General features: G+C 32.4%; 78 protein-coding genes, 34 long non-coding RNA genes and 1 other non-coding gene across 298 annotated transcripts; 55 read left to right on the forward strand and 58 right to left on the reverse strand.

Moving 5' to 3' along the window:
- Window positions 1-24,005: 24,005 nt before the first annotated feature.
- LOC147657081 (uncharacterized) lies at window positions 24,006-24,929 on the forward strand. Its single transcript, XR_015293083.1, has 2 exons — window positions 24,006-24,270; window positions 24,731-24,929. It is a non-coding gene; the product is annotated as an uncharacterized LOC147657081 (long non-coding RNA).
- Window positions 24,930-25,164: 235 nt separating this feature from the next.
- Window positions 25,165-135,641, forward strand: LOC100866474 (E3 ubiquitin-protein ligase MIB1-like). Of its 3 annotated transcripts, none has more exons than XM_086911345.1 (7): window positions 25,165-25,218; window positions 132,506-132,725; window positions 133,284-133,594; window positions 134,038-134,218; window positions 134,629-134,830; window positions 134,946-135,103; window positions 135,332-135,641. In XM_086911345.1, the coding sequence occupies exons 2-7, from the start codon at window positions 132,510-132,512 to the stop codon at window positions 135,470-135,472; spliced, it is 1,209 nt and encodes a 402-aa protein (XP_086767471.1). In that variant the 5' UTR covers window positions 25,165-25,218; window positions 132,506-132,509; the 3' UTR covers window positions 135,473-135,641. The 3 variants fall into 3 exon arrangements, with proteins under 3 accessions (XP_086767471.1, XP_086767472.1, XP_012347988.2); XM_086911346.1 differs by lacking the exon at window positions 25,165-25,218 and adding an exon at window positions 129,433-129,451; XM_012492534.3 differs by lacking the exon at window positions 25,165-25,218 and adding an exon at window positions 132,112-132,291.
- On the reverse strand, window positions 40,071-42,620 carry LOC147657082 (uncharacterized). Its single transcript, XR_015293080.1, has 3 exons — window positions 42,465-42,620; window positions 40,788-40,892; window positions 40,071-40,723 (listed from the first exon to the last, which is right to left on the reverse strand). It is a non-coding gene; the product is annotated as an uncharacterized LOC147657082 (long non-coding RNA).
- Window positions 93,301-97,389, reverse strand: LOC147657083 (uncharacterized). Of its 2 annotated transcripts, XR_015293082.1 has the most exons (4): window positions 97,146-97,389; window positions 95,380-95,548; window positions 94,774-94,870; window positions 93,301-93,482 (listed from the first exon to the last, which is right to left on the reverse strand). It is a non-coding gene; the product is annotated as an uncharacterized LOC147657083 (long non-coding RNA). The 2 variants fall into 2 exon arrangements; XR_015293081.1 differs by lacking the exon at window positions 93,301-93,482 and having other exon boundaries at window positions 94,214-94,870.
- Window positions 106,945-107,626, forward strand: LOC147657084 (uncharacterized). The gene is made up of 2 exons (XR_015293074.1): window positions 106,945-107,147; window positions 107,215-107,626. It is a non-coding gene; the product is annotated as an uncharacterized LOC147657084 (long non-coding RNA).
- LOC116415425 (uncharacterized) lies at window positions 107,618-110,392 on the reverse strand. Of its 5 annotated transcripts, none has more exons than XR_015293071.1 (4): window positions 110,069-110,392; window positions 109,655-109,956; window positions 109,023-109,154; window positions 107,618-108,902 (listed from the first exon to the last, which is right to left on the reverse strand). It is a non-coding gene; the product is annotated as an uncharacterized LOC116415425 (long non-coding RNA). The 5 variants fall into 5 exon arrangements; XR_015293072.1 differs by having other exon boundaries at window positions 110,029-110,274; XR_015293069.1 differs by lacking the exon at window positions 109,023-109,154 and having other exon boundaries at window positions 110,069-110,304.
- Window positions 135,642-139,394: 3,753 nt separating the features above from the next.
- Window positions 139,395-143,687, reverse strand: Dlic (dynein light intermediate chain). 2 transcript variants are annotated; one of them, XM_012492524.3, is made up of 10 exons: window positions 143,388-143,687; window positions 143,138-143,211; window positions 142,717-142,833; window positions 142,398-142,628; window positions 142,064-142,274; window positions 141,816-142,004; window positions 141,627-141,741; window positions 141,443-141,559; window positions 140,490-140,649; window positions 139,395-140,403 (listed from the first exon to the last, which is right to left on the reverse strand). In XM_012492524.3, the coding sequence occupies exons 1-10, from the start codon at window positions 143,474-143,476 to the stop codon at window positions 140,288-140,290; spliced, it is 1,419 nt and encodes a 472-aa protein (XP_012347978.1). In that variant the 5' UTR covers window positions 143,477-143,687; the 3' UTR covers window positions 139,395-140,287. The 2 variants fall into 2 exon arrangements, with proteins under 2 accessions (XP_012347978.1, XP_003697880.1); XM_003697832.4 differs by having other exon boundaries at window positions 141,419-141,559.
- Window positions 143,483-146,531, forward strand: Wwox (WW domain-containing oxidoreductase). 4 transcript variants are annotated; one of them, XM_086911344.1, is made up of 8 exons: window positions 143,865-144,076; window positions 144,248-144,312; window positions 144,576-144,812; window positions 144,930-145,125; window positions 145,333-145,518; window positions 145,635-145,735; window positions 145,794-145,866; window positions 145,988-146,531. In XM_086911344.1, exons 1-8 carry the CDS (start codon window positions 143,982-143,984, stop codon window positions 146,043-146,045), a joined length of 1,011 nt encoding a protein of 336 aa, XP_086767470.1. In that variant the 5' UTR covers window positions 143,865-143,981; the 3' UTR covers window positions 146,046-146,531. The 4 variants fall into 4 exon arrangements, with proteins under 4 accessions (XP_086767469.1, XP_003697884.3, XP_086767468.1 ...); XM_086911343.1 differs by having other exon boundaries at window positions 143,483-144,071; window positions 145,635-145,890; XM_003697836.3 differs by having other exon boundaries at window positions 143,531-144,076; window positions 145,635-145,890.
- Window positions 146,532-146,809: 278 nt separating this feature from the next.
- Window positions 146,810-150,355, forward strand: Mic26-27 (MICOS complex subunit 26/27). 14 transcript variants are annotated; one of them, XR_015293078.1, is made up of 7 exons: window positions 146,862-147,168; window positions 148,351-148,554; window positions 148,730-148,851; window positions 148,946-149,179; window positions 149,531-149,700; window positions 149,877-150,026; window positions 150,180-150,355. XR_015293078.1 is itself a non-coding variant. In XM_086911353.1 (6 exons), the coding sequence occupies exons 2-5, from the start codon at window positions 148,370-148,372 to the stop codon at window positions 150,008-150,010; spliced, it is 675 nt and encodes a 224-aa protein (XP_086767479.1). In that variant the 5' UTR covers window positions 146,810-147,168; window positions 148,351-148,369; the 3' UTR covers window positions 150,011-150,026; window positions 150,180-150,355. The 14 variants fall into 14 exon arrangements, 10 of the variants coding, with proteins under 10 accessions (XP_086767479.1, XP_086767474.1, XP_086767478.1 ...); XR_015293077.1 differs by lacking the exon at window positions 146,862-147,168 and adding an exon at window positions 147,406-147,585; XR_015293075.1 differs by lacking the exon at window positions 146,862-147,168 and adding an exon at window positions 147,890-148,099 and having other exon boundaries at window positions 148,376-148,554.
- Window positions 150,356-150,552: 197 nt separating this feature from the next.
- Window positions 150,553-152,418, forward strand: Mpp6 (M-phase phosphoprotein 6). Of its 2 annotated transcripts, XR_015293079.1 has the most exons (4): window positions 150,574-150,880; window positions 150,966-151,066; window positions 151,185-151,691; window positions 152,080-152,418. XR_015293079.1 is itself a non-coding variant. In XM_003697798.4 (3 exons), exons 1-3 carry the CDS (start codon window positions 150,833-150,835, stop codon window positions 151,483-151,485), a joined length of 450 nt encoding a protein of 149 aa, XP_003697846.3. In that variant the 5' UTR covers window positions 150,553-150,832; the 3' UTR covers window positions 151,486-152,418. The 2 variants fall into 2 exon arrangements, 1 of the variants encoding a protein (XP_003697846.3); XM_003697798.4 differs by having other exon boundaries at window positions 150,553-150,880; window positions 151,185-152,418.
- On the reverse strand, window positions 151,504-155,091 carry LOC147657085 (EF-hand domain-containing family member B). Of its 2 annotated transcripts, none has more exons than XM_086911340.1 (10): window positions 154,711-155,091; window positions 154,304-154,477; window positions 153,951-154,131; window positions 153,708-153,777; window positions 153,457-153,616; window positions 152,991-153,212; window positions 152,694-152,886; window positions 152,420-152,497; window positions 152,075-152,184; window positions 151,504-151,960 (listed from the first exon to the last, which is right to left on the reverse strand). In XM_086911340.1, exons 1-10 carry the CDS (start codon window positions 154,777-154,779, stop codon window positions 151,778-151,780), a joined length of 1,440 nt encoding a protein of 479 aa, XP_086767466.1. In that variant the 5' UTR covers window positions 154,780-155,091; the 3' UTR covers window positions 151,504-151,777. The 2 variants fall into 2 exon arrangements, with proteins under 2 accessions (XP_086767466.1, XP_086767465.1); XM_086911339.1 differs by having other exon boundaries at window positions 153,708-153,828.
- Window positions 155,092-155,250: 159 nt separating this feature from the next.
- EMC4 (ER membrane protein complex subunit 4) lies at window positions 155,251-156,989 on the forward strand. The gene is made up of 3 exons (XM_003697856.4): window positions 155,251-155,931; window positions 156,192-156,463; window positions 156,587-156,989. Exons 1-3 carry the CDS (start codon window positions 155,873-155,875, stop codon window positions 156,781-156,783), a joined length of 528 nt encoding a protein of 175 aa, XP_003697904.1. The 5' UTR covers window positions 155,251-155,872; the 3' UTR covers window positions 156,784-156,989.
- LOC105736705 (uncharacterized) lies at window positions 156,820-157,854 on the reverse strand. Its single transcript, XR_001112797.3, has 3 exons — window positions 157,354-157,854; window positions 157,227-157,280; window positions 156,820-157,117 (listed from the first exon to the last, which is right to left on the reverse strand). It is a non-coding gene; the product is annotated as an uncharacterized LOC105736705 (long non-coding RNA).
- A 1,102-nt stretch (window positions 157,855-158,956) lies between these two features.
- Window positions 158,957-178,795, forward strand: Fatp1 (Fatty acid transport protein 1). Of its 2 annotated transcripts, none has more exons than XM_012492503.3 (13): window positions 158,957-159,543; window positions 164,509-164,713; window positions 164,814-165,111; window positions 171,161-171,311; window positions 172,622-172,859; window positions 174,495-174,729; window positions 174,955-175,156; window positions 175,289-175,481; window positions 175,631-175,771; window positions 175,850-175,987; window positions 176,132-176,289; window positions 176,434-176,587; window positions 176,921-178,795. In XM_012492503.3, exons 1-13 carry the CDS (start codon window positions 159,472-159,474, stop codon window positions 177,073-177,075), a joined length of 2,340 nt encoding a protein of 779 aa, XP_012347957.3. In that variant the 5' UTR covers window positions 158,957-159,471; the 3' UTR covers window positions 177,076-178,795. The 2 variants fall into 2 exon arrangements, with proteins under 2 accessions (XP_012347957.3, XP_086767481.1); XM_086911355.1 differs by lacking the exon at window positions 158,957-159,543 and adding an exon at window positions 162,304-162,554.
- On the forward strand, window positions 165,750-170,931 carry LOC147657086 (uncharacterized). Its single transcript, XR_015293084.1, has 2 exons — window positions 165,750-165,888; window positions 170,817-170,931. It is a non-coding gene; the product is annotated as an uncharacterized LOC147657086 (long non-coding RNA).
- A 249-nt stretch (window positions 178,796-179,044) lies between the features above and the next one.
- LOC100863268 (general transcription factor 3C polypeptide 1) lies at window positions 179,045-188,152 on the reverse strand. The gene is made up of 10 exons (XM_012492502.3): window positions 187,811-188,152; window positions 187,230-187,423; window positions 186,521-187,150; window positions 186,254-186,422; window positions 185,075-185,931; window positions 180,900-184,985; window positions 180,198-180,703; window positions 179,869-180,058; window positions 179,631-179,718; window positions 179,045-179,417 (listed from the first exon to the last, which is right to left on the reverse strand). Exons 1-10 carry the CDS (start codon window positions 187,893-187,895, stop codon window positions 179,296-179,298), a joined length of 6,927 nt encoding a protein of 2,308 aa, XP_012347956.2. The 5' UTR covers window positions 187,896-188,152; the 3' UTR covers window positions 179,045-179,295.
- Window positions 188,153-188,732: 580 nt separating this feature from the next.
- On the reverse strand, window positions 188,733-193,781 carry Sobp (Sine oculis-binding protein). 3 transcript variants are annotated; one of them, XM_086911357.1, is made up of 5 exons: window positions 193,656-193,781; window positions 192,204-192,316; window positions 191,122-191,470; window positions 190,804-191,009; window positions 188,733-190,637 (listed from the first exon to the last, which is right to left on the reverse strand). In XM_086911357.1, the coding sequence occupies exons 3-5, from the start codon at window positions 191,414-191,416 to the stop codon at window positions 189,360-189,362; spliced, it is 1,779 nt and encodes a 592-aa protein (XP_086767483.1). In that variant the 5' UTR covers window positions 191,417-191,470; window positions 192,204-192,316; window positions 193,656-193,781; the 3' UTR covers window positions 188,733-189,359. The 3 variants fall into 3 exon arrangements, with proteins under 3 accessions (XP_086767483.1, XP_086767482.1, XP_031775266.2); XM_086911356.1 differs by having other exon boundaries at window positions 192,204-192,343; window positions 193,656-193,724; XM_031919406.2 differs by lacking the exon at window positions 193,656-193,781 and having other exon boundaries at window positions 192,204-192,420.
- A 555-nt stretch (window positions 193,782-194,336) lies between these two features.
- Window positions 194,337-197,405, reverse strand: LOC100863502 (golgin-45). 2 transcript variants are annotated; one of them, XM_086911358.1, is made up of 7 exons: window positions 196,756-197,405; window positions 196,578-196,671; window positions 195,691-196,235; window positions 195,339-195,538; window positions 195,128-195,256; window positions 194,777-195,002; window positions 194,337-194,669 (listed from the first exon to the last, which is right to left on the reverse strand). In XM_086911358.1, the coding sequence occupies exons 2-7, from the start codon at window positions 196,624-196,626 to the stop codon at window positions 194,508-194,510; spliced, it is 1,311 nt and encodes a 436-aa protein (XP_086767484.1). In that variant the 5' UTR covers window positions 196,627-196,671; window positions 196,756-197,405; the 3' UTR covers window positions 194,337-194,507. The 2 variants fall into 2 exon arrangements, with proteins under 2 accessions (XP_086767484.1, XP_003697862.3); XM_003697814.4 differs by having other exon boundaries at window positions 196,805-197,129.
- On the forward strand, window positions 196,777-199,571 carry LOC100863623 (E3 SUMO-protein ligase RanBP2). 2 transcript variants are annotated; one of them, XM_086911362.1, is made up of 6 exons: window positions 196,777-197,400; window positions 197,619-197,838; window positions 198,199-198,395; window positions 198,465-198,710; window positions 198,916-199,192; window positions 199,366-199,571. In XM_086911362.1, exons 2-6 carry the CDS (start codon window positions 197,641-197,643, stop codon window positions 199,435-199,437), a joined length of 990 nt encoding a protein of 329 aa, XP_086767488.1. In that variant the 5' UTR covers window positions 196,777-197,400; window positions 197,619-197,640; the 3' UTR covers window positions 199,438-199,571. The 2 variants fall into 2 exon arrangements, with proteins under 2 accessions (XP_086767488.1, XP_086767489.1); XM_086911363.1 differs by having other exon boundaries at window positions 198,465-198,697; window positions 198,960-199,192.
- A 150-nt stretch (window positions 199,572-199,721) lies between these two features.
- Window positions 199,722-202,782, reverse strand: stck (LIM zinc finger domain containing stck). Of its 4 annotated transcripts, none has more exons than XM_086911360.1 (8): window positions 202,739-202,782; window positions 202,305-202,384; window positions 201,601-201,714; window positions 201,253-201,365; window positions 200,981-201,173; window positions 200,753-200,894; window positions 200,402-200,660; window positions 199,722-200,277 (listed from the first exon to the last, which is right to left on the reverse strand). In XM_086911360.1, the coding sequence occupies exons 3-8, from the start codon at window positions 201,702-201,704 to the stop codon at window positions 200,078-200,080; spliced, it is 1,011 nt and encodes a 336-aa protein (XP_086767486.1). In that variant the 5' UTR covers window positions 201,705-201,714; window positions 202,305-202,384; window positions 202,739-202,782; the 3' UTR covers window positions 199,722-200,077. The 4 variants fall into 4 exon arrangements, with proteins under 4 accessions (XP_086767486.1, XP_012347960.1, XP_003697872.1 ...); XM_012492506.3 differs by having other exon boundaries at window positions 202,659-202,739; XM_003697824.4 differs by lacking the exon at window positions 202,739-202,782 and having other exon boundaries at window positions 202,376-202,517.
- Window positions 202,783-203,565: 783 nt separating this feature from the next.
- Window positions 203,566-204,770, forward strand: LOC100866358 (cytochrome c oxidase subunit 5B, mitochondrial). Its single transcript, XM_003697835.4, has 3 exons — window positions 203,566-203,710; window positions 203,872-203,945; window positions 204,477-204,770. Exons 1-3 carry the CDS (start codon window positions 203,626-203,628, stop codon window positions 204,684-204,686), a joined length of 369 nt encoding a protein of 122 aa, XP_003697883.2. The 5' UTR covers window positions 203,566-203,625; the 3' UTR covers window positions 204,687-204,770.
- A 737-nt stretch (window positions 204,771-205,507) lies between these two features.
- LOC100866239 (cyclin-dependent kinases regulatory subunit) lies at window positions 205,508-207,028 on the reverse strand. Of its 4 annotated transcripts, none has more exons than XM_012492500.3 (3): window positions 206,905-207,028; window positions 206,187-206,314; window positions 205,508-205,838 (listed from the first exon to the last, which is right to left on the reverse strand). In XM_012492500.3, exons 1-3 carry the CDS (start codon window positions 207,003-207,005, stop codon window positions 205,738-205,740), a joined length of 330 nt encoding a protein of 109 aa, XP_012347954.1. In that variant the 5' UTR covers window positions 207,006-207,028; the 3' UTR covers window positions 205,508-205,737. The 4 variants fall into 4 exon arrangements, with proteins under 4 accessions (XP_012347954.1, XP_086767496.1, XP_003697882.1 ...); XM_086911370.1 differs by having other exon boundaries at window positions 206,217-206,314; window positions 206,737-207,026; XM_003697834.4 differs by having other exon boundaries at window positions 206,737-207,026.
- Window positions 206,953-208,901, forward strand: LOC105736703 (uncharacterized). Its single transcript, XM_012492499.3, has 2 exons — window positions 206,953-207,285; window positions 207,483-208,901. The coding sequence occupies exons 1-2, from the start codon at window positions 207,181-207,183 to the stop codon at window positions 208,746-208,748; spliced, it is 1,371 nt and encodes a 456-aa protein (XP_012347953.2). The 5' UTR covers window positions 206,953-207,180; the 3' UTR covers window positions 208,749-208,901.
- A 509-nt stretch (window positions 208,902-209,410) lies between these two features.
- Window positions 209,411-212,903, reverse strand: LOC100865876 (PSME3-interacting protein). The gene is made up of 6 exons (XM_003697831.4): window positions 211,991-212,903; window positions 211,573-211,675; window positions 211,156-211,254; window positions 210,863-211,082; window positions 210,573-210,640; window positions 209,411-210,396 (listed from the first exon to the last, which is right to left on the reverse strand). Exons 2-6 carry the CDS (start codon window positions 211,667-211,669, stop codon window positions 210,083-210,085), a joined length of 798 nt encoding a protein of 265 aa, XP_003697879.1. The 5' UTR covers window positions 211,670-211,675; window positions 211,991-212,903; the 3' UTR covers window positions 209,411-210,082.
- A 79-nt stretch (window positions 212,904-212,982) lies between these two features.
- Window positions 212,983-215,065, reverse strand: RpS7 (ribosomal protein S7). Its single transcript, XM_003697833.4, has 5 exons — window positions 214,512-215,065; window positions 213,982-214,152; window positions 213,562-213,743; window positions 213,310-213,460; window positions 212,983-213,091 (listed from the first exon to the last, which is right to left on the reverse strand). Exons 1-5 carry the CDS (start codon window positions 214,572-214,574, stop codon window positions 213,014-213,016), a joined length of 645 nt encoding a protein of 214 aa, XP_003697881.1. The 5' UTR covers window positions 214,575-215,065; the 3' UTR covers window positions 212,983-213,013.
- A 171-nt stretch (window positions 215,066-215,236) lies between these two features.
- Window positions 215,237-215,778, forward strand: l(3)87Df (cytochrome c oxidase assembly factor COX20 lethal (3) 87Df). The gene has a single exon (XM_012492497.3). It carries the CDS (start codon window positions 215,237-215,239, stop codon window positions 215,570-215,572), a length of 336 nt encoding a protein of 111 aa, XP_012347951.1. The 3' UTR covers window positions 215,573-215,778.
- Window positions 215,779-219,639: 3,861 nt separating this feature from the next.
- On the reverse strand, window positions 219,640-224,092 carry LOC147657087 (uncharacterized). Its single transcript, XR_015293086.1, has 2 exons — window positions 223,666-224,092; window positions 219,640-220,407 (listed from the first exon to the last, which is right to left on the reverse strand). It is a non-coding gene; the product is annotated as an uncharacterized LOC147657087 (long non-coding RNA).
- Window positions 220,299-259,908, forward strand: LOC100863864 (uncharacterized). Of its 7 annotated transcripts, XM_031919377.2 has the most exons (13): window positions 220,299-220,415; window positions 231,618-233,340; window positions 233,427-233,586; window positions 233,959-234,159; window positions 252,362-252,476; window positions 252,664-252,795; window positions 252,981-253,004; window positions 253,190-253,225; window positions 253,401-253,565; window positions 253,720-253,833; window positions 254,809-254,882; window positions 255,531-255,555; window positions 256,590-256,730. In XM_031919377.2, the coding sequence occupies exons 1-13, from the start codon at window positions 220,323-220,325 to the stop codon at window positions 256,596-256,598; spliced, it is 2,871 nt and encodes a 956-aa protein (XP_031775237.2). In that variant the 5' UTR covers window positions 220,299-220,322; the 3' UTR covers window positions 256,599-256,730. The 7 variants fall into 7 exon arrangements, with proteins under 7 accessions (XP_031775237.2, XP_086767490.1, XP_086767493.1 ...); XM_086911364.1 differs by lacking the exon at window positions 255,531-255,555 and having other exon boundaries at window positions 256,590-259,908; XM_086911367.1 differs by lacking the exon at window positions 256,590-256,730 and having other exon boundaries at window positions 255,531-255,956.
- On the reverse strand, window positions 227,626-228,595 carry LOC147657088 (uncharacterized). Its single transcript, XR_015293085.1, has 2 exons — window positions 228,330-228,595; window positions 227,626-227,962 (listed from the first exon to the last, which is right to left on the reverse strand). It is a non-coding gene; the product is annotated as an uncharacterized LOC147657088 (long non-coding RNA).
- Window positions 236,358-243,799, forward strand: LOC147657089 (uncharacterized). Its single transcript, XR_015293087.1, has 2 exons — window positions 236,358-236,701; window positions 238,976-243,799. It is a non-coding gene; the product is annotated as an uncharacterized LOC147657089 (long non-coding RNA).
- A 2,433-nt stretch (window positions 259,909-262,341) lies between the features above and the next one.
- On the reverse strand, window positions 262,342-271,304 carry LOC100866589 (cell division cycle and apoptosis regulator protein 1). 3 transcript variants are annotated; one of them, XM_086911371.1, is made up of 15 exons: window positions 271,141-271,304; window positions 270,234-270,361; window positions 269,696-269,967; window positions 269,364-269,618; window positions 268,967-269,230; window positions 268,639-268,864; window positions 268,213-268,490; window positions 267,257-267,512; window positions 266,261-266,326; window positions 265,956-266,159; window positions 265,612-265,791; window positions 265,195-265,542; window positions 264,734-265,103; window positions 264,315-264,658; window positions 262,342-264,222 (listed from the first exon to the last, which is right to left on the reverse strand). In XM_086911371.1, exons 1-15 carry the CDS (start codon window positions 271,196-271,198, stop codon window positions 263,938-263,940), a joined length of 3,534 nt encoding a protein of 1,177 aa, XP_086767497.1. In that variant the 5' UTR covers window positions 271,199-271,304; the 3' UTR covers window positions 262,342-263,937. The 3 variants fall into 3 exon arrangements, with proteins under 3 accessions (XP_086767497.1, XP_086767498.1, XP_086767499.1); XM_086911372.1 differs by lacking the exon at window positions 271,141-271,304 and having other exon boundaries at window positions 269,696-269,986; window positions 270,234-270,359; XM_086911373.1 differs by lacking the exons at window positions 267,257-267,512; window positions 268,213-268,490.
- A 485-nt stretch (window positions 271,305-271,789) lies between these two features.
- Window positions 271,790-275,347, forward strand: LOC100866948 (peptidyl-prolyl cis-trans isomerase). Of its 3 annotated transcripts, none has more exons than XM_086911377.1 (4): window positions 271,790-272,016; window positions 272,739-272,957; window positions 273,817-274,170; window positions 274,414-275,347. In XM_086911377.1, exons 2-4 carry the CDS (start codon window positions 272,754-272,756, stop codon window positions 274,483-274,485), a joined length of 630 nt encoding a protein of 209 aa, XP_086767503.1. In that variant the 5' UTR covers window positions 271,790-272,016; window positions 272,739-272,753; the 3' UTR covers window positions 274,486-275,347. The 3 variants fall into 3 exon arrangements, with proteins under 3 accessions (XP_086767503.1, XP_003697886.1, XP_086767502.1); XM_003697838.3 differs by having other exon boundaries at window positions 271,799-272,016; window positions 272,548-272,957; XM_086911376.1 differs by having other exon boundaries at window positions 271,801-272,016; window positions 272,479-272,957.
- A 1,798-nt stretch (window positions 275,348-277,145) lies between these two features.
- Window positions 277,146-314,720, reverse strand: LOC100866826 (uncharacterized). 3 transcript variants are annotated; one of them, XM_086911375.1, is made up of 7 exons: window positions 314,304-314,720; window positions 282,669-282,754; window positions 280,176-280,443; window positions 279,622-279,945; window positions 278,477-279,142; window positions 278,000-278,108; window positions 277,146-277,491 (listed from the first exon to the last, which is right to left on the reverse strand). In XM_086911375.1, exons 3-7 carry the CDS (start codon window positions 280,416-280,418, stop codon window positions 277,475-277,477), a joined length of 1,359 nt encoding a protein of 452 aa, XP_086767501.1. In that variant the 5' UTR covers window positions 280,419-280,443; window positions 282,669-282,754; window positions 314,304-314,720; the 3' UTR covers window positions 277,146-277,474. The 3 variants fall into 3 exon arrangements, with proteins under 3 accessions (XP_086767501.1, XP_003697885.1, XP_086767500.1); XM_003697837.4 differs by lacking the exon at window positions 277,146-277,491 and having other exon boundaries at window positions 277,506-278,108; XM_086911374.1 differs by lacking the exons at window positions 277,146-277,491; window positions 282,669-282,754 and having other exon boundaries at window positions 277,752-278,108; window positions 314,304-314,425.
- Window positions 281,831-282,472, forward strand: Def2 (defensin 2). The gene is given in 3 exon segments (XM_003697839.4): window positions 281,831-281,933; window positions 282,263-282,326; window positions 282,328-282,472. Coding segments are annotated over 3 exon segments (312 nt in total).
- LOC147657090 (uncharacterized) lies at window positions 287,691-289,252 on the reverse strand. Its single transcript, XR_015293068.1, has 3 exons — window positions 289,067-289,252; window positions 288,144-288,213; window positions 287,691-288,055 (listed from the first exon to the last, which is right to left on the reverse strand). It is a non-coding gene; the product is annotated as an uncharacterized LOC147657090 (long non-coding RNA).
- Window positions 291,479-292,344, reverse strand: LOC147657091 (uncharacterized). Its single transcript, XR_015293130.1, has 2 exons — window positions 292,144-292,344; window positions 291,479-292,047 (listed from the first exon to the last, which is right to left on the reverse strand). It is a non-coding gene; the product is annotated as an uncharacterized LOC147657091 (long non-coding RNA).
- LOC147657092 (uncharacterized) lies at window positions 294,114-295,187 on the reverse strand. Its single transcript, XR_015293131.1, has 4 exons — window positions 295,020-295,187; window positions 294,760-294,959; window positions 294,391-294,677; window positions 294,114-294,234 (listed from the first exon to the last, which is right to left on the reverse strand). It is a non-coding gene; the product is annotated as an uncharacterized LOC147657092 (long non-coding RNA).
- Window positions 295,193-296,473, forward strand: LOC147657093 (uncharacterized). 2 transcript variants are annotated; one of them, XR_015293132.1, is made up of 3 exons: window positions 295,193-295,371; window positions 295,665-295,897; window positions 296,110-296,473. It is a non-coding gene; the product is annotated as an uncharacterized LOC147657093 (long non-coding RNA). The 2 variants fall into 2 exon arrangements; XR_015293133.1 differs by having other exon boundaries at window positions 295,210-295,371; window positions 296,146-296,473.
- On the forward strand, window positions 296,468-298,251 carry LOC116415146 (uncharacterized). Its single transcript, XR_004225712.2, has 4 exons — window positions 296,468-296,606; window positions 296,746-296,789; window positions 296,875-297,033; window positions 297,128-298,251. It is a non-coding gene; the product is annotated as an uncharacterized LOC116415146 (long non-coding RNA).
- An 8,390-nt stretch (window positions 314,721-323,110) lies between the features above and the next one.
- On the reverse strand, window positions 323,111-323,785 carry LOC147657094 (uncharacterized). Its single transcript, XR_015293088.1, has 2 exons — window positions 323,589-323,785; window positions 323,111-323,509 (listed from the first exon to the last, which is right to left on the reverse strand). It is a non-coding gene; the product is annotated as an uncharacterized LOC147657094 (long non-coding RNA).
- On the forward strand, window positions 323,775-327,846 carry LOC100867259 (uncharacterized). 2 transcript variants are annotated; one of them, XM_003697840.4, is made up of 4 exons: window positions 323,775-324,003; window positions 324,666-325,075; window positions 326,119-326,285; window positions 327,030-327,846. In XM_003697840.4, the coding sequence occupies exons 2-4, from the start codon at window positions 325,009-325,011 to the stop codon at window positions 327,297-327,299; spliced, it is 504 nt and encodes a 167-aa protein (XP_003697888.1). In that variant the 5' UTR covers window positions 323,775-324,003; window positions 324,666-325,008; the 3' UTR covers window positions 327,300-327,846. The 2 variants fall into 2 exon arrangements, with proteins under 2 accessions (XP_003697888.1, XP_086767504.1); XM_086911378.1 differs by having other exon boundaries at window positions 324,666-324,953.
- A 910-nt stretch (window positions 327,847-328,756) lies between these two features.
- LOC100867500 (A disintegrin and metalloproteinase with thrombospondin motifs 3) lies at window positions 328,757-343,279 on the forward strand. Its single transcript, XM_003697842.4, has 15 exons — window positions 328,757-331,434; window positions 332,061-332,330; window positions 332,402-332,526; window positions 332,606-332,698; window positions 332,836-333,071; window positions 333,901-334,053; window positions 334,127-334,240; window positions 334,409-334,541; window positions 334,613-334,782; window positions 334,877-335,180; window positions 338,775-338,907; window positions 339,423-339,688; window positions 339,798-340,063; window positions 340,253-340,508; window positions 340,843-343,279. Exons 1-15 carry the CDS (start codon window positions 330,909-330,911, stop codon window positions 341,155-341,157), a joined length of 3,360 nt encoding a protein of 1,119 aa, XP_003697890.3. The 5' UTR covers window positions 328,757-330,908; the 3' UTR covers window positions 341,158-343,279.
- Window positions 338,623-340,392, reverse strand: LOC116415152 (uncharacterized). The gene is made up of 3 exons (XR_004225717.2): window positions 340,251-340,392; window positions 339,741-339,967; window positions 338,623-339,225 (listed from the first exon to the last, which is right to left on the reverse strand). It is a non-coding gene; the product is annotated as an uncharacterized LOC116415152 (long non-coding RNA).
- LOC100867381 (Cbl-associated protein) lies at window positions 341,263-448,748 on the reverse strand. Of its 27 annotated transcripts, none has more exons than XM_086911395.1 (21): window positions 448,103-448,748; window positions 406,869-407,020; window positions 406,660-406,736; window positions 406,410-406,490; window positions 396,375-396,461; window positions 378,174-378,370; window positions 377,482-377,677; window positions 377,160-377,258; window positions 374,883-375,027; window positions 374,588-374,693; window positions 373,150-373,182; window positions 369,895-369,950; window positions 369,496-369,665; window positions 362,751-362,810; window positions 347,973-348,177; window positions 346,480-346,738; window positions 345,591-345,702; window positions 345,309-345,431; window positions 345,047-345,201; window positions 344,677-344,747; window positions 341,263-344,193 (listed from the first exon to the last, which is right to left on the reverse strand). In XM_086911395.1, the coding sequence occupies exons 1-21, from the start codon at window positions 448,196-448,198 to the stop codon at window positions 344,025-344,027; spliced, it is 2,649 nt and encodes an 882-aa protein (XP_086767521.1). In that variant the 5' UTR covers window positions 448,199-448,748; the 3' UTR covers window positions 341,263-344,024. The 27 variants fall into 27 exon arrangements, 25 of the variants coding, with proteins under 25 accessions (XP_086767521.1, XP_086767506.1, XP_086767505.1 ...); XM_086911380.1 differs by lacking the exons at window positions 396,375-396,461; window positions 406,410-406,490; window positions 406,660-406,736; window positions 406,869-407,020; window positions 448,103-448,748 and adding exons at window positions 375,859-375,894; window positions 376,282-376,354; window positions 376,760-376,899; window positions 379,855-379,902; window positions 387,727-387,825; XM_086911379.1 differs by lacking the exons at window positions 396,375-396,461; window positions 406,410-406,490; window positions 406,660-406,736; window positions 406,869-407,020; window positions 448,103-448,748 and adding exons at window positions 375,859-375,894; window positions 376,282-376,354; window positions 376,760-376,899; window positions 379,855-379,902; window positions 387,727-387,825 and having other exon boundaries at window positions 374,588-374,699.
- LOC147657095 (uncharacterized) lies at window positions 365,828-367,910 on the reverse strand. Its single transcript, XM_086911407.1, has 2 exons — window positions 366,091-367,910; window positions 365,828-366,001 (listed from the first exon to the last, which is right to left on the reverse strand). The coding sequence occupies exons 1-2, from the start codon at window positions 367,774-367,776 to the stop codon at window positions 365,966-365,968; spliced, it is 1,722 nt and encodes a 573-aa protein (XP_086767533.1). The 5' UTR covers window positions 367,777-367,910; the 3' UTR covers window positions 365,828-365,965.
- Window positions 386,487-469,333, forward strand: LOC100867628 (uncharacterized). 5 transcript variants are annotated; one of them, XM_086911406.1, is made up of 14 exons: window positions 386,487-386,504; window positions 457,467-457,686; window positions 457,973-458,134; window positions 458,208-458,405; window positions 458,729-458,848; window positions 459,424-459,480; window positions 460,678-460,789; window positions 460,871-460,994; window positions 461,120-461,255; window positions 461,745-461,801; window positions 462,765-462,890; window positions 462,974-463,227; window positions 463,304-463,491; window positions 463,721-469,333. In XM_086911406.1, the coding sequence occupies exons 2-14, from the start codon at window positions 457,668-457,670 to the stop codon at window positions 464,019-464,021; spliced, it is 1,854 nt and encodes a 617-aa protein (XP_086767532.1). In that variant the 5' UTR covers window positions 386,487-386,504; window positions 457,467-457,667; the 3' UTR covers window positions 464,022-469,333. The 5 variants fall into 5 exon arrangements, with proteins under 5 accessions (XP_086767532.1, XP_012347912.1, XP_012347914.1 ...); XM_012492458.3 differs by lacking the exon at window positions 386,487-386,504 and having other exon boundaries at window positions 456,991-457,686; XM_012492460.3 differs by lacking the exons at window positions 386,487-386,504; window positions 461,745-461,801 and having other exon boundaries at window positions 456,991-457,686.
- LOC116415150 (uncharacterized) lies at window positions 390,630-394,436 on the reverse strand. Its single transcript, XM_086911408.1, has 2 exons — window positions 393,522-394,436; window positions 390,630-393,461 (listed from the first exon to the last, which is right to left on the reverse strand). Exons 1-2 carry the CDS (start codon window positions 394,380-394,382, stop codon window positions 392,721-392,723), a joined length of 1,602 nt encoding a protein of 533 aa, XP_086767534.1. The 5' UTR covers window positions 394,383-394,436; the 3' UTR covers window positions 390,630-392,720.
- On the reverse strand, window positions 441,008-441,571 carry LOC147657096 (uncharacterized). Its single transcript, XR_015293134.1, has 2 exons — window positions 441,371-441,571; window positions 441,008-441,300 (listed from the first exon to the last, which is right to left on the reverse strand). It is a non-coding gene; the product is annotated as an uncharacterized LOC147657096 (long non-coding RNA).
- On the reverse strand, window positions 449,593-455,760 carry LOC105736686 (uncharacterized). 3 transcript variants are annotated; one of them, XM_086911496.1, is made up of 4 exons: window positions 455,106-455,760; window positions 454,555-454,775; window positions 452,346-452,441; window positions 449,593-452,137 (listed from the first exon to the last, which is right to left on the reverse strand). In XM_086911496.1, exon 4 carries the CDS (start codon window positions 452,110-452,112, stop codon window positions 450,232-450,234), a length of 1,881 nt encoding a protein of 626 aa, XP_086767622.1. In that variant the 5' UTR covers window positions 452,113-452,137; window positions 452,346-452,441; window positions 454,555-454,775; window positions 455,106-455,760; the 3' UTR covers window positions 449,593-450,231. The 3 variants fall into 3 exon arrangements, with proteins under 3 accessions (XP_086767622.1, XP_031775263.2, XP_031775264.2); XM_031919403.2 differs by lacking the exon at window positions 454,555-454,775 and having other exon boundaries at window positions 455,106-455,337; XM_031919404.2 differs by lacking the exons at window positions 454,555-454,775; window positions 455,106-455,760 and adding an exon at window positions 454,030-454,162.
- On the reverse strand, window positions 461,641-479,397 carry LOC100863979 (Na[+]-dependent inorganic phosphate cotransporter). Of its 6 annotated transcripts, none has more exons than XM_086911414.1 (10): window positions 479,257-479,397; window positions 475,059-476,211; window positions 473,781-473,944; window positions 472,830-473,057; window positions 472,674-472,758; window positions 472,428-472,533; window positions 472,054-472,315; window positions 471,350-471,724; window positions 470,621-470,735; window positions 461,641-461,903 (listed from the first exon to the last, which is right to left on the reverse strand). In XM_086911414.1, the coding sequence occupies exons 2-10, from the start codon at window positions 475,066-475,068 to the stop codon at window positions 461,878-461,880; spliced, it is 1,371 nt and encodes a 456-aa protein (XP_086767540.1). In that variant the 5' UTR covers window positions 475,069-476,211; window positions 479,257-479,397; the 3' UTR covers window positions 461,641-461,877. The 6 variants fall into 6 exon arrangements, with proteins under 6 accessions (XP_086767540.1, XP_086767542.1, XP_086767543.1 ...); XM_086911416.1 differs by lacking the exon at window positions 461,641-461,903 and adding an exon at window positions 470,292-470,414; XM_086911417.1 differs by lacking the exon at window positions 461,641-461,903 and having other exon boundaries at window positions 470,453-470,735; window positions 471,350-471,378; window positions 471,577-471,724.
- Window positions 479,224-483,525, forward strand: Atac3 (Ada2a-containing complex component 3). Of its 4 annotated transcripts, none has more exons than XM_003697844.4 (8): window positions 479,224-479,364; window positions 479,758-479,860; window positions 479,938-480,096; window positions 480,184-480,381; window positions 480,484-480,817; window positions 480,911-481,186; window positions 481,260-481,546; window positions 481,635-483,525. In XM_003697844.4, the coding sequence occupies exons 2-8, from the start codon at window positions 479,798-479,800 to the stop codon at window positions 481,890-481,892; spliced, it is 1,575 nt and encodes a 524-aa protein (XP_003697892.1). In that variant the 5' UTR covers window positions 479,224-479,364; window positions 479,758-479,797; the 3' UTR covers window positions 481,893-483,525. The 4 variants fall into 4 exon arrangements, with proteins under 4 accessions (XP_003697892.1, XP_086767536.1, XP_086767535.1 ...); XM_086911410.1 differs by having other exon boundaries at window positions 479,265-479,364; window positions 479,927-480,096; XM_086911409.1 differs by lacking the exon at window positions 479,224-479,364 and adding an exon at window positions 479,419-479,556 and having other exon boundaries at window positions 479,647-479,860.
- Window positions 483,526-485,193: 1,668 nt separating this feature from the next.
- On the forward strand, window positions 485,194-500,546 carry LOC100864093 (uncharacterized). The gene is made up of 16 exons (XM_031919401.2): window positions 485,194-485,610; window positions 486,378-486,562; window positions 486,737-486,933; window positions 487,004-493,788; window positions 493,876-494,090; window positions 494,162-494,465; window positions 494,593-494,771; window positions 494,841-495,030; window positions 495,104-495,336; window positions 495,403-495,799; window positions 495,907-496,015; window positions 496,082-496,415; window positions 496,496-496,540; window positions 496,673-496,789; window positions 496,949-497,051; window positions 497,124-500,546. Exons 1-16 carry the CDS (start codon window positions 485,466-485,468, stop codon window positions 499,184-499,186), a joined length of 11,601 nt encoding a protein of 3,866 aa, XP_031775261.2. The 5' UTR covers window positions 485,194-485,465; the 3' UTR covers window positions 499,187-500,546.
- A 1,522-nt stretch (window positions 500,547-502,068) lies between these two features.
- LOC100867983 (SAP domain-containing ribonucleoprotein) lies at window positions 502,069-504,559 on the reverse strand. Of its 2 annotated transcripts, none has more exons than XM_031919392.2 (7): window positions 504,062-504,559; window positions 503,714-503,810; window positions 503,571-503,632; window positions 503,258-503,491; window positions 502,942-503,070; window positions 502,798-502,869; window positions 502,069-502,641 (listed from the first exon to the last, which is right to left on the reverse strand). In XM_031919392.2, exons 1-7 carry the CDS (start codon window positions 504,110-504,112, stop codon window positions 502,540-502,542), a joined length of 747 nt encoding a protein of 248 aa, XP_031775252.1. In that variant the 5' UTR covers window positions 504,113-504,559; the 3' UTR covers window positions 502,069-502,539. The 2 variants fall into 2 exon arrangements, with proteins under 2 accessions (XP_031775252.1, XP_086767547.1); XM_086911421.1 differs by having other exon boundaries at window positions 503,717-503,810; window positions 504,062-504,212.
- Ufc1 (Ubiquitin-fold modifier conjugating enzyme 1) lies at window positions 504,067-505,614 on the forward strand. Its single transcript, XM_003697849.3, has 4 exons — window positions 504,067-504,743; window positions 504,892-505,023; window positions 505,120-505,287; window positions 505,364-505,614. Exons 1-4 carry the CDS (start codon window positions 504,618-504,620, stop codon window positions 505,451-505,453), a joined length of 516 nt encoding a protein of 171 aa, XP_003697897.1. The 5' UTR covers window positions 504,067-504,617; the 3' UTR covers window positions 505,454-505,614.
- Window positions 505,519-508,558, reverse strand: LOC100868103 (arginine-hydroxylase NDUFAF5, mitochondrial). The gene is made up of 3 exons (XM_003697847.4): window positions 506,226-508,558; window positions 505,985-506,169; window positions 505,519-505,901 (listed from the first exon to the last, which is right to left on the reverse strand). The coding sequence occupies exons 1-3, from the start codon at window positions 506,795-506,797 to the stop codon at window positions 505,615-505,617; spliced, it is 1,044 nt and encodes a 347-aa protein (XP_003697895.1). The 5' UTR covers window positions 506,798-508,558; the 3' UTR covers window positions 505,519-505,614.
- On the forward strand, window positions 506,589-510,342 carry LOC147657097 (uncharacterized). Its single transcript, XR_015293091.1, has 2 exons — window positions 506,589-506,706; window positions 510,136-510,342. It is a non-coding gene; the product is annotated as an uncharacterized LOC147657097 (long non-coding RNA).
- On the reverse strand, window positions 508,552-513,724 carry LOC100868431 (tyrosine-protein phosphatase non-receptor type 11). 3 transcript variants are annotated; one of them, XM_003697850.4, is made up of 12 exons: window positions 512,945-513,724; window positions 512,182-512,304; window positions 511,859-512,053; window positions 511,543-511,705; window positions 511,324-511,436; window positions 510,967-511,235; window positions 510,819-510,898; window positions 510,563-510,745; window positions 510,323-510,499; window positions 510,031-510,247; window positions 509,787-509,938; window positions 508,552-509,662 (listed from the first exon to the last, which is right to left on the reverse strand). In XM_003697850.4, the coding sequence occupies exons 1-12, from the start codon at window positions 512,956-512,958 to the stop codon at window positions 509,504-509,506; spliced, it is 1,845 nt and encodes a 614-aa protein (XP_003697898.1). In that variant the 5' UTR covers window positions 512,959-513,724; the 3' UTR covers window positions 508,552-509,503. The 3 variants fall into 3 exon arrangements, with proteins under 3 accessions (XP_003697898.1, XP_012347915.1, XP_086767544.1); XM_012492461.3 differs by having other exon boundaries at window positions 512,830-512,990; XM_086911418.1 differs by lacking the exon at window positions 512,945-513,724 and adding an exon at window positions 512,388-512,847.
- Window positions 513,725-513,853: 129 nt separating this feature from the next.
- On the forward strand, window positions 513,854-516,281 carry ifc (delta4-sphingolipid-FADS-like protein ifc). Its single transcript, XM_086911419.1, has 7 exons — window positions 513,854-513,984; window positions 514,075-514,156; window positions 514,349-514,525; window positions 514,874-515,013; window positions 515,152-515,365; window positions 515,431-515,642; window positions 515,710-516,281. Exons 2-7 carry the CDS (start codon window positions 514,075-514,077, stop codon window positions 515,848-515,850), a joined length of 966 nt encoding a protein of 321 aa, XP_086767545.1. The 5' UTR covers window positions 513,854-513,984; the 3' UTR covers window positions 515,851-516,281.
- A 660-nt stretch (window positions 516,282-516,941) lies between these two features.
- LOC100868665 (palmitoyltransferase ZDHHC2) lies at window positions 516,942-523,515 on the forward strand. Of its 13 annotated transcripts, none has more exons than XR_015293092.1 (10): window positions 516,942-517,316; window positions 517,498-517,524; window positions 517,602-517,696; window positions 517,770-517,890; window positions 517,970-518,193; window positions 518,384-518,513; window positions 518,595-518,721; window positions 519,472-519,558; window positions 520,693-520,837; window positions 522,767-523,515. XR_015293092.1 is itself a non-coding variant. In XM_031919384.2 (10 exons), exons 1-10 carry the CDS (start codon window positions 517,169-517,171, stop codon window positions 522,775-522,777), a joined length of 1,101 nt encoding a protein of 366 aa, XP_031775244.2. In that variant the 5' UTR covers window positions 516,942-517,168; the 3' UTR covers window positions 522,778-523,515. The 13 variants fall into 13 exon arrangements, 11 of the variants coding, with proteins under 11 accessions (XP_031775244.2, XP_012347936.1, XP_031775246.1 ...); XM_031919384.2 differs by having other exon boundaries at window positions 520,707-520,837; XM_012492482.3 differs by lacking the exon at window positions 520,693-520,837 and adding an exon at window positions 520,252-520,311 and having other exon boundaries at window positions 522,767-522,918.
- A 716-nt stretch (window positions 523,516-524,231) lies between these two features.
- On the reverse strand, window positions 524,232-525,637 carry Gip (hydroxypyruvate isomerase-like protein Gip). Its single transcript, XM_012492490.3, has 5 exons — window positions 525,152-525,637; window positions 524,943-525,054; window positions 524,683-524,855; window positions 524,490-524,609; window positions 524,232-524,433 (listed from the first exon to the last, which is right to left on the reverse strand). Exons 1-5 carry the CDS (start codon window positions 525,345-525,347, stop codon window positions 524,246-524,248), a joined length of 789 nt encoding a protein of 262 aa, XP_012347944.1. The 5' UTR covers window positions 525,348-525,637; the 3' UTR covers window positions 524,232-524,245.
- Window positions 525,638-525,905: 268 nt separating this feature from the next.
- Window positions 525,906-529,692, reverse strand: CCT8 (chaperonin containing TCP1 subunit 8). Of its 3 annotated transcripts, none has more exons than XM_086911448.1 (6): window positions 529,562-529,692; window positions 528,545-528,737; window positions 527,624-527,926; window positions 526,882-527,526; window positions 526,361-526,801; window positions 525,906-526,286 (listed from the first exon to the last, which is right to left on the reverse strand). In XM_086911448.1, exons 2-6 carry the CDS (start codon window positions 528,602-528,604, stop codon window positions 526,101-526,103), a joined length of 1,635 nt encoding a protein of 544 aa, XP_086767574.1. In that variant the 5' UTR covers window positions 528,605-528,737; window positions 529,562-529,692; the 3' UTR covers window positions 525,906-526,100. The 3 variants fall into 3 exon arrangements, with proteins under 3 accessions (XP_086767574.1, XP_003697899.1, XP_086767575.1); XM_003697851.3 differs by lacking the exon at window positions 529,562-529,692 and adding an exon at window positions 528,899-529,321; XM_086911449.1 differs by lacking the exon at window positions 529,562-529,692 and adding an exon at window positions 528,899-529,242 and having other exon boundaries at window positions 528,545-528,732.
- Ggamma1 (guanine nucleotide-binding protein subunit gamma-1) lies at window positions 529,123-530,002 on the forward strand. The gene has a single exon (XM_031919407.2). The coding sequence runs from the start codon at window positions 529,123-529,125 to the stop codon at window positions 529,333-529,335; it is 213 nt and encodes a 70-aa protein (XP_031775267.1). The 3' UTR covers window positions 529,336-530,002.
- DNApol-zeta (DNA polymerase zeta catalytic subunit) lies at window positions 529,713-538,880 on the forward strand. 15 transcript variants are annotated; one of them, XM_086911425.1, is made up of 18 exons: window positions 529,713-530,406; window positions 530,477-530,624; window positions 530,696-530,882; window positions 530,991-531,084; window positions 531,169-531,642; window positions 531,710-531,935; window positions 532,083-533,219; window positions 533,284-533,350; window positions 533,443-534,640; window positions 534,718-534,868; window positions 534,963-535,511; window positions 535,592-535,904; window positions 536,000-536,318; window positions 536,392-536,640; window positions 537,093-537,206; window positions 537,280-537,698; window positions 537,825-538,053; window positions 538,153-538,880. In XM_086911425.1, the coding sequence occupies exons 2-18, from the start codon at window positions 530,486-530,488 to the stop codon at window positions 538,315-538,317; spliced, it is 6,030 nt and encodes a 2,009-aa protein (XP_086767551.1). In that variant the 5' UTR covers window positions 529,713-530,406; window positions 530,477-530,485; the 3' UTR covers window positions 538,318-538,880. The 15 variants fall into 15 exon arrangements, with proteins under 15 accessions (XP_086767551.1, XP_086767556.1, XP_086767552.1 ...); XM_086911430.1 differs by having other exon boundaries at window positions 530,991-531,080; XM_086911426.1 differs by having other exon boundaries at window positions 529,717-530,406; window positions 531,053-531,084.
- Window positions 538,881-538,946: 66 nt separating this feature from the next.
- On the forward strand, window positions 538,947-547,209 carry LOC105736684 (uncharacterized). Of its 6 annotated transcripts, XM_086911446.1 has the most exons (17): window positions 539,598-539,994; window positions 540,290-540,423; window positions 540,516-540,617; window positions 540,678-540,802; window positions 540,879-541,062; window positions 541,147-541,250; window positions 541,333-541,449; window positions 541,538-541,653; window positions 541,743-541,791; window positions 541,909-542,088; window positions 542,174-542,408; window positions 542,534-543,433; window positions 543,815-543,978; window positions 544,120-544,276; window positions 544,389-544,433; window positions 544,552-545,079; window positions 546,727-547,209. In XM_086911446.1, exons 2-17 carry the CDS (start codon window positions 540,298-540,300, stop codon window positions 546,733-546,735), a joined length of 3,141 nt encoding a protein of 1,046 aa, XP_086767572.1. In that variant the 5' UTR covers window positions 539,598-539,994; window positions 540,290-540,297; the 3' UTR covers window positions 546,736-547,209. The 6 variants fall into 6 exon arrangements, with proteins under 6 accessions (XP_086767569.1, XP_086767571.1, XP_012347868.3 ...); XM_086911443.1 differs by lacking the exons at window positions 539,598-539,994; window positions 546,727-547,209 and adding an exon at window positions 538,947-539,019 and having other exon boundaries at window positions 544,552-546,168; XM_086911445.1 differs by lacking the exons at window positions 539,598-539,994; window positions 546,727-547,209 and adding an exon at window positions 538,948-539,019 and having other exon boundaries at window positions 540,348-540,423; window positions 544,552-546,168.
- Window positions 546,595-552,997, reverse strand: GluProRS (Glutamyl-prolyl-tRNA synthetase). Of its 4 annotated transcripts, none has more exons than XM_086911440.1 (13): window positions 552,842-552,997; window positions 552,385-552,567; window positions 552,143-552,272; window positions 551,860-552,040; window positions 551,426-551,777; window positions 551,180-551,351; window positions 550,694-551,095; window positions 550,171-550,621; window positions 548,491-550,077; window positions 547,968-548,369; window positions 547,479-547,870; window positions 547,226-547,369; window positions 546,595-547,147 (listed from the first exon to the last, which is right to left on the reverse strand). In XM_086911440.1, exons 1-13 carry the CDS (start codon window positions 552,888-552,890, stop codon window positions 546,988-546,990), a joined length of 4,605 nt encoding a protein of 1,534 aa, XP_086767566.1. In that variant the 5' UTR covers window positions 552,891-552,997; the 3' UTR covers window positions 546,595-546,987. The 4 variants fall into 4 exon arrangements, with proteins under 4 accessions (XP_086767566.1, XP_086767567.1, XP_086767565.1 ...); XM_086911441.1 differs by having other exon boundaries at window positions 548,491-549,786; window positions 549,970-550,077; window positions 551,860-552,272; XM_086911439.1 differs by having other exon boundaries at window positions 548,491-549,458; window positions 549,534-550,077; window positions 551,860-552,272.
- An 800-nt stretch (window positions 552,998-553,797) lies between these two features.
- Window positions 553,798-558,489, forward strand: PKD (serine/threonine-protein kinase D3). 2 transcript variants are annotated; one of them, XM_012492457.3, is made up of 13 exons: window positions 553,798-553,951; window positions 554,457-554,739; window positions 554,856-554,987; window positions 555,047-555,252; window positions 555,323-555,602; window positions 555,702-555,859; window positions 555,975-556,036; window positions 556,146-556,269; window positions 556,427-556,559; window positions 556,642-556,824; window positions 556,969-557,715; window positions 557,797-557,882; window positions 557,956-558,489. In XM_012492457.3, the coding sequence occupies exons 2-13, from the start codon at window positions 554,475-554,477 to the stop codon at window positions 558,067-558,069; spliced, it is 2,490 nt and encodes an 829-aa protein (XP_012347911.1). In that variant the 5' UTR covers window positions 553,798-553,951; window positions 554,457-554,474; the 3' UTR covers window positions 558,070-558,489. The 2 variants fall into 2 exon arrangements, with proteins under 2 accessions (XP_012347911.1, XP_003697905.1); XM_003697857.4 differs by having other exon boundaries at window positions 553,812-553,951; window positions 556,140-556,269.
- Window positions 558,490-560,976: 2,487 nt separating this feature from the next.
- LOC105735867 (uncharacterized) lies at window positions 560,977-562,399 on the forward strand. The gene is made up of 5 exons (XM_086911457.1): window positions 560,977-561,247; window positions 561,346-561,568; window positions 561,642-561,825; window positions 561,914-562,080; window positions 562,157-562,399. Exons 1-5 carry the CDS (start codon window positions 561,144-561,146, stop codon window positions 562,316-562,318), a joined length of 840 nt encoding a protein of 279 aa, XP_086767583.1. The 5' UTR covers window positions 560,977-561,143; the 3' UTR covers window positions 562,319-562,399.
- Dhap-at (dihydroxyacetone phosphate acyltransferase) lies at window positions 561,868-565,582 on the reverse strand. Its single transcript, XM_086911447.1, has 6 exons — window positions 564,694-565,582; window positions 564,215-564,625; window positions 563,627-564,134; window positions 563,200-563,489; window positions 562,873-563,126; window positions 561,868-562,796 (listed from the first exon to the last, which is right to left on the reverse strand). The coding sequence occupies exons 1-6, from the start codon at window positions 564,983-564,985 to the stop codon at window positions 562,467-562,469; spliced, it is 2,085 nt and encodes a 694-aa protein (XP_086767573.1). The 5' UTR covers window positions 564,986-565,582; the 3' UTR covers window positions 561,868-562,466.
- A 175-nt stretch (window positions 565,583-565,757) lies between these two features.
- Window positions 565,758-574,375, forward strand: Su(var)3-9 (suppressor of variegation 3-9). Of its 3 annotated transcripts, XM_012492455.3 has the most exons (9): window positions 565,758-566,162; window positions 566,707-566,770; window positions 566,889-566,999; window positions 572,653-572,886; window positions 572,978-573,136; window positions 573,220-573,449; window positions 573,516-573,660; window positions 573,781-573,950; window positions 574,032-574,375. In XM_012492455.3, the coding sequence occupies exons 1-9, from the start codon at window positions 566,091-566,093 to the stop codon at window positions 574,266-574,268; spliced, it is 1,422 nt and encodes a 473-aa protein (XP_012347909.1). In that variant the 5' UTR covers window positions 565,758-566,090; the 3' UTR covers window positions 574,269-574,375. The 3 variants fall into 3 exon arrangements, with proteins under 3 accessions (XP_012347909.1, XP_086767586.1, XP_086767584.1); XM_086911460.1 differs by lacking the exons at window positions 572,653-572,886; window positions 572,978-573,136; window positions 573,220-573,449; ... (1 more) ...; window positions 573,781-573,950; window positions 574,032-574,375 and adding an exon at window positions 569,308-571,545 and having other exon boundaries at window positions 565,988-566,162; XM_086911458.1 differs by lacking the exons at window positions 565,758-566,162; window positions 566,707-566,770; window positions 566,889-566,999; ... (4 more) ...; window positions 573,781-573,950; window positions 574,032-574,375 and adding exons at window positions 567,707-567,769; window positions 569,131-569,199; window positions 569,308-571,917.
- Window positions 574,373-577,755, reverse strand: Tsen54 (tRNA splicing endonuclease subunit 54). The gene is made up of 5 exons (XM_003697820.3): window positions 577,456-577,755; window positions 577,016-577,355; window positions 576,148-576,918; window positions 574,920-576,067; window positions 574,373-574,814 (listed from the first exon to the last, which is right to left on the reverse strand). The coding sequence occupies exons 1-5, from the start codon at window positions 577,494-577,496 to the stop codon at window positions 574,673-574,675; spliced, it is 2,442 nt and encodes an 813-aa protein (XP_003697868.2). The 5' UTR covers window positions 577,497-577,755; the 3' UTR covers window positions 574,373-574,672.
- Window positions 577,756-577,976: 221 nt separating this feature from the next.
- wkd (TBC1 domain family member whacked) lies at window positions 577,977-581,078 on the forward strand. Of its 2 annotated transcripts, none has more exons than XM_012492479.3 (5): window positions 577,977-578,234; window positions 578,939-579,068; window positions 579,215-579,788; window positions 579,853-580,122; window positions 580,386-581,078. In XM_012492479.3, the coding sequence occupies exons 2-5, from the start codon at window positions 578,956-578,958 to the stop codon at window positions 580,500-580,502; spliced, it is 1,074 nt and encodes a 357-aa protein (XP_012347933.1). In that variant the 5' UTR covers window positions 577,977-578,234; window positions 578,939-578,955; the 3' UTR covers window positions 580,503-581,078. The 2 variants fall into 2 exon arrangements, with proteins under 2 accessions (XP_012347933.1, XP_012347932.1); XM_012492478.3 differs by having other exon boundaries at window positions 578,228-578,614.
- On the reverse strand, window positions 580,568-582,887 carry LOC100864445 (uncharacterized). The gene is made up of 3 exons (XM_003697821.4): window positions 582,115-582,887; window positions 581,759-582,022; window positions 580,568-581,611 (listed from the first exon to the last, which is right to left on the reverse strand). The coding sequence occupies exons 1-3, from the start codon at window positions 582,481-582,483 to the stop codon at window positions 581,333-581,335; spliced, it is 912 nt and encodes a 303-aa protein (XP_003697869.3). The 5' UTR covers window positions 582,484-582,887; the 3' UTR covers window positions 580,568-581,332.
- Window positions 582,888-590,775: 7,888 nt separating this feature from the next.
- On the reverse strand, window positions 590,776-598,341 carry Ptp69D (Protein tyrosine phosphatase 69D). Its single transcript, XM_012492420.3, has 10 exons — window positions 598,013-598,341; window positions 595,906-596,211; window positions 595,220-595,807; window positions 594,850-595,143; window positions 593,761-594,765; window positions 593,443-593,686; window positions 592,358-593,369; window positions 591,966-592,253; window positions 591,288-591,716; window positions 590,776-591,157 (listed from the first exon to the last, which is right to left on the reverse strand). Exons 1-10 carry the CDS (start codon window positions 598,101-598,103, stop codon window positions 591,077-591,079), a joined length of 4,338 nt encoding a protein of 1,445 aa, XP_012347874.2. The 5' UTR covers window positions 598,104-598,341; the 3' UTR covers window positions 590,776-591,076.
- Window positions 598,342-598,890: 549 nt separating this feature from the next.
- Window positions 598,891-600,510, forward strand: EMC3 (ER membrane protein complex subunit 3). 2 transcript variants are annotated; one of them, XM_086911465.1, is made up of 5 exons: window positions 598,918-599,184; window positions 599,287-599,543; window positions 599,624-599,723; window positions 599,812-599,965; window positions 600,059-600,510. In XM_086911465.1, the coding sequence occupies exons 1-4, from the start codon at window positions 599,036-599,038 to the stop codon at window positions 599,936-599,938; spliced, it is 633 nt and encodes a 210-aa protein (XP_086767591.1). In that variant the 5' UTR covers window positions 598,918-599,035; the 3' UTR covers window positions 599,939-599,965; window positions 600,059-600,510. The 2 variants fall into 2 exon arrangements, with proteins under 2 accessions (XP_003697847.1, XP_086767591.1); XM_003697799.3 differs by having other exon boundaries at window positions 598,891-599,184; window positions 599,624-599,965.
- On the reverse strand, window positions 600,375-602,548 carry NitFhit (ntrilase and fragile histidine triad fusion protein NitFhit). 4 transcript variants are annotated; one of them, XM_012492489.3, is made up of 6 exons: window positions 601,953-602,548; window positions 601,659-601,797; window positions 601,415-601,570; window positions 601,087-601,293; window positions 600,787-600,999; window positions 600,375-600,714 (listed from the first exon to the last, which is right to left on the reverse strand). In XM_012492489.3, exons 1-6 carry the CDS (start codon window positions 601,991-601,993, stop codon window positions 600,556-600,558), a joined length of 915 nt encoding a protein of 304 aa, XP_012347943.2. In that variant the 5' UTR covers window positions 601,994-602,548; the 3' UTR covers window positions 600,375-600,555. The 4 variants fall into 4 exon arrangements, with proteins under 4 accessions (XP_012347943.2, XP_086767590.1, XP_086767587.1 ...); XM_086911464.1 differs by having other exon boundaries at window positions 600,787-600,905; window positions 601,107-601,293; window positions 601,953-602,528; XM_086911461.1 differs by having other exon boundaries at window positions 601,938-602,528.
- Window positions 602,549-603,388: 840 nt separating this feature from the next.
- On the forward strand, window positions 603,389-605,601 carry LOC116415162 (uncharacterized). Its single transcript, XR_015293107.1, has 3 exons — window positions 603,389-603,698; window positions 604,492-604,583; window positions 604,902-605,601. It is a non-coding gene; the product is annotated as an uncharacterized LOC116415162 (long non-coding RNA).
- A 232-nt stretch (window positions 605,602-605,833) lies between these two features.
- On the reverse strand, window positions 605,834-747,348 carry Btk29A (tyrosine-protein kinase Btk29A). 11 transcript variants are annotated; one of them, XM_031919415.2, is made up of 14 exons: window positions 747,004-747,348; window positions 739,570-739,831; window positions 730,868-731,170; window positions 611,708-611,769; window positions 611,389-611,472; window positions 609,311-609,375; window positions 608,642-608,707; window positions 608,428-608,556; window positions 608,160-608,353; window positions 607,868-608,039; window positions 607,605-607,773; window positions 607,412-607,530; window positions 607,071-607,323; window positions 605,834-606,956 (listed from the first exon to the last, which is right to left on the reverse strand). In XM_031919415.2, the coding sequence occupies exons 4-14, from the start codon at window positions 611,747-611,749 to the stop codon at window positions 606,855-606,857; spliced, it is 1,395 nt and encodes a 464-aa protein (XP_031775275.1). In that variant the 5' UTR covers window positions 611,750-611,769; window positions 730,868-731,170; window positions 739,570-739,831; window positions 747,004-747,348; the 3' UTR covers window positions 605,834-606,854. The 11 variants fall into 11 exon arrangements, with proteins under 11 accessions (XP_031775275.1, XP_086767599.1, XP_012347928.1 ...); XM_086911473.1 differs by lacking the exon at window positions 747,004-747,348 and adding an exon at window positions 740,459-740,693; XM_012492474.3 differs by lacking the exons at window positions 730,868-731,170; window positions 739,570-739,831; window positions 747,004-747,348 and adding exons at window positions 685,753-686,169; window positions 692,471-692,609.
- On the forward strand, window positions 624,054-628,727 carry LOC147657098 (uncharacterized). Its single transcript, XR_015293125.1, has 3 exons — window positions 624,054-627,723; window positions 627,869-627,958; window positions 628,086-628,727. It is a non-coding gene; the product is annotated as an uncharacterized LOC147657098 (long non-coding RNA).
- On the reverse strand, window positions 637,201-639,644 carry LOC116415157 (uncharacterized). 2 transcript variants are annotated; one of them, XM_086911480.1, is made up of 2 exons: window positions 639,141-639,644; window positions 637,201-638,620 (listed from the first exon to the last, which is right to left on the reverse strand). In XM_086911480.1, the coding sequence occupies exon 2, from the start codon at window positions 638,351-638,353 to the stop codon at window positions 637,310-637,312; it is 1,044 nt and encodes a 347-aa protein (XP_086767606.1). In that variant the 5' UTR covers window positions 638,354-638,620; window positions 639,141-639,644; the 3' UTR covers window positions 637,201-637,309. The 2 variants fall into 2 exon arrangements, with proteins under 2 accessions (XP_086767606.1, XP_031775277.1); XM_031919417.2 differs by having other exon boundaries at window positions 638,733-639,644.
- On the reverse strand, window positions 640,795-641,949 carry LOC116415166 (uncharacterized). Its single transcript, XR_004225735.2, has 2 exons — window positions 641,409-641,949; window positions 640,795-641,061 (listed from the first exon to the last, which is right to left on the reverse strand). It is a non-coding gene; the product is annotated as an uncharacterized LOC116415166 (long non-coding RNA).
- On the reverse strand, window positions 642,113-644,930 carry LOC105736683 (uncharacterized). The gene is made up of 2 exons (XM_031919416.2): window positions 643,673-644,930; window positions 642,113-643,035 (listed from the first exon to the last, which is right to left on the reverse strand). Exons 1-2 carry the CDS (start codon window positions 644,805-644,807, stop codon window positions 642,830-642,832), a joined length of 1,341 nt encoding a protein of 446 aa, XP_031775276.2. The 5' UTR covers window positions 644,808-644,930; the 3' UTR covers window positions 642,113-642,829.
- On the forward strand, window positions 645,428-647,795 carry LOC147657099 (uncharacterized). Of its 2 annotated transcripts, XR_015293124.1 has the most exons (3): window positions 645,428-646,897; window positions 647,077-647,263; window positions 647,345-647,795. It is a non-coding gene; the product is annotated as an uncharacterized LOC147657099 (long non-coding RNA). The 2 variants fall into 2 exon arrangements; XR_015293123.1 differs by having other exon boundaries at window positions 645,428-647,263.
- LOC105736695 (uncharacterized) lies at window positions 649,016-666,402 on the forward strand. Of its 11 annotated transcripts, none has more exons than XR_015293101.1 (14): window positions 649,016-649,472; window positions 651,485-651,793; window positions 651,888-652,065; window positions 652,417-653,086; window positions 653,178-653,370; window positions 654,366-654,481; window positions 654,562-654,911; window positions 656,516-657,447; window positions 657,871-658,073; window positions 658,212-659,534; window positions 659,634-660,092; window positions 660,708-663,192; window positions 663,442-663,531; window positions 665,377-666,402. It is a non-coding gene; the product is annotated as an uncharacterized LOC105736695 (long non-coding RNA). The 11 variants fall into 11 exon arrangements; XR_015293097.1 differs by having other exon boundaries at window positions 656,516-656,746; window positions 656,831-657,447; window positions 659,634-663,192; XR_015293098.1 differs by having other exon boundaries at window positions 656,516-656,746; window positions 656,887-657,447; window positions 659,634-663,192.
- On the forward strand, window positions 667,503-678,828 carry LOC116415160 (uncharacterized). Of its 7 annotated transcripts, none has more exons than XR_015293111.1 (9): window positions 667,503-669,039; window positions 670,027-670,225; window positions 670,309-671,443; window positions 671,591-672,264; window positions 672,370-674,391; window positions 674,456-674,680; window positions 674,752-675,044; window positions 675,143-676,617; window positions 676,697-678,828. It is a non-coding gene; the product is annotated as an uncharacterized LOC116415160 (long non-coding RNA). The 7 variants fall into 7 exon arrangements; XR_015293112.1 differs by having other exon boundaries at window positions 667,504-669,039; window positions 675,143-675,490; window positions 676,257-678,828; XR_015293109.1 differs by having other exon boundaries at window positions 667,505-669,039; window positions 670,309-670,418; window positions 671,276-671,443; window positions 675,143-678,828.
- Window positions 684,369-685,350, forward strand: LOC105736701 (uncharacterized). Its single transcript, XR_001112796.3, has 2 exons — window positions 684,369-685,164; window positions 685,255-685,350. It is a non-coding gene; the product is annotated as an uncharacterized LOC105736701 (long non-coding RNA).
- On the forward strand, window positions 686,336-689,458 carry LOC147657100 (uncharacterized). Of its 2 annotated transcripts, none has more exons than XR_015293104.1 (3): window positions 686,336-687,141; window positions 688,470-688,830; window positions 689,319-689,458. It is a non-coding gene; the product is annotated as an uncharacterized LOC147657100 (long non-coding RNA). The 2 variants fall into 2 exon arrangements; XR_015293105.1 differs by lacking the exon at window positions 686,336-687,141 and adding an exon at window positions 687,595-687,975.
- LOC105736693 (uncharacterized) lies at window positions 692,649-694,124 on the forward strand. The gene is made up of 4 exons (XR_015293127.1): window positions 692,649-692,763; window positions 692,949-693,196; window positions 693,258-693,614; window positions 693,742-694,124. It is a non-coding gene; the product is annotated as an uncharacterized LOC105736693 (long non-coding RNA).
- On the forward strand, window positions 694,208-707,397 carry LOC105737067 (uncharacterized). 8 transcript variants are annotated; one of them, XR_015293118.1, is made up of 15 exons: window positions 694,208-694,609; window positions 694,764-694,939; window positions 695,671-696,652; window positions 696,703-696,779; window positions 697,451-697,725; window positions 698,148-698,577; window positions 698,657-698,780; window positions 699,124-699,674; window positions 699,746-699,902; window positions 701,464-701,622; window positions 702,982-703,395; window positions 703,462-706,350; window positions 706,532-706,598; window positions 706,672-707,176; window positions 707,284-707,397. It is a non-coding gene; the product is annotated as an uncharacterized LOC105737067 (long non-coding RNA). The 8 variants fall into 8 exon arrangements; XR_015293115.1 differs by having other exon boundaries at window positions 699,124-699,902; XR_015293117.1 differs by having other exon boundaries at window positions 699,124-699,902; window positions 703,462-706,327.
- Window positions 741,045-754,416, reverse strand: LOC147657101 (tyrosine-protein kinase Tec-like). 2 transcript variants are annotated; one of them, XM_086911484.1, is made up of 7 exons: window positions 754,296-754,409; window positions 753,009-753,205; window positions 752,490-752,603; window positions 751,961-752,135; window positions 751,594-751,804; window positions 751,110-751,295; window positions 741,045-742,298 (listed from the first exon to the last, which is right to left on the reverse strand). In XM_086911484.1, the coding sequence occupies exons 6-7, from the start codon at window positions 751,275-751,277 to the stop codon at window positions 742,170-742,172; spliced, it is 297 nt and encodes a 98-aa protein (XP_086767610.1). In that variant the 5' UTR covers window positions 751,278-751,295; window positions 751,594-751,804; window positions 751,961-752,135; window positions 752,490-752,603; window positions 753,009-753,205; window positions 754,296-754,409; the 3' UTR covers window positions 741,045-742,169. The 2 variants fall into 2 exon arrangements, with proteins under 2 accessions (XP_086767610.1, XP_086767609.1); XM_086911483.1 differs by lacking the exons at window positions 751,594-751,804; window positions 751,961-752,135; window positions 752,490-752,603; window positions 753,009-753,205 and having other exon boundaries at window positions 754,296-754,416.
- Window positions 754,417-754,641: 225 nt separating this feature from the next.
- On the forward strand, window positions 754,642-756,149 carry MED7 (mediator complex subunit 7). Its single transcript, XM_003697800.4, has 3 exons — window positions 754,642-755,498; window positions 755,566-755,718; window positions 755,780-756,149. The coding sequence occupies exons 1-3, from the start codon at window positions 755,169-755,171 to the stop codon at window positions 755,978-755,980; spliced, it is 684 nt and encodes a 227-aa protein (XP_003697848.1). The 5' UTR covers window positions 754,642-755,168; the 3' UTR covers window positions 755,981-756,149.
- A 278-nt stretch (window positions 756,150-756,427) lies between these two features.
- On the reverse strand, window positions 756,428-760,669 carry cass (apoptosis inhibitor cassowary). The gene is made up of 9 exons (XM_003697861.3): window positions 760,253-760,669; window positions 759,850-760,011; window positions 759,602-759,767; window positions 759,369-759,529; window positions 759,094-759,291; window positions 758,813-759,004; window positions 758,361-758,744; window positions 758,125-758,278; window positions 756,428-758,032 (listed from the first exon to the last, which is right to left on the reverse strand). Exons 1-9 carry the CDS (start codon window positions 760,352-760,354, stop codon window positions 757,944-757,946), a joined length of 1,608 nt encoding a protein of 535 aa, XP_003697909.1. The 5' UTR covers window positions 760,355-760,669; the 3' UTR covers window positions 756,428-757,943.
- Window positions 760,670-760,833: 164 nt separating this feature from the next.
- wal (electron transfer flavoprotein subunit alpha wal) lies at window positions 760,834-762,954 on the reverse strand. Its single transcript, XM_012492535.3, has 4 exons — window positions 762,394-762,954; window positions 761,755-762,084; window positions 761,208-761,660; window positions 760,834-761,134 (listed from the first exon to the last, which is right to left on the reverse strand). The coding sequence occupies exons 1-4, from the start codon at window positions 762,433-762,435 to the stop codon at window positions 760,958-760,960; spliced, it is 1,002 nt and encodes a 333-aa protein (XP_012347989.1). The 5' UTR covers window positions 762,436-762,954; the 3' UTR covers window positions 760,834-760,957.
- A 284-nt stretch (window positions 762,955-763,238) lies between these two features.
- On the forward strand, window positions 763,239-763,720 carry LOC100871906 (ribosomal protein L39). The gene is made up of 3 exons (XR_001112798.3): window positions 763,239-763,273; window positions 763,401-763,504; window positions 763,591-763,720. It is a non-coding gene; the product is annotated as a ribosomal protein L39 (long non-coding RNA).
- Window positions 763,721-763,788: 68 nt separating this feature from the next.
- Window positions 763,789-765,599, reverse strand: mRpL22 (mitochondrial ribosomal protein L22). Of its 2 annotated transcripts, XM_086911482.1 has the most exons (5): window positions 765,216-765,380; window positions 764,863-764,895; window positions 764,442-764,639; window positions 764,146-764,359; window positions 763,789-764,055 (listed from the first exon to the last, which is right to left on the reverse strand). In XM_086911482.1, the coding sequence occupies exons 3-5, from the start codon at window positions 764,634-764,636 to the stop codon at window positions 763,835-763,837; spliced, it is 630 nt and encodes a 209-aa protein (XP_086767608.1). In that variant the 5' UTR covers window positions 764,637-764,639; window positions 764,863-764,895; window positions 765,216-765,380; the 3' UTR covers window positions 763,789-763,834. The 2 variants fall into 2 exon arrangements, with proteins under 2 accessions (XP_086767608.1, XP_031775279.1); XM_031919419.2 differs by lacking the exon at window positions 764,863-764,895 and having other exon boundaries at window positions 765,369-765,599.
- On the forward strand, window positions 765,377-769,375 carry LOC100872026 (dnaJ homolog subfamily B member 12). The gene is made up of 8 exons (XM_003697803.3): window positions 765,377-765,665; window positions 766,095-766,245; window positions 766,405-766,550; window positions 766,618-766,758; window positions 766,859-766,989; window positions 767,066-767,181; window positions 767,376-767,539; window positions 767,677-769,375. The coding sequence occupies exons 1-8, from the start codon at window positions 765,533-765,535 to the stop codon at window positions 767,787-767,789; spliced, it is 1,095 nt and encodes a 364-aa protein (XP_003697851.1). The 5' UTR covers window positions 765,377-765,532; the 3' UTR covers window positions 767,790-769,375.
- A 680-nt stretch (window positions 769,376-770,055) lies between these two features.
- On the forward strand, window positions 770,056-775,042 carry LOC100872232 (heparan-alpha-glucosaminide N-acetyltransferase). Of its 4 annotated transcripts, none has more exons than XM_086911477.1 (12): window positions 770,056-770,564; window positions 771,379-771,519; window positions 771,972-772,105; window positions 772,198-772,313; window positions 772,602-772,767; window positions 772,832-773,036; window positions 773,168-773,335; window positions 773,417-773,538; window positions 773,611-773,771; window positions 773,893-774,067; window positions 774,135-774,247; window positions 774,324-775,042. In XM_086911477.1, exons 2-12 carry the CDS (start codon window positions 771,379-771,381, stop codon window positions 774,362-774,364), a joined length of 1,542 nt encoding a protein of 513 aa, XP_086767603.1. In that variant the 5' UTR covers window positions 770,056-770,564; the 3' UTR covers window positions 774,365-775,042. The 4 variants fall into 4 exon arrangements, with proteins under 4 accessions (XP_086767603.1, XP_012347963.2, XP_086767604.1 ...); XM_012492509.3 differs by having other exon boundaries at window positions 770,068-770,564; window positions 774,679-775,042; XM_086911478.1 differs by lacking the exon at window positions 771,972-772,105 and having other exon boundaries at window positions 770,131-770,564; window positions 774,679-775,042.
- On the reverse strand, window positions 775,023-796,916 carry LOC100872348 (uncharacterized). The gene is made up of 12 exons (XM_031919413.2): window positions 796,775-796,916; window positions 787,233-787,264; window positions 785,390-785,472; window positions 784,244-784,613; window positions 783,562-784,079; window positions 783,117-783,427; window positions 782,745-782,938; window positions 782,535-782,660; window positions 782,392-782,448; window positions 782,044-782,169; window positions 777,312-779,824; window positions 775,023-775,587 (listed from the first exon to the last, which is right to left on the reverse strand). Exons 1-12 carry the CDS (start codon window positions 796,795-796,797, stop codon window positions 775,525-775,527), a joined length of 4,416 nt encoding a protein of 1,471 aa, XP_031775273.2. The 5' UTR covers window positions 796,798-796,916; the 3' UTR covers window positions 775,023-775,524.
- LOC147657102 (uncharacterized) lies at window positions 778,169-780,953 on the forward strand. The gene is made up of 4 exons (XR_015293126.1): window positions 778,169-778,303; window positions 778,583-778,669; window positions 779,424-779,591; window positions 779,681-780,953. It is a non-coding gene; the product is annotated as an uncharacterized LOC147657102 (long non-coding RNA).
- On the forward strand, window positions 784,612-797,744 carry LOC105736706 (uncharacterized). Its single transcript, XR_015293106.1, has 16 exons — window positions 784,612-786,613; window positions 786,710-786,826; window positions 787,011-787,325; window positions 787,485-788,191; window positions 788,341-788,461; window positions 788,548-789,547; window positions 790,329-790,854; window positions 791,079-791,192; window positions 791,282-791,542; window positions 791,632-791,799; window positions 791,861-794,078; window positions 794,180-794,705; window positions 794,797-795,097; window positions 795,170-796,529; window positions 796,614-797,305; window positions 797,519-797,744. It is a non-coding gene; the product is annotated as an uncharacterized LOC105736706 (long non-coding RNA).
- Window positions 797,745-798,115: 371 nt separating this feature from the next.
- On the reverse strand, window positions 798,116-800,816 carry LOC105734845 (uncharacterized). Its single transcript, XM_012483650.3, has 2 exons — window positions 800,769-800,816; window positions 798,116-800,538 (listed from the first exon to the last, which is right to left on the reverse strand). Exons 1-2 carry the CDS (start codon window positions 800,814-800,816, stop codon window positions 798,265-798,267), a joined length of 2,322 nt encoding a protein of 773 aa, XP_012339104.2. The 3' UTR covers window positions 798,116-798,264.
- Window positions 800,817-802,519: 1,703 nt separating this feature from the next.
- Ir8a (Ionotropic receptor 8a) lies at window positions 802,520-813,828 on the reverse strand. Of its 3 annotated transcripts, XM_012492531.3 has the most exons (17): window positions 813,659-813,828; window positions 808,712-809,133; window positions 807,409-807,561; window positions 806,780-806,983; window positions 806,535-806,701; window positions 806,225-806,416; window positions 805,968-806,135; window positions 805,708-805,905; window positions 805,406-805,627; window positions 804,940-805,039; window positions 804,667-804,844; window positions 804,212-804,395; window positions 803,878-803,999; window positions 803,527-803,674; window positions 803,273-803,442; window positions 803,080-803,201; window positions 802,520-802,964 (listed from the first exon to the last, which is right to left on the reverse strand). In XM_012492531.3, the coding sequence occupies exons 2-17, from the start codon at window positions 808,791-808,793 to the stop codon at window positions 802,690-802,692; spliced, it is 2,685 nt and encodes an 894-aa protein (XP_012347985.1). In that variant the 5' UTR covers window positions 808,794-809,133; window positions 813,659-813,828; the 3' UTR covers window positions 802,520-802,689. The 3 variants fall into 3 exon arrangements, with proteins under 3 accessions (XP_012347985.1, XP_086767592.1, XP_086767593.1); XM_086911466.1 differs by lacking the exon at window positions 813,659-813,828 and having other exon boundaries at window positions 804,667-804,796; window positions 808,712-809,128; XM_086911467.1 differs by lacking the exons at window positions 808,712-809,133; window positions 813,659-813,828 and having other exon boundaries at window positions 806,780-806,963; window positions 807,409-807,525.
- Window positions 813,829-813,881: 53 nt separating this feature from the next.
- On the forward strand, window positions 813,882-862,187 carry LOC100864419 (uncharacterized). The gene is made up of 7 exons (XM_086911479.1): window positions 813,882-814,020; window positions 849,898-850,725; window positions 852,050-852,221; window positions 857,281-857,342; window positions 857,635-857,767; window positions 858,149-858,257; window positions 858,688-862,187. The coding sequence occupies exons 1-7, from the start codon at window positions 813,927-813,929 to the stop codon at window positions 858,784-858,786; spliced, it is 1,497 nt and encodes a 498-aa protein (XP_086767605.1). The 5' UTR covers window positions 813,882-813,926; the 3' UTR covers window positions 858,787-862,187.
- LOC147657103 (uncharacterized) lies at window positions 856,046-861,125 on the reverse strand. The gene is made up of 2 exons (XR_015293128.1): window positions 860,915-861,125; window positions 856,046-856,197 (listed from the first exon to the last, which is right to left on the reverse strand). It is a non-coding gene; the product is annotated as an uncharacterized LOC147657103 (long non-coding RNA).
- A 3,344-nt stretch (window positions 862,188-865,531) lies between the features above and the next one.
- On the reverse strand, window positions 865,532-872,018 carry LOC100865162 (uncharacterized). Its single transcript, XM_086911488.1, has 14 exons — window positions 871,577-872,018; window positions 871,232-871,302; window positions 871,004-871,142; window positions 870,735-870,912; window positions 870,565-870,666; window positions 870,201-870,473; window positions 867,895-870,132; window positions 867,708-867,822; window positions 867,424-867,628; window positions 867,152-867,338; window positions 866,919-867,074; window positions 866,692-866,844; window positions 866,503-866,595; window positions 865,532-866,437 (listed from the first exon to the last, which is right to left on the reverse strand). The coding sequence occupies exons 1-14, from the start codon at window positions 871,619-871,621 to the stop codon at window positions 866,226-866,228; spliced, it is 4,167 nt and encodes a 1,388-aa protein (XP_086767614.1). The 5' UTR covers window positions 871,622-872,018; the 3' UTR covers window positions 865,532-866,225.
- A 33-nt stretch (window positions 872,019-872,051) lies between these two features.
- Window positions 872,052-874,113, forward strand: LOC100872583 (protein AAR2 homolog). Its single transcript, XM_086911491.1, has 6 exons — window positions 872,052-872,302; window positions 872,397-872,650; window positions 872,751-872,866; window positions 872,976-873,129; window positions 873,215-873,487; window positions 873,554-874,113. Exons 2-6 carry the CDS (start codon window positions 872,463-872,465, stop codon window positions 873,960-873,962), a joined length of 1,140 nt encoding a protein of 379 aa, XP_086767617.1. The 5' UTR covers window positions 872,052-872,302; window positions 872,397-872,462; the 3' UTR covers window positions 873,963-874,113.
- Apid1 (apidaecin 1) lies at window positions 874,094-875,282 on the reverse strand. Its single transcript, XM_086911495.1, has 6 exons — window positions 875,231-875,282; window positions 875,015-875,104; window positions 874,683-874,766; window positions 874,529-874,600; window positions 874,363-874,446; window positions 874,094-874,236 (listed from the first exon to the last, which is right to left on the reverse strand). The coding sequence occupies exons 2-6, from the start codon at window positions 875,096-875,098 to the stop codon at window positions 874,228-874,230; spliced, it is 333 nt and encodes a 110-aa protein (XP_086767621.1). The 5' UTR covers window positions 875,099-875,104; window positions 875,231-875,282; the 3' UTR covers window positions 874,094-874,227.
- Window positions 875,283-876,324: 1,042 nt separating this feature from the next.
- LOC100872823 (mitochondrial import inner membrane translocase subunit Tim17-A) lies at window positions 876,325-880,421 on the forward strand. 2 transcript variants are annotated; one of them, XM_031919410.2, is made up of 2 exons: window positions 876,325-876,409; window positions 879,529-880,421. In XM_031919410.2, the coding sequence occupies exon 2, from the start codon at window positions 879,544-879,546 to the stop codon at window positions 880,024-880,026; it is 483 nt and encodes a 160-aa protein (XP_031775270.1). In that variant the 5' UTR covers window positions 876,325-876,409; window positions 879,529-879,543; the 3' UTR covers window positions 880,027-880,421. The 2 variants fall into 2 exon arrangements, with proteins under 2 accessions (XP_031775270.1, XP_003697856.1); XM_003697808.4 differs by lacking the exon at window positions 876,325-876,409 and adding an exon at window positions 878,778-878,941 and having other exon boundaries at window positions 879,529-880,198.
- TRNAV-AAC (transfer RNA valine (anticodon AAC)) lies at window positions 876,332-876,404 on the reverse strand. The gene has a single exon. It is a non-coding gene; the product is annotated as a tRNA-Val (tRNA).
- On the reverse strand, window positions 876,571-878,917 carry LOC100865405 (tropomyosin). 3 transcript variants are annotated; one of them, XM_003697828.4, is made up of 5 exons: window positions 878,385-878,917; window positions 877,697-878,017; window positions 877,413-877,610; window positions 877,005-877,316; window positions 876,571-876,871 (listed from the first exon to the last, which is right to left on the reverse strand). In XM_003697828.4, exons 2-5 carry the CDS (start codon window positions 878,009-878,011, stop codon window positions 876,644-876,646), a joined length of 1,053 nt encoding a protein of 350 aa, XP_003697876.2. In that variant the 5' UTR covers window positions 878,012-878,017; window positions 878,385-878,917; the 3' UTR covers window positions 876,571-876,643. The 3 variants fall into 3 exon arrangements, with proteins under 3 accessions (XP_003697876.2, XP_086767619.1, XP_086767618.1); XM_086911493.1 differs by having other exon boundaries at window positions 878,819-878,886; XM_086911492.1 differs by having other exon boundaries at window positions 878,309-878,444.
- LOC100872942 (uncharacterized) lies at window positions 880,253-880,971 on the reverse strand. Its single transcript, XM_003697809.4, has 2 exons — window positions 880,670-880,971; window positions 880,253-880,591 (listed from the first exon to the last, which is right to left on the reverse strand). Exons 1-2 carry the CDS (start codon window positions 880,808-880,810, stop codon window positions 880,412-880,414), a joined length of 321 nt encoding a protein of 106 aa, XP_003697857.1. The 5' UTR covers window positions 880,811-880,971; the 3' UTR covers window positions 880,253-880,411.
- A 373-nt stretch (window positions 880,972-881,344) lies between these two features.
- Window positions 881,345-896,061, reverse strand: LOC100865518 (uncharacterized). 2 transcript variants are annotated; one of them, XM_086911490.1, is made up of 2 exons: window positions 894,485-896,061; window positions 881,345-883,053 (listed from the first exon to the last, which is right to left on the reverse strand). In XM_086911490.1, exons 1-2 carry the CDS (start codon window positions 895,482-895,484, stop codon window positions 882,572-882,574), a joined length of 1,482 nt encoding a protein of 493 aa, XP_086767616.1. In that variant the 5' UTR covers window positions 895,485-896,061; the 3' UTR covers window positions 881,345-882,571. The 2 variants fall into 2 exon arrangements, with proteins under 2 accessions (XP_086767616.1, XP_012347968.2); XM_012492514.3 differs by having other exon boundaries at window positions 881,345-883,056; window positions 894,485-896,026.
- A 26,279-nt stretch (window positions 896,062-922,340) lies between these two features.
- Window positions 922,341-923,969, forward strand: LOC116415155 (uncharacterized). The gene is made up of 3 exons (XR_015293129.1): window positions 922,341-922,864; window positions 922,944-923,327; window positions 923,456-923,969. It is a non-coding gene; the product is annotated as an uncharacterized LOC116415155 (long non-coding RNA).
- A 12,686-nt stretch (window positions 923,970-936,655) lies between these two features.
- Window positions 936,656-970,881, reverse strand: LOC100865636 (uncharacterized). Its single transcript, XM_086911338.1, has 4 exons — window positions 970,380-970,881; window positions 939,433-939,575; window positions 938,646-939,294; window positions 936,656-938,602 (listed from the first exon to the last, which is right to left on the reverse strand). The coding sequence occupies exons 1-4, from the start codon at window positions 970,879-970,881 to the stop codon at window positions 937,173-937,175; spliced, it is 2,724 nt and encodes a 907-aa protein (XP_086767464.1). The 3' UTR covers window positions 936,656-937,172.
- Window positions 970,882-1,025,133: the final 54,252 nt, after the last annotated feature.

A 1,025,133-nucleotide genomic window follows, 5' to 3' on the forward strand; every position in this document is an offset into this window, starting at 1 on the left:
CGAAAAATTTCAAGAATTCTGAGAATTTGACGTCATTTCCAAGAATTTCGAAAATTCCGAGAATTTGACGTCATTTCCTAGAATTGGCAAAATTCTCGGAAAAATTTCTCGAACGACCTCCTATCAACTCATATTCTCCTAATACAAAGTCGGAATTTGGGCAAAAATTTCTTTCGAACGATAAATTTCAAGAATTCTGAGAATTTGACGTCATTTCCAAGAATTTCGAAAATTCGAGAATTTGACGTCATTTCCAAGAATTCGTGAAATTCTCGGAAAAATTTCTCGAACGACCTCCTATCAACTCATATTCTCCTAATACAAAGTCGGAATTTGGGCAAAAATTTCTTTCGAACGACAAATTTCAGAAATTCCAAGAATTTGACGTCATTTCCTAGAATTGGCAAAATTCTCGGAAAAATTTCTCGAACGACCTCCTATCAACTCATATTCTCCTAATACAAAGTCGAAATTTGGACAAAAATTTCTTTCAGACGACAAAATTCAGAAATTCCGAGAATTTGACGTCATTTCCTAGAATTGGCAAAATTCTCAGAAAAATTTCTCGAACGACCTCCTGTCAACTCATATTCTCCTAATACAAAGTCGAAATTTGGGCAAAAATTTCTTTCGAGACGACAAATTTCAGAAATTCCAAGAATTTGACGTCATTTCCAAGAATTGGCAAAATTCTCGGAAAAATTTCTCGAACGACCTCCTATCAACTCATATTCTCCTAATACAAAGTCGGAATTTGGACAAAAATTTCTTTCGAACGAAAAATTTCAAGAATTCTGAGAATTTGACGTCATTTCCAAGAATTTCGAAAATTCCGAGAATTTGACGTCATTTCCTAGAATTGGCAAAATTCTCAGAAAAATTTCTCGAACGACCTCCTATCAACTCATATTCTCCTAATACAAAGTCGGAATTTGGGCAAAAATTTCTTTCGAACGATAAATTTCAAGAATTCTGAGAATTTGACGTCATTTCCAAGAATTTCGAAAATTCCGAGAATTTGACGTCATTTCCAAGAATTCGTGAAATTCTCGGAAAAATTTCTCGAACGACCTCCTATCAACTCATATTCTCCTAATACAAAGTCGGAATTTGGGCAAAAATTTCTTTCGAACGATAAATTTCAAGAATTCTGAGAATTTGACGTCATTTCCAAGAATTTCGAAAATTCCGAGAATTTGACGTCATTTCCAAGAATTCGTGAAATTCTCGGAAAAATTTCTCGAACGACCTCCTATCAACTCATATTCTCCTAATACAAAGTCGGAATTTGGGCAAAAATTTCTTTCGAACGATAAATTTCAAGAATTCTGAGAATTTGACGTCATTTCCAAGAATTTCGAAAATTCCGAGAATTTGACGTCATTTCCAAGAATTCGTGAAATTCTCGGAAAAATTTCTCGAACGACCTCCTATCAACTCATATTCTCCTAATACAAAGTCGGAATTTGGGCAAAAATTTCTTTCGAACGACAAATTTCAGAAATTCCAAGAATTTGACGTCATTTCCTAGAATTGGCAAAATTCTCGGAAAAATTTCTCGAACGACCTCCTATCAACTCATATTCTCCTAATACAAAGTCGAAATTTGGGCAAAAATTTCTTTCGGTCGAAAAATTTCAAAAATTCTGGAAGTTTGACGTCTTTTCCATAAATTTTGTAAATTCCGTGAATTTTACGTCATTTCCAAGAATTTTTGACTTATTTTTTATACTTACCTTTTATACTTACCTTTCATACTTACCTTTTATACTTACCTTTTTAAGCGGCATACATCCAGAAAAAACATTTTTTCAACATTTTACTTAAAACTAATTAATAATAAAATTTGACATACTTACCTAGTTTATACTTACCTTTTGCATTAAACCGTTGGTAGATATTTTCACTTGAAAATGGGGAAATTTTGTCTAAAAAACGAATAATTAATTAATTAATTGTTAATAACTGATTGGTAAAAAATTTGATATTAAAATAATAGGAGAACTTACCTAATGATCTAGCTTCCAATTGTGAATGGTGAATTTTTCATTAGAAAACGAATAATTAATGAATTTTTCATGTGATATTCTCGTAATGATAAGAGATATTCTTTGCTCTTCTCTCTTCACAATGTTACTTCCCTCGTCTGTGATTTCCAAATACCTTTTTGCACATTCTGCTATACTAGTAACAATCCGAGTCTTCAGTGATCCAAACGCGAGATGGTGCTGGTTTCGAAAACTTTTTAACAAATCTCTCGGCAAAAGTTTTTTTTTAAAATAAAAGTATAAAATACAGCAAAAATTCCACAATTTCTCATTCGAGAAATATCGTTAAAGAGTCTGTATCCAAATATACTGAAACGAGAAAAGTGCAAAATTGTTGAGAAAATTATGAAAAAGAAATTTTTTTATTTAGGAAAAATGGATAAAAAAAGGAATAAAAATGTAAAGATATGAAAATGTTTTTTAAAATTGTACATTGTAGTGTATGAATCCTCTGCAGTATTCGTTTCACGTTCGTTCAACAACAAGTCGACTATCCTTCTTTTCAAATAGAACGAAGAGGCAAACAACGATCCTTCTACCATAATAATCGTTCGTTCAACCGAGTAATTTAACCGGCCGTTCGAACGCGGTGTTTTCATTTTCACGTGATAATTACTTGTACGGTACTTGACTCGGGCTAAACCCCGTTTAAACACGCGGCCACGCTCGCGTCCATTATAAGCCCGCGTTTTACGATCACCCCCTCCGCGATGGAGGGTTGTGTTTCGCGACGAAATTTACAACCGTGTTATTTTTCTTCGGTTTCATTCCGGTTCCGCCGCTTCCGTTTCCCACGGACAATAAAGTCGTGGCAAAGTAAAGTAGAACTGTCGAGACGATGGAAGAGGAGAGCAGGCACAAGGGAAGAAGGACGGAGAGTGCGCAAGAAGAGGGTAGGAGGGTAGGGTGAAATAGGGGGTGAAATGGAGGAAAAATGGGAACAGGAAGAAAGTTTTGCGGAGAAAATGTAGAACTGTGGTTAAAAGGTGGAAACCGGGACGTGTACGGAACGGGATAAAGAAAGAGGAAATTCCAACTACGGTGGATGTAACTATGGAAATAATAAAAAAAAGAATTGGAGGGGCGGCGGGGAGAGATGACTCTTGGCCAACTGATCTTTGCTACGTGGAATCTACTGGCTCTTATTATTCAAAGTTAACTACAATTATAACTTGGATGAATGGACTTTCAAACTTTAATGACTTCTCCGGTTAACGACCAATAGCAGTTTGCGAATTGCATGGTAATAAGAATAAAAGTGTTTGATAGTGATCTTGACGGATGTAGGATACATTGGATTCTAAGATTAGAAGGATCCTCTTTGATCGCAATGTCAAGCTGCATATGTCGCGGTCAATACTTGGATGGGTGACCGCTCAAAAAAAAAAATCCTCCTCTCTCTCTCCAAGCTTTTGAAGATTTTTCATCAGCTAATGTACAGTGGTCATTCGATGATATTTTTAATAATATTATAATATAAAGTTACATTATTCAAGATATGTGATTTATAGTTGATTGATTTTTCAAAATCCCACATTCGATCGTGTGTTTCGATGTATGTCAAATTATAAAAAATAAAGACAAATACACGGAATATATATTAAAAGAGGGGGAGAGAGGAGCATATATAAAAGAAGGGTAAAAGAATTCCAAGAAAAATAAAAAAAATACACAAAAAGAAAATAAAAGGAGAGAGAGAGAGAGAGAGAGAAATGAGAATAAACGATAATAAAAAGCTTATAGAAATAAAGGGAAGAAGAAGAATGATGGAGAAAAGCGATCGAAAAAGAAGAAGAAAGAAGACTATGAAAAAACGAGCGAAGGAAGAGAGGAAAGAAAGGAAGGGGAGGTGGGGGGAGGAGGAAGAAGGCTATGAAATACAACTCAGTGGTGTAAGTGGATGCCAACCGTCGTCAAGGCAGCTCCTCACGAGCGTCGGGACGCACTTAATGCGAATACAATAGCCGACAGTTGTTGCCGGCCACGGCCAACGGGTTTCTTGCGTCTCGGTTTTTGCAACGGAGGTGCAGCTGCGTGGTGTGGAGAAAAATCTTTTAACATCTCGACGGGTGATGGTAAGTTCTCTTTCGAAGATTCGAAGGCGACGAGAAAACGAGGACGACGAGTCGTCTCTAATTAGAGGAGGCGAAAGAAACTGTTTCGGTCGGCGACTTTGTCGCTCGACGACGGCTAATGAGAACGAACGTAAGTATGTTGAACCCCCCCTCCCCTTCCTCTCGTTGAATCTTTAACGTGTGAATCTTCCGTCTCTGTTAACCCTTTCACTCGGACAAATGACTGACTCGGCCGTGCAAATCATAGTGTTGAATAATAGAGATTTTGTGTAAGAAATTTGTAAAAAAAAAAAAAACGAAATAAAAAGAATATTTAAAATACGAAAAATAAAAAATACTTTCTTTTCCTTCCTTTTCCTTCCCTCCCCCCCCTCCCCCTTATCTTCTCTCCGATCGTATCCCATCAAATTATTCACCTGTCAAATTACACAGGTGTCTCAAATATTTAACGAATCAGATCTCCAAATCTTTCGAAAATGAAAATTGTTCCCTTTCGTTAGAAAATTATTTCGCAAAATCCTATTCATTCAAAAATCACGGTATCACGGGAGAGGGATCATTCTCCAAACTCTCCTAACGTCCCCGGTTAAATTAATATCGCGGCAGAATATATATATATCCTCCCCGGCGTTCTCAGAATTTTCGTCGAAAGAATGGGAACGCCCCTGAAATCCGATTTCCACAGTGTCGATAAGGGAGAAGGCAGCGTGGAACGGGGCGCCGTTAGAACCTTTTAAATCAACAGAGGCTTCGGTATAAGTGAAACGGTATAAAACCATTGCGGTTATCCCCCGGCATGGATCCCGGGCAAAGTCGACTGCGTCATTAGGATCCAGAGAATGGGATCCACGTATTGTTGCGATCCAGACCACGTCCCATTTTCACCTAACGCTCCACCATTTTTCCTCTCCCCTTCAACTCACCAACCCACTCCCTATACTGTTATATATACACACATATATCATCTGATTAAACAACGTCAATTTTATTTTCAAGCAAGCAAAAAACTACTCGGTACTCCGCTCACTTTATCAAACGGAATAAACGTTACTCGATCCACTTTCCAACAATTTCTATTACATCTTTTCATCCCGCGGAATCCGTTATATTCATCGGTGTGGCCGTAAATCATTTTCAAAACTTGTTTCAACTCGGACGCTGCTATCCACCGGGGACGTAACTCGTAATTTGCGGGTTCATTCGAGGATTATGGCACAATTATGCCGCGCGGTAAAACATCCTGAGCAACTAACCGAGCGTACGAGTCCAGATAGAGGAAGTTTGGGTTCCATGGTTCATTTGTTAGGCGAAGATAAGAAAGTCGGAATTACATACGTTATTGCGCGCCCGCGCACGTAATTTACGCTCCTGTTTGGATCGTTTTATCACCACGTACGTCATCTATTTTTCGTTTAATCGTTTCCAAACAGGGGGGAGGAAAGATACGTATTTTCGATCCTTTATTAGATGAGAATATGAAATGGACGGAGCGGAACGAACGTTCATCGTGAATATACAACCGTTTTCGCAGCCAGAGGTGACGATATTTATTTGTCGTTCGATATTTATTCTTGATCAATATCATGGATAAATTAAAATATATACGTTTTGTGCGTTTTATTAACCCTTTACAATCCTTTACACGATACTCGTTCGATGAATTTTTTAGCTAACTTAAAATGATTTCACACACGTATAAAAAACTTTTATATTTTAATATTTCATCTATCTTTATAAAGAAAGATAATTCATTGGATATTAAATCGTTGAATATTAAAAATCTATATTTTAATAATAGAGTGATTACTAGAAAGTTACAAACCTTACAATGCTAATAACGTGCCCTCATTTATCGTCTCATTATTTTTATCTTACTATTTTCCTTCTCTCTATTATCAATTTCTTAAGGAATAAGAAATAATTTCATTATTTAATTACGAAAAATTCATCTTGAACCGATAAACTTGTTCTCACATTCATTCAGTCTATTATTCTTATTTTTCACACCTTCTCTTACAGCATCTCAATTTTTGTTATCGTCAATTTCTTAACTGAATAGAAATCATTTCGTCATTCAATAACGAGAAATCAAACTCGTCTCCGCTTGAACTAATTTCATTACAAAACTCAGAAACTTTGAAAATAATATTTCTATCGCCACGAATGTCGAACTCGGGTTTAACGCCGAAATTAGTTCGATCGCGCTCTTATTTCGGATAAAAATCTAACCATTTAACAGTATATCATTTATAAGATTATACTTAAAGAGCTTAATCTATTCACGAAGCGATATTTAAAAAAAAACCAAACATAAATAAATATGATTGAGAGTCACTGTTGGAGCGCGAAAGATTAATCTGTGAATGAAAGTATCTCGATTAATATAATAATTTCTTGGTTAAAAGAGAGGGGAAACGTTGTGTATCGTTATCGATTAATTATCGATCGACCAGTCTACTGTAACTATTTCGGTGGAAAATGGAGAATTCTAATTTCGAGTCGCGGCGATCGAGTGCGATTTTCATCCGCTTTTGGAAGAGTGGCCGTGGAAAAAAACGCTGACAGGCGCGTCAGCAAATTGTCGTTAAGCGGAAAAAAGAGGGTGGACAGGCGCGGAAACGAGCAGCGCGAGTGACACGAGGCGACACGGGCCAACTCGTGGATCGTTTGCAAAACCACGGCCGCTCCTCCACGCCACCGTTTTCATACACGTCGTTTAATATGCGCCTTTCGCGAGTTGCTTCCTTTTTTCCTCCCCTCCCCTTTTTTCCCCTTTAATCGTGGAAAAAACAACGTGGAATATCCCAAAATTTTCCTCCTCGCCTTTTTCCCTCGTTTCGCTTTTGTAGATTTATAGTTTAAACGATCTTGAAGCAGAGTGTACTTCGCATACTTTCGACAGAGTCCCCCTCCCTGGATTTGAATTTTTCTTTCGTGGAAATTCGAATTTATCGAATCAATTATTCGAGTTACGACTCGAATATATATATACACGAATCGTGAAATTTTATTTCTCCGCGTACGAATGTCAGGGGAATCGTCATTTCGTTCATTGGGGGGGGAGGAACAGAGGATGGGGTGGAGAGGCAAGAAGCCTGAAGCGTTTCTTTCCTACGTCTCGCGTCGCTTTGAGATACTGAAACGGGCCGACAGCTTCTTCTGTGGGTGGCATGGCTCTCGTACGTACACAACACGTTTTATACGCGGCGTCGCACTCTCGACGTGGAAAAGAGGGGAAGAAAAGGGAGACGAAGAAAAGGAAGGAAGGAAAAGGAAGGAAGGGGGTAGGATCGCCATTGGTTAGCGGTTGTTGGTGAACGTTGCTGCACTTTATTCCTTGCTTTCCACCCTGGCTTCGTGCCTCTTGGATTTTATACGACCGCCATTCACCACACCATCGCCTCTTTTGCCTTTTACTGTCGAACAATACGCGACCCCGACCCATCTACGTTAAATGTACCGTTCTGCGCAACATATTGTTTGTTTCGCACAACAACTTGTATCCTCGCTTTTTTTTTTTTTCTTTTTATCTCGATAAGATCTCGCACGTTTCCATTCGTGAATTCAGAGTATTTCAGATACAGAGTCGTTATCGAGATTGTTATTAAGCGTTACTTTTGCAGGAATGAAGTATATAAATATACGGGATGATTTATCTTCGAGAGTCGATTGAATTGATTAAAATTAAGAAAAGTTTGAGTTTCTATAATTCAAAAGATAATGATTTTTCGTAAACGAGCGAACGATCATTGGAAGCGGAAAACCTTGCTTTTTAAAACGTTGCTTCGTTTATCTCGATACGACTTTCGATTCTTCAGATATCGTCGTCTAAAGAAAAAGTTTATCGATTAAAATTAGAAAAACTTTGAACCGCCATAATTTCCAAGAAAATGACTTTCGATCGACGAGTGAGCGATCATTGGATGCACGGAATCTTTCCCCATAAATTGCCTTTTCATTTACCTCGATACGACTTCCGGTTCTTGAGATATCGTCGTCCAAAGAAAAGATGATTTTTAATCGATTAAAATTAGAAAAACTTTGAACCGCCATAACTTTCAAGATAATGACTTTCGATCGACGAGTGAGCGATCATTGGATGCACGGAATCTTTCCCTATAAATTGCCTTTTCATTTGCCTCGATACGACTTCCGGTTCTTGAGATATCGTCGTCCAAAGAAAAGGTGATTTTTTAATTAATCGTTTACCGATTAAAATTAGGAAATCTTTGAACCGCCATAACTTCCAAGATAATGACTTCCGGTCGACGAATGAAAGATGAGTAAAACCGCAAAACTTTGCGCTTTGAAACGCATTCTCATTCGTCTCGATACGATTTCCGATTCCGGAGATATCGTCGTCCAAAGAAAAGCTAATTTTTAATTGTTTGCCGATTAAGTCCTATTAAAATTAGGAAAACTTTGAACCGCCATAACTTCCAAGATAATGACTTCCGGTCGACGAATGAAAGATGAGTAAAACCGCAAAACTTTGCGCTTTGAAACGCATTCTCATTCGTCCAGATACGATTTCCGATTCCGGAGATATCGCCGTGCAAACAGACGGGTGATTTTTAATCGTTTACTCGAACGTCTCTCTCGCGCCTCGTTTCGCTGACCTATCCTAAACTCCAGACGAGCGGCAGACGTAATTCCTGGAAGAACAGCGAGCGGTATGCATTTCTAGGGAAAAAATGTAGGCCAGTGAGTCGTTAGCCCATTCATAAAACTCCGCGCCGTCTTTGAATCATTGTATCACGGCAACCGATCGAGATATCGGGATGAATCAAAAACCGTGTTCAACGTTATGGTTTTCTCTACTGTTTCAGCGATTTTTTTAATTTTTTTCCATGTTTCTTTTCTGTATTTTTTTTTTTTTTCCATTATATATTGTTGATCGTTATCTCTCGTCGCGATGTAAATGGAACACGCACGAGATTATTAAATTTATTCGATTTTACTGCTTCGATTTGATTATTATGATTTTAATCGATGCTGTGTCCCGTTTTTCGTACGTTCATTATTCACCAGCGTTCTTCGACAATATTTATTGTCGAGAGAAAAGCGCGGAATCGGTTGGAAAACGTATTATAACAAGATTGGATCTCGCGTTCGATGGACGATTTTTTCAACGCGTAAAAAAAATACTCGAGGCTTTGCCAAAGCTATTGCCGCATAATCCTCTTTCTTCCTTTTTTTTTTTCTTTTTTTTGTTAGAAAATGTGTAATATATACGTTCATACGTGCATCGGCCACGAATTTCAAGGCTCGAGGACACGTTTCGTTTCTGACGTTTCTGTTCCAGCTTTTGCCAACTCGTGCCGAGCACAACGCGCAATTTCGCCGTAATTTTCTACTTTCGTACAAAAAGAAGGGAAATACGCCTCTCCCTTGTCCTCGCAAATTACGGCGCTTTAAACGAATTTAACACCATTTAAATTCATACGAATCGATCATGAATTTTCACAAAACCAGGTTATTTTACCACTTTTGCCCTTCGTTTTATCGATTACAAGAATCATAAATTTTTGATATTTAATTGCTAATTTATATTCTCCGAGCGTAATTCGAGCGGGTTCGAAATCTTCTCCAACTGAAGAGGTCAAAGAAACACAAACGTGATAAAGGAAGCGGTCATTTCATTTGGGAAATAATTACGCAAAAAATCGCAAATGTCCTCTCTTCCCTTTTTTAACCCCGCCCCATTCGAATTCCTCTAAGAGCTATATACCTCTGCGAAAAGCGATCGCGATTGAAAAAAGTTTTGCCCAGAGTTTGGAATTGATCAACTCCTCGAGGATCGTCGATATGTGATTCATCGTTTCTAGGTATGCTCTGAAAGAGCAATTAAACTACCCCCACTTGCTTTGCACACGTGAAAGCACAGGGTGTCGATTCGTCGAGCCATTTCCATTCATTTGTTTCGAATATATATGTAAGGGAAAGAATAGTTACAAATAATAGTTTCGTCGACGAAAATTTTACCTTAAACCTCTCCCTCTCCCCGTCGAATTATTCCTTGCAGTATCTAAAAATTTATCCTCCAGTTTTTTTTCTTTTTTTTTCTTTTTTTTTTTCATTACTTTTATCCACTTTTCGTTCGACGAATTCGAATTACTTCACACCAACCGTACAAATTGCTTCTCGGCGTTATTCAATTAAAAAAAAAAAAAAAAAAAAAGAAAGAACAACCATTCCGATACACACATCGAAGTAATATCTATAACTGCAGAGAGAGAGAGAGAGAGGGCGATAAAACAACGGAGCGGGCAAAAATTTTTTTTCCATCGAGCGAAAAAAGAGAAAAGGGAAAAATATCCTCTTTGAAAATGTCCGTCAACATGACACCATCGGCACATTGCCATTTTTTTCACGGTTCGCGATTCTTTTTATCTCCTCTTCCAAGTTGTTAGCACGAAATCTATGAGAGAGAGAGAGAGAGAGAGAGAGAGAGAGAGGGGCATGAAAAAGTGACTTAACAACAGAGAGGGGAAAAATTTTGAGCGAGAAGAAAAGGATATTCGTCTGTTCTTCTTCTCAAGAAAGAATCCCCGATATCCCGAGTTATGACCGATAATTATTTGGAAGGTTTTGGAAGGAACAAAGGAGGGTTGGTCGTGGCAGGCTCGTGGAGGATTAGAAGGAGGAGGAAAGCATGTAAGCCTCGTAAATGATAACGACGAACACTGGTGCAAGCCAGACGATAACGCTTAATTGCCCCCCCCCCCCCTCTCTCTCTCTCTCTCTATCTCTCTCTTTCTCTCTCGAGTTCCTCGTTTCAAGGAATATCCGGCTTTTCGAATTGCTTCGATTTCCTACTCGTGCTTCCCTTCCTTTCCTTCCTTCGCCCCCGCTTCACCACGGGGATAAACGATATATTATTTTCCTTTGTTTCGCCCCTTATTATTTTTTCCTCGTTCGGGAAAATACAATTTTCCCGCGCTATTAATAACAATAATAATAATAATAATACGTTAAAATAAAATGAAACGAAACTTGTGATTCGAGTGAAATTGAATTACGTTTGTGAGTATTTAAAAAAAGAGGGAGAGAGAAAAAAATTGATCCCAATGGTTGAATTTGTTATAAATAACAATAGCAATAGCAATAGCAATAGCAATAACAATAATAACAACAACAACAACAATAACAATAATAATAACAATAACAATAGGTAAAATTATTACCGTCGCCTGTGACGGATGTACACGCGTCAAAGGATCACGACGATAGATTTCCCGGCAATATTTCCCCGTAAGCGTAATCTCGTGGAGGAAGAGGGGGGGGGGGAGAGAGAGAGAGGGAGAGGGGAAAAAAAATGGTTGTCATAAGTAACGGTAATTACAGAAGCGACAAATCACGTCAGGCCGTATAAATTTCGTAGTTCGTTTAATTTCTCTGCTGCCTGTGGCAGCGGAGAGGAGGACCGTCGGAGAGAAGTTTTCCCTGGGAATATTTCATCCGAATTTTAAGTTGTCCGCTGTTTGTACACGCATGCAAGCGAAAACTGCAACTTTGTTCCCCTTCGTTTTAAAACAAAAAATTTTAAATTACTCGCCGAGATATCGGCCTCTCCGGCTGTTAAAACACGCGCAATTTCTCCCCCTAATTCCCTGGACAACATTGTATCATTGTTGTTTGATAAACAACAATTGCCTGGAAACTGCATGAAATACAGATTCAACGTTTAATGAATATTCGTGTCGACTCGTTGTGCTTTTTTTTTTTTTTAAATTCGATTTCTCCGAATTTCTCTTAGAACTGATTTTCTATTAAAAAGAAGTTGTCGTAGCAGTTGGACGTAGGTCGGATGGAGTGTTGCAATATTGGGTTCAATTGTTAAGTCAGGCACGTTGCAATATTGGGTTTGATAGAGCAGTTAGAAGTCAAGGAGCTTTCTTCTTGCATATTTGCTTCGACTAATCGTTGAGACTTTCGTGGGAGACGCTCTGATAGTAAGCGCCCAGCAGTTAACTGACATTTTTCTTGCATTCTTTCGAGTTTTTAGAATTCAGAACTCGCGCCAATTTCAAGGTGGACATTTCTTTCATTCTTCGGAGGGGAAAATTTATTATCGATCGTGTCCAGTATTCTAATATTTTCAATATCTTTGAAGAAGCGACAGCGAGTTGTTTAATCGTGGAACGCTCCTCTCCTGTATTTTCCGCGAAACATCTCTTTGCACGGCCGTCACGTAACAATTTAAAATTAATCGCAAAAGTCATCTAAGAATTTCGCCATTCCCTTTAATGACGCGAGATTTATTTCCGTTCGCAATTATGCCGCAAAATTATCGCAAAAATTCTACTTTTTCTTTTTTCTCAACCGTCTGAAATTTCAAAGTGGAAAGAGAAAAATTCGACGCTTGAACAATGAAGCTACTACGAAAATCTAGAACTAGGAAAATTTAAACTACAAGCACGCTTTTTCCCTCGACATCATCGAGCGAAAAGCTTCATTCGTTCGAACTACACTCAATTAACCGTCAGAGAATCCCCTTTTCCTAGAAAATTCCTCCCCCGTACGTTTGTCAAATTTTACGAGTGCGCCCGCGTGCCAACGCGGAGATAATTAAATCTAAAAAAAGAAACGTGGCTTGGCAGCCGGACAATTTATACCTCTAATAAACCCAATTGCGCCTTACATAACTGTGGACACGGGCAGAGGGAAGATATTCGATTCGAAGGGCGGCCTCGAGAGGGGGAAACGTAGATTTTTCCAATGAGTCTTGGCACCGTTCCGTTTCGGTTTCGTTAATCGCGCGCACCTATTGGCTGGCATCGGCCACGTAAGAAAGTCTAGACCAGTCTAGACGTTGTCTGCAAAACGATCCTCCTCCCACGCTGTCCGCAATTCTGCACAGGGACGCGGACAAATCTTTTTCCGAAACGTCGAAAAGTAATAAAAATCGCGAAACTTTCAAATAACGTGGCGAATAACGTGCCGAGAGAGAAATGGATTTAATAAAATTCACGGGGATTTGAAACTTTGAGCCCTGTTCAACTTATTACATTATCGCCAGAACGTTTCGTGAAGTGTCAAGAAAGAAAACAATTGTCGAACTCTTGTTAAATGCCATCGAGCGTTTCTAATCATTGCCGAATTCTGCTCGAACATTGCCGAGTGCTATTGAGCGCTATCAAACGCTACCGAATCCTGTCGAGTATCACCGAACGTTACCGAACCCTTCCAAGCATTGTCGAATGCTGTTGAACACTATTTAACGTTGTCGAACGCTTTCAAACGTTATCGAACACCTTTCAAACATCGTCGAATGCTATTCTGAAAAAGAAATAACTGAATCGAACGTTATCAAACACTATCGAACGGTTCCAAACACGATTGAATACTGTCGAGTGCTCTCGAACGCTATAAAATACTGCTGAATGCTATCGAATATTGTTGAACACTATTTAATCCTATCGAACGCTATTGAAACGCAGTTCAAACGCCTTCAAACACTTTCAAACGCTTCCAAGCATTGTCGAATGCTATCAAACACTTTCAAACGTTATCGAACACCTTTCAAACATCATCGAATGCCATTCTGAAACAGAAATAACTGAATCGAACGTTATCAAACACTATCGAACGGTTCCAAACACGATTGAATACTGTCGAGTGCTCTCGAACGCTATAAAATGCTGCTGAATGCTATCGAATATTGTTGAACACTATTTAATCCTATCGAACGCTATTGAAACGCAGTTCAAACGCCTTCAAACACTTTCAAACGCTTCCAAGCGTTGTCGAATGCTATCAAAAAACACTTTCAAACGTTATCGAATACCTTTCAAACATCGTCGAATGCCATTCTGAAACAGAAATAACTGAATCGAACGCTGTCAAACGTTATCGAACTCTGTCAAATGCCATCAATTGTTATCAAACACTATTGAAACGCAGTTCAAACGCCTTCAAACACTTTCAAACGCTTCCAAGCATTGTCGAATGCTATCAAACACTTTCAAACGTTATCGAACACCTTTCAAACATCGTCGAATGCCATTCTGAAACAGAAATAACTGAATCGAACGCTGTCAAACGTTATCGAACTCTGTCGAATGCCATCAATCGTTATCAAACACTATCGAACTCTATTGAAACGCCTTCAAACACTTTCGAACGCCGATCAAACATTATCAAATGCTATCGAGACCTGTCAGACAGTGCTCTCAAACGCTATCAAACGCCGGCTCGGAGCATTGTCGAGTTTCTGAAACGGAAATAACTGATTAGATGATCCAGAGACAATGCTAGTCCAATCTTTTTGTAATATATAAAACCAGATCCGAAACGGTTTCACGTTTTCGAATCCTATCTCGAGTAATTGTGAACCGCGATGGAAGGATTGTGCGTTCACCGACACACGGTCGTGTGGCGGATTAACCTTAACCATCGAGAGACCGGATGGATGGACTCGTCGATGGATGGAGGGTACACAGGGGAACCGGAAACGGTCGGTTGAGTCGCGTTTCCATCCTCGGTCAGAGCGGGTCGCGGCGGTGAACTCGCCGTTACACGCTCCGCTCCCCCACTTTGTTTACACGGCGATGTCTATCGGGGAGGCAACGATCCGTGCGTACGCGATAATTAGCGCGAGGGTGTGTGCACCACCGAGGGTATCTTTAACCCGTGGCCACGCTCCACGTTAACAGTCGAAGCTTAACTCAAACACCAGGTTTCAAGAACGAATCGATCGGTGATTGTCGCTCGGGGATTGATCGAATAATACTAAAATCTTTCTTTTCCTTTTTTTCTTTTTTTTTTTTTTTCGTTGAACCACGGAGATAGATAGAATCAGAGAATGCATAGAGAATTAATTTATCGGATACGGATTCGAGAACACTTTGATCTTTGATCGTTTCGTTTGGAAAAAGGTATAAATTTTATTTCAGGATCGCTTCTCTCGAGGCGATCGAATAGCGAATAATAAATTTTTTTAATAAGTTGTCGAGAACGTACGTACGTTGTTTGATTTATTAAAATTGACAATTTAAGAAACAAGGAGTGTTTCTTAAACGCAAGAATTAATCGTTTCTCCCTCCCAGAACTCGATCCATCAGTCTCGCCTCGTATTTAATCTAATAAGACAGGTATGTCGAACTTACGGCTCTGCGGATCGAATAGTCTCGAATTAGATTGTATGCGGTTCCTGTTTAACATGTCCGAATTAATACATCAGTAGGTTTCCCTATTAATTAGCTTCTATGGAGGTGCGCGCTCGTGGCGAACGTAGAATGTATGCACGATATCGAGCTGCCACGCCGTTACACATTTAATACCTCAAAGACATCGAGGCAATACCCACGCTTTCAATTAAAGGGATAATCAAAAGGGACGACAAGAACGATCATACGTTCGCTCCTCCTTCGTAATTTCTTCCCCTGTTTTTCAACCATTATACAATTTCCATCAATTTTCAATTTCGATGCTCGACCATGGTTAAAATATATAAAGATGTAATACCACGAATACCAAGTTTGCAAGGAAATTTAATCAAAAGACCGTGAGAATTAAACGTGACTTAGACTCGATATATAATCACCCTCGATTAATTTTCACTTACTTTCCACTAGCTCCTCTGCTACCATTACCGAGCAACTTGTTTAATAATTAAACGAGTGTATGCACCTCGCGCGTATATATCTCAAAAAAGCTATGATTAAATTTCAATTTTATACAATCCATCTTCCTCCTTCCCACAATTTTCGAAAAATTATGTTCGAAAATTTAAATATCTGAATTTTCGCGATTCATCTCTGTTCGATTAACGTATTATATATATTCGATTCGTATTCGAAATGCGAATCCATCGTCATTTTGGTCAGAATTATTCGAGCCGTTTTATTCGCGAATCTACGCGAAATTCGAGACGGGAAGAAGGAGAGGGGGAGGAGGAAGAAGAAGAAAAAAGAGAAAGAAATTTCTCTACTAGGAGAGGCACCGTGTCGCAGTGACTTATGCATGTGACTCACGTCTTATCTAGCTAGCACCCTCTCTCGTTCTTGCGATTCTTCCACATCTGGCTCTTTCACTTGGATGGCGGGGGTGGCTCTCGCCATCACTCGTTCATCTCGTTGAAACTCTCGTTCCAACGGGAAAAGGGGGTCACGCCGATCTTTCTCTCCTTTCTTCCCCTCTCCATATCCCAACCGCGTGTGTGTGTGTATATATATATATATATATGATCGTCGTTATCCCTTTAGAAGTTTGAAAAACCATCGAGCCTTGCTTCCCTGACTTTGGTGGATCGTGCATGCGTGCGTGCGTGTGTGTGTGTCGCGAATTTTCGCCGATTTCGTTCGATCGATAGAATCTGTCCAACTTTCTCTCGTTTGTATCAATAGAGTTCAACCCCTTTGAAGAGAATAATTATTCGCAGCTTAACGATCAGCTATCAGTTCGACGTGTCTTGTCTTGAACGACACAAATTATTCCAACAACTTCACTTCGATCTTTTAATCTAGAAAAAGAAGAATTTGTAAAGCTACTAAACTAAACACTGTCGATGATCGATCGATTCTTTGCCTGTCGTGAGTGATTAATATTCAAATTTCTCGGCTCGGACTTGGATCAATTTCGGGCCGAGTTGAAGCTTGATCGTTGGAGCGGAGATGCGCCAAGGGGGAGAGTTGTGCCGCGACGCGAGCACAGCGAGGCGCAGCTCGTCACTTTGAAATTTCGGTGGCCGAAATACCGGTGTACACAACCGGTGTGCGTTCGCAGTTTCGCTCTATAACGGAGTTAGATTAGATCCCTCCACCCTTTCGCCAAGTAATTAATTTCATACGCTGATGGCTCCGTTGTAATTCTCGCGCCATCGACTTCCTCGCTCCTCCGTTCCTTCTATTTCCATCCCTATATTTCGGAGGCGTGAAAAAACGTAAACTATTACGATAACAATGCATCTATGCGTTAATTTTTTTCCTTTTCTCCCCTAGAATCTGTAAATCTTGTACAAATTTTATAGTTTCTCGCGTTAAAAATTGTAAATCTTGTACAAATTTTATATTTCTTGTGTTAAAAATCGTGAAAGTTGCGTATTTTCGCTAGAATCTGTAAATCTTGTACAAATTTTATAGTTTCTCGCGTTAAAAATTGTAAATCTTGTACAAATTTTATATTTCTTGTGTTAAAAATCGTGAAAGTTGCGTATTTTCGCTAGAATCTGTAAATCTTGTACAAATTTTATAGTTTCTCGCGTTAAAAATTATAAATCTTGTACAAATTTTATATTTCTAGCGTTAAAAATCGCGTGAAAATTGTATTCTTTTTGCTAGAATTTGAAAATCTTGTACAAACTTTACATCTTCTCGCGTTAAAAATCGTGAAAGTTGTGTTTTTTTCCTAGAATTTCTAAATCTTGTGCAAATTTTTATATCTTTTTAAAAATCGTGAAAGTTTTTTTGCTAAAATCTCTAAATTTCATACAAACTTTGTATTTTCTCGTGTTGAAAATTGTATTCTTTTTGCTAGAATTTGAAAATCTTGTACAAACTTTACATCTTCTCGCGTTAAAAATCGCGTGAAAATTGTATTCTTTTTGCTAGAATTTGAAAATCTTGTACAAACTTTACATCTTCTAGCGTTAAAAATCGCGTGAAAATTTACTGTGCTCGCTGTTTATTTCTGGAGGGCGCATTGGGCGAACAACAAGTCGTAAAAAGCGCGAATGGGAAATAGAGAAGGGGGAGAGGGGTGAAAGTGCGGTTGAGAGAAGAAAGGGAAAGCAGCGTGTTCGACGTGTCCGTAAACCCGTTTATCGGTGGTAAAGCGGGGTCACGTAGCACGCGAAGGGAGCGGATCATTAATATTCAAGAGGAACAGGTGGAACAGATTTTATTCACGCCGGCCTTCATAAACCGGCCAATTCGAAATTTCCCCGCGTTGTTTCCATCGCGTTCCACGTAAGAACTCGAACGTGAATCGTACGCGCGCGAAACAATCCCGGCTCGACGAAGGCGCCATCTAAGCGGAGGAATTTCCACATTCCGCTCGACGAATTAAAAAACGATTAAGTTACAATATCGTGCGAGAGACGTGGCGACAAACGCTTGCTAACTTTCTTACCATTCGGATACGGATATATTTCTTTGAGAAATATCGAACCTTTGAAAATATCTCGTCACGTTGTCGATGACAGTGAAAGTTTCGCCAACGTGGCAAAAAGTGATTTTATAAATACTCCACGAAAACGATTGGTTACAGAAGATGATACCGACAATGTACAAAACATTGCAATACACGTATCGATATGCTTTGAAAAATATCCAAGATTGTCGAATTTTTTTAAATTTTCATCAAAACTAAAGTATTATATAATCATTATCGAAACATACGTTTATTCAAAAATTGTAACAAAACGTGTTGCAAAATAAAATTACTCTTCTACTTTCACATCAAATCAAAAGTGATTCGGCCAAAAATGAAATGAAATGTGATCGACGATCTCGACGTTTATGCCATTCAAACTTAAATCCTCGGACAACAATGATTAACAATGATCCGAACAAGGGTCAAGATCGCCCCCTTCTATTAAGACCTCGTCTCTCAATCGAGCGATCGAGATCGAGAAACAGGGAATCGAAACGTGTGTCACGTGTGCTCTCCTCCCCTATCCCCCCCCCCTTCACGAAAACGAAGAACACCACCGAATGATAATTAACGAGCGTTCGTTGGTGGAGTAATTACACCCGGGATCGATTAAGCGCGCGAATCGGTATTCTCCTCCCGTTGCAGGGGAGGGATAACACCAGGGACGAGAGAAAATGATAGCACGAAATAAGGAGAGAGAGAGAGAGAGAGAGAGAGAGAGAGAGTCAAGCCCGACGCGAGCCGCATTGGCATTGCTGGCAGATTCAATTTAAGATAGCCGCCAACTCTCTGGACTCTCTGAATACGGCGTGCTATATTAGAGTTGGTGCAAGTTTACTGTACCAACACCCTCCCCCTCCAAGGCAAGGGTGAGAGCAGGTTGAATTATGCTCCGTCGTCGTTTCTAATGGGCATCGTCGCGAAACATCGTTGCTGCTCACCGATTATAACGCGCCCTCGAACCATGCGCTTCTTCCTTCGTTTCGAGACAAGAAGCGTAGTACTGGTCGCGTATACTAATCTAAAAAACGATCCGAACCTCGATGCATACAACGTGGTATAACAATTTGTGTATAAATGTAATTTCGTAGTTGAGACAAGAATTGGAAAAGTATTTCAGCTTCTTCGATGACTCGGCGAATGAAGATAATTTTTTGAATATTCATATTATATCCCCTTCTATTATTATCAAACTTCTGAAGTTCTTTCCACTAGATAGAATAATACTAATAACTCATTGGAAGATCTCTATAGGTTTGCACATTCTTATTTTACTAGGTTGTGCCGTTCCACTTCGTCTGACTTCGATATACTGACTCGATATGCTAATTTTAGATCGTCGAATCGATAACAATACAATTTAAAAAATTGTCGATGTTTTATTACGCCGATAACTTATCTCGACGTATTTCCAAGGAAGGTTGAAACTACGGAGGATTTGCTTGTTTATCTTTGGCGGGACGATATTGAAATTCGCACAGTTGCTCGGGAATCCTTAATGAATCCTGAAACATTTGCTCCAACTTTATTCTATCTAATATCGAACAGCGGTGAATTTAATCTTGGCACTCTCTCTCTCTCTCTCTCTCTCTCCCTCCCCCCCCTATCCCTTGTTTCGATAGGTTAACACACATGGTCACGTTAGGAGACTTAACGTGACCATATCTCGTATAACATAAATCCACTTTAGTTCCCCACTGTGTAATCTCGCAAGTCGAATTCCTATTTGAAAGGACGAAAGAGCGAGAGAAAGAGAGAGGCATGTTTCCATTCCCCGCATTGATTAAAGTTTTAACCCCACGTGATTCCTGGCCAATCTCACCCCACCTCCCCCTCAGCCCTTAAGATCACATCTCTCCAAGGGTCCACGGTGACCCCCTATTCGTGGCCCTTATCTACGAGTTCCTTCCCTCCCAGAGCGGATCTCGTTTATTTTAACTCGATCCATTCGCGTTGCACTCGAAAACATTTCCTCCCCCTTCTTTCTTCTTCGAGGATGTCGAAACGTGTCATCCTTTCGATGATAAAAAAAAAAGGAACGAGACACTCCTCACTTTCCTCTTCCTCCCCTCCCCTCCCCCCTCCTCCTCATTCGAGAACGCATCCCATCCGATCAGACATCGCAACGGGACATTGGACGTTGGATTCACGGTATGGCTACCTAATTAATACGCTGGAATCCTAGGATATCGGAAATGGCATCTTCGATTCGCTACACGAAGCCTATTAAAGACAAATCCCTTTGCCGGGAAGTTCGATCGATCGATCGATCGAAACTCGTCGAAGGCTCGTGCAAGGCTCGAATTCCTCTAACCTCCTGAGCCGCAAAGTAGAGCGGCGGGGCATAGGTTTGCATAGGATTCACGCTGATCTAAAATTCGAAAAGGGCACGGGGGGAGGAGGAGGAGGCGGGGTGCGATGACAGATCAATACAAGCCTCGTCCCTCTCTCTCTCTCTCTCTCTCTCTCTCTCTCTCTCTCTCTCTCTCTCTCTCTCTCTCTCTCTCTCTCTCTCTCTCTCTCTCTCTCTCTCTCTCTCTCTCTCTCTCTCTCTCTCTCTCTCTCTCTCTCTCTCTCTCTCTCTCTCTCTCTCTCTCTCTCTCTCTCTCTCTCTCTATCTATCTATCTATCTATCTATCTCTCTCTCTCTCTCTCTCTCTCTCTATCTTCATCTCGTCCGCCATCTTCCCTCCTCTCCTCCCCGTGAATCTTGCGGAATTCCTTTCGTGCGCCTCTCCTCCTCCCTCCCCCCCCATAATGGAGCGCCATAGAAACCCTGCGTTCTTCCTTCTTCTTCTTCTTCTTCTTCTTCCTCTTCTTCTTCTTGCAGACTGATCCTTTTATATGATAATTGCAACGTATTTGCCAGAGATCGCGTATAAACTGGCGAGCCTTTATTGGGACGCTGCATTGTGCGATGGTTGGCCGCACAACACAGATTCAAGCCCCCTTTTTCTTCCTCGACGAGTTTCGTCTTCGTCATCTTTGAAAGGGGCGTCCTCTTCGAGAGGATACATTCGAGAGAGAGCTGCTTTCCAACAGGGATTTTTTTTTAATCCTAATAAGGGTAAAATTGCGTGAGATCGTTTTAGGAAGAGGAAGGTTTCGTTTCGAGAGATTTGTGATATTTATCGTGATCGTGGGTTTATTCGATCCGAGGTTTAGTTTTAAATTTCCGGTGTCGCGGGGTTGGGAGGGGGAGTGTCACGTGAGAAAACGTTTTCTTTGTATAAAAGTTTCGAGGAACTTGTTATAAATTTGTTTTCAGAACCTATTTAAAACTTTCTCTATTAAGATGATGTATTTAATCCACTTTGCAAAGGAATTATTAACATCGAATAACTTTGCCCAACCGGTTTGCCCTGTGAACCGTATCGTAATCCTTTTACAAATTTCGCGTAATTTCACTTAACGGGCATCGAAAAAACATTCCGAAACATTGGGCATCGTCCCTTCCATTCCCTAAAATTGTTGCATGTACGTTCGACAAATGCGAATAATTAAAGATTGCACTCGTTCGAGGCAACGATACTCTACGATCTCTAATTTATCCACCTACGCAGTGCATAAACGTATATGTATACGCACATCAAGTGGCGCAACTACACGAAAGCTCTGTTACGAAGCCACTAAATATTCATGCGGAGTCATCGCAGAGGAGGAGGAGGAGGAGGAGGAGGAAGTGGTGGCGGAACGCCCGAAGGGTTCTAAGCAATTTCAAAGAAAAGATTATGTTTCCGCGGACAGAGGCGAATGAAAGTGGCTCGATGGGGTAAGGAAGTGGCGGAGAGGGGATGGATTCTCGGCTAACGGGTGGAAGGAAGAACTAGCAAAGGGGTGGAGGAGAAGGGCTGGAGAAAAAAAGTGAAACTAATTTTCGTTCGAGCTCTCTCTCTCTCTCTCTCTCTCTCTCTCTCTCTCTCTCTCTCTCTCTCTCTCTCTCTCTCTCTCTCTCTCTCTCTCGCTCTCTCTCTCTCTCTTCCTATATCTCCTTTTTCCCCCCTTTCTTCTCTTCCTCCTCGGTTCAGTTCGAAAAGTTTCCCCTGCTTACCTAGCAGGAAGTTGCTTGGTATCCGTGGTACGTTAATCCCGCAAATAGATGACTTTACGAAATGGTACGAGGCTGTCTGGGAAAACGGCGAATCCCACGGTAAAAAGGATAAGCTCGACCAGCAGGATGTTACTCCGTTTCTCCCTTCTTCGTTCTCGCGGCCATGCTGGAAAAGCAACTATTTTCCGGGGACTTGTGAGGATATCCGTCTTATTCGAGTTGTGACAAACGTTCGTTCGTGATCAAAAATTTAAGCTTTCTCGTAGCCAGGGTTTGCAGCAGTTTTTACTGTTTGGGATTATTTTTTTTTTTTTTTTTTTTTTTGATTGCTTATATAATTTGTCCATCAGTTGAGAAGAACGAGGATAGGGAAACTAATGAGGATTTCAGATTTCTGTTAAGAGTATATATCACACATTTGCTCGAACGATCAATGTTACGCTATCAAAGCATTGTTAAAGTTGCTAAAGAATGCTTTTGAACACTTTCGAACGTTTTCGAACACTATCGAACACTGCTGAATGCAGTCTAAACGCTTTCGAACGCTTTCAAACACTTTCGGACGCTTTCGAACGCTGTTAAATGTTGAAAAATGTTTTCGAACGCTATCGAACACTGCTGAATGTTGTCTAAACGCTTTCGAATGCTTTCGGACGTTTTCGACCGCTTTCGGACGCTTTCGAACACTTTCGGACGCTGTTAAATGTTGAGAAATGCTTTCGAACGCTATCGAACACTCCTGAATGCTGTCTAAACGCTTTCGAACGCTTTCGGACGCTATCGAACACTGCTGAATGTTGTCTAAACGCTTTCGAACGCTTTCGGACGTTTTCGAACGCTTTCGAACGCTTTCGAACGCTTTCGAACACTTTCGGACGCTGTTAAATGTTGAGAAATGCTTTCGAAGGCTATCGAATACTGCTGAATGTTGTCTAAACGCTTTCGAACGCTTTCGAACGCTTTCGAACACTTTCGGACGCTGTTAAATGTTGAGAAATGCTTTCGAACGCTATCGAACACGCTCTCAAACTATTAAATAGCACTGATTTAAGATTTTCGAGTGCGAATTGCGTCCAATAAGATTTTTATTCCAATTTTATTTTAATATTATATATATATATATATATATCATGTTATTTAGCCTCTAATGAAATTAACTGAAACTGTGATAAAGTAATAGCAATTGTATTTTTGCATTATTTCATGATTCAACGATGTTTGGAGAGGCATGATACTGTGGCTGCTTGTTGTTGATCGCAAAACGCGGAAGGTAATTGACACGTATTATCGGGGAACAGATGGCACTTGTCGGGCAAATGCGACACGTAGTTTTGTGCGATGTTTAATGCGGCTCCTCGAATCTCTGGTCGATAATACGTGTGTCTGGAGGATGCTGAACACGAGTTCGATCGATTAAATAAAATTTCCACGCTATTCGCATATTTTAATCCCTCTAGATCCGACCAATTTTATAATTTTTATTCAAACCTTTTAAAATTTGATCGATGTGTAGATTTACTTGTGCGCGTGGTGCATGAATGAGTAATAATTTGCAATTTTGTTGGAAAATAGAAAAATATTAAAAAGAAAAAACTTCTTTTCATATATTTCCAGAACATCAAGCGAGAACCAAGCGTGGGAGAATGAAAATTCTGTTTGAAACCGAAAACGCGTCATCTGTTGTTTTTAATCTTGCAAAGGATAAAACAAAATCCAGTTGGCAGTGATTCTTTTTTCAGATGTTTCGAGCACAACCATTTTAATCCACGGCACGTTGCAGCCGTTGAAACGGAGGCAGGAGGAAGCTCGACCGCTTTCACAGTCACTTAGTGCTTCGAGTAGACTAGAGAGAGCGATGGAGAGAAAAAGAGAAAAAGAGAGAAAGGGGATGGAAGGGAAAGGGCCAAACAGAAGAGCACTTAAACACTCTGACGGTTAAATTTAAACTGGCCCGTGTTGCGCGAGCTATCATCCCCTCGATGTTGATCTGCACGGAACGGTAATCTTGAGATTTGACCGATGCTGCTCCACTCCACTTCCCCATTCTCGCTTCCTTAACCCACTTTTCACGATTATTTGCACTCCTTTGCGCTCAAACTTCACCATCCGTTATCTATCCCCTTCCACCTCGATATTTCGTCCAACGAAATTCCTTTTTCGAAATTTATTTCCAACCGTGTTTTCTACAGCGTAGAAACGTATTTTAAATCATATTATTATTATTATATATATATATATACCAACATATTATCCGTTCATTTTCATTTTTATCAAAAATAACGAGAAACAAGTTGTTTCAGGTGCGGCAGAAATTACACCACGCCTCGTCTCTTTTTTTCCTTTTCCCTCTTTCACCCTATCCCCGCTGCTACTCTCTTTAACCAGTAGCCAACCTTTCCAGGTTCTCCTGCATCCAATCTACGTACATTCCCGTGTTCACGAGTGTAGTATATTTGCAGGCGTTCGAGCGGTGTGCAGTAACATAAACGCGACAATGTTAACGCAGGAGGAGAGGAAGAGCTCGCCAACGAGACTTTCGTTTCGAACACTGTAAAAGTTGTAACAAATTGTAACAAATTATCGAGTGTTAACGAATAATGTTGTACACATTGTAAAAAAAAAAAAAAAAGAATTCAATAAATCGTCTCTCCTCTTCGAGCTTCAACTTCCTTCCTTACCGACCAACCAAGTCTGATCAGTTCGCTCATTTCCTCACGATCGAAGCGAATAATAAAAATTTTCTTTCTACACACACGCTGCATAAGGTATACGTGGCGCCAAAAAAAGAAAAACTCTCTCCCCTCCCCCCATTTTCCAATTCAATTTAATCAATTCGATTCAACATCGTGATAATCTTTCCTCTGTGTTGCAGGTAAGTGAATGAAAGAGAGCTTGCACATCCATCAGGTGGAAAATCGACGATCGAGGCGATATCCCGCTCTGACCGGTAAGACAATAACAACCTTTCCTCTCTCCCTCCCTGTTTTTCGAAAATGATTCGTTTTATTATTAAATTCGATTATTTCATTAGAAGGGAAAAAAAGGAAGAAAGAAAGGGGGAATCGTCGATTAACCCTTCCTCGATTTTCGATTATAATTACGAAATCACAATAGAAATGCCATTGCCGAGGGAATGGAATGGCAGGCAGCCTCGTTAAATAAACTATTCCGCGCGGAGGAAGAAGTAAAAGGCTCGATTTATCCCTCCGTCGAGCGAGACACAAAGTAACGAGGTAATTAAAAAGCGATCGGCTCCTCTTCGAATTTCGCGCAACATCTTTCGTGCTCTCGAAATAGCGAGAAATAATCTCTTACTACTTACTTTTTAATTTCTTTCGCTACTACGAGCGGCTACGAGTCGATCTCCATAAGATGTACTCTTTTTATTTTCGTTTGTCTCTCGCGAGATTCCTCGATCACCAAAAAAAAAAGTGCCAAATCAGTTTGGAGGCAAAGGTGTACCTTCGTTATTTCTGAAAATGACGAAGAATAGAGACAAGAAGAAGACTGTACAATGTTATTCGATTCCAAAGTGTAATTAAAAGCTGACCTGTTTCGAGGAAAGTTCTTTCTCGAGCAACATTTTGCGAAAGGGTTAAACGCTTCATAAGAAACATTTTCCCCCACCGATCGTCGAGGAGGATTTCTCCCGCTTGTCGAGTGGAAATTGGCTGGTTTCGTATCCGGTGGAGGAGGAACCGTTTCGAAGTTAACAAATGATTATCTGCCGGTGACAACATAACGCGACACGCGTCCAATTCCCCGCCGATTTTTCCCTCCCCCGATATTCAAAGAAGTTTCTTCCGCGTCGTGAGGCATCCGAGAGGCTGTCCCATAATATATATATATATATATCGCTGCTTTTCACACCGCCATCGCCGCCCCGATTACATCCACTCAATCTGTCAAACTGTCAACATTTTTCTCTACACGCGTTCCTCACGTTCCAACCCACGCTCCTCCTCTTTCTTCTTCTTTTTTTTTTTTTTTCTTTAAACAAAACAAATATTTCTCCAATCCACCTGGAGAACACCGACTCGATATCTTTTCGAGATGTTCGATGTTCGCATGCTTCGAGAGCAGCAAAGCGAACAATGATCGTCCAAGAGATTCTTCGAACAAAATTGTTCATTTTATCCGATGATAAAAAAATGCGATTCGATGGCCAGCATTCGTTCACGCGTCGGATCGAGGAGGAGGTATGAGTGCATCCTCGGCTGAGCGCGATGAGAAACACCGATAAACAGAGTCGTGCACGGCGTGTACGAGCGGGCAACGTGAGTGGAGAAGCTGGGTGGAAGGAGAGGAAAGATTGAATACCGATACGAGCGGTTCTATTCTCTCGAGGAAGAGGGGGGACACGAGCTAAGACTCGCGTGGTCAGATGGACGAAACAAAGAAGGCCGAATTTCTTGTCGCAAACTTGGCGTGATGCGATATTGTTTTTCCATCCTTTAATCTTTGGATTTTCTCCCCTCCTCCTTTCATCTCTCTCTCTCTTTCGAGTCGAATGTGGTATCGATGTTCCAACGAATTGAAGAATCGCTCTCTCTCTCTCTCTCTCTCTCTCTCTTTCTGCATATGAAAGAACGCGTATTTTTGTATCGGCCGGGTATTTCAGAATTCGCGCTTTTCCGTTCGTTAAAACTTTTGCAAGAGAAAAAATGAGAAAAAAAGGAAAGAAAGAAAGAACTCTCCGCAAATAGAAATTTATATATATATATATATACCTCTCTCGCTCTCCATGAAAACGCGAGCGATATTACGCGGATGGTTAGAGGATGGCCCAGTTCGCGAAATTATATGGAAATGGCGGAGTATGCGGTTGACAGACGGACGAGTCTGTGCATATTTAGAAAAGTTGGGGGCGGATGCGAGTGGTATCGCGTGTCGAGTCGAGTCGAGTGGAAAAGAGCGAGTGAGGTCGGTGACGAGGGTCAAAGGATGCATTGTCGTAACGAGTCGTGGGGGGCGGGGGGGGGAGGAAGAGGGAAAAAAAGTAGAAGAAGAAAAAGAAGAAGAAGAAGAAGAAAAGATGAGAAGAAAAAGGAGGAGGAGGGGGTGTAAAAGGGTTAAAACGCGGCGGCGACCTGACCAACGACGGTTGGAAAAATGGTGGATGAGAGAAGTTCTCGAGGGGGAGGGGGATGGAAGACGGTTTCGCGTGGCACAATTCCGCCTCTAAGATCATCAGAGATTGCTCCGGTTCGTGGCGGATGCTTTTAAGGCCGCGTTTAACGGATCCTCTGGGAATCGATTAAATTGCGCGTGCATTTGATTTCCTTCTCCCTCTCTCTCTCTCTCCTCTTTTTTTTCCCTCCTCCCCCTCCCCTCCTCTTTTCCAGAAACCCATCGATCCTCTCTCGCTTTTGCTGCACGCTTCTTCGATCTCCTTTCCATCCATTTTCATTTCGCTTTACTTTACGGCTCGCTTTTACAAAATTTAAGAAAATATCCTTCTCTTTTCTCTTGCGAAATTTCCACCCCTTCGCGAATTCGATCGAAGAAAAAGTAAAGATAGGATTATTTTTCCCGCGTCAACAAATATTTCGATCCACGTCGCCACGTCCACCATTTTTATCTCCGCGATTTATGCAAATCGAAACGTAGTCGCGATCGATCACGGGAGAGAAATTATCCCAGGAGGAAATGAAATTATTTCAGATCGAAAACGGGCGCGTATAACGTCCGCTCGGATACATCGTTCGAGTGGTGAGAAACGACAGCGAACGCTCGCTCACGCGTCGCATTAAATTACGACGTTCATTTAGGAAAAACTTCACGTGGCTGCGCTTCGTTCGCGCAGTGGTGGGGGGCCGCCGACGCGCCCTCTTCTCGAGAAGGTGCGCGCCAATTTTGCACGATCCCACCTTGCGAACGAGGGGAAGGAAGAATTGAAGAATTTCATTTAGAGCGACAGGTTAGCGTTTAACTGTTCGAACGGTGGAAAAAAGTCTCGAAGGAACGCCTACTTGTCGCGTGCACTAAAAACGACCATCCGAACCTCGATGCATTGGGCATATAAAATCCGTATAAAAATTTTTTCATTTCTCATAATTGATTCGTAACGAGCGAAGTTTATAATTTGTATGTAAATGAACAAATATTATTTTAGATTTTAGTTTTGGATGATTATCCTATAACGTAACTTCGCGAATAAGAATAATTTTTACTATTTTCAATATTCGAATTATACCTCTTCCACTGCTACAATACTAATAACCGGTTAAAAATTTCGAATAAAATTGCTTTAAGTAATTACTTATTAAAATACTCGAATAATATTTGTTCGTAAGATTATTATTACGTTTCGAACAATAAATTATCCAAGTAACTCAAATTTTGCCCATCATCGTGCAGCGTGTAAGGTTTATCAACAATGCGTTTGAAAAGAGGGAGATAGGCGAGACTTCTTTCCACCAGTACGGACGATTATTAAAAGTAATGCGAATCGTTACGTGGGCGCGAGATTTTTATCGTTGATTTTGAAAATTTGGAATCGCTTTTCCCATGGGACACAAAAATTTTTCCACAAAAATCCGCGGGGAAATAACGTCGATCCGCGCGATGTTGAACGAGATAACAATCGATCGGAATAATATTAACGTTGAACCGATGATACTCGGGATGATTATAATCGTAACGATATTGATTAAAATAATATCGTTACGAAATGTATGCGGTATTATTTGAAACAATAATTTCAATACGTATCATTGGATCGGCGAATCAGGATTCAAAACGAAATTTTGTTAATTTTATAACTTTAATGATGAATATATATATATAAATTTTTCTCGAAAAAAAAAAAGAAATATTTCCATTATACCTGCTACATCGAGGTCTTAATAAAAATATGAAATATTTCTAAAAATCTCGATCAATCTTCCTTACCAGGAAGATGGAAGATACCTGGGTAAGCTAGCCGTCTTATATTTCTCAGAGAAGAGCGTGATGGGTGCGCGGTTTATCGCGTTGTTCCAATATATAAGCCTCTCTTTTTTTAAGCCTGCCAAACTGTTTCTCGCACGCCACGCATTTCAACGGTAACAACCTCGTCCTTGCAAGCATGTCAACAAGGATCACGTGGTTTTAAACCCCCCTCTCTTCCCCCCAAACTGTCCGCGACACAGCGCGAGCCAAGCCTTCTCTGAATGCTCGATATCCTCATATTTGAGTCGATACATATTTTTACGCGGATCATAAATGCCGGTTGAAAGGAATTATGCCGTTCTGGATTTACGCGAGTAAATCGAGCGTTATTCCATTACGGATGGGAATGATGCGGTTATCGCGCCTCTTTCGAGATTTAAATCGATATATCAAAAATCGATATATTGCACGAAAATATAAAAATGAATGTTACGTTAAAGTATCTTTATTATCGCGCATTTTCTCGAGAAAGAAACGTTTACGTTTCCATTTCAAAGTACCGTTACGAATGCTGGAACGAGCATTGACTTTTTTATATAAAGCGGATTTTTATACGATATTCCTTTCTAATTTTTACTCATAGAAACATAGAAACTTGTATATATATGTATACGATTTTATGCGTCTTGTCCATGGAGAAGGTTAACGATCAATCGATTGATTTTAATTCATCGTTGTTTCGAATTAAATAGAATTTTTCTTTACGCGTCTAGCCGCCTAGATCGTCAACTATTCTATCTTACTCTTGTTCGAACATCACCTCGTTCTATCACGAATATCAATCGGAGATATCGATACTGGCGAGTATCAATAAGTACGAAAAATCAGATGGAAATTTAATTTTCATAAACGATCGCACTGTGGATGTGCGACATCACGGCAATAATGATCGAGGCGAAAAGCCATTCGAGAGAAAGAATCGAAAATTGAAAATCACGGTGGAAAGTCGAATCGATCTCCGATTGCGGGGTTCGATCGGAGTGACGGGATTGGTCGTCTCGATCCGCTCGCAAACGTTCGCGCTTAACAATGTTTCGAGAACGGAATAATGTAATTGATTTCCAACGTGGCAACGTTCCAGAACCCGGAACGGAGGAACGGAACCGGGGACTCGGTCTTTGTCCGACACCCGTCCCCCACCACCGCCTCGTGGACGAAAGCAAATTTGTCATCGACGTTTGGACAGGGACTGCCCGCGTCTCATAATTCTTCGACATCCTTTCCAATTTCCACCACCGACCTCGCCCGAACCTGGAGAGTGGCAAACCTCTCCTTTCTGGATTCGTTCGTTTTCTTACTCTTCCAATTCTTTGAAAATCACAACTCTCTTTGATCTTGTCTCTTCTCTTGTATCCGCTCCTTTGGGAAAAATTTTTCTTCGCAATAAATCGTGACAATTAATTAAAACTCGTATCGATCTTAATATCGATCGATTCAACTTGAACGTTTCACGATCGTTGCTTGAACGATTCTCCTTCATAATTGAGCCAGTATTGAAGAAGATCAACGTAGTCAATTTAACTTAACCTAATTTAACTCGAGTGGTAACGAAAATTGGGCTGTTCGGAAAGTAATTTCGTTTCTTCACGCGAGTGTCGCTAGTTGTTTATGCTTATCCAGCCAACTTCATTCTAAATCGTGTTGCTATTACATATTTCCAGAGTTATGGCTACATTTCATTATGATTTATCTATAAGAAAAATTCGTTCGGTTTCGCGCGTGATGACAAAGTTGCTAGAAACGAGACATTTTCGGCATACTTTACTTTTTTATTACCGAAAAGGAAAGCGTCGAAATTTGATTTCCAAGATTACGCTCGATTAAATATCCGGGAGATCAGTTGAAGCTGACGGAGGCAAAATAAAGGCATCGATCGAAGCGAAGTCGACGAATAACGCGACTTCTTGGAATCGCTACGAGATCGAATTCGACTGTTCGTGAAAGATTCGGTGTTTCATTGTCGTGAAGAAGAACTCGATACGTATATATCCGACGAAATCTCGATACTTATTCATTAATCGTGGGCAAATAGAGCGATGTCGTTATTCCAGGAATTTCCATAACTTAATTTGTAGAAAGTCGGGGTGATTGATCGAGAAAGTTTGTCAGCTCGGTGTCAGCGGATCTGCCCCTTTAATCGGTTCCGGCTTGGATCGCCGGCTTAATCTAATTCACCATGATCGGTTTGGTATTTATAATTAAGGTGGCTAACTACCTGACGATACGCTTACGCGGCACCGGCTCAGAGTCAATCAATCAACGAGATTACATTCTTCCGTGGCCAAACTTTCGACTCGGCCGTAAATTTTAAACCGGGGCTCGCTGCCTCCTCCGATCGATATCTCATCTTTCTCTTGCCAACTTTCAGTTTCCAACTCGGGGCGTTTTGTCGGCGTTTCTTGTCAGCAAATAGGAAACGAATTTATACATCGAGCAAATAAAACCTTCCTCTTCCCATAAAGCGTATATCTTTTCTCTCCGATTCGAATCTTCTTCTTCGATACGATAGATGCAACAAATGATTACGTTTCTCTTCCATCGCTTAAACTCGACTTTTATCCGAATTTACTTTCTTCTAATCTCGAAAATTTTTATATATTTGGCAAATAACTTTCTTTTTTTCTAATTCGATCTAAATTCGAATACTTCTAAATTCGAATTACTTTATCGTTCGTGGCGCCATATGAAAAAGCGTTCTTTCGTTTTTAAGAAGAGTCGTGACGAACGCTCCAAGAGTTTCGAACAACACGGCGTGCAAGAAGTATCATGTTTATTTTTCAGCTTAAGAAATCGGTTGTCGAAACTACTGAGATGGTTTAGAAGAGAACGCTGCATCTTACAGAAAATGGAAAAAATGGTAGCAAAGATTCAAAGTGGGAAATTTCAATTAGGAAGACAACGATCGTTCAGCTGCACCAAGAAAGTTCGATGAATCGCTCGACACGAAAAGAATCGGCAGAATTTGGAAGAAAAAGAGAAAACAACTTATTTGTATGTACCTCATATTTATCTCTACGCGTCAATTCTTAAAATCTAGCGTTGCAAGAACGAGCGATAATAATTTTCTTCCGACGAGATCGAGTAATTGAAATCGATTTGAAACGCGAGCGGTCGGTGCAAATGAACGGGACTTCTAGCGGATTCATCCGAAGAACGGAACAAACGAAACGTCCAGGATCGAGCAAACAATTGTTCCCATCCGGGACGAAACTCCAAAGGGGTGGCGCGATATTTGCCGAAAACTCGTGCGCCGAGGATGGAGATGCGTTGCGACCAATTAAAAGAGAGCAACTCAGCGTCGAAGATCTCGTGGAAAGGAGGGCAACGTCCATCCACGAATCGTTTCGAAAGAGGCTTCTTGTTAACCGTGACTCCGGAAATGGAAAGTTTCTCGGTTCGAGCGAATGGTTAATCGTTAACCGGAGCGTGAAAATCGTAGAGTCTGGGCGTAGACTCGAAGGACTTCAGACTTTCGTTGCAAAGGGAAGAAATTAGTCAGATTTCTGATAGAAGGAAAAAAGTTGGGTGCCTAAATGGAAGAAGAAAATGCCTTAGGATCTACATGGAGGAGGGAGATAAAAGTGCTTAGATCTCCGATGGAAAAAGAGAGACGAAGAAGAAACCTAAGCTACTTGAACTTCTGATGAAAACAGTATTCGAATGGAAATGGATAATGGATAATCTGGCCAGATTTCAGAAAGATTTCACAAAGAAAGAAGTTGAATAAAAGAAGAGAGATTTCTGATAGAAAGAAAAAAGTTGGGTGTCTAGATGAAAACGAGAGAGAGAGAGAGAGAGAGACGAAGGAGAAACTTACTTCAACTTCTGATGAAAAGAGTATTCGAATGGAAATAGCATGACGATTCCACATTTCTGGTGGAAAAAAGAGGAGGAACAGAGAAGGAACTCTAGATACTCAAAGAAAGAAAAAAAATGGATAATCTGACTAAATTTAAGAAAGACAAAGAGAGAGATTGAATAAAAGAAGAGGAATTTCTGATAGAAAGAAAAAAACTGAATGTCTACATGAAAAAAGAAGAAAGGATCGTCAGAACTCTGGTTGAAGGAGAGAGACAAAAAGACCTCTGATGGAAAGAGAGAAAGACGAAGAAGAAATCTAAGCTACTTGAACTTCTAACGAAAAGAGTATTCGAATGGAAATAGCATGACGATTCCACATTTCTGGTGGAAAAAAGAAGAGGAACAGAGAAGGAACTCTAGATACCCAAAGAAAGAAAAAATGGATAATCTGACCAAATTTAAGAAAGACAAAGAGAGAGATTGAATGAAAGAAGAGGAATTTCTGATAGAAAGAAAAAACTGAATGTCTACATGAAAAAAGAAGAAAATCGTCAGAACTCTGGTTGAAGAAGAGAGACAAAAAGATCTCTGATGGAAAGAGAGAGAGGCGAAGAAGAAACCTAAGCTACTTGAACTTCTGATGAAAAGAATGACGAAATAGAATTCCCACGTTTCTGATGGGAAAAAGACGAAACTCTGGATACTCCTCCCCCCCCCCTCCCAAAAAAAAAGGAGAAATGGATAATCCAGATTTGAGAAAGACGAAGAGAGAGAGGTATTGAATCGAAGAGAGGAGAGGACGGGAAAAGAAGAATTTGGAATCCCGGAGAATGTCCGGCGAAGTTGGAATAGTTGGTTATAATTAGCGAGGGAGAATCGAGGGTGGTTCCAGTGTGGAGCAATGGGGCTAATATCGGGCCGATCGGGCCACTAATTCCGAATCTAGCTGCCTGCACAACTTGCCACTTCGATGGCGAAGAAGTAGCAGGAATCTGGACTCCCTGCAACTATTTTAACTCCGACCCAACAATCGGATCTCCATTTACCCTCCTCCTCCCCCGCACCCCTTCTAATCCACGTTTGTCCAACCTGTGTTTGACCTGGAAACTTTGTATTCCGGTATTCGTTTCCAACTCCCCATTTTCCTTCCCTGCCTGGTACATATACACCGGGTGTCCGCGAAAAAAGGTGACAAATTTTCAAGGGTTCGTCCTTGGGAACGGGGATCTTGAGGCTCGCTTGTGCGAAGAATCACAGAGAGAATTCTTCCTATTCTCGACGTTCAATTTGCGTTCAAATTGTATTCAAACGATTGGATGACGTTTCTTGTGAAATCGACAACAAACGATCGTCGATTTTCGTCTTCCTCGATAGTTGGGCGATATAGCGGGGTGGCGGTGTGGAAAGCGATTCAATTTACTTTCGACGAGGTTTAAAGATTTGTTCTTTAAGAGGATGTATATTTAATTTCACCCTGGACACCCTGTACAGCTTTGCATCACGGCCACGCTAGATCCTCCATCCTCTTTAGGATAATCGGATTTCCTTTGATCCTTTCGCCTGAGACCTTTCACTCGTTGCTTCATGCTTGTTCTACGTATTTTCCACCGGTTAATTGTTTGCGTTCAGGGCCATTCTTGACCCCTCGTTCCGAGATTACAAAGTTTGATCGATGGGAATTGTTACGTTTTCGAAATAAGCTGAAAGTGTATTTTTCTCTGTAGAAACTCTGTAGATACAATTGTGATGCTCGATATTTATTCGAAAATTGCAAAGAACGTAGAGGAGGATAGATTCCTCGATATAATTGAGAATAACATCCTCCTCCGTTTGGATGACGGTACGCGCGCTATCGGCAATCGACTCGATCCTTTCTCGTTTGCTTCATTAGCGGCGCGATAAAATATTCGTATCGATTTCCCATTAATCCAACCGTCCGATCGGTATCATTTTCGGTAAATTTGAACTGGCTGGCCGAAACGCGCTGACGCTTACTTTTTACCTTTCGAAAATCGGTTCACGTAAGCGAGAGAGGCGAAATCATTCGAGAGACACGATTGCGAAAACAGCCAGATATCGATGATTAATTGCCTTAATTCGTAAGCAGCCAGCTTGTGAAACATCGTCGATGGGGTAACGTTAGTTAGAGGGCATCGTCTAACGTTTAAACTGGCCGACTAACGTGGCAATTAATGCAGCGATTCTCAACCAAGTATCGCGACACTTCAGTTTCTACATTCGGTCCAAATATTTATTCGATCGTTTGAAGAGGTGGTGACATTTTATCAGGACGCAGGATGTGCTGCGATAATTTATTTTTCCGATTTATTTATTTATCATTATATGTATAAAATTAATCCCCTAAAAATAATCCTGAGCTGACTGACCACTGCGAATATCCATACGTATGCTAATTTTACAAAATATATTACATCCATCGATAGATCGAATAAAATTTTTAAAAGTGTACGAAAGAAAAGGTTGAGAATCACTGAATCAATGCTTTGGAAAATACATTTTCCGAAGGAAAAGGATATAAAGAAATTCAAAATTTCGATCCAATTTCGAATCTGAATCTGTGAATCTGAAGTAGAATTATCTTTCTTTTCTTATTCTTGGAACGGGAAACGAAAGTTTGGAGGAGGAAGAGCGAAGTGCGAGGAGAAGAGTGAAGTAAAGAGAGCGGGTTAATCGCGATTATCGCGGCAGGACAACAATATTGATCCAAAACTTGGTAGCTCGTTCCACTTCGCTCGAAAAAGTCGAAAAAAAAAAAAAGAGAAGGCGTCCGCTCACCTTCTTCTTGCGAAGCTTAGCGAGCAGCAGCTTATTTAAAGTCCTCCTACCCACGCCCCCATCGGGACACAGCTCTCGTGAACTCTCGCCCGGCGAGGGCACAAGTGCCCGGGCAGAAGCCTCGCCTCTCCGATCATTTAAAAGTACAATTTGTCAATTTCTTCTTGGCTGGCAGGCTACTGGCACGTAGCCGATACTTCCTATTCTTCCCGGGAACCCCCTCCCCTCTCCCGGCTCCGCTGCAAATTACCGTGTTTTCGAGTCGACCTGTCAATGACCCAACCACCCTCGAATTTTGCTTAATTAATGTTTATCCGCCTTCCTGTTTTCCCGCCGAGAACCAATTTCTTCTCTCCCATCTTCCTCCCCTCTCCCCTCCTTTTTATTCTCTTCTCTTTCGCTCTTCAACTTGTTCTTCAACTTCTTTCTCCCGGGCCGAGTTTCTTTCGAACTGTGCTCTCCGTCCGTGTGATCCTCTTTCCATGGTTGGGAAACGCGATCGGAAAAAGTGGTCGGTCGATGATTAATCGTGGACGCCGATGACGTCAAGATTGGCGGCCGGTGACGCGAGATTTTTGGCGGAGAAGGAGGAGGAGGAGGAGGAGAACCGTGGTGAATTTGGAAGCTGATTTACGAGGCTGCAACGTTTCTCGTTAGCCGGGAAACGTTATTGATGGCTGGGCGCGGCTACTTACGTGCCAGCCATCGGATCGTTGCAAGTTAGGTTGGGTAACTCGCTCGTCTGCGCTGCAACGATACCATTCAAGTGAAAGTTGCTGCTTAGTTGAAGTTTATTACGGGTGTATATATATATATAGACTGGGATATCCCCGATCCCCGGACGAATATCCTCGATCGAATCTGATCTCGTCTTGTCTTTTGAACGAGCACTTCACGAGCACCGAAAATTTATCGAGCGATTGGAACGCTTCGTGGAACACATTTACACGCGAGTATAAGCAAGATTAATCCTTCGAATATTAATATTTTCGAAAAGAAAAAAAAAACGTTGACGAGACGTTCTTCAAAAATTATGAATCATCCCAACCTAATCTTATGCATTCGATCCGGTATATAATTTTGGAATTGCCTTGAAAAATTGTGGGATTAAAAAAAAAAAAAAACTAGGAAAAACTAGGGATGGATAAGATAATGGGAGGGGAATCGAAAGTGCTGGGTAGAGGGAACCACTAGCGACGTGAACTCTGTAACTGTGGCGCCATTGCCACAGCCGTAAATTTCTGGATCGTTCCGGATCTCGCGATTCTCGATCCTCGGCCGTATCCCCCCTCCCCCCTCCCCTTCCTTTTCACTGCAAATTCCTCGAGAGATGCCTTCGACCGCGTTTCTCATTGATTGCATTCTTTCGTAGTTCGCGTCAGCGCCAACTTACCGACCGTCGGCAAGAAACTTGCACACCGGCTGCTTGCGGGGCGGGGGGGAGGGGGATCCATGGGAAGGGAAGAATGGAGAGGAACGGAAGTTTTTCCTCGTAAACTTTTGGCGGAAGTCTTGGGAAGGGCGAATTGTTCACGATGAGGGTGGAGGAAAACGTAAAGGATCGGGGTAGGGATAAGGAAGTTAGAATTAGAGATAAAAGTGTTGGAATAAATGGTGGACGAATTTCGTTGCCGCTTCGAAGGATCTTGATGTTATAAATTCTTATCGGAATTAATCTTCGACCCCTGTAGGTACATTTGATACTTTTTTACGATCCAAGTTTTCAAGCTTCTTCCGAGGAATTCTCAATCGAGGTTAGGTCATTAATTTCATTTTGATGCCTCGATAACTTTTGCCAGAACTACTAATCTTCAACTTTCTTTGCGGAGGATTTTCCATTTCTTTTTTTTTTTTTTTTTAATTATCGTTAAGTGTTATTTACGCGTTTGAAATTTTCGTGGATTTCGTTACGAAATATTAAGGACCTTGGTAACACACTTAACCTCCAAGCCTCGTGTCTCTGGTATAATTGAGGTTAAGCAAGAATGATATATTCCATTTCGAGCACTTTCGACGACTAACCTAAAAATGGTGAAAAAAGAACGATAAATATCAAAGTATATTCCTCCGATATCTCGAATAATCCCCCATTCCCTTAAATCATCCAACTCTTTCTCAACTTTCTCACCGCGAATGTTCAACGAGAACGGTTAAAGCAGAAATTGCCTCGTATCTCCATAAAATGTGAGGTACGTTGTATCATAATCAACCACGACGGGATTAACACCAGCGTCCATCATCCGACCTTGTTCCACCTTGGTTTCCCGCCAACTTCTTCGACCGCAATTTCTATAGATCTTAACTTGCCTCCCCATAATAAACTCCACTTTGCCCCTGCCCCTTCCACCCCTTCCTTCCTCCGTTTTCTCACTGTTTTTTACTTAAAGGCAACATCGCACCGGTGACACTTTGATGCAAGGTCGCAAGTTTTCGAGGGATGGAGGGAGGGGGGGGTCTCGAAGGAAGTTTCGCGCTCGGTAAAACGGCGAAATTAATTACACCTGGGCTAGGTGTAGTAGCGGAGGGGGGAGGTGGTGAGCGCGCCAACGGCGAAATTATCGATTTAATATGGCGGCATCGGGAGGGTACCGAGGCTTTTATCAGGGATCGATCACCGATATTAAACGAAAATTGGAACGCCGTTGGCTCGCCCGTGGAAATTCACCAAGAAGTTCTAACTTCGATAAAACTGCCGATTATTCCGCTACCTCTGTCCGATTCCTCCCCCAATATCGGGCTATATCGGGGTATATGTGTATGCATGTAGGTGTAAGAAACTTTCGAGGAAACCCTTTCGAAAGTTTCTCTCCTCGAATTTTCCGTGGAATTATGAAAATTATCGGGGTTCCTCTTTCTTCTCTCCTTTTCCTTCGATCCCTCGAAACGAATTTCACTGATCGATTTATCGATATTTTCATCGATTCTTCGATTCTATTTTTTTTTTTTTTTTCTTTTTTTCAATTTTCGAGATTGAAACCCGAGGATCATCATGGTGGTGGGTTCGATTCGTTTAAACGAAATACGGAGAAACGACTTCGAAGAAAGAGGGAAAGGAAGAAAGAAACGATCGAAAAGTTAGGGGAAAAAACTTAAACTGTTAAATCGAATTAATTTTTAGCCAACCAGGGAGGCAACCCTACGAAGATGAGAAACTTTTTCGAATAATATGAAATATGCAAACTAATTGCGTACGGCTACGGTGACAAAGTTGATTCCTTGGAGAATTTCATTCTTTCCGTAAAAAGCGAGAAACGTACGATTAATTCTCAAAATCCTTGATATTTCGTTTAAACGCGGCGCATGCAATTTTTCGCGAGATTCCAACGTTAACCTATAACATTTACACATGTATTTCTCGATATCAAATACCTCGCGTTGTACATTAGGCGCGTTAGTCCGGTGATTCGATTCTCTTCTCTCGGTAACGTCGTTATGGGTGTAGCGGCGCGTTAACGTGCCACATAAAACACGGTAAAAATGATGTAGCGCGATCGTTAACTACGGTCGAACGAGTAGTGAGCGAACCGTGTTTACGAAGTGATCGATTTTTATCCGTTTTAACGCGTTTCCCTGCTCCTCTTCCTCTTTCTTCAAACACACCCGAAATATTTTCCAATGAAGAAAATTTCACGCCACCGACAACAACGTTCCTTTATTTTTTCCCTCCAATATTTCATATTTCCTCGAATACAACGAACTCCTCGTCCTTTCAAATCGTATCAATTATACCTCGTCATCGACTCAAAAGAACGGTCGAATTATCAGAAAAAAGTGGATCGAGTCAACAACAATGTCGAACGAACGAGTAATCCGCGAAATTTCGGCGGATTACGAAGCTCGGGAAGCTCAAGTTGAACGAAGAACACGGTCTCCCTTTGGATGGAAGTCGAGGGACGTCGAGTTAAGTTTGCTCGCAAGTGCACCGCAAACGAGGGCTCCGTCCGTGCCAGGGATGCTGAGGCATCGCGGTGACTGGCATCGCGTGCATGTCGAACACCGTAATTCCTGGAATTAGCAGAATCCGGGAACGGCCTTCTATCGGCGCTTTCACGCTATTCCCGGTACGTTCAGATTGTCCACTCGCTCGATACACGACTCGGCCAGGTGTACGATCAGGGATAAGTGGAGGAGGCGTACGTATATGCGACCCACAACAGGTTGCTTGGAATCGATCGAAGTTGATGGAAACGTCGTTGCAAAAATATCTGTATCGATGTATCATTTGCGGTATTTGGAAGCTGGATGTTATTAGTTATGAAAAATTGATTATTGCTTTTTGAATTATCCTTGTATTTCTTGATATTGATATTATTAAAGATATTAGGTATTTGAAAGTAATTCATAGCTTGAATCAATGTAGTGTAGGATGTGGTATCGGTGTCGTTATTGTAAAAATATTCATATAATGGAATATTTTATATTTTTGTATACTTGGTATCATTGCGGTATCTGGTAGTTGAAAGTTGGTTGTGGTATCATTGCTGTAAAAAATATTCATATTGGTGGGATATCATGGGATATTTTCTACTGGTATTACTGCGGTTTTTATTATTATTTGGAAGTTGATTGTGGTATTCGTGAAATATTCGTTATTGGAGACGTCACAAGTTGGAAGTTTGGAAGTTGGACATAGCGTTTAGAAAGATTGATTGATAGTTGTATCTTTATATTGGTATCATTAGAGATATTTGCAAGTAATTCGTAGCTTGGATCGATGTGGTATCATGCCGTAGAAACATTTATATTGTATCGTGGGATATTTTGTATTTTCGCAATTTGAATCATCGTAGTAGCGTAGAATCCAACGTCGATATGATATCGGTGTCGTTATTGTAAAAATATTTATATCGATGTGTATCGTGGGATATTTTATATTTCTGTACATTGATATTATTGCAATATTTGGAAGTTGGTTGTGATATCTGTAAAAAAAAAATATTTGTATTATTATTTTATATTTTCATATTATTGAAAATAACTAGATACCTGCAAGGTGAAACTAGCTCTTGAAGGGTCTGATTAATCGATCTGTTGAAATCGAGGATGTTATCATTGTAGAAATTTTTATATTGGTATTTTTATTAAGGGTATCTGAAAACAATGGGAAGCAGCATTTGGAACAATTTCAACGTGGGATTATAAATTGATATTTTGAAATGGTAGGGTGAGACTTTATTGAATAATTCACGAGTGGTAGCAATTGTATCGGTGTTTAATATTTATTTTGCAGGTGTGATCGATTCACACGGTTTTCCTAGCCCGTGCTGCTTACGTCACGATTAAATCAAACCAATTAAATCTTTCTCATTGACCCAGTGATTTCGTTGTCCCCCGGATCTTTTTATCTTTTTAAACTCGTTAAACGAATTAACCTTTCGTATTCTTCCATGAATATTTATCCACCCTTATCCCCTTTTTAACGCTTCCTTCCTTAATCTTACATTCATTATTTCAAATTTTTCTTTTTCTCTCCCACTTCAATTCTACATATTCGATGTACACGATCGTGTCACCAAGGAAGAACTTCAGTGAATATATATATCTCGACGATGCACCGTAAATCGTCTTTGGTAATTCAGCGCGACGGTACAGGCCTCGTAAATCCCATAAACGATGATATACCGCCGTCCAACGATCGGTTGAGAGCGTATCGGGAACAGAAAAAAAGCCGATCAACGGTTTCAAAACCTTCGAAATGGAAGAATCCGCGAGAAAAAATTCCTCGATGCTCTTGCTTCTTCTTCCCTTTAAAAATTTAATTCCTCTTCAAAATTCAAGGAAATATAGATTTCGTTTCGAAAATCGATCGACCAACGATCGGTTAATATTAATCATCGAGAATGGAGAAAATGGAGCGAGGTGTCCTCGAGAAGACCTACGCAGCTCCGCCCGAAACAGCGGGAAACGGGTCGAGGTGGACGAGTCGAGGAGGCAAGGAAGGGAGATTAGGAGAAGGAGAGGAAGATGGAAAAAAGGGACGAGGATGGATGCAAAAGAAAGGGGGATGGAGGGTTTCGCGATACTTCTCGTATCGATCGTCGAACGAAGCCGCGACAGACCTATTTCCCGTGGTGGGTTTCTGTTTGCTGGCTGCCTACACAGTGTTTTGTGACGAGGATTTTGGCCGGGGACCAAGCTCATTTCAAATGGACGTATTACATCATGAGTTTAGCGAATCAATGTTTTGTTGGTATATACATAACATCTCCCTTTCGCGGGGAGATGGGCAACCGCGTGTCCAGCCCTGACATGCCCAAACCCTTGAAACCCGTGTATCGGCCCTGGACCGTGAACGACAACCAACGACACATTGGGTTTGTTCAAAGAAAATCCATTTCGGTTTAAATTTAAAATCGTTCAACGATCCTCGATATTAATTTTCGTCGCGAGATTGGCCTTTCCTCGTCGTTCAACGAACAATTTTATTTGTCGGCTTGTTCGAGAAGTAATTTCGTTTTTTTTTTTTTTTTTTTTTTTTTTCACGACAAAGAAACACCGAATCGTTTCACGAACAGACGAATTCGACGAATTCGATCTTGTAGCGATCGGTGTTTTTATTTTGTCTTCGTCAGTTTTTCAATCGATCTTTCGGAACGTGGCGTACGTCTTTAACGTCGAACGAAATTTTGAAAACCGAGTTTCGACACTGGTATACTTTCTTACCCGAACAGCGTTTTCGTCTTTTTGTGCTCCTTTCGGTCTCGTATCTTTGTTATCACGCACGAACAACACAATCGCACGAAATCGAACGAATTTTTCTTATAAATAAAACATGAAATATAGCCAATTCTCGAAATATGTAATAACACGGTTTAGAATGAAGTTGGCTGAATAAACATTCGACAACTAGCGACACTCGTGTAAAGAAACGAAATTACTTTCCGAACAGCCCAATTTTCGTTACCACTCGAGTTAAATTAGGTTAAGTTAGTTTATTGACCACGTCGATCTTCTTGAACGCGTATTGATTCAATTATGGAGGAAGATATTTAACGTCGTTCGAACGAGTTTGTATCCAAATATTTATCAATTTATGGGCGTAGAAAGAAAATTTGTAACGCGTGATTCTTTCTCGCGATTTTTTTTAAGCAACGATCGATGTATCAGAAGGCGTTCGAAGACGACGAATTTCAAACGCTATATTGCTTCTTCTTCGTACGTGTTCGTGAAGACTCGACTTTATCGTGTATACTCTCACATATATACTTTCGCTAACCAAAAAAACGCGGTTGCCATAATTTTCTTTCGCTGCTAAAAATCGATATTGAGAAGCGGCATTTCTCATTCGTATTATCGACGCTACATCTCTCCGCAAAGAAAATTTCTGGACGTTTATTAAAAAGAAATTCGTGCTTCCTCTTCTCCGTTCTCTTTTTCCCTGAGTCGATCGATTCCTTTCATATTTTCCTTGGACTCGTTTTCCCAATCATGAACCGACTGCTTGAAAGCATTTCGAAAACTTCTCTATGAACGAATCTTCGCTCGGTCTCGACGTTTCCCAGTGGAAACGAAAATACTTATTTCCTTCCACCTTTCTCTCTCTCTCTCTCTCTCTCTCTCTCTCTCTCTCTCTCTCTCTCTCTCTCTTCGAATTATCGAGTAAATTTTGCGGAATGAAGCACACTTCTCTTTTTAAAAGATGAAAAACAGGAAAAAATTTCACGGATATTTGATCCCTTTTAATCAATACTTATTTATATCGAATAATCAAGAAAATGTGATTAAATAAATACTTGATCTGTTTGGTTGAGAGCCATCGGATGGAGGAGAGGAGTAGTACAATCGAAAGGAAGTCGTGCACACGTGTCCATTGCACCTTTTCCAACCTCTAATAATAAGTGATGGTACTCGTTCATTCTTCACGAGGGAACGAAGCAAACAGAACTGTATTTACGCACATTTGCAAGGGAAATGTGGATATTCCTTTTTTCACGAGTCAACTCTTCGCACTCGTGAGGTGATTCTCCGGTTGGATCGACGCGACAATATTTATTTACGATGTTCGATATTTCTTTAGAATCAATCGCTTCATGAATAAATTGCTCCCCTCCACGTGCAGATCGGTACATAGGATATTATTAAAACGTAAAAAAATTTTATTATCACATTTCAAGGTAATCGCCAGAAAAAAACTCAGCGAAAATCGAAAAAATTGTCGAACTCTTAGCTCTCGATCGAGGTATCCTCCGCTCGCTTTCGCATCGCGGACACATTTATTTCTCGATTACATCGTTTTCCAGGATGTCCAGTTTCGTATCATCATCTCTATCTCTGTCCCGCGCGAAAGAAACGGGAAATCATTTATTTCGGTGGAAGGGGAACAATGCGGGTGAATAGGATAGTTCATCTCGAAGGAGAGCCGCCGCCTCGACACTTTTCTGTCGGCGGGCGAAAGAGCGTCATCCGAGTTAATGGCCCCTAATGCATCTTTCATTCGCATGGAAAATGAGAAAACGCGTGCATCACTGATTACTGCCACGCGGAAGGATCGGCAGATACGCCTTTCGGCCCCTTTCGCGCAAAGACGTTTCTCCCGTTGAATAAAGAGATCCATCTCCCCTCCCTCTCTCTCGCCGCTTTTTCGTGGTGGCAAGCTTCGAGAATATGAACAGAAACGGTGAGAAGTAACGAGAATTTTTATATTTTTGGAATTGGTTGAATCAGTTATGTTCAACTCGAAGTTGTTGTAAAAATTTGTAACGCGAATTGAACCAATCTTTATCGAATGAAACTTTGAAAATAAATTGTGCAGTGAAACAGTGTTGAATTTTAATAAAATATTTTTCGAATCGTTGCTTCTTTATACTTATGCCCAAGGAATATTTAACCTTTGTCTTTTTTTAGTATGAAAAAAATCCACAAGCTTCAATCACAAATTTCAAAAAATTTACTTTTCATCGTGTTCCCCTTTCCATCGAAGAAAATCTTTATTTAACTTGTTTATCTTCAGTCACGCACAAAAATAATCCACTGTCCAACCACAAATTTAAAAAAATTTATATACTCTCTTCATCGTTCCGTCGATGATTAAGAAAAATCTCTATTTAATCTTTATCTTCACTCACGCACAAAAATAATCCACTGTCCAGGCATAGATTTAAAAAAATTTATATATCTCTCTTCATCGTTTCATCGATGGCTAAGAAAAATCTCTATTTAACTTTTATCTTTAGTCACAAAAAAATCCACGGTCCGGTCAGAGATACCCTTTTCATCACTCCTCCTTCCATCGATGGAGGAAGCGAGGGGGCGAGAGGCGAAACCTTGAAAATGGTGGGGGAGAGGGAAGGGGAAAGGAGGAGTGTGTGTGCAACGATGGCGCACAGTTGGTCGGTCACGGGCGGCGTCAAAAGAAACGATGGCCATTCATCTGATGAAAATTTCCGGCCGAATGCCAATTACACCGATGATAACAGATCCGGGGATTATTGGCATGCGGCTACGTTTCCGTATTCGGATACGTGTATCCCGCAGACGATCTCGAGCAGGATCCATACGAGGCCACGAATCGATATAATACCGATGCGCGCACGGGTCCAAGTGCGCATTGAAACCGTGAAGACACGCATCGAATGGGATTGAATTCGGGGCCGTGCACGCTCTGGTAACTGTACCTGTGTGTACGCAGCGATCGATCGTGTGGATCGACCGAATCGAATCGCGCGTATACGTTTCGAGAGGCCATTAGAGAAAGTCGAATATGAAACGTGGAATGGAAACGTGGAGGTCCAGAAGACTCGTTCTTAACCCATTAACGCTCCCGGGGCGCTGGGTCGAGAACGCTTTAAACGCTTTCTGAACGAGCGTGGAAAAAGCTTCCGAGCTTCGTTAAATACTCGAAATACCGGCTCGGCCACCGGTTTCGCTCGCGTCGATGGAAAAATTTATCGGTGAATTCGTCTTGGTCGATCGATTTGAATGGCGTCTTTTTATTTTCTTTCTTTCTTTTTCTTTTTTCTTTTTCGTGGAGCGTGAATCGAGTTTATGTAAAATATTTTTTTTAGAGAAAAATCGGAGATCTTCTTCCTCGGTTTCCTTGTGTTCGTTCGAGTCGATGAATAATATGCGCGAGCTTCGTTGAAACGCATTTGATTACGCGTGTACGATAGATGGCGTTGGAAAGCAACTAGTGTGTCACATGTTTGACACGTGGCAGCGAAGAGTGAAAAGATATCGTATCTAAATCCTTTCCAAAATGCTTACATCACTTAAAAGCCTCTCTTCCTTCGATAAAGTATCCATCCAAATAGGAATTGATTAAAATCTCAACGTGCTCTCGATAGAAGAAAAGTTCTACGATTCCTAACAATTTCTCTTTCTCCTTCTTTTTTTTCTCGATCGAAAAATTCCTCGTTGAAAAATTAATGTTTCGATAAGAACCAGGATCGAAACATTCGCTCTAACGAATGCCTTATTAACGATTCTATGGCCGATTTTCTTTTTTTTTAACTTAATCGAACATTTATCTCCACGGCTCTGCCTCTCGCTCGTCGACTAACCTCTTCGAGTTACTCTCCGACGTTTGATCCGATTTTATTTGGTGGCGAAGATCCTTGTGTCGCGCATTTCCTTTTTAACAGTCGGAAACCACCGGAAGAGGAGGAATGTCATGAAAATTTAATCGAAGCAACGAAGCGTTGTATAATCGTTACAATCGAGGATATCGATGAGGTCGTATTCGACGTATAGCGAGAGAGAGAAAGAGAGAGAGTGTAACTCGATATCTCCTTTGTCGAGGAAACAAAGACGCGTTTAATTCTCTCCCACCAAATGGACAACTCGACGACGAGAGTTGTATTCTCCTCGCGTTTGGACAAAATTGGCGATAAATCGGCGAGAATTCTTCGATACGAAGAGTCGATCGAGAAAAACGATAAAGCAAATGTATCATCGTTTTATTTTCGTTGTACATTGTTCGTTACTTCCGCTCGAACGGTGGGAACGATGTTTGTACGTAAAACTAATATCGTTTAAAACAAACCGTTCGATTTATTCGACGAGCATCGTATTGTTAAAATATATCGCCCGCATCCTCGAATCGAAATTCTGATTTTCCATCGACATATTTCCGCCATTTCCGCGTTCGAGCGTCGGACACCGGGGAAATGCTATTTTCGTGTAAAATAAAATCCTATTAGCCGACGACACTCGCTCCCTCATTGTCGCCTCCTTCGATGCGCTTTTTCGCATTAAGCAATTTATTTATTTATTTTTTTTTTGCACAAATTCAAAGATATCCAAACAACGTGCACATTTCGATGTATTATTGTATCTCTGTAAAAAATTTTGAAAAATTTCATCATCGCGAACGAAAATCGCCGATAATTGAAATCGAAACGTGTCGTCGTTCTATGCGTTTCAATATTTGGAAAAAAGAAGGAGGAAGAAGGAGAGCCAATCGAAGAGAAAAAGATTTTCACCTTATATAAACGATTTCCAGATTACGTTTTTCGAGATCGATTAGGGGAGGGAAGAGTCGCAGAAAAGTTGGATATTTGCGTAGAACGCGATGATGCTCGATACTTGGAATCGATCCTTGTTTACCGAAGTTGCTTTGTCAACGGATAGTTGACAACAAGCGAAGACAAATATTTATCGACCGACTTTGACGCGTGTCGGCTTTCGAATCGATAATTCGATCGATTCCCTCCCCGTAGTAATAAACGATTCCGCGATAAATAAATCTTTCCTTTTCCTTTTTTTTTTTTTTTTTTTTTTTGTAAATTTAAATCAAACAACCGTGGCGAACGCGACAAATGTCACGTTGAATAAACGAGTAGTACGTTAATTACGGGCTGCCTTTAATTTCGTCGGGAGAGGAAAATAATTTGCCAATTAAACCCGGCCTCGAAATTCCATGATGACTTATCGCATCCTATATCTGCTTACGTAAACATGGAAACGCGAAATATTTAAAGCAATTAATTGCAGCCAATACGCGAAACGCGGGATGATCCGATCCATAAATCGTTCAAACGATGTGTAACGAACGGTTTATTAAACGGATCCGACAGTCGTTTCTTTCTTATAAACGACCGATTAATTTCATATATATATATGAATATATGATATTAATATATGATATTATATATATATATATAAAAATTTTGAAAAATTTTCCAACTATCGATCCTTAAAAAAATTTCGAGCATCGATACGCCGCGCCTCTGCGTACACGATTTAGAATCGGATGCAATTTTGAAGCGTAACCGAATCGGCGTTTGATCGAAATCTCGTCGAAATATAAAAATTAAGTCCCCCTCTGTAACCAGGGGATCCCCTTGAATCGCGCGAAATTAGATTACTCGGGATCCGGGGGAAAAAGGTCGAAATCCAATTTATCCCGATCGCGGCTACTGGAACAAGCGCATCGATATTTCCGGAATTACAATTTCCGATCCCCGGCCGAGCGAATTACCAGCGTCAATTATGTTTCTAATTGTGAATTAAAATCGTATCTGGAAAATCGTTGAAACCGTACGGTTTTAATCCGTGTCCATTTTCGAAAAAAACCAATTGGTCTATCACATTATCATCCCCGTACCTACACAAATCGTGTATATATTCGTTCGATTATCGGAAATAAAATTTGTTAAAATATACACCAAACTCAATCAATCGGTTTAACCACATCTTTTTACAATTTCCGATGGAACTATCAACGTCTCTCTCGATTAAATTGCAAGGCAACGAGGGAAATTTGTTAAATTCGGCTGGACGAATGTTGAGAAGAAAATATCGATCAACGTAAGCGCGCGTAACGATAAGGGGGGGGGGGGGGGAAAGGATGGATCCGATCGTTGGAAACGGGTACTCTTTCGTTGGGAATTTTAGGGAATCGAGAAGGGCAGTGGTCCGCTGCGACGGAATTAAATTATACATTCGCCATCAGAATCGAGTTTGGCCCGGCGTTGGCCGCGATGCATGCCGGCGTTTCTGTTTGTTTCGTTGATTTATGAAGCATGGCGGGGACACAAAACACAACAACTCCCGCGCTCGCCCATCCCAGCCACCGACTGTCCTCGCTAAAATAGAACAACGAGCCGGTGACGTCACGTGTAACCACGCCTACCCGGCAACCCACCTTGCCCATCCACCCCCTCGCCTCCCCTACCAAACCTCGTCCTGTCTCTTCTACTCACTCTTTCTCTCTCTCTCTCTCTCTCTCTCTGTCTCTGTCTCTCTCTGTCTCGACCCTTTTGCTATAACGCCACCACCAATTCACTTTGTGCAGTTTTATGCATATTCATTCGGCGTCGTAATAGCCCCTGCCATTAATTCGAGCCAGCCCTACCAGCGGTACATGTAAATCCAATATGTCGTTCTCGTGTAACCGACTTGCTAGTTCTACCTCTCCTCTCTCTCTCTCTCTCTCTCTCTCTCTCTCTCTCTCTCTCTCTCTCTGTCGCCGGCTGTCTTCATCCGGGCCACCCAACGAATTCGTTTAACGTATAACACCGAGGACGATTTTTACGTTTTATTGTATTCGTTCGATTTGTTATTTATCCACTTCGCTTGTCTTCTTTCCTTCCTTCTTTCTTTCTTTCTTTCTTTCTTTCCTCGTTTGCTCAAGTCAAATCCCTTTTGTAATTATCGACGAGATATTCCGCGATTCAATATTATAATATCTTAAATTCATGCTGAACGCCAATGTGGTATTTTATTATAATTTATACGACAACACGGACGAAATATAACGCAATGTAATTCGTATTCACAGACGAGATATTCCACGACACGATATAGTTTATTTACGGCACCATGGACGAAATATTCCGTGAATTATTTCGTAAAACACCGTGGACGAGATATTCCGTTGTATAGCTTATACAACGAAATATTCCGTGGTACGATATAATTCATAGAATGCCAATTGCACGACGTGTTATAATTTATACAAAATATCTCGTAATGTAATTCGTATAAAATCACAGACGAAATATTTCACGACACCATGGACGAAATATTCCGTGACGCGAATCAATTTCGTAAAACACCATGGACGAGATATTCCGCGACACGATATAGCTTGCACGACACCATGGACGAAATATTGGTGCGATATAATTCATAGAATGCCAATGGAACATTGCACGATGTGGTATATATATATAATTTATACAAAATATCTCGCAATATAACTCGCACAAAATCACAGACGGAATATTTCACGACACCATGGACGAAATATTCCGTGACGCGAACCAATTTCGTAAAACACCATGGACGAGATATTCCGCGACGCAATTTAATTCGTACAACGGCACGAACGAAACGTATTCGTATATAAAACGGAACACAACATTGCCCGCGTAACGCCACGCACGAAGTACCTCGCGAGACTGAATATCGTTTATCGTGCCAACGTTCGACTTTCGTTTAATAAACAAACACGCGTACGACTACTTTTCGAACGACTACTCGAACGAAAATTGTAATCCAAAATATTTGCTTAACCCTTTCCTCGACGAGTGTACTCGTCACGTGGAAACAATTAATTTCAAAATAACGAACATAAAATAGTGTATTATACTCGAGTAATTACAGTTATTCGTAATCATCAAATCATTGATGATTCTCGGCAGATTATTTAAAATCTAAACCGAACGACGCAGCATACGATGCTACCGGTGGTAGCATCAAAGCGAAAGGGAGAGAAGAAGAGAAGAGAAGGAAAAACAGGAAAGGAAAGGAAAGGAAACGATAATTCAAAGGAACAAAGAGCTAGCCCGGTTTGGAATCGCGCAGCCGTTCCTCGTTGGCATGCTCGTTACCCGGAACTAGCCCCCAAAGACGACGACGACTACGACGACTTGGCCGACGTCTAGCTAGTAGTAAGGGTGGTCTGGAAAATTCAACGAAACAGCGAATCGATTTGGTCACGGAGCAGCTGGCCGGGGACAGAAGCAATCAGAAGTCAGGAGGAAGCCCCCTTTACCGGGGGAATGAGGCTGGTTCTGTGCCGGCACGACGAAGAAGGGACGTCGAGGGTGGATGGGTGTCGAGGAGGATGAGAGGAGGGTGGATTCGTCGAATTCGAAGAAGGAACTTGCAGGGTGCAGGGACCCAAGGTTGGAGAAGGAGTTGGAGAAAGAGGAAGGAGCTATGTGGAGAGAAGAATAAGCGTGAGAGATAGAGAGAGAGAGAGGAGGGGACAGCACTGGCGGAGGTTAGAGAATGGGTTGGTTTAACTCGCGCTATTTGAGATAATTGATAGCCAGAATGGGTTCACATCCCCACGGCTGCCCTATATAGCCGGCACACCACCTCGACCCAATGCAATTTCCTTCTAACTGGACAGAGGACTGCATTAGCTATACCGGCCCGTCGTTAAACTATTTCCCGTGTATCGTAGTCTTTATGTTTGCGTAAATTTTATACATTTTACTTGCAATGTTCGTTCGGGCCCAAATTCAAACGATTTGGATCATCAATTTCATCGAAATTACTTTCTTACGTACTCTATCGAAATTTTTTACTTTAACCGGTAAAGATAGATCGCTGTTTTATCTTATCAAGCCACGTAGCAACGTGATTTGTCCATTCGTTGACTCGAATTCGAAAAATTTTGTCATTCGTTTTTCCTAAAATATTTCGCGAAATAGGAATTATTCTTTTTCCAGTCCATACCAGTTTCTTTTACTATCACTGTCTAGATACTATTGTTCGATTACCAACGATTGTTCGAGAAAAAAGAATTCGAGATACCGGTCTCTGCACGCTGGAAACGATCCTTTCTTTCGAATTGTTGCCCTATTGACCGAGGGTTAGGTTAGGCGTGAAACATTTATCCGGTCGGAAGAGAGAGACCCGATTCTCCAAGACGAAATCTTTCATCGTACGTGAATCGACACACACGGCCGTCTCTCTCTCCCAAGGGCGTTCCTCGGCTTATTGAAAATGCGGAACGGGGACGATTACGTGTTCGGGGGCCTCCGGCTTTTGCTTTCGGACGAATCGTGGGTGGGTTAGAGGTTAGATGGCCGCTTTACCGTGAATTTATTTATACGATTCGGGACGATAGAGCGCGGATTTCTTTTATCGCGAGGAATTTTCATTTTCCCGTGTTTGTTCGAAGAAATGGCTTTTGAATAATCGAAAGTCTTCCTTTTTATAAAGATTATCCGCTATAAAATCCACTTTTTCCCGTCTCTGTTTCCCGTCTTTGTTTCCAAATAAATACTGTATAATACTTGGAAACATATATACCTGTGTTAAATTACTACGACGCATCGTTAATTTATCTTTTAACGCGTGTATCTTATTTTCGACTCTCGTTCCCAGGTCTCCCAACTTACCACGTTGGTTTAAATTATGAAACGAAGCCCCCCGCCACACACGTATCCATTAAAAGTCACAAACCGATCGATTTAATAATTAAACACCGGATAACAATACCTTCGAAAATTCTGGCTACTAACAACAACAACAACGACAAGCTCTCGCTTTCATCAAAAATGTAGTGCTCGCGCAAAGTGGCACGAGCTATTTCCCCCTCCCTTGGTTGTTAAACCGTTGAAGTAGATAGAGCGGCAAATTTCAGAAATACAAGGGCCCCAACTTTTCCACTTCGTTCGGACTTTCTTTTAATTCCCGAGACCAACCATCAATTCATAGAGGCATAAATGTTGAAACAACCGATCCGCGTGTGTAAACATAACAGCGGAGATATTGGCACTCGACTCTCTCTCACTCTCTTTTTTTTTTTTTACCCTCGATTCCGCCTCGAATCCATCGACCATAAGCGGCGAAACGCGATTACTTGGCCGAGAACGATCCGCCGGTAAATATAAAAACGGCTCTCGTACGGCTCGTTAACCCTTTGCCCGGATGCGCGGTGTCGATGCGGTAATCCAATTTGCAGCTCGGTAGCCCGGGCTGGATCGCGGATCCACTCGTGCTAGAACCACTTGCACAATGTCGGCCGGAATTAGGAGTAGTTTGTCTCGTTACGGTTGACCAACTACGCGGAGCGCGGCCGTCTCTTTGTGCACGATCGATCGGGGCGAGAGGGGGAGGACGGACTCTGCGTTGTCCCTCCATTCGAGATAACGCAGTTTCCATTAATACCGGTTGCGCGTGCTTTTTCGATCTCTCGACCTCTTCATTATAGATGGATCGTCGCGAAAAGGAGAGAGAAGCGTGGAGTACAAGTGACTGATGATTTCGCCTTATTATTATATGGATAATAGGTTGGCAGCAGTGAACAGGAGAACCTGTTAGTGGATGTGGCGAACGCAGAATAGGTTGGCATTGCTGATGGCGGCGCTAGCGAGGAGGAAAGTATAAGAAAGTGGGTCCACTACTCTACGTTAACACCATCTATTCAATTCGATGATCTTGGCCAACTTGAGTTTTCGTTGTTCGCCACGAGTTCAATCTCGGACGCGTAAAAAAGTGTATTCGGTGTATTTATTCTAATGTCAATAAGGCGAAAGATCCGAGCAGCTGGCATCGTTTGGATGTCTCCCCTCGCATTGTCTCCAAGAGCTGTTACCTTTTCGCAACCGCCATAATCGTAAAGCTTTACGACGAATCGAGAGTGCTTGAAACCGTCGCTATATTCTCGACTCGCGTCCCGCTCCTTACCCGTTGTCTGCATTCTTATCGAATTCAAACGATCTTACGTATACGTATGCGTATATACGTATCGAGACTGAATTGCGAATTTTCATTCAAGTATGCGTTCCATGGGATTGAAAGAGGGAAAGTATCGTTGGTTGAAACGATTTAAGAGAGAGAGAGAGAGAGAGAGAATTTAAAAATATATATATATATCGAGAAATAGAATAAATATAAATTGTTGTGTCGGATTGTATCGTATCCTAATGATAAAGAAACGCGTTCGCGTTTCCGCAAAATTCGAAACAATGGATTGAAACGGCGTGACGCGCCCGGAGCGATCCGGGGAAAAATATTATTCGTTTCCTTCGATTGAAATATTTCTTACGATTGCGCGAATCTAAGGGAGCAGGAGATGCAAAGGAGGATGAGAATAAAATATGAAAACGAGGTCGATGATGAAGGCAAACTGGAAGATGAAATACCTACTTGCCGACAATGTTTGAAGTAGCGCTTACTTATTCTTCTTAAAAGACAAGTCCCCGCTCGTTCCTCATTCTTCACTCGACGATCGATATTCGCTTATTACAGTTATGTACATTCTATCTTCGATCTCCATTCAACCAACTACAACTTCGCTTTGATTATCTCGTATTATTGCGCATCTCTCGGTTCTCTCGTCGACGAAATGCCAATAAGTATCTATTTTCATCTCGTGTATATATTTCGAGATTTCCATTAATTATTTTTTAATCGTTCCAAATTCAATGATTTTATTTTAACAAGATGTCCAGAAATATTATCTCAAGAATCCGTATAGATTTTTCTTCCGAAAATATACTCACTTATTCACATATACTTTATAACTTAAATTGGAAATATCAGAGATCGAATCGCGATCGATACATTTTCGATGCCCGCGATTTCGGGGAAATCCACTCGGCAAGGCTCGTTCTTCAATTTTTCCGCGACAAAGTGGAAAGATTCTCGACAGAAATGCAAAAGATTTGGAAAGTGGCCGGCCAACTGCGCCACTTTGACGGATCCAACGTACTAAGGTCTCGTAAAAAAAAGGGAGGGGGAGGAGGATCTCTGTAAAAGATTATGTCGACGTTCCACGAGTGCCTTTCGCGGGGATGTGCCTCGGGTATGAATGTGTATCTTTACGAGTTACGAACGTCACGCTCGGTAATATCTCCGGATTCCACCTCGTCCGTCCAACTGTCTCAAGAGGTGGTACGCAAGATACCGTAATATCTCCTTCATCTCTTCTCCTCCTCCTCTATATCCAAATTTTCCGGGAAAATCCAGATAGAGGCATCGAGAAATCCTTTGTCGAAATTCCCTTTTGTGCCAAAATTCCTCTAATTTTCTCTCTCTCTATATATATTTTTTGGATTGCTTTTTTTTTTTCCAATTTTTGGAAAATCAATGATCGTCAAATTTCGAGGATCGAAGGATAAAGGATTTCTTTCTAGGAAAATTAGGGTACGTGAATTTATCATTATCTCGAACGTGTTGGAAACGTGTTTCGATTGCGATTAGACGAGCGACGAGAGATAAAAGGACGTCGGACGAAAATGTATATTTATACCGATAACCGATAATATGCCTGGAAATCGAAAATATTCATGGAAACGTATTATATTTCCATAGAATAACAACGAGAGGTCCGGTTGAGAAACGTTGTTTTCTTCTGCTTCAGAAAATGTTAATTTTGCGTATTATCGTTCTATTTTGCATATTTCCCATATAATTTGTGTATTTTGCGCATTTGTCCTCCGTGAGAAAGTTACATGTCTCGCGTTAAAAGTTCGAATTGTATATTTTACCATTTTACCAAAAGAAACGTGGACGGATGGAATTTATTTAAAAATTTTATCGATAACACCTCGCGAGGGGAATTATCGTATCCCATTATTTCTATTTTCTAATGCGCGATCGTGTTCCAGGTTCATTATGGACAACGGTAATATCGTTCGCGGAAAGGTCATTACGAAGCGCATTAGTAACAATTTGCACTTGCCTACGCGTTTATGAACCCTTGTTACAGAATGGAATCGTAATAAATGTGCACTTACATTTCAATTAACGCCCATTTTACGCGCATCAAGGAAACAATGCCGCGCGAATATAACCGGGGGAACCGTCTAAATTAACCCCGGGGCCGGAGGAGGGCACACAATGTGCGCCAGACATTTGCATTGAAAAACAGGTACCTCTTGTACTCTTGACACGTTGATTTATACGGGAAACATTTCTATTCCATGCGAATAACTAACACGATTAACTTACGAGTCTCTCTCTCTCTCTCTCTCTCTCTCTCTCTCTCTCTCTCTCTCTCTCTCTCTCTCTCTCTCTCTCTCTCTCTCTCTCGTCAAATATTCCTCGACAATTACGCGCACAAAAAACACTATATTCCTTTCCTTTTTATCCTTTATTCCTCATTTAATTCAACCGCGTCGATCGAGTCGAGAATCTCATCGTGGAAATAAATCCCCATAAAACAAACATCCCTATTTTCCCCGTGGAAAAACTCGAAAACAAGGGGAGAGAGGAGGGGGCTAACCGCTCGAAAGGGAATTGCCGTGCGCGCGCAATCATTAAAGCATCCGAAGAGAGGGAGTAGCGGTGCATCGGTATCCCAAAGTAGGTTGGCCATCCCGTCCAAGGGATCCCTTTAATCCGGAAGCCGGCTCTCCCAAGGATTCCTCGAGTGTACGCGTGACCACGGGAATCAACATTGACGCAAGCCCCGCGGCATACGTTACGGTGATTACGCCTGTAACAACACCCTGGTCCTATCCCACATTACCAGGGATCTCGTTACACGCACTTAGAGCCCACCATCCTTCCACGCCCCCTCCCCTCTAGGAGCCCTTCTTCCTCCTGTAACGCTTCCGTATAAAGGGGAAGGGTGTGTGTGTGTGTGTAAGGTGGACGCTCGTAATTTATATCGAGATCGATGGGGTCGTCCAGTTATGCTGGCCATGGACCATGGAGGGTAGGATCCTTGGTAGGATTTATGTAGGGCAGTCATGGTCGGACAAGTGTATAGTAATATAGGGATAGTTAAAAATCTCTAGAATAAAGTTAGCTTTTCGTATTTAACCTCGGCCGTTTTGGTATCATTATTATGCTTTGAACGATAAATTATTTTTATTATTCGACTATTAAATTTTGCCCATCGAAATTTGGGGGATGGGTCAGGATTGCTCGAATAAGCGTTTGTTGTTAATCGTTTAAATCCTCTGGCCAGAAGGAAGAGATAATTAAAAAAGTTAAAAATTTGCTTTGAATGATAAATTATCCAAGTAACTTTATTCTTAACTTTCTTTCTAATTATTCAAATTTTACCCATCTCTGTTATTCTGTTATGAAGTAGAAATAGAAACAGACATTCATAGTTAATCGAGTATCATATTACGTAAATTTCAATCGATATGAAATGAAATATCTATGTAAATCGACCATAAAAAATCAAGATAAGTATATGAAATTGATTCGAACTTGTTGTTTGCATAAATAAAAAATCCTTTGACAAAATTCTTTTACTCGGGTTAAAGGAGTCTGCGACGACGCTGGAATAAAAAAAAAAGCGTTAGATTGTTAGCGTTGCAATTAAGTTTGGTTGGTCAGCTCGTGTTCGATTTTATCGGGCAATTGTCCGAGTGAAATTGGTACGGGCTTCATTAGACGTGATAAAGGATGCCGTGCGAGGAAATTACACGGCAAGGACGGACGCGTGGGCCAGTAATTAGTGGTAAAGTGTCGCCGTTGCTTCCCTCACTTTCTTGTCACGTCACTTCCGGATTATGGTCCGGTCCTTCACACGACTTTCTCGGTTAGGTACTCGCACGAGTCTACTTCTCTGGAAACCGTTTTATAGCCGGACAATTACTGGATATCCGAGCTATTAAAACGCCAGCTTGCAAACGCGATCTTTCCTACAGCCCTTTCGTTTTAGATACTTTCTTGTGGAAGAATGTGAAAGAAGCATCCGTTGTTAATCCGTTGTTATTAATTATTAATCGAACAAGCGTACGAATCTTCAGTGGAATAAGAATAAAACACTCGTGACGTGACACGAAAAAACAATTAATCTTCAACTAATCACAAAACGTTAATCTCAATCGAAAAAGTTCTTTCGAATAAAGTTACTTTAAATAGTTATCTTTATTTATTTACTTTATTCTTAACTTCAATCGTTAAAATTTTGCACTTTTCTGACTAATCCAACAACTAGTGTACAATCTAATACGTATACACGACGAAAAACGATGCAGCAGCAAAAACAAACTTTCTTATTAATGTCGTTACCTCTTCAACTTCTCTGGTCACAAAAATGGTCCAATTGTCGATCTGGTTGCTCGTAAATCAAGCAAACCTCGCTAATTGATAGAGCTCCTGTCACGCAATTTCCCTCGCAGGTGATCGTTTATCGGCCCTAATGAATCTTGCTGCGATTCGAGCTCAACAATCGCCGCGATAAAATCGAAGATAATTGCCGGTGGCGGCGCTCTCGACGCTTACCGTTCAGTGCTGCCAACTGTCGGATGATGAACAGCCCTACGAGAGATAAGCTTCGATGCAATGTGGCGACACGATCGAGTGTACGCTTTTCCGCTATGGTTGGAGAGTCTAGGCTACCGATTCCCTCCAGCCGAATGTGCTGGTCATTGGAATCGGAAAACGATCGATTCGTTCTTTCTATTTCGAAGCACATTAAACTCGATGCTCTTCGACGATCTCTTTGATTGTTTTTGGTAAAAATGACATCAGGACGCGAATCCGTTATTGATTTCGTTGCGTAAGATCCATTATTGATATTCGGTGTATGAGTTGGAGGTTAAGAAAATTTTGAAACACGATATATAATACTTTATACACCACGATGATCGATGAAGTGTTTATGATAATTAATAAAATAAAATTTTGCTTCGTCGTGGATTATGCGTAAATATTTCGTTCAACGATTAAAGAATGCGTCGATCCAGATGAATATCCGTTAGTTAAACAAAGGGAAAACTCGTATTCGACGAGTGTCTCACGCGTGTTATTAAATGGAACGAATAAAAGTAATTGCAGTATGAATTAATCTTAACACTTGGAATAAATTAATAAATTGCTTAATTAATCTTCACGGTGAGAAGCATCCTCGTATTTCTATCGTATCGCAATATCATCATCCTTGAATTGTTACGGTTGTAAATTTGAATATGTAATCGAGTTCGCACTGCACTGATAAACTTGAGATAATTTGATCGATGGTTTAATTAACCTCGTTGAGGCTAATAGCTTGTAGTTACGTTACACGGATGATCATCTCGACGAATATTGCACAGACAATGGAAATAAATTATTATTCCTCGATGAAATTTCTCAAGTGAAAGAGAATCAAATCATTTCTAATTAAAACTGTAGCAATTGGGACAATCTTGTTTTCGTAAAAATTTCAATTCTTCTAGTTGTAAAAATTCTCTTCCCTCTTTCTTCTCAACGGAAACTGATTTGACTTCTCATACTCGCTATGTTCTATGTTTCTTGTGACTTTACAATTTTATTTCATTATTTCATGATTTCATCATCTCGCGTGAATCTCGATTGACACAATTTTTCACGTTCAATAATGCAAATAAAATTTTATTCGGACAATTTTATATTTATTTAGATTCGCGATAAGCGTCGCGCGAAAGCAAAGAAAGACCCGTTGAACCGACTCGGCATAAATATTTCATGATCAACCTCGGAGAGTCTTGCATTAAACATTTACGATAAAATATCAAAATATTTCCAATGTTCGACCAAAAGAACATTAGTATCTCTCTATCTCGACTCCTATTCCTTGTACACATATATCGTACTTTATAATCAATATATTATCCAATCTTTCACAAAACCAACACAAACAAAAAAAAATAACTGTCTCGTGATATAGTCGCTCGTCGAGTCAATTGATACCAGATACAAATCGATGTACGAGTAACGTCGTACCTCGATCATAATCGAACGAGTGGAACGAAGATCCAAGAATAATGGAAACGATTCAAAGAGAAAGGATATTTTTATCCGTCCATTAAAATTTGCTAAAAAGCGGATCAAGGGAACAAAAAGGGAGGGAAAATGCTGCCAGCCACAAACGTCTATAAACTTCGAAACCGATGGCTGGGCCACGAGTCGCATTCGCTGCTCTCCCAAAGTTGAGATCTTCGAAAGTTGAGCGAGTGCCACTCTCGCATGCCACGGCGTAGCGTCGCGAGAGGGCGCGCTGCCCACTTTGTCGGCACCAATGGCCGACCGGTAAATTTAGTAAAGATAACCGTACCTTGCCTCCACCGTTTTGCCTCGAGGAAAGAACAGTTTACGGCCCATCGAACGGCTGCCCAGCTTGGCGGGTTTCCGCTTGATGGGGCGTACACGTGTTGTTGCCCGTGTTATTTTTCAACGATGGTCTGAGATTATGACCCTTGATCGCAGCTGGGTCTCGAATGCTGTCCGTTGCACGACGCTGTATACCGCGTTATCTCGAACGATACGCGTTTCGTGCGAAACACAAGAGAGAAATTGAAATTTGTAGCTTTATTCCTTCCTAATCGACTTTCGAGGGGGAAAAAAAATTCTCCAGAGTTATCAAGTTACTTATAAATTCTCTTCAAACGTTTTTCATTCAAACGTGATCCCTCCGTGAAACGACATCGAATCAAAGAATTCGATTCTTTCCTCCAGGTGACGATATGAAAAGTTTTAGCGCTCTATAGGATCTGATATCTGATTTCTGAAAGAAACTAAATAAATAAATGTTGGTTAATTTAAATTCTTCTCGGACAAATTCCAAACTCGAAAAAGTTTGGAAATAAAATTGTTAGATTGTTATCGGGAATCGAAAACCATTCGAAAAGTCGACGGAAAAATTCCACGAGTTGATCCAAAGTTCCTCGTTACATTTTTTTTTTTTTTTTTTTTTTGCGCCAGAGACATGTTCACGTTTCATGACATTCTGTAACGAAATCCAGACCCGGTGAAGCGAAAGGGTGGAAAGAAAGGGGATGGCTCGCCGCCAAATTTTTACGTTCTACTTCTTCCTCCGGCAGGGATTTTACAATTTTTACAAATCGGGAACCGGGTTTAAAATTTCCGCCCTTTCCGTCTTTTAATTTATGCGTGACCCGTGATAAATACATTTGTGGCGAGAAAAAGGAAAGGAAAGTTCGACTTTTCGGATGTTGGCAATGATTCGTATCCTCGCCTTAAACGTTCAAACGCGCTTTGTCTCGCTCGGCAGAGATGGAATAACACGCCTGACCCAAAAACGGGGAAGGGTCGGTTGAACAGGGCTGGCGTAACTCCAACCTCCCCCTCCCCCTGCCTTTCCTTCTCCCCTGCCCTGCCTTCTAAGAAAACCGAAATTTTTCCCTCGCAACATCGCGAAATCCTTCTCGATGGAAACTGGAAAATGGACCGCGTTTGGGAAAACGGAGAGATTAACTCTCCATGGAAATTAAAATGTCAAAAATGAAACGAAGGATCCGTAATCGATGATCCGATGGAGTGAAATAATTTTTACAATTATGGTCGAGGCGGAATAATATATTTGTGGGGCATTCATAAGTAGCTTTTAATCGCGTGAAAAATTTCGAACAAAGTCGAGCAATTGAAAAATGCACGAACGACATTTTCGATCCGTTTCTTTTTTCCCTGTAATCTCAGGCCATTGTTGGCAGGCGATTATTATTACCTTTTGACCGAATTAATAAATTATCGAAGCTTAGGATAGGATGAAATTAATTATATATCGTTAATTATTTTACTTCGAGCGAATGTTTCGTTATTTTTTGCACGAATCGATTTCTATCGATCGATAGATTCCTCTTTGAACGATATAGAATGCATTTTCGCAATAACGGAGTTGAAGATTGGCTCCGGAAACTCTGTGTATTACTCTTCGTGCTCACACGTGAGTGAATTTTATTAACGGGGAAAGTTTATTGTAATTTATTATATTAGTTAGCATCAAGTTCAAGCCTGCCGGCTCGAGTTACGCCTTAAATGATGGAAGATTCCCAGCTAGAGGGTAAGGTGTTGCTTCTTGTCCCAGATGAACAATTTATATTCCGCCTTCAACATTGTTTCCGGAAACAAGGCTTATTAAATTAATGTCACGGTTCGAACGAAACCGTTGTTTGTTATTCGTGCGAAACTTTTCGTCCATTCTTTGATTCGCGCGATGTCCTCCATTTTTTTTTTCTTTTCTTTTCTTTTTGGAAAAATAACTTTTCGAAAAAGGTGTATTCCGTCCGTAATTTTAATTAACGCCGTGCAAAATTTCCGTTTCAAACAACATTGTGCAAACAAACAAAAGTTCGCAAGTAATTTAACCGGACGGAATTAGATAAATCATCCCCCATCCTCAATTTCTTTCTCGCGTTTTTATCCCGCGCAATTATCCATCTTTCCCTTCGTTCGTTTCGACGCCCAGTTTCCTGTGGTCAGTCATCGGTGGAACGAATAATAATAAGAAGAATTTAACCTGCTCCTTTTTTTTTAATTTAATCGACCGAGTTTTATTAAGCGTTTTATTTCGGCCAAGCGGTTGGATAAAAATAAAACGGAACCCGGCCGACCAGCAAAGTGTAAACACCAAATTCAGACCGCGACACCTGCTACTTAACACTTTCGACAGCCACCCTCTCTCACCGTAGGCGAAACATAAATTATTCATTCGACGCGACACGAAACACCTTACAACTTGCCAAGAAGAGAGAGTCTTCATCCTTGCTCCCCGAAACAGGAAAAATGAAAGATGTATTAAAGGATCGTCGGATCGTGTCCCGATACCGTCGCGAAATTTCAAATAGAATTATTAACTTTCCTCTAACCTCTTCTGGTTCGGTTACTCAGCTCCTCCTTCCTTTCTCAAAATCAAATGGTGAATTTGTAACTTGTTAACCGCGGTGAAATTTCAACTTTCTCGCCCTGGAACGGGCCCCAACGTTTTCTTTCTCAACGAGAGCCGTCCGTTATTCGAAAAGGAAATTTATTTTCCACGTGTCGAAAAATTAGAAGAACCTCGAAGAAAGCAGCTTTCCGTAACGAGATCATTTTCAAAAAAGATATCTTCCCGTTATTCGATCGAGAAAATTTATTTTTCGAAAAATTATATTTTTACACGGAATGAGATGAAAGCTTTCTAAGCAAAAATTCTAAGGAGACTGTTGAAAAACACAAAGGGTATTCCAGATAGAGGGTAAGGAAAGGGACAGGTTTTCGGTAATCATTTTCAAAAAAATATCTTCCCGTCATTCGATCGAGAGGAAAGAAAATTTATTTCTCGCAATATCGAAAAATTAATCCTTGGAAAACGCACAGCATCCACATGGCGGGTAAGGAAAGGAGTTTTTTGTAATGAAATCATTTTCGAAAAATATCTCTCCGTTATTCGATCGAGAGGAAAGAAAATTTATTTATTTCTCGCAATATCGAAAAATTAATCCTTGGAAAACGCACAGCATCCACATGGCGGGTAAGGAAAGGGGCAAGCTTTCTGTAGCGAGATCATTTTCAAAAAAATATCTTTCCGTTATTCGATCGAGAGGAAAGAAAATATTTTTTGCGATATTGGAAAATTGAAAAATTAATCCTTGGAAAACGCACAGCATCCCCATGGTGGATAAGGAAAGGAGTTTTTTGTAATGAAATCATTTTCGAAAAATATCTCTCCGTTATTCGATCGAGAGGAAAGAAAATTTATTTTTTCCAATAATCGACAAAAATTCGTCTGTTCGACCCTAAGAAAAACCTTGGGAAGAAAACGCAAAGGGTGGGCACAGCGTTACCATCTATCACGGGTGGATGGTGAGCAACTTCTCAACGAACGCCTTGTAAAATTTGTAAAGTTTCACGACTCGCCGGTGAAAGTGGCTGGCTTTCTCCAACGCGAAACGATTATTCGAAACCAAAAAATTTATATTTCGCAATATCGAAAAATCGCATTTTTCTATTTTCACACGAAACGAGAATAAAAGCTTAAATAACCCCGTCGACAAAGCTCTCCTCAGAACAACGATCCTCGAAATGCGGGATGCGCCCGCAGAGATCCCTCCCCCACTGGGTGGGTAAGCAGCAACTTCTTAACGAGTAAAAATAAGTTTGGACGAAACGTTAATGCAGCCTCTTGCGGCTGCGTATGAATAATTTATGTCCACCGCGCGGAGGACGAGAGTGGCTCGGTAGCAGGTGTTGTTTGCCGGAACTAGCTGTTCGTCCGACTGTACTTCTATTTCCCTCCCCCTCCTCCTTTACACACGCGCACAGAGGTACGCCATCTTTGCCGCTGCATCTGTCGACGTTGTATAATACGTTAATAAACGCTGGTAACAACAGGTACCAGCAGGGGGGGAGAGAGAGGAGGGGGTTGCATTCGGTGGCCAACTTTAGCCAACCAACTTGTGCACTTCGTTACAAATGTCGCGCTAATGCGCCTTCTGCGAAATATATACACGCGACAACACTCCTCCACGATCCTTTAACGAATCTGTCTTCGACAGGAGACGAGACGATCACGCAAAAATTACACGGATATTATTCTTTCGAACGAATTCTTGCTCCTCGTCGAAGATGTGACCTCTGAATTTCTGAAAAACTTCTTCTTTCCTTTATTTTAATGCAGCGGATAAATGCGTGATAATAGCATGTTCTAACACGTTCGAGAAACCTTTCACGAGTCGAATTTTTCAATGCAATGCATCTCTTTATCCTCGAGCTGCTAACACGTGCTATTTCTTTTTTTTTTTTTCTTTCTTTTTTTTTCAAAAAATTTTCTTTCGTCGAATCGAATTGCGCGCAGCTTCTCGATCGTTCGCAGTATTCGTCTTGGAGCATTGGTCCGAGTTGGTTTCAACATTGAAAATTAGTGGAGGAAACGGTTCGATGAATCGGCAAGCGGCCGATAGTTAAATTTCAGAAAGATGGGGGGATCGGGTGGATAACGTTATCGGGCGGGCAAACGTTCATTGGCCACGTTCATCCGTCACGTTAGCTATTCTTCGACCTAGATACCTATCGTATTATGCAGTATGCTAATGAACATCTATTATCGCAACCTGGTTGTACCAACACCGGGTCGGGACAACTACACGCTCCAATAACACAAACAATCCTGACAACGCCAGCTTTCATCGATAACCACCTCCGATCCCGTTTCCCTAACGTTCCAATAACTTTCCGCCCAAATCTTTTTCATACATCGAATTTCTATCCATCTCGATTGTAAAAACATTTTCGACCGCGATAAAAATCTCTGCGAAATGAGTGCTGCGAAAGGGGAAATTTTAATCAACCTTTAAAAAGAAACGATCGTGTCGCAACAGTATAAGAGAAATGTCTCGATCGTAGCGACGAAAAACAAAATAATTTCTTCTCGAATGGAAAGAAGAGCCGACGATATTTTTTTCTCCAATTAGATATTCCATTCTTCTCGACCCGTTGTTCGTCGCAACGTAATATATTATATTCGGCGAAATCGAATTGATCCCTGCCGGATTTCGGAGGACGGGCGAATGATTTATTTTCCGCCCGTCGGTGGGTGGAACATCAAACGCGCGCGAGAAATCAAAACGACGGAAGTGGGGGGACAATGGACCCGATCGGCCGACGAATCCGTCCAAATTCCCCCTCTCCTCGACCCAACACACGCGTGATCCACAATATTTTGCGCGATGCACAAACGCGCGTTTATTTTCACTATTTTTTCTTTTTTTTTTTTGCAACATCATATAACATTTGCACGTTCGTTTTACTACAAGTGGAACAGAACAATCGTTGCGACGACGTAGTAGTATGGATCGGTTTCGATCGGACGGACGTGCAGAACTGTTGGAAGAAAGAAATAAAATCGTTCTCTGTTTCGGGTAAGTGTAGAAAGTGCACCTCTCTCGTCTTTTCGCGTAATTAGCTATATTTATATGGAGAGGATTTTGCGTTGATTTCGATAGAAATTGGGGAAGGAGAAAATCGTGAGCCAATTTGAACAAGTGAATCTGAAAATATATATTTCGAAATATATTAATCTGAAAGGATATTGATGATGAAACCGTGAGTGAATTTTCCTCTTCCTCGTGTATGTAATCCCAGAAAGAATGACTAACAAGCGGAATAAGGATTGAAAGTTGAGCGCGTGCAATTAGAAATTCTACAATTTGCTTGGAGTAACCGCGCAAGTGAAATATCAAAGAAAAACTAGGTAGCGAGGGTGGGGCCGCCATCTTCTAAAAACGACAAGGAATCTAGAGGCTGCGTTGCTTTCGCAAGCAATCTACGAGAAGCTTGCCTATCAGTTAAGGCTTCAAGTTATGCAAATTACACTCCTCTGTACATACTTAGAGGGCTAGAAGGGAGGAGAGAGCTTTCCGTTTACATTTCCAACGTAGCCGGAAGAAACTTCGCCGCGAGCTCGCTTCTTATTTCGAAATCGCTTCTCCTCCCCTCCTCCTCCTCCTCCTCCTCCTCCGGTAAACTGATCAAATTACGGTTGCATCAATATTTCAACAACGGTCTGGAATGCGCGATACATAAATTTACAAGCGTTTCCGCCGACGACTCTTTCCTTCCTTTTCTCTTTTATTTTTTCTCTCTTTCTTTTTTTGGTCTTTTTTTAGTTTCTCTACCTCTCCTCTCCTTACCTTTTCGCTTCTCTATTTCTTCCTTTCGTTCTTTCATCCTCCTGATTCTTCTTTTTCCTCTAGTCTCTTATTTCCTCGCTTCTTTTTATTCCATCTCTCCAGTTTTTCTACTTTTTTACTTTTTTTTAATTTCGTCTCCTTAGTTTCCCCGTTCCTTCCTACTTCTCTAATTTCTCTATTTTTTCCCTTCTTCTATTCCTTCGTTCATCGAATTTCATCGAATTATTTCTTTTTTTTCCCTCTTTTTGTTTCGTTTTCTCCGATTCATTCCTTCCATTCTTTTTCGTTCGTTTCACGTTCTTGATTTCTTTATTTCCCTCCTCTTTTTTTTTTTTTTTATTTCTTCGTTTCCCAGAACCAGGGACCACCATTTCAAATTCTTTCGAATACGAGCACACGAATTCGTGAATAATGGCGGGCACTGGTGTGGCCAGAGGCAGCTGGAGCGAAATTTTTATTGAAACAACGAGAACGTCAAATATTTGTGACGCGATGTTTCGTGGCGAGAACGTCACTTTTTACCGTGATTTATGACCCCCGTCCAGCCATCATTTGTTTCCCTCCACACCGCCGACTCCATTGTTCCCCCCCAATTTCTTCTTTCTTTCTATTTTTAAACCGCCGAGAGAGAAAAAATTTTCGACCCGTGCTTCTAACGCGATTTCTCAGCAATACCAGCAAACGCTCCTTCCTCTCCCCGACGTTCTGCCGTTGAATAATAATGACAAACGCCCGATCGAATTATCGAAACACGAATGACGAAAGAACATAAGTTACGATATTTTCTTCTGAAGTTATTATATTCGAATAATCCAAACAAATTGTCCATCATCGTGCACGTCTCCTACCCCTCCATCATTCGCTTCAACTTCACTCTCCCTCTTCGATCCTCCACTGAACGAAAGAGGTGGGAAAGAAGGAGTTGGAAAGAAGCTGAAAGAAACAATAAATACGATCGAAACGAAACGAATTAAACGAGATTGCCGTTTCCTCGAAGAAGAAGAAGAAGGAGAAGAAGGAGGGAGGAGGAGGAGAGGAAGAAGAAAGAGGTTGGCCGGAAGATGGGCGGAAAAGCCCTCGTCCTCGATTCGTTCCAAGTTGAATTCGAGGGACGTAGTCAAACGGCAACTTTCTTCCAACGGTCTTTGCAACGGAATTAAAGAAAATACGACTCGGCTGAAATGTTAATGAGTTCCTCTCGGCCCTTCCTTTGAACTCCTTAACCGTGCCGCTCCTCCCCGCGATCGAACTTCCACGACTTGTTTATTACTATCAGAGGGAGAGGGGGAGAGGGATCCGAAACGATAATACGACGATTCTTCGATCAGCTACGGTTCATTCATTATTCCGTGTTTACTGTTCGCGAAACGAATTGACGACGAGTTTCGTGAATCGCTCGTGCTTTTTAATAAAACTCGGCCTGTTTGACGAGGACATTTTTTGGAGGACGGTATCTTTGGAGAGGCGGATGGAAATATCGGTTTTATTATCGCAAAAGTTTCGTTCGTTATACATTGGATAAATTTATATTATATTAATTTAATGATAAATTAATATATCATGATAATTTTTTATAACGATTTATTTGAATAATTTATTTGAATATATTATTACGGAAAATTATAAAATTAACGAGTAGCGGCTCTGTTCCACTAACTTCGTTCTGAATTTCGTTCTCTGTCTCTTTTGTAATTTAATAAATATCAATTGCAACTTTTGTTCCTTCTTTTTTTCCTTGCTCTCGAAAATCGTTCGTCCAAACGATGGGGAAAGATATGATCCAGGTAACGACGATCCTGAGTTGAGTTCGAAAAATTTTTAAGACAACAAATCTTTCTTTTTTTTTTTTTTTTTTTTTGGAATGCAATCAACAATATAATTTAATAGATCAACAATAAATCGGGCAAGGTTGAATTAATCGGTAAAAATAGACAGCAATCAAGATCGGGAAGCGATATTAAGGGAAGCGATTAATTTTTTTCATACTCGCCGTGATATTTCATCCCATAAAGGGATAAGTATAAAAAAATTCCAATGTTAATTCTGGACACGTTTTGAAAAATTACTCTCCGCCCCGCCCCCCCCACACCCCTCTCTGCTTAATACGTTAAAAATCTCTCGAGATTTAAACGTGTCCTCTTCAAATGGATTGTAAAATAGAGGAAAGTTAATTTTCCCCGGCTACCACCGGGGAAATCGGTCCTTCTATTTCCGCCGTTAATGCAATATTTTTAATAGACAGCGAGGAACATTTAACTACGTGAACGCTTATGAAACTGTGGGGTGGGGGGGGGAGGGGAAAAATTGCGCGTAGAATTCGTCGAAATCAGCAAGGATATTGCGCAACTTTATTACTTTTACGATTGCATATTCGTCCTTCGCTTTTTCTCTCTCTCTCTCTCTCTCCTCCTCCTCTTCTTCGATGCATTGCTATTCTATTCTTGCCAAAAAAAGATACACACATATATATATATATATATAGAATTAAAATAAAACCGATACTTTTCTCTGCCAATACTTTTAAACAACAATTGATTAGAGATTAATATAAATGTCTCGATAATTAAATAATTGGTTCGTAATATTATTATTAATTATTATTATTATTGTTATTGTCGCGTTAAATTGCGTCACGAGGGGAGAAAAGAGGGGGGGGGGGAAAGGGAGAAAAGAAGAAGAGGAAAGAGGATATTCGAATTCACGAACTGTTCTCCCGAATTCGTTTGAAATATATGCGCTCGGCGGGGCACACGCCACCCACGTGGCCCTCGTATTTTTACATTTATATTACGTTCATACTTCTTGGCTCGCGCGGCCGAACATTAATTCACAGCTGTACCAGCCGCGCCGCACCGTTGAACCGGCGCATCCATCACTGTCCATTACGGGACAGACAATCGTCTTGGCGTGGCCAGGTTAGGGCGCGAATACATTTCTAGGGCGAAACTCTCGAGGGTATATTTCCAGTAGTATTCGCGGCTGAATTCCCGTGTAAACCGTTGGATACGATAGCAGCCATTGGTCGCTGAAATAAATAAATAAATTGTTATATATGGGTATATAAAAATTTTCATTGAAACTTTATCTATAATTTTTATAATAATTATTGAAGCAGTTGCTAGCTTGTGTTACTATTCTGTAATTGGTATCCTTTTGTATAACCAAAAATATATCCATTCAGCTAAATCAGTATATTTCTATTATTTATCGTTCGCCACTGCATGAATAACCGACTAACATGAATAAATCTAGGAATGCAATTCTAGGGAATTTTAATTTTTTAATTTCAAAATCGAAAATGCGTTTGCATCTTTCGAAGATCAATATAATATGTTCTCTCTCTTTAAGATAGGTTAGAGATCTTAGAGATAGAGTATGCATTTTTTCAAAAACTGCATTCTTATCTATCGTATCGATTGAGAAATGCGCAACCCTCGCAATGACTTATTTTTTCTTCTTTTTTCCTCCGTGTCCCGGGAGGATCTCACGTATCACCGACCGATTTCACGGGTCCGTGATTCTGTCATCTAAATTCCAGTACCGGTACCAATACTCTTTTCTCCCCTCCTTCTATTCTTCCTCCATCCCGCCACTTGTTTCTACATTTTTCTTGTCTCCTTCCGCATTTCTTATTTCTTCTCTTCCACGAGATTCGCTTTTCTTTTTCATTCCAGCTCTTCTTTTGCTTCTTTCATACTCGTTTCATCTTCGTCTCGTGCACGTTTAATTCTTCTCCCTCCTCTCCTCCTTTCTCCCCTATCTCTTGTTTCGTTTTTGCTCTAGCATTCTCCCTTCCTTTTCATTTTTCTTCGTATTTTTTCCTCTTCGTTTCGTTGATTCTTCCTTCCCCCTTCCCTTCTTTTCCCAATCTTCCCAATTTTCTTGCATCCTCTCTCCTTTATTTCCTTTGCTCCGACATTCTTTCTTCCTTATCCTTTCCTCTTCTTCTTCTTCTTCTTCTTTTTTCTCTCCTATTTTTCCCATCCCTTTGTCCCTTTTTGCCCCTTTTTGTTCCTATCTATTTTCTCCTCTTGACTTCTGCAAATTCTCGTGTTCGCCTCGAATTCACCCCAGAGTTCATCCCTCCCCCGTGGATTCTCTCTTCATCCCTCGCTCTTCGTTGCGGCGGAGCCACCGCGTAACCATTGTCCCATGAAATTGGACGTCATTCACGTACAGGATGTCCATGACTCTTTCACAGGCCGCGCGTCGCACCCGTGCAACGATCAGGAAGCAGAAACTACGCGTACGCGTGTCCGATGATTTTTAACACCGAGATCCGCCTCTCCATCCTACGCGTGACAGGATTAAACGGGGGGAGGGATTAAAAAACGAACGGTAATAGAATTGTCCCAAAAACGGGAATACACACGTTCCGTGGCATTCGTTACATTTATAATATGGTTTTTAATTGCTCGTGTATATATTCAGTCATATCATATCTGATTAGAGACTTGTTTTATTGAAAAAAGTAATTACATCTTTAAAATCGGAGATAATTTCGATAATGGCCATCTCTTTTTCCGTATCTCAAAATGTTTTGTAATTTATTGTATTAATATATTTGGCAAATTAAAAGTTAAACGAAAAGTTGAAACGAGTTAGTTAAGTTGAGACGATTTCAATCGACGATTCGACGAGAAACGTAAGAATAAGCTTTTATTTAACCAGAGAGAGATTTAATTGATCAGGATTATTTGATGAACAAGATCGAATCACCCATTTTCTAAATCATATTATGTATTTTAAAAGAAGAGATTTGAGAAAAAAAGTTAAATTTATTATCCCTAATAATTTTGACAAGATGAAGAAATTATTTCCTCGTTAAATAAATACGTTTTTACTCGATTCTAAAGATTATCATATATCGGAGGAACGGCATGTGACAGGCTGGCAATCGTACACATGACAAATCATACGAACGATTTCTTTTCTGTCACACGGAATCGGCCTTCCACCTGTTTTTTCGCTCGTGAAATGAGTAACGAGCGTTCCGCCGAGGCGAAACGATCGATTTGTCTCCGGCAAATTTCTTTCCCTTCGTTTCTCCGTCGAGTCGAAATCGGGGCAATAAGAGAGCACGTAAGAAATTTTTCATCATTCACGACACGAAATCTTATCTCTTCGAATTAATCCAATTACGGAAATTATATTTCCAATTTCTTCCTTCCTTTCTTTGACTTTCGATCGACCAAGAAAAATTATTCATACACTTTACACTTTTCATTTATTTATTTATTTATTATATCATTCCCCAAATAAAATCCTCCCTCCTCACTTTCCAGAACACTTCCCAGAATTTCGCGTCGCCAAAATTTTTTCCATATTCTCTCCTATTCGGATAAATTTGTACCGCATCTCTTCGTATTATTATTTCCATCGTTTCCAGGGATCGTAAACAGAGTGTGGAGTGTAGAGGGAGGGGAGAGCGTTCGTGTTTTCACAAGCTCGTTTCGGGGCGGGAAATATTCAGCTACTTCGGTATTTCATAAATTGTTGTCCAGCGTGGAAATGTCGCGATTCCCCTTCGAAATTTGTGCCCCCAAGTGTCGAACGAAACACGGCCGATGACGAATCATTTCGACGAGACCCTCCCCTCCTCCGCTCCTACGTCGTCACTTCGCTCGCTGTGATACCCGAACGACGATCGTTGGACCGCAAGATGGCGATACGAAACAGTGCATCGTTCGATAAAGAAGAGGGAAGGAAGAAAGGGAGGAAGGATATTCCGAACGACTATTTCCAACGATTTGGAATAACCAAAAATATTCGATCGAATGAAATTGTCTCGACGAAATTGCAATCTTCGGGAAAATGAAAAAAATCGATCGAATTATAATAATCGTTAAATCCGTCTCCGATTTAAAAAGTTTCAAACTTTAGAGGTAGAGGTGGAAAAAAAAAAAATCACCACGTGATGCTTGATAACGATAACCGCGCAATGATTAAAACGGTGGAAATTATTTAATTAAATTGGTACTCGATCGGGGCGAGATTGCAAGTTTCGAGAAAAATGAAAAATCGATGGTGGGGAACGAATCCGAATCCTGGCAGCGAATTACGAGGCCATTCGATTTACACGGGCGATACGAGCGTTGGCTGCGCCTCGCTGCGACAAAGCCGCGTAAGCGGAACAAACTTATGGCGATTTTAACGCCATCTAATGGCCCTCTGCAGGCCATCCCCGAAACGCGCGAGCGAGAATTTCGGTGCGAAATTTTCCACGAATCGAAACAAATGTGTGTCGGGCACACCCTCGCGTCGCACGTGCGGAGGGGGGGGGAGGGGGGGAGGGAGGTTTATTAGCACCCTGAAATATTACACGCTTATGCCACGGCAATATGCGAACTATAAGTTCCGCGATATTAACCGATTATAACTGATATAAATGTCTAATTGTCCTAATTACACGTTGCGTCCGCCCACCTTGTTTCCCAAAATGCAGTAATATTTGCCGCGCGAAAATATCACGCTGGTATTTTCAAATATCGCTGCAGGAAGTATTATTTCTTTTCTTTTCTTTTCTTTTCTTTTCTTCTTCTCTCGAAACGTTTCGAACGAGGACGAGGAGGAGGAGGAGGAGGAGAAGAAGAAGAAGAAGAAGAAGAAAAGGAGATTCGTGGAAGCGTGACGAGGGCCACGTTACCCCGATCGATTCTGTAAATCAACCGAAATTCCTGGAAATTGAGTTGTAGCACTCGAGGGACGTCGTACGCGCCACCTTACCGCAAACTACCGCCTGCAGGGAGAACGGAGCCGCTTCTCTAGTTATACGTGTATACGTGCATAGCAGACGTCGAGGAAGAAGGCGAGCAGAGGCGAAACGCCGCTTGGGGAGCGAGGCATCGTTGGTATCGTACCAACCCGATTCCGCCCGAACATCTCCGAACACACCTCGCCCCGATTAAACGTCCCGCCAACTTATTTAATGCCGCCGCACTCGGGGACCTTCGACCCGCGATAGTCGATCCGATCAAATTAGGTTAGATCGGGTTACGTATCCCGAAATTAACCGGTCTTCGGAACGAAATTTCATTTTCAGCGAAATGAGAACGTAACGTCGGTGAAATATCCTTTTGAACGTAACCTAACCTCTTCGAACAATCCAAAATTCCGTTAAATGACATTAGTAGAAAAAAAAATGAATATTCGTAACTCTTGATAATTTCAAAATTAAACTGAAGAATAACATAACATCGATGAAATATTCTTTTGAACGTAACCTAACCTCTTCGAACAAATTCCAAAATTTCGTTAAATGATATTAACAGATAAAAAAAGAATATTCGTAACTCTCGATAATTTCAAAATCAAATTGAAGAATATAACATCGATGAAATATCCTTTTGAACGTAACCTAACCTCTTTAAACACCAAGATCCCCGTTAGATGGCATTACTAGAAAGAAAAGAATATTCGTAATTTGCACAATTTCAAAAGAAAATTTATTTTCAGTGAGACTGAAGAATATAATGTTTTGAACGTAACCTAACCTCTTCGAACAAATTCCAAAATTTCGTTAAATGATATTAACAGATAAAAAAAGAATATTCGTAACTCTCGATAATTTGAAAATCAAATTGAAGAATATAACATCGATGAAATACCTTTTTGAATGTAACCTAACCTCTTTGAAGCGATCCAAAATTCCGTTAAATGACACTATTAGAAAGAAAAGAATATTCGTAACTATAACCTAACCTCTTCGAACAGTTCAAGATCCCATTAAATTTACTAGAAAGAAAAGAATATTCGTAGCTCTCGACAATTTCGCACGAAAATTCACTTTCAACGAAATATAACACTATCGAATGTAACCTAACCTCTTCGAACAGTTCAAGATGGCGGTGCTAAGCGAGAAAAGAACGTAATTGGTACAACTCTCTCGATAATTTGGAAGCGGGTGCTTGTCGAAAGGACGCGAGTGGAAAAACACGGGGGATGGAATCTGTTCCATCCTGTGTTGGAAGGCTCACGTACGCAGGTGGCGGCGTTTTCGTGGCATCGTTCCGCGTAATTACGTAATCCGTTTACTCGCGCTGCACGAGCGCCGAATACGAATTCGCCTCCCCATCCATGGCGGCGGCCACCTCGCCGCGAAATAATTGCGCTCGCAATAAATACACTGGCGGCTAATTTTATTCGCCGCGATGCTCGTTCTCCCGCGGTCAGTTATTAGATCGGTATGATGAACGAGCGGCGGAGGGGAAGAAGACTGCTCGAAACCGGCCGAGACTTTGTTCCCCTCGATTCGCGGATAAAATTATCGGATTCCTCCCTCTTTTTCTTTCTTTTCTTTCTTTTTTTTTTTTTTTTTTTCAAAAATCCTTTTCATTCTCGAGATTCCTATCAATCGTCCCATCCTTCATAACTGTAACTTTCTTTGCTCGTATTCAATTTCACCTCTCACAACTAAATCGTGTCGTAAATCCAACCGTTCATCCTCTCTCCTTTATGAAAAATAACGCGAGAACTTGTGTGGCGAGCAAGAATAAAACAGGGGAAGAAAATGAATAAAGGATAAATCGTGTAGTATCCTAATCGAACATACTGAATATATATATACAGATTTAAAAATCAACTTTTCACCTTCTCTCCCTTATATATATAAAACAGCAAGAAAAATAACGCGAGAACTCGTGTGGGGAGCAAGAATAAAACAAGAGAGGAAAAAATGAATAAAGGATAAAGCGATAGATCGGAGGTGATACACGCACACATACATAAGAGAGACGACGGTTCGAACAGTGGAGCATAACGCGCGAGCGATCCAGCGAGCGTAGCAACGCTCCGCTCGTTCATCACGACGATCTAATAACCCTGTTGTACGTGGTGGAGGAGGAGGAGGAGGAGGAGGAGGAGGACGTGGCTTGTACAGTGGCGAGATGGACGGTCCGCTTTGTTGCAGAAATTACGGGATTCCAGCCCTTCCCCCCACCGTCCCCGGGGCCAGATCTCCGGCCGATCTCTGTCACCGGCCTCTTTTGTCCGCCCTTTCCTTTGTCCACGATCGGGAACCACGTCCAACTTCCACTTTCAGCCGGCGAAACGGCCGATATTTGCTCGCCTCGGGAGGGATGCCGAAACGTGGCGGGAACAACCAACCAATCCCACCCTCTCCCTCTTTTGTGGCCCAGGCGCAGTCTTTGCACCCGACTGTCCCGCATCGCCCATCTTTTGTTCGAGGAATCGTTCTCCAAAATGGATACGAGTGATACGCGTTCTACCTCCTCCTCCTCCGTTCCATCCACCAGATATAATTATTAATCGTTTCTCCTGTAATTGTTTCTACGTAATTGTTTATTTCACAGATGCGTCGGTCGATCGTGTTCACGCATATTGATCGAGAATATTATTAATCAACCCCTTCCCGTATTATCATCACGAATCTGACTCGTGATGAAGATTTCGGCCCAAATGTGAATAACACGAGTGGAATTCGTGAACTGAAAATTTTCGCCCAAACGTGAATAACACGAGTGGAACTCGTGAACTGAAGATTTCGACCCAAACGTGAATAGCACGAGTGGAACTCGTGAACTGAAGATTTCGACCCAAACGTGAATAACACGAGTGGAACTCGTGAATTGAAGATTTCGACCCAAACGTGAATAGCACGAGTGGAACTCGTGAACTGAAGATTTCGACCCAAACGTGAATAGCACGAGTGGAATTCGTGAACTGAAAATTTCGACTCAAACATGAATAGCACAAATCTAATTCGTGATGAAGATTTCGGCCCAAATATGAATAGCACGAGTGGAACTCGTGAACTGAAGATTTCGACCCAAACGTGAATAACACGAGTGGAACTCGTGAACTGAAAATTTTGGCCCAAATGTGAATAGCACGAATGGAATTCGTGAACTGAAAATTGGGCCAAACATCACGAGCGAATGGACTCGTAGAATAAATTTTTTCAATCGAGATTTAGCTCTTAGCAATACATAACGAGTGAATGGACTCGTAGAATGAATTTTTTCAATCGAGATTTAGCTCTTGTCAATACGCCACGAGAAAATCACGATTCTTATAATCCACGTTGCAAAGTACCTTTTGGGCCCGAATCTCGTCGAGCTAATGAGAAGGGGTTAACGAATTAAAAAAGGGAGAATCATTTTAGTAAACCTCTTCCACGCGAAACTAAATTTCTCTCGTCATCGTGTGTTTATGATACACGAGCAACGGGAGAGAAAAATTGTATAGTATCCAGTAACTTATACGCGAATCCTCCTTAAAGAATTCGTCGAATTCAACGTCAACCCCCTCCGATATCCTCGAGTTTGTTCTGGAAAAAAAAAAAAAAAGAAAAGGGGAGAAGAGAAAATAGGGAAAGGAGGGAGAAAATTATCCAAAGATCTCTTACCGAAGTCGGTGGACTGTTCGACCTCGAGCTCTCGAGGACGCTGACTGAGCTCTCGCAATCGGATCAGGAGTTGTGCCGCATTGCGGGGTGCACCTCCCTCCCTCCCTCTCTCTCTCTCTCTCTCTCTCTCTCCGTCTTCTTTCCTTTCAGAGATCGTTCCTTGCCACCCTTCCCCGCGAACGTGCATCGACGGGGCAAACGTTCCACGTCCTCTTTCTTCGCCATTCCCTTCGTTACGTCGTCCTTTGGCCCCGTAATTACCGCAAGAATCACGAAAGCCCTTCACGAACGTCCAACGGATGGTCGTTGATATTTCATCGAGAGGAAAAAGAGAACGCGAAAGAAGGACGGATATCTCGAATCGACCGTCAATTTTCCAATTTTTGAAAATAAGTAGGGGGAGTCCAAGCTTTCTAATTGCTTGGATTCGTAACGATTTCTTGGTAACAATTCGCGGCGAAGTTCCGAATGTGCGATGTTTCTGCTCCTCGCGTTTCGAATAATTTCGAATGTTGTTTTTAAAGAAGAAACAAATAAATTTCAAAGGAGGAAACATCTTCTTCGAAGTTGTATAAATGGATGATTTCGAAAATAAAAAGAATCTTTTAAAATAGATAATATCAGTGAGTATATTTACGTGAACTTTCCTTTTAATTCTTCCAGTTGGTCGAGAAAAAAAGGCTCGTCGAACGATTTACTGTATCGTCTAGTATTACGATTTTGATTATTTAGTCAAATAATTTTTTTCTCGCAAGATGTGGCTGTGCTAAAAGTACGATGAAAGGCTTGGTTCTAGAAGATCGGCTGGCACGTCGAGAAAAACGACACGAGAAACGGGAATAAATTATCGCCCGTTTCCGGCCCGAACGAACGAGATAAATCGAGATCCAGCGGCGGGAAATTTAATTCCCCGCCTCGATTTATGCCCGGCCAACCTCTCCCTCGTGGCTGTCATCGGTGGCTTTCCTTTCGAAAGAAGCACTCGCGTGTTTACCGCCAAACTTTGTGAAACACGGCGCGGTTCATTGGCCGCGACACAAATCCTTCTATCTTTTCTTACCGAACCAACGAATTATTAACCCGATCGAGGCACCATTTGATTCGAATATTTATCCACGTTTGATTTTTGTTTCTCTTTGAATGAGTCGCTTCGCGAATAGATTCCCAAGATTCTTTGGATCGTCTTAATCTTATAAAGTAAAGTATAAGGATGACATACTATCGAATTAGATTTAGATTCTTTCAAAATCGAAATTAGATTTGTGAGTTCGATGATGGAAATATTATTTTGATCCGAGCGAAGATGAGTTTTCGATTTTTCGAATTGAACGAAATTACTTTCTATTCGTTAAGAGATTGACGATAGGGGAAAAGGAAAATAGAGGTGCGGTGTAAGAAGATGAGAATAATAGGAATAATAGACGTGAGAGCATCTTGATAATTAAACATAGACTTTCTTTCTTTATAATTCGCGTGTGAAATCATCGGCTAAGAAATTCAACGAACGAGTGCGGAAAATCGTGCGGTAAAAAAGACTTAATTATCCTTCGAGGATTAGAATTTTAAGCTCGTTATTTCGTGTATATATATATATACATATATCATACATACACTCTATGTATTGAGAAGATTTATAGGGAAATCAGAAGTTGAATAATAATAATTTTATCTTTATCTCGTTCATCCGTTCCTTTTTCGTCCACCCTTCATTACTCCCCCGCCTTTTAAGGCGGTTCAAGCGCCCCCCTTCGACAAAAACTCTCTGCGAAACCGCCACGAAAAATCCCATCGATGCGAACGCTTTCAATTTCGATACGATTTGTCTCGAAAAATTACACCTCGAATAAACGGAAATTAAATCTTTCTCTCTGTCAAAAATGTGCTCGAGAAAGATCGTCGCTTCGAACAAAATATCCACGTTCCCCGGAGAAAGATACCCGATAATCGATCGTGCGCGGCATTATTTTGACGAAGATAATTTTCTATACAAAATCGTTCCAACATTAGCAACCGCGATTTAGAAATTCTTCTCCAAATCTCGTTCGAAAACGAGGCGTAAACGCAACGATCGTCTCGTTCGTCTAACATCCGATCCATCGGTTTATTCGTAAACACGAATTGTTCGCACGATGTTGCGACACGGTTGGCCGCCTTTATGCGCGCGTTCCACTTCGCGAAAGAGAGGGATACGTCGTTCACCGGATGTCCTCCACACGGCCAACCATCGTGGAGGCCCATCGCCTTCGTATCCCTTGCGCGCGCGCGCACGCACACACACACACGGGATATATCGAACCCTTATGCATAATGCATTAAGGGATGACGGCAAGTATGGATATATTACTCGCCAGAGGCCAATGTTATTCTCCCTGGCGTCTCACTGGCTAATGTTGATAAGGAAGAGCAACGTGGCCGACCAACAAGGGGGACGGAGATGGAGCAACGTTCATTAAGGCCAGCCCTGTGGATCCCTTCTCTCACTCTCTTACTCTCTCTTTCTCTCTCTTGCTCTTTCCCTCCGTTCTTCCTCCCTGTTATTCCTGGCCGCGAAAAAGGGCGAAACCCTGGCAATCCTGCGAAATCGCAATTACAATTTCCGGTTAGCTAAGGAAACTCGAGTTATTATTCGTTGGAAAATACAAGGAGCTCTTGGAGCTAATTTTTGTCTCTTTCCAGTTTCGAAAATTCGCATTTTCGATTAATGAAATGGAAGAGAAGGGAAAAGAAACTCGAGTTATTATTCGTTGGAAAATACAAGGAGCTCTTGGAGCTCTAATTTTTGTCTCTTTCCAGTTTCGAAAATTCGCATTTTCGATTAATGAAATGGAAGAGAAGGGAAAAGAAACTCGAGTTATTATTCGTTGGAAAATACAAGGAGCTCTTGGAGCTAATTTTTGTCTCTTTCCAGTTTCGAAAATTCGCATTTTCGATTAATGAAATGGAAGAGAAGGGAAAATACACGTATATGTAGAGAGAGAGAAAGATCTGGAAGAATGTATTCGAAAGGAAACTCGAGTTATTATTCGTTGGGCGGAAGATGCGTCTCTTTCCGGTTTCGAAAATTCGCATTTTCGATTAATGAAAGATTGGAAGAGAAGGGAAAATACTCATATATAGAGAGAGAGAAAGAAAAATTTGGAAGAATGTATTCGAAATCACGTTACAATTTCCGGTTAGCTAAGGAAACACGAGTAATTATTCGTTGGACGAAAGATACGTGTCTTTGCAGTTTCGAAAATGAAATGGAAGAGAAGGAGAAATACACGTATACAGAGGGAGAAAGATCTGGAAGAATGTATTCGAAAGGAAACTCGAGTTATTATTCGTTGGGCGGAAGATGCGTCTCTTTCCGGTTTCGAAAATTCGCATTTTCGACCGATGAAATGGAAGAAGAGGAGGTAGAGGCGAGTATTCGAACGGGCGATTTCGAGAGGGAGATTCGAAAGAATTACGGGGACACCTATATCTGTGGGGAGAGGGGGTGTTCTCATTGGAGCATTTTAAAAATACGCGAAATTTTAATCACGGGCGGGGTACGCGTTCGAAAACGTCGGACGTGAAAAAAAAAAGCACAATTTGGCCGACGTAAAAATATAAAAAAGGTGTAGGGCGAGCGGTGGAGGGCCGCCCATTGATAACGAACCAACCAAAAATATGCTTCCGAGCGTTCCTCCCATTCGGTTACAACCGTCTCGATGGGGGCTTCGTCCCTTTTCGTCGGCCGAAAATTGCCCGGGTCCAGGAAATTCATGCCTGGAAAAATCCGATGAAGGTTGAAATGCCTTTGAAATTCCACGCGAATCGATATCCATCCAACTTTCCCATCGATCGCCACTTTTCATCCTTCGACTGTTTTTCTTTTTTTTCTTTTTTTTTTTTTTTTGAAAATGAAACGAGAGAAACAACTTTCGACGATCAATATTTTCTTTCGCTTTCGGGGCGGACGATCGTTGAACGAAGATTGCTGAAAGGATTATATTAGCGGAAAATTATCCGTCGAGATGGATAAGGATGAATCTTTTATCGGGATGCGCTTTCAGCTTTTGCGTTGTCTGACCTATTTCGCTGGCAAACAACTATTTCGGATGGTATGAAAGGTAAAGTTCAGTTGGGAAGGGAAGGATCGAACTGCTAAGAGAGTATATCTCTTAATCGGGTGAATAGAGAGCTCGATTTCAAAAGGCTATTTAGAGAGGGAAAAGTACAAATTTTCGGGAAATGGAGGTTCTTCGCGTTTCGGGATTCGTCCTCTGCCCGGTCGCAACTCGTCGTTAACACTCGCCTGATACTCTTTCTCTTTTCTTTTATTACCCGTCCCTATTACTAGAGAGAGAGAGAGAGAGAGAGAGTAAAACTGGAAACGAAATGGTAGATAAAATGATCTCTATACGGGATAGATTCCATTTACGTCCATATCGATTTTCTTATTAAACCAGTTCCTCTATGTGAAATCTCGGTATCGATGATATATCTATACGACTTCCGAGATATCTTATTTAAAGAAACGATAATTTTTAATCGTTCGCCATAAACCCGATTAAATCGTAATTTAAAATTACGAAAATTTCGAATCACTATAATTCAGAGAACAAAGATTTTCGGTCGACGAATGACAGATCAACGAAAGCGCGAGATCTTGCGCTTTGAAACGCATTCTCGTTCGTCCTGATACGACTTCCGGTTCCCGAGATATCGTCGTTCAAAGAAAAGATAATTTTTAATCGTTCGCCACAAACCCGATTAAATCCTATTAAAATTAGAAAAACTTTGAACCGTCGTAACTCGGAGAATATCGACTTCCGGTCGACGAATGACAGATCAACGGAAGCGCGAAACCTTGCGCTTTGAAACGCATTCTCGTTCGTCCCGATACGACTTCCGGTTCCCGAGATATCGTCGTTCAAAGAAAAGATAATTTTTAATCGTTCGCCACAAACCCGATTAAATCCTATTAAAATTAGAAAAACTTTGAACCGTCGTAACTCGGAGAATATCGACTTCCGGTCGACGAATGACAGATCAACGGAAGCGCGAGATCTTGCGCTTTGAAACGCATTCTCGTTCGTCCCGATACGACTTCCGGTTCCCGAGATATCGTCGTTCAAAGAAAAGATAATTTTTAATCGTTCGCCACAAACCCGATTAAATCCTATTAAAATTAGAAAAAACTTTGAACCGTCGTAACTCGGAGAATATCGACTTCCGGTCGACGAATGACAGATCAACGGAAGCGCGAAACCTTGCGCTTTGAAACGCATTCTCGTTCGTCCCGATACGACTTTCGGTTCCCGAGATATCGTCGTTCAAAGAGAACGGTAATTTTTTAATCGTTTACCGTCCCTGCCCTCGTTGCTTATTCGAATCTCTCGCTCGCACCTCGTCTCACTGACCTATCCTACAGCCCAAACACAAGCGACAGACGCGATTCCTGGAAAAACGTAGCGGTACGCGTTTCCGAGAAAAGTATCTAGGTCACTGGGTTGCGGTCGCCCATTCATAACACACCGGCTTAATCGTTACGAAGCGCTTCAAATTCTTATATCTCGGTAATTAAACGAGATATCGGGACGAATGAAAAAGCGACTTCGAGGGTATGGTTCCCTCTATCCTCTTGCTCGATTTTCACGACAAAATTATTAATATCTTCTCCTCTCTTTTTTCCTTTGCATAACGAAAATCCCAATTTTTATCTACAATCTCCCTATATCTCATTATTACGTATACTTTTCTTTTTTCTTCGATACACGAAAGATGTTTATTTAAATTTCAAATACGCGTCCACCCTAAGATTTATCGTAATTATCGTGGATGATATTTCGTGCCACGATTCTCCACGTTGGAAAAATAGTTTTCTCTCCATATTCCAAGAATAGATTCCAAGGAATCAAGAGATCCAATACATACGTAACACGTGTATATATATATATCCTCCCCTCCCTTCTCCCCGACGGGATACATATCCGGATGAAATTATTCCACAAATCAAACGTAACATCCCCTTCCCCCTCTCCTCCACCGTTCGGCGTAACACGACGTCAATACGTTTCACGGGAACGTTTCTACGACATATTTCACCAAGGATTCCTTTGATCAATAGTTACCCACCCGATCCTCGATCCGCGGCTTACCATCGCAATTTCGCGGATCGCGCAAGATTTACGCTCGTCCGCGTAACTGACATCTCCTCCTCTCCCTCCCTCCCTTTAATAACCGTGTCCGTCTTTATTGCCGTGGCTCCAGTTTACACCATTTGTATCCACGCCCAGCCACTTTGCGATCCGTCCGTAGATCATCGGATAACAGCTGCGAGACGAATATTCGCGAAACAACGCTCGTCGGCACGAAATGAGCACGAAAGGGCGAATGAAATTGATTCGTCGAATTATCGATTCGAAGGAAAGAAGGGAGAATTTTTCGAATCGTATCAATCGTTGCACGATATTAACAAAGGATAAAGCGTGGTGGAATTCGAAGTTAGGGGGAGGGGAAAGTTGGCCGACTCGAGGGAAACTCGAGCCGGGGACAAGATTGAAGTTTCGACTCCCTTCGAGCGAGGAGCCGGATGGGGCTCTAGGATTTCATAGGCGAGGCGGGGAGACCTTGTACCGGCAGACTGTTAACAACCATCAAAGAAACCCCCGCCCCCTGAATAATGAACGAGCTTCCATTTGGTTAAGGAGTTGGCACGGAACTCGATTGCCTTGTATTCCTTGTTAATACCCTCTCGAATAATATCATTGTCTCAATTACGTATATTTACTATATATATTAATCCTCCGTCTTCTCTGTCCCCGTTCGTTTTTATACTCTCGTCTTATTATCATCGCCCACCTTGTTTCGACGCGACATTCAACTTTTATCTTGGAAAATATCGATCAACGTCGTTGCTCGATCGATAACAACTCGATTTCTACTACTTTTCGCTCGACAACAGCCGATATTTTTATAGAAAGAAAAGAAGGGAAAGAGATGCAACCACCTTCTCGTGGCGGATTTATTACGTGTTTCGCGAGGCTTGTGCCGACGAGTCGAAGCGGCACAGCTGTGGACGATAGTTCACGAAAATAATAAAAAAAAGGACGAGTCGTAAACCGTTCAACAATCTTGACATCGAATTCGACGAGAAAGTTCCCTCAACTTTCTTTCGTGTGTAAACGCCTCCCTCCCTTTTCGCGAATAGCGAATTCGTGGACATCGATTCTTCTTACTTCGATGAAATTTTCGCCTGAATATCTTACCCCTTTTCTCGCACATCGCTAATTCAAAATTATAGATTATATGCAAGTTCTCCTTCTCCTTCTCTTTTCTACGATCGCAACTTTTGAACGTATCGAAAGAGAATAAGTTCTTTCGTTTTTGAGAAGAGTCGCGACGTTTGCAGTTCGCGACGCAACGATTTCGAGCGAAATATATATAAAAAAATTTCTTTATTTCTCGTAATACGCGCGTAGATATTGATTCATAGTTTAATTTATATTATTGTAAATATAATTTTTACGCGCGAGGATCGTCAAACGACAAAGGCTTCTTTCCGCGGTGAACAGCAAGTGGAACGAGACGATCGCGCGTCGGCCAAGTAGAATTGGACAGAATCAGAGAAGGATCGAGGTGTTGGATGGATATATTTCGAGTTTTACGAGGAGACGCGTAATCGACCACGACTCCTTTTTCATTCCACGCGTAAAACGTTTCCATTTGCAATCTCGCCGGAATCGGATGGAAGAAGGCCAGGTGGCTACGTACGCGAGCTTCTTCCTCTTCTTTTTTTTTTTTTCCTTCGAAAAGTCAACGCGGAGATGCGTTTGCCAATTCTAATGGATCCTCTCCGCTTCTTCTTCCAAAACGTGGGATGGAAAATGCTTAAAGTCCATTACGAACTCGTGCAAAATTTTATAGAAGTTGGGATCGGTTCGAAGATTTAATATCTCATCGATATCTTAACGTCGGATCTCGATGAGGATGAGATTTTAAAGGATTGAAAATTGATCGGTTTGCGGGATGTTTTAAACATTTACATTATCAATTTTATCATTGACGTAATGATATTTCTCTTTTAATTAAAAAAAGAACACCGATCCGAATAAATAAAAAAGGAAAATAGAATCGATAATAATTTTAATTCGTTCAAAATGTGCGTGTATATAGTAATTCAAAAATATCGAAATTCTCACAAAGAGAATTCTCTCGAAGAGAAGCAATTTCAAATCCCGATGTTGTGAATCCATAGAAAAAAAAAGAGGGAGGAGGGCGAGAATCATCCACGTTAAGAACACGTTTCATCATCGATGAAAAACATTCCAAAAACCGCTATTACCTCAAAAAATTTTTCCATCGACAATTATTTCCAACCAGAATCCTTCTCTCGATCATCAATTAACTCGCTTTTCTTCACTTGGCCGACCGTAGCCGCCGCGGTTATTCCACTCGTCCGACTCACAACCGATCCCTAATTGTCGCTCCGCGACCACCTTATTCTACTTATCCTCCCTCCCTCCCTCTCTCTCTCTCTCTCCGTTTCTTCGTTCTTGCACGATCCCCTAAATTTCGGGCGCGAAATTGCCGGCCGCGCGCACGGCAGACAAATGGCGTTCTTACAAAAACTCGGTGGTTCCACGCCGCTGCCGGCTGCCGGGCCATTACGATTTAAATTAGTTTCCTCGCGGTCTGGGGAAGGAGGAGGAGGAGACGAAAGGATGATAATGGAGGGAGGAGAATAAAAGGAGGGAGGAAAAAGGCAGGAGGCACGGCCAAAACGTATTCAAAAGATCTTTTTCGCTGGATCGTGGATATCAATTGGTAGATATATATGTATATTTATCGAGTCAAGTAGAATAATAATAAGGCTTTTAATAATTTCGTTTCTCGCGCGAAGTTTCTAGCAGATCGCAGAGTAAAAAGAGAGTTTATGAGAGAGTTGGAAACGATACTTGTGTGGAAAAGCTTTTGCTTTGTCGTTTGGAAGTATTTCGTTAGAAATGGAAATTTGATCCTCTTGTGTACTTTTGCTCCGCCGCGTTTGTCTTGCGAGTATTTCGTTAGGAATGGAAATTTGATCCTCTTGAGTGTCGATGGATGTTTGGATTTCTTCTTTTTAACGCAGTTGGAAACAATACTTTTATTTCGTCGTTGAAATTATTTCGTTAGGAATGGAAATTTGATCCTCTTGAGTGTCGATGGATGTTTGGATTTCTTCTTTTTAACGCAGTTGGAAACAATACTTTTGCTTCGTTTGAAACTATTTCGTTAGGAATGAAAATTTGATCTTTTTGAGTGTCGATGGATGTTTGGATTTCTTCTTTTTAACGCAGTTGGAAACAATACTTTTATTTCGTCGTTGAAATTATTTCGTTAGGAATGGAAATTTGATCTTTTTGAGTGTCGATGGATGTTTGGATTTCTTCTTTTTAACGCAGTTGGAAACAATACTTTTGCTTCATTGAAAGTCGTTTGAAACTATTTCGTTAGGAATGGAAATTTGATCCTCTTGAGTGTCGATGGATGTTTGGATTTCTTCTTTTTAACGCAGTTGAAAACAATACTTTTGCTTCATTGAAAGTCGTTTGGAAGTATTTCGTTAGGAATGGAAATTTGATCCTCTTGAGTGTCGATGGATGTTTGGATTTCTTCTTTTTAACGCAGTTGGAAACAATACTTTTGCTTCGTTTGAAAGTATTTCGTTAGGAATGGAAATTTGATCCTCTTGAGTGTCGATGGATGTTTGGATTTCTTCTTTTTAACGCAGTTGGAAACAATACTTTTGCTTCGTTTGAAACTATTTCGTTAGGAATGAAAATTTGATCTTTTTGACTGTCGATGGATGTTTCTTCTTTTTAACGCAGTTGGAAACAATACTTTTGCTTCGTTTGAAACTATTTCGTTAGGAATGGAAATTTGATCTTCTTGAGTGTCGATGGATGTTTGGATTTCTTCTTTTTAACGCAGTTGAAAACAATACTTTTGCTTCATTGAAAGTCGTTTGAAAGTATTTCGTTAGGAATGGAAATTTGATCCTCTTGTGCGTCGATGGATATTTTTCATTCTCTCTTTTGGCGTGCAAAAGATGTTATCCTCGAACGAGTTATCGTAATAATCAACACGAAGAATTTAAATAAACGTATCGTCATAAATAATAACGATCTAAAATCCGAACGATCTGAAAATTTGTTATTACTGAGATCCGTACCGATATACGTACCGAACTTGTCTTAAGCTTATCAAAAAAGTCTGAATTGTCTTTAAATTATAACGAGGGGTGAAGAGAGATGGCAAAGGAAAGAGAAGAGAAAGAAAGAAAGAAAGGGAAAAAAAAACAAAGCGTTGTAATAACGATTCTATTCCGTAACACAGCCGGGGAAAAATTACAAGAAAATATACCTTTTCCTCGCGGCTCGCAAGAATTCGAAGCTTAAGTTGGCCTCCGGCAAAGAGCAACGGGCATCGAACAAGGAAGATGAAAGAGGGGGAGGGGAAAGAAGAAACCTCGAAAGCTTTTTCAAAGGGGAGATCCGAGAAGAAGAAAGTTCCCTCTTCGAACGTGTCTCTATAAAGCCACGAACCGTGGCCCTAAAAAAAGGGGGGGGGGAGGAAGGGGCAGGAGGAGGAGGAAAAAAAGGAAAGAAAAAAAAAAAAAAAAGAAGAAAAAGAAAAGGTCCTGCCATCCAGATAAAGGCGAGATCAAGATCCGAGGGCAAGAAGAAAAGCCAATTTAAGTCGTGATAGGACGCTTGTCCGGACGAGTTTTCCCCTCGAACCCCTTCTTTTCGAAAAACGATTCCTCGCGGATCTTGGATAGAAAACCGTTCATCAGCTTCCAATTAACACTTGGAGGTTGGAAACCTGGTAAATGGTCGTGCAGGTAAATAGTCTAATTATCGTGGATCTTTTGCAAATGGAATTGTTGTCCTTGAAAACTTTGAAAGATTCGTCTGTTTTTCAAATTTCACTCTTTCCCGAATTACAAAATTTTGGAGATCGGATTCGAAAAATACTACGCGCTTTTACGAAGAGGCTGATCTTCGAGACCCGAATCTCTCCACGTCCACGTTTCTTCTTTTTTCTCTGGGTCGAGATCGGCGGCGAGCAGGTTGAAAATTCCGCGAATGGCCAACCCTGGCAACTTGAGCGTTTAGTCACGTTTAACAGACGTGATTTAAAAGTTTTTGACGCAGCGACAACGAGGGGGAAGTGGGGTAATTCCGTTCCATCCCTCAAATGTGACCGACTTGGGCGTCGCGAAAATCGGTTGAAAAATTCGCCAACATAACTTTCCATCCCTTGGAAGAAGGGACATTTTTAATATTTTCTCGACACAAAAGGATTGGTAAAAAGTTCCTTTAATCCTTTAATAGATCGTTATTTTTTCAAATTTTCCTTTTTTTTTTTTTTTCTTAGATCTCATTGTGAAGCTTGCGTTGTCAAAATATATTTTGGAGAAACAGGATGTTCAACAAATTTCGGGAGAAATATTCGATAATCTAAACGTTTCTATTAATTGAAACGTGAGTCAGGACAGTGTGATAAAATTATTGAAACGGAACAACCGATCCACAGTCGAGCATAGTCGATTACACGTTTTGTTTTCTCCACGATGCACGACTTTCGATCGCGTTGTTGTTTCGAAAAAAAGAAAAAAAGAAAAATCGGATTCGCCGATTAATCCGCGACGGTTTCCTTCGCGATAGAAGACTCTTGATAAACACGCTTGAAAGATGTATTGTCTTTCTCGTTTAAAAATCTAGAAATTCGAAGAATATTTAAGTGGAAATAATTTACTTAGAAGCCAACCAAGCCGTGTGAAACTAACGTGAAAGATTTTAAGAATAAGAAGCAAGAAGGATGTTATAAGATATTGTAAGATATATCCGTGTTATATACCGCGTATTTGGATTAAGAAAGGAATATTCCTAGGCGAAATCAATTTCCCCGTCGACCTAATTCCTAGGCATTACGATACGGATTGATTTATGGGATTAAAAATCGTGGGTGCGATAGAGTGAGAGGCTAGGAAAGTCATTGAGAATGATCAATGACGAACGCTTCCCAGTCGGACAAAAACCGTTCATAATTCATCGCTGATCAATTATATTTGTCCAACGAATCCGTGCGTTTCCCTTCGGTGTATTTTTTAATACATCCTCGCAGTGATTGCAATTTATCTCCGTATCAATATCGATTCTCGCATCGTAGAGATATAGTATAACGCGAAGAATAACAGGATCGATTTAAAACGATTGAAATAATGATGCTGTTTAATTTTTAATTTTCCGTTTAATTTTTCCGATAATCGGTCGAAATTCCTTTGGAATCCTCGATTGAATCCAGCTAATTGAAAAGATTTTCAACCTGGAGTAATCTAGGTTAAGTTAGGTTAAGTAAACGCTTGAAATTTTCCAATTGTACCTACTTAATTACTTAATTCGAAAGAAACTTTTCCCTAATTGGGAAAATAGGTTGGATAAAGCTAGAATATATATGCTAGAAATTCTTTAGAAAGCTCTCTAAATAAATATCCAATTAAAAAGACCTTTGTCCAATCGAGGATTACCCGTGATAAGCAGCTGTGACAAAAATTGAAAAATTTCCAAGTTCCTTAGAATCCTATTTCTTCACCATCGAATACCCGTTCAAAAATATCGCGATCGTAAATAATAAGCAATTAGATAAGTTGGAAATGGGATAAATTCGTAGGTTGCTCGTTTGTCTAATTGCTCGTCAAACTAATGAATGGAAGATTCAATCGATTCGCCCGTGTAAATCAAACGGTAAGATAATTTCGTAGCGTGGGTTGGCTGGCTGTTGGAACGAGAGTTGCAGCGGTGGCGCCGCTTAGTTGCGAGGCCGCAAGCTGATTATCTCCTCGCTTCGCTTAAGATTGATACCCGTCGTCGTCTGTACGCTTGTCCTCCGCACCTGCAAAACTGAACACAGCCGTCCAAAAGCGCATTAGCTGGAATAGCGGGATAGATTGGATAGATCGGTCGGCGAGTCGACGGTCGATCAGTCGATTGCACCCGCGAAATTCGGCTCCAGCCATCACTGGAACTTCCGCATGTGTTGCGAATTAACGTGGCTACTCTTGCAAACCGGATCGCATCCTATGGACGATCAATAATTTCATTTGGAACGGCTCGTCTCGGCTTGTTCGTCAACCCGATTCGTCAACTGTTTTTGAATATCGTTCTATTTTTTTTTTCTTCTTTCTTCTTTTCTTTTCTTTTTTTCTTTCAAAATTCGAACATTAACTATCGTGGATGAATTTATTTCTACCATTTCTTCTTCTCCTCTTTCTTCGTTACTTCGTTTTCTCTTTCTTGTTTCTTCTTCGGTGTTATTCTCGTCGCACGCTCTCCTTCGTCATCCATCTTTTCTTCCGCTGACTTTATCGTTTCTTCTCTTTTATTATAATTTATATTTTTTTCTCATTCTTCTCCATCGTATCTTTTCTAATCATTCTTCCGCTTTTCTCTCCTTTGTCACCTTTTTCTTCATTCTCCATCTTCTTTTGTCATTTCTTCCCCCATCACTCTTCTCGTCATTTTCCTCTCTCGTCCTTGCTTTGTCCATTCTTATCTACTCTTCATTTTCTTCTTTCACATTCTCCTTTCTAATCTCTTCTTCTTTCCCCTTCTTCCCTTTACTATTCTCCTCTTCCTCTCTTCGACATCCTCATTCTCCACTCATCATTTTACCATTCTTCTTCTTTATATTGTTATCTTTTATCGTCTTCCGCTTCTTTCCTTACAATCATTCTTTTCCATCATTATTCCCCCTCTTTCCTCCTCATAATTTTCTTTCTTCTTCTTTATTAATTCCTCTTCACATTTATCGATTTCTTCTCTTTTCTTTCGTTTTTTCACTATTTCTTCGTTATTCCTCTGCTTCTCCTTATCCTTCTTCTTCTGCTTCATTCTGCATCTCCTTCTGTTTCTGCTTTCTTTTCCTCTCCCCTTAACATCCTCCTTATTTTCTTTGTCATTCTTCTCTTTTCACCTTGTTTCTTCTTCTTCTTCACTTTCGATAACAAATTTTATTTTTAAATACACCCTAAACAACAATATTCCCTCTTTTTATATTACTTCTTTGTACAATCTTTCGACATGCTTGAATAATCAAAAAAATTCGGCAACAATTCGTGTCTCGTATCGAACAAAAAACGGAAAAAATGAAATTAGAAAATAAACGTTTCGGGGACGAACTGATTAAATTCCTTTTCTCAATTACTGGAACGGTAGTGGCTTGACCAGAATTCACGATAAGTTCGCTAAATAAAAGGAAGGCACAGTTTGGCGTGTTAGGGAAGGCAGTCATGGTGAAGCATTTCGAATGTTCACTCGTGCACGGTTGATTTGCAAAGCTAGCCTACCTTGCAATTGCCGCTTCGCTGTGTGTCTCGGCATCTCGCGTCATTGCCTGCCAATTCGATTGGACCAGTAATTTTAATGTGTCGTGGGCCACGCATCAATAATGACGTAGCGTGCACGTGAGATCAATTAAATCAATTAGCGGGGCAAACGCGAACTCGGAATGGATCTTCATCCGTGCGTGGTGGATGGCGATCACTCCGGTGGTGAAAAAAGAAGGCGAAACAAAGAATAAATAAATTTTATTCTGAAACGAGATAAATCAATTTACGTGTCAGTTTTTATATGTAATTCTATCGAGCTAAAAAATAAATATAATCGTAAACAAACTTTTTATTCTTCCTTCGCGCAAGAAAATTTATTCCAATTATATATTTAATATCTATTTATATTCGATAGATTTGCTACGAAATTCGCTCGAATTAAGAGAATCGCGGTCGAGTTACGTCGAGTTATCTTATCCGATTTAACGAATCAACCCTTTCAAGACTTTGTTTTTCCAAAATACATTCGATTTCCCTCGACCACCGCTAATTTCCAGCAACCTGGCGAACGTGTACCGAGAATTCTCGATGACTCGATGTACGATTCGTAGGAGTGGCAGTGTGCTTACCAAGCACTTGGACAACGTCCTTCAACAAATGCAAGCCCTACGAAGAGCCAGGTAGTTTCTCTACCTGGAATATGCAATTCTCGAGGTATCTGCCAGTTTTCCTTCGAAAATCAAATTTCCTCGTTAGTCAATTTTGCCTGATTTTGCGAAAGGGAAAAAGGCCAAAAATTATGGACAAATTTTGAGAAATAACAATTTAAAATATTCTTCGAACCATCCTATCCTTGTTTCTTTATATATATATTTTAATAATTTCAGAATGGAAGAGAATTTTTATATAAGGAATAATTAATTACATTAATCACGTCTCTTTTTTTTTCTTTGTTACAGGTATGTGACTGTTTCTCTGTCGAATGCTCGTTCCTCTTCGGGTGAGTAAATCGTTAATTTCGAAATAGAACGTTATTAATTTTAGAATTGTGAAAAATTTACACATTTTCTTTTTTTTTATAAATCGATTATTTATCGGCCCAAAATTATTTTCAACGCCAACCATCCAATTCCAATCTCAATCCCTCTCGTTTCTCTTCGATGAAAGAGATAAAAAAAAAAATACGTCGAAAACAAAAGCTCCACACCATCTCCTTTCTTTCGTTCTTCTCTTCAAACCGAATCGAAATAATTCAACGTTCGACCAACTATCTCGTCCAAGACGTTGTTATTACTCGCGCATAAGGGGTGATATTCTTCGTAAGGTCGGATTCAATGCTCGGCTCGATTTAATGCCCCCATAAAACGATCGTGGATATGGATTCTTCCGCCGAATTTCGCGGGAGAACGATGTCGTCACCGCCAGGATAAAAGCTCCTCTTCATTGTTCCGCTCCTACAGGGTGGAGATCAAATACTTCACCTGGCGACGTCTTTATCTCCATTCGATCATTTCTTCTTTCTTTCTTTCTTTCTTTCTTTCTTTCTCCCCCCCCCCCCTCTCCTCATTGGCTCATAAATGGACCACGACGAAATCATAAATGGGCTAGCTCTCTAAACCTGGGCCCCGCGAGCAAATATTTGACTCGATTTCGAGCGCTTTTTCATCCTGTTTCTTCTTTTCGATTAATCGCGAAAAAATTGAAGAATCCGCGAGATTATTCGAGAGACGAAGAAGAGGAGCTTGATTAATTTATTCGATCTCGGGATTCAATTGTTTCGAGAATTCAAATTAAAGGAAAACGAGGGATAGGATGACGAGGATATCGAAGATCCTGCCTTCGAAATCGTCGAATATTAAAAGTTAAAAAAAAAGAAATCGCAGAAAAATGCAAAAGAGTAATAATAATAATAACAAAAGCCATCCACGCGTGGTTGATCGACACGTTCACGTTTCGATAACACGTTTCAAATCCAATGATATCCGCGAGGGGGATCAGAAATTCGACGATAAGAAGAGAGGGCGGCAACAAAGGGAAAAAGAGAAGTTTTCGAAAGAAATCGTCCTCTAAGCTCGCCTTAAGAGAGAAAGAAAGAGAGAAGCAATCAAGAGCCGCGTATAATCCAAAGTTTGGTAGACGAGGAGAGCAGCAGGTATGGACGGATAGAACGAGAGAGAGGCTCGGCCGCATAAACCGGATGTCCCGAGCTTCCCCGGGCGGCGTAATATCGTAAAGCCGATTTCGGTGGAGAATGGGGCGGTGGTGGCCCTCTTACACACCCTTTCCACCGCCCTACGTTTCTACGCTGTATTCTGTGTGTGGGTGGAATAAATTTCGCGGCAACAATTCGACGATCCCGGCTCGAATCCGCGTGCACGCGTGGACCCAAACGATCCCACCTTTATCGGGGGAGAGAGAGAGAGAGAGAGATCCGAAGCCTGATGGATTCGGCCCCACTCGTGCCCCAAATCTATTCCGTTTTATTGCCTTTCTGATACATAAATTTTTATTCAATTTGATTTGCCGCCATTGCTATGGTGAAAGATGCACCTTCTTCTCCTCTTCCCTTTCTTCTTTCCTTTTCGTGCACGGATCTTCGAATGGATCTTTCTTTCTTTTGCAACGTCACGATTATTTTTTCGTAAAGAGAGGAGAGTCTGTTTCTTCTTCTTCTTCTTCTTCTTTTTTTTTTAGTAGCGAGATCTTTGGGGGAGGGTGTTGAGTAGCTTCATCTGCAAAGTGATAATTTTACGAGGTTTATTTTTCTCGTTTTGGGAGTTTCGTTGAGAGTCGAAAGAAAATGAAACTAGGATGAAAACTTAAGAAATTTTTAGGAGATCTGCGTACTATCCATTGTAATATTTATTAATATTTATATATATCTTGATAATGAACTTAGGATAACTTAGTGACCGTTACAAATTTTTTCTTCTTGCTTTCTATCCGTATCTTCAGAACAATGAGAAGTGTTCCAACGGTGTTTTATTCGCGATTGGGAAAAGATAATTAATATAAGTGTAAATAGGAGGTGATTAGAAGTTAATTAGACGCACCAACGTTTCCAAATCTGTGCAAGGTTCGAATCGAGCAGTTCGTAGAAACTCGTTAAATGGCGACTCGTATTCAAATAACTGATACGAGAACTAATATTGGCGGGAATAAGTTCTCTGATGGGCAATTACGAAACTCCTACGATCCGATGCATAATATACACTCTGTACACATCCGAAATCGCGAAAGCGTGAAAACCGCTTCAATTATTCGAATTTTGGGAAAATTGACGAGATCCTCTCGTACACGCAAAAGTGCATTATTGCACTATTTTATAATCGATTTCGTCTCGAAATTCGATATTTCAAAAATTTCGAGACGCAATTTCGAATATATTCCGGTGGAATTTTGAACGAGATATCTTTCGATTGTGAGGCGGCAATCTAATGATTAAATTATTGTAAATTAAGCATTTGGAAAATTTCATTAATTTTATTACGTAGATTCACTTATATCGTATTATTATTATATTAAATTAATCGATCCCTTGTCTTGCAACGATTTTAAAAATTTGAAGAAATTTTGTGGATTCAATCTCTGCACAAAATTTCGCGTGGAATTTTTTGAACGAGATCTAATCTAATGATTATTAGATTGTTGCAAATTAATTTAGCAATTCGTCAAATTAATTAAGTAATAATACACTACTAATAATATACATTGAATTATGATGACGAATAAACCTGCGAGATCGCGAGCAACTCTAACCCGTCACTCTGAATCCGACGAAAAATCGTTTTCTTTCTCTATCAAATTAAAATTAATATTTCCCTCGAGTTCCCACTAGTTAAGCCCATTGAAAATTTCGTCCTCCCTCCAATCCAGACGCGAGAACCCTCGCGATAGATCGAGGATTTGGACGGATGCCCACGTAAAAATTCGTCGCGGAAATTTCGCTCTCTCGATTTTCACTGGCCTCCCTCTGCTCGGTGTTTATCGGTTCCCGTATGTAGCTCACGAAACAGCCCTTACTTCTTGCACCCCTGCCCAAGAACGCCACCACCCTACGGCCCTGACGCGACGCACGTGACCCGTGGATAGCGATGGGACCGATCGTACACTCGTGTGCCTGTAACCAAACAAGCCGTATACTTAATAATCCGATCGATACGATGATTTATATCGCACAATTTGCGATATTAAATCCAATTCAAATCTCTTGTTTGTCCATTGTTGATAAATGCTTTGCCAATGATTTTTATTATTTTTTTTTTTTTTCCTTCTGAGAGATAAATGCGAAATCTTGTGATTTCGTTTCGATCTTGGATCATTTTTTTTTTTCCTTTTTATTTAATAATTTTAAATACGATTTGTAAATGCAAATTTTAAAATAATTTCAATAATTTATCTTGGTGAATTGTTACAAGTGTGGGATTTCGTAATATTTTTTCACGCACTTTTTGAAATTTTCGAAATTCTATTCCTTACAATTTATTAGTTATTCCACGACTCAACAATTGTCGGCTTCCATTGCTAGCCCTGTGCAGGAGGACACTTGCAGGAGAGGGGGAAAAGGAGGATGCGCAGAGCGGAAGGGCGGAAGACGATAGAGAAGCACGTGACACACATATTGCCTACCTTTCGAGAATCTCCAGCCAAAAGTTTTCTTCTTCTTCTTCTTCTTCTCCCTCTCCTTCTTTATTCGTCGCGACCGGAATGATAGGGGGAAAAAATCTAATCTTTAGCCAGATTAAATCTCTAATTCGCGCCTGGTTCTGATCGAGAAGATCCTTCACGATGATAAAACCTGTTTCACGAAAAGAATCAGTATGATATTCGGTGTTCTAGCGAAGAGAGAGAAAAACTACGAAATATCGCAGTGTGGCAAATGCATGACAACGAAGAAGCAAAGGATTCGTGTGGAAAACGAGCGAATCTTTAATTTATAATTAATTTTCTACGATAAATTTAAATTTTGTTCAACAAAATATCGAAAAAAATCGAAATGAAATCTCCAAACTTGAATAATTCAAAATTGAACTTGTCTAATTATTTCTAATTATTAAATATTCCATAAAAATACGATTTTTTTCGATTAATTTCTTTTTTTTTTTTTTTTTAAGATCCAAATTGTGACAAATGCATCTGTCCCTCTCTCTCTCTCTCTCTCTTTCTCTCTCCCTCTCCAAGGACCCCTTAATTTCTAATTCGACAAATTTCTACTTCGTTTTTCCTGATAATTTTATAACGTTGCAGGCGTTAAACGGATAAAACGGATTTGCTTTCACCCCACCGCAAATTCGGGAATCCAGTTACATTTATTTGTGTTTAATTAATGTTGCCTGGTTGCGTTGTCGTAAAAGCGGCACCCGTTGCCCGATCCCGTGCATAGTGGAATTACCAACTTTCCAGAATTTGATAATCTGATATTCTAATTTAAGCTCGAACATAAATTTCGCGATACAGCGCGCGTGTAATGAAATTCGGCCGAAAATAGGGAGGCGCCTAACACCGCGAAACGATTCCGCCAAAATTATTTTCGAGAAAGTTTCGTTTCCTTATCCCTTTGTTTCCTCTGGATTTGTCTCCTCTCTGGATGCGTGTCGCGTCTATTTTTACTTTTGGGAGATCAAATTAACCTCGAGAGACTCGGAGATCGATCTTCACAATTCGTATTCACGCGATCTTTTACGAGAAAGAATAAATTCGAATAAAAATTGATCGCGACCAGGTAATTTCGTTCGTCCTCCTCTTTCTTTCGATTCGTTTTTTCGGGTATAGCGATAGGCAAACTGACGTTAAACAACTATAACTTAACTTCAAAGTCGATTGGAACTAACGTTAAAGTCGGGTGTAGCGGAAAATAACGTGTTCGGTAAAGTATTTCTGAAAGCAGGGTCGAGGAGAATCGTCCTATTAGGAAACTCTCGGATAAAGCGCGACGAACTGTATTTCAATAATCGACTATCAGAAACGTCGATATTGGCCGAAACCACCGACATCTGCTGCTACTGCGAAATTGTGCACTCGATTCCATCTCGTATAATGACACACGCGGTTAAATAGTTTCATTGATATTCGAAATAACGATGCATCCGATATTCGAAATTTTTGTCGAATTTTCTGATTGCACGAACGATAAACGAAACGTGTTTTCCATCCATTTTATTTATATTCCTCTGATTTTGTCCTAACAGGATTTAATTCTCTTTATTATTCTCTTCGAATATTTGTAATTAATACGCGGTCTGATACGCGAATTAAATAATTGAGATTTAAGAAAAATTTAGAATCTAATGTAGACACGTGAGAGATAAATAATATCGAAGAATTTTGAATACCAGTTCAAATGATGATTTATAAAAGGATAAAGAAAGATATTACGATACTTTTCATTTACGTACTTTTGTATTCGATCACGTTGAATCGTTGCCACCTAACCTCTAAAAATCAGAAAGTTCTTCGTTCTTCTCGATGCAGCGATATTCCATCCGATTGTTATCTTATACATTTCACGTTGTAAAAAAAATAATTGCTTCAACGTTGGCACGAAATATTTGCCGAATAACGAAACACTTTCGCACTTTTGTAAAATTGAACGCGCAATACGAAACACGTGACAACCACTCGAAAAGTCGAATAGAGACTGTAGAACGATAATACGCAATAAGGAGGTGTGACCTCCTTATGGTGGAAGGGGAAAACAAAAGCGCGTGTATTTCTCGAAACGAATTAAAGTGTGTTTATATCGTGTAACGTTTAGACGATATGTTTATATTTTCGTACCGATACGTTCCACACATTAATACGATACATATGTTTCCAATACAGAGCGTTCGATACGAAGAAAATTTATCTCGCAAACGACAATATTTTATCACTCTCCTGATACCTTCGAAAATTTTTACCCTAAACAAATTCAACAAATTTAACAAATTTGCAGAACGATATCTTCGATCGAAATTCTTCCTTCTATTTTACAAATTCAATAAAAAAAAACTTACAATTTATGCATATACACGAAATATTAAAAAATGAACATTTTTACGCTAACGAAAATAACAATCGAAATTCTTCACATATTTTATAAATTCTAAGAATCTATGATGTTACGAACAAACGTACGGGTGTTCACAAAATATTGAAAGAAAAAAAAAACAAATTTCCGTAAATACTTGAAAAAGCATCACCTACACGTACATATCCTAAAACTGGTCCAACGGCCCGATTTCCAGCGCGGCAAAGTTGTCGATCTCATCGGGATCGATCGGGCAAATAGCGGTTTCCGGTTGGAGTGGAAAGCTCGAAGGTGGAATAGAATTTCTCGCGGCCGGCCATCACGTAACACGATCCATTTCGAGTCGTGGGGTCACGATGCGATTATGCATAAATGCTTATGCATATATGCATCAGAGAAGACGCGTATCGGGTCGACAGGTGCGAGGCGGCACGGATTTTCCGATCCTCCACTTCCGCCCTCGAAAATCGCCAAAGCGAAGAACGATCCGCGCGAAGCTAACAAACTGTGGAGCGAGAAATTTTCGTGGATCGGAGAGAGAGAGAGAGAGAGAGAGAGGGATGGTATAAAGAGGAATATGGAGTACGAAGATGGCGCGGTGCCAACGAGTTCTCCATGCCTTTTCCGTTCCCCATTTCGATGATCGGTGTATATTGGAGAGCGTTTGATGTTTGAGAATTTTCACCGGATTCAATTATTTGTTTGTCGCTCGATTTTCATCGTCGAGCTTGTCCAAGTATCGTTTCGACTCTTTTTTTTTTATTAATCATTACATTCTTCTTACCTTATCGTTGTCGATGATCTTGTGGAAAGGGAGGGAGGGAGGGTGATTGAAAGAAAAATTGATAGGAAATTTTTTTCGAACGAGAATAACGAAAAAAAAAAAAATAAATAAATAAAAAGAGTGAGAAGAATCGAACGATTAATCGAATATTTCGGATTTAAAGCGAAATCCAATAGTTCGTCGGGTCGAGGATGGCGGAAACGTTGTAAAATGGAAACGATAAATCCGAAAGGTTTTAATTAATAGCAATTAAAAGCGGAAGTTATTTATTTATTTATTTATTTTTTTTTTATCTTTTCGCGATTGAAAAATATATCGCGAGAAATGACGGTGCACGCGTGAAGATTAAAAGAAAAGGAGGGAAGGGGAAAGTGTCTAATTACAGGGTGCAGCACGTGTTAAATACGTTGCCTCTTACGGGCAACGTTCAAATAACGCTAAGAAGAGTAATTATCATAAATTTATGCGGTTACGTATTAAAATTAGGTATTCAAATTGGCCGCAGTAGTTAAATGCAAATTTTAGTACTTGGCGCGTATTTACTGTTACCTGAAGAGCGCTCCTGCGCCCAGTTCCGTAGCTTATTAACCAACGACACCGTTTTGTATATTTAGTGGCACGGCCCCTTGTGCCAGACCGCGATTTCCTTTCGCGATTCACATTTCATATTATAAATTAATCACAATTAATCCTTAACCTCCATCGATAAAAATGTATATTCCATCTGTAATATCTAATATCAAAAAAAAAAAGAAATCAATCGAAACTAATCGAAACACGTTGATCATCGAATTTTCTGAGACAAAATATAGCGACAACGATGGCTCCTCCCCCCTTTTCCGAGAAATTTAATCGTCCTGTTCGAAAAGAGGCGTTAATTCTATATATTATTCCTTAGGGGTGGAGGAGGAGGGCAGGCGGAATGCGTTATACACCCGATGTATTTTAATGGGGGCTGTTACTGTCAGTCGACTATTCCGCCTAGAGAATTCCGCCCCGTAATTTCGCGCCTTATTAACCGGCCGTGGCTTGTCTCATATATTTTATTCGAATTTTCCCACACCGGTGTGTGTGTGTGTGTGTGTGTGTGTATAGGGAGTAATAAACCGGCGAAGGTAGCACGGGGATATGATATAGAGTGCGGACAATTCGCGAGAATTAGCAGCGGCTGCTTGGGGTGGTAATGTGCGGCAGGGAATATTTCATCTTCGCCTCATCGGCCGTTCATCGAGCGGCCACCGATTTTAATTAAACAACATTGTTTTACACGCGAGTTCGTAGCTCGCCGCCATATTGGAATTGAAAGGGAAGAACGATTTCGAGAGATGGATCTTTATTCATTCGTTTCTCAGAAAAATTGAATAATATTTCAATGATAAATACTTGCTTGGTTATCTCTATAGATAAATAATTCCCAAGCAATTTTTGAACAATTGTTACGACTCGAATCACGCTTCGTCATCTACGGATAACACTTATCATTAATTTCTATCAGAAGATTCAGAGATAAATACTTACACTTACCTCTAATCACCTACGATTTCTTGAAAAAAAGAAAAAATAAATAAGTAAATAATAATCACCAAGCAATTTTCGAGCCGTTACATCTTGATGAAAAATAATCTTCGTGTTAACTTATCTCAAACATTTTCTTGTCGACTCACACTTTACCATTTGCAGATAATACGTTCATTTCTCGAAAAAAATCTTCTCAATATTTCGAATATTCGATAAACACTCGCAGTATTATATCCCCAACCCCTCGATACCCCTACGATCTCTTGACCCTTGAAAAGAAACGAAAAAAGAGTAAATATGGACGAGCAACGTTTCAAACAGATCGGTGTTCGCGCGTCGAAAAAGGCGGGAAGGAAGGCCGAAACTGCGGAGGAGAAAAGAAAGAAAGAAAGAAAGAAAGAAAGGAAAAGGAAGAAGGAAAAAAAAAAAAAGGAACGAACGTCGAATCGTGCTGGATAGATAGGCCGTGATCAGGGACAAAGGGAGGACATTTCTAGTCGTGAGGGACAATTCAATAAGGTCGGCGGAGTGTGGATTTTTCTGATTAGCCGAGAAAGTTGGACGGGCAACGTGGCGCGTGATCGCCCTTCCGAAACGAGCGCCGCGGGAGCTGAGAGAGAGAGAGAGAGAGAGAGAGAGAGGATCTTTCTTTGTCTTATTTTAAAAACCTTCGCCTTCCTCCGTGGGCTTGCCCCATTCACGTCATGCCCCGGGAAATGCACTCAACACCTCCGGCACGAACGCACCAACTTTCAATCGGTGTCGAAGCGCCGCTCCTCCGTGAGCTGCTTACCGTTTCTCTCTCTTCTCCTTCTCCTCCTTCCCTCCCCCAACCGAGCTTTTGTAACCGATAAAATCGATTCGAAGCCCGGCCGTGTCCGATTCCGTGTGCAATTTCTTGAGGAAAGAAAAAAGAAATATTTCGATCGCGTTTGCTTAGTCGCATAAGTTGAAAAGAAAGGAATCGTGTTATTGTTGCAAGCAAGATTTCGTGAAGCGAAATTGTGAATTGTGAATTGTGAATTATTATTGTATAATATAGTTTAGGAAAGGGAAGAGAAAAGGGGGAAAATTCGCGTTCGTTTAAAAACTTCTCTTTCGCGAAGCCTTGGTCGCGAATTGGTCCATTTCCATTTTGCAAGTGCGACACGAAAAGAATGGAAAAGATCGATCGCCATACCGCTACGTTGTTGTCGTACAATATATTTCGACTCGTTTAAATTCGTCGGATAATGATGTTTCGAAGCCTTAGGGTTAAGTTAGGTTAGGTCCATTTCCATCCAGTTTTCTCGAGGACTGCTCTCCCCTCCTCCCCTTTGATGCTCGCTTGACAAATTCATCCGGACACGGGTGGAACCATATATCCGGGCGCCTGGTTTCTCAGTTTCCGCACGTAAGCGAAACGTCAGCTTTTCAAACTCCTTTCGAGTTGGTCGTTGGCCACCTGTCTCGTCCTCCCCTCCCTTCTTTTCCCCCTTCCTCTTCCTTCTCCTCCTTCTCCTCCTCCTCCCATCCGCCGAGACACTTCGTCGTCGTAAGCGAGTCGTTGATGAGAGACGAAAGAGGCTGTACGTTTGTATCGCGCTGTGTACTGGTCGAAGCTGTATGCAGAACTGGCCACGAGAGAGAGAGAAAGGGAAGGAAAAAATTTTAGAGATTGTTCCTTTCGGAAAAGCAAACCACTGTATTATTTATGAGCCGTTACCACCGCCACCCTGGACAATTTGCCAGTTCCGTGGCCCGGCTTCGCGTTTTCTTTGTTTCCATTGTTGTGTCCCGCTGCACTTTTCCTCCTTTCCTTTTTTGGTGGAGCGGAGGCTCGGGATAAGCGCGATGTTTGTTTCCCTTCCCCGACACAGGTGATTCAAAGACCTTTCCTCCTCCTCCTCTTCTTTCTTTTTCTTTCTCCGGGAGGGCGAGATTTACAGAGAAGGGTAAATTTTCGGCGGAAGAGATTGCTCTTCGTAATTTCGTTCGATACGGTTTGTCTTTCTTTTTCTTTTTCTTTCTTCTTTTTTTCTGCAATTGTGTTAAACAAAGTGCATACGAAGAGCGCATTAAAAACTAAGTTCACTTGTGATCAATTGCTTGGAATAATTTCTCGATATTCCAACAAGTGTATAATTTCGAAAGATCGAAGAACGAAAAAGAGGATTGGACGCGAGGACGATAAAAACGGCACGTGTCGCGCGGCTCGCCCGACACGGTTCGTGACTCAATCTAGAATCGTCCACCTTACCACGCCGTTGACTTTGACAAACGAGAGGTTTGGAACAACCGTTGAGACCTAGCCACGACCATTATACCTGTACGACGTTGGTTCATCCGTTGGAAATCCCTGCGGAGCTACGATTATCCGCGAACGACGTTCCAGCTGTTCGAATACCGAGTTCGAAATTTCTAACCTCGCTTTCGCGCACGTGTTCGCTGCATGGAGAGACGTGGTATGGCCGGGGAAATGGAACGATCGTTCGAGTCGGGAATGAAATGGGAAGAGAATATCGATAGCAATAATGGCGCCTGTTTTCATCATTCGGTTCGTTCGGAATTTATTTTATTAATTCGATTATTAATCGAATTATGAGTTTGAAAGTATTGTTTTATTAATTTCGTGATTATTTGTTAGGATAGCTGGCAAATTTTGAATTTAAGATATAAAAAAGAAATTGTTGCTTATTCAACAGTTAAATAAAACAATTGTAATATTTTCATCGATATTTATACATCGTTGAACATTGTATAAGTAGATTTACGAATATATTGTGGAATACTTTATATATTTATCCATTGAATAGAATAATTTTTAATATTTTAAGATTATGTGAATTTCCTTTTTTTTTTTTTATATATATTCGACGTGAAACGGGTTGGAATTAATAACGGGAGAGAGCGCTAGAATCGTCGAGTTTGCTAAATGTGCAATTTGTTGGAGCTGCTCTCGTGGCGCAACGATCCAAACGATTACAGTCCTCGACCAATTTTCAGGAACAACATTTCCTTTCCACGCGTCTCTTATTATCCAACGGATATTTGACAAATATTATTGAACAAATTTTCAAAATTGACCTTATATAATTCCAAAGACAATTGCACGTGAAAACACGTTCAATCGAAAGATAACCGAGGAAATCCAAAATGGCGATACACGGAGAAAACTCTTTTCCTCTTCCTCTTCATTCTGAGTGATTTTTCAAAAAGATAATCGACAAGGAGATACTCAAGGAAGGAGTAGCTTGAAACGAAGGCACAACCGCGCTTACTTGGCAATGTAAACACGTACACCTCTTTCTCCCTGGCGGCTGCGGTCCAATAAAATCCTGCCTCTCCTTCTCTCCCCTCCCTCTCCGGGCCTCCCTTAACGACGTGCCAGGATAGGGTCCAACTTCGTGAAAAGTTATCCCGCGGATTCAATATCTGCCTCGCCTTCGACCAGGATCCCCGAATTCTATGCAGAGTTAATTAAAAACAGGATAGGGCTAAGGCCTTCTTCCTCCGTGTTTCAAACTCTATCTTCTCCTGATGGGAGAGGAAACAGATTTTTCAATGTATATTTCTGATTGATTAATTAAACCGCCATCCCTTCGAGTCGAGGACGGCACACAAAAGAGAGTTTGCAAGGCGATTTATAGCTTTTTCGAATGCAAAATATGGATGGATGGAAAAGGACACGTTTCTTGAAAGATTCCATTTGAAATGGAATTTCGCTCGATTCTTCGCTGTTCTCGAATTTCCCAAGATTCGAAATAATAATTTGCAGAGAATGTGAATGGGTTGCGTGTCGAAAGCGGGTTGGTTTGCAAACATCTTATCGGGCGATAAACCTTGTTATCGAGCGGGGGTGGATATCGAGGTTGAAGGGAGACTCGCGCGATCGAGGAGCAAGCGCAAGTAGTTACGTAAGTGGAGCATGTCGATATCGAAATTCTGTTAACTACATCACCCGGTGGCCGCAGCCGCAACGATGAACGGCCAGTGTCCGCAGCCATAGCGACGAAGCTCTAGCATTGACAGCGAGGCCAGGAACGTTGGCAATTAATGGGGGAGGTGGGACTTAATTAGTACAATCTCCATGGTGTGTTCCATTCCCGGCGTATCGAGTCTACTACCGCCATCCACACCACCCCTCCACCCTTGAATACCTCGCGTTCCACCTCCTCCGTTCTTCCTCCCCGAGAGAAGAAGACAGTCCATCCACGACTTCCGAAATTTTCGACCAGATGGAGAAACCAGAGAAGTTTTGAAATTATTCTTGTCGTATTGGAAAAGTAAAGTAGCTTTTTTTCAGGTCTTTAGTCAGGTCTCACTTTCAAATGGAAGGACGAGATCGATCGACGAGATTGTTATATACGAAGAGATGATTATTATTAAACGTCATAGCATAGATCCAAGGGATTACACGATTATTAAATACAAGTTGGAACGGGGAGGATGATGATTCTTCGGAAAAGCCGTATTCACGGCCGATAATGAATTTTGCCGGCTAATAAATTCAAGCTATCAACGCATCTGGATTAACGTTTCACCCCGTCGCGTTAATATAGCGCGTACCACGAGTGCTCGTCAACGTTAGCGGCGTATTTGCAAATGTTATGCACACACGTCCACAAGCCAGCCAATGTACACTGGCTGGTCGGAGAGAGGACTGACATAATAAAGATTTATTTACTCCGGCGCAACCTGCACCCACCTGGATCTCTGGGATATAACAAATCTGCGTGCCTCGATCCCTTCTTCGTTGGAAGAGCTGATGGATAGATTTAAATAGTTGAGCAAAAGTAAGGAAAATTATAACTTAACTTTTGGAATTTCGAAGAATTCAAAGTTCTTGGAAAAAGTTTATTTAGAGCGTACAATAATTACGCACGAAATATTAAAATTACCCTTTTGCTCCACTTCATTGGATTGAAAAATATTCCTCGAAATCAAAGATAACGAAAATTATGATTAACTTTTGGAATTGGTCAAAGTTATAGAAAAATTAAAATTCTCTGCGCTCTACTTCGATTGAAAAATATTAATACTCCTCGATCAAATCAGAGATATTATGATTAACTTTTGGAATTGGTCAAAGATATACAAAAATTTTATTTGGACCACCCAATTCTTCGATCGCTATTAAAATACCCCAAGATCGAAATCAGGGTTAAACAAAGTTTCACGCAAGTCCGAACGATAACCATTGACAATGATCATCGAATCCAAGGCGTACAACACCTGTACAACCCACGATCGGCCCACCGTTACTTCTCGACGTCGTCGTTCGATCGGTCGCCAAATTCCGTTCGAGGTGGAATGGAGATAAAAGCGGGGAGGAGGTGAAGCGGGGCGTCGTTCCATCGAGGTGGAAAATCGAAGTCCACGAGGAGTGGGTCGGTACAGGTGGATTATTCCTATCAGGAAGTTCGTTACCAGTTCTGATACGACGAATCCTTTTTCACCCGGTGTTCTCGCTAATTGAACCAGTTTGGTAAGGTGTCTCTCTCGTCCTTCGTAACTTTGCCTCGCCCCCTATCCCCGGCACGGTCGCTGTACGTGTAACGGGCCGCTTCGACTGGCCGCTCCATTCCAATCGTCATAAATTGTCGTGCGGAACGTGACGATCCTACCGAGTGGCCAATAGATGCGCCCGCCTGTCATTTCGACCCCCTATCGCCGCGCCCCCCCCACCTTTTCGCCACCTTTCGATTCGGCCTATGCGCCAATGCGGCCTGAAAACGATCGAATTTCTAACATTTCGCGTTAAGCGTCCCGCCCTTTTATTATTATCGCTCACTTCCTTCATTTTCTCCGATCCCCTTCCTTCTTCTTCTCTTTTCCTTTCCAATCATATTGGTATTTGGATAACGTGTTTTTTGGATATTTAAAATTTCGTTCCCCCTTCCATTTGTTTGGAAAAATGGAAATTCGACTGGAAGGGAAGGAAGTAGTTGTTTTTTAGGATGAAAGAAATTTAACGGAGATGTCGAGATATGACGTAATTTTCGGGGGCTAATATCGTTGTTTCAGGGGAGTGATAATTTGTTTTCGGGTTTAATCGGGGTGCTATTTTGGCCGATAAATTTAATGCACGCCGAATCGTTATGGCCCGCGCTCACCTGCCCGTCTCTCCCTTTCCGCCAATGAATGAATTGTCCGCCGCGGAATCGAACGGCACGCGTATTCAATTCGACGGCGGAATTCGACGCGCGTTGCCCCGACGAAACGGTAACCGTTTAAAGTCATCGGTCGATAATCGAGATATTACTCGCTGTGGAATTTCCTGAACCGCGGAAAATTTCGATTTTCCAGAAAGAATTTCCTCTCGAGATTTTCCAAGTTTCACTTTCTTCTTTCTTTGAGAAATTTTCGGAAACATCCCGACGGAACATTTACAATCGTTTTAATCAACTCATACTCGAGTCATATCCTTTTAGTTATCACACATCCTTTCTCCGTTTTTCAGAAACGAAGCTCTCTAGAAAAAAAAAAAAAAAAACACCGATTCGTCGATTCGAAGCCGAACTCCTCGGTCGATAACAAAAATTAGCATAACAATTCGAGAAGCTTGGACCTCGGCTCCTGGCCAAAGCGGAGAGGATAGAATAAACCGGAATCGCGAACTCCTTGGTGGAATCGCGATTCCGCCATTCAAGGGAATCGTTAATCTGCGCCGCGCCGCGCAGAATTATTTGCCACAATGGAAACAAGCCGCGGCGACAGAGCGAGGAGCCGCCGAGCGACCGATTCAAATCGCGACAATGACGGCAATGCAAATCCGGCCGTGGCTGCATCCGCTGAATAGTAGGGGCTTCCACGCATAGCTGGGATCACATCCACGCCCTCCTCCTCTCTCTCTCTCCCTCCCCCCTCTCTCTCCGCCCGGCACACCGTCAGTTATTTATTAGGGTTAACGTTCATACTACAGTGATACTACTGTCTAAGTCCCCCTCTATCCCGTAAATCGACCAACGTTTACCCAACTTTTATTGGCGCGTGCAGGGTTAGGTTCGATCCGTGGAAAGGGAAACACGGATGTTAATCGAGGTTACTTTCGTACGTTGGAAAATTTTCACGTTGGAAAGATACGTTGGATGTAATATCGATAATGTAAGTTTATGTAAGAAGTTTCTAATCATCATATCATAAAACAAAAGATCTTCTGTTTTGTTCAAAGGATTAATATATTGAGAATAGGAAATTTCATGGGATGATCTTTTATCACGGAAAAGTGTGGTTATGTTCTTGATAGGGAGTGATGACAAATGATAATGATGTCGCCCTTTGAAATTAGGGAATGAAAATTTTGCGAATTACAAGTAAACAAGTTATTAAAGCGGGCAAGTTTTACTCGAGAAGAAGCGAGACGATTATATTTTGCTGTATAGTTCTTGTTGGCTATCGTTCAGCGCCATGTTACGGGCCTCGAGTGAACTGCAACCGACATATGGATAACGATGAAAATTTATTATCGATACTAAAGGAAACGTTTGAACGAAAGTTTCGCAAATTGATCTTGCATACGAAACAAAATTATCTTTCTCCTTTTTATCCAATTATTTAACAATACACAATGATAATTTTATTTATATATCGACTTTTTTATTGCGACATTGATTATCCTTCACATCGTATATCCGTGTCGTTGTATAATACAAATTGATACACACTGTTGATGCAATTAATCATAAAATAGCACTCTCCTTAAATAAAACTTTTCATACAAAGTAAACATATAAATATAGGAATACGATATTTGAAACACGCGAGTTATTAATAGTTTGCGCAACCGATTATATAATACAATTGCTCGATCGAATAATTTAACTTATTAATAGAATATGCGCGTAAAAATAAATTATCGAAACAACTTTGATTGCAAATAAATTTCTTCTCTATTATTATTTGTATGATAATAATAATAATAATAACAATAAGATAACAGAATTTTTTAAATACGGAAACACATACTCGAGCACGTATGCGTCGAATGTAAATGTTTAAACGTTACAAATGCGTCCAAGTTGTTCTATCTCGAGCGAAGATAGAAAAATAATATAAACGCGAATTCTAAACTAAATGTAAATAAAGTTCCTCGACTTAATATAAACGGATAAACGAATAACCTCATACATTTTCCGGGAGCAAAGGGAAGCAAAAAATTGTTGATCCCGATTATAAACGAATTCTTTCATATAAAAATAATCGTCGTTTTTCGCGATGCTCGAAATATACTTTCTTAATCCTCGAAAATAATAAAAAACATTCACCGCAACAGTGTTTAACAAACACTTACAAATCCAAATTATCTACGAATTAGAAACATCGAAACGATCGAGATACGATACAATTTTTCCACGGACGAAGAGTTAATCGTTAAATCATCATCACTTATTACTATTATTACGTATTACAACAAGCGAGATAAAAGAAAGAAGATCGTCCCCGAAAGATCGTACCAGACTCTCCCTCTACCTCTCGTAACCACCATTTCAATTTTTCACTCACGAAGGAGGGAGGGGGGAGGAGGAGGAGGAGGAGGAGTGAAAAAACACGCGCGTTTCGAGAAATCCCTTCCGATCGATCCTCGCCGCAATATATGTCCTTAGCCTTCCCAGAAACACTCGGGGATCGTCCTGGAGCCGATTGTAATTGGCTGCAACTCCGGGTCGCCGGCCCGGGCCGGAAATAGACACCCCTGTAACCGGAGAACTCATTTATGGAAATATGCCTGTGGTACACAACACGTCCTATTTTTGACTCCAACACCGGACGAGGATCTCTCCTTGCTCTCCAGCTCCCTCTCCTCCTCTCCCCTCTCCTTCCATTTCATGCCGCAAGCTACAGCTCCCTCGCGGTCCCCGCCTGTATTTAATAAAATTAAACCGTGATTTATCGTGAATTTCGACCAGAGTCCAATCCCTCCAAGTAAGGATTAGAGGGATTTTTCAAGGTGATTGCGTTGCAATCAATCGTCGTACTTACCCCTCGAGCTCCATGCGAATTGGATAATCGTCATTCGATCGAGGAACAGGATCGAAGAACAGGAGAGGAGGAAGAAAAGAGAGAGAGAGAGAGTGCAGTTTTTCTTAGCCGGCCTTTTCCTCCCCTTGTCATCTGCAAGAAGAAAATCTCTAGTTTAGACTCGATGAATCGAGTCGCGGGGGAGGAGGAGGGAAGAACAGGAGAAGAGCCCTGGGAAGAATACGCTGGGCTGGGAAGAAATACTTTGCCAATTTAAATAAAGCTGGCGACCACATGGTAGCCACGGAGCATACCGTAAATAGAGAAGAGGCGGGAGAAGAGGCCACATGGAAAAGATGACTCTCCGAGTCACGTTACAAAATACGTGGAACCGGCTCTATTTCTGGCATCCAGCCTATCGATACCCAACTGTAGCACCGGTTAATATATATATTCCCTTACCACGTACCTAGCCACGTTCGAAAAACTCTTTGCACAAAACTCTCTCTCTCTCTCTCTCTCTCTCTCTCTCTCTCTCTCTCTCTCTCTCTCTCTCTCTCTCTCTCTCTCTCTCTCTCTCTATTCTTCTCCATTTTTTTTCGCGATTCGAAAGAAGAGGCGGGAATATATTGTTATTATTATTATATACACACCAGTTACGTTTTTATCCACGTCATTCATAATCGGGAACAGAAGTAAACAGAAAGGAAAAAAAGTCACGATCCAACTACTATCATGTCTCGTCTCAGGTTTCGATCAGCTGTTCCAGCTGTCTCCATCCGTATTTTTCCTTCTTCTTTTTTTTTTTTTTTCACCCATCCATTTCCTTCAACGTTGAACTGATGCAACTCCGGGCGCAGCTCCATACTTCTTTACATTCCATACGTCGCATCCACTATGGGAAGTAAGGAAGCACGGAACAGCATCGCCCGAAATTTCTTCTTTTCTTCTCGATCTTTAAAAAAAAAATACGGTAATCCTCTTTGGTCCCACGATGGTGCTGGCCGTGTATCCATCTTGCAATTACGTAATCCACGGCGGATCCATTCTCTCGAGGGGGTGTGTACCTGGATGTTGTCCCTCTTCCTGCTCGATCCTCGGGAAGATGGGAAAGAGAAGAGTAGGCCCCCTGATCCCGGGTCAAGAGAGAGAGAGAGAGAGAGAGAGAGAGAGAGAGAGGTGGAGGATCGCGCGATATCGAAGAAGTGTCGATCGGACGGAAATCGGCCTCCTCCTTGCCGGCTGGCTGCTTCAGACTGAATGCTGCCAAAGCTTTGAGCCACGGTTGCTTCAACGAGCCCTCTAAAAATGGCCGCACAGATCCCATTGGCCTCTCCGTGTCGCGGCCGACACCCCCCGGCACATGTAAGCTTACACTTGAGACTCTACCACGAGGCTTGGTTTGCTCCCTCGTAGCGCATCGCGCCAAATTTGTCTTTACCCGAAAATAGTCAGTCCCACGGCTGCCACCACATGGCGACTATTCCTGGTCCAGACTCGAGTGATAACTTACCCAGGCCTCTCTGTCTCCTTCCCCCTCTCGCACCCTCCCCGGCCCCCCTCGCCATCGCTTCTTCTTCTTCTTCTTCTTCTTCTTTGCAACTATGCCGTACAAAGACGCCGTATGCAGTTGCTCGACCCTTGAGTAACCTCAAGCAGTGGCGTCACGAGGGGGACACGCAACCCTTTAGGAGCTTTTAAAACGAGAGAAGGGAAGATTCTATTTTTTTTTTTTTTTTTTTGGAGGGAATTGCTTTCAATTCTCGCGTTTGCGGAGAATTTGAAGCTTTAATTAAACTTGGGATGAGTGAAATGAAAATTGATTACGTTGTTTGGGTAATTATAATGTAAGGTGATCGAGGAGAGTTGTGTATTTTATGGGATAGAAAAGTGTATTAAGTTAATTGTTTAATTGTCGTTTATTGAAATTGGTATTCTTGAAAATTTTTGAGTCAGAACTCTCGATCTCGCGTTCTAAGAATCGGATTCGAAGAAGCTTTTTTGTCCTTTGCCATTTTTAGCGAAAAAAGGGGAAAGTGAGATTATTCTCGATTATCTATATTTATTTTACCGATATCTTCAATTTGATTAACTTTTTTGTCCGAGTTGAGAGAGCAAGTTGATAGATCTTGTATGAATTTGCGCATTGGTAAAACATGGTAAAACTCGTTCGATTCCGTTGACTTTTGCACGGAGAAAAAGATCAGGTTTATCGGGTTATATTTTCATTTGTGTTGATCACACAACACAAATCGAAACAAGCGAGTAACGGTGAATACACTCGCTCCGTCCTTCTTCCCGCTTGACATTATTTATGCAGAATGATATTTTGAGTCAAATATTTGGCAACCGCGTCTGGCGGAAGAGCGAAGCTTCTCCTTTAAGCATTCCAGGCTTATCATATCATCTGCAATTTCATACTCGAAATAATGCAGGAACCTCGATGAATTCCTTCCTTCGTAATTTCTTTCCGCGATCTTTCTTTGTTACATCATTCTCGCTATAATTACATCACACAAACGATTACTCATCGCTGAAATAATTCTCTCGACGATTGCATCTCGATTTTACTCGGTTTCCTGCATTTCGATCCTTTTCAGGTTTTTCTTCGCCTTCCTTCTTTCGGATTTTTTTCACCATTTTCTTTCTTTTTTTTTTTTTTTTTTAACGTAATCGCATCACATAATTTTCTTTCTCAAATTTTTCTTCATCTTTTCTTCATCTCTCGATCGCATCGATTTCCTACATTTCGATCCTTTTCGGATTTTCCTTAGGGATAATTAGAAAGGAATAATTTTCTCTCTAGATTCTTTTTCAAATATTTTTTCTTCCCCGATTTCGATAAAAATTCGGACGAATGAGATTTAAAGAAATTTAACGACGAGTTTAATGCATTCGGTACGCGTGGAGGATGAAAGACAATTACAAAGATCGTTGTTTCTGGAAAATATTAATCCACGAGAGAGAAGAATCGATCGGATTCGTTAACTCCTTGCGGTGAAAAATTAAAGAAATTACAGGACGCATAAATCGGGAGCAGTAAAGGTGTCAAACGATTCTGTTTAACTCTTTTATACGCGGCATTTTTCCGCGTCGGATTAAGGAAATTTAGCCCCGTTTAGCAAACAAACCGCTCCAAATAAGTAAATTGATCCCATTAAACTTGCTTAAACTATAACTTTACGTGGGGCGTGTCAAAAACACCTAATGAAACGTGTGAGCCGCGAACCGATAAGCCGACCAAGCTTTGTCATTTTCATTTCGTCCCCTTCTGAAATGAGATGAAGATAAAGACGCGTTAAAAATGGCAAACGGATCGTTAATTCGCAGCGAATTTCTTGATTACCTTGTAATATATTATTCCACGCTTGGATATCGTAAATTTAAATTATTATCGATATTTTCTCGACGCGAAAATTATAATTCTCTCGTTAACGACCCACGAGAATTTTTAACTTTCAAGAAACGTATTCATTCTCGCGTGGATAATTAGATACTTATCAGAGTTATACCATCTTTACGATCCATTTGCAACGACCATTTTGCAAAGATCCTCCTCGACGAGTTCGAGTGGCGCTGGTCAAGGTGAAGTGGGGTCGATAATAAAGCTTGGTCGGTAAAGAAGATAGTATGGATCGAATAAAACGTATCGAATATTTCGACGTACATCATATCTCGCGCGAGAGATAAGCAAGAGCCTCGATCGATGGAGGAGACGTTGAAGCGAGGAGAGTTATACCCGAGATGCAAGCTGGCTACCGAGATCGCTTGTCGCAAGTATTATTTATAGAAAGTTATTCGCAGCAATAACGTTTTCTTGGCAAATGTCCAGCACTTCTACACAATGTGACGTTATAGGGGGCAATTAATCGCAGTTTTATCCGATAGCGTCGCGAATCCCTTATATCCCTCTCCGAGGAAAGGAGGGAGGGAACGTTCGAAACGAGAAAAACGAGGCGAGCCGTGAAAAATTAATTCGGATTTTCCACGATTCGAAATAATCAATTCATCGATTCGAAAGGGATAATTTTAATCTCATACGCGCGATCAAAGTTTCGTACATGGCGGTGTACGAGCGAACTCGATCTGCCTTGGTAAGAAAGCCGCGCATACGTACACGTTCCCAACGTGTGTTATCATGTTAGAAACTAGCCGCCGCAAACTATAACTTTACATAATTGGAAAACTTGCGTCATCGATCAGGTTACCGCAAAAGTTCAATAGAATTGGTTACAGGAGCACAAGTTAAAGGTCTCTCGCGTTAAAACCGGTATTTTAAATGGCAACAAATATCGAGGGTGGTGAAGAGAGAGAGAGAGAGAGAAGAGTCCCCCTAAAGAAATTGCAATTACAAATTTTTTTTAACCCTTTGCACTCGTATTTACGTTTAACAACGCTTACCAACCAAGGTAACAGGAATGTATAATAATAAAACGTAGGATGGCGACTATATGTGACGACACACGATATGCAATGAGTTAAATTTCAGTTCTTCCGCCCATCCTTCCGTGAAAAATAAATTTCCAGCTCATTTCCAGCCAAAGAAAAACGAGCCAATCTTCTCGAAAAAATTATCGTTCAAATGCGATAAAATTTCAAACTATTCCTCGCGAAAGATTTGTTTTTCGAAAAGGGGCGGTTAAGCGAACGGTTGTCGAGTGAGAGAGAGAGAGAGAGAGAGAGGTTGTGCAACGTTGATGAAACTCGGCGCGCGTATCAGAGTAGGAACAGAGTGGAAATCCGCGTCGCGACGTCTCCTCCAGATCTAAAATTACCAGCAGCCGAAGACGATGCATTCGCGGTCCGGTGAGCCGTGCGAAAACGAGCGACCGCGGGCTTACGCCCTAATACAGCCCCCTATTTTTGGACGTCGCGCTGACGCCGCGCTGTTCGGAGACAACTCGTTTCGGGGACGAGAAGAAAATCGACGATCCTTTCGTCCCTCCTCTCGTCCCGGAGAGGACGGAGAGGAAGGGAGGAGGAAGAACCTTGTTCTCGCCTTATTGTCGAGAGTTGAATCGAGAGTGATCCCTGTTCCGACGAGTGATTCTCTTTATTTTTCTTCTTTTTTTTTTTTTTTTTTTGCGAATAATTAAAAGAGAACGAATCGTAAATTTTTTGAATAAACATGGGCGAAGAGGAGATCGAGATTAAAAGAATATTGGATTTTGCAAGCTTTATGTATATGTATGTATATATATATGTATATATATATGTATATATGTATATATATGTAAGATGGAAGAAAAATTGTTTTAATTAAAGTCTTTTGTCTATGTATAAATTTTAATCCCTCTTCTCGCTTCACATTTTTCAAAACCATAATAATGAGATTTTACCTCGCAAGATATTAAAACGGCCTTTTCTACCATTTCCTCGATATTATGCGATTCGGTGATTAAGATTCTCCTCTTCAAAATGTATTCAAATCTCTCTAATGTATTCGCCACGTTTCAGTAATAACAGCGGAGAAAATTAAATGAATAATTTCATTGCGTTTTATTTATGCACGGCGAATTTCTCGCGCGCGAGTTAAATTTTCTTTTTTACCAATTTTTATCGCAGAAAAATTATCGAGAATACGTCTCGGATCGATGATCAAAGTTATTAAAATATTTACGTGTAAAAGGAAGTTAATATTATTTCATGCGATCGTGACAAGATCGAAAACATTTCCAAACAAACAAGAATTAAAAAAGTAATGCTCGAGGAGAGGCGATCATCCGCTTTAAGTTCGCTTGATTAAATTCCAAGATGATAAGCGAAAAATCGAAAAAACATTTCATAAAAATTTATAAATACGTAAAAGAGAGAGATCTCGAATTAACACGCTTTTCAACACGACTAAACATCTTTCTTAAACACGTTGCGTGCCGTTAATTTCCCGTATCTTCCTCCTCCTCCTCCTCCTCCTCCTCCTCCTCCTCCTCTTCTTTCAATAATTAAACATTAATATTTCCTTTGGAAAAGTGTTGGATTAAATCTTGAAAAGAAAGAGCGAAGAGCAAACCTGTTTTGAACGGAGAGGGAGGGGGGAGGGGAGGTCCATTAACAAGTCGGAAGTTGCGCGTTTCATTAAAAGGAAAGTCCTCGGGAGTCCATTTCACAGTGATTTTCTAACTGCACAGAAACAAACTCTCCACGCTCGATGTGTATCGGGTTACGAGTTCGTTGGTGAAAATAGCCTTTGGTACCAACTTGGTTAAGGCTCGAAGCAACCGAGAGACAAGAAGTTCGTTTTCAAAAGCGGTTTTCGGTCGTCCGATGCTCCCACGAAAGGGAACCGCCGTTCCAACGGCCGACAACAGCGTGGCTCGCGAAAGAGAGAGAAAGAGAGGGAGAGAGGGAGAAAAGGTGGGGGGGGGGGAAATAACGGTGAAAGATATGACGGAGAGTGGGGGACTCTGTTGTCCGTTGAACGTATTCTGAAGCTCTCGTGGACCCGTTATATTATCCTTTGCGAATGGAATGCCTCGTTGAACACCTCGATCCAATGATCCACTCGCGAGAAATATTTTTCTAGAACGATTGGTTCCCGGGGATCCTTCTTCCGACGAAAGAGAGGAAAAGAGAGAAGTGAAATGGAAAAATAACGAAAGGGAAGAGAAGAGATGGGAAGACAGCGAACACTGGCCGGTTCTTACACACCGGTTAATTATCGTCGTTAATTTCTGGATGGAAAGATAGAAAAGTCGTCCAGATTGTCGAAGCGGAACAGTTTTTCCTCTCGCTCGGTCCTTCCCCCACTTCCCCCACTTACTCGCGCCAATAGAGCGTCGTAGACGAAGAGGGAAGGGATCTTTAAGCGGCTTAAGGATATTTGCCAAACTGCGACGAATGTTTTTTTCACGCGCTTCCTTCGAGACACGCTTCTCGACCGCCACATCCTTCGTTCCGTTATTCCTCTTGAGATAAAGGATCGCGATCTTCTTTTTTCTCGAAGGGATTGTCCCACGGGATAATTTTTCTATCAAATTTCTCAAACTCTTTTCCACTCAAAATTTTTCGAGATTTCGTTTCGAAGAAATTTTCGATTCGAGAGAAATTAATTATCCGAGGTACTTTCCGTGATACTAGGCGCTGCGAAACAGACAGATCTTCCGTTTCTTCTTCTTTCCTTTTCCTTCCCATTCGCTTTTACGAATGGACGGAGGGGAGAGGGATTTTTTGGAACATTTCCAACATACACACACACGCGCGCGCGCACACACACACTGGGCGAAAGAGCTCGCGAAACTAATGACGAACTCGAAACAACGAAGACATTGCGACCATTAAAATCTACGGATCGCTCTTACTCCTTTCGAAAAATGTGGAAACCACGAGGCGACGATTTCACGGGGATATAATAAAAGTTGGATAAAGTTGCGTGGCTGAGAAAGTGATTATTGGTGCTCGATGCTCGGCCGTTGTGTACCTTCTCTTCCGTCCTCTCGGCGAGAAATGATTCGTTCCACGGGAACAGCCAAGCGTTGACCTTTGTCGAGCGTCGTCTCTTGCCGAACGTATCAATGTTGTTCGTTCGAGGTTGAAAATGGAAGCGAATTTATCGTATTTCGATTATTATTTTTCTTTTCGTTTCCTTTCTTTTTCTTTGGTTTTATTTTAGAAATTGAGAATAATTTTACTTTGACAATCAGTTAGGGAAATATTAATATATACGTGCGTTTACATTTATGGTGAGAATTTTTCTTTTTCGGGTCTCTCCTTTTTGATGATCGTGGAGATTTCGAAGAAAAATCGAAATCTTGTTTCTCGTCCATTGTTGTCGTGAAATTTAGCACTTCGATCGAATCGAATCGGATTTTTAATTGGGAAAGAAAATTGCGGCGGAACGAAGAGGGACGAAGGAATTCGAGTCGTGAAAATTCGTTTAAGAAAAAGGGGAAAAAGGAGAAGAAAGAGACAGGGAGGGAGAGGAATGGGTTTTAGCAAGGAAAAGAAACTGGATTTACGTTTGGGCGAATTCGAGGCATGAATATTTATAAGATGGAAGTTAATTGGAAAAGCTTGCTCGTTGTATCGCGAAAGTAATGCCCTGTCGAGATAATATCTGTCTAAGGACGAAGTTAAAAAAGTCCCCTGGAGTCGCGTGTTTACCCGATTTATATCGTTCAAACTACGAGTGCAAGTTTTTGTGGGGGAGGGGTTTAATAATAATTAATCGAGTTAACAATCTATGATTATTTAACTTCACAACCACTGACCACCTCCATTTCACCATTAAAAAGATTTAGATTTATCGCTATCGTTTCATTAATTTGATTTATAAACGACTATGTCGTAATTACATTTTCGATAATCTAAATGAAGCCGTGCTTCTCAAGACAAGCCTAACCGAAGAAATATTTATTTGTAATATTTCGTGATATCAGGAAAATTTATCGATTCGTTAAATTTTTTTACCAATTTGATTAAATTATTTTCTTCTCTTTTTTCTCGAGAAGAAATTGCACTCATCAGCGATGGGGAAAATTTTAACGATACTTTGATAATTTATCTTTCGTGATAGTAATTGCGAATGTCACACGAGAAACTTCGATCGAAAGTATAAGTTTATTCGATATTTTTGATCGCTTGGTCAATTTTTCCATACTTTTAATGCCTCTGTGATGTGTTGTTTTACAACAATGATACTCGAAAGATAGATACAGAGAATTCGTTTTAATTTTTTTTCTTCTTTTTCGTGTTATTAACGATGATAATTTGATCGATGAAAACGTTGTGTATCGAGATTACAGGTGGGAATACAAAATAGCTGGAGTTTGTATACGAAAATGATAAAACAAACGATGGAAATGTTAAGAAGACCATATTGCCTTCGCTGTTGCCCCTTCGATGATAATAAACATCGGGCAGGCGATGATTTCATCGAGACTTCGTTAATAAAATAAAACTGCACCGTCTCGAAAATACTGTTGTGTTTATTTTCGCTCGAAGAGAGTGAGAGAAGAAAAATCGAAAAAATTTCCTTCGTTTCGAGAAACGAAAAAGAAAAAAAAAGAACTTACCAAACTAACCCTTACACACTATCCCTACACTCTTTCAAAAGAACAATTTTTCTCTCGAGAATTGATTCGAGCAGAGTTCCCTTCTTCGTCTGTTTATTCCCTTCTTTCAAAGAGAAAATGAAGAAACACACAAGAGGAAGAACAGAGCGTATAAAACAACGTTGACCCAATTGGGAAGAATGGGCGACGAAAATTCCAGCTGGCCGACTCGAAGGAATGCGGCTGCTGAATGCTGTATTCAGGTGCACGGCGCAAACAAACCCATTACTTTGAAATAATGTAAAATCTTATTTTCTCCCGCCTGGGTAACGAAACTCGTTACAGAGAAGAAATAGGTCGAGGAACGGAATCCGTGGAACGTTGGGAAAAGGAACTCGCGTCCAAGGCACGAAATATATGACGAAGATCGATGGAGATCGCGCGAAGAGATTAAAAAAACGAGTGACGAGTGGCTGTCTCGACGACACTATTTCGAGATTTTATTTAATTATATCCCTTTCAGACGTTTCCTCCCCCGATAACGTGAGAATATAACGGCTGCTCCGCAGTGACAACGTTGTACAAAGAGGAGGAGACACTCCTCGTGGCGATTATTCTTTCCTTCTTATATATAGATCCTATTGTTCGATTTTCCCCGTTGTTCCCTTTCTCGGGATTCGGCAAGTGGATATCCAACAAGCCCCGTCTTCCTTTCGAATCCATTCGAGAGCGCAAAGCTGTCGGGGGGAAGCAGTTGTTGGGATAATGTTGCTTTCAATCGCGTAGAAATTATTTAAACTCTCGCGATCCGTTCGAATTCGTACGAGGAATAACGATGATGATTTAAAGTCTCGAGGTTGATCGAGATTTCCCCAATTTTCCTGAGAATCTATAAATTAGGGAAGAAACATAATAATGGAGATCGAGGGACGGAGAAATTTTAATCCACTCGTGTTTTTATGTTTAAGAAGAATTTTTCACCACCAATCGAGCAACAAAAGAGTGTAATTATATAATATATTTATTAATATATTCACTGATGTATGGCGATTATACGGCGAATACATACAAAGAATTAATTCTCTTCGAGTTCAAATTAAATTCCCGCCACGTTTCGTATTGCGAAAAAATCTTTCCGCGAAAAGAATGTCTCGATATTAAATTTCGTTAGAAAAACATTGGTCAAAGAAATTGCTCGAGGAAGAATTAGAGAATTGGAGTGTCGTATCGGGAATTCTCGCGCGAAAGAATTATTTTGAAACGTCGGGGGAGGACGTGGGAGGGATGAAGGAACGGAGGGAAACGGGGTGGAAGTTGGATCCTTTCCCATCTCGTATAACAGTCGTCGGATGACGTAAGAAATCGAGGGGGGTCGGTGCAATAGCGCGGAAAATTCTTCTTTCGACCGCGATATATGCGGCCATCCCTTCAACGTTCATCCCTTATAACGAGCGGGCCAGGGTTAATGAATCGAATTAATTAATTAATTTCCCCCTCTCCTCGGTGTTCTACTCTCGCGATATCCCTAGAAATCTACGCTTTAGAAATTCTTTACGGGGATTAAGATAAAATTGCCGTTACGAGAGTGATAATTATATTTCTTGTAAATTTTCCAATTAAAGTGAGAAATTTTTATGCGATGTTTTCGATGTTCGAAAAAGGGAACGTTTGAACATTTTCCCAGCGAACGAAGTACAATTTTGCTTTTTGCAATTTTCCTCTGCACGGAAAAAAATACAGGACTTTTGCGAAAGACATTTTACATATTCGATTCACATTCGTCGATATTTTTTTCTTTTTCCCGAAAATCGTAATTTATACTTTTTTCTTCCTTCTTTCAAAACTTTCCACCGCCAAAAATGGAATGGAAACTTATTAAAGGCGTTCCTCGAGGAGCTGACTCTCCGTTTCTATTTTTCTCCTCTACTTTTTATGCACAGTTTTTTTTTTCAAATCGCGCGATCCCAACTTTGTCGAAAGGAAAACGAATTTTATCTGCCTTAAACCTCGCTCGCCACGTGTGCGCCGAACAGAGAGAGAGAGAGAGAGAGAGAGAAAAGAAGGACGAAATAGACCGCCTTGCTGAACAGCGACGTTACATCATCCCACGTTTCAATCAGAGAAAGCGTGTTTCGATCGCTCTCGATCCAAAAATCCAACTCTTTCAACTCTCATTTCTTCGAACGTCATCGATCGATTCGATCGAATATCGAATATTTCGTGTTTCATAAAATTATCGTCATCCTTTTCGATCGCTCCAAGAAAAGAAAAGAAAAGAAAGGGGAGAAGGGGATCCACTTGATCGCCGATCCCTCCTACTACGTGGCAGCACCTGCGACTTGTCCGCCGCCATATTTTACCGCCCGAGTCATTTCCACGGCCGCGAGAAAGTTGGAGGCTCGCTTTCACCCCCCGATTCCTCCCTCTCCACCGAGGCCGTAACCAACCGTGGCGGCCAACTCCTTCTCGCGATAACTTTTAAAGGAGGCCGGGATTAATATATTTCCTTTTTCTTTTTTTTTTCTTTTTTTTTTTTCTTTTTTTTTCTCCCCAAAGGAATGGCTGGCCGGGTATTGAACGCATAAATTACGCGGCTCCGGCCAAAGTGCCGCGATTGAAGTGCTTTCTTCCTCCCATCCCCTTCGTTCGTGCTTTTTCTCCTTTTTCCCTCCTCTCTCTCTCTCTCGTTCTATGCGTTTCCTTCCTTCTTTCCTTCCTTCCACGAAGGAACCCTTTTCGATCGCGATTGAATATTATTTGTGATTTGGTTTTTTGGTTCGGGTGTTTTTCCCTCTCTCTCTCCTCTCTCTCTCTGGAGGATTTTGATTTTTGAATTTTTTACTTTTTTTGCAATGACGATTGAGAATTGGTTCTTTTTTTTTCTTTTTCTTCTTTTTCCATGGCAAAAGTAAAAATAAAGTAGGAATGCAGGATGGATACGTATTCTCGGAGGAGAAGATCAAGGAAAAACGATCGAACGTTTGTAATTAAGAGTGACGCAACGATTCGTCGTCGCCTCGTAAAGTGACTCATTTCTCAAATTTCTCCAGTTTCTCGACTGTCCGTGTATGAACGTTGCGTAGGTAAACTCGTTTTATGTCGAACAAGGACGTTGATTTTAAGTTTACGAGAGAAGCGGTTTAATAACGGATAAATCTCGTTCCCCTTAAAATTTCGCTGGCGTTCTCCCGGAAGAAAGAGCGGGGGTAAAAGTGTTTAATTTTTCCTCTCCATCCGAATAATAAAAATGGGGAGGAGAATATAAAGTAAGAAAATTCTTCTGCAAATGATTTTTCTAATCGGATATCCCGAAGATATCGTGGATAATTTAAAAGTAGATGGAGACACTTTAATCCCACAGTTAATCCGATCCGCTTCGTTTCTTTCTTTCTTTCTTTCTTTCTTTCTTCCTTCTTTTTTTTCTTCTTTTCTTTAAATTAAAAGCAAGCCTCGATTCGAACAAGTTTCTTATTAAAGTTTTTTTTTTTTTTTTAAAGAGTTTTATCAAATTATCCCCGGAGAATATTAAACTGTCGATCATCTTCTTCTTTCCCCTCGATCCCCAAACGATCGTGCATCCGATATCCAGTTTAATCTCCCACGAATCGAAAATTGGCCAAACTTTCGCTCTAATTTAATATACATCATTATTTCAATGAACGATGGAAGAGGAAAGTTTTGCAATCTCTCTCTCTCTCTCTCTCTCCACGAGAAATGGACGAATCGAATCAACGAATCGTAGAGTCGAAAGAGTCCGGGTCCGGGCTTTGAAGTGCATCGGTCCTCTGCGACCATTGGGAGTGCCAATTCTAGATAGAAGCGTCCGGAAATTGCGTCACGGTGGCTAACGGTCTTCATGGTTTCTGCATATTATCCCATCCTCGTCCATCTTTCTCATTTTTTCCGAATTTCCCCCTCCCCCCCCTCCCTCTCTTCTCCTCTTTCATCTTCCTTCATTTTCGAATTCCCTTCCCTTCGATGCCTTCGAAAAAAAAAAAAAAAAAAAAAAAGATATATTCTTTCGATAATACGTATCGATGGAGAGAAAAAAAAAAAAAAAAAAAAAGAAGAAATTTTCTAAATTCCTCCGAAAAACCGATGGGATTTATTGAGTTATCATAATTCAATCCGAGGATGATCGATTTGATCGATTTATATAGATACATTTTCGTTTATGAATATTATTGCCTGACCTGATGTGAAAAAAAAAAAAAAAAAGAAAACGATCGATATATATTTAAATATTAATAATATTCCACCAGCTTCTTTGCAGAGGTTTCGTTCGCGTTATGAAACGCGAAAAGTGTAATTTCGGGTGAAAAATCGAGTCGAATCGTATTTTCCGTGCCGATTTTTTTTTCCGAGGAGGAAGGCGAGCCAGGGATCGGTTAATGGAACATTGTCGTCCGACACTGGCAATCCCACTGTTAAAACGTGCGCTTGATTTGCTTGAAAAGAGTCGGCGGGTAATGGGCATGGCGCGGTGATTGCATCGATACCTCGATTCCGTTCTTAAACGACGCGATCCGTCTCTTTTCACCGCCCCATTTGAATATATGAATTTTCATCCTTCCCGCGATTCTTTTCCTTTCCTCTTTTTTCACGGGCAGTTTTAAAAACGCGGGGAAATTCTGAAAACGAATGGAATAAGAGTTTCTTCTAGAGGGGAAGATACTCGATACTCGACAATTAAGATTAATTTTTTCCAAAAAAAAAAAAAAAACGGTGTTTTCCCCTCCCCCTTTTCTTTAAAAAAATAAGCCCGAAGATATTAATCTGAAAAATGAAAAATTACACAAATTTCGAAAAATTCGCCAAGATCGAACGTCCCCTGAAATTCCTGATTAAAAAAAGGAAAATTCTATTCTCGAAAGAGGTGGTTTTAACACCAAGATTCGATTAATCGTGGGAAGATAGAAATAAGGAAGAATGCTCGATTTAGTAGAAAAGAATCGAGAATAAAATTTCCTCCGCCTCGTCTCTCTCTCTCTCTCTCTCTCTCGTGGAGGAATCGTGAGTGGCAGAACTCACGAGGAAATTTATTTCCGCGCCTCCGAGTCGAAGAATTGATGGACAGAGAGGGGAAGAGAGCCGGAACGGGAGAAATTGAAGCTTTATTTATCGCCGGTTCGGAGTTTTTGATCGACCCCCTCGGACAACGTGGCCGATAGGAAATCCGAAAAGTTGGAGGGGAGGAGGGGCGAACGAAATGGGATGATGAATGGAATTTCGAATTCTCGGGAAAAAAGCTGCGCGGATAAAACGGTTCTCGTTCGTTTAAAACGATATTGCGACGTTGCCTATTGGACGGTGATGCGTGAAATAATTCTTCTTCTTCTTCTTCTTCCTCTTCCTCTTCTTTTTACAATCAGCTGTAAATATCGCTATTGTTATCGCCGTGAAAATATTTTTCTCGTTTAAAAATTATTTTCGTAGTTGCGCTGTCTCTTCGTCGTGTTGGGAACGTGTTAGGAGAGTTAAGAGCGACTACGCGTTGGTAGAATGGTCTCTAGATCGATGAATGTTATTATCTTTTAAAATATCGTTCTTCCACTTGCTCGACGCGTGTTTCAATGTAAACGCTGATGTTGGACAAGGAGGGAATATGGCGTGTGGGAAGGGGAGAGATATAAGTGATTCCGTAAATAAGTTCTCATTCAGAATCGATGCTAATTTCGTTCGATGATTTAATTTTGATGACACCCGCGCGATGTCATCAAAAACATTTGATTTCCTTATCGATTATCGATAGAATCAATGTCACCATGATATCGATGAATTTCTTTCGCGTGCGCAAAAATTTATCTCGACGCGCGATAATTTAAAAAAAAAAAAAAAGAAATACACAAATATTTCGCGTAAAATTGTAAAAATGCGCAATCGACGAGGAGATAAAAAACAAGAGAGTGGCGAACGTGTGACAAAACACGTTGAAAACGACACGAATTAATTAAATCCCGTGTTGTGAACCAACCGCTATGACGTAACGCCTCGAGCATTAAGAAAGCGCAAATTACATTCAGAATCGTATTCGCGCAATCTCCACGATCGTCAAGCCTGATTTATCTCGTTTAAGCGTTCAATTAGCAACCACGTGAACAACAAGGCAGACGACTTACCCGAGGAGTGCAAGCCACCGACCACACAGTTGTGCGCGCAGTTTGTGTGTCGACAACCGAAATTTCCCCCGTAAAAACGCTTGAAAAAAAAAAAAAGAAAAGAAAAGAAAAAAAAAAAAAAGAAAGGGAACCATCCATCCGAGCATACATACATATTTCCAAGCTCCGTCAGAACATTGGCTTGTTGTCGATCCACGTTTCCCCACTCCTCTTCGAAGAGATTGACACTTGAACGAAAGAGATCGAAACAAATTTTTCGAGGGAAAAAAAAAAGAAGGAATTGAAAGAAAGTTCTTTGCAGAAAGTTCGGGAGAGAATTTCGTTCGAGTCGAAGGCACAAACAACTCCGCACACAATGTTTTACAACAATTGGTGATGATATCTCGGCGGCGAAAAATCGGGCAGGTCCGAGAAATTATAGCCCGGCTCGAGAGAGAGAGCGTATCCGTGGGCTTGCACTATGTCAATTATATTTAGCACTTCGCCATGTGATCTCTTCCACTGACTCACGGCCATCGCGCGGAAACCATTTTCGCGAGTGGAACGGCGAGAGACGAGAGAGCAGAACGGGAGAGGGCAGCGCGTCGGAAACGGAGGGGCAGGGCGGAGTGTGCAACGTTCTCGCTACACACTCCGCAACGATGCCTCGTTTGTCAGTGACTCACTAAATGCACGATATATGCCCACATGCATGCCCGTGAACGCTGCCTCCACGATACCGATATATATATATATATATATACACAAAGTGGACCGGCAGATTCAGAGAGCAATCTTGGCCTGAACCGACCCATTCATTCGAGGGGAGATTCTTCTTCTTCCTTTTCTTTTTCGATTATTTATTTATTATCCATCTTTCGATGACCACGATTTTTCTTATCGCCGATGATTATTCTTTTTCTTGGGAAAGATCGAATGATTCTTTCTTTCCTTCGTTCTTTTTCCTCTTTTCGGAATTTTTGCGAAGTTATCGATGGTAATATTTTCAAGGTGTTTGGGTGATTTATGACGCGAAACGAAGGGGAGAGAATTCGGAAGTTATTGAAAAAGTTATTAAACGAGGATAACATTGATTGATCTTTAACGGGGGACGGGGGGTGGGAAGATTTAATTTTATCTCGTAATTTATACGAGATATCGAATATAAAATTAAATTACGTGCTGTAAAATTAAATTACGTAATTGGAATTGTTGTGGCCACTTATGACCCGCTTATCGCGACAACTAATTCGATGCATGAGAAATCTCGTTACAAATAATAAATCCCATTTCAATTTGCTTTTAAAAAAAAGAAAAAAAAAAAAAAATTCCAAAGACCAGTTGCAACAGGTGATAAGAGATTTATTTTTACACGAAATTTCTATTCACAATCACGAGGACAGGAAAATTATCAAAAAATCTTTCTTCAAAAAAAAATTCGCACATTAATTTCGATCGATTTACAACAACGAAGAAAAAAATTTACTTGTTCGAAAAATTAGAAAAAAAAAAGGAAAGGAATTCTGATTAAAATTTAAAAATTCCTTCGATCAATCAAGCAGTCGCGAAATGTTAACGTGCAATTATTTGAGATTATTCGATTATTCGAGAGAACTCTAGGAAAAATGAAATCCAGAATCAAAAATCAAACGCTTAACAAACGTTGAAATCTGTGTATACGTGATCGCGTGTCAGAAACGTATACATAACAGTACGAGACATCATATGATAGCGATACACTCGATATCTAAGCACGTCACATTACCCAGTGTGGAGGATGCATACGTCACGCGAGTATCGGTAACAGTAACCAAGCAAGATGACGCGATGCTGACGTTGATATCGTTGTTAACACTCTCAATCGTGAGAAACTCTTTTTTCTCTTCTTTTCTTTTCTCTCTCTCTCTCTCTCTCTCTCCCATTCTTTCACAATTAACGCAGCGTTAAATTACACGCATATTACGCAAGTGAGCGATTAGACCAATCTCGAAATGCCTGCACAAGGCTCAAGGATAAAACTGTTCTACGAATAAAGCGTGCAAATGGCATCATCAATGCTAATAAACAACTAAACGTCACGAAGTATTGGCTCATGCCTCCTTTTATTCCCGACCTAGAATCCATCTCTTATAAAAGCTTCGAAAAGGTTATGTTGACTCTGCCCTGCCAAAAATATGTGTTTCGGTTTTTTGATTGGAAATTCTTCTAATTTTAATTTTTTAACCAAATTACGAACGACATTACGATATTGGATGAAAATTTAGAATTACAGAATTTGAAAATGTGAAAAGAAGCAAGATTTAATTTTCGAGGTAACGTAATTTTCTGGCTTATCGTGTTAACGAGACGATTTCTTTAATATTGGAATTAATATCGATCAGTTCGTAGGAATAATCGTTTTCGAATAATGATAACGAAATTAATGAAAAGGTTCGATCGACTCGTGTTGAATAAAAATTGTTGCTCGATATCCAATAGATGTATGTAATGTTTCGATGAAACAAATACGATGTAAAAAAAGGTGTTTGTGAAAAGTGATAAAAAAAGTTTCATTTTAAGACGCTATATCGGAGATATTTATTTAATCCGTTATAGCTCTATTTCGCCAACAGCGGTTTGATTCTATTGGGAGCGTAGTTGGATGTTACCCCGAAGAATATATAGGCAAGAAAATATTTATTTTGGAGAGGAAAATATTTTTGAACCGCGTTTGCAGCGCAAACTCTCTTCGAACACGCGGAAATTGATTCTTTTTTTATAATCTTGTGCGTTTTCGAGTGTAATTTATTGAAAAATAATATTTATTTACCTCCTTTCGATAAACGCTATGTCTATTCTTAAATAATTTAAATAACACGTGTTCCTGTCAAATCTTTTTATTTTTTCTCTTTTTTTTTTCTTTTTTTTTTTCCTTTTCTCTCCTTTTCTGATTTCTATCAAATTAAAATAAGACTTGTTAATAAGGAGGAAAAGTATATTTACGATAACGACGCATATGAATAAAATAATTCGATTCTTCTGTTAATCCCACTGCTCGTCGAACATTTCAAATTTATAGGTTTAAGATATCGGAAAAAGCATGGACGCTTTATCCTGTTATCGCGAAACGTTCTCCCCTCCCCTCCTCTTATTCAATTACTTTTCTTATAATTTCTCCCTCTCGAAGAATCTTGCTGGATGCACTTTATTCCCGAGCTCTCTTAATCTCTTGGAATCATGAGATCGTCCCCCGACGATCGAAAGCTAGTTTGGAATTCGAAAGTTTCGAGTCGAATTACGGAAATATCTCGAAAGTTCCGTATATATCGGTCGGTTATTTCCTTTCCTCGCAGACATCCTCCTTCCGAAGATTTTCCCCGTCGCTCGATTCTAAATAACGTAATAAGAAAGTGAAGCATGAAAATAACTCGATCGATCGGCTGGAATAAAATCCAAGAAATTGAACGGAATCGTGAACAAACGAAATTAAAGAATTAGAAACGTTGGATTTTCTTTGAGCAAAAAAATTTTGTTTTCTTTTTTTTTTTTTTTTTTCACACGATAGAATTTAATTTGTTCATTCGAGAAATTTCAAACGATGTTCAAACAAGAACATAAGCGCATAATTTTGAAAAAATATTCAGATTAATCAAATCTCTGTAATTTCTTTATTATTTTTTTTACAACCTGTTTATAAACGGTTATTTAAAATCGTGGCATAATCGCACGATTTTCTTTGATACGTGCGTGATACACAATTTTGAATGTTGTAAATTTCCTCGTTATAAAAAGTGATTAAATTAAACGTGTGTAGAATCGACGGATTAATAACCGCTATAAAGCGTACAATGTGTTACGAGTGTTACTAATTACGGAGCCCGAGTAATTATACTCGATCGAAGCCAATTTATTTTGTAAATTCTGCCCATTAATGTAGCAAGCGTAACGAATCATTTATCAATTTCAATATTCTTGTTATATTCGACGGTTAAAAATATTTTCGCGACAGTAAAAATTATTACTTAGATCGCGATTTTTTAATATTATTCATGAATCCATTTTTATCTTTGCCCAACGTTGACAAGGATTAATCTCATTTCCAGCTTTCTGAATAATTTCACGATATTCTTATGCCCAGATAAATTAAGAGTACATGTATAAAACATATGCGCATATTTATCATAATTTCGACTCGAACGCTCGTTTCCCTTCATTTTCGAACATTAAAACATAATTATGTAACATCGATCATCGATCAATCTACACTGTTCCACATCCAGTATTTCACAATTCTTCCCTTTAAAATCGCTTGTATCAACTTAACCTTACAAACTTTCCTTCTTCAAACTTAACCTTCAATTCAAATTCTTCACACTTAACCTACAAACATTAATTCACATTTCTACTAATTGGAAAGCAGTCACGACAATAGTATCATTTTCCTTTCGCCGTATACGTGATTCGATCGCGTATATGTTATGTATTAATATTAATAAAAAAAAATGTGTTGCAACGATAAATAAAAGGAAGAGGGAAAAGAGACATAGAGAGTTTGCACGGTTAACAGTCTGTTACTCGCGTCGGATCATGTAATTGTCGTTCTACGCAGAATCGATTTGCACGCGCCTAACAGCCCTTTTTCCTTCCTTCCCATTCGATTCCTCGGCGTCATTACGCATTTTACGTCTCTCGCGCCTGGAAAACCGCCATCGGAGGCTATAAAATTTTTATGCCGCTTCGCTGGCGTATTTTTTTTTTTTTTTTTTTTTTATTAAGCTCGGTCTTCTAAGGCTATGTGCAACCGCAATCACGAGATCGCGAATTGGTTGATTTTATGGGTATAAATATTCAAAAGGAATCCAAGAAAGCGTTCGTAAAATCGTAAATTGTTTAATTACATTCTCACGAATCGATATCATTAGCGTATTATAAGTCGTGCTATTTCATAATGATTTAATTTTCTCTTCATGGAAATCGTATCGAATCGAATTGTATTTAATTTTTAACCTCAAATTCCGAAAGATATAAATTACTTGTGAAGCTTATTTCAATAATCGGATGATAGTTACTATAATACATCGAGGTTGGCCTATAAAAAGCCACGTATTTGAAATAGTCAGAGAGAAATAAAAGGTCTATCGAAAACATACGTGTCAAGTGGAAATGCATAAGTATGTATACGTATACATTCGTGGGACAAACATGTGCATAGCTGTCGTGCCACAGCGGTGCTTGTACCTCGAGGAGGTCCTGTCAGAAGGCAGCTGTCACGTCTCTTCTCCGTCTCTAGCCTCGAGGAAAGACTCTCCATGGGGTCCACAAACAGCAGTTGGTTACGTCTTTGAATAACACCGGTGAAATCAAGTCTTCGTGTTAATTACCGGTTGGTCACAATTTGAAATTGTTATTGAGATAGGAAAGTTTTTGTATCTTTTTTTTTTTTTTTTTTTTTAATTTTATCAAAACGAAAATAAATCGAGCGATTATTATTCCCTCTCGATCAACGATTATTTTTTAATTTTATCGTTAAAAGTGTAATAACTTGAAATGATGGGAAATGAATAATAATATCGTATTCTGTTAAAAATATAGAAATAATAAGATGTGATCGATCTCAGAATATAGTTCAGGCTACGAATTCTTAACACTCGAGGGACAGTTCCTTCCTCTTCAAAGTCAAGTGCGCAAATCAAATTCCATGTTTAGTTAATTCTCATAGTGATATAAGGCCAAAGTGACTTCCCCACTACCTGTATATCGATTAAAATTCATCAATCTTTTGAATTGATTTTATTATTTCTACAATAAATTGATCCCATAAAATAAATTATTAAAACATATAAAAACAACCGAATCGAAATAAATTCGATCGAAATAATAATAAAAAGTTTAATGACGCGTAAAAAATATTTTTTTGGATATTTTTTTTTTTTTTTGCCGTCCAATATAAATGTTGAACAAATAATATATTTCAACCGATACGACTTTATTTTCCACGCATCGATATATAGTATATGCAGAAACGCGGATATATGTGTACATTATCGTAAACATCTGTTGCTAAATAATCTACAAACGTCATTACCAACCAGAGTTTACAGGATTTGTTAATCGACAACCGCGTCTGTTAATGATGCCGTGGCCATAAACCGAAAGGATTTCGCCCGATTCCCGCGCAAACTAACTATTCGCCATCGCGGAAAATCCGCAGACGACGAATATACATATCTGTTTGATTTCACACGATTTATCATCGGTTAACTGCACGCTGCGACACTAACGCGAAGCAATAATGCGGCGTTGAATTACAAACGTTTGCCAAACAATGTAATTGATTGCCCATCCTTTGATAACAAATCCGTTTCGAATTTGCCAGTGAAAATCACCGTTTCCTGATCGCACGTGCTCTTAGCCCCCTTAGCTAAATATTCCGATGCTCGTTAAGTTGATTCTGTTGATTCTCGCTTGAAAAATTAGATTCGCTTCACTTGCCTGGAGGAGAAGATAGAATAAAAAATTAAATTGATTATTTGTTATTTTCATTGTGAAACGAGCACGAAGAAAGTTGTTCCGTCCGTGATCACTCTTATGGTAGATAATACCATTGATTCTCTGGTTAATTTTAATTTTAATTCATGAAATCTGCGCTATCCTATAATAGAAATGATTTTGAATCAATTGGCTGAAATTTGAAGACGAAGATCTCTCTTCTTGAAAATTCTCTGAAATTAAGAGAATTAATAAAAACCGAGAGAAGATGATACGAAAATTTTTTAAAAATTCTATGTGTTTTATTCTACGCCTGTTCTATATTTGTCTTATTTGTTTCTTTAAGTTGTACGATATACAAAGATACATATAAAATATATATTCATACATATAACAGTTTAAAAATGTATGGAGAATGTGTATATATACAAAATATAAAAAAAAAACAAAAATAAGATGCACACAATACATGTACGATTTATAAAAATACAAAAATGTGCATGGAGTATATTATATTTATATTATATTATATTATATTATATATTAAATTTTGTCGATAAGTTAGACAACAATTAAAAAATTTTTAATCAGCGCCATCTCGCGTTTGGATCGCTGAAGCTCCAATTTGTTACTAGGATAACAGAATATATAAGGAGGCATTCGAAGTCAACGACAAAGAAAGGAATATTGTGCGAGAAGGACAGAGAATATCCCCCACCATTTCCAGCATACCATGAATGAAAAATTCACTAATTATTCGTTTTCTACTCAAAATTTCTACACTTTTAAGCTCACATTTTGAAATTATATTTTTAAACAAGTTTCTCATATCAATTTTAATATGAAATTCTTTTCCATTAATTATTTATTAACGACTGACGAGATACATTTGTCATAATGTATCGAAGACGCCATGTTGAAAATTTATAAATTACTCATTACTTAATCATTATTTAATATTTTTGCACTTTTTAGCTCATATCGTCAAGTTGGAACTTTAAGTATGTTTCTCGTATCAATTTTAACGTGAATTTTTTTTCAATTAATTATTTATTAACGATTAATCCGACACATAATCGGACCAATATACGTTGATACGCAACGCGTTTTTCATTAATTTTTCATTATTATAAAATTTATTTATAAATATGAATGTATGCATCTGAAAGCTTGCTTTCTATTCTACTTTCACGTATAATTTTTATTCATAATTTTATTGTTATTTGTTATTGTATGAATAAATTTATTATACTGGATTAGGGATTCACGATTGAAATACTCTCTGTGACAATCGTTAATAAATTATTAATTGAAGAGAATTTCAGATTAAAATTTATATGAGAAACTTGTTTGAACTTTCAACTACACGATACAAACTTAAAAGTACAGAATTTGTTAGTAAAAAATTAGTAATTAATTAATTTTCAATTCATCGAAATATTTTATCCTTCTGTGACGTCACGAATACCTCTTTGCACATTCTGTTATACTAGTAACGAATTGAAACTTCCAGGATCCAAACGCGAGATGGCGCTGATCTCCTAAACTTTTGTAACCAACTTATGGACGAAATGCGTGTTCTGTCAACAGTTTAGTATAGGAAAATGAAAGAAGAAACGCAGTAATAATTACAGTGAATTCGTGAGATATTTTTGGAAAAAATGTCACAAGATTCGTGGATGAAAATATCTAATAATTTTCTTATTTTCTTTTTTCAGATTATTATATTAATATGTAAGTTTGTTAAAAATAATCATCTTCGGAACCAAAAATAGAAAGGGTTAAAAGAAATTTTCAATTTTTTCGTAAATTTATGACTTTTATAAAAGTATTTAAAAATCTTTTTTCTACATTTTTTGTATCTTTACTTCCATCAAAGAATTAAGAACAATGAAAAAAATTATATATCAATTATACGATAAAAGTGATATTTATCTTGTGATTGCAGCGCAATGCGGGTACTCCTCTCGAAACTTCCGAGACCATGGATAGTTGACGAGAAAAAGGACGATGGTTACACGGCTCTTCATCTGGCTGCTCTGAACAATCACGTCGAAGTTGCTGAACAGTTGGCACGTGCTGGAAAAGCTGACCTGGATTTGCAAAACGTCAATTTGCAGACCGCGTTGCATCTCGCTGTCGAGCGACAGCACACGCAAATCGTTCGTGTACGTTTATTTCACCAAGCTGGGAAAAGAGAATTCCTCGCTTCTCTGATCCGATATATGCTCTGCACAAAACGATCCGGTGAACTTTTCCGTTGTTCCAATTTCTTTCAAAAACACGTTTCGAGCATTAATCTCAATATCTCCAAAAAATTGAAATATATTTTCTTTTAAATGATTCTTTTTCTATTTCATTGAAGATAAAAAGTAACTCAATAAATCATTATCGGACAATTAATAAAAACGTTGAAGAGAAGTATATAATAACATTTCGAAACTAATAATATGATTCTTAATATTATAGTAGATCTGATATTCTTTCCAATCACAAATATTTTTATCTTAATTTTTTTCAAAAATATTTACAAAAGATCCATATCGATCGAAGAAATGTGAAATCAAATCAAAGTCAGAATTGAACAATGATGGATGTCGATTCGTACATAATTAAAATGTTTTTGAAACCAATAAGTTAATTTATAAAAAAATTAATAAAGTTAATATTTATAAAGTTAATAAGTGATCTATTAATTAATCAAGGCTTGTAAATTCTGTTTTTAGCTTCTGGTACGCGCGGGCGCTAACTTGAACGTGGCAGACAAGGATGGGGACACGCCTCTTCACGAAGCCTTGAGATATCATACTTTGTCGCAGCTGCGACAGCTGCAGGATGTCCAGGACGTAGGACGTCTTTTGATGGGTCTAGGCGCACAAGGACAGGACAAGAAGAGTAGCTCGTTCATCGCTTGTTTCCTAGCTGCTCATGGAGCCGATTTAAAATTAAAAAATAAGAAAGGACAAACTCCTCTCGACTTATGTCCGGATCCAAATCTTTGCAAAACATTAACTACTTGCCACAAGGATAAAGAATCGTTAGTATAGTAATTAACATCTATCTTTATCGTGATTATGCATGAAAAATATTATTTGTTGAAAAATAATGACTTGCAAAATTAAATATGTATCATTTTAACTTTCGCATGATTACATGAATTCTGGAAGTTCTCCTAATTTGAAAATTTAAAAATATAAATTATATTAAATTCTATTTGATTTTATTGAGATTTATATAATAATAAAATTAAAACTTGGATACAAAAATATTTTAAAACATTTTTTCAAACTACTCGATAAAAGTATAATAAAAAAAATTTTAGATGTTAACCAAATTAAATCAATTCGAACCATAATGTGATGAATTGATTTAATCCAGGATTATAAGTAGTTTGATAAAGTTCTAAATTTTATTTCCAATTCTAACAATACACTTTAAGAAACTTTTATTTTCGTTTAGTTGACATATGTATAATTATAGTTTCAGACATGATATCGAAACGGCAGCCCCATCAGCTACGATCGACGAATGTTTGGTCTGCTCCGATGGAAAACGTGAAATGCTTTTCAGTCCCTGCGGTCATGTAACTTGTTGTAATATTTGTGCGCCAAGAGTGAAAAAATGTCTAATATGTAGAGAGAATGTTCTTTCGAGAACAAAGGTAAAATATTCTTTTAATGAAATAATAATAATATATCAAAATATATTAATATTACATTAATAATATATATTAACAAATTAAATCAATTTTATTCATAACTTTCATAATATTCACAACATAACATAAGATCATCAATTAATTTCATTTATGTATATTTATGTATTATGTTTCTTTGTTTCATAGATAAAAAAAATATTCTAGATAAAATAATATTCTTTTTCTCTCAAATGTTTTTTATCACAGAATTTATCATAAATTTTAATTCGAATCTGATAAAATAAAAAATATTACAAATAAATAAAAAAATCAATAAATTTAAAAAAAAACAAAAGTATTATATGTTTAACAACATTTAATAAAATATTAAATATAAATTGAGTAAAATATAAATTTTAAATATAAATTTACAGATCGAGGAATGTGTCGTTTGTTCTGATCGAAAGGCTAGCATGCTATTTCGTCCATGTGGACATATGTGCGCTTGCGAAAGTTGCGCAACTCTGATGAAGAAATGCGTTCAATGCAGAACTCAAATTCAGCATATGGTACCACTATCAATGTGTTGTGGTGGAGGGGGAGACGTTACTTATGTAAAAAATTCTAATGCTTCAGGTAATTGAAATAATATATTATTATATTTTGATATATAAATCAATGTATAACTATAAAATAACATAAAATCAAATTGATATCATTCTCTTATACATTATAAAATTATTTTACTTAGGGGTAACGATAACAGAAGTAAAGAACGATCAAGAAGAAGAATTACCGCAACAAAATACTGGAAGTGGGGAAACTATTTTGATGAACAATGGTAGCCGAGATACATCTCATAACGATATACAGAAACTTCAACAGCAACTTCAAGATATTAAAGAACAAGTATGTATTAAAAATGATATTTTTAAGTTATATATTATTTATACCATAAATGTATAAATATATTATTTATACTAACTTTTTTTACAATTTTTATTACTTTTAATTTTTACTACTACTATATTTTACAATTTTTATAATATTATCATTGAAATTTTAATTTTCTTAATCTTAGTCTTCTTAAAAATTTGATTAATAAATACTATTTTTTTTCTCTCTTTTTTCTTACAGACTATGTGTCCAGTTTGCCTAGATCGTTTAAAAAATATGATATTTTTATGCGGTCACGGAACATGTCAAATGTGTGGAGATCGGATGTCGGAATGTCCAATATGTCGAAAAGCTGTAGACAAGCGAATTTTACTCTATTGAATGTAAAAAAAAAGATTGTTATTTAGAATTGAAATTCTTTTTAAGAATTATTATATTATTGTTATGAATTAATAATAGGAATAATTAAATATTGCATTCATTCAATAATGTAAATTTTTACACTTTTTTCCATATAAAATATTAAACATCTGTTTCGACTTCCAAATAAGACTGTATTAAAATTTTATTAAAATTATCAAAATATTTTTACACATTGCTTATTTTTTAAGCAAAGTTAAGTTTATATTAATTATTTTCCATGAAAAATTTATATAATATTTATATGTTATATACATATTTTAAAGTTTTTGAAAACATTTACACAAGTTGAAATAAATAAATATTTTGATTACTTTATACTATTAATCTATTATATATTATAAATAGACATCAGTTATTTAAATAATAAATAAATCAGTTATTTAATATTATAATTTGTATCATAATTATTTTTATTTTTAGCAAATGTGCTAAATATAAGTATTTATATAAGAATCTTTAAAATGTTAAATGTATTCATAATATGAATTAGAAAAAATTTTCTACTTTGTTTTTTAAGAAAAAAATCAACGAAAATGCAGTATTTACTTATTCCTTTCTTTTTCAAACGAAATATGTACATGAATCATTACTTATCACTATCTATTATTATTACTTGAACTCATTTTCGCAACATAATGATAATCAATTAAATATATATAGATTATTTTACGAATTAGGCGAAACATGAATATGAGTTATAAAATAGCAAAATATTAAACAAATTAGTCAATTAATGCTTCAATTATTCATTTTTTAAGTTTATCAAGTTTAATAATAAATATATAATTATCTTTTAATAATTATTATTAGTAATAAACAAAAATATTAACCAATATTTCTAAACATTTGATGATAATATTCTCATTTTATGGTATATAGTATATGCGAAATTATCTCAAATTATATCAAACTATTATGCTTTTTTAAATTTATAATTATACTAATAATTTATCGTGTCAAAAATCAACAAATGCCTTTTATATAAATTTTGCTTTCCTCTAAAAACTAAAAACAATAATCAGCGGAACAAGAAAATTTTTATTTTAAAATAATAGATTTTTTTAATAAAAATTTTGCATTTATTTTTTTTATTTTAATTTTACTTTTTTCTGTAATATGCAATTATTATTTTATCCCGCTGATTATTTCATCATTTATATTATATTTTATGTTTATGATTAGATTTTGCAATCTATTGTAAAAATTAATTTCATTCTTATTGAAACTTTCTAATTTTTTTTGTCTCATGAATGATATTTGCATGAATTTCTTGTAAATACTTCTCTATTATATTCAATTTCATAATTAATATTTTCGTACTTATTTAGCTTTCTTGAATCTATGTAAAATATCTTATTATTGAAAATTTTAATTATGAATAGTGCCAATTACTTTTATAAATAATGGTAAAAATATATAATTTATTATTAAATACATAATTTGTTATATAACAATATAAAAATAATTATAGTAATCATTGTAATTTGAGGTTTATCTTATTTATATAAAATCTTATTTATAAAAAATTATATAAATATAATTGATATATGAATATTTGCATAAGTCTTATAATGACTACCCATGTTTTAAATTATAGACTGATTTAATCAATTTAGTTTTTTTAATAGCAAAAAAAAATGGAAAGCAAAATTTTGAAAAGGTAATTTGTAATGAATATCAATTTATAGATCTTGGTTCACAAAAAATATTTATAAGACTTTGTATCTTTCTTTTTTTTCATTTTATTGAATATAGAATAATTGTTTATTAATATTATTATACAATTTAAGAAATATATTGCGCATTCAATTATAAATGCTAAAAAGATGATTTATGACGTTGGTTCGAGATTATTAATAATTTGGAAATATTTTTATTCATAAAATTACTTGATATTACTTTAATATTCGATAAAATGTTTTAAAATTTTGTTTTTTTTTAAAGAATGTGTATTTTTGAATTTTTTTCGTCAATTATAATTTTCAATAATAAATAGTCATCTATACTAAAATATTTTCACAATCATACAAATGCGATCATAGTTACATTTTGAATACGAAAATTTATTAAAAAACTCTTTCAATATTTACTACAACAAATAAAATATACATTTAATGTTTGTGTTTATTATAATATATTATTATATATATTAATATTAAAATTTTCAATATTAAAATTCTTTTCTATTTTTTGAAAATGATTTTATAATAATATAATTTCTTTTGAATAAATTAAATGAATATGTTTAAAATATAATACATTTAAATATTTAAAAGAAATTAAACAGATTAAATAATAAAAACAATTATAATATACAGCATAGATATCTATATAGTTTTATCTATAAATTGATTTTTATTGTGAATATCCAAATATGATATAATGCTCTTACTCCATTGTTCTTCCATTCACAATTTCTTTTTAAAAGTTTTTGTGAAGTGAATATTATTTTTAAAAGAACTTTGTTAACTAAATAGATTAATATTTATAATTGAATGTTAAAAGTCTAATTTAAGACTCCATTTTTTGTGAATTTAAATCATGTATAATTTACTTGGCAATAAAAAATAAATAATAAATAATAAAATTAATACATTAAAACATTTTATGTATATTCTTACCAAATTAAAAGATGTATAAAATTAAATAATAAATGAAAATATCTAAGTATTTTGCCAAGTTATTATTGATAATAAAATTTTGATTACTAAATATAGTATCTTTAATTCATAGTACCTACCATATATTTTATTATTAAAGTATATATTATATATATTTATATAATATATATTATATATTATTATAAATTAATTATTTTAACCAGGAGTCTTGAAGAAGATAAAATGTGAATAGGCAATATAATACAGTATTTGAACCATTCCTATGCCGTAATATTTCTGTAAAATGATATTTTATTTATATTTTATATTGAGATATTAATACACAGTATTAGAAACTATAAACATATTAACATTACAGTGGGATCTTAGAATTTTATTATTAAATCATTATCCAAAAAAATCATCATAACTTATAAATACAATTTTATGCATATTTAGATAGAGATAAAAATTATTTTTATTCTTATTTCTTAAATAATGATCCTATTGTATTGTTGTTTAGAAATAATTGTTGTAAAGCAAATATTTAATCATCTAATTAAAATTATTTAATTCTGACTTTTATCTAATAATTTTATATAGATTACAAAAATTATATAAGCTATTATAATTTTATTAATGCTTAATTACTTTGATATTTTTTATTTTATAATGGAAACATAAAATTATAAATATTCCTTTATATTGTAAGATTATTGAATATTTAATAAGATTAAAAAATAAAGATAAATAAATATTAACTACAAAGTTTAGAAAATATAAATATTTTTATCTCTTTTGTATTAGAAATAAAAAATACCAAAACTTATTGCATTAAAATATATTATAATTATAATAAACATCATATTTATGAAAAACTATTTATTTTTGATTAAAAATTTCACTTAGTTCATGTACAAAAAACTGCATTGACGATAATTGAAGTTATAAAAAGAGATTCTTTTTTTGTACATAAAATTTTTTTAGAAATTAACAAATCCGTTAACATTTTACTTCTATATATGCTCTAATACCATATTATTTTTTTAAATCAAAGAAAATGTTTTTGGCTAAAAAATTTCTGCTAAATATAAAATTCTATGTCATGCATTTATAATTAATTTATGTTCAATTTTCATCAATAAAAGCAATATTATATAAATAAAAGTATTTATTCATTGTGAAAAGAAAGCTTTCATTATGGAGTAGTAAAAAAAAATCTCATTTTTTGTGACTGATTGTTAAATAATTAATTATAACAAGGTATAAGGACATGTGCGTAAATATATAATTAGAATATATTATTATATTAAATATTTAATTACATTAATTTAATTATTCTTTAACTATTATTTTGTATTGTTCTTGATATTTAATCAATCAAAACAACCAAAACTTATTATACTTCCTTATTTTCTGTTTCCCCTGTTTTGTGTTATATATGAATTGAATCAGATTGTTTTTTAATAATTCTTTGCGACCCATTTTAATTTAATAAAATTTTTTGTTATAAATTCATAACACTATTAATATTATATCAATAATCTCAATATCATATTAGGAATACATAAACATTAATAAAGGACATACCATTTACTTATCTTAAAGAAAATTATTTTAAAAAAATATTTAAAAAAAATTTTAGATTATACAATTGTGCTCTATTATTATAATATTTTATAATAATTTCATAAAACATTAATATAATATATTTTTAGTTTAATAAATTCAATTAAATATTTGTGCTTTGCACAATTTAATTAATTAATTATTAGATGTCGACTAAAAATTTATTAAATATTTTATTATTATTTATAACAACTTATTAAAAATTGTGAATAATTATAAAAAAAAAATATATTGAATTAATAATTAATAAAATTATATGTTAGATTATAACACGTATATATTATAAAATATATCATAAAATAATGAATGTAAACAAAAAATTCTTTCTTTTAAATCATCATAAAGTATCAATTACAAGTTTTTTTATAAATATGCCAATATCATTAATAAAATAAAAAAATTTATATTAATTATGATTGCAAATTATGTGATAAGAATCAGATGAATATATTTGTTAGATCATTTTCAAAATTTTATTAAAATATTTGCGTATTCTTGATTTTTATCTCTATATATATTGAGTCGCAAAGAAAAAATATTTTTTTTAACATTCAGATGATGAATTTAAATTAGGAGGAGAAATCTTTTTCGTTCGAGTAAGACGATCTAATTCCACTGCTGCATCATTACACATAGTTGCTTTATCTACTGATGCGCTATCTAAAATAAATAATAAATTAAATTTATATAATTTTGATTGATTATAAGAATCTATAATATATAATTTTTATAATGAATTGAAATACCAATTTTTATGGGACTTGTGCCAATGCCACTACCAACTGGTGATCCAGGACTTCCAGTCTTTTTATGAAGAAGAGAATTGAAGAAGTTAGCTAAAACACCTTCTCCAGATTGTGTAGATCCAGTACCTTTAGGATCTAGTTTTTTATTTGGCGATGCTACCTATATAAAAAATATTTAATACTTGCAAAAAATTTTCTGTTATAACTATAACAGATCATACCACAAAAATTAGAACATGCTTTTAATTGTTCATTACAAAAAAGCATCTCCAAGATATTGTACTAATATTGAATTATTTAATATCTTTTTAATAGTAATCCACATTACTAAACAATGAAATAAATAATTGAAATTTAGACTGTTACAATATCAAGAAGTTGCAAATACATTTATTTTCTATACTGTAAATTTAACAAAATACACATATTAACATCCATAAACATTCATCTTCAACATTAACTTAATGTAAGTAAATATAATTTATGATGACATAATATAATTTTGAAAATATTTGTTATAATTATAAAATAGAAAACTTATTAATATAAGTAATATTAATATAAGTAAATATAGAATGTAAGTATGACCAATAAACAATACATAAATTCATCTAGATGATCTCAATGAATATGAAAAACATTTAATGATCTTAACATTAATATACAAAAAATTAATTACGAAATGTAAATATTATATGAGACAATTACTCCCAAAAGCATGTAAAAAACAATATATGCTGAAATACATCAATTAAGATCACTTTGAAGTATTAAAGTGAGGATAATTTTAATGTAATAAGCATTATCTGTTAAAAAATGAAAATATGATAACAGCATATATGTAGATAAATTAACTACATTGTTATTCAATGCTGAATGATTATTAACTATATATATGATAAGCATGCTCCAATTATAAATGGTATAACCTGAATAATTGGTCCAGTGCTTGCCTGATTCCTGGTTGTGGGAGAACGCGTTGGATCTTTTACACCTAATAATGCAGCTTGTTGTTTTGCCAAGAAAGCTTGTTCTTCTTCTGCTTGTACTTCTACTTCTCTAGCTACACACTAATTAATAAAATAATTTTTTGTAAAATTTTTAATGTTAAAAAAATATATTCATATGTATTCAAACCTTTCTATTTATTGATGGTTGTGCAATAACATCTCTATAATAATCATCTGGTTTCATTGATTGCAAATTTTCATGAAGAATGCTAATTTTTTTCATATTATCCCAACCAGCAGGACTATAATTAAAGACATTTTTAAAATAATAAAAAATCATAAATATTTACTTCAATTTTTAAGAAAAATTACATACATAAGAACTGCATCTTTTTCAACAACTAAAGCAGGTGTTCTAAATGGTAATGAATAAATTCTATGTGTAAGATATTTATAAAGCAAATCACAATTTTTATCTTCTTTTGCTGATGTGTAAAATAATCCTGCACCATATTGTAAACAAAATCGTCTTATCCATTGTTGTATAAAATCAAAATGTTCATCTCTAAAAAAATTAAAATTATATTTTCTTTATAACAATTATAATTCATAATATAATCTTACTTGTAATCATGTTCTTTTTCAAGCGTGGACATGTAATCAGTTTTTGTAATAACAACAACAACATCTAATCCCAAATTTGTTGTAAGTACCCCTTCTGGTAATGGTAAGTTATCCATTGCATCATCATCCAAATTACGACTAGTACGTCTTAAAGGACTACCAGGATCTAATTCATCTCCAGGTTCTGTATAATCTTGCCATTTCTTTACATCTAAATATATAAGATATTCAAATTATTTTATTATTAAAAATTTTAAAATAGTAGAATTATAAAAATCAATTTTTACATATAATTAGATATAACTAAAATAAATAATTTAAAAATATGACTTACTTAATTGCCTACACCGTTGCCAAGTATCATTATCTAAAGGTAATTTGTCAATATGATCTCCTAAAAGAGCAGCCCAAGATTGAAGTTGATCCAAAATAGCCCATGGTGTTGTCATTGCAGCAACTAACATAACAAGGGTATGTGGAAATCTTTCTGCATTTAATGCAAATCTTAAAAGATTTGCATGACCAGGATCACCATCCAATACCCAAACAGATAATCTTGTTTGATCTAGATAATAAATTAAATATTAAAATTTTTTAATTTATAATTTAATTTATCTATTATAATTAAAGACATTATAAATTCTTAATATTACCATCTCTATAATCATCTCTCACATCAATGTATGCAAATTCCAAACCAGAACCTTTCTTTGGATCTTCTACACCTTGTAATTTGGCAATGAGTGTTGTTTTTCCACTTTCATTATCACCTACAAATATTTTTTATGTTATGAATTTATATAATTAATTAATTTTTTTATTTTGTATATTTTATTAACTAATAAAAAATAATAAAAAAATTATATATTATAAAATAATTATAAAAATGAATTAAAAGTTTAAAAACGTGAAGAAATCAATAAGCTAATAATATATATATAGAAAATATCATTAAAATATTATATTTATAAATATATTTTATGTATACATATATATTATAACATATAACATCATATAGAACATTCATATTCCTTCAGAATTTGGTATTAATTAAGAAAAGTAATTCAGACCTACCTAAGACAAGAATATTCTTATTTGAGGGTAATTTATTACTGCTACTGTTTTGTACTTCAGCCAAAATAGAGGACCTATATAAAAAACATATATATATATATAATAACATAAAAAAAATGATTAATTTTCTCATTTTTTAATGTAACATAAAACGAAAAATACAATAAAATATTTATAATTTGCAATTGCTTAAGAGTATGTATACTTTATATTAAAATTTCAAAAATTTCAAAAAAAATTCTAAACATACCATAAATTATCTTTATTTTCTGAATCCTCTTTTTTCTTTGAATGAAATCCATTACTTTGCAACATTATATCAATTGCTGTCGCTGCCATTATCCATTTGACACAAATGAAATCTGCTATCGATTGTACGTAAAATGCGGGTGCGGTTCACAGTTAACTTCATTCAAAATGGAATCAAATTGTATTTAAACTTAAGTTTGCAAAGTTTGCATTCATTATTTTAATTTTTAAAATTTGAATTATTTATATAATATATTCTTTTATATCTTTAATTATTAAAATTATATACTTACATATATATATATATATTTCTTATACAAATCATATTATATATTATAATTGAAATAATTATTCAATAATTTTAATAAATTAATTTATAATCATTTTTAATAAAAAATTTTATTTTATTATTAATATTATTATCATATTTTTTTCTGAATATAATGTTGGTAACAGTTATTATCCACCGTATATCGTATATAGTTGTTATACATGAATAATATATAAGTTATCAATTTCATAAGTCGATCACGAGTAAAGTGATTAAAAGTTATAAATTTATATAAAATAATAAAAATAAAAATCTCAAAAAAAAATGATAGGTATTTTAAATGATTCTGACAGTGAAGATGAATTACCACCTGGATGGGAAGAAATGACAACTGCTAATGGAAATGTTTATTATGTAAAGTAAATAATATTATATTATATATTATTATTATCATTATTTTCGTTAATAGTTATTAATAAAAATTAATATTATATCAAATTTTTAAATATTAATATGAAATAAATTAAAAATTTTATATATTTATAATTATAAAATATCTATTTATAAATAATAATATTATTTTTTTCTAGTCATTATACAAAAGGCACACAATGGACACATCCTAGGACTGGTCGTACAAAAACTGTTGAAGGAGGTATAATATTACTACTATATAAATTTACATATTAATATACATTTAAATTATTAATTAACTATTTATATTGAATATAGAAAATTATACAAATAAGTTTATATATTTATAATAATAATATATAAAATGTTATTATATTATAATTATCACTTAAATATTTATTTCTATATGTTTTGAAATTAATAATCAATTACACAGTTTCTAAAAAGTTATTATTTAAGATTTATAATTATGAATAAAATTTGATAATATTATTTGTTAATAAGAATTACCATCTGGATGGGAAAGACGTGTAGCAGAAGATGGTCAAGTTTTATTTGTTGATCATATAAATCATACAACAACCTATACTGATCCAAGACTTGCATTTGCTACGGAATATAGAGAGTTATCACATCCTATGAGACAACGTTTTGATGGTAGTAGTACAGCATTATCTGTTTTACATGGAAGAGATTTAAGAGGCAAAATTGCCATAGTTACAGGAGCTAATACTGGAATAGGTATTATATTTCCTTAATTATTTCATGTTTTCATTTATTATAATTATTTATGACTAACAATAATCTTGTATAAATAATTTAGAATATCATGTTTATCAAATTATTATAATTTTTAAGGATTTGAAACTGCTAGATCATTAGCTCTACATGGTTGTACAGTTATTATAGCTTGTAGAGATCTAAAAAAAGGTACAGAAGCAGTAGAAAAAATAAAACAAGAAAGAGAAAATGTATTATGTGAAACATTGCATTTAGATTTATCATCATTGCATAGTGTTAGAGAAGCAGCTGAAAAATTTAAGCAAAAATATAGGTACATTATAAATTAATAAAAAAAATATAGGTATATTATAAATTAATAAAAATAATATATGTATATTATAAATTATATTTCTTTAATTATTTCATGTAAATTAATAATAATGTCAATATTATCATAAAAACTTAATCATTTTAATTTATAATTTGATTAATATTATATAATTTGTTATTGGTTTACTAATATATCTTAAAATTTTAGGACTTTACATATTCTTATATTAAATGCTGGAGTATTTGCAATTCCTTATCAACTTACAAAAGATGGTTATGAAACAACATTTCAAGTAAATCATCTATCTCAATTTTACTTTACTCTCTTATTAGAACATCCAATACGAAGCTGTCATAATTCTAGAGTAGTAGTAGTTTCAAGTGAATCACATAGGTATTCAAAATTTTTTAATAAATATAATATTGCATATATTATATAATAATAATTTTTTATTTTTCATTAATAAAAACTGATATATAATATAACTGATATTCTATTTTTATTTACAGATTTTCATCTTTACGAACAGTAGAAGATTTTCACCAATTAAGTTTATCTCCTCCTGCATATAAATATTGGTTTATGGGAGCATATAATAATTCAAAACTATGTAATATTTTATTTGCGCAAGAATTAGCAAAATATTGGCCTTCTGTAAATGTTTTTAGTTGCCATCCTGGTAATATGGTTTCTTCTTCATTATCTCGTTATTCATGGACATTGCGATTATTATTCATGCTAGTAAGACCTTTTACAAAATCACTGGTATGATAATTATTTATTTAAAAAAAAATCTTAATTTATTTTAACTATTAAGAATTCTTCTTTTAATAAATATTATATAATTTTTAAAATTTTACAGCAACAAGCTGCTAGTACATCAATTTTCTGTGCAACTGCTCCAGAATTGGAAGGTGTAACTGGATGTTATTTCAATAATTGTTATCGTTGTGACCCATCAAATGCTGCATTAGATTCTGCACTTGCAACTAGATTATGGTCTGTTAGTCAAGAAATGATTATTAATATTATGAAGAAAGATAAACTTTGGGAAACATTAGCTTTAAGATAAAAGTTACTATTAATATATTGCCATAAAATATAGTTATATAAAGTATACATAGTATAAATGGAAATTCAGTAAAATATTGAAACCATAAAAATTTAAAAAGTATTTTTTATTAAGAAATTTATATTTATTTTTGCTTAGAGATTTTATTTTATATTTAATAAATTTATTTTTACATGTATTATACTTTAACACAATTAATGTGAAAGTGATATTTGCATTGAACATGTTAATATATTTTTTCTAAATTTTATTAAAGTTCATATATGTATAAATATGTATATTAAAATTGTATTAAATTATTATCAATTTTATTAAATTAGAAGATGAAAAAATATTTTTAATGATTTAATAATAATTAAAAATTAATTTTAAGAAAATAATTTGATTTTAATTGATTTTGATTAATTTATTTATTGAGTTTTTGATAAATATTTATAAAGAAAATTATATATAAAGAAAATTATTCTATTAGCATAATTGCATTTAATAATTAATAGTTTTATTTTTAAATATTTAATTTTATTATGTTTCTTGACATGAATATTTTTATAAAATTTATAATACATAGAAAGATGCACAATAATGCAAAAATTATTATGCTTGTTTCTTAGAATATTCAAAGGTATTTTAAATATAATGACATAATGATAAGAGAAAAAACTGTGTTATTTTGTTCACATATTTTCAAACAAATTAGTGATACGTGTGAAAATAGCGGAAAATCACACGTAAAAATGGCTCGTTAAATTCTTCGATCTTATATAAAATTATAAATTTCAATCATTAAAATTTTAAATAGTGCAACTCGCTAACATTTGAAATATATAGTTATGAACAATTACGTACACAGATTCTTAGAATCAACTATTGGAAGTTTATTTGGTAAAGATGTGACATGTAGAGAACCAGTACATCGATGCGATGATTATCAACCAGGTGTATTAGTAGAATTTGGAAGAACTGGTATAAAAGTATGTATTCAAGTAATAATTTTTTTAGTTTATTGTCATAATTCTATTAAGATATCAACAAATTATAAAATAAATTTTTATTTATGGATAAATAGAAATATGAATATTACATTTAGGAACGAAAAATATAACCGCGGCAATATACTATATTTCATGTTTAGAAGAAAAAATTTTAATCTCATTTTAATCTTTATCATATATAATAACATATAATTATAGGAAAAATAAAATTTGCGTAGCTATCCGATCTTCTTTTTTTTAACCGTTATGAATTGACAACATAAACAAAACCTTGATACATTATGTCAATTTTCTGTGAAAAACTGTAAATACAAGATGTACGATTTTTGATTTTAATATTTAAGTCTTATGTTTTATTTCTGTATAAATTTTTGTTAAAATTGAATTGGATATCTAGTAAGTAGATCTATATATTGTAATAAATTTATATTTCAAGAATATATTTATAATTTTAATATTAATCAGTTTTAATTAGCTTCTACGATTAAAATTTAAAATCAATAATTAAATAATTATTTTTGAAATAATTAATTTTGAAATAGAAATTGATAACATTTTTTTTTAAATATTATTAGTAAAAAATATTTTAAAAATTTATTTTTAATAATAAAAAAAATTTATATTATTAAGAAGTAATAAAATTTAAATAATAATAAAGATTTATTGATAAAATTTTAATTTTCTTTTATATAACTATTTCGTAATTAATTGCGCTACTTAAAAATAGCACTAGATGTCGCGTTCTTGATATGAAATTTTTAGTCTGTTAAAGTAATGTCATCATCAATATCAAATTATAATTTTCGAGATAATGTTTAAATATTTTCACGAATGATTTAAAACGTTTTAATATAATTTGTATTTTTGAGAGACTTATCATTATCTTATTCTAAAAATGCAACGTACTTTGGTAATTACAAAATAATGCAATACTATTTAGCATTCGATATTATTTATTATTTCATTTTTCTAATTTTTTTTTCATTTCATATTTTATTTTATTCTTAATTATATCTATTGATTAAATATATAATAAAATATAAAAGAATTTTTTAATGAATTTTATTAATTTATTTTTATTATCATTGAATATAATTTTAATAAATACAAAAAACAATTTCTCAAAAGTAATTAAAATATTATTACTAATATGGAAAACAGAAATCAAATATATATTTACATGAAGTTTTTCAAGAAATTCTTGATGCCGTGTGGGCTATGTGCTGCAGTACCAGCAATGAAACCCCCAATTTCTGAAGAACATCCTGTACCTTGTAATAATGAAATACAAGGAAAGAAATTAATAAAACCATCAGAATTACCCATTTATTCTATCGATGATGGGTATACTAAGCAGATGCCATGGTAAAGCGCAAGTAATTTCATATTGATAAATGTATTTCTATTCTTGTTCATAGAAGAATTTTATAAAAAAGTGATTTATTTAATATATATTTATTCTTTTAATTTCTTTTTAAGAAAACAATATATTTGCAAATAATTTATATAGATATAGACAGATAATCATAATTTTTTGTAGCATACAATATCCCTCTATTGTGGAAGATAATATTAGAAAAATACGACAAACAGTGGGTGAGATAAAACTTACAATAGACAAGATTTCTCGCGATATTTCAAGTTCTTTAGAAAGTCTCAAATGTATGTATTTACATTTAATATAAAGTTTAATATCAAATTAATTAAAATAAAATATAAAATATTTATTAATATCAATAAAATTTTTTATATTTAGTTATATCTGATTATCTTCAAGATCAAGCCAATCTTATGCCACGAATAGGAGCTGTTGGTGTAGGTGGCTTATCAGGATTAATATTAAGTCTTAGAGGAGGCATATTTAAACGATTAATGTATACAACTACAGGTGCTGCTATTGTTGGTTGTGTTTGTTTCCCTAAGGAAACAAGGGAAACAGTTAATACAATGGAACACTATGGAAATGTTAGCTACAATTTCATTTATGGTGGTATGTATATTTATTATTTTATAATATTATTATTTTAAACAATCATTAAGATGTATGTATATATATTAGTTATAGAAATGGCAAGCAATATAAACTTTATTATTCAAAATTCATTATTTTCTAAATCATGTTTTATTTTTTTGTAAAATTGAAAAATATTTTTTATATAAAGAATGAATATTAAAATTTTGAACATGTTTTGAGTATTGAATTTGTATTTTTTTTTTTTTTGTAAAAAAATAAAATATTATATATTATTAAAATAATATTATTAATGTATTTTATTATTTAATTTTATATTTATAATACAAAATATTAGTATAAATTTCAATATTATATTAAAAATTTCAGTGAAACCAGGAGACAACAAAAAGGAAATTTCATTTAATGAATTTCCATTAGTGAAAAGTGTGCTTGAATCAGAATATTTTCGTATGTTAGTTCAATTTTTTGAACAAAAAACAAATGATACACCTACTACAACTGATGTTGTATTAACTGATACAACTACAAAAACGGAGGTAGGATGCAACAATAAAATTACTCTTGCATCATTCCTCCTATGTCTTTTAGAATCATGTTGATATAGTTTGCCATTATATAATTTATCCTATACATTTAGTTAAACAACTATAATCTTTAATATAAAATTCAATATCTTTGAAATTAATTTTTTACAAAAATTTTTCTCATATAGTCTTAGCAGAAGCTCACGATATTTCATTTCATCACAAAAAAGAAGATTTAAAACCTCTTGATTCAGTAACACCAACAGAAACCTCTCCTATAGAAGTACAAAATTCAAAAACTTCAAAATCTCTGATTAAGTAGATGTTTAATCATATAGGTATCCTCTTTATTTTCATCCTTATTTAATGTCATAAATATTCCTTTCATATTGGTTTATTTTATACTATATAATTTAATGATAACTAATAATATTAACATTTCACATATAAACATTATATAAAAATATAATTATTATTTTAATATATTTCAGATAAATGAAAAGAAATGAAGAAATTGAAAAAGAAGAAAGAATAAATTAATACATTCAGTAGTTAATGATTATAATGAATATTTAATAATTGACTGTAAAAATTATATGAAGTTTATAAATACAATCATAAAAAATTATAAAAATTTGTCTATTAATAAAAATGATAAAAATCATAATTTTTATTTATTTATTGCAAATTGTATGTTTATTATCATAAAATTAAGTTTAATGATACACTTTTTTAATATTATTTTTTTCAATATTACATAACTTAAAAAATAAATAAAAACAAAAAGATTAAAAATTTTTAATTTAAAACTTTATATTTTAATTTATTTTGTAATATTAAATCAAAACTACTTTTATATATATATATATAGTTATATACATACATACATAGTATCTACTTTAAGTGCTTAATGTTACTTAACCTATAATAAGGAACATGTTACTAGGAATCAATATATAATATACGATAGTTTTAATATTATTTTCAAATAAATTATAATTTATTTTTACTTACTTAAAACAAGTTTTATTATAGAGAAAGATATAAATATTAATCATATTTGTTAATTATATTTTTATTTAAAAATAATATAAATAATTACGTTATATATTTCATTTGTTTTATTTCTTAAAAAATAAAAAAAATGGATGTTAATAAAGCAAAGTTATCAAAAAGTATTTTAGAAATGAAAGTAAGTTAAAGAATTATTTTTCTCATATTATGATATTATACAAAATCATGTATGAAATTTTTTATTCTATATATAAATTTAATAGTTTATGAAACGTACTAAAGAAAAAGTGGAGAAACAACAATTTCAAGAAGAGGGAGAAGAATATTTTGGAAATGAATTAACAAAACGTATGAAGAAAGATTCGTAAGTTTTTTTCAATTTTTATATATAATAAGTTTAATTATTTTATTATTAATTGGATATTTTTAATTTGTGAATATCCAATTTTTAATATAAAAATATATATTTTTTTATTTTTAAGAGAAAGATTTATCATTGAACCCAGTTATGTTTTCTGTGAAAAGTTAATTGATGGTAGAGTAAGTTTTCAAGGAATGAATCCTGAAATAGAAAAATTAATGGAAACAGAACAAAATAATGAAAATATTAAAATGGAAATACAAAAAGAAACAGATATTTCAGATGAGCAAATGGCAAAAAGTTGGAAAACTTATAGAAAAATAACAAAAAATGAACATAAATATGAAAAATCATTACAAAAACATAATAATAATCATGAACCATTACCAAAAAAACCAAAATTTTTAAAACCACAATATTAGTATTTAATACAAATCATATTTATATATGTATATAATTAATTTTAATTAAGTTCTTTACATAAATATTTTTTGTTTAAAAATAATATAATAAATTTTAATTTTATTGTACAGTATATATTTCATACAGTATATAATTTCATAAAGAATTTATATTTTCATATATATATTGAAAATTTTGTACTTGAAATGTATAAAAATATTAAAATGTAAGTAAATATTTAAATATATTTTAATTGCATATATTTATATAAATATGTATTATTAATATCTGAATTCTAAAGATATTTTGTATTTAATTAATTTTGTTATTAATTATATCATCATATTGATCAAGTAAGTTTACAAAAATTTCTACAGATACATTATCTGTGCAACTTTTTTTTAATCCTTTTTCCCATAATAAATCAAAACTATTATTAGGAAATTGAATTCCAATAGCTTCAAAAATACTTCTTATTTCTTCTTTATTTCGAAGCTAATTGAAATTTAATTAACAATACATATATTTATATTATATATAAATTATATATATAATTATATATAGAATTTTTAATTTCAAAATATTATATAAATATATATTTAAATTTACTTTAGAGAGATCTGTGCAGCTAAGACCATGTTTTGTAAAAATATTTGGATGTATAAGACTGTAAGCAGTAGATTTATCCAAATCTTTATAAATTCCTGCTGTTGGGATATCTGTAAAAACAATGAAATATACTATTTGTAAGCAATAAAATAATAATTTTATATTTGACAAAATAAATTATTATTATTAATATATATATATATATATATATCTTAAATAATATGAATATCTCTATTATAATACTAATACTATCTTCTATTTTAATAATATTAGCAAAATGTAATAAAAAACTAACATGTTATAAAAATAAATTTGATAATAAAATAGAATAAAGAATCCACTAACTTGTAGTATCTATTCTGTCTATCTTTCCTATTGTTGTATTATATTCAGTGCTATAATATTGACATTCCAAAGGAATCTCTAAAAAAATTGTCATTTTAGGTACAAATAATGATATTAGAAATATGATAAATATGATTAATGATGCTAATAATGATTTAGAAATATGATATAATATTATTAAATAAATATATATTTATTCATTATTTATTATATATATATCATATAATTTTTAACTCTATAATTTAAATAATAAAGTTAAAACATAAAAGTTTACTTTCTATTTTTGGTAATGTGGGAAAATCATATTTCCAATTTAAAAGATTTAATAATTCTTCATATTTTATATTTTTTTCCTTATGTATTTGAAGAAGATCCAATAAAGGTATTAAAAATATTTTATTTATATATATTTTATATTTAGCTAAGATAGAAAAAACTTTATCTTCTGGCAAAATACCTGTATAATCCTAAATATAATAATATTTAAAATCATTTTAATGAATAGAAGTTATATTTTCTAAGTTTTTAATTTTATATATATGTATAATATAAGAAAATAAAATAATAATACTTTATCAAGGCATATTAAATCTTCATAAATATCTAAATATGGAATTTCTGGAACTTGTTTTTTGAATTTCAGACGTAAACTATTTATATATTGCAAGTAATTTTGTTGTGTTATAACTTCATTATTTATAGGACAATCACTTAAAATGTTTAATTTCTCAGATACATCTTTTTTGTCATTAACTTTACCATGTCTCATTTCATGTATAAATTCTTTAAATTTCTAAAAAAGTTCAAATGATTAAAAAAATTTAATAACTTGAATGCAAGAATTTTTATATTACTTTGTTGAGAATCAATATTTATATAATATTTTCATATATATATGTAGCTTATATTTTACAACAATTATTTTTAATTTAAATAAAAATTTAATTGTTTTCTATTTTTTTTATAAATTCTTATGTAAATTATAATATCATCTTATAGCAATAGCCTCATTTTAATAATAGTATTTAATACTTTACTTCATCAATATAAGAATTTGAAGGTTCTGCAAAATTAGAATTTGCAATTGTATTAGGATCTGCATCAATCCATGTTAGAAGTTTTTTTAATCGCATACCTCTGACATTAGCATTATATGATTTTCCAAAACATAAATTTTGATCAAATGGTTTTTTGTAACTAAAAATATAATTTTATAATAAATCTTTATATATTAGAAATTTATAATTTATAATCTTAATTGCCATTTAATTATTTAACTACTTCATACTGTCTTTTAATTTGTTCTGCAGGTAAATATCTATTATGACTTTTCTTATACATTTCAATAATATCTTGCTCTGGAATATCACTTTCTATTATTTTTTCTTTAAGAAGTTCAGCTATACTTTCTTTTAATATTAATAAAAAATATCAATGTATTTTATAAACATTATAAGATAAATAATTTTATACTATAACTATTATATTATTTTTTTTCATTATTACAAATACAATGTTTGATAATTTATACCAGATTTAATTTTTTTTCCAAAAGTCACTTCTAATGGATTCATACCCATTGGAAGATATGGAATTTGATAACGTGTTTTACCAACTTCTTTGTTCCAATAACTATTCATTACAGTATTTCTTAATTCAGAAATAATTGTCTGAAATGATGTCTCTTGAACTGGTTGTATACATTCTTTTACCTTAAGAATTAATAAAATATATAAATTATATTTAAATATTATTTATTTATACAATAATATTTTTATTATTGTTTTCATTAAAACAAAAAGAATATATAAACATGAAAAAAATATAATTGTAAAAATAATAAGTAATAACAAAAATAAATTTTTTAATAGATTCAAATCTTACACCAATTATTTCTTTAATATTACATATATCAGTTATATGTGATGGTAATTTTTGTACATATTTTTCATTATAATCAAGCATATTTTTTAAAGCTTCAATTTTATCTTCTAAAGAATATTCCATAAAACATTCTTTAATATTATACGTTTTATTTTTTGAATTTTTATAATTTTTCTATAAATAATAAATTATAACATCATTAAAATTAAATTACTAATAATAAAAATAAATATAAAATATTATAAGACAAATACAAAATGGAAAATATATAATATTTTATAATTCTTTTTTTAAAATTTTAAATTCATAATACCAATATATTTTATACAAAAATTAGAATAAAATATATGCATAAAAATAAAATACATATAAAAAATGAAATTGATTTATTAATAAAGTAATCTTACAAATTGTTTCTTGTTAGGATCATCATGATTTAATACTAAAAGGCCTTTTTCTGTATTACATTTTTCCATTTCGAATATAAAATATTATATAGATAAAAGAGAAAAAAATTAAAATATTATTAATCACAGTTACACTGCTATATTTTATTAAATAACAAATAAAAATAATTTAACAAAAGAAGTAGAGTATAAAATATAGATAATGAAAATAAATAATGGAAAAAAAATAGAAATAGAATAAAAATATTGAAATTAGTGCTATTTTCAGTGTCACAAATAAAACATGTAAAAATAGCGAGAGGATAGAAATAGAATAAGAATTGATTATTAGAGCCATATTTTGAATATCAAAAATAATTTTTTAAAAAAATTATTAAAAACAATTAAGAGATAGTACTTATATTTAATTCTTATTCTATTTTATCTCATTTCTAAAGAAATGTTTAGTCAGTAGATAGTGCTAATAGTCAATTCTTATTTTATCTTTTTCCTATCTATTTGTCCTCTCTTCATATATTTGATTTGCGGAATTCTGGAAATGATTCTCATTTTTATCTTTTTCTATTATTTGTTATACTTCTTGTTTATACTTATTTTTGATATTATATTATATATTATAATATTCCTATATTTTATATTCAATTTATTTCTAAAGAAAGAATTAGAAAATTTATTATATATATTATGTATGATATAAATTATAATATATATATATATACATAATATAATTTGAATTTAAATTTTATATATATACTTTCGCGCGTAACTTTGCTTAATTAAATATTTAAAATATAAATTATTTTAGTTCTATTGTTTTAAATATTAAATATATTGAAACATATGGTTTTTATCTATTATAAAAACTTTTAATTATAATTTCGTTAAAATTATTAAATTATTATATTTAAAAAAATTTTTTTTTTAATTTATTTTATTTTTCATTGTTATATATTTTAAATTTAAATGTCAAATATTTATATTTATATTTCTAATTTTGTTTTATTGATGTAATTAATTTTTTATGAATTTAAGCATTTGATTGATGTTGTACGTCATGATTGTATAGTGTAAATGCCTGTGTACACGTTTATATATATATGCTGTCATAGTACTTGAAAAAATTTATAATAATAATATAATAAATTCAGAATATTTAACGATAATGACAGCAGTTAAGCAAAATACAAAACGATCAAAATGGGCTTTAGATTTTGCTCACAAGTCGGTAACCTTATCAATCAAGTTATATTTTTAACACGTACAATATAAATTCTCTTAATTAATTAATAATTATGATTATTAGAATTTTTGATAAGTTTATATATATATGTATATAATTTAGATTGTAAAAAATGAACATGTCAATAAAAATTGTTATTTTTCTATAGTTTACATAATTAAATGATAAAGGTTATAATATAATATTTTATATTATTTTTTTAAAAAAAGTTGTATAATTTAAAATATATTTTTTTTTGTAGGAATAAACAAGAAAAAAATGCAGATATTGCTTCACCACCAGGTTATACACCTGCTGTTGCTCTATTTCATGCTGCTGATTCAATTAGAGAATCAGATTCTAATCATTTAATAATTAAAAAATCATGGGATTTAGCTTTAGGTCCTCTTAAACAAGTCCCAATGAATTTATTTATAATGTATATGGCGGGTAATTCTATTTCAATATTTCCTATTATGATGGTTGGTATGTTAATTATTAGACCAGTGAAAGCATTATTTACTCTTCAGCAAAGTAAGTATATCAAGTTATTTATAATTCGAATAGAGGTTTTAATGAAAAATATTTACAACTAAAGAAAAATGAATTAACAAATAATAAGTTTTATGCTAATATTTAAAATATTTTTTTTTTTAGCATTTAAAGTAATAGAAGGAACACATGCTTTCGGACAAAAGTTTGTATACTTTTTAGGACAATTAGTAAACATTGCACTTGCATTATATAAATGTCAATCAATGGGATTACTCCCAACACATGCATCTGATTGGTTGGCATTTGTAGAACCTCAAGCACGGTTGGAATATTCAGGTGGTGGATTTATATATGTATGACATAAGATATAATTATTTAAAAATATAATACGTACATTTAAAATGAATTGTTATATATTTAGATACATTTTATTTTATCTATAAGTTATCAAAACATTCACACATTACACAAAATGTTTTATTAAAATCAAATCACAAAATATTTCATGTTTATATACATATGCATATAATAATAAAAAGTACAACAATATAATAATATAATAAAACTGCATGCATTGAAATATATTCCATAAACATATTACTATTATTTAATAAATTGTTATTTTTTTTTATATTCATCTGCAAATTCTTTTATTCGTTCTATTATCTTATTAGGATCATCTACACGTGGTATCTGAAATAAATTTACATTTAAAAATATTAATGTAAATTTTATCATAAAATGAGTATCATTAAATTATTGAAAAAATTAGTTCAAAATAAGAAATGATCTTAAAATATACCTCATAATTCTGACTTATATATATACCAGCATAAATTCCAATGCCTAAGGTTATCTAAAAAACACATTTTTGTATTTTTATTAAATAATAATGTTATTATTTTAAAAAATAAGATATTAAAATATACCAAAAATTTGAACATTTTTTTTTATTGATTATTGTTTTGTATACAATTTTAACACACGAAAAATATTTATTTTATATTTTAATTAACCTTTAACATCAAATAGAATTTTAATATAAAAACTTCTTATTAGGAAATTCTTTTATTATTCAATAAATTTTTTGTATTAAAGTTTGATATAAATATATAATTTATAGGAAATCTTTCATTTATTTAATTTTCTTTATACTCATAATGTTTGTGATGTTATAATGTATACTATATGTAAGGTTATTTGCACAAATAAGAAAGTTTTTATTCCTATTAAATAATCAATTTTTATCTCCTATTCCTTCCTTATTAAATTATTTAAAAAATTTTTTAATTAGATATAATAAAGACAAATTTATATAAATATAATATTATGAAAATAACATGTTCATCGCAAACTTATACTGTCATAATCATATGATTAAGCAAGTAAATGACTTATCTGCTTGTCTTTTCATCAATACCGCGAAATTTGAGAATATTTGAATTACTACTATTGAATAATATATAATTAAATTTATTTTAGAAATATTATCATTTATTATCGAAATTTATAAATTTACGTACAGTTTATAAATCTTACAATATAATATTATAAATTATTTATTTTAATTTCTTCATATTAATTTATTAATATTTATAATAGGAAGAAAATATAACATGATATGTATCGGAAATTATAAGAAAAACAAGATAGATCTAAAATTTCAAATATACATTCTATTTACATATATACTTTGTATAAATTTAAGAAGATTAAAGATAATTGAATCATTTTTAATAATATTTTATAATTGAAAATTTAATTCGTAACATAATCAAAATATTTAAAGTTATTTTATAAATAATATAAATTTTATTATATAATTTCATTATATATAATTTTAATAATAAATTATTAAATTTGAAGTTATTAGATTTGAATCAATTTAACATTCTATTAACTAATTTGATTTTACAATTTTATTATTTTAATTATATAACTTTATTTACAATTTAAAATTTTTTTATATTTTATATATCAAAAACAAAATAAAAAATATTTTTTATTCTTTCATAATTCATTTAAAAATAAAAAATATTTTAATTTAAATAATTTATTTTCTAATTCTATTCTAATTTATTTTCAGATCTCATTTAACATTATTTATGATAAGGAATAAAAATATTAAATTATGAATATAAAATTCATTTAGATGAAAACTAAAAATTTAAGATTGTAATACAAATTTCTTATATTGATTGATAATTGCTTCATATATATTATAATCTTCATATATAATTAAAATCAAGCCAAAAAAGTAAAAGGAAATTTTAATTATATCGAATGATGTAACTCGTTAATTTATAATCATATTTCATATATATATATATATATATATATATATATATATATATATATATATATTAAAGACAAAACAAGCCGTATTCATATCATATATTTTTATTTTTATGCTAAAAACAGCTAAAGTTTGAAGCGAGTAAAAAGTGCCTCACTATACCGGTATCAGCACGGCCAGTTATGAAACGATGGAGGGAGATCGGCTTGCATGATCGGCCTGGCAAACTCAGTGCTGGTAGATATTCTGCTTTAGTACGCGACTAAACTAACATCACTTTATAACCCATGTATACATATCGGTTTTCATTTTTATATACAATTAATATCCATTGGCTTTTTTTCGTCCAACAAGGTTTTGCACAATCGAATAGTTCGGTTACGATTGGTCGGTATTTGCCCGCGAGCATATGAATCTTCGGTCGCAAAATCAACTTTCTTGTTACGCGATATTGGAAGAAAAGCCGTAACTCCTTTCTATCTATCTGAATACATTCCGTAATAGGTATACTTGTCAGTGCACACAAGCGATTAACTTTTACGTACGATTTATCGATCATTCGAATATTTTTGACTGCAAACAGTCTTGTGCATAACATAAAATAAAATTTTCTATGATCATTCTATAAATTAAATTAATTGATTTTAGTTGGATTTTTCGTAAATCACGAAAATATATTGTATTTATACATTCGATTTAATAATTATTAATTTGTGTTATTAATTAAATTGGTTACAAGAAGAAATTGAACATGTCAGCTACTATTTCGGAAATATCAGTCAATATTGGAAATGGGATCAATATAATTTCTGATAAGGATCACGTAAGTACTGTAATGTTTAATAGCATGAGTGTAAACTAAGTATAGAGTATTTGTTTTGATGTAACAATAATTAAATATTGGAGCAACCTTCATTTACGAACAGGATTTAGATGATTGCTTATTTATGAAACCTGAAAAAAAAATATTGTGATATTTCAAATAATCATGATATTATATTTAATATTTATTTTAAGTAATAAATAATATATATTGAATTTTTTTAATGAAAATTGATTTAACATAATAAATTAATGAATTGACAATATAATAGAAAAAAATTATATTATTCTTATTTAAATTTATAAATTTAACATATTTTAAATAAATTTTAGTTGTTTTTTTTAATAATTTATTATTTATATAATCAAATTATTTATATCGATCTATATATGACACTAATTATTTATATCGATCTATATCTAAGTATCTATTTTACATATTAATATAATTAAAATAATATCATGAAAATAGATGAATAGATATGTAATTATTTCTATCTCAATAAATTACAATATTAATTTTATTTTAAAAACATTTTTATGTTTTCAATAATCAAAAAATATGAAATCTGTGATTTTGATAAATTTAATTATTCTAATATTAAATATTTTTCACGCATTAATAACATATGGATTTTGCAAGATCTGTATCATTCTCATAAGATGTAATAATATATATAATAATATATAATAATTGGTTTCATGTTGTATTATTATTTGCTAAATGTTCTTTTATTTTAAATAATAATTTTAAATTAATTCTTAAAAAATTATAAAAACTACTTATGTATTCGTTTTATGTAAATTTAATGAGATGGATCTAGCAAAATGTATAAAGATGTCATTTCCGTTGTTTGATTGTAAATTATGTTTTTTTGAATAATAAATTCCTGTGGTAAAAGAATGACGTACATAAATAATTAATTTTTTTTTCAATTCAAATAATGACAATATTACTCGGATATTTTATTTTTATTTTATTCTCTATAAAGAAGATATATATCAAAAGAAAGAAGATAGCAAGAAACAATTTGATATTTTCTTTTTTACAAAACATAATATAATAGCTTAATAATATAATAATAATAAATATAATATATTGAATGTATTTTTTATATAATATATATTTTTTTTATTGCATGAATATAATTAGTCGATCAGTATTATTAAAGTTATTTTATGATTTTTTTATAAATTTATAATGAATTTATTAATGAATTTTATAAATTTATAATAAATAAAATACATAAAAAACCTGAAATCAATTATTTATCATTTGAATGAAATTTAAATGAAAAAAAACATTAAATATACATACACATATTTTTAATTATTAAAATAATAACGATATATAACGTTAAATATAAATGTATGTTATAAAATGTTTTTCTTTTTATAAAAATCAAATGTTATATAAATTATTAAAAATGATCTTAATAAATAATTATAAAAGACAAAAATAGAAATACAGAATTGGAAGATCAGAATTTTAAAAATATGAAAGTCTTTCGTAAAATAAGAAATTATTGTGTATATTAGAATACGTTCTTCACGATTATGCCGTGTCGGTTGTAATAGAAAGTGTACAACAGTGCGTGCTTGATAGACTTCAACTTATGCATGATCATTTGAAAATATTTTCTCTTAGATCTTAGTTAATAATCGAGAACTGTGCTATTTGAAATAAGATCATTATCAATTTAATAATATAGTTAATTTAATTATTGAAATGTTTTTATTAATTTATATCCATAATATATATATTTTTATAAAAACATAAAAAAAGAGTAAAAAATTTAGAAAATTTAACATAAATTAAAAGTGATATCTAATATTTTCTTTTTATAAAAAAAATAACTTGCAAAATCTTAAATAAAACTTTTTCAAATTGTTATCATTAAACATTTTTTTTAACTATAATTTTTTCAATAGATATTTCTTATAAATATTCGAAAGATTTAAAGATTTGATATTAAAAGTAATAATCCTTGTAACGGTATGCATTTCTTTGCGGCAACTGGAGCATATTAACTGGTTTTGCTATAGTTCTATATTCTTCTGAAACTTCTTAATAATTGCAATTTTCATTGATATTTTAACGATTATAAATATATGAATATCCCAAAGCGAGAAAATCTTAATCTAATAAATATTTTCATTATTTAATTATTTTAGTTCATAATTTAATTTCATTATTGTAATAAAATCTGTAATAAATTGTTGATAATATCAATATTTAAATTTAAATTTGTATAAAAAATATAAAATATTGAAAATTAACATATTGAAAAGCAAAAATAAAAAATAATATTTTATCTGCAAAACTATGTATCTAAAATGACTAGTTTTTTTAAATATTGAAAGAAGATTTTATGCCTTCAGTATGGTAATATTATTGGTGACGAATCTTATCTGTTTATGGTCATTATATAATCAATTGAAAACTGATTAGTTTATATTAAACGTAATTATTTCCTTTATATATTTACTCTTATTTTTTTATATATTATTTAGGTAGTTAAAAATGAAATATCATGTAACACATAAATTATTTTAATTAAACTTTATTCTAAAAATAAATTTTAAAAAATCAAAAATTATGTTACTGAGTTTTTAAAAATTTTTATTAAGAGTTAAATAAAATAAGAAAACATTTTCAAAAATTCTTTTCTTGAAATAAACTTCTGGTTCAAACTATTATTCATTGAGCATTTCTAAGAAGCTTCCGTGTTTCACCACATGGTAGCAGTAATGTTGAGTTATTGATTAAGTTTCGCCACTGAGGGTGATCAGAAAGTATTAAAGTCTTCCTCATTTTTTAAATTTTCACTTATAAATAAGTGTTTTAACAAATAATTTTATATACAATATAAAATTTCGAAAATCGAGAAAGTGTGTTTAATATATGCTTAGTATATATTATCATCAACTACGCGATTAAAACGAGTTTTACAAAAATGTATTCTAACTTCTTATCAAACTGTTAATCAAAGACATAAATATTTTTTTGGGGTGAGTCTTGCTGATATCTTGCTGATATCTTGCTGATTTTAAGACACTAATGATAAATAATTATATATAAGTTATCAATTTTTAATTACCAACTTTTTTTATAAAATACTATTATTTATTATATTATGTAAAAAATTATTTATAATTAATTTAAAATTATAAATAATAATTAATATATAAAAGTTATATATATATAAACATAAAATATATATAAATATTACACATAATTAATAAAAATTATAGTTTTGATATTATAACAAAAAAAAAGATTAAAAATACAGTTATAACTATTTGTTGATTATTATTTAAAATATATATAATTTTTCTTTTAATATTTATTAGAAAACACATAATAATATTTTAATTTAAAAAAAATATAATTTACGAACAAAAAAACGTAATAATTATACAAAGGATTAGTTATATTAGATTAAAAAATTTAAATAAATATTAAATATTTAGAAAATTAGTTATATATAGTTTTTCAGTTATTTTATTTTTCGGATATTATTTTCAATTATTTGAGAGAAACTTTAAAAGAAAGTAGAAAGTATAGAAACATTAGTAGACACAAAATAATACTAAAAAAAAAACATATGAAACAGAACATAGGTTATGAAATTTATTAACATAAATTAACAATATTATACATACAATTTTTATATATACAATATTAATATTAAATACATATTAAAAATGAATGATTTTTTAAAAAAACTATATCAATTCTGTTTATAATTACAATTACGATTAATATGTACATATTTTTGTATATATACTTATTTTGATGAAATAATATTACATATGTATTTATTTTTTTTTACAGGAATTTACATAAAATATTACAAGATATATGAATATATATTCATCTTTTATATTTTTTCAATTTCTCATATTACTAATAATCTGGATAAATGATTTTATTTTTTAATATCGAAAAAAATGCTTTGTAAAATCTTTTATAGTATATCTTTTGTTTTTTCTTTTTATTATTTTGTCAATTTTTTTAAAATGCGAATATTTATTATGCTACTTTGTAATTCAGATATATGTTTTCAAATCATTTTTTTTTCATTTTATAAAAAGAACATAAATTTTTTAAAGAAAAATATTTATTAATTTTGCGAATAATTTTTTATTTTCATCTTGTATTTTTTATTTAAATCAGTATAAAATATAAATTTGCAATATGTTGATTTAATTGCTAAAAAGTTTAAATGAAAGTTCAAAATATATATACATATATATACATATATATACATATATATATATTACTTTAGAAATATATTAGAAATTTTTTAGATTTATAAATATCAAAATTTTTTCGTATTTCAACTATTTGTAAATAAATCGAAGATATCAAAGAAATGAACAGATAATTTAAATTATCTCCTATTAACAATATTTTATTTTTTATTTAACTTTTATGCAATAATTTCCATGAATATTAAATTATAATATTTAAATTTAATTTAATAATTAAGAAGTTATTTCATTTCGGATTATTTAGGGCAAAATCTTCATATGCTATTTGCAATACACTCGATACTTTAGGTTACACGATACATACTATATAAGAATACGTATCTACTGTGTATTCATATACTTAGTAAGTTTCAATTGCATCTATGAAGAACCTGAATTTATCACAGAATAAAGTGATAAAATAATTATGAATTTTCATATTCAAAAATTAATTTTAATAGAATGGAAATGAATTATTTCATCATTTGATTAGAAAGATATATAATAATGAAATCGATACAATAGTTCTTTCAAAATATTAAGGAAATAAGATCAAACAGCATTACTCAAAAAAATAAATATCGTAATATATATTTTTATTTTTTGGTTTTTTATGTAATCAAATTTTGAAATGATATACATACATGTACGAATGATGAAGGATATGTTATATATATTGTATAGGGTAAATTTGCTGCATTTATTGCAGGACGTAGAAAAGGGTGAACTTCATTCGAACGTTGTTGGTCTCTCGCCGTCGATCTGTTCACGGCCGACGTCTTCGTCACGGACGTCGACGTCGGCCGAGAGCAGGGTCGAGCTCGAGGACAAGTTAAGGAACAGTTGCAACAGGACTAATCTATCGAGTATTGCAGTGGAAGTGGAAATCGGAACGTCGAACAATGAACCAATAGGTACGTTGAATATAGCTGTGAGAACGGAACTGGAATCATGTATAGATATAATCGAACCGAACAATGTATGCGTATACGTACATGCGTATGTTGTATACAGGAGCGGGGACAGACGTGATCACGACGACAACAACGCCAAAGACGAGGACGCGCACGGTAAGAGGAACAGAAAGAAGCGCAGCTAACCGGTGGAAGGCAGTCGGTCGCCTGCTTCGCCGCCTGGCACTCATCATGTTTGTGATATCTAGTTTGGTTGCCTGTTTGGCTCTCCTATCTATATATGCAGGTCCCATTTTCCTCGTGCAGCTACTAGTCGTGATTCTTGTTGCGTATTTAGTAGCCGGAGGACGTTTCCGATGGTTCTACATCGCTTTAAAAACAGCACCCAGAGATTTCATGTGAGTACATATTTCATTTTGATCCAACTCATTCTCGTACTTTTTAACAATACAGATGGCCGATAGTTTGGATTTCGATTCATTCTAAATCCAGTCGATAAAAGTGGAAATTGGGTCAGTGTTTGACTTTCGAAGTTGGTCTTCTCGCATGGCCAGTCAGTCGAGTTTCTCTCTACTTCTTTCAAGTTTCGAAGATGGTATATAAGTATTTATGTATTATCGGTCATGTTTATAACGATGCAAAAACACGTGAACTTGTTATTGAAATTTTGAATGATTTTTTAGATGGAGAAATTTAAATAGATTGTTGATGAAAAATTTGATAATTTGAAATATTTTAATGATAAACAATGTTGAAAGTAAGAATTATAAGATTTTTTAAAAAATAATTTTTAATTTTTTTTAAATATAAGTTTATTTAAACAGTTTTTAAAATGTGGAATTTTGGATATATAATTTCAACATATAATACATTTTATAAACATGAATTCTGTTTCCTGAATTGAAGATTATAATTATAAAATATTTTTAAAAATATTATATATTTTGTGATTTAAAAAAATATTATTTTTAAAATAATATTACATATAATATTTATTTAAAATAATATTTAGGAAAAAAATCAATGTACATCGGAAACGAAGCTCTGTTTTCGTGTGACAAATAATTCGCAAAATAAATATTTTCGACCTTCGAGAGTTAATGTTTATATTACTCTTATAAAATAATTGTTCAATTTTCATCAATATGATTCTCTAGGGAAGTGAACTGTTCTAGGTAATTGAAATTTATATCCCTCACTTGTAACTAACAATTGTTTTAACAACAAATAATAATTTTATAATGCTAATAAAAATAATAAGGTTAAAAAAATTTAAAACATTAAAAACTTTGTTATTCTTATTAGAATTTAATGTGTTTTTATTTTCATTGTTACAAGAAATGTTACAAATGTTTATATATTGATATATCTTTCATTTTAAAATATTTAATTTTATTAAAAAGAAAGCATTTATTATCTCACTTTATTTATATTTTATACGATGCGTGCGAGACGTAATACAAAAATTTAATAATTTATGAAGTCAACAATAAAAGTTTATTTCAACTTCCATTGTGAAAGAATTACAAAAGAAATTCATTTTTAGAGTGGCGCATTTAGCTACTACAATCGTTTCACAATAATGTCATTAAATGATGTATACGTTGTATCCTTTAATATACGAGATAGTAGATGCACTATTGTGACATATAGATGATAAGTTGAAAAAAAATTTTTCAATTTATCATCTGTAATCCTTTTTTTTTTTTTCTTATAAAACATAGAAGGAATAATTGTTTTAATTTCTTCATTTCTTTTGCGCAATTCATCGTTATGACATTTATTGTTTTTTAAAATTATATTTTTTTTTTTATGATGACAGTATATTTAAGTTGGATTGTTGGATTGTTGGAATATGATATAAAAGAGATTTTATAAAAAAAGTTTTGATATTAAAAAAATTTTACATCATAAAATTTTTTTTCCATTTTTATATTGTTTTTTTTAAATCTTATAAATCTAATTTTATTTTTACATTTAAAAAATTAAAATATTTTAAGAAAGTGTCTAATATTTTATCTATAATTTAAATATTATCATTATTTAATAATAGAAATTACTATACTTTTTTTTCAAATTATACAACTATATTAAAAATACTATTATTAAAAAATTGATTTGCATTATTTTATTTTATTTTATTATATTGTATGATATTATTGAATTATATTTACATGATGCATTCTAAAAATAAAATTTAAAATTTTATTTTAAATTATTTAATTGCAAAAAAATGTGAAACTCAATATAATTGTTCGGTGAATTTATCAATATAAGTAATTATATTTTCTTTTTTTAAATTGCTTATAATGCAGTTCTTTGAATTTTGTTTTTTCTATATATTTATATATAATTAATATTAATTAAAATTGAAATTAAAATGTAGATTTTTGATTCATATGATTAAAGATGTATTAAATTATTTATCATTTATTCAATCGACATAAATTTTATTAAAAATAGTACAATTTAATATAAAATAAAGGCTAATTATTATTTTCTATTTATATGTATATTCATAAGATTTATTAAATTATTGAAATATATTATATAATTTACGAAATAAAGTTTCGTAAAACTTTATTTTCTTAACGGAAAACTTTCTATTTCTTGAAAGAAAATTATAAAATTTTCATTCTTCTCGTAAAATATAAATTAAAATAAAATATAAATGTAGAAAAATTAAAATTTTGACTTATAAATTAAAAAGTTTAGAATTTACATAAACATAAAATATATCACTGTGAATATGCAGAAAAGTTATCAGAACTCATAAATATCTGTTTGTTTAAGAAAATGTTTATTATTCAAAACAAAAATATTATTACCATAAAAATTTAATAGTATTTTTTTTTTTTTTGTAAAAATGTCAATTATGACCGTTAATTTTTTTTATTTTTTGACGTAGATAAGTTTCATAAATTAATATTTATTACTTGGTCGTACATTATTAATGAACAATATTACATCAATCATTAAATATAACTGATTTAAATGAAAAATCAATTAAAATTAAATGAAAAAGCAATTTAAATTCAAAATTCAAAATTTTTCTGTATAAAAAAATGTAATATAATATAAAAAAAAACATAATGTACAATATAAATATATTTATATATTTTTACTATATATCTTTACTATATGATACTAATTAATAATATTCTGAAAAAACAAATATACTATTTATATTGTAAATTATTATTTTAATCGTTAATCTATTTTTATTATTTTAAAATATTTTAAAAAATATTAATTATTTATGTAAACTAATTATGTAAACTAAATTATTTATATTATAATCATTTTTATAAATATATTTTTATGAAAATCTGATAAGAAATTATTTATCATCTAATCAAATAAATCTAATCAAATTTAAAATCATAGTTATATTTCATCATAAATAATTTTTGATTAAATCATCAAGAAAGCTTAATTTTTTTCTCTTTCTAAAGAAAATATTATGGACAACTTGAATCACAATCCAAGTGCAAATATGTCGTAAGATCTAGTTTATATTATTATATAAAACTGGTATTGTTTACAGGTACTTATGATAAGATTGATCTCGCTTCCATTACTTGGATCTCTTTCTGCGGTGAATTTAGTGGCTTCCTGTTAATGCATATCGTAATTTATTTTATTCTCGACATTATAATTAATTCTTTTTTGAAAAGAAAATATAATATCGATAAATAATATTTGATAAGAGTACTTGTTACAGAAAAGTATGTTTATAGAATTTTATATATAGCAATATTATTAGAAAGAAAATTACAAGATAATAAGTTGTTTTCTTCTTGTAATCAAAGATAAATTGATTTGATTCCATATTATTTATAAAAGTTTAAAATATTAAATTATATTTATATATTTATTTAAAATCACAATTTTATTTAAATTTTAAATCAATATTTAAAAATAAAAAATACCAACATTTAAAGATAAAAAATAAAAAAATAAATTTTTCTATAAAAAAATTTTAATAATTAATTATGATTTATTTTTTTATTTTTGATGTGCTAACATCAAAATAATAATTTTTTTTTTTTAAATGTAATTCGTGAAAGCGTTAGACGAGTTGAACAACACATGACATTATTCAAGGTTATTTAAAATGAACCCTTCATTGACAAGCAATGTACTTACATATGTATAGTGCAAGTATGTAAGTACATACTTTCTTCGTAGTATATAGTTTCTTCGTACATTTACAAAAACTATATGAAATTATTTTATTTTCAAAATATATTATATTATATTATATTATATTATAACAAAATATAAAATATTTTGTTTTAAAAATAACTTATTACAATTTCATTACAGGTTATATTTATTTTAATTTAATATAAATAAATATATTATATAAATATATAAATTAAAGTTATTTTTAAAATTAAAATAAAGTTATTACATCGAACCATGTTAAAGAAAATATATATATATATATATATCTGAAATAGTTAATTAACAATTACGATAATTAAAAATCAATATGATTTTTTATTAAATTTATTGCTTTGCATTTTAAATATGTTTTTTTAAAAAATAATAATTTATTTTTCATTTTTTATTATTATTTGTATTATATTGTACATATATTTGTATTGTACATTTTTTTTATTATTATATATATATTATATAATATATATTAGTTTATATATATATATTTTTTTAATATATATTTATTCTAAAATTTATTTATTTATTCTTATCGTTTATTATTTATTCTTATTGTTTATTATTTGTCGACTTTATAAATTATATATAGTCTATATTAAAAATATTTATTATTACTATTTATGTAAATTTGTGAATTTTGTATACTATTTATAATAATTAAAAGTAGTGTATTGAAAAGATTAAAACGTGCTATTAGATATATTGGAAAATATCAGTTTAAATAAACGAAAAATATTTCTATTTTTTAAAATGTTTTATAATATAAAATAATTTATATATTTGTAAAATAATTAAATGCATATAAAAATAATCTTCGAGGTTTTAGATACTGTTAATTCATTGTATCTACGTACGTCATTCATGCAATTGCATAAAAACTAGTGTTGATCAGCAGTAAATAGTTCAAAACGACGTGCGTAGCATACAGATTTCTCTTGTTGGTTTAACTGGTCCGTTGAACCAACTAAGCTAACCAACTAAATTTCCTTTTAAGATAGTCTAAGATTTCGTTTATGTTACAATTCAATCATTCAATCATACATCAAAATACATCAAAATTTTAATAATTTCAGTTTTTTTTTATTTTATTTTCTTTTTTAAAGAATATTTATATTTTTATAAAAATTATGAAAAAAAAACGATTTTAAAAAAAATTTCAAATTATTTGTAATATTTTTTTGTAATTATTTTAATATAAGATTATTTATATATATTATATATATATTTATAAAATTATTTATTTATTTTTTTATTAATAAATTATTTATTTAATAAATAATATATTAATAGATGCTTGATATCTTTATTTTAATATTTATAATTTAAATATTTAATTTTAATTTTAAATTATAATTTGTAATTTTTTTCCAAATAGAATATTTATATTTTAAAATTCAAATTCTTTAAGTATCATTTATTTTAAAATGAATTATGAAATAAAAATGAATTTTAGCAATTTTAGACTTTAAAATAATATTTGCTCGTTATTATGCATAATTACATAAAGATAATTATGTAATATGTATATTTCTCTTCTTCAATAAGAAATGAATTTGCTAAGAACTTCATTCAGCAAATTCATTCTGTTATTTTATGATTTAAATATTTCAAATAATGCTGTTTATTCCACAAATTTTTATTTATTGCATGAAAAATAATATTAATTGAAATTTACTTATATTTATATTATTATTTATTATAAGTAATAAATAATATATAATAAATAATAAATAATAAGTAATAAGTAATAATAATGTTTTGAATTAAATAATACTTATATAATGAATTCTTTTAGTCTAATTTGTTATGACTATCGCATAATTTTCATCTTGTATCGTAAATAATTTCATAAATATTTTTTTTTGATTGTTTAATTGATTGTAGATTAGCAATGCATACTTTTAATTTAACATTTCAGAAAAAGAATTCGTATGATGTCAGATGGCAATTCCAAATGATCAATTGAATAAATCTTGAGACAAAAATTATTTTTAAAACTTATTAAAAAAAATAAAAATCATAATAAATAGATATGTATGGTGTTATATTATTGAAATTATTTTTCTTTTTGAAAAAATGACTGTCAAAAACTTTAGCTTTAATGAGATAATACTGCAAGTATCAATAATTATTAATATCATAATTAATTTAATTTATTTTAACAAGTTTTGCATAAAAAATTTTCTACTTTTTTTAAATTTTTGGATTTTAATATATTAGTGAGATTCTAATTGAAAATACAAATATTTTTATTTTTTACAGAGCTATTACACGATATATAAAAGTTCTTTGGATTATCCGTGGCCATGAAAGGAATAATAGAACAATCGCCGATGTATTTCGGCAACATGTTAGAAAGCATCCTAATAAAGTTTGCATCATTTCCGAAGATCAAGAATGGACGTTTCAACAAGTAAGAGTATATAATATATAATTTTACAAAAATATATATATTATAGTCTTAAAGAAAAATTTAAATTTCATATTTAATTGATTTTTAAAATAATCTAATATTTCTTATCATGATCTATTTTTTGCTTAATTATACTTTTTTAATTTTTGTAATTAGTGAATAATAAGTAAATTTTATCTCAGTGATAAATATGATTGAAAATATTGATATGGGAATATTATTTACAATATATAAAAAATTGTATATATATATATAGTATATTTAATGTATAGTATAACATATATTTATTGTTCATATTGTATTATATTATTCCTTTTTATTAATATCTGAATCAAAAGATAAATAAGATTAAATGAGATGATTTTTTGTTTATATAAAAAAATTTGATAATTTTTAATCTTTAAAAAAATGTAGTCATCTTTAAAATGATGTTTAACCTATAGGTCATTGAATAGGTCATTGACTCTCTCTGAAAACCGTTATTTGATAATTATTTAATTAGAATTAATTATTTAATTCTAATTAAATATCGTATTTATATTTATATTTATACTTCGATAGAATTATTAATATTATATATAATTCTTTTTTCATATAATATATTATTTAAAACTTTTTAATTTTCGCAAATAATTTTTTAACTTTAAACATAGAAGAATAGTTTTTAGCTTTTTTAAATATTAATAATATAGAATGTTTTAATAGTTAAAATATTGATATTAAGAATAATTTATTTATTGCACAAATATTTTGCTTTCATGTTTAATGCTGCATTTTTAGTAAACAACTATGGTGTGTTTTATGGTCGAATTTTTATACTATAAACATTAATAATTTTGTTACCGTTATACTTTTACCGTTAGATATATACTTTTCTTTCGTTCATAAAAACGAACAGTTATAATTTCTTCATAGTTTTCGAGAATTCTTTAGTATTTTAAAATATAAAATAAATTTTTCATATAAACTTTATTATTTCAATATTACTTTTTACAACATATACAATATACAATAACAAATAAAATAACTATAATATTTATTTATATTAAACTTTGCAGTTTGTATAATTAAAATATTTATATAATAATAATAATAAATTAAATAAATATGAAGTTGTATAATTAAATATCATAATAATCGATTGAATTTTTATATCTTATAAAAAAAATTATTTTAATATAATGAATATCGAGAAAAAAATATACATATACATATACATATGTACATCATTTATATTTTTATATCTTATATGTATATTATTATGTATATCATTTAATTTAAAGAAATTTAAATTAATTTAATATTTTCAGATAGAGGATTATAGTAACAAAATCGCTTCTGTCTTCTCAACATCTGGATATCACAAAGGGGATGTGGTCGGTATACTTTTAGAAAATCGACCAGAATTCGTTGCCATTTGGCTTGGACTAAGTAAGTTAGGGGTAATAATACCATTGCTTAACACCAATCTTCGTAAAGCCTCTCTCTTGCATAGTATTAAAGTGTCCAAGTGTCAAGCTCTTATTTATGGAGTGGATTTCATCGATGGTAAGTATTAAAAAAATTTAATTATTAAAAAATTAAATTTTATTTTCATTTTTTTATAATGAATCTTTGAAATTAGATTAATTTTATTCAATGAATATTTACTTCCTATGAAGATATTAGAATAAATCATAAATTTCATAATCAAGTTTTTTTTTTTTTTTTAGAAATATCTTTAATAAATAATAAATAATAATAAATAATAACCTTAAATAAAAAAGTAATCTTTAATTATTTTAATTTATTTATTTTAGAATATTTTAGAATATAATTTATTATATAACATATATAATTTAATAATATAATACTTGATATTTATGATATCAAAATGAGATACAAATATTTGTTTTTTTACCATCTGGATCTTATAAATGTATAAAATTATGTTATAAATAGTACCAATTATAATGATTGATTCAATAATAATAGGAAACAAAACTAACTACTCCATGAATGAAAAAAAATTAGGTGTTCGGTTGCGTGTCATAGTCGATTCAACTCGAGGTCTATTTTATAAATGATTGCATAATGCTGATGGCTATCACATTTATTGCTTTATTATCGTTAAATTTCAACTTAAAAAAAAAAACATAAAAGTTATCGGAGTTAAATTAAGAGTTAAATTATTATTTAAATTTCAACATTAATAACTTAAAATTATGATTATTTTTTTTTATTATATATATTATCTTATCTTATCTTATATATCTTTTAAAAATAGAGTACAAGAATTATTCTTAAAATAAAAATGATAATTAATTATAATTTTTTGAAAAATTTATTTTTCAAAAAGCTTTATAAATAATTCTTTATACTATGATTGAAAATATTAATATACGATTTTATCATTATTGATTAATGATAATGATGATGATAAAATTAATATTTTATTAATTTTAATTTATAATTTATTTACTCTTTTGTTTTTATTTTCATTATTTTTTTCTTATTGTTTATATTGTGTATCTATATACATATATCTATACATATTTATTTATAGAATGCATCATCTGATATTATTACTTTATAATTTACTTTATAATTATAGTTTATAATTTCATAATATTTTTTTATAATTTTTTATTATTATTAAAATTGCATAATTTTAAAAAAAAATTTATAATAAACAATATTGTATCTTAAAAATCTTAAATATTTTTTTGAATAAAATCAGAAAAATATATATATTTATAATAAATATTAATATAATATCAGTATTTGAACAAATTCTTTAAATCTAATAAACTCTGTATTAAAATATTTATTTTTTCAAAAATATAATTGGTTGTAATTGAATTAGTACAATTAGCATGTAAGAGAAAAATATAGAATATTGTATGTAAAGAAATAAATCGCTTATTATGAAACATTTCGTAACTAACATCATATTCGTTAAAAATAATTTTTTTAATATTTTATATAGAAAGATTTTATATGATTTTATAATTTTATATATAAACTAAAATAATATATAATTTTATTAGAATAATATTTGAATATTCATAATTCGTTTTGTGAAAATATGTAAATCATGTTTTAGAAAATTTTTGAATTATATAAAAAATTTTTAGATGAAAATTATTCAGTTATTTTGTTTTTATATTATTAAGTTATTAAGTTATTTTAAATTTATTTTAGCTGTGTCAGACATTATGAATTCTTTGGATCCAAAATTTCCACTGTATAGAATCGGTAATTTACCAGATAAAAAGACATCAAATTTAAATGATAATGATTTGGCCGCCCTTATGACCAATGTTTCTTCAGCTCCACCACTTCTTCAAGAAAAAAGCTCTTATAATGATCAATTAGTGTATATTTTCACTAGTGGTACAACTGGCCTTCCAAAAGCAGCTGTTATAACAAATTCTAGGTAAAAAAAACATTGAAATTATTTAATATTATTAAATACTTAAAGTTTACTTACTTAGTTTTAAGATTATTTATAGCGATAATAATCAATGTTAATTTTTTAGTGATTTTAAATTATTCTATTTATTTTTTAATTAATTTTTTATTTATATATAAAAAATATTTGAAAAGTAACATTTATAATGTTACTTTTAAATAAATAAATTATTTTTTTAATTCATTTCAGGTTTATGTTTATGGCAGTCGGTATATTTATGTTAGCAAAGTTTAAAAGTTCAGATAGGATTTATACGCCATTACCTTTATATCATACTGCTGGTGGTGTAATGTCTGTTGGTGCAGCCCTTCTTCATGGAGCTACAGTTGTAATTAGAAGAAAATTTTCAGCAAGCGCTTATTTCATTGATTGCATCAAATATAAGTGTACAGTAAGTTTTTTCTATTTGTTTCAATTATTATTAAAAGATAATACATATTCAAATTTCACTGCGATATTTATTCAAGAATTAATTCTTGAAAAAATATGAATGTGAAAAGAAATGGATTTAAATAATTTTTAGATTGGTCAATATATTGGAGAAATGTGTAGATATATTTTAGCTGTTCCTCCAAAACCGGAAGATAAACAACACAATATCAGGATAATGTTTGGAAATGGTTTGAGGCCACAAATTTGGCCCGAGTTCGTAGAACGATTCAATATTCCACAAATTGCTGAATTCTATGGAGCAACAGAGGGCAATGCTAACATTGGTAAGAATTAATATTTATATCAGTTTTTAATAAAAATATATTAAAATTTAAAATTTATTTTGTCGATTTAATCGTAATAAATTTATCTTTAATAAATAATTTACTTTATATTCATTTTATAGTGTTAATATTTCTTATTTTGTTTTAAGTAAATGTCGATAATACTGTTGGAGCTATTGGTTTTGTATCTCGAATAGTTCCATCAGTTTATCCTATTTCCATTATAAAAGTTGACGCTGATGGAGAACCTATAAGGAATGCAAAAGGTTTATGTCAAATATGTGGACCGAGTAAGTTAAATATGAACTAAAATGTCTTTTAAAAATTCTTTTTCTTTTTTATTTTACAATTTCTATCATCACATTTAGATGAACCAGGTGTTTTTGTTGGAAAAATTATACCGAACAATCCATTTAGAGCATATTTGGGATATGTGGATCAGAAAGCATCTGAAAAAAAAATAGTTCGCGATGTATTTGCTAAAGGCGATTCGGCATTTATATCTGGTATAAATATACTCTAATCAAATTTAAGAATATAAAATTTTTTAAATAAAAATATTTAATATTTTTTTTATTATATATATATATATATATATATATAAATCTATATTTATAAATAACCATAAATTTTTCTTATTTTGTATGCAGGTGACATTTTAATAGCAGATGAGTTCGGTAATTTATTTTTTAAAGATAGAACTGGGGATACATTTAGATGGAAAGGAGAAAATGTATCTACATCTGAAATTGAAGCTATTATTAGTAATCTTGTTAATTATAGAGATTGTATTGTATATGGAGTTGAGGTAAATAAAATATTAAAAATAATATTATATAATAATTTTTCATTATTAGTAGAAAATATTTTTTATAAATCTTATTTATATATTATGTAAAATATAATTAATCTTTTATAATACATTATATGATATTTTTATTTAATTTTCTAGATTCCAGGTCTTGAAGGTAAAGCTGGAATGGCAGCAATATATGATGAAAAAGCTACATTAGATGTCAATCAATTATCAATTGATTTAAAAGAACATTTAGCAAGTTATGCAGTACCTAGGTTTATTAGGATTTTATCAAAGATTGATCTCACAGGTATCTTTTATACATAATTTAATTTCTTGATATAACTTGAATTTATATAACTATAATAAACCTTGAATTCATTTAATTAATCATTTAATTAATAATAAAAAAATATCTTATTAATAATTCTAAATTAATTTTTTATTATTTATGAATATAAATGATTTTTATTTTAATTTTTAAAAAAATTTTTTTAAAATTATATTTTCATTATTGTAATGAATACATTTTTAATATTTTTCTTACTTCAATTTTTATAAAAATAAATATTTCTTTATTGTTTTGTTATTCAAACTTCAAAATTAAATCATTTCAATTTAAAGAGATTAATCATTATTTCAGGCACATTTAAATTAAAAAAAAAAGATCTTGTAGCTGAAGGATATAATCCAAACATAATAGGAGATAAAGTTTACTATTTAAATGAAAAGTCTGGATATCAATTGTTAACTGCTGAAATTTATAAGCAGATTCAACAAGGAAATATTCGTCTTTAATATGTTTTTAAAAAAAAATTCATGGGAACAATTTTTGCTGTAATTCTTTACATGCACATCAATAAAGTGAAGAAGCTTTTTATCTTCATTAAATCAAAAATTGCTTTATATTGAGGTATAGTTTAATAGTAATCAAATTATAATTTGATTTCATTATTTTTTAAATATAATTTTTATAAAAGATTATATTTTGTATAATTCAATATGATTTATGATTTTATAAAAAAATCACATAAAAATTAAAATGAAATGAACTTTATTTATTTGTCTAAGTTGGTTGTGCTTATTTGTATTATATATACAAAATATAAATATAATTTTTTATTTTAAAGTGTAAAATTTTTTTTAAATATATCTTATTCAATTTATACAAAATGAAATTATAAAAATATTTTAAAACAAAAAGAATTTTTTTATTTGAAAATTATAAGAAATTTGCATATATATAACTTGAAAAATTATAAATTCATATGAAATATTAAATTAATATTATAATAAAAAAACGTAAATAAAAATGAATTTTGTAACAAACTGAATATAATTTTCAGTTTGAAATTTAGACATTATTAAAAAAATTGTTACAAATGTTACATATCGCATGAATTCATAGTAATTGTGAACATATGTCACAAGTTATATATCATAAATTTATAAACAAATTTTTTCTGATTTTTTGTAAATTTTTCTTATTATATTATATTTTCTTATTTAAATCTTTTTCAATAGTTTAGAAACTTTATCCTTAATAAAAAATATTTATAACTTCTAAATTCTTATTTTCCTATTTTTAAATTTCATATCTTTTATTTTTAGTATAAGAATTATAATGATTTTTGTAATTGAAAAAATGCAAATCAAAAATGCAATTTTAGCATTTCATAAATAAAAAATAACGAATTAAAATTAATGTATATTTTTGCAAAAATTTAATTGTTACTATATAAAAATATTTGTTTTTTCTCGATTAATTTCATTATAAATATTAAATATATAATTGATAATATATTTGTTTACAATTACTATGCATTTATAATTTATAAAAATAACATTTGTAAAGATATGTTGTATTGTTGGATCTAGTTTATTGTACATTGTTATTGTTATATCATGTAGGTATATGTAAGTATATTATTGTTAATAATGTTATTACATTAAAAGGTACGTATTTATTATTAAAAGATTTTCATAATTAAAAATCAATAAAAAATATATTTATATGATTGATATAAATATTTTAATACAGCAAATATTTTCTATAGGAATTATTGACAATGACCGTCCGATTATATTTTCTGACTAAAATCAAAAAAATAAATATTTTTATTTACGAATTTATTTAAATATTTATGTTCATTCTAATTTATGTAATGTTTAAATGCAATTATAAGTTATAATTTTATTATATATAAAAATATTTATACTATTATAAATGTAATTCTATAAATGATTAATCATAAATATTTTATTTGTAATTCATAAATATTTATATTATTCTCTTTTATTGCATTAACTATTTTTAATTATACTGCAATCTTTGGATTTATTGTATATAAGTTCAATAAACTATTATTGTTTTACTATACTTAATATTAATATATCATTAATATTAAGAATGCAAATAAGTAAAATATTAAATTTAATGTAATTTAATTATTAAGAAAAATCCAATATTGTGTTGTATTTTTAAAATATAATGAAAATAAGCTTTTTATCTTTGTAATTTTTAAATTCTCTTAATTTCTTCTCTTCTTTATCCCATCATTATTATCCTATTTATCCAAGATTTATATTAAAATTATATATAAACTCATATTAATATAAATATAATCATAAATTTAATTTCTCTTTTTTTTATTTCTGTTTTGATTTATAATATTCTCTCTTTTATTTCATTCTATTTTTATTATTTATATTTTATTTTATTATTATTTATAATAGAATAATTCAAATATAATTTTCTATTTTGCTGTAAGTTTTTGATAAAAATTTAATGCTCATACATAAAATAGAATATTACTATAACGTATTAAATAATTACATATTTTTATGCGTTACAATAATAATAAACAATCATAATATACTAAATAAAAATTATCTATTTCTTATTAACAATGATGAATTTTGTTATTAACAAAAATTACTTTATAATAAATAAAATATATTATATATAATATATTAGTTTGTTTTTTAAATTTTAATAAATAATTCAATTTTTACTAATTATGAAATAAAATCTGTATTATACATTTTAGTACTTAAAAATATTCCAAACTTTAACATTGCTCCACTTGTAGGTTCAAGGAAAATATCTTCTTCAGTAGCCCAATCATTATTTGCAATTTCTAAGAACAAATACAATATAATAACATATATAAGTATAAGCTTATAAGTATTTAATATTTTAATAAAAATTTTCTTTTAAATTTTAACTTTCTTCTAAATTTTAAAAGCTAAATATAAAATTAAATCATACGATTTATATTTCTATTTAATAACTATAAGAAGATTTTAAAAAATAAAATTTTAATTTTCTATCTAAAAATAAAAATACTTACTCAATTCAACTTTTGATGGTTTCGAAAATAATGTCACACGTGATTTTTTAATGAGTATTTTTTCCAAGCACTCCAATTTTATCAACATCTATCATAAAAATATATTTTTTTACAAAATTTAATAAAAATATTAAAATACAAATTATAAAATAAAATTTTAAATATAATAATCATTAATATATCATAAAAGAATATATAATTATATATAATTATAATTATATAATTATTAATAATTTACCTCGACTAATTCTCGTGTGTGACATGGTTGAAGAGGAGGTATAAATCTATTTTGTATTTTAATTAATGGAATACCTGGATGTGTTAAACAATATGATAAAATCGATCCTAACATACGATCGAGTACTCTACGATTTAAAACTCCATCTATTCGAATCCATGGTTTTATTACTACTCTTACTTCTTTTGTACTGTAAATATAATGAAATATTTAAATATCATTAAATACCATATTATAATATGATTATAATATAGTATAATATATAGTATAGTATAATATAATAATTTTAATTTTTATTATATATCATATATTAAAATAACTCCACTTACTTTGAATCTAATTGTTTCACAGCCTTAGATATATCTTTTTGAGGTAATAATTTAAATGCATTTTTTTGAATCCTTTTTTTTACTTGTGTATTATATTCTTCATCACTATGACTAGATGTATCCTTATTAGAATCTTCATGTTTATTTTCATTATTTTTTATTTCTGATTCAATAGTTTCTTCAATTACATTTTCACAAATAATTTTGGATGATTCATTTTCTATTGATGAATTAAGAGTTTGATTAGATTCTTTTATTGTATCTATGTCGATATTTTTATTTAATATTTCCTTAGCTTCTGTCACATATACAGTTCCTTTAGGTATAGGTATGAGTGATTCTTTTTCAAGACGGTATATTTTATATGAATGTATTAACCAAGAATTAACATAGTCATGATGTATGTAACGAACTGTAGTTACACCGGTTCGCAAAAATAAATAATTATCAACAAACAAAGAAACAATTCGGTATAAATCTTCTTTTAATGTATTTTCAAATTCATCCTAAAATAAATAAATAAAATAATTAATTAATTTAAGATATTTTATTTTAAAAATTTTAAAAATTGTAAGTATTGTATTCTTTTATTATTTAAAAATAATATACTAATTATTAATTTCAACTTTTAATAATGATTTTAATTTTTTAAGAATTATTTTTAAAATCTAATATATTTAGTAAAAAGATATTTTTACTTACTATCAATTCTTGAATACTAGCTCCAAATTCTTTTTTATTATATACAAATTTATAAATTGCTTCTACATTATTCAAAATCGACAAATCATTAGATAAATTTTTTTTAAAATTAGAAAATGAAATACTATCTTTAGGAAAAATTGCAAATTTATTTATTTCTTGTATTAATTCATTTGCAATATTTATTTTCAAAGGCAATAAATCTAAAGGTATTGAAAAACCTTTAAAAATTTCATTTTCTTCACAGTTTATCGAATTTGATCGATATAAGGAATAAAAAATTTTAAATACGTTTACAACAAAATAATCATGTGCATGATGACTATCTGCTACTGTGAGCTTACTCAATTCTTCTCTCATTCGCAATAAAGCTATACGAGTATATCGTTTGTGTACATTTGAATCATCAATTTTACAATATGAATTTAAATAACTTTGTTCTATTGGAATATTTTGTAGAATATCACTAACTCGCGTGAAAGCATATTCATTGTTTATTTTTGATTGCAATGAAATTTCACTTTTCTTATTTGAAATATATTTTTTATTTATATATTTTGCATCACTAGTTTTGGAATGTTTTCTTGGATATTCATTCTGCATTTTATTCAATACTTCAATTGAAACATCATTGCTTTGTAAAGTTTCTTCACTTTTTTCTAAATCTACAATTTCATAATCTAATTTCTTTTTTTTTGGAATAGATTCATTTAAATCAAATATTTGTTCATCATTATTTCTTTGTCTTTTTCTTTCAGACGTAACTAATTTGTCTTCTTTATTTATATTTGGATGTAAATATAAATTAGATGATGTAAGTGAATTTTCTACATTTAATATATTATCTTCATGTTTATTGCTTGTATTTTTCGATAATAATACACAATTATATTTTATATTTTCAGATTCAGTTAAATTTTTCCCAATATTTTCTACTTGCACATTGTCTCTTAGAGAAATATTATTCGAAGTATATATTTTATCTTCCTCTATTTCCATTGAATCTTCATCATAAATTGAACGTTCGATATCGTCATTATTTAACGCAATTTTAGTTCCATCTTGGAATTTAATTATATTCTGTTCATCATCAATTATATTTCGACCATTTTCCTCATCACTATCAAAATTTAATTCATCACAGTCAGTAAAATGTTTTTCTCCGAAATTTCTTTTTTCACCTTCATATTCTTGTGAAAATGTGTTCTTATCTGCATCCAAATCTGAAAAACCATATTTATCTGACTTTCCATCAATGATATGTATATCATTTAATGTATCAATTTCGGAACCAAAACATCTATTATCATGCTCTTCAAGATTAGTCATGCATGCATCACTATTGTCTTGCAAAGAAGATTCTTTTACAAATTTTAAATTATCTAAACTAACTAAAACATCTTGATATCGTTTAGCTATCCTAAAATATGTTTCATCTTTTTCTTTTAATCTAGAATCAAGCATTATAATTTGATCAGGTATTTCAATATCAAAATCTATTTGATCTCGTATAATGTAATCATGTATCGCTCCTATTAGACCACCAGTAATTGGCAATATTTCAATGCCATTAAAATTATCTGATGTTTTGTTTTGATCACTTATTTGATTATGATAATACCAATTACTTAATTTGAAAAAAACATCATATGATTCTTTGAATATATCATATGGCCATTTAGTATGAAATTTATATATATAATTACTACTTAACTGATACTGAGAACTACTTAATGGCATATAATTGCCATATTTTCTTATAGTAGTTAAATGATCTTTTTTAATTGTAACCATTTGATCACTACGAATTTTTGCCATAGCATTTTTTAACAATATTTCTGGATATTGCTGATATATTTTAAATAACTGGTATGCCCAGGATCTTCTATCTTTTCCACAACACATTGAACTATGAATAACAGAATTTATAATTGCAGAATATATATCATTAATATTTTGAATATCTTGTGTGAAACCACGATTATAAAATGGTTTTGAAGGATGTATAACTTTATAAAATAAATTAAATTCCTGCACTGTCTTTGGCACTGGCAATGGTTCTTTAGATACAACATCTGAAATATCATAATATTTCTTCGTAATGTAAGCAACGAGTGATTTAAATGCTTCTGTAACTTGTTTCTCATATTCGTGATAATTTTTATATTCTTCTTTAAGTTTTTCCACAATACCATCAAAGCGTTTTTTAAGGAAAAAATTCTGTTTCAGTTCTTCGACTCCTAAAGCAACGGTATTAACGTTTCGTTGTTGTCTGAGCATATATAAAAGTCGTCGTTGACATGCTCTTGATGTTTTGTTATTTGAAGTATACGAGTATGTTCGTAATACATCTCTTACTGCAGAAAATGGTATTACTTGTTTACGTGGATTTGGGCAAAGATATACCATAGCTACTTTACAAACAAGCAAAATCTTATCTTCATATGGTTCCCAGTCCACTCGTAACTTATGCATCCGTTGTAATGCTCGACAATCAATTTCGTCATATTTTATTCGTTTTTTATTTTTACATTTACGAGGTAACACTCTCCTAACATAAGATTTTTGTTTCGTACTTCGTTGACATATTAATGCTTCATATTTATTCTGCTGATGTTCTAAGTTATCATTGTTTTTAATTTGCACTTTCTTTCTTAATTCCATTGCATTTAAGGAAGAAGGTCCAAATACTGTTTTTAAACCTGGAAATTCAGTAAATTTAATTGGTTTTGCTTTCATTTTAGCAAAATATATGTCTCTTTCATAAATTATATTTTCTTGTTTCTTTGTTTGTTGAACTCTGAAATTAGAGGAAGTCCAATTCCAATTTCTTTTAAGATGAGCAAAAATAGCAGAATCTATTCCAGCAGCACCTTTACGATCTCCAGGTACTTTACCAGTATCCAATTTCATAGCTTCTTCTGCAGTGCGAGCTACGACTGCTTGAATCATATCGGCTTTTTTATTTAAATCTTCTAATATTATATCTTTTCCTTGAACAACAAGCCGACCGCCTAATGGCGTATTGATACACGTATTCCACATATCGTACCAATATTTTTCAACTACTTGAATTTCATCAAAGTTATATTTAATTTTAGGATAAAGTTTATCTTCAATTATGTGATAACCAGGAGCAGAAGATGTCGTATCCATTAATTCAGTATGACGATTCACATAAATGAATACTTGATCCTTTTCTTTTAATTTTTGAGGTCCAAACTGTATCAATCCAATATAACATAATCTCGTTACAGTTTCATGAATATGAAATATATATTTTCTTGCATAGAGTAAAGAATTTCGAATATCGGTCGGTAAATCTTTAACTAAATAATGTTTTCGAATAGGATGATTTATATATTTATCTATTTCTGGTATTTCAAATGAAAGATAATGGATCTTTAAAAATATCGATAAAGGAAGTCGTAAAAGAATATCACACATTAATGCCCATCCTTGAGGCCAACCATTATAATGTGGCAATGGTGGTATAAACATTTTCCAACTAATATCTTTAGTATAAATCGTACTAAATTCTTCTGCTAATTCTTCTGTAATATTAAAATCATTATTTCGTAAAATTTTTATTTGTTCCGCTTTCGAAAGAATTCGATCTCCAGGATGATCATAAACCAAATAAAATAAAAAGATATGTAATGCTTGCATGCGAAGAAATTTTGGACTATATCCATATTTTCTTGATATCCTTGGACCACATTTAGAACCTGATGGTATAGTTGTAAATTGATTATTTTCAGATGCAAGTTTAGTATCAATATTATAATTTTTGCTAGAATCGAATACTGTATTTTCTGAACGTTTTGTAGATGTTTTAGATTTTTGAGCACTTATTAAATAGAATTTCAATTTTACTTGTTCCACAGCTGATTGAATAACAGTACTATTAATAGCAATGTTTGGATCACATATAAATGTTAGATGTTTTTCTCTACCATTTCCGCTTAGAATTATTTTTATAAGTTTTACTAAATTATCTTTTGCAAGTTTTTGTAACAATCTTATTAAAGATTTTTTATCAATTTTCACATCATATCCTTCTTTATCTTCTTCTTCATATATCATCTAAAATAAAAAATGATTAATAAAAATAATAAACAAAAAATACAAACACATAAATTTTAAAAGTATTTTTAAATAATATATTATTTTACTTTCATCAATTTTGTCATATCATCAATGACTTGATGTTCTTTAACAGACTGTATAATCATATTAGCTCTTCGTAATAATCTATATGTAATATTTGTTACACTTCTCTTTTCACTATTTTGTACATCTTCCAAAAATCCATACATTTCATTTTCAGGTTTTTCTTCATTTGTTGATTTTAAAATTGTTAAATCAACTTTTATATTATTATATACAGCTACAGCTTTTTCATCTTTTGATAATTCAGAAATTTGTGATAGTATATTATTAGAATACAAATTTTTTTCTTTAACTGGAATTTTATTACTTTGGCATGATAAGTAATTACAGAAAGTACGTTTATATTTATTTGGGCGCATTGTTATATGATATTTATACAATATTCGATTGACAACATAAAATATTTTTTGCAATTCTATTGTCACTTTTGTGTTTGACACTTTCTCAATTGAATTATCCTTATTAACTTCCATATTTTTTTTTTCTTCATTATTAATAACGGTATTTTTTTCGTGTGTAATCATTTTAGTTTTCTCTAAATCATCACTTTCAGTTGTAATTTGCTTTGTAAATTCCTTAATTTTATGAATCTCTTCCTTAAATTGTTTACTTAAATTACTAGTTTTTTCATATCTTTTTGATACATATTTTGTAAGTCTTTGTCTACCGATATCATTCATATAAGTAGCAACCATATTTTTTTTAACTATATTTCGTAAAATCGTCCGTGACTGTAATTTTGTCAGTCCCATTATTTTAGCTAATTTTCCTTGGGATATACCATTTTTATCAGCTTCAATTATTCTATATGTTTGTTTGAAGTAAGGTACACTATATTTATGATTTGAGATATCTAATTCTAAAAAATAATAACATGTTAAAAAATTAAAAATATCTAGATTGGAAAAAACATTTAAGTAAATAAATTATCTTTTTCTTTAAATAAATTAAAAAATATATAATTTTTATATTTCAAAATTAAATTAATATCTATCTTTCATAAGAGAATAAAAATGCCCTTTAAAAATATTGATTTAAAAAATGATTCATAATTATATAAAATGTATATAAATTATTCTAAATACACAAGAAAAAAATTTTGAAAAAAATAAATAAAAAATAAATAATTAAAAATAATTCTTAAATAAAAATTATTAAAATAATAAAAATGAAAAGCAAACCTTGAGATTCATCTTCTTCTTGTATTTCTTCTTTATTCCATGCTTCAAGAATATCAATATTTGGAGATAATAATTGTACTACTTTAATCCTTTTTTCTTTTGTAGGAGTATTCTTTCGCTGCCATTCTATTGGTGTTGCATTAGGATATAAAGTTCTATATGGTACTCTCTTATTTACATATACAAAAATTTTTTCTTAAATTATTAAACTAATATTATATAATTAAAAATTAAAGAAGAAATAGAAGTATAATATTTATGACTTACAATATCTGTCCTCACAACTTTTTGAAAAAATGGAGTTTTAAATAATTTTTTAATTGCATTTTTAATTTGCAATTTGCGTTTTATCTCATCATATTCTGCAACGTAATTAGGTTTTGATTTCAGAATTTTAATAACTTCTTCTGCCAAGAAAATTATTTTTGGTTTCCTTTCAACAAAAAATCTTGGAAGATGTAAAAGACTTCCATTACTACTGCAAATACCACTTCTTTGATGATGTATTTGTTTTGTTATCAATTTATGACGTAATAAAAACTTTCGATAATAAAATAAACTTTTAGGATCTTCTTTTAATGCACTAAGACTAAGTTTTCCCTGAGTAACTTCACCATGATATCGTGATCTTCCTACTCTTTCCAAAAAACAATACTGCATTATATTTAATTCAAGTATAGGAGATACTTCACATCCCATTAATGCATAATTTCTAGCAGATTGTGATGCAACAATAACTAATTTTTGTCCATATTTTTCAATAACTTCATCTAAAGTAAAGCTTCTTATAGATCCTGTAATATCTTTTCGTATATAATAAGTAGAACAAGATCCTTTAATACCATTTACAATATCATTTATAGGACAATGAGGATAAATATCTAATGGCACAGATTCCTGTATAAATATATAATTTTTTATATTTCTTATAATTTAATAATTTAATCTAATTAATTAAGTTTTTTAGAATACTTACTGGTTCTAATATAGTACCTAAATCAGGATCTACAAATTTATAACGATCAAAAATTTCAAGTGCTTCTCTTGCAATTTCTAATTCATAAAATGCAAATTCTCTAATTTGAACACATATTGACCATATTTGAATCATAAAGGGTTTTGAAAATGGTAAAGGATTATGAAGTCGATGTGCTAAACGTAACCATAGTGCTGAAATAAGAAAAATAAAAATGTGTTATGTTTTTATAATAATTCATATTATTATTAATTATTTACTTATTTCTAATAAATTTTTTTTTAATTTAAATTCTGCTATTAATATGCATATTTAAAAACAATATTGATTTAATATAATTATTATGCAATACTTATTAAAATTAATAATATAAAATAATATAAAATAATAATGATAATTATGTTCATTAAATTCCAGAAAATATGACATATGATATAAAAACATTAAATTAATTATCAAAAATATATATTATCAAAAAAAAAAAATTTTTACAAATTAGAAAAATAATATATATATAAAATGTAAAAATAAATGTTAATATTTATATTACTTATAATATTTGTATCATATTATTTATTAACCTTCTACAGTAATACCATCCAATCCTTCTAATGCTACTTCATCAATTATCGAATCTACTAAATTAATTGATGGATATGATACCATATTGATATAATTTAAAATATAATAGATGATACAAAAAAATTCATATTTCTATTCAAATATTGTATATTTTTAATTAATTTATATTGTTAATTATGTATTTTCGTACATAAAAATTTGTGACTTCGCGGTCTATTGAGTATAGAATAATTTACATATATAAGTACTTATTTTAAACTGAGATGGCGCTACATTATATCAATAATATAGTAAAATAATAGAAGAAAGACAGAGATAAGAAAAATTGTGGAATCAATGCCATCTCTAGTGCTATAGATGAAACATATATAAACAAGAAGAGAGAATGAGGACAGAAATAGAATAAAAATATTGAAATTAATGCCATTTTCAAGAATGTCGCAAATTATACACATAAAAGAGGATAAAAATAGTAAAAAAAGAGAAATAAAAATAGTAAAACAAAGATAGAAATAGGAAAAGAATTGACTGTTATCTCTATGTTTCGATTGCTAAACATCGATAAGATAAAGTAGAATAAAAATTGAATATGAATGCCACCTTTCGAATGTTTTCAAAAAATATTTTTAAAAGATATTTTTGATAATCAAGAGATGACGCTGAAAATCAATTCTATATTATCTATATTCTATATATTTATCTAATCTCTACTCTTCTTTCTCTATCTTTCTTTTTGAGTTTCATTGAGCGACACTAGAAATAATAAAACTGATTTTAATATTTTTTTAACTATTTTTGTGTTCTATATTTTTTTATTTTCATTTTTTTATAAATTAATTAATTTTTTCATATAATTATTTTATATGTTATAAAAAATTATTTTATATATAAATTATCATCTTGAAAATAATATAAATAAAATTTAGTAAGAAAACATTTTTATTTTTTTTATGTTGATTACAAAATATTACAAAATATTTATGTAATATATTCATAAATTCTATAATAATATATTTTAAACTATTTTCTACATACATATAAATGTATACATAAAGAATATTATATATAATGAAATTATATATAAAGATATAAAAAGAATAATATATTTTAATAAGAAAAGAATTTTAATAAAATAAATATGCACAATAAATATATTTTTCTGAAATTATTTAAATTATAAAAAATTAATTATTAAGTAAAATTTTTTATGTATTCTGCATTTAAATTTATAATCTTAAATTTTTTAATAGAATTTATAATTATATCTATAATATCTATAATAATTATAATATATATCATAATCAAATATTAATAATTATATTTAATAATATTATTTATTATGATGTTATAACAAATGATTATAACAAATGAAATATTTATTTGTATTCAATATAAAAAAAAGATAACTTTTTTCTATTAATATTAATATTTTTCTATTAATATAATTATATTAATTATTTTGTGTCATTAATTATAAATAAAAAATGTACTTTCTAATGTATATATTTTATCACAAAATATCTTCTTAAATTATTAATAAATTATCTTTTAAGTTGTTATGAATTTATTCCTCTTTTTTAATTGAATTTTTTTATTTTTATGATTAATAGTTTCATTTGAATATTTTTTCTTTTTTAAAAATTTTAAATTGTGTTGATGCAAGTTGTTATTGATTTCATTATTAGATTTCATTTGAGAAAATGATGATAAAAAACAGAATTTATCTGATGTTACTTGTTGTAAATCTTCTGTTGATATATTTGTCGTAATCTGTGACTTATTAAGTACAGAATGTTTATTTTGTATTGAATCTTTACATTCTATATTTTCATAATTTGATTTTTTCCTATCTTCTTTGTCAATAATTTTATTAAAAATTGCTGTTGATATAGGGACTGGAATAGGAATAGGAATTGGTATAGGAATAGGTAAAGAATAAGGTACAAATATTGTAACAGGAGATAATAATTTTGAAGATAATGAATGAAACAATTCAGTTTGATTCGATTGTTTAAATGGTGAAGTTTCTGAAGAAATATTAATTTGTTTTTGATCCTTTGTTTGGCTAAATTTCATTTCATTTGAACATGATTTAGATAAAAATGGAATTTCTTGATTTATTATATGTGAAGTTGAATTTAAAAAATATGATGATTTTAACATATTTCCTGATGAATTAACATATTCTTTTTCTGGTAAATTTTTTATATCTTTTACATATATATTCTTTTTTAAAAATGTTTTATTATTTTGATGATTATGTGAATTGTGATTTATGATATTCATCATGTGTTCTTTTTTAGAATCCTTATAATTCAAATCATTTTTTTTTGAATAATTTAGTCTATAATGAGTTTTATTAGCCATATAATGCCAATATTTATTTTTTTCATTTATAGTTTCTTTATTATGTTCATTGATATTTTCATTCATTTCTATACAAAATTTTTTTTTTTGTTCATTATAATTAGTGGCTTTTGTATATTTTTTTATACATGATATTTTTTTTTTTTTTGATACTTTTTGATTAGATACTATTAACTTTTCAGTATTATTTTGTTCTGTTTTTATTATTCTATTATTACAAAAAGATGATGTAAAATGTGTATCAGCTGAACATATATTTTCTGTGGAATTATTTAATGGTGATTGACAACTTCGAAACCATAATTCTGGTGTTATTAAACTATCTTTTTCTGTGTCATGGAAAGAAACATTGTTTAAATCTTGAAGCATTAAATGAGTTTGTGTCTCATGACAGAAAATATTGATTTTATATTGATTTAAACATCTATTGCTACAAAATTGAAGTTGATTTTCACCATCCTGAAAAAGAAAATACCATTAATATTTTTATAATATATTAAAATTATTTATTTATAACATATTACATTATAAATTTATTTTAATTTAAGTTAAAATAAGAACAACAATATTTACATAATTATGTTATTTTATTTTTTTTTGTTTTATAATTTAATATTTTATTTACCTGAAGATCAATATAACTAGTGGGATTTTTTATATGTCTACACCAATCGCATATTTTTGTTTGTTTAAAAACTGTTCTTCTACTAGATACAAAACAAGTTTCACTACAAAAGTATTCCATAGAATTCATCATGTTATAAGAATGAATTTTTTCTGATTCATATGTTGGAGTATATGTTCTACTACACCAAGAACAAGATATGTTATCTATAAAAGTATCATATTGAATTTATTAAAATTTCTTTAATTTATAATAAATATTCTTTCTTCTTTTATCTTTGTTTATTTATTTATGTATAATATATATTTTATATCTTACCTGAATAGGTAGAATTTGAATAACTTTCATATGGAAATTTAGATGTACAGCCAAAAGATGCTGTTTTCATTGATAAGGGAGTCATTAATTGTTTATTCAGAGATAATAAGTAATTATTAGAATAAGACATATTGGACATTTCAAAAACTGAATTAGATATATTTAGTGATGAAGATTTTAATGTTAGTTTGTTTGAAACAATATCTTGATTAATTTGAAGCATTTCACTATTTTTTGTAATAGGTATAGATGTAAAATGACCCAGACTTAAACTTTTTGTACAATCACTATCCATTTTATCATAGCCATACCATCCCAATAATTCATTTATTGCATTTGTTGCATATTCCTATAATAATATATAACAATATATTATTCATTATGTATAAAAATAATTTTTTTCATATAATTTTATACATAATTGTTTTTAATTTAATTTATATAGCAATTATATAATTAAAAATATTTTATTATATATATAATTATTAATAGTCAATAATTATTATTAATAGTATTTCCAAAAAAATAATAATATTTAAAAAATAATAAACAAACAGACTTTTGATAAATTATAATTATGTTTGAAGTAATAAATAAAAAAACAGATTTGAAATAAAAAATTATAATGAAATTGAATATTTACATTAATTATAATGAAATCAATAGATTATATTACATTTTAATAACATGCATTATGTTGTTCTCATGTTATTTATAGTATATGTATGTATGTACACGAATAAAGTTTGCTAAATTATTGTAATTATATTTATTCAATCCTTTATAAATGAAAAGAAAAATTACGAAAAAATTAAATTTTTTACAATTTTTTATTTTGATTTTAATATTGGAAATTAATAATTGCAATAATAATTTATATGACATAATTAATATGTATAATTTAATAATGTAATAGAGAAAAATATTATTACAATTTATAATAAAATTATAAAAAATAAACAATAAAATTTAATTAATTTTATTAAATAATTAAATCATACATATTCTAATATATTATTTTTTAATTGTTGTTTAATAAAATAAAAAAATAAATTTAAATGTAAAAAATAAAAATGTAATACCTGAATTTCATCACTAGTTTCTCTTTATTTAAATGTAACTGGCATACAATTTTTTTGAGATGAATAATAAGATTCATTATAAGATGATGAGGAAAATACTTTCCTTGTGTTTTCTTCGATGTTTTTTAAAAATAAATTAACTGATTTATTGTCCATTATGAAATACGAACATGATATATAGTATGAACAAACTTAATATTTTTTTAAACAATAATATAATATTTTTTTAAACTTTTTAATAAAATTTCAAAAAATTTAATATTAATATTAATTATATTATATTTACCATATTAAGATAATAATGTTATATTAAATTATTTCAAACAAAATTATATTTTATATTTTTTTTATAAATTAATAATAAAATTACGTATTTATTTTTCAATTAAATATTATAAAAAAACGCCAATTGAACCATGTTAAATTTTAATTCAATGAAATATTTTATGATTGATTTTTTTTTTTAGTTTTTAATTTATTCCTCGTTTTCAATATCAATGTCAAATACTTGAATGATATGTGACTTATTTTACTTAATTTTATATTATATTATGTTATATTTTTAATTTGTTTATTAAATTCTTATTGTTTTATTAGAAAATTTATTAAAATCTTTATTATTGTATTTCTCCGTATTATATAAATTAAAAATTATTAAATTAAATATTATTAAATTACATGTTTATTTATTATATTGTTATATGTTTGCGCTATTATTATTACATTTAATAATGGTAAGAAATAACAATTTAAAATTTCAAAGAATTGATATATAAATAATATATTATGATATATAAATATATAAAACAAATATGTATTACATATATATATTCGAATTGGTAATACTAAAGCATCAAGTTATGCCTAATCAAATTTCACTGATATTTTTAGGCTACTAAGGTAATACAACTTGCGTGAAAATAGATTGCATAAATAACTCAATTCTTCTTGTCAACTTCGCAAAAAATTTCTCTGTTTTTTCAAATATTTATTTTTTTATGCACATCATATAATTTTTAATTATTATTCGATATTAATTATATATATAAAATTGTTATAGAATATGCAAAAAGACATATTTTATGAAAATAAATTATTTAAATATTTAAATAATTTTTTGTATAAATACCACATATACCATTTATATCATTTGCATAATAATTAAAAATAATTTTAGAAATGCATTTTTATTTATAAATTATATGTTATAATTTTTCAAAATTAGAAAACGAGATATAAAATAATATTTTGAATTAAATTTTAAACTTTGATATGCAAGCAAAGGATAGAAAAAAAAATTTAATTTTATGTGTGCACTTTTTTTAATTTTTGAGATTTCTCACAATTATAATGTTTCTTTTTTTCTTTTTTTTTAAAGTTTCAAAAATAAAATTACAAAAAAAATTAATAGATAAAACATAAAAATATCCGCGAGATAATTTCGTTACAAACCGTTCGCGCTCGTTCAAAGTCGATAACAATTGACGTGTTACAGCTACGATCGCTCAATGTGAACTAAACGATGGATTTTCGCGTCTATTAAATAATCGTGAAATCTTACGCTACATAACTTATTCAACTGTTTTTGTCACATTAATTAAATGCTATACTAATTATATTAAATTTGTTATATATATATATATATATATTGGAAATTTTAAATTAATCATGAATATTTTTTTAATATATCGTTTTATGATATTAAGTTACAAATATGAAATAAATTATTTATTCATATATAATAGAGGTAAACTATATTAACTTATATAAATTAAAGAATAAATTTAAAATTTATCACAATTTAATATTTTAATGAAAATTAATTTGAAAAATCATAAAATTAAACAATTTCAAGATTAATTAGGATTAAAAAAATCTATATATTAAATAAAAACTATTTACGAAAAAATTAATATGATAAATTTTACATGAACTTACAAAGAAAAAAAACACTTTTTTAAAAAAAAATATTTAAGGCTTAAAATAAAATGAAAATCATCCTACTATTGCAAAAGTACCTAAAATCATCCTAATATTGCAAAAAGTATTTGTATCATTTTATTTCTTATTTAAAATTAATTAGAACATTTTATAATATATTTTATTATTATAAAATTAATTAAAATATTAATATTTAATTTTTATTTTTTTATTGTCATTCAATGTTATTATAAATAAACTGATAATTGTAAATATAAAAATAATATAATATAATATATTCAAGATTTTCAAATAAAGTTTAAAAAAGTATGGTATATTAATTATTTTACTAAGTTATAGCAATTTATTGAAATAAAAAACTTTTTAAATTTGTTTAATTTCACCACTACAATGAGGACAACAAGTTATATTTGAATCGCTTCGTGGAAGAAAGATTTGGCCACCAATTGCAACAGCTGCTCCCATCACTGCACTACAAGCTACATCTTGTCTTCCTGACATAAGCAACTTTGGACTCATAAGAAGCTGTATAAAAATGAAAAAAAAAAAAAATAAATATAAATAAAACAAAATAAAATAAACATTATTTATATTAAAATTATTTATATAATGAAAAAATAATAAAGATTTACTTGTTCTGCAGTCTTCTCAGCAAGTGTTCTCATGTCTAAACCAATTATATTAATTTCTTTTTGTAAATTAATATTTTCTACACCACTTAATAATTGAACTTTCAGAATTTCTGCAAGTTGGAAACAGCCTTGTGCTAAATCTATTATGTTTGTACTTAATAATTCATGTCTTTTGCAAGTAACAGTTGCAACAGGATCAAAATTTTCACGTAATATGCTAAGTATTCTAAAAAAATATAAATATAATATATAAATATATAATAATTATATATTAATATATATATATATATATTAATTTATAGAAATATTTGCATTAATATAATAAATTATATATGTTTTATAAATACAAACTTGTATGTTTTAAGAGATGTATCTCGTATAAGATTTCGATCTTCTAGAAGTCTTTTTATTACTTCCTGAAGATCTGTGGTTCTTTGACAAAGAGCTGCTTTCCATTTTGCAAGTTCTTCAACCATTAAGCTATGAAAAAATTACTAAGAGTTAATTACATATAAATTTAAGAAATTAAAAAAAATATTTGTGTTAATTTATTTTCATTTACCTACTGGCTAAGAATTTACTTCTCCAGACTTCACATTGACCAGCTAACCATTCTGTTTGTTCTTGATGAGTTGAAAGATGTTGAGCAGAATTTAAAAGAGCCCGAGCAAGTTGTAATTTATCTTCAGTTAATAAATGAACTTTTGTTTCAAGATCTTCTCCAACAGCAGCTACTAATAAGTTTTTTAATTCTCCATTAACCTATTATGTAAAAATATATAAGCAAAATTGTATAAAGTATTACTATTTAATACAAAAAAAATAATATTTAAAATAAATTAAATTTATATGTGTATATATTTTTATAAATTAAGAATTAGTCAAATTTTTAAATAATTAAATCATTTTAGTACTTGTGCTTGAAATTTTAATTGATTTTCAAGTTGACTATTTTCCTCTTTAAGTTTTTGTATTTCTGCTTCATATGCTTCTTTTTCTTTTAACCATTCATTTCCTACACAATTATTTTCATCCATTATTTTTAATTCATTACATGGTACTTTTGTTTCATGAAGTTTCATAGCAGCAACTTGAGCAACAGTCATATTTACATTTACATTATTTTTTTGTAACTTTTTATTTTTTTTTTCATATGGAATTATTGGATTAACTGCAGCTTTATATGGTTCATACGGAATAAATTTTGGTTCTTTTAATTTTAAAGAATTTAAAATATGTTTTTCATCTTTTACATTAGTAACATATTTTGGTTTCAAATTTATTATTGGACCATTTGGAGTAACTGGAGGAATTGAACTTAATTGTTTTAAATCTGTTGGATGATAAATTAATGTTTCACCAAGACGACATTTTGTCTGTTTAATTTCAATTTTTTCAACTGTTACGTTTTCCATTCCATCACCTTCTGTACGTTTAATCGAACCCATGATTTGTATATCTTAAACATTAAATTACATTATTAATATATAATAAAAAAATCTTAAAAATAACAGATATAATAAATATTTTTATTTGAATTTTATATAATTATTTTTATATTTTTATTATAATAATTATAAAATAAATAAATAAAATATTTAATTATTTATATAATGATATTACTATAAAATCAATTCTTATTTTTATATATATTTAAACATTTAAGTATATATAAAATTGAAATCTAGATATACAAAAATAAAATAATAAATGAAAATAAATATAATTACAAAAATAAAAAATATAAATACATTATAATTAAGAAAAATTTATATAAATAAACGATAAAAAGTAATCTAACCTTGTGATTTAATCTGAGTTTTATCTTTAGAATTTGAAATATTGGCCATTTTCTTTTTAATATATATTTATTTAAACAATTTTAATGCTGTTTTCTATAAAAATAATTTCTATAAATAAATTGTAAAGTACTTTGTATAAGTATATCAATCATTATCTATCCTCTATTTGATACATACAATTTAATAAAACGAATTCACATGGAATGAATAGCAAAATGAACATTACCTATATGTAAAAATATAGAAGTGAAAGTTTTTAATATAAATTATAACATATTGAGAAATTTATAAACCAAAATTTTTGTATTTTTATAATATTTAAATATTTTATAATTGTACAATATTTCCGTAAATATACAATTTAAATAATTTCTTTTGAAAAAAAGTTTCAATAAATTTAATAAATTGTTTTAATAAATTGAATAAGTAAATTAATTTCAAATTTTTAATTTTTAATAAATTAAAAAAATATTCTATTAACAATCATTGAACTTATATATATTTTCTAATAAAAAACCACGAGAAGTTTTTGTGAAAATTAATATCGATCGATTTCGATAATTCGATTTTTCAAATTTAATTTCAAATTTTTATATGATAAAGTAATTAACCAATTTATTTAATTAATACAACAAAAAAATATTTAAAAAAAAATCTAAATTAAGTTATTCAATATAACTTCAACGAAAATAGTATTTAAGATAATAATTATATGCAAAATGCAAAATATCAATTAAATTTTATTATAAATTTTAATTTCTTTTTCAATTGATATGTTATTAAATCTAGGAAAAGATACATTATAATTCACAATTAAATATGGTAAGAATAATATAGAATAATAATAGAATAATAATCATATTTATATCATGATGCAATAATTTAATTTATAATTAATTAATATTTTTAATTGATAAAATAATGTACTTTCATAAATTTCAAATTTTAACTTCGAATATAATAACAAAATATATATAAATAAACATGCATATATATAAAATAGAATAATGTAATATAGTATATTATATTTCAATTAATAGCTATTTCAAATATAAAAAAGTTATGGATAAAAAAGAATATAAAAAATATAAACAAAGAATTGCTCAAACTGAAGCTAAAATTGATAATAAACCTCCACCATTTCATGTGGCTTATTATTATGATAAACATAATCTAAGAAATGATTTAACTCGAATACGAAAAATAGACAGAGAAAATATGGCAATATTAAGACGGATAAACATAATTGTCAGATTGGGAGTAAGAATAAAATATTTTATATCAAGAATATTTATTCCACTATATTTTTATTTTAATCATTTCACTATTTATTTAATATTATATCTTTTATTTTTATGTTTTGTTTTATGTTTATTATTGTAACATTTAATTTTTATAACATATTGAAAAAATTATATATGTTTTATGTTTGATAGTATTTCAAACATATATTATTCATAAATAAAGCAATTTTCTAATTAAAATATTAACTGCATAAATATAATGATATTATTATATATATTAAAATTCATAATATATAATATAATAGTATATTATATATATATGATATAAAAAATTTATTAAAAATATATGCTTAATTTTATTGTATGCGAATTATAGGGAAATATTGATTGTTGGTTACCGAAAATAATATATAAGCCAAAATTTTATGAACAACAAACAGCAGAAAATAAAAAAATCAAGAAACAAAATAAAAATATATTACAAAAAATTCAAAATGCAACTAGTAAATATTCTACTGCAGAATTCATTCAAAGTTGGAAGGAATTGCAAAAAAAAATGGAAATAAAAAAAAGGCAAACTTTCTTAAACGTTAAACTATATTAACGCATTATGAAATAATACTTCTTATATGAATTTTATAGATATGAACATAAACCTTTAGTAAAAATTACTGGATTGCAATTAATTCCAGATCATTGTATGGTTAAAGATTTATCTTTACTAAAGGAAATGAATCCGTCTATTCGAACCAAATGTTTTTTTGAAATTGAAATTAAAGGAGATCAAAAATTAGGATGCATTCAATTCGAACTTTATAATGATATTGTACCTCAAACATGTAAAAATTTTGCAGAATTATGTCGTGGATTTAATGGTTTATCATATAAGTATATATGATTTTTAAAAAGATAAATTAACATTCCTGAAATTTTTATTTTATTAAATCATGAATTTAATTATTATTAAATTCATTATCAGATTTAATATAAAATATAATAAATTCGTATGATTATTATATCGTGATATTAAATCTCTATATAATATTATATATATATTATATTTTATAAAAAATAAAATAATATTTTGTGTTAGAAATACACCGTTTCACCGAATTGTTTCTGGTTATTGGTGTCAAGGTGGAGATGTTACAAAATTTAACGGAAGCGGAGGAACCTCTATATATGGCGATTTTTTCGAAAATGAGAATTATAATTTACGTCATGCTGGTCCTGGAATTTTATCTATGTGTAATGAGAATGAGAATAAAAGTAATTCCAAATTTAATCTTACTTTTAAACGGTTAGAGACGGTAAACGAGAAAAATGTAGTTTTTGGAAAAGTTATTGCAGGTCTCTCAAATATTTATAAGGTAATATTTTCAAATATTTATTTTAATAATATGATATATTTAATTTTAATAATATGATTGTAAAAAGTAATGATTTTAAACATAATATTTTATATCAATACAATATATTATAAAAATAAAATATATTATATCATAATATCATTAAATATTAATATAAAACCTAATATTTTTAGATCGAAGAATTTGGAACAAAAACGGGAAAACCATTTAAAACAATAATTGTATCTAATTGTGGTATTATATGAAGAAATAGAAATCATAGATAAAAATCAAATAAAAACATAAAAAATGAAACCAATTGTTAAATCATATATATGTATATATATATGAAATATTATATAAACATTTCTTCAATGAATATATATCGCAATTTAATATAGTTTAATTATTTTTCATCACAACATCAATTAATTTTTTTAATACATTTAATTATTTATATTAACTTTATTTATAAATATGCATAACATATATTATATATATATATATATATATAATGATTTATATATTAAGGAAAATATATAAGTAAATATTTGACAATAAACTATATTTTATTATATTTTTTTCAACAATCTCTATTCTTAATTAATTATTCATAAACGCAATTATCATTAACTATTTCATATGTATATATTACGTATATGTTATGTATCCTATATATTCTAATTTATTCATAATAATAAGGCATTTAAAAATTGATGAAAAAAATTGATAAAAAATCTTCTTAGTTGTATAGATATATTAAAATAACTATATATGATTAAAACAAGAAAGATATAAATAAAATTAAAGTAAAATAATGTTAGCAATGAAGATATATATAATGCAATAGAAATTATTTCATTTTATATCTAATTAATATAATTAACTATTATATAGTTTAAATTTTTAAGCTGGTATTCTTTTAGGATTTAAATCATACATTCGACGCATACGTTTTTTTAATTCTTGTGGAAATTTATCATAGCATTTTTTACATGCCGGTTTTAAATCGAATTCAAAAAACTTAGTTTTCTGATTCATTTTCTGATCACAAAAAGCACATGCAAAATGATGAACGCACCATGCTTTGTTCAAAGCTGTAAAAACTGAAAAATTAGAAATATATATATTATATATATTATATATTCTTTTATTATTTAAATTATATTTATTATTTTTATATTTTAATATTTTTAATTTGAAAAATTGAAATAAATTTGATATACTTGCCATCACCAGAAATTACTTGATTACATACAAAACATAAATTGCCAAAAAGTTGATGATAATGTGTTTCACAATAAGCTAAACCTTTCTTCTCATAATGACGATGACCTAAAAATGGTTTTTCACATTTTGCACAAACAAAATGTTCAACATGCCAATGTTTGCCTAAAGCAGTTACTACTCGTTCTTCAATTGGACGTCGACATGCACCACAAATTGGAATTCCCATTTTATCATGACATCTCAAACAGTATAACTCATTCTAAAAATATTATTAAATAATTAAAATATGAATTATATATCAATATGTTAGAAAAAATATTATTTTAAAATAATATAATTATGAACATATACCATTTCATTTGCAGCATATCCTGGTCTAGAATTAACTTCTCTAGCATCTGAATTAAGTTCTATACCACAAGCAGTACAATTAAAATGATAAGGATGATAAAGTTCTCCACGAAAACGAAGAGGTTTGTCATCAATTACACCACTAAAAATTATATTATAGATATTTAAAAAATATATTATTTGCATAATTTTTAAATTCAGTTATATAAATAAAATTAAAATTCATACTGGCATTGATGACAAATATATTTTCCAAGTGCTCCAGCTTTAACACGTGCATTACATGTGTGACACAATGCTCTACCCTGACATTTAATAAATCCTGCATCAGCCAATTCACCATTGCATTCTTCACAACGAAAACATCCTGGATGCCAATTAGCATTCATAGCTTTTATTACACGACCAATAACAAATTCTCCTACATAAATAATAATTCTTTAAATTCAAATATTTGCAATATTTTTATTTCATACTAAATATTAAAAACAATAACTTACCACATTTCTCACAACAAGGTGCAAATAAAACATGAAAATCATGTTCACAATATTTATATCCTTCAAATTCATAAAATATTCCATCTGGGAATGGACGAAAACATTGTGCACATCTAATAAAATATGTTTTTATTATAATTTTTTATAATTATAATATAATTATAAAAAAATATATATATAATTATAGATAATAATTACATTTAAATTTTATGCATAATTATTAATATCTTTATTACATTATCTATTTAATAATATTTAAATTATATTTTCTCTGCTAAAGAAAATATAATAAATTTTAATAATAATTCAATAATTTAATAATTCAAAAATTTTAATAATAATTCTTACACAAAACATTGAGGATGCCATAATTCTCCATTTGAATTTACAATTTTCTCATGAGGTACAAAACCTTCTCTACATCGAGAACAAAACATATTATCCAAAGACATCTCTGTAACACTTTATTAAAATTTATATTATTAATAAAAATAATTAAATATAAAAATGATAAAATTATTTTTATAAATTAATATTTATTTAATTAATGATTGATTAATATAGTAAAATATATATTTTTTGACTTTATAATTGAATATAATTTAAATTTTTATCTAATTTTTTAATTATTAATCTTTTAATTTTTTAATTATAAGTAAAATAATTATTTTAATCAAATAATAAAAAAAAATTTAATAAAAAATATTTAATTTATTGAAAATTAACATAAATAAAATTTAATTAATATAAAATCATAAAATATATAATTAGAAATTTTCAAAATATTCTTATTAATTATCAAATTTTTAATATATAATGTATTATTTTAATATTATTATTTAATATATAATATAATAAATATTACATTACACTTTTAAAATTGAATGACAATAACTTCATTTTTATCATTATATAAAGGTATTTCTTTTTTATAACATGTAAATATATAATTATATAAATATCATATATTTATGTTAATATTTATATTATATTTAAGTCGTTTCAATATTTTATCTCATTATATATATAATAATGGACTTAAAATTATATACCTGGAAACTAATTTTGCAGATGGTAGATATCCTATAACACTATGTTTCACAAGAGAAATTATTGTGCTTACCCTGGCATTCTTTAATGATAAAGAAGAATTAATTAAAGCACACAATTTTTATTAAATATTATTATTTTATTATTATTATTTAATGAATAGCAATATTATATATTAGATATTATTTAAAAATATTTAATATTTTTATAAATTAAAATTATTATCATTAATATCAATCGCACTTTTTAAAATAAAATTTTATTTAGAAAATATACACAATATTACAAATACGTTTTCACATTAACAATAAATATATTCATTATATACTTAGTTAAATATTTAAAATAAAAATTACGTCATCAAATAATACACCATCTTTTTCGTAATAATCATTTAACAGCAATAACCAATCAGATGTTAGAAATATGGATTTACCTTTTGTGAAATATTGCTTCAAACTACGAAGTAGAATTATATAGATATGAAACTTTAATAAATACTAAATAAAATATTCATCTATACATAATATATATTTTTATTAATATCTATTAGGATAATTTAATTATTATAAACTAAAAAATTAAATTTTCCAATTTTGTTAAAATTACATTTACAAATATAAAATTTTATTTACATAAAATTATTGAATTGCTTAATTTCTAAATATTTAATCAATATTGCATATTTTTCAAGAGAATTTTGTATATGATAATAATATTAACAATATTTTTCTTTAAAAAAATTATTACAAAAATTAGAAATAGAAAATAGAGTAATATAAAATAAATTAAAGATTGTTTCATAAACTAATTTTTAATAATTTTTAATATCATTATATAAAATATTTAATTAAAAATATTTAATAGCAATTCATTATAAAAATTATGATAATTTTAATCATAATTTTAATTATTGTTCATTATTGTTCATTGTTTAATATTTAAAATTTTTTTTAGTAACTATATAATTATATATGAATGTAAAATAGTTATACGTATTATTGTATGTATATTTTTTTACAATTTAAAACAATACAATATAATATTTATTTTTAAATTATATGAAAACATAATAATATAAAACATATAATATAATATTTGCATATAACATAATTTTGAGTAAATTATTAAATTATATAAATAAAAAAAAATAGTTTTAAAAATATATTGAAATTACTAAATTTAGTGATATGGCGCTGTTAGTCTATTAATCGATCGAAGAGTTTTATCAAAGTTGACACTCTGCAGCTACTTCTGTACGAATTGTTCTGTGTTCGTGAAAGAACAATTTCTTTCAATTAATTGTTAACTGTAATTTGAAAAATGGCATGGTTATGTAGTCGTATTGTTTTCCACAAATGTCGACGAACATTCTCTTGCAATGCTATTAAATTCGCAAAAAATGAAAGTAAAGTGAACATATTATTTAAATAATAAAATAATTATAAAAAATTATTTAAATTTTTTGCATTTTTCTATTACGTAATATGATAATATAATTTATTGATTTTATATAATTTTTGATTTATATATAAAATAACGTTTTTTTAAATAAAATTTCTATTACAGCTTTTCCCGATCCATTGGAACTTGCCACGGGATTAGAAAAACGTGAATTACTTGCCGCAGCAGCTGGCAATTTTGTAAGTTTATATGTTTAATAATTTTTTAAACTAATGTCACATTTTAAAATTCTATTTTTTTAAATACTTTTACTATTATAATATAAAATAACGAATCATATTTAAATCTAGTAATATATATTTTATTAAATAAATTTATTAAAATAAGATAATATCAAAAATCATTTGCAAACTATAATGATTTTTTATGTAATATCATAATTTTTAAATATAAATAGAATTTCATTTTTAAATTAATTTAGAAATTTGATTAAAATCGATAAGAAAAAAATTAATCATATATATATATATATATATAGAATTTATGTATATATATAAATATATAGAATTTATATATATATCATCATATATATATATAAATTCTTATTTTAATATTATCATATATATTTGTATGATAAAATTGCAAAATAAAAAATATATTAGCGTTTTCAAAAAATGGAAGTAAATATATGTTTTTAATTTATAGTGATTTTTTTTTATAGATTATAAATTTTTTTTTAATTTTGATTAATTATTATTATTTTATTTTAGGATCCATATCACATGAAAGCTATAGAAATATCACGTGATAGCACAAAGGATTGTCCAAATTTAGTACCAAGTGCATTCAAAAGTCGTATTGTTGGTTGCATTTGTGAACCAGATACTTCACATGTAAATTGGATGTGGTTACATGATGGTCAGCCACGCCGATGTGAATGTGGACATTGGTTTAAACTTACTCAAGTTGCACCACTTTAATTTAATGTCATTTCTTGTTAATTAGTCATTTGTTTAAAACATAGAAATAATGTTGTATAAAATATTAAAGATCGTTTTTATTTATTACCCTCTTATATTCTTTCTTAATATTTCATATATATCTTTTAATTTAAAATAAATTATTGAAATCATTAGTTTTTATGTTATATTTATTATTTAGTTTATTTCTAAATATTTATTTTAAAAATTGCAAGATAAAAAAACTTTTTTTATAATATGAATTTATAGAAACATTGTAATATTAAAATTTATCTTATAATTAAATGATATAAACTTTTATATAGTAATTAAATATGTATATTTCCAATTAAATTATTTTAATAAATATTATTAAAATCTTATTTATAGTCTGTTTTCATATGTTTTTATACCTTTTATTTTAATTTTAATTAATAACATAATTAAACAAAATCACGATTAATTTAAAAAAAATTATATTTATCTAATAATATATGCTAAAACAAAACATAAATAATATAAATAAGCAAACATATTTAAAGTATATAACCAATAAAAATATAATACGTAAATCTATAATTATATATAAATAAATGTGTAAATATTTATTATATAAGTTATTTACCTTAATATAGTAAAAAATATTTTAATTGAAAATATATTTTAATAATAATATATATATATATATAAATATTAACACATTTTACAAGCAGAAAATTTATTTTATATTTAATATTTGTAAGTGTAAATTAATTTTATGATTGTGAAATATTGTAAATATTATATACATAATATTATGTTTTATTATTTGTTTTATATTTTAAAAATGATAAATCTTAGTATTATATTTATAAATTTATTACAATTTATTACAGTCTCTCTCTCTCTTACTTTTAAAATATTTTTTAAAATTTACATAAATTTCCATCAGAATATATTTATTAATCTTAACAAAATGATCATGATCATAAATAAGCAAATCATTTTTGCCATTTACATTATAATTATGCTAATCAATTTATTAATCTTTAAATCTAACATTAAATAATATTGAAAATTCCTAAAATTATGTTTAAACACAATATACATTTTGGTATTCTCTTTGAAAAGCAGTGTTTCTTGTATTTGTTAAAATATCAGTTCTTGGTCTACGGAAGAGTAGTACATGTGGTTCTGAAAAATTATATAAATTTACAAGAATTAATATATGTATATTGTTTATTATATTATAATTTTATTCAATGTAAATATTTTACAAGTAAATATTTTTATTTATTTATAACGTTTATATTTTAATTTAAAATATATATTATTATATACAATTATATATAATATTATTATATATAAATTTATTTGAATTGCTTAAAGACAAATAAAATTGCATGAAAAATGTAAATTATATTTATATATTTATAAAGATTTTTTGACAAAATCAATTTATTTCTAACGAACTTTAATAAACTATATAAACAAATTTTTTGAACATTTTATTTTATAAATTTATTTATTTATAATTTATACCTGGTACATGCATCATATAATGTACCCAACCTGGACTTTGTTGAACTCCTAAATTTCTCCATTCTGTTTCTGACATAAGATGAGTTTTTGGAACATGTCTTGCTAAATCAGCTGGTAAAATAACATGTCTGTAAACAAATAATTGCTTATTATGAATTTATATTTATTGTAGCTTTATAAATTTTTAGTTTTAGTTATGAATAATAAATAATTTATCTTTTTATTATAAACATTTTTTTATAAAATATTTATGAATTATTGTATATATCCAAGTAATCAAAAAATAATAATAATAATAATAATAATAAAAATGTAATATAAAATAATATTTTTAATATATTGAAATATATAATGAAATATATAAGATTATATTTTACATATATATTTTATATATATGGTATAAGAATAAGAGAATTTATATATATATATATATACACATATATATATTCTTTAATTTTCGATAAAGTTATATATTAGAGATCTTTGTGTATTTTAATTTATATTTTATATTTAATATTTCAAGATGAATTAACTAGATTTTTGTACGAACCTATATTCATATTTATCGTCGTTATATTTTTCAGAATATTGTATTTGATCAGCTGGCATATTATATTTGAATGAAAGTTATAAATTTATAAAAAATATAAGTCCTTTTTTTTTATAAGATTTGTTTTCATAACAATTGTATGTGTACATATATAACAATGAATTTCACCTTATTATATATAATTTTAAATAAATTTCAACACTAGACAAACTTAGTATTGGTAGTAATTTTTTTTCAAAAGCCATAACAGGTTGCACAGGTATATGCATGCTTTAGAAACTAATGCGCCCTCTTTTATAATTCCATTTAATTCATAGTAAATTTAGAAAAAAAAAAAACATTAAAAATTCAAGAAATATAATTTAAAAAAATAAATCTGTTAAAATTCTAAAATATTTTGAAAGTTTAATAAATCGATAAAATTCTAATTTTTGCTAATAAAAAATGCAAGATTTATGTCCACTTTGTTTAAAAAATGGCATTAAAAAGAAAATAAAATTATTACAAATTAATTTACAAGAAGCTGTATGGATGTGTGAAGAAGAAAAGGTAAATTTATTATTTTAATTTACAAAAATTGAATATAAATATAATATCTTTTTTTTTATTGATAGTATTTCAATATTTAATAATATAACCTTATATACAACGATAAAAAGAATTTGAAAAAATAAATATGTAAAATATGTAATTTTGTTATTTTATTCTCATTTTGTATTACATAATTAATTTATTTTATATTTTAGTGTATATGGCCTCTTGGATATGAAGATTTTGTATTTTGTCCAAGAGCAGTGGGAAAAATCTGGTCTTGTTATTGGGATGATTATAAACCAACAATAACAAAATTAAAAGAAAATATAACATCAACAAAATCTTTATGTAATACATTTGCATCACCAATGAAGCAAACACCAAAGGAAATGGTTGATGATTTAAATATGTATTACATAGAAAATATTAATATTACAAGTAATAGTTCAAATATAATAAATTCAAAAACTATTCTTGATCAATGTACTTCTGTTCCTGAAGGTTCAAGTATGATAGGAAATATTGATATTAAAGCACAATACAATGACAATAATATTATTTTAAATAAAGAAATTAATAATATAAATATGCATAATAAAAATTTTCAATTAATTGACAATAATATGGAAAATATAAAAATTAAAAATGAATGGATAGGTACATTGAATAAAAATATTAAAGAAAAAAATGTTCCTTCAATAGAAAATATTAAAAATATAAATAGAAGAACTCCAAAAATAACAAATGTTGAAAAAACAAATATTGATATTTCTAGTATTAATATAGGAAATCAAATTTCTGTCTATGAGGATTCAAATAAAAAAATTTTGAATATTGAATCTAAAGATATTGCAGAAACTAAATTAATATCAAAAATTGAAACATTACCAAATTTAGAATCAAATAAAAACCAAAATAATGAAAGTATATTAAAATCTAATTTAAATGTCACTAAGATGGAAATAGATGGTTTACCACCTATAACATTATCTTTTGAAATTCCATTATGTACTACAACTACTGAAACAGTAAAAAATATAATACAACAAACTGATTATAAAAGTAATAATACAAAATCAAATTCTTTAGAAATAAAAAATACATTTGTAAAAAGAAATATAACTAGTGGTAAACAATATGAAAAATTTAGTTTTAGTGCTATTAAGAAAAATAAGGAATCAAATAATTCTAATATTGTTAGTAATATTAATAATATTAATAATAATTCCTTAAGTATGAAAACAAATCCAACAGTTAAAACAGAAAATTATTTAACAGAAACAGACATAAATGCTGCTTCTATATCAAATCAATTTAATAATTCTATAACTTCATTAAATCAAGAAAGTATAACATCTGATATTTTAACTACAAATACTAGTATAAATATAGATACTGTTTTAGAAGATTATTTAACTAATGATTATAATGTTTCCGAAGATATAAATGATGAGTGGATAAATTCTTTGTTGAGCTAACATTTATAGTATATATACTTATAAAAATTTAAATTTATAATTATATATATAAGTTACATGATATTATTAAATTATTTTATATGAAATATATTTCATAAATATTTCATATTTAAATTAATTGTATTTGTAATTACAAATAAAATTTTAAAAGAATCTCAGTATTTTTATTTATATAAAAATATTTTCATATGTAATTATTAAAATTTTTAATATTTTTAATATTTTTAATATGATTGTTTTATTATAAAACACATAATTTAATTATATATTATGAAATCATAATTTCATTAATAATATGATAAATGTGATATAGGAATGAGACATATTTAAAAGATATAATGCAGCTTTATCAATATGTATATATGTATATATATGTGTAATATATTTAAATATATATAATATTACAAATATTATAATAATTTTGTGATTAATTATATATACATTTTAAAAGTATCTGATATTATTTAATTTAAATAATTTGCAAATTCAGTATAAAAATAATTTTATTTCTATACAATTTTAAAATAAAGAAAAATATCTACAATTTCTACTTCTTATAATCCATTTAAAAAATGTAAATTTTATATAATTGTATTATAGAATTATTTATAATGTGTTATGTTTTCACATCATTTTTTTTAAAAAAAAGAAAAAAAGGAAAATAAAATATAAACTTTTCATATATTTTGATATAAATAACATATACTCATTTTATAGTTATTTTATGTGTATCACGTATATTACAATATAATACAATTTATGCATAAATTGTTACGACAATATATTTAATGGAAATCGTCTTTTAAATATAATCAGTACTATTAAGATGATTATTTTGAGATATTATAATTGTACATAATAAACAAAAATGGTTTCATGTATTTTATAATCCAATTATATCTAACGAATATAACATTTAAATATATAAATATTTTTAAAATTGTCAAAGTAATTATTACATGTGTATTTAATATTCTTTTGAAAAATATATACATATTTCCTTATTTACGAACTGACAAAGAATTTATTTCTGTAATTAGCTATTTTTGTGATATCCTTAAAGGCAAACATTTAAACTTTAAACAGAGTTGAATGAGTTTTATGATACTTAAAATATATGTTCTAAAAAAAGCAAGTTTATTATACAATATAATATATTTTTTAAAAAACTCCAATATTCTTTTGCAATATGAAATAAGAGCAAAATGAAAGTGAAAATAAAATATGCAGAAAATTATTGCAAAAAATATATTTATATTGTACAATTACAATAAATTGCAAGACAAAATTGTTATTTACCTATCAATAAAAAGGCGCTTATAAATATTTTGTATTCAGCTTTTTTCTTTATCTTTTAAAATTTTTATTTTTCGACCTAACAGATCATATTTAGAATGATTTGGTTCTGGATCCTGATCTGTATCTGAACTACATTCGCTATCGCTAGAATCTTCGTAGGAACCAAGACCAGGTAAAATTCCAATACATTTCATACCTCCTGTTTCATTTGTTATATTTTTATCTTCTGAAGTATCTTTAAATGCAGATTCACAATCAGTAATTATCTGTTCATTTATTTCACAGTCTTCTTTTTTTGATGTATCTTTATTTTCTTCAGATAATTTTCTTTTAATACCTCGCATAACATCTATATAAATATAATATTAAACTAATATTAAGATTTGAAAAATATTAAATTATATTTGTAATCTTTTACATGTATTGAATATATAGTTTTTTTTCATAATAATAAATATTATTTTTTTATCCAATAGTTAATAATTTATCATTAAAAAATTTAATACATTAAAATTTTATATTTACCTTGTTTTTGTTGTTTCTCAGGACGTTTAACTACTACTCCAGCTAATAATTTTAATTGGGAAGTACGACTACAAAAAAACAATTTATTTTTTAATATTATAAAATATATATTATTTTTATATTATTCATAATAAAAAATTATAAAAAATTTGAAATTAAATATTAATTATTATTTATTATATAATTTAATATTATTATATAAAATATATTATATAATTTATTTTACGATATCTAAAATATAATGAAGAAATGAATTATATTAGAATATATTTAATAAATTATTATATTACCTTCCAGAAGAAATATTTTTATTCATAATTTGAGGATTTTTTAATTCTTGTTTTAATTTTTCATTTAAAGATTTTTCTTGTAATGAAGCAACAGCAGCTTTGAAATCTCGCATTTCTTTTTCTTCTTCAAGATTTTTTTTACGTTCTTCTTCTAATTTTGTTCTATCTACCAAATCTAAAAATTCCACTTCATCATCATCTAAACCTTTTATCATATTTTCTGAAATAAAAAAATAATTTTATAATATAAAAGAAATTATTAGATATTATGTTCTATATAATTTTTAACTCACTTAATTTATGTGCCTCTTCATATTCTGCATCTCTTTTGTTTTTTTGTTCTTGTAATCGTTCATATAATGATCTTGGATCATATGGTTCCTCTGGAGCTTCTACAAAAATTAAAAAAAATATAGATGATGATAGCACAATACATATATATATATGTTATATATAATTATAATACATATATATATAATGTTTTATATACATGTATATATATAATTCCAAAAAAATTATTTTAATTTATTAAATAAATTTTAATTTTATTAAATTATATTTTAAATTATCTATAATGAAACAAACTATGATAAAAACTATATGTGTATAACAATTTTAAAATATGTTATATATGTTATAGTTTTTTACTAAATAAATATACTTTCAAATTCAATTGTTAAAATACAATATAAAATATAGATAAGAATAACCTAATGGTTGATCTGCAGTTCGTACACGTTCCCATTCTTCTTGTCTTATTCTACGTTGTTCTGCAATCTCAGCTTCTGATATAAACCCTGAACTCATTTTGAACTAAAAAATTAGAAAACTCAAATTATAAAATTCAAATCCTTTATAATTCAAAATAGTGCTTACAAATAACTTTAATTATTTATTTATTATAATTAAAAATTGATTAAATAATATATAAAAAAATAATAAATTTATTGATGTTAACAATTATCTTGCAAATTCAGCAGACTCAAATGACATAGAAAATATTATTTAATTATAAATTATATATAAATATTATTTTTAAAAGAATAAAATATGGAATAATATTATAATATTTATATCATAATGATAGGTAACATATATGTTTCTATTGAAATAATTATATTAACTTACCACTTTTATTTATAATAAATTTTGATAAATTATATGAATACTTAATAGCGCAAAGGATATTTATTTTTAGTATTTGTGAAATTTTTATTTTTACAAACATTCAACATTTATATATTTAATTTTTCACTTCTCAGTACAATTTAAAAATTAAAATTGTTTGAAAATTTTATCAATTTTTAAAATAGTTATATCCAGTACGTTAAATCGAGTTTCAAAACATTAAATTGAATAATTTAACGTATTAATATTTGTCTAGGAATATTTGACATTCTAAATTTTAAATACGAAGTTTCCTTTTTTTTAAATTTGTTAAATAATAATTTTTTATGAAATGTTTTTTATTTTGATAAAATATTTTCAATATAAGTTAAATTTAATAATGCTTGTAAATCAGTATTCTTAGATAAATATTTAGTGCTTTCCGAAGGATGCAGAGGTTAAGTCTTAGATTTTAACTTGAATGATTATAATTATGGATGATTATATATATTGAATATTTTATTGTAATTAGATCATTTGTTCTACACAATCAAAATTAGATTAAATAATTTTTTTATTATTCTATATTAATTTATATCACAAAAATGATATTTGATACCACGAAAATTAACTGCTTATACTTGGTTACTTAGAACTTTATACGCATGCGTGAAATACTAGAGTATAATATATAAGTATAATACACAATATGTACACATTCACATATAATAAAATATAACCACATATAATGTTCTCTATTCAATTTTAAAGTTTTAAATCTTATTTTTTATAATATTCTGATTTCACTTCAATTTGAAATTTGAAAAAAATAAATATATATAAAAAATAAATTATGTAACAATTATATATAAATTATAAAATATTGAATTTTCATTTTACTTAATTATAATTATAAAATTTACAATATCAAAATTATCTTAAATAATTTTATTCGTAAATTAAACTATAAATTTTACTAATATAGAATGAAAAAATAACAATCTTTGAAAAAATTATTTCAAATATTTTTATTTTTTAAACAAATTATACATATGTCTCTGGAAATTCAAATGTTACATCTCGACCTGTTAATTTCTTATACACAGCTGCAAAAGTGTCAACCTAATAAATAAAATATTGCATTATTTTATATAATTCTATAATACTTTATATAATTATCAATAAAAAATAAATAAATAAATAATAAATAAACAAAGTTGATTTATATTTATACAACTATTATACATATTATACAGTCTATTATACAACTAAACTTTTATATTTTGAAGTAATAAAATAAAATAAATTTATAAAATAAATCATATTAAAAATTTATTTACCTTATGTTCTATGTTTGTTTGTTCATTTTTATCTAAATGAACTTTAATAAGTTGTGTACCATCAAGTTTAATTCTTATGCGTTTTCCAACAATCTCTACAGGATATACTAAATCTTCCAATAATGCATCATATACTGCTGTTAAGGTACGACTATAAAAACATATTTGTTATATTTATTATCAATTTAAACAATAATATAAATAATTAATAATAAATACATTTTATTAATATTTTAGATAAAATTATGATACCTTCTTGGCCTTTTTTGTTTGTTTTTAGTACGTGTTTTCCTTGTTGGTTTAGGCAAAATTTTACGTTCTCCAACAAACATAACATGTTTTCCAGAAAATTTTTTTTCTAATTCACGTACAAGTCTAGTTTGAATTTTTTGAAATGCCTTTAACTTTGGCATGGGTACATATATAATAATGCACTAAAATAAATATCAAATTATTTTATTTATATTATATTAGTATATATTTATTTTAAAATTTCAATATAAAAAAATAAAGATTCATATTAAAATTATATTTAGAAAATATTAAAATATTTTATCATTCACAATCTTATGAAATAAAATTAAATCTATATTTTAAGTTAATATTTAGTAAAAATTAATATGTTATATATAATGATTAAAAATTTATGATATAAAATAAGATATCTTTTACCTTTTTATTATTAGTTTCTATTTCACGTGCTTTAGTAATATAAAGTTCCCGTAATTGCGATTTTAAATCGCTATTCATTTCCAATTCCAGCAAAGCTTGAGAAATGCTGGCTTCGAACGCATCAGGTTCGGCTCCACCACTTTTTATGATTTTAGCATTTGCTGGAAACATCTTTAAAAATATTTAAAGATTAAAATCTATTCTTGTTTATAAATAAATACTTTATAAGTTTTAGATAGTTTATGTATTCAATAGAAATTTAATTGGAAGATAAATTTCATTTGAAATTAATTATTTAAGTAAAAACTTTAGAATTTTAAATAAAATACAATATATACTGTCAAATATTGTTAAAATATGTGTTAAATAAAATCCATTTTTATCACATTTTATATATATAATCCAAAAAAAAAAATTAATTTATCTAATAAATTGCAATGTTATAAATAACATGCAAAATATCATTTAATGTTTTCTAATTCATTTTAACTTTGTTTTCAGTTAAAAACTAAACTGTTTTTCGCATGTACCTTGACGATATCCGCACCGTATGAAAAAGATCCAATATGTCCATAGATAGTAGTACCAACCATTCTATATATCTACAAAATATCTCTATATTTCTTTATATTTTTAGTTAATTTAATAAATTCTTAATTAAATATTTAAATTAATTTAATAATTTAAGTTGATTAATTTTTAAATAATATTATATTTTAATTTAATCATAATATTTTTATTGTATATATATATAGATATATTATAAAAATTTATTTTTCATAAAAAATATTTGCATCTTATGAAATAAAGTTACTTCAAAAAATAAATGTATGTATTTTTGATATAATTATTTAATGTACATATATTTTATATTTAAAATTAAATTAACTTTTTAAAATTCATAAATTCATTAAATTATAGTTTTATATAAATGTATTTTTATATTACATTTTTATTTATATATAGTTCTTTTATAACTTATAAATCTTTTTTCTCAAATAATATTTAAAAATTTATTTTCATTTTATATTTATCAATTTTTTTAACGAATTTAACAAATTTTATTTTATAATTTTTCTTGTGTTTGTAAACATGTATTGCTAATGTGTATCTTACTTCAAAATAATGCAATCACATGTTATGCGTTAAATATATAATATCTAATAGTTTAATATCTATATAATATGTGACCTGTTTTGAGGTTAAAAGAAAGAAGTTTAAAAATATTTATAAATTGTATATTGTAATTAAAAATATGGCAGATGTAGAACATTCAGGAAGAGAAGGACACAGACAATCCTTCACTATTTTTGGAGAACCAGTAATTAAAACAAAATGTCAAAGAAATGCTTTCATAACTGCTATTACTGGTGGCATAATTTGTGGATTAATTTCATTTTTAATAACAAGTAATTCAAGAAAATCTACACGAATAGGAATGGCTTCTTACGGTGCAATAGGAATTAGCTATGCAATATATTGTGCAGTTGATGAAATTAATACAAGAAATGAATTAAAAAAACTCAGGCACCTTTTGTATGAAACATCTAAATCGGATAATACTAGCAATAAAAAATTAGTTGATGTATAAAATATATTTGAAATTTTTATAAAATCTGTAAATAATAGTTATAATGTACTTATGATAATAAAAAGATACAATGTTTTTTTGTGAAAAATATAAATGCAATAGTAAATATCAAAATAAATATTAATATATTTAAAATAATTATTATATTAAAAATAACATATTTAAAATAAATTATAAGTAAACAATAATAAAATATATACAATTCACATTTTTGTTTTATTCATATTAATATTAATATAATTTTTTTTTTATATACTTAGATATTTATATTATTTAAATATTTTGATAATAAAATTAAATTTAAATAATAAGACATTATTTATATATTATATTTAAGTAATAAAACATTTTGTTACTTTTGCATAATAAGAAAATAAAAGTATTTATATTTTTCATAAAAAATAGTTTTTATCATTAATTTCAATTAATTAAATAAAATTAAATATTAAAAAAAATTAAATATTGACTTTTAAAAAATATAAAAATATATAAATTTATGAAAATAAAGCTAAGTAATAAAATTTTTATTATTTATCTTTTATGTTTTCATTTATTTATTTATATTTTTGTTTATTTAATTAAAAGTATATAAAAGCAAATATTATCTATCTAAAAATATGAAATAATTATTGAATAATTTTATAATAATTAATGTTTTGAATTTATACATTAAAAATATATAATTTTTTTACATTGGGTTTTAAGAATTTAATTAAATTTATTAAAAAATTTGTTCTTTAAATTGATGTTTCATTAATGTACAACAGAGGGTGCTGAAAGGAGCATAATATTAAGAAAGATTCTGTTTGTTATATGCTCATTGGTGTTTGGCGTTTGGTGGGGCGTGTATGACATCACGACGCATGTTTCATACTATCGAATATGCCGAGTGACAGGTGGTGTAGTAGTTCTGTTACATACTGTGTATCGAGGATACAAGTCGTATCCTCGCGTCACGCGATCGGCACGTTGTCATTCGTAGGTGTCAGTGTTAAATTTTGTGATGCATACCACGATTTCACGCAATCTACTTGAGAGATTCTACTCTACAAGAAGAGGTGATTTTATTATTTCAATTCATATCTAAAATTTGGTCTTTTAGAGTATCATGTTATCATTATACCATGATCAACAAAATTTTATGGAGATACAAGGAAATCTCCATTGTGTTCTGTTCTAAGTTTTAAATATACGTCAATGGAAAATCCTTTCATAGAGAAATACTTATTCGATAATATTTATATACGAATATAAAACAGTGGTTTTCAAATCGATTTTTTTTTATCTATTTTCTGTAACTTATTTAAATTTGATTAATATAATATTATAAAATTTTTAATATAATGATTTAATTGATTTATGAATTGATGTTATATTTTGTAAAAAAAATTTGATTTTAATATTTACATATATATATAAAATAAGCTGACCGGAATTGCTTAGGATAATTTAACAATTTTTTATGTGTAAATAATGCAGTTTTAATCTTCCATATGCATTATTTATAAACCTTATATAACATTTACCATGAATTGTTACGATACCAAGCAGTATAGAAATTCGGTTCGATTTTGGACAGGTTTGATGACATCTGTAATAAACTTTTGGTATGAAAAAGACAATTTATTTTTTCCAGTGTTTTTGAGACAACTATACAACAGGCCAGGCATAGGGCCACACGGAATTTTATTTCTGTGAGTAAATTCGAGTATATACAACTCGATTTCCAAATATAATTTTTGGTAAAAAGGTACTTAGGAAAGGTTAAGGTGCATGTGTAACACATCTAGGGGTTTTTTTTTCCTTTTGCTTTAGTCAACTAATAAAATTCTTTATTTTTATTTCTTTGCCTTTCTTTTCTCTTTTTATTCTTTTATTTATCTCTAAATTAATGAATTATTTTTAGTCAAGTGTAATAAAAAAATATGTTGTCATAAATTTTATATAAATTTTTGAAATGAATTTAAATTTGAATTAAATTAATTTTTACGTTAAATGGAGTGAATTACATTCACAATAAGAGTATATATCGAATAAATTTTATTGGAAATGAAAAAAATTAAAATATTACGAAAAATTGAAATTTGATGAATAGCTTGAAACTTGAATACTTAACTTATATATATTCGTTTTAAATTTTATCTAATATTAGATAATATAATATGTATATTTAAAGAATTTTATTTATTAGTAAATTTAATAACAAAATATGTTAATGTAAAAGCTTTTTTCATATATATTATTGACTCTTCAATATTTCGGTCAGTATCGATTTTAACATGTGAAACTGGGTAGAGGTCCTTTATTTGAAATATCTCAATGCGGATTCTGTAGTTTCGGTCTTCTGAAATGTTAGAGAATATAATTTTTTTTTCTAAACTTAAGTTTATATTATTAATATATATATATATATATATATATATATATATATATATATGTATGTAATATATTCTATTTTTATTCATATAATTTTTTTGAAAATATATATATATATTGTTCATAATTAAAAATTTTTAATATAATTTTAATCAACTGTTATACTTACGAAGATCTTTCATATTCTTACGAGGTTAAAAAATTTTGAATTAATATGAACTAATTTTTGAAATGATTAAAAGTTAAAAAATATTCCCATATTTTTCTATATAAAAAATTGATAAAAATTTTCCAAACAGAGTTCAGCTCCGAATGAATTGGGCCAGTGCCATTTATCGCCCTACATCTTGGAATCACGCCGTCACCTTTCACCATTGATTTGATTTATTTAAGGTTAAATTCCTTGCTAAGTTTCTCATTTCTCAGATATATATAAAATTTGCGAATATTTTTATGTTAATATAATTCTCGTTAATCTATACTTACCTATTAAGAAACTTATCGGGAAGCAAAGAGATGATTATAAGATAGATAATGCAATTTGTTTTTCTATAAATAGAATTGTTTTTCTATAAAATATTTATTTATGCAAGTAAGTAAAATTTCAATTTTTTCATAAATATTATTTTTCAAAGAAATTATCATCTATATACTAAAGAAAAAACATGTGTATAATTTTTTTTGTTTTTGAAATTATTTATAGATTCATAGATTTTTTTTATAGATTATATTCGCTAACTTATAAGATAATTTATATTTTAACTTTAGAAATTTTATTTGCATTGATGATATTTTACAATATTACGTTCATTTGGCTCATATAAATAAATGGATGGATATACAATATCATCATTTAAGAGCTTCCTGGTTGTACCAATGAAACTATTCAATTGACCAAGAGTACCTGTCGTGAACCATTAACCTATCGAAAATGTATAAAAGGAAAGCGTGACATATTTAAACGAATATTATGGAAAAAGATAGAAAAAATTTTTATATAAATATTATTTTTATTGAAAGTATTAAATTTAAATTTAAATAGTTCATTTGTAATTAAAATTACAAGTGTACATTAATTCTTCATTCTTTTCTACAAATTAACTTTTTATAACATAATAACATAGCTTTATTTAATCTGATATATATAATTTGTTACAATTAATAATGTTATCTTTAATCTAATTGGTAAAAAAAGATAATTGAATTTATGTTGTTTTTGAATTGCGTGTTTTTTAATAACAAATAAGCGAAATAATTAATTATAATTATAGACCACATTTATTACAAAAGAAAATTAATATTAATATAATTTTATTTAATATTTATTCATGATAAATTTTATGTTTTATTCATTGATCTTGGAAATATAATATTAAATAATGGATAAAAAATAGTTAAAATAATAATAAATTTTAACTATTTGCGATTATCTCTTATAATGTAAATTAATAGAAGTTTTGATTTATATCGAAATGCAATTTTCATCAATATATAATTCAATTTACTATAGATTATTAGAATTTTCATGTTTAATGGAATATATTTTCACTGTATATATGGAGGTACTAAATTGCATTAAATCGTTTTATTGCATTGCAATTAAATTATTTTCAATTGATTTTTAAAGTGTCATTTATAAGTGACATGTATATATTTTTATAAAATAGGAAATATTGAAAATATTATCTTGATTCTTTTTTACATTCATTTATAAAATTTTATTTATTCATTAAAATTAAAAATTGTAAAATAATGACATAATATCATATGATACATATGCAGAGAAAGAGAGAGAGAAGAAAAGATATTCACATTTACTTAATTTATTAAATATTTACTTATTTCTTTAATTTTTATCATGTACATGTATCTCATCAATACATTTTTTATATTTTTATGTATATAATTTATACATTTTATTCAAATTTATATTTGCGAGAAAATATTACTTTTTCCAGAATATATTTTTATATTTCGTTTTGTAACATCAATTCAGTCAATAATAAATAAAAATAAATAAAAGAACAAATAAAATAAGTGAAAATAAAATTCCACAATTTATTTGAATCAAATTAATATGTATTTATTCATTATACGTAAAATTTAACGCATTCGATATTAATATTAAATTGTAATATCCAATTAAAAATTACAATTCAAAAATTGCTCTTTTATTATATATTGAGAATTTAGTTTAAATATAAAAAAATCGATTGATTTTAAATTAAATTAAAATAAAAAATGGGTTGAGAAGTCGAATTATTTTAAAATATCTGTCTCGAATATGTTAATATTTACAATCATTTTAGATAATATGATTTAATGATTGTTTGATTGTATACAGATTGTGCTGGGACAAGGTTGGGGAATCTATATGGGGCAATGCGTGTCTCGTAAGGCGGGCGCCGTCATCGCAACCGGTCATCGCGACTCGCTCACTTATCGTATCATGGATAAACCTGCCAAGGTAAATAATTTAATAATATAATAATTATAAGGATTAAATATTTTTTAACTAATTTTAAATTGACAATATGATAACAAAATAATTCGAAAGTAATTTAATTACGATTAAGAATAATAATTTGTAATTCGTATTATATGTAACTTGAATATTAATAATTATGAATATTAAAAAAAGAAAGAGATTAAATTTACTTTTAGTAGAACAAATTACAATTTTTTTTATCTTCCGGTATTGTACACTTCTAGATTTTTAAATTCATATACAATAGGTAGTACATAATACCGATAGGAAGTAAGAATATGTAATATATTCTGTACTACGTGGTTCATTATTTGTTGGAATTGAATGAGAAAATCTTATAGAAAGTATTCCATTGATATTAATTATATTATTAGTAAAGGTATAAAGTAAAATTCACATCATTGTATTTTACTTATAAAAGAATTGTTTATATACTTCATATAATGTTAAATGACCTTTTTAAATGAACTTATATATGTTTTCTAATTTTATAAGAAATTTTTATGTTCATTATATATTGTATATTTGTATATATTTACATGTGATCATATGTTATATATTTATACAATATATTAAACTTATAATATACTATAGATTTGCTACTAACTTGAAATATAATGTCTATATCGTATAAGATATCCAAAATAAACAGAAAGGTGTCATCTTGTAAGACATTTCTGTTATATATTCTTTATAAACAGTCAGTCTTGTTACTCATTCAAAATAACCTGTTTGTAAAAGTTATTAAATTCATCAAGAAGTAAAAAAGATGAATTAAATATGTTAAATCATCAAGGAAGTATCATAAAAAATGTGCTCATAATTTCAATTATAGATATTATACTGATATCTATAAATAAAGCAACAAAGCATATCATATAAATTGTTTTAATTTTTTCATTTTAAAGTTGATAATATATAATAAAAATTATATTTTTATTTATATATAAAAAAGATCACATTTTCATTTTATAAAATTTTTTTCTGAAAATAGAAAGATAATCGAAAATTCATATTAAGTTTCAAGTGGTAAATTATTTATACCATAACTATTATCTACTCAAATCGCGTCAACGTTTAGTAAGATATCGAATATCTTAAAAACCGCAATGTTCTCGCATTATATAAGTCGTATATTCATCAGTCAGTAGATAAATATTGATTTAACATTTATACATTTATTTACAGTGTTAATACTTTTTATGATTCTTCATTTTTCCAATCCAATTTATTTTTATAAAAAATTTTATTTTAGCATTATAATTTTTCTTTTTATTCTTTTTTCTAATAATTCAATTGATTTTAATCATTGGACCATTTTCAAAATTTAGAAAGTCTTAACTGTTCGAATCGAATATATATTGAAAGATGGTAAATAAGTAATCTAACTGCATATCCACCTACTTATTTTTCAGCACATTCCATATAGTAATTTTAAGTATTAATGTAGTCAGTAATCTTATAGTGAATGAAATTTTTCAAAATTAATGACAATTTTTTGAAAATAATAATGTTATTAAAATTAAAAAAATAAAATGAAACAGAAAATATATTTTTGATAATACATTTTTGATAATAATAGAATAATAAATTAAACAAAGTAGATAGAAAAATAAGATTTTTGCGAATGTTTTTATGTTTCTTACGCTATTGCTTAGATAAAATGTACATCACAGACTTTCTTATTCTTCTCTGTCCTTTCACTCCACTATTTGTAGCATTTCAATACATGTCTGATTTTTCGCATTACTTTCTGCATTGAAATTATTTGAAAATTCTTTTTATGCGTTTATCAACTTGTTTTAAAATTTTAGATTGACACTATGAGACATCATACTATGAGACATATGAAAAATTTTATACGATTTATTTTACGATAATTTTATACAATTTTATTATATTAAAATCAAATAGTTGAATTATAGTTAAATTATAAATTGATCTTAATCAATGAATAAATTTATTTCCAATTAATTAATCCAATTATATAATTGCACTCATTTATCATCACACAAGTATATTATTTTCTTATAATATTTTATTCTAATTCTATCATCAGTTAATTAAAAAATTTACCATTAATTATTGAATGCATGCTGAAATATCAACTTATGAAAGTATGTAATTGCGTGAATTATTCTTATTAACTGGTTACAGCACTATACTATAAATGAACGTACGAATAATGTTTTGAATCTGATAGTATATAGTATATAGTACTTTGACTACCGCACTGCAATATTATACTTATATCTTATAACTGTAGCGAAAAAGCCAGCTGATTCTCTGAGATACGAGTTGAAGGTCATGCTTAGAAAGTTCAATGTCCTCGGTATCGTTTCCATTAGTATTTGAATGTATGTCTTTTTCATATTTTATTGTATCCAAGTTGGTAGCATGTACTTCAATAGTACGAGATTTTTGCGATAGTTCTAACTTCAGATAAAGATGACGTTAGTCAGTATTTCCTAACCTATTTTGGATTATGTCTTATCTCAACGCTTTGTCTATATAATAATTAACCATTTTTTTAATTATATTGGTGATATATGATAAATATAACATTATTTTATAATTATTTCTCAAAATATTCAAATTAACTTCTTGTAGGAATATGTAAGTTGTGAAAAAAAATTTTTTTTTTTATATATTTTGCATCTGTAATATTGAAATTATATTATATATTATATATATTATATATATACATTGTAATATGTTTAATGTAACAAATATATTCTGCTTTTAATTTAATAGATATATGTATACTAATTTAAACGAAATATGCAATAAGAATATAAAAGATAAAAGTTTTAAAAAGACGAAAAATCTTCTTTTTACGAAAACTCTACCGTTATTTTATGTTTACTAATGTTACATCCATTCATGTTTTAAGAAAGTACTTTTAATAATTAATATATATATTGTTTTCACATATGTTTTCATATTCTTTATTTTTATATAATTAATTAAAGAAAGATTTACAAAGATATGCTATATGGATATTAATCTATGTATTTGTTATATCGTTTAACTTTTACGTAACTTATGCAAATGAATTAAATTATTATTCTTTATCATAATAATTACAATTTAATACAATCTTGAAAACAAATTAAAATACAACAAATAGATATATAATAGTGTTTTATAAAAATTTATTTTTATAACGATAAACAATGTAAAAAAAAATATTAAATTTTTTATTATTTAATTATGTAATACTATTAACCTGTCGTTTGCTGGACATGTACAATTACGTTGCTCGATTGCCTGTAGAATGGCGGACATATAAGATTACGGATTTTGCATGTTTTAGCGAAGATACTATGATTTTTTTTTATCTTAAATCTTTTAAAAAATATTTTCTTCTTGTAGAAAATTGAAAATTTCAAATTATATATATGAAAGTTTGGAAAATTTGATGTTCTCCAAATATTATTAAAAAATAATTACGAAAGTTATTTTGAATATTAATTAATATATGATATATAGTTTTTTATCTAGATATAAGCAATAATTGCTTTTTATGGTACAAGTCTTACATGATTGACAGAACATGCATTAATTATATATAAAAGAATGTTGTTGTATATCTATGTTTTTTGCACGACTACTTTGCATGACTGATCGTGATATGTGAAAGTAATTAATTGTTAAGTTCATCACCAATGCTAATTCACTCGAGCGTAGTTCTTGCTCTTTCCTTTCATTATATCCGCTTTCCATTGTTCTCCGTTATGCCAGTTGGTTTCATGGCGAGCATCCGCTAACCGGAAACAATGTTAAAGAAGAAAGAAAAAAAAGAAACTAGGAGAATCAACACCTACGCTCGAGATATAGAAAAGGAGAAGTTTCTCCATTTTTTGTCGAGTTTCTTTGCTATCTTTTTTTTTCACCAATAGGATTTTTATTTTTACATTCATTTCCTTATAAAGAAAGTTTCGTGCATATTTTGTTGGAAAGAATTCATACATATCGAAATTTCGAGAGAGAAATAACTTGAGCGTAATTATCTGATTATAAATGATTGAGATGAATGTTTGAGATGAATGCAATTGAATAAGTGCATATAAAAATATCAATACGTGTTATTATCATTATTATTTCAGTAGAATGCTCATTTTCATATTCATTTTATTTGAAAGTATATTGATATATAAAAATATATAAATTAATTTTTTATACGATTTAACCGGTTTATGTGAAAGATAATAAATTATTCTCTGCTGAATCGGTAATATAGAAAATAACAATATAATTATTTTCAATTTTTCCATTATTAATAAGAAACTTATTTTAATAAATATTATTTTAAATTATATTTGTTTTTAGATTATATCGTATATCCTAATAATTTTAGAAATTTTTAAATTTTTAATCAATATTTAATACAATTTACCTTCTGCTGATTATATAAATAATTCTTCAATATTACGCCAGATGGCAGAATATTACAGAAAAACATGTATTGTTACTTTTAACTTTACATATACATATGTATGTGTGTATATATATATATATATACATACATTGAATTGATATAGTTTGAATTGATATTGAATTTTTTTAATTTTCTAATTAAATATTTATTGACATTATTCTAATACGTGCATATGAGTAATATTATTTATTATAATATTTACTAATTATAATTCAATTATTTAAGACCAATTTATTTTATATTTTTTTTTCATAATAAAATATTTTAATTTTGTTTAAATTTTTCTTCTTAACCATTCAAATAATGAAAATGAAGAATATTGAATGTAATATTAATTATATGTTTTTAATTATAGTATATTATTTTCTTTAATTAAATTAAAAAAATTATTGAAATATCAAATAAATTAATTTGTGAGATTAATTTATAACAAAACATTATATAGGTTACATAATTATTTGTTATTTAAGTATTTAAAAAAAATATTTAAAGAAATATCAGATAATTTTTGATATATTTTAATAATGAGGTTATGACGTAAAAGTAAAGCCTGTTGACCTATGTTAAAAAATGCTGACAATGTGAAGTGAGATATAATGACAAGACTAGGAATATTGAAAAATAGAAGGAGAGGAAAATCTCGTGTTAAAGTGTGATGATTCATCATTTTTACAATAATTCTCGTGTTGAGAAGAAGAATTTGATCGACGTCGTGCTAATTGTCAGTGTTATCCGTCAATTCTTTTTATGTTATAATGTTCAACAAGAAAGTTTGCTTTTCAATGTATACTTCATGCACAATTTGCTTAATCTCAGTGAATGCGTGTTTTTTTATTCTTTTTATTTATAAAAGTGAAAGATTAAATGAAGTTTTACTAGATTATAAAGATAATGCTATTGTTCTATCTTAAGCTTACAATTACTTTTTTCAAAACAAAACTTATAAAAATATTTTAAATACAAATCATAGATTTTAAAAAAATTCATAATAATATATTCATGAGAGGTTATGTCATGTATAATGATTCTGAAATCATTTTGTAAAATCCTTGATAAATTACATATATGAACAATATAAGATTGAAAAAAGATCTTTTTATACGAAGTGATAATGCAAATAAAAAAATTTTTCCTACATAGTTTATTTTTGTTATTATTATTCTGATTGTCGACTGAATGTCATTAAAAAGAATATTCATATTTCATTCTAATTAACACAATTATTATTTTAATTTTTATTCATTCTTCTTGCATTAACAATTAATATAATTATGTAAATCTTCTTTCTTAATTAATAACAATTAGAAATTTCCTACAAAATTATCACTAATGTTCGCTAAAATAAATATGATGACATTCTATTATATAATTTATAAAATAAAATATAAAATAGTATATTTCCTCAACTATATAGTATATTACTACGAGAAAAATGCAGTTCTTTCACCGCGCGTTTTTGACCGAGGGTTGAACCTCCTGCATGGAGTTGCAATATTAATGAGGAGAAAGGGTGGACGAGAGAAGAGTATTCAAGTAGTGCTGCATACTAGTTCTCTCAGGAGGATTATAAAGCATAAGACTTAGAATGTCTAGTTACAAGGCTGAAGAACATGAGAAAGCTTATCTTGCAGTCTGAAAGGGATATTGTGTGAAGTTCCGTGGCACATGCTCTTTACATTCTCTTCTCGGATTCGAGTTGGTGATAACATGGATACTTGGTTTCATAGTTTCGTGTCCGTGCTATCTAGCGTATATTTCTTCGAATCAAATTTTATCAATATTCTAAACTAATAATATGAATACGAATATGTATTATTTAAAAATAATGGAAATTCAAAATTTTTTGCCATTTCTTTTTTTTTTTTAATTTTAATTCTAGGATTGCGCAGCAAACTTTTTTAAATTGAAGCAACATGATCGTGAATCAGAATCATTGTGAAACACCCTCAATGCAATTAATTGCTTGAATTCATCGTACATATACTGTACATGTGTATATGTGAGTTAATTTTTCTACATTACCCTTTTCCCAGAAGAGACACCACCCTAGAAATCAGCCAATTGTGTATTTTTTACGTAAAACGAAATAACGATCGAAATATCGATGCGGATATTGTAATATTTGTTTCTTACTTATACAGGACAATGTATCTAATAATAAAATCAATGAAAAAATGAATATTATCAAAAAAAAAAAAAAAATTGAAAGTTATACGTAAGAAAACAAAAACAAAAGATGAGATAAATTAAATGCATCGTAATAATAAAATTGTTAGATAATTCCTAATTTCTTGTAGATATTATTATGGTTTCTTGTAGATAGAAACCATAATAAAAAGGAAAAAATTAATATCATACTGATGTTTACTTTAAAGAAGAAAATATGAAATAATCTAAATAAATTTTTTAATATTATATACTTAAAGTTACTAAAATAATTTTTAAAAATTTTTTTGTATGAAATTCGAAATCTAGCGACCAACGAATATAGTGTATTCAATGGATAGTTAAGAATCCAATTCAATCTCTAGAAACATAACATACATGGGATGCAAATGAACTAATTCATGCTAAAGTATGAAACAAATTCTTTGTCTGGAATTTAATTTTCCACTCGTTGCATGCTTTGTCACGCGTATATTTTCATACAGTATTCACCTTAAGTCAAAATGCATGCATTTATATAATCGCGTGCGTATCTCGCGTACACAAATGAAAAGTAGACAGAATACAGTAATTTTCACAAAAGGCAGTTTTGAAGAATCATTTAATCATTTCAGTATGTAATAATTACATAACGATCGATTTTCTGATAAAGGTGAATTTATATATATATTTATATTAATCTTGTGATATATTTTTTTCATTATTCCAACAGGATTCATTTTCATTATTGAATAAAATAAATATATTTTACACGATTCATTAAATATTTTAACAATTTAAATTTCATCTTAACATTATTATATTAAGTTAGCATTAATATTTAATTTTCTCTTGGATTAAGATTTAAATTTCTTATATTCTCACAAAATCTCACAGAAGATCGAATTTGAAAGCAACTCTTTCACGAGATAGGGTAACACTAAAAAAACAAACAGCAGGTATATTTATAGATCGGAACCAAGAAAGAATATACACTTAGTTTAAATATTTGATTTAAAAATAGAGATTTAAGTTGATCGTACATAGTCCGATTTGATAGCATTCATAAATAAAGGTCATCAAGGATAAATGTATCTATCAAAAGATACAAATAAGAATGAAATGAATTTAAAGAAAAAAGAATTAAAAAAAAAAAAAAGAAAAAACGATGAAACTTAGAAAGTCTTTTAGATTAGCATCAAACAAATCGATTAAAAAAAATAGTATATTATATATATATATATATATATATATATATAAAATACTTTATTCTCACGATTTCTCAAAATTGTGTAATAAACATTCACCGGTATTGTATATCCATAGAACCGCTCCTAAAACATTCGAATGTGAAACCAGTCGGTAATGCGATTACTCGGGATCAACTAGACAGTTACGAGTGCTACTATCGTGATCGTTAAACGGTAAGAATTGAGCCCTTGCCGGATGAGAAGGTTAAGTTTGATGGTCCGCTTTTTGTGCATGTCACTGTACAGATAGAGGACAGAGGGAGGCCGACAAAAGTAATACTTAGATATAGTAATACTTAGATATAGAAATACATCGAAAGGCAAACGCGCGGCGCGGGCGCACTCGTGACATCAGTCGTTCGCGAGTGGTTACGATAGTGTGCGGTGGCGTCGCGACGCCGCGCTGGCGCAGTACCGTCAATCGATTCCACGATTTCGTCTGCCCGTGTAGTGGCGAGGAAACGCGAACAGTGACGAGTTCACACGAACTCGGGCGGAAAGAAGAAAAGGGGGTATGCTGGATTGAGCGCGAGGGTGAACTTCAGAAAGAAAGAGAAGGAAGCAGCGAGGGAAGAAAGAGAGTGACAGAGTGAGAGGACGGAGTGAGGTTAGGGAGACGAAAGAGGGAGAGTCAGAGGAGGTATTGGTGCGCGTGTCTTTTAGCGACAACGCGTACGAGCTGAACGCGTACAGCATCCGAAAGAGGTGACAGATTACGGGGAAGGTTTGTTCGAGCTGAAAAAACATAGCCGTGTAAATTTCGGCTCTCGTGCCTCCCTCGGTTAAAAATATTCACGCACAGCAGTGCAGGATGACGACGTTGCGGATTTAGAAGAAACTAACGTAACTTTCTCGCAAGCTGGACGCCGGGATCGATCGTAATACAGTCTTCTTAACAGCCGGGTGACACTGGCCCGAAGACATGGATTACCGGTCGTCTGTTGGCACCAGGTGCGAGGATGATTCCCTGGAGAACGAGAAAGGAATTGGTGTTGCGGTAAGGGATACAACCTTCTGTACGTGCTTTCGATCGACGATCGTATTTCGTCGTAACCTTTTAGGCTATGACATCGTTCACCATCGCATTTGCGCGATAAATATTTCCACATTCTTTATATAGGACGTTCTTTTTTCCTTCCCTTCACGGATATTGCTCACGGAATCATCAAACTTCACCGTTCAATCGTGATTCTCGATTGTTCATTCTGTGCGAAGTATAGTATCTTTCTTGCCGCAGTGCTTCAAGTGATAAATAATATGACAAGGATTAGTGTCACGTATGACGACACATTGCAAGATTCATGCGCCAAAATAATGTTGATGCGGATTTCTGTTCCTATTATGATTTAATAGAATAATGATCAATTAAGAAGATTTTTATCGCAAATCGCATGATAGAGGGACGATAAAGAAAGTGATTCAAGTTACGTTGAGTGGTAGCCACGTGTGTCGAAATTGATTTAATGAAAAAGCCTTTAATTATGATATCATTTAATCGAATTCAACGCTCAATAATTAATTACGTAAGGAGTTTTTTTTTTTAAAATATTTTTATCGGATTTCATTGCTTTTACGTGATTTTTCTTGACATACATAAATGGAATTAATAAGACACATTCGGATATTATTACAATTAGAAATATATCATTTTGTGATTCGTAGAACGTGTATACGAAAAGTATAGAAAAGTTCGTCGATTTAGGGACGGAGTTGCTCTATTTCTGGACTTTGAAACGGGTTACTTCGCATTTTTCAACTTTTAGTTTTGCTTTATTTCTACTGTACCGATGATCATCGATAAATCGCAATGTTACAATATATCAGTACGAGATATCAAATCAGATGATGATATTTTGCGAAACAGTGTATCAAGGTTGATCTTTCTTTTATTCTTTTATCTTTTATATCAAATTCTGAATTTAAAAAGAAATTTATCGAATATATATATATATATATATATATATATATATATATATATATATATATATATATATTGTATTTATGGGAGCAAAAAACGTTATATACGTAGAATTAGGTGTGAATGAAAAACGCATATCCAATTTAAAAATGAGGGCAGTAATTAAATCAAGTGCTTTCTTAACGTAAATTATTTTTACGTTGAGAAATTTTGAAACATTTTACGAAGCGAGGAATTTTATTTTGTGAAAATATATCAGCAAGAATTTTATCGCTCAAAATTTATGTTATTTTAAAAATTTAATTTATAAATATACTTATTTATCGTTTATATCGTGCAACGATATTAAATCTATAATCTCTAAAATTTGTTAAAAATTATTAGCGAAAAATCTTTATCTACAATTAGAAAAAAACATATTAATACATAAAATTTTACGAATTTTATCGACCAACGTCGACCGAACTTTCGTATTGAAATAACAATTTTAACTATCCATTACATTTATCTGCCCTTCGTAGATTCGTTCTATACTGCTCTTTACGCAACACCCATGTAACATGACAAAATAAATCCAAGTCCGCGACCTTAGACCTTTCATACTTTCGTAATTGCGTTTTTCGCATTTACAGTACAGAGTTATCGATTTCGTTGTTCACTGATTGAACCAAACGCAGCCAATCAATATTTCACAATATTTCTTCCCTCGTCATCTTAATCCCTAATAACAATGAGTAAGAATCTCTCGCGAATTTCTTTTACCGAACGATAAAAATGACTCTCTCCCTGGCCAGAAAGAAAATCCAATAAGTTCGAACAATCGATGTGATCCCGCTGCTATATATATATATATACATTTTTTTTTTCTCCCCAAACCTCTACACGCCTACCTGCGGAATAGAAAAATAACAATTATTTTATTTATCGATTCTCGAGTCGAGAAACAGAAGTAAAAAAGTCTCTCCCTTAACCCTTTCGCTACTACACTCGCTCCGCATAAGATACCGCGTATCGTACGATTGGAATTATCGCGCATCGAGTATCTTTCTCTGAAAACATTTCGTTTTTATCGCCAATTTCCCCTCCTCCCCCAATAAACACCGTCGCAAAGCAACTCGAATTGTTGCGAGGCGTAACCTCGCTGACGATCTTTCTCGAGCATTGTGCACGTATTTCGATGCGGAGAAGTAGCCCGTAGCGAAAGTAATTTTTGAGAGAGAGAGAGAGAGAGAGAGAGAGAGAGAGAGAGAGAGAGAGAGAGAGAGAGAGAGAGAGAGAGAGAGAGAGAGAGAGAGAGAGAGAGAGAGAGAGAGAGAGAGAGAGAGAGAGAGAGAGAGAGAGAGAGAGAAGGATAAATTTCAAATAGAGTTATAATGGGAAAAATTGGCGCGGATTGTCTCACTCCTCTCGTCTTCTCTTCTTTACAGAACGAGCATAAAGGGGCGTCGAAGCGTGGCGGCGCGCACACGCGCGGCACGGCGATGTCGTTCGGTTTCCGACGAAGACCGGCCTCCGGGATACCGATGCCGATAAACAATTACACGGCCGAGTCGAGCGTCGTGCACCAACGATCGAAGTCGGCCGGCCCGGAGCAGAATCGAAGGCGGGACGTGGAGGACACCTCGAATTCGGCTCTCCACAATTCGTCGTCCGGCCGATCGACGCCCCGCCTCGCGCCCCCCAAGAAGGAGTCGAGCGGGATCGCGGTGAGGACGAATCGGTTCGGTTACAGGCAGCCCCAGGCGAAATTCACGAACAAGGTTGGCGACATATGCAGCAGCCACAGCGTGAGCCACTACAATCAAGAGAAGCAGCAACACCAGGAGGCCGGTTTCATGGTGAAGCAACCGCACAGGATGGTGGTGGTGGGTGGCGGTGGCCAAGCCGCGCAACCGTTGAAGGTGAAGTCGTCGCCCGTGCACAACAACAACAACAACAACAACAACAACGGGGTGGTCTCGTTCAACAACGCTCACGTGGACGGGAATCGAAGGGCGTCGGGTATACCGGAGCCCGTAGGCAGGTACACCCTGCACACGAGCCACTTGCCCCTACCCCAGTACGCGGTGAGAATGACGGACGCGAACTCGAAGATCGCGAAAACCGCGGCGAATCAAAGCAGGAAGGTGTCCGCTGCGTCGAAGAGCTCGACGAGCTCGAAGGAGGGGTCGAGCACGGAGGATTCGGGTGTGGGGAGCCAGCAAGGTTGCGGGGAGAACGATTTCAGGGGTATGGATTACGGGGATGGATCGTTGTTGAGAAGGCACGGGGGGGGAGGGGGCAGATTTAGGAATTTAAGGATGGTGGTGAGCGGGAAGAGTTTCGACGTGAGGGACGTGAGGGACGACGACAGCACGGTGACCGAGATATCCGTGATACCATTGCCGAAAACGTTCACCTCGGCCAGCACCGGTTTGGTTAGGGAAAGGGCGACTCAGTACCAGAGGATCGTGAACAAGGACAATAGGTACACCGAGTCGACCACCTCCATGTCGACCACGTCCTCGGAAGGTTACGACGAAGGATTGGGGGAGGAGAAGGTTTACAAGGACAGGTCGCATACCGAGAAAATCCCTTCCATCAAGTCGGATTTCAGCCCGCCGAGCTCCGACGATCCTGAATACGGCCACGGGGAGGCCATGGCCGACGAATACTCGTTGAGCTCGAGCGACGAGTGCCAACGATCCGGTTCCGCTCAACACCTGCACGCGTCCTCGAGCCTGGTTAAATCGGGGACCCTTCCCAAAACCGCGTTGCGTTCCGTGCTCCTCACCATCGAGGACCCTGCGTTCGCCGCCGCCGCGGCAACGCCCACCGCCCTCATAGATGACGAGACGTCGCCCGTCGACAGCCTTTTCGACAGCCTTACGGCCAGTATCACCCAATCCGATACGAAAACACCGAAGAAGGAGAACGCGATGGAACAATCTGGGACAGCGATCGACGACGACAGCCCTGGAACGCCGACCAACGCTTCGAATTCGCTCAGTTTGTCAGAGGGTAGAGAGTATTTCGACGATGAGATCGCTGATCAACCTGGCCTCGTTTTCGATGATAATTCGAGGGCCGGTGCCGAGACGCAGTCTGCCATGGCTAGCCAAGTCGTTACCGAGAACAGTCACACTCTGGTCGAGTCCAGTCCTAAAACAGGTATGACGTATTTTAACGGAAGTAAATAATGATTGTGACGCGAGAACGATACTTACAAATTGTTCTTATTTTTTGTTATATTCAAGGTACGGGACACGGGAAAAACGCAACCAACAGCCCTCACCATGGCAAACGAATAAGCCGAGCCGGCAGTGTCGATACTTTATCCCCTTGCGAATCTATTGCCTCTGATGACTTGATATTAGATTACGAACACAGCGATGCAAGCTCCTACGAAGAACAACGGTTCGTGTTATATCGTAGTTGCGAATACGCTTTGCATCTTGAAATTTTTTTTTTTTACGTTTGTAAAGTGTTCGTCATTCTTAATGATATTGAAAAAACACAAGCGTGCGCTTGATTTAAAATCAAGTGTGAAATTGACAACTGATCGTAAAATCAATATTTTCGATTGACCTTTGTTCTTTTCGATATATATATATATGTTGAGACAGTGATTAAAAACGGATATAAATTTTATCAAAATGCAAATGAAATGATGCACTTTACAACTCGGTTTGCTGCAATTACAAACATCAAATTGAAAATTTGAATCTTTTTTTTCGAATTATTGTAAACAAAATGATGCTAAGTATATTTTTTACGCATATATTTTAGAGCGGAGACTGGCACAGCATTGCAAGATATGGATAATGCTACCATTCTCTCCGAATTGGAAGCTCAAGGTGAAGATGTGATGAGGCAATGGTCCTCTTTGTTGAGTCAAACGCTGCAACAAACTAATAATTCCAACACGATTAACAACAACGTGAACGCTGGATCAGCCAATAATAATAATCAACCAGCCAACGATATAGGGTGTGTATTTAAAATTTTATATCGCTTTTTGAAATTCTTAACCGCTTTATAACTATATTCGTGATTCCAAAACGTCGCATGATTTTGCGATAGATATAATTAATAATTCGGAAATAAAATATATTTTGGGCAAAATTTTTAACGATACTAACATATCTTTATTTCTTTTATTTTTATATTATTTTGTCTCTAGTACAATGTGTACCTATCGCCATTGGTATTAATGTATTTCAAAAAACGCATAATTCTTTTTTTAGCTTTTAAAATGCTTCTTTTCATTGTGTTTTATACATTTACGTTATACGTTGCTTCGTCGTATGTTATCTTATACGTTAAAAATTTACATTAAGATGATTCTGCTGTACAATATAAATAGGGATAACGAAATGTCGCGTTTCATCATTAATTCAATATAGTGTTTATCTGTGTATTGAATTTAATGATATTATAGAAAATTTTGTCTATAATTTAATTTTTTTTTTTTATATATTTCGTTACTTAATATTCGAAGTAAGAAAAATATAAATTCGTTAAATTAATTCATGCAGAAATTCATTTCTTTCATAAAAAAAGCTAAAAAGTTTTATTGAGATTAATGTATTTATTGAGATTTTTATGAAATATTTAAAAAACAGCACGTATTTTTGTCATTGGTAAAGTTTTAAATTTTAGGATGTGTAAAGGTAAGTTGTGTGTAACACTATAGATTATATATAAAATATATAAAAATCTGTGAATATTTATTATTCTTTCCAACTATATCATAATTAGCATAATTTTTTTTTAAATTTATCTATTTTTAATTTTATTTTAATTTCTTTTAATTAATTTCTAAAGAATTTTACTTTAGAAATAATTGTGCTAATTATAACATATTGAAAGAAATATATTTCATTAAAAGATATATATTAGAAATATTTTAAATCATTAGTTTTACTACAGTTTTACTATTGTTTTACTACTGTTTTACTACTCTTTAAATGCATGATTCTTTTTTTTTAAGCATGTGTTGAATTAATAGTTTATATCCGGTATAATTGTGCAAATTATTTTTATAGTAATGTTGACAACTTTTGTTGTCAAATACTTCTTTCTCTATATATATTTCAAATTAATATTATCAATATATAACATCTATGTGAAATTAAAAAGTAAGAAACATATCTTGATAAGATTATCTCTTTTATACGATAAGATAATATAAATAATAATATGATGACACGATGTATATTTTTTTTTTTTTTTTTGAATCAAAAGTTTTTCTTTAAAAAAATTGTTCATCTGAGAATAGATGGATTAAATGGAATTATTTCAATGGCTCCATTTATGGAATATACGTCAGAGTTTATGATATACATACGAGAGACGTTATTCTGTAAGGAATAAAGCAATGTCTCATCCATTTAAAACTACGTCTGCATTCCCGACGTGCAGGCTATCCTTTAGCAAGCAAGATATCTCGCTTATTCATACAGAAATCAATAACTATAGAAATTACTTGCACGCTTACCTATGAGATAAAAAAGAAAAAAGATATTTTTCTTTTTTGAAAGAAACTTTAAACAATATTTTTAAAAATATTCGTCAAAATTAGATACATCATTTCATTACAAATATAAATATTGTTATTGATTATTTTTACCATATATATTATATTTTTAATAACGAATTTTATTATAATCTTACGTGCTATAAAGTAATACTATTTTTAAAATTATCATTCATTCTTTTATATTATTTTTTAAAATTATTTATTGTTGCGATATTTCATACGAGTATTCAAAAACAAATTTGGCGCGCGTTTGCGCGTGACTCATACGTTATCCCCTCTTCTGGGCTACCTTCTCCCCTATTCGCTGACTCGGACTAGGTATCATGGCGTCGCCGGCAATTCGAGGTTGAAACGCGGAACGCGGTTGTTACTACTGTTAGTAACGCGTGTGCGCTCTTACTGTTCGTATTGTGTGTAATGTTCAATCACGTCCCGTTATCGTGTTTCCCTATTCTTTTTATTCACAGAAAAGCGAAGTGACATGCAATAGTGATTAATATACACAGTGCAAAGTAAAAGAGAACAGCCTAGATCGTTTATCTATACTTTATTGAGAAATTCATTGAAACGTAATTTAACAAAAGACAATTAAAACAAATACTTTTGTCTTCGAAACTCGTAGTGAGTAATTTATTTCTTTTTTTTTTTTTTTTTCTTTATCAAAAGCGTATTAACGATACGCTTATATATGTATTTTCATTTTTCAAAAACGAAACGAATAGATCGCGTTTCGCGCATAACATCTTTGTGAGAAAGATTTAAAAGAGAAGATTAACAATACACTATCAGCGTTAGCGTTACTTTTCTTAAGATATCTCTAATGAAATCTCTAGATAAAACCGTTTACTTTTGTTATACAATAATATACGCATTTTTTTTTTTTTTGCATTAAATTGCAAAAATTTCATGCAATAATACGAAGGAAATTGATATTGAGGAAAAATTAATTTTAAAAAGGGATTTGCATTACAAGAAGAAGAGCTACTCGCGGTATGCTTATGTTACAAAGAGAAGAATAATTTTTTTTAACAATGACACGAGTGTTTTCATGAAATGAAAATGTACTCCATAGTTGTACTCTATATTTTTTTGTCTCTAACGATACAAACATATGAATAATATTTAATGAACAATATTAGTTATCCAGTTCTATTAGAAGTCACAAGTTACGTGATGTTTATCGAAATGGTTACTTGATATTTAGAAAATTTGATACAATCCTTCTTTCCACCTGTATCATCATATACCGCAATAAGACTAAGTTACTTTGTAGCTTTTTTTTTTTGCATCGTATTCGACGTATGTCGTTCAAATCACTTGGACTTCTATCTAGCTACTTTTACTTTTTCTCGATGTAGTTTTCCCTTATAAACTTGTAATTATATTTAATTGCGCTTTTTATCATGTATGCTGCATGCAAAATCTATCTATAGTTTGCGTGATGAAAATTTGATGACAACATTTAAATCAATTTTTTTTCCCTTTCGTAGATTTTTCTCTAATCTGTAATGTAACTTAGAATAATTCGTAGCGAATTGAAATTTTAGGCGATACTTTGAATGACGATTTTTACATATTTACACGTCCATAACTTTAGTGGAGTCGCATTGACAGCAGTAATTAATATTATTTCAAAGCGAAAATATTGTTCGCAGAATATTAGAGTATTAAGGAATATGTTTGTGACAATAATAATAATAATAATAATAATAATAATCTTGTGTCATATCGTATCAATTCATCAACTGTTGTAATTCGTTTGCAATTAGAGGCTAAAACTGCGTTTCTTGTCCAAGTTTGTCTTGCTTTTTTTTTTTTTTCTCACATGCTTCGTGATTTCGTTTAATTCACGTCCTCGTCTTGAAAACAGAACATTTCCTCTGTTATTAGGAAACGATTATTTAATCATGCCCAGTGTTTCCCAATATATACGATCTTTTAACAAAATGGTTTTTAATACCGTGATCGTCACGGTTAATATTAGATTAAAAAACTTTTTTGATTTAAATTTCCAAAAATTTTGCTATTTAAAATTTTATAAAAAAAAAAAAATACCGAACTTTTAATGAACCGAATTAGAAGAACATGATGGATTTAATATGTACATGAACATTACTTAATTATTATATTATTATTAAATATTCAAAATGAAGAAAAGACAAATAGCAATTGTTTCTCGTAAAAGCTGGAATTATTTTCTTATTTGAAGATTTAATTTTGTTTCAAAACCTTATCAACAAATGATTCAAACAAGCAATTGAATTTTCTTGCAAAAACGAAATTACTTGTGGAATGATAGAATACATTTAGCGTATGATTGAATGTTTTTAGAAGTAACGAAATAAAATGAAAAGTTGGCGAAAGGAAGAGATTATCGTTGAAAATAAAAGCAAATTGTGGGAAATATTGACACAGAGTTTCATCCTCTCGATATCATAATCGTGACTGAGAAACGACTGCTCGTTAAATTTTCACACGATTACTCTGCTTCTCATTTTTTCCATCGTGTGTCGTCGTTTTTATCTTTAATTTTAAGTGGGAGGGAGGAAGATTGCAATTTCATCCTGTAAAAAAAAAAAAGAAAAAGAAAAAGCAAATTCGTTAATAATCTTATCTTCACGATGTTAAGTGTTTCCCAACCTTTCTCGAGTTAAAACTCCATTCTTACGCCGTTCCACCAATCAAACGTTATTTCAAAATGAAAAAGGAAACGTAGACAAAATTATACTTAATTTGATTTTGAATTGAACGAACAAATTTTATATTACACTTTTACACACATATTTGGGAGACACTGGTGTGAAAATCTTCTTCGAGCCTTTTTAGCTTCTTTTGTCCCACCCAGGTTACTCGATATTCTCTTTTCAACAAGTTTTCAGTTAAACATGTTATTATTCGATACTCGAACGAAGCTTTGTTTCGCTTTTTTTTTCTTTTTTTTTTTTTTTGATCAGAGGCGAGGCAACAACAGCCTTAACTTCGAGCTATTTTCTTTCGAATCAAATATCTTACATTTGTTACACTCGCGCGTGTACGATAGAGATAAACAATCGCGTGGAAAATGAAATTGGCAAATTGTTCGAGCCTTTTTTACGAAACGAATAAGTAAATAAGCAAATCGTGTATTGAATCAATATTTAAATTCGCAGAGAATAAACGAAAAAGAAAGAAACGAGTTTAAAAAAATTAAAAAAAAAAAAAAAAAAAAAAAAAAATTAAAAAATTGCAAGAACGTCAATTCAGCGATAGTATTTTGTGTTCTAGCGCGCTAATAAAGCGAGTGAAGCAATTGCAAAGCCCCGATGAGGACTCCGCGGGTGGGGACTACTACCAGCTGACATATCCTAACTAGCGACCACAACCCGCCGGCCCTTCTCTGTCGACTAGCGAAACCACACTAAATCGCAGCGACTAAGTCGGCAATAGTGTTGAGAAACACACACGGACGTAATTACACACTTAGGGACAGTAATCGGGCATAACGGGACGAGAGACTTCTTTTTCAAAGAAGTCGAACGAAAAAAAGAAAGAGAGAGAAAGGAGAGTGAGAGAGAGAGAGAGAGAGAGAGAGAGGAATGGCGAAAGAGATAAGAAATAATGGGTTGCACGCATGAAAAGTATCGTTCGACGACGAGATTAATTTTTTCCTCGATAAACTGACTAGCTAAGCGATTTTACGAATCAAGGGCGAGAGGATTTTCTCTGTTCTTTGAGAAGTTGAAATCTCCTCGAAGAGAATCGTTGCTTCTCGATCGATATTTTTCCCTATAGCGGAACGACATTTTCGTATCAAAGTTTTGCTCTCGATCGGTAATTGTATTCGCGCCCCGGGACACGATGCATAGTCGTTTGGGTAGAAAAAAAAAAAAAAAAAAAAAAAAAAAAGAAACGCTAGCACAAGCAGATAGGGGAATATAATAAGAAGAAGATGTTAAACACGAAGATGATGACAAGTAGCATGAACGATAGAAATTATTTTTCCAATTTCATACGAGTCTTCGTCACGTCCGATAAACTTTCGTCCTTGTCAAAGTTCCAAAGAAAGAAAAAAAAAAAAAAAAAAAAGAAACGAAAATAAAAAAAGAAAAATTAAAAAAATCCGAACCGCCTTTTAGGTTCGACTTTTTTTCCCTTTTTTTCAGTGTGTTTTCTAGTCTGCTAGCTGATCCAATTTAATCGTCGCTTGAATCGATAAATATATACGTATAGAAAGTGAGTAGATTACATCGTCGTATTCGTACTCGGATCCACGTGTTATTATCTATAATAATAATAATAATAATAATAATAAATAATAATAATAATAAAAAAGAAGGTATACTAATTATTATAATATCGAATAAGAAACGAGTTGATCGTCACCAACACGGCCAGTATCGGTGTTTTATTCCGTTCTCTTCATTTCTTTTTTTTTTTTTTTTTTTTTTTTTTTTTACATCTCTTATTCTTTCTTCTATATTTTATAAGGAAACAAAGCATGTTACAAAGGATATTGCCGCACGATAGCTTCTTTTAATTTGCTTCGTTTCACTGTGATTCCATTCTCTTTATTTGCGTCAACTATTACCATTCATGAGTCATTTCCATCATAGACATAGTGATACAGGTAGATTTGAGGTAATGCCAAATATTAGCTGTCTTTATCTTTAATTGTACATTTGATGTTACATTTGATGTAGAATTTTTTTTTTTTTTTTTCCTCTTTAAAAATCGTTCCGATAAATAGGTTAGATTGTTATTAATTGTGATCGAATGTATAATTTGAATTTCGTATATTCGCCATAATGGCGAATATATATAATTCTTATCGTTCATTATATATATATATATATATGTATTTTCCTTGTGAATTTTTATTTTTATTATTATAGACGTATTATGCATCTAGTATTTTCTCGATATTCCTGGCAATATAATTATTCCTGACTCTTCCTTATTTGCAATAACATCAGGAATTAATCTTTTCATTTTAAAACATTAATACATATCCCTCTCTATGCGCATTTAATAAGCATTTAATTAAGCGAGAGCTGTTAAGAAGAATTTTAGAGTCAACGTATCGTATACGACGACTCGAATATCAATCCAATTTGCTTCCATTAAGAGTTAACTAAAATGTTTCCAGTAAACTAAGGTCGTAGGCTAAAATCCCCCTCGAGGGGATGAAGTTCATGGGCATGGGTCGAGTTTGTAATTATCGTAGCTAACCAACTCGAAAATTTCTGCCTACCAAATTGATGCTCTCTCATTGGTGCTCTCAAATTCACGTAAATTGACATATCTCTTCCAATAAGCGTCCAATTATTCAATTCATTCACTCCTTTCGTTAATTCTTTTCTCCAAATTTTATAATTTTCATTTAAATAAATGTTAATTCCGTTTAACACAGCAACCTTGAAGTTGTTGCTTCACTTGACAGCATTTAACCGACAAATAATCGGCATTGGCATATTCAAAAGTATGCCAATAAATAGCATGATACTGGCACAACATTTTTCAATTGTAAACAAGACGCGAGACATCGTATAGCCATCAAACTGGGGCACTTTCTATTAAAACTTATACTTAATTTTAATATAAATGTTGCCCCATTATGAAAGATATGAAATTGAGCTATTAAGATATTCTTATTTTATTAGACTCAGGGTTTAATATCTCTAAGATAATCTGGCAACCGTTTGGATCGAAAGGAAGAATTCGTAAATGGCCGTCCCTCTTTATTCGAACAGTATTCGAATTCGGCTCGGCTCGTGCTTCTTACCTCGAAGGGGATACGTATTAATGCATTTTCGACTCTTTATTGATTACCTGTTATTATCTGTATACGCAAACTCACGAGGATTGTATTATAACGTTGTACCTCGTAACATTATAATACGCATAGCTCGCATAGTTTTCTATCAGCATACAACACGATATCTTGGAGTACATTTCGATACAACACGTAACTACATTTTCCGAGATTGCTAAGGGAAAATAAGAGAGAGATGATGGGCCTAATAATGCACGAACCATACATACACGCCAGTGGTTCTCAATTTCCAGGGTCGCGATCTTCTTTTCCACGAGCTTTTTTCTCGATTTCCACACTTTTAATCGCATTTATATCGTAATCTTTATTTTTTTATTCTTTGTCTTCGCTGGGAAGGAGGAGGGGGTCGCAACTCGAGGAAATGACAGAGATCTACGCGTATTTCATCCGCGAGATTTTGAAAGGATGCGCTGCTAAGTGCCTCGATCGAACAAATTCATATACGAACGATAACGGAGTAATCGGTGTATCGTGCGATTCGTGAATCATACATGCCCCCCGTACCAGACCCTTCCTGTGCTCACCCCCAGAATGACTTTCAACGGGAGGATCGACTCTGCGGGTTGCGAGGAAGGGAAGGACTTGGTTAAACAACGGGTGGAAAAAGGGGGGTTTGGAATTTTATGGGGCGGAGAGGTTAAGGGTTTGCACTTGTGATGTTGTTGGCGGGCATTTATGATTCGCCACGATTCACGAATCATCCGCATTGTATTCGTTCGAATCGTGGACTTTTTTCTTTTTTTTTTTTTGGATAATTTGAGAATCAGGCAAATGTATTTCTATTTTTATCGTTTGTATTTGTATTGTGTAAAATATATTCAAGTATTTTCGGTAGGAAATTTTTTCTCGGAATTGTATTATATGTTACAGTGAAAGCGTGAAGTTTAGTAAACGTATATACAGCGTGACTAGTCGATGTATGCATTTTACGTAAGAATTCAGAGCGAAGAGTGAAAACGGCGAAAAGTGTCTACATGAAAACTAGACGATTATATAGGTGCATATGTTGACTGACAAATGTATATATTCGTTAAACGTTGAATACGTTCTTCGTAACGTATGCTCTCGATAATTTTAAAGAAATACACGGTGTTTATCCGTATATTTTAATTAAATTTCCACTTCGTTTCGCCTCTTTAGAAATTTTACTAACTTCTAACGAACCGTTCTTCCAACTGTGTGCAAAGGATATAAAAGAGAATTTTATCTAATCGAAAAAGATAATTCATCGTGAAGTTATACATAAGTTTATTGTTTTTTTGAATTCAATTTGAAAATATTGTTTTTATTATTCCTTTCTTTTTCTTTTTTTCTTTTTTTAACCAGTATTTTATGCAGTATTAATCACATTTCTTTTTTTCGAATAATTTTTATTCGAATATCTTTCCTTTATTCCTTAATAATTCGATTGTGATCGATTATTACTTGTCAATAAAATCTACGTGATTTTCTTCTTATCACATTGATATCACGTTGATATGATCTTTACGAATTGCAATTGATAATAGTCTTGATAACTCGTAGAGAGAAAAAATATATATATATAAATAAATAAATAAAAGTATTATATATTGCAATAATATTAATGAAATACGGAATATAATTTTCTGTTATGTCAGAAATTATTCTCATTATATGCGCATACATTATTATGCGCGTAGCAAATTAATCACGATTATCTAATCTATTTAACTTATTTTATTGATACGTAAAGCTGATAAATAATTTTACGTATGCTATACATATTCGTTTGAAACGATACAAGGAAATACGTAAATTAGTTGGAATTCCGCCATTAAAGGTGCTATAAATTATTTTATTCGAACGAAATGTACCCAATTTTTCAACCCTAGCTTTTAACACTTCGACACTTTTCATAAAAAAAAGAACCGCGGTCCAAAAATTTTCATCCGAAAAAATTCTCATTAGGCGTCTCAAACATTTTGATTAAACTTAAAACGCAAAAGTGAAAATTACGGCGTATTATCTTCTGCTTTGAGAAATCGATTCGATGTAATTTGTATAACTTTTAAACGTTCGAACATTACGAAAGAAAAAAGAAGAAGAAAATAATAATAAGGAGAAGGAAGAGAAGCAAGATTTTTCTGTGTTAAAACTCATGTGTTACGTATTTTTTAATAAGTCCTCGTTAATGTTTGAAGATTATTCTATTTGGTTGGAGAGATGTTTAATTTCGTTTAATAGCTGTTGCAATTGTATTGATGAAGATGTATTTATGTACGAAACAAATAAAGGCTGCATTTAAAATCCTAAAAGAGATGCTTGGTATATTGAAGCGATTCAATATTTATTTATCGTTTGTTTATTTTTGCCATCCAACGTAAAAATGTTTATTCTGTTTTACCTGGTATGATAAATAAGAATCAATATTTAAGAACGTAATATGAAAGATATAAATAGCGTAATATTATTTATGAAACATGGTCATTATTAACGTTGCTATAAATAATTATTATAATAATTGTTCCGCGATAAATGTAAATTTTTCATATTTGATTAATTAAATTTTTTAGATAAAAAAAAAAAAAGAAGAAGTAAACGATCGTCGAATTATACATGAAATTTTTTATAGGTAAAATTTCTTCAATGTAATATTTTGCGACAAGGTTCTTCCTCTTATACGCTGTACACGCTAACGCTGATACGTATTTTAATTTTTAATACTCGTTCGTGCAATGCTCGTAGAGAAAAAAAATTCCTCTTTTTCTATTGTACAAATCTCCCTGTATTTTTCCACCAACTTTTATGATTTCACTCTCTCAGAAGTTAGTTATTGAGATGGATCATTCACATTTTTTAATCGTGTTTTATTATTTATATTAATTTTATATATCCTTGCATGCAGAACTACTACTCCATTCATCCAATTACATCGCAATCAATTAAATCTATTCGTAATTCGTGCAACTTTCCAATATTACAATTAATTTGCAAAAGAGGACTACTCAAACGGAATGAATTCGTTCTTAAAAACTCAAAGAAAAAAATTAGATTGAGATTATTTTTCAAACCAGGATAATCAAAATCGTAAAACGTAAAAATAAGCGGAAGAACAATTTTCGGAACAATTTCATATAACTTATCACGAAAAGTCAAAAGTTTCTATCCACTGGTATATCCATTACCAGTTTCGATTTTAATTAAACCTTCTCTCCGGTGAAAATAAAAAAAAAAAAAGAAAGAAAAAAATAGGAGAGAACGTGAAAACAATCGATAATAAAATACGGCGTGGCCGGGGTAATGAAAGAGTCGGGACTGCTCGAGCTCCCGGTGCGAAGTATAATCGTAAACTCGTTAAACCGTACCGGGTTTAATAGCCATTTAACAGGAGCCCCGTAGTTGGAAAGCGGTAATCGTGTTCTTCCAGAGGAACCGAGGGTTGAACAGCAAAAAGAGGGAAGGGAAAAAAAAAAAGGAAAAAACCCTTGGAACGGAAGGTGGCCTATGGTAAATAAGCGGCATTAATAGCGAGAAAGCGAGAGGGGAGCTAGTATCCTTGAGAATCATCGCCACCGATTTGAAACGAACGATTATAATCCGATTGTGGAAGAAGTGAAAGAAAGGCGCAACACCATCTTTGAGCGAGCATTGTTGTCATATTGCGTAATTGGCCGACTATGGTCGCTCGAGAACTCTTCAAATCTTGATGATTTCCAAACTGATTTGGCAAATTACGCGTTCGTGGCTCGTTGGGGGAGGGGCGCGTTGGCGTTAGGCGACACGTGTGTCGAGAATTCTTGTGGGAAGAGTGGGGAGAGGGAAAAGAGGCGAGGATGTTTATGGTGTGAGTGAAGGAAAGACGGTGTTTTTTTATTGCCCGTGAGAGATAAGGATTGGGAAATATCGTTGGAAGGCATTGTGGCTAAGTATAATAGCCGAGAAATAGCGTGGAAGATCGAAGAAACTATGAAGGAGCCATCCGTGACGAAGAGTAACACTTCTCCGCGAGCGAATATTTCTTCGGCCAATAATGGGTAAATAAATTTTCGACGTGCAAGATATTATGATAGTTTTAAATTTGTTTCGAAACAGTTTATTTTGATATGATTGAAAAAATTGAAAACGAAGGAAATGCGCGTTTCGTTTCGAAAGGCACGTTCGCATTTTTTATACGTAACACAATATGTTATGAACTTACGATTGCGCTGTACAAGAGAAATTTCCTGATGATTCAGACGATAACGTTGCGAGATGGAAAAATGAAGACAGGGAAATGTAAACCTGTATATTCGTACAATGATATATATATATATATTTTTTTTTTCTATTACTCGAATTATTAATCGAAATAATTTTTTTTCAATATTATTTTTCCACGATTTTATATTTCTTAATATTATTTTTCCTCTGACAAATTAATTCGATGAATTATAGATGCCGATGAAATTGATTAAATATTTTCAAATCGTGTTGTTGCATTAAATCATATAAGCGTATATTACTTTTATTTAACCGCAAAACCGGTTTTACATGTTCTTGTCCTTGCACACAAGGGTCTACAATCTCGCTACTTAACAAAAATATATTAACATTGCCTTGAAGTTAAATAGAAATAACTGGGAGTGTTGAAACAATGATACACTTAAAGCGAGTATTTTTCTATTAAAATTAATTAACTATTGTTACGTTTAAACCAATTTATCATTTTTCTTATTTATAATTATCCACGATGATTAATATTTCATTGAATATCTTTTATGCAATGTCTTTCGAAAGAAAAATTATTATCGTCGCGTGTTTCTTTTTTTTTTTTTTATCAAACAATAGGATCAATTATCGCAGAAAATTTAATTAATCTTGGACGAAATTTGATTCTAATTCGTTATTGGCTCTCTGACAGCAGCTAATATTTCGAACCACTTACAGCCGGTGTTATGAGTCAGATACTTCCACGGCATATGCGTCATTGCGCATTGGGGTTTGTCAACTTTGACACAATACAACTCTGAAAGATTTTATTTATATTACGTTAAATGCGACGAATTTTCAATTTATTATCATTTAACTTGTATATAATGTTGAGATACTTACAATATTGGGCAAAGTACCCTTGTCCAATTCTCCGTGGAATTCTGCATTAAAATATCTCGGGTAAATAACCTGTCCCGATGAAAATAACCATGCGCTGCACTGAAACGGCATCAAAGTAACCGAGTATTTGATTAATGCGCGCTTACAAGATATTATTGCGGGCATATAATATATTAGCCGAGTAATAGAACCTTTGAAGCAATGTCCTGTAATCGTTTAATGAAAAATTACAGCCCACCCGAGCTTTGTGCGTTAGTTATCGTTTTATCGGTATGTATAAATAAATAACGGTGAATTACGTTTGTTTCGAATCTCAGGTATCTTATTAATGAGGTATTAACGACAAGGGTTGAACGTATCCCTAGAATTCTAGTGATTTATTTTTCTTCAGTTATTTTTAGAAATTTGTTATCTTTAGGTATTAACACATATCCTTACAGTTCTAGTGATTTATTTCTGTTCGGTTACTTTTAGAAATTTGTTATTCTTCAAGTGCTCTCGATGTTATGGAAAATTAAATTTTCGTTGAATCATGATGATTCACAAATGATTAAAATTATTCAAAATATCGTTCGATTTCAGTTTAAATTCAATTAGTTTTAGTCTATTCTTCTTTTTGTTCGAGGATAAAAATTTTTCATAAAAAAACGTAAACTTCTTGAAATTTTTCAGTCTGTCATGGATTATATTCTTCTAAAGGAATTAATTTTTTACAATCGAAGTTTAATAGAATCAACGCGTCTTCTTCGAAAATATTACTTTCGTCTCGGTTATGTACGTTACCAGTCACGTTTACTTACTCTTCTTTTATTAACTTTTCACATTTAACGCGTAATAAGCGCGCAACCGTGTAATTCATTTTCTACAACGCTAGACGTTTCAACGAACGGAATAATGATGTTCTTTCGAACCGTTAGAAGCGATCGAAGCGAAATCGAAATACTGAAGATACTGTGGAAGTAACTATCGCGGAAACGGTAATTTATTCCAAGCAGAACGGTTTCGACATTAATCAGAGCGTTACTAGTTAACCGAGTTTTTCTTCCCTTATCCTTTCCTCGTCTTTCCTCTTTTTCCACCATTACTTTCTTCAAGATTAAGATATCTCACGCGATATAGATTATCTTTAAAAATCTCTTTGCTCGTATAAAATCTTTGGATCGTTTATGCGTCCTCTCGAAAATGTATAATTTTTACCTTCGTAGAAAAAGTGTTTGGAAGGTAAAGAGCAGCCTTCGTTGAACGTAAATCGAAGTATATCACGACTCTGGAAATATACGTAATATATTCACGAAAATATTCACGAATTAAATAAAATAATTAACAATAAAAAATATACATGTCTAAATTCTGAATATATTATTTTACCGAAAAAATGTTATGATTTTTTTTCAAAATATAATTTTTAAAACTTCAACTACGTAAAATATTACGATTTTAATCGTAAAAAATACTGCTAGACGAAACCTCGTTCAACAGACTTCGAGGATGAATTTCATCCCCTCGAAAAGGATTTTTATCGAGAGACACCGAATTTTCCCCTTGCATTAAGATAATATTCGAATAACTGTATTAGTTATATTATTGCAACCAGACATTTAGAAGATCGAAAATTCGTCTGTTGAAAACGACACATAAATGGCAGCGTATAAGTTAGCCGAGAGGAGAGAGAGAGAGAGAGAGAGAGAGAGAGAGAGAGCAAGTGGTTCCCTCCCACCGTCTTTTTAACGGCGGTTTCGCTGAGAAATGCGCGATATGCTAATGGACGTCGTAAAATGAAACGGCGGCGCGCTTTTGTTGCTCGCCGGATATTCTCCAGAGTCGAAACTTTCTGGCAACAGCGGCGGTTCTCGCCGGTCTGGGGTGGAAAGGGCATTGGCAGGCTGAAAGTTTCTCCCGCTGGGGAGGGAGGGAGGGAGGGAGGGAACGACTTTCGAACATTCGTATTCCCCCGACAGGGAGATCGATCGTCCACGCGACACCCATTAATTGCTAATTATTCTTCCCATGCGATGATCTTAATGCGTCAACCCGCGGTTCTGTCTACGCGATTATCGCGTTGAAACGATTCCCCAGAGAATTTTGAAATGGCGCGAGGCAAACGAATAATCGCAAATGTGGCAGAGAAATAAATAAAAATATATCGAGTCGGGAAGTTAATCGCGATTCGTGGGAAAAAGTACTTACTTTTTTGTACTTTTGTAAAGTTTACAACGAAACGTTTTTTGATATTTTTGATCGAAAAAAAGGCAAATCCGATTTTTTCGTAACAATTTTTCTGGAAAGTAATATCGGTGTTAAAGTTTGCAAAAGAATTTTATTATACGGGTGGGTGTTTAAGTAAAAACGGGCGTAGTTTAAATCGTCAGGTTATTTCAGCCATGTACGAAAATGTGGACAGTTGAAGGAATCGTGATAAGACGCGGGAGGGACGCGGGTTCAATCGGCGATTTGCCGAATTCTTGCGGATCGATTTCAATGGAAATAGGGGTTATTGACTTGTGGAGCGTATAACGCGGCAGGAAGCGAAAATTGAGACGACATATATTCACGAAGAAAGTGGCAGATTTCGAGGGAGAGAATCGCTAGACGCGAGACGCCAAACCAAGGGTCGAAAGAGCGGAAGAGTATTGATCGTTCGCTTCATTGCCAACTGCTTTTAAACGAAAAGATAGATTTTATTTATTTGCAATTATATTCTTTATCTTTTAATTACTTAATTCTCTTTGATTTAATGTAATGTAATAAAGAAGGATTATGAAAATTGTATTTTAACGGGAAAAAAGAATATGAATTTATAAAATTATTGAATATAGTAGAATAAAAAATTCTATACTATAATTGACACGTAGTCACATGTATGTATTGTAGTTTTTAATAACCTGCAATTAGACGACACGTAGACTTGGATAATTTGAAAGTGCTGTTCTAAATAGAAAAAGAACATCTATGAACAGAGAATATTTCTAATTGTACTATGAAAATATCTACGAAGTTTCATTGAAAATAATATTTAATTTAAAATATGTTATATCTTTTTTTTTTTATAAATGTGATCATTGCTTCTCATTTAATTTTATTATGAATTCTAGAAATTCTCTCTTAGTACATAACGTAGATTACGTTTTTACATTATTAATTGTAAAATCTTATTTAATTCTTTATAGTTCTTTTCTTCACTGAAATGATCAAATAGAAACAATATCATAAGGAAAATAATGTTTATATCCTAAGTGGAAAAGATCTATTTTAATCGCACGTATTTTTACGCTTTAAAAACTCGTAATAAAAGATCGTATAATCCATCTCCAACATTTCTCTAATCTCCTCTTTCTTCTCATATATGATCGAATACAGATACGATTCTTCACACTTTTAAATTATCAAAGGTTTGAAAACTAATTTCTTCAGTCTGCCGAGTAATTTTTATTCTTTTCATTTGCCCGCCACCCCCACTCTTCCACCGGTTTGGCGCAATTCCTCGTGTTATCGAACGAAACGCTGTAACTGGTTTACGCATGCGCGATAACGAAAGTCGAAACTAGTTGCAACGGTATACCGGCTCATTTCAGAGATCACAGAGCGCCGGTAAACATCGCGATTTAAGCAGTAGCAAGAACAGGCGATTAGATCTAACTAGATAAATTTTAGTCACGTGCTTTTTGCCACACGTTTTCCCTATTTCCCGCCAAATGTCGATCCTAAAAACTTACGATGTGCATCGTAAATGCGCGCGAGGACACCGCATTGCGCAAACCATAGTGGGGATCGAACGAATTATTTAAATCTGTGACGGGACCGCGCGTTTTCGTGACACGGATCTATGTTTCGTGTTCGCCTGACAGGTTCTTTCGTGACACCGATAACTTGTGATGGATCTACCCTTTCTTTCCTGTTGCCCACTCTCACTCACCCTCGTTCCTTTTTGTTTCGATCTGTGTTCCACATTTGCCAACTCGACGAGTCTTGGTCGAGAGGTTAGAAACTGGAGAACGAAGATTATTTTTTTAGCTTGATGGAATGGTGTTGATTCTTATAATGGATTGCATTTGGTATAAAATGTTGATCTCAAAGTAGTTAAAGATGTTTGTGATAAAACTTTTTATATCTTTTTTATAATCTTGAATTTAATTTAAGATCCAGCATTGTCAAAGGTATGTTGTATACAAATGCAAAAATTTTTGGTAAATAAATCTACGCATAATTCGAATTTCTTAAATGAATTAATTACAATTATTTACACATTACATTTACAATATTATCTTTCGTTATTTTTTAATATCAAAAATATCATATATTTTTTAAATTATTATAATTTTTATTTTTTCATTTTTAGCCAAAGAATAAAAAAAGTATTGCAGATTAAAATAATGTGTTGCCAAAAATAATTTTTTATACAAATTTTAAAAACAATCACGAATTATTATTCACGAATTACATTATCTCATTTATAAAAATTTTTTCGATGTCTGATAATAAATAAATTTTCGTATATATTTGACTATATATATAGTAATCACATTTTAATTAAAAGAGCCGAGATATATGATTTTATCGTTGCAAATGTGTAAGTTGCACAGAATTCTTTCGAAAGACACTCACTTTCTCATTCACTGTAATCAATAGAAAAGTTAAGCACGCAGACCTCTCGAAAAATTTCAATGGAGAAGTAACTATCTTTAATTAATGGAACCTATTTAACTTATCGACGGTAGCGAGTTCATTAAATTCTATTAGCGATTTAATCTTTTTGATTTAAAAACAGTTTAAACAAATTTCTTTCTTCTTTCTTTTTATTAACGAATATTTTTCTTTTTCTTTTTTTTTTTTTTTTAATTTAGATAGATTTACAGTATCTTATTTTTTTATTAAAAAATACATCATACCCAAAAATCGATGACTTAAAAAAGTATATTATTACATTGTAACACGAAATTATAATTCATAAAAATAGCGTGTTGATTGTAGTCACGCAAGCTTGTAGTCCGATCTAAGAAAAAAATGAGAATATAAGAAAAGGTTACCCGTTGAAAGTCAGTTCAATGAAGTCTCACGATCGAGTGTATCAAGTATTCATGGACATTGATCCAAGTAATTTAACTTAAACTCAATCACTCTACAATATTATTTAATTTTATATTCGAAATACCCACACATTTGTAAAAATTTACCACGTGTTTAGTAATCCGTCCCGTAATGCCGTCTTAAAAAAAAAAAATAATAATAATTATGAAATAAGTAAGAAACGATATTCGATGAAAAAGAATATTTTCAATCGTCGCACAAACCGTTTGTACGAGTGTAATGGAGTCGTCGAGAGGCGCTAAGAAGCGAACAGTTTTAACCGGAAGACCTCGAATTGCGAGTGGAAATGCGGTCGTTGAAGATGAGAACAGAGTTTCGTCGAATCGAAACGGCGAAGATGCTCGTGATTCTGGCTTGTCTTCCGAATGTTCGACACCTACAGTGGGTTCACCGGTACCAAGGCAACGAAAACCCACAAGCAATCCGATTAATATCGGTGATAACTCGATGAAACCACGCGCCACGATTCAGGCTGGAAGGTAGATTCATCTCTTAAAACAACGGTCGATTGATAGGTTTTTGTGACTCATTGATTGAAATTAATAAAATAAAAATATAATATTATTTTTTCGAAATAGAAATATAAAACAAAACATCTTCGATTCTTTGAAAAATAAAGGATGTTTTACTTAGCATTGTGAAAAAATAAATAAATAAATAAAATCTAATTGTAATGTTTTCTTATAAATTGTTTGTTTCAGAAACGATTGTGATAAAACAAAGATATGGCGAAATAGATCCGTGACTGATTCACCACGTTCCATAGATAGCACGCGTAATCGCCAATTCTCTAGTCCCTTAAGGATATCAAGAAATGTAAGTAATTTTTTTTATAATCGCCACTATTGTTCAATTATTTTAGATTGTACCAATTTTTTCACGATATTGAAATAATATTTTAAAATTATAATAATAATATTCTATTATTTTTATAGGATATTAATTTCATTGTCTGTGTATAATCAATATATATATAATCAATGTTCCTGATATTTCATTTCAGATCCAATCACCAAATCTTGACTCTGGGGATGAAGGAAGTCTTCGAGTTGATCGTGATACCTATCAACACATGTTTCAAGACATTGTTTCTATAAAAACAACGCTCCTGAAACTGAAACGAGTACTTCAGCAGGTATATACGAATATATATTGAAAGGATTGACACGACTTCTTTACATTTATGAATTTTATTAATAAGAAAGACACAATATTTTCGTTTGTTTCATATAATATGTGTATCAGTGTGCTTCTGTATTAACACGCATTCTTTTATTTTTTTTTTTCATTATTGTCATCAACCATGATTTTATCTTCAAGTCAGAAGAGAACGGTTTGACGAGGGTATGTTTTTTATTGCACATTTTATTTTGATATCATTTTTTTTTTTCCGTATTATGCTTGCAGGATATATATTTATTATCGTTATCGTTATTATTTAACGTTATTATTAAACGATTTATAGAATACAATTGTATTTTTATAATTATAAAATATTGAATAACGTATAATTTATATTATGTTCACAGGTAGACACTCTCAACCCATTCGATAACTCCATGAAGGTTAGTTTTATTTTTAATTATATTTTTTTTAAAAAAAGAATTTCTTTTTTTTTTTTGTGAGAAATATTGAAATTTATGAAATAATGACTTTTCTATCATTGATTTAAAATTTATTTTATTGTACTGTTGCCAATTTTGTAATGATATAATTTAGAAAAATATTTATGAATTTTAGAATGGTCTCTTCTATAATGTGAATGAAGGAGGCACCGCGGATGTTAGTACCTCCCCTGGAAGTGGTGGTAGTAGTATCGCGGATGAATTGGCCGATTTACGTAGGCAGGTTGTTTTTTTGCAAGGTCAAGTAGAAGATAGAGATCGAACTATACAAGTACTGCAGGTAAGAAGTTTTATTAAAAATATATTTTTAAGAAAATATAAGAAAATAAATTATAGACAAACGATATCTTTTTTCGATTTATCTTTAAGTTGAAAACATTCAGCTATTTAATTCACATTTTCATACAAAATAAATAATATTTTTTATTTTGTAGTTCCAAATATCGAAACTTCAAGGACCTAACGGCGACGGCCAAACGTGTGCTTTAACTAATCATAATAATTTTTCATCTCCAAATACTTGTAATGCTGCTACGCAAACAGAAAAGGTAAATGTTCATAATCCGTTATTTTTAATACTACAAAAATTCAGCGTCAAATTCTCTATAATTAGCACAATTTGCATCTCACCGATTTTTAACAATATTTTTTTAGAAATCAATTTTTGAATAATGATCGCAAAACAATTAATTTTTTGCTTCGTGCTAAAAGCACACATAGTAAGTTAAAAAGAAATGTTTTTTTAAAATAGTAATATAAACCACTGAATAGGTGATAAAGTTTTTGAAAAACAAAACTTTTATTTGCGCACTTGTTCTATAATGTATTATACATATGTTTATAGTACATTTTTAGTTATAAATTTATTTTTTTTTAAATTTAGCATAATTGTTTTTAAATTGCACACTTTATTTATGATTGCATTATTATTCGATAAAAATCGCGTCATTTTTAAATTTTTAACTTAAAAATTTTAATTATATGAAATTATATACATTAATTTATATTAATATTAAATATGAAATTGTTGAGAATTAATTAAAATAGACAATTGATTTAAATTATTCGTGATAATGTATATATTGTGCATATGTGCATACTGTTTTTACTTAAGATGTCTCACATAAAATATTCAAATAATTTGAAATATCAATATCCATTTTATCGACTTCGTAACTCCATTGATTTAATACAATCAATGTAATATTTAATTCATTATTTGTATTATATGTTTAATCCTTCACTTATATATTTATTCATATGTGGCACAAAATTTTGTGAAATAATAATTGGACGTAGATCATTTATATTTAAATCACAGATATGATATTATAAATTTTTATTATTATTATTATTTTAATATTATCTCTTTTTTAAATACAATAAATAATTATCGTATAGATATATAATTATAGATTTTTATATTGATTTTTGATTTTTTAAGCAATATCTTTCAATTTTTTGTTATTTTATTTATTGTTACATTATTTATTTATTTATTATATATTTAATTATGAATACAGACACGACCAGTGTCGGCAGGACCATCACTCCTGCAAACACTTCCACAGGATGATGTTATGGGGCCTCTAGTTAGGTGAGATTTTTTTTTTTTCTTCGTCTTAGAAGCATTTTGTTAATTCTTTTTTATTTTTGAAAAAAATCAGAAAAATTTTAAAAATATAAAAAAGAAATCAGAATATTTTCAAAATATTTAAAATATTTCGATTAAATGAACGATTTATAAAAAAGAATAATAATATTAATAATAATGAATTATAATTTATATTTTTTATTGAATTAATTAGAAAAAAACTTTATAATATAATGTAAGATTTCCTAAAAATTTTTCTGACATCATTATTCTAAAAGATTTAGGTAAAATATTTAAACAATATAGGAAATATGTTCAGTAATAAATTCATAAAATACAGGATACGTATCTTCTCATGTAGACATGATTTAAAAGAACTTTTTAAATCTTCTCTGAATCTTTAATTGTGTAATATATTTTTACATTGTTATAAATAAATTTTAGAAATTTTGTAATTTGTAATCTATTTACGTTCAAATATTGTCACAATGAGGAACTAGGTGCAATACATTACATGCATACATAACATTTACAGCTCTTGTAAATATCATAAATATTTTTCACATGTGACATCATGAATTTTGTCATAAATAACATATTGTTTTTGCTGCTCTGGTCATTACCCTTCTTCGATGATACCATGTGAGACAGCTTCAGGATCGGGAAGGTAGAGTCGGTCAGTTTGTGTGACTTAATATTGGGATATTTGCTACTTTCTGCATTAAATGCCCTTATATTCGTGCATCTTTTCTATATTAGGATTACTTGTTTGATCATTCGATTCTAACACTTTTCTCAATTTTATTTTGCATGCAAAAATAATATTCTGCTTTTATTTTTTTCTTTCATACTGCTCCATTAAATTATTTCAAAAAATGTAAAATATTAATATTAATCGTATTTAACAGAATCTGATATGACATCTTGCATTAGGATTTGTAATCGAATCTTTTTATTGTTATTAATAATAATATAATGAGTAATCAGTGTAAATAAAATTAATAAATAGAAGTTAATAATTTTGTATAATATTAAAAAGTATATGTTATATTTATTTATAAATTTTTTAATAACAGAAATATATCTGTAATATATCAGCAAAAAAAATATTTTTTTAAAGAGAAATATATACACACACATATATATATATATATATATATATACAATACTTACTAATAATTAATTGAGATACATTAATTAAATACGTGATTCGATTACAAACACTATATGAATTAAACTAACAAACTAATTTTTCAACAGTTTGAAATATAATTTTAGTGATACATCATATAAAATAATTTTTGCTTTCAAAGTAATCTTTGTAATATTTTAACATTTTTAGTATATTAATTCCTAGCATGTAGTCCTATAAATAGATAAATTATATGATCAGTTGGAAAATATTGCAAATTGAAAATTGATTGCATAATTCATTTTTCAAACACTCTTTTGAGTTTATAATAGATTTACAATTAATAATGTTTCATGCTGCATTTGATAGCTGTGTGGGGTAAGTTTCCATTGTTGCTTAACTTTTGATTCATTCATCAGATAAAAATTAAAAAATAAATTTGGCTTTCTAAAATTGTATTTTATATTAATAAATTCCTTCTTACACAAAAAAAATTTCTTAACAAAAAAAAATTGTTACAAATGTTTATAAGAATTTCTGTAATAAAAATTAAAAAATTTTGTTAATTTTATTTGCAGATGGAATGAATCATGGGATCGACATCATTCTCCGTTGCTCGGAGAGCTTAATGGTAACAGAAGCCCACGTAAGTCGACCGATCGTATACCGCGTACAATAAAATCTCGTCAAGAGGAAACCTCGCATCGTCAAAATGGGCATACAGATAAATTGCCGGTTGATAATCTTTCTTCGAACAAAAAAATCTTCAAATCGAAAGATTTAAAATCTACTGAATCGAACGACAAGGAGCAACACGAGACAAAAAGGGAGGAGAAATCGTGTATTCCAACGGCTAGAAAACTTGCAACATCGACTCTAATACCACGGTCAGCGAGAGCTTTAACCTCGACAGGCCGACCGCACAATACGTAATTACTTTATTTTGAGAAATTTCATTGAATTTTTTGACTTTACTTTCGTTTCATCACGAAAAAATTGCTCAGATAATTTGATAATCTTATTCTTTATGTAGAATGAAATTATTCTTTCATCCTTTAATTTGTAGCAGAATTGCTACTATGTGATAATGCTATATATAATTTAGATATATATATATATATATTTTTATTTCAATTTTGAAATACGAAAGAAATTTCAAATTATATTTTAATGATTACCATTTTACACTAAGTATATAATTTTTTTTCTTATTTTTCTTAATTTTTCGATGAACAGCGAAAGTGAAAATGTCTTCAACATTTGCTATGCATAAATTGCAAAAATAATGTACAAATTATATGTTGAAAATTAAGGACAAGTCATAAGTTCCTATCATTTAAAGTTATGTTTCATTTGGTTCTGTCACTTCATATGTAAAAAATGCCACCATGGTCATTCTCAATATTTAAATGAGATCATTAAATTGTAGAAATTAATTTGTGAGTATCAATTATTAAGTTCTATTTGACTTTGTTTAAAGATATACATTCATTATATGGATGTATAATTTGAACTTTTATTTAGAAATATTTTGAAAATAATGTTTGTGATATTATAAAAAATATCCATTTATCTTGTGTACATTTTTTAATCAATTTTCATATAAACACTATCATATTTATTTGGCAAATATCATAAAAATTATAATACATATTTATATTCTTAATATCCAATAATATTTATTTGTAAAGATTTTTTCATTAATTTGATATCTTGAAAATTTATATTTAAAATATTTTAAATACAGCAAATACAAAACACATAATCTATGTCTTATGAAACTATAATTACACTAAATTTGTATTACATATTGTGTATGCTACAGTATAATATGCTATGTGTGATACATTGTATGCATTTCATTACATACATGCAGTGTACACTATAGTATAATACTATTGCTATCACAGTCTATGTAATTGCATTATGGTGTAATATTGTAGTGTAATATTTTTAAAATATACTATATATTATATTCTTTTACAACTATTATACTTAGAATAGAAACACAAGATAAAGGATTGATTATTATAAACATTTATGTTCCACACAAATAAAGACTTAGGAGACAATATTAAAATTGATTTCTCCATATATTTTTAAATATAACAAACATTATTCTTGATTTAAAAATTTTTAACGAACGAATTTAATTCTCTGTATTATTTTTTATTCAATGTACAAATATTTGATATGAAATAATACCTTTTTAACTGACCATGATTTCAACAGTAAATCATTACTATTAAAATCAGGAAAATTTTGTAAATTTTTTTTTACAATTTATGTTATTTATAATTTATTTCATGGCTGATTTGTAAGATTATATTTGGTGCTATTATTACATTTTTTTTTTTAGTTTATCATATTTAGAATCTCCTGCATTATTGAATGGGAAAATCAAATGATTAAAAAAATCGTCCTTTTATTTGGTTAATTTTAAAAAAAATGTATAAAATACAGCTACATAAATAAATTAAATAAGACAATAAATATATAGCTGTAAATGATTGGTACATGAGAGTTTCATATATTTTGTGTCATATTAATTAGTATTATAATAATATAATTTACTATTTTGTATGAAACCGAGAATATTGTTTAATTTATATCAGGGGATACTAAATATTTCAAATACATTGTATATTTTTTTTATTCATACTTTAATTTGTAAAATGGTATAATAATAAAAAATAATTAAGTGCATAAAACAATTTTTTATATACAAACAATATTGAATTTAATATATCTCACCTTTATAATGAAAACAAGCAAATATGTATAAAAATATATTTCAAGAAAAAAATATTAGAAAAAATATTTTTAAAGGGATAGACTGATTATAAAATAATACTACTTTTGAAACAATTAAATCTGATTTTTGATTGTCTTCATTTTAAAAGGTGAATTGATATTTTTTAATAATAAAAAGACATTTTTTATCATTCATTTTTTTTAGTTTAATATTATCATAATTATATTCAATTTATAATTATATTCAATATATGATATTTCTTTTATTTTATATTACATTATTACAAACTATATTTTCAATACATCAATCATGCATTTTACATTTGGAAATATTCCTAAAATATTTTATAAAATGTGATATATTTAAAAAAGAAATAAACTATTAATTATTAAGCTGATTTGAATTTAAGCTGATAACAATGTAATACACAAATAAATGTTATATTTGCAAAATTTTTCAATAGAAAATACCTTTGTGCATTAAATTAATAATAATAACTTACAATATATTTTCAAATTACTAGAATAAAAAATTAGTTGAATAATTAATCTATAAAGAATAATAAATTTATTCATAAATGAAATTTGCTTTTTAGTAATTAGTTTGCAATATTAAATCAATTTCAATTTTTTTTTAATCTAATGTAATTGCAATTTTAAAGATATTAAAATTTATAAAATTACATTTTTTTTATATGTAATAAATTGAATATAATTAGATTACAACATATTATTTCATAATATAAATTTCTTTAAACAGTTTCTTTAACCTAAATGATGAGAAAATAAATCATAAATACTGCTGTTCCTCGAATGCGGTAGTATTGTACTTGTACTGTAAGTACTTGTACAGTACTTGTACAGTACTTGTACTGTAGAAGTGTAAAATTTAGCTATAAATATCTTTGAATGTTTAATATTAAACACATGGCAAGCACAAGTGTAAGTAGCATTTTAATCTTATTTAATATTTAATTAAATATACTTACATAAATAAAAGCTTTCACTTGTAATTAAATAGAAATATCAATAATTTACGATCTGTAATAGATAAATCTCATTTTAATTTGTACATTATATGTATAAATGTATTTTCATTGTGATTCTAAATATAATAAGATAATAAATGAAATTATGTTTAAATGCGTTATTTATTATTATAATCTGTCTTAGCACAAAACTTATTTCTTGAAGACAAGATATAAAATTAGTTGACTTTAGACTTAATAGAATTTTCAATGCATTTTTTATCTTCAGAAAAATTTATACATTCAAATAATGACTGATATTTAACTCTATTATTTTCTTTGCGTAATTTATTTACAATAATATATTTTATATTGTTTTATACTATTCGATCAAATTTTTATATACAATATATAATAATTTTATGTGTCAATTAGTTTTTCTATATTCTACTCTTTTTTGTTGTATGTATATTTTATATTTATTTATATTATTATATATTTATTATATATGTTATTATATATTTTATGTTTTTATATTTTGTAATATATTTTATATATATTATTTTGTATTTATATACTTTACAATATATTTTTATATTTTTATATTTTTTGTCTTTTTTATTTCACCTTTTCTTTCAACAAATTCCTATATTTTTTATAATTTTTCTAATAATTCTGCGAATTTCTCATTTTAGTGTATTTGCATACAAGTTTCATTTAGATATTTTTTCAAACAAATATTACATACAACATTATGAAATGTCTGCCAAATTTTATTTTTTATTTTACAAACTTCTAAATATACTTACATTTTGTCGATAAGTTAGACAATGATTGAAAAATTTTGATCAGCGCCATCTCGCGTTTGGATCACTGAAGCTCCGATTTGTTACTAGGATAACAGAATATACAAGGAGGTATTCGAAGTCAACGACAAAGAAAGAAATATTGTGCGAGAAGGACAGAGAATATCCCCCACCATTTCTAGCACACCATGAATGAAAAATTCATTAATTATTCATTTTTTACTTAAAATTTTAATACTTTTAAATTCGTATCTTGAAGTTAAAACTATAGAGAAGTTTCTCATATAAATTTTAATATGAAATTTCTTTCCATTAATTAGTTATTAATAATTGACGTATCATCTATACATCGAATATCTAATACATCGAAGACGCCATATTGAAAAATAATTAATTATTCGTTTTCTCCTAAAAATTTCGGCACTTTTAAGTTCGTATCTTAAAGTTAAAACTATAGAGAAGTTTCTCATATTAATTTTAATATGAAATTTCTTTCCATTAATTAGTTATTAATAATTGACGTATCATCTATACATCGAATATCTAATACATCGAAGACGCCATATTAAAAAATAATTAATTATTCGTTTTCTATTGAAAATTTCGACACTTTTAATCTCGCATCTTGAAGTTAAAACTATAAAGAAGTTTCTCATATTAATTTTAATATGAAATTTCTTTCCATTAATTAGTTATTAATAATTGACGTATCATCTATACATCGAATATCTAATACATCGAAGACGCCATATTAAAAAATAATTAATTATTCGTTTTCTATTGAAAATTTCGACACTTTTAATCTCGCATCTTGAAATTAAAATTATAGAAAAATTTCTCATATCAATTTCTACTTGAAATTCTTATTTGTTAATTCTTTATTAACAATTATTATGAAGAATGTCTCAGTTGCAAATTTCTACCATATAATCGATTAATAAACAATTATTTTATTCATTTAAATAATAGCAAAGTTATAAATAAAATTTATATATAAAAGTATCGGAGGAAGCAACGTTTTAAATACATACAATTATATTTAAAAATAAATTCCATATTATTAAAAAATTTACTGCATATCAATAATGTCAATTCTTCGTAAGACATTATTTAATAAACAATTAATTGAGAAGAATTTCATATTAAAATTGATAGAAAAAACTTGTTTGAGATTCTAGTTTTCAAATGTGAACTTAAAAGTGATAAAATTTTGAATAAAAAATGAATAATTAATGAATTTTTCATTTATGGTGTGCTAGAAATGGTGGGGGATATTCTCTGTCCTTCTCGCACAATATTTCTTTCTTTGTCGTTGACTTCGAATGCCTCCTTGTATGTTCTGTTATCCTAGTAACAAATCGGAGCTTCAGAGATCCAAACGCGAGATGGCGCTGATTAAATTTTTCAATCATTGCCTAACTTATCGGCAAAAGTTATTCTACAAATTTTAAATAGAAGGAAGAAATATAAAAAAAACATTTTTTTATTCATTTATTAAAAATTAATTTATTATAAAAAATAAAACTACAGATACAACTTTCTTTTTAATCTTTAATAATTCTTTAATAATTTCATTGATTATAATAAAAATCAATGAAAATAAATAATAAGAAAAAAATCAAAACAAGGATATAATGATAAAAAAACTGAAACAAATTTTTATTTATAGTATTAAAAAACATCTTATTGAAAATGAAAAAATATTATTTTTTTCTTGATTATTTTAATTGATTAAATTAAAATAGAATTATAAATAAAGATTCATTTATAATAAATAGACAAAGGTATAAACAAAAATCATATAGAGTGTTTAAAATTTATTTTGTTCGTGAACCTCCTCATATTTAAAAGTATTTCTTGCCAAGGATATAATATTACAATGTTTATAATTTTTATTTCACATATAGCTCATGTATCATTCCATATCTATAAATTTATTCTTAACATATTAAAGGTCTCTTGACATGAATGCAATTTTCTAATATTAAACTACAAAAAGATTTTTCTATAATAGATTTTTTATACAAAATAGTGTCCTTGGCATTGTGTTTCTTAATGGAACACAAGATAACTAGTGTTCAAAAATCACATTTCTATATATTTTTATTTTTTTCTATACATATTCAAGTCATATCCATGTATGAGCAATATATGTTAAAAATGAGGGACATCATGAGCACTCATCTTTCTACCATATTGAGTTATAATTAATTTAGAAATTTGTATATGAATTTTGATAAAAATTATATTAAAAGAAATAATAATAACAAAAATTGTAGATGTATATAAAAAAAATTGTAATCCTATTTTTTATAAATCTTTTTTAAATAAATTATTGTACTTTATATATATATATATGTATAATATGTTCATTTGATACTAAATTGTCTACAGATACTTTGGTGTTCAAATTATTCTTAGGTACCGTTTCCATGAAAATATTTACAGCAATTATAGAAAATATAGAATAGAAAAAAATTCATTTTGTACGCGTCATTTTGAGAAAAATAATGCTAACGATATCCCATAAATTAATCATTACTGTGTACTTTACAATTGGTGTTATACATATTGCATAAAAGTTTTATTTTTTCATACTGTCTTCTGTGTACAAAGCAATAAATACACTTACAACATAATACAAATACATTGCTAGTGTTAAAAATGTTAATTAATTGTTGCTTTAAAAAGAAAAGTGAAAAATAATATTTATATAGGATTATATAACGATTATAAGCTCGATATTATAATCCATGAAAGCAACAATGCTAATATTATCTTAAACGTATTCATAAAAAAAAAAAAAATGATTGTATTATAATGAAGTATCCTGAATAAATCACAGTCCATTATGAAAAAAATGAAAGAAAAAAAAAGGATTTCTAAATTTAGTCAACACTTGTTTAAATTTATCCAAAAATATGACAAAAATTTAAAGATATATTAATGATTATATGATGATAATTATCATTTATATGAACTTATTTTGAAATCACGATATAGCTGTCTATCGGTATCTGGCACTTTATGGCAAATCAAAGTTCCTTAAGAATTTTGTCTATCTGCATTAAATTTGACAAATTTATATTAAAAATTGCAGTGTAAGAATTTGTTCTAATATCTGTATTCAATCACTTATTTATGCTATTTGAACGCGTGATCTTCCTTATTTCTAACGTAATATGCACAGAAACAGGTTTACTATATATTGTCACTGAGTGAAAAAAGTTATAAAACCGAGTCTTTAAAGTCATTTTTACTTTCATATGGGAAAATTTATCCCATTCACTTCCCGTGCTGTTTTATCACTAAACACATTTTTAATTTCCTTTTTACTTATACAATTTGATAAAAGTGCGTTCACATCTTTTACAAGAAATAAAGAATATTTTTTTTTTTTATTTCTTTTCTTTATCAGTTTCTATTATTTCTTTTTTAATTGAGACTTTATTGTCACATTTTTTATCTTTATCCGTTTCTGTGAATTCTTTTTTTATTGGAACTTTGTTATCACCCCATCTACTATCCATTTTAAATTTTGTTTCGATTTCTGATCCATTAACTTCACTAACTTTTTCATCTTGTATTTCTACAACTTCTACTTTTTTTGTATCAGATTGCATCATTTTTGCTGCTATATGATACATATTTTTTACTGCTGTAAGGTATGTATGGCATTCAGACTACGCAGAAAAAAACATAATTTAAGTATATTTTTTGATTATTAAAAAAAAAAAAAAAAAAAAAAGAACTAATTAAAAAACATGATACTTACCGATACTTTTTTGAGCTTTTCATCCGTGTTTCTTAATTTATCTTTGTATACTTTTAAATCTTCGGAAAGAGCTTTGATGTTATTTGTTTGTTTTGTTGATTTTTCATTTACTATACATAATTCATGCTGTAATTCCATCAAACGCTCTTCCGTATCCAATCGAGCTTTTTCTGACCTTTTTAATTGGCTAACAAGTTTCTCTACATCTAATAAAGAACCTTTATATATAACAAATCCTTCTGATACAATTGATTCATCAGACTGTTCTATAATTGCATCTTCTCTATGAATTCTTTTTGATGGTGGTCCACTTCCAACGAACACAGGTAATAATTTTTTATTTCCTGAAATAAAAAATAATGAAATATTAATAAAAATTATAAATTAAAATTGGTACTTATTAAATATTTATAATGTACCAAGTGCTAATGAACGTAATATTTCTTCTTCATTTTCTATTTTAGTAGAATCAATTTTATCAATTTCCTTCTCATCTCTTTTTTCGTCCTTTAAATCATCTTCCTTTGATCTATCCGTTAATTTACGATAATGCAAAGAATCTCTTGTTACAACCTTTTGTACTAATTTACGAACTTGTGCTCTTGATAATTTCAATCCTAAAGTATAAATAAGTTCTTCTATATCTTTATCAAATATATAGCCACAATGAGTTTGATCGAAATAAACGAAAGATAATAAGAGGTAAGGATCATGTGTATACAATTTTATTTTCCTTTTTCTTCCATCTTTTTCTCTATCTCTCCTACCGTCTTTAATTGAATCATCATCCTATAAAAGATAATTATTATAATAAATTTTAAAGTAAAATTTAGATATTATATGTATATATATAATAAAATACATATAAAAAGATAATTACATCAGATTCATCTTCCTCATCATCATCGTCATCATCATTTTTTTCTTTCTCTCGATCTCTATCATCTACTTTGCTTTTTGCATCTTTTTCATCTTTTTTATCTTTACTTCCTTCTCTTCTTTTATCATCTTTTTTCTCGTCTTTCTTACATCTTTTGTCATCATCTTTTCTTTTATCATCCTTTTTTTCATCTCTTTTGTCATCTTTTTTATCCTTTTTTTTATCTTCATCTTTTTCTTTCGGTTTTTCAGGAAGACTACACAATGATCGATAAATTCGAAAACCAAAATCTCGCATTAACATTTCATTAAAAAGTTCTGCAAATAACGATACCTCAAAGGAATGTTCCTATAAAAGAAAAATAAAATACGGATTAATTGTACATGATTTAAATTTGGCATATGACAAGAAAAGTACCTTTGTATCTTCTGGTCTATAATCTAAAAGGACACTCAAAGACATTACAGTACAATCAAATTTTCCACTTTTAGCCATTCTAGAAGGATGGACAATGATATGAGATGATTCAGGTAAAGTATATCGCTTTTCAAGAGCGGCGCGTTCACGTTCACAAAGTTTTCTTCTATCTTCATCATGCTGTGCATATATCAATATAAATTTTTAAATTTTTAAATAATTTTTACATTTGATATTCATCATGTCGCTTATATTTTATTTTAAATTAATTTAAGTTTTGCAAAATAAAAAAAATTATACACACACACACATACACACAAAAAAAAATATACAAGAAATCTTACATCTTTAATATCTTTAAATTTTTTATCTTCTTCTTCCTTTGGTGGAGGTGAAATATCCTTATCATTTTCTTCCATATCATCTTGTCTTCCTTCTTCTTTAGCTTGTTCTGATGTTATTACTTTCATAAGTCTTGCAAGTAATTGTGATTTTAAACCTTTGCAATTTAAATTACGAGCTGCTAATTCTTGTCGTAATTCAGTTACCTAAAGTAAAATAAAATTAAAATAAGATTAATGATACATAGATGATATATATGCAAAATAATCAAAAACATAAATCTATAAAAAATTATATTGAGACTAACATTCATAGACTTTGGATCCAATTCAGAGTAATGAGTGGGATCCTTTTTCTCTGGCACTGGATCATCCTGAAAAGAAAAATTATGCATTATGTTATGAAAATAAAGATTAGAATAAAAAACTACAAAACAGAAGCAGCCCCTATATAACGAAACGAAACCACTCCCTCTTCATTCTTTCATCACTCTTTATTTTATCATTCTCTCACATTGTAATGATATACACTGTTCTTCATTCACGATGACCTTCAAGTATGACTCAAGTAACTGCTAGATTCTCATAGTGTCCTGGCTCTGGTGTCTGTGTGATTGATAGGTTATGGATAATATCAATAATGTTGTATATAATGATTATCAAATGAAATTTTTGAATGATTTATCAATGATGGTGAAGGTTTCAGGAAAGGGAATGGCTCAGCTGTGCTCTTCTCCGAGCTAGGCTTGCTTGCTTCTCTTGTTAATGCAATGTGACTGCCAGTGGCTAAAGGAATATTTGCAATACATTACTCATTGATCTTTTTTGATATATTATCTTGATTCAGAAATTTTTTAGTAACCAAAATATTTTAGAATTTATTATATCCTTTTAAGTATGATTATTTTACAAATAACGAATTTTATGCAATTTTAAAATATTATATATGTTATGTACCATATAAAAATAATTAAATTGTTTACTATTGTAGTATCATTTGACTAATATTACAACATTATTCATATGTCATTGAGCCACATGTTATTGCTACTTCCTAATAATTATATATTGAAATGATGAATATCAAATATTAACTTGAATAATATAATAGCATTCAATAAAGGAAACAGTTTAAATGATTTAAATTAGCAATAAATATTTAAATATTCAAAAAACGAACAACTATAGGATCAATGAGCAAGTACAGCCTATATTGAAAATTCAGTTTAGTAATGGGAAAACAGTTGCACGATTATATAATGTAATAAAAAGGTAAAAGTAATATGGGATGATGTTGGCAGTGCCTTTTGATCAGCGACGGCAGCCTCATCAGTGTCATTGGCAGCATCCAAATCGTCGGGACTAGAGGCAGCACGCAGCAATTTTCGCTCCAGTTGTTTCTTATAGCTGAGTTGCAGACCATCCCATTCCAATTTGATGGGTACACAGCTCCAAACATCTGGGAGAAATAGTATGACGGTTTCAACGCGAGAGGGCACCACTCGCCCCGACTTGTGGGTCGTTTCTGCACGTCTGTAGTAGAGTTCCAGGAAGCGGTACCTGTGCCGCAAGGAAAAACAATACCCAAACGTCAACTCAGGTTAATGCCGCTTAGCTTTGCCTTATATGCTAAGTGTTCGTTCGCTTGTTCGTAAAGCCCACGCACTGCATACAAAGCCACACACAGCGCACAATGTAGACCATTTGATAAAGCACAACTGAGTGGATTACAACGATCATAGAACAATAGTGATGATCTGTCTGCCATGACTGCTTGAATATCATCTGGGTGCTCGATACAGGATCCAGTGCAGCAATCTCCATCGGTCGGTCGTGTATAGAACAAATACATACCTCCTCTGTAGAGATTGAGCTACAATCTTAGTTATCAATTCAGAACTCGCATTAGAAGTTATTTTCTCTCACAGATGGTATACCTGCCGGATCTTTCTTAATACTATAACATTCTATTTCATATTTTTAACATAATTTAGTTATATATCGTCAAAAAGTATATTATACATTTATACAATATGAAATGCTGGACGGAGTTGACGAATCCAAAGTTTTCAACCGATGAGAATTTTTAATTTTTACATTAATTTTTACTGAAGTAACTTGATAATGTATCGGCGAATAATGAAACAATAATGGGCAGAAAAACTAGATAGCATCACGTTGCTCTTTCGATGAAGTGCTTTAAATTATAATTAAGATAACAATCAAAATAGAAAAAGTATCAATATATATAAAATCGTACCACTGAGTACAACTGGATAGATCTATTCCCGTGAGCGCTTTACAGGTCCTCACTGCCGTTCTAATTAATACTGATGGATCTTTTTCAGGATTAGGACCATCCAAAGAAGGACTCCATGGTCCACCAATAGCCATTGTTTCATTTTTACCCCGTAAGCCTACTAAGAAATTTATTAAACGTGTAGGATGTACATAATCGCGATCTGGATCTCTATCTTCAGACACACCACAACATCGTTTATAAATTTCTTCCATGGCAGGCATAGATATTAGCATAACCTGATAAAATAATATTTATAATTTAATTAAAATAAATGTTAATTTAATATAAATATAATAAACTATTTATTAATACATTAACTACCATTGAATCTACAATAATATAAAAATTAAATGCCTCAATAATGTCCATATTAAATTAACAAACCTTTGCAGAAAAAAGATAATCAGCATCTGAAGGTTCTAGTACTGCTGTATTTTCAGAACAAGGATCAACATCTTTGTGCATGACATGAAAAGAGCATGGCTTATTAAGAGCAAATGGCATATGTGGAGGAAAGGCATCAACCCATCGAAAATTAGTAGAAAAAAAATCGCTAGGAATATACATATTTTGATAGCGTCTTCTTATTTCAAGTACATCTGCTTCAGGTCTAAAATAATAAGTAGTTAAATCCTACGATTTTAAATATATTATAAAAAAGATATCACATGAAAATAATTTTTAATTAAATTATATAAAAAAATATACTTACAAATCAAGTGCTATTTTTGGTATCTGTACCATGTAACGCGGTACAACTCTAGTACGTCGTCTTGGTCTTGGTGATTTACTTCTTCTAGTTCTTGATGGACTACGTTCCTCTTTTTTCTCGCGTTCCCTAATTCTTTCTTCACGACGTCTTTTTCTTTCAATTTCTTCTTCTTCATTTTTTCGTTCTCGTGGAGATCTTTCTCTTACTCTACCAACTTTATTTCGGTTACTAGCTGTATTAGCACTTGTTGCACTAGTTGTGAATCTATCAAAAATTATATATTTCTTGAATTGAAAAATAACTATTACATTATATATATCATATTAAAAAAAAAATTTGCATAATATAATAATTTATTACCTGTGTTATTGATAAAGTAATATCTAGCATTAATTACCTATTATTAGCATTTTCAGCAGGAGGGGGCACAGCATTATATGTTCCTGAGGTTCGATTTTGTTGTGGTTGAGATTGTTGTTGTTGTTGGCGAGTATTTTGATTATTTTGTTGTGTATTAGTATTATTATTATTATTTCCCATAGGGAGTACTTGTATTCTAGTAGCACTCCATTTAAATGGCATGGATGGATTATATGATGCTTCTACTAATACTCGGTCACCCACAACAGGATTAGATCCTTTAACACATGCACTGAAAGAATGTTTTGATGTTGTATATTATAAATTTCAAATTAAAAAAATAATAAAAATATTTTTAAATTATATTACTTTGTTTGAAAGAATACATCTTCATCTACAAAACCAAAATTGTCATATACTTGTGTCACTGTGCCAGTAAAAACTCTTTGTTTCGTAGAAGATGAAGGTACATTTTGTTGTACTTGTTGTGGTACACCAGCAACAGAAGGTTGAAATGCATTTGTATTTAATGCTCTTGGTGGTGGATAAGAAACAGTAGCAACTTGTGGATATAATTGACCAGCTATTCCTGATGGCAAGTTAGATCCAAGTGTTGCCATTGAAGCCATTGTTATATTGGGCTATTTTATAAAATATAAACTAATAAATATTAATAAATAATATAATGATATTAAATATATTAAATTAAAAATAGTAAATTAAAAATGTACATTTTAATAAATTATTTTTAACATTCAGAGAAATAACATGTATAAAATATATAATACAAAATATACAAAATATAATAAAAATTTAATTAATAATCAGATATCATATACTTATATTTTTACATTATTTTTACATTTTAATATTCTTTAATATTCTTTAATCCATAATCTGTACTAACCTGTTGTAATCCCAAACTTTGTTGATAAACTTGTTGCGTTTGTTGTTGATATTGAACCATGGGTTGACCACCTATACTACCCATTGCTTGGCCTAACATTTGTTGTTGAATATTTTGAATTCCTTGTCCTATAAATAAAAAAATATATTAAATTTATATAATTTATAAATATAAATAAATAATAAATATATATAAATTATTTTTAATTGCTTGTATAAACATTATATAAATCACATTAAAAATGCATTATATAATTTATGATATTAATAAACTTGTTATTAATAAATTTATTCAATAAATATATCTTATGAATTTAATTTTTTTAACTTAAATTTTTCTATCTAAATTTATTATATATAACTACTTTTAACTATAACTAAATTTATTATATATTATGTATAAAAAGTTTCTATTTTCTAGTTTAGTTTCTATAAGTTTATATTTTCTAAAATACAAACTAAATAATTAAAAAAACATTTAGAGGATAAAACATAATATATTATTACTTATATTTATATTAAAAAAATACAATTTCTTCTATAACAAAAATTTGTATGAAATTTATATAAATATATAATATATAAGATATAAGTAAGATTGCTTATAAATAAAAAAAAATTCATTTATTTCAAAATTAAAATTATTACAAATTGAAGATGTAATAATATTAACATTCTATTCCTACAAGTCATATTATAATTTAATTATGTTTAATTTATTATTCAAAAATAAATATTTTAAATCAATTTTTGATATTTCAATAGTATTAAATAAAATATTTATAAAATATATTTTATAAATATATTTATTGACTTGTATAAATTGTAACAGAAACTTGGCAACATTGTTGACTTGCACACGGGACGATATAATAAGATATCTTATATTAATAATGAAATCAATATACCTGCATTACGAACCCATGGTGGATTTTTGCCACCTCCAAATGGTGAAAGATTACTCATTTCTTAAGAAATATGTACTATTATTAATAATACAAATTTAACAAGATCTTCACTATATTCTTAATTGAGCGTCCTTCATTCGGACGCCATCTTTTTATCTACTACTGAAATCAAATATTGTTCTATTCAGGAAGTAAATTAAATTTAAAATTTTTTAAATACATATTGTTTATAAAATTTTCTATAAAAGTGTTATTTTGTTTGATACTAATTTTCCTAATTTAATTATTTAATGACAAATAATTGTTAATTAAATAATTATAAAAAAAATTTAGACAAGTTTTAATTTCATTTTATTGTATGTTTAGACGCATAGGAAACATTTTCATCAGATTGAAACTAAATGAAAACGCATATATCTTGTTTTATTATCAATCATCGATATCTAATATTTTAATATATTTGAATTAATCCATTTTTAAAAAATAATTTTAAGTACAACATAATATTTATAATTGATTATTTATATAATACAATTATAATAAATATATTATAATAATTCAAATAAATTCATTTTTACTTCATTGTGACGATAATGAATCAAAACGTCATATCCGGTGTAGATGCTACAATAAAATTGAGCAGAATCATGATTGGTCCACAATCAAGATTATCAAGATCCAAGGCAAAGCATGACATAACATCCTTTGGTTATGTCAAATGAGTTGTATTAGTATAATTACATGTTCTCTTTTCATTATAAGTTAAAATAAGATTTCTTCGAATAAATTATAAAAAATAGTATCCTCAAGTAAAAGAATTTAATAAGAATATGAATGTAATAGATTAATTAGATAATTATTTAATATAAAACTTAAGTAAGTATATAGCAATATCGTAATTTCAATATTGAATTGAATATATATTAATTTTATGGATAAAATTTTATAATCTTAAATAATGTAAAATAAAAATTTTATATAATCTTATATAATTTATTATAATAATTTTATTACAATTTATATTTATATTTGATATTTTTAATTGTTTACGAAATATAAAAATATATATCTATTATTATTCATTAATAATACAAAAAAATCTTTAATAAAAAATATCATATTGTAAATCATATATATAGTAAAAAACTTTAAGGCGCAATCATAAGAACATAATTCAAGATCGTATGAATTTCAAGAATTAAAAAAATTTATTGTAAAATATTTAATTTTAATAAAATTTTATCTATAAAAATAATATATATAACCAACACTACTTATAGATTTTTAGATTAAAATTTTATTTCAATTATTGTTTTTTAACTCTATAAATTTTAACAGAATACTATTATTCTTTCTGTTACGTGATCAAAAACAAAACATGCTATTGGTTATTTCACATTGCTGTAGGAAATGTTATACGGGATTGGTCAAGCAGGAAAGCACGTTTGTTGTTCAATAATTATCGATATTAAACTGAAATCACCGTTTTATTACATAATAATTCTATAAAACAGTAAACGATTATCTTTAAAAAACAATACAAACAATATTATTCAGTAGAAGGAAGAGATTAAGCTGTCTAAAATTGATTTTTGAAGAAGTAAGCTTTGAACATGGCGTTGAGATCGATCTGCCGGCTGTCAATTGATTCGACCTTCAGCCATTTGAGCCATTTGGGAGCCACCGCCCGGCCGAGACGATCGTCTTTCGCATTGCTCGTACGAAGTTTTGCCGTTATTGCAGAAAAAATGGGTTTGCCGCGAGTTTTCTTCGATATGACCGCGGATACTAAGCCTGTGGGTCGTATCGTAATGGAGGTAAGTGAAAATTATTTTCAATTAATGTAGTTTTTATTTTTAAAACATGTTATCGTTGGAATCCCGGCATGATTGGCCATCTTGGATTTTCTTGAAAGCCGGTTATGTGAGATGATTTTCGATTAGAATTTTCCGCAAAATTGTTATTATGCACATTTTATTATTTAAAATAATTATTTTAAGCGAATGAAATTAAATTTTTTTTCAATCGATGTTGTAAAACATGATATGCATAAGATGTAGTATATATAGTATTACTAATTTTTTTTGATTTCTACTGAATCGTAAAATTTTCCATTCACGATTGCCGCTGACACGTTTGATTACGTATTCTGTACAGGTGAAGCTTTAGCGCGTAATTATAGAAATATGTCTAAGCGAATTTTTTTGGTAATTTTATATGCTATATAAGCTTAAAATATTGTAATTATGATTTTTTACACGTATTAATTTAACATAGGAAAAAAAAAATAAAATATGAATAAGTTATGAACACGTCATAGCTAAAATGGAAGTGATAATAATGTAATTTCATTTGTATTTAGATATGAACATTAATTCTTACCTACTATATAATTTTTTTATATACATTGTATTGTTATATTAATAGTAAAATTTTCCACTTCAATAAGTAAACTAACTATATAGTTGTGTATATATATATATATATATCAACTATATATCAGTATAATATTTAAAACATTGATTTTTTAGATTATATTAATTTAATTTCTGTTATATATAATTATATATTTATTTATATAAAATAGTAATTTAATTCAATATATAATATAGAGATAATCATCAAATATTTTGTTTGATATGTTTTTTAAAGAAACAACATTGATTAAATTTTCAGTTAAGGAGTGATGTTGTCCCAAAAACTGCAGAAAATTTCCGAGCCCTTTGTACTGGAGAGAAGGGTTTTGGTTATAAAGGAAGCAGCTTCCATAGAGTGATCCCAAATTTTATGTGCCAAGGAGGTGATTTTACTAACCATAATGGCACTGGTGGCAAATCTATTTATGGTGTGAGATTTGATGATGAGAATTTCACATTGAAACATACCGAACCTGGTATTCTTTCCATGGCTAATGCTGGTCCAAACACTAATGGTAGTCAGTTCTTCATTACCAGTGCCAAAACAAGTTGGCTTGATGGCAAACATGTTGTATTTGGAAAAGTTGTTGAAGGAATGGATGTTGTTAGAAAAGTATGTAATTATATTCTTAATCTTTTGCCTTATTTCATTTTAATTATAGATATTTAAAAAATATTTTATCGTATGATAACTCATATAATAATTTGGTAATAGTTTATAAAATATAAATTAAATTTTTCTTATTTCTATTTTAAGAATTTTAAAAATATTTTAATCTATAATGAATGATTAAATAATTTAATATTACTTCTTCTTTTTTAATATAATTTAATATTGTTTTTTTTTTTGTTTTAGTTGGAGGCTATGGGATCTCAAAGTGGAAAAACTTCCAAAAAGATTGTAATAACTGACTGTGGAGAAATGTAGATTGTTCAATTAGATACTCTAATGACTGCATTTTTATTTAGCTGTTGCATACAACTGTTGCTATCTTTATTGTATGATTCATTCATTCTAATCATCGCCGCCATTTTTCTTTAATATTATGGATTGAGTTTCATATAAAAGAAAAAACTGTATAATTTTTAAATTAGAATTAACAAATCAGCTGCATTGTACAATCTTTCATCATAAATAATTGAAGTTGGAATACGTAATGAAATAGAATTTATTAACATGAATTTTTGGTTTGTTTTTTTTTTTTTATTATAAAAAATCGTTCAATTTCTCATTCATCATTACCTGCAATAAGCAACATATTTCTTCTTCTAATCAAAATAATGTAAAACAAATGAACAAAATTTAGATCCAACATTCTTCCATGGAATATTTCTCCTTTAATAATATTAAATTATATAGCACACTAAATGTATAGATGAATCGTGCATTTCATAAAATAATTCTTCTGTGTGTACTATTCATACTTTGATATCTAATCAGGATTAAATTCATAAGAAAGGTCCATAAGTTAGTGTTACATGATTGCTGTACAATGCATTTATCTGTGACGTTACGGAATATTTTAACTTTTCTATTGTGCTTTTATACTTAGACCCATCAAAATAATGCTCATGTTATCTAGGGCATTATTCGTTTTTATATGTATACACCATTCCTTTTCTAAGCACACAAGATTGATAATAGAGATTCGATTAGTGTAAACTGTAATATCAGATAATGCCTTTAGGTAATTCCATCTTATTTTGATGTAACACAAATGTTGAAAGATGTAGTTTCAACGGTCACAGTAATTGGGATTTCTATAAAATAAAATTGTTTTCAGAACTAATTGTTGTATATTTACTATCATGAATAAAGTATGAATTCCTTTCAATGTAACCATATTTTATTAAGTTTTTATTTTATTAAAAGGAAAGGTTCATTTCATAAATATATTTTATAATTTTAATCTTTATTTATTTTTAAATTTAAACTTATTAAAAAGTTATTACATTTATTACATATTAGAGATTTGATATTATAAATTTATGTAAATTGAAGTTATTTAAAAGAGAAAAAAATATAAATAAATTTCAACATGGATTTTTCCATGTTAAATTATAAATATTATATATTATAAAATTATATAAATATGTAAGCATAGATAGCTATAATCTGAAATGATAAATGACAAAATGTTTTTATTGTATTGCTTATTTTATTCGTTGGTATGCCATTTTTGAGCTTTTTCTATTCATAATTTGTATGTATTTTGTACTAATCTAATACATAATGTTAATTTCATTCAATTTTATATATATAATTTTATATATTAATATAAACTAAATGAAATGATATCAATATTAATCAAAATAAAAATATGGATTAAAGAGATGCATTACTTAATAAAAACAGAAAAATTGATACATATTATGTAACAAATAATCCTTAATTATTATTTCGAATTCTATTTTTAAATAAATACCGTTTATTAATTGACAATATAAAAAATATACGATTATATTTTTAAATAGTTATTGATAATTTTTTTTTAAAAAGAAAAAGAGAAAGTAGATTAAACTTTTGTAGATTTTATTAATTCTGTGAAAGGTGAAACCATAAATACAATATGAGTATTATATCAACGTTATTTCGTACAAGTAGCCACACATGTACGTAACAGTCATATTTAATGAAACATTTACATATTATTCAGCAAAATCCATTTTCATTTCTTTTTAACATTTGTATATTAATAAAATTGCCATAATTATTTGCTTATTGTTTGTTTCCTCGATTATATTTTTAAAGTATAACGATAGTATGTCCATGACGTAACATAAATATCACTCATATTCTGATGATCTACAGATCTACAGATCTACGATTTTACAATATAAATTAAGTCGTTATTAAAAGTATGTATATGTAAATTTTTATACACACAATTATACATATTTATATGTATGCGCATTTATATATTATATTACAATTATTTGTTGAGCCTTCGACCCGCAAAGGCAAATAAATACACGCATTACATTTTCTTTCAACAACATTCTTTTAAGATTTTATTTGATGAAAGAAGGATATCATTAAGCATTGAATTTAAGAATGAGAATTTTTTAATCATTCTTTAACCATTATATTTATTGATTTTTTTTATTGTGCTTCAGTATCCATATCTGTGGATATATAAGAAATATTACTGCCGTTTTTAATATATTATTTGAATTTTACTACTGGAAAAGACAATTAAATTTGTCAATGTCTAAAGACAGATCTACTGCTTTTAAAGTTGATTTAAAATTGTACAATTTTTAAGACTTTTATTGATAAAAATATATATCATTTCTCGATTAAAGAATTCGTATATTATTTTAACTTATTAAAAGGTGTGATTTTTAAAAAAATTTGAAATTTGAAAATTTGATTAAGGCTAATATATTTAATTATTTATGAACTAATTTATAAAAATTTTATTAAAAATTTTATTAAAAAAATCAAATTAAATAATTTATCTTTTTTTTTTTTGTAAATATAATTTTTTAGGGTTTGAAATCATATTCATAAATAAAAAATTGTATTATGATTGAATGATCTTTTTATACGGGATACACTATACACATATATGATCGAAATATTTTAATTTCGAAACGGTCATATCGTTCAATAACAATCTGCTTTATATTTAATTCTTCTCATAAAAAAAACAATACTTTTTTTTATTTATGGAATATCATATAACATTTATTATACGACATATTTTTTAATTATATTTCGAAATTTTAGCTTCGAATTTTTGCTTAATTATATTTTGAATATTATAATTTATTTAAATATAGAAGATGATTAAACTTTTGTCCACATTTACTTGTTGAAAGTTGCATCCATTGAAATATTTAGATCTACGATGTTTTATAGATTTTTATATCTAATTTTTGACCATGGATCCCGCAATGTCAATGAATTTGTTTCATTCATCTGTACCAACTGTAAAATTTCAATAAAATTAAAAACATTTTTAATAACAAAGATAATTAAGTATTAATAAATATATAAAATAATTATAATATAATTATGACGTTAATAAGAATCTATGAATGTAATATGGAACGAAAAAAAAGGAATAAAAATACAATAGAAAATATTCTGAAATTTTCATTAATAGATATTTGGAATATTATGAATATTAGAATATTAAAATTGATAAAAATGATAAGACAATATCTCTTAGAAGTATAGCAAAAAAGTATGGAAAAAAAAGAAAATATACGTAGTTTATTAGCTTGAATTAAATGAAATGGTCAATTATCTATTAGGTCGTGTTAATCTTTGAATAAATTCTTAAACGAAGAAGCGTTAATCAAACGAGCGAGACCCGTGTTTGTATTTCCATACTACTTGACGAATAGATCTTTTAAAGAAGAACAAATAGATGGTTCGCAGGATTCGGTTTGCTCTTGGTCTTTGGTACTCGAAAACCAACTCGTCACTTTACTTGATCTTGGTTTGTTCGGAGATACCGAGGGTTTGCTGCTCGATCCGGTTGCTTCCGCGTCATTTCCTCTTTGCGCCGTTAAAATTTTTTCAATTGCGCTACCCAAAACCTACAAACAAAATCGTTAGAATTTTTCTATCTTTGCTTTGAAAAAATTGCGAAAGCCATATATATATATGACAAAAATCTACAATTCCTTAACTAATATTATTATGATTCTACACAATAATTTACATTAATAATATTAAATCAAGACGTAAATTACAGAATTTCCTTTCATAACAATTAAACAATTTCATATTGAATAGAATATGACTTTTATTCGTAAAATTTATTTACGAAACTAAATTTGTTGCTATTATTAAAGATAAATCATTAAAATAACTCGTGATTTGCAAAATTTTACCAATATGCAAGAAAAGATCCACTTAATAAATTATCGCGCATGAAATAGAATGGACGAGAAATAGAGCAGACCTGAGCGTCCACCTTCGTTCCACTGGTGTCATCCCATACGACTTTGTGCCTGATATCGATACTAGGAGACGTTTTGCCTAACGTCTCCTTAACCGCCTTCACGACCTTCGATTTATCGAACTTGAAGTTCAAACTAGCCGTGATTAAATCTTCCGGCTTCTGTTTCTTCGACATCGGTTGATGTCTCTTGGTGAACCAATTCGACGGAGCCATGATGGTCGAAGCTGCAGCCTTCGAGGATCCGGCCAGCTTGCTTTTCGCCCCGTGAAGAATGGACACGTCGAAACTGTTGGAACGAAAACTTTTCAATCGACTTCGTTTCTGTTCACCCGTCTTCCCGGACCAACTCGACTTGCTCTCCTCGCGCGATCCTTCTTCGCCGCATCGGTTGATCTCGGTCGCGGAAGAGGCCAATGAGCTCAGGATCGATATCAGATCGGTATTGGAGCACACGATGCCCGCAGCGCCGGAAACAGAAGCACTCGTGGCTCTCGCCACTTCAGAGGCCCGTCTTCGGATAGAGGCGGTCGGTGACACGGAAGGTGCGGGCATTTCAGAGAATCGTCGTTTCGGATATTGGGTGTAGCGTTGAGTCGAGCTATTACCTTCCAGTGGCTGGATCTCGCACACTTGTTCCGTCGACGTCTTGTACATCTTTAACAGCACCTGCGGATGAGATTGGTTTCAGTTGAAACGTATCTTCTCTTTAATTCTATTCTCTTCCCGCGAATTGTTAACCTCCTTTGCGCTCCAAGCTTTTTCGAATTCCAACAATTCCAAACGATTTCCCGCGCCCGTTCGATCAATCTCTTAGCTAAGTTAAAAATGATTTCGCACATGAAACTTTTATATTTTTATATCTTATGTATCTTCACATACAGAGAAAGAAAATTTGTCGAGTATTAAAGTTTGGAGCGCAAATTAAGAGTTAAAAATTGATGGAGGTAATGAAATAATGGATCTCATCTAATAAAAAACCTAATTTTAGATTTCGACGATATTACGAATGTAATAGAATGTATAGAACGTCTCTTTCCGTGTACACTAATGCATTGTCTTCACATTGTTTGGCGTGAAGATGGATACATATAACCCGATCGATACAAAATTATCGACCGAGTATTAAATTCATCATTAGTCTTAACCTTCTTCGCTTTCATCTCCGCGATATCGTCCATAATATCTAATTGAAGATTATGCGAGCTCCCGGTATTGCTCGGTGGTCCACCCATTCTGGATTCCGAATCTCGACGGCTCGGCAATATTCTGGTCGCGCCTCCGAGTGGAAAAGCGGCGATTGATTCACGACGATTACGGCTGAACAGGGTCTGCGGCACTCTGGAGATGGTAACGACCGAATGCCTTCGCCCACCCGGCTGAGGAGCTGGCGCTTGAGAGAGGGTGGACAGGAAAGCGGCCTCCCTCGCGGATGGTCCTGATTCCCCGCCACGTTCGCTCAGTCGTCTCACCTGTTGCGATCGCGAGTCGTTTTATTAACTCGAAATTTTATTTCTCCATAATTAAATAATTTTTTACTGCAATGCTTATTAAAAAAAAAAAAAAAAAAAAAAATGATAGATTTTTCCTTTCAAATGTAATTCTTGAAATGTATATGTCTATATGGTGCAACAATTGAGGCTGAAACACACGCGTCGAAAATACATTATGGGACGTAATTTAAGTGGTGCAATCGTCGTACCTGTGACGCGGTTATCCCGGAAGTGCATTGCGGAGTCGGTAGAGAATGCTTCCTTGCCTCTCTCCAGGGGGACAATAGATAAGGATTCAAGGATGGCGAATCGGGATCCATGCATCGGGGAGGCGATTCGTTCCTCCGCCATTCCGCTTCCTCTTCTCCCAGCGTGCTTTCCTCCACGATGATCTGTGGCTCGCCACAGCTTCCCACAGTGTTCAAATTCGAGCCGTACGATTGTTTTCTCATCTTGCTTCGAAGAACAAACTCTCGCCTGTTAAAAATAAGTTGATGAAAGTTTTCGCCGTTATGATCTTTCGTTAACGACAATAATTGCGTCAATCCTATTTTTACATATTTTCGCCCGATGTTGTTTTTTAAATAAATGACACGAATGGCGGATCGTAATTTTTTCTCATTGATACGCGAGCTTTGTACGTAGAGGGAGAAAATATTGTTTTTTATTTTTAACGTTTCACTTTTTTCCCACGCTACTTTCGCTTTAGTTGTGCGTTGCGGGGTTTTTCGCCTGTTAAAAACAGATTGCGCAAACATGCACATGCATCACGTGCTCGGAATAAATGTTGCGAGTCGATATTCTCTTTCGGTTAAATCGCTCTCGTTATTTTTCTACGTCTGGAAAAACGTATCTCTCTGCACACGTATCATTGCCAGAGTATCGAGATTTTATTAAAAAGTTCGCGATACTTTATCTCTCGGAAAATTAGTAAATTTCATTTCTCAAATATCTTTCAAAAATTGAAGGATAATTTTCAAATTTCAACCCCATCGTGTTTTCATTTCCATCGCATTTCGACCGTTAATATATTCTATTACAGAAACATATATTCGTGAATGTTGGGAAAGTTTGACGACAGTTGCACGAGTTCCAAAGACGTCGAGTTCCGGGAAACAAGTTCGTCCTTTGCGTGGATATCGATCCGACGTTATGCACGTATGATTTATTTTTCTCGATAAAATCAGGCAACTATTTGCCGGTCTTCTCCTCACGGATCATCGAGCCGAATGATTTCTTTACCTGTATAAAGGGGCTGGAAATTTGAGGCAACCTATACTTAAAACTTCATTCGATTAAACTTAACAAGATTTGGATCGAGGACAACCTGGCTTTTGAATTTGATCAAATAATTTGAGATAACAAGGATTCGCCAGACGGTATCGAATAATGAAATTCTTTCTCGTTAATAATTAAATTGAAAAACGTATTTTTCTTGTTAATTGAAATTCTTTTTTGATGAAAAAGGATAATATTTAAACGATTTTTAATTTTAAAATTTGAAAGAAGAATTAATTTAAGTTTAAACAAAAACCTAAAACTATTAAATGAATCCTTCATCGAAAATTCTTATTCACTGTTAAAAAATTTGTAAAATATTAGATCTATTTAAAGAATCATTGGAGATCTTCTTTTTCTTCTTTTTGAAACTTTCGAAATTAATTACAATAAACGCGCGATCGCGTGAGATGGGATTTCCACGATGAGTCGAGGCAGGAAATTTTCGCAGGAAAGGAAAATTGAAATCAACGGAATTTTAGCGGTTTTTTGATTTGATCGCGTATATAAATCGAGTTAGAGATCTCGAGGTAAGGAAGAGCATTACCATCTTCTCAATTTAATCGATCGCTTTGTGCGAGGAAAGATGAAACACTTCTTTGCACTTTTTGCAATTCTCGTAGCTATCGTTTACGCATCTTGCGTAAATGTTCCTCAACTTGTTTACGATGGACTCATTTACGAATTGAGTGAATATTATTTCTTTCACGTTCATTTTAATCATCGAGAATGTGTAAAACATTTAAAATGTTCTTCTTCTAGCATAAAATTATTTATCGTTAAAAGAGGAGAAAAATGAATATAATATAAATTATATCGATGATCGAAAAAAATTAAATGCTCGAATTTTTAAGATTCCTATTTTTTTTTTTACTAGAATCTAGTAAATTAATGACATTATCTCGTCTTGTTACGTAAAAATTTTTTGCTCCATTGCCGAAATAACATGGATAATTGAATCTGAAATTAAAGATAAGTTAGATAAATGAAAGAATCCGAGATTTCAATTTTTCACTAGGGCTTTAAATCGAGGAAGAGAATATGGAACCAGGATTGATGGATTCGAACGAACCACAACCACCTTCGACATCGAAGGGTAACGTGCCACGTTTTATCGTGGCAATGAAAATGGCTGAGCATTAATCATTCGGCCTGCGCTATCGGATGTTTAGCTCAACGACGCAGAGGCGGTAGTTGCCGAAATGGCGTGTGCGTCTGTCGACAGTGAAACTGTTCGAAAATCGATTGTACCGATCTGTTCGTGTGAAATTTCCCACTTTTTATTACGGTATTTTATACAACGGGTAAAATCATTTTTTAAAATCATCATTTCTCGTGTCACAATCGGTCAAGATGAAAAGTTATTTCGCTTGATTAATGCGATATAATTAAATAATCCGCTTCTTACAAAACCACTCACTCACCGAGTATTGAACGTTCAGTGTGCTTAGACGCCCATAAGAGTGTCTTTTTATTCTTCAAATTGTTCCTCCTCCTTCGAGGATAAAATCTGAGGAAAAGAAGAAATGATAAATTTATTAGAAAAACAAGTAACACAAATGCGGATAATATGATTGAACAACTCATTCGTTTATTTCAAATCGTGGATATTCGGTTGATTTAATTTTTCAATACATTTTCCATAAATTAAATGCATTTTAAAGGATAAATTTTATAATCATAATATAATATAAAATGTTAAAATGATAAATTGGAAAATCTTGGAATATCGTAACGACGCTTAATATTATTACGTTATCGTGTGTGCCTGAAACATATTTCACACAGATGCACACCGATTTATAATTGCATTCCTCCAAAATGACTTGCCGCGAGTTTTCTTCTGCCAATGCCAAGTCTTTGACTCGTATCGTGATGGAGATAAATGAAAATTATTTTCAATTAATATAATTTTTATTTCTGAAACATGGATATCGTTGGAATCCAGGCATGATTGGCCATCCTAGATTTTCTTGAAACGATTAGACGATTTTCGATTAGAATTTTCCTCAAAATTGTTATTATACACATTTCATCATTTGAAATAATTATTTTAAGATTTTTTTTCGTTCGACGTTGTAAAGCGTGATACGCTTATAAGATGTAGCATATACAATATTATTGTAATTTTGTTTTATTTCTACTGAATCGTAAAATTTTCCATTCGCGATTTTCGTTGACACGTTTGATTACAATGTATTTTGTTCTATGATATTAATTATAGAATATGTATAAGCGAATTCTTTTGATAATTTTATATGAGGTTAAAATATAATAAACAGACGTATACACCAATTTATACATTGATTTATAATTGCTTCAAAATGGTGGAAACATATCGACGAAATATATTAAGATCGTTGAACTTGATTAATCACGTGTCACTTTAACAACTGTCAACGCTCAAGCGTTAACTCTCTTCTTCCTTTCCTCGATTCAATCGATATAAAAGAAATTTTTCCCGATTTTCAAAGTTCGATAAAGTTTTTGGAAAGTTCTTTCCTCTGTTTAGAGGATATATATATTTTATGGACACTTTGAAGTCTAAACCTTGTTTCCACGGTGCCATTAATCAAATCGAGCAGAGGTTGCATTTCATCGAATCAAGCAACGTTTCACGCGATACAACGTGTACAACAAACTCTGACGTGCGTTTGATGCCAAACGCACAATTCTCGCCAATGTTGGCATCGTTCAGATCGTGTTTGCTTCTAAATTCTAATTTCTATGGTTTAATGCCATACGGATATGAAAGAGCTGGATGGAATTTTTTAAACAATAATAAACAAAGTTTATTAAATATTTCGATTACACACTTTTCTCATTCAATTTTCATCATCGTGAGTTTAACAAGAATGGGAGTTGTGGGATAAATTTGTTTAAAAGAATAAATATTAATCGTAAGATAATGATATTGATACATTCGTTTCGTTGATCTTTGATTAAAATAAATATCAAGGGGAAACGATATAAATAAATAAATGGTAAATAAACGAGAATTAATATGACGGCCTGCATTATCTATTCACTTTACGTGGCAGCGAAGTTAAATTGAAATTCACGTATTTACAGAAAGTAATATCCTCCTCTAAGTGACTGTTAAAACGATCAACAGGAATGGGGTGTCCGTCACTCAGAATTTTCAATTTGCGGGGAAGGAAGTTGAAGAAAAGTCGAACTCTTCGAGTTATCTTTCCTTTTTATACTTTTTTTAAAAATCCTGTAAAATTTTTACAGCAGAGAAAAATAAATATCACTGTATCTCGTTGAAAATTTATCATTATTCATCGAAAAATTTCTATTTGATCAATTTTGCGAAAGATCGTGGAAAGATAAGTGATAAATTTTCTGAAAAGCAACGAGCGGAATCGAGTAAGTAGTATCAGTCGATAACTGATCAGCCGCAAGTGTTCTCATAGAACGACCATTATATCTCTTACAACTTCTCGAACGGCGACGAGGTGAAGGATTATTATTTTTATTTATTTTTTTTTTTAACAGCCGAATAATAAATTGATCCTTTAACCTCGCTTTTTCTCCCTCCCTCCCTCCCTCCCTCGTCAACTTTTGTCAATTTATTCGAGCCGAAGCTCGCAATTTATTCCCAACTGTCCCCAACTACGTGCATAATCATAAGTCACGAATTCGAGCATTCGTGGTTAAAGTTATTTTCAATCCAATTCCCCCTCCCTCCCCAAAACTTTCCAAAAGATTTTCCAAAAGTTTCGTAATAATATTTTTTGTAATATTAAATTACTGGACTCTTTTGTTTAATCTATTCAAATGTTTAAAACAATTTTTAATACTTGAAAATTTAATCCAATAATAAAAATTACACATATTCACATCAAATTGAAATATATACAGAGAGTGGAGGAGGAAAAAAAAAAAAAAAAAAAAAAAGAAAATAATTTTTCCACAGAGGATCGATCTCGATTATTGCAAAATTCAGGTAAAGGGGGAGGAGGGGAAGGAGAGGGGGGAAGGGGGCCTCTGTTCCAATCGACCGACTACACTCGAATGCGATTCCTTGAAAGATAAGATCGAGTGATATCCAATAAAGCAAAGACCTGGTGAGTGCAGCTTTAGATAGTCTATCGATCGTGGCTCGCGACCACGGTTCACCCTTACAAGGTAGTACAAAGTTAAAGTGAGCTCTGTGTCACTTTTTTTTTATATCTTATTTTATTCAACTTTTCTTTTCTTCTTTCTTCGTCCAACTCGATGATCCACGAACGCATGCCATTGGAAACGTGTCGTCACGTCAGTTTTACAACGGAGAAAGAAAAATCTTGCTACGTAATAAAATTGATCTTTATTTTCCTTTTATTTATCGAGAACCGAAAGCAGATAGATTTTCTCGCATAATTGTGCAATTAACTTCTCTACTTTTATGAAATTGTACAGACGAGTTAATTCTTCTAGTTTGCAAATTTTATAGGGGAGGATATTAAATTCCTACGATATCTATGATATAAAGAGCGATATATTGGAATTTTTGGACTTCGAGTCCTTCATCTTTATTACGTTATATTACTATATTAACCTTGTACTCTTATCAAATCCTATTATATTGTACGCATGTATGTAATTTTAAAAATTTCCACAATATTAATATACCATACACGCAAGTTTCACTTAAGAATAACTTTGCTCTTGAGAGATTAACTTATGACACTTATGAATCACTTTGAACATAATAAAATACTTGCTAATCTTAGACTTTACGGCTCCATCGTGCTCAACCTGTGCTCATGTGTGTGTACTCTTTTTACATAACACCACGGTGCGTTTTGACGTCATCCGTTGTTGCTTGCAATATCTGAAACAATCCTTCGTGACGTCGTAAGGGAGAATATATTCATATGCTATGCTATTTTCCCTCCCCGTATTGCCAACTTTTCTAGACGAGAAAAAAAACTATGCGATTCCTCCCCTAGATTCCTGCCTCGTGATAAGTATTCGTAAATATATTAAACGTCAAACTTGGCAACACGGCTAGAAAGAAAATGGCCGCGAAATTTTTTTCGAAATGAAAGCACTTTCAACCGAGAAGAGGTTGTCGCCTCGACTCGATGATTCAAACTTTCCTCCTTTTCGATTCTTTGCACAAAGTATTATCCGAGTTAAAGGTATTAAAGTTGATTGTAATTCGTTTCCAGACTGGAAATGGATGGAAGGAATGGTCGTATTTTCGATTCGAGGTGGCAACGCTGTCCGCCGTTAATTATTCCAGTAAATTTCTTCCAGATTAATATCGAGAAGTTTGAAGTTTGAACTCTTGCTCTATTGTTTGAGTTTCGTTGATTTTCGAAAGTTGTTGTTGTGTCGAATATATATATTTCGATGCATGTAAATTCGAAATGAGATTATTTAGTAATTAAATTGTCACGATTTTGTAATTTGATATAATAATTTTAAAACGTAATATTTTAATTGATACTTCATTTTTAATTAAACGACGCAAATTGTCTCGTTTATAATTATATTGTTGAAAATTTTTGTAGTATCTGTACATGTAAAATGGATGTAATATTGTACTATAATAGGTTTAATTAAATAATACTCTTCATTTTGATATCTTAATTAAGGGGACAAGTTACATTACAAAAGAAATTAAATTACTCTTACAATTTGATGTACAAGTTTCTTACGGTTTAATAAACAGTTGCAAGTTCTTTGTACTTTGTAAACTCATTAAATATTATTTAATTATAATTTTTCTTTTCTAAACGATTGATAATTATTGAAAGATTAACGATTATTTAATATTTAATTTTAATTCACTTTCATTAAATCGAGAGGATCGTTTAACTATCGGAGTATCATATAACGATTATCAATATTAAAGAGTATCGCTTGTTTACTTCTTTTGACACATCGCCACATTGTGCAGTCTAAATTTTCATTACAATTTTAATACTCGAGAAATAAAGTTAAAAAATCTAATTAATAATGACAATATTGATAATTAAGAACGATGATTAATCAATTTACACGAAAGACTTAAAATTAAAAATTCATTTAACCATACGGCCTCGAACTAAGTTCTAAATTCAAAACACGTGCCACGATAATATGTATTTAATATTTCAATTATCGATCCACTGATATTTCGCTTTTTATTAACTTTTCAGCCATGAAGGGAATTCACTTCAATTTATTATTTGTTATCGTTACGTATATTGTCAATATTTTCTCTCGTTAGAAAAATAATCAGGGATGAAATATCGATATCATTGTTGTTAACGTTTTAAACAACAATGATGTTTTATAGATTTCTCTTTTTTTTAACGACGATTTTCCTTAATATTTACGTTCTCATTGGAATAAATTAATTTAACGAGATATAAAATTATCTCAATATTATGTATTTATATTCTTACTCGTGAATTATGTCCACAAAGATAAGAATTTTTAAAGTAAGAAAAATTGAAGAAGTTAAATTTGTTTTAGGTTATGTTACATCATGTTGTATTATCATCGAATAATATTAATAATAATTTGAATCGATAATAACTAATAATATGATTTCATCCATCCTATTAAATTAGTGAATTAAGATAGAATTCGAGAATACGAAGCAATTAGGAAGAGTGTTAATCGTTCAAAGAATTGTCGAAAGGGAGCATTATCTGCTGGAAATTTCATTAGAAGGTAAACACTGGCTGGGTGGGAATCCCAACTGTAAATTTGCACGGTTACTTCTTACAGGATGACTTCTCATTAATCTTGCACAGAGTGTTAACAAGCACTCTGACGAGGGAGGATATTCATTCCTTCTAAAATTCTACTAGAATTTCGTCTCTCTCTGCAACAAGAATAAGAACGTATATTATCGATGATTTGGACAATTCGAATCGATAAAAACGAATAAAGTTTAAATAATTTAATCTAACCGGGTTTGGATATTATATAAAATCCAAGAGGAAAACACGAGGATCTCGATCTCGATTAATCAAATAAAATCTGAAATAATGGGATAAATGTTTTAGAAGATGGTACAAAAGATGAAAATCATAAATTTCAACGGATAAACTTTCGTCCCCGTCCGTATAAGTGGAATGTTATTACCTTTTACTTTCACCTGTGGCTGCTCATAAATGTCTTGAGGCGCAAAAGATAGCGGAAAAAAAAAAAAAAAAAAAAGAAATAACGACATGGCACCTATAAAACTTTTATTATTAAAAAAAACTGCCACATTCGAAGTTTGTATTCGGGAACTTTGAAGTAGTCCTCCCTTCCATTGGTTTTAACACGTTTCTTTTCTTTTTCTTTCTTTTTTCTTTTTTTGCTTTAAAGCTGCTTTTTCTTTTTTTTTTTTTTTTACAATTTTTCCATCTTTTTCGTTATTGCAAATTTAACTTGACAAACTTGAAATTAAACGGATAAGGATACTTTTAAATCGAGTTAATACGAAGTTATCGAAAGTTGAGGAATTTTATTATTTATACTTCCTGCGCATACCTCTTTTCCGACAAATTTCGAAAAATAATTCGAATACGATTCAATCCGCTCTTTTTCTTTCATCACATTCTCAATTTTCTCTTTTCTTACGCGAGATTGAAGAAAATGTTCAAGATAATTCAACTTTTTTCCCGCGAATCTTCAAGATCGAATAATATTTATTAAACCCACAAGAATGAACGAGAATGCAATATAAGATTCCCATAAGTTCGCAATTTATCTTACAAGTGAGATTCGTTAAAATTTTTTAGCTTCGATAATACAGCGAACCAATCCTTGAATAAGACAACAGGAACAACTATAACTATATATATATATATATATATATATATATATATAAACTCGACGAACGTACTAGATAAAATAGAGGGCAACTTCCTTTCACCACGTCATTTCCTTCCAAAAACGAAACTCCGTTCAAACTCATGCTTATGAATGCTCGTGAATATTCATGAAATTCATGCAAACTATATTTCTAATCTAAAAACAAGGGTTAAAGAAACAGAAGCCGAGCAGTCGCTCGCATCGATTCTCTCGATCGATAACAATACATTTCTCTCATCGGTCAAAAATTTTCGCACGTCGTTCCACAATGAAACGCGAGAGGGCACTGTCGATTGCCGTTCGAATACCACCGTTTTGATCCTTGCACCCTCCCCTCCCCATCCATTATTGTCCAATTATCGGAGGAATTCGGAGAAAGGCTTTCTCCTATTGGCTCCGCTCGGTTCCAATTCGCGAAGTTAATTGGATTTTCATTTCTTGAAACGTATCTTCATTCGCACGAGTATTCCAACGTGATGGGACACGCGGTGGCTCGATATTACTTCGTTTAACGGGACCAGGACAAAAACGATCCTATCAATCCACCGACCTTCGATTTCTTTTCCTTTTCCTCCCTTCCCCTCTTTTCACTTTTTCACGGGTCCAAGCTCGACAGGAGCTGTCGGATAGGAATTTCGAGCGGTTGGATGCACATGCTCGAGAGGAGGAGGAATAGAAAATTTTTGTCTAAGTAAATACTTTTCGAATAATTCGAGGGAATGATAATAGGATTTAAAATTCTTCCGGAGGAAACTTCTGGAAGAAGAATTCGTTTGTTATAAATTGCGACTCGATCGATGGATGGAACGAAATCCGTCGCCACGCGAGTTTCTTTGTGAAGGAAAATAAAGGAATTTTAAGTGTTTCGAGGTAAAAAAAAAAAAAAAAAGAAAAAAAGAAAAAAGAAGAATTTAACGCATCTCGCGTCTCTTATTGATCCGAACATTTCGAAGCTTTTACGAGCGTTTATGTACGCGAGTGGCACGAAGCGAAGAAGAGAGAGCTTTGATACGCTCCCACCTGGAAAATGACGGTTATAATTTAAAACCGTCGTTGAAAGCTGTCTGAGAAATCGTTGGACGGAGAACGGGTGCAAGGTGTTAACGATAAAATTCGATTCTCCGTGTACGGGAAAAACTGGTCCGATTCGCAGGAAACTTTGAGAGATTCGATTGCGGTCGGATGGAGATAAAGAAGAGGCTGGCGAAGAATAGAATTGGCGAGAGAGACGTAGGATGGGTTCGACAAGCTGCTGGAATGGGATGCTAATGGAAATCGATTTGTAAAAACCAGCCTTTATGGTGAATCCTTTTTATGTTCTGTATTAAAGGATTTTCTGAAGAGACGTTTTGTGTAGACGATCTTATTGGTTCTTATTCTTATGAACCACCCTTTGAAATATCGATTTCCAAAAAAGTTGGTGTAGAAAAATCCCTAAAAGTTGAAGTTTACGTTGCAGCAGCGTGACGATAAAAGCATAGACATGTTATTAACCGTTTCGCTACTACGGGCGACTATAGTCGATCTGCACAAGATGCCATCGTACGATATGACGAGCGATTGAAATTATCGGGTATCGAGTATCTTTCTCTAGAAACGTAGCATCAATATTTCGTTTTTATCGTCAATTTTTTTTTTTTTTAATAAACACCGTCAAAGCAACTCGAATTTCGAGGCGTAAACGCGGCTGTTGACGATCTTTCTCGAACATCGTGTATATTTTTGGTGCGACGGTTTGTTCAACGAGAGTGGCGCGGAGAAAAAGTCGAAAAGGTTAAGTAATTTTTATAATTACTTCATGAATAACAATGAAACGAAAAAAAAAGCATAAGTTTCAAATTATTACGTTAGTTAATAGAAAAATCATTCTTGTGAAAAGATTAATATATATATATATATATATATATGTTATTTTGTTAAAAAGCATAAATTTCAAATTATTACGAGTATATATAATAGAAAAATCATTCTTGTGAAAAGATTAATATACATATATTATTTTGTTAGATTTATATATCATGCTATGAACTTTCTTTCGAAAAGTTTCTTTCAGTTAAGCAAGAGAGTTGGTGTGTACGAGTAAGAAGATGCTTCGTCTAGGTTCTGCTCTAACATAGTTCCACTCGCAAAGAACTGTTTACCGAATTTCGATGTCTTGAACACTGGGAGAGAGGCGAAGGCAAAAGTTTACAAACTTCTCTTCCAGTGTATAATTAAATAGTACTTAGAGCCGCAGTTTACGAGGCCATTCGCTATCCTGTTGACGACAGTTTACGTATAAAGGTGTGTTGTGAACAACCAGCACATAACCTTTTCGACGCAACGCCCTATCCCAAAGGATTTGCATATTGTTCACTTCATGCCAGAGACACGAATTCCTCGAAGAGAAGATAAAAAAGATCACTATATCTCTCTTATACCGTATATTTAATTAATATTTTAATAATTTAATTATACATTTATTTATTAACTAATTTATTTAATTATTTGATATCTAATTGCCAAGAATTATTTAGGAACTAGCAGAATTCTAATATCAATTTTCCAATTTTACAAAAGATTGTTTTTTAAAAAAACAAATCAATTAAAAAAGAAAAAAATTTATGCAATACAGAGTTGTTGGTGATTAATGTTCCAAGAGCTGTCTGTACAACGAGATTCTCAATTTTTGTTAAATCATAGTGTGCAGCTATTGTTGGAGAAAGATCGTTCCTGTAAATCTGTATCATAACCAGAGCCAAGCTATGATTAATGAACCACAGAAATTCCTAACCTTCATTTTCTTGACTCCACTCTCTCATCAACATTTGATCCAACGTAAAAGGATCGACGCGATTTCGCGTAATTTTCATTTTACACGCCGTGTTATTATTATCTCTTTCCGTCGAATTTTTCGTCGAAAGTAAGAGGATTAAAAGGATTCCTAAACGACGAGCATTACACGCTTATCTTCTTGTAGCTCATTTAAACTCATGGCCTTTTATAGCATTAGTCTTAGTGTAGAGACAATTCCTAGAGAAAAAAAAGTGGATGGATCAAAGCGATTCGTACGCTTTTTGTGGAATATTCGAATGAAATGTTATTATGTAAAAAGTTGTAAAAAATTACAAGAGTATTAGATTAGGAGGAAGACTTTTTATAATGGAAATGGCCAATTTCACAAATCAATCGAAAGATAAGCGAGTAAACGTGTCTTTGAATTTTACTTCGAGCTTGAAAGCTTTTTAATTATTATTCGATGGACAATAGTTTGATTGATATTATTTCCAATAAGTCAAAATTCTTATATTAAGAATTTATTCATTTTATCTGCAACAATGTAAGAATAAAATTTAATAGATAATAGAACAAGTAAGAACAATATAAATAATAATATAAAAAGAATTATCCGAACAACAATTTAATTAATAATTCAAAAAAGAAAGAGAAGAAAATAAAGAAATATAAAGAATCAAGAGCAAGAGAGGTCGTTGTTTAATTTTTAATAATCAGTTCTTAAACTGCTTGATTACCCCCAGAGAGTATTGCTTATTATTTTTTAAAAAGCAATCAACAGTGAAAAAATTCGATGTCCCGTGAAAATTTTCTCGCCAATTGTGCTCCCATTGTCTTTAAAAATAATTTAAGGGCTATTGATTGCCATTGGTGATCGCGAGCGGGTAAAAAGTTTTTTTACGGAACCACAGTCGACTGGTTCAAACTTGGGGAAAAAAGTCAAGCGTAGTTCGAAAACAATTCGGTTTCCCGAACAAAGCTGAAAAAGAAATCGTTTTTTGTTCACGAATTCGGAATTCTTCCTTTCAAATCTTCGGTATCTATCAGCAAATCTGTTACGTACTTTTATTTATTTAATATTTTTTACCTTTTTTTAACCTTTCTTTTAGACGTTATTTTTTTTTTTTTTTGATAATTCACTTAAATTCATCGACGAAAGAAAGAGAATTAAAAGTACATCGAATTTAACCTTCGAACTTTTCCATATTCATTGAGAGACTCGTTCAAGTACATTTTACTATTACCGATTCATAAACTTCACTTCTATTTTTCGTCATAGTCTATTCGAATTCCTTTCTAGGAATGAAATAGAAACAGTTGTCATTTATTCGACGTTTTCTCTTTCTTTTAAAATGGCGTAATTTATTTTTCGATATAAAATCCACTTTGAAACGTCAATAAGCATCTTACTCGTTACTTTCAATTCTTTTCGTTCTCGAACGAATGTCTTGCTAGAACAGTTATTCAAAACTGATACCTCATTATTTTCAACATCCCTTGTCGATTTCCTATTCCTTTATTCTTTGCGGATTATTTACAGAAAAACCTGGTTACACGTTAACTATAATGAAAACGACGATTCGTTTGATGATGATGATTATTATTTTTTTTTATTTCCATGAACTTACTTCAAATCTTTAATAATCTCTCTATTATTATTAATTATATATGGTGGGAACAACTTGACTTGAATCGTAAAATAATGTAATATCAGATTTATAAAAATTGTTAAGCTTAAAATTAAAAATATTATCGAATTCGATTCTATTATCGAAGTTAATAAAGTTATTTGCGTGAAAGATAGTTATAATTTTTGATACTAATTTTTGATACCACGATAAGCGCTACTGAACAAGTTTCAAGTTTCGCTTTAGAAATAATTTTTTTCAATGCAACGATCAAAGTAAATAGAAATATTCATATAATTCTTCCCACTAAATGCTTCTAAAGCAGAATTAAGAGGATCTTGAGGAAAAGTGTGCCACTTATCTTTCATGCTTTTAAAGCTTATTTTAAAGCTCTTTTATTCCTGGTGAATTACAAGAAACTGTAATGGGATAAGATTAAAAAAAAAAAGCTGATATATGTACCTTAATATAAATTTAACGAAAAATAGATGAAAGATGTAGGGAGACACGTATAAAATATTTTAATAATGTTTAATTCAGTTTTTATCGTTTTCAATTTGATTTAATAGAACAAGTTTACCAAAAAAAAAACACACGATGCAATGATTTTTATTGCTTCTTCCTTTGCTTTCATCTACGTGAGTGGTTTTTTTTTTTTATCAAAACAAAATTTAATTTCGTTCGAAATCCATTTTATTTCTCGTTTACCATTGTTTAAAAAGTATTTCACAATAATTAAAGCGTGCACTCCTATAAATTTTAATCTTTCATGCTTTTGTCCATTCCTCTCAAGTTCCTAAAAACGTTTAAATTAGTTGATAGTTTAAAAGGATTAATGACGAAATAAATAATAATTAAACTTTTCACGATATGTATTAAATATTCTGAAATAAAGCTTCAAAGAAAAACAAATTTTTCCGCAATACAAAAATATTTCCTCATATAAATTCACTTTTTTCGGATTATTTCACCAATTCGGTTCACTATTTGTATCGAATATATTTTTTTTTGTTGGCAGATCACCCATATCGAAGGAAAAAGATCAATTTCAACGTTGTGGATACAATAATATCCAGGAAACTGTCAGAGATAAAAAAAATAGTGTAAATGGAAAAAGATTTTTTTATGTATCACACAAAAGAACAACTGTTTATTTAACTGATAACATTTAAATTCCGCTAGAAGGAAACATTAGAATTCTCTATAAATCATTCGAAAATGCACAAGTTTTACATATTCCTGAAATATTTAAAATTACATTTAACAAATAAATATTTCAGCATTTTATTAATAAGATTCACTAAAGATTAATTCAACTCACGACATATCGAGAACTTGGTTATCTTGTAACTGCGATATCTAATTACGAACAATTCTATACCATTTAATCATCACATCTGTTAATCTTCATTCCGTTGGTTAATCTCGACCACTATATAATCATTTTCGCACATTTCGTGAAATTCTCAGGTAATTCTCAACGAGACACTCGAAATTAGTCAATTTACGATATTCGAAATCCTGATTAAAAGAAACCAGAGTTTATTTTATTGCGCAATTTGACATTTCTAACTTTATCACCTTCCAAGTGTTATAATTCATCGGACTTGAACAGCCGCAGAAACAGATACATATCCAGCGACACGATCATTAAGCAAGCTGGTAAATTAGAAAGCATGTAGCGCCACCATTTTGGAGGTTAGTTCTTGTTTTGTCATCTGTGGAACCCGTAGCGCTGTTCTCGAACTTGTGTCACACCGCAGTTTAAATCACGGGATGTGGATTAGCATAACGAGTAAGCATGGTGTATAATGCACAATGATAATTTGCGTTCAACTTCCTGTGCAATTTAGATATCAGATTGCTAAAGGGGCGTTCTATTAAACTGGACACAGGAAATATCATCTGATAGATGAAAAAGTAGATTTACGAGGTAGCGTGCCATATTTCTATTGTACGATGCGTAATAATGAGGTTATGTTGGAATTACTCGATATTCGATTATTTATCTTCAAATCTTCAAATATATTTTTTAATAATAACGATTACAATTTCCAAGAAATCATTAGAGAGATCGATAGATTTTTTCAAAACGTAAAATTTAATATTCTATATCCAAAGAAATTTGCAATACCGTATTTAATTATTTGTTTAATGTATATTATTTATTAAATTATAATTTTTAAAATATAACTTTAAAATCTATATATCTTCTGGAACTTGAAGATACTTAATGCGTGTTTAATTGGAACGAAGAATCGTACGATTACGTACATTTTTAAAATCACACGTGTATTATCTTGGGAAACGATGGATCGGATCGATATTATTCATCGCATGACTCGAACTTCTTTTATATTATGTTTTTCATATCAATCCAAGTATGATGGACAACAAGAGACCAACCGTGGAATCGACTGAATAAATTTTAATTTTCCAAGCCGCCAGCTTATTCACCTGTACGTACGTAGATAACAAAGTTAAATTAACTAGGCAGCTATTCTTCCATTTATTCACGATTGTTCCTTTTGTATATTAGTTCTTTCAAACTTAATCACTCTTTTGTTTAATTATTGGTAATGAATCGACAATAAAATGAAATATCGTTTTTTGCCCATATATTCGCAACTTTTTTCCATGCCTATTCATGAATCAATTTCGTATTTTAAAGTGACAAGTTGAATCAACAGCATCGTACGTATGACAGGTTAAAGAAACTTCTTTGGGTTATTCGCAATATTACAATGTTGGACGGATATTTAGAGCACAGGTAACGAGATCAAGAGGATAACAACTTGCGACATGTTTAATCATTACTGACCAAAAAAGGATGTTTCCAGTGAAACGAGAAATTCCAAGCAGCCTGACAGGAATAAATCTAATATTTATTATGATATATATTTCGTATAAATAGGATAATCATTTATTAATTTTTCCATTTTACATTGTTCGTGACGATTTTATGAAAAAAATTCATTTAATTTAATATTCAATCTTATCTATAATCTTTAATAAATATTTTGTATTTGCAGAAAGGTGATAGATCGTTTCCACAATTATATTGCCATTTTGAAGAGTTATCGCGATAAGATAATGCCTCAACTATGGAAGGTGTTCGAGTAGTAGTCGTCTAAGAGCTTTGGGATTCATTTTCAGAATATCAAACTGGTGTGTAACACCGTGCCAAGAGGGATACTCGAGAGTATTCCTAATAACAATAGATAATAATGAAACATTGGGATCAGAATATATTTTAATTATCGTTGATCGACATTTAACTATATTAAATAGAAAATAAAATTTACAGATGCGATATTTGAAACTCTTTGAAATTTAAAAAGGTTTATAGAAGTATGTATAAATTTCTTGATATTTTTTTTTTCTCATTTGATTTTGAGAAATTATCAAAAATTTGATATTCGTAAAATCGTTCAAGATATCGTGATATCAACTAAAGATTTCTTCGTTATAATAATTTTCCACGATAGAAGAAGAAGGTCGGAAAGGGATGATCGACACGTAGAGATCTAATGCAAATCTAATACAACATGGAACAGATAGGGGGATTACAATTAAGCCGAATTACAAATGCCACGTACGTCCAATATTGTACTACAATATTTGTACTTCATCTCTCGTATACGGCATACACGCAATGACAGATTCGACATTATTAATGAAAATTTCAGATTGACAGGTTAGAATACGTTCGACCTATTGGAATTTTAAAACAGGGACATAGCATTCAGAGTTGGAATTTTTTTTAAAGGAATTGTGCAGAAATTGGCGCGATTCTTATTATTATTTTTTTTTCTCGATAAAAATGAAAAGAAAAATTGCACAAGCGATAATCAAATTCAACAAAGAGGGGAGAAACGAGCGAATTAATTCCCCGGAATCTAATGGAGAACGATTGTCGGTGATTAAAATATAAATGGGAAAAGGTCAACAGTGAAACGATCGGTGTGCACAGGATTTGAATTGTGCCCGTGGCGCAAATGAAAACGAATAATTCATTAACATTCACCAGTTATTCCCCCGGTTATTCGATATCGAAAGTACTTTTTGCTCCGCCCCTCATCTCTCATAATTCTCCGCCGAAAATGCTATATTCCGAATTTTCCCATCTCTTACTTGCTCGCACAACGTACAACGCGTTACAGGAAATAACGAGCCGACGTTACAACATTCGAAATTTCCCGACTTAATATTTGCACCATCGTGCTAATTGCAATTTCCTCTTAGAAAAAAATGTCGCGTGCTTGCATTCTCTTTTTTTTTTTTTTTTTGCGAATTGAACTATAGCTGCAACTATAAACAGATGATTTATACAGTCATCGAAGGATAATCTTTCTTTCTTTTTTTTTTTTTTTTTTTTTTTATAATTTTATAAAAGTATAGGCAAATTGAATATACATCTGTAAACTATCCATTTGAAGATCTTTCTTTTCTTTTTAAAATTCGTATCGCAGTATAAATTGTAACGCAGTTGTAACGAAAAGCACGTTTGAACGCCTGTCTGAGCGAGGCGTGTTCATCTGCCGTAACGGTTTAGAGCGTAAAACTTTGTATTTTTATGCGGCCTTTATTACCAGGGCTTGTTTCCTAAGCGCCTCGCTTATAAAATTCGCGTTACACAGTGAATTACATTGAACGTATTCCTCCACGTTCGCGTTAACGCCTTCGAGAAAACGTATTGAAAACGTTCCATAAAATATTAACTTGAAGATATTATTTACGTTAAAAAATATGTCATTAACAAAGAAAACAGGATAAATTGTATAAGTATACCCGAAATATATAATCTTGCAAAGGATTTCTTTTCGAGAAGAGAGAGAGAGAGAGAGAGAGAGAGAGAGAGAGAGAGAGAGAGAGAGAGAGAGAGAGAGAGAGAGAGAGAGAGAGAGAGAGAGAGAGAGAGAGAGAGAGAGAGAGAGAGAGAGAGAGAGAATAACAAACAAATTATATTAACACCTTCTTTTCAAGTTTCAAATTTCAAGTGAAGGCACTCGAAACGAGAGTTTGAAAGTTGAACAAGTTAGCTAGTCGTTCTATTAATTGTCGAACATGTTTCGAAACTAGTAAATACTGGTATCACTAGTATATTTCAAATTGTGCGGTGAAACGTCGGACAAACTTGTTGAATTTCTGATAGCCGTAGAAACTTGCTCCGATGGAACTCTCGTGAAAGACTCTATTTGAAGAATACGATATTCCGAAATGTCAGACATTTCTATCGTACATTTATGATAAAACGAACGAAATTGAAAATTAAGAGTGAAAATCATCAAGATTCGTATCGCGTATAATTTAATAACTTCATGATTTTATGGCTTTGTTATTTGTGAATGTTTAAAAATTCCAAATATTTATTTATAAATATGAATCGCGAGCTAATAGCTTATAAACAATCCGATGATTTCGGATGGAGAAATATTCAACTCGCGTAGAAAGAGGAAATGTTTCATTTTAAACGCCGTTCCCCGAGAATAGAGAAATATATATCGCGATATTTTTGCGACCTTGTTATCGAAACTCGCCTGAATTCTGATGCCTGTTCGTCCAGGCGACTCGTTTCTTTCCGCCATAACCTTTCTTTCCAAGTGCCAATAATCTATCGTTAATATTCTAGCGTTACTTCGACTACTTTTCTTACACTCTAATAATTCGATGACTCGTTAATTATCATAATATAACCAATTGGTAACAATCGAGTGTGACATTCTCGATACACTTGGTTTTCGATGACTCGTTAAAAAATAAATCGATCGTGGTAATGTTCGCTTTCCAATTACCAACAGTCGGTATTCTCGATACATTTGATCCGAATGATATGGATTTCCTCTCTCATAAGATCAATCGTGATACTTGCTAAGAAAATTTCGCTATCTTTAAAAAATTGTTAATAGATGTAATCATAGCGAACTACGTTAGTCACGATATAAAGAGACAGACTACGAATTTTAATTAGAAGTTGAAACACTTAGAGCGTTATCTCGTTTTAACAAAATTAAAACTCGAGATCGAGGGCTAATTTGATAAATAAGAAGATTGACGCCACAGAATTTCGAAATTGCCAGATATTTCCAGATTCTGAAGATGGAAAGAGAAAGCATCTTTCAATTTCTTTATATCGTATTTACATTTTTTATTAAAGAATCTTTCCCCATTAAATTCGTGATTATTAAGACATTAAAAGAAAATATAGGAAAAAATATCGATATATATATAAAAATTAGTTGTAATAAAATCTTTAAGATATATTTCATCTAATATTAGACAGAGGTTTATATTTTACCGGCAACTGGTGTATTTAACAAGAGTGTATACGTACGGTTTCTAATCCGACGATCCCTTACGGTTAAATTACTGTCAAAGGTATCACGTTCCACGTCCCAGATTTATGATATCATCATCGTATTTCGTGGGATTCGACTTTGTTAGACATTTTTCCAACTCGAAAGTATTATAGAAAATTGTGCGAATAATTTTGAATAATAAAATTTTAATAATCCTAAAATTATAGAAATATGAGATAATTATGGTTAAATGTAATTTCAACGATTTAAAATGATTCGTAAACAAAATAGATTCGCATTGTATTGTTCGCATTTTCAAACAATTTTTTTTCTCTCTCCACAAATCTAAAAAACTTTTAACGTATGAAGCTATGAAACGGAATTGACGTGAAAAAATGATACGCGCGGTGGAAATAAAAATGGTGCGTGAACAAGAAAATGTGAAAAGCGCTAGTGATAGTGGATTGTATATGATCAGACGTAGTTGGCGCTCGATACATACTACTGCATTTCGCCATAATTTCTGACATTTTCATTATTCCAAATGTGTTCCAAATAAAAAAGTTTTTGGAATAAAAATTCGATTAATAATAATCACTCGTTGATTTCCTTCAATTTTTTCTCCCCCCCTCCTTTTTTTTCTTTTTAAATATTTCGTGTAAATTTATCGTTACGTTTATAAATTCGTATAAAAAGTCAAGATATAATAAATGGTAATATTCAATGATAATATTATAATTCAACAAGATTATCTCTATGATATAAAAATAATTCTGAATATTTTTATTTGTTCGTGTTGTTTTGCCATCCTCCACTCGTTTATCGCTACATATTTCGAATAAAAATTTCTTTTTTTCCTGTTCAGAAAATAGAGAATAATCTAAGCAAGTTTACCGGAAAAAATGTTTCCTTGGTTTAAGCGAAAAATTTAATTAATTATCCTACAACTTCGTTTTAATTATCTCGATTTTTCTCGTTAACCCTTAATCAGAAAGAAAATAATTAGCTGGCCCCGTTTTATATCGATACGGAAACTTCTTTGTGAGCGAAGAGAAAAAATTAAAAATTATCCAACGAATATTTCGTATAAGCGGAATCCAGATCTTTTCAAATTCGAATCCAAAATTCGAGATCTAAAAACTCTTAAAGAAAAGAGATTAGAAATTTTCGAAATTTTTGAATTCTTCAACTTGAAATTTTTTTTTTTTTTTTTTTTTTTGCGAAAAATCGTTCTTTGTTAGTTGTTTACGAATTATTTCTTATCTAAATTTGCAAGATTCAAAGATTTCTAACTGATTTGGAACTCTGAAAATTCGAACCAAACGCGATTTATAATTTTTCTAAATTTCGAAGGATGCCAAATTTCCAACGATCCCATATTCACACGGGACAGAAAATTTCGAAGAATTCTAAAGTCTCGAGTAACGCTTACATACGATTTTTCCATTGATCCAACCAATATGAAAAGTAGAATATAATTATAATAAAAAAATGATAATATATTTCGCACAAAATTTTGGAACAGAAAATTTCTTATTTTCATCATTCTCGAAATAATTTTTTTTTTTTTTTTTAAATTTCGAAGAATTCTAAAATAATTCTATACGATTCTTTCATCGGTCCAAATATGAAAAGTAGAATATAATAATTATGATAAAAAAGTCTCCCTTCTTCTTCTCGATCTGTAATAATTTAAATGGCGGAATTCCAAATTTCCAGATGTTAGGTTAGGTCAAGTTAGGTTACGTTGTTCAACACGTTTTATCCCAAATTCTTAATGGATGCAGCAGCTCGCCCTTCCACTAAATTCGTGGAAGACGTTTGATATTTCGAATTTGGCTCAACAGACTCGAATAATCGATAATACACGAGTAAAACGTGACGTTACACGTCAATTTAAATATTTCGATTTTAATCGCGCGCTCTAATTCAGATCGATTTTTAATATCTCCGTTTGGCGAACGACAGGCAGATTGATATTCAATTTCATTTTATTTCTACCGCTTTTAACAAATAAGGACGGACCGTACTGCAAACAAATGTAATTTGTCACAAGCATATCGATGAAAAATTGTTCGATTTTTATCGTTTTATATCCCACTATACAAACGAAATGTCAAACGTAGATATATATATATATATATATATATATATATATATATATTTGTGAAATTAAAATAAATTTTCCTAATCTCGACGAATCGTTCGATATATAAATCGATCTTCGTGCGAGCAATTAAAGCACACGTGGATTTGATTGAATTTTAATTTTAAAAAATACATATGTGTATATTCGATGAGAAAACGTGATTTGAAAAGTAATTAAAAAGGTAGAGAAACGATAGAATCGAAATACCGTTGGCAAAAGATTATCACTGGACAAAATCTAATTTCCTCCCTCGCCGTGAAATGTTTGACATGTTTCTCCCCGCGCACGTTTCGATCATGAATATGCACGTCCATTTTCAAATGTTTCCTCCCTTGTCCCTACATCGTCCGACAATGTTACTATCCCGTGTCATAGATGGATGGAATCCGCATTGCGTTTGCATCATGTAAAATAATTTGCCTTGCTTATCCTCCAAGAGATTCAGAAATTATCTTCTTCTTTTTTTTTTTTTAAACGTTTTCTCGAAAAATGAGATCTCAAAAGAGAATTCTTCCACTCTGTGAAAATTCTTTCGTTTTTTCGGTCGAAAAAAAAAAAAAAAAATATGGATCGATTCAGGCGCCTAAAACCAAAGTTTTATCATAGAAATGGAAAAATTTTTTATTCCATTTTTACGTACACCTTCCATACATTTTAATTCCAACTTTGATATATATATAGTTTAATTATCCTTGGAACAACAATCACTATCGCAATCGTTCGAATAATTGCATTAGAATGTTACATTCCAACGAGGATAATGAAATATTAAAAGGAACGTTTCACCAGGGAGGATGCGTTTCATGCATTCTGAAACATTCATCAATAATATTAACGAAGATACGCAAAGCTTAATCATCCTTGGAGCAAAAATCGCGTGATGTATTCAATCTTCAAAGGATCTCGTGTATTTTACTTGGATCGAATGTGAATATATAGGATCGTTTTTACGGAACAAAAATCGATTCGTCGAATAACACATAGACCCATAGTGAAAGTGTGTAATATAATAGCGTTAAAAGCGTTTGGAGGAAGTTGGTTTCATAGGAAAGGTGACCTACCGTCGTACACAACACGGAAAAAAACGTTAATGTTCAAAAGTTATTACTACGCACGCACAACGGTGTACGTGTCACGTCGACACTCGACACGGCTATAACACACGGCTCGACGTGTCATAATCGCTTAGTCAGCAGAATGTAATATCAATCGTTGAAGCGTTTCCACCACGTTTTTTGCAAAAGGGAAGAAAGTTTTCACTGTTCGAGCGTGTAGAGAAAAGTCCGTGCGAATTTTATTCTTTTTTTTTTTTTTTGGTGGAAAATGGAAAAGACTTTTCTCGCCAATTTTGCTACAAAAGATTCGTGGGTGACTCCTACGATATTAATTATCTTTTTATTTTTGCACTTCGTTTCTTAATTTTTCGTGTAAAATTCCGCATTGTGAAAGAAGAAGAAGAATTTTTGAAACGCGGATAAATTATACACGTTTTGAACACGAAATTGGAACACGATCTTTTTAATTTTCACAAATACTTCTTACGCTTCTTTCGTTTCAAAAAAAAAAAAAATTAAATATCGCTCGTTGCACGTTCAGTTTTATTTCCACGAGAAAAGACGTTCGTTCGTTTCCATGTATATAATAGAGATTGGGATTGCGTAGGGAAAAGGATCGAAGGGGGAAAAGGAATTATCGAATTTTCGAATTGGAATAAAGAAAGACAATCGAAAGAAGGAAAATTTCCACCAGAGTTTCATCTTACAACGAACCGGTCCCAAAGGATATTGACCGGTGAGCACACCCACGGAGAGGATCTCTCCTTCCATCAGAGACTTCCCTTAACCGAGCTCCAATCTATTTTACAATCGACTCTAATTTCGATGGCAATCGATCGCGTAAATCTGCGCTCTAATTTCATTTCGACGTTCCAAATTGAACCCAACCGGCTATCCTCCGTGGAAAACGTCCATTTTCTTTATCAGCCCCTAATTAACCCTGATTTGCGTGTCGCCACTTCTAATTGCGCCCGTGAACGCGTTTGTCCAAGCACGGGAGGGAAGAAAGGAAGGAAGGATCTAGATGAAAATTTCAAGATCAATTAACGAGTGCAATTAACGCGCTTGGCTTTTGATTTTTCGAATCGTTTGCACGGGATTAAATTAAATTAAAGGTTTTTGACGATTTTGCAGGGGAAAATAATTTTTCCCAAACTTGAGCAGGTAAGAGGAGGTAAATTCCATTTAATCTTAAATTTTTGTCAACACGATGTAAATTAGGAGAGAGAGAGAGAGAGAGAAAAAAAAAATTAGAAATTTTGAAGATGACAAACGACTTCTTTTTAATATTCTTAGTGATCAATTATTATTTTTCACGTGAAATCATAGAGATTGCAATACATGTCCTTCTTACGGAGTCTTGTTTCGTACGAATCTCCCTCTCACTGTTTCAAAAGTGCGTTTCACGAGGCGAGGGGAACAACAAGTCCCGTGACAATTTGAGCGTGAGATGGTCTGCAATTTTGCATATGTATTATTATGTATGAAATAACACGATAGGATAGGATAGGACCACCAATACGGTGCTGGATACATTTGCATTGAAATCAAATATTTGAGGCGAAGTTGGCGACACCCGCGGCACGCGCGGATAATACATTTTTTCAATTTTTAATTTTATCCACCCGCTTCGAACGATTATTTTCGCCAATTACGCGAAACTCGAATTGAAAATTATTTTATTCAAACACGAAGCGACGATATATAATGACGGATTACGATTGTTCCGCATTCTCCCATCCGTAATTGCGAAATTATAAACACTTATTATTAACTTTTGTGCGTTGTGGAACTTTATCGACAGAGTTGTTGCTTTTTTTTTAAATCAATATAACAACGCGACAAAAGATGGAAGAATCGAGTGAAAATATTATTTATCGCGAAAGTACATTAAAATTTGGTGTTCGAAATTTCGTATTTTCACCGATAAGAAAAATGTGAGAATTGAACGGAAATATTATTTATCGCGAAAGTACATTAAAATTTGGTGTTCGAAATTTCGTATTTTCACCGATAAGAAAAACGAGAGAATTGAACGAAAATATTATTTATCGCGAAAGTACATTAAAATTTGGTGTTCGAAATTTCGTATTTTCACCCGATAAGAAAAATGTGAGAATTGAACGAAAATATTATCGCGGAACTACATTAAAATTTGGAGTTCGAAATTTTGCGTTTTTATTAATTCGTGTCGTGATAAAAAAGAAAAAAAAGAAACGAGAGAATTGAATAAAAATAATAATTATCGCGAGCGATGCAATAATGGGCGCGGCTCGATGTTTCGTGGAATCGAACGATTTTTTTTTTTTTTTTTTTTTTTTTTACGTAGATACTTAACCTTTACGAGATTTTATTGAAATAGAGGTGACCGGTAGTCGTAAATGGTAATCTTTGCCAGTAATAAGCAGAATTTAAATCTGTCCTCGGAATGTCAAACACCACTTCTATGAGTTCGAGCACAGAAGCGCGCTTCATTTCAACGACGATTTTATAATCCATTTGCTTTTTTGCGCAAAATCTGTCTCTTTTTTTTTTTTTTTTAACGAGAAAAGAACAGAAACGAATCTTTACAAGGGGAATAAATTATTTTTGTTTCGAGTTGGGATAGAAATTTTCGAATTATCACCATCGCGTTATCCACGATGAAATTTGTCGATAAATTATTTTCGCGTGTGATTGTACACCCTTTTTCTCCTTGTTTCGCACACCAAGCATTGTCGCGCTTTCCTCCTCCTCCTCCTCGTCGAACGTTACATAACAACATCGCGGTCTCGTGCAATTTTTCCTCTCCTTTCAATTTTCCTGTTTCTTCGAATATTACAAGCAATTTTATTTTTACATTACATTTTCTCCTTCTTCAAGGCACCTGAATTATTCGAAAAAAAAAAAAAAAAGAAGAAAGGGAGAACAGAGATTGCTCACCTGCAAAACGAATCGATTATGCGCGTATCTGTTTCTATGCCCGATTGATTTCCCGCTGCGCCAGTGATGGAAATGCAAGAATGCGTTTGTCCTTCCTTTAATTATTATTCCAACCTTTGCCCACGTTTTCCCGTTTAAGCTTCAACGACACATCCATATTTTCCTTTTTCTTCGTTTCACAAACCGATTTTTCCCATCCCCTCCAAAATTTTATCAATATTTAGCAATTATTTAATCCGTTTTAAAACGATCTTCCACCTCCTGAATCTCCAAAATTTTATCATCAATTTATTTTTAAAAACTCGAAAAAAATTAATAACGTTATGTCTCTATTTTTGGATTATTGCGAATATGACGAAACTTGTGCGGGAGATTAATTTTTAAAATACAAAAAAAAAAAAGAAGAAAAGAAAAGAAAGAAACATTTTTTTTTTTAAGTAAAAAAAATATTTTTCACATAAAAAAATTTTTAGAGGAGAGAATATAAATTTACAATCGATACTTCTTCTTCTATACGTTGTTGAAGAAGGGATACTTTATACGCGATTACGCGCGCAAAATTTGCATACATCGCATCACTCTCGAGAAACACTGGAAATAACGGACGAGTGAGATATGACTATGATACGAGGCAAATAAATTTATCTCATCCGTGATTGAGCTGTGTTCGTTTTTTTTTTTTTTTTTTTTTTTTTTAAATTTTTGCAACGGTACTTTTTTACGAAACATTTAAACTCGATTATCGATGGGATTAATAAGCGAGGAGGGGCGATCGAAATATTGTAATTTTCGTTTTTAAATCGGCGATTCTATATCCTGCCTTTGATTTCGATTTCGATTCGAATACGTGTACAATTTCCTGATTTAATCGCTGTCTAATTCCAGTTAAATTTTGTATTGATTCTGTCCTCCTCCCCCCCCCCCATACTAAGTTTAATTCGAGTTTTGTACACGTGAAAATATATATATATATATTATATTCGATAATATTCGAAATGAAGGCTCCTTTCATCTCTGTTATAAAATCGTACGACCGATTGCAATTTATCGAGTCGGAAAATTAGGTACTTTTTAATTGAACGTAATAAAATTATAAAAATGATTTGTCGGAGAGTTAAACGGGAATGGTAATAAAAATAAAAAAAAAAAAAATTAATACCTATATTTTTAACGGAAATACTTTTTTCCTATCATTTTTCATTTTATCTATATTATCAAGAATTTCGAAACATATGTTTTAAAAAAATGATGCGAGAGGAACGTTTCGAAATTGTGATTCGAGGAGACTGGCCAACAAAAGATTGGCCAACTTTTATCCAAACTACCTTAGCACTTTAAACAAACTTAAGAATTCCCATTTCATTCAGATTCTTCGTTTAACGACGAAATGAAAATTGCCTCCAAAGTTATTTCAGTTTTTCAACACTTGACAACGCGGCTTTAACTTTGCCCTTTACTTTAAATTTTGATATTTCGCTCAACAGCGAGTAACGGTATTTCGTAATCTATTTGATCGAAAACGAACTTCAATTCAACTTCAATTCCTCCAATTTGGAAATTGGAATTGACTAAATAATCTATACCATCTTTAATAAATTGATATTTGCACTAATTAAAATTTAATATAATTCTGTCTACGATAAAAGAGAGAGAGAGAGAGAGAGAGAGAGAGAGAGAGAGAGAGAGAGAGATGAAGTTACGAAGAAAATTTTATAACCTAAAATTTACATCTCAACATAGATTAATTTTCTAACGTTTGATAATCAATACTTGGTGATCAATTTGTAGTCGCGTATTCGTAATATGCTACTCAATTCATTACATCCACTAATGGTATTTCAATGACAAATGTTCCAATACCCTTGTGCCCTCTTCCAACGATTAGTTACCATTGTTAAAACAACATCTGTATCTAAACTCGCATACCTCGTTTTCTCAAAATTAATCGAACGTTTGCTAATAATATTCAATAAGATTTCAATTACGAATTTAAATTTCTCTTCCTGCGATATTTATTATCGCGAACATACATGGAAATATTCGTATCCAGGATAAAATAAAATTAAAATTGATCAAATACTTAGCGATAATATCACGTTCGTTGAATGACCTCCCTTTCAAGTCGATAATACAGACACCTACTCTATCTTCTTTTTTATCTTCTTTTCGATATCGTTCTTCTATCTTCTAAGGCGTTATAACAAGAGAGACGAAACGTTTCTCAACTGCGTAACCGCGCAAACTATACGCGCAATTCGAGGCATTTCAATAATACTCCCGGCGCAAGAAACATCTCAGGTATGCTATACCGTTCGATAGATGGAGTTAGACAAACCATAACCTTATATCTACTCGTCGTAAGTAAGCGTTCGATAATTACCATTGCTTTTAAAAATTTTCCAAATTTCTTTCGACGCTTTTTCTTCTTCTAATATTCTTAAAGATCCTTTTTCTTAACTTTTCGTTACACGTATACGTATATTACAATCCTTTCTTTTGGATAATTAATTCTTGTCAATTCAGTAATGAATTGAAACTCGGTCTCGAATGAAAATTCTGTAATTCTGTGGGAGACAACGAAAGACAAGGATAATCAAAATCGAACGTGGAAATCTCTCACCCAACCCTCTTTCTTTTATTCGAACGAGCCTCGAAATCGTTCCATTCATGTAATTGGGATTAATTAACGGTATTAAAATGCGATCGATCGGTGGCCAATACTCGTGAAAGAGAGTGTAATTTAGACTGGAAATTTCCATAACATCCATCCCTGATCACATATGCAAATTCGAGATACCGTTGTATCACGTTGATGCCATGAACCGCGAAACGATCGTAACCGGTATCACTGATTGACACGGTCAATCCGATTAAGGTAAACCAATTAAGGGAACGGGTTGGTGAAACGATTATTTCTCACATTTTCCTCGCGTTCCTGGACATTTATGCGGGCAAATGTATACTTAACGATGCAAAGTAGTACACGTGTACACGTATAAGATAAATGCAAAAATAAACGTGATTAGGATATCGAATATTCTTCTATTCTTAATAAAAAAAAAATCTTCGATTAATTATAGTATCAAAATTGGATAAATTGTTATTAACAATTAAACTGTTATTTGCGAAGAATGAATAAATATCCAAAAAAGTACATATGGGACATTTAAAGGGTGAATTCAAATTTCTATTTAAATTCCATTTTTTTTCCCATTCGTAAAAATTTGCCCAAATATCCATTGATCCATTAATCAACCAAATCGATATCAACTGTCTTCGTAAAATTTATTTTCAATAATTTTCAATTTGAAATTCTCAAATTCTTCTTTTCTTATAATCATTTCCCTCTCTTTCCTCGTCCTAATTTTCTTTATTCTTCTTTATTCTTCTTCTTACGATTTCATTTATCAATTTCTTTTCTTTTCTTTCGTTTTTCCACTATTCTTCTGCTTCTACTTCCCCATCTACTTCTCTGTTTTCATTGCTTCCATGCTTCTCCTTCTGCTTCTCTGCATTTCCATTTCTCTGATTTTTCAGAGAAATCAATTATTCCGAAACGACCTAATTATTCGTTATTTGTTGCGCTTAATTTTCACTCGAGAATCTCGCAAATTACTAATTATTAAATATTTCGTGTTAACACCATACGGACAATTGAAATACAACTTTTTTAATTAAACATTGCGATGCAACAGAGTTGGGGAGAGGCGAAAGAAGCGAAGGAATGGAAAGGAAGGATCGAAGTCTCTAAAACTGTCACGAATATATATTCAATAATTTCGTGGAATATCTCGCGGAAATTTGGTCGTCACAGAACAATATTTCTCGAACCTCTCCTCGCAGAAATTATTCCGTAACGAAGTTCCAGCAACGACATCTTGTTAATTGTGTAATTCGATATTTTGCGCTATGCGCAAATGATATTTCTGGCTGTACAAACAACACAGTGTCGTTGGACTTGTTCGAATATGGTACTTTCCTTTCCTTTTTTTTTTTTTTTAAATATTCAATCAAGATTTACATTTTGTTTCTAATTGTAACTTAAACCTATTATTTTAACAATTAAATAAACGAAGGTTAAATAAATTGGTTGATATTTGGAATAATAGGCATGCAATGCTTATTCTTTCAATTAATCCTTTGTGTCCGCGTGAAAACAGTATTTTTCCCTAGAAAAGAACTAGGGAAAAATATAGTTATAAGGTTAAGATTTATCATATTATAATTTAGAAAGATCTACTACTTTACTGGCATTTATTAGTATAAATTGGTGAATTTTAATTGCATTGGAGATATTCTCGCGAAAAAATGAATTGGAAATGCAGGATGAAGCTCCACGTAGGAATGCTCATTCTTTAGAATGATCGATTTCGAAGATACGTAAAGTATGCGCATCCTGGATTAAAAATTCGGTTGAATAAATTCCATTGCACGTGGACTGGAATATATAATAAGTAGGTGCGTGTGGGTATCACAATTTAAATTCTTCCACGGGGAAATCACTTGAACCGTTTGGAAAATTTCTAGATAAATCTTTTCTCTCCAATTTATTTTAAATTCTGTCCGTCCAATTAAGTCAAGTGTCAAATAATTTTTAATTTCCTTTTTTCTCTGACTTGTTTCATCAACTCGACGCGTCTTAAAAAAAAAAGAAAATCTTATCGGAAAATAATTATTGATCGCGTCAGAGATCTTTTAATATTTAAAAATTTAATATTTAAATGATAAATTGAGATATCACACGAGTTTACCGATTTAAAGATTCTAACAATAATAAGATAACAATGATTACCAAAATATATTGAATATTCAATGTGGAAAGTGTGGGATCGGTATCATGGATTATCCTAATTTATAATTAGCATCGAAGTTGTACAAATTATACAAAAAAAAAACATGCAAATTTAGTGGAGAATTTAAAATGGAATTAAAGTATATTTATTTACACATCTTGAATGTTAAGATAAAGAATTAAATATCCTAATTTTTCTGTATTATTTTATCTATTTTATTCAAGTTTCGAATATCGGTGCTCGATTCAAGTGAAATCGAAAATTTTATATAAACTTTTAGCAAGCACACGATAAATATTTGTAGAATGGAAATAATCTTGGAAACAATATCTTGAACATATTTCGTCGGATTGTAAATGATACGCATAAAATAATATAAAACATTCAATGTTTTGTATTGTGATACTTGCACAACTGTAATTAGTAATCATAGATTTATAAATCATTTTCCATTAAAATATACAGTTGTATATTATGCAAAATATAATCTTATAAAATTTTTTCAAAATTGCAAACATTTCTTCGTACCCTTTTCATTCTCTTAACAAAAATTTCGATTTGTATAAACATAAGATTAATTAATCTCGTATCTTTAACAAAAAAAAAAAATCGATCCACCCATCATTCAATATTGTTTCGTGAAAGGAAAACATTCAATAATGATTATCGTTCATACGATATAATACATCTCACGTCATCCACAGTTCCTCGGCCATAAAGACTTAACAAAGGGCTATGCTATCTTTATCCTAACGACTTTGTTTTGTTAATATCAAATAATGTCGTACGAGTCGAATGACGTCAAAGGAACGAGATGAAGAAGTGTGAGAGAATTGCAATTGACAATTCTTTCGCATAATGGAGAAAAAAAAGAGTATATATATATATTTTTCTTCTTTTTCTTTTCCTTCCTTCTATCTGTCGTAATAAATTACGGAGGAAGTGAGAATGAAAAGGAGGAAGTCGAGGAATATATTTTCACATCGGTAGCCTCATTGTCTGGTGCAACATCGCTTGTGCTACTGCGCGACCCTTTATGGTCAAAGCACTTCGAAGCACCGATCAAACGAGCGGTATACGAATTTGTAATTTGACAACCAAACGTTAAATATTAATTTGAATCGATGAATTCGGCTGATTATTCTGATTTGAACGTTTATGATTTTTTTTTTCGAGTGATAAATCTCGATATATTCTTCGAACAAATGTCTACAGAATAGAAAAATCCTGTTTTCGATTTCTCGAGACGATTGTATTTATAATGATAGGGAAAAAAAGAAGAGAATGGAAGAGAATTGGAAAAGAGAATTTTTTTTTTTAAAACGGTATTAAAATCTTTAAGATGTTGAGAAGATGGGACAAGAAAATAATTAAATCTGTCGAAATGTGTTAAATGACAATTTGCTACTATCCATTCGTTTACACAAATACGTTTAATTAACGGTAATTATGATATATTGTAATTATAATAACAGATAATTTGATTAATTTCAACGTGACATAAATACATAATTTCCCATTGTGCTTCTCATTGTCTGATTAAATTAAATAATTGATAACAAACAAGCTATCAAATTTAATCTATGTTTAAAATTTCGTTCGAGCAATTTTTTTTTTTTAAAGTCATAATTCAAAATGATAATTTGTAGCATTTATGTTTCTAAACTTCTTAATCACGGTCGAATTAAATAAAAAAGAATAAAAAAAATTGCTCGAAATTCGTATATACATATGAGGATATATCTTTCGAGAGACGTTTCGAAAGAATTAACGAGGGAACGGAGAAAAAGTTCCACGAAATTTACATCTTGAATTTCATTTATTTCATTTTCTGTGGAAGGATTGGTCATGCTACGATCGATACTTTCGCAAATCCGCGTGTAACTCCGCGATTCTTGCGAGGATTTTAATTGAATTCCGCGAAAAAAATAAAATTAAACGCTCGCCATGGTAACCGATTGCCAGAAAATAAAAACGTATTCACTTTATCCTTCTTTTATTCTCGTTTTCTTAATCCTTTAATCTCGTAAAATAAATAAGAAACTTTTCACTGTAAAAAATCGAGACTTTTGTGAAAAAAATGAAAAACATAACCTATTAATATAAAAAGATCAAATGTATACATGTTGTCATTCGATAAACAGATATATTCTTTTAAAACGAAATTCCATTTGTAAAATATTAAGTTTCTTTAATTTTTTTCACCAATCAACCGTGCTTTAAAACAATCGAGATTTTCAGTTTATAAGATTAAACATTGAACCGTTCCGTTTGATGTATCCACGAATCTGTGCGAAAGCTTGAAATATTTGGTAAATAGACACAAGAGAAATTATACGGAATGTTATTCATGCAAACTATGCAAATTTTTCCCGAATCAAAAATGTGAAAAATTTAATGGTATTTAATTATGTTTCGTTGAGTAACAATAATGATGAATTAATTATTGACCATTTATTACGAAAAAGATGCATTTAAGTGGCTATGCAAAAATTTCACAATAATATAAATATAATATTGTAAGGCACTCAAAACGAAGCAATCTACTTTTTTGAAGATTTATTCTTATATTTCCTGGACAATACATAAAACACGTATGAAAATTCGATACTAGGGAAATATATGAAATATGAAAATAGGGATTTTAATAATTCCTATTTGTTAATCGTAAGATCAATTCGAACCAAGAATAATATTAAATTGATACAAAATTTGATTTTAATTTTATGAAATATCATATTATATTAAATAATATATAAGTTATTTTTAACAATTCATAAAATTATTATCGAAAAAGAAAAAAATAAAAAGTTACTAAAACAATAATGCCACTTTCACAAATGCTTTAGTTATATTTAAATAAAAAATCGTTTAAAATCTCTTTATATTCTTTTTCGAAAAAACATTTAAACAATAAACATTTTTTTTTCCACAAATAAGTGCCACAAATATTTTCATTCTTTATTTTCTCTTCGATTAGAGAAAAACAGTATCAATTTTGTTCTCATTTAATTATTCTCATTAAAAAATTCAATTGTGTAAAAAAGATAATATTTAAATTAAGAATTTGTTTAAATAACATTGTACATAATTAATGGAATAAATAATTAAGTTATATTATTTCAAGCGAAACGAAATATCTAAATGTATTTGAAGAACGTATGATTTATGACATTTATAACATTTAGAAGTTTATGTATTCAACTAGTATTCGATAAATAAATTGATTAGTTAAATTTTAAGTATTCCAATTTTATCTCAGTTAAGGATATTTTTTTCGCTTGAATTTCACTGAGGATGTTTAAACGTGATTCGTTAAAAAAATTATATTCCTAGATGCTAATTATATTCTTTATTTTTTATGTCTCGATAAAGCAACGATTTTGAAAAAGTCACTACGATATAATACTCTTCAAAATATCTATTTTTCGAATTAAAATTCGAATTAAAAAGAAAAAAAGATATAAAAAAAATATAATCGAAATATGATCGTTACTATCATTCATTATAACTTTCGTGGCGGGATATTCAAACTCTTAATAATACACATTATCTTGTCAATCGAATTATTACAAATTTACACATAAAAAAAAACTATTACTTCAAAAATAATATTTCACAATTACACAATAATAATTAGGACTTACCGATACGATGACAAGTAACGAAGACACTAGTTCGATTTCTCTTTGAAGACAATAGCAGATTCTTGATGACAAGTAGAATCGTATAAGAGAAAAATCCGTTACTATATAATTGTAGACATAGATCGTACTCGCGAATTGTCTATTGGTAGATATTACGTGCAACGACCTCCGTGATTCGTTTCTTGTGCTATGCGATAGGTGCACCTGTTTGCGTGTCACTTAACCGTCATGTATATATGCACAAAAAAACCCGAGGATTTTTTACGAATCGAACGCGTATTTATTATTTCGTATCGGTGTATAATCACGTTATTAGATTTTTTAAAACATTAAATAAATGATAAATTGAAGCAATATAGAATTTACGCCATATAAATAATACCGGTCCTACCGCGTTCACGGTCGAAGCGATACTGCGAGGCTCGTAGCGACCCGGCGTCCCCTTCCACCATCGACCCGGAGCGCAATAACCAATCAGTGTTTTCGATTCTCTAACGTTTAAACTCCTTCCGTTAGATCCATGAAAGGCCGATGTCAGTTATGTGAGGGGGTGGAAAGCACTTTCGGCGGTCTCACGTGTTGCTTCGCTGTAAACATCGATGATCTGGATTTAATTCAATTACTCAAACGTAACGAAATGATGTCCGAATTCTTGTGTCGATGCAAATATAGTCGATCGTAGTATATATAATGAAAACAGATATTCGAGGAATTCCTTGTTCGTAAATAAAAGTGTATTACATGGAATGAAAAGAAGAAGAATAAACATATTGTGGCGGCCATAATGACGTGTAGGTAACGAAATTAAAATTTAGAATGTGTTATGTATTTGTATATTAATATTTAATATATAATATTATTTATATTTAATATTTTTTTCTTTAAATGTAGATAACATATATGATAAAAAAGAGAAATAAAAATAATGTTCGATAATTTATTGCGAATATAAGGTTATGTATTCGTATTATTTTATTTCGAAATCAATTTTTTTTTAAATATAACGAAACATTTACATTTATAGAGATGTTTAATATTTAGGAATTCAAATTTTATAAATAATGTTATAGAATTCATCTTGTTGATTAAATATTGATTAAATATATCAAATAAAATGAAATATGAATTGATTATTAAATTATATGTACATTAGTTAAATATAAAATATTAATAATACATGTAATTACATAATTTATATTTTGAATTGTTTAAAACTTTTAAATTTATAATTAGATACTAAAATTAATTAGATATTAAAAAAATTAAATAAAATTTTTACGTAATAAATAATTACATAAGATATTAAAATTTTTTTAATATTATGCAAAAATGAATATATAATTTTTAATAAATTATAAATCATTCATTTAAATGTACAAAATGTAATAAAATGGCAAAATTTTTTAATTAAAGTTTAAAGAATTAAAATTTCTTTGATAATGTGATAATTAATAATTTCATAATGGATAATGTATAAAAGTTTCTAAACCAGAATATAATTAGCATTTTCCAAGAGATTACTTCTTGCCACAGATTTTACTTATGTTTATTATTGTCTTTTTATTATCTGTTCTATCTTTTAACAAAAAATATTCTTGAACTTTTATTAGATACATATTCCTTAATGTCGTTTAATTTATTAATTTATTAATTATTTAAATTAATCTTTTCAAATTTCTATGCAAAAAATTTTAATTTAAACTTAATTAATAAAATAAAATATTCAAAATATTTCATGATTTAATATTTTAATCTAAAAACTATACACATAAATTTCATTAATTAATAATGTATTAATAATTAATAATAATTAATAATAAGATTAAATAAAAGTTTATTATTAAGTTTATTAAATGTTATGTTAAAGATTTATAATATTGAAAATATCGAAAATTTTCGCCTATTATTAAGATTTAGATAGATAAATATCATTAATATTTTATGATAACATTTATTAATGTATATTTAATGGCAATCTGTGGATATTGAGTTATAACTTTGATGGACGTGACCTGTGTCCTTGATGAATTTCGACAAGTTGATTCGAGCAAAGTCATGAAGTTCCTTATACTAATATTCCTACAAACTTGTTACTTTGCTATAGTAGCATCTGTAGAGTTTAACCTCACTAATGAGGTTATGTTAGTTGTAGAATTTTAATTGCAATATAATTATATGAATAATTTTTATATCAGTTGTTAAACATATTCCACAAAATTGAACATTGCATTTTTTTTATTGTAATATTTTAAATACATATAATATGAAGAAAAAAATTTTAATTGGTTTGCTTAATATAATTTTGTAAATTTTTTTTTTTAAACGTCACATTTTTTTTTAATGAAAAATTAAATTTTAAATTATATTCTTTATTCGTATTATAAATAGAAAGGCTCGTTGAGAGTTATATGAAGACGATTTTTGTTATTTCGTTATGTTAACTTGTTACGGAAGTTATTTCACGTACCGCTTTTAAATTTAACGCAAACAAAATGCATTTCTGTTTTGACAACAAGTAATAAATAATTCATAACAACTGTGAAAACGAAATAAAAAGTCATTATTTATTTAAAAAATGTAAGTTTAATTCAAAAAATACTTAAAATATTTTTTTCTCTATATTTTAAAAGATTTATAATTTTATTATTTGAGAAAAAAGTTCCAATAACCACGTATTTAAGAAATTAAATAAAATATTGAGATATTATTATGAGATATATTATTATCATCTTCAATAAGTTTCTGGTTTTAAATGATTTTAAACATTTCTATATTTCGTAATTTATAAAATTATATATATATATATAATATATCTGATAATATTTTATTTCTATGAGATTTTGTTGTATTCATCTTATAGTTCTTTCCTTGATTGATTTTATATTTCTTTTTGAACTTTATATTATTTCTAATGTACAGATAGAATAGTGATCCTTGTAACAAAGAGAAGAACTTACAATTTTTGGAATTGGAAATAAAAATAATTTAGATACGATCATTTCTAATCTCTTTATTACGATTGGAATATTTAAATCTTGTAAAGAAACACAATTTCCTATATTTTTATTTTATTTTATATACCTTTTTTTTTTACATATTATATAATTGTATAAAAATACATTGTAAAATTCTTTGATAATTTTTAAATAGAATTTTATTTATTTACAGTTTACCTTTTTTAATAACAAAATTGGAATGAATTACTATGGAACATGATACTATAATGATACAATGATTAAGAAAAAATCAAGAATTATTAATAAGATCTGTTGTTTGAATAATCAGAACCACAGTTTCGAGTAAACGATACAGTAAAAATATAATTTGTAGAAAATGAAATCTACTTCATGAGTAGTTTAATTCTAGTAACGTCAAATGCATTACTATATTAAAAAAGATAATTTAGATGAAAAATCTTTTAATCTCTGAATCTAAAGAAGAAAAGGAATGTATAATTTAATTTAATTTAAATTATGGATAATTTGATTTAAATTTTTGAACAATGGAAACAAAAATTATGTATATATTTATATAAATATAATCTTACAGTATAATAAAAAATTTTAGACGGATATTAATCATTTATGTATAGTTTTTATATATTTATATATCAATATTTATATATATGCAAAGTATCAATCATATTATATTTTTTTTATTATTATTTCGATATAAAATTTTCTAACATTTATTTTTCAGATACTTCAAAACATTCTTCGTGTAAGAATTAACGCCACTCAGATTCTAATTGATTTCATCTTGAAAGAGTTTAAGTGATATTATAGTCGCCTGAGTTTTTATCCTGACAATGAAATACGGTAATTTCTCGATCCTTTTAGTATCAATTACATTATGAAACTACTTTCTCGTTCATTTTCATTGCCTAATGTGATTCTTTTGTTTCTTTATTATTATAAAACTATCATTATGATTATATTGTAAGTACTTTTAATGAAGATAATATATTTCATATTTGCACGTGAAATATACGAAACGTTAACGAAATGAATGCCAGTAATCATACAAAAAATATTAACATCTTAGTGCATATATGATTTGAATATTTTCTTAGTATTACGTATAAAATAAATCGATTTCAATTTGCCTTTGACACATGGGTCACATGGATGAGACGTGGTTTCGAATTTATTAACTATGTATGTTATGCAATTCTCAATATATACAGAACATATTATCACAGCTACGAATATCTGTGAAAATACAGATTTCGTAATGATATAGATTACAAAATTGTATAATCATGGGAAATAATTATAAATTTCAATGTGATTTTTATTTCGTTTGTCAAAGGTTTACAATTTAAAACTTTGTGTTAATTTTATGAAAATGAAATTATCTAGAAATCTAACTTTAAAAATAAGAATAGAAAGTGATAGCTTTTCTTTTATTTACAACTGATTTACATATTTGAATATTTGAATAATATGTTCAATTATAATATAATTAATATAATTTTTTTTAATATAAAATTCAGGCATGTAATTTAATTTAAAAATTTCCTACTTTATTAATAATATATTCGTCGATATATTTCAAATTGAATCATTATATTTCATTATATTTAAATATGTAAATTACTCAATCGTTATGAAAATTTATTAAGAGATTGAATTTCATCGAAGATTATTTCGTAATTGGTTCGTATTTGCGTGTAGTGACAATTGAAATTTATTATCAGAATTACAGAATAATTTTCAATAATTTTCAAGAGGATGTATGATGAAATATATGATGTGACAAACAGATTTATCTGTATAAAATATGCACAAAACGTGTCTAACGTATAAATGAATGTAATTTTATAATAATTCCGAAATTAATGACTTTTCATAAGTTTATTAATTAATCAATTATAATATTTCGTACATGACATCTTCTTATGATACGATAATAAACTTTAAATGCAATCTTGTAAATCTTTTTCTATGAAAGAATTGTTTGAAATAAAAAAGTGTAAATATTCACCAAATATTTATAAAATTGAGATTTACACGATTAAATTCTCTCGACCTAATTTTAAGACGTTTCATTTAATGCAACTGCTTTTTATCAAAGTAATTACTAGGTACGTGTAATTAAGAAAATTCTTTGAAGTAAAATATTACAAATATTAAATTTTCTTTTGTACTCTATTGTCAATTTTCTTTGTTAATTACGTTAATCTAATTTACTTTAATTTTCAAATATTAAATTCCATTTCGTAATTTTTTTCTTACATCTTCAAAGCTTCGAAACTTTTAAATTTTTATTTTTTTTAAATTCAACTTCAAGAACTTTTTCTAAGAGTGCTTATTATAACCACTTGTTATAATTACAAATATAACTGAGAGAATATTTCTCTTGTTAAATTTTGAGATTGATCCATCACGAAATGTGCAATATATATATATGTTATGAATATTCAGAGAAATGAATATTTATCTTACTAATTTTTCTACCAGTTTTATTTCATAAATCAAAATAAACCATTGTGAAAATATGATTTGTTCGACTGTATTAAATTTAAAGTTAATTTTCAATGGCAAATATTAAACATATTTTATCTTTAACGCATGAAAATCTGATGAAAATCTAATCTCTCGTGTTCGAGATTATATTTAAACATTTTTAAAAATAAAATTATAAATAAATAAATAAAATCATCATTATTAAAAGAGATAGTGTTAATACAATTCATTCAAAATACAACAAGTAATAAACGCTTAAAAAAAGGTACACATGGCTTCATAAAATCCACAATAAGAGAGGAAATTAAAGAAAATAGGTTTTATTAAAAATGAATTAATATCTTGCTGCCTTTGTATCGATCTTAAAGTACTTATTTTGTACTTTTTACAAATAAAATTTTTATAATTGATTTCAGAAGAAAAAATTGTTGAAATGAATACAATAAATATTTCTATGCTATTCATAACATATGTTGCATGCTTTATGTTTCAATAATAAAAATTAATGGTCGCTTTGTTTCAGAACTGTAAAAAATAAAAATTTTATTTTTAGATGTATTTTATTAGTGGTATTTTATATTGAAAGTTTCAATATGGAAAAAGTATCATTTTTATCATTGATATTATTATAGATTATTTTATATTTTATCAATTGCGGGAAAGATTAGTAATAATTGAAGCTTATGTTATTTGTATTAAATATGTGTATAATATTACGTTCAATATAATTGAAAGTAGTTCCTGAAACAAGTCCTGAATTAATAATTGTTTATAAATTTCATAAAAAAATATCTTTATATTCATAAGAGTTAGTAATAATTATTATATCATTACGTCAGATTACAAATTAAATAATAATGATTTATTGAAGCATGATTATCTGCTATTACCGAGGCGTTAATATCAGATATTTTATATTATTATTTTGTTTTTCACAATTTTATTATTAAAAGTGAAGATAATAAATGATAAATTTATTTATATTTATATATATATTTTTTTTTTTTTTTAGATAGAACGGTGATTCACAACTGGATAATTACACAAAGTTTTCATTTTACTTCTATAATTCATAATTCCAATAAATCTTAAGACAATACACTTAGAGAAAATGTTCAAGTGAAAGCAATAACACTTGTCCCTTGTAGACCTGAAATCGATTTCCCTGCGGCTATTCACCCCTATAAAACATGCAACTGCAGCAGACTATTGTGAAATGATCGAACAAAAATTTCTGATTTCAACTTAAAATCGAACTATCCAACGTCATACGAAATCCGCTCTCAACTCTCAAAGGTTTAACTTACTCTATGATATTATGATTAATTTAATTTCTATTATAATTCCATAGTTTATTATAATATACAATTTATTTTTCTATATTCAATATTCATGTTCAACAAAATGATGAAATATTATTTAATTTATATTCAATTTCGAGTTTTATTTTCAACGAATATTATTTAAGAGAATGTTTTATCAATAGATTCTGAATCGGCCATTTCATATGCAACAATCTAATAATAAGTGAATTACGATTCGAATACCGTGAACCGATGTTCAACAGATGTGAAACGAGAAGCAGGAATAAGAAAAAGAAAATAATCCACACTCGTTAAATCAGCGTACAAGAGTAGTTTAAGCCATTACTCTGGAAAGAAAGACGCGAGAAAAAGTTCAAAGGAGTACCGTACGCTTTGATTATTGGCACACGCCATTGTTAATAGCAGTCGTTCAAAAATGAACGGGAAACGAGAAATGTTGGAATAACATTTCAATGTATCTTTTCCACTTTAGAAGTTTTAATAATTAAGCGAGTTTAATTTTCTTAAATGATAATCAGATCTTATAGAAAATAAAAAAGTATGTTTAATACATAATTTAGCGGAAATTTTCCAAAATTTCTTTCATAAAAGATTTGTTTTCACATTGATTGAGAATATAAATATCCATTTTCTACGTTATTATTATTTTATTATTTTCTATATTATTTATTGAAATATAAATAAATATTAATACCATTATTACAGGAAATATAGAAATCCAAGAGGATTATTTCCAAATATTTAAGGGATGATTCTTCTGAGATAATATACATATAATATAAATATATTGCTAAGAAAAATAAATTCTCATTTTCATGGTATATTTTTGTATTTAATTAGAATTGTAAGTATAATTTTAATTGAGATCAGTTTTATTTCTCATTTTTATTTCTTAATGCGTATTTCCATTTTGCAATATATTAACATAAATTTTTTCCTTGAAGAATTTTCTTTAGAACATAAGTCAAGTTGAAAAGTAACGATGGAAGATATTAAACTCTGCAGTTGTAGCACTACGTGTAACACTGTGTCTGCGGAACCGGAAAATTGATCCAAAGATTGGTTTCAAAAGAAAGTTATTTTTACAAGAAAAAGTACGATATCAGTTCTTTTCTATCTATATGTATTTTTTAAGAATCTTGGAATAATCAGAAATATCAAAACTTGAAAAATTCTTCTTATATTGTGATTTTATAAAATATTACTATAAAAAAAAGAAATTTCTAGATGAACTTTTTCAAAAATATAATTTAATAATTAATTTTAAAAAATTCTTTCTTTATTTGATAATCGCTAAATATTTAAATTAAACAAAAATTATGATTGCAAATATTGAAAAGTTTATATTACTTTTAAAACTATTGACAGGTATTTCATTTATGAATATTCATTTACGAATATTCAATTAATTTCAAAATTTCTGTGTGGAATGCGGAGCATCTGCAAAAGAACATAAAATATAAATTCAACTCATAGTTAAGCTCTAAGTAAGTCTATTTACGACAATACCCATAAACATATAGTAGTGCCCTTTACTGAAATATTCATTGCCAAAGTTGGTTCTGTGGATATATGGTTTCAATTTCCCTTTTTCTTTTGGCTTATCGCACTGAGCAGTTTTTCGTTTTAAAAAATCCTCTCTTATTATTTATACATTACGAAAAGAATGTATTCTTAATTCTTTTATTCATCTTTTTTATCATTTTATCATTTTCATAAGTAAATTTAATATTAACTGAAAATAAATTTTATGTCAGCAATGTAAAATTGAATTATATTTTCTATCACAGTGATAATGCAATAAGATCAGTTAAAATGAATAATTTATCAGATATTTGTAAAAAAATTAATTAATATGTCTAAAAAATTAAAGTAAAACTCATCAAAAGTTAAAAAAAAAGATTACAAAATATTTTTATCTAATAAAATTCATCTCAAATGAATCTAATGTAATAATTAAAAACTTCTTCTAAAACTTCATAGTTCTAAAACATAATAAAAACTTCTTCTAAAATTTCATTGAATTATCTTCTATAATTCATCATATAATTCGATACATTTCGTTCTCTATTTTCTCTTTTTATTTACTAGTATCTATTATTAAAAATTATCAAATTAATTATAATTAAAGCAAAAAACATAGGCATATATGCAATTTCGATAAAGTACACACTTTTGTTAAAATTTTAATTGTACAATTTTTTTTTTCAGAGATGCGCGAATAAGCTCTCATTTTCTCTCTTTCTCTTTAATCAAAGCATATGTTTTCATCGAAAATTCATGTTGATTACAGCGTTGAATTTCTTTGTAGTATTCCCAAGCGGAATCGTCAATTCCAGCATTTAACAAGAGGCACGGAATAGACGTGGACGTCCCTCGCGTAGAGACACTTTCCACTTCTCTTTTTTATTTTCTGAATAGCGTTGGATGAAGTTCAGTAGGAGATCTCGGTTTATTTAACCTGTGACAAATTTCCTGGATAATTTACTTACATGCCAGGAACCGCGAGAACAGTGTTTTAACTCGACCACTAACTGAACACGCTTGTTGCACCCAATTGGAAGTAATCTGCCGTATAGCTGGTCGTATTTGCGGTATTTGCTTACTTTCGTAAACATCAGGTTACCCTCTCGACGATTAATTTGAATTTTACTTGTGTGTGTGTTGAGATAGCATATAAATGAGATTACTGGAAAATAAAAGATATGAATAATAAAAGGATATTAATTGAAGAGATGATGTGGATGGCTTTGAACGATGTGGATGAATATAATTTTAAAGAATAAAATTGATAAAATGTAATTAACACCTTATATGATTAAATTGAAATTCTTTTTCAAAGAATGATATGAATAAAAATGAAATGCGATTAAGTTTGACATACTTCGATTGAGATGATGAATGAAGGTGAAGTATGATTAATATCCTTTGGTGTACTAATACAATTTTATTGAAATTATCTTTCATGGAAATATTAATTTAATTTTTTTTTCGTATGTAAAGAATTTTTATGTAAAGAAAATAACAAGCACATTTATGTTTACAATTTTTAATGAATTTCTGTGTTACAATAACTATAAAATGAAACTTTTAATAACATACAATTATATTATAGTATACAAATAAGATAAAATATGAAAAAGAGCATATTTTTTATAAATTTATATTTTTCAATAAAATTATTTTAACAAAAGATAGAATTTTAATTTTTGTTAAGAATATAAGCTTGAACATGTATTTCAATTTATTCAATTCAATTCAGATAAAATTTAGTGAAAGAGATTTTACAGCTTACTACAATCTTCTTTTCTTCAATTAATTTCTATTGATAATAAATTAAAAAAAAATTATCAAAAGTTATCAATTTCTTTAAGAAATTCAATTTCAATTCAATCAAAGATCGCAACAATTTTATTTTAATAAAATAATTATTATTCTTATAAAATAAAGAATATGTAGAATTGATACTATTACCAAGTATCGATCGTTTCACTATCGATTATGTATCGATATTCAAATATGGCGGCTATTTATAAATTCTATTTTTTTTAAGTAATATTTATTTGCAGTGCTATGGAATCATCGATTTCGTGACAATAAAATTTTCTGTTTTCTGGATGTGACGCGGATGCGCACAAAACTTTGACGTCAAACGTTCCCGCTGAACGGACAGGACCTTCCGGCTCCTATGGATATTGATTTTCCATGTTTCGAGGTTTCTAGAGCAGCCGAATACGCGCATGTACAGCTATATATGCGCATGTGCAGCTATTGACATCAACATGGCGGCCTACCGCGCTCGAATCTTCTTTCGTCGCATTTCAACGCGTTCGCGATGATACACAAGGATGCACAAGGTACGCGAATGTACAATTTAATTTACGAACCTCTTACGAGGTGTTGCTGATCAATATGGCTGACAATAGACATGCCATTGTCACGTGCTTGCTGATCGTCACTTCAGTCGCGATTGTTGATGGTAAGCTTGATGTACCGATTACTTATTTTGTCTCATTACTTGTTTTCTTATTTATTTATATTATTAAAAAACTTAATTCGCAAAGTCATATATATATTTCCTTATTCTTTGGTTTAATTACATATTTTTAAATTTGGATAATCTTAATGCGAATTTGGTAAAATTTATTTTTCTTTTTTTTCTTTTTTTTTTTGTTTTTTTGTTTTTTATTTTATTTATTTATTTTTTATTTTGTTCTGTATGTGATTTTATTTGATTTATAAATAGATTATTTGAATGAATGCTTTATTTATATGATTTTTTAAAGAAATTCAAGAATATAATTTTGTCTATATATAATCAAGATACCGAATATATATACAGAAAACTACACCTGTTGAAGCATTTATTTTTAAGTATTAGGCCATTGACATATAGAAGTGCAATAAGCTATAAACATAATAAGCTTTTATAACTTAATATAATCTAATATAATCTGCTTGTATAACTTAATATAATCTAATTTAACCTAATCTGACTTATATGTTTGATTTATTTTCTATCGTTCAATGATCGTTTAATTTATCATTTTGTCGCTTATCATTTATTGCTTGTTCTTCTATATGTCCACACCCTTAGAATTTATGCTATGAATCATATAAAAACTGATCGATACCCATGATAATTTGATTTTTATTTAATTTTAATTACTTTTTTTTGTTAATTTTACTTTAATACTGTAATTCAATAGATTCATTTTTTAAACAATGTAATTATCCGATTTAACAATAAAAATATGTCAAATTACTATAAAAATATTTAAAATCAAATTTTTTGTAGCTAAATTACTGACGATTATTTACATTGTATCATTAAAAAAATAAATCTATCGAATTATTGATATTAAAAAACAAAAAAAAGAAAAATGAAAATTAAAAGTATAAACGAGAAATAAAAGTAGAAAAAAAATTTTATAGTGTCTTACATTTTATTTTGTTATAATTATTTTATGGATTTTTATTAATATCTATATATTTATCTATTAATTGTATTATGATTATCAGGGCAATTATTGTCTACGGAACATCGAACTCATGCAGCATCGGAACGAGTGAACGATTTATGGTGTTATCAGTGTGAAACGATGGAAGATGGAGAGAAATGTTCCAATCTTACCGGAAATTATAGCGCTTTCGAATACAAGTGCACTGGTGACAAAAGGACTTGCATGGTAATGACAAATGATAACACCGATTCAAATGCTTGTTGATTATATGCAGAAACATACGCGGACTCTCCACCAGATGTTTGATATTCTATTTCTCTCGCATGTTTTTACACCAAACAGAACGTTACTAGGCAGCTAACTAGAAGTGATAACTTATTTATCATCCGCAGAAGCCTATTAAAGATAGGAACGAAATTTCCTTGCAACATAATTGTAATATTCCTAAATTTTGTAATTAGTAAAAATAATCATAATAATTCTACTTTTTTATTTGATAAAGAAATAAAAATTTGAAAAAATCAAATTTGACAAATCATTTTTAATTGACATTTTGACACAGACCTAGATGAAATTCATTTCAAATAATAATTTAAAAATAATTATTGAAAATAATATATATAGAATGATCATTGACATTTGAGTATTTCAAAAGTAATATTCTCTTCAGTAGAATTATATTACAGTGACATTCAGATATATAGATTATTTTGTTAAATATCAGATGTCATAAATTAGATTCACAAATATTTGATTAAATTTAGTTTCATGAAAATTTTACATTCAAAATGAAACTCATTTTATAAATATTCATAAATGATTAGAATAATTAAAATTAGAATTTTTTTTAATATTTTAAAATATAGTATTCTTTAAAAATTTAAATTTCTTAAATACTCATAATGTGAATAAGAAATTAATAATACTTCTTACACATTTTTATTAACACATATTATTTTTTTTTTTCAGGTGAAACGATTTTCTTACACCACCAGCACTGAAGATTCAACCTCTAGTCCTCAAACGTGGTCGATGGAAAGGAAGTGTACCAGTAAATGCGATCCTGGATGTATAGTGATCGGCGAACGTACAAAACTGTCGGCTTGCACTACTTGTTGCGAACAATCATTTTGCAATGTTGGCACTGGTGCTGCGAATGAATTGATGATAAATTGGATCGATCTATTTCTAGCTTTAGTATTGCAAATTACATTGACAATCATTATACATCCGTCCTGACATTGCAAACAAAATGATTCTCAATCATCCGTGTAAATAATATAATCAATTAGTTATTATGTACATATCATTCGAATTTTAATTTTGATAAAATAAAAATGAAAAATTTCGTGACATTTATGTTTAAACATACGCTGTAATATACGTTGTAATATGCATAAATGTAATATTTATTATATTTAATTTTGTAAATATATTAGAAATCAATTTGATTGTTTCATATTCCATAAAGCTATATTATATTATATCATGGATTAAAATGTATCTAAATAAACTTTAGAAAAATATTAAAAATATTAAATATATTAAAAAAATTGTTAATAACATGATAATAATTAATTTATAGAGTATGATGAAGTACTGTTCAATTATTTAAATTGAACGTGTCTTCTTATTTACAATTTTATTATTATATTTCAAATTGTTATATAATGTTGGAATATATGATATAATATTACTGTATAAATTGTATAAATATTTATGAATTTTATTTATTTAATTTTTTAACTGATTGTTCTTTGTAATAAATACTTTTTATTGATATTAATTTCATCGATTAATCTTTGTTTGGTTTCCAATAGAAATGAAATACTTTATTCAATGATGTTAAAATTTTAGGGGAACGAGGGAAATTCAGTTACATTCTATTCACATGGGATCAGATATCCAAAACACATCGTTTAAGTTGTCAGTGTATTTACAGCTGTAACCAATTACCGTAATTGCACACAACCTAAATGAAAGCATTCAGCTTAAACTCGTGTCCCAACAACATCCTGGAAATCTGCGTATTATCTCGTTCGTAGAACCAAAGAAGGCTTCGATTGAACGTCAATCCAACTCTTGCTAAAATGAACATTGTACGATTCTCGATTTCTAGAAAGTTCTGACGAAATTTTCAAGCATCGAGTGACATCATTCGTTAAATTAATTTTATGAAATAATTTTTTTTTTAATTTTTTTGATATTTAAAAATTCTAATGAATTTTAGAATACTCGTATATTAAAATGTACGTTTGAATAAAGAAAATTTATCATGTACAACAATCGTTATGAAAACTTAAGATAGTGCACGGGAATGAATCTCGTAGAAAATAAGATAATATTGCCTTGTTAAGAGACAATAAAATCATTCTCGGAAAGAATTCAGCACGATCATCGTCGAATATAATCTTCTTTCGAAAAAGCACGTGTATTAATCTATCATACACGTGATGCTTTAACACATTTTTTGTCTTCATTCTTAAATTAATTAAATAATTTTGTTCATAACGATATAAGGAATACAAATTCTATATATTTTTAAATATTCACAATTAAATTCTTCGAAATTCTTCGAAATATTTTAACTTTTTAGGTTTTGATATCGATGGAGAAAAAAGTGAAATTCAAATAATTCGAAACTCAAATTTTCGAATCTCGAAAGAGAGAAAGTAAAAGCAAGCCAAGAAGACAAATCAAATAATTATATTATATTAATATCACTATTATTATTATTACACGATCGCAAGACTTAAGCTTGTACTAATATTAAAAATCAAAATTTTGTTCAGATTTTAATTTTCAAGTTAATAGAAATCTTTAGAAAAAAAAAAAAAGGAAAAATGCAGTGACGCGGATAAATAAATTATCTCTTCTCTATCTCCATCAGAAGAAAGAAATGACCGGAACAGATTTAATTCCCTTTGATTAGATCCATTGCGTATTCTAGTGAATACGGTTCAAGGGAAACGAGGAATTCTGGTGGGGCGGCTCGAGCACGAAATCCTCTTGGCCCTTGTTAAACCTCGCTTCTCGGGGTCGAACAATGCGTTTCGTCGGCATCCTCCGTTTCTCCGGTGATTGCACATAAAGCTGCCATTATTAGAACTTCAGTGGGCGGGAGAAGTTTGCTGCTTTTTCCAGCCACGCGTTTTCGCGCTTACTCTTACACACAATTTGCTCGCGCGCGTTTCGTTCCTCCATCCACTCCATGTGGCCGCCAGTTGCACCACGACTCTTGTTCCTTCGTGTTCGCATCGCCGCATTCGACGAGGCAAAATATAACACGAGAATCATTCCATTTCGCGTCACTTTTACCACGTGAACAGGAATAACACGCGCCGTTTCTAGGCGAAGAAATCTTCAAGTCGAATGTAAGCTTGAATTTTCCCGTGTTCAGAGCTGTACAATCGTATCATAATTCTTCGTGTTCGCACCATTGTACATGTATCGAGACAAATGTGATATAAGAATTATTCCACGCTGTTTCGAGACAGAGAAATTTGTTAGTCGAGTGTGAATTTTCATGTGTTTACAAGCCTGTGTAATCGGTGTTAGCATAACTCTCCTTCCTTCGTGTTTACATACGCCGTACACGTATCGAGACAAAATATAACACGAGAACTGTTTCATTTTACTTTTATACTTACGAAGAGAACAACACGTGTCGTTTAGAGAAATTGTGCAATGTGAGCTTGAATTTTCGCGTGTTCCGTGTAATTACCGTTAGTCGCACGATGTCATTTTTATCACGTGGCGCACTATTTCGAAAGGAAAAAATCATAAGTTGGATTCGAATTTTCACGCGAAGAGGCAATTGTCGCGGTACAAAATTTCTTTCTTCTCATTACATTTTCATTCTAAACCATTTTTAACGATTACCATCAACACATATCGTTTCGAGACGGAAAAATTGTAATTCGTAAAGTGTAAATTGGAATTTTCACGTGTGAGAAATCTTCGAGATGATTAGCATTTACATCGCGAATCTTGTTTCTTAACATTCACATCAGAAGTTAGACGAACTATTCTTCGTTCTCTTATCTAAATTTTTACCACACCACAGATAATATAGACGATTTCGTAAATCTACGAATCGGAAAGTTAAATTTTCGCGAGTGATAAAAATCACGAGGAAAGGCGTACGATTGTCGCGATCGCTATTATCGCTCGCTCTACTTTCGACCACGCTCGCGATTCAGTTACTGATTCGCGGTGAATTGTTAATTGTCGCTAGTTTTTCGTGATACGCAAACGAAAGTTCGAGCTTGCTAGAGTTTCGTCGAAGAATTACTCTCTCTCGTATTGTAAAAAGTTGTGTAAAGTGATATTTTCGTATCCTGTTTCGTTCTTCTAAATTTGTGTCCATTGATTTGCGACATTGAATTCAAACACGGGAATCATATCCACCATTGCAAAACCCTTTTCGTGAAGTTTGTGGAACAGTGCAGCATCGCTCTCTGCTAATTATTGCAACAGTTTAAACGCAAGAATCGTAGAATTCAATTCTTTCTTAAACTTGTATCAAGCGATCTACTCGTTGATATTGATCAAAGTGATACCAATGATTCACAATAGTTCCGTCTACTCAAACTTAGTTGAAAAAGAAAAGAGAAATGTCCAGAAAAATGTCCAGTTGCAAGAAAATCAACATAACCTCAACGCCCGCTTCTCGCCACGGTGGAAAGCAGCGTACGCGAATCGAAGAGACAAAATGAGAATATCATCGACTTCTTCGATCTTCTCGTCACGACGTAACTATATCCGCAGTACAGAGAATAGAAGCATGCTCCTCGGGTTTCGAGCGACCGGAAAATCCGATTGAATTCTCGCAGGAAAGGAAACGTCATGACGCAATCGAAACTTCCGAGTTTTCTGCTCACCACGTGGTTGTTGCTCGGCACGATAGCGACGAAATCGAGAATGGGGGAGTTTCTGCACAATTTGCAGGAATACGAGATCGTTCATCCTCGAGTGATCTCGAACGAGAACGGGAGAGGAAGGAGATCGACTCGAGAAAGTTTGGAACCGATGCTCCTCGAGATCAGCAACTGGACACTGAGGACCGTGGTCAACGATCGTTTCCTCTTCTCCACAAATTTCACCGTGGATTGGGTGAAACGTGGGAAAAGGAGGTTGGAGGATCACGAAAAGGCGAGATGCGATCTACGACGGGGAAGTTTGGAAGGCGACGAGAATTCCTTCGTCGTGGTCACTATCTGCGAGGAGGAGGTGTACGCGATGATGCTGACCGGTCAGAGATCGTTCTTCGTGCAACCATTGACGAACGGTGAACACGTTATGTTCCAGTCGAGGCAGGTTAAGTCGTGGTGGTCGACGAGAAAAAATTTGGGTGACGATGTTGTTGTTGCAGGTATTGATAATAATGATTGCATTATTTATCATCAGAGATGGATTTAAATAATAATTCGTGTAGTTCGAAACTTTCTGCATGAATATCCGAGTAGAGTATTTATTAATAGAAATTAGATCGATCCGCGGATCAATTGGCTCGTCGATTGAGAAACAAGTCGATTGAAATTATTGATTGGAAATTTTTTGTCCTTTTAATGTATTTAGAAATAGACCGAAGATTTATATTTAGTAAAAAAAAAAAAAAAAGCGTTAAAAAAGATAATGGAATTTATTATATTTGATAAGTAAAAGTAATCTTCGTGAAAATTGTGTTTAACACGGGAACGAATTCTAGTTTCATCAATTATTTACAACGTGGAAAATTGATTGCAATTGAATTACGTAACACGTTCACGCGGATACAACTTTGTGAGCCGTACGAGTCAAGTTGTATCGGAATTTATCGTATATACATGCAGGAAAATTTGAGACACAACTTTTAGTTTATAAATTAATTACTTATTATCCGAACATCCATTTGGGACGCAGGTTTTAAAACGAAACAAAATTTTAAGTGTTAAATCACTTTTACTAAAGATTAAAATGTAAATTTTTAAAATTATGAAATTATTTTATATTTTACAGAGAAATCGAAGAAGTTAAAGAGAAAAGATAAAAAATCGAAGCGAAGAAGACGGGAATCGTTGAATCACGATGTTCAGACATTTTACAATCTTTCCGGTGACATATTTGACGTGGAGTATCCAGAAGCTGAGAAATTAATTCTATACGATGAGAAAGAAGAAATATCTGCAGAGTATAACGATACGAGTGTGGAAGAATTACCGATTGACGTAAATTCTGAGGAGATTGGACATTTTTCTGGACCCAAATGGCAAAGAAATAAAATATCGAGTAAGCTAAAAATATTTTTCAATAAAAATTATTTATTCGATGGAAATATGAATCGATGGATATATTTCCAGGAAGAAAACAAGGCAGTAAAGAATCGCCGCCACGATGGTTGGAGCTTGGAATAGCTGCAGATTATTCTGTGATCGATTTTCACGGAATTCGAGTACAACAATATATCTTGGCACTTTTGAACATCGTAAGTAATTTTATCGATTGATATTAACTTATAAAATATAGATCAGGCACGTTCGATTAGAGTTATATTTGAATTCCAGGTCAGCGCGATTTATATGGACCCGTCACTCGATTCGAACATGGTTCTTGTGATCGTGCGAATGATTTTATACGCGGAGAAAAGAGATGGAATGGTAAACGAAGGAAAATTTATCTTTCAATCAATTCATTTGGGCAACCCAAGTTACGAAGGGAAGCCCAACAAGATTAAAGTAGAATATGAAAATTGTGAAAGCGTAAATAGTGCAATAACTTATAAATTTTAATGTAGGTTCGCCGTGGCGACGCCAGACGTTCTCTCGAAAACGTAAATAAATGGAATAGAAAAATGCTATCCTCGGCAGATGTAAATCATGACGTTGCAGTATGGCTGACACGGTTAGATATAGGAGGTCCTTCCGGATACGCACCTGTGTCGGGGGTATGCGACCCCTCCAGATCGTGCGCCTTGAATCGAGACGAGGGTTTGACTAGTGCTTTCATCATAGCTCATGAGGTGGCACACATGTAAGTATTGTATTATTATGCAATATTTTTCATGCTGAAACCCTAATTCCTTTTAATATTTTACGTGTTTTCATCTGCTTATCCAGACTCTTTCGTATTAAAAGTTGATGCTGATTTCAAAAATAAATGAGTCATTAATTCATTTAATTTAATTCAATTAAAAATTTTACGATAATAAACTCAAAATTAAAACTATTATAATTCCAAATTTTCAGAAAATGAACAACACACCATTAGAAACACAGAATGTTGCATTTTAAAACGTCTTCACATTCGGCATGATTCGATTTTCGATTTCAAAATATCATTGTATGAGAAAGAGTAATTTTTAATTAAACGACTATAATTTTCAAAATAGTAGCTTCCTCGAATTAGATTAGAAGTTGTTGGAAGCGCAGAATATTGTTCTCTAAAATGTATTTTCATTCGACACGATGCAGATTCCAAAATTATTGTCGTTCAAACGAAACGGCAATTTTGTAATTTTTAATGTAAAAATTCGGACAAGTTTGAACCATTGTATCTGAACCTGTAATTACATAATGATTACATCGATTGCCGATCTACATTTCTACCTACATTTCTACATACTTTACCATATTTTTGTTAGAAATTTATTCTTTCGGTTTGGTTTTCCTCGTTACAAGGCTAACACTGTTATCAAAATGAATCATTTCCATAATATTTCTCCTTTTTGCACAAATATTATTCTGATTACTCTACAAGTATCTTCCTATTTGTATCTTAAAAAATCACATATCTGTGTTTTATCATTTTAACATTTAACTGTTTCTTTTTCCTCTTTAACGTACAAACGTGTTTACCATAGTCTAGGCTTGACTCACGACGGGGACGAGATGACCGGAAACGCTTGCAAGGAAGAGGGATCTCGAGGAAGCGTGATGGCACCCATGGTCGCGGCCACGTTTCATCACTTTTATTGGTCCGCCTGTTCCAAAAAGGAATTCCATCGAAGAGTGAGGTAAGTCGATGGTTATTTTACTCTGGAATATATCCTTTTTAGAATTATACAATCTTAAAATAGATATTTGCAGACGGTGGTCCTGTTTGCTGAACAAACCGAGACACGATAACCTAGGCCAATTGAGAACAACCGTTCGGGAGACGTTCACCATGGACGAGCAATGTCGCATGGAATTTGGCGAGGGGTGAGTCAGTCGCGTATGTGCACGAACTACACGTATTGTATATAAATAATGATATATTTTATTATCCTCAATTTGATATTCAGAGATCTTTTTTAATTTTACTTACTTTTAAATTTCATATCATTTGCATGAAGTTTATCACTCGAATTTGTATTCTTGAATGAAAAGTTACGAGCATTGCAAAACTTTTGACATCGAGGAACCATGCTCCCGTTTATGGTGTGGCAACACCAATATTTCCGAATCGTGCAAGACAAAGAAGGGACCGCCGTTGGAAGGCACGTTGTGTGGAACCTCGAAGGTAAATTTTTAATATTAATTATTGAATGTCAATTACAAATGTTAAGAATAACGAGTTACATGTTATTTTAGTGGTGCATAAAGGGTCGATGCGTATCAACGAATAGAAAAAACTTCGATTTTGGCGTGATATTGAATAAACCTAGAAACGGTGGTTGGAGTGGATGGACTTTCTGGAGCAAGTGTTCGAGAACCTGTGGAGTAGGAGTACAGTGTCGAACGCGAAAGTGCAACAAGCCTTTGTTAGCGTTTCGAACGATTCTTTTCATTTTTTTTTTTTCCTTAAACTAAATAATTTTTATCTTTGATCTCTATCGATTTTCTTTTTCTTCAAAGGCCAGCCTACGGTGGAAAATACTGTTCAGGCCCCAGCGACGATTGCAGGGTATGCGATTTGCCAATGTGTTCAACCTCGATCGATCTCAGAGCTCAACAGTGCACCAAATTGGCCAATATTCTGTATCTCGAGAGATTCGATTCCACTAGCGACGTAACCTGGCTACCTCACGCCTCCAATCAGGAGAACCTGAAATGTCGATTGGTCTGCAGGAGTAAAGAGACGGACGAGATATTTTACACGAGGAAGCACTTGATCGATGGTACCCCATGCTCTTACGGATCGACGGATATATGTATACAGGTAAGATTTGACGTTTTTAATATTTTTTCAACAGCTTTTCTATTTTTAAGTTTTATCATTTCTTTTTTTCTTTTTCATGGACAAAATTAGAAGATTTATTAAAAGTATTTTCTTCTATTCTTTGAACTGCTGTAACTTTGGATGGAAATGTGATAGAGCGATGAAAGGGTAAAGCATTCTAAAGGGTAAAGCTTTTATTTTTGCGCATTTGAATTGAATTTTCTTCAATGATCTTTTTATATTTTATATACGGAGCTTATATTTTATATAAGAATGAAAGGATGGTTTTCTTCGTTAAAAATTTTACATCTTGTGTGGATCTTAATAATTTTTATACGTGATTTATTTTGCAACGAGCATCTAGAAGAAAGTCTCCTTTAAAATAATCCCTTAAAAGTCGATATACGATATCTTTTTTACTGTTTTATCAAGTATTGAATAAAAAATGAGTACGGTAGATGAGAAAGAAATTGTACTCTAATTTTTCAGGGCTTGTTTTAAAGAGGAGACTTTCCTTTAAAAGGTTATTGTAAAATAAAATGTGTAGAAAATTTATTGAAGTAGAAACAATTTAATTTGCGAAATTTTTAAGGAAAAAATCATCCTTTTTTCTGAATTTTGTTTTTCAATGTAAAAGAGTTATCAAAACAAAAATTCAATTCAAATATTTCAAAGTAGAGGCTTTACTCTTTGAAATAAGCTCAAAATGACTACTCTATGATATTTCCTTCCAAAATTATAACATTTTAAAAAACTTGAATTTGAATTAACAATTTTTTAACTTAAAATTTTTATCTTTTAATTTTGTATAACGTGCATTTCAATCTAGAATTGTAAATTGATTAAATATATGAGTATATACTCGAAATTAATACTATTTTATTTGTTTTTAATAATATTAAAAAATTCTTTTAAATAAAAATTGGATAATATTAAGAATCTGACGTTCTTAATTCTTTGTTAGATATATATATATATATATAGAGTTGATATGAAGATCAATTATTTTTCTTAAATAAAATCATATATTTTTTAATCTATTGCATAATAAATGCAGCAGTTATTCTCTGCAAAAAAACTATTGTAATAATTTGCAATAAAAAATATTATTTTAGGAGAAATTTAATTATATCTAATTATCTCTTAAAATAATACATTTTAGATTTTTATAGCTTAATACTTTTTTATAGAGAATACAATAATGCATCTATTAGTGGATTAAAAAATATATAGTTCCATATAAAAAAATAAAGTTGATCTTTACAACTTTTTTATGCTTCCTTATACAGAAAAATTAATAACATGATAATGTACCCCTTTTAAAACCATTCAATTTTTATTCAAAACATTTTTCAATATTATTAAAAATAAATGAAATATTCAAGATAAAGTGTGGAGGAGTTAACAGGTAAGTATATGAAATATAAATACCTTTAGAATTAAGGAAACTGTTGAAAAAACGATTAAAAAACATAAAAAAATGGAAACTGGTGAAAGGTAAGTATATAAGGTAAGTATATGAGGTAAGTAAAATGCGCAAAACATGTCAAATACTTGTATAAAACTTTTGTTAAAATTGTATTCTTCGAAGCGATGATCATAGGCAAGCCATAATTCCAAGAATTTGACGTCACTTCTAAGAACTTCGGAAATTCCGAGAATTCGACGTCATTTCGAAGAACTGCCGAAATTCTAGGAATTTGACGTCATTTCCAAGAAAAATTTCTCGAACGACCTCCTATCAACTTATGTTCTCCTAATACAAAATCGCACAATTGGCCAAAACTTTTCTTCATTCGAGAATCTCGATGATTCCAAGAATTTGACGTCATTTCTCAGAACTGCCGAAATTCTAGGAATTTGACGTCGCTTCCATGGACTGCCGAAATTCTAGGAATTTGACGTCATTTCGAAGAACTGCCGAAATTCTAGGAATTTGACGTCATTTCCAAGAAAAATTTCTCGAGCGACCTCCTATCAACTTATGTTCTCCTAATACAAAATCGCACAATTGGCCAAAACTTTTTTTCATTCGAGAATCTCGATGATTCCAAGAATTTGACGTCATTTCTCAGAACTGCCGAAATTCTAGGAATTTGACGTCATTTCGAAGAACTGCCGATATTCTAGGAATTTGACGTCATTTCGAAGAACTGCCGATATTCTAGGAATTTGACGTCATTTCTAAGGACTGCCGAAATTCTTCAAATTTTTCGACTTTTTAAAAACTAATTCATATTCGAAATTTTTCTTGAAATTTATTTTTCTTTTATACTTACCTTTTTTTCATACTTACCTTTTCTCATACTTACCTTTCTTCATACTTACCTTTTTTAACTACTATATTTGCAGAAATAAGTCATTTTTTTCATCATTTTACTTAATACTAATTATGAAATTTGATATTTTTAGCTGTTTTATACTCACCTTTTACAAATTTATCCCTTTAACTCGCAGAATTGTCAGGAAAATTGTCAAAAAGAAAAAATGAAAAGAAAAAGATGTAAAATATATAAAAATATATTAATATTAATATTATTACAATAATAATATGTTAAAATTAAAATGAAAAGTATATATAATATATAATATTGTATAAAAATACAAAATAATACATATAAAATATATTACAAAATATAAAAGCATAAAATATATAGGCAACATAAAAGTATAAAAATATAATTCATAGGAAAAATATATATAAAAATTAATTTATACATGAAATATATTTACAATATGTACAAATTTGATTAAATAATACATATATTATTGTTAATTGTTAATTGTTAATAGATTAGATAAAAAAGACAATAGTTTGCCAAGTATCGGGACCATTATCATTTGTACTGTCATTATACACACACATATATATCATATATATAGCCAAGTATAGACAAAGAGAGAAAAGAATAAAAGATGGACAGAAATAGGATAAAAATATCAGAAAAGGACAGAAATAGGATAAAAATATTGAAATCAGCGCCATCTCCAGAGTGCCGCAAATGAAACACATAGTTAGCGTAAGAATTGACTGTTAATGCCATCTCTTGAGAATTGAAGACAACTTCTTTAAAGATAGTAGGTAAAGTAGAATAAAAATTGAGTGTTAGTGCCATCTTTTGATTGTTTTTAAAAAATAAATAATTTTTATACTCAAGAGATGGCATTGGGCGTCAATTCTTACTGTATTTCATCTTCAAAGAGATATCTTTGACTTCTAAGAGATGGTACTAACACTCAATTTTTATTCTACTTTACCTACTATCTTTAAAGAAGTTGTCTTCAATTCTCAAGAGATGGCATTAACAGTCAATTCTTACGCTAACTATGTGTTTCATTTGCGGCACTCTGGAGATGGCGCTGATTTCAATATTTTTATCCTATTTCTGTCCTTTTCTGATTATCTATTATCTTTGTCTGTGCTTCAACTAAACGATTCCGATTAACATTATTTAATTAACATTGTTATTTTCTTTTCTTAATACATATTTATCATACATATATTATAATCTAAGATCTACCACACTAATAGAATCGTTCTATTATATGATTAACTGTATTTATGATTATTTAATAAAATATTTCTTTCTTCAGGGTGAGTGCCATGAAATGGGATGCGATCACGTTTTAGGATCGAAAAAAGTGTTCGATATCTGCGGTGTATGCGATGGTGATAATTCGAGTTGCGAAAATGTCATCACCAAATTCCATCGGAAGCTTCGACGAGGTCAGTCCAGTTAAAATTGATTTCTTAAAAATATCGATGAACTTTCCCTCAAGATCGGATATTTAAAAGGCTCGTTCCAAATTAGTTTAAAGGTATAGAAATTACGAAGATGGAGCGATTAGTTGTTAATTCGTGTTACACGAAACCCTCTTCGATTTTCTCCAAGTTTTATGACGTAGAAGAAGAGAGAGGAAGTAAAACAGCAAAAACTTTCAATTACTATCGAGAAACTATGCGATGAACGACGTGGTTGGTAATTGAAGAATTTAATCTACGGCATCTCTCTTTGAAATATTTGAATTGTCAGAATTGTTAGACCTGGAAAATTTAAAAATTCATTAATATTGATTTAAATTATTAACTTAATAAAATTAATATTTAATTTTGCATAAAAGCCTTAGAAAATATTATACTACGTTGAGTCTAAATTAATTTTATGTTTCAATTATTTTTTTAATAAAATAATTGCTTATCAATTTTAATTTAAATAAATATTATATTTATAAATTTTGTAGAAGTAACACGCGTCGCTATAATACCACGGGAGGCGCACAATTTGTGCATGAACGTCACAATAACTGGGACTCCGCACTTCCACAGAGATAACCTAACAATCGTGATAGGCGATGGTAGGAGAAGACGAAACGTTCAAGAGAATTTAGCTTCTCGAAAGCGAGATATAACGATCGTTCAAGGTGCTGCCTTTCGAGTTCAGAAGCGTGGTAATAACACGTATTCCATAGAGGCAAATGGTACTACGTTCGAAGATGTCGTCATTTTGGTATGAAAATTGGTAAAATATAACTTAAGAATTTTGTTAAATTGCAACATACCATATTTTCAATTCTGCGCCAATTCTCCATATTTCAAAAATGATAAATTTTCTACAGCTTATGGTAGCAAAGAATACGATACAGCAAGGAATCTCGACTACGGTTTCCTTGAGTTATTTCTTAAATCGCGATGAAAGGAGCGCTAAGGATAGATATGTATGGCTGTTCGGTGGTTGGAGCTTTTGTTCGGCCAGTTGCGGTGGTGGAACCCGTCAGAAAATGATAGTCTGCAAGGATGAGAAAACAGGGAGAATAGTGTCGCGAAGAAAATGCCCGCTGACAATGAAACCGAGTCAAGAGATAGAGAAATGCAACGTCTTTAGGTATCTATTTTACTAAAAATACTGAAACTAACAATAATAACAAAAATCTGCAACTTGTGGTTTCACTTGGTTTGATAGTAATCTAATCTCTTAATTATTATCTTAATTAAAAGAGATAATTACAAAAGAAATAAAATAATTTTTTTAAAAAATAAAATGGAATAAATATAATTTGTTTTCTACTCACAGTTGTACCTTCAAATGGATACCAGGTCCATGGGAAGCATGTTCAACTACATGTGGAAAATTTGGCGTACAATTACGACAGCTCTATTGCATTCATTCGGGTTTCAATGGAACAGAGATGAATAGGAATAACGAGATAGAGGTGTACAGAACGATGGTACAATCATCCATATGTCAATCGAGTCCTATGCCTACGAGTACCAGAGAATGCAACAGGATTCCTTGCCCTGGACGTTGGATTTTTACAGACTGGTCCTCGGTAATTTTATCTTCTGAAAATACATAAAATTAAAAAAATGAATGATAATTTGTCATGTGAACGATATATGATACGTAATATCATAGATATAATATTATAGTACAGGGATCTTCATAACCAACAAGTAGAAACGAGTAATAGTTGTGAAGTTGGTTAGTTATGAAGATGTGAAGTTTGCCCATTTCTCCTTAATTCCTGTAACATCATAGATAATATTAGTATCATTCACAAAGGATAATATTTTAATTTTAAATTATCTCGATATTGAAATGATATTTTAATTTCGAAATTTATAATTCCAGATTAATACATTCGCGTTTTTTTTCTTTTCCAGTGCTCGAAGAAAAATGGGAAAGGTATACAGTCGAGAATAGCCAGATGCATTCCTCCAGAGAACGAATCGTTTTACAATTGCGACGGTCCGACCGTAAAAACGGAAATCCGTTCTTGCACCGGTCACGTGACAAGAGCTATCGAATTTCCATCTCGTTGCCTCGGAGACAAGAATCGATTCTGCTCCATACCGAGTTTGAAACGATACTGCAGCGTGGCTGCTTTTAGAAAAAGGTGTTGCCGTTCTTGCGAAAAAAACGAAAATTTCGATTCGTCCAATTCTTTCGATCGGGAACACCGCATGTTGCAAACTTGAATCAAATTTAAAATTTGTTTTTAATAAATATATTTATTGTTTGCGATAAATTTAAAATAGAATTTATTTTAGCATTTAAATTATTTCAGATATTGAGATGAAAGATTATGGTAACAGACTAAGATTTATTTAAATTTCGAGTATACAATACACAGTGACATTATCATTAGTGCGAATTAAAAATCTAACAAAATAAATCCAAATCAAAAAAAAAAAAAAAAAAAAATCGGGATGATCAAACACTTTATAATAAATATCGAAGATAAAATGGTAATATGGAACTTTGCAGATAACTCGATTTGTTGCCAATTTTATATATATACCATAATTCATTCGTTTGACGAATATTAAAAATTATACAATCCCATTCTTATATTCTTCAATGTATATATATATTAATAATTTATTGATATTTAAAATAATTTTCAATTATTTTTTATATATACATATATAATCAAAATTAAAATTTCAATAAAAATATATTATATTCAACTTAATCATAATTAAATATATTATTTGAGTATTTTTATTTTTTTAAATTAATAATATTTAATAATAATAAAGCTGCAATAATAAAATATACGTTGCACATGATATTCCATATTATCATATTCTCTTCCAAATCGTTAAAGAAGCTTCTACAACTCGTTTTTTACGAGTAGTAGAGAAATCGGAAGATTCGATTCGATCGAAGAAATTTTCATTTTCTTTCATGTACTGCCCTATGTTATATCTTTCGACTTCCGCTTTCTCCAATTCACGCCTGAGATTATAGCTGTTAAAGATCAGCGAAGATATGTTCATAACAAAAGATATGTACGTAAATATATGTATAGGGTGCTCCAGATTTATAGACGCAAATAAAATGTTTAAAAAATATCAAATTTTATATATATATACGATGTATATAGGCTAAAATATTTTGTATAATTTTATGTATCGAATTATTTAATTAATAAACAAAAACGATAAAATATTTCGATGTCTATTAATTTAAAAGATTTAATTTCTTTCTCTAAAAGAATAAAAAATATTTTTAAAAAATAATTAAAAATTAACTCGATTTGCATCTATAATCCTGTTATATCGACCCTTGAACAATGATATATCAACTGAAACGATCATTAGTCGCAACTGGTTGGATTAATGCCCTCACTACATGCTCGGTTATCTCATCTCGTTCTACTGAGTTACAATAGTAATAAGTATTGTCTGTTTTTCCAACTGGATTCTTATTCGCATTTCTTTCCATATCTTTTTTTTTATATCTAGACTTAATGTAAACTGTAACGTCATGGCGAAACGTCTTTGAAAATCGTCGTTGAATCTTATACTCGGTGTGACATCGGCGAAAATCCTTTTAGTTACGATTAATTAATGATATATAGTTTAATACGATTCGTTTCTTTGTTATTTCTTCGTGAAATTTACATGGGTGCATCTTAACACGTGCGCGATTAATTATGCCGTTGATTACTTATTACAATTCATTATTATATAATATTGTAACTATGTATACGTATGTATATAGATATATCTTCTATACATATTATATAATTCATTTATATATGTATATATATATATAACTCTGGATACAAATAATGTTTACAAAAATATTAATTTGGGAAGGCAAACTTTTAATTATATAATTGTAAATCGCTTATTCTTGAATACTCACGAATATAACAATAACACGGCTGATTTATCTACAAACACAGAAGAAAACGTCTTCTCCGCGAATTGAAATCAACTCTCGTCTCGAATTACCAACTCTTTACTAAAAAATCTCACGATCTGGAACAATCTTCACGAAATTACGTTAATATACGTTTCTCGTACGCGAATAGGTCGTTTAAACAAGGCAAACTTCTCGTTTAAAAGTTAGATCGTAAAATTTTCGAGATTAAATTACTCGAAATGATTCTTTGGTTTGTTTGAAAAGTTTAACATGTACGGTGCAAACAATTTGCAATTTCACTAAATAATGATAAATAGATAACTTCGTATTTTTAACACCGTTAACAGGTTAAGCAGATTCCTTGCTTATCGATTAATGGTCTTGTTCGTGCACGTGTTACTGAAAATGGCGTATAACCGAAAGCATAGCAAAAGGGGTTCAAAAGAAACTTTCGGTTTAATGTAAATTTTACCCAATTCGAATTTCTGTCCACAAATGGATGAAATTCACGATTGCCACTTGATCGATAAAACACGAATAACTTCGTTCGTTGCTGGTGAAACCAGAGATAGTCCTCTCGATAGGGTTCCGTTTTACGATTACACGGAAATAGGCTCAACGGAAACTTTTTTGTTTCGTTATTCTGTCGATGATTCTGCATGTGTAAAAATTCACATTATCTCTATATATTAATCGTTTCCATTTATACGAACAAAACGTATTTCCTGTCGCGTTCGTTTTTTTTTTTATTCCGATGCCTCGCAACGTCCGCCTGACGCACGTCGTTCTCGTCGTATAATAAATTACTAAAACATTATTATACACTACATACACGTTATGAAATCCCTAACGTTAAGTTTCGTTTTTTTTTTTTTTTTTTTGGTGAATCTTCAACGATAAGGTTCGTTTCGATGAGTTTCTCATGTGTTTGCAATATTACTAAAAGTATCTATATGATTGTATTTTCGTTTTTCGTTTTTTTTTTTTTTTTTTTTTTTCATTTTTAGGTATCATTCTTTTTTTTTTTTTTTTATTATCGTTGAAATTTACGAATAGGAAGACTGTAATGAGACACATATCTCGTTGATCCTTATCATCGATCGATTAAAAATTATCTATTTTAACGATTCGAATTTTTAGTGCTTTGGTAAAACGTAAATCGTGGCTCGATACAGCTCGTTGTCATTTTTCACAATCGTTCCACGTAATTGCCGGGGAAAGTACCAAAGTAGCCGGTCCTTTGACTGGAACCAACGTACCAACCGTCGTCGCATTTCTCCATTACGTATACCGTGTCGCCTTCTTTCAGTTCAAGTTCATCTTCGTTTTGTGGTCTATAATTGTAGAGAGCTCGATATCTGAAAAAATTAAACAGTTAATCAATATCAATTTACTATCAAACGATGATTAAGAAATGATCGGTGAATACATGAAAATAAAAGAATTGAAAAAAAAAAATGAAGAAATTATCATTTAAAGTTAATAAACAGTAACAGATACAAATAATAATCAGTAGTCAATGTTGCTGATGCACAGATGTTTCTACTATTTATAATTTGAAGAGCAATCCTGTATTTTTTTTTTATAACTTTTTCTTCGGAAAAAGTTTTTCCAAATATCTTCTTAAAACATATTATTTAACATTTTTATATTATTTTACAGAAAATTAAATAATGTGATACGTTTGAGAAATTCAATGGTGCAGCAAAAGAATGTAAATTTATAATTCTATTGTTAAACGTGAAAAAAATATCGACGATTTTTTTTTTCTACTTCTTTCAATCCTATAAAATAAAATTAAAATTAAAATTTTTTTTGAAATATATTGGAGAGAAACTCACGGTATTGGTTCAGAGTGTGTGTCGATGTGTAATGCTTCGGAAACATGCAATTTGTTCCCTCCCATTCGTGGCTGAAAATTACAGAAAAAAAAAAAAAATTGTTAAATCAATTGTTAAAAACAAAAATTAAAATTAAAGAATATATTATTTGACTCGCTCCGATTTCTCACTTGCTAATCTATCTCAAAAATGCAACATCAGTAGCAAATGCCAAATCAGCATATTTTTTGTTTTTAGTATTCACTACTCGTGACGTATGTATTTCCACAAAAAGAAAAAGATCACAACATTTGCAAAGCTTCACCGTTCAGAATCTCGATTGCTTAAGTTATCTCATTTTTCATAAGTACAATGTATTTAAAATATTAACCAGTGAATTATAGTGTGGCTGAGTTGTGTTCATATTAACTGGTATGGACGGCATATAGTGATGAGGTCCCATACTCATTTTCCCTCCAGCTGATCCGTTTGCCAAAAGGCTATGCGCAGCTGGAGCGGCAACTGGTTTGTTTTGTGTTGGCGTTTCTGTAATCAAATATCATTCACAAGTATTAGCAGAAGAAAAATTAAAATAAAAACAAAATTTAACAAAATGTTTAAAATGTTGGAATTTCAAATTACATATACGGTACCTGATCTGAGGCCAGGCTCTGTGATAACTTCGACGTAAGAGATGGGGAATATCCCTTTTCTGTTTCCAATACGTCCCTCATACCAATTTTCATCTACTCTTCTCGTCAAGACGACAAGTTCTCCTATAAAAATAATTTTTTTCTTTTGTTTAGTTTTATAAATTAGTTTATTTATAGTTTATTTATTTTTTTTATTTAATTATATAGAAATAAAAAAAAGATATTCGCTGCATTTGAAACGCAGCTTCGTGATATAATGCGAAATATTTTATTCATATTTACCTTTGGCCAAAGATAACTCGAGATTTGTTTGAGCAACGAAGTTGAATTTAGCTCGTGCTTGTCCCTCGTATGGTTTCTTTGGTGTGGTTCGCATACCGTCATAGGGTAAAATCTGTAACAAAAAGACAACGTTAATTTTATACCACGTAAATATACCATTTTACACAATATTATTTTCCATTGTAGAGTAAAAATATCTGACAAATGAATAAATTTATCTAACAATCATCAACAAAAACCTTATTAAACCTTATTAAAATTAGAAAAATTTTGAATCGTTATAACTTCGAAGATTTCTAATTTCCGGTCAATGAATGAAGGATCATTAGAATCGTGCACTTTAAAATGCGCTTTCATTCATCAAGATACGGTTTTCTGGTTCCAGAAATATCGTCGTCTAAAGAAAAGATAATTTTTTTAATCGTTTCTATTATTAAAACGAGAAAAACTTTGAATCGTTATAACTTCGAGGATAGTAATTTCCGGTCAACGAGTGAACGATCGTTGGAAACGCGAAATCTTGTTCTTTGAAACACCTTTTCATTTCTCTCGATACGAATCTCCGTTCTCGAGATATCGTCGTGTAAATAAAAATAATAATTGTTTATTATCTCCTATTTTTACTCGCGTCTTGTCTTATTCACCTATGCCAAACTTCAGACTAGTGACAAACGCAAGAAGATATATGCATTTCTAGGAAAAAATATAAGTTACTAGATCGCATCTCCGTTCACAACGTCTCAACGGACAATCGATCGAAAAAAAAAAAAGAGAAATTTCATTATTCCATATTTCAATTTTATCTTGAAAAATATTATTAACGAACGATGAACGGATTCGAAGTTTGTAAATTTGAAGAACAAGAGGAATAGCGATGAAGGGGAATTACCTCGACGTAATTCGATGGGAACAGGCCGATCATAGCGTTATGCTCACCCTCGTACCAGTTCTTGTCTACCTGGCGACGCACGAATATTATGTCACCGCGGCGAAAATTCAATTCCCGGCAAGATTGGCCGATAAAGTTGTAGAGCGCCCTTGCCACGAGCCGAGGTTCCGGTGTTTGCTCCTGGGATCGGCTTCTGTGGCTCAGATCGTCCACGAAATCGTCGTAACGGTTCAAAGGGATCGGCGATTTCTGCGATGGTCTGGAATCGTAAAAGAAAATTAAAAAAAAAAAAAAAAAAAAAAAAAAAAAAAAAATGTCTCGTGTTCCTCGAAATCGAATTATATCGTAGAAAATTATTTCAATCGTGCCTTGATCTATTATTTAAATTACTTCTTAGATCACGTTATATTTTATCTTTCGATGAAATCTCGTGTGAATGTAAATGGTGAAACGATTCATGGTTAAATTAAATCCAGTGTAAAGCTTGAAATTTAATCGAAAGAACTTATTATAGAATAGAAGCGTCGAATTAAAACTGTGGAATTAATCTTCTTATGCAGATAGAAGTTGTACGCGTCACTTACGTGTTACGCTCGTGTATCCTCTTGTACCCTCGTTCAAGAACAATGAATAATTCTTACACAATATTTATAGAAAACGGTTACACATCCGCGCAAAGTGCAATTATACGAGACGGTCAGTCAGTGAAACAAGTGGTCTCTAACAAAGAAGATTGTTTTTGCTACAACAATTCTTCGAATTCTTGCTCTTAATTCATAATTATAAAACGAAATGTAAAATCAAATGATGATTTTATCTTAGCCACGATTTTGTCTAATCCACATGGAAATTTATATTTATAAATATAAATATGAAATATATCGTGCATAATATAATTTCCAATCTTGCGATTTAAATAATAATAATAATAATTTCTCGTACGATCATTCAAAATTCGAAATCGAATAATTTAACATTGATTCGACACAAAATGGAAATTTTCCAATTGAATTTTTCAAATTGACCGTTCGCGAATATATACCTCAGAATAGAGAAAAGTCAACGACACTTTAATACATTCTCAGACCAGACATAAATTTATTATTCTTCCCATTACTGCTCAAGTTATTACGCAATGCGCCACGTATTCTTAAGTTATTTTACGCGGGCGTATTAAAGTGTAGATTGACTCATCCGCGAAAAGGAAAATGGAAAAAGAATTTTTACGATACTGACATTTTATTTCCTCCAGAGTTAATAACCCTGCTCGTTAATTTTCAAAAAAAAAAAAAAAAAAAAAAAAGAAATCTGTCTTTCCTTTCTCTCTCCATTCATTCGCGGAAATAACGAAAAATTTTTAATTTTCTTTCGAAATTTAATAATCCTATTCAATTGATAAATATTTAAACACCGTAGACACGGGAAGAATAATTGATAACATTCCTCCTCGTGTTAATAAAACAGATAAAAAGTAATAAAGAGCGGAGACTTACATGAAGTTGTCGGTGTGCCTCCTCGAATCGATGTCGTGGAGCTCCTGGAGATATTTGCGACGCCGTTCCTCTTGATAAACGCGTCGCATATTCTCCGCGCTTCGACGAGCGAGCTCTTCCTCGCTCAATGGTTCTTTCGCCTCTGTACGCACTGGTGAACGATAGTGAATCGTCACCTCGCCCTCCACATAACGCCTCGGTGATTCTACGACAGAGAACGTTCGTTGTTACAACCTTCCTAGATATCGTCCATTTCGATTTAATTTCGTTCTCTCTCTTTCGCCAAGTTGCCATTGTTCTTAATCTAATTTACTCGTGATTCTTTATTTATCGGTCGTTTGCTTCTCGTTCTCGTGGATGATCCGTATATGAAATAATCTCTGGCAAAAGGTATCGATGCAATTGTTCGAAGAGATTTTTTTTTTTTTTTTTATTTGCCAACATTTTATTTCGCGGATAATTATTTTTCGATTTATCAACAAATAATTGTTGTGCGTGTTAATTAAGATAATGGATATTTCGAGGAGATTGATTTCAATCGAACGAATGCACGGTTTCCGTAACGTATCGTGAAACAAAAATCTTGATTAATAAAGGGGAATAGAACGTGTTGCGCATAGATGTGCGCATAATCGTAATGACAAATGGAATTAGCGCATAAATTAGCCCATTGCACGTGACGGTTCGATAATCGATACCTTTTGCGTGTACAGGTTACAATTTAGTGATTAATCGCTTCTCGAACGTCATGGGAGAAATTATGGCGAAAAGATCGCATTATGTACAAATAATTACCGTAAACGCGTGTGTAAAAGTGGATCAACATTCTACATAACCTCGAAGAACGATACGCGATCTCTTCTCTTTCGTGGTGTTGCCTTACGAAACATGAGATTCGAGGGCCTTTACTGCTAAATAATCACGCGTTTTACTTTTACAATTATCAAACGCCGTTATTGAAAGATGCTAGTGACCCTAGTTACTAGTGACTTTGCATGGAGTTTTTTTACGTACGTTTAATTTATGGAAAATTTAATATAAAGAATGCACGCGATACGTAACAAGGTATAAAATGCAAAATATAATAATACAATATTAGGATATTTGAATGACGAAACAGATTTTTTTTTGTTCTTTTTCTGTAATTGCGTTCGTGAAAAATTTAAATTTGCACAAATAACAGCAACCTGTGGATAGTACAAGTTTATATAATAGTACGAATTTCATTTCATAAATCTTATTTTCCTGTATAATTTACATTGACCTACTCCTATAAAACGACCTACAATCAATAAGGCGTTCACGAATGTCTTTGCATTTCCTTGATTCTCTGAAAATTATCAGGGCGTGTAGAAATTCAACGGAGGAAGATGAAGGTTTTACGCGAAAAATCGGATCGCAGATAAGGAACAGAGGTTTAACCTATATTAAGGTCGTTGTACAACAGGAAGTTATATGGCTTCTTTTGTTCGCGCGAAGGAAGCTCTGATTATTTGGGAAAGATAATTTTGAAGAAGAATCGATTAACTTTGGAGAAACTATGAAATTTATTTAACTTTTCACGGTTTCAAGAAATTTCGCGAATCTTTTATGTTACCTTCATATCGTTCAATCATATTGTTATTCGGCAAAGGAATAATTTTTGCATTGCAAAGTAAATGAAATATCAAAATGTCAATCGTATCACCTTGCAAAACCGGTCTATTTCTCTTGATATATTATAGATAAAACGAACACGATAAAAAAAAATGAATTAAAAATTCAATTCTTTTAACGTCAAATTTCTGCATTAACCTCAAAATTACAATAATTGTACAAGCAGTATATACAGATCTAGGAAGAAGGAAGTCGATTTAAAAAATTTTTCGAATAATTTCAAAAAATTCCAAAAAATTAATAATAATTAGTAACGACAAACTAAAAATAAAATCTAAAGATTTTATTTATAAAGGAACGAACAATTACCAGTATATTGCGCCACAGTACGAGCACTTAAAGTAAATAAATAAATTAACCGGATCTGGATCCATTCCTTCTGGATCCGTTTCTTAGAAGCTCACACTACGTACACACTTTTATTCGAGCCAATTTGTTTGTAAATTCAACACGATGAAAACTACGTACGCACCACGTGTATATCCGCGCAGCGAGATCACGCGACTGATAAAGCGAAAGCAACTACGAACAAGCCTTGACGAACGTGAACGAGAATCGCGGATTGCGCCTGCGTTCTAATGCGAGTCAGTTTATTAGGATGTTGCAATCTGCAATACCGATCGAAAATACGAAATCATTATTTTAAAACAAAAAGTTTCGTTAATTGAGGGAAAGAAAAAGAAAAAAAAAAAATAAATAAATGAAACTAGAAGAAATTAGAGGAGTGGAGTGCAATATGAAATCGTTATTTTAAGAAATGAAAGATTTAGATCAGAATTTTTAATTCGAAAAAAAAAAAAAAAAAAAGTGGAATTTTAGAAGTTGATTGCAAAAGCGAAAGCGTGAAGTCAATGTGAAAAGGAGATATTGGATTATTAAAATTTTATCAATTCAAGTTTGGAGAGGTGAAAATTAACGTTTAAAAAAAGAAAAATTTAAAAAGCGTTCGATTTAAAATTTTATTAGATCGGAAAAAAAAAAAAAAAAGAAAGAAATAAACGAAAGAGCGGATTGAAAGAAGAAAAAGTAGAAGAAAAAGTAGGAAAAAGTTAGTAGTACAAATTACGTGTAAACCGTAGATCGATGCGTCTCGGTCTGATGAATCCCTGACCACCCGTAAGATATTTCACCATCGTGGTTACATTTATTTCCTGAACCGTGTTTCAACACGGGCGCAGTTTCGACGAAAAAACTTTTTCTAAATTGCTACTGCATTAAAAAGTAATTCTCCTTTTGCGAGAAAATAAGAATAATGATGCTGATCATATAGCTAATAGTCAAATATTAAATTTTTATAGGAAGAGAAAATAATGGCGAGACGAATGAAAAATCATTTAACCTATTTTTACCCTGTTGGAAAATTTTCAATCAATCTTTTGAAATCGCTTCCTTGAAACAAAGAAGAAGAAAAAGATTTAAAATAAAAAATTTCTACGCGATTGAATGACCGGTTCTTTGACAGATTTTCATGCGAAATCAAATTTTTATGAACTTTTCTCATGATACGTAAAAAATTTTGCATAAACAATCTACGTTACGCACCGCAACATTATACATAAGCGAATCGCGCATAAACAATAAAATCCGACTTAATTACCATAAAATATTCTATTTACACGCATCTACATTTTCATCAATCAAGAACAAAGATACGAAAGATCGCAAGATGATCCAACTTACTATGAAAGAATATAGCCAAAATAGACGCGGGATTTGTTACACTCGCGGCGGGGATAGGATTATTTCGATAAAATTATGCGCATTATGTTTACTGACTGTACGGGATCGGGCCGTAAACCGAGGGAAGCGTGCTTCCGTTTCCAGCCTGTCCACCGTTCGTCGAATTCACGCTTTTCGACAAAGGGGGCGGCGGCCTCCTCTCGTGGAACGTCTCTCCTTCACCCACCCGCCGCGAATCCATCATCATCGAGTTCTTGCAATCGTTCACCAACTGAGGCGACTGCAGCTCGTCCATCGCGGTCAAAAATTTCTTCCAACTTTCCTCCTCCTCCGTCACGACGTTCCGCCCACACTTCTTCCTTCCATCGAGGCATCTCGAAGCAATTCTTCGCTCCTCTTCCTCATCTTCTCGAACGCTCTCCCCGACCGCGGAATCTCGATCCAAAGATCCGTTCCCCCCGCCATTTCTCAACGGATTTGCCAAAGAGGAATCGTCGTCGTTACTTCGGCCAATCTTCTCAACGCGTCGCTCCTTCGAACATCCGTCCTGACTCCACTCCTCCTCCTCCTCCTCCTCTCGATTCTCGTCCGAGGAGCAACACTCGTCTCGAACCACGGTCGGCCGACCTTCTAACGGACAATTGTAATTTCGAATCAGAGCCACGTGGACGAGGCTCGACCGTTCCAACTCCTCGTACCTCTCGTTCACCCTGGACAGATCCAAAGGCGGAGGGAGCCTCGACCTTCTTAGAGCGAAGCTGTTCGGATCTGGCGTGGAGTCGGGAGGATTCGTTTCGCAGGAATTTTCGTTCGCTCTCCCGCGGCCGATCGACAAGTTGGGCAGGGATTTGCAAAGATTGGACGGGACCAACGATTCCACGACACTCTCCCCTCTAAACGACGTTGCTGCTCCCTTCCCGTCCTTGATCCTCCCCCAACATTTCCTCGATCCATTCCGCCCGAGCTTCACCACCAACTTGCCGCTCTCGCTCGTGGCCTCGTCCCTCCTCCTCCCCTCCGTTCCACCATCGGTCGAGCCGTGAGAAAATCGATCGCCCCCCTCCTCGATCGTCGTCCACCGGCGACCGGAGGACGATCTCCCCTCCCCCTCAAAATACCCCGCCGCGTCGAAGAACTTTCTTCTCAGGTATCTGTTCCTCTCGAAGATCTCGCGCAGCCTCTCCCTCGTCCCGCTGTGCGGCTCGTCGTTGTTGGCGAAGGGATCTCGTTGCGATTTCGCGTTTCTCGGGGTGCTGCGATCGTGGAAGAAGTAGGTCCTCTCGAACTCGGTCTTCGGCTCCATCCAGCCCCATCGACGGGACGGGTCGTCGTTTCGGGTTGGCTCTATCCAGACCGTGGTGGCCTTTTGCATCTGGGGCATGGAGCGTCTGCGATAGTTGGACGAAGGTTGGCGAAGGAGGTGGTCGATCTCGGCGGCGAGGCGAGTCCAGTGGACGGATCCTTTGTCCTTCGTCCTCGCGTCTTCTTCGATGCGCATTGCTCGCCGATCCTTTCAACCTGGCTGCGAGAGATTGCGCCTTCTTCAATCTGGAGATGGAATGGAAATTCTTTCGGAAATTAGAGGAGAGGAGAATTGGAAGAATGATCGATCATGGATCAACGTTCAAACTCACTCCTCTCGACGCGCGACCACTTCCACCGGTCGAGTAGTTTTGTGAAATTGTTCGAACGTAACTCGTAAAACTCTACTCTTTGGGATTTTAAATATAAGAGATTTATGAGGGAATTTGCTGAGTTATTCCACAATAATTTATCATCTAGTATTGAGTGTCAAACTTTTTGAAAAATTCATAGAATCTTTCTCCGGAAGATTCTTCTTATACAAAGAAGTAAATAGAGAGCAAGATAGATCGGTCCAGCAAGATTATTATAAGGGATCTGTTTTGGAGAATACAATCAACAACAGTGTATATTATTATTATCGAATCCCCCCTTCGCAGTTATCCAATTTAAACTATGCTTTTGAAAATATAATTAGAAATCATAGGTGGACCATTTGAACGTGATACACACGAGTGATCGGAGGCATCGATCCAAGAAATTCACTGAATAAATAATGATAAATCTCGACGATACAAATTTTCATCTTGTATGAGGGATAGGGGAGGAGATAAGGAAAGTGTTTATAGGATTTATCGGGGATCGAGTTATCTAATAATCGTAATTTTTCTTCTTCAACGTACGTATGACAAGTTTATACTCGATAAATTTATATAATAAAAGTTTCCATCTCGTGGAAAATTAATTTTTATGCTCGTGATCGTATTTTCACAAATGGATTCGATTAGCTTTTATCGAGTCGAGCGACTTCACCAAGAAGAAATGTACGATATTGTTGATTTTCTTATTTGCAATTGATCGTTTTTAATTAAAATCCAATTCACGCAAGGAAGATAAATTTGTTCTATACGATGGTCGGTTTATCATTTTCTCTTCGCTTTTGATCGAAGAATTAGAAGAGTTTTTTTAGCTCAACTTTCCGACGAAGAAAAAAAGAAGAAAGAACGGAGAAGAAAAATGAAACAAATAATTAAAATCCAATTCACGCACATTCACGCAAGGAAGATAAATTTGTTCTGTACGATGGTCAGTTTATCATTTTCTCTTTTGATCGAAGAATTAGAAGAGTTGTTTTAGCTCAGCTTTCCGACGAAGAAAAAAAGAAGAAAGAACGGAGAAGAAAAATCAAACAAATATGCTCGATCAGTATTAATAATCGCATAATTTTTTGATATTGCTTTTATTAAAAAATAAATCACCTGGTAATTTTGTTATTCTCTCAATCATCGATCAGCTCGGTCGATAATTGCATTTTTAAATTAATCGTTGTTGTTCGAGAAGAGAAGTCGATTAAAGTTGAATCGCGATAAAAAAAAATAATAATAATAAATCGTGGATATTTGCAAACATTTGAATATATTAGTCGGTGGAGAATTTTGTTTGAGAAGCCAGAAATTTAACTTGCTAAAAATGTTTAAAAATACACGCACGTAAATAAACGATATCATCGACGTTTAACGTTTCTTTAACAGACCCAATTTTTTTCAAAATTTCCTTCGAATACGATTAGATTTGGAGATAATAAAAAAAAAAAAATATCGATCTTTCTTATGGTAAAAATTTTTTTTTTCGATTTTTTCCAAGATAAATACGAAATATAAACTGATCGAAAACCTTCCCGTTTTTCTTCCTTGTTCGTTGTCGATTAATCGACAAGTTGAAAAACATTGGTATCTTATCAGAGACAGTCGTGCAATTTTATGATCCTTTTTCTTATAATCTCACACCCAGATATGAGAAATAGTGTTTCTCACAAAGTGTTTCATTCGATCGATTCATTCTCGCCTCGGGAAAGGTACGCTTTCGTTACGCGATACAATATTATTGCATCAAAGATCAACGTGATCAAAAAAAAAAAAAAAAAAAAGAAACAGTTATACACATTCCTTTTTTTCTCAACGAGGAACTCGAGTGGCGGGGAACACGCATGGGTGCTCACCCTGAAACGGTTCAAGTTTGAAAGAAAACGAATTCAAACTTGATAATAACTTCTCCATTCGTGGATATTTCAACGATGAAACGTTGAAGAAATATTGAAGAAGAAGAAGAAGAAGAAGAAGAGGAGGAAGAAAATGCATAAGATAAATTTAATAGTCGTTCTAATATTATATGTATTGGCGATATATACGTTTTATTCGCTGTTTACGAAATTAGCTTCGATCTATTTTCATAATTGGTAAAAATCGTGTCGGACACGATTAAAAAGAAGAGGATGTGTAACGATGATATAACTTAAATCTGTCTTTCTTAACCAACATTGTAAAAATATCGAATAAAATTGCGTAAATGAAACAAATCTTTTTCATCCACCTAAATCCATTATATTTAAAAAATTGAACAACGAACAATTTTTCTTATCCTGGTAAATAAATTAGAAACGAAATTGGAAATTCGCTTACTTCTTATCCCCATTCAATTTCAATTTCGATTTCTTCTTTATTTTCTTTCTTCAAAAAAATAATAATAATAACCAAGCAATTCTTTTTTAACTAACTCTTTCTTATGAATTAAGAAAAAACGTTTCATCCGTTCGGTGAAACCTCGAGTAGAAACGTTTCGATCAACTTCAACACAATTAAATTGCGTGATGATCAACCGCGGTGACGAGGAATGGAAAGTCTGCTTTTGGTTGGGAAATCGTGTATATGGCCAGTCCGTGGAAAACATCGATACAGGAAGGATTTTAATTAATAAAATCCTTAATTGCACAATGGAGGAACACGCCCCGTTGCGTTCGCGATGAATACAACACAATTGATCGCGCCTTCGTGGCTCTCCCCTCTTAAGAAACTGGCTGGTGTTTAAAAAAAAAAGGGAAAATGCGCGAACGAGGTTAAAAAAATTTCTAGAAACTCGTGTCGAGAGCACGAGTTAAAAAAGAAAAAAAAAAGAAAAAGATCTCTTGGAATTTTGTTTGTTTACGAGACATCGAGATTTGTTTATCTCGATAGGTAGTCGCGAAAAAATGACGGAGGAAGAAAAATTTATTTATGCAAAAAAAAAAAAAAATCCCATATCAATCCAATTTCTAAATAAATGGAAACCAACTGGAATAAAATTGTATTTGGCGCGATGTATATTTTTTATTAGCGCGATTATTCGGTAAGAAAGTGGGCATTTTTACAGTCCTCCTCTCCTCGTAACACTTTCTCTCCACCTGCACGCAATTTTTATCGTTCTTCCGCGCGAGGATCCTAAGTGAGAAACGTATCCGAATAAAATCGAATCTAGACTTAGGATTTCTAAATAATGACGAAATATTGGCAAAATTGAATATATTTTAATATTGACAAGATTGAAAGATTTTCATACTTTCGAAAGAAAATAATTACGCTAAATTATCATCGATCGATTAATATACACGATTAATATATATTTCATGAATGACAAATTTTTAAGAAAGAAAAAAAATCCATCGTACGAAATTTTCATGATAAAAGTTTCGACGAGGTAGAAATTCGAATACATGAATGAGAGAGAGAGAGAGAGAGAGAGAGAGAGAGAGGGGACTTCACCCTCGTTCACACTCTATTTGGATTGCTCGTACTCAATGAGGTACTACACGGTTAGATCGTTCACTCGCGGGATCTTTCTTTGGGAAATATGTTACTTGCACGCTCATAACCGGTATTCTATTCAAATGAGCAACATCCCTGGCCGCACGTTGTCGAACCGTTTGTTCGAGAGTCGCTTCATTTTTATCGGGAACCGATTTCACCGTGAATTACACACACGCCGAGCCGTCCCTTTTTGTCCCTTTTTTTTCTGCGGGAATTTACGCGCCACGCCATTGTCGATGCGTGTATTTCAATTGTGATTACCAGTGGAGGAATTTTTATTAGGCCTTTCCTCGTTACGATTGAGAGATATTGAGGGATATAAAATATCCCTCGAAATGTGATGAAATTTAGATCCGATAAGATGAAAGATATCGATAAGGATTTTTTTTTTATCAGTGTCTTACAATTTTTTTTTTTTTTTGATAAGACAAGACAAGATAAGACAATCATTTAATTGGATCTTGAAATCGTTGTTTTGCGCTTCGAGATATGAATTTATTAAATTGAAACGTGGAAATTATTTTTAAAGTTGAAAAAGTAAATAAATCAAGTTAATGTAATTTTTTATTCCGAATTAATTTAATTTGATCGTTTAAAGAGTATAATTGAGGAAAATTATTTTATACTCTGCTTTGTCTGCGTATAAATAAAAATCGATATTTTTATTAATAATATCTTAAAAATTTGTATATTCGAATTTAAATAATTTTTAAAAAGTTGAGTGAAAAGAAATTCACTCCTTCGAATCGTACGTGTTTTATCAATCTGGATGTGGGTGTAAGAGAGGATAAAATTGAACGTAATTCTGTCACGTGATTGCCATTAAATTTGCCTGTATAAACTTGTCATACGAAGCCTCGAAAACTTGCACTACATCGCAAGAATTCGCAATTAAGATTCAAGGCATGGACTGATTAAACTCTCGAGACATTGTTGTTCCTCGATGACCTTGCACACGTTTTTTTTTTTTTAACACTCGTGTCATCTTTCGACTCACCGTGCTCTAAAACGAATTTCGTATTTCTATTTATAACACGACACTACGTCTAATTTCACTTTTTCGTATTGCGCAATCAAAAAAATATAAAAAAAACTTTCAGAAATCACATTTTCCACATGACATCTATGACACTTTCACTTCACCCGTCGATCACATCTTCTTTCAATTCTTCGTAAATATTAGAATAATTAACTTCAATGTGAATAATATCTTTCAAATTAAACGTTCAAAATATCATCCAATATTTACGATATTTTTCATAAGAAAATACTTTCGCGATATATTTCGAAATAAACACACTTAATTTTAACACTCGCGTTAGTTTGCAAATTTAATTTTTAAAACACCTAACTTCAACATTATTCTTCAAAATATTTATCGAAGATTCCACCGAATGGCAAAACAAATTTTTCGAAAATTTAATCAAAGACGATTTCGATCGTCACGAACTTCACCGACGAACGCCACGACGAAAGAAAACGGAATGGAAGAAACGTGACAAGATGTGTACATAATCGTTCCAATAAATTATCCGCATGTCGCGTAATTCTTTTCGACTACGAGGAGGCCTCTGCCATGAAACGAGCGCGGCGATCGTCTGTCGGTAATGCGAATTCGCCGCGGCTTTTCGCGCTCCTTTCCCCTTCTACGTTTCCTTCTGTCATTCGTATTTTTGCCACCAAACACTCGAATTCTCCGCGAAGGTCAGACATGCGTGCACGACCAACGCAATGTACGTCTTTCAGTGATACTCTCATGAGAATTTCCTCGACTGTCGTTTCTTTTTACGTGTAATATTATTCTTTCTATCTTCTTTTTTTTTTTTTTTGTAATTATGCGAATGAATACTCGATTGTCATGGAAATTGCAACGAATTATATGTAATATGATTAAAAATTTCATCGAGACGTTTTCGTTTTTCTTACGTAAAACGTCTTTTTCTTTTTCATGCGAATTACGTGCGAACGAATTTTAAAAATGGATACCGTTTGACGATATAAAAAAACTTCCAATTCTTTTATCATACGAAAAATATATATATATATCGATAACTAAATATGAACGAATTATATCGAGAGAAAAAGTGTTATACGTTGATAACGAAAGGAAAATATTTTGAAGATCGTTTTTATATATTTTGGAGTGTCGAAACGGATAAAAATAAATAATTTTGCGTTAAATTTGGAAATTGCGTGCACGAAACTCGACTTTCGCCGATATTATTTTCTTTCTACAGTACACGATACCGTGGAATAAGGCAATTATCGCATCTAACGTCGAAACTATGCTATCTTATAACTCGCAACTAATTTTGCAACTAATTGCATGTTAATAATACGAGCAGAGCACGGAAATATCCTTTCATGCTCGTCCAACGTCCATTTACAATTTTAATACACATCTGATGCGCATAAACACACTCGTGCAACCTCTTTCACCGACCATTGTTATTTTAATATTTTATGAATACGAGATTTGCGACAATTTTCAATTTATACGTAGATTACATGCATCGTAAAATTTCACAAATTTCCAGACATCCATCTGTCTACAGACTTTTCACATTTGCATGGGGATCCCAGTAACCTCTGACACTTGGGTCTTTATGTAAATTTCTACCTTGGAATCCTAAAAGTCAATGTCGCCATTTCATTCGTCTCTATCAAAATATTACAATGCATTTTAATATACTCATATCTCAATACTTAATTTAAACTTTTCATCTTTCTTTGAATCTTTAAAAAACGAATTTAAATTTTCCTGTTTTTTTTTTTTTTTTTTTTTTTTTTTTTTTTTTATATAATAAAAATATTTTATGCGCAAATATTCGTTATCACCGATAATCTATCGCACTGAACAAATATTTCCTTATGTTCCATTACGTGTTTAGTTGCATTTAAGTTTCATAATCAAAGAGATAAAGACTGTTTGCTTGGGAAAAAAAAAAAAAAAAAAAAACCGAGATTGCAATAAACGAAAAACAACGTTCGAATTTATAAAAATGTCACAGAGGAGTGCCGATATAAACGCTCGTCAAAGATTAGATAAATCTCTGTACACAATCGATATCGGTGTTGTACAGTGATTTAATTTTCATGGAAAAGGAAGATGATTTCAATGAAGAGTAAACTTTAAAAATACGCGATGTATCGTCAAGCCGATGAATGTGCGAATGAATGGACTCGAATGTGTGTAATTTTTTGCAAAAAAAAAAAAAAAAAATCTACGATATTTAACAATTTTTAATATCGATGTGTTTATAGTATTATATTGAGATTGCAACGTATGATTAAATAATTGCTGCATGGAATATTTTGGCTAAAAATAAACGTATTTAATTAAAATTTTTTATTTAATATTTTAAGAATCTAAAATGAAGAAATAATTGCATATGCAATTGTATTATTAAAATTATCATATTTTGATATAGAATAAAAATTATCGATTTATTTTTGACGATAAATATATTTTGTAATATATTCTCCGTATATCACACGATACAACTTCTCTAAATTCTACTTTTACTTTGAAAACAATTTATCTTTTTCCAAATGTATATTTCCAGAAGAGAAAATGTTACGAGATACAAAATTATTTTTTCAGTTCTATTTTTGGTCCCCCACCAAATAATAGATAACTTGTGAAACGATTATTTTTCTCTGTGACAAATATTTTTCTTTTTTTCTGTAAATAAATTTGTATTAAAATTGTCGCTGCTCGATATACATGTGGTGGCAATTTAAACAATTTCCTGACTTCAAAGTGGCAATTGTTCTCTATCAGTGAATACACAATTCTATCAGTTTCTTTGTTCGTGGAAAGCATTTTGATTAGACTAAGTACTCGTGAAATAACATTTCAGATACGAGGAATTTTAAATAATCCTCGGCATATGTTAACAGAGATAATTTTATTAAATTTTAAAACGAAAAATGATCGACCATAGGAATTCATTTTATGATATATGAAAATTATTTGGAAAAAATATATTGTATTGCTTTACGTATGTAAATATTTCATTACGTGTAATATTTGTAAAAATATTTTTATCTTAATATTATCTTTATTCTTGTTAGATATATTTATCTTTATGTTTGTATTTTTATTTTAAATTTCATTATTATCAAACTTTCACCCCACAACTACGAAGTTCACGAACGATTTCAACAATTTATTAATATCAAATGATTCATACGTACTGTCAATGATAATTTCATCGATGATTGAAAAAATAATATTTATTTCAATCTCGAACTTTTGAATATTGATGATCCATTATAATTATATAATTAAAATTTTATATTTTTCACTCGATCGATTTATCGAGTTAATAATTTTATACAGTAACTTCGATTTATCACATTTTCAAATAGAGGAAATTCGTTATTGGAAACCATTACACTTTCCACAACTTGAACGTATCGATAACTCGTTGAAACTTTTTCAACTCGCCGAGCATCTATCATCTACAACTTTGTGATGTACTATAATTTCTCGTAACTGCAGGTGACAAACTTGGCAATTCATCGGTCACTTAATCGAGCGCAATAAGATTTGCATTCGTATGGTTGCGAAACGAGAAGCATACCAATCGGTTAACTGAATGATAAAACACGACCGTTATTTTGTACTCGATTGCCCCCTTTTCACTGTATTCCATTAATTCCCATGTTAATTCGTGTAATGAAGTATAATAGACGATATATATATATATATTTGAAAATCTCATTAATTCATTTTGCGATATTTTAAACACATTTAAAATTTTAATAATATCACATAATTAAATCACAATGTTACACATGTTACATACAATCAGATCTGGGCGTATTAGAAATTTCAAATTATATTAATTTGAAATTACATTTTAAAATTATTTGAGAAATAATTTATCTCATGTTTCACGAAATAAATTATTTGATTTAAAAATAACTAGTTTCTTAATATATCGGTAGCATCAAATGTTTACATTATTATAACTTCCGATTAACATTATTACACACTTATTATGATTATTGTTTAATATTTTGAAATGTTATCTCGAGAGTGAGTTTTTCATTAAAAAATAAACGTTATTTCCTCAATAATCAATTCTTTGATTTGTTACTTTTTCTAATATTCGTCTTACGTATGTATCACATTTTTTTCAATTGACAAAATAAAGAACATAACCTCAATTGAAATATAATTATTCATCAAAATGAATAAATTTATTAAAATTAAAAATTATTGTTTTGAAATTATTATTTGAAACAAAATTCGCCCAGATCTGTATTTAATTATTCATCGATTATAAATCCTTAATTATAAATTAAATAAACATGCAATGAGATACCTTTACTTTATCACTGTCACTTGTTCTTTCGTAAATCCATTCAAAGCTTCACATGTATTTATTACACCAAACATTTAAATAAACTGAATAATATTTACTCGCGCAATGAATTTATTTCGACGATAATTTAAATGCAATATCTTTACGATAAATCTCGTTAACTTGCTCACTTGCACAGGTTATACCTTCAAACTATGAACGATCATGCACGTATATAACAATGCTTGCACGCCACCTAACCTCATCTGCGATTTTTTCTCGTAATCGAATCCGTTGCTCGATCCGTTGCGAAACAATCGCACGCTTCCTCTAATGTAAACGATTGCTTTTCATGTCATGCACAACGAGCAAATTTCATGCTCTGTTTCGTTCAAGCAGCGATATACCGCGAAAAAATATTTAAACAGCTTAAACATAGAAGGGAAAAACGAAAAGGGAAAACGAAAATCGCTTAAAAATTAGGATTGATTCTTTTTTCGAAAATTGTTAATGCAATGTTTTCCAACGTTTTTGGAAACGTGGTATTAAAATAAATTTATATCAATTTTTATGCAAATCTTTAAAAATAAAATATTAAATGCGTATGTTACTAACCAATTAAAAATAAATTTGTACGTAATTACGAAAGAAATTTTTTTAAAAATATCTCGTGATACTAGAATAAAAATATTAAAATATTAATATATTTATCGATCGTGTTTAAAGTTCGATTTTAAATCGATAATACGAATTTTCTTCTATATATAATTTCCTATACAAATAAATGCATAATTCTATAAAAATAACTATATACGATTTTTCTAACCTCTTTGAGGATCATAATCGTGATAGAAAACACTGCATTAAATAAATAATTTATTATGAAATGGGAATAAAAAAAAAAATATGAAAACGAAAGAAAAATGAAGAATCGAAAAGTAAATGGATCAAAAAAAAAAAAGAAAATGATTAGCATATGGCATTACCTTGGCAGTCGTCTCTGTAGTGCTGAGATTTTGGCGGCGGCGGGGGTGCGTTCGAGTATTCTATGGACGAGCCGAAAAAAAAAAGGAAAAATAATAAATTAGCCGCACTACGATTATCATGAAACGATAACCTGGCAACGTGGTTTCACTGTGAACATTTGAACGCTGTTTCTTGAGTTAATGGGATGGATTCTTTTGCTTCGGCGATCAATCGATATTGGTGCACCGCAACCAGTTACTTTTCCAGCGATGCGATTAAGAGGAAACGGTCGACAATGGGATTGTATTTTGAAAATCATTCGAGTACAATGAATTCGAAGACAAGAGAAGGATAGAGATTTTTCGATTCTCTTCCATGGAATTTGTTGATTTTTCTTTAAATGCAACGGTGTATGCTTGTTATGAATAAATTAATAATAATAGATTAAAAAATAAAGGAAGAAAAGGAAAATTTTTGTGAAGTTTTAAAAGTATGTATCTGCTAAATGTTTCTCTAATCGATTATTCGATAAACAACGAAATGAATAATATTCTGATTGTTCGTTACAATAAAATAATAATGTAAACGTATTCTTTCATTTTGTAGCTACGTTTCATATTTTGTTGCTGAATTTCACAATTTTTCTCTATCGAAAAATTCTAAATAAAATTTTTAACTCATTCTAATTCCGATTAACCAATTAATTGATAACAATAATATAATTAAAAATTCAAAAAAATAGGATGAATCTCAAGTTACGTTATGAAAATTCAGACCTTCGAAAGTGACGGTAGGTCGAGCCGTGTAGATAGGAATCGGCGACCACCAACACGTGGCTTTTCGTCGAACGTTCGGCGAGGATGGCGGAGGAGGTGGTTGATATCTAAATTTCGGTCTGTGCTTATCAGGATCAAACGTTTGATCACCGTCAGACTGTTTCAAAATCGATGACGGTCCCTTCGACGAGACACCTCGCACTTTTCCAATCAATTTACCTCCTTCCTTGCTCTGCGTTTTCGTGGATCCAGAGCTAACCTCGCTTTTCGAGGCGGGACACGGTCTACCAGCGAGATCTGGCGGCGAAGACAATGAACGCATGTTATCCCTTCTACTGGGGTACCTGTGCGCCACCCAACGGCCAGCCAAATAAGGTGCAATGTCTCTCAATTCGTGCACGTCCGGCGACGAAGTGAACATTTCACCCAGAATCGAAGTTTTTTGCGTAGCAAATTTTTCGAACTTCTTCCTCATTCGACCAACTGGTTTCTTCGCTTCCAATTCCTTAGTCTCCGCCTTTCTGGCCACGGAATTCGTAATAGTGGACGTGACAGTCGACGAATCCTTCAATTCCGCCGTTTTGCTGATAACATCGATGTGAGGCATGGACAGATCCTCCTTTCTCAACGGCACACGCGGGATCGGCGGTGATTCCCCTCTGCGACGCGCTCTACCTCTTCGAGGCTCGTACTTTCGCCGCAACCAAGCCACGTCTGCGAACTCGTGAGGCTTCAATTTGCCCTCGTCCACCTTTCTCAAAAGACACCTGGCTAGTTCGGGATCGCTTTGAAATTTTTTAGGCGCTGGAACCACTCTGACTCTGCTGCCACGAAGATCTTCAGCGCTTTCGAATTTGGCCCTGAGTCGTCTCACCGTGCCATTTTTTACTAGTTTCAAATAGGCACGCCAATACTTGTCCGGGTCGGGTGAAGAGCTACGAAGCCAAATGCTCTCCAGACTGCAGGATGAATTCGATCGAGTGGTTACGCGACACGGACTGACGCTGCGAGGCCTATCGTGTTCACGGTCGCGTGAACAGAAGTGCGTTCGTGCATTGGTGTCCATTTCCCGAGCAGGGCTGCTTCCTTTTCGCTTGTCAGACATTGCTCTGGGCGAGATCGAGCGTGTCCTGCACCCGGACAACGCATATATACCGGCCTCCGACTCGCCAAAGAGTTCCCTCAAATCGGCGAAACTTTGAGAAGAGGATAATCTTCCCGGTTTCCGTTTCGTCTCTTCCTTTTTATTCTTCCTTTTTCCACGATCCGACTGGGTATCCGCGCTCTTCTCCACGCTCTCGAAAAACTCTATCTTCGCTGGAACATCTTGAGATTCTATATTTCGTTGAACGACAGTCCTCACAGACGTCTCGGAGCTCTCCGTCGTGCTGTTTCCTTCGCTGCCCGAATTAGGGGCCACAGTTTTTGTCTGATCAGGCGTGTCGGGCATCGCGATCGCCAGAAGAGGTGGTTTCTTCGACCACTCCTCTAAAACGTTCTCTACTCTGCGTCTGTCCGACGGGCTTTTATTATTCGGTGTCAGAACTAGGAGAAAATCGTTCTTCTCTTTGACTCTCGACGAATCTTCCGCGCTCTGCGGTTCCAAAGAATAACAGCTCCTAGGTGAGGTGCTTGTTACACTGGGCGCGGTCGAGGAACGTGTTATCTTCGGTATCTTTTTAACGGCAAGCGCAGCAGCTATGCTACCTCGAGTCTCGCGGGGAGCTGTCAATGGCATTGACAGCCTTCTCTGCGAGATTTTGTCCAGAACTTCTTTGCCGATCGTCACGGAGAGCCTCTTCCTCTCTAATTCGCTCATAGATGACGTAACACTGATTACGCTCCTGTCAGATCTTCCTTCCATACTTTTACCTCGGCTAATAGAACCACTTCTCCTCAACGATTCTGCACGATCCGTAAACGATTTCTGATCACTTGGAGAAGCATCAGACGTAATCATCGAGTGACATCGCACGTGAAGACCCTTGGCGTCGTCTTTATCGGTCGAGTCGATTTGGGGTGGAACGATAATTTCGTACTTGGACAGAGAATCTTGCTGTTTGTCACTTCCTTCCTTCTTTTCCCGTCTATGCTCGCCTATTTCGGATGATCTCTGTAAATTATCGCTGCCATAAATTTCGTTTAATTGCTTCTTCAAGGTGGCCACTTGCTCGATGGACAAACTGCTCCAGAACTTTTTACTTCCTCCGAGGCTTCTTTGCAACGATGGGTGATCCAAATGATCCAAACATCTCTCGTTTTTAGATCCATTCGCTTTCACTTGCATCGTGGTAGCCACGTTTATCACAGACGTGCCACGCCAAAGGGGTTTATACGTGTCCTTCCTCCACGATATTTCTCTTCTTTTCGAAGAATCCAATTCGCTTCCTTCGGATTGCAGTCTCTTGAAATGTTGGATAATGTTCTCCACCGATCGTTCCTTGCACCTCAAGTTGCAATCACCGTGCCACTTGAACTTGCCGATATCCTTGGTGCTGAACAAAAAGTTTTTCTCTTTCTGAACAGCCTTCAACTTTCCATACAAACTGCCAAGTTCAACCTCGGCTTTCTCCTGCGATCTCACCTTCTTCCATCTGTCGTAATCAATTATCTCTTCGTTTTTCACTCTTGGCCTCAAATCGGACGAGGAAAACGTTCTCTCCAATTCGCCTAACCTCTCCAGACTCGAGTAGAAGTCGTACAACTCCTTGTATCTTTCTGATCTTCTCCTGTCGTGCGACATACCAACTACGTATCGATGATACTCCTCACGATCGATCGGCGAGGCGCAAAGCGAATTCGTGCTTCTGGCCAGGGACAAATCGGATCCGAATTTCCGCGATTGTTCTGCTTCGCCGGCGCTCCTGGCTCTAACCTTCCTCGCGACAATGGTACTCGGCCCATCCTGTCTCAAGCTACGTATACGCCTGCAGGCTGGTGATCTGATCGGGGAGGAAGCGCGCGAAGACGAATGCTTGGAGTCGGAACACTCGGTCTTCAAAGGTGGCTCGCTCAAACTCCTCTCCTTGAAACGCTCTTTCACAGGGTCTGGACTTTTGTCGCGCAATGTCGACGATCCAAAGTCCTCGATGCCAAGAAGACTGTCGAACTTGCTCACCTTTTGAAACATGCTTCTGCCAGGCCAACTGACCCCGTACGGGCTCGAACTTCTGGAAGAAATACTCCCCTTCTCCCAGTTTTTGAACTTCGAGTTCGACACCGGTCGCTTGTGGGCCAAGTAGATGCTGAGAGACTTCAAGGACGGCTCCGACTTGCTACCTTCTCTGCTGTTCTCTTGATAAATCCTGGCTCGTTCGCTGACCATGTTCGATCCTCTCCAAGGGACATTTTCACTGGAAACAGTCGAAGAAATGGATCTTAAAAAGAGATTTTGGAAAAACGTGTCGGAACGAGTGCCATGCTTCTTTATCTCTTCCACGACGCTCAGCGACGAAGAAGATCGTTGGTCCTGTTTCGATTTACATATATGCCTGATGTTAGGCTCTTCGTTCTCTATGTTACTTTTTCTGTCACTTTCCATCGTTTCGTCATCCCTCAATTTCTTCGTCTTATCGCCATTCTCGACTTTCCTCGATCTCCTATTCGCTTCTATTTTCTTCTTGTCGGGATCAATCCGAATGGTTTCCAGCTTCCTGGCAGGAGATCTCACGATAGTGCGAGGTCTCTGCCTCTTCTTTTTACTCGATTCGCTAATCGCCTCCGAGGAAGACGTGAACTCTCTGCTGGAACCCATCTTGTCAGGCTGCTCGACTATCGTCCTAGGCTTCTTGGGATCCGTTCTACGTACAACCGACGGCGAAGAAGTGGCCGAGGATGATTTCAAGGAAGAGGTAGACTTTGCCGCGGGAATCGAGTCCAAAGGCTTCCTCAAAATCTCCTGTCCCTTGGACGACACCGTCACGACGACCTTCAAAGACTTGTCCCGTGGCGGCCTCTGCCTGCCGCTGCTCGAACTCGAGGAGTACAACATGGTCGAGCTTTTGACAAGCGTTCCAGAGGGCAGCACAGTCGTGCGAACATCACCTTTCTCCCCACACTTTTGCAAACGTTTCCTACTCTCCATCGAGGAGAGTAGATCGACCGACGATCTGGCTAATCTTCTCGACGACTCCTCCTGTTCCTTCCGCGTCAACCGCCTTCTGACGTTAGTTTTCCTCGAATGAGAAACTGTATTACCGACTACTCCATTGCACTCCAACTTTTCTTTCGTCGATCTCGTCGCAGAGGGCGACACGTGCTTCGAGGACATCTTCAAAATGGAGGACGATTTATCGTCCAGCCCGTGTTTCGGCTCGGATTTGATGGAGTGTTCGCTGCCTCCAGGCCTCCACAAGGACGAACCGTCCCCATAAATCCGAGTTCTGCCCCCATCGGCTGCCGAGAAACTTTCTCGCCAGCTGAGTCGGGCGACAGACGCGAGTCCTCGGTCTTCTTCTTGCACGACGGTGTCAAAACTTTCGAACGAGGCGTTCGAAACGAAGAGGAAGGGTGCACAGTCTCGCGACTTTTCTTCGCGTCCACAGAATCTCCGCAGAATCGTTCTCTGAGCGTGACAACGTTGGACGTTGACTGTTCGTTGAAAAAGCACTGCTTGTGCCTCGACTTAAACGTATCGTGCACAGTTTGACGTTTCGCGTTTCCGTACAGTTTGAGAGTCTTGCTGTTCCTGGAGGACTGTCTTCTTGGCGGGGACGGTGGCCTGGACGCTATCTTCAACCGAGGAGGATCGTTGAAAGCAATGTCTCTTCTCTTTGCCCCCGAAACAATTGTCGATCGAACGTCCATTTTCTTGGCGTATCGATCGATTAACGGGGTCTCGTTTCGCGACAAAATTGCGGCACACTTGGTCGAGGAGCCGCCGTTTTTCCGCTGTACACGGATCCGTGTCAATGTGGGCGAGATAGGGAAATACTCGAGGCCAGTTTCGTCTGTGGATAAAAGTTTCGATTGGTGTTCTTTGCTTTGTCGTCTCTGTTTTGTTGCTGCGTGCCGTCCCCTTGCGTGAACCCTCTCACCACAGGAAGAATTATTATCGAAGAAAGGGGAGCAAGTTTTCTTTCAAGCTTGTTTTATTGAGTTTTGCTTTTTTTTTTTTTTTTTTTTTTTATCATTATTTTGTTCGGTTTATTTCAATCCAGCGCAGAGCAGTGAACATCGAAAGAGAGTCTTCTTGGATTGCGTGTGATATATATACTTGTGCATCGTATTAAGGGGATTAAGTCGAACACCAATATCGATAGATACCGAAGTGAGGCGGTGCGGTGAATGACTTAAAGAGCTACGAAGGATAATCGTGTGAGAGAGAGAGAGAGAGAAAAAGGTGTGTACAAGCTGCAGTTGGACATGTTGGCTGGCAGACAGCTGGTATTATAACCAATGCCGTGTGTACTTTTCACTCGATGCATTATTCAAGTGAGATGGGATGTTAAATTATCGAGAGTTGAATTTTATTCGATCCGATAATTTTGAAACGAAATCATACGAATATTGTATACGTATAATCATTCGAAACGAGCGTATTATACGTAACGTGTTAGGGGAAGATATTTCGATAAATATAATTTTAAAAGAAAAACATAAGGTGTTTATTCGAAAGAAAATTTCAAATTCGCCAAACGATGTCGTGATCTCGATGCTGTTAAAAACAAACGCCGCAGATTCGTAAAAATGAATAAAAAATCTCATGCTTGGAAAGCTTGAAAATAAAAATTCACAAAAACATGCAGATATATATATATATATAAAAAAAGAAAAAGAAAACACAAACAATATTAGTAATTAGTAAATTAATATTATCAAACGTGATATGGAAAAAAAAAAAACGAAACGCAATCGATCGATCTTATGCACGCATGCCTGTTCAAAGATCAAAATTCAAACGATCGAAAAAATTAAAAAAAAAAGAAAAAGTGTTCACAGAGATGTAGGAATAACTTTTCGTAATGGAATTCGAAATGGATTCACTCACCCTTCGGTCGTTCTGGGGCTGGTTTACGAAGGCCATGAAGGGGCACGTCGCCACCACTTTGAACCGTTTTGTAGGCCAATCTTTGCTCGAGCTGACTCAACGGACTGATGTCCTCCTTGCGACGAAACACCAGCGTCGAATCACTCTCGTATCCCGACTCTTTGAGAGCGCTGTCAACAAGTATTGTGAAGAGGAAGAATTTCAAAATAATGATTCGTAATTTTTGGCAAATATCTTTAATTTATTAATCAATAATTGCAAATATTTGCAAATTTTACAAATTTTCCGATCTCTCTTGCGATATTTCGTCGACAAATTTATCAAAAAATCGATCGAAATATTATCGAAATTACTATTAATAAATAAATAAAAACTATATATATATATATTTCAACTTACTGCGACATATAAGGTTTCAATCTTTGCGGCGGGTGATTTTTGTGCTGGTCGAACGGCTGAAAAGCATAAAAAAAAAAAAAAAAAAAAAAAAAAAATTATCGTTAAAAAAATAGATAATGATAATAATGATAATAATAAAAAAGCTTCGTGTATGCAATTTTTAACACGTACATCATGCTGTTCGTTTTCATCGTCGATCGCGATTTATTCGCGACACTTTTATAAAAATCGGAAAACGGATGAAAACGACAATTCGATCGGCGTATTTTTCACGAGTGTACAACATACAAGAACGAAAACATCGATCATTGGCATTTACTCGATCCGACATTCGTGCAAAACATTCGGCTAATGCATAAGCGTGAATTAATACAATGAAGGGTTTGAACGAGCATGAGGATGAAAGATGTCATTGGTGTCGTAAAATATACATTCGAGATAGGAACTTTTTTTTTGTAAAGAAATTACAGCGACAACAGTGATGCCAATGGGGAAAAGAAAATGATACAGAAAGAGAGAGAGAGAGAGAGAGAGAGAGAAGAAACTACTTCTGCGTACAACGAGTTAGGAAAAGGATATGGAAAAATTTCGAATACTATCGAAAAGGAGAGAATCTGAAAGAGATTAATAGAATGTTAAAAATTGGGGGGAAAAATCGAAGAGAGGAGTGAAGAAGAAGGAGTGAAAAACAAAAGCTTGCAAGGAGAAGGAGGAAAAAGAAAGATGAAGAAAGAATAATTGGAAAATTACCAAAAATTTTAAAAAGAATCGGTGATGCGAAGAATATTTGATTAATAAAGAGAAAACGAAACCAAACGATTGAAGGTAGAATTACTTTAGATGGATTGATTGGAAACAAATTGATTCATCCATTTTAATTTAAATTCTCCTGATTAGAGTGAACTGCACTTTATCATAATTTCGAGAAAAATATACTTTCTTCGGTATAAACGCTCTCAAGAGGTCGTATTTTCACTTGAAACAATTATATTATATTCTAAAAAATACGTTTTTCTAAAAATACACGAATATTTGGAACAAGGAATATAAAACGAAGATTGGTGCGAAAGTGAAACGGAAGAAGGAGATAAGACAACGTACACAGCACTTACATAGACAAGCAGATACATACATAGTGAGAAAGACGTAAAGGACGATACGGAAACGAAACGAGAAGGAAATCAAACGGGAGAGAGAGAGAGAAAGAAAGAGAGAAGAATGTGAAAGAGAAAAAAATATTCAAGCCGCCGTCCGAACAGAGGTACAATCGTTGGAAAGAATTAACAATAACAGAAATTTTATCCTTCTTTTACAAAAAAAAAAAAAAACCTTTCAGAATTACCAATTACATAAATCTTAATCCTTTGCATTAGTAAATACATGTATAATATAATTACATATAACATTCTAGGGATATTAAATTATATATAGGGATACTATATTATATTCTAGGGACATTTGTTACCTTGACTGGTAACAACCTCTCAAATACAAATACGAGTGCATACTCTTCGATTCCTTCCTATTATATCCTCCCAACGATCATCGTACCCTATTCGAAACAAGACGAAACGAAACGGAACGGAACGGAACGAAACGAAACGAAAGAAACGCGAGGGGGAATAAAACGACGAAATCGATCGGTCGGCCGATCGAACATGAACGAACACGTGTGCATAGATCTCGTGCATCTCTACTATTGTATATAGAGCCGGCTCTGATCTCTGTTCGTTCGCACGCTCTAACCCGTGGTTGAACGTTGTGAAGAGAGGGCGTCGTCGCGGACGACGGCGACGACGACGATAGCGTAACGTGATTCGTGCTCGAGATGGAAGAAGACGTGGAAGAAGAAGAAGTGGGCGAGACGCGTTGGTGATGGTGATGATGATGGTGGTGGTGTTGGTAGTAGTGATGGTGGTGATGGTGCTGGCGATGATGGCGATGCTGCTCCCACGCGTCCGTGGTTGCCGCCGCTGCGGTGGTCGCTGCTGCCCTCGGCACAAGCGCCGACGACTTGTTATCGGCGATCGGGGAATCGGATCGGCGCAAGCAACGATCCGGCAGCACGAAGCTCTTCGACCTTCCTTCCAGCATGCCGACAGCATTCTGCCAACCGCGCTCGGCGGCGAGAGCAGCTCGTTCAACGGGTCGAGCCCCCCCCACCGTCCAACCGTCTTTCTCCGTGTCGCTGTCCCCGCAACCCGCGCCCCGCGGCCGATCGAGAACGTTCGCGCTCGACCACTGCCTCGACCGCGCCACCCTCCCGCGACACCCCTCGCCATCCAGCGCCGCGTCTCGGCCACCGCCGCCGTTCTTCGGGACGAGCTCGACGGTTCTGCTCGAGCTGCTGCTCACCGCCGATACCCTTACATTGCGACCGGTCTCCGGTCGGTAGGAGAGGCTCAGAGCGCGGTGGCTCAACTGCGCTTCGCCGAGATCCTCCATCCCTGCACCCTGAGGATGATGTCCATTGTCGTTCAACCACTGTTTTTTTTTTTTTTTTTTTGGTTTTTTTTTATTTATTTTTATTTTTTTTTTTTTGGTTATGCGAGGCTCGTCGTGTGGGTTTCGTCGTTGGTTCGTGGTCGGTTGGTGCGGCGTCGAACGAAGTAGGGAACACCGAGAAGACGCAAGAAGTGATGGCGGCGGTCCAAGGGGATGATTGGTGGTGGTCCAAGGTGCGCACGAGCACGGGACACGATAGGCAAACACCAAAGACACGCACACACACATGGACAACGATCAAAAGATACTTGTGTATTTGCGGGGAGAATTTTTTATTTCTTTTGTTTTTCGTTTTCGATGGAGGGAGGGGGAGAAGGAGGATGAAATTTATTTTTGATTTGGAGATTTTTTTTTTTTTCAATTGAACACCAGAAAAGCTAATTTGTTAGATTATTCGGAGATAGTGGAGAAATGTAATAGATGATATTTTATTTTAAATATTATTGTAAATGTAATTTTTGAAATTCACCGATCGATAGAAAAAGAACCTGTCAATTTTGAATTAACGAAATTCTAAAACGAAATAAAATCCTATCCTATTACTCAATCCTCGATTTTGTTAAGACTTACAACGAAAGCTGAAATTATGTTGTCAAAGGATCAATAACAATTTGAAATTTAAGCTTGAATTTTAAAATAAAATTAATTCTTCAATTGTGCGAGGAGAGTGTGAGAATGAACGTGAGAAGGGAAAGAAATGGAGGCTGAATCTTATTCGACTAAGATTAAATAAAAAAAAAAATGGCGTACCCCGTCAAATATGTCCATGACCTCGTCCCACCACTAGAAAAATAAGATTAAATATAGCGTTAATCTGTACGCTAAATGAGGTTAAAGATGATATATGTTAAAATTGAGAAAAAAATATAATATATATATATATAAAACTGATGTATTTTCGTCACTACTTTTCATCTAATACTTTTTTCAACTATTCAATTCGCTCTCCTTAATATTTATAATCTTTTACAATACAATCGATGTAAAATACCATTTGTTAAAAACGATTGCAATCGTTGAAAAGAGAATCCAAAATAAGATACCAATTATTAATTTAAAAAAAAAAAAAATAGAATTCCAAATAAGAAAGAATTTCTACCAAAAGAATTCTTAGATGAAAAGTTAGTCACCGTGTTTGAATCGCTAAAAGCAGCGCTACGGAAGCTAATCAAAATAAGGGAAAAAGAAAAAGGAAAAAAAAATAGAGAGAAAGTATAATATACGATAAAATATAATTATCTGAAAGCATGGACGAGAGATTGCGTGCGCTCGATATATATCTCTGAACACATTGAAACGATTCTCATATACGTATATATGAGACGTATATTCAAAAAAAAAAAAAAAAAAAAAAAGAAACGTGACGTTAAATGATCGGTCACGCGGGCAAAATAGAAGAAATAAAATAAAACTTGAACGAAAGAAAGAAGAAGAAAAAGAAGTGATCTGGCATCTGTTTAAATTGTTCTGACAATCGGTCGATATAATCGTTACCTTCCTTCTCGTCCGTGTGACAGAAGTCGGCTAGAAAGCAAAGCCATTTCAAACGATCAAGATCGAGGCACACTTTGGTCGGGAAGCTTCTACGTACCGTGTGTGTGTGTGTTATTTGCCGATAATTTGCGGCCGATAATTAATGCGAGTTAATCAAGCGATCACTTCGCGACCAATTACGCGTAATTGTAAGCGCGCGAAAAAAGTTTAACTCGTTATCTAATCTTCGCTCAATGGGATACTCTGTCGGTCTCGATGGGGCAGAGAAAAGGTGCCTTTTTATTTCCCAAGCGGAGGATTAATCTTCGAAATAATTCGTGAATCCAATTTTAAAATTGCTCATTATGATATTTTAATGTTTTAAAATGCCAAAAAAAAAAAAAAAAAAAAAAAAAGGGAAAAAATTAAGCAATGTTTCTTCGATGGTAAAGAAGGAAAAATTAAAAATTAAGTATCCGATTGAGAAATTATGAAAAGATGGTGGTACTTTTTCTCTGTTAAAGGTAATTTCTTCCGTATTTTTTGCGCAATATGATTTTTCTCCAAGTATTGTACAACGAATTTCAATGGGGGAGGGGGGATGTTTTCGAAGAGAATTCGTATAGAGGGAAAAAAAAAAAAAAAAAAAAGAAAGAAAAGAAAGAATAGGGTTGCAAAGGGATGGATCGAACTCGAGGAGATAAAATTTACGTACCTCCTTGGCTTCCTTTTCGGCGATCGAAGATCGTCCAGGCTCGTAGTCCTCGATACGGCCAGGCTGATTTTTATAAACCTCTGAACTGTACTTCAACGTGCCATTCCTCGAACAAAAATCGTAAAATTTATCGTTAAAAAACATCTCGATGATCCCCTTTTTAAGTTCTTACAGAATTTTAAACTATTATACAACAATAACGCCGATAATAATTTTCATCGTCTCTTCGTTTCAAAAATAACGTTACGCGCGATATTTTGAAAAATCATCGGAGAATGGAAAATTAATATCCTACTTTCTGGGCATAGTCGATGTGAAGAAATCATTTTCCCTGTTACGAAGGCGTCGACGATTGTCGAGGGTGGCGGACCGATCCGAGTACAAACGGTGTTCCGGTTCGCTTAAATATCCACTTCCGCTTCCGTAACCGTATCTCGTCCCTAGAAAAAAAAATACATTTTGATCGAAGATACATCACCACCAACCTTGCTAAATTCACTTAAACGCGTGTTAAAAATTCTATACAATTTCATCCATCACCGACAAACATAAGTGAGAAATGATATATATATATATATGTATTATTATCACACACATATTTGGGACAAATTTATTTAATCCTTTTTACCCTAAAACTGTGAAAACTAGATTCTATTCTTGAAAATAATTATAGCGCAAAGGATCAATTTCTTCGATTATTTCAAATATATTTGAAATATTGTTGAAAAATTATTAAATTTGGACTATGAATATATTAATTAATTCAACGTTAATAACGTTCACGATCTAAATTTCTAAGCGTCTCTTAAGATTTATTTAGCATGGGTGGTATACATTACGTGTACATATTCGTACACAGAAGCTGAAAAGGAAACGATCGATTAATCGGTAGCAGGATGTTAAAAGATGAGGGCGGCGTCACAATGATCAATTACAATCAACGGTTATTGTTATTTTCACGCACTAACGATTAGGATGGTTAATATGTCGATGGATAACATGTGATTGGTGCGTGTAAACGACACCACGCTGTGTCTGTGCGAGACAACACTGAGAAACGTCAGTGACTTTTCTATGTTAAAGCGAAAAATCGACCGTAGAAGAAGAAGGCCATTATTATCGTGTTAATTTCTAAAGCTTTCTCTGTTTTATTAGTATTCGTATATACGTATGTATATATATATATATATATATATATATATATATATATATATATATATTATATTATTATATATATTTATTTTTTTCGTTTCGTTGGACCGTGTATTCACCTCTTCTCTGTTTGTAACGAATGGTTACGTAGTCATCTGAAAATGAGATTAAATATTAATCTCACGATTAATTCTATTTTTTTTTTTTTTAATTCTTTTGATATTATTCTCGTTTTTCTTTTTAAACATTCCTCTTATTGAATTGAAATTATTTTAGTACTTAGTTCTAGTAGAAATCTGTTAAAATTAAAAATTGCGATGCTCAAATTAATTAATTAATTAATTAATTAATTAATTAATTAAGAGAAAAAGAAACAATGAAGAAAATTTTTGGTTATTTTTAAGAAAATTATTAAATAAATAAAAAGAAAGAAAAAAAAGAAAATATTATCGAGCACTTGATTAATTGCTAACAATTAATTTCCAAATTATATGTGTAAGCATCGAGAGGCTATTGTCACAATATTTGTCGCATGAACTCACCGCTTCTGTCTGCACGATGCAACGAGTCGTACATTTTCTTATACCACTTTGTCTGATTATTCTCCTTGACTTCCTATAAAATGTTTCTTCACTTAAATGAAACGTAACGTAGACATTCTCTAATTCTAAAATGAAAAGCCAAATCCGGCCAATATTTTGAACCGAACTAAGTATTATTTTTCAACTAAGTTAAGTTAAAATACCTAATAAATTAATCAATTAAATATTTGTTATTTTTATTATAATCAGAATTTTTGATTAGAATCAAAATATTATTAATATTATTAATAATCTTGTTATTATTAAAAGTTATAGCCAATAATTAATAAAATCAAGAAAATTTTTAATATTATTAATATTTTTAATCTTGTTAAAACTTCCCAACCGATTAATCGAATAATTAAGAATCCAATATTTTCCTCTTCTTGTTAATGATACCTAAAGCTTCTATTAACTGTTGACAGATGGAGCGACCTACCGATCTCAAAACAAGGGGAATACCCTCCTTAGATGTTGGGCCGATACCCTCGAATTTTCGAGGACCCAAGTCGGCCATCTTCTTCGGCGGTTCGTTTTCCGTTTCCGGCTCGCTCTCGTATTCTTTCTTCACCGTGTATACTGAGCGGACATCATTTTAATTTCACAATGCGGAAAACCAATGTGAAAAGAACCGTTCGGCTCAACCGAACTTTATCGCGAAAGAAAACTTTTTTTTAAACAACCATTTATCGCGTAAAGTTGGTACCAGAGTCACGAGAAGTGGTTCAACCACTTCAGATTCTTGAAATTACAATTTAAAACGTGGAGCAGAGAGAGAGAGCTTATGGACAGTGATACACGGTTATAATGCAACATTCAACGATGAAAAATATACTCACTGATCTCTCCTGGACTAATTATGCCTTTCTCGTCGCTGGTTGGACGCTTTTCCGTCTCGTTCTCTTCCAGATAGGCTGCTCCCTTTGGCAACTGCCCTTCTAAGATTTTATAACACGAACAGAGATTATGCAACAGTGATTTGTACTTTTATTTTTATGAGATATAAAAGAGATAAATCTAAGGAAACTTCGTTTAAAAAAAAAAAAAGTCTGTGCAGTATATGTCTTTCAAATATTTAAAGAAACAAAATTTGAGAAGAAATCCTCTAAATTTAATCACAACCTCTAATCGCATTGTCCATTTTAATTTGTTGCGCCTCACCTCTTGCTTTTTGAAGCAGCGTTATAGTTGGATTCTGAGCACGTGGCAGTCGAGGCGTTGAACTTAATGAATTTAATCCCTGGGACGGTGCTGAGTGAGAATTGACAATTCGCGAACTCGTACTAGCGCTCTCATAACTACTTCTTGTTATTTCCTTCTTTTCCGCCTCCCAAGGCGGTGGAGTTTCCTGCGTGCTCTGAACAGAATTCAATTATCAATTCACCGGAACACCATACCAAGAGTTTATCAAATAAACTCTAACTAACACCACCTCGTTCAATGAACATCAACGAAGCTAAAAATTATCCGTCTTACCTTCCTTAAAAAAAAAAAAAAAAACATGGATCAATATTTAACAATAATTATTAATCCAACGAAACGTCACAACTTTTTACCAAAATTGAAAAGCGTCACACGATATTCGAGATCTCCTTGCTTTGAATTTAATCAAATATTGATCTCCCATCAATTGTAAAGCAAGGTTTAAAGTACGAATTAAATGGAACGATATTCCCTAAATTATCTCTCTACATTTAATACAATTAATTGTACAACAGAGAAAAATTGTACACAGATTATAATACACTTCTTTAAAAAATAATTCATTTCTCCAATGTAACCATTCTACAAACGTTTCCAAAAGCCCTAAATTTTACGGTTGATGGACGGTGGGGAGGGGCTTGACAACTCACTTCTTGCTGCGCTACCTTCTTCCGGCTTAGGGTAGGGCTCTCGAATTGAACCGGTCGAAATTCCTTTTTCTCGGCAATTGGGCTTGCCCCAGCGCTGGAAGGCGTCCAGATCGGTGGTATACCACCATCCTTTTGAGACTCTTTCCGCTCGGGGCTCGGCTCCTTCGGGGGTGGCTCGCTTCCAGGTGACCAAACGCCTGGAAAACGTTCGCGTGGTTAGTCCAACGTCACTCTCTCATCGATTCTTACTTGACCCTTTTGTCTCCACCCAAATATCCTTCTTCCATTCCTTCCCTCAGTTTTCCAAGGGTGTCGACAAGGGTTTGATAATATCGAGATTCATTAGTAAACGTAGCAAACCCAAACTCGATTGTTATCACATTTTGTTCGCGTAACTGGCTTTAAATAAATGAAAAAAAAGATTTTCTGGTTTTACGGATTTTCAGCATAGCATCGCAAGATTGCAAGTACGAGTATATTCAGTTAATTGATTATTCGAAGCGCAAAATAACAACAATGCGTTTGAAAGCAAATTTTACAATATGAAAAAGTATTATCATGAACATTCTCTTTGTAAATATTTTTTATATAACACTTTATGTAAAAAGATTAATTAATAAAAATCTAAAAATCTTCCTCGATATATACGCTCGAACGCATAATTTTTCCAACAATTTTCCAAAAATTTCCAAGTTTCGAGAACGAAACACGAGAAAATAACGCCACTGCCTCTTTTACGCCAAGCAACGATTACAAAATCAACGATTCCACATGTGCAAGGGGTTTGCTAATCTTGGCCTATCTGGAGGCGGTATTTTATATATAAAGAATCGAGGTTTTACGCGAGGCAAGAGAGGAGAAGAAAGGAATTTTTGAACGATCGTCACGCTCATTATCCATGTTCCTGTTCGTTCTACAACCTCGTGCAATTGGTCGACGAAATGGTCGTTTGGTGTTCGAGGCAGAGGAGGGACTTCGAATTTTTTGGAATTTTTTATTTTTTGTTTTACGATGAAAATGACGAATCTAAGAGTTGAATTATAATTGATTAATTAATTAATCACTCGTGTATTTCATCCTTCTCTTCCATGTGTGTCGATTGTCATTATTATACATGTGATCTTTCTTCAATGATTTTAAAGAAAGAAAGAAAAAAATGAAATAATTCTTTCAAATTTAGATTCAATATCCGTGACATTAACAGGAGGAAATAAGCAACACGGTTCAATCGTAAAATTAGAAATTCGTGGGCGTCGATATTAAAGATACGTCTAATTGCATAGCGCTTCTTATAGAACAATTTTCATTTTGATTTAATTAAAATTAATTAAAATATCCACACATTTTCACCAATCTTGTGATATTTAATAATATTCAAGAAAGAAATAACAATATCTGGAAATATTTTTCGGATCAATTATTTTCAAGTTATTTAATTGTCGTTTTAGATCATTCTTCGTTCTCGTATATTATATTTACGTGATGTATAATTGTAGTTGAATAATTAAAACCACAAGCATGCGCATCTGAAAAAAAAAAAAATGCAAGACACACACAGTGTTAACGTTATTGCATAATTTTTAGTTATTGCAAATTTATAACCAGTCCTCAAAAATATTACATTACATGTATTTTTTTTTTTTTCAAATTTCTCAGTTTCTCGTTTCGTTTGCAACTTTACCTGGTGTTGCGGAAGAAGCTTTAAACGTGGGAGCGAACATAACGTTCTCTGAAAATCACCAATCAGTATATTTTAACTAATTTCGTATAACAATTCTATTTTTCTTTATTAAAAACAAGAGTTGGTAATAATTGAGAAAAATCTTTGAGAAAAATTAAAAAAAAAAAAATTAATTAATCGACAATAAATTATTTAAAAATAATATACGCTCCTTTTCAATCGAAAATTATTCTAAGTCGAAAAATTTATATTATAATTAAGTGGTCAGCGTGATTGTCATTCATTGAAAAAATTATAGTTACTTACTACTGTATATAATTTGAATCAGAATTGTAATATTTGATTACAAATACATGAACACGACAAATGTACTTCATCTATCTTCATATCAAGATACATGCGCTCATTAATCACTCTTCTCCTATTTCAAACGCTCTATTTAAAGGTGATATCCGCATTGACAAGCAACGTGACCTTTGGAACCATGCCCACGATTACTTTTGTTGAAGAAGACACACATCGATTTCGAATAAAAAAATCGCTTCCCTAATGCGAACTCTGAAAATAACACGCAATTGATTGACAAAAAGTTGGTGGAATGTCTTTTGTTAACGATATTGCGATTATATTTTTTATATTATGGACAATATTCTCTGATATTAATCTAACGAAAGATAAAAATCTATAATATTTTTAATTCACGATATGATTTTGTACAACAGTTTTTTTTTTTGTTTTTTCCTTTGAAAATGGAAAAACGTATTCCAACGTATAATCCGAATTTGGATGGGAAATTTTCTTATCGTGTCAAATTTATGAGATAAATGAATAAAAAAAAAAAGAAAAAAAATATAAATTGATTTTTGACATTAATAAAAATAATTCAAAAAATATATTTTTTTTTTTTCAATATTTCAAATTCTATTCGTAATCATACGATTTTTTAAAATTTAAATTAATGATAGTGAAAATTATACACTCATACAATTCATAGAAGAAATTATTGATCTTCTATATATATCAAAATCTCGTGATGAAATTTTTTTTTAATACGATTATGCGATAAGACTTTCTTTTTTTTTTTTTTTCCTTTATACAAAATGTATCAGAGCTTTTATAACGAGAAAAAAGATTCACGGAGACGCTGTTTTTTTTTTTTTTTTTGCTTAAATCGTGATAAAGAACGCACTAAAGACTTCTCAAATTGCTTCTTTATAAGAACGGTGCGGATCATTAATAAAGAAGCAAGGTTGATGAGCTTCGAAGTAGAAAGAAGAGAACGAGAGGGAAGAAAAAAAAAATGAATAGTAAAATGTAAGAGAGGGTGACAAGTATCTTTTGAAACATTCTATAAATTTTATAATTTCATGACATTTTGTTAATTAAACGAAAATTTAGAACAAAGTCAGATAAAAAATTCATTCCACTTTTTATGAACTTAATTAAAGAAATGTAAATTTGTAAAATGCAAGTGCAAATTTTCGTGTAATTAATTAATTTCTTGTTTAGCAAGAGTAATTTGAAATTTTTATTCAAAATTAAAAAAAAAAAATAAATAAAATACTAAAAGATTATGTTAATTTTGATTACATGTAAATAAGATATTTACATGTAAAAAAGAAGAAAAAAAAATTTTATTCCATGAAATATGAAATATTACTTAAAATGATGCAATTTTAGTTAGTTAACGAAACATTATTATCATAAATTTCCATATTTACACGTTACTGATTTTTAATGCAAATTATAGAATATCGTTTCCATTAATTAATATTCTTCTATTACATAAAGAATGATAAACAAAAGAAAACATTAAAATTATTCCATTTTCACTATAATATGATCTTTATTATTTATCCTAAACTAATTTTGGACACCTTTTTATTTGTTTATTATTTATTTTTGCATTTTTATATAATTGATAAAATTTACGATTGATTTTAAAAAGAAAATCGAAAAAAGAAGGAAAATTATCGGATTATGGATTTTTCTCCAATTTCTCTTCTACGAATTAAATTTTACGAGAAAAAAATATAAAATTTAAAATAAAAAAATAAAAAAAAACAAAAATTAAATCAATATACTTTTCTTTATACGATACGAAATTTCGCAGGCGCAAAGAATATAAAATCGATTCAAAAAAAAAATTGAAATTAAACAAGCAAAATCAATCGATAGATTCGATAGAAAAAAAAAAAAAGAAAAATCAAAATAGATCTTTCTTTACACGATTCAAACGAGCGAATAGAATATAGAATCGATTTTAAAAAGAGTATAAAAAAATTAAATTAAAACAAATAAAATCGATCAATAAAAAAAAATTTCAAATCAAATTTCGCGCGAAAGAATCGAAAAAGCGGAAGAATCTAATGGCTGACAAACGAAAATAGCGGGCAACTTCTACCTCGAACGCACGTATATTGCAATTTCGTGCAATCTGCCGAGCGGTAACGTGACACCTTTATGTAATCGAGGAGTAACAAGCTGTTCCACGTTACTTCTACATATTTTCAAAACACTCTCGAGTATCGCGAGTTTTTCATCGTTGGCAGTAAACACGATTGTTTTTATTTTTCTTATAATTTATGTCGATTATAAAGTACACGCTAATACGCAGTTGAACATGTCGAATTTATAAACGTATTAAAAACGAATAATCTCAATTAACAAGAATTACATTTTTTGAATTAAACAATCGAATTATACGTAATTTATGTATGTGAGGGTTATATATATATATATACATATTATATATATTAAGATATCTTAATATACATGGATGCATCTCACGGACTACTGTTCGATGAAATAACGAGAATCGAGTTCGTAATATTAGATTCAAATACGATCGTGTTGGTAATTTAACCGATATTTTGAATCAGTAATAACGATATTGAAAAGCCATGATCAAATTTCAATTATAAAATGAATTAATTTTAAATGATTAAATTTCGTATTAAAATTAACCTATAAAATTTGTTTAATTTATTGAAACAATTTGAATTGATTGAATCTAATATTTATTTTAAAAATATTTTAGTAACTTTAAAATATAACCTCTTTTTTCAAAAATCTTCGATGGAAAAACCAATTTTTTTGTAAAAGGAAAAAATATTTAAAAAATACCAAAAACATCGATCACTCTTCTTTCCCTCGAATCGAAAAATCTCTTCAAAAAATATTTTCCAAACACTCGCAAAGGAAACCACAAAAAGACTCTTCGAATCGAAACAGGAGAAAATATTCTAAAACGACACTTGTCTCTTCCATTCGGACGCGATTTTAAAGCGGATCTTCGTGAATTGGCAGGACAACCTGTTGAACCTTAATCCTTGACTCAAACAACACCACGAATCCTACCGTTACTTCTACCTTTACATAACCTTTATCCAAAATTGTTCGTTTCAAAAGTTAAAAACGTGCACTCACTTTTTTCCAGCATCTGTTCGAAATCTGTACACGCACACGAGAGATGGATCACTAACGAAGCTCGAGAGATGGATTACAAACGAAGCTCGAATGATGACCGAGGACTGAGAGGCGTCGCGACGCCCGATACCCACCACGACGCCATCGAAACGATTTCTACGCGTCGTTCAACTACGCAGAAGCCGCCGATTCAGAATAGTCGCGTGACGCGTCTTCTCCGGTTCGTGGTTCGTACCGAACTGATCGAAATGTAAACGTTTCGAAAGGGGCGTGTAATGTTTCGATCGTTTTAAGAACGTCGCTCGATGGGAAATGTTTACAAACGGCGACATGCGAATTTGAATTTCGTAAGATGGTTTCGATTAGGTTATGGTGCGTGTTATATATTTTTATATTTTCGATCGTTTTAAAAACTCGATCGATTTAAACAACGATGTAATTTATTTTAAATAATTTTTATTAGATTATTGGGAAGTGATTAGTGAAATATATATATATATATATATATATATATATATATATATATATATATATATTGTGTTTTATACGTGTTCACATATGTGTATGTTTCACGTATAGGATATTGATATATCATCTTATTTGCAATATTAATAAAGGAACTTTTATGCTTAAATAAATCCTTTAAATGTGTTTCACAAATATATTAACATTCACTATCTTATTCTTCGATTCTTTTTAATAATAATAATAATAATAATAATTTAAAGACAATTCTTAAATGATTAAACGAACTTTTTAAATTTTATGTATTTATTTGATAATTAGATCTTTATGTAAAAATTATGTAAGTATAATTATGTTTATGTAAAAATAAATTAAAAAAAAAAAAAAAAAAAAAAAAGTCCAATTTCTAATAAGGGAGCTCTGCTCTTCCTACTTCCACTATTTCTAATTAATGTAAATTTGCATTACGTCAGGAGTAATAAAGCCTCATGAATAACAAGTGAGCGAGGAGCAAAGTATCTCGGTGTTGATAAAAATTTTTTGTTTTAACGCTAAAAATAGACCTTACTTGTAATATTGAATTTGTTAAAAAAAAAAAAAAAGAAAAAAAAGAAAAAAAAAAATTAGAAGTTGCGACTTCCTTTCTATTAAAATTCGATATTCATTGCCGTTTTTAATTTTAAAAAATCATCGAATTAAAAAGAGAAAAAAAAAGAGAAAAAATTTTTTCTACGAAAGATCAAGCTTCTTTCACCTGAAATGTATAATCAAGCGCCAAAATAATTAAATTGTACACGCAATATGAAATAACAAGCTACTCAACCTAATTAACCAACTAATTGAAAACGCGAGAAAGAAAACCTTCTTTTTTTTTTTTTTCTTTTAAATTTATAATTTTTTTAAATAAAAATTATTTTCGCGTCTAAAATATCGAGAACTAAATTATATCAAATTTAATTGATACCATGCTTGCAATTATTTCCAGCTCGTTCAATATTTCCATAAATTATCCATCGATTTATAAGTAAAATGCATGCTGGGATTAACTAAAGCAAAGTAATGAAACGCACCTTTACCAAACAGAAATCCTTTGCCGAATTTCAAAGCACTGTCAATCTCGTGCAGAAGACCGTACTCATTGTCAGTTTCCTTTGTCGCAAAATTATAACCGCATCCTTTAAAAAAAGCAAACCGAAGCAGGCCCAAAAAAAAAAAAAAAAGAAAATTAAACAAAATAAAATAAACAAAAGATATATTTTATTATCTATTACTTTAAAATTGGCAGATTTGGTGAAATAAAAAAGCGTTATTACATCGCTCGTGGAATATTTGTAATTTTATAAATATAAATATAACAATAGTTCTTTATTTTTAAAAATAAAAAATTAATTGAGGATTAAATTGTTTAAATTTACAATCTTCCATTTATACAATATAAATTATGTATTCATTTTTGTAACGCTTCTTCTTTGAATATCGTTGTTGTAATTAAAAAAATTTATTACAAATACTCCACGATATTCTAAAATATATCCTATATTATTAAGTCAAGTAGTAGAGCCAAGTGCGTTAGATAGACATTATAAAGCGAGATGCACAGACAGACAATGAGCTCAAACAATGATTAAAAATAAAATAAATAAATGTATTAATGAATGGAAGATGAAAAATGGATTTTCCGCTTTTCTTCCGCTGGAAAAGCTCTTTTTAAATTTTATTTAAAAAGATAAAAATTTACCCTCAATTTTCAACTAAATATTATTACATTAAAAATACAATTTAAAAATTCCGTTTCAATTCGTTGTTCGAAATAAAATTCTTTTTGTCCAAATCCATAATAAATTGAATTTATCAACTAAAATACATCACGAAGAGAATGCACGAAGAAATTCTACAAACCAGTGAAATAATATTGACACCGATTCTAGCCAAAACAAATTTGGAGCCAGGCTACAAAATATCAGTGACGTTAACTGGGTCACCCGCTCAGAAACTACTACTATACTGTATCCATACTGTTACCCTCTATCCGCGAAACAAATCCAAATTATCGTGCTTAATCTCAAAATAATTTCTCCTTTGAAAATCAAATTTTTCGACTCGAAAATAATTATGTTAAATCCCCCAAATTATATTCGAAACGGAAATTATATAAAATTAAACAAATATTACATTATTACATACCACAGGATGACGAATGAAACACACGTGTTTTTATATACAATCATATCTGACATATTCTGAGATATTCCATGTACGCGACCGGTTAATAAATATCGAATCAAGTTAACCATCACTTCCCACGCCACTTCACCGCGTTAATAAGAAATATTTACTTTTACGAACGTCCATTTCGATTCCTCCCCCTCCCCCTTCTAGCTCTGGTGGGGGATCGAAAAGGGTGAAGGTCTCGAGGGAGGAGGGGAGGGATTGGTACGCGCGTGTCGCAATTGGTCGGAAATAGCCAAAATCGAGGGAGGACCGTTGTTGGTCCTCAGCCTCAGAAGCTGGACGTTCTCTACGTGTGAAGCTGTGCCCTATTTTCTCGAGGCCTATATTTAGATTCTCATTCTCGAATGAATCATAATCGCGTTGCAACCGACCAGGCTCGGACATCGAGGAGAAATAAATCGTGGGTTTTTGGACGTAGATTGGATCCTTTGGGGGAGGGAGGGGAGTTGTTGGTAGAGCACTAGTTTAGTCTTTTTTAGTCCCTGATAAAGCTCTGTTATACAGTTTCGTCGTTAATTGTAATCGTAAGTAATTGTTATTATTATTATTATTATTATTGGTTAATTATTGCTAGTATACATTTTTTTTTTTAAACCATAATTTTGTAATTTTTCTATAAAAAGTGTTCTTTTTATTATCGTTGTTACAGTCAACGTTAGTCAATGTTTTGACTCGTATTTTATTTTATCGTTTGCATATACTTTATATTTACTCCCAATGTTATCTTCTTTTTTTTTTTTTTTTTAATCTTAATTTTTAAACGAATAATTATCGCTAGTTGCACGAGTCTAGTGTCTTTTTTTAGATCTCGAATAATTATCACGAATGCACAAATGAATAAATGTCTTCGATATTTGATAAAAGAATTTTATTATATGATTGAAAACCGTTGCGATATATATTTCGAACGCACAAATTTTCTTACCACTCGAAATTTCCTGTATTATTCCTCCCAACCGTGTCCCAGGTATTTCTCTAACTCGTTGTGTGTCACGAGTTACAAAAATAGTACGTGAAATTTCACGATTTATATAAAACGAGAAACGAACGGCGGAAATTCTTATAGAGATATGTTTGGTCTCGTCGTTCTCTTGGCCAGCCGTAACGATAACCTACGCGACCCACGCGAAAGCTAACAAACTTATCTCTCGGCATTTCCCACTTTATTAACGGGAAGGAAAGTGATCTTCTCGTATAATCGATTCATCGTATAATCCTTCCGCCATCCTATTTCACGTTTCATCGTGACGAGTAGTAGTAAGGAGTTTAAAACCCTTTTTGAAATAACTCTTTTCTCCAATTAAATTTCTCTCTTGTTACAAAATTATATCAAAGAAAAATTGGAATGAATTCGATAAACAACGAATTAGGTACAAATAAATTATATATACAATTCGTTGAATTTTTCAAAGGGGGAGTAAACTAGATGTAAAATGATCGTCAATGGAAAAAAAAAGTTCGTCGAGTATCGTTAGTAATCGAGCAAAAATACGACAAGCACTCGGATACCTACCACAATGCAATCCAATTTTACGTGCCATTTTAGTAATTGTTACATCCAATATTCGACACGCCTCTCTCGTTCTGTACCTCAAAAAACCAGCATAAGAAAGAAAGAAAAAAAAAATCCAAAAATCCAGGCGATCGATCTCGGGTAATATTTCAATCCCAAAAAAAAAAAAAAGAAAAGAAAGAAAAAAAGAAAACAACGACGAGCACAATCCTTCATTTTTCACCTGGACTCACCGTCGTCGACATTGGCCGGCATATCGAGGAATTCTTGCAGATGCTTGGGCAATTTTTTCGAGTCCTCGAACTCCTTTCCATCGATCAAACACTTCGCCTTTACGACACCCTCCTCCTCCCCCTCCCCCACCTTCTCCCCCCCTCCCCCCCCTTCGCCACCACCATCCTTCTCGCCATCCTCCGCCTCGTCCAAATTAATCCCAAATTTGTTCAACCTGTCCCTCGCCTTCTCTATGAACTCCCTCTCCACGTCCGTGGTCACACCCACCCCCTTATCGCTCTTCTCGCATTTCTTAATATCCTCGTGCGTGCTGATCTTCACCACCTTGTGATGCTTCCTCTCCTCCCGTTCCAGAACCTTGTCCACGTACTCGTCGTACATGCGTCTACGAAACGCCTCCCCGTTCACCACCACCGACGATGATCCTCCCTGCATCCCCCTCCCCCCCTCCCCACCCACCCCTTTCCTCCCCTTAGCAATCACCGCTCGAGTCTCCTCCACGTGGGAACCGTTCCTCTCCCGTTCCGCAACCCTTCTCGCCGAATCTCTCTCACGCCCCGCGTGTTTCTCCACACTCTCCTCCCTCCACTTCTCGCCCGGTTTTGCCCCGTCCCTCTTCCTACAACTTCTTTCATCCTCCTCCTTCTCGGCCTCGTCCTTCCCTCCTCCTCCACCTCTCTTTTTCCTCTCTCTTTGGGCGCGATACCCCTCCAACGCCTCCCTCTCCTCCTCCTCCGCCAATATAACGTTCTTCAACTGATTCTCCAACAGTTCTATGTACCTCAACTGGCGGGCCACGTATCGTCGAGGTGGCAACGTGTCACGTCCCCCCGCCAACTGTTCCTCGGTCTCGTTCTGCAGTTTCTTCAAGTTCTCCATTATCTCGGTGGCGGCCACGCGTTTCACCCTTCTCTCCTCCCCGTACCTACGCGGCTCCAGATGACTTCTGGGCGGATCCCGGTCGAAGATGCTGGTCGTGTCGATGCAAGACCTGTCCACGCTCACCACCCGCTTCGCTCTCGGAGGCACCTCCACCCTGTCGTCGATCAACGCCGGATTCACGTTGTAACGCGCCCCTCCCAACCCCCTCCTACCCCCCGATTTCTCCACCTTCGACCCGAACGGCGTCGAGCTTCTGAGAGGAGGATCCGGAGAATTGTCCATGATGGCGCTGCTCGACGTCAAAGGACTCTTTCTGAACGGCGTCCAACTTCTGAAAGGAGGATCCGGTCTCTCCGGAGAATTGTCGATGATGGCGCTGCTCGACGTCAAAGGACTCTTTCTGAACGGCGTCGAAGTTCTGAAAGGAGGATCCGGCCTCTCCGGAGAATTGTCGATGATGGCGCTGCTCGACGTCAAAGGGCTCTTTCCAAAAGGCGTCGAACTTCTGAAAGGAGGATCCGGTCTCTCGGGTGGATCGTCGATGATGGCGCTGTTCAAAGGGCTGTTTCTGAACGGCGTGGAACATCTGAAAGGAGGATCCTCCATGGAGGAGGAGTCGATGATGGCGCTGTTCGACGTTGAAGGACCCTTTCCGAACGGCGTGGAGATTTTGAAAGGCGGATCCGGCCTCTCGGGTGGACTCTCCACGGAGTGGACGAAGTGTACCGATTTGTCGATGATGGCGCTGCTCAGAGGGCTCTTTCTGAACGGAGGATCCGGAGGATTCTCCATGGAAGAGGAGTGGACGATGGCGCTGTGGCTCTTCCTGAACCGCGTGGAGGAAGAAGATGCCCCGCCGCCATTCCTCGCGATGTCTAACCGTTTCGCGTCGAGTCGCTGGTTATCGCGCTCCTCCCCCCCCTCGCCCGACGATTCTATTAATAAATCATCGGGGAGCGGTGTCGCGTGGCGAGCCAAGTTCAGCCAGTCGCACAACCTGGTGGCTTTCAGACGCTGCCGACCCCTGTCAAAGCCAGGGACCCCGTCACGGGATTGGCTCGATTCCTCGAACGTGACCGATTTCGTGCCGCCGCTCCTCCTGTCCGAATTCTCCTTGATAATCTCCAACAGTCTGTTCCTCTCGCCGCCTCCTCTCCACTCCTCCACTCCTCGCCCCTTCTCGTCACGGGGGCCCATCACCTCTACCATCCGATATCCGGCGAGGGGGACTCGTGGCGGGGGCTCCTCGTCGAAGTAGTTGCGCCTGTTGATGAACTTCTCGTGCAAATCGAGCAGATTGTCGGCCGTTGCCTTTACCCCGGCCTTCCGTTGGGACGGGGACAGGCAGACGAGCAATTTCGGGTCGGTGGCGGTCGATAAACCGAGCCAAGTATCCTCGACGCGGTTCGAACTTCCACGGACCCCGTTCGTCGTCGAAAATTTCGATACCTCGGCTCCCAGACTCTCGAACGGATTGAAACTGGGCACGGTGATCTCGTTGATCACGTGCAGGCCGTACGGCATGGACAAGATTTTCTTGATGCAGATATCTTTCAACGATTCGACGGGGCCCGTTTCCTCGAAATCGTTTCTCTTACCCTTCGAGTAATTCGAGCCACTCTCGATCGGTACGTAGTAGAGGTCCTCGCTGGTAGAGGGTGGTAGAGGCGACGATTCGATTCGCTCTCGCCTCAATTTGCTCTTCCTCGCCTCCTCGGCTATTATCGAGAATATGTCCACCTGCCACGCTTCCATCGGGCCGTGGAGCCTCGTCGAATCCGATATTTTGGGGGAGGGAGAAGTTTCGCTCCTCTCGTAAACATTTCGTTTGCGATGAGACCGCGTCTCGTCGTTTTTCAGGATAGAGTTCAATACGTGGGAACGAGAGTCCTTTCTCTCTTCGCCGATTTCGAACGCGGGGGAGGATCGCGGCTCATCGCCGGACGCGCGAGTGGAATACTTGTAAATCTCCTCGAATTCTTCCTCGCTCGTAGTGAGCTCCCTCGTCGTATCCTTCGAACTTTCCGTCTTGTTACCGCACTCCTTGCTGCTACTACTACTAGACGTTTCGACCGTCCTCGACGTCTCGTTCTTCACGATCTTCTTGTGCACGCGATGATGACGAGACTGCACCTCTCGTCTCGGCCCGACCTCGTTTTCCTTCCCTCCGTTCTCGTCGCGAATCTTTCTAGTCCTTTCCTTCGCTTCGTTCGGTTCTCCGGAAATCGACGATTCCACGTTAATTTTCACTATCCTTTCCACGGGTTTCCCCTGCGAAACGAATTCCTTCCTTTCTTCCTGTTTCTCACTGGAAATTTTCACTATTCTTTCCGAAGCTCTGTCCGCACTCTGTTTTACCGACTTGGATTCTAGGGACTTTTCGTGTAATTCGTACGAAACCTTTTTTCGTTCTTCGTCTTCACATTTCTTGGAAATGTTCGGTTTGTCAGATTCGTCGGTGGACGATTCCACGTTGATTTTCACTATTCTTTCCACGGGTTTTCCGCGCGGTTTTTCGTCAGAAACGAATTTTTCCCTTTCTTCCTGTTTCTCACTGGAAATTTTCACTATTCTTTCCGAAGCTCTGTCCGCACTCTGTTTTACCGACTTGGATTCTAGGAACTTTTCGTGTAATTCGTACGAAACCTTTTTTCGTTCTTCGTCTTCACATTTCTTGGAAATGTTCGGTTTGTCAGATTCGTCGGTGGACGATTCCACGTTGATTTTCACTATTCTTTCCACGGGTTTTTCGTCGGTGATCTTTTTCCTTTCTCCCTCTTTCTCAGAAGTTTTCACCTCGTCGGGTTCGTCACTGGACGATTCTACATTAACTTTCACTATTCTTTCCACGGGCTTGTCTACACTCCGTTTTATCGACATAGACTCTAGTGATTTTTTGGGTAATTCGAACGAAACCTTTTTCTTTCTTTCCTCTTCAGATTTCTTGAAAATCTTCGTTTCGTCCGGTTTCTCGGTGGACGACTCCACGTTGATTCTCGCTATTCTCTCGACAGGTTTTCCGTCAGAAACGAATTTTTCCCTTTCTTCCTGTTTCTCACTAGAAATTTTCACTATTCTTTCTTTCACAGATTTCTCCGCGCACTGTTTCATCGACACGGACTCTAGTGATTTTTCGTGTAATTCGTAAAAAACCTTTTCCTCCTCTTCGCATTTCTTGAAAATCTTCGCTTCGTCCGGTTCCTCGGTGGACGGCTCCACGTTGATTTTCACTATTCTCACCACGGGTTTTCCCTCAGAAACCTTTCTCCTTTCTTCCTCTTCGGATTTCTCGGAAATTCTCGCCTCGTCTCGAATCGTGGACGATTCCACGTCCGCCGCGCTTCCTTTCCAAGTGGACGCCGCTGATTCTTCCCGCGTCTCTCGAGATTCCACGTCAATTTTCTCTATTCTTTCCACGCACCTCCCCCCTCCAAGTTTCGAAGTCGAAGCGGGGAGATCCGACGATCTCTCCTCTCGAGACCGATCCATGACAATTTTCACGGGTGGCCCGTCCACGCTCTGTTTCGTGCGCGATTTTTCGCGTGTCTCTCGATCCAAGCAGTCACGCTTTATTTCAGAACTTGCGCCATTGCCAAGCCTGGCGCCATTCTCCGCGTACTTGCGCAACTCGTTCGTCTTGTTGTCGTCGAGGCAAGCACCCCTCCCCCCCAACGCCTTCGAATCGTCCACCAACACGTTGCGCACGCTCTCTGGTAGGGTGACCATGTCCACGTTGCTTAAAGTGTCGCGAATATTTTCGACGCCGGCGTCACTCTTGGATATTATCGTCAATAATGTTCCAAGAGTGCCAATATTTTCCCTCGTCGTCCAACTTTCCGTGGAATCTCGACGCGACGAGGAGCTAGCTGCGTCCTCCGTCCTCTCGAGACTCTCCGTTGAACGGCCAGGGATATTATCCCCAATGCTCTCCTCGCTTCCCCCTTTTGGTCCACGGGTTGATCTTTCTTGGAAGTCGAGGCTGGACGATCTTTTTGGCGGTGTTGGGGGACGTTTGCTCTTCGCGTCGTGCGAAATTTTGCATAAATCTTTGGGCAAAGCGGTTAACGAAGATACTCTCAAAATTGATTCGCGAGAATCGCTCGTCGATCGCTTATTTCGCGCTCAATTTTTCGTCAATTTTGGATATTTGCGCTGCAATATTCCTCGAAGCTTCCTCTTCTTCCTCTTCTTTTAGAAATTGCTTAGTCAACGTTTCGTTTTCGGAGTCTACGTCATCTCCCGTTAATTTTGACTTCACGGTTAACGCTTCTCGCGCATCCTTACTTTCCAAATCCAATTTTCCTTCCTCCACGCATTTCTCGATTTCTCTGTCACCATCCGTTTTCGATTCCTCTTTTCCATTTTCGCCCAATTTCGACCCCTCTTCCATACTTTCTACGTTTTCCATCACACTGCGTTCATCGATCGATACATCCACGGATGATTCTTTCTCCTCCGATCTCGATCTCCTATTAATTAACGTTTCGTCTAATTTTTTACCGACAGAAATTTCGTCTTCAACTATCAACCTGGATTCGCTTCGATTCATGTTTTCATTACTCGTTTCCAATATCTCGCTTTTTTCAATCACCTTTTCAGATTTCTCATCCGACATTTCTTCGTGCTCTTCCTTGCTCTCCTTTCTCTCCACGCCTTCCTTTCCATCACCTATCTCTATGCTTTTCCCCTCTAATTCCTCTTTCTTCGATATCTCTCCTTCTATAGATTCTCCTCCAATTTCTATATTTTTCTTTAACATTCCTCCTTCTACAGATTCTTCTTCACCACAAATCTCCACATTTTCCTTTTCCTTCTCCAATTCCTCTTTCTTCAACGTTCCTTCTTCCACAGCCTCCATACTTTTCTTTTCCTTGTCCAATTCCTCTTCTTTCAATGTTCCTCCTTCCACAGCTTCTCCTCCACCACAAATCTTCACATTTTCCTTTTCCTTTAATATCCCTCCTTCTACAGATTCTCCTCCATTACCAACCTCCATACTCTCCTTTTCCTTTAATGCTTCTTCTTCTACAGCTTCTCCTCCATTATCAACCTCCATACTTTCCTTTTCCTTTAATGCTTCTTCCTCTACAAATTCTCCTCCATTACCAAACTCCATACTTTCCTTTTCCTTTAATGCTTCTTCTTCTACAGATTCTCCTCCATTACCAACCTCCATACTTTCCTTTTCCTTTAATGCTTCTTCTTCTACAGATTCTCCTCCATTACCAACCTCCATACTTTCCTTTTCCTTTAATGCTTCTTCTTCTACAGATTCTCCTCCATTACCAACCTCCATACTCTCCTTTTCCTTTAATGCTTCTTCTTCTACAGATTCTCCTCCATTACCAACCTCCATACTTTCCTTTTCCTTGTCCAATTCCTCTTCTTTCAATATTCCTCCTTCTACAGATTCTTCCCCATTACCAATCTCCATACTTTCCTTTTCCTTGTCCAATTCCTCTTCTTTCAATATTCCTCCTTCTACAGATTCTTCCCCATTACCAATCTCCATACTTTCCTTTTCCTTGTCCAATTCCTCTTCTTTCAATATTCCTCCTTCTACAGATTCTTCCCCATTAACGATCTCCATACTTTCCTTTTCCTTGTCCAATTCCTCTTCTTTCAACGTTCCTCCTTCTGCTACAGCTTCTCCTACATTACCACGAATCTCCACATTTTCTTCCCTCTTCACCGTATCCTCCTCATCGCTCGCCAATTCCTCTTTCTTCAACATTCCTTCCTCCACAGTCTCTCCTCCATTACAAATCTCCATTACATTTCCCCTTTCCTTCTCCAAGCCCCCATCTCTCCCCCCAATTCCCGCCTCCCTTTCACCAGGAGGATCCTCACCCTCCTCCATCTCCTCCCCGTCCACGCACGTCACGTTTATCCTCACCTCGCCAAAGCCCCCCCCTCCCGCCCCCTCCCCCCCTCTCGGACACCCTCTCTCCTCCCTCCGATATTTACCGATCTCCTCGTTGATAAAATCCCTGATATGCTGCTCCTCGTCCTCCGACAACTTCTCGCCCTCCTCCTGAATAATGTCCAAGAACCTGTTGGCCGCCTGCGAGTGAGCGTGGTGCGCCGCCTCGCGCCTCCTCCTCCTCGTGCCCCTCTGCTGCTCCCCCCCATCCCCCCCCTCCACCTCCACCTCCGCGTAACACGGCAATTTTAGACCCTCGATGAACCTCCTCAACTTCCTCTCCACGTCCCGTGGCATCACCGTGTCCCAACACTGGCCACCCCTGCCACCCTCCCCCTCATCCCTCGAAACCGACGTCCCCTCGCCCAAGTTGCCGCCGACCCCCTCCCTCTCCGCGTCCGATTCCATCTCGACGATCACGGGCTGCTGCTTAATAACAACGTTATCGACCTCGGCCACGTCCCAGTCGGTCACGTCGCGAATCTGCAATCTCTCCCTCGCCCTCCTCGCGTCACCCGGAACGGAATTGTCATCGGGAGCGATGCTCGTCTCGGGGACGAAGGACGGCGAGGGGAAAGCGTCGAGGGGCTCGGACACGGTGACCACCGTCGCCTCGCCGCCCTTCGCCGATCTCGACTCCGTTTCCACTATACCGACTCCCGGAATGTGGCCTATCCTCGCCTCCAACGGGCGGCTGCTGATGGTAGTTATCCTCATCACCTTGATGCTAGGCTTTATCGTTCCTGTTTCTATCCTGCATCTCTCCTCCCTTCTCACGGAGGAGGGGTCAAGAGATTTCGTCGGCTCGGGATCTCGGTCGGTAACGATGGTTTCTCGGTTTTCTTCGGGACGGGATGAACGCGAGAGATCACCGTCCACCGTGGCGTCGCTCGGATCGATCTCCTCGATCGTTTCCTTCGGGCTGTTGTCGTCGTCTTTCGCTCTGTCCCTCTGACCGCCCCGCCTCCTGCCCCGACCCTTTCGATTTCGACGATTTTTACCGTGGGCCGGCATGCTGGCCTCCTCTGCCGCTGTGTGCCCCGAGGATTCGTTCGATCCTATGCACAATCGAACAAATCCGGCCACAAGTCTTCTCTCTCTCTGCTTTTCTTATTTTTAGTCCTGCCTTATTCCCGAGAATTCACACACACGAGAAGGGATTGGTTAGATCGGTCCTCGGTCGAGGCCCTCGAGTCATTTTCGAACGGGCCGAGCTCGGTCGGTAATCGAATGAGTTTTCGATTCGTCCGAGAATCGAAACGCGAGTTGAATTTCCTTTCCAATGAATTCTTCGAGAAGATACGTATATATATATACGCTTCTGATCTTCGAGGATTAGGATAGGAAAGGAAATATTCTCTTTCCTTTCTGCGTTACGGCTATTATGGGAAGAATCGTTTAAATTCGAAGGAAAGCTCGGCGAGATAAGCGTAAATAATGATTTAAAAATATTATAATGGGGTTAATCGAATCGAGAAGAGAATCGAACCTTTCCAATGTTTTCTCATCGCGATGAGATTAGACGAGATGTATATATTAAAGGCGAGAAATAATCCTATTAAGTGGCGCAGAGCTGCGTTTAAAAGAGCTTACGATAAGATGCGTATATATTTTTATATCTCTGAAATTTTTAAACGATGTTACGATGACGACATTTAGTTAGTCGAGACATAATATTTGCACGAAAAAAATGATTTCGAACGAAATTGTGTATATATACTTTTGAACGAGAGAATGAAATTTGACGTAACTCGTGCAACAAGCAATGACCCAATTTGTCAGACCAGCATTCCAATATATCGGCTAAAATATCGTCGAAGAAAAGAAATAAAGAATACTCACTTTTCTTGATTTCGTCTCGTTGCTGGATCAACGAACTCTTTGGACCACCGTTCTGACTGGCGTAGCTCTGATCAGGTTTTGCGTCATCTGAAAAATAAAATACATTGAAGCATCGAATACATTGCTAATTTAAAAATGATAAAACGAAAATTTGAGAAAAGTATCCGATGCAAAAGAAAAAATCGATTTCTACAGAATTCTACCTTATCTAAGTAGCACCGTTATACTACTTTATCCAACGAGTTAATATCGCGATCAGCTGATGATTCGAAATTGCAAGCGATGTTTTTTCCTGATCAATCTTTTTCTCTTTTCTCTTTTCCTTTACAAGTGAAGCCTCAGACAAATTTCTATTTCTTATTATCCTCATTACTTTATATCACGACTAAATTATTCCTATAAAAATATTCTCAAAAAATACATGCAATTCCCTGTCCCTAAAAATTAAAATCCAAGTAACGATCGGACGGATTAACTCGTCCTTCCTTATCGGTCAAGAAATTTTTCAAAAAGTGCACAAAACCGCGAAATTAGAACTCGTCCACGGACCTGATTCGTACAAAGTCCATCAACGATCGCGCTAGATCCGCGTGTTCGGTGACAGTCGGTTATGAATTCGAACGGGCCACAAATCAGCGGCATGGCCTGCAAGGTCCATGAATCGCGGGAATGGACTGAGCGCGAACAGATCCGCCACCCGTGAAACACGCTCGCGTCCCCACCCACGCCGTGCCGATCCTCCTGCCCGCCTGTGTATCGCCAACGTGTATTGTTTGTATACATGCTTACGAATATCAGGGTTTCTCAAATTATTATTTTTTTCTCTATATTCATGCATTATCCGAGTTATCAAATAATTTGTAAAGTAGTAAATAAAAAACCAGAATAAATAGCGGTGGAAAAAAATATCGAACGAGTAGATGAAAATTTTTGTGAAACTAATTCACGAATGGAATGGAATCGAAACGAAGATGTGTTCGAAATATATCGCGTCTTCTTTGAATAATTTATACTTTTTTGGCATTCTGGATTCTTTGGAAAATTTATTATTGTTTGTCGAGAGATATTCGCGAATCTCTCGAGTTGGAATGGTTTTTATGGAGTTACGTGTAAATTGGTAAATCCGTGTAAAATTGTTGAAAAAGCGTTCGTACGCGTACGATTAATTCATCAAAGATGAGATTACAAATTTAGCCCGTGAAAAACGGTGAAAATAAATTATTTAAGGGGAAGCGCATCGTTAGCAAAAATAAATTTATCCACTAAATAAATTCTGCAACGTCGCGCATTGGAATATATTGGATAGAAAATGCCGCGATGCGAATGGATCGTTGGGATTGTACCAGATATGAATGAAGTACGTACACCTCTTGTTTACAAAGTTCATAAACCTGCCATGAATATTTAATATCAACCACCACTGTGCCATAATTTCAAATTAAGCTGCTTAAAGTTTGGAATAAACGACATCTAAGCATTAACCAAAAATAATCAAATTTAAATTCAAAATTCTAAAATAGTAAAAAAATGATAAAAAAAAAAAAGAAAATTATACCATAACGATTAATTTAAATTAATTCTCCCAATCGTTCGTAAAGAAGATCGACGATTCGAATGATACTCTATCGGTAAATCCGATTAAACGTGTCGCAAAATCATGGAATAATTTTTCGACACTTCTAAAAAATTACTGGAAAAACTAAAATTCTGATTACAATTATTGTTCCATATGTGAAAATACCAACCAATTCGCAACCAATTCCTATCGGTGAATAAAAATTTGAGAAACGCTGCGCGCGGATCAAGTGACAAAGTCTCGTACGCGAATTCGAGATACGCATGCGCGGCCAGACCCCTGAATGACGTTTTTACGCGAAGCGTGCGCGCATATACGGATCATACGTACATTAAAACACAACCGCGCCTCGTTTGTGGTGCAAAACACGGTTGCACGAACACATACGAGCAACCTTTGTAGAAGGATCTGATACACGTCGTCGCACGAGGTGCGTGTATACCTTCTCTTCGCCCCTCCGCCTCTCACGTGGTTCATGAATAGCGCCACTTCCGAGTTGAACTTCCTTCCGTGTAAACAATGGCGGGAGAATCGACTGCTGTCCCGAGCACACCCATCCATTTTCCACACTTTTCATTACATCACGTGTACAGACACACGCCCGAACTCGATTGGAAATAGTTCGAACGATTAGAATCGAAATCGATTGTTGCATTTTTTTTTTTTTTTAACTCTCTTCTTTGATTCGATAAATATTAACTTTGGAATGGCACGATAGGATTTTTGTTATTTCGATTGCACTTTCCTCTTTTTTTTTTTTTTTTTTTTGGAGAGAAGGAGATATTATTTTTAAATCGAGTCTTCCTATTTTTCGGATAAAATACACAGAATGAGATAATAGGTTTTTTTAATCATCAAATTATCGCGTGTTCTATCGATTATAAAAATTACAACTTATCAAAATCCTATCTTCCCGAAACTTTTCCAAACGTTTCTATACGAGAATTGAAAGGAGAAGGCAGAAAGAGGAGACAGAACTCGTACTTTGAGAAGAACGTCGGGAAAACGAGACAAGAAAGAGAGTAATTTTGACGTCTCGACGTTTCGAACATCTTACGTCGTTTCGCTTCCCTTTGTTGCTCAAAGGTGAACGACTCTCTAATTAGGTTTTGCTCCTCTGAGATTTCAAAAGGGTTGCACGACTCCTCTCCAGATATAATGCAACGACTCCCCGGGGCTCAGACGGTAGTTCGCAAACATTATTGATTTACATCACGCAAAAGGGATGATAAAAGGGTGAAACACACTTTCTTATCCCGTCTCGTAATTTATAAATATCTTCTCCTTTTAATCTAAAAAAAAAAAAAGAGAGAAAAAAATCGATATTAAAATACGTCAAAAAGCAAAAAAAAAAAAAAAAATCCAAAAATTAAACAAGTTTTCTAATTGAATAATTAAAAAAAATTTGTTGAAGAAGAATTTAAAATAATAAGAAATTAATCGATTTTAAAAGTTTGCGTAAGTTAAAACTCGTTAAAAACAGATTCTTCGTCTTTCTATTATTTATTTTTTTCTTTTTCTCTCTCTCTCTCTCTCTCTCTTATCGCGCTGACTCAACTCGACAGAAATCTAAATCTCGTTCCTCCTCCCCGTCCTAACCTTGCACTATAAATGGCCATCAGTGAGACATATTGCGCTTCTTAATTACGTAATTGAACCGATGATGAGCTAACGTGAAATTATCGAAGAGTGAAGGACGAAACGGATAATTATAAAAGTGGGAGCAGCTTTTTGTTGTTGTACGAGCGGAAAGGAAACACGGTTAATTCGTTCTCGTTTTAAAAACATCCGTGATAAGAATAAATATTATTAAAGGAAAAAAAAGAAAACGAAAATTCGAAGGATAAAAATCGAAACTCGATCTCGAATCGTGCGAAGAGAAAAAAAAAAGAGTAAGAAGAAAAAAATGGAAATTCGAAACGCGACAGAAGAAAATTGAATTTCGTACGGATCGATCTCTCTCTCTCTCCCTCTCTTTCTCTCGATATTGGAAATTGTATCTGCAAGGGTATGGCTTTGCAAGCGTTCTTTTGACGTCCATCAATGTATCGGATGTCGAAGCGGATAGTTTTTTCTTTCTTCTTGTTTTACTTGAATAAAGAATCGGGAAAAGGGGAGAAATTATTCGTGAAAAAGAGTAGATCGTGTTTTTCGAATATTCGAAACGCCTGCACAGACTTTTTATATTTTTCGCTTTCGCAAGCAAGTATTAAATTAAACGATGAAAATACTGTAAAATAAAAAAAATTTAGATTACTGTTCCTATGAATTCAAAATAATAAATGAAACTACGTTAGAGATTAAAAAATTATCGAAATGTAAAAAATATTTCATTCCCTTTATCCGTTTATCACTGTTGAAATCGTTTACAAATTTTCACAATATCTAATTCATTTTTTCAACATGTACATACTTTAATTACTTTTACGAATATTGTTCGAAAATTTTCTTCTCGTTATTTCCATATTCACAAATACTTACAAATACCATCAGATTCACTTTTTCGATAATTCCAAGATTGTTAAAATTTAACACGAAGAAAATTTTCCTCTCGTTATTTCCATATTTGCAATAATTATCTCGATGCATATTTCGATCGATCAAGATTTCGATAATACGATGGAATATAGTGGCGCAGCGTATCGGCGATTACAAGAACAATGGATTCCTTGCGGTGGCAAACGCGACGGAATAAAATGGACGTTTAGGATACGTGTTAACGGGAGTTTGATAGGTGCGGCTTGTATCGCGGCGTCATGGCCCAAGGGGGCCGAGCCCGCGCTTCCATCTTTTGTCCCTTGCCTTCGAAACCGCTCAGGGATTCCTACGATCTCGTTCCTCCCTCGATTACCGCATTAATCGACCGTTATATAATTGCTAACGACACGCGTCACCGATTTTCCTTCCTTCGTTCCGTGCTTTGTTTCGCCCTTTCCGCATTCGTGTTCGATGTAGTAAGTTTCAACGGGAAGAGATCTGATCGATCGATTAGAATCGAGTAGAGTAAAAATTTTTAACGATAATTTCTTTCTTTGTTCCATGATTGTTAACCTTTGCTGTTTAAATGGGAAGCATTCGTGTCCTATAAATTTTAATAAAAGTCTTTGAAAAAAATATGGAAAAATTTATAAGGAATAATTTAAATATCTAAAAAATAATCGTTCTCTCGTTTGTTTCGTAAATGGAATTTCTAATAGCTGAAAATCTTGAAAAAATTTGAATATTCTAAATTGAGATATGATATGATAAATATATAAAAAAATACGACGAAAAATTCGATTTTTTTTTTTTTTTTAAATAAATAATAGGACACAAATGATAGAAGTTTTGCTTTAGAATAGTTTTAAAAATAATATTCTCGCGTCACAAATCACGTTGAAACGTAATCAAGCGTAATAAAATGGTGTTCCGAATAAAAACCACGTTGGAGCACATTGGTCGTTTCAACGAAACGAGCCGATACGATCGTTTACGTTCTCGAACAAATTGAACTTAAAAATATCACACGCGTGCACTTTACGACCGATATCATTCCATTTCACTAACAATTTCTCATCCAAACATTCTATTCCAATAGAAGAATAACGTATATGCCCTGAAACGTTTCGATTCAAGGCTGAAACCGTTTCGATTCGAGGATATCGAAACCTTCTTCCATTCCTCTAATTGAACCAGGATATCATTCTATTCGAGATAAGATTGTGGAATCAGCCGTTATTCCGTATCAAATTCCCTCCTCTTTTATCCATCTCTTCGATTAGAAATAAACCCGCCAGATCGTACAATTTTTCAACGACTGCAATAATAATTTTACGCGAAAGATATCGAACTGTTTAGAAAGTGATTTCGTTTTTTCACACGAGTGTCGAACGTTTATCTGGCCAACTTCACTCTAGAGTAGAAATTAAGTCGTTCGGAAAGTGATTTCGTTCTTTCACACGAGTGTCGCTATTGTCGAACGTTTATCCAGCTAACTTCACTCTAGAATAGAAATTAGGTCGTTCGGAAAGTAATTTCGTTCTTTCACACGAGTGTCGCTGATTGTCGAACGTTTATCCAACTAACTTCATTCTAAACCGTGTCGTTATTATACATTATATTCTAAGAGTTGGCTATATTTCATGGTTTATTCATGGTATAAGAAAAATTCGTTCGATTCCGTGCGGTTGTGTTTTTTACAAGTGATTGAAAAAGATGCAAGACCGAAAAGAGCATATTTTACTTTTTTATTATCGAAAAGGTGGGAACAGTGTTCGGGCAAGAAAAAGGTAAGTGTAAAAACTGGTTTTTAAAATTTCGTTCCGACAATTTCCACGTTAAAGATCAATCGAAGCTGATAAAGACGAAATAGAGACATCGATCGAAACAAACCGACGAATAAGAAATTTGCTGCAAGATCGAATTCGATTGTGAAACGACTCGAAAAAACGAAATTATTTTCCGAACAATCCAATATAAATTATATTTCGAAGAATAACAATTTGTCGTGTATAAAAATTTCAATAATAAAGATCGAAAAGAGATTAATTGCAACCTAACCTAATCTAATTCCCTTATCTTTAAACTCTATTATCAAAATGATAGGAAGACCGTTTAACGCTTGGATTAATACATTTGCACGTAGCTGGATAGCCCATTAACGCGCAACGAATTCATTATAATTATTAACTTTCGCGATAAAGAACGCGTATAAACGTGAACCATGTTTTGCGACTGGAAACACGTTAATTCCCGCGCATTACTCCTAAACGAATAATTTATACTTGGAACTTCCTCCATTCGGTTAATGGAGATTTATATTGTTTTCTGAAATCTTCTCCTTTTTTTTTTCTTTTTTACCTTTATTTTAATTGAAACCCTACCAGCTCCATTTTACGAATCACGAATTTCTCTCGAACGAGTCTCTCCTCAACAACCACCAGCGTATCGCCGATAGTCAGGATTCGATTTTAATCAATTCCCCGCTTATAGTTAATAAAATAATTTCGTTTTTAACTTAATTTTCGTAACTTATAAAAATTTCTCCAATCCACTTAACGTGACGATGGCGCACATTTAAAATCGTCCCATCACTCAATTACCCTTTGCACTCGTATTTATGTTTAAAAAGGTTACCAATCAAGAATATACCAATCCCTTAGAATGTAATTATATCACACTAACGCAAATATACATATACAAGAATAAAATAGCAGGATGGCGACACGAGTGCAAACGGTTAAGTCGGTTAATTATTATCGCGAATTACCATTACCATTCTCCACAGCGACGTGGAACGAGCGTGGATCGAGCTTCCTCTCAAGACGTGCGCCGCCCTCCTCGGCCAACATCCCTTCGCCGTACCCCTCCTCGTCCTCGAACCGCACAGTTTTCCCCTCGTTAAACGGGGGGCCACCCTCCTCCCTGCCCCTCTTCAAAATAGGCGCGCGAACGAGCAGATCGATCCCCAACCCGCCCTCCTCGCTCAACCTCGCCAAACCGGATCCCCCCCCGTCCACCACCCCACCCCAACCGTGCAAAATGGCCGATCTGCAAAACTCGAGCGTAGGAATGGCGATCGTGTTCATCCTCGCGCGATCCAACGTGTTCAACTTGCCTCGTCCTCGCTTCTCCCCCTCGTTCCTGAACCGAGCAGGCGGCTCGAGCAGAAACTTCGAAAACGCCTCCACCCGCTCCTCCTCGGCCGCCGCCAACCCTCCAACCGTTTCCCTCCCCCGCAAAACCGTTCCATTCTCCTTGTTCTTGCTTCTTATTCGCCTTCTTTTTCTTCTGGCCGGTGGCGATCCGTGCTTCTTCTTTCGACGGGTGTCGGGTGTCGATCGAGTCCGGGAAGAGCGGAGGGAGCGAAGCACGGCGAGGAGACGAGATCGTTTGGGGGACGATCGCGGTCGGCGGGCAGGAGAGGGCGAGGGGCGTCCTCCTCTGCGGTGGAGAGACACCGGGAACAGTCGAGGAGTCTCATCTCCTCGAAATTTGTTCTTCGCTTTGAGATTACGATTTTTCTCTCGATTCGCCGCGACACATCTCTCTACTTTTCTCCATCGTTTCTCATCCCTTTTTTTCAATCAATCGTTTCGACATTGCATGCGAGGAGAAACTGCTGAACGAATGGTGCGTCTAAATTTTATTGTTCGTTGTTCCTTGTGCAAAATATGTACTTCGGTGAAACAAAATCTTTTGAATGATAAATTCTCGACGCGTTACACCCTCTCCTTGGAAGATATTTTATACGAGTGAAAAATCATAGTTTGATTCGAAGAATTGCTTGACTGCAGAGAGCGACGATTCTTTTTTTTTCTTTCCAGGATCGATATAATAGCGATAGTATAATTATCTTTTTTCAAATTCTCACAGGTCGATCGAAGGGGAGGGGAGGATCGACACCTGTTTCGAGCGAAACCATTATTAGAATTGGATGGGAATTGCGATCGAAGGAGGCACATCCGTTCTCGATCGATCGAACAATTACGTGATCGGTGACTGCGTAACTGCAGAGAGACTTCCGCCTCCTCGTCTCTCAATTTTTATCGAGCTTTCAAAATCGATCGAAACTATAATAAAACTGCTTTGCGAACCAAGATCCGCTCCCCTGCTTTGCCCGTTGAATGCTGCAGTCGACGACAATTCTTCTTTCTTTGGACGAAGCTTCTTTTCCTTAGCAATCTTCCAGGAACGTTCCATCGAGTTGTTCTTTCAAAAATTCTCTCGTCTCCTATTTCTCAACTCAATTTATCAATTCAACCGATATATATATTTTTAAATATATCCCAAGATTCTTTGCGTTTAAAATATTTCTTCCACACGAATTATACGTAAATAACTGTTTTCAAATTCGAAACGACACAACTCCTCTCCCGTCCAAAGGATCAAATCTCTCCAAGAAGACCAGACCAGATTTCGTTATCGAGTTCGAAAACGTTTCACCGGCGCGAAGCGTGTCCGAGGACTGGGCGAAGGAGAGGTTGGAAAAGGAGGAAGAGGGTCGCCTTCGAGGGGCCCTCGAAGGGTGCGGCGCCTCGTCGCGTGGAACGTGGCCGCAGGTGCACCACTCGTCCAGCTGCGCCTTCCGTCGAGCACCACGTGTTCCGAGGTACGGGTCGAGTTCGTGCGAAGCGTCTCTGAAACGTTTCTCGGATCGCTGCCTCGATTCGACGAAGAAATTCGCGAGCGAAGTCATCTAGTTAATAATTCGTATGTTGTGTCGGAGATGTCTCGATTTCGCGGATATGCGACGAGAGTTTTGCATTAAATTGACTTTACACAGCAATTCGTAATAAAGAAATAAAGATCTGGAGGAATTTGTTCGTGTTCATATCGCGTTCTTATTAATTGGAGCTTCTATATTTAAGAAAAATACTGTAATTTTCTTTTGTTCCTTTCATTTGTGTATTTATTATATCACACGTTTTATTTTTCTATATTTATTTTCCTTTTTATTCTCCACTATTTAAATGCAATGTTTTTATTGATATTTTTTTTTTTATATTTCTATGTTATATATACACGCGTGTTTTTAATGAAATAATAAAAAGCGGTCAACAAGATAATTTTGTCCGATTTCCTGCGACCGAGCGGGAAGGGTCGGTAATGAAGAATACGACTACGTGGCCGCTTCAAGTCCGTCTGGTCATCGTCGCGTGACGATATCTCGAATAATTTCGTGTTCCGCCCGCGACGGTTTGTCGACGCGTTAATTTAAGCTCTCCCCATTGTCTCGAATTCGAACGATCGGCCAATTTGCGACGGTCGCTCGTCGCGCCCTTTTTCCACGCACTGGCGATCATCCTCGATCGACCAAATTACCCAATTGATTCGCCACGATTCTCTCTGCCCGCAACGGATTTTGATTCTTCGATTTGAAGGATAATTGCGTGAAAAATTGTTTCCTTTCTTTTTCTTTGGGTATTTGATCAACAATAAAGAATGCACAACAACGAGCGATGATAAAGACGTTGCAGAGACGTGGGTTTTTTAATTTACAACAGACTCAACGCAAGCTTCGTTAAATTCTTTCCACTTTTTTTCTGAATATAATTAGATTAACGCTTTGGAATTATTACGAAAATTGGTTACGAAAATTTTAACCTTTGCACTCGTATTTATATTTAACAAAATTACCAATCAACAAAAAGTCCCTAGAATGTAATTATATTATATTATATATTTACTAATGTAAATATATCTAAAACAGTATGGCGATTACATGGCGACGTGCGAGTGCAACGGTAAAACGTATCGTGTCGCTTATATCTTTCATCTATCACTTTCGTCCCGATCATTGGGTAGATTGGTAATTCTAAACGTTGAAGTGTAAATGAAGTAACAGTTTGTACCTGCTCGACGTTTTATTTCGATAATAATCTGTGGCGAAGAGTTACGTTTCTATTAATTTCAACGAGCGTGATAATATATTCGAAAGAACACGCGAAAAAATTGTAGGATAAAAAGTTTACACTCACTTGTTTCGTTCTTCTTCGAATCTGTCGATGGGATCCGTGTGTTCGACGTGGTCGTGGTCGTTCTCGTCGTTGTCGTCGTCTCTGCGCGAAAAGAGGTTAAGAAAAATTTTAAATTTACATCGAAAAAATTTTTCCTGCCGATATTAACGCGCGTTGGAAAAAAAAAAAAAAGAAAAGAAAAGAAATACACAAATCGTGCAATAATTATTATCGCTTTATAGATGTGCGTTAAAACGAGCTAGGGACTTACTAGTGAGAATTTCAGTAGTGGTGTTCTCCTGCAAACTGCTTCTATAAATTCGTCTCTTCGGCGAGCCAATATTTTCCCTGCAAATTAGAGCACATAGAGGAAGGAAACTTTCTTCGAAAACTCTGGTTGTATATGTTTAAGTGAGGAGGAAGGATACACGGGATTTGGGAAATGTCACGTGACGTAAGAAATCACGAGGGGACACTTACTGATTCAAACCGAGTTTCAAGTGTTCACCGGCGTTCCGTAAGAGTGCATGCGCTTCGCTGTTCGTTAAATCCCTGGTAGTTCTTCCATTTATGCTGCTAATTAAATCACCCTCTCTCACCCCCTGTTGAGCCGCTTTACTGCCCGGATTAACCTGCAACGAAAATTTCAGATTTGTACCTCAATTAGAACGAAATTTCCAAGCGGTCTGTTTCCGAATCCTTCAATTTCAATCCTCCTTTTCATTTAAATCGCGATTACGATTCCTTTTTCGTATTCAATTTTCAAACACTACTATTTTTTTTTTTTATTACACGCAAATAATTTATCAAACTGAAAGAATAAGAAAAATTGTTTAAATATTTTTAGACAATTTTTATACGGCGCAAATCTAGTAGAAGAAGTATATGTGTGTGTGTGTGTATATAATTTCACTTAAGTTCTCGAAAATGTTGAAGAAGAGAGAGATGGATCGTTTCGAAATTTACTCATTAAACTCTGGCTTGCCGCTAGAAAAGTCTCACCGTGTAAGTGCACTTTCGTTGCCCCGACGCTCGAAACTTCAACATGTTGAAAACTTTCTTCCGGAGGATCTGTCGATATGTCAATAGAAGCGACAACAACGACGATCGCGACGACGAGTAATTCGTAACTTCGTTCCCTGATTTTTTTTTTTCCCCAAAGTTTCGGTCTTAATTGAAAAAAAAAAATTATTTCCTGCAAAAAGTTGCAGATCCTCCACTCTGCGATTTTTTTTTAAATTCGTGTGTTTAAAAGATCGTGGCTCTTTTGTTTAGATATATATTTATATTTCCAATTGTGGTTTGAGTATAATGGATAAATAATAATCGTATAAATATTCGATATCGAAAATTACGTGACCGAGAAAATTATTTTCATCGTTGGAAAAACTGACTTACCGACTAAAACAAGATGATGCTCAAACAGCGCTATCTTCGAGGAAACGCTGAACTACGAGAAAAAAAACCCTAGATTTTACCGATCTGGAAGTACGATAGATGTACGATCGCTATTTGATGATAGGAAAAACGTTACGAAATATAATGAAATAATCGATTTTTTTATTTATAGTTAATTTTAGTTAAAATTTAGAAAAAATAATAAATTTAAAATTATTTTCTAACATTGAACTCAATTTATCATATTACTTTTTTAGAACAGAATTATTCAAAATTTGCCTAATTCATCAGGAAAGATCCTATATATATATATATTTACACTTCGTGCACTCAAAGGAATTAATTTGTTCTCGCTTAGAGACATCGTTAATTAAAATTGTTACGTAAGTCGTAGACTTCTTGCGTAGTCCACCAAGTTTATACCAGGTCGGTATATAATGTAATTTAAATTTTGTACAATTTTTTATTATCTCAATTTAATTGAAATATAATAATACCTAATTTTATTCGTCGAAAAAAATTCGAAGCACCACGGTCTCTTTTTCTTTTTATCGAGAAAAAAATGAGCAAAATATGGAAGCTGTAAATTTCGAAACCAAGCTACGAATTTTTATTATCTGGAGCGTAACTGTTCAAATTATCTACCCATAACAGCTATTGTCTACCGAGGTGTTATTCTTTCTCCGCCGTTGTAATGCAAATTTCTCTGCTTATTCCGCGGAATCTGCCTTGTTAATGCTGCACACTCCACTAAATAAAGGAAATTTAACGCTTGTAAAAAAAAAAAAAGAAAAAAAAAGTCGAACACTTTTATGCTCCCGACCTAGAACATAAATTATATTATTCCACGACCCATATTCTTCGTGTATATTAATGATAATATGTGCACGCTTTGTGCAATTAATTTCCATCCATCGTTCAAATCGTAAAATTGAAATTAAAAATGAATCTTAAAAAAAGCTTCGAAACTCACTCATCGTCCGATTATCGTTTGACTATCGAGTGAACAAGTGATCATTGACCGATGATTGACCACTGATCGGCCAATAATTGCCCAATTGCAGACCAGTTGATTCAACATCAACCGTCTCGATTATCGATGAACTACGAGATCCACTCGATCCACCGACTTGCCGAAAATTCTCAAAAATTACGGAACGCAATTTTACAAATTTTACCACTCGAAACATCGAGTTTCCATATTTTTCGCGAAAAAAAAAATGATGAAGAAACGGACGAAAGCGAGGCAGCTGCTTTTAATCAAGACTCCTCAAAGCTCTCCTTTAATATTCACTTTTTTTTCTTTTTTTCAGAATTACGTATTAAAGAACGACCTAATTGTACGGTTGTATTCGAAACAGACGAGAAATCGTCGGGGATGTTTCATAGAGGTAATTTCAAACGACTTCGAAACGAATGTATAATAAGAAACCGATAAAGCATCCATTAATTTCTTCTCGTACATCCGCGTATCCCTCTTTGAAACACGCACAGTTAAAATATCATACGATTTCTCTTCAATCGTCTTCTCTTCGATCCATCGAAATTCGCGTTTATAACACTTCCGAACTGCAAGAGATTTTCAACGAGTCAAATCTATTATTAAGATAGAAAAAGAAAAAAATCACATTTCCCAATTATCTGCTCGATCCATTGGAGAAAGGATGAGAGACTGGCAAAAATTCGGGTTAATAACACGGCGGTAGCAGGAGGTAGAAATTAAAACGAAACGAACGTCACGCGAGGGAGGGGGTCTCGAGGCGAGGATAATTCAGCAAAGTGTGCGAACCACCCGCGGCAATACGTAGCATATTTTCTCATCGTCGTTTATACCGAGGAGTAGAGAGTCAGCCACGTCCAACCAATCCTTTCCGCATCCTCCATTTCCCTCTTTAACTCTTATATACGGCAGAGAGACTCCCGAACTAATAAAGAGAAAAAAGTTCCAGATAGTGGAATTTTCGGATAATGTTTTTCTTTCTTTCGCATTGAACTTCGTTTATCCAAGTAGAAATGAAAAAAACTGATGGTTTCTTTCAACGTTCAAGGATCTTTTCAACCGTTGGAGTCGTAAATTTTTTATCGTAGGCAGCTGCGAACCGTCTAGAATTACATTCTCTCGAAACCATCGAACCACTATGTATTCTTGCTAATTTCGTTTAACACTTTCACCACACTCAAGATCTTTAATTATTTTAAGTATTTCTTCTTCAATATTAATATAATTTTTCGTTTACTTACGCGATACCGTTCTTCGCTTCACACCGAATCGATACGATTACGTTTAACCGGCCGAACACGGGAGAGTATCCATTACATCTGAATACGTTATGTTTACGTTGTAATTTAAGTACATTGTATGTAAACATACTAGCTGTAGAATGTTGCGCGCGTAACAGAACATACGAATAATAGAACGTTCGTATATTATGGTATTAGAATAATGGGAGTCTCTACTGTATGTATATATATATATATATATATATATATATATATATATATATGCTCCCCCTCTTCCTCTTTTTTACAGCGTATTCCACTTCCCGAGCTTTTTCAAAGTTCTGGGACGTGACTTGTCGACCGGAAGTGGCACGACGATTCGTCCACTCCAAGGATAAAATATGTTCCTTCTGAATTTAAACAGTGAAATATGGTGAAGATGAATATTTTTGATAATGGAATTGTATATATATTACTTGTACAAAGTGCTTTTATAGATAAATGCGTTTTAAGTTACGAGTGTATAAATTTTTTTTATTCTATTTTATCCTTATTTCGATTATTCGATTTAATTTTTTTAATCTAAAATAAAACGTGTTTTAAATTTTTAAAATGATATAAAACGCAACGCAGTGGAGTTTAATACGATAATTTGAGGGATAACGTGGAAGCATCGAAATTCCAGAGATATTATTAATTTTGGGATGTGTTTCCAAATAAAAAAAAAAATAGATAAATTCTTTCATATTTTTTATTTGTTAAAAATTTCGTTCAATCGAGAGAAAATATTTATTCAACGATGCATATTTCACCGTCGATAAAATGGTTTGCGTTCGATTAACATATTTATCGATAAACAAACGGTTAAACGAAATCCTCGCCCTAAAGCTTCTCCAAACTTTCGAATTTACGAATAAAACTTTGAAAAAAATAAAATTTCATTGGATGAAAAATAAACAAAAACGAATTTTGTATTGAATAGAAAAGTAAGAGAGTTATCTTTGTTTTCTGGTATTATTTTATAAACGCTGAGCAGTGCAGTTTTATTTTCACTCGCTTCAGAAACTTCTTCGACGATGAAAAATCAAATCGACTTAATTTTCCTAGACTAAGCAAATTTTTCGTGCTCTTTTCTTTTTTTTTTCTTTTTTAAGTTTAAACAACGTTAACTTTAATCGAGTTATTATGATAAATTATCAAAGCAAAATTAAATATGAACGTAACTATACTCTATATTCTTTTTTAATTCAATGATTACTGTTAATACTTGAAAAAAAATTTATATTATATGTTATATTCCAATATTTATTAATTAAATATAATAACTAATATAATTTATTCAAGATTCGATTCGAGGAAAGACTCGCATCGTGACATATCATTATATTTCATTAAAAAAAAATTTTGATTACAATTGATATAAAATAATTTTAACCTAGAATCAATATCTAGGTCGGGCAAATCTAGCTTATGTTGGATTAGGTTAAATATTAGGTCTAAATTAGATTAGATTAGAAGGTTAAATTACGTTAAGTTAAGTGGATTAAAATATCTATATAGCAAACAAGACAAACAATACTATTATTCTTTCTAAGAAGTAAAAATTTAAGAAAGATCCGACGAATACAAGTACAATTCTCTGTATTCTCTTCTTCTGAATTTCTTCAATTTTTCAACAACCTAACCTCAACATCAACATCGAAATATTATAATCAAACTTACTCGAAAATGACAGATGGATTATAATTCACGAACGATTTGCAATCCGACACTTTTTACTCTCTTTCTTCGCCTAAGAGATCCTAATAGGTTATCCACAAAGAGATTAATCTCTTTCCCTCGGTACATTTCTGAATCGCGACGATTAAATCCTTCTCTTAATTGAATATCTCAATCCCTCGAGTGTCTGTCCCACGTTGAGTGGCTCGAACGATTTTAATTCGTCGATGAATATTTATAACATCTTTCCCTCCAAAGGGAAAGAAAGGAAAATGTTTGCCACGAGACGTTATTTCCTGACAGCGAAACGTTCGAGAACTTATTATCGATTATTCGCTCGAACGAAACCACGATTGATGTCTCGATTCCGTGATCGAAAATTAAAATGGTCGGTAACAAAGGAATTGTCGATATCGAATATCCCGTTTCGTTTAAGAATTTTTAATTTTTCTTGTCGAGAGGAAATTATACTTTTTTTTCAAAATATCAATAAATGGAATTGAGTTAAAAATAAGATCGTATTTGAAAATTATTAAATGAATATTCCAAATTTTTTTTTAATAAAATAATACATATTTCTCAAAGAATCGCTATCCAATTATCAAATATCAACTGTAACAATATTCACGATCTGTTGATTTATTCGACAGAAATTTTTCTTTAACTAAAAAAAAAAAAAAAAAAAAAAAAATCGAAAACGAGACCAATAAAATTATTCTTATCGCAACAATTGAGAAGAAGTGTTCGAGGATTGTTAACAAGTGTCCAAATTACTCGAAGAAGAACTCTCGCTTCTTAAAATTTCACTTCCTCACAAATCTCGGAGAAAGGATAGACAGAATGTAACAATGGAGGAGAAGGAACAGCATGAAATAATAACACACATCCGTGGAAAGGAGGGAAAGAAGAGAAATGAATTAACCGTAACCGCTTTGCGGGAAAAAAGTCTCTTGCACAAGTCTCTTAGATAACAAGAAACAACGAAACGAAGATAAACGGAGAGACTTGATGGTCTTAACATCGAAGGACGAGAAGTCGACGATTCGAAAGGTGGTTTAGAAATATAATATTAACACGATTATTGGAAAAATTTCGACGATGAAAATTCTCGTCTATTCCGATTTGATTAAAAAAAAAAAAAAATCTCGAAATTTGCAACAATTCCCTAATTGAAAAATTTAAATTATTTTTAATAAATTTTTCACCTCCTTCCTTGGTTTTTCTCTCTGAACACGGTCACGTGTCGATCGAATAATACGTGGAAACACATTTATAAATAGGGAAACGTTGAACGGGTCAGTCAGAGAATCGATAAACCGGCATACCGAAAGTTTCTCGCTTCTTTTGAATCCCAGACCTGTGATTTAGAGCGTCGTCTTTCCCTTCAAATTACTTTCCTCGAATTCGTAATTAACAAGTTCCGGGGTCAAATAGTCTCGCTCCTTCTCTTCCTTCCCTCTTCTCTCTCTCTCTCTCGATATCGATTCTTGTGGAAAGTCAGCCATCGTCGTGTCTCAAACCGTGACTGAGTTACGAAAGAAAGTAAGGTTATATGGAGAATAAAACTTGTCCCTCGAAAAACTCGGTGAAAAGTAACGGTGGTAAATAATAATTCTGCCGAATTATATCGATGTCGATGATGAGGCAGGAAATTAATCAAAAAAATCGTAGAATTTTAACAAAAAAAAAAAAAAAAAAAAACTTTAAAAAAGAAGGAAGACGAATCTGTTTTACTATAATAAAATTCGTTTCGATAAAATAACGAAAATAAGACCAAAATAAGAGAGGGGACATCTCTTTAAAAAATATTGTATAAAAATAACAATACCCTGAATAGAAGAAAAATTTAATTTCCATAATATCCTAAATACTTGGTCGGAAAGGGGAGGGGGAAGAAGAGGGGAGGGGAGGCGAGACAAAGTTGTGGAGAGGCACGTGGAAGGAAAACAAAGTGGGATAAAAAGGAGAGAGGAAGAGAATAAGCCAGGATGGACGAGAAGGAGAAAATCGGTGTGTCTGGCGAGCATCGTGAGGAAGTGGAGAGAGAGAGAGAGAGAGAAAGAAAGAAATAAGAAGTCTCGTGAAATGCATTATGCATTCAGATAGTTTCTTCGAGGTCCGGATCGAGGCAGCCACGCAAGAGGTGGAGACATTAATTAAAAGGCGGGGGTGGAAGGAAAGCAATTAAAGGTACTACTTCGAGAAACAGATATCACTGAATAGTGTTAAACGTCGTTTCTACTTTTCCTCTCGGAGGAAATTTTTGATATTTTATTTTAATTTCAACTGAAATTATTGGATTAAAGGAAGAAGGAGAAAATTTGTTATTAACGAGGCAACTAATTAAAATTATAATAATAAGAAAATTTGTCTTTTCGATTCAAAAGTGAATCGAAGATTAGCTTGTAGGAGGGAGTATAAAATTTATTTACGAAAAGCAACGAGAAAAAGTGAAGGAAAAAGGAGGGAAGGGACGTAGGAGGTAATTGAAATTCTGCTCCTGACAACGCGTTCAAAACTGGAAATTGAAATATGGAAATCGAATGGAAAAGGGTTTCTTCTTTCGGCCCATTTCTTATTCGAATCGTGATTTTTCGTGCACAACGTTATTTGACTTTTAATACCTTGCTTCCAACCAAGTTTTAAATTGCATCACCACCACTGGATTAATTGAACGGCTTTGGAAATTGTAGTTTTGTCGTCTCGGTTTCCACGCGATTTCGTCCCACGGAAATTAGATTGAAGGTATGCTTGAAAGTGTGGTCACGTCGAGAAAAAGCGAGAGTGGCGTTTGGATTTTGTTTTACTCCAACGATGGACCCTCCAGGAATTCATCGATAACTCGTTTCTACTTTTTCTTCTTCTCTTTCATCATTTTTCTTCGTTCTTTGTTGAAGAAAAAATAGAACCTTGGACCGGCAATTGTTTCAAAAGATCAGATTAGAGAATATCAAGGGAATAGAATTTGGTACGGGTGGTTAAATTGTTTCAAGATTATTAATGATTCACTGTGTCGTGAGCAGAAATAAAATCGAATCAGGTAGCGTGTATGCATGAACTTCCGAGTAAATTAGCAACTGAGACGTGGAGTTCAAGCTGATTTAACTTTATGATCCTAGAAGTCAATTGCCCATTCAATGGTGGATCTAGATCGAGTTTAAAGTTTAACAATCGTTAATCTCTCATTCGATATCGGCAAATCTATCTTGTTTAGACCATAACTATTTCTCTACTCTGATTCCTCTTCTTAATAATTCCTATCTTTAACCTGTGTGTATCGATCCCGATACAATTTTAAATACTTTTGATAAATTTTAGAAAAATGGAAAACCTCTAACGAAATGATTCGACGTCAATTTTAAAAGCTTGGAACTCTTGAAAAATTGTTTTAAAAAATTATAAAATAACACTCAAGAATCGTGATATGCCGATCTAATAAGATATATTGCTTCAATCACCGTACACCGCGCAAGTGGAGACACGATTCAGGTTAAACGAGATCAACGCCTGCCTACTTGATTACTACTCACTGTTTTATCAATTGGACGAATCATCGATGCCAGCCTAAAGTTAATTCAATTTCGATCTTGTACACGAAGAAAAAAAATATCAATTCGACGAGGTATTCGTAACACTAATCGCATAGTTCGTCGTTCCATCTATGACTCGATCGTGTATAAATATACAAAGAAGAAAGAGATACCGTCTAAGAAAAAAGAATACGGGGTCTAATCGCACGGTTTACCATCCCAGAGAAAGAATACGGGGTCCGCAACACTAAGAACACGGTTCACCGTGCAATTAGAGACTTAATACTGCTTACGAAAAAGAATACGGGGTTCACAAGATTAAGAACACGGTTCATCGTCGAATTAAAGACTTAACAATGCTTATGAAGAAGAAATACGGGGTCTACGTCATTAATTGCACGGTTTACCATTTAACCAACGACTAAATAATAGTCACGAAGAAAGAATACGGGGTCCACAACACTAAGAGCACGATTCACCGCCCTACGAAAAAAAGAATACGGGGTCCACGCCACAATAATTGCACGGTTTATCACTTAAGCAACGACTTAGCAATACGCGCACGAATAGTATCCACGTCACTAATAATTGCACAGTTCACCCGTCCAAGCAACGACTCCAAGTACTATTAGAGGCCTAATAGTTTGGTTTGGTGGACGATTACAGAGACGCCCACCGTGCATTATCGGGGGAAAACGAGATCGAAAAAGGATTTGACGAGAAGCAGATGTCGCTTTCCACCGATAATCAGCATTCGTGCCTAAAAGCTTACGCCGTTACGCTTTCAGATGGTTGTTTCAACGAGGCGCGTTGATACGGATTAACGTGGATCGGAGGAGGAAAAAAAAAAAAAAAGGTGATTGTTCCGCGCTTCAAACGAATCGATGCTCGACCAGACCCCGATTGCAACCAATGCTTCTGCACTCGACAAAGAGAATTACGCGCGCGCTTATCTTGTTCTCTACGGGGTATCGATCGTGCGGTTTTTTTTGGTAATTGAAAACGCCACTCTTGCGGTTATTACGATATTTCACTTGTCTGGAGTCTCGAGTAAGCGAACAAAATTTCCTCGACTTTTTGCTCGATAATAACCGATTGAAATAAAATTCGGAATATACATTTTTTTTTTTTTTTTTACAGTAGATGTACGTTTTAGATATAGACTTAAAAAGTTTCATTTTTCAAGAAATACTTTTTTTTTTATCGTTATTAATTAAGAATTCTTTTTTCTTTCTTATCTCGAAGTGAAAATATATAGAGTGCAATAATTATTGTTTAAAGATAAAGAGGTATTTAATTTTTCAACGGGAAGATTTAAAGGGTTTATTCCTAGAGAAGAATATGATAGAGTAAACGAATCCATAAAGAAGGAAGCAATATCGCAGGGATTACCTTGAAAACCCTTTTATCCAGGAAATTAACTGTCATTTCTTATCAGCAGTAAACGTACGAGGCTGCTATATTTGAAGAATATATATATATAAATATACGTACAAGTACAAAATTAATTATAATCTTTATTACAATTTAATCTTTCACGATAAATACAACACAACGTTAAATTTTTAAATCCACTATCTTTCATACAAAAACGAGCCCATTAAACCGTAGCCATTTACGATCACATCTATCCAACGATTATTTAATAAATTATCGATAGTAGCAGCGTAGTACGTAGAATTATGCAAATGAATCCGTGTAGAAGGAAAATGGGCCGAGCACGTGAGAGATCGAATCGCGGAATGTTACGATAAAGCGAAAGAAAGAAAAAGTTAGAAAACTGGCTTGGTCGGTCGATGAAAGACCGTTAGTGGTAAATTGAACGTATTAAAACCGTACACTTGAACCAACTACCATTACGCTTAACTTAAACTTTTACACGCAGTGGAAAAAAAGGAGATAATAAATTCGGGCACGCTCGAAACTTTCGTGAAAAAAAAGATTTTTCCAACGAATCGGGATCAATCTTAATTTCATTATAATAAATAAGAAATTAACGATGCCTATAGGCTCGTTTATAAACATATATTGTTTATAAGTCGAATAAAATAAAATTAAATGATCGATTGATATTCTATTTTCCGAGTGGATCGGCATAAATCGAAGAAAAATAAAATAATAAAAAGAGGGAACGAAATTCTAGGTTAGATTCGTTTAGATGCCAATTCTATAATTTCTACGTGATTTCCGCGTTTGCATAAATTTGCGCAATAACGAATTAAAAAGGAAAAAACGGATCTGAATGGGAGGAAGTGGATTAAAAAAATTTCTGAAAATGAAGAATTTTTTGAGATATTTTTACAGTGTACAATTTATTGTATTATTTATTATAATCAAAGGGATATTTAAAAAAAAAAAAAAAAAGATTTTAAATCGATATGAATGGAAGGAAATGAAATTTTTTTTTCTTATTCGAACGATTGTTCGATATACGATCCATTTTCATTAAGGGATAGATATATCAAGAGCGAAAACGATGCTACTTGACGCTTTTTGGAAATACGTTTTCGAAATGAACAGGCATTAAGCAAAACCGTTGGCCAGACTCGCCGACGATATATTTTTAAACGAATTACCTCATCGTTGCTCTTCCATTCCGTGTCTATCGCCCCTGAACACGAGTTTTACATGAAATACTACCACCGATTCGGAGAATTCAATTTTGAAATAGATAATGGACGTCACCGTCGATTCGCATTTAACATCTCAATCTCAATTTCAAACTAAAGATTTCTCGACGAACAACTTTTCTTCCTTTCTTTTTTTTTCTTTTTTTTTTTTTGTAATCAAAGCGAGATTCTTTTATAAATTTATTACTAGGACACAATCCACTTGAAACAGAATTATTTAATCGTGTCAAAATTACATTCGATACAAAATTCTCAACATTCTGTTTAATATTGGATCTCTATTCGTTTCGAAAAACCCAATAAATAACAATGGCAAAGGAACGATCATAGATGCAGTAACCTAACCTAAAAGAGTGTCAATCACATATGAAAATCATTCGACGGTAAATATTCTACATTTCATTTAATATCGACAATCAAACTCGTAGATGCAGTAATCCAACCTAACCTAAAAAAAAAAAAAAAAAAAAATCTCAATCTATAACAACGTTCCTTAATTTCAAACAAATGGATACACACACATTGTATCCATCGACGTTCGATTTAACTTCTCCAGATTGTTTAAACTCGTTTCCTGTTTATCGCGTTTGATACAAGCCGATTTTCCTCCTACACACTTGGATACACACACAAATCTCGCATCACGTGTCGAAATCGCGTGTAAGTACGCGTACACTCGATACTTATCGCACGCGTACGCACCTTCTCTGTCTAAATTCGAAGCCGGTTGAATGGGTTACGCGGCGTGGGTAAAAGAGGGGGAAAGAGAGACAGAGAAAGAGAGAGATCGAAGGTATGTGACGCGTGTGCCGGCTTCCGTCAGAATCCGCGCGAAACTTGAGACGAAACGGCTATTTTAAAGCGGGCGAACCTCCCCAAAGTGCTCATCAGTCGAAGGTCACTCGTTAGACGTTCTCGAAGAGGGGGGGGAAGAAAAAAGAAAGAAAAGGGCGTATAAATAAAATTCTAATTCGAAATCTTTTCTCCTCGATGCGTAGAAATTTTAAATTTGCGTTGTATTACGTGGATTTCGATCGCGCCACTTGTTGGAGGTCGGAAAGGAAGGAAACTGTACGTATGTTTGCAAGCGTACTCGTACGAATTGTTGGACGATTTTAATTTCTAGGAATGTTTGGCGTTTGACTGGTAATTTTTAATAGGATAAATTTTTCGGATATATATCGACATATAGATATATATATGAATCAAAGTGGATCTTCCGCAATCTGAGGAAATGGAAATACCAGCGTGAGCCGGGAATTGGCACCGCGTGTTCTAAGTTCAATATCTATTCAAGTACAACTCCCGGCTATTTATATCCCGGCAAGATAAATCCAAACTGTGGTGTTTTCAAAAATTTTAACATTTTAACAAATTTTACTTTCGCGATACGATCGATCACTCCACCGATTCATCCCTTAAAAAATCCATCCCTTTTCTAAAAATCAACGATACTCCACCTCCAATTTGATAGTCAATCCAGATACTTTTCTCGTAATATATTCCTCGTACCAAATCGACCATCAACGGACGAAAACACTCACCGAGTGTAAGTATCTTCCTTCCTCGAGCCACCACTGACTGTTCTTCCACCTTCCCTCCCCCCCTCCCTCAACCGCTCACAACCGGCACCAAACTCGAGAAAATTTCGAAATTTTCACGAAACGACGACGATGATCCGCGAGAGACGATGTCGATGACGGCGAGACGGTTAGCTCACTGCGATTCACAGGCTTGTCGCAAGCCACCGGCCACTGCCTAGGACAATATTAGAACCGTCGATCCGCGGACGTCTCTCCCCCCCCTCGCCCTCCTCACCACTTTCCTTTTTCCACTCGCTTGATTTTGTTCAACCACCCTCCCTCCCTCCCTCCTTTTCAAGGATGGAAAGACTCGCTGTACTTCATCTCGATCCAAGGTCGAGATTGCAAGGAGAGCGGAGGGCAAGGCAAGTTGATCTTGGAATCTTTTTTTTAATTTTATTCGATAAAAATTATCGTTCGTGTTAATTGGTCGAGATCGCAGACGAGAAAATGATCGGGAATTCGTGCGTTCCTCGATCTTTTCCCGCGCGAGGGAAATTTTTATTTAACAGTGTAAATCCCCTTTGAAATAAACTCTATCTTCGTTAAGAAAGATAGAGTGCTGCTAGTAATTTTTAACTATATCGTATAACTTATGGTGGAAAGTGGTCGGGGAGAACTTATTCCACCCCGCCAAATTGGTGAATAACTATTACAATTCTCTCCTCCTCGAGAACGCTTATTAAGAACTTCTAATAAGTATTCCAGGGGGAGTGAGGGGGCAAAGTCTCGTTATCGATGGAACGTCGAGGGGAATTACGAACGAAGGATCCATCCTCTCCCACGTCTTGGGGCGTATTCTTAGGGCGTGTTCGTTGCTGCATACAACGTGTAACACGCGTAAAGAACGTGTAAATTTCGAACGGGCCGTAAACTGAAGCCAATAATATTCGGGATTGAACTTTGGTATTAAATAATCCGAGATTCGTACAATTCGAGGGATAATAAATTTAAAAAAAAAAGAAAAAAAAAACTCTCGTCGTCGGATAGAGTCCCGATTTCTTTATGTGTTGATCTCTTGGATCGATTTCGAGAAAAAAAAAATTTGCCAAAATTCATCGATTCTGGTTGGCCTTTGAGCATCCGTTGAGAAAGAGTAGGAAAAAAGATTCACGGGCTTATGGATCGTTTGGAAAAAATTTTTTAAAAAAATATTCTTTTTAAAAATATAAGCTGGATCATTTCGAGAAAAAAAAAATTTTTTTTTAAATTCACGAGCAAAAACGTTACTTCTCCAAAAAAAAAAAAAAAAAAAGAAAAAAAAAGAAAAAAATTGTAAAAAAATTCGCAAAAAATTCATAGAAAATTCGTTTAGAGATGAATTTTTAAAAATTCGAAAAAAAAGAAAATAATAATAATAACATTTATACAAGAGATCACGATAATCGCGTTTCTTCTTATACTTTTCTTTTCGAGTATCCGTAAAAAAAAAAAATTTGGAAAGCGTGTTCGACAAATTTTTCTTTTTTTCTTTCTTTTTTTTTTTACGTTAACCGGAGGAAACGAGTGGTTCCTTCGCGCGAGTAGACCGGGCAGAGGCTGAAGTTACTTTAAGCATCCATCCACCGACATCGTCTTCTGGCATTTTGCCACTAGTTCTGCCCTCTGGGATTACGCTTGCTCGAAGAGGGATAAAAAAAATTCGGGAATAAGGGAAACATTTTAAGAGAACCATTTGCGTGTAAAAAGGGCCCCAAACCCTCGTCCGAAACTTTTTCCAACCAGATTTTACGTAACTTTAAAACTTTCTACCTGGTTCGCTTTGTTGATAAATTAACCGACCTGTTTCAACCAACTTATCGGTAGAGCTTCGTATCGACTTTTGATCTAAAAAAGTTTCTCTTCTCTAAAAATCTTCGTGACATCGAGCAATCTTTTTATTCAATTTATAGAGTATATTAAATATAGGATTATTCGGTTGTTGTAATTACGATTGCAGATTTGTACACATTTATGGAAAATCGGAAGACGAATCAAAAATTATTAGATTATCCAAATTCTATCTGTTTAATCGTTACTCGAAATATTAATTTGAGCGAACAGCGGACAGTCTAATTAAAGATATTAAAATATAAATTTCTCCGGATATAGGTACGTGTATATGCGCGCAATAATATATTCCGAATCGACTTGAATTGTTTTAAAACCGCATTACACATCGGTCGAACGTTATTATAGTAATAAAACGGTAACAGCTTTTTTAACTGGTTTTATTGTCCTTGAATATCCCGTAAAATTATATATCCAACGTTCAAGCGAAATTAATAATTTCACGCGGATAAATATTTTTTTATTAACGAGCACTTTATCGTGAAAGTAGCCGCGTATTTTAAATAATTCAACGAGGAAATTAAATTATCGTAAATTCTCACTTTGAAATTATTTTTAACAATTACAGACTTCCTTCCTTCTTCCTTGACGCTGAAATTTTCCACGTGTTTCTTTTTTCTTAAAATACTTTTCAATTTCACTCTCTCACATGTACGATCATCGTGAAAATTTTCCAGCGGCGATTAGAGAATAGCAATAACTCTGTCTAAACGTTTTATATTGGACATAGGCGTGGAACAAAGTACTATACGGGTGCGGTTTTACGCGAGTTAGATCACTGTTAACATAGTAAGTTTCGAGACGACTTCGGTTTACCTTTGCACTCTACAAGCAACGTATACGCGGTATTTCGATTATCGATTCTCTTCAAATTTACACATACGATATTGCACGCGTTAAAGATATGAATAATTGCGTTATATTCGTATGGAATATTAATATACGCGTAGTAAAAAATATATTTATCGTGGTGTATTTAAAAATATGGATTAAAGTTGAATAAAAAAAACCTGAATCGAAATTTTATATATTCCTATCCTATACATTCCTCGTTGAATTTCGTGGCTCCGTGTTCTCGCGTTGCAACATTAATTGCAAAGCTCACGATTCGGTTCGTTTTTCTAACCTTTATCCGTTGATTAATATTAAGGACAAAACTAGAAGATTTGTCAAATGAACTTGGATTTTATTTTCAACAACTCGTATGAGTATTTTCAATAGTGTAACAGTAATTTTACGAGCTGTTACAGTTCCCTGACGCTTTCCAGATCCTCGATCTAAACAGAGAGATATAGCAGCAATGGCTATTTCACAAGTCACACTTGCGCGCCCCTAGTGACAGCGATGGGAAAAATTATTTAACAGTTACGAAAAATTACGAATAAAGTTATTTCGATGATAATTTTTGCTCGAAATATAATAATAATTGCAAATAATTGAACGAATAAATGTTACTCGAGCATTTTAATGAGTAATTACTTAAAGTAACTTTATTTTTAACTAGTTACTTTTTCAACGGATCAACTCTGCCCTCTGACGGACCACCGTGGAAGCAGAGGTCTTGACCCCAGTGATGGGCAAAATTTAATAGTTGAAGTTACGAATAAAGTTACTTCGAGTAATTTATTACGTTCAAAACGTAATAATAGTTGCAAATAATTGTAACAGCCTGAAAAGTGGATCGTTGACCGTAATAAATGTTACTCAAACAATTTAATAAGTAATTACTTAAAGTAACTTTATTTCTAACTAGTTACTTTTTCAACAAGTTAATGCCCAATTCTGCCACGCGAGATCCTTCGAAACAGTCCTCAAGCCATCTCTTAATTTACATTTTCACGGAAAATGACGATTGGAAGGGAAATCAAGTAAGTTTCTAGATTCAGATCAGTTGGAATCGTTACAATCGTCGATCAGCATTCGTTCGCTCGAAGCTTATAAACGATTGTAAGATATTCAAACTCATTCAATTTAAACTTCGGCAATTAGGATTAAATTTAGAGTTTAGACAAATATTTTTATTCTTGCTTTTATCCTTTATTGGACGGACGATCGTATCGAAATTTAATCTCGCGTATAGGTTAAATATAGAAGCGTCCTTTGTATCTTGTAACAAATGAATATTTCAAACGTTGAAGATCCTTACTTACAGAGTAATAACATTGAAATTTAAAATGTATAGTTTGAAACAGAAGTTGAAATATCCTTTGAAGTACAAACACTTATAAAATTAAACGTTTTCCCTGCCACGTAAAGAAATAATTGAACGAATGTCGAAAGATCTGTAAATCCAAACTGATGGAACACTTGTGAAATTTATATAGAATCGAAAGTGAAAACTTAAAGTTTCCTTTCTTACTTTTTAATTTCGAATAGCTACGCACGTTTTGCTTACTTTCCATCTTTCTCGTGTCTCTTTCCATTTACATTTCCTGGTCGGTGAACAAGTGAAAAGGTATTTTTACCGCTGTCTTAACGAGCCACTCTGCCTCGTAATATCCTCGCTTCCTTGTAGAAATTCTCGTCTTTTGCTTCGATTCTTTTCCTTTTTACCAAGATCGTGAGATCTTTGAGAAATGAAAAATATCGAAAGGAAAGGAAGCGAGCGAAGGAAAGAGGAGATCGCCGTTACGGATAGTCGTTTTTCCATCCGTTAAAAAAGTGAGTCGGTGCGAGTTAAGGCCAATTGTACTAATCAACCGCTATTACCACCAGCTTTACGCCTTTTCACACACGAGAGCATTTTTACGGTTGGAACGGTTGTGAAAGACGTTTCATGCCTGCTTCGCTCGAAGAGATATGCATCGTTCAACGTATACTTTTCCACGAGTTAACAGGTATGTGCTCGTTTACTTCGAAACAACGGTGAAAGGGATAAATTCTCTTTCGATCACGCTTTCGTTCCTTTTTTTTTTTAAATCAACCAGGCACCGTTTTTTCATTCGTATTTGAACGAATATTTAATACGATACGGTTAGAAAAATAGGTTAGAAAATGGCTTCAGAGAAGGTTAAATACACGAACAAGCATTGTGTATAGCTTTCTTATTGGCGTGTAACCGAATTTAACAATTAAACCGGTGATCGAGCTTGGAACAATAACCTCAAAATTTTGTTCAATTGCACCATAATATAATTCCATGGTAAACTCGTGTATTATCGTACAGAATAAACGGATTGAACGAACTGCGCCGATATGTTCTATGAAATAATAAAAAAAAAAATAATAAGAATGTAATAAACATAATGCTTTATAAAAAAAAGTTAAATTTAAAGTTCAAGCCGTGTTTGAACCTATTTGAAATAATCGAACCGGATTGAAACGAGATAAAGATGAAAAATTCGAGGAGAGTGATAAATTTACAATTTCATCTTTTATTTTCGCTCTTTAAATCTAAAGAGTTGTTCTTGTTCTTGTTACAAACACTGGATGCACCGTGACAATAATCTTCATCGAAATATTTAAATTTCTCTGCAAACCTAACCTATAAATACTTTTACTATACTATTATTTTCCTTTAAAATTCTTGAAAATGAAACAACCGTGATTCAAACTTAATAACACTCGATCGAACAAGGCCGATTTTCAGGGATATTAAATTTTAGACCAGGTTTTGGAACACAAATGGTGTTTGAATTGCCGTGCGCATAATGCAGTTCAAGTGTACGAATTAACGGGTGATGGAATTCTCTCCCGTTAATCGCGGATGCACGACTGCTCGATGCCAGGTATTGTTCCAGCCAGTGTGCGAGTGTCGATATATCTGGTGAGGTGGACAAACGAGGACGTCTTCGAATTGAATCGCGTTCTGTGAATAATTGCGCAAGTGTAAAATTCGAATGCGCGCTTCCTGCGAGGTGAATGCGAATTGGTGAGTTTGAATTTCAAGAAAAAGCTAATAAAAATGTCTAAATGCCTCTTTTTCGCGATTTCGCGCTTTGGAAAAAAGGAAAGCTTATGTGTGAATTATGGAAAAATGTAGGTATTTCTGGAAGAACGTGTGAAATTGAGAAATTTCAATATTTTTCCTGAAAGGAGAGTCGAAAATGTAATATGCAAAGTGAAAAATACAAAATTACGAATTTAAAACAGAAATACTTAATTTTTTCTATTTTTTTAATAAATAAATAAATTTTTTAATAAAAAGAAAGTGCAAATATAAAAAGTGTAAAGTGCGAAATTCTGAGCTTCGAAATATCCGAGTTTTTTAAATTTTTTCTGAAATTTTTAAGATTTCCTACATCTATAGCGATTCAACATGATGTTTCAACTGCAATATTGTTACAATAACCGATTTAATCGATGAATTCGCATTCCTGAATGGAACGAAGGAAAAAACACACGTTTCCATTAATTTTTATTATCCCATACATTCCAATCGTATCGAGAGCAAAGATAAATATTTCCTCGAAGGCAATGATCCCTGCAAAGGCACGTTAACAGTCGCAACATTGTCGAGCGATGATTCGAAAAAGCGATCAAACGATCATACCGATTGCTCTTTAACCATGATCGTTCATAAGAGTTTCGTAATTGGTAATTTTATCTCGAGCGATAATTCAACGCGTGCTGAAAGCTCTTTATTATGCTCGAAACACGAAATGATAAGAGTGAATTAATATTCCTCTTTTATCTTCTTTGTGTATTTTATTTATTAATATATTCATTGGAGTGAGAATCGTGCACAAGAAAATAAACACGTGTAACATCTAAATAATTATTCCGTTTCATTTTTAATCGATAAATGATACGATTGTTTTTATAAATAGTATAAAATAATAATATAAAATGGAATTTTATAAAAAACTAAAAATAAAATCTAAAAAGTAACGTTAGAACTATCAATTATATAACGTATAACCTATAAATATAACCTCAAATCGAATTATCATTATGAAATATAACTGGATACGTATAACGAATTTACATAATTCGTTACCAATTACATTATATCTCGATCAAATTTTTTTCTTATCATATTCTTTAATCATATAAAAAAAAGAAGAAAAATATACGTACATAACGACAACGAGAGGAAAAAAAATTATTCCAATTGCACGTTTCATCGCGTTTGCGATTAATAGCATGGACGGTCATAAATTGAACGAGGCTATCAGGGAGTCCATTAGTTAATCCGAAGAAACGTAGCGCTAAAAGCTTACCGCTTAATGTCTGTACATTACTGTCAACTTCCATGCTCCTTCCATTGTTTCAAATTCCATGCGAGAGAATCATCGATCCGTACGGCCTCTGCCTTCGATTTCGCAGAGTCGACGCGCCCTCTTTCGGCTATTTCGCTAAATACGTATCACGCTGCATCGCTGAATGCATTTTCGAACGTTACCGCGGACCAGAAAGCGAATATGAGTATTGTTATTTTTTTAAAAATTTTTTTCGTTCAATTTTTTTATCAAATACATCGAGTCTACGTAGTTAACGTGCAAAATGTTAATATCGTCACGATATTATCGATAAGACACAGAGAGCGCGGCAAGGGAAATGTCAAATCGATCGTCGTTCGTAACCAAAACATCGATTGTACGGAGTCGTTTTCCGAACACGGAGCGGTACGGACGTGTTTTCTCCCTACTCCTCGCAATTCTATCGTTCGACGAATTAATCTCAATTGTTTGTTAATTAAATTTCGTACAAATAATTATAAATTAATTAATTAATTGCGACTGTTATAAATAAAAACGCGTCGCCGAAGAAACGAATGCAAAAATATAGTAAAAAATTTCGATTTAGCCTTATCCTTGTCGCACATTCGCCCATCCAACGCAAACTATAATCTTCAACGTAGAAATAAAATAAACCTCGATCGAAATTTTTGTGCATCAACTTTTCTTTTTGTCTCGATCCCTAGAATCGATTCTCCCGTGTATTTGCACGTTATTATCGTATTATTCAATGGCGATTTCACGTCCCTTCAACAATTCGATACGTCCAAATATAAAATATTCGTCGTATAAAGAAACAACACATTTATTATTTCTCAAATAATTTCTACCGCGTATGGGACAATTCGGTCCCTAAACTATCATCCGTCGGCAAGAAATGTCCTATGTTTCATTCGCATAGCCTGCAATCAAATTCTACAAACGATGTGACAAAGATTACACGTGTGCGAATTACAAAATTACTATACGTGACTCTATCCTCGACGCACGGTTCCTTCCTCGGCTTCTCCTTTGCAACACGATCGGGCTTACCGGTTGTATTAGATCGTAGAACAATGTTACACTCGCGAGCTGCTTAATCTACCGGCGATAGTTGCCAGCGATTTGATCACGATAATCGGGGGAGGAGGTTCGATGCACTCTAAAGGGGGCCTGCAACGCGATCAATAACGTGTGTCGATATGAATAAGTATCAACGCGCCATTGGATACAGACCTGCCCTTTCCTACACTTCCCTTTACGATTAATCTTACGAGAAACAAAAAGTCGAAAACAAATTTTTTTTTTCTCGGAGGAAATTTTTACAAAACAGATTAGATTAACATTATCGATATATAAATAATATTGATAATTCGAGGTATCCTTCCATCGAGAGGGAGGGAGGTTAGGGGATAATCTTTGGAACAAAATGCAATTGATAGTGGTAATAAATAACGATTAACAATTTTTGAACCCAATCTCGTAGATTAAATAAAGAAAAATAAATAAATAGAATAATAACAACTTAGAGGAGGGGAAAAGATGGCAATTAACAAAATTCCACCGTTAAACGTTTCGACGCGTGTAATTACGGAGGGAATGCAACCGAATACTTTCTCCTCGCAAGCGCAAACGTGACGCGTAAGCGTTGGAGAAGGAAGAAGAAGGGTCTCGCGTAATTAAACGATTAACGTAAGAATTGGTTGATTCTGTCCATTCGAAAAAAAAAAAAAAAAAAAAAGGGAGTATCGGATCATTCGTCGAAATAATCTTATTTCTAATATTATTTTCAACGAGATAGGGAGGGGGGAGGGAGAGAGAGAAAATTTGCGAAGATCGAGACAAATGGGAAGGAAATGAAATCAGATTCTTGGCAGTGAAAAATGATCGAATTCGTTTAATTGAATGAAACGAGATAATTTCTTCTTTGAGATATATATCGTTTGATTTACACTCTCGTTTAGAGATCGATATCTAAACGCACCGTGTATATAATAAATTACGAGGCTGGTAATGACGCTTAAGGGGCGCGAGTGGTAAGTGGTAAATTAATCGTAGGCAGTGGTAAATGGAAGAACTCGTTTAAAAGGTGTTCAATTAAGAGAAAGCAAAGGAGATGCTCGTTCGAAAAAAAATTATTAAAATTTAAAAAGTTTTGCGAAACGAAACTTATCTTCGCCCGAAGAAAATTTTACTTTTAATGGATAGATATCGTTTATCGCGCAATAATTGTCTACCGCCGATTAAGATAACAAATGAAAACGGCTCTTTCTTTCTCTTTTCTTTTCAGAATTTTTTTCAGATTAGAGCTTGTTCGTTAATTGTAAATTTCGCTAGAATTATCTATTCTCTTAAAGCGTCTAATCGTGTTGCAATGTTGATAAGTAACGCACGATCTCGATGTGTATCGCAATATTTAACTGAAATTTAATTCAGTTGTCAAATGTCTCAGAAATTTTACATTTATAAATTTTCACAAATTTTCCTATATCATAGGTAATCAAACTCAGTGTGATTAAATAAGAAGAAGAATTATCGTTTAATTTTTGGAATCAAGAGTGGCCTTGAAAAGCCTCGAAACGTTTATCTATCACGTTTCCATTACTTATTTTAGAAAGTTGAACGCGAATAGTTTCCGCGAAACGATCCCGTTTTTTTTAACAAAATGGATGAAGAGATCCGAAATAAAACATTCCATTTCTTCGTTCCCAAAAGTTTGAAAAATAATTAATAATAAGCAACGTTTCGCAAGAAAGATATTTTTTTCCCTTTCTTCGCGTATCAGAGAAGTAATAAACGATCGAGATAAGAGGTGTATACGTATCTCTATTGCGAGTGATTCGAATAGAATCAAGGATTCCTTCCTTCCTTTTTTTTTTTTCTTCTTGTACCACATTGGATTGGAAATTGGAAACGATGTTTACTTCCTTCGAATTTCGCAAAAAGAATTTATATTTATAAGTTTATAACGAGTTGTTGTGAATAACGTTGTGTCATGCATTACTCATAGAGATTAAGATTTTTTTAAAGATGGCGTAAGTAAATAAAAATACAACACTCGATGCAACGAATAGATATAACAGATAATCGTTTCGAAGATTTATACATCGGATCTGGGATAAAAACAAATGATGAGCAAATTAAGGGGGGGAGGCAATTGACCACGATCCATCTCGAGTGTCTTCTCCGCATACGCATCAGTTGAAATAGTATACTTACTAGCATATACTTCCTTATTTCTCTTAAAATACGTCGTCGTGAACGAGACGAAACGACGAAAACTTCGTTAAAAATTATCCGACTATTTTTGATTGAAAAATCCAATTAAATAGCACGAGTTTAAATTGAAATGTTTCCAAATTATCCATGCTGGATAAATCCAAGTTTTCAAACGTTTCGATTTTTTCGTAAAAAAGGCGTTAAAAAAATATATATATATATATATATTTGTATCTAGGCATTCGTCGAATCGAGTCCGCAAATTACGAATTATGCAAATAACCAAGGGGATCGCCGCGTTCCCGCCAACAGAAGTCATGGAGTATCCTCTCGCCGTCCGATCGACCGCGCACAACGAATGTTGCACTCTTTTGTCGCGAGTGTACACGTAAAAATCATTGGTTTTAAGTAGTTTGAATTTTTATAAAGCTCGGTATTTGAAATTCGTGGGTTACTCGTTTTTCACAAATATGTAAATATAAAATGGATGGTTTTAAAGAAAAATAATTTGGATTTTCAAAAATATTTGAAATTGTATTCGAATCGTATTGGAAATGTCACGAGTATGCATATAAAAATTATAAGGTTTTAAGAGAAAGTTTGAACATTTAGAAATTCAATATTTGAATCGTATTGCAAAAACAGTTGCGAAGGTTCCATTGATTTGCAAATCACCTTATTCTTCCCGTGTATGCATTAATAAGGGAGAAAATCGTATATTTCAAACTTTAAATTTCATTTTGCCAATTTTCAGTATTCACGAGGATGCATAACTCGAGAAACTGTAAGCTTCTATAATAATAATAATAATAACTTCGAGTTACATTTCATCGTTGAACAACGTATCACGAAACGTGTATTAACGGCACGGCCGATAACCGAGAAAAGGGTACGTATTTAAACGGACGTTACGAACCTTGTTGCGATAAGTGCTGGGCAGGCAAGCCCACTGCGCGTAGCTCATATGAACCATCGTTCAACAATTTCTTTTTATCTCTGTCGAGAGAGAAACTCTTCTCTTCTCTCCCTCGCACCGATCTTGCGCACACTCGTCAACGCACCATTTCTTCTTCTTCTTCTTCTTCTTCTTTTTTACCACACCTCCTTTACACGTCGACGAAACAACAAGATAAAAACGAAACTCGGAAAAATCAATAAAGTCAAAAACAAATATTCGTGTATAATATATTCGAAACTTGGATAAACTACTGCCTCTACTGTTCCATTAAACTACTATTAACGTTTAACGTTTCCCCCCTATTCTCGATTTCGAACAATCATCGAGAGATAAAGACGAATTCGATAAAATCGATAAAATCGTCGGTTTTTTCACGCGCGAATCGAAACGTGACGTGTGCAAGCGCGCGCGCGCGGAAACGTTTTCAGGATACCGTTGAAACGTAAGCTGTTCGAATTCACGCGAGAAGGAGAGCGAACACGTGCGCGTTCCAAGGCGTTGCTATCGCTACTCGAAGCGCGAAGGATACGTGCGACGGTTGGAGAGGCGGCGTTCGCCGCCACTGGCCCAACTCGGGGGAACCTCGACAACTCGTTCCGCGCATACGGGACCCTTCAGGCCCGTATTAAGCGGTGTTGCACCAATATTGGATTATGTACCAATAACAATCCATTGTTTTTTTATCATTGAATCGATTAATTATGGCGAGGATCGAAGATTAAAAATTCGAATCGTTCGATTTCGAAAGTTTTGGAAAAATTCTTAGCGGGGAACCCTAGAATTGGTTATCTAGGGATAACTAGGGGTACGTTTGTCCGGGTTTCGAATATTTTCGTTAAAACGACGTTGGTTTTAGTGTAATTGCGAACGCTTCGAGTGTAACGAGTTAAATCTTCGTGTTTTTAATTTATAATTAAAATCGTGTATCGACTCAGATAAATCCGAAAGTGGAAATTTTACGCGGGCACGGTAATTAATGCGAATAATTTCTCTCTCCCGTATAAATGTAACGATTCGTTACATTTTAATCCTCTCTTTATATTTGATTAAATGAAATACAAATCGATGCGAAGTAATAAATCGATTTTTTTATGCCTCTCATTTTAATATCCCCTCGAAAATAATTCAATTTCGTTACGATATTAATATTTTGCTACCCGTAATTGTAATTGATTAAATTTCCATCAAAAAAAAAAAAAAAAAAGTACGAAAATTAAATTTTTCATTCGCTTCAGAAAAAGAATATTATTAAGAAAATTGTTTCTTCTTTCTTATTCGCAATTTCGAACGAAATCTACTTTTTTCAATTCGCAATTGCAATAACAAATTGCGTGTAAGCGATCCGAAAAACGGAAGATAACGAACAACAATAGAGCAACAGGTTTTATCGAAATCTGTAAATATGTAAATTGTTATTTTCAACGAACGTCATGATCCGACACTATCATTTTATCGCTTCGTATATCTACAATAAAAGAACACACTCTTTATCAACGATGTTACAACAAAATATTTGTTAAACGAATATTTCGAGTTTCAAAAGGCTTTTATCATTCGAAAGACAAGAAAGAATCTGCCCGTCTTGCTTGAATATTCAACATGCTTCCCCATGTTGTATGGGTCGCGTTTTGTACGCGTGACAATTGTCAGAAGCACATTTTCATTAAGCGTGTAAGAAATTCAAAATGACGAGGCGCATAAAAATGCAAGGAACAAGACACAAAACTTTCCTAAATTCGAACAAGATTAAGAATTAATTTAATTTTTCCAATCCAAAAAATCTCTACTTTCGCTCATTCCAAAATTCCAAGAACAAAAATCCCCACAAACTTTTCCATCCCCTCCCATTTCGAAGAACCTCCAACAACAGAGCAACAACAATTCCTAAATTTTCCAACAACGACGAATACAAAAATTCTCTGCATTAATCACAATTTTGTCACAAACATTTCCATCTCTTTTTGGAAAAATTTGAAAGAGCAGGGCGCCGCGATAACGTAGAACCGTCCCTGATCCCTAACGTCTACGACGTTAAGTATCGAGAGAGGATACGAGGCATAGCCGCCGTGTTTTCTACGTTATGCGGGCGTAAGCGAAAGGGGGAGAGCGAGAAGGAAGGCGAGGGCGCACACATGACTCACCGAATGACCAATCGACTAAACAGGGCCCCTCCTTCCACTCTGGAATGCACACGCAACCCCGCGACGCATCGGCCGAGGAAAATAGAGGGGGGGAGGGAGAGGAGGTCGAGCCCTCTGCCCGTTCGAATTGAAAGCATACGCGCCCTCCAACGAGCGGCCGATTGTTCTTGGAAATGCGTGTCCCTACGAGCGCGATGCTCCTCTATTCATTGTCAATAAAGAACACAACGTGCCACTTAATCCCAAGTGTATATATATATATATATATAGTCATTCGAGGCGGATAGGATGGAGGCGAGGAGGAAAAGGATGCGCATTTTTCGATCCTACGTTCGATGAAGGAAATTTTGTTATTGCGAGAGATAAGGATTGATTGATTTTGTTTGATAAATTTCTATCGAGCATTGAAGTTTTTTTTAACAAGTAAAATTGATAAAACAAATTTTTCCTATTGCTCGAACGATTTTGCCCGAGGAGAAAATCGTGGAAAAAATTGGAAGGATGCGGTGCAAATACGTTTTGCAATAGCGTTTTGTAAAGCTGTGGTAGTATATACTGGAGAAGAGAGAGAGAGATATTTCGAAATCGCGGTTTAAACGCGATTCAAATCGTGAAGATTTGCTCGGGATCTTTACCACGAGAAAATTCGTGAGATTTGCTTTTCCACGCGTACGAATAAATTTTATCCCGTCTCCGAAGAAAACTGATTCACGTTATCTCTTTCCTCCGAATATTTCCCTCTTTCTCGCGGGGATTCGATACGTCGCTTTAAATCCTATTCCTAAACCGAAGTTAACAATATCTTCGATATTTAGTATTTTCGTATAGAAAAATTTCTATATACCTACGGTCGATAAAAAATCCCCTAGAATTTTCCCCTGATATTTTTCGCTTCTTATAAAAATAAATTAATCTTCGTAATTATAATCCACACTTGTCGATCGCTCAAAATGTAACAGTAATGCATTATGAAAATGTAAATTATTCTGCGGGGAGATAGATATTCTCTATGAATATCACAGAGCTCCAATTTCAATATAATTCCCCTAAAAATTTTCTCATAATTTATCATGATTTACTCTAATAACGAAATAATTTCTAAACGTCTACTCCTTTAAGAACATTCACTTGTTTCATCGAGCAGATACAATATATATATATATATACACGATCGAAGAAAGTTAATTGCACAGCTCGGTACGTCGCATCTAATACGCTTTGAAGGGAACTTAATCACGTTGGATATCGAAGCACGTGCGCCTCTATTAAGCGTATACGCTGTAATAACCGGTGCAGTTTCGCAAAAGGCACGCGTGAAAGACGCATTGCGCCTTCACCGGCGAATATATTAACAAGACGGTTTATTTAACACGTGGATGCACCATACAAATCTCGCGAGAAAATAACTTTATTCGCCGCTCGCCAAGCGAAAAGATATTGGAATTAGATCAAATGATACTCTTTCTTTTCAATTTAATTCGATAGTCGATTTCTAAATTTCACCTTTTGTAATTATATTAGAAAATTATACGCCTTCTAAAAATAATTCTCACTTATGCAACTATATAATTCAAAACTTCCGTCAAATTCGAACAGTTCGAATCAATCAAATTACATTTCTTGATTAATTACAAATTTGAAAAATCGGAGAAAAGAAAATAATAAGAATATTCAAAAAAGTCAGATTAATGGAAAAAATTTCGCGAAGCTTTTTCAAAAAAAAAAAAAAAAAATGACAACCGCGCTTACGAGTACTATTTTAATACCGATTTTCTCAAACGCCAACTTTTCGTAGATAAAAGTTTGCACCACGGTTGCAAGCATTAAAGAGAGGTAGTTCGCCTCTACGTTGGCGCAAAACACGTGTACATCGTGATACGATACTTCTCGCTCGTTCGAACGGAAACTATAAGTCTTTTCTTTCTTCTTTCTCCTTCATTTTTTTTTTTCTTTATCGATTTCCTTCGCTTTGCAAATAGTGGTAAATTTAGAGGCAAATTTAGAGGCAAATTTAGATAACGTTAGAAAGTTGTGCAACGATAAATTAATTGCATAACGTGCATCATTAGTTTTTCTTTTCAAATTGATGAACCAATTGATTTTTTTCTATCTCATGTTGTGATGCAAAAGCTAGTTTTTTTAATTTTTTTTTTTTTTTGAATAAAATAAATAGGCGAAAGAAATAAATGAAAAGATATTTCGTAATTATCATTTTTCTTAAGGTTATAACTATTGGAGACACGACACTAGCGCCACATAACTATCAATATCTTAATATTTAATTATAATTTTTATTTATCTTTTTATCTATCTCTACACACATTTTCCTTAATTATTTATCATCTATTTCTACTTTTCCGCTTTCAAATATTCGAATTATTGCATTTCTCTCACAAACAATGAGGGGAGGAATATTTTGTGAAAATAGAAATTGACAAAATTTTGATCGATTCTTTTATAATGATAGAAGAAATGTTTGGATGCACGCAGAGAAATCTAAGATTCTCCTCGATCTTATATCATTTTTCTATAACTCATATCTATTTATACTAGTTGCAAGAGGAATTGATATGAAACATGCATACGTTTCTTGCGTTGCACGTCTCAAACTGCATAATGCGATTCTTGTTTGATACGTCTCTCGTGTCCACCATAATGGCAGAGTGTTTCTCTTTAAGGGGACCACCCTCTGTACGGCGTAAATCATTCTGCTTCATAACGCTGGCCACGGCCATCTTATGACGGAATTAACCACTTTTAACGTTTTCTTTATATCACGTAAGAATGTGAAAACATATTGTTGAAAATGTATTACCATTTATCGTTTTAAACGTATCCTATTTCTCTATCCAAACAAACGTGAAGAGATTAAAAAAGAAAAAAAAAAAAAAAGAATTCTTTTCGAAAGAAAATTTAGTAATTCTTCGAGAAGGCTTCGACTTTAACCTCTCTCTGGTTCAATGCAGTACGTGTACCGCATCGATTCGTGGCTTTTCATAAAGTTCGTACCATCAGCGTATCTATACTTTTTCCCCCTTTTTACAGATTTTCCAAAGTTGAACGAAGTTTTGTTCAAAAACCGCTTATCCCGTCTGCATTATATAATATAAATCGATCGTAGTGTAATTATGTTATTTTCTTAGAGCGAGAAAAATTCGATAAATCGTCAAGAGATAATAAAATGGAATTATTACACAAATTGTAAAATTATATCGTTTTATAAATACAAGGGCAAATACAATTCTATCCTCTTGAGTGAAAAGATAAGATCTTTTTTCTTCCTTCAATTTGTTCTGAAAATTTCTCTACGAAATTTCTTCCCTGTTGTAAAACTACTTCTCCTCGTAAAATTACTTTCAAAAAATTGATGGAAAGTTGAAAAGTTCGAAACTCTAAATATCTGGATCTTTATCTTCAAAAACTTGCACAAACCTCGAAACCTCTCTAAATCCACTATTAATTCCAATATAAAATGTTCACGACGCGGAAATCAATCGAACGATAGAAAACCGTTTGCTCAATCACCGGAAGAAATTTCATTTTCACGCGTTCATCGTGTATACAAATGTGTACCAATAGTCGATTTGCCTTTGAAAAACCGCAAAGAGCTCGAAAATTTTCGAGAGTTGGTTCCTTTGGTGAAGACAATAGAAGAGACACGAGAGAAGTTTCCCCTATCAATATTCTCCGCGAGACCTTGGGAAACGCGGTGGAACGCTTCTTTGGTCGTGTCCAGAGGTAAAAGTAATCGATCGCGGGCCGCCTGCAGACTCGCGCAGCAGGGCTGCAGGCCTGCATGTCGGGCTGCATAAGGGTAGGCGTGACTGAAGCAGGCTCTAAATCCAGGCTACGCCAATGTATGCGGTAATCGCGGGGAGAAGTGTCGGGACGATTTGGCGAAATTAGAAGATGAATTTTTTTTTTTTTTGTATCCAGAGAAATTGAAGTGAAAGATCGTTTCGATATTTCCTTAATTGGGATTGAGGGAAAATTTGAAAGATTATTTGAAAAAGATGTATCAATCGTAGAGATTGAATTGGCATTTAATTCGAAGGATTAATTTAATGTTTTTTCGCGCGAACGGGATGTAAATATTGGTGAATACGAATGAAACGAAACGAAGTTATTGATTTTATTGTCAATCAAAAATAATTTCATATTTTACTTTATTAATTATTTTCATAGGATTAAGAAATATCGTTAAATTTATAGGTTAGAAATATAGGTTGATCTTCCTTGGCAAAATAAAATGATTACAAGAAATATTTTATACACATATTTTTATTCTCTAAATAAAATATCCTTTTATCAGATTCTATTTTTCATCTTTTTATCATTTAGAAGTTATATTATTAAATTCTATAAACGATGCAATGATGTGCAAATATTTTCTATAATCGTTATAATTTCATTTAAATCTGAGAATTTTTATTTCCACTCTCCATAAAATTAACAACAATTTCTAAATAAAATAAAACTGATATCTCTTCTAATTAGAAGCTTAATTCGCCTATCGAAAATCTTTCAACAAGTTAAGGCAATTTCCTAACCTCCCCCTGTGATCGCATTCGCAACGAGTAGCTTCACCTGAGTTAACTGAATTTAGCTGACAGCGCACCAACTTTCCATTGCAAAGGCTTCTCCCAACTTAAATCATTAGAAAGATTAATTTCACGTGAACGTCGCTATACACATCCAATGAAATTTCACTTCTATTTCGGATTTGCGGCAAACCTTTGGCATACGGAGGCCGGCAATCGCGTGTTTCGAATTCCTGCGAGATGTTTCGAACTCGAACACTCTGCTGCTCATAGAATACTCTTACCATGTGAGCGTCTATTTTTAACGATCGTGGAATTTGAATAGGTTTTAAGTCGAATTCCATGGATGAAAAATTGATTTTCCCTTTTCTATTTTTTAATGAAAATCTAAAATAGTCTCGAAATATATATATATATATTTTTGTTATAAAAGGAGTTGAAATTTAAGTAAATTATTTATTCATATACGGTTAATTTTAAATATATATATATATATATATATGTTGAACGTTCGATATATTTTACGAAATATTGTACATATTTATTAAATTTTAGGATGATGAGCAAATTATTTAAAAATAAAATAGAAAACGTTGTGAAAAATTAAATGTTAAAAAAATTAATTGCGCGTATTGTATTATTTTTGGGAACAATTGTACGTGTTCGATGTATATTACGAAAAATTGTATATCGATACGAAAAAAATAAAACGATATCGATTTATCATTAAATTATAAATACAATGATTTAAATCAAATTTTTTTAAAAAATCGTTAAAAAACTAAATGCAAACATTATTTTTGGGACCAATGTATGCGATCGATGTATTTCACGAAACTTTATATATTGATACGAAAAAAAAATAGCTCGATATCAATTTTCGAGATATATTGTTAAATCTTTATTGTTAAATTATAAAATCAAATTATTTAAGTAGAAAAAATAGGATGGAAAGTTGCATATGCTATTCGATAAAATAAAAGAAAACGCGTCTAAGGAAACATTAGCGTCATCTAGTGACAAAAATGAAGAAACTATTTGAAACTAGAATCTGCTATATCTCACAGTCAAAGACAAGGCGATTTTTAGACACGTTTTACTTTTTTGTATCGTACGTATTGTGCCATTTTTATCTCTAACGGTTAAGAAAGGAAGTCCATTAGAAATATATCACTCGATACCGGTCACGTTTTAAAATGCAATCGCGAAAATACCCGCCTACTTCCGTAGGGTCAACAAACTGATTATGACATGTAGACCATACTTCATAACTGTAACAGTGTCAACTAACGCGAACTGCATAATAAGAACGATAATCTATATTTTTGAATATAGTGATCGCGTTAAAATTAATTATTAAAGTTACAAATATCGAATATCAATATTTGTCTCGATGCTTATTTATATTTCTGTTGAAAATATTGTTGTTATAATAATCTTGTTTATACTTAAATGAAATAATAGAAAAATTTTGATATGATGTTTGATATGGAATATATGCAGATAATAAAATATAATTATATTTTAATTTTTTTCCCACATAAAATACAGAAATCGTTGCGTAAATAATAAATGCGCGATAATAAATATTCCAGAAAGAATTGTAATGATCTATAGGTGTTCTGACCGACTTGTACTCCCGTGTCTATTTCAGTTGAATTACAATGCCGTCATCGCCGAACATAAATACAACATGTACTCGTAACCATCGAAATAAAAAAACTATAACGCTAACAATAAGAGTTATAGCGATTATTTCTGTTGTAAAATTTAAATTAAACATTTTCAAACATTTAAAAAAAAAAAAAAAAAAAAAAAACACTTCTTATCCATGCATTACTTTCAAAAATTCTCGAAAAAAAAACCAAGAAAAAATTAATTATAATAATTTTTTTAAAAAATTTATTACGTTTCTCGTTTTTGCATTATTTTTAAAAAGCTAAAATAGAAAAAAATGAATCGAAAAAAATGTAAATTTTGAAATTCGAAAAATGGAAATCATAGTTAAAGGATCGTTTTATACGCGTTTATAGGATGAAACGTTTATCCCACCGATTTGTCGCTATTAATAGCAGGAAACGTGTAGAATCGTGAAGAGTCGACACACTCGTCCTTTATTTCCGCTATCATCTAAGCAGAATTAACGCGAATAGAAAACGTATGCAAAACATTCCAACACGTTCGATCATCGATTTTCTATTTCTGTATTTCGAATGATTCACGTGTCGACATCTAACGTCCTAAATTTTACATTCCTTCAGAAATACGAACCTCTGCACGACTCTGACCTCAAATATCCCGAATATTTAAGACGTTAAAATTCGTTTAAAAGTATTGAAATTTCTTTAAAAATTATTCCTTATAGATATAATAAATTTAAATAATAATTTCTATAATTTCTCTTCCCATTAATTTTTTTAAACGTTACTTTTTAATTTCTACTTTTCACTATCGTCGCACGCGACGCGTAATTGCTTTTAGCGGTCGAAATTGAATGTCAGCTATCTCTGAGTGGATCAAAGTAGACTATTACCCGAGAATTTCCCCGAAATCTCATTTCCTCTGGCATTACGCGAACGATAATTGCGCGATCATGAGCGATCATCATTATCGTGCGAGCGAAAGAACGACACGCGATATATAATATATGATATCGACGAGGATGGAATAATAAAGGCGAATCTTAGAAAGACGATACTTTGGTTAAAAGAAAATTGCTCGAACAGAGAGGAAAGATAGAAAGATGGAAACGAGAGAAAGAAAAGAAGGGGAGGGGGGGGGGGAAGGATTTAAACTTTAAATCTTAAATAAAAACTTTTAACATTAGCAACATAAAGTTTCTTTATCCGAATATCTAAAAATATCTATTCTTTTTTATTTTTAATTTTTCCTCCAACTTCTTACTACTTTATTCGCGAAAAAAAGAAAATCTTGATTACACCGTTATCTCTCCAAAAGTTATTTTGCTTTATTTCTTCTGGTATAATTAACCTCATGAATAAATGCTTCGTGCTTTAAACGTGTTTCCAAGAAACGTTTTTTTTTTTTTTTTTTTTAAATAAATATCGAATCACGATTAACGAATATATTTCAGGGAGATAGAGAACACTATCCGTTTTTTCCAATTTATCAAATATGACAATGGCAATATTTGATGTTTTTATACATGTCGTGTAATTCGATAGAGAGATCTTCGAGTCTCCTTACTCGAGGAAACGGTCAGTTCATCTCCTAATGGAACAGACGTGTCAAACACAAGAGCGTCGTTCAATAGAGGAACAGGATGTGATCTTTAATCCATTTGCGCCTATAAACGCGAATCGTTTATCGTTGTTAACTATCCTCCTTAATTCGTCCAACAGTGAATTTATATATCCAACGAATCTTATTTTTCTTTTTTTTTTTTTTTTTCGTGAAAAATATTTCGATAATAACGAATATAGGAATAATTTAATTGAAACTAAAAAAAATTTCGAATCATTAACGATCGAAAAAATTTTTTAAATATGAAAAGCATTGGAGGTTAGGTTTCGTTATCGTGGAACAAATTACTTTGGAAAATACGCGTTTATGATTTATTTGCAAATTAAAAATATCGAGCTATTGTGTTAATATTAAAGAAATGGAACAAAGTATTCGCAAATTGAAGCATGCATGTCATTAAAAATTGATAAGCCTGCACGGAGAAGGATTTGATAATATACTCGTTACAGTATAGTTTGATCTTTCACTTTTCATCGTTATCGGCCAGTAAGAAACTATCAATTGTACAGTCGATTTAAACAGCACAAAGCACGGTGGAACAAGATGGATACAATAGCCTCATAAATAACAATGGTTTCATTGTTGTCTTCTAACGCATCGTTCAATTGATCAATTCTCCACAAGAACGATTCTCTTTCAACGTATAACATACAATTTATCGCTGTTAATGCTCTTCTGCTTTGTAATTGAAATTGTACTTTACCCTCTAATGATTTAATCCTAATTAAATATTCCTTTCGTTAAAGATTGAAACGAATCTATGATAGTTGAGGTTAAGAATGAAACTCACTTCGTTCCACTTCGTTGGACGATTTATATAATAATATAAATTATTTTTAGTTTTTGTTAAATAAAATAAAAATGTAAAATATTGCATATTTTTTTTTTATTGTTACGAAATATTTGTGTAAATGTATCCTGAGAATCCTATCCTGTATTTTGAAACGAAAATAATAGAGTGTATTTACAGTTCACGAACCGATCGAGAAATGATCGATCACGTCAAGCGTTGTGATTCATTGATCGTTTTTTCGATACGAACACGTGTTCCTCTTTCCCAGCTGTATATTTCCCTAATCGCTTGACATATAACAACGATATGCACTCGATATAAATGGAAAATGATTATCCGTCAATGATTGAAAAAATAAATTACAAGAATAATTTGGCATATTTAGAATCGATAATTTCAATTATTAACGATCTTTGTGTAATTTTCATACACGTAGGCAAATCGAAATTAGATGATCCAATAAATACGCGTTTCAGAATCAGCACAACAAACGATGAAATTGACAAATAATCCGATTTCATTGCAATCCTATTAAATTCAATCTAAAAGGAAAGCTCGTCTAGTGGAAATAATATTCATTGAAAATCTTTGATATAAAGATTATTAAGAAAAGCACACGAAAAAAGATATTTTATAAATTAAAATATTTCTACAATATATTTAAGACAATTAAATCAAAAATAAATATTTTTACAAAGTAATTTTCACTATTGAACTGCTACTTCAAAAAAAAATCCCTAGGAAGTATCGGTGAAATTCTGCGTGAAGTCACTATCAACCAATAATAATAATAATATTCAAACGAGGTTATGTATCTATCCTAGAAACTATATTATTCGATCCTTCCTTATTCCCCCTTAATATTTCAACGTTACACGGTAAATATAATATGAGCTTCCTTGACATTGCCAGTGGCAACAACCGTAACGTCTTAATGTAACTAACTGTCAACGTACAACGCGATTCACCTTTCGCGGTTGTTGCGCAATCGTGCACGATGCATCGTGCTAATTGCACACGAAGACCTCGAGGCGGTTTTACGTTTATGCACAGTGCGCGTTGCACACCGCATTACATCACAATGTAGACACGTATATTTCTCGTGACCTTGAAATAAAATGCCAATGTCGATCGCGGTTAACGACGATGTATAAATATCCACTCTGTTCGACTTCCGGTGATAAGTGTTAATGATTATTAGCGTAGATAATAGCCGAGGCGGTGTTTCTGATTAAGCATTTTAAAAACCTTGTTAAAATTGATCTTTATAAGCAGAAAACTCGACATTTTGCTCCTTCTAAAATTTTTTTAAATCCATGATATGGATTTATATTCGATTTTAATTTAAACGCAAATTTAAAATTTCAAAAACTTATAATGAATATATAAATCCTTGTAAATATAAAATTTTCTAAATAAATAAATTATTCTTTATTAAATTTATCTAAAATTCTCTAGCCACACTTCTCTAGTAACACACACAAATATTGTAAAATGCAATTATATAATTTCTAAGCAATTAATATCTAAATTAAGAAAAACACGAAATTTCTATGAGTTATCTTCATCTAAATCTATCGAAATTTAAATTAACCCGTAACCAAAGGAGCAAATCACGGTAGTATATGTTTCAATGGCATAAAATATCCGACACACCGCGAACGAATGTTGCATTTCTAATTCAACGGGCCATAAATGTCGAGCCGATATTGCAGTACGGTAGAATGGGTTTGCGTATTTGCTAAACCACCCGCTCTATGTAATCTCTCGCAACTTCGCTCTTCGGGTATCTACTAATCCCCCTTTAACGGACACACGTCCGCATCGTATTTCCCTCGTGAAAGTGAACACACAAAGGAGGCGTAAAAATATTAAAATGCTTTTCCTCCTTTCGCAATGAAAATGCACACAGAGGATGGAAATGGCGGGTAGTACGATTGTTAAAAAATTCCAGCGTGAATGTTAATGAGAAAAATGTTTTTCTTTAAAATTTAATGACTATAGTATACTTTCTAATTTTATCTTTTTGTTACAAATACGAATTAAAATTTTTGTCTACGCGTTATTTTTCATGGAATGTCGGTTTAGAATTTAGAACTTTTGTGCAAACTTATTTTTGAAATGAGTTGAACTGACTTTTTCCTTATCCAATTTAGGATTATTTTATATTTTCTTTCTTAAAAAAAAAAAAATAAATTTTTAAATACTATTTATACGAAATTTTAATTGCCGATTAACATTAAGCTTTGCGTCAAGAAAATTACGATATTAGTTTCATTAAATTGATGAATGGAATTTAATAAAGATTCATAATTAAAAACATTTAATAATCCTTTCATTAAATAATCCACGTTGCTTTTAAATCGAAGAAAACATCGCATAAAAAAAAAAAAATAAAATAAACAGAATTACAATATCATTTTAAATCCCGAAAATTGTTTCGTAAGAAGATTATGAATTATTAGACCGTATTAAAACTCTCAATGGTGATGTTATTAATAAATGATGAAACCAGATACACAAAGATATATTTTTAATATTTTAAATGTTTTAGTTTACGAAGAATGAAATCAGAAATGCCCATTAAGATCAACATAATGAATATCGATGAGGAATTTATTTTTCAATACGACCACGAACAAAAAAAAAAGGATGGAATTTTTTCAACAATATTAATATTCTCAAAATTCATACCATATTTCCAATAATTATAAAATAAAAAAATCGTCATTTTGGTAGCTCTAGGTTTAAAAAAAAAATTTCTATAAAATAAATATCCTTTTCAACGCAGCAGTTGTATGCATGTTCCATCATATCGCGAAAGCTGTTATCGATTATACACTTTTCCTGCTTTTTCTTTTTTTCTTCTTCATCTTCCTTTTAACATGAATGACAAAAGATGGAGGAAAAGTATTATTCTCCACCAAGCACCGACGATATTCAACTTTGTGATAAATCGCGCGAATGAAAGGCGTTCATTGTGTCTTTTGCCGTTCATCTTTTTGACGTGGGCGGTTCCAGGACAAAGAGGGAACAGGAGGGCCGAGGAAAACAGAGCTTACATTGTCAAAGAGGACTGTAACCAATTTTCACGACCGATCCGAGACGTTTCTCAGGAAAAAGCAAAGTTCACTTAACAACCCGGCTTCATTTGTACGCTTCTCCTTCTTTAATCGTTTAATATTCTGTTCACCTAACACACGGATTTTCTAATTATTATTAATTTAAACGTTTATAAATTTCTTTTCATTCTTTTTTTGTCTTCTCTTGCATGAAACATTGCATGCCAATATTCTGAATCTTTAATCGTGACAGATGCAAAAACTTTATTCTCTTGCATCATCGTCACTTCTATTTTAAAAATACCTAGATACTTGGAAAGTTGAATTTATAAACAGAACGGTAACGATTTAAATAGTAATTTGTAATATTTTAATTTATGTAAAATAATATTGTGAATATAATATCGATATATTCATATCAAGAAATCAATGAATGTCATTTACGACTATCTCAATTCGTGTAAAAAAATCTCCTATGTTATAAATATCACGATATTTTTTTTAAAACGTAAAAAATTATACAAATTTAACGAGAAGAAAATAATTGAATAAAACTACAAACTTGCAAAATAAGAAATATTTAATTATTCATGGATATGTGAATGTCGAAACAGAAATCGTTCAACAAAAAAACTTGTACAAGGCCAAAAGAAATCGAGAGTCATTCTTTGAATATTTACAGAATTTCTAAAAATTGAAGAATATGGAACGATTCCTTGAATAAATTTACATCAATCATTTCAATTAAAATAACGAATTTATATAACGATTTATATTTAATATTTTTCTCTATGAAATGTCATTCTTCAAAATTTTTCATTCAATTTACCAAGATTAATACATTCATAATTACATCAATTCGACAATTAAAAATTAACATTGATTACATTCTACGTCCATTTTCAGCTATTATTAATCAAATACCTAAATCATTCGTTCCCAACGTTTATGTCAAACGATTACCTGATTTATAGAGCAAATTTTATTATACACAATTACAATTTATATCGTGTATAAATTATTACTTTTCCAAATATCTATTGTTCATTTACAAATTTATATATAATGCATTTAACATTAGAACTATTAAATGTTTTTATCTTATTAATACATAAAAAATATTTAACATAATATTTAAATTTTTATAATATACTATATATTTTCAGCAAACTAAAAGTTTAAAAACTAGCTAAGTTATTTGAATCGCATTATGTTTTACTATAGACATAGTGTTATGAATACGTACCTCTACACGAAACAAGAAAGTTACGCAGTAGGTTACATTATAACCTTGATAGTAACCGACATTCGAATAACTACCTGAAACTATTACTCATTATATATCTCTATAGTGCCTAAGTAATTCGACATTGTACTCGAATTGTTTCGAATCATTTATCTTATATCATTTCTTTGCGAATTAATTGATGTAAATTTAAGCACAATTTTCAATCGTTATCTTTTTGTTTGCTAAAAAAAAAAAAAATATTATTTGAATCAAGTTATTAAAATTGAAATGTTTTATAAAATTTTTATAATTATTTTATAACATATTTAATCTATAATAAAAGGAATATATTAGTTTATAAACGCAAAAAAATTAAATGGTTGAAAATAACAAATATTATATAAATAATAAAAAATTTTTTCAAACATAACTAAATAAAATATAAATTGACAAATACAATTAAACTACGCGTGTGAAAATGCAACATGTAGCAATTTCGTTAATATAAAACGCCATTTAATTCATCGTATGATCTATGAAACGGAAAGATATACTATGAAGAAACAAAACGAGTATTAAATAAATAAAAATTATAAATTTTTATTAAAAAAGATAGGTATATTTTTATATATTTGAATCAAACTAAATCAAATAAATAATAGTGAGGAAAATTCTAAATTAACATCTAAAAATATCTAAATTACATAAACTATATAAACTATGATATTTCGTTTACCTTCATAGATATATGATGAATGTTTAAATACACGAAATGCTTGAAACTTTTCTCTGTCGATAAATGACAAAAATATAACCTCGAAACAGACGATTATTCATTTTACATTATCACAAATCGCGATGAACATATTTAATTAAATCGAATTAATATCTATTCACGAAACACAAAAAATATTTAAAAATCTTCCAACATGAAATTCAAATACACAAATCGAATTTGGAAAAGACCTCGACAAATACGTACACGACATAATTAAACTGTACGAGCTGAGCACACGACAATCATGAAATCTATTTTATAGAAAATAAATATGTTGAAAAAAATAAACTTCTATCAACTAAACCTCCACTTTTTGATCGTTCAAAATCATTGAACTTTTTTTCACATTATTCATGTCTTCTACGCGTCAATCTAAATTGCGACTATCGATTATCGATATGATATCGATGTCTTATTGATATTTTTCGATATCGATAATATCGTTAAAATATCTTTAACAAATAGAAATCTCTTTTTCTTATTCAAAATTATTATTAAGGCATATAAAAAAGTTTTTTTTTTTTTTTTTTGGTTATAAGTTTAATAATAACTAGAAAAAATAAAAATTTCATCCATTAGCCATATCTCTACAATACTATCGATAATATTAACATATTTATTATAATAAACGATTTATATTATTATCGATATCGATAATCATAATTCTACATTAATTTATATTCACAAATATCTTTATACAATTTCTAATCGAATTTTTTTTCTTATTCAATAAAAAGAAATATAGAGAAAAAAATTTCAATAACCTAAATAAAAGATCCTTCTACGAAATTAAAAAAAATATTCAAAATTAATTAATGAATATCGAAATATTCGAATGGATAGAAACCGTTATCGAAACAATATCTATCGAGAAACATAGACTATCGATGTAAATTAATGGATTCGTAAACGATGTTAGAACGTATGCACGTAAAAGGTATCGGCATTAAATTTAACCAAGCGCCAAACCGCTTTCGATAATTCTAACTATATGTGTAACGAACATACTGCGGAATTATATGGCCCTATATCGATGTTTCTCATTTGTTCGTGCCAAGTGCCAAAATCTATTGGCAACGTTGAAAATATCGACGATTCAATAAATATCTATAGCATATAATAAATTACGTTCTAATATCTTTCTGACATCAAAGATTTCGAAATAAGTATTTTTTATCAATATTATTTTATTTTGCTATATCTTTCTAAATTTACATGTATTCGATATAATAATTCAATTGAATCTAAATTTTCGAGCAATCTGAAGTTCGTGCAAAATTTTTACTTTACGAAGAACTACTAACAGCTAATTTCATATCGCAACTTGTATATATTTCATATTATATATTTTCGTGATATATAAATTTTCTCCAAAATAATGAACAAATAAAATAAGAAAATAAATTTTATTTGTACAGAAAAATAATAATTAGATTGTTAAATCTAAACAGTTCTCAGTGATAAGCAAAGAATGACAACAGTACAAAGATTCGTTACCACGAAATTGATTTAATATATCTATGGTCAACACAATAAATATCTTTAACATTGAAGCGTAAAAACAATACACTCTTACGTAGTATACGTTAAATGATTAATGTTTACAGTTCAGCTACATTCAAAAAACCGTTAATCGTAAAATAGTCGATGAATAGACTTACTCTAGAGATGCGAAGGGGTTGATGCAGGTCATGCCCACCATGCATACGGAATCCCCAAGGGGAGCCGCCGATGAGGGTGACTTCTCTCGCACTCATCCCGCCTCTTTTACCACTCTCCAACAATCATTCACTCGCGTTCTAATCCGTACGCGAGACACAACTACGTCGTTTCCCGATACAGACGCCACGCCGTCTCGTTTTACCAGACAAACTCTTTAGCCGACACCAGCGAGATTGTAATTCGCGTTTTGCGGTCCAAAATCGTTGATCACGCGTAGATTCGTTCTGCATACACGTCAATGATTGCATATCTCAAGAACTACCTCGCAACGTTTACCGGCACAAACGATAATCATTATAAATATCTATTTATCCAAATGATAGTTGATAATTAGCGACATTACCGACCATGTACATTTTTCGATGAAAAAATTTTATGATTTGAATAATAAAGCACGATTAGCGAAACGAAGAGTATATAACGAATGTTAACAATATTTTTGGTCAACGAATTATACGAGCGATCCACACAAAGACACGATCCGTACTCCTCGATGGTTCGTGAAATACTGACGGCGCATTCCCCCTCCCCATAATCGTCTGCGCGCCACCCTTGCTTGCTGTCAAACTCACGCTACCCGGCGAACACGCGTGCCCTCCCCACTCCTACCATTATACTACGGACATTTTTTTAAAGTTCGTTATTTCAATTAAATGATTCAAGTTATCTATTGAAAATATAATTATTCGTTTGTTATTATCATTATTTTCAATTTGTTATGTTATATAGTTAAATAACATTTGATTTGAATAAAATAACTTTGTAATTATGTTAATTAATATGAAAAATGAATAATATTTAAAATTTAAAATTGTAAAAAAAAACGTATAAATATATTTAATTAATATAAGATTTATTATAAATTCAATGTTTGTTTGTTATCTTGAAAATAATTTTCACGTGAAATCATGATTTAAAATTATTTTTATAATTTAATATCACTAATATTTACAACATTAAATTGAATAAACTTTTACTTTTTATTTCAAAGTTGCGCAGTAATATAATATCGATAATCGAATTTTTTATTATGGCGCTTTTTATAAATTATTTAGAATTATTTTTTAATTTTATACAAATTACAGATACAAATTTTATATTTTTTGAATATTTGAAAAAAATTATTATTATTATGTTATTATATTATATAAACATATATATATATTATATTATATTATAAGTAATATTATAAGTAAATAATTATATTAAATATAAATAATATTTTAATAATTTGATTTTATTTTTAATATAATTATACATCAAATATGATGTATCATATATTATCATTTTTAAAAATCAATAAAAAAATAAATCAGTCTTATAGTTTTATAGTAATAATAAATAATATCTTGCTTTTTAATATATGTTTTCTTGTTGATTAAATGTTTATCTTGTTAATTAATATAGGATATAAATAAATAAATTAAAATTTGATATTTCAAAAATTTAATATTTCAAAAATTTATTATTATCCAAATATTTATTAATAACATGATAAAGATGATAAAAAATATATATTATTTACAATTTTGCAAATAATATAATTAAAAAGTGCTTTATAATATTATATATCTTATATTCTCTCTCTCTATTTATGTATATATATATGTATATGTATATACATAATAATAAATAGCAACAATATTTTGCAATAAAAAATAAAACATTCACATTGTTCATACTTCTTTAGAACTAAATGTTTAAACACAATTTGTTATTATTAAGTTTTAAGAATTGATGAAAGTAATTTCATGTATATAATCATATATAATCATATTTTAATAATAATATGATTTAAATTTTTTTTTACAATATATATTTATGTATATAATGTACATATATATATTATATATATTAATAACTAAAAAAACAATATTTTCCTTCAAAAAAATGACAAAAAATAATGCATAAAAATATAAAAAATCAAATATAAAGCTAATTCTATGATATATTATAAATTTTAATAAATAAAAAAATATTAAGTTATTGTTCTTTAAAAAATTAATACTTTGAATAACATTAATTTCAAAATTAAAATAACAATTTTTTTATGTTTATTCCTGAATTTTTAATCGCTTTTTTCAGTTGCAACAAGCCATTGATGATATTCATTTCTTAAATAAACTAATGATTCACATTCTTTGCACTCTTTATTTTTTTCTTTCTGCTGTTGCTTCTTCTTCTTCTTTTTTTTTTTATTTTTATTATTAATGTTTTTATTTTCATTGACACTTGCCATTTTAATCGTTTCAAGTATCACATTTGGATTTTTTTTGACAAATTTTGCAATTTGCATCAATGGCGTATTCACTTTTTTTTTATTTTGAAGTAGTGATTCTTGATATACATTACGCGCAATACGTAAAAATTCTATATTTTTTTCAAATAAATATATAGAATTCACAGTTGTCCACTGAATATTATCTATAAACTCATTAGGTTTTTTATTAATAATACATGCCAAAATTTCTTGTTTATCATATGTTATCACTGGACAATTGTAATAATATTCAGTATCATTTCGTACATTTTCCATATAATCTGTTACCATATAGCTTAAAAGATTTTGTTCATCATGAATTTTATGGATATCAGATTCGTGACGTACGCAACTAAGACCAATATACAAAAAATTGGCAAAATGTTCAATACTTAACTCTACTTTTACTTTTTCAATTGTTCGTCCTAAAGCAGCATGATATGTTAGCGTGTAAGGACGCAAAGGAAATTGCCATAATTCATCTGTATGTATAACATCCCTCAATAACCAAAGACGGTAAGCTGGTAAAATCTGATAATAATTAAGTCTGGTTTGTTTGATTTCTTCAACACGATTATAATTATTTTCAAAACGTATTCTTAAACATTTAATTTCAATATCTTCGTATACTATATTTTCCAATATAACAATATTGTGAACGCCATCTTCATTAATATATATATATTTATATCCTTCTACTAATATCAAAGTAGGAAAAAATTTCATTTTTCGTACTTTGCGTTTCGGAAAAAGTGACACGATATAACCATCTAAATTCCGATAAAAATATGGCGCTTCAACATACGGTTTTCCTATCGACTTCAGATATTGAATGAAACGAGATAAACGCATTGTAATCTTACGATGAGTTTGAGCTATATAAAGAGTATCAAAACGTTCCTCGGTGAAATATTTTGATCGAAAAAGAGAATAAAAAAAGTAACGTAAATTATAATAAAATTGGATATTTCCAACAGGTTGGAATTCTTGAATAAATTTACGAAAACGCGTTAATTTATCTTCAAGCACGGCATCACACTTTCGTGTATTAGTTAATTGATTTATCATCAAATCATTGAATATCTGAATGATGTGAAAATTGTTTTCATTATGATATAAAGATTTATCGATTCCATTTAACTGCATGTGATATCCAGCAAAAATTAAATGCAGTCGATGTTTAAGCGACAGTATATATAACAGAAGCAACATATTTGGCGATGGTATAGTATATATATCTATAATAAAAATAGCTGCGTCTTTACAGGCAAATTTTTTAGACGATACTATTAAATTATGAAGTTCTTCGACTTCGTCATATCCGCACGATCTGAACATTTGAATCGCACCATAATATGATAGATTGAAATAATGCATATTAAAAGATATGTACGTGTATGTTTTAATCTTCTTCAATGAAATTTCACTTGCTTGATCTTTTCTGAATGTAATATACGTTACGTTTCTCTCGTAATTTGCAACGAAAGTAGATAAAAGAAATGTTTTACCAGTCCCGCTTGGAGTGTTAATCACAATAACTGCATTGTCCTTTTTCTTAAATAAATTGCATATATTGTTATATACTTTCTTTTGATCCTTATTTAAACAATCGTAAATCAGTTTCTTTTTTCCAGTACATTTGACACATGGGTTAATATCCAATAATCTTAGCTCTTCTTCCAACTGCATCGTGGATCTTGTTATTTTATTAATTCTTTTCATTGTACATTTGTTGTGGATGTGTGTGGATGATGTTTTAACATCATCCGATAGAAACGATTGAAAAAGAAAAAGAAAAATAAATTTCTATCAATGTATTAATGTGATTTCAAAAAATTATAAATTAATGTCAATTATTGTAAATTAATGTTAATTATAAATTATAATGGTAACAAAAACATTCAAAGAAGAATATTGCTTACTTTTATATGTTTGAAATATTATCGTTCAACGTTTTTTTTTTTTTTTTTTTCAGATATTTATTAGAACGATGATCCTTCCATCTAAATGTTTAACATCTGCAAACACATAAAAACTATTAAATTCTACGATAATATTAATTATCAGATAAATAAATGTCTTTACATTTGATATCTATACTATCATAGATTAAATTTTTTTCAATTTGTTTTTTTATTACATATCAATATTATATCGATTATCATATATATATATAATCAAGAATGAGTCATACAATAATACAAAGTTCTGTGAATTCTTAATCTGATTAATTATTAATATAACTTAATAACATGAATATATATAATAATAATATTCAAAACTTTAATTTTCAATAAATTTTGATTTAATTTAGATTTTTATGCGTTAAACATAATAGAGATTTTATTATTATTTTTTATTATTTAAAATTATTAATTCAATCATTGATTCGAGCGATCAATTTGTACGATTGCTGTCACAAAACTGGATGAATTTTTTTTATGAATTCTCTAGAACTGAAAATTTCTTCCAATCTCAAAAAAATAAATACCGATTCATTCTCGATAAAAATAAGTTATTTTTAACTAATATGCTTATAAATTATAGAAAAGCATATTATAATATATCTAAAATATTACAATCGTTCTATGCATTTTCAGTGTCTTTTTCTAAGAAAAAAGAGAATAGATTATCAGGATAAAATTCTTAGAAAAAAATTTTTAAAAATACATAATTTGCTTATCCTAAATCCTGTTTTTCAATCTATAGGAACTGGTTTTAATTGATCCTTTCGAAACATCGAATTTATAACATCTATCGAGAATGAATATTCTAAACATTGTTATAAAATTAAATTATTAAAATATTATTTTGATTTATAGGATTATGATGATATTTTAAATATTATTTATATAAAAAGGAAAATATTTTTCATGCTTTTACTATCGATTCTATAATGTCAATAATATATAAAAAAATTGTATAATAATAATATCCATGTGTCTAAACACGTGAAAAATGAAAGAACGAAAGAAATGATCACCAATTATAGATCCGTTCCTGAAAAAGATAAGACATTATCGAAAGAAAACAATCAGATCGATTCATTGGTAGTTCTCGTACGATCTCAAATGTCAAAGAAATTCTCGAATATTTTTTCTATTTTTAAAATATTCAATTTAATTTGGTATCCTAAAATTGGTGTAATATTCTAGTGCTTTAAATGTTATTTTATAAATCGACATTCTTGACGTATTTATTATATTTATTATATTTATACATTGATTATTATTTCTTTTTTTACCTTTTTAAACAATATTCTATTCCAAAATATAATATATCATATTCATATTATAGTAAATATTAAAAACATTATTTACTATTACTGTAAAAATTTCTTCTTGAAGGAATGATGACACATTTCCACTTTTATTCTACACTTATAATCCTCTCAAAATGACAATCCTGTTGCTATAATAAGTGTCAGATTAAAGTTTTTGAGATTTGATAAAAATTTTAAATTAAAAATATCTTTTTCTTTAGGATAAAAATAAGGATAATATAATTTATATAAAATATATAAATATAAATAAATAATTAAATTTATAATTATAAAAAATATAATTAATGAATGTTATGAATAGAATATTGATATTTGATACCTACGTATTTAAATAAATATTTTTTATAAATATTCTTCTTTCGAAAATTTAAAATTTATTCCAAGTAACTTGTTTCAAACTTGTTTTGATAATGAGATGCTTCTTAGCTCATCCATTTAAATGACTAATATTTAAGAATTTTCAATCTATTTATTTCTTTTCACAAGTTTTTCCCTTTTGAATTTCCTTTTAAATCCGATGAATTCATACATGGAATTACCATTTTTTACATAACGAATGTTATAACAAAGACATTAATGTAAAAAATGTTGTGAGACAAAGCATGATTAATGAATACGGAAAATTTTTCTATGCTGTATAATTAAATTTGTGTACATTCATGAAAAATGAAAATAAGTAATATCATTTTTTTAATAAAACTTTAACTAGATGATATAACGTATCCTTGTAATTATAAAATAATTATTGTCTATATATACGATAGAAACGATATAATCTATATAAAAATTTAGTTTCAGCACATTCCGAGAAATCTTTCATGAAATTTAATATTTAGATTATCGTTTACCGCTTGATATAGATTATAGGATTGGTCATAATGAATTAAACTGATCTTCGATCCTTGTTTAAATATCGTTTCTTTTTTCTAGTTCGTTTCGATAATTATCATGGTCACGCTTATGAAACTGCATGCAAAGGAATTCCCCGAGAACTACATATCGTACATATGATATTTTACAGAATTTTGAATTAAAAAAGTTAACTTCTTTTTCTCATTGTTGTTATATTCTGAAATAAAATTTCGAATAAAAAGTAAATAATAATAATAAATTTAGAAAATAAATAATACAATAAATTTAGATATAATTTTAGAAATCAACAATTTCAAAAAAATAGATATATATATTGAATCAAATAAATATATATTTCTTTTTCTGTCTCAAAATACTTATTAAAAGCAAAAATTTATTTTTTTAAATCTAAATATTTTCTTCAACATAATTTAACATAGGTTATATTGACATCGTGATAAATGATTATTATATATTTTCATATTTCTCATCATTACTAACGAACGAATGAAACATATAAAATAAAACGCAATTAAACTTTACTTACAGAATATTACATTTTGAAAGAGTTTATATTTTATTTGTCCAATTCGAATCAAATTTTTTTCACACACTACATACAAGATAATAGTTTAGCACAAATATAAAAAATGCTTAAACGCTTCGAAATACGCGTTCTACGAAGTTATATGATTAAATGTATCGTAATCTTCTTCAGTAAGAGCGTGAATCAACTTTAAAGCCTAGTACGTGGCATTGCTTTGACGTCCTGACAAATCAAAGAGTCGGCTTATCTACATATAAACGTATATACAATACATTAAATAGTACTATTTTGTTAATTTCAAAAAATTTATTTTTTTTAAAAATTATATTTATTTAATCTATAATTAATTCAATATATAAATCCATTCTTATTCAATATATTAATATATTTTTTTTTATATGTTTCTTTATATATATGTATTAATCATTATTGAATTTATAACCAATAAATTTTCTTTTATAATTTGAACACTTCTTTCAATTATCAAAAAGAGATTTTAGATTTAAAATTCACAAAATGTAATTTAAACACATAATAAATATTATATATAATTTTGTATTATTTTAAAAAAAAATAGTAAACAATAATATAAATCTATTTCATGATGCACAATTCGAAATATCAAAATGATCGATTTGAAAAATATGATACGAGTACAATTATGATAGTAAAATATATTATCCTCAAGATTTAATTATAAAAATAAAATTCATTTCAATTATTTTGAACAATTAAATTTGATTAATAATAGAAATTATTGTGAAATAATGAAATGCATTTATTATTTTAATTAATCAAAATTAATCATTGTAAATAAAAAATATCCAGAGAATTAAATTTAATAAAAAGAAAAAAATTTAAATAAAATCGTAATTTATAAATTTTTTAATATTAACTATCAATAAAAAACAAATTCATATTTTTAAATAATTTTAAAAATAACTAGAAATTTTATAAAAAGAACTATATCATAAATATGTAACTATTTTTAATTTCGTATTGAAATATGATAAATTTCAAATACAAATAAAATTTCCATTGTATGTTAATTATCGATTAATGTAGGTCATAAATATTTTCAATATATACATAAAAAAAGAAATAGTACAGAATAAATTATAAAAAATTATATATTGCAATTTTTTATTATATCATACTATAAAATCATGTATAAAATATTCAAAAATATATTTATGAATTTTTGATGAAATTTAATATATTAAATAAGTAATATAATTTGTAAGTTAATAATTGTATAATTAATTGTACATTAATAAGTAATATTTTCAAATATTTAAATAAAATAAATTAATTGATATTAAATAAATTAATTTTTAGATATATACTGATAAAAATTGTATATTTAATTTTATACGTATGATTGATAAATTTTATGAAATTAATTCCACAATTCTTATTCAAATTTTTTTACTAGATACATAAAAACAGCAACAAGCTGACCAACTTATGATATTTGTAAAGAACTGAGATAGCGTTCTGATCGTTCGTAAAGCATGATTCTTAAGATTTAATATATATCTTTCAAATTTATTACAGTGATATTGTGAATGTATCATAATTTATAAAATAATATTTTTCTATTATTAATTTAACATAATTTATTTTTATAAATTTTCTATTAATATTAAATTTAATATATTTAAATATTTTCTTATACGATATGAAATATTATAATTATTTACAATTATTTTATATAATTAATTATTTTCAAATATTATATTTAATATTATTTAATAAATATAAATATATAAAAAATATAAATAAATTGAGATTAAATTGTCTATATATTAATATACTAAGATTTATGATTCAAAAATTGTAATAATTATAATTATAAAAAATAATTATTAACAAAATATTGTATTATAAAGGAAGTTATTTTTTATTAAGTTATATTTATTTATGTTATTTTTATTTACTAGATAGTATTGATTGTAGTGTATTTTTAATGAATGATATTAATAATAGAATTTTTTATATAATAAATAGAAATACATATACATATATGTAATATATGATTGTGATGCTTATTGAATGTAAATAGGACATCATAACAGCTATAATATATACCATTTATACTTAAAAAAACAAATGACATATTGAAATTTGTGTCATACTTAAATATAAGTATGGCGTAGGGCGGTGGCATGTATCGTACCAATTCGATCGATAACTGTTTCGATGAGTATTCAAGTCGATCACTTAGCACCGCCTAATTCTTGTGCTAATGAACTTTGTGCATTTTTTCTATTATGCATTACCTTTTAAAGATATACTTTTATTATATCCAGGAAAGGTTGACTAGAAAGAATAAAGAGGTTATATATTTCGTTTTGACAGGCGCAAGTACTGTGGTGGGACAGTAACGAATACGAAGGCGATTAAAAAGTCGAGCAGTAGAGAACGATAGTTGTTGTTGGACGGACGAGTTCAAGCAGATTAGTTTTGTTAAATGTTCCTCTTGTTATCTATTATTTACTTAATGCAATAAAAAAATTACTTAAAAATTGAAGATAAAAGATAAAGTAAAAAATATCTAAGATGGATGATAAAAAGACAGGTGAGTATATAAAATGAATTTTTTTAATGATAAATTTATTTAAACATAAAATTTAATTTTACGATTTAATATAATGAATTATTTTTTACGCAATAATGTATAATTAGAGTATGTGATAAAAACAGCTGTTAACAATTTTTATATTTATAGAATTTAAATTGATTTTTAAATATGTTTTAAATAGAATAATAAATAATTGTTATAATTCTATTATTTATTTATTTATTTTTTATATATAATTGTTAATTTATATCAATTGATTAATTTTTTTTCTTTCATTTATTAGAACACATTGTCATGACTCCGAAATCTAAAACTGCAAATTCTACAACTATTATAATAGAAAGGCAGACTTTAGAACCACCAACAGAAAATGGAAATGAGAATAATGTTCATGTTGCTGGAGGAGATCATAAAGGAATAGTTATTAATAAACAAGCAATTACTGGTACATAAAATTTTATAATTATTTAGTACATTGAAATAATATTAATATAAAAAAAATATCAAAATTTTTATAGTAACAAATGGAGAAGTTCATCCAGCACATCTTTGCTTACAATTCAGAGTATTCTTAGTGAGTGCTCAAAGTGGAAAACATACACAAGAATCCAGAACTCTTCAGTTTTGGTTTGTAGATACACTTTCAGAGATAGAACATCCCAGTGTGGCACAAGAATTCTTTAGGGAATTAGTTAGCCCCAAGGAATTTCCAAGAGGTAAAGATTATTTTAAATTTATTGAAATTGTTATGTATAATAATAATCTATAAGCATAGATATACTTTATAATTAAAAATAATTTTTTATAATTAAACTATTAAGTTTAATTATAGAATATTGATTTATTATAATGTATGGATATAAGATAATTTTAATCTTTAAAGTAATATATATATTAATATTAATCTTTAAAGTATTACACATTATATTCCATGTTGCTATTTTAAAAGAATTTTTTTTAATAATTATAACATATAATTTATAATTACTTAATTATAAATTATAACATAATTTCAGCAAATTATATGGTTTTGTTACAGATTATGTTGGATTTATAAAGAAAATAATGAAGTTAATGTTGCATAAGTATTCTACTATTAAAAAGATAGAAGTAGAATTGAAACAACTTGAAGAACCAATTAATCTTCCAACTAGACCATGTAAGTATAATATTATTCATTTTTATTTTATTAAAACATTATACAAATTGTTAATATATATATATATATATATATATATATATATATATAATATATAATATATGTAATATTTTCTTCTATATATGATTTGATTATATATTCTTTTATATATATAACAAATGATAGTTTTATAGCTAAAAATATTATATCTTATACATATATCATTATTTATAAATATATTAACTATTTTTGCTTTAAAAAATTATTTTCAAATATAGATTTATAAATTTGAATATTCAATTTTCTATTATTTATTTCTCATAATATTTTTTTCTGTTAATAAAAACATATAAAATAACTTTTAACTTTTTAAGTAGAGATAACATCAAGATTTATTTGATTAGATTCATTGAACTAAATGGTCTTTATTAAAAGATATTGGAGCAGTGTATCTCAAGTATACATTACAACTGAAACTGAAGGAAATGTACACTTAACATTTGAGTTGCTCATGTTACTTGTGTACATTTTATACACATGTAATATATTCATTCATATGAAATAAAAATGTTATTTTTAATCTCTGTTATTCACAGCTGATACTGGTCATATACTGTTCACACTTCCATATAAGAAAATTAATTGGAAATCAGGTTGGAGACAATGAAAAAATTGCATATTTTATTGCGATTTATGTTTATTAATATTTTATATGCAGACTATTATATAAAATATAATAACAAATGGATATTTGCCGGTCAAACGTGAAAAAAACTTTTATGGAATTTTTTTATTTACCTAATTTTATTATAATTTTATTTGATTCATTGATATATTTTGTTAATAATGTAGAAAAATATATTTTTAAAAATATAGATAATATATAATACATGATAAAAAATAATTCAATTAAATATAAAAAAATTCTTTCATTCTTATATTGACCGGTAAATATATATTCTATTGCTTCATGCAATGAAGTAGTTACCATAACAACATTGGCTTAACACAATGTTTTTGTTAGTTTTTGCATTAATCCAATATTAAAACACTTATGATACATTTTAATCTTTATTTTATTTTAATCAACAATGAAAGTCACAATTTTCAATCATTTCAATTCATTCTTTTTACTTTTTTCTTAAATTTATAAATTATTTAAAAAGAAAAATTCTCATATTTATTTATCTCATTGAATATTAGATAATATATGTATGTCTTACTTTTGGAGTGTATTATATAATATAAATGCATGATTATGAATGCAATAATATTTTTATTTTGTTTAATTCAAACTTTTAATATAGTGTAAAATAAATTAGAAAAAAATTAAATGATAAAAGAAAACTAAATATTTGAAAATAATATAAATTATTAAATTTAAAGTATTATTTATAGGAAAATATAATTTAAATTATATTTCACAAAATTTATTTTAATATATATATATATTAATTTAATTGTATGACATTTTATAATTTCTATTTTGTTATTTAGTTTAACACTGACATATCCATAAAAAGCATTCACCTTGTACTCATGATCACTTATTGCCATATAAAATTTTTAGACTTAATTTCTATGTCAGCAATTCTATAAAAGGTGTTAGTAGTATAAATTATATTCTTATTTTAAGTTTCAAGTAGCTTTTCACCATATACATGTAATATGTTAGACACATGTTTAGCATACATAAATACACAGACTGTAGTTTATTTTATTTATTAAATATTCTAAAAAATAATTACACACAATTTATTTTTCAATAAAAATTTATATTTATATATATTTTCCAGAATCATATAATATATTTAAAAGATTAAATAATATTTAATTTATCTGTTTAATAGTATCAACAGATGAAACAGTTATTGGTCAAGTGGTTGAACTGACATTAGAAAAAGTACTTGAACTTATTGAATCTGCTTATCCAAATCCAATAACAGTAATTGACATAGCAAAGTAAGATTTTTATTATAAAAAATTGATTAATTATTTTTACATTAAAGAATCAATATTTCAGTATATATGTAATTATTATAGAGAACATGGTTGGGATCCTTCTGCTGTTGAAATAAAATTAAAAGAATTGCAAGAGAAAGGTGTAGTTAAAGCAATGGAACATGGAGCTTTTACCAGAGTTGTACATCAAGACACACAAGTTCAAGTAAATTTTATTCGAATATTTTTATTGCTTTGTGATAAATAGATATATATCAATTAATGATCTATTTTAAATTATTTGTAATAATTATGGGATATTAAACATAAAAAATTATTGTTATCTTTTAGGTTGTAAAACAAATGCCAACAATGGCAAATGCAAAACAACCTACTATAGCAATTATTACTGCACAATATTGTGAAAAGTTGGCAGTTGATTCAATGATTGAAAACAAAGAAACATTTGTCCGTTATACTACTGTTGGTAAGATTTTATTTTATTTATGATATAATTATTCTTTATATTGCTTTTATCAATTAATTTTCATAAATTATATAATAAAAGGAATATAAAATGTATATCAGGTATGTTAATTTGTTATAAATATTATGTTTTCTATCTTACAAATGAACAAATAAATTTTCATATTAAAATAGATTCTATAATTAAATTTTTGTACGTTTCTTGAAATTCTTTTTTTTTGAAATTAATATACATTAAACTTAATTTTTATTTAATTTTGAATTTTGAATTTATTTTTTATTCAATTTAAATAATATGAATATTTACTTCAAATATAAACTTCAAATATAATTGTGCAATTTTAAATTTTATTATTTTGTATTCATATTGAATTCAAACAAAAAACTGTTTATATAATTTTATATAATTGTTTATATAATTATACATAAAATGACGGTAAAAGTACAAAACATATTGTGTATATATATTTTACTACGCATGAAACTTTAGGTACAGCAAGCTCACCTGATGCAACAGATGGAGTACCGCGAGTGACATGTCGTTTTGGTAAAGTAGTTTGTAATATAGTTTCTCTTTTCTTTCAATGTCGTTTAACGTTATAGCTTGCCAATTGCTTGCCAATTCAAGAAACGTCGCAGAGCCACTGTGCTGTGAAAAATGTATACTAATAGACTTTTTTATTAAAATATTATTTTATCCATGGCAGAAACAATATATTTTTATGTTGTAATGGAATTCATTCAAAATGTAATCTTATGTATTATGTCTTTATCTTTAAATATTTATTCTTTCAGCAATATTAGCAAATTAAGTTAAATTTATCATACACATTAAATGGGCATGGTTTAACATTATCACAAATTATATCCTTTATTCATATATCTGTTTGTGTTGTTTTTTGTTTGTGTGAAAGATATATTGTTTTTATTTCTTTCTTTCTTATTTAAGATTGATAATAATTTGTTATAATTGTTATTTTTATTTTTTAAATAAATAATTTATATTATATTAATTAATATTTAATATTTTAATATTTTAAGAATGAAATTTTTAATTATTTTTTTATTTATTATTTTATTATTTATTACTATTATGTATAATATAATTGACTCAATTTAATATTGAATATTATGTTAATACAATATTATGTATTCTTAAATATTATTATATACTTATACATACACACATATTGATTAATTAAGTATTAAAACTTATAAATTAAATAAATATTGAAAGAAATATTAAATTATTTACGAAATATTAATACATTTCAATAATCATTACTTTTTATTAAAAAAAAAAATGTGTATAAATGAAATTAATGAAAATGATAATTTTATATAATTGCATCTGTTGGAATGAATTATTTTTAATTAATCTAGTCACATAGAACACACAAATTCAGTGCCAATCTTTTAATAGTAGCACAAAGCACATGTATTATACACAAATTTCAAAATTAATAATAGAAGATTCATTTGATATAAGATAAGATTATTTTTGTTATAGGTGAATCAAATGTTTACACATTAGGCAATATTGGTGCACATAGAATTGTATGCACAAAACTACCAACTGTAGGTCATACAAGAGAAGCAATGACTGCAGCAGGAAATACAACTACCAGATTATTAGGTAGTATTTAAGTTTTTTGATTTATTTTTAATTGATAAATGAATCTTATAATTGCTTATCCAAATATTTTATATTTTTCTTAGGTACGTTTCAAAAGGTTGATTTTGTTTTCTTAATTGGAATTGGAGGAGGTGTACCACATTATACAGATTATAATAAACATGTACGACTTGGTGATGTGGTTATATCTTATCCTACTCCTCTAAATAATAAATATATCTATGTTTATTGTGAAAGTGCAAAGACAAATGAAAATGGTGATTATCATTTTGAAACCAAAGAATATTGTCCATCAAATTTATGCCTTCAAGAAATTGCTGCTAATCTTAAACACCAGGTAAGTTGTTACACTTTTGAATTAAAATAAAGATTAGGGTAAAGATTTAGAATAATTATTATCTTGACAATTCTAGTCAGAAAATGAGTCAAATCCTCCTTGGCAAACATATCTGAAAGAAGGTTTAGATATTTTGACTAATCAAACAGAGCATGATTTTAAATCACCTCCACCAGAATCTGATAAATTGTACATGGCTATTGGTGAAAGAGATGTTATTGAAGTTGCACATCCTACTGCACCTTCAGATGCGATATATAAAAGGTTATTATTATTATTAAATATATATTTTTTTTTATAAACTTATTCGTCAGTTATCGATAAAATATAGATTTTATATAGATAAGTTACATAATTTGTTTATATTTTATTATTATGTTTCTAATATTATTGATCAGATAATTTTTTTAATTTTAAAGATTTGATGAATTTTTAATAACTTTTTTCATATTTATCGTATATTTATCGTTATAAAAATAATTCGATGTTTCAGAATAAATGGTTGTCCACGAATTCATTTAGCACCTGTAGCATCTGGTAGATACATTGCACGTGATGATCAACTGAGACAGAAATTTGCAGCTCGTTTTGGATCTCTTGCATTTGATACAGAAATGGATGCTGTGGTTGAAAGTATTTTGGGTAATTGTCGTGAAAGTTTTGCCGTTATTCGAGGTATTTCTGATTATAAAGATGGTTCCCGCATAAAAGAATGGCAACCTTACGCGTCTTTAGCTGCTGCTAGTGTAATGAAATCTATCATTTGTGCTATGGATCCACCTACTAATGTGTAATATTATTTCTAATGTTCGTTTTATTTCATTTGACATAGTATTTTAGCAATATTTAGTAAAAATATTTCACCTTATTTTTTAAATATAAGATGGACCAACTATATTCATTGATTAGAACAATCGTAGTTTCAATTGGCGTACTCAATATAATGTGTATACGCACAAGTTGCATAATTCATGATTATTTAACAAATAATAACTTTTTTTTGTTTTTATATTTCGAATTGCATTTAATGTGATACAGATCATATATTTTACAATCAAAAAAAAAAAATAACATCGTGATCAAAACATATATATGATCGTAATCAAATACGTAGAAATCAGAAAGTAAAATGCACCAATGCATTTATTAATAATTAATTAAGGGAATAGTTAGTATGATACAAATGACTTTTTTTAGTAATAGGTATCAAAAATAATTCCAAATAATTTCTCCGAATTGCTCAGAAATAAATCTGGCTAGTAGAAATATAATCCATTTTTAAAATTTATTTTAACATGAATATTTGAAGAATTTACAATTTCTATTTCTAAATGTTTTTCGATATTATTTGATAATCTAATATTTACACATCGATTTGCTACACTTAGTTCATTTCCTAATTTTAGAAATATTTTAGAATATCAATTTGATATGGTTTTACGAAATAATAATGATATAATGATATATGATTTTATAGAATTATTCATATATTTTGTACTTTTTATCTCATCTATTGTCATTTTATTATTTAAGTACAATATCAAGAAATTAATATATTAAACGAAAGCGGTTCAGTGATTTTAAGACTGGTGCCATTTTCGTTCTTTTGAACACATATAAAACTTTTTTATTAAATCTTAACATAATAAAAAAGTTTTGTATGATTAAAAAATCATACGTTTGCAATAGTTGTGTAATTTAAAAATAATTATAATAATGAGGCTCTTGAATATTAAATATTAGCGGACAGGATCCGAAATAAAGTAGATACAAGAATTACACAAAGCTTTAAATAAAGCCTCGATATACGTAGACCAGCAAAATAATTTAGATTTAGAATACGATACCTGAAATTAAAGTACGTTTGGCAGTATTTATTTAAATACGATCAAATTATCGTTAAAAAAAATTATCCTAATAAATATTACATGTTTGCCAGAATATATCACCGTTTCAAACAAATCTGTCCATTTTATCTATGGGGCGTGTAATAAATATATTCACAATTTTCGAATTCAATGAAAGAAATATAAATAAGTAATTACGTCCAAAAGTTTAATCGCATTTAAAAGTATATATAATAACTATATATATAAAAATTTAATCAAAGTAAAAATCATTTTAATAATAGCTTTAACACAATTAATTTTTTTCAATCTAATTTGTTAAAATTTTTTTATAATTGTTTAAACTTTATAGCTTATTTTATAGCTTATTTCTTTTTTAATATATTTAAATTAATATCTTCATGTGATTTAATATATTTTATGTATATTCATTTATCATATATATAATTTTTATATATTTTCAAATAATATTTTCAAATAATTCGCTACAGATGGTTGTGAATATACATTGTTCCTATTTCACTTTGCAAATTTAACTTCATTCCTTTTTTTGGTAGTTTTGTTAGTGTGGCCTGAAAGAATCTTATTGTCCATAAAGATAAATCGGTTCATGTTCCAATAAGAAAAAACTAATATGTTATGTATGTATCTTCTCATCACATATATCTTTTTTATATTATAATTTACTGGATAAATTAAATCTATATTCATATTTTTCAAATATATTTCAGAGATAGATAATATAGTTTAGAACAATATCGTTTCAAAGTTATAATATAGCTTAAGTAGCTATTTAATAGCTATAATATACCTGTTATAGCTATTGAAACAATTATATTTATATTAAATTGTTATTTAAATTGTTTAAAATGAATTTTTATTATTTATTGATTAAATATCTCTTTAACATTGTATAAAAATAAAATATTTTGAACTTGATAGTTTCAATTTTTAGTCTAATTTCAGTAAGTGCTATTAAACATTTGGACGATGATGTATACACCAAATATATTTAAATTGTACAAGTAATTAACATTAGTTAAAGTGCCAATGTGTTCAATATATTTGGCTAGTGCAGAAATAAGAGAAATTTTTCTGAAAGATAAACGAATGGATAATATATTTTTCTTTTAAATCAAGGAATTTAATTTTATCATTACTCTTCAAAAATTTAATTTATTGAATACTATATCGTTTAGGGAGAAATCTGAATCTTTTCTTTTGAGAATGTTTTATTCGTTTTTCTTTTAGATTAATATTCTCTTTATTTGCACGACAGACCAACATCATTGAATTCTACTGCCTCTTTGAAAATTCTGTGAAATAAGCGTGAATATTTGAAAATCGTTTTTAAAAAAAAAAAATTGATAATATATGTAAGCTTTGTTAACAACATCAAATGTAACTTCTTCGCATTTCAATATCTTTATAGATTCTAAAGCACAGGGTAGCATAATGAGAATTTTATATTTAAATGACATTTTACTTGAGCATAAATCTAAAGAATGGAATATGTAGTACTAGATTACACTTAAGTACATACACATGTATCGTTGATAACGACAAAATCTTCAATTCTTAGCATTAGGCACATAGTCATTGATCAAACGTCTCTATTTATTTATTTATTCATTACAAATTAAGCAATCTAATTATTCAAGACGTGATCATCGTTTTACAAAATATTACAATATCTGTATATTTTACTTTTAAAAATCTTATTTTATATTATGTTTCAAACATAAAGATCATACGATATCGTGCAAAAATAGAAGAAAAAAAAAAAAATAAAATAAAATAAAATAAAAGACGAGTAGAAAAAAAAATCATTAATAATAATATAGAACCTCAGATCAATTTAATCAATGAAAAGAATCACTTGTTGCGTAGAAGCACATTTTTAAAAAAAAGTTCTATGAAATATAAAGAGTAACTATCATAAATAAATGAATATATATATATACACACATATTATTATAAATATATGCAAATACGTATAGATATACAATTATTTAAAATATTTAATATATATATATATACAAATCGTAAATTATATCACGTGGTGAAACTTTAAATTCGATTTACCTGACGATAACAGATTCCTAAGGCCTAAATAATTATGTACGAAACGAACGAAAAACTTTGTTAAAAACTTTGTTTAAGCGGGGCTTTCAAGCTTCGAGCTTCCAAACTATTGTATGTATTTACATATATTTAAGTTAGTATTACGCGCTTTCAACGCTAGTCGCACTATTGTGTTTTTTTCCGTCTATTTATAATATAAACTTTAAGTGGCAAATTATTGTATACGCATACATATATAGCATATAATCACTTCGTCCACTTAATTTATATTTAACCTTCGAAGCACGGTTTCGATAAGATGAATCAAAAAAAGATTGGATCAACGATGATCCGATCAATCGATTAATTATTCAATTTCTCGTAATGTAATTAACTTTATTGTCAATTAAATCGAAACTGAAAATCAAAAGTGACTTATCTATCGGACTACGAGGGTTAAACAACAAATTTATTATGTATATTAGTATCCATAATGAACATACAATCGCAATGGATTTCGATTTTTATTCGTTCAAACGAATGATTTTTATGCATATTAGCATCTCGTCTCGACGTTATAAGAAGTATTTTTTTTTCTCGTTAATTTCAAACCCGTTCCAAAGAAAAATTCCAATTTAACTTTTTGGAATCTTAAATGGGTTATCATGTAAATTTTATAATATTTTTGTGCAATTTTTTTTTTTTTCTTACTTTAAACTTTCTTTTTAAACCTTCTTTCGTTTAAATTGTTATATCGATCTTGATATATAGTGTTAAATATTTTGGGTACACATAGAATGCTTAAAATTTGATAAAAATTCAACGAGGATTCTAATAACAACCCTTAATAGTTAACTGTTAAGGGTTGAAAATATTGGGAATACTTGAATTTTATTCTATTACATAGCGAGAAGAGTTTAAAGAAATGAAAAAGAAAAAAAAAAAAAAGAAAGAAATTATGCTTCAAACTTGTATTTTAAATAGTCTTCCGATCGTCAAAATTAATCATCAATGTTTTTAATTAAGATCTTGATATTTCAATTTAAGTTTATTGCTTGTGTGAACAACAAAATATATTGTCAACAAAATGGGTGCTACCAAAATATTTTCGTGATAAGATTTTTCCCAATATTAACCTATTTATAATCAACATGCATTTAAACTGCGAGCAAATATAATAAAATGGCTTATTAAAGCTTAATTGTAAATCAGTTTAGATAAAATATTTAACTATTACTTGGATTACAAGTAATGAAATTTTATAATTTCAAGATAAAATCGATTCTTTCTCTATGTTTCCGATTATTGGAAAATATTCTGGTTTCTCCCATAATGAATAACGCAGTTTCGTTTAGAATTGTAATATCTACAGGGGAAAAGAAAGCAAAGTGTTGTGTCTAATTATAAGTTACTTCACCGCGGAAAAGAAACTGTGATAATATCTGGGCTTTTCTGCGTGAAGTAAAAGAAGTAAAAGAGAGATAGCCATAATATAAAATAAATCAGTTCTGTAGAATTTGATTCTGTTACGAGATAGATCGTTAAGGAATTAATAATAAAACTTAAAGAGAAAGAGAGGGAAATATCGCTGAAATCTTATTAGAAAGAAATTGAATATATAAGTAGTAAAAAGCAAAGTCTGGAAGCAAAGAACCATTTAATGTCATTGTAATATTTTCGTTTATTAAGAGATATTTTGCGTTTATTTAATATAAATTATCTTTTTTCTCTCAAAAACGACAATTTTACAAGAATAAATACACACACACATATATATATATATAACGTGTTTATCAAATTATATATATATTTCACTTTTAGTTTTATTAATGATATTCTTTATGAGATTTTTTTGTATTTTTTTTATCTTTTTTCTATTTGATATGATTTAGAAGAAAATTTTTACTCAATATTTTATTATATTTACATATAATAATAAAATAATTGAGAAAAATATATTAAAGATGATAAATCAAATTTTTTAAAAAAAATTTATATAAATATTTGATAAACACGTTATATAAATTTGTATTCCTTTGCAATACAATGCTGGAAAAATTATGTATGTAATGTTTGAAATTAGATGAATACTTTTGTTTAGATGAATGAAAAATTCTTGTTGTATAAGTTTCATGTAAGAAGTCTGTGGTATTTCATTGTCGTAAAATCGTTTCAATAAATAGAGGTCCATTGTTCCTATGTTTATTACCATATCTCATGTCCAATTAATATTGGTTTATAATTATCGCAATTCAATTAGAATTGATTTCAGTATTTTTGATTCAATATTTTGATAAATAACTTGGAAAATAACTCGTTTGAATTTGCAACGACTAATTGTTTTATTATACTATAGATAATAATAAATTGTTTATTCTCAATTATTTACAACATAGAATCGAATTAGAATAGAATGATAATATGAACGAATAATAATTTATATTTATGACTAATGATATATTTTATATATTAATAATTATTGCTTTTGCATTTATTACAATAAATCCATGATCAAGTAGTTTAGATAATTTATCATGGAATTTTAATATTTAAAGCACTTAGAATCAAATTAATTTCATTTAATTGAATAATTGAGAATTTTAGAAAAATTTGATTCTAAGTGTTCATTTTAATTATCTATTTTTATCAAAATACAATTTCTTCTATTTTTTTATTTTTTTTTTATCTACATTTAATTAGATATATAGAACAAATAATAAATGTAATAATTTTACGAATTTTGTCATTTAATTAAATTATTTTATATCGTATTATTCAACAATTATATTTTATATTATCAATCGCTATTTATCTTTTTTTCTTTGTTCTTACATATTTTAGTCTAATTTTTATATTAAAGATCTCGATTTATGTGCAATATACATGTATAATTTTTATGTTAACAATAAAATATTAATCTTTCGAAATAATATATTTTTATACTTGATTTCTAATACTTGATTATCCACTAAAGTACACATAAATAATTATATTGTTTCATATTTAATGCCGACATAAATTTATCTAAATAAAATATATAATTTTATATAAATAATATAATTCATCTAAGTAAAATATTATATATTTTCTTATATATATTTAATGAAATTATAATTTCATTATGATATTTCAAATTGAAGAAAAACAATATAATTTATTACTTCATAGATTATTTTATTTTTGAAACTTTTAAAAATTGAGAAATATGAAGTTTTTAAACAATATATTTTCTTTTTACCTTCAGATCTTTCTTCTGATAAAAATTCTTTCAACCAACTGTAAAATCGAGGTAAACGTTATTAATCAAATATATTTTATTCTGTTTTATTCGTTTTTTTTTTTTCTTTCGTTTATGTATATTTCTATTTTTCATTATTTATCTCTAACTTTTTCATCTTTCAAGATATTTTCATCTTCATATTTTATAATCGGCATTGCTATCAATTTCTGCATTTCATGATCGTTCTTATTAGTTGACTTACCATATTTATTCCATGGCTGCTCTTCTGCCGTTCCAAACAGTAAAAATACAATGGTTCCAAGCACAGAAGCACCACCACTTATAAGAAAAACTTTTTGCCATTGCAATACGGTTTGCTGGGAAAATATATGTATAAATTAATATAAATTATCTTTTGAATAAATTTTATTTCTAGCAAGAAATAACGTTTCTTATATATATATATATATATTATAAGAAAATTTAAAAATGATATCATTTTATCATTTAGCACTGATTTTTAATTCTCTTCAATTTCACCTGTAACCTAAGTGCGATATCAACTTATATTTTAATCATTTTTAATAAATTAAAAATCAAATGACAAATATTTTATACATTACAAATAAAATAACATTTGTAAAAAGAAAATGATACTTGTAAGCATTTTTAAGAAAGATTTGAGACTCTCGTGGATTAATATTATTCTTAAGACTTTCAAATAACAAAATAATGTTTTGTTGTTTAAATGTTTTAAAATTAAATGGATAAATTAATGTTTTTTTAAAAAATAAAAGAAAGAAGGATTATATTCGTGAAGCATAAGAGAGTAATTGGTTAACAATCTGATTATTCAGAAATGTGATTTTGTTAAAGAAAAAAAATATTTAATGACAGATTATAAGATATGAATGATAATATATAATGATAATGATTAATAAATTTTCTAATGTCTTTAAGTAAGTTAATCAATATAAATAATCATACTTACTTTATCGACTGTCAAAAAACCGGTTACAACTGGTGGAACAAATGCAAGGCTCAATATTATCATCCCAGAGAAACCAAGATTAATACTAGCAAAATTTGGACTTAAGTCCACGAGAGTTGCTAAAGTACCAGCGGAAAGTGCACCATTAACAGCAACTCCCGATGTCATGAAAATGGCTGCAAGTATTGGATAATATCCGCAAAAACTTAACAGGCAGACAAAAATACCTTGCATTCCAAGAGACACAAATACAGCCAATTTTCTAGTATTAGTTACGCTCATTTTCTTGTTAGTTATGAGCCAATCACTGAAGACCGAATAATAATATGAGAAAAGCATTCTCAATAAATGTGGTGCTCCAGAAATAATACCAGTCTGCAATTGAATTTATATTAATTACTCTTTTCTTATAGAAATATCTAAACTGTGGATATCTGTTATAAATTTAAAATTTTACGAACGTAATCATAAAATTGAAACAAAGATCTGTTCCGTTTAAATCGTAATACGCACGTTGTATTTTACTACGGGCACTATTTCTACAGATTTTTGTACAAATTTTAAATTTTCTATAAATATATACATATTTACAATTTAATCATCAAGAATGTTTCATTAGGAAATATTACATTAATTCAAGCATTCAGAAAATGAATTTTAAGGAAAGTGATTTTAATTTGGAAATTGACAAGATATCTGTGTACCATGGTAATATTCCATCCATGAATGACGCTGAAGTAAGTTGGGACGTGAGTTAACAAGGTGAAGAGAGCCCATCCTCCACCAGTTTGAGAAATTATTACAACCCAAACTGGAATCGATGTTAATATAGATTTCCAAGGTATTTTTTTCACCTCCTCGTCAACCGAATCGGCAATGCTGTCTAAAATATATTTTTTCTCTTCGTCGGATATTCGAGGATGTTGCTGAGGTGTGTCAAACGCGAAAAAGTACCAGAAGAAATACCTTGCAAATTATTTTTTCACATTGAAAATTGTTTTTTGTAATAAATATTATTTAACAATATATATTTTCATCGTATTTATCATAAATATTTCAATTAAAATAAAATAATTACCAAATAACACCGATTAATGATGTTATGTGAAAAGTAGCACCCCAATTGAGTCCGCTAATAATAATTGCGCAAAGTGGATAAGTGATAGCAGCACCTACGGAACCACCTAAAACATGAAATATTTAGAAATCGTATTATTATTTTGTCATTTCTCAAATCTTTCTTTCAAAATTTTTCAAAAATTTATCGATAAACAGTAACATATATTAAATAAATATAATAATAAAATTATTCCAAGTACTTTACCCAAGTAAGAACTAACAAATCTGCTTCTCTCGTTTGGAGGAATCCATTTGGCAGTCATATTGTGCATAGAAGGCCACACAACACCCTAAATAAATCTTCCAATAGTTCCAAATATTCTTTCAAAATATATTCCATTTATTATTTGTATTTACTCACTGCGAAAAAACCTTGAAGAAGTCGTAGAAACACAAGAACATAAAGCTGATATGTTGCAATCGGGATGATGAAGCCAATAATCGCTGGCAACAAATTTCCCATTCCAAAAACAATTTTCGTACCGTAACGTCTTGCTAAAAACCCACCAGGAATTTGCGTTGTCCAATGTAACCAGAAATAAGATCCCAAAGCTAAATTCTGTTCGTTTTCGTTCCATGCAAATCGATCCTGAAAGCAAAATTAAGTTTTTGCTGTACAATATAATAATATATAATGTAATATGATAATTCATACTTATTACATTTATAATTATTTACAAACATTAATAAATAAAATAAAAAAAAGAATTCCATGTTTTCATGAATATATTTTCACATGAAAAGAATGTTAAAAAAAACTATAGTTTGATATTATTATGTTTGTATGCAATGTTAGAATATGAAAAATATATATAATATAAATAGCTATATTCCAATATTCCAATTTAATAAATATTTTAATATATATAAAATATTGAATATTGAAAATATAAAGTATATAGCTCACTAAAATATTTTCATTTTTTAATTTATTATTGAATTGTTAATGATAATTTCTTAAATTTAATTTTGATGCAATTATACAAGATAAAGCAAAATTTTAAATTACAAAGGGTTCAGAATTTAGTGCTCTTCTTTATTATTTATTGCTCATTTTATAAAAAAAATTTTCATGCAAAATTGTATCCAAAATATAAAAATTGAAAATTTTTGAAAATTGATTTGATTTCTTCAAAAAGATTTTCCATTAACAAGAAAAATTTCTTCATATAAGCATTCCTCCACTATGCTTTATATGTGCACAAATTTTTATTCAAATCAAAATATTTAAATTAGATGAATTCTATAAAATAATGTTGAAATATTTTTATTAATCATACGTTAATACAGAAAAATATAAAAATATACTTACTTTATACTCCAAAATTGAAATATTCGCATCGTTACTTTCTGTTGCAGGAGGTATTACCATTGACACAATTGTCAAATGCAAGTTTAATCTCAACATATAATTGATGACGAAACCACAAAAAACGAGATACCAAAGCACAGACCGGCATGTTAACAGTTCTTTTCCTTGAAGATATTTAATTTTAAACATAATAAGTTCCTTAACAAATTTTATTATTTATGTTATTATGAATTATTATTTAAAAATTATTCTTATGCACAACATAATGATAAATGGAAAATAACATAAGATATTTGAAATAAAATGTACACAAATGTAATATCATTTATTGAACGATAATAAGACTTCCTATATTTTATTCTATAATGTTTAAATAGAGAATTTAGCACGAGTTAAAAATGGTGATACTATTTGTTATCCAATTATTATATATGATCCAAAAAAAAAAAAAAAAATGCAATATATTCACCAATAATAATTAAACTATAATCTAAAAATGAACGATAAGATAATAATGAATTTTTAACTTAATAATATTTTTAATTTTTTCTTGCTACAATCAATGTCAAGGATTAAAAAAAGGATCGAAAAATTTATGTATGATATCAAATGATATCAATATTTGAATCTATCTCATATTTTTAATTTAACGTTTCACGATTAATTTATGAAAAAAAAAAATGAGAAGAAAATAAACGGATTATCTCAGAGAAATTGAAGAATTAAAAGAAATAAATCAATTATTCTTTACTACATACATTTATACTAATATTTAAGAATATTCGATTATATATATATATACATATATATAATTTGTGTATGACAGTAGTTTGTATGACAAAATTAATAGTAATTTGTATAACAATTAATTCATAAAATACATAACAAAAAGGAAAATTCTTATTTTTCAAGAAAGTCATTGATTCTGAGTCAATATTCTAATAAAATTCTCTCAATTTTTTCTTTTTAGATAAGAAATCTATTAGTAACTTGTCTTGTCATGAAATCATCTCATGAAATTATTCCATAATGTAATTTTAAAAAATAAAAATATTATTAAATTTATAAATATTAGTTAGTTTAATTGTCAATTTTTACATTTTGATAAAATTAAAATATCATTACTGCAAATTAATCAAACTATCCGAATATTTATAAACGATAATTTACATTGTGCAGCGTGCAATTTCAATTAATCATATTCGTCAAACTTCGCGTCGTTCAATTATTCGACATTATTTAATTTATGATTCGTGACTCTTAACAAAATTTACTCACTTTCAGCCATCTGAATCCTCCTTGCAACGATAACCACTTTCACAAATGAATACAATTCACCGTTTTCTACGTTTTTCAAAATTCAAATTCGTAATCCTTAAAAAATCTTTGAGATTGTTTGTAATTTATCATTCACCTGTATTATGTATGTCACCATTACATGTCAATAGAAAATGAAACGTGTATGTATATTAGTCGTAAAATGACGAAACGAAAAATATTAAAACGATATTTCGAGGCGAGGGTCAAGATATACCATTGCCCGTGAGAATATTTCTAATAATTCTAATCTCATTGATTTTGATGTAAAAGCCTCGCGTTACAAATTACAGAGACATCAGTCCATTGACAGATTTTGTCCAATGTTTTGCGCATTCATGAGTGTGTGTTATTCAATCAGAATTGCAGAGCGATATTGCGAGACTGCACTTCAATTATGATTTACGTTACATATCTCGAGAAATTTCCCTATATTTCTCTTCTATTATTGAAATATTACTCGTGATAACAATAATTACACTGCAGCTACGTTCCTTTTCTTCAAATCCAAGATTCTCTCTTTCTTTGACTGATTGAAAGACTCCGTATCTATTATTTGTCGATCGTTCTATTATTACCATATATCATATATTATTCGATGATATATCCTTTCGAATATAAATTAACTAGATTAAATTCTCTCTCGTAAAAATTTTAATTTAATTAATTAATTTGATCAATTAATTCTTACAAATACATCTTCCAAAAATTATAAATTATTAGAATTATAATTATTAATCGATAATGTTATATTCTTGATTGAAATAATAAATAAAATTTGATTGAAACTATAAAAAATTATTATTCTAATAACATTCATTTCCAGATCTTAATTAATCTGTAATTAATCGGTAAGTTATTGATAATTAATAAATACTTCCCATGCTTTCTCAAATACACGGTCATACATTCGTGCAAATCACAATGAAATAAATTTTTTAAAAAATGAATCTTTCGATGCAATTTTTGTATTTTTTATTTTTCTTATATTTTTTTTCTTTTTCTTTTTCTTTTTTTTTTTTTTTTTTTTCGAGACAAGCCATCATCTTTGCTACATTTAGATCAGAATTTACAGGCCATAATGTATTGATTTTTTCTTTTAAGAGGCCAATTTCTATAAGCAAAAATAAAAAAGAAATTAATATAAATATTTAAACTTTATATGTTTTTAACAGAAAAAAACAATAAAGATAAAAAAAATGATAAAACTTATAATTAATATTAAGATAATTAATTTTCAATATAATACTATATATTACATGCAACTATATTATTAGAATTGTAAACATGATAACAAAGATTTATAGATATATATTATATATATTGAGTGATAATTCTTACATTTATGTATTATTCGTGTCAGAAATAAATATTATAAATGAATAATAATAAAAATTTGAAAAAGATTTTCATTTGATTTAATTTAATTTTAAAAAAATATTTTTATTCAAAAAAATATTATCGAATTATTTTTACAAGAATTAATAATTAAAACTATAATCAATCATAAATTAATAATTAAAATATAATTAAAATATAATTGAATAAATTAATGATAAGAATTGATAATAATTATTAATAAAAATTAATAAACAGTAATAGAAAAATTATTTTTCATATTAATGTTAAAAACATTTCTTACCTTATTTAAATGAATATCAACTAGTATATAAAATACGTTTATATCATTAGAGTGTTTTCAAAGTTTATTTAGTGCATTCAAAGTTTAGCTGTCTCAAATGTTTCATAAGCATTTTTTTATAAAACTATAACTTGGTAATTAAAAAGAAATTTAAAAAGAATATTAATCTTTGAAAGACGATATTGAGTTACGAATTAAATATTAAATATTGATTTATATATATGAAATATTAAGTATTGATTAATCAATACGACATAAAAAAAATAATTTATATATGAAATATATAATTATATATAAATATTATATATACATATATATACATATAAGTACTTACATAAATGTCAAAATTTATTTTTATTTTTATTATTATTCTTCTTTATACTATTATACATCCTTGCTTAAATAGTTTTTAATTTAATACTCAATCTATTTATGTACTTCTGTATTCTTTCCTTTGATTTTTAGAATTAATTCAATCGATAAGTTAGATAACGATTGAAAAATTTTGATCAGCACCATCTTGTGTTTGAATTACAAAACCTCGATTTGTTACTAATATACCAAAATATATAAAGAGATATTCGAAGTTATAAGTAAGAAAAACAACATTGCGAGAAAGTCCACTATTTTAAGCACATCACGTAAAAAATTCATTAATTACATATTTTCTGAAAATTTTAGCACTTTTAAGCTATTATTTTGAGACTAAAACTTCAGAAAAATTTTATATATCGACTTTAATGAAATTACTTTTAATGAATTAATTTTTAATGAAATTCTTGTAAATAATTACTTATTAATGGTCATGTAGGAACTGACATTATTTATATGTCAACAAGTTTTTCACTAATTTTTCATTAATATGTGATTTATTTTTGAATATAATTATATGCATTTGAAACTTTGTTTTCACCATTACATTTATAAATTTTATTTATAATTTTGTTCTTTATAATAAATAAATTAATTGTTTATTATTCGTATATTTATTAAATAATGAAATTCAAGAGAGACAAAGGAGAGAAAAATAACAAAAGATGACGAAAGAATAACAAAAGCGAGAAAAAAAGCATATATAAATTTTGCAGTGCAAATATACATAAGAGAAAATAATAGTAAAAAACCAGGAATAAAATAAGAATTTATTACAATGCCATCTATTGAGTATCAAAGACATCTCTTCACAAGCTGGATAAGATAGAATAAGAATTGAGCATTATTACTATCTCTACCTTCTTTTTTATTACTTCTTTTATCTATATTATACTTTTGGCACGCATTACAATTACAGATGTAATACAGGATAACAATCGAATAAATTTTCATCATTTCTTTTTTAAAACTATATCTGAATTTTTGTGTAAAAAATGTAAATGTTACATTCTTGGCTTTAGAATATATGTCAAGGACGTATAAAATCATCATTCCATTACTATTTATTTATAATTCTTTAAATATAATATAAATATAAATATAATTATATATAAAATATAATATATTATATACATCGAGAAAATATTCTTCAATAAAATTTTTTTATTTCTTATTCATAATTTTATATTGAAATTTTTTCATTTCAACCTTATATTTTCAAAACAACAAAAAAATTAAATATTAGATCTTTTCTGTATCTTATCTCTTATTTAAAAAATTCTATAAAAAAATTTTCTATAAAATGAAGTATTTAGTCTATAATTTATTTATGGATTCATTATTACATATTACTGCTTTGTGATATTAAATTCGTTTTTAAAAAAAAACAAAAGAAAAGAACCAGAATATGAAGTAAAAATATAAAAAGAAAAATAAATGGATAAAAAACATAAAAATTACAAATTATAAAGGCCAAAAAAATATAATTTTAGATAAAGAATAAAAAATTATCATTTTTAAAACAACCTAATTTATACAATTTTTATATATTTTAATTATATGCGAAAATTTAAAAATAGAAAAAATTCATATATAGAATTCATACTGATTCATATATGTAAAATATACATATAAATATTATATTATATAAATATTTGTTCATTACAAATCATTTTATTTTTTTTAATCTAACATTTTAATTTGACACAACTTATATATATATATATATAAATATATATATATATATTAATAAATGTTAAAAATTCTAACAAATATGAAACTATTATTTTTTTTTTACGTATATTAACTTAAATTAATTAAATATATTCTAAACACATGAGAAAAATTTTATAATGTAACCTAATCTTACTAGAATTTAATATACCTAACCTTTAATATAATATGATTTCCACATGTTCCACAATGTGGCGCTGTAATATACTTTGTTATTTAACATATTTAGCTACTATCCAGTATTATTTCAAATAAAGCAATTAAAATGTAATAAAAATAATAAAAATTTAACATAAAAAAAAACTTTTAATTACAGAAATACATCTGCATCGATATCAAAAATTGTTCACAGTAATGATAAAATTATATTAGGAATGGCGCCAAGGTGTCGCCATTTTCATAAAACTTTACCAAGCAGTAAATCGAGAAGGCTGAGGGGAGGAACAATTCCTCAAAGTGAGTGTGTGCATCCGAAAATTGTTGGAAAAATTGCTAAAAAGCAAGAATAATGTATTGGTCGTAAGTATATCTTCCTTCAATGTTATTTTCAATTAACTTGAATCGCTTTTGGGCACAAAACACGGGGCCTATGGCATGGGACTTCCGTTTAATGAACAGGAACAGGAAGTTCCTCACAATCTGAAATGGCAAAATAAAAACATCCTGTACTGAAGAAAATTTTGAAAAATATACAGCTACATTTCTGAACAAGTAGGCAAAAACGAATAAATCGTGTTAATTCTATTGAATTAAATTTTAAATTTTAATTTTGCGACCTACTTTCGATCCCGGTACTTCAAGGTCGAACAACACTGACGAATTACTGAGTGAAAAGTGGAATGGTCACAGCTAGCCCTTTTTATTTTTAAACAAGTCCAATGATATCAATTATTATGGATCATTTGATTTTAGTGTGCATCAAAAAGAAGGGGATTGAGTTGAATATACAAAAATGCAAGCTGAAAGTATTTGCACTAATGATATTGAGGGTCTGGATTCAGACACCCTTATTCCTGTATGTACAATTTTTTTATGACTGTATTTTATGTTTCATTCTTCAGACACATTGATTTATCTATAGATACTTCATAGGTTGAAATTCTTTCCTGTGATGTATCTCATCGAGCACGTTCTCAAGATGCCTTATCAATAGTGGAATTAGGAAAGCAATTACTTTTTAGTGCAAAATTTGGAGACACTGATACCGTTCGTGATCTAATGTGCAGAGGAGCACCATTTACTACAGATTGGGTATATGTTTTTATTATAATCAATAATTTTATATTTATTTATAATAATATTTATAATAATATTCATAATAATATTATCATTTAATAGTTGGGTACAAGCGCATTACATTTTGCTGCGCAAAATAATCATACAGAAACTGCAGAAGTTTTACTTAGAGCAGGAATTTCAAGAGATGCAAGAACAAAGGTGGATAGAACACCTTTACATATGGCTGCATATGAAGGTCACCATCAGATGACACAATTACTTCTTAATTATGGTGCAGATGTTGATAGTAGAGATATGGTAATTAAAATAAAATTATATAAATAAATTTTATCTATAATATAAATAATTATATAATTTTATCATCTTATAATATAAATAATAAAAAAAAATTGATTACAGTTAAAAATGACACCTTTACATTGGGCAGTAGAAAGGGAACATGTAGAAGTAATGCATGTTTTATTAGAACATGGAGCAGATGCAAATGCAACTAGTAAATTTGACAAAACACCTATTAGTCTTGCATTAGAACATGATAGATTAGATTTGGTAGACATATTACAACAAGAAAGAGAAATTGTAGGTATTAGAGCACATCAACAAAATCAAGCAAATTCAGCAGAACTTGAAGTAGCAACCCATAATTTAATACAATTAGAAGCTGAAAGAGAAGAACAACAAAAATTTGAACTTCCACAACAAGAATCACAACCAAGAAGAAAAGTTACACAAGGTGCATTATTTTATATTTGAATCATTAATTTTTTAATTTTTATATTAAAAATTGATTAATCTTTTATTAAATTATCTTTTATTGAATATTCAGTGCAAGTAGGAAAAAAACCACGAATGATCTTTCAACAAATTCATGTTGGAACAAATGTTGATGTTGAGCGAGAAAAAGAAATAGAAAGTGTAGATGAAATAACTGATGTGAATAATATTAATAACACTAAAAAGCGTAAAGATATTACAGCTATTGGAGGAGTAAACAAACAATTTAGATTATTAGAAGCACATGGAATCACAATGATACCTGTGGATAATGAATCATCTATTGTTGAAAATGCTATGGAAAGTGGAAGGACAGTCGTTTTAACTGGTATAAAATATTTTAATGAGATATAATTTGCCGTTTATATTTATCGATATCTATTATTTATTTATTTTTACAGAAGCAGGTAAACTTGCCCTAAACTTAACAAGAAATTCTTCAATAGGAATGAAACGACTTCATGTAGCTGGAAAAAAAGGGACTCCTAGAAAAGTGATAGCAATTAGAGCAGATCAAATTTTAAGTCAAAATACACCTACTCTTACATCCAGAGGACCTAATATATTGAAAAGATCTTCTGTAGATAATAAAGCTGGAAAATTGTTCATTTCTTCTATTTCTACTACGACGCCTGTATCAACACTTACACAATCTAATCTATCTAAAAACATAATATCTTCATCAGAGGTATAAAATCAAACATGAATAATTAAAAATATTAAAATTAATGCATGTTTCTTATTTTTAATATATTAATATTTAATGATTTTAACAGAATAAGATCATTAATTCTCCTGCAAAAATGACAGAACCAATAATTTTACAATTAGATGATGATATAGAAGAAATTACTGAAGATGATACAACACATAATAATGAACCAGTTATGGATATTGCCCTATTGAATAGACAATTAGCAGAAGCACGAAGACAAGCAGCTGAATATCGTAAGCGGCTTCAAAAAAAAGAAGAAGAGGCTGAAATATATAAACAACAACTTAAAAATATCACAGCGCAAAGAGTATCTAAGTGATTTTATATAAATATACATTTTGTGAATTAAGCTTCATTTTTCAAACAGCCCTGCTTTTCTACAAAAAAAATCTTCTTTAGCTTTTCAGCTTTGTAAAAGAGCTCAATATTTAAAAAATTGTACTTTATTTTAATATATTTTCTTTCATCATTATCTCATCTCAAAGCATTATAATGGTATTTATGCGAGATTTCATTACTAACTGCTTACTTATGTATAGATTATTTTACAAATCTACAAAATTCATTAACTGCATATTATTAATACTCTTGATTTATATCAGAAAAATTGAGTTATTTGTTTAACAGGGCACAATCCTATATTTAATGTATGTATGCTTTCTAAAAGCTGCATACAGTGTGTATGTGTGTGTGCATATGTGCGATTGAGTATGATTTATGCAATAAACAAATATTTTTTAAAAATAAATGTAGATATATATAAAATATTAATTTGCTTTCCACATAATCTTTCACATAAAAAATTGATAATTATTATTTTCAAAATAATCTTTTATATTAATTAAATTAAAAATTTATCATATTCATGAAATAGAGATATTTATTATTTCAATTATTTTTATTACATAAAATATAAGTAAATATTTTTTTTATTTTTGAAATTAAATAATTTTTCTTTTTAAGCAATATCGAAAAAAGAAAATAATATAAAAATTAAATAATAAATAATATAAAAAAATGCGTTATATATAATCTATTTTGTATATAGTGAATTTTTATATATATTGTAAAATTGCATAATAATTACAAAATGATTATATCATAATGTCGTTAAAACTATATAAAAAATAATTAGACGATTTCTATAAAAATTAAAAATTTATATAGAATAAAATTTGAAATAATAGATATTTCTTAATTAATATTTTTTAAAATAAAGAATTAATAACGTTTAATAAACAGAAATATTTATCATATATATTGCTTGAATATATAAATTAGAGTTTGTAGTTTGATTTATTAAATATATTAAATTTTTATGGCTTAAATGAAAGTAATTATTTTTTTATGAACAATTCGTTAGAAATATAAAATGTGGAAAGCAAATAATTCAAAAAAATTAATTTTTAATTATATAAAATAAAGTTTAGTTAACAAATAGATTTATGCATTATTTTGATAACTATTGTTGTCACTTTGTATATTTTCATATAAATAAGATTTCATTCCAAGTATTTTCTTAATAATTTCTAATAAGATAAAACATTGAGTTCAGTTTAAATATAATTCAAAATTATAATATCATTTTTTTATCCAACAATCAGCATGGTGCTATATTCAAATAAAATTCAAAATAATTAAAATTTCTAGTTTAAAAAATAGCAAATAGAATATTATAAATAAGCGACGAAAAGAATATTATGTACAGCAGACAGAAAGAAAGTAGTTCACTCAGGTACAAATAATAGAGTGTATAATAATATATGAAAGAGAATTAATAAGTGTCAAATATTATTAAACCCAATAAAATAATACTATTAAGATTTTTTTAGTAATATATGTTGTAAATATAAACGTTTATACATAAATAAACACAAAACGTTTTACACAATAATGATAATAGAAATTGTTAACTCAAAATTTTCATTCGAAAATAAACATTTTATATTTCACGAGTTATTTGTATTGTTCTGCCATTTAATGCTAAATATAATGTAAAAATGATTTTATAAGATGTAATAATTTTTTTAACAATATGAAAAATGTTGAAATTATGCTACATATAATTTTTTAAATATATTAAATTTTTATTCCTTAAATAAAAATGAAATTATTTTTTATGAATAATTTGTTAGAAACATTTTAAAAATACAATTTTAAAACAATTAAATTATTTAAGATATGAATATGTATATATAATAAGTTTAAAAAATTAATAAAAATTTTATTATGATTTCTTAAAAAAGTATGCAATCGATAATCTCGTGAAAATGTCTCCCGCGCTATCGATTTAAAAACACTTGTGGCAGCACTGTCTATCGCTAAGTTTCATATTTTAAAAACTTTGCTTATCGATCTGTTCGATGGATTTCCGTTTCATCTCATGTGAAAGAAACGAAACTATTATTCGAAATATTATTTTATTATAAAGCATAAACAGAACTTAGGAAATTCTAACATTTATTTTTAAGATAATGTGATATCAACAAAGAATCTTGTCTCTCTACACTGCATATAGATATACATTGTTCGTGTTTCTAGCTCTTGCGATCGATCGCAGCAGTCGCACAATCTCAGCCTGCTGTGAAACGTCGGCGTGTTTACTGTGTTTAATGTGTAGTACTATAGAAGGCCATATAAAGGCTACACAACAGTGCGAGAATTTAAAAGAAATAGAATACTTTCATATTTATTAAATCGCGTTCGTTTTAATAATTTATTACATCAATAAATATCTACAGAAAAAGCAAAATTAGAAAACAATATTCGTTTTCTTTGTTTAATTCTGATCGATTGAATCGTTACTCCCGCTATTCGAAATTATACGAAACTACGCAGAACTACGTCATTGAGCGACAGCGTCGTTCGAAAAAACCTTGAAGTGTGCGTTTGACATTCTACCGTAAACTTTTCGCGCTCTTTCGATGTAATTGAATTTCAAAGATACATCAGACAAATTTGATGTATAAATTGATGACTTATATTAATAGAAATATAATTCAATATGATATGATAGAAAAAATATGATAAAAATGAAATATAAAATAGTTCGATTAAAAGATAGTTTCGTAAAAACGGCCTAAAGCTTACAAATCTCAAGTGCTATATTACACGACAGGTTGAGAACCCTCCAAATGTTTCGTAGCCCAGACCCAAAGGCGATGTCCAGTGCGCCGCGCTGTAAAGAAGGAGACTGTTTTCGTTGTCATTGTGGTGGTTATTATTTCTGCGTTACCGCCATATTCTGTGATTTGACAGTAACGATTCTCGCTAATAGAGCAGCGAGGTACGAATAACGTGTTCGGGAAAGGCGATATCCCACGATTACGTGCATCGTTATTATTGCGCCCGAAGGTGCGCGCGCGCGCGCGCGCGTGCACATACTACATCTCATATATTCTCGAGAGGCGCAACGATCTTTGCCTATGTATCGGTGTGTTTGTGGTAAGCATCGTGATATGTGGAAAAGTGTAAAGTGAACGAAGGAGAGGAGGCGTCAGAAAGTATCCATTTTCTTCAATGTCTAAACAATACGAAAACAAAGTGGGAGTTTAAAACAACAACATAGTAGTGTTTTTTTCTCTTGCTTGCTTTTCTCTGTCTATCTTTCTCACTTGTCTCTTGGACGCGTGTGTTCGTTGTGGTTTTGATGCGGGTGTGAGTAGCAGGTAGAACATCAAGGTAACAAAAATATCGAAGCGGGAAGCAGCGTCGAATGTTTTAAACATTAATTTTTTTATCATTTTTAACTACATTAAGCTTTTTTATAAACGAATTGTGACACAGCGGTGGCAATTGAAAATAATTGTACGAGAATGCAATACGAGTTGTTAGGTCGCCTAGCGTAGTATATCGCCTAGCGGCGACGGGCCCAGAGAGAAGCGGCGGAAAAATGGCGTCCGATAACGAAGCCTCTTGCGCGAGTGACCCAAATTTCGCGGTGATTTGTTCATTTCTCGAGTGCTTCGGCAAGTCCTGTGGCATTGTTTATCCTGATATCGCACACCTTCAAGAAATGCTCGAAAACACACAGGAAGGTAAGTAAAGCTACATGTATATGTGCATGTGTAGAAAAGAGAGAGAATGATTGACCCGCCCCCGCGAGACCAAAAATCTCGCGTGTGCTATTAGTTATTTTTTATATTTTTATATATTTTTGTTTGTAAATTTTGTTATTTAATGTTTTTATTAATTTCTAAATTATTTTAAAATAATAACTTATTTAAATAAACATAATAACAAATTTATAATTGTTTTCATCCCCTTTTTTCATTGGAATTCAACACATTATTTTTACAGATCTTTGTCTTTTATTTGTTTTGCTTTATATAGCAACAGTTAATAATAACAAAAGCTATAAGTAATTAATAATGATTAACAATCATTTATATGGAATTCATTATTTCATTAAAATAATACTTGATTATTGACAGCTTATTTCAATTTACTATTCACTGTTGTTATTTTCTCATGTGCTGCCACCTCCCTTGTTGTCAACGTCGCGTCGGTTACACGTGATTACGAGTTATGAATCGCGCGTCAAATTAATGATTCAGAAATATGTTTTAATAACTTAATATTTTATGATATTTTATATATAAAAGTAATTTAAAAATTATTATCAAGTTTTTATTTATTACATATTTACAAATTAAAATTTTAAATTATTAAATAAAATTATATAATTATATAAATCATAATATATTTTTATTAAAAAAAAAGTTTTTAAATTTATTTAAATATAGATATTTAGTTTTTTTTATATGTGCTTTTATCAATACTTACAATTATTTCCTTTTTTTAGTACCACAACAGTTAATAGATCTTCACATCAAATTACTACGAAAAACACGTAAAACAGTATCACCAGAAAAATGGGAACGTGCATTGGTTAAATTTTGTCATACATATTCTAATCAAGATGGATGGGAACTTGAACGGTTTGGTTATAAGAAAGCCCGTATTGCTGTCAAGCTGCGACTACTTAAAGTATAAGCATAATTATATTATTACATATTATAAAATATTATTTTTCTTTATAGATAAATATTTAAAAAAAAATACTTATATATTCTATATTATTCTATATATTCACATTTTGAATATTATATATATATAATTATACATAATCAATTTATTTTATAATATATTTTCTCATTTCAGGTTCTTTTAGAGACACAATTTGATTTAAATCAAAAGTTTAAAAATGAAGTAAATAAATTAGCAGCTAAGGAATTACGTGTGGAACCCTTAGGAAGAGATAAATCTGGTTTAGCTTATTGGTGTCAGCTTGATGAGGAATGCAATATTAGAGTTTATAGAGAAGATTTAGATGAAGAAAATTGGGAACTTGTAGCTAAGTAAGTCTTTAATATAAATATGAAATTCCTTATTCTGATTGATTTTAAATATATTATATATTATTATTAGGGATCGAGAAGGTGTAGTTAATCTTATAAATACTTTATCAAATGGAGAAATTGAAGCTATTCCAATTAATGAGGACAGTAATAGTTTAGAAATTTCTGAGAAACCTATTATTGATACGGGACAAATATCTACATCACCAAGTTTGGAGGATGAAGGTGTTCAAGAAAATGGTATTCATATTGAGGGATCTGATGAAAAAGACTTAGATAAAAGTGAAGATTTTGAAGATGAACGAGAACAAGATAACATTAATGAAGGTGATAATGTTGAGGAAGATATAGAAGGTGAAGATGAAATGACAAATGATGAAAGTTCTAAACAAAATACAGAGGAAGATGATTCTCAGCAGACAATACAAAATGAAGTAATAGAATCAAATCTTATTGAGACACCATCTTCAGTATCAGTATGTTCTCTTAAAATTTTAAATGGTAAGATTGATACATTATCAGAAAAAGAAATAGTTTCACCTCATGAAAAAGAATTAAACATTCAAAAACCAATTATTACTCCTGTTATATCTAATGATAAATCTGCAGAAACATATAAATCTGAAGAGCCTACAACAGGTAATAATTCAAAAATTAATTCTGATGAATCAGTGTCTTTTAAATCAATTGAAACACCTGTTATTACATCTCCCCTTAAGTTAATAAATGTTTCTGAAATAAAACAAATACATGAAGAAAAAGCTGTTAGTGGAATAACGCCAGTTGTATCTACATTGAATATAGTAAAGAAATATGAAGATTCAACAGATCAAATCATAAAACCATTAGATAAATTGTCTAATAAAAATAATTTTCCTTTTACGCCTGCAGATATGCCAACAGCTCATAGCAAATTATCTGTGAAACCAATAGATCAATTGGCTGCAAATCTTGTGAGAATACAATCTGAGAAACTTGAAAAACCAAGTGGAGCAAAATCATTAGAAAAAATCGCAGAAAATCTAGCGAGATCAGGAAGTATTGTGGGAAATATAATAAATGGAGATGATGATAGAATATCACAAGATTTTTATGCAAGAAGTCAAATAGAAAAAATTACTCCACTTAGAGAACATAGAGGTATGGATTTGTCTACATCACCTAGAGGATGGGAAAGCACAAATGAACAAAACAGACCAATGGACTTTTCTGGAATCGATTTATCTAGTCGAAAATTTAATAAAACTATTGAATTATCTTCTTCTGGATATAGAACTCAAGATTTTCAACATAGAGAAATGGACCTTAGTACGAAAAAATTAAATAAACCGGAAGTTACAAATTTACCATATGATGCTCGAACTGTGATGATGCGTAATCATGTAATGGTAGCAGATTTAAGTAAAAGACAAATGTCATTTCCTAATTACGAAATGTCTTCTGCTCCATATCATAATGCTACAAGAATGTCTACTAAGGAAGATCATAGATTACCAAATTATACAATACTTCCAGATCCAAGTAAAATTACAGCTTTAAGAATGAATCCAACACCGATAAAACGTTCGTTAGAAGGAGATGATATACAACAAGATATGTTAAAAAGAATAAGAGCAGATGTAATACCGATTAGAGGATCAATGGATAAAAGGCCAATAATAAGTAATAATTGGAGAGACGAAGTTGGTGAAGCTATTGAGGAACCAATGATAATGATTCAAGGTGAAGGATCTGGTAGTGATTGTGATGCAGTCAATCCTGGTCTTGGAGAAGCTGTAGAAGAACCTATAATTTTTTTTTATGGAGAAGGATCTGGTGAAGAATGTCAGACAGGTAATCCTGGTGAAGAAACAACTGACAATAAAGAAAGCAACGAATCAAAAAATGAAGCTGACTCTGCTACTTCTTCTCCATCATCAAATAAAAATTTAAACGAAGATAGCCTTATAAATGAAGTATCTGTTGGATCACTAGTAACAAGTAAAAATGCGATAAAATTAAACAGAAATTATCCTCAATCAAGTGTTAGTATAAGAAGTAATTGTCAAACTGTAGGCTCAACACAAGAAAAATCAAAGTTCAAACCATCATTGGGCATTCAAATAATACCAAAAAATTCTAATAGTTCTGTGAAAAGATTATCAAGATGGGATGTTGGAAAACCAGAAGAAAAACCAGAATGTGACAGTAGTATCATATCAAATGAAGAAGACATATCACAAAAGAGAAATGAAACTGAGCGCGAAGATTCGTCTAGTAAAAATCAAGATATTAAACTAGACGAAAATTCTATAAATACTGAAAATTTAAATATACAAAAAAGAAATACAGAAATAGAAAATTTGCAAGAAAGTACAGACGAAAATTCCCAAAAGCACAGAACTATTTCACAAGATACTATGCAATGTGACTCGTCTATATCTTTATGTCAAGCGGATACATCAGAAACTGAATTTTACACAGAAATTATACCCACAACACAACAATCAATAAATAATAAAGATATTATTGGAAATGTTTGTGATTCTGATAGTATAGCTTCACATGAAACAGAAAGAGTAAATAATGAATGTAAATCAGTGGCTGCATCTCCACCAAGATTTTTTTTTGGACCTAATTGTATTTCATACACTTCTAGGGTAGAAACATTTGAATCATCTTCTGATCATACAGTTTCAACAACGATAGAATCTAAATCAGATACATTACAATATGAATGTGTTTCTTCTTCCAAGCCAACAGAAGATATAATTACTTACAAATCAGATGATTTTATCATAACTCAAATGAATAATTCATTAAAAGTAAATTCATCTACAAGTAATAATTTAGTTTGTGAGAATGATAATAAGAATAAAATAGAAAAAATTGAAGGACCAACTAATACATGGAAACAAACAATTTCTTCAAAATATTCTACACAAGAACAACATTGTTCAATACAGAAAACAGAAATAGATTTATCTAAATCTGAATCAAAAGAAGAACATTTTAAATCTGTTATAGATTCTATTTCTAGTAGTGAAAATACAAAAAATGAATATACAAAATCTGAAGAAATAGAAATATTAGATGTAACTTCACAACCTCATAGTACGAATGATATAAAAAAAGAAAGTAAAGATTTAAAATCTGACAATGCAATTGTAACACAATCTATAATGCAATTTAACTCAGATACTGAATCTGTACATTTTGAGATATCAAAAGCAAAAAGTAATACATTAGAAGAACAATTAGAAAGTCAAAATAAAATATCAGATCTACAAAACTTTGCTAAAAATATAGAAACATTAAATTTTTCTTCTAAAGATGAAGCTGATTATAAATCTAATGCATTGATAATTAAGAAAACTGAATTAGAAACAGATTCCACAGCTGTTAATAATAATTCATGTTCATCATCTTTTGCTCAAAATTCAGAATCAGATAGTACAAATAAGGAAGAATTATTTACCTGTCAGAATGTAGATAATTCAACAGAAAAAAAGATTGAACACATTTCTGAGAAAGAATTTAATTTATCTGTTGAAAGTTATAAACAAAATGACAAAAATGATAATATTCAAAAATTTTATAATCAAGAAAAGCAATTAGTAAATCCTAATAACGAAAATTTAGAAAATTTAATTGATTCTGATTTACATTTAGCACATAATTACAGTAAAATTAATAAAAAAGTGGAAATTTCACAACAAAATGAAATTTTGGTTGATTCATTTACAAAAAATTCTGTGCCTGATATTAATATTGAATTAGATTTTACAGACAGTTCTACTGTTACTAGTTCAGAATCAATTAAACAATGTAATAAAGATGCACTAGTTCCTACAATAAGTAGCTCAGATGATACTTGCATTCAAAATACTTCCATTCATGAAAGTGTTAAAGTGCATTCAAATTCTGAGAAATCGTCCTTCAAAAATGAATGTCCTATTTACAATGTATTACCAGAGACAGTACCTGACACAAATAATTTTAAACCATCCAACAATTCTGATGCAGTTGAAATCAATTTATCTAATATAGTTCAAACTGCAACATTAGAAGATCAAAGTTCCTGTATTGATCAAGATTTAAATAAAGATATGATCATTGATAATAAATTATCAAAATCTGATAAACTTTCTAAATTTAATGAGGAAAAAACATATTTTAATGAAAATTCATCGCATGATGAAAGTACATGTGGTCTTTCATTGGAATTATGTTCATCTTCTGATGAAATAAATAAATTTGATGTTGTTACTGATAATGAAAAGTTAAAAAGTATCAATTATGTGGACATTCAACAAAAATCGGATACTATACTGTTATCTGATGCACCTACAATTTCAGAAGTTGAAAAAAAGATTGAACAGATTGAAAAAAATAGTATGATTCAATGTGAATATAATACAAAACATATAGAAGAGAATAATATAAAAAATAAAGAGGAAAAATCTACATGTAACATTATAGAAAATGAAAATGAAATTCAGCAAGAATATATTAGTGAAAATTCAAAGATAGAAGAACCAAAATTAAATCAATTAATTGCAGATCTACAGGAATCAAACGAAATTAAACATTCTTTAGTGGCAAATTATGAGAGCAGTGATTCTAATGATTGTATTGATTACACTCCTGAAACTTCTCAAATAGAATCAACTGAAAATAAGAATAATTTATTTACAAATTTAGGAGTTGAATCAATGATTATTAATGAACAAAAAACTGAAAAATTAATTATGAAGGATGATATATCATCTAGAGAATTAAAAAATGATATAATCATTGATAACAAAGAAAGAGAATCAATGTCAGAAAATAATACCGAGACAATGACAAACGAAACTGAATATAAACAGGAGAAAATAATTAGCAAAGAAATAATTGAAGAAGATTATAATTGTGTTGTTAATCAATATAATTTGAATGAAAATTCAAATGAGAAAACAAATATTAACAATTCTGAAAAAGATCATACTATAGAATTAACAAAAACAGAAATATTACCAATTCTTCATGAAACTGATTCATTAAATAAAGAAAATATAAATTCAACATTAATTAAAACAAATAATTTAATAGACGAAATAAATAAAACAGAAACTAATGATTCAATTAAAATTTCAAATGAAATCATGAATTCAATTTCTGAAGAAAAGAATGATAGTCAAACAATAAATTCTATAAATATAATTAAAACACATAAACAAGCAGACAAAGATAATGAATACAATGATATTAAAAAAGACATAACATGTGAAAATTTAAAAGAACAATCTATAGAACCTATAGAAGAAAAATTAATAAATTTTGACAGTGATATCAAATTTATTAGAAATAAAGAATCAGAACATGTCAGAAAAGAATTTACAATCATGGAACCATGTAAATTAACAGAATTATCAGAATTTGGCAATAAGGAAAATAAATTTGATGATACATATTTACATGGTGAAGAAGATTTGAATAAAGATTTATCTGAGAATACAACTCTTCATTCTATACGAAATATTTTGCCACTTAATAAATTTGACAATACATCCTCAGGTATAAATAAATCTGAAGTGTATAAAAATAATATTTCAACTGTATCAGAAAATTTCAAATCTATGGATAATCTACAATTTGTAAATTTTATATCTGATAAATCAGAGAATTTAAATGTATCAGATAATCATGAAAAGCATAATGAATCACATGTTATGAATAAAACAATAGAATCCCTTCCTGAAAATACTATTTCTAGAATAAATGATAAAGGAACATTTTTTAATATACACGAAGCAACACCAGAATCAACTACTATTATAGACAATTTTAAAAAAGAATGTAGTAAAAGATTAAATGAAGTTTTCGATACTCAAGATGTTCCTCCATTAAAATTTAAACCTCCATATGTAGAATCTAATGAACAAATGTTAGAAGATTTAGCTAATTCTAAAATACAATTGGATCAAAATTTAAGTAATCTTAAACAAGTAGAAATTGATGAAACTAAAATAAATGAAGATATAGCATCTGATAATACTATAGAACATTTAACAAAACATGAATACAGCATAATAACTAATACAACAGATAACATATTACATGAAATTGAGCAAAAAAATAATGGTAAAAATAATGAAAAAAAACAAAGTTCAGAAATACAAAGTATTGAAGTAAAAACGGTCGCTTTAACATCTGACGATTCTATGGAAGTAGATAACCAAAATTTGTTTAATACAATTCCCGAAGAAATGGATCCTTTAGCGTGTACTGATGATGATACATTTAAAAAATTAGATGATAACGAACAAAATGACATCTCTACACCAAAAATAGGTTTACGAGTTAAATCCGTATCTGAACTCGTTTATGATGGATGGAAACTAGATTCCACCGAAACACCAATAATATCTCGTAAACGCCGTAATAGTTCCCATGAATCAAATTCTGAAGATATAATTACGAAACAAAATGATGAAGAAATTATAGGAGGTAAAAGAATAAAATTGCGTACGAAACGTATGCCTGATAAACAATTACGAAAATCTGTAGAGGAAAGTCGTATTGTAACGATAAGTTCAGAAGATGAGGCTATGAAATGTAGTCCTGAAAAATCAGAGGATCAAGAAATTAAGGATATGAGTGATGACCAAAGTACTATCCATTCAATTGCAATTGGAAGAAAAACAAGGGGACGTCCTAGAGGAAGACGAAGACGAGGCTATAGAGGAAGTGGACGTTCAAATCGGCCAAAACATTCTGAATTTCAAAGCATTCAATCTTCTGAAATATCACCTGAAGTTCATCTTGATGGAACACCAAGTAATAATGATTCTTTAAGTATGACACCAATTTCACAAAAAAAACGAAAGAAAAGTAAGTTTTTATTTATTTTTTTTTTATATATATTTTCTTGTATTACATCTTGTATTATAAGATAATATATAAAAATACTACTTACAGGGAAAATGGTTTTGGGTCTAGAAGTAGGAAGAGATATTGTTCCTGAAACACAGACAGGATTAATTCAAGATGAAACACCTGTAAGACAGTCTAGAAGAATAGCACAATTAAAAATTAAAGAAGAAGCAGATAGACGAAGAATTGAAGAGGAGACTTCAAACGAAAGAAAAGAAAAGAAAGATTGTATGGAAAAGAAAAAACGGAAAAAACAAAAAGTACACTTTTATTTTATATGATTTTTTTATTAATATTAATATATGTAGGATAACCATTGTATCTTTTTCAGCTTGAAAGTGAAGAAGAAATTGTGATAAGAGAAACGGAAAAAGAAAAAAAGTCCAAAAAGAAACGTAGAAAGAGAAAAAAGAAAAAAATGTTGGCTAAATTCAATGAAGCAAATCCATGGCAAAGTTCTTCAGGTTCTAGCAGTGATGAAGAAAATGAAAATGATGAAGAAGAGGATGAAGATGAAGAAATAGAAAGTGAAGGATCATTACTTTTTAAAAGTGATCATGAATTTTCACCAGAAAGTGATCTTGAAAAAGATCAAGAATCAGAGCCATTAAGAAGAGCAAGAACTGCACAAAAGGGTATTATACGATTATTTACAATTATAAACTTTATTAAAATATAAGTATTTTTACTTTATTAAAATTTTTATTTTCATTATTTTTATTTTTTTACTTTATTAAAATATAATATATTATTTAATTATAGCTCAGAGTGATGTTGAAGAAGCAGATGATGAATATGCTTGTCAAAAATGTGGTAAAGCAGATCATCCAGAATGGATACTTTTATGTGATTCTTGCGATAAAGGCTGGCATTGTTCTTGTCTTAGGCCTGCTCTTATGTTAATACCAGAAGGTGATTGGTTTTGTCCTCCATGTCAACATGTAAGTTTTTAATTTTAATGCATATATTTTATTGTGATATTTTAACTATTATTTAATATTTAATTTTAGAACTTGCTAGTAACTAAGTTAAGAGAAAGCTTAAAAATGTATGATCAATTGACAAAGAGACACGAAAATGAAGTTTTAAGAAAGAAGAGATTAGCATTTGTTGGTATAAGTTTAGATAATGTTCTTCACAAAAATGAATCACAACGTCATCAAAAAGGATCAAAAGCATCCAGTCAAGAATCTGATAACGGTAACTTTTTAATTTTTCTTTTTTACATTATTTATTTTATTATTTTAAATGAATTTTTTATATTTTTTTATAGAATCTACATCTGCTTCATCTTCTACAAGTACAGAAACATCAAGTAGTGAAGAAAGCGAACCTGTATATCAATTACGCGAAAGACGTTGTGCTAACAAATATAAATTTAATGATTATGATGCTATGATCAATGCTGCAATTCAAGATGAGGTAGAAGCTATTCAAGGAGCTGGTAATCAAGGAAGAGGAAAAGATATTGCGACCATAGTGAATGCTGAAAAAGAAGAAGCTCAGGTTTCTTACACATTTTTAATTGATTTGTTGTTTATAATTTGTTTTTTAATATTAATTTGCTTTTAGCTTCATTTTAAGAATGAAGTATTAAACATTGAAGAAACTCCAGAGAATAAAGATGATATTGACAGAAAATCAGAAAAAGAAAGTGATGAAGAATATAAAATTGAATGTGAAGATGGCATGGATGAAGAAGAAGAACATAAAGGGGTAGTAAAAAAATTCTTATCACGTAAAAAACATCGCAAATTAAATAGCCTTGATATAAGTAGTGAAGATGATCCTGAAAGTGATGAAGATTTCAAAGGTACAAGCTCTGAAGAGGAAGAAGATTTTGATGATCACATAACATCGTCTGATGAAAGTACTTTCGCTGATGTAAAACGACGTAATAAAAAGGGAGATTCACGATCAGTACGAAGAAGCACTAGAGCTAGAACTACACGCTATGATGAAGATTTTAGTAAGTATAACAAATAACTTTTCTAATATTCTAACATTTTATTTAAGTTTTATTCATAAAAAAAAATTTATTTTTTATTAAAATTTTATATTTAAAATTTTTTATAGTAAATGATGACAGTGAAGAAAGTGATAGACCAAAACGAAAAAAATCTCGATCAACGTGGGATTCAGATAATGAGGATAGTGATAATTCGTGGCGACAAAGGAAAAAAAAGTAGGACATTTTATTTACTATATAATTAATTTATGATTAGATCATTATTTTTAAATTTTATTTTAGAAGTAAAACCATATCAACATCTAGATATAAGACATTATCGAAAACAAAAAGTAAAAAGAAAAAAAAGAGAAAACGTATAATTGAATCTGATAATCAAAGTGAAAATGAGTCAAATGAGGAACCAAAAATTGAAATAACAAGTGAAATACAATCACAATTAGAAAATAATGAATCCATAATGCCTCATATATTAGATGCTAAACTTGATGATGCAAATGAAAATAATGAAGACAAACCTATAAATGAAATAAAATTACAAGAAATAAATTCGGAAATGCCTGATATACCTGCCACTCTATCATTAGAAGAAATAACACAACAAAAGAAAAAGAAAGTAAGTTCTATAATATTTATATGAAATATTTGAAGTACTCTCTTTTTTAATATTTGTTTTTTTTTTTTAATTTATTGTAGGAAAACACATTAAAAACAAAGAAGACACCAACAATTCGAAGAAAAGTACGTTTTATTATTATCTAATTTTATGGTGTTTATTTTAAGAGATAGCATTCTTATTTAAATATTTTATTTATATTTTTTATATTCTAATCAATAATTTATAATCTAATCATTAATCATCAATCATTTTAGATTATATACGGTGATCTTCCAGATGAAAATAAACCAGAAGAAGAAGAAATATTAAGTAGGCGAACTCGTGGTAAAAAAATTAATTATCAAGAAGAAATGGCATCAGATAGTGAAGAGGTAATATATTATAATATAATATAATATAATATAATATAATATAATATAATATAATATATTATATTATAATATAATATATTATATTATATTATAATATATTATAATATAGCATAAGATAAAGATATGAAAATGAAAAAAAATTTTTTTGTTATACTATAGGAGTTAAAAAAAGCATTAAGAAAAACGGGTGAAAGCGAAGATGAATTTGTTGTGAATGAAGGTGAAGATTTAAACGAAGATGCTGAGAAAGATTCAGATTCAGGTAAATAAAAAAGAATGTACTAATTTTAAGTATAGGCATACACGTGAATTAATATATAATATCACCTTATAGGTGATATTTATAATCCAAAAAAAGATGGTCATAAATTTAAAAATAAATCGCCAAAAAATAGAAAACCTAGAAAAAGCAAGAGTCCCGGTGGTAAACGAAAGATGTTAAACGATGGAACTCCGAAACAAAGAAAAAAACCTGGTCCAAAACCTGGAAGTAAAAACAAATCTCGTAAACAAAACTTTTTGTTTAATTCTGTAATTCAAAGAAGAGATGATCAAGAAAAAGATATTATAGCAAATGTGATGGATAATCCTATAGGAGAAATAGATACGAAAATTGATGAGAATCTTTCAGAAAATGTAGGTTTAACTAGCACAGCTATGTCAGTGGCAGGTTCTTTTACTGGAGATGTTCCAGAAGGTTCTTTGACAGGACTTGGAGCTAGTGAACTTACTGAGTTAGATGACGAACAATTAGAACAAATGATGATGGAAGATGAAGAATATGGCAGGCGACAGTTGGAACTTGCAGCTATTGAAATAGCAAAAAAGAAGAAAAAAGAAGAGCGAGAAGCAAAAAAATTGGAAAAGGCACGATTAAAAGCGTTGGAAATATTGGCAGCTGAAAGACAACGAGATCCTAATGCCCCAGAAGGAATTGATGGAGAAATACCAAAGAAGAAAAAAAGAGGTCGTCGTAGTAAAGCCGAAATTCTTGCAGAACAAATGCGTAGGGATGGGGCTCCAAATTTGAATACTAGTTTGACTGCTGCTATGCCGCAAAATTTGATAACTACTATACCATCTAATATTAATCCTAATATATCAGCTGTTATGACGCCTGATGCAGAAAGAACAGGTGAAGGACACATTCCTATGATGACAGGACCAGATGGACAACTTTTTAATCCTGATGGATCGCCTATAAAACCTAAAAGAAGAGGGCGTGGAAAAGGTAAAAAGACTCTTGCATTGGAAGCAGCTAGAGCTGCGGAAGCAGCAGCAAAAGCTGCGGCTGAAGCTGGTTTAATAGGAATGGGAACTGATTCGAATTCGGAGATAAAACCCAATGAAATTCCGAATGTACTTCCTACACCAGGTAGTAGCACTTCTGGTTCGGCTCCGTCCACACCACCTGCTGGCGTTGTTACAACACAAGGACCACCTTCGTCACAAACACCAACTTCACAGTCTGTTTATCCATCATTACCACCTAATCAACAGTCTTCCGTTATTACCAGGATGCTTCAGTCTCAACCCGTATCGAGTAGCCCACAATCCTTTTCCGCTGCAGCTGCAGCAATGGGACACAAATATTTTGGAGGACCAAACGCTGCAAGTCAAATGATGGGCGGACCTAGGACAGGTTATGAAATGCAACCACGTGGAAGAATTCCTTCTCCGTACAGACAAGCAGGACAATCTTCCATACCACCTCATTTTGCAGCTGTAAGATCAGGAACTCCACCAATGAGAATGAGAGTACCTGGTCCACAAATATATCATACGCCCCATCATCCAATGGATCCTTCTCCATCAGGTGGTGGACCAATATCAATTAGCAATCGAGATCGTAGTTCTCCACTTGGTCCTGGACCTGCGATGATTCCACCAGCTGCTGGAAGTCCTCTAACAAAAGGTGGTCCTACACCTCCTCCACCTCCTCCTTATGTCAGAGGAGCACCTCCTATGTCCAGGTTTACAGACAATCCAATGGGTCCTAGACATCAAATGCCACCTTTTACGAATGCTTCACCAGTTAATCATAATATGCAACAACCATCACCACCTCCTAATCGACCACCTGGTAATTTTTCTCCGTATCATCCTCCACCTCCACCAAATTATCATTATGGTGCCTATCCACCTCCACCACCATTGTCTACAGCAGATGATGCAGCCGCATATCAAGGATCTCCATATCCCGCGGATCATTTTTCATCCCCTGCGGATAATCAACCACCTATTCAAGCTCCACCTCCTCCTCAACCTCCATCTCAACAGCAAGCACATTCAAATGCTGATGCTGGCAATAAACAATATGATGAAGAAGGTTCTGGAGAATTTAGTGGTTTAGTATCATACTTCAGTAGCCAGAGAGAAGATGATCTTGATTCGTAGCATGAGTGAGATCTTGGCCAACCCTGAATCTTTATGTAGAATGCATTAAATAATAGTATTTTAACAATCAAACAAGTAAAAATCACAACTTTTGCTCGAGAGGACAAGTATAAGAGAAACATTAAAAAAGTTAATAACATATAATGTAACGTAAATAAAAAAAGTAGATATAAATTTATATCTACTTTATATATTATATATATACATATATATATATATATATATATATATATATGTATGTATGTATACATACATATATATCGGGGCATTGGAATGTTTAAAATAATGATTGAAAAAAGAGTATTTCCATAACATACGATGTACGTTCTAGCGTTATTTTATACGCCTATTGTACTGTTTTAAAATATAAGAAAAAAACGTAGAGTTAGAATTGTCTTCCTCTTAGACCTCTTAAGCAAACAGTTGTTTAAAATCTTTATACTCTTAAAATAGAAAAAAAGAAAAACCGCGCCAAAACCAAATCTGAGGTTGGCCAAGTGAAAATAAAAAAAAAAATATGTTAATGACTAACAGTGAAGCCTATTTCTTAAAAGTTGTAAGCTTTTTGTAATTAGTTCGAGTTTGATTTATATAAAGCAAACGACCAGTCACTAGTAGCAACTTACGTTGCATATTGCTAGAGAAAGGATTACACAAAGATCTGACCAGAATTTTAACTAATCATTCATTACTATTTACACATGAAATTAATGCACAGTTACTTTCGAATCCATTGTAGATGTGTAGATGTCCTCTCCCAAATAAACGTTTGCTGTTGAAAAAGTCGATCTTAGTAGTAATCAGAAAAAATTAACAAATTCGGACTATGCGCCGTTGTTACATGTATATATGTAAATACAATAAGTCCTTTAGATTATATTACATGTATTATATATACACAGTCATGCAGAACACTATAAAATGAATTAGTGCAAAGGGCACAAATGTAATATTTAAATTAAAACGAAAGAAATGGCATCCGATTATAATAAATTAACAAATGGTGTGAAGACTACTACTATAATTATTTATAAAGAAAAATTAAAAATTTATAATAGGTAGTATATATATTGTATTTTACAAATTTTACTTGATAATTATATTAAAAAGAATAAAACATTTGGATATAGTTATATTAGAGAACAGGAGGCTGCTAAATTCAATTCTAAAAAAGTGAGAGAAAAAATTTAAATGAAATAGACATTAAACGTATGTAGATAATCAAAAAATGAAGAAAAAAATTTTTTATTTTATCGTGGCGTGCAATTACAAATACATAGTTTATATGTAACTATATGTGTGTAAATGTATATGATTTTTTTTAGACATGTGCAACAATGTTGACAGAGACTAAAAAGTTTTTCTTGTTTTTTATTTTTTCTATATCCATTCTTTTTTTTTTTTTTTTTTGGAAAATATCTTTCTAAAATACTTTTCAAATGTTTAAAAAAAGAAAATGATATATATATATATATATATATATTTATATATATATATATATATATATATATATATATATATATATATTTATATATATAATATGTATATAATATATATTATATATATAAATATTAACAATATATTATAAAGAATTAATTATATAAATATTTTATATCATTAAAAATTATTATAAACTAGATTCAAACTTAATATTATTCGTGCAACTTTGAAAAATTTATTTGAATTCATTTCTTGGATAAATATTCGAAAAATAATATTTTTTAATGAAGAAGTGAATGTAAACAAAATTAATTAGATTGAGTGATTTACTGAACAGATACGTTTATATGCAAAAAATGATAAGAACAGTAATCAAACTAAAATATGTTTTAACTTTTAATTTCACATAAAACAGCCTCCTGCTCTTTGATCAATTTGCAAAGCTGATAGTGTCTTTGCGTCACAAAAGTCATGTATCTGTTTAGTTATCACAAGTACGTGCATACCTAACATAAATAGAAGTTATATGAATAAAAAGAAGGAAATACATTATCTTAGAATTAGCTGCTTGGGATAGTTTCCTTTACTTCATCGAATGTTTAATGACCGATTTGAACGATTATATACACATTACACCATGCCGTATAATGTAATAGAGAGTTTACTATCGATAATTTTATTAATTTTACATCTATATGATATATTTCAGTTGTATATTCTTTAATGTACAATCTATTGTCTTCTTTAAATATAATATGTATCTTTGGACCATTCGTTCTTAGGATGCGCTTCAAGGAAAACAAATTTTTTTTTTTTTATAAATATTCAAATGATTATTAAAAATATATAGAAAACATTCTTCGTCAAAATAAAATATATACAAAATATTATTATATATAAAATATAAGAATTTACAATTATTGCCACAAAATGCAAATCTAATCTATGGTAATACAATAATTGTGTATTTTATATATATATATATATATATATATATATATAAAACTTGAATTTTTGTCCGGAAAGTTCTTTTTTATCCAATTTTCAATTCTGCTAAATAAAGATTAAAAGAAGAACATGAAATCGATTTTTTTTAAAAAAATTTATATGTATTCATATATATTTGAGATAACATAGTGATTTGATTTCAAAATTGGATAAACATATATATGATTTATATAACTCAAAAAGAGGTACTTTATTTTCATATATATACCAAATTTTTTCGCATTTATAAGTGTTTCCTTGAAACGTAAACGGACGAAATGTCTTACTAAGACAACAATAAATGTGGTGCAGTTTAGCTTTTGTTTTTCGTAAGGGTCTAGACCAAACGCAATTATATTACATGTTGTAGCCTAAATACATTTTGTAATAAAATTCAATATATTGAATATCATTGAATGTTTTCTTTTTGAACAAAAAATATTTTAATGCGATAGTTATAGAAGAACAATTTATTTACTTGCTTTTAATTATATTATTTATAATAATACAAAATTTCGATATTATAAATATGCACACTTCAAGTCAATCATTTATTTTAATATAAAAGTCAAAATAATATATGCACTAATTTTATATATATAATATTAAATCTTTCATTTTTTATATAAAATGAAAACAATAATATTGCAACATTGTATATAAATTTTCTATTATATACAATGCTCTTAAAAGTATATATTCATTTTATAAATATCTTAAGTAAAAAAAAATTAAAGTAATTTTCACATATAATTGTTATAAAAAATAAAAATAAACTATTATAATATCAAAAAAAACTTTTCGTCATGCATTTTATAACAAATACAATGAATTTTTATTTTTGTATATAATAATCATATTACAAATAAGAAAGCTTAAAGTAAAGTTTGCAATCTAAATTGCTGTTTTGTGTATAACACTGAATATCATTTAACAATTTTAATTTTATTATAAAATACTTTCTTATTTGCAGGCTTCACTTCACCAAATCTGACTTTTCTTTTTTCTATTCTAGCCTCCAATTCAGCCTGGAATAAAATATGAAAATAATTATGAAAATTAATATATAATTTTTATATATATCTTTTTTATATGAGTTTTCATATACAATTTCACATACATATCGTATAATATATTTAAAATTTAAATTTATTATAATAAATTTTTCATTTATTTATTTATACCTTTTCCATTAGACTAGAAACAGATGTACCAAATCTTTCTGCTCGTTTTTTTAAAACTTCATAAGTTGTATGCTATAAATACAAAATAAATTATATATTGAAAAGCAAAAAATGTTATACTGATATTTAAATAAAAATACATACCACAGGTGTTTTTACAGATGCAGCTGATTTACTATTTTGATTATTAATACTGAATCTTGCAGATCTAGCTTCTTTTTTAGCTGCTTCTGATAATGGTAATCCAAATTTCTTAGCTCTCATTTCTAATCTCTGTACAACAAAATAAACAAAAATACAACAAAAAAATAAACTATATATTAATATTTTATAATTATTATAAATATTATATTACTTATAATATATTTTTATAATATATATTTATAATTTTCAATCTATAACTTTTATAATAATCTTATAAAATATATTAAAAATAAAATATTACCTCTTAATACCTTACCTCTTTAATACCAAGTTCTGATAATTTAATTATCTTTCTTTCTGGTGGAGCAGTCTCAATAGATTTTGTATCAATTTCAATTTTTTCTGTTTGTTCATTCTTAATTTCTTCAATTACTGGTTTTCGATTTAGAACTATCTTTTTTGCACTTACATTACTCTCAGTAGACAATTTTCTTTTTTCGTTACCTTCTTGTGAATCGGGTTTACTTGATAACTCTTCTATTTCTTCATCCTATTTAATCAAATATATTTTTTAATATTAATTTTATAATAAAAATTAAATAATATATCAAATTTATGTTTTTATTTACACCAAGGACTGCATCCTCATCTAAAATTTCTTCTGTAGTTTCATCCAAAGATAAAGCAGAATCTAATAATGAAAATATTGTTTCATCAATATATAATTGTTACAAAATACAATATAATTTAAAAATTATTCAAAAACATATACCACCATGAATTGCTAATTGAAGCCTTTCAACTAATTCATTTTTATTACCAGTAGTAGGTAGTCCTCTATGTTTTAACTCAATTTTCAAATCTGCAACCTGTTTAATAATGTTTTATTAAATTACTGTTATATATAATTCTTTTCAACAATTTTAATATTTATATACTATTTCTGTTTAATAAACAATATATATTCTTAAAATATATTAATAAAAATGTTAATTATTTAAAAATAATTATTTTAAATAATTTAAGTAAAAATTAATATAAAAAAAATCTTTTTATAATTTGTTTGTTATAAGGTTAGCTTCCCGGATATCGAATCATAGCAATGATACATTTAAATTACCTTCATTTTTGAAAGTTCTGTAAGTCCTTTTTCATAAGATGAATCAGCCATGATGTATCAATATTATTTTCTTCGAAATGACAGTATTTTTTGATCTCTGATTATCATGTCACAAGTTTTCACAAGATTTTAAGAGACCAGAAAGCAAATCAAATTGAAGTGCATACAACACAAAAAACTTTAATATCACTATCTTTCCAAATGCGACTGACCTTTATTGATCATTATACCTCAAAATAAATCATTAAGTCTCTTTTTTATAAAAAAAATAAAATTAAATATAATAAAATTGACAAGTTTATTTAAAAAATAAATATAATATTAGTTTTAAATATATATTTATTTTTTTTTAATTAAATATTTCCATAATATCTCCAAATAAGCATATACTTATATAAGGATTATTTCGATATATCGATTACTCTGATACTTTCTACAATAACATAGATTATAGATGCAAAACTTAACTTGAAACACGTTTATGAGGGATTTATGTGTGAAGTAAAATAAAAATCATATATATATCTGCCTAATTATATAATAATTGTAATAGTTTATGATGGTAGATGAATCAACGAAGAAAACATTAAGTAATATTCCATTGTTACAAACAAAAGCAGGCCCTAGAGATAAAGAATTATGGGTGCAAAGATTGAAAGAAGAGTACCAAGCTTTAATTCAAGTAAATTATATTTTAAATATTATTGCCATATGTTTATCTGAAACCAGAAAAAAATTACCATTATTTAAATAATTATACCATTACTGAAAAGAAGTAAAATTTTTAGTATTTAGCAATAATTTTAATTAATTTTTATTTATTTTTTTAGTATGTAAAAAATAATAAAGAATCTGACAATGATTGGTTTCGTCTGGAATCAAATAAGGAAGGTACAAGATGGTTTGGAAAATGTTGGTACATACACAATTTATTAAAATATGAATTTGAAATTGAATTTGATGTAAGTAATTGTTTTTTTTTTCTATATCTATTAAATTCATAAACTTAATCAAATGTTTTGATTTTCTGACAAAATGTGATTTTTTTATATATTTAGATACCTGTTACATATCCTATAACATCACCTGAAATTGCTTTACCAGAACTAGATGGTAAAACAGCAAAAATGTATAGAGGTGGAAAGATTTGTTTAACAGATCATTTTAAACCTTTATGGGCACGTAATGTACCAAAATTTGGTATTGCACATGCTATGGCACTTGGTGTAAATCTTTTTTATATATAAATAAATTTTTAAATCATTATTTTTATTATATTTTTAGAAAATTCATATGTTTTAGCTTGGACCATGGTTAGCAGTTGAAATTCCTGATCTTATAGAAAAAGGTGCTATAACTCATAAAGATAAAATTGATGAACATAAATTATAAAAAAAAGAATAATTATATAATATAAATGAAAATTATTTGTTAATAATTTTGTTAATTAATGTAAATTACTTTTTAATTTGTTTTAATAAATTGTAAGAAAATTTATATAATAAATACATTAATTTTTATATTTAATATATAATAAAAATATATTACAATAATTATTTATCTTCATCTATATTAATTTTTTTTGTTTCTTTTATAATTTCATCCAATCTATACAAATCTTTAAGAGAAATCTGTCCACTACCTCTTTCCAGAGGCTTGGGTTGTGATGGATCTGGTTTCCAACCTAATAAATAAATTACTTGAAATGTAGCAGGCACATATGAAGTACCATCTTCTTTAATTTTTCCATATAGTTCTTTATATATTGTAGCAGCAGCAAGAACAGTATCTTTATTTAAACGTAATTTTCGGTTTTTTATTGCATTATTTTCTGCCATACCTATGAAATTAAAAAAATTAATTAAATGACATTTCATCAATGACACAAATCAAAGTTGTTATATAAAAAATATTAAATGTTACCTTTTAAGTCCCACATTAATTCAAATATACTTGGATATCCAATAACAATTTCATCTACATCAATTGTTAGCATAGTAAAATTAGCTCTTGTTAACAAGTTTCCAATATCTTTAATATCTGCAAATGGAGAAATATGTGGTGAAATTCCACCATCTCTTTCTAATTCTGCTAGCTGTAAAGAACTTCTGAAAAAAAAAATAAGCTATATTTGTATATTTAATATATTTATTTATTAAATTACCTTAATTCATATAATGTTTCTCCTCCAAACATAGCACCTATAAAGACTCCATCATTTTTTAAACTTTTATTAATACTTTTAAAACAACCTGGTAAATCATTCACCCAGTGTAAACTTAATGAACTTATTACTAAATCTAAACTATTTGATTCAACTGAAAAATTTTCTTCATCCATAACTATCCGCGATACTTTAATTCCTTCAGTGGTTTCTGCTTGACGTATAAAGCTAGTTGACATATCAATTAAAATTAATTCTTCCACACGTTCAGCTAAAATATGTTTTGACACATGACCACGACCACATCCTAAATCAAGTGCTTTTTTGAAATTTTTTTTTATATCAAATATTCTATCTGCAAGTCTATAACCTACTTCATTTTTTATATAATCGTATAGTTTTACATCAGCTATTTGTGCAGCACGTTCTCTTTGTAGCAGTTTCGTATTTCTATCAAAAATATTCATTACACTATCCGTTGGTAAAGAAAAATTTATTGCGCTATAATTTATATTTCGAATACGCAAAATTAATGGAAATGCAGGCAAATACCATTTGAACAAATAGTACATTTTACTGCTAGAAGTTCGACGTTTTTGTATTTTATCTCAAATATGTATAAATTTTATAATATTTTATAAATATGCATTTCTTATTAGAATTTTGCTGTTTCCAATAATTTCAATAAATACAAGTTTGTAAATATATTATTTACTTATATACATACATATTATATTATTATACTATAGATAACCTATTTTGAATTTCAATATTCTGAATATATCATTTATTTGTAATCATAATTTTAATCAAAATTGCTATCTTACAATTTTAATTTAATAAAATTTTATAAAATATATTATAAAACTAACCAATATAATTTTAATTTTGTTATTAAAAATTTTATAAAAAAGATTATAAGATTTTATGGTATATATTATTTCTGTATTTATTAATTCAAAGTATTATTTCAAAATTTAAAAATTTAAATTAAAAAATTATAGAACTGATTTATAATATTTTTTTTTAGGATGTAAATAATATCTATTTTATTAATTTTTTATATCATTTTTTGAATTAAATATTTATTATTAAAATGAAAAATTTAATAATAATATAGTTAATATAATTTCTAAATTGCAGAAAAGAAAATTTTTTAAAATACATTATTTTTTATTTTTTTTCTTTTTTTTTTCTTTCACAATTAAATATTTATATTAGTATTAATAGTAATATAATTAATTAATAGTGGACATTACATATACATATATTCATTTAATATCATATAATATCATCCTAATAATATAATAACATCTACTATTATTTATAAAAATTAAAAATTTAAATATAAATTTTTGATATTTTTTATGTATTGTATAATTTAAAGTATGCATAACTAAATAACTAATAAAACTAAATAAAAAATAACTAAATAAAATTTCTTAAACTTAATATAAATATTTATATAGTATTTTAAGTTTCATATAATTTCACTATAATTTTTAATGCTATAATTAATATCATATATATTTTAATAACAGATACATTAATATTTAGAAATAATATACAACATTCTCCAAAACTAAGATTAAATAAAATGAAAATTGATAATAAATTTCATTTATAAAATTATATATAAATTTTATATATGTAAAATTATAAAATATTTATTATTTATATATAAAATATAAAAATTATTGTATTATTATTATATAAACACAAATATTATGACATTAAAATGATCATATTAGATAAATAAAATTTTATTTTTTTAATAAATCTATTTAAATCTTAAAAATTTTTATAAAATATATAAAAAAAATTCAAATATATTTTAATAAATTTTCAAATATTGAATTAAATTATTTTAGTTTTGGAATAATGTAATAATGTAAGTTTTGGAAAAATATATTTAATAATATTAGATTTCTGATTTAATTTATAAGAATTCATTCAAATATACTATATTTATTTAACAATAGTCTGATATACAAGAACATTCATTTTAAAAACATATAAAATTTATATATAAAAGATATAATAATTATATTATTATATAATATTATATGATAATTATATAATAATACTAATAATTATATGTACTGTATATTGTAGCATATATAATATGTTTGTATAAAATAAATTTAAGATACATGCAAAATATAATTTAAAAATAGTAAATTTTTAAATTTTTATATTAATTTAATTAATTTTTAATTTTTAATAAATATAATGAAATTTATCAATAATAAAAAATTATCAAATTCATGTGCAAATAATTAAAAAAAATTTTTAAAATGTAGAAATTTAAATGAATTGAAATATATTTTTAACTTTGATTTTTATATTTTATCATTGTTCTCTTTTTGTCATAAAAGTACATAAAAGTTACATAAAAGTTTTTTACAGTTAAATGTGATAATCTTAATAGCATAATTAAATATAAATATTAAAAATAATAAATGTCAATAATAAAAATTCATATATATTTCTTACTGTGCATGAAACCAAATGTATCACATATTCGCATATTCTGCCTTGTAATATGATAAAATTTACAAATAATAAATGTTTCTTATTCGCGATTTGCAAAGATAAAACGAAAATTCTATATAAAAATCAGTCCTAAATATTACTAAATAATTTGTACAAATATATAATCACAATAAAAACAAATATATTCTGAATATATGTGTAATACTACTTCTGAAATGTAGAAAATTATTCAAAACTTCTTTGCATGTTCAGAAAAATATTAAAAATTTTAATATTTTTAAAAAAGAAGTTACACATGAAAGATGATAATAAGATAAATCTGTTATCTAATTAATAAGTAATGAAATATATGTAGCAAAATAATATGAAAGCAATTATAAGTTTTAAATACTTAACATAACTATTATTGAGACTTTGCATTCTAATATTCTTGTTGATTAGTTAGTACTGCTATTAAATTGTTAACAGAACAAATATTTTTCTATAATATTTTGACATGCTTCTCGTTACGTTTATGTAATCAACAATTTAAATGTAAAGTGATAATATTATAATTTCTACACATTATTTATATTCATACGCATATGTATATAATAAATACATACACTGTATATTGAATTCGTTATAATAACACACATTTTGAAAAATATTTCAAATAATCAATTAATTAAAAAATTAAATTTTTACAAAGTACGATAATATCGAAAGCTCAAAACCACATATGGTAAGAGTAACAAAGCCTCTTCTTTGCTTTTGACATTATTTGATGATATTAACATTAATTACTTTGGCCTCAAATTATTGATAGAATTACATAATGTAAAATGTGCTGATGTTGAAAGAGATGTACATGTAGGAATCGAAATTTCACCCATAGTCGTAGTATTTGTTTCACTTTTATAACGAATATTAGTATATTCTCGACCTAAATGAAGAGATTTCTGTAAAAATAATAATAAATAAAATATATATTAAAATATAATGAAATTTATATATTAATTTATATATTAAATTATTAAAATTTAAGGTTTTCATAAAAATGTTAATTATAATAAATATAATTACTTGTTCTGCTTGCATTCGTTGAGATACAGTTTCAATATAGTGTAATACAGCCAAATAAACAAACTTATATTGTGCTTCTGTTTGAACCATTCCTGATCTTTGTGAACGTACTCTTTGAATTGTTCTCTGAATATCAATTTCACAATCTAATCCTACAAATATGATATATATAAAATTTTGAATATATTATCTAAAACAATCATTTTAAATAAAAAATCAATTATAAAAATATAAATATAATTACCATGACGCTTAATTTGGTCAAGAATCATGTCGATAACAATAAATGTTCCAGTTCTACCAATTCCAGCACTACAGTGTACAAGAATTGGCCCTATACTTGTTACAGTTTGACCATTTGAAGCAAGAGAAGCAGCAATTGATTCTTGTCTCGCATTAACATCATGAAGAAAATTTAATACACATCCGGGATCAGATGGAACACCATGATCAGGCCATGCCTAAGATATTCATATAATGTAATTGGTTTATTTTTTAAAATATACATAAAAAAATTATAAATAATAATAAGATACTTGAAAATGATAATGATAAATCCGTCTGGAATCTGCAAAACCTAATCTATTTCCGTGTAATAAAAATTCTCGCAATGTATAATCTGCTGTTGAAGTACGGGACAAAGCCCGCACTTTCCATTCACCTCCATATTCTGTAACTTCACCTTCTTCTGGCCAATATCGAGCACATTTATTCTAAAAAATATAGTTTTAAAATAAAATTTTAATTTAGATATACAAGATTTTCTAATAGCATACTTTTCCTCTTTCCATTTCTTTAGTAGTCATAACTATTACTCGTGTATTTTCTTGATATACCATATGCCAAAAGTCTTGAATTGTATTTGGAAGGCAACCTTGAGTTGCAATATAACATTTATTAAATGAACCTCCATCACTAGAACTATTAATTGCAGTACTTTGTCCATCACCTTCTTCATTCTATAAATAATATGTATAAATAAGTTTTAATATTTATATACAAATATTCTATTAAAATATTAAATAAATTTACCTTAATATAATTAGCATTAATATAATCAGATCCAGGAATATTTGGATCAACATCCTTTAAACGTACTCTTGTATGATCAACTATAGAACAATTATTAAAATTTATTAATAAAGAAAATTAAAATAAAGAAATAAAAAAAAGATCTTACATGGTAAAATATTTTTATATCGATTTTTTGCTCGATTTTCGGGACGTAAACCTTCTTTTCTGGAAAACAAATGACGACATTCTAATTGTTGTAATGATTCAAATTCTTCCCAGAATCCAGCTTTTCCTTTACCACGTCCTGCACCACATTCATTGCTACTTGTAGCTCCATTCCATAACCATCCATTTGAACAACCATTTTCTTTATGTAATTGTCTTACTCTACTTTCAATACCACTAGCATTTATTCGAGTAGCATTAAAAGGTTGTCTAAAAAATAACAAATATGTTATGAAATATAAATATAATGAATATCAAATGTATTTTATAAATTAATAAGTTTTTTTATATTCTTTACCGTAAATGAACAACACTTCCACTTGTTTCAACCATTGGATTACGTTTATAATGTTCTATTAGATCACTTAAACTATCAAATTTATCACCCCCTCCAACATCATATTTATTATCCTGTAATATTCATTGTTTCCAATAATAAAATGTAAAAAAATTTTAATTTTTTAAAAAATATAATAATATTAAACATATGTAGTATAAAAGACAAAATATAATTAACCTGAGATCGTATTATAACATGTGTAACACGATCATCTGTGCGAACAGATAATACAAAGTCACCAGGTTTACTCTGGGATTCACGAACCAGAAAAGATCCATTTTTACCTCGCTCCAACATTAAACGTTCTGCTTCTTTAGCTGATAAATGGCCATGGAACCACCTTTACCCATATTTTACTATTAACACATACCATGCTATATGCGTGCATTTGAAATAATAATAACAAAAAAGTATTCCAATACATAACAAACTTTGTTGTAATGTTTATTATGCAAAATATTATACATATACTTTGTTTTAATCGAACAAATACCTTTCAGTTGTTGGATCAGCACAATTTAATGGATATTTTAGTTCAATAATTTCTCCATTCTTTTCACGTAATTGTCCTCCATTTTCCATATAAAATTGTACAAGTTCTGATAATGTTGCAAATTTTTCACCACCATAAAGATCATAAAAGTCTCCTGTATTTTGTATTTTAATATGAGTCACTTCACCATTGCGTCTAAGAATAAAAAAACATCAAATATTTTATGATTATAATAATTTTTTATATATCACGCATTATATAATTATATATCATTATATATATATCACAATTATATAAACAAATACAATATGTTATGTATATACCTAACAGATAATGTAAAGTCACCAGGATTAGATGAACTTGGACGTGCCAAAAATGAACTATCATAACCCCGTTCCATTAATAGACGTTCTGCTTCTAAACCCGATATATTCGGATGGAACCATCTGTAATAAAAATATATAAATTTCTAAAAAACTTTTTAAAAAATTTCAATAAAAAAACAAACTAGATATTTCAAAAACTTTACCTTAAAACATTAATATGTTTAATTTCATTTTAAAAAAATTTAATTTTTTAATAAAAATTTAATTCAAATTACTTATAAAAATTATCACAAATATAATTTTTTAAAATTTATAAGTGTATATAACATACAATACATTAAAATATTATTATAATAAAGTAAAAATTTTTTTTACTTTAATTAAATATGACTTTATTATATTTAGGATCAATATAATCTTCATTTAATAATAATATTAACATGAATGAAATGTTATATTATTAAATTTGTTATATATAACTATTTAAAAACTTTCATTTTGTATTATCAAAATATGCAATACAAAGTAATTGTATAAAGTAGAAATATATATAATCAATACATATATAAAGTGAAATTATTTTACATCCATTTTTGGATATGAAGAATTCCACTTCTTGAATTGATTTAAATACGCATACTTTACCTCTGAGTCTATTTGACTAATCCACGGTTAACACCAATAAATAAGTAGGCTTGTTCACAGATTGTCCGTGAATTGTGTTAATTATATATTTTTTTTATATAAAAACGTGCCTCACCTGCGAGATGCCATGTTGTGATTCCAACTATGACCAGCTAGTTATTAATAATTCATAATGTTTCATCGATGTTTGCACTTATAATATGCAATTATAATTATATTCAATTTAATGCTAACTATACATCACCACAATCTTTGACATATTCACATCACACAAAAACAAAAAAATGGAAAACCCTAAAAGATTTTGTCATCGATCTGTAATGCTTAGAATGGACACTTGTAAACTAAATGGAATGACAAAATTTAATATCGATTTCAAAAAATTAATTATATTGTAAATGAATAACTTCATTCTTACTTATAATAAATATTATTAAATCGTTTATCAAAATTATATTACAATTGCAAATTAAGAAATTAAATCAATTTACAATTTCCCAGAATAACATATGTTATTAAATTAGTTTATAAAAAATTAATATATATAAAACCAATAATAATATCTTTAATTTAAATATTAATAAATAAAATATATAAATGTTTTCTCATACATTTATAAAAAAAATTTTATATTAACTTTAATGATTTATGAATATAAGAACTATATATATATTTATAATGTATAATACTTTTTTTTAGTTTATATTAATTTTAACTTTTTACTATTTATTTCAATGTTTTCATTGCAAAATTAATATTAATAAAATAAATTTTATTTTATAACTAATTAAAAGAATGCATATTTTTCACATATTATCTATTTTGATTAGAAATATAATATGGTAAAATTATGATGGATTTAAAAAAAGATGTGTAGAATAATTTAAAATAAGACAAAAACAAATTTATACTCAAATAAGAATTATATTAAAACAAATAATTATTTGTGTTTTATATATTTTGTTTAATATTAGAAATAATAATATAATTTTATTAGAAGACATCTTGTTATTGTGAACACTATAAAATAGGTTTATTGTTATAATAAATCATTTCACTTACACGTTGATTTTCTTACTTATGATAGATTGCGCTGTAATCAGTACTTAAATGATTAACACAGTTAATTGTCGATAACGCCGGCTATGAAAAACCGTACATTTTGTATATTTCATGAAGTATACATTTAGTAAAAATTATCAATAATTTAATTGGTAAAAGTAATTAAAAATTTTTTATTTGAAGATGGGCCAACATGTTTCAAGAAATGATTTTGAGTGGGTTTATACAGAAGAACCACATGCTTCACGACGTAAAATAATTTTAGGTATGAATATAAAATATGATAAATATTTTAAATTTAATTTGAAAATAAAAATATTCGATTAATTAATTATAATGAATAAAATTAATAAAAATTAAGATTTAGAAATTCAGATATAATTACAAATTTATATACATTTATTTAAAATTTATTTTAATAATTTTACAATATTAAAAAATTATACTTCTTTTTCAGAAAAATATCCACAAATAAAAAAATTATTTGGATATGATCCATACTTTAAATGGGTAGTAACAGGAATGGTTTTAATTCAATTCATCTCTATGTTCTTTGTAAAAGATTTAAGTTATCCAATGCTGTTTTTTTTAGCATATTGTTTTGGAGGTGTAATTAATCATTCTCTTATGTTAGGTATGTAAAAGATATTTTTTAATTATCTATATTAATTTATATGAAATATTAAATATTTGTTATAATATAATACAATAATTATTATAAAAGATAACCTAGATTATCTTTAATTTTCATCAATGATAATAGTATTTCATGATTATAATTTTATTTCAAGAGTAATGATTCATTAAATCTTATCTAATAGATTATATTGTTATAATATATAGATTAATGAGTTTTCTTATTTCCATAAATATATAATATATTTATATATTGTATTTTTTAATATTTTACTTGTGATAATTATATTTATTATATTAAATTTGATTAAATATATTATTTATTTTTCTATCATTTTGTTTTTAGCAATACATGAAATAGCACATAATCTTGCTTTTGGACATGGTAGACCTAAAGCTAATAGATTATTTGGATATTTTGCTAATTTACCTATAGGTATACCAGTATCTGTTAGCTTTAAAAAATATCATCTTATACATCATCGTGTAAGTACAAATAAAATATATAATTAAAAATAAATTAAATAAAATAATATTTTAAATAAATATAGATATATTTGATATATTTTATTCTATTATTATATATTTATTATATTTATATTTATTTTAAAAAATAAATTACAGTATCAAGGTGATGAAAAATTAGATACAGATTTACCAACATTATTAGAAGCAAAATTATTTTGCACTACATTTGGAAAGTTTTGTTGGTTATGTCTACAACCATTTTTTTATGCATTTAGACCTCTTATTGTTTATCCAATGGCACCTACATTAATGGAATATATAAATTTTATAATACAATTTACTTTTGATGGATTGATATGGTATTTTTTAGGTAAAATATTGATAATATTATCATGTTATATTAATATTATATTATATGAATATGTTTTATTATAGGTGGAAAAGTTTTAGTTTATTTACTTTCTGGATCAGCAATGGCAATGGGTTTGCATCCTGTAGCTGGACATTTTATATCAGAACATTATATGTATAGAAAAGGTTTTGAAACATATAGTTATTATGGTCCATTAAATTGGATCACATTTAATGTTGGATATCATAATGAACATCATGATTTTCCTGCTGTTCCTGGTTCAAGATTACCAGAAGTAATTCAAAAAGATTAATATTTATAGAATTATTTATATCTTTTTAAAAATATTTTATCTTTTATAGGTAAAACGAATAGCTTCTGAATTTTATGATAATTTACCACAACACAATTCTTGGGTTTCTGTTTTATATGATTTTGTTATGGATCCTGATATAGGTCCATATGCAAGAATAAAGCGAAAACATAAGGGACTTGCTTCATAAAATTGAAATTTTTAATTTTTTAATAAATACTTTTGAGATTAGCATCTGAAACTTAATATTGTATGTACATTTAAAGGAAAAGATATTATTGTTAATTTATTATGTTATATATATTTCATATTAAAAAAAATGCATACATTCTATGCAATAGTAAGATATTTTGGAAAGATTATTAATAATCAGATATTATAAATTATTAACATTTTTTAGTTTTGGTATACTTGATGAGAATATTTATAAAATTATATAATTAAATAAGTGAAAGATGCTAAATGAATTATTTTTTATTTCATAGTGTTTGTAAATAATTGTAATAAAATGTAATAAAAAATACTGAGTTTCTATATATGTATAATGATAAGTGCTATAAATATAAATGAAATTTCATAATTTTGTAATCTAGTCATAATAAAATAAATTCCTATAAACAATAATGCTTTATTTGTATAAAAATGTAAAAGATTATAATTATATATCATAATTAATAGATTAAGAATTATTATATTAAAATTTTATATGATATTATTATTTATTAATTATTAAATATTAATTAAATATTAATGGTAATTATCTTAATTGATTTTAGAATTCTTTAAAACTATTCAATAATATTTTGAAATTGAATTCAATTTTCAATTTACCAACTTTATCTATCTTAAAATTCCTATTCAATATTAATGACAGTTCACATCTATTTTTTTATAAAGTATAAAATATATTTTTGTTTATATAAATAAATTTTTTAATGTATTGATTATATATATGATTAGATAAAAATTTATATAGTCTTAAAAATTTAATATTTTAAGTTTTATATTAATAACAAAAATTATATCAATTTTATCATGTAATTAATATTTATTAAAAATATATTAATTAAGATCATTCATATATATTAATAATTTTTTCGAAATACCATAAACTGATGAGAAATAATAAAATTACATTTTGTAAGAATTTTATTACAATAGAATTATAAAACGTAAATTTGTTTAAAAAATTAAATAATTTGTTAAAACAAAGATGCCTGCCTGTATCTGTTTTATCTAGAAATGGTATGAATAGTAAAAGTAAAATACTATTTCTAATTAAAAAAAAATTTACATTTTGTATGTCTTAATAAATATTGATATTTTAAATGTCAATAACAAAAGAGAAGTAATAAAAAGGAGATAATTTTCAATTTATCGAAATATGATTTCATGTAATAAAGATACTCTCGATTGCATGTGTACGCTTTATGTAAAGTGTCTGCAATGGTGCATCGGTTTGATAATGGTAAAAATAATGTTTACATGAATGATATAATTAGACACACATGTATATCTATAATACAGTGAATAGAATGGGAAAACAAAACGGATCTTGTTGGTGGTTTGTGAAAGCCGTAAAATGGATACCAGTTATTTTCATTTTGACAATTGTCTTATGGTCCTATTATGCTTATGTAGTGCAGTTATGTTTTTGTAAGTATTTACATTCATTCGATTTTTAATAATAAAGATTTTATAATAAAAATGAAATTTAAATCATATTTATATGTTTATATATATATATATATATATATATATTTATACAATAAATTTGTATTTTAATAAGTTTTTATTTTAATTATATCTACTAGTAATTTGCTTTTTTTTATTTTAGATACTGTAGATAATTATGTTCAAAAAGGTTTGTATAATTATTAGTAGAAAATTCTCTTAACAAAAATAATAGTTTTATTAATAATTTACTAATTTTGTTAACAGCTTTTTATTTATTTTTTTATCATATCCTGTTTCTATTATTTTTATGGTCTTATTGGCAGACTGTATTTACAGATTTAATAGAAGTACCATACAAGGTAAAATTTAATTTATAATTAGTACAGTATAAGTATAATATATAAAATATTTATAAAATGATTTTTTGTATAGTTTAAAATTCCAGATGTAGAAATGGAAAAATTTCAACAAGCTGAAACGGAAGAAGCACAAAGACAAATCTTAGAAAGATTTGCACAAGGTCTTCCAGTCACAAATCGCACTATAAAAGGAGGTATAAATATTGTTTCTTATTATTTATGATCAGAGAAATATATGTATATAATATATTATATTGTATATATTTTTTTTAGTAATTCGTTTTTGTGAGAAATGTCAATTAATTAAACCAGATCGAGCACACCATTGTAGTGTATGTAGTACATGTGTTTTAAAAATGGATCATCATTGTCCATGGGTGAATAATTGTATAGGATTTCACAATTATAAATTCTTCATGTTGTTTTTGGCATATGCTCTTCTTTATTGTATATTTATTACTGCTACATCTTTACAATATCTTATACGTTTTTGGAAAGTAAGTATAATCTTTTTAAATATTTTAAAAATTATCTATTACATGTAATAAATATAATAAAAATGTTTTTTTTATATTTTAAATATTATAAATTTTTAATAATGAAATTTTTATAAATCTTAATATATATTAAAATTAAATAATATTATTTGTTATTTTTCTTACAATAATATAATTATTTACTTTACAGGGGGAATTAGATGGAATGGGTAGATTTCATCTACTTTTCTTATTCTTTGTTGCATTGATGTTTGCAGTTAGTTTAAATTCTCTTTTTTTTTATCATTGCTATCTTGTTTTACATAATAGGTCTACATTAGGTAATTAAAAACATGTTACATACAAATTATTCCATATTTTATAAAACAATGTATACTATATTTTATATGAATCATTTGTAGAAGCATTTACACCACCTATGTTCCGTACAGGAAAGGATAAAGATGGTTTTAGTCTTGGAAAGTATAATAATTTCCAAGAAGTATTTGGTGATAATCCTAAATTATGGTTCCTTCCTATTTTTACTAGGTAAGTTTAATAGTATTTAATAATTCATATTTTTATAGTATTTTTATTTTGATGGTATAATAATAATAATAAAACTGCGAACCATTTGCACAATATATAATTCTAATTATTAGTAAATTATTGAAATTATGTAATAATTATAATTTTATACTATGAAGAGAGCACATGTATACTAATCTGTAAATAATGTACTTATTTGTAAGTATATATGTGTATATGTATATATGTATATACATTATGGTATTATAAATTGATGAATATTAATATCATATTTATTTAAAAAAAAAATTAAAGAATTTAATTTTTTCTATAATTGAATGTAATTATAAAAAATATTTAAAACTATTATCAATAAAAAATTTCCATCTACAGCTTTATCTATTATATTTTAAGTTCTTTATTAAATAAACATAGTAATATAGTTTTACAAAAAACTAAATTATATCTCGGATAAAAGTGAAGAAAATGGTAAAAAACATAAAATATATATTTAACAAATTATATAAACTGCCTTAAAAATCAAAATTATATAAAAATTAATTTTTCATTGCATTTAGCATATATCTAATATTAAAAAAATATCAACACATTCTAATATTTATTAATAATACATATTAAGTTTTATTACTATTTATTCTCTTAACATAAATATTTCAATTTTATTAATTCATATTTTTCATAAATAAGTACAATTGTAAATAATAATAGCATTACGGTTAAAACGCGATGGATCCGTTGAATGTGTTTTAGTCTTGGAAATGGTGTCACCTATCCAGTACGTGCGCAACATCAAGGCACATCGAATACTTATGACTCCATGGGCAGTACCCGAAACAGGTCAGCATTATAGACATTTATAGTGCCAATGTAATAGTTATATATAAATTTTACTATGGAACTCCTTAATGTTGATTAAAAGGCAGTTGATATTAAAATAAATAACATATTGTTACATTTAAAAGATGTCTAAATATTTTTTAAAACAAAGAAATTAAAACATTTTCTTCATGTCTTTTAATAGATTCATGCATTTATTTTTTTTTTTAGAAAACCATTTTCTTTCATTTATTTGATTTATTTATTTGATATAGAGTTCCAGAGTAACAAAGTTACACACATATACACACGCGCGTGCGTGTGTGTGTATATACATATATATTTGCTTTATGAATGCATGCAACTATTTATTTTATTTGTGCTTTTATTCTATTATAAAAGCCAATGTTATATTTACAAATGTGATTGAATTATTAACATTGAAAGTAATATAATATTAATGAAATTACAATTTTAATATTATAGCTATATGTTTTTAATACTTTTCATTAACTGTAATTTATGAGATGTGTGTTTTGTGATTTGTTGAAACGTGTTTTGCAAAAATTATGAATTTTGATTAATATACTATTAACTTTTTATGACACATCAAAAAATATAATTTTTATCATTATATTTATAAATATTGTTTTATTTTTTTGTAATAAAATGATAACAATTGTATTAAAATTTATAATATTTATATGCCTACAGTGAGATCAAATTTGCATCTTGAATTTAATCTGAAGATAATTGAGATGGACTTTAAAATAGGTATTATTTTTATTTTGAATGCATATTATTTGTAGATGCATTATATTGTATGCTAATAAAAATTATTGTTATTTAATTTTCTTGTTATTATAAAAAATATTGTGCATCTGGTTCTTGCAGATTGATATTTATTTGATTATTAGAAGTAGCGTAACTATATTTCATATTACTTTTATTTTATATTTTTTTATATTACAAATAATAAATTAAAAGCAAACATAAAAGAAAAAGAATGAAAAATATGTTGAAAATTAAAATTTACATAAAATTTTAAAATACTTCATTTCATAATCAATACATCTTATAATTTTTATATTTGTCAAAAATTAATAGATACGCTACTTCTAAAAATAATATAGGATTACATGAAGTAGAAGGTAGAGTGTGGGTTACAGTTTTGGCGATGGGATAAACTTTCCTGAACGGCTGTGCAATGAAGATACACATACTTTGTTGGGACATACTACCCAACAATGGGGTGATGAGACTGAACTTGACTCTCCACCTCCTTATGGGTCACAATCAGGTATTGTGTAGCCTGTGAATCCCTATTTTGAGGCAGTGCATTAGTTTATATGCATTGTTCAAATATAAAATATTTTTAGTACAAAACTCATATTAGTCAGAAGTATTCTGCAATCATCTAAATAATTTTTTATATTGGATCACATTTTTAATTTTTTTTTTATAAATAACTTTTTTTTATAAATAAGAAATAAGTTAATATTATTGTCTTATGAAAAAAAAGATACAGCATTCAGGATATAAAGTGTATTTATTGTAAACTCTTTATTTTTATCAAAATATTATTATAAAGAAATAAATCATTTTAAAAAAATTATAAAGAATCTTAAAATTTAAAGTTTAATTCTTTTTTTCATTAGTATTAAATTAACATAAAAATATCATTAATAAAGAGTTTACTAAGAGTTACTTTTGTATTATATAAATATATAAAATAAATATACAAAAAATGTATGGTAAATATTATAAATTTTTATAATGACTAGTACAAATATATAATTTGTACAATAAATAAAATAAGAAATTATGACTAAAAAGATAATAAAAATTATATAAATTGTTATATGATTATATTAATTTCATTATTTAAGCATTTATTAATATATAAGATATAAGATATGTATAAAATATTATTAATGAAAAATGTACGTATATAAATTTCACTGTCTATTATTAATCAAAAATGTTGTAAGAAAAAAAAACAAAATAAATTGATAAAATTGAAATGAAATTTCAATATATTAATATATAAAAATATTTTTATATTTAACTTCAACTCATATAATATTTTTTAATTTTTATTTCATTTTAACATTGATTAATATATATGAATGCATAATTATTTTATGTATCCCATTACATATAATTAATTTATAAAAATTTATTATATATATAATTAATAAATTATTAATTATATATTAAATTTTTATATATAAATTTTTAAAAGTTTTATTTTTATATTATTGTAATATGTTATTGTATTATTATATTATGTATATGTTACATATATGTATTTTTATAAACTATACTAATTTTGCTTGCTTATTGTAGTTTATTAAATAATACATTAATACATAATTTTTTTTAAATGCATGTTATTAATACATTATATAATTAATATATATTTTAAAATGAAATTACAATTTTTTGCTCAGATTTAAACATAATAATCTAATTTAATAAAAATTTAATTTTATTAATTATATGCATATTCATTATTGATTTATATTTTTAATTGATTTATTATATATATGGTATTGATACGTATGTATTATTTAATATAGTGAATGTTAAGTTCTTGACTACAGGTCTACCATTGATTTACTTTAATAGAAGAAACTACTGGTTTTGGCACTTAATTGGGTAATATTAAATTGTTTAATCGAAAATGTATTCAAATTTAATTCTTCATATTGGTAAATATTTATTTGATAAAACAAAATATAAATATTTAAAAGTTTACTATATAAAATAAAAAATATATCATTTTTATTAAATACTAATTTTTAAAAAAGTTTTATATTTTAATATTTACATTTTTATTATTTTATTTACAATCGAATTTATAACATAAATAATAGTTAATATTATTTTTTTAATAAATTATATTATAAAATATATTAAAAAATGTAAATTATTTATTTACTTGATTTAAATTTAATGTATAGCAAAATTGAATTTTGTATTATTGCATGTTTAAGATCTTTTTTTTAAAAATTATAAATATTATAAATATTAATGCTTATTTTAATGAAAATGCAATTTGAAATTGAATATTAAAGATTTTTTGATGGTATTATGTATTACAGCTTTTGATATTGATATTGTATAATCTAATAATTGCTGATATAATTTAATTGTAAAATAATTTTTTTAAATTAATCTATATATATGATTATTGTATAGTAAATATTTTTTAAATATTTTTCAGCACTACTGTGATAGGCCATGCAATGGATGCCAATCAACCATTGGTGAATACAACTGAAATTGTTTGAAATAACATTTTAAAATTTATTTATTTTTATTATAACAAATATTTTTTGAGAATAATAGAATTTGATTTCAAAATTTTTATATAAATCCTTTGCACTTGCTATTTTTTTTTTTCTTTCAATTAAAACTCAGTTTTGAAAAAAAATATATTTTATTGATATTTTACTTGCAAATTAAATACTTTTTAATAATTTTTTCTAATTGTAAATATATTTATATTAGTTATTTAGCTCATTTTCTAATTCTTTTATTACAATAATTTACATATATACAAATGTAAAGGATTAATATCTAGGTTATATTTAATATCGTACATTATTTCATAGTTCTTATATATAAAACTGTGAAAGAATTTTCATAATTCTATATATATTATACATATTATAGAAATTAATAACAGGAACTAGAATATAATATAATCTAAAAAAAATTTTCAAAATTTTAGATATATATATGCTATATTATCATTATTATTGATATATACAGTTATTATTGAGTATATATATAATTATAATTATAATTTATAATATCAAGTTTTATAGCTATTAAGTTAATAATTCTATTAAGATATAAAGAATAGAGAAATGATTTGATGAGATTTAAATATTTATAATTAAAATATTGTTATTAATTATAAATAATGATTTTATAAAGAAATTATGAATTAAAGGTACTACAATAAAATTATTGTTGTTGTTAAATAAGAATATTTAAGAATATTTTAATATTTTAATGTAATTGCCAAAAAATAAAATATTAAAATAATTTTACTTATATTTGATATGTATAGAACATCAAATAAAATATCAATCAAATATAGATAAAATTTTAATATTTTAATATTTTATTTTCTATAGTATATATTATATGTTATATGATTTACATTTATATATGTAAAGATATTACATATAATATAATATTATATATATAAAAAATATTATCAAAAACTGATACAATAATAATTTTTTTTATATTATACTTCATTTTTTTTATTAAACTATAATATATTATTTAAAAATAACTGTGACAATACTGATTAAATTGATTTAAATATTTTTGTTTAAATTTATTAAATAATAATTAAATATTAAATAATTCATATTATTAATAAAGTTAATTAATATATAATATTAAAAATGATGATTGTATACAATTTAATTATAAATAATAATAGAAATAATGTGTAAAGAAATTTAAAACATTCTTTTTTAATACATTTATTTACTTTTAAATTTTTTATATGTTATATATATATATATATATATATATATATATATATATATAAACTAAATTTAAATTATGAGAAACAAAAAATTATAACATAAAATATATGTAATTATTATGAAAAATAGATATTTATCATTTCCATATAGGAATAAGAAATAAAAGTTTTCAATATATATTTTTAAAATGATTATAATTTATAACCATATTTTTGTATCCAATTTAATCCATTTATTGAAGATGACAGTGGATGATATTCTAAACCTATATATTCATTATATCCTTCAGTTTCTAAAAGTGAAAGGACATATTTGTAATCTATTTCTCCAGAAGTATCAGGCTCATGTCTGTTTGGTACTTGAGCAATTTGTATATGACCTATAAATTAAAAGAAATATATATTTTCTTTTATATATTTAAGATAAATTATATACCTATATATGGTAAAAATTCTTTGATGTTTTTTGTAATATTGCCGCAAATATGTTGTAAATGGAAAACATCAAGTTGTAGTTTTAAATTTGATTTATTTATCTTCTTTACCACATCTAAGCCTAAATAAAAAATAACATATAATAAAGATAATTTTTTATTAAAATAAAAATATATTTTGTAGTAGATAATTACCCTTTTGAAAACTATTCATATAATAATTTGGCACAGTAATATTATTAATAGGTTCTATAAGTGCAATTATTCCCTCTTTTTGAAATTTCTCTACTGCATATAAAAGATTTTTTATATAAATATCATCATTAATAGTTGTTATTTGATTCACTTTGCCTGACATTACATGAATTCTGAAAAAAAAAATAGTACAAAAAATAAATTGAAACATTGATTTTTAGAAAAATATTCATTAATTTATTGAATTAAATTTCCTTTACCGTTTACAATTTAAAGCATTTGCATATTCTATTGTTAAATCAATACTTTTTTTGAAATTTTCTTCTTCTCCAGGTATTGCTGCAAATCCTAACTCTCCTTTAGAAACATCACCTATTTCCAAAATTATATTAAAATAATAATTATAATTATTATTAAATTAATCATTATTTATATAATACTTTATACAAATTATAATTTTTAAATTAACCTGTAAACACATTTATAAGAACTTGTTCAACATCTGCATTTTTTTTGGCTCTTGATACATCTTCAATAGAAAAACCAAAAGGAAATCCACTTTCTACTGCTTTAAAACCAGCTTCTTTTGCCAATTTATATCTATCAATGATAGATGGTGCCTCAATAAACATAAAAGATAAATTTGAAGCAAATTTTAAATTCATACTGTTTATTTTTTTTTTACAAATGAATATTCCACTGTAACTATTGATAGAAAAAGCACTTACAATATAATATATAATATATAATATTATGTAACTTTACTTATCTTTATATGAAGGAACAAATATCACTTGTCACACATTGCACATCACACAAGCAACATTGAAGATTTTATCTATAATGTTTTTTTATTATCAAGTGTTTTTTTATTATCAAGTTATACATAGTTCATATGTATTTAATCTTTATTTAAATTTAATTGTAAAATATTTAAATATATATATTTAGTGAAAAATTATATACTTTATATTATTTCACAAGATAATTTATTGATAAATATTGTTGATAAATATTGTTAAAATATATTTTATTATTATTGCATTAATTATAACGTTAACCTCTATAATTTAAATAATTAAAAAATTAAATTTTTAAAAATGTTACTTGTTTTTAATAAAATATATAATATTTTTAATAAAATAAAAAATATTGAATAATTAAAAGAAAAATATATTTAATTTATATATAACTAGTTTGAGGAAAAATATAAAACATTTTAATTTTTGTGTATGTTTTTTTCATTAAAAAAAGTGTGAATAAATGTATTAATATTTTTTTTACAAATTCTTGTTTAACATGAAGTTTAATATAAAGCCAATTTAATGTAATATTATAAAATAAATATAAGAATTAATGAGTAATTAAATGTTTTGTATGTATACATTGAAATTTGTATATATGAAATGTTTTATCTATTACTCGTCGTCATCACGAACACCACCACCTGGTACTTTTGGTCCTCCTGCACGTTTTGCCATAATAATCTGATTGACTTTAAGTACAGTGCATGCAACACCAACAGCATATTTTAAACCCCACTGTTTTGTTAAGAATAAATCAAAGATTCCAGTTTCAACTGTATCAATAAGACCTCCTTTTTGCTATAAAAAAAAATTTATATATATTTTATTACAGATTAATTATGAAATTTAATAAAATATTTACAAATGCGTACATCAATGTTAAAACCGTAATTCTTTTTGCCTTCTTTATGTGCAGAATAAAGTTTGGATAAAAGTTCTGAAGCATAACTTCCACTATTTTCCGCTAAGGTTTTTGGAAAAACTTCTAGAGCTGTTGCAAATCTGCGTACTGCATATTGTTCTAAGCCTGGTAAAGTATCTGCATAAGTACTAAGCTGTGAAGCAAGTTCAATTTCCGTAGCACCCGCTCCAGGAACAAATCTTCCATCTCTTGTTATTCCTTTAAATGTATTAACTCCATCGTCGATAGCCCGTTCAATATCATCCATATAATTTTCTGTAGATCCTCGAACAATTATAGTGCTAACACGACTATCTTTACCATTTATTGCAAACTTTACTACTATAGTATCACCAACTTCATCAATATATACTGAATCTGCATATCCCAGTTCTTCTTTTGATGGTGGAGCCTAAAAACAAAAATAATTAATTAGATCTTTATAATATATTAAAAAATAAATGATTAAAAAATAAAATTATTTTTCTTAACTAGTTTTGAAAGTGCAGTAGCACCAACAGTTTTACATAATCTCCTAATATCAAACTTGCTAGGTATACGAACAGCCATTAAATTATATTTGTTCATATAATGTAAAGCCATATCTCCAAACTTTCCTCCTGAAACAATCACACTAGCTCCACTATCAGCAATTGCTTTTATTTGAGATTCTAATAAGGATTCTTCTCCTCTAGAGAATTTCATTAATTCATCTGCTGTCTTTATTAATACTGTTCCTTTTGTTTCAGTTTGTATGATATCTACAGCACAAGTATAGACAGCAATTTTGCTATTATCTTTTCTTGTGACATCTCCTTCAACTTGTCTCTTAAATACCATTCCCTGTACAACTTCAGAACTGGATATACCACTACCAAGTATTTTACAAACACGTACATTATCTACATTAAAAGTACTTTTTTTTGGTAAAATAGAAATACAAGCTTGTGCTACAAGAGAAGTAAGTGGTTCTTCATTTCCATATTGTTTACTCATAATAGCTGTTTTAATTCCCATTTTTATTTGTTTTTCATCTTTATAATCTTTTATTTCATAACAAACTAATGTTGGTAATATCTGTAAAACTTTCTCTAATGAAGCTTCATATCCTTCAACTATTTCAGATGTAGTGATTCCCTGATATAAAAATATTGATATAAAAATGTTTACATTAATATATTTTTAATTTATGATTATGATTAATCAAATAACATTAATTATTCTAAAAATTTACCAAACGAAGTAATTCTTCTGCAGCTTCAAGAAGTGCACCAGCAAAAATTATTACAAAATTAGTGCCATCACCAACTTCTGCTTCTTGCATTTTTGATGCAAGAACTATCAATTTAGCAGCTGGGTGTTCAACTTCTAATTCATTAATAATTGTAGCAGCATCATTAGTAATAAATAATTTTTCAATATGATTAATTATCATTTTATTCATGCCATTTGGGCCATAAGCAGTCCGAACAGTTTGTGCAAATTGTTTACATGCTGATATATTTCCATATACTGCTTCTTCTAAACCTGAGAAATACTGATTGAAAGAGAAAATAATATATATATTATTAAATGTATAAAATATATTTTAACTCATATATTATTTTTTATTAATTAAAATAATTACATGTTTGTAATTTTGTAATTTTTCTTATAAGTTTATTAATAATATATAATAAACTATATCATATAATTAAAAGTTAAAATTTATTAGATATAATTTTGTAATTAATAATATAAATAACATATCCTAAATTATAGTTTTTTCATTTATAATGACAATTTCTCCAATTTCATATTAAATAAAATAATCAGATCTCATATATTTTTTTAATATTAATATTAATATTATTATTAATATTAATAAAATTATTATTGTCATATAAGAAAATCTACTAATATTAATAATTTGTAAAATTTCATTATATATGTATATAATAAATAAGATAATATTAATTTAATCGTAATTTAATTGTAAAAAAATATTGATAAAATAACATAAAAATGAAAGGAATTTAAAAATTTTTTTGATTTTAAAACATTATTTTTAAAATACAAAAAATACATGCTTTAAATAAATATTCATTCATAAAAGATAATGTTTGATATTGAACTTTGTGTCATATTTCATTTGACAAATAACATTTATGCTTACACGAGCTCCTTCTTTAAGCATTTGGGCCATGCCCGGTGCCTTTGGTACATGAAAAGCCATGATTTTTTGTAAAAATCAGATTTTTATACCTCGTGTGTATTTTAATGGACAACTTTTCGTCAAAAATAACGAATAATCCAGATATTTTTCCACGATTGTGATTACAGCGACATCGCTCTTTAATAATTCTAATCTTAAAATTATAAAAATTTCTATAATATCCTTTATTAATTTAAATATTTAATAGAATAATAAAAAAAAGTAAAAATTATTATTTATTTAAATTTAAAAAAATATTTATGTAAATTTTATATTATTATAATTCTATCAAATTTAATTTTTATGAAAACGAACCTTAAGGGATAGGCTTGAAGTACAAACTAATAAAATTTAGTTGTGTGTAGCAAAAGTATGATAATAATTTAAGTATCGTTAAGTGTTCTATATTTTCGGAGTTTATTATTAAAAATTGGTAAATTAAATTTTATAAAAATTACAAATGAATAATCAAAAGAAATTTAAAATATATTTTTGTATATTTTAGTATTTCATAAAAAATTTTGTTGCCTTTATCTGTTATGGATATGGTGACCACGAATTTACAACAACAACGACAAATCACGGAGCAGCTACGTCGTGAAGCTGCTTTAAAACGAATCACGGTTAGCAAAGCTGTTGAAGATATCATGAAATATATCACAGAACACGAACAAGAAGATTATCTTTTGGTTGGTTTTTCATCACAGAAATCAAATCCCTTTCGTGAAAGAAGTTACTGTACCATTTTTTAAACTTGCATGTTTAAAATAAAAAGCAAGTTATTTTAATTTTTTTTCTTTAAATATTCAAATTTTAATGTTTAAATTAATATATTATTGTAACATCATTTATATTATGAATATTCAATATACATTTATCAATTTAATTTAATTCAAATCATCATTGTCTTATTTTTTTATATATAAAAAATATATTTTGATATTTATTTTATATAAAAATTAAATGAAAATTATTTACATATTCAAAATTTATTTTTGAAGAATCTCATTATTATAATTTAATGCCTCATTACTATAATTTTATTGGCCTATAAATGTATCACAAAATGCGCACACATAAGTGATTTTTAACTTACGTATCAATATTATATGCATATATATATATATATATATGTATGTGTGTGTGTGTATGTGATGCGTGAAAGTAAAATGTTATTTTGTACAATGTTGATCTTAAAATATAATATTTTTTAAATAATATTATGGGAACATTATTCAATAAAAGAAACATAGTATATTTTTCATTCACTACAATTAAAATTGAAATTAAATATTTGAAATGTCTATTTATATCTAATGTATATACAATTTATTTTGCTACTATATATGCTTAAATAAAAATGCATTTATAAAATTTAAATTGTAATATAAAATAAAAATATGTAACAAAAAATACAAATTTTAGTTCTTATTACAAATTTTATTTAATAAAATTAAGATTTATTTATTTTGGATAATATATATGACTGTTGTAACATATTAGAAAAGATATCAATTGTATATAGATTTGAAAATTATTTTTTTTTTTAGAAACAATATTAAAAATTTAATACTTAAAAATGGTAATAATATAATATTTATAAAATATTTTTATTTCATAAAAAATATTATAAATTTGGAATTCTTTGGCATCTAATGTTAATAAAAGAAAAATTATGAGCATAACCTAGAAATTTATATTTATCATTGTCTGAATCATTATAAATAATTGAGCAAAACATTATTAAAAAGTATTTTTTATATAAATATTCAATAAAAGCATATTATATAAATATTTTCTATTTGTCTCTTATAATTTTTCAGGTAATTATTTAAATAATTAATTTATTATTAAACAATAAAAAACATGTTAAATATATTATTTTATTTATAGATATCAAAAATGTTTTCAATTAATTTGGTAATTTTGGATAGTTATCAATCAACTCCACTACCAGAATTGGATGTAACATTTTCAGATTTTCGAGGAAATGAAATTAGACAAGTTCCAGTTATCAGAATATTTGGATCTACTTTATCTGGTATATCATAATTTATTTATGCAAATATTTAATTATTTGTTTTTTTAATATTATTTATTAATTATGTCAAGGAATAAAAACATGTTTACATGTACATGGAGTATTTCCATATATATATATACCATGTACAGTAAATAACAATGTTGATAGCTTTATGTATAAATTAGCAGCAGGAATAGATTCTGCAATAAATATATCTTTGGGATCTGCAATGTCTAATATTCAACACGTTTATAAAATTCAACAAGTTTATGGAATGTAAGAATATTAAATATTATAAATATTATTAATTATACTAATATATATTATTAAATATAATGAACTAAAATATTTATTGTAATATTTATAATAACTAAAATATTTTAGTCCTCTTTATGGATATCATGAGAAGAAACATTTATTTTTTAAAATTTATTTTTATAATCCAGCTATGGTTAAACGAGCAGCTGATTTATTGCAAGTATATAATATTTATATTTATAATTATTTTTCTCTTTTTATTAAACAATGCAGAATTAATGTCAAATATTTTGTTTTGTTCCAGAATGGCATGGTACTTAATCAAAGCTTACAACCACATGAAGCACATATACCTTTTATTTTACAATTTATGATTGATTATAATCTCTATGGTATGAGTTTAATAAATTTGAAAGATGTTAAATTTAGACAATATACACATATGAAAGAAAATTCTCAAAATGAGAATTCATTAAATTTATTTGATTCACAAAAATATCTTCCTGCATCTGTTTTAAAGCAAACTACTTGTAAATTAGAAGTAGATGCACAAGCAAGTGAAATATTAAATAAACAAGAAATTCAAAATGGTTTTGATTTAAATCCTGGTCTTGTAGCCATTTGGAATGAAGAAAAATATAGAAGAGAAACAAAAGGGCTACAGAATATTGAATCACAATTTTTATATTCCAATACTAATGAGAGAATTTATAATGTAACAGAAAATGACATTTATCAAGAAAAAAAATTTATAAAAAGATTACAATCTATATCACAAGTATGAAGTTATTTCGAAAATTTCCATATGGAATGAACATAATATATTAATTTATTCATATTTTTAGATCAGTGATGATATAATATCAATATCAAATGAACATAGTTATCCTTTAGAATTAGAAAATGAAGATAATTCATTTAGTGCTTCATATGTTCCTAATCATTTTAAACCATTAGTATTAAATAAGAAAAATAAAAATGAAATACTTTTAAATAATGATTTATTAAAATTTAAAAAATCTGAAATAAGAGAAAGTTTATCTAAAGATAAAATGATAGAAAATAGTATTTGTAAGTAATAATATTATAAGATAAAATGATAGAAAATAGTATTTGTAAGTAATAATATTATACAATAAGTACATTTTTCTTTCAAATTTTCTTTTTAATTTTTTTTTTTTTACTTAAATAATTGAACACAAAAATTATATTTTTTAGTGGATTCAGAAGATATGTATTTGCTTGAAATATTAAATAATTTAATAGAAGAAAATGAAGAAGAAAAGATTATAGATAATGATAGTATGTTAGGTTCTCAATTTTCTATGTTAAGCAATGAAATTAAGGATGATAATGAAGATGATGAGATTGAAAATTTGAATATTACAAGTTTAGATTTGAATAATATTGATTCATGGAATTCAACTGTTGAATTTGAAACTAAGGCCGAAGATAAGAAAATAGATTACATAACTGAACATAATATTGAAAGGACTATATCAACAGATCTTCCTCAATATGATGGTTCAAGTGATTTGATTTTAAAAGATAAAAAACAATTATCATCAAAATTTACTAAAAATAAAATGAAAAAAAAAGGAAAAGTATGTACAAAATCGAAGAAATTTATATTGCATTTTAACAAAAATATAGTATTAAATGAATTTGAAAATAAACATAGAAAATTAGTGCAAACTGAAAAAAAGCTATTCTATTACAAAGATTTAAATATATATAAATTAGATCATCAAGATTTAGATGTTTATGATATTGATGAAATATTTAAACATAAATTAACATTATATAAAAATTTAAAGAACCCAATAAATTTTGAGAAAGAATCTAATCCATTTAGTCATGAATCATATCATACCATGAATAATATTTTAAATAAATTAAATATACCAGCATTTGATGGTAATACAATTGATAGTTCTAGTGATTCTGAATCAGATAAGAATATTACTATTAACAGAGAGGAAAAACGTATTTGTGTTTATAAATCATGTATAAAATCTAGAAATGACAAAACTATTGATAATATTTCAGCAAAAAAACGAAAATTTAAATTGGAAGATTGTAATTTACAATCTACACATAAACGATGTAATTTACAAAATGAATTACATTGTACTCCAACAAAAATAAAAACTGTACACAGTCCATGCTCTGTTTCAAAAAAATATTCTCCACTTAATATAAAAATAATATCTCCAAAGATAGATAAGAATATTAAAAATAACGAATCTTGTAATTTAAAATCCACCTATAATACTTTGAAACAAAATAATCAACAACTGAGAATGAATCTATTTCATGAAAAAATAAATAATATTACTTCAGAGACAGATCAAGGTAAGTAATATATTATTATAAATTTTTTTTATATATCTAGCATTTTATATTTCATTCTTTTTAGCATTGTTTACACACAATGAAACTTTAAATACTAATGAAACAATTATTTTTAAAGAGTATAAAGACAGGTAAATATTATATATATATATATACATATATATACACGCGCGTACACATATATACGTATGTATAATATTTAAATTTTAATTTTTTATATTAGCAATATGTATGAAGAATTAATTGAAAAAAAAGATAGTGCATCAACAACAAAATTTAAAAAAGAATTTATTATTAAAAATAACAAAGCAGTTCGTAAAAGATTAAGTTTTGTAAATATTAATGAAAAAGACATCAGTGAAAAAGATATCATAAAGAATGATATGAATTCTGACAATTTATCTTTAACAGAAAAAATGATTAATGATATTGATCAAATCAATGATTTTACTAATATTTCAATAATAATTCATCCTGAACATTCTAAGTTATACACAAAAAATAATGAAAAAATGAATTATGAATTTAATTTTCCAAGTACATCGAGAAATAATGTAAATTTAAATGTAGATAATATTTCAAATAAAATATCATTGATAAATAAAAATACAAACGAAGATGAAGATGATATTTGTAATATGACATATACTCAATATCTTAATAAAAAATTAGAAGGGGAATTAGATATTTCAAATATTATATCACGTGATAATACAAGTGATATAAAAACTAGAATAATTATTATTACTACTAAATTTAATCCACCAAGCAGAGAAAAAATTATAAATTCTATGAAAATGTATAATATTTTAGAATTAAAAAACAATGCATTATTCTTTAGTAACAAAATTGATTTGATAAAGTGTAGAGAAAAAGAAAGTTTAAATAATAGTAGTATTTACAATGTAATTCCATTTAAATGTAGTTTAAACAAAGTTACAGGAATTAAACTTTGGCGACGAGTAAAAATAAACGAATTTTATCCTTCTGGTTCAAGTATAAAATCTTGTGACATAAAGAGAATTTTAGCTGGATATAATTCATTAGTAATTCATCCTCTTATTCATCCACCAACATCGAAAAATGTTAAAATTTGGTTAAAAGCCAAAAAATATTTATCAAAAAAAAATAAGCATAAAGAAATAAGTAATAATATTGATATTTTAAAAGATACAAAAGAAAATAACATTAAAGAAACATTTAATGAAAGTATGAAATATCATTCACAATGTTCTAATAATTTGGAGAATTCTAATAATAGTTTTAATCCTTCCTTACAAGAAATGCTTGAAAATCCATTATTATATATGAATGATACGCGATATTTAGGTATTTCATATGGACAAATTGAATATAATTTGAAAGAATATAGTAATAATGCAGAAAAAGAAAATCGTCAAACTGCTAAAAGTTTAAATATGGTAATTATCTCACATTAGAACTTTAAAAATAATATCATATTAAATATTACTAAATTTTTTTCTTTAAACTATTACAGCATCAATATTTAACAATATTAGCAATAGAAATACATGTTATTACACGTGGTAAATTTCTTCCTGATCCAAATCATGATTCAATTGAAGCAATATTTTATGCTATTTATAATGATGCTCCATTATCTTCAAAAATTGAACAAATAGAACATGGTATAAATTAGTATTATATATTTATTATATATTTATTTTTAATTATTTTTCTCAAATAATTATAAACCCAATTATAATTATAATATTATTTTAGGCGTTATTCTTTTAAATTCATCTATAAAAAATTCAAAAATAAAAAATATATATTCTAGTAATACATATACTACATCTTATGTATCAAGTGAAGAAGATTTATTAAATAGTCTTATAATATTAATTAGACATTGTGATCCAGATATTTTAATTGGTTGGGAGATAGAATTTCTTTCATGGGGATATATCTTTCATAGAGCTTCTCATATTGGTTTACATAATTTTATGTGGCAAATTTCAAGGATTTCAAATGCAATTCCAATATCTAAAGGACAAACATTTGATAAAGATAATTTCAGTGATGCACAAATACCAGGTCGAATTATTTTTGATGTTTGGAGAGTAATGCGACATGAAGTAGCGTTATTAAATTATACATTTGAAAATGTTATGTATAATGTCATGCATGAAAGAATTTCATGTCCTACCTTTCAAATGTTAACTGAATGGTGGAATCATGAAAATATGACTATGCAATGGAGAGTTATTACTCATTATATCATAAGAGTTGTAGGTACTTTGAGAATATTAATTCATCTTGATATTATTGGTTTGTATTACTTATATTTTAATATTTTATTATTTTATTATTTATTTTGCAATTTTATAATTGTTCACATTATATTTCAGGTCAAACATGTGAACATGCACGACTTTTTGGAATACAATTTTATGAAGTTTTTTCTAGAGGTTCTCAATTTCGAGTTGAGTCAATGATGTTAAGACTTGCAAAACCTTTGAATTATATTCCAGTTTCACCTTCTGTACAACAAAGAGCACGAATGCGTGCACCTGAATCTCTACCGCTTATTATGGAACCACAATCTGCATTCTATACTGATCCATTGGTTGTCCTGGATTTTCAAAGTTTATATCCGAGTATTATTATAGCTTATAACTATTGCTTTTCTACATGTTTAGGTCGTGTAGAGCATATTGGTCAGTAAGTATAATATTAACATTTTTATATTTATTATAATTTAAATACAATATATAAATATATTAAATTATTCTTATATATTTTCTAATTTATTCAAGATATGAGCCATTTGAGTTTGGTACAACAACATTAAAGATAAAGAAGAATACTGCTCAAAAATTAGTGGGTAAAGTAAATTTTGCACCTTGTGGTGTAGCTTTTGTAAAACCAGAAATACGAATGGGAATATTACCACGTATGCTTTCAGAAATCTTAAATACTCGATTAATGATAAAAAAATCGATGAAACTTTATGGAAATGATAATGATACATTACAACGTATTCTTTATTCACAACAATTAGGTCTTAAATTAATTGCAAATGTCACTTATGGTTATACAGCTGCTAATTTTAGTGGTAGAATGCCTTGTATTGAAGTAAGTAAAATAATATTTTTATATATTTTTTATAAAATTAATCATTATTATTAATCTAAAGATTATATTAAAGATAGGAGATAGTGTTGTTAGTAAAGGAAGAGAAACATTAGAACGAGCAATTAAAATAGTAGAATCTACAGATAAATGGGGAGCTGAAGTTGTTTATGGTGACACAGATTCTTTGTTCATTCTTTTACGTGGAAAATCAAGAAAAGATGCATTTATAATTGGAACTGAAATTGCTGATACTATTACTGCAGCTAATCCTCCTCCTGTAAAACTTAAATTTGAAAAAATTTTGCAACCAGCAATATTACAAGTAATATTTAACATTTAATATATAAAATAATTAATTATATAATTAATAATTTAATATATAAAATATATAATTAATATAAAAAAATATTATAAATTAATATATATAATAGTATTAATATATTAATATATTTATAAAATCTTTGGAGAATTGAAAATATAAAAATATGAGTTATTTATTAAATGTAGAAAAATTTATGTTTAGAAATTTAGAAAAAGCGAAGCAAATATAAAGAGAGAGATATAACAGAGAATTTCAGTTTCTGTTTTTATCTATGCTTTTTTCTAAAAATGCAATAATTGCTAATTTATAATTTATTTATTATAAGTATTAACTGATATAAGATTTTATATTTGTTTTGATTTTTAAAATCAACTTTCAAAAATATTCCATAAATATATTAATATATTAATTCTATTGTATATATTAATTTATAATATTTTTTTTATATTCAGACTAAAAAAAGATACTGTGGTTATATGTATGAATCTCCAGAACAAACAAATCCTGAATATTTAGCAAAAGGAATTGAAACTGTTCGTAGAGATGGTTGTCCAGCTGTAGCTAAAGTAAATAAAATAAAATTATTGTGAAAAAAATAAAATAAAAATATTAAAAAATAATAATAATTTTATATTTTAGATACTTGAAAAAACGTTAAAAATTTTATTTGATACAAAGGATCTTTCTATGGTAAAACTGTATGTTACCAGACAATTTGATAAAATTTTACGTCAAAAAATATCTATTCAAGATTTAACGTTTGCAAAAGAATTTCGTGGCTTGAATAATTATAAAACCAATGCTTGTGTACCTGCTTTAGAATTAACACGAAGATTGATGCGCAAAGATCCACGGGCAATACCTCGTACTGGTGAAAGAGTTCGATACATTATAGTAGCTGGAGCCCCAAATCAACCTTTAATTCAATGTGTGCGAACTCCAATGGAAGTAATTTCAGATGAAGGTTTAAATCCAAATTCAATATATTATATAACAAAAGTTATCATACCACCTCTTAATCGATGTTTAAATTTAATCAACATTGATGTTAATACATGGTACAGCATGTTTTTATGTTATATTATATATTATTTAATAAATTTTTATAGCATATTTAAATTTTATTTATATATTTGTCACTTGTGTCAATACTATAATTTATAATAATTTTTTTTTTATTTTAGGTATAGAGAGATGATCCATCGTCAAACATCTGATAAAACAATTGATTTATGTACAAATAATCAAAAATTAACCATTCGGCAGTTTTTTAATACTGTTGTATGTGTTACTTGTGGAAATCAAACGCAAAAAGATATTTGCATGAATTGTATAGCAAAACCAAGTCAGACAATTACTATTTTATATGAGAAATTAAGATGGTTGGAACGTACTCATCATGAACTTACTATGGTATGTGTATATATTAACTGTATTACATAAAATATATTTTATTTTTTCCAGATACTGAAAATTAAATTAAATTATTAAAAACACATATCTTTTTTTTAGATGTGTCAATCTTGTACTGGTTATTTAGATGAACCAAAATGTGAATCTTTAGATTGTCCAATTTTATATCGTTTAATGCAAGCTAAAAGAGATCTCATTCAAATAACATATTTGAATAATATTATTTATAATGATATTTCTTGTATACATAGAGAAAAAATGTAAACTAATGTTATCTTATCAAATGTATTCATATCTTTGTGATATATAAAATATTTATAATGTGTGATATTGGATATAGGAAATTATTTTAAATCTTTAATAAAAGAATTATAATTTGGTTTGAAAAAAATCAAGTTTGGAAATTCATTAAGTACATATGTACATAATCAATTTTCGGTAAACTTTGTTTAATAATATTATAAAAAAAATATCTTAAAATAATGTTTTTAATATAATATTTTATATTATTTTAATAATATATAATATATAAGTATTTTAATAATAAAATAATTTAAATAATTTGTTTTAAATTTGATTTTCTTAATTTTTTCAAATAAGATTTGAAATAAAAAATTTTATTTCACTTTTTCGATTTTTCCTTGTCTATAGAATAATTTTTTGTTTTTATACATATATATCCGTTCTAAAATACTCCATATAATAATATATATCATTATATTTTTTATTATTTTAATTACATATTAATTATATATGTGTGTGTGTGTGTGTGTGTGTGTGTATGTATTATATTGAAAAATAATAAAATCAAAAAGATATATCTAATACTCAAGTATTTGCAAAAAATTGATTTGAACATAAAGATTATTCATTATGTCACCAGATAGCGTAGTATATTGAATATATATTGTTATATATAAGGTGTTAACATATTCGTGGGATACATTTGGAGGATCAATTTTAAAGGTTAAAATAAATATAAAAATATATAAAAATATTGATTGAAACTTATTTATTAAGTTATAAGCAATTGCATTAGATGAAACAAAATAGAAATAGAATGAGATTATTTTGTCTTGATGTTGCTTCATACGTAAACTTAAATTAATTTTTTAATTTAATTTAATAAATAAATTTTAACTGACATTTTTGTATATTAATTTTTGTGTTTGTATTGGTTTCTAAAATTAATTCTTTAAAAATGTTTCGAGAATAAATTATATATATATATATATATATATATATATATACACATTATATACATATTTATCTATATTATATATTTATATGGTAATTGTTATAAAAAAAATTCGTTTAATCTGCTTAATCATTTAATTTCTTATAAAAAAAATATTTATTTCGAATTTTAAATATTTCCAAGAATAAGTAGAGGTAGTGCTAATAATATACATAGTACATATATCGCTAGAGGTAGTACATCCATGAAAAATTGATTAAATAAAGGAATGCAAATTTGATTGGTTACTTCTGATAGATCCAATAAATTCATAAAAAGAGGTATGTATATTGACTAAAAATATTACATTTACAAACAAGAACATATACCATCATGTTTCAGTGAGCGATAGAAAGAAGTAAAGGAACAATTTTCTGCTGTTGTTAGCCATTTTTTCGTGAATGCATTTATAATTTATATATAAGTTTCTTCCGCGCAGTATTATTTTAAAAGTGAACTATTTTATAATTAAAAAATAACTTGTTGAGATTTAAATATTTCTTATTTTTTCTTATATTCTTATTTATGAAAAAAAATGTTTAATTATTTGAAATGAAATGTTTTATTTATATCATATATTATATTATGTATTAATATTATTTCTGCGGAGTTTTTTGATTTTAAGATTGACGTATACATTGCCTATAAGTATTTTTTAAATATGTTATAAGAAATAAAATTCACATAATATTTCTAATTTAGAGGTATATTATATCTATATATTTTATTTATTTAATTACATCTCTCATGATGTAAACATATTTATTTTAGATTTTATATTTATTTATTTATATTTTACATATATTTATTGTATTTATCATTACATACACACATATTATTTTGTCAAATATAATGTAATTACATGAATTTATATTAAAAATTAAAATTGTACAATATTCTTTATGTTGTTTAGAATAGTTATATTATTTATAATTTGATACTAAATTTCTTTATATTATATACATTCTTTATTCTAAAAATTTTTTTTAAATTTTGTAGCAAATACCATGTCAAAAAACAACAAATCATCTAAACATAAAATTTGCTGCTTCTGTAGATCATCACAAAATAATGAATTGGAATTTGGAAAATTTTATGAAGATGGTAACATTGTTACACATTATTATTGTTTGGTATATAATTTTTATAAATATTTTAGATATTTTTATTATTATAATTAAAAATTATTATAATATGTAATATTTTTTAATATAATATTTTATAGCTTTTATCATCAAATATGCAACAGAGAGGAAAGGATGATCAAGGTATTTTAGGATTTTTGAAAACGGATATACAAAAAGAAATTCGCAGAGGAAAAAGACTGGTAATAAATTATATATAAAGAAAAAAAACTTATAACTATTTAAAATGTTTTAATTCAAAGGTATGTTCATACTGTAAAAAATCTGGTGCCACTTTGGGATGTTATAATGTAAAATGTAAAAAAATATTTCATTATCCTTGTGGGTTAAGGGCTGGTACCTTAAATCAATTTTTTGGTGAATTTAGGTACATTATATTTATATTAATTTTTTAATTATAGATTTTTTTAAAAAAAAGTTTAATATATTACAATACATTTTAGATCATATTGTATAAATCATAGACCAAAGCAAAAAATAGATACTCAAGTTAAACGTGAATTAAGAAAAATGAATGAAATAGTATGTTATATATGTTATGAAAAAGTGGATTCTTATGATACAGTTGATACAATGTGGGCTCCATGTTGTAAAAAAAATGCATGGTTTCATAGGAAATGTGTACAAGTAAAATAATAATTCATTAAGTATTTAGAATTTTAAGTATAAAAAAGTATACATTGAGTATATTATTAAAAAAATTTGTTTTAGCAACTTGCTATGAGTGCTGGATATTTTTTTAAATGTCCTTTATGTAATGATAAAAAATTATTTCAAAAAGCAATGTTAGAATTTGGTATTTTTATCCCAAGTCAGTAAGTAAATCAATGAAACTTGTTCATTTTATAATAAAATGTTAAATTTAATATTTAATTACTTTTACATTTTTTTCTTTAGAGATGCTTCATGGGAACTTGTACCCAATGCATTTGAAGAACTTTTATATAGACACGATCAATGTGATGCTTCTATATGTCTTTGTCCTAAAGGAAGAAAGTATACGAGTTTTAATGCGTAAGTGAAAAAAGAAATATTTTATTTATTTTTATAATATGATTTTGGTTTTTAATTTCTCATTTTTTATATAATTATAATTTGATAGAAAATGGAAATTAACACTTTGTCGCACTTGTGGTTCACAAGGGATTCATATGGCTTGTGGACAACTTAAATGGTCTAATCCTGTTTGGGAATGTACAGAGTGTATTTCTATTTTAGGTAAAGAACAAAGCATTTTTTAATTAATTTTCTTTTATAGAAAGTCAATTTTTCTTTTATTAAATTTTTTTTTATATTTTTATATATAGGAAAATCTAAAGAAACTTCTAGTTCAAGCTCAATAAGAGATACATTAGAGTATGTATTAATTTTTTTAAGTATATTTAAATATTAAAATATTAAATTCAAGTATTAAATATTATTAAAATAATAGTGTAAATTTAATATAAAATTAATATATATATTATTTACCAGGAATGTTTCTGATACAGATGATTCAAACAGTGATATTTCTGTTGGTAAAGATTCACCTGTACCATTTATATCAAGTTCACCATTTATAAACTCCACATTACAAATGTCAACTATTAAATTACGTCCTGGTCCTCGAATTTATAAATTAAAACAACTTGAAGCAAATAAAGAAATGCAAAAGTTAATATTTAAAAAATATAAAATATTAAATATATTATATTTAATTTATTACATTCTAATAAAAATATATTTTAATGTCCAATAGCATTAATAAACAACAAACCAGCGAAAACATGAATATGTTGAATTTAACAAATATGGAACAGTATAGTTTACAATCCACAAGCAGTAATGAAATTTTTTCGAATGTGTCAACTTCAATAACAGACTTAACATCACACAATTATGAAGACAATATCAATTTTTCAATTCAACATTCCAAATCACAGTTGAATGAACAAACTAATAATATTATTACACTTGATAATGACATTATAGAGGCAAATATTTATAAACAATTAAATAAAAATATAAATCACATAAATATTAAAAATTTGAATTAAGTAATATATATATAATGTATATAAAATAATAAAATTTATATAAATTTATATATATTTTGCAGGCCAATAAATGTATTACATTAAATGATAAATTTGTTATTGAGGATAATGAAAACGAAAAAAATGATGTATCTGAATTTAAAGACGATAAAATTGAATTTAATAAAAATAATATTGTATATAATTCTATTCCATCAAAAATAGAAAAATTATTACAAAATAATTTAAATCAAAATAGTAGTAAGAATTTTCAAATGAATAATTTAAATTTAATTGAATCAAATAATTTAAGTAAATTCAATTTTCAAAATGAGACAAAATCTAATATTTTAGATGATAAAATAAAATTAAATCATGATAATGAATATATTTATACTGATTTTGTTTCAAATATTAAAATTACAAATGTAGTTTCATTGGCACCTGAAGAATTTGAAAATGTAACATCTGATGAACAAAAAAAAATCAAAAATCGAATATCACAAAATAGAAATTCAATATCACATGAAAATGATATTTTGGAATCAAATTTGAAAAGAAAGTGTGACAAAATTACAATGACTCCAATAGTTTCATATATAAATGAATCTAAAAGATTGAAAAAAAATAACAGTATAATAGGAGAGACATCAAAATCATCATGCATTTCTACAAATGCTTTGATAAATGTTTCATCTAATAAAAATAATTTACAAATTATTCATGATAATGAAAATAATACTTCTATGAATGAATTTAACATACAGAATAGAGAATCACATATTCAAATTAAAAAAAATTGTAATGTCTACGAAGATATACTATGTACATCTAATACAAAATGTTTACCAAAAATTGATACATCAAGTAATTTATTACATAATAAAACTGATTTAACAAATGAAGAAAATACTCATACATGTATTATAAATGATGCAAATAAAGAATTTGGAAATATTAAAATCGATAATAATATAAAAAATGTAAGTAAGATATTTTTTTAAATTGTATTTTTGTATTTTTTTTTGTAAAAAAAAAAAGGTGTATAATAAATACCTTTTTCTAAACCTGACAATATTTTATAAATTCAATGTTTATTATTACTAAATATTTATATAATAATTTATATTTAAAATATTCATTTATAAAAAAAATAAATAATTTATAGATTGTTTGTTTTTTTATAATTTTTTATAATTATATTCTATTTTGTTTTTTTAAAAATAATTATGTTAATTTCGTATATTTCAATTTAAAAATTAATTTTAAAGAGAAGTAATTTTAAAGAATATATATTACATCATGTAAATGCTTATATTATAATTTCTCTTTTTTTTTCAATGTATCATTTGCAATTCTAACAGTGTGATGAAGATGTAAGTACTAATCCTGCTAGAGAATCGAGAGATAAAATTTTTACAAATAATACAAGAATCAAACACATTGATAAATCTGTAAATTTAGACCATTTGAAATCTAAAAAATCACAAAAATTAGAACAATGGAAATCTCAGAACAATGTCGAAATGTAAGTATAAATTATTCTTTCTAAATCCTTATAATTTTTATTAAATTTTATATTTTTATAATTTCATATGGATAAAATTTCTATTAAGTAATATCAGTTGCATTAATTAACAAAATATTGCTTTAATATTGTAAATTACAGGATCAATGCAAACTATAGAATATCAAACAATAAATTTTATGATACATGTTGGCAAGAAAGAAATAAAACCATAGATTATAATTATTCTCGATTAATACCAGAATATGTACGTTTACGCGATCTTAAATTTCGTGTACATAATATAAATAATTTGCAGGTGAATATATTTTAATTAATATAATATATATGTAATATATTAATAACTTATATTATTATTAATACATGTTAGGAATTTAATATCTATAAAATTACATTTTTTTTTTATGCAGATGATCTTATACAATAAATTTTCTGTAAATATTAATATGGAATGTGTAAGTATTATAAAAAAGAATATATTTGATCATAAATTTTGAAGATATGAAAATCTGTAGTTCAGCAAAATATTTTAAAAGACAAAATAATACTTTAAAATTTGGAAATATTTTCCAGAATATTTCATCTGCTTATGAAGACAAAAATACATATATATTTAATGAACAATCTAAAAATTATCAAGATGATACAAAAGAAAATTTAAATCCAGAGACAATTTCTTGCAAAAATATAACAGATGATTTATTAATGAACACAGAATTAAATATAAATGATTCAAGTGTTTTTATAAATAATAATGAAAATGAAAAAATCACACAATCTATGTTTAAAATAATTGAAAATAATAATGAAGGATTAAATAATGAAAATATTAATTTAATTGATAATATTGAAAATAATTTTGATGCTACAATAAATTATAACGATAATTATAATAAAAAAGTGAATGACATAAAACAAAATATTCCAAATTTAAATTTTGATAATATGACAGACAATTCACATGAAATACACAATATAATAGAAAAAGGCTTGGAAAATGATTCTTATAATTCAACAAAATTAATTCAACATGTATTATTTCTTGAAAATCATGCAAATAAATCGAACAAATCAGAAAACATGAATAAAAAAGAGTTTAAAGTAAGTATTGATTTAAAGAAGATAAAAAATTTTGTTGATAATAATCCAGATTTGTTCTCAAGATATAAAAAAGAAGATAATGAATGGTACATTAAACAAGCTTTTTTAAAAGAAACAAATAATATAAGAAAAAGATTTGATTTATCAGAACATATAAAAAATTTTCAGACATAAGATAAATAAAAATCTTGAAAATTTTATACTATTATATATAAATGTATATAGTTAAATAAAATATAAATGTAGCATATTAGAATTAAAAAATCGCAACTATAAAAAATATTAAAGTTACAGTTACTGAAAAAAAATTTTTTTATTTATAAATTTACATGTTAGTATTTAATCAAATGAAAAATGTAATAACAAAGAAATTTTAAGAAGATAATAAAATAGATAATAAAAGATAATAAAAATTTAAAGAAAATAATATATTTTTTATGAATGTTTATAATATAAATATGTATATAAAAATATTTTAAAACTAAATCTTAAAAAAATACTTATTTATATTATATTATATTGTTTAAGTTAAAAAATATGTTCATATATATTACATTTATTTATAACAAGTATATTACTTTTGTAATATTACTTTATTTTAATTATAAATGAAAAATATTGTACATTTATATTGATAAAATTACAATACATTTCAATTCTATATTCAATTTTAATTTTGAAAATATTTATAGTAAATAATATTTACAATATAAATTTATTTGACCTGCCGTTCTGTTCGTTTTTAATATATTTGTATTGCAATTTATGTAACTTGATGTATATCTTATGTTGACTATAACTATAAAAATAAGATTTATTTTATTATAATATAGATAAATATGACTTTATTTTAATAAAATAATATAAGTAAAAATAATTTAAAAAATAACTCAAATAGAAATATCAATTGTAAAAATATATTTAACAGATAAGCTATAATATTTAATATTTGAAATGAGAAATAAATATTGGAAGTAATATTAATTTAAATTTTATTTATAACTTAGACAATAGTATATTACTATTACTATTACTTATAATTATTATATTTATATTAAGTTCTATTAAATATTTTATTAATTCTTTAAATATTATTAATTTATTTACCTCTTTCTTCTATATTGTTAAAAAATTACAAGATTTTTCTGATTTTTAATAATATTGTAAAGTTTTAATATTTAATATTTAAATTCTTTTAAATGCAAACTTTTTTTTTAATTAACATTCTATTAAAAATTTATTTATAATAATATATAATACATTATATATATATAATATATATTAAACATATAAAGTGTAAATATTTTTTTCTTATAAATTACTTATTAGATAGATTAACATAGAACAACATAGGATAATTAAGTTATCTCTGAAAATTTCTAATTTGTAAAAAAATAAAATTTATTTGGAAAAATAAATTGGAACAGAATAGCATGGTTAATTTATAATAAAGTTTTATAAAATTAGTAAATTAAAGTTCTATAAAATTATTAAATTTATAAAATATTAAAAATATAAAGAGTATATTAATAATTTATTTTCAATAAAAAATACATTAAATAAATATAAAAATATTTTATTATTATAAATATTATAAATATTTTATTATTATTCTTTAAAATAATTTTGTATTTTGTTTTGTTTTAGGTAATATAATAGACATTTTTTCTTAAAATTTGTTCATGTTAATTAACATGAATTTAAATATAATTTAAGTATAAATGAAATAAATAGATTAAATAAAACAATTGTAAATAAATTAGAAAATAAAATCTATTACATTAAATTTGGAAATAAACATCAATTTATATAAATAAATATAAAGTTATTTTAAAATTATATAAAGAAAACATATTTTTTAAAGGAATTTTTATTGTTTTAACCTTATATTTTTTATATTGAATTATTTTAATAACTACGGCCAAAAAGTGTATAAAATTTCGGTTTGTTTTGACAATTAGGGTGAATACATGTTTGTTTGTCAGAAGATAATAATGGTTGTTCAAATGGTATACAAAGACTTTTTGCGCCCATTGATAATGCTCCAAGCTCTCCTACTGTATCCTCCCTATAAAAAAAAATAAATAAAATAATAATTCATGTAATGAAAATACAAGTTTTTAAAGTAAATTTCAACAATATTTACTGTGCACTGTCAGCTTTAATGTTATCTTCACAAGATGATTCTCCACAAAATGGGGATAATAATATATTTTTTTCATTTAGATAAGAACAAAATTCATTCCAATTATCTGCACGTTTAATATGTTCATTTAAGTTTTTTCTTGCTCTAAAAAAGAGCAAGAATTATAATAATTATAATAATAATATTTCAATTATATCAATATATCAATTATAATAATAATATTTATATCCTGTTTTTAAATAATAATACTTACTTGGAAAGCATACTTGTTTGTATGTCAATCAATAATGTATGTAAAGCAACAAGTACTTCAGGTCTATTTGCAAATACTCTTTGAAAATTATCTCTGCGTACAAAAGTGACTTGATTTTTTTCTAAATCTTTAGGTCCTAATTCGATTCTTACAGGCACTCCTTTCAATTCCCAGTGATTAAATTTCCAACCTGGCGTACGATTATTGCGATAATCTGCTTTAACTCTAAGTGATTTATCTTTTGATAATTCATCCAATAATTTATTACATTCAGAAAATAATAACTCTCTTTGCTGTGGTGTTGTATTAACTGTAATACCACAAGGTACTATAATAGCTTGAATACAAGCTACATTTGGTGGTAATACTAAACCTTTATCATCTCCATGAATCTATAAATTTATTACAATTACTTCATTGAAAAATATTTTTATATAAATTTTTATATTAAAAACAAAATTTTTATATTCAAATAGAAAGCCTATGTACCATTATCATAACTCCAATTGTTCGAGTTGTTAGACCCCATGAATTTTGATAGACAAAAGTTTTTTCTTCACTTTCTACGGCGCCTTCTACTTGAATATTGAACATTTTAGAGAAATTTTGTCCGAGATGATGACTTGTCGCTCCTTGTATTGCACGACCACTTGTTGAAATAAAAGCTTCAACTGTAGTAGTATAATCACCACCAGCAAATTTCTCCTTTTCAGTTTTACGACCTTTAATAACAGGTACTGCTAATAAGTCTTCATATACTCTTGCATACATATTTAAAATCATCAAAACTTCTTCATCAGCCTCAGCTTTAGTAGCAAAAGCAGTATGACCTTCTTGCCACAAAAATTCTCTTGTACGCAAGAAAGGTTTGGGATCTTTAAATTCCCATCTCTGTAATAAAAAAATTTTTTTTATAGTAATTATAAATAATATAATATAATATATAAATTATAAATTATAAATACAATTGAAATTTCTTTCTTGTAATAATTAATTATTTATATTTACTTACTACTACATTATTCCATTGATTAAGTTTTAAAGGAAGTTCAGTATCGGATTTTAACCATTTGGCATAAGCAGGATACATTACAGTTTCTGATGTTGGTCTTATAGCAATTGGTTCTGATAAATTCGATTCTCCACATTTTGTCACCCATGCAACTTCAGGAGCAAAATCTGTTATGTGTGCTTTTTCTTTCTCCAATACTGTTTTCGTAACAAAAATAGGAAAATAACATTCTTGTACGCCCATTTGTGTTATTTCTTTATCAATATATTCTTTTATTGCTTTCCAAATAGCAAAACTCCACGGACGAAGAATATAACAGCCAGATACATCGTAATATTCAATCATACCACTTTTAGTAATAATTTGAGAATACCATTCAAAGAAATTTTCTTCTTTCTTTGCTTCCAACCCTAATCTTGTTTTGCCTATATCTACATCTTTTATATCTTCATTTTTATTTATTTCTTTATTTGATATATTTTTTCGTTTTTCGTATTTAGAAGCATCTTCTTTCTTTTTCTTCTTAGGCGATATATCATAATTTATTGCTTTCCATTCTTGACCAGTTAATGTTTTATAATTATTTTTCAAATCTATCAGAATTTTTACTTCTTGATCAATAATACTTTTATCTGTTTTAATTTCCTTTAATTGCCTTATTTTATCTCCTTGTTTTTGTATATTTTCTAAAATTTTATCTGCAGAATTTTCTTTATGTATTACATTATTAGTTATTGGAATAGTGGATGGTTTCCAATCTTGATTTGTAGCCAATTTATATTCTGTTTTTAAAGCCAATAGCTTTTTTACTTCTTCATCAATGATACTTTTCTCTGCTTTCATACTTTTTAATTGTCTTACTTTATCTCCTTGTTCTTGTATATTTTTCGAAATTTTATCAACAGAATTTTCATTTTTATGTATCACATTAGTTTTTAAAGTAGATGGTTTCCAATCTTGACCTGTAGCTATTTTATAATCTGATTTTAAAGTCAACAATTTTTTTACTTCTTCATCGATAATATTTTTCTCTGTTTTCTTACTTTTTAATAGTCTTATTTTATCCCCTTGTTTTTGAATTTCACTAGATAATTTTAAAGCAGAGTCTTTTGGTATATTTTGTATTGTATTTTGAATGTTTACTTCACTCCAATCAATACCTGTTTTATTTTTATATTCTTTTTTTAAATCTGAAAATAATTGTATTTCTTGATTTATTTTTAATTGTAGTTCTTCAATTTTTCTTTCTTGTTGTATAATATTTTCAGATAATTTATTTTCTTTAGACACCAATTGCTGTTGAAATTTATTTGAATTATTGTTGATTATATTTGAAACCATAGTACATATATTTTCCTGAGAATTTTTTTTAATAGAAGTTGAGGTAATACTAGAAAATGTTGATTTTGTATTTGCAGTATGACCATCTGGAATATGAAATAGAATTAAAGGTTCTTCTCTAGAAGAAAAAGAACTAACAGGAGCATAAGGTACATCGCATCGAAAAAATCCTTTTCTTTGCAATTGAATTATTTCTCCTTTTCTCACACGTTTCAATTCTGTTTCTCCAAACATTTGTATTTCAATCTGAAATATTTATTATATATTTTTGACTATTTTTTAAATCTATGATTTTTATATAAAAATTTTATATAATATTTATATAATATATAAACTTACTCTCGTATTTTTTGTAATAAAATTTTTGTAATCATCATCCTTTCCCAATATTGGTTTATTTATAATATGATCAAAATAAACAGCATAGCATGGAATTAGATTAGTTTTATTGATATTATCATTTTTATCAGAAGGTATGGATAACCACGTAATTTTTAATGTATTTTTATAATCTTTATTTTCCAAATTTAATTGTCCTATTATTTGTTTTATGACATCATTCTTTTTTTCAATTTTTTTTATTATTATGTTACCCCAATTAATGAAAGTAACATTTTGGCCTTCAATTAATATATTTGCATCATCTCTTTCAATATATAGTTCTGATCTTACTAATACTTGTTTTGTACCTTTTGATGCATCTTTTGGATGATTTTGAACGACTAGCCATTTTTCTTCTGCATCACTTATATATACTGGTACAATTTTATCATATTCTAAAGCAGTATATCTAAAACATAATATTATACGGATTATCTTTATAAATATTTTTTATAAAAAAATTGTTCATATAATAGTATACCTAGTGGCAATTGGATCAATGACTTTTTTGTTAAATGCCCATATTTTATCCCATTCCATAAAAACGACAGATTTCGAACTTCCTTGAGCAATGATAAATTGCTTTAAACCTTCAATTGTCATTCCCCTTCTCAAAATACCTCGTACAGTTGGAAAACGTGGATCATCCCAACCATCAACTAAACCTTCATTAACAAACCAAGTTAATTTTCTTTTTGATAAAACTGTATGTGTCATATTCAAACGTGAATATTCCCAAATATAAGGACGTCTCAGTCCTAGAGAATCTATTATCCAATAAAATTGAATATCTCTGTCATGATATTCTGTTGTGCGTAAAGTATGAGTAACATTTTCAATGGCATCAATGATTGGACAAGCAAAATCATATGTTGGATAAACTCTATAAAAAATTATAAATGAATTAACATAAAAATAAATAAAATATTTGTTAATTTATTTAAATTATTTAGTATTTAATGCATACTTATATTTTGTTCCAGTTCGAGGATGTGGTTCTGGTTTGCATCTATAAATTGTCGGATCTCGTAAACAACCATTTGTTGATTGATAATCAATTTTTGCTCTAACACAACATTCCTGACCTTTAACAGTACCCTGTTGCATCTCTTCCCATAATTCAAGATTTTTTTCAATAGCTAAAAATATTTCCATTATATAATAACTTAATAATTTTCTTTCATTTGAACAATTTTAAATTTTTTATATTTACAATTGTTTCTGTTTGGTGACATTAATTTCTGATCACGTTGTTCTTTCATTATATCAGCTGGAGTATCATCTATGTATGCTTTATTCTCTTTTAATAACTTAGTACAATATTCCAACATCAAGTCAAAATAATCAGAAGAATGTGTAAATCGATCTGGTTTAATTTGTAATAGTTCTAAATCTTCTAAAATGGCTTTCTCAAATTCTACATTTTCTTTTGCAGGATTTGTGTCATCAAATCTCATAATGAGTTGTCCTTGAAATGTTTCTGCATAATATTGATTTAACAAAGCAGCCTTAGCATGTCCAATATGTAAATATCCACTTGCTTCTGGTGGAAAACGTACTACAACCTATTATGATAATTTATATGATTTACAAAAAAATAAATAAATAAATAAATAAATATAAATTTTTTACATTTAAATTACTTACTTTACCCATTTCTGCTCCAGGCAAATCAATAAATTTACCTTCTTGTTTTCTTTGTCCTATTTGTTTATTGATAATTTTTTCAGATTTTATATTATCATGAGGGAATAATTTTATATTCTTTTTAATTAAAAGTAATACTTCTGTCACAGCAGATAATGAAAGCATCTGTTTATACCATCTACTAATATTAATAAATTTTTTTTCAAAGTTTAAAAAATATTTCTTATCTAAAAGACTACAAAATACATGGATATCAGCTATTGTTATTTTTTTGGAAACCAACCAAGTATTTGTCATCAATACATTATCTAAATAATAAAGTGTATCTTCCTTGAATGGACAAGACCCTAAAGGTCCAATTGTAAATGATAACCAATGATCAACTTCAGTTTTTTCACGAGGATTAGTACCACCTAAATTAATTATATAGTAAAAATATATATATATATAATAAAAATTGATAAAAAATAAAATTTTATATATTATATATATATTTTATAAAAAGTTAAATATGTATATATTTACCATAAAGATCTGTACATATACTTCTAGCAAAATAACGACTAATATCATTACTTTTTTCTCCCAATATTTTATTTTGATTATCTATTAATTGTATATTTCCATGACCTTTCCAGTCATCACACCAAACTATTTCAATTCTCTCTTTAATTTGAGAATTGATAATCTCTACCACTATCAAAGCATCTATATAAATTAGAAAATCAATATAATAAACACTTGAATATAATTATATTTAAGAAATTAAAAAAATATAATATTTTAATATTATCTTTTATATGTATAACATCAAAATAGATATAATTAAATAAAATAAAATTTTTTATTCATAGTAAAAAAATAAAACAATAAAATCTTTATTTAGTTAATGTTTTTTACATCTGTTTCATACATTACTTTTGTTATAGTTATCATTATCATGTAATTATATTATATTATATTATATTATAATAAGACTCACCCATTGGAGGATTTTTGGAATCAACTATAAGTTTATAAGTCATTTTCATATAGAAAATTTAAGCTTAAATGAAAATTATATTCACAGGTTAGAAATTCTTCACGTGTCTAATGATATCTGTTGGTCGATTCGATTTTTTCTATGCATATATATATATATGAGATTTTTTAACATATGTATCTATTAATAAAAGTAATAGATGAGAAAAATATTCTGAAGTGTTTAAATTAGACACAAATATATATATATATATTTATACATATATATTATATGTATTATATATAATTAATATTTTATGATACAATTAAAATTTGAATTTTATCCGAAAACAGTGGAATGTTTTATATACAAATTAAAATTGTAAATATTTTTTATGTATATTTACAATTATTAAAATTGTAAATATAGAATAAATGTTAAAATACAAAATTTAAGACTTGTAATTTTAAATACATATATATATAATAGATAATTATAATATTTATTATATATATATTATATATATGTATATAATAGATAATTATAATATTTCTTATTCAAAAATATTGAAAAGAAAATTAATAAAAGCAAAATATCTTTTTACTTAAAAATATTAAATATTTAATTTTCTCTTTTTCAATTTATAATTTCAATTTTCCCTATACAGTTATTTGCTTTCGTTTTTGATTGGATTAATCATAGTATAACGTTGATACTGTTTTTAATAATCTTTGGTAACAACTGTGTGGCACTAGATTTTTACATATGTAAATGTGTGGTGATTGATTGATTCATTCATTTTAAATTTTCGTGTAGTGTATTATAATTTTTAATAAATTTTAAGCAATATTGTAAATATTATAAATTTATAAATTGTTTATAAATTTGAATCTACTTATGTACTCTGTATATAATAATATATAATAGATAGAAGTATACGCAAAGGTGGGTCGGTCACCTGGAGATAACTGTAAAATGTCATCAACGAATGTGTGTCAGGCATGGATTTGATGCTGTTCGATGACACTTGTGAGAGCTGTTGTCACAATAATTATGTTTCGTCAATGTTAATTTGATCTGAAAGAAAACAGCTACCTTAATACAGAATCTTCCGTTTATTAATTTAAATATGTACGTAAAATAATTCTTATTTAAACAAAACATATATTTTATTAATAAAAGTAAATATTATATCATATGTATTTTTTATGTGTATTGAAATTTCATATGGTCAGAATGCATTCTAAATAGGACTAATTTTTAATAAAAATAATAATAATATATTTTTTATTTTTATTAATAAAATAATAATTTCTTAAATTAATTTTAATTCAATTTATTTTATTAATAATTTTTAAATATTTTAATTCATATATATAGTCATTTGCTTTATGCATAATAATTATTTAATTAATTTAAATAAAAGAAAAATATGTTTTATACATTATTATACATTATTATTTTAATTTTAATAAAAAATAAAAAATTTACGAATATTTGAAAAATATAAAAAAATTGATATTAAATATTAATTTTTATATTTTTGTTTTAATTTAATGATTTATGTACTTGTAATATTATATCATTCAATTATATTTAAATGTTAAAAATACATAAATTTATTTTTTTATTATAGACGAAGAAAATAATTAATATGGAGGGACCAGAAGTAACATTTTTATTTCAGTTTGGTTTAACACGTGATACTGTTACTGTTGAAAGCAGCACATTGACTCTTAAGACTCTTAAGGAATTTGCTTGTGATTTTATAAATACTAAGTGTCCAGAACATGGTTTAAATCATTTATTTGAACGATTGCTTTTATTTAAACATGATTATAATTCCACTAACATTTTACAACTTATTACAAATGCAACTGAAGTTGTTGATGAAACATTAGTGGAAATTGTTCTAACTGGTAAATTTTAATTATAATATAATATAAAAAATATACAATTACATATAAAATTATATAGAAAATATAAAAATAAAAAAGTTATAGAAAGAAAATAATTATTAATTTTTTTTTTATAGCACAAGTGCCAAATGAAGAAGTTCCCATTCGTCCCCATGCTTTAACTGTTCATTCATATAAAGTTCCCACATTTTGTGATTTTTGTGGAGAAATGTTATTTGGTCTTGTTCGACAGGGTTTAAAATGTGAAGGTAAATATAAATTATATTATTACTTTTAATTATTATATTATAATGTAATTATTTTATAGGTTGTGGAATGAATTATCATAAAAGATGTGTTATAAAAGTACCTAATAATTGCTCACATGATGCCAGTCAAAGACGGCGTAGTTCTGCAATGTTAAATGTACCAAGATCTCCAAGTCAAGGATCTACTAGTAGTTTGACCAGCATTAGTGATGATAATCATAGTACAAATAATACACCGAATGCAAGTCAAAATAATAGTACTTTGGTAAGATTTTTATTTAAAATATAACTTATAATTATATATTTTTATATATACAAATTACTATGTTATTTAGACAATACCAAGTATAATGGCACCGAAGCAATCTCGTTCTCCTTCATTGGGAGGAAGACCAGTGTGGGTTGAACGAGAATTAGCAACAAGAATAAAAATTCCACATACATTTGTAGTACATACTTATACCAGGCCAACAGTATGTGGGTATTGTAAAAAGTTATTACGAGGTTTATTTAAACAAGGCCTACAATGCAAAGATTGTCAATATAATGCACACAAAAAATGTATAGAAAAAATTCCTAAAGACTGTACTGGAGAAAATCCACGCGACAATACAGGTTTTTTTTATTTTTATTTCATTAATGATGAATAATTTTTTTATAAATATTATTTCAATGAAAAAAAAAAAATATATATATATATATATACACACATAGGTAATGAATATCCTGATAGCGGTGTGGGTAGTGAACCAGAAGGAAAATGTGATAATAGAAATGAAGAAGGTGATGGTGATAGTGATGCTGAATCTCCTTCACCTCCTCAACACTCATCTTTTGTAGTAGATGAAACAAAGACATCTGATGAATACAATGTAAATATATTTTTATTTTATAAAAATAAATTTTTGTAGAATATTATAGTTATAGTTATATATAATATATAAAATATTTAATAATATAACATATTATTTATTTGAATTTTTATAGGATCAAGTTCCAAGCAATGATGATATTATTTATGATGAATTTCAAAAATCCAGACCATCAAGGTAAATTATAAAAATATATTAAATTATATGCGTGTATATGTGTTTGTATATTTTAAACTTAAGCATTATGTATTATTATGTGTGTATTTCATCACTATGCTAGTTGCAGTTCTACACCAAGCAATAATATTCCTTTAATGCGCATAGTGCAAAGTGTTAAACATACAAAACGTCGTGGTTCAAAAGTTTTGAAAGAGGGTTGGATGGTACATTTTACAAATCGTGATCCAATGGTAAATAATTCATAAAATAATAAATAAATAATTTATAAAGACATATAGATATATTTTAGCCATATATTATTTTAGACATATAGATATATTTACATTATATTTTAGATATATATTAGCATATTGATAGATTATTAAAATTTATATTGTAAATTTATAGAGAAAGAAACATTATTGGCGACTTGATACAAAAGCTATAACATTATTTCAAAATGAAAATAGTTCCAAATATTATAAAGAAATTCCATTGGTTGAAATATTATCTATTGAAAGTGCTGAAACATCTCATTCACGTATGTATTTAATATTATATTAAGTTTAATATAATATTATTAAGATCATAAAATAATATGAAAAATGCGAATTACATTTTAGATACAATGCATTGCTTTGAGTTAAAAACTGCCAATATTGATTATTATGTTGGAGAAGATTCTTCATATGGAGATAATTGTAGCCAAGTTCCTCCACCAGAAAGTGGCATTGGAGTACATATAGCTAGATCATGGGAAACTAGTATTAGACAAGCATTAATGCCTGTAACTACTATACCCACCAGTATGTGATTTATTTTTTATATTATATTTGTGTATTATTATTTTCTTGTATAAATTAATATATTAAAAATTAAAAATTTAAAAATTAATATATTAATATCAAAATAAAAAAATTATATTTTATATAAAAATATTATTATTTTAGATCAGGAACAATCTACAGAACCTGAAGAAAATATCACAGATATGTCTCAGTTATATGAGATATTTCCTGATGAAGTTTTAGGTTCTGGACAATTTGGCACAGTATATGGAGGTATTCATCGTAAAAGTGGCCGAGCAGTTGCTATTAAAGTTATTGATAAACTACGTTTTCCTACAAAACAAGAAGCACAACTTAAAAATGAAGTTGCAATTCTACAGAATCTTTCACATAGCGGAGTAGTTAATTTAGAACGAATGTTCGAAACTCCTGAACGAATATTTGTAGTTATGGAAAAATTAAAAGGCGATATGCTGGAAATGATATTAAGTTCAGAACGTGGTCGTCTTAGTGAAAGAGTAACGAAATTCCTAATTACGCAAATATTAGTAGCATTAAAACATTTACATAGCAAAAATATAGTACATTGTGATTTAAAGCCTGAAAATGTATTGCTAAGTAGCGATAGTGAATTTACACAAGTGAAACTTTGCGATTTCGGTTTTGCAAGAATTATAGGAGAAAAAAGCTTCAGAAGAAGTGTTGTTGGTACTCCCGCATATTTAGCACCAGAAGTTTTAAGAAACAAGTGTTACAATCGTTCTTTAGATATGTGGAGTGTTGGTGTAATTATTTACGTTTCTTTAAGTGGTACATTTCCATTTAATGAAGAAGAAGATATTAATGAACAGATTCAAAATGCTGCTTTTATGTATCCACCTATTCCTTGGCAGGAAATCTCACCTGATGGTAAACAAACTATAAATAAAATAATCCTATTTAATTCTTATTCAATAAAATCAATAAAATTTATTTTACTTTTTTTTTTAGCAATTGATTTAATTAATAATTTATTACAAGTAAAACAAAGAAAACGTTATACTGTAGATAAGAGTTTACAACATGTTTGGCTTCAGGTAAGCATTTTAATAAATATTTTTTAATATTATAATATAAGTTTATGTTATTTTATATTATATTTTTTCTAAGGATTATCAAACATGGTGTGATTTACGAGAATTAGAAGCAAAAGTGGGATATCGTTATTTGACTCATGAAAGTGATGATGCTCGATGGTTAGCATATAGTAATCAGTGTACATGACAGAATTATCCGCCTTCGTTAAACATCGAAACACTACCAAATAATTTGTCTATACATAAAGGCTGGGCACGTAGTGCTCGAGCTACATTACGACGTTTTATTCGTGCCTGACTTGAATACATTCAATTCATGAAAGGGAGTACAATTATATTTCATTATAATATAATATCAATGTACTGATATTAAACAAAACTATTATATATCTTCCAAGATATTTTATGTAGAAAATAAAGATTATTACGTAGAAAATTACTTAGACTGCATTCGTAAGATAAGATACTCAATGGATATATGAAAACAATAGCAATTTTTTTATGGACATTCTTAAATTTTAGTAATGAATTTAAACATGTTTCATTATATAAATTATTTGATAAAAGTTTTTTGCTCTTAATAAATTATGAAAGATATTTCATAAAATAATAGATATAATATAATCATGACATTTTTGATAATTATTTATCTTATTATAATATAAATAATTATTTCATGCTGTTTTATCAATCCAATTTATTAAATTGGAGAATTTATTAAATATATAATATCATTTTTGAAGTATAAGCGCTAAATAATAATAAATTTTCAAGCTTAACATATGCATAGAATATTTTATAATTTTGCAAAAAATGCTTAAAATAGAATAATTATAAGATTAGAATAATTAAAATAGTATATAGCATATATATAAATTATGAAATACATATATATTTCTTTTATATGCATAAATCTTTGGGGTATGGTTAAAAATATTATTGTAGAAATTTCTTAATAATTCAAGTTTTTCATAGATTAAATTAATATACACATAATATTATGCTATGATAAATTTATTACTTCGTATTTTCGCTTCAAAATGTTTAAATTTAGAAATTAGAAATTTTGACATCTATAACTTTTGTCAAATTTTTTAATGAAAATAATTAAAAATTATAAAATCGTGAATAAAATATATACTGTAATTTATTGATTTTTATGTGATAAAAAGTAAGATTATTGCAGATGCAGTCTTCTTAGACTTTTGATCTTATAGATCATAATAAACTTTATAAACATTCTTCTTTATTTACTATTAATCATAACGGAGTTTATAATTAAATAAATGTATTCTAAATAATTTAAAATCTATTATATATACTCAGAAAAAAATTTCTATATAACAATATTATAATTACTATTGTGATAAATTTTGTATTAGAAAATAGCAAAACAAAATTTTTTTTTAAACTACTTGATAATTAGTATGTAATAGAAATAATAATAAATTTCAAGTTTTAAATATATTTATTTATTTTTTCATTAATTCGCAATATTGTCTTATTTTTTATTATTTAATTTTATTTAAAACAAAATACGTTCCAAACAGAAAAAAAAATTAAATTATATTTTTTCTTTTTAAATATTGTGTTCATTCCATTATATTCATTCCATTACTATTTTCTATGATTAATAGGATAAAATAAAATTTATAAAGTCATTAATACATTTATATATATATATATATATATATACACATTTATTAAAAATTGAAAATATTTTTTTTTAGTTTATATTACAATCTTAAAAATTAATAGTCCATTATATTAAAATTACCTTATTTTTTAAAATTATTTTTTAATTAGAATATTTATGCGTTTTTCTTATTGATGATAAAAATGATAATATCAATATATAGTAATAGAAAAAAAATAATTTAAAATCAGAAAATTTTCATTAAAAAATAATCTTATTATTTCTTTTTGAATTCAGAAATATATGTAAATGTATTTTCTTATTTTTTAGATAAATATTTTATAATGATTGACTTGTTTTTAGATAGTAATATTTTAAATAGAATATTATATTTTAAAACAAATAATTTTTATCATTTATAAGTATTATGAATATAATGTATAAATATAGATGATGCCATTTTATTTATATATCAATTAATTAACTGAATATCATAAAAATACCTAAAAAATTTTGCAAAATACCTAATTATTTTATTTTAGATACCTATATTTTATTTGAGATATATTTTTTTATATGTAATTAATTTAACATCAAATTAATTATTGTACACAAATATGGCCTATATTTTTTAAAAAGTTTAAAAAAATATTTTAATTACATAATAAATACAATATAACATATTGCTATCTTTATCTTTTTATTTTCTAAAACATTTATAAATATTATGAATATTAGAAATAATATATAATAATGAAATGAATATAAAAATAATAAAATAATAAAAAAAAATAATAAAAATTCATATTAAGAATATTAAAATAGTATATTAAAATAGTCAATGTTGCGATAATGAATTTAAAACATGTATAATTGTTATTATAATTTTATAATAAACTTTCCACAAATGTTTTCACTTATATACATATAAAAAGATTTGTGCAATAATCAATACATATTGTTATATTTAAAATTATCTTTTTAGATTGGTAATAATTTAATACTTAACATTAAGTTTCTATTCTATCTATATTAATTATTTGTATATATTAAATTTATTTAAAATTTTATATTACTTAAAAACATTTATAAGCATTATATTTTATAAAAACTAACAATGTATTTTTTTAAATTTAGTTTATAATATGATTTATAATTAACATACAAAAGTACTTAAAAAAAGACAGTAATATTATAATAGATTTTATGTATAATTAACAAATTTTCATTAAAACTTATTGTTATTTCATTATTGTACTTATTATGTGAATAAATAAATTATTAATTAATAAAATTTATAATTATTTATATATTTTCTCAAAATAAAAAAATTTTTTTAATGAAAATTTTATATACAAAATTTTGTAGAAATATTTAGTAAATTGATGTCAATTTACAATCTTTGTCCTCATTAAATCTAACAGAATCTCTACTTGAAATAATAACATCCTGACTTCTGTCACACTATATGATAATGCAAGTACATCTTTAGTTAGTGTTTGTAACTCTGTATAACTGAAAATAAGGACAATATTTATTTATTTTTTTTATTCAAATCATATATTATTCCATATATATATATACATATACAAATATTATTATAAAAAATATATATAAAAAATACAATGCTCATAATTAATATATTAATACTCAAGATTTTTTTATTGAATTCTAGTTTAGCAGAATGGATAGAAATGCCCCAATTTTCTAATGAAGAAAAAATATACAAGTAAGTACATATAAAACATTATTAATTAAACAATACAAAATTATAATATATATATTAAAATTAAATTTTTATTGAAATTTTACATTTATTATTTGTAGAATACCTATAAAACAAGATCATTTTTATAAATATACTCAAAAGGAAAATCAGTTTCTTTATACATATGAAAATATTACTTATAAAAATTTAAAAGGAAAACAAACAGCAACTAATAAAACTGGAGAATATGATTTTTATAAATTAAAAAATAATAACAAAGAAGAACCTATAATTATAAAATATTTTAACAAAAATGAAACAATAGATTCTTTATTAACTAAAGTAAATTAAATTTAAAATTTTTTATCTTTAGTTTAATTATGAGAAATAATAGTAATTTGTTTTTTTTTTTTAGGAAAAAAAAAGAAATGAACAATCTTTAAATAAAATTTTTGTTGCAAATGATATAGGACTTTTAAATTATCTTCCAGTGGATATACTTGAAAATGTTCATTATACTTTAAAATCTCAATCTGCATCAAATGATGGAAAAATTCAATTTTTGAAGACATTTGAAAATACATTAATTTCTGAAATAGGTAATACATAAAAATAATAATATAATAAATAATTAATCCATATAACATGTCAATATAGTAATGAAATATTTATTTATAATATTTTCAGAAGTTCAACTTGTAGCAAGTACAATAATTGCTAGAAAAAAAAGGGGCACTGATCAGTATGATCATAATTATGATTATGAACATGCAGCAGGATTTCCATCCATAGAAGGTGCACTTATGGCTATTTCATTTCTTACATTTGCTGTGTATCTTGTTAGATTAGTTATGGTAATTAATCATTTATTTAATATTTATTATTATAAATAATAATTATATTTTTTATTGCATTCAATAATTTTTTCAGCTTTTATTTAGAAATATAAATAATTCTGCATCGACTACTGGTGCTACTTTACTTCTTGGCAGAAGAAAAAAATCAGTAGGCAAATTTGACGACGATATAAGAATGATTCTTAAAGATATACATAATTTTTCTTCTAAATTTAAAAAAAAATCTAATATATGAAAATGTATATATTAATTAGATCAATATTTGTATCTAATTATATTAAATAATAAAATTTAAAGTAATTATTTATATCTAAAATAATTATTTATATAATTTCAAATGTGTTTAAAAAATATATTCAACATTGTTTTAACTTATCTTATTTTTATAATTTAGAAGAAACTGATGGTGATAATATAGGTAATAAAATTGCATTACGATATGAACCTAATGGATGTTTTAATGAAAGATTTTGCAATTGTGTAAGAATTTGTATTATTTTAATTTTTTCAACTTGATATGTACCTTTTTTTTCATATGGTACTAGAATACCTTGTATTATAAAATTGGATATTGTTGTATTAATTAAATCAATTGATAAAGAATAGGGATGTTTTCCCCATTGACATTTTTCAAGAAATGCTTTTTCTATTTGCTTCTGTGTTTCAATTAAAACTGATTGTATTGTTATATAATTTAATTTTGTTTCATCCCACTATAATTGAAAAAAGTTATTATTTATATATACTTACATATTAAACATATAATATCATGGAATATATTGAATTTACCTCAAATAGAACAAGACATGTAATGTATATTGTATCTATAAATGGTAATATTACATTATAGAGAAGAGAACAAACTTTAGTATTTTCTTTTTGTATATATATATTATTTTGAATACTTATATAATTTTGTTTTAGTAATAAATTTAATGTTTCTTTCCATTCAGATTCTATTACAGATTCATTTTCTATTAAAGGCATTGCAAATTCTGTACTCAATAATTTTCTCAACAGTACATATCGTTTAAATGCAATTCCTACATATAATATAATAATATATAAATTTAATTTTTTTATTTATAATATATTATATATATAAAATAATATTACCAATTTCAATTTTTTCTATTCCTATTGCAATAATGACAATAGCTGGTTTTATTAAAAAGGATAAAGTTGGATTTAGATAAATTGAAATATTAATAACTGGTACAGCTATCCTCATAGTTTTTTCTGACAAAGTATGTCCTTTAACATAAATATTACTTTTCAATTTCATTGTTCTATATCTCTCTTTAAGTCTTAAAATTTTTGATATATCAAATACAAGTAATTCTTCATGACATTTTAAACTATCTAATATTTCTTGTTTTATGTTGCTTGCATTTGCATTAAGTGATCTATAAAAATTTTTTCAAATGATATATATATATATATATACACACACACATATATATATATATATATATATATATATATATATATATATACATATATATATATATATAATATTAAAATTAATATTTTGTAATCTCACCTTTCTATATGTACTGTAGCATTAAATACTTTTAAAATATTTTTACACCATAAATAGTCATTGACTAAGCCATTTAATGTATATGGATTATCTGGATTTGTTTGACTTTTTTCATTAAATAATAAAGCAATTAAATTAAAAGGCATAAGTATTGTATTTTTTTTATGTGAATCTATTATGCAATATGCCAAATTTTCAGTAACAAATGTTGGTAATTTAATATGAGGTGATAACACTTTTATTTTGCGTTGTTCCATACTTAAAAATTGGCATGCAGAAATAGGTTCACCAACATTAAAAACAACACGTCCATAAGCATGTGATTTCTGTAAAATAGACAAAGATTGAAGTAAACCAGCAGTAGATTCTTTTGGTTTTGGTACTCCCAAAAGTTCATATGTAAACAACAATTCTTCTGGTGGTCGTTCATAGTTAATACTAATAGGTATAAAATATATATCAGGTACACCACCTTCTAATAAATTTTCCAAAATAATTGATAAAAGACCTTAAAATTAAACCATTTTTGTTATCTTCTCATTAAATATTATATGTAATTAAATTATTAAATTATTAATTTTAACACACCAAACTTTGGTATTATACTCTTCAGACTTCTACTTCGAGTACCTTCAATGAAAAATTCAATTGCTCTGTCACTATGTTCTACTAAAGATGCTACATATGTGCTAAATATTCTTTTGTATAATAAATCATTGGAAAAACTGCGTCGCATATAAAAAGCTCCTGTTTTTCTTAATAATTCTCCTATTATATACATATGATAAAAATCCATTCCACTTGCAATATTTGGAAGTGCCATATCATAAGAGAATAAAATATATGATAATAATATAAAATCTAAATAACTTCTGTGAGAAGGTGCATAAACATATTGTACTTGAGAAATTTGCATTTCCTTTTTCATTTTGTATATTGCATTTTCATTGATATAAATACTCACAAAAATTCGTTTAAGAACTTTTGAAATAATTAAACCTAGAATTTAAATATTGTTTTTATATAAAAGATTAAAATATTAAAATCTCAAAAAATTTTAATTTTACCCATCCAACGAACAGTAGTTAAATGTGCTTTACTAGCCATTTCATTTATTATTTCATAAGCTTCTTTGATAACTTTTTTAATATCTGTTTGAAGTACGGTAGCCAAAGAAATAATTGTTAATTTAACTTTTTCATTATTTAAAACTGCATGAATCATTTTATTTCTAGAATATATAGATTCTGGTGGAAGTTTATGTGGTAATAACGGATCCATTGAACGAGAAACCCACAAAATATCACAATCTTTTCGTCTTACATTTAATAAATCTACAAATTCTAAATTTTCCCCCATTTTGAATTTGAAATATTTGTGTAAAATAAAATTATATTCCTATCTCGATTTGTTACGTTATAAATATCTTATAAAAGTAGCAGAATTCAACTAGAGTTCAATGATCAATGTTCGCTTATTTTCAATTCAAATGACGTTTATTTATTTAAATTTCTCTTAATTATACTTATATCTGTATATGTTTGCGTGTTATGTATAAGGTATTTTGCAACATTTTGATAGATAAAAAAAATTAATAATTCAAAAATGAAAAAAAATAACTTTAATTTTTTTTTTTAATAAGGATAATTAAGTTAATAAAACATAATAATAAAATGATCAGCATATTTTTAGATATCATAGTAAGCAGAAAGGCTATTTTTGAAACTAATGATTATGCGATTAATCCATAATAGAGAAAGAATTCCTGACAAAAAAATAACAAAATTTGAAGCCAAAATTTAAGCCTGGTTTATTAAAAATAATATTTTTAGAATTAAAATTTTAATGATTTGAAATTTTAATTTTAAGAATTATATAATAATTTAGTAAATATTTGAGATTAATTCTAAGAGTTTTAAGATTTCATAAAATTTTGGATTCGAGTTTCGCTAATTTAAAAATCAGCTTTTAATTCATTTTTGATTAAAAATTTATAATTATTCGAAATATAAGTAAGAAATTTAGTTTTTTTCATTATTTAATTATAATTATAATAATAAAATTTCTATTAAAAGTTTTAATTAGAATTTTTGTATGAAATTTATTTATTTTTTTCTTTGTCTTTTATTTTAAAAATTCAAAATATTGTATTTTTATTAATAGATCAAAAATGATTAAAACTTTTATTTTGGATTAAAATTTTAATTTATCATATTTATTTTATATTTTATACAAATTTATATTATATTTATTTTAAAATCAATATTTAAAAAAAATTAATATATAAAGAATTGAGAAGACAAATAATCTGAAAATATTGCTTTCATTTCAAATATTTTCATTTGGCGCTATTTCTGCTTTCTTGATTCTTTTAACTAGCAATCATCTACATTCAAATTGGCTATTACCTTTTTTTAAGTATTCTTCGCGTGGTTTACGTGTTACAGAAAGTGATTTAGTGATTATGGGTGGTGAAGAAGGTTTAGGAGTGACTACAGGTCAACCAAATCTTTATAAACAAGATCTTTCAAAGCTTGTAAGTAAAAAATATACTTATATATTTTTATAATCCAAAAGTTTTCATAATGTTTTATATAACCTCAATTCGTATTAGCATACTGTCATATTTCTATATCATTTCTATTATTACATCGAATTAAATGAAAATTTTTATCAATAAATTTCTAAATGTAATATATTATTATATATTTCTTAAAATTATATTTTATTATAATATTACTAATATTATTAATTAAATGTTTAATTAAATAAATAATTATTTAAATAAATTAGTTAATAATTTAATTTCAATAATTTCAATATTCATAATGATATTGTATACTTTTATTTATTGCTGAATTAATAATAAATATCCTATCATTGACTTTTTTTTCATAATAGTCTCTTATAATATCTAGAGTAAATTAAAATGTATTATATTCATTCCGTTATTATAAATTTATTTAATTAAAATAAAATATAATTTCCTTTATTTTAATTTTTTAACTTTTAGTTTCCTTTTAATTATAAAAAATATTTTATTATCTTAATATGTAAGTTTATAAAACTTTTTTTTTTAGGATGTTAGTAAGTTGACTGCATTATCCCGTGAAGTTATCAGCAGACAAGCAACAATTAATATTGGTAAATATAATTTTTTTATTATATCATTAAATATCATTACAATAATATATAATTATATATATAAATATAAAGTTAAAAAGCAATATATTATAAAATAAAAATTTGAAATCTTCTATAGGTACCATTGGTCATGTAGCACATGGAAAATCTACAATTGTAAAAGCTATATCAGGAGTACAAACTGTTCGTTTTAAAAATGAATTAGAAAGGAATATTACTATTAAACTTGGTAAGTAGATTTAAATAATTTATATAAAGCTAATATGGATTTGCAATATTTTTATGGATTTCATTTTGCATATTCCTTATTATTGCTATACAAATAAAACCTTTTTTTTTCATTTTTGTCTTATTATTCAATATAATATATTATCAAAATTTAAAAAAAATTATAATAGTTTAAAAATAATAAATATAATAACTGTAACAAACTGTAATTGTAATAAGAATAAAATATGAAAGAATGAAATAATAAAAATTATAAAATCAACTATTACTATACATATATTATTTATACTGTTATTATATATTTTTATTATAATATAACTGCTATTATACTATTTATTATATATATTACATATATTATTTCTTCAAAATATCAGTTGATACATAAGTTTACAGATAAACATTTTTTTGTTCTTGTCATTTGTTTTTATTTATATAATGTAATGCTATAATGTAAATACTTAAAATAATCTAAGAAAATTAAAAGAATTCTTCAAAGAAAATAATTAAAAATGAAATATAATTAATAAATTTTTAAATTATAAAAGACACAAATAAATGAATGATTAGTGATTTAATATAAAAATAAATTTTATTTAGGATTATTTTAAACATTTAATGAATTTTCTTATATAAAACTATTTTCATTTTAAAAAGAGCTATTTTCATCGTTTATTTCATAGATGGCGTTAAATATATGAAGTTGTCGCCATTTTATAAAACACTTTCAAGTCGCGGGATCGAAAATATTTTACAATTGACATTTTCAAAAATGTTAGTTTATTCATAGCATTATGTAATTACTTTAAATATTAATTTTTATTTATTTAAATATAGATAATAATAATAAAATAGTTCTCTTATTTTTTCAAATTATTTCCTAATTTGTATTCATTATTTATTTATTGTTGCATATTTTCTCTAAAAGAAAATAATTTTATTTTTTTATTTAATAATTTCAGAGAGTATAATTATTTATATTAAAATATTATTATTAAAATATAAAAAAAATTTATTTATAAAATATTGAATTTAAAAACAAACTTATAAAATAATAATGCATATCAAAATATTGATATAGCAATATAAAACATTTATTTATTTTTGCTATATATTATTGCTATTGTATTATAGTTATACTGCTTTATTCATATTTAATTTGATATAAATCTTTTAAATACTTTTTTTTTAAATAATTTTTTTTTTCATTCATAAAAAGTAAAATATATATTTTTTATTAATTAAATTATTTTTATATATTTTAAAATAATTTTACATATTTAAAATATTAAAATTATTGTTATTGATTAAAGCATACCTTAATAAATAAATTGATTAAAAGTGTTACAAATATATATAAAAATATATCTTAGTAAACTATTATTTTAATAAATTTAATTTTATGTAAAATATAATGCGTGTGGATATAAATATTTTTTATATTATATAATGAAATATATTAAGGTAAGTATAATTGTATTAATTATATTTTTATTATTAATAAAATTTTTGTAATATATATATATTATATAAATGTTTGTATTATTTAATATATATATGTATAATTATTATAATGTATTATAATGTATTATTTAAAATATGTATAATTATTGTAAATGTGTTAAATAAAATATGTAATTATTATAATAATATGTATTATATATAAATTTATTTACGTATATTATATATTAAATGTAATAAAGGTAATAATTTTTATTTGAAAATTAATATTTTATTTATTAAAATGATACATATAATATATAATACATAATTTAACTAATCATAGCTTTAGCTAATCATAGATAAAGTAAGTTATAAAGTTTAATAAATTATTTTAAAACAATTATATTTTAATAATTTTATAATTTTAATTATAAAAGTAATTTTAAATTAATATTAAGGTATGCTTTAATTAATCAATTTATATATATTTTAGAAAAATAATTATGATATTATTTTATTTATATTATAATGTAAAAATTAAAAGTGAACATTAGATAACATTAGATAACAAATAGAAATTTCAAGTAATTCATTCATATTTCTATATTATATGTATAAAAATATTATTATATATGGCATACTATTTTATAAAATAATTCTATATATAAATGATATTAATTTCTTTGTAATAGCATCAAACATATTTTTCAATAAATGAATGAGAAGAATGAAGAGGATTCAAGGGATTCTTGATATACAAGGTGATAACATTAATACTAAGAGAAAGGGGAGGAATGGTTACAAGTTAAACAAAATATGGAAAAATGTGACTGGAGGGAATGACATCCTTTAAATGTTTGGCATTACAGACACTCGTGCAGAGGACAGTACCAGAGGGGAACAAGAAGCAAATCTTGGCTATACAAGCAAAATGTCTACACGAGGAAAGAGACCAGCCTCTCCAGGATATGTTCAACCACCAACTAAACATCAGAAGCTTGATCAAAAATTTATTTTTTCTCAAGAAAATAATTATAATGATAATTATTTCTGTGGTAAATCAAAGAGCAGCAACTCCAATAATAGTGATGTTTTTTTTAAACAAAACAAAGAAGAAGAACGAAAAATTAATAAAAAAAATTTGGATAATCAAGAAGTTAGCATGGAAAATGTGGAAAACAAATCATGTACTGATAGTGATATTGAAAAGTATAAAATATTTTGCAATTTAAGAAATGTTAAATTGAAAGAACTTAGAATTATATTAGAAGATATAAAACATATAAATACAAGACATAATACTAAAAGTGGAATGAAAACATTGTTATCAGAAACTGATATTTGGGAAGTAGAAAAAATTCTTGCAAAGAAAGAAATAAAAGGTGTGCCAACTTATTTAATCAAATGGAAAAATTGGGATTTAAAATATAATACTTGGGAACCTGTGTCAAATTTAATAAATTGTTCAGATATTCTAGAAGAATTTGAGAGAAATAGATTACAATTACTTGAACGTTTTAAACGAAAAGTAAATTTTTATCCAAATAATCAAGATATTGAAGAATTCTTAAATTATCTTAAGCGTGGAGGAAAGACATTAACATCAATTTCAGTTGAATCAAATAGAATGTTCATTAGTATACTCAAATTTTTGAAACAAAAATATGTCAAAAATAGTAAATTGGAAAAAGTTATAAAACATGATATTCTTCGTATGCTAATTATTGATTTAAGGAAAAAACAGTTAAAATCTTTAGAAGATTGGGAAAATGAAATGAATATTATTACTAAAGGTAAACCATTAATACGAGTAGAGAATATAATAGATTTGGAAGGAGCACCTCAAAATTTTTATTATATAGAAGATTATCTACCTGGTAATGGAGTCATAATACCTGATGATCCACCTATTGGTTGTGAATGCAAAACTTGTAATTCCAAGACAAAGTGTTGTTTTGCTCAGGATGATGGATTATGTCCATATACTTTAAAACATAAGATTCGAGTTCCACCTGGAACACCAATATATGAATGTAATAAACGATGCAATTGTGACATAGATTGCATTAATCGAGTAGTGCAGCGTGGCACCAAAATGCAATTCTGCATTTTCAGAACTGCCAATGGGCGAGGATGGGGTGTGAAGACTATGAAAGCAATTAAAAAAGGGAGTTTTGTCACACAATATGTAGGAGAAGTAATAACAAATGAAGAAGCTGAAAAACGCGGTAAAGAATACGATGCCGCTGGTAGAACGTATTTATTTGATCTTGATTATAATGAATCTGAAGAACAGTGTCCATACACTGTTGATGCTGCTATATATGGTAACATTTCTCATTTCATTAATCATTCTTGTGATCCAAACTTAGCAGTTTATGGTGTTTGGATTAATTGTCTTGATCCAAATCTTCCTAAACTTGCATTGTTTGCAACGAAAGATATTAAACAAAACGAAGAAATTACATTCGATTACATGTGTCAATCATCGAAGAATAGCGAAAACTCTATATTGCAACGTGCGTCAATGAAAGAAAATTTGAATAAATATCCAGAATTTCAAGAAAATGTACAATTAGGTTCAGAAACATCAGAATCCGACTCATCGAACAATAAAACTTTATGCAAATGCGATGCTCAGAATTGTAGACGATACTTATTTTAAATTTTTTTTTTATAAATATATTGTATTAATATTTAAGCAAAATTGTATAAGCAAATAGTTTCAATTATTTTAATAATCTTGGTATGGAAAATGATGTAGACAAATGAAAAATTAGAATTAAATTTAATTTTGTATTTTGTTAATGATTATTTCTGTATTTTACGATTAAATAGTATATATTCATAGATTATATAATTACTTAAAAACAATTTAAATATTTAACAAATTATTCAGAATATAATTTTTACAATTTTATATGTATTTCTTAGAAATAATTATATATATATTATATTTCATATGTTCATATATTTTTCTTATTGATACGAATTGTTAAAAAAATTTAAAATAATAAAAATGATTGGTTTGCATATATTCATAAATATTGTCATAAACTTAATATTATAATATATCAGTTATTATCAATATAAAATTTTTTATGATCAAATATGCTTAACTTTATTATAATATAATAATGAACACTCACTATATTTATTAAGAAATCCTCAGTTAAAATAAAAGGATAATTATTTCTATTATAGAATGATTATATATTTATAGTTTAAAAAACGTTGTCATAGCAATTTAATATTGTAGCAACAAAATAAATTGCATTAATATATTTACATATATATTTTCTAATATGTATGAAATTACATATAAATCATGAATTTCAATAATGTTATATATCAATGTTATACATCATCATTAATGTAGCTTTTGTATCAAACATTTATTTTTCACGTATTTTATATGTAATTATTTATGATGTTTCTGTGAAACTATAATAATATATTAAAAATATCATTTTGCTAAATATAACATGTAATTTTTTCCTTAATTCGCACGATTAAATTATACAAATTATTATTTATATATTTATAATATATAAATATTTGATAAGATATTTTAATATAATTTTATTGTGTTAAGTTTTTGTAATAATTTTTAATTCTAGTTAATAAATTTCAATTATATATATATATATATATATATATATATATATATATACTTATAAAAATATTTGAAAGCAGAATCTTTAATGTATTAATAATTAAAATCATAAGTATTTAATACATGATTTATACTATTTAAAAAATATAGTACTAAGAACAAGAAAATAATTTTTAAAGATGTAACATTTTTTTATAAAAAAAAAATTAATATATATTTAATTTTAATTAATTTTAGTCACATTTTAACATTAAATAAATTTTAATTGTTTTATCAATATTTTGTGTTTTAATTTCTTAAGTTCATAAACAGTTTTAAATTATTTAAAAATATGCATAGAAAAAAGTGTTTTTTTTGAATATAAATAAATAAATATATATTATTATGTCAACAATTAATTTATTTATTCTTGTATTTATTTCCTATGATTAATTCTAATAATTAATTCTCTATTCTAATTAGAATCTAATTCTTCTAATTTTATTTATTTATTAATAATAATAATAAAAAAGAAAAGAATTTATCAAAATAAAATTAAAACAAAAATATCTTAAATTTAAAATAATGTTACGAATTTTTTTTAATTTACTTGTTTCAGGATATGCAAATGCAAAAATTTATAAATGTGATAATGAGAAATGTCCAAGACCAGGATGTTATATATCTGGAGGATCAAGCAAAGATGATTCGTTTCCTTGTTTACGTCCAGTTTGTCCTGGACGATTTCAACTTGTACGTCATGTATCCTTTGTTGATTGTCCAGGTCATGATATTCTTATGGCAACTATGTTGAATGGAGCAGCTGTCATGGATGCAGCGTTACTTTTAATTGGTATAATTAAAATTCTATTACATTACATTTATTACATTTATTAATAGTTATTTAAGATTTATTTAGTTATTAAAATCAATAATATTTATAGCTGGCAATGAATCGTGTCCTCAGCCTCAAACATCAGAACATTTGGCTGCTATTGAAATTATGAAATTAAAACATATTGTAATCTTACAAAATAAAATAGATTTAGTAAAAGAAGCTCAAGCAAAAGAGCAATATGAACAAATTTTAAAATTTGTACAAGGTATTTCCATCTCAATACTAATTTTAAATAATATTTTTATTTTATGTTATGTTATTAAACAAATTATTTTTTTTCTAAATTAGGTACAGTAGCTGAAGGAGCGCCTGTAATACCAATTTCTGCACAACTTAAATACAATATTGAAGTCTTGTGTGAATATATTACAAAGAAAATTCCAGTACCTTTAAGAGATTTCACTTCAGAACCGAGATTAATTGTAATTCGATCATTTGACGTAAATAAACCTGGTTGTGAAGTAGATGATTTGAAAGGTGGTGTTGCTGGAGGAAGTATTTTAAGAGGAGTATTAAAAGTATGTTATAAATATATTTTTTAGTTTTATTTACTGTATAAATATAATTTCATTTTTCTTTTTTAGGTGGGTATGGAAATTGAAGTTCGTCCTGGATTAGTGTCTAAAGATAGTGAAGGAAAACTGACTTGTCGACCCATTTTTTCACGGATAGTGTCATTGTTTGCTGAACAAAATGAACTTCAGTTTGCTGTTCCTGGTGGTCTTATTGGTAAATGAATTTAAATATTATAGAAATAAAAATATTAAATATTAAAGAGAATATATTTGAAGAATATATATCATAAAAATAAAAAAAATTTAGTAATATATATAAACGATAAATTTTAAGGTGTCGGAACAAAAATTGAACCAACATTATGTCGAGCTGATCGTTTAGTGGGTCAAATTTTAGGAGCTGTAGGAGCTCTACCTAAAATTTTTATTGAACTTGAAATATCATACTATCTTCTTAAACGATTGTTAGGAGTGAGAACTGAGGGTGATAAAAAAGGAGCAAGGGTAATAATTATAAAATAAATAATATGATAAAAATATTATATTAAAATATTTTTTTTTATAATTGATGATATTTGATAATAGGTACCAAAATTATCGAGAAATGAGGTGCTACTAGTAAATATTGGATCATTAAGTACTGGAGGACGTGTATTAGCTACGCGTGCTGATTTAGCTAAAATTAGTTTAACAAATCCTGTGTGTACAGAAATTGATGAAAAAATTGCGTTATCACGTCGTGTTGAAAAACATTGGCGTTTAATTGGTTGGGGTCAAATTTGTGGTGGACAAACTATAGAACCAGTTATAGATCGAAAATAATTTCATGATTATTAAGAAGATTTAATATAAAAAATAAACTAAATAATAATTTCTACAACGTGAAGTGTTGTTTGAAATGTTTATAATAAAGTATGAAATATATATAATTTGTGTATTATTTAATATATTACTTGAAAATTTTAATAAACAAATATAAAATTTATAAATAGTAAAATATCAATATATATATATATGAATAATATATATATTATTACAAAGTAAATATTTTTCAATATATTACTTTTTAACATAAATGCTTGGTAATTGATTAAATTAATTAACTTTTTTTTATTTTGTATATATAATATATTTCTTAATTATTTTTATTTTATATAAAAATAAATAAAAAAAAAAGATTAAATATTACTTAATTATGTATTGCATATTGAAATATTTTATTTTAATTATGTTAAATTAGGTATAGATATATATCCTGGTTGAATATATGAAATTGACATAGAAACGCATGCCAATAATATTGGTACATTTTCTGCATCTTGCATTAAACGGTGCAATTCAATTGGTTGTATAAATGAATCATCTTGTCTAAAACAAAAAACAAAACATGATTAAACTTCATGAATTTTAATATGAATTATGATCTTTTAATAAATATATTCATTATATATATAATTAAAAAAAATAAATTACCTTATTACAATTATTCTATAGTGTGGAAGACCAGGATTTGCTTTTTTATAAGTTTGTGTATTAGAATAAACATTGTATGAAATTTTATATTTATTTTTCTTTTTTCTTACAATTTTTTCTGGTGCAGATTTAATTATTTTAAGTTTATTAAAAACTTCTTCAAGACTATTTGCATTTTTTGATCCAACAAGAGGACTGCGTAATTGTCCAATTACTTGTATTTCATTGCAATCTTCAATTACTTCCTTTCCTATATCTTCATCTTCAATAGTGATTGTTTTTATTTCAAGCCATTTAGTTTTTAATTCTAACCATGATGATACTCCTGGTAATGTCTTAAATGATGATTGATAGATTTCATCATTAGAATTTGATATTATATTTGTATTTTTATGATGATTTTGTGACCAATTCTTCTGATGTGAATCTGAAACTGATAGACTTTCAGCTATGCTACAACGTATTGATGTATTTTCTATAATTCTTTGATGATACAATTTTCTTAATGGTAAAAAATTTTGATAATAATTCTGATAAAACTGATTTCGAGTAAAAAAATTTCTAATTACATTATTACTCATATTTGGTATTAATAAATTATTCATTTGCATTGATGTAAATCTATTATGATGAACAGCTGTATTATGACTATTAAGAGTAACAAATACATTTTGAAATGCATTTCGCCAATATAGATTTCTACTATATGCATAAGGTGATTTATTATTATATATATAATTAGGATTAAAATTTGTATACTGTTCATGTTGCATAGAAAAATAATTTTGCATGATAACATTGTGTACATTTGTTTCTAAATTCTGATCTAATATATTTCTTTTATTGCTATTGTTGCTTGTAGAAATATTGTATTGATGTGCATTTTGAATTGCATTATTATTTGCATTATTATATATTAAATTTTGACCAGATCGCAATTTTTTATCTATTTGTTGTAAATTTTTTAATTTTGCACTTTCATAATGGTAAATTGTTTTAAGAGGTTTAATACTATGTGGTATGTAACCTCTTGATATTTTTATTGTAATCACTGATTGAAATGCAATATTTGGAATTAAATTTAATAAATCCATTCGTGTAATTGGTTTTGGTATCTCTTGGATTTCATCATCAGATAATTCTATCACCTAATTAAAAACAAAAATTATAAATTTTCTTAACATTAGTATTTTAATATTATATACAACAATTATAAATATCATTATACCTCATGTTTTGATTTCTTAAATTTATATTTTTTTGAACAGCATTCAGAATTCTTAATAGGATCTAAAATATCAGTAGTTGATAATTTGTCTGTTCTTCTAGGTACTAATTTAACATTACGTTGTATACGCGATGCTTGCCAATTTGTTGATACATTATTTCTTTTGATATAATCATTCATTTGATTTGTGACAATTCTGATATTACTTAATAAAGTCTCATTTGATATAATTTCTACTTTGGATTTTTGTTTTTTTTTATCTTCATTTACATTTAAATTACTATCCAACTTTTTTTCTTTTTTTGTATTGTTTTGATATTCAAAATTTGAAGATTGAGTTTCAATATTTTCTACTGAACAAAGAAGATTTTCTATAACTTCATAGACACTATTTAATATATTTTTATCTTCTGTTGTATCTTGACAAATTTTTATGGAAAAATTGTTAATATTTGTATCAGTTTTTTTTATATAATTAACAGATTTTTTACTATTATACATATTTATACAATCTTTATTTTGTTCTTGAATATCAGTCATCCAAAGACCATTTTCAGGTTCAACAATAACTTTACGTTTTTTACCAGAATTTTCATCACTTTTTGAATTCTTTTCTGAATTATAAACAAAACGTTGAATACGATAACCATGTCGTATTAATTGACTATAAACTCTATATTCTTCCAATGAACATTCAACATTATCAATTAAAAGTTCATAGGCTTGTTGAATAGATAATGATACATCATTCCATGTAAGTTCTAAACAATTCTAAAATAGAATAATGTTTTACTTTTTTTATTGTATTTGAAAATAATTTTTGTAAACATTATTATTTTACAAAAATAATAATTTTGGAATAACATACAGTTTCTAGAAGAAATAATGCTTCTTCTGGTATTAAATACAAAGTACCACTTTTTTCCAAACCAAAACTACTCCAATCCTGACCAGAATATTTTTTTACTTTTGCCCTTTTTTGTGCAGGTAACCATTCTGCACTAGCTAACTGAGAAATACGATCTACTCTTTCTATAGCTATTAAATTTTTTCTAGTCATAATACCCTTTTCAATTTGCATATTTTGAAGCCAAGAATTACTTGGTTCAAATTGTTTCATTTCAGATTTTGGAAGAGTTTTAACTGATTTTTCATATTCATTCCATGCATTATACTTCAAACCTTTATTTTCTAACAATTCCTCTGCCCTGAAAGATATCAATTTGTAAAATATGTTACGTTAACCTTATATAACAGAAATTAAAAAAATAATAAAAATAATCAAATTTAAATTTATTAAAAACTTACGTTAACATATTAATAGGAATACTTTTTGTTCCTTCTGTCATGATTCTGGTGTTCTTTTTTGCACAATTTTAAAAAATATTTAAATTCAATCACTCATTATTTTGGTAAAGTTTTGATTTATGTGTATTCTTAAAAATGATTTAAAGTATTTGTGTAATTTTTTTAAATTGTGTGATTAAATATGAAATCTAAATCTCTACTAAATAAAAATTTAGAAGATTTATATATACATGTAATAATAATATAATTGTAGATGTAATTATTAAAACAATTTTTCAATCAAATTTATTTTATTTTCTTAAAAAATTTATGCAAGATTGAAAATATAAATATTTATACATATATATAATAAAAATTCAAAAATATTTCATTTTTTAATTATTTATTATTATTTTAAAATTATTTAAATTTAATTTTTTTTATTCTAGTAAATTTTTTTTAATAAGAGATGAAATTTTAACTATATTTATAATTATATTCATTATACTATTTAAAATATAGTTTCATTTTAATTCTTTCTTACTATTGGATAACTGTAAATAAATGAACGGAACTATCCAATTAACATAAAGTATGTGATAGTTACATTTGGAATTAAAAAAACTTCGCTACATTTGCTGTAATATATATATAAAATAATTATTTTTAACTCATATATGTATATATATAGATTATAATTGATATATATGAATGACAAAAGTAAAATATCGATAATTTAAAGTGATGCATAATATATTCTTTCGAGATTTTATATATCACACTTTTACACATCATCGATGGTAAGTAATATTAATTCACTTGATTTGTTTCATTTTTCATTGTTAAAATGTGATAATATAAAAATAAATAATTGTGTAAATATATATATATATATATATATATATATATATATGATAATGTGTTTATGTTAGTTATCAAGTGGAAACAAGATACTTGACACGTATAAATGAATGATTATATTCGTTATATGATTAATTCGTTATACGAACATTTTGAACGTTACAAAACACTACTTTATTGTGCAACATATGAAATATTGATATCTTAAATTATGATTGTGTTATTGTATTATTTTTTCGGAACTCATTGATATCTAACTGTCAACTGTCAATTCTAAAACGCGTTGAGATGTTTCCTTTTTTTATTTGTTTTTAATATCGTAAGTGAAAAAAATATTAATAGTTATTGACGTTTATTTTATGTACAAAACATATATGTGAGAATTGATAAAATATTTATGACAAATTTTAAAATTAGTATTTTAATATAATTATTTATTTTTTATTTATTATTTTTAAATATATAATTATATTAATAATAATATTGAATATTATTTAATACATATTTCATGTATATATTTAGAAATAAAAATGTTTGCATAATATATATCTATGTATAATAAATTAAATTTTTTTAATTAAAATATAATTTTTTAAAAATAATAATACATTGTATATAATAAAAATTCTATATTTTATTTTAGACAATTAGAAAAATGCTATGGCGTCCTCAGGATCACATAATGGGGATGCAGAAACTGAAAGTGATAAGTTTGAAGGATCTAAAATTGATCGACATGGTTTTCTTCAAGATTCCAATTGTAGCTCTGACAGGTAATATACAAAAAAAAAAAAATATAATATATATATTATAATATATTATATATATAATATATATATATTAATATAATATATGAGATATTTGAAAATATTCATATGATTTATATCAAAATATATATGTTTAATGTTTACAATATTAGCCTCAGTAAACAAGGTTTACCACCAGAGATAATGCTAAGAAGAGAACGAAAATGGATACAAATGTTAAATAATTGGAGCTATTTTATGAATACAAACTATCGTAAAGTCAGAGAAAGATGCAGAAAGGGTATTCCACCTTCAGTAAGACTTCGTGCATGGCTAAATCTTTGTGGAGGTCAATTGTTAATGGATACAAATCCAAATTTATTTGAAGAATTGGTGGAACGATCTGGTGATCCAAAATATATAGATGATATTAAGAAGGATCTTCATCGCCAATTTCCACATCATATAATGTTTATTGGAGAAGCTCCTGGACAAGAAGAATTGTTTAAAGTATTGAAAGCTTATTCTATTTTAAATAGTAAAGTTGGTTATTGTCAAGCCCAAGCACCTATTGCAGCATTTTTATTAATGCATATGCCAGCAGTACAAGCATTTTGGTGCCTTGTTGCAATATGTGACAAGTATTTGATTGGGTATTATAGCCAAGGAATGGAAACATTGTTACGAGATGGAGATATTTTATTTGCTCTTCTGAAAAGAGTATCTCCTATTGCTTACAAACATCTGGTTAGTAAATTGTTTAATACATAATTAAAAATTAAAATATATCTATTTTTAATAATCATTTTAGAAAAAACAAAAGATGGAACCAATTTTATATATGACTGAATGGTTCTTATGTGTTTATACACGAACACTGCCCTGGGAAAGTATTTTACGAGTATGGGATATGTTCCTTTGTGAAGGTGTTAAAATTATCTTTAAAGTTGGGCTCGTTTTATTAAAAGGCAGCTTAGGTCGTACATCTCTTATTAAACATTGTCCAACAGTTTATGAAACTCTTCAAGTATTAAGAAATCCTCCTCAGCATATTATGGAAGAAGAAACTTTAGTTCATCAGGTAGAATATTTCATTTTTTTGTATATATACATATATAATAATCTAATATATAATATCTAATAATATATAATAATAATATATAATATATATTAGATTATTATAATATATATATATATATATATATATATATAATAATATATAATATATATTAGATTATTATAATATATATATATATATATATATATATACACAAAAAAAATGAATATATAATACCTAATATATATTATTATTAGATAAATTATTAGATAAATTCAATATTGTAGATTCGAAAATTAAATCTAACTGAAGAAGATTTTGAATACGAACATCAACGTCAAGTAATATTAAAGCGGAAAGCAACAGAACAAACATCTCTTTCTACTGTCAATCGAACAGATTGATAAAAAAAAAAAAAAAAAAAGAAGAGGAAATAGACAACACGTAAAATGAACAATGAGCTTACAGGTATTATTCCAAAATGTGCCTTCCTTTTTATGTATATTTCATATTGTACAGATCATAAAATATATTCAAATATACTTTTATAATACATAGATATACATATAGGAAAGTTTGAAAAGTATCTTTGAAAACATTTTTTTTATAAATTTAAATAATTTTCGAATGTAATTACATACACATACATTCCTTAAATAGATCACGCAAAATAACTTATTTCTATTTTCTCTATTGTAATTAGAATTACAAAGATGCACAATATTTATAGATTTTTATAATATTGTAGATGTTTAATGTTGTATTATTTCGAGTATATCTCTAGTTATATAACTACTACACATAATTTTATTAATATTTATGTACAAAAATAAATAATTGTAAAACATTTTTTAAGAACAAAATTAGAAATATTATATAATGTTATTAATTAAGAATTGTTTTGTTTAGCTCAATGTTGTTTTTGTTAAATTTATCTAACTGATAACAAATGATATAATTAAATAGATGTTATGAATATATTTTGACATTGTTTAATTTTATTTTATTTTATATATTATAATTTAATAGCTAATATAATTTAAAATATAAAATATAATCTAAAATAATATAGCATTTTTTTACAAATTAAGTTTACATTTTTCTTCTTATATATAATAAATTTATTATAAATTTTATTTAGTTATATATATATTTATATATATATATATATATATATATATATATATATATATATATATTATTTATCTTATTATTGTATTATTTTTATTATGAACTATTTAATAGAATTTATATAATGACTTATAAATTTATCTAAAAAATTGTTACATTCGGTAGCATTTGTAATCGTGACTATATTTGTCAGATAAAAGAAATCATCTTGAATATTTCGCGCGGGAAGTACATCAAGTTGAATAAATTTCGGTAAAAACAGAACGGTTATTATAAATACAACTGCCATAGTGATAAAAGTGCTTATGGCTACAATGAGAGGATTTGATAATTGCGTTTGGATTTGTGCAACTTTCGTATTGTCAAATGCAGAAGTAGTAGACTACAAAGAATGGTAGAAATGTCATAATGAAGAGATTAAAATAATAATATAGTATTTTTTATTTTTTATTATTTTTTTTTAATAAAATGAATTAATTATTTGCAAATAAAATAAGAAAATATTAAGAAATTATAAAAGTTTACTTACAATTGTTTTATAACTGTGATTTTTTTTTAACTCTGACATGAAAGTTTTTAATGGAAAAAAATAATATTCATAGAGAGGCTGCTTGATTGGAAATTCCACATGAGTTTGACTAATTTGAGGTATTTCACCAGAAGAGAGTGCATTAGTTAATGAAGATAAATTGATTGTTGATCCTTTTTCTAATGCGTTTTTATACATAGATGCCAATTCTGTCTTTGTAAATCCAAGTATTTCTGGTTCTTGTACTTTAGTAGGAATATGAGACTGAAAAATCAGAGATAGATAATTTTTTAATGATTTTATTAAATAATATAAATATATATGATTAATAAAATATAATTAAAAAAATTATTTACCTCATAATAATGCGGAACATTTAAATCAATCTTTTTATTAAAAAAAATATCATATTGTTGAAAACTATGATTTTGATGTTTTTGTGTATTTCGCCGTATATTCATATTAATTTTTTGAATTTTATGATTTTGTTGGTCTTCATTCATATAAATTACATTTTTATAATCATTATTTGATGATAATCGATCGTAATTATTTATAGAAGAAGGAACATTAAATTCTTGAAGTTGAAGCATCACATTTTGAAGATATTCTCCACTCGATTTATCATTTGTTTTTATATTTTTAATAAAATTGAAAAATATTAAAATAAGATAAATCAACTTCATTACTTTCTTCGTATTTATTTGATATATCATTTTATACATTTTTATTCTATGTAAATATATCTGTCAATTAATGATAAGTGCATTTTCCTTCTAATAATTTTGCTATATCTTTATTACGAAATATTTTCAATTCTCAATAAAATATAAAAGACCAAAATAATTTTAGTTTTATAATTTATAAAATTATATATATAATATATTAATTTTAATAATGCGTATTAATTTTCTATTCAACAAAAACGTTTTATTTTATTATTATAGTAATTAATCACCAGCTCTAATTCGTTATTTTTTGTTCATTAAATTTTCGGTTATATACGATTATTTTTTATATTTTTTTTCTTTATATTTAAAGAAAATATCATATATGAATATATATAACGAATACTCGCGGCCGTATGTTCGCAATTGTACTAACAGGGATAGACTGCATGAATATCCTCGATCAATTTATTCCCCACCAAGTATTCATGGAATTCTTGGTTATACAAGAATCCTATATAAAATTAAATGAACGCAAATGTAAATGTTAAAATTAATATTTTCTTTTGATATATTTCTAATTATTAAATTATCATAATGAATTCTACAATTTCTAGAATTTAAAAAAAAGATTTATATTTCTGCAATTATATTTTTGAAATATTAATTAATATATAATTTGTATAATCTTAAAAAAAAAAAGATTATTTGAGAATCTTTTCTAAGACTTTCTTTTTTTTTTTTTTTTTTTGAATAATTCATTATTCAATCTCGAATACATAATAACTTTAGAGATTTCAACGCATGGTTAATATTATAATCTTAATCTTAATTCATTTTGTATTTCGATCAATTTGATCGTGTTTGTATAAGACGAACGATTATTATATGATTCATAAAAAAAATGGGAACAGTTAATGAAATAACCAGTTTAATGTTAAAAATATGCTACAAGATTAAATGCGATGGTGATTTAGAAATTTTTATTTTTTCATATAAATTATAAAATAACATCAAACTAAATAAAATTAAAATAAAAATATAACTAAGATTTGGAATAATTATTTTTTCTTCTATTAATCTGGTTATTTTATTCTATTATTTACTAAAAAAAAAAAATTTACATAAAAATTTAAATACCAAACATTAAACTATTTTCGATTTCAATTGTACTAATAATGTATCAAATATTAATATTTTAATTTAAAAAAATTTTATTTTTTCTATTTGATTCATTTTTTAAAAACATGAAAAATATATTAAAAAAGATTAATCGTTATATCAATATATAATACGAATGGTATATATATTGAATGACATACAATATATAACGAAGGAATTGCAGTTCACTGAATCTAGATCTGCGAGGAGCCGTTAGATGACAACATGTAATTTTCTTTAATTATATTCGTTACGTAATTATTTACTGTTATTTCTTAATGAGTATATTTAACTGTTATATCTATAATTATAAATATATATATTTACATATATTATATATATAATAAAAAATATTTATTATTTCAATATTTTGTTTTACAGAATTAAAAAATTTTTATAAATAAATGGAAAATAATTGAATATTATGTACGTGATAGTAATATACTTAATTAATCATTAGGATTCTATTTTTGTTTTTTAAATTTGTGAGTCATCAAATATAGATTTTGATTTTCAGATTTTCATCAGATGAATATTAAAAAATTACAATCTATATTATCATATTATAACCTACGGTTATGTTGATAAAAGAAAGGGGCAAGAGGGAAAATAAAATTGTTCATGGCTCATTATTGTGTCGTGTATTTCCTTTCACATCAAGTGCACCGTTATCGATATCGCTTTACAATTTCTTTTTTATTTTCATACAAAAAAATGATTCGATGATCAGTGCCGCTACAATATTTTTATCGTTTATCAATCATCTTTGCACGAGATCAGACGAATCAATTGTCATTACACGTATTTCATAGATATAATATATAATATATATATATATATCTTTATCTTTAGCATAACCTTCTTCTTTTAAAGTGAATATCATACAAAATCTAAAGCTATACGAAATTTAACTTTTATTCTTCATTATATACGAACATAATATAGTAATACAATACATGGTTGTATTTTAATTTTATCTCTTTTATATTGTTTAATTTATGAAAAGAAAAGAAAAAAAAGATTCTAGTATTTTGTCATGGATCAACGAGTTAAATCGGAGACGGCGGTAATAGGCCCTTATTTTAGAGCATTTACATTTTTTTTTTTTTTATGAAACCATTCTTTTCATGTCAATTCTACGTCGCGTTCGATCAGACGATAATCGCTAAATCGATTTGAATTTGGTCGTGTATCGTTCTTCTACATATGCGCGCGCAGATTACAGTTATATGCACTAGTTCCGATTGTTCAGTATTGTTCGATATCGGACGCGAAAATTTAAAGAGTTATTCGAGTATTGTAACCATATGATATAAAGCTCAATCGCAATTAAATTAAAAGAATATACCTTAAAAAATATGTTATATACAGAACAAAAGAATACCATTACAAAAGGTTAGTGCTTAAGTTGATTAAAAGCAACGTCTAATAAAAATTTATTTCTTTTTCTTTCATAATTTTGGTGTAAAATTTTATCAGTAAAAAAATTATTCCTTCAAAATATTTAATTGTGTTGCATATTAATTTTGCTACAAGAAAGTCTTTAATATTGAAATAAAAAAATAACGCACATATTAACATAAAATTCTTTCATATATTTTGTTAAACTAAGAAACTTGTAAACGATTAAAAATTAAGATTAGATTGAAAATGTCTAAAGAACATAGCAGGAATAAATTCAAATCACGGATAGATTAACAATAATTGGTATTCGTTTTAGAAATTTTTTTGTACGATTAATACAAAGAAAGATTATGACAATTTCGCTAAAAATAGGCCGAGATATATTTCCTTTTTTCAAATTTAATAGATGCAAAAAAAAAAAAGACGTGCTTGCTTATCGAATGTACATTACCAACGTATTAAGAATTAACAACTAATCATTTAAGTATATATATATCAGAGATGGACCGAAATCTGACTTTTAAAAAATTTAATTTTTCTTTCATTTTCAAGAATTTAAAATTTTTTCAATTTCGAGATTTCGAATATTCCATCCCTTACATAAATGTATATTATACCGTATACGAGAAATAAAACAATGACAATTCATAGCATGTCTTTACGTATACAATTCGAGCGAAAATTACATAAAAAAAAAACGTATATTTGTATATGACAGCGCGATATTTTTAAACGAATATCATACGTATACTTAATCCATAAGTATCAGAATCATTTATTTGATAGTATAGTTGAATAAAAATTTCGATACAAGCTACACGCTGAAGAAAAACATTTTAACGATTTATATATATATATCGCTAATTAATTGAATGGTGTAAAATATTTTATTGTTATATTTGCAGGATAAGCAATCTCGTTACAAATCCTGATGCAACGATTAATAACTAATTATAAAGAATACTTTTGGTAATACTTTTTTGTATTATCCTTCTAACATATTGTTAATATTTTTTACAATTCTGCAACGAAGAAAAATAGCTGGAAATATAGAACGAAGTATACATATATAGAGAGATGCATTTTAGTCTAAAAGTGAGTATTTGAAAAATCCATTAATTCAACATGTTTGTTAAAACACTCTATACATGTATACATATATAAAAAGTTGAATATTCAGATGAAACGTCTTTTCTCTTTGAGTATTGGAAAAAAGAATTACTATGTAATTTTTTGTAATTCTAGCAGTTATTTACAATGAAAGATTAATACATACACATCGTATCGGTCAATAATTGTATAAAATTCATATTTTTAGATTATACAAATATTTGAATATAAGCATGATTGATTCTATTTCGAATAATTATAAAATAATTAATTAATTTTATTAATTATGGTTAATTTCTTTCTTTTGTGATAATCTAATGCATAAAACATGCAATATACTAATCTTTAGATTACTTTCATCTTAATATTTAGACGATGGAAATATCCAAAAGGTAAAAAGATTGTTTAAAAAATTTAAGTATGCCCGTATAAAAGTTCTCGAAAATTCACTTAAAAATTTCAAAATAAATAATTCAAAATATCAAGTTATAAAAGTACAAAGATTGATGGTATAAAAACTGATTTCTATTGTCAATTGTATATAAAAAGGATCGTGATTCATATCACACATCTTAAACTCATCAGTCGCATAGAATATCACAGGAACGTTAGTAAGTGCCATTGGATTTATGCATATCAAATATAATAGATATTATATTGCTCGTGCACGTATTAAAAAATATAAAGAATATTAAAAGAAAAAAAATCTCAATCATTCCTTTTCAATTTAAAATTCAAATTATGCTAATCTGTTTTCATTATTAAGATAATATACTACTATAATTTATAATATAATTAATAATGTACATTATAAAAAGTTTTCTCAATGTATGCTTTGTGAATGACAAAAAGCAACAAAAACACAAGCAATAGTTAAAACATGATGAAAAATGAATAATAACCATACAAAATGTCCTTGATAATTATCTTACTTGTTATTGCAAATTTCATTTTATGTATCAAAATTGTAAAAAAGTCTTCGCTCTTCAAAGACTTAGACTTTTAAGCAAAATAGTTTTCTATTATATTTTGGAAAAATCTGCTTCTCTTCTTTCGAATTGTAATAAGTTATGCTGCTATTAATTGCCATTTTAGATTAGAGATAAAAGAAAATTCAAAACTTTTTTCTAGTAAAATCTCAAGTCTTTTTTTTCTTTTTATTTTTAATTTCAATGATTATTATTTGTTTAATGCAGCACAATCATATTGACAACAATAATCATATAATAATCATGCTCATTGCTATGGCAATAGCACAATTTACAAAATTCTACACTAGCTGATTCAAATACTATTAACACAGTTATTTCTTTCGAATATTAGGGTAAATTTATCATGAATAGTATCTTTAACGTGTAAAGTAATACATGGTACAGTAGTCAGTCACCTTTCTCTGGTCACAGAAGAGAATATTTATGTAGTATGAATCCTATGAAATTATATTATTCATGAAAAAGACCGCCGTCTCCTCTTTTTCTTATAACGTATTGCCTAATTATATTAATAATTAACAAACGTCACGCACAGGTTTTTTATAGGGCACGCTATATCGTTTTTCGCGCTACATGTTCCTAGCCAGTTACATAGAGCCATTTATACCTCAAGATAAATTAAAGTTAATTGATAATCAATTGAATTTTAATCGAGCATTTAGTTTGATTGAAAAAAAAAAAAAATTAACGTATTATCGATACAGTCTTGATGCAATTAATAATATCATTGTTATAATTTATATTTTAGGATAAAATGGTAAGTTGTGTGGAATTGAAATCATTAACTTTAACTTATATCTGAGGTATCTCTATATTATTATAATAATATAGTTTGCATCTTTCGATGTCCATTTTATAAAATAAAATGTTAAAAAAGTGTGATACACTTGCTACTTGAAACATTTTTTTTTTTCTTTCTTTTTTTCAATGGATCGTATCAGAATTTTTATCATGATAAAAATAAAAGATTGTATACTTTTAATTTACAACAATGCTTTTAATCCTTCTAATTCATACATTTACTGGCTGTAAAAATGTCGATGTTTCTTTATACACATACTACGAGATGAAAATATGTAATAAGAACATGCAATTAATTACAAAATTGTAATAACAATTTTGCAATTGCAATGTCATATCAAATATTAACAATGGTTATATTATTACTGTTCTAAATTGCGCATTTTCGCGAGCATGTAAAGTATATTTTAACTTTATGCGATAAAAATTAAAAACAATCGTTAATTTTGCGCAAAATTCTTAAATAATAAAGACGCAATTAATAATTATATATATATATATATATCGCAGATCTTATAAATAATATATTCTACAAATAAGGGATGTTTCATGCCTAAACATCTCTTATTTTCTCACTGATAGTAACGTAACATAAATTAAACAAAATATATTTGTTACAAGTGCTGTGCTTGTAGATTTTACATTATAAAATATTCAAAAGTCCATGAGATTATTTTTCTTTATATATTGTGCGTGTCAATTTGATGTTCTAAGAAAATCTTTTCTATATTTCAATTAAAGATCGTTTGAAACTACATCTACCATACAAAATGTTTAAAAATTTCCACCATACAATATTTTTTTTATGAGTCAATTAAAAAAAAAAAAAGAAAAAGAAGAAGAATATAGACAAGATTTGTGCAAATAAGAAAATATTGGGCTGATAATAAAAACATTATTATGAAAATTATTAAAACGAAATATATATAACTGTATAAATATTTACATAATGTAAAAATACTGTGGTTCGTAAAAAATATTTATAAACCATTGATAAACATATATATATATACACACAGATAAAAATATCTTATTATCTTATAAGTCTCTAATATTATATTTTAAATTATTTGCAATCTATGAAAGATAAATGTTAATGATGTTTTATAATATGTAAAAAAAAAAAATAACAGTAGGTGGAAATTCATAGGCACTTTGTAAATATTTCTACATATAATAATTCTGTTATATAAGTATAAAAACAAATATGTCACACCGTTTATTAATATAATGAAGCAACAGCAGAAGGTGATAGCAGCAACTCTAATTACAGACGAAGCATGTTTGTATCTTAGATCTCTATTAATTATAACATAATCGAAGCGCAAACTAGCAACTAATCGTTATTTTCGGTTATACACACATGTACATTGAATAGGGACGTGCATCGTAAGCACGAGAATGGAATGACACGGAAAGGAAAAGAAAATAAATCTTGTCGACCGATGCAATGTAAATTAAGAATTTAATGTGATTGTCCCTTGCCATAAATGAATGGCTTAGCAGCGTATATATGCCGGAGTTAAAAACTTGACTAGAAAAAAACGAACGTGCGAAGAAATAACATAATATGATGTATGATTTCACAATTTTTCTTTTCTTCAAAGATACTTCGTTTCTTTTTCTTTCCTTATTTATAGTAATCTCATCGACTTGTTTTTATTTTCAGTATTATTCACTGTGAGGTAAAACACTAATAGTTGTAAGTAGTTCTTATTATTAATGTAAGAATTCGATTTTATTCCTACATAATATTTTATTCTCCAATTAGAAATTTACTAATTAATTATTTCAGTAATTTAACTCATAAATTCTAACACATAAGAATACATAAGAACTACTTATATCTTTTAGTATTTTTGAATGAAATCTAACTCCTATGCCGCATAAGCCCTTCAATTATGCATAACACTTCGTTGGTGACTTACAAAGCACATTTGCGGACATGCCACACACACAGATATATCCCTAATCGTTTTGTGTATGAAAAAGTAAAAAAATGATTTTTCTCCCCGTGTTATAATTCACAGTAGTTTTATATGCCGTACAAATAAAGTACGTGCTATTTTTCGCGCATTTTAAACTGAATAAGAAGATCAGTCTTTCTTTAGAAGAAAAATTAGCGTAAGCGCATTATGTACGCACGCTTTATATCGTATATGACACGTATGTTACAAATAAATTTACACACATGCGTGCGTAATATCATTAATAATTATAAATTGTAAGATAGACCAAATCAGAGTTTGATCTATCCTTGTCGAAGGATAGAGTAACAACGCATATCTGCAAAAACGTTTGGAAGAATCCAGTTCTTAATTCAATTTAAACCATATAAACTGTACCATCTATATTTGATCGCGTAAAAAAAGAATATATGTATGAACAACATAAAAATACATAAATGTTATGTATATAATACAAAGTTTCTATAAATTATAATTTTATTATTGCAATATAATATGTATGCTATAAAGTCTGAAATGTAACTATTACAATATAAAAATACGATCAATTATTAGATTGATAAGTTATATGGTCTATTTTGTCAAAATATTTATACGTTTTATAAATACTTAATTATTTCAGTAGTCCATCAAATAATCATATTTGTTAATAAAAACGCACTTACTTTGTTGCGTCAATGTTTTCTTCATATGTTCCATGTTCAATCACAAAAATGTTTAAATACACTATTTCGTGTTTTTTTTTTTTTTCAATTTTATCAATAAAAATAAGTCATTGAGATAGATTCACAATGTTGTTGAGACCATGATATCACGAATGTCTTCATTGTACTGCACTTTATAACAATTAACCAATAATTGGTTAAATTCATTTGTATATCAAATCAATCGTATGTTTAGTTTAATCCTATGAATTTGTCAATATGAAATGTTTACTGTTTATTTCTTGTGATATAAATAAATGTATACACATAATTCTCTTCGATAGTTTGTGTATAAAACATGAAAATTCAAAGATCGATAATTGCTTATACACATGTATTTCAGTCTAATTTCATGATGTATTTATTTCACCAATATATTAGTAATCTCTTTGGTTGGCCCAATATAGGTTTTTGAGCATTCGAATACATCTCCAAACACTTTTTGTACGTTGTTTTTACGCACATATTCACCAAACATTATTGAGACATTTCAATATTTTATTCCGCAATATTAAGAAGTTGGTTCATCATCGGCTAAATTATGAAGATCTGAATAATTCACAATAGCACGATGTAAAAATTCGTATTGTGCCTAGAAATATTAAATAAAAATATCATTTATATAATTATTTTACTTATTTTTTATATAATTATATAATTATTTTACTATTTTTTTTATAAAAAAAAAAAAAAAAATTGACTATTAAATTTGAAATACGTACAAAAGTGCTAATCATGCCATGTCTTTGTGAACGTAACTTCTTTGTTGTTGTAAATATATCTACGCGTTTTTCAGTTCTCAATTGTTGGACCAATATACTAAGAGCGACGAACATAGAACTCCTATCAGATCCATAGCTGCAATGCACAACTAGCGAGCCGCTTGATTCTGTATCGTTTGTAAGCGTTTGGTTTACGAGTTCAATGAGACCACGAGTTACTTCAGGTACTTCTCCTTCTACTGTTGGCCACCCATGATATTGATATTGTGTTACAACAACACTTTCATCCGTTTTTGTATTAGAAACACAGAATTCACGGCGAGTGTAATACGGACAGCTCTCACTTTGAATATATCTAACTCTTATATGGTCATATGCAGTTTCTTCATCAGGCCAATAACGTGGACATTTTCTTGGACCTTCATTTAACTAAAATAAATTTTTATGTTACAATTTGAACAATGACTTGAACAATGAAGTTTTATATATTATTCACATTCATTTAAAATCGGAGACTCAATAATATTTTTCATCCGACTTTAATTATTATAAGTATAATTTTTTTTTAATATTAATGGGGAAAATGTAAGTTGCGTACTATATATAATACTTACGCAACGAGTTCAAAATTTATAACATATAAAAAATAATTAAAAAATGTAAGAAATAACTACTTACATCGGATAACATTACTATCGTAGAGATACACTGTTCTGAAATCATTCGCCAAAAATCTGCTATTGTAGTATCCAATGGATCTTGAGTAATGACAAACGATTCGGAATTGTCATAGCCTTCAATAAAAGATGCATTTATATATGTTGAATGTTCTCTACCCGGAACGGGTGTAAGAATTACTCGATTTCTGTCATATGGTATTATTAGTTCACTTCTGTTTTTGCTTTTATTTTCTTCTCCTCCACCAACGGAAAATGATTTCCTGTCTTCTAATACAGAGTTGATTTTCTACAAATATTAAAAACAATATGTACAACTTTCTTTGATTAATTTTTATTTAATTAACTTTTTTTTAAATATAACTAAGTCTTTTAACAGAATTTTCTACTTACATCATATTCTTCTTCCATTCTACACTTTTCTTTACCATTATCTCTTTGTCTTAATTTTGCAACATTATTTTTAAGCTGAGATGCTGGAATTTCTGTATCACCATATTGTGCCATTTCCATTAATGCGCGATAAATGAAAATATATTGTTTCAATGATTGTACTAAAAAATTTCTTTGATGTCTTAAATCACATACTGTATTGAAAATCGAAACTTGACCCTCTTCTGCAAGTTGTTGCAATAAAGAATCTAATGCGACTAATGTTCCTGTTCGTCCGACACCTGCACTACAATGTACCAATATTGGACCTTTTTCCAACGAATAAGCTTCATTAACTCTTTTAATGAATCTGAGAATTGCGTGAGGATGTTCTGGCGCCATGAAATCTTTCCAAACTAAGAAATGATACTGAATAATAGTGCGTGCATCTCGTTCTCCTAATCGTGTCATTTTTAATTCACGAACAACATAATCCGAGTAAGCTCTTTCTCGAACATGTTCAACAGTAATATCGCCAAAATTTTTGGTTTCACCTTTGTCCGGCCAATATTTTGCACATTTTGTTTTCGAATACTCTTCGAGATTTGTTAACATCAGTATCAGCTCAAGATGTTGTTCCCAAATCATTCTCCAGTAATCGCAAACAGTATTTTCCATTGGACCTTGAGCACATATAAATTTCTTGCGTTCTTTGTATCCTAATACAAAATTTGCGTTTATATAATCGGAACCACAAATTCCATCCATTTGCGCAAGTCTTACTCTAGTCTGATCGTAGCATTTTATATCAGGATAACGATTTTTATATAAATTTTCGCGTGCTTCTGAAGCTCTTGTTGTACGATCTGTAAATCTATCTGGTAATAATTCGAATTCGTGTTGGAAACCATAATCAGAATCTCGGTGTCGTTCAAGATATGCTTGAAGCAATTCACTTTTAGGAATAGGAGGCATATCTGGAGGACTTGCTGCTACCAATTGATGCCTTCCTCTAAGACTTCTGCATAAATGCCTATCAAGATAAAAATATTCGTTATATTATATAATATATATAATATATAATATTCTTTCAGTGAAAATATTACCTGAAACTATTTCTCAGAGTTATAATTTCTTCTCCTCTTTGTTGAGCACGCTTTGTGTATCTATGTAATACACAAAGTGCAATAAGAAGAATGATGATAATTAGTATAAGAGCAATAGAAAGTTGTAGAATTACACTGAGTGTGGTCACTTCCGTTGATATCATAGTCACGGGATCCAATCCTCCATAGAGAAGATTAAAATAGTTACTATAAGCAGGCAAAAGCTGATCTTGGTTTCCAAGCACTAAAAAAAAAAATCTTGTAATAAAAAGTAAACTTTCAATATAAATATGTACTTATTTGGAAATATTAAAATACCAATAACTTCGATGAAACCCGTATAATTTGATTTTTCATCTAAGAAACCATCTTGTGCGCTAAGTAATTGTTCAAAAGATCCATCTTCGCTTTTCGTTTTCTGGATAGCCATATTTTCTCTTTTTTTTCTTTCTACAGATTCTGTATGATTATTATCTATTAGATTTGTAATGGTTGTTTCTATCCTTTGAGTAGTAACAGTGGATGTTGTTGGAATGGGAGTTGTAGTCGATGTTAATGATGTTGTAGTAATAACAGGTGTTGTATTAAATGTTGATGTGGTTATTGAAACTTCAGGAACAAAATGTACAGGTGGAGCAGCTTTTGGACGAAGTCCAATACATTTGTTGCACATATTACTATCATTGAATGATTCACCATCGCCAAGGAAAATTTCCGATATCAATCGATCACTATCAAATATTTCGGCAATATAAGCACCACCAGAAGGTGAATTATGAGCATATTGATATGAATATACATTAATTTCCTCGGGTGGTGGTAAATCAGTAACACTCTTTTGTGGTGCTAATTTTACTAGATAAACTCGATAGCAACATATAGGACCGTTTCGTTCTGTGATACGAGGAAGATACAATTTAAACAACTGTTTACCCTGGTTCTCGATTTTTCGCCACGATCGCATATTTAAACTATCTCTATCTGGTATTGTAATTGGCGTAGTACAATTACCAACAGCATCCTTTCCTGGTGTTCGAGATCTAGTTACACCGTTAACACGGACAGTATAATTAGTATTGGGTGGTATTTGATTAAAATGTGTACTATTTTTTTTATAAACACTCCAAGTCTGTGGTCCCCAAGTATCAATATCTAAACGACCCATGTCATTTCTAAATCTAGCAATGCCAGTTAATTGTATGTTATAACGAGTAATAACACCATTAGGTTTTTCTGGATGAGCCCATGAAATGGAAATAAAACTGGAACTACTTATATTATCAAATCGACAATTAACAGACAAATTCTGAGGAGGACTAGCCACTAAAATTAAAATTATATTATTAATTAATTATATTAACTTGTAATATATAGAAAATATTGAGTTTTCAAGTTTAATAATTTTACCTCCATCTAAAGTAGTGCCATTTACTTCGGTGCTCCAATTTCCACATTCCTTTGTATATTCGCTACACGCGGCAATTTTAAATTTATACTTTGTAGCGGGATCGAGATCGACAAATGCGTATACGGCAAATGGTTGCGCGGGATATACCGCTTCTCTTTTTTGATCTCCATGAGTAATCATTAAATTATAATAATGAACATGTTCTTTTAAATCCAATGGTGGCACTGTCCATGCTATTGTAATAGAATTTTCAGTAACTCCATTAACAGAAACTTTTGGTACAAATATAGGATCTGTAAAAAGTTAAATTGATTTATTATTTAATAGTTCAGAAATAAGTAATATAATTAAGATTATATATTTCAATACCTTTTTCAAGAGTAGTAATCCAACGTGGATCAAATCGTACATGTGATGTACCCACGTTATTTGTGGCACTAATACCAATCTGATATGCTGTACCACTTTCAAAACCTTTTAAAACATAGCTTGAATTACCGCCGCCAATTTGTTCAGAATAATATTGATATTGATTAGTTCCATTCTTCATATGTTGGATAAAATATTTTTTAATAGGCTCATTACCATCATTTACAGTCCAATTTAAAAATATACTTCCAGCACCAACAGCTTTCATGAAGTCAATGCTTACTTTTGGTACATCAATTACAAAAAGATGTCTATAAGCGCTAATTTCACCGTTGTAATCACGTGCTTTACAAATATACGTTCCGTTATCTTTACGTGTTAAACTCGTAAATTCTAAAGTGAGTACAGTGAGAGTTTCATTTATTTGTGTGATAGTAGTGAAATCTTTCCAGTGATCTGAATTTTCAGAATCATTTCCTTTTAACCAAGAAAATTGAGATAATGGATAACCATGCATATGACATGTTAAATTAGCAGATTCCATAACTTTTATCCTAATATCTTCTCCAGCTGTTATTCTACCTGGTTCTAAAATAAAAATAATTCATAATTAAAAATGTAAATAATAATAATTATACATAAATATAAATTTTGAATATTATTATTAATTGATAATTAATATTTACCAATAACTCTAATATGAACATCCTTTTCCAATATTTCCCCTTCTACAGTTTGTGCTATACACTTGTAGTCTCCTGTATCATTTCTACTAGCTTGTTTAATATCCAAACGTCCTCCCGAATCAAAATCTTTAATAGTAGTGAGATTCTTTCCATTGCTAGTCCACCATATTTGGCCAGGAACACTGAGTTTACATATTAATGATGGTGTACTACCAGCCTCTATACCTTCTAAATCTTGAGATGCTGTAATTTCTAATACTGCTGGATTTTCATTTTTTGACTCAGTGGTTTCTATGCTTTCAACAGCTACGTTAGGACACATAAAAAATATATATAAATATAAAAAATATCATATATTTATTTTGATATTTATGTGATATCAATAAATGTTTAATTTATTGATATTTTATGAAATATATATGAAATTTACCAATATTTGAATAATTAATACAAACATAACAATAACAAATAAAAAGTTATTGACAAATTGATTAATTTAAAAAAAAACGAATTATTTAAATTAAAAAGTATAAATTTAAATTAAAAAAATTTTTTACTCAATACATGAAACTATACAATTAGTTTATTAATTCATTAAAATCATGACAGTAAAATTATATAAACTGTTTGTGTACAAATTAATTTTGTTATTTAAAAGATAAGATTTATCAAAATTTAATATCAATTTTCTTTTTTTAAACGATTTAATAGCAATTATAATTATATGTAAAGTATTATTTTATAATCTATAATAATATAAATTTTAAATAATGTCGTTCTAAGTTTTCGTCTCTTTGTGTAGAACGTGAAAGTATATGTCGCGTAAATTCTTTATTTAATGAGTTCAACAGTTATTATCGCGATGACACTGGTGACTCAATAGACAGTAACGTTTTCTTACATTAAACGTCTTTAAATCGTATGTTATATGTTAGATTATATTTATTATGTAAAATAAGATAATCGTTACATTAAAAAAAAAATAATAAAAATCATTAAATAAAAAATAAAACTTTCTTATAAAAATTACTTTAGTGATTATATTATGAAATAAAATTTTCTAGTCTTTTAATTTAACTTTTTTCCGGTTTTTATAAAATTACTTATATCAAATAAAAATTATTTTCTGCGAAAAATATAATTTGATATTTCATATAAAATAAACAACTTAAAATCGGATTAAGTTTCGGTAAACATAAAAATATTATTCAAATATTTAGGTAAAAAAAAATGTTTTTTTATTATTCAAAATTATTCTTAAGCTGAAGGAAATGAATTTTCGTAAAATATAGAAATGATTAATTAGATATTTTGTCAAAATAATAAATATATTCATTCTTAAAATTCTAATAATTCATAATTTATGATCATAATTATTATATGTACGTAATTATTTATTTAATTGAGTTCCATATTATTAGTTTTATAGTAGATATTTACTTTAATAGTATGTATAAAATATACATATAATATATAATAAGATAATAATAAAATAAGGAAATATATAAATGATATAAATAAAAATAATAGAATATATCATTGATTATATTATAAATTAACTTCAATTATGATAGATTTTTTAATATAAAAATTAAAATATAAATAATTTTTGCGAATAAATTTTTTAATGCTGAACTGTTATATAGAATTATGAAATATGGATACAGAAAATTGATTTCGAGCTTTTTCTACTAATTAATATGCCATGAAAATTGAATTTTTTAATATAAACATAAATCATATAACAAACAAAAGATAAGCGATAAACGTCGAACGATAAATAATTGAACGATTAAGATAGACATTCGATATTTTTTTATGTTATTAATCAATCGACATAACAGTATGCAATTTTATGCATGATTATAGAATCAACTATTTGGCTTAAGTTAAAATCATTGCCATAATATTTACATGAGACAAAAATTATCGAACGAAGGATAACAATTGTAAAGATGATGATGACAGCAGTGTATCGCGCGTGTATCCGCTACATTGCTTATAGCATTCATATTTTTTATAGATGTTTGACGAGAAAAGCGGAAAAAGCTGTCGACGCGCTCAAATTGATCATGAGGTAGTTTATAAAAGTATTTCTATGACTTACCGGATTCATCAAGGCCGGCAACGAATAGTACGAAAAAACAGAGTATCATCAAAGGGATACTCGACATCGGTAGACTACTTCGGGGAAACATGGCGTCGTGACAACCGGGCGTGAGCGTTGTATCCCTGGCCCTTTTCCCACTTCCTGCCACCTTCTTATACGTTCTCGATTCCTTTCACAATTCCATGACGTGTAGTTAGTATCGCCTGTCCATTTGAATCACGATCCAATTCACTATTTCATATCACGCTTCGCACTTACGTGCGACGCACTTTTCGAGATGTTCAGACACACTTTGCAAATCTCACCCCGTAAAAGTGCTAGCGAAACTGAATCATATTATACGAATGTAATGTAGGTGTCTCAACGAAACCACTACGCTACCAAATGCTAACGATTGACACTGCCCTCCGTCGGGATTCTGCTCCACGTTTGGGCAAGCACGTCGATAATGAAGGTAATTGTTTTGAGGGCGGGAAATTGCATTAGAAAATCTATTATACATTTTTCTGGTTTTCTTTTCTTTTCAGCAAAAATTAAGTAGTTCTACTTAAGTAATATAGTATTAAATATTTTCTATGGCACTTGCAATTAAAATATAAAAATATTGATAAATGTATGTATACATAAATATAAACATGTGAATGAATAATAATTATTTTTTCAAATAAGTATATTTGTATATGTATATATATATATACACACATATATACATATAATTAGTATAATAATATTTTTATATATATTCACAATTTTAATTTATACGCATTTAATTTTGAATCAATTTCAATTTACTTAATTTTTTCATTACAGAAAATTTATTATAAAAAAAAAATTAATTATACTTTATTATCGGTGAAGTATGAATCATTATTTCTATATCGTGTCCTCTAGGGGGCTCCTACTATGTATAACTGACATTGATAATACATATTCTTGTCTTTGTAAAATGTTCTTCTATATGTTTAATTTTCTTACCTTTCTTCTTTGTTCTGTCTAAATTTCGGTATAGCGACAAGTGGTATGGCTGAGTTGATTTTAGATCCAAACATTAGGGGTTGGGTATTTTTACCTATCGTTGTGATTACATTTCTAGTAGGCATTATTCGACATTATGTTTCGATACTACTTGCTTCACAAAAAAAGGTTGAGCTTCATCAAGTACAAGACAGGTAATTATGATTCTAAAAATTTTGCATTTTTTTAATTATTTTAATATTTCATGCCTAATATTTTAAATGTGAATTTTAAACATTATTTTTTTATTTTTTTAGTCAAGTGATGATACGCTCTAGATTACTTAGGGAAAATGGTCAATATATTCCAAAAATGGCATTTATTAGTAGAAGACATTTTTTTAATAATGAAGAAACAGGATATTTTAAAACACAAAAACGTGCTCCAGTATCACAGAATCCAATGACAGATCCTAATATGATGACAGATATGTTAAAAGGAAATGTAACTAATGTTATACCAATGGTGCTTATAGGTGGTTGGATTAATTGGATGTTTTCTGGTTTTGTTACAAGTAAGTTCAATGAGTTGAATATATATTATATATAATTTAAACTCAAATTTCTTGATTTAATATAAATGATTCTATTTTAGCTAAAGTACCATTTCCTTTAACATTGCGTTTTAAACCAATGTTGCAACGTGGCATAGAATTAGCTACTCTTGATGCTGCATGGGTTTCATCAGCATCTTGGTATTTTCTAAATGTGTTTGGATTGCGTTCCATTTATACACTTGTCCTTGGTGAAAGTAATGCTGCTGATACTTCTAGACTTTTACAGGACCAAGTATCTGGTGCTGCAATGTCTATGCCACCAGATCCAAAAGCTGCTTTCAAATCAGAATGGGAAGCATTGGAAATATATGAACATAATTGGGCACTACAGGGAGTTGAAGCAGATCTTATAGGATCTCAAAGAACAGATACAAGTGAAAGTATATAAATATTTAAAATTATAAGTAACATATCACACTTATTATTACATATGTAATTTACATTATATAATTATAATAATTTATATTTTACAGGTAGCAAATAATAAATATTACATCTATATCTATAGATATAGTATGTGCCATTTTGGGAAGATGATTAAAGTTTTAATATATTATTAAATGAATTAATAGTTTAAATTAATAAAATAAAGAATGTCTTATTGACATTCTTTAAAATATTATTTTATATCTTATTAAAATATCTAAATCATATTTTCTTTGTAGTTTGTTATACTTTTAATTTCATATGTACAAAAATGTCCACATAATTGTAGCAATATATTTCCATCTTTACATTTTTAAGGTACAAATATTTATAAGTTATTAAATGTATTTATCACAATGAATGTTTGTTTTATATATGTATATTATGAAAATGTTATTACATTTCAATCTCTTTTTATTTTATTTACAATATTAAGCTCAGCGCGAATATTTGTTTATATAAAAACTAAATAGTAAATAAAATGTTAAATACAATTATATACAATTTTAAATATATTTATACATAAATTTATATATATTAAAGATTATAAGGGTTCTAATTTGGGATATAAATCTGTTCGACGATGATTTTCGCATGGCATATTTTGTCGAATTTGTTTTAATAGGTTTAAATCAATTTCTGCTAAAATTATATCAGTTTTTTCACTACATTGCGCTATTACAGATCCCCATGGATCAATAACCTAGTAAAATTTTTTTCATATAAATATTATATTTCATGTAATAAAACTAGAGTATAACATAAAATTTTTTACCATTGCATGACCCCAGCTCACTCTTTTTTTATTATGTATACCAGTTTGAGCTGCAGCCACAACATAACACTGTGTTTCTATAGCTCTTGCACGTAATAATATTTCCCAATGTGCAGCACCTGTTTGATATGTAAATGCTGATGGATATGTTAAAATTTCTGCTCCCATATTTCTCAATGAAAGAGATAATTCAGGAAAACGCATATCATAACACTAATATTACTATTAAGTAGGAATAATTTTTAATGTTTTAATATTTTAATATTTGAAAATTGTGAAATTGAAATATAAAAAGGATACAATACTGAGTGCTAATTTACCGATTGGTGTGGATATAGGTGGTTCAATCTTTTGTCCTGCTAAAACATAATCTGATTCCATTAATCTAACTCCAGTATTTTTATTATCCATATCAAATAAATGTATTTTACGATATGTACTGACAATTTCTCCTTCATTATTTATTAAAATGTGTGTATTACTTATATGTTCTCTATTGTCATCTAACTATAAATATAATTAAAATAATATATAAATTAAATAAAAAGTTATATAATATATAAATAATATATATATTGTATAATATATAAATTAAAGAAAAAAATAAAAAGAAATTGAAATCTCTTACTGCTTCATGGATTCCACCTAATGACAACCAAATTTTATTTATTTTTGCAATTTCTTTATAACTTGTCACTGTTGATCCGTTCAAAGTTTGAGCCATGGCTATTGTATCCTTTTTACTATCTGCTAAGTAATCACATGCCTCAGGAAAAAATGCAATCTATCAAAATATTTAAAAAAAAATCTATATAAATACAATATTAATTAAAATTAATTAAAATTAATTAAAATTTCATTTTTAGACTTACAGAAGCTGCCCTATGTTTTGCTTTTTCAGTAAGTTCACGTACAGTTTGTAAATTTTTTTCTTTATCATTTGTTGATGTCATTTGACATACTGCAACTAATGGATTTTCCATACTACTAAAATATTTTACAAAATGTTTTCTAAAAAAAAGATTCAAGATATAATTAAAAATATTAAGAAATAAAAAAATACTTTATTTTTTATATTTATTTCAATATATAATTTTTTTATAAAGAAAAAATGAAATCATATTTTGAATGATTTATCTGACACAATTTACCTTACCAATTATTACCTGTGATATTTAATAATAGAAAAACTGCTTATCAAATACATGTCTATCCTTTATTTACATATACATAGAAACTTTTGATAATAAATGCAAAAGTATTAAAAATGATAGTAGCACATTGTTGTAGTAGTAATATACAATATGTGTAATCTATAATTACGTTATGTTTAAAAAAAATAATAACTTTCATAAAATGTAAAATATGTATACATGTAAAACAAGTTTTTAAATTTATAAAATAAAATGTCAAAATTTCAATTAGATATCACAATTGTTTTTCAAGGAAAAATTTTACAGAACAAGTATAGATAAAGAAAGGAAATACTAAAAGAAGGATAGAGATAGAATAAAAAATAGGAAATCAGTGCAATTTCTAAAATGCTTTAGATAAAATAAATATAAATAAGAAGAGCAAATAAAAGAAGGATAAAAATCGGATAAAAATCTTGAAATCAGAAAATAAATACTATCTTCAGACTGCTATAAATGAAATAAAGAAAGGATAAAAAATTGTAGAAGGATAAAGATAGAATAAAAATCAAGGCTATCTCTGCTTTTAGAGAGATGTTTTTGACACTCAAAAGATAGCGTTGTTAGTCAATTCTTTTTCTATCTTTCTTTTATTATTTTCTCTTCTTGTTTATATAATTTTATTTGTAGCATCTAAAAATGACTCTGAATTTCACAATTTTATCCTATTTCTATTTTTTTCTTACTTTATTCTCTTTATATTTGTTTTTTTATATTTATTCTTAATGTATAATTATAAACGAGGTTAGAAAAATCAATTGAATTTTCATTATTTTTCTTTTAAAATTACACTATATCTTAATTTTTATATAAAAAATATTATATTCTCGATAAAACATTTTTTTCGAATTTTTAGAATATATTTCTAGGATTTCGCAATATATTCTGATATATAATGCGTGTTATCAAGAGGCATTATTTAGCACTTGAATTTAAACAAACAAAAGCTTAGTTTATTTAACAAAGAAAAAAAATTATATTTTTGAAATATTTTATTGAAAGACAATGTTATTGATTCGTTTATTGAATTTATTTTTTTACTATTTATAATATAGTAAATTCCTAAAAATATATAAAAATATATTGATTGTTACATATTCAAAAAATTTATTAAATAAAATAAAAATTTATAAATTGAATTTAATATTTTTTTCATAAATTAAAAATAATAAATAATAATAATAAATAATTTTAAAATTATTATATATATATAATTTAATAATTATAATAATATAAATTATTCTATTATATAATATATTTTATAAATCGTTATATATATTAAAATTAATAGAGTTTAAAATATTAAAATTTATAAAAATTAAAAATTAAAATATTTAAAAATTTCATAGTTGAAATATTCGCTTGAAGTTTACAAATCAATTTATATTGTCATCGATACTGTCGTTTGCGGCGTTCAACCTTGCCCGCCGAGCAATGTTTATCGAGTGGGGAAAGACGATTCCGCCAGCCAGTTTCGCTTCGACCGCTGTGTCGTGTGGATGAAAAATTTATTCGTGTTCAATTTCGAATATAATTTAGTTGCATATATATTTCATCAATTTATATGCGTTTTATTCATAATATTTATATTATGTATATTTATTTGCAAATATTTTAATTATATTTATTCGCGAGTGTAACAATTTTGTGTTTTATTTGGTAGAGCGTTGGTATAATTCATCTCTATCATGGATGAAGCTGTTACTACAAACAAACAAGGTACAGACTTGCATTTTTTTGTATCATAGAAATTTATATTATGACTATTTTATCATTTTTATACACACGCTATAGTTCAATGTAAAATAGTAATGTTGAAAGCTGTATGTATCATTTCATTATTTATGAATGTGTAAATTGCAATAATAGTAATATTATGTTTTTTGATAATAGTTAGATAATAGTAAGATTAATTTAGATAATAGTAAACATAATGAAATTAATCATTTTATTTAGTTCTATTATTTACATTATATTTATTTTTATATTTTGTTTATATTATATTCAAGATATAAAAACATTTTTTATTGTATAACCTATAATATTTATAAAATATATTTATAAAAAATATATCTATAAAAAAAATCCGCATTTATATAATTTATATAATTTATATAATTTAAAAATTCAAATTCAAATATATCATATCATGTCAAATATGTATTTCTTTCAATTATCTATTGTGTTCATCAATTTTTTGAAATTATTCTTTTTTTTTTATTTATTTGTTTAACAGTTAGAATCACAGATAACTTATAACTCATATTTTTTTTAAGATAAAATTTTTGATTTAATTATTATTTTATTTTTTTATTAATTATTGTTTTATTTTCTATATATTGATTAATTTTATATATTTTATAATATAATTTTTATATTTGTCACTAACTATTATAGTACAATAATTCTGTATTATAAACTTTTAAACTAGATTATTATTTTATTTTAATACAATCAATTTTAATCTTATATATTTTATACAATTATCTTAGAGATACAATTTTTTTTGCAGATAAGTAGCTGATTATTGAGACTATTTTATGCAAAAAAAAAAAAATTTCAATATAGATGCCATGATGATATTCTATATTTTATAAAGAAGAGGTAAAGTTTAAGTTTTTATATTGAAAAAAAATATATAAGAATTTTTGTATTCGCATTTTATTGAATTAGTTATTTTTATGTATATAATTCATAATTATTATATTAATTATTAAAAATTTTGTTTAAATTTTCTATAAAAACTTTAAAATTTTTCTATATATTAAATTTTTTTTACATAGTATTGAAAAAAAAAATTTAGCTATATATAAGAGATTAAAATTCTATTTATATTCATTTTATTATATCCATTGAGTTCAATTTAGAAATTATTATGATTTATTGAAATTTATTAATTTTTTATAGTGTTCTTTGTTTCAGAAACCAATGGAATCAATTGGAATTAAACAAAAAAGAGAGAGATTTGTAAGATTTGTATATTACTTCTTCTTTTTCCCTTGATTATAGATTCAGATTTTTTTGTAGTTAAATTCAAATCTTTAAATTGTTAGATAAATATTATTTTTGTACTAGATAGCTATAAAAATTATATTTGGTTTGTATATAGATAGAAATTATAAAAAATTATAAATTTTATCAAATTACTTTTGCTTAAAAGTTGTTCTATTAATTTGTAAGAGTTAATGATAAAAAAATACATATTTCTAAATGCATACAAGATTTTTATGCATTTTTATGCAATATTTTTAAAAATTACATTCATTTTATGCAAAATTCTAAATACATATCAGGATTAATTATTAATTTTTATTGATAAATTTTTATTTTTAAATAAAAAATATTAAATATAAGTAAATTTATAAAAAAATTACTACTATTTTAAATAGGATATATAATTTGTAAGATGTATATATAATTAATATAGTAATGATGGCTGAGGTAATAATGATAATATAATTTAAATCAATAAAATAAATATAACTCTCTTTAAATATATTTTATTTATTTATTTTTATTATTATCAATATTTTATATTTTCATTACTCTACTTTCATTGAAAATGAAGTAACATATGTACCTTATATAGAATCATATAAATAAATTAAAATCTATCTAATTATTTTCAGATTTAGTTTGTCACTTTTATTTTCCTTAAAAATCCTTTTGTTATTTGTTTGTACAATGATAAAAAATTTGAACAAAAAAAATCTCTTTTGCACACTAAAAAGAAAATAAATTTTTACATGAAAGGAAGATAGAAGAGACAAGATATAATATGAAAACATAAAATATTTATAAGAAGTATCTAGGATATTTTAAATATTTGCAAATAATATTGAAAACACAAGATGTTTTATTTTTCTTTATTCTATTTTATTAAATTGTCATAGTATATAATACACAAGTGAGACATTCATTTATTAAATTCACTTATCAAGCAGAAATAATATTTCTCATTTGTGAAGTTACGTTTACTGTTCTTGTTAAAAAGTCGATAACAAAAGGACAGTATATGTCTACAGAAAAATCACAACTTACTATTATATCCTATTTAAAGGATAATTAATAAATACTACTGTTCTATTTGTAAATGCATTCGTATCGTTGCATGGAACAGATACTCTGAAACTCATGGTGGATGAGAGAGTAGTTAGGAATTGAAAGGATGATTGAAGAACCTAATATCCGAGAAATACATAATAATATCACGCACTCGGATCATTTCCTTTGTTCATTGAGAAAAAAACATCTAAAATATCTATAGTAAAGATCTCAAGAAGTTGGGATTAATTGGATAGAGAAAAGATAAAGTATAGTAGAAGGATAGAGATAAAGGATAGTACAGGATAGTGAAAGAGTTTTGCGATAATGCAAGATCAAATAATGTCGTGTTAATATTGTTTTTTTTTGTTCGGTTTTTCTCTTCTGCTGTTTTGTAAGCTTGCGTTAATACAATCGTTGAAATCGACACACATACTTTCGGGACACACACACAACTTTTTATTTGCCTTTAGTGGCTCGTATCGCTTTGCAAATTTCAATCCACGGATGTCCGTAGGAACTGCAAATGTCACAGACGTTTGACGAGCTTGATGATGGTTGACTAGGTTGGTGGCCAGGTGTACTCGGTGAGGATGACCCTTCTTTCTTCGTTTTGCACATGGATGACGAGAGATGTAGAAAATCGACCGAGGGTGGTAAAGAGGCGGGTGCACGTGTTTTACGCGATGATGGTAATGTTGCTGAATTATAAGATGATGATGAATTAGAAGATGGTAGTATCGAGGGAGATCGCTCAAGCGATGGAGATTTTGCCGCCTGTATTGATCGATTCGAAGGCGACGATAGGCGCATACACCGTAAAAGGTTGAGTCAATCATTGAGCAGACCTTGAGACACGCTTATTAGCTGTTCCTTCAGCACGCGGAAAGAGGGTCGTACTTCTGGGCAATGGGCCCAACATTTTCGCATTACCTAAGAGATAAATACACATAGGATTTTATTATAAATGTGTTATATTAATATCAAAATAATTTCTTTATATTTATCTTGAATATGTTAAATAAAATTGATCTAGTTTTGACTAACCTCATAAACTTCTTTGAAACAGGCTTTAGGTCTTTCTAATATGATACCTCGTTGCACTCTTTCCACGACTTCAGTGTTTTTTAGACGTCCATAAGGCATTTTTCCGCACGTGAATACTTCCCACATGAGTACTCCATAAGCCCAGACGTCTGATTTTGAACTGAAGCGAGTGTAGTTCAACACTTCTGGAGGTGCCCATTTGATTGGAAATTTGGTGCCTCCACTACTAGTATATTGATCATCCAATACATACCTGAAACAAAATTATAAAATTATAAAATTTCTAAATACTAAATATAAATTAATAATTTCACTTTCATTTCATTGTAGAAAATTTTTACCTTGCCAATCCAAAGTCTGCAACTTTTACTACATTTTCTGAACCAACTAAACAATTGCGTGCAGCGAGATCTCTATGGATATAGTTATGCCTTTCCAAATAAGCCATACCTTTGCAAACCTGCAATTATTAATTAATATTAATTGCTGCAATAAATAAATGAGCAAAAGTTGACATTTGAAGATGAACTTTACTTGTATGCACATATCTAAAAGAAGACCAACATTTGCTCCTAGAGTTGCTTCATTACGACGGAGGTAGTTGAGCAAAGATCCATGTCGCATGTATTCAGTAACAATGTATATTGGTCTATCTTTACTGCAAACACCATATAATTGAACCAAATTCTGATGTTGAAGTTTCCTAGAAAAAAACAATTCGACATTTACTATTCAATCTCTCATTTGTTTACTAAATATCTTCATCTATTAAAAACTTGAATTAATCATTAACTCACGTCATCACTTTAGCTTCTTCTATAAAATCATCTTCAGACATTGTGCCTTCTTTCATCATTTTTACAGCAACGTCTATAGATCCACGCCATTTTCCTCTTCGCACTACTCCAAACTGTCCAGAACCAAGTTCTTCTAATAAGTGTAGTTCTGCTGGATCAATTTCCCATTTGTCTGCAAATTAAAGAACAGTTATAGCTTTCTAAAAAAAAATATTAGTTTGCTTTGTAACGAATTGAAAAAAAAAATAAAAAGATTCTCTTTTGAAAATTTGATCTCAAAAAGATTACAAACCATGACTGAGACCAGCAGTTGGTGGTACAGGGCGATCACAAGGGCTAGTTTTCAGTCGGCTAGCTAATCCACCGCTATTATGTCTATGATAATTAACCAAGTCGGGTATTGAACCACAGCAATGTTTCTCAGATAGATAAAATTCTCCTCTGGTATTTTGTTTGATATGATAATGTTTCACATGAGGATGTGGGCTACAATAGTATCTTCTTATTGACCTTTTTCTATAATAAAATATAATGTGATGATATAAAGTGAAAATACTTACACTTTCGTATAGAGGGAAAGCGTGTACAGTCCTTTGGTAGACGAATTACGTACAACAAAGCATCCTTCTTTATCTTCTTGCTTAAGCAATGATTCCGCACGTTGTCTAGACATATCACCCACATACCATCTACAATTTTAAACATATGTTAATCATTATATAACATTAAGAAAATATAAATTTGTTTTAAATAAAGTCTTCTCCATATATTTACTCATATTTTTGAAGGCCCAGAAGTTCTTTTTCTTTGACATAGTTGCTGGGAATGTAACCAATGGATCTGAAAAAAAAAAATTAGAAATTATAATTAATCATATTATATTACAAGTATCCAAATAAAAAAATTATATATTCTTTTGTTTCATTTGTATCAGCAGTGTAGTAATTAATATAATCGTTGAAATTATATAAATGGAAAATTTTTTTTATATCTAATAAGAATATATCTAATAGAGAGTGATATATATATATATATATATATATTATATCCATTTCCTTTGTGTTTTCTTGGAAGCTTTTTTTTATATATTCACGAGTCGAATCGACTAGCCAATGAATCCATAGCTTTAATCCGCTTTTGGCTATGTTAAGTAGTAAGAGTAAGAAGAGAGAAAAACTTAAGCCTTTAAAAGTATTTGATCGCCGAGAATGCAAGTTGCCAAGAAGATATAGCATAACAATATTAATCATGATTGCATTGGCATAAGGGTTTGCGTAATAGATGGTATCTAATTAATTTGGAATTTGGATTCAAAATAAAATTGACCAGTAATTTTACTCGAAATAATTTAAAAAATAATTTTTTTTCGAGAGATTCTAATTCAAACTATTTTCCAATAGACAATATATCTTCCATTTCAATGAATATAAAACTTTTACATACCCATGTTCATCTTTAACTTTCCACCAATGTTCCTGAGAATCATCTAATACTTCGTATTCTGCTCCCTGCGAAATAATGTATTTTTATATATTTACGATATAAGATGAAATTATGAATCTGACATGACATCGATGAATTCCAATGATTTAAATAATTTCAATTGTGATCCTTAAATGATTTTGATAAAAAAATAACACGGTTTTGATAATTATCAAAAATATTAGTTCGAATTGGAAATAACATTATATACAGTTTCAAATGATTTTGAAACTCGTGAAATCCGAGCAAGAATTCAAAATATTTTTCTCTAAAATATCACTATTCCAGATTACATTTGAAAATTGCTAAAACCATAGTTAATTAAACATTTGATGAACTGGCATGCACCGTTGAATCCAAGTGTTAATAGGATTCGAGGTTTCTCTGCATATTAGAGGATAACCATCATCCGCGGAATGCTGGCGATGCTGTTGCCTATGTCGATGATAATATGATCGACGCGAGACATTACCGAGAACTGTTATCCGACCGCAAGACTCAATTGTGCGAAAGTTAGGTTAGAAACTTGGAAATTTGGTTTGACATGTCGTGCAATCGAGCGATCGAATTAATGATTTAATTCGTCAATCAAATTTTTCTTAATTATGAGATGAATATTAGAAATGAATAATTAATTTTACGTAAATATGAATATAATTTAAATATGTCCATTGTTGTAGCCGCATAGATAGGAACTATCAGAGAATTGGATTCTAAATAAAATATGATAAAAATAGAATTGATTATTGTTAATTTTTTAACAATAACTTATTTTTTTTTATAAAAAAAATAGAAATAGAATTACATGGAAAGTCAATAAATATATAAATGAATTGAAAAAGATTAAAAAGAGAATTTAGTAATAACAATTCGACAACATAGAAACCAAATTGACTTTATTAATATGATTTATCTAATTTCACGAAAATTTAGCGCTAATTGTGACGAAAAAATTGAAAAATTTTTAGAAATTGGAGTTCAATTTCCTTAATTTTTTATTGAATTTTACATTTTATATATATCTTATTGTATATCTTCACGATTCGATTTATTGAATCGATATGAGAAGGTATAGATACATAAATCAGATCGATTTATTGCGGTAAGAATATTTTAATGTAATTTAGTTCGTGAATCAAGATTGATCTAATACAGTTTTATTCGATTCTATTCAAACGATGTAATTTATGTAGTTCTATTCCATACAATATTGTATATTTAATTCGGTTATAACACGAGTTCTTACGATAATATTTAATACGATACGATTCGTGCAATATGTATAATTTTATTTTCTGCGATTCGATTCTATCTCGTTTGAATATGATACGGAACAATGTATGAATGTAATTCTCTTTTTTTTTTTTTTTTCATTGATACATAATATAACGTGATTGCTTGCGGCATTATTTTATTCAAATCTATATCTATATCTAATATTCGGTTTAATATCGAACTATGTAGAGTATAATATATATTCGTCCAATTTTGCAAATTTTCTTTAGAATATTAAAATATTCATTAACACTTTTTGAAAGTCGAGTTTGACGAAACTTTTAAGTTTATCAATCAAATTCATATTTTCTTATTTTTTTATTCATTTTTTAAAGCAAATTTTATCTCTTTATCTATTTTCTTCTTCAAAATGATACGTTTTATAGGTATAATTATTGAGGTCTTGGCAGAATTTGAAAAAATATTAGAGAAGACCTATTTACAATCGAATATCGGCTGTCATTTGTTTTTATATTTGATTTGGATTTCCGTTTCAATGAGAAATTATCGTGGTTTCAGGTATTCTGCGATGCAATTAAAACTGCATTGTGAAAGCGGCCGTTAAACGATACCAGACATCGATCCTTTTACGCTCGTTTAATCGCGTATAAAATATTTGATACGCTTTCAAACTTTATGAATCTCATTCCACCCGGATAAACGAGTCGATATTGTGAATTTTTTTTTTCTTTATTTTTTTTTCGTTTCTTTTTTAAATTTCACTAATTTCGCGAGAGAAAAATAGAAATGGATTTTACTCTTACCTTTTCGAGGGATAAATCGCCACCCTCAATCGCTCGAAAAGGATACAGAGCTACCACGACCTTTGTTCTCATCATTATCTTGTCCTGGAACACGCATTGATTCTCTGTTTAGAATATTGAATGAATTCAGTAAGTCAAAAAGTCTTTTTTTATTTCTACGTTGTTTTATAAGGAAAATTCACTTATTTTAAAAAAAAAATCTGATTTTAATGAATCTTTCGAGGGAAAATTTTTGTATACATTATAGGTAAGTATTTTTCCCTCATGTATGATAAATTTAAGTAAAAGAATATTTGCAAGAGAAGATTTATTTATTTACCTTGGTTTTAGAAGATGGGGTCCCAGGTGTCCCCCCTGGCATTATTGGAGTCGAGGGGGTCCCTGCAATGAACAGACAATAATTTTCCATTAACATTTCCATTAATATTAAAATAACACAATTTTTTTTTTTTCCTTTTTAAATTACTCATCGTGTTACTTGTAATTATATATAAAGTGGAACGGAGACGAGTCAGAATTTTTAATTCTGTGACCAAATGTTCTCATTTTTTTCAGAAGATGGTCGCCATTAGTCCGAGTTTTCCACAGGAGCGAAGCAGCTACGTTTCTTCGCCGGGATAATTATTGAATGTAGCATGGAGAAGAAGACCTCGGAGAAGGGAGATCTCATAACTTATATCTTAATGAGCTTACGTTGCTTGCGATGTTTTAATGAATACTAATGAACTCGAAAATTTTTCTCATCCCAAAGGGAAAAGTGCGGATCCGTCCAGTTTTTTAACCGAGAATAATTGGTCCTATTCTTGGGCCGAAAGATTTATAAATGGAAGAAAGAAGAGGGGCGAAACAAGCATTTTTTTTCAATTTATAATCATTCTTTCGTTACACGATATCGCCGATGTTTACGATGTCCTTCCTTTTTCCCATCTCTCTCTCTCTCTTTTGTTGATCGAGAGAGAAAATTACGAAATGAAATAAGTGCAAGATTTTAAATAAGATTAAAAAATTTTAATCAACATAATTTATCGATTCACGATTAAACTTTGTATTTGAGTTCAGCAAGAATTAACATTTCGTCGCGAATATAATATAATAGCTAGAAAAGGAATTATGTGAAAGAACGATGAAAAACAGAAGTCAAAAAAAAAAAAAAGAAGAAGGAAAAGAAAATATAACCAACTAATTAAATATCTAGAATAATAGATAACTACAAAACTAGGACAAAAAATTCCACAATGAGAGGAAAAAAAAAAAAAAAAAAAGAAAGTGAAAGAATCGACGATTAAATATTTTCGTTTACTGGAAAAAGCGTATTTGAATGTCGGTGATAATTTAGATATTTATCACATTAAAATTTCGAATCCTCGCCGACATCATTTTTCTTCCCGTCGTTTTCATTTCTTGCCAAATATACCGCGACAATCTAGTTTTTTTTTTCTCTTTCTTCTTTTTCGTATTTTTTTTTTTTTTTTTTAAAGCAACGTGTCACGCGTCAATCGAGCGAATGGAACGATCGAACGATTTATATATCGATGTCCGATTTTTCTAGGAACGCTATTTCTGTTTTTTCCATCCAACATCCTGTATTCTTTGTATTCTCAATTAGCGCGACGCTTAACGAGCCTCGGCTCGTTAGCCGGCCGATTCGTTGATAAAATACACGTTACAATTCAACCAGCTAGACGTCCGTTTTAATTACTTCTTCTCATAAATCACCTGTATTTTTTTCGACCTGTCAAGTAAGAGTTGTTTAAACGATGGAATTACCCTCCGTGGAATTACTTTGTGTGCCCATTGTTGTGTATAGCGTTCTTTCTCATCGGTGTAAAAATGTATAGAATTATGGTAATTAACACGCGCGAGCCGTTGATTTTTTTTTTTTTTTTCTCAATGCAATTTAAGCAAATGGCAATCTTTTTTGTTCCTTCTTCGCTCGTTGTTTCAAGAGTCCCGATTAATTGTTGACACAACGACAATATTATATCCGAACGAAAATTCTAAATCTAATTTAATCGTCGGCGTATAGATTCTCATCCTAGACACAAAAAAAAAAAAGAAAGAAAGGAACGGAAAGAAAGAGCTTGGAAGTTTAGATAATGGAATATATCATCGAATTTTACGAACGATTATTTATTCTCAATTATTTAAACGTACCGGAACGCGTGCGGAAACTCGACCGAATCCATGATCCGGCCAGATCCAGCCATCGAGATCCCCTCGCACCTCCTTCCACGCCACTTTTTTCTCTCAAAGACGCTGCCTTCACAGCGCGGTGGATCTCGCGTGTTCGAGCAAACCCTTTCACTTGTAGTACACGAATCACTCCACAAAAACTCACGTGCTTTGCAACAACAACATCTGATCGAAATCTGAAGTAGGAACGAAGGAAGAAAATTTGGATGGAAGATTTGCATCAACCGATTATTAACCAAATGAAAATGGAAAATCAAGACGAAATTCGAATTCACGCACGCTCGAAACACGTGGGCGGAGGTAGGTTTCTTCGTAAGGAAACGAAGAAGGAAGTTGGAAGCGAGGGTGCGTGCACGAAGCTCGGTGGATGGCGGAATATCGTCAACGGTGAGCGAAGGACGATACCACAGCTAGTCTCCACCCTGTCTAGACAAAATCAATGCGACCTCAACCTCCTGCATCCCCTCCAGCATCCCTTAGACCGTTCAACGTCCCCACGTGCGTGCCTAGCTGGGTGGCTGGCTGGTTGGCTGGCCGCGTCCCTTCTCCCTTTCGAACTTCCTCTTCATGTCGAGTTTCATTACCGGAAGCAGTCTGCTGCTCCACACTATGGAGTGTGTGCTAAGTTCACCGACCATGGATACAAGTTCCTACTTCTCTCCTCCCTTTGTTCCTCTTCTTCTTCTTCTTGTACTTACACGCACCTCTTCTTTCGAGGGTCTTCTCGTTTCTTTGCTCTTTCTTTGGACGATGATTTTTTTTTTTTATTCCAGCAATGCGGATAGCAAAATTTGTACATAACAATTTTGTACTTCCAATCGATAGAAAAGATCGAATCGAATCGAATTCTTCGAAAAAAATTAGAAGAAACGCTTGTATATACATTATTCGAACCATTTTACGCTCCATTTTGTCCAATCGTATCGAAAGACCGACAGTTTTCCAGAAAGAGCGAGACACCATTGCGAATGCATTAATCGGAAAAATTGACGAGCCATGGATCCCCCCTCGAATGAAATAAAAGGATTAATCTCGACCGACAGAATCGTCCAGGATTAATTGCTCGTTCTGCCGGTAAAACGTTGGCCAGAAACTTCCATCGACAGAGGAGGACAGGGAAGCGGTGGACCCGTTTCCGGTAAGCGATCCTCTCTCTCTCTCTCTCTCTCTGGAACGAATACATTACCGAATGTTTGATATCGTTTCTATTTTTCAACTTTTCTCTCCTTCCCTCCCCCTCCTCTCTCTCTCTCTCGAGGCGTAAAAATACAGTCGGCCGGTTTTATGACCGTGTGTACGCTCGTTGGACACGTTTGAAATTGATGATTTTGGGGGATTTATTGTCCGCTATTTGACGAATCGTGTTGATTGCTTTCTCGATCGTGATATTTCTTTTCTTTCTTTTTTTTTTTTGTCAAAGTTTGCGTTTTTTTGATGCTCGTGCGTGGACATATGCAGGATTTTAATGGAGCGTTCGTTCGTTTGTTTACTCGTCAATTACACAGGATAATTACACGAAGATTCGTGATTTCTTTTTTTTCTTTTCTTTTTCTCGTTTAATCTATTTTCGCTCGGAGAGAATCGTTGTTTTTGTTTTTCAAGTTAAGGGATTATCTTTTCGATAATTTATCGCAGAAATGAGAAAGGATTTAAACAAGGGAATTAAAAATAATTACGATAATTGCGCGACAATTATATCTTTTAAAAAACGTGTAATCGCGTGTATGGTAATTGAAGCTGTCTTGGAAATTCCGATATATCCGCATTGAAAGATAATCGAGAAAAATTGTTTGAAAATTTCCAGTAATCAGAAGCCGGTTTCTGTATAACAATAATTCACGAGAAATTAATTAAGATACACAAACAACGAAATTAACACGTGGATCGAGGATATTATATAAATCCACAATTTACAATTACCCGTAACATTTGAACGGACAATTATGAACAAATACGAGAATACAACAAATCTTAATACACACTTAAATTCCCCCATTTCTTCGCAAATATTGCGCATAATATCGTGCAACAACATACGAATGCATGCGACCTAACCTAAAAAGAATTCGGAAACGAACGAGGAAAACACGACTTGTAAGATTGATCGAATCCATCCTAGCAGGAAATTGTCATCGACTCGAGCGTTGTTCGTTTATTCCTCTCCATCACAAGTGGACTAACCTAACCTAGAAATACTTCTCCTCCTCCTCCTCCTCCCTCCCCCCCCTAGATCCGTCTTCGAAAAGTTGGCGGATCGACCGAGGATGTTGGGAAGACTTCTTCTTCTCTCGCATCGTCCAGGGAGGCGGCATTGATATTATGGAAGGCAGCGACGTTGATCGATCGATATTCGTCGGATCGAGAGGAGACGATTCTTCGTAACGTATCGTCGCGGAGGAATCGTCGGATCGTCGGAGAGTTTAACCGTTGGGAAACGCCATCGGGGAAATCTTCCTTCCCGCCCTTTCCGCGTAGAGAGCATTATTGGCGCGCGATTCTCGATATTATTATTGCACGAGCCCCGCTCTAGGGATTTTTCTTCGTTCGTTGCACGTGTTTGCACCATTATTTCCCCTGTAATTTCTCTTTTTGCGCGTGTGCGTGCTTGTTGAAATACTTCTATTCGAGAATAGAAAGGTGTTCTTTTGTCTGCAATTGTCTGGAATTCATCTCTATAAATTTAATTGTATATCATGTATATATATATATATTGGTAATTGTAATGTTAAAGAAAAAAAAAAGATTGAAATTAATATATATATATATATATGTAATAAGAGTGGTAATAATCTTAAAATTGTAAGATCGTGTTCTATTTACGAAGTGATATATCGTGCCATTAATTTTTTGAATGGGTTATGGGTCTCGAGAGAAAGATTGATTTCCTGCGGAAAGGGAAGGGAAATTTTGAAAGGAGTTCCTTCGCGGGTCTGGCAATGATTCCAGATTTGATGCTTTATCCCCGTGGCGTGTTTATACCGCGATAAAGAGCGGCTTGCTTTTGGATATTTGGGGCGCACAAATCAAGCCATAATGATCTGCGAAGTCGAACTTGAACGCAGAAGGCAGAAGACTTCCTCGAGAGAGTCGTTATTTCGGTCAAGGAACAGTATGCTCCTTTCCATAAGTTTGAACGTGCTGGATGGTCGGCTACAGGTGTCTATAAATTTAAGGGGCGATTCTTCGAGCTAAAATGAGACGAGAATATCCCTAGTTGCGGCTTATCCATCCCGTAATTTAACTTAAAAACTCGATTACGATTCGTATTGAAAATAGGAAAACTTTAAACCGCTATATCTTCGAAGATAATGACTTCCGGTTAATAAATCAGCGATCGTTAGAAGCGCAGAAGTTTGTACTTTAAAACGCATTTTCATTTATCCTGATACGACTTCCGGTTCCCGAGATATCGTCGTGTAAAGAAGTGGTTAATTTTTAATCGTGTTAAAAGTTACTATTAAAAATTAAGAAAACTTCGAACCGCTGTAACTCCGAAGATAGTGATTTCCGGTCAACGAATAAAAGATCGTTAGAAGCGCAAAAGTTTGCATTTTAAAACGCATTTTCATTTATTTTAATACGACTTCCGGTTCCGGAGATTTCGTCGTGTAAAGAAAAAGGTAATTTTTAAACATATACCGTCTTCGTTCTTATCGGTTACTCGGATCTTTCGCTCGCACTTTGTCTTATCGACTTATCCCAAACTTCAGACTAGTGACAGACGCAATTTCAAGAAGCGTATGCATTTCTAGGAAAAAATGTAAGTCACTAGAACTCGTTCATAATTTTTGCATCGTTTTGACGAAGACTTTAAATCCTTGTATCTCGGCAATCGATTGAAATATCGAGATGAAACAAAAAAGGAATTTCAATGGCGTACTTTCCTCTACTTTTTGGGTAAGTTTTGATGAATAAAATTTTTAGTTTTATTATATAAAAAATTCTTTTGTAACTACGTGATTATAACGATGTAAAACATATAACGATATTACATATTTAAATATATGTAAAATCTACGATCTTGCGTTTGCAATCTTTATAGTTTAAAATGTTAAAAATCAGAAAGAATTATACGAATTATGTAAAATTATAAACATAAGAGGGATAATGCAGTGTATTCTTCGAAGAATATACTGATTTCGGAATATACGAAAATCGCGCGAGTAAAGTTTGAATCAGGATATCATTTTCCCTATCGTGAAATACCGTTTTGTTCTCTTATAATTACGCTTAAATACTTTCAGGATAGTTATGTCCTTGCCGTTGAAAATTGAATTTCAAAAGAGGCTGATTCCGTTTTCTCCCTAAAAATTGTTACGAACTTCAACTAAATGGTATTACCATACCAGAAGTACAAAAATTTTAATTATTCCCTCCCGATCGAATTTTATCGCAAAAATGCATAATTCATTATACGTAAAATTCAGAATTTCCACGGTATTATATATTTCAAAATATTTAATCTTATTTTTACGCGATCGCTATTAAAATGGATGGTTTGTAATTAAACGTATCGTGAATTGTGGGAATATCGGTGTATTTTTTAAAATATTTTACATTTTTTTTTATTATGCAAAAGTGAACACGTTTATTTTTGTTTTAAATATTTTATTAATTTAATAAAAATACCATCTTTTGTCATTTTATTACTACAAAAATACACAAAATTATTGCCCTATCTTTTATTATAATATATATATCACCCATTATTCTTTCATATTCACGATATCCCACTAAAATTAATTTTCCCTTCTTTCTCGGTAAATGACACAACATAGATTCGATCGGAAATGGTCACATCCTGTCTCAACAAACAACATTATCAATCCACTACGCCAAAAGCGATTAATTATCGTTCATAATGAAACGAGGAGTGGCTAGACGCGTGTAACATGCTTCATTGTACAACACTTACTACGATAAAATGACTGGAACCATTCTAAAGCGTTTCAAATTCCCGCGCAAGACATTGGGTAATTACCGACCGCGCATAGACAATAGGGAATTTAAAGTCGTTGCGCAAAAGTAACTAGACTTGTCGGTATGCATCAGTCTCCGTTATGCAATCGTATCGCGGGTTCCTTTTCCATCCTTGCGCTATTCTCACTCGCTTTAATCGCTAAAATTTTAATTATCCTTGCGAAACCGAGTTATGCATGATCGTATCATCAACGTCTCGTGATGTAATCGAAATATAGGTTATGTACGTGTCGTCGAACGATAAGAAGGACGAAATGGGAAAGACACGTTTATGGAACGATTCGAGAGAAAGTTTTATAATAAGTTTGCAACGGAGAGAATGGATTTCTTGGATGATATTTCTATAATTGTTTTGGCACGATTTTACATCTGGTGAACAACAAAATAGAATTTGAATGTTTTTTGAAATAAAATGAGGGGATAAATAATTCGCTTGGAAAATATACTCGACGGAAGAATAGATAAAAATAGGAAATTTTGAAGACTTTTTTTAAATTTCCAAAATCTATCTAAAGATTCATATTTGCAATTGAGAAATACAAAGAAAATTAGTCTCAAAAAACAGTCCAAGAATCGAGATCCTCAAATTGAATTTCTGAGAGTCAAGAGTGCCGCACAGCAGACAGATCCATGCGATTAAGTTCCCAAAGATCCAATTTAACTTCGAGGCTGTGGAAATTTATTTTGTTCCCCAGGAATTATGAAGGCGAATCTTTCGATAGATCTTCGAAAAATCTTGGTCGCTGGCTTGATCCGTTCGTCGGTTCGTCGTTTAATTTAAGTAAAAATAATTCCGCCCATTCACCTGCGACCTCGCCGTGCATCTAACTATCTAACTTCTTAATTAGTGCACGGAATAGCGTTCGGCTGGTGGATCGGCTCGCTTCACTCGGTTACATAAATTTCTTGGAATATTTTGGAGTAGAATTTCCTACGATAGTCTAAATTGTCCGCGTATTCCGTGAGATCGGAATATAATCAAGAGTTCGAGACGAAATGTTCTCGAATCGCTTTTAATTTGTGGACTAGATTCGAGACTGGGGGAAAAAATTTTTTTGGATTATTGGAACGAAATACTTGTAATACAGATCATTTTCCATTATTCTTCGTTTATCCGTTTTTGCACGAGGCTCGTCCAGATCACAACACGAATCTCAATTGTAATATCAATTCTGAGATGATAATTTTATTTTTTTTTTCTCTCTCCATTTTTCACCAACAAAATCTTAATTCTAATTAAATTTTTCTAAGTGAATTTTATTAAGCGTATATAATAATTTCTTGATATTATTGACTGTAAAATTTTCTGACCTGGAAAAATTCTACTTTCTAAATTTTTCAAATTTAATCGAACGTGTCAACCGTGTAAGTAATTCATCGAATTCGAATTGGAACTGATTGAAATTTTCTCTCACAAACTCAGATTCTCCACGAAACTTGCACGAAACATCTTATCATTAATCTCTCTCCTAATTTTCTTCCCAGTGTCCAGCGCAAATCTTGCTCGAATCGAGGAAAAGAAAAATGGAAATTTTCGAGCGAGCAAAGGCCAACATCCACCCCCAACAGCTCAACCCTGCTCCCACCCCCGAAGAAGGGATCAAGAGGGCAAACGTCGGCGCATCCCTGTTATGCAAGCAGACGTTATACCCAGAGATCGATCTTACAAACCCTCTCCCCCCAATTGCAGACAATACACAACCCCTTTCTCCCTTCCCCCTCGACCTTTCTTCCTCGAATGGAGGGAAACTGCCCCCTCCTATCACCAGGAACGATGTAATTTATCCCTCGTATTTGATGAAACCTCGTTTAAAACCTTTTTAAACGAGGTTTAAATCATTCGAAATGCGCGATTTCCCGCCCGACTACTCCTCCTCCTCCTCTCTCTCTCTCTCTCTCTCTCTCTCTCTCTCTCTCCGCCGACGGCGTTATCAGCAGTAGTCGGTTTAATCGTCGACCACTTTTTCCTTTCCCGCCATTGTCTTCTTCGTTGCATCGAACGACGGATCCACCGCGTTCGTTTCGTGTTTTTTGTTAATTTCTTCTCCTTTCTTTCTCTCTTTCTTTCGATTCGAAGGGGCGAGGAATGTAACCTTTTTCGAAGTTTCGTGTCGAATTGATTTTATTTAAGTCGATTTGATTTTTTTTATATTGTCTGGATTATTTACTTTTTCGAAATTTACATTTGTTTGCATATGTACGGAATAATTGTGGAAGGGTTGTAATTTTTCTTTTTTTTTTTTCAAGTAAAATTCAAGGAAAAGGTTAGAAGAAGGGGAGATTCGAAAAAAGAGATTGGGAGATACCGTTGAAAGCCCCCCCCTTTCGAGTCCTTGGATTATTTACCGAATATACAAAACGCACCTCTTTATCCCTGAGTGAGGATTGTTTACGATCGGAAGTTGTTGGCTTGAAGCGGATAAATCGAAGAACTCTGGTGAAAATCGATCGAGAGATTTTAATTAATTAATTAATTTCGAATCCGTGAATAAAGTTTTTCTATCCCGTCGATCAGTCTTCCCTTCGTTCGAATATTCTTTGCAGAAAAAAAAAAAAAGAGAAAGAGAAAAATTTTTATTTCCTCTCTCTCTCTCTCTCTGATCCTTAAAACACTTAGAGAATTAAATTTAATAAAACCTGAAATTATATTTCATTATATTACATTTCAGGCTCAAAAATTATTCGAAATCACCACTTTGAATAATTTAAAATAATGTGCGCGACAATAAGATGGCGTAAATCTTGGCTGGAAAAATTCGAAGAAGAATTGGACGACGACGTGGATCAACACGAGAGGATTTCGCGAAAGAAAGAGAAGAGAAGAGAAGAGAAGAGAAGAAAAAAAAGAAATTCGGCATCGTGCCCACGAAGGAAATTGCAGTGTCACGTTTTGCAAAAATGCCACGCCGTGGAACCTGTTCCCCTGGATTAGTTCCAGATTCGGTGAATATTAAATTGTCGGAGAGCGAAAACTTCGTTCCATTCACTTTTGTAATCCATAGAGATTCGAGTGCAAATTCGATGAAAGGAAGATAAAGAAGAGAGAGAGAGAGAGAGAGAGAGAGAAAAAGAGAGAAGAATCTTTCTCTTGGAATAATAATATTATTAGTAAAACTCATCCATTCGAATTAACTCTATCGTTCTATAACAACCAACACGAGATTCTTTCCCGTATTTATCCAATCGTGGCTTCTGTATCAGAAATAATAATAATTCGAAGTATTTTGTGAAGCGTCGTTAAAGTATAAATGTAGAAATTAACCATGTAATTTGATATCAAAGATGTTCGATAATTTTCTGCAACATTCTCAAAGGAACGCGCATTGTTTCCAAATATGTGAATATCATCGCGGAGGGAGATAATTAAAAATTAATTTCGACGAGAGAGAGAGAGAGAGAGAAGAAAATATCGATCGAAACCTTTCATTTCTCTCCTCTCGAATAATAGAACTCATCGAATGGAATTAACACTAATTAACGCAATGTCGGAGCGGATGTTAAAAGATCTTCCGTGTTCCGATTGTCCGAGGAAATCGTAAAGGTAGCAGGTGGAACCGTGGTGGAAATTGAAGCGCGACGTTTAATAATAATAATTCCAGCGCCAGGCGCCTTTAATCTGGATTGGTTCCAACTTCTTCGAATATTAAGCCGCGCGAATAAAACAACGAAATCACCTTTCACTCGCGCGAACTTCTCCACTCCATTCTCCTCATTTCTTCCATTCTCTCTTTCTCCACTCCCTCCTCCCTCCTTCCCCCGCCCCTTCTTTTCTTCTCGGTTTCTGCGAGAAACTCTCATGCGCGACTCCGTGCGTTAAGAGAGATTAAAATTTCCCTGTACCGACTCCTGTTTCGTTCACTTCTTTTGATCTCAATCAGTTTTGTCGATGTTGATGAAAAATTTTGAAGAAACACACTTCTTCTTTCGATTTTTTCGATCAGAGTTCGATCAATCATGCGAATTCTCGTTTGTTTTATTCTGATGATGATCGGATCATAATGATAAAGCAATATAATCGTTTTATAAATATCGATATTATTTTAATTAATTTCCATGAGTTTTGGGCGTGATCACCGGAAGGGTGAGAATTTTTCAGAAATTAATTATGATATTCCCTTTCTCGTGGATAATTTCATAATTTAAAAAAAAAAAAAAAAAAAGAAATATTCACAATTTCATGAATATGATAATCCGTCTCGTGCAACTCGTTGTCTGAAAATCATGGGTGAACGTTTGTAAACCAATTATCAAACGTGTGGAAAGGAAAATTAAATTTATATAAATTAATGGGGCAGAGATAAACAGAGAATGATGTTAACGAGAGAAACAGTTAATCAATCTCCTGTCACGCTTTTTCCACCCGAAAGTTTAGAAGCGAGCATTGAACTTGCAACGAAGGATCGCTCGGAGCTGGTCCATAATTGGGTCTCGAGAAACCTGTTTTCTCCTTTAGTCTCCACTCGACGCCCCAAGAATCCGTACTATTACTCTTGAAACCGGGTTTTCCTCCTCCCGCCTCCTCCAACAATCTTGTGTTCCCTCCTATTTCCACTCAAATATAAATTCCATCCGCGATGCCGCGGTTTCCTCGGCTTCGATTCAATTTTTTTTTTTTTTTATCGCGAGTCGACGAGGATTACCGTTATTGCCGCGCTCTTCGATTATTTGGGTTAATTGGCTGGATCGATTCGAGAATCGAACCCGGGAATTTAGGATTATCGGCTGAGTTGGAAATTATCGAGCGAGTTGGAAAAATCGAAAAAAGGAAATGAATGGATGAATGGATCATTCTAAGATTTCTTAAGATTTATTCAATATTTTTCGACTGTGATATAAATTTTAATCTTTATGGTTATATTGGCGTATTGGGTCAAGAGGTAGGCAGACCCAGTTCGATATTTAATGAGTTACGGTTGGAAAAAATAGCAGTTGGAAAAAATTTTGAAATATTCTTTGAATATCGTGGGATTCTTGGATAATGAAATCGAATAGAGAAACATTGATTTTTTTTTTTTTAAATTATTCAATTTTATATTATACAACTGTAATATAAATTTAATCTTTGATTATTGTATACTGAGTCAAGAGATAGATCCAGTTCCATATAATTTAATGAGCTGCAGTTCGAATAATAGAAGCGGAAATAAATCCTAACAGTTGGAAAAAATTTCGAATTATTGCAAAAATTGATATAGGCAGATAAATCATTGAATTGTAAATTTAATGAATCTTCGAATTTTGAAATTTTTTCGATCTTCGATATATAAATTTAATTTTTGATGATGATATCGAACAAAATTTTCGAATTTTATTGCAGAATATTTCTTTTTTAACGATTTTTAAATTCTAAAAATTTGTTCAGATAATTGTGATAATAACGGAGTTAATTAATTTTGACAATACCGATGATTTTTAAAAAGTATTTAATCATCTTCGAGTTAGATGGGTCAAAAAAGCCCCGTTGCGGACATTAATATCGGCAGCGGTAATTAGACGTGATTAATTAATCATCGTTATCAGTGACGCTGTGAGAGAATAGCAGGAAGAATTGCCAATCGATTAATTGATTCGTTTCCGATACTCAATCCTTTAATATCTCGTAATTAAAGACACGAATGTCATAAATTGTTATTCGCGGTACTTTACGTTCACGCACTTCTCGCTAATTAATTTCCTTCACGTTGTTCTATAATGTATAATCCAATATCGGAATTTTGGAAAGTCTAAAAGCGATCGAAAATTGCTCGGAATTAAAATCAGGCTGTGATAATCGATAACAGCACGAAACACACGATAGCTCGTTTTTTTTTTTACTATTAATAAAAGATTAAAAATTCATGATTCATTATGATTCAAAAGTAAGAGAGACAAAATATATGGTCGGTATAATTTTCGATATAAATCACGATAAAATAAAAAAATTTTAAAAACGATAAAATAAAAAGATTTTTTTTTTTTTATTTATAATTATGTGAATACCGCAAGGGGGACCGACGTGTTCCAGGAACCTGAAACAAGGTTCTTGGACACGCTTTCGTGAGTCCTTTGGGTGGTGGCGTACCCACGGACCTGAGGCTAAACAAAGATCGATTCTTTTAAATATATTTTTTAAGGAAAAAATAAGATTACGTGAAATATGAAAAAATAAAATTATTAATATGTATTTGATATACGGAAATATTTGAAAATCTCGAAGAATTGATATGTATGAATTAAATGTATATTATAAAAAGTTAACCTAACCTAACTTATCAATACAACTGAATAAAACACTCTCTTCAGGATATCGTATCGAATTTTCTTTACGATAAAAATAGTTACAACGAAATTTAATATAATCTAATTCAATCAATATTATTAAATAAAAGACGTTCTTCGGAATTGCATCATATTCACTTTACTTTACGAAAATAATCGCAACGAAGAATTAATGATCGAGATTGATGAAAAAATGATTAATGAAGATTAATGAGTTCGTTCTCACGACCGATCGTGCAAACAAGTTTCATGGTCAGACACAGTGCAACAATTTCGAAAATAGTAATACCTCAAACGAGATCTATTCGGTCTCGTTACTGACTTTACCACCAACGAGGCTTTGAGGTGGACGCGTAAACGCTTTCAGAAATTAGAGCCATTATGAACTCAGAATTCCATACTACGCAATATATAAATGTTATTAGACACTAAATGTCAAGAGCAATGCTAACATTTACGAAGCTTTCGGCTTGATCTTTAATCAACGTGATCCATTCGATCATTTCTACATTTTCCGGTATAGAGATTACAAAAACAAACAATATTGTCTCGTGAAAATTTCTAGACGTTCGATGATAACCTCTTAATCTTTACGCGTTTCGAAATTTTATTATAGCAAAATTTTTATCAGAATTTTTATTTTTATTTTTATTTTTTTTTCAAAAATTGTTTAAGATAATTAATCTAAATGATAAGATTTTTAAATATTTATACTACATATTTTATAATAAAGCTGATACTAAATACCTTGTTTTTGTAATATATTGTTATATACATAAAAATGTTGATCAAGTTTCCGAATATCTACGTCCAAAACTTTGAACACAATGTCTTCTTATTTACCGTACATAACGTAAAAACTGTGCAGCATCCAAATCCCGATAATGAAGACAGCGCAGTGCATCCAACACGAAACTTCCTTAAAAAACCTCTCTTTTCCTAAAACACTGTTACCACCATCGAGTTTGCCAACACGTCTCCACCAGACAAACTGTTAACACTCGTCACAGCAATCTTAATGGCCTGGCTTCTACCAATTACCCTTGTTCCTGTTTCACAGTTGTTTTATTCTCGCGAAACGAGACAGTGTTCGGCCGAGCATTCGGAGACAAACGGCCACCACCGAGAAAATAAGAGATACAGAAAAGCTCAGAGAAAGAGAGAAGACATAGAAAAAGATATAGATAGAGGCAGAGAGGGAAACAAAAAGAGACACGAAGACAGAGAAAGAGAAAGATATAGAAAAAGATACAGATAGAGGGAAAGAGGCAGATAGAAAAGTGTGTGAGAGAGAGAAAGACAAAAAATAGAGATGGCGAGAGAAAGAATCGTGAAACACGGAATTGCGGCCGGCGAAAAGATTTAATTGCGAGGAAACAGAGTAAGTGGAGTGTGCTAAAAGGCTTCCGAAGTGCGCGTAACTACGTTAAACAAGCGGGAATCTGCACGCAGAACGGGACGATGTTCGTTTTATTCCCGTCATAAACCGGCCCCAAACATAAAAACCTCCGCGCTACGCCGGGAACAATGGCCGACCGGAAACGAACGACCGGTCCGAACTGACTGGCTCTCTGTTCTTTTTACGATGTATCGTCGATGCTTTCGATCTATTTAATTCTTTCGAGATATCGTTCTCGAGAAAAGAATAGCCTATGGTATATAAAAAATCGTTTGGATCAATCGATTGTTTAACTTTTTTGTCTTGTGATCGAATATTAATCGATATATTTTAATCGAAGACTTTATTTTAAATAAAATTGTTTTATTATAATATATAATTAATGCAAATTTGAAATGATTTATTCTTGAATGTTTTTCTTTGTCCTATGATAAAGTAACAAAACTGTTTTACCGATCTAATATGGCTGATATAAGTTTGCAATGATCGATTGTTGAATTCTTTGTTTTGTGTAAAATTTAAATCTATATAAAACATGATATAAAATATCCAATACTAAAGAACATGTGACCACTTAAGAGTGAAACAGATTATTTCGATTTCATTTTTCATCATAGTTGTGTTTATTAAAAGTTTAATTTACATCGCTATATCTATAAACCAATAAAATAATAGAGTTTATCGTCTATGAACTACGATTCGAGTCTAATCGAAGTTCCAAGAGGATCTTTCTTTAAGAATTAAGATTAGATAAGTAGATTGAGAAGACGAGAACGGAATATCCAGACTAACGAGGAAATCATTTCGTGGCCTGATCAATTTGGAGGAGTTCCACCTGAACGACAATTGAGTTATCTGTTGGCGAGCTAAAGAGAAGGCTATATGAGTTTCAATTGGATCGATAGTGTTGCCGAGCATGCGATTCGATGGATTGCCGTATCTAAAGTTATAATCAATTGACGTCCATTCAAGGAGATATGTTCATTGCATCGATTTTCATAAGTTTGAATATAATCAAATCCAGAATAATATATCTGGGATTTTATAACTTCTACCTTTCATAGATATTTGATATTTATTTATGTTTCTAAAATGTTTCTAAAATCCATAATGATTTATGGATGAAAATTGTCAAAATGATTAACGATAAGATAAGCTATAGTTGGAAATATTAAATCTTCGATTCAATAAAATCGAGAAGAGGGGTTTGATTTCCTGATCGACATATGGAAATGTAGATATGATGAAGTGGAACAAATTGAAAAGCAGGAAATTAATATTAGTTTGAAATACTCAAGTGAACAAGTGTCGCCTCGTTGCCACGATATGATAATTAATGACAGAATTTAGTTACTGGAATTAGAGGTGTTCAAACCATCTAGAACACTTTAATTACATTCTAATTTAGACAGAAGTCTCTTTCCATCCCATTTCGCAAGATTAATGCTAATAACAAATAACATCCTGTGAATTGAATTAAAGAAGAGGATAGTAATAAGATAAAGGTAAAATTTAATATTGAAATAAATCAATAATTATATCAAGATATGTGAATTATATGTACAATATATTGAATCTGTTTTGAAGATTTTCCGAAAAGATTATAAAATTTTTTTTAAATTTTTATAATAACATTTAATATTATTATAGATTATTGTCAAGTGATCTTTGGAAATAAAATAAATTTATAATATGTTTTCAAGCATTGAGTATTAAAGAAACTAAAAATTCTAATTGGAGGTAATTGTAACTATTATATTTCTGTTCAAAAATATTCTGTTCTTTATGATTGTATGTAAGTTTTGTCGACAAAAACTTCTATTATAATATTTAATAATATTTTCAAAAATTATTCGTTTTATTTCAGCTCATCTCCATGAAGAATTCCGTGCTCAATTCGATATATTGCATTAGGTATAATTTTTCGAAAGGGATTAACGAGGAAATAGCCTAATCGCTTAACCAACCGACGATTAATGGGCTCGTATTAAATCAGCTCATTTATAGCGGACTGTGTGTAGCTAATTTCGCTAAATGCATCACCTGTCCGTGGTGCAAATGTGTTCCTAACTTGGTCGAGTTGGAACCGAAAACGATTATTAAACTCTTCGCCATCGATTCATTTATAAATACGAGGCATATGTTTGTGAGAAATTAGAACGTAATTAATGTCATCTAGAATCGTGATTACATTTGAATCGAGCCATTTCCACAGCTGTTAAATAAAATAGCTGAAAAAAATATAATTTCATCGAGTTAGAATATTTCGTGCTACGAATCGAACATTGGAAATGACGAAGAGCTCAAAATTCAGTAATTTTTATTTTTGATAATTTATTGGTTAGATTTTTTTCTTGTAAAAATAAGCTTTGGAAATCTAAGTAGATGTTTGTGCATTTATAGAAAATTTAAATATGCAAAAAATACAAAAATGTAAAAAATGTATAAAATGTAAAAAAAAAGAAAAAAAAACAAAAAAATACAGAAAGCTAAATGCGAAACATTTTAAGAAGGAATTGATAAAAGTTTTTCTGCAACTTTTTTAACGTTAAATAATCCTCTTTAGTAGGAAGTTTGTAGCTGTCGCGATATTCTATGAGCGAAATGGGAAAGCTGTTAATTTAAGAGGCTGATTTGATTTGCAAATCAACGACAAGACGGTGTCGCGATTATCTATGGGAAAGGAATGATTTAAGTGGGTGGCTTAATTTAAAAGTTGATTGCAGCGTGATAAGAAAGAATCTGTTATAAAAATAAAGATTCCTGCTATTCGTCGAATTTAAAAAAAATTATAATTAACATAGCTACGAATTTATCATTAAAAATTGAAAAGAATTTTTTAAAAAATCGTTTTATTAACTTTTTAAAGATTCAGAATAATATCTAATAGTATAATAACATTTAAATTTGAAAAAAATTGAGAAAACTTAAATTATTTCTTTGGTATTAACTTTTTGCCATTGTGAATATTTATTTAAATCGTTTTAAATCATCGGTAAAGCAGGAAATAAATTTGCCCGACCTCGATTAACAGCCGGTACCGATTTGAGGTTAGTTACCGTGTTATTAATACGTAGCGATCGCTTATTAGAAAGTTCAGTCTTTTCACTTGGTAAAAAAGGCGAAACAAGACTGCGTATCGAACTCTATTTTCGTACAATATGTGCGCTACATCCTGAAACCCGGTCACGTTCCGCCGAGTGCATTTCATTTAAATTCTCTCCCATTGAGATATTTCGACTGGAAATGAAGACGAAAGAGAAGAATCTTGTACCAATCGAGTAAAGTTTAAAATATTCTTCCTATCTGTTACAAGAGATATATTTATTATTGTTTTCATTTAATCATATTTATTATTTTGAAAGAAAAATTTATCTCGAAAGGATTAAATTCACGTATGATTAATAGAAAATACATAGACGAAATCCCGTATTTCCCGTGTGTATGTGCACATGTATTGATAAATGCGTACGTACACAAACAAGTATATACGCATACGCAGAAGCCGCAAACGGTAAATAGACAAACACACGTAGATTGAAACGCGTAAATACACACAACGTATGAGAGAGCAAGCAGAGCACTATTATGAAATCGAGCGAACATAATATTGATAAATTATAGATTTCCATTTCCAAATAATAAATAAATCGATTTGAATTATGTTGTAAAAAAAATTACAGATGTCTCAACGGTGTAAAAATATTTTGGAAAATGTTTCAAACATGTAAAAATTCAGGTTACATCACGTTTTTCCATCAACAACATCAACGAATTATATTTTGTTCATTTTAAAATTTTTTAAATAAGGTTAAATCTCCGGAAATTCAAGCTACGTATTACAAGAGGAAGTGTAAACGAAATTTCGAAAAATTACGCAAATGTCTCGCACTTGAAATGCCTGGCTTTTTATTATTTTTTTTTTTTCCCTTTCTTTCGCAATGAGTGTCGCGTCAAATTTCGCCGAGCATTTTTCTCTGACATTTGCAATATTTGCAATATCATGCAATGCACGCGTGAAATATCTTTTTCGAAGATAGAATGAAGATTGCGACAATGATAACTTTGTGCAAAAAGTGAATTCCGAAACGAGACGACAGATTAACGAAACTTTGATTTTGATGTCACACGTGGAAAAGATAGTTTGTATACTGTAATTAATTGAAATATTGTAATTTTTTATTTTTTGATTTATATCAATTGAAAAATTACTAATCATTCCATTCTTTTATCTTTTTTCAGATTAATTAAAAAATGTTTTAAGAATGTACCTTCAATTCTTATTTAATATATTTTCTGTAATATTAGTTATTCTCTCCAGCATATGTTCTATTCTTTCTCATCGTCAGACATTTCCTCGATGACGGTGAAGCCTCATTTCCATCCACGTGGTCGTTAAATTACACCGTCGAGGAGAAATATCCGAAGATGTCGTTGGCTGTCCCGGCGCAGTATTAGGGCGTCGATCATAATGATAGATTGCCAGTGAAAAAAGACTCGAGACGGTGTATTTTATCCGACTCTGGCCCGACACCTTTGCTCGTTTGTCTTTTCGCGCATTAACCATCGACGACGACCCTTCGAGGCACCTGTTTCCGCCGGCAAACTCCGTTCTTGACACACTGTCTATTGTAACAGACAGCTCACTTACGATTTATTATATCTATTTCTAAATCTGAATTTTTCCTTATGAAGGAATGTGTTATATATATATATATATGTATATTGTAATTTTCCAACATTGAGCGATTTATATTGCACGTCAACTATATTGCGTAGCTGTCTTCTATCTTGTAGAGATAGAAAGTATAAAAATTTCCAATCCAGGGAAACGATTAAGATGATATATCTGACGTACGGAATGTCTACAAATCGTCGTAGAAAGTGGACTACACGCGACGCGGTTAGAAATCTCTTTGGAATTTCTCCATCGCTGTCTCGGGTGCAAAAACGGATCACTCTCTAAAAACTTCTCTTTTCGATGAGAACAGTTTTCTCGGGATATTAAATTTATCTCTAAAAATTATATGGACGAAACGAAATCTTACTTCTGAGAAAGAAATAAAGATTGTTTATAAGTCTGTCATAGTATAGATGTATAGTACGGCCGATAATAGATTATAACATTTTGACATTCTGATATTTTTAATTTTTTTTATTTAAATAATCAACATACTGTGTAAATTATCTATTTATAGAAAGAATAACGTTTATGTTGACGGATGGTAATAAAACAATTTTGATAAAATAATAGAATAATATAAATTACTAGATAACGAAAAATAACTAGCAATGAAACTAGATAAAATAATTTCAATCGTAAATGATAAGAATAATTAAGCAAAGTATCTAGAAATGAATAGAGACGACAATAAGAATTTTAATCACGGATATCAAGAGTAAACAGGCAAAAGTAACTATATGTAATAAAACTAGAACAAGTCGTCATAATACCAAACGTCTCAGTACCCGTCCATCCAAGTAATATCTCGAATGTTTCATTTCTCTCGGAACGATAATAAAGAGTGGTAGTAATCTCGCGGAGGAGGCTCGCGATACTCGACTTCATTCATCGATTCTAACGTATATACGTACACAATTTTCCCCTTCCTATACCATTTCGTTGCCTCCTTGTGGCACGAATTCGACAAACACGAAGACATACAGCCTCGCCAGACATCCGAACAATTTCCTTTTCTTCTTCGAGCGTGGCGCCGCCTTTGTAGCCCTGGAGAATGCTGTGACACCATTGCCACATTTCGAAGATTTTTCGCTAATCTGCATTTCAATCTCCAAGATAATGCACATGGGATTTCGATTCGAAGCATATCCTTTCTTTTCTTGTCTCTTTTTCAACGTATATACCGAATTAATAAACAATTATTACACATCTAATTTTGATCTTTAATGAAATATTTTCCAGTTAAAGATTGAAAAACTATTAATCAGAACGAAATTCGAACGTGTAAGAAGAGCAGAACAGTGAAATCGAAGATCCAAGTGAAACAAATTTTTCCATGATGTGTTAACCAAATTAATACGACTTCCTCAAGAATTTTTCTCGAATATTCGTCAAACATCTCGCGCTAATATCAATTGAAATCCCCAGACAGCGTTCGAATACATTTCCACGAGAAGAAGATATTTTCAAGCCATCGTTTTCATCTAAAGAATTAAAGACGATGTTTTCAACGTATCAGAAGAGTATCTTTCACGCAACGTTCCTCTCTCCCTTCTTCTGTGTATCTTAGTGCACTAGAGCATGCATGCACAGTGATATTAAGATGGTAGCGCAATTAACGAAAAACGAGTCTCTGGTTTGGAAGAGATATATCTCGATATCTCGATATTTTAATTTTCCAGATAGACCATTTCTGTGCTTTGAATTCACTCTCGGTGGCGACAAAATGATTTTCAGTATTTCTGAAATAAATTCAACGATACGTGTTTTAAAGAAAAATCATATGGTTGCAAAAAATTAAGATAGCTTAATGGGCAAAAGTATCGAGAAAAATTACAAAAATCAATATTTTTATGTTTAAGAAACCTTTTCATTCTCTGTGCAATCATTTTTTTATTCAAATGCTTTTAGCAAAATTAATATTAACTTCAAGCATAATTATAGTATCTTAACTTTCGTCTTGTGCATAACATTTTTGAATAAATTTTATAAATTGGTTTTAGTTGCATACACTGGATTAATTTCAAGAAACATAGAAAATAGATGTGTTATTTTGTCACAGACTATATATATTCACGTACAATCTTTGGTTTCTTATCGGTGGTTCACGTGTATAATTTTTCAAATATTCTTCTGCACGTGAGTATAAATATCTGATTTTCTTTTTCTCTCTCTTTTTTTTTTTTTTTCGTTCTTGCAACAGCTTTTCTATAAAAGCATCCAATATCACAAGCAGTCCTTTATAATTAAAGTTTTTCAGTAATACCCAGGGAATTACTGAATTCAGCGATGGTGGAAACGTTTGTTTGCTGTTAAATCCTTTGGAATAGGAATAATTCAAGCTGAAGCACTCTCGAGGAAAAAAGAGCTGTGAATTTGGAGAGAATGTAACATGACACACGGTGGAAGAGAAGTATTATCTTCTGGTATATCATAATAACGTGCAATTTGTAAAATAAATTAACGAATTCTCTTTTAAGTATTTGTAATTATTTATTTATAGGAAAAGAATGAAAGAGAGATTTAAAAATCTCTAGTTTTAGATTCATTAATTATTATTGATTTAATTCTTGGTTGGATTGGATTGTCGAAGAGGAAAAATTCTGAAATTTTGATTTAATCATTTGATTCGGCTGGCTTAACCGAACTTAAAGGTAAACGATAACGAAAATTGGACAAGTTTGGACGATAAAGGTTTATCTCCTGATCGACTTATCCCAGTCTAATTACGATAACGAAAATTAGGTAAGTTTAGACGCTATATCTATATGGATTACTCTAGATCCAATCGCATCTAAAATCAAACGTACAAATTACTCAAAAATTTTAAGAAACAAACTCTCCATAGACAAACTTGAAACGCGATTTCCAAATTGAATTTTGAAAAATTCTCGAAGATTTCTAATCTGGTTTTTCATTCCAGCCTGGACGATCGAAACTCTCGGCCTCTCGAACCCTTTTATTCAAAAACGCTTTTCGCCAAATAACAGAATAAGAGCGGAGAGGAAAGATTACCGAAGCGGATAAAAATCGAGGAGAGGATAGATTCTTGCATGGCGACGACGATGCAAGAGGGTCGCTCGTCGTCTCGTTTTTCCACCGAGAGTTTGACCACTTGGGAATCGAATCCTCGCGCGACCTCCACTTTCCCTTATCCCCGTTTGACACGTTAAAGAGCCGAGGGGATGGAAAATCGTTGGATTTATCGCCGTCTTCTCCGTTGGATAACTAAAATCCAAGCAGATATAAAATGTGAAACAATTTGATACGACACATTTTGATACCAATCTCGCGTTTAAATCATGTTTATTATTAAATTTCGAAACGAGGGTGGATATTGCAAGATTTATGCGGAATAAAGCGACAAGAGAACCGGAACGTTTGTTAAAAGAGATATTCGATCGCCTCGCCTTTCTGACTCTTTCAAACGTCCCTTGTGGAGTTTCAAGAGTGCGCACTAATCAACAGAGAAACAATGGGCAGAGAATTTGGGGTTTTGTGAACGTGAATGGGCAAGCTGATGAACTCTCGAGCTTGCACGAGGATGATCCGCGATAATTGTGCGACCATCTTGGCACACTCTTGACCTTGACTGTACAGAAAAATCGATCTCAACAATTCTAAAACATTATATATATAAGTTATTGAAAAATTTATTTTTAAAACTTCTTGAGAAATATTTGATAATTGGTTATAATTTGATTTTAGGTGGAAGATAAGAAACGATGTTCGCCGAACAATGGACAGAAACGTGGGACACGTATCAACTTTGGAAACGGCTTAATTGGTCGGAGGAACGAATCCCAGTATCGACCAGATTTTATCGGTTTATTCCTCGAGAATCGTCGATCCAGAATCCTGTGAACCGAGAGTAAAAAGTATCTTCCACGATATCGACGCCCTCTCTCACGATGGCAGGAGATTGGATTTAATTGGCTTGGCTTGCCGGCCAGATGACCCGTAATAAATCGTAGAAAATAACAGTCGAACGAGCAACGATAGCTGGAACTTGGAAACCATTCGATGAAACGTTTTTTTTTTTTTTTTTTTTTTTTAAAAGAAATTTCCTTCGCGCGTTGGAACATGTGTTGCAAATACGAGACTCGATACGTCGCGACTGGAAAAGCAGAAGTATTTTCCAGAAGTATTTCCCCCTCGCTTCTTCTAAATTTTTTTCTTTTTTTTTTTTGCACGACGAAACTTCAGTTCGCGCAGAATTAAGCAAAATCGAATTCGAAAATTTCGTTTCTCGTTAAAATTTCTTTGCCAATAATGTAAAACGGATAGCCTTCACAGGCAATGAAATTAAACAGCTTGTAGCAGTATCGTCTTTTCAAACTCGAGCAACGACATTTATGTATATTCCAACCCAATAATTTCACGCTTTTCAAACGTTTCTAACTCGCTATTCCATGTTCCAGTCACGTTCACAGTTCTCGAATGCATCCCGAATGCGTTCTCGCTGTAAATCAAATCCAGAGGTGTCTGTCTCTCCTCCTACTCCAATATGGATACACCGGATCGTCGAGGCTCGCACGAGTATCCGTTTTCTGAAACGATATATGCGTGTAATGTCGCGCAACGACTGCTCAAAAAGCGCACTTTCACTCGTGCCGATTCAATGACTGGTGCGAGTACACCAATCGAGTCCTTGTAATGAATATCAGGTCTCGTGCTAATGCGATGACATATGTCAAACGATATTTCTATTTAACGTGGATCGTATTTGTATTTCGAACGAATCAAATCGAGTGTACATGCGTTGTAATCGATATTTTGGGAGTGTATAAGTTGATAAAGTATATATGCGGATAATGTTTGGATCGTTTGGAAACTCGTGACAGTTACACATATCGTTTAAGGGCGTGAATTGAGTTGAGAATTTAATTAGGGAATGAAGTTAGAGGATATATATGATGTCACAGGGGACTTTTATTCTCGCCTGAGAGAATGGCGCGGTTTTGCTTGGCATTGTATTCTTGTAAAAAGCTTTGTAAATTTCTGGTGTGTAAATTGTTCTCAAAGAGTCGTCGCGCGACAATTGTCTACGAAGTATTCAGTGAAATGTCAACCTTCGACGACGCGTAGGTGTTTATTTATAGAATGATTGATTTCATTCCACGAAGATCGATCGGATTTTATGTATGAAGGACGGAATCTTGACAAATTGGTTTATCTCCTCCTTGGCGCGAAGGTGGCTCCTCTTTCTAGTAGTCGAACTAATCTCCAACGATTTTTATGCATTAGAAAAATCCAGATTGATGGTGGCGAGTCATTCGAATTTTTCGTTATATTATACACGCTATAACTCAAATTTATTTTCAATATCGATAACATTTTTCCCTAAATTTTTTACAATTTTAATATTATTTGTATTTAAATTTCTGTAATTTTTTTTTTAATCTATCATTTAATTGCAAGATTATTATTTTATGCTAGAAAGAATTTTTTTAAATTTTCATTTTTTCTTATAAACGTTTATTTTTATCAGAAAATTTAGAATTCGAAAGAAACGAATCTTAATTGTTTTAGAAGATTTGAACTCCGGTCAAATTTGATATACGAAACCTGGAGTCTACTCGTTGAACCATTTGAGATGTTTTCAGCATCCTATTCTATTTTCGAGCATGGATTTAGAATTCCTACATGGGAGAGCTTCCAAAGCTACTTGACTATTCCGATCCGAATATTTTTCTTGAGAATATCTTTACCTATCGCTTTATATACTTTCTTTCTTTAATACAAAAACAATTTTCTTTTTCCAACGCGTAAATGTAAGTATAAAAAAATTCAATTTTTATTTTTTGCCATGACAATTATAATTTTGTACATATTTTTCCTAATTTTCAGTCATCTTCCACTTCGAAAAATTTCACATTTTTTTAACAATTTTAAAAGTTAAACGATTCCATTATTTCCTGAATGTTTAATTTTAGAATGAAAAATTTTGAAATGTTTAATTTTAAAATTCAAAATAAAAAAAAATCGACAAATTCCCTCGGCATTTCGATTAATTTAATTAATTAATTCAGTCAACATTTTTTCTTGTGTTTATTGAAGAGACATATAGAACAACGTACGCGTTTAAAACCTCAACACTTGACCCCGCTCTTGTTGTTCACTGATAACACGAGAAAGAAGAACGACCCGACACAAGTTTGCACTTATCTAACGTTGGTCAGCGTGATTAACGACAATCTCGTATACGTGACACCGTTCTGCGTGTGATTTTTTTCACAGAAAACGATTAACTTTTACGGAAATATATAAAAATAATAATTTAAAAGAACAAAAAAAATAATTCAACACAAACCTCGCACCTCTTTATTGCTCTAATTTCTACAAATTCTCGTCACAAAACACCAAATAAAGATTATTATTATTATTATTATTATTATTATAATACATCCTTAGGTGTACAGAATGGTCAAACTGGTCAAACCAAAGTTCTTCCTGTCCACACCGGTCAAATTATTATTCGCGAGATTCAACGTTTTCAGGGCTGGAAGACCTTCAAACGCGGCAGGCCGCACTACGCCTATCTTATTGTCGGACAAATCCAACTTCTTCAAGCTGGTCAACCCGCTGAACACTCGAGCCTCGATCGTGGACAATTGGTTCTTCCTGAGATCCAACTGTTCCAATTGTTTCATGTCCGAGAACGCATCCTCCTCGATACTCTCTATCCGATTGTGATGTAGATTCAAGATCCTGAGACCGATCAATCCTTTGAAATCCGTCTTCGACACCCTGGCCAACTGATTGTGCTCCAAAAACAAGCCATCCAACTTGTGCAAACCCTTGAATACCCCTTGCCGGATGGACGTCAACTTATTGTTCTCCAGATGAAGGCGGGTCAACTCTGGCATCTGGCCAAACGTGCCACTCTCTATGCTGGAAATCTTATTGTCGTTCAACCAGAGGAACAGCAACGACGATGATAATCCCGAGAACGAATTTTTATCGATGGATCGGACATCGTTGTGCCCCAAATACAACCACATCAAGTTGGACAGATCTGCAAACGTGTCCCTGGGTATGTCGTCGATCCTGTTGAAGATGAGGGACAACGAGTTCAACTGTTTCAACTCGGAGAACAAATTAGGCGATAGTTGTATCGCGTTGCTGTCCAGGTCCAGTCGCGCCAATTTATCCAATCCTTTGAACGATTCCCTCCTCACCACCGATATCTTGTTACCCAAACCGAGGCTGAGCTTTGTCGTGGACAGATTTTTGAACGCGTTCTCCCTGATAGAGAGCAGATTCATGTCGTGGATATCCAGCCTGTCCTCGAATTCCTGTTGGGTGACGTCCACCAGAGTGCCTTTCCTCTCGCACACCTCGTACCCGGTTATCCGTTTGCACTGAGGTGCGAGCTCCTGAGATCGGACGATCGTCAACAGGAGGAGAAGAACGAGCGGGAGGGTGGAGAAGAGCGGAGGAGTTTTTTCCATCGTCTCGATCGGCCGGGTTTTCACGCGCCAACAACGGGTGTCTGGAACGCCTCTCTTCGACGAGTTTATATCCTTTGTTGGATTGCACAGAGTTGCATTGGGATTGGAGACGGGGGCCACGACCCCTGACACGATTATCTCGCGTGGAAACGTGGCTCTCAACCTCGTACCATTTACTTAATCATTTCCAACACGTTTCTGCGAATTATTCGTGTTACGTTGCAGAGAATCGTTTAAAGGCCACGATTCTTCGAACTGGTCACGAACCTGATCGAACGAGCAAATAATAGGTTAAGAAATTTTTCGGATAATGGAAGAATAGAATTTTTAAGAGAGAATCAAATATGCACTAAAAAGTAATAAACGTAAAAATGAATACCGATTCGACATCTTTCTTGTTCAAAGGCAAGTTAAATCATTATAGTATAAAGTTATCAAGGCTTGAAGATTTGTGAAAGCTTTTTTAATCTTATTGATAGATAAATCGAGGAAATGCAAGGAGAACAATACACCGAGACTCGATTCATCATGGATCAGATTTAATTGTTTCAATTTTTTCAGATCTGAAAAAAGCATCCGGCTCGATTCTATTGTAATCCGTTGATAGACAATATCGTTGTTCAATCCCTCGAAATCTGACTTGGATGATATGATGTTCAGCTCATTTTTCTCCAAGAACGAACGATCCAACTTATGCAGATCTCTTAAAACTCCTTAAATAGATGTCGAATTGTTATTCTCCAGGTGAAGTATGAAGTCAAATTAGTCTGATTTCCAACGTTCCAACCTCTATATTGGAGATCCCATTATACCTCCAACCAGAAGTATAACAGTAACGACAAAAAGACAATTCCAAAAATGAATCCTTGTTGATCGTCGACTGGATACCATTGTGACTTAAGTAGGGACAGATTAACTCGTGCAGACCAGTAAACGAGTCTTTGGATGTATTGTTTGACAGCCAGTCACAATTGTGCCAATTCTGAGAACAAATTTGGCGAGAGAGGTATCAGATTATTGTCCAAGTCTAGACGTTTTTATTTTTGCAAACTTTTGAACCATTCTCATTCCATCACAGAGATGTTCAATTATTCAAACTGAGATTCAATTCCGTTATGTTAAAGTTTTTTTGAAAGCATTTTTTCCAATAGTTTGTAGTAAGTTCAGGTGAATGAACAGGCTGTTCTTGGATCCTTCTTGGACCATAGAAAACATTTGATCATGTTGAGCTTTCAGACTACTACAAGAATAATCTTTGATCTTATCGAGAATTTATGTGCGTTGTGCAGCAAACTTCGATTGAATCGAGGACACGATCTTTGACACGGTTGTTTTTGCGAGAAAATAAAATTCATTTTCAGTTGATTTCGCTATCGTATTTCTATTTGTGTAGAATACGCATTTACCTTTTTTTTTTTTTTTTTTTTTTTTAAGTGAAAAACAAAAAATTTGGCGCATACGATGATCTTTCATATGATTTTCATCCTTCGTGATATTCGTCATTACTTTCGATAATTTTGTTCCAACTTTCAGGCAAATTTCAAATCCTTTAAAAAGAAAAAAGATAATAGGTTTTAATTTGCGTGTACAGAGTGCAAAAGTGCAAAATTTAGACGTGGTGCACGCATCCCCGATTCCGTCCTCGTGCACTGAAAAACGGCAGAAGGGAGGAAGGCGAGAGCAACACCAGCCTAGTTCCACGTAGCCGGGACACGACCGTGAACTTGCGTCGTCGGTTTTCCCAGCCGGCACTCGGCAAGAGAGGCTGTCTTTTTTCTCCACGACCTACTTTCCCCCAGCGGGCTATTCTTTGAAACGTGCCTTGTGCTTTTTCAAGGTAAATTAAGCGATTCGAAACAGGGCTAATTATTCCTGGCCAGTCGAGACTTCGAACGTTCGGTAAAGAATCGAAAAGTGACGGCGAATAAATCTATTCAAGAAGAAAATAGAAGAGAATAGAATAAGAAAGCATGAAGTTGAAAATATAAAGAGATAAAATAGAAGAATAATAGAAATGCCTAATTTCATTCTACAATGATCATGGATAAATAGTAACAATGGTTACCAGTTTCTAGATTTTGTTATACTCTCAATAGTAGAAGGGATTCCAGAAAAAACACGATGCGATTGCTACGCCGTCTGTCGTCTTTCGAAGCAAAACTTTTAACTTCATTCGCACATTCAATTCTCTCTCGACGATTTAAGGTTATCGTCCATCTAATAATACAACGCCTGATTAATACCAGATTGCATTAATACATTTTCTTATCGTCTCAATAGTAATTTAAATATTCAAAAATTACATCCCGTTTGTATTGTGTTTATATGTTGATAAGTAGGCACTTATTGTTTGAACTAAAAACTTAGAATTAGTTCGTGAATTCACATACAAATCAAGAATAAATAATATATGTATAAAAAAAAAAGAAAATAGATTAAAAGAAATCAATAACATAATTTTCACATACATACACACAGAACATCATCATCGTACGATCTGTTTAATCCAAGATATTTCTTGTTCAGGTAATATATTGGTTATTATTGGTTAAACGTAATGACTTCAAAAAAAACATTGAATTCTATTGAACCGATTCTGTTTTAGGATAAATCCAGGTCGTATAAATAGTTCAATCCATTGAATACTACAGAATCGTGGACAGTTTGTTTCCAAACAGGGTTAACAACTATTTACAACTGCTTCAAATCTGAAAAATATTTGGTTTAATATTGGTTATCCGATTTTCGTTCAGGTATAATAACTTCAGGCTGGTCAATCCTTTAAAGCCTATTTTGGATTATATTGTTCAGCTGATTTTGCCAAGAATAAAAAATGCAATGTTTTAGGACATTGATTGGATAAATATCAATTTATTCAAAAATAATGCTAAAGCATATACAATCCATTGTAGATTTCAAAATTTCGAAAATGAGTGGTTGTTGATCGATTGGATGTTGTTGTGACGCAAGAAAAGCTTTTTAAAATAGATAGGGCGAACGTATCTTTCAAAATTTCTTTGATCTTGTTTGATTTAAGAGTAATAGTATTTCTAACCTTTTTGAGAACAGATTCGACGAGAGAGATATCGAGTTCTCGTTCATATTTAGCGTTTTCAATCATCTCAATTCCTTGAATGATTCTCTCTTCACCACGAATATATTATTATCGATATCAAGCTAAAACGTTTTCTTTTATAGCTATCAGAAATTGCGAATATTTTGCGTGTTTCGTGTGTTTAGACTAAATTGCACGCACAGTAGTAGTTTATACGTATACACGTTAATTGCGATGATTATTAAAAATGATAAAATAATTGAAAGAATAAATAATAAGAGAAGATTCGACTATTTTGATCGCAATACATCTTGCAATGAAGATGGTTGCAATTCGCTTCGATAAATCGAAAGAATGAAAGAGAAGAGTGAATTAAATCGAATTTATGATAATGATCGATCGATCAATCTTCGATTCAACTCGAATCAAGATACATATTTCGACATTTATCGAAAGAAAAAGAGAACAAAAAGAATAATATTGGAAATCTTTGGGAATCTTTGAAAAATTATGGAATAATTGGCTGATTATAGGTAAAATTAGTTTATTTAATATAGAATTATAAGTATTCAAAATTCATGTTTATATTTTCAATTCTATTTATATGAGACAATTGTTTCATTTTAATATATTTTTATTATTAATCAAGATTTTTTTTACAAAATAAATATATTATATAAAGCTTATATAAAAGGAAAGTCGGATATTGATTGAAAAATTCTTTTTCACATTTCTTGGAAAAATTTATAATATGTTCGCACATAATGAATGTATTAATTAAAAAATTGAAATAATTAAAAAATTTCTCAATATTTGTTTCTTTATTAATAATTATTATAATCTCTAAATATAGAAAAAAATAAAGTTTACATCAACTAACATTTATCGAATCAGTAACCACATCTTCGTTTTAATTTCTATATTCTTCAAAACATTACATAACATTTAAACACGTCATCCAAAGATTAGTACATTCTTATATATATACACATCAATCGAAGTGATCAATCCAAGTTTTATCTTGTCCGCTGCAGTTAAATTATTTTGTTCGAGATTTAATGTTTTCAGCACTGGAAGATTTGCTCTCCTTTAATCCCATAATAGGACAAAACGACTTTTTTCACTTGGCAATCCATTAAATATCTGACTCTCAATCGTGACCAGATTATTTACTCTCAGAGACAATATTTCTTCAGAAACTGAAAACGTGTCTGGCTTGATTGGTTATCTGATTATTATTTGCAAACAACATTCTCAGGTTAGTCGGTCCTTTTAAGTCTGTTTCGATTATATATAAGCTGATTTATAGATCCAAGATCAATAGATCTAATCTAATGCAAGTTTTTTTAGGATCCATGTATAGATGTCAGTTTGCTGTTTTTCAATACGAGTTGACGAAGGCAATTATGATCCAGTTTTGATCAATTGTTCGAAGTACAATTTCTCCAACTTTGACCAGCGAACGAATCTTTGAATATTTCCTTGATCTTGTCGAATTTAAGGGACAATGAACGCAACTGTTTCAATTTCGAGAACAGATTCGGCGAGAGAGGTATCACGTTATTATTCAGATCTAAGTTTCTCAAGTCCTTCAATCCCTTCTCAATTCCCTCACCACGGATATATTGTTATCAACATCGAAGCTCAGTTGGAAAACGTTTTCCTCGATAGGTGTCAGCTTCAAATGGTGTGTATTTGAATTTTTCAATGTGCGTCAAGTTTCTGTCACGTGTGCATATAATGTATTAATTTATGTTTTCGCAGAATTGCAGAGCCGACGACGATCATTACGTATGGCAGAACGATCGAGAGAACAGATAATAGAGAAGATTCGGCCATCTTGATGCCAATATTTTTACTCAATAGAGTAAGAACGATAATATCTTGGAGAGTTTATATGGTTTGTATATTGCATATGGTGTTGCAAAAATTCGATTAATCAAGACCACGACTGATTATCTATATCGTTGAAACTTCTATCTAGTGTGAATAATTCGAAAAAGAAAAAAATAAAAAAAGGGAAAATTGCTGATCTCATTGGAATCTATCAAGTGTAAATAATTCAAAAAGGAAAAAGATACAGAGAGGATAAAAATACATGATTCAAAATACGCGATTAATACATAATATGAGATTTATGATTAAAATATTACTTTAATTAGAAAATACGATATTTATCTTTTTTAATTATACTCTTTTGAGAGAATTAAAGATTGGATAAAGATTAGTGTTAACAGGAACATAGTATTAATTAAAACTAATACGATTATTCTTCTCATCAATTTTGATTAAAATTGAATCTTTTTCCAATATTATCAACCAATACAAAATCGTCGCTTGATCTTCCTCTTCGTTAAATGTACTCGTAGTCGTATTTCCTTCGTGTACAATCAGATTAGTCGAATTGGTCAATCCAACCTTCTCCCTGTCCATTGCAGTCAAATTGTTATCTTCGAGATGTAATACATGCAGATTGTTAAGATCGGCAAAGGAACCAGGCTCCAACGTGTCTATCTTGTTACTGTTTAATTCAAGCGAGCTCAGTGCGGTCAACCCGTTGAACAGGCGAGAACCGATCGTGGTAAGTTGATTGTTTCTTAGAAACAAGTTTTTCAATTTCTCCATATGCGAGAACGTGTCCGGATCGATAGTGGCTATCCGATTGTTGCGCAGATTAATGCTCTCTATATTCATCAATCCCTCGAAATCCGTTTTGGACAACCTGGCCAACCGATTGAACGCAAAATTCACAAGTTTCAGATTGTGCAGACACGTCAAGGATCCTGGCTGGATAGACGTGAGCGTGTTGTTCATCAGATGAAGCTCTTCCAATTTTGGCATCAGGCAAATAGATTCAGCATCTATATTAGAGATTCTGTTATTGTCCAGTTGAAGCGTCTCTAACGAGGACAATCCCGAAAACGAATCGTTGTTGACCGATTGGATGTAATTACGTTGCAAGTGGAGCTCCTTCAAGTTGGGTATGCCGGCGAACGAGTGTTTGGGTATCTCCTTGAACTTGTTGTTTTTCAGAATCAGCAGACGCAAGTGTTTCAATTCTGAGAAGAGATACGGCGAGAGAAGTATCATGTTGTTGCTCAGATCCAGTTCTTTCAACATCTCCAATCCCTTGAACGATTCCTTCTTCACACTGGATATATTGTTACCGATAGAGAAGCTCAGCTTGATGGGCGTCACATCCTCGAACGTGTTCTCGTCGATCGAAGTTAGATTCAATTCGAAAATATTTATCGTGTCCACGTTTCTTTTCATCTTCACCAAGCTTCCGTTACTCGTGCACACATTGCAATTGTTTATATATTCGCAGTTATCAAATTTCGATGCACCGATCAACGAAACGATCGAATAGAGAACGAATAAGAAGGAAAATTCGCCCATCTTCGCACTTCGCTTTGCCCACTCGCGAGAAAACAAACTTTCGGAGAATTTATATACTTTATTTATCGTGCAGCTTTGCAGAAATTTGATCTCTTGACACGATTGATATCTTGTTGGAAATAGAATCGTTGAATCGCTGATCTCGTTGAAACGTGTCTGGTAAATAATTAAAAGGAAAGAAAGAAAAAAAAAGGGGGAAGGAAAGAAGAATGAAAATAGAAATGGATTCCTCTTCTCCGACAAATCGCCAATACGTGATTTCAAATTCACGCGATTCGGCCAATCTGATGTGATTCTCAGGATGCGGCTGCTCTTTAATCGTAGGAATTATCGTTTCCATTTAAGGAGATCGACGGATCGTGTCGAGGACCAATCGGCCAAATTACGGCTTAAAATTCCAAATTGGCGATTTATCGCGTCCTTGACACTTTTTTCGACGAGGTGGCGATGGAGCAGTCGATTTTCAAGGCTGTGGCGCGCCTCCTCCCACTGAGAAACTTTCTAAGCAATCGAGAAGAGCGATTCTCTGTTCGAGGAACCAAACGTGTGTGTGTGTGGGGAGGGGGGGAAGGGCATCTCGAAAAATCTGGATTACGATTCACAGATGCTTTTTTTTTTTTTTTTTTTATAATGTAGAGCACAACGTAATATACGATAAAACAATGATAAAAGATATTTCTGTCCAAGTATCATCTCTTTATCTATTTTTTTTTCGTAAAAATAAGCATTTGCATAAATATCCGTGTTCTATTTATAAGTTATTATTTTAAATTTACATTAGATAAAATAGGAATAAGCTTATCATTATTTTTTTTTTTCTTTTTTTACAGTATGCAGCATAAATATATTTGGATATATTTACTGTTAAGCTGGTATACAAAAATATTTGGACATCTCGTTTATCAATTTTTCTTCGTTCTAAAATAATTGTCAATATTGACAAACGTACATTTCATGATATTTTTCTCAAAACATTCCAAATTTTCTCTCATTTCTTCTATCGATAAATAAAAATTTAAGCGAATAAAATTTAAACGGAAATTAAAATGAATTTAAAACAATCTTCAAAAAGGAAAATTAAAAAAAAATCTTTCATTTTCATCGATTCCTATTTTTCCGTTCTTTTCCCCTTCATTGAAATTCGCACAATGACCCTCGATGTATGGACATTGGAAATATTCGTCCTTCGATATATTCCAACGCTCGATTCACGCATTTTCGTCCACGAAGAGCACATAATGAGCGTGTACGCAGCCGCGAGCCAACCTTGCGAATATCGTTTGTAATGCAAGGCCGCGCGGTCGGCTCGTTATCTATCTGCAAAAGCGGTAGACGCGTGACAAAGAGTTTATTGTTCCTTCGTGAGTGGGAGGAGGATTACTGTGTCCTCGCATTGATGTGCTCGCCGATGATTGATCGCCGTGTTAAAACATTCGATTCGAAACGAGAGTCGACTTTGAGCCACCCACGCGTGTAACTTTAATGCTTCTCGAGAGATTCACGTTCGTTGACAGATTTCTTTTATTGGTGGTCCTCAAGTGATTACTCTTCTGATATTCAATTGTATTTAATCGTTTTTTAAGCTTATGATATACGATGATACAAAGAGTGAAAATTTAAGGGAATGAAAGAATTATGTTCGAGGTATTGTTTTTTGGTTATCGATAAATAAATTGAAAATGAATAAAACTTGAAAATTAAAGGAAATTCAAGGACACACAGATATGTATCTTCTATTCTATTTCAATTGGCTTTATTTTTTGGTTTTGCTCGTCCAGATTTTCTATCGTTATTTCGATTCGAACAAAATATAAGAATTACGAAAAGAGGATGAAAAATGCACGTGCGTCGCCATTGACTCTACGGATCACATTTTGTAATTAGTCGGTAATGCAGAGAAATATTATTATCCTTTGAGAATTATTAACATCACGCGTAATTAAGACAAGTGTATAGCGAAAAGAATAGATTATATTATCAAATTTCCAACATTTATAACCAAATAAAACTTCGTACTATTAGCATTAGCACGTAACGAAGACAAGTGTGCGGCGAAGAAAATCAAAAAAGTTTTTGTGCGAGAAGAAGAGGTATCTCTTTAAAACGAAAGTATATCGTTCACTTCTATCATATATGAACTATATAAATTTTTATTAAAACTATTTTAATATCTCCTCCACTAAGTATCTCGATTTTTTTTTTTTTTTCGTTCAAATTATCCATCATGTCACCGTTCCATTAAACGCAGAAGCCATTTTCCTCGATACAGGGCAATTAAACAGCATTATTGTACATTAACATCCGGTATACGCCATTATACTGTAGATGCAGATATCTTACTACGGATTCGACGACGTTCCTCGACTTCAACATTCATCCGTTAAATATACAAGTTTATTGAAATTGAAAGAACAAGCATTGGAAATATTTATTATAAAATTTCTTATATAACCGTGGTGAGTATTTCAGAATTCATTTTTCGATGTTCTTTGGCATTCATAATCTATAAATAATCTGAGAATAATTTATAACATTAGACAAAGTAAAAGAAAAGGAAATTGGCAATGTTGAAAACGTGTACGATGTTTCGCGTCTTTATTACGATAGATGGAAGCATTTAAGAGAATCTTCCCTCCCCCTGGCGCACCGGGGAGATGAATCTCGCTTCGTTTTTATAAAGAAAAAGGAAGAAGAGAGAAAAAAAGAGAAGCTTTGGATAGTTTCTATGAGAGCGGCTCTCTCTATAAAACGGATGGAACCATGAAGAATCGTCTCTATATGAGAGGGAACGTTTCTCTATGAAAGAAGTGGTTTCGCGTAGGATCGTTTCTGCGAGAGAGCGTTCTTTAAAAAAGAAAAAAAAAAAGAAGAGAGAAAGAAAAAAAGAGAAGGGAGAAGTGGCAGACCTACGCAAGATCTCTAACGCTATTTTTCTGTACAAAAGATGAATCTGTGTAGGAAAATATATGGCAAAGAATTAAATGGCAAGATGAATGGAGTTTTTTGGAACCTGTCTGGATTTCAAATCTGTAAAAAAGAGTTTTGAATGTATATCAAGTAACTTATATATTTACATCGTTTTATAATTTTTAAAAAATTTTTTTTGTTTGGGTATATTTTGTATTAAATTTCATGCGATAATTATTTAAAAAATTATTTATTAAGAAAGAAAGATATGCGAATAATTTTTAAACGAACAATTTAAAAACGAAGATAGAAAGAGAAATTCGAAGACATGTCCTTGAATCTTGATGCAGCTCAGTAGTATTCTAGTCACTTGTTGAAATTTGACTTTCAAATAATTATGAATTGCCTTGCTTTATACGAATCGCTCTTTTGCATAAACTATAGAACCATGTATCAACAAACTGATATCCACAATTCTTTCATAGGAAAAAAAAAAAAAAAAAAAAAAAATTAGCAATCCAATATAATAAAATCCTTCGAAGATAAAAAAAATTATGACTTTTATTTTCGATATTTTGTAACAGTGAAACTTTAATATCTTATAATATTTTTAAATTTTATTTATTTATTTTTTCTCAATTTTTCCATTTATAAATTTTTTATAAGAGTAATATATTATACTGAAATTCTGACATCTCTACCTCTTTTTCAAAAGTAATATTTCAAAATGCTGGTACATTTAGTATTTTGTGAATGTTATATACAATACGTATTTCTGCAATATACCAAAAGCCTCCTAAAAGTGAAAAGAAACTTTCAAAATGGGACATACACTCCCGTTTCCATAAACCATATCTGTACCAACGTCTACTTTGAATATTACACGTGCCAGTGTTGAACGAGACTCGTCGAAATCCCAAGTAACCTTCGCTATTCCAATCAACTCGAACACGGGAACGTTTCCGGGCACCTGTTCAATTTCGACTGAAATTTCAACGTGATACGAAATTTTTTCTCTCTTTTTTTTTCTTGAAAAAAAAATAAATTATTTGCAAGCTATAAAAATATCCTTTCGTATCGATTCGGCCATTATTTTTCACCAAATTAATATTTAACGCGGATAGAAATAGAAACAATCAATCTTGATGTGAAATCAAGTAGAATATAAATATTATTTTCTATATTTCGTCATTAAAATTATTCATTCAATAAAATTTTGGAATAAATTTAACCTAATATAACTAGCATCGTTGAACCAATCAAATTTAAGCACATGTAAGTGTGCCTTAATTAGCATTCGATTGGCTATAGTCGCATTCGATCTATTCAAGTGTCAACCAGTTTTGTTACGTGTTTTTCAAAATATTATAAATCTATAAATAATATATCTCACGAGATAAAATAAATATATTAAAATTAAAAATACGATAACGTGATATCATTTACTGAATATATTTTAAAGTGAATCTAATAATCTCTAACTTAACCTACAAGTACATGAAGTACACAAATATCATCACGAATAAACTTTCTACGCGATCCATATAGTAATTTCCATGACTCGAAGGAACAACAAGCGAAGACATTTACTATCATGATGCTGTAACTCTCTTACGAGAACGGAATGGCAACTTTCTTGCCACGCCTAATGTCAAGAGCGCCATTTTGTGTCCTACACTCTTCGTTCCATCCATTCTCTGTACCTGATATGTTCATTTGCAAGAGGACAAGTTAAACAGTAACTCGAACTCGTGCAAGGTAAACGATAACAAACTTTAAATCTAATTAATCTTATACTATGATTCAATTAAGATTATATAATAATTATAATAATAAATTTCTTAAAAGAAAGATCGAAAGACTACATATCTTTTATTGTTGATTAGCATAATTCAATATCGAACATCGTGATTGTCTTTAAATATTTGATTTATATTTATATTTATATGTTGATTTTGATACAAAATAACGATATCGTGTCTTTCAATATACTAATCTATAAATAATCTATTTTTAAAAAAGAATAAACAATTAAATAATTGAATTTAGATTTAGGTTAGAATTCTAAAGGAAAAAATTTTTTTAAATAATATATTATGAGAAAAAGTGAAATTCATTTCTATGAATTTATGTATTTTCATTGAATATTCAAATTAATATTACCAAATTTATAAGAAAAAAAATATTTTTATCTGGTATATGTGTATTTTGTAGAATGGATTCTGATACAATATTCTGTATTATGCGAATCATATAGATTATAAATTCAGTGAAATTTGGAAACTTTAAATGATGAAAATAATATAGATAAAATTATCGATGCGATGAATCTACTGCATTATTAAAATGTCAACGATATTGAAACTTAAATTCGTAGATATCTTTAACAGTGAATAAATGTTGAATAACGAAGTAGTTTCTCCAAGCATGCATAAAAAAAAAGAGATAAATATCGAGCTTCCAAAAAAGAAAAGTGAAATTTTAAATTCATTTGACGCATTAATATGGAGATATTTATTTGATATTATCAATTTTTTCGTTGTATACGTTCTGGATTTCATTGTATTTGCATTAAAATATATTTCAAACAAATTTACCAATAATCAATAACATGACGAATATTATTATTCATACATTTAAATCACATTTTTAAAACTTTTCAAAATTGCATGAAACAATTGAAAATGATATAGTGGAAGAAGCCACGTTTTCTATTCCTTGCACAATCTAAATGATTTGACCTTTTCATATGATCCTCTCTCTTTTCTTACTTTTCAACAACAATCGTTGATAAAATTCAATATGCAATTATTAAATGATTAAAGTTGAATTCAACACAGCTGTACTCGAGTATTTTTATCGATTCACATCACCTGTTCGTTTTTCTGCATGTCGAAAAATTCTTTGCTCTACTCTCTTATAACTGTATAACCTTTCGCATTTTGCGCAACCAATATTCCGATATGAATACAATCGAGACTCGCGGATGCTTTCGCTCGAAGTGAAGTGAGGAATGATGGAAAAAAAAAACACTCAAGGAAGAAATCACAAGGACGATCGAGCATCTGGATCAATCCTCCTCGTCGATTTCTACGAATTACATAAATTCGAATTTTTCGCCGGTTTTGCGTAACGAATTTCTTGAGAGTTATGATATTAATCGATTTTAGTAGTGAAGTTTAAAATTATTAGGAAATATTTAGCGTTATTAAATTTTATAATAAAATGATTTATTGGATATGAATCGATTTCTTGATTTTCAAAATTAATTAAATATAAATAATAGTTGAGAGGATAAATTATAAATTAGATCGAAAGCGAAAACTTTCTGCGATACACGTTCGATCTTTTACGAATGCTTTAGATAAGCGTTTATCGAGACTCGCTATCGCTTTCAGGTCCAATCGATACCGCAAAATCTGATACATTTTAAATATATTTAATTATACCATAGTTTCGATGACAATTTTATAAAAGATATGAAATTAATAAGATAATTGATATAAAATGAAATAAAATTATCTTTACCATTGAAATTAAATATCCATCGTTGATCAAACAATTTTTAATCGAAATTTATTAATATAATTTGTATCTTTTTAGACTGAAAAAAACATAGCTTCAAGACTAATTTATTTCGAATAATTTTCTTTATTTAACAATTTTAATATTCAAAAAATTAATTTCAAATTAATAGAAAAATTTCTTCAAATTTAGAATTAAAAATTTAATATCTATATAATTTTTAAATTAATTCATTTTTTTTTCAGATTAATCTATTTTAAATTTTTTTTTATCAAAGAATAACCTTAACACCAGGAAATTAAATCTGAATTAACAAAGAAATTGCCTATTAAAAAATTTCTTTAAACAAGATATTACATCATAGAAGAGATATAGAGGAGATAAAGCACGAGAAATATATAATTAAAACGTACCAGAATTAGTGTGACCGTGTCCAGCCCCAGTGCTATTCGTCGCCGAGTGAACAGCGTTGCTTGCAGCATTCGCAACATGTTTCAATGCGCTTATCACCATCATATCTTCAACTACACTTAAATCACGACTATTCCATCCAGGTACACAATATCCAAATAATCCTCGTATAAACCAATCGAATTTAATTTCCAACTTTGAATAGTCTCGAAATTATTATCTTCATTATCTAAACAGGTCTTCCAGATTTAACAAGATACATGGTCTCATATACAAAGAGAATTATTATTACTATTTGATTATTGCGTTGAAAGGACCGAATTTTTAACAGATTTGATTAAATATATTCTCCATTAGAAAAGAAGATTAAAATTATTATACATTAACAAATGAAATATTTCATTAATTGTTGATGGTAATTCTTTGATAATTTATTTTTCACATTGATATTTCCAAATTTAAATTTTTCATGTCGAATTAATAAAAATCAAATCCTTCTCAAAAGCTTTTTTGCGTTATTTTAAATAATAATATAAATAATAATAAATAATACAAAATGTGTCTTCTTATAAAAAAAGAATATAATATTTTCTTCAAAACATACAACAAATATCATTTAACATTAGAATTATCTATATTATATAAATATTTATTTTATATATAAATAATTGCAATTATTTACGTATAAAGTTTGGCATGAAAAATGATGTTATAAATCATAAAATAAAAAATATATATAACCCATTATTTTTTATGATTATTCTAGCATTAATGATACTCACTAAATTCTGATTAATTTTATTCACAAGAATCGGTCATTTACATATGCAATAATCTAAAAAGAATAGAAGCTACGAGACAATTTCAAGCACAATTTCTCGATTGTTTGCGCGTTTAATCGAACCAAAACTTGGAAAGGTCGAGGAACGCGTGGAAAAATGTGGAAAAACGAATGTTCAAGGAACACAGCCAGTCATGACTGTCGTCTAGACACGACTAAAAGTCGTTCCAGCGCGTAGAGAATGCGAAAGCCAATCGCCGCTGGCACACAGACAACCGAGAGAGGTTGGTGGTTGCCACGTCCCCTCCTCTCCTTCGGCCTTCTTCGGCTGAGTTTCACCTTTGCGGAAGCTTCGAACGGGCGGAGTGTAGGTGTTGGACAACAGCGACCGGGATCCACTCTATTTCGCCACCAAGAGGCGGATGACCTGGCTAAGCGTTACACGCCATGGACTTTGCAATAATCGAATTGTTAGGCTCGATAGTTTTGCGTTTTCGACCTAGTTCAGAAACGATACCTTCTACTACTGTCCTCAAGCATCAAGAGTGTCTATAATCTTGTGATGAATGGACCGTGAAATTGATCGAGAAGAAAGGTTGTTTGATCCCGTTTGAAATGATGACTTAATTGTTTTGGTGTTAATATTGAATGAATGGTATGAATATAAGTGTCTAAAATTTTGAATTTTTTAACTTGATATCTTAATTTTTTCATTTTTCATTATTAACATTTACTTTATTGTGTAGGTATTTAAAATTTGAACACCTGCAAAATTTGGATCTACATCCATGGCTGAAGAAAATTCTATTATGAAACGAACGATATTTTAATTTTTAAATAATTTCTTTTTTCTTTCACTCATCATCTTTTTCTACGTTGGATAAAATAACAAAGCTTTGGCAGAGTCAAATTGAGATTAATAATTGATTTATATATTAAGTAAGTGCTTTAAATTTTGGTTCTCTAATTATTTAATTTTTATTATCCTTTCTGCAAAGGGAATTCACTAGTTAGGGATACAATTTTTTCATTTAATCCCATACTCGTGAGTTCTTTGGGTGCTGGCATACCCACGGACTTGAGCCAATAGAATCTTTTTCAAATGTTCACAAATGTCCATCATGTTCGTACATTTCTTATTTCTTGAACGTGAAAAAATTTGACAAATATTTTTTCAATTCTATCAAGATTAAAATTATATATTTTTTTAAAAATTAAAAAAAAAAAAAGAGAAAAATAATGTCACAATTTTTTCTAGATTTCGTCGAATATCATAAGCGATTTTTTAAAGTTAAAGATTAATCAAAGTTACACAAAATTTTTATTTGAATGAATTTTTTGACATGAGAGGCTTAATTGGGTTAATTGGTTTCCACGTGATTACGCGAATGAAGCGTCTGAGAAAAAAAAATTCACGAAAACGATATTTCCTTTTTCGCGAGAAGCCAGACGAAAATCATGGATGAGGTTAACCGACGAAGAGAATTTTGTGTTAATTAGCTGTTGCGCTACTTATAAGGGAAGCAACCGGTTCGTTCGATTTTCGTAATCGCACGGGCCAGCGATTTCGATTCGTAGAACGCTTCTCCTTTTTCTTGGTGAAATCGTTTGATCATTTGTTAATACTGATTTTCTTCATGCTTTGTTCGATATCAATTTTTTTCTTCTAAATTTATAAATTATACATTGAATGAAATTATGAATTTTTAATACGAAGAAAATTACACATTAATTATTTTTGGATATTTATATATTTTTTTCTTAAGACTTTTATAAAAGAATAAATTTTACCTTGTTTTTAAAATTTCACGACAAGAATAATCTTATAAATCTTTTATAATATTAACCAAAAAAATATTATATAATTAATATAATTCAGTTTCCTATTTTTTAATAAATTTAACTATTTATTTTTAATAAATTTAAAATTACAGATCTTCCAAAAAATTAATTTTAAATTCAAACATGTTATTTTTACTAATAACAATTTTCAATATTAAAAAAATGTGATCGTACTAACGTACGTATCGATTTCACCAGTGAATCATCAGTAAGTATACTGATCATTAAGTATCATTCACATCTAGTTATCAATACCAGAAAAAAAAATAAAGATAATTTACTTTACAGTTTAAATAAATGAAAGACAAAAGCCACGTACCAACATCGAGTTTGTTGCCCGATACACGATAATCCATCGACCGATCGTGGATCTATTTGTCTGGACAATGTTATTCGATATTCTTCATGGAAACCTAAGATGGAAGCGTGGAGGGAAAGCAAAAGGGCAACGTGTCCACAGGGATCTTTGGTTGGAACTAATATATCAGTACCAACCTTTTCTTGACATCGGTGGACGGTTGGTGAACGGAGCCGAGTCGAGTTTCATTTACACAAGCTCCCGGGCGCAGGTGAACAAATCGAGGAATAAGAAAAATATTATGCGACCACCTACCTTACTGCTTGTTGCAGCATCGGTGGTATCTTCTTTCTTTCTTTCTTTATATCGTACCGTCCACATTATTTTATTTTTCAACGCTGCGTTGCGTTACCAAGCGATGCAAAAATGACGATTTTAAATTTCCAAATATATTTTGGACAGAGAAAAATTAGAGAGAATTGTCAAAGAATTTTATGGTAATTGTAGTGAGGCAATAGGAAATAAATTTCATTCACTTTCCTTGTTTACAATTTCTAGAAATTTTTAAATTTCTAGATTGAAAAACTCTTATGTAGATCGCTCGCGATATGTTCCAATATTTATCTTCTAACTTAAAGTCATTGACTATCAGAGAATCGATATATAAAAAACGAGTGAAATCAATATCTTCATTTTTGATTCTAGCGCTTTATTTGGTTATAATTATTCAGAATTGATATCACTGACATCGAAAAGAAATTTTATATAGACGAAGAATTTTTATATATTATGCAAATTGTACACATTTTACATATATCCATTATCGGTATCATAATTTAAAAATTACTGATCGATATTTTTCTCCTCGGTTTTCGTCCCTCTTGAAATTGAATCCTATTGCCGTCACCGTTGAAGTAGTTCTACTTTAAAATTCAATGATCTTCTCGGGCTTTCCGAGCACGAACTACCGGAGAGAATCGCCCTCACGATATGTCAACCGTTTCTTTTACGTTCCACCATTCTATTATCTACTGGATATATACGCGTTCTTTGAAAGAAAACGTAACCTTTGTCAGAATAACCATTATACAGAATTATTTTCGAATCAGCTTTGATTTTCATCAACAGAATTTTGGAAAAAATGGAAAGAAGTCGATTCAAATCATGATTTACGAATGATTGACAATTAATGAATTTTTTTATTATTAATTTTTTATTGTCTGAAAATTAGAGCATGAATAAAAATAATTGAATTTCTATTTGAATTAAAATTTAAATCTATAATAAGTTTGAATTTGATGTTTGATGAAGTCCAAGTTTAAATTTGAATTTGAATCTCAGTTTGAATTCAGTGTCTGATGGCTTATACTCATCAAACATTCAGGCGCACGCTTCCGCGTGCTACAGTTTCCCGAGACTTAATTTGAGTCTGACAGTGTGTTACAACAAGGACGTATAATTCCACATCAGAAATTCGTCGAGTCAATTTGCTCTTTAAACTTGCTACTCTATATATATATAGCAAGAAGTTGGACTATGTTTTCCCGACACATTTGCTGTTGGGGATTTTATGATTTATTTAATATGATTCTAAATTTTCTCCTTTGTAAATTTATTTTAATTAAAATTTTAATTTAAAAAAATTTTCCTATAAACTTTAATCGAAAACCAATTCTTTCCAGATGGATATTTCTTTCAATAACGAATACAATAATATAATAATATATAAATTAAAAAAAAATTCTTTATTTATTAAAATTGAATTAAAGATTAGATGAAAGAAAGAATATTTCATACACAATTATTCTTTTATTTTCTTTTAAAAATTATTTTGAAAGAAAGATATTTCAATGACATTAATAAAAGAATAAAAGAATAATAATTCTCAAACTCTCAAGTAATTCATTCATTTTTTATAAATCTGTTTTTAAAATTATTTTAAAGGATGTTGCGGTAAGAACAAGGCAGTACGCTGCTTTATCTACGATTCTATTACGCTTGCGCTTGACCGATCTCCGTCGATAGCGCTCGGCTTTTTCCGACAGCTTTCGTCGAGTCATCGGTTCCAAATTCAAAGTAGTGTCTATCGTACCGTGAAGCTATCGAGTTCAAGTAAACAAAGCGATTTTCAACAAAACAGTCATTTGTTGATATTTTCTAATCTTCCTATAACAGGTAATTCAACCATGTTTACAGATTATTAAGCATCCCGATATTATTATTACATTTAATAATAAACTGCGTAATAAATAATTTTAGTACGAAGAATTCATATTCATTTTAAAATTACAATAAATTCTAAATAAATTTGAAAGGTAACAATGTATTGTATCAAGAATGCTTTCATTAGCCTCATTTCCAAAGGAAATATTCGAGAATTGTATCGATAAGCGCAAACAAAGGTTATAAAAGATTCAGAGAAAAGAAAACAAAAGAAGAGCTGCCATTTTGAAGGAACCTATTTTCACGGGCTGAGATAAAAGTCTACGAGAAGAAAGACAGACAGAGGAAGGCAATTTCTCCTAAAAGGCTGTTATCCCGCGGCTTCGATTCCTTTCGAGGATAGACACGACCCGTATAGAAGTTTTAACGGCGGAAAATGGCTAGTGACGGATCTCTCTTGCACCGTGTGGGTCTTACCTCGCGAATTCAGCACTTTATACCGAGCACCTATCTCTTCTATCATTCTCATCAACGTCCAATTAACTATATAAAGATTATCACGGCAGTAACTTTGAGTGGACTGCTCGATGAACCGTGTCTCTCATTTTCGAATACGAGAACTTTGGCTTTGAGGGAAAAAAGATGAAAATTTTGAAATTTTTAGAAGATCGTTTGGTAATTAGATAACCGAGAGTATTCGATGTTAATTTTTGGTAAGAGAATATATTTGATATAAATTTTTTTTTTCTTTTTTTTTTCGTCAAACCTTTTGACAATTTTTTTAATTTGTATGTTTTAGCATTTTGATAAGAATTTTATAATTTTATTTTTTCTTAGAGGGAATGTTGATAAAAAATTAATTGAATTAATAAAAATAAACATATGAAATAAAATTTAGAAAATACGAGTGAAAATATGATTATTTCATGATATGATATCGTATGATAGAGGATTAATATAATTTTAAAATTTTTCTATTCTCTTCAAAATTAACGAATCATTATCATGTTTTAACAAATTTTTATAAAATTCCAAATAATAGATTTAATTAACGTTAATTTTCAATGAGAAACAATTAGTACACAGTTTTCGGTTGTATAGTTTTCTCGACACGTTTCAAACAAGTTTTTCCTCAGTGTTTCAGACGTTTCCTCGAAAAAGCTGACGGATGTCGAGTAATTACGTTGACGTGAAAAATAAGAACTAATACTTGATGTACATACGAGAGTGCATAAATTTTATATTCTAGCTTTTTATACAAACAAATTCTTAAAAATAATCTCATAAATAATCGAATCTTGCTAATTTCTGAAAAAAATAAAATATAGTAGAGAATAGAGTTAGTATATTAAAAATAATCTAATCTTTCCAGTACAATAGTTTTTCGGACTATTTCTTAATTGGTACTAATATCATTATAGATATCGATTATTGCATTTGATTTTCTTCCATTTCTGAAAAATTATTTTTTTTACAGGTGTGCTATTATTGCATTGAAAAAACGAATCATTTCATCAAGCAAATTTTACATGAAGATTTTTACAATTTTTCTCCTATAAGAAACAGATACCACGAAGAAACAGATATACCACGATTCATCGGTCAGAATGAAAAATTAAATTATTAAACATTTAAAAATTTCAAGGAAAATTTCAAAATTAATTTTTGAATGCGTTTTCTTATATATAAAAAAAAAAAAAAAAAAGAAGAGAAGAAAACGACTTACAATAGTTTTAAAGAGGAAATCTGCTATTCCTGTGATCGAAAGATTCTTCTGATTCCCCGAGGACTGGTGAGAAATCCGACTAATTCTCGAATCCGCGACAACACGGAAGAAAACAGAATGGGGTGAGAAAGAGCTGACCCATTTGACGGTAGAATAGCCGAAGGGGGTTGGAAAAGAGGCAGCGAGTAGAAAAAAAGGGCAAACCCGTGTGTACGGAACACGCGGGTATCTTTTGTCGCCGATCCTGGCCACCGGCGTCCCGGCATAATTAAAATTCTACAGACTCGCTCCGGAAGTTTGGACCATCTCCAAAATCCTCGAACCAAGTTACTCTTGGATCGATCCAAAGGCGAATCTTCTGCCTGTGACATAGCTGCTGTTGAACGAAGAGAGCTGCGATCGACCATGGGAAAGTTAAGTGTACCAAAGAAAATCAAGGAGAAATTGTTTGGCTAAGTTTACACGTAGAATGAGAATGATCGATCGATCGACGTGATATTGACGGCCTTGGGTTTTTTGAATGATGGTTCATGATATTTTGTGATGGAAAATTTGATACTTACAACAATGGTACTTGGTAGTTTGCAATATTTTTTATTTTCTTCCAGTTTTAGACGGTTTGTTTGAGTTAATTTAATTAGAGGTTAAGTTAAGATTAATTATAGAAAGAGTAATAGAATTATAGATGCAATTGCAATTGTTTGGATTTAATGTTTTTATTGAGATAATTCAATCACGATGGGCAAACTTTTTCAATTACACGTCTCTGTTGGATCGCATTAAGACAATGATCATATTGCTGTATGAGAAATTGGATATTCCGTTGAAAATTGAGAAATACTTTCGAATATATCGTGACACGATATTAAGAGAAAGGTAGAATTTATCGAACGGATAGGAGACCAAATGTTGAGCCAGTAATTGGTTAAATATTTTATTTGAGGAATCTTGGGAGAGAGGATTCCCAGAAATTGGCCGCTTCGAGCAAATATTGAAATAGGCTTCGTAAATGGTTCTGCTCGTTTAAAAGGAAATGTGGTGATGCAACACGTACAACTTTCCATCTGATCCCAGGTGAACTGTCCTTGCGTGTAACGTTTTTACTAACGACTTAGTGATTGTGGCTACTTGTTGTAAATCGATACCAAAACGACATTTTTTTTTTTTTTTTAGGTGTCGCAGAGAAAAAAATCAGAAGAAAGAAAAATTATAAAGATAGAAGAATTATAAATATAGAATTTAAGAATCTTTCGAAAGGAAAATAACAAATTAATTTTAAAGAAATTAAAGAGTTAAACTTCTCCATTTGTCTAGTCGTGTTCATAAAAATTTCAATTTACATTAGCATCAGTATTCTATAGCTAATATTTTTATATTTCTAACATTTTCTTCTTTTTTTTTTTTCTGTTCAAGATACTCGTGCTGGCTTGTCCCTGGAAAAACGCGACGAAAGGGATTGTCGTAGCTGCTGATCACACAGTTTCTCGGTTACATTGGCGTAACCGGTTCTCCAAGACTCCTCGTCGAGTCTCTTTGTATCGGGCAAGGCCTGAATTCGTGCCGTTCAAGCGATTTTTATTAAACGACGCGGTTGAGAGAGTACATTGTTTGTCGCGAATTGCGCCTCTTGTGGTGAGAGCTAACCCCTGCCAGCAAGTACGATCCCCCTTCTTCCCTTGTAATTGCTGACTGGTAAATTGCTTCGAAGAAAAATTACACATAATCGTGATGGAATACTATTTGATCATTCATTTAAATTTAAAATATTTCTAGAATTTTCTCTATATTCGAATCAAAAATTCCAGAATCGTTGAGAATACTCATCAATTTAACGATAGAAATATTCTAAAACTCTCTTTTAAAAGTCTCAAACGCAAAATTTTCTTCAAATTATATTTATAGCACAGATAGAAGCTTTTTTAGAACCCCGATCACTTTTCACTTTTATCAAACGGAGAGCCAGACATCTTTGCCACCCACAATCTGTTCCTTCCCACTCAGCCCTCATAATTCCCCGCCAAATACATTCTAAAATCGCTCGTTCAGCATCCATATCCCCTTTTCGCAATCTCTTTCTCAGTATTCCGCCCGTGGAGAGCGCGATTGCCCAATTTCCCTCAATTTTCCCAAAGCAAGTTCGAAATCAGCCCAGCCAGGGAAGCGCGCACGAGCCCGCCAAGCTTTTATATTTGCTTAACATTAGATTACGCTCCTCGAGGGTATGTAGGTCGTCTCGTTTGTTCCCAGTTTCAGGAATTTACGATTAAGTCCCGCAGAATTGAATTTTCGAGGGTTGGAATAACTGCGTGCCGCTATTCTGCGAGAATTTCGAGTTGAACGCGATCCCTGTTCCGTGATTGGTCGGTGATTTATTCAGTTGTTTCCGTTTGTGTAGTTGGTAACAGTATTTTGATGTTCTTATATTTGTTGTATAATGTTTTGTGCAATAAATTACACATCTGGGTCTATGAATTTTGATAAGATATTTTTTTCATACGATATATATTTTTTCATATGTGTGTTTTGTGGCTACGTGATTTTTTAATACGTTTTTTTTTTAAACATTAATTTTACTCTTTATACGTTCATATAAATGTTTTTATGCAAATGTTTTAAATTACTACTTGTTTTATATATGGTGTTTTCTTTAAAGAGACCCAGATGTATAATTAGTTTTATATAAAATGATTCTTGGCAATTTTTTTCTGTTCCCAGAAAACAAAAAGAATAATTGTCTTTCCTTGATAAATTTAAATTTGCTCGAACAAAATATCGTAATTATATTTTGAAAAAATTCTACCTAATCAATAACGAAATTATTGACGAGATTGATCAAGAATCATTTTTGTTTTCGAACGTTTCAATTAATAACATTAATATTATACATTTTCAGATCTCTTTCAACGTTAATTACGATAATCAAATGATCAAACAACTACGTGATACGTCAAATACTACATTCTTCAAATTCAATATAAGTGTGGAATCGAACCGAAAGTTCTCTTATTATAATATCGAAAAACCCATGAATGGAAAGTAAGACTTAATCGTGCAGCTTTTCGCCTCCGAACCGAGTTCTCGAGCAGCTGACGCGATAATTTATCGGGCCGTTTAACTTTCGAGTTTCGTTCGCGTGAAACACGAAAGAGTGGGAGAGAGAGTAAAAAAACTCGATACAGGAAACCAGTTTCGAACAGACCATGATTTCAATAGGTTCCACGACTCTCTAAACACCGATTCCTTCTCGATTTACTTACTCCAACCCAGATCGAATTTTACCTCGCATTCTCACTCTCGAGTCTGCAACACCTCTGAAATTCATTCTGCGTGATAGAAAGGATAGAAAGAAAGAAGAAAAAAATAAGGAAATAAAGAGCGGAGAGATAGGATGGAAGAGAAGAAACGAAAGAGAGAAAGAAAGAGAGAGACTTCTTACACACAGGCGGAGAAAACGTGGCGCGTAAATAGAGCGAATAAAGGAGGTCGAGTTGAAATGGGGTTGAAAATTTGTAAAGAAGGGGAAAAGGTTTTTTTTTTAACGAGTTAATGAAGGGAAGCCAGGGCAAGAAGGTTGAAAGTTAATTAAGAACAACTTGGAAGGAATGATTATTTTTCTTTTCTTTTCTTCCTTTTTTTTTTCTTTGATGATCGTGCTTCGTTCGTTGTACAATGAAAATTTGTTTCATTTCATTAAAATTTTGTGTTTTTGTAAATGTAAAGGTTTTTGTGAATGTGAATTATTTGAAGATACATGTGGACCATTTTAAGTATGATCATTTTTTTGATTAGATTCATAATTTTAATAATAAAAATATGTACCAGAAGTACAATTGGATGAATTAAAAGAGATTTATTTTTCTATACAATGATATGAAATGTTTCAATTAAAATATTCAAAATATGGATACAGGAATATAGAAGGATTGAATTTGTTGCGATTGAGCGTAGTTTCAATGAAAGGGAGGCTTATAACGAACGATCGATTCCGAATTCATTAAATTATTTCTTCGTTACGTATTTATTAACCATCGTGCCCATTTTCAGCGATGAATTACGATAGTTGGTATACATGTTGCATCGATTATAGGGAAATTTTGAATTGGATGGAGAGCAACGTCGATATTGACGACACTGATTGCCGCGTTTTATTTTCTATAAACATCCATCCAACCTACAATTCTTTCAATAAATAATTCTTTCATATATTTTTTTTAATTTTTCAAGAACAAATAAATGATATTGATAAAATATTCGATGTGAAAAAAAGAAATAAAGAAGAGATATAAAAATAAAAAACAATGATATATATCGTTAATCTCTTCAAAGATTTTTAAGTAACGGTATAAATAATAGTGTGATCGATGTGCAAAAGATTCGAAGATGGAAAGAAGATAAAAGTGATTCCGTAAACCATAAAAACGTTTTAAAAAAAATGAAAAATCGTGAGACCATTCCGAGGATCTTCAATTTTCCGAAGGATATCGAGCGAAAGGACGATTTAACCAATTCTAGAAATATTATTTGTTGAGACTATGGGAATCATTAGCGAGCAATTTATCGTGTCGTCGTAGGGAAATCGAGCGTCCAAACACGGGGAATCGATATTCCATTACGGAGGATCGGTGGTTCGCCAGAGAGAGGCACGATAAGAGGGCAACTATGGCGAACAGGGATACCGCTTTCAAGGTGGAAGATAGAAACGTCTGGGAAATGAAACTTGGTTACTGAAAAGGTATCTATCTCGCTACTCTCCCGAGTTAATTTCGTTGTGCTCGTTCTTCGTGATAATTTTTCCACGATCGAACCTGATGTGTACAAGTTGAAAATTTCTGGTAACTTTGTCAGTAATTAATAAGTTAATTTGATTCATTAATTTAAATTTGTTTAATTTTACAGAACTAAAGACGTAGAAATTCGGTAAATTCATAGTCGAATTATATAAATGGAATTTTTCTAGTAATAATTCGGTTCATTTTTTCAGCAGCATGGAATTTGAAATCTATCAGGATGGGATCACAAAATGGTTTACAAATCCATAAAAATATTAATTAATTAGTCGAACACAATATGGGTAAGTAGAATTTTTCTAACAATTTCTAGTAATATTCTACTCAATAGGTTAATTATTTTTATTAACATAAATTTTTTTAGTTTCACAGTATCATGATAAATTGCTTTTGAGATCCAATCAATTAAATTCTCAATATCGAAAATGCTTTTGACGATATATTTTAAAACTTAATCACGAAATGGCACCACTCGAAGATTGTTTAACGAGTACTAAGAATACTCGTTTCGTAATTGTTTTTATCGTTCAAATTTACCTTTCATCATTTCTCTTAAATTATCGAGAAACAATACGTGTAATAAGACTTTTCGATTATTAAAGACAATCACTCTCGTCACGAACGTGAATTAACAATTGTTATCTAACAAGGATAGTCGTAAGCGGATACCTTTCTTTGTCATTAATTATCCACTCGTTAATGATCAATTACGAGCGTATCGTATTGACAATAAAGCAAAATCGAAAAACGATGAAAAAGAAAAAAAGAAAGAAAGCGGAATCATTTCTGGAAATCGAGACAGTCCCTACTTATCCCACGATAAATCCATCGATCGAATCAGTGGATATGAATACCCGGCCCTTATTACTCGTCATTAATCGGCTGGTAATTAGCGATTGCTAATTGAGGCTTTCTCGACAATAAAAGCAAATAAAAGCTAACTCAAAAATGGAGTTAAAAAAGAGATGATGAAAATGAATTTTATGGAAATTAGTCTTTTTATCAATGATTGATGGTGAGATTGGTAATGAAAATTTACATTAGAACATTGAATGTGTATTTTTTTTTTAATTGAAAGTTATATTTGAACATAATTAGAAAAATTATAAGAATTATGTCAGATAGATGGAATAGATGTGCATGATAATTTAACCAAGCATTTAGATCAAAACTAATTTTTAACAAAAGAAATAATTTAACAGAACAGCAATGCATTATATAAAAAAAAATTGTGGTCCAGATTCTACTTTAATACCTTACTCTCGTAAAATCTTGAAAAATGCAAGGATAATTTCATGATTAATTCAAAATCCACCTGAAATTAATCTTTTTCAAAAGTAATAATTTGACAGAATAACGTTGCATTATTGCATAAACCAAGATTGTGATTCAGATTCTACAGTATCCTTCGTAGTAGAATTTAAAGCGAATTCATGGATTTTCGAGCTGGTAGCCTACAATGAATTTACCTTACCGAACGAATATTTAGAAGGCGGGTCACAGAGAAGAACAACACGGAATAGAGACACGATGCTCGTTGGAAATACTGAATAGTCTTTCCACGGTCGTCGAATAAGTCAACGTTTAACTCTTGTTATTTGGAAAGACATTTATACTTGGCAGTATCTCTTCCAATTTCATTTTGGATACTCTTGTTTTACTTCACAAAATTAGTTTGACAAGTATCTTATTAAAATAAATTCCTTAAAACAAATTTAATTTATCTACTTTTTAAAATTTATTCACTATACTAAATCAATGTATTTAATTTATTTTAGATATATTTACAAGAGAGATCCAAAAATATTTCTTGTTCTCAAATTTTCTAAAAATTATCACTTTTTCATCCTTAAATTTTCATAATTCTTCTTAACATTTCAACTTCAATATCTTTTTTCTAAAATTTTTAGAACCTACAATTGTTAAAAGATTATATTCTCTATTCTAGAATTATATGCTTCTTTTTCCAAGAATCACACAAATATTTCAATTCTAAAATTTTCCTTTTCTAAAAATCATTCTTTTATTTCATCCAAGCTTTCACAACTTTCTTTACTCCAACATCTCTATTTCTACAATTTCTGGAACTCACATTACAGACTTTATTCTAAGATATTCAATTCTTCCAGGAACTACGTCTCACGATTTCATCCTTTCCATCTCTCTTGCCAAAGCCAAAGAATCGTCTCGTCCAAGAACAGCAGAACGCATCATTATCACGCTGAGTGGAAGGACGAAAGGCGCACGCGTGGTGATCGGCGCGCCTATGTGCACGAGTACACAAATAGCTCATTATGAACGAAGCCCATACTTGGACCCGTCGCGCGCACTACGTAATTGGGGTTAATGATCGTGTGTACACCAGTGCCTCTCCTACTTGTACGCGAACCACCACTCGACAACTTGGCCCGGACCAGGCATTCCACTCTCTGGCCATTAGCAAGTGTAATGCCGGCCGTGGTAACACCTCGTTTCTTTGCCCATCTCCCTCATACTTCTACATTTTCTTTAGCCTCATCTTGACCGTTCAGGTTCTGCTCCAGGGAATTTTCTTTTTTACCTTCCTTTTCTTTTTTCCTTTCTTGTGAAAGTGGAGAAAATGGAAATAGCTTTTGACATTTTAATGAGGGGTTGAGGGATGGATGATTTGGAGAAAGAGATATCGAAACACTTTACGATTAGAAATGTGGTAGTAGCCGGTTAATTATCGTAATTTTCTTTTCTCCTTTCTTGTGAAAGTGAAGAAATGGAAATGGATAGCTTTTGATGGCTTAATAAGGAGTGGATTTGGAGAAAGAAGCATTGAGCGAATTTTACGATTAGAATTACGATAGTACCCGATTAATTATCGTGAAACGTATTAATTATCTGAGGAAGCATATGCATGCCAAATTTTTGAGTATAATGCGAATAATCGAATTATGATAATTCAAATCTGAAGAGAAAGATACAATAATCCAGATAATCGTTGCATACAGATTAAATTTTTATGTGTAACAAATTTCTGAAAATAGTTTTAAGATAAATAAAGTGGATAAGTACTTGAATAATAACTATTCTAAAATATAATAGTGATTCAAAATCTTTGACAGATACTGTACTCTACGTTTAGTAAAATATATATATAATAAAACGATATATCTACACAAGAAAAATTCATCGAGTGGAATAAAATCTTGTCAATCCTTGGAATTGTGATACTTGACTGTATCGATACTTGCGAGTATATATCGAGGCTTAACGAGAATGCATGACCGAGGACAACCAAGGATCGAGGGAATGTCTCTATCGATAATGTCTTGATCGAGAGACCGGTTTTCTTTGCCAAGGTTCTTTGCCTGCCTTCGAGATTATCGGTTAACTGTACTTGTCCCGTTAGTCCACCGTGATAACGGGAGATTGCAAAAGTACTGAGCTCTAAGCGAAGAAGCAAGATTGATTGGAACTTACTTAGTCTTAATGGATCTAATTTTCAGCGAGGAATATTGGATCTACTCACCTGCAACAGAGAATAAAAGATATTCTTTATTAGATGGAAAATTTAAAAAGATGTAAAGATGTATATTATAAGTAAGGTCTTTGTGCATTTATGAGAAATTTAAATGTACAGAAATTTGTAAAAGATATATGCAAAAATATATAAAGTACATTATGATAGTAACAAGATGAAGTAAAATGTTTAAATTTCATATATTTAATTGAAACGATGAAAATATGCATTTGCATAAGAATTTGTAATTTAATATTATAACATAATTGAATAATTTTATAAATATCATTGTCAAATATCTAAAAATCTATATTTTTTGGAAAATTTAATGATTTATAATATAATCTTTTAAGATAAGGAATGGAACTATATATGGAACAGAATGGACTATATATAAGTGATCATATATAATAAATAATAAATTTGGAAACTGTGTGGAACACGTTACATAAATTTTTCATGGGAAAAATTTAAAATTTCAATGAAAATGTGCCTTTTAAAGGTTAATTTCATTATTCTACAAATCTTCATGCTTTATACTTTACTAGTAGATTGCAAATTAAAATTTTTATGAAGTAGAGATATAGCACGTACTATGCTTTGGATATTTCATGTCTTTTTGCATATCATACGCATTCTGTAGATTTTTCTATATTTAAATTTTCTATAAATGCATAAATATCTGTAGTCTGGAAAGAATTTTTGGACCAATTATTCAATATAAAACGCATAAAAATTTCGCACAAAAATAAAAAAAAAGGAGAATTATGGATATATATCTAATTCTACATACAGTTATCAGAATGCATACTCCATAGAAAGTAGAGAAATGCGAAATATCAGCGTAAAAGTGTTAAAGAATATATAGTTCAGCGAGAAGTTTAAAAAGCATCTATATTCAGATGGGCTAAACGATGAGTTTTCAACGTTCGAACGATTAAAAGGGAAAGCTGAACGATCAATAGGTAAAGGGAGAAGAAGTCGATGGTTAGCGCGCGCGACAACGTCGCAGTGAATATACGAATTGAAATTGAAACCGTTTTGTTCGAGGCTGTAAACTGGGAACACGTGGAATCTTATCGCATTAAACTCTTTGCATTCTCGATAAAATAGAATGGTGAGTTATAAACAGAATGGTCGATGTGAGATTATTCTCAGTGGACTTTCGAATTCGCGAAATTATACTATTCTTGCTCGATCGATAGTTAGTGGAATTGTGTGGGAACATTGGCAGAGAGAAATTTGCGTAATTTGATAATATTCATATGAATCTGATTTTGATTATTTTCCTTTCTTTTACAATTATTTTCTTTTAATTGATTACTTGATTATTGACAGGATTTTTTTAAAAAAAATGGTAACATGCTGCTGGTAAATTTTTGGGGAACAGTTGCTAATGAATTTCTATAGAATCGATTCCTAGTGAATTTTAACGAACTGTTGCCATTGAATTTTGAGAATATCAAGTGTCAGTGAATATTTAGAAAATTAAAATTTTATATTTGGAGAGAAAGAAAAACAATTTATTTTAAACTTTCAATATTTCTAATTAAATATAATAATAATAATAAAATGATCACATCATACAAAATCGATCAAATCATGATCGATGCATTTCCACGTCTCCATTACAAGGTTAGATTAAAAGCTGGTATACTAATTTCTATCCTCTGGGTAATTACAAGCAGTGAGCTATAGTACTACGTAATTAATGCTCATGTTAAACAAGATCACATTTTCCAATATTGACTGGATGATATATCTGGAATATATGTTCCCATCTCGCGACAAAATGATTTTCGACATTACGGTTTAGATGGCTAGTTCGTAAATAAAACAATTCATTTAAATAATTTAAATAAAAATTTAAAATTTTTGTATATAAAAAAAAAGAAAAAATAATTTATACAAAATTAAAAAGTTACGATTACAAACCATAAAACTTTTTTATGAAATCGAACATGATTCGTTCGTTTTGAGTAACAAAAAAGAGTGAAAAATAAACGTTGAAAAGGATCTATTCGCAACAGGGAAACGAGTTACGATCAACTGACTTGTGTCGTCGAATTAATCGGTAAACGAACGATAAAAGGCTTATCTAAAATTGCGAATGAAATCAGATTAACGAGCTCTGCGGGAGACATTGCGATCAGTCCGCAGTTAGATTAAATCGGCTAGACATCCATTACCGGCGCGTCACGAGAAAAGGGGTGAGAAACGGAAAGGAGAAGAGGAGACGATCCGTCTCGACGGCTTTAAGCGGATAGGAAGTTCGAAGCGGATAGACTTTGGGAGAAACTATGTAAGTATTTCTAATTTTAGAGATATTAAAATTATTTCTATCGAAAAATAATTTTTATATGTTTTTAGAAAGAAAGATAGATCGATTCGACGATTTTGTATCAACGAAAATTTTTAATAAAAATATTGATAAGAAATGTTCGATGGTTCAATAATTTTAACAGACTATTCGATTATTTTTCAAAATTTATTTTGTTTGAAATATATTTGTAGAAATATATTTTCTTTTATTATTTTTCAAAGATGAAAAATTTATTCATAAATTTTTTCGCTCAAGATATATGAATTTAAGTGAATATTTATTTTATTTTTTAAAGTGAAATATTTCGAAGAATAATCTGATTTAGATTTTATTTGTTAAGGTAAAATAAACGATAGTGCGTTGAGGATTTATAGTTTTTACGGAATTGTGGTATAACGTCATTTGATTATTTAATATTAATTCAGGAAAAAAGTAATAGATTTTATACAACGGTTTTCGATAGTGATTTACGAGAGATTTAAAGTTATAATAATAATAATAATCCTCGAAATATTATCACCTGTCTAAAAAACAAATATTTCCATAAATTCTTACAATTACATTTCCTATTTCTTCTCTTATTCTCATATTACATAAATTAAATTGCTCGTAAAATCATCAAGCATAAAGAAGTATCATCTCTCTTTAATTGAAACATCTATAAAATAAATCAACAAATTAATAATTTTCATCTGTAAACAATTCAAAAACAATTCTTTACAACTGAAATATCTATTAAAATTAGAGAAAACTTTAAAGCGTTTTAACTTCGAAAGTAGTGATTTCCAATCAACAAATGAAAGATCATCACAATCTTGACATTTGAAATGCACTTTCATTCTCAATATGATTTCCAATTCCGAAGATATCGTTGCGTAAAGAAAGGATTAATTTTTGATCATTTATTATCTCCATCCTTGTTTATTTAAACTCGCTTGCATTTTACTAACCTATTTCAAATTTTAGATTGACGACAGATGCGATTCCAGGAAGGTGCACGCATTTCTAGGAAAAAATAAATCACTAGATCGCTGATGACCCAATAATCTCTCTGCATCGTCTCAATCGCTATGGACATTTCAATTTCTTATATCTCAACAACCGATTGAGATATCGAGATGAAACAAAAAAAGACTTGAATGGCACGGTTTCCTCTATTTTCTCAGTAAGTTTTATGATCAAATTTTCAATCACTTTTCACGTAATTTTCATATGAAAATTTTCATTCATCTATGCATTGTTCAATAGGAATAGGATATCGTTAATGGATCATCGAGGGTGTGTCGGACATTTGCAAGAAGGACGACAAATGGCCGTGCGCGATGGATACGCGTGAGGACGCGATTAATCGATGTTAAGTGCGTTATAATGATATCGCCGTCAGGCAAATTCGAGCCTCGTAAAATAGCTTGTTGGAGATTCGTGGATTCTCCACGCGTATTCTGCCGAGGTCTCGACCAATAATTCAATGACGATTGATCCGTGCGTGCCATCGATGCCGTCAGAAAATCTAATACGCCAGTCAATCTTTCGCCTTCGGAGATTGATGAACCGGGATTTATCTTTGTTCTCTGAATTTCCGAATATATTATCTCCAAGCCTATTTACGCAATTATTCAGTAATAAAATTATCGACAAAAATAATAATAATTCGAGGTTTAAAACGCGTTTCAAAATATTCTAAAATCGAAATTCTCCTGACTATTTCATATGATAATGAGTTATTAATGGATATGCATTACATGCAAAATATCAAATATTCAATATTCTTTTAATTCCTTTTAATTATATCTTCTCAATCAATAATATTTTTTGTAATAAGAAAAGTTTTTTTTTAAAAATACAAAATCAAATGTGTTTAATTGGAATACTTTGCACGTATAACGAGAACATTGTATTTACACGTGATTGAACACGACGATTTCAAAAAAAAAAGAAGAGATAAAGAGAATGTTGTTAACGCGTGTTCTACACGAGCGTTACGATAATTTAGCTGAGTCTCTTTCGTCATCATGATAATCAAACAGGAGTGAACATGTCCCACTAATTAAATTGCCAACACGCGTAAGATGCACTTGGATATCGGTCATCGATTATCCGCGTACCGCGCAATTAATCTCGCACCATTATTAATTCCTTCGTAGCCAATGATCACCCTCCCCTCTTCTATGACACCTTGCATAACTTAATCTGACATGAATTCTATTTTTTAAAGGACCTTAAGAGGATCGGCTGGTAACCAGTATAATTTTTTCATATTTTAAGAAGAGTAAAATTGAATAAAGAAAAGATTCTTCGATGCTTTTCTTGGTACATACAAGAGATTCTGAATACATACTTGATGTTCTATGTTCTACAAAATAGCAGTCTTCTTTTGTGACAGGTTTTTAGTATTTTTCTTTATCAATTTCTTTAATCTCTAGTACATAATATCCTTTATAACAAAGCAATTTTTTTATACTACTTTATAACAAGATCCTTTTAGAAATTTTCTTCTAACATTTAAATATTTATATTTTTATATTTTCAGATTTTCCCTGAAAAAGTCTCGACATTTTCTCGCTCCTCTTTTGCTTCAAGCTCTCCTTTCTTTTTTTTTCTTTCCTCCCCTTCAATCTTCATCTTCCTCTCCCTTTAACCCCTTTTCTCGCCGCTTAAATGCAAGCATCGCGCGGCACGAGTCAAACAGACGCGTTTCACGCGTAATTTAACCCATGGCTCTGCGTGAAAACGAACACACAACCGTGTGTTTCCACGCCCTTTGTGCCCCCTCTTCTGCTCTGGACGTCGACGCGACTTTGACTCCACGGAGGCGGACACGTAGACATCCCCTTATCCCCTTTGGAGCCAACAAAGCCTCGAGATCCGTATGACTTGGGCCTGGATAATATACACGTATCCGAGGTCCTGATGGCTGCAGTCACGCTTCTCGAATAAAATATCATCCCGTCGAGACCGTTACTTTTCCACCTTTTCTCCTTGTGTCCTTCTACCATGTTTTATTTATAAAGACTGCGAGGATTTTTCTCGAGGATCGGGAAAACGCCGAATGGAACGAGACTTAAGCTTGATTTGCTGGGAATCGGGGGAATCTGGAACTGTGGAATTTTACGCTCGTGGATTTTTCCGTGGTAATGGAAGAATGATGGAGGAGCTTGTGTCCTAACCTCAAAATTTATAGTTTCGAAATTGGGAAAAATCGAAGTAATATCTGCTTATATTTGATATTTTGAGTCTTTTTTTTTTTTTAAATTAAAAGTAAAAGATATTTTGAAGAATGAATCAATATAAATGTATATTTTGTTTCAGAAATTCATTTTTCAATTTGAAAATAATAAGTTCAAATATATCGAACTATTATGATGATCAAAGGAAATAGAAGAAAGATGCAAACAATGGAACATACAGACGTATAAATTGCCGAAAGAAAGAAATCTTTTATTTTCTTCCTTTATTTCTCTTATATCGGGAAATTCTTTCCCTCGTGAAAAATTCACGAAATCGGCTGGAAATTTCAATCGACTGTTTCTCAATTCTTTAAGAAAAGCTTCGACAAAGAAAACATCTAAATTTATTGGAACAGGAACCGCTTAGAATCAAAATGAAACGGAATATTCGATTATCAAAAATCTCTGAAGAAAAGTAATCAGATATATTTCTCTACGAAGTTGATCTAAGTAAAAATTTCGCAAGAATTTCGAACGAATGTTCGACGAATGTATCGTTTCTATTAGGCAGATATAATTCATCTTCATTCAAGAGCTCCTTCCTTGATTCCAACGAGGTATCCGGGACAAATGTTTGCCATCAATCAAAGTGTATGTAACGATTAATCCATCACGTATATCATCGCACTGCGAGAATTGTCGGGAAGATTATAAGAGATTTCTATATCGTGGGACACACGCTCGAGACACAACTTGCGAAGATCAAATTACGCCATCATTCACGTATATCTCACGTTGTTTCTCGCGATGTCTCGCGATAAAATTGGAAAATTAGTCAATCTCGAAGAAGATTAAAAAGTTAAAAAAAAGATTGAGGAAATTTATTTTTGTATTTCTTAAAAATTTGATGTAGATGATTACAAATATTAAAAATTGCATTAAGAATATTAAAAAAGCGAGATAAAAATATTGAATAAAGCAGCTAGTGTTGCTCAAGCTACAGTCTTCAATATCTATAATTTCTTAGCAAGAAAATCGAAGATGAGTTACAGCAATTTTTAGGAAAATTTTTGACAAATAATTGGAAATAAATCGACGATATCTCTCGAGATAAAAATTTACTGTGTACGAACCAAAGAAGGAGATAGAGAAGGACGGAAGTTTGATCATGTCGCTTAATTAAAAATTAAGATCGTGTCACGAGTGAAAGGATATTCCTTTCGGAATACTTGGCGCGAGTTGCGAACTTTTTACGACTCATAAAAATGAAACTAAGTTTTATATCGAGGTGAAGGCGTGTCTTGGCCAACCTTCGTGACAAAAAAGAACACTTGAACATTCGTGGAAAAAAAAAATCGCAAATTCAAAGAAAAGAATAAGGATATCGTTATTTCATACTCGTTAAAATTAATTTCTCAAAACGATATTACTTACATGATGATTTCACAGAAAACAGATTCATTCGATATCATACCAAAAATGTATTGATAAATGCAAAAAATGCAATTGTAAAATAACGAAAAATCTAACGAAATTCAAAATATGTTACTTGCAAAAGAAAATTGAGAATTCAACTTGCTGTATGCTTCAAGAATAGAAAATCTTGGCAACAAAACATTAAACACGCCCAAAACGTTCAAACATCATATTTGATACGATGTATCAGCTGTTCCAATACTCGTATTACGTATTTCAAGAAGATTTTCCTCTTTAAAAAAGTAGAGCCACTTGAACCTTCTTTCCGCACAAAGTAACTCGTTTCGAGTTGTTGGCAAATTGAAATCGATCGAATCCTCCCCCTTTTCTCCCGGTATTCCTTTTTACACCACACTCTGATTCAATTTCGAGAACAGATGCAATCGCTTAGAAGAAGGGATGGGACTAGGGGATGGGGCTAAGAAACGGAGCAAAGAGTGGAAACTATTTTTCCGGGTGAACAACGAGCAGAGGTTCGACGCTCTCTGGTGTGTCAACTATTAACGCTCGATTAGAAACGTACCCTTCGTAAAATTATCCTTTCCGGCCTTGACTTTGGCGCACCGCCTCCGGACGAATGGCTTGGCTCTGGTGGATACTTCTCGCCCATTCTTTCTCGCATCCAGATACTACTTTTACTTCGTTCAAAGGTGCGTCACAAATCTTGGAAAAGAATCGTGAGAATCTGGTAATTCTATCTGTGGTTGGAAGTGAAAATGAGATGGAGAATATAATAGATTTTGTTATTTTAGATTTTCATCGTTGGAAAATTATTGAAATAGAAAGTTAAGTGATATCAGAATTATCATTTGGATACTGATGATATAAAGGAAAAAAGAAACTGATTTGGAACTGATAATTAGAAAGTGGATTCATGGATTAGCTTCAATAATCTTAATCTTTAGATCTAATGGATGATTTTGATCGAATTGGCCGAGTTAGAGGACGTGATTTTCGCTTTTAAATAGTATTCACAGGTAATCCCTGAGATCTTTAAATTCCAAATGTTTATCACACGTTTCAGTAAATTCGTTTTTTTTTTTCGTAGATTGATTGAAATGCTAAAGTGCTTATAAGAAGAAGAAATAACGAATCATCGTACTCAAAAGTGAAAAAGTAGAATATAACATAAAATATTTAAGTGAGAAAAGTTTTAAAACAGGATCATAGTAATTTCAACTAAAAATTGGAATAATTAGTTTTATTATATTCCATATTCATGAAGAAGAATCTATAGAAGGATTAAAACATGAAGATCATCGTTAAAGAAACGAATCTAATTTCTCATAAATCTATCACAAAAACCTCGTCAACAATTCATCCAAATTATTCTTCTTTCAAGTAAGAAAACCATTCCAATAATCAAACGCACTTTTCCATCAAAGCAAAGGCCACATGTCCATTGACCAATATCGAAATCTATCCCTAAATTCAACTAGGTTTCCAGGCCAGGCGTAATTCCGGCCTTCGGTATAATGAGAGTGGCCGTAATTTCGGAGGGTAAGCCGGCTTTCCATTTGCCAGGAACTCACTCTCTACCCACAATCTCCTTCGACCATGGTATCTCGCTGTCCGTTACGATTCAAAGAAAGGAACAGTGGATGGAACCGAACGCGAATGATATCCAGAGACTATCGAATGACCTTAATCCAATTTCGATTGGACCTTCAACTAAGGTCCACGAAATCGGCTGCTGTCTCGCGCAAGTGAATGAAATTTGAGATAATGTGGCTCTGCCTATAATGAAACATGATTGCAATTTTATCCCCTAGCTTTTCTATCTTCTAGTAAGTATATTCTATCCTTCTAACAATATATTAACAGGAATATTATACAGGAGTGGTATAGTATTGTAGTAGATCTCCATGCTTATTAAAAGAATCCTACAAATATATATTAATATATAAATATATTAACACTACTAGATAAATGTATGAATATATATTGATAATATGTAAAAATTGAAAAAAAAAACGAGTTGATCAAGCGAGATTTGAATCCGTATTTTTCAAATAATTCATAAGATAAACTTTATCCCTTATGATGCCTCTTAGCTTTCTTGCTCTTATTCGTTTTTATTTATAATTGGCATGGAGATTTCGATATTATAATACTATATGTTTTTAATATACAGTGTATCTACTTTTTTAGGTAAGGTATTTAGTATTATAATAAAAAACATATAGAATTGGGCACACAAAAATATTCTTTGAGACATATTTATTAAATTATAATCAAACTTAATAAAAAAAGTAGAATATTAATGTACAAATATCTAGAAGAATGCATACAATATGCAAAAAGGGCATAAATCATATACAAAACAAGCTATAAGATTATAATAATTAGAGGAACGGATCTTCATTTCAATTTCAGTTCAACTTTTTTCAATTCATGAAAATTTGAATTCACATAAATATCCGCAGTCCAGACGCTTCAATTTAAGTAATAAATATGTCGCTCACGTTTTCGAATATCGTTTTCCAATTCACCAAGAGCGGACAACTCCATGGACAGCTGCCCAGGATCCCTAAATCTTTAAAATGGTTCCAGGAACATCATCCTTCGCCTTCCTCCTCCGACATTACCATACTGGAACACACGCAAAAATTCTGACCTCGAGGCAGAAGAGGAACGCGTCAGACGTGAGAAACATCTCTCGAGGCCCCCTCGGGTGCTGGCACAAGAAGATATTATCGATAAAGGGAGTCTTTGGTGGCGCGTTTCCAATGTAAAAGCGGGCCGGGTCCGCTCGTGTTCGCGCATATAAACCTCGTGTACGTGTCGTCACAATATACACGATGGATCCATCGTCTCCTCACGTGTTCCTTTCCTAAGCAACAACCCCCTTAACCTACTTATCCGACAAGGGTGGATATGACTCGAGCCGATTTCAACAAAATTTGGCAAAGTGGTATTTCTCTAACATGATTGTAATTGGTAATTTAGATGATAAAACGTATATCGTTCACAAATATTTGAACACTTTACAGAATTGTTGTCAGTCTTAGAATCGATGCAATTATATGAAAAATAGTTGTACAACAATCTTTATGGGATTATTTTAAAAGTTGAAATCTTCTACTTTCACATTCGTAAATTAAATTTCTTTGAAAATTACTTTATTTACAAAAAGTTGAAAAAATTCAAAAGAACTCCTGATGGTTAAAAAAATTTTGCAGGTAATTAAAATTATAGATTTAAAAATTAAAGAATTCTCTTTACTTAATTTTAAGAAACCATTTGCAACATTTTATTAATCCAATAAAATAGAAAATTGGTGTCGCTCTGTAAAATGTTTCTTCAATGATCAATTTTATCAAATATTTAACTTCAAAAATAATAATTAGCAGCAAGATTAATCGTCGATCAATTCTCTCTATCTTCATGGATAAGTTCAACTGGATGATTAGCATAGATGTTTGAACAATCGTTGAACTTAGTTCAATAAAACGGGATTTAGGTATGGCCATCTTTGCGAACAGCGTTAAATGAAGCGATACCATTTAACGCCGCGTTTGCTACAGTACTGGGACAATTTTGGGTTAAATGATGGCCCGATGCGGCCGTCTAAATGTCCACTGCAATTTCTACTAATATCGTTCCGCTTGCGCTATTCGTAGCTGTGGTTTTATCAAGAAATATCAATCAGAAATCAAACGTTTCAATAAAATAAATAATACTGCATTTTAACCACAATCGTGCTTATTGGTTAGCTGCGATTCCTAAAAGAATTCGCTATACTTCATAGTAAATATTTTGTTTCGAATAATAATTATGAATAATTATTTTTTTGGAAAATATTTTTAAAATTAAACTTACAGGAAAATAACTTTTTATATAGAAAAGTTCAACAATTTTGTGAGATTGATTAATAATATTAGATTAATAATAGTTGAGAGTACAAGAGCTAAGTTGCCTGTTCAAATATATTCAAAATACATATTTATCCTCGATAAAATAGAATAACAGTCGGTGCTCTGAAACATTCGTATGATTATAATTAATAGAAAAAGAGAATTTTTTAAAGTAAGAGATGTAATATTTAGAATAAAATCATATATTATTATAAGAATAAAAATCGCACAAGAAATGATAAATAAATATCGTCTCGAGTTATAACATATAACTTATAATTTCAATCTCAATTTTTCGATGATTATTAAATAAAAAAAAAAATAAAAAATATGATTATATCATATGCCTTAATATTAGAACAATATACAAATCCAAAGTAACCAAAGAAATTGCATAAAGGTATATTTCCTTTAAGGTAAAGATAAATCCAGGGAGAGAGAAATTTTCCCGATCTCGTTTCGTTTTCCTGTACGTTGCCACCTAACACAGTTCAAACAAAGATACAATTGTCGAAGACCCACAGCCTTCTCACTCCACATACCACATCCTTCTTTACGGGCGTCTTTTCTACCTTCTGGCATTTTTCTTCCATCTCTTTTGTGGTCTAACAGATCTCTAATTGAAAAATACCTCTAGTCCCTTTGACTCTATCCTGTAGCCTTTCATTCGCGCCGAATGTGGTCACGAAACGACTCTCGAAGAAAGTATGCACGTAATATCCCGCCGCATTGGGATAAGGTTATGCGCGCGCAGCGGGGGTGGAGAGTGGGGAGAACAGGCTCGTAAACTCGAAGCCGTGTTGCTTGGCCTAATTAGGAGCCGTTGTATGCCTCAAAGCGACGATAGTGGGGAATGGAGGATGCACAAAGCCGACTAGGATGCACCTCGACAAAATGTCCCTAGGAGAAATTTCTCATTACGAGTCTGAAATCGCCTTCAACGCACATTTGTTATCGTACACGATCCCTCCTTTTTTTCTTTAACCTTTGTCCTATTTCGAATGGACTTCGTTAAAGTCACGATCAACACCTGGTTACTTTTCGATTATTATCTGCTATTGTAATAGATTTGTTTTTCGATTTATTTAGATTCTTTATAGAAGATACTTTGAAATCGTATAACTCAAGAAATATTAGAAATAATAAGAGAAATTTTTCTTAAAAATTTCTAGGAATTTCTAATACATTTGCAGTAATAATTCTAGTTGTGACTATATATATACAGTTTTTAAGCCGTATCGATTAAAAAAAAAATATATTCCAATGTACCAACAATGCGATCCAACATCTCGAATAAATTCCTCGGTAAAAAATTTAGAATAAAATCCCTAGTAAATATAACTTCTATTCACAAATCCCAGGCATCACAATAACAATACACCTATATTTTTACGTTTAGAGAAACTCGTTCTTTCATATCTCGTGCACAATATCTCATATACGCGAAATGTTCCATTATTATTTTCTTACATAATATTCGTATGGAAGATATTAAAGCACCGATATTCTATGCTTCTTTTATTGCACGACGTGATATTTGCGATTTGCATGGTATCTTTAAAATCCCTATACAAACATATCGAACAAAAAGACGCCAGAAAGTATCGTTTCCTATACAAATAACTCTCTCGATTTTCGAGATATAAAAGAAGATAGTAATTCAACATAGTGACATTATTACGGAGGCAAGAATGGAAACATTATCCTTGACCGCCATAAAAATCTGTAATATCCTCATCTCCTTACTGATTATATCGCCGAATATATATTCAAGCTGTCATTCGTAAATTAAAAGCGTAATACCAATTTAAGAAGTTCGATAATGCAGAAACGAGAGTTCCATGGAAACGGTAAGCCGATACCATATTGGAAAAGTCAATACTCAAGAAAAAGTATCTGAATTGTTCGATATCATTGAGACGGCTGCTCGACGAGAATAAATTACGTTGGTTGGTATTCCTTATCAAAAACCACTAAATCCTAACTAACTTCACTCGTGATATTTTCCAATCGTTTACATACGAGAACAATGATGCCAGGTTTGTAGATAAAGCGTTCACCTAACTAACGTTGCATCCGATTATTTTCAAGTTCCTCTTGAATTATTATCACGGGCACTCGATTTTTCTATTCTTATCCAAGTAAATTGGAAACATCGACTCTTCGTTCAAGGATTCAAAGAATTTTAATTTTACAATTGTTTTCTTTATTTGTTCTGGATTAAGTCTGATTTAATATTTATATATATATATTTTATTTTTGATTTGTTTTATTAATATTGAAATATTATATCAGAGTGTGACTTAAGAATTTTAGGAAAACTAGTGCTATTTTTCTCCATCTCTTTGGAATTTCTGTTATTCCATATTTTTAACCAACATTTGTAAAATAAGAGCAAAATTCTCAATTAAATAAACAAAAAATAAAATTATATGTAATAGAAGAACAAATTTTAATTAAAGCAGTAAAAATTGCATGTTTTGGAACAGCGTTAAGCAAATGACATCGCAATCTTCCAAAACTCTGGCGCATTATTTGAACGATCTAATTAAATAAAAACCGTGGAAAGACGATAGTAGAAAGTTCAATGTTTGGTAGATGTTAATTTCGCAAGAAACGAAAATTAGCCATTTCCTTTCCTAAATGTTTAATTTTATTCGAGTTAAACTTCTTTCGTATATGCTTAAATGCACTTTTTGTCTCATCGACTTTCTTCAGGATTTTTGGAAAATAAAATTTAATTAACCTTTAGAAGACTGGAAAGAATAGATCTAAATGTCAAGATAATGGAAAACAATTTATATATAAAAAGGCTCAATTGAATCTTTAATTTATTTTTAAAGTTATAGGCTATTTAAATTTGTATTACGAACACTTATATGTTAGCAACCAATGATATATATATATATATATATATATATATATATATATATATATATATATATATGATTAAATAAACAAAATGTAGCCAATTATTTTTTATAAATATATGAAAATCATAAAATAATTATATTTATTTCACATTTGGCAGATATTTAAATATATGGAAGAATATTACTTAATTTCATAATTTAGTGAAAAAATATAAAGTATATCAAAAATGATATTAAAAAGAAACAAATGAAATTTAAACTTAATGATTAAAATAAAATAACAAACAAATAAAAAAGTATAAATTGTACACTAGAAATAGGAATACCAGAAAAACGAATGCAATTTATTATTCACAGTTTTTAGTAAAAGTTTTATTAAAAGTAAAATATATCTTTTAGCAAGAATATATACATACTAAGTACACGTACAAGTTTTTGTAAATCTATTATTTACGATACTCTCATTTATGACATTCCATTTATTATATCCTTTGAAAGCTTAATAGTAATTCTCGAACAAATTTAATTCGAACTCGTAAAAATAATAAATAAATAAAACGTTTCATTGGGAAGAAAAGGTAGAAAAAGTTGAACAGGAGTTAGGCGAGGGAAGAAAAATGGATTTGCAGCTGCGAATCGTGGGATGGCTGATAGGGAAAGCGGGTTACACCACTTTTTACGGGGCTTTTCCATTTGCGGTGGTCGCGGTTGCGGGATCAGACCCCCCAGTGGGAACGTTGTATCGTCCGGTTAACTTCCCCTGAGCCAATTGGATATTCGAATACGGCCTGGTATTTACGATCCCCTAAAATCGAACCATGGCGTTATCACGAATCGCCTCGAGCTTTTAGGAGAGAATGGTATATAGTGATTGAAGATCTTGAGTAAGATTGTGCTGTGATTTGTTACTTGGTAGATATATAGGGTGTTGATATATTCGTGGAACTTTGGCTACTTTTGGGCTCAATTCTAGACGTCAAAGCGTATGTAATTTTTGTGTTTTGACATTTAGGATTAACATTCTAATAGAATATATTTTTTTAAAAGAATTTTAGTTTTTAATCCTTCAAATCTGTAGACTTGATTTTCCAAATTTATTTTGGCTTTTAGAATTTTTTAGAATTAATTTTTTAAAAGATTTGTTTTAGACTCTAAAAATGATCTTCTGAAATCCTGCAAATATATTAACATTTTATATAACTTGATAAGAAAAAAGTTCAAAATTATTAACCATAATTCTAAATCAAGTGGTTTTTTTTAAAACAAAATTGGTTAATTTGAAAATTGATTGATTATTTTAAAATCATTGTTTTTATGAATTTTTTTTTTCAATCATTTCTTCTGAATTTATTACTCAATGAAAAAGTTAACTGTATCATGTATAAGATTTGGCTTGGAACTAACTTTTGAAACTTGAAAGAGTTTCCTTTACTTAACCTTAACTACCACTTGGAGCGAACGAAGTGATCTTGAGTGGTCAATTGATTTCAGACATGGGCTCTTTATCCCAATTACACTTTCCGCAAGGCATTCCGAGAATTTTACTTCCTGAATTTTATTTTCTTTGATAAAGGTATATTATTCATTCATTACAATTTTGTGTTGTTCTTATGATTAATTTTTAAAGATAACTTGCACTACTTTGTCATTTTCTCAAATTTAAATTAATATAATTTTTCAACAACCTAAAACTAAGAAAAAAACAATTAAAATTAATAAATTGTGAATGTGAATTACTAATATCTGATGTAACCAAATATTTTTATAATTAACTTTATATTTTATTTTTCAAAAAAGAAAAGAATAAACTTGGATTTGGTCAGAAAATTGAAATGGTAATGCAAATTCGAAAAAGAAAAAAGTAGCAGAATTAAAATTTCATGAATTGAAAGTCTGACCTTTCAGAAAACAAGTATACCAAACGCGAAACAAAATAACGTATGTTTCTTAAGAAAAGAAATTACTCCAGGAATATGGAAACATTTGGTGTACACAGTATCCTAGAATGAGATTTGGTTTGTTGACAATTGAGAGAGAAAGAAAGACATAAATAGAGAGAGAGAGAGAGAGAGAGAGAGAGAGAGAGAGAGAGAGTGGAAAAAAGCAAGCAACTTTGACGCAAACAACTTTTTACCGGAATATCAAGGCGAAGAAGTAGTTCAAGATGAAAGCAAATGGAACAACCGCGGCCTCGCGGTTTCATATGAAACTTCTAGAGCAGCCAACTTTTCTCTGATCAATGGAAAAGAAAAGAAAAAATGATATATATCGTTTGAAGGATATGTATCATTAAATTAGAACAAGATTTCCTCTCGTTTCCGATAAATGGATGTATCTACATGTTTAAGTAAGAGGATATTTCGATCTGGAAAAGAAAAATTGTTTATTTAACGCAATTTATCTTTTAAATTTATTTGTGAATTAATAAAAGAATTATCAAAAATGATGAAATAAATAATGATATATTAATAAACAAATATAATAACATAACTTCAATCTTCATTTGATATACTTACAATTAGGATGGTATTTTTTTCACATAATTAAAACATCGAGATAAATAATAATATCGGGAACAATAATATCAAAATCTAAACAACAATAAATATAGTAACCTAACCTAAATTTTATTTCGATAAAAATATGTTACCAAGAATATCAAGCATCATTCATGCAAACAAAATATTTTGATTCATCCAATCTAAGACTTTTGTATAGCGTTATAGAAGATATCTGTTCCAGGAAGTTCCAGAAGCGAATAAGGAACGCCTATCACGCGGCATCAGCGTCGTCGAACTCGGATATTCAATAAGGAAGCCGTCGTGATTCGTAATGCCCCTCTCCTCGGCTGAACGTGTCGCGAATAACGTGCAGATGAAATATCCTCACAAGTTCTCTTCTAAATATGAATGTAAAGCCGAATGTAACTCGGAGTATCTCTCTCAGACGTCTTAAAAACTGAGAATCGAGTGAATACGACGGGTTTCCGTGGTATTCAGAATTTCATCTCGTTTCTCGCGAAATATCGTATCGAAAGGGATTCCTTTCATTTCAGAGGGAGTTGTAAATTTTCATGTACTAAAGAAAAGATGAATATTCTCTGGATAAAAGGAGGAATGTTTCGTTAATATTCTTTATCACAGTGAAAAGAGTGGAACGTTTCATGGACGATTAATTAATTTTCACTAATACCAATTAAAACGTGTATATCAAAGATATAAATGAAATACCTTTTCTCCAACGAAACAGTCTTTCTTGAGAACTGACTTTCTCCATTTATGTAAGGTAATGAACGATTCGAGGAAATGGAAGTACAACGAAGAAAATAATTTGATTACCTTGAATATCTCGTTTGGTTTTGGTTTAAAAAATTTGAAAGGAATCAAAATGATAATCTGATAAAATATATCGTTCTTTAAATTGAGGAAATTTCTATTAAATTTTAATCACTGTAATATCATTATAAATTATACTATATCTGCCAATTTAATATATTTCTTGCGCCTCGACATCCGTATTTCTACGCCAGAGACATCCTCTTCCTCGTTGCACGCGGAAGAGGAAACTGGAAAGTAAGCCTTCATCAGAGCCAAGGTTAATAAATAAACAGACGATGGAACGCGCAAAAAGAATGCACGATCAAAGATGATCGTCTGCAATCGGTATTCAGACATATTTGTGGAACTTCCGTCCTTTAATTCCGTTCTTAACTTCATCCTTAAATTATACGAATATTACTTTGTTCTCTCGATCAACGATTTTTCGAAGGCGATGTAATACTTCAAACTGGTAGAAAAACAATTGAATAAATTAAAAATTCTTTTCTCTTTTAATCTTTGTAATATATATCTTATTTATTGAAGCTACATCGATCACGATTGTATATATTGTTGCCAAATTCATGTTGCATACAACGTTGGAAAAGAAGATCTCATTTTTTGCAGTTATCGACATAACAGAAAATCGAAAGCCTACTAAGTAGAGAATATAGACGGCTGATTAATAATTTTATCGTTGTAGTGATATAAGATTATAAAATTGTATGTAAATTATTTTTCTGCAAGAAATGCAACAAATGACGGATTCAAATTTTTCAAGTGTTATGTTATTGAATAAGTGATAGATTTAGAATACAGTTGTGATAGATTTAGAATACAGTTGTGATAGGTTAGGTTGCTAACTAGCAATATTTAATGATTATCAATAAGAAATGAAAATGAAAAAGAAAAATAGGAATCTAATCATATGAAAATAATATGCAATCTTGTCTCATAGGATTCATTTATTTACATGTTTCAACTAATGATCGAACAGTAATCGAAAATAACAAATTTTCTTTTATGCGAAGAAAAATCTAGAAGAGAAAAATCAAAAAAAGATATAGTATAATCAATGATTTGGAATAATCAGTTTAATGAATAGATTATCTCTGAAGAGAAATAAAAAGAGAAAGATTGATTATGTTCATTGTGAAATTTGATGAAATGCTAGGTTAAAATTGAACGAGGCCAAAATAAAATCTTGTAAAAGGATTCGTCCAACTTTTCGCGGTCAATTGCGAGGAATTAGGGTGAACGAGTGGTGATATAGATATATGAGAGGAAATTTGAGCGGATTAGAGGAAATTAGGGGATCAAGAAGGAGAGAGGAAATTATATAGGCATGGTGAAGGATCTCGTGATCAATGCGAGTACAAAAGACGAGATATTCGGGGAATATTAAATTTGCCTGGTAAGAAGGTTGACATATTATACATTATGCTAGTAGAAGTGAAGCTTGATAAATTGTTGTTGAGAAACTCATCATTTATTATACTTTCAGCTATCTCTGTTCAGTAAAATAAATCTAATAATATAGAGAATGAAGCATATCAGGATTAAATAAATTTCTATTAAATAAATTTATTATTTCATGATACAATCTCTCTTTGGATCTATTATGTTTTGTATATTTATCTAATAATATTTAAATCATATACAGTAGTAGTAAGAATAACTATGATTTACGGTGTAAGTAATCTCTATCAATCATTTTTTTTAATACATTATGAAACTTATTAATATCTTTATTTTAACTTTTAGATTTTTTTTTAATTGGTCATCTTTTCTTGTATTCAACAAAATACAAAAACTTGATGTTCAAATTTCAACATGAAATTCCATTCCAAGTTTGAGATGTTATTCAACTTTTACCATAAAATGAATCTTTTATATTAAATTTCATTTAAATCTATTCACATTTCAATTCACGTTCAAACTCATCACTAGACAATTAGAATCTTGCCTTTTAGTTTATTCAATAATATCTGCATTTACGAACCTGCGAGATTAGTCGCGAAATTCCAAAAGGACCATCGGCAACCAAAGAGTTTCATCTCGCGTTCCTTCATGCCTGAGGCTCGCTCAAACGATCCTCTGGGTCTGGCTCGTGCTGATTCCCGAAATCAGGCATCGGTTGGACGCTCCTCCGTAATCCAAACGGCATTCACGTAACCACAATTTCCTCTGAAAATAGCAGACCGATTCCGCCTCTCTCTTCCCTTGCAAGATGTAATCCAAACCGTGGATTTTAGTTGGTGGATGCGTCAGAAATCTCGCGAAGCACGATAACACCGCATTTCTGTTCACTTAAGCGAATCATTTCTGCTTAGAGGAAGGCCAACGTTTCATCTTCAAGCAAGCGAAAATCGTGATCGATGTCTTCGAGATGAATTCATTTAATTGGATTAATTCGAATCTGGTGAGATGAAATTTTTTTTTTTTTCTTTTAAAAAGCCAATTGAAATGTTCAATTTTGTGTAAGATAATCGTGGTTTCGAGGCCCAGATTTGATTAAAAATAAGTTGTTTATTGGAAAGAAGATGAAATTAAGGAAGGATGATAAGAAAAACGTGAAATTTGAACAATAAAGTATAATTTGTTAAGAAAATTATATTAAAATATTAAAAATATATTACATTTTTTAATAAATAAAAATAACGTGGCATAATTTCTTAAAGAAACTTCAATAAAAATTTGAATTACTTTCCTACTTTTTATTTGAGTGAAAAATAATACGTTGTAGTAGGTATTAAAAAAAAAAAATAAGAGATACAATTATAACTTCCAAATATTAAATCAAAGAACCGTACTGCGAATTCCAAATTCACAATTCTTCGATTTTCTATCTTCTCTTCACTTTAAAAGATCTATCTCATAAACCAAGTATATATTTTCTCTTAACGATTTCAATCCACAGGATGAAGAAGTCTCAGAAGTCTCATTGTGATAAAGCTACCAGCAGCTTGAGATGCCAGATACTTGAAAACCAAGTTAAAGATTCAAATGTGAGTTGCGCTCAGTCAATTGGTAGATCGCAATAATCGGAATCGGCATTAGGATTCGACGGGCTAATAGCTCGGCTGCCGAGATACGAGCTGCAATACGGTTTATTGGCACAAGGGCGAAGCAGCACCGTTCATATCGAGTTTCTGCAACACCGGCGACGATATTTGTAGTCGAGTCAGCTGCGCCTCTCGAATAACTCCTGTCCCATGTGTTCCGCGCGCGAACACGCGCGCCAGCTATGCACGATGACCAACGTGCAATCATTTTAATAGAACTGATACGCGTGATCGATGATCAAGATATGACGAGTGTCATGGGAATCGAGTTTCGATTGGAACATTAAATATTGATGTGTCCAATATTTTGAGAGGAAGAAAATAAGGTAATTAAAATCCAAAAAAAGAAAAGCGAAGTGAGATCATTATGATGAGAGTTGAAAATGGATTTTTTTAAAATTTAACAATTGTAAGAAAATATTAATAAAAAAGATAAACTTAAAATAATCAAAATTATACCAAGCTAGACATTGAAAAAAATTTTTTTTTTCTTTTTCAGTATTTAAAGATTTCTTCAAAGCCCTCGTCAACGCAAATACAATTCAACTTATTATAATTCATCGTCTCTAAATTAATTTTCTCTAAAATTTAACTTCACTTTCGATTTCCAATCGAAATCAAGAATTCGTTATCTCAGCAAACTATTTCTTTTGTCATTCTCTTTGTCGACATCTGTTCAAGAAAATCTCGTATCTTGGAACGTGTTTTTCGCCTAACCACAGGTAGATTAGATATCGGTTCGTACGAGGCTGTTGAACTGCAACTCGCGTTCTCCACTGTCTCTACTGTATTATGCAAATGCACGTAGCAACGTTGCAGCCAGGCAAGTGGTTAATAATACATCTGTGAGTAATAGGCCACGCTAGTTTCCGTTTACCTGGTTGGCCAAGATTAAGGGCTTTGAGTCGAGGACACGCTCGATAGATTCGGGGGCTTTCTTCGAGAGGAAGTCGCCGAGAGGGCCGCCCCTTCGCGTTGCCAGTTTGATTATGGATCATGATTGAAATCGAATCGAGATTGCGACTACAAATTTACAAGTTCACACCGGGTAATTTGGATAACGAGGCTCAAGTTGAATTGGATTCATATCACGGAGGAATTTGAAGTTGTTAAGTTCGCTGTTTTTGTACGAATCAATTTTCTTTAGGAAAAAGTTAAAAGTAAGAAAAATTAAATCTGCGGCAAGGTGTTTACGATTCTTAAAAGAGTTTATTGTTCAAAGATTTTATGGGAGAATTTATACTTGAAATTTAATGCTCCTTACTAACGAGTGATTCTAATAATGTTTCCTTTTATTACTTCCGCGCGCTATTTTTAAGCATGCGCTCAGATCTTGGATAGTAAACCACTTCCTCCGGCCCATATCTCTACTCCAATAACCGTAAATTTTGATTTTCTTTACGTGACAGATACTTCACTAGACTATTCTCTCACGTGGAAAATCATCCGTTTTGCAAGTTTGTCGCGTCCACGAGATCCAAATAATAAAATCTCTTGAAAACACCAACTTAAACCATAATTTTTCTTGTATTTAAAAAATTGACATCAAAACAGTTAAGAAAATTCAACGAAATGGAATCTATTCTGGTTACAATTGAATAATAAAACTCAAAAATAATCTTCGAAATTTCCTTTATCAACTATTATTTTTTAGGTGGCTCGAGAGTTAAAAAAAATTCAGGAAAATATTCCATAGAGAGGGAAAAGTAAATAAGAAACTGCTCGGAATACGTCAAACAAAATACAGCATCCCAGTGGCATGATATAAAATTTCCAACGTGGCCAGGATTGATGATCCGGCAATATGTCTCTCGTGAAACACGAGGCACCGTGTTCCACGAGCTACGTTTCCAGAGTAAGTGGTCGAGATGAAAGCTGGGCAAAGGCGTCAGGTGCGATCAACCGTTTTCAATAAGTTATACCCGACCGTCCACTCCCCATCGATCCTCGAGATCACCGTGTCAGCACGAGGATTTTTGCGTGCTGGATTTTGCCACGATATATCTTGTACCTGTGTAAGTTTCGAATTTTAACGCTAGAATTACGAATCTATAATATCTAATATATGGTAATATATCTAGGTATATATTGTAGATAAGATATAGATAATTAAGATTAAAATAAAATTAAGTGTCAATATATTTGTAGAAAATTCTCTTTGAAGGATCTATTTCAGAGATTAAAAAAAGAAATAAGAAAAGAGACTTATTTATTAAGTTATAAGTATATATTTAACTTTTATGTTTGTATTAGAATTGACTCTCCAAAAGTGTCTTCTAAATACATTAACATATGTAATTTTATATTTCTGTCTTGTTAAAAACCAATATTGATTTTATTGAAAGTATTTACACAATTTCAATAATTGCAAAAAGACAAAATCTGAAATCAATTTGATTCGATTCGATTGGTTTGATAATTCTGGTGTTAAATATAAAGTTCATATAGATCTATATCAAATTTCTAATTTTAAGAATTTTTTTTGATAATTTTATGATTTTAGGTTTGGATTGGATTTAATATTGGAAATGCTTCTGAGAATTTTGTCGATGCCTTTGATGTTAAATCAGTGTGAAATTATTAAGAATTTTTTATAGCTTTGATATTGGGGAATTTCTGAAAAGTGAAAATTTTCTAAAAATTGGAAGATTCGATTTAATTTTGGAATGTACTCGAACATTTCGGAAAATATTTTCAATAATTCTAAAAATTGAGGTTTGAAATTTATATTATTTCTTATCAATAGTCTCTGAAAATCGAATCGATTGACAATCCTCTGGAATTATTTTTGAATCTATTAGAAATTTATTTTTAGGTTTTTTCTATCTATGGAAAAATTTCTTTAATTTTTATTCCGCTAATCTTATCAAAATCTATGACTAGCCATGCGTGAACAAATGTCGTAAACATAGAAAACACTGTTGGTACGCGTTAGCCGATTCTATCATCAACAGCGATGAATCAATATTTCATATCGATAACTGTAACGATACTTTGTGGATGGCCTTACTGTAAAATTCGAAAGCAATTTAATAGCAATTAAAACAAACAAGGAATGAACGGTTGAATAATTTAACGAGTGATAAAACGTTTGTTAAGGCCAATTATCGATGTATATTAACACATACCGATAATCGTGCAACAAATCAATGAATAGATTAACAGGAAGCCATTGACAACAAAGTTCTTTTCTTTTGACAAACAATGATCTCACTTTGCTATCGCTCGAAGAAATTCAATAGATGACTTCACCTAAACGATAATATTGTAATATGAAGCATAAGTAGAAACAATGATAATTGATAGATTGTTTAGAAGTTACGAATGTTTAGAAGTTAGTACTAAAATTAAAATTTAAATGATATTAAGAATTTTGAACGTATAAGAACTATTTGAGCAATTTGACTGATTAGATATAGATAAAAACAATATAAAGTATGACAATGGATACAGCTTAAAAATTATTGAAGTCAAAGTTAAATAATATCAAAATTCTTTATATATAAGTAATTTGATTAATTGAATATTAATACAATAATACAAGTTATATTTTTTGAAAACTTGATAAATCAATATGTTGATAGAAGCTACAACAATCTTTGAGATATTAAAAAAGAGTATAACTCAAAAGAAAGTTGAGAGACCCTGATCTCTCAACTCTGATCCAAGAGTAAAGTCAGTAGAGTCAATTTCGAAACAATATCTTTTGTTTCGAAGAAATCTGGCATCAAGCACGAAGACAAACCTAAATTTCACCATTGCTAACTCGAACAAACGGCAACATACGTTAATATACTGAGGACACAAAGCGATATCAAAGTCCGAAAGCCGAGAACATTGCTGTACCACAAAGTAGAATCTTCTGACTTGTCAACTACAGATTGAGGTTAGGTTTACCTTTGAAGAATTTATACCAAAAATAGATTCAACTTAAAAAAGGAATTAAAAAACGAAACATCGAATGGATATTTCGATTCAAAAGTTGGGATTATTGATCGATCCTGGAATAAATTTTAAAGAATTCAAAGTATTCATAATCCATTTTTCAAAGAAAAATTTTCATTGTCTAAGAGATTGCAAAAATTTTTATTCAACTATTTTTAAATTTTCTGTGTAATAATTTTCTTTTATGAAAGAATCCTCATATATTTTTGAACACTTGTACATTAATTTTCGATCATAATAACAAAATTTTATACAAAGAGTAAAGAATATGGAAGACAGAAAATAATAATGCACGGTCGAAACTTTTGAACAGTACTGTACGTACATTCCCGGTTGACTTCTAAAGGACTGGCATACAATCGCTGGAAGTGGATACTGTATTCAACCAGACGGCTGTCATCCAGCTGTACCCTGGCGATTAGGTAATATCCCCAAGCGATTGCAAACTGATCGGTTTACTGTTAGACATTAAACAAAATAGATATATTCTAGATCTGGGTGTGTTAGATACAAATACTGAAAGCACTATAATGCGAAAGTCGATCAATAGTCATTAAGCTGTATCTCGACACCTGTTCAATGACATTTTGAAAATCTTTTATTCATCGTGTTTTTTTTTCAAATCCAAATTAAAATATGAAGAATTTCTGAATATAACTTTATATATACTTGAATTTAATATGACTTGAATTTAAAAATTGCGATCTGAAGAATATCTAGGATTTTTGGGAATCACTATGAAATTCGAAACTCACTTTTAAAAATCCTTTAAAAAATTATTACTATGAAATAATTTTTACTATTTTCAATCCTAATCAAATTTAAAATTGAAATTCAAAACTTTTGTTGCAGCTCCAAACACAAGAATTATTCTCCATCATTTTTATGAAGTGAAAAATCAAAATCCCTAAGGAATTTCTAGATAAATCTTTCCAAACAAACAACTTACGATCTTTGAATCACACAACTTTTGAAGGTTACTGTACATACATATAGATATGCAAAATTTAAAGCTCAAGAGTTATACGGTTCCACGATTCCACCCACGTCAAGGATCATTTCCAAGTATCACCCTCCATCGCCCACGCAGCAAACTAAAATCCCTAAACGAGAAGTTGTACGAATCTTCCTAAACCGGAAGTGACAACCACCGTCCAAACGTTCCATCACGTTGCACTGAAACGAGTGGTTAGTTAACCTTGACGATGAGACCTTTGATTACAGTCAAACACTGCTGCCTACGTGTTCATTACAAGATTCGATTTCACAATGTTAAGATCAGTACTAACAACGAAGCATTTCGATACAAATTTTTATCCTAATTCCGAAATTTTCGAAGAGATTTCGATTTTATGATTTTTCCGCTACTCTTACAATTTTCCTTACTTAATTTCGTAATATCAATACAACAAAATTTCAAGATATAAAAAATTAAAGACTATTAGAGAATTAATATTCTCAATCATATCTCGTTTATATTTTCACTTTTTATTCATACGTTATTTACACATATCATATACTACTATATGTTACCAAAATATTTCTGCTGAATGCAAAAAAAGGAATAAAAGAGACCAGAAAAAAATATTTCCTTTCTCAAGATAATGCACTTTTCCAAAATAAGAAGAATGAATAAATTACACGGAAATTACGTGGAAATTAAGAAGAAACTCTGGGCCTCGAGAACGCGATTTCCTCTCGATTTTTCACCGTTTGGCCGGCAAAACGTAACACACGTTCACGCGTCGATGGCCAGGTGTGCCGTGGCTCGCGGAGCTTCACCGACTGAGAAGGCTACGATGTGTTCCCTTCCTTCGTGAATCGCATGGCCCCTTCCTTCGAACGCCTTTCTACGCCTTCATTTTCCACCGCGCCTTTTCTTCTTGCAGAGGGAGGCTGTGCTAACTGTAGCGGTGCTCAAGGACTGGCGGAGATCCGTGAATCGTAACGGATCGAAGGTCTTGGCCGGAATTTATTTTTTCGTTCGATTTTACGTGAAGCATGTGAGTAGATAACATAAGTTTTACGATTTCTTTCTTTCTTTCTTTTTTTCTTTGTAATGTTGTGATAGGAAAAAGAATTATAGAATTGTTACGATGTTCTTTCAATATAAAATCTGTTATAGATATAAATGTCCATTTTAAATAGATTAGACAATATTATTAATTTTCTCTTTTATTTATTACAGCTCCTGTTATTCTGATTTTTATTTATAATATATTATTGAAGCTGATTTTTTCCTTTCAACGATTATTCCTTTAATTACAATTGACAATTGATCGATACTGGACCATAAATAAATTAATCATCAGTAATAAAAACTATTACTAATATTACAACGATTAAATTACAACTCAATTACATACTATATCTTCTATAAGGATAAGAATGGATGCAAACATATTTAAAAATTTGCAATTCTATGCAATTCAAAAGGTAAATATAAAATATATATTTGCATAGGCATGCTCGACGTTTATTCGAGGAATATGCATAGTTTAAGGAGCGGCGTACGGCAACGAACGAGCCATTTTGGGGGGTCAAAGTTATTCACGCCGGTGTGTAGCTGCGGCCAAACAGCGGTGGAGCTAAGAAGTAACGGCGGTGGAGGTTTACGGCCGATGCCAGATTCGTGGTAAATCTTTGATGACTTTGCGGCGAACGGTGCTTCCACGGCCAACCTATATTTGCCTTTCGTAATTCACGGAAGCGCGTAATATCTTGCATTATCGCGTTAATTAGTCACCCTTTAACCCCCCCTATACATTAATTTAGGGTATACATTTTATACCCTAGGAAACGCGAAATGTAAATTGTGAAACGTTCCGTTAATAATAATGGAAATTTGAAGATGGTAATTTTGAATTTTATCGATAATGTTCCATAATTTTTTTTTTTTCTAGGCAACTGAATATAATGCATATATAAAATAATAAGTATATAGTATATAGTGGAATATACAATATTGAATGTTTTTCCAGAAAAGCTAAGATAAAAATAATTATAATGCAAAGGATCGATATAAGATATATGTGGAATATGTGATATTTTGAATACATCAGAATATGTATTGGATAACATTTGCACTTCTAATATAATAGACCTTTACTGATTGACACATTTAAATATTCTTCTTCTTAATATTATTAAAATAAAGCAAGTTTATATCAAATAATCAATAATTTTAACATCAATGCCCGTCAAAGATTGAAAACATAAAAGAAGAGGTTCAAAAGAAACGTGAAAATCAACTTTATACTCGATCACAAAACATATTTTCCTTGGAGCAAAAATACCAAGAATCTCTTTCTCTCTTTCCAGGAAAGTGTATTCAAGTATTCTCGAGGAATCTCGTATGATTTACGATAAGAGAGAGAGAGAGAGAGAGAGAGAGAGAGAGAGAGAGAGAGGGGAGAGGGAGAGGGAGAATTGCCTACGAAACGACGAGGAAAATTATTTTCGTATCCGTCCCACTTTCGAGAACCAGTCAACGATTTACACTTCTGATACGTCGATTCCGTGGCCCTTGTGCGACAATGTACAACATCCCTCCATTCCTTAAAAATGGAAGCAACGAAAATGCATTCCGCCTCGGCGGAATGCGCGCACGTCGCATAGGAAACGGAGACACCGATTTCTCCTTTATTTCTGCTTCGTGGTGATATGTCACGACAGAAATATCCCTTGTTCGTGAGCTTTGATATTCGTAGGTGGACGTATATGTATGTATGTATCGAGTATCGAGATCTTTTTCTTTGTCAAGTAGTCGTGCATGTCTTTTTTGAAGATCTTGAATTTGGTTTGGTTAGATGTGTATACAATTTCGAGTATATAAGATCTCTTTCTTTGGTAAGTACGTAGTACGAGACTTTGTTGAAAATCTCGTGTCTTTTGTTGAAAATCTTGGATTTGATTAGATTAAATATGTATCATTTTTTTTTTTCTTTTATGTTTGTCATTAAGATTTTAGGTTAGGTGAATTTCTTACGGATTTTTTTTTCAGTTTCAGGAATTAATGTGAATATTAACCGGACACTAATTCTTATGATTACTGATACATTATTTATCCCCCTGTGAATTCGAGAACAGAATAGGCCTAATTCTTGTGCGTCATAAAAGGCGAGTAAGGGAAGCCATCAATGTGTAATACTTGACAAATTTATGGAGTATGCAATTATGGTATGAATATTAATAATTTTATGCAAAAATTATAAAAAGAACAGGAATTATAAAATATATAAATGAGATTTATAAATGAATAAATAAACTCATCGGTATTTCATATCTATTTCTAACGACGCTCGGCTAAAAATTCAAACTGTTTCTCGATATTCTGAGAACGTGTGCATTCGGTCCTTCGATAAATCATTTCGATTTTTAGAATTCGGTCATCAAACACATCTCAACCTGTCAGGATAAATTTCCATACATCGTCGATCCATAATTCTCCCACCTATTCCATTTTCGTCGTTTCTCGCGACATAGAAACAGAAAGGCCGCTTCATCATCGAGATTGAATTTTTATGTCGCGCGAATATCTCTGATACTGCGTTTGTCGATTCACGCGCCATTTTTTTTCGTAGTTGGTCCGTCATTATTCGATAATGCACTCTCGAACGATAGATCGATATCTGTCAGGAATAAATAAGTTCGATATGAATCTAGATGATGGAATTGTGTTGGATGTGCTATTGTTTGAGAATTTTATCGATTTTTCATTAGTTTGTGGTCGGCTACGGTTAAAACAAGGATAGAATAGCATTGAGCTGCCTTTCTGAACTTTTGTCATTTTTCTTGTGACGCGTGAAACTTTCAAATTTTTAAATTTTTCTTAAAAATTAGGAAGAAATTTCATTCAAAGAAAAAAATTTGTACGAGATCAAACAATTTATTTTTAATTCAATTTACAGGTGTATCTGATAGACAAAGAATTAATAAATAATTCAAAGTGTGGAAGAAGGAAAGGATTTATCGATATCCCCGGCAATTGTGTCAGAATTCGACGATACACACGCGTTGGCAACAAAATGGCGACAAGCCGAGCTGATTTTATTCACGACCTTTGTCGCGGAAGTACTTTAGATGCGGGTGGTGGGCCACAGAGGAAAAATAGCGGAAAGTTTTCCATTTTAGATGGGCCACCGATAAAGGAAAGAGAGGCACGTATAATGGGACGTGTGTTCTCTACGATTCCGCCTCGAGAACGATCTGCTTTTGCACCTCTATCTATAATTCATCCTCAAAGATTATCCTCATACATTCAGAATTATTCCATTATTTTTTTCCATTTATTTCAATTTTCTTTCTACTATAATAAATGCAACAGAGAAAAGAATTAGGCATAAATAATATATGATTTATATTTATATTATATTATATTTATAATATAGAGATAGTTAAAGAAGATTAGAATACAAATTTCTGTATAACTGGGAGCAATGTTTCGATTATTATTGGCTTATTTGTGGGACGAACAGTGGAGTAATTAGAATGGTTGATTAAATCTTTAATGGATTCGATTGTTATTTGACTGAGAAATTCATTGAAATATAGGCAATATATACCAATAGCTATCTAATATAGTCACAATTGTGTATAGTTCATTCTCTTTGTAGGAAGCAATGTTGTATATATCTTCAAAAGGAGGAAAGCAGAATTAAATCATTAACATAATATTAGCTGTAAAACACTTTGCACTCAGTTTCTGGCTTTCGTTATTATGAAGACACGTTTCAAAAGATAAATTCTAGTGTTTAAACTACAATGGTGGATAAACTAAATCACCAAGCTATTTTAATGATAAGTTTGACCTCCATAACTGGATACTATTCTGCATGCATTAATTCATAATCTGTAATTTTATCGGGAGCAAATAATACGATAAAAAAAAAGGTAAGTTCTAAAATTTTTGAAAGCTTTCACTTAACACGTTATTTTTGCAGATATCATCCCTTGTTTATCGTTCAACTTTTATAAATAAAGTTTTTTCGTGTCTCCAAAAATAGCAGAGGCAATTAAGGTAAGCAAAGCTGTTATTTCACCCTTTGTACGTATATATACGCCTTTCCTAAAATCTCTTTTTGGCGGATTATCGTCGAGCACTGTACTATGCGCACAAACTGTGTTATACTGAGAGAAGTTTCCTGTATAAATGCGTCGCTGGAAATTCGCCTCGTTAATAGACACACATTCGCAGAAATGTGTTGTATCATTAAAGTAATTGTCTTATATTGCTAATCCTATTATCACCGTACTACTCCCAATGTGTGCGAAGATATTTCCAAATTGCCACAATCATCATTATATTGCTTGAAGATTTTCGCAAAAATGAATTCTAAAATCTCGATTACAAATTTTTTCCATTAAAATATCATTGAAGAAGATAGAGATATGTACGAAACGCTTTATCATCCTCAATGTATTAACATTCTTCTCTCAGCGATAGAATCTAACCTCAAAACAACACAAGCAACTGAAATTTAAAAATGCATTTCATTAATTCAAAAACAAAAATTGCTAAATCTTCATTAAAGAATGATCAAAAAACAGTGCAAAATATAATTTAAAATTGAATTGACAAAATATCTCTAAAAATCTAATTTTAAAAGCCACAAAATCTTAAAGGACTCTTTTCAAGATTCAACATATATTTACAAAGCATTTTTTCTCGATTGATATTTTTATTGACAGATATTCGTTCTTTCAATACGATAATCTTATCGTGCTCAGTTTTGTTTCACCTCTCGTGCGTTTCCACATAAAACGTCCCACGTTCGAGAGTCCACAGTCTTCGAAGAATTATTTACGAGGATGCAGTGAACGAGAACGTAATAAACATCGAAGCCGATTACGGAATAAAAGTCGAAGGCGTGCCAATGGATGACATTTCCTAATCGAAACAATGGGACTGTTTCATGGAAGATTGTACCTAGGAGATTAGCGGAAAGAGGGTGTCAATGGAGTTGGTCAATTGAGTAGAACGTTTCCTGGGATGATTTTCCGTGAGAATTATGGGCACAGTTTCCATGGAAATTTATAATTAATTTTTGTGAGAAAATTGGATATTTTAGAATATTATAATCGTAATTTTGAATCAATTTTTTTTTTTAATAACTTTTAATATTCTAGGATTGAACTGTATTATAATCTTAATGGTGGGATCAATTTTCACAAGAATTTTCAATATTTTATAGTATTAAAATATCCATCTATTCAATATTCACACAAAACCAAATAATATTCCAATACCCATACAATCTTTCCATTTTTATTTAAATTTCCAAATTTAATTTATTTAAATTTACGATAAATGCATCCATCCATCCATCCATCCATTTATCCATCTATATAATACTTCTCTAAAAATCTCAATTTCCCTATGTTTTAGTTACAAAATCTTTTTACCGACCATCGGTAACCGATCAACAAGAAAGATATCTCCACCATTAAAGAGTTGAAGACATGAATCGTGACTCTCGTAACTCTTTGAGCACAAGTTTTTCACGATCGTGAAACGAAAGCAAATATCGTATATATTTACGATCGTAGCACGAGAGAAGAAAGAGATATATGTACATTTTATACAACAGATTGGCATATTGATATTCCGGAACGATGCAGATCTACGTGAACGAATTGGGAGCTGATTGTTGATTCTTTTCCTTATGCGTATTTCACTATATTTCTTCGTCAACGATTTACGATTGAACGAAGATGCTAATGTTCTGTTTGAATATCTATTCAAATGTGTCTTTTTCTAATTGACATTCCTTTATGGAGAAAGGATTTATATGCAATCATGAGAATATATAAATAAAGTGAGTAATAAAAAATATATTAAGAAAAAATCCTAATAATTAATAATTGTAAATAATTGTAAATAATTTTTTGTTTCAGTCGAAGTAAGTGAGTTGTTGTTTAAAGAATTCTGTTTAAATATCTATTCAAATAATATTTTTTTCCTAATTGATGTTCTTTATGGGGAAAGAATTTCATACAATCACGAGAATACATAAATAAGGTGAGTAATAAAAAATACATTAAACAGAAGACAAATTAAAATCATAAAGTAATATAGATATTACTAAGAATTAAATTTCTTAAAATTGTAAAGTAACGAATTAAATTTCGTTTCAATTAAAGCTAATAAGTTATCGTTTAAAAAATTGATTTGCTGTATAAAAGAAAATGGATTATCTTCTATCATTTTTTTTTCTCCTATTATAAAAAGTTTCATGTGTATTCCTTTCTTCTCTAAACAAGCTTGATATACATATACATTCATAATATACTTTACATAATTTTTCAATGAGAAATTGACAATTATTATTGCTTTTCTATTAATGGTATGCCATGATTCTCAGCTCGTTAAAATCGGCAATTAAAATCCAAATTGTCGAAAATGGAAGAAGCGAAAAGAAGCTTGATTTTTCTCGAATCGAAGGAAAGCAAAACCTGGACCAATTCGACGATCCTCCAATTTTTAAGAGTCAAGGGATAAATTACTTTCCTTTCCTCGTCAAATTGCCACGATCATTTCGGATTACAGCGATTAATCGACGTTGGCGCGTATCCGCGGCTCGATGCAGTCGCGAAAGCCTGATCGTCGTTTCCTGAAAACGCTGCCTAATGCTCACGATTAATCACCGATAATGGAGCGAACCAACTAATTGCTCGCAGCGCCACCCTCTATTTCTCTTTGCATTCGATCGTTAGTGCACGTAAAAAGAGAAAGAAATTAGTCGAATCTCACCTTCGAGTTCGATGAGTCTGAGATTATCGAATCGTGTTCATTACTTTTCTTCATAATTAGATCCAAGATTCCCTTGTACTATGTAATTTTCTCTATTTTTTTTTTTTTTTTGTTCTTCGATCATGTTGAAAAGATTGTTCATGATCAAATAAGAATTTGGAGGTTAATATATATTGTGCTATCAAACGTAACATAACAAGATTGGAGTTGGAACACGTTGATTATTGTTACAGAAGATAAATTGAATTTGTGAAGACGTGTACAAGTCTCGAAACAAAAATTCTGAAAAATTGGAGTTTATAAATGGAAATAATGGAAATAAATCGGTTAAGTGGGCAGAAAGTTAACTACTGTTATTCCTTTCGAAACTAATAGGATAATACATAACAAGTAACTTTTGCAAGTATAATAGGATGTTAAAATTTTCTTAACGTGATACAAAGCATATTGGGCCATTATTTAATTATAAATAAAATTATAATGGAATAACACATATATCTAATAGCATCATATCTAGTTACAGTCTAGATTGTACTTGTATATCTTGTTCATAAAAAATCAGAAGAAAAATTAAAAAATTTTAGGCCAAAAATTATTTATTTTTGAATTGCTCACAATCTATCTCTAGTTTTATTTTAAAGATATTTTACAATGAATTTATAAAGAAAAATGACATTTAAAAAGTCGATTCACAATGGATTAGAAAAAGTCCTTTTCAAAAATATTTGAAGTTCGATCAGCACACTATCAAAATTCTGATCTTAATGAGCAATTAACAATTTCGTTAAGCACAGTTGCACAACTAATTCCAACAACGTAACAAGCTCACTCGATGTCCCTTAATACCTCCAATTCATCGTTCGAATGGCGAATTGCCAAGAGATGCTGTTCCACCAACATCTCCGATCTTCCGGATCGTTATATCACGCTCGAAGCTTATTTTCGCTATTTCATTTGAAATAAAAAGTGTGTGGAGAATAATTACGTTGGAACGAAATCATAAGATCACGATGGTGAATTTTTGAAACGAGGAAAATTCAATGGAATCATTGTGTCGAGAAAATATTTGAGGATGCTTTCTAATTAAAAGCTTCGACTTCATAGTTCTCTCTTCTTTATTGATCAAATATTTGCGAATGGAACGTTGGCGTCTGATAACTTCTGACTAATAACTTGCTTAATCGTGACGAAAATCGAACGAAATAGAATTTCAAGTGGATTATAAATTAAAAAATTTTATTAATCCTTACTTACACTCGATATTTAAAAATTTATCTTCTGTTGGAAAATTTTTTAAATTCGAAATAAGAAGATTAATTGCACTGTTCATATATTTGATTAATTTTAAAATAAAAAGATATTATAATTAGAGAAGAATCATTCCTGTATCCGATTACTGAAGTTGAAAAAATTGCAACGAATGAACGTGATCAGTTTGAATTTTGAAAGTGTCAATTATATAACAACTTAATAAATGAAACATGTTCTTTGCTTACCAAATTCCAAGGCAATTAAGTTGTTATTGATGAGTACTCACCTGGAACAAAAAAAGAAAGACAAATATAAATCAAATGAATTGAAAACAAAAATTCTCAATAAATATTTCAAATTGACTGAATAAAAACATGCATGATTAATTTCGAATAAAAATTAAAATTCAACATGAAAATTTAAAACATCAAAATCACATTACGATTTCAACGACGCGCAGCCATCATAGATGGCATTCTCGGCAATTCGTTATTCTATCCTCCATATAGAAAACATCTCGTCTCTCTATTTTCAAAATGCATTAAAATTCCACGGTATTTTCCATCTTCTAAATAAGATTTAAAAAAAAAAAAACTCGTAATAATTTTTAATTGAAAAACTTTGTAGAGGCGATGAAAATAATATTTTAACATCGCACCAAAAAGGATGATACAAATTTCAATTTTCACATATGTTTCAGCCTTTTAACCAAGGAGGGCGATACTATCGCGACTGCATGCACGATACACGATATTTGCAATTTCTGATAATCCAATGGCACGTGAAATATCGTATGGATGGAAAAAAAATGGAATCAGGAGTCGGTGAATTTGCATGCTATCGGGGAGAGGGAATGGAGGTAAAAGGCAATGTTAAAAATACAGAATTCTTGTGCCGTGGGGACATTCAGTTCACGAATTCTTTTTTTTTTTTTTATTCGTACTTCCGTTGGATGTTGCTGCTGTTTGTGCAGCTGGAAAACAGAACCTTCTCGACTGGGTGGTACTAAAAAAAGAAAGGGGACAGGAGGAAATATGGTTAAATATTGGGAATACGTTTATCTTCGAATGCGATTAAAAGTTTGATGAATGCTCTACACAGAAGGGAGAGATTAAAGGGCGAATTCTGTGATGTGTGTGTATATGTATATATATATATCTAATCCTGTGATGGACGTGAATAGTGCACTCGTGAAAAGGAAAAAAGGATTGCTTGTCGATTAAATCGATGCTGTTTTATCGTGGAATTTATGTTTTTTTTTTTTTCTTTTTTTCATTTGACTGGTAATAGAAATTGTTCTAGAATTAAAATATGAATATAGAATTGGATGAATTAAGAAATATCTTTAAAATTTTGGATCTTTGGAATATGGGATGAAGAGGAAATTGAATAAATTATTAATTCCAATTTTCTGAATATATTTAAACAAAAAAGAATTTATTTCAAAAAAAAAAAACCTTCGATTATTGTAATATTATCGATACAATTTTTTACAATTGATTGTAATAAAACTATCAAAATTTTAATAATAAATTTTATAAATCGTGATTGTGAAGAAATTGAAAAGTATTTAATAAATTGTCGTTCTACGAATCAAAAGTATTCTGGAACATGGAAGAAGGATTCAAAGAAAATGAACAATTCCGCCCACGATTCCATTTTAAAAAAATAGAACTTGCACATGACTGTCGAAGAATTAAAGTACTCTTTAAACAACCAGCCAGTAACAAGAATAAAATAAGAGTCGAACAGCAGCATCATTCGTTCTACAATTAAACATTCTCGCACAATATTTCTCCATCGTGGAAAACTGTCGAGCCCTCTTCAAACTTTTAATTTCCCCTGTCAACCATTATCAAACATCGACGAATTATTCAAATTATAAGGTGTACACTTTCGCACATACACTGTTTAGCAAATATCCTACAAAAACTGATTCGTGATCGAACCGTGCAAGCGAAAAAAAAAAAAAAAGCAAAACAATAAAAACATTGTTAAAAGAAAAGAAAAAGAAAAACGAAAAATAGAATTCCATTATGGACGTGTTTGCTAATGGAATTTCCGTCCTGAATAAATTTCACTACGAGCAGGTAGGGATACGCTGGATACAGTTTGGTCGACTAACAACGGCGCCATTTTGTCCGCATGTATTAAAAAATATTCCTCTCGTTAAAATAAAGAGCAATATTTTACAGCCCCTTTTTTTTTTTTGTTTCAGTCGTACCACGTCTTTCCGCTTAACGTGGCGCTTTAATGGATTTTTTTAGGGGACTTCCGGTATTAAACGAACGTCGTTAATGGCTTCATATTCGGTTTTTTTCTTCTTTCGAAGAACGGAAGAAAAAGTTTAATATTGTAAAGTTACGTTGCACCGAAGTTTTGTGGATTCGGCAAATTGGTTTGATAAATCGTGTTGGTGGTGGGTATCGAGTTTTCTTTTCTTTTTTTTTTTTTTTAGAACGCCAATGTCCTAAATTTATAATTGTGACCCATTACGACGTTTTCTTCTTCGTTTCACAAATCGATTTCGCTGTCGCTCTGATTCTTTCGAGGAAATGGAATATTTATCAAGATGTCTGCTGGATATAATTAAGAAGTGTTATTAATGTTATCATGAGTAAATAAAGTTAACGTAAGTCGCTTACATATTTACATTTATATTTTTAAATTCTCGATATATATTTGAACTTAATTTCAGTGCATGCTGAATAAGTATCATAGAATCGAAACCATCCAAGCACATAGTTCTAGAAATTGGTAAAAATAATTAATTCGAATCAAATGGACAGAAAGTTAGCCGACCATTATTGTATATTTCGATGAAAAATATCGAAACTTTGAATTTTTACAAGAGGAAACGATACATCGAATTAATAAAAAGTCAAAAAAAGAACAATTTTTTTCAAAACATAAAATCAAATGAAAAACACCTCGGGGAAAAAATATCGAAACCTTTCCTTTAAATTTTTCAAAAGGAGAAACAATATCGAATTGAAAAATGAAAAAAAAAAATAAATAAATAAATAAAAAAAGAGAGAACGATTCTTTTGAATTGCATCACAACAAATAAAAAAAAATACGTTGAAAACGAGACATCGAGACGCCTCCATTCCCCGCAGAATGAAGCGGCAGAGATAAAAAGAGAGGGCGGATTGTGCGGAAAGAAAAGTTTGAGAAAGAGTAGGCCGGGTACTTAACATCCGACGACTTGAAAACGCGCGTTTATCTATCCAGCCTTTGGTCGGCGGCGAGAGGTTCCTTTTATCGCTAGGCGCGACCGGAAGTGGTGACATCGAGGGGGCAAAGAAGGCGGAAATGCATAGAGACGCCAGGGGTAAGACGGCGCACACGGGGTGGTTGGCCAACTAAAGAGCCTGGAGTATCAAGTTTTAACGAGGTGTGTTCGGAGACTTTACGACTGCGAGGTACTCGGCAGACATAAAGAGCCGTGCACGACGAAAGCGCGTTTTTCCATTCCACCGAGAAAAATTGGTAGAGAGGAAAAGGTTTGAAGAAGTGTGTCGGTCAATGGGTTACCGACCGAGTCACCGGTTAAATGGGCTAATGAGTAAGCAAATGACCGAGAAAGTAAGATGTTGATATTGAAGACAAGTCGCTTCAAGAATATGGTAATTAAGCACGAGTGGATGATACGAATTATGTATTGGTGAGCCAGTGAAGGAGAATTTTTATGAATAATTATTGTCGGAGGTTAATAAAATGATTGAGTTAATGAACTAGTTGAGTTGATAAGTTAGAGAGTGATTAAGTGAATGAATTAGTAACGTATTAATGATCTAATTATTAAGTGAGAAAAGTAATAGGTTTTGAGTTAGTTATTGAATGGATAAGCTAACAAATGAATTGATCTGATAAATAGAAATTGAATTGATAGGTTACTAAATGAGTGAATACATTGTTAAGCTATTAAATACACAAATCAATAAGTAACCTAGTTATTAAATTAACAAGTGAATAAATGGGTGAATTACTGATATGATAAAGCACTAGATTAATAAATGGACGATATAACAAATCACTTACACAATCCAACAGATTAAGTTTGCAAGTGAGTGAATAAATTAATGCACCAAGTAAAATCACATAAAATATGTAATCAGTATTCCGTTTCACAAATGAATAAGTAAACAATTTGATCATAAATAAATAATCGTTCAATACATATTATTGAATCCGATATAACGAAGAAATGGAAATAAAATAAAAATGACTACAGCAGCGCCACTCTCGTCACGAAAATGAAGAGTGAAATTGTTGCGGCCGATCGAGAGCGAAGCGATTCGTTTCGATTGGCGTCGTTGTTGTGCAGTAACAAAATAATTGCGGGATTCTGTGAGTGCCGCGCCTCTTGTCCCAAGATTTGTATAAAAATCGTTCGTTCCAGTGACGAGCACCACCGTGATTCCAATAGAGAGACAGTGTTCCAAAAGAGAAAAAGAGACTGTGTGATGTTTAACCATCGATTGCATTGCCTCTTTTTATTCTCTACTCGAGTTCTATAGACGCCACTGGCTTCTCTTGGGATTTTATTCGAATAATTCAGCACTCGTGGTCAATATGGAACGTGAAACTAATTAACGTAACGAACGAGATAGATAATCCGCACATCGCGTGTATTACGATAATCATCCAGGATAAATTTTTCTTGCATGTATTTGTGAACAAGTTTTGCACATTGGTAACGATAAATAATAGGCTAGGAAAATATGATTTCAAAAAGACTTCAATAAGAGTAAATAATGAAAATTCTCGATATTCTCGATTTCAATCTGTATAATCTTTTTTTATAACCTCCAAAAGTATTGATGGCTTCGGTTAACCTAAGTATCCTAGTGAATTCTAATATTCAATACTTTAGGCTTATTCAAAAAATTTAAAAGTATATTAGAATAAGCAGATAATTTTATTAAAAATTTTTCAATGTTTAAACAATTTAACATAAAAAAGAAAGTAGAGTCGTAAAAATTAATCAATTATTAAATTTTGTTTTTCGATATTGTGTGATCATTAAAGAAAATTTTATAAATTAAACATCAGAATTCCAACTGAGATCCAATAGAGACCTTTTCTTTATGGATTTGTTAAAATTTAACACTCTACTCTACTAAAAATCTGCAATATATCGTATAATTTTTTTTTTGTACATTCTTCGAAAAATAATCTTTCAAATATTCTCGTGCATTTATGAGGCGATTAAAAATCATTCCACGCGATCGTTTCGAGTGAAATTAATAGTAATAATTGCCAGATGGGACGAGATGGACACGGATGAATAAAAGATGAAATTAAAGCGGACGAACAAGCTGGTGGGCAAATTTCGACTGGAAAATTTTACCCTTTTCTATCCCTCTCTATTTATTAGCACACGGTTCAACGATATCTTCGAGTGGTCATAAATCTTCGAGTAGTTGCCTGTTACCAAGATAATGAAGGAAATGAGAGGAATTTTCAGCGAACGAGAAACGATATATACCGCGGAACTTGTTTGCATTTTTCGTGGAAACCATGTAAAAAAAAAGGAAAAAAGAAAAAAGAAAAAAGTGGTAACAATCGAAATGCAATTATTGTTAGTATCGATGTATATATATATATATATATATATAGCTACAGGAATTGAACTTTTTTTTATTTAAAATAAAAATAACGAATATAAAGAAGGAATAATTATTTCAAATAAAATAAAAAAGGTTAATTATTTTCAAATAATAATAAAAAATAAAAGATAACGAATAATAAATTTCTTGCAGATTTTGATCTAAAAATATCGATATATAATGATTATTTAAGGATTTCTTTGAGTACGATTATTATAAGGTATATAAAAAATCTTAAATTATTTTAAATTTTCTCAATTTTTATTCTAAAATTTGTTGAAAATTTTTTTTAGAAAAGGAAATTAAGAAAGAAGAGTGGAATGATGGATGAAAATTACGTGGAATATTTTCCACATGAACTCCACATAAGTATCATAATATTCCATCGCATAACTCTTTTAATTCGAAGATAAAGGGTATCCTCGAGGACGTGAAACGCAAAATTCACCATGAAAAAATTGTTATTCCTGGGAATTGAAGCGGACGCTTCTCGAACAAAATCTCGAGCACGATTCCACACACTTTTATTTCTTCCCTTGGAAAAACGTACAGGATTAAGCTTTTTCCTTCGAAAATGGTTACTCATGAAGGAAGCTGTTTTACATTTAAATCAAACCAGCCTGTCTCGAAATCAATTCGAGGCTGTGGTGTTTTACAATTTAAATATCCCGCCAGGAGAAATAAAAAAAGGGCTTATCAAGCGTCACGTCTACCACAGTTTAACTCACTTTTGCTCGAGATCACGTGAATTGAGCTTATCGCGATTATCTTTTCTTTGGAAAATTGGTCATTTATTGTGTAAGTGAATATAACATGTTTAGAACATTTTCTTTGATTTTTCATTTAAGATTTTTAATTATTTTTAACTATTAAAGATAATGATTACATTTTTTCTTTTGTTTCAGGTAAGAAAATTAAGAGATTTATTTTGAATAAAGATACTGATTTTTAGTACAGTGATTATATTTTCTTGAAAAACCAGTTACTTATGTTACTTCAGTATAGGAATATTTTTGAATTGCTGTAATTTTGGAAAAAAATATCGTATCGACAGTCAATCAAAATTTATTTTAAGAAGCAAAACATGTAATTTCACATGTCTCAATTGAAGTTTCTCTGATAATTCCTTTATAAAAAATGGAATAGAGAATCGACAATAGTTTCTTTTCTTAAAAATTTTATAAATTCATATGATTCTACGATTAATAAGTAATTTGTGCAATTTGCATTTTGCAATGAATTTTTAAAAACAAAGCTTCTACTTTATAATGAACCCTTAAAAGTTGACATACGATTTTTTTTTATTGCTGTATCACGTCTTGAAAGTGAACTTTCAAGAATGAAAAAAAAATCGTATAATAATTTTTGATAGCTCAATATAAAGAGAAGATTTTCTTTTCTTTAAAAGATCATTGTAAAATAAAGTACGTGGAAAATTTATTAGAGTCTCTAAAGTAAATTGAACTTGTGAATTTTTTAAGAAAAGACACAATCTTCAATTTTTCGTCTCATTTTTCAATATGAAAGAAATATCTGGGAAAAATTTAACTAAAATATGTCAAAGTAGAGTTTTTATTTTTTAAAATAAAAAAAAGCTTTGATTGATTATTATAAGATATTTATTTCTAAAGTTATAACAGTTTAAAGATTGACAATTGTTGAATTGCTGTAACTTTAGAATGAAATATCTTATACCAATCATTCTCAGCTTATTCCAAGAGCAAAACTTCTATTTTCAGATATTTAATTAAATTTTTTCTCAGATCTTTTTTACATTAAAAAACAAAGTAGAAAATCGAAGATAATTTCTTTTTTTTAATAATTTTACACTTTCGATCAATTCTACAAACGTTAATTAATTTTTTTCGCAATTAGTTTTATAATGATTTTTTAGAGCAAAGTTTCTACTTTATAATGAGCCCTTAAAAGTTGACCTGCGATTTTTTTTCGTTGCTGTATCACGTCTTGAATGAAAAGTGAGCTTGAAGAGTGAAAAAAAAAATGGTATAATAACTTTTGAGGGCTCATTATAAAGAAGAAACTTCTCTCCAAAAGCTTATTGCAAAATAAAATTCGTAGAAAGTTTATTAAGCTTGTTAGAATCGACTGAAGTTACAAAATTTAGAAAAAAAATCTAACTTTCTTTTTTATTCTATTTTTCGATATAAGAATAAACTTATGAGGGAAAATTTAATTCAGGCGTATGAAAATAAACGTTTCAAACCTTTAAAGTAAGCCTTGGCTAAGCCTTTTATACAACATTTTTTTCCAAAGTTATAGCAGTTCAAAGATGGACAATTTTTTGGTTAAAATTTAATAAATAAATATGTGTATTTTATATTTTCTGTATTTTTATATATTATATACAAATTTTTAATACATTTTGTCTTTTACAGCAGTTCCTGAAGAATAACAGCTTGAAAAAATTGAGTATAGAAAGGGTAAGTATAAAATAGGTAGGTATAATAAATTCCATAAATAGAATTAAGTAAAATGATTAAAAAAAATGAATTTGTTACTGCAAATGTAACATTTTAAAGAAGTAATTATAAAAAAAAGGTAAGTATAAAGCAGGTAAGTACATCAGGTAAGTAAATTTTTATAATAATAACGTGAAAAACGTAAAAATTGAAAAATATGCTTTAATACAAGTCCTGATTGTTCGTTCCTTTGGTCTATAATTCTAAGAATATGACGTCATTTCTAAGAACTTCGAAAATTTCAAGAATTTGACGTCACTTCCAAGAAGTGTCGAAATTCTGGGAAAAATTCTTCGAACGACCTCCTATCATATTATGTTTTCCTAATACAAAGTCGACAAATTGGTCGAAACTTTCGCTCGTCCAAGAATTTCGATAATTCTAAGAATATGACGTCATTTCTAAGAACTTCGAAAATTCCAAGAATTTGACGTCACTTCCAAGAAGTGTCGAAATTCTGGGAAAAATTCTTCGAACGACCTCCTATCATATTATGTTTTCCTAATACAAAGTCGACAAATTGGTCGAAACTTTCGCTCGTCCAAGAATTTCGATAATTCTAAGAATACGACGTCATTTCTAAGAACTTCGAAAATTCCAAGAATTTGACGTCACTTCCAAGAAGTGTCGAAATTCTGGGAAAAATTCTTCGAACGACCTCCTATCATATTATGTTTTCCTAATACAAAGTCGACAAATTGGTCGAAACTTTCGCTCGTCCAAGAATTTCGATAATTCTAAGAATATGACGTCATTTCTAAGAACTTCGAAAATTCCAAGAATTTGACGTCACTTCCAAGAAGTGTCGAAATTCTGGGAAAAATTCTTCGAACGACCTCCTATCATATTATGTTCTCCTAATACAAAGTCGACAAATTGGCCGAAACTTTCGCTCGTCCAAGAATTTCGATAATTCTAAGAATATGACGTCATTTCTAAGAACTTCGAAAATTCCAAGAATTTGACGTCACTTCCAAGAAGTGCCGAAATTCTGGGAAAAATTCTTCGAACGACCTCCTATCAAGTTATGTTCTCCTGATACAAAGTCGAGTTTTCGACAAAAATTTTTTTTCTTGAACCTTTTCCAGGAATTTGACGTCATTTCCAAGAATTTTAGAAATTCCAAGAATTTGACGTCATTTCCAAGAATTTTAGAAATTCCAAGAATTTGACGTCATTTCCAAGAACTGTCGAAACTTTGCGAACATTTCGACTTTTAAAACTGATTTGCGCGAAATTTAAAAATTTTTTTTTTTGCAATTTAATATACTTACCTTTCATACTTACCTTTTTACATACTTACCTTTTACATACTTACCTTTTTAAGCGCCATACATCCGGAAAAACATTTTTTCAACATTTTACTTAAAACTAAGTATTAAAATTTGATATACTTACCTATTTTATACTTACCTTTTAAAATTCAGTCCTTTATATCGTCATTTTTATAAAGAACTATTAAAATGTATAAAAAATATCTCGTATTTATCTTTTATGCCACTTTCTTTTTAACCTGATTATTAAAATCAGAATTCACGAAGATAATAAACGAGATAAGAGTCACTTCGTTTTAAGTTTCATCCAATTTTCCACTCTTTGTCTGAAATATAATACAAACGATGATAAAAAATACATTTCCTAAAGATACAAAGAATAAAATTTCAATAAATTATAATAATATCTCTAATCTAAATTAACTTACCACTCATAACTGTTAACTAATTCCAATTAGCTACTCGAATCGTATTAAATCCAATGCAATTTAACCATTTTCACAAAAATTCACAGTCACTGAAGGACTAAAAAAAAAAAAAGTTCTCCAACTCTTCGAATCTTGCACAATTCAACGAATCTTGGAAAACATCCGGTGGAAGAAAGTTCGATCCGCGAAAATCCATCCAGCTGCATATTCGAGCAATCGATTTAGAAAGCGTATCCGATGTTAAAAGTGGAAAAGTTTGGGGGATACGAACGCAGCTAGATGTCACCAGAAATATTCGGCTCGCCCCTCTTAGAGCCGAAAAATCGTAGGTAAGCCAAGGAAATTTCCAGTGAACTGAGGCCAAATTCTCGCGGAAACTTTTCGTTTCAGATTAGATATTTGCTTCGAATCGAATCGTTTTTCACCCAAAAACTGTCCTCCTCCGCCATCTTGTTTCGATCGAGTTTCGTAATGGAATCTCGGATGCTGATTGGACGGAAGCAAGGAATCGGATTGGTGGATTCCGTAACGGTATAGAGTAGAATAATCTTTGTTATGTGAATGTTTTATTACGCGAATCATGTATTTTATATCATAATATGCAAATGTATGTAAGTATGTTCGTCTCCTTGGGAAATTTATTTGTTAAATCTCATCTAGTGGAAATATTTCATTACACTTCCACTTGTAGAAATATTGATCCAAGAATTTAATTTGTTTAACGTGAAACGTATGTATTTAACATTGCTAGTAATAAAATTTGTTGTACAAAAAAAGTGAATTTGTGTATCATTTGCAGCTACAGAAACAAGAGTTTGATGATTTTAGTAAGTTTAGTACCAAAAGTAATACCACACGTATCGAAGAAATTTAACTTATAATTTAGCTTTTTTAAAACAAATTTTGGGATTGAAATATTAACTTCTTCTATTTTATTACGAGAAAATTTTCTTAATTCACTCTACTTCCGTTATTCTATAGAAACAGGAATAATTAAAGTAAAAGTAATTCTTCCAATCTGAATCGCAACGATAATAATTCTAAAACAAATAGTTTTTAAAATTTAATATCAAAATTACAATATCTTTTAATTCCTTTTTTTTTTCCTCCCTAGTTAAAAACGAACAGGAAACATTATAATCGCGATTTTACTTTAATTTCATATTGGAATCGAACTTGAAGCCCGTTTCAGTATTCTATTTGCAACAGTCTGTTTATTACATCGCGTTTCGATGTTTGTTTGCGTATTTACATTAAACGAAATTCCCCCCGTGGAACCGTAATCCCCAGGGTGAAATGCTATTTCAGAATCAATTTGGGGAGAGGGAATGTGGAGCGTAAGAATTAAAAATCAACCTGATGCCGATGATTCTTAATACAATCTACGAACAAACACAACATCTATCGGTAAGGTAGAATGGTAGGAAGAGAGGAAGTGAAGAAAATCGATTAAATTTGAGATCAAAGAGGGAGAGGGGGGAGGAAGAGGTGAAAATCCGGATGGGAGAAAAGGGAAAAAATTCGAGGGGGGGACGCTTTGATCGTTCGTGGTTAAATTACAAATTACGAAAAATAGAAAGAGGAGGGGGGAGGGGAGGGGATATCGATTAAATTTAAAATTAAAAAAGGAGAGAAAAAGAAAAATTCGAATCGAGGAAGAGGTTGAAAAAAAGATTTCGTACGTATCTTTCTCTGTTACAAGTAAAATTATAAAAAAAAAAAAAAAAAAAAAAAAATAGGGAAAAATTAAATAAACTTGATTATAATATAATCGAGTGAAAAAACGTGAAATTACAAAAGGAAAAAGAAAAAATCAGGGAAGAACACTTTGAATTTTCACGATTCAAACTCGATTCTCTCGTTAAAATACAAATTACAAAAGCGAGAAGAAGAGAAAAAAAAACGATTAAATCCGAAAGATTAAAAAGAAGAAAAAAATCGGAGATAGAAGAAAAATTCGAATCGAGGAGGAATCGTCATCGTGGAAAGACGAAAATCCTTGAAAAATTTTCACTGAATTAAATTACAAAAAAGGGGGAGGGGGGGGGGGAAGTATCCAAGTGTCAAACTTAAAATAAAAGAAATGGAAAGAAAAAAAACGAGAATTAAGAGAAAAATTTAAATTGAGCAAGAATCGTGGTACGAGAAAAAAGAAAAGAGGAAAGAGGAAAGAGGAAAGAGGAAAGAGGAAAAAGGGGAAAGAGGTATAGCTATTTTGAATGTCCACAGGGGGCTATTTCGGTTCTTCGGTCAAATTACATCCATCCAGGCGGTGATATTCGAAAGGAGAAATGGTGCAACGTGACTGAAAGGGCGAACAACCGGGGTAAAAAACAAAGCCGCGCATTATACACAGGCGGTACACGACGAATATTCGTTACGAAGTAATGAAAGCCGTTGTTCGAATGCCGGCTGCCGGAAAATCGCTGCTCTGAAACGGGAAAAACGCCGTCCGACCGAGAAAATGCGGAAAACAGCCAACGTGACTTGTCGAATTCCGATGAATTTTACATCAACGATGCAACTTTTTTTCCTTCCCCATCTCCTTTTTTTTCGTTTTACTTCAACGAGGATCAAACGTGACTTCGTTATTACGCGTATCAAAAAAACGTTGTAAGCGATACGTTTTATTTCTCTCTGTGGACTCGTTAAACGTAACGACGGTGTCGTACGCGATATCGAAAAAGCGTTGTCGAATATATTATATTCGATAATATATTATTTTATAAAAGAAAATATCGAGAATTAAAGACTGAATTTTCACTGTAAGAATTCTTTCGAGATAAATGTTCATTCTATTCGAAAACACTTCTGCATTTGAGGTTAGAATTTGACCACTGACAAGTATATCCATTCTTCCATATATTGGATGGTTCTCAATTGGCAAGTATTATTGTCACCAATTCTTCTTCTCTCCTTTCTTTCTATTTTCGAATTCAAAAGGTAAAATTTAATTTTCTCTCGATATCCAGAACACCGATTCTAACAACTACATTCCAACGTGCAATGCAGTTGGTGCCCGCCATACGTTTCTTCCTCCATCTGTCGGCCGTGGCTTCTTAAACGACAGTCAAGAGGAATATATTCCTTGCTCTCGTTTCGCGATTACGAGTTCGTTAGTAGGAGAGGTCTACCCTCGAAAGTTACATAACTTGGGGACTCGACTTTATGCAACATCAATTACGGAAATGAACTCGGTCGCCGCGGTACTCGAGCGCGAAATCGTGGAAAGGATTCGTCGATTCGTTGCGTCGAATGAGCATTAGGAGGCCTCCCATGGCTTGTTATCTTGTTTTATTTATTTATTTATTTCCCTCTTTACATCCAATCTTTTCCCTGTTTTTTTTTTTTTTTTTTTAACCTTAAATAACTCGTCGTTTACTCGTCGGAGAGTTTATTTCATTTTATTAATTTTTATCGACTGAGAATATACCGTTTATCAGTTATTCTTATTTAATTATTTTAGTTATTTTATTCAACATATTAATCGTTTTATCATATTATTCGTTATTTTGTTGGGATAACATTCGTCGTCTATTCGAATTGCAGATTTTTTTTATCGACCGAGTATCATTTTTATAGGTTATTCCGTAACGAGGGTTATCTTTTTCTTTTTCTTCATGATTTTTGGCTACTCGTGCAGAATCTGACCACGCAAGATTAGCTTAATGAGATTCCTAAATGCAACGTAGCAGAAGAGTCGTTAATTGCCGTAATTACTCTTGTCGATGGAGATAATTAGCAGTGCACTTGGATTTAACGAATCCAATCGACGCGTCGATTTCACTTTCCTCCGAATTGTACGATACCCTTTTTTGAAATTCGATAACCGATTATTAAGAAGAATAAAATTAATAAAATATTAATTTCTTAATATTTGACTATTATTATCAATTATTAATTGTTATCCTTGTGACGAAGATAATTAACTCTTGAATTTTATTTTACATTGATTTCACTTTACATCGGAATTTCTCAACAATCGTATGATATTCTACTCTTCTTTTTGGAACGATACCTTTCTGCTCTCGTATTAACTCCACGACAATACAAATTTTAATCCATTAAAATTGAAAAATGAAGAAAAATAAAAAAATTCTTTTTTTTTTTTTTTTAGCACCTTATCTTGGCCAAACTCACGTTGCATAACCTATAACGATCGCCTGATATTACGAACATAACGGGCCGACAAACCCAAAGGAAGCGAAGTTCCAAACCAATTGGAGGACGAGTTCCAACTCGAAAATAAATTTTCTTCGTGTCGTGTCGCGTTCCAGTTGGAAATGGAAAAGTTTCCATCTTAAACAAGCGATCGAAGCGAATGGATGGGGTGCAATGTGCAATCTGCACGCGATCGAAGATAATCGTAGGGGATGGAAACGGAGGGGAGAGAGGGCGGTTTATGACCGCGTTGTGGCCAAAAAATGGTGCTATTACCCTCCCTCGTCCAAGGAATTCTCGTTTAATGGTAGTAAAAATTTGAAATTTTAGCAGTGGGATGCTCGATTTTCGTCCAAACTTCCTTTTACCCGGATTCATCCGGATAAATGCGATATTACGTGAAAAGTTTGGTACGATGATCTGGCTGGCTCTCGCAGATACGATCACTTTTAAAGTATTTACGATACTTGGCTCACTTTGGATCCTCCTTCCGTGCAAGAAATCATATTTCATATTATTAAAAGATAGATTTCTTGTAAACGAATAATAAACAATAAAATTATTCTCTTGAATTGCTACACTTCTTGAAATCTCAAGGATCCAATTTCAGGAAGAAAACATCTTTCGAGGAAAATATTATTCTGCATTTGATATTAATGAGTAAATTCGATAGTTACGAGTAAAGTTGCTTCAATAATTCACTGTTCGAAACATAATAATAATCCAAATAATTGCAATGTCAAACGGTCGAGATTATACCACGATCGATAATATCCCACGAATAAATGTAATTCGACCATTTTAATTATTTTTGACCAATATTACTTTTTCAATTTTTAATTAATCCCCAACTCTATTTACAGACTCTTCGTCTACGGAATAAATTATTTAGAAAAACTCAGGAATCATCAGAAGCTTAAAACGTGCATTGCAATATTGCAAAAGCGCTTCAAACCGTGGCGTTCCTTCGTTTCAATGGTTCAACCGTCGTAGACGTTTTCTATAATAACGATTAAGCGAATGCTGCTCAACGAGCTACTCAACCGATAAAGACTTAACCCAGGTTGGGTCTATGTTAATCCATAGGTTGGTCAAGTCGATACCGACTGCGACCACCGGTGTAATTAAATAATCAGCCGAGCCGGATAACAGTTTCCACGCAAACAGCTATCGCAATGCTACAATTAATCCAACATTTGGCGTTATCGTTTGCGGCCACCGTGCGCGCACGCCGCAAACACACACAAATCCACACCGACACGATCGCCCGCCACGCCAGAACGCTAATATTAAATCGGAACCAGAAGCCGAATTATGCACGAACAAACAGGTTCTTTATCATCCGTTAATAACTTTTTTCCGTCCACCGATCCTTCGCCTGTCGCAAAATTAAATCTTCTTGAGGGAGGGGGGAGGGGGGGGGAAGGAAAAAAAGAAAAGCAAGAAAATCGTCAAGAAATTCCATCCGTCGCGAAAGAAATCGTAGAAAACCGATTCGAAAAAACGTGTTTGCTGATGAAACTCGACCCTTGACCTCGATTCACCCACGAGTCCTTGAACCGCAAAAGCGATACCTGAATATTCGAATACCGTGGAAGCCGCTTTGATCTCCGCGTTTCGAGGAACGGAACATGGAGAGAGAGAGAGAGAGAGAGAGAGAGAGAGAGAGAGAGAAAAAGGTGTTTCGCGCGTGCTTATACCGACTTACGAAACGAGACAGGGACAATGATAAATGATAAATTTCCTTCGAAAGAAATTTTTTTTTTTTTTTTTTTTGAGCGAGCAAGCGCCTCACCTATTTCACAATGACAAGGAACTATTAATCGTCAAATTGGATTGCCCGCCTGGATTCAATCAACGAGGAGGAATAACGCGACCGAACCTCTCTCGTCACGAAAGAAGCACCAAGGATTGATTAGCGCGTATATATCGCATCGAAATTTAAATCGAATTAAAAGTAAAATCGTCGCTTCTAAGCGCGCGAGAACATCTCCCCTCCCAGAAGAAGAGAAGGGGAAGGAAGGAAGGAGAGGGGGGGGGGGTGTTCGAGTAAATAGTAAAGGCGGATAAAACGTTCCAGAAAAAGTTGTTGAGAAAGATGTCAAGGTACTTGTGAACGCGGAAAACGGTGGCGAAATGTCACGCGGGGGAACTGGGTCACGGTGCACGCACAAAAGCGGGCGAAAACCTCCTAATAACGCGTTTACAGCCTGGAAAAACGGTCGACACAATGGAGAAACGCGCTCTCGCCGCCGCCACCCCTCTCCACTCTCCTCCCCCCCCTCCAAATCCTCTCCCGGGACTGGCGTCGAAACAACGGATATACCGGTCGAGAAGGAGGAGGAGGAGGAAGAGGGGGAGGATCGATCCGGAAAGAAAACGATATCGCCGTCCTTCGACTCGAATGTCCCCCGCCCGTCCCATTGCGCCGAATCGATTCGAGTTTCAACTTCAAGGTGAATTTATATTTAATATTTCGTTACATTTTGTCGAGATCGTTTAAGAAATTTAAGCAGAAATTTCAACGATCGGGCAAATTTACCCTCAATTCGACGATTCAAGATATTTTTTCCAATCTATCGAGAGAAACCCGCGATTCCATTGTGAAAGAAGGAAAAAACTCGATCTTCGTGGACTATATCTGTTCGTATATAATAATTACAGTTATACAATTTATCTCTCTCGAAACCATTCCCCCCAAACTTTTGTCTAAAACTTTTTGCAAAGTACTGAACACAGTTTTGAAATTACTTTAGTTTCCAGTAGTTTCCAAAAAAAAAAACCTGTGCTCGGTGGTGTTGTCAATGCAAATTGGTATTGTCTATGACGCGCCACCTCCCTCGTTCTGAAATAAGTAATAAAGGAAACGAGGCCAAGCGCGTTTGCGACGTAATTCTCCGGATCTGTACATTTGGGAGAGGACGATGTTGGAACGTGGTCCGGAAATCCGGTAATACGCAAATCTTTATAAGTATATAAGTCCACCAACTGTCACGATTCGTTATACCCCGGGTTCACCGGTCTTCCCCCATCTTAATCGCATTTTCCTCGCGGATCTTGGCGGATGTATAAGCTTTAACTTATTTGCAGAAGACTCTCGAGGGCTCTCGCATCTTAACGGCATCTAAAATCGTGAGAAATTAACGTGAGAATATTTCGAAACTTGGAAGCGAAGGCGCAACTTGCTGTGTTTGGCTTTTGTTTAATGATCAGTATAGATTATGTGCATTCTTGATATTAGAGGGGTAGATTTTGTTGGAAGAAGATTTTGATGAAAGTATTTTTTGATCATATCACGAAGATACAAAGTTCTGATATATTCATTAGAAATGAAATTTTGAAATTTTACATTGTAATTTTATGATACACTTATTATTTCTTTCATTATTTATATTATTATTTTTTGTGTTTTTTATTGTTTTAAAATTAATATTCACCGTTTTTTTTTTAATGGGGCAGCAGCGGCTCTGAAAAAAACGGTCACCCATCCTTTAAGCGAACATCAATAAATGCATTGCACATGGAAAGCGCATTGATGTTAACGCATGCTTTATACTACTTATGCACTCGACTCGCATAGTCTTCGATAAGATATATAAATCATTAATGAAAATACAAATCGATAAAATTTTAAGAAGCAGAGATTTGAACTTTTATTTAAAATCTCGTGAATTATCTTATTAAAAATAATTTCACGATAATTATTTTCTCACCAAAATTCTTTTCATTACTGTATCAAAGTAACATTTTTCTTCGTTCTTTGGCCAAAGATTTCTCTCAATTAAAAAGAAAAGTTTCTTCGAGTCGATTCGAACAATTAAGAGTTTGGAAACGAGTTAACACTCCTGTTTGATCAATCGGGCACAATTTTGTTGGCATCCTGGCCAATCTTATCTTTTATATCAGAATTACTTTATCAGAATTTACTCGATTCTGTATCATGGCCACGGGAACAGTCAATGATTTAAACAATTAAAACTTCCTCGATTCGTGTCACAGATCACAACTTAACCACCACCCAATAATTCCTATCTTCATAACTACGAACTCAAGTATCTGAAATTAATAACAAATTTTCCTAAACCCAAATTCTCGATGAAAAATCGAAAAGAAATAAAAAATAAACCAATAAACCATGAAATTACTATAATAAAAGAGAAAGAAATCTTACCTACTTCGTCGATTCAACGTTCACGTTAGATTCCTAAATTTTCGAGCTAAAAATAAGCCAAGCGATTTTCCCATGGTTCAAGCGGCAAGATCGGGAGCAACGTTTCGCAAGCAAATAAGGGAGCGCGCATACGAAGGGGAACGGTTCTGCTGTGTAACCTGGCAGCCTATTAAGCTGACCTTTTTCTTGTGAACGACTGCACAGTTACGCCGGTAGGACCTCTTCAAGACCAGGTTTTCAGACCAGGAGAGGGGAAGGAAAACTACTCAAAGACGTCTGAAATGAGAGACGGTACTCTGAAAATGATAGAGGCAAACACGGCGCGCAGCGCGCGATTTAAGTGGAAACACCTTGGCTCTCGTGTCGTCGATGAAACTTTCAAAATTCTTCGTTCTCTGAAGCTAAAGACCCTCGTCGTACCAGTTCCTCTGGATCCTCTCTCTCTCTCTCTCGCACTCGAACCGAGTAAAATTGTCAAGACGGTTGAAGGCGTTCTAAATAATATCTGCAAGATATTTGCGGACGTTCCATGCAAAAAGGAATTTCGTTTGCCGGATGTTTGATAGTGGGACGAGGGCCTCTTTTGTGATTCTGTTTTCACGAGCAACTGTCTTACGAGTTCTTGCAATTTTGGATTAACGCACGTTCCTTCTAACGTAGTGTTTTCGTAGTTCGTTCTTCGAGTTACCAACTCTCGAGACGTACGTCTCTGTATGGATTCAGAGGATCATCATCGATACTAACGCCACGCGTGGGCGTAAATAGTAATTATTTTCACACTATTTTGAGGTTTGTGACTCTTCCATTCTAGTTATTCTATATAATTATGTCTAAGAAATCTACGAATGTAATTTGCAGATTTCTCATACGTTGTTATTGTTACAATGAAATTTAAAAAATTTTTCCATATCATTTCATTTCATTTCTACATTGTACTTGAACTTTCATTCCATTTTCCAGTGATCAAAATCGACACGGCATTAATGACGAATATATATTGTTCACTTGGCAAACCAAATATATATTTGAAAGATCTAAAAAAAAAAAAAAATTTGATTCCTTTTTGTCAACAAATTTCTTCTTTATGGATTAAGCAAGCACATTAATGGACGATTGCACCGATCATTTCTCGCGTAAAAAAGAAGAAATGGAAGTCGAAATTACACGTTCGAATTAACGGAAACGTTTAACGACGCGTGTCGTCGAGAAGGAATGGCGATTCATCTGGCAAGGACGAGTTCCCTAAGAAAAGGGAGGAGAGGAGGATGTCGCGAGCAAGCGTCGAGGGTCATTATAATTTCGTCAGTTTCTGCACGCGTTGCTTTTGCTAGGCTGTCGCGCGTCTCGTCGTTCAAACGAACTCGTTAATTCCATCCTCGCCATTAATATAACGGAACTGTGTCAGAGGCTGATGCCGTTGGATTAAAAGGATTAGATAAAGAGAGAGAGAGAGAGAGAGAGAGAGAGAGAGAGAGAGAGAGAGAGAGAGAGTGAGACAGAAAAAAGAAATGGGAAAAGAAAAATTGAAGATAGAAAACTCGACTTCTGGAAAGAGAGGACGATCTCTTCTCTGGGGTAAGAGTAATCAGTTCAGAAATCAAAAGTTTCGAGCGGATGCTTTCCTCTTGAGAAAAAGAAGAAGAGGGAAAAAAAAAGAAAAAAGAAAAAGGAAAGAGAAAGAAGATGAAGGGAGTTGCGGTGAAGATCCTTAAATCCTCGTTATGGGAGTTTGAAGCACGCGTTACTCGAAGATTGCTTATCCTCCGTTGAATGGCCCGAGAGATTCGATGTCTGTCTCCTTTATTCCCTGCGAATTCGAATTTGTATTTCATCTGGCCTCCTCGAGACGAAGATTATCAGGTAATGTTAGCAATTTAAGGTTTTTGCTTAAAGAAGATCTTCCTAAAAATATTATAGATATTGTAATAATTTTATCGCTTTATTCTCGCATCTTATTAATTTTATACAATACGTTTAAAATTTCAATCGATTCTTATCCAAATATTTTTCCATTCAAAAAAATATGCTTAATTGATTTTTGAAAAACGATTCTTCGTAATTTTCTTAATATTATCTTTTTTGTTAAGAGATATCCACGAAAATGCGGATCTGAAAATCGGTTGATTCGATTATATTAAATAATTTAGAAAATCTAGAAGATCAATCGCGAAACGTGGAAATATATATGGATGGTAGTAGTACTTTCGAGAAATACAAGACGAATCAGAGGATGATGATACGAATTTTAACGAGGTTAATACTATCAAAAGATATCGAGTTATACGCGAGCTGGACAAATTCCATTTAATCATCTCGCATTCTCGTGATTCCGCGGCCACGGACTCGTGAATTACGAACGAACTCTCGACGGTTGCACGGATTCAGGGGGCCATCGACACTGGCGCCACGCGTGGGCGTAAATAGTAACTAATAGATACGCCTCGACAAAGAGAATTAAAACTTTTCTCGGCCAACCAGGATGGAGATATAGAACGTCTGGCAACAGCGCGTCTTGAAAAAAAGGAGATCCTCGCAATTAACTCGAATATCACATTATAAATATTTGACTAAGAGGATTGTTAATTGAAGAAGAAAATCCATCGAGACAGAGAGTTGAACTCTTTTAATATCTCTTCCTTTTTTCTTTTTTTTTAGATCCTCTTTGTCTGTTTTTTTTTCTTTTTTAAAGATTACACGAGGTCCAGAACGATTTCAACGCTCGTCCAACGGAAGGGAAGCCTGAGAGAGGAAAGAGGATCAATAGTAAAACACGATATTCGAGTTTCTCGAGGATTAACCTGGTCACGCAGTTGCACTTGCCTCGATGGTTCTTCCTTTGATCGTTTCGAGTCTTTTTTAAAGGTTGTGCAGACATCTCAAACGTTGCACGGCTCGTTGGAGAAGAACGTCCCGCGTAACAGAGCAATTTGACGATAAGTTTGCTCTGTTTAATTATAGAAATTGCTCGTTTAAACGACCGTTTCGCGTGCTCGATCGAGTAAATATCCTCGAGGAACTGCGATCTTCGAATCTTTGCCCTTTCTCCTCTCCTCGAGAACGATTAACGAATAATAAAAATACGATACCTTTTTTTTTTTTTCTCGAGTATCTAGAAACGATAACGAACAAGTTAACAACTATTATATAAAAATTCTTCTCACGTATTTATTAAATTATAAATATATATTTTCCTTCTTCCAAAGAAATTTATGCGTGCGATAATTGTATTAAAATTTTCGAAATTACTTTCAGCGAACCCTATCGAGTGTTGTTATACGAAGCCAGGTCCGGCGCATTGTCTCCTCCCAACAGGCCAGGCATGCATTTATGTATGCAATACTCCGAGACTTGGGGCGCCTCGACGCCCTAATACGCCGTTATAATTTATAGCAGGCAGCCCCACGCTTTCCGATACATCATCATCCTGCAATATCGATCGGCCGTACAATGAATAACCATGGTTCTTCCTCGAAATTAATAAAGACTTTCATTATTATTGTTGATCGATGGAACTCTTTGTTGGCGAAACGATGAAAACTCGAAGTTTTGACAAGTATCGAACGAAAGTGAAACGAATAAATTAGGGATCTTGGAAGGAGAAAGGAAGAGAGGAAAGAAAGGAATATAAAAAGTGAAATTTTTCACTTGTGAATTTGATTCACAGAAATGAGAAAAATATCACCAATTTTTCATCGATGATAATGAAAATGAAATGAAAGTCATTTGATTATTTTATAAAAAATTTTCGATCCAAAATTTCGTGGCACAATTCTAAACGAAAAAAATCGAATAATCGAAATCTAATAAGGAAACTTCGTACGTTATTGGGGGAGGGGAGGGAAAAAATTGTCAGGATCGACGAATTTAATTTCCTGGGCCGAGATCTGCTCATCGTGGTATCCGATGTTCGGCAAAAACGCGAATTATCCCCGGCCATTATTCCCGTAATCCGTTAATCCGTAAATCGAAACACTCGCTCCTTCGATCTGAATTTCAATAGGTGGTTGGATATCGACGAAAACACGAATAAAACAGGCGACCTCCTATATAAATATCCGGAGGGGAGAGAAGGATAATTCATCGAAATAAAATTTACGGGTTACAAGGATTTACGGCTTCTACGTCCCCGTATCCATTGTAAAATGACCACGGTCGATGTTTCATGTTCGAAAAGATTACAATTCGACGATGGATTTTAACGTTTCGTGGATTTAAATCCATGTCGCGTATAAATTAAATGACGAACAATATATATATATATAGTCCGATTGTCATGATTATAGCAACGATTGCTTATAATGATTTTAACATCTTTGATTTGTTATTTCATCGTATTATTTTTGTAATTATTATTATATGTTTACAGCAGAATCAGCAGAGATCGAATAACAATATTATCAAACGTATAAAAATAAATAAAACAGTATATATTGGATGGAGTATTATCATTTTTTTAAAATTTAAATTCAATATTTAATTCGAAAGATATCCGAAAATTTTTTAAAAAATCCATCATGCCTCTCGAATCGCGTATCGATTGTATATATATATACAATTCACACCATTTCGAAACGCGCTTCTCCTCCATTAATCCTCGCGGATGCAAAGCAACGCGATTCCCACATCAAATGTAGCGTGAGTAGATAGAACCGAATAGATTCTTCCGTGGAAAGGAAGATACGGCGGAAGGAAGAGGGGGAGGAGGAGGATAGGCCGTGGCGAAGCTTCCAAGGCCGGCGATCTAGGCCATCTCTGGCCCGCTAATGGATTACCAAGGCGCTCGATAGCAATTAGGATGATATCGACGAGGGAGGCCGGCCGAAAGGAAAACTTCCGGATAATTGGCGGCCGTGGAACGAAGAAGAGAATTCCTTTCACTCCGAATTACTTTTACTCGCTGCCACGATCAAGAAATTAATTCGAGAAACTCTCGAGAAATTTTCTGCCGTATCGTGGGATATTTTATTGGATAGAACGAAGAGCGATGGGAAATAGAGTGACATAAGAATGAATGATGAATAGGAAAGTGTGTTTGGATATAGGAGGCAAGCTTGCTTGTCGCGTAATTTAGCTTAAACTCTATTAAAATTAAGAGAACTTTGAACCGTTGTAGCTCGGAGGACAGTGACTTCTGATCGATGAGTGAAAGATCGTTAGAGGGGTGAAACATTGCTCTTTCAAACGTATTTTCAATTATCCCGATATGACTTCCGGTTCCGGAGATATCGTCGTGTAAAGAAGAGATAATTTTTAATCGTTCACCTTCGAAACCCGATCAAAATTAGAAAATCTTTAAATCACTGTAACTCCAAGGATAGTGACTTCCGATCGATGAGTGAAAGATCGTTGGAAGCGTGAATCCTTGCTCTTTAAAATGCATTTTCGTTCATCCCAATAGGACTTCTGGTTCTGCAGATGTCGTAGTGTAAAGAAAAAGGTAATTTTTAATCATTTATCTATCTCCGTCTTTGCCGCTTGCAATCGTCTCATTGACAAGTGGTAGACGCGATTCCATAAAGACGTACGCATTTCTAAAAAAAAATATAAGATCGCTGACCCAATTGTAATTCTTTTCATTAGCGTCTTATTCGCTATGGATATTCGATTCTTCTCGTTAACCGATTAAGATATCGGGATGAAACAAAAAAAGGACTTCAATGACATGATATTTCTTTTTTTAAAAGTAAATTTCGATGATAAAAATTTTTAATTTCTTTTTAAAAGTTATACGCGAGAAATACAAATGAATTTGTGATTCCATGTCTTCACAATTTTTAGTATAAACAAACAACATTGTTGGATTCAAACGGAATGATCGTGCACACTCTGTTAATTTCAGATATTCTATCACGGTTATAAAAAAAAAAAAAATTGTAAAAAGAAAAAAAAACGAAGGAAGAAAAAAAAAACATTTGAAAAAGCAAGTTTCCGGATGGCTATTCGTGTACATTTCCGTCCAACCGAAAATTTCTGATCCCCCGTTGAAAAGTATATTGGGCCAATGCTGGAAAAGTGTTTTCGACAGTTTCAACTTCATTCAATGGTTCATTCGTTACACTTTTGACACTCCACCCACTCTTAATTCGATTATCGGTATATAGCCAGGCTTTGAGCTTCGACTGGAAGCCGGATATGGTGCGTACTGACCCGTCAACGTCTAGCCAATTAGACGGATACCTCTACATCGCAAACGTTCACCCGCCACTGCTTGCTTCCGCTCCCCTAGCCTAAATTGCATTTGACTAGTGCGAACTAACTTTCATCGATGTATCTGTTTCTATTGGATTTTACGAGCTGCTGATTTTTCATAAAATGAAAATTCTGCGAGTAATATTTATTTCGTTTTATCCCGGATTTATCTTTCAACGAAGCTTCTTCCTTGTCCACACTTTTCGTTTAAATCCAAAGATGTTCTCCGAAAATAAAATAGAAGTAAGTTAAAGTTAATAAAATATTTTTAAGGAATTTTTCTTTTTTTTCCGTTTAAATCTAAAATTGTTACAATAATCGTAACAATTCTCCATCAATAATTTCATTCGATAATTTCTACGAATTTGTTACAGAATTAACACAGAAGAACGATTGCAAATAATATTCCGTCTAAGTGCCCGGATTTTCATTGGAAAAATCGAGTTTCCCAACGTTTCAAAAAGTAACATGATCAATAATATCAATAAACGTCATTAAATTCAATGACGAAAATAAAATTTCGATATATTCTTTTAAGGTTTATTATTATAAGATCTTATCGAATTTTCTATTTAACGAATAGAATATCGATTTTCTGTTATCTATTCAAAGCGAGAAGTACGAAGAACAGTGGACGATTGATCGAATTTTTTTTTTTTTTTTTGCAAATGAAATTTTAGATACCTTACGTATGACGTACGATATAAAGAAATATGATTTACACCGGCGATCCATAGGCAGAGAGGATGAGATTTTTATTCAATCCTCTTTCACGATGATTAATTCGAACCGGTATAATCTTGCCTCGAAATGGCGGATGAAATTGGAAAAAATGTTGGAGAATTGTTTCATGAAAATTGAATATTTCAACGTCTAAAGCAACGTCTAATCCTCCTTTTTTTAACGCAATTTCTTATCCCGTGGATGTTAGAAAATTGCAGCTTAACCGTTAAGTTTTACGAAGGATTAAATATTAAAAAAAAAAAAAAATCTCACGTTGTAATTCACACACTTCCGTGTACACATTTCGAATATTCGATTGGATCGTACGCGAATGGAAATAAATTGCAAATTTCACGTACGCGAACAAGTTTGGAATTAATTAATCCAAAGAAAAATTAATGCTTAAATTGAATATTAATAGTTTAAATATTCCGTAATTCCGACTCTGAAAACACACCACGTCCCCAAGAAAAATCTTCAAATTCTCAACGAGTTTTCGAAAAGAATCGATTACCACTTTAAATGTAGTGTGACCGAGCTCTAACGACATTATAACCGGTGCCGTCTGTGTAAATCGAGTCTTAAATTCCAAGTGAAAATCTAGTCGTGTGTCGTGTACGTGGAACGCATGCAAATGAATCGAATGCACAAGTTTCCTAGTCGAGTTACCACCACTGAATCCCCGTTCGTTCCGTGTTCTGCTCGAAAAACGAAAGTTTCTGGTAGAAACCGGACCAGAGAGAGGAATCGTTTATCAAATACTCGAGTACCGGTACCGCGAACAGAAGTCCCAACTTTTTCCATCGGATCCCCTCCAACCATTGCGAAACTTGCTCGAAACTTCCCTGTCCAAACACTGTTCACCGATTATTTCGCATCGATCTATGCTAATATCATCGAGAGAGACGAAGAGGAATTTGAGATTTTTCGAAATTATATATCATATATATTTAACTAAAACATTTGCCTATCCGTTGTATAATATTTCAACTTGCATTGCACGTCGATCAAAGAATTCTATCGATTTCCACTAAGTTTCCACTTATCGACAACCACCATTGTCGCTCACTTTGACGTTAGGCCAAACTATCGAGATGGTGACAAGAAGCGAGGGTACGGGTTCAAGTTCCGTACGAAACTTTTCAATCGAATACTTTGCGGAAGAAGACCGCTCGAGGCGCTTCGATAGCCGTAGACCGAACTACAACAGCCTCTGTCGAATCAATTAGCGACTCTCCCCACCACTTCGATTTACAGTCACGCTTACCCTTCTAGTTACTCTCTATTTCCACCGCTTCGATTCGTAGTCTACGATTCCTAGTTACTTTTTCTTCACATTGCTCAAATTTATAATGCATCAGAAATATTGGCCATTCGACCCATACTATATGGATTGTAAATTATCGAAACCATTTTTTCTGCTACACTTTTCTAATTCTGAAAATCCATTATTAGCATTCCATTTTTCGATCGAATGATTCGATAGTGGAAGATAAAAAAGAGGGCTGGTAAGTAGCATATTAGTGATTGGTTCGTAAAATTATCCCCACTATATACCGACTTTATATCGTAGTGAGAGTCACTAGCATTTCATTTTTTCGATCATTTCGATGGAAAGAGAAAGAATTAACCGGTTGAAAAACTAGTTACTTTTCCTCCACCCGTCGCCTCTTAATTTACATTCAAGTAGTCCCCCTCAACTTGTTTCTCTGTAAAACAGAGAGGAAGAAAGAAATTACGGCGGATTTTGAATAAAAATACACACTTTCTCGCTACTTCAAAAACCTAGAAAACTTAGGAGGAAACTTTTTTTTCTCGTCTCGAATCGGAGAAAACTGGATTTCACAAAAGGGGAATACGGTGGGACGAAACAAAGGCGAGGAAGGAAAAAAAAAAAAGAAAAAATTGAGAGGAGTGTCGCCATTTATCATTCTTCGACTCGGTCACGAGTTAAAGCCATCCAACCTCGTGGTAAAACGTCGTGGAAAGCAACTTCTTATTTTCCTCCGTTTCTTTTCCAACTTCTGAATTCCAGAAAAATACTTAAAAGGGTATACTTCGCATAACGGGATGTGCTTTCGAGGCGTGGAAGATTACGTGGAAGTACGAGGTAAAGTACGAGGCAAAGTGCGCGAGGCAATAAAATTTTTACTTTGTCGTTTGGAAAAAACCAGAGCTTCTTCTCTGGATCTGCAGCGGCATAATCTGAAACGTAGTCTTAGACAAGTCGCTTTTCAACTTCCCTCTTACGTTCGCAATGATAATCTTTCCTGCTAATTAAAAATTGAAAAGCAGGAAAACGATCCGGATCGAACAACTCTTTTCTTTAGTTAATAAAAATTTCTTCAAACTCTTGTTGAAAGTTGAAAGAAATTTTCTATAATATACATAACCTATATATTAATTTGTGATTTCAATCTCAATCTTCTTTACCATCGAACGAAAATTTTCTGTGAATTCTCTGTCTCCTCTCTTGACAATGTATGAATATTTAACAATGCGTGTCCACGTTAATTCACGAATATAAATTTAATTTTTCTTTCATTGCGTTAATAAAAATATTACGCGATATCTCTCACAACAATGTAATAAAATATTATTCCACTGGAATGAAATTACAAAAGAAATATTATAACAATTGGAAAAAAGATCAAGAACAGATAATGATACAAACATTCATGATCGAAAATTCGACTCGTTTCCACAAGGAAAGAAGAAGGCGAACGATTTTACTAATCGAATAATCCAGCAATTTCCGCTCCCATCTCGCTTTCGATTCGAATCTCTCACATTTACTCGTCGAATCCATTTTTGAACGTGCTCGAGCGTGCAAACAGTTTCCACAACTCGTGGTATACAGCTGTTCCGTTTCCAAGGAATATCTCATCCGATTATAATTATTTTCCTCGAGTTCCATCCTCCGAACAAGCGTCGTCGCGCAACTGCGGTCGTGTCTTAGAAGTTGGCCAGTTTGTAGCATTAACACTTTGCCGGATCTAATGAAATTAGCAGTCGAGTATTAGCTCGGCTCGTTGCGAAACTTCAGATTCAAGAACTTCCACCTTGTGAAAATTCGAGACATCCGTTTCCTCTTCTGAATGTATGTATATATAGTCCGTTCTTTTCAAATTTTAAATTAAATTCCATTTCCACAGTTGTCGTTGATAAAGAAAGTTGTAAGTTCAAATAATAGACGTTCTACTGTACCTACTGTACGCTTCGAATTTTAGGTTAATCGATCGATAAAAAATTGTCTCAAATTGTGTGTTTAATAATATACGCTATATTACTGACGAAAGTATGAGAAAACACGTGATAATAGAGATAAATGGCTTTGTTTAACTATCGCGAGAATATATCGTGTCGAACTCGTAAGAAGTTTCGAAGAAAATATTTAAAAACGCGAAATTCACGCGATACCGTTCCTCTGTCGATAAAAAAGGGTAAAACGCTCGACGTGTCAAAGGCATGTTCGTTTCTATATTCTTTTTACTTCCCTGTCTCGCATGGTGGCTCTCTGCTTCTTTGAAACGTACGATCTTCGCCAAGTGACACACGAATAGAACGTGTGTATCGAATTGAAACACGTACTTCCTAACCTCTGAACTTTCTTATTTCCTTCATTTCTTTTTACCCTGAGGCGAGGTTTGTCTAATTCGTTTATCGATCGCCTCGTGATCGCGCGCGTAACATATTCTCTTTTATTTTTTTTCTCTATTACGAGATTATTACAAGGGAAAAATAAGGGAGACTCGTCATACTATGACCTTTTCGAAGATAAAACAAATTGCACACTGTCGAGAACTTAATACTACGTTGTGCAATACTGGCACAAAATTTATCCAAGAAAATCTCATTTCTGGATGTTGGTAATTCAGCCAAATCCAAGCTTTGCCTATTTCTTTCCTTAAAAAAAGGATATTTGAATCAGAGAATGTATTTAGAAAAATCACTCGACATTAAAATATTGGATTGTTGTAATACGATGATGCAACACTAGCGTCACGTGACCATTAACTGATACTTATTATTTTATTTATTTATCCTTTTGTACATTTCTTCAATTATTTCTACTTTTTATTCTTCAAATATGTAGATTATTATAGAAAATAATTTGCGTCACTAATTATTTCAATAATAATACTTCTGTAAATATATTTTTTAAAAAAAATTGACTATCGAAGAAAAGAAAATCCAATCGATACAATTTTTATGAAACGATAATCCGATTATTTCTTCTTGATCACACCTTATCATTTCAGATTTTGGAAAAGGATCCGAAAGATCGAGGATAACATTTTAATTAATCCCACGATGTTTGGCACCACAAATGTTAAAATCGAACCAGGAGTTTTCCGTTTAATCTGGCGGCTCGGACTTTCACCCGTATTCCGATATTACCGAGTCCATCTCGAGTTAAATATTAGCGTTAATTCCAAGACAAATTTCGCGGCGGTCATAAACATCCGCTAGCTAGGTAATACAGGATTCCATTAGAATTCCCTTTAATGGCTTCTAAATTCCAATCATCTCTCTCCGGAATCGACGGTTGTCTGGCTCGTGGTGTCGAATTAAATTCCGTCCCGAGTTCGATCCGATATTAAACCGAAAATAATTCGATCATTTTATTTTTCACTAACTGGTATATATATAGTAATCGAATGATCGAATCGAAAGAATATCTTACATAACGAATATCACGCTTCGAACTACACACGTATATCGTTCCTTTCGTAAAACATCGGATCAAGACTTTCGACTTGTGTATCGTCGCGAAACACGTTTCGAAATATTCCCTTTAAGAGAGATATATCCTTCGTCCAACCGCTGTATTTATAAACAAGGCTTACATCGCTCGTTCGTACACATACACATTCTCCTCACAACGGCAATCGATCCAAAGAGAGAAAAAACATTCCTCCCAAACACGCACACAAGTCGTTTAGATAATCTCTCGCGCTCCCCTCACACTTCTTGGCTACAAACAACCGTCAAACTTGTTGGAAAGAAAAAGAAAAGGAAGAATAACATTTCCAAATGATAAAAATTGATCGATTACGAACCGATGGTGGAGCGTGCCTGCGAGTGAACGATGGGATTGTTGTTGGCCTCCGAGTTGGTCGTCTGCGGTCGATCGGTTATGGCGGCAGTGGTGGTGGCGGCTATGGTGCTTCCGGCGGCCGAGGTGAAGCTCGGCACCGAGGACGTGGAGGACGGGTTGGTTGCGTTCAACGGCTTCGAGGACCAGGAGCTGCAAGTGTCGCAACCCTCGGCGGAACGTGTCGACAACCGGCAACAGGACCACCGTTTTCCACTCCAAAGCCCGGCGTGGTAACGGCCGCTCAGCCCCGGATTCTCGCTGCACACTGAAACAAAGCGGGGTCGTGAATCGGTTATAAATCGGTCTCGATTTTCATTTCGATGTTTTTTTTTTTTTTTTTTTTTTTTTTTTTGTTTAAGAGTCGTGGGAGAAAAAAATGAAGAAGAATGAAATTGAATAGAGATAAATTTTTCCTTGTAAATGATCGCAAATGATTCGTTTCGGTGTAAAAATTTTCGATTTCACGTTACGACGAAAATTTCTCTTGCATTCGTTGTTTCGTTCGACGACAAATAGATGAAAGATTATAAACGCGATCGCAAAATATTTCTCATCCATTTTTTTCTCCTTATTTATTTACACGTAACTCGATGAAGGTATTAATATAATACCGTATTCAAGGGAATATCGTTAATTGGAGATACACGGGTATGATTTAAACGTGAGCTTGATTTCTAGTTTCGACCTAGAAGTGGTATAGCCAAGAGTTTTTCAACTTTTCAAATTATTCTCTCATCGTGAATAAAAACGTGATACACTGGTCAATAGGGATAAAGAGAAAGAAAAAAAAAAAAAAAAAAAAAACATAACAATCGTACTCCTCCAATGATGTGAAAAAAAAATTCATTTCCATCATTTCGATTTATTATTCAACAAACAAACCTCTCCCCTCTCCTCCAATATTTATTTAAACAAACGATCCGTCATTATCTCTTCGCAGACACACTTTTTATTCTTCTTTTCTCATGTCCAATTATTCATTTAACAAATTATTCGCTCGTGAATTTTCAAAAAATCATTTGTTTCCCCCCTCCCCCTCTCCTTCCCTCACATCCTACGAAGACAAAGAATCCGCAAAATCAAATTTCCGGCCGAAAACTTTCCCCTTCCTCCTCGCCTTCCACGTTTCTAAAACTCGAGAGAGAGAGAGAGAGGGGGGGGAGGAGGAGACGAGATAAATAACGGAGAGATTCCTTCCCTTGGAAATTCATTCTTATTACCTCGAGAGAGACCAGAGCATCGTTTGTTGCTTGTTTCGACAAACAAGGAGGGAGGAGGGAGAGAGGCAAAGAATTCTTTGGTTGGAGGAGGTGGTGAGGGATTCTTACAAGTTAAAATTAATTAATCCGAGTGGCTCGTTAAAACGGAAAGAAATCGTAATAATTCGTCGAGGAGGAGGAGGAGGAGGATTCGTTTCCTTGGAGGATCGTTCGGGGGAGGCAATTTCTTTGTCGAGTCTCGCGAATAAATAGGATTGTTGGGGGAAAATTTCGTTTGCATTCAGATCGGATCGAATTAATTTTTCTTCGTTTTGATTTTCATTCATTCTCATGGAATTTTTGTTACAGTAATTGTTCCTTCTACCGTGGATTTTAGTAATTTTGTAAAAAAAAAAAAAAAAAAAAAAACAATGTAAATTCTTAGGTGTTTAAATTTCACCTCGACGATCGAGCGATCATCGGTTTCGAGAAAAGAAAATTAAGGGTGACTTTTTGCGGAAGGTTCGGTGGTTGAAGAGAAACTTCTTACACGATAAAAGAAAAATGCACGAAACATTCGACAATTAATTTAATTATTTTCCAAAATTGAAATATCACACAATCTATGCAGAATATACTTAGTTTAATACCATTTTTTTAAAAAGATATTTTTGGACAAAATTAGAGTGAAATTAGTGAAAGTCCTTGGGCAATCTTCACGATTACACGTAAAATGAATTTCGATGTTTCCATAACACATACTTTCCGCCTAATGAAACGCGAATTCCCTTTTTTCCATAAGCAGAGGATAATACAAATGGAATTTTTCTTTTTCCCCTCGTGTTCATTAAACAGTTTCGGAATCGTAGCTGAAAGCGGCTTAAACTTGAGCGTGCATTTTTTAACTCGGGAAAAAAAAGAAAGAGAGAGAAAAAAAGGAATAGAATTACAGGGGGAGGGGGAGAAATCAGCTTACCATTCGATGGTTTAACGAAGTAAGTTGTTGGTAAGCGTCGAAACGAGAAGAAAAAAAAAAAAAAAGAATCGATCGTGAAAACATTCGTCAATTTCTCGAAACCTCTAACTGCAAGCCGGAAATTGGGCAAAAACTTTTTTTCGAAACATTTTTCGATAATAAAACTAATTTCACCCGTATCCCGAAAAATTGCCTCGAATATGAAATCCAGATATTTTCCACCAAACTCTGGATGACCGATAAAAAAAAAAAAAAAAAAGGAAAAAAAAATGGAAGAGAGCATTGGTTTCACATTGTTGCATCTCTTGGTCGAACGATAAAAAAAAAAAAAAAAAAAAAAAAATAACGATGACACCAGGGTGCATCGAGGGTTAATCTTTTCGTTCGACAGTGGAACAAAGGGAGGAAAAAAAGAGATTGATGCTTCGATCTTTCCCTCCCCCTCCCTCCCTACCCCTCTTTCGACGGAAACACACGTACGATCTCGCGAGATTAACGCGCTTAGGCGATTAACATTTGGAGGAATTTAACGAAGCTTTAACTTAAATTTTAAATTAGCTTAGAATTTGAATTATCGAATTTGAAAAGAAACGAAATTCAAAAGAATAATTGCAATCCTCGTCTCACGGTTTTAACACGGATTCACTCGTGACGACAATTATTTCCAACTTTTTAAAAACTATAAATTTCCTAATAGCTCATTATTGAAGCAAAAGAAACGAAAAGAACAATTCAAAAATGATTGCAGTCTCGATATATATATATATATATATATATATATATATATATATATATATATATATTGTCCAAGAATTTAAATATCGAATATAAATGGATTATCCGTGTTAAAGCTATCCGTATATATATTATTAATTACAATTCATCGAAGAATAATCACATCACGAGCGCTGGACGAAGTCGAATTTTCAAATTGCATCGAAACCTCCATTCATTCCTCGAATAAGAAAGCCACGTCTCTCCTTCCCTTAAAATTACCTTTCGAAACGAGTGGACCGAGGCCAACATCCGGTACGGTCAAAGGCGGGCCCCGGAAGTCGCGTGTTTGCGAGGCATCGTCGCCATCCAATCATTATTAACGAAGGAGTATTCTGCATGCATATGCATTGCTCGAAAAGGGGGGGGGGGAGGAAGAGGGGGGAGGGGGAGAGGGGGAGGGAGAGGGGGGAGGGGGAGAGGGAGAGGGGAGGGAGGGAGGGAGGGAGGGAGGGAGGGAGGGAGGGAGGGAGGGAGGGAGGGAGAGGAGAGGAGAGGAGAGGGAGAGAGAGAGAGAGAGAGAGAGAGAGAGAGAGAGAGAGAGAGAGAGAGAGAGAGAGAGAGAGAGAGAGAGAGAGAGAGAGAGAGAGAGAGAGAGAGAGAGAGAGAGAGAGAGAGAGAGAGAGAGAGAGAATAGTTTAAAGGTTGGCTGCGATCGATAGGAAAAAGCCTGGAGCAATTTGTCGGCGGAGACAATATCGATGAGGGACTATTGTACACGACAGCCTGGAGCCTAGTAGAAAGTGCAAAGTAGTCTAGTTCTGCTTATTCCCTCCTTTGTCCTACCCCACCCCCTCTAATTATCCCCGTTGCCGTCTGGCTCGCTCTCTCTTTTTCCCTTTCTTTCTTTCCTTCCTTCCTTTCCCTTCGTGCCGGCCGAAATTTCCACGGAAATCTCGCAATTAATCGCCTCATTAGCATCAGCCGAATTTTCGTGGGAATACGTTGGATGTCTGAAAAAATTCCTCACTTCTTTACTTTCTTTTCCTTCCTCGTGGAAGAGAGTTTTAGTTTTCATTTATGTATTATGTTACACCGATTTCAAGCGATTTCATCGATCCTGTCCTCTAACTTGAAAAATTGTAATTATTATTATTGTTTCGAACCTTGATTTCGAACTTTATCCTTTTGAATCAATTTTTCAATCGATCGATCTCGATACTTTCCAAATTCTTGGACGAGAATTAAAATAATGGATATATATATTTTTTTCCTCCCAATCTTTGAAGGAAAGCAGTGTAATCGGAGGATGCACACGAAACGAATAGTTTCTCTCTAGAATCCCCAAACTGTGTCCAATCGAACGTATACGGACAAATTGACGAATAAATTGAAGCGCACGAGTGACAAGACGATCTGCACTCCATCTTCTTTCTTTCTGCTATTTTCAAAAATCGAGTTATTTATTTCAGAAACTCTATACGAATTTTATTTTTATTTCGCGACAAATATATATGTATATAGAGAGAGAGAGAGAGAAAGACAGAGGGAGGCGTTGTATTTGGTTTCTATATTCCGCGAGAGAGAAACATATAGAAAAAAAGGAAAACAGACAACTAAGTTGCGTAAACCGAGCAACGAATCGAACGATGCTGCTGCGCTCGACACAAGGAATTTCGAAATCCATTGCTCGTTTTTTTTTTTTTCTTCTTTGAAACGATTCTGTTTAATCTTCGGAAAAACGACGAGAAACGATGCTCTATAACGAAAGTACGAACGGAGAGAAAAATGTAGATATAAATGGGGAAATAATCCAAATATGATCCATTATTCGAAAATCGAGCAATTTTTTATATTCATTCCGATCCAAAAATTGATGGAAAAAAAAAAAAAAAGTTGGATGAAGAGAAATGGATCGAGATTCGAAACTTGGAGACGACGAACGCTTTTGGCGCGAATTTTGAACGGGGGAGGATGGCTCGATGCCGATCCTTCTCGCGTGTTACGCGAATTGATTTCGAAACCCGCAGGAGCTGTCTGGACATCGATGTTCAAAGATGACGAATTTCAAGAAAACTCTTTAAAATTTTCCAAAAAAAAAAAAAAAAAAAACTTACCTCGAATGAAGAAAACTTCGATAACAATAATAATAATCGCAAAACAATCGTTAAAGTTTCTACCACTCAACTTTCTAGTTTTCTCGAACCAGAATTAAATCTCTGGTCGCATGAGATATAATATCATCGAAAGCGAGGCAAGATTTTGACAATTTTAAAAATTCTTAATCTTTCAATTCTCCCTATGCAACCTGAGAGAGAGGAAAGATACGTTTGAGCGGACAATTTTTTCCCAACAAAGATCTCGTCTCGAGAAAAGAGTGTATATATATATATATCGGCTCGAAGAATAAGTCGTGAAGCGAATACGTCTTCGAAGTTGATGAATAGAGCGGCGTGTATCATGGACGAAAGCTGAAAACTTTCCGCTTTGCGGCGTAACTTTAACCTTCTCACCCTTTCTCGAGAGGGCTATTTCTTGTGAATCGTGCGCAAAAACGATCGATCGATCGATCTTTTCTCTCGACTTTGAATAAAATTGCGCGATTCTCGAAATAGGAATCCAGGATATGTTTCAAAAATTATTATATACGAATGTGTATAACGAAGTTTTCCTCATTCGGCATTGTTTGGCGCCAATTAACGTTAAGTTCGATAAAAAGAGTCGAATTGAAAAAAAAAAAAAATATATTCTTCACTATAAAGTTTTATCAAAATCGGTGCACAACGCCTCACGCACTCTCTTTGTGAGGGAGCCAGGCTTTATTTTCGATGGCACCGCTGTAACGAATTCGAACTCACCGATCACTATATCCACCGTGCAAAGTCTCGTGATAAGTTGAAAAAAAAAAAAAAAAAAATAAACAAAAATAGGTGCACGAAAAATTGTGAACGCGTTATTATCAATTTTTCTTCGTGGTTTTTTTCTTTTTCGATCCACTTCCGCGAAAAATAACGTGGTTAATTGTTCGCAAAAAAAAAAAATTCGTGGAGATAATCTTAAGTGTGACGATTGATCGAGCATCGAGTGTTGTACACGTTTTGTGTAATTTGGTGCAAACAGAACGGCCGAACAAAATTAGAAATCGATCTGTCGAGGGATTCGAAATATTGCGCTTCAAGATCGACGCTTCGTCGACAATTCAATTTCTGAATATTCCAGGCCAATAACTTTCGATTCGTTCCTGATGGAAATTTGTTTGAGAATCGTGGAGGGCAGGCTGGAATTATCGAAAACCATCTGATGATACATCTGGGGAAGCTAGATTCTAATAGGTTGCAACCTTTGGCGCGAGGGAAAATTCAATCGATCACTGTCAACGCTGTTACCGGTAGCACGCCCACAATTATTCTCCTCCGCTGGAAATATCTGGTAGGCCCTGCACAGCACGCTTAGTTAGGCGTCCATCTATCCGGGAGAATTATAAAATTATTGGAAATCTGGATGGAGATCGAATGAAATCGGGATTAAATCGTGGAGAAGTTTGCGATCAGAATTCTCGTTTTTTTGAATTTTCCCATTCTCCAAGTGCGTACAATTTACATCAAAGATTCGAGATGACTTTGTCTCATAACTTCTGAATTTAACTGGAGTTAAAAAAGCTTTGACTCGATGGTAACAGCTCTCGATAATTGTTAATAGAATTATTGCGAATTATGTAGAAAATATTAATTTTTCGAAAAGGCTTTTGATTTCCATTTGGAAAAATTTTCAAGATTAATTCTTGCGATTAATAAGTTAAACTTCTTCGAGATCGAAGAATTGAAATTTTATTCACTTGATCGAATTTTTCGATCGAAAGAGGACGGCCCATCTCTAAAAATTAACTTCAAAAAACTTGGCAAACGTCACGAGGATTATTTACTGCGATCCGCTTCACGGAAATATTGCTAATTTCCACTACCCGCATTGCAACGAAACGAGTCGAAATATTTGTTATTCATAATTTTTCTTTTTTTTTTTTTTTTTTTTTTTCGTCGTCGGTCACATGTCGCTGGCCACGGTTATACCCGCAAAAAAATTTATTCCACGCCGTTTCCCGATCAATTTTCTTGTTTCGCACGCGCGCCACTTCGTCGAATTAATTCTTCGAATGTAAATGATAAATTCAATAACATCGGATAGAATTTTGCGAAAAAAATTCAAAAGAAGTTTCACTTTAAATGATTTCCTCGTTTATTAATTATTCCTCAGAATTAATTCATCAAAGAAACAAAGAAATCGATAACTAAATAATATTGTTCCTCGAAATTTTACAATTATTTCAATACATTCCTTACATTTTTTTTTCTTTTTTTACGCTCTATTAGAGCAGCATGCGAAAAAATACTAGTCTATAAAGTAAAATAACCTGAAACCACTAACCGTTACCACAAATTCACTCTAAAATATTATTGCTCTATAAATTATTCAATTATTCCACAAGCTCGAGAAATATTAACAGAGAATACGGAGAAGACGAGAACGAAGCGAGGCGCGTCTAACGCGAGTTAATCTTATCTAAATGGCGGCGATTAAAAGAAGAAAAATGGCCGCCGAGCATCGTTCATATAGAACATATAGCCAATTTAATATCAAACTTCCACCGTGAACAGATCGAATTGAATGGTTTAATAAACCGCGTCACGAGCGGACCGGTAAAACGTTAAAAAGGATAGAATCAAAAGATGGGAAAGGGAATTTCTTCCCCCCAGGTGTTGTGTCTCTTTTTCCACGGAGGAAGAAGAGATAAAGGAGAGCAATTTAAAGGTGCCTTTAATGGACGCTGGTTTAAAGAACAGTGGCCTCGAGAAACTGGCTAGTAAACGAAACTATTTCGAGATTTACGGCTCGAAATGAATTACAATGCTTAACGACGTTCCTACGAGACTTATTAAGAAAAACTGAGCATTCCTCCCTCTCTCTCTCTCTCTCTCTTTTTTCTTCTAGAAAAAACGCGCGCTTATTATCAAGACACAACGAGCGTAGAAAGAAAAACTGAGACAATTTACAGTTTTTTCTATATATACGTATGCATATTTCTAAATGTCTCCTTACATCGCTTACGAATCCGTGACTCGAATGGAGAACTCCTCTAACGAGCTAGAGGCAGTCAAGGCTAATTGCAGTAGCTGTAGCCAGATTAAAATACACTAACGACGATTCAACTAGCCCGGATGAAAAAGACACGGTTATTTTCGTGGAAACAAGCGAGTGGCATTGCACGGAAAAAGAGGAGGAGAATTTCTGTGTCACCGGCTAAGTGAGGTAACGAGCTCGATAATTGAAAAGTTAGAAGTGGAATAAGTGACACGCGTGTTTTCCTCCCCTCTCCCGTTAATCTTGGCGCTTTTGTATCGCGACTTTTCGACTCGTGAGTTTTAATAATTTCGATCGTGTCCTTGAAGGTGAATCGCAAGAAATTAAACGCTTAAAAAAAAAAAAAAAAAAAAAAAATTAACAAAGAAACAAATCCATTTGGGAGAAAATTTAATTTAATTTAAACGCCAAGAGGGGAAAAATGAAATTGAAAAAAAAAAAAAAAATTGTACTGCAATTACAGAGATTTTAAAAATCATAAAACGAAATAAGTACTAAACTTCAATTACTCTAATAAATAAGCATCGCAAATATCCAATATCAAATTATATATATACATATTAAGAAAAACGGGGAAGAAACGAAGGAAAATACAATTATAGGAGCGTAAAAGAAAGAAGATAAAAAGAAGAGACTCACCGGCACGGATGGCACGTATCCACTCGGTGCGATCCTGCTCGCGGGCTGCCAGAAGGTAGAGCGTGTACTCTTGCCCGGCCTCCCGATATCCCACCTGGAACGGCAGCCCAGGTGGTATACCACCCCCGCCTCCGCCTGTTCCCGCCTCGCTGCCTGCCACGTCGCTGCCGACGCCGCCGACGCCGCCGGCGTTACTCCCGAGGCTCGCCGTTTCAACCACGTGGACGCTCTCGACCGCGATTCTACCTCGCTCCTTGCGCCGCTACGGACAGAGAGGACATAACAGCGTAACAACATCTCTCCTCGTTATCGTTCAGAGAGGGGAGAGAGGGAGGGAGGGAAGGTAAGAAAGAAAGAAAAAAGACGCGTGCCAGCGGCAGGAAGCGCACCGATCATCCTCTTTGTGGAAGTGAACGTTTATTTTCTTTCCCTTCAGAGCAAGAGTTCTTTCTTCTTTTTCGAAATTTGGTGGAGGCTTGGAGGCTTTCTTGCTTCTTGAATTTTTCAATTTTGAATAGATAAACGTGAAACGAAAGAAAGTAGAAGTTTTATCGGGCGAATAATTAAGGAGAATGTTTTTGGATAATAGATTTTTTTAGATTTCGAAATTTTATTGGGATTATTGATTTTAAGTTTTCCAATATTTTATATCTCGATATTTTTCATTTCGATAATTAACGTTAAATATATATCTGGTTGACGTTCGATATACATTGTATGTCAATTTCGAATTAAATTTTATCGTGGTGTGGGAAGGAGAGATGTGTGTTTACATGGTCGAGGATATAGATGGTGCGCGGTTCGGAAAATGGAGCATACGATATTAGGTTATGAAGGATAATGGAGGTTCCATCGCATTTTTTGGTTTCTAAGAGTGGAAAAAGCGTACCTGTTGATGCAATTTTACGGTAGAACGTTGATTCGTACGGTTTTAAAAGTTTTACGACGATTTATAAGATAATAACACGGGCGTACAAGTTTTTATTTTGTATCGTCGCGACGAAGAGTCGAAGTGTGACTGAGAGACGCTCGAGCGGATTAACCCCACTTTGTTCGTTCTAAGTAAATTACGATTGAGGTCGCGTTAGTATTGAATTCAGTCGTTAGTTGGCTTTCCCTTCCGTAACACGGAAGAAATTAAAGAGGAGAAAATATATTACGGTTACATTATCGAATATAATTATTTTATTTTTAGCAAGAAAATGTTTTTTATTTGTTGATACATATTATTGACCAATTTCTTGTAATTTTATTATTAATTTGAAATTAGTATGACGAATATCGATAATTTAATTTAATTCTTTATGTTTTTGATGGAAAAATTTTTTACGATAACAAAAATGATATATTTATATCATTTGCTATTTTTACTGTGTCTTTTAAATGTTTGAATCTTATATATAATAAGTGATTGCTGGACTATAAAAAAAAAGTTTATAGAAAAATGAAGAAAAATATTCAAAACAAGCTACATATTATAATTCTTAAATCAAGTGAATCAAGTTTTTATTTCAATTTCAAATTTCCATTTATATTCATACAAACTTTAATTTGTATAAATATTCGTTGTGAAATTGATTTTAAAGTTTTAATTTCAAACTTTCGATCATCCATATCGTAATTTTACGTAAAACACCACGCAATACTTAACACGCAGTATTTATATGCAACTATTTACATTTTTACTCTAACACGACAGTCAATTTGCATTCCACCTATCAGGAATCGTTTGTCTGACAATGTCATTCTACATTCTCCTTCCTTTTTTTCCAATTCTTTTTTTTTTTTTCTCCCGATATAAACGAAACTGACAACTATTCCCCATATGCTGTCCATTTTATCAGGACAGCAGATCTTGATTGCGGGATTCTATCTCCTGGTAACGTAGAAACCGTCACCTATTTGGAAACCATAAATACTGCTTACAGACTCGGCCCAATAACGGTTCTGGTTAATAATTTAGAATAAAGTTTTCCCATTGCATTTCAACGATTTCTAGTTTATGCTAGATTCGATAACATCGAAATAAAAATGGCTATAACTTGACAATGTGAAGAAAAAAGTATTTCGTGAAATTGATAAATTAATTTTCCCAAAATTTCTCTAAAAGTTAGCATCTCTAATATAAATAAAAATATATAATTATAATAGATTAATATTAAATTATCACATCGAATTTGAAATAAAAAAAAAATATATGTAACATAAGTTATTCTAACAAAACTATATCCCTAGTAAAATAATAGTAAACTTTATTATATTACACTGACATTATTATTTATATCAAACAAGTGGACACCATGAAAGATTAAGATAATAATTTCTCGAGAAGATTGAATCAGTTTCATCGTGAATTGGAATCAATGTCGATACGTCGGACATTAGCCGAAAAAGAAGATTCGAAAAAAAAGGAATGGCGATTTCGAAGAGACGGAACAATTCTCTTCAAGGTTCCATCAATCTCGTTATCGAGACTCTCTTATCTTCCTCCCTATTCCAATTCGAATTTCTTTCCGCTGCGAGCGATGAAATCGCAGAACTCGTACAACTTCACCGCTCTTTCATTTCACGTTCCCTCTATTAATTCTTCTTCGTCCCTTCTAAGTAAGTGCTTTTCTCCGTTCACCATTCTTTTTCTCATTCTCTCTATTCCCCTTGTAGGAACGATTCGAATCCTTTGACTTTTCTGCATTTCTCCTTTTATTTATATAAACACGTTTCAATTTTCCCTGGAAATAACATATCATGTTGATTTATTTCAGATCTTTGAAGAAGTTATTTGGATGACGATCAAAAGTGACTTAAAATATATACGATGTAACAATATGTGTTTATAACCACATTGTATAATGTGGTTATGAAAGTAAGAAGAAATATAAGTTCCACTTAAGAATATTTTTTTGGACAATAGCTTGAGACTGAAAGTTGCCATTGAATTGCACAGTTACTCTCGAAATCCATTTGGAAAAAATATTGCCGAGAGTAATTCTTGAAAAGTTTTCATAGACCCCCTCAACATAGACCTCGTCGATGTGTAAAAGTCTTGCAAAGTTCGTGACATCTGGTGCAATCCTGGTGCAAACTTGAAAAGATATAAATCTGTCGAATTTTCTAATATTAAAGTTCAATTTCGAAGAATTCGAAATTTTATGAATCAGATAACACAAATTTTCAACTTTATGGATGCAACCACCCCCCTCGAGACTAAGTATTACATCCTTAGCAGAAGTGGAAATGTCAATGTCGAATCCCAACAGTCTTGCCACGATTGATCTTGAACTTCGATATCGATAGGATTTTTAACGATCCAATCCTCCTACCTGTTATTTCTTTATCATAAAATTGAATCACAATTTTAATTACAACTTTTTCAAATTTTTCTATCAAATTCAATAAAAATTTAAAATTTATTTCAACAATATAGCTTAACACAGATAAAAAATTATTTATTTCAATAATACTAGATTGTTGGCTCAGTTGACAAATGACATAACCTAACCTAATTTAACCTCTCTAATTTACTTACATCTAATCTAATCTGATATTTTGATAAAAAAAAAAAAGTAAAAGTAATATTAAAAAAAATAGTATATATACCAGAAAAACAAATGCAATTCAGAATTCTTCAATTCACTTATACTAAAATATTTTGTTAAAGATAAATGATGTTTCACGTGAGTCGAAATGTATGTCGAAAATTATCCTATATGAAAAGTCTGCTGTGGCCGACATTCCCCGATAAATTAGACCGAAAAATTTTTTTTCGGTTATTCAAACCGTTTAACTTTTGCAACTAAAAATATAACAAATCGCATCACGATATTATATCACTTAAACGTGTCACCATAGTTGGCCATGCTCGAATTCGCGCAAGGATCGTATATCACTGGACTCGGTTGGCAAAAAAGATAGGTTTTTACATACAGATGGCGTTTTTATCGCGCCAAGTTGCGAAGAAATAACGAAACTCTCGCTTCGAAACAACGTTGGAGGGATAACTCCTGTAAGAATCGACGCGATCCTGTTTTAATCCCGGCTCGCGTTTCATAGAACATTAAATCGTGGTTAAAAACAAGTCGTGGTTTCTTGATCGAAAAACTTTGATAACACTTCCGGCGCTGGAACAATTTTTACGCGCGCCTTATATACTTTTCGAAAGGTTATTTTCTTTTTCTCTCTCTCTCTCTCTCTCTCTCTCTCTCTCTCTCTCATGAAAGAAAATACAGAGTCGAGCGAAGAATATCTTCGCGTTGTTTAATAAAGTTTAGAAAAATATTACGAATTTTTGAAAGTTTGAATTATCGTCGAAGAGGGATGAAATTTTTATTTTTTAATGAAAATTGTTTTGCAAGTACAAGAGAATAAAATTGCTAATAAAATTAATAATAAAATCGTGGGAAGGAAATTTTTTAATAGAAAATCGTATTTTCGCGCGAGGTATTGAAAATATCTGTGATTCTGTTCTTGGTATTGGAAAATTATTGAGAAAAATAAATGTTTAAATTTCGGAAATATGGCGAGGTTGATGCGATATTTCAATTAGTGGACGAAATCGATGAATCACGTGGCTGTTATCATGTTTATTTTATATCTCGCCAATAAACGACCTATTCTCCCCATCTGCAGTAATTTCAATCGAAAATCAGTTACCAGTTGTTCGGCGAAATTGAAAATTTCATAAATGATCGACAGGAAAGGGGCGTAATGTACGTACGATGTACACCGGCGAGCAAAATTTTCCAATCTGGAAAATTATGGAATTCCGCGAATCTACGAATCTACGAATGATTTGAAATTTGCAAAAAAAAAAAAAATCTGCAAATCCTAGAAATTTTCGCAATTTTTGAACGAATAACAATTCATTACAACGAACATCGAGAATTTTCTACGCGGATATTCATCAAAATTAGGTGGGATTAAACGAATCGAAATTCTAAATCGAACATCGTTTGTCAATCAAACTGAGCAGTGTGGAGTTGCATCGAGTGCGTCCATCGATCCCCAAGTGCTCAACGAACAAATGCGCAACGAATTCGATGGCGCGTGAGGATCTCTGATGTCAATTGGATTTTCAATATTATCATCGAGATTCTGAAATTTATTCGATATATATATATATATATTTTTTTTTTTAATAGAAATTCAACGCTTCAAGAAAAAGAAATTGTAAAATCATTCGTCGTTATTCAATAATTTCGAAAGTAATTATTAAAAAAAATATCTTCCATAAACAATTGAAGTAACAATTGTAATAATAATAATAACATTCCAAAATTGAAATTTTGCTTCAGATCCAAAAATTCATTTCAAAGTATTCATAAAATTTTCTTTAGATCCAAATAAAAATATTACCGTTTCCACTTCATCGTCCAAACCAACAAAAATTCCAAGATTATTCTAAAATCCGAGAATGGCATATTATCAAAAAACTATACTTGTACTATTATTACTTATATATCTTTTCTCTAATATAACGAAAATAACAATATCCTTGTTACAGCGTGCCTTGATTTCGCACACAGAGAAGAATCCAGAATAATCGATAAGCCCGTGGTTTTTTTGAAAATCCAGCGAGACAAATCGAGTTTCCGTGCGAGAATATTGGCATTGCACGTACGAATACACCATCTAAGGTTTTATGCAATAAAGGCACGCCTTCGATGGATGGCATCCAGTAAATGATGGTGGCGAATTCGAATTTTCCCATGTGATAAATTTCCCAACAGGTTATATTTCGAGATATTTCCAATATAGAATAATCACGTTGCGTTTAATACTAATAAACTCTTTTTTAGTGAATTCTTCACCTCCTTGGATTCAATGAATGGAACAGCTGATGAAAATTAGATATTTTCGAGTGCACGAATTTAATATAAACTCGATTTGAAATTTCATTAATTTTTATATTATTCAATGAGAAGAATGATTCTTGTGAATAACCATTGATGAAAATCAAATTATTGCAGAACTTTTTATACATAATTAAATATTAGTAAAGCAAATTAAACATATAGAGTTTTTATCAAACTCTTGGATATATTCATTTTCTTTTCAACCAACAATCGTTTCGAGGGATATCAAAGAGCGACCCTTTCAATTACGCATAAAATCTTACTGCGTTTTTTGCAATGTGGGCTCGTTGAAAAAAAAGAAAAAAAGGAATAATTCTCGAAACAACGATGGATGGAAGAATCTTTCAAGAAGGAAAAAAGGTATAAACAATCATCTATCCGTTTCCAACTTGTCACTTGTAACAGTGTTCCAGTGTTGAGGCAAAAAGATCGAGCAACGTCCATGCCCTAATAAACTTCGATAAAGCCTGAAAACAGGCCACCACTTTGGTTACTGCGGTCGGAAGTGTGTACAGGAAGTGGACGGCCACGCGAAGAAAGGCTGCATCCCAGTTGGAAAATTTTATTTACCCTTTTCGACCGGTTTCTCCCACCAGATGGTGTCTTTATTAGTCGCTAGTCAACGATGATGCACTCTTCTGGCAATGGTAATGATACTCTGCCTTAATCTCTTGGATTTGTTGAACGATAGAAATGGAAAACGAGGCAATAATCATCCCATTTTCCAAAATATACTTTAATATTTGTCGAGTGGATCGAATGGATTCTGGATTCACGAGCAATTGCTTTCAAACAATTCGATCGAAAGTCCTGATGAATCCTGGGTAAGTTGTTGTTGGACAGGAAAATAATTTTGGATTGGAACATTAATTTCGTTCTATTCTCGAATTCGTTATAACTCGTTTGCTTGTGTCGATGATAAAAAGAATATAATGTGACGTCTCGAAGAGGAAGATTCGTTCCAAAAGATGTTTTTTTTTTTTTTATCGATTAAATTTTCGTTTCAAACATACATCGTTTTACCGCGTATTTAGAACGTACAACAGCTTGTTAAATTTATGAAACGTTGCGAAAATTAATTATAACTACATGTAATTAATTCACTTTGTTAACAGTGACCGTTCCTCTAATAGATTTTTTATTCCCCTACGTTTCACGAATCCCGACGCACCGAGTTTAAATTAAATTCGATAAAATATTTTTAACGTATTACAATCTCGACTTTCTCCAAATAAAATTCCCTTAAATTTTATATTCCTATATAAGAAACGATTCTTCTAAAGAAAAACAAGCGCACGAGGAACAATTTAATTTAGCAATACTTTTTTGTATAAGCAAAAGGCAATAAAAATTGTACAAGTCTCGTGTTAAACGTAGAATCTTCTCTCGCGTTAATTAGATCGCGAATTAAGAGTGTTTTTATGAACGCAATTATAAGGAAGAGAATTAAAATCAAAATTTCGTACCATCGTTCGTAATTTGAATATTCGTTTAAATTTCCCGCTACGAGTTGGACGCGTTTCTAAAAAAAATTCACAACTTAAGAGGTGTACTACAATCGAGAAAAACCTGCCCATCTTACCTCCAACGTTGCACGAGCGTGTCCAACTGCGTTCGAAGTGAATTCACAAGCAGAAGTGACAATCGGCAAAAACTTCTCCCACGTGGAGAGAAGTCTCTCGACCGACACCTCGACCGATCCTCCCCTCTCAACGGAACTTTCCAGAGAACGTCTTCGTGCGTGTCGATAATCCCTCAATCGATCAATCGAAGAAGAACGGATCGATTCCCCTTTCAACTCCTGACAATATCTCGAATATATATATATATATCCTCCTCGACCAGAGAAAACGAAACACACTTCTCTCTTCTGGATCGTCGATCGATAATTTCTCGAAGAAAGGTAAGAAAATATACCACTGTATATCCTCCAATATCCCGCAACAAAAATATCTTCCTTCCTCTGTTATCCTTGCCTTCTCCCTCTCTCTCTCTCTCTTCGAATTCGTCGACCGCGAGCGAAACGCGAGCCAACGTTTGCCACGAACGATTACAACGAACGTAATGTATCACACCACCACCGATCGGATCGTACTATACTATATATATGTATATATATATATGTATATACTCTGAGAAAAGGCTGAAAAGGAAGGAAGGAACAAGATCGATCGTACGCGGGCGCGGAGAAGAGGAGGCGGAGAGAGAGAGCGATCCCGATGACGGCCACTGACTGAGCCGCGCGGAGCGCAGCGTCGGGGAAACTCGCGGCCGGAAGAAAGGACGAAGGGAAGGAAGGTGGCCGCGGCGCCTGCGCCGCCAATTTTACACATGGTCTCGGCACCACGCTATATGCCCCCACCCCACCCCACCCCCTCGCCCAAGCGCGAGCAGCACGGGTTGGCAGGTGGCGTGCCGGCCACGCAGGTAACTACTATCGTTATTAACCGTGACCGAGTGGAGAGAGGCAGAGGGAGAGGGGGATGGAGGGGGTGTGGTTGTTGGTTTGAACTGTTGTGCGTGGAAGGAAGGAAGGAAGGATTAGGTGGTTTCGATTTAAGGGGGTTGTGTGGAGGTTTTGAGCGAGGAGGAGAGATGAAATTTGATGAGAAAATGAATGGAAGTGAGTGAGGGGGAGGGTAGGTTAAGTATCGGTGGAAATGGATTTTGTGAAGGGCATTGGAAGAGGAGGGAAAACAAGAATAACGTTTAAAAATGAATAAATTTTGGTTTGAGAAAATCTAAGAAATAATTAAAAATGTATAAATAGGATAGGATGGAATAAAAATATAGAGATTCGCTGTATATTCGCGAAAAAAAGGAATATCCAATTTAATTAAAGTTAATAACGTTAGGAAATAAACAATCTTATTTAATTGCCTTCTATTTACGGCCCAGCTGTACGAAAGACAAATATTTAAAGAAAAAAAAATAATATCGAATAAATAAATAAAGAAAACGATAATGTAACGAAATGGATTGAATAAGAAGAAAGGAGTTTGCGTGATCCTTTGATCGCAATGGTTGGAAAAGGTTGCTTTTGCCAGTTATATCTGTAAATGGTCAGGCCAGTGCAATCGAATAGGTCGAGTGTCCAGTGGCCGATTGCGCTGATCTTTCGGTTTGTAATTTATTGCAGGGAATTGGAAACGGTTTCGTGGATGTTTGCATCCTATCGGCTTTCTGGATTACGTAAGCTTGCTTATGCGAATGCCTAGCAGCCTCGAACAGTTATTTTGTATTTCAGAATACACAAGAAACTAGAAAATCGAAACATTTAATTGTGATATCGATCAAGATACATTCGAGATGCAATAATTATATGGAATTTTTAAAACGAATTAATATTCGCGTTTATGGATATATTTCAGAGAATTATTCTCCACAGTTATTTTTTCTTATTCGATATTGACAGTGAAAGTTATCCCAGAGAATTATATTTTTAAATATATTCATATTTTAGCTCGTGGATTGAGAAGAATATACATCTTTTTTTTTTTTGAAGAACATCCAAACTAACAAAGTTTTTTACAATGAGAATTATCTTTACTAGTTAATCGACCATTAAAAAAAAGAAAAAAAAAGAGGAACGAATGAAAAATTAATACGTTTTTTTTATTTACCGATAAAAAAGAATGTTAAATTTGTTTAAAAACGTGTTAAAAAAGCTTCTTACGTTTCCGTGGATCGAACAAAAAGTAATATCGAAGGTAATTAAGGGAGGCAGAGATAATATGATGAGTCTAGCGCTATCCGCTAGTGGTGCTCGTCAAACGCGAGGTAATGTGTATGGAGCAATTGGCCCTGATTCGAGACGAATCAGCAAGCTCAGCTCTTCCCTTCATTTTCATACGCGTTCCCTTTCAAAATTCTTCCCAATAATAAAATATATTGGCAAATCGTTCCGTCGGCCAGCCATTTTGCACGAATGAAATAATCGAACGCGTATCGTTACACGCGTATCGATAATCGTTCGATTGGAAACAATAATATTGAAACGGAAGGTCGGCATTCAGAGCTGGTGATTTTCAATCATTATCAATTCTCGCGTGAATTGTAATCCCGGCCCAACTCATGATGTTCCTCGATGGTTAATTATCGATTTCGATGGCCCCTTAGTGCGCCCCACCCCGCGCCAACTTCATACTCCGCCGAATTGTTGTTGCGAATAAACGAAACGAAGGATAAAGGAATTTTGCTGACTCGTTTCATCGCGCGTTTCAATCCACTTCTCTATATTTGCTACTATATCATAACCCTTTCGTCTATTCGCTTCTCATCTTTCTTCCATATTTCTTCGATATTTAAAATTCCCCTAGAAATCAACTTAGAGTCCCCTAGAAATTCCTTTTTGCACTTTTCCTCTAATAATTTGTGTGGAAATAATTTGGAATCCCTGGACGAATTGAGAAATGAGAAAAAACCGAGCGAGGGGGGGGAAGGATCGAATTCCAAGCGACAAAATTATGAATGAATGGTGGAGAAGAATTGAAGAAAGAGAAACGAAGGATCGACGAAGAAAAAAACCGAAGAGGAGGATATAATATCTTTCGTTCCTAAAACTAATACTAAAAAATGCTAAGATCGCTAGGTTTTTTTTTTTTTTTTTTTTTCCCCTTTAGAGAAACGCGAATACCATCCAATCTAAGTCACATTCAACTTTTTCTCCAGCTGGTTTAAATGACCTTTGCCCGTCACCTCACCCCTTTCGCCGCCCCACAAACGAGTCCAAGCTTGGAGACGATCGTTTTCAACGAGCGTTAAACACCGAACTGTCGCTCGATTCTCGCCCCGTTTTTTGAATCGTCGTCGAACGAGCTCGCCGGAAATTCTATGGAGGGATGTATCTGCTCGATCTCGTCGAGGTCGATTATCGAATCAGGAATCGTGTCGTCGAATACGTTTCCTCGATTCGGCAATTACATCGATACGATTTCGTACGAGTTTTATTTTATTTCCATTCTTTTTTTTTTTGGAGGAAAGTTTGAAAGAAACGTGATTTGAAGGGAGAGACAATGGAGAAGAACTAGGCCAAAAGAAGAAGAGGTTGCAAAAGAAGGGGTTAGGTGAATCAAATTGAAAGGCAAATTATTTAAATAAATCTGGGGGATCAAATCTTCGAATCTACTTTGCTCGAATGAAAATCTAATCTCCAGTCTTTTGTTTTGTAGGGAAGAAGAAACTTAGTATTCTACTATTCTCGACGAAATTGATTGAATATTTGATATAAATTGCGGATTCGAATTGTGTACAACAAAATTCTATCTATTCTATTTTTCCAAAATTTTATCGAATCGATCAACTGACGTTTATCATCTTCTTTTTCTTTCCAATAATCGATACAAATAAATTTCCTCCCCGCACAAGAATGCACAAGAAACATATACAAAAAGAGAGAAATCAATTATACTAAACTTTCCTTCAAACTTTTCTTCTTTGATCCAAACCTCTTTTCACCCGCCCTGATCTATCGAGCTGTGTACGAGAGGAGAAATTTTACGCAGAGAAATTTTTTATGGCCAGCCTCGATTATCGGTTTATTTACAAAAAGAAAAACCACTTTTTCTGGAACCACTAATGGAACCAACTTTTCCCCCGTAATAGGGGTAGAGAGCGGTAATGGAAAGAAAAATAAAAACAGGGAGTGGATAAAATGTGACGGGGTGGAAATTGCAAAAAGAGACTCACCTCTCCATCGCCGTCGTAGTAGACGAGATAGCGCCTCGTCAAAACGAACCAACGTTGTTTGTAATTGACGGGGGTGAAACGTTTCTTGTTCTGAGAACGTTTCACCATGAACCCCTGCCTAACCACGTCCCCGCTTTTTGGCTCCACCTTCCCATCTTTCCCCGCCATACCAGATGGAGGGCCACCCTGGAAGAACAACGTCTCGATTATTATATCGTGAAAATATAATTATTATTAAACGATTTTGCGAGCCGAGTATAATTAAGATGTTAGAAATTTAACGGATGGGAGAAATTTCCTTTCTCTCCATCCTATTATATTCAACCTTTGATATTAGATCTTGTTTCTTGATCCCATGTAGAAAGGAATAATATATAAAGTTTAAAACTTTAATCTTAGAATTTTTAAGATTGAATTAATCGAGGAATTAAGGGATCGAAGTGTGATCTGCGAAGTAATGAAGATATATTGTAAAGGCATTTACTTCGTTCGAAGTAGGAACGGTAAATTCTTCGTTTCTCGTCAAACAAGCTGCACCGCTTCGCAGAAACTCAAAGTTTCTATCCGGTTAACTTAGAGGCCAATTAAGCGAGTTCCGCAATGAACTTTCAATTATCTCGATAGTTCGAATTTCAGTCAGTTCAGACAACCAGTCTGGATACTTTTCGGCTAAGTATCGATTAATTTTTTGTAGCCTAAAAAATTTAAACGAACGTAATTTAAATAATAATTCGAGACAGGTTAAAATATTCGGATCGTAATACGTTTGAAATATTGAAACACAACGTGAAACGAAAAATTTTAAAATCCTGTGAGCCAAATATAGATAAAGGTTTTACGGGATTCTAGACCTCCATTAAAGCCAGCATGACTCGACCGCGAAGAATTTCCATTCAAAATAGAGAGTCAGAGAATCAGGCTAAAATCTTCGACCACATTCTCGAACGAGACGAACTTAGGCTTTGGCTTCTCTCTCGTTGTAACGAGAAAACTTAAGAATCAGACGACCTTTCTCCATCTTTCAATCTATAAAACGAATAAAATATTTTTTTTAAAATAATTTTTTTTTTTACTTTTTTTTAATTTACATTAATAATAATAACACGATATTATTACGTTCATATTCGTGTAATTTGATATCGCAATAAAAAGTTCTCTTTGTTTCATATTCCTTCATTTATAAATATTTTTTCGAAACGTATTTCCATTTACAAATAAAAATCGATGGAAATTGTATTTGCATCGTGCTTGTATCGATAATCACAAATGATTTCTTTTGGACATATGAAGAGAGAGAGAGAGAGAGAGAGAGAAGAGAAAATGTGTTTAAAACAGAAGTGCAATCTAAATAAATAGCGTAAACAGTGGCTAAACACATACCACTGTTCGAAGCGAGAACGCATGTAACACATATTCGTGGATCGCGCACGCGCACGCGCAGAAAGTTGGATTCGCGCGTATTTGCATGTGCGTGTCAGTTCCGGTCGAGCACCTCTGAAAGGATTAGATTTTTTGTTGCTATATTTTATATCACCATTATATTATATTACAAGATAATTGATATTACTATATTATTATCTATCAACACGATTGTCGACAAATTATTTATTAACAAACTGCAATAAATTCTTTTTTAAATTGAATTTTTTATTTAGAAAGATTTAAAATTGATTTGACGTTAATCAATTTGAATAATGGAATAACATAAAATTTTAATTAAAATATATGATTTTTACATTATATTTTCTTAATGTTTTTAATATAAATATTGTATGCTGTTTTCCAAATATTCATATTAATTTATGATAAAGAAAAGAGTATAATTTCTTTTTAAAAATTATAATTGTAATGACAAACTGTAAAACTGGTTACTAAAAATGATTCGACGAAAGCACTTACTATGAACGCACGACACAAAGTACTCGACCACTCACTCAACTGCCCAGTAAATATCTACTTCCACTGAATTTCTTTTGTAACTCATGCCTCTGAAATTTTAAAGGGCCGCCTAAACCGCGACGTCTTTTGAATTTCCGCCCGTTCCATACTTTCCGTTTACTTCTTGGAAATGGAAGAGGAAAAAAAGATACGATACGCTGAACAAAATTAAAGACAAATTTATTAAACTTTGAGAGAAAAAATTCAATTGAAAAAAAATTCATTTCAAACGCATTTAAATAATAACAACATACGATTTTTGGATATAGAAAAATTATTATTTTTTTGTCATACGAAATAAAATAAAAAGATGAAGCAATTGAATTTGAATTGAAGCATTATTTAATAAATATATCAAAAGTTATAAAGAAAAAAAAACAAGTTATATAACAAGTGAAAAAATCGAGTTGTAATAAAAATATAATTATGATATATTAATCTATTTATAATATAATTCAATATAAAAATTATATATATATATATATATATATATATATACATATATATATAATTATAAATTCTGTAAACATAAAATTGTAAAAATTTAGATAAATAAAATATAATTCGATATATAAAAAAATTAAATATATTTATTAATAAGTTTGTTTATATATTTTATAATTAAAATGAATTTCTGCCATTTTTCTTTTTATTCATTTACTCCATTTTACAACGATTCTCAAATGTATGTTATTTTTTAAAAAATGATTAAAAAATAATTTTATGAACAAAACTCATTAATTTTCTAATTGTAAATTGTAAAAAATGATTCGTTTTATATCTTCATTTAAAATTTTTAATTTTCTTATTTAATTTTCTATAAATTAATAGGAATTAATCTTTTAAGAACATATTTAAAAAAACTTTATCTTATTTTTTTTTTTAGATTAGAATAATGCGTTATATGTGTTACATATGATTTTTTAAATATTAAACTGATACTACTTACATGAGCCACCCTGTATACACATTGTGCATGAACTCTGAATCAAATTCTATTCTTTGTTTTAATCATAGTTTAGGATTTTTCGAAAAACTTATATTACTTTATAAATGTTTGATTATGAGAGAAAACGATCACACAAAGGCATTCTCCTTGAAATTACGAGACATAACAGAACAGTGAGATCAACGACAACGCGATAGTTTGTGGTTATCCTGACACTCGGCTATATGAATATTTCTATGTGAAAGTTTAGTTGCAATAACATTGATATATATAAAATTTATAACAGAAAATCAACTTACCATGCACTAGAGTACTGCTACCACCTCGCAATTTCAATACTTGTCAGAAACATGACCGGTGCCCAAACAAAGAATTCACGTGGAACGAACGCATACACACACCGACAATCTGTCAAACGAAGACGTTGGAAATTCACAAGATAGCAGGAAATACCTCACTACGTTAGTAAAGCATTTATCCGAAATATCATCACACCATGAGAAGAATTTTTTAACCAAAAAACAAACAATATCCACACGTTCACTCTTTTGTTTTGCTACTTAAACAACGAAAATCCCCAATCTGAGTTCGACGTCCTGCTGGCATTAACGTATTAACTGGCCAACAGAGAATACCTGTTGACTCATTTTAAAAAAACAAAATGGCGGATTTGAAGGCTACGTTATATGTTGTTTTGTTTTAGTTGTACATTTATTTAATTTTTATCAATTCGTGCTGTAAACTTTCCAAAAAGTGCACAAATATTTTGATTAATATGATATTTGCAAAAAAAAAGTATTAATAAAAAAATATGCTGAATTGTGAAATTACATTAATGTAACCTAAAATAAAATATTAATATATTAGCGTGAAATTAGATGTTGTAGTTTAATTTTGTAATATATAAATATAATTTTTGTAATATTACTATAAGTTATTGTTTTTTGTATTATAAATATTAAATAAACGCAAAATAGATTGTGTAAAAAAAAAAAATGGCGACTACGCGCGAAATTACAGACATGCGCACTGACGTTAATATTCCAATCAGTTTGACAACAGTCAAGAAGTTCTCCTAGATGAATTTAACCTCCTACGTATTTTATTGAAAAATTCTTATTTTAAGTGAAATTGTTCCTTATTTTTTATTGAATCGATATTACACATCAAAAATGGCAGCACCAGAGGCGATACAAGTCAGTTCTCTTCCTCTACCTCCAGTTCAGTATATTAATTTGTATACAGATGAAAATGTTCGTCGAGGCAGAACACCAAGGCCACCACCGCCAATACACGATACTTATTCGATGTTTGGAAATGTATTTAACGCTGATGATACAATTATTAGACCTCTCGAAGCTCAAGGAATTAAAAGGTTATATCCTCAACATTTCGATCGACGACGAGAGTTGAAAAAATTGAACCATTCATTGCTTGTTAATTTTTTGGATCTAATAGATTTGCTCGTACAGTGTCCTGACAGTCCAAGACGTGCAGAAAAAGTATTGTAACATATTATAATACATTTTGATAAAAACAAGTAGTCAATGTTCGTATTGTTGTTTACAGGTGGAAGATCTTAGTTTATTATTTATTCATATTCATCACTTATTAAATGAATTCAGACCACATCAAGCTAGAGAAACATTAAGAGTAATGATGGAATTGCAACGTAGACAGCGTATAGAAACAGCACTTAGATTTCAGAAACATTTAGAAAAAGTATGATTTTTAATTAATATTAACATAATATGCATTTCAAATTATAATAATTTTTTTATAGGTCCAAGAAATTTTACAACACGCATTACAGATGTTACCAGACACTTCAGAATTGGATTCTAAATTAGCAATAAATACAGATGCTATGGAATCTGTTGATAATTTAGGTTCTGAACAGCAAACTCCAGATCCATGTAATCCATGTGACCGTATTATGTGCAAAACAATAGATGATATGATCTCAACGAATGGATTATATTAAAATTTCTTTTTTAAGGACATATTGTAAAAATTATTGTAATTATAATTGTAAGATATATTGTAATAATAATTCTAGAAGTGTAGTATATTTATTAAACAACAGGTACAAATCTTCTGTACAATTTATCTGTTTCTATTACATATATTAAAAAGACATAATATAATTTAAATCAATAGTTTTTATTCTTCTAATAATATTGCAATAAATTTACTAAAGTAATGTTTACATATTTGAAATCATAATAAACAAAAATAATATTTTTAAAATGTTACAATATATTAATACATACAAGTAAATTTTTATATAATTATGTAATTGACAAATTACAAAACATTTGTATTAAATATTAATTAAAACATATAAATATTCGATAATTGTAAATTTTTCACAAATAGTTTAATTAACTGTGTAATAACACTCGATATTGGGCATAAAAAATACAACATATATTATGCAATATTATTATTTATTAAATTAAATGATAATATATTCATGAATTATTATTATATTATTATTAGCATTACACAATTTTTATTCAATGGTGGATAGGAAAAGGACACAATATGTTTTTAAACTCACCTTACAAAACAGCTACCATGAATATACAAATAAAAGATAATATACAACCATGCCTCAATTCCTGAAAAGAATAAAGTTATAATCTTTCCTTATAAATTTCCTCCTTGATCTGGTAATCTGTAATCAAAAAATGATTATTTTTGCTCTGCTTTGCTATCCATTCAACAAGAATCACATACAGCATCTGCAAAATAAAAAGTATGCAATAAAAATTATATCTTTATTTCTATATAATCAAAGAAACTTTTTGAATTATATTATATTTTTCATTTATATTTAATAAAAGATTTTAATAATTTTATATTGCTTTTATATATATACTTAAATCAATTATTTTAATAAAAAAAATTATTTATTTATTTAATTGAGAAAAAAGCTAAATATTTTATAACTATATAGAAATAATAAATAAAAAATATGTATAATTGTAAATATAACTAATATAATTTAAGAAATTAAAAACAAAAGCTCTCTTTAAGTTTCTTTGATTTTATTATATTTCCAAAAGATGTTCCATTTGGCATTTCTTCAATTACTCCCAATCGTTGTTTTCCTGTTGACAAAAGAAATAAAAAATGTTATCTAGAAAGAGGAATAGGAAGAACTAGGAAATACAGGAATACATTTTGATACTATTTTAACATCTAGAGTTGTTGTGGAAGAAAGAAATTGTCTGTCTTTTGCAAATACGTGTAACACCAATGTCCATGTCATAGCACAAACCGGTCATTTTGTACAGTATGAATTTTTAAACATTCTCTATATGAAATTTTTGGTTCTGATATTTGATAATTCTTCATTTCAAATGATTCACATACTGTGTCCTTGCACCATTTTCTCGTCATTATTTTATTTGTTGTATTGCCTGTTAAAGTACCTGATTAATAGTTTCATAATAAACACTTCTTGAAGTTCATGATGTCATCTTGCTCACTTCTTCCCACGTACTTATTCACTTTTTCCAAACTCAAGTTTCTCCAAATTGTATTTTTCATTTCTTTAACAATAAAAAAATTGTCATAACACAATTAGTATATTATTTTCACACCAATCTTCTCTTCTTTAAATGTCAATATTTCATTATGACAATTGTCAGTGATTATCACTGTGTTTAGTGAATTATTGATCCTTATAATTTTGTGTTTGAAACTTGTATGTATGGTGTGTACTTAAAGCTTTCACAAGAAAACACTTTCTTTACACTAAGATTTATAGAACAAAAAAGTTGTATTTCCTTTGTCACTTTTTTTAAAAAGCACTTTCTGTAAATAATCACTTTTACATTCTTCATTTTTATATGTACATTTTACAGGCCTGATATAGTTTTTATATTATTGCAGCTTTTACCATTTCATGCTTTTTAAAAATTTAAACAATCAGAGAGTTAATAAAAATTTTTTCTCCACGTTCCACGACCTCGCGGTCTATAACCACCTCGACCACCTGACCTATTTCCTCTAAATCTACCTCGACCTATAATAAATATAATGAAAGAAAATTCTTTTTCTATTTATAATCTTAACTAATATTTTGGAAAATAATAATGTTTCTTTTTGTTAAATTACCATAATTTGATGATATGTTTGAACTGTATTTTCCACTAGGAGGAGTATATAATTCCCTTTTACTTTTATCCTCTTTACTTCGTTTATTAGAATTGCTGTCATTTCCAAATGTAATTGGTGTATGTCTCTTTTGAGCAGATGAATGCTTTTCATTCTAGAATAATGAATAATAAAAAAATTAAGATATTTAATAAAATATATTTTTAAAGAAAAATTAAAACTAATTTAATATATACCTTCTTGTCATTAGCTGTTGTTTTCCATGAAAGATGTATAACACTTTTAAAACTGGGTGGTGAGTGAAACAGATCTTTGATTAAAGTGTTAATATTATTCGTTGTTTTCAAAGCAACAACTTTTAATTGATTCTCCTCTGACTTCAATTCTTCTTCTGATTTTCCACTAATTGCCTCTCGTAATTTTTTTATGTAACCTTGAATACCACGTGCAAAATACTGTAATCTTAATCTAAATTCCTTAAGCTGTTCTGGATCTTTCATTAAAAATTCTGGTGTTTGCTTGCATAATTTATGAAAAGCATACATGAGACATTCAACATGACTAAACTGTAATTGTGGTACTTCAGTTATTTCTGTGACTGGAGGTAGTGGCATATATGTCTAAGAAATTAAAATATCATTAATATTCTCTAAATAAAATATACATTTTCAATAATATTATTACTTACAATAAGAGTATTATAAAGTTGTTGTACTTTTTCTTCTGGCTTATCAATTGTGCCACAAAATACAGCTAATTCAGCAAGAAGTTTTAATAACTCCAATTGTACATCTCTTCCATCAGGTGAAGTAATTAAAGAAAGATGTGGTAAAACTTGTATACAAATATAAGAAACAAAACGTGATGAATCTATTTGAGACTAAAAAATAAATACATTACTGTAATAATAAATACATTTCGTAAATAAATACAAAATGACTTTTAAAAATTTGATTAAATTATATTTACACTAAAGAATGGAAGTGCATGTTTAATACATTGTACAAGTCTATTCCACTGTTCAACATTAGTATGTTTGAATGGTTCAGACAATTCAGCTTGTTCAACTGTAATATCTACTAATTCTTGCTGTCCACTAATTGTTGTACCTAATCTGGTCCATGCAAGAACTTCCATAATACTGTGAAATTCATCAGCAGTAACATCCTAAATATGGAAGTATATTTATAAAAATCATATAAATTAAAAAAATTATATAATTATAGTTATAAAAAAAATCATACTTGTAACACTTTTTTGCATTCTGAAATTAAAAGATCTTCTGGCTCTTTAGTAATAATATCATGACCTATTGCTTTTAATTTTGTTGCTAAGAATTTAATGCAACGCTCACGTGTTCCATCATCACCATTAATAATCTGACTAAAAAATCCACTTATTGTACCTAAAGAAAAAAATAATGAAATGTAGTTAACATTTTATAAGTTTATAATAAATGATTATATATTAATAATACCTCTTGGATCAGTTTTCATAAGAGACATAACACTATTATGAACTACAGCTAATTCAGATGGATCTTCAGCTTGAAGTAATTGAGCTAAAATATCTGCAATTCTAGCTGTATGTTCCTTGTTATCTTTACATAACGCAGGTAAATCTTTAATTGCTTGTTTTCTGATCTAAAAATAAATTATCAAATTTTATGTTTTTTACATATACATTATGCATATATTAATAATATAAATAATAAAAAAAATATACAGCCATATCCTCATCTTCACAAAGATCTAAATGGGCATCTATAGCCTGATCAGCCAATTTTGGGAAATATTTAAAAAACCTTGCAATGAATTGTGATGCTAATCGTTTTTCTTTAGGTGATCCTTTCACTGCTGTTAGAATCTCTAAATATTCTTTCTCATGCTGTAATGTTCAAATAAAAATTTAATAATATTCACTATTTCTTTTGATTAATTATTTATGTACAATTGAATCACTTCCATAATAAAAATACCATTCAATCAATTTGAAATTAATAAAATTATTTATAAATATAAAAAATATAAGAAAGAAAATATATATTTTATGCTTATAAATACAAAAAATTATAAAAGATAGAAATGAGTAAATGTGGTTATTCAATATAACCAAGTTTGTAGACTACCTCGGCTAATTTATCTTTGGCATCAGCCAAAATGCCAAAATTTTTGTATAATTTTTCGATACTGTCCATACTCATGATAAAATTATTATCGAATTTCCACATCTAAAGACACAAAACATATAAATACGATTTTACACTCAAAAATAGGTAATCTAGCCGGCCATGCACCACGCCAAGAAACGACAAAGATGGCAGCCGTTCCATATACATATATATATAACCAAAGTATGAAAGGATGGGCATTCATGGTGGCGTTCAAGTCGAAAATTACATATGTATGCGATAAATATTATCAAAATTACTACGTTGATTAAATATTTATATAAAATTTCTTGGAAGTTTTTTCATTTTCTCAGAACATTTCCTTGAAAAAAATTTCTTGAAAAAAATTCTTGAAAGTTTTTTCATTTTCTGAAACTGAGAATGTAACAATATATTATTATGAAATTTAAAAAAAATTTCATGATATCATATTTTATGCTACAACCTAAAATACAATCAATTTACTAAAATAAAGACAATATAATTAATCTTAAATTATTAATAAAATAAAATTAAAATAGATAATTAAAGCACATATATTTTAAATCATATAAAAATTTATTATTTTCTAAGAACATTTTGTATGTATATATATATATATATATATGTATATATTTATATAGATATTATAACAAAAATATTTATAAAATATTATATCAAAATTTACAATTTTTCCGTGAGTTCAGGAACAGCCTTAAATAAGTCAGCAACTAAGCCATAATCAGCTACTTGAAAGATAGGTGCTTCTGGATCTTTGTTAATTGCAACAATTGTCTTTGAGTCTTTCATACCAGCAAGATGCTGAATTGCTCCAGAAATTCCAACAGCAATGTATAAGTTCTATATAATATAAATTAAAATATAAATAATTTTTTAATAATAATAATTACATGTAATTAGAAATCAAACTTACTGGAGCAACAATTTTTCCAGTTTGTCCTACTTGTAAATCATTAGGTACAAAACCAGCATCAACAGCAGCACGAGATGCACCAACTGCAGCATTAAGTTTATCTGCTAACGTATATAATAATTTGAAGTTCTCACCAGACTTCATTCCTCTTCCTCCAGATATAACAACCTTTGCAGATGTTAATTCTGGTCTATCAGATTTAGATAAGTCTTGTTTAATAAATTCTATCAATTGTGATTTATAATCACCAACTGGTGCAACTTCACACTTAGCATTACCTCCTTCTAAAGGTGTAGCTTCAAATGAAGTACCCCTTATTGTAACTATTTTTACATTGTCTTTGCATTTTAAAGTTTGAATTGCATTCCCTGCATAAATAGTACGGATAAATGTATCAGTTGATTTAATATCAATAATATCACTTACTGGAGACACATCTAATTTAGCTGCAATCTTAAAAAATAAAATTTATATATGAATTACAAAAAAAATATTTCATAATTGCATATAAAAGTAAAAAAAATAGATCTTTTAATTTGATACTTACTCTTGGTAATAATGCTTTACCAAAAGCAGTAGCACCAGTTAAAATATGAGTAAATTTATATTCATTTTGAATTGCAAGAATCAGAGGAGTTAATGCCTCTGGAAAAAATCCTTTAAAAGCATCACTATCTGCGACCAAAACTTTGGATACACCATTAGCTTTACTAACACTTTGTGCAACTGTATCACATTTGTTACCAGCAACTAAGACTGTTATATCTCCACCAATCTTTTTTGCTGCACTTAGAGTATTACAAGTAATAGGTAATAGTGATTCATTATTATGTTCTGCAATAACTAATGTAGATTCATAGCGTGCCAGTAAGCCATGCTAAAATATTAAATAATTTGATTAAATATTTTGTTTCCTTTGAACAAACAGTTTAAAATTTCATTTTAATTTATATTATTTTTATTATTAATGATTAAGATATATAATTTTATATAAAATTAATATTTTTTTAATTAATGATTACATTTATTTAAAAAAAAAATTTTATAAATAAAAAAAACATTGAAATATTATAGATAATAGAAGTTTATATTTTGTTGATAAAAAAAGAATTGTATATATTAATCAATTAAGAATTATAGGTTAAAACAAATAAGAATCAAGAAAATTGAATCTCTTGATACTCACTTTATTTGCAATTCGAAATGTTCTAAACCAAGTAGCGAACATTTTTTTTATAATTTTTAAAGTTTCAGTTTGATATTTAATTAAACAATAATTAAGGAAATACTTATTCAAGTTAATTTTATATCTAATAATTAAATCGTATATTAAAGTCCAAAGTTCAAACAAAAAATAATGAAAAAAATAAAAATATTATCTCTAAATCGTAATAATTTTCTATCATATAAATCGTAATAATAAAATCCAAAGTTCAACCAATCAAATAATCAAAAAATAAAAAAAATATTTCCTATTTCTTTTAACATTTTTTAATATAAATAAAATAAATAATGATTAAAAATATATATATAAATAATATAGTATTTGTTTACACATAATGTTTTTTAATTTAAATATTTTAATTATTTTATTTAAATGGATTTAATTTCATTTATTAAAATTAAAATTTCTATGATGTATTTTAGTATATTTTATAAATGTACATATTATGATAATATAAAGATATATATTTTAAGTCAATTTAAAATAATATTAATTTTGAAACTAAAATATTTTTTTTTATATTATTATTAAATGGTCGTTAAAATTAACATTAATAATTCTAGATATTTTTAATTATTTTAAATTTTAAAACTGTTAAATTATATTATTAACATTAACATTTAACATTATTAAAATTAATATTATATTTATATATTTATGATAATATTTAAAATGTTTATCTAATATATATTTTTATATAAAAATCCTATGTTTAATATTTATTACTAAATATTTAGTAGTTTTGGTAACTTTCGTATAGTGAATTTTTAATATTGGAAATCCTGTTTAATGTAATACGCAGTCAACTTGGCCATTTCATCAGTGTTATCCGAGCAAAATGGTAAGATTAAAATAAAGTTACTTAATCTAATAATTATTTTGACATCCTATAAAATATATCTATATAATTATTAGAATATTACATTTAAAATATTTAAGAAATATATGAATTTTGTTATTTATTTTAGTCGGCTCACAAAACATTTATTATCAAACGAAAACTTGCTAAGAAATTAAAACAAAACAGACCGATTCCTCAATGGGTCAGAATGCGTACTGGCAATACTATTAGGTAAACATTATTAAAATATTTGTATTTTCATTTAATCTATTATTTATTATTGTTATTGTTTTATATGTTATTGTATAATTTTATAGGTATAATGCTAAACGGCGTCATTGGAGAAGAACCAAGTTGAAGCTGTAAAATAAATTAATGTATTTGCTTCACATTTATTATAATATATTAATTATTCATTTTTAAATAAATTCTAACCGTAACATTAAATTTACATCTTATATTTATAAAAATTTATTTCTTAATTATAACAAATTTTATATCAATCAATTAATAACTTCAGAAAAAAGATGAATCATTTATTTACATATATTTATATACATATTATAAGGAATTATATATTTTGCGGCGATGCATTTGTTCCATCCATTCTTTCAATAATTCTTCACCACTTTTAGGTGCTGGTAAGTAATAATGTTTTGGTGGTTTTCCTTCTTCTAAACGTACAAAGTAATGAGTATGTCTATAATGTACTATTCCAGCTCTTGCTCTAGCATGACGTCGCATTCCTTTTATTACAGCACCTTTTGTTGCAAAAGATTCAGCTAAAAAATTAATTGAAATAATATAATATTGCTAATATATTTGAATATATTTTATAATTAATATATTAATATCAATATTAATATACTGACCAACCCATAAATTACTTTTGAATTCAATATCATGTTCTTCCACAGCTATATTTTGTGCCTCTAAGATCACTTCTTTGGCTATAGCTGCACCTTTTTTCTTTAAAAAACTCAATTGTTTAACAGCTTCATCTACAGACATACCTCTTACAAAAGAAGCAATATACCACATTTTCAATGGACTATATTTTATGTTTTTTCTTACATGACAAACATACTATAAAATATAAATATAGAAAATACTTATGTTTCAATTGATAAGATAAAATTCTTTAATTATTAATTAAAATTATATTTACACCTGGTCTTCTTTCTTCATTTGGTTTTTGTGGAGGAAAAACAACATTATTATATTTAAGGAAACTTGTTGTGTCATCATCGTCATCGGATTTAAAATAATAATATGATCTTTGTATACTAGATAAATAATTCGAATTAGTTGTTTTAAATAATCTATCTGATATAAATCGTACACACTGTTTTATATTCTGCATTTTCTATAAAGATGAAAAAATATGCATAAAAATTATGAATTAATTTATTAAAATTATTTTCTTTTATAAATATTATATGTATTTATAAAAAAATAATTAATGTAATTTATTTTTAATATAAATATTTGTAAAATAGTAAAAAATAGTAAAAGATAACCTTTTAAAATCAAAATGCATATTTATAAACAAATGCTAGTTAAATATCAATTAAAAATATTATACTTACATTTATTTTTTATAATATATAAATATTTAAAAACTATATAATCAAAAATTTCTAATTAATATTTTATTGTAATATTTTATTATAATAATAAAATATTTTCAAATATTGTCTTTAAAACATATCTATTCAAAAAACACTAGATATTATTGACAGAAATATTTTAACCTGACATACAAAATTAGAGTTTATTTATTTTATGACAAATTCTTATTCTATTTATAAAAATTAGAAATTGTTAGTTCAAAATAACTAATTTTTATTAATTATATAAAAATTAAAAAATTATTTCATTTAATTAAAAAAAAGATCAATATTAAGTTTTAAAAATCGATACTGTGTGTCTTTTTATTTACTTTTTTTTATAATTCATTTTCTGTTATTATTAATAAAATTGTTTTTTTTATAAATAAATTTCATTCGAGTAGACATTTTGATTGGTTGATTAGAGTCAAATTGTCAGATATGTCAGCAGAAATAATAATCAGTATATTATAAGCAGCACCTACCTATCGTCACTTACACGTAGTCGAATGCTCTACTTTGTATCGTGTTCATGACGCAACTTATTAAATTGCTATGGCGGAGAATTAGTGTGTGATTAAATCTATTTATTATTTTGCTCCGTCATTGCGTTAGTATAAAGTTTAATTCGGTCTTTAAAAAAAAAATCATGGATAGTAATAAAGATGAGGCGGAGCGATGTATGGAACTTGCAGAACTATATCTACGAGAAAAAAAGTACGAGGAAGCAGAAAAATTTGTACGTAAAGCATTAAAACTATATCCAATGAAAAAAGCAGAAGGTAAGTTGACAAAAATCTATTTCAACCAGTGTAGAATATTAATCAATTGCTTTTATTTTTTATTTTATTCATTCATAAAATTGTCATTACATTGAAAGGAATCTACCGTACCGTACCGTATTTCTAAATTTCAACAAGATTATGTTATGAAATTGTTATATTTATTATTTTTTTAGAAATTATTTTAATGTTTATTAAGTTTAAAAAGCAATTTCTATAGTCATACAAAAATGAAACTTCATTTACATTTATTATTATTATGTAAATTTATCATTATGTAAATTATTATTAAAAGAAAGTAGTATAAATAAATAAAAATAAAAAATTGATGATGAAAATGAAATTTATATAATTATGTGAAATATAAAATATTTTCATATTTTATGAAATATTTTAAAATATTTAAAATAATTTATTATATATTTGTAGATGTGTTAGCAAAAGTGACAATGTTATCAAAGCAAAATCAAAAGTCTGAATCTGAACCTACACTTAGGAAACGTCAAACTGCATCTAAAGAAACCACACATACTCAAGCTTCTAGTGATTATACAAAGGAACAACTTGAACACATTAAAAGGTATTTATATTAATTAAAGTTTCTGAAGTTTTAAAAACATCAATGTAAACAAAATATTTGAAATATAATAATAAAACTTATTATTTTATTCCGATTATATCATAATCTAATATTTTTCCTTATTATTAATAAACTTTAATATAATTTATTTGTTTGCAGAATCAAAAAATGTAAAGATTATTATGAAATTTTGGGTGTAAATAAAGATGCAACTGATAGTGATATTAAGAAGGCATATAAAAAATTAGCACTTCAGTTACATCCAGATAAAAATAAAGCACCAGGTGCTGCTGAAGCCTTTAAAGGTAAATGATAATTAAAATGTATTTGTAACAAATTTATTATAACAAATTGTAATTTACATATACACAGCTATTGGAAATGCTGTTGCTATATTGACTGATGTCGAAAAGAGAAAGCAGTATGATATGTATGGTCCTGAGGAAGAAAGACTTCAAAGTGCTCAAGCTCATCAAAATCACTCACATTATAATTATACAAGAGGATTTGAAAGTAAGATTATTATATTATGTTTATTTTTTTCATAGAATTATTTTATATCATAAATTCTTATGAGTATCTAAATAATACTGATTAAATTAATTCTTTTTAGCTGATATAACAGCAGAAGAATTATTTAGTATGTTCTTTGGAGGTGGATTTCCACAACAAGAATTTTATATGAGACGTTCTGGTAGATGGGCAAGACAACAAGATGCACAAGCTCAACATGCTCACTCTCAAGTATGTAAAAAAAATATATTTATTTAGATACTTCAATTAAATATACGATTATTTTAACAAATATTATGATTTTTAGCAAGCAAATGGATATACCACATTCCTTCAAATGTTACCTGTGCTATTATTAATATTGTTAACTATGATGAGCAGTTTCTTTATATCAGATCCTGTATATAGCTTGCATTCTAACGCGTAAGTGTATTTACAAATATTTACCAACGAATAACGACGAATAAATTAGTTTTAATTAATAATTCTATGTGATGTTTCAATTCTATTACTTATACTTTATTTTCTCGGCTTTTGTCTCTGGTATATTTTATTTCAAACAAGAGTGATTGATTTGTATGAAAGGGATTATATGCACATTTTAAATTTGTGCGCAGAAAATATTCTGTACTGAGAACAACTCAAGGATTAAAGGTGCCCTACTATGTCAAAGAAAACTTTCATACTGAATATCAAGGCAGCTTACGTAGACTAGAAATTTCTGTTGAAGAAGAATACCTGAATAATTTGAGACATGCCTGTTTTAGAGAGAAAAGTTATAGTAAGTATTTTATTTAATTGATTTTTAAATGCCCCAATATAGCAGGGTACTGTTGCTCTTAGAAATAATGAAAAAAAGACTTTAATAGTCAAGAAATATATCTATCTTTTTGGATACATTGTTTCTTTAATCCCTAGGAGAAACAATGATGTGGAAAGCAAGAAACTTTGGAGATCAAGAATTATTTTTCAAAGCTAAAAATATTGAAACACCTTCATGTAAGAAGGTACAAGAATTACAAGGAGCATAGCGACGTTATGTTATTGAATAGAATTTTGTTGTAGATAGGTGTATATTATATTTACACATGTGTAGTTACTATTGGATGAAATGAAGAATATCAAACATTATAATACATATGCGAATATATTATATATCTTCGCATCAAAATTGATAAATGATATTCTTCTTGATCCATGAATTTTTACATAGGCCGTTTAAGCTGTTTGTTCCATATATTCAAATTGTAAATTAATATAGGATTCATTATAGTAGCGAGTATGATGAATTCCAATGGTATATGAATCTATCATATGATATAATTAAGGTAACATATTTCAAATTCATTAGATTGAATCATATAATTTTAAAATATAAAAATCATATGTTGATTAATTTATATGCATTGTTAATCAGGATTATTTATGTTCCATTATTACGACACGAGGAGAAATAGCTGATTGATATAGTAAGTGATTAATTTTGAAGATTTTAAAATATTTCTAATTATTTATATTCATTGAAAGAATTTGTTCATTAAAATTTTAATTCAATTCTTGCCGTATTATTTAAATAAATAGCAATTTAAATATTAAATTAAAAGTTTTTCAATGCTAGCACATAATGATTTTGACGATTTTGATAAAAATATTGTTGCAACATTAAAACTGCTTGTACACAAGAAATTTAGGAATAAAGATTTAGAAAACTCATTTAAATTATATATGAGAATAAAAAAATATAAGAGGAAATGAATGAAATTAATGCATGCATTTCTTTTAAACAAGAATAAAAAAAATTAATTTTAATATTGAAAAAGCACATTTAGTTTGTAAGGCCTAAGTTGTGAATAATATCGAAATTCATGTGAATTTTTTTTTTGCATTAAAAGATAATCTATTACACAGTATTAAATAATATAGAAAGTTAATAATGTTAAAAATTTTATGGACGCAATATTACACTGGATACATTCCTTCTGTTATGAGAAATGCACGATATATTACAAGCAACTAAAGAACATAGTAATTGTGACACATATTTACATTCGTGTATATTATTTTTTACTTGAAAAATTTATGTAATTCAAACTAAAGAAAGAAAGGCATACATATTATCATGAGAAATGAATAATAAGCAATTTTAATTGAGCTATTGTCATACACCATACACGTACCATACACGTCATCGCGTCGTAAATTTTTATATGGGCATAAAGTTGGAAAAGAAAGAAATTCCTATCAATCTGATAAGTGACCACTTATGTTTATTCTTATTTATAAATTATAATGTACATGGATAACATAAGATAGTTGACCAATATATTTATCTTGAGAAAATATTTTTTTTGTGTGATGTTGGAATTTTTTGGTACTAATTGTTATCTTTATAATAATCCCAAATTGTTGAACTTTTTGAAATCATTCGAGAATGACATTTGAAACATTTATGCGAATCAGTTTAACCGAACTGCACATATCAAATTTGTTTTATAATTTGGCCAACTCTTGTATGTTTAATAGCACTTATTTATCTAAATCATTACGTGTATGTTATATAAATATATATGTCAAAGTATTTTAATTAGCTTCAAAATAAAGGAATTTTAAAAATTAATCAATTTGAAAGTTTATCAATTTTTTAAAATTATTAATTATTAATAAATGCTAAAAGATTATACATTAATGCTTTCATTATGAAAAGATAAATCTATACCATACTTCACCTGTGATGTTCAATCCATCTCATCTATACTAATGCTTTTATCAATTTATTTGTTCTTTTCTCAATTAAATTTATCAGTGATTGATAACATAAGTAAATATCTTTTATCTATATATTTCGAAAATATATTTAAAAAACATAACAATTGTCAAATCATCTTTAAACTTCACTTTGATTTCTTTTAATAAATATTATAAATTTAACGTTAATGTAATTTTTACAGATTACTCCTCATTCCACGGATTCCTGCGAATTAAGAAATTTCCTATCGAGTAACAAATATTTAGAATTTTTATTGAATTCTGCAATTCAGGTCATCTATATCGATTTTCTATTGACTATTATCAGATTTATTTCCTCAGAATCCTTATTATCTATATCTCAGCATTTTTCTTACAAAATTTTACGAAATACAAAAATAACAGAAAACCAAGAAAGTTCATTCTAATTACAAAAAAAAAAAAAACTAAAAGTCACAATTTAATCGTATTGACCATAAAATTTTATGGAAAATATTTCACGAGAAGATTCCGTTATATGGAACATCTGTTACGTCCAAGGATTATACGGATCTCGTGAACCGTAAGCGAAGAACGATGATCGTTGAAACCAAGGTCTACCGGATGAAAAGTCGGTTTCAAGGCGGTCTGATACTGTACGTGGAGAGTCGTGATGCCGCGGCGAAATTCCTGCTGAATGCCAGGTGAAATGTCAGTCGATGCACCCACGTGATTCGCGGCTAGTCGGTTGACCGTCTGTTCGCCGGTTACAATATTAAAAAGCTGTCGCGCCACTCTCGTGCCAACTCGTGCCCGATTACAAACCGCGTCCAAGCAACATTTAACAGGAGAAAATCGGTTGTCGGTCAAATTATCGATACATTATATATCATACCGTTAAACGCCATAATCACCATTAGGAATCATCGCGCGCGCATCTCAAGTTGGCGAGTGTTTGGCTTATTATATATTTCGCGGACGAGCGTTGATTAGTCTTTGCTTTTCGTGCCGTAACGATTGCTCGACTTGTCTTTTTACTCTCGTAATGCGCATCTACTTGTGATTTTGGAGAATTATATCAGGTATGTTGTATTTTATTATTTTTTATTTTTTAATTTGGAAAAGCATAGAAAGTATTTTATCTTTTATGTCTTTTTAAATTTTTTTTGTTTTGTGAATGTATGTATAGTGAAAGTATTTGTACGTTATTTTTATAACATTTTACAAATTTCGATTAATTTAAGCAGCATGATATTTAGAATTAGTGCGAATTATTTCCAGATTATTCCAAGATTTTCTAAAATTTATGTATTCTGTTTAAAGAATTTATGCAAGATATTGATTTGAAAAAATTGGATTTTGAATTGGAGGATATCTTTGTGTGTTTACTTTGATTGAAGACCTTGAACGACCTTGATTGTGTTATAGCACGAGACATTAAGTAAAAGACAATGAGAATTAAAAAAATAATGCGATCTATATACCGATTAAACTAAATTTCTTCCGTGAGAAATATGATTCTTAAATCTTTCTAGATTAATAATAATAATTAATTACCTTAATTAATTTTATTAATATATTACTGAACTAGAAGCTATCCATTTTTAAAATTAATTTATTTCTAAAAGATACAAAAATAATATTGAAAAATTTAAATTTTACAGATTCAAATAAAAAATTCCATGTAAAGTTTCGCCGTAAAATGATACGTGAAAAATTAAAAAATTCGGTTTTTATCGTTCCATTTTCTTGCGATTGCTGAAATAGAAACGCTTGATGGTAAACATTTCTCTCAAATTAAGGATGCGTGTTAAGCCATCAGCCACGATTCTTCGCGCGCCTTTCGAATCGTGAATCGCGATTTTTTCACATGTTCAACGTTTGTTACATTCCCAGATGGATAAAATGGATACCATGGACGAGTGGTTTTGCGATGAGGAATCTACACTCGGTTACGACGAGGCTTGCATCAATCTACGAACGGACGACGAGGATTCGAATGTCTGGCTCTACCTGCTCTCCGCGGATTGCGCGCTGGTGAGTCACGCAAGGACACGCTCTTTTTTATGCATTTCGTGCTTTGCATACTTGTGCGTTACTTTCTACGAATCTGAAGACTCGCAAGAAATTTTTATCCAAAAAGATTAACTCGAGAGAAATTTTAGAATTATGAATATTTTATTTGAACAGATTTTTGCAAGGAGTTTTGATGCAAAAAGAAAGTTCGAGAGAAATATTAGAATTTATATTAAATAGATGGCGGTTGTTCAACTTGAGAAGTGGAAAGTTAATTTATTAATGGCACTATGAATAATTTTAATTTTAAACAGCATTTCCACACGCGTATATAATGCAAATCTATTATTAATCCTTTTAATTAATTTATTTTTTCCTCTATTCCTCTCCGTAATTTTGAAATTAATTTTTCCAAAAATATTTATTTTCAAATATTTTTTTTTTTTTTTACGAAAATCATGATTTCATTGCAGTGTCCGTATATCAGAATCAAGCAGATCGTATCAAATTTATCTTCCAGCGTGATAGTCGATACAGTCAGATCCACGAGCCTCAGAATTTTGGATGCTGAGGATCCTAACGAATTTATATCCGCAAAAAATACCAGGTACATTTGTAAAACGTGCAGGTACAAAAGTGACACGATGTTAATGTTAATGCCACTCCGATGTTAACGATTTAAACCTTCTCGTGTTACAGCAACGTGATCTGCGAGCTAACACCGAACTTGGGACAGTTCGGCGTGTACGAATTGTCTGTAGAGAATCGAAGCTGCAACATAAAAACACTGAACGCGCCAACTTATCCTTACACAGGTAAAGATTCTATTATTTAAAATGGAATTTTTTAATCGATCAATTTATTAAAAATAAACTACTGTTTATTTTTTTTAATCTGTTTAGATTCGATTTTTCCAAAGATTTAAATCAGAAAAATTTTATTACACGAGATAACGTGTTTACCAAATGATAGCAGTTATTATCTTTTTCTTTCAATTAAACTTTTTAAATTAACTATTAATTACGATAATATATCAATTTAGATTACAGAAAAGACATGCTGTGCTCGATTGAATTCAGAAAGCAATTTTTTTTTTTTTTCAGAACTTCTCGTCATTTTTGGAGTATTGATACTCGTTCTGTTTGGTCTTTCTGGCTTAAAATCGTTATGGAACGTGTGCAAGAAGAAATTTATGAAACGTCAATTGGATGAAACTGCGATGAAACAGCCCTCGAAACGTCGGGTGAAGGCGATCGACACGGTTCGAGGGTAGATCCTTTTGTACTCCTTTATATTGTTCTACGTAGGATAGTAAATTTTGAATTCATTGCAGGGCGAGTACGTTATTGATGATATTCGTGAACGATGGATCAGGTGGTTATAGGATCCTTGGTCATGCGACTTGGAATGGATTACTTCCGGGTGACTTGTTGTTTCCTTGCTTCATATGGATTATGGGCGTGTGCATCCCCATTGCCATGGCCAGCCAGATGAAACGCATGCTACCAAGACATGTGATATTGTATGGAATCGTGAAGGTGATTAGCAGAAGAATCAATAAAAGTTCAAAAAATTAACATGTGGAGAATAGAAATAACAAGAGTTTGGAAATTATATTTGAAGAAGTTGTAAGATTAAGAAGTAACTTTAGTTTATCTGTATGTTACAGAGAAGCATCCTTATGTTTTTAATCGGATTGTCTCTGAATACTGTGAGCACTGGTCCTCAATTAGAAACTATTAGGGTATTCGGTGTTCTCCAACGATTTGGCATTACTTATCTCATCGTTGCTCTGATATACTTCTGCTTGATGGCAAGAAAACCCAAGAAGACACAAGTAAGTAAGGCTTTAAGAATATTTTTTTTTTTTTGTAAAAATAAAAAATATGATTCATAAATTTTTAATTTTCATATCTAGTCTCCAATGTTAAAAGAAGTGCAAGATTTTCTTCTGCTTCTTCCCCAATGGTGTGTAATGCTGGTGATTGTGGCCGTTCACTGTGTCATCACATTCTGCCTGAAAGTTCCAGGATGTCCCACGTATGTACGTATAATTCAATGAATTACATTCATCTTTTTACAAAAAACATTAAACCAATTATTTTCACTTAGTGGTTACCTTGGTCCTGGTGGTCTTCACGATGACGCGAAATACTTTGACTGCGTGGGTGGAGCAGCGGGTTACATCGACAGAATGATACTCAAAGAACCTCATTTGCATCATTCAGCCACGGTTTATAAATCCGGACCGTATGATCCTGAAGGAATTTTGGGTATAATTATAAATTTTTTTTCTAAAATAATCCACAATATCATTTCAATGCTATTTTTTTTTTTTTTTAATAGTTATTTCTAATTGCAAATATTTCATTTTTTGTATTTTTTTTTCTCAAGGTACTCTCACAACGACATTCCAAGTTTTTCTTGGCCTACACGCTGGCATAATAATGATGACTTATAAAGATTGGAAAGAACGCGTAATAAGATGGTTGGCATGGGCTGCATTTTTCAGTTGTATAGGATGCATTCTTCATTTTAGCAATATAATTCCTGTCAACAAGAAGCTGTGGTATGTCTCTCTAAAAAAGAATATTATATATAAATTGCAATACAAAAAACTGTTTTTGATTTTTCAGGTCGTTATCATTCGTATTCGTGACAACTTCTTTTTCTCTGGCCTTTCTCTCCGCTTGTTACTTACTCGTGGATGTTATTAAAGTATGGAACGGTGGACCTTTTCGAATTCCTGGTACATGTTTAACTTTCACACAATTATGCAACTCTGAACAGGTTTTACATTAAAACAATTTAATACCTGTTTACAGATTTAATCCCATTGGAAAAAAATCTGATATATGGTTCATAAATATTACTGCTTTTTTATATAACTTGGATCTCTCTTCAATTTAATATTTAAAATTCTTTCTTATTTATTTACCTTTAACATTATTTGTTCAATATTTGATTTTACTGTAGTTTCAAATATTTAAAATTTAGAATATTAAATTTAAAAAAAAAATGATAATTGAGTTTTTTAAAATTGTAAGTTTTCACAATAAGCATTATTATGTTATACATTTAGAAAAATGACAAAAAATTTATCAAGAAAAAATTTTTTGGCGTTGCATTTGTTGCATCTTTCGAATGAAGAAACGATTGTACCAATTCGATTATTTATAGGCATGAATGGTTTACTGTTATACGTCGGCCACATGGTATGCTACCAAAATTTTCCATTCCATTGGATCATCGGTAACATGGACAATCGAGCACTGCGTTTATGCGAAGCCATTTGGGGGCCAGGATTATGGACTATCATTGCGTATATCATGCACAGGAAACGCATTTATATCACTCTGTGATATATCTATATCCCATATTTTATTATATTATTAGATCAAGTAAATTTTGTTAACGATATTTCAAAAGAAAACTATTTTTCATTTTTTTATGTATTTATTCTTACCTTGAAGAAAGATTGTATCAAAGATAGACAGACTGATTCGAAATGAAGATTAATATAATAAACTTTACAAATAATTTATTTTACACAACTTACATAAATATAGCACAATGACAGATTAGAAGGTAACATGACGGTATCCATAAAAATACATCTCGCGTCTTAATTAGATAAAAATTTCCTCTCGAACGAAAATGGCATACAATGAAAATCGAAATTACGACCATTTATTTTTTCAACTCTTCTCAATCTTTAAAAGTTAAAAATTGGTCATGTGATTTAATATAGTTAATAAACATTATTGATCAATCGTTTGAACGATCGATCGATCTTCCTAAGAATCTTCATCCCCTAACAATGTGCACACATATGGGATTGGGAATAAAAAGGAAGAAATAAAACAAAGAAAATAGTGAATGGGGGCAAGACGAAACCTTACATGGGCGACAAATATGAAAGTTCAGGAAAATATCCTACGGTATCGATGGTCGTCGTGTTAAACGAATCGCTATGAGTCGTAAACAAAATAAAAAATAAAAAAAAAAAAAAAGAAGAAAAACACACTAGCAATGCCATATTTCCAAAAGAGGCACTCGTCCTTGTTCAGTAATCCGTTGCATCTGGACCTAAAAATTGAAAAAAACGATGTCATTTCTATAATTTTATTATCCTGTTTTATAAATTTTATAAAAAATGGTGAATCGAATAATTGCGAGCATATCAAAACGTCGAACGTCATTGCGCTACGATTTTTATGAAGAATTTCTAATTTATTCTATTTATTTTTATATTTCTTTTCTAACCATTCAGAAACACTTAAAAATAGTATCTCATTTTTTGACTTTATTAAATATTATATAGCAAATGACTTCCATTTAAGTTTTAATACACTATAATACACTCAAATTGATAATATTGATTTGAATACGCATATCTGAATATTGAATATACTAGTAAAACAATAATAAAAATAACGATTATTCGAGCAATAATTTATAACTATATATAAATACTTATATATAATATTAAACTAATCAAAGTAATGAAATACGAATTATTTCAATAAATAATTATTAACGATCGACCGATTATCGATCATCAAGTTTCTTAATTTAATTAACGATAATCAATTCTAATCGATTTGATAAATCCAAACAATCGATTCGATAAATTGCGATATAATCGTCGCGCTATTAATTGATGGCATAAATGAAACAATACAAATGCATCGTGCATGCATGCATGCTAATTTATCGCTATAATAAAAGCATGATTTACATTATTTACGATTAATTATACGATGCATATACAAAATTTTTATTTGGGAATATATTCAATGCACACTGTTAGTAATTGTTACGAATTGATTAAAATAAGTCACATTTTGCCTTCGTTTCGTTCACACGTTTGAATTCTGAAATGGAATGTGAATAATAAACTTTGTATATAAACATTTTGATATTAAAAACACTGCGATAGCATAAACAGCAATTTATCTCGTTCGTTATCGATCGAGATCGTTCGATTGATTGAAGAATGAAGAAAAGGATAAGAGAAAATCAACAAAAACGAAAATGATTATAAAAAATTAAGACACAGGAAACATTTTAACCAATAAGCTAGTGGCAAACCTGAGCAAAGAGCAAACAAAAAGAAAAATAAAAAAAAATGAAATTTCGAGTCATGGCTGAAAGGATCGATCCGTTCGCGGAGTAAAGAAAATTGCGAAAAAAAAGAAAATAAAAATGATCATCCATTTACAGGATCAGTGGCCTTCGAGAGCAACGCAAACTTAAAATACGAATAAAATAGAATAAAGAGGAAAAAACAAAGAAAAAAATAGAAAAAAACACTAGAATAATAGAAGAAAAATTAAATAAAAAAAAATTAAATAATTATATAAAAAAGGGCATAAATTTTTCATCTCGAGTCAATTATTAAAATTTATGAGCTATATGAGCCTTTTTTTATACAATTACGAAAAAATTAAAAAAAAAAAAGAAAACAAATAAAATATACAAAAAAATCAGGAAGAAATGCGAATAGATGAATATATGGAAACCATATGTACCGATAGAAAAAAAAACCACGTAGCCTGTAGCCCCCCCGGGCATATAGTCAGCCCAGTCTTGCGAATCTAGAGAAAAGTTGCGCGAGACTCGTCCGTGGTTGCTCGCGGCCAAACACGGCCTCATTCTGCCCCGGGCCATCAGCAATGGTCGTTTTTCAGGTTAGCTTGAAAGGATGGGGAATTATTAGAAGAGGATACCGTGGAATTCGTTTGTTTGCCTGTTTTCAATGTCTGTGGCACGCTTTTCGTGCTTTTAATTCTAGGACAAAGGACGTTCACCTTGTAAGACCAGGGTGGCCTTCGACTTTCCAGTATCTTGAAGGCTAATGATGGTACCACATCATGATCCAATACAGGAGTCGAAGATTTAGGCGTTTTCCATGCTTGATAATATGGGTCCTCTTTGCAGCAAGTTCGATCTTGTCGACGATACACATCACCATTTTGATCCGCATCATGCAGTCTTTTCCACGATTGTTCACTGATGGGTGAATATTCGGGAGAAGTCACACCACTAGAATAATTGGAACAGTAATTTTCGTCGTAGTTAAAATTGTTACTCTTCAGAGGAAGACTCAAGTATTCTCTCGATGAAGATTGGTTAATTTTTTCTGTATCTTCTGGAAGGATCGAATCATCGTTCAGAAGTCTGAACAATCTCGAGTGAGTTTGAGTTCTTTGATATTTTCTATTTTTAGAAGAAGTGCATTCTGAATCTGTGTCTACTTCTGAAATCATACGACTCATGTCAGAAGTGACACCACTATCCTCGTCGTCTGTTTCTTCTCGAGAATTCTGTACATTTAATAGATGCTTTGATTCTTTTCCTGCTTTCTCGTCGATATCTTCTTCAATTTTATTCTTTTTTAAAGAATCATTGTTTTCTAAAGATATTTCATCTTTTAGGTTAGAATTTGTATTTTGGAATTTATTAAAACATTCTTTATTTGAATCGTCTGTCCACTTGCACTCTGAAACGATCACTTCTGGTTTTAAAATATTTCTATTAATGTCGCGAGTTTCTAAACCGGTTTCTTTTACTCTTGTAATATAAACAGTGTTATTCTCTTTGTTCAAAGATTCTTTACCAACTGAATCATTATTTTTCACGTTGGTACTGTTTAAGTGTTCTTCTTGAGCCTTGATCGTTTTATCTTCCTCTTTCTTCACACTAGACTTTCTTTTAATCGTGAATTCCGTTTCTACTGTCTCTTCGAAATTAATTTTATTAAATCTAGTTGGAATTTTTCTTAAAGTAAAGTTCACGTGAGGTACAACAGGATCTTCATCTTCTTTTATCCTAGAATGATTCTTCTCTTTTCGCTTGTCATCGAAACTTTCTTTCTTAACCTCTTTCTTAACGGTGAAATTTACACTGGTATTATTTTTTATCAGAAAATTCGCAGACACATCATTGATCTTTTCTAAATGATTATTACTTTCTTGAATTTCTAATTTCTTCTTTTCTTTTTCTTCTTTATTATAATCTCTATCAGGCTTAATAGTACTATCTCCAACAATTACAGTAGTCACATCCTCATTATTTTCAGATACAGAAAATTTGAATCTCAATGGCAAACTCACACTGACAGTAGGCGCATCAGAGTCATCAGGAGGATCATCAGTAGCTTCAAAAGGTGTCTTATTCCAATCTTTAATATTTTTAATTTGTGGTCTAGGACTCTCAGAGTCTGGACGTTCAATATCTTCATAAATTACACTTAATTTATGAGGAAATGTATTGGCATCTGTTTTTTTTTCTTTCTTTTCCACTTGCTCTTCCATATCTGATTCAGAATCAGTATTGTTTTTGGAAGATGCTTCTTGGTCTTCATTATTGGAGTATTCTTTATTGGAATAATCTCTAATTGAATTTCTCTCATTGTCATCTTTGTCCAATCTTCCATGAGGATTCAGCCCAGTGGAATAGGCCAAGTAAGAATCAGAATCATCACTATCAGAAGAAGAATCATTAGAATTATTGTCACTTTTAGATGATTCAATAATGGATTCATTGTCAGATTGTGATTCAGAATCTGTAGAATTATTAGAATCAGTAGAATCAGTAGAATCACTAGAATCACTAGAATCACTAGTATCAATGTAAGTATAATTTGGAACATTCACATTGAGACTTCCATTGGGACAAGATTTAATTTCTGATTTTTCAGACTGCTGATCATTCTTATTTTCCTCTGGTGCAACTATTTCATCAGGAAATTCTTCTTCATCAGTAATGTTCATTGCAGTAGTACAATCACTATCTCTGCTATTATTACTAGCAGTTCTGGCCATATCATTTCCTTTTTCCAATTGTTCTTGACAATTTGCATCATTATTTTCTTTTAAAACTTTATTTTCTAATTCATTGTTCTCCTGAATATTTTCTAGAATATCCGGAATATTCATAGTTGGAGGAATTTTAGATATATCCATGTCATTATTGGCTTGTTCACAACTGTGATTAAAATTATTACAACTTTGTAAAGAAACAGGAACCATGTAAGGTGGATAAACATTAGAATAAGAATTTTTACAATTGGTTGAATCAAATTGAGGGTAAGATGGATAGTTTTGATTGTAAATGGGAAAATATATATAGGCTGTGTTATCAGGATGATATGGATAAGATTCATTTGAAATCCCAGGGTAAAGAAGAGGATAATAACCCCACCAACCGCTGTCGTGGGTCCAAAATGGCGGACTAGGAGAGAGGAAGACACCCTGCTGATTGCCCGGCACGTTATTCTCTGTTTGGCAGTGGTAATCTGCTTGACGATTTTCTTGCGTGGCTACAACAAACAGCAGAATGCATTCAAACAAAGAAGTTCAACTATTCCTATTTTTGGGATGGTGATGTGGTCTTGCGTTTTTCCCTTTTGTCCTTTTTTCTCCTTTTTCTCTGCGTTTATTTTTTTTTCTGCTTCGATCTTCGCATTTTTTCGCATTATGCGAATTTTTTTGGGTTTTTTTTTTTAATTTTTTGGTTTGGGGAATGGAAGAACGAGTGATAGACATTTATTTCGTTTTCATCGTATAATTTTTAAATTGGATAATTTTTAAATAAATTAAACATAGAAGTTTATGAGATCTTGAAATTTTCAAAACTTTTATTTCACTTCACAATATCAATCATTAAATTCTAATAAGAAAGTAAAAAGATAAAAGATTAGATAAGAAATGCAGATTTCGACATATGTACATATGATATTATCTCACGGAATAATTATCGAGAAAATATTTCGAGTATTTTTCATGCGATAACTCAGGAATTCGAATGTTTGCTTGGTACACACTTTTATTGTACTTTTATTGTATCATTATTTACAAAAAATATTAAAAAATGTATCACGATTCTTCAATTATATATATGCTAAAAATTAGTAATTGAATCTCCAAAAAATTAAAAAAAATTCTATACATTTTAAAACCTACTATTGTAATATTTTCAAAAATAAATGTCTAGCACGAATGATCTTCTAATTGGCTCTGAAAAATCGATGGACAAGCGAGATTGGGCAAAGGATTAAGCGACGAATTGTAATCACGAAACGAAAGAGAGAAAGAGAGAAAGAAAAAAAAAATCGTGTGAGATCCTGTGTTCAAAGGAAACGATCGAAAATTTTGTTGTGAACGCAAAACCAGTCGACGTGAACGAACGACTATTTACGCTCGAATAGGAAGACATGCTTCTTAGGATATTCTGGACAAGATGATTAGAGTCCAGAATATTCGTAAATATATCCATTTACATGCAAGTGATCACTTGTAATAATATTAAAATCCCAGCGAGAATTAAACACATGTGAAATCGATTAATAGTACATGCAACATTCCCGGTTAAGTTACCCAAGTCCATCGTAGCTTGCCATACTTTTTGTACATTAATTTTTATTATCATAATATATATATAATAAGGAACTATTTTTAAAGATCGATTTTATTTATGACGATAATCGGACGATGTTATCAGATAACCAAGAAATATAGAAAATTAATTTTTTATTTGTTAAAATATCTTTTTTTTTTTATTTTCATAACAGGAAAAAATTTATAAATATCGATTTCATAAAAGTTATAATTTCCTTATATAAAAATGAAAAAATTTTAATACTTTTTATTTTTGAAAATAATTAGTTTGCAAGGTTTAACAAAAATTCGAAAGAATGAAAATAAGAAATTTTATGGATCTTATGGATCTATCATAAATTTTTTGAATGTATTTTTTGAATTCATTGTAATTGAACGCAGAAGTAAATATATAACTCAAAGTATAATCCATTAGAAATTCAAATTTTAAGTTTTAATAGTTATTCAATTCAATAAATCAATATAGTTATTTATTTTGTAATATATTTTTTTATCCTAAAAAAGGAACAATAGAACTTTCTTGGTTATCTAACACAAAGAATATCTGATTACTAATATATCATTATAATACTAATTCGACGAAAATAGATGGATAATTTCACCTACCATGTTTTTTAATAATTCTTTTTAGTAATCACAATTTTTATAATTTTTGTTTCAAATTTTGTAATATTTCATCGTTGCTCGATGATTACAATTTGCGTCACTAATTAAGTACACAATTAAGAAATTATGATTGTAATTTACAACACACTATATACTTCTCTTTAACAAAATAATTTTCAAAAGAGGAAGAGTGAAAGTTTCAATCGAGCTGAACGATATACCAAGGAATTTTCGTTATTCCTGTGAACACAGGATTCGGGGACGTTCTAGCGACGGCACGCAATCGTTACTTCAAGTTTTTAATCGTTAAATTAGAAATTATAAAGACGCTTGTCACTGAAAATTAATGTATACAAGGGTCAATAGAAGCTTGTTGCGATTAATTCATCATGAACGAGTAGCGTGTTCTTGCGTGAATTATGAACATGTTGTACCGCGTTTTCCTTTTATTTATTTATTTTTTGAATTTGGAAAAAGAGATTAACAATTTATTAAATTCGATGATATTTTTTTAATTTCATAGATCGATACTCACCGACACTTTCCGGCGCTGTCATCGCTTGTAATATCCTGAAAGATCTGGAGGGAATCGCGCTGCCCATGTATTTCTTTGGCTCTGGAACTTGCTGTTCACTTGGTGGTAGGTTTGCTTGCATTTCTTCTATAATCGTCACATTTTTTTTTTTTTTTTTTTTTTAGAAGAAATTAACATAAACTAACAAACTGTAAAATTATAGAATTGCATTTGAAATTATGTTGAAGAAGAAAAATATTTTCTTAAAGAAATCACTATAAGCAAAATGTTATATCAAAAAGATCGTTTAATTGTGAATGGTGCATGGAAGTGTTAATCAAAAGTTAATCGAGAGACTGATTTACTCACCAAAAGTCTTGGAATTCCTGTTCTGCTTTTTATTAATAGCGGACGGTGGTCGTTGCGCTGTAATACAAGGTTTCACCGACTTATCACTCTTTTCAATATGATAAAATATATTTGTCTCTGTTACATCTTTGAATAAAACTTACTCGTGTTCACAACAGGGGCATCACCAGATTCCGTCATAGTCTGCAAGAAGCGGAAGGCTCGAGAAGGTATGGCCCCACCACGATATCTCGGATCTTCCTCGTGGTGGAGAGAGGATTCATTGTCGACTGTTAAAAAAAAGTAACAAAAATTGATTAAACAATCAGAAACTTACAATATTTTATACTCGTTACATTTATATATCGTTATACTTTGTTCCTTGAATTTATTCATCAAAATCCGATCGTCCTCCGATAATTGAAGTTTTCGCATATTCTGTTCAGTGTCCACATCGTTCGCCGTGTCCGTATCCGTGATCTTCTGAAGAACTCTAAAGGATCGAGACTGAACTGGAACGGAATCCGACTGTTGGACTTGTTGTACAGGTATAATACGTTGCGTCGTTCTAAAATTTGGATTCGATAAAAGGTTAAATTATATATCCGTTCTCTTGATGGATTTTTTGAAAATCAATGCAAAATCAACGATTGAAACTAATTATGTACTGTAAAATACAAATATATGTATATCTGGAAAACTTATAATAGTTTAAAACCATTTCGACAGAAAATTGTTCAACTTACACTCTCGTATTCTGATTCTCAGTGTTGGCCACGTTATTCCTGACAATCGGTTGTGTATTCGAGTAACTATTCGAAGTAATTGCTGCACCAGTCTTCTTATCATTTCCTTCAATCATGATAGGTATAATGTACGCGCCACCAGTCGATTGAGACTGCATCTGATTTTGCACTTGATTCTGCATCTGATTCCGCGCTTGACTCTGATTCTGAACAGTTGGCTGACCCCATCTCTGTTGGTGAGGACTCGGTTGCTTGAACTGATGATGGCCAGGCTCCGGTTTCACGTCGAAAACAGACGGTCTATCTTCAATCTAGAAACAAACCATTGGTAAGTTAGCTTTCGAATAACTTAGTTAGAACTTTCATTATTCAAACTAATAGAAAGACAAGACAATTATTTTTTTTTATATAAACTATTTTATATTTTGAAAAAATTAACACTCACTCGGATAGGTATCACACGTTCTTGATGCTGAGGACTAGCCTGTTGTGTTACCACAGGAGGACCAGAGAAAGGACGTTTCTGTTGCTGATTGAACTGAGGTTGAGCCTGAGATTGTTGATACTGTTGGTATTGTTGAGATTGTTGCTGAATCTGCACCGGTCTTTGTTGAATTTGCGGCAGAGATTGAGGCCTTTGTTGGACTGGCTGCTGCCTCTGCTGCTGAGCTTGTTGCCATTGAGGTTGTGGTTGAGGTTGTTGAATCAAAGATGAGGATACTGGAGGTGACGTTGGACTCTCAACCGAGCTTTGTTTATTCACGCTAGACCGTTTTGCCCATTCAGGTAATTCTTCCTGCGGCTTATTCTTGTTCTGCATCCACGGTGTTGGCGCCTTCGTCAAAGTCACTTGGGTTGGAGTGCTTGGACTCTCAGGAGTATTCGGCTGAACTGCGATTGTGGGGATTACTTTGGTCTCTGCTTTGGTCACGGCTTTTGGCGATTCTGGTTGCTTCTCTGGAGCTGAAACGATAAATAATTGTTGGTATATATATATATATATGTGTGTGTGTGTATATATCCGTTATATATGTTCACATTCACTCTCTGTGTTAAGAAGAAGACAAGTTTAAAAATTCCAAAAATAATTGAATATAAAATTAAATTTAAAAAATGAATAAACTTACTACTAGATTGAATCCTGTTAGCAGGTGGTGTGGAAGGTGTCCTGTTGACCGAGGATTGAACAGGAATATTGGTCGGGAAGACAGGTATCGCTACCTGAGGTTGAATGAATAAATTCGCTGTATTGGGCGCTGGTGTCGGTTTCGATTCAAGTGCTGACTTGGGAGGACCTTCGATTCCCTCGTCATTGGCGTTTTTTGCTACCCTGCGCGCCATTCGTGGGCTTCGAATTTGGGAGAGGTCCAGTTTCCCGCCCATTCCAGGCGTGTACGTGAAAGGCTTCTTGTCTTTAGTCAGCATAGCGTTTTGAATTGCTGCTGGTGGCTCGTATGCATCGTTGCTTGGTATGAACGGTTTTCTCGTTGTTGGCGCCTGAGATTTAATGTTTGGATCGATATCTTTTTTTATTTTTTAATTGTTAATTGATTAATATCGAGATACAAGTCTTTTATTTTTTGAAAATTTTTGAGGAGGGGATAGAAGTAATATCGAGGTATGTATTTTTTCAAAAATTGTAAGACTATGTTTGATATTGTTCCTCTGTTTGGCTCATTCTTTTACAATGATTTCAGATTATGTTTAAATATATGTCCGGACAAAAAACCCCAAAAGTTAAAAACAAACATTGGACCAGAATAAATATGGAACAAAGAAAATACAATGACCTTGAGTGGCGCCTTAATTTACAGACATTTTAATTCCTCGTGACGGATCTTTATATGTTTTCTCTTTATATGAATTCCTCGTAATTCCTACTCGTTCATTTTTTTACAAATATATTCCCAGGAAAGTAATGTTTCGTTCTAACCATTTTTTTTTTTTATTATTCAATTAAAAAGAGAATGATTTACTGGTAAAAATATCATCGATTCATTAATTTCCAAAGTTCTCTTTTTCAAATTAAATTTTCACAACTAATTACATTTCATTTTAACACTCACCATTTTCTATCATTCGAAAAAATTCTAATATTCAAGAAGAAGAAGAAGAAAAAAAAAAAAAATTATAGGGTAAAACGCGAAATATTATTAATTAATTACTTTCACTAATTCTTTAAAATTTCCAGGTCATCTCGACAAAATCCACGAGATACGCTCGCAATGAACGACGAACGTGTACTGAACTCGAATTGCCGATCTTCCGCTTACCTCTGCGGTGTTGATTCTCATGGCCGGCACCTGGCTAGGTACCGGGGGCGGTGGTGGCGGTGGAGGAGGCGGAGGATAAAGTCCTGCAACGATTACCGATTTAATGGAATGCTAACTAGAGGTCAGGTATGCGCTATGTTGCGCACATCGTTCACACGTTTCCGTGTGGCTCACCGGAAACTCTGAACCCTCGCCAAGATATTTAATAATATTTATCAAGCTAATATCGTCTCGAATCGAAAATGTAAATTAATTTCAAGAATCGAACTTATTTCTCATCTGTGTCATCACATTGACCATGATTTCTTTTAATTCGAAACGTCAAATTAATTTTACATATCATATGAATGTTAAATGAAGTTTTATAATAGGTATATTATGATACACAATCAACAATTAATTAATTAATTAAACATTTAAATAAATTTTCTTGCATAGGAAAATTATCTTCGATAAAAAGTTTTATAATTGTATATTGAATTAAAATATATTGAAATATGATAGATTATAATTTGTAAAATTTATTAGGAAGATGATAAAGGAGGATAGGAAGATGAAAAAAAGAAAATGACAAAGGGGAAGAGGAGGAAAAGGAAAGTGACAAAGAAGATAACGGAATAAAGGGAAGGAAAAAGGGAAGAATTGAAAGAAGCGGAATTGATAAAAGGAGAAAGGAAGAAGAATTAATAAATGATCGTGTGAAAAGAAATTGACAAAGAAGCGAAGAAAGAATTGAAAAAGGAATGACAAAAAAATAGGAAAAGAAGGAAACAGGAGAGAAAAAGAGAATATAAAAAAAGAAATGTAAGAAAGAGAGAGAAAAAAAGAGAGTGATAAAAAGAAATTGAAAGGAAGAAAGTAAGAATGATAAATTAGATAGAGAAAGAGATTGACAAAAAAAAGTCAAGAGGAAAAATAGAATATAGAAGCAAAAGAGAAGAAAAAAAATGATAAAGAAGAAAGGAGAGAATATGATATAATGTGATTATTTATATTGTTTTTAGAGTAGAATTTCGAATTTGATATATTCTGAGATTAATAGAGATTTTATTAATACAATATAATTTCTAACTTTAACAACAATTTCTAATAATATTTAGATAGATAATGTCCACATTGAAACTGTATAGGTAGCAAATTTCAGATTGATATTTATTCCAATTTTTAACACCACGATTATATTCGAGAATATGAACGAGTGAAAGTTTTTTGCATAAGTTGCAGGTAAGTTTGGTATGCAATTTTTTTATGGTATTCACTGTGTGAATCGTAAAATCGTAGAATGACGGTTAATAGTGAACGGTAAATTTGATTTTCCAGACTTTTGTGGAGTGGATTTGTGAAAGTGGATCTCAAATATATATATATATATATATGATGGAATTTAAAATTTGTGAAGATAGATGTTTTGTATAAATACACATAGGAAACTACTGAGTATTATTTTTTTTATTAATTTTGAAATGAAAAAAAACATTTTTCAAATTTTATGCTGTTAAAAAAATAGCAGATCATATAAAATTTATTTTATTATTATATAAAATTTTTTTTCAAATTTGATTCAAAAAAAGAATCATATATTTTTATTTTTTTAAATTTATTTTTTATTTTTTGTTTTTAGATAGAAGATATTTTAAACCATGTAAATATATATATTATTGATGAATGTTCAGAAATATTTGTAAACTTTGAAGCGACGCATCTAATTGCATATCTTTAGCCTTTCATTCCGTGATTATCACGAGGCAGCAGTTATTTGCATACGTCGCATATCTTCGTTTCAGCGTTTCGAGAGAAACGAGGTTCGTGAATAATTATTTTACTTTGGTATTTATGTACATACCTGCCGATAGGACGTTACTGCTGTCCGAATTCCTGAAAAGAAAAATATTTCACTTAACAGAATATCAATTATTGGATCATTAATTGCAATTAGGTAATGATTTAAATTTAATCTTCTGGATTTTTTTTTTCTTTAATTTTTTTTAAGATAAATTTATATAATTGCAAAGGATTAGTTTTTTTACGAATTATTATTAATATCTTCGCAATGTGAATATCAATCAAGCAGCTATAGTAGAATATGATTATTTAGGTCACAGTCAGTACACTGAGATAATAAGTAAAAAAAGAAGTAGATACTAATTTGGATGATAATAATGGACGAGATCCAATCAACAATATGTAAGAGTTATTTTCATTACGTTACATCATCCAAACAACACCATAATTCGAAAGATAATTAATCAAACGATTGTCGGATTGTGGTAGTAATGCTTAAAGAGATAACGATGAAGATTTTCTCGTGTAATGGTAACTGGATGCATTCCTGCGTTATCTATGCTAACGCAGTATTCAAGTATTGAGTCACATAACATGGTATTGGCATTTCGATGCACATATGTGATATTGCAGTCTATTGTCAAAATGGCTCATTTCGTAATTAATAATAATGTTAATGAAAGTAATTTTTATGAAATTTTCAAATTATTAATAAATTTATTAATAAATTGAATTAATAAAATATATAATTTATTATTAATAAATTTCTAAAATTATTAAAATTTTATTGATTAGAGACCTATTAGCTGAATAATTTTTCCTCTAATATTGGTGAAGACAAGCTAGTTTCAAGCTATAATTTAGATAAATTAACAGATAATAAAACTTTTTATGTCTCTAGAAAAATATAATAATTTGAAAAATAAAAAGTAGAAATTATAAGAAATAATTGAATAATAATTGAAGAAATAGTACTGGATATTTAACTAATAATTAATAATCACACTACAAGTTATCATAGTATGTATCATATTCTTTATTATCATAATATTAATCCTTATTTCAATATTAAAACTTTTTATACTTTTGGTTATCTGGTCGTCAACATAAGAATAAAACAATAATCTTTATTTTAACAAAATTAAATTAAAATGATATAATTGTTACAGGTGAATATGCTTGCAATGAAAGATGCTTGTAAATTCAATGTCTTTTTGTCATTTATTGCACAAGAATAAATTACATTGAAAAGTATTTTACTAAAAAATATAACTATGATTTAAATACCAAGTAAGTTTTAAAATAGTTGTAAAACTGATACTCGAATCGAACTTTCTATTTTCACCGTTCAATTTATTTACTTTGCGACACGGTAGCAGCTACCGTTTTCGCAATCAGCCAGCTGAACTGCTTTTGGTATTATCAAGGAACGAGCGGTAACCCACATACACTTACGTGACCGCCAGTTATCTTTCGATGACTCGACCATGTTTCATTGCTTAATCCCTTTTATGGAAGTTTCTCCTCGTTCGAAGGTTGAGTCGTTTAATTATTTTACCAAGTCTAGAACGTATACCGTGTCTCTTTCCAACCCTTTGAATTTACAAAAATTTTTTTTACATCTCCTAATGAATTGAGAATGGACTTTATCAATATATTATTCGTGAAAAAGATTTCAAACTTTCAAAATTAGTAAAAAGAATTAATTATAAGTAGAAAAATTTATAACAGTTTTGAACAAGTATTCCATATTTTTTCTTATCTCTGAGACAATTCATAGATGATAGTTAAATAAATTTCAATGAAAGATGGATAAATTTTACAATTTTTAATTTATTCCTCGAAGATGCTCAAAGATCATTCGCTATAGAAATAGGAAACGATAAGTAATGAGATATCTGATCTATGTAACATTTGTTTTATTAGAAAATGCTTCGATTCGAGAATCAATATAAGTGGATATTGAATGATAATCGATGAAGCTATCATCGGGTACTCGATATTCATCGTTGTGGAACGTGTTCGTGACACGAAAAGTGGGCGGCAATTATATTTCACTGACGAAATTGCGTGTAGCTTATGATGATCCGCTATTTAAAGCGGTGATATTTTTGCAACGCGGTTTCAAGGAGCGGTCAACTACTATATTCGATATTGATGGTTTTCTATTTTTGCAGTTCGAATTGTTGGTGTGTTCAAGTGTCCGTTTGCTCGCCACGTTTTCGACTGAAGGGTGACTGAACTTTTAAAAACTTTCTTTCCAAGAATTTGTTAATTGATGATCGATCAGAAGAAGGATTTGTAATTTGAAAGTTCAAAGTCAATTGATGGCTGATCAAAGAGAAGATAAGAAGAGATAATTTAAAAAGAAAAAAAGTTATGAAACAGAAGATTTTATTTTTGAAGGAATTAAATATTGAAAATTTTGAGTGAACGTTGAGAGAGAGATAGACTTGGATCTTAACTCATTAAAGATATTTTTTTAAATTTAAAAATTGTGCGCAACACAATTATTGAAATGAATGAATTAATTTACTTTCAATTTCAAAGTTAGGAATTTTGAAAATTTGAACGATAAGAGAACTGTTAATTATTTTTTATGTTTTGAATATCACACGTAATTAATCACACAGTATCATTTTATAATTTTCAAATAATTTTTAACAATCATTGTTCTTTTTCTGTTTTAAAGAAAAACAAATGTAAATACTGTCATAAATTCAAGATATCCAAGAATGTTCTGATCTGAAAATATAGAAACATCTTTCGCAAAACGATGTTGAACTCACAACAAACTCGTGGTCTCGTGCGAAAATCTCTTTTAATAATAGAATTTTGGAGAATAGATTCGACACGAGGTCGCTTTTATCTTGGCATACCTATTGGTGCCACGTGCCATCTCGTTTTTCAACATTTTGTATTTTGATCTCTCACTTTATATACTCGTAAAATTAAGAGATTAATTAATATAATATATTCTTAAATAAACAGAATAATATTAATCCAACTATTCTCATATCAATATTATAATCTCAATAGTTCTCATTCAATTATTTTTCAAAATTTCTTATTAACAGTACAAGAGAATACTTTGATAATTATTGAATATTTTTTTTATATCAGCAAAATTAACATTTGTATTTTTTTATATATATAGAATCTTGGATAAAATTCATCTCCTCGTTTATTACTGGATAAAAAGTGTTACAATTCATAGAATTTATCAAACGAAACCACGTTGAGCCTAAAAATTTGTAAATATTTTCACGATCGATCACTTTCACGAGATTATTTTCACGAAAACTGCCATCGTACCACCAACCGTGAACCCGGTTCGATTCTCGACTAATTTTAACATTGAATCAGACGAGTGACGTCATTGTTATCACGACTGGGATCGTAATTCAGCTGGTCGACTTTCTCGGAAAACGCGTCGATCGTTTTCACAGTGAGAAGTTTGGATGATAAATGAAATTCCAACGATGAACCAACCAAGAAAAATGATAAACGATAAAAATTCGAATGGTTCCAATTTTTACAAGCTGTAACTTACAGGAATTGATGATAAAAATGTGATAAGAGTGAGAGTCGAAAGTGAATATGCATCTTGCAAGAATGATTTCAAATTATTCAAATATTGCTTAAATTATTTGCAGATTTAAATATTTTGAATTCCTAGAACGGTAAGAAAAACTATTTGGGGATCCCTTGATTGGAAATTCTCAGAAATCTAAATTGAATTCCTTATGATTAAATATTTTACAATAAATTCATTTCTATAAAGTTATTTAGTCGAATCAAATATTTTGGATACATTTAGAACAATAAATTTTAGAAAAATTCCTAATTTTAAAGAATCTTTTTAGAGTTTTCAATAGATACTTAAGTTAATCATATTATATTTCAGCTTGCAAAACGAACAAACATAATTCATTTCAATGACAACTTATGCATTGTGCGAATCATTTGAACTATAAAACCATTCGCACAAAGACGTCAGCTACACAGAGATTAAGAAAAAGTAAATTGTTTGTAATTTAAAAATAAGCTCCAACCATTTCGTTCCATTCATTTTTATGCATCAACTTTTCTGTCTCTTTTGACATTTAGAATCAATCCTCCAAAGATGGGTCCACGAATACATACATTGTTATCCCTATAATTTCGTCGATCGTGAAAAACTACAATTTTAAACTTTAAAACACAAACTGCAAAGTGATAATATCCTGACTCGAGGATGCAGATCGAGTTGGATCCTGTGAAAGAGGTAACTCTCCGAGGAAAGCTCGGGTGAGGGCGAGTGGAGGCGCGCTTGTCGCGATTCTCGGAACCCAGCCAACAACAGGCCGTGGCTTGTACAAGTGTATTTAGGTAGATACGCGAGGTGGTGTTAAATTTAGCGCGAACCGACCTGCGCGTTACCGCGCCGCACAAAATGCTTCCGATTATTTTATTTTTAGGGTTACGACGCGTCGCGGCTCCACTGTGGAAAACCAGAGACACCTGACGGTGTGTTCGATGCTGAACCATCCGCGAATTAATTTGTCAAATCTTTTTTTCTTCTTTCGTTACTTTCTTAAAGTAAAGAAGAGGATACATACGTATAATTGGCTCCTTGGAATTGTTAGGTTAGATTGAATGTTTTAGGGATATTTCATTACTGATCTTTGACGCATTTTATATTTATAGGTTAATAAAATAAAGCTGGACAACTGAGTTGTTTTCATATCTCTTAAACTTACGAATGTAACGAGAGTGTAATGAGATAACAATACGAATTATAACGAATTGAAAAAAAAGAAATAAAGCTAAGGGCACGATTTTCAAAATAAGATACGTATCTGTAAGATTCAATTTCTAAGAAATTTTATACGTGACAATTGACTTGATCGTTAATAAGAATACAATCGCGAGGAAGATTAAGAAAGATAGAAGTTGGAACAACTTGTTGAACGAAGATAGTTGCACTTTCACTGGAGGAAGCATAATCTAAATAGGATCTGCCTTTTTGACAGACAGAGACTCGAGATGATTATCCTGGAAGGAGAAAGCGATGATCTATGTAAAAATAGAGTTTACATAGTTCAAAGAAGAGCTGATTTCATCGACATTGGTCAATGAGCCGATTAAACAAAATCTTAGAAACGTTCAAAGTTTAATCTAAAATTTTAGGGATACCAATCCATTTCTCAAGAGTATAAACTTTCTCATTATTGGACACTGTTGGAGGAGTAAAGTTATTTTGAACAATTATTATTAACATGATATCCCATTCCAAAAAATACTTTCGTCAACAAATCTTGTACAAATACATTTGCAAAATTTACACAGTGCAAATCCATCTGCAAAAAACATTTTACTCAGTGTCCATTAACACAGTGTTCCTTTGCCAAAAAATATTATCCAAAGTAACTCTCGAGAGCTACTTCAGAACTGACTTTTTATCAAAAACTACTATCAATAATATTTTTTTAGAACAAAATTCTCGTCAGTGTCCACTCCCATAAAATTGGGCCCTCGAATATATTCACCTCGGCTCAACTAGAGAGTGTACGACATGATCGGAAACGCAATGGTTAAACGATACAACGAACCGTTTAAAAATACATCACGCGGCCAATCCATTGCAACGACACGTGGCAATGAACAATTTTCCCGTACCCTCTCGATCGAAGGGTCGTTCACACCTGCAAATTTCCCTGATGACGAGACGTTACGTGGGCATGCATATGTTGCAGAGAGAATGCGCCGCGCCTAGTCACGTATCCGATCAGACGAGAATGGAATCGGATGATGAGCTCGAGCAAGGTTCCGAGACGTTCAAAATTGGATGATTCGTAGGCGTGGACCTAGAAACCCAACGTATATTTCCATCCAACGATCTACTCTGTGGAGGCCATCGAACGTGTCATCGCCTTTGAGGAGGATATAGTTACAAGATTTGATAATCCGTTTGTTAACCAATGAATTTCCCCTTGAAGAAGAATGCTTATCATGTTGATGTCGACATCGAATTTTTATATTGAAAATATTTGAATTACAATTCATCTAAAAAGTTGAAGTTCTAAATTTGATTGTTGAGGAGAGTATAGTTATTAGATTAGATACATTATCAGGTGAATTAGATTTAAGAGCTTGGATTAAAGTTTTATAATTAGAGTAGAATTAGATTTTCTCATTATTCAATTGGATCTTTCGTTCATGTCTAAAAGAAGAGAAGATCATTCTCAATATCTTACAAAACGTAATTGTACATCTGATGTAACATAAAAATTTCGTTCATTAGAATGAACGAAACTTTTGCTGTGAACCACACAAAATTTCATCTAACGTTCAATGCAATATTTTTTCGTACAGCAACGAGATTCGACGAGCGGTTCCAAGCGGACGACGTCCAAGAGCGTAGGCGTGCGAGTTCTAAAGGAACGTGGCCAACACAAGTTTTATATTTTTATACAAAAATTGTCGTCACGTTAAGCTACTCTCTATATATCACCACGTTTGTGACGTAAATTTGTATTAAAACGAAAAATAATAGAAGAGGAATTGACGTAAATCATACATACATTCTAGTGAAAATTAAAAAATGATGTTATGAAAACTTTAATTTAAAAAGAGACGATAATATAAATGAAAAAAAGAATATATTAAATAATTTTTAAAAAAAATGGAAATTTTTAATAATTTATATGGTAGTTTAGAAATGGTAAAAATTAAATGGTCCTGTGAAAATTTCAATTTTGAAGAAGAATTTGCAAATGAGGAACAAGAGGTAATCGAACGATCTCGATGCATCGATTATTTCATCAAGCTGTTCAGTGAGATTACTCATCCGCATAGATATAGAATCTCGTTGTGGGTGGCAACTATAAACATACGATGCTTCCCTTCGAAGCATCGATTTTAGGTACGTTAGTTACTAGTCCTAAAACGTTTTCTTACTTTATTCTTATCTTATTTGTATAGAAAAATCTATACGATTTATTAAATTGTTAACTTTCGTTCTAGAGACAAGATTTCAAATCCAAGATGGTGGTTTCGCGTAATTTCTCGATTATTTATAACGTATTCCGCTTGAGTTGGTTAAGTGTTGGTTGCCAAGTTGGAAATTGTTGTGCACAAAATGGATACACGATCAGTTTCATTTATGCATTATAAATAGATGAAAATTTCTCTCTTCCTTATGTAATCTGATAAAATTTCTAAAATTTAAACTTGTTATTTATATCGTACGAAATTTTATTTATTCATTCAATTGATTGATGATCTTTAATAAATAATCTTTAGAGAGATATAAAGATAACAATTATATACTGTTACCGATATATTTAGTAATTTAGCTAGTAACATTGAATCGATCGAGAGAAGTCAATAGGAGGGAAGCGATTAATCGAAATCGATATACTATTACGATTCATCGAACGAAGAATCTTTCGATGAATGCTCTCCGGTGTTTTCCTATTCAAAGAAGAAATATAGTTCGAGAAGATTCTTTCTTGGAATCGTCGCAAGGTCTTGGGATTGCCATCATCAAGTAACGAGCTTTTTTTCCCTACTATTCTCTACTATTTTATCGTAATAATATATTCGAAAATAAAAAAGTATGGTTAATAACATTTATTTAGAAGTTTTTGAAAATGGACGAAACTTGGACCAGATTTATTTATTCTTATAATCACGCTTGGCAGTCAACTTTGTTTACTGATTCTCTATTTATGCAATTTTACGTGGCTTTAAATAAACGCGTGAATGTGAAGCTAAGAAAATTCTATGAAAGATGGCCAAGGAATTCAATCCTCATAAATGAGATATTGATGTGTTATTATACAACTTTGGAAAAAATGTATTTAAAATTCACCACGTAAATTATTCTATACCAGGAAGAAGGAAGGGATTAAATTTCCTAAATTTCTCTTTAAGATCAAGGTATATTTAAGTATCTACTTATCTTATCCATATCTTTATAAAAAATTAAAAATAATAATTACACCTTTCCAGCTTAAACAAATTCATTTTTCAATGTATTAAATACATTCTACATAAATAACAAAGATATAATTTGAATTGGAAATGCAAGATACAAAAGTCTCGTAACCGGTTACGTGAATTTCTTAATCTCACCATATTATATGAACCCTATGGAACCGGGAAAAGATCCCGACCTTTCCCAATCCCCTAACGCGCTCCAAAATTGCTGCTGCTGCTGCTGCTGCTGCTATTTCTGTAAGCAGCTTGAAACCAACAAGGAAAATCAACTGCGCAGATCACGGAAATCTCAGCCATTCTTTCAATCAAAGAATCTTCACAGACATTAATGAACACTTGCAGGATGATGCTGTTTGAAAATTCTTAAATCATCTTCGTTTAAATACACAATTTAAATGGGAACAAAGCTGTTCTACGCGCACTCAAGGATAATCACCTTAAACAATTCTAAAAACGAAGAAAAAAGAGAGAAGAAGAAGAAGAAGAAGAAGAAGAAGTTGAATCAGAAAGTAGCAAAAGGAGCAAACAGGACCTCCTCACTGGTCGAGTCCTGTCGAGCCGAACTAGAAACCAGTTTCGACTATCTTTCCATTTCTGGGCCCTCTTGCAAAATAATTTTCTAACTTATAATATTAGTGAAACGACAAGTTACAAGCATTTCATTTTTTCATTTTTGTATCCGGTGGATATATATGAAGTTGGTGGATATTTATACAAAAATTGAATATATAAAAATCTAGAGAAACACAAAATATCTAAAGTATAATACGAATTTTGTATAATAATCAAATAATTTATGATTGATAAAATTGATTTATTTTTTTAGTTGTAAAAGAGAATTTATTCTATTTGTGCAATTTTTCAATAAGATGTTAGATTCTATTTAAAAAAATTTATAGTGAAACTATATATTTATTTCTTTAATCCTGTACTAGAAAATTTATTGTGAATTGTTTTTAACGAAATTTCGTAACTAGTATGTCTAATTATACTAGTGAATAGTATTATTGACTAAGTTTTCTGTGACTTCAACGGCAAGTGGAATATAAACTTGGACATTAGAATCACTTGTTTCAATTAACGTGTACATAATATTTCTTGTTCGTCACTTTGAGATTATCTATTTCTACAACTAAATTTTCTTAATTCACTGTGCAATATTGAGCTGCAATAATTTTGTAAGAGAATCTTAATGAGATCAATTATTGTTACAGATCATTTTGAACGATCAAAAACCTTCTGATGATTATTCCTGACAACAAATCTCTAATGATCGAGGATTCTTGGACAATTGGATTAAAATTTATTGTTCCCTACGTTGTTGCATATGAAACGATCAATTTCACAAATTTATAAAATCATTCAGCAGTAAGTGAGTAATTAAATGTAACGTGAATACAATTTATAATAATATTTTATCAATTCTCTCGTGATACTATACTTTCCACTTTTTCAGCATCCAACCAAGAGTCTGCCAATAAAATTGGCAAAATCTCCTTATCTCAAAAATCAAGTCTCCTTATCTAAAATCAACTTTTCCAGTCGCTTAACAAACCGACTAACCATCCCTCCTCGTTTCCAGAGATAAATGGAATAAATGGAAAATTGCACGCTTACCCCACGAAAGTCGAGGTGCTCATGCTGAGGGTAGCGTATCCACCGCAGACGATAGGAGAGATTCAGCCGTGTGCGCCGGGTTAAAGCTCGCGGCCGCCTCGTGCCGCTTTCCACCAGCCGACAGGAACCGGTTCTTCTCTTCTAGGCTGGCCTGTTCCACCGTGAAACGTAACGAGGAGGTGGTAGATGACGGATATGGAAAGGGACGAGCAGCACCGATGCCGACACTAGCGCGCGCCCGCCGCTACTGCGGCCGCCACGAGATCCATGGATCGTGGACCGCGATCCGGATTTCGTCGCCGTTCCTCTTTGCCCGCGCGAGACGCCAGAGGTCGTGACGCGAGTGGGTGAATCGCGAGATGGTGTAGAGAAGAGGTTATTTCAAGGATGGAGAGTGCGATTGATGGGACGAAAAGGGGTGGTTTCTCATTTCCACATCAGAGGATCCATCCAAGGATTATTTTTGTTTTTCAAATGAATGGAATGGAAAGGAGGAGGTTTCTAAGAATGAATTGTGAATGGTGTTAGAAGGTACGTTTGAGGTGTGGAGAAGATTTTAAATCCAAACCATTTAACAGTGGTTTGACTATAAATTGAAAAAAATTGTGGAATATTAAGTTTTTTAAGAGGATTTCTCTTCAGTTCTCCAGCAATTAAATATTTCATCTAACTTCTTTTTTCCTTTTATAAAATATATAGTCGAACCATTAAATATTTTCTATGATTCTATTTATGTGGTTTTAGGGTCGAATAAAATAAAATTATAGGAAAAGAAATATTGATTTTCTAGATGGATAGCTATCCAACCATTTACTTGAAGGGAATAATAGAAACGGTTAAAACGGCGGGAAATTTCTCACCTAACGAATAAACCAATGATAAAAAAAAAAACTATGCTTCCTGATTCACTGTTACATTTCATCGAGAAATGTTTCTTTATCCATGGTCATCCATCCACGACGAAATAAAACATCGTCAACAGACTCTCGTATCTTCACTTTCTTCTCGCAAAACATGGACAAGAAATTCGCCATTCTTTTTTTTTTTTGTTGCACATATAGAAAATATGGAAAAAGATATCTCATAAAAACTTGTTATACCAAGTTTCTAATTTCGCGTTCGATCGAGCATAACTATAACGCAATTCCACATAGAATGGATAGAAATCAATTTCATCATATCTTAAATATAACGAATTTTTAATTACAAAATTTAGTACAACAATTCGATATTATTATTATTATTATATCTCTTATAAATTAAATTTAAATTTATAATTTAAAATAATATATATATATAATTATTTTTCTGTATCAATTACAATTATCTAATAATTATCTTTAGCTTTCAACTTTGAATTCCAAATAAAAACTCTAATTCTAATTATTAGAATTAGTTAGATTCTATTTTATCTACAAACGATCAACCATCGTCAAATCTACTACTAAAAGAGATATAAAAAAAAAAAAAAAAATGATAAAATATTATTTTCAAATTTTTCTGCCTGACATAATCTTATCAAACTCCTCTTCGTGCTCAGAAGTACTCAGCATGTACGCTGGAAGTGTGAATCCAAGAATCTTATCGAACACAGGTTTAGTTTCTTCCACGTATTCATACGGTTCAGTCTCCTTGGATGCCTCAATTTTTCCAGAATTCTTCTTAGGCAGTACTCGTTGCACGTAGACCTTCTCACTGGCAGCAGCTTCTGGTTCAATAGGTACATCGTCCAGATTTTCAATAACCGATCTAGGAATCTTTTTAGTCGGCTCCTCTTTCGCTTCTCGATAATTAATTTTATCCTCAGCTGGTTCTTCCGAAGTCACGAAAGCACATTCCTCCTTTTTGAATCCTTTGTCGTCGACACATTGATAACATGTCATTTTATCTCTCATTAATTTCTTACAATTGGAACGATCTTCCTTTTGAAATTCTTGTAGAACCTTCTGGATCTCCTCTTTCTTCTTAAATGCATCGTAGAAACCTACGTCGCTTTTTTTCGGAGCGGATTTCGATGATTTTTTTTCTATTACTTCAGACTTGGATTCGTCGGAAGTTGGAAATTCTGTTTTGGCGGCTTGATCGGTAATGTAGGGACTTTTATCGGAAGAGTAATCATAACCTTCGTTCTCGTAGGGCAACTTTTCGGTCTCTTTCGTCTCAGATTCATCGTAAGATTTGTCGTTTGATTCTGTTGGGCTGCCAATTGATCTAGATTTCGAATAAGCGTAACTTTTGTCGCTTGGTTGATATTTATACGAACATTGCTCGGAATTGCTCCCTGTTTTAGGATCTTTGCAGATCTTGCAAGTCATGGAATCTTTCTGAACTTCTTTGCAGTGACTCGGTTCGATACTTTTGGCAACTTTCTCAGATTCTGACTTAGATTTCTCATAGCCAGATAAATAATCGTCGTCGTCGTCAGAGATTAACTTAGAGTTTTGCGAAGCAGCTTGACGATAACTGGACCTAGGTTCCTCATCCTTGAAGTAAGAACTTAATGGAGAGGAGTGACTCTTGTCGTAGTAGCTTTCAGGAATGGAATAGTCTCTCCTGTATTCCTCGAGTTCGCTTTTAGATCTCCTCTCTTCGTCCTGACTGGACTCGTCACCAGAAGACTCGTCATCCTTGGAAGAACTTGTAGGGTATCCAAAACTCTTAGTTCTACTAAATTTATAAACTTTATCATTTGGTTCGTAGGCATACGAGCACCTCTCGTAATTTCCACCCGTTTTGGGATCTTTACAGACCGTGCAAGTCTTCGAATCTTTTTGGACCTTCTTGCAATTGCCGGTCGAGTCTTTGTATTCTTCTCGAGATTCCCTCTCTGGCTCCTCTTTGCCCTCAGAACTCGAGTATTCTTCCTTAACTGGCCTAGTTCCAAAATATTTTCTATCAGATTTTTTCCCATCCTCTTTCTCGGATCCATTGGGATTTTTAAGAGAGCTAGATTTCGTGTAGGTATATTTCTTCTCTGTCGGTTGTCTAATGTAGGTGCATTGCTCGTATTTGCCATTACTCTTCGTATCTTTGCACACCATGCACATCATGGAATCCTTGACTACCTTTTCACATTTTTCGTTTTTCTTCTTATACTCTGCTGGAACATCGTCCGTGGCCTCTGAAAATATCTTGTCGTTGAACCTGTACGGATTTCCATCCCTTCTGTAATCTTTGAAACCGGAGAACGCCTCGTCAGAGTTTGACCTCTTGTTTCTGAACCGTGAAGGTGGTGAGCTTTGTTCAATATTGCTAGAATCGGTGGAAGGATGCGAACCGTAAGAGCATTGCTCATAAGTGGCCCCATTTTTAGGATTTTTGCATTTGTAGCAGATCATGCTTTCTTTGCTGTTCCCATCCTTATTCGCACGCCCTGTTTTGATCTCTTGGCAATATGGAACGCCAGATTTCATCACCATGTCCTTGTACTTTTGGGAATCTTTGTCCGTGATTGTGTAGAATGGAGATACTACTTTTTTGAAATTTTTGTTTTCAGTGGGAACCTTCTTGCTGGCCGAAATCGAGTACCGGTCTTTTGCTGGTCCGAGGGAAGCATCCGACGAGTCGAATGCTGCTCGATGGTTTCTTCGCGATTCTAAGAAGCTGGCGTAAGATGGAGAGTGTTCTGAAGGGACAACGTAATAAGGAACTTCGCGGCTTGTACGAAGCCATGAACGATCATTGGCTGTCAAGGATTTGAAGCGATCCTCGTAGATCTTGGCGTTTGCCGGTGTCCAACAGATGGCCAAACTTAAGCCAAATATCTATGTCAGAGAAATTTATCTTTAACTAGGAGCTTTAAAACAAGTACTCCAATAATGGTAATGGTAAAAACAATTTTGATCTAAAAAATATTGATTAGAAAAATAAATTTATTAAACTCTGAAGTTTTGCAAAATGAATTCAATTATTATGTATGAATAATTGGAAAACAATTTCTGAAATATCAAAAATTTTTAGGTAAAAAAAGAAAGCGAATGGAAGGCAATGTTACCAAAAAGAATCCATCGAAGGGAAGAGAACGGTGGTTGTAGGAGATCATGATGCGCGATCAGTGAACACTTATTCCGTTTCCGGTTCGTCGAGCCACATCACTTTCCCATGAAATGATCTCGCCTCGACGGGCAAAGCCTTTATATCGACTTGGCGATTCAAAAAGATCGCTGCCCCACCAATTTCAATTTCGCGACACGCAAGCAAGTGTCCCAGGAGTAAGTGAACAGTAATCAATCAGAAATATTCGAATCATCGACCGTAAAAGAATGATGGATATTGTTTGCTCGTCCGTGGCCATTGCTCCATCATTTCTCTCTCGTTTTAGGAGGGAAAAACTTGGATACAGCACGCAGATTGATGATAAATAAATAGGAAGAAATATTATTTTAATATTATTTTATTTTTAACGAAAGGCGAAAAAGGTTAAAAAGATTTCTTTTTAATTTTGTCGATCAGTTTTGTTGATTATTTTTCTGCTGGATTTCAGCTCATTTCAAACTTGTTCTTCCCCTGGATTAAAATTGAGATTTGAGAATTTGAAAGGACACAGCTGACCGATCGCTAACTGTCCACTTTCATTTATGCAATTCCGTTACCGCGATCGATGAAAAAGTTGCGCGACGAACAATGATCTACGAACACCGTATATTTATCCGATCCAAGTGATTTCATTGAAGAGAAACTTGTTTTATATTTTTTTCCAGGAAGAGAGAAAGAGAGAGAGAGAGAGAAATCTATTTTCTATTCTTTTAGATCTGAAAGAAAAAATTTCATGTAAAATGTATTTTCCAATTTTTATTAGAACAGAGATAGATCATCTTGAATGAAAATGAAATGAATAATATATAAGCAAATATCTCGTGCAAGGATACAAATTATTCAAAATTATTTTACTCTTCAAATGTTATAAACGTTTATGAATATTCTTGATCTGAAAGAAAAAAATTTCATATAAAATGTATTTTCCAATTTTTATTAGAACAGAGATAGATCATCTTGAATGAAAATGAAATGAATAATATATAAACAAATATCTCGTGCAAGGATACAAATTATTCAAAATTATTTTACTCTTCAAATGTTATAAACGTTTATGAATATTCTTGATCTGAAAGAAAAAAATTTAAAATATAAAATGTATTTTTCAATTTTTATTAGAACAGAGATAGATCATCTTGAATGAAAATGAAATGAATAATATATATATAATATATATATATATAAGCAAATATCTCGTGCAAGGATACAAATTATTCAAAATTATTTTACTCTTCAAATGTTATAAACGTTTATGAATATTCTTGATCTGAAAGAAAAAAATTTCATATAAAATGTATTTTCCAATTTTTATTAGAACAGAGATAGATCATCTTGAATGAAAATGAAATGAATAATATATAAGCAAATATCTCGTGCAAGGATACAAATTATTCAAAATTATTTTACTCTTCAAATGTTATAAACGTTTATGAATATTCTTGATCTGAAAGAAAAAAATTTCATATAAAACGTATTTTCCAATTTTTATTAGAACAGAGATAGATCATCTTGAATGAAAATGAAATGAATAATATATAAACAAATATCTCGTGCAAGGATAGAAATTATTCAAAATTATCGAGAATTTTTCTCTTCAAATATTATAAATGTTTATAAATATTCTTGATGCTCGGTCGATTCGACGTTTCTGAAATTTCGCAAGAAGAATCGCAACATTACGAAATAGTGAAAAACAGTAATAGACTTGTAAACAGGTGGAACAACTATAGAAATTTTATTTTCGTTACGCTGCGTTGATTTTTATTTGAAGCTATTCATTACTTAAATTAAAATTCCTCTTCTCGTGTATAGAACGATTCGTTGTACGAGATAACATTTCTTTATTCCTCCGTTTTTAAATTTTCTCTCTTTGAAGACTCTCATTCTTTGAAAGGGAGGTTGCGAGGGTAAACGGAAATGTGAGACACGCGAGGAGGATTGTTGGTCTTTTCGAAGAAAGGATTGATAGGAGCTGGTTTCATTTGCAAACTCATTTTCGTTAAATTTTGTATTATCTTGTTGTTCAAGTTCTTCACTTTTCTTTTTTCCTTCGTCGATTTTTCCTCCGTATTCCGTTTTCGGTAATAGAATACTTCTCCTGCTAAGGTGATCATCGCCAGGGCGAGTCCGAACAGGGTCGCGATAAATACTCCACCTGAAAATTTGTCTCTTTCCATTTTTATTCGGTTTAAATTTTTCGACATTTCTAAAATGAATTTCATAAATTTTCAATTTCGAAGCTCTGTCTGGAGAGATCAGTGACAGCTCACCCAAACTTTCCAAAGTGATTCCTTCGTTGTCGTCAGAATTCAGGCATTGTGCCTTCAGCGATTGGTTCCAGTATTTGGAAGCCAACATTTCAAAGTATCTATCCTTCTGCAAGTCCAAAATCCTGGAAAAACGAATCAATGTAAATGAAATATCAATCATCCCTTTGAATAATGTCCTCGTGTAAAAACAAACTTTCTGCTTATCTCTTCCTGCAAATGGCTTCCTTGCTGGACAGCAATTGCATAAGGTTGTTCCGCAAACACTTCCCCAACCTCTGTCAAATTGCAATTCTTCGTTACCTCATACCGTATCTCCGACGAATCGTGGATGAAAGCGAATTCTGCATTTTCGCTTTCTATCACCTGAAACGGTGCAAAAAGCAGGTTTAGTTTCAGACAGTTCGATTTCCCATACTCGATTCGATGCTTGATCGTCATTTTCATCACCTTTCGAAAACCCTCCGCTGAATTTGCAACTGGACCGACTTGCGTGATCGCTTGCAATATGTGACCGTATTGCTCCTTGATAGGATAATCCCAGACTCGATACTCTACCTCGTCACTTGTACTGTTCAACGTGATTTCTTTCCATACGCTAATTGGAATATGAAAGAAGAATTATTGAAAATTTGATATTTTCTCTCTCTCTCTCTCTCTTCTCTGTTTTGTAAGGAAAGGAAATTTTTTTGTTTCTAAATCGTTGTATATGCAATGTTTATTTTAAAGTTTATCAATAACTTTATTCTTTTTTTTTAACGATAGATAATGATCTATTACTTTATTTTTCAGAGAACTTACGTGTACAATTTATCCTCTGCGTTCTTCATATTCATAAAATACTGATGCTGATTAGAGTTAGCCACGACAGTGTAATTGATTCGAGATTGTCTGGCTAATTGTTCCAAAGATTGTACAGGAGACTAAAACAGTACACGATATTGCGATTAGTCCTCATTTTGAAGATCAAAAGGTATGTACATTTTCAATTAAAAGTCTCGAGTTACTAGAAATAAAAATTGGATGAATTTTTTTTTTATAAAATTGTATATGCATAAAATTAATGATTATGTCAATATAAGTAGCGTAATTATTTTGTTAAGAGTGTATTTTAATGAGAATAATTTCTGAAAACCTGCATTCTTTCCACAGTAAGGAAAGCAGCTAAATTAGCAGTGAACGTAGCCAACATTAAAACAACGAATAACCAATAAGCAGCAACTAGTATCCTGCTTGATAATGCTTTGGGTGCTTCGCCACCACCTTGGGGCGTGAAAGACGTCAAGGCGAACCAGAAACTCTCTTTCAACGTGAATTCTCTATATACACAGAATATAATTACGTTTGACAATCATTATTGATTAAGTAATTGCTTTGTCTTTATGACAATCGTTAACGATAAAATATAGTGGTTATTAAGGGTAATATTTATAGTCTAATCTTGATCTAATTCCAACAAATTACCAAAGATATTGACACGAACATTACTATAATAATAATAATAATAATAATCTAAATTTCCACTAATGAAACTTTGATAATTTTTTATTAGTAAGAACTTTTAAATTTTAGACATTTTAAAATTCTTACCGACAAGGATACGGATACAGTTGTTTATTATTCCTGGCGCTGTAAGGAGAATATTTGTCAAGTATCCAAATCATGATGCCGGTTAATGTTAAAGCTCCTACGATGCTTAACCACACTTCGACTTTGAGCACTGTCATAAATTTGAAAAGGGATGGTTTGCGGACAGGTTTTCTCATTACTTGTAACAAGAAATTAAAAAAAAAAAAAAAAAAAAAATCGTATAATGTAAAAATTTGTTGTAACATTCAAATTGAAAATAGTTGTATTATTTACCAATTAATAAGCCGGATTGTTCGAAATAAGGGGCGACGAAATCGATCACTTCCTCACGTTCTGAAGTCATTGTCAATGCGGCAACTACGATATCTGTCTCCTGAAAAAAAAAAAAAAATAATTAAAAAAAAGAAGTGAAACATAATAGAAGAATAAAAGAAAGAACAAAAATAAATTCATAAAAGAAGAATATTAATTTGATGGAAAAATTGAAGAGGATAATGTTTTATACAAAGAGATATGCACGGTTGCAGACTCGTAGGCGCCATCAAGTTCAATATATAGGGTATTATATTAAGAAAATTTCGATATTTCTTTAGTAAGATGGAAAAAGATAAAGGTAAAATGTGATAAATAAAAAAGAAGAATATTAATTTGATAGAAAACTTATGAGAATAATGTTTAATACAGGAAGATGTTTAATGCAGATTCACAGATGAAATGAAATTCAGTATACAGATCTTACTCCTTTAGCTAGATCACCAATCAAGCCGTTCCATTGCCCATTAGGTAATTTCTTGCCAAATTGTCGATCTTCAGGTATGATAAGATCATAATCAAATTGCATCTCTTCCGATAATTTCTTTACAAAGTCTATGCAATATCCATCCCACATGTCATTTCCATTCTCATCTTTCATAACTTTTCCACTCGCTGGATCTATTTTAGGTATTGTCCAAGGTACTGACTAATACAATTTTAATACTTGCATTAATTAACAAATCACAAATTCACGATGAAATTAAATGAAATTTGTTTATTAATTACAAGAGTGGTTCCAATTCGAAAGAATCTTTTAGCAGGTAATATCTTTTTATTCTCTGCCTCTTTTATCTTTCCATTTCTCGTCCAAGTGGCTAATGGTTCCAATAATCCATTCTCAAGAATTTCCAATTCTATTTCAGACTTATATGTGATCATTCCTTTCTCTGACCAATACTCAAATGTATCATTGCCTCCTAGTTTCTGTGGTAAAATATTTTTCTTCAATGATTTTTATCGCACAATTTAAACTGTGTGTGACTTACAGCAAGTATATTCTTGTTAAACGCCTCAATCGTGACATTTGAAGTTTGATTAGTGAAGTTCGATAAGCATTTACCACTTTTTGGCTCCACGCTAATACCTGATGCCTGAAGTTCGCTCATCAGGCTCACGATGAGGCCTATTAATCGTTTAAAATAATTCGAAAATATCTACAGAACCATCGCAAGATTAAACAAAATTATTTTAATTATCATATTATCAAAGAGAAATATATGGAAAATAGAAAACTCTCAAGTACTTTAACATCTGAAGGACAATTGCAAAGCGATTCACCGATTAGTTTACAACAAACGTCCATCTTCATCCATAGAACCGTGATGGAAACGTTCAACTGCAACTCCCCGTTGATATATTTAAAGTCCTTATAGCTATTATCGGTGAAAATCAATTTCCATATTCCATTTCTTTTGACCAATCCTCCTTGCACGGCCTATAAAATAGTTTTTTTTCAAGTTAACAAAAATAATAATTGCAAACAAATTTTTCACACATTTTCACTTTTCTCCCAAGCATAAATGCGACATAAATGTTTAAAACTTATTCTCTACCGTTTTGAAGAAATCCTCCATCTTGGCTGTACTCGCATAAATAGCGTAATAAGATGGTGATGGCCTCATACTCTTGATCTTCGACACCGTTTTCTCGGTGAATTCGTCGATCACGATTAACCTTAAGATCGAATTTCCGATCAAATAGTAGAGGCTCTGATTCAACTCTGTTAAAAGAAGTCAATAAATCGATTTTTCAAACAATATTTGGAAAAAGTTTGGATCGAAGGTCGTTACCAAGGTACCTCTTTCATCTTCGAAGATCAGAGCAACATCAGTGGCGTTTTTCAACATCAAAAGATCATCGATCGCTTGGATGTACGGGTTTATATTGCTCTCACCCCGTTTGTATATTATTCCATTCTCGTCGGCCACGATCCGAAGATTATCCCAACCGGTCCAGGTCATATCGAGTATGATACTGATTCCCTTAAATAAGGCAGCACATACTGCAAGTTGATTTTAACAAAAACAAGAATAAGAACGGATAATGGCAAAATATTTTGTTTATATTGTGCAATTAATATAAATTAGAAACAATTAGAAATTAACTGTTATATTATATTGAAGAATTTGTTCAACAGAATTTGTACGTTTTAGGTATTTCTAGATGCTAAATTCAAGAAAAAATTCGTTGGAATCTTCGTATATAAAGATTTGCAAAGAGATCTAAAAAATTAATATTGCGATTAAAAATTGTTCAATATTAATTTTAACATGATTTTAAATGTTTTGAGTGTTAAATTTTAGAATCTCGTTGAAATCATTAAATTTTTCACTTTGGATAAGCAACAAAAATTTGTAGAAATTTGTAGAAATCGTGAAAACTTCGGATAGTGCTGGTGCTTTTAAACAATACTTTTAACTTCTTAACCTTTCTTAAAGCTGGCGTCTACATTTGAACGTTCAACTTCGATTGTAGAAATATGAACAGAGATGATGTCGTTGCCATAATTCTTTTCTGCTTGTGGTAGAGCTTCGTTCAAAATGTTCAGGATCGATTTATCCGGTTCTTCTATCACTATCACTGTGAAAAATAAAAATGTGATGTAAATTATTGTGAAGGAAAAAAGAAAGAAATTATTTACATATAATTTTTCAGTTAAAATGTTTCATAAAAAAAGAATATTAATGCAATATAAATTAATGGAGAAGAAAAAAATTATTGACACGTATAATTCTTCAAGTAAAATAATTCATAAGAAAATATCCTAATCGTACATCAGTATAGATATATTGGTATTAAAAGAATATGCAATTTCATCAAACACGCGATCCATTTATATTTCTGATTAATGATTATTTCTTACATTGTTTCACGTGGTTTCGTCACGAGAGATCACATCTAATCGACCAATAATTATCTACACGTTGTAAATTATTATTCTCGATTTAAAAAAGATAATACGATATATTTTTTTTTAAATAACAAAAAACATACGACACATGAGTTGTGCTATCCGATCTTTCTCTATTTTAATCTCTCCTTCATCGTGTATTAATTACTCTCGTGAATCTTCTTTCTATGTCAAGGATCAGAGATTGACCGAGTCGGCGCACAGGAGATGCGGAAGGTTTCAGTCAGACGTTCGTCACGTGAATAATTCAACAATAGTACAGCAACCTTTATCGATGTATCGATGAACCAATCAAAGTTTCATGCCGTCCAATCAATGCTCAACTCGTGTATGTATTTAATTTCATATCATCTTTACCGTGTACGATTGTACAGAGAGAGAAAAGAGAAATAATTTCTAAAAAGCAATTTCAAATCATCTGTTATCTGTTTAAAAAAATCAAGCATTATTCTGTGACAAATGATGCGAAAGAAAAATAACAAATTCTGCGATAAACAATGCAAACAAGAAGATCAATCATCGTAGCAAGGGATTATAAACCAGTTTTCAATCATTATCTATTTAAAAATTCAAGCAAAAAATCAAAATCAAGAATTTATATGTAATAGAATTAAAGAATTATGTATTCGGTGCCAAATCCCAAAAGCAGAAACTACAAGCGTGTGACAAGGAAACGAAATCACAAGACTGTGCATTTCGTGCAAAATTCCAGAATAATATCTCGTTGAAAAATTTTACAGAAACAATCGCACAATCGTTCGAACCTTTGATATCATTTTAAAATGAAAAAAAAAAAAATCACTCAATTGACATACTTACGCATGTTCATAGGTATTTGACAAATGGAAACACCGAGAAACGCAAGCAGCAATGCATACACTGCGACCAGAGTCGTGGACATGGCTTAGGAGAATGGAGTCGGTACCGGATGGATGGACGAACAACGGTCGCCTTCCGCGGAAACAAGGCAGGTAGACAAGCCTGAGGACACTGTCGACGACGCCTGCGCCCGCCACGCTTATAAATATTACACCCTCGTCCGTCAAACTATGGCCCTTGTTCCCCGCTAAATGCATTTTGATTACGTGAAGGCACGATGTCACATCTTGACACGAGTCCCTTCCATCTTGGCCATCGATTTATCGCTCAACTTGACGTCTGCCAATGATTACCAACCTGAGTCGCTTGCGAATAGATTTTGCGAATAGGTTGTTGGATCGTTGAAGAATGTTTGGTGGATGCTGAAAGAGAACACGATTTGTGTGAAATTGGATTTGAATTTTGATTCGTAAGATTGGATCGAAGAAAAGTTTATTAAGTGCAAAAAAAGTTGTTCGAGAATGCTCGTTATAAATATGAAACTATATCAAGTTTTATTATAAAGGAAAATTTCATTGCACGTATTAAATTTAAGAAATGGATATTTAATTATAATTATAATTATAATATTTTATATTTAATTATATTTTGTTTCTATGCATATATTTACCAAGTTGCACATTTATATCTGTGATTTCTTTTGCATGTGAATCGCAAAAGAATAAATGATCGATACGCACATTATTGATTCGCCTTGGACGTAATGCATTTGTTCGGTAACAGTTAACAGAGGAAGCCTATAATCGTTGGTTGAAAACTAACTAGTCTTCTAATCGATAATTGATTGTATCGCGATGTGACCCATTCCTTCGTAGTTGAATTCGCGAAATTCGATCGTTATTTTCATGACCGTTCGACGATAAAATTCCCTTTAACCGCGTTCATCGAAATCATTCCATCAAATCCAATTCTTCGATTGAATCTCAGATCGAGTGAAGAAAGGAAAAGAAAAAAAAAGAAGAAGAAGAAGAAGAAGAAGAAAGAAAACGAAGCAGATGATAGAATCGTGTTTCTCGATCGACGAGTCTCAGCCACGACGAACGTCACGTTTTCCCATTATCAGTTCTGATCATGGTCTAAGGTTGATTAATTTCCATGGTTGAGGAAACCTGTGAATCGATGGTGCGCGGTCACAAAGGAATAATGACGCAAGGATCGAGATTGCTCCGCAGATGTTCCCGAGGCCAGCTGAGGCGAAATGCTTCAATAGTTCTCGCACTATTTTTAAATATATTTCAGATGTCCTTTATGCAAACGCAATCTCGAGGAACCTGCCCCTATTGTTTCTCACTGTTTCTCTCTTTCTTCAGAAGCTGCGTGACAAGTTTAGACTTGATATCGTTGTGAAAGTACGTTTGAAAAAATTCGAAATAAAATTTACGATCGATTTGACCGTTAGGTTTCCATTTTAAAAAATTGGCAAAAAATTACCTTGGCATTGATGAGTTTAAAATAAGAAAAAGAAAGTGAAGTGAGACTGGCTTTTACTTCACGTTAGAAGTCAATGGTTCAAAGATATTTGAAATTATAATGAGAATATTTTCCGATAAAGAAAGTATTATTTTTCTCTGAAAAGATGTAAAATTTGTTTATTACTATGTGACAAAAAGATAGAAATAATCGAACGAAAGAAAGCGCCACGTTGTGTCCACTGAATGAACTTTCTTGCCACAAGTGTCGCATTTCGTTGTAAGATGTCGTTGTATGTGCACAGGATGCATACGTTAAAAGACAATTCCGATTACCGTTCCGTGTGTTTCATTGGACTTTATGAATCGGCGTATTGCGTTACGTCATGCACTGGCTTGCATAATGCAATACAAGATTTTTATCGTTACGTGAATTAAAATTAATGCAACCAAGAAAGGAATTCTTCTATGGGAAGGGCCGATAAAACAGAAAGCGATATCATCGTTCAATTCGTAAATAAATGCTTCGGTTTATCGTCAAACTGTTGTAGAAAGCTGTTGTTTCACGATCATTGTCCGTTATTTTTAAGTTATCCTTTCTGACTTGAGTTTAATTTGTTGTTGTTAAAAGTGCGGTTAAACTTATCCTTTGCAAAAATGAATAAACAGTAAAGAACTTGAAACGAGATGTTTAATTTGACTCGTCATAACTGTACCTACAAATTATGCCCGCTTTCAACATTCCATGGTGAGTGAGCGGATCTTAAAGAAATGTTTAAAAAATACGTGCAGGATGGCAGTACAGGCATTTCCACCACTGACGTATCCCGCCGAAGAGTTTCGGTATATTTTTCTTGCATAATTTAGTTCACCAGACGGTGCAGTTCTTTTAATCGGCGCCGATTTTCGGCCTAAAATACTGCTCCAGTTTCATGGAATATGGAACATGAAATCCCTTCACGATTTTTTGTGCTTTTGCAAACGTGCTCTGTAACCATTGAAATATTCATACACATAAAGGCAGCGTAACTATTTTGAAATATATGTAATTATTGCCCATGAAAATTATTTTTTATATCAGCATATAAAATTCAAATTATAGTCTATTAAGTCTAAAATTCAAATTATCTAGTCTATAATTGAAGGGAAATTAGGGCAAGACGAGCTAAAACATGTGCGTGAGAAGTAACTTTGTATTAATAGGAGAGAATATTTGCATGGTACTACAATAATGTAAATGCGTTCATACGACTGATACACAATTTAACTACCGTTACGGGACACTGTGGAGAGAAGTGGTGTCAATCGAACGGAGAAGTACGGAAACGAGAAAAAGAGAAGAAACGGCGAAAGAAAACACGCGCGAGAACGCATGCATTAGAAACGAAATGCACGCGTCAAAACGTATTACAATTTCACGCACGAAAAGTTACACGAAAAAGCGTTCGTGGAACGCGAGCCAGTACAACGGATTACACCCTGTACGGAGAATGATAAGTTGCGATGGAATTGTGGACAATTTTGTCGGAACAAGCTAACATGGATGAACGAATTATTTTACAAACTTCTGTTTCCGTGGACGAGTAGGTGTGACGAGAATTTGGAAGAAAGTTAAACCGTGAAGATATCACGCGGTGAGGAAAGAAAGAAGGAAAGAATAGAATTTTATTCAAGAAGCGCTCTAATGCGGGAAGTACAGGCTCGGTGATTTCCGGATGCAATCGGTTGTTTCCGGCACGGCCGCCCTCCCGAACTAAAACCATTCATTCGATGGAGAGCGAGAGGCGAAGGATTGAACGGAGAACGGGATAGGAAGGTGGTAGGTGGAAACGAGAGTTCCCGAGGAAGAAGGATGGAGAAAGTGAGTGAGCGAGTGAATGAGAGACGAGCAGAGCGAAGAGTAAGAGGAAAGGAGAAGGAAAGCGGCGTGGCAGGGTAGAGAGGCAAAGAGAATACATGAGAGAGGTAGGCTCGGCCGATTCGAGAAGGCTGGCAGGCTGCTGGTAGGCAAGAGTAAGAAAGCGAGGGAGCATACTGGCTGGCAGAGGCAGACTGGCCGGCCGTGCGCTGTAGTTAACAGAACTGCTAGCAAATCGGCAGCAGATGTGGCCAGTTAGCTCTGTGCTGTGTTCTCGTTCGGATCTCGGTGTTTCGTATATTTCGATGCATTGACTGAATCCGCAGTCGATAGTAGCGACATTAGCTATCAATTGTCGAACGTGATCCTCGTCGTCGCGACACATATCGAAATTGAAAGAACGATGCGAGAGTGAATAGCGGAGAAAAGCTAACAGAATCGATGACAAGTCGTGGCAAAGTGAAAACAACTTAGTTTTGCGAGCATAATATCGACGTATAGTATAGAGCAAGACGAAATAGGATAGGATAGGATAAACGACAAGGGGAACAATTACAATCTATCGAGAAGAGAATCACAACGTAGAGAGAAGAGGAGAGAACAAATCGAATGGAACAGTCGGTCGCGCGCCAGCACCAAGAACGCAGTGACCGTCGTACCTGTCCGTCGGTGGCCGAAGACTTGTCCGATCGAGACTCGGGAGTGATGTGGCAACATTGCTGGTGGCTCGCGAGTGGAGGAGTCAGTCGTTGCTCGGCTGTTCTATCGTAGTCTGTGTCTGACAGTGCAGTGTCGTTGCCAATAGAACCGCGAGGGCCCGTCAGGGCCCACGAACAACGCGAACGAGCACCGCGATAAACACCGCGGTCAAGATGACATATTTAAGAAAAATAAGAACGAATAACATCACAAGTATCGAAGGGACAATCGTACAAACACGTCGTTCATTGCTACGATAGCGTATGTTCACGTTGTTTATTACCATCATAAAATAGCTCAAGAGAAGAGAGAGTTTTCATGACTTGCGAGAGAGTAACAGTGTTTCGAAGCGTACAATCGCTGTGTGACGCGCGTATTCGTTGTATATACACATCCGTTTCGAGTCGCTACAAGCGGATTTTCTTCGAACCTTTGTAGAAGTTCCTAAAGTGCGTGCGTACGGTTCTACGCGGCTGCTACTCGAATGTCGAGAAACGAATGAGTGCGTGAATCGTGACAACATCGTGTCGAAGTGTACAGAGAATACTCAGAGAGAGAGTGAGAGAGAATCCGTCTCTCTTTCTCTCGCATCCCGTAGAGGCCGTGGTCGGACTTTACGCCGTCGTACGCGCTTCTCCCCTCCCCCTTAATAGACTGCTTCTTTCTCCCTCTCTCTCGCTGAAGGCCAATTTATCTATCCCGTCGGCCGTACGTCTGTCTTAGTCTATACCATTCCTGTCTGTGCGCTGGCAGAGTTTTCACTGGCGCGACACGGCACGGCACGCGCGCACGGTACGACACGTAAACGAAACCGGCTGTCCAGGCGAATCGGGAGTGTCAAAGATCCGAAAAATCACGGGCATGGGAACAGTGTGTGCCATGGACTGAAAAATAGTGCGGGACCCGTTGTCTCGTGCTTACCGCCGTCCAAAGAAGATCTTGCATTTCATCCGGTGCGTGCCTGTGTGTTCCTTTACACCAAAGGAGGAAGAGAGGTTAGGTTAGGCTAGGACTCGCGTCACCCCTGGCCACAGTCCGTCCTTGTCTCTCTTTCACTTGGTTCCCCTACCTCTCTTTCTCTGGCATACAGCGAAGAGGAACGCAGACACCAAGAGTCCAGACCGATTACATACATACACACACACATACACACACGCAGGACAATTGGGGAAAGAGGAGGAAAACACAAATGCCGATCGCCCGTGGAATTCTGGTCGCTGGAACTGCGGCTCATTGCTGGTCTTCCGCCGCTGGCATGCTTCGATTCCTCGCTAGACTTTCAGGTTAGCACGCAATCCATCTCTTATTCGTTGGACAGTAATGTCTTCGATGTTGACGGCTGCATTGTCGATAATTTTTCGTTTCGATGGGAAAAAGCTACATGCCGCGCACACGAGGGGAGCCGCGACAGGGAAAAACTAACGACGATCGTCGTCACGATATCATTGCCTACGAACGATATTCGCCAATAAGAATTGTCGATAACAATTACCAATAAGAATTCTCCTGTTCATGATAGTAAATCAATCAATCAATTGGAGAAGTTTTGACGGATCTCGAACACGAGAAAATATCGTTCTTGCTTCTTGTCTGTTTCATATACGTGAATATATCTTTATTTCGATTTTTTTTTCTCTATATATATATGTGCGCGCGCTTGTGTCTCTTTTCCAACATCGACGATGCGCACCGTGCCTTAGACAGACTCTTTATACTTCGGTAAAAATTTCGCTATTTTCTCGGCCCGCGTCTAGTCGCGTCGGCGGCTCGCCGTCGGGGAATCCGTGCGGTTTCGATTCCCAGACTTTCGAGTCAGTGCACCGCTACTGCTAGCTGTTAAATGGAAGTGTACAACGGACGACGTAGACAGAATAAGAGGAACAAAAACGAGAAACGGCCTCGTGTAGCCGCGGTATTATACGAGTTCGCCGCGTGTATCCCGTGCAGAGAGGATTTGACGTATCGACTCGGATTTCCATAGCGTCGCGTAAAATTAACCTTCCCCGCCTCTTATCCCCACTCTCTTCTCCTTTAATACATATCGCCGATCGTTGTCATCAGTTTAATACGTGTTTTTCTTCTCGCTACATTTCTTTTTTCACCGTTACGAATTTTCATGATTTTTGCGATATTTCATCTATCTCGCGATAAATATATTTTAACGTGTCTTTTAATTCTACTTTATGTACGATGAAAGATATGAAATAAGAATATTATAGAAGATATATAGTAGATAAGATCGTTCGCCGCGTATATTCATGTTATTAATAACGTTTTCGATATTTTGTTAATCTTATCTACAAGGTAAGATAGGTAAACAGGAAGGAAGCGGTTCGCGATTCTCGATTATCTGATCCATCGGTTATTTATATCGATTACACGTATTGATTCGATGGAAAGGATCAGTCATTCTTTATTCACGAGGTGGGGACTTATGAATTTCACGTGAATTTTACAGGTTTGATTATCAACATTTGCTTTATCGAAATTGCATTCGTAATTCGTTCCCAATAAAACAAAATGGATTTTATAATTGATTGTTAAATTGAAATGTAGAAATTAAACGATTCGTAGGAGTCGAACCGCATAGTAGCATAATAGTTTCTGTGAGAAAAAAAAAAGATAGAGAATTTTATTATAAAGAAAGAATGGTGATGGTAATTATTTGGATTACAGCAATCCGTGGCTGCGTAGCAAGAATCAGTGTCCTCTTGACACGCCATAGCGTCACAGCAACACCAATTCTTCTCACATCGGTGTTAATTAGCAGCCAAATGATCGCTATTGTCGTCGCTTTCGCAATGATCAACGCCGCGAAACGAGCTCTTGTTCGACAAGCGAATCCATTAATTTTGTTTCTAAATTTTGTTGCTTTGAAAATTAATATTTTTTTCTCTATTTTTCTAAAAATTTTATAAATTTTCTGGAATATTTTTTTTCTTTTTTTCTTTTTTTTAAATATATTTTTATTTGCATACAAAGTATAAAGCCAATAACAAACAATATCTATTTTCAGACTGTTGTGAAATTAATTTCCAAAAAAAAAAAAAAAAAAAAAAAGAAAGAAAAATTTTCTATAACTTTTAAAAGTCGAAATGAAAATATCTTTGAAATTTCGTTGCACGTAACATCGAGGTTAAATAATTAATATTTTCAATATATGCATTAGAAATTTTCTTACGATTAGAATTAATCAAAACCGTCATTTCGCTAATCAATCTTTCTTAATACATCTTATCGTTTCTCATAACAATCGAAGCTCGGTTTCTAATATCGATAATTCTGTTTATCTGATTTCTCGATTCATCATCGACTAATCTCCAATCATAAAGCGAGTCCCATCGCGATTAAAAGAGAATCTTCCCGGTCGAATTCCCAACTCGAACAGTTTCGTATCGATTCAATCGAGACAAACAGCGGCCAATAGGCGAACGATCCGCCCCACCCCCTCTCTCCTGTCCGTTGTACATTAATTCATCGACGAGTGAATGAGTTAACCTCTACGCAAAAATCGGGCGCGAATACATCAAAATATAAATAGAAACGTGTCTGAGACCCGGTGCTGTGTGTTTCGATTCGAGAATTTACCTATCTATAGTCAATTTTGATCAACGAAAAGTGTGAACAAGTGAGAAATATCGAATAGAGATCGGTGGCGTCCACGACATCACGAACGTATCGTCGGATTTTTCGCAGCGTGCAAATACGTGTACGTGTGGAAGAGATCGATGCAAATCGCGGCAAAAGTGAGAGTGGCAATGAGTCAACATCCGCGTCTGCTGTTTTCTAGCCATCGATAGATTTCGAATAGAGAATAATACGCAACACAGTTCGTTCGTGCATCTTTTTTTCTCTTTCCTTTCTACCGTAGAGGTATGTATCTCGTTCTTTCTCTCTCTTTCCTTTTTCTTTTCTTTTTTCTAGGGATATTTCTTTCTCGATTTCTTTCTTTCTTCTTCTTTTTTTTTTTTTCACGCGAGTTATTTTCCGAATGGGGAAAAGGGTTGATTCGAATTCGATAGGGCAGGATGCAGACAGGAGCCGAGTGATTTTCTTGTTAAATCGCTTGCAGACGCTTTATCTTTAGAAGCCACGGACAGACAGTGGCACCGGTTTTTTTCTCCTTAACGGAAATAGCTATCATTCTATGCGCCTTAGAATGAACCGGCAATACTCCGCAAAATTTATTTTCGACGTGTAGGTTTACGTATCCGCCGTCTGGCCGGAATATCGGCCGGGGGATCATCAAAGGGGGCGAGAAACCGGGAAATTCGCTAAATTTCGATCTCGTTCGAATCGTCTCGAGACCAAAGCGCATCTCGTCTGGCGCATTCGTCGTCGCGCATTCGTCCAATAGGATTTCTCTAGTAACTTTGGTGCACTTGTATCTTCCAATGGGTGTAATTGTATGAAAAAAGAATTCATTGTCACCGATTAATTTTTTTTAAATAATTAATCAATCAATCAACAAAAACAAAAATTGAAAAAGAAATTTATTTAAGCATCTGTCAAAACAAAAAATCGTATAATAATTTCACAATTATTCTCTTCTCGGTCGAACGTAAGAATTCCTCCTCCCCCCTCCCGTTCCCCTCCCCCAAAAAAGGCGACTTCTCACTTTCACTAGCATATTTTCTTTTGCTTTATCCTTATCAGAATAAAATTTATCTATTATAATAATAAGGATAGAATTTTTTTTTTGTTAAATTCATCTAATTATAAAAAAAATCATAGTGCATAGTAAAAGATAGAATTTGTTCTCAATTTCGACGAGAAAGTGACATTTGATTATAGAAGGGTATTGGGTAAATTGGAAAAATATCGTTGCATCGAATCATCGCTCGATTACCGTAAAATTTCGTGAAGACTCGACCGTTCGTATGATTCACGGTTCCGGTTAATCGATTCGGCCGATAAAACACCAATACAGGGATCTTTTATTTCCCCTAGGATCGCATTGGTATACATGAAATTTCGCGGCGCGAAATATTCGAGAGTATTTCTGTCCCCATTAGCAAATAGCACATGAATTATACATGGCTGACTGTTAATTAGCAGCGATGTGTTATATGTCGAGTTTATCGAGTTGGAAAATTAAATGATTCGATACGTGCTCGTGGATAGAAAGGATTGCTGGTGTCGAATTTATGACGTAGTCCCTGGTAAAGGTCCTTCTTCTGCCTAGGACTCGCCATCAGGTGTTATTTAATGCAGGTGTCGAACGAAAGTTAGAGACGAACCGATCGTTCGAGTAGTATCGAATATCGATATTTTAATAATATTACCAATCATTACGCCATTTTATTATTAGAACTCTTATTAAAAGATACTTCTTTTTTCCTCTTTTATTTTATTATGCAACATTTTAATTAACAACAAAATTATTGCTCAAAATAAATATTCCACTGTTTAATGTAATCTATTTTTAATCTTTAATACTTGATAATATTAATGATGAATATTCGTATTTCGATTCATTTTAAATAGAAGAAATTTTAATCGAAGGAGATTGTTATCCGTGTTCGAAGATATATTCCACACAAATGACTTCGCTTTTGATCACAGTAACGCAAAGGACATTTTCATTTTTCGGACAATGATGCCTCTTTCTCTCGTGGAATTTATGTACAATACCTATTTTTAAACAAGAAGGGGGACTCTCGATACGACAAATAATTGGCCATCAATAAGATTCCTCCTTCGTTTTCGAATTATCCTTTCTCTCTTCTTCTCTTTCATTATATTAGAATTTTTTTTTTTTTTTCACTTTTAGTATACTTAAAGCATAATAATAAAAATTATTATATTACAACTTTTCTTTCGACACTTTTTCGAGCCAAATTCCAAGATTAGATCTCTTTCCGAAAAATTGAGTGAGAAAAGGCAAATTCCATTGTTTCATATTTTTGCAGTCCAGCACTGTGGTTTTCCATGGAATTCCGTGGAATCGGCCAGGTGAAAGGGCGATTTCGGGATCCTCGCTAACGAGGATACGTGTATCCGGTAATATCGTGGCCGATCTCGAACGGTGAAAATCGGTGTTAACGGTGGGCTGCGTCGCTCACTGTCTCTCTCTACCCGTTTCGCTCGTAAAATCGCTAGTGGAAACCGTGCTCGCGAAAAGTTTGTCCGAAACGAGTTTCAACGCTCGCGCGTTGTTTAAAATCTTCAAATTTTCAAATCTCGTTTCAACAATTTAATAACACTTATAACCAAAAATAAAACGTATTCACGTTTAATTAAATAGATTTTTAGATAGATTTCTTGAGCAATTGAAGCAACGATAAAATTAAAATTTCGACGAAACGTTTAAAAAAAATCCGTTTGACATCCGTTCCTGGATACAGTTGGACAGCTCGTTTCCCATTTAATTGTTGCAGCAGTTAGAAATTAGAAACGAAACTCGTTGGACCGAGGTAGAAAATAATCGTGCACGTAGGATCGACAAGCCCGGACAATCTCGATCATGAATATTAACGTATCCTCTTCGACGAACGATTTTACCACTCGGCTCTCTTCGGATTTACGTCCGGTGTGGCACGTGAAAGGACGATCAATTATTCGGGCGCGCGACACAAATGTTATTCGGTGCATCACGCGGCGGCGCTCCATCGAAACGGGACAAGCCCAATCGCTTTTATCGCCGTTTACATTTCCCCCCTCGACCTTTCGTCTCTAATTTCACATCTCTCTCTCTCTCTCTCTCTCTTTCTCGTTTTATATGTTGCATGGTAGTAGTAGAAATCCTATTTTCTTTTTTTTTTTTTCTCGAATATTTTATAAAAGTAGAGAAGAATATTTCGATAAAGTTGCAATATCTTTCCTTCGAAGAAGAATCGTATCAAGAGTAAAAGTATATACGTCCTCCCTGAAACTTTTACCTCTAAATATACATATATGTCCGTGAACACTGCATTGAAAATTATTCTCGATGCGATAATGTCAAAATGGAAATTAGTGTCAAAATTCCGTCCACCAGAGAGAGAGAGAGAGAAAGGGTGATCGATAGCGATTCTGTCGTGAGAACTGGAATAGCCAATGGGCTGTTGAGCGGGCTACGTCGCGTGGTTTGGTGGGCCACTGCGACCACTGCGGCACTGCTCTCGTCCAGCGGGTATAAAAGCGGCGGGTGGTTGCGGAAGTCGGCCGCCTCGGTCGAAACAAAGTTTTCGTGCGATTGGCTAAGGTTAAGAGCTCAAGATATAAATCGCCGCGGCCTGGTTTCGCGTCACCGCAACAGCTTTTCTAACCCGCACTCTTTTCCTCCGCCTAAAATCGAATCATCTTATTAAACCCGCGTAATCCTGCCTTACTTGTACGAACGTTGCATACGAAGGAATTGTTGTTTCTTTAATTATCAAAATCTTCGTAAATGATGTCAATCCATCGAGGAATTTTTAAACCGCTATTAATCGAAACAACATCGTCCGAGAGAAAAATAAATACTTCCGCAAATGGAAACTGTTTTTTTTTTTTTTTTTTTTTGAAAAAAAATTCGAAGAAACAAACTACTTCGCGAATTTGAGCGAGTTCTTCCATTCTCCTCTGCCTTTGCTTCCGTGCAGAGAGGTTGGATCCAGGCGTTATCTCGGTTGTTGATGGGCGGAGGGGGGGAAGAGGTGGGGCGGAGGGGAGGGAGCGGCGGTGGCGCATGGAAACTCGCCCGTTTTTTTTCCAAACTAATGCCCGATGCTAAATTACCTCTCGAGACCACGAAACCTCCTCCTCGTGTGTCCGCCATTATCGACCGTTCCTACGTGCGATCTCTGTTTGAGCGCGGGGGGTGGGCCGTCATTACCAAGGCGATAAATCGTCCAGGGAAATTACGTGGCTCCGAGCACGTGAAAATTTGCCGTAATTTACTTTGCGCCCCCTCGAATTCCAAATCTGAACGGCTCCCTCTTTTAATTCAATTTTTGGTGGAACAATTTTTTTTCTTTTTCTTGAGAAAATTATAAATTATAAATTGTAAAATTTTCGAAAATTTCTCGAATCCAGAAAATCGCGCGAAGTGGGCGGAAAGTGTTTTTTTCCTTCCCCCCCAACAAATTTAACTTCATCAAACGAAGATCGTGATAAAGTACAAAAATTTATACGCGCTTCCTCGAAAAATTTCTCGAAAAACACCTCCACCAATTAAAATCGAGTTATCCGTGTTCCAGTAACTCCGTGTTTCTCCGTTTCCTGGCCCCAATTAAACGTGACCCAGAGCGGGAAAGGTGAGCGGCACCGTTTGCGGACGTCCGCTCACCGAAAGGGTTGCGTTTCTCGCTTCTTCCATGCTGATTAAGCCGTCCCCCCCTCCCCCCTCCCCCTCCCCCTTCCTCTCCCCCCCTCTCTCTCTCGACCGTTCAACTAGAGACTTTTATCCCTCCTCTCTTCGAAATTTCTTCGAGAAAGTCGAAATGCGATTCTTTCATACAAAGGCCAATTAACGCGACACGACGCGAGGCTGGGCTGGTTTTTCTCTCTGGGAAAGGAATAACGGGCGGTTATTATTTGTTCGATCCCGTCGAGGCTCGTGAGAGAGTGTTGCGCGGATCGATTTGGATTCCTTTGGATCTCAGCGATTTATGTGGGAACAGAGGGGGATTTAATTAATTTGTATTATGTTAATTATACGTTGTTTATTGATTCTATTATTGTGATTAAATTATTTCGACATTGTTCAGTTCCCCGCTATTTCTCCCGAAACGATAAGTTTGAGCTCGTTGCTCGGAGGAGTCGATTTTTCGGAAAAAGACATATTTAGATTTTTCCCAAAAAAGAAATATTCTTTTTAAAATAGATCCGATCTCTTGTTACCGGCCAAAGAAAACCCTTTGGAAAACTTGGCACAATGAGCCGATCCCCTCTTTCAAATCCTCTCGATAAGTGTACAATCTCGGGGAAGAAAGGATTATTCGATCCTTCTCTGCAACCCAAACAGAAGGATTTCAAAACAACCCCTCCCTCCCTCTCCCAACTGCGCATAATCGAACGTGCAAAAATCTGACTAGTTTCTAGCCTCTCCTCCTCCTTCGAAAGTTCCTTTCCTGCTGGAAGGAAGGCTGGAAGAAGCGGCGGGTTGGGATGTCAGTGCCCTTATTTTCGCGGTTTTCGAGGCGGCCATTCTATTTACGCCCCGGCTAGTAGTTTTTAGTAGCCGCCGCCACGTGTGTGTGTGTGCGTGCGCGCGCGCGAGAGAGAGAGAGAGGTGAGACGTTCTCTTGGCCAAGGATGAACGAGGAAGAAGAAGACGAAGAAGGAGAGACGCGAGACACGCCGTGGAAGAGAGAGAGAGAGAGAGAGAGGTCTCTCGAGCGATGGTCTCGCGTCTACGAGCCCGCCTTGCCGGCGCGTATCCAGGAAGTGACGTCAGCCGACGACGTTCTTATGAATTAATTTGCGGAAATCAAGCCTCCCGCCTACCCCTTTCTCTCTCTCTCTCTCTCTCTTCGAGATCCTAATCCCTTGGCGCGGTTGCGCAATCCTAATGTTTGCGCCTACGCGAAAACACTGCCTCGTCCCAATTCCCCCCTCTTCCCTCCATCGATCGATCCTCCCTTCTCTCTCTCTCTCTCTCTTTTCCACGACTGGACGAACTCGATCTTTCTTCTTCTTCTTTATTTTTTTTTTCCCCCATCGTGAACGGAATTTTGAACAAATTTCTTCATTAAGATCGGTCTTGTAAATATAATATTTGTTATCATATTCGGATAAAGAAATATTATTGGTGCTCGATTTGGGGATTCGATGTTGTATGTTCTTGCGAGATGGAAAATCTGTGGGGGAAGCGATTTCTCTTACAGGAGGTTTCGTATCGTTGATTTTTCGGTGGAAAGGAAGAAAGAGGGAAAAAACGGTTGTTGCATTGTCTCGCGGTGTTTCCCGTTAGAGTAACCCAGATCGGATGGAATCAGGCCGAGAATCAGGTTCCAAGAAGAGATTTTGCATGGCAAACGACCGGTCGAGGAGGAGTGATTTCTCGATCACTGTCCTCACCCACGTTCATCGGTGGCGAGGAACAATACCTTGGAACACGACGCCGTCTCATCCCATTTTTTATTTTTCGATGATAATAGCATCCCTGGAAATTGGCAATGGAAATTGGGATTTTTCACGATCTCTCGAAGGAGGAGTAGGAACGATCGTTGCGACACCTACCTTTTATCGACTCGAACGAAGGATAGGTGTTGAACACCTACGTGCTAGGCTTAGCTCTTCGAGTCCATCGATCGTGTTATTAGCCACCTTTTAAAACTCCAATTAATCCAATTTCAAGCGTGACACTTACCCGATCGATGTACATTTTAGAAATTCAATTGCCCGTCCACCGCTGGAATGCATAAACCTCATTCCCCAACGACCTCCTGAAGTAAAATTCAAATTATAAATCTCGTCTCGGGAAAAGACTCACTTTCGAAAACTTCATTGCCCGAGAATGACATTAATTTCTTCCAACTTTGGATCTAAATCTCCAAAAATATTGTGAGGAAAATGCAGAGGTTTTGACAAGGAATCCAGATCGACGAACCTCGTTCCAAACAATTGATCCTTGGGCAAGGCCCCCGTTTGTCGAGGTTTCCCGCATCAGAATCGATTCGAGAGCGGAGATAGGCCCCCCTCCCTCCGATACCCGCCACCACCTGGGTCGAGCGGCACCACGTTTGCCGGATATATAGATATTTCTCGTGGTGTGTAACGAGCCGCTTGACGTGCAAGGATGGCCCTTGGAGACCTCCTGGGACCCAATACGGGGGATGCCAATGCAGTTTAGGATAATGTGACGAGGATCGGTAGCGTGGCGTGGAACGAGGACAGAGAGAGAGAGAGAGAGAGAGAGGAGAGCCAGGTGTTTCATTCAGGGGTACCGTAGAACGCAACCACCACCCCCTGCCTAGGTTTCCTCTCCTTCTCCATCTTTCTCTCCTTTTTCTCTTTCTCTAGATCCTTTGCAGAGTTGCTCGAAATTTCAACTTTGAATCGACGATTTCGAAAAACGATCGTTTTCTTCTTTTGCAAACTTGTTTGAACAAGTTTATTCGAAATGGCAATTTCAAAACGATCGTTTTTCTCCTCTTCCTGTTTTCCTCTTTTTGAAATTTAATTCGAAGTGGCAATTTCAAAACGATCGTTTTTCTTCTCTCCTTATTTTCTTCTTTTTGGAATTTAACTCGAAATGACAATTTCAAAACGATCGTTTTTCTTCTCTTCCTGTTTTCTTCTTTTTGAAATTTAATTCGAAATGACAATTTCAAAACGATCGTTTTTCTTCTCTCCTTCTTTTCTTCTTTTTGGAATTTAACTCGAAATGACAATTTCAATCGTTTTCTTCTCTCCTTATTTTCTTGTTTTTAAAATTTTTGTTTTCTTCTTTTTAAGCTGGATCTTTTGCAGACTTGTTCGAAATTTAATTCGAAATGACAATTTCAAAACGATCGTTTTTCTTCTCTCCTTATTTTCTTCTTTTTAAAATTTTTGTTTTCTTCTTTTTAAACTGGATCTTTTGCAGACTTGTTCGAAATTTAATTCGAAATGACAATTTCAAAACGATCGTTTTCTTCTCTCCTTATTTTCTTCTTTTTGAAATTTAATTCGAAATGACAATTTCAATCGTTTTCTTCTCTCCTTATTTTCTTCTTTTTAAAATTTTTGTTTTCTTCTTTTTAAGCTGGATCTTTTGCAGACTTGTTCGAAATTTAATTCGAAATGACAATTTGAAAATTCGATCGTTTTCTTTTTAAAATAAGGCTTATTCGTTATTCGATTAGACGATGATTTCTTCTTTCGTTTATTATTATACACAATTTATTTATTTCTTTTTCTGGGAAATATTTAAGAAACGACGAAGGATGGCGTTAACGACCGATATTCATAACTGATCGAAAATTATTATTCACTCTCGCGAGCCTCGACCAACGAGTAGAATAGATCTACCTTTTCATTACTTCGAATGTCTTTCACTTTCTCGCTTTGTCTTCCTATTATACCGGGTGCCCCGTGTCGAATAGGATATTTCGATCGAGGTAAACAAGCCAGAATAGCCTGAATGGACCTGTGTTTGGCAAGAACTGGGGGGTCCCAATTTTCTTTCAGAAAATTTCTCACCTCTCCTTCTTCTTCTTCTTCTTTTTCCTCTTCAAGTCGTTCGTGCGAATCGTGGGAACCGTGCATTCGTCACCGGCCTGAGAGAAGGGCCTAAAATCCTGAGATCTCGCTTCCCTCGAGAACAAATTGACCATCCCCCAAAATCGATCGACAAGACTCGACTCAAACCATTCGAAATAATCGTTCGAAATTAATCTAATCGATCGATCGATAACCGCTGGTCGAGCAACCACAACCGGATACGGAGCAAAATAGCGTAGGCGCTGTTGGTGGAAGAATAAGTTCGAGGGCAGGCGCGTTTTATTGATCGGTGTACGCGGAACGGCGACAAAGAGGGCGAAATCGATATTCGCGGCGATCGATCCGGCCCACCCGGTATAGAACGGATAGAGAGCAGTCCTGCTAGTGGCTCGAGCCTCTGTAATATTACACCGCTCGACTCTCTCGTCTGCTGCACTCGGGTTCGCTGCGTTTCTTCGAGAGACCGCGAGAGTTCGTTTCGTTTCTCCTTCTGTTTCTGTCGCTCGTCGCTGTTTCTTCTTCGCTTCTTCTTTTTTTTTTTTTTTTTTTTTTTAATTAGGAATTTTTGGTTTTGTTCTTCGATCAATGTGTGTGTGTGTGTGTGTGTTTTTCTTGTTGGCGCTTCTTGGAGGGGTGTTTATTGTTGTTGGTTAGAAGTATAGGGAGGATGGGGAGAATAATTAAGGGGAGAGATTGGAATTGGAATTGGAGATGTTGATTATTTGAGACACGATTGTATTTTATGTAAGGGAGTTTACGAGGTGATGAAGTAAAAAAAAGTTGAAAATTTCGGATGAATTTTGAATAATTATTTATTAAGAAAATGTTTGATCATTGTTCTTCATACAATCTCAGTGTGAAGACACTATGATTATTTTGGAATTAGAAATATATAACCGTTGAATTTGGCGTTGTGCTTTTGTACTTATCTTAATTCGTGTTGCGTAAAATGATTAAATTTTTCCGACAAACGTTTCTCACAACATGAGTTGGTATATTTTTATCTGATAAAATTAATTTCCAGTATCTTATCGTACAAATATATAAAGTATTTACACGTCATTTCTTCATCCCAATCCCATTAGCCACTATTTCTATGTTACTTCATCCTAATTTCACTCCATCTCTTCAATTTTCCACAGAATTATCATTCTTACTCTTTCAATCATTGCAAACTAAATATATAAAGTATTTACATATCATTTCTTCCATCCTAATTTCATTCCATCTCTTCAATTTTCCACAGAATCTGCTTCTCTGATTTCATCCCATTATTGTAAATTAAATTTATAAAGTATTTCTATATTATTTCTTTAATTTCCATAGAATCTACTTTTCCAATTTCATTCCATTATTATAAATTAAATATATATAAAGCATTTTCATATCACTTCTTCAATTTCTTCAATAGAGTCTGTTTTTCCAATTTCATTCCATTATTATAAACTAAATATATAAAGCATTTTCATATCATTTCTTCTTTTCCATAGGATCCCTTTTTCCAATTTTATCCTATTATATTATAAACTAATATAAAGTATTTCCATGTCATTTCTTCATCCTAATTTCACTCCATCTCTTCAATTTTCCACAAGAATTATCATTCTTACTCTTTGAATCATTGCAAACTAAATATATAAAGTATTTCTATATCATTTCTTCAATTTCCATAGAATCTACTTTTCCAATTTCATTCCATTATTATAAATTAAATATATATAAAGCATTTTCATATCACTTCTTTAATTTTCCATAGAATTTGCTTCTCTGATTTCATCCCATTATTATAAATTAAATTTATAAAGTATTTCCATATCATTTCTTCAATTTCCATAGAATCCCTTTTTCCAATTTTATCCTATTATATTATAAACTAATATAAAGTATTTCCATGTCATTTCTTCATCCTAATTTCACTCCATCTCTTCAATTTTCCACAAGAATTATCATTCTTACTCTTTGAATCATTGCAAACTGAATATATAAAATATTTCCATATTATTTCTTCCATCCTAATTTCACTTTTTCCCTGCAATTTCTTCACTCCATCTCTTCAATTTTCCACAGAATCTGCTTCTCTGATTTCATCCCATTATTGTAAATTAAATATATAAAGTATTTCCACGTCATTTCTTCATCCTAATTTCACTTCTCTGCAATTTCACTCCATTTCTCCTTCAATTCTCCACAGAATTATCATTCTTACTCTTTCATTCATTGCAAACTGAATATATAAAATATTTCCACATCACTTCTTCCATCCTAATTTCACTCCACCTCTTCGATTTTCCACAGAATTATCATTCTTACTCTACAATCTTCAATTGTAAACTATATAAAGTATTTCCACTCCTTCCATCCTAATTTTCACTTCACTGTAATTTCGCTCCATCCCCTCAATTTTCCATACTTCTCCAATTTTGGAAAAAGATTGGAGCCTCCCCCCCCCTCCCTCCCTCTCCCTCCCTCTCTCATTGTCCGTGGATCAGAGCGGATTAAATCGTTCGCTTCGGTACGAATCTCCTCCTCCTCGACCGCGTGCCACCTCGCGCAATTATCGGGCGTTGATGTCTCCCCGCGACGATTCGCGCCTCCGTCCATCCGTTTAACGTAATTATCGGGCGCGGTCGCCGCTTACACGCGTAAGCGGATTAAATTCCGCGTCTCCTCTCCTCCTCCTCCTCTTCTTCGGGGCTCGCCAGTTCGCGTATCGGTCGTTCGATTAACGAAGGTATAATAATCTCGATTTTTTGACGTTTCTTGGAAGAAAATTGGCGACGTGATATTTGAATTTTTGGTTCATCACGCGCTCGATTTTGGGGTGTTAATGTAAAAAATGGAGGAGGGGAATTATATTTGGAAACACGAATCTCGAGAATCGAAACCTTATATTACTTATAGAGGAAAATAAATGATATTCTTTGAGAAATTTTATACAAAATATACGCGAATGCAAATAAATAAATATTGGGAATGGAATCTAACGAACGAAGATTCGATTCATCCTCTAAATGGATATATTAGATGTAACGTAACCCTTTGCAATAATCGTATAATTATGTTGAAGAAGGTTGGGAATCGAGGATAACAAGAGTATATACATATATTTACATTAGTGTGAAATATTCTCTGATGAAAAGGGGGGGAAAATTAATATTGAATTGGCTAGAAGGTGTGCACGAATGGTGTGCCGCTACGATCGAGGACGCCTCGTTGTCACGTGAGCGTCGATGTCCCATTTTTCGCTTCTCCCTCGCTCCTTTTTCATCGAGCTGAGGAAAGGAGTTCGGCGTGGTTGAATTCGAGATCCAGTGGAGGTGTGGAGGGTTTCCGTGGAACAGGCGAATTCCAGGCTGGTGGAGCTCGCGGTGTTCTATTTTACCCCGCGGAAAAGACAGAGAAACGGGTCTAGGGAGTATAAATATCAGCCGGTTCTATTCCTGTTAAACTGAAACTGCAATTGTGGCAACGCTCATTTCCACGCCATCGAATTCTTCCTTGTCTGCCTCCGCCGAGTTCCGCCGACTCGATTCGATTTTGACACGTTTCGAGGCCTCGTGCGTTTTCATCTAATTCAGATTTTTGGAAATTTTCCAAATTCGAATTTTTCTGAAGATTTTTCACGATTCCGATTTTCCGATTATTCGATCCGATTTGTTCGAAACTTTCGATTCGAATTATTCGGTTTTCGAAGGTTTCGATTCGATTTGTTCAGTTTTCGAAGGTTTCGATTCGGTTTTCGAAGATTTCGATCCGATTTATTCGATTTTTGAGGATTTCGATTCGATTTTTGAAGATTTCGATCCGATTTATTCGATTTTGGAAACTTTCGATTCGATTTATTCGGTTTTCGAAACTTTGGATTCGATTTCTTCAGTTTTCGAAGGTTTCGATTCGATTTATTCGATTTTGGAAACTTTCGATTCGATTTATTTGGTTTTCGAACGTTTCGATTCGATTTTGGAAACTTTCGATTCGATTTATTCGATTTTGGAAACTTTCGATTCGATTTATTTGATTTTCGAACGTTTCGATTCGATTTTCGAAACTTTCGATTCGATTTATTCGATTTTGAAAACTTTCGATTCGATTTATTTGATTTTCGAACGATTTCGATTCGATTTTCGTAACTTTCGATTCGATTTATTCGATTTTGGAAACTTTCGATTCGATTTATTTGGTTTTCGAACGTTTCGATTCGATTTTGGAAACTTTCGATTCGATTTATTCGATTTTGGAAACTTTCGATTCGATTTATTTGATTTTGGAAACTTTGGATTCGATTTATTTGATTTTTGAGAGTTTCGATCCGATTTTGGAAACTTTCGATTCGATTTATTTGATTTTTGAGGGTTTCGACCCGATTTCGGAAACTTTCGATTCGATTTATTTGATTTTTACGGGTTTCGATTCGATTTTATTTGATTTTCGAAGGTTTCTTTGCAAGAATTTGTAGGAAGTTGGATCACTCGCTTTCAGATTTCGTCAGATTCTTTCCATTCCGTAAGAAGAAACTAATTCGATTTTGCTGCAATAATCGAATTCTTGTCGAATCGATCGAAAGGTGTTGTTTTCTTGCCATTAGAAGAAAGGTATACGAAGAAGGTTGGGCGAAGATTGGTAAGAAAGTGCAAGGTTCCTTAAGGGAGGCGTATCGAGCTGTTCGCAACCCGCTAGAAAATTCCAACATTCTTCGGGCTTCCATATCCGTTTCGAGTTCAGCGAGAATCGATATTTGGCGTGGCCTTCGTGGTCCGGTCAGGGTGCAGGTACGCGTACGTGCCATCTTCTTTCCTGAAGCTTAGAAAAAATTCTTTTCAAATCTCTCTTAATCCATGCATAATTATCAACCGAATGCTCGATCTCACGAGCTTTATATTCCTCCATAAGATCGATCATCGTCTACAAAACCGTCCAAGTGATTCTCACTTCACGAGGAAATATATCCACGATATTTGTTCGATGACGTCAAAACCACAATGCAACGTAACGTAACATTGTCCAATATTCCTCTAATATAAACGAGCACGAAACGAGCGATCAGTTAAACTCAATTCTTCCTTCCTTATTCTTCAAACTCCCTTCCAACTCTTAAAACTTTTACTTGCACTCGTATATAATCGCCATATAGTCGCCATTCTATTCATTTCATTACTAATGCAAATATATATATATATAGAATATAATTATAAATACATCCTAGGGACTTTTTTTACTTGATTGCCAACCTTCTTAAATACAAATAACTCCCTTAACTCTTAAAACTTTTACTGCACTCATTCTACATTTCATTATTAATGCAAATATATATATATATATATAAAATATAATTATACATCCTAGGGACTTTTTTCACTTGAATCTTCTTAAATATAAACAATCTTATCAAATCTTAAAACTTTTACTGCACTCGTCATTCTACATTTCATTATTAATGCAAATATATATATATATATATAGAATATAATTATGCATCCTAGGGACTTTTTTCACTTGATTGCCAACCTTCTTAAATACAAATAACTCCCTTAACTCTCAAAACTTTTACTGCACTCGTATATAGTCGTCATTCTACATTTCATTACTAACGTAAATATATATATATATAAAATATAATTATACATCCTAGGGACTTTTTTCACTTGATTGCTAATCTTCTTAAATATAAACAACTCTTAAAACTTTTACTGCACTCGTCATTCTACATTTCATTAATGTAAATACAATATATATATATATACACATCCTAGGGACTTTTTTACTTTGAAACTAACCTTCTTGAATATAAATACGAGTGCAAAGGGTTAAACTCGAAATTATTGATTAATAATTTGAAGATCTTCGCGCGGAGAAAAGAGATATTCGTGAGGGCGACACGAATATCCATATTCGTGAATATATCCCAGAATCTGTCGTGCCGATGGACGCACGTCTCTCTCTCTCTCTCTCTCTCCTCTCTCCTCTCTTTTTATTTCATTTATTATGCACAACGAGACGCAACGCGCGAACGCCTCGTAGATTCGGCCGATCGATAATTTCGAATTTAAAAAGGGAGGCGAGATCCCTCCTTCGTTCGAGAGAATGCGACGGATTTACGACCACCACCACCACCCCCCCCCCCCTCAGATCACATCCGACGATTGTCTCTCCTTCCTTCCTTCCGTGCTTAGAGGGCGTTGCCGAATTAAATTTTCCATTCTCCCCTTTCGTGACTGCGCTTTTGTCCAACGCGCAAGAATAGAATTTATGCAATCTCCCTCCCTCCCTCCCTCTTTTATTAACAGGGGGTGATAAGCTCGATCCTCGAGAAATTCCTCGAACTCGAGGGGATGGCGATTATATCGCACCCGCCATTTTATATATTATATGTGTATACATTGGCCAACTCTTGAACAGACGTAAACGAGAAGCTGTTCGATGCAAGTTTCATCTCCAACCCTTTTTCTCGAGAGAAGTAGAGGAAGAAGTTCTCATTTCCGCGTCCAACAGCTCCTCTCCGACCTTTTAATCCCAACTTCGTTTCATCTTCTATATTTACCTTCCACCTACATACGCCCAACTGTCATCGGCCACGTCGTCATCCGACCGACAAAATTCCTCCGTCATCCGCAAAAATCCTCTCTCTCTCTCTCTCTCTCTCAGAAGAATTTCTTCTCTTCCCATCCAACCAAAAAAAAAAAAAATCTTTCTCATCACGGATAAAACTCCACGTCTCTCCACGAATCCGTTCTATTCCATTTCCTCAAAAGACAGAGAGACGGAACGAACGAGCGAGCGAACGAGAGAGAGAGAGAGAGAGAGAGAGAATTCTCGAAAAGAGATTTCCCCCGACGAAGAAGTATCATGAATAAAACATGATCTTCGATCTTTTGTGGTTTCGAAGGGCTTGGAAGGGAATCGCACAGGTAGAGAGAGAGAGAGAGAGAGAGAGAGAGAGGAATCCGATTTGCATAGGCGGCGTTGGTCGAGGAGGTTCGTTTTTCCCGTTGGTTTGTTTTCGCGTCTGGGTGTAAAAAAATGCCCGGATTTCGATCCGCGCGCGTACGAGTGTGGAGGCAACTGCGCCCGCTCCTTCATCTCCCGTTACATTTATAGACTTACGGAGAAGAGTGTTTCTCGAGGGTGGGGGGAGGGAGGGGGGGGGGGCTCGAGACACCGTCTCGGCCTCGCCGCGCGGCACTCGTATTAGTCATCCATAGATGTTTATCCGTTAATTGTGAAAAATTTCGAGAGAGAGAGAGAGAGAGAGAGAGAATGGAAATTATAAGCGTAATATTTACTAGATATTATAATTCCTTTTATTCGATCGAACATATCCTTGTGTGATCTCTCCTTTATTTCCTTGCATTTAATTCCTCTTTCGAATCATTCATCGAAACGTTCGTTTTGGAATTTTGCGGCAGATAGATAGATAGAGAGAGGGAAGAGAGAGAGAGAGAGAGAGAGAGAGAGAGAGAGAGAGAGAACACACGTATTGCACGCGCCCGTGTAACTGGGTCAATGCCGAGGTTTGATTTATGATCCTGCGCCTTCCGATTGGGGACAGTTCGGGTCGCTGGCCACCCAGCCGGCAAAACAGGCTCGGGCCAGATTTTCGTCACGGTCGTGCTATATATTACGAGTGAATAGAAATATAATCGATGGAAAATTTATCGCACGCAACGAAGAGACTTATTGCTTTTACATTACAGGGGGAGTTTGAGGAATTAAGATTAAGTTGGTCGAGCGCGCGCGTACTCGTCGCTTTCGAAAGAGTTTCGTGGGAGTTGCGCCACGTCATTGGCGCAAAAACGCGGCGGATGTGTCGCGTGTTTCCACGGCCACGTAATCGGACGGTAAGGTAAAAGAGCGGTCGAAGAAGAGCGGCACTGTTTAACGGCATCGTGCGTACGTAACGCCGCTTTGTTACGAGCCTACGAGTAATTTTACTTTCTGAAATGAAAAAAAAAAAAAGGGAGGGGATATCGCGAGACCCACCGTCGATCGATAAAGATTTCCTCCTTAAAGTGGTCGGGGGGGGGGGAGGGTTTAATATTCATGAGAACGGTCTTCTGGAGCTTGATCTTTTACCGATCGATGATAAAACCGGTCGATTCCCGACCAGAAGAGACCCTTGCCTCTTGCACCGCCGTGTTGCACTGACAATGACTCAGAGGACGAGGCTCGTTAAAGGCCCTTCTCGTACGTGTCCAATCCCCCCCGATTGGCATTAATTTGTCCGGTAAGAATAATTTTCTTACCGACACCGTTTCCAATATATTATTCGTATATTTTTCTCTCAATTGCCAATCAGGTATGCTTAGAAAAAGGAATTTAGAAAAATGCGAGCTCGCCCCTTGAAAATTGTGGACCAATTACTCGACGAGAATTCCAAAATTTGCTCGATGCCTCTAACAAGAAGGATACAAATTAGGGGAGGGGGAGGGGGCAGGCGAGAGTTTGTCGAGGCAGAATTCCACAAAGTTATTTCGCGTCGAGTGGTGGCGCGCGCCGTTTCGGACTCTCATTGTAGACAGTAGTACTTTTAATTGGACTTCCGAGAAGCGAAGTCGTCTTGTTGGCCAACCTTCTCCACGGGCCCACGGTAATTTGCCTCGCTTGCTCTTGCACCGTTCCACGGAACTTTTCACTTTCGGCCTCGCTCTTCGTTGCCTCCATCGTTGCTCCATTAAACCTTTGTGTTTTTAGGGGTTTTTCGTCGAAGAAGAAAGATTTAGTTGTCATGTGACGGGATCGATGGTTGAAGTTTGCCGTTGAAAGAGTTTGACGTTGCATCCGATCTTCGTAGTTAGCCAAGAAGAAAGAATTTTATCTCAAGTTTGCACTCGTTTGACGTCGTTTGATCGAGATCCTATCGCAAGCTTCGTGATAGATTTCGATCGAGTCGAGATCCTTGCCTCGAATATGCTTTCGTTTGCACTCGTTTGACGTGGTTTGACGTGGTTTGATCGAGATCCTATCGCAACTTTCGTGATAGATTTCGATCGAGTCGAGATCCTTGCCTCGAATCTGCTTTCGTTTGCACTCGTTTGACGTGGTTTGACGTGGTTTGATCGAGATCCTATCGCAAGCTTCGTGGTAGATTTCGATCGAGTCGAGATCCTTGCCTCGAATCTGCTTTCGTTTGCATTCGTTTGACGTGGTTTGACGTGGTTTGATCGAGATCCTATCGCAAGCTTCGCGGTAGATTTCGATCGAGTCGAGATCCTTGCCTCGAATCTGCTTTCGTTTGGTGTCGTTTGACGTGGTTTGACCGAGGTGGGTCTCGATGGAAAGGTACGAAAAGTGTTTCTAGAGGGGGAGGATGGGTTCTTAAGGATCTAATCTCTTAAAGACAAGGCAGATTATTCCGCCTTGTTCCGCTCGGCTCGAAAGAAGAGCCGAGTCCAAGAGAGAGTCGCGGTTGCCCCCTTTAATTTTCCCGCCGTCCAATTATCTTGGCTGCACGGCTGCCTCCCGTGGGTAATATCCATCAGGGTATACACACCGATCGAACGTTTCAACGACTCCTCCCTTGTCCCGACGAGGGGCCTTCTCGCCTCCTTTTCCCTTCCTCCTCCCCTCCGGTTAAATCAAGACGAATCTATTTTCCACAAACTCGCCCAAACCCCCTTTTTTATCTTCAATCAAAAAAAAAAATTTTCACGATCGATCGGAAAATCGATAGATTTTTTTTTTTTTTTTTTGGATTTTTCGTGTCAACCGAAAGAGAGATCTGTTGGAATATTCAAACGGTATGTTGTTTTGCATAATAAAAATCTACAATCTACGCCACAATATCAATAGCCGCAATCAAATCCAGTTTCACGAGGAGTCGCATTTCGAAATCGAAAATCATAAACCGATTCAAATTTTCCCATGCATCTTCTTCCAACCAGCTTCGAATTCTGAATAGGGGAGGGGGGGGGGACGGATCTGCACGAGGAAAAAAAAGGAAAAGAAAAGAACAAGAAACGATCAATGATCGGCCAGGTCCAGCCTATTAGCAAGAGAAAAGCGAGCAAAGTAGATTAGTCCATTGAATCGCGCTACAATACGAAATAATAACGTCTCTGATCGGCAAATGAAACGGAATAAGAGGATTGGTCGGTCATCCTTCGAACGAGATTGTCGACCGTAGGGGGTGGAACTTTAGGGGAGAAGAGGGAGAGGGGAGGGGAGGGTTGGCCGGCGAAACGAGACGAAAGAAGAAATAAGGAAGATTGCTTCCCTTTTTTCCCCTCTCCTCCCCTTTTTTATATTTCTCTCTCCCATCCACTTCCTCCTCCTGTGTGTGTGTGTGTGTCCTGCTGCCGGCTTGGCCATTGTCGCTGGCCCACCACCGGCGCGGAATGGCGGCCCATAATGCCCCTCGTTCGTCAGTTACCTTCTCTCTCTCTCTCTCTCTTTCTCTCTCTCGGTGAGCGTGATTAGCCGTGGCTTCCAGAGCGGAGAGAAACGCATTGAAACGCGCACAAACAACATGCCGCCTCGGCCACCGCCAATTATTATCGACGCGCTTTCAGGCCCAGCCAAGGCCCAGTGACCCTTAACCCACTTGCCCGTGATTTACGAGGCGCTTTCGGGCGCGATCCTCCTCTTTCGCCTCCTTTTTTTCTTCTTTCCTTCTTGCCTCGAGATCTGTGTTGATCTTTAAAGGATTTCTCGATCTGATAATAATAAGTTGGAATAGCTGGAATCGATCATGAATTGAAGAAAGAAAGAAAGAGAGAAATAATTATCGAGTTATTAATTATCTTATATTACAGGGAAATTATCCGAATGCTCGATTACTTTTACGAAGAAAATAATAATTTTCTTTATTCTTTGTAATATATTTTGTATATACATTTCCATATATTTCCAGTAGAGGAATTTTAACAGTTGCAAAAAACGAATTTCGTGAGCGAGGTTATACGAAGTTTTCGAAGTTTCTCGATCGAGGCGGAGGCGAAGTCGCTCGTCAATTTTTGCGGCGAAAATTGATCGAAAGAAGTACAACGTGCCCTACCGCCTGCTCCCGGCATGCTTGACAAAAAACCATAATCGTGTGCCGCAGGAGGAACCATCTGCGGGCTCGAAAATCATGATGCGGACCATGTGCCGCCTGCCAACGATACCCTTCCAACGCAAGGCCTCCATCGGTAACCTAGCTGCCCTCCTTCTCCTCTCCTCTCCACACCGTGCGCACCTATATACCGTGTATGTACCGTGGCGCAACCTCGATAGGTCAGTTTTCGAGTATACGTGTGTTGTGTATATTTTGTTTCGTTGTAATAATTACTGTGGAAGAATTTTGTTTATAGAATTAAGTAAGATAGTTTATTTGTCCAGTTTTAGTTTTATTTCGAGTGTACGTGTGTAAGATCGTATTTCGGGAAAATTTGTGGGAGAGGAGAGAATTCGAGTTAGAAGAATATGTTACATGTTCTTTCTATCATAATTCTTCTCCTTAACGTTTCCAACTTCTGTCTTCTCATATTCTTCGCACAATTTCAAATTCCAAATTTCTCTATTATTTTTATTTCGACATTAAACTTTCTTAAACGATGTTACGACGATCCTAACCTATACAATGCATAGTTAATCATCCGTGCATAATATAGAATTCCACTCGCACGCGTGTCACATATTATTTCTTCATTATAATTCTTCTCCTTAACGATTAATTGCAAACAAATTCCAATGATATTCCATATTCGAACGTTTTGCACGCAATTTCCTTCCAAACTCTTCTCCTCTCTATATTTTCTCCTATTAACTCCTCGATTAATCCCAAAAACGTTTCGACAATCATTGACTAATCGATCCTAACCTATACGATACGATCATCCAAGCATAATAAAGAAATGTTTCATGCACAATTTACAGAGCCGCCTACGATTCATCGTCGAAAAACAACGTTCGCATTGTCCCGTATCGACTTCAATAGCCTTGTTATTACACGCGACAGGTGGCGCCGCTTTCCTGCATCCTCGGCCATCGCAGATAAGCTTGACAAGCTTATCTAAGAGATTTCACGCGGCAGATAGAGCGTAGAAAGCGTAGAAAACGAGATAAGCCGTATACCTGGGATAGCGAAAAGTAGAATTGAAAATCGAAACGGCTGGCGCCTCCGTTTCCCTGATACTCGCTAATTAACCCATTCGCATCGTTTCTCGTTTAATTAGGGACGATGGAGACGCGTGCACGATATTCCTTCGGACTCGATTCGGCCAATTTAACGCGTGACACTGTGCGCACACTGTTTTAGATAGGAACGGTTGGATAGGAATCCCTTAATTGTACGAGTCAATCGTTCGGCCTAAAAGTGATAAGCTAAGACATTTTACGAGCTTGGAACGAGCGGGGTATTATAGGCTTCTCTCGGATCTGTTCTTTGGTCAAGGATTTGGTGCGGTATTTGGAGAATTCTTGGAATGGAATGTGGACAGGGTATACGATTGGTATATATACGAAATTGTTTTTGAATAAGGTTCTAGGGAGGAATTAACCTTCGTATCGAATGAAGGCGAAATTCTGAAGGAATTTTGTTACATGTTCTTTTATTATTTTTAGTATCGTATCCAACATGCTTGGATAAAACACTTTTATTTTAAAACACACTTGGACTGTATATTCGGATAAATGTTACCTTATCTTTCCCCAACGTTTTTTTTACATTTTTTATCGTAGAAATCGAGGAGATCTTTAATCGTCACTCGATCTTATCTACGAAAAAAAGGAGGGAGAAAAATATCGCTCGCACTCTTCGCCTTCGTAACTTGGCAAACTCGTAACAAGGTAGAATCACGACGAGACATAGTGTTCGTTAAAGTACACTCATAAATTATTACGTTACGATGAGCGAGTGGGAACAAGACTTTGACTAGTAGTACTAAGTAGTAAGAGTGAGAAATTGCCACCTGTTCTCGGTTCCTCGAATATATATATCTTCGATCATTGAACCTCCGAGTCTCTCTCTCTCTCCCCCTCTCTCTCTCTCTCTCATCTCGAGATAAAAATGTCGATTGCTGGTATTCGTACTCGTTCATTATGTCGCAACTTAGGAAGGAGGGCAGAGAGAAATTAATACACCGTGAACAGGGTACACGTACGAGGCCTATTGTTTCCTCGCGCCGAGGATTCTTTCGGTTTTTCTGGAAACTCATTGTCCAGAAGGAATCCTAACGAAACCTATTCATCTATTCAAGAAACGATAACAATAACTCTTTCCCCCCCCCCTCCCCCCCTCCTCTTTTTAATTTCTTTTCGCACGCGCGAAAGAAGATGGAGGCAGGGATTAAGGAAATCATCTAACGTAATGTTTCCTTATCGTGTGTCAAATTGGCGAACAATGCCGTCGAAGATTTCGTCGTCCTAATTCCTCCCCTAACGGAAGATGTTTTGTAATCCCGGCCCGAGGAAAATAAGCGGCCGCTATTTTTGTAGATAGGCTCCCAGGGAAAGGAACCACGTCGACTGTTCGGATTCCAATTCTTTTTCTTTTTTTCTCCTTTTTTTTCAAATGATAAAATTTTTCAGAAAAGATTTTTCACCGCGCAGTCTCGAAATTTCTTCAAGGATATATATATATATATACATATAAATTTGTTCGTTTCGGCGAGGAATATCACGCGAAGAGCGTCGTTCCCTCCTCGCCACCTGTTCTTTTTCGCTGTTCAACAATTGCTCCGTAATAACCAGCCACTCTCTTTCTTTCCTCCTTTCTTCCTTTCTTTCTCTCTTTTCCCCCCACTCTTTATCCCACCTATCGCTACGATACACACCGCGCCGCACCGTGGAAGCCTTACTCGCCTCCCTTAAACTCGAGAAGGGCCATGCGCGCATTAGTCTCGTTTCACGGCCTACCACCGTTCCTTCTCTTCAATTATTCACTCCTCTGTTCGCGCGCGTTAATATATCTGAACAGCACGAAGAAAAAGGAAAGGAAGAAAGAAATCTTCGATCCTCTCGTTTATTCTCTTCTTCGTTCGATTCCAAAAAATAGTATTAAAATAGTAGCCTAAAGAAAAAAAAACATCTTTCGAAATAATTCCAATCCCCCCTCTCGAGATAGCAAACCGACGTATCTCGTCGTATCCCTCCCCCCCCCCCCCCAAAATCGGCGCGAGGAGAGACGAGGCACGAACCAACACCACCCGGAAGCCTTATTATTCCGGCATACTCGCGCTACTCTCGAACGCTGCTCGAAGAACGAGATAACGACGAAAGAAGACAGACAGAGAGATGGAGAAAGAGAGAGAGAGAGAGAGAGAGGGAGAGCCGCCTCGATTTCGGGCCACGTTTCTTAGGCGATGGGCGCGTGCCCAGGCGCAAACGAGCGAGCGTTGCGAAAAACAGGTAATGGCGTTGAAGTGCATTCGGCAGCTGCGCGCCATGAATACCGTGCATGAATACCCTGCGCTGCGAGCGCACGAGGCGAGGAACATGTGCTGCGAGCCCATGTCTTCTTTTGGACCGGCGCGTGGAACGGGGTGGCCAGGCATCATCGTGATGGGTCCCTTTTCTGGGCCCCATCAAGTGGAAAAGATACGCTCTATCCGGCCTCGTGTCGTATTGTATTATATATCGAGAGAGAGAGAGGGGGGGGGGAGGGGTATCGAGAGGTCTACTACGTTTTTTATCTTCTTCATCGATCGAGCTTATATATATATATATATATATATATATATATACGTGTGCGCCGCTCGTGTTGTGTTATTACGCAGCACACGCCTCTCTGCGTCCATCTCTCTCCCTCTCTCTGGCTGCTCCTTGATTCTTGCTTCGTCTCGCTGCCGCCGCGCATCGGGAATTATTACACCAGAGCGTTTCACGGAGATGAAGTTTTTTTAGAGAGAGAGAGAAAGAGAGAGAGGAATAAGTAGTCGTTAAAGGAGATCGCGTTGTTATCGACTGCGACGATAACATTTCGGACATATTTTTTTAAATTCATCGTTGATATTTCTTTTCTTTTTTTTTTTTGAGGAGAAATATAATAATTTGGCGATTCGGGGCGAGAAGTTTCGAGCGTCGAGTTTGAAGTTTTGAATTTTTCCTTTTTTTCAATGAACGATAATCGTTCGTATTTCGTATCGCAATTATGGTGTAGCGATCCCTTCCTCGGTCGAGAGCTGTGTATTTCCTGCTTTTGTACTTGTGGCAAGCTCACGGAAACTTTCGAATACGGAGAGCCTCCTCGTTTAATTTCATTCGCCGCGGACACGCTTCAATTACGAGCCGTTCGTTGGCCCTCCTCCTCCTCCTCCTCCTCCTTCTTCTTCTTCTCTTTCTCCTCTCCCCCTCTACTCCCTTTTCGATGAATTCCGTTTCCTTGGATGTACCGGGTAACTCGAAAGTGCGCACGACTCGAGAAGAGAAGTAGAAAATTTTGCGTTTTTCGATGCTTTGTCGTTCAATTCTCCTTTTCAACGATTTTTTTCGTCTTCGTTTTTTTTTTTTTTTTTTTTTTTTTTGAAAAAGGAAACGAAAAATATCGAAAGCGAAGTACACACGAATTAGAAATTCGTAGATCGATTTCCGAGGCGAATATTATTTATTTTCCTCCCTCCCCCTTCTTTTATCGGATATTGGATTGGTGGTCGGTGGTCGGTGGGGTAGAACGGATCTTAATGGGAGGATAAATGCCCCTGCCCTGGTTCGTTAGCTGGTTTTTTCTTCTTTTTTTTTTATACCGTCGAGGCACGAACCCTCTCTCGACGTTCTTTTTTTCTTCTTTGTATCTCTCTAGTGGGCCACCTCGTTGATCTTCTTCCGGTGAAGAGGCGTGCAAAGTATCCTCTCCTCTTGAGGATAATCTTTCGTGATGTATATCGAGATTATCCTATCGTTAAACGGTCCTACACCCGTAATATAATATAACACGAGGGCACGCACCACGTTTCTTCTTCTTCTTCTTTTTTCTTCGAATTCGATTTCGATCCACATCGAAAAACGTCTCGAGAAAATCGAGACGATTCAGCCTCCTTTCCTTTCGATCGACGCGCCACCCTCTTCTACCTTTCCCACCGAGCTCCCACTTTATCCGAGCCGCCCTCGAGGAATACTACTACGTTCGATGCTCGTTGGTGGTCCAATTATTTATTACGAACGTACTTTTAATAATAATAAGAAGAAGAAGAAGAAGAAATTGGAAAGATTCTTCCATTGTTCCAGTTGCAAAAAAAAAAAAAAAAAAAAAAATTCGAAGAGAACAACCGGTTGAAAAAAAAGAGAAGAGTCGAGTCGAGTCGAGTCGAGTTTAATCGGTGCTCGTTAAAAGCGACACCCCGTCGGTCGTTCGTTCGGCGAGAATGTTCACACGGAAGCGGAGCTTCCATTCGAGACAATGGAGATCGGCCTTTGGCCACCGGCCCCCTTTTATCCTCGCCTCGTTTCTCGAGAGAAACGAATTAGCCTGGAGACGACGCGAGCCACGATCGATCTCTGATCCGTCCGCCATCTGGAACGGCTGTTCGATTCAAGTTTTCACGAAAGGGAAATCCAATTATTTCCCTTGGAATAAAATTCAATTTGCTTGAAATTTAATTCGACGAATTAAACCAACGATCGATCCAAAGATTTTTCTTTACAAATAACAGAAGGAAGAGAAATTTCGATTAGATAAAATTCGTTTGTTTCAAATTTAATCTCCTTTCGCAGTTTCTTCCTCGAGTGGAATTTCATTTGAACCATCAACGATCGATCCAAAGATTTTTCTTTACAAATAACAGAAGGAAGAGAAATTTCTTTGGCCGATGAGATTTCGTGGGGGCCGCAGCTGCCGTCTGTCAGGGCGGTCGTACTCCCCTCCTCCTCGACCACGCATGCAAATCATCCAAAGATCCCTCTCTCTCTCTCTCTCTCTCTCTCTCCTTGTGTTCGTCCTTGCGCGTCCGTGAATAATATAACAATGCAATAACGATCGACCGAGGGAGGGAAATTAAAAAGCGCTCGAAGATGAAAACCGATCTCTCGTTCTCAAAATTTCCAAATTTCCAACAGAAGAACTCTCTTCTGGAGAACGAAGGAGATGCGTATCATCATGTATAACGAATTTACGGACAAGCCTGTACACGAAATAATAATAATAATAATAATAATAATAATAAAGCGGGGAGGAGAAGAAATGAGTCTCTCTCTCTCTCTCTTCTCCTTGAGCGCCCCCTCCGGAGGAGGAGCGGAATTTTGAAAAACAGGTTATACAGAGGGAAGAAGGCGCGTGCCTGACGACGTGTCCCACGAGTTGGGCAGCTGCGACCGTCTGAATGGGACGTGCCCCACGAGAGCATGTGCGATCCACGCTTTTCTACATGGGGCATATGCGCTTGTATACATGCCCCCCCTCTCTCTCTCTCTCTCTCTCTCTCTCTCTCTCTGGTTGTACATTGTACAACCGGTGGCTCGAGCCAAATTTCGTCTACGAAAGATTATGTACGATATGTATATATATATATATATATGCTCGCTTCTCTTTCTCTTCTCCTCTCGCCCCCCCGCGACACGAGGAAGGAGAGGAGAGGTTTCTTATTAAGAGAAAAGTATATCTGTTTTTTTTTTTTAAAGAGGTGTCGTTTCTTTTTTTTTTTTTTTTTTTTTTTTCCATTATTGTGTGGGTCTATAGGTGGGGGTTGGGAGGGCAGATGGCATCGATCGGCGGGGGAGAAGGATTCGAGAAATCCTTTTCTCGATTTTCGAAAAGATTATTTTAAATTTCATATAGGTTTTTTTTTTTTTTTTTTTTTTTTAATTTGAACGAGCCATCGTTTTAATGTTGTTGTCTTGTTGCCTGTGTTGAAGCTGAGCTCTTGGATTGGGTTATAAATCGAAACTTTTCGAAGAAATTAGTCGTTGCTTAATAATCGATACTTCAGAATGTAATAGAAGAATCGTGCTTCATTGTTGCAGAACGTAACTTTATTGTATAACTTAAACTTTCGTCGAAATTAAACGAATGAAGTTTTCTCTCCGTTCTCTCTTCGCCCTTTTCGAGGGTCGATCTTCGTCACGGCCGAGCTAAAAAAATTGAAATACTTTTCGAATGGAGCGAAAATTTTTAATAATTGAAATTACGAATAATAACTCGCTCTTTCGACTTTTAACCCTCCCATACCTTGAACCATAGAACGGCTCATTGAGTTCGCTCCAACATCCACTCTCGAAATCCGACAACAACCCAATCAAAATTCGAATCTCCAAGAGTATTCTCTGTAGAAAGTGATTATTCCACACGATACGGATCTACCTTCGATTTCATCCTCCCCTCATTTTTTTTTTTTTTTTTCCTTTATATCAATCAAAATAATCTCGATCCGTGGAACAAAAGTTTCGTTTGAATTTCATTTCTGAACTCTTTTAGAACTCCGATTAGAAGGACGAACTTCTGCTTAGTTCAGCTGGCCTCTCTCTCTTGGCTGGAAATTAAATCGTACGTGATGGACGCTCGATCCTCCTCCTCCTCCGCAAGAAGGCCCTTTTCTCGAGGTTTTCACGCAACGGAATTACGAATTTCCGTGTTTAAACGAGGCGCAGCTGATACCAGACCGATCCCCGGAAGGACCAGGAAGAGGGAGGGAGGATCGTCTCTCCCTCGTCTCTCCCTCGTCTCTCCCTCGTCTCTCCCTCGTCTCTCCCTCGTCCATCTCACCGCTGCTGGCTGCAGCTTTTAAGCGACACGTGACCAGACACGCCCAAAATTTTTGGTATAATTCGAGAATCGAGTGTCGATTCCTGTCTCTCGATACGTATATATATATATACTTTAAGTAGGGGCTCCAAGGGGGTTGGCCCTTCTTCCTCGATTCGAGCGCCTCTTTCCTCTCTCCCCTCTCTGAAATTTTGAACCGGAGAATCGAGCTTTTTGCGATTCTTTATTTCGTAATCTTTTCGAGTAAGATTAACGAGATTGATAAGAGTATTGATACGTGGATCTAGGTTTCTTCTTTATTCTTTTAATTTTTGTAAGACGCAAAAAGTATTTTATTATTCGTCATCTAAACCGACGAGTTTCTCTTTCTCTTGATTTTAAAAAATTAAATTCGAAAGCTAAAATTTCCAAGTCTTTATATACAACTTCATATACAATTCATGTATTCGTTTTTTAAAAAAATTAAATTCACCAACTGGAAAAGTTTTTAGCTCCTTCTCTAGCAATTGCAATTGCAAACATTGGATTTTGCCTTATAAACGAGTCTACTCCTTATATAATTTATACATATATTCATATATATATTCATTTTTAAAAGATTAAACTCGAAGCCGTTTGGAAGAAGCGAGTTCAATAAAATTTCCCTTCTAAGCAATCGTGAAGATTGGAGCCTACTTGTACGCGTATCGTGTCGCGTTCGAAGGTATCGGTTCCACGAAAAGCGTATAAATAGAACGTATAGGTGGAATATCGATTACGTAAGCCGCAGGTTGCAAGAGTAATCACGAATCTTTTTCTTTCTCATAATGGCGCGTTTACACGAAGCAAAAAGAAATCAACGTGGTGGACGATTTTCGTGGGGCGAGAAAATAAAAGGTGATGGAATCGAAATCATTGGATCGAAGGAATTGAAAGCTAGGCAAACTCGTATGGAAGAATCGGGATACTGTTAACGATATGCGATTGTTTCAATTTAATCTGACTTGGCGAAATTGTAAAAAATTAGGAAAACAGAAAATTGTCATCGATAAAAAAGGAAAAAGAAAAAAAAAAAATTGTCCCACGACCTTGAGAATCTTTAAGGTCGTGGGCCTGCCGATAATAAAAAAGCTTTTGGAGGCGCCTCCTCGAATAATCGGAGGCGTTGACGGATCGCAGACCACGAATTCGTCGCGTTTATTGACACTTGGCGCCTTGCCGAATAAATCGAGTTTTCTCCCTCTCTTCGAATTCTCTTCCTCTTTATTTCGTTATTTATTTTCTTCCACTGTGAATCGGGAGTAATAATAATAACAATAGAAATTTAAGCAAGAGTCGGGCGCGAATAATTTCGAGTTTCTCGTGAGAAATCACTTTTTTAAAACCTAGCTCAACCTAGTTCCGTTCCAATAAGCGTTCAACAGCTCGCTCGCACGTACACCGATGTTATCAGCTATCCGATAAGATTGCGCGCACCAAGATTGTGGCGGTAAATCAAGCGCTGTATCAACAATTAGTTGCAGTTTAGTTGAGTTCTGGAAAAGAAAAAAAAAAGATAGGAAACGAGATCTAGTTGCGAATGTGGAGGAGTGACGAGATGACAAATGTCGCCGGATGGATGGAAACGCGTTGCTCACGGTTCGCGTCCTTTGCGGCCGTTCAAGTCACTAATTGCCTTCCTCGAGACTCGATATTTTGCCGAGAAAGATCTCGGTATTTTTTACTTTTTTAGATTTCCAGAAGAGCTCCGCTTTTTCCCCCTCTGTTCGTAAATTTTAAATTTTCCCGCCAAAATGGGAATTGGCTGCAACGCACGAATTCCAGTTCGATATTATTCGTCGAGAAAGATTTTTTGAAATTGTGGAGAGATTGGAACTTTTCTTTTCTTTTTATACTTCTTAAATTCCGTTCGTTAATTTTAAATTTTCGCGCCTTTTTTTCGTTTCGATCTGAGTTCGTCTTTTAACAATTGATCGATGATTAGGAACGGAATGTAAGAATTAAGCAACTTTTGTTGCAACATAGATTGGAAATTTTCTAAGATACGTTTTGCAATCAATTCACATTTTCAATTCGCTGTAAAAAAAAAAAAAAAAAAAAAAAAAAAGAAGGAGATAACGTTTTCGTCAGGTTTATTATCTCGTTGGAAACAATAATGAAATTCTTTGGTAAAACTGGTGAGAGGTGAGAGACAACACTGTGTGTTGCATCGTGGCCGATGACTTAAGGCATCGGCCCACGTGGTCTGCTCTTGATAATTGATCATTTCCCTCCGTCGACGCGGCGTTAAACGGCTTATGCCCTCGCGTCGAGATCTCGTTCTCAGCGCGAGAATCGCGAACCGCCTTGAATTTAGGTTATTTTCTAATTGCACGCACTTTACCGTAACTTCCGGCCTCTCCTCGCACGCTCCTCTCCACGCTCGCTGCGCCTTTTTCTCCATCGTTTCTTTTCCTTTTTTTTTTTTTTTTTTTTTCTCTCTCTCGACAAGATTCACCTAGAGCGCATCCGTTCTCGATAAATTTACACCTCGTTCTCGTCCTCGACAGGATTCCTCGTCGTTTTTCCGTCGTTGAATAATTATTTCTAACCTATCTTTCGTTACACGGGATTTTTTAATTGGAAAGTGTTTGCAACCTAACCTAACTTAATCTAGGAAATGTAATTCTGTGTATATATCTTTTCGTGTTTTAGTCCTCGATCCTTTTAGAGATTTAATTGAAAAGTATTTGTAAAACCTAACCTAACTTAATCTAGGAAAATATAATTTCGTGTATATATATATATATATATATATATATTTTCATGCTTTAGTTCTCGATTCTTTTCCATTGTTGAATAATTATTTCTATCTTTCGTGACAAGTTTTTTTACACGATTTAAATTTGGAAGTATTTGTAACCTAACCTAACTTAATCTAGGAAAATATAATTTCGTGTATATATATATATATATTTTCATGCTTTAGTTCTCGATTCTTTTCCATTGTTGAATAATTATTTCTATCTTTCGTGACAAGTTTTTTTACACGATCTAAATTTGGAAGGTATTTGTAACCTAACCTAACTTAATCTAGGAAAATATAATTTCGTGTATATATATATATATATTTTCATGTTTTAGTTCTCGATTCTTTTCCATTGTTGAATAATTATTTCTAACCTATCTTTCGTGACAAGTTTTTTTACACGATCTAAATTTGGAAGGTATTTGTAACCTAACCTAAAAAATATACTTTTCTGTGCACATATATTCATATTTAAATCCTCGATAGAGATTTTTTTCTTTAGAAATCGAATCGAATATAATGTTCACAATAGAAAAAACTAACAATTGACGACGAAGCGTGTTGTATCCCTTTAAAATCATTCTTCGTTAACAACGAAAGCTTTGTCCTGTTCAACAAACGAACGATTCCTCCACTTTCGTTTCGATATTATAAGACATTGTTTCTTGCAGATCGTCTTTTTTCACTTCGATCGACAATAGACAATCTTCCTCTTCATCCTCTCCTACTGTATATTCGACTGTACAGAATCCGTACGAAAATTAAAATTCGTTCTAGCAAATCCCGTTTCGACACACCTTCGAAATTTTTCCACGCATCCTTTCCACAAGAGTCGAGAACCTCTCCAACTTCTTCCTCCATTATCCCATCCAACTTCATCTTCAAAACTTGAGCTCTAGAAAAGACAAAGGCACGCCTATGGCGCTGAACTCGTTTTGCCTCGTTTCATAGAAATCCCCCTTTCTCTCGAGATCGACACCATTCCTCTTCTCTTCGTCCACCATTCTTCCTCCTCTTCCACGACGATTGACGTCACCAATCGCTTGACGCAAGGTGGCAGCCCCGCGCCTAGAATGTTAATCGAACGAGAATCGTCCGGAAAGAAAATTCCACTCGCGATAATTTTCAACACGGCCATTCCGTCCAATGAATCACAACGTCAACCCCTACCTTCTTCTTCCTTCTTCTTCTCTCTCCCTTCAATCCTCCACACGATTTCGCGATGTACACACGAGCCTCGTGTATATGCATTTTTTAAGAGAGTCAGCTCAGAGTTTGTTAACTCGTTGTTGAAATCGAGACACGAGTGTTAGTTAGTGGGACGAGGTCGTCGCGATGTGTCTTCTGAAAAAACGATTCCGGCATCGAGATCGTATCGACGCTTGGATTGATCGGTTCGTTAATGAATAAATCGGTTGATAAAGCGTTGCAAACAGGATTTTTCTTTTTTCCTTTTTTTTTTCGAGGAGGAGGAGGAAATCCAGATACGAATCGAGAAGTTTCTGCGAAATTTTTTCTCTTTTTTTCGAAGGAGGAGGAAGAGGAAATCGAAGTTTTTCGAAATTTTTTCTTTTTTTCGAAGGAGGAGGAGGAGGAGAAGTTTTTCGAAATTTTTTCTTTTTTTCGAAGGAGGAGGAGGAGGAAATCGAAGTTTCTCGAAATTTTTTCTTTTTTTCGAAGGAGGAGGAGGAGGAAATCGAAGTTTTTCGAAATTTTTTCTTTTTTTCGAAGGAGGAGGAGGAGGAGGAAATCGAGATACGGAGAAGTTTTTGCGAAATTTTTCCTCGTCTCTTTAGAGTTTAATTTTAAAAGAATTATTTGTTGGAGAGAGAGAGAAGGAGAGAGGGAGGAATAGAATTAAACTGTCATATTTGTCGGAGAGAAAGAGAGAGAGAGAGAGAGAGAGAGAGGAATAAAATTTGGATATGGAAAATGGGGCGAAAAACGGAAACGAAAGGGAGATTGGGAACCTGATCCCGATCGATGGCGGGTATGCAAGGGGCAGATGTGGTTTTTAAAAGGGGGCCCGAACGCGGAAAACAATTTCTTCTCGTGGCAAATATTTTACCTCGAAACAGGGCAGAAACACAATGGCAGAAACCTTCTGTGTATCGGCACAATGGTTTTTAACGAGCCTTGCACAAAAGTGTATACGAAAATGTTCGTGCGCGGTATCTGAAAAATATTTACACTTGCGTATATTTTCGTTTTTAACTCGTTTTGAAAAAAAAGGTATGGGACAAATATTGAGATTAATATTAAGAAACTTTTCATTTTTTCAGATTCAATTGATATTCTCGTTAAGAGAAAAGATTATCAAATTTGATATTGTTTCGTTAATTATTGAAACAACAATTTGAAATTCGTCTCAAATATAAACGGATTATAAATTTGAATTATTTTATTGAATTACAATTTCAAATATTATTATTACCATTATTATTATTATCCACGCGAGAAGGAAATTAGATAAGTTCGAAACGAGAGGGGGCTTTCGAATTTTTTTCTTTCTTTTCCATACGAAAAAAAAAAAAAGAAAAGAAAAGAAAAAAGTCCAAGATATTAATTCGAAGAAGATCGGATCGCGTGCAAGCGGGATATTAAATCGACGATATTAATCGTATTATACGTATACGGCGTATAAATTCGGTGTTTCGATGCGTCAGTATCGTTGCCCACGCCACGAGAAGGATTGACCTTAACCGGTGCTCGTGATAATCCCCGATAAGGGGAATCTAGGCCGAAAAGATTTATTCGCAAACCGAAACTACGCCCCTCCTCCTCTCGATAAATTTCAGGAACCGCAATCTAGAACTGTGAACTCTTCGTTCGTTCGTTAATCGACCCTTCTCCCCTCCCTCCCTCCCTCTTTTTTTTCCGTCAAAAGGAACACGATTATACGTGTTAAAAATCTACGGTACAAACGACGTGATAGATTTTACACCTCTTTCCTCTTATCGATATACACAATTCATATAGAATATATGTCATATATATAATTTTTGTCAGAGAAATACGATTATTCTTCTAGGATATATCCCTAGAGATAGACAATTCATGACAAAATGACGATTAACTTTCCCAAATGTATTCTTCCACTTCTTGTCAAGAGGCAACATCTCACCAATCTTATATATATATATATATCTTATACAACTTTCTGTATATCGGCATTAAGATAATTAACGAAAAAAGAAAACGTAAGAAAATTAATCCTCCTCCCCCCCCCCCTCCCTCTTTTTCTCAGAGGGATCGTACGATGTCCCACGATATAATTCTATTTAAAAGAACGCGACGAACATTGAAATGAAAATTAACCGTAGGGAATCGCGTTATCTATAAATAAAAATTCCCAAACCAACGTAGGATTAATTAACCTTGCTAAATGTAATAATTATATCCCCCTTTCTTTCATAGGAGACGTGATGAAATCACAGAAAAAGAAAATTAACCCCGATCTACTTAGCCACCTCACTTATTAATATAAAAAGGGGAAAAGCCGTTTCTCCCCTTTTAATTTTCTTTAAGCCTGGCAAAAGCCCGGAAAATTCACCACTCCCCGCGCGCGCATTATCCGAAGTGGAGGGCGCGCGTGGGTCAGCCGGCGTAGATGAAGCGGAGAGCCGGGGCGAGATAGAACAGAGTGTAAACGGGCGGTCGGATATTTGGTTACAGGGAGGCGGCGGCACGTGCGGCGGAGCTGCGGGCCAGGTGGCGGAGCCCGTGCCGTTGAGGAAACGGGGGAGCAAGCGGGCGGCCACGTGGAAGGAGGGGGGGGGCCTGGCGAGGGCGGGAGGGGATGCGAGGCGGAGGTAGGGAGCAGCAGCGTGGAGGTTAGTTGCTCACCGGTGGCGGATGGCGAGGTGTGCTGCGCCGACATCAACCGCCACCGTCGTCCTCGTCGCCTCCACCGCGCCACCGTGCACCACCTCCGCTGCACCACCCGTCGTCAGCAAGGGGAACGGCGAAAGGATCGAGGACGATGGCCGGGGGAACGAGCGGGTGGCGTGGACGACGATGAGGCCGCGTGCAAGGCTGCCACCCCCCCTCGCAGAGAGATCCATCGCGTTCGGGGGAGCCGTTTGCACCACCACTACCACCACCACCACCACCGCCACCACAACCACCACCACAACCACCACCACAACCATCACCACCGCAGCAACAACGGCCACAACCATCGTCAACGCCGCCGCCGTCAGCACCACCATCTCCGCCACCATCGTAATTGCCGCCATCACCACCACTACTACCACCACCACCACAACCACCACCGCAACCACCACCATCGTCGCCATCCCCCCCGCCGCCCGCGGGACGACGACACACCCCCCCGCGGGAAACGGGACGAGGAGCGCAGGGAGCCCGCCCTCCTCGACGAAGCGGCGGATGGTACCGACGGCAACAAACCTGCCACCGTCACTGCCATGACGAGGGGATGCAGGATCCCGCCCTACCTCGCCACGCTGCTCATCCTCTCTTACACCCTGTTCGGTATAGCAGGTCAGTGGAAACTCACCTTTCTTTCTTTCTTTCTTTCTTTCTTAATAATTCGAGGCGGTGTGATAAGTAAGAGAGGTGGATTGGAAATTTTTTGATGGATGCGAGGAAATTCTTGTTTCTTTCCTCTCCCTCTCTCTCTCCCTCTCCCTCTCCCCTCGTTAAATTAACGTGTTTCGGCGCACAGGTATTTAAACGGGGGGGGGGGGGGGGGTCATCTGGCGAAAATTATGTGACAGGTGACAGATAGAGACGGCGGGCGGCGGATGCAACGTGGGGCTGGCTGGCTCGTGGCTGGCCTTGGCCGCCCTCGTTCCTCGCGTTCCTTTCGCCTGCTTGCGGGAAAAAAAAGGGCATCGATTTGGGCATGGGAAAATGGCCAAGAATCGCGGAGGATCCTGCGTCGTCCTGCCTTTCGAGACAAGGAAGTGATGCTCGATCGTTGCGCCGTGATCGACACGACGCGAACAGGCCTCCTTTCTTTGCAATCAATCAAATGTTCGTATCGCCGATGTTGAACGACCGAGGACGTGAAAAAAAACCGGGCGTTGTCGAGGCAACGTTTGTCGAAGAAAGGAGAAGGAACCACATTCGATCGCGAATTAATAGCATTGGAGTCAAAAACGTCGACGAAGACGATGGGACACGAGTGCGGTTTTCGAGGGTTCGAAGAAAGGAGGGGGGAGAGAGGGGGAGAGAGAGAGAGAGGATGTACAGGCACGAGCACTTAGGCGAGCCCTAAAAATACGAGGCCGCCCTTTGTGTTTGCCAAACCTGGAAGCCTTTGGAATTTCTAAAGCGTCCATTCGACAATTCACCTCTCCCTTGTACCCTTCTCGGTTAATGGGATAAACGATGCTTGGCCTTTGGTCGTTACACAACTTAATCGAGCCCGAGCTTTTATCGATCCGCCATAATGATAGCGGGACAATGGATCCTTTCACGATTCCACGATTTTTCTTCACCACCGGTGAATTTCACTTTGTTGGGGGGGGGGGGGGGGGAGGGGGCCAACAATCCAAATATTTGACGGAAAGAAATATGTATATCCAATCTCGAATTTTTATTCTCGAATTCTTTCATAGCACACACACACACACACACACACACACACACACACACACACACACACACACACACACACACACACACACACACACACACACACACACACACACACACACACGTATATATTTATGAGAGGAGATTTTTTCAAAAAGTAAGGAGGAGAGAAAGGGAAGAAAATTTTTGGAAAACTTTTCGTAAGAAGGATGATATTGAATGTGAATCAAACGATTATTGTTAACTGTATTTCTGTTGTTGACAGACGCCTGTTCATCGCGGTCGACGCCGAAACCGCGGCCACCGACGCCGACGCCTCGACCGAATATCACATTCCACATGTACACGTGTCCACCGGATTACGCGGAGTACTACTGCTTGAACGGTGCCACATGTTTCACTGTCAAAATCGTCGATTCCCTCCTTTACAATTGCTTGTGAGTACAACGACACAGATAATTTTTCTTTCTTTTTTTTACTCTTCCTCCGTTGCGCGCAGGAAGAGAGAGAGAGAGAGAGAGACTTCTTGGCACTTCTTCTTCTTGGAAGACGATAGGCGTGCAAGGTATCAGGTGTTTCGCGATACCGTGCCTAGTTTATATCACGTTCCACCGGTGTATTTACTGTTACCTTTGGAGAATCGAGTTGTTACAATTTATCCCGACTATCGTATTCCAAAAATTGGATTTTCTGTGAAAATAAAATTTCAAAAGCAAAGAATATTCGTATACACGAACGAACGAAACGTAATGTGTAAAAAATGAAGAAACGCCAGAATTTTTCTTATAATTAACTATGGACGATGGATACGTTAATGCTGTCGATCTGTGCTTTCTCTCTCTCTCTCTCTCTCTCTCTCTCTCTCTCTCTCTCTCTCTCTCTCCCCCGAGGTAGAATCACCGCATAGCAAAATACCTTTCACTATCAAATCTGCTATTAACCTTTCGTACATTCTACAACATTCCTCGAGACCTTTTCGAGAAAGAACCACGCACGATTTTCACTTCGAAATATAGCCGCATGATCGAAGATCACGCGGGCTCGGATGAGAATGTATCGTACGAGTATGATGTATGACACGAGGTTAATAAATTTCACGCGGTAAATATTATTATGCGTATCGTAATTATTTTTATTTTCTATTTGCTTATTTAGTCTTAAGGGAGAAAAAAAAAAAAAAAAAATGACCTTTTAAAGTAACAAGTTAAAAAAGTTACTTCAACTAAGTAAGAGAATTAAAACAGAAGAAAAGAAAAAAAAAATTCAAGGAATTCAAACAAAACGGCAAATTCTAACCTCGTTACATTTCCTCCGTGTACACCTCTTAACATATTTTCCGACCGATAATCATCGATCGTCAACCCCTGTAATCAACCTTACTCCTTCTCAAATACCTTCTCTGCCTACCTGTTCCCGAGATTACTCACGTTCGAACCAATTGCACGACCGTGGTAATAGAGAATGATTTACGACCGTGTAACGCCACTGTCCATTTATTTCCACTTCCCTTCGATTATGCCCCTGCCCCAACCTATTTTCCACGAACGTTTTGCCTTTTCACGGGATAACACGGAAATTCACTTTACCAACGCTCGATCAAGATTTCGTCGGCGATTATCGATCGATCCGCAAACACGGCTCGCGCATAAAAAAAAAAAAAAAAGAAAAAAAGGGAAAAGAACAAGGTCTCGTACACGGGTTTCGTGATCGTTCAGAGAGGACGTGGAACGACGTGGGTATATAGGTTTCCAAGAAGAAACGAAACTATCTCACGGTGGGAAGGATTGCGACACGACTGGTATCACGCGTGGAATTTCAGCTTTGGAAGACGCTTTGGAATATTACGTAATGAGACACACCCTCGGTAAATAGCAATCGCGTGCGATCGTTCTAAAATACTCGGATTATCGTTCCCGCGATCGTTCGATCTTTCGGTTTTCAGCGTTCCAATCGAAAGAAAAATTCGGAATTACTTATTTTTAATTTAATTTGGTTACGTAGAATTTTCCCTGGATTCCGTTTTTTTTTTTTTTTGTTTTTATTATCGTTACATTAAAATTATTTTTCTTACTTTTCATCGTAAAATATACACACACACACACATATATATATACACGTACACACAGATTTTATTAAAAGAAACATATTTTTTTATAGACCCAACGTCAGGAAATGGGCTCGAACGGTGGAAAGTTAATGAGATTTTCTTTAATTACTTTATTACGACGTTTAAGTATATAATAACAGAAAAAAATAATTGAAAAAGTTTGTTCAAGATCATCTTAATGATCTTTTAGAAATAATAAAAGAAAATTAGTTTACGCTAGACTAATCGCGATTGTGTCAGGTTTAAGAGTTTTTTTTTTTTTTCAAGGTCATTGGAGTCTATACAATTACAATTTTATATTCTCTTCTCATTTTTCCCGTTACACGCAACGCAACGCAAAATTCGTTTAAAATTCGTCGAAAATTCGAATCTTTTTTTTTTCTTTTTACTTTTACACCTGTGCCTTTTTACGCACCAAATTTTCTTATTTCTCGAAACGAATTCCAGCACGAATTTTCCCAGAATCTCGAAATATTCCCGACGTATGCCCGACCACGTGTACCACCATGAATGAAAGGATTCTTCCCGTTGAACATTGAACACGGGTGCCGACTTTTTTTCTCGACTCACGCACACACACACTTTTCCACGGTTGAGAATCGCGTTGTGACATTGGAACTGGAACAATCGGAATGAATTCGAGGCGAGAAAGAAAGGTTTCTAAGAGGAGGAGGAGAATCGTCTATCCTTTCGTCACACTAATCCTAGGTTACGTGCCGATGACACGTACCTAGGAAAATTCCTACGAGAATCCCATGGAAAACCGTCTCCATGGAGACGATTCGACGAATCCATCTTCCTTTATTTTCTTTTATACAGCGATCATGAACCGACACGTTCTCTCGACGCGATCTCTACGCTCTCTGTGGTCAAGGAGGTTAGGTTAGGTTAAGATAAGTTTCCATAGAAACCGCGGTAGATTTGAATCCTTTGATCGATGCGATTTCTTTTTTCGTTTAAAAAGAAAATAAAGCGAAAGAGAGTTTTTTTTTTTTTTTTTTCCCCCAGTAATAAATTTCACTAGAAAACTATTCCATTATATTTCCGTTATATTAACGTGTTCCAAAAATCGAAATAAAAATCGTTAAATCGAAGAATCGTTTTATTTAATCGTGAAAATTTCATTCGAAATTTTACGAGGCAAAAAAAGTAATCCGTTGACCAACTTTTCGTGATTTATAAATCATTTTTTTTTTTTATTATTATTATTATCTCCATCGCAATTGAATTACCAAATTGATACAAATCGCGAATTAAGAATTACACGATCTAGCGTCAAGCAATAATTCCAGTTTCAAAACGAGTATATATATTATAAATATTATTACACGCACATTTTTCATACCGTGAAACCGTGAAACGATACATCAATTCATCCCACCCGTCAAACCCGCCATTCTTTACACCTCGGATATCGCCAATTAATTCATCAGTGATCGCCCAACCGACCGAAAACGACGAGACGAGAGAATGAACAATCTCGTTGAAGGCCGATTCCCTCCTCTCGTACGTGCTACTTTTTCCTCGTTCGCGCTCCTATAATTTCCGCGGAACGAGCAGGAGGATTCCGTGAAACGGACGGAGAAAATTCCTTCGGTGGAAAGTGGTGGATAATAAAACGTTTCCACTTTCTTGCGTTGCGTCGTGCGCGCGCCTCCGTCACGAGGAGGAGGAGGAGGAGGAGGATGACATTTCCTAACAAGATCACTGACCCAAGTATACCATTCTTCGACGCGTCACATTTTTCAGTTTTATTCAAACGAACGATCAGGTTTTATACTCGAATTTTAATCCGGAATTGAACACAAATCCGAATAAATTCGTTTCGAAGGATAAGAAAATTTGTTGCGCGCGAGATGAACGAAGCGAATATTCATCCGATGATCGTGGCGTACCGTGGCTTACTTTCAGCGCGCAGTTTATCGATCTAATCAAGAGGCCTTCGAGCAGATTTCCCAAGCGATCCGCGTTTAATTATAACGCGACGTCGAGGATGGTCTCCTCGTGTCGCATTGTATTGTAAATGAAAAAGATCGCGCAAAATTATCGTATCACACGAATCGATCGATTTATAACCTAAAAAAAAAAAAAAAAGGCCACTCTTTGTCATCGTGTATAATAATTTGAAAAGCGAGTGAGAAACGTTGTGAAGTGTTGGAAATGAAAAATAATATATTTTATTACATACACGTAATATAATTTCTCCTATACATCCATTGTGAAAATTGTCGCCATTGTAAAGTATCGGAGACCTCGACATCGATCGATGATAGATACCTTCCGGAACGATTTGCCGGTATCTCGAGCTGAAAATACGGCAAAAAAGAGTTAACGTTTCGTTGCGTGGGAGTAACGGAAGCGTTGTTGCTCAAGTGCTCGCGGCACCGCGAAGGAAAAGAATGAACGGCTTGCTGAAACGAGAGCTACGGCGGTGCGCTTATTACATCGCGCTGTTCAAAAAGTTTCGAGCGATCTTTTGTTTATTTTTTAATTTTACAAAAAAAAAAAAATATTCTTCCTCGTTTCACGTAAATTCTGGAAAAAATTCGGGAAAAAATCTGATCCTTATTCGAGTTGTTCGAAACGAGCGGTGTACACATTCGTGCGTCGGCGGGGAACAATTGAGCGTGTCGATCTCTCGTTAATTCGACGGCCACGGGTTTCAATTAATCCGTGAAATCTTTCCTTTCTTCGATCTCGGCCGTGATTTCGGTTAATTAATTCCGCTCCAAGGGCGAATCATCGTTGGCGGGATACCGTTCGACGAAATCGACCGTGAGAATCTTTTTAATTACAGAATCGATGATACGTTTCAAACCAATAATCTTTCCTTCCCTATCTCTCATTATTTTCCTTCCAATTCTCTCTCTCTCTCTCTCTCTCTCTCTCGTGTTTTCTCCCTTTTTTTATTTATTTTTATTTCTCTTTTTTGATAATAATTAAGAGCGTACTAATTGGGCGGTCGTGGAACGATCGCGTACCCGTCTGATTAATGCCCGATACTAAAAGCGTTCCGTGCCTAAAGAGTAGGTTTTATAGCTTCCTGGATTTCTTGCCGCGTTTTACGGAAGTGCCACGTTCGAACAATAAAGCCCGCCATATGCATTCCGCTCTGCTCTTCTATCCGGTTGATACACCTGCACCGCGAACGCTCTTTAATAACGCACGAGTTTTAATAAAATTCGTTCCATCGATTATCCAATTGACGTGTTGGACAAACGTTCTATCCAAATACTAAAGTCTAAAACCTAAGACCACCAAAGTCTAAAAGTATATATCCAATAATTGCGAACTCGCGTTCATCTAATAGACTAATATCTAATGTAATGTAGCCACTGTACCAATGTATGGTAGTGTCCGATCTAATGGGATACATAATTTGTTTACAGATGCGCCAACGGTTATATCGGGCAGAGATGCGAGTTTAAGGATTTAGATGGTTCCTATTTACGTAAGTATTCTCTCCGTTGTATTCCCGCACGCTCGTCTTATTCCATTCTGGAAGAACGTTTCTTATATACGCGTGTATATAGGCGATGTCCATGCAGCCATTAAACGTCGAGCGTGTTATAACGCGCTCACGGTTACAATGTGTTCTATCTCTTTCTCCTTCCTCCTTCCTTTTAACCGTCCATTTTCTCGAAACGTGCGAGCGTTGCGGTTAGCAGAGGCGAAGAGGGGGCAGGAGAGGGTGCGCGCGCGACCGAAGAAAGTGACAACAAAGTTTTTTTTTCTCGTTACAGCCTCCAGGCAACGTGTAATGTTGGAGACAGCAAGCATCGCCGGCGGTGCCACGATAGCAGTATTCCTGGTCGTTATCATTTGCATAGCGGCTTACATCCACTGTAAGCGAAAGCAAAAGGAATTGCGGTCGAGGTGTGTGTAATTTGTGTGTAATCTGAAAAAATTTATTACACAACGATTTATCGAAAACGGTAATTGGTTGTAATATCGCGAAAAGCGAGATCCGATCTCTCGTTTCGTTCTCATTTTCGCGAACAATGTTGGACATTTTGATTAAAGCGTTAGGCAGAATCGGAAATTAATCTAACGAAGATGCAAAATTATAATCTAACTTGCAACCATTTTTCTTTTTTTGTCCTTCCTCTTCCTCGATCGTACTGAAACTCGACTGTCGAATCGAATGTCGTTCGAGTCAATGTTTTCATTCGAGCGAATGAATAACATTGTATATTATTATATAGTCGGGCAAATGGACGGAATTTCACATTCGACGATTTATTTCCATGCCAACAGTAACTGCGTCGACACGGTGGATGGTCCTGGCCGAGATCCGGAGTTGAGGCCGTTCAGCAACCGTAGCCGCTCCCTCATGATCTTCATGACCAAGAATCCCAATAGCTCGGTAAACGCAATACAATACGCTTATATCGATTTTTAATTGTAACGAAAAAATGTGGAGAGAATCACTTTGTTACGTACGCGATGTACTTTGAACACGATTCCCTTGATAATAGCCGTGTCACTCAAAGTACCAAATAATAATTTCTAATTTTCCAATCGTGTCTCTCGTTTATTGTTAAAACAATTCAATATATAAATATAATGTAAAAATAATGCAAGGTGGAGGATGATCTGGAATATCTGATAAACTTTCTCTCACCTTCACAAATGAATAAATTTTAAAAAAGTCTGTGGGAAACGGCACAGTGACCACAGATCTTTGAATCTTAAGTAAGCTTAAATATCATTACGTTGAACGAGAGGTTAGGGAAGTAAGAGTAGTATTTGTTGTTTGAATAATAATAATAATGCAATTTCTTCTATATCGACAGGCGGCTATAGAGCAGACGAGAATGCCCGGATGGAACTGTCCGGAAGCGGAGTCAATGAGAATGGCGTCGATCAGCGAAGGGAAGCGTTCGAATCAATGATAAAAGGATACCCGGTGCCTGATAATTCCACGACACGGCGAACCGAGGCGTCCCCCACATTTCGTGGCTGGGCCCCCGTAGAGATCACCGACACCGACACGTCGTCGACACGGAAGGGGAAAAGAATCACTTTCACCTTCACCTCTGCTATCTGTCTCCGTCCATGGACCACGTTCTCGCGATTATTAGGCGGGCATTTAGAGTGGAAATACAGGCAGAGAAAAATGGAGGAAAATCCGTTGTGAACGCGACCACCAAACAGCAACACTCTTCCGCGAATTTTTTTTTCTTATTTAAGCGAGCCTTTGTCGTTTTCGAATCTATCCTGTTCTCTCTACCGAGAGAGAGGAAGAAGAAGAAGAAGAAAAAAGGAGAGGAAGAGAAGAAGAAGAAAAAGAAGAGAAGGTGGAGGAGGAGGAGGAGCCTCCTCCTCGTGTTCGTTCGCATCGGAGAAGGCCGATATATATATATATATATATCGATATATAAGAAAAAGGAAGAGAAAAAAAAAAAAAAAAAAGAAACGATCTACTCGCTGTATAAATCGATACGTGGATCGGGATCCTCGGGATCGATGATCAGGGGAGGACAAGATAGATCTAGAAGAGCGTAGGATTAACTGAAAAAAAGAAGTACGTAACTTTAAATAGCTGGGCCTGAACAGCTGGAAGAACAAAGGACAAGAAAGTAGAAAAGAAGGGAAGCTTAAAAATAAAGCCTCTAACTACTACTGAATAGGTGACTCTCTTAATAGAAAGGGGAAAAAAGAAAGAGGTGTGAAGAGAGAAAGAGAGAGAGAGTGAGAGAGAGAGAGAGAAAGAGAGAGAGAAAAGAAGTACATTTAGCGCGAACGTGAGAAGGAGAAGGAGAAGCGTAAAATAATTTGTTCCTATCGGAGATACGAGATATATAGTTTAGAACAGACAATAATAACCGGAGAATAATTACGTAACGTTATATTTAGCATCGCTATTAAGATAACACGTACCAGTTAAGTTTCGAACGAAATAATCCATATTTTGCTAAGTAGAAACGTTGCCACGTCCTAGAAACATTCTTCTTTTTTTCCCCTTTCCTCGGATCTTTCCTTCGACCGAGGAAATTTCCTTCGCGCGGAAATAAGCTTTCCTCCCGCATGGAGGGGGGAGGGGAGTGATTTCACTTTTGCTTTTTTACTTTTTCTTTTTCTTCTTCTTTTTTCCCTCCCACACCCTGTTCTCCGTTTCGTCCGATTTCGTTCGCTTCTTTTTTACACACACACACACACACACACACACACACAAAAGTTTCTCACAAAGTTAAATCTCTTCCATCGAAACATGGAAAATAGAACGAGTCACTTATACCACATATATACCAAAAGCAGTTTAACAGAATGCAAATTACGTTGAGCGTATATTACCTTCGTCCAAGATGAGAGGAGATTAAAAAAGTGAAAAATCGTGACCTTTATATCGTTCGTTTTTCGTTCGATGAAACGATATATATATATATATATATGTATATCGAGTAAATCGAGCATAGCGACAATTCGACGTTGAACCGCGACGTGATTAGAGAACAAAAAAAAAAACTCGAAAGTGTTCTTCTCACTATAAAATGTTCGTTCAACAACACATACGTAATTATTTATTTGAAAATCTAATTTAAGTATATATATATATATATATATATATATATATATGTATGTATGTATCATTTTCGTCCGCACAACTGTGTAACTTAATTTAAATTCGCGTGTGACAGAGATACGGAAAAGGGACTCGAGGATGGTATCTCTGCTCGGTGGCGTGTTCAAATCTAGCAAGAAAGAAGCTAAGTAGCGTTCGGTTAAAAAGAGTCGATTGAGGATCGATCGAATCCTAATAATTACACTATGCACGAGTCGCGGTGGCGTTGGATGGAACGAGAAAAAAAAAAAAATCGACGAGAAGCGTCATGCCACGTATCTCTGTTTCTTGCCTCTCCTCTTGTAAATAGTAAATTATCTTGGATAATATATATATATATATATATGTATATGTATATATGTATAAAGACCAGCCGACTCGTCCCCCGTGTTAAATTTATTATACAACGAGCGATTGAGTCATTGTAGCGAACAAACTACAATTATGACGACGCTAACCTGGTTTCCCATTCCTCTTTCATGGCGACCATTGACGAATAAATTTCATCGGGAGACGAGTCTGGCAGAGATTCATCGTAGTGGCGGTGCGCACTTTTTCGAAAAAGAATGTTACACGAACGATGTTGTCGCGAAGAAACTTTTCCTTCGAGTCTCGAGAGGAATCGAGGAATCGAAAATGGCATCCGTGACGCCACCGCGACGCCATCTCGAGAGTTTCTGGGAGAAGCACGATATATCGAATGGGATGGTCGATCCTGATTTGTACATTTGTAGATACTGTGCCGTGGAGTGAACAAGCTTCCAAACGCTTTCGAAGGTACGGAAAAGATGAATAGTCGTTCAAATCGTACTTCTTCTTTTTTTTTTTTTTTTTTTCTTTTCTTTTTCCCCTTCTCGTGTCGTCTAAAACGTGAGAGTGTCTAAAACGTGTGTCGCGCGAGATCATGACCCGACAAAGCCTCCCGGTTTCTTTCGTCTCCCGTGTTTTTTCTCTTTCGTCTAGATCGAGGATTCGAGGTATCGAGGAAGCCGATCGAACGAGAGAAGAGAATATAATCGATATTACGATATTGCGTGGAATTCAGGAAAAAAAGAAAAAGAGGCAGAATTCGAGACGGGAAACGCGTGAAGCTAGGTGGCCTAAAGTGTATTTTATTTTATTTTTATTATTATTATTATTAATTATTATTATTATTATTATTATTTTGTCACGGTTTACGAGGCCGTCTTCGTAATTCGTACGGTGTAATTTATTATAAATAGTCCTAATTAACGTGAAGAAATCGTAGCGTGAAAGAAAAAAAAGGAAAAAAACTCTTAATTTAATTATCCCCCCAATCTTACTTCTCTCGTAACTTTGTACTTGGTTCCTAATTTATTCTTACATTATTATTACTATTACTATTATTATTATTATTATTACTATTACTACTACTACTACTACTACTACTACTACTACTACTACACTACTACTACTACTACTACTACTACTACTACTACTGCTACTACTATTATTATTATTATTATTCTATGTCCCCCCTTTAATTAATTGTCACGGTTATTATTATTATCATCATTAACTTACTAATTTACGATTCATTAAGTTACGATCATTTAATTATTCTCCTTTTATTATTATCATCGGATCACGATTAATCAGTTTATTCCTTAATCGCTATTCGCGTTATTATTTGGTTAACACGGTTATCTTTTAAGGACACGCACTTATTATTATTTATATTAAAAAAAAAAAAAAAAAAAAAAAAAAAAACGAACGAACGAACAAACGAACAAAAGAGGAAGAAAAAAAAAGCAAGAATGATATAGTATATATATATATATATATATACACATATAAATATATATATTATATTTAAAAAAGAGAGAGAGAGAGAGAGAAGGAAACGAAGAAAAGCACGCAATTTCCGACGCGAGTTTAACTGTGAAAAATCGCGCGTGACTCGATGAAAGAAGGAAGCTCGCGTGCGTGTTCGACAAAGAAGGTCCCTCCTGCGTTGTTCTTCGATTTAGAAGAAGTCATTTTTTTTTTCTCTCTCTTTCTTTACAATTCGTCTTCTTTAATCAATCAACAGGGACAAAACATTAATTCCGCGAAAAAACACGTAACAATTCGAAAGGATGAAATTCGAGTAATTGCTTCCGAACGATCGTTATCTGTTCCTCTTTAATAATCAATCGCGATTTCGATCGTATCGAGACGACACATACGTTCGAGCTGTTACTCGAACCCGTCCGATGATCGTCGAGCAATGGGAGGGGGCCTTCTTAATAATGTTACGATCGTCGACGTAGGAAACGTTCATAGGTAGATTACGAGTGTCTCAGCATCTTTAAAAAAAAAAAAAAAAAAAAAAAAAAAAAACAACTTAAACACTCTGTCACGTCCGAGTGATTGCTCCACGACGACGCGATCGTCTTCGTATATATATATATATATATTTTTTTTTTTTTGCTTTTAAATCTCTCTCAATTTAAGTGCAACCGATCGATCGAGGCGAATTTTTTTTTTTTTTTTTTTTTTTTTAATTTTTGTCATTTTTCATTGATAAATTGTCGATAGAGATTAACTTAATATGAAGACGGGGGGGAGGAGGGGAAGGGGGGGGGGATATAAGAAAAGAAAAGAAAAGAAAGTCGAGGTCGAGAGCGATGACTCGGGCCTGGTGACTTTTTAGCGACCGTTTAAGCGTAGACAGTGGTGGCATTTTAGTACATCAGACAGCGCCGTGGCCGCGTGTATCGCGAAGATCAAGACGAAGAAAAGAGTGGGGGGGGAAGGGTGGTTGGGAGGGAAGGGGCGGGGCGGGAGAGGGGCGGGAGGGGAAGGAAAAAAGCAGACGCGAGAAGGATACGTTGTATTCGGTCGAGGAGGAAAAAAAAGGAGAAAAAAAAGAGAAAGAGAAAAAGAGAAAGAAAAACAGCTGAAAAGACAGATTCGAAAGAAATTTCGATTTCCATTCGCATTTCGGGTGATGGACGGTCACCGAGGTCTCGTCTCGTAGAAGAGAGATCCTCCTTGGGAGTTGGTTTGAGATTTTTTTTTTTTTTTCATTGGCCGGGTCGATCGGAATCGATCTCCCCGGAACACGCTGGAACCGCGAAATTCGCAGCGGAAGAGGACGATTGTTCCGATCGACAATTCGGCTGTGTGTCTCTCCGCTTCTTCTTGGCCGCCTGTAACCCGATCTTCAACGATACTTTTCTTATCTTTGTTTTTTTTTTTTTTTTCTGCATCTCGTTTGCGCCTTTCGCTTTTCGTCTTAATTCTCTGTTTTTCCTTTCTTTTTTTCTTTCCGTTTTTTTTTTTTTTTCTCCCCCTTAGTTTCTTCTTTTTGTTTTAATTTCCGGACGGAAATCTTCGCGCTCCGAGGACAGCGCGAAAGATCTCCAAAGTGAAATTCGATTTCGTTATTAATTCCTTTTTTTTTTTTTTTTTTTTTTCTTTTCTCTTCGTGAATTTGCGTGCGCTTTTTTTTTTTAATATGACGGCGGATGGTAGGTACCCCGTCCGACATTACCAAATCCGTACTTTCTGTCGCGATATAACGCTGTTCGTTGTAAATGTACCAAAGACAATGTCGATTAACTGACAAAATAAAGGTAGTTTATTTATAAAGATGAATAGGAGGGGAGTGTGTAGAGGGATAGAGATAGGGAGGGGGAGGGAGAAAATTGGCAGGAGATAAGATGTGGCCCGTACGCGGAAACGCGTGTGAGTCCTCTTTATATAAAAAAAATAGGAAGGAAGAAAAAAAAAAAAGGAAACATTTCGAACGGTTGAGGATGAATGAACGAAAATGATAACGGGGATTTAATATATGAGAGTTGTCTATCCAAAGGAAAAAAAAAAAAAGAAAAAATGAAAGAAAAAAAAAAAATAAAAAAATAAAAATGTTGCTAAAGTGTCATTTAGCTAGAAAGATTGATCACCGGATCCGCAATGTTGCATCGAAACATTGTTATTATTTTTGTAAAGAAACCATGTACATGTATTATTATCTTAGCGTGTTCTGCGTATGGAAGCTTACGATATGTTGATTATTACTATTATTATTATTATTATTATTATTATTATTATTATTATTATTATTATTGCTATTATTTCTATTATTATTATTATTTCTATTATTATTATTGCTATTATTATCTATTTTTATTATTATCTATTATTATTATGATTATTATTATATTGAAAGAGGAATAAAAACTTGTAATCTTGTTTCCCGAAATGGTTAAATAGTATAAATTAAGCGAAATCATATAGTATGTTCATATTGCTCTTATCATCCTTTTTGAATATTTTCCCGCCATTCTTGATCGATGTCCCATAGGCTGCGCCACTGTTCTCCGCGTTCCTTTCCCTTGCGATTAGATGACAATACGTGAGGAAAATAAGTATCTAAATATAGTTTTATAAAACTTTAAAACACATTTATTATATATTAAAAGATAGATAAAAAAGAATTGAAAGAAAAAAAAGAAATGTTAAAATATAACATAGTTGAAAGTTTCATCGGAGAAAAAAAAAAAATACATATATTTAAAAATTATTTTTGAAATTTAACTACATATTACTTCCGGTACCGTAGATTCGATTGCCATGAATTGGTAATTTGTGCATGTCAAAAAGTATATTTAAATTCGCGTTTAAATTAGTGTATTAATGATAAATTATTCAAAAAATTGATTAATCTCAAATGACACTATGCAATTTTTGAAATTAAAAAGTTTTTGTGGAAAGTAAGTAGTTTAATGACAAAAATTAACTATCATCGTATAAGTTAAAATAGGAAAAATTCATATTTGAATTCAATTCATTTAGATTTGACAAAATGAATCTTTAAAATTTCATCAAAGAAATAATTACGGACAAGAAATCTATAAGCTATATAAATTATTACTTAATATTCATAAATAAATTTTAAATTGATATGTTTGATAGGCTGCTATTTTATAAATATTCAAATTTAATATTTCATTTCATTTCATTTTATTTTATTTTATTAATGTTATATAAATGAAATTTATTCTATTTAAAATTTTTATTCAAAGAATATAGAAGGATAAGGAAACTATTATTCAAAAGACAAAACATAGAAAATCAATCTTTTATTTTATGATATAACAAAACGATCTTTTTTTTGTTTCTAATTTTTTTTTTCTTTTTTAAGAATTCAAAATAAAAACATTTACACAAAAGCTTAAGTATAGATGAAACGCCTCACAAATGATATTGTGGAAGCTTGCTTATTTCACGTATGGAATTGCTTCTTTGGTTTATCAAAATTATGTTATTAATTTGAGCCTAATGCTCTTCTATACGACGTGTGTAATATATACATACATAATACAGTAATGTTTTAATTTAAAAAAAAAAAATTACGCATATAATGTACTGTACACTTTAGAAAATAAAAAGGAAGGAACTACATATTAAAATTAAAGTCAGTTTGTTACGATAAAATTTAAGTTATATAAATAGAAATAACAAGAAAAGTATTGTTTTTGCATTATTTTTAGATTGATGTAAAAAAAAAAAATTAGAAAAAATAGGAGAAAACTAACGATTATTGCCACGATTAATGTTAAGTTTTAAGAAGATTAACGAACAAAAATCCAAATATATTCAAAATTAACATAATATAAATATTAAAGAAAAAATTTTTAACCTATTGAAAAATAACAAAAAAAAAAAACAAAATTTTAATTAATATAAATTATCTTACAATGAATATCACACGATTTCCATTATTCGTTAGAAAAACTATACTTTAAGTTTACTCATTTTCTAAGAATTCAATAATAATTTGTTCTTTCTTAAATAAGACTTCCAGAAATCTATATCACGCATATTACATAGTCCTTTGATCTGTTCTATCGTTCGATCATGCAATGGTACAAATGAATTCCATTTTAACGTATTCCGCGTCACCTCTTCAAATTTATGTCTTACTAAGCTTAATAATGCCGATACAACCCCTTCTTTTTGTTCATCCGATCCTAATTATAAATAACAATTTAATATTATATTTTAAACATAAATAAAATAGATAATAAAAACGTACCTTCACCAGAATTAATTAAATCGCACAACTGTTCTACAATTTCACCAACTGAATTATCTTTATCTTCTATTGGAAATACTCGCATGAGATTGCCTATAATTACAAATTTTATAATAAAAATTATAATTTAAATATTAAATTATAATTAATCAAATTAATGAAATTGTTAATTTGATATAGAATACTTACCTAGAAGACAAAATGCTCGATACGCACTGGGAAATTTATTATTAATAATCATTGATAACAATGCACCCTTGATAATATGCTTGTACGTCCATGCAGTTCCTTCTCTTTTTGCAAGAAGTATAATTGCGGTTTCTACTTCACCGTAACACTTTTCTACAAATCAAATAATTATTTAAATAAATTTATATAAATTGAAAATATTAATATTAATTATAATTGTTACTCACCTTGAAATGCTATTAGAAGTTCTTTGAGTAGATCTTGAGATAACATCATTTGATATTTATAGAATACTGATACCAAGTTTTTTAAGGCATTGAGTTTAGGAAAATCTTTACCTTGTTGTATCAAGATTAGATGTGCTATACATTTTGGCAATAATTCTAATAACAAATAGTAATTGATTAAAATATCGTAACAAAAAATTTAATTCTAAAATTATTTAGAAAGTTATACCCACCAGTATTTACGTCGTTATTCTGTCGAAATACTTCTGGCCAACAAGTGAACACCGTGTATAAAATAATTATCGCATTAAGTCCCAAACAATACAAAGCATCGCAACAAAATATTCTTATTTTTTCTCGATCTTTTTTAATTCGTGCTAAAACTGTATACATTCTAGCAAGAGATTCTACAGCATATCTCTAAACATAAAATTAATTACATAAAATTAATTAATTATGTATTCTAATTTTATATAATTTTAAAATAATAGAGAAAAAATTGAACCTCTATTGATTGATTAAGTCTGAAAAGTTTATACTCTATTCCAGCCTGAACGAATGGAAATGCCATGCATTTTGACTTTTCTAAATCAACTAATAATGCTGATATCCTTTGTTGTGATTTTGACATTAATGGTGCAGGTGGTGTATGGTTTTTATCTAAATTTATATTACATTCTTGATCTATACTTAAGAAATCTATAATTCCTCTGAAATTGCATTACATATATATATATATATGTTATATATCATGTTAAAAATTGATTGTTAATATGATATAATACTAACTTTGCTATAATACGATCGCTACAAGTAGATTTTAATTTTTCAATTACATCCCAATGTATAGAATTATGCCAATCACTATCTATAAGCCTTTGCAATTGTTTCCTCACGAATTTATCTAAAATAAATAAAACATATTTTCGATGAATTTCATACTTTTTTAATAATCAGTTGATGGAAATAATTTTACCTGTTATTAGAAAAACATGTACAAGTTTTTTATAATCATTCTTCTTATTTTTATATTTATTTTCATCAATATATTCTTTCAAATGTGTAAGTGGGCCATGTATTTTCACTTTATGTTCTATACTAAAATCTTCTTCCCTTTCAAGGACATCGCTAGATATTTTTTTAGTTTTTAAATTTTCATTTACATAATTTATTTCTAAAATATCAGTGGAAGACTTATTATTAGAATTTAACAATTCTTTTTCATTCATATTATCCATTTTATTGATTTCTTTTATATTTAAAGTATTATTTTCATATTTATGTTCATTATATTTACTTGATTCAGTCTTTATCTCATTCTGTTCAATTGTTTCTTTCAAATTATAGTCAATATTATTGAATACAGTATCAGATTGATTACAATTATTCGTATTTGTTTCGAATGAATTTTTATTATCTACAGTACTTAATGAATTTTTAATGTCAGAAATTGCTATTATATGAGCAAATATAGAACTATCTTCTGCATTTTCTGTATTTTTAGAATGTATATTTGAAATTATTGTTTGAGAATTTTCTATCTTATTGCTATCAATTTCCTGTAATTCATTGTTATCTTCCTTTACTTTGTTTGAATTAGTAGTGTTTGCTATATCTTTTATTAGTTGTTTTTTAAACTGCAAAGTATCATTTAGTTTTTCATGTTCAATTTTAGGTACGTGTGCAATACGAGACTTCTTTTTAGGTATGTAATCATCTTCTTTAATTATTTCGATATTAGAATCTTTTTTTTGAGATATATTAGAATTTTCATGTTCATAATTGTTCAAATCTCGATGTTTTGATGTCAACAATTGACATGAATTCGTGATTTTATTGCGTTTCTTTAAATTTCTTAATTTTTTCAACAATTTTTGACGATTATTGATTTTTTTTATTTCACGAAAATTACTTATTTTTCTTTTCCTCGCTAATTGTGTATTAGAATTATTTGTTTCAATTTGAGCCACAAATTCTTCACATTGTGATGTTTTTGATATATTTGTATGTTCAATTTTTTGGATATTTTTATCGAATTGTGACGAGATATCTAAAGTATTAGTTTTTTCAATTGGTTCGATAAATTTTACCATATGCGATACTGTTTTTACTGGAAATTCATTTATAAGTTTAATATTTCCAATAGAATCTGATGCATTTTCTATGGAAGATTTGATTTCTGTCACATTTTTCTGTTCTATTAATTCCGAATATATTTCAGTATCCGTTTCAAGTTGTATTAGTTTATTAGATTCAATAGAATCCGATAATATTCCTGAGTCAGTTTCACCTCCTACTGATTTACTACATTCAACTGTATTTTGTACTGTTTCTATTTCAATTTCATTTATATCTGTATTATTAGAATTCGATAGTGAACTAGAACTTTCTATATGTGATATGCTTTCACATTCCGAATTAATATTTGTTTTACTATTAGAATCGTTAAATTCACCGAAGTCTGCATCAGATTCACTGTTTGATTTTTCTAAATCTTTAGTTCTATTTAACGAATTGTCCGATTTATTAAAAAGTAAAGAATATCGATATTTACATTTTTTAGATTTTTTCCGAACGGGACTTTGTTCAATTTTTTTTCCAATTGATTCAATTTTCCAAGAATTGGTATATGTACTTTGCAATCTTTTACGTTTTAATTGAGATAATTTGTATTTTTTCAATATCTTGTGCACATCAATGTTTTTTCTTTTCTTATTTTCAGAAAAATCAATCATTTTCTTCCATAATTCAATGAAATTGAATTGCATGGAATTATTTATATCATACATGGACAGAGTATTTGGATAATGGTTATGGCAACAATTATTACTCTGATCACACTTTTTTTTATTCAATTTTCTTTTTACTTTCTTTTCTAATGTATCAATCCTCTTTTGTAATGAGGAAATAATCGCCAAAGAGGAATCTGTTGTTACAATATTTGCACAAGAAGTATTGTTATTAGTTTTATTTGAATTTATTAATGACAAAGAATTAATTGATCTCGATTCAATATAATGAGCACTTTGATTCATTAAATTTGATGTTGGAGAAAAAGTATTACAATAATCTGTATGATTTAATGAAACTGTATGAGGAGGTAATAAATTTGTAGAATTGAAATTTATATGACTATTCTGATTTTGTGAATGTGAAGAAGAAGTATCTGACAATATCGGTAAATTTTCTGTTTTATATTGTTCATTGTTTATATCTAAAAGTATATAAATATAAAATTATTATTAAATCCATTATTACACATTAGACAATTTAATATCTTACCTATTGATATTTCTATAGGAGATATAGATCTTTTTGATGGAGATGAGATTTTTTCAATCAATTTTGGGCATGAATTGCTCATAATTTTACATATTTTTTCAAGGGGAGGCGGTTCTAATAGAATTTCGCAATTGCTACAAAATACAGGATATAAATCATTCTTGACATTATAAAATTCGTCGGTTAGTACAGATTTTTCAGTAACTTCTGGTTTTTGTATTATTATATCTTTAGTCAATGTTGTATTGATTCCAACATCTTTTAATTTTGTTTCTATAACAAGAAATCAGATTATATCATTTAAAAATATTAATATTATCATTTATCATATTAATTATTAAATTTTTAATTTTATTTAACTTACTATTTTCACATTCTGTAGATAATTTTTTTTCTATTTTTTTCATTTTCATATCGTATGATTTTTTAACAATTTTTAATTCCTGTTCCAATTCTTTGATTCTTACTACAAAAAGAAATGAACTTTTTTTTTTTTTTTTCAAAAAAAATATTTAAATTTGCATTATAACATACCTTGAAGTGAAGATTTTTCTAAGTCATATTGCATTATTTTGTCATTTTGATTTTCCTCTGTATCTTTTATTTTACAAATTAATTGTTGTATGTATTGTTGATCAGCTGATGCTTTTATATTATGATCATTTACTTGTGTAGTTAAAGTTTCAATGTTTTTCTTATATTCTGTATTTTGCTATAAATTAAATATTAATAATTCTAAGTAATGTAACAACATTATCCAGAAAAAAAAAACATTTTACAAATATGCATATCTTTCTACTTACAAGTTCTAATTTAATAACTTTTGCTAAACTAGAATTATAATTACACGTTACTTCTTTTGTTTGTTTATTTAATGTATCTACCTCTTGTTTTAATCTATCACATTCTTTTAATTTATCATTATATCTTTTAATTAATTCGCTGAAAATAAATAAATTAATCAAAAAGATAGTTGAAATAAGTATTGCATATGGAAAAAAAATTTAGAATGAGTACGTTAAATAACTTACTGAGTTCCAGATATTCTTTTTTTTAACAACAAATATGACTGTGTTAATTTGTCTAAATCAGATATGCCTTCCTGCAATAAAATAAATATTTATGATTAAAACCTAAAAGATTTGGGAATGGAATAATAATGAATAAAAAATCTCCTTGAAAAATATTTAATTTATAGTTAAAATATAAATTTGCATATATAAAATGCAATGTGAAACTTTCAATTTATATTGAATTTTTTTTAAATAAAACATAATATTAAATTTATAAATCTAGATATAACCTTAAACTAACCTAAATACTCAGTATTATTAGATGTAATTTAAAGAAAAAACTTTTAAGAATAAAATACTCACTTTGGCAGTTTCATTTACTTTTAAATCTGGAAGATTATTATCCATGTTAATTAAAATGACAATTAGTATTGTTTTAGATTTTTTTATATTTTTAAACGCCGATCAAAAACACGTTTATCCGGCAGTCGTTTTAATGTTTACAGTAACGGTTAGAATCCCTAGATTCACTATAAAACTGATATTACAAATGAGGTATAGAATAGACCTAACTTTAAATGACATTTTTATATCATGTTTTGAAATATTCGTCACACAAAAAATTAAAATATTTGATATATTTTTTAAAATTTAAAAATTTATAATTATCATAGATAAAGAGAGAATATTGGACTATGATTAATCTCAAATTATTTTTGAAAATCTGAATTTTAATTTAAGTTCTTAAAAATTAAATTTTGCCTAGAAGTTTAGAATTCATAATTTTTTATTTTATATGACAATTAGTTTAATCTGTTCGCCGCTAGATGACACTACTATGTTCTTTCTGAAAAATTTTCTGAATAAGTTAATTAAATTATTAAAGAGAATATTTAGATTAAACATAATTAATCTCAAACTTTTTAAAAACTTAAGCTTTAATTTAAATTTTTGAAAGTTAAAAAATCGTGAAACTTGTATTTTTCTATTTCTAATGTTATTTTTATGCGATAACTAATTTCATTTATTCACCATTAGATGGCTATAATATTTCTGTGTCCGTGTTTTATACAATTTTCAGAAACTATTGTAATTATCAAATGAAAAAAATATTAAATCATTATTTTAGATATATGAATAATAAATAATATATACATAATACACATATAAAATTTATATGTAGAAAAACAGATTCGGTTTATAGTTTTTTAATCATTATAAATCGAATTTTATAATTTTATAACCAATCATGGGAAGTGAAGGAGTAGAAATGGATCAAACTTTGGCACAAAGACTTTTTTTTGAAGGTGCTACGTTAGTTATATTAAATGTACCTAGTGGCACAGAATTTGGAATAGATTTAAAATCGTGGAACACAGCAGATAAATTTAAAGGTATTAAAATGATTCCACCAGGCTTTCATTATATCCATTACAGGTAAGTTTGTTGTAGTAGTTTTTTGTTATTTTTCTTTTTCATAGTATTTATACATCTTATTATTAAAGTGTTATATATTTTTATACATTTATTTTTAAAGTGCTATAGATGAATTTGGAGAAGCAAAACCAAAAGTTGGTTTTTTTCATACATTTAAGAAATCTGAATTTTTAGTTAAACATTGGGATACAACAGAAGAAGATTTGAGTTCAGAAAGTATGATGATAGTACTATTATTATACATATAATGTAATATAATTAGTATTAAAAAGCATAAAAAAAAATAAGATTTTTTTACTAATATAATTTTATTTTTTATTTAAAGTTGTAGAACAAGAGACAGTTGAAAGATTGAAGAATAATTTGAAAGATTTAGATAGATTTCTAGGATGTTATCCTTATGATATATGGAAGCAGTGGAAAGAATTAACAAATCATATTACTCCTTCTCTTGTTGAACGTTGTTCACCTATATGTGGGTATGTTAATTTCATAAGTTAATTATACATATTAATTGTTAATATTATTATATTTATTTTTTTGTTAATAAATTTTGTATTTTAGCTTTGTAAGATCAGCTTTAGAATTAGAATATTGTTCTGATGCTACAAGGCCAAGAGGTGGAGAATCAAAACCAAAAAAAAGAAGAAGTGGAATTACTGTAGAAGAAAAAGAAGATGAACTTCTTCCTGATATGAAACCTAAACCTGGTACAGAACTTCGACTTTCTAAAATACCTAACAAACAATATCCAGATGGAGCATCACCAACTGAAATTACAAAATATTCTTTGGATTCAAGTTATATATTGGATATTATTCTTAAGGGTTTAACACTGTAAGCAACTGGTTAAATATTTGATTAGATATTTATACTCTATTATATTTAATAATATTTTTCTAGTCCTATAGAGATAATTGGTGAAATACAATTGACATTTGTCTGCTTTCTTGTTGGACAAAGTCTTGATGCCTTTGAACATTGGAAAAAACTTGTCTCTCTCATTTGTGGTGCTGATTGTGCAATTTCGCAACGTCGCGCTATTTATGTTGAATTTATGAAGGCAATAGAGATTCAATTAATGCATGTACCTGAAGATATACTTTGTGATATTGTAGCTAATAATAATTTTATTTATCATAATTTACGTAAATTATTTGCAAATATTGAAATTAATTCTGAATTAGATGGACGTCTGAAATCTTATACAAAAAGATTTAGCGAACGATTATCAACAAAATTTTTATGGGATTTTTCTAATTTGCAAGAAGAAACTGAAGATGATGCACCTGTCGTTGTTTTGTTAGAATAAGCTTGTATATATAATAATTATAACTTGTATAAAAATACTGTTTGATATAAAAGTAATATAATTCTTGTATATACATACATTGCTAATTTTTATGTACATATGAATAATTGGTAAATATAAAATTTTATAGATTTTATAGATTTTACAATAATAAGATCAATTTTATTTTAAAATTAACATTAAATACAATATTTTACAATGAATTAATTAAAAATATTTTATTAGATATTTGATATTTCATTTGTGAATTGCTTCATATTCTTCATTAGATTCGCTAAAAAATAAGATTAAATACATATAAAATTCATAATTTTTAATAGGAAATTAATATAAAATTTCATAAATAAAAAATATTGTCATATTATTGAATTTGCAATGCAATTTATATTTAAATATTTACCGGATGAGGTGGTCTTGGTTGTGGAATATATACTGGCCGATTATTACCGGGTTCAGCTTCCGGTTCAGCTTCACGGCGAAGACGCTATAGATAAAAATTACAAAATTTAACGTTAAAAATTATTATATTATTGAATTTGCAATATAATTTACATTTAAATATTTACCGGATGAGGTGGTCTTGGTGGTGGAATATATACTGGCCGATTATTACCGGGTTCAGCTTCACGGCGAAGACGCTATAGATAAAAATTACAAAATTTAACGTTAAAAATTATGATATTACTGAATTTGCAGTACAATTTATATTCAAATATTTACTGGATGAGGTGGTCTTGGTGGTGGAATATATACTGGCCGATTATTACCGGGTTCAGCTTCCGGTTCAGCTTCACGGCGAAAACGCTATACATAAAAATTATTATAAAATTTATTACAGGATACTATTATATTATTAATTCTTCAACAAAATTTATAAATATTTAAATATTTATTACCATATTTCTTAAATTCACGTTAATTATGTTAGAATAAAAACAACTTTTTTATCTTAATTTAATTAAATTAAATCTGTTTAAATTATAATACATTCGATAATTATCAAATATATATTATAAAGAATTTTTTTTTCAAACATATGTCTTTGATCTTACCACAGGTTGAGTAGGCGGATCTGGATTGGCAAATACCGCGACTATAAAGGTAATAAGAAGAATTGCTAAGCTAAAATTCTTCATGATTATCTGGATAAAAACAAAAGAGAAGAAAATAATCGTTACTTAACAATCATTAGAGAATAAGTGATTTTTATTCAAATCATAGATTATATATTTTTCAAAGTGTTTCTTAAGAAAATAATTATTTCTTACCTAATAATAGTTGTTAACCCGTAACCAATTCTATGGATGAAAAGATACTGATACTGAACATAGCGATTTCTATCGTATTTATACATATTTTTTGATTTGTCAATCTTTATTTGCATAGGAGTTCAAGGTTTGCCAATACTCATTTGGGAATCACCGTTGGGAATAACATTTATGATAAGATTTTTTTATGTTCTTTTTCTTCCTTATTTATCTTTCTGAGTTAGTCATGTCAATAAGTCATCTTTAAGTGTGACACTTTTTCTATCCTTTTCTATCAGCTTATTGTTAGAAATATTATTTATATTATTATAGTAGAAATTAAACTGTCCATCAGGTTGATACTTAATCAAAAACTTTTCTGGTATAGATATGTATAATTGGCAAATTAATTTTAGCCAAATCATTAATAAGTGTGTATTAACAAATTAAAAATCGATAGATAAATAATTAGATGTAAATATTAATGCTTTTGCTGATATCAGCGTATCGAATCATTAATAATTAATAGAAAAATTATTCACGAAAATAATTTTATAAATTTTTTTATGAAAATATATGTCAAATCGATCGTGGCATTTTTCGTATATAATGTGTTTCAAGCTGTAAAAGAATTAAAAATTGACAAATCAAGTGACAAGTTATCTTCGTTTTTTGCTCGATTAACAGGTTAATTTGTTTTATGACATTTTTTTTAAAAGTTAGTCGAATAAAAACTACTATGATCATTTTATAGATTAACGTACGATTTTTTAAATGAAATATGTCAAGTATATATGTACTTATTATTTGTTGTATCTTTGTGAGTATTGACCGTCTGGAAATTACCGCGAATTTGCGATAAAGATTTGCAAATATAAGATTTTTTTTGAATTGAATTCTTAGATATATTTAGTTCAATAATTCAATTTATTTTCATGTAAATAATTTATAATATTAATTCGTATTTCATATATTATTGTTAAGTATTATAAAAAATTAATTAGTACCTGAGAAAAGTTTCATAATTAAATATCTCTTATTTAATTAATATTTTTTATTAATGTATTTAATTATTATATAAATATTATTTTATTTCTTTTATTTTTATAGAAAAAAGTAAAATGTTTCCGCCCAGGATCGAACTGAGGACCTTCCGCGTGTTAGGCGGATGTGATAACCACTACACCACGGAAACTGTTGGTAAGTAATAGTAACTTTATATATATTATACTTAAAATAATTTTATTATAACAAATAATGTTTTAATAACTATTATTAAAACGTTAAATATTGATATTTAGAACTTAGTTCCTTTTTTAATAAAAAAAGTTGGTTAAAAAGAATAAAAATATAACTGTAAATTATCTTTTATCTATTTTTATTAATTTTATACAAATTATATTAATTTAATACAAAACAATTTAAGGCATATTTTTATTTAGAATCTGTCTGCACATTAGCCTCAAGCGCCCGTTTCTCTTCTGATAACAATGAAACCTTTTCCTCATATTTTTCTCGTAAATCTCGGAACAGACAAAGTTGCGTCTCGTATTCTTTCTTTAAATCCGCATTCAATTTCACCGCAGCATCCATTTTATTAATCATTGTATTGTATCGTTCCCGTTCCTCTGAAATTCGAGCCTCCATGTCATCCACTTCTGCCTGTATCATTGCACAAGAATTAAATTAATTTTTTTTTCTCCTTCTCCAAAAATTTTAAACGTTCATATAATTAAATAAACACAAATAATTTAAAAATGATAGTCATTCCGATCCGATATCTCACATTCATTACCTGCAAGTGCTTTACTTCCATGTTACGAATTTGCAACAGACTTCTAGTAAGAGATTCTACTTCTTTCAATGAAGCAACTTGACTGTTCAATGCGCTAATCTGTTTCTCTTGATTAGCTACAGTACGAATACGATCCTCTAATTGCAACGAAGTCTGAATAAGTTTGCTCTTCAACTGGTCTACCATCCGACGAAGCATCGCCTCGTTACCTTCACCCTTCAGCAAGGTATCGTAGGACGATTGCAATTCGGTTAACTTTTTCTCCATGCTTTCAAATTGTTTTTGATAAGAATCTCGCTCGATAGACACTTTCTGGAAACAGAAAAATTATTTAAATTCATTAAATTTATCACGATTGCTTATTACCTTTAAAAGATTTAGACTGGATCGATCTTTTTTTATTCATACCGAAACTTCATCTTTCAACTTCAATATTGTAAGTTCATTTTCATTCGTGTCCTGCTCATCCTCTAATTTAATCTGTTCGATCTCTGAGATAAATGATATTTTCTCTTCTACCTTCTGAACATCGTTATTCTCATTTTGTCTTGGCGAGAAAGCGAAGCAAGTGTCTCCTGCCCCTATGGACGTTTGTTGAACATTTGGCTGGAAGATAAATTTTAAATAAAATTAATAAAATCGTCCCAAGTTTATTATTTCATTTTAATTCAATAATATACATTTTTACTTACCGATTGCTCATTCTGCTTTATGATTGTTACACTATCCTTCTCTTCTTTTTCCACAAGCGAGATTTCACTGTCAACATCTTTTACATCTTCAACGACAGTCTGATTTATCTCTTTAATAGGCATTTCTAAGATCTCACTTTCTGTTTGATACAATATCTTACATTCCGTGTCTTGTATCGGTGCATCTTGTTCCTCTGTTAACGAGGCTGGATTCTCGATCTCGGTTTCGTTTTTTACATTATCTGTTATGGACGTTGCCGATTCAGATAGATAGGAGTGTTGATCAATTACCGATTTGAGCGTCTCGTCTGACATTTTTATCTGCAAGAAACGTCACTTTTATACATATGCGTACGTAGCGTGTAAAACAGAGGAAAAACGAATTCGTTTCTAATATATTTTCACTGTGTTCATTGTTATCTAAATTACTGGCCGAACAATTTTCTTATGCACAAAATAATATTGTAATATTATATATTTTTATTATTTGATTTTATTTAGGGTAATGCGCGCGATCGGAGTCTAAATTTTTTTTATTTAAATTTAGTCCTAATATCTGAATTCGTAGCTATGAATCTTGAGGTACGTTAATAAAATCAATTTTTTAATTACCAAAAAGAGATAAGATACAATGGGTTAAGTCTTAAAAATTGATGTTTTTCTTTATAATAATGAAAATTTCTATCACCTGAAAGAAAACGACTGGATATCCAGGACTAACAGAAAGTATGATTTATTTTTGGACATTGTCCGCTTGATTCTATTTTAAACTATCATTTAAACGTTTGCCAGTCTAACATTCAACGAATTACAAGCCGTATTGCATTTAAATCGAGTACATAAAACTTGTCATTGATTGTTCGAATTATATTATCGATTATACGGTTATTTATGACGAAATATATGCGTGTATTAGAATCTGTTTGTACACAATTTTATTTCGAAATATATTACATATCACGCAATGTGGATCGGAATTAAAACATTATTTCTACAAATGAACTCAAGTATAATTATGAAAAGTGCAAAGACAAAATGATTTTATGAAATAATTATAAAAAAATATTTGAATTATTTTTTGAAAAATTATTAATTGTATTAAATTGTTAAATATTTCTTTACTTTTATATAATTATAAGAAACTTTTATTTGTATGGAAATTCATTAACGTAGTTACATTCACCACAGTGTCGTGCTCGAGGCATTTTCTTCCTCGGTAACAGAAATTTTGAAACGAATTTTATGGTAAATACGTAAAGAATTTTTATTTTTGTAACGAGAATAAGATTTTTAAAGAACGTATGTCAATATTTCGAATTGTTATACACATGTTATTTTAATATGCACGAAAATTAATCACATAACCTCATTTATGCCATACATTATTTTGCTTATATTTCTTTCTATGCTCTATATAGGTACATATAAATACATTATTTTTACGTAACATATTTATATGAATAAAATAAATATGAATAGAGTATTAAAAAAACATTACTATCAGAATAAAAATTATAATAAACTATGTGGTTAAAGGTTATTTTTAATAAGCATCTTTATTGCACTTTATATTGAATCAAAAAATTTAATATACATATAGATTAAATATTTACACTCCCTTTTTATTAATTGTTAAATTTTTTTTTCTAATTATTCGTAATATTTTCATAATATATATAATTTATTATATCATAATATCGATTATTTTACATATATATTATGTGTTATATATATATATATATAGACAATAAAATAATGATAACTTTATTATTATTATTAAATTATTTATTATTTTATGAGTTTAAATATTAAGAAATATTTCTTTTATATAGAGTATCAATTGAGGAATGGAAGAATACGCAAGAGAACCATGCCCATGGCGTATAATAGATGACTGTGGTGGTGCATTTACCATGGGTGCCATTGGGGGAGCAGTATTTCAAACTATTAAAGGTTTTCGTAATGCACCCAGTGGAATAAACAAAAGAGTTTTAGGAAGTCTTACAGCTATTAAACAAAAGTCTCCTATTATTGCTGGAAACTTTGCACTATGGGGTGGTATGTTTTCCACTATAGACTGCACATTGGTTCATCTTAGAAAAAAAGAAGATCCATGGAATTCCATTATTAGTGGAGCAGCCACAGGTGGAATATTAGCAGCAAGAAATGGTTTACCAGCCATGGCTGGAAGTGCAATTATTGGAGGAGTATTATTGGCTTTAATAGAAGGTGTAGGAATATTTATTACTCGTCTCTCTGCAGAACAATTCAAGCCACCGTCATTTACTGAAGATGCAAATCCTTTAAGACAACAAGGTCATCCATCGTAAAGCATATAAATATTTAGACATTTTAAATTACACACCACTAATTAAGTACAAATGTTTCATATTCTCTGAAACGATAGTAGTTGAAAGCTATCATTGCCAGTACATCAAATTTGTATAGACAATTCTTCAACTCCTTGATTTAAGAAATAATAATAGTTTGGTTTTTATTTAATGCTGTTTTTGTACTTTTATTTAATTGTTAAAACGTATAATAAGGTAAAACATATTAAGACATAGAAATTTATTAATATGAAGTATATTTATAAAATGAATTAATATATTTTTCAGTTGTAAACAAATTTATCAAACTGACAAAATTATTAATAACAATGTATGTATAAAATGTATAGTTTTTAATACTTTTAAGTTACAAAAATGATTCATTCTAAATATCATCTTCATCTTCAATTTCTTCCTCAAAATGTTTAAAGGCTGATGCTACAGACAAGTCTAATGATTTGTTTGTAGAGTCTTGTTGAATATCATTTTCAGGTTCACACGAAGAGTCTTCTGTTGTGCCTTTTAATGATTTGTTCATTAAGCCCAATAAATGAAGTTGTTCCACCTAAATATTTTATATTATATATAAAATAATTTTTGTATTAAAACGAATGAAAAAAACAATTTTAAATATCATATTTACCTGTAATCTGTGTACTTGATCATCAATTTTTGTTAATATCTTTTGAAGAAGTTCTTTCTCCTGTTTTAATTCTCTTTGGAAAGCTAGTAACTCATTGGCACTTATTTTTATACTATCCTCCAAATCGTCGGTTTCTTCCATTTTTGTTGACTATTCGATCATATTCTCTTCCGAAAATTTATTTTACTTAATTTGAAGGTTATGGCACAGACGAAGTATACGATAGATTAATGTTTAAAAATCGAACTTTATATTCTATGGTCTGAAATATCGATTGTGTAAAAGAATGTTTGGTATGCCCTCTATGATTTAGAGTGGTAGGTGTAAGAATTATATTTAATTCAATCACGAAATTTAGTAAAATTTTAAAAAGATTTTAAAAATAATTTCTTTGATATTCTTTTATAAATATTTTTATGCTTATTTATATTATATATATTGGATTTTACTCATAAATTTTTTAATTATTAATTGCTAATGAATAGTGTTTGAATTGCAGTGTTACCAATCTTGCGTATATATCATTTTTAATATTTGATCATATTTAAAATTCGGTATATATATTTATAAAGTTGATCAGCCTAAATTTCAAATATAAAAAAAAGTGTGTATGCATTGGGAAATTGAATTTGGGTTTCAAATAATGAATATATCATAAAAAAAAATACCATCACAATTAGTTAAATCATTTTATTTCGGAATGGATTTTATAAGTTTTCTTTTGTAATGTATTAATATTTTATTCTTTCTATAGAATTCTAAATAACACTACAGAATAATCACAATTTATTATATCCAAATTCATTTTAGGTACAGAATTTTTAATAATCACAATATAATCTATATAACTACGATTATATTAATTCGTTTTAACTTTTAAATGGTCAAATTAAATTAAATAGAATCAATGCAAATCTTGTACCTATTTTAAAATAAACTCATCATACATACATTTAATTATTTTTTTATCTATATATTTAGATAAATTTAGACTGCCTACAATGATTTTTTTTTCTTATTGTTTACTTTAGTAATATTTTACTGTATAGTGATGTGCATTGGCGTGCATTGGCATTCATACAAGATTTGCATTAGATTTTATGTACATATACATACAGAAGATATTCAAATTGGGAGCACAGCTATTGTTATCATGTTATCATTACAAATAAATTATAATCTATTATATAATACAAATAATAATACGTTTACGAAGATTTTTATTTTTATCAATATCTAATTTTTTCTTTGAAAATGTAAATTTTCATAGCAATTCATATTAATTAGTGTTAAGATATTTAATAATGATAGATAAAATAAAAACAAGTGAATAAAAAATATTTAAAATAATTTTAATATAAAAATGATAACATCAAACAATAATTGTCCTCACCAAAAAAAAAAGATTATTTTCTGGATGCCATTAACCATAAGCATCTAAGAAAAATATCTTCGTAATTTTTTTTTTTTTTTTTTTTTTTTTTAGTATGCCGTGATCAATATCATTGGTATTTATAATTATATATAAATATTGTTATACCATTTACACAAACTGAGGTATATGGTAACCTTTCGGGAATTCTGCTCACACTGTCTTTACAGTATATAACTCAATCAAAAATAAATAGTTCACATAAGTAGTACATACATCGTTCAATTTCTAATCTATGTTCGATTAATTTTGATAATTTTCAAGATCGCCAAAAGACTATTATATATTATTATAATGATTTCGTTCTAGTAAAATTGGAAATACTATAATTGCTGCTGCAGCAAGAAAATTCAAGTCAATGTAAATTCAAGTCACGTGATTTAAAATAACATTTTTTATTCTTTTAGTTTTCACCAATCATCGTTAAGTCGTAGGTCATATAGACGTTCGTTGCTGCAGCAAGGAACGCGTCAATCTTTTGAGGAAGAGGGTGGTGATTCCCGACTGTTATCGCTTGTAAAACTAGATAAACCGAGTCCACTGGTTTCATGACTCGAAGAACTAGTTGGCGAATTACTTGAACTTCTGGCGCCACTGAGTGAGCTTATAGTCGTACTCTCAGCTGGTATTAAACCTTCCTTCATTCTCTTCTTCTGTTTCATCCTTCTGTTTTGGAACCAAATTTTCACTTGTGTTTCGTTTAGTTGCAACGCTGACGCGATTTCAATACGTCTCGCTCTAGTCAGGTACTTGTTGAAATGGAATTCTTTTTCGAGTTCTGTAAGTTGCTTGTTCGTGAAGTTGGTTCGGCCGGTATTGTTGAAGCTACCTGCAATACCGGCCATAGGTCCACCGGTAAGACAATTCACTGGACCGTTCGCCGTAGTGGCGTACGGAGACGCGTTCCCACCAGTGCTGCCGCCATATTCTCCAACATTTGGATTTGTCTTTGCTGCTGCAACAAATTTAAATTCTTCTTTTTATTTGAAAAACTTTTTTACAAGGTATATTCAAAGATATTTTTCATATTTCAAATAATTCCTTTTATATTTCATATTCATATTTCATATTTGTAAAGATTTGTCTCTTTTAATCTAACCATAACACGAAAAAACAATTTGTAATAAAAATTGCTAGGAGACAGTCGTTTTGTCGTAAATATTTATAACAATTTAAGTTATAAAATTCTAAATAATTAGATAGATGTTTTATTATCAATTTGTACGCGTTAGAAGAATTTAATATATCCAACTTAAATTCATCTTAATCTTAATTACAGATGTCAACGCCCTTCGTACGTGTCAAACGTGTGCAAGAAAGAGGTTAAAAGTAATCTATACGGAATGAAACTCAACTTTGGTCCACCAATCGACAACCGTTTGTTGTCCAACACAGCTGGTCAGTGTTCTAAGGAGTGAACCTGTCCACCCTCTACCGAAGACCGATAGGGTTAAGCCCTAAATCTGGATCAAATTGCATCAGCTGTTGTCAAAGGTAAGTTGTTACGCCATTTTATTTAACCCGTATTTATCAACTGACCACAATGTTCATTTTGAAATCATTCTCAATTTACGTATATACGTAATATGTTATTATTACGTATTTTCTTCCACATATTTGATATCGATTGGATCATAAATTCGTATCGAAAGTTAAACTTGAAATTTGATACGAATTTTGCGAATTTTCTCAAATTGTTTACGCGTGTGTTCATTAAATATAAAACACTTTAAGAAACAACGAAATGCAACGAAATAAAATGTAGCGAGGAATGCGTTCCGATAAAAAAAAAAGGTGGCGTCACTTACGCATTATGGAAATTAGATTGTTATTTAGTCTACCGGTATGTGGAAGTCAATTTACTTAATGGCACAGGGTGGACGAAACTGTCAAGCCACCGCCTTAGAGCCACATCTTCTTTTTCACTCGTGTTTGCCTGTATTGCTTCATTCCTCCCTTTCATCATCTTTTTCATATTTTATCCGACATTATTACAACTGTTTAATCTAAACTCAAACATAACCTAAATCCAAACTTAATCTAACTAAAGTCAATCAATTTATCTCGAGAGAATAGAGAACGAATAGATCTTATCTCGCGTATTTCTCGTATAATTCCGAAAACATCAGTCACTTAAAAACTGTGTCCGGAACTTGGCCGCCGGCCATTAAGCTCACGCATCTTCAAGTCGTATAATCGAGTTGGACAAGTTCTATTAGTCCACGAGCCGATGTGGTACAATGAAATGTATTTCGTTTTCGCGACTCATTCATCAATTTAGCACTTTAACGGGAGGACAGAGCTACCGTTGATTTTCCGTACGTCAGTAGATCGACCAAAGTCTCTATACACATCAGTGATCATTAATCTCGCATCAAAGTTCCTTTCGAATCTTGGTTATTGCATTTTCGGAAAACATTCTAACGTTAATAATAAATTTTCATTTTCGACGAAACGAGAAAGTTATTGGTCTAATCTAAAACGTATTTACACGAAATAGAATAGAAAGAAAATATGTGTCAAAAAGAAAACATGTCATTTTTGTATTAAATTCTAGAGAAATCTTGTCAATCGTATATGATCAGAGGATAAAATCTATAAAATTCTACGTACAGTTTTGCTACGGTAGCCATGTCTGATTTCATTTCTTGAAAAGATAAATCCTAGAGTCGGATTAAAACATGCTTGAACGTGAATAAACAAATCACTTTCGATTAAGCATTACCACGATATACCGGTAATTATGACGTTCTCTCGCGACGGACGTTAATAGCATCGATTAAAATTATTAGCACGCTTAACGACACTTAAATTTTATGGCACGATCGTGTTGCCTTTTAGAGTTTATTGTTGACAATAGTTACCGAGATGTAGGATTAAACTAGAAATAAGATTACATCTTTTATTTATTTATTTTCTTTTTATTGCTCAATCCATTTTCTTTTTTAATTCATCGCTTTTCCCCTTCTCATTCCAATTTATTATTATTTCACATTTCTTATTAGATTATTAGATTGCGAATTTTCATGCGAATTAAAAGAAATAACGTTGTTCTTTTCAATTTTTCCTTCTTCTTTAATGTTAAACGGATTTAATGCGATGGATTCGACCGAGTAATTCGTACGTGGAGAAATTTTTATAAAAAAAAAAAAAAAAAAATTCAATAAATTACACGATATTGTCACTTTGACAATATTGAATCACAATTTAAAAAACGATCACGTAGATAAAAATTTGTTGCGATAAAATTTGAACGATACGAGAATTATATTGATTTTTCCAAATAATCTATCCACATCACTTTTCTTATAATCATTCGCAGCCACAGTTTGTCATCGTTCGAATTTTCAACTCGAAACAAACAAAATTTCGTTCGAGACGAAGTTTCGCGAAATATTTATATACTTTGGAGAGAAGAATCGAATCGAATCGTAACATAAGAGTTCAGGCAACGGTGAGTCGACAGTGAGCGGCGCTTAATGCTCGAGCACGGATGTAATTCCCTCGTAACACACGTTCTTACCCACACTTGTGCATAATATACCTGGTCGAAAACACATGCGGCCGCGGTTTCGAGGCATGCATGCCAGCCTTCGTTCAAAGGCCCCCCTTCCCTCCCCGATTAAATCTCACCTGGTGGCTTAATATTATTATTTTACTCGTGGCACGTCTGTGTGCACGAGTGAAAACGAGCGAGAGAGGGCGGGCAAATTAGAGAGAGAGAAAGAGAGAGAGGGATAATGCGGCGGGTGGATAAAAGCAAATGGAAACACCGGCCGAATATTGTTCACGATCTTTGCGACCGTGTATGGAACGGTAATTCCAGTTATTTAACCCTTTCCTCCACGTCTCGTGAGTAGAAACTGTTCCTACAATAGTTTCCTCCCCGAGTTCCAGTTTCTCTCCAGATTTATATATTCTTTAATATCACGTATCGGACAGATCATCGATACGAATTTCACGATTTATATTCAATTAATCGAATTATAGTCGAATCGCAGTTGAAATTTCTTTCATCCTTTCTGCAATAAATAATGTTAAGGTGTTGTACGAAGCACGCTATTTGATCTATTTTCAATCAAAGGCGTAATCAAAGGTGGATTAATTATACAGGTTGGATTTTTTCCTTTTTTTTTTTTTAAGCGAGAGAATTAAAATGAAATAAATTTTAACATGCTAATTATCCTTTGATTAATTGCTCGCATATTTTATTCGCGACCTGTTTGATTTATTCAATGAAGGAAAGTAAAGCGGGATCGAGTTCTATGAAAACCCATTCTCGATCCGGTTCTTCGAGGAAGCGTTTATTAATCACGTAGAATCGCATCGTTCGAAAAAAAAAAAAGAAAAGAAAAAAAAGAAAAAAATTTCATTGCGTAATGGAAACTCGTTCTATCTGTCGTGATATAATAATAATAATAATAATAATAATTAAACTATCTAACGTGAAACTTCGTAATATATACATTTCAATAATCCTTCGAGTTTACCTTGAATTTTTTTTTTTTTTTCTAAAATTCAACATTATGCACACGAATGAATTATCGCGTGTGATAAGAGGAGGAAAAGAAGCGTAGAATTTTACTATTCGAGAAAATCGACAAAAACATTGGCTTCCTCCAATTTTTTTTCCTACCTACCGATCTCAACTTTCCTCGATCCGGATAAGAGGAGTGATAATCGGGCGGGATGATGATCATCTGGCCTCGAAACGTGCCCCTGTTAGGCGAGCATTACGCAATTCAAATATTATTCAAAGGCTAAAAGCTAGGGGGGAGGGCGCAGATGACGTGGAAGGGGGAGCCAGAGGGGTGAAATGTGTACGTGCGAGCAGCCACAGGGGTATTACGTTACCGGAAAGATGGACCTGGATAAGGATACCACCAGTTTCCTTATCCTCTTCCGATTTTCTTCATCGTCCATTTCCAAATTTTTCCCAATTTTTTATCCGTCCAATTTTTAAATACGATCGTTTCTTCTTCCTCTTTTTTTTTTTTTTTTTAATAACCTCGTATTGATGCGAGATTTTAACGAGTTGATTGAACAGAAGAGTGAAAAAAAAAGAAAAAAAGGTATCCAGCTGTATTTGAACTTATCCGATTTCCACATCCGATTACACGGTAGAACGCCGTCCCAGCTTCTTCTTCGTCCGAGCAAATATTCGTCTCATCTTCCGTACGTATAATTGAATCTTCGCAAACACGGAGGTCTCCACGAGCCTCGTAACAATTTTCCTTCGTAACCGGCTTCGAGGCGAACGAGTAAAACGAAAAAAAAAAAAAAAAAGAAAGAAAAAGAAACGCTTTTAAGTGGCTGTAACAAGAATAAAGCCATTGAGACCCGGTATTATCAAACAAGCGATACATTCCAGTAGTCATTAACCCGTGCATGGTTACCCATCCTTGTGCCCATCTATGCCATATAACTTGCCTAATTTACTGCCTTTAAATATCCCGCGCTCATACGCGCCGCCTTATCCAGCCTATCCTATAATGGCCGCTATAAAACGTCGTCGCCCATTTTTGCACCAAAAAAAAAAAAAAAAAAGGAAAAAGAAACGATTCCCAGAGTTATATCGCGTTTTGTCGATAAATATGCGAGCCTCTTGTTGCGCGGAACAAGTTTTTTTTTTTTTTCCGTAACGAGACTCGACTCTCGTCGTAACCGCAATAAGGGATATATCGAGACGTTTAACGAGCGTCGTAAAGTCGTTATTGTTGCTTGAACGGCGTCAATAGCGCGATCATCGTGTTTCACCGTTGGGCGCGTGCTTCGGTAACGAAGCGATGCTCGATACGACGGTTACATTCTCGAGTTAAAGGCTGGTTCACGGAGACATTGTTTGGAAAACCGTGTGTGTCCACACATAGCTCGATGCAGAGCCAAATTCTATAAAGGCTGGTTTACATTCTTCGATTATTACGAAAAGGTAAGAAGAGTTTGAATAAAAATGAAAATCAGAAATTTACATTGGGAGACGATATATATATATATATCGGTGCAATATTATTACAGATACAAGATAAAATAGGAAGCGTACAAATAGGTGGTGATTTTATTTGTGTCAGATATGAACAGATATGATTCGTCCGTGCACCGTCCGAGCGTGGCATTGAGCGTAAGTAAACTGTCTATCGCAACGTATATCGAAGCGTTAATAAATACACGAAATTCGTGTTGGCTGCGTAAATATTTTCTCACGATTCGGGACGATAAAAAGGTACTCTCGAATCTAAAATCTAGATCACGAATTAATTGCAGCTTTTCCTCTCCCTTTCCTTTAAATTTCTGACAGTTTTTATCGTGAATATTGTTAGATATTGTGCCGAGTGGCCCTGATCGTGCGATAAGGGTCGAATGCAGGCTGACTCGGAACGGAGAAATTTTAATTAAAGGAGGGCAGATTGTGCGTACACAGATGGAAAATTTTTTAAACGGTTTCTTTTCTTTTCTTTAAAATATCAATTTTCGAAGATATAATATAATCTCGTTCGTTTTTCATATCTTATCGATCGATTCGTAAGAAGCGACAAAACGATTTTACCGACACAATTTCCTTTTTTCTCCTTGTCATCACCGTAATGGTTATACTTTTCGATTTCGCGATAGCCGACATATCCAAACACTGGTTTTCACAAATTGATTATTGTTAAACGTTTGGAATAAACAATTTTTTTCAATCCCTTCGTAGCAAGAGTAACGAAACTGAATTAAACGTAAATATCTCCCCCTCTCTTTTTTTTTTTTTTTTTTTTTGACAACGAGCGTTCTGCTTTTTAGCAGAGGCAAAAATCTGAATTTTCTTAGCACGATCCACGAACGAATTGCGTGCAGTCAGTTTTATTTATGGCTCCGAGGCCACTCGATTTGGCGTATTAAGAGTCACATTTTTATTGGCCTTGTTTTATCGCCTAAGTCTCTCCCATTCGATCTCCACTCGATCCGATTTCGAAAACGCTGCTTATCTCCAATCCTCCAATCATTTTTTCACGAAATTAACACTAAACCTACCGACATGAGCGGTCAAATAACCGCTGCAAAGAAACATTTGTATCTTAATATAGAAAGAGATTTTAGCTAATTGGATTAAACAAAATATTTTTCTGCTGCTACAATAATGTACGATCGGTTATATCTACACCGAATTTTGTGCTATTGTAAAGCCATATGGCGAATACAGTAATACTTTGTATACAATGAAATTCTAAAGGAAATTCCATTTGACCGCGCCGCGGTAGGTTTAGTTGTTAAGACAATCCCATGTTCCTCCTATTTTGCCATTCGAATTTTATCGATTACCTTTTTATTGAACGATAATCAAAATAAAGATACGAATCTTCGAAACAGTCATCCTTTTCTTCCGCAATTTCTCCCGCAAATTCAGAATCGCTCTCAGAAATCTTTCGTTATATTACAATTTTGAATCGATCGACCCCCCCCCCCCCAAAAAAAGAACGACTCTCGCCCTTCCGAATATTCGAACCGACGGCTTTTTTCACCGCTTCGTTTCGTTTTATATATATATATATATGTGTGTGTCCATCGGTGAAGTGAGCCGCGGAAATGAAAATCACCGTTGCGCGAGACACGTGGACACAGAGGGTGGTCGTTGATCGCGTTGCGGGCGGAGGGGGGAGGGAGGGGGAGTGGGTTACTTAGGCAGGGTTGTTGCGGGGTTGCCGGGTGGAAACACGCGAACGATCCTCTGATCCCCTCGCGAGATATCGGCCACTCACTCACGCGTCGGCCCTAGCCGAGCCGTAACACTCTGGCTGACTGCTTGCCTGTTTGGCGAGCCAACGCTGCCTACGCTCGACCGCTGCTACTCTCTCTCTCTCTCTCTCCTTCTGTTCCTGTTTTCCTCTTCGCTCGCGAGAGAAGGATTTTCCAAATGGTGAGTGGATTTCGTCCCTCTCGCCCCTCTGAAATGTGAAATTAGCGGGGAGGGTTTCGATTTTTCTTTCGAGCAACTCGTCAGATATCCGCGTTCCTCCTCTTTTCGATTTTGTTGCATCGTTATCCGCCATCACATCGCGCTCCCCTTATTTTGTTCCCACATTTGCTTCCTCCTCTCTCTCTCTCTCTTTTTCTTCCAGCTGGTGTACCGTTATCGGTGGAGGAAGTTGGCTCTTCCAATTATCGATAAACGGCTTCTACTCTCGATTCTAATTCTTTTAGATCTCTGTGCGGAACGGACAGAGAGGGAATTGCAACAACGTTTCGACCGTCGGTTCCGAGAAGGATTGATGAAGTCGATTCGAGGCCTGCCTACGTGACGCGGCGTCGTAAAACGGGAGTGCAAGAAGGCGCGCGTTACGCGCGCATACCGCGCGGATATTGTAAACTGGTATTGCAGAGGAGAACAGGCAACGTTTCTTTCTCGAGTAAGTATCGCGAAACGCGCCGTAAAACTGGTCGAAACGGCGAAAACAGCGTTGCGATTGATTTTCCTTCCGTTGTAAACGTTTATGCCCAACCTGATTTACGGCCGTTCTCTCAACGTTGCTCTCGAGATTATTCGATCATCGATCGATTTTCTAAATATATCGTTGCCGACCTTTTCCTCGCTGATAATATTCGATAGTTTGTTGAAAAGTAGAATTGTAATGGAGATCGATTTCGATACCCATAAAGAGATTAAGTAAATTTGGAGAAGATCGATTATCACTTAAACTTGCATTCCATTTTAATTTCGATTCTCTCCAGGATACGAAAGCCTTCGATCCTCGAAAAGGAAAAAGATGTTATCCTCGATTCAATTGTTTCAAATATAAATGATGAAAAATAATGGAGCAACACGGAGGAGAGAAATTGTTGCGGCCAGAATTCGGTCTCGACTCGAACGAGATGGGCGGAGCAGGAGCAGAAGGAGGAGAGGGGGAGGGTTTTCGGGCAGATTTCCGTGGTGGAGAAGTTTTTTGGTTGGCCAGGGGACGCACAATAGCCAACTGTATTTTTTCCCTCGTTGCCTCCGCAATGGGGTGCGGAGACGCGTGGACCACCCTTGTTCCCGCGGAGGAGGGGAGGTGAGAAGCGAGCGAGTGAATAAAAAGGAGGAGAGCCTTCCTCTCGATTCATCATTACACCGTTTTGTTGGAGGATTCTTTTCGAGAGACGCTCTTAATTCCGCTCTGGATTCGTTTCGAAAGGTTGCTCGGTCGAAAAGGGAATTATCATGAATTTTTCGTTTTCGTCGAAAGTGGTTTTCAATCTAAATTTAACAAGGAAGAATATTTTTTTTTTTTTTTTTTTTCACGATCGAAAGAGAATTTTTGGTTAAGACGAGAATGCAAGAATTTATTTCATTTCGTTGGTTTCGAGGCTCGATAAAGAGAACACTTTTTTCAGGATTGAAAGAGAATTTTGGTTAGGAAGAAAGCTTTCGCTGTCCCTAAGAGGTAAGAGTTCTTATAACTTCTTTAAAGAGAAGATAAACTTTAGTATCAATAATTTATAAAAGAAAATGATAGCAAAATAAATATAAAATCATCGATGAAATAATCGTAAGAGAATATACTCAAATAAGAATTCTGATTAATTGTATTCAAAATTTACTTCAAACTGCTTTTGAATCTAAATTAATAGAAATTAATGATACATGTAATAGCTTATTCAATTCGAATCACAACCTTAAAAAAGAAAAATGGTAGAAGATATAACGTCATCAGCAACATCGATGAAAGATCTATTTTCACGCGAATAATCATTGTATTGAAAATTATTAATTGCACTCAAAATTTATTTCATTTCTAATTTCAAAGTGCTTTTGAGTCTACACAGTCTCTTTATAATAAAGAACTTCGTTTCTAATTTCGATGTGTTTCTGAATCTAAATTAATACCGATAACTTGGAGTCAAAGCAACGACAACTTACGATAAAAGAAAGTATGAAATCGTCGTACAATGAAAATTCTAACCTAAAAACCACCGCAAACAAAGAGATTATAAAATCCTCGCACGAATCGTAAACAAGATGGAAGGTGAAAATTCGGTAAAAATCTAAAATCAATCGAGAGACAAATTTCCAGCGTGGTAATCGTGGATAAGGAACTCGTGAGAGAGTTTGGTTTGCATGTCACGGTGTAATAAGCGTCACCCTCGCTGACTTCTCGGCTGGTGTTATTAATTCGATTATAATGAGCTATTAAGGGAAACGCTGGTAATCCTGACAAGCTCCGTTTGAACGATACCAGGCTTAGCCGCCGATTCCCTCCAACCCCTGCCTCGCTGTTAAGCAAATTAGCCCGAGAGGGGAACCCCCTTTGAACCGTGCCCGCCATCCCCTTATCGCGATCCTCCATCTCAATTTTTTCCCTTATAACCATTTTTCGAGACTCACGAAATTCTTAATTTCATTATTACAAAGCAACGAATCAGAAGAACCCCCTCTCCTCAATATCTATTCAAAATTCGAAGAAATTTTGAAAAAATTCAATCCTTTTCTCGAGCGCTGCAAAAGAAAGAATCGTATTTCTTTCCGGTTCGACGAAATTCAACGCGAGGAAATTCCTTTAAAACTGGTCGAGCGAGAAAAGTTCTTTTTCAAAATTCATTCGAACGTAACGAGTTGTTGCCACATTCGACTACACAACTTTTCCTCCCTCACGTCTCCAATAATAATTAGACACATTTATGCAAACGCCACTTTCGAAACGATAAATTGTTCCTCCTTGTCGCATTCAATTTTTGCGTAACGCGCGCGCGCGCGCATACACACCGATTATCGCGTTATTTATCCACTCGTGTTCTAATCTCCGATCTCTTATTCGCTTCCTTCTCTTTGCCTCCTTCTTTCCTTCTCGCTCCGGATCAATTTCCAATGGGCTCCGTTTCCTTCATTCTTTCAATTCCCCCCCCGTTTTTTTTCCCTTCCTTTTTTTCTTTCTAGAACGATCACAGATTATATACGCGTCGCGAAAATATATCGGCTTTTAATTAAAGCCTCGGGGAGAGACGAGATATCCGTTATCGGCGTCTAGTCTCCCTCGAAATAATCAGATAACTCGAGTGCAAGAATTTTCGAGTTCTTAAGCGCGGATCTTATCGTGGGGGAGGGGGGGTGATAACGCCTCGAATATTTTTCCCTTGTGCAATTTAAATATAAATAATCGTATAAATAAATAAATAAATAAATAAATAATCCGACGAGAGGATCGTTGTCGAGGGAGAGAAGGAAGGAATTGGAAGAAAATGAAAAAAAAAAAAAAAGAATCGCTTGCATCACGAAATTATTATTTCGATATGAATGTTCGATTAAAGAAAAAAAGAAAGAAAGGAAAAATATACAAAGACTGGTAGGCGCCACGAAAATGAAAATATCAAAGATCTACGTAAGTGGAATAATCGAGAGTGATTTGTTGGAGAGATAGTAGCGAGGAGAGAGGTTCGCAACGCTGTTGATTTATGGTTACCGGTCTACGATATTCTTGTAAAACGCCTCGTATCTATCTGTCCGCCAGTGTGCACAATCTTATCGGCCGCGTTACGCGATTGTCGTCGCGTAAACAGCGGCTAAACAACCCGGGGATATATAAATATCCCGATAAATAAATTCCTTCCTATCTCGGAAATCCCTCTTATCGAGGATTTCGATTCGTGTGGAGGAACGCGTCGCGCCCATTTTGAACGTTCTCGAAGGAACGTTCGTCGATCGCAGAAATCGATCATCTTTGACAACGATTCTTCCTTGTCTCGAAAACTTTCGATTTTTTTTTTTTCTTTTTTTTTGACAACGATCGAAGGCTCGATTTCCAAGCCATTTCTCCAAACTTGGAAATTTTAATTCTCCTGCTCCACTGTAGTTTTGCTTAATACTTAAAATGAAAAGAATATTCGTTGCGCATTGTCCTTTGTGAGTGAAAAAAGAAAAAATTAAGGAGTTAAACGAATAAGAAATAATTCTTGGAACAATTTGTGTTTTAAACTTGTTGCGAGTGTCGCGACACGACTCAATTGCCGCTCGTTGAACGACGCTTTACGCAAGTTAGTCGTTCTGGAATGGCCGCCACGCTTTGGCAAGCGAGATTTTCGCCTGGGTGGTGACGAGATGAAGATTGACGGACAAGTAAAAAATGTTGGCGTTACCCATTGGCCGACGACCTTTGAAACAACGAGATTAACAAAACGTGACACGTAATTCCGGCCCATTAATGACACACGTCGTTAATCCTGCACGTGCTCGATTCATCGGTGTATCTTTTCGAGTTTTTACTCTCGTTTTTTGCAATTTTTCCACCGAGTCTCGTTCGAATCGAAGTAATTTTAATTATCTCGAGAATACCGGGTAGAGGAAAGGCTCTCCACCTGGATCATTAATTTCTCGATAGATAAAAATCAAGAGAGACGCTCGATCGAAACGCAAGGATCGAATATCTACTACGTACCAACTGGCTTGGGCACGTTCCTCTTCACTTGCATCCACTTGTACGTGGGTACGTGCGGTTGCTGCTGCGGATGCTGCTGCTGCTGATGATGATGCTGCTGCTGATGCTGCTGCTGTTGGTGGGGATGTTGGGCCGCCTGTTGGAGCGCGTGATAACACGTGGAGGGATCCGACGGATTCTCCTCCTTGTAATGGACACCCCCAACGTAATCGGCCTGACGTGCTATCTGATAGTGCAACGAGTCCTCCGACGCGGCCGGTATCTGGTGAAGATAATTGGAACTCGCGGCTGGAAGCTGCTGATAATGCTCCTCGTGGTGGTGATGACTAGAAGATGACTGGGGCTGGTGGTGGTGGTGGTGGTGGTGCAACTGGTGGTGCTGCTCGTGGGCCGTCCTCGCGGGGTGGGTCATCATCGAGGCCCCCTGGTGAAGCCCCCCCGACGACGATTGATGATGATTGTGATGATGCTGCTCGTCCCTGTACGCCTGCTGCACACCGTGATGATGATGATGGTGGTGGTAGGCCTGGTGAGGATCGACGGATCCGTACGAGGACGAGGAGGAGGAGGAGGGCGGCGGGGCGGCGGTCGTGTAGTCCAGATTCGTGTAACTCAGCCCATTCTCGGACGAGATGATCGCCGTTGCGGACGAGCCGTCCTCCCCCCCGTGCAACACCGACGGGGAAGAGTAGAAGGTTTGCTGGGCGGAGGAGGAGGAGGAGGAAGGCGGCGTGCCCGATTCAGCGAGGAAACTCTCGGTCGAGGAGGAGGAGTAAGGGGAGACGGCGGATTGGGGGAAGTAGTGGGTCGGGGCCAGCTCGGGCGAGGCCGGGACCGACGACACGTGCCCTCCTCCCCCCCCTACGGGGGGGGACTGGTGGTGGTGGTGGTGGTGATGATGATGGTGGTGATGACTCCCTTGACCCGCGCAAACGTAGTTGGGATACGAGTCAGGCTTGCCCGCGTAAGTTCCGTACATGCCCATGTCCATCATCATCATCCTCCTCGCCGCGTCGCCCCCAATGCATCAATCGGCCACCTGCCCGCCACGGCCACTGCGCTGTCCTTGACGCTTCCACTCTTCCACGCGAGGAGGAGGGGAGGGGGAGGGAGGAGAGGATCCGAGAGGAGGCCCTCCTCCAATTGGCTCACATCGCCCGCATCGAAGCACGAAGGGCGAAACGCGACGATTATCGTTCCTCTCGAACGATATCGTTCCTTTATATTTCAATGACGATACGATGATACGATCTTCTTACTTTCGATTCACCACAGATTCGATTATCGCGCACACCTTCTCGCGCACTTTTTTCTTCTTGTTCCACCACCACTTCCTCGAAACGAACGCCGTTTTCTTATATTCTTTATATTTCTTTCTTTCTTTCTCTCTGTTTATAGAGATCCCGAGGCAGATGGATATATATATTTATCACGATGGAACTCGCACACGTCGATGCACGGAAGAGCGCGGAGTGAACGATGAACGCGAGGAGAAAAGCGGAGGACGACGGTCGACGATCCGATCGACGAGGGTCGCTGAAGTGGACTGGTTAGGTGGAGTGGACTGGCGGAAAGGCGGCACGGTCGAAGGCAGCACGCAGGTGAGCCACACGGGGGTCTGGCTGTGTGTCCGTCCGGTTTATCGTGGATCTCCTTCTCTCTCTCTCTCTCTCTCTCTCTCTCTCTCTCTCTTTCTCGCGGCGGACGCTGTCTCTCTCTCTCTCTCTCTCTCTCTCTCTCTCTCTCTCATCGTTCATCTCTCTCTTTCTCGGACGCGCGGAGGGATGTGGACGGGGCGCTGCCTTGTGGAAAGTGGGCGTGTCCTCGAGCGGGGCCACGTGACCGTGTCTGGGCGGGGCCAGCCAATGGGGACGGAGCGTGCGCGTCCGGCGTCCGTAGCCTCATGATGGATCACCGAGCTAAATTTTATTTTTCCTACGTTCTTTTTATCTGGCACGCTGCAGTTGACACTTATCGCGGCTGGTAGAGGTAGTCGAGTATTATATCTCGCGGTGCCCACCTTCCAGGATAGCCCCAACCCCTGCTCCCTTCGAAACGCCGTATTCCAGCATCCTTCTCTCCCTCCTCCCCCCCTTTTCTTCGTCCGCGACAGAGAGAGAGAGAGAGAGAGAGTGTGTGTGTGTGTGTGTGTACTCTTCTCTCCTCCCCCCCCCCTCCCCCCGTTCCCTTCGCCTCGACGGTTTTTCGTTTTTCACACCGTTGGCTCGCTCTCTTCTTCCTCTGTGTCTACACACGCGTGTCTCTCCCACCTGTCCCTGCTGCCGGGACACACAGTGCTGCCGGAGTGCCGGTCTCTCCTGCGCTTTCATTAACGCCTGACGTATGATGGGTTAATTACGGACCACGGTTAGAAACCACGAGAAGCCGCGTTCTACCGAAAGTTGACCGTGTCCGTGTAGTGCGGCTCCTCGCCACCAGATAGCACTCGAGAAGATATAGCTTCTCGAGACGCAATACCTACCTTCCGTTTCTTCTTCGTTTGAACATTCTTGTACTTGGACGAGTACACGCGAAAGGAAAATAATAGATATTTCGTATCGTATTGTTAGAATTATTCGAACGTAACGTAACGTAACGATCTCGTTCCGTTGTTGCGTAACGGTAACGTTTATCTCGAGGAGGAGGAGGAGGAGGAGGAGGAGGAGGAGATTTAAAGGAATGGAAGGAGAGGAAGGATGGGGAGGCTCGTGACGGGCCCATGGGACGTCTGGTTACCCCATGTGGGTTCAGTGACAGGATGACACATTCCGCCGTGAAAGTTTTACGAGATAGAGAGAGAGAGAGAGAGAGAAGGAGAGAGGCCTGGCCTGTATCAGCGGTTCGGTCAGAGAAGCTTATATCGGGGGCGCCACCTGCGGCCACCCGCGACATCCTGTCCCGCGCGGATCAGATCAGGAAATCTTGTTCATCTTGATCCAACTTCCCTCGTAGTTCTGATTCTCTCTCTCTCTCTCTCTCTCTCTCTCTCTCTCTCTCTCTGTTCTTTTTCACGGCCCTCGTGCATTCGACTCTCGTCAATATTCGTTAATTGGAATCGTGTACCGAATTCTCTTCGGTTTGATTTTTTTTTTTTTTTTTTCAGCACGAATAAATAACGCTTCCACAAAGAAATGTATATATTTCGAGGAAGGCTCGCGTGATTCATTCACTTTTATCGTTTGGAATTTTCCGGGATCAGAGGGGCTAATGTCGGGATAAATATCAGCGGCTCCACTCTTTGGACACGCGTAAACTTTACCCCCGGCTAATCCTCTTAAACAATTACGGACCAGTCGATCGGTCTGGTACGCATCTTGGCCGTGGCGCCACGCTGCGTTTTGACGTGGGATGAGGCACCTGCATTGTCATGCTAAACCTTGGTCGCCTTTTATCCGCGACCAACAACATCCTGTCCCTCTCCCTCCCCCTTCTCCTTCTTCTTCGACTCGCTACTCCCAAGTCTGAATTTTTTTGCCACGAAGGGAGAAAGAAAGAAAGAAAGATTTTTCTCTTACAATTCGAATTGCTTCGTTTCGTTCGTCAAAATTGCATCTCAGATATTATGCTTAAATTTTCGAAACCCAAACACGTTTTAGATAGATTTACCTAGATTTTTTTGTTTTTTTCCTTCAATCTTATCTCGAGTTATCGTCGAATCTTAAGACGTTATATCGGAGACTATATTCTTCTCTGGAAGGATAGCCCAAGTTGACGTTTTATTTCAAGCGTCACGTTTATAGCGGATCTCGTTCAAAAGTCGATCCTCTTGTCGCTCAAACATCCAGTCACAACAATCCAGCGGGTGGTTGCCGATGGACGGACAGCTGTCCACCGTGGGACAAGAGAGAACGGTTGCCATTCCGTCGAAGAGGTTTGTTCTTCGTTCAAAGTTATCGGGGGGCCCCCATTATTCGGCTCTATTTTGCAACGAGCGGATAAAAGCTCGATCCTCGATGGGCGGAATTTCGACGAGAAGGTGGCTCCCTCGAGGAGCTCGCGCCCGCTTCCTGCTCCACCCTCCTGATCCTCGAACCGACGACTTTCGCACCCCGTTATTTCCTTTCTATTTCATGGCCAATGAATCCTGCCTATCTGTCCGCCACGATTATATCGTGAGTCTAAATTGAAAGCCCATTTTATCCAGGCTTAAGTGTTTTAATTGAAAGAATTTAAAAAGTTCCAAGCGTCTCTTAATTGGATATCTTGTGTGTGTAATTGTAAATAGAATTCTATATTGAAAAATTGCACAAGACATATATATATAAGTAATGAAATTGTACATCGAAAAATTGCAAGATATATAAATTGTAAGAACAACTCGCAGATTCGAAAGAATTTAAAACTGTAATTCTCTGTAATTCGAACGGTTACTTAATTCCACCTAACTATTTCGCAACTCGGCCAGAATCGATTCGACAAAATTCTCCCTTTCGACAGGTCGACTCGTCAAACCTGAATGCAACCTCGAAACCACTTTCCACTTTCCAGATTCGCAATTTTTTTTTTTTCTCTTCCCCCTCCTCTCCTCGGCCTAACATCTTTCTCCATCTTTCGCTCCTTTTCAACACCGTCCAGATGTTTCCCCCTTTTCACCAAGTATTCTCCTCCTCGGCCAAAACTGTCGCCAAGAGAGAGAGAGAGAGAGAGAGAGAGAGAAGTTTCGAGTCGTCGAACGTTTCACAATATAAATAGAGAGAGAGAGAGAGAGAGAGAGAGAAATATCGTATCGCGAGGGATGAAATCACGGGGGTCGATCGATCTTCCAGGCCCGAATTTTCCATAATTCCGGCCATTTTCGAAATGGCGGCCGGCTTTTTGTATGCCGCTCGCACGGAATCGTGGCAAGGGACATGGGAAAGGGCGCACAATGGAGTCATCGATCATTCGGTATGAGAGTTGCTCGATTGCCGCTATAACCGTGCACGGCCCTGCCCCCTCTCCCCGCGGACGCGAGCGTAATCGAGCGTGTATTTTTGCCGAATGCACGCGAATCCGCGCCGTTTACCTTTTTTTTTTTTCTCTCCGATTCTCATCGTCGAAGTGGCGAGCAAGTAACGAGCGCCAGGGAAATGGAAATGGAAGTTGATTCGTGATGGCTCGCGTTTTTTTTCTTTCTCGTAAGGAGAAAAGATTGCACTTCCGTCGGGAAAAGTTTAATTTCGAATTCTAATTCGATGGATTTGCGGACTTACTTTTTTTTTCAAACGAGGTGAAAAAATTAATTTAAATTTTCCGTTTAAATTTTCACCTCGCGTTTGAAAGGATCTTGAATCGAATCTCCTCGTTCGTTTCAAAGAAATTAACGAATAAATCGTCGTTTCGAAAAGAAATAGCTGCTTCCGTGCATCGTGTTCTTCGCGAATATCGAATAAGAATCGTGCACAGCCGCGGTGCTTGAGCCGCGATTTCAATTGGATCGGATCTTTTTTTCCTTTCACCTTCCTTTTCCCTTAAAATTACGCGGATCGAAGATAGGCGCCCGTAGGCGCAATTTTCTCACTCTGCTCTCGTTCTCGCGTGCTCGCCTCCGATCCCCACTTCGATTTCACTTCGCTGCTGCCTTCTTCTGGTCTGGCTCCCGTCGGCCTGCAAATTAACCCTCTCTGCGGCACACGGCGCTCGAGAAAGATCGATTTACGATTCGACGGTTGTTTGAAATTGAAAAAAAAAAAAAAAAAAAAGAAGAAAAAGAAAGAAAGAAAGAAAGAAAGAAAGAAGAATAGAAACGAAAATGTATCGAGGCTACGTTTCCAAAGAGAGATTAATTAGATCCGAAAGAGAATTGAGGAATTTTATGAAATTTTCTTTCTCTTTCCCTCCCTCCCCCCCCCCCAGTTTATCCGATTAATCCCGAAAGGAGGAGAGGTTAAAAGGAGACACCTCGCCTTGTGATTAATCACCGTAAAGTAAAGTAATTATTTCCCATACGCTCGAAATTCCTCTTATTCGTCACCCTTGCTTATTAATTAAAAGCAAAAGAGGTTATCTCGCGCTTCTCATCATCCACCTTCCCCCGGTGAACGTGAACCGACACACTCGTCTTAACGATATTTCTCTCTGTTTTTTTTTTCTTTCTTTCTTTCTTTCTTTCTTTCTTTCTTTTCCACAGACAGAGAGACAGAGGGACAGAGAGAGAGAAAGAGATAGAGAACGTTTTAAATTCATCGCGATTTTCTTCATTACGCGATTACATTTTATTTATACGGACGAGACAGAGAGAGAAAGAGAGAGAGAGAGAAAGAACGAAGAGAGAGAGAGAGAGAGAGAGAGAGAGAGAGAGAGAGAGAGAGAGAGAGAGAGAGAGAGAGAGAGAGAGAGAGAGAGAGAGAGAGAGAGAGAGAGAGAGAGAATGTTCTAAATTCATCGCGATTTTTTTTACTTCAATATCCAATTATATTTTACTTATACCTACGAGACAAAGACAAAGAGAGAGTGTTCTAAATTCTTCGCGATTTTTATTTGTATCTACGAAAGAGAGACAAAGAGAGAGTGTTCTAAATTCTTCGCGATTTTTATTTTGACCTACGAAAGAGAGAAAGAAGGGGATTCTAAATTCTTCGCGATTTTTATTTTGACCTACGAAAGAGAGAAAGAAGGGGGTTCTAAATTCTTCGCGATTATATTTTATTTGTAGCTACGAAAAAGAGAAAGAAGGGGGTTCTAAATTCTTCGCGATTTTTATTTTGACCTACGAAAAAGACAAAGAAGAGTGTTCTAAATTCTTCGCGATTTTTATTTCTACCTACGAAAGAGAGAAAGAAGGGGGTTCGAAATTCTTCGCGATTATATTTTACTTGTACCTACGAGACAAAGACAAAGAGAGAGTGTTCTAAATTCTTCGCGATTATATTTTATTTGTAGCTACGAAAGAGAGAAAGAAGGGGGTTCTAAATTCTTCGCGATTATATTTTACTTGTACCTACGAAAGAGAGAAAGAAGGGGGTTCTAAGTTCTTCGCGATTTTTATTTTGACCTACGAAAGAGAGAAAGAAAGAGTGTTCTAAATTCATTACGCGATTACATTTTACTTGTACCTACGAAAGAGAGAAAGAAGGGGGTTTTAAATTCTTCGCGATTTTTATTTGTGACCTACGAAAGAGAGAAAGAAAGAGCATTCTAAATTCATTACGCGATTACATTTTATTCGTACCTACGAAAGGAAGAGAGAGAGAGAGAGAGAGAGAGAGTGTTCTGAATTCATCGCGAGCGTGTTTCCTGGTGGAAACGAGGGGGGTTGCTCGCTCGATTTGCCCTATGACGCACGAGTATCATAGCCCGGGCAAGGAGAGAGCGTGTATCCGCAGTAATAAAGTTAGCGCGGTAATTATGACAGGCTCGTTACCAGCACGTCGCAACGGGATATGAAGTGTTAATGAATGGACGCGTCAAACCAAGGGGTGGCTGGTACCGCCGTGTAATTTTCATTCGCCCGTAAACAAGCCTCCAACACACGCGCGCACACGCTCGACATTCCCTGTCCAATTTTCGCTATCGTTGCTTCTTCCTCCTCCTTCTACCCCTCCTCTCTTTCCCTCCTTCTTTCCCCCCCCCCCCAACGCTTTCTATCTATGCTGCTTGGAGAAAAGAAAAATATGTAAATTCGAGAGTGTCGCATCGACGCCGTGACATCGTTTCGGATTACATTCGAGAGAAACGATCCTTCCTCCCAGATATAAATTATATCTATTTTCTAAGAATAAGAAAGAAAGAAAGTTTATCGCACCTTCAACCCCTTTTTTTTATCGGATGAAGATTATTCTCGAGGAATTCTCGAAAATATCGCAGATTGATTTTATCACTATTAATAACAGATAAGCAAAGATAAGGGGAAATGCGCAGTGCCCCTTTTCTTATTAATTCCGATCTTAATCCGGGACAAGCTTTTTCCTAATTCCTAATAATACAACGATAACAGTTGGATGCTGATCAGTTCCCAACAGCGATAACAGTACTTATCTCTCCAATTTTTTCCAATCGTTCGTTCGTTTCATTATTCATCGACTCGATCGAAATTTTCTAGATTCTAGAAATCCCTATAAATTCCTAAATCCAAAAATCACGAACCTGTTATCAAGAAAATTCTTTCTCGAAGGAGAAAAAAATTCTCTTCTTCTTCTTCTTTTTCTTCTTCGAGAGAGAGAGAGAAGGAGAAAATTCAAGGATATCTCCCCCCTCCCTTCCTCCCTCCCTCCTCGATCGTTTCGCAATGGATCGAGGGGCGGTGTGGGCGAAGTTAGATTTCCGCGTCATTACACAGCCCCGACGGGGCTGGCCGCCACCACGGTTAATTGAATGCAGCGTGTGTTGACAGGTAGGCATATATATATATATATATATATATCGGCGGACGGGGAGGGGGAGGGGGGCCCCGGCCGGACCGAAGGTTTGTGTCAGATGCGGTCGCGATATCGGCCCCCACGTCCACGGCTCCTCGAAGCCGTGTACCTGTCATTTTCGGTGACCGTGTCACTCAGACCTCAGCGCTCCCTCCCCTTTCCCCCCTCCTCCTCCTTCAGGGGATCCTTCCCTTCGGAGAAGGCGGCGGGACGAGATCTCCCGGACCTAGGCACGGGAGAGATAAGGCGAGCGGCCGGGATACCTGAGACCGGACAACGACGATGCGCGATGGAATTCGAGTGGGATCCGGGGCCTCTGCTACCAGTTGTGCCGATTTCCCGTTTTCTTCCATCGGTGGAAGTTGGAAGAGGGAGGAAGGGGAGGAGGTTTTAATTTCGTTGGAATTTTAGAGGGGGAAATTTTGGGATTTGTTTTAAATTTAGATTTGGCAATTATCGACTCCTTCCTGTTCTCATTTTAGCTCGATGAAATCCGAGCGGTAAAATCGGACGGATGCTCGGGAAGAAGAGTTATATATATACAACGAGTCGAAGTACAAGTGTATATAAATGTGATAAGAGTCATTTGACAACTCTTAAAAGAATACCTTAATAGAAATTATTTAATAGGTGCTCGAGAACAGTTGCAACGAGTCGAAGTGTATATAAATGTGATATAGTCCTTTGACAACTCTTAAGAATACTTTAATAGAAATTATTTAATAAGTTGCAACACGAGTCGAAGTATAAGTGTGAAAATAAATGCGATGTAGTCATTTGCTTTACAACTCTTAAGTCTAATACTTTAATAGAAATTATTTAATAGATGCTCGAGAACAGTTGCAACACGAGTGTGATGTGGCCATTTGCTTTACAACTCTTAAGTCTAATACTTTAATAGAAATTATTTAATAAGTTGCAACACGAGTCGAAGTATAAGTGTATATAAATGTGATACAAATCATTTGACAACTCTTAAGAATACCTTAATAGAAATTATTTAATAGGTGCTCGAGAACAGTTGCAACACGAGTATAAGTGTGATGTGGCCATTTGCTTTACAACTCTTAAGTCTAATACTTTAATAGAAATTATTTAATAGATGCTCGAGAACAGTTGCAACACTAGTATAGAAGTGTGGAAATAAATGCGGTGTAGTCATTTGCTTTACAACTCTTAAGAATACTTTTATATATATATATAGATAAGAATACTTTAAATTACAGTTCTCTGAGCGTCTTCGAGTGTGCCTTTGTTTTAAGAAATGTAACAATATTTATTAAAAGTAAATAGTATGTTATAAATAAAAAAATTAAATTATGAGAGATGCTTATCTCGAATCAATATCAAATGGGAAAATACTTAGTCTAAAAATTAATAGTCTTGCATGGTTTAGACGCTTTCTTACAAACACTATCACTGGATTGCTTCCATATTCGTGTAAATATGTTTCGTATCGTTGCATTTTGTAAGGGAATTTTATTCGAAAAATAAAATTATCAAATCTTACTTCCAAAAACTAAAGTAACGAAATCACGTTTTCTTTGCTATGGTTATAAGAATTGAATTATACTTCAGTTCATTCGCGTTTGGGCCGAAACTCTTCATCACGAGTCAGACTCGTTATAGTATAAGAACGGGTTAATAAAAGAGAATTGTTGGGAATAACGTATTATTGTTATTTATAGATAATGACTTGATGATGATTCGGAGATTGAAACGGAAGAAATTGTTTACTGTCGACGAGAAACCGGGGCTCGATACGATGTTGGACGAGATATCGTCGAGTTTATTTTCGCGTCGATAAAAGCGAAACGGCGCGATAACGGACGTCTCGAAGAAAATCGAGAGAACTGACCTCGGCTTCCTTTTTCCAGATACCTATCCCAAGATGTTAATTAATCCCGCGCCAGAAAGCACGAGCGTGCCGTCGAGGCCGAGATAATGATCCGGTTTTCGAAGCTCATCAAGTCCCGTTGATGATGACGATTCTGAAAAGTCATCGTCGCGATCGCGACTACTCTTCTTCTCCAGTTCCTCGAATCTTATCAAATTTCGACGAGCCACTTTGTGAAATTCGTTTTGAAAGTGTGGACAATTATCGAAAGTAAGTGGTCAAGAATGATAAATGCTTTTTTCTTTCAGATTTCTTCTTTATTTCTTCTTCTTCTTTTTTTTTTTTTTTTTTTTTTACAGATATTTCTTCGAAAAGTTTCATTTCGTTTTAATCAAAAATAATAAATGCTTTCTTTTTTCAGATTTTTGTTATTTCTTCTTTTTTCTTTTTTTTTTTTTACAGATATTTCTTCGAAAAGTTATTTCGTATCTTTTTTTAAGGTATGGATAATTTTCTGGAAAGTAAGTGGTTGAATAATAAATCTTGCTCTTTTCTTTACTTCTTATTTTTATTATTTCTTTTTTTTTTTTTTTTTTTTACAGATATTTCTTCGAGAAGTTTTATTTCGTTTTAATCAAAAATAATAAATGCTTTCTTTTTTTTAAATTTTTTAGATAGAAAGTAAGTGGAAAATAAATGCTGCCTTTTTTCAAATTATTGTTATTTCTTCGAAAAGTTTTGTTACTTCGTATTATCGAAGGTAAGTGGTCAAAAATAATAAATGCTTTCTTTTTTCAGATTTTTGTTATTTCTTCTTTTTTCTTTTTTTTTTTTACAGATATTTCTTCGAAAAGTTATTTCGTATCTTTTTTAAGATATGGATAATTTTCTGGAAAGTAAGTGGTTGAATAATAAATGTTCTTTTCTTCACTTCTTATTTTTATTATTTCTTTTTTTTTTTTTTTTTACAGATATTTCTTCGAGAAGTTTTATTTCGTTTTAATCAAAAATAATAAATGCTTTCTTTTTTTTAAATTTTTTAGATAGAAAGTAAGTGGAAAATAAAATGCTGCCTTTTTTCAAATTATTGTTATTTCTTCGAAAAGTTTTGTTACTTCGTATTATCGAAGGTAAGTGGTCAAAAATAATAAATGCTTTCTTTTTTCAGATTTTTGTTATTTCTTCTTTTTTCTTTTTTTTTTTTACAGATATTTCTTCGAAAAGTTATTTCGTATCTTTTTTAAGATATGGATAATTTTCTGGAAAGTAAGTGGTTGAATAATAAATGTTCTTTTCTTCACTTCTTATTTTTATTATTTCTTTTTTTTTTTTTTTTTTTACAGATATTTCTTCGAGAAGTTTCATTTCGTTTTAATCAAAAATAATAAATGCTTTCTTTTTTTTAAATTTTTTAGATAGAAAGTAAGTGGTCAAAAATAATAAATGCTGCCTTTTTTCAGATTTTTGTTATTTCTTCTTTTTTCTTTTTTTTCTTTTTACAGATATTTCTTCGAAAAGTTATTTTTGGTATCTTTTTTTAAGGTATGGAAAGTAAGTGGTTGAATAATAAATCTTGCTCTTTTCTTTACTTCTTATTTTTATTATTCTTTTTTTTTTTTTACAAATATTTTCAGATTTCTTCTTTATTTCTTCTTTTTTTTTTTTTTACACTTATTTCTTCGAGAAATTTTATTTCGCATTTCGTTCTAAAGTATGGATAATTATCTGGAAAGTAAGTGGTTGAATAATAAATCTTGCTCTTTTCTTTACTTCTTATTTTTATTATTTCTTTTTTTTTTTTTTTTACAGATATTTCTTCGAGAAGTTTCGTTATCTCATATTTCTATTTTCATTAACTTTTCGTTATTTCCCTTTCTAATTGTGATTAAGAAAAGTAGCAAGTGAACATGCTCCCTTAAAATCTCCTCGAGTGTTCAGGATATTTATTCTTCAGTTATCATTATTATTAAATCGAATCGAAAGATACATCTTTATTATTCTTTCAAGATCGACTTGCGTCAAATTCATTATTCATTCAACGATAATCATCATCATCTTCTTCTTCTTCTTCTATCCATATCTCTTCATTCCAATTCCCAAGTTCTTGTTCAAGGAAGAAAAGTTGGAGGTTGGAACAAGTTGGAAATTCGAAGGGAGAAATATGGATGCCGAAATTGTTGCGAGTTCTTCAGCTGGGGCATGTTACACGGCAGGGCCAGGTACGGCCGGCAACTCTCCGGAGAGATCCAGGGTACCTACATGATCCTACACTTTGTGTGCGATCTCTTGCCACGTCCCCAAGGATTCGTATTCCTAGTCACGCGTTTAATCCCTCGAAACATGCAACCGAGCCGTTTCACGCTCGGGGACCACGCCAGCCAAGAGGAGAAGGAAGAAATGAAAGAGAAGAGGTAGGCTAGCGTGCAAACTTTGCAAACTTGTACTTTCTCTCTAGCAAATACTTTTTATTCTTCTCCACTTGGAAAGATCGAAATCTAAATAAAAACTGTTTCAGTGTCTCTCCTTCGATAAACGAACGAGCCAGCCACCGATAAAATTCGACAACTCAACAACCCTTCTCAAAAAAGAAAGTATCATCCTCGAAAACTCATCGTCGCCTCCTCCTCCTCCTCCTTCTTCTTCGTCCTTGAATCGTGGAGGATGGCGGTCCCAGGAAGTCCTCGAGCGAGGGGTATCGGTTCCACGGAACACTTTGTGGCCGTGGACACGTCGTGAAACGTGAAGAGGAGGAGCGGAGGTGAACAGGTTGTCAATGGGAATTTTGTGAACCGTTGCGGACGGTTCCCAGCCATCGGTGGACCCGCCGAGGGGTGTGCGCATCCTTGGGGACAGATGCGTCACCGGTGTCGCCGTCGCGTCTGCCTCCGTCGTCCTCGACTCCTCTCCCCTCCCTCTCCCCTGATCCTGTTCCTCATCTCGACCGCGTCTCGTTTCCTTTGGTCCAATTAGTATCTATCCGTTTCCTCTCCGTATCTACGTATCGAGAGGTGCCCTCGTCTTCTCGAGGATCGAAGCTCTCTCTGTCCTCTTATTTATTTCTTCACGCTTCGCTTCGTCGTGAAACGACGATGGTGATGGCGGGTGAAAGGAGGGATGGGCGGTTGTTTTTCGGTAAGCCGACGAAATTTTCTTCTTCCTTCTTTAATTTGATTTGCTTTACGTAATGTAATAATGTAAATTGGATGTATGTATGTATGTCGAAGGTATGTGCATTTTTATTATTTTTGGGTAGTTTATTATTATACACAGTTGATAATGCGTGATTTACGTATAATTAAAAAGTTGTTGATCTCTTTTACAGAGAATTTAGAATTCTTGCAAGGAGTTGGAAAATTCAAAGTGTATTCAAGAGATGGAGTGTTGTACTACTATTGCACCATATGATTCATTTAGAATATATATATATTATATTAAGAATATAATATATTCTTATATTAAGAAATAAGAATTGGAATCTGAAAATTCAAAGTGTATTCAAGAGATGGAGTGTTGTACTACTATTGCACCATATGATTCATTTAGAATATATATATATATTATATTAAGAATATAATATATTCTTATATTAAGAAATAAGAATTGGAATCTGAAAATTGAAAGTGTGTTCAAGAGATGGAATGCTGTGCCACTATTGCACCATATGATTCATTTATGCGTAATCTCCAAGGTTTTACAGAGAATTTAACGTTAGTTTGTAAGAATATAATATGAGTAACATGTTGGAAAGAATTGGAATCCGAAAATTGAAAGTGTGTTTAAGAGATGGAATGCTATTGCATCATATGATTCATTTATGCGTAATCTCCAAGATTTTAGTTTCTTCTAAAAATATACAATATCTTGGAAGGAATTAGAACCTGAAAATTATTAAGTTATAAATTACACCACACGATTCACTCATGTGTAATCTTCAAGGACTTTTACAGACTAACTTAACTTTAGTTTGTAAAAATATATATAAGTAACATCTTGGAATTGGAATCTGAAAATTAAAAGTATATTCAAGAGATGAAATGCTGTGCCACTATTTACTATTGCACCATATGATTCATTTATATGTAATCTCCAAGATTTTAGTTTCTTCTAAAAATATACAATATCTTGGAAGTAATTAGAACCTGAAAATTATTAAGTTATAAATTACACAACACGATTCACTCATGTGTAATCTTCAAAGACTTTTACAGACTAACTTAACTTTAGTTTGTAAAAATATATATAAGTAACATCTTGGAATTGGAATCTGAAAATTAAAAGTATATTCAAGAGATGAAATGCTGTGCCACTATTTACTATTGCACTATATGATTCATTTGTATGTAATCTCTAAGATTTTACAAAGAATTTAACTTTAGTTGTATAAAAATATACAACATTTTGAAAAGAATTGAAAATTATAGATCATTTTTCTATTCAAAATATATTCAAGAGTGTTGTGCCACTATTTACTATTGCACCATATGATTCATTTATATGTAATTTTTTTACAAACTTTTACAAAGAATTTAACTTTAGTTTGTAAAAATATACAACAATTATACAATTTGGAAGGAATTGGAAAATTATTAAGTTACAAATTACACCACACGATTCATTCATGTGTAATTTCCAAGATTTTACAAAGAATTTAACTTCAGCTTACAAGCTAAAAGCACAACAATTCTTGGAACGAATTGGAATCTGAAAATTACCAAATTAACCAAATTAATCACCGTGTTCATTTAACGATCCTTAATTCACTGAACGCGAAAGCGAATCTAGAATCAAATCTTCCCCCTAAGATCTCCTCCTCCCCTTTTACATCTTAATCCAAAGGAAGATGGCAGAGGAACGAAGGAAGAGGAGAAGGAGGAGGAGGCGGCCTCCCGCGAAGAGAGGCGAATTTTTCCCGCGAGCAAGGAAAGTACGGTGGAAGCATCGAGCGGATCCAGGGGGTGTGTAGCGGCAACGGTACTCGACGCCGTGCCGTTGGGAGCGTGCTAATGGCTACTGACACGCCGTTTTGATGGATCGGCCAACCGCTCTCCGCTCCCCTCCGCCTCCTCGCCACGCCGCGAAATATGCGAGCCGAGCGATACCGCGCCACGAGGTCCGCCGATGGAGGAGGAAATGCACTGACAAACAGGAAGACGAGAGGGAAACGTTATTGCGTCTCTCGCGTGGAAAAGATGATCAATATGTGGGTCGTCCAAACGGCACCCTTTTGGACGATTTTTCCCTTGTGTCGAGCTTCTCGCTCGAATTTATATAACTTTTACGCAGGATCATCTTAAATTTATCAACTGTGCGAATAAGTTCTTTCCTTTTTTTCGAGATTCGGATTTTCGTCCAACGATTCCTCCAATTAAAACTTTCTCGATCCATGTTGAACCATCGTCGTCCCTCAAATTAAAATTTCCAATTTTTAAATCTTCTCTACCACGTTCTACCATGAGACACAACCAGACAAGTAAGTATATCGAAATTGTTGCACTGGAAACTCTTGAACGCTCTTCCAGATGGCGCCACGAACGGTAAAGCAATATCTCTTGAAAAATCTTCTTTGGTAGAAATACTTTCAACTGTCTGCATGATCCAATTGCACAACTAATTCGAGTCTTAATTCGTCCGTCTTAAGGTCCAATATTTCAATCGAATCGAAGGTAGCCAGGCGCTGAAGATTTCAAAGAATCGGGTAAAAGAGAGGTTAAAATTGTGTATATAGATCGGATCTGACCTATTTTACACGCGAAACAACGGAGAAAGAGAGAGGAAACGAAGGAGGAGTGGAAATGGAAGCGTTCCCTGGCAGTTTGTTGGAGTACTCGAAGCAACAGAAGCAATAGCAGCAATGGCCATTCCGACGGCGGCGGCGGTGGCAACGGCAGCTTTAGCGGTCGGCGATCATCCATCACGAAGGTGTCAGCCTCCCCCTTCGGCCAGAAACAACTAGCTATGACATTCTTCGCGCTGCCACTGCTTCCTTTTTGCCTTTACCACTCTCTCCTATCCTTTCGCCCTCCTCCTCCTCCTCCTTTCTTTTTCATTTTCCTTTGCTTTCCTTTCCCCCCTCCCCCTCTCCTCTTTTCTTCTCTCATCACTTTTCTCGAGAAGAGACGCCACACAGAGAGAAAGAGAGAGAGAGAGAATTTTGAAGGAATCGAGCGTGAATAGATTGGAATAGAAAAAAATATGTACAAAATACCACGACATTTTTTATTCATTCGTCAATTTCGCGGTGATCGCGGAGGAAAAATTCTCTGATAATTTTTTTCATTTCGCTTCGTCGTTATTTACTTTCAACTTTGGTTGGTCGAGGCAAAGATCAAAATGGCCACTACGAGGCGATAAAAATGCGGGGGGAGGAGGAGGGGAAGTGGGGGGGGGGGAAGCCACCGCACGCCACTCGGGTTTTCTTCTCGCTCGAGGGTCGCAGCGGTAATGTTTTAATTAAGACGAGCGTGGTCGTTGGTTAAATATATGGTAACGACTTCTGCCCGACAATGAGAATCAATCATGCGCGCGTGTGCTGATCGTCAGCCGATAAAACGCGTGGCTACGAACACGCCGGCGTTTCCGCAACGAAAAACTCTTGTTCGCTTATTCGCCGACCGTTTAACGAATAAATGTTTCGTTTCGTCGAGAGACACGTTCTTTTCTTTTTTTTTTTTTTTTTTTTTTTTTTTTTTTATAAAATATTCTTTCCTCCGCGAGACGAGATCTAGAGAGAGATCCATCGTCTAATTTTAAGTATTAAGAGATCGATGGAAGGTGGAGAGAAGAAGGAATAGTTCTTCGGCGTGGATCGGAGGAGGTACGTATTTTCGAGGAGGCGGTGAGAGAGGGGAGGGATTTAAACGTAAGTCGGGGAAAAAGGGGCTGTTGACAAGGAACGGCAGTTGTGAAGTTTTTCGAGGGTACGGGTAGGGTAACGTACAATTCTATTTGTTGGATGATTGTACCGCTGCGAAATCAAGTCTGACGAAGATCGATCGGCCGGCATTTCGGGCGTCAACACACGTCGGGATCGCCGGTTCCCCCGTTCAATCCAACTAAGGTCTCGGGGTCCGACGTCACTCTCTCGCAGATGCTGCCAATCCTGGCTAAAGTTTCTATTAAGAAATTCCGTTTAATGAAAACGCGTTCCAGGGCTCGGGCGTTCAACGCGAGAAGGCACAATACCGCCTTGATTTTTCGGACACGAGTTGAAAAGAGGAAAAGAACGTTAATGGAATGGATACGTTGCAGAGTCAATCGGGTATGATGTATCCGATCGATGTATAAATTTATATAACTACTTTGGTAAAATTTTTTAAGATTATTGAGACTTTTAGGGAGACGTTCGTATAACATAATTAGAAATTATATTATTCGTTTAAAATTTTCGTTTATATATATATATAATAGGAATATCTAATATTAATAATTAATAATTAGTGGAATTAATAAAAATATCATCGTCGAGTTTGTTACATAAACTCGTTTAACGAATAATTTTGAAGGTAAAAAATTTCGTTGTTAATATAATGAAAGTATATATATATATTTATTTATATTTACTGACGATTGATAAAACAGTATTCTTCTTCTTCGTACGAAAGCATAGATGTCGTGGATGGAGTAGATTTAACATCTGCCTTTTTTATTTCTTATTTTTACTATTTTAAATTAATAAATATAATAAATTATAAGTTTATAAAAAATCATTAAATAGGATTAATAAAATATTAATAGAATATATTAAAAACATCGTATTTATAAATATTCATCTACAAACAACTGTTATCGATAGGGTTTGACAGTGTCTGTTGACCGAAATATAGTTACCGAGTGAGGGAAGATTGTACGTTAACAGTTGTGATTTGAGCATTAAGCTCTTTAGATGTATGGAAGCTATTACACGTGTTTTATTTACGAGCGTTTAAAGTAATATGTTTATTCGTAGTATTATATTTATTCGTGAGTATTGATATATTTTATCATTTTTATAGATAGATGGTAAGCTGTAACTGTGCCAATCTGTTATCTACAAATGGTAAGTTGGCATGTTTTGCCATCAGATGATTGTTTATTTAATTTTTATATGATTTCTTTTTTTCTTATATATTTTATATTATAATAATTTCAATTTATTTAATACTTATCATTAATTATATATTTCCCTAATTTGTTTAAATTAATTTTTAAATATCTTATTTTTCAGATGGGTCTCGATGCGTAGTCACCTCCTCGTCGGTGAGACCCGGTAATTGGCATCGCTTTTCAAATTTTTTTTTTTAATTTGAAAGATATCTTACAAATATTTAAAATTTAACTTTCGAAAAGCGATGGCAAGCCAAGAACTACGCACATCTGCAGTCTAGTCTAAAACGTAATATATACTCTTTATCGATTAATTATTTAATTATTGATTAATCATCGATAGACTAGACTGCAAATATTAATAAAATCTGTACAGATATTCTCGTCAAAATTCCTCCTCATTTTTATTTTATTTCTCGAGAATTTTTTTTAACGAGAATATTCTTGTCACAGATGTTAATTAGTTAACGAATTAATAATTAATATTGCAACTTATTGTAAGCGTATTATCAAGATCTCCAAACTTGAAGAAAAGTATAAATTCTCCATTCTTTTACTCCTTTTCCTTTATTTTCATTATTTTCATCTCCAATTTCTTATTCGTTTTTTTTCTCTACTTTCTTCCTAAATTTATCCTTATATTCTCGTTATTTTATTTTATGGTTGCAAGAGTCATTGTTACCCTCAGAGTACTCGATCGTCCTCGTAAATCATCAGAACGTAAGTCGTCTCTTCTGCCAGACCGTTGTCGACGACCCTCGACTGACCACGACTGGCGAATATCACTGGTCTGGCGACTTTCGTAAGATTTAAATCTACTGATTTAAATCGTGATCGTGAAAGTGAGGACAATTGACGACTGATTTCGTAATTTCTTTTCAATTTTCTGTAATTTTTTGTAATTTCTCTAATTTCAGATTTTCAGTTGATTTTCGATTTTTTCCTTGTCTGAGAGGATATCTTCGTGGATGCTGCCAGTAAGGAGAATATACGAATAAATCGATTTAGATCTCATCGTTGGACGAACGATAAATTACGTTAAATTACGTTAAAAAATGAAGAAAAGATTGTAAAGATTCATTGTATTTTAATTTAGATAATTGTATTTTGTTTCAGTTATTTATATTTGTATTGTTTATTTATTGTTTAATTTATTGTTTAATTTAATATTTTATGTTACAATTTTTTCATATTTATTTAACTTTTATAAACGATAATTAATTCTTGTTTTTAATTCATTTGCTATATTTTATATTTTTTTAATTCGTTTACATTAAGTATCGATTTTAATATTTTTATTTTTATTTTTTAACTTTAATCTTTGGATCTCGATGCGTGGTCACCTCCTCGTTGACGAGACCTGGTAATTGGCATCGTTTTTCCAAAATCTATTTTTCTAGAATATCTTATTTTAAAAATATTTTATTACAGTCATTTGAAAATGCTAAAAATATTTCGTTAATGGAAAGCGATGGCAAGCTAACTACGCATATCTGCAGTCCAATCTAATGCATAATTACATTATAATATACATATAATTACATTAAAATTATATAAATAATTATAAAATTCCTTTGGTTATTTTATTTAGTTATTGTTGGACTGGAATTGCAGATATTAAACTTGTTATAAAAATTTTTTTCTCAATTCTTTTATATTTTTCTTCTTATTATTGCATTTTGTTTTAGGTATCTTTTATATTATATATTTTTTAATTTATTTAATTCTTATTCTTTTTGCTCTCTTATATTTTCCTAATTTAAATAAATTTTTAATCAATTTTAATCTTTTATCTTTTTTATTTTATTTTGTGTAGCGAATATTAAAAACTATGTTTAAATTTTATTTTTCGTTTTTATTTTTCTTTTAATTCACTTATATTACACGTTATTTTTTTTATACTGTTATATATTTTATATAATTTTTTCAGATTTAATAAATTTTCATTTTAAATTTCCTTATTATGCTATAATATTTTCTAATTTGGTTAAAACTATTTAATTTTTATGTTAAATCAATCGTAATTATTTATTCTTATTATTTTTTTTAACAATAAATTAAATGTTATAGTTATTTTCAATTAAAAATGTGTTAAAAGTATATTATACGATACTTAAATTGTCGCGCGGTTTTGGAAAAGGAAACATGCTATTCCAACCAATCAGAGAGCTTCTAGGACCCAGCGGATAGACGAATCATTGCGCATGGCGTTAGTCTATTATCGAAACTCGTGCCGGTAGGATACGTTACACCGGTACAAGTACGTAATTGTACAATTTTCATTAATATTTTAGTGTGATTTCTTAACTTTCGGTAGTGTTGTATACGCAATATGTGTTTGTTTAATCATTTGTTAAACAATATTCCAAAATTAAATAGTTTTTCATACTTTTTTGTCGTTTTACGTTGCTCGTCTATACGACAGTTATCGATTGTTCGTATTATAAATCTTATTATGAATCCGATCTTGATTTCAATTATTGTTCTTTTAACATTTTTTACTTTTTAGTTTGTTTTATATTATATTTATTATACATTTATTATACATGTGTTTTACTTTGATTTTCGTGTGTGCAGAATATCGTTCGATTATCGGAATGGCTTCGAGATGTAAGAGCCAATCGGATTACGTATATGGAAATCAGGTAAGATTTTTATATATTTTATCAAGGATCACGATTTAGAATATTTTTACATATTTTTAATTACGTATATTCTTATTGCGTGTTATATATTGCGTGTTTTTATATCTTAGTCGTAGCTGGGAATATTTATATAGAATACGAGGAATTTGGAGGTCGTATTTACATTTGATATTTGTTGTCGACCTCTCGAGCATACCATCTCTCTCGATCCCCTTCATAACAATTTCGATAATCGAAATTGTGCCGCGAGCCATGATGCGTCATTGTGTCTTTGAAATTCGTGCCGATTAGACGCTTCGATTTGTAACAGGTATGTAATTCAATTATTATTTCAATAGTTTATTTTTACTTGTTACATATTACTTATTTAATTAATATATATTCAATCGTGTATATATTATAATCGAGAATTTTTTATTGTTTTCTTCTTTATTAACATATTTGATCGTTAAAATTACAGGTAAATTGTATCGTGAATTTTTAGAATAGGATATTTTATCATTGCTTTCTTCAATTATATTACAAGTTAGTTTTTTTTTTAATAATAATCAATTAGTTTATATGTTTCATACATTTATTATAAAGATTTCATTTTCTTTTATGTCTTTTTAGAAGCTAATTGCCGATAGCTCGAGAAAGGGAAAAAAGGATTCAAACATGGACGCCATAATGACTTGTAAATTTCGACGCAATAAAATATTTGTGACTTTTTGTGGACAAGTGGTAACATTATTGTAATACGTACATTTTTATCTTCTTTTTTATTTGATTATTATTGACTTGTTAAGTAATTCATAATATAATCGATACAATAACTGCGAATATTAAGGTAGAAGAGATTAAAAAAATTAAATTTTTATTTCAAATACTTTTTTAATTTTAAATAGATTAAATTTATTTTTTCAATAACTTTCAATTCATAGGAAAATAACAGTTTCAGAATAATAATAGTATTTTCTTAAACAGATGCCTAGATAGAAAAAAAGAAAGAAAATGTTGAAACTTAATATTTTCTTCTCTTTTTTATCCCACTTTTCCCCCACTTTTTTGACCGCGCGCAATGCGGTTATAGTAGAATCAGTGTTTTTTTCGTGACAGTATTTTTTCAATGTTCTTTAGAGCAATAGCTCAAACTTAATTATTATAATATCTCGCGAAAGTAGAGTCAGTGTTTGTTCGCCGATTGTAATTTAAACGTACGGGTCAGTAGTCTTTTATTTTATTTTTTTTTTCTTTAAATATTCGTTTTCGGTATAGGGTAGAGTCAGTGTATCAAGAGAATAAGGCGATCATCCATCACGCGAAGAGGTAATTTTAAATTTTTATTAAAATTTATTAGAATATTAATTAATAGACTCCTATTTTTCTTCATTCTAAAATTTTTTAATAACAACTGCTGTTTCACAAGAACAACAATTAATATTCTATTCTCTGTTAAAGGACTTGAAGCTGGACTTTACGAAGATTTGAAAAATATTTGCAACCGCGCGCAATGCGGTTATAGTAGAATCAGTGTTTTTTTCGTGACAGTATTTTTTCAATGTTCTTTAGAGCAATAGCTCTAACTTAATTATTATAATATCTCGCGAAAGTAGAGTCAGTGTTTGTTCGCCGATTGTAATTTAAACGTACGGGTCAGTAGTCTTTTATTTTATTTTTTTTTTCTTTAAATATTCGTTTTCGGTATAGGGTAGAGTCAGTGTATCAAGAGAATAAGGCGATCATCCATCACGCGAAGAGGTAACTTTTTATTAAAATTAATAGACTCTTATTTTTCTTCGTTCTAAAATTTTTTAATAACAACTGCTGTTTCACAAGAACAACAATTAATATTCTATTCTCTCGTTAAAGGACTTGAAGCTGGACTTTACGAAGATTTGAAAAATATTTGCGACCGCGCGCAATGCGGTTAATAGAGTCAGTGTTTTTTTTCGTGATAATATTTTCAATATTTTTTAGAGCAGAACAATTAAATATAATTAGAATGATGAAACGCGAAAGTAGAATCAGTGTTTGCTCGCCGATTATAACATGAAACGGGCGCGTTATTAGCTTCTTATTTTTATTTTTTTTAAATTTATATACAATTCGTTTTCGGGTACAGGGTAGAGTCAGTGTACGAAGAGCATAAGGCGATCATCCATCACGCGAAGAGGTAATTGCATAATTCAATGTATTTCACAATATCTTATTATTATTTCAAACAATCGGAATTGTGTTTTTTAAATTATGATTTATTCCTTTCTTTCTTAAGATTTCTTCTACCTCGACGACTTCTGGGCTACAACAGCAGCAGTTCTTCGCATCGAATGGTGAGTCGCATGCATTTTGGTTCCTCTGGTCACTCAATCATGTCGTAGGACGAAAGGTCCGAATCGACACGGGTGACTGGTTGTATACGTAGATTTTTGCACGAGCACAGTGACCACGAGTATATTTATCATACTCGTGAGTAGTAACATTTTTCTTGTTTCATTTATATTAGATCAGGATAGGGTCTTCTTGCATATCGCGTGTTCAATGGCAAACAGTATTGATGATTAATTTTATATTATCAAAATTTTTAATTAACACGATTGGTATTATAATTAGTTTGTACACTTTGTGGTTGGAAATATTATAATTTGCCACAATTAGTGTACTCGATATACGAATATATATTTATGAATAAAAAATTTTGAACTGAATGTCTCTCGGTAAAGAAATCGGATGTCCTCCGATTTCGTTACAACAAAAATTTCAATTATTGTATATTCAATAATATATAGTGCATTATCAGATAATTTTCAATTTCACTTATCGCTTGGGTGTTGAACAATTATTAATGATTTTTCAAGTGAAATTCGAAGTATAAAAATAGTAAATAATTTTATTCTTCTCGTATACAAAAATGTATGAAACTTTAAATTTGCAAGAAGACATTTCGCGACAGGTAGATTTCAAAATCAAAGCAGTGAATTTTTTTTTAACACTGCATTTTAGAAAATTTGCTTTGATTAAGAGATCGCCTGAGGATTATTAATTGTTCAAATAAATTCATTAATTATTAATTTTGATTTAAATAAATTTCTTGTTCACTTTTTGATACAGTTTTAATATTTCGTTAAATTCATCACATTTATTTAGATGCATTTATTTAGAAATTAAAATATTATCAAATTATTAAATGAAATTAAAATATTAAATAAAATAAAATAAATTAGCCCGTTAGATAAAAAAAAAAAAAATAGATACGACTAATGCCACTTTTTTTAGCTCAGGATTTTCAGATTTAACCCTTTCCGTGTTCACTGCCAGGACCCCACCCACGTGCCCAGGTGCTACTTGGGTGGGAGAAAGGCGGTGAGCATGATGACCTTAGTTCATAAGCTAATGAAAATTTTTCACGCGACTGACGATGCGTTGGTGTGTCGTGCGCGACGTACTCTCCACACGTGTGTGCGTGCGATTAGGCTGTGGAGATGCGTCGTTTCGATTGTTATTATATTTCACACGTACGAAAAATATCACGTTAAATAGCAGCATTATCGATAATGCCGTCAAATTTATAATATATACGCGTAATACATATTCGTTCGCAATTATTCGCGATCAAAAATTTAGATTCCCGCATTTTTATCGCGAATCAACGCAATGGCCGCTATCCATCGTCAGTCGATTTCAGGTAAAACGGTACGTAAAGTTAGAGCGTGAGAGAAGCGTGCCAAGCTCGGGTGTCGGAGGCGTCCCGGGACGCTTTCCCCAGTGTAGGCTTATCGCGCCCGAGCGTTATGCGTGAGAATCGTGGAGAGAGTGTGTTGGTGTGCCTGTTTTTGCCATTTTTTTCAAATATAGGGCTAGGTAGGACAGGTAGCTTGCCTTCTGGTGCGAATGTTAATCGTAAGTAGGCAGGGCCGGGCAGGTTGTCACAGTCTCTGGTCGGGTAGGCGCGTTTCTCGCGTGGCAACCTGTTTCAGGAAATGGGATTCGAAGAGTGGACGGTGAGGCTGTTGACACGAGTGGAGAATTCACCTCGTCTCTTGCTTTGCCTATCCATTCTTCGAATCGTCGCGCTCGCGAATTATTTGTCACGAAACGAACGTCGAGCTCGAGGTTCCGCGCTCTCCACTTTCGTTCGATTTTAGCCCTTTTTTTTTTCTTTTTTTCTTTTCCCACGGTTAACGAATCTCGAGCCTAGTTTTTAAGTTTCAGCGGGCATCGCGCCCGAAGGAGGAAGACCGAAGAGGCCCGACAAACTGTCACGAAGAGGGTCGCAACGAATGGCCTCTCATCTTTTGGATCTTTTTTCCGGGATTCAAAGAATGGGAGGTCATTGTTACTACTTTGTTACTGTGCTCGTTTTAGAGTATGTAGTGAATGTTACGTATCGTCTGGCCGATCCAGTGCATGCCGGCCCATCAGTCATCGTCCAGTCCACGGGCAAATCGCGATTTTTATTAGTGTTGCGCTCGAAAAAACGGTTTGAATTAGTGTTGCGACTTGAAAAGTTTCGCGGTTGTGTTTCAATATATATATATATATATACTTGTAATTAGAGTAATTTTCTTTTTATTTTTTTTTTGAATTTGCAAATTGCAAAAATATAATATAGCCTTCGATTAATGTTTGAAGTAGCTTTCAATTAATAAAGCAAATTTTGTATTCAATTTATCCTATTAGTGTTGCGTTGATGAATACTCGCGTTTTTTTAATTAATAGTAAATTTTGTATTCAATTTATACTGTTAGCGATTAGTGTTGCGTTGATGAATACTCGCGTTTTTTAAAGTAGTGTTGCGTTGATGACATGCCCAAACTTTCGACTGGAATTGCTGGACCACCTAATGCGGTTAGAAGAGCATTGGGTGTGCAGCAGCCACCAAGATGGCTGCGTCTTGCGCTATTAGTGTTGCGTTTATTTAAACACGAGTGCGTAAATAAAGTAGTTGCGTGGATAATTGAAACGTTTCTGTCTTTTTTTTTCTTTTTTTTTTTTTGTCGATCAAGAATTGCATTTTGTAGTATAACAAAGCACTCTTCGCGATTTGTTTTATATGAATAAAATTTTAGTATATTAGTGTTGCGAAAGAGAAAAGACTCCACTCGCGCGTTGTTCGGCTTCGTATATCGAGTGGATTGTGTGTTTTGGTAGCCCTTCTGGCTACCTTTTTTTCCTTCTTCTTTTCAGCATCCCAAAAGGCACTGGTTAAAACTGGAAATACTTTATTATCTCTGAACATTTTTTTCATTTGTTACGATATTTAAAATTCTTCATTCTGAATTCAAATTCAAATTCGAATCTTTGCGAGTTTGCAAAATTTTGATTAGGGAAAAAAAAAAAAAAAAGAAATATGAATTACTTAACGATACCTTATTGTTTTGTTCTTAACTTGTTTCCTTTTCAGGTATTCAATTTTTTTCGTTTTTTAAGTACTAATCCAATGAACGAGTTTGTTTCAGGTTGATTAACTTTTAGGATGAAGATTTAAGGATCAAAAAAAAAAAAAAAAGGTATTTTAAAATTAAAAGAAAGAGATATATGTAAATTAATTATTTCATGTAACAAAATGTTCAATTTCTTTGTAGAACTATATTTATAATTCAATTTCAAATTCGAATCTTTGTGAATTTGCAAAATTTTGATTAGGAAAAAAAAAAAATATGAATTATTTAACGATACTTTATTGTTTTGTTCTTAACTTGTTTCCTTTTCAGGTATTCAATTTTTTTCGTTTTTTAAGTACTAATCCAATGAACGAGTTTGTTTCAGGTTGATTAACTTTTAGGATGAAGATTTAAGGATCAAAAAAAAAAAAAAAAGGTATTTTAAAATTAAAAGAAAGAGATATATGTAAATTAATTATTTCATTTAACAAAATGTTCAATTTCTTTGTAGAACTATATTTATAATTCAATTTCAAATTCGAATCTTTGTGAATTTGCAAAATTTTGATTAGGAAAAAAAAAAATATGAATTATTTAACGATACTTTATTGTTTTGTTCTTAACTTGTTTCCTTTTCAGGTATTCAATTTTTTTCGTTTTTTAAGTACTAATCCAATGAACGAGTTTGTTTCAGGTTGATTAACTTTTAGGATGAAGATTTAAGGATCAAAAAAAAAAAAAAAAAGGTATTTTAAAATTAAAAGAAAGAAATATATGTAAATTAATTATTTCATGTAACAAAATGTTCAATTTCTTTGTAGAATTTAAGACTTTGGATTTTTATTAATCTACTTTGAGTTTTTCAGATAGAAAAATGTTATGTACTTGTCACTTCAAAATTCAACATTGAAGATTCAACGTTGAAGATTGACACGTTCTTTCAAGATTCAACGTTGAAGATTGACACGTTCTTTCAAGATTCAACATGGAAGATATATATACCTTCCCTCATCCTTCTTCTCCTGTTTATTATATTTATTCAGATATTTGTTAAGCAGGAAATATTTGAAATTAAAATATTAGTATTATAAAAGAAATAGAAATAAGAATGTAGAAATAAGTAATTTATAAGACATAGATTAAGCAAAATATATTTATAAGTGCATGCAACGGTGTTAATTATAAGATAAGATAGAGTAGCATAGATAAGTAGATAATTAATGGGGAAAATGCTTGTAGTTCCAATGCACGCAGCGCAATGCACGCAGCGCAATGCACGCAGGGCAACGCACGGTGGTGGGATGCTTTTATTTTGCTTATTTCTTTTTCCTTCTTTTTCACTTTCTTCCTAACTTATCGATTATTTTCATTCTTGCGATAAGAATGAAGATATCGATAGAAGGTAACATCTCTTGATTTTAATTGAGAAATGTTACTTTAGATTTTAGATTTCCGCGTCGGTTTCCCTTCCTTCGAGTTCCTTTTGGTTTACACAACTTTGGTTTGTAAATGTGGATCAAAAGGAAAATTTATTTGAAAATGTAATTAAAAAAATTTTTGCGCAAAAGGAGGGTGGATGGGATGTCGTGGTTAGGGTGGGTCTCCGAAGCAGCAACCTCCACGCGGTGAGACCTGGGTCAGTATTATTTGCTATATATAATATAATTATTAATTATTGTACAGCAATTGCCTGTAGCAAATAATACTAGCTAATTGGCTGCAATCGCGATTATTTTTTTACATAGAGCATGCTAGGAATATTAAGAACTTATTTTAAGAATTTAATTTTTCATAAGAGTTTTGTCTCGTTTGTACTAAGTTGTATTAGTAGTAAGTTGTGTTATTATAGTTAGTAAGAAATGATAGCATGTAAAAATTTAAATTTAAGACATTTCGTATATACGTTACATGTTAGTAATAATAAGGCATAAGAAATGTAAATTCTGTGCATTGCTGGTAAGTTGCCATCTAACCAGATGAACGTATAATGCGTTTTATATTGTTTGGTGGGATAAGAAGAAACTTACCATCCGCACTCTCAAGATACTAGCTTACCAGCAATGCACTGTACTAATATTTTTTAAGGTCGATATTTGGGAACAGACTTTAAGTAAGATGTCAGTATATTTTGTTTCTCGTCGGTAAAAACGTGTCGATATTTCAGAACTCTCTAACGAAAATGTATTACTGTTGTAGGTAAAGCAGAAACGTCGATAGTCGATATAGAAGAGAGAATACTTTGAATATAAATCTACGATCGGTAAAAAGTGATCGGAAAAGTAGCCGAAGAATTACGATTCTTGGATAATCGTACACGAATTATAGTTGAAAATAAGTGACATAGATGGAGTTTAACGAGGTTACTTTTGCGTTACTGTCACACAGAACGAAACAGCTGTTGTCTCGAGTTTGGGGGTGGTATCTACTGTCAGATGCTCCGCCTATAAATCAACCGAGCTCATGGGGGAGACAGGCCGACGCCATGTTAACATACATAAACAAACCTTGCGCGCCCTAACTGATAAACGGCGAAAGCTACGGACGCAACAAGCGATCGTACGCGAATAAAATAAATCTCGCGTAAGTAGTTTTTCTTTTTTTATGAAATTGGGTGAAACGATGATTTTTTTTTTTTTTTTTAAGAAATTATCAAGATTAATTAAAAATATCGTATAGGGGAAATTGTTTAAGTAAAATAAATTGTCCAGATTCACAGATTACGTGGTAAAAAAAGAGAAAAGGAAATGCAGACTATGAAATATGTACGAAGTGTCTGTATTCACGAGAAGTTAGAAGTTTCGAACGAAGAAAAATTAAACAGGCTGCTAGGAATAATTAATAAATGTCAATCAGTTGCGTGGAATCGAAGGTGTCGGTGGAGAGAAGTACCACCAGCTAAAATGATTTTATGCCTGTCTTATGAACAATCTAATGTTACCCGACCAATGGACAAAGATCATAGGATGGCTAATGGTCGAAGACTCGTCCGTCTCGAAGACCCGAGACTAATCAGCGCGAGCATTAATCATCCCCGTGGATCCTCGACCCAATTTTCGGTAAGGTCAAGTCGCAATGGAGACGTTGATTGGATTCCACGTCAGACCAGAAGTAAACACCTTTCCCTTCATACCTCTCTCCCGGAGATATATCCCAACTTCTTTTCTTTCGATTGAAACGATCGTTTAACCAATAATAGAAAATATCATCTTTATCGCCTCTTAATTTACCTTATTAATTTATAGTTATCCAAGATCTACTTACTACGCTTCTCCTACCAATTTGAATGAAACCCAGAAGATTGAAATAGTGAGAATCCAATTCACTTTTAATTTCCAAGATTTATCTCGAAATGATTGAAATTTCGATAATTTTAGACACGTTTCTTAAGAACACCTTCTTCTTCCCCCCTTTTTTTTTAAACGACCGATGCTAAGTCTTCGTTTTTAATCGTAATAAAAATCGTAACGATCTTGATTGAAAAATTTCCAATAGTTTTCTTTTTTTTTTTTTTTTTTCCAAGAGAAAGTTCAATAAAAATCGGGGGGGGGGGGGGAAGGAAGAGAAAGAAGTGGATGATCTCTGTTGTAGAGTTTTCTGCGACGATGAAACGAATCTCCCGTTTATTCTTAATGCGGTCGGTGGAAAAAATATTGCTGGGTAATTGTAAACCGTGGCCACCACGGTTGGCGCGGACCGTTTATCATCATCTGTATAGGTCGGTCGAGCGAGATTCGGGGGTTCACCCGTGCTAAGAGTTAAAACCTCAGCATGACTGGTGGCCTCGGTAGCCGATAGACGTGTCATTTACGCGTCTACGAATCAATAGCTGCTTCACTTTACACCCACCTTACATCATTAGTCATTTTATAGGGCCGTTATACAGTGTACCCTCTTTACACGGGAATCCCCCTCACCGTCGTCCATACACCGTACATCCTCTTCCCTCTCCTTTTATTAGACACCGAGCTGATCGCTACGCTTTTGTTGTTACGTACCTCATGGATTTTCCCTTGTTTCCCTCGATTTTCTGGAATTTTTAATTACCACGCCCGAACGAAATCTTCCAAAGTATTTTAATCTCGAAAAAATTAGGACTTTGAAGAAAGTTGAATATATTTTTTTTTTTTTTTTGAGATTCAAAAATTTTTATCTAGGACCGCTCTCTTATCGCGCTCGAACGAAATCTTTCAAAGTATTTTAATTTCGAAAAAATTGGGATTCTGACGAAAATTGGATATATTTTCTTTGGATTTTTAGGAATATTTTTTTGACATTCGAAAATTTTTGTGGAATTTTTATTTATTTATTTAATTTCGAAAAAATTGGGATTCTGACGAAAATTGGATATATTTTCTTTTGATTTTTAGGAATATTTTTTTGACATTCGAAAATTTTTGTGGAACTTTTATTTATTTATTTAATTTCGAAAAAATTGGGATTCTGACGAAAATTGGATATATTTTCTTTTGATTTTTAGGAATATTTTTTTGACATTCGAAAATTTTTGTGGAACTTTTATTTATTTATTTAATTTCGAAAAAATTGGGATTCTGACGAAAATTGGATATATTTTCTTTTGATTTTTAGGAATATTTTTTTGACATTCGAAAATTTTTGTGGAATTTTTATCTAGGACGCTCTCTATCGCGCTCGAAGAAAATCTTCGAAGAAGAAAGTATTTCAATTTCGAAAATTAGGATTTTAACGAAAGTATATTGTGATTTTTTTAGGAGTATTTTTTTGAGATTTTTCTGGAATTTTTAATTAGAATGCTTTCTATCATACTCGAAGAAATTTCGAAAAAATTAGGACTTTAAAGAAAGTTGAATATATTTTTTTTTTTTTGAGATTCAAAAATTTTTATCTAGGACCGCTCTCTTATCGCGCTCGAACGAAATCTTTCAAAGTATTTTAATTTCGAAAAAATTGGGATTCTGACGAAAATTGGATATATTTTCTTTTGATTTTTAGGAATATTTTTTTGACATTCGAAAATTTTTGTGGAATTTTTATTTATTTATTTAATTTCGAAAAAATTGGGATTCTGACGAAAATTGGATATATTTTCTTTTGATTTTTAGGAATATTTTTTTGACATTCGAAAATTTTTGTGGAATTTTTATCTAGAACGCTCTCTTATCGCGCTCGAAGAAAATCTTCGAAGAAGAAAGTATTTCAATTTCGAAAATTAGGATTCTAACGAAAGTATATTGTGATTTTTTAACTTTTTTGAGATTTTTCTGGAATTTTTAATTAGAATGCTTTCTATCATACTCGAAGAAATTTCGAAAAAATTAGGACTTTAAAGAAAGTTGAATATATTTTTTTTTTTTGAGATTCAAAAATTTTTATCTAGGACGCTTCCTTATCGCGCTCGAACGAAATCTTTCAAAGTATTTTAATTTAAAAAAATTGGGATTTTAACGAAAGTTGGAGAATATATTTTTTTTGAGTTCTTATACTTTTTTGAGATTCAAAAATTTTTATTTAGAACGCTTTCTATCGCGCTCGAAGAAAATCTTCGAAGAAGAAAGTATTTCAATTTCGAAAATTAGGATTCTAACGAAAGTATATTGTGATTTTTTAACTTTTTTGAGATTTTTCTGGAATTTTTAATTAGAATGCTTTCTATCATACTGGAAGAAATTTCGAAAAAATTAGGACTTTAAAGAAAGTTGAATATATTTTTTTTGATTTTTAGGAATATTTTTTTGAAGAAAATCTTCGAGAAAATTTCGAAAGAATTAGGAAGCTGAATAAATTTTTTTGATTTTTAAGAATATTTTTTTGAGATTCGAAAATCTTTGTGGAATTTTTATTTAGGAAAAGATTTCCAAGGAAATCTTTTGAAGTATTTTAATTTTGAAAATTAAGATTCTAACGGAAAACTGAATATTATAGTTCTTTTTAAATATTTTTTTGAGATTCAAAAATTTTATACATTTGGATCTTTTTTTTTTGTAAAATCCCCAGTTTTACACTACAGATTGTATTATTTCCTCAACGCAACTTTTCCTTTCACCGAATTCGTAAACGTCCATCAAAAGTAAAATATTTTTATCCGCATGCATTCTCGCGAACTCTCCAAAATTCCTTTTTCACCTATCATCTTCTCAAAAAGTTGAGAACACAAAATCTCTATTATCGCCCGTCCTAAAATTATAGCATCGAAAATACATCAATACCGGTTGCAATTCGTATATTCATCCCCTCGTATCGATCGAACCTCCCCCTCTCCCCGTTCCACCCCCGAAAACGCTTAAAAAAAAAATGCCCGAGGAGAGTGAATCTGGCGATTCGATCTAATCTCTAAGGAGCATACGGATAGGTGGGACCAGATGCGGAACAATTAATAAAATGTATCCAGGGTGTGTCTAGGAGGATGCGTCCCGACTAATATTCGAATATTCTGCCGTGACACGGGCCAACTAATCATTATAACGATCCCGCGTATGCACACGTTACACGTGTTCCTCCTTACCAGTATGTGTGTGTGGATGGATCAGGGTCGGCTCCACCGACCTGAAGAAACGTCGAGTGGTTTTGCACGCTTACCGCTCGATTTTCGGATCTATCACCCCCTCTGTGGCCAGCTCTCTCTCTCCCTCTCTCTCTCTCTCCCTCCCTCTCTCTCTCTCTCTCTCTCCCTCTCTCTCTCTCTCTCTCTCTCTCTCTCTCTCTCTCTCGAGTGCTCTCGAGCCTACCCTATCGAGATTTATGGAACGTGTCAAATCGAACGGCTCCAACCCCTTCTCGAGTTAAGCGGCCCGATTGTTGGAGCCTTGCACTTGGACAGACTCGTGTCTCCCTCGCTCCAAATTCCAGGTATATTCGAGGATTATATGTTATCTCGTCGATAACATTTTCCTTCCAACGGCTCACTTTCTTGACACCATTGAATTTTCGAATTAAATCTTAAAAATTGAAATCTTTCTTATCTCCCTTATCCAATTCTCAAATAGTTGAATAGCTCGATCGAGAGCAAAGGAAGAGAGAGAGAGAGAGAGAGAGAGAGAGAGAGAGAGAGAGAGGGAGATGCACGATTTACATCGCGCGGCGTGTAAGATTCTATTTGCGATTTGTAAGCTGTTGGCGAGCTGGAAGGAAGAAAAGTTGGAATCGGTGGCGCAAGGTGTTCTCGCGGTGTATAAACTCGACACCGTGTATAGGGAGGGGAGGGGAGGAGGAGGAGAAGCGCGTAGAGCAACGTGGAGGCTGCCGCTTCCTTCATCTATCATGCGAACCATGACAAACCGAGGCTCAAAAGCAGAGCCGCCAGCGCGGCAAGCGACTTCTTGCCTTGCTGCCTTTGAGCCTCCCCTCTCTCTCTCTCTCTCGCTCGCGCTTGTTCGAGTCGAGCCTCCTCTCTACCTGTCCGCTACGTGGGATCCGCTCCTTCTCTCCATCCACATTTATTAACATTTAAGCGTTAACGACATTTCTCTCTCTCTCTCTCTCTCTCTTCGTTCGTGGCGTCGGAAAGAAACCGGAACCGTCCTCGATTCCTTTCGTTTTTCGTTTCGAACACGCGAAAATTCGAGTGTCGTGTTTTTATTTTTGTCTCTCTCCTTTTCCAGGAAAGGAAGGAAAACGGTGGATAGATGATTTCTATGATGAATTCTTTTTTTTTTGGTTGGTTGGTTGGTTATAGCGAGTTCTTATTTCTTTAGGTTTCGATTAGGTTTGAAAAGGTGGTTACTTTTATTCGTATCGGTGATGCGATGTAATTGAAGATGGTCAAATAAGTAATTTTTAAGTCGTTTCGTTGGCGAGATGATCACAAGGTGGAATTAAAATTTATTTTTCCTTCGTTTCACGATCGTTTAAACGATTCGGAGAATGTTACGAAATCAATGTTACGAGATAATAGTTTATGGATTATACGAATTATATATATTTCGGTTGTCATTGATGATCACAAAATTTATCTTTCACGGTCGTTCGATATTCGTAAATTTTCAATCAAATTTATCGAATGATAATAATTTTCAGACGACTGTATTGACCAATTGACGATCACAAAATTTGTTTCACAATTGTTCAATATTGTTCACAAAATGCTGAAATCAAAATTATCAAATAATAATATCAATAATCGTTCAAATTCCAAATCGAAGTTATATCACAAATCAAATGATAATTTCCATATCAACTATATTCCAGTTATCATTGATGATCACAAAATTCATTTCCACGATGCTGAAATCAAAGTCACCTGAAATAATAATTTTCAGACGACTATACTATCCAATTACTATTGACGACCACAAAATTCATTTCCATCTTATCTTTTCGCAATCGTTCAAATTCCAAATCGAAGCTTAAATCACAAGTATCAAATAATAATTTTCATATCAACTATATTCCAGTTATCGTTAATGATCACAAAATTCATTTCCACCTTTCACAATGCTGAAATCAAAATTACCAAATAATAATTTTCAGACGACTATATTCCAATTACTATTGACGATCACAAAATTCATTTCCACCTTTCACAATGCTGAAATCAAAATTACCAATTGTATTCCCATTACTATTGACGATCACAAAATTCATTTCCATCTTATTTTTTCACAATCGTTCAACATTGACAAAATGCTGAAATCAAAGTTATCAAATAATAATTTTCAGACGACTATACTATCCAATTACTATTGACGATCACAAAATTCATTTCCACCTTTCACAATGCTGAAATCAAAATTACCAAATAATAATTTTCAGACGACTATACTATCCAATTACTATTGACGACCACAAAATTCATTTCCATCTTATCTTTTCACAATCGTTCAAATTCCAAATCAAAGTTAAATCACAAATCAAATAATAATTTTCATACAACTATATTCCAATTACCGTTGACGATCACAAAATTCATTTCCACCTTTCACAATCGTTCAACATTCACAAAATGCTGAAATCAAAGTTACCAAATAATAATTTTCAGACGACTATACTTCCAATTACTATTGACGATCACAAAATTCATTTCCACCTTTCACAATGCTGAAATCAAAATTACCAAATAATCATTTTCAGACGATTATCTATCCAATTACTATTGACGATCACAAAATTCATTTCCATCTTATTTTTTCACAATCGTTCAACATTGACAAAATGCTGAAATCAAAATTATCAAATAATAATTTTCAGACGATTATATTCCAATTACTATTGACGATCACAAAATTCATTTCCACCTTTCACAATACTGAAATCACAAGTTACCAAATAATAATTTTCAGACGACTATACTATCCAATTACTATTGACGACCACAAAATTCATTTCCATCTTATCTCTTCGCAATCGTTCAAATTCCAAATCAAAGTTATATCACAAATCAAATGATAATTTTCATATCAACTATATTCCAATTATCGTTAATGATCACAAAATTTATTTCCACCTTTCACAATCGTTCAACATTCACAAAATGCTGAAATCAAAGTTACCAAATAATAATTTTCAGACGACTATACTATCCAATTACTATTGACGATCACAAAATTCATTTCCACCTTTCACAATGCTGAAATCAAAATTACCAAATAATAATTTTCAGACGACTATATTCCAATTACTATTGACGATCACAAAATTCATTTCCACCTTATTATCTTTCACGAAATGCTCAGCTTCATGGAATTTGAATATCGTCGTTGAATCATTCTGAATTAATCCACCTAAAATGCACATGATTTAGAAATAAATCGATGTATCGTATTCATTAGAGAATATTTCTGGTGGATGCGCAATTTTGGATCGTTCAATATTAAACTACATACGAATATGCTCCATCGTGGAAATATCGAAATATTACAGCGCGAGCCGATCGAATTGGTCACGAGGTGGTCTCTTTATCTTTTTTGTTCTTTTCCCCGCTCCCCCTTCTTTTCTTTTCCTTTTTCTTTCTTTTTTGCCCGCGCTGTTAGCGGCGCGCTTTTTTGCAACCGGCCCGCATTTATGCCTTTTACAGTTTAACTTTCTACATTACACGAAATCCCCCGACGTTTCATCACCGCGCCGCGGCCAGATTTCACCTCTCTGTGAAATGAGTTTCTCGTTATTTGCGTTTTTTTGCGACAGACCACAATTACGCGACACTAAACGTCGAACCCACAGAACGCCCCACCGTTTCGCTTTCCAAACCGACCATTTGCTTTTCAATCGCCTCCTTCTTTCTCTCCAAGAACGATCTTTCACAAATATTTCGATTTTGATATTTTTGGAGATTTAAAAAAAAAAAAAAAAAATCTCCAAATCCCTCTTGTCATCCAAAGTTCGAAACTATGGAAAGAGTTGAAGAGGAACTCGATCGCGAGAATTGTTGATTATAAACGAAGAGGAGGAAGAGGAAGAAGAAGAAGAAGAAGAAGAAGTGATCAAAGAATGAGTTGGGTGACAGCTTGTTGGAGGCGAAAGTAGACAGAATCGGGGAGTTTGCCGGTGTTGGCTATATCGGTCGGGAAGCAAAGTGGCGTGAATGAGTCGTCCCTTGACGATCGTAAGATTTATGGTCGCGACGGTTGGGAGGCCAAACATTGTACGACTCGGGGCTAGTAACCCTTGACTTCCCCCCTGGCCCATCCCCTTCCACTCCACTCCGTGATAGCGGCCTCGTGATAAAAATATGTAACGTCTATGTAACGAATCTCGAATACTTGGAATATTTTCCATCGCCCCTGCCTTTCGCCTCTTTACGCGTAAGTACAGTTTATTATTCTTGGAAAATCATTTCTATTTCGTTACAATCTCTCTCTTATTTTAAAAATATGACTATTTCGGATATTTCTTCTTTCTATTCACTTACCTCTTTCACGTAAGTAAGTAGATTTGGTTGTTATTTTTGGAAAAGAATGTCAAATCATTTGCATTTCGTACAATCTCTCTCTTATTTTCAAATGAAAAGTAAAAATTCCAAAAATATGACTATTTCGGATATTTCTTCTTTCTATTCATTTACCTCTTTCACGTAAGTAGCTAGGTTTGATTGTTATTTTTGGAAAAGAATGTCAAATCATTTGCATTTCGTACAATCTCTCTCTTATTTCCAAATGAAAATTATGATTGCCAAAAATATGATTGCTTCGAATATTTCTTCTTTCTATTCACTCTATCTTTGTGTCTTTCACGTAAGTAGCTAGGTTTGATTGTTATTTTTGGAAAAGAATGTCAAATCATTTGCATTTCGTACAATCTCTCTCTTATTTTCAAATGAAAATTAAAAATTCCAAAAATATGATTTCTTCTTTCTATTCATCTTATGTCTTTGTGTCTTTCATGTAAGTAGCTAGGTTTGATTGTTATTTTTGGAAAAGAATGTCAAATCATTTGCATTTCGTACAATCTCTCTCTTATTTTCAAATGAAAAGTAAAAATTCCAAAAATATGACTATTTCTTCTTTCTATTCATTTACCTCTTTTACGTAAGTAAGTAAGTTTGGTTGTTATTCTTGGAGAAGAATATCGTATCAAATCATTTCGTACAATCTGTCTCTTATTTTCAAATAAAAAATAAAAATTCCAAAAATATGACTATTTCTTCTTTCTTTCTCTTCACTTATCTCTTTCACGTCTTTTACGTAAGTAAGTAGGTTTGGTTGTTATTCTTGGAGAAGAATATCGTATCAAATAATTTCGTACAATCTCTCTGTTATTTTCAAATAAAAAGTAAAAATTCCAAAAATATGACTGCCTCGTAGCGAATATTTCTTCTTTCTGTCATCCATTCACCCAATCTCTGTGTCTTCCGCATTTACAATAATAATAAGTAGTTTGGTTATTATATTCTTGTAAAGGATATTTTTTGCCATCTTGCCATTTTTTAAAAAAGAAAGAACTTTCACTCGTTTCGAATTATTTCCATTTCGTACAACCTCTCTCTTATATTGAAATAGTATACAAAAGTAAAAATTTAAGAAACATAGAGAAAAATATGATAGCTAGTCTTCCTGCTACTTTAAAAAATATGACTGGTTATAATCTCTCCTGTTGTTTTCAAACAAATGCAAAAGTAAAAATTCAAAAAAACTAGTAGAAATTAATTAATGTATTTCGTTTCTTCTTTCAAATTGCTGTCTTTGTTTTAAAAGATACAGAAGTAAAGCGCATAGGGGAAAATAATTAGTCCCCCTTTTTGAATGTTTACTTTTTAAAAAAGTATAATTGGTTTGACAACCTCTCTTTTATTTTCAAAAAGTAGAAAAGTAAAAATTCAAAAAAACTAGTAGGGATTATAACTAATACTCCTTCTTCTTTTCTTTCTTCTAATTCCAAATTAAAAAAAAAAGAAAGAACTTTCACCAAACCAATTCCATCTCGTTCATTCTCTCCCTCTGTTTCTCACCTTCAACAACTCGTCTGTCACATTATTCCACAACATCCACTCATCTCCAATCGTCAACCATACACAACGCAATAAAATTCTTTCCCTTCCCTTCTTCCGCTTGGAGACGAGCAAAGCGTTCCAAAAATCCACGAAGACGAATCCCTCCCTTTCCCTTCCTCTTCCTCCTCCTCGAAGCGGAGAAAAAACCCTTGGCCTCGCTTTCGAAAGTGCTTTCGATTCCCCTTTCGTTTTCCGCTTTTCTTCTTCTTCTTCTTCTTCTTTTTTTTTTTTTTTTTCCCTCTCCCTTAGGGCGGCATTTCCATCGTTGAGAAAAAGTTAATAGCGTGGAGGAATTAGCCGACGACAGAAGGGTGCGACGAGGAGTGGTTGCGGGGACACAGGAAGGGGATGGTCGATCGGCGAGGGGTCGGCGTATCTGGGGCTGTTCTGCACAGATGCAACGCGATAGCAACAGTTCGGTCGGGGCTCTCGTCGATCGGACGGGAGGTCCGCATATGAGCTCTCGTCTCGTGCCAGCCAGCCGCGCACGGGGTTTGACTCACACGCATCACGCGTAGTCATCCATCATTGTCAGTCTCTTCACTGACACAGCCGCTCGTCCGGTATACGAACCTCCTCGCATACGGGACTCTACTCGATTCCAGATCCTCTCTCTCTCTCTCTCTCTCTCTCTCTCTCTCTCTCTTCGTTACGCTCTTTCCGTGGCGATCGACCGAGCTCGGTTTTCGAGCTCTGATTTCCCGCGAAACGGAAACAACGAGGCGAGGTTTTCTAGGGCGAGGGAGTTTTTTTTTTGTTCTTCTTGGTGAATTTCTTGGTAATTGGAAATTTTCGTGGATCTCGTTTTTTCGATTTTAGGTGGTCGAATGGGGGGTGGGGAAGGAAGGAAGGAAGGAAGGAAGGAAGGGGTTGGTCGAAGAATCTTTGGTCGTTCAATTGTGAGCAATGTTGTGAAAAATGTGGAAAATATTTGGAGAGAGTGGATAGGTTCGTTGTATTGATCAAGTTGTAAAATTTAGAATTTTTCGAAAAAGAATTAATAATATATAAACGAATTTGCGAAAGAATCACAAAAGGAGGCAGATTTATCTAAAATGAAACAAAGATTATCAAATAATAAACTCTAACTCTCGATCGTATAATACACATTCGTAAAGTGATCACAAAATTGTTGAAATACAACGCATCTTGCAACCACAATCGTTCGACATTCACAAATCAAGTTTACCAAATAATAATTTTCGAACAATTATACTTCAATTATTTTGTGATCGATAATCACAAAATTTATTTCCATCTTACCTTTTCACAACAAGTTCAAATTTCAAATCAAACTTACCAAATAATAATTTCTGGACAATTATACTTCAATTATTTTGTGATTGATAATCTTACTTTTTCACAATCGTTCAAATTTCAAATCAAACTTACCAAATAATAATTTCTGGACAATTATACCTTAATTATTTTGTGATCGATAATCTTACCTTTTCACAATCGTTCAAATTTCAAATCAAACTTACCAAATAATAATTTCTGGACAATTATACTTCAATTATTTTGTGATCGATAATCTTACCTTTTCACAATCGTTCAAATTTCAAATCAAACTTACCAAATAATAATTTCTGGACAATTATACCTTAATTATTTTGTGATCGATAATCTTACCTTTTCACAATCGTTCAAATTTCAAATCAAACTTACCAAATAATAATTTCTGGACAATTATACTTCAATTATTTTGTGATCGATAATCTTACCTTTTCACAATCGTTCAAAATTCAAATCAAACTTACCAAATAATAATTTCTGGACAATTATACCTTAATTATTTTGTGATCGATAATCACAAAATTTATTCCTTACCTTTTCACAAAAAGTTCAAATTCAAGTTTACCAAATAATAATTTTCGGACAATTATACCTTAATTATTTTGTGATCGGTAATCACAAAATTTATTTCTTACCTTTTTCACAAAAGTTCAAATTCCAAATCAAGTTTGCCAAATAATAATTTTCGGCCAACTGTACCTTATCGATAATCACAAAATTTTCAACCTGGTATATTCCAATTACTATCTTGTGATCGCAAGACGACGTCGAATCAACAAGCAAAATTTACTTCCGCCTTACTTTTCACCTCGAAATCAAACTTGCCGAATGATAATGAGAGAAGCGGTCGGCATCGATTACGAGGATCACAAGGGCGGCGAGGTAGAATAGGCTTGGAGGATGTATCCGTGTGAATTCGGAGGATCCCCCCGTCGAGGAGGGCGAAACGCATACGTATTCGGCGTTTCCTGCGAGCTCTCCGGTGTCGGCGAAGGAAGCGACGATGATGGATGACTCGAAATATCAGAGCAATCGAACTGAAATATTATTTTTAGCGCGGCCCTCTCGAGCGGCGGCGTGCTCGATCCATATTTTACCGTGGCGATGCGCCGCATTTATCACCCTATTAAAATTGATTCGCGCGCGCAAATTGCGCCCTGTCTTCCGAGATCCTCTTCTTCCATGAATGGCGTACGGAGAGGCGGACCATGAGGAAGAGGAGAGATTGTTGGAAGATTTTCGTTTGAACGCGAATATAAAGATATTTGCACACCTCGAGCACTTCACGAAGAAAGGAATATATAATTATTTCGTCGGATTAAGGATTCTGTTTTAGGAGAACGACAAGTTGATTCAGAGAATCCAATCTAAACGAAAAAAAAAAGGGGGGAGCGGGCAAGGGGAGGAAATAAGTCGATCCTTTTTTTTTTTTTTTCTTTAATTTTATAACGATATCTTTTATTATCATCCATTTCCATGTCCATCCTTATGATCGGTTTTACCGCTTAAATCAAGTGGAAAGGCTGGTCGAACGAAACAACGGAATAAGAATGAAACAACCGAAGAATCGAAACAAATTTATCCGTACACACGATTCGCCTTCCTTATTAAAAATTCCTATCCCCTTTTCCTTCATCATTTTCTCTTCTCCACCGTTTGCGTTATTAATCATTACATTCAGAGTCGAATAAACGCGCGCGTAGTGTGTGTGTGTGTGTGTGTGTGTGTGTGTGTGTGTGATCCTCAAATGCCTATGCGTATACGTGTGTGTATGTTTGACGATTATCGCAAGCTATGTACAAATAATGTGTGTGTGTGTGTGTGTGTAAATCGCGGTTCCCTAAAATGCCATTTTTTTTTCTTTTTTTTTTTTTTTTTTTTTCCTTAATTATTTTATACAAACCAGATACGATACTGGCGATACTGTTAAATATCTCTCTGACGCTTCCCGTCGAGTCGAAGGTGAAAATCAACGTTTTTTTTTTTCTTTTTTCTTTTTTTTTTTTTTTTTTTCTTTTTCTTTTTCTTTTTCTTCTTATTTTCACGCTAACTATTAATCCTCTTCAACGTTTTAACCATTCTTCAACGCTTATTTATTATTATTACGCGTAGTATCCCCCCCTCTCTATTTGGTTCGCTCCATTACGTTCGTAGATCCTGGTTAATAGTTGAAATTGCGTGGGAGAAAAAAATGATCGAAAAAGAACGATGGTGTCGTTCGAAAATTTTATTTCCGTCATTTTTCCCCCCCTCACCTCGCTTCTTCCATTAAGGTTAAATTAATCCACCTGTATGTACACGCGTTTATTTCCCCTTTCAGGAAGAATTATTGCTCGTCAATTGCTCGTCCGATTCGACCGCTTTTCACTTTCTCCTAAATACCTCGAATGAACGTATCGTCGAAAGAAAGAAGAGACACGCAGTATATGTATACTACAGCGTATGTATATATATATATATCTTCACTGTGCATCGAAGAAATCCCTGCCTTTCTCCTCCCCTCTTATAAAGAAAGATTGCACTCTCCGATCTGTCCTTATTTACACCTCTCTCCCTCCTCCCCTCTTCGATCCTGCTCTCGATTTGACGGACGGAGACGATTGCTGTCGAGATCCACTCCCCCGATTTATTATTAGCACGGCCGAACGAGTTCAGTACAACGCGTTGTTGAGCAGACACTGTTCGTCGCTCCAATAGTCCAACAACGGCTGGCCCTCCGTCTCGTGGACTCAGCTGAGCTGATAGTACTCGGGCGCGAAGTCGTTGGCAAGATTGGTGAGGAAGTTGAAGTCGGACGAGCTGTTGCTGTTGTCGGCCGAGGGTGGGGGTGGGACGACGGCCGCCGGCTCGGCGTAAAAGTTGCCGTACGAGTTGTTGTACGTGGAGTCGTTGCCCTCGGCCTGGGCAGCGGGCGGCGTTATGACGGCGGCTGTGGCCGCCGCGATCGCCGTCGCCGTGGTTGCCATCCCCGGGGCGGGGGACGGGAAGGGGTCGGGCGAGGAGACGTAGCTGTTGGGGATGTTGGACGCCTCCCCGCCCTGGTGCACGTGGTGCAGTTGCTCGTAGTAGTGGCACTTGCCCCTGTAGTCGGGTGCCGAGCTTGGGTGCATGGGTGGGGTGGGCTGGTGATGGTGGTAGCCCTCTTGCTGCCCGTCGCTGTGGTGGTGATACTGCTGATAGTGGTGCTGCACCTGGCCGCTTGGAACCGCCGCCTGGCCCAAGTTGTCCGTGGACGGGTGATGGTAGGCCGTGGTGGACTGTGGCGGGCCGCTGTGATGGTAGCCGTACGAGCCGCCTCCCCCGAGATAAGCGTCCGCCTGATCCGGCGGGTAGCCTTGGCCGCCTCCCTGGTACGCCTGCTGCTGGCTGCTCCCCGTCTGCTGCACGTTTCTCGCGTAGGGGGTCGAGTGGTGAGGATAGGATTGGCCGTAACCGTTGTACTCGGCTCCGTACTGCTGCTGCTGCTGATGGAATTGGGCCACGTTGTTGGACGAGGGGGGCGGGTACATGGCCCTCGACGCCTGGGCCGTCGCGGCGCGCGCGTGATGGCTCAGCCTGGACGTGGCCAGGTTCTGCCTCGCGTACAAGGTCTGGGGGTGGTGGACCTCGCCGCCCGCCTGATACGAGGAGATCCTCGAGGTGGGGAGCTGCTGATACGAGGCGTCCCTCGCAGGGCAATAGTTGCCCTGTTGCCGGCTCCCCACCACCCCGTTGGACCTAGCGTAGTCGGACGCAGCGTTGCCCGATTGGGGATACACCACGCTCTGATGGTGTTGCTGCTGGAACGTGGAGTGATGAGTGTTGCCGCTCATAGCGTTGTTGCTGGTGTTGGCGTTGCTGTTGCTCCTGGCCGCATGGTGGGGGGACATGGTGCCGGCGTTGGTCGACCCGTGCATACCGGCCATGGGCACGAGGGTGACGGGGGCTGGTGGGCCGCCTGTGGAGGAGGAAGGCGAGCTCCTTGGGCGTTGCATGTAGGGGTGGGTTGCCTGGATGGCGCCTAGGGGGCTTCCTTGCTGCAGTTGGACCGGGGTGCCCGGGGTGGAGGAGGGGGTCAGGCTTCTGGCCGAGTTCTGGCCGGGGAGGAGGGGCGTGCTCACGGTGGAGTCGGGCATCGCGAGAAGGACGCCGTTGCTGTTCACCGTGTTGCAGAGTTGCTCCTTGGACGGAGGAGGAGGAGGAGGAGGAGGAGGAGGAGGTGGTGGTGATGGCGGAGGGCGACTTCTTGCCGACCGAGATCGAGTGTTGTTGTTGTTGTTGCTGTTGCTGATGATGCTGCTGCTGATGGTGCTGCTGTTTGCCGAGGACAGGGCTCTTGTGCCCCCCGCTCTCCACCTTCACCCTGACCCCCCCCTCGCTGCAAGCCAATTTCTTGGCCACGCTGGTCGGGGAGGTGACCTCGCTCCCGTCCTGGGACGACCTCGAGTCGTCGTCAGCTATCATCTTCTCGAACGAGCTGGACACGCTGTTGGTGCTTCCCACACTGCTTGCTCCGTTGCTGTTGGCGTTGAAGGCTGGATTGTTGTTGTTGGTCGCCGTGGGCGTGTTGTTGTTGTTGTTGTTGTTGTTGTTGCCGCCGCCTCGACGATTGGACGAGGAGGAGGAGGAGGTGGAGGTGAGCTCGGCAACGTCGCCCGACAGGGTGCTTCCCACCACCACGTCGCTCACGCTCGAGATATCACAGTTGTGGCAGCTCTTCTTCTCCTCGCTGCCGTCCATCGCCAACAACGATTTCTCCCCCTTGGACTTCTCCATCCCGTCGGACGTCGAACCGTCCTTCTCGTCCCCGTCCTCCTTGCTCAACGTTTGACGCTTGTGCTTCATCCTACGGTTTTGAAACCATACTTTCACCTGGAAAACACATTCGGTTCGAGAACACACGTTATCACACGCGTTGCCACGATCGATCGATCGATCGATGAATTGTTGTGCGAATGGAAAAGAAAAAATGAAATGGATGGATAATGGTCGTTGGTTGTATCTTCTTACCTGCCTTTCGGTGAGATCGAGGGATGCCGCGATCTCGATTCTTCGCGGTCTGCACAGGTACTTGTTGAAGTGGAATTCTTTTTCCAACTCGAGCAACTGCGTGTTCGTGTAGGCCGTCCGTAATCTCCTTGGCAGTCCGTTTTCTGCAACGTAACCGCGAGTGTTTTTTTTTTTCTCTTTCTTTCTTTTTTTCTTCCCCTCCCCTCTCTCCTCCCGTTCTTCTTTTTTTTCAATGGAAAAACACGCGCCGCGGAACGAAGAGAAGAATCGCTCGAGAAGAATTTTACTAGAGCGTGAATATTTTGCGCGCGCGCGCGGTGTGTGTGTGTGTGTGTGTGTGTTATCGAACCGTACATCTTAGGTTTTTTTTTTTTCTTTCTTCTCATAGTGATACAGTAAAAGTACCACGCGCGTGCGTGTACACCATTCGCGTCGTGTGCAAGCGACGCGATCCACTTCTAAATAAAAATTAGATCGAGAGGCTGACAATTAGTCATCGTCGTCTCGATCTCGAGACGATGCTAACGAGAGGCGATTAGAAATTATAATTGCAGCCGCTCGTTCGTGGAAATTATAAAATATAAAATCTGTTGTGTAGGGTTTCTTCTCTCACGAGTGTTCGAGCGTTGTTCTTCGAGTTTGTTGTTCGTTCGAATTGTCGAGATCGGTCTACGCTTTTTTTTTTTTTTTTCTTTTTCGGTTCGATCTCGATTTCTTGCGCGATTTATTTTGCGCGTCGAGTGAAAAAATCCGTACGACAATCGAAATCAAAAGATTTATTTATTTTATCGAACGAAATTCTTCTTCTCAATTCTATTTTTTTCAGTTTCCTCGAACGATGCAATCACCATCTGCGTTTTCCACGACGAATTTTCTCAACTTCTTCCGATTCGTAAAACGAATAAGAAAGTGTAAAATATTATCTTATTTTATGAAAATGAAAATTTATTTATTCTCAAGAATTCACAATTTTTCAGTTTCCTGCCAAATCACCACCTGCACTTTCCACCACGGTTCTCAACTTCTTCCAGCACAAAACGAAAAAGGTAAAATATTATCTTATTTTATGAAAATGAAAATTTATTTATTCTCAAGAATTCACAATTTTTCAGTTTCCTACAACGCCAATCACCATCTACATTTTCCATGAGGGTTCTCAACTTCTTCCAGCACAAAACGAAAAAGGTAAAATATTATCTTATTTTATAAAAATGAAAATTTATTTATTCTCAAGAATTCACAATTTTTCAGTTTCCTACCAAACAACGCAATCACCATCTACATTTTCCATGAGGGTTCTCAACTTCTTCCAGCACAAAACGAAAAAGGTAAAATATTATCTTATTTTATGAAAATGAAAATTTATTTATTCACAAGAATTCTCAATTTTTCAGTTTCCTACCAAATCACCACCTGCACTTTCCACGACTTCTTCCAGCACAAAACGAAAAAGGTAAAATATTATCTTATTTTATAAAAATGAAAATACTTATTCAAGAATTCTCAATTTTTCAGTTTCCTACAACGCCAATCACCACTTACATTTTCAACTTCTTCCAGCACAAAACGAAAGAGTAAAAAATATTATTTTAGTTTATGAAAATAGTTTTGAAAATGAAAATACTTATTCAAGAATTCTCAATTTTTCAGTTTCCTACAACGCCAATCACCACCTGCACTTTCCACGACGGTTCTCAACTTCTTCCAACACAAAGCGAAAGAGTAAAATATTAGTTTAGTCTTATTTTATGAAAATTCGAAAATGAAAATACTTATTCAAGAATTCTCAATTTTTCAGTTTCCTTCCACAACGGTTCTCAACTTCTTCTTCCAACACAAAGGAGCGAAAGGATCTATAAACCGATATTAAAACCGGGGACATTCGTTCAACGATTCTCGATATTTCGTCAGTCACCTCTCCCTCCCCCCTCCCCTCCCCCCAACTTTCCAATCCCTCAACTTCTTGGACGATAAACGCGAAAGGGGTAAAACCGTCCAACGATCCTCGTAAACACGGCCGCCCTAAACACCAACCATTGAACCATTGAGAGGGGGCAGGGAAAAGGTCGCTTTTTGCCCGATTACCGAAACCGGCGGCCGCTTAATTAATGATCGTTGAGGCGTCTGGACCAAGGGTGGCGGCCGGAAGTAAACGGATGGCGCGAACAACGCCGATCAGCGACATCTCCTTCACATTCTCCTTCTGCAACCCCCCCCCCCCTCCTTTTCAACCTGAATTTCCCTGAATTTTCGACATCGCTAAACATCTCTCTCTCTCTCTCTCTCTCTCTCTGTATACAAGATAATTATTATCTCGAGATAAGAAACTCGTCGAAGAGGGAGGAGCGTGGTGAGGTTGGAGGGTGAGTGCAAGAAGCGAGGAGTTATTGTCGGGTGACGATACGACGCAAACAATCATTAATAGCCCCCAGGATATCGTAATTACAGGATTTTACAAGGAGGGAGGGGAGGGGAGGGGGGGGGAGCGAGCGATTTGACGAGGGGAGTAATATTTCAATCAAAGTCTAGAAAGCGAGATAGAAGGCCAAAGGAGGAGGAGGAGGAGGAATATTTTTAAACCGAGGATTTTTTTCTCTTATTCTTCTCTTCTTTTTTTTTTTTTTTTTTTTCCAGTTGGAGTTTCTTTGACGATGACGAAACACCGGCAACAACAACAATAATAATAATAATAATAATTATAATCGGCGCTTACGCGATCTTTGTATGAAAAGTTGAGTTGGCGAAGTGGCTCGCCTTGAGGAGCGTTTAGAGGAGCGTTTCGCGAGTTTTGTTTCACTTGTTCGCCGAGTAATTGAATCGTTCCTTCTTGGAAACGATATTTATCCTTTTTCTCCCCTTCCTTTTTTTTTCTAAAAAGCTAAATTGAAGGAGACTTGGGAGGAGACTGTTCGTTCCGCTATAATAATAATAATAATAATAATAATCATTTCGTATCTCCTTCCTTCACGTAACTCGAAAGGAATGACGTTTGTTATTCGAAGACTTCGTCGAAGAACTTGCCAAGTATTCCTTCAACTATATCTTTAAAAGAGCATTACATTTCTCGCTGTTAACAACGATAATACCAACGATGAATACGATACGATTTTATCGACATGATAAAAGAGAGATACTATCCTATTCGAAATCGCCAACGATCGTTACTTCTTCCCTTTCCCCTCCTCAAGAGAGAGCGTGAAATAAAGAGAAGAAGAAGAAGAAGAAGAAAGAATGAAGCTTAGAACGTGAGGGGTGGTGGTGCACGATTTTCGGAGGGCCGAGATGCTAAACTACCCCATGGCGTGCGAGTGGACTGGTTGGGGTGGTTGCGCGATGAGTCGTCAGGGGTCGAAGAGGAGAGAGAGGGAGGGAGGGAGAGACGTGGAAAAAAAAGGTGGAGGGTGAAGGATGGCGGAGGCGGAGAGAAGGTGGGTGCTGCAGTTGTATAAGTCTCTGCACGTGGAGTTTTCATAGAGTAAGGCAGGAGAGGGGAGAGGTTGGAAGCGTCGCGTGAGTGACACGGCCCTTATCGATATTTCCATCTCGGGATTTCCCCGCTGGAGAATAATCTTTAGCCGTCGATACTTTTGCAAGATCGCTCCTCGAGAAACGCGCAAAACGTGCACGATTTATCTTTCCATCGAATTTCCAACAGGGAGCGAGATACGTGTGTGTGTGTGTGTGTGTGTGTGTGTTTGTACACGTTGGTTGCGCGGATCGAGATGAAATTAGCAGAGAGAGGGAATACATAAGAAAACAAAGTGTATTGATTCAACGAGTTGCGAGCGTTGCGATAATTACTCGAATAAATTTTACGGATATTATTTCCAGGATTTTTATTCCTCGGTATTCGTGGCCTCGCGTGTAACGATCTATCGATAAATCATGGTAGCCGTGTAGTCGTCATCGTTGCTTGTTCTTTTTTTTCGTAAACAGACAGCGTCGTTGAGATTGATTTTGTTGAATTACTTGTGGCGCGATTACATTGAAATTTGCGAAGTTAACGCGTATCCCGTCGATTGCGAATATGAGAAAGATATGAGAAGATCCATATTCTACAAATTCACGAATCAGAAATTCGAGGGCGAAGCAACTTCTTTTCGAAATCAACGAAAATTTCAAGTTGATCACCCGGTATATGAACAAATCATCGAATTATGCACTCAAGTTTCTGTCGACACATATCCCACAAATTCGAAGACGAAGCAACTTCTTATCCAAATCAAGGAAAATTTCAAGTTGATCACCCGATATTATATGGTCAAATTATCGATTAAAGGGGTTCTATCGATAAATCCCACACACACACACACACACATCCCACAAGACGAGGCAAATGAAAATTCCACTGATAAATTCGCACACGTATATCTCACGGATTCGCGTGTCAAACCGTGTCAAGACGAAGCAACCTTTGTCCAAATGGACGAATTAACGAAAATTCCAACTCGATCACCCGGTGCATAACCGAATTATCGATTGCGCTATAAACTTTTATAGATCTTCTATAGATCTCTAAGCATATATTCTACGAATTCAAATACAAAATTCCAAGACAAAGCGTATCCGAGCCCACGAAAACTCGATCACCCGGTACATGACCGAATTATCGAATGCATCAAAGGTCCACCGATAAATCGACACATATCTGGAAATCGAAAGATGAAGCAAATGAAAATTCCACACAAATTCAAACCGTGTCTTTTTATCGCCAAAGATTCGAAGATGAAGCAATCTCCACGAAAATTACTCGATCACCCGGTGCATAATCGAATCATCGAATTATTGCGCTATAAACTTCTATAGATCTTCTAGAGATCTCTAAGCATATATTCTACGAATTCAAATACAAAATTCCAAGACAAAGCGTATCCGAGCCCACGAAAACTCGATCACCCGGTACATGACCGAATTATCGAATGCATCAAAGGTCCACCGATAAATCGACACATATCTGGAAATCGAAAGATGAAGCAAATGAAAATTCCACACAAATTCAAACCGTGTCTTTTTATCGCCAAAGATTCGAAGATGAAGCAATCTCCACGAAAATTACTCGATCACCCGGTGCATAATCGAATCATCGAATTATTCCGCTATAAACTTCTATAGATCTTCTACAGATCTCTAAGCATATATTCTACGAATTCAAATAAAAAATTCCAAGACAAAGCGTATCCGAGCCCACGAAAACTCGATCACCCGGTACATGACCGAATTATCGAATGCATCAAAGGTCCACCGATAAATCGACACATATCTGGAAATCGAAAGATGAAGCAAATGAAAATTCCACTGATAAATCCACACAAATTCAAATCGTGTCTTTTTATCGCCAAAGATTCGAAGATCAAGCAACCTCTGTCCACGAGTTAACGAAAATTCTAACTCGATCACCCGGTGCATAACCGAATCATCGAATTATTGCGCTATAAACTTCTATAGATCTTCTACAGATCTCTAAGCATATATTCTACGAATTCAAATAAAAAATTCCAAGACAAAGCGTATCCGAGCCCACGAAAACTCGATCACTCGGTACATGACCGAATTCGAATCGACCGCATTCTAAAATTTCATCGACACGAAGGGCTCGCATTCGATCGAAAAATCAAGAATTCGAGGACCAAATTCTATCCAAACCAAGGAGGATTCCTTCAAATTAAGATCCACCCGGTACATAATTCGTTAAACGTAACGCCAAGGCTCCGCCGAAAAAAATGAAAAAATCGGCACGCAAATTGGAATTTGTCTAGCAGCCAGAAAAAAATTGGAAGAAAAAGGAGAGGGACGAATAAGAAACGGAGGAAAAATTCCATTATCCACTCCCTCCCTCCCCCCCCCCTCCTCCCCTCCCCCTCCATATACATATCCGTTAATTACGCTGCTTAAAAGTCAAGGTCGGCCTTCCTATTAACGCGTCACCGTCCGACATTTACACACGGTGGACGGTATCCTTGTTCCATCGGGGTCCGGTGCAATAACGGAACGTTGCAGCCGACCATAAATCATCCCCGGGGTCTCCTATGAAATTAGCACTGTGTTCTCGTGCGAATTCACCGGGGCGGCCTACCTACCTACCTACCTACGCCAGAATTTATAGAACTCCGATAAAACGAGCTTTAGGTGAAGTCTGACTTAACGTGGCACGCTTCACTGCCTTTTCCTCTCTCTCTCTCTCTCTCTCTTTCCCTTCTTTCTTTCTCTCTTCTTCCTCCCTTCCCCCTCCCTCGTTTTTTCCTCGCCTTCCCGGTCGTTTTCATCGGTGGATCGATCGATCTCGCGTTCTCTCGCGTTCCATTAAGTATCGCGGGGCATCGTTATCGGGGATCTGGATCGGAACGCGGCTCGATATTGCTCGCAACGATGGGACGATAACGGGGAGAGATTCTTGGAAACGGATCGGTCGAATGGAAATTTTTCTCCTCCTCCCCCCGTTTTTGATATAAAAGGGGGGAGGGGGGAGCGAATTTATACATAAGAGAGAGAGAGAGAGAGTTACGATCGTTGGACTATAATATAAAAATTGCTGGATTCGTGCAATCGAGGAGATTAAGGATTTGTGAATGTGCGCTTGTGAATGTCAGGTTTTTTCGTGAATAAAATTTGGAATATGATATCTTGTTGTCCGTTGAAGGATTCCTTTTTTGTTCTTCTTTTTTTTTTTTTTCGAAATCTCTCTTTTCGAAAAGTATCGAATTTATCAAACAAGTACGTCGACCTCCTTGCGCGATTAATCGATCTTCGTCCTTCACGAGGGTTTGATACCATCGGCCTCTCCACGTCCAGAGAAACGATCGTTAAGGCGTAATATTTAATTCCACGATATCTTCATTTCCTGTGAAAATAATTACGGTCTCTAGCAACCGATTCCGCCAACCGTGGTGCGGTACCCTTATTAAATTTTCTTACACGGTCATCGCTTACATCCTCCTCCTCCTCCTCCTCGCTTCCACGCTTTTACATTTCGTTATTTCTGAAACTTTGCCAACGAGGAATTTCTCGAATTTCTCAAACGTTCACATTTTTCCTCGTTTAAACATTTTTATTTGTATTTTCATCAAACTCGTGTTATTATTATTATTATTATTATTATTACATCGCGAAGGATGTAAAAAATTTTGGTCGAGGAAATTACTTACATCCTTCTCCTCCTCCTCCTCCTCCTCGTTTTTAGATTTCATTCCACATAAACTTTACCGACAAGGAATTTTCAAACATTTTTACATGTACACTCTCGTAATTTTCATCGAAATGCCGATCATATCCTCGTGGAATCTAGAATTCTTCTCTCGAACATTCGCGTTCCTTTCTTTCAAACAATTTTAACACACTTTCGTAATTTTCATCGAAATCGTGATGCCGCGATTGTCGCGCTGCGTATTACTATTATTATTATTATTATTATTATTATTATTATTATTATAGAGGGTGCAAAAAAATTTGGTCGGGGAAATTACACCGCGCGCGTAACCGCACGAGCCATAATTATTGAAACCGAATGGCCGTGTCGAGGGAGGAGGGGTGGAAAAGGGAGAGGGAGAGGATGGCGTGCTCGAAATCCGGCGCGCGTGGGCTTTTCAGGGAGTATAGGAAAACCACCCTCCAAGGGTGGCTGGAGGGGTGGGGTGAGCGAGGGATGGAAGTATCGCGTGATTGACGCGGGCCTCATCAGCATTTCGGTCTCCAACGATTGGCTGGACGGACCTGTCAATCAGCCGATATTCCACGCCTATTGGCCGTGTCCCCGCGTGAGCCATGCTGCGCTCTGTCCTCGCCTCCCCTCTCCCCTTTTCGAAAAACCGAAAACCGTTTCCAACCGTTTCGTACTCTCTGGTCAATCTTTGTCCCATTTGTGCCCGTTTCTCCCTCGTTGTTATCCTTTTTTCAGAATAATAAGAGACAGAGAGACAGAGAGAAAGAGAGAGAGAGAGAGAAATCGATATATATATATATATATATATATATATATATATATAAATTTTGGATATTATGATGCGGATAAACTCTGGAACGAGATTGGACTCTCTACGCTGGATTTTCTATACTTGCGCGTTCTCCAATTTCGATAAATTTATTAAACGTGGAGAGAAATCGTCTCGCAGGAACGCATTTATTCTCGATATCGCAAACGGACGGATGAATAATTGATAATCCCATCACCTTCGCACCTTCGCATACGTTATTCCAGAGAAGGGAAAAAAAAAAAAAAAAAAAAAAAAAGAAACCGAATCGCGTTGTGACAGAAAAGTGAAAAAGAAAGGAGGCAAAAAAGGACGCAACATAAAGTCGATCTTAGGAGACGCTCGTTAAAACGTGGCCTCGCCGTCCATAAATCCGATAAACTTCGATCGACTGCGCTTTCTTTCTTTACCTTCGAACAGAAACGAGAGAGAGAGAGAGAGGCGACCGCTCTCCTTCTCACGAACGAAATAAATAATATCTCGCCTGATCCCTCTTACGAGATTTTTCCCGAGCGGTCGCGTGAAAGGAAGGAAAACTCGACTCGAATCGGAGAAGAAATTACCGAGGCGAGAGCTGGTTAACCTTTCGTTGCCTAGCGCGCTCTTTTTCGCGACGGCCAACCGTCGAACGAACGAACGAACGAACGAACGACGCCGCCGCCTCTCGCTCCACGTGTGTCCGCCACTTTCGAGGCGAAAGAAAGGAGAACGGCGAAAGACAGGTTTCCAGTCAGGTTTTCTCGCGAAACTCTCGCACAGAGGGGTTCGTGTCCTTTGTAATAAACGTGAGAGGCGAGGTCGTCGCGGCTCTGGAGGCGATTCTTCTTTCCTGGACTCTCTCGGTGCCACCCAGGGAATATGTATTAGTCATCGATGACGTAAGTGTCGGTAAGGAATGAAAATAAGAAGTCGTGGAACGGTGTACAAAAGCGGTGATTTATCGCTCGTCATCGTTTGGACGTCTCTGATTTTTCATTACTTTTTTTTTTTTTCCTTCTCCTTCTTCTTCTTCTTCTTCTTTTCCCCCTTCTTTTTCATCCGTCGGTAAGAATGGTTCTCGAAATGGACGATTTCTGTCGGTGGTCATCTCGTCGTTGGAGGGGACGAGTCCTCGCGTCTTTCGACGATACGGAAAGAGAGAGGTTATGCAACGGATTGGCGTAACAGAGGATTGGCTCGTCAAAGTCGAGTAATAAATTCGTTGCGTTCGAGAATTTTTTTTCGGCCGACCAGTGTTAATTAATAATAACTCGGAATCGAAGATTTATAAATATATTCGATGATTTTCGCCGCTCGACTGTTAAAATAGCGACAGCAACGAAAATACCAACGATGGAGGAGCGTAGGGGGAGGGGACTCGTGTTGTTGTCCTCGAGTGGACAAGGAAAGCTCTGGTCTCGAAAACGAAGAGCGACGACGAGTGACGAGTCTGCGAGTCGACGCATCACCGAAATAGAATTTATATTTCTGTGAATATAACACGCTTGTCTCTTTGTATCCCCCTTCGAGAACGAAAAGGAAAACTTGCCTCTGTGCTTTCTCCCTTCCTCCCTTCTTTGAATATCCCAGTTAAGAAAAGAAGATAGAGATAAATTTAAAAATGAAAGGTGAAACAGAAGATAACGGAAATATAGAATTATATTTCGATAGAAGAAGAGGATAACGTTAAAATTGGAATATACGCGTTGGAAAATACGATGATTGAAATAACAGCAGTCTCGACGTAACAAGTTCGTCGTTCATCGAGCCGTCGGCCGTCGCTTCGCACGAACTATGAAAGGAGACGGACAGACTATTTTCTTGCTTGGAAGTCAGACGCAAGTCGTCGAACCAACCGACGTTCGTCGGTTTATTTTTTTTTCTTTTTTCTTTTTTTTTTTTTCTTTTTTTACGAGTGATAAATAATATGAGAGGGAGGGAAAAAATTGTCACGAATGGAACGGGAAGATTTCGCATCTCGTAGAAAGAAGAATGGAAAGAATGGAAGCCACGTGATTAATATACATTTTTCAATATGTTATAACGCACAGAATCACAAGGCGAAACGAATCTTGGACTTTGCACCAAATTGTCATAAATTGTAATTAATTAATTAACCTTTTAAATTGACAATTTTTAATGAAAAATCGTTTTATATTTTTCATAATATAATCGCTCGAACGAAAAGAATCGTAAAAATCCTGGACAAAAAACTTGAACGAGAAACAATAAGAAACAAATTGTTGTGCCAAAGGGAAAGAAAGTGGTCCAGCCAGAGGAATACACTCCTATGATCCGCTCTATATCCAGAGTTCCCTGTGTGTGTACACAGTCAGGTGGGAAGGGTCACATGATGGCCCCGTCTTTGTAATTTGTCTTTTGTTTCCCCTTGGCCCGCGGCAAGAAAACTCGCGCGGCCCTGGAACAAAGGACGGAAAGAGCCGCTCCATCGACTGACGGCGAACAACAACAGGGAACCCGCTTCCTTTTCCTCTTCCTCCTCCCCCTCCCCCCTCTCCCCTCGTCGTCCCAAACGGTAAACGCATGAAAAATGAGTGACGAGAGTTGGAAACGAAGACGGCCCCGGTTCCGTGTCCGAAACAGGTAGAGGAACGATCGATGTAAACATCTCCCCCCCCCCTCACTCTCCCCCTCCTCCCACTCGATAGTCTTCGTATAGAACGACGACGCTCGCGCGTTTTCGCGCGAATTAACTCGATTATTTCGAGGACAACGTGGCAAGTATAATATATATATATATATATATTCGTCGCGTATCGAATCGCGATTTTTTTTAATTTTTATTTCACGCTCAATGGGTGAAATCGTCGTCGTATGATGCTTCGTCAGAAATTGTCGTTCGTGTTTTGGACGATTTGAAACGACGATGATGTGAAAGTTTCGAAACTTTCTTCCCCTCCCCTCCCCCCTCGATCTTCTCGAGTTTCTTTTTGACGAAATACCACGATACACGGCTACTAATTTTTTTTTTTTTTTTTTTTCCCTTTTCTTTTCAGAGAAGAGAATAATAACTTTCGCGTCTCTCGAAAATGAATCTGCATCGGATCGAATCTCTTTGCGATCAAATCGGCGATTCGAAAAAAAGAGAAGAAAAGAAGGAGAAGTAAAATAGTAGAGGGAAGGAGGAAAGGGTGGGAAAATTATTCATCGTTTGCCAAGAAGATGGGGAATGCTCGTTACGGATTTACAAGAAGGCCTGAAAAGGGAAAATGGTGTACGAAACTGAAGCTCTCCTCTTCGATCTCCTCGTACGATTTTTAACATTTAAGAACATTTCCAAGATCTCGGCCTGGATCTCCTCTCGAATCTTGGAAAGGAGAAGAGAGATCGAGGGAAGACGTTTCACGTTTAGGGGAGCGTGGATGGAAGGCCACACGCGCCACGCCGTCCCTGCGCTGCATAACTTTTGAGTTGCTTCCTCTTTCTCTCGATTCAACCACGATCGTCGCCATTCGATCTTGTTTCGGATTTTTAATCGAGAAAGAGGCGTTTAAACATGGTCTCGTTGCAAACCGAATTGCTTTTGGTTTGCAAGGTTTATCGAGAAAAGCTGATGATATAAAAAACGATGCTGCATTTCCAGGGAAAGGGAACGAAAGGGTTAACCTTTGACGAGGAACAACACGACATTTGACTCTTTTTAAAGTATCGCTTCATGCAAAGTGTGGAATAATGTAGCAGATTCCTTATACATTTTCGGCGTCAGCGCCGATAGAGAAATGTTATTTTCAAAGTTTCTGAGTTATCGAATAACTAAATTATTTCCAGTTGAGAAACCGACAGAGAGAGAGAGAGAGAGAAGGAAAATAGTGATGTAAAAAATAGAAATGTAGAGAAGAATATGAAAAAGTTGACGGTGAATAGTGACTTTGATACTCGAGAAATGAGGTATCGAGGTTGCTGAAACGGTTTGGTAAGAGAGAGAACGACTTAAATTGGGAAATTTTATTTCGCTTCTGTTTCGAAGAGAAAAGAAGAGGCGGTGAAAAGAAAGGTTGGAAAAGCGCGGCGTTGGAAAAATTGAAACGAAAGGGAGGGAGAAAAAGTGCAGGAGGCGCTGCAGCTGCCGGCGGCCATGTTGGTCGGTTGCCGCAACGTGATTATGGTGGACGAAGGCCCTTCTTCTTCTTCTTCTTCTTCTTCTTCTTCCTCTCCTTCCTGCAAGAAAATTGGATGCACCGAAGAAGCAGAGAGAGAGAGAGAGGTCGCGAAACGGAGACGCGTGTATGCGCGCGCGCGCGCGAAGCACACTGGCCGGCCAAGTCCGGTCGAAGGCGTGCCGATGCAACCTGCAATCATCGGGGTGGAGCGACCACCTTCGACCCGTGCGTGCGTGCATCTCTCCTGCGAGCCCCCCCCTCCTTCCTCTCGCGCCTCCTCCTTCTCGAGAAATCTCCTTCTTTTCGAGGGATTGATGACAGGGTGGTGCACCAGGATGGGTTTTCGGTTCTGAGTTGGTCGAGGGAACGAAAAAATGTTTGGAAAAGTTTCGAAGACGATTCCAATTATTTCTTCGATTATTTCTTCTCTACGAGGAGAAAGAGAAATTGGAGAAAATTCGAACTCGATTTTTCTTTCGTGAAAGATGCACGAGCCTCGTGCTTGAATGGGGATGGTTGATTAACACAAGGGTTGAGAAAAATTTATTTCGCGAGGATCCGTTCTCTTCTTATTTCGATCCTCCTCGATGGAACAAGTTTCGAAGACAAAATTCGATCTAGGCGAAGCTTAAGTCGTCGTCGTTGTGGTGGAGAAAGTAGAAGGGAGAGGATGCGATTTGCTTGTCCCTATCGTAGTCACAGTTGGACGAATCTTCAATCGAGGTTAGGGAGTGGAGAGGGAGAGCAGCACTAGCTTTCTATTTCGAGCGACAACAAAGAAACGGGAGGGGAAGAAGAATTAAACTTGATGGATAATTCGATGGAGATAGAGAGAGAGAGAGAGAGAGAGAGAGACGCTTGTGCTCTCTGTCTCTGAGTGAACGGCGGCGAAACAGATACCGCGACACGTGGACGTTTGGCGAGTAGGCAAAATGGCGCGCGAGAGTTTTTTAAACGGTGGGAAAGAGCGGGCTCGCTATGACCGATCACTCGCTATCCGTCAGAATTTTTCCCCTCTCCTTTTCCTTCTCCACCTCTGGTGATTTCGAGGATAGTGGCGCCGGTTAATAACGCCAGTGCTAGAAACAGTTGGCGTGGCGGTGATCCGGGCGATTTGTACGAGTCGTCCTCGAGCCGCTATCTAATTACACCGGCCGCGTATTCCAATCGCCGAGAGGGACGTGTTTCCTCCTCCTTTTCCTTCTCCTTTCTTTTTCGAAAAAGGATCGAGCTCGAGTTGTTTGTCACGGAAGAAGGAGATTTCTATAAACGAATAAATTCTTTAACCATTTAACGGTTAGGTAAAGAGGTAGTATAAGGGTTCTCGTTCGACCCGTTCGAATCTGAACGTGTTCGAAAATATTGGAAAGCGAGAAGAAGATTAGAGAGAGAGAGAAAAGAGAGAGAGAGAGAGACAGAGAGAGGATTTCTGGAGGGAGTGGTCTCCGGGGAGGATGAAAAGCGCCATCTTCCCATTAGACGCGAGATTGATTTTGCGAGAGGCTCTCCTTACTGTAACTCCTCGTCGTTACACCGACGGAGCGCTAATGTGATTAAAATAATCCGACGATGATCGAAACGCATCGAAGGAGGACCGGCCAATTTCGAACCGGCTTTTCAACCCTAACCTCCTTCTTCTTCTGTAATACCATTAAGAAAATTTCTTATTTCTTCCTTTCTTTTCGACACACACACACACACACACACATATCTCTAGGCTTTAAGGCCTGGATAGATAACGTATAACGAATCAGTTATCTTGATACGAAACCCATTCCAAATTCAATCGAGTTTGTCGCAATTTTTTTACAAAATGACGTAGATTTTAATTCCTTCTTGTCCGTGTAAAGAAATGTCGAGGCTCGTTCGGGAAGTAATTTCGTTTTCTCGCACGAGCGTCGCTAGCGTCGAACGTTTATCCAGCCAACCTCGTTCTAAACCGTGTTCGTCTATTAGAGAAAAATGCTCGTTGTTGAAATTGACGTTTCGAAATTTCCGCGTTAATGATCGTGAAACGAATATTGTTCGTAGAAAACTAAATCTATATATATATTATAATATATTTACCGCCATTATAAGATACACGTTCGAGGAATAATTTCGATATTGTTTGCGCTCACGAAAAAAGTTTTTACTCTCGAATCCGAAACTTGGCTTCCCCCTTCCACCGCCCCGCCCCTTCCTCTGGGAGGATCGGGGGAACTCTGGGACGGGCGGATAAAAAGTTTATTTTAATCTGTGTACAAATTTTAAATCCCCACCGGTGCAAAGTGTCGCGACGGGAAATAAGATGGACCATCATCCCCCCGTCCCATCCTCCTCTTCTCGTAACTTTCCTCCTAATCTCGTTCGCGTTCCATCTGTTGTTGTTTTTTTTTTTTTTTTTTTAATATATAGTACAACCAACGATTTCGAACGAAATCGTGAATTCTATTCGATTCTTCTCTTTTTTTTTCTTTTTTTTCTTTATATATATATAAATCTCGATACTTTTCGAAATTAAAAGATTTTCTCGGGTTTTTTTTTCGGATTTATCCAGTTGGGATGACGATAATTCGTAACGATAAGAAGAGGAAGAGCCAGGCGTGTGAGACGCTCGAAGGAATCGACGCGCGTTGGCCGATATTCGAAACTGTTTAGAATAATCGTTCGTGTGGGGCAATGCAAGGTGGCAAAACAAGGGCCAGCTACGCACGCTTCATTAATCGCGTTACGCTGAGTTATTGCGTGTTCGAGAAGCGAGGGAAGAAGCCTTCCTTTTTTTTTCAATACGACAAAGTCCAAGATCGTAGTTCAAGAGAATTGTTGAATAAAATAAGAGGATGAATAAAAGAGAGCAAGGTCGAAATAACGAAAAAAAAAAAAAAAAAAAAAAAGGATGCACGACGTCGTCTCGTTGAAAAATGGGGTCAAATATAATTTAAGGAGGAAGAAAGGAAAGGAACGGGATAAATCGGTATGCGATTTTCGAACGCTCGATCGATAGACTTGTGGACTCGTCGAGGAATGGAATATTCTGGAAGAAACAGATGTCGAGGAGGAGAGATCCGATAATTTAACAAAATAACGATCAAACAACCGAAAAAGCACAGGTGGAAGGGGACGTTTGATCGATCGCTCGAACGTGGACCAAACTTGGGATTATTATTATTATTATTATTATTATCATCATCCCTTACGTCTCTTCGAATAAACGATGACGGAGGATAGATATGTATATAATTCCAGATTAAAGAATCGGCTGGAGAAAAATCACAAGTAGGAAGTTTCTATTTTTCCAACTCCTTGAAAAAAGATCGTGAACGGATCATCATTGCAAACTCACTTGAACAAACAAAAAATTCATCGAAAATTCTTAAGAATTCTTTACAGTTTGCTCCGATATTTAAAAATTAACAAAATTTCCACTTCGAATCGTCATCGCTTGCCAAATCCAAATCCAAATCCCTCGTGAAATTACGGCCCCGATCGTAAGTCTTAAAACGTGACCAAATTTCCAACGACGAACGAGAAAAAAGGGAGGAGGGGAGAAAAGTTTCTTGGTCGCCGCACGCAACGAAGAAGGGGGGGAGAGAAAGGGTTTAACGTAAACGCGGTTTAAAAAACAAGGAAGGGGAGGAGGAGGAGGTGGGGGGGTGGTCCCAAGAAACGGACGCCGCGTGTGCAATAACGTTAAAGAATGTTAAACGCGCGCGAGGGTTTTCGAGGGTCGCATACATTAGTTGTTAACAATGCTATAAAGGACACTCGCACCAGATTTACGGCCTCTCCTTTCCGCCACTTTCTTACCAACGTAGTAACGATCCTCCTCTCCTGTTCGGGTTCGAACGAATGAAAATATTGCCCGCGCACCTGTTTTACCGACCGAGAGCTTTTTCACACTTTCTCGCAACGCATTTCTCTCGAACAATAATAAAACCTTGCTCTCCTTTCGAGGAGAGGGAAAAAGAGAAAAGGGAATTTCATTTTTTGCCAATTAACGCTTTCGAGAAGAGAATTACGAAAAGAGAGAGAGAGAGAGAGAGAGAGAGGCAGAAAGAGAATTGCATTACCGTAATAGAATGTAATTCATCGTGGGCAGCGGCCACGCAGCATTTCCTAAGCAACCCCGCGCTAGGGCTATAACTTATCACCCTTGTCAACTCGTGCAAGCTGCAACCCTTGTGATAATTGTTTAAACCGACCACTGGCCACCCCTTTTAACCGAGAGAGGACCCCGAGGCTCGACCCCCTCCCCCTCCGTGTATAAACTTTATGTACTTAGAGGCGAGCGTGTAGGTGCTTAATTACGATTAAATTACTCCCCCCTCCCCCTCCCCTCCCCTCCCCTCTCTCCTGCCTCGCGGCGAGGCGAACTTCGAAGGCAAGCGCGTAATAATAAATCGCCGAAAGGTGGACGCTCTCTCTCTGTTCCAGTTTGGAAAATTAATTTTTTCGTTCCTCTCGGGAATGAAACGAACTTGGAAACGGAAAGAAGAAGAAGAAGAAGAGGAAGAAGAAGAAAGTAAGCAAGCAAAACTCTCGAGTGAAAAAGTAATAGAACAGGGAGAGACGAGATGAATAGACTTTGGACGGCCTCCAAAAAAATACGAGGAGAGAGAGAGAGAGGGGGGGGAGGAGGCGATAGCGAGCGAATAATAGGGAAATGATTTGCTCCTTGTTAGATAAAGGACACAAGGAGCGAGGGGTGGCTCGCGAAAAGAAATATTGCCCGGGATGAAAGGAAGCGGGTGAATCGAACGGGATCCCCTTTTCCTTGTAACCGGCCCTCCTCGGGCCCAGGCCGTGCCAGGTCATCCGTGCGCGCGTATTCTGCTCGATTAGCGATTAAATACCCACCCCGTGTTCCTTCACCCTTTCTTCCTTTCCAAATTCCCCGAAAATTCTCTCTCCCCCCCTTTCTCCCCCTTTCTCTCTCCCCCCCCTCCCTCCCCTCGACGAACGCCGTCGTTTTAAAGTCGATTTTCAAATTCCGTTCGAGATCGAAATCGTAACGCCGGTTTGTTTCGATTGTTTTTTGTAAGCCGGGAAATAATATGGTCGTTTTATTTATATATTATTTTCCGAATTGAACGAATGCTTCTATACTCGTTTCCTCGTTCGACAGAATTCGGAATTGAAATTCTTTTATCTCGTACCGTACGTAATTTCACGATTTCAACACCGTTTTGAAGCGAATTTCTGTTTCCATTTTATCTTACTTATACACGGAGCCACACCCGCGCTTCCCGTTGAAATTATATCATTTCATTACGTGGCTTACGAACCGCGCCCGCAATTAGATAAACGCTGTTACTGCAATTACAATTTTTCTTGTGAAACTATTCTCTCGTTGGCGAGAGGGAAAAAATTTTCGTGTAAAAAGGAGGAAAAAATTGGGAACGAACGAAAGGAAGAAGGAGGAGGAGGAGGAGGAGGAAGAAGAAGAAGAAGAGAAGGGAGAGCGGGTGGGCTTCTCGAAGGGTTGACTGCGGCGAGGGTGGTATGCATGGCGGCGTGGAGTCCGGTAGCGATCATCAATCAGAAAGGCAGTCAGCCGTCGGTCGGCTGGTCAGCCACGTCCAACGCGCGTACGAGCAGCTCGGCGCGAGGAAACGCATCTACCTACGAATCCGCGAGTCATGCCCTTCCCCCGCGATCGATCCGCGCCGCCAACCTCCGGTTCTTCTTTTTCCCAAGTGTCGGGTGGAGGGTGTATGAGGTAGATAGGTAGGTAACTGGAAATCGCGGGGCGATTTTCTAACCGTGGATGGATTCGTTCTTTCTTCGTTGAGCGTTTGTTCGCGTTCGTAGAATCCGCACCGTTTCTCGTGGTAAATCTGAGTCCTATCTCGATTTCTCGTAACAGGCTGATTCGAATTATATATATATATATATATGTACGTATCTTGTATTATTTTCTTCAAATGGTTAACGAATACAGAGACTCGATTTAAAGAAGAAATAATTTTTACGATTTCGAACAATTAAATTATATCTGGAGAAATATAATTATTCGTATGCGAATGGAGATAATGAAATAATAATGAAAATAATTTTTTTACGATTTTGAACAATCAAATTATATATATATATATATCTTGTATTATTTTCTTCAAATAGTTAACGAATACAGAGACTCGATTTAAAGAAGAAATAATTTTTGAACAATCAAATTATATATATATATATGTTGTATTATTTTCTTCAGCGAAGAAATATAATTATTCGAATATGATTGGAGGCTAATAAAAAGAGTAACGATTTAAAGAAGAAATAATTTTTGAACAATCAAATTATATATATCCGGAGATGGAGGTTAATAATGAAAATAATTTTTACGATTTTGAACAATCAAAATATATATATATATATGTGTGTGTATGTGTGTGTGTGTGTGCTGTATTATTTTCTTCAGTGAAGAAATATAATTATTCGAATATGATTGGAGACTAATAGAAAGAGGCTAATGAAAATAATGAAAATAATTATTACGATTTTGAACAATCAAATTATATATGTATCTTGTATATTATTTTCTTCAGCGAAGAAATATAATTATTCGAATGAAGGCTAACAAAGAGAGATTCGTAACGTATTTAAACGTAACGTCTCGTGTTTCGAGCAGCCGAGATAATAATTGTAGCGGATAAAATAGTTTCGTCTTGCAATGCTTGAACGATTGTCCAATAATTTTTACAATTTTGAACATTATTTTTTCCAACGGAGAAATAATATAATTATTCGAATGTAATTATACCGATTTAATCTCGTATTCGAGATAATAATTGCAACTCGATATGAATGAAAACAATTTTTACGAATTTGAACAATCGAATTATACACATATCTTGTTACTATTTTCCTCAGCGAAGAAATACAATTACTCGAATGTGATTGGAGGCAAATAGGCGCTAGGCTAAATAATTTTTTGAACGATCAAATCACGCAGCGAGGAAATATAATTATTCGAAAGTGTGATCGGAGGAATATAAGAAAGTAGTCTCGCGTTATATTTCTTCAGCGGAGAGATACAATTGGATTGACGATTGATACGTCACGGAAAAATATTTCGCCGAAACTATACTTTCGCTTGCATCGAGAAATTCGAGTCGTCTCGCGCCAAAATCGAAAGAGGAGAGCCGGTGCTGTTGTATAACGCTGAAATTACGAAAATCCCTCCCCCCCTCCCTCCCCCCCTCTCTCTCTTTTTTGATAGTTGGCGTTGCACGTCGAGTTTTTTTTTCGTCGAGTTGACATTTTCCAAACAGGGGTCTGAGGCTAATTACCCCAGACAACCCCCTCCTTCCTCCCCCGCCCCCTCCACCTTCTACCCTTCCTCGGCCGGGCCACGGTCTCCGCTTCTCCCCCAAAAAGAAGGAGGAGGAGGAGGAGGAGGCTAATGCCCCTTAAAAGTAAAGCGCGCTTATAGCCTTGCCGCTTGTAATAACCTTGGCAAAAGATCGCTGCTAAGTTGATTTTAAAGCCACCACCTCGATGGTGCCTCCCTCTCTTCCATTGTTCGCCTCCCCCCAGAGAGCTTCTCGTTCCGCTCGTTTTACGAAATATAATTCACGAAGAAGAAGAAGAAGAAGAAGAAGAAGAAGTGGTGATGGTGGTGGAAAATTTTTCTTCTCCGCATCTTCGATCGATTGTTAATTCGAATTCGTCAGATTCGAAACGCTTTCGCTTTCGCGAAATTTCGACTTCTCTCTCGAGGAGAGGAGAGGAGAAGGATTGTTTCCTCGCGTGTCCCTCCTGCGAGGGAATCAAACGGGAGGCGGCTCTCCCCGCTTTTGAAAGCGGAGAAAGAAGGGTAACGAAACGAAACGCTTTGATCGGCGAGTGACTGGCGATTTTGCCAGTTGTACGAGGCAACTGTTGTTTGTGCCGAGTCGACTTTTTCCCTTCTTTTGTCGCGTTGTGAGGCCTGTCGTGTCGCGGGGCAACAGGTTTTGATCCTTTTCAGAGGAGGAGGAGGAGGAGGAGGAGGAGGAGGATTATCCTGATTATTCGAGTAGGAAGGAAGGAAGGAAGGAAGGAAGGAGAGGAAACGGTGTTCGTAAACAGTTCACAACACTCGTTGGTGTACTCGTCATCGTTGCAATTTTTCTCGACTCGTTTCGTTTTTCCTTTTGGAGAGGTTTTAGAGGGGCAGTTTGTATTTAAGAGTTCAAATTCTTCGTTTGTTTGGTATTCCGTGGAGATTGACGCGGTTTGGCAACTGGCTGTGATCCAACAGTCCAGAGCGAGAACGATGAGAGATTGGCTCCCACGGTTGCGGAATAATTTCAATTTAGCCAGTTCGAATTATCGATACGATATAGTTGCGATTTAGGTCGAGATTTAGGTCGTTGCTTCGTTTCGTATTCGAGAAAATTTGAGACGAGATCCATCGAAATTGCTGAATTTCCGAATTATCGAGGAACGATATCGGTTCCCTCGAAATTCTGATTCCCGAATTCGAAATAATTTCAAACGTGTAAAGGGCCGAAATCTTTGAAATTGTTTCTCAACGGGGAACTATTTGTTTCTGCGTGACTTTTAAAAATAGAAGTAATTCTCAGATTCGAAATAATTTCGAACGTGTAAAGGATCGAAAAATCTTCGAAATTGCCCCCCCCCTCCCCCTCCAGGAGATTATTTGAAATTATTTGAAATAATTTCAAACGTGTAAAGGATCGAAAAATCTTCGAAATTGCCTCTCGAGGGAGAAACCACATGTTTCACGTAGCTTCTCAATGCCCATCAAGGGAAGAGTTATTCCATTTTATTAAAATTCTCATACTCGAAATAATTTCAAACGTGTAAAGGATCGAAAAATCTTCGAAATTGCCCCCCCCCCTCCTCCCCCGAGAAGGAAAAACTATTTGATTTTATTAAAATCGTAATTTTCAAATTCGAAATATAATATCAAACGTGTAAGAGATTGAAATCTTTCAAATTGTCCCTCGAAGGAGGAACTATTTATTATCCACTTCTAGCTTGTCAAAATTTTAATTTTCAAATTAGAAATAATTTCAAACGTGTCAATAAGTCAAAATCTTCGAAATTGCCCCACAAGAGACCTATTTCATTTTATTAAAATCGTAATTCTCAAATTCGAAATAATTTGAAACGTGTGAAAAAGAAGCTTCTAGAGAGGTTTTACTATTTTATTAAAATCGTAATTCTCAAATTCGAAATAATTTCAAACGTGTAAGGAGCCAAAAATTCTTCAAAATTGTCCTTCGAGGGAGAAACTATTTCATTAAAATCGTAATTCTCAAATTCGAAATAATTTCAAGTGTGTAAAATCTTCCAAATTGCCTCCTCAGAGAGGAACTATTTTATTGAAATCATAATTCTCAAATTTAAACGCGTAAGGAGGCAAAAATCTTCGAAATTGCATCTCCAAAGAAGAATTATTTTATTAAAATCGTAATTTCAAAAATTTGAAATAATTTCAAACGTGTAACGAGCCAAAAATCCTGGAAATTACCCTTCCAGAGAGGAACTATTTTATTAAAATTGTAATTTTCAAATTAGAAATAATTTCAAACTCCAAAGAAGAATTAATTTAATTTAAATTCGTAATTCTCAAATTCGAAATAATTTCAAACGTGTAACGAGCCAAAAATCTTCGAAATTATCCCTCCAGAAAGGAACTATTTTATTAAAAATCATAATTCTCAAATTCGAAATTATTTCAAACGTGTAAGAAACCAAAAATCTTCGAAATTATTCCTCCAGAAAGGAACTATTTTATTAAAAATCATAATTCTCAAATTCGAAATTATTTCAAACGTGTAAGAAACCAAAAATCTTCGAAATTACTCCTCCAGAAAGGAACTATTTTATTAAAAATCATAATTCTCAAATTCGAAATTATTTCAAACGTGTAACAAACCAAAAATCTTCGAAATTATTCCTCCAGAAAGGAACTATTTTATTAAAAATCATAATTCTCAAATTCGAAATTATTTCAAACGTGTAAAGGCTCGAAAAATCTTCGAAATTCTCCTCCCAGAGAGAAACTATTTCATCAAAATCTCGAATTCTCCAATTCGAAATAATTCGAAACGTAACGCAAAAATCTTGGAAATCGCACTTCGAGGAAGAAACTATTTCACCAAAAATTCTCAAATTCGAAATAATTCGAAACGTAACGCAAAAATCTTGGAAATCGCACTTCGAGGAAGAAACTATTTCACCAAAAATTCTCAAATTCTCCAATTCGAAACGTAACGCAAAAATCATGGAAATCGCACTTCGAGGAAGAAACTATTTCACCAAAAATTCTCAAATTTTCCAATTTGAAATAATTCGAAACGTAACGCAAAAATCTTGGAAATCGCACTTCGAGGAAGAAACTATTTCACCAAAAATTCTCAAATTCTCGAATTCGAAACGTAACGCAAAAATCATGGAAATCGCACTTCGAGGAAGAATATTTCATCAAAAATTCTCAAATTCTCCAATTCGAAACGTAACGCAAAAATCATGGAAATCGCACTTCGAGGAAGAATATTTCTTCAAAAATTCTCAAATTCTCGAATTCGAAACGTAACGCAAAAATCATGGAAATCGCACTTCGAGGAAGAAACTATTTCACCAAAAATTCTCAAATTCTCCAATTCGAAACGTAACGCAAAAATCATGGAAATCGCACTTCGAGGAAGAAACTATTTCACCAAAAATTCTCAAATTCGAAACGTAACGGAAAAATCTTGGAAACTGCCTCAGAAGGGAAGAGAAACTATTAATTCCATCGGTGGATGAAACGACTTCGAAGGAATCCTGTTTCTTCCCTCGGCAAAAATCGCCCCGCGAAAACATCGGGAGCGATATCGGTTCCGTTCCTTTTTGCCGTCGCGTTAAAGGAATCTTCCCTTCCTCCCTTCCTCCCCCCACCTCCCCTTCCCCCGTTTTATATTAAAAATGAACTGTCGCCTCCAACGACGAACGGGGTACGGGCATTCGACCGTGTCGTAGCGCCGCTTTTATTTGATAAATCGCGGGACGACCTTTCCTCTCCTCTCCTGAGGTCATCTGAATTTCTAATGCATTATTTTCCCTCCTCCACCCTGGCCGCCACCGCGGGGAAATGGACGGATCCACGCGCGCTGTCGATTCGACGACGGGGATGATGATCCTGGATGGATGTCGAGTTCCCGTTTCGTGAAATATTTCGAAAGGAAGAATATTCCTTGCTCCTCCTCCTTCTCGGTTAATCTCAACAGGGAACGATCTTAAAATCGATACGACGACTCGCATTCGTCGCGCGAGAATTCTTCCTTCCCTCCCTTTCTCGGTCGATTTTAAAATCGATTCTTTGGCTCGTGGATTTGACGCAGTCAAGGATTATCCGATTAACGTTCGAGGTTTGGTATGGAAAATCGACTCGACAGTCGATTTTGGTTTTGGATGAAGGATGCAGTAAAAGAATATCTGATTACCGAGGTGTTCCAGGTATATTTGTAGAAATATTCGTTCTAAGAGAACTTCTTCCTTCCTGGTCGATTTCAAAATCGACTCTTTGTCTCATGGAAGGTGCAATCAAAGAATGTTTGGTTACTGTGTGATACAGATGAAATATTCGTTCGATAGATTTGGTAGAAAATACAGTCAAAGAATATCTGATTAATGTGTTCGAGGCTTGGTGTAGATATAGACGAAATATTGGTTCGACAGCTTATGGATTTGGTGGAAGATGCAGTAAAAGAATATCTGATTAGCGTGTATTTGGTGTGGATTCGTTGCGAGAGCATTCGTTCGTCAATTCGATAGGTTGTTTGAAAAAAGAATATCTAATTAACGTATTTGGTATAAACGAAATATTCGTTGCAAAAACTCCTTGCTTGATCGATTTTAAAATCGATTCTTTGGATTTAATGAACTGATGCAGTCAAGGAATATCCGATTAATGCGTTTGGAAATTTTCTCCTCTTTGGTCGATTTTAAAATCAATTCTGGCTCGTACCAAGTCGAGTCGAAAGATATTATCGACAATTATCTTGGAGGAATTTCTTCCTCGTTGCGATAGAACAGTTTAAAAAGTGTTGTGTTTATTATAATTAAAAATCTTTCGTAAACATCGTCTCGCTCGATTCACGTGTAAATATTTAGCAACGCGAGGCTAAGTATTGCGTAAGAATAACGTATCGCTATTTTCTCTCTTCAAATTTCCAAGCAACGATGATAACAAACTTTCTTTTCAAAAATCCGCCCGCGTGGTTATTTATATTTAGATCTCACCGGATCAGATTTCCACCGACATTCTCCCTCCATTCATCAATCTTCGACGCACGGTATTCACCGAAACATTTTTATCGAGGAGGAATTATCGCTCATTCGAAAGCTCGAACTCGTTCGTTCATTCTCTGATCCACCACAATTTCGTTACATACACTCTCCTACGATCGTATTCGAATCGTACTCTTCACCGCTGGTGGCGCCATCTGGAAGAGCGTCGTTTCGTTCTCAAGAAGTCGCTTACTTTTCCAGCTTGAAAAATCGGGAAAACTGAAAGCTCGAAGCTATCGAAACGATTCGAAAAGCGATTAGCAAAGAAATTTAAATTTGGAAATTTTACCTCCTCGAATTAAATTGTTTGTATAATCTAATATATATTTTATGGTGGTAAAAGGAGGAAGAATCGAAGGAATCCCGGTTCGAAAGGGATGGAGGAGGGTGGGGGAGGAGCGGCACCCTCGACATGGGTTTCATAGCGGCCCATTTGGCGCGACAACGAGCGTGGAAAAGTTCTTTCTGGTGGCGGGCCACCAGATTCCCCGAAATATGCCCACGATTATGGGGTTCCGGATTATCAATTTGTTATACCGTGTTTATTATTCAAATACCGTTTCCCTCCCCTCCTCCTGCTCCTCCTGCCCCCAGATTCCGCGTCGTTGCGTTGAATTGGTGATTTTTTTTTTTTTACGAAACGCTTGCCAAGCGTCGCGGCGACAACTGTTGTAATCCGTGAATTTGTTCTTCCCTTGGAGAAGAATTGGTTGAGCGACGTATCGATCGCACGAAGAAGGAGACGAACGTTTCGCGGTTTTTCCTCCTCGATTCAGAGAGGAGTTTACATTTCGATTTAACGACGAGTTCCCCTCCTTTCGTTTCGACGATTCAGCCTTTTCCCTCCCCACGAAAATGTATCCGAAACCAAACAACCGCCCCATTCTCCCACATGGAATTTCCTTTTTCAAGCATTGAGTCGAGTTTGAAAACGTAAGCTAACAAAAATTCGAATAAATTCGATAAATTTCCCCTTTATCCCTCGGTTAAATACGACGCAGCCTTAAGGACACCCCCTCTCTTTCATCTTCCTTCTCTTCTCTTTCTCCGGCTGGAGCTCTGCTGGATTTCCCGGCAGAGTTATCTCTAATTCGCCGCGGATTTACTCGCCAATGAATCTTTAAATTAGACGCTCCCCCTAATCGTTCAATCACGTTTATCGCGGAACCGAACGAACCGTCTCTCTTTCCACGATTCCTTCACGATCTCCTCCTATTTCCGTTCGACTTCGACCATCCCCCCCCTTTTTCAAATTTCCCTCCGAAACAACCGCTCCTCCTCCTCCTCCTCTTCCCAAATTTAACCGCGACAAACGCGATCCATCTTGCTCCATCCCGAAATTTCAATTAGCATCCTCGACGACGCGTCACGTCGACCTCCTCCTCCCCCCCTCGATTATTAAATTCCAATCTGCAACATCCCGTCCACCCCAGGTTTTCCTCCTCCTCTCTCTCTCAAGAAGAAGAAGAAGAAGAATAATTCTGGTCCAGTCTCCTCGAGTTGGAATCCTCGATTGTTGGCGAGAAAGAAGGGTTTTTTTTCCCCCCCTAAGAAGAGGAGGCGTCTCATCAGTCACGTCGCGGAGGAGGCGCCACGACGCTCGATGTGTCAATTAATCCCCTCATCCCCCGGGTATGGACGGCTGGATTATCATTATCCTCTCGTGGCGTGTATCTCTGTTGGGACGGGATGTCGGGACACCGTTGGAGACGCGCCCGTTATCTTCTCTCTCGTGGAGGGTTGGTTGGTTGGTGCGTGCACACGTACGGCTCCTTTGCTAATTAATGTCGTGCTTGCGGCGCGATTGTTGCGCGTGGGGAGAGGGGGAGTTTGGCGGAGTTTGATTGGAAGCTGTCGTTGGTGGGATTACGCGGAATTTGGGGGGACGAGACGAGGTTATTATAAGATTTTGACGGGGAGATTAAAATTTGGGAGGGTAAAAAGATTGGCCGGTTTTGTTTCGAAAGGTGTTGTAATTGAAGAAAGAATCTCCAGAAAGAATCGATGGTTTTTTCGGAGGCTCTAAATGGAGGATCAGATTGTCGAGAAATATGTTACGGCTTGATTCAAGATCAAGAGCGAAAGGTAAGGTTTGAATTGTCGAGGAATTGTCGATGATTTTTGAAGATCGGATTCAATAAAGTAGGATCGATTCAAGATCGTGGTGTTCGTTGATTTCGAGGAACGAGGTTTGGTTGAAAATTAATGATTTTTCGGAGGACCGGATTGGGCCGCTTGAAGTGAATTTCAAAAGTACGATCGATTCGAGATCGTGGTTGATTTGAAGAAAATAAGAGAAGGCTTGGTAAAGTTTAATAAACATTGATAATTTCTTGGAAGCTCTGGATCATTGGCCAGATTATGAATTGAAGGCTTGAAGTGAATTTCAATCGGATAAAGTACGATTAATTCAAGATCGTGGTTGATTTCGAGGGATAGGACAAGACTTGTTCTAAAAGTCGATGATTTTTGGAGAGCTCTGGATCGGATCATTTGACCAGATTATTGAACATACATAAGAAATATATCTTGAAGTGAATTTCAAGATAAGAAATAATTCAAGATCGAAGTTGATTTCGAGGGATAAGAAAATAGGAATAAACTTGGCAAAGTTAAAAATCAATGCTTTTTGGAGACTCTGATTACATCATTCGACCAGATCATCGTGTATGAGAAATATCTTATGGTTTGAAGTGCAGTCACGATTGATTCAAGATCGTAGTGTTCGTTGCTTTCGATAAAACAAGATAAAGCAATGATGTCTGGAGATCCTGGATTGGATCATTTGACCAAAGTACGATTGATTCAAGATCGAAGTTGATAGAACAAGATTTGGTAAAAATTAATGATTTTTGGAGATCCTGGATCATTTGACCAGATTGTGAACGGCTTGAAGTGAATTTCAAGGTACGATTGATTCAAGATCGAGGTTCATTTCGAAGAATACAAGAAAACAAGACTAAAAATTAATGATTTTTGGAGATCCTGGATCATTTGACCAGATTGTGAACGGCTTGAAGTGAATTTCAAGGTACGATTGATTCAAGATCGAGGTTCATTTCGAAGGACAAGACTAAAAATTAATGATTTTTGGATCATTTGACCAGATTGTGAACGGCTTGAAGTGAATTTCAAGGTACGATTGATTCAAGATCGAGGTCGATTTCGAGGATCATCGTTACGAAGCGTTATAGATTAAAATTGTTACGGTTCAAGGGGATAGAACGAGACATTTCCCAAATTATTATCGAATTAGCTGCAATTAATTTAATTTAACAAGCGAGAAAGAAGTCTCGCAGGCTTAACTCGATATCTCCTGTCTAATTGAACACAATGTACACGCAGAGAGAGAGAGAGAGAACAATGACAAGACGCACGAAGACGAGAGAAACTTTCCCGAGAAGAAAGTTCTCTCCAACTGCACTCGTTCCTTCGAAAAAATTAAGCAAATTCCTCTGCCAACCTCCGTCGCAAAATCCGTCGGCCAGCAAAAATTGAAGGTCTTATCCAGCGATAAGAGGAGGAGTCCTCCAGGAAGGGATTCGCGGGAAAACGCGGCCAAAGGGGCGACGCGGCGAGGAAGAGAAAGGGAGGAACGACGAGAGGAGGGGGAGAGCGGGTCACGTGAGTTATGGCCGTCCCGACGCCTCTCCCCCACTGGCCCCGGGCTCAATTTACAGATGATTCCGCGTGTTACCGCCTGGCCAACGGCTGGTTAACCTTCCCGCCGAACGCTTAATCTTCCAACGCGTGTGACCCGCGGACTTTGGCCGAAAACGATGAATGGAGACGCCTATAAACTCGTCCTCCTCCACCCTCCTCCAACCAGATTTATCGGCCCTCGATGGGACGACAATAGCCAACAAGTTGGCGGAAAATGGAGATCCTCTCCGTATTTTTATTTCTTCTCTTCAACGACGATCGTTTCGTTTACCGATCGCGGATTATTTGTCGCAGTTGGACTTGTCGAGTTCCGGTCGCACGAGGCGAGGAAGAAGAAGAAGAAGAAGAAGAGGGTCGGGTGAACGGCAGGAAGCGTTGCGTCTCTCTGGGATTGCGGGGCAAAAAGCGGGGCTGTTTCTGGAGGAAATGCAGCGCACCGTGACCACACGGTGGTTATTATCGTCAAAGCATGGCCGGCGAATGCTCGCCCCGGCCCCCCATCAAAAAGCTAATCGACTGGGCTTAAGTAAACCATAGCGAATGGACAGCGCACACAGCTCGAAGACACGAATTCCTTTTCTTTCCGACGCTTATATATATAATTCATCCTCGTTGAAAGGGTTTTCGAGGGACCCGCATCTGGACCCGTTTTTCCAACCGAGATTCCGTTTTCACGAATGCTTGGGAAAAGACGAGGAGCGGTGTTTCCTTCAGCACGTGACGATGCCTCGAGGACGAGGAGGAGGAGGAGTGGTCGTTGGCCGTCATTAGCCGACGGGACACCCCGTGGCGAGCCGCAATGTGTCGCTCGAAACGGATGTGTACGAATCGTTAATCGAGGACCCGCTAGCTTCATCACCATTTGTCGTGAACGCTGGTGAAACGAATCGGTCGACTCCGTCGATCCGTCGATTTGCGGCACTGCCTCCATGGTTGAAACCGAGTTTCGTCCTTTTTTCCTTGCGGCCGAGGAATTGCGAGGGGACAACGAATAATGGTTTTCGATTAAAAGCATTAGAAGAAGAAGAAGAAGAAGAAGATTCGCGACTACAAATAATTGATACATTGTGTTCTGGTTTATCCGGACGGGGCTTGTTTGTTACGGATGCGAGGTCGATAGGTTGTCGTCGTCGAGGAAATCGATCGATCTTGGCGGAACGAATGTTGAAGAGCGATGGAGACGGGCAAAGGGGTTGATTTTCGCGCTTCATCGGATTATTTCCTCGCTTTTGCAGGGAGGAGGGAGATTGATGCACGAGGAGGAGAGTCGAAATTCGAAAACTCTCGCCCTTCGATTTAAGAGTGACGTTGACAAAAGCGAATCCAACGATTATATCGATTACTCTCGATTCAGGAACAACGCTAATAAGAATTAATCGAATCCAATATTCTATCAACGTGTATCAACACGCATAGTTGTTTCGACGACCAATCTTAAACTCTCGCTGTTCGATACGTACTCGATTCAGGAACAAAACTACTAACAAAAATGTTAATCGAATCCATTTGTTGCACTCTATCAAACATATCAACTCTCGATATATTATTCTTATTCAATTCAAGAGTAACTTCGTCCTGTTTAAACGAATCTTGAATCTTGAACTGTTCGATATTTAGTCGATTTAAGAATAACACTAACGAGAGTTCAATCGAATCCATTCTGCTAAATATATTAATTTTTCAATATGTTATCCTTATTCGATATATATTCAATTTAAGAGTAACACCAACAAAAGTGTTAATCGAATTCATCCCTTTTATCTGTATGTATTAATTATTCGATATATACTCGATTTAACAATAATCGAATCATTTCGATCTTAATACTCGATTTAGAACAACAATCGAATCATTTTTCGCCTTCTACCAACATGTTTTAACTGTTCGATATATACCCGATTTGACACTAACAATCGAATCCATTTCTCGCGTTTCTTCCACGTGTATATCGGTTATTACTTCTCCACTACCTATTTCGATCTTAAACTCTCACGAGTGTTAACCAACAAGACGAATCCAATATCAACGTATATACACCGATTACTACTTCTCCACTATCCATTTCTTGAACACCCATCGTTCGACACGTAACATATATGTCAGTTTATTACTTCTCCACTACTCATTTCAATTTTGAACTCTCACCAACGTTCGCCAATGTTCTACCAACGTATATACACCGATTCCTACTTCTCCACTATCCATTTCGATCTTGAACTCCCATCGTTCGACACGTAACATATATACCACTTATTACTTCTCCACTTTCATATATATACTCGATTTAAAAGTAATACTAACATGAGCGTCAATCGAAACATATATATACCGATTACTATTCATTTCTTGAACTCTCACCATTCGATATATACTCGACTTAAGAATAATATTAACAAGAGCGTTAATCGAATCCAATGTTCTACCAACCAATATCCATTTCTTGAACACCCATCGTTCGACACATAACATATATACCAGTTATTACTTCTCCACTTTCATATATATACTCGACTTAAAAATAATACTAACATGAGCGTCAATCGAAACATATATATACCGATTACTATTCATTTCTTGAACTCTCACCATTCGATATATACTCGACTTAAGAATAACAGTAACAAGAGCGTTAATCGAATCCTTGAACTCCTACCGTTCGATATATACTCGACCTAAGAATAACACTAACAAGAGTTGATCGAATCCAATATTCTACCAACGTACATATACCGATTTATAACATTTCGATCTCAAACTCTCATATATATACTATATATATACTATATACTCGATATATACTCGGCTTAAGAATAACAGTAACAAGAGGTCGATCGAATCCGATGTTCTACCAACCAATATATATATTACTACCTCTCCACTATCCATTTCTCGAAGTGTCAACCGGTTATTACTCGTCCACTAACCGTTTGAATCGCGAAATCTGATCTCCGCTTACCTTGCTGATTGCTCTTCCTGGTGGTCTTCTTCTCCTTCATCCACGGGTATTCGGGCACGTTGACGGAGGGGTCCGCGACGCCGTGGGGGTCGATCATGGCGTGGTAGCCGGGGTGGTGGGAGCCGGGGCTGATGGAGCCCCCGGCCCCGGGGGAGTGTTGGAGGCCGGCGGCGTCGCCCGCCGCGAGCTGGGGCAACGCGGTCATGAACTCGGCCATGGAGGGTTGGCTGTTGATGAAGCCCGTCTCGGCGGTGCCGCAGGTCGGGTCCATGGCCGGGTGGTGGGTCCCGTGCGGGGGCAGCCCGGCACCCGGCCCCGCGGCCACCGTCGCCAGCCAGAAGCCACCCCCTCCGTCGTTCGCCAGGACGGGTGTCGTCGGCCTCGTCCTCACGCTCGCAACCTCACCACGCTTCCCCGCGTGCACCAACGCCGCCTCGAGCTGATGCCTCCTCTGCGATTCCTCTTCCGGCGGCGGCAATCCAACTTGCCGCTTGCCGCGCATCGAACGTTACACCCCCCTCACTTCTTCCTCCCGATAACGTGCAAGTATATATTCTTCGATAAACTATACACACACACACACACACATACACACACACAATATATATATATATATATGAAAGGTTAGTCTTGTAACGCACAGACCTACCTATGTATATATATATATGTATATATATATGTATATGTATATACTACACCACTTTTGCACGAGAAGAGAAAATCTCCAGAGTAGTCGTCGTTTATCGTCGCTTCGTCGTGCAGTTCACTGGGAAAGATCACACGAGAGAGCACAGGCAGAGAAACGCTCTTACTTCTTCTCACTTCTCCCAATCCCAATATATCAGAGCGAGAGAGAGAGAGAGTGAGAGACAAAGAGACAGAAAATACATATACTCGCGAGAAATTCACACACTTTTTCCACCAGACGGAGAGAAAGAAAGGAGGAAGGAAGGAAGGAAGGAAGGAAGAGAGAGAAAGAGGGAGAGAGAGAGAGAGAGAGAAGAGGATCGGCAGATCGATGTCGCGGCGCGCGCGGTACTCGTGTTGCCCGATCGGCCCGGGACCCGAGTCGAGCGAAGCCACACGCGATCGCTCTCTGCACGCTGTAGCCGAGTGACGTGCACCACCGCCGCGACTCTCGTGACGCGAGAAGGAGAAGGTGGCACGAGACCCGCGTCCACCCGTGGGGAGACGGAGACGGAGGAGGCGGAAGCGGCAGAGAGAGAGAGAGAGATTTATATAATAACGAAATCCACCACTTTTGGAGAGAGAGAGAGAGAGAGAGAGAACGCGCGCGCCACCTTCTTCTTCTTCTTCTCTCCTCTCCAATGTTCCCCGTGGCGTGTCTCTGTTGTTACTGCTGTCTCGTTCCCTCCCGCCGAGCGGAGGGGCCGCGCGCACGCACTCTCTGTTGCGGCACGGTCACGTGACCGGCCTCCAGTAGAACGGGTCGACCAATGGGGCGGCGGTATCGCGGCGGCCGAGGCACGGCCCTCCGGCCGCGTAGGCGGGCTGCGGTGCCCACGGTTTCTTCTTCTCTCCACCACGGCGGGGCACCGGAACCCCGGCCAGCCAGCCAGCCAGGGCACCCGGAGCGGACCGAGTTTGCGGCGATTCTGGCCTTCGACGCCGCCGCCGCGGACGCCAGACTCTCTCCGCCGAGTCTCTCTCTCTCTCTCTCTCTCTCCTCTCCCTCTCCTCCTCTTCCCTGCCTGCCTACCTACCTACCTACCTACCTACCTATCTACCTACCTACCTCTGCCCCCGTACGCGAGGAGCACGCGAGGAGGCCACCGCGCCACGACTTGGGCGGTCGTCGGATTTCAGGCGCAATCGTGGGCGGGACGCGCGAGCGCGGCGCTCGGCGAGGTACGGGCGAGAGGTGGAGGGGAAGTTGTCACGTGCTCGGCCACGCGGTGCGCGTCTCCTCTCTTTTCCAGGGCGGGGGATTTTCCCCTCGATGGTACGTTTCCGTGGTGGATGGCGCGTCGTGGATCGTGGCGAAGGAGGGGAGGGGAAGGAGTTCGAAGGAATTTGAAGGAACAACAGGATCGCACCGAGGAGTACCGAGTACGGGCAATGTTCCCGATCGAATCTCGAGTAACGGAAAGAAAGACGTGCGAGAGAGAGAGGAGGGGGGGGAGGGGAGGAGGGGGAGAGAACCGATGTTTAGAAGCGAATTCGATTCAGAATTCAGCAACGGTTTTGATGACAGATTACTCCCCCCCCCCCTCCCCCCGCCGGACCCGCTTTGTGCGCGAAGCCGTCCCGTTCTCTCCCGGGATCGAGCCGTTTGATCGAGAACTTTTGCAGCAAAAAAAAAAAAAAAAAAGTCCCGATGCCTCTACCCCCCTCCCCTACCGGCGAGTAACATCCGTGGTCGTCCCAATATGGAATAACATGGAATATTTTCTTACTCTTCTCTCTCTTTTGTGTACAAAAGTGGTATGGGGGAAAGAAAAACGAAAAGAAAAACGAAAAGAAAAGAAAAGAGAAATAGGAAAAAAATGACGGATCGTTGTTTCGATCGATCGATCCCGTATTCTCATCTTCGATTTTTGTTCGTCCGCGTAATTACGTACGGCAATCCCTTGTTCTTCTTTTATTACCCGACCCGATTCGGACGTTCCAAATCTTCTACTACTACTACTACTACTACTACTACTACTACTGTTGCTACTAGTATCACTATTACAGACCTATTAGAATGGGAAATTTTCAATGAAGCGGGAGTCGGGAGGAAGGGAGAGGGGGAAGGGCGAGTGTCGGAACAGGGGGCGAGGGGAGAGAGAGAGGGGCAGAGGGGGAAGGGGGAGGGGGGTAGGCGAGCAGTCGCCACATCTGCCGCCAGATTTAACTATACATTACAGACACACGATATGTCAAAGTCCTATACTTCATATCGACTCCGCCATTTATTAAAAGTTTCATCGCCGCGCCACCGTGTCGCTTCGAACCCCCCCCCCTCCCTCTTCTTACACGCGAATATATATATATATATAATATGTGTGTATGTATAGAAAGGATGTTCGAAATATATATATATATATACGAACGAAAAGTTTCTTCCAAGGTGGAATATCTTCCAAGGGGGAGAGGATGGGGGGAGGTGGATCTTTCTTTGTCTTCGAATCGTTCGACATTCGCGATATAAATAAATATTTGGCAATAATTCGTTCCTTACATTTGTATTATTTATCATTAATCCAGGGATAAGTTGGAAAATTATTAATTTATTCCTTTTGCAACGAAGTGCGTACACGTTTCATATTTTATTTACAAAATTGTTTAGAAAATATTGTAGAGGAAGCGGGCTGTTCTCCCTCGATTCTACATTGATCCTCCTTATCCTTTGTTTCAGGAGAGGATTCAGGATTGGTTGGATCGCAGAAATTCTATTCCATCCTGTTCGGTTTGTGTACGTATATCGTTAGGACACGATAACGATTTCCCTTGACCGTGGAAAATTCTCGAGAAAATTCTATTCGAAGATTTGAGCGTCGAATTTGTTGGGGAACGTCGAAGTATAGAGCGAGAGAGAAAAATTTTTCTCGGACACATCTCCTCCGTTCTCTTTCTTCTCTTTCATTCGCCTCGCTCGAAGGAGTTGAAATTTCTTCTTTCTCTTTTTTGCGCCGTCGAATAACTCGACGAGCGCGTTCACAGCGCTCTTATCTTATCTTATACGGGCGAGCTTAATACTAGAAAAATGGGAGATTCCAGCCGAGGCAGGTACCTTTTTACCGGTACTGGAATTTTCCGTCTGTCAGTTCTCCCTTCTCTCTCCCTCCCTCTCTCTCTCTCTCTCTCTCTCTCTCTCTCTCTCTCTCTCTCTCTCTCTCCGTCTGCGCCACCGATTGCGAAATGAAGTTTTATATTAAGCTTCGACTTTTCTCTCTCTCTCTCTCTCTCGAGTCTCCGTCCCCCCTCTTTTTCTCTTCGCCTCTTTTCCTCCACACCTTCTCGCACCCTCTTATGTATTTACGTACCGATAGATCGTTATGTCGACGTTTGCATATATATTGACACCGTCGCCCCTCTCTCGTCAAGATATAATATATATATATGGGCTATCGAATGGCACGATGAGAGAGAGAGAGAGAGAAAGAGTTTCGATCCGATTCGATATTCTGGAGAATCTTTTTTTCTTTCTTTTTTTTTTTGTCCGGTTTTGGAATTTTAAACGATCGAGGCCGAGAAAAATCATTTCTTGGGAAAGTTTTTTTAGGAAAATATATCGAATTAGAAGCGGCGGGAGGAGAGGTCATACGACACCACGGTCGGGAAGAATGCGCACTCCTCCGCATCCGCCATTAAAAATAAACCATCTTTCGTCGCCATTTTAGCACGATCTGTCAATCACCGGATCGCTGGAACGAGTCCTTCCCTTCGAAGGGGAAGTTTTCGCCCTTGGAAACACGACACCCTTCCAACTTCTCTCTCTCTCTCTCTCTGTCTGTCTCTTCGTTTTCGAGGCAAAAAACGAACTCGTTAAAGGGCCCAAATAAAATCTTCGTCCTTTCTTCGTTTTTCCTTTTGCCTTTCCTTCTTCGACGATCGATTCGAATTTTCGAAAAAAATCATCCTTCTTTTGAGATTTTTAGTTGCAGATATCCCTCCGAGGGATATCGTTTAATACTGGAATAACGAACGATCCGATCCTTGGAAATTTGGGAATAATTTTTCGACGATTTCTCGAGACTCCCTTCGCTTCGAGCGTGATTACTCGAGTGTGCTCGCGTATCAGCGGCGCAGAGTGGAAGGATACAAGCAAATTAAACATGCATAATTAAAGGGCGAAATACCGCCGCTCCTTCCTTCCTTCCTTCTCGCGCCAACCGTGGTTGGGCAGGACTACCTTAAGGAAGGTCCTTGCCAGGCAACATCTGGCCGCTATGAAGTATAAAGAGGCATGCGATATCATCCGCAGTGAATGCTTAATTAAAACCTCAGACTCCGCCACCCCGCAGCCAGTCGCTCGCTAATCGCAAGAACTGCCGCCCTCCCTCGCTTCCTCCACCCTCGTCGAAAAATTTGGAGGAAGGTTAGCGACATGGAATCTTTCCTCTTCGTTGTTTCGCCTCGTGTTTTATTGTATTCGGTCGACGGTTCTTTTGCTTCGAGTGCTTAAGGCTCGCTTCTATCGAAATCAAATACTAGTGGATACTAGTCGAAAAATTTGGAAGAAGATTAATAACATGGAATCTTTCGACGTCGATTCGAATAAAATAAGATCGAATTTAATCGACTTTTATTGAAATCAAATACTAGTGGATACTAGTCGAAAAATTTGAAGGAAGGTTAGCGACATGGAATCTTTCGACGTCGATTCGAATAAAATAAGATCGAATTTAATGAATTACTTTAAGTGTTTAAGGGTTACTTTTATTGAAATCAAATACTAGTAGATACTAGTCGAAAAATTTGAAGGAAGGTTAGCGACATGGAATCTTTCGACGTCGATTCGAATAAAATAATATCGAATTTAATGAATTACTTTAAGTGTTTAAGGGTTACTTTTATTGAAATCAAATACTGGGTGATACTAGTCGAAAAATTTGAAGGAAGGTTAGCGACATGGAATCTTCAGATATCGTTATTTCGCCACGTGTTTGATTGTATTCGGTTGACGTCTTTTACTTTAAGTGCTTACTTTTATTGAAATCAAATACTAGTGGATACTAGTCGAAAAATTTGAAGGAAGATTAGCAACATGGAATCTTTCGACGTCGATTCGAATAAAATAAGATCGAATTTAATGAATTACTTTAAGTGTTTAAGGGTTACTTTTATTGAAATCAAATACTAGTAGATACTAGTCGAAAAATTTGGAAGGAAGGTTAACGACATGGAATCTTTCGACGTCGATTCGAGTAAAATAAGATCGAATTTAATCGACTTTTACTGAAATCAAATACTGGTGGATACTAGTCGAAAAATTTGAAAAATAACATGTAATCTTTCTTCTTTCGGTTGTTTCGGTCGACGTCGACGTTCAATATTCGAATAAAATAATATTTTCACGCGATCAATCACATTAACTGCTTTTATCAAAATCAAAATCGTAAATACCGGACGATATGATTCCGATTATTTTCATAAAGTGTCTCGCAAAAAGCATGCGAGAAGTCTGAAAATTTACAACTTAAAAGTTCATCATCATAGTGGGGAAAGTGTTCACAAATGAGACTCGGAGAAACGGAGCCAAACTTTTATCTTACACAAAAAGTAAAATAAACGAAAAATAAGCATGTATTTGTTATAATTTTAAATTATCGATCGCTTTTTATTTTTATTTCATTCGGTGTACAAGCCACACGGTTTGTAAAGCAGATTTCAAACATCAAGAATGGACAAGAATAAACCTGTTATCGTTCATTTCTAGGCGGGCCAGAAATACAAATCTTATCTTTCGACTCGTAAAAAATAAAAATCCAAAACAAAAACTTTGCAGTAGATCTTTGCCCTCTTTTATTTCCCTCCCCTTTATTTTGGAGGACATTCGAAGGAGGAAGGCTTTTTTAATCGATCGAAGCGCGTGTTGTTTGTGAAAGAGAGAGAGAGAGAGAGAGAAGGCCGGAAGAAATCTAGGCGGGGGAGGAGGGGGAGCAGGTCGTAGGGCCGACACTTGGCGCAAATTGCCCCAGTAAGTGTAGTGCATTAATCTTTGGTTTGGTTTCCTCTCCGCCGCGTGTGTTTGCGGTGGCGGCCGCCGCGTATAAACCCTCGACAACGCCGCACGTATCGCCTTCTTTCGAAGCATCCGCGGACATCTTGGATGGCCGCAACTCTTGCTTGGCTAACTCCTTTGTCGAACAATTCTCTTTCACAATTGTTCACTGGAGTGAAATGGAATGGACGATTGGAAAAGGAAAACTTTTTTAGAAAAGCAAAATTAAAACCAAGATTAAAACAGGAGGAGGCAAAGCTGCTCTCGTTACGAGATTTTGCGGGGAAAGTTTGGGGGGCAGTTTCGAAGCCACCCCCTTTGTCCTTAACCGGCCACCTTAACCGTGCGCGACTGGGGGAGGGGGGGCGGATGTGTTGCGTAATGCGAATACCGTGTCGCATTCCACCGACTCGGGAGCCCGAGAAACCCCTTCTTTATTCGATTAAATAAATTGGGAGCGATTACGTTGGGACCAGGCACCGGCTAATGGAACCCGATGAGCCCCGGCGATGAGCAGAGGGGTAATTAATGATTCCCGATTCGGTGTCCCGTGCCTTTTTCTCCAACTTTCTTCCTCTCGAAGATTTCGAGGGAAAGATGTGGAAAATCTTTGTCTCTTGAATGTTGTGAAAATTCGGATCGATCGTTTTCGAATAACGACTCGAACAATCGTTTTCAATTTCTCTGAATTGGGAGGGGCGTAGCTCGAAGACACGACGTTTTGCTCCTTCTTTTATTTTTTACCATAAAATTTTCGTAATACAAAATCGCTGTTGCTTTCCTCGTTCCCCCTCCCCCTTTTTTTTTATCCGTCTCATCATTTTCTACCACGATAAACGTGTATCCGTCGTCATTCACTTTCGAAAAGACGAAAAGATTGTACCGTTCGAAGGTTCGATTGAAACTTGCGTTGGTTGGTGAATGTCTGTCAAAACAAAAGCAACAGCGACGATAATAAAATTATAAGCGAAATTTCGGTGAGCTTGTTTTTTCTCGAATCGAAAATAATAATAATAACAATTTGTAAATTTCCTTAAAAAGCGGGAGAGGATCGTGGTGAGCGAGAATCTCTTCAGTGTTCAGAAAATTCATACTCGATTGCGGCCTCTGAGGATATCGCGGTTTGATATTAGGCGAAATCACTCGGCGGTCTATCCACGTTGGTGTTCCCCAGATTGCAATATAATGACGTCGTAAGTTGGCGAATAATTGCGGAAATTTGTATATCCAGCCCGCGGGACTCGAGCTCGCTGGCCCTGGCCCCGATAACCCGTTCCTCGAATCCACCGATGAATCCTTTATGCGGCCACCTCACGTTTTCTTCCATCCAATTCTCCTCGTCCGTTTCCGGGTGTGAACGGGTAATATTCTCGCAAGAAGAACGTAACGTCGCCCAGTTAGAGAGTTGTTGTTAAACATTCCCATTGTAAAGTAAATTTCTCGCAAGAATAAGTTTTTTTTTTTAAATTTTAGATTGAATTTTAATTAAGAATCAATTTATTGATGTAATGGAATTATTAAAGATAATTAAGTAAATAGATCATAATTATTTAATAGGTATTATTTGAGGAATAAAATTCATTAGAAGTAATTTATTAATCTACTATATTTGATTTGAAAGCAATCCAGTTGTGGAGATTTGTTGTTAAAAATGTTAGTTTTTAGAAAAGAAGGTAAACACACTTCCATTGTAAATTTCTCTCAAGAATAAGTTTTTTTTTTAAATTTTAGATTGAATTTTAATTAAGAATCAATTTATTGATGTAATGGAAATATTAAAGATAATTAAGTAAATAGATCATAATCATTTAATAGGTATTATTTGAGGAATAAAATTCATTAGAAGTAGTTTATTAATCTACTATATTTGATTTGAAAGCAATCCAGTTGTGGAGATTTGTTGTTAAAAATGTTAGTTTTTAGAAAAGAAGGTAAACACATTCCCATTGTAAAGTAAATTTCTCGTAGAAATGTTAGTTTTTAGAAAAAAAGATAAACTTATTCCCGTTGTAAAGTAAACTTATCGAAAGAATAAAAAAATATTGTACAATTGTTGTTAAAAAATCTTAGTTTTTTTTTTTTTAGAAAAAAAGATAAACTTATTCTCGTTGTAAAGTAAATTTATCGAAAGAATAAAAAAATATTGTACAATTAGAGAGTTGTTGTTAAAAAATCTTAGTTTTTTCTTTTTTAGAAAAAAAGATAAACTTATTCTCATTGTAAAGTAAAATTATCGAAAGAATAAAAAAATATTGTACAATTGGAGAGTTGTTGTTAAAAAATCTTAGTTTTTTCTTTTTTAGAGAAAAAGATAAACATTTCCATTGTAAAGTAAATTTGTGGTAAAAATCTGTAGAAAAGAAGATAAATTAAAATTTCCATTTCTCGTAAGAATATATTATCCGGAGAATTGTTAAAAATCTTAGTTTTTAGAAAAAAAGATAAACTTATTCCCATTGTAAAGTAAACTTATCGAAAGAATAAAAAAATATTGTACAATTGTTGTTAAAAAATCTTAGTTTTTTCTTTTTTAGAAAAAAAGATAAACATTTCCATTGTAAAGCAAATTTGTGGTAAAAATCTGTAGAAAAGAAGATAAATTAAAATTTCCATTGCAAAGTAAATTTCTCGCAAGAATGTAAAGAATTGTTGTTAAAAACGTTCTTGGCAACGAATTTTCAACGTTACGTTTAATTTTCGAGAAGCGTGGATGAAAGAACGGGGCGAGATGTATCGAGGCGTGTGCCGAGTCACGTCGAGGGGATGTCGGTCGAAGTTGGTGGCATTGGGATAGCTCGATACGCGAAATGATTGCGTGTGTCCGACGATCGAGCTGGAAAACTGGTAACCTTGGACGAGAAAAAGAGTGAGGGTGAAATTCGTCTCGAATCACACGGATATATATATATATATATACGTGAGTTTTTAGAAATTGATCCCTCCCTTCTTCTTTTATTTTATTCTAAGAGACACTTTTACCACAGCCAATCCGTTATATTTTACTAAAAACAAATCATAGTAAAGCGTATTATCCACTATCATCGTTATATTTTTTCGTTCAACCTTTTCTCCCGAGCGACTGGAAGAAGTGGAAGACTCATCCGTATTTGGGAAAAGAGTTGACAATTTCAAAGCTAAACGTATCACCGAAATTCTATTTCAAAAGATTTTTTCCACAATCAACCAGCAGGATCCTTGGACTCGAATTATATATATATATATTAACACTACCACTGTCAAACGACTGTTTCCGAAATTTAGAATTTCTTCTTTACTCAAGTATCGCCATATGACTTATTGACTTTTTCTATAATCCAGATACAACCCAATATTGTTCAATATTCACAACTTTAGCTTGGCTAAAATCTCGCTCTATATTAAGATACAAATGTTTTTTTTTTTGCAAACTGCGGTCATTTGAGGAAGGGGTGAATACGTGAAATGTCGGCTGGTTTGGTGTTAAGAAGATGTTCGATAAGGAAGGAGAAATTCGGGCAGGCAAAGTTGTTGGGACGGCGCAAATTACCTCTTTAACGAAAAGGTAACCGATTCCTCACTCGATGGAGCGGCGGCTCGAAAGATGGAACGGTCCCAGGAGGGGATGGCGGTGTCCCGTGGTGGCGTAGGTAGCGACGGTCCACGAGGCGGACCGGGTGACAAATAGATGTACGCGGGCCACCGCACGATTTACTCTTGGGCGAAGGGATAAAAGCTTCCTGACAAAATCCTGCTGTGACAGCGGATCCCGACCGACGTCTCCGGCCCGTGTTGCTTCTCTCCCGCCGACTAATCGCCTCGGTTGAAATAAAAGGAAGGAAGGAAGAAACAAGAAGATGCCCGCGACATCTTCACGGAGAAGGGATCCATCGAATGATACAAAATTTCGACTCTTATTGGAGTGGAATCTCGAGAAAGAGATGTTCGAGGAGTTGTCTGAAAAGGGGAATTGAAGAGTCCGTGCAATTTTACAAATTTCGCGATTCTTATTGGAGGTTTCGAGCGGAAGTTTTAATCTCGAGAAAGGTTTGTTGGAAAATTGGAAGAATTGTCTAATTGCGTTAAGCAAACTTTCCTAGAAAGGAGAGTTGCCTCGAAATGGGAAAGGATCCATCGAACGATACGAATTTCGAAGACGCGATTCTTATTGGAGGTTTCGAGTGGGATTTTTAATCTCGAGAAAGGTTTGTTGGAAAATTTGAATAATTATTGTTTAATTGTCTCGGCACGTTTCCTACAAAAAAAGAATTGGAGAGAATTGTGTTCGTTTCTTTCATTTTATAGATCTCGAAATAGAAAAAAGGATCGAATGATAGAAATTTCGAGGACGCGACTCTTGTTGGAGTGGAATCTCGAGAAAGAGATGTTCGAAGATGTTGTCTGAAAAGGGGAAGAATTGGCGAATCCGTTTCGATGATACAAATTTCGAAGAATCTTATTGAAAGTTTCGAATGGAATTTTTAATCTCGAGAAAGATTGGAAGAATTGTCTAATTGTAAATACGTTTTCTAGAAAGGAGAATTGCCATGTTCTTTTCATTTTATAGATCTCGAAATAGAAAAAAGGATCGAATGATAGAAATTTCGAGGACGCGACTCTTATTGGAGTTTTCGAGTGGAATCTTTAAAGCTCGAGAAAGGAAAATTGTTGGAAAATTGGAAGAATTGTCTAATCGTAAGCACGTTTCTTAGAGAAGAGAGTTTTCGAGTGGAATTTTTAAAGCTCGAGAAAAAAAGTTTTAGAATTCAGAGGAAAATGTTTGTGTTTTAATTCGTGTTTAAATTGTTTCAACGATCGAACGATTCTCGTCCGAGGTCGAAATTTCGAGATTCTCTGGGATGGGAGGATCGAAAGGGAGCAAAAGTTTATCCCAAACACATTATCTTAATGAATTAGAGAGGTCGGGCAGGCCGATTCGGCGGTTCAATTAACTTTAAGAATCGGGTGACATATTTAATTTCCTCCGAATAACGGGAGTCCTTCTCTCTTCGAGGGAGAGGAGGAGGATACGGCCGGAAGGAGAGACGCAGTGACTCGAAACTTGTGTATAAGTCTCGCGGAGACCAACCCTCCGAGACTTATTTCGAAAATGGCCGCCGTTAATCGAGTCGTCGGTTCGTTGTCGTCTCGCTTCGTCTCGATTAACCATTCGATTCAATGGAATTTAAAATTGTGCCACGATCGAAACGACGACGATCGATATTTTTCTCTCGTTCGATACCCGTATAAGTATCCGTTCCAAGTATCAAAAAAAGGAAGGATTCGACGATCATCGTAGCATTTTTCCAAGCTTTTTTAAAATCATAATCCTCAAAATGTTCACGAAAACGCGAAATAATAAATTTTCCAAAAAAAGGTAGCGATTCAACGGTGCAAAAAAGCGAAGGATTGGAACGACGCTCGATTGGATTCGAAGAACACATTGCGAATATTTTATTCGATAACGTAACAACATTTTTCCAAGCTTTTTTAAAATGATCTTGAAAACAGATATCTTGGATGAATCCTCACAATTTTCACGAAAATAATAAATTTTCCAAAAAAAGGTAGCGATTCAACGGTGCAAAGTTTAAAAAAGCGAAGGATTGGATTCGAAGAATACATTGCGAATACTTTATTCGATATCGCATATAATACAGCATTAAGAATGAGCTTAGACGAATTCTCAAAATTTTCACGAAAGCGATTCAACGGTGCAAAGTTGAAAAAAGCGAAGGATTGGAACGACGCTCGATTGGAATACATTACTTCGATGATCGGCATTGCGAATATTAAAGATGATCTTGAATAACAATGAATTGATAAATAGATATCTTGGATGAATTCTCAAAATTTTCACGGAAACGCAAGATAATAGCAAATTCAATCGGCGCGGAATTTAGAGAAGCGAAGGATTGACGCGACTGAATGCTTGAATCATCGATAGAAACATATCTCAGAATTTGACTAATCCAAATTTTCGTAACATCGGTGTCGATAATGATCGAAATTTTCGAAAAAGTAATTCAACGATGCAGAATTTGAAACAAAGGAGGGAATTAAGGGAACAATGCTCCGTAAAATTAAATTCCAAAATATTGCAACAACGCGAATACTTTATTCGACGTCGAAGTAGCATTTCTTGAAAACAGCCTTGAGCTACGTAACATCGACACAAGCGCATCTTAAAATTTGAACAATCTCTCTAATATAATTTATAACGATAGGAAATAATCGGTGGAATAACTGTCGAAAGTTACCCGAAGCTTTTCCAAACTCCTCGACACTCTCACTTATAACATACCACCGCCAGAATATAAACTCGAAGATGCCTATATAAACGAAGCTGGCCAACACGATGATCCGTTAATCGGCGATGATAAAGAAAAACAAGGCGGGGACGAATCCCTGAATCATTGCGCCCGATCCACCGAACGCCCGATTTATCCTTATCCGCGGAGCCGAGCAATAAACTCGAGCGGGAGGGGAGGGGAGGGGGGGTAGGTAGAGAGGGCTCCTCTAAATCCCTATTTTACTTTACCGACCGGTCGCTGCGGAACAAGCGGGGCGGGGGGGGGGGGAGGGAGGAGGAGGAGGAGGAGGAGAGCTCCTCCAGGCGTGTACTAAATTTAAAAGTAAAACCTCCGCCTTTGTTGCCGAATCCCCGCGCTGAAAGGAGATGGTTGCCTTGCTCGAGCCATTCAACAGATTTAAATGGGGCAGAGGGAGGGGTCCTCCTCCTCCTCCTCCTCCTCCTCTCCTTCGCTTGTTTTAAAATACGCCGCGGGTTCAACGATTCGCCCACCTTCGCGGCGGCATTGGATTTATCTCGATCGACCTCCCCCTCCGGGAGGAGGAGGAGGAGGAGGAGGAGAATTTCCTTCTCTTCTCTTCTCTTCGTTTCGATCTTTTTCCACGGATCTTTCGATCGGAATGTTTCACAAATGTTTTTTCTTTTATTATTATCAAAAGTTTGTCAACGATAAAGAAAAGCCACTCTCGTGGAACGATCCTGAAACGTGTTAGGAAGGATTGGGTTTACGATCCATCCGTGGATGTACATCCGGTGACCGGGTATTATTCAAAATTAGCGCGAAAGTCGGAAGTGGCAATTTGGCGCGAACGAAAAGAGAGGAGGCAACAAAAGGCCGCCCGGTTAATTATGATTCTTTTATGATCCGATTTAACCGATCTCCCCAGAGAGAATCATCCTGTGCACAATGTGAATTAACGGACTATTAGGAACAATGGCGGACTCCCCCCTTTTTCTTTCTTTCTTTCCTCTTCCTCGCGAGCGAGAGACCGCAGTCAATTTGGAAGCCTGACACTGCTTAACTTTGATCCGACTAATTTTCTCTAAGAGAGAGAGAGAGAGAGAGAGAGAGAGAAGAGGAGGAAAAAGTGAAAGGAAGCCGAGTTGTGTCGTCACCTGATCGAACGAGGTGAGGAAGGATCTCTTTCTTGAAAAAGGAAGGGTTGAAAAAGTTTATTGGGGTGTAATGGAAAATTAGGGCGGTTAATGAGGAGAGGGGTTGATCGTGGGAAAAAAATTGGGAACGTTTTCACGAAAATCGGGGCAAGATTAATCGGAGAAAGAGAAGGAGAAGAGGGGGAGTGGTGGTTTGGAAGACGGAAAACCGAGGCAGCCGAAAAAAGAGCTAACCTCTGACCGCGAAACACCTGCCAGACCCATAAAGGGCAATGATATTTTTATAATTGAAATTAATTGCAGGTCCTCTGCCGCGCGTTCCAGTGTGCAATAAAAGGAGGAACGGCAGCCACGTTCCACGGATAAAGTTTCAAGGAAGAGGTAAATACGTACGTATACGTCCCGACGATTTCGTTCAAATTCAAATTTCTTCCCTTTAATTTTTACGAAAATAACAACATTTCCTTTCGAAAAACCGACTCTTAAGACACTCGACACTTGGAGTCGAGGATTACGTCACGTACGAAGAAGAAAAAAGAGAAGAAGAAGAACAGTATCTCCCACGCGTAGCGTACGCTAGACGATGGCATCGGAGGAGTATCAGGGAAACTAGACTCGGGAAGGATCGGAGGAGAGAACACGCGAACAAGGAGAGAGCACCCAATCATCAAACTCGCATTTCGAGCCGGTGTAATGGGTGTGTTTAGCCGGCCGTTGGAACGTTGCCTCGTTGGATCCGTGCTCGATCGTGATCGAGGAGGGCCCACCGATAATAATCATCGTACGTAGGGCCCGGGCAATTACGTGCCCGGGGCGGTCGGTCCAATCCACGACATCCCCCTCCTCCCCCCTCGGCGGATTCTTCCGCCTGCATCTTTCCCTTCTCCGAGGGGTTCGCGCACTCTGTTATTAGGCTGTATTACCGGTAATGCCGACCCCGGCGTGTCCCGGGCCCCAACGAAATGGCCGCCGTGTAATAGGAGGGAGGGGGGAGAGAGGGCGTTTTACCTCGCAGCGCCCTCTCCTCCTCCTCCTCCTCCTCCTCCTCGCGCTATTATCGCGATGGATGTTTCGTGATCGAGAAGTTTGACGAGTGAAATTCCATGCCGCGACTCCAGGTGATTTTTTTTGCGATTTTTCGCGATCGAGAAGTTTGACGAGTAATTTTTGCGGGACGCGATTGTCATGAATCGGATGTTTCGTGATCGAGTGAAATTCTATGCCGCGATTTCAGGTGATTTTTTTTGCGATTTTTCGCGATCGAGAATTTTTCGTGTTTGAATAAAATTCTATAATTCGTGCTGCGATTTCGAGTGATTTTTTTTTTTTTTTTTTTTTTTTGTGAAACACGATTATAATAAATCGGGCGTACGAATGTTTTGTGATAATTGAGAAATTTGACGAGTAATTTTTGCGAAACGAATATTTTTCTGAAGGAAAGAAAGAGAGATCTTTCGCGTGTAAAATTGGCCGATAATAACAATTGTTCGATACTGATACAAAGGGATACTGATACAAAAGGGGAGAGGGAGTACGTTTGTTGGCGAGATTATATACGGTTTGGGAGGAGGGGGATCTCTAGATGTTGCAATAAGATGGTCGCGAAACGAAGTTCAAAGAGAGTTTCCTCCCGAGCATCCGTGCTTTTCAATATGGAATCGAGCGATAAACCTCCTCTCCCCCTCCCCGCCCCCTCGTGGAGACGTATCTCTCCTCAGCCAAGATAGGAGGGGAAGCTTTATAACTTGGCTAGGAGAGAAGCCGCACCGAGACAAATCGGGCGGCACGATCTCGCGCGAGGCATCCGGTTTTCGAGGGAGCGTTGCGATATAACGGTCGAACCACCACCACCACCACCATCACCGACGTCCAATCTTTCCTTTCTTTCTTTTTTTCTTTTTTTTTCTTTTTCTCGCGAGAGAAAGAAACGACGATGTGTATATATATATCACACAAATACAATTCGTAAATAATAATTGGATACATTTATCCATTTTCGTTGGTTGCAAAATATCAATAGAAAATTCCTCTCTCACGGACGAGATGGAAACGAGAAATGCTCTCTCCTCTCCACTTAAGAGCGGCTAAGTAGAAGGTGTGAAGAGAGAGAAAAAAAAAACGTCTCTATCGATTCCCCAACCCGGTAACGACGGCCGATTTCGCCGCGGCCGAGATAAGGGACGATATTACGCCACCTCGGTCGAGCGCGCTTGACGAATACTTGGAAGCCGAGTGTCGAGGCGATGATGATGAGGCGAGAGAAGAGAAAGGAAAGTTTGAAACTCTCCTCCTTCCCATTCTTCGAACGAGCTCGTCAATCCAAATCCAAACCGATACGTGTATTCTCCTTCTCCTTCGTAGGATACTTGTTACTAGTAGCAAAGAGAATAAAGAGAACGAAGAGAAACGGTATATGTGTATTACTAGTAGCAAAGAGAATGAAGAGAACGAAGAGAAACAGTATTCTTCTTCTCCTTCGTAGGATACTTGTTACTAGTAGCAAAGAGAATGAGCAAAAGAGAACGAAAGGAAACAGTATATGTCTCCTTCTTCTGTAGTTACTAGTAACAAAGAGAATGAAGAGAACGAAGAAAAACAGTATACGTGTATTCTTCTTCTCCTTCGTAGGATACTTGTTACTAGTAGCAAAGAGAATAAAGAGAACGAAGAGAAATAGCCTTCGAAGGATACTTGTCACTAGTAGTAAAAAGAATGAAAAGAACGAAGAGAAACAGCCTTCGTAGAATACTTGTTACTAGTAGCAAAGAGAATGAACAGAAGAGAATCAGACTTCGTAGGAAACTTGTTACTAGTAACAAAGAGAAATAGCCTTCGTAGGATACTTGTCACTAGTAGCAAAGAGAATAAAAAGAACGAAGAGAAATAGCCTTCAAAGGATACTTGTTACTAGTAGCAAAGAGAATGAAGAGAACGAAGAGAAATAGCCTTCGTAGGATACTTGTTACTAGTAGCAAAGAGAATGAAGAGAACGAAGAGAAACAGCCTTCGAAGAATACTTGTCACTAGTAGCAAAGGGAATGAGCAGAAGAAAAACAGCCTTCGTAGGAAACTTGTTACTAGTAACAAAGAGAAATAGCCTTCGTAGGATACTTGTTACTAGTAGCAAAGAGAATGAGCAGAAGAAAAACAGCCTTCGTAGGAAACTTGTTACTAGTAACAAAGAGAAACAGCCTTCGTAGGATACTTGTTACTAGTAGCAAAGAGAATGAAGAGAACGAAGAGAAATAGCCTTCGAAGGATACTTGTTACTAGTAGCAAAGAGAATGAGCAGAGGAGAAGGAAGAGGAACAAGAACAGAACTTGGGGAGAAAAATAAATAAACAGAAGCTTAGAATCGAGGGGGTGGGACAGGGGCGGAAAGGAGGAGAGGAGAGGAGAGCTCGTCGGTTGAGGGTGGTGGAGGAGGAGGTATCGAGGGCGCTAATGTTCCCCGGCCAGGAAACACCGTCTCCGTCCTGCACCCTCTATCTCTCCGCCCGCTCGCCTATTTTTATTCGTCTTTATCTGAGACTTGAGAGTCGGTTCCTCTCCATTTCCTCTCGAGGAGTTCTTCCTCCCCACCTCCTTCTCCCTTCCCTTCTCTTCCTCCTCCTTCGCCTCCTGGTCGTGGCTGTGGTGTGCACCCTGTGTGTCGCCGCGAGAGAGGAGATGCCGCGGCGGCGGCGGCGGCGACAACATGCAAACATTCCCCGGTTGCGATATTTGCAATTCGAATGCCGCCGAAACCACCACCAACCACAACCACAAGCATCAGCCTACGAGAGAGGAACCAGGACCGAGCTCGTGGCCTATCCGCTATATATGTGTGTGTGTGTGTGTGTACACACAACAACTCGCTATTCTATTAGCCGGTGGAAAGATAAGTTCCAGTTTGCTCGAGGTACGAAGAGAAATCTGGGCGCGGTGGAACGTATCGTTTTTCACCCCGTTTTCGCGGGTATTTTTCACCGGGATGCCCCTTTCAACTCGGGAATTCGGTGTTATCGTTGGAGAGAAATTTTTTTCGCGTTGGGATCGGAGGGTTGGGTTGGGTCGGGGGAGGGTGGGCCCGTTTGGAAATTTAGATTCGAGGATTCGCGGGCAGTTTATTGGGATCGATCAAAATGTCGATTTGATTCTTTTTTTTTTTTTTTTTAGAATTTTCTTTTTCTAGCTTCGAGGAATAATTTTGTCGAAAGTGTGTTTCGCGAGCCAACCTATTCGGGACGAATTCGAATTGTTATCGTTCGATAACAGAGAAACTTTTTTCGACGCTTTGTGCTCGTGGGATTCGAGGTTAGGTTATAGGCGCTCGTTTGGAAATTCAGATTCGTGAGTTTATTTTGGAATAGATGGTTCGATCAAATTTTTTTCTTTTTATAATCGATCCATTTTTCCTTCATCCTTCGAATCGTTATCGTCCGACTCGAGAAATTTGAGGTTAAGTTAGATGCTCGTTTGGAAATTTAGGATTTTCGAGGATTCGTGATTCGAATTGGAATTGGAGTAATTTTTTCGAATCGGAAATTTAGATTCAAGGGATCGATCAATGTTTACGATTATCGTTTTATTTCTTTCTTCTTTTTTAAAAAATTGTTTCGTGATCGAAATTTACGTTGGAGAAATTTTTTCGACTCGTTCGTGGGATTTGAGGTTAGATTTAAGGATTCGTTTATTTTTTTTTTTTTTTAGAATTGTCTTGTAACCGAGGATCGATCCATTTTTCTTCCACCCCTTCCGAGGCGAATTCGAATTGTTATCGTTCGGCTCTTGAAAGAAACTTTTTTCGACCCTTTACGCTCGTTTGGAAATTTAGATTTAAGGATAGAGCGTGGATCCATTTCAGGTGTTCTATGGACCTCTGGTATTCCTCTGGCTGAAGAATAATTTTGTCGAAAGTATCTTTCAAGAGCCTTCCTCCCCTTCGAGGGGGAATTGGGTGTTATCAGAGAAATTTTCTCCACTCTTTTTCGGCTCGTTTGGAAATTTAGATTTAAAGATTCGCGCGGCTGTGTACTCTTCCGAAAGAATAATTTCGTCCAAACAGTCTATTCTTTCCTCTCTCTCTCTCTCTCTCTCTCTGTCTCGATTGCACTCGTTACACGCAAGAAATGTCAATGGTTTCACGATGAAGGAGGGAAACGGCGAGTAATGATACGTGCTCGCTCGCGATTTATTTACCCGGGCGATTATACGATCAAGAGGGAGAGGGAGGAGGAGGAGGGAGGCAGATGCGCGCATTAAAAATTCAGTCGTTCAGCGACGAAATTCAAGTGATTACAACGTCGATATAAGGATAGCCTTTGGCCAGAAAAATGAAGACATCTGCCCGTGATGAGACCCCCGTCCAACCAACCAACCCTGCATAAATTGACTTGCTCGAGCATTCTGCGATAAAGGGAAAGAAAAAAACGAAGGAAAAAAAGAAATTGCAAGCAGATGCCAGTCTCTCTCTCTCTCACTCTCTCGTCCTTCCACCTTTTATTATTAATATTTTTATCACAATTTTGATATTTCATATACTTGAAATTCATAGTTCGAGTTAAATTTCTTCCGAAGAATAATAAACATTAACAACGTAACACACACACATATATATATATATATACGTACACATCGAAGCCTGTCAACAGTGTTATCTCGGATCGCGAGCCAACCGCCTCGTAGTTGGTGAGATATCTCTTTTTCGGGATCGCACGCGCGTGTGTAACGCACGTGGAAGTGTATAATTACGCTGGCTATCGGCCGGGGTTGCTTTTGCAACGGGTGGAAGCCCATTGGACCGCTCCTTGTTATTCGAGCAATTTCGGCCCATCGAGGGCCAACTCGATCACGAGAGATCGCGATACCGGCTAATAACAAGGTTCGCTCGAGCGCACTCGTTGCACTCGTTGAATAGGGGCGGGGAAGGAATATTTTCAAGGTGGTCGGTCGGTCGATCGAGCCTCCTCTCGAGCCGATAATAATTATTCGCGACGACGAATTTTCGAGAAAATTCTATTCTGTTTCCTTTTTTTTTTTTTTTTTTTTTACTACGTTATCGTTAATTTCCAAATTTCGATGATGATAAAATTGAAACGAAAATAGCAACGACAACAACGTCCATGATAATCGTTCTATCCTTCGTTCGTTTCGAAGCGAATTTTCGATCGGGTCGATTCGGTTTTTCGAGGAAACGGGTTTCGCGGGAGACCCCCTCCCCCCTTTTTTTCTTTTTTTTTTTTCTTTTTACCACTTTGTTTCGAAAGTTGAAACGGGAAGACGGGTCGCGTGACCAGAAGGCGTGCCACGCGATACGGCGCGGGAATCGCCGCCTCGGCCAATCGGCTTTCACCGTTGCGTGCCTCCCCCTCGCCCCCTCCGATACACAAAGTGGCGGCTCGCGGCGGTATACGTTACATACATACGTGGCTAGGCGTGCAGGTTTGATGTTTCCAGTCACGTGACCCGCGACTCGATATCAATTCGTGACGCTAAGTGCCCGTTCGCGTGCACGAATGCCTCTTTTCTCGACGCGATGCAGAGAGGGAGAGAGAGAGAGAGAGAGAGAGAGGTTTAAGGACGCGCCGCTTCCGACCACTCGCACGGTCGAAAACGTCGCTCGTCGACGTTATCGATCGAGGCCCGATACGACGAATTTTTTCCACCGCCGTTCCGATTCTCTTTATCTCCTCGAGAATGCTTTTTAATTCGTTATATATATATATATATATATACTGTGCATATAAATTGGATGTATGGATCCACTTTTACTCGTCAATCTTCCGGAATTTCTGCGCTTATTAACAATAACGATATTTGGATCGATCGGTAGGGAAGTGAGATACGAATCGAGGCGGAGAATATAAAATCGATGAAAGGCAACGACGAAAGCAAAGCTGGTTCGGCGGGAGGAGTTGCGAGCGATGGAGGATCGCGATCGGCCTGCGAGATAAATCGCGCGCGATGATCCATAAGTGGTTACGCTTTCGATAGTGTCAACGGGAACAAGTTGTTAAGCTCGGAAGGGCAGACCGTCGGAGCGCCCACCCCGGGATTCCGGGAGCGGTTCGTGATGGATGATCGCAGATATACTGAAAAATGGTGATGGATGAAATCCCGCTCGCGTATAAACATTGACGGAATCTGTTACACGCGAGCACACGCGCGATAAGTTATCCCGCCGGGCGTCTTAATAAAAACGAGACATTTCGAAAATATAACTCACAACTTCCTTCGATCGAAAGAAAACTTTCTCGATCGATTCGATTCTCCCACGGAATAAAATATATTATAGCCGTTGTTGCAGTCCCTGTTGAAGGAGAACGCGGCGTGATTTCGCTATTCCTCGAGGCTCTAAAAAAAACGAAGGAGGAGGGGGCTCGAGGACGCTCTTCCCACCGATGCAATCATCGTTCCTGCTCGCGCGGAATCTTCCTCGCGCATTCGCTCACGCATCATCCTCGACCTCCTCCTCCTCCGTCATCGATCACCATTTTTCTCCCGGCGATCAAAGGTTGCACGTCCCCGTCAGCGTATCAACATTCCATCCCATCCCCGGGAAAATCTATCCTTCCAACGATATCCTCCCCCCTTCTTCACGATCTTTTCGCGCCGCAAGCCGCGTTAACAACGTGGTGTAAAATAAAACCGCGAGCAAAATGGCAAAAAACTTGCGAAAGTTGCTCGAGTCCTCCCTCTCCTCTCCTCCCCCCTCCCCTCGAACGCGGCTAACGAGACGGGACGGGACGAGTGGCGCGAGGAGGAGGAGGAGGAGGAGGAGGAGAGCGCCCTCCTCCTCCTCCTCCTCCTCCTCCTGTGTTTGGGGGGAGGCAAAAAAATCGGGGCAAGAGATTTGATTCCCCCTGGTGACGTATTAAATGTGTGGTAGCAGCCAGTGGTGTCAGGGGGATTGCTTTAATCAGTGGATTAATTCGTCATGGCCTCCGCCGCGTAGCAACGTCCTTTGTCGGCCGTTGGTAAAATATGAGCCAACGTACATAATCAACTATTTGTGGTAATGAATATTATGCGGCCGCCGCGCGTGTCATTAATAACGTGTCCGCGCGGCGCGGCCGCGTAATCTCTTTTTTCTCTCTTTCTATCTTCCTCCCTATCTCTCTCTCTTTCTCTCTCTCTCTCTCGTTCGTGCGATTGCATTATGCGCGCGAGCCTAACCGGTGAAACGGTTAAAAAAGCGTAGAGGAGGAGAGAGGATGGTGCGGAGTTCAACCTGTCTCTCTCTCTCTCCCTCTCTCTAAGCGTTGAACGTTGCGCGTGATAATTGTTGGTGGAATCGATCTGGTGGACATAGGAGGATCGATCGGGAGACACGAGGGAGCGGGAAAGGGAAGATGACGGTCGCAGCGAGCACGCTACTTTGGCGTTAAAACCGGGCTTAACCTCTCCTGGACAACTCCCCGTGGCGAAAAGACAAATGAGCCCGAGGTGAGAACTTGGCCGATAAATACCGAAGGCGACACACTGTTTGACCAGGGGAGCGTCGCAAGAAATACCATCCCCACTCCTCCTATCCTTTCGGCTCGTGGCCCGCCGCCTCGCTTTCCAACCTCGCTTTTCTAAACTAATTTCGATCGATCCACGCGAACTCTTCTTCTTCTTCTTCTTCTTCTTCTTCTTTTTAATGGAGGATAGAGATGAAAAAATCTTTGTCGAATCTTTGTTATTAGGTGTAAGAGAAGAGAAAGAAGGAAGAAGTTTGGACAAACGGAAGATTGTTGTCCGTTAATTAATTTAAACAGGTTTGAGGGAATGGAACGAGGGAAACAGGAAGGAAGGAAAGAAGAGAGAGAGAGAGGGAGGGAGGTAGGTAGGTAGTCTGTGCGTTAAAGTTCGTCTCGGTGGCGATCCCGCAAATGGCAGCGAGGAGAAACCGAGGAGGAACCCTTCCGGACGGACGTTTAACTCATTCCAGTTACATACGCGAAATTAATGCGGCGCCCGGACACGGGTTCGGACTCGGAAGAAAAGAGATCCTCCTCCTCCTCCTCCTCCTCCTCCTCTTCCTCCTCCGTTTTCACGAAGAGAAGAGAAGGGAAGAGTTGAATTCTATTATTATTATTATTATTATTATTATTATTATTATCATTATTATCGTTGTTAATTATTATGCGACGATTAAATTTCCTTTTCCTTTTCGAATATCGCCGGTTCGTTTCGCGGCTCGTAAATTCGCGTAAATTCGAGGAAATATAATGAATATAGGTAGGTGTAAGGGCCGACAGAAAAAAGCCGTGTTTTTTCCGTGAGAGTGAAAAACTATTTCGTGCTTTTAGTCGAGCCACGCTGGGGGGAGGGGGCCGCGCATCATTTTTCAACGGCGCTCTGTCGGACGATTGGGGAGAAGAGAGAAGAGGAGAGGAGAGGAGATACCGTCAGCGGCCGGCGGCCAACGTCAAACGTCGACTCCTCTCCTACTCCCTCTCCATTTTTCTCCCTTCTCTCCACCACGTTGTTCGTTCCTCGTTCGATTTTCGACTATTCCTGATCTGGACCGATACCGAATAACCGATGGATAAAATTACGATTCCAATTATCCGTTAAACTGTTGAACAACGATTCCAACGATTCTCTCTGATCGCACGGAATAATGCACGGGGTCGACAGTGGCTGCGAGAAAGAGGCCACGGGGTCCACGACGCTAAGAACACGGTTCGCCGTGTTCGACTAGTAAAAAAGGCACGATTCCGAATCTTTCGATTAAATCTAAGAATCTAGACAAGAGAACAGGTGAAGTTGAGCAGTTGAATAATAAGTTGAACGGTGAAGTATTTATTCGACACTTTGAATATCGTTTCATCGTTCGGATGGAATCCATCCGACCGATCCCCGATCCAATTCTCTCCGTCCCGTTGGAGAGGTTGGAAAGACGGCACGTAGAACATCGGGCATCGACGGTCTCGCGACGCTCCCGGAGGGGGGAGGGGTGATGGATGGGCTTCTGCTCGAACAGTTTCGTCTATACGCGTACACCGTTTCCCCAATTAAACAATTGCATTCACATCCATCCATCCTTTGGGTCGTGGGACACACACAACCCTCTCATCCCTTTCCCCCTCCCCTATCCCCGCTCGCCCGCCCCGTTTCCTTGCTCCTCTCTCCTCTTTTTTTCGCGTCCACCCTCTCCCTCTCCTCGACGGCAGGATTCCTCGAAGCGAGGCGTTTCCACGCGATTAAAAAGCGCGCGTGTTGCTCCGCTATTCACGGCGTATACGTGACCGATCGCGTGTAATTTTCCCTCCTCCTCGAATCGAATCTAAGCGAGCTAAGCGATTTTCGTATCGATTCTTTCTTTCTTTTTTTTTTTTTTTTTTTCCCCTTTCGATCATTTCATTTTTCTTGGCCGATTAATTAATCCACGATCTCAACGAAATTACAAAATACTTCTACCCTTTATATATATATATATATATATAAAACGAGAATCGAGAGAGAGAGAGAGAGAGAGAGAGAGAGAGAGAGAACACGATCCTCTCGAGCGAGCATCGTTAAATGTCAGCCTGCCAGATCGGGGCCCGGAATATCGGGGAGGTGGAGGGCGGATAGGGTCGAGGCGAAGGTGGAGGAGGCTGTGGGGGTTGGCGCGAAGAAACGTGGAAAAAAGGGAGGAAAAGCAAGCGGCGGGTTTGGTACGTAGGGCACGTCCGTGGGACCACCGCCAATGTATGCTGCCCGCATAAACTAACAGCCGCATCGGATTTTACATAAAATTCCGTGGAAGCGGCGCGATTTCAGGAGAGGGACGTGACGGGCCGGCGTTGAAACCGGTCATCGGTTACAACGGAAACCCGCCGCCCTGGTACCGCCTGGGATACGGGTTGAATTATGATTACGGATTACTCGTTGCATCTCGCGCCCATCACCCTCCTCCCTTTTTCCTTTTTGCTTTTTTGCCCATCCCTTCTGTCTTCCCTTTTTTCTTTTTTTAGGTTATCTCGCATCTTCGTCGCGTGATTGAAGATCGGACGATATTCGTATCCGTTTCGAAATTTAGTTTATTCGCAGTTGCGATTCGTTTTGGAATTTAGTTTAGGTTAAACGTGAATTGTATACAAAATATATATATATATATATGTTTTGTGGAAGGTTTGTCCTAATTTTGGATAATGAAAGAGATTATTGCTCGAACGTGGCATATTCTGTTTTGAAACTCGGTTTAGCTTAGACGTGATTGAGAATTGTGTTACGAGTGTTTGGAAGATTTGTTGTGACAAAGTTAGTGTACACTTTGTATTTGGGATGTTTTGTTTCGAAATTTAGTTTAGATTTAGACGTACTTGTTCTAATCTCAATGGAGCAGATTTCGTTTATATTTGGTGATCGACAATTGTACATATATTTCGTGGAAGGTTTATTTTATTCCTTTTGAAATTCACTTCAGATCGAGACACGAGTTATTAAGTACTGTTCATCGGTTGCGATTCGATGCGGGACGTGTATTTGTCTCGCGAAGAAAGAAAATCGAGATGCCACGAATTCACGAAAATTCGAAACGAGGAAGAGGAGACAAACGAAATTATAAATACGATAAAAAAAAACAAAACTTTTTTCGCTCTCCCCTCGACTCGACTATCGACAATTACATAACCTCAAACTTTTCCACCTCGCCCGAATTCCGCTCGACAAAACGTCTCGTCCAACAGCGTCGCGCATCGTCGAACAACGGAACGAAAAAAAGAAAGAAAGAAAGAAGTGAGAGAGAGAGAGAGAGAGAGAGAGAGAGAGAATAGGAGAAGGAGAGGAGGAGCGACGGAGAGGGGAGACGGTGGCCGCATTTGCAAGTAGATTATCATTCCGAGAAGAGAGGCGAGACTTCCTCCTGGCCCGAAAACAACTGGGCAACGTCTTTGCGGCTGACGTTTGACAAATAAGAAACGGGGTCCAGCCGTATCATTACCCATCCTTCGCGGTGGATTCGTCCCTGGCCGGGGCATCCTCAAAAACTCTTTCGGCGATCTAATAACGTCGAGGACGCGCCGCCTCATTAGTCAAGTCCGGGGCTCTCTCTCCCTCCCAGCCTTCTTCTTCTTCTTCTTCTCTCTCTCTCTCTCTCTCTCTCTCTCACCCATCACGTGTAGGACCCGCGTGTAACCGGTACCACGGTTACACTACCAACCTGTGTAACCTCGTCGTCGCACGAGCTCGTACCATTCTTTCTCTCTCTCTCTCTCTCTCTGTCGACTCTATATTTCAGATTCCTCTTTTTCCTTCCGTTTCGTCGACTTTTTGTCAAATCAAAGAGAGATAAAGGGGATAAGAGGATCTCGAAGGAAATTTTCCACGATTCTGTATATAAGGGATATATAAGGTGCCGAGAATCGAGTTGTTATATTGGGTTGTTCGGAATGTAATTTCGTTTTTGATGAGACACCAAGTCGTTTCACGCGATCGCGTAGCACGATCGCTACGAGTTGCGTCGATTGCTTCGATCGTTGCCTTTATTTTGTCCTCGTCTTCTCCTTCCTTTTTTTTGGTAAAAATAAAAAAAAAAGGAAAGAAGGAAGCTCTTTTCGATCTTCGTTATCACGCAATCGCACGGAATCGAACGAATTAGAAACACGGTTTAGAACGAAGTTGGCTGGATAAACGTTCGACACCAGCGACGCTCGTGCGAGAAAACGGAATTACTCCCCGAACAACCGAATCTAACCAATTTGCAAACTTTTCGCCGGTATGAACGGTATCGCGTCTTATGATCCAGTGTCGTTGGATCGCCGTTTTTTCTCGCTCTTTCTTTCTTTTTCTTCTTTTTTTCTTCGTGAAACGTAACGCCGCGTAATTATCAATGATCACCATGAAACGAAGGATTGCTAATGGCGAGTTTCCACAGAGAAAGAGAGAGAGAGAGAGAGAGAGAGAGAGAGACACGGTTTTTTTCTCACGAAGAGTTTCCTCTCTGTGAAACAGCAGTTGGGAATCCGAACGCGTAATTGCGCGTGTATCGCGAGGAAATGGGCGATTTCGAAGTCGGGATGCATTGGGAAATCTCTGGATTGCGAAGTGACGAACGATGGTAATGATTATTGATTTTACGCAAATCGAGGCGAAGTGAGAGTCGTTCGATCCAGATTTTAATTAGCGAAGCGAGCGAGAGAGAGAGAGAAAGATTCGTTCACAATTGAATAACGTCACCTGTTTACACCTTCTTTTGCACACTGTTAAAAATCCATTCCTACGATAATCGTCGATCGGAGGGTGGAGAGATCGCAACAAACTCGTCGTCGTTGCGTATGATCGTAAGAACGAGTGGAATTTCTGATTGGGAAAAACATTGTCCAGAAGTTATCGTCTCACGACACCAGTGTGAGAAACTATCGCGTATTTCGATCCTTCTTCCGAGATTTTCCACGCTCGATGGGGGGAAGAAGAGGGGAGGGCGGTAAAGGAGAGAAGGCTCTACCAAGGCTCTACCACTCTAATTACCGATTTAATTATATCCTTCATGTATGAACAGCGGCCGTTCCACTCGAGGATACGCGTTAACAAACCTAATTTCCGTCTAAATCCATTTAATGGGAGCGCTGCTTATCTGCTAACAGGTCGGTGAACATGCGTGCACGACGGGCCTCTCTCGCCGCTCTCGCCTCTTCCCCCTCCCCAGCTTCGTTATTTCATCCGAAAGAGAAACAACCAACAAACGCGGGCGCTGTTGTCGCGGAAAGAGGCGATTTCTTTCCCGCGTGGCGGCGGCCATCGTGAATGTTTGCTAAATTGCCTGGTGATCCCTATCTCTGCCGAGCTTTCCAACCCTCCTCCTTTCCATCCCACCGAGATTTGCAAGCTTTTCCTCCGGCGGAACTGCGACGATCGCTTCGCGGTTGTTGGGATTAATTAAAGCGTGGACGGGGCGAGCTTTTAAACTTTTTATTTCGGTCCTTTTTATTTCTGCCCTCCGTGAACACCGCGAGCTATTTGTCTTACGGGAGCGAAACAGGATTCTTCGGATTCTTAAACTTTTTTCCTCGAGTAATGGCGAGTGTATAACGGTGTGTAATACAATGTGGTGGTGTCGTCGTGTACGAGGGTGGTAACTGTGGTGGTGTGTGACGTTGAACGTTTGAAATTTGGTAAAATTAATTTTAGATTTCTTTTTTTTTTTTTTTTTTTTGGTGGAGAATGGGACGATCGATGCGTGAGGAAAGTTTGGTTAAACGAATTATTAATAAATGAACTATGAGGGTGATTTTAATTAATATACGTAAGTTCAAAATTATTCGCGTCGAATTATATTTCCGAACCATCGTGATGCATCGTAGCCAGATGAAGGGAAGAAATCGAGAGAATTTGAACAAAGAAATTGCCAAAAATAACTTTGCCCGTTCTCTGGCATTTCTTCTAAACTATCGTAGCCGGAGAATAGAAAGAAGAAATCGAAGCGAGTTGAATTTACAACAAGTTTTAAATCCTTCGCTACCCAAAACTACATAAAACAATGCGTTTAACATTTCCAAAAATGATTTTGCTCGATCTTTCCAACATTTTCAAGTCGTGGACTCGTGGTATCGAAAGAAGACGAAGAAGAGCTTAAATTTGAACAAATATTAAATCCTTCGCTACAAAACAAAGCTACGAAACAATTCGTTTAACAGTTCCAAAAAAATCACTTTACCCGACAATGTTCAAGTCTCAAATCGCGGAGAGAGAATCTCGTAGAGAATCCTTAGGAAGGGATAATAATAATAATAAAAAAAAAAAAAAAAAGGAGAAGAAAAATCGAAGAAGATGATCCGAAAGGGCGTTCGATCCGTTGCGGCCGGTTTCGCCTCGACGAATGAAATTGGCCGGGCAATCGGTGGTTGCTTATTAGCGTTTGACGTTCGATTAGTCAAGTGCACCGGCTAAGATCCGCCGTTTGAAGGCTCCTCCCATTACCGGTTCCCGTGGGTTCCCTCCGACAACCACGCGTCTCCAACGTTGGCCGTGCAACAGGCAACGCGGAGCATCATCATTCTTCTGTCTTCGAAACGAGGATAGGGGAGAGCGAGAGCGAGAGAAAGAGAGAGAGAGACGGGGAGAGGAAGAGAAGAGGCGAACGTTTTCTTCTCGTGGTACTCTCGGCCGTATACCTTGTAATTACGTTAACCGTACCTACTGCCAACCGGTAATAGCACGAATTAGTTGCACTTCAATGCTTACCTTTTCCTCTTTCTCCGCATTGGAAAATTAGGGGAGGGTATATTGGAGGGTATTCTCGGGGAGAATACGTGTAAGGTAAGATCGAGGAGAGCGTTGCGTCCGACCACTTTTTACTTTCTCGAGATTAGAGATTGGGAAATCGAGGAGAGAGCGTTTGGGATGAAACACGTGTCTCGTTTCGATCGAAGTTAAGCAAATTCTTAAAAAAAAAAAAAGAAAAAAAAAAAAAGAAAACTCGGTTACACTTTTAACGAAACGTCGAGAATCCAGAAAACGACACAAATTCTTTTCGTTATTACTTCTACTCTACTTCTATCTGTCCAACTAGATTCCTCCTCCCCCTCACTTGTCGAAAAAAAAATCCAGACTCTCTCTCTCTCTCTCTCTCTCTCATAATTTATATCGTTTGGTTTGAAAAAAGTTCAAGGGGGGGGGGGGAGGAGAGGGTACAACGCGTTATTAATACGCGTTTTAAAGAAATGTCCAAGATTAATTTGCGAAACGAGCTTCGCTATTGAGCTTCTTGCCCGCTTGCTCTCATTAATCTTCTATCCAGGGAGGAGGAGGGGGAGGGGGAGAGGAGGGGAGGGGGAATTATTTTGTAGAACGTTCGGTGTAATAACAGGGAATCCTGTCGCCGGCACGCCTCGCGGGATGGAAGAACACCGCTCGCGCCCCTGCCTTCCCCTTCTCCCCGCCCCACACTCTTCTATTAATTCGTGTCTCAAGTTTTCGAGTAAGAGTAAGAGAAATGAATGTCTCCATACGCGCGAGTGGCGCCCTCCGCTTAGAGACCAGATCCTTTCGAGAAGACGATTTCGAAAAAAGAAATCGTTGGAAAGAACGAAATTGATAAATTTCAAGGAGAGGGAGGGGGAGAAAGTAGTAACAGCTTGGTTACTCGCTGTTCTTACGAGGCGTTGAAAGCTTTCTTGCTGGCTCGTTTCGATGGTCTAGCCTTTTCTACGCGAATTTTTCGATTTCGACCTCGATAGAATTTTTAATGGATTATACTTTTCGTTGAGCGTCGTTGAATTTTTGCACCGAGTGAAATCAAGAGAAAAAGAAAGAAAGAAGGAATAAATTTCGAGGATTTATATTTTTTGCGCGCGCGCGCGCGAATAACGTGTTCATAACGTGTTTATATGGGTTATATTCGTTTCGATCAAAGCGTGCGTACAAAGTTGCATCGACGTCGATTCCCTTCCATCCGAGAAGCGAACGACTCGACCTCCGAGATATCATTAATCACGCGCCTATTGTGCCTCGTCTAAGTGGCCATTGTCGAGTGGACGTATTTATTCCATTCTGACTACGGTAAACGGCGCGGTAGGTAGAGAGAGAGATGCCGCCGCGTGGGTGGATCGCAGGTGGAAAATCAACGGATCAACGGCGCTCACCGCCGTTGGAACCGTTTTTAATTCAACGGTGGACACCTCTCCTCTCTTTTGAAAAAGTACAGAGAGTAGAGATAATGGGACGTAATGTGGCGTGAGCTGCCCCACGATTCCGAGCCGAGTCGTATCTTGTACCGGGTGTCCGTGAGATCCCGGATAGTATTATTTTATATATCCTTGAAATATATACACTCGTTCGATCGGACGAGCGAGTGTAATCGTAATTTAAGAAACTTTTTGACAATCCGTCGATCAATACGATAAGTCGCTCGTGAGTCGCGTGATTTGATCGATCGCGTGATTATAGTTGGATGGATTATAGTTCAAAATATGGAAAATAATATTTTGTAGAAATTTTCGTGTTACCGATGATCGATAAAGGAAAATTCTTTTTTCACCGACGGATCCGTGAAAATCGTCTCTCCGTAAGTAGTCAAATTGTTTCTTGTCAAGTTTAATCCCATGGAACACACCGTGGAACCGGTTCTTTTACCCGGGTAAATTGCAAAAAATCCCCCGAGCTTCTTCGCCGTCCACCCGATGGAGGAGTGGAAAGTTTCGCAAGCGCGCGCGTGTGTGTGTGTGTGTGTGTGCGCGCGCGTGTAGGTAGAGGAGGGGGTACCTTAATGATGCACGTGGTCGGATCTCACGAAAACTCCACTCTCATCGTGCATGGTGACCAGCCATTGACCGCCGTTTTTTCGCATCGTGCAAAGTAGACGAACGTATCGTACATCGCCCTTTACGTCACTCATATTCCCTTCGAATCCTCGAAGAAAAATTTCTAATAAATTCCCCTCTTTTCTTTAAACTCGAAACTTTCTTTCTACATTTCTCGCGGTAATGTATATTCGATACGTTGAACAAATTTTAGGTTAAAATTGAGACTATATATATATATATATTATCCCATTTTCAGAGTTTCTTTCACAAATTTAAGAATTCTTTTTAAAAGGCCATCGAAACGAATTGAAGTTATAAGATAAGATAAAATTCTTGAAATACGTTTTTTAATACACTGTGGCACTATTTCTCACGGGAGTGTAATCGTTGTTCGAAGACGAACTTGAACAGCATCGCGAGTGAAAACAAACGTGTCCGGGAATCGAATCGTCGAAACGAACCAGACGAATCCGGTCCATTTTCCTCGCGTGAAAAAAAGAAGGAGGGAGAGGCGGGGGGGGGGGGGGAGCAGGCACAAGCTTTTCTCCTCTATCTCCTCTCTCCGAATCGGAATCATAATTTTAATGAAACCGGTATAGCCCGAGCCCCGAAAATAATGGTCAACATTTCCTGCTCGTATTATTTTCCAGCGCTGGGCGCTGGGCCACCGTGGATTTACGGGAGGCGAATGGAAGCAGAAAATTAACGATTCGAGCTCGGTGGCGGTGGCGGGGCGGCAGTGGAAGTTTTTCTTAGTATTTTAATATAAATGCGGCTACGTCGGCCGACTTGGCCCTCGCCGCTCGGGCGGCGGTGGGCCCCGGTTGTTTGCGGCAGTTTGTGCCAACCTGAATGAAGAATGAAGCTGAAATTATTTGGTGGAAAACAGTGAAACAGGATGTGGAAACGACACCGCGTAGATTTACACAGGAGCTCGGCTGGGTGGTGCACGCGTCGCCGCCATCATCGGGAGGGGGGAGGAGCTGGACGACAAGAACATTTTTAAACGCGTCTCTCCCTCCTCCTCCTCCTCCTCCTCCTCCCGGCAATTATAATTCCTCGCCATATGATAGATTCATAGGGCTCCACCTAATTTCCTAATTCCCCGTTTATCTCTTCGATATCTCTTCGAACAGATATAGAGTTTCTCATGAAATTTTAATTTTTTAAAAATTCCAAATTTACCGAGACACGATCTGATCGTCGATCTCTCTTTTGGAATTTCATTAATTTTTCTTCGATTCTCTTTCAGATTTCACTCTATCCATATCCATAACCTTTTTGTTCTCGATCTCTTCCCACGCGACCAATAACGAACAGAGGGATTCAGATTTCGGAGAGAACAAAGGCCGAGAGATTGGACGTTCGAACGAAAAAAAAAGAAGGAGAGGAATAAGAAAAAGGGAGAGGCGGTGGTTGGCAAGGGTGTGCAGAGGCAACGTTGGGGGGTTTGGTGGACGATAAGACGGCGTGAGTAATGAGCAATGCCGCGAGTGATATCAGCGACCGAGAACGAGAAGCGGTTTCTCGCCGCTTTTAACAGGGAAAAGAGTGCAAGACTTTGGGAAGGAGAAGGAGAGCCTGTTACAAATCAACTTTTATACCAGAGAGGGGAGAGAAAAAAAGGAAAAAAGTTCATTATTGGTTCCCCGTAAAAAGCCACCACCACCACCACCACCGGTTGGTTGGGGAGCAGAGGAAGCCTTTCTCCCCGTTCGACGGGGGTGGAGGGTTGCTTCCGGGGCGAATATGAAGCGAGGGAAAAAGGGGATGGCCTCCCCCTCCCCCTCCCCCCTCGTCAATTCTTCTCATCATTGCTGATAACGGATTCGCCTCGTTTCGGTCTCGGTCGAACGAGCCGTGATCTCTTGGTTTCCAGAGACGTTGGATATTCGGCGAATATTCTTTTCCATCGAAAAAATGTATCACGGACGACCCCCTCCCCCTCTCTGGTGTTCTAGGTATTGTTAAACTTTGAATGATACACACGCTTGGAAAGGATCGATCGACGCCTCATCAAGCCTTCGCCTTTCGTGAATTCACCCTGTTTCTTGGTATCGAAGCAAGCATTGGCTTCTCTTATCGGTGAATTAGCCGGCTGACGAGGGAGAACGGGAGAAGGAAGTGGAGCAGGAGCAGGCTATCAATCAGCCTTGGACGAGTTTTGTCGCTCTCGAGAATATCGATGCAATTTCGATATATCTCTTCTTAAAGAGAGGAGGGTTGAAAAAATCACGAAATTAAAACTCGAGGAGAAAAAGAGGAACGCCACGAAGGAATTCTTCGTATTCTCGCTCCGAATTCACGGAGGATAATCGGAGGAAAGAAGTGGACGAAAAGGGATGGCTTTTCGGGATGGCGCATCAGCGGTTGCACACACACACACACACACACACACAGGGATGGTGGTGGTTGGCACGCTCCCGTGAACAGTTCATTTATTATGCGGTTAGTTATCGCGCCTTTTCGTCTGATTTCCCTGGCAACAATGCGCCGTCACCGGCGCAGACAGGTTCCTCCAAAGGTTCTTAGACCGAGCCAGCCCATGTCTCTCTCTCTCTCTCTCTCTCCCTCCATCCGCGCTTTCTCACCCGCCACTCTTAAGTGACGCTCGCTGACGACACGCCATACGTCACATCTATCCTCCTTCTTTTCTTCTCCCCTCCCCCTTTTCTTCTCCCTGAATTTTTTTCGGGGCGAGTCTCTCGGATCTCTCTTTTCCTCGTCTTTTTTTTCCTCCTCCTCCTCCTCCTCCTCCTCCTCCTCCTCCTCCCCCCCTTCCCTTCCTTGGAGCTGGAGGCGTCGAAGACGAGGTTTCGTCGAAACTCGGTTTCCTCGGTTTGACTTATCGATCGAGTTTTTCCTTTGGATTTTTCGGATAAGAAGTATATATATCGTGTTTCGTTCGAAGAGGTTTGTTTCGAAGCTTCTCGAGATGAATAAAAGTGAAAAAACTTTTATTCATCTCGACGAAAGGAGCGAAGGTAAGTTTATTGTTATTTCGTAATTCGGCGGGCGCGAATTACGGGTTCGCGATGAAAAGAGAGCGTTACGCTTAATTCGTATCAATTTGTTTCGCGCACGATACACGTACAGTCGCAAAAACGTCGAAATCGTAGGTTAACGGTATATCTCGCGGAGAACAAATTCCCGCGCTCGAAAACAAAATGGCCCACGGTGTTTTCCCGTTATCTAACCTCTTCTCATAACCGTTTTAAATAACACCTCTCTTTCTCTCTCTCTCTCTCTCTCTCTCTCTCTCTCTCTCGCTCCTCGCTCGTTCGCTCCTGTCGAGAAAAATATAGAATCGACGAAGCAACGACAAAACGAACCCTGTTTACGTTTACGTACACTCAGGCTCGAAAGCCTCTTTTAAGAGGACGACAATCGATTTGGAAAGATTGTGAATTCTTCTTTTTCGAATTGTTCCTCTTCATTCACCGATACATTTTCGCATAAACGATGCAACGAATCGTGCAATATACACTCAAATTCGAAAGTTTAAGAAGAAAACACGTCTTCCAATCGAAAGAACGAATCGTACGATATACACTCGAGAGTCATTAAAAAGACACGTCTTCCAATCGAATTGAAAAAAATTGTAAAAATTAAATTTTCCCCGAGAATTAATCGTTATCATCGTGAATCACGCTTGTTATACCTCTTCAAATTGTTTCAGCGTAAACGATGGAAGAACGGGCTCTTGAGCGCGACTGTACCTATACAAAGAGATCGTAGATGAAAGCTAGACGAAGAAAGGTATCGAGGTGATACGAGGCGAAGTGATGGATGAACGATGGAGGGGGAAGAGTAGGGGGGAGGCCGTTCCTCGGTTCGAGCTCTCGGCTGACATGTTTATACCGCGAGCGAGAAGAAGGTGGCTGGCGTCCGTGAAGGTGGCCGCGGCGATGCTTTGCACGCCGGTTCCTCCTTTGTGCCGAGCAGCCAACTCTCGACCAACTCTCTCACGCGCGGATTCCTCCTCTCCTTCACCTCCCCCCGGCCACCGAAAAGGGGGCAGCTTAAACGGGAAATAATACAGTCGCGTATGATTAATTAAAGGTGACGCTCGCGCCCACCTACGAAGATCCTTCCCCATCTCTCTCCTCCGTCCGTATTTTTCCTTCTCCTCGCCTCGTCCAACCGCCACCAGTCGCCATTGTCCCTCTCTGTATGCTAACCTACATATCCATGCTTCTCGGATTACCGAGGAGAGGCGTCATTGTGTGCGTGCGTGCGTGTATATGGAAGGCTTCTCGGTGATAACCGCGCTTTGATTTCTCGAGTTTCGCAAACCGACGATTAATTACGGCATTAACAACGAAGAGGAGGAGGAATCGGAGAGTTTAGACGACGAAGATTGGTAGACGATGGGAAGATGGGTGAATTGGAGGTAGGTTTCAGTTCGCGAGGAATCTTGACTCTTTTGTATTCGTATTTGAGAAGGTTATCAACTCGGGATTATTTTTCACGCTCGATCGAAATGAAAACATTTTTCTGGGAATGTGTTACGTCGAGTCGATGTAACGTGCCGTTTCAATAGGAAAAAAATTTGAAACAATTTGGAAAACAAATTTTATTATCCGCATCTCAATCCTTTGATCGGCGAAAATTTATATAATACGTGTGTTTAAAATTGTTTAAAAATCAGTGAAACTAACTTGTTTGAAATTGAAGGGAACACAGGACACTCATAGGAAAAATATATATATATATATAAAAACTGTGAAAAATCGAGAAAATAAGAATGATGCAAGTAAAAGTTGAAAGAAATTACATTTTATTATCTTTTATTTATTTTATTTTATATATACACACATTTAAGCAGAAAGAGACAAGAAGAGATCTTGGAATGTAAATATACGTACAATAATAAAATGTAGGATGGCGACTATACGAGCGTAAAGGTTTTCAATTCTTTGGAATTTTGGAAAATAATACACTGGAAATATGGCCTCGCGCTTTTTATCGGGCGAGGTTGAGCCGATCCCCTTCTATTCCTCGTGCAAACATCGGGGTGTATTATTATGTGTATATATTCTTGTTCGAAGTGTTTGACGAGCGATCGAATCGATTATTATCTCTAATCCGTTTTCCCGCCTTATGAATTTCATAAGGACGAGACACCGACTTTTCACCAGGAGCAACCTTTTCCCCTTGGAAACGCTTAAAAGCGCGGAATAACGTTCCGTAACTTTTGCCACGAGCGAGGAGGGGGAGGGGGGCGTGTTCCACTCTTCCCCGGCATGAATAGAAAGCACCTTTAATTAAAAAGAGAAAAACTTACGACTCGGAGCAACGAATAATTACGAAGGAACGAATTTCCCCAACCTGTGTATGCATCGCTATGCAAACTTCGATTTTCTTCCCATGCATAAACATACATAGTAAAAGGAAGAGAATCTTTGAATTGAAATCGTTTCGTCGAGCACGTTTACGAGAAGGTATTATAAAAGGAAGGAAAAAAAAAGTTTCGAAACCAAAAAAAGACAGATTGCCCTCCCTCCCTCCCCCCCCCCTCCTCGAGTGAATTTTCCTCCTTCGACGCAGCAGGATAATGGATCTGTTTTCACGAGCGCAAACACGACAAAAGATCCACTCGCCGGTTAAACTCGCCGCTAAACTCCTTCCTTCCTTCCGTACCGACCGAGCGAACCTCTCTCTCTCTCTCTCTCTCTCTCTCTCTCTAGGTTGACCGAGTTCCCTCCCGAGTCGAAATTTTCCTCGTCCGGAATATGAATAAATTTATCGAAAGCCCGTGGAAAGACAGTGGAGCGTGGCTAGTAGCTGGATGGAGGGTGGTCCTCGATGGAGGGGGCCAAATGACGGTGGAGAAGGAGGAGGGGGAGGAGCGGGTTCGAGGGGTTCCAAAAAGAGTTTGAAACTGCTCGGGCACCCCTATATTATAAATATCAGGCATGAAAGATGGCGCAGACAGCGGCAACGGCAGCGCAGGCAGGGAAGGAGGCGATGGGTGTGGGGGAGGGGCAGGGAGGAGGAGGGTAGAGGGGCGAGGAGACCGCCTCCGGGTAAAGGAGTGGAACAGAAACCGGAATTAGCATAATCAGAATAATTTCCACCAGCTGACAGCGCCCTCATTCTTTTTCCTGCGACGCGATTCTTCCGTTTGCTTTATTTTTCCCTTGTTTTCCGCCTTCCGCTGTTTCTCCGCCGCCATCTCTCCCTCTCTTTCTCCCTCTCCTTCTCCTTGTCCTTCTCTTCGAATTCTCTTCGATGCATCCCACCTCGAGCGGAAGAACTAACGGCCACCATTTTCTCTCTACTCGACTTCCTATCTCTCTCCCTCCCTTTCCTCCCCTCTCTCTCTCTCTCTCTCTCTCTCTCAACTTGGTGTCGAAGAATCTTTAAAGCGGTTACGACGTTTCAATTTCAGAGTCGAAGAGATAAGATACTCGATCGTATTATAAATATATATATATATATCCTGGTTAATTGATTAGAGAAAGCTCATTTTCAAATTTTAAATTATTTACCAAGATCACGGTGGATAAATCACAAAGGTAGAGTTGGCGTCGCCCGTTTAACCTTCTCGCAAAACGGATATATCAAAGTTCATGCGTTCCTACCTAATATCATTCGCGTTGTGCACGCACACCCGTGCCTGCGATCCACCATTCCCCTCCCTTCTTCTGATCTTTATTCATTCTTTCGCCTCGCCCATTTCAATTTTTCTACAGTTTAGCCCGGGAGAAGGAAGAAGAGGAGGAGGAGGAGGAGGAGGGAGAGGAGGAAAAGTCGCGGCCTCGCCCCAAACCCCGTATACCCGGCGCGTGCTCGATAAATTTCTCGCGATTCCTAATGTTTAGCCTTTATGGCTGCTCGGCAGCCGGCGGTTTAAGGATCCGGTTGGAAGGGTTGTATAAGGCAGACTGTTCCCCTTTCCCCTCCTCCCTCCCGTGTTCGTGGTTTGCGAAAACCTGCTGCTGCGCCCGAAGCGATAGCGAGAGACGTTGAATATATTTTTTTAAGGGGGGGAGGGGGGAGGGGTCGGCCTCCTTTATCGGGTAAGCGACTTTTATAAGCGAATTTTCGAGTAAACGGACATTGCGCGCTTGAAATTTTGCAATTCGATCGAAGATATCTTTCCAAATTCAAGATTTTATTACGCGAATCAGGATGCAAGATTATCCAATCGTTTCAGTCGAGCGATCCTTCTTACTCGTCAAATATTCCCGTGGTGCACTCGAACGATCGTCGTTCTTCGAATTAAAATTTCCAAATTCGAGTAGCGATCTCCTAAGCTGGAATGCGAGAAAATAACGATGCGCGCCATATCGTTCGAGATCGTTGCACAGGACTCTTGGAACGCTCTTTCGAATGTTTCGCCACGAACGCCGTAAAGTAATTCGAAAAGTTACGATCGTAGAAAAAAAGAACTTATTCGCACATCTGATACTTAGATTATCGCATCGATCCAGGAGAAAGAGAATAGATCGATAATTAATAATTTGGGGAAAGGGATCGATCCACTTTTCGATGAGAAGTTTTCCCGAAAAATCCTTCCCCCGCCGGGAGGAGACGCTCGCTTGTATTATATACCATTTATACGAGTAACAGCCGGTCCTCTCTTAATATCGTCCATCCATTATTCATCCGGGATCACGGTTGGAAAATCTTTGGAAATCGCGTTCGCGGAGTAAAGACGCGGAGCGAAGGGAGGGGCGGCCGATTCAGATTCAAATGCTCGATAGATCCCATGCTATGGATCCGTTACCGGCCATCCCGTGGCCCATTGTATTTATTGGCAGGAATGCAACGTCCACGCGCCGTTTGTCCACCATCTCCCCTCCCTTTTCCCTCCTGTTTCCATCGTATCGAGATTTCGAAGAGATTTCCTTCTCTCTTCTCTCCTCTCCCCCCCTCGTTCCGTTTCCTTTTTCTTAAACGCTTTTTTTCGTTTCGAACTCGACTAATTTGTTGATTTCGGTTAATTTCGTTTCTTTTCATGACAATGAAACAACAACACCGTTTCACGAACTCGTAGCAATTTCTCGGATTATTGTTGTTGTTCGTCGATGTCTTTATTTTGTCTTCGTCAACCTCTATTGGTCTTTTCCTCGCCTGGACACCGTTCTTATCACGCACGGGAATTTCAAACGAATTTTTCTTAATAAATAAACCGTGAAACGTCAACGCGGTCTAGAATGAAGTTGGCTGGATAAACTAGTTCGACTAGCGACACTCGTGTGAAAAAACGAAATTATCGAAAAAGATACGGAATATATCCGATATGGCCGCGACAAGGAGGCGCATAACCTCAAAAATTGAATCTTTCACGTATTCCCATCATCGGAATTCGAAACTTTCCGATTGCTCGAAAAAAGGAGGAAAATCTCGAAGGAAAATTTCGAGATGCATCAAAAATGGAAGGGAGGGGAAGAAGAAAAAGAAGGTTTTCGATCTCCTTTCCCCCGTCGTATTTGTATTTTAAGGCACAAAAGACGCGAAAGGGGATGATACGAGATCGAAACGCGGGGCGGCTGTGTCTGTCTCCCTTTCTCCCCTTTTGGCCAACTGGATGGAAGGATGCAAAGGTGTTGGGGTTGGGTTTCAACCATGATTTCCATTCGCCAGCCATCCATCTTGTTTGAGACTGGAAACTGACAGATAGACGCGGATCCGAGTGCCGGTGACGTGGCAAGTCTCGCACGACTGTGCCCAAGCATTTGCGTTGGTCGAACGGGAAACCCTCGTGTCCGTAACTAGTATTGATACACACGTTACGAAGATTATGACATTTTATTAAATTTTTACAATATATAAATTAAATTATAATAAACGTATCTCTTAAGAAAACGTATTACTCAAGAGAAATCTTATATAACTTCGTATCACTATTATTACATATTATACTTATAGATACACATTTTACAAAACGCTCGATTCGATGTTATAGATAGAAGAGAAAACGCGAGAAATTTACAATTGTATCAAGTCGTCCGATAAATTTTGAATATCGAGATACACGCTTTCCCGTATAATCTCGTCCAGATTGTTCAAATTGTTATTCGAGACGAAATTGAAACCGTTCGACTCGAAGTTACTCATCTCGACCCCCTGCGTATTATTATTACAATTATGCCCCGTCGCCCCGACAACGAAAGCGTTCGCACAATCGTAATCGTAATTCCGTAAAGGCGGATCACAAGGATACTGATCGTTCCACTGCTGAGAATATTGACGATAGCCAACCATCTCCTCCTCCTGTCCCCGTTGAACGTTGAAGAAATTTGATTGGCTCAACGGTAATTGATACTGGCCGAACTGGCAATACTGTTGCGTCGTTGAATTCGCGTGGCCGCAGCACACGTTCTGACCAACGTTCTGCGACGTTGCAACATTGTCGTTCCGACGATGATCGGCCAAAGGCGCGTTCTCACGATCCACGCTCTGCACGTATTCCTTCTGCGCGCAGTTTTTCACTGAATTATCGGCTGAGATGGGGGTCCTAACTTGCACTTGCGATGAATCGCCTCTGTCGGTTCCAATCGCTTCTCCGCCTCGTTGAACGGGATTGTTCTGCTTCGTTTGTTGCTGCTCCTTCTTGTACTTCATACGCCTGTTTTGAAACCAAATTTTGATCTGGCGCTCGGTCAGGGACAACGCGATCGCCAATTCTATTCTGCGCGGCCTGCACAGGTATTTCGTCACCGTGAACTCCTTCTCGAGCTCCACCAATTGGACGCTGGTGTACGCCGTGCGGGATCGTTTCGTCTTCTTTTGCCCACCTGAAATTGCGCGCATGTGCGTGTGTGCGTTTGTGCGTTGTGATCTTTGATTTTCGACGACGAATGATTGATTCTATGAAATGATTGTTCCACACTGCTCCGCGACATTACTAGTTGATTCGACATTGGAAAAGTTGGAAAGACGAAGAGAGACGAAGACGTTTCTCTCCTCGGAGAAGAATCGTGAAGGAAGATGGGCGAGGAGGAAAGGTGTCAAGGGGTCGCCCAGTGGGGAGACTCGTCGGCCCACGAGGTGGCCGATGTTACCTGCTGTGCAGTTCAAAGCCCGACCACTGAAACCGTGTTATTGGATTAAATTGGCTCGGCTTGGTCCTGTTACGGGCAAATACGATTCGTCAACGACGCCGTATCGAACAGAGAGAGAGAGAGAGAGAGAGAAAGAGGAGTCGCGTGCGACAATTTGTCGATCGATGATTGATGTACGACGCCGTTCATCGCGATCTGATTCTGTCCGAGGCGAAAAATAGAAACGATCGCTATCCTGAAAATTGTTATTCCAAAGTATAATTTGCCTCGAAATGTTAATTTAACGTGTCTTATTTGATCGGATGGACATGAAGATCGAATTTCGAAAAATGAATATATATAACACTACGGTACGAGGAGAATGAGATAAATAGAAGAAGAGAAAAGAAGAAGACATTAGAGACGGTATTATTAAAAATTTATTATATCGTAAAAATGTATCGATGAACATTTTTGAGAAATTGTAAATAAATTTATTATTTTTTGAAGGCGAATATTCGTGTATAACTGTACGACGCTTTTCCATATATTTTTCTCCACCTCGATGATAACTCAACCGCCTATTGCGACACGCGAGCTGCGTGATTCCTCAGGTATTTCAAGATATATCGATGCCCCGAAGGGAAATAGAAGGAAACGTTATCTTTCGTAAAATAGAATGGCTGAATTTTCACATTCTGATCGAGCTACAGAAAATGATAAGGCACTTATCTATGATCTATCGATGACCTCGTTGATAAGCTAATTTCATCGAAATTCTTGGAACGCGATGTAGAAATATAGATATAAATTCGAAACGAAAGATTGTTCGATACAAGGAGTAGACATTGGTCGAACGAAAATGAAGAAATCGTTTAATTTGGAACGATATATCGTCGAGAAATGAGAAAAATATATATACATATATATGTATCATTTCTTAATTATTCAAGGAAGATCGATCTGAAAAATATTTTCTTCTTCCAAGAGATGATGAAACGATGATCGAACCGATTGTAGCGAATATCGCGGCCGATAAACGTGTCACCACTGACCCAAGCAGTCCATCATCGGATGACTCTTGTTTTATGTAAACCTGTGTGTAGAGCATATCGACGAGCAAACGGGGCGAGAGCGCCGTTTTATAATCCCTCGAGACTAAAGTCTCCTAAATGGGCAGCTCGTTAATCAAACTTGATTCAATGATGTCTACGGGGACGTCTATTTGCCTAGAATCCGTGACGGCGATGGACGTTCTTGTTTAACGTTGCGCCGTGTAATTTTATCCCATCGGATAAAAATACGTTCGCGTGATTTTCTCCTTCCCTCTCTTTTTTCTTTTAATTCTCCGAATCTTTGCTTCAGTTTTTTTTCTTTTTTTTTTTTTTTTTATAAGTTGGATTCAAATAATCTTTCGAAGTATGGAACTCGAAAATAACACTCAAAATTAATCGATCGAACAGAAGAAGAAACGAAGAAGAAATTAATCTCTCTAATCTTTGTTTCAATTTTTTTTTGAATCATCGACTCAAAAATAAGAAAGAATAAAAAAAATATAAGAAAGATTAAAATATCCACCCAATCTTTCCAAAATTAATCGATCTAACAGAAGAAGAAACGAAGAAGAAGTTATTCTCATAATTCTTTGCTTCAATTTTTTTTTGAATCATCGACTCAAAAATAAGGAAGAATAAAAAAAATATAAGAAAGATTAAAATATCCGTTCAATCTTTCCAAAATTAATCGATCGAACAGGAGAAGAAATGAAGAAGAAATTATTCTCATAATTCTTTGCCTCAATTTTTTTTTGAATCATTGTCTCAAAAATAAGGAAGAATGAAGAAACATAAGAAAAGGTTAAAATATCTTTTCAAAATTAATCGATCGAACAGAAGAAGAAACGAGGAAGAAATTATTCTCATAATTCTTTGCTTCAATTTTTTTTGAATCATCGTCTCAAAAATAAGGAAGAATAAAAAAATATAAGAAAGATTAAAATATCTGTTCAATCTTTCCAAAATTAATCGATCGAACAGGAGAAGAAATGAAGAAGAAATTATTCTCATAATTCTTTGCCTCAATTTTTTTTTGAATCATCGTCTCAAAAATAAGGAAGAATGAAGAAACATAAGAAAAGGTTAAAATATCTTTTTAAAATTAATCGATCGAACAGAAGAAGAAACGAGGAAGAAATTATTCTCATAATTCTTTGCTTCAATTTTTTTTGAATCATCGACTAAAAAATAATCAAGAATGAAGAAACATAAGAAAAGGTTAAAATATCTTTTCAAAATTAATCGATCGAACAGAAGAAGAAACGAAGAAAAACAATTTCATAATCTCATAATTCTTTGCCTCAATTTTTTTTTGAATTTTTTTCATCGACTAAAAAATAATCAAGAATGAAGAAATATAAGAAAGATTAAAATATCCACCCAATCTTTCCAAAATTAATCGATCGAAAGAAGAAGAAACGAAGAAGATATTAATCTCATAACTCTCTAAATCTTTGCACCAATTTTTTTTTTTTTTTACAAGTTGGATTTAAATAATCTTCTCCAATGTTCAAACGTATGGAACGATATTCAACCGAAAAATGAAGAAACGGAAAGCCTAGTAGAAGAAGAAGCAAAGAGAGAGAGAGAGAGAGAGAGAGAAATAAAATCGAGCGTAAATACCTTGAGAAATATACGTCTGTTGAGAAGTGGAGGATCCTTTACGCTCTTGAACCCCGTTCCTCTCTTGCCCCGCCATTATTTGTAGATGATCGTGCCTCTGCATCTCCCCTCGTAAATTCTACATCGATACACGCGATTTAATCGTAGTCCTCGTTTAATCATCCTAGCTAAAAAATTATAACAGACGAATATATATGAACGATAATCACCGTCGATCCATCCACGTTGCTGGCCACGTGTCCAGCGTTCCCAAAGCTCGTGCCAATCGTCTCCCCGCATTGAAAGATGTTCCAATTGCCGGGCGACATGGAGGATTGCTCGCTCACAGGCGAGATCGGCAAGTAACAGTTCTCCACCGTTTTCACGATCGACAATCGAGTCATTCTCCCTCTCTCTTCGTCGAGTCTGTCTATCTTCTTCCTCTTCGTCGAGGAGAAATTTTCGTTTTCGTTCGACGCCCGGCCCGGATGGAGAAGAACTGAAGTTTACGGCCATTTCTTCCCGTAATTTGTAGCGAATTCGGGCCCCGCGTCGACCAATCGCCTCGTTCCGCCTATACCTACCCCTTTCGCAACCATGGATAGCCACCACGATGATTATCGGGCCCAATAGGTATTCCTTCTTCCATCCCCACCCCCGCGCCATGATAAGAAAGAAGGTTGGTCGAAGTGGATTGGCAAGTGGGGGCTTCCTTCTAAACGTACACGTGCAGTATAATAGTTCGAACTTGTTCGATTTTCTTTTTCCCCTCCCCCCATTTTTCTAATATCGTGTATTTTTAACGATTCTTTTTTTTTTCTTTTTTTTAAAATTGGGAAGACACTGATGAAAATTATCGATATAAAGTGGTTCGAGATTCCTTCGATATTGGTATTCCTTTCGATGAATTTTCGTCCGCACGAACGAAATAAATTAACAATCGTCCCATTCCGTTCGTTTCTATTTCGACGTGGATCGAGAAGAAGATAAAAATCGGAGAACGTTTGAAATCGAGTTTCCAAACCCGAGAAATTGATCAGCCTCCCAGTCCCTCCAGGCCAACATCCTCTCTTTTTCTCTCCAACCCCCCGCCCCTGGAGGAGAGCTGTCTGCAGGTTTTCCCACCCACCCACGCCTTCCATTCCTCGCTCGTCGGCCAAGGAAACGCTCTCCTTCTTCCCGTAGACAAAAGGATGGAAAAAAGGGGATATCGCTTCTTCGAGTTTTCTTCTCGCCGATCAAAAATTTTGAACGTAGACGAAAAATTGGATGGAAAGGGTTACAACAATCGGCAAGAAAATGAGCCTCGGCTCATTGTTTCGATTCAAAATTCCAAAATAGTTACGAGTAACGACTACAACTTTCACCCTTTTCCCGCTTTCCCCGAAATCCCGTTCGAGCTGCTTTCCTTTGAGGAGCACAACTTTCGAAAAAGGATTTTACGCAACGCGAGTTAATCTCCGGATTTTTGGAAAAGTCGAGAAATCGACGGAGGTCGCGTAAGAGACGCGAGCGTGCAAACAGCAACGGTTCGTTTAAAGGGAAGAAAAGAGGATTCTAATCCTCTCTCATCCCGGACGTGAACAATCGGGTTAAACACAGGTAATTTATGAAGACGTTTGCCTTCGGGGAGAACTTGCATTCATGGATTAGCATCGCGAAATTTAGGGAGGAAGGTAATCGTAACGAATCGTTTCTATCCTTCTTTCTTCGATCTCTTGTTAATTAATTATTGTTGCGTTCGAATTTGGGAGAAAACGAATATTGTTGAGATATATTGTTGGCAAGGAACGAGGATTTCGAAGAGGCTTATCTTTGAAGTATCGACGAGCGGTTTATTACGATCGTTGTTGGAACGCTCTTTGGATTATGGGTATAAAGATGTATTGAGATGTAGATTACCTGTGCGCTTAAACGATTCGTGCACAGTTGATCCGTATCTGGGGTGAATATCGTGAAATCGAGTCAGAGGGGGGACAGTGAAAATTTGTTTTATCTCGCCTCGAAGAGGAAAGTTTATAGTGCTCGAGCATAACTTGGTCGAGTAATTAGTGAGGAAACTTGAAAAGAGTCAAGTGTTCCCGTCCTGGCTAATCGTTTAACGACAAACGAGGGAGAAGAGCCGTTCCTACCTTTGAAAATTATACGAGTCTCGATGTTTATCGACCCTTTGTTTCCATTAGATAATTTGCGCATGAACATTCATGAAATATGACGTGGTGGAGGAGAGATGCCGATACCGATATATCCCAGGCAATATCCCTTTCACTGAAAACTTGTGTCTATTGTGTCTGTTATAATTTTCACTTAACCTCGAAGCGAGGAGAGATTAATTATTTAAAAATTTCAACGTGGTGTAGATAAAGATTTCCCAATAGTCGTAACAGAGATGGGACGATAGGAGAAAAAAATTTCTTCCATATCGAAATAAAATCATCCGATCGATTCCGTTATCAAAAATTAATCAACGACGAAACGAAGGGATAATTAATTAAAAATTTAACAAGAACACCCTTTTTTCCTCCCTGTTTCGAGGGAGGGCCGTTTAAAAAACAATAAAATGCCCGGTATAAATACGCATCCCTCGATAAATATTAAATCAGCGGCAATTTCGAAGGGGGGCAGGGTGGAGGGCAGAGTCCCAAATGGCGTCGAATATTCCCCGCGGTCGGATTTCGAGATCGACGTCGGAGCGCCTCGTGCGCCTCTCCGCTTTTGTATAATGTAATCTAGAAGTTTGACAGGGTCTGACGGTGGATTGCCTTCGATCTGAGGCGGGCGACGAAAGCGTCGGGAGGGGGAAGAAGGGCGGCCGAGGGAGTGGCGGCCCCCCCTCGAATCGAGGGATTATCCCGAGCACGGAGAAGTAATTACACAGGAATTATGCTCTGGACACTGGCTTTCGTCGTCCACTCGAAATTCCTTTGGATCGAGTCGAAAACGTACCTCTCAATCTGTAAAAATATTTCGTGAACATCGTCTCGAGGTTCGAATCGTATATCATGGTCGGTGAACGACGATGTGTATATATATATATATATATATTTTATAAGATCGTTATTGCAACACCATTCGAGAAAGAATTATTTTTATACCGATTAAAAAATTCAAAAATTCCCTCGAGGGCGAGGCCCAGGGACGCTCGAAGCTGCAACCGAGACCTTTCCAACCACCCTCGCTCCCGTCCCGTGCAACATATGCTTTTATCTAAATTAAACAGTGTCGGCGCGATTTTCATTTCCTGGCCCCGAAGCCGCTGATGTTATCCACGGGATAGCGCGTCGCGAGAGCGTTGCCAAGGGTCCAAGGGGGAAAGGCGAACCTCCGCAACCCTCCTTTCCTCTCTCCATCTTTCTTCGCTGCGAAAACACGCTCCGTCCTCGTCCTCGCGCTGCTCGCCTTACGCGCCTCACCGCACGCTGTGTGTATACCTATATGCACGCCGCTCGTCGCTCTCCTCGTTGCCTGATATCTATCCTAACGCTTCCTATCCCCCCTCCTTATCCCACCGTTACCTCTCTCCTCCTCCTCCTCCTCCTCCTCCTCCTCCTCCTCCTCCTCCTCCACCTCTTCCTGTCACACCCTCTCGCGTTCTCATCGCGTGGACAAGTTACAACGCAGCGAGCGGTGGTCGGGTCTACAATACGCTTGTATACGGGTATCTCGTGTACCACGGGATTGAGATTGCAATTTTGTGGTGAGCGGGAGTGGGAGAAGGGAGAGCGACGTGGAAGCGAGGAAGCGAGTGTGCTGCCGCGTTGTAATTAGGTTATTGTGCTTTGCTTTGGGATATGTATATACGTATATACGTATATTTCGCGTCGAGGTAGGTTGGATGACGGTTGTTAATTTCGATGGAGAATTTCGATTTCGAAACGACACAAGTGATTCCTATATAGCTTGCATTCGTTCGCGATTAATTCTTGGTTGATTTCTTCTCCAGTTAGATTCTGATTCGACGAATCGTTTGTTGTGACTCGGTCGATACGAAACGAGAGGTCTCGTTTAATGGGGATATTCGTGCCTGGGATAATCGAGATCGCGTGGATATATACGATCTTAGATAAATATAAATATAGAAAAGTCAATATATGCGCGCGATACACGATACAACGTGCACAGTTTCGTAGCAACTATCTGTCTGCTCGAACGGTAAAACAGTCGTACCGTCGATGGTTATCGTCTATCTTCTCTCTAAAAAGAAAAAAAAAAAAAAAAACCCTATCCCAAATAAATCGCCTCTCCGCGATATAATTCTTCGAATACCAATCTTTTTCCAACACCTTTCGAAAAAAAAGAATCTCATACTTCGAAATACACTCAATTTTCATTGAGAATGATCGAAAGGTAATAGAAATTTTCGACGTTGGATGGAAAAGAGGCGCAGCCTTCTTCTCTCCTTGCGAGGCCTGGCGCGGACGCGCGTTTTTTATCGTTCCGAGCGTCAATACGTCGGACACGTTGCGTGACACGCAAGATACTCGCGAGCAGATAGAAAAGAAGCCATTCCACTTTTATGCTCGGGAGGTTAAAAGTTTACCAAGTTATATATATTCCGACTTTTCCCTTCGCCGTCCTCGTCGCCGGCTGGCTCCGTCCGCGCTGGATAGGGAAAACCTACCCCGTCAGCTCGGTTGACGTCTCGCGTCATAGTCACCCCTCGCCGATCCACCTCCCTCCCCCCTCCCCCTCCCCCTCCCCCCGTTTCCACAGCCTATCTCCCGCACGCTTTTCCGAGATTCTTCGCCGTTCTGTCATTCTTCGATCGACTTTCTCTCGAGTTTTCCGGAGGAAAAGTTTCGTTCTGAAGGAAGGAAGGAAGGAAGGAAGGAGGGAAGGAACTTTCTCTCTCCCCGTGATGTGTTTTCTTCTTGAAATTCTGCCCGTATCGATGATCGAGAAGTAAAAGTAAAAGGAGGGATATTTTTTTTTTTTTTTTTTTTTTTAAATTCTGAAACGCGAAGTAATTTTTCGAAAATTCGTATCTTCCGTGGAAAGGAACAGTTTTCGAGGAATGCATATTATAAGATGGATATTGAATCACGATGAAAGAATTATTCGAGCGGCTTTAATCTTTAATTTCGTGTTTCGAAGATATTTGTTCCAAGAATATTTCCAATTTCGAGCTTGATACAATTTTTAATTCCCCCTCCCCTCTCTCTTTCCAACTTTTTCTATTTTTTTTTTTTCCATCGCATCTCTGTCGGAAGAAACGTGTTCACGGAACCGAAAGTTTTGCATTCGTAGAATTTTTGCCATCCGCGTCGACCATTTTTCTTTCTCTCTCTCTCTCGCTTCCTCTCGTCTCAACGTCTCGCGCAAAAAGTTCGCAATTTTATAACGGAAGTTGGCTGAATACAAAATCAGTGGGCTGTCGCTCTTCACGGCCAACTTGTATCGTATTTTAATGGAACTGACTCGCCGCCTCACTCGACGAGACATCGTCGCCGCTCCCTCCCCCCCTGCGCAAATCCATCGACAAACCTCTTTCGTCCTCCCTAAACTAACCGATAAAAAGTGAAACAATTTTCCTCAAAAAAAAAAAAAAAAAGAAAAAAAGAAAAATTCGAAATCATTCCAAAAACCGATAAAAAGTGGAGCAATTTTTCTGAAAAAAAAAAAAAAAGAAAAGAAAAATTCGAAATCTACCCAAATTATTTCGCAAATCCATCGACAAACCTCTTTCGTCCTCCCTAAACTAACCGATAAAAAGTGAAACAATTTTCTCGAAATCATTCCAAAAACCGATAAAAAGTGGAGCAATTTTCTGAAAAAAAAAAAGAAAAGAAAAATTCGAAATCGTCCCAAATTGTTTCGCAAATCCATCGACAAGCCTCTTTCGTCCTCCCTAAACTAACCGATAAAAAGTGAAGCAATTTTTCTGAAAAAAAAAAAAAAAAAAGGAAAAATTCGAAATCATTCCAAATTATTTCATACTCCAAACGAACGAATTAATCGTAATTGACGTGGCGCTAGCATCGCCCCAATTCGTTCCTAACCTATATTCCACAACTTGCACGAACATCCATAATCTCTCCTCGGATCGTCTTCGATTCAATCGAATCGCGAATAAAAACTCTTAATCGCGCTCCCTTACACGTGTATCGACCCCCTCCCCTGCGTACACATATTTTATTCGCCTGATATCTCGCGAATCTCGCCCGACTTTTCCACCACTTTTCCCCTTTCAAACTTCATTTTGTTACATTGTTATTAACACGATATACAAACAGGTCGGGTGGCAAACAAACATTCCCGTGGGCCGTGGTTTGAGGGTTGGAAGAGGAGTGGAGGGGTTGTGCTGCTTGCGCAACGGATGATATATTATCGGCCGGTGTTTGCGCTTTGACAACATCGCGAGGCATAAAAACGCTGACTCATTTAAAACGGCCCCTGGGATTGCGCGGTGAGGATCGTGCCTCCTCCTCCTCCTCCTCCTCCTCCTCCCAACACCACCTTACCCCTCTCCAGAGATGTTCCAGCCTCGTTTTGTCCATCGGTTTCTCGTTCCTCCACCACCCCGATTTCTCTCCACCCTTCAGATTCGTGGAGGGTGGCCGTCTCGGTTTCCTTCCACGCCACCGAAGACTGGACGAGAAGAGGAGGAGGATGAGCTGTGCTATCCTGCTGCACCCTTCCGAATCCCATCCCCTTGGTGTAAGGATCAAGGATAAGTTAGTAGGCGCTCTCTCTCCCCTCCGCAAACTTGGCTGCCTTTTCTTTCTTTCTTTCTTCTTTTCTTGGAACTCGTTCGAAACGATTGTTGAGGCCAACGTTATATAATTGGAATACAATTTTTTATCGAGGATAATTAATTATCGGATTAATTGCTTTGCCTCATTTCGGTTCGAAAATTCTTCCTTTTTTCCTTTTTTCCAAAATCTCTCGATTTCTTCTTTTTCTTCGCACAATTCACGCGTGTACACAGGTTGTTTCCCTCCCCTGGAGATTGGGAATTCTTAGGAGAGGGTTGTGGGGAGGAGGAAGGAAATGTGGGTCGAGGAAAGCGACCCTCCCTCTCGAGCGGATTCGTATTCAATGGGGTAAATGGGGTATTGCATATTAAATACGCCGATAGAGGGAGGGAGGGAGAGGAGAGAACCGAAAGAATATCGAAGGGAGATATATATATATATACGTGGTTGCGTGGTGTACGTGGGGAGCAATGTGTGTAAGCTTGATGCGGTTATTGATTACGGGCCACTGTCATTGACGGGCCGTCATATGGAAACGGTGACCGTTTTTCGTTACGAATATCACCATCAATTTCTACCCCTTCTCCACTCTTCCGTTTTCTTTCTTTCCGTTTATTCCTCTCTCTCTTTCTTTCTCTTCTTCTTGAATTTTTTTTCCCCCCATCGATTCTTCCTCGTCGATTTTTAGAAGCGAAAACAGAAGCACGTAAAATTTTACAGAATTGATTAAATTAATAAGTAAACTTTTAATAAGTGGATATAATGGTGGGGATTAGTGTAATTTATAACATTTAAATTGCATTTAAAAATTAATAATTGTATTATATATGTAATATTATTTATCACATAAAGTAATATGTCTGATTAAAGAAATATTTCGATAAAATCTAAGTGTATGAATTAAACTGTACTATTATATATTAATAGTTAATTATTTAAATTAAATTTTTATATATTATTTATTTTCTCAAATAATAAACATAATTTATTTATTTTTTATTCAATGATTAATTATATATATATATAGGTTTATTAATTTTAATAATAATAATAATTAAATAAAATTCTATTCATCCCCTATTTTATTATTATCGTGATGTCGCTCGTTGAACGAACGGGATTCGCGTTCATCGAGGATGGACGAGAAAAGAAGAAAAGGAAAGGAAGAAAAGTTGTTTTGGAATTTTAAAAGAAACGTGAATTGTATGGAAAGGTATATTAGGAGTGATCAAGGGTTTTGTAAATCGTAAATTTTAACGAGTCGGCGCCAGGTAAAGCCTGAGGGGTTTGCATCTATTATGGCGTTTCTATAGGCACGCCTTTCAAAGGCAAGGCAATCATCTGTGTTGGGACGAGCAATAGCAGTGTATGCGATATAAGTGTCTCTCTTTCTCTCTCTCTCTTTTCGAAATTGTCCACAAGATGGCAGAGATCTCGAATTTTTCGAATGAAAAATTTTCACTTCGAGCGAATTTCAATTCGAATCGAATCGTTTCTCCAACTATCTTTTTTCAAATAAGCATATCAAGGAAAGAAAATTCGAAAAAATCCACGTACGTTCGACGTTATCCGCCGTTATTCATTGATCCAGAAGGAGAAAAGAAAACGAGAAGCAACAAAAAAGAAACGAAGGTAAAAGAAGAGAGAGGGAGGGAGGGAAAAAAGTGAATGAGTTTGGCGAGTAGTTGGACAACTAAAGTCACAGTTAGCGTGACAGACAGAGGGTTGGAGAGGAGCGGACAGGACGGTAGTCCCGAGGACGTGTGTCCCCAAAAGCCGTGGAGCTCAGCGTTGAGTGATGGCCGCTCAGTCGACCTCGTAACCGGCGCCATACATCATTCAAGATGGCTGGCTTCTCACGCTGCTCGGGGAGAGACAAGGGTGACAACCCTCCCGTCTCTGCTTGCTACTTTTGACTGGCTACGTCTACGCCTTCGCTGATAATCGTGTTACGAAGATATCAATCTTGGAACTTACCCCACCCACCTCTCTCTCTCTCTCTCTCTATCTCTCTTTCTTCGTCCTTGTAAACTGCATTAACGTTAAAAAAAAATATGGATCGGAGGGAAATTCGATCGGAGGCGAATTATTTTGCTCGACGATGTTTTTTTCTTCTAACGAGTCGTTTCAAAAAATCCCGTTTTTCTGGGGATTTCGTGCGCCCTGAATTACCGATCGAGCGAGAAATTCGTGTAGAAAGGTAAGTTTTAATTGGTGGAAAGTAAAGGGAATTCGAGTATAATATTAATGTGTGTACACTCTTGGTTGGTGGAAGAGAGTTGTAGGAGAGTTTATATTTACTCTCGAGTCGGCAGATATGTAATTTGTTATCTAAAATCCAAAGTTTGGTCAAAAATTAAAGGTGTCTTGTATCTTTTGATACAAGATTTTAGATTCAGCGTATTTTATGTTACGTAGATGTAATATATTGCAACATTTATACGTAATTTTATGCTTCTGCGTGTCGTATAACTCGTGCATATATATTTTTTACAGAGAAACACTCCTGGTGTTGCCATATCGATTCTCGTCGCTGTTCTCGCTCGTAGAAAATAATGTTTCAGACAAAAGTTGAACGGTTTAGAAAAGGGTATATTCGGGTATTATTGGCTTCTTCGTGGGAGGACGTAAAAAGGTTTTGGATAGATCAAGTTTGATTTTTTAAATGGAATCATATATATTTTAATCCGTTAATAGACGCAGCTTGATATTCTCTATAAAAAAGTATTAAGGCACTTACAGCAAAAAATGATTAGTTTAGAAGATATTTAATTATATTTAATTATCTCCTGAACTAATAATTTTTAGACATTTATGATCTGATACTTTTTTATAGAGAATACGGAGATGCATCGATTAATGTATTGAAAAATATGTGGTTCCGTATAAAAAAACGAAGTTGATCCTTATAGCTTCTTTATGCTTTCTCCTATGAAAAAATTAGTAACACAGATTATATAGCCCGTTTGAAACCATTCAATTTTGTATTCGAAACTTTTTGAAATTCATCAAAAATAGAGAAAATATTCGTCATAATAGAGGTAAGTATGTTAAAAGGTAAGTATGTAAAAGATAACTATCTCTAGACTTAAGGAAACTGTTGAAAAAACGATTAAAAACATAAAAATACAAAAAATGGAAACCACAAGGCAAGTAGAAGGTAAGTATATAAGGTAAGTATAAAAGGTAAGTAAAATACGTAAAATATTCCATGTAAAAAGTCCTTTCGAATTATATTCTTCAAATAAAAAAATCATAGATAAACTATAATTCCAAGAACTGTTGAAATTCTGAGAAAAATTTCTCGATCGACCTCCTGTCAACTTATATTCTCCTAATACAAAGTCGAAAAATTGGCCGAAAATTTATTTCGTCCGAGAATTTCGATGGTTCCAGGAATTTGACGTCATTTCCAAGAATTTCGAAAATTCCAAGAATTCGACGTCATTTCCAAGAATTGCCGAAATTCTGAGAAAAATTTCTCGATCGACCTCCTGTCAACTTATGTTCTCCTAATACAAAGTCGAAAAATTGGCCAAAAATTTATTTCGTCCGAGAATTTCGATGGTTCCAGGAATTTGACGTCATTTCCAAGAATTTCGAAAATTCCAAGAATTCGACGTCATTTCCAAGAATTGCCGAAATTCTGAGAAAAATTTCTCGATCGACCTCCTGTCAACTTATGTTCTCCTAATACAAAGTCGAAAAATTGGCCAAAAATTTATTTCGTCCGAGACTTTCGATGGTTCCAGGAATTTGACGTCATTTCCAAGAATTTCGAAAATTCCAAGAATTCGACGTCATTTCCAAGAATTGCCGAAATTCTGAGAAAAATTTCTCGATCGACCTCCTGTCAACTTATGTTCTCCTAATACAAAGCCGAAAAATTGGCCAAAAATTTATTTCGTCCGAGAATTTCGATAATTCTCAGAATTTGACGTCACTTCCAAGAATTTCGATAATTCCAGGAATTCGACGTCATTTCCAAGAACTGCCGAAATTCTGAGAAAAATTTCTCGATCGACCTCCTGTCAACTTATGTTCTCCTAATACAAAGTCGAAAAATTGGCCAAAAATTTATTTCGTCCGAGAATTTCGATGGTTCCAGGAATTTGACGTCATTTCCAAGAATTTCGA

The sequence above is a fragment of the Apis florea genome, unplaced genomic scaffold (genome assembly GCF_048593485.1).
Source record: "Apis florea isolate Af1SG1 unplaced genomic scaffold, ASM4859348v1 contig_32_pilon, whole genome shotgun sequence".
Lineage (NCBI taxonomy): Eukaryota > Metazoa > Arthropoda > Insecta > Hymenoptera > Apidae > Apis > Apis florea.

Coding starts and splice junctions, on each gene's coding strand:
- Ufc1 (XM_003697849.3), top strand. CDS start 504,618: ATGATGGTAGATGAATCAACGAAGAAAACATTAAGTAATATTCCATTG. Junction 504,744..504,891: donor AGTACCAAGCTTTAATTCAA/GTAAATTATATT, acceptor TTATTTTTTTAG/TATGTAAAAAATAATAAAGA. Junction 505,024..505,119: donor AATTTGAAATTGAATTTGAT/GTAAGTAATTGT, acceptor TTATATATTTAG/ATACCTGTTACATATCCTAT.
- LOC100872942 (XM_003697809.4), bottom strand. CDS start 880,810: ATGGAAGAAACCGACGATTTGGAGGATAGTATAAAAATAAGTGCCAAT. Junction 880,592..880,669: donor ATCAAGTACACAGATTACAG/GTAAATATGATA, acceptor TAAAATATTTAG/GTGGAACAACTTCATTTATT.
- LOC100867381 (XM_086911392.1), bottom strand. CDS start 392,335: ATGGTCACCCTACCAGAGAGCGTGCGCAACGTGTTGGTGGACGATTCG. Junction 379,903..387,726: donor GCCGGCCAATGTCGACGACG/GTGAGTCCAGGT, acceptor GGTGATTTTCAG/AGAACGTTATGTTCGCTCCC. Junction 369,666..369,894: donor TTGAAACCTTATATGTCGCA/GTAAGTTGAAAT, acceptor ACTTGTTGACAG/CGCTCTCAAAGAGTCGGGAT.
- LOC105736686 (XM_086911496.1), bottom strand. CDS start 452,112: ATGCAGTTGGAAGAAGAGCTAAGATTATTGGATATTAACCCATGTGTC.
- LOC100872583 (XM_086911491.1), top strand. CDS start 872,463: ATGGGAAGTGAAGGAGTAGAAATGGATCAAACTTTGGCACAAAGACTT. Junction 872,651..872,750: donor TTTCATTATATCCATTACAG/GTAAGTTTGTTG, acceptor TTATTTTTAAAG/TGCTATAGATGAATTTGGAG. Junction 873,130..873,214: donor CGTTGTTCACCTATATGTGG/GTATGTTAATTT, acceptor TTTGTATTTTAG/CTTTGTAAGATCAGCTTTAG.
- LOC100866474 (XM_086911345.1), top strand. CDS start 132,510: ATGCGGGTACTCCTCTCGAAACTTCCGAGACCATGGATAGTTGACGAG. Junction 132,726..133,283: donor AGCACACGCAAATCGTTCGT/GTACGTTTATTT, acceptor TTCTGTTTTTAG/CTTCTGGTACGCGCGGGCGC. Junction 134,831..134,945: donor AAAAAATTCTAATGCTTCAG/GTAATTGAAATA, acceptor TATTTTACTTAG/GGGTAACGATAACAGAAGTA.
- LOC105736684 (XM_086911443.1), top strand. CDS start 540,298: ATGTCAAAAAACAACAAATCATCTAAACATAAAATTTGCTGCTTCTGT. Junction 543,434..543,814: donor TCGATAATAATATAAAAAAT/GTAAGTAAGATA, acceptor CAATTCTAACAG/TGTGATGAAGATGTAAGTAC. Junction 544,434..544,551: donor TAAATATTAATATGGAATGT/GTAAGTATTATA, acceptor AATATTTTCCAG/AATATTTCATCTGCTTATGA.
- LOC100868665 (XM_031919384.2), top strand. CDS start 517,169: ATGTATATCTATAATACAGTGAATAGAATGGGAAAACAAAACGGATCT. Junction 517,697..517,769: donor TAATAGAAGTACCATACAAG/GTAAAATTTAAT, acceptor TTTTTTGTATAG/TTTAAAATTCCAGATGTAGA. Junction 518,194..518,383: donor ATCTTATACGTTTTTGGAAA/GTAAGTATAATC, acceptor TTTACTTTACAG/GGGGAATTAGATGGAATGGG.
- Apid1 (XM_086911495.1), bottom strand. CDS start 875,098: ATGAAGAATTTTAGCTTAGCAATTCTTCTTATTACCTTTATAGTCGCG. Junction 874,767..875,014: donor ATCCGCCTACTCAACCTGTG/GTAAGATCAAAG, acceptor TTTTATGTATAG/CGTTTTCGCCGTGAAGCTGA. Junction 874,601..874,682: donor CACCAAGACCACCTCATCCA/GTAAATATTTGA, acceptor TTTTATCTATAG/CGTCTTCGCCGTGAAGCTGA.
- LOC100868103 (XM_003697847.4), bottom strand. CDS start 506,797: ATGTACTATTTGTTCAAATGGTATTTGCCTGCATTTCCATTAATTTTG. Junction 506,170..506,225: donor GAAACATTATATGAATTAAG/GTAATTTAATAA, acceptor TTTTTTTTTCAG/AAGTTCTTTACAGCTAGCAG. Junction 505,902..505,984: donor ATTAATGTGGGACTTAAAAG/GTAACATTTAAT, acceptor TTAATTTCATAG/GTATGGCAGAAAATAATGCA.
- cass (XM_003697861.3), bottom strand. CDS start 760,354: ATGTGGAAATTCGATAATAATTTTATCATGAGTATGGACAGTATCGAA. Junction 759,530..759,601: donor TATGAAAACTGATCCAAGAG/GTATTATTAATA, acceptor TTTTTTCTTTAG/GTACAATAAGTGGATTTTTT. Junction 759,292..759,368: donor AATGCAAAAAAGTGTTACAA/GTATGATTTTTT, acceptor TTCCATATTTAG/GATGTTACTGCTGATGAATT.
- LOC100864445 (XM_003697821.4), bottom strand. CDS start 582,483: ATGTATAAAATGATATATCAAATAAATACGAAGAAAGTAATGAAGTTG. Junction 582,023..582,114: donor ATGTTCCGCATTATTATGAG/GTAAATAATTTT, acceptor CTGATTTTTCAG/TCTCATATTCCTACTAAAGT. Junction 581,612..581,758: donor ATCACAGTTATAAAACAATT/GTAAGTAAACTT, acceptor CATTCTTTGTAG/TCTACTACTTCTGCATTTGA.
- Dlic (XM_003697832.4), bottom strand. CDS start 143,476: ATGGCAGCGACAGCAATTGATATAATGTTGCAAAGTAATGGATTTCAT. Junction 142,629..142,716: donor GAGAGATGATTATAGAGATG/GTAATATTAAGA, acceptor TTTATTATCTAG/ATCAAACAAGATTATCTGTT. Junction 141,742..141,815: donor GAAAAAGATGCAGTTCTTAT/GTATGTAATTTT, acceptor CTTTAATTATAG/TCCTGCTGGTTGGGATAATA.
- Gip (XM_012492490.3), bottom strand. CDS start 525,347: ATGAATTTAAAATTTGCTTCAAATTTATCTTTTATGTTTATTGAGGCA. Junction 524,856..524,942: donor AATGCTTTAAATTGTAAACG/GTAAAGGAAATT, acceptor TTTTTTTTTCAG/AATTCATGTAATGTCAGGCA. Junction 524,434..524,489: donor AGAATTTTTACCATATATAG/GTATATAATTTA, acceptor TTTAATTTATAG/GTCATATACAAATTGCTCAA.
- LOC100866239 (XM_012492500.3), bottom strand. CDS start 207,005: ATGCATATACCTGTGCAACCTGTTATGGCTTTTGAAAAAAAATTACTA. Junction 206,315..206,904: donor TTAAAATTATATATAATAAG/GTGAAATTCATT, acceptor ATTTGTTTACAG/ACATGTTATTTTACCAGCTG. Junction 205,839..206,186: donor TTATATGATGCATGTACCAG/GTATAAATTATA, acceptor ATAATTTTTCAG/AACCACATGTACTACTCTTC.
- LOC100863979 (XM_086911411.1), bottom strand. Junction 472,534..472,673: donor ATTTGTTAGTTCTTACTTGG/GTAAAGTACTTG, acceptor TTCATGTTTTAG/GTGGTTCCGTAGGTGCTGCT. Junction 470,736..471,349: donor GTTTTTTGACAGTCGATAAA/GTAAGTATGATT, acceptor ATATTTTCCCAG/CAAACCGTATTGCAATGGCA.
- Sobp (XM_086911357.1), bottom strand. CDS start 191,416: ATGGATAGTGATTGTACAAAAAGTTTAAGTCTGGGTCATTTTACATCT. Junction 191,010..191,121: donor TTCAAATTCTACCTATTCAG/GTAAGATATAAA, acceptor ATACTTTTATAG/ATAACATATCTTGTTCTTGG. Junction 190,638..190,803: donor CTAGTTATATTGATCTTCAG/GTAAATAAAATA, acceptor TTTCTTTTTCAG/GATGGTGAAAATCAACTTCA.
- LOC100864093 (XM_031919401.2), top strand. CDS start 485,466: ATGGCGTCCGATAACGAAGCCTCTTGCGCGAGTGACCCAAATTTCGCG. Junction 494,091..494,161: donor AAAAACGGAAAAAACAAAAA/GTACACTTTTAT, acceptor TATCTTTTTCAG/CTTGAAAGTGAAGAAGAAAT. Junction 495,031..495,103: donor CAGTCAAGAATCTGATAACG/GTAACTTTTTAA, acceptor ATTTTTTTATAG/AATCTACATCTGCTTCATCT.
- Mpp6 (XM_003697798.4), top strand. CDS start 150,833: ATGGATGTTAATAAAGCAAAGTTATCAAAAAGTATTTTAGAAATGAAA. Junction 150,881..150,965: donor AAAGTATTTTAGAAATGAAA/GTAAGTTAAAGA, acceptor TAAATTTAATAG/TTTATGAAACGTACTAAAGA. Junction 151,067..151,184: donor AAACGTATGAAGAAAGATTC/GTAAGTTTTTTT, acceptor TTTATTTTTAAG/AGAAAGATTTATCATTGAAC.
- LOC100865636 (XM_086911338.1), bottom strand. CDS start 970,881: ATGCGCGGCAAGCGGCAAGTTGGATTGCCGCCGCCGGAAGAGGAATCG. Junction 939,576..970,379: donor CAGGAAGAGCAATCAGCAAG/GTAAGCGGAGAT, acceptor GTTACGTTGCAG/AAAACGGACTGCCAAGGAGA. Junction 939,295..939,432: donor TCGATCTCACCGAAAGGCAG/GTAAGAAGATAC, acceptor TGTGTTTTCCAG/GTGAAAGTATGGTTTCAAAA.
- LOC100863623 (XM_086911362.1), top strand. CDS start 197,641: ATGGATAAAAAAGAATATAAAAAATATAAACAAAGAATTGCTCAAACT. Junction 198,396..198,464: donor AAAATGGAAATAAAAAAAAG/GCAAACTTTCTT, acceptor TGAATTTTATAG/ATATGAACATAAACCTTTAG. Junction 199,193..199,365: donor GTCTCTCAAATATTTATAAG/GTAATATTTTCA, acceptor TAATATTTTTAG/ATCGAAGAATTTGGAACAAA.
- LOC100866358 (XM_003697835.4), top strand. CDS start 203,626: ATGGCATGGTTATGTAGTCGTATTGTTTTCCACAAATGTCGACGAACA. Junction 203,711..203,871: donor TAAATTCGCAAAAAATGAAA/GTAAAGTGAACA, acceptor TTTCTATTACAG/CTTTTCCCGATCCATTGGAA. Junction 203,946..204,476: donor CCGCAGCAGCTGGCAATTTT/GTAAGTTTATAT, acceptor ATTTTATTTTAG/GATCCATATCACATGAAAGC.
- LOC100867259 (XM_003697840.4), top strand. CDS start 325,009: ATGGCTGACAATAGACATGCCATTGTCACGTGCTTGCTGATCGTCACT. Junction 325,076..326,118: donor TTCAGTCGCGATTGTTGATG/GTAAGCTTGATG, acceptor TATGATTATCAG/GGCAATTATTGTCTACGGAA. Junction 326,286..327,029: donor GTGACAAAAGGACTTGCATG/GTAATGACAAAT, acceptor TTTTTTTTTCAG/GTGAAACGATTTTCTTACAC.
- LOC105736703 (XM_012492499.3), top strand. CDS start 207,181: ATGCAAGATTTATGTCCACTTTGTTTAAAAAATGGCATTAAAAAGAAA. Junction 207,286..207,482: donor GGATGTGTGAAGAAGAAAAG/GTAAATTTATTA, acceptor TTTATATTTTAG/TGTATATGGCCTCTTGGATA.
- Atac3 (XM_003697844.4), top strand. CDS start 479,798: ATGCAAGCTGAAAGTATTTGCACTAATGATATTGAGGGTCTGGATTCA. Junction 480,382..480,483: donor ATGTTGATAGTAGAGATATG/GTAATTAAAATA, acceptor AATTGATTACAG/TTAAAAATGACACCTTTACA. Junction 480,818..480,910: donor AAGAAGAAAAGTTACACAAG/GTGCATTATTTT, acceptor TTGAATATTCAG/TGCAAGTAGGAAAAAAACCA.
- LOC100864419 (XM_086911479.1), top strand. CDS start 813,927: ATGCCGATCGCCCGTGGAATTCTGGTCGCTGGAACTGCGGCTCATTGC. Junction 852,222..857,280: donor TCCCTCCTTTACAATTGCTT/GTGAGTACAACG, acceptor ATTTGTTTACAG/ATGCGCCAACGGTTATATCG. Junction 857,343..857,634: donor TTTAGATGGTTCCTATTTAC/GTAAGTATTCTC, acceptor TTCTCGTTACAG/CCTCCAGGCAACGTGTAATG.
- DNApol-zeta (XM_086911423.1), top strand. Junction 533,351..533,442: donor TTTAAAGAGTATAAAGACAG/GTAAATATTATA, acceptor TTTTTATATTAG/CAATATGTATGAAGAATTAA. Junction 534,641..534,717: donor CTGCTAAAAGTTTAAATATG/GTAATTATCTCA, acceptor AAACTATTACAG/CATCAATATTTAACAATATT.
- NitFhit (XM_012492489.3), bottom strand. CDS start 601,993: ATGTATTTGATAAGCAGTTTTTCTATTATTAAATATCACAG. Junction 601,294..601,414: donor TAGGTGGAATCCATGAAGCA/GTAAGAGATTTC, acceptor TTATATTTATAG/TTAGATGACAATAGAGAACA. Junction 600,715..600,786: donor TGAGCTGGGGTCATGCAATG/GTAAAAAATTTT, acceptor AAATTTTACTAG/GTTATTGATCCATGGGGATC.
- stck (XM_003697824.4), bottom strand. Junction 201,174..201,252: donor ACCTTGTTGTGAGAAATGTG/GTAAGTTATTGT, acceptor TTATTTATGTAG/GAGAATTTGTTATTGGTCGT. Junction 200,895..200,980: donor TATATTTGTCATCAATGCCA/GTATGAATTTTA, acceptor TATAATTTTTAG/TGGTGTAATTGATGACAAAC.
- Tsen54 (XM_003697820.3), bottom strand. CDS start 577,496: ATGACAGAAGGAACAAAAAGTATTCCTATTAATATGTTAAC. Junction 577,356..577,455: donor ATTCCTATTAATATGTTAAC/GTAAGTTTTTAA, acceptor GATATCTTTCAG/GGCAGAGGAATTGTTAGAAA. Junction 576,919..577,015: donor CATTATTTCTTCTAGAAACT/GTATGTTATTCC, acceptor ATTCTATTTTAG/AATTGTTTAGAACTTACATG.
- LOC105735867 (XM_086911457.1), top strand. CDS start 561,144: ATGCTCATAATTAATATATTAATACTCAAGATTTTTTTATTGAATTCT. Junction 561,826..561,913: donor TACATTAATTTCTGAAATAG/GTAATACATAAA, acceptor TAATATTTTCAG/AAGTTCAACTTGTAGCAAGT. Junction 562,081..562,156: donor ATCTTGTTAGATTAGTTATG/GTAATTAATCAT, acceptor TAATTTTTTCAG/CTTTTATTTAGAAATATAAA.
- RpS7 (XM_003697833.4), bottom strand. CDS start 214,574: ATGGTTGGTACTACTATCTATGGACATATTGGATCTTTTTCATACGGT. Junction 213,461..213,561: donor AAACAAAAAAGGCCAAGAAG/GTATCATAATTT, acceptor ATGTTTTTATAG/TCGTACCTTAACAGCAGTAT. Junction 213,092..213,309: donor AAACAAACATAGAACATAAG/GTAAATAAATTT, acceptor TTTATTTATTAG/GTTGACACTTTTGCAGCTGT.
- LOC100863864 (XM_086911364.1), top strand. CDS start 220,323: ATGGGGCAATGCGTGTCTCGTAAGGCGGGCGCCGTCATCGCAACCGGT. Junction 233,341..233,426: donor CGAGTCCAGTCCTAAAACAG/GTATGACGTATT, acceptor GTTATATTCAAG/GTACGGGACACGGGAAAAAC. Junction 233,587..233,958: donor AGCTCCTACGAAGAACAACG/GTTCGTGTTATA, acceptor CATATATTTTAG/AGCGGAGACTGGCACAGCAT.
- LOC116415157 (XM_086911480.1), bottom strand. CDS start 638,353: ATGGAAAAAACTCCTCCGCTCTTCTCCACCCTCCCGCTCGTTCTTCTC.
- LOC100872026 (XM_003697803.3), top strand. CDS start 765,533: ATGGATAGTAATAAAGATGAGGCGGAGCGATGTATGGAACTTGCAGAA. Junction 766,246..766,404: donor CAACTTGAACACATTAAAAG/GTATTTATATTA, acceptor ATTTGTTTGCAG/AATCAAAAAATGTAAAGATT. Junction 767,182..767,375: donor TATAGCTTGCATTCTAACGC/GTAAGTGTATTT, acceptor ATTTGTGCGCAG/AAAATATTCTGTACTGAGAA.
- LOC105736683 (XM_031919416.2), bottom strand. CDS start 644,807: ATGGGCGAATTTTCCTTCTTATTCGTTCTCTATTCGATCGTTTCGTTG. Junction 643,036..643,672: donor AATTGATGAGAAGAATAATC/GTATTAGTTTTA, acceptor GATGTTGATAAC/AATATATCCGTGGTGAGGGA.
- LOC100868431 (XM_003697850.4), bottom strand. Junction 511,706..511,858: donor GCTGATCCAACAACTGAAAG/GTATTTGTTCGA, acceptor ATATGGGTAAAG/GTGGTTCCATGGCCATTTAT. Junction 510,899..510,966: donor ATATAAAAATATTTTACCAT/GTAAGATCTTTT, acceptor ATTGTTCTATAG/TTGATCATACAAGAGTACGT.
- LOC100872823 (XM_031919410.2), top strand. CDS start 879,544: ATGGAAGAATACGCAAGAGAACCATGCCCATGGCGTATAATAGATGAC.
- LOC147657085 (XM_086911339.1), bottom strand. CDS start 154,779: ATGGAAAAATGTAATACAGAAAAAGGCCTTTTAGTATTAAATCATGAT. Junction 152,498..152,693: donor CACATTACCAAAAATAGAAA/GTAAACTTTTAT, acceptor CAATTTTTTTAG/AGATTCCTTTGGAATGTCAA. Junction 152,185..152,419: donor AGACAGAATAGATACTACAA/GTTAGTGGATTC, acceptor TTGTTTTTACAG/ATATCCCAACAGCAGGAATT.
- LOC100865162 (XM_086911488.1), bottom strand. CDS start 871,621: ATGGATAATAATCTTCCAGATTTAAAAGTAAATGAAACTGCCAAA. Junction 870,913..871,003: donor AAGTTATTAAATTAGAACTT/GTAAGTAGAAAG, acceptor TTTAATTTATAG/CAAAATACAGAATATAAGAA. Junction 867,075..867,151: donor GAATAACGACGTAAATACTG/GTGGGTATAACT, acceptor ATTTGTTATTAG/AATTATTGCCAAAATGTATA.
- LOC100872348 (XM_031919413.2), bottom strand. CDS start 796,797: ATGAGCACCTCGACTTTCGTGGG. Junction 783,428..783,561: donor AACGTGTGATACCTATCCGA/GTGAGTGTTAAT, acceptor GTTTGTTTCTAG/ATTGAAGATAGACCGTCTGT. Junction 782,939..783,116: donor GAGAATCAGAATACGAGAGT/GTAAGTTGAACA, acceptor TCCAAATTTTAG/AACGACGCAACGTATTATAC.
- CCT8 (XM_086911448.1), bottom strand. CDS start 528,604: ATGGCTTTTCATGTACCAAAGGCACCGGGCATGGCCCAAATGCTTAAA. Junction 527,927..528,544: donor TGCTTAAAGAAGGAGCTCGT/GTAAGCATAAAT, acceptor TCTTTCAATCAG/TATTTCTCAGGTTTAGAAGA. Junction 526,287..526,360: donor ATTACGGTTTTAACATTGAT/GTACGCATTTGT, acceptor TTTTTTTTATAG/CAAAAAGGAGGTCTTATTGA.
- Wwox (XM_003697836.3), top strand. CDS start 143,982: ATGATAGGTATTTTAAATGATTCTGACAGTGAAGATGAATTACCACCT. Junction 144,813..144,929: donor AGGAGCTAATACTGGAATAG/GTATTATATTTC, acceptor ATAATTTTTAAG/GATTTGAAACTGCTAGATCA. Junction 145,519..145,634: donor GTTTCAAGTGAATCACATAG/GTATTCAAAATT, acceptor TTTTATTTACAG/ATTTTCATCTTTACGAACAG.
- LOC100865518 (XM_012492514.3), bottom strand. CDS start 895,484: ATGATGATGATGGACATGGGCATGTACGGAACTTACGCGGGCAAGCCT. Junction 883,057..894,484: donor GAACGTGCCCAAGCCAGTTG/GTACGTAGTAGA, acceptor AATTTGTTGCAG/CAGCAAAGACAAATCCAAAT.
- Ptp69D (XM_012492420.3), bottom strand. CDS start 598,103: ATGTTTCCCCGAAGTAGTCTACCGATGTCGAGTATCCCTTTGATGATA. Junction 596,212..598,012: donor TGCCGGCCTTGATGAATCCG/GTAAGTCATAGA, acceptor GTCCTAACGTAG/CTGTTGAAAGCATAGAAACC. Junction 595,144..595,219: donor GATTACTACTCTTGAAAAAG/GTATTGAAATAT, acceptor AACTTTTTACAG/ATCCTATATTTGTACCAAAA.
- EMC4 (XM_003697856.4), top strand. CDS start 155,873: ATGACAGCAGTTAAGCAAAATACAAAACGATCAAAATGGGCTTTAGAT. Junction 155,932..156,191: donor GCTTTAGATTTTGCTCACAA/GTCGGTAACCTT, acceptor TTTTTTTTGTAG/GAATAAACAAGAAAAAAATG. Junction 156,464..156,586: donor ATTATTTACTCTTCAGCAAA/GTAAGTATATCA, acceptor TTTTTTTTTTAG/CATTTAAAGTAATAGAAGGA.
- Btk29A (XM_012492476.3), bottom strand. CDS start 651,755: ATGATGGTGATAAGCGCATTGAAACATGTTGCGAATGCTGCAAGCAAC. Junction 611,770..651,652: donor ACACGGTCACACTAATTCTG/GTACGTTTTAAT, acceptor TGTTCATTGCAG/GGACCCCCTCGACTCCAATA. Junction 607,324..607,411: donor GCAGACTTTGGATTGGCAAG/GTAAAAATTTTC, acceptor ATTTTGTTTCAG/GTATGTATTGGATGATCAAT.
- Mic26-27 (XM_012492525.3), top strand. Junction 148,555..148,729: donor TATACTAAGCAGATGCCATG/GTAAAGCGCAAG, acceptor AATTTTTTGTAG/CATACAATATCCCTCTATTG. Junction 148,852..148,945: donor TTCTTTAGAAAGTCTCAAAT/GTATGTATTTAC, acceptor TTTTATATTTAG/TTATATCTGATTATCTTCAA.
- LOC116415150 (XM_086911408.1), bottom strand. CDS start 394,382: ATGGAGATTTGTAATGGAGGAGAGACTGTGGAGGAAGGAATGTTGAAG. Junction 393,462..393,521: donor AGATTTGTGGTGGAGGAGAA/GCTGTGGAAGGA, acceptor AAAAGTATGGAG/GCTGTGGAAGAAGGAACGTT.
- PKD (XM_003697857.4), top strand. CDS start 554,475: ATGGAGGGACCAGAAGTAACATTTTTATTTCAGTTTGGTTTAACACGT. Junction 554,740..554,855: donor AGTGGAAATTGTTCTAACTG/GTAAATTTTAAT, acceptor TTTTTTTTATAG/CACAAGTGCCAAATGAAGAA. Junction 554,988..555,046: donor ACAGGGTTTAAAATGTGAAG/GTAAATATAAAT, acceptor ATTATTTTATAG/GTTGTGGAATGAATTATCAT.
- wkd (XM_012492479.3), top strand. CDS start 578,956: ATGGCGTCCTCAGGATCACATAATGGGGATGCAGAAACTGAAAGTGAT. Junction 579,069..579,214: donor TCCAATTGTAGCTCTGACAG/GTAATATACAAA, acceptor TTACAATATTAG/CCTCAGTAAACAAGGTTTAC. Junction 580,123..580,385: donor AAGAAACTTTAGTTCATCAG/GTAGAATATTTC, acceptor TCAATATTGTAG/ATTCGAAAATTAAATCTAAC.
- LOC100867983 (XM_031919392.2), bottom strand. CDS start 504,112: ATGGCTGATTCATCTTATGAAAAAGGACTTACAGAACTTTCAAAAATG. Junction 503,633..503,713: donor TCAATTAGCAATTCATGGTG/GTATATGTTTTT, acceptor TTTCATTATTAG/ATTCTGCTTTATCTTTGGAT. Junction 503,071..503,257: donor CAGAACTTGGTATTAAAGAG/GTAAGGTATTAA, acceptor TTTGTTGTACAG/AGATTAGAAATGAGAGCTAA.
- LOC100866826 (XM_003697837.4), bottom strand. CDS start 280,418: ATGAGAAAACAATCGTACGGCTCGAATTTGAACACTGTGGGAAGCTGT. Junction 279,143..279,621: donor CGGAGATGAAAGCGAAGAAG/GTTAAGACTAAT, acceptor TCTCATCCGCAG/GTGCTGTTAAAGATGTACAA. Junction 278,109..278,476: donor GAACGAAGGTGGACGCTCAG/GTCTGCTCTATT, acceptor TTTTGTTTGTAG/GTTTTGGGTAGCGCAATTGA.
- Dhap-at (XM_086911447.1), bottom strand. CDS start 564,985: ATGGGGGAAAATTTAGAATTTGTAGATTTATTAAATGTAAGACGAAAA. Junction 563,490..563,626: donor GCTACAGTACATATAGAAAG/GTGAGATTACAA, acceptor AAATTTTTATAG/ATCACTTAATGCAAATGCAA. Junction 562,797..562,872: donor CATGTCTTGTTCTATTTGAG/GTAAATTCAATA, acceptor TTTCAATTATAG/TGGGATGAAACAAAATTAAA.
- LOC100867500 (XM_003697842.4), top strand. CDS start 330,909: ATGACGCAATCGAAACTTCCGAGTTTTCTGCTCACCACGTGGTTGTTG. Junction 332,699..332,835: donor CGGAGAAAAGAGATGGAATG/GTAAACGAAGGA, acceptor ATTTTAATGTAG/GTTCGCCGTGGCGACGCCAG. Junction 334,241..334,408: donor CGCATGGAATTTGGCGAGGG/GTGAGTCAGTCG, acceptor TTGAATGAAAAG/TTACGAGCATTGCAAAACTT.
- ifc (XM_086911419.1), top strand. CDS start 514,075: ATGGGCCAACATGTTTCAAGAAATGATTTTGAGTGGGTTTATACAGAA. Junction 515,366..515,430: donor ATTGATATGGTATTTTTTAG/GTAAAATATTGA, acceptor GTTTTATTATAG/GTGGAAAAGTTTTAGTTTAT. Junction 515,643..515,709: donor CTGGTTCAAGATTACCAGAA/GTAATTCAAAAA, acceptor TATCTTTTATAG/GTAAAACGAATAGCTTCTGA.
- LOC105734845 (XM_012483650.3), bottom strand. CDS start 800,816: ATGATCTCCTACAACCACCGTTCTCTTCCCTTCGATGGATTCTTTTTG. Junction 800,539..800,768: donor CCTTCGATGGATTCTTTTTG/GTAACATTGCCT, acceptor TCTCTGACATAG/ATATTTGGCTTAAGTTTGGC.
- MED7 (XM_003697800.4), top strand. CDS start 755,169: ATGGCAGCACCAGAGGCGATACAAGTCAGTTCTCTTCCTCTACCTCCA. Junction 755,499..755,565: donor GTCCAAGACGTGCAGAAAAA/GTATTGTAACAT, acceptor TGTTGTTTACAG/GTGGAAGATCTTAGTTTATT. Junction 755,719..755,779: donor TTCAGAAACATTTAGAAAAA/GTATGATTTTTA, acceptor ATTTTTTTATAG/GTCCAAGAAATTTTACAACA.
- LOC100867628 (XM_086911406.1), top strand. Junction 459,481..460,677: donor GAAAATTAATTGGAAATCAG/GTTGGAGACAAT, acceptor TCTGTTTAATAG/TATCAACAGATGAAACAGTT. Junction 461,802..462,764: donor GCGAGTGACATGTCGTTTTG/GTAAAGTAGTTT, acceptor TTTTTGTTATAG/GTGAATCAAATGTTTACACA.
- GluProRS (XM_012492418.3), bottom strand. CDS start 552,890: ATGAAAATGACTTATAAACTTATAGTTGATTCCAAAAATCCTCCAATG. Junction 551,778..551,859: donor CTGGAGCAGAAATGGGTAAA/GTAAGTAATTTA, acceptor TTATCATAATAG/GTTGTAGTACGTTTTCCACC. Junction 547,148..547,225: donor ATTAAAGCTGACAGTGCACA/GTAAATATTGTT, acceptor TTTTTTTTATAG/GGAGGATACAGTAGGAGAGC.
- LOC100863268 (XM_012492502.3), bottom strand. CDS start 187,895: ATGGTATCATATCCATCAATTAATTTAGTAGATTCGATAATTGATGAA. Junction 187,151..187,229: donor TAGGTACTATATTAGAACCA/GTAAGTATTCTA, acceptor ATATTTATACAG/GAATCTGTGCCATTAGATAT. Junction 180,704..180,899: donor CTAGTATTCAAGAATTGATA/GTAAGTAAAAAT, acceptor TATTTATTTTAG/GATGAATTTGAAAATACATT.
- LOC147657095 (XM_086911407.1), bottom strand. CDS start 367,776: ATGTCCTCGAAGCACGTGTCGCCCTCTGCGACGAGATCGACGAAAGAA. Junction 366,002..366,090: donor ATTACGACAGATGGAAGAAG/GTGAGATCGCAG, acceptor CTTTTTGTTCAG/CACCAAGGATATCGGCAAGT.
- EMC3 (XM_003697799.3), top strand. CDS start 599,036: ATGGCTGAGTTGATTTTAGATCCAAACATTAGGGGTTGGGTATTTTTA. Junction 599,185..599,286: donor CTTCATCAAGTACAAGACAG/GTAATTATGATT, acceptor TTATTTTTTTAG/TCAAGTGATGATACGCTCTA. Junction 599,544..599,623: donor GTTTTCTGGTTTTGTTACAA/GTAAGTTCAATG, acceptor ATTCTATTTTAG/CTAAAGTACCATTTCCTTTA.
- LOC100872232 (XM_012492509.3), top strand. CDS start 771,379: ATGGATAAAATGGATACCATGGACGAGTGGTTTTGCGATGAGGAATCT. Junction 773,037..773,167: donor TATTGTATGGAATCGTGAAG/GTGATTAGCAGA, acceptor TGTATGTTACAG/AGAAGCATCCTTATGTTTTT. Junction 774,068..774,134: donor CCTGTCAACAAGAAGCTGTG/GTATGTCTCTCT, acceptor TTGATTTTTCAG/GTCGTTATCATTCGTATTCG.
- wal (XM_012492535.3), bottom strand. CDS start 762,435: ATGTTCGCTACTTGGTTTAGAACATTTCGAATTGCAAATAAA. Junction 762,085..762,393: donor CATTTCGAATTGCAAATAAA/GTGAGTATCAAG, acceptor TTAATATTTTAG/CATGGCTTACTGGCACGCTA. Junction 761,135..761,207: donor CTGGAAAAATTGTTGCTCCA/GTAAGTTTGATT, acceptor TATATTATATAG/AACTTATACATTGCTGTTGG.
- LOC100866948 (XM_086911377.1), top strand. CDS start 272,754: ATGGCGTTGAGATCGATCTGCCGGCTGTCAATTGATTCGACCTTCAGC. Junction 272,958..273,816: donor TGGGTCGTATCGTAATGGAG/GTAAGTGAAAAT, acceptor TTAAATTTTCAG/TTAAGGAGTGATGTTGTCCC. Junction 274,171..274,413: donor GAATGGATGTTGTTAGAAAA/GTATGTAATTAT, acceptor TTTTTGTTTTAG/TTGGAGGCTATGGGATCTCA.
- LOC100865876 (XM_003697831.4), bottom strand. CDS start 211,669: ATGAGTTCAGGGTTTATATCAGAAGCTGAGATTGCAGAACAACGTAGA. Junction 211,083..211,155: donor TGAAGAGGCACATAAATTAA/GTGAGTTAAAAA, acceptor TTTTTATTTCAG/AAAATATGATAAAAGGTTTA. Junction 210,397..210,572: donor TGAGAAACAACAAAAACAAG/GTAAATATAAAA, acceptor ATATTTATATAG/ATGTTATGCGAGGTATTAAA.
- Fatp1 (XM_012492503.3), top strand. CDS start 159,472: ATGTCAGCTACTATTTCGGAAATATCAGTCAATATTGGAAATGGGATC. Junction 175,772..175,849: donor ATGTCAAATATGTGGACCGA/GTAAGTTAAATA, acceptor CATCACATTTAG/ATGAACCAGGTGTTTTTGTT. Junction 176,588..176,920: donor ATCAAAGATTGATCTCACAG/GTATCTTTTATA, acceptor TCATTATTTCAG/GCACATTTAAATTAAAAAAA.
- Ir8a (XM_012492531.3), bottom strand. CDS start 808,793: ATGTCCACGACTCTGGTCGCAGTGTATGCATTGCTGCTTGCGTTTCTC. Junction 806,417..806,534: donor TGGAGGATTTCTTCAAAACG/GTAGAGAATAAG, acceptor ACTATTTTATAG/GCCGTGCAAGGAGGATTGGT. Junction 805,040..805,405: donor TTGGTGATCTAGCTAAAGGA/GTAAGATCTGTA, acceptor TTTTTTTTTCAG/GAGACAGATATCGTAGTTGC.
- Ggamma1 (XM_031919407.2), top strand. CDS start 529,123: ATGGATATGGTGACCACGAATTTACAACAACAACGACAAATCACGGAG.
- LOC100863502 (XM_086911358.1), bottom strand. CDS start 196,626: ATGGCCAATATTTCAAATTCTAAAGATAAAACTCAGATTAAATCACAA. Junction 195,003..195,127: donor ACATCTCTTAAAACATACAA/GTTTGTATTTAT, acceptor ATATTTTTTTAG/AATACTTAGCATATTACGTG. Junction 194,670..194,776: donor CTGAGAAGACTGCAGAACAA/GTAAATCTTTAT, acceptor ATTTTTATACAG/CTTCTTATGAGTCCAAAGTT.
- LOC147657101 (XM_086911483.1), bottom strand. Junction 742,299..751,109: donor ACTACGACGGCGATGGAGAG/GTGAGTCTCTTT, acceptor TGTTATTTCCAG/GGAAAATTGAAACGTGTTTA.
- LOC100865405 (XM_003697828.4), bottom strand. CDS start 878,011: ATGTCAGACGAGACGCTCAAATCGGTAATTGATCAACACTCCTATCTA. Junction 877,317..877,412: donor AGTTGAAAGATGAAGTTTCG/GTATGAATAAAA, acceptor TTCTGTTTCCAG/AAAGTGTCTATCGAGCGAGA. Junction 876,872..877,004: donor TGGAAGTAAAGCACTTGCAG/GTAATGAATGTG, acceptor GCAATGATACAG/GCAGAAGTGGATGACATGGA.
- LOC100866589 (XM_086911371.1), bottom strand. CDS start 271,198: ATGAGTAATCTTTCACCATTTGGAGGTGGCAAAAATCCACCATGGGTT. Junction 269,968..270,233: donor AAAGTTTGGGATTACAACAG/GTTAGTACAGAT, acceptor TTTATAAAATAG/CCCAATATAACAATGGCTTC. Junction 266,160..266,260: donor TGGATCCAAAGTCTATGAAT/GTTAGTCTCAAT, acceptor ATTTTACTTTAG/GTAACTGAATTACGACAAGA.
- mRpL22 (XM_031919419.2), bottom strand. CDS start 764,636: ATGCAGAATATAAAACAGTGTGTACGATTTATATCAGATAGATTATTT. Junction 764,360..764,441: donor ATGAAGAAAGAAGACCAGGT/GTAAATATAATT, acceptor TATATTTTATAG/TATGTTTGTCATGTAAGAAA. Junction 764,056..764,145: donor CAAAAGTAATTTATGGGTTG/GTCAGTATATTA, acceptor TTAATTTTTTAG/CTGAATCTTTTGCAACAAAA.